General features: G+C 44.2%; 9 protein-coding genes across 29 annotated transcripts; 5 read left to right on the top strand and 4 right to left on the bottom strand.

The window, feature by feature from the left end:
- Window positions 1-45,229: 45,229 nt before the first annotated feature.
- PTEN (phosphatase and tensin homolog) lies at window positions 45,230-92,288 on the bottom strand. The gene is made up of 9 exons (XM_054071419.1): window positions 92,060-92,288; window positions 76,484-76,568; window positions 72,157-72,201; window positions 67,017-67,060; window positions 63,572-63,810; window positions 58,197-58,338; window positions 55,757-55,923; window positions 49,736-49,960; window positions 45,230-48,798 (listed from the first exon to the last, which is right to left on the bottom strand). The coding sequence occupies exons 1-9, from the start codon at window positions 92,136-92,138 to the stop codon at window positions 48,613-48,615; spliced, it is 1,212 nt and encodes a 403-aa protein (XP_053927394.1). The 5' UTR covers window positions 92,139-92,288; the 3' UTR covers window positions 45,230-48,612.
- Window positions 92,289-99,895: 7,607 nt separating this feature from the next.
- On the top strand, window positions 99,896-121,037 carry ATAD1 (ATPase family AAA domain containing 1). 3 transcript variants are annotated; one of them, XM_054071834.1, is made up of 10 exons: window positions 99,896-100,020; window positions 102,117-102,292; window positions 105,498-105,596; window positions 105,870-105,990; window positions 107,533-107,733; window positions 108,868-108,974; window positions 111,929-112,018; window positions 113,841-113,891; window positions 118,688-118,824; window positions 119,565-121,037. In XM_054071834.1, the coding sequence occupies exons 2-10, from the start codon at window positions 102,131-102,133 to the stop codon at window positions 119,683-119,685; spliced, it is 1,089 nt and encodes a 362-aa protein (XP_053927809.1). In that variant the 5' UTR covers window positions 99,896-100,020; window positions 102,117-102,130; the 3' UTR covers window positions 119,686-121,037. The 3 variants fall into 3 exon arrangements, with proteins under 3 accessions (XP_053927809.1, XP_053927811.1, XP_053927810.1); XM_054071836.1 differs by lacking the exon at window positions 99,896-100,020 and adding an exon at window positions 100,044-100,049 and having other exon boundaries at window positions 102,115-102,292; XM_054071835.1 differs by lacking the exon at window positions 99,896-100,020 and adding an exon at window positions 100,677-101,112.
- Window positions 121,038-125,585: 4,548 nt separating this feature from the next.
- On the bottom strand, window positions 125,586-156,838 carry PAPSS2 (3'-phosphoadenosine 5'-phosphosulfate synthase 2). 2 transcript variants are annotated; one of them, XM_009561783.2, is made up of 13 exons: window positions 156,789-156,838; window positions 137,717-137,822; window positions 135,755-135,990; window positions 134,876-135,014; window positions 134,507-134,625; window positions 134,277-134,390; window positions 133,718-133,829; window positions 131,979-131,999; window positions 130,350-130,555; window positions 129,263-129,398; window positions 128,198-128,466; window positions 127,168-127,397; window positions 125,586-126,686 (listed from the first exon to the last, which is right to left on the bottom strand). In XM_009561783.2, exons 1-13 carry the CDS (start codon window positions 156,807-156,809, stop codon window positions 126,545-126,547), a joined length of 1,851 nt encoding a protein of 616 aa, XP_009560078.1. In that variant the 5' UTR covers window positions 156,810-156,838; the 3' UTR covers window positions 125,586-126,544. The 2 variants fall into 2 exon arrangements, with proteins under 2 accessions (XP_009560078.1, XP_053928038.1); XM_054072063.1 differs by lacking the exon at window positions 131,979-131,999.
- A 16,583-nt stretch (window positions 156,839-173,421) lies between these two features.
- Window positions 173,422-198,734, bottom strand: MINPP1 (multiple inositol-polyphosphate phosphatase 1). The gene is made up of 5 exons (XM_054071952.1): window positions 198,179-198,734; window positions 195,679-195,867; window positions 194,728-194,825; window positions 192,854-192,987; window positions 173,422-176,951 (listed from the first exon to the last, which is right to left on the bottom strand). The coding sequence occupies exons 1-5, from the start codon at window positions 198,714-198,716 to the stop codon at window positions 176,552-176,554; spliced, it is 1,359 nt and encodes a 452-aa protein (XP_053927927.1). The 5' UTR covers window positions 198,717-198,734; the 3' UTR covers window positions 173,422-176,551.
- Window positions 198,735-229,562: 30,828 nt separating this feature from the next.
- SGMS1 (sphingomyelin synthase 1) lies at window positions 229,563-336,959 on the top strand. Of its 12 annotated transcripts, none has more exons than XR_008450631.1 (10): window positions 229,563-229,647; window positions 259,009-259,127; window positions 317,058-317,900; window positions 323,497-323,614; window positions 326,671-326,824; window positions 327,539-327,705; window positions 329,934-330,255; window positions 331,652-331,923; window positions 334,518-334,629; window positions 335,409-336,959. XR_008450631.1 is itself a non-coding variant. In XM_054070999.1 (8 exons), the coding sequence occupies exons 4-8, from the start codon at window positions 317,278-317,280 to the stop codon at window positions 330,111-330,113; spliced, it is 1,242 nt and encodes a 413-aa protein (XP_053926974.1). In that variant the 5' UTR covers window positions 229,563-229,647; window positions 259,009-259,127; window positions 266,844-267,005; window positions 317,058-317,277; the 3' UTR covers window positions 330,114-331,056. The 12 variants fall into 12 exon arrangements, 10 of the variants coding, with proteins under 10 accessions (XP_053926974.1, XP_053926973.1, XP_053926975.1 ...); XR_008450632.1 differs by having other exon boundaries at window positions 331,750-331,923; XM_054070999.1 differs by lacking the exons at window positions 331,652-331,923; window positions 334,518-334,629; window positions 335,409-336,959 and adding an exon at window positions 266,844-267,005 and having other exon boundaries at window positions 329,934-331,056.
- Window positions 336,960-339,443: 2,484 nt separating this feature from the next.
- LOC104060045 (putative neutral ceramidase C) lies at window positions 339,444-366,629 on the top strand. Of its 3 annotated transcripts, XM_054071010.1 has the most exons (22): window positions 339,444-342,429; window positions 342,539-342,631; window positions 344,314-344,449; window positions 347,399-347,478; window positions 347,842-347,991; window positions 348,577-348,753; window positions 349,122-349,249; window positions 349,795-349,872; window positions 350,908-351,028; window positions 352,450-352,575; window positions 352,999-353,085; window positions 354,659-354,763; window positions 354,896-354,977; window positions 355,477-355,592; window positions 357,181-357,275; window positions 357,920-357,959; window positions 358,715-358,810; window positions 359,695-359,790; window positions 360,522-360,671; window positions 361,416-361,475; window positions 361,770-361,858; window positions 366,061-366,629. In XM_054071010.1, the coding sequence occupies exons 3-22, from the start codon at window positions 344,323-344,325 to the stop codon at window positions 366,248-366,250; spliced, it is 2,193 nt and encodes a 730-aa protein (XP_053926985.1). In that variant the 5' UTR covers window positions 339,444-342,429; window positions 342,539-342,631; window positions 344,314-344,322; the 3' UTR covers window positions 366,251-366,629. The 3 variants fall into 3 exon arrangements, with proteins under 3 accessions (XP_053926985.1, XP_053926983.1, XP_053926984.1); XM_054071008.1 differs by having other exon boundaries at window positions 339,444-342,631; XM_054071009.1 differs by lacking the exons at window positions 339,444-342,429; window positions 342,539-342,631 and adding an exon at window positions 343,210-343,962 and having other exon boundaries at window positions 366,061-366,628.
- A 6,361-nt stretch (window positions 366,630-372,990) lies between these two features.
- On the bottom strand, window positions 372,991-404,670 carry A1CF (APOBEC1 complementation factor). Of its 3 annotated transcripts, none has more exons than XM_054071998.1 (12): window positions 404,538-404,670; window positions 397,066-397,209; window positions 393,757-393,891; window positions 393,441-393,571; window positions 391,772-392,010; window positions 388,305-388,469; window positions 384,317-384,414; window positions 383,171-383,441; window positions 381,467-381,675; window positions 378,635-378,771; window positions 377,889-378,022; window positions 372,991-375,433 (listed from the first exon to the last, which is right to left on the bottom strand). In XM_054071998.1, exons 2-12 carry the CDS (start codon window positions 397,162-397,164, stop codon window positions 375,282-375,284), a joined length of 1,770 nt encoding a protein of 589 aa, XP_053927973.1. In that variant the 5' UTR covers window positions 397,165-397,209; window positions 404,538-404,670; the 3' UTR covers window positions 372,991-375,281. The 3 variants fall into 3 exon arrangements, with proteins under 3 accessions (XP_053927973.1, XP_053927975.1, XP_053927974.1); XM_054071999.1 differs by having other exon boundaries at window positions 372,992-375,433; window positions 381,467-381,651; XM_054072000.1 differs by lacking the exon at window positions 397,066-397,209 and having other exon boundaries at window positions 404,538-404,651.
- Window positions 404,671-437,353: 32,683 nt separating this feature from the next.
- PRKG1 (protein kinase cGMP-dependent 1) lies at window positions 437,354-966,896 on the top strand. Of its 3 annotated transcripts, none has more exons than XM_054071966.1 (18): window positions 437,354-437,796; window positions 507,134-507,300; window positions 643,282-643,395; window positions 766,539-766,644; window positions 805,513-805,576; window positions 834,137-834,214; window positions 838,479-838,573; window positions 882,928-882,993; window positions 892,959-893,033; window positions 931,597-931,693; window positions 947,041-947,180; window positions 952,222-952,311; window positions 954,555-954,696; window positions 957,034-957,197; window positions 958,138-958,260; window positions 958,359-958,421; window positions 959,452-959,518; window positions 962,828-966,896. In XM_054071966.1, exons 1-18 carry the CDS (start codon window positions 437,531-437,533, stop codon window positions 962,924-962,926), a joined length of 2,016 nt encoding a protein of 671 aa, XP_053927941.1. In that variant the 5' UTR covers window positions 437,354-437,530; the 3' UTR covers window positions 962,927-966,896. The 3 variants fall into 3 exon arrangements, with proteins under 3 accessions (XP_053927941.1, XP_053927940.1, XP_053927942.1); XM_054071965.1 differs by lacking the exon at window positions 437,354-437,796 and adding an exon at window positions 473,810-474,230; XM_054071967.1 differs by lacking the exon at window positions 437,354-437,796 and adding an exon at window positions 474,834-474,921.
- Window positions 966,897-970,943: 4,047 nt separating this feature from the next.
- On the top strand, window positions 970,944-974,931 carry DKK1 (dickkopf WNT signaling pathway inhibitor 1). The gene is made up of 4 exons (XM_054071969.1): window positions 970,944-972,176; window positions 973,204-973,360; window positions 973,468-973,578; window positions 974,046-974,931. The coding sequence occupies exons 1-4, from the start codon at window positions 971,625-971,627 to the stop codon at window positions 974,294-974,296; spliced, it is 1,071 nt and encodes a 356-aa protein (XP_053927944.1). The 5' UTR covers window positions 970,944-971,624; the 3' UTR covers window positions 974,297-974,931.
- The last annotated feature ends 97,167 nt before the right edge of the window (window positions 974,932-1,072,098 follow it).

Consider the following 1,072,098-nt stretch of genomic DNA (forward strand, 5'->3'; position numbering starts at 1 on the left):
ACGTAACAACAGCAAGGAAAAAAACCTAAAATCAGACTACGCACACACAAACTCCAAACAATTAAAAAACCAAAACCAAACTGCTCAAAACCTTTCCATTTTCTCTGTGATCCCACCCCCTAGCTGGTGCCATACCATCGTCCTTAAGCACAAGAGTACTACACAGCCAGGCAGCGTGGATGGGTGGGTGGACATTCCTGCACAGGAGGCACGAGTTGACCACTATAACACGTGGACATCCTACTTTGACTGCCTACCTACAAAAAAACCCACCAGTGATGCGTCTAGCAAGCACTGATACAACTTAAGGGTGAGGGAAGAACAACGATGGTTCTGGAAAACTCCTCCCTTGTGCTGAAGCCACTCTGTCCCATGCTGTCTTTCACTTGGACTGGTTTCCACCCAGGTCTCCAGGGACAGAAGCTGCACCAAAAGTCCTATCTTCTGTGCCTTGTTGAACCTCATGCCATTGGTCTCAGCCCAGCGGTCCAGCCTGTTCAGATCCCTTTGCAGAGCCTCCCTACCCTCCAGCAGATCCACACTTCCACCCAGTTTAGTGTCAACCCAATAGTTAAAGAAGAGAATAGAATTTGCTGAAGAACAATCTGATCATGGAAAGGACATAAACCGATATTAGCTTACCCAAGACTAAAGAGAAAACATCCCCTTGTGTCAGGAATACGTGTCCTGAAGATTCTATAGAAGCTATATAGAAATAAAAGAAGTTCTTAAGCCAGTATCGTTACAAGATTTCTGTGTCAATCTAGGACGGTGATGACTATGCATCTTCTATTTCCACTCAATCTCCCTGTGTCATGGGAATGGATGCATTCACACCTGCATGATGTTTTCACACAAGCACTACAGGTTTTGGGAAACACCTGGGAAATTTCTCGCCCTGCTGCCTCATGTCAAGTGAGCTTTAACCGGAGCGCCAGGATCTGAAGACCCCCTGAGAAACTAGTGTCTACAGGATTTTCCCGAGGACAAGTAGATTGGGCCTCAATTTTAAGACAGTGATGCTATTATCTCTCATACCAAGAGTCATGGGAATTGGTGATTGTTCCTGGGACCTCTGTCAATCTCACAGAAGTGGTACAAAGAAGATGGTGAGCATTGTCCAGTTGCCCCTAAACCTCTCAGTCTTGCATGGTCCCGCCACTCACTAACCATCAAGGTAAGGAAGCAGGAAGATCTCCAGGACACTCATAAGCCGGCAAGCAAGTCAGATGGGAACATGAACACAGAGGTGGCCAAGAGCCAGTGATGACACTGATGGTTGAAAACCAGTCCTGCAGACTCAGGAGCACAAAAGAGTCTCTCTTGCACAAGCTGCACACTGAGGAGGACAACGTGAATTTGCCGATACTGAGTGTCACCTGCAGCACTGCCACTGAGAAAGGAAGGCAGGAGATCTTTGGCAAAACAGCTGCAGAGGCAAACAAAGAGGGAAGGATGGGTTAGAGACATTGCTTTCCTCTGTGGCATTAAAGAAAAATGTGTTATTACACAGACTGCCCTGAATGTCTTGAAAAACATAAGATTCTTTCTATCCTTGACCTAAACAGAAAAGGAAGATACGCCTTTTGCAAAAAGCAAGTATCTACATCTCCTTGCAAGTCCATCAAACCACATCCATGGGGACTGGCAAACATGGGCAGCCCTTAGGAATGAGAGTGAAGTCCTCTCATCAAAGTCAGGCACCAAAACCATGGTGAGAAGAAAACGCGAAGGCAGTAACATAACTCACTCCTGGCCCGTGGTGCTCCACCAAGTAGCCTCACCAGTGCCAGAAGCGGAGTCAGAGGAAGGTGAATGGCCTATTCCAGCCCACTAGTGCAAATCAGGTGCTAAGATAGTGCTGGAGGAGCTTGGAAATGTTAATGCCATCATAATCCATGCTTACACAGAAGCTCTAGGCCAACAAGTGCAGAAGATGACACCTCTCAGCACTGTGCCACAGTTTTGAATGCACAGATGGGCACCAGAGAGGACTTCTTTGTATTAGTTGTACCAAAAAAGAAACCCAACCCAAAACAAGAGCTTGTAGTGAGGCTTTATGACAGGTCCTGAAGACACTGGCTTTACAGCACCTTTCACAGACAAACGCACCAAGCGAAGCTTTGAAATTATTGTCTCCAAGGTACAACCACACCAGAAGTTTCTGAAAGGGCTTGAAGGCCACACAGTCATAACTTGCTCCAGGGTTAGAGGGGCCCCTTCACGAGCCGCTTGAGCAAGAAAACCCAAAGCACAGGTGTCACACTTCATTCAGAGTTTGGAGAAGTGGTGGCAGCAGAAGGCTCTCTGAAGTCCTTTGCAGGGCAGTAGCCAATACTGGGTCAGTTGACAAGTCTTTGTGGAGGGCAGAAGAGTGAGCTCAGCAGAGAAAGGCGTTACTCAGCATGGAGAACTGTGCAACAGAGCATCCCGACACAACAAGTGAGGAGAGGAAGTGCAACCACAGAGGTGACTTTGTTGTCTTCATTCCACGCGCTCAGGAGGAGGAGAGGGGCTGATTGCAGCCATTGCTTATGGAGCAAGGGAAAAAGACTCCAGCCTTGCCTTGCTGTGCACAGGAACACCCTGGTGAGACTGACCATAAGGCACCTCTTTGTCAAGACTTCCTCACTCTTTAAATGTGATGGACAGGCTTTTTACAAATTTTTGTAGTACAAAGACTAAAAAACCGTTTCAGCCTTTATGCTATTTAACATGGCCCTTATGGCATAATTAGAGCCGCGCCTAATGCATGACCAACATAGGTCAATCAGGCAGGGGAATGTGGAGAAGTTTCTGGCACAGATGCCCAGCTGCTCTGCATCGACACAGAAATATTGACTCCCGTTGTGCCCTGAAGATTCACACAGAGCAGCGCTTTGACCTCCTACACACAACCATTTGGGTTTTATTATTTCAACAAGATTTTTTTAACACAAAAAAATCAAAAAAGAAATGGACCCACAACATTTGAATATCAATGGCAGGAGTTTAGATGTTCTCTAAATGCAAAAAAACATTCCTTAACACTTGTTTTAATGTCAAGGATCCCCCCTGGTATGTAGCTGCTCCTTCCACTGCAGCCCAGAAGAAGGCAGTCATTTAGAAATGAATAGTTTTGCTTCTATTGGGCCATCATATTCTTACATTTCACTGGCTGAGGGCTTTGCATCACACCTCGGGTTGCCTGCAGTGCTTTGGCACGTTGTCGTTTGTTCTGTTCTTGTGCTAACAGGACTCAGAAGAGCAGAACCTCCCTGTAGATACCTCTTTCTCTCTGTGAAAACTATTTTTTGGCTCAAACTGATTATCAAAATTGAGATCATGACATTTGTGTTTGAGAAACTATTTTTTGTGATCAGGGTGGGGAAAAGAAAAATCAGCGCTTGGTAGGTCATCAAGCTGTGACCTTGTCTCCAAGGTGAGTGGGGCACAGAAAGAAATTAGGCCTATCAGCCAACGTTAAGCAGAAGACTGCTCCATTTAGGCAAGAAAAATGACTGTGTAAAACTAAAACTAAAATAGTGGGAACTGACCTTAAGCTTTTTGGGTTCCCACGCTTCATAAAATACTTATGTGGGGCTAGCAGTTGGCGAGAGTGAAGAAACACTTTCCATCAGCTGCTACTTATCGTGGAGGATTGCCAATATCAATTTTTAATACTCACCTCGAAGTCAGGTCCAGTTTCCCCAAAGACTGTGGAGACTGATGGAGGTCTCCACCAAGCTGATGGCTGCCTCGTGGCTGCTCCTCTACCACTGCAGAAGCTTTTTTGCAGTCTGACACTATCAGTAGTGGGGTTTTTTTCACAGTTTAAAGATGGATCTTACAGATTGTACCTCTTATTGGTTTATTCTGCAGTCCATACATCCAGTGTCAGTATTGATTTTCTTCCTTAAAGTTTCCTAAACAGGGCTCTGCTTCATTAAAACAAGAACCACCATGTAGTCAATCCAGGAGACTCCTGGAGTGCATTGAGGATACCTTCTTAAGCCCTACAAGATGGGATGTGATACTGGATCTGATGATCACCAACTCAAGTGAGCTAAATGGTGACGTCAAGACTGGAGGCGGCCTGGGCTGAGGAGATCGTGCAGTGAGTTTACAGTTCTGAGGGTCAGGCAAAGAGGAAATGCAGGACACTGAATCTTTCCAGCTGCCAGCTGTTCAAGGAGTTAATCAACAGGACTCCTGGGAAACTGTCCTCAGGGACAAGGGAACGGAACAGAGCTGGCAGATCTTCAAAGATGCTTCCCATACAGCACAAGAACTCTCAATTCCAGATGTAAGCAACCAAAAAAGGGAGGCGAGAGACTGTCATGGTTGAGTTGAGACCTGCTGGTCTGACTAAAGGACAAGAAAGAACTGCACAGGCAGTGGAAGCAGGGACAAGAACCCTGGGAAGAGTATAGGGTGTAACCCAGTTGTGTGGGGATGGGGTCAGGAAGGCCAAGGTGCAGTCAGAGCTGAACTTGGCAAGGGACACAAAGAAAAATAAGAAGGGTTTCTACAGGTATGTCAGCCAGGAAAGGAAGGTCAAAGAAAGTGTACCCCAACTCCTCAGTGAACACAAGTGGCAAACTTGTAACAACAGATGAGAAGGCGGCTGAGGTACTCAACCACATTTTTGTCTCAGTCTTCTCTGTCAACCTCTCTTCCCACATCTCTGCAGTGGATGGACCACAAGATGAGGACTGGGGGAGCAAAGTCCTCCCACTGTAAGAGGAGATGAGATTCGTGACCACCTGAGGAACCTGAAAGTACATCAATCTATGAAACAGATGAGATGCATCCCAGAGTCCTGAGGGAATGGCCGATGTGGTTGCCAACACACTCTCCGTGATATTTGCAAAGTCACTGCAGTGAGTGTAGGTCCCTGGTGACTGGGAAAGGGGAAACACTGCACCCGTTTTGAAACAAGGTAGAAAGGAGGACCTGGGAACTACTGACCCATCAGCCTCACTTCTGCGCCTGGGAAGATCACGAACCCAATCTTCCTAGAAGCTAGGCTAAGGCACGTTGAGGACAGGGATGTGATTTGAGATGGCCAGCACAGTTTCATCAAGGGAAAGTCCTGCCTGGCCAACCTAGTGGCCTTCTATGATGACCACGTTAGTGGACAAGGAAAAAGCTAAGGATATCACCTCCCTGGACTTCTGCCTTTGGCATGGTCCTCCACAACATTCTTCTCTCTGAATCACAGAGAGATGGACTCAATGGGTGGACTGTTTAGTAAAGGAGGAATTGGTTGGATGGTCACATCCAGAGGATAGTAATCAATGACTCAGTGTCCAGATGGAGATCAGTGACAAGCGCTGTCCCTCAGGGATCCATATTGGGAACAGTACTGTTTAGTATCTTCATCAATGACATAGACAGAGGGATCAAGTACACTCTCAGAAAGTTTTAAGATGACACCAAGCTGAGCGATGCAGTTATATGCATGAGGGACGGGATGGCAGCCAGAGGGACCTGGACAAGCTTGGGAAATGGGCCCATGTGAGCCTCATGAGGTTAAAAAAGGCCTCATGCCAGGTCCTACCCTGGGTTGGGGCAACACTCAGTATCAATACAGGCTGGGGCATGAAGGCAACAGTCTTGTGGAGAAGGACTTGAGGGTACTCATTGATGAAAAGTTGGACATGAGCCAACAATGTGCACCCGGAGCCAGGAAGGCCAACTCTACCTTTGGCTGCATGAGGAACAGCGTGGCCAGCAGGCTGAGGGAGACGATTCTGCCCCTCTACTCGGCTCTGATGAGACCCTACCTGGAGTCCTGCATCCAGCTCTGGAGCCCTCTGCACAGGAAGGACATGGACCTGTTGGAGAGGGTCCAGAGGAGGCCACAAAAATGATCAGAGGGCTGGAGCACCTCTCCTATGAAGAAAGGGTGAGAAAGCTGGGGTTGTTCAACACAGAGAAGGGTTCTTAAAGACCTTAGCACAGCCTTTCAGTACTAAAGTATTCTTAGTACTCTAAAGGAGACCTATAACAATGGTGGGGACAAACTTTTCAGCAAGGCCTACAGCGGTAGGGCAAGAGGTAATGGTTTTAAACTAAAAGAGGGAGATTCAGTTTAGACATAAGGAAGAAATTCAAAACTAGAAGGAAGAAATTCAAAATGAGAAATTCAGCTGTATAGAAAGAAGAATCCCAAATCATTCTATGATTCTCTGTGGTCTTCCTGACAAGGATTTTTGGCTTCTCTATGTTCCGTTTAGACATAGTATGGTATTCAGATGTCAAGAGGATGGGGCTCGACTCTCTCAATGACTCTTCTCAATGGTGCCCAGCAACTGGACAAGGGGCAGCAGGCACAAACTGGCTCACAGGAAAACTCCTGTGAGGGTGACGGAGCACTGGAACAGGCTGCCCAGAGGGGTGGTGGAATCTGTTTCTCTGGACATATTAGAAACCTGCCTGGACATGTTTCTGTACAATCTGCTTGAGATGAACTTGCTTTAGCAGGGAGGTTGGAGCAGAGGAGCTCCAGAGGTCCTGTCTAACCCCCACCATTCTGGGATTCTGGGATTCTATCTGTGCTTTGAGACATGCAAAGGATGAGAACAGGCACCATTGTGTTGCTGGGGACAGTGTCCACAGTCAATTTCTATAAAGGCATGCTTCATTAAAAAAAATTCCTCTTGGATGTTTCCAGAGTAGAAACCAGACTTCTTTCTACTGAAAACATGATAATATTCAACACTTTACCAACTCAAGTAGGCCATTAGGAAAAAAAAAATGGAGATTTTGAAATGCACAACTTCCAACAGTGAAAAGAACAGAATAGTCATGTCTCTGTAGAAAAAAACCAGACAATCCACCTTCACACCAAACAGTAGAAGAAATGCAATATGGATGAAACATCAGTGGCATCTTGATGTTGGTGGATGCAGGCGTAAGAGGGCAAAAATGACACACATGATGGGAACAGGTTGTGGCTCTTGCTGGCTGGGCTGACGCACCTTGCTCTGCAGTTGAGGAGGACAAGACAGGAGGTTGACCATCTCACAACATAGTTTATCTGTCTCCATAGCGATCACACCGGCTGAAATTACAGATACCTTGGACCTGACCCATGAGCAGATTTGCGGAGAGATGGTGAAGTTTGGTAAGATCCAGGACACAGGATTAAAACAACTCTGGCTTTTGCCATAAATCTCTTTCCCTGGGTGCAACTGGGCAAAATTGTTCTTCCTTTTAGCTGACGGCAATAACATCTCCAGTTGTAGTTTAAACAGAGTTTAGCAGGTGAAGTCTCAGTGCTCCTAGAATGACAAATTACCAAAGCATGGACCTCCATGATCTTCTTCTGCCCTGAGCTGGAAAGGAGAGTTAACACAGATCCACTAGCAAAATTCATCCTTTCATCCCTCTGCTTTTCTTGTGTCCTGTCACAAACGTGACATACATTTTCCTATGATTTGTAGAGCAGGTGAAAATGTGAGATGATGTATATGGACCTGGACATGTGTCCACTGCCGGATGCAGTGAGCTTCGCTCCAGCCAGCAGAACTGATGTTAATATTGACGACATAATTCCAGCTCTTGGTCTGTTTTTAATCTTTTATCAAACCGTCACTTTTAATAAAAAGTTGAGCCTTTGTTCTCTGTTACAGAATCTGTGAATGCCTCATATGGTCAAGAAACTGAGATTCTTCATAACCATAAACACTATGTACAATTTTTTTTTTGTTATAACTCTGTCCAGATGCTGGTACTCTGTGTGCCCGTGGAAATTATGCACTCTCCTTCTTCCAGCCTCTTGAAGAACCTCAGCACTCTGACTCACAATGAAGGAGAAAAAAAAGAATGGAAAGAATGCAAAGCAATTGCATACAGCTCCTAGTATTTTATTTGTCCTGGATCTAGTGAAAGGGAAATAGAGCTTTGATACTGAAAATGATAGAGGTCTAATAATCATAGAATCGTAGAATGGTTTGAGTTGGAAAGGATCTTAAAGCCTATCCAGTCCCAATCTCCCTTCCATGGGCAGGGACACATCCCACTGGATCAGGTGCCCAAGGCCCATCCAACCTGGTCTGGAACACCTCCAGGGATGGGGCAGCCACAACTTACTTGTGTTGAAGAGTAAATTTGAGAGACAACACCGAGTTTCTGTGCAGCTAACCACGGAGGAGACCTTATAGTGATCTTCCAGTACCTGAAAGGGGCTACAAGAAAGCTGGGCAAGGAGTGTTCACAAAGGCATGGAGTGACAGGATGAGGGGGGAATGGCTTTAAATTGGAGAGGGGAAGATTTAGACTGGGCATTAGGAGAAAATTCCTTACAATGAGGGTGGTGAGGCACTGGAACAGGTTGTCCGGGGAAGTTGTGGATGTCCAACACTTGCTCCCTTCCAACTCAAGCCATTCTGTGATTCTATGATTTAGTGTGGCTGGTAAACACCACAGCTCAGCATGCACAAGTGAGATGTCAGCCTGAGCGCTCTGGTGCATGGGGCACTGCTGAAATGGTACAGAGATATTTGCATGACTGTGACCAGAAGCCTACCCTGCCCATAGGTTGGAAAAGATTTCACCTCCTGATCTGCAGGAAGCACTTGAGGAGCATGGGCTCCATTGCAGGAAGGGGAAATTAAACCTTTGCTTCCAAGAAAAATGAAGCAATCAGACGCACATGCATCTCATAGAATATTTTGGGTTGGAAGGTACCTTAAAGATCATCCAGTTCCAACCCCCTGCCATGGGCAGGGACACCTCCCACTGGATCAGGTGCCCAAGGCCCATCCAACCTGGCCTGGAACACCTCCAGGGATGAGGCAGCCACAGCTTCCCTGGGCAACCTGGGACAGGGCCTCACCACTCTCACGGTGAACAAATTCCTCCTAATGTCCAGTCTAAATCTGCCCTTTTCATGGATGTATTTTTGCTAGTAGGCCTGGAACTAGTAAGTGGTGGCATAATGAACTGCGTATCTTTGCATTAGGTGAGTCCTGTATTCGTTCTGTGGAGTAGAGATTAGCTCGTAGAGTCAGTGCCCACATAGCTGAAGCAAATTCAGACAGCTTAAACGTCTGCAGAGGAAGGCTACGCTAACAGAGTTGTCCCAGTAAGGACAACATGCATTTCTCTTGCTGATTTCAGCCAAATTGGGATGTCTACCAAAATCTTTCCTCTGAGCATGCTGATTTGAAGGGCTTTGGTAGGAGCCCTTTGGCTCAGGTTAGGAAGCAATTGTTAGGAGCCCATAGGAACCATCAGCACCTTCTGGCAGAGAGCATCATACTCCACGCACTGTGGGTGATAACCAAGATTGGACATAGTATCCAGACGTGACCTCCACAGCACTAAATAAAGGGGATAAGAACATCCCTTAATCTCCTGCTCCTGCTGTGCCTAAGGTCACATAGGATGTGATCGGCCACCTTCGTGGTGAAAGCACACCTTGGGTCATATTCAATGAAGCATCCGCTGTAATTCCTGGGTTGTTTCCAGGCTTGCTGCTCAGCCAGTTGATTTCCAGCCTGGATCCATGTGATGGGGTTTTCCCTCCCCCTGTGCAGGGCTTTGCGCATCTTGCCGCTGAGCTCTGTGAAGTTTCTGTTGGCTGAATCCCCAAGTTTCTCAAGGTCCCTCTGGACTGACACTCTGCTCTTAAGCACGTCAGCCACTCCCCCGAGTTCTGCGTTGCCTGCAAAGCTGCTGAGGGTGTGCTCCGTCCAAGGGCACGTGTGGGAGGAAGGGGGAAAAGGCACAGCGAATATTAAACAGCAAAATTTTACAGTAGAAAATTGAGAAGTCTGGGTAATGTTCTCCAATGTGGATGAAAGGGAAGGAAGCAGCATCAGGCATTGAAAGCTGAAGAGAAGAAAGTCTTCGTGGTGTACAAACATGGTCAGCTTGTAATAGGTCTTGCTGTGCACCATCCATCTACAAGCTAGAGGCTCTGCATGAACAGCAGCACACAAGACGCACACACCAACACACCCATCCAGGAGCAGGAGGCTGTCCTGCCTGCCATCTCCTAAGGGTGTCAAAGGGAGAAACTCTCATGCCAGTCTTTGAATCTCAGTAGTTTACACCATGGTTCTGCCCGGTGGCATGCAACGGTGCTATAGGGCAGTGGTGTCTGCTGCGTGCTGCCAACAGGGCTGTCAGCACCCCTAATCACACACAGCGCACTCAAAAAAAGCTCCTGAACATCAGCCAAGCAGGATTTATTCCAAGCTCCTCATGCACCACTTGTAACCCTTCAATATATGTTGCTGTTAGGAAAAGTAGCTCACTCCCTTTGAACCGAAAATGGAAAGGATTAACACATTTTTTTTTTACCCCTGAAAGGAAATATGAGACTGTTTTACCTTTGGAAAACAATCTGTAGTCAGTGGCTGCTTCCATGGCATGACTTGCCCAGTTTCAAGAAGCCCTTACAAGCTGGCTTTTGGGTTTTTTTTAGGGATCCCCATGGTACGAGCAGATTTAATGGGAATCCAAGCACTCTGTGAATTTCCCCAAACCAGAGACCCAGCAGATCCATCCTACCTCAGCTCTTTCAGGAGGTAACACTTTTTCAGAATAGTGTTGGGGATGTTCCTCTTTTGGCACGGGCACTCCATGGCTCTCCAAAGAGCAATGCAGCAGTGCAATGACCATTGCCAAGACCCTGGAGATGCAGCTGGCCCGCGGCATCAGACCAATGCGGTCCCTGCTCCCAAGGGGGTGGCCAAGGTTCATTTCCTTGCTGCTTCTTCACCCATGCTTTTTATGCCAGTCCAGGATGGCACCTGCCACGGTCAGGGTGAGGTTGGGAGCATGATCAAAATTTTATGGCAGAAGTAGCCTTTGCAACCCAAAGTGCAGTTGTGAATCCAACAGCAAAACCAGGAACAGAGCAAACAATAATTTTCCCTTTCCATAGCTTGCTCTCTGTCCCACAGCTTTTGTTGTTGTTGGGGTTTTGGGGAGATGGGGTCTTTTAAAAAAAATAAAACAGATCAGCTGTTTCAAAGCATGACACAGAAGAGCTTTCCCCCTCTTTAGCCATCTATGCCCCACCTTGAGTAGGAAAAGTTGAAATTTGGCAGGGAAATTAAGAGAAGTTCTTTGAGTAGCCTTCTGTGAAGTTTTTGGAACCTCCAAGTTACGTACCGAGTTTTCAGAGCACATTCCGTACCTGTTTTGTTTTTATACACCCAGAAACAAAGTGCTCGGGAAGACTTCTCAGCGTCTATCAGGCCGAATTAACCACCTGTTGAGAGACCTAAGGCTTGTAAATATGGGCACTGTTTGGGCAGAGGAGCTCAGGTTTGTCAAATCTCTCTGGAAAGCATTGTGGCCATACAAAACTATCTGCACCAAGTCATTTTATGCCTTATGTCCGTGGTGATGCCAACAGGAGCAGATTCAACTCGTAGCTCACATAAGCAGAAAATACTCAAAAAAGGAGGTCTAACCACCAGTCCCCAAAGATCCCAATGGCTTGAGTGTGCTTTTCACTAGGAAGAAGAGAGAATCTTTTCTGCTTTGAGTTAGGTTTGGGGCTGGTTTTTTTTTCTTTTTTCTGTTTTTATGCTCGCCTGTATATTTTGCATAATCAAAAATAGAACTGCAAATTCATCAGCTGCTTTGTTCTGTGCACATAATTCACTCGTCTCTATTCACAGCTCAACCTCATCCTGCAGTGAATCTCACGTGCTTTGGTCTGTAACACCAGCAGAGTCTAATTCCAGAGATCACAAAAATAAATATTCCAAGTATAATCCCACAGAAAGGATTACTAGGGATCAAATCCATTATTTTACAATAAATCCCTTTTATGTCTACTTTTATTCCCCATCAGCACTCAAAGTGAGTGGATTTCACATCTAAAATGCTGCTGCTATACAACAGAAGAGATTCTTGCTCAAGGCACAGGGCTCAACAATTACTTTCATTTTTTGCACAGTATCAAAGGAGATTTATTTTTTTTTTCCCCTTGCCAAAAATAAAGTCTGGTCTAGATTCTCAGCTGCATCTGAGAGCACTGGGAGAGAAAGTAGCTGCAGCTCATTTTTGCAGCTTCCTGATCTAGCAGGAGAGTTTCCAACATTCTCAGTTATATGCAGCCAACCACCACTACTTCTTTGCTTGAGAGTCCGGACCGAAGAGCCAAGCTCTGGCTTCAGCGAGGGGAGTTTCAGAGATCAGCAAAGGGGGGTTTCTGCTCTAAATATGAGGCCAGACTCAGCTTACCAATTCCAATTTTTTTTTCATTGATATTTCCATAGTTTGTTGTATGAAGCCAAGGAGATGATACGAGAGCCTTCAGCATCCCGCTGTCCAGGGAGGGGACGTTGCAGCTCTGATTCCCCACAGGTGTGGTTTCCATTGCAACATGGACAGAGTCACCAGTCACAGAGTCCGAGCGAACAACGGTGTTAATGTGGACAGAGGCAGCCACCCACTCCCCTGGTATCACATCTTATGGAAGACACATACAGAAACACAACTGGTATCAGCCTTGGCCAAGTGCTACCTACAAATGATAAGAACCGGACTTGGCAAAACGGATTGTGCATCATCATTACTGTGAAGTCGGGTTCTTTATGGTTCCTCTGCTAACCAGACCATGTTTTTATTCCTAATTTCAATCTGTTTTAATTAGCTCTGCTAAAGCAAACAGAATGATACAGGTCGGATCAATTATTATGAAAAATCCAATCATGATAGTGCCATATGTGGCACTATAAAAAGAACGCAACTGTACATATGGCTGACGAAAGCAACAGCAGTTAACAGCACAAATGTCCACGACGTTGTGATGTCCTTTAGTCCTTCAACACTTTCTACATGGGCCACGCTGAGAGGAGGAAAAGCACCTACACCTGTCCTTTTTAACAATCTGCACCGCCTTTCTAACGTCCCTCTCTGCCACCCTCCAAAAAACCAAGAAACATCTGCTCATGAAGGTTGCAGGCAGTACTGAGAATGTCTATGAGGAGGAGGAGTTGATCTTGCCTGTTGACTTTGCTCATGTCATGAAAATTTCCACCAAAACGGTAAAAAAAGATCAGATTTGCCCAACATTTCTTAAAACAAAAGAGGTGCTTTGTTTCCCTATGGATTCTTGCTACTACGAGGTTCCAAATGGTTTGATTACGAGTGACAGGGCATCTTGCATGGGCTAAAGTCAAATATGCATCATCATGTGCAGGGCTGGCACTTAAACCTAAACGAGAATGCTGCATGTGCTTCAGATTCATCCCTTTTCCCAGGAATGGGGGCAACTTTCTGCTCATCTCAGAAGCAGTATTGCAGCAAAGCCTGTTGAACAATGCATAAGTCCTGAAAAACCAAACAAAATGGAAAGCTTTCCACTCCATGATTTGGTGTCATAGGGACCACGCCTCTCAAAAACACTGGGAAGTGGAGGAAGACCTTACTAGTGCCCTGGTAAATCAGAAATCTGGTCAAACCTGTGCCACCAGCCTCCTGGCTCCCTTGTGTTTAATGCTTAGAGCGGTGATCTCCAAAGTGGGATGAGCAAGATGATCCATTGGGTTGCGGGAAGAAATATGAGCATTTCAGGAGAACTCATACACCATTTATATATAACTACAGACACATATGTTGGAGGTGCACTCTAAAAAAATTTTTCAGATAGGAGTGCACAAAATTTGGAGGCCACTGACGCAGAGGAATCCCCATTCCTGACAGAGGAAAAGCTCAAAAGACAGAGGAAGAGCCCAAAAGCTCAGGAAAAGCACCTACTACAGCAGTGCCCACCACCACCCTGCAAAGCAGAGGGAAGGAAAGATGAGGTCAAGACCCTCCATCATCCCCTTACGGGAGAGGAAGCGCAACTGGCACTCGTCACAACAGTGAAACCAGCTATGCAAAGCACTGTCCTGGTTACAGAGGAAACCAGCCAAGGAAACAACACCAAAATAAAACCTCAAACTCAAGAGAAAATACATTTTCTTCACCCTCTGTTCTCTATGGAGACGGCTTTGGTTCTTGTCATAGCAGGAGGAGGGAGGCTGCTTCTAGGGGGAAATACAACATTCCCTTTCAGCCTGTAATGAGACAGGGAAGAAGTGACCAGGACTAGAACACAAAGTAAAAGTCTCTGAGAAGTTCCCATCAACTCAACACACGCACACAAAAAAAAAAACCCCTCGGGACTGACCAGTGTTCAAAAACTATGTCCAATGGATGCTCTTCCATGTCAAACTGCACTAGCACACTCCTTCTGCAAAGGCTTCCAGATGGTCCGTCTTTTTAGCTCTTTATTTTAAGCAGATAGCCTGAGGCCCAGCAGGACCATATCACTGCTTTATTTTAGAACAGAGAAAATGAAAGTTCTCCTAGCAAAAATAAATTATTTTTCTAAAAATAAAACCCCCACCATTTCCCAGATTTCCTTTTATTTTCCTTATTCTTCCACACACAAACACACTTCCAAGAGCACAGCTCAGCAGAGATTTAAAGGAGCCTCTTGGTGGTTGAGAGCCCCTGTATTGCAGATGCTGATTCACTCTTTAGTATTTTTTTCAAGTCTAAATCATGCACTCCACACTGGAAACCTTCAAGGGTAACACAACAAAGCCCATACACTACAAGTCTATCCCTCAAACAGTTTTCAAGGTATTAAAAAAAGAGTCTTTTAAAATTATTGTACATTCCCTTTCAGTATAAAAACCCATCCATTTTGGGGGGTCTTCTATGGAACAAATTGACTTCAGGAGGCAAAGCTTAAATAGTGGTAATTCTGTGCTTCTTGAGTGTGATAATAGAGCAGGTCTTAACATCGAGGGAAAAGCCTGGCCTTGCATCATCAGAGGTTTCAGGGCTGTGAATCGAACAAGTTGTTTTTCCTGACACGATGTTCTGAAAAAGGAGGGGAAAATAATCAAGAAGATAATGCATCTACAGTAGGAATCAAAATGCTTTTTTACCACTTCTCTTTTTCAAAAAGTTGCTAGGTAGGACATCTGCACAAAGGAGGAAAGGATCTCCCACGGATGCTGTGCTGCGCACGCAGTGCCTGGCTGTGATCACAGTGTGGTGCTCTCATGCGCTAGGGCTCCAAGGCACTTCTCCCACTAAAAATACACAGCTTAAGCAGACCCGCAAGAAGTCCTTATGCTCATGCAATTACAGAAACTGTTGATTGAGGAACCGAGCATCAGGCCTGTTCAGATTTGATCCTCCCTTGCTCCTGGCCCTTCGTTGAGAGCTCACCCGTGGAAGATGCTAAGAGGAGCAATTTGAGTCAATCAGAAACACAAAGCCTCTCAGTCTCAAAAAAACCACTTGGGTATGAGTGTTTTAAAACTTACTTTAGACTAAATTCTTCCACAGGACATGATCCCCAAGGGTGGATACTCCTGCAGACCTCACCAGTATCTGGCTCTTACCCAAAGCAAACTTTTCACGTCTCAGTCAAGTTGCAGACATTCATTTCTATTATTTCTGTAGCCTTTTTGTCTCACTGAAGGGATCCTTCTGCAGTGGCCATCCAAGAGCCGAAGACAAGACGGAAGAAATTTAAATTGCAATTGAAAAAGTCTATAAATATTCTTACAATTAAAACCAGTATGGCTCTGACATAGTCTCCAAGCACGTTGGTGTCAATCCGGACAATGAGGAAGTCCCACATAGCTCAAACCCTTCAGGGACTGGGATTATGCTCTGTTCTATTTCTGCATTGCACTTAACCCTACAGGACCCTGCATCTGCCACAGGACCCTTCCAGGGACCATGGTAAAATCAATTATGAACACAAGCATTTTGGTCTTAGCCTCATTGACTCGCCTTTTGCCAGCATTGTTTGTCATTCCCAGCAGACCAAAGGCATGTTTTCCTCATGGGGAAGAGCGCTATGACAAAGATGTTGAAGTGCTCTCTGGCTTTGCATTTGGAACAACAGAAACAAGTAAACTCTCAGTTTTACAACGACTTGTGTGACTTCTGATAATTTGTCTTAAAGCCTCTGCTCCTAAAAATGAGCAGTTAACACCAGTCTCAAATCTTGCTGTCATAAGGAAAGATCTCGTCCACATGGCCACAAAAATGCAACCCTGAGCATGTAAAAAAAAGATGGAAAACAAAGAGTAGTGGATGTTGGACTAGTTTTGTTCTTTGAGCTTACCGTGGGCCAGCCAGGTCATCGTGTGGCTGGCAGTAATGAACACCCATGACGTACGAGCTCCATGGCAGCCAACCACAAGAGCAGAAGTGACCGCAGTGTCTGCCAGAGGAAAGGACATTTTTTGGGACAAATCCACCCAAAAAAAATCAGCAACACCAATAACCATAACCAGCACCTATTCCCCTTCCTCCTTGTGTTAAAATGTTGAGAAATTTTGCCACAAGAAGATTTCCCCCTGAACGCCACAGGTTCAGCTCTCTCCTGGTACCTAGAAACTTTCACCACATGCTTGCAATTATGAAATCATTCTCAGCAAGAAGAAACACCACATTTTGAAGAAAAGAAAATAAACTAGGCCTCTTTCTACCTTCATCTACTCACCACACACTCTGACGTTTTTATGCAACTGGATTAGGGAGGCGCCCTTCTTCTTTCTATATGCCAAGTTGGTTCTTTGCCATGTTATTAGAGACTGCAGATCTTTGGCTTCATCCAGGGAAGGAAATCAGGCTCCAGCAAAGGCAAGCTGCATTGAACTTGCTCAAACATGCATATTTCAAGCACTGCTTTCTCCCACAGCCCAAAGGACATTGCAACACCATCCAGATAGAGCCTTAGTGTAACATGCCAAATCAAAGTTCCTTACGTTAAGGTTAGCTTAAAGCCACTAAAAGTGAACTTTAGATCTCAAGAAATGCAGGGCCGCTTGAACCTCTGGCATCTCCAAAGCTTTTGCTCCAGGACACAGGGGAATCTTCAGCCTTTGCATCATTTTCTTTGCCCATGTGTTTCAAATAGACGCACAGATCGCCCATGGACAGGTTAGTATAGCTGAAATCAGGTTAAAATAATTCCAGCAGTGTCATCTTAAGCCTTTGTCTTGTCTGTTGTAGCACCTACTTGATTACAACCACACTTATGTGTCTGGGCTGGTGATAAGCAGTAAGGGCTGAAAATTGTATTCGATATTAAATGTGCATCATTTTGGCATTTCTTGAATCCATCCACCCTTTCTAATTGTACCATGGCAGGAGAATGGACAAGTTTCACTTCTGAAACAAGACTAGAATAATACAAACAACTACAGGAACCACAGCCAGCCCTTCTGAACCTCCTCCGGTCCTCCAAAAGAGACACAGGCAACCCAGGGCAAGCCTGACGGTAGGGCTCTCTTAAAGATAAATAAGGATGCAGGATGGCCTGGATGCAGAAGCTTAATTCTAGTTTTGGAGGAGTTTTCACAGCAGTTTGGCACATTAAATAAAATCTTTGGTTGCATTCAAACAAACATCAGGAAATGTCTGTTTTGCTGGATGTGATGGTCGTCTTGCCTTTCACAAATCTAGAAGAACTCCTGAGAATATTTTGTTGTAAGGCTCAGCTTTGCCAGAGGGAGAACTTCACAGCCAAAAGACTTCTTCATTACCCTTTAAAGAAACACTCCTCAGAGCCATCCAAGATCTCTCCTTCCTCTCTCTCTTCACCTCAGATCAACCCCTTGCAAGAAGTCTTAAACACTGCTGTCATCTGTGAGTCATTCGTGACAGCTAACGCCATGCATGTAGCCACCTGAAGCGAGCACCACCAGAGCCAAGCTTCATGCCTCAGGAAGGACGCAGGTTTTGCTCAGCTGCATGTCTTGCTTCCTCAGTAGCTGCTATAAAGGCTATTCTTTCTGCTATGGGCACAAAAGAAGTTGAAAATAAACCACCTCCTACCAAACAGAAAGAAAGGGATGGGGGGAGAGGAGCTAAACGTTAATAAATGTACACACACACACAAAACCGGAGGCTTTGTAGCCCTGATTAGCTCAAAGCTGATTTCCCCTGAGACCAAAGCCCAGCTTCTAATATCACTCATTCATATACAGACCAAATTCTGAACATCCCCGTTCTTCACCCAAAAGGAATCACAGAATCACAGAATCACCAGGTTGGAAAGGACCCACTGGATCATCGAGTCCAACCATTCCTAACACTCCCTAAACCATGTCCCTCAGCACCTCATCCACCCGTTCCTTAAACACCTCCAGGGAAGGCGACTCGACCCCCTCCCTGGGCAGCTGTTCCAGTGCCCGATGACTCTTTCTGTGAAGAATTTTTTTCTGATATCCAACCTGAACCTCCCCTGGCGGAGCTTCAGGCCATTCCCTCTTGTCCTGTCCCCTGTCACTTGGGAGAAGAGCCCAGCTCCCTCCTCTCCACAACCTCCTTTCAGGTAGTTGTAGAGAGCAATAAGGTCTCCCCTCAGCCTCCTCTTCTCCAGGCTAAACAACCCCAGCTCTCTCAGCTGCTCCTCGTAAGACTTGTTCTCCAGCCCCTCACCAGCTTTGTTGCTCTTCTCTGGACACGCTCCAGAGCCTCAACATCCTTCTCCTGGTGAGGGGCCCAGAACTGAACACAGTATTCGAGGTGCGGTCTCACCAGTGCCGAGTACAGAGGGAGAATAACCTCCCTGGACCTGCTGGTGACCCCATTTCTGATCCAAGCCAAGATGCTGTTGGCCTTCTTGGCCCCCTGGGCACACTGCTGGATCATGTTCAGTCGGCTGTCAACCAGCACCCCCAGGTCCTTCTCTTCCGTGCAGCGAAAATAGGCAGCTGAGTTCAGAGTAACATGCTTTCCTGTCCAGCTATTGAAGTGCTTCTCATTCTCGACACCTTCCTCAAGTTAGCGGCAGTTCAGAAGCAGGTGATGTCGGTGGTGTAACAAAACCCAGGTGCCCTGACGCGTGCTGGTGCAGGACCACAAAATGAGCTTGAGAAATTAGGACAACATGAAATCGCTAAATAGAATCAACAAGAGTTGGGATTTCTTTGGAGGGAGCAGTCGTTTTCGACCCCATCAGAAGAATTTGAAAGTACGAGAACTGGGAGAACACATGGGTTATTTATTAAATCCTCACAGTGAAGAGGACAAGAGCAGTTCCTAAATCTCCACACTGGTCAGTATCTGCAGGAATAGGGGCCCAGAAAACACATGTGGTTAAGAGCATGGCCACAGGCTAACAAACCCTCACACAAAACCATCTCTCTGAATTCTTGTCTGAAGTCCCACCACGCTGGAAACTATGCACGCCTTTTCTTAGCAAGCTTACGAATTCAGGTTATTTTGAGGATGTTTCACAACAAAATGTTGTTCCTGAAAAACAATTGCTGTATTAAAACTGAAGATTTTCATAGAAGCCTGTAGGAATAAGCAGCAGCCTAATGCTTAGAAGCCTTCTGGAAGTACACATGGACTCAAATTCCCACTATAATTCAGCTCATTGACCTGATTCTAGATTTTCAGCCTGATCTGGGATATAACTCTGTCCTCTTCTTCCCAGCCTGAGATCCCCCTTCTTGAGGCTTGTGGTTACATGTAAGTTATTGAGCTTGGCAAGGTAACGTGACCTTGTGGTTGAGATGTTCCCTTTGAGGGATTTGCGCATCGTGAGGGCTTTGACCACCACCAACAACCACAGAGCAGAAGCTCCCAGCCCCTTGTTGCTAGTTATCCTACTTGCAGTTTCACTTCCAAGCTTATGACCCCTCTTCTGCAACCCTTTAGGCTCTGCTATTATCTGCAAAGTGCCATCAATGACGTTCAGAATCTTCTGCTTGGGAAACCACTTACATCAAATTGTTTTCTCTCTGGTCATCTTGCTGCTTCAGGGCATGTTTTTTCCTGGTGATGGAGAAGCTTTACCCACCACCAGTAATTCATTCTCACACAACCCAGGTTATAAATTGTGTTTCTGATTCCACCGCTGAACCTTTGGTTGTTTCTGATTCTGGCCTTTATTTTTCATGCAGCAAACACAGAGTTGCACTCTGAATATCGTAAGTGAAGGTTTGATGAGCTCTGAGGTCCACATTTTTGGGCAGGGCACAAATTTGGTTTCAGAGCTGTTCTGTTTTGTGATTTCAGATAAGGTCTTCATCATGCTATGTATGCAGGCAGCACTCACACTGTTCTTTAAGCAAAGTAGTTATAGCGAATCCTCTATGATATCACAAATTTAGGACCACAATTCAGTGTTTAGGGGTTGTTCCAGAACACCACGTGGTTTTCTAAAGATGAGGCAATGACAGCACGTGTGACCTCACGGTAGACACAAGCCTGCTTGTAGCATCGAAGGATTTTATTATAGCAGCTTTTCCTATTAAAAAGGAGGAGTCTTGCAAGTCAATGCCTCTCTTTGAGGAAAGCTGTATCTGTACAACCATAAAATACAGAAGCCAATAAAATCCATATAACTCTTTCAGCACTGCACACATTTCAACACCTACATCACAGCCTTAACCCGTCTCATCTCATATCTTTATATGCATCTGTTCTTTCAAGACAGCGATCAACTGAAAAGCAATTAATTGCATGCTCTAAATAACACCTCAGAGATGTGTGTTTAATCTGGAAATAATTTTGCTCTTACAGTGTGCAAGAACTGTAACTGTCTCAAAATTAGTAAGGTCCACAGTGGAACATCTGCTGCGCTCCCTGGATTAGAGAGGATTCAGTAGGAAACCACACTGTCAGCCTTGTAACAGATGGCAACAGCATCATCCAAATAGCCTCTCTCTCCATATGCTGCCCAAGACAATGCAACATTAGGTCTCTGTAAGAACAATTGATGCTCCCCATGCTAACTCTGGAGCAGAGGTTGTCCTGCCTGGTGGCTCGCTGTAGCTCCAAGAGTGTGTTCATACTAGCTTAGACACCAGGGCATTTCTTCTTTCCCTAAATCCACAGCCAAATCATACCTTCCCCTACAACTTGCTAATCGCGCTTGGACAGGCACAGCAAATTCTAGCCTGGAAGCCCTAAGACGGACTTGGGCAAGCTCCCCACCAGCAAGATTCTGCTCCTGCCAAAGGACCAGGGCAGGCCTGGCACTTCCTAGCTAAATAGTGAAGGCGGGGTAAGAACTCCCTTGGTCTCTGGATCACCTGCGCTAGGTCTCTGAGGACTACGCCCACCTTTTCCTCTTCTCCGTAGACAGCTCAAGGTCTTCAGGTGAGCATCTCCTTGACTGGGTGCTGTGGCTGTTCTCCCTCTTAACTGAGAGGTGGAAGCAGAGCCCCCTTACCCTCCAGCATACAAAGCTTGCACTAAAACACATATTTATTAGCTCAAAATTAATGTCTCTCCACTTACATGCAATTATAAGTAAAGGCTTTCTCAAGTCAAAATGCTCAGACAAGAATCTTCACATCCTGATGTTTGCATAGGCAACACTGAGGGTCTTCCTTTGGCGACGGGGATTGTGATACTTCACCAAATCAAAGAAATGGCAGTTCAGCACCATTGGAGCACTCATCATCTCCCAAGACCCAATAGCCTGGCCGGCTGAATGAAGAAGATCACTTGTTCAAATGCGTAACTTCGACCCTGTTGCAGAGCCCAGGCTTGAGACCTTGCAGCATGAGGAGCTGGGAGAGCGCAGAGCGATTCAGGGATCTCTGCACACGTAGGAGATCCCCGGGGCATTCGACCCCTGCTCCTACGCAGAGGAGCAAGGGCAGTCATGCCCTGGAAAATGCTACCTGCTAATTAAAAATCAAAACCAGCCATGCTTTTAGAGGACGCTATGCACATTTCTTCTTTACTTGCACCCTCCAAATAGTGAAACTCATACCGAAATTATGGGTACATACCAAGATTATTCCTCAAGTATTATTAAAAATATAAAGCTAATCATTACTTTTCTCTATTACGGTGTGCAACGAGTGATCGTGAAATGATCACTTGGCTACCAATCCATGGCACCAATTGATAACCTAAATGAAACAAGTAAATTCAAGAATCAGAATTGGATCAGACTTGGCTCTTATCTGTGCAGCCCGACTTCTTGTCATGCTCCACATTTTTGCTCAAAGTGGTGTGACCACCCTGTGCCCCCTAAAAACCATCCAGTTCCCTATAGAGGTGTTCTCCATAGCTTTTATCACCTGTCAGAGGAAGGCAGTATGTCTGTTTTATTCAGCCTAGGAATTAAAAGCACGCTGTTACTTACATCTGCACGAGTGGCAGAAGCTTTGAAGCCCAATATTTTTTTTTTAAATAAAAAAAACCCAACAACTAAAAGCCAAAGGTAACCCTGAACGTTCGAGTTGCAAAAGTTTCAGTTACGCAAACACTCATTTCCTGGGTGTGAACATCTGACACACAGCAAATTAGGTGAAGAAGGAAGTTAATAAATGAGCACAACCAGCACAGTTGGAAAGTAAGTGTATTTGAAACCTTCTAAATAAAATCAGTCACTCAAACCTCTGTGCTTTGAGTCACACCGCATGCAGCATCTCGACTTTGCAGCTACGTACAAATGCAGTCACCTCTGGAAGAAGTACCAAAAAAAATAAAGCATACCCAGCTTCCCTGGATTTTGTAGAAGAGAAATCATATTGGACCACCTCCCATACAAGGACAGGTGGAGAGAGCTGGGGTTGTTCAGCCTGGAGAAGAGAAGGCTCTGAGGAGACCTTATAGCGACCTTCCAGTACCTGAAGGGGCTACAACAAAGCTGGGAAGGAAATTTTTACAAAGACATGGAGTGATAGGATGAGGAGGAATGGCTTTAAATTGGAGAGGGGCAGATTTAAACTGGACATTAGGAGGAAATTCTTCACGATGAGGGCGGTGAGGCCCTGGCCCAGGTTGCCCAGGGAAGCTGTGGCTGCCCCATCCCTGGAGGTGTTCCAGGCCAGGTTGGATGGGCCTTGGGCAGCCTGAGCCAGTGGGAGGTGTCCCTGCCCATGGCAGAGGGGTTGGAACTGGATGATGTTTAAGAACCCTTCCAACTCAAACCAGTCTATGATTCTATGATATTGCAGGGAGGATTTTCTTAGACCCGTTTCCAAATACTGTGCCCAGTACCTGCAAAACAGAAGAAAAAACATTTAATTTTCCCTTGAAAGGAAGCTCTGGGCTGCTTTCCCCATCCCAGTCTGCCTGAGGCCCTACACTGGAACTCACTCCAATTTGCAGATGCCTCTCTTGTAGCAGGGGCATCACTCACAGTACCCAGATGTGGCCTCTCCACTGCTGAGCAGAGGGAATTATGTCTTCTCCAGACCTGCTGCCTGCACTTGGACAGCACTGGACAGGGCTGACTTCCACTGCTGCCTCTGGACCAGTCCACCACCCCTTGGAACTCCAGGTCACCTTCAGCATCACTCTCCTTCCACCAGCTCCCCATCCTTTTTTCCATTCCACACTTCCCAAATGGATCCCATGCCTCAAATTTGTCGTATGAGTATATTCCATCTGTCCACTGGGCTATCCTGATCATCACAGAATGTCTTTACAACATTGTACCAGCTATTTCTCTAAAGACAAAGTCTTTTTGGAAGCACCTCAGTCAGGTTTGGACCTGCAAGCATCCTGGAGAGCAAGTCCAGTCTGCACCCTCGGTGGCAAAACCAAACAAGACGTCTGAGTCGCTCTAGATTTTAGCAAGTAAGGAAATAATTCTGCATCCAGCCTATGATTTAGTAAAACTTTTCTGCATATTTTGCTTTTTTTCTGTAGGCTTGCTGGTCCTCATTGTTTCTCATCCCCTATCACAAATCCATCTGAAAGGCAAACCCTTATATTCCTCCAAATTCCCCCTGTGAGAAAATTTTTCTAAAGTCTGTGAACGAAGTAGCAAACCACACTGATGTTTTGAGTGTCTCAATTTGGTCCCTGGTGTCAAATCCAGAAAAAAAAAAACCCAAAACACATACCTCCATGTCCAAACTTGCTCAAGAAAAATTGGAAACAAACCACCTAATAGGAACTCCATATCCAAAAATAACCAGATGTCCATCATTAGTGGTTTGGTTGCCGTTAGAGAATCACAGTTCAACAAGGACATACTCTGTTCTCTACAAACAGGAATTGATTTCTCAAAGGCAGACCAGATTTAAGACTTTTTGACACTTTATGGAATATAAACCACAAATTTAAGCATCGACAGTCATGATTCTTGGTTTCGTACCTTGGTGCATTAAGCATTGTTTAGAAAGAGTTATGTTCCCTGCATGAGTGGGGCGTCCCTGTGACAGGTCCTCAAGCAGTGGGAGATGTCCATCCTCAAGGATGTCCCAATTCACCGGCACAAGGCCACCAGCAACCTGCTGTATCTGCAGCACTGGCCGTAGGTATCTCCAAGGATACATTCTTACTCAAGGATTTCCATCATTAAAGTTTATCCAGGCTGATGTCATAGCAGATGCTGCTCTTCTTTTCTCAGAACTTGTGTCGAGGTCTTGGTCTACCCAAAAATGCCTGGTTTGTGTGCACTTAAAGCTGATGTGCATGAGTGGAACTTTGGCCTAAACAAACACCATTTGGAAGGTCAGCTAAGGCCATCCATCCCACCATGTGGGCTTTTTCCTTTTAGCTCCCCACCATCAGCGCTGATTTACAGTCCCATAAGCAGCGAACCAGCACACTGCTGCCATCTACAACATCCCTCCCCCTGGAGGTGGCAGGAGGTGGCGGGACATGAGGGTTTGCCGATCAAGACATTTCTGCGGCTGAGGTGGTACGTGCAGGCAGCAGAGAGCTCCAGCCCCTGCCTTAGTCCCTAACTCTGCTGCAACCTCTGCCTGCGATGCTGAGGCAACCAGCAGATGTTGGATCCTGCCATGCCCGCTCTTTGTTTTTCTTTGCTTTTTACTTTAAGGACAGCATCTGGTTGGCTTACTCCCAAAGCAGCTCCACAGTCGGCCTCGGCAGCTTAGGCAGGATTTACCCAAATTCTATGTTCCTTAGCTTTTCCACATGCTAGCTCAATTTTATTTGTGGTCACCCTCTTATTAGCATGACCGCTTCCACGAAGTCTGTTTTTTAATTGGTCTTTTCAAAATAACCCTTTGCCAGAGCAAGATGAAGAAGACACAACAGCCACCAGCGCAAGAACACAGGAGCAACTCATGCATGGTGATGGGGAGCCCAAGCAGCAGCCAAGGACCCGTGGCCACTGTGCAGTGCAGGGCTGGCCACCGCCTGGCAATCCACGGCCAACCCCAACGCTGTCATTAAATGGCACTTCTGCCACGGGAGTGGGGCCGGCGCTGGAAAAAGCTCATCAGCATGAACATTCAAACACATGAAAATGGTGCTGGCAAGGCTTTTCCCCTGCAGAGCAGCACAGTGTAACGCAAACGCCAGCAAAATTCTTAGTATTTTTTAAAATAAAAAATAGCACATGGCCAAGAGTCAACCCAGGCCCGACCCCCGCTGTGGGGATCACAGAATCGTAGAATGGTTTGAGTTGGAAGAGACCTTAAAGATCATCCAGTTCCAACCCCTCTGCCATGGGCAGGGACACCTCCCACTGGATCAGGTGCCCAAGGCCCATCCAACCTGGCCTGGAACACCTCCAGGGATGGGGCAGCCACAGCTTCCCTGGGCAGCCTGGGCCAGGGCCTCACCACCCTCATGGGGAAGAAATTCCTCCTCATGTCCAGTCTAAATCTTCCCCCTCCAATTTAAAGCCATTCCTCTTTATCCTATCACTTTGTAAACAGTCCCTCCCCAGCTTTGTTGTAGCCCCTTCAGGTACTGGAAGGTTGCTCTAAGGTCTCCTTGCAGCTTCTCCAGGCTGAATGACCCCAACTCTCTCAGTCCGTCCTCAGATGGGAGGTGCTCCAGCCCTCCGATCATCTTTGTAGCCCTCCTCTGGACCCGTTCCAACAGCTCCATCTCCTTCTTACATTGAGGATTCCAGAGCTGGACACAATACTCCAGCTGAGGTCTCACAAGAGAGGAATAGAAAAGCAGAATCCCCTCCTTCCCTGCTGGCCACGCTGCTTTGGGTGCAGCCCAGGACACCATTGGCCTTCTGGGCTGTGAGTGCACATTGCCGGCTCATGTCAAACTTCTCATTGACCAGCACCCCAAGTCCTTCTCTGCAGGGCTGCTCTCAATCACATCATCCCTCATCGTGTACTGAAAACAGGGATTGCCCCGACCCGGGTGCAGGACCTTACACTTGGCCTTGTTGAACCTCATGAGATTCACACCCTCCAATTATTTTCAATTAGAGGGATGTGCAGACTCACCAGCTAGTTTTAACCCATTAGGGTGTTCCATGTACGCGTCTAGATATCTCCTCTTCAGTCTGTCTTGCAGGACAGATATGATGCCTTTACGGAAGCACAAACATATCTCATCTGCATGCAATTCGATGTTTAAAACAGTCATGAGCATAAAAGGCTGGATGTTTTCCCAGTATTGTCCACTAAGTGATATTAGTTACGTTATGCCTCCTCACTGCTGCCAGGGCTTAGGTCAACCTCCATCCTTGCAATGGCTTGAGGTGTCTTCCTGCAGCCTGTCTGGCAGCTGCCACCATCTCAATAGTGGGGTTTGGTAGCTTCCAGCAACTCTCAGAGCTCCTCAGGATTCTTCAAACCTGTCAGGAGCTACTTATCCGAAAGCGTTATCTTGGCAGTTCTTCATTCAAACAGAGACATGGGAGGGCATTATTGCTCACCTAGAATGCCTCTTTCTAACTAGTACAAGGTCCCAGGGGAGATTTTTCTGACTTTAAGAATGTCTAATACCTTTCTGGTCAATTTAACTCCACGATTTATCTTCTAAGGTCTAACCCCAACCATTTAACCTCATTCACCATGAACCAACTCTACCTACATGAAAACTCAGGTTTCCCGACGGTGACAGTGGTAGCAGGAAGGAAAGACCTGGGGGTGTTGGTTGACAGCTGACTGAACATGAGCCAGCAGTGGCCCACACGGCCAAGAAAGCCAATAGCACCTTGACCTGTATCAGAAACGGTGTGGCCAGTAGCACCAGGGAAGTGATTCTGCCCCTGGACTCGGCACTGGTGAGGCCGCACCTGGAATCCTGTGTTCAGTTTTGGGCCCCTCACTACAAGAAAGACATTGAGGTCCTGAAGCGTGTCCAGAGAAAAGTAGTGAAGCTGGTGAAGGGTCTGGAGAACAAATCTTACGAGGAGCGGCTGAGAGAGCTGGGGTTGTTTAGCCTGGAGAAGAGGAGAGGGGAGACCTCATCACTGTCTACAACTGCCTGAAAGGAGGTTGTGGAGAGGTGGGTGTTGGTCTCTTCTCCCAAGCGATAGGTGATAGGATGAGGAAAAAACTTAAGCTGTGCCAGGGAAAGTTCAGATTGGAAATTAGGAAAAATTTCTTCCCAGAAAGGGTTCTCAAGCACTGGCAAAGGCTGCCCAGGGAGGTGATTGAGTCACCATCCCTGGAGGGGTTTAAAAAATGGGTAGGTTAAGTGCTTAGGGATATGATTTACCAGTGGACAGGTATTGTCGGAGCTTATGAACTCAAAAGTCTGTTCCAACCTACGGATTCTATGATTCTAAGATGGTGGCATTTTCCTTCTTTTAATCCCACTGCCCCAAAATTTCCTGTCATTTTAATTCCTTGTCAGTTCTGAACAACTCTTAATATCTCATTGATATCCATAGCACTCTGTTCGTTACTTCCACCTCTTACAGAGTGTTTCAACACTTGGTTTGGTTTCCACTTTGAACGGAGTCAAGTAGCCTTGGCTTCCCCTCTACCCCCGCCTGGCCTTTTCACCAGCACAGCCCTCCCCACCAGGTTACAGCATCTGGCAAAACAACCTCCAGCCAATCCTCCATAAACTGTGACCAAACAGCAGCTATTCCAATTCCTATTCCAATGTCCAGCCTCAAGCCAATGTTTAATAGATTTCATTTGCACCAGAAGACTTTCCGAGGTGGAATTATCTCTAACATTTAGCAATTCCCAGAGTATTTTATAATTCTGGCTGCCGGCATCACCCTCTAGCCTGCCATGGGAAACACGTTCTGCCCTTTCCCTCTATTGCAGATGGCAATTTAGGCAGTCACGGAGGTTTTGTATTTGTTCTCTAGCATGAGCCAAGTGCCATTATTTATTTTTTTTTTCCTTTTCCCGGAAGGATATTAACCTGCAGGCATTCAAGAGGATTTTTCCCTTCCCTCTTCACATTTTGGAAGCTTGGTGACAGACACCACTGGCAAGAGGAAGGATCCTGAAGGCCAAGTGCATTTCTAAGCAGGTCTTCGAAATCAGTGGTCTGACACAGCAGGAAAGCCATCCCACCTGGTTTCAGTAATGCCATTTGCAAGTAGAAATTAGCAGCTTTGGTAGGAAGTAATTTCACAGCTGGCATGGCATTGGGTAAAAGCTGAACTGGAGACACCCAAGTAGCTCTTCTGACCTAAATTTTTCTCTGATCCTAAACCTCATCCTCCCTCCTCCATTAGGCGCTACACCAGATTATTCCTTCATGTCCTCTGATGCTTTGGTTTGCCTCCGCATCGTGACGCTGTGCTACATGGAGACATGCCTCGGAGTCTCCTCTGTTGGAGACAGTCTAATGCAGCCACAGCCTGAATTAAACAAACTGAACGCGTCCATTCCACAGGAAAGCAGCTGACATCCCACAAACCCAGGCTCTCCCAGGTACATCACTTCCACGGGAGCGATTCCCTTTTTTAATGGGCTCTATCTTCCCCATGAGGCAGCGTATCCTCACCTACAGATTCATTTTGTAGCAACGGACAATGTGCCAACACCTTGGTGGTGTCGGCACTTGAGGACAGGGAGCTGCAAGATGCTGATGCAGCTCCTGCATCCCTCCCACCCCACCAGTGTCACCGAGGGCTCAGCTGCAGATGATGAAAAAAGCAGCAATGACCAACAGTGTCACTGCTTTAGGGAGAGATGGGTGTTGAGCAGGAGAGAGGGATAAACCTCAGCCAGGGCTGCCCATGGACAATGCCCGCAAACCCGCAGCCCATTTGAGGAGTATGTCAGGGCACCTTGCTACTCTAAAAACATTTGAAGACAACTGTTTTCTAGAGGTTTAAAGGGTCACGGATCTGGGACGTCGGGTGAAAAAATATTTTTAAAGGTACAAGAGATCATTTATGTAAAAAACCCCACAGTTACACTTTAACAACTTCACTTTCTTTCCAGAAAGACAAGTAAGTGTTTCACAAACTGCAACGGACATTAATTTTCCATGGCAGGAGAAACCAGTGAAGATTCCTGCAAAACACAAATAGCACAACAAATAGAATTAATAATTAATGGTAATAAATAGCAAGTCCAAAGATTGCAGAAGCAGTAGTGGTGACTTTCACCAGCTGACCAGCTACACGTATTTAACCTTCCTGCTCTTTCCCCCCGTTCCCTGTGGTGCGCTGGCTGGAGCCCATCTAGCCAGAGTCATCCAGAGCAGGCTCCGTTGTCTCTTGCATGGAAAGCATCCATTTTCACCCTGAAAAGAAGCATCTATTCCAAGAGTAGCCCTCTATTAGACAGCATAGAAAGAGAGCACATTCCTCCCCAAAGCCTTGCTTCATCATCCATTTGGTTCCTGCATCTAACCAAAGAGATGGCTCACAAGTACTTCATTTCCAAAATGTTAATTAACACCTTCGGTGCACTTTAAATTAGGTGCAAATATTTATGGCTTCAGGAATAACTGCGGACTGCATCCAGCAGTCAGACGGGGAGATCTTCCAGGAGGCTTTGGACAACAATGAAATAGCCACAAGGAAGCAAAAGTCACTGCTAAGCAATTTCTTGCGCTACGGCTGCAGAAGCAAAATTGGGGGAATTAAGGAGACCGCACCTCGAATACTGTGTTCAGTTCTGGCCCCCTCACCACAAGAAGGATGTTGAGGCTCTGGAGTGTGTCCAGAGAAGAGCAACAAAGCTGATGAGGGGCTGGAGAACAAGTCTTACGAGGAGCGGCTGAGAGAGCTGGGGTTGTTTAGCCTGGAGAAGAGGAGGCTGAGGGGAGACCTTATTGCTCTCTACAACTACCTGAAAGGAGGTTGTGGAGAGGAGGGAGCTGAGCTCTTCTCCCAAGTGACAGAGGACAGGACAAGGGGGAATGGCCTCAAGCTCCACCAGGGGAGGTTCACGTTGGATATCAGAAAAAAATTCTTCACAAAAAGAGTCATGGGGCACTGGAACAGCTGCCCAGGGAGGGGGTCGAGTTGCCTTCCCTGGAGGTGTTTAAGGAACGGGTGGATGAAGTGCTGAGGGACATGGTTTAGGGAGTGTTAGGAATGGTTGGACTCAATGATCCAATGGGTCCTTTCCAACCTGGTGATTCTGTGACTGGTTTTAGGAGTCAGAGATGGAGGGATATAGAAGAGTTACATTGAAAAGAGAAGCAGCTGAAAGGCAATGCCATCTTCAGAGTGAGCAGAAGAGTTCCCAAGATGCCCAACAGGGCAAAGAGCCTGTGCTCCTGACACACCTGTGCAAGCACTCCCAGAGCTTTGAGATGACAATGCCACTCGGTGTGAACTTTCGGGCTGGGGAAGGAAATTGCTGTTAATCAAAGGCAGCAAAGGCGCGGGCTGGAGGCCAGGAGGAGTCAATAACGGGCAAAGCAGATGTTGCTGGAGTCATTGCAGAAAGCAGGTGGGCTCAGGGCCAAGAGTTAGCAGAAGCAACGCTGATCTGAGTGGAGAAAGCAGAGATGCTCAGGAGATGCAACAGGGCTTTGGTAGGAATCGTCCTTCAGCTTCACCTTGGGATGCACTTCCAGAAGAAAGGCACCGAGGCTGCGTGTCCTCCCCAAGGATAAACACACACTAAGAACTTGTGCATTACTAATTCTGCAAAGCTAGATCCTCCTGTTGCTATCAACTGGACCAACTGCAGCAGAGCCCCACGGATTCACAGCCTCCGCTGACCTGCCCCTGTGTTTACAGCTCAGCCTTGAATGGACGTTTCCCTAAAAGCTCCTACAAAGTGAAAAGAGGAGGAACAAAGAGTAATAAAAAAACCCAGCTATCTCCCCAGACATGCACACAATTAAGCTACTCATTGCTTCCACTACAATTGTGTGACCAATATGTGTCTCCTCCCATTTTAGGTACACGCGCATTAAGCTGAAAGAGGTGGGTTGCAGGGATGCATCTGAACTCCCACACCAGGGTAGAACTCTGCCTCTGAGCAGCCGCTGTTCTAAGAGCAGGTGCAGCCTTTTCCATTCCGCTTGTGATGAAGACTGTCACCAGACGGGTGCAGTCATAGTGAGAAGCTGCCTTGTAGGGCAGAAGGGCTGACGTGGGATTTTGCATCCACGACTGCTTCTCCACCTTAATGCTGCATTCTTGTTTCACCTTAAAACCATGGGAGGGAAGAGCACCATGGAGAGGCCATCTGGGGACATGAACATGGACATAAAATAACATAGGTGCTTTCTGGGGGAAGAGCGGCTGGAGAGCTGCACGGAAGAGAAGGACCTGGGGGTGCTGGTTGACAGCCGACTGACCATGAGCCAGCAGTGTGCCCAGGGGGCCAAGAAGGCCAATGGCATTTGGCTTGGATCAGAAATGGGGTCACCAGCAGGGCCAGGGAGGTGATTCTCCCTCTGTACTCGGCACTGGTGAGACCGCACCTCGAATACTGTGTTCAGTTCTGGGCCCCTCACCACAAGAAGGATGTTGAGGCTCTGGAGTGTGTCCAGAGAAGAGCGACGAAGCTGGTGAGGGGCTGGAGAACAAGTCTTACGAGGAGCGGCTGAGAGAGCTGGGGTTGTTTAGCCTGGAGAAGAGGAGGCTGAGGGGAGACCTTATTGCTCTCTACAACTACCTGAAAGGAGGTTGTGGAGAGGAGGGAGCTGGGCTCTTCTCCCAAGTGACAGGGGACAGGACAAGGGGGAATGGCCTGAAGCTCCGTCAGGGGAGGTTCAGGTTGGATATCAGAAAAAAAATTCTTCACAGAAAGAGTCATTGGGCACTGGAACAGCTGCCCAGGGAGGGGGTGGAGTCACCTTCCCTGGAGATGTTTAAGGAACGGGTGGATGAAGTGCTGAGGGACATGGTTTAAGGGAGTGTTAGGAATGGTTGGAGTCGATGATCCAACGGGTCCTTTCCAACCTGGTGATTCTATGATTCTGTGATTCTTCAATCCTCCTTTCTTGTGTGACATTGTCTTATTCCTTGAAGCCCATCTCTAAGATTAGAATTTGTTGCATAGCGCGCAACTCCAAAGCATCGTTCATTCAATCAAAATAATAACAAATGCAACAAAAATCAAGTCATAAGATTAGTTCAAAGGTCAGTCAAAAGACAAGAAAGAAGGATAAAAGCTACATACGCAGCAAGGAAAAACTCCAGAGTCATTTTTTTCCATGACAGAGCACATTGCCCAAATGCAATCATTAATCATCACAGTAAAAGATTTCGGTTCATGTTTGCCAGCAAGCACAAGCATTTTTCTCGAAGAAGTTAAATCAACAGGGTCAAACCCTTTGCTTCTGGGCTAAGTAGAAGTTTTTCATCGAGAAGAGACAGCTCAAACTTCTTCACTGCCATGATTTCATTTAAAAATATCCCAGGAAGTTATTTAAATGCAAATAAGCCACAGTAAATGCTAGACTGTCGGAGAACTTGGGAGGAAGACAACTGAAATCAGAAGGGAGAAACAGGGAAATTTGGGGCTGTGGCTTCAACACCGCAGCATCAAAGGATTTAATGATAATAATAGCATTATTACTTCTATTATTTTAGAAAAATTACAAAAAGCAGCAGTCCACTGGCTGTTTTATTTTTCCATTCCCAATCAAGTTTGATCTCTTAGGAAAGAAAACAACTGGCTACAGCTGTGACACGTAGAGGCGTTTTGGTAGGGGCAATGCAGACTCTCGGGAGTGTGCACTAAACCACGCTCTTACTGTTTGAGCTGCCTCCAAAGTAGCTATTAAAACACACCGTAAGAAATCAAAGCAGCTCTAATTAACTCCCTACTTTAGTACGACTTGAAAGTATTCAGAGAGATCTCAAAACAGTTTTTTTGCAGGGCACTTGCTAAAGGAAAGCAGTTTGGGGCTCCTTCGTTGTCAACTCCAAACACATTTGAGATTCTCTGGTTGCTGGTTTGGCTTAAAAAAGAGGTTAAAAAGGCTGCATCCATAAGACACTCCTAACACACAGCGTCACCTATCAAAGGAGAAGGAAAGAGCACAAGTTCAAGGCATCAAATCCTTCTCCGAGCCATCACCTAGAAGCGGACAAGCCAGTCTGGGCCTTCCTAGTAGACACCTAGACCTTGGTGTCCATTTCACCTGCAAGGTTAAAGCTGTGTAAGCGCACATGCAGTTTGGGGTCTGCAAAGTAAATGGTCTTGTTGGGTCTGGCCTTGGGGATTCCAGGAGCACCTTTGAGTGGCCCCCAACTGCGGCATGGGCAGGGTTGGATGGGGCCAAACCTCTTCTGGAAGCAAGAGTTGATACGAGGATCACCAACCACAGGTTCAGGTTGGACACGAGGAAACACTTCTTCACCCAGAGTACCTCACACATGGAGCTGTGCACAACCAACCTTTTGATCAATAACCAGCAGTAAGAACAATCTCTTGGCTATTTTGGAAGCATGTGATGCCCCTCTGCCACCACAGAGCACGTCCCTTCTGCCAGGGAAACCCCACAGGCTGGGTGGGAGGGCACGAGGTTCCCACCACCAGGAACCGCAGCGATGGCTGGAGCCCCCTCCACCCCAAAATGACTTTTTTTTTTTTACATTAGCCCCATTGTTGGGCCTTTGCTCATCCAGACTTCCTCAAGCTCCTGAACAATGCTGGGTTTTGGTCCACCACATCTGATTTTTTTCAGTCTCGAGACATATGCTTCAATGTTTATTTACCCATTTGTTTTGATCCCTTTCTAGTCAAAGAGATATTTTCCCACATATCCAAGTCTGCCTCCAATCCGACATGCCAAAGTCTCCACGATTATCCACTTAATGATGCATTTTCTTAGCCTTAAATCACAAGTGGAGCATTAATAACTTCCTCATGTATCTGCCTGAAGCTTATTTGCAAAGTCTTACTCCATCCCCATTATACACTGTTAAGACCTACACACACAAATCCTTGCTCTGCTTTGTTTAAAACTCTTTTTTTTTCCCAGGAAAAAAAAAAAAAAAACAAAAAAAGCTGTCACAGCCAAAAATAGAACATTTTTCCACTCTGAAGAACAAGCGGCATTCCTGGGAATTCAGACAAATAGCGTTGGTCAGAAGATGTCTAACAGACATCAGCACAGTCTGCGACATCCCAAAGCAGCTCCGATGTCCTCTGCTGCGGGAAAGCATTCGTATCCCTCTTCCACCCACTATGCAGAATAAAATCAGCAGCAACGAGGCTGTTTCCACATCTTGCTCCATGAGAAAGTGTCGCTGCTCTCCAGAGGGACTTTTCTTAAAGGAAGAAATGTCTCCTGAATAAAATCCAATGCTTCTTAGAGCACAAGCCTCATCCCGCTGTCACTGTGCACAATAATCAATCCTGATTTTTAGCAAGGTCTACACTTTATAATTCCTATTAGAAAATATACAGTATTTCACATGATTATGTATAAAAGTTACATAGAATAGTGATTATATACATAATAGTAAATAAAATTATAAATAAATGTGAAACCATGTTCAATAGAAGACAAGTTTGTATGGAGGAAACATTCAGGGAGACTAACGTCTAATTTGATCATTGAAGGTCCCTTCCAAGTGAGAATATTCTTTTCTATTTAGTCACAAACGACCAAATTTGACTTTCATCAGGAGATGTTCTCAGTTTTATTGAATCTCTTCAGCAACACGGGTTTTGGTTACATCAAGGCAAACAGGCAGCTCCGTTTACAAAGTCTTCCGGAGTATTTTGGGAGCCTCGAGGCTCTTTTCTGACAGTGAAAGGCAGGGTAAATCCTGAGTTTCATTGACCTTCAGATATCTTTAAACCGCTGATTGCCCTGAAGCAGGCTCAGAAGCTCAGAAATGTTGTTGGTGACTTCATGAACCGAACGCAGGTCAGAAAACCTGAGCCAGCAGCACGTAGCACACTGACAACCAACCAAACCCGTGCTAAAATACTGAGGTTCTTTGACCGAGCATCATGAACAAATAGCACAAATAACAGGTCTTTGAAAAAGCTAAAGCTTTTGTATCAGCTGGGTGGGTAAATGAAAGCAATCCTATAACCTACGCCTGGCAGGACACTCCTGAGAAGCCCTCGATGCCCGATTTTAATCGCTATCACATCCCCAGAGAGCGAGCAGGTATGGCATAGCAGCACCCTTTAACGTGAGAGCTCAGCGTTGGTCAAGCAGATGTGCATGGATAAGCTCCAGTGATCTCAAGCAGCATCAGCTCCCTTCTGGACACTCTCTTCAATTTAATTCCTGGACAACCTCCTACAGCATCAGCTTCCAGCTCTTTGGTCGTGGAGACGTTGCTCTGCCTGCCTGCACATCGTGGTCCCTCCTCATGCAAACAGAATGTGGAATAAAAACAGTATTAGCAGTCCAAGGTCTTTTGCGAGGGGGGAAGGGAAATGTTTCCCAGTCTATTAAAGAGAATTGCGGGCAGATTTTACAGCCCAGCCTGGAAGCTCGTTGCTATTACATTGAGCAGGTGAGAAATCTTTCCAGACCATGACTTTTTTTTTTTTGTTGAGGGGAAAAAAAAAAATATCAATGACTCGGCAACACATTTTCTGGGACAAATGTTCATTTGAATGGGTGATCTGCAGCACAAGCAGTGAGGGCTGTGGCAGCACATCGTGGGGCAAGGAGGGCAGGAGCAGAGGAAGAGCTCTGCAGCAGTCAGAGCGCTGCACCGGGCTCCGGAGGAGAACTATTAGGTTTCAGTCTCAGTTAGACCCAACGCAAGACCAAGAGGTGAACCCAAGGCACCAGCATCCCCAGACCATTGCATTCTCCATTGCAGCAACCACCAGAGAACGTCAAACCCTGAAAATATCTTACGTTATCTTTGATTTTCCCAGTCTAGAAAAAGGCTGAGCATTTTTAATCATCTCATTTTTCATCAGAGTGGAAAAGCATCAGCATCTCATCAGCCTTCTGAGTAACTCTGCCTGGAGAAGGGAGATACCGCCTAAGTAAAGCGGTAACCATCTCCCGCGACTCTGACCCACACCCAGCCCTGACAGAGCAGAAAGAAAGGTATTGCCATCTCTGGGGCATAAAAGGTTAAGTTATGCCACATTTAATTAAGAAAACCCCAAAATATCCTGAGCAACAACAGGCAAAGCCAAACAAGCAGAGTACAAAGCTGATCGGTTTTAGGCTTTGCCATTTCAGCGAGCGTTGGGGATGTGCCGGCAAAGACGCTTGCCTGCCAGATGAACAAAACCCATGCAGTTCAGGCCTCTATTGACCTAAATCCATAAAATAATAATTATTATGTGTTACCAGGAATCCAGATAAATCAGGAAATAAGGAAAAGCTGCAAGGAGGAAGACAAGAAAGCGGAGAGAAAGTCACCCCTTGGGAGCACACACCCTGCGACTGGAGATGAGCACCTCGTCACAGCAGGAGGTGGAAGCGGCTTCGTTACTGGGCGTCTGCTGTCGCACAAAGACGGACAAACCCTGGCTGAACAGCCACGTCCATGGAGGAGAGAGACAGGCTGTTGGCATTCCCCTTGGATTTGTGATTCACCACAGATCAGCATGTAATTTACACTGCTTGAGGTCCACACGTGCTCGATACGGCCTCAAGCTTTGGTAGAGACTCCTGCTATAAAAGCCTTCCGATGAAAGCCAGATGTCCGCCACCTCCAGCTGAAATGGTCCAATATCAGCATAATTTGCATTAGGAAAACAAAACAAACAAACAAAAAAATCTTTAAAAAGGTGCTATTGCTCAACCGGAAAATACGTCTCCAACGTAGGAAGCCTGAGGAGGTCAGATCACAGGATTATGGCTCTTTTTTCCAACCCTAGGAATGAGTATCACCTTAAGGAAAGTAGGAGCAGCAGCTAGTGAGTACATTGCACAAAGCAGCTCTACTTTTATTTATTTATGCGATGCGGGAGCAAGAAAGGCTAAAGAAAAGCAGTCTGCAAGGGGTGGCAGCTGTTCTCCAGTAGACCTTCCACCCGCCCTCAGCACGGAGGGTCTGACGCACCACACAGCGCAGCACGGCAGAAATCAGAGCAGGGACAACATCAGCTCGCGGTGAAAGACCACAGATAAGATAAGATGAGATAAAAAGTCAACTTTCAGCACCAAATGGAACAAAAAACCAAGCTGAAGCCCCGGTGAGACCAAAGCACCCAGAGGCTGTAGCTGGGTGATGGTCATGCACACCGTGTCTGCAAGAGCGCTGGGCACGGCATGGACACGGAGCAGCTGAGGGGCTGCAAAACCCCTACCGCAGCTTCAATTGAGACCTGACAGCTGAGAGCAGAGCAAAACCACCAACCTATTTAAGCATGCACTGGGGAGACATCCCTGTAGGGGGGATCAAGTCTTGCCTGGCTGCCAAAACTGCACGCTGGTAGGAAAGCGGCAGCGCCCGATGGCTCTGAGCAAGCAAAGGCTTGCTGGGAATAAGAGGCTGGGTCATCTCACAAACCTGGTGAAGAGGGAAAAAACAGGTGAGGATCAACATTCATGCGAGATGAAAGAAGCGTTATTAGGCATAAGCACTGCTAAAACAGCTCATTAATTCAAAATGTGTATTCAAGAGCAACCGTCTCCCAATTAAACTACCCAATGGGGTTCAATTAAAGAAAAAACAGAACATATGCTTGAGATAGAAACTGCTGATTTTGATTCAATGGTTTTAAATTCAACACACAGACCAGACAGGAAAATCATTTTCACCATACCACCACACAGCCTGCACTAAGGCAGTCGCGGCACATGGACCTGTGGCAACTGCACACACGGGACCTGTGCCGCATTAATCCCCCACAGAAACCCATCTCGTCACCAAACTGTCACTGCTCTGGCACTACCTCCCCTTCAAGTCACAAAGAGGATGAGGCAAGACTGTACAATCTCTTGGGAAATGCAAACTCTGCACAGGTCCAGCAGTCACAGCTGCACATTAAGTGACAAAGTGACACACAGCCGCTGCGCAAAGTGCTCCTAAAAGGATGCTTCTGCAAGGCATAAGGGTCTGGAGGTGTCTTCCCTCTGGAAGTACTGTATGTAGTCTTCATGGTGGATGTCTTCATGCTGGAGAAGAGAGGTCTTTGCCAGAGATCTACAAAACAGAAAGTGGCACAGAAAGGAGGAGGAAGGACTGGCCTTCCACCGTCTCTTCCAACACAAGCATTAGGAATGACCAGCTGCAGTTGAGATGTTTCCTCACTTCATCCAAAAGATCACAGGACCACTGAAACCCCTACTCTGAAGGTGCAGTGGATGCAAAGAGTTTATACACCAATTTGAAGGGAAACTGGGCCTTTGATTTCAAGATGAACATATCAAAAGTCGCCAAACAGACAGACTACTTAATGTTCGGGAAGTCCCTGGCCACCAACCAGTTTTGGTTACAGGCCGGTCTTAGACGCACGCACATTCTTACTCATCCCTGAGCAGTCGGTTCCAGCCACAGAGGCTGGACACCCACTCCAATCAGCCAGAAACCCAAACAGATGCACGGTTACGCATATGTACATTCAAAACAGTTCTTCTATTTTAAGGCTTTACAACAAGTTGCTAAGCTGAAATAACAAACTCAAGCATCCAAAGCAAGTAGTTGGTGATGGGCCATTCAATTCTTGCATTTCCGGTTTTCCTTCAGATGTGGACATTCAGCATCCTTTAACCTCCCTTCTACCTCCCTGTCCAGACGTCTCACCTCGCCTCTCTCTCCTCTTGCCCTCCCTTTCTCCCTGCAGTTCAGCCAAGCTTGCTTTGTCTGAAAGACTTCAAATTTTTGGGGGAAGTCAGAATTCATTAATCAAATGCGTTATTTTGTGACTATTTCCATCATCGAGTTGCATCCGGTCCCTAAGGTCTCTTAATTCTTCATTAAGACAGCGTTCCACGCTGAAAGAGGCAAGAGAAGAATCTGAAACTGCTCCACCAGTTTTGCTGTACGTGAATAAGCATTGATTTGAAATCAATCCGTCCAAAGAGATGTGCGAACGAGCCAAACACCAATGGTTTTGTCAAAAGGAGGCAACAAGTAGCAGCAGATCCACTTCTGCCATGAGTCATCCCCCTCGCAGCGTTATGGAGAGAAATCACTCAAAGCTGCAGGTATCAAGTGAGAACAGAGCATCAAACCAAAAGCACCAGAGAAACAGACAACCCGTTTGCTACCAACTCTGGGTCTGAAACCATGCAAGACCAAGAAACCAACTCCTACCCAACTGCTGCAGGAAATGGGCGGTCGGTAAAAAGCTGAGCCACAGACACACCTCAGCTGAACCGGGCAGTGTTCTGTCCACAAAAAGGTTGTGAACTTCCTTAGAAAAAGGCATTCTTCAAAAGGTAGGCAAGTATTGAAGCGAGAACACCAGGCTGCTGACATTAATGTGTCAAAACCACACCTCGAACATCTTCACACTAATGGGTGATTCGATTTTTGGATGCCACGTCACCTAAATGAAGGTGCAATTACTGGATCAGGGTCCTGGACTAAGACTGCCTTATGCTTAATTGATCCCGAATTAATTCCCTTTCCCAGCTGTGTTGCTTTACACATCCCTCTGGCCAGCAGAAATGGCTTCAAGGCACACCCACCTCCTCAGCAAGACCCGGCTGAGAGCACCAAATGAAATAACCACCATGGCGAGTTTGTAGGCACAAGCATCCACCCATCCATCTCTTGGCGTTGCAAAACATATTAAGTCTTTAAGAACTGAGTCCCACATCCCTCGAGGAGCCTGAAGTTGTGTTCTTGCACTGCTGTGAGCCAAAGCAATCCAAATTTTCTAATCCTAAGGTGGGGAGCGGTTGGGGTTGTTTTCTGGGTTTTATTGTAAGGACAGGGAAGAGGAGGGAGGACAGTGAGAGGGGAAGGAAAATCTTTGCGAAGTATTAGACCTGAGCAAGCAACCCTAGCTAAGGTCATGATCACAGTTTGGGACCTTCACCAAAGACAAATGAATGGACAGGTCCTGTGCTGCAACCTTGCCATCAGCCACAGAAGAGCAAAGGAGCCGGGCAAGTTCAGTGCAGAGAAGTTGATCTTGTTGGCAGCGGTTGGTATCCTCAATTCCAGCCTTTTGCCACAAAGCAGTGAGGATCTGCTTCTCCCTGCTTGGTTAAGGCAGCAACTGGGCACCATGGGGCAACATTAGGAAGTGGTGCAAAGTAATCCATAATTCCACAACCAGTATCAAATCACCTTCTGGATATCGGTCAAGAGATGCTCTGCCAAAGCTGATTTTTATCAAACAGGTAGGAGTTTACACGTATGTAAAAGTTTGGTAGATCTTTTCTTACTCCCCTACAATAAATCTCCAGATCTTACTCTCCTGGAATGTAAGTTTGACAGATAAAGCTGCAGAGATGGAAAAGGTGAAGCTTGTTCTTCACAGCATCTTCCTTCTTTGCTTTGGGTTGCTTCAGGGGAAGGAAGGGCATCCCCTGGAGTGCTGCAGACAGACTCAACCAGAAAAGGACACGTGGATTTCACCCCTGGGCACTATCCCTTCACCTGCTTCAACAGAGAATGAGTCAAGAAGCTGGAACCAGTACACAGCCTCTGATGGGCAGAGACCCCTCAGATGGTCTCAAAGCAGGAGACTACTCATTGACCTTCGAAAGAAAGCAGGAGTCCGAGGAATGCTTCACAGCACTTTATCTCCCAGTGCCAAGGCTTGGTGCCTCAAGCACAAGAGGCAGAAGAGAAGGAGAAGCAGCAATATTGGAGGCAAAATCTTCAGGACAAAACCAGTACAGTTTGTGTCATGCTCGGGAGCAAGCTTTCATCAGGGGACTACAGGTCTACCTCAAGGGCCCAAGACCTGCATCTCTCTGGACATGTGCCAACTGCTAAGTACCAACAGCAGATACACCCCAAGAAAAGTGTTTTCTTAATCAGCACAAGAGATGTTTGGGGTTGACCTGGCAGCACTGGTCACGTAGTATCTTGCGTACTAAAGCAACAAGATTCAGAAGTTATTAAGCTCTTGTTGAAGGCTTGGGAAATGGGAATCGTTCTGATACGTGGAGAAGCCTCCGCGGCATTGTTCTGGTATGCAAAGGAACCTCCAGGGCATGAAGAAACATCAGAGTGCCACTGGTAAAAGGAGGAAACAAGGAGCACATGGTTCAAAATGAGGCTTTTGAAGAAGACATCAGAAGCCAAATGGCGAGAGCAAGCCAGCAGCATGCCAAGAAATAACGAAGCTGCAAAATACTTTCTACTTGAGGAAAGCAACCTGTATGGCACCAAGTGTCATCCCTATCTGTTCAACGGGAAGAGGTGAGGACATCACCCTGGAGATGCACGCAAGAAGGAACTTTCCTGGTTCATACAGCAACGTAAAAGTACACGACCTGTGAGCTTAGGTCCTAGCAGAAAGCTTTTCCCTCCTTTCTACACAAAAGAGCTAATTGAGAGCCAAGAGGATAGACAATCCTCCGGGGTTAAAATAATCCCAAACTGGCAGAAGCAACCCCTTCCTCTTCTGTTTTTTTATTATTACTCTCCATTTCTCAGTTCAGTGTTTCCCAAATGCTTCCAGCCCTTTCCTTTCCCAGCAGGGCTGCAGTTCATGCCATCACACCCTCAGTCCTCTCCAACGTCTCAGCTGCGGTCGGCTTGCCCCAGCAGCCCACCTCTAAGTCAGGTCTGAGCAACACTGAACCTTCAGACGGTCACAAATCACAGCCCAGCGCTACTTGACGGTGTATCTGGATTTCTAGAAACCCTTTGAAAAAGCCAAGTCTTTTTCCAAGTGCTAATACTCAGAGAAGGGAAATAACTCTCCTTTTCACTTGCCAGTGGATGTTATCAGTCTGCTTTCACTGCCGCATGATCTTTACATGGGCTCTTCACCATCCTCCCACGCAAACGCCAACATTTTTCCTAAGCTTGTGGCAGTCCTACCAAGTCTATAGCTGTCAGCCATTCTCTTTCCATAAGTTTCAAACACCTTTAGAGCAAATGATCCCTAAGCCAACCTCTCAAATTCATCTCCTGGCCAGACTCAGCCCTCCCGATGCCTCTGGGACAACTTGCATCAGCTGTTTAATACCATCTTTGCAAAACCTCTGCAAATCTGTCTAAACATCTGCCATCACCCTTTTTCTCACAAATTCCATGCCTCCACCCACGAGGTTTCCCTCCCATCACCAAATGCAGCTTTACATCAAAGAAAGATGTTGCCTTCTTATCCTCAAAACTCATTAGTTTCCATCTTAGATGTTTACTTGTGCACACATTTCCATTGCAGAATCCTCCCCATTTTCTTCTACCATGTTCATCCTACTACACAAACATTATGGAAGGCGGGGCAGCTCCAATATCTGCCCATCCCACTTGGATTTCTTAATCTAGCACTTCCCACCTGCTTTCGAGCCCCTTCACCTTCTAAACCGACATAACCCTGATACTATCACTAGATCGCTGAATGCTGGGAAAAAAGAGAGCCTTAAGCAGCCTGGATTGTACAAAGGGTCTTTTGGAGGACAAACTTCCATCTCTAAAATACCGTTTTTTATCAACTTAAAAACTTGACATGAACAGGTTCTGAAGCAGCAAAAGGATGCCCCACGAAGGCAAAGTGTGACCTTTTTTCACCATCTGCAGTTAGCTATGGGACACAAGGTATCAAGCACAAGCATCCTTGTCACTACATCACTAAAACTGTCTTCTACTCAGCCATAGTCAGTATGCAACTCATACATAAATGTTTGCAGCTGGAAAACATAGCCCAGAAGTTAACTAGCGAGGGTTTTCACGCAGGTTGCTCATCACAAGTCTACTACATGTGCTCATCGTTCCCATTAGGCTGAATAAACACGTGCAGTTTCCTACAGCACATCAGCAGCTCACCGAGGCAAATATAGCTGCTGAATTTGCACAACCCCAATATTTTTCAGAGCTATTAAGCAAAGCAACCTAAAAATGTTTCTCCTTGCTATGCCTTCAGACTAAAGCTCTGTGTAAAAAAAAAAGAAAACATGAAATAGTAAGAAAATAATTACCTGTCCTATACTGCAACAAAGATATCAGTGGCTAAAAGTTTAGAGGCACAGAACAAGAGCAGAGAATGAGAAGAAACGCAGAGAAAAATAATGAAGGAGCATAAAAAAGCCCAACCAGAAAGTGTCATGAAGCAGAGGATGCAAGAGTTACCAAAAAGGCAAAAAGTATGGACTCTTATTGTAGTAGACAGCAGTTGAAAATGAATGGATTTTCTTGTCTGCCGAGCACAAGACACATTCAATCGTGTGAAAAAAGGACTAGAACTTCCAAGAAGGAGACATGGAAAGGCAAGGCTTGAGAAGATACCAAAGGATAAGGCTGAGAAGAAACCAAAGATGTAGAAGTATCATTTGTATCATGCTTTTGAAAAGACACCTTACAAAAACAGAGCCAGCTATTTGACCTGCCCTTCCTTGTATCAATAACCTCAACCTTTGGTACTGGTTTGCTTGACTTCTTTTTGTTCCATCCCTGGTGGGGGTCCAACCAGAAGATAGAGAGTGTCACCTCCCCAGGCAAAAGGCCAGGGACTGCAGCAGCACATCACCTTAGAGAACTGGGTTAGACTAGGAGGGAAAGAGCATCATAAGTTATCACTCATTTCATAACCAAAATGCCAACCAACTGCAAAGAAAAAAAAAAAAGTGTTTTAAAACATCGTGTTACCAACATAACCCCTTCTTAAAAGAGCACAATTTATAACTCTGGCTGCAGTTTTAAAAAAGATGTAATTAATAATTAACGATCACTCCACGGCTGTCTAGAGACCCGCATAGACCGAGCTGCTGGTTGCTGCCAGTGCCAGCGTTGCTCACCAGAGCACCCGCGCTGCTCAGCAGGAGAGGAGGTCAGAGGAGGGCACAGAAAACAGGTGCAGGGATGGAGCACCAAGGAGCATCCCCCTGTAGAGGCATCCAGCACCATCCTGGGAAGCGCAATCATTGCCTCAGTCACCAGAGCACAGCCTTAAATGGAAAAAATGAATAATTTTTATAGCAGCAGCTTTTAGCTGCTAAGGACGGGAGCATGGGACCTCCAGGCAACAGGACAGGAGCGCAAGTCAACTACAACACTCTAATCTCATCACAACAGCACTTTTCGCCTGTCTTCAGACTAGAATCCCTTCCTAAATATAGATCTATGTATTTGTAGGAGCTACTCAACATCTTGAACACCATCGAGACTACTTTCCTTAGAGCTTCCCATCCTTCCTTTCTACACCTTCCCACTCTTTCATTTTCTGGATGAAAAACAAGCTTACCCCAAAAAAGGAACACATATTAACAGACTGGGTAGTACTGTCTCCAGCTTTATCAACGCGATGTAAAGCTCTTAACTGTGTCATTCACCAGAAAGGCCCAGGCACAGTTGGCAAATTCCACCCCCTTAAACCACCAGAACTACTTTCCACTTCTCTTGCCACTGAAGAACAGCACAGGCTACGGACTTAACCTCTGCTTGAGAGAGACGTTTTTGGAGATGCTCAGACAGCTGTGACACAGAGCTGACGTTAACAGCAGCAGAAAGGAAGGTGGAATAACAAGAGTCATTTAAAGCAGCCCCACTCAGCGTCCCTGGGACCCACAGGGTGCAGAACAGCAGGCCAGTTCCATGCAAGAACTAGAACTGCAAACGCTCTTTCCTAGAGGCTCAAAGGGTACTGAAAAAATAAGTGGTGTTAGGGTTAAACTGCCAGTTTAAAGTCTAGTTTGAAAGTAGATGAGCCACAAGAATAGAAGAACCCCCAAACTATGTACTCAATAAACACGCTGTGAGCGTGCTTTTTCCACTGGTCAACTAAATTGCATCTCATTGCCAATTTAAAGCTACTTCACGAAAAGACTTCTCAGGTTTGACTTGCATAGGAGATGCGCTGGTCATTGTTAAAAATAAGGTAATACACGTTTCAGAAAGAGTTGTCTTAACCGGACACTAAAAATGGTTTAGTTCCCCAGGAAAGCGGTCCTGCATCTCGCTGTGACGGCATCAGGGTAAAAGGGCTTATCCTGCACACAACCTACATTTCTAATGCCCACACTTGTGTAAAGCTTCTGAACATACAGGGGGTTTAAGCTGCCATTCCCTTAAAATCCCTTGATGCACAAGGAACGTCCTTTGCTCTAACAATCACACTCAAAACTTTCACGGTTTACAAGCGAAATATTTTAGCTGACCATTTCCATACTCAAAATACTTCAATAAAACACCCACGCAGTGACAAGAATGAGACTTTAATCAGTTTTAAGTGGAGTTTTAACACTAAGAGATAAAGGGTTGTTAAACACAATAACAAACGGACATCTGATTTGTATGAGGCATTATCCTGTACATGTCATACTTGGTTTTTGTGTATTCTCAGTGCATAGCATTACACACAGAGCCACTGTTGCACAGCACAATAGTATTTGAAGAGGCTGAATGAGAGTAAGGCTGCTTAACAGACTGATTTTTTTTTCTTTTAGTAGCTATATATATATATGCTATATGAAAACAGACTGAAAATTTGAACGAGCAGAGAAAGGCAGCTTTGCCAAACACTGCAGTTGGAGCCCCTTTTAGTGCACAGTTCCACCCCACCCATCTGCATGCATGACACTTTCTAACAGTAAGTATTTAAAAGGTAAACGAGGCACTTCGTGGCAACCACAGGCATCGTTAACATATTGCACACATTTGCTAGGACTAAACATGGAACTTGCACACTAGCATCCAACTTTTTTAATGTTTTTTTCTCTTTTTGAAAGCTGAAACATTTGATGCTGCATGTAAACTCCACTTCAGTTTACAATGTGTGCCACAGGAACGAATCCAGATGCTATTTATACAACTGCCCTTTAATAGCTGTGGCAAATATTTTGAGTGGGGCTACCAATGACTAGGGGATGCTTCAGGACCTACAAGCTCTTACCGAAGTGATGCCTTCAAGTAGTTTCAGACATGTAAGCTGCTGCACATCCAGAAAGGTTTAAGCATACAGTCCAGAAACTCAAGGAGAGATTACCTATAGAATGCAGTTCAAGCTAATTATGAATACTGTCATAAATAAAGTTTTAATAAGGAATCGAAAACCTTTCAGTCATAGTAATTCTTGTCAACTTCTATGGGGGTGGTAACTGAAATAAAGTATAGGAGAGTATGTATAATATATATTTATATATATAATATATATATAATGCCATTTTTCCATTTCCAATGACTACACCATAAAATGTAAGCAAGGCTTCTCAAAGACATCGAAACATTCAAAAAAATCGAAACCCTCATTCCAACCTTCACATTCCAAAGGAGAAATAACAGTGCAAAAGCCCACCGCATCATGATTTCGAATCCAGCCCTCAGCGTTACATACCGGAACCGCATCCATCCAATTTTTATTATCCAAAGTGGGACACGCAGCAGTGTCAATATCTGAGTACTTTTAAAGCATGAACATTTTTGTTTATTAGCCAACACAACTTTCGACTATTAAAAAACAGACGAGGTGAAACATGATTCAAAGGGTAAGAGTTAAACGTCACATCCCAAGGTAACCACCTTTCGCTTGTCAATAACAGTGGGAATAATGAGTACTGGAACCAGCAATCTTGATCCATTAAGCTATTAAAGTCTAATTAAACCTATAAGTCAGAAAATATTTATCAGTTTTGTTAGAAGTTAGAATCATAAATTTGATGAGCAAAATTCACCAACAGATACCAAAAATAAAAAGCACTTTATATCTTTGTTTACCAATAATTACTGGAAGTCCTGCCTTGTCATATTTGAATTTTTACCATTAATGCTGTTGTACAGGGCCCAAACAGATTCCATAAACAGTTGTTATCTAGGCGAGAACACAGCTAATGAACTTCAATGTCAGCACCAATAAGTTAATTAAAGGGGGAAGGGGTATATTACATCCTAAAAAAAAAAAAGGGTCAATTTGGGGACAGCTATTCATGGTGTACTTTAAAAAGAGGAATTTTGTCAGCTATTTCACATTTGTACACAATAGTAATTGTACTCCTAAGTCGTCCACAGCCTGGGCATGTCAATTATATACCAAAAGTGAACCACAAGCCCTAATCCTGGCCATATCCCTACGAACAAGTAACACAACGCTGCCAGTTTACAAATCTCAGCTGTTGTGTGGTTTGTTGAGGGTTTTTTTTCTTACTAGAAAACAATATATTTGGGACAAGCTCTGCTTTTTAAAAGTACACACCTCATACTCACAGTGTTGAGAATTTACTGCAACACTGGTTTCCTCTATATCACGTGTGATGTCTGTTTTCAAACCATCATATAGGTACTGAGGATTCAAGTAAAATTCCCTAACAGTTAATGACATTTTTTTAAAAAAGTGTGCAAAACTGCAAAACTCATTGTAATAGAATGTGTAAGTTCTAAGTTCAAAGGGGTGGAAGGGCTGACAGAGGTTTGATTGAATAAATGCATCATACATCTTCAAAACAAACACTAACCTGGAGAATCTCCAATTTAAATTTTCTGTGCACCATTACAAAACAGTATTATATTAATGAGAAAAAAGCTTGCAAGGCAGCACATGAAATACCCACAGCAGGAATATGATTGAAAAACTAATAACATAGATGTAAGATGTTGACTGATGTATGCACTAATAGCATCTGACTTTTAGCACTGGCCTTGACTACAGAGGAGATGGAGCAGCCATTACAATTGAGAAAAAAATTAATAAATCATTGTCTAATTTTGTAACAATTTGTTTCAAGCCCATATTTTAGTTGATAGCCTCCACATTTGTATGGTTAAGTCATTGTTGCTGTGTTTCCTTTCTGTGACCCCAATAATTTTTGTCCCTTCATTTGCGGGTCTTTATGATGTTGTGAAGGTTCATTCCTGTACCCCTATACAGAATCACTCCCTCTAGCTGCCTTTTCTAGCACCATTACACTTAAAAAAAATAAAATGCACAAACAACAAGCAGTGACAGCGGCGACTCTTCAATTGTCCAGGATGAATTACGGTAGCATGCTAAAGAAAGGTGCACGTCAATAGCCGGATACGGTACACAGGCCAAGCTCCAGCGGGCTATATTCCTTTCTGAGCATTACTTTCCATCCCCCATCCAAAAAACATGCATTAGAATGTAGTAAAACCTTCTCGAAGCATCTCTTAGCCAACTGCAGACTTTTCTGTTGCCACACAAGTGCAAAAAAAGGGGCAGGATGTGAACCTGTATATTTTCGAAACTTCGTTTGGTGACAGAACACAAAAGGAAAAATTCCTACGTATACACATCAGGTCTGTCTCCACTTTTATAAAACTGGAATAAAATGGGAAAGTGCCATGTTTATAGTTCCTAATTGAAGTTTTAATGTCCTTTTGACACAAAAAGGTATATACATATCAGCTACGTAACTTTGTTTTCCAACTGGACAAGTGTCAAACCCTGTAGATTTATAGGGCAAAACAAGATTGGTCAGGAAAGAATTGTTCCTATAATTGGTAATCTGACACTATGTCCTTTTGCCACTTAAAAAGGTCCTTTTTTCAGTTTATTCAAGTTTGTCACTCTTTGTGGTTGTTTTTTTTTTTAACGTGTTTTTTTTTATCTCCGCTAAAAAAAATATTCAGACTTTTGTAATCTGCGTATGCTGATCTTCATCAAAAGGTTCATTCTCTGGATCAGAGTCAGTGGTGTCAGAGTATCTATAATGATCAGGTTCATTGTCACTAACATCTGGTGTTACAGAAGTTGAACTGCTAGCCTCTGGATTTGATGGCTCTTCTACTGTTTTTGTGAAAAATAGCTTCACCTGGGAAAGGAAAAAAAAAAGATTTAAAAAGGGAAACTGTACCTTAACTGAGCACGGGTAACAATGCGATTTTTAACAGTACAGCTCCCTTCTCTACACCGTGCTCCTCTCTCTACTCTGGAAAGAAGGAAATAAAGTGCGAGCTCTTCTGAGGCTGGCCAGCCTCTCACACCACCACCCTGACAACATAAAGAACTGACAAAGCAACAGGTTTTTCAAGCCCAGCTGGAGGAGTCCTGCGTATCTGCGCCAAGCACTGGCACCCTGCGTTGCAGCAGCAGGACACCACTGCAGTGGGCCATGTCCCAAAGCCTTCCAACCATCCTACCTCCTAGACCTCTGCAGCACAAGCTGTAAGAAGAGTGCATAAGAACGAACAAGACACTAACTGGTGACTTGTCTGCGTGTGTGCCAAGTTTGATCCAAGCAACTGTGACCATTACCTTCACACGAGCACTACACAATGTCTAATGTTTTATGAGTGATTTAAAAAACCCACTAAAGTTCTTAGGAATGCCTTTTTCATTTTTAAAAACAGTGCTGGCAATGGCTCGTGTTCCTCACAGCGAAACCTGCAGGTAAGGTATTCCTGTGAATCAGGCACCTCTGCAAATCAGATCAGGAATTATTGTGTTACGCTTAGAGCTCATAGCAATGCAGCTGGTACAGGAAAGATGCTACCTGGGGCTCCTACTACTCATCTCTAATGCCTTCAATACCCAAAAGAAGCCAAAGCCCTCATTCCCAGTCTCTTAGCATCTATCAACCTCCCAAAAAGCACATAAACTTACAAAGCTAGACGCTTTGATGCATAGTGGCAATACTAACACATCAATACAATTTCTACGTTTCAAAGGGTTCCTCCATAAGATAAGACAGACAAATCAGATAACGTCATGCAGCTTTTCAGCTTTGTTTACACATAATACATACTGACCTTGAAGTTTGGAGAGAAATATCTGTTGGCTTTGTCTTTATTTGCTTTGTCTAGATCATTTTTTGTTAATGTAAGGATTAAATATTCCTTATCATTATCTGAGCGCTCTGTACTGAAAATACCATCAAGTTCCTGATCTGCAACTAGACTTCCATTTTCTACTTTGTCTGAATTTTCATCCAGTCCTATGAAGAATGTGTTTACCCAAAAGTGAAACATTTTGTCCTGGGGGAGGAAGAACACAAAGAACAAGCTTGCTTTAGTATTCACTAGTGGTACGTTAATCAGGCTAATATCATCATCTGGTCAAAAACAAATCGGTAATATCAGACAAAACTTGTTTGGACAACAGTACATCATTGGTTACATTGCATGAAAAGACACTTTCACCAGTTCTCCTAGACACTAGGCAAACTCTGCATTAATCAAACTCAATTTTAAGCATTTAAGCTTTCAGAAGTCACTCCTCATCACAAGTCGGTTTTTAAACAATCATACTTACAAAAGAGCAAATGACAATAAATTAAACAAGTGTTAAACTCATAATCACATGGCATACCTTGCCAAGCAGTAGCCAAAACTAACAGATGACCTGTGGGAACCAGTTTAGGTGAGTAATATGTACCAACAGCGAACATCCTCACTCATAGCTTCCTGCATAAGAGTACATTTTATTTTTATACAGAAATGGCTGTAATGGAGTAGAACCGCCCTACAAACCTAACACTCCTATTGTAGTGGATTCATTACTGCTTTACAGAGATGGTTTCTACCAGTCAGATGTTTTCTGACCCATACTAAGATAAAGTCAGACTCTGAAAGCGTCAGCTGCCCTTCCACTTGAGAGGTAGATGAGGTATTGAGTTCAAGTGTATTCAACTTAAGCAGAACTTGACAGATCTTCAACAGCCAGAAAGTACATGTTAGGTTATTCACTCTAATGCTGCAACAGGTGTGTATCTGTACAAAGAAGCAAAACAAACGTATCTGATTTTAACATCTCACTGGAGAACTGGTTGCTATGAGCCAGTGTGTTACAAGCCTCTCTCCGTGACTAGCAGGGTTCCTGCAAGTGTCCGTCTCCACATGCGCGAATGAACGTGCAGCAGTATTTTGGCCGTGGTCTGCCAACCTTGGAAGATGATATGCTCGGGAACTTCACCTTCATGTTCTCAGCTAAACAGCTCCGTGGGATGCACTGAATGCTCTTGTGTTACCTTTCCATCACTTGCCATACTTTTGTCAGTCAAGACGTGATGTTTCCAAGACAAACTACCATTAGCAGGTTGGTCCTGACTAGCACATGAAGCACTTCTCCGTCTGAAACTCCGGGCTACATTTACTTCCTCTTCACAAATTATGCCTTCTCTTTCACCGAGTTTTCAGATCCAAAATGCAAACTTTCCAAATAGTCAGTATTTCTGCATTTCTGTTAAAGCTGCAGAAGTGACAAAGCTAGCACATACCAGAATCTAAGATTTCTTGATATTATACACGACCAGAAGATGAACAGACTCCTTCTAAACTAATACACATATTTTGTTTTACCAGAGATATCTAATTCCAATTTCTTATTAAAAAATCCAGGTCCTGCCCTATTTTCCTAGCTATTCACCTCCGCTGGAAAGCAACGGGGAGGATTAGAGTTGGAACAGAAGTGGTTCTAGTGTTTATCATATCAGCACGTGTCCCTGCTGAAGGCAATACGGCACCTGCAAAACATCACAACATTTTCTAAGGCCATCAAGAAAGGGATAGGGAAGAGTTGGGCTACTGCTTAACTTATATTATTCTTCCTCACTAATTAATAAAAACATATAAGCACACAAATACTGAGAATTCAAGCGTCTGATGAAACAACTTCTACCTGCGTTCTATACCAGACCCATTTTAAGTATTTTAGGTAAAGCATACAAACCCATTTCCAGCTTGAGTGCATTTCTGTAAGCACCTAAGAGACCCCCAACCTATAAGGAAGTGCAAGGGCAATGACAAAAGTCAAATAATTCAGTCAAGAAGCACTCTTGGTAGTTATGCAGTTACCCACTTCAACACATGCCTCTCCAGTACCTCTGGGAATCAAGTTAATCTACCAGATTAACATGCTGTAATTATAGCAGTCTTGGGAGACTGACTAACAGATGTTTGCCACTGCCATCAAGTCCCTTCAAGCCATCACATTGATGAAGAAGCCCATGTTCCTACAAAGAAACAGCCAATGGCATCAGTTTTCCAGCTACAGAACAGGAGGGATTTGGTATCCAGGTGCCATCCACAATAAACAGCGGGAAAAGGCAAGCAGTATCACTGCAGGTGAAAAGGCCATCCCTCCAGTGAGGACAGAGAGAAGCATGTGTGTTTCCTCACCATGACCACAGTTAAGAGAGATCCCACCTCTTGTAGCTGGGGTGACAGTACTACTATGTTCCCTCCTGCTCCAGAACCACGATGCAGAAGCAGCAACGCACTTTAGTGCTGGTGCTCAGGACCACCTTCAGTGAGGACAGGACAAAGCCAATGGACACACTGCAGCAGATGGATGAAAAATGGCTTATACCAGTAGTGCCGAAGCAGGTTTGAAGGGAAACCGTGCCAAAGCAAACAAGGCCACTGAATGTAAACCAATCCCAGCAGAAGCAGAAGGCATGGTCTTGTCATGCCTCACCTTAAGATTTCATCAGGTGGAGTTGAACCAGGAAGGATTTACCTGGCACTTAAGGACCTGCCTGAACAAGCAACAGCAGGGGCTCAGCTTTACTGATAGAGTCTGGAGAAGACAAGACAGACGACAAACTTCTCACCAGACATCTTTTAATCTGTTTTCCTTGGGATAAATTTGCAGAGGTCTTTGGGGATTCAAACTAAACAATACAACTTGACTGAGCTGGTCATTTTTCCTTTTATCTCCCTTCACCTTTTTAAAGCATCATTATTTTCCTTCCATTCCCACTACTCTAACTTAATTAGTTTAATACACTAAGTTCACGGGTGCTCGAACATGGCACAGCCGCTCAAATTGAGGGAAGACTCAGTCACATTTTGTTGGATTTAGCTCTTAAGGCTGATAACTGTGTCACTGCTTCCACTGAAAACCAAAACTAATTAATTAATGTGAGGATTCAATCAGCTTCAGCCAAAGCATCAGGCTCCAAGATATTTCATGGGAGACAACGAATAAAATTAATGTAATACAGGCCAAAGATAAGAATTTTTAAAATCAAGGCATGAACTGAGCTTGGGCTTTATATAGGAAATCAGAGTACCAGATCAAGTGCTCACAGAAGCACAATTTAATGAATAAGCTTCTGAAAACAAGTATTAGCTAGAGGCTTTTTCTGAATGTGTGTTATTTCACTTCCAGTTACATCACAGGCATCTGCCTTAGAAAAGGTGCAGATGTATTTCTTCTCATAACCAAATCTATATCATAAAATCTACAGTGCAGTATCAGACACTTGAGACAGAAGCTGATTTAATCACACTGTTCTGACATACAATATTTATCCCTGCCTTGGACATGTTTTCAGTTCTCAGACTGAGACAAAAATATACCTCACTCTAGAGCAGATATTTGCCTCTGATTGCAGACTGAGATACAAACCCAAGATCATTTAAGCCACCCGCTAGGAGTTCCCATACCCTCCCGAGAGTTTAATTTTGCAGAGAGGTCTACATGCACTTGTAATCACCCTGTAGCACCAGCTAAGGGGTTTGGAGATCATGTTTCAACCTGTTCCATGGTGGCCTCGCAGCCTTCCCACAGCCATGGCTGATGGAACTTCCTGTACCATTTTCAAACCCACAGTTAAAGTCTTCTGACATTTTCAGAGAATTCATTCTTCAGTGCTTACTAAACAGCACTTCCCTAAAGCTACATTTCCCTAAACTATGTAGCAGAACTTCTCATCCATACAGACTCAAAAGATGAAATAGCATACCCAACAGCACAAAAAACACTGTCAGGCCTCCCTATGCTACAGTCTGGGTACAAAACAGCAGTGACTCCTACAAAAAAAAAACCAAAACCCAAACCATCGTTTTCCCCTCATCCATACTGGGAGGACTCCTGAAAAAGGTTCCCTCTATCCCCAAGCTCCACAGGTAGGAAGGTTACAAGATCTTCTGTATTATTTTTTAACAGATTCTCCTTGAACCAAGTGATATAAGGATGCTCTGAAATACCTGAAGATTATCATGCCAACATTAATAACTGGAAGAAAGAGGCTCCACATAGATATATAAGCAAAACGAGAGAGACTACAGCAGCCGTCCGAGATGGAAGAATAGCCAAGCTACAAGACAGAGAAACAAAAAAACCCACATGCACAAAAAAAACCAACCCCCAAATTATTAAATTCTATCCATCAGAAATTCATAGAAAGTAATTGTACACAATTCTCAAGCTATTTTGTTCTCAAAAGAACATGCATTTATACCACAGAAATTGTATGTGACAATGAGAGCCTCCAGTTTACGCAGTCACTGGATCTCAGTGCTCTCTGTAGAGGTAAAACAAATACAGGAGTTTGTTCCTGGTGCCATAGAGTCAAGATCCAGCATGAGCTGTGCACTGATACTGATATTACAGGGGCTTACAGAGGGAAGGGAAGGGCAGTACAACGCTTCCTACAAAGTCCGTTTGCAATCCATGTGTTACCGAAGACAGTAAAGAAACGACAAATTCACAGTTGATATAGGACACGGACTGGATAAAACAGGACCTTGTCTCGGATGTTTGGGTTTTGTTTCTTCTCCTCACTGCATCAGTCATGTCTAGCCCACAGTACTTATCTGGGTGCTCCTTTAGAAGTCTGTTCTCAAAACTGGCTCCTGTGCATTGCAGTTTCAAATGTCAATGATTTTAATCTTGACTTAAAACAGAATTTCTACTTTTAAATGCTCTGTCTTACAATTCTCTGTATGGCATATAGCTGCACTGATCAACCAAAACATCTCCTTAAACAGGCAGAAGAGAATATTCCCATTATAAAAATTTTTGCAGATATCAGTGCATAGCAAACAACAGAACACAACATTTCCAGCTCCTGAAATTATACTGTTATAATAGTTAACAATACCTTGTAACTGAACAAGACCAGAGAATAGCATGCAAGTGTACATCTAGTAGGTATAACCTGTATGCAGGAGTTATGAGACTTCGCTATCACATCACTTATATTTGTCTCCCAATCCACTATAGTATTTTATCTTGATGCTTTGCCTGTACACAGGATTCACTCAATGAATGCTCTTAAGTTTTACAACATCCATTAAACAGTGAACAACTACTCATAAAGAATTTTAAGTATTAAATACAAAAGTAGTCTTTAGTCAACATAGTCTCATCCTCACCTTTCACTTTGGCAGATGCAAACTACCTCCACAAGCACCAGAATGAAAGAAACCCCAGTGATGTGGAATTAATCTTTACAAACTCAATTTATGACACCAAAGTCAGGGAGTTCTAGATTATTTTTTTCCACAATTGACACACTGATAAAAATCTTAGTTCTGAGTGACTTCTCTAAAAGCCTGATGTCACAGCGGAACAGAGAGATGGCTCAAGAGATTGCAGAGATACTCTTATAAAGTGTGCAAGAACTCCATTATCTTGAAAATTCAACCAAATCAGACAGATGGGTAGAAATCAGCCAAGAGCACACAGGCAGGATCTTCTGTGCCTGCTCAAACCTCAGGAAAATTTAGTGAAGAAAACAGCTGGAGTTAACTTGCTCAGTATGCAAGTCTATTTTTAGACCAAGAATGTTTCTTCCTCAATTAGATTACTACTGCCCAAATGACTGCAAGACATATCCAGCATAATTTTTACCCAACCTTTGTACTTAATCTCACCAACTCTCCAAATATCCAGCTTTCATTTTGTGGCAGATTCTCTCCTTGGGAAAACTAGACATCAAAGAATTAAACGCTGTGATTACACATCACTGAGCAATAACCAACATCGCAGCCCGGCATCAGGATTGGCTTGACAACATTTTCCAGAAAAGCAAGAAAACCAACCTTTTTCAACATCTTGTTCTGTTTGTGGAAAAATTCCACTTTGATATCACCGCATACCGGCAAAGGTTGAGGGAATTCAAAGTACATGTACTTGTCTTCACGTCTTGAGGGTCCTGAAGGGGAGGTGAATATCTTTACCTTTAGCTGGTACACCACAAATTGAGGATCTGCACGGCAAAACAAGAGTGACGCTTTGTAAGAAACACCTCAATGTGTCAAAAAGTAAAATATTGATATCAGAATCACAATCACAAACCACAATATTTTGAAAGTTAAGTAAACATCTCTTACGAGTTAAGCACTGCAGGGCATCAAACGTTACTAAATATTACTGGAAACAACCTAACAGGTTTCTGTGCTTTGTAGCAATACTCTTGGGCAACCACAGGGCTGCTAGAAATCTGCCACTTCTTTTTAATGTAATAAGAAATTAGCATATGAAATCACAACTTCTTGACTTTTCCTTGCATACTGCCTCTCAACTCTGTACTATAGGGGCACAACTGAGGGGTTTTATTCTCCTGTGTCTTCTTCACATTGCAGAGTGGGCAGTCACGTCAGCACAAACTGATTTCTGCTCTTACAGAAACAGAACTGTTACATAACTGAAAACAAAGACATTTAACATTAATACACAAACCAACCAGCACCAAGAGACTATATAGACACAGGCTGCTTGTGTCTGTATCATCACCACCAGAAAGTGCCCACCACGGCATAACTTTCCACGTTAAATCTGCAGGGGTAACAGCTGAAGTTAGGAGGTACAGTGTTGGTACAGTCTAAGCAGATTTTCTTTGGATGTTGCCAGTTACCAGCACAAAAGCCAGAAATATTAAATTAAACTTATTTGAAGAAGTCCTGTCTGAATTTGCTCTGAATTCCCTTAGTCTCAAATGCAGGATGCTCTCTAGGCAATACATACTGATCTGTACCCTGCTGCAAAGCACGTAGCCACTCCGAAACCACCCTCGCAGAGCTGTGGAAGCCCCTACCAAGCACAACCACACTACCCTGTTGAGTGGTCTAGCTACAAAACAGCTACAGAACTTCCTTAAATCCTCAGAGCTGTGGAACCCTGTCGTGTCTTCATTTTGCCCAAGGTAATATCATCTTGGTCAGCAACTTTAGAACAGAAGGAAAATAACAAGGAAGTCAGATTGAAAGATATCATGCATTGGTAAAAACTACTACCTTTGTAGCAGGTAACACGACTAAAGAAATAACAAAGACCATTGGTTTCACATTCTGTAAAAGCACTGAAAACTCCACAGAAATGTAAAATATTGCAGTACAAAGATGCTGTGGTTGACTGCTACTCTATCTTCTCAGGAGCTTAGTGAAACTTTTGTTTATCCCAACATCTCACTGTGAAAATAGCACGCTAACAGTCTGGTACAAACAAAAGATTAAGTGGGCAATTCATACTTTTAGCTTGATTTCACAAGCACAGCACAGTTCATCCAAAAAAATTAAACAAGTGTTAATTGCAGAAATCTGTAACCTCCAAACCTGTAGTCTAGAGATGGAGTTTTTTTGGCAGAGGCTCCTCCTTTCCTCCTCCTGTAAATACAGCAAGCCTGACAAGTTGTTTGATTTTTTTCTTATCCACATTACATGTTCAGGTACTGCCTTATAACAATATTACCAGTGCAATTTTAATCAAAGCCACAGGAAGCACTGGAATTAATTACATATTGCAGTAATCCCTATAGCAAAACCATTACAAGGCCTTTTTCCACTAAAAAAAAAAAATGAACACACAACACTAGGCTCTATAGGCTGCTCCGTAACGCAGCCCACAGGAGGACAGAAGTGAATTCGTACTTATACTTCAAAGTTTCAAGGAATCCGCAGTTCCTTGCTAAGACACTGCATATCATCAAACCAGATTAATCATTCACAGGTGTATTAATACTTCATAAGCCTCCATATAGAGAGATGATTCCAGAGTTAACTAGATATTTACCCAGCTGAAGAGAAATTTTTTAAACATGATGGGAAGAACGATGTTGCTGCATCTGAAGCCAACAAGCCATTAAGCAAATGTTTTACAGCAATTCTTGTTTCCCAACAGCTGATGTATTAAAAAAGGGCTTTTTATAAAAATAAGGAGCAAATATCCAAATATATATGCACTGCATCACTTCTCTTCAAACCATTAAATGCTTCCCAATTTAAAACTGTAGTGACATGACCATTTGAGTCCTTCACAGACCTCAAATACTACACCTGGGAGGATGCTGGCAGACAGACCACACTAATCCAGATGATTTTGGAATGCAAAGGGTTTAAATATAATCCTGTCCTCCACCAAGATGCGCAGCATTTCGTGCCTCGTAACAGAACAGTAACTGTCTCACATAAGCAAATCAAGTCCAAAGGCCGATGTGTTTCCTTAGAAGCACTAACGGAGTTGAACGTGGTGCTGGGTACTTACTGCAAGTTCCGCCGCTGAACATGGGAATTGTTTCAAACATCATCTTGTGAAACAGCAGTGCCACTGGTCTGTAATCCAGGTGATTCTTTAACAGGTAGCTATAGTAATAGACGTAGCGTCTCTGACTGGGAATTGTCACTCCCTAAACAGAGGGAAAACAAACATCCAAAACCATCAAGATCATTTATTAGCACCACTAACGAGAGCTCCTGCCCATCAGCTCAAAATATAATTCAAAGAAAACAAACCACAAATGAAAAGGCAAATAAAGCACCTGGAATAAACCATTGTGATTTATGCTGAGCATACCTCTGCAGCAGCTACACTGGTGACAGCAGACAAGAGGAAAGCATCTGAACCAGCTGGACTTCGGAAGCTTTCTACACTGCATGGAAACCCATCCACACAGACTTTAGCACAGTGACCTGTGATGACCCTTGGTGATTTCTTCATTGCAGACCATCCTGGGCACCTCGAGGACATAAACTACCTCCGAACCACTCCCAAAGACAGGCTCTGCATGCATTCCCCTTTTCCCTAGGCGCGTGCCCACAACTCTCACACTCATCCTGCAGAACGTTTAAGGGGAAGCTGTTTGCACATATTACTGAACAGCAGGCAATAAATTACCAACCGGTCCCTAGCACAGAGCAAGCAGGACACTGGTTTTCCAGTTGTTTCAGTACATATCTCCAAACATCCACCTCAAGCAATGAGGCAACGAGCACAGATACTCCCTGATCTTAAAAACAAATGTCTTGGGCACCCTAAGGGTCACGCAAAAGATGGTTTCACGCTGCTGTGGGTTTTTTTTTGGGGTGGGGAGCGTCAGATGTTAAAGAGGAGGCACCTTGAACATGCTCTGACTTTTAAACACCAACACAGGAACTGCACGTTAAGTCAAAAGATTCTAATTTATTTGCTAATAAAATTGTACTCATGACTGACCCTACCTTCTATTACATAATGGCCTTCTGAAATATTTTCACCAAAAAACTAAAGTGGAAAGTTTCTTTAATACAAACCCAATAGTCCAAACTGTTATACGAAAGATTTCTCAGTTTAATTACAACTCTGAAGTTACACATTTGCTTTGAGAACACATAACCAAAGAACCTTTTTATTACTGATTTCAAATCAAGTAAGGGACTAATTTTAAAGCTAATGTAACGAATACTTTCAAGCTAAAGTGTAAAGATGAAAAATACTTTAATTATATACTTGCAACAGCATGAGTAAACTTTCGTGTTACAACTAAATGAGAAATAGCAATAAACTGGGAAATAAAAAGATATTTCCATATGAGTCTATGGGCATTTTGGTCACAAAGCCTAGAACATAGTATTTCTACGAACTTTTAGTTCCAATACCTGCCTTGCCCTACAAAAGTCATAAGGTAAGGGTGGCCAGAGTACTTTTAATTTAATAATCACACATGAAGATATTCACTTCCTATCATTATTTTTAAATATGTTGATAATTAGGTCTCCTTACCATTTCAGTTGGTAAGTCAAAAGACTTTCCCCTACAGCACCTGCACAATGACCTTAAGCAGACTTCCACAGCGACCATGTTTCTGGTCCAGATGATATCTCAGTACTTGTCAGACCCACTTTTTAAGGGAGCTTCAAAGCTTGTTTTCCTGGGATCTGAACTTCATTAATGAGAGAATCCCAGCCTCAGAGCAAACCATCATTAATTTGCTAATACTGCTAATCAGAAAAAGCATGCAGGTAAGGAAAACGCATTCTTCCTCACTCATAGCTTCTTTGTGCTGTAAAGGATGTGTGGCATGAGGGAGAATAGAGGGAGCACCTCACTTTTGCGGCTATGTAAAGTGATAATTAATCACAAAGCAACACCAGTTCTCAGCCAGGCAAGCCATTTTACCCCTCTAGCTAGAGATTTTTTTTTCCCCCTAGGAGACATAGCCTTTACCCTGAGGACCTTAAGCACCAACCACACTGAAGCGGAACAGGAAGTTCTCCATTTTCCAAAGGTCTGGTTTCAAAGCACTTCCATAATGTGCTACATTCTGAGATGTGCAATCACCTCCTGCTTACTTTCACTCAAAAACAAGAAAGAACAGAGAAGCAGTAAGTATTTTCTCCTTGAGAGGCTTACACTTCCCATCTATCACCATCATCATTTTTAAATGGACATTAGATGAACTCCTCTAGTACCTATGCCAGAGTCTCACAGGCACTGCCGAGCTACACAGACATCACAAAAACTGTCAGGTGCCGTTCCTGGTTCTCCTCTCAATGTAGCATCAGCAATATTACAAAGAATAAACATTTTTTGGAAGCAATATTCCCACATTCACTTTAATAACGTGCCCCACTTTGAGAGTAAAGCTAAAGCTGCAGCCTCAGACTTGGGCTCACAGCATCAGGTTTAGCAGAGGTTGCTACTTGAGTATATCAAACGAACAGGCATCACAACTGATCAGCTCTAACATGACACACCAGGCAGTATCTATCCTGCTCAAAGAGTCATTCTGAGACTTCCTTGCACAAAGTAATTTTTTTCCATTTCCTGTTCAGTTACACCACTATTAGGACCTGTTCCTAAAAATACAACAGTGTGATTGGCCTAAGACACGCTCCTGAATGGATCATTTCCAGCTCAAGCACTTGAATAGTTGTTCTCAGCCGATACTTATTCGTTGTGCTTCCTTCCAAGTCTAATCCTCACCATAAAACCCTTCAAGGCAGAAGCAGGAATAAAGAAACTTCCCTCAGCCCCAGGAAGGTAAGTTGACAGTCCTTGTCATCACAGTAGCATTTCAGTGTCCATCTTAAGGAAAAAGCAGGTGATAAGCTGACCATTTCAAACAGTGGAAGCAGCAGCTTTTTTTTAGAAGGCTTTTTTATGGGAGGTTACTTCTCCTTCGGCTCTGAAAACTGGCTGGACAATTCCAGTGTTTTATCCAATTTCAGAAGACAGTTTTTTGCCTCCCTTGGTTCAAAGAGAAATCAGTCCTGTTCTGCAGCAGTGGTGGCTGACAGGCACAACCATTGAGCCAATACTTCCTCATCTTCATCATTCCCTTCTTCTGAAAAAGCTCCCCCTACTATGATGAGTTACAAAAGTCAAAAGAGGCAGCTTATAGAGGAAAGAAAAATTAGGCTTTGGTCAGAGACAGACTTTTAGGCTCAATGTCTTATCCCCCACTGCCTTTCCCAGGATGACAATACATTAGCAGACTATCAAGCAATTCCCAGCCTCATCTACAATGCTCACTTAATGTTGCAAAGGCCTCGAGAAGCTGCTTGTCCCTGTGGGGACCTGGGAAAAGCTTGCTACAGAAGTACTCGAGGTTGTTCTCTTGACCACTTAGTCATACTTCCTCTTGCAATCAGACTCGCACTTCCTGCTGGCATGGACTAAACCCTCTTGAGAATCACTTTGCCATGCACATTAACAGAAACAACAACTTCAGCTATATTGTCCTCAGAGGCTATATACAAAGTGCACAGCTAGTGCTTGCTTTACATGAAGAAAATTTGGTACGTAATTAAAGTCAGTTTTTCTTCATCATATGTATATGTTGGTCCAGTGACAAAAAAAAAAAAATTAAATATTTTTAAAGTATTTTCTTGTCCCTACTTAGGTGCAAGCAGCTCTTCTGATGCCTCATTTACTTTGAGATCAGGAAGTCACTTACATAAAGATGTGGTGAAGTGTCAAATCAGAGAGCAGCACTCAACATGTAACACTGAAATATGGGCCACAAGAGAAGAAAAAGCTCCCAGAACCTGCACTGGAATACCTGCTCATGAATAGTACTCTAAGAATTACGTGAATTGCATGCTGCCCATTGTCCACCTAAAGATAACCACGTGCAAGTGGAGCTGGGCAGAAAAGAAATCAGCTCTTTCAGTAGAGACACTGAAACCAAAACAAAGTTGCTGGTTACAGTGTCTGCCGTGGAGCTCACCAAAGCTCACTGTTCCTGTTCGCTAAGCGTTCCCTTACCTCAAACATGCCAGAGGGACTGTGGGGGTACTGATGAGCACCTAACTGACCTTACTCGCAACACACCAAGTGCAGAAATACTGCCTTCCTCTTACAAAAGGGAAACTGAGGTACAACGTGCTGCACCCTGTATTGGTTCAGTTTTGTAGTTTGTTTTATCTGACTCTTCAGATAATCTTAATCAGCAGGAGTAATGTACGCTGTTTGCTCATCACACAGCTCATTCCTATTCACTACCATGCACTCTTAAGACAAAAACTGCAGTTTTGACAGTTTTAATGGGAAACCTCGACACTATTCCCACTCCAGTATTACACCACAACTGTCTTCTCAGCATAACAGCTCCACCTCATACAGAGAGCAAACTAAGAAACTATTTGCTCCTTCCAGTGAATTAACAGCCAAGTTCCAAAATTCCTTTTGTGACACTTCTGCTCTCAAGAACCTTCAAAGATGAAGCTCTGCACACCGTGAAATTAATACGTTATGCAAATATTACAGGAAAACAGAGAGCCCTATACTTCAGTAGGCTAGAAGTGGTCTGCAGGGATCATCCTGGGCTGCTCTAGCAACATACACCAGGCAGTGATGGAAGGGGAAGCAGGGAAGCTTGCTGAAGTTACCCTGCAAGTCACACCTTATTGTATTTGGAGAAGACTTCAAATAAGGAGGTTAAATTCCCAATAATATGCATAACCATGCCAGAAAGGTCCAACACACAGCTGCTGCTAAGTCTCTTTGTACCACTGATAAGGTCTCAACAGAAAACTCGTATACCCATGAATATAATTTCTCTGCACTAAGACCCACTCATTTCTCCTCCAGGACAGTATAAGAAACTAAATGACAGCACCTCACAGAGCAGGCTTTGAGGCAACCAGCATCCGGGCTTAACATTTTTATTGAAAAGAGGTACTCAACAACAGAATCTTCCAGTAGGGATATTCAACTGTAACACAACGTAATAACACCACACATCCAAACAGGGCCACAGAAGATAAGAGAAACTGAGGAGATCAACAATTCATGTATTCAAGTAAAACATGCTAGAATAATCCTCTTATTTGGGCTGAAAACGCTGAACAAGTTCACTCATCAACTGCCCTTTTGATGCAACACACAGCAGAATGCTAGTTAAAAGGCTATTTAAAATAAACTATCCAGATCATCTTGACCAGGAGATGGAAAAATCAGACTGCTTTAGCGTTGCAACCAAGTGCTGCTGCTGTGGAAAGCTTTTTCAGTTAGAACAACCATACTGATCCAATAATGTTACAGCTAAATCAAACCAGTTATAACAACTGATGGGAAGTTTTTCTTAAAGGGCTTGACTACCCAAATTGACCTCAAGCAGGAAAAGCATAAAGATATGGGTAGGAGAACAGAGAACTCACCTTCTTGTCTCTGGTCCTTACTTCCCCGTAGAAATCTAGGGCTTCTTGAGCCTTTAAAAATTTGCCTCGATGCAACAAATATGCACATATCATTACACCAGTTCGTCCCTTTCCAGCTTTACAGTGGATTGCTGCAACATGATTGTCATCTTCACTTAGCCATTGGTCAAGATCTTCACAAAAAGGTTTGATGAGTTCTAGCTGTGGTGGGTTATGGTCTTCAAAAGGGTACTGTGCAACTGCAATGAGAGGTAGTAATTCATCAAAATCTCAAAAGGAAATCACAGCAACTAAACAGGTCAACTTTGTGACAAGCAAGCAAAAAATTAAGTTTCTAAGTAAAACTCTGTTTAGTTAAGTACATTTTTTATTTCAGTATTATTCAGTAATGTACTACCTTCTATGCATTGCAGCCATTTCTCTAGTAACACATAAGTAAACATCCAGCTACATGAAGAGACTATTCTATACCACTACTGAAATGAGTGGCACCGACTCTCTATTTTACACCGTGAATTTCCTACAATTTAAGAGTGCACTGGCACAAAGAATAACCTTGTGAAAACCTATTGCTCCAGCAATAATTACATTGCCTGCAGTGAGAAAATGGAGCCAGACCTCAGTCACTGAACACACAACTGGAATTTTGCTGAAAAATTCTCAGCACAGTTGGGTCTACATTGGGAACAAACTCTCAGAATTCGCTCAAATAAAAAGGAATCTCATGTAAGACGCTTGCAATACTTCTGAATTTTAAAGCAAAAACATTGAACAAAGTTCTCCTTTTTCTTACATGTACATGTAGATGCATATAAACACTTTTTTCCATCTAGAGATGGAAAGAATTTCAAGCAAGCATGCAGGAAATGACAGAACACTCAAGAGAGCAAAAAGTAAGCAATAAGCAAAGACAAGCACCCAAACTTCTAACACCTCAGAGAAGGTGACAGACAATGCCATGCTGACAGGCAGAATTACATGGGGCTGTACTAGTTTCATCAGGAGAACAGCACTTTATGAAGTACACCCCAATTCTCAATCAACAGATTTGGAATCCTATAAATACAACTTTGTTTCACTGAAATTCTCAGCAAGAAACACCATTTCCTTTTCTGTTCTAAAAATGAATACATTTCATTGTTTGGCAAGTGTTTGTATTCGTTTTGTAAGTACTACTCTTCTGTCACATAGGCAAGGCTCCTTTTGATGAATCCCCAAGGACTTAAAGAGCAGAAGTGAAGGATGAAGATATGGAACCGCTAAATTACTTCAGCACAAGTCCGAAGCCCTTCAAAGGGATCTGTAAAAGCAGTTTAATTCACTCACAGGACAGACTGCCCACTTAATCTTCCAGAAGATCAGATATGGATGCTCAATAAAGTGAATAATCTTTGCTAAAGAAGCAGTAAAGGTTAACAAACATGAACATAGACTAATAAGATCTTCCACATGGAAGATTCAAAGACTCTCCAAATCATTGTTTCATGTAAACTTATAGATGTCACCTTTTGAAGCAGATGTAAATTAAAGGAGAAACTTATTCAAAAATGCCTAAGAAAAGAAGCTGTCAGGAGACACTGTGAATTCCTCCATACAGCTTTGAGTCTATCTTAACTACATCCAAGAAGGTTCCCATGAAAATGAAAGATAACATCTTCCTAAAAGAATAGCCTGAAAAATCCCAAGCAGTAACAGCATGCTGAAGATGCTCTCCAATGCTTGGGGATCAAAGGCAAATCTTGTGGTATTTTCTGCAGAGATGGAATGAACAGCTGAAGAAATGGGTGTCCCGGGATGATGCGGAGAGATATGTCAGAAAGCAACCCTAGGAAACACTAAGCTGCACCATCTCAAGCAAGTCCTTGGGATGGTGCAGGTCCTCCATGGATTTTAGTTCCTAGCACTGGAGCACACAGCATAGAGAATGGTTCCGATAACTCTACAACTCCTAAACATCGCAAGAAAAATCCCACAGCAAGTAAAGGAGTGAAAAAAATAAAAGGAAAAGCTTGTGGCAAAGCAGAAGGCTATTATTAGGGAGGTGCTTCAGAAATTGCAAAACCCCTAGACAGAAAGCTAGCATCCAAAGAACATAAAGAGCTTTCAACATTTGGTTTTGAATTTGATGCAAGAGCATCTAAGTTGAATAATGAACTACTATGGTGTTTCCTGCTAAGTATACAAATAAGAAGTTCCCTTCAAAATTAATTCACTTCAGAAGATTTTGGATCTGTAGAACTGTTGATCCTCAACTACGGGAAGACCAGTGTCACCAATCTGGTTATCCACGGTAACCACTTCAAGGATGAAAAGAAAAAAAAAATGCAACATGTAGCTCCCTAAAAAAGTGTTGTCTTAGGCAGAGGAGCTGTGAAAGGTGCTGCCACAAGCAACATTTTGGCCTGCAATTGACAGCGAAGGGAGCTGAGCACTCCGTAAGAACAAGCATAAATTAAAGCAAGCATGTGTTCTGGATACACGCAAAGCACACCCTTTTCATTCATGTCTTTTCTCCTCTTACCCAAAATATTGCTCAAGCTATTGCTCAAGCAAGTCTTAAAATACTTTCTTTCTGGCTTGTATGTTTCTAGTGACGTTTCTGGACACTGCCACTCAACATGGCAAAGATGACTTTAACACGACTATTTCAGTCCTTCAACATTCAGACATCAGAGCAGCTAATTACATTTTGGGTACATTCTAAACATCCTCTTGACAACTAGAAGGATGGTTTAAAATAATAATAAAAAAGCTGAGCTCTTGCTCAGTAGTATTAGCCAGAAAGGTCAAAATTTATTCATCTCCTACAGTCATGTACAGACGAGTACTCATTATCTACCCTGCCATTCTAAAGCACTGCAGGAAGACCTACAAGCTCTACTACTCTGCACAGAGATGTGGCTCTGTACAGAGAATAAAGGTAAATCTGTATTTATTACTTGGGGAGTTAATACTGACAAAGCAGGTACACCAGTTTCCACTTACAAAAGGTCTCATCAAAAGGACACCCTAAAGTTTCCCCACTGGTCCTGGTAGCTCTGCAATTTGTTCCAGATCTTTAAAGATAGTGACAGTGGCTCAAGTGTTCTCCACTTAAAGTGATGCTTCTACATAAAAACCAGACTGCTCTAAGCTTCACATCTAAAATTTTGCAATATGTTTGCATGCTGGATTTAACAGAAATATCTCTAGAACCCATTCTGCAAAAATTTTTGCAACAGTAGACTTCCGACTGCCTTAGATCTTGCTTTAGTTAACTGTTAGGAACACGCCTTTTCTGAAGGCAGCAAGAATATAACAAGTTTCTTTAATGACTCAAAGCAATCTGATGTCATTGGTTGCACCCTGATCTCCTACATTACTATCTGTCAGCTCCTCCTTCATAGCTTCATTCAGAAACACTTAAGTATAAAGAGAAGAACATATACTATACAGTAAAACGTACCTCTGCAGTTAAATTTGGCAGTGTCATAATGTCTTTCAGCACATCTAAAAAAGAAAAATATACAAGAGTTCAAGAAAAGTGTCTGAGGCACTCCCAACATCTGTTACACCTTGGAACATACAGAACAACAAATGGGAAAATTATGTATACCCATCAGCTTTATGATTTAAAATTACAGCTGGAGGTTACATAGAGAAATACTGCTTTGTTGCAGATGTGAAGAGTTGCACAGTAAAATATCAGTTATTTTCCTGAAAAGCAATTACTTACCCTGTGGTAATTGAAGTCCATCAGTATGTTTCAGACAGCCTGAGTCTCAATGGAGACATTCATGCAAGTAATGCAATACACTACCACTTTTTAACACTGTAGTATTACCAGCTGCAGCCGCTCGAGCAGCTCTGTACTCCCATACAAACACACAAAGAGACCGCTATGACCTTCATCCACTTGATTGGACTCAACAGATATGCCAAGGCGCCTCAATGACAACATGGGTGCTCAGGGTGATGGTGATCACAAGGACATTTCGAGGCTCCTCAGCTAGTGCAACCTAAGCAAGCATTCCTCCTCCAGTTACAGGACCACCACTGGCAACCAAAAGCTCCACTGAATATTGCAACAGAGATGATTGTAGCACTGCTCTCCAGCTGGCATTCATTCTTGAGATTAGGTGAACTCAAAAACCTCAAAAGGCCAGTCAGCCAGTTCTCCCCTCACAAACCCTGGAAAACAGCACATATCTGAAGACTTTGGATTTGCATCAATGTCCGTCCCACCACTCTAGAAGACCTGGTCTAGCCAGCAGGCAGCACAGCAAATAACACTGTATTGGACTTGCAGGATGGCTACCCTACGGACAAACATCAGTAACTAGATACGAACAACTCAATCAACAGGGCTCTAATACAGCCAAAATGGCATGTGATAAGGGAATAAGCTAGATCAGATGTTGGGGGGTAAGGGGAAAGAAGGAAAGAAGTAGATGACCCCCATAATTTTCCTTGGAATTACTCTCTGCAGACAAAATGATGGGCCCCTACATGGAACAAGTGAAACTGCAGTCCAGAAAGCAATACAAGAACAATCCTGCCTTGAAACAATGGGACTCCAGGTTAAAACAAAATGATGGGGAGTCATTTCAGTAGACAAAACATATCTAGATCTTCTGTTCTGATTATAAACTGTGTTCCTCATAGGGTTCAAACAGCCACATCAGTTTCAGGACTAGTATGAACTTATCTTTCCTTAATAGGTACGTTATGACTGTAGCCTTTGGGGTCATATGGAGCTTACATGACACTTTCACACACACAAACTTTTAGGCTTCTACTTGTATGACTGCTGCACATAACCGGAGCCTTGCATCTGCTGCACTGAGCTTTGTCCACAAGACTCATGTGCCAGGCACACAGGCAGGTCTGCTGGGGTTGCACACGCACTCAGCACTTCCCTTTCTCTGAATGCCAGAGCCTTCTCAACTCTAACCTCTGCTAGGGAAAAGTCTGGCATTTTTTACAGCTCTGATGACATTGCCGACACTTTCTCTGGATAAAAGTGATAAAGCGCAGATTAAGCTGACAGATGGGCCTCAAAAAACATTATCTGCACTCAAGCCTTTGAGAAGAAAGGTTGGACACCATATGTAACGAGTCGCCACGCCTGGAGCAGACATCAGCTTGGCTAGGCAAGGCTTGTTACAAGCTAGTTAACATCTGAACTTTCACAGCTGAGCAAAGCAGTTAACACCAAGTATCTTATCCAAGACAGCTTCCTTTTCCCTTTTAAAGAAACACTCATTTCAAAGTGGTATTAAGAGATGAATCTTCAAAATACAAAAACACCAAACCCACACATGGGCAAAAAAGCCTTCAAATTTTGAAGTTTGAGAGATTATCAAGTAGAACACCATAAGGGATAAAAGAGTAGGTTTGCTGATACCCAGGATAGAAACTAACAACAGAACACAGCTGTGTCACTCTTCGTGGCCCCTTATGGGAGCTGTACACAACAAATTCAAAGCTCCAGACAGGGTGGTCTCACTCCTGTTTCATTACAGGTGTGTCTGCAGCAGAGGTCCCACCAACACATGCTTTGGGGGATGTTTCCGTTGCAGATCATTTCAAATGGACTGGGTTTTTTTAAACACAATTAGACCTGTAATACAGTCCAGATGAGACCTAACCATTTTTTTTATTTTGTGGAAGGGGAGCAGGCTGACACGGTTCTTGTCACCCTCCTTATGGCTGAAGTGAGTTTAAAGCGACCCAGATCCTAAGCTCTACCAGCCAGACACCTTGCTGATCATAACCACGATCCCACTGATGACAAGACAGGCTACTGAAAAGATATCAGCCTATGCCAAAGCCCAACGTACACAGAGGTACAGAAAGTACCCATCAAATCCACACTGTTCGTTACAGCTTCCATTAACTGTCTGCCCATAAGACAGTTAAAAAGAACTATAGTGGAGATGAAGATGATCGCAGTGGGGGAGGTAGCAACTTGGCAGTACGTTAAATCACGAGATGAAAGTAAAAGAACATGTTAAAATAAAGAACACTGAAAAAACAGCAAAGGGTTAAAGGCACATGGAAAAACTAACACAAACAAGAAACAAAATTAAATTGATCGCTCAGCATTCACTGGGAAGTTAAGAGCCAAAGGTGCAGGATGAGGCCTCACTGACATCATTTAAGCATCAGTTCAGAAAAATCTCTCTAGATCCTTTCCAATAGAACTGTTCAACACACACATTATTATCAACTTCACATAACAACCACCTTAAGGGAACTCAAACCCCATGACAGCGCTTGAAGTTTGAATATCATCACATAAATATTCTAAACACCCACCTCCTCCATTTAAACACAGACAATAGGTTGATTATTAACCAAGGAGCAGCTCAACCTAGAGATGCTGATCTCCAAAATACCTGAAGGCTGCAGTTTTTTCCCCATCTCATGACCCAACGTTGCAATAATTCACCTGATGACACCAACATACTTAATGTGTGTGTAAATTTTGCACACAAAGACAAAGAGATAACCCTGCCTCTCTAGCCAGAGATACACAGTTTAAAAGCTACACTTGCCAAGCTGTGCAGTAACCACTTCAATCTTCATTCACAACCAATCCACATTTTGGGGAGGAAGAAAAAAACATGCACTTTCTAAAGGATGTTTCCTCCTGCGAAAGTTTTTGTCTGAGGTTCAATACAGTACTTTTCAGAGGTCTCATTTGTGATTGCTTTGAAGTCAGCGAAGGAAAATTGAAAGGGGATTCTTGCACCAAGAGCTGAAAAGTTGAAATTTTATGTGAAGAACTTGAAGACAAAAACTCTGGCACACCTGGACAAGTTCTTTCCACATCTGAAAGCACACAACCCCATAACACGAAAGTTAAAAGCATCTGTCTCATCACAGATCTTCTCTCTCAAAAATTTTAAAGCTGTTCCTGTGTAGGCTTGGGGGATTGGGTTTTGCTTTTTTTCTAAAGTAAAATGAGGTCACTAGCATAGAGCTGAGTAGGAACTTGTCAAGCACCACCTCCCCGACAAGCTACTTGCTAAGACACACAGAAGTCTTACTCAACTCTTACTTTCTGACCGAGCCTAGAACAAGCAACCCATTGTTTTTACCCATCACCTCTCAAGCCACGTTGAAACAAGCAGCTCCATACCAGGCAGCTCAGCAAGCCCTCATGTTGTAAGCAATAGCACAGCCACACTTCACAGAAGCCAACAGCTGAACTCAGCCCTGAGAGGCAGGAGGAAACTGCATTCCCTCTGTCCTGTTTGTTTTGCTTCCCAAACCCGGCGGCAGCTCTCAGGAGTCTTCACGTGGGTCGAATAAACCACAGTAGTCAGACTTGACATGATGCAGCTCTCCAGCACTGAGAGCCAGAAAACTTCAAAGGAAGATATCCAGAAAGCTACCTCTTTAGGGAGCTGCACCTACATGCCAAAGGAACTATCAGCCATTCTAGGAAGCACTGCCCTTACCACACTTACGTACCACCAAGACAGCACTTATTAAAAGGCTAACATCCTGGAGAGCTTCTAAGCTGGAGAAAGTAATTTCGTTACTGAACTGTAGGATAGGTGTCCAATTTGTTTATTTTAATGCATATTTTATTTACATATCTTTGTCTGTCCCATCCTGCCACAGGCTTTACAGACAACTGCCATAACCAGAACACAATTCCTCAGCTTCTAGAATTACTTCACTCCAATGTCAGGAGTCAGAGCTGTCTGATGCATAATCCTTCAACTAATTTAGAGGTATATTTAAATACTTACTTTTAAAGAACTATATTTTACAATGTAATGCATTGCTTGGAATTCCACACTACAGTAATTTTTCCATTAATACTAGATGTTTAGAAACATTTTCATTTAAAAAACCCCTTAACAGCTCAGAGAATCAATAAATTGTCAACTTAATTTTCTGGAATCAAAAAAAATGAGGGGTAGGAGAACCAGGACCTACTTGTCGACATCAGCTGACATCACCAAATCATTTATACAAATTAAATTAGTCTAAGTTAACATATAAAGACAATCAAGGAACAACAACAGAAACCCCTTCTGCAACAAGACCAGCTTTCTGCATAACTAAACTTTCAGCGGAAAAAATTACACTTGGGAAAGTGAGAAACCATTGCATTAAAATCACTGCAACAGCTTTTTCCAAGTAATAAAGAGGGACAGTCAAGAGTAGTGAGGAAGCAAATACACACATCCTGGGTACCAGTACAGTTCACTACAAAAAAAACCCTAAAAAAATGAAAAAACAGGAAAATATTCATTTGGCAATTTCTTCACTGTGAATATTAATATATTAACAGAAAGACTGTTGTGAATTACTTTTCACTTTTTAATCACATGGTACAAGCTCCAGATGGGCTGGATGCCAAGTCATTTAAAAGCGTTCAAGTAATATGAATACACACCAGCATTTCATGTAACCTCGCTCAGCTCCACTAAATGAAGTAACAGTGCTCTCAATCAGGCTTAATTGTTTTAAGAAATGTGCAAAACCTCTCTAGCTCTGCTTCAGTGCAGCAACAAGCCACTTTCACTCATAAGCTATTTTAGAACTCATTATTTTGGAAAATACATTCATAAGAGCATACTTACAGATTGTATATCTTGTAATGGTTTTTATGCTTTGAATCCAAAAACCTTAAACAGAAAAAAGAGGCACATATTAACATACATTGCAATAACAGTGACCTTAATTTACAGCATTGTTAAAGCAGTTCTTCATTCAAAGTCCCAGCTGGCCCTGCAGAGCCTCAAAGTCAAGGATGCAGCGTGCTGCAAACCTCGCTCATACAAATAATCCAGTAGTATGAATAAGACTACTTATGCAACTGAAGAGACCAAGATCTGACCTGCAACTAAAATATTTATCGTATGGACCAATCTGCATGGATTTCTAAGATACCTGCACATAAATATTTTGCACTCAGGAAGGGTTGTTTATTTGTAAAAGAGAAAGCATTGATTACACAAGTTATGTAAACACTCACTTCCAAGTTAATCATCTATGCAAAGTATTTTGCCATAGTGGCATTTCCAAAGAAAAAAAGTAATTAAAATAGCTTTCATATTCCAATCAGAACAGCCAGAATCATTCACTTGAAAAGCAGATTTTTAGAGTGGCTCTTATTTGCCACTGAAGCCTAAGGACAGTGCTGGATGACATTCTGGGCTTGGGAAGGAAGACCACTGTACTTCTTCATACTCATTTCATTTTTATGCGTACTTTGTAACAAAAACTTCCCATACAAGCCTCAGAGTGCCAAACTGCAAACATGATTCACCAAAATTGCTGTGATTATATATGATGTGTCACCTGGCAATGTTCAAGAAGAAATAACATACAAATGTTTACACTTAACATCATCAACAGTGTGTATCTGCACATCAGCCAGAAGGAATTTAATTAGCCATGACAGAACATGCTGTTCAAATTGAAAAAGAAACAGTAGCTGCTAAAATCCTGGAAAGCTCAAGCAAAAACAAGCTCTGGTTATCAGTCATAATATTCCAGAAGAACCTAGAACTACTCTGTGGTTAAACCAATGTATTAAAATAAGAACAGATGTGAACGCTCCTTATGTAGCAGGGAGGACGGGACTCCAATTTCATCAGCAAATATACCTCATGACTCCCACCGGAGCGCGCCTGTTGGCAGGCTTCGAGAGTCCAAGAAGGTGGTGGACTTGTGCTTTCTTTCAGGAGATGTCTCCGCTCGTTTAAAGGAAGCAAGGAGAGCCAACTCTCCTTCTGCCAGTAACTGTCACAAAGCTAAGGATAAGCTTTCATGTTGGGTCCAGTTCTGTTCAATACCTTTATCAATGACCTGGGTGAGGGGACTGAGTGTATCCTTATTAAGTTCAAGGATGATGCTAAGCTGGGAGGAAGCATTGATCTGCTTGAGGGTGAGGAGGTTCTGCAAAGGGATCTGAACAGGCTGGATCGATGGGCTGAGACCAACGGGATGAGATTCAACAAGGCCAAGTCCTGCACTTTGGACACAACAACCCCATGCAGGCTTGTGGAAGAGTGGCTGGAAAGCTGCCTGACAGAGAAAGACCTGAGGGTGTTGATTGACAGATGACTGAATGAGAGGCAGCAGTGGCCCAGGTGGCCAAGAAGGCCAATGGCATCTTGGCTTGCATCAGAAACAGCATGGCCAGCAAGACCAAGGAAGTGATTCTGCCCCTGGACTCGGCACTGGTGAGGCTGTACCTCAAATACTGTGTTTAGTTTTGGGCCCCTTGCTACTAGAGAGACTTGAGGTCCTGGGGCATGTCCAGAGAAGAGCAACGAAGCTGGGGAAGGGGCTGGAGAACAAGTCTTACAAGGAGCGGCTGAGGGAACTGGGGTTGTTTAGCCTGGAGAAGAGAAGGCTGAGGCGAGACCTTATCGCTCTCTACAACTCCCTGAAAGGAGATTGTAGAGAGGTGGGTGTTGGCCTCTTCTCCCAAGAGATAGGATGAGAGGGAATGGCCTCAAATTGCGCCAGGGCAGGTTCAGATTGGATATGAGGAAATATTTCCTCACAGAAAGGGTTCTCAAGCACTGGCAGAGGCTGCCTAGGGAGGGGGTTGAGTCCCCATCCCTGGAGGTGTTTAAAAGGGGGGGTGGATGAGGTTCTTAGGGATATGATTTAGTAGTGGACAGGTACAGTTGGACTCAATGATCTCCAAGGTCTTTTCCAACCTAGCGATTCTATGACTAGTTTTCTAAGGATGGAACTCCACCTAAAACCTCCCAAAGCATCAATCACAGAAGACAGACAGCAGCCCAGGTTGTACTTCTCATAAGGCATTTATGTAATATTTGTCAGGACACCGGCTATTCAGAAAAAGCCCACTGGCGTATCCTTGCTCAACAGCAACACACGGCATTTCTGCATAAAAGGCTCTTGGAAAAAGCTCCACAATAAAAAGATGACAGGAGCAGAGGAAAACCTGCTGACTGCAACACGCAGAATGATGCAAGATCATGTTTTGTGCATTATTCTCATCTAAAAATAGGGTGCAACAAACATAACAGTACTTTAGCACCCAGTTCCATACCACAACTTAATTTACATCTCTCCATATCTTAATTTGGTTGATTAGACATTTAGGTGATCACTATTTCTTTTGATCAACAGTGTTTATGGACAACTTAATTATATAGTAATTCTCTTTCAAAACTTTAATTTACACATATCTACATGCTTAATGAATAAAATGTATTTTCCTTAAAGGAGCAGCAACTGAAGCCAAATGCTGTGAATGGAAGAGGGCCTCCAAAGACTACTCATCATTATTTATTTGGATTATTCCCATGTGTTTTATTCCAAGTCTAGCCTTTGCCCCTATCCTACAGTTTCCGAAGGTGGAGTCCATCAGGGACCACATTTTTCACATAGCAGATGCAATGCCCACATCAACGTAATGAAAAGGTGGCTCTGACTGCTGGTAAAGAAAGATAGCCGGGTAGTTTGAGTTTATGGGACTCCTTCAACTGTCCCAAAAAGGACAACAAAAGCTTTCTTGTGTGTAGTGATACAATTGGAAAAAACAACTTCATGCCTTGTAACAATTCTAGCGGATACACAGATGCTGTGCAAGAGCAGGTAGCGATCCCTATGCTGAACCCCACTGACATGACCAGCTCTGGAAAAGTGACTTCTCACTACCACCAGACAGAATAAGGTGCTGCTGCCAGCCTGGCCAAATCCAGCCTCTGACGTTTTCAGTGCTACTCACAAACAGCAACTGCAACAAGGCAGTTAAATATGCAAAGCTGTGTCCCCTCCGACTCATCTGAAGTTAGCTGCAGGCAGAAGCTGCTGCATCCAGAGGAGCAATTCTCAGCTCAGGGTTACAATTCCTCACACTGTTGCAACGGAGGACCTGTCAGCTCATTTCTGTACAGACCTGGATGCAAACCATTACTGATGAAATTTAAGCAGTGTCAATTCTGCCTGTCAGCAATTATGAGAAACTTGCTGTGCCATCTCAAACGTGGGTGCAGCACCTTCCTGCCCTAATACACCTAACTGCACCCTTTAACAGCGCTGCATAACTGTGCCCCTTACTGCATTACTCCCATCCCCAAACACCGAGTCTTTTGGAGATCTACTGAGCTTACGACCTCAACGATCACGATCTCAAAAACCTCACACATGACTTAAAAATCAGAACCTAAAACCCTGAAAGTATCAACAGTCAGTAGCTTCTACCAAGTAGGTAGTTTTTAACGCAACCTCTCATGTTGCATTCTCTAAGAAAGCCTTACCAACCAAGTTACAATGATGTCCTAAATCACAAAGTACACCTTCCATAGCCATACCCAGCAGCCCAGAGCAGGTATCTTTATTTGATGTGAAAAATGACAACCTGTAATTTTACAAAATGTGTTATAAAGCAGCACCAGCAATAATGAAATTTAGCTGATTTTTCTCCTTATTCACAATAACTGACCACAGATACATGTAAAAGCCTTTAGATGAGATCACCTATATTTACTACTTTAAATTTAAACTAACTTATCAAGTGCTCCATTTATCGGCTGACAAAAGGACATAGGCAAACATAGTCTCAAATGCCACCAACTGAGTAGTACACTGGTAGCAGAGAGGCATGGACTGACACCTTTCTGAAAGTAAAGAACCTCCTTTCACTCCAGCACAATTAACTGCATTCAATTTTTCAGACTAAAAATCAGTTTACATGCATTTGAGATTGACCAACAACAGCAGGCTAAAATTCTTGCAAATACCATTTTCATTGTTTCTAACAGTTTTCAGGAAAGCTAAGAAGGCAACATCTATGTGATGCAAAAATTTTGCTGTTTCCATGATTCAGAATACACATTCTTTCCTTAGAACAGTAATGAGTGCAGAAAGGATACTTTAAATTCACAAGAATAAGTAAGGAAAAGAACATTAAAGTCTTACCTTACTACATCATCAATGTTGTTCCGGTATACTCCTTCAAGCCGCTCCGCAGGAAAACCCATAGCAATTATGTTTGGATAAATATCTGAATATGCAAGTCATGGAAACTTTTGTAAAGCATGTGAAGTTTCTACAACAGCATAGAATGGACATTAATCAAATGTTTAACAGCATCGAAGTCAGAGCAACAATTCTGATCTACTCCCATCTGTGAATGATTCTGCTTCATATGTGAAGTAATAAGGGATCATTTCCAAAAAAGGCTGAGAAAGATGTGTGGGGAGAGTAAAAAAGTACGAGGAGGGAAGCTAGGGAAAACACAGTACTTTGACCACAGTCACTGTAACAGAAATCTTGCATATCAAACAGGCAACTTATCGAAAGGCTGTGGCACTAGGTAACCAATGGTTAATGGCCACTAGGAAAGCGATCCACAAGAAAAGCAGAGTCAAGTAATCCATTTCCATTACCCGTCATCTCACTAGAATCAGAGATGCAACATGCTGGTCTTGACAGTTTCAGCGGTAGATGAAAGCCAACGTGAAACCATTCTAATACTCTTGGTGTGACTACACTGCAAGATGTTCCAAATACAAAGCCATGTGCAAGTCTCCAGCCATGCCCAAACAGGTACACCAAGGGAAAGGGTAAAATAAACACAAGAGTGCATTTCTGGCATGCAAGCTCCAGCAAGACTACATAACCGTAATGTCTTCATGACCTTTCATCATTTCTACGTAACAGATGAGGAGCTACAGTAACTCCGAATGCCTAAATGTAACATATTGCAATAGATGGGATCTGAAAAGCATTATATATATTTAGTAGAAAAAAAAATTCTCCACTTCTGGAAAAAAAATTCTAGTTTCTTATTATGAACTACATGCAATTCACTTGCCAAAAGCAACCTCTGATGAAGAACTTAGGAAAAGTACTCTTACGAAAAACGAAGTATTGCTAACAGAAAACATCAAATAATGAAATTTTAAGTTTGCATCTAGAGCCGATGTAATACAGAATTCTCAACAACCTGAAATAAAGTCACTGGTATTTATTTTCCTGGTGGTGTAATGATATATGGATTTTACATTTTTTTTAAACAGAACTCAAGAAGAGAAAGTAATCCCAAGTTTGAGGCATTATTAGAAATGATAATGTAGCAAAGAAGCTTCACTGAAAAGCAAAACAGAAACGAAACCAGCAGCTTGAAAACAGACCATACCCTGCCGCATTAACATACTCCTCCTCAAACTAAATTTAGAAGGAGTAAAAACAAAGCATATGTTTGAAGTTGGCCCTGCTTTTAACAAGGGGGCTGAAACAGGTGATTTCCAGAGGCCCCTTCCAAACTAAATTATTCCACAATTATCAAGAATCATATTTTAACCATAAAAGGATAAAAGCAACAAAGCTCCAAAGAGTAACCATCAGAATGGAGGACACTGCAGCAGTTTCCAAGATATCGAAATTCCAACCACTGGCATCTAACGAAAAGCCTGAAGCAGCATAGCAGTTACTCTCCATCCTTGCAAAATTCCGACAGGCCTGAGTACTCAATAGGGAAGCAGCACGGACTGAGCTCTGCCTTTACAGCTTCCAGAGGACTTAGGAAAAACATTAGAACTGAATAGACAGAAATGTTTGCTACTGTCAAGAATTAGAATTTACTATGTTATAAACCAAGTATTAACAGACACTGTCTGCTTGAACTACTCAAAAGACGATTTATGCAAAGAGAAAAACATGAAAGCTTTAGAGAAATCCAAACAAATATTAGCTGCCTTAAATACAGATTCTGAAAGGGGCTCACATCAGTTTCCAACTTACTCTGTACTTGCCCAAACCCTAAAAAAGCTTCATCTTGATCAATTGAAAAAAAACCCAACCAAACAACCCAATCCAGCCCAAAACACTAAGCTGCTTAACTTTGAGCCTGTGACAACTTCAGATACCACCAGGTCACACAAGCCTTAAACTTCCAACTTCACTCTGAACATATTTTATTCCGCTACCAATCCACACCCGTGTTAAATTAATAGAAGGTGCTATCCAATTAGCAATGTATTTACTATTTTATCAGTTATTACTTGCCAGAAGCAGAAGGAACTGGCTATAAGCACAGGCACCTGCTCTAAGCCGATGAACAGTCAATTACCTGCCTTTCAGCTTGCACACTCCATTGGTCACTACTCATTTCCAGTTTCAAAACAACTTCAGCTACTGCCAGTTTTAACACATAAACCCAAAAGTACCTCCTCCAGCATCCTGGTATGAGCACAGCTAAAGGAATTAACATAGCAAAACAACCCAGTTTATCAGCCTGCTTTCAGCAATACTTCTCCATAGAAAATAAGCATTCTGGGTTAAAAAAAAACCCAACAACTTATTTTGACACACCACATCAAAACTCAAAGCTCTGCATCAAAACAAAACTCAGTTGCAAGTACACCCATGAAACAGGTGCCCAGCCTTCATCAAATTACCATGTAACTGGCTCCAACTTCTACTTGCCATCTAGAGCTCTACTACACACGTTCTTCACATGCTTCAGCCTACAGTTTATGTTCAGATGCTTTTCTTCTGCTGTTGGCTCTTCCTCTCAGAGTCAAAGAAATAAGCTACTTTCCAGGATTTCCAGCTGGTGCAAGATGGAAGTGAAGCAGACAGACACCCCAAGCAAAGAGATCATAACATCTTAAGAGAAGCATTTCCACTTTGCAGGCTCACTCAAACACCAGAGCCTCAAAACACAGGCATAGAGATAAAGCATTCCAAAAGAATCAGAGCAGTCTCACACTTTTGGCTCCTGCATCTTAAGAGACCCTTCTTCACTCCCTCAACCCTCAAGAGCAAAGCACAAGCAGTACCTGCACTGCTCACGTGTATTTCTTCCTTTAAATAGAAGCAAGCCAAGCATAACTGAATGCTTAAGCTTAACCATGCATCATTACAGTTGTACCTTTAAACCCAAATACTGTGGAACACCTTTTGCAATACCAGCTCTGGGTAAATAAAGAAAATGGAAAAGACTTCAAATGGAAAAAAAAAAAAACCAAACAGCATGAACCAATTTAGTGATGTCGATTCTGTAAAAGTGTTGCATGTTCTGGAGTTTTGCACAAAAACTGAAGTGTTGCTGAAAAATTAAACATCCAACAGTGAGCCAGAGGCAGGGTGCTAGTTTTAGAAAATATGATTTTTTTTTAAACTGGCAAGCAAACCATGTCCAGCCACAGCACACATGCAAGGCTGCAGGCTTCACCTGCACTGGGCAAAAGTAAGTGATGACTGTAACAAATGTGCTCCTATTGCAGGTGAAGATCGTTTTGTTTGTTTAATACATGCTTCCGACAAGAATGTTGAAGGAGCATGCTGCTTTGAAACTCTTTTGTTAGTTATGCAACTGAAGAACACCTTTTCCTTTAGGGAGCAACGCAAGATGGAAGAATGAGTGGAAGTGCTGTTACCATTCACACAGTTGATGTAAATCTCTGAGCAGAAATAGCAGTTTCGTCACTCCATTGAAAAAGCTGCCATAAAACCCAAGCCCTTCCACTCTTTCCTGCAATTAGATGCCCCATGATCTGCAGCAAGCAAGGAGGATGGTTGATACTGCTTTCGCAAGGAAAACGGTCTTCCCAAGGAACAGCAACGGTATGGCAGCAACCATCCACTAAGCAGCATCTTCACAAAGTTCTTCTATCACTGGGTCAGACACTTTTCACATCTCTGCTAATTTAACATTGATGTCCAAAGCTGAAATTAAGACATTTGCCACCCAGACAAGACGTCTTACAAAGGCGCTTGGAAGCTGGGCTTACATTCAAAGTAAGAGCTCTGAGTCATAATGAAATTGGTAATGATGCAGATAATTTTAGAAATCTGGAAGAACTGATGATTTAAAACATGCAACAAGTTCATTATCATTTCCAAGTTTTGGGTTTTTTTAAAAAGACAGGCAAATGAAAATGGATAAAGCCTCAGCCATTTAAGGACGTTCTATAGCACAGGCAAAACAAAGTTAACTGAACTGTCATAACTACCAAAATTTGAAATGGGCTTTCTAAAAAAATATAAAATAAATCCTGCCACATTTTGCCAAGTGGCTTCTACGAAATGCACTCCCAGGAAGTGGTTTGAAGAGTTTTTAAAGCACTCATTACTTTCTCAGTCTCTTAAATGCAGAGGCTATTTTAGTTAGCAATTGTAATACAGAAATTGCATGAGACAGACTCATGCTTCGCCACAGCAAAACACTAAAATGCCATCCTCTACTCAAGTTCATACTTCTTACTAACTACAAAACTTCAGCTTTCAAATCAAAGACAACACTATGCTATACCCAACAAACCTTAAACATCTTCAATAAACCTTAAAGCACTATGATTTGCTAAGTTGCAAAAGACCTTAACAAGACAACACTGAAGACCTATCAAAGCACATAACCCATACACCACTTCAGAAACGACTTTGCTCTTATGCTCTTTGTAGATTTAACAAGACATTGTTCTTAAAACCTGAAATCATTCCCAAATGCTAAAGATAATAGTCTTTCCAGTTGCTATGAGAAAAATCCTGTATCATAATGCAAACAGCAGTTATAATAATGTAAAAAATAGCTGCCTATGTATTCACATTATGCCAAGATCAAATTGAAGAATTTGCAGTATACACTTTAAATTTTAAATACGTACACATACATAAAAGCAAATGACTTGTGTTGGTCCTATAACTGACTTTGCTCACTAACTCCACCTTCTTCCTAATAATGGAAAGTGGCCAAAAAAGCATACTGAAATACTTACTGATTCTTAAGTTCTTCAACAGCCCTAAGAAACATGCAAAACCAGCCAGCTATAACTTTTGCTGCAGTGACCAATGTTCTATCTAGAACATGAGTCATTACAATTGCTAAGTAATTTTCTGAAGTTTTATTTCAAACAAAGTATTTAATCCCTTATGCCAGCTCTGCTCACAAAGGCACCTATAACAGAAAAACAGAAAGTAAACAACCTATATTCCTATTTTACACGCATGCTAGAGCATGCGGTGCATAAGAATTCACATATAGCTTTGCTTTTTAAACCTAATGCTGACAGCAGATTTTAAGTCAAAATGCAAATATAATTTTAAAACTATTAAACCTTTACTATCAAAGGCTTTGGGAAGACCTACCAGGCGTCAGACTTCATCTTTCTTTAAAAAGGAAATATAAAACAATCTGAGTGAGCCTGAAGCTGTGAATGATGGCCACTGTTCAAGTCATGCTTTGAGGCTAAAAACCCCAACATGACTCCAAGGACAAAAGCCCACTTTCCCGACTCTCTGTTTCCAGCTTCCAAATATGAATCTTAAACAAAGAACAGACTTAAACTGCTGAACCTATGGCCTGAAAAAAGCTTCACAACTGCCAGGAATGCAAATTTTCACTTCCAGTTCAGGCAAGCAAGACATATACTTGCTGTAATCCACTCCCAAATAGCCCACTCCCCATTCGTCCATAAGCTGCTGTCAGTTTTGCTCCACAATAAATCACCCATCACCTTCCTGGCCACAGAGAGCCACAGTGCAAAGGAAACTGGCCTCTTGGCACAGAACAGCCAAGCTGTCAACTGCTAAGTCCCATTTGGTAGTAATACTGAAGAGCATAGAATCATAGAATCACTAGGTTGGAAGGAACCCACTGGATCATCGAGTCCAACCATTCCTAACACTCCCTAAACCATGCCCCTCAGCACCTCAATCCACCTGTCCCTTAAACACCTCCAGGGAAGGGGACTCCACTCCCTCCCTGGGCAGCCTCTGCCAGTGCCCAGTGACCCTTTCCGTAAAAAATTTTTTCCTGATGTCCAGTCCATGTCCAGCAGAAGAACAACATGACTTTGAAGTCTCTGCAAGTTGCTTTGTTGTCTCAATTTGTCTGCAATTTTCAGGAACTCTGACTTCACTAACCATGCAACGTGGTCTAGCAGCGCACCTGGCCCTATCAGCTATAAAATGTTAGCATGCTAACCTCAAGCCCTTGAACTCCAGCTTCAACGACTTCGTATAGCGACAGCAATAAAAAAAAGAACTGTTCTTGCTGTTCAACAGCTTGACAGCCTGAAGCAACAGGGGGAGTGTTACGAGAAGTGTCCACACTCTATCCTCAAACAGATTTAAGAGTCCTGAAAAATGGCCAAGCTCTTATTAGTAAGATTTTCTTGACAGCATCCCTACAAAAAAAAAAAAAAGCACAGGAAAATATACCCAGCCAAATCTGGAAGAGTTCCCTAGCAAATATACTGTTTAGCATTTACACATGCATGCTTTTTTCTTAGTAGGTTGCATTTCCATAAGCAAGCATGAAACACAAAATAAGTTTACTATTTTTCTATGAGTCTGGATAATCAGGAAGTATAGAGGAAATGAACAGGAAGAAAGTTCTTCAGAGCAAAGGAGGATTCCTTGTAGCCAGCCAGCTGCACACTTGCCAACTCTACCATCTGTGCCTTAAAGAACAAGAAAAGAGACCAACTCAGATATGGCTCAGAGAAACATTTTATGATTTAGAAGAAATGCATTTAACCCCTTAATGTCAATATTTCAACTACAAGCCTTTTTTTCTTCTTTCATTTTTTAACCTTTCAGCTTGTTATTTAAATGCATCAACTCAAAAAAGAAACAACAAAAGTGCATCCTCCTTTGTATCTAGGAGGCAAACCTGTTCAGATGAGGTCACAGGACTGACAACAGGCTTAGAGGGGAACTCAAACTCCCAGAGTGTGGAGAGTAAGTAAATCATAAGATGCCTGAAGACGATACTGCCAGGTTGTCTCGGGAACCAGATACATCCTCGACTCACTTCCATCCCTGTTCACTAAACTGCCTTTGGGAAGTATTCCCAGAGGAAATGTCTCTCCTTTCATCTGTGAGGTGTACAAAATGTGGCCTGAGCTCTCAGCCATATGGAGGCCTTGTTGAACAGCTAGTAGGGTCAGGACAACCGGAGAAAAACCCACACAAACTACATAAAAAGCAGACACCTTTTTTTTTTTTTTTGCAAAACACGGTATCAACCTCATAAACCTCACAGGGTAAATACAAAAAGAGTAACAGAAGCATGAAAGAAGATGACAACTACTCTACAAAAGAGCTTGTTCCGACAAAGACTGAGGAAAAAGATGCCTTAAACTTCCATTTCCGCATGGCTTGGAATCACAAACAGAGATAAGAAAGTGTTCAGATAGTAACGGAAACATGAACTTTTTGTGAAAAGCAGCAAAACCCTCTAAAATGGCTGATGATACTACAGGACCCAAAGAAAGCTACCCTTCCCATTAAGAAAAAGCCTAGAGCAACCAGGAAAATAACAAATGATGCAACAGCACACTACAGCATACATGCAGTGTCACAGGAAGAACTCTTCAGGTGAGGAGTCAAAGGTGGGGCCTCAACTCCTTACTCCAAGTCCACGTCTACACTACTGAACAAAACCCTATAATCCCAATAAGTTCCTAGAGGTGAAGACACACAGAGGTCCAGTTATGAAGGTTTTTCATTTCTGCTTACGCCTTGGGAGAAGCTGCACCTCATCCTACCACAACTACCCTGCATCCCAACTAGCTACAACAACACAGAGCAGCCCAAGACCAAGAGCTGTGCTGGTGGCAAAGGATGATCGTATGTGTGTGGCTGAGCAGCTTCCTCAAAGTCACACCTTTGCTGAGTGGGTCCCCTCAACAGGAGGCCATGTATACAAGAAAACTTGACTGTAGCATTCCAGCTTGTGATTTCCAAAATGACAAATTTCCCTATTTTAAACATCAAAGCTCTTTCAAGGACCTCCCCGGTACGTGTCCACAGCACACTACCCCGACTTTGCAGGATCGCCTTTAAAGAAGCACCAATTTGTACTTCAGCACATCCTAACCTCAAACACCCACAGAAAAAATACAAGAATTTTATTCAGTAAAAAGTCAGCACAGAGTCACTCCTTTGATATTTACTGTCAGGAAGTGAAAAATGGCTCAGCCTCAACTTTCTGCAAGTCTGAAAGGACATCCAAAACTTTAAGAGACAAGGAACTTAAAATAGTTATCAGGCTGCAGAACAAATATGTCGCACTAAAAAGCATTATGAAACATAAGCTATAAAAACTATGATTTGTGTGAATTTATCATTTGGTAGGAAGAGAGTAGTGGTGATCCAAGAGAAGTTAAAGGCAAGCAGCAAAACAAGACTTAAGGCCATTCTATAAATCATTTTGCAACCCAAGAGTACATGCTATTAATTTTGCTCTAATGAGATCTAGCGTTTTGCTCCTCTAAATGTTAGTACAAAAATCCGAACATTACTTCTCTAACTCATCCACACAAGAAATTAAAGAACACAAAATAGACAACTACTTCAATTCTAGCTTGATATGTACCCAGGCAATGCAATGAACTAAGCAGAACCCTCTACAAAAATTAATTATGCAATTAAAAGCTATTATACTACAGCTCCACAAAGGCAGAATTAGGTTTATAAAGACACTTCTTAAACACTTCACTTAAAAAAAAAAAAAAGATATTAAGCAGTTTTTATGCACTGCTGCATGCTGGGGCTGTGAAGCTGGGACTTCATCTTTAAAGGGAACAATGCCAGCCTTCCCAGTACTCATCATCCCAAACACACTGCATTTAAGTTGAATTTTTTAGCTACACAGCCAATCACCATTTGAATCCCAGAGCCCACTACTTTAGCTACACTGCCTAAAGATCGTTAATAAGATAACCTAGATTTATGCAGCATGATATATGGCCTAATTGCACTAGTATTTACTTCCATTCCACAAAACTTCTTTTATCAGGGCCACATAAGCGAGATGGTAAACGAGGCAAAGACTATAGGAGCAAAGAGGATGCTAGCCTGAATTATAAACTGCACCAAGGATTTCTATACAGCTGAAACATCAGTCTGGGGCCAAAATACATTCAAAAGCTAACAGCAATCTCTGAGCCGAAAGTAGAATCAATCGCGCACAAAGCATTCGTGTTCAGAAGAGATCTGGCTCTACAGGGTCACTTAAAAATGCTCCCACGTTTTCAAATACATTTGCTTCTTACAGTCCAGAAATCACCATCCTATAACTCACACGAATAGACAAATGTGTACTGTTTTAATCCCTTAGAACCTTCACAGAAGTGCCAAATCAAAGGAGCCCACAGCTACCCTACTTAAGTTCTTAAGAGGGGACAGTAGGCATATCCAGCAATCACTACTCACCACTCCAGGCCATATCCCATTTACCCCCTTGAGAAAGCCATGCAATAACTAACCTTCAATATCCACCCTACATTAGGCACAGCAAACGAATACAAATCACGTGTTGCCCCGAGTTCCAAATTACTGGCTGGGTACTCAAAACTAGAAAGGAGGTGGGCTTTAAAAGGGAGTCAGTTATGAAGAATGACAGCCACCACCTTGGTCTATGAGGCAATTAAGGTATTCAACAGCTCAACCGTCTATACGCTCCCTTTTCTTCCAGTTTATTAGAACACAACTGTCGCTTTAATCATTATACAAGAATCCTTTTCTTGTTTAAACACGTTGTAAGGGAAGACTCTAGGCTACGGTACCAGGGGTATAATTTGTCAGCTTATGCAGTACTAATGTGGCAACAACATTAATCCATTAAAAATATAATTTCATTTAAGAAACTATTCAGAGTCACAACTGGCAAAATCACCTTGGTAGACAGAAACATTATGTATAAAATTTCAGCTCTGTAGCTATTACATTTTGAAGTGTAGTTTTCACATAGCTTTAAGTTTCTTAGCACAGGTTTTTTTAACATAAAGTATTAACAGAACACATTCTTTCAGTTATATTATTACAGAACAAATTATATCAGTTGCTTCCACAACAAAGAGGATTTAGGTGTCCAAAGCATTCTACAAGGAAGAAAATGTAAAATACACTCACTTCCCTGGGAGAAAATAAAAAATTCCTATACTCCTCTACAGAGCATTGTAACACATCATTTAGCAAATACTGACTTTCTCTGCAGCAGTCACTACACTTCAAAACCTTTTGGTAATAAAATGTTTTTAAAAGAGATGTATTAAGTGTAGCACTAGATAGCCCAGGAGAAACATTTTTGTCCCAAGGAAATCTGCTGATCACCGGCCTCAAGGCCATAAAGAGCCAGCTAACCCTTCCACATGTATTCTCTTGCAGCAGTAACAGCCATTCCTAGTACTGCATGAGCTCCACACTTAAGGCCATATCCTTTTCCTAAATATGCCATAACCATCTCATGAAGTCCGTGGAAGTCACGTGTAACTGTCTAGAGCACAGAAAGGCCTTCCTGACTGGCCCAAGTTCCCAGAAAGATGAACTTTCAAAATTCACCAGCTTTCTTCAAGACTCAAGTTTGACACAGTGTTGACACATGGCCTACCAATTACGACAAGGGCCTAATGGGTGGGATCTTCAGAAGTCCTCAACACTAACCTAACCATCCCTCAAAGTCGTTTATCAACCTTAACAAAGTTCATTTCTCAAGGACCTCAAGTGCCAACATCTCATCAGTCTTATTGTAGATGAACTTGCCAGATTTTTCCTTAAGGAAAGCAATGCTCAAAACCAACACCCATCTGAGTAAAGCTTGCACTTTATTCAGCATTACCCTCAATGTTTAGTGGCAAAGTTAAAAAAATGACACATAATTAAGCTTACAGATATCAGTGAAGATTAGCTTTAGTTGTAGGGTTTTTTCCCAGAAGGTCATCATTTAAGAAGATTCTATAAGGTGTTCACCTTGGCTGTACTTGTTTCTGCCACAGCCTTGAAAAGAACATACAGCCATCACTTCAACAGCAGAGCTACGTGAAACCAAAAAGTCGGCTCGCAGCTTTTCTCGATTTAAAAGTCTGCACAAGCAGTTATTTTTTAACTTTGCGTTTAGCTTGTGCAAACAGTCTCCAGCAATGCTGCACATTGATTAAAAATTTCTGATGATGCAAGATCAAGTAGTTCGTTAGGAAGCTGGCACTGCACTTCAGTAAGCCCAAAGAGATGAGCTGTAATTTGTCAAGCATCTTTTAAGTCCCCTTCCAAGCAACAGCAATTATAAATGAGGGCAGAAAGGGGCTGGGATCACTTTGAAGGGATGCAGCCTGTGCTGCACAACAGAGCTCTTGCTCAAACGGTGGGGGTTTGCCTGTAGGCTTCAGCCATCAAACAATGCTCCCCACAAACCTGCAGGTGCTATGGCTGTATGTCAAAGGGAGAGCGGGGTTAGGTTGTGAAGAAAAGTCAATGACCCAGCACATCTCTAACCAGAAGAGAAAACGCACAAACACTTGCATCTATCACCACTGTGCTTTCTCCATCTGGACAATTCAAAACTCTTTATCCTTTTAAGTGCAGAAAGACCAGTCCTTCCAGAATCAAATACATCCTACAGCAAGCAGGTAACCCAATCAAACTCTGGAAAGTCCCCAGCCAGCACCGTTTTATCGTTGCCTCTTCAAACAGACTTCTTAGATGAATTCGGAGCAAAACTGGCAGTAATCTTCTTGTCCAAAACCCAAGATCATCCTGGGCTCCAGAAGCAAAAATGAGTCTATTGGGCTCTTAACACTGCTAAGTAAGATGGTTTACTTTGGAACAAAGAAATACTTTTCCACCAATAAAATGCGTTGCCAGTTGGTTTCCTCTACTTTCTTCTAGACCTTTACCAGCCCTTACTGCGCTTGTGCGCAAGAAAAAAAACTGTCTACTAAACATCTAACAAACTTCATTTTTAAAATGAAACCAAATATTTTAAACAAATGGCATTTCCAACTCAGGCTCTATTTTTAAACTCAGTATGTACCTCATACCACTAATTCATTTTTTTCCTGGAAGCTGAGCCATTTTAAGTGAAGTCACATAATTTAATATTTCATTTAAAATGCAAAGAGCTTTAGGGCTGCAAACAGCATAAAGCAGAATTATATCCTAAGAAGTTTCCACTTGCAATTCTAGCGTTCTCTGCCTTTCACTACGAGACAAACTACATGCAAGACTTCTAAATAAACTATATCCAAAATCTAATCTTTACTGAATATTGCTGCAGCTTATATGACTATGCAGGCCATGAGCCACATGGGCTGCAACTCAGTATCAAGCTAGGCACACTCTGCCCTGTGCTTGGGCTGGATTGCCATCTTTGTGCATAACAGCAGGCCTGGAAATAGGAGACAAAGTTTAACGAAAACCATAATGACCACAAGAATCAGTTACAGAATTTCTCCCACTGTAGTCTCAAACAGTTAAGCCACTTATTAAACTCAGTTACACATGGACCTCTGAAGACACAGGCAATCAATGCAATGTGCAAGACCTGCACGCAAGCACTCTCTACACTGTTCCCTGCAGTTAAATGGTCAACAACTGAGCTGCATAATTTCAGAAATACCAAAGATGACACAGCCTCAGAAAACACACTGCTCATTGCATCATGAAGAAACACAACCTTCTTAGAATAAGGCCATTAATCCAAACTTTCCTTTTCACCCATTTGCATCAAAAGGTATCCAGTATTACAGAAATTAAATAGAAACAGAAACAAATCACGAATCGATACAATATCTGAAATAATGTATTAAAAGCTGATTCAATGCCTCCACCTTCAAAGCCCTTCCCTCTTCTAATTTTGTAGTATTTTTTACAATGATGCACAACAGACCGCTCAGAGAGGAAAAGAACACTTGATTCCATGAAAAGTAACATTAGTAGGTTTTTAAAGACGTGTCTCATAATTAACATATAGGAATATTTTTGTATTGCATATATAAGGCCACTGATTTCAAGAAGTAATTGTTTCCCTTTCCTAAGATTCCTACATTATGCACAAAGGAAGAATTCTCAGATTGGCGAGGAACAGAGTTCCAGGCATGATGTGCTGTACCATCCGTACATCTGCATCAGTTCTAAAAGGACACAACACAGGCCAACACTGGAAGAAAACAGGTCCTCAAAGAGGACTCTGGCGAGCTCCAGTGCCTAACCCAGACTGCCTTTTGGCACTCAGGGATTTCCTGCAATGCTCTGGGAGACTGAAACCTAAAGACCGTGAGTCTTTAACCACGTGGAACCTCCCCTCAGAGATGGGACCAAAAAAAAAAAAAAAAAGACTACAGAATAGAAGCTGGAGATCAGGCACCTCACCTGTATTCACTGGAGACTGAGTCTGTTCTCCACCTCCCAAAGCCCAGGCAGCAATCACTAGCTACAGAGAATTTTGGAGCCACCACCACTGAACTACTCATACAGAAATATTTACTGCAGGAGGAATTCACACCTCCATTTCCCACATCCCAGCTAAATGCCCACATCACTGGGCTATCCAACCCATGTCAGTCTCTCTTTCAACTCGACAGACGCATTTACCCTGAAATAACCAGTAATCCCTAACATAGGACACCTCCTGTCGATATGAGTGAGCAGGGAAGCAAAGCTAAGCAACAGCAGAAATGCAGATGGCAGCTTCTTCCAGTCTCAATATATTGAGCTCCACCACACGGTGAAAAATACCTTTGAGAACTTAAAACCCAGTCCTTCTACCACGCACCATGAGTCTTCCCAACCAGCTTGCTTAGGTTTCAAGTTTTTTCTTTCTCCATCTAATATCATGTGGTTGGAGAGCAAACTCTCAGATCAGTTCTTGTCAAAGTATCCAAGAAATATTTTTTATTTTCCAGGTAAGATGAGCAACAATGCCATCAAAACTCTGCAAAAAGAACATCACCAAGAAGCCTGCACAAAATTATAAAAAATTAAACTTTCAGCAGCAATGTCTGCCTTCAAGCAAAGCCATTGCATTGTACAGGCAGGAGCCTTCATTCATTCATTATCTGTTCAAAAAGTGCAGATACCAAAAAAAAAATTGTGAGCATAAGCTTCTTTCAAAGATACTTTTGCAACCATGAAGAAAAACCACCTTTTCAATAAATTTCATTACAGCAGCCAGCTACACCTTTTGAAAGAAAACAGCCTAAGTGCAGTGCTCAGTGAGTGGCCTCCTTCTAATATAAAATTAGCAAACTTGAGCAAGAAAATCCAGGTTCAACATTCACCAATATTCTTGCCAGCAGAAGACCACTAGCAAAAGAGACCTATTTAGGTCAAAAAAATCTCTCCCTACCAACAGCACATCTAGGCAAAGATATCCGAAACACCAAAACCTTAAACTGCAAGGCCAAAACCATATTTTTTGCCCCCACTTGACTCTTCGTAGCCTCAAAGTTGCCAGCAAACCCACTACTCAAGACTCCAACTGGGATATCCATCGTTGGGTCAGCAGCAAGGTCTGTGCTGGCCTGTGTCAGAGTTGCAGCTGCTCAAGTCCCAGGCCAACAAAACAACCAAGTGCAAACCTTTGAAAACACAAGCCCAGAACTGTATTTTACCAGTACCATGAAGAAAATGTGGGAACCGCGAAACAGAGCTGCTGCTTTTTTAAATAAAAGCTCAGCAGCCACCTGCTACAGTCAAGAACCTCTCAGGCCATTTTAAAGCCACCAAAATTTTAGGCCAAGGCTCAACACAACAGCACAAGCTCTGCTGTTATCCGTCTTGATCCTGGACGAGAATTGGATTTATTTGTAGTATTTGCTATGACACAAGTGTAATTGCTCCAAAACTCGTTAAATTTCACCCTGACCCTGATTCTGAACAGAAAGCACTGTCTCTGTGTGGTAAGTCTAGCGCTTAAGGCTCTTATCAATGCTCACTTTGCCTACGAAAGTTCCAACTTTTAAGAGCGGTTCCTGCTCCAAAACCTCTACCATAATAACAATCCTCCTCCACCACAGAGAAAGACCATGCCCAAGCATAGCCCCTACAGACCATTAATTCTGCCAGGCATTCAAAGCCAAACATCTGCTCAAAAGGTCAGCAAAACTATATGCTAGCAATGATTTTTCTACGGTTTGACTCATTAGTTGTAATTACACGCTAATTACATATTCCAGAATTAAAATCCTCACAATCTTCCTTGAGAGACCGAATGAGCTCTCGCTTGTAACAGATCCTTGTGTTTGCTGTATCCGAGATGGTGCCAACCAGATGTTCACACATAGCTCTAGGAAGAGGGATTTTTTACTTTGGAAGAAGCGATGGACACCTCTAGTTATGGAGAGCCTTGCTGCATTGCACTGTGACCCAGCACAAGCTCTGGATGAAAGCAGGGGCAGAGGACGCCGGTGTCGCCTCTCCTGCAGCACGAAGGGCCCGCCACGATTGTTATTTGCAATTCAAGACGAGTGAGCGAACCAAATTAAGAACGAGGCGCTCTGGGTGTGAGCCACAGCGGGACAGGCGCGTTCCCCACGCGAGGCAGCGGAGCAGCCGAGCCCAAGAGAGGCCGAAGGCGCCGGGGCTGACCCTCGCCGGCCCAGGGCCGACGGTAACCCCCCGGCCCCGGACAAAAGGCGGCGGGGAGGGCGCGGCGGCCCGGGCAGCCCCGGCCGCGGGCGGCGTTAGGTAACCGCCGCGCAGGTCTGATGCAATCGCGGTGCGTGCGGCGCCCGGTGCCGGGCCCCGGCCCCGGCGGGAGGATACAGGTCAGGTCCAGGTCGAAGCCATCCTCCTGGTATCGCCTTTTGTTCCTGCTGACGATCTCTTTGATGATGGCGGTCATGTCTGGCAGCCGTGGGCCGCTCCGGGACAGCGCGCAGGGCCCGGGCGCCGGGGCGCGGGGACGGGCGGCGGCGGGACGGCGGCCCCCGGGCAGTCCCGGCGGCTCGAGCTCCCCCCGCGGCGGCTCCCGGCGGCGGCGCCCCCCGCCCCCTCCTCCTCCTCCTCCTCCTCCTCCTCCTCCGGCCGCCGCTGCGCCGAGCGGGGCGGGAGCGGCAGCAGCAGCGGCGGCGGCGGCCGAGCAGGGAGGGTCCGGAGCCGGGCCGAGTCCCTGAGGCTGCCGCCGCCGCCGCCGTCTTTGAGGCGAACGGGGTGGAGAGAGCAGCTCCCCGGCGCTCCGGGCCCCGGCAATGGTGACGGCGGCGCGGGGCGCCCCCCCGGCCCGGCCCCGCTCCGCCCCGCTCCCCGCCCGGGGCGGCGGCGGGCCCGGAGCCGCGCGGTGGGGCCGGGCGGGCGCTGAACGGCGGCGGCAGTGGCGACGGCGGCTGCTCAGGGCGTGCGGGCCGGCGGCGCGGCCCCGCGCATCCCCCGGCCTGCTCCGCGCCAGCAGCGCCGCGGCAGCGCTAGGCGCCCATCATGGCCGCAGCTTCCGAGAGGGCACGCAGCGCCGCCACGCCCCCCGCGACGCCTCCGCCGACGCCAAAAAGTAGTCCCCCCTTAACGCTCGCTCAAAGGATGCGGACGGCCTCGCTTCGCCGCCTCCCTCACCCCGGCTCGCCGGCACGCACGCCCCTCACTGAGCTTCGACGGCCACACCGGCCCAGTCCCCACCGAGGGAGCGAGGGAGGCGGCGCGGCGGAGGGATACGGCTGAAGGAGTGAAACGACACAGAGAGAGAGGGGAGGGGGAGAGGGTGTGATGCGACAGGTCACGTGGGCGCGCGCTGCGCTCGCGGCGGTCCCTCCCCCCGCGGGCGGAAGTGGCTGCGCGGGGCGGGTGTGGGACCGGCGTGGTGCCGGGGGGAGCCCGGGCCTCGTCCCGCCACGGCTCCGGTCCCTCAGTGCCTGTAGCCCCTCAGGATGGGGTACTGGGGGCCGGGATGCCAGAGTGCCCCAGTCAGGCCCGCGCAGCTGCGGGAGCGTCCCGGCCTCCCCTGGGCCCGGTAACCCGGTGGGGTAGGGGGAAAGCGCCGTCCCTCGGCCTCCAGAGCCGCCTTTCCGCTCCCTCGGAGCGGCGGCGGGGAAGCCTGCCGTGTGCGGCTCGGCGTGCTCTGTGCTGGGAGTTTCTGCGGGTCCCCGGGGCTCCTGCAACACCTTGGGAGCTCCTGCGTGTTCCCGGGGTTCCTGCAACACCTTGGGAGCTCCTGCGGGTCCCCGGGGTTCCTGCAACACCTTGGGAGCTCCTGGGGGTTCCTGCAACATCTTGGGAGCTCCTGCGAGTCCCCGGGGTTCCTGCAACACCTTGGGAGCTCCTGGGGGTTCCTGCAACATCTTGGGAGCTCCTGCGAGTCCCCGAGGCTCCTGCAACACCTTGGGAGCCCCTGGGGGTTCCTGCAACACCTTGGGAGCTCGGGCAGGTCCTCGGGAGCTCCTGCGAGTCTTCAGGAGCTGCTGGTGTTAGTGACGGGCTGGACGTCAGGTAACCTGGTGCAGCCCTGGCTGCAGAAGAGAAACGCTGGCTGCAGTCCGAGTTCCAAATTTCTGTCTTTTATGTGGTGTGGCGCGTTTGGGGTCTTTCGTGTGATTTTTTTCCTGTTTTTTAGTTGAAGTATCAGCCTATTGAGGTAGTACAGAACAAAATTCTAAGGCAGCTTGGGATGTATGACTTCTGTAAAGTGTCAGCAGCATAGAACCTGCTGGAGATCTGCATCTGCCCCAACCGCTAAGGGATCAGGAGAGAGCTTGCGAGGTAAAGCATTTGAAGAAACAGGGTTAGTAGGCAAATAAATTTGCTGTCCTCTTCACTTCGTTCTCTTTTTAGACAGTAAGTAATGTGAGGGATGTCCCATGGAGGTGAAAGATGACAAACGTTCAAAGGAAGCCTGTTTAAAGGGAGCGAGAAGGCAGTTACTTGTTATAAAGGGGTGATGCATAGCTGTAAAAATCCACAAGGAACTGAAACAAAAGGAAAATGAAACCACTTCCTATACAACTAGAAAAGAGACACCATGGAAAGGACCAGCCTGATGGGAAGAGGAGAACCCATGCACCCATTTTTCCCTTCTCTCCATGAAAAGCAGATGACATAAACTAGGCTGGTATCTCCCTAGAAAGCAGATCCTGGATTTGATTGCTGAGTCCACCTCAGATGTTTCTGGGGCTAGTGGGGAAAGACGCCTCACGGAAGAGACTGTATCTTGCTAGACCTGTGAGGCCGCAGTGATGCAGACCTTCGGGAGTGCAAGCTGGACCCGGAGAAAGCCTAGCAAATAGTTTGAGCAGGGCAACTTGGAGAACAACAGCACTTGCTTGCATATTGGTTGGATGCTTCGGTGAACTGGTTAATAAGTCTGGCAAATAGGAAAAATCGGATAAAACATTTATGAGAAGATTTATCGAATATCCATTTTTGCATACATGAATTAGGCAATGCTTTACAAATCTTTCCTTTTCAAATAAGGAAAACAAAAAGGAATTCAGAAGTGCAGGATAAATGCAGTGTCTTGTTCGCTCTTTAAACACCTTTTAAGAGGGGTGCTGAAATCCAGCTGCACGTGGCTGGAGCAGAAAGAGGAACAGGAGGGTGAAGTGCTAGGCTTTGCCTTTAAGGGCTCAAAATAAACTTGAACATAAGGTGGAGGGATTTCCTGGTTTGCTGCAGCCTCCAGCCTTTGCAAATGCTATATTATATAATCCCTTTCATAAATGTATCAAATTTCATCTTAAGATCTTTTGCCACCATTATTCCCACTGGGAAGCAGTTCTCAGAACCTTCTGATTTTCATGCTAAATATATTTGTGACTGGTTTGTATCCATTTATTCTTGTGCCAAAATCAGCCTTAAAGAGACCCTGCTCCATAGTATTCACCCTTTGTACCCTCTCAGGCAGAGACGTCCCTCGCCCATCCTATGGCTGTGCTAACTGAGCTCCCCTAACTTTCCACTCTCTCTCAGCTAAGCAGAGACTTTCTGCTCCAGTTTCATTCTTCTTTATTTCTCTTTGGCATAGATGACCAGAATGGCATGTGGTGTTCCCGAGGGTATCTTGCTGGCTCTAAGGACAATAGTATTAATCCCTTCCAAACTCTGCTCGGAACATTGCTCCCAAGACCTCTTAGGGCCTAGTTTTCATGATCACATTGGCAGCTCATAATTATTTTGTGATCAACTTGTGTGTGTGCATCGAGACCGTGCTGTTCCTTTCTCAAGCTTCAAATGTATGAAACGAACCCATGAAACCTACTGTTAGGTCCTGGGCTCCCAGGTTATCCACAGGCAAATACAGGCATGGCTGGCAAATCAAGACCACTAGGAAACTTTTCTGAAAGTCCTCTGTCCTAAGACTGCTCCTCACTGTCTTAGATCCCTGATTCCTGTCACTTGTTACTCCAAAAAGCTGTTGGAGCAGTAGGTATCTGTCAGCGACCATGATGCCACCATGGCCTGGGACAGATTTTCATCATGCCACACAGCGATGATGTTTGTAACAACTTGTGTGGAAATCTCACCATCCAGCCTGTGGGACTACAGCAGCCATTGGGAGGATAGGGAAGGAGAACGTTGTTATGCCATTGTTAGTGTTCGTAGAATGATAGAAATGTTAAGGTAGGAAAAGACCTCAAAGATCAAGTCCAACCACCAGCCCAACACCACCATGCCTACTAAGCCATGTCCCAAAGTGACCTACAAGGTGTTGTCAATGCCTCACCACTCTTTCAGTGAAGAATTTTTCCTAATATCCGATTTAAACCTCCCCTGGTGCAACTTGAAGCCATTTCACCTCATCTTATCACTTGTCACTCGGGAGAAGAGACCAACGCTCACCTCACTACAACCTCTTTTCAGGCAGCTGTAGGGAGCAGGGAGGTCTCCCCTCAGCATCCTCTTCTCCAGACTAAACAACCCCAGTTCCCTCAGCCACTCCCAGAACCCATGTGCTCCAGACCCTTCACCAGTTCCGTTGTCCTTCTCTGGATGCACCTCAGCTCCTCAATATCTTTCTTCTACTGAGGGGCCAAAAGCTGAACACAGGATTCGAGGTGTGGCCTCACCAGTGCCGCACCCAAGGGGACGGTCCCTTCCCTACTCCTGCTGGCCACACCATTGCTAATACAAGCCAGGAAGCTGTTGGTCTTTGGCCACCTGGGCACACTGCTGGCTCCAGCCAGCTGTGGAGCAACCCACGCGAGTCCTTTGCCACTGAGCAGCTTTCCAGCCACTCTTCACCAGACCTGTAGCGTTGCAGGGCGTTGTTGTGACCAAAGAGCAGGACCCTGTGTTTCCATCATGCTGTGCCTCCATCTTCAACTCTGCATACAGTAAAGGTCTACAAAATCTGCAGTTACTGAAGAGGTTGGACAAAGACTGCTCACTTTGCCATTTCTTCAGTGTAAAATGTAGCGGTTCTGGATGAAACCAGCTGGTGATGGGTCTGAAACCACAGAGGTAGGTAGTGTGGCATCAAGTCAGATTGTGGGACTTGGCTACCAAGTGCCACAGGTGCCCAAAGTTTTTGAGGAGAGTAGACAGATCAATGAAAAAAATTGTTATAAAATACAATGCACCCTCTGACTCAGGAAGTCTTTGATCTGCAAGCTGGTGGAGCTCAGAAGAGCCTTCTGGGAAAAACCGCTATGTGCTTTTGACCAATTATGAAGCTGTTTCTAGGCATCGCCTTTCCTTCAGCTTTTGCTTTACTTTCCTCTTTTTGCTCTTTTTATTTAGCTCATCCTGCCTCTCTCCCCTCCCATGTGCCTTGCAGACCCCTTTCTTACCTCCAACCACCCCAAACCCTCTGATTTTAATGTACCAGTCCCTTCCCATCTTGCTCCTGTGCATGTCACTGGGAAAACTCTGGTCAGCCTGCACTCAAGGGAATTAAATTCACCAAAAATAACACGTTTTGTCACAAAGCACCCAGCAGTCAAAAGTAAAGCAACCCATACACTGCTTTCCAACCACATGAGGCTGCCTGGTCCCGTATTCTATAGGTATAATCTCCTGGACTGCAAGCGAGTCATCCATACACTGAATTTGAATTTTTTTTTTTCAATTTGGGGGAAAAATTCTTCAATATCAATCAAAAAAAAAAAAACCAAAAAGCCAAATGTTCTCTCCTTTCCACATCTGCAAACTCCAAATGGATGAAAAAGTGTGCTGAATGAGTTTAAACTTATATTACTGCCTCCTAGATCAGTCCATAGGTAGGAAGCATACTCTGTGATCCAAAGAAAGCAAGGCACACCGAGCACCCAGGGACAGCGGCTGCCACAAAGACCTATTTTTTCCCCAGTATAAACCCATGATTTCCAGTACATTTCTCTTTCAGACAGATACTTTTACTAGAAATTAGAAATTTAAAACTAGGGCTTAAATTAGAAATTTAAATTAGAAATGTAAAACTTTCATGTGATTAAAAAAATCACATGAAAAGTAGAAAAGAACGGACAGCAGTTAGCCAGGAGTCTGTCTCGGCTCTTGCAGCTCCTGATCAACCTGGTGCACACACCTCGCTGTGCCCAGGGCTGTGCAACAGGGAAAGCTTCAGTGGTGCCAGAGGGATGGAGACTTCATGGAGAGCTCTGTAGGATCGGCTTCTAGAGTGAGTTAAGTCCTGCGCCAAGCCTTCAGCAATGTTTTTTTAGACTCTGTACTTCGGAAAGCAGAATGAATTTGGTGTTTCTCACCATTTTAAAGAAATATTTGCTCAAGAAATTATAATCTCAACATTTTGAGAGTTTAGAACCCAATCCAACTGATGCCTTCTGCATCACCTTCAACCCAACCCTGGTCGGCTTCTGAAAACTTGCATCTCTGAACATTTTGTGAAGTATTTTTCAGCAGAGGATTTCTTTCAAAGGTTGCCCCCACAGCTGCTAAATAGGAGTGGCAAAATGTAGGTTTCAAGCTTTTATTACTTGTGTGTGTGTTCCCATTTCTCCTTAATTGCAGCAAAATAGGTGTAATTTTTTAAGAGTGGGAGAAAAAACAGAAGGGTCTTAGATAGTTTCCTGCAGTAATGGTAATTTGAACACAATAGCATTTTCCACGTGCATGGAATGTGGACAGTGAAATGACTGATGAGCCTTTTTCTGTTCAAAAGGAATGATTGCAAGAACGAGTGTAAGCCTCAAATTAATAACAAGAGCTGTCAGCACCACTGATTATATCCGGTTCATTTCTAAAACATCAAAGGGAAACTCTCCTCATAGTCCACGTAGATTGAAAAAAAAAATTCTCTGGAAGATGGTGATCTCATTTACTGTTAAAGACTGGAGGAGCAGTAGCAAAGGAAGGCTATCGGCAAATCAATAGGTGCGTTTAGACATCGATATGTTTATTTTCCAAATAAATGCTTTTTCTACTTGGAAGAGCTACAGCACACAGAACAATAAAAGGGAAATACTGATTCTCCAATACTGCTGAAGGAGCTAAAGCTGGTTCAAAACTAGTTGTGGGTTGTTTTTCTTTTTAATTTTTGGGGAGGTCGGTGGATATTAATCCAATAAATGGAATGGAAACAAACCTGCTGGAACAGTCCTTTGATACTTTGAGAACGCGAGCAATTTTTGCATCTGGTTTTAATGCTGGAAGCCCCGTGCAGGACTGATGCAATGACCGGTGGGTGCTGGTGAGCGGATGCCACCTCACCCACGTCACTGGGGATCATGCCTGGGTTGAAGAAGGAGCCAGATCAGCTGCGGGAAGGAAACTGGGCATCTGTTCCCTGCCCAGGGGTGGCGGTGGAGCAGTGATGGAGCAGTGATGGAGCAGAACCATGAGTCCTGGTCTGCTGTGATCGTGGGAGTCTCCGCAGGCTCACCTGTATCCATGTACAAGGGGTGACGTTTGAGAACATCCCAAATAGCTCCAGCGTTGCACAAACACCTCCCTGCTCATGCCGTAACCAGACGCGATCCCTCCAGCAGGAGCCACATTGGCTGAAGGGCTTCAGAGCCTCAGCAGCACCAGAGTAGATGGGTGGAAGAGAAGTTACCAAAACTTTGGGTCAATTACACTTAGTACAGCGATCCCCTTATTTTAACCTTTCCCTGGAAGCTTTCCTGTTGCTATATGGAGAGAGAGAAGTTGCTGTTTTCACTACAACTTGAAGCTGGAGACCACCGCCACAATCTCTTAGCAATCCCTTATCAATATTTTAGTAATCCCTTAGCAATCCCTTATCAATATTTTAGCAATCTCTTACTAATGTCTTAACAACCTCTTAATAACGTCTTAGCAATCTCTTAATAACGTCTTAGCAATCTCTTACCAATGTCTTAGCAATCTCTTAGCAAACTTCTAACAGATTTTTAAATTTCAATGATTTTTGTTCTGGCAACTTGAAGCTAGAAACCACCTCCACAATCTCTTATCAATGTCTTATCAATCCCTTAGCAATCCCTTATTGATATCCTAGCAATCTGTTATCCATATGTTAGCAATCTCTTATCAATATCTTGGCAATCTCTTACCAATTTCTTCGCAATCTCCTACCAATGTCTTAGCGACCCCTTCTCCATATTTTAGCATTCTTTTATAAATGCTTTAGCAATCTCTTTTAAATGGCTTAGCAACCCCTTATCAGTCTCTTCCCAATCCCCTTTCGATGTTTTACCACTCTCCCGGCCACCCCCGCTCCCGCTGCTCTCTGTTCTGGCCGCCCCCCTCGGCCCCGGCGCGGGCCGGAACGTTCGTGCGGGGCTCTGGGACCCGCCCGGCGGGGAACGCGGAACGCGCAGCACCGAGCCGGGCCCGCGCAGACGCCTTCCGCCCGCGGCCCGGAGGTGAGTGACCCTGCGGCCCCGCGGCCCGGGCCCCGCGACCCCCGCCCGTCTGCAGCGGCCGGAGAGGGGCCGGGGAGGGCGGGGAGCCGGCACGGGGAGCGAGGGGGAGGCGGCCGGGCCGGGGCGGCCTCGCGCGGCCCCGCGCTCTAACTGCTCTCGTCCTCCTCCTCCTTCTCCTTGTCCTCCTCCTCCTTCTCCTTGTCCTCTTCCTCCTCCTTCTCCTTGTCCTCTTCCTCCTCCTTCTCCTTGTCCTCTTCCTCCTCCTTCTCCTTGTCCTCTTCCTCCTCCTTCTCCTTGTCCTCTTCCTCGTCCTCTTCCTCGTCCTCTTCCTCGTCCTCTTCCTCGTCCTCTTCCTCGTCCTCTTCCTCGTCCTCTTCCTCGTCCTCTTCCTTGTCCTCTTCCTTGTCCTCTTCCTTGTCCTCTTCCTTGTCCTCTTCGTCCTCCTCCCCCTCCTCGTGCTCCTGCTTCTCCCCCTTCTCCCTCTCCCCCTCTTCCCCCTCCTCCTCCTTCTCGTCCTCCTCCTTTCCGCCGTTTGTTGGGAAAGCAGGGGCTCAGGTCGTGCGAGGAAAGTGGAACTTTGCTTGGGAAGGCAACGCTTTTATTTGTCTCCTGTTAATGCTTTGTCTTATCAAGGCAAAGACTGCATAAGAAGTGGGGGTTGGCATTGGGTTTTGAGGCAGATTTGAAAGTGTTTTTCTTGTTCACTGAATATATTTTAAAAAATAGTTTAGTATTTTAAGGAGTTGGGCTTAAAAGAGCCTGCTAGCATGGTGCCACTTGCTTAGATGCCCAGGCAGGCAAATTTTGCTTTATTTCCAAGTAGGTATGCACAGCAATGGCCTTGTTTTTTCTCAGCAAGGAAGGAAGAGTTAGAAAACGCAAAGCCGTTTTACTGATGCACACTGGAATACAGTAGTGAGCCGCTAAGAACTGTTTTAGTGATCCACTTAGTAGCGAGCCATTGAGATCTTTTGGTAAGCATGTCGAAGCGCTTCTCCTGATCCCAGTCTGCCAAATCCTTGTAAACAGAATCTGCGGGATGGCATTACCTTGAACTGAATACAGCGTCAACATAATGCAACTGCTAGCCAGGTGAGGGGGAATTCAAGGATATCTTGGCTGTAGGTACTCTGGCTTTTCCCTGGATGACAGCTTAGTTTGGAGGCCATCCAGGGAGCGCTGGAAGCTGCCAAAGGAATTGCCACTGGTTTTGCCCTTGCAGTGAGTATTCGGAGTGAATTCAGAGATCATGGGAGATTTTTAAGTGGAAACCTTGCGAGTTGAGGAGAAAGTAGATTGGAGAAATAATACCTTAACTTTACATGTAATTTTTCAAGGTTTTAGGAGAAGTTTTTCCTCTGCTGTATGCTCCCTTAACTTGAAGGTGCTGTGCTTTCTGGATTTGGCTTGTGCAGCAGCCAGCCTTTTCCCATGATAGCCGTGTGCCACATACAGCATTTTCAGTTTTCCAGGGATATTAATAACTCAAAATGTATTCTGCTAGGTGCAGGCTCCAGCTCCTGCCCTCATTTTATTAAAATACAAGTTGTCAATCACTCCTTCATGTAGCAGCTTGGTCCCTTTCCTTTAAACTTCCTCTTATGGAAAAGACCTTCCTGTTTAAATAAATGTCGTTATCTTTGTCTACGTGACTTAGCGTTCTTGGGTCAGTCACAGTCACAAAATGTTGGTCTTAGTGGGAATGTTAACTTGGCACTGAAATAAAGTCATCTTTATTAGGGTATTGTACAGTTGAAAGGAACACAGATTCCTTGAGAGAAAAGTGGAACCAGGACCTTTTTGCACACAGTCGAGCAAGAAATAAGGCCTCAGATTGTTCTGCTCTTTCTTCCTTGCTTACCGGAAGTAGAAATGAAACTATCTTTGCACTCATTGCTTCGCGATTTAATCTTGCGCAGTTTTATGTGGCGGGGTTGTGCTATTGTTGAGGCATTTCATTATATCTTCCTGGGAAGCTTTATGGCCACTGTGTGCGTGGGCAGTAGTTTTTATAAATGTTGTTTAAATACGAGGCAGATGTTTTCTCCGCTTTATTTTTTTTCTTTCTTTGTCTCCCTTTGGTTTTTCACGTTTAGTGTTGAGAAGCAAGATGGTCCATGCCGAAGCATTTTCACGTCCCCTGAGCAGGAATGAAGTGGTCGGATTAATTTTCCGATTAACCATATTTGGTGCTGTAACATATTTTACCATTAAATGGATGGTTGATGCCATTGATCCCACCAGGAAGCAGAAAGTAGAAGCTCAGAAACAGGTAGGATTTTATTCGTAAATACTTGGTGAAATGCTGTCTCATTCATTACACAATGAAATCTGCTAACTGTAAACTGGACTGGCAAGAACCAACAAAATAATTGACAAAGGCAAGTGGAATCATTTTAAAAAAAAGTGGGTTTTAGTGAATCTCAGGGTCTAGGCTGTTTGCATATTCTGTGCTTACATATTATAGCAAGTTAAAATTTCTAGCTTGAAGTGATGGAAAATCTGATGAACTGGAGCACGATGTCTCTCATTGTCTGCAAGCATGTGAGCCCAGTGCAATTTCTGCTTCTGACAACTTTGCTAAGCACCAGTTAGGTTAAATAACACTCTCACCAGTTTTTTCGTTGCTGATTAGAATCTTGAGTAGAAATAACTTCATTCTCTGCCGCTTTTTGGTAGCCTAATGACAGAAGCAGTAACCCATGACAAAGAGGAACAATTCTGTCCAAATGCCTTTTTAAGAACTTGTTCTTTGTTCCTCTTCCCACCTCCAGCAGCAGTCAAAATGCTCTGAGAAGGGGAGAGAAAAAGTGAAAAGCTTCATTCCTTAAGTTGGACTAGAACAATTCATGGGCATTAATGCTCTGGGAAAAGATTTACGTGCTTTTTGGAGCCAAAAGTTGAATGTTTTCTTTGGAAGGTATTGAAGGAAGTGTTGCAACATTTTTTGTTTTCTGGCTCTCATGAATTTCACAGATTCAAAGGGCAATTTTGAGCAATTAATTCTGGTTTGGGTGGTTTTTGGTTTTTAGTGAAATCTTTATTTAAGAATTAGCACTACATTAAAAATCAGCTTTCGTATCTGTGCTAGTACCGGCTGTTATAGAGGAGGTTGCAATGTCCCACAAGAATGTCAGAGCTGACTGCAAGTCTGAGCGTAAAGAGAAACTAAATTGTGAAAGCATGTTGACACAGCAAATGCGAGACCGTCTGAGGAACCTGGAGGTGCACAAGTCCATGAGACCTGATGAGATGCATCTGCGGGTCCTGAGGGAACTGGTGGGTGGAGTTGCTAAGCCACTATCTATCGTATCTGAGAAGTTGTGTCAGTCTGGTGAAGTTCCCACTGACTGGAAAAGGAGAAACTAACACCCACTTTTAAAAAAGGAAGACCCAGAGAACAACAGGCCAGTCAGTCTCTCCCCTCCATGCCCGGCAGCATCGTGGAGCAGATCCTCCTGGAAACTCTGCTGAGGCACGTGGAAAATTAGAAGGTGACTGGTGACAACCAGCTTGGCTTCACTAAGGGCAAATCGTGCCTGGTGAATTTGATGGCCTTCTACGATGGGGCCACAGCACTGGTGCATAAGGGAAGAGTAACTGATATCATCTACTTGGAGCTGTGCAAAGAATTTGATGCTATCCTGCACGACGTGCTTGTCTCCGAGTTGGAGAGGTACAGATTTGATGGTTGAACCACTCAGTGGATAAGGAATCAGGTGGATGATCATACTGAGGTTGGGGTCAGTGGCTCGATGTCCAAGTGGAGACCAATGATGAGTCGCGTTCCGTGGGGGCGGTATTGGGACTGGTGTTGTTTAACTTCTTTGTTGGAGAAATGGATGGTGGGATTTGGGGCACCCTCGGCAAGTTTACCGATGGCACCAAGCTGCGTGGTGCAGTTGACACACTGGAAGGAAGGGATGCCATCCAGAGGGAGCTGGACAGGCTTGAGAGGTGGGCCTGTGTGAATGTGATACTTGCCAAGAGCAAGGCCTTGCATCTGGGTGTGGGTGATACCAAGCAAAAACACAGTTTGGGTGGAGAATGGATTGAGAGGAGCCTTGAAGAGAAGAACTTGAATGTGCTGGTGGATGAGAAGCTCAACATGATCCAGCAACACGTGCTCACAGCCCAGAAAGCGAACTGTGTCCTGGGCTGCATCCAAAGAGTGTTACCAGCAGGTTGAGGGAGCCGATTCTGCCCCTCTACTTCATGAGAACCTCACCCAGAGTCCTGCATCCAGTTCTGGAGTCCTCAGCTCAGGAAGGACACAGATCTGTTAAGAGTCCAGAAGAGCGTCATGAAGATGATCAGAGGGCTCTAGCACCTCTCATACATGGACAGGCTTAGAGGGTTGGGCTTGTTTAGCCTGGAGAAGAGAAGGCTCCAGGGAGACCTTAGAGCAGCCTTCCAGTACTTAAAGGAGGCCTACAGGAAGGCTGGGGAGGGGCTCTTTATCCTGGATAAAGGGATATCCCTATACAGGGATAGGAAGAGGGGTAACAATTTAAGGCTGAAAGAGGGGAGGTCTGGATTAGATACTTGGAAGAGCATTTTTCCTGTGAGGGTGGTGAGGCACTGGCCCGGGTTGCCAAGAGAGGTTGTGGCTCCCCCATCCCTGGAGGTGTTCAAGGCCAGGTTGGACCAGGCTTTGAGCAGCTTGATGCAGTGAGAAGTGTCCTTTCCTGTGGGGGGGAGTTGGAATTGTATGATCTTTAAGGTCCCTTCCAATCCAGACCACTCTAGGAGTCTATGAAATGACCTATCCTTTTAAATTGGAGAAAAAAGAAAACATCGAATACACAGAAAAAAACTGACTGGCTTCTGTGAGTAATTCTTTTTTTAATATATTCATGTCTCCTTGATACAGTGCTGTGGAGGTTTGGGCTGCAGGCTTTTATAAAAATGCAATTTTATCTGCCACTAAAGTCTGTGTGTATTATTTGCAGGGTTGTGAATGAAGATAATCAAGCACATGAAAGAACTCTGGAGTTCTATTTAATAACAAGTTGCAGGCTTTTAAACTGAATCCTATCTAAAATGTGTAGGGACTGAGGGGCTTTCTTGAACATACCTGGATCAGCTTTGAAAACTCCCACAGAGATTATGATGTGATTTTTGTACTGAGGGTACCTGTATGTCTGCACACCTGTTCTGAACAGCAAACTCCCTGTTTTAATGCTTATTTTGGTTGCTTTTCAGGTGGTGTTGTATGACTTTTGGATTTAGGGGTGAGAGGGCTGACGTGGCACTTTATTTGGTAGGAACTGAGACACATGACTTAGTTTCACTCAAGTGACAACAAGTCATTAGGAAACAGCAGAACCTTCTACTCCAGAAAGATTTAACCTTTTTTCAGATGTGAGTCATGGAGAATCTTTTCAGACTCCAAATAGCAGTCCTTTAAAAAGCTAAGTTTTGAATTAAACGTTCATTTTCTTTCTCCGATTTTCCTGGCATGTTATTTCCCCCAGGCTGAAAAACTAATGAAGCAAATTGGAGTGAAGAATGTCAAGCTTACCGAATATGAAATGAGTATTGCTGCACATCTTGTAGACCCACTTAGCATGCACGTAAGGAACTGTTTTTCATGTTACTCTGATGAAAGTGTGTCAGATGTGGAAGATCTTGATTTTGACTTTGGATTACCTTATTACGTTATTACATTATGGATTACATTATTTGCCACCTAGAAATAGGACACATTTCTGTAATTTAAAACTGAAATTGCATCATTGACAGCAAAGACTGTTTAATCAGTTATCATCTTTATTTTTTAAGCTGGTGGGTGTGTTTTGTTGGCAGGGACTATGATGTTCATTTCTAATACTGTTTTTCTTTACTAGGTAACCTGGAGTGATATTGCAGGCTTGGATGATGTTATTACAGATTTGAAAGACACTGTCATTTTGCCTATCAAGAAGAAGTATTTGTTTGAGAATTCTAGGCTCTTACAACCACCAAAAGGTAGGAACCAAATGTTGCAGAGTTACTTATTGGTATTAAAAAAAAGAAGTCACAGTTAGCCAGAAGCGAAAGAGGAAGCGGGTTGCCAGTCTGAAGCGTGACCCTTGGGAGTGATGCCAGGGAAAACCCTCAGATTTTTCCTCTTCTCTTGCCATGAAATCAAGTTCTAGTGAATAAGTTTCATCTTAATAAGTGATAATTGGTTTTCACTTATCGATGCTACATTTTGTTGCACAGCTAATCTATGTAGCCCACATTTTTAGCAGCCTAAATTGTTGTGGTTTTCTTTCTTAGACCCCAGCTTGTCCTCCAGCAGAGGTGAGCTCTAACTCTGCTGTACAGCTGTGTGCACTTGGATAAATATTTCTATGGTATCGTAGGAACATAAATCATAAACATGAGATGTTAGTCTAAGCTAATCTTGCCAGACATCTCTCTGTTGCCGGCCTAGAAATTCCAGCCATTCAAGGAGACAGAGATCCCATTTTTATTCTTGGGATGCCTTGTTTTTCTCTGGGGTTGAGTTGCACAGTATTGAGACAGTAAGAAGACTGGTGGATGGGAAACTAACTTTCCAGCAGTAAAACAGAAGTTGAATTCTCTGCTGGAATGCTTATGGCCATATTTGCTGTATGTTACTGCAAACAGACAGATTTGAACCTAAAATGTTGGACAAAATGCTGAAGTATCTTCACAAATTCTCTGTTAGCTAATAATTGCTGCCTGTATCTGTGAATGTCTCCGTTTTGTGTACTACATGGTGGAAAATGCAGCACTTTTGTAACTGGTTTAGTTTTTCCAGGCAGCTTTCTGTTTAACTCACAAATTGAAACTGTCTGGAAAATCACTTTAAAGTCATGATCTAATAAGCTGAAGGAAAAAATTATTTTTTATTTACCTTTTTAAAGCAGATTTTCCATATAGGGCAAGCACCCTAGTTTTATTAGTGGCTTGTACCGTGTGTTAATAGGAATTCATTACTTCAGAGTAATTAAGTTTGTGGTCATCAGTTGCATAAACAGAAAAAAACCCTAAAATTCTCTGTGTTTTTCTTTAAATTGTTTTCTTTACAACTATGTTAGAAAAACATTACTGTGAATGCTTTCAGTATGACAAGATTAAAAATAATACAAGATGTCATATTTAATTGTGGGTAATTTGTTTAAAATGTTTGTGAGCTCTTCCTTGTGCTAACTTTTATTAGCAAGGCTGAAACTGGCTATAAACAAGGCCTGTCAAATGCTTACAAGAAATAAATAGGGCTTAAATTTTATGTAACCTTTATAGTCCCAGTAATAAAAGTCATCTTTTAAACAAATGTCTCCCTTTAGTTTCACCATACCTGATTTTAGATATTCTTAGCTTTAATTTTATGATAAGGGTATCTTAAATAACTCTGATTTGATGAAACACTGCGTGACTAGTTTCTTATCTTCTAAAACTTGGATAAAAGACAAGCCTGGACACTGTCAGGTCTGTCATAGCAAAGCCTGTTTGCTCTGCGGCAACCAGAGAGCGTTAACCCCGTTGTTCCTTTTTCAGGAGTGCTCCTCTATGGCCCTCCTGGCTGTGGCAAAACGCTGATCGCCAAAGCTACAGCAAAGGAAGCGGGATGTCGATTTATTAATCTCCAGCCTTCAACACTGACTGACAAATGGTATGGAGAGTCTCAGAAACTGGCTGCTGCCGTCTTCTCCCTTGCTATAAAGCTTCAGCCATCCATCATTTTTATCGACGAAATAGGTAAAAATCTATCTTTTTTTTGTAAGAAACTGTAGCCGACTGAAATTAAACTGTAGGTTCAAGCTGATGGGTACATTGATCTACTGTCATCTTTTCCTTAAAAAGAGAAAGAGTAACAATGGAACAAGGTTTAGTAGTGCAAATTGTATTGTAAAGTAATAGTGGGACATTAGGAAAAACAGGGTATTTCTTCCTTTTGTTAGTGGAGGAAATTACAAGTAGACAAATTGCTGCTTATTTTTGGTTGGGTGAAGGTGGAAGAGGAAAGCTGTTCTTGGGTCAAGAGAACTACTTATTAAGGAGACTCATCGTCAAATAAACAGCAACGCTTCTGTTGTGAAGGCACATAATGGAAAATAAAGAAGGGACTTGGGAGAGGTCAGGAGTAACAGTAAAATAAGGCTGAAGAAGTTGGAAGGGAGCTCCACCTAGGAGGACAGCAAAAGTGCTGGTGGTCATGTGGACTTGTCACCTTAGTGTTTAAATCCTTGTGAACTTGAGCAGTCCAGTTAAAATTGCTCGTTGTCTTATGGCACTGCTTAGGGGGAGCCATATGATGTGCAGAAGCAGAGCCTGATGGAGCTTTTAGCCTTTCCACAGCTTAGGTTTATGAAGGGGCTAAATTCTTAAGATGCTTTTTACACTTTTGAATACATGTGGAAAATGGTGTCTCCCTAGCTGTTGGAAATCCTTTAGGCAGCCACTAGGAGAGTTAGACCTTTGCGGAACAGTGTATAGCTTGCTTTACATCAGGCCTGCAGCTTGCTTCTCTCCTGTGCTTTGGTGTCAGACTCTGGATGCTTCCATCTCTGCATGGGAAATTAAGGTGAAAGTTACACTTTCCATGAATTCATGGAAGTGAATATTTGAAGCACAATGTGTGGGACAATCTCATGTAATAGGTACATATTTGTGTAATGTAGTTTAAAAGGTTCGCTTAAAAATGCGATGAGATTCCGCTTGCCTGTTCTTTGTCACGAGAAATATTTTTAATTTGTTGACCGTGTTTATTTAAACTTTTTTTAAAGTATTTGTAAGATTGGGAATAACACAGGTCTGCAGATGAGAGGCCAAACAGCATAGTTTCTATAGCAGGATTGAAACTGAACTGTTTTACTGAATCCTTTCGCACAGATTCCTTCTTAAGAAGTCGATCGAGTTCTGACCATGAAGCTACAGCTATGATGAAAGCTCAGTTCATGAGTCTGTGGGATGGACTGGACACCGATTATAACTGCCAAGTAAGTGCAAAAGATGACGAGCAAAGTAATGTGATTCTTCGCTCTCAGTTACTGTGTGCTGAGCCATTTGGGAAGAGTGGCAGATTGCGTGTAGCGATTGCCAGAAGTGTTCCTTTACCTGTCAGTGTTATTCATTACCAGTATATTATGGAAATGAGATGAGTTACATTAATAGATCATTTTTCATCTTGAGAAGACTATTTTTGTACATGTTTTGTTTTTTTAATTAAGAGGTGTTATTTTCAGAAACGTTTTAAATCTCAATAATTTAGCTGTTCAGTTTCAGCTGGCAAAATTGGGGATTTTTAACTGTGTTGAAAAACCTTTTGTCAACAATATTTTCTTCAAGTGAAGTGAATCTTTGATTTCAGGAAGAGTATTGAAAGATCTGAGTGTTCATCGCAGTTGCAGGTTGCTTGGGTTGTTTCCAGAAAACTGTTAGACAAGCACTGAATTCTAGAGTTAATCTGAAAGGGTTGGAAAGCTGATGTTGGCAAAGACAAATTCTATTGAACGGAGCTCTGCTTCCATCCCCTTGTTCCTGTACACTTCTGCCCCCCTCCTGTGATCTCAGCAGAAAGACTGTATTTTGGAGAGAAAAAAAAAATACAAAAGCTGCTAGTACTATAAAAACAAACAAACATTTGTAAAACAAAGGACTGGAATGTAGTGTAGAGGAAAAGCCTGCTTGGTGTGTGTCTGAGCTGTCTCCTGGAGCAATCTCTTTAAGGTCTTTAGAAAGGATGTTGATTCTCCCAAATTTAAGATTTTCAGCCTTTTTAATCTGTATTTTCCTGTGAATAGGTTCCAATGGTCTGATATCCATTAGTTCTTTTTTTTGTAAAATCTGCTTTTCCTCCTCCCTTGAGCTTGTTACTAGAGATTTTTTTTTTCAGTTGATGTTTTAAAAACCTGATTATAACACTTTGAATATATAGACTGAGTTGCTTTAAAGCAGGGTGTTTACTAACCAATAATAGGGGCCAGAGGGATGAACACTTGACAGGAGGCTGATATGATCTTGCAAGCACACATTTCTTCCAGTGTTTGAACATATCGTATTTTTTTCCCAATGTAGTGGCAACTTCTTGCAGCAAATGATATTGTTCGTTCCCTGCAGTGAGTTAATACATGGTCTTGCCCACCTCTCAGCCTGTAGAGCCTGAAGAGGTCACTCTTGTCCTTTACTAGAGTGCCTCTGCAGGGTAGGGAGTTACTGGTGCAGTGCAAACCGCTGGCTGGAGGCAACGCAAGGGCTGATTCAGGTTTTGAGGTGTTTTTCTAGTGTTTTGTTTCAATACGGGATCTCACAGTCCTGCCTGAGATGTCAGTGCAGTTCAGGTAGTGTTCTTTTAGGGACAGTTTTGATATTTGCTTTGTCTCAGATTTTGACAGTCATCTCGCTGGGCTCTTCTATTAATTACTTGTTTACTTGGGAACTTTGGGTTGTTTGCCTAATTGTTGCCAAACAAATCCAGGTTGGATGGGGCCTTGGGCAGCCTGATTTACTGGGATGTCCCTGCCCATGGCAGGGGGATTGAAAGTAGATGATCTTCAAGGTCCCTTCCAACCCTAACTATTCTATGATTCTGTGATTCTAAATTTCCTTTGAATAAAGATGAAAATTGGGTTTTTTGTTACAGTAACAAAAATTCCAAATGCTAGGAAGAAATTCTGAGTAAGTGTTTTGATGACTATTATTTGTTCCTGCATTGATTGCACTTGAACAGGGTGTTCAGCTTTAGGCTAACCCCCCCCCCCCGAGGATGTAGTCTTGCGTCTAGTGCTAACTCGGGGCACAGTGCCTGGCAAACAGAGCTGTGCTGCTTGAAGGGACTGTTCAAGTCTGGAAGCCACATTTGTGCCGTGGGGAGTCCTGCGTCCAGTAGCACAGAGGGAGTGCCACGTCTGGTCCCGCATTGGGCCTCGGTACAGACCCTGGGGAAGTACAGCGTGGTACAGAGATGCCTCTGTGCAAGAGGCACAGACCTTAGCGTGTGTTCAGCATGCAGCAAGAGTAAAGTGCTTGCGTGCGTGGCCTTTCTAGAAGGTGAAGACTGCAGAAACCCTGGCAAAAACCATGCCTTTTGGGTTTTTTGGGTTGGATCAGCTACTGTGTCTTGAAACCTCTAGGTGGCAGGGTGGCTCTGCTCCAGCCAGAGGCAGGGCTGGCTGCGCAACACCCACCTCCGACAAAGGGCCAGAAGCCTGTCAGGAAAGGGATGCACAGGGGGTTAATTTCCCTGACATTTTTCACTTCTGTGACTGAGTGTTTACAGTGTACATGACTTACAATGAGAAAACAAAGCTGATGTGAATGGGAAGTAAATTTGTTCTTAACCTAATAGCTGGAACACAGTCAAGTGAGGTAAATATTCTTGTGTTGAATTCGGCTTACTCACATCTAATGCACTTCCTGTGCAGTACCAGTGCATATAGGTACTTGTTGATATTTAATGCTTTTTTTTTTTTTACTGCTAAAAAAAGAAACAATGCTCTAGTGCATATAAAAGCTGCCAGTTTGATCATCCTGGTGAACCAATCACCTTTCGTTTTTTAACACAGCACAAAAATGCCATGTTTTTATATATCTTATCAAAATATCTTCTTTCAAGTTCCTTCCAGAGCACCAGAAGCTAGAGAGACGTTGCCAAGACTCATAAGCAGAAGTTTTGAATTACTGCTTAGAGTTTGAACTTTCAAACTGGGCTCAGAAGGCTTCAGGCTTCTGTAAAAACCTCCGCCCAGGTGCTTCTCTCTGATACCAATGCTCTCTTAAGCTGCCTTAAATCCAGTTGCTGAAAGTAGTACCAAGAAGCATTATGTAACGTCTTTAAATGTCGATGTTCTTGATAAAGTGCAGAGAGTCACGGGTTTGGTTTTGAAACTCTGGTTTGTCAGTGTTTTCGAAAACTGGTTTCAGGATGACTAGTTTATTCTGTTGGTGTATACAGGTGATAGTAATGGGAGCCACCAACCGTCCGCAGGATCTTGACTCTGCCATCATGAGGAGAATGCCAACCCGCTTTCACATCAACCAGCCTGTAAGTCATGCCAGGTTTGCCTGAGCTGTGTGCCCAGTCGCTGAGCTACTGCCCAGAAATGCACCTCTTTGGTTTTTGTCAAGGAAATACTGTATTATTTCCATCTGGTTTGAGTTTTTTAGAAGCACATATACAACTTGGCTTTTTAAGGTGAAGTTTCTCATGGAAGTCTTGGTTCTTTTTGTCTTTTATCTGAAACAACTCCATGTGCTCTGAGGGCTTCCCTCCTATTTTCTTCATCAGTAAGAGTGGAGCAGCTTAGATGCTGCACACTGGAAAGAGCTTAGTTTTAACTTGCAAACATCCACAAAAAGCGCAAGAATGACTGCACAGGTGTGCCTGTGGAGGAGGGTTGGCACCCAGGGAGGATAGTGTCAAGAAGCAGGTACAAGCTGTCTGCCATTTATACCTCCTGGTTCCACGGTATTTAGTTTTCAAGGAGAAAAGAGGGCTGGAGATCTGCTTATAAAACTCTACATTCTGCTGAAGTCTTTCCGCAGTCAGGCACAGCAAGCGACCTGGAAAACAGTGTTATTCTGATTATGACTTATGCCAAACAGGCAGTAAATAAGGTCCTTATCAATGATACCGGCCCTCACAGGGTTACTGTGACTAGAAATTGTGTTATTGGCATCCTTTTCAAAGTATTTTAGTCGCCTTCAAACACTTGGCGATATCACAAGACATTTTCATATCAGTATTACAAAGACATCAGTTGTGGTTGTCCATATTTCCTTCCGGCTACAGAAATACGTTTCACTATGCCTTTTTTGCAGAAACTTAAGAGACAAAACTGGAGGAGTACACCTCGTATTGATTGTGCAAGAGAGCAGTCGTGTTCCCAGACCCATCTTGTTTGAACTGGCTTTCACTCCTTGTGGGTGGATACTTTTCACAACAAAGCATTTATAACTTAGTTACTGCTTTTCTGCCATGCCTGCTCAGAGGGTGTTATACACCTTGCTCATCTTCAAGCTTTCCTTGAATTAGTAAGGAACGAGGATGTGTATTTTATTGTTTTATCATGTCTTTCTATTGAGAACCATCATTAGAAGGGTGAATTATCTGCAGGTAACAATGCCTCAGGATATTACAGGGGTTGGCTCCCTCTCTCAGGATCAGATCTACAACAGGAGGTGCCGTTTAGGGCATGTAACTTGCTTTAACCCTGCCACAGCCGCTTGTCTCTTGTTCTTGTCTGTGGAACTGTGATACAGCCAGGACTGGTTACAACTCAAGGACCAAGATACTGCATGTGCGGTGGATTCCAAGTATGCACAGATAGTGTTGCTGCAGAGTAACTGGGCATTTTCATCTCCAACTTAAAGTTACTCGTAAGAAATTATCTGTAAGGAAGAGGGCAATGGAAAAAAAAAGCATTGTCTGTAAAATTAAATTTATTATTAAGCAGAATGGTTTATCCTCTCCTCTCATCTGATTTAGCAAATTATTGAAAGCAGCCCCTAGATCTAGAGAGTCTGCCCTCCGGTAAAGATGATGGGAAATCTTTGAAGACATCTGCTTTCACTTACAGCAAAGTCCCAGACTAAATGTCAGTGCATTTTCCCTTTCCCTTTACTTATTGTAAATGTATATGCTCAAATGTTCAGTTTCACGTGCTCCTGGAGTGAAAGTACCCCAGATCTTGTTTTGCAGAGTGATTTGCATCAGATAGGTTTCCTTAGCATGTATCATATCTTCCCTTTGAGGGATCAGTTTGTGTCACTGAACTGTAACTGAGAGGCCACGCTGTGCACAATTGAGATAGATGTTACATATGTTTATTTTTGTACTCAAGTAACTTTATTCTCTTTTGTTTCAGGCCCTGAAACAAAGAGAAGCAATCTTGAAGCTTATTTTGAAAAATGAGAATGTAAGTAGACTTCTTTTAATGGTTAATTTGCTATATTACAGTTTTGATGAGTGTAAGCTCTGGAGTCGTAGAAAACATGTTGTATAATTGGCTGTTTTGGAGTAAGGTAGAGATTATCTGCCAGGGTATATCTGATTATAATTTAGGAATCTTTTGTTGGTTTAGGTGTGGCGTTAAATTAAAGCAGTAGAGTCGTCTGGTGGTTTAAGCATGAGCCTCAGTCAGTGCAGCAGTCTTGGATTTTGTGGTGAATCACCATCTCCAAGGAAAATATCTTAATTTCTCTGTTTTCTTTTTATGTAAGAAGATAATGTATTTATCTCTCTAAACATGCTGAAGGTGATCATGTTTGGAAACCACTTTTATCAGTGAAAGAAATGTCAAGACATCGTGAAGCAGGGAGAAGAGATACTGATTTTTATTTTTTAACTCTGTACAGTCCATTGGCTCAAGTCAAGAAAGGAGGAATGAGAGTTTTGACAGTGCTGCTTTTTGCACCTTGATCTGTAGTTGATATTTCTTTTATAGGAAAACTACTATAGACGTTACTAATATTGTACAGTGTTCATGTCACCATGTACCTTCCAAGAGGAAGGACTAGCCGTGAGCAGTTCTGGTTGTGTCTTTTGGCAGAATATGGGACCTGTGTTATTGCAGGTTCTTGCAGTAATTGGTCTTAAGCACTGATTGCCTTAAAGTTGCCAAGTGTCTCCTGGTTGAGGTCCATTCTAATAAATGTTCGTTAGTAAAAACCATCGTACCTTTTTTAAGAGGCCTAAACATCACAGCTGATCATTGTGAATTCCTGAGATACTGGGGAGGTTGCATCGCAAGCGGTCATTTTGGATTGTTCAAATAGGATTAGAATATAGTGTAGCTTTTTTGCATAATACTAGACGTAGGTGCGAAAATGGAACTGCTATGAAACTGCAAAGGAGCTGAGGAGGAAGAGCTGTTCCATTTGCTGAAAATCTCAAAACAAATGAAAAAATTTCCAGACTGCCCACATGGCCAAGAAGGGCAACAGCATCCTGGCTTGGATCAGAAATGGTGTGGCCAGCAGGAGCAGGGAAGGGATCTGGCGAGGCCACACCTGGAATCCTGTGTTCAGTTTTGGGCCACTCATTACGAAACAGCATTGAGGTCCTAGAGCAGGGAAATGGGGCTGGAGTCATATGGGGAGCAGTGTAGGGAACTGGGGTGGTTTAGTCTGGAGAAAAGGAAGCTGAAGGGAGGCCTTATTGCTCTCCACAAATGCCTGAAAGGAGGTTGTAGTGAAGTGGTTGTTGGTCTCTCAAGTAACAAGCAATAGGATGAGAGGAAATGGCTTCAAGTTGTGTCAGAGGAGGTTTAGCCTGTATATAGGAAAAATTTATTCACTGAAAGAATGATGAAGCACTGGCAGAGGCTGCCCAGGGAAATGGTGGAGTCACCATCCCTGGAGGTGTTCAAAAAATGTGTAGACATGGCACTTTGGGACGTGGTTTAGTAGGCACAGTGGTGTTGGGGTGATGGTTGAACTTGATGATCTTGGAGGTCTTTTCCAACCTTAATGATTCTATAATTCTAATCGATGGTCTCTTGTAAGAGGTGATTTCGGACTCAGATTTCTCTCAAGAGCTGTGAAGGAGGTTTGCCAACTAACAGACCTTCATGTAGGCTCCCTGAAAACCTACAGCCACGCAGCCCTCGCACAGGAGTGGACCTTGTGGCTGCTTTGCCTCGGCAGCTGGGTGCCTGGGAGTTCCAGCCTTAAGACCTTCAGCAAAAACTTCAATCGGCTCCTAAATACAGACGTGAAAGAATGCAAGGTGTAACAAGCATCTGGCAGTGAATCACAGCCACACAAATGAAGTTTTTCAGGGAGGATAAAAAAAACCTAAAACAGCCTGTATTGATTATTCCATAGGAGGAACTGGGTCTCTCAAGCCCAGCTTCTTTTCAAGCCAGGATAACAAACTTCCTGGCAGTCCTTCATATGGTGAGGTAGTCACGCCCTCTGTTTTCTTAAAACTTGTTTCTTCTTTCTCGCTTGAAGGGAAACCCTTGTTAATGCCTGCTACAGAATTTGCTCATTTTCTATTTATTCTTAGCCAGCTGCTCTGCTCTGTTCACTTCTTGATGGCCTTCAGCTCCACATTGAGCAGGTTCCTTGCAGATCCACAGCTGACTGTTAGTGGCTTTGGTATTTGTGAGCAGGATCACGCCTTAAAGCAAAGCACTTTGGTGCAGCCAGGCTGTAGTGTTCAGAGGAGGCACTTTGGTGTAAGCCAGCTGCCGCTTTTGCTTTGATTTCTGTGCCTGGGGAGCCCCATGGGTCGCTCCAGACCCAAACCAGAGCACTGCGTGTTGAGTTGTAGGTCAGGGAGCTGTGGCTCAAGTACAAGCTCCGGATCTGAGCCAACAGCATTTTGTCACTGTGGACATTGTCATCCAAGAAAAGCAGAAGGAAATTGTGGGGGATCAGAAGTCTGCTCAGTGGATGCCAGTGCCTTCTTGGGTTGTCCCAGGGAGCGCACAGGTTTTCAGGATAGCTGGAAGCAGCGAAGATTACCTGCGTCTTTGCCTTCATAGAATCCCTGGCTTGTAAGAGATGACTAGCTCGAGCCATACCTGTCCACTGCTAAATCATGTCCCCAAGCACTTCATCTACCTGCCTTTTAAACACCTCCAGGGATGGGGACTCAACCACCTCCCTGGGCAGCCTCTGCCAGTGCTTGAGAACCCATTCAGTGAAGAAGTATTTCCTAATGTCCAATCTAAACTTCCACTGACGCAGCTTGAGGCCATTCCCTCTGGTTCTCTAACTTGGGAGAAGCGACCAACACCCACCCCTCCACAACCTCCTTTCAGGTAGTTGTAGGCAGTGAGAAGGTCTCCTCTCAGCCTTCTCCAGGCTAAACAACCCGTTCCCTCAGCCGCTTCTCGTAAGATTTGTTCTCCAGCCCCTTCACCAGCTTCGTTGCTCTTCTCTGGACACACTCCAGAACCTCGGTGTCTTTCTTGTAGTGAGGGACCCAAAACTAAACAGTATTTGAGGGGCAGAATCACTTCCTTGGTCCTGCTGGCCACACTGTTTCTGATCCAAGCCAAGATGCTGTTGGCCTTTGCCCCTGGGCCACTGCTGGCTCATGTTCAGCCGCTGTCAACCGACACCCCCAGGTTCTTCTCTTGCCAGGCAGCTTTCAGCATCATGGAATAGTTTCCATCTCAGAAGAAGTCACCCCTCAAGTTCAGCCTTTTTTTTGGACTTGTTTGGCTCTTAACTATTTGAAAATAAAATACTGATGAATTGGAAAATGTGCCAGAAGGGACTGTTGTTGGAGGTTCTGGAAATGGGCTGAATAATTACGGGGTCCTGGCTGGAATGAGTTCAGCTTCTGACCTGGTGCATGGAGTGAGGTGCTATTTTGCCTCAGATTTCCTCGTTCCATGGTTGCCCAACGTAGGAGCAACTGTACAGTTACTTGGCAAACAACGAAGTTGCTGAGGTATTGAACAACTGCTTTCAAAATTCTTACTTTGCACTGAAAAGAGGCAACAACAGAGCATAAACGTGGCAGGAATTTTTTCCAGCCTTGCTCTGTTACTAGTGAAAAGAAGCATTAATGAAAACAAAATGCACTCTTCCAGCTAATGTACAAAGGAAAGGCTGTGGCTGTGAGTGGAGGCCTGCAGGGTAATGGTCACTGTCTACAGATGAAAAGATGCACGTAGGGTATGATCAAGCTCTTTACTTAAAAAAAAAGTGGTGCTATTGTAGGAAACTTGTGTGGGCATTTCGGAAATGAATTGATTGATGAGAAGCTTGACGTGAGCTGGCAACGCGCGCTCACAGCCCAGAAGGCCAACCAGGTTCTGGGCTGCATCCAAAGCAGCGTGGCCAGCAGGGCGAGGGAGGGGATTCTGCCCTTCTCTTCCTCTCTTGTGAGACCTCATCTGGAATACTGTGTCCAGTTCTGGAATCCTCCGTGTAAGAAGGAGATGGAGCTGTTGGAACAGGTCGAAAGGAGGTTACAGAGATGATCAGAGGGCTGGAGTACCTTCTGTACAAGGACAGGCTGAGAGAGTTGGGCTTATTCAACCTGGAGAAGAGAAGGCTCCGAGGAGACCTTAGAGCGACCTTCCAGTACCTGAAGGGGCTACAAAGGCATGGAGTGATAGGATGAGGGAGAGCAGGTACAAACTGGAGAGGGGCAGATTTAGACTGGACATAAGGAAGAAATTCTTCATCATGCGAGTGGTGAGGCCCTGTCCCAGGTTGCCCAGGGAAGGTGTGGCTGCCCCATCCCTGGAGGTGTTCCAGGCCAGGTTGGATGGGCCTTGGGCACCTGATCCAGTGGGAGGTGTCCCTGCCCATGGCAGAGGGTGGAACTGGGTGATCTTTAAGGTCTCTTCCAGTCCAAACTATTCTGTGACTTTATGATTCTATGAATGAATCCTTATTGTGGTGATCTGGTCTTTGCTGTCCAGTAGCCTTCCAAAACTGCCGAGGAGCTGGGCTGGGAGCAGGATTTGCCACTGTGGTGGTTCACTACTGATCGCCTGTTCATTTTTTATCAGCCATGGGGTTTTATGAGATGAAGGATCCATTTCATTTAATGAAATGATCTAATTGGAGGGTTCAAACTGTAAGTTAATAAAATAATTTGCTTTTATCTCTGAAAAAAAGTCAAGACTGAAAGAGATCGTCTTAGGGCAGATAAAACATACATAGAGGTGACCATTTCTTGTCTTTGTCGAACAAAGTAAATGACTTCAGAGTTTTCATGCTTTTCCTGCTTGTTTTTGGACAGGTGGACAGGCGTGTAGATCTCCTCGAAGTTGCTAAAGAGACTGACGGCTTCTCGGGCAGTGATCTGAAAGAAATGTGCCGGGATGCAGCACTCCTCTGTGTCAGGGAATATGTTAATTCTGCCTGTGAAGAAGAGGCGTATGTGTCTTTATTCTGTCTGTTACAGTAGCTGAACAGCATTGGTGATTTTTCTGATTCGAATTACAACTCTATAGAGGTTTAATAAACCTTGCTGTGACTCACAGAAAGCAGGAGGCTCTCTTCGCAAATCACCTCTATACAACTAAAAACCTGGATGTACATCTATAAATTGGAGAGGGGCAGATTTAAACTAGGCATAAGGAAGAAATTCTTCACCGTGAGGGTGGTGAGGCCCTGTCCCAGGTTGCCCAGTGAGGTTGTTGCTGCCCCATCCCTGTAGGTGTTCAAGGCCAGGTTGGATGGGCCTTGGGCACCTGATCCAGTGGGAGGTGTCCATGCCCATGGCAGGGGGGTTGGAACGGGATGATCTTTAAGGTCCCTTCCAACTCAAACCATTCTATGATTCCGTATAAGTACCCTGTATTCACTTTGACTGTGAAAATAAGACTGTTGCCAGGGGTGAAGCTTGAGGTGGCACGAACCAACAAGAGAGTGGTATTACCGTGCTCTGTTGCCAGGCTTAAATGCTGGTGACACTCCTGCACGCGTGTGACATTCTTCTGATGATCTCCCATACTTGCAGGCAATACCTGCACGGTCAGAGTGTGATTCCAGTGTTGTGTTGGGCCCATGGCACAGCTGCTGTTCTTGGTGATTACTTCTCATCGTTTGAATAGCCTTTACACAGCACCCAAATCATTCTCTTGCTTTGTTTTATTTCTTTCTCTCTTTTACAGCCATGATGAAGATGAAATTCGGCCTGTGCAGCAGCAGGATCTCCACAGGGCGATTGAGAAGATGAGAAGATCGAAGGATGCCACGCTACAGAATGTTTTGATGCACGTTAGTTTGGATTAAGATAACAAAGCGTTTGCAGTTTCTGATGTGATCTAGCGTGACTTCTATAATCAGTTAGCAAAACCAATGTCAGAGTGGGAGCGAGGATGTTCCTTGGGTAAGGGAATTCTGTTTCTGCGATTTTTTTTATACAACAAATTCTAAGTTATTGAAATTTCATCGTGCACAGCTAGAAGTGTAACAGTAGCTCACAAAGTGGAACAATTATAGCCCAGACCAAGAGCAACTGCCTGTGTCTTGTCCCATAACGGATGCACTGTGTAGCCTTAACGCGGGTTCTGATGCGTTGCGTGGGTTCGGTGGGTCACTGGTGTGCAGGGGAGACGATCCATTACCAGTTTGTGTATATATGTAGGAGCGTGGGTGTATGTATGAAATGTATATATCCACACATTTTTTTTATATATAGACATAATCTGTAGATAACTGGAGTATGGAAAAATCTTTTCTACGTACTGAGTCAAACCAAATCAGCGGATGTATAGATTAAAGATTTGTTGAAACTTGATTCACATTTACCTATTCCTTTTAGCAGCAAATACGAAGGTAGAAATTCTGCTTCTAGAATAACTTTTGAGCAAAATTTGAAATATTACTGATTTTTTTTTTCCCATGACCACTTGAAATCTGGTGCCATTTAGTAAAGATAGTAAACTGCTGTACAACATTTGAATACTTTTCATTTTGTATGAATTCTGCTTTTTGAGACTTTGAAAATGAACGCTGTTTTTATTTTCCCCTTTGATGTGTGAGTAATTAGAGTAGAATCAACTGGTCTTTCGTAAAGCCCCACGTACTATGAGCTCTCTGGAACTGTGGCTTTCTGATCTGTTATGCACTGCACCAAGGGCTTGCTGCTATTTCATCTCCTCTGGAAGACCCACTGCTCCACCGTGGCCTTGTTCCGGGAAGCGTCGGGTGCTGAGTGCCGAGGAAGGCAAGGATGTTTTGGGATGTGCTGCTTTGTCCCGTGCTCTGATCTGCAGAACTGAAGAGGAGGGGAACGGGGTTCAGGTTTATAAATGTGATTTAGCAATGTACTGATTACAGTAAGTTCATGTAACGTTATGTAATGATAAAGGCAAAGAGTTAAACATGTAAGTGGCAGAAGTGTTTTGGTAAAGTTATTGTCAGTAGGTTTTCAATAACTTTTGCTTTTTCTTCTTAGAATATTGTGAATTATGAACTCATTCAATACAAATCTGTAATTGGCCTTGTTCCCCGCCGCGGGCGCTTCGCTGTGCCCCAGCTCTGCCGCCTGGGGAGGGAAGGAAAGCAAACGGTGTAAAACAAAACGCACTGCAAAGTAAAATAAAAGCAGCTGGAGCCAGCCAGCCGATGCGCTCGAGTGCCGATGACCACTTGCATCAAGCACAGCCCCTCCCTGGTGTCCTTTGGTCTGTCAGGCTGAGGCGGGACTTGATTTGACTCGGTTTAATCTCCTTGGGTTCTGAGCATGGGGTGGGGAAAAAAATCCACGGTACAGCAATATGCATTTAACACAAGGGCGTAGGAAAAAAAAGGTACTCCAGAAAATACTGTGTTGTGGAAATCTAAAAGTCTGGAATAGGGAATGCTCATCCCCCAAGCAGTCAGTCAGCCCAAGTCTGGGGACCGGCCTTAAAGTAAACACGCAAACAGTGCTGCGCGCTGGCAGCTCGTTCCTTGTTTAACTTGTGGACGTGGCAGATGAATTCTTCCGGCTGCTCCGTTTCAGTGCCTGCGCTGAAGTTCTCGCAGCCTCTCTCAGTAGTTGCTGCCCCTGAGAAATGCGGGGCTGGTGCAGTAACGCCGCTCGTGCTGCGCCTCCTTCCTTTTCTCAGGGTGCTTCCCCGGTAAAGGCCAAGTCCAGGCCAGTGATGAGCGCTGTCCTGCCTGGCCCTGGCAGAGCGCAGCAAAGTTGTCCTCGAAGGAGTTTAAATGTCAGGCTGAGGAACAAACCCTGACTGTTTGCAGGTGCTGTGGGTGTCTGCCAGTCACCCGCTGAGCTCTGTTGTTTCTCTGCCTGGAGCTTCCTTTACCCTGTCCCTAAAGGCATCGCTCCGCAGCTTCAAGGACTGAGTTGAAGTGGTGCAAGGGATTATTTGTAATTATAGTAATTACTTGTAATTGCTCCTGAGGACAATTTCTGCAGCTGGAGTGTAATTTCCACTTTTCCAGGGGCTTTTCCACACTTACCTGCTCCTGCTACCCGCTTTGGGAGTTTGCTTCAAAGCACAGACCCTCCTGGCACCTTGCAAGGGAAGGACATTGTTTGTCATGCAGGAATGCTTTGATGACTTTAAATTGGAGAGGAGAAGGTTTAGACTGGACATGAGGAGGAAATTCTTTACTACGAGGGTGGTGAGGCCCTGGCCCAGGTTGCCCAGGGAAGGTGTGGCTGCCCCATCCCTGGAGGTGTTCCAGGCCAGGTTGGATGGGGATTGGAGCAACCAGATCCAGTGGGAGGTGTCCCTGCCCATGGCAGAGGGGTTGGAACTGGATGATCTTTAAGGTCCCTTCCAACCCAAACCATTCTATGATTCTGTGAATGCTGTAATTAAGGCCAACAGCATCTTGGCTGCTGTCAGAAAGAGCATGGCCAGCAGGAGCACAGAAGTGCTCAGCACTGGTGAGGCTGCACCTGGAATCCTGTGTTCAGTTTTGGGCCCCTCACTACAAGAAAGACATTTTGGTCCTGGAGTGTGTCCAGAGAAGAGCAACGAAGCTGGGGAGGGGGCTGGAGAACAAATCTTATGAGGAGTGGATGAGGAAACAGGTTGTTTAGTCTGGAGGAGACTGAGACCTTATTGGTCTCTAAAACTACCTAAAAGGAGGTTGTAGGGAGGTAGGTGCTGGTCTCTTCTCCCAAGTTACAGGACGAGAGGGAATGGTCTCCAGCTGCATCAGGGGAAATTTAGCTTGGACATTAAGAAAAATTTCTTCACCGAAAGGGTTCTCAAGCACTGGCAGAGGCTGCCCGGGGAGGTGGTTGAGTCCCCATTCCTGGAGGGGTTTAAAAGGCAGATAGATGAGGTGCTTGGGGACATGATTTAGTAGTGGACAGGTATGGTTGGACTCGATGATCTCAAAGGTCTTTTCTGACCAAGCAGTTCTATGAATTCCACATCTCCAGCAGTTCAGGCCACGCTCCTCACCAGCTGATCCTGCCTCTCCTTCAAGTGACACTGAGCCCAACTCCTCTCCTGCCACCCTGGGGCCAATTGCTCAAACCGAGTGTGGTTTCACAGTGTGGGCTGAGGCTGATCAGCCTCTGGTACTGAACTCCGAGCTGTAACGCAATATTTTGTGTGAGAAACAGGTCTTTCTTGGGGTTTAAAGTTCAAATCTTCCAGCAGGAAGAGGCACAGACATTCCCAGCAGGCAAATAATTTCTTTAGGAGTTGTTGATCCACAGCAACCAGCAGCAGACAGTGTGCTCAGGACAGGCTGTACCTGAATTGTCCCCAGGCTGTAGAGCAGATAATCTTTCCAGCCCGAGACTGCAGCACAAACAACAAAAAAAATTGGAGTAGTCTTAAGTATCAGGTACGGAAATTGCTGTGGTTTTGTTGATCTGTCTGCTGTAATCTTCACCAGCATGAATCACAGAATCACAGAATCACAGAATCACAAGGTTGGAAAGGACCCACTGGATCATCGAGTCCAACCATTCCTAACACTCCCTAAACCATGTCCCTCAGCACTTCATCCACCCGTTCCTTAAACACCTCCAGGGAAGGCGACTCGACCCCCTCCCTGGGCAGCTGTTCCAGTGCCGATGACTCTTACTGTGAAGAATTTTTTTCTGATATCCAACCTGAACCTCCCCTGGTGGAGCTTCAGGCCATTCCCTCTTGTCCTGTCCCCTGTCACTTGGGAGAAGAGCCCAGCTCCCTCCTCTCCACAACCTCCTTTCAGGTAGTTGTAGAGAGCAATAAGGTCTCCCCTCAGCCTCCTCTTCTCCAGGCTAAACACCCCCAGCTCTCTCAGCTGCTCCTCGTAAGACTTGTTTGTGAAGTTTGGCTTTGAAGTTCAGTTTTGAGTTCTGCAAAAACAGGGGTTTGGGGTTTCTTTTTGAGACTGGTTTGGGCAAAGGCATCTCCTCCCTGGCTGCTGCTCGGGAGCCGCGGCGTGCCAGCAAGCGCACCCTCCTGTTGTCACAGGAGGCACGTGCCCCGCCAGCCCCAGAAGATGCTGAAGTGCTGGTTAAACAGCACAGAAATGCAGGGCAGCAGAAGGCCGTGCAGTTACCGTGCTCGTTCAACACAATTTGTTCACCATTCCGCAGCCCAGACAGCAAAAATGAGAATTAAGTGAGGCTTCCAAAAGGGAAATGGGTTCTACGGTCGGCCTGGCTGGCCCAGCCACCGCCCGGCACGGGGACACGGCCCTGCCTCAGCTCCAGGGGAACCACGCCATTGCCTTTTCTCCCCCTAAAAACTACAAAGCAAGAGTTAGTTACACATATAAATATTTATTTGTACTAAAAGTGAGTGTTTTGTAGCAGAGTATCAATTCCAGAATATATTAAATCACGAGATGCATCAGTTGAGGTACAAATTCCAGTCTTGTGTCTTTAATAAATACACTACAAAACCCCCCCTACTCCACGTACTCTATTTTAATCAGCGGTAATCAGTACGCTATGCTATTTAAAGAGAAAATAGAACATTTGTGCTTTGCTGCAACCACTTGGATTTACTGTGGGCTTTTTTTTTAAACTGATTATTTTATGATGAGTGGCAACAGCACAGGTTCGCTACCTAAAACCAACAAAATGACAAGAGCTGCAATTGCCAGGGAGAGCATTGCTCTTGTTTCCCAGTCCCTGCCAGCGGGCCCGAGTGGAAAAGACACCGGTGCTTGTGTGCTCCCAGCTGCACAGCTGCGTTTTCCCTGAGGGATAACCCAGTGCTGGGTGGCCCTGCTCAGAATGCTTAAAAAAATTACACAAAAAAAATAAAACTCAAACAAGCTGACAAATAATAACTTTTTTTTTTTTGCAACAATATTCCAAATGGATCGCGCGCCTGCCCTCAGGCACTGGGCCACAGCAAAACAGATTTGAGCTTGTGATGTAGCTCGCTGTCCCAGTCGCAAGAGGAAGCGTGACTGGTTTTGCTGAGTGCAGATCCATTGGTAATTAAAACTGAAGCATGAGAAAGGGAGAATGCTGTTTCCATCTCCTCTGAAACACATTCTGACCAGTCCTGGGGCCTCTACTAATAAAGGAAGAGTACAAAAATCATCAATCCAGGCTGCTGCAATAACTCACAAGCGCACAGGTGTCTTCTCCCCTGAAAAGCAGAGCAGCAGCACGCTCCTTGCCACCGGCACACGGCATCAGTCCTTTCCCTGGGCAAAGCTCAGCTGCTGGCGGGCAGGAGGCCGTTGGCCGAGGGTCTTCCAGCCACATGGGGCATGGCGCTCCAAACCCAGCCCTGCCAAGGCTCACACCAGCCCCAGCAGGATGTGCTCGATGCAGATGGGGCCAGGGAACGCTTCGGTGGGGAATCACGCGGCTCAGCCCCACCAGAGGCCACCGCAGTAGCTGTGAGTCAGCGGAAAAGCCTTGCACACAACGGCAAGGTCCCTTTGGGGGGAACAAAAAAGCACATAAGGGCTACAGGAACTTTCTGCTGGCCGGAGCTGGGAGCAGCAGCGGCCCCAGCACTCGGCTTGGCTCCATCTCCCCTTGCAGAGCAGCGCCCATGCAGCGCGGGGGGACCCGGGGGCATTTCCACCATCCTGTGCCTGTCCCCCAGCCTGAGCAGCATCCCCGTCCTGCAGATATGAAGTAAAATCAGGTCACCTGCACCCACATGGGGCTACGGGTACAGATGAGGGCAAGCACTTGAGCCATCTCTCGCACGATTTACTGAGTGCGGCCGCTCGGCCTTAAAGCCTTAAAGGCTTTGCCTTTAATTTGCCTTTCAGGTGGGAGAAGCACGAGCAGAGGAAAGAGGGATGCGATCCTGCCAGGTGGGAGGACACCCACGAAAGCATGTAAACAGCACCCTCAATTTTTGCTTGCTGCTGTGAGCTTTCTCAGAGATCTCCAGGCCTTACGGTGCCTCCCAGGACAGCCTCCCCTGAGCACGGGCTCCCCAGGCTGTAAGCGCAGGGTCACCATGGCAGAGGCCCCACAGAAAGCCAAACTTGGAGCACCGGTAACACTCAGTGTAGGTTTTGTTTGATCAGAGAGGTGAAGCAGGAGGTAGCAACAAGAATAGTGAACAATTCACTCGGGCACGAGGAACTGGTCCTGGCCAAGGCTGATTAAAAAAAAAAACCCTTTTAAAAAGCGGTCATTTAAAAAATCCCACTGTTTGTTAGCAAAAATTGTCTAAGGCACAACCTGGAGGGCAGCGGCTGGATCCAAGCACCGAGCGCCTGTTTCCCACTCCTACCCCGGCAGCAACAAGAGCTCCTCGCCTCAGCGGCTGATCCTGCCTCTTCAGGAAGCACTGAGTGCAGGGTAGCAAAAAGGCACTTCTTCGTTCTGCTCCACACAGGGGACACATTTTTGTCCTTGTGCTGAGGTCCCAGCTGTGCACTGGGCCCACTGTGTGGCTCTGGCAGCACCAAAACGATCTGGCTGGTCTGTTCAGAGGCCGTGCTGGGCTTCCTGCAGCCGCGCTCAGCTGGAAGGCAGGGCCCGCTGCCCTTCCCTTCCAGCTCCACTGGGACGCTGCTGGCAGCTTCAAGGGGAGAAGGACCAGGCTCAAGTATTTCTGATTCGTAAAAACCACTCTGACCCAGGTAGGAAAATCCTAGTCAGAGCACTGGAAATGCCAAGTAACTGATCTGTGTCACAGGGAATCAATCAATCATTGCTCACTCTTAATACAAGGATCTCTAGGGAGAAGAAGTAGTGTTAATTCTTTTTTTCCAGCGACTGGTAGTACTCAGTGAGGACTTTCCAAGCTTTGGGGGCCATGAAGCCATCTGGTGGGTTTTCGCCTTCCCGAGCAAGCTTCCTCATGCGTGTTCCTGAGATGAAGTCAAAATCATCGTGCCTGCACAAAACAGAGACAGGGTGAAATCAGCACGACTGGTCCACGGCATCCCCAGCTCTTCTGCTGTGCCAAGTGCACGGTCGGAAACCTCCCGGCACTGTCAGTACCCGTCAGCAGCTTCGCAGCCCGGCTTACAATCAGCAGCAAAGGGGCTCCTCTTTCAAGAGGAGCTGGGGCTGTACGTTACACACTTCTCCAGCTGCAAGAGGCTGTATTTCTACTGCCACTTAGTCCCCAGACTGTGTTTCTTCTCCATGGTGGCTGCAAAGGTGAATCTTTAGCCTCATGTGACCCACCCTTGACTTGGTATCAGCTCTTGGAGGTGAAAGCGGGTGGTTTTCACAGGTTCTTCTCCCACCCCTCTCCCCTCTCTCTCACCACCTGCTTTTCCTTTTCCCCTGGCAAGCTGCAAGCCAGATGCGATCACAAACTGCATGCGCTGCATAGGCTTAAGGAACAGTGACGCTGCTGCCCGCATTACCTTTTGGGGTCATAAAAATCCATGGCCCTTTTCACTTTATTGTAAGCAGCCACTCGGAAGGGGATGATTTCCACCGAGGTCAGGCCCGGAGCCATGCTGAGAACCTTCCCGCCCTGCGTGGGCTCGTAGAGGTCTTTCTTAGTCTCGGGGTGAGGCATGCCGGCGGGGTCGCGCCCCACGATGTAGAAATTGGCCCCGGCGACCATGCGAGCTCGGCAGTGCCACTGCACCTGCAGAGAAGAGAGACAAGGAGTGCTGGCTGAGGGCAGAGCGGCAACAAAGCCACCTGCCCTGGACAGCAAAAGAGATCCTGGCGAGAGGAAGAGGGGGAGGAAGGAAGGAAGGGAGGATCGAAGGAAGGAAGGAAGGAAGGAAGGAAGGAAGGAAGGAAGGAAGATGTGTCAGCAGCCTTGCTGCAATTTCTCATAGTGATCAGGCTGCCCAGACTCATCTTCCACTGCTTGGATCTGATGCAACATCACAGTTCTTCTAAGGACATGTATTTCAAGGGAAACACTTAGGATGGGAACTGGTCTTGTTCCAATTTGGCAGTGAATGGAGACAGTGGTTTGCTTTTTGAACGTGCAGAGACAGCACCCACCAGCCCTCGCGCCTCTCATGGGCAAATGCTGCCCAGGCATCCCTCTCCTTCCTCCTTCAGGGGAGGTTTAGCATCTAAACACTTTCATCCCACCAGTTTAGAGACAGAAGGGAAACAACCATCAGGAGAAAACAAAGAAGCATCCCTGCCCAACAGAGGAAAAGGACACAGAGGCAGAGTCTGTTTTCAGCTCCCTTCTCCCCAGCTCTCCACACAACTTGTGAGAGCACAGGAGCTCACAAAGCCAAGCTCTGCTGGGCGACAGCTGCCACAGCAAGCTGCATGCAAACCATGGGGAGCTTATAGCAAGGCAAAGGCTACCAACTGCCTTCCCGAGGCTTTCTGGAGCTGCGCAGGCAGGCTGGCAGCAGGCATCCCCACGGACAGGTTTTACGCCTTGTCGCAGTGAGCAGCCAACAGCTACGTTACCTCCGTGGGGCCGGCATAGAGCATGGGAGAGGGGAAGATGGCAACAATGGTCGACTTGGGGTCCAGGACTTGCTCCTCCAGCACCGCCGCATGCTGCTTCATCCGCCAATCCAGTGGGACATCATCATCTTTGGTCCATCCTCCCAGGGGGTGCAGGAGAAGCACGGGGTTTTTGTAACCCCTCTCCAAAAGCTGGCGCCGTGTGTCCTGCATGAGCAGGGCATGCCCGTTGTGGACGGGATTACGCAGCTGAAATGCAAAGACAGCATCTGAAAAGGAAAGATTCAGAGGGTCACAAGTTTGTACTGGCCACCAGACCCTGAGGCTTCATTTACACACACTTCAACACAGTCATAAGATGCATACATTGCAAGAGGCGAGTTCTACCTCCACATGGGCAAAGCCTTAAATACCTTAGATGAGCAGTTCGTACACATACAGTGCTGCGTCATCACTCTGCCAAGTTTCTTTTCATTGCATATCCTTCTTTGGGGACAATTTCAGTGTTAACAGCTCTCCTACAATGTTTTTAGATGCCACTGGATGCCTTCACCAAGTTCCCTGACTTTCTAAGTGACCTGCACCCTCTCCAAGCTCCAGGGAACCTTCAGAAAGGCCAACATTCACTCCCTGAAGAGAGGGTAAGTGTCTGATGCCCATCAGCCTGTCAGTATAGATGCCTGGGAGAAGACACAGGACCTGTTCCTCAGGTGTGAAGTTCAAGGGCACAGGGCTTTGAATGCCTGAGGTATGGAAAGAGAGGCTCTAACTCACCATGGAGGGCATAACCAGGATGCTTAATGCTTTCCAGTCCCATGCTCAGAGATGCCCATTGAGGATGCAGCCCATCACAAGCACCATCCTTAACCAAGGTGACCCAGCATCACTTTTTGTTCCATGCCCTATGTCCCTGTCACTGCTCATTCCACTCAAATAGTCCCATTTTGGGTGCACACAGAAACAATCTGGCAAGTGCTATGAGCTTGAGAGCAAATAACCACAGATCACACACATCTCATAGTGCTGGGTAGGACACGAGGAGCTGTGTTGCCAGTGCTAACTCACCAGCGTTCATTTCTCTGAACTTCTGCTTGAGAGCGAGCGGTGTCAGGCGATACTGGTCAAGCCCATCGTTCCATTTGATCTTCTCCAGCACGAGGAGGTCTCCACCAACCAGCCAGTCTCCACTCTCCATCACCATCTGCAAATTATGCACATGTGCATTACAGAAGGGAGAGCGAAATATCTTCTTTTCCATTCCCCAGTCTCATTTGAAAAGTGTTAGGTTTGCCTCTGCTTGTAGGGTGATCTTCCCTTCTTGTTCTGCACATTGAAAGCAGAAAACATTCTTACAGGGACCGTAAGAACTGAACGTCACGAGCAGTGCAACCCTGTACAGCGAGGCATCAGCCAATGAGACCATATCACTGCATCCAGCGGGGTGCTGCACTCCTCTCTCGCAGACAGGGGTCTACAAATTATAGCATAAGATCTTCTTCCACCTCACTCTTTGCACTTTCATCCTGGGAATATGCAGGAGGAGTAAACCTCCTTGCAAGGTGAGCAACTGTTGAGGGAGAGAAAAAGAATCAAGATGGCTTTAGCCTTTTAAGCAGGCAGCTCGAGTCACTCAGCGTAACCTGGAGCTCTCCTTTCCTGAGGGGTGATGTTCTTTGTGCTGCCAGAGAGTAAGCGGGAAGAGATAAGCTGTAAAAATATAACTTTTGATGGCTGCCTGTACGAAACAGCCAAATTTAGGCGTAAAACAGAGCTAAGAGGAGCATGAGTCTGTGACCTGCGGTGTTACTGAGATCACCACACCTCAAGCGCAGGATAACTCCAGGGCCTAAGGTGGTGGTTGTGCTAAAAACATTTAGATGTAGGCACACCAGTGAAGATGAGTGAATGAAAGGGGCGGCTCCTTGCAGCACACCTGTTTTCCCTTTCACCTTGCACTCGTTATCTGATGCATCTGCAAATGTGAGCCTAAAAATTCAGTCCTGCCTGCTTGGGACATGATGGTTCCCAGCGAGAGGTTGGACATGGAGAGCAGACACTGCACCCACGGCCCTTGAAAGTCTTGGTTCTCCAGTCCCTGCCCACATTTCCCATCCTGGCCAGGTTTCCCAGAGCAGCAAGGGGACAAGCCTACTTTGACGTGTGGGTGCTTCGCGCAGGTCGTGCCCCAGACGCGGGCGCAGCGCTCCTCCTTCCTGTGCTCAAAGTACTCGGGGTTCTTCAGGACAGCCACCCGCCTCCCCGCATAGCTGAGTGCCAGTGCCTCGCAGCCCTCCAGCCGCTTCTTGTCCTCCGTGGAGATTGGCAGCACGATGGGGATGCTCAGGTTGACAACGCCATCTGGCAAGAAAGGAGGAGGATTTTAATATCGTCCAGCCTTGGCTCTGGGTCTTGGGCACCAACAGAGGTTTTCAGAGGCAGCACCAAGGAGATGGAGGCTTTGGAGGCACACATTCTCCCTCTGGAGAGCCACATTTCCCTGGACTAACACAGGGATTCACCATCAGTCATGCAGATTTATTCATTGCCCCATTTTTTTTCTGCACCACTAATGAATAGCAATGGTAGCAGAACATGAAAGCTCCTTATCTTTGGGCCAGAGACACCTCAAAGACAACTGGAGCAGTTAATTACTTTCTGCGCTATCTCCCTGCAGACAGTGGTTCTTCTCCAGTTTGCTCGTTGTAAAGTCTCTTGGAAAAATTTAAATGTACTTGGAAAATGCAGCCCTGGATATAACCTCTACCTTCTCTGCCAGGAGAACCACCTCGATTAAGAACTGCTCCAGCTTGGTGTTCCCCAAGGCAATTCATTCCCTGCATGTCTCCTGAACTGCCTCTTCCAACAGAGAAAACACTGTCACACTTTGCTTTCTTTGTTTGCTTTTCTGGATATCCTTATACTGTTTCTTCTCCTCCTTTATCTCTCCATAGGGTCAATTTTTAATGGATTTTCCGTGTTTATACAGCAAGTCTACATTTGCACATGTAGTTTCTAATTTCAGTCTTGTCCTTAAATACCTCAAAGTCATCTTGGTTTTATCCCTACTCCCCCAGCTTCCCCATCCTCCTCTAAGGTCCTCCCATTTCTCCGTAGATATTCTGGTATTAATCCAGAAAAAATCAGCTTCTCCCACGGGTTTCCATTCCCAAACAAGAACAAACAGATCTCTGATTCAATTAGTTCTGATCTGACTGAAATCACTGTGGACCCTTGAGAGTCTTAATTTGAGGATTTTGAATATGTAGATTTTGTAAATGTTTACTAAAATATTTGCATTTACTTTTCATTCACGACCAGGTATCATTCGTCTGCCGCACAGCAATCTTCAAGCACCTTCATCAATAATTGTAACTACAGTTACATGGGATCCAATCAACATCAACTTCATCCATTTCAATTACATTAACCCCTGATCAGGCAATAAAGTCAGCATGCAAAAGGTGAATTATGAAACCAACAAATGATGCTGAAGATGAGGATCTCCGTGGTCCATTTCCAAATGCAAGATGCAGAGTAAAAAAAACCAAAAAAAAAATCACTCCAGAGAAGGTAATTACTAAATTACATGACTGGGAATTTCGTGAAGACCGGTCGGTAGGACATGAAGTATGTCATGCCGCTTCATAATCGGCTGAATCATAACCAGGCTGTGGTTGTGTCTAGTCTTAGTCATTTTTTTAAATCTTAAAAAATTACGTTATGGCAGGAAAATCTAAATTGAAGTAATTTCTGTACAACCTAAGAGCAGTTACATACATACCAGCTACAAAGCGATTTCTTCCTAGGAGAATACAAACACAATTAAGATCATTAACACTCACAGGCACCAGGTACAGCAGCCATTTGAAGAATGAAAGCCACCACTGCAGGCAGACACCTGGCAGCATGGCCACAGCCCTCCTCAGCACTGCCCCAACCTCTCCAGCGCTCGCCTGTTCCCCACGGCTCGCGCTGGCTGGCCGTGATGCATGCTGCCACGCTTTCGCTGTCGCCCAGGCCCGACAGAGGCATGTGTTGCTGATACAGAGAGCAGAGCGCTGGAGACAGCGGTGCTCCTGCAGATCCACCTTCCTTCCTGGTGGCCACTGTGCTCCTACACAGGGCATCTCATCCACCCACATGTTGGCAGTATCAAGGTGAGATTCACTGCTCAAAGTCTGAGCGAGAGGAGCATTGACTTGTATGAGTCCACAAGAATGGATCACAGCATTTCCACGCACAGTTGGAGCTGTCAAAATCATCACTTGCACCCAAGAGCAAAAGGGCTGGACCGATGACTCTGCAAAGCACAGCCTCAAATCTCTCTTTGACAACGCTGCACCCCATCTCGGCACCACCCTCCACTATTTCCTAAAGTCCATCCAATCAAAACAGGGGTGTTCTTCTTCCTGCCCAGATGTCACTCGGGGGGCCTGACCACACAGATGCTGAGTTTGGAGATCGCTGGGGAGACCAGGGGGACTAGGGATCAATGCTGATGCCCTCAACTGCAAAGACCTTGCTCTGGAGAGTTCATATCCTTCTCAAAGCAGGTGTCCTGGGTTTTGTCCCTGACCTGTGGAGCTCTACAAATCCTGACCATAGACCCATGGACCCCAGAGGAGCCATGCTCAGTGATGCTGACAGGTTTGGGGAGGTGCCCTAAAAACAGACGATGCCCGAGATGAGCCTCCAGCACAAAGCGTGGAGCTCTGGAACGTGGTCATCATGGGGCACCTCTGCAACCTCATCAGGCACAACAGCAGCTCAAAGATCACAGATCAGCATCTGATTATAAGGACATATGCTTTTGAACAGTTTGCACACTAGGTGGAAGGTATAAGGCTATGATGTGTCTGAAAGCAGAAGTCCCCACACAGACACTCCTCCAGTCCAAAGTGAGTAGCCCCAAGCTTTGCATCTGCTGCACGATGCCCAAATCCTAATAAACAGCAGCAAATCATTGCCCAGCGCAACCACGGGATCCTCTAGTGTGTGCAAGACTTAAAGGGACTCACTCGCCAAAGACCCAAATCTCTGAGGCCAGAGATTGCTACAAAACCCAAAGTGAGTGCCTTGCGTGCATGTGATGCCACAGTGATGGCATCTGCAGCTGAGAAACAGGACAGATATACCTACCACCCCGGTCTCAGTCACGGACAATCACTGCCTAAATACTCTTTGGCTTCTTCAGGGATGCAGCACCTCTAACATGTTGCTAATGAACAGGTAAATCTGATTTATTTCAAGTTTTGGTAATGGTTAAGAAGGAAAATGAAGCAGGGGAGTGAAATCGGGTCCTGGTCCTGTTTCTAAGGAACAGCTGCAATGTCCTCCCACCTCAAATTCAGCCTGGCAGCCTCCCTGCTTACTTGGCTTTGGGTTTGCGTCCTTATTTACTCCAGTATAACCAAGCATGAAAAGAGCTACACAATGGCTGCCCAAACACTGAATTGGCACCACGTGAGATGTCAAAGCTGTGATGCTGGCCAGCATTAATCAAAGCATGGGGATTCGTACCATTCAGCAGGGTGCCAAAATGGATCACTTGCAAGTACTCTGCCTCGCGCATGAAGCCGGTCAGCGGAGTGGCCCAGCCTTCGCTCAGCACCTGCACCCACTGCAGATCCAGCTGCAAAACAAACCCAAACGGCACTCCTGTCACCAGGTCACGCTCAGAGGTTGCTTTTCCTTCCCTTCTGCTGCAACAGTGGTCTCATTTGCTTTTCTTCAAATATTGGACATTCGGAGAGGGGAAGAAAGCCAGGGTGGGTTTGGGGGCAGTTTGGGGGGCGGTGTTTCAGCCACACTCCTATTTTCATAGCACAACTGCTTGTGGGGCTGTACGAACAAAACAAAGGAGACTGATGGCCTTGGCCTGCTACAGCACAAGGTGGAGGCACGGCAGAAAACGGCTGAGGGTCGGGACCACACTTCAGCTTGCCATTAACCACAGCCACAAAAGGACACAGCTGTCAGAGGAACAGAGACCCCTCTAGCAACATTCCCGTCAAAGTCCTACCCTTCAAACATCTGAACAGTGACTGAATTAGAGCACAGCATCCGTGCATGGTGATACCTTAGTGATCTCTACGGCTGGCAACATTTCCACTTCAGCTCGGACACTACTGAGTTTATTTGCAGGTACAAACAGCTCAAGAACATCCTTAATTGAGCCCTGGGGCACAATGTTCTGAAAGAGAGAGACAAGACAGCAGTTGTAAGCAACATGCTGAACACACACCAAAAAGTCAGCGTCTGAGAGCAGGTTTACAAGCTGCCGGCATCGGTGGGACAGAAATGACCTACTTGTGTTTGGAGGAGCTCCACGACCTGCTGAATACATTCAGACACCGATGCAACGTTGGTTTTCAACACCAGTTCAGGAGATTCTGGCTTCTCGTATTCTGAGTCAATCCCTGTGAATCCTACAGACAATTAAACCCAAACTAAATTTACTTAATGTAATACTCAGTGCTTTAGAGCAAACAATGCTGTACAAATAACCAGTGAGCATTCAAGCATACTGGGCACTATAAGTGACACTTGTGACAGCAAAATTAGGGAAACAAGATACAAAATGCCTTTAGTAACCCACCTTTACAGGCAGAGCTGCAATGAACAGCTATCCAATGCTTGAGAAAGCAAAAGGCAAAATAAGTGCTTGCTCTTCCATACCTATGATCTCTCCAGCTCTTGCCTTTTTGTAGAGGCCCTTCACATCTCTGCTTTCACAAATATTTAGGGGAGCATCTACGAAGATTTCAAAGAAAGGAAGTCCAGCTGCCTCATGAATTTTCCGTGCATTTTGGCGATCCTGTCAGAAGAACGACAGAAAAATCACGTGTTCAAACTGCAGCAAGCATCTTCCTAATATATGCCGTGCCCTGGAATTCAACACAGGTAAATCTGCCTCTGGTACAGACTTTTTAAATTTACACTAATTCCAATTACTTTAATTCTAAGGGTTTTTCATCTCCCTTCTCCCCTCTTCTTTAAAGATAACTTACAAAAGTTATTTAATAATCTCCAACTTTGACCTGTTTCAGCTCTTTCCATCTGAAACATCAGGACTCTTCCTTGAGCAGGACAGCAGAATTTTAGAGTGTGAATAATTATCTGCCCTGTGTTGAAAAAAGGAACTGCTTACCTCAGCTTGATAATGGCAGGTTCTTGGTATTCTCCAGAAGCATTAAAAAGCAATCAATATTTCTTCAAACACAGTAGTGACAGCACTATGACAGGCTATTGTTTCTATGCCTTTTTTCTGCCTCCTAACAAGTTAATAGTAATAGGCTCTGGAGGGAGGTTTTAAACTTCTCCTAGCTGTTAATCACTGAATATTTTCAATGAGGTCATCTCAAACTGCCCTCCAGAAATTGGTACTGACTGCATATAGTCCCGGGTATTGGTGGTGTTTCACAAAAGAGAGAACAAACTAAAAGGAGCATCTGATGGCGCATACAGGAAGTCCTCTAAGTAAATCTCTCTTCCCTAAGTCCAATCATGAGATTAAGACTGCCCAGAGAAGAGCAGAACGTGACGCAGCAAGTTTACCTTTGCGAAAGGAGAAATGAAACTAGTTATGCAGACGAGTCCTGCGTCAGCAAACAGCCTGGCCACCTCTGCAATGCGGCGGATGTTCTCCTCACGGTCCCCAGCAGAGAAACCCAGGTTCTTATTCAAGCCATGTCGAACGTTATCACCATCGAGGGAATAGCAAGGGATGCCATGTGAGACCAAGTACTCTTCCAAAGCAAAGCCAATGGTTGTCTTGCCAGCTCCAGAAAGGCCTGTTGGAAATAGAACAGTGAGGTTCAGGTTTGAGGTCAAGAGAGTGAAAATGATGGTGTAATGCAATACCTTCTGGGACACTGGCAAAAAGACTCCTGTCTGAAGTTGCTTTAAGGAAGGAATGAGGTAAGGAAGCTGGATTCATCTTTTATTACACAGTCACCCCAGAGTGCGGGCCAATCCTTTTTATTGAAGGGGTGGCATTAATGCCATGAGAAAAGCTGCCACATCCCAGCATCTGGAGAGGTTCAGCCCAGCACCTAACCCTAACCCTTTCCCCTGGATGAAGATTCCTGTATTAAGAAGTCCTTGAGACAGAACAGGACCTTGACTCAGGAGAGAGAACACCTCCAAACACCACACCTGTCTCAGAAAACACTTAACCTTGGAGAATCTCCTATGGAGATAGCATCATCTGATCACTTGTTTTTATAACCTTTGCCTGACAGCTACTATTTACCACTTACGGAGACAAGACACTGAGGGAGGTGGACTTTTACTCTGATGCAAACCCATGTTTGTGCTGGAGAAGGAACCTGTCTGGGTGGACATGAATCTGTCTGTGCCTTTGTTTTTTGTAGTACAACAGAACTAACTGATAGTTCTTCTGAGCTGGCAACGTAGGACATTCAAATGCCTTCCCATTTAATCCATGCAATGAAATGTCCTTCCATATAGTCTCTTAAAATTGAATTGAAAGAAAGTTAGGAGAGCACTGTCTGTTTCACAGAATAATCATCAGCCAGAGAAGCTCAAACCTTTTGGATACAGGATCTTTGAGTGATATTCAAAAAAAGGAAATTGTCTTGGATAAGTTTTTTGGCTTCAGAAATTCTATAAAAGCAGACTAGGTGTTAGCCTTCTTTGTAAAATTAAAGAGGAGAAAAACAGAAAGGTGTTTTAATCCAACCATCTAGCACATAAACTGATATGAAGGCAAATCAGAATGGCTTTACAAACCCTTCCAATTACACCTTTCAGCACTGAAAGACAATACCAATATTTAACAAGCAAAGAAACAACTGGACAGGCAGCAAAAGACAGAGTTGTGTCAATATTAGTGGAGCAAAAGAAATTCAATTGTCCTTTCTAGCAGCCTCTAATCCCCAAACAATGAGTTTATCTTTCAAAGCAGAAGAAAAAGGCAACACATCAGGAGGCGTTTGAAATGAGAAATAATGTAAGAAACCCGCAATGGCTGTACAAGGAACTGCTTCCAGTGCGACTCGATATCTGGGAGTATTTGTTCTTCAAACAAGACAACTGCCTTGTTGTGCTGTTCACGAAGTCACTTCGAACACAGTAAACCTAGGTGTCCCAATAAACTTCCCATTAACCCAGCATGAAAACATCTGCACTCTATTTTGGACAACCCTGTGGGTGTTTCAGTGCCAAGGACTGGCTGGATTTGAGCCAAGGCTTCCTCAGTCACACATTTGAGAACAACAAGGTTGACCCTTAGGGCTTCTGATGTGTTCAAAGGAGGCCGATAACAGCTGTGAAATTCATAAAAACATTAGTTATGGGCAGCAGCTGCCAGGAAGAATATCTCACTGTGCCAGCACCATGTGCTGGTGCTTCCCATGTGTTAATGCTTTGCAATTCCCAGGTCACAAGGAACACTGATGTTTCCTGCGATTCCCAAATCCCCACCTCCAAGCCATACTCCTGTATGCAAGTGGGTTTCACAAGTGAAGCCACGATTTCACACACAGCTGAAAATACCTGTTAGCCAAACTGTGCAGCCTCGAAATCCACCCCTGGTACCAACAATTTGTCCTCTCTTACTCCTGCTGACGTGATGGGCTTGGTAAACCACGTTGGTTGATCCCTGATGAAAACAAAGAAGAACAAAACACTTTTGTTACCTCATTGCTCTCCGTACAAAAGAATATCTCAGATGGGACTATTTTAAGGGAGAGAAAGACAAGTTCATTAAAAAGCCACAAGATGCATCGCAACAAACTTCAGCAGTTTGGTGCAAAAGGGAAAATGGCAAAGAAAATGGTTGCTTTTGCACTAAGTTTGATTTCAGTACAGATCCAATTTTTGAAGACAGCGTTTGCCTCTGCTCAGAGCCCTCCTGGCGGCAATGCTTTCGTGCTGGCAGGGGCAAAAGGCAGTGCTGTGCCACAGGAGTGCTGCTGATGACCCATACAGCTGCAGGCAGGCAGGGGAGGGCATGAGCCCCGCCGGTACAGTCAGCACACTCCCTGCCTCTTCGGCATTTTAAAAAACAGGCAGACGCACCTATTATTTTAATGATGCTTGCAAAACAAAAGCAACTTAAGGTGTTATTTTACTTCTCATGTTTAACATAACACGGTGGATAATAATTGTGTCTGGGGCAAGAAACGGCGGCACAGCAGGGCTGAGCTGAGCCGCACCGGAACCCAACCAGCAAAGACAACAGGATGGGAGGCATAAAAAAACTCCTAACGTGTACGTATGCACTTCCCAGTGCAAGCAAGGGACTGGCACCATGCTGAGCCAGTGGCCTGAATTTTGGTGCTTCCTCATGCCGACCTGCTGCAGACAGAGCAACACCAGCCTCTCTGATGGCACGCAGACTAAAAGAGCCCGTCTGTGCCCTGCAGACCCAGCAATGCAACTTCAACAAAGAATTTTTGCACATACAATAGCTACAAGATATTATTAATTGCGAGGATTATGTTTTTAACTGAGGCAGCCAAAGGAAAAGTCTCCAGAGGGAGTGAGATATAAATATTTTCTCCCTAGCCAGATTATTCATGACCGTAACGACTGCAAGTTTATCCATTTCATACCATCAGCACAAGAGCAGGTCTGGGCTTTCCCATGATTTACATCTCACTATATAAGTATTTCTATGTCTGAAGTCACAGAAAGGAAGTGATCATCTCTCATTCATTCAAGAAAAAATTTTTGAAAAGAAAAAAGAGGAATGGGAGAGACGATGAAGTAAAAGGTCAGTTTCAAACATCTTCGCAAAATAGCCCCTTTTTTTTTTTTTCCTTCTGCTTGCAGGGCCATTAACAATTTAACATGGTTCAGCAAAGGCACAAGCATTCATTGAAGACTTCTATTTTGTATGCAACAGAAGGCTCTGCCTGCACAGAAATCTGGGTGAAAATTATTCCATAACAGAAGAGAAACATACTCTCCTCACGTGTTTCTATTATCATCCTTCAGAGACACCAGCATCCCAGCAGAGACCAATCTCCTACCACAGCGATTTACAACTATAACCAGTTGTAAATAATATTGAAATTTCTATTTTCAATTCGAGTGCAAGGCTTCAAAACTAGCCTCTTTATGCCTGCAAATTTTCCATTTGCAATTGCTTGTGGGCACACTGAACTGCTAACCCACTCTAGATCGTTTCAATGTACTGGTAAGAATAGCCCTGTCCCAAATAATCATAATAATGGCACAAATCTTGCCTCTGAGGTTACCTCCCAGTTAGCCTCAATGCTGGCACCATGATTGTGGGATTGCACTGGAAGAAGCTCTAGGAGGGAGAAGCAATTGCTCCAGAGCTGGCACAAGGTGCTCAATTCCCACCCTGTGCCACCACCGTATGACTTGGTGGAAGTCCTGAGCTCAGGCTTTTAGGGCTGTTATCCTAACCACCTCCAGCAACACATCTCCCTGCAGGAGTCCTGCTTCTCACTGTCATTGCTGCAGCCACTAGAGAGGGTCCCTGCTATCGCTTCCTCCTTCTGCAGATATTTCAAGGGATAAAATCAATGATTTGGGGGCTGGAATGTAGGGCATGGATGAGATGCTGCCTGAAACACAGAGCCCAGGTACCACAGCAAAACAAAAACACGAAGTCAAAACCTCTCTAGAGCTGACCCTGGAAAAGTGAATGCGCTCAACACAACCTGGTGACTCATCAAATAAGAGATAAGAAGCTTAAGATTTGGGGGTTTGTGTTTTGTTCTGTTTCGGGTTTTTTTGCAGGTGATTGTCAAAAGTCTGTTTGAACATCCTGAGCTTGCACAGGTGAGGCAGCACCACTGTGGTTTAATCTTCACCCGTCCCAAGGGTCCAGGCTTCAGCAGTGAGGCTAAATGAGTATATGGAGAAGACCCAACTGACAAAAATAACTCCTTCTCCCAAGACTGACAGGTGTGTTTCTGCTGTGTTTACTCTCGGCTGAGCTCTGGCGCCGCTCTGAAATTTTGTGTCACCTGGCCAAGGACCCTCAGCAAAGCACAAGTGCCCAAACTCACCTTCTGACAGCTTGCCACCACTCAGCTCCACAGCAAAACTTCCCTCCTTCAGTGTAGTGCTTGCCTGCTGATTACACACTCCTCAAACGTAGCACGCAAAAAAATATAAAGCAGGTATTTTGCAATTGGTTTGCAAATCACAACAGACTCTTCTGAGTGGAGAAACAAAGCTACGCACTTCAAATCTCTTTCAAGCCTCCTGCACCAGTAGGAACCTCAGCCACTCATTTGTTTTGGCAAAATGTTGATCTGCTGGATCTGTCCTGCAGGAGATGAACTACAGTAACGTCCGTGCCTTGGGAAGATGCGGGAACTAAAACATTCCTACATGGTTGATGTAACGAGATTGTTATGTTAAAAGTACAAGTTGCCATCATAAATCTGAACTGCGTACGCATCTCACAGCTTTTATTTTGCAAGCTAGCATCTTTTGGAGCTTGGGAAAGCATTTTTGCAATTCAGCAGCACTGTCGGACCTCTCCTACCTGCCAGGAGCTCCAAAGGATACCAAATCCCTCTGATTTTTCTGCTGTCTTAATAATCTTGCTGGTAAATTCTTCCTAACCCTGCACAACTGCCTGCCACATGCTGACTCAAATTCTTGTCGCCAGGTATGCCAAAAGTAAAAGAAGGCAGAGGGAAACGTGAGCACGCAGCAGATGGCTGGGCTGGCAGATTGCTGAGCGGGCAACAGGCTGTTCAGCAGGAACCACAAACTTCCCACCTACCCATCCACCACCTAGGACATGGCTTGGGAAGTCAGAGCTGAAGCACCATCAAACAGAGTGAAGGCACCACCAAAAATAAGCACCACTGCCCCAAAAGCAAACCCTGGAGAGATTTCAGCTACTCAGCGCACAGACTGGAAGATCATCAGGAGGCAGAGATAAGTGGTGGATGGGATTTAATCAGGTGCAGGGCTGTCCTACTAATTTTTTTCTTATGGTTTTAACCTTTTCATCATAAGCCATACATATTGAAAAGAGATAATCTGATCATCGCAACACATTTATGCCTGAATCTTGGCCCCCCTGGTGGGGACAATGTGGGGACTACTGGTAAGCATTTCATGCAGTAGTCTAGATCAAAGTAGGGAGGTTTGGGAGAGGGACTTCTTACTTGTAATTTAGCCACAAACAAGGCTCTAAGCAAGGCAATAAATGACCCAACAACATCTCCAAAGGAGAGCCATGCAGCCTCTGCCAGCCAGATGGTTAAGAAGGATACTGCCATGCTCCCTCCTTCCCTTGGAAATCTGCTATTTGGCCATGTCTGGATGATCTCAGTTCTCAGCCCACTCTGTCTTATCTGATCCAAGAAATGAGAAAAAAATAGACATAGAATCACTAGGTTGGAAAGGACCCACTGGATCATCAAGTCCAAGCATTCCTAACAATCCCTAAACTATGCCCCTCAGCACCTCGTCCACCCGTCCCTTAAACACCTCCAGGGAAGGTGACTCAACCACCTCCCTGGGCAGCCTCTGCCAGTGCCCAATGACCCTTTCCATAAAAAAATTTTTCCTGATGTCAAGCCTGAACCTCCCCTGGCAGAGCTTGAGGCCATTCCCCCTTGTCCTGTCCCCGGTCACTTGGGAGAAGAGCCCAGCTCCCTCCTCTCCACAACCTCCTTTCAGGTAGTTGTAGAGACCAATAAGGTCTCCCCTCAGCCTCCTCTTCTCCAGGCTAAACAACCCCAGCTCTCTCAGCCGCTCCTCGTAAGACTTGTTCTCCCCTCACCAGCTTTGCTGCTCTTCTCTGGACACACTCCAGAGCCTCAACATCCTTCTTGTGGTGAGGGGCCCAGAACTGAACACAGTATTCGAGGTAGGGTCTCACCAGTGCCGAGTACAGAGGGAGAATAACCTCCCTGGACCTGCTGGTCACACCGTTTCTGATCCAAGCCAAGATGCCATTGGCCTTCTTGGCCTCCTGGGCACACTGCTGGCTCATGTTCAGTCGGCTGTCAAACAACAACCCCAGGTCCTTCTCCTCTAGACAGCTTTCTAGCCAGACTTCCCCCAGTCTGTAGCACTGCACAGTGTTGTTGTGCCCCAAGTGCAGGACCCGGCATTTGGCCTTGTTGAACCTCATGCCATTGGCCTCAGCCCAGCAGTCCAGCCTGTTCAGATCCCTTTGCAGAGCCTCCCTACCCTCCAGCAGATCCACACTTCCACCCAGCTTAGTGTCATCTGCAAACTTGCTGAGGGTGCACTCAATGCCTTCATCCAGGTCATTGATAAAGACATTGAACAGGGCTGGACCCAGTACCGAGCCCTGAGGAACCCCACTTGTGACTGGCCTCCAGCTGGAGTTAACTCCATTGACCACCACTCTCTGGGCCTGGCCATCCAACCAGTTTTCAGCCCAGGAGAGTGTGCACCCATCCAGGCCAGAGGCTGACAGTTTCTGAAGCAGAATGCTCTGAGAAACTGTGTCAAAGGCTTTACTGAAGTCCAAGAAGACTCCATCCACAGCCTTTCCCCCATCCAGTAGTTGAGTCACTTTGTCATAGAAGGTGATCAGGTTAGTTAGGCAAGACCTGCCCTTTGTAAACCCATGTTGACTGGGCCTGATCACGCGGTTCTCTTGCATGTGCTTCATGATAGCACTCAAGATCACCTGTTCCATGACTTTCCCCGGCACTGAGGTCAGACTGACAGGCCTGTAGTTCCCCGGATCCTCCCTGCAACCCTTCTTGTAGATGGGCACAACATCAGCCAGCCTCCAGTCCAGTGGAACTTCCCCAGTCAGCCAGGACCGCTGGAAGATGATGGAAAGGGGTTTGGAAAGGACATCCGCCAGCTCCTTCAATACTCTTGGGTAGATCCCATCCGGCCCCATAGACTTGTGGGCGTCTAGCTGGGCAAGCAAGTCTCTAACCTCCTCCTCTTGGATCATGGGAGCCTCATTCTGCTCCTCTAACTCCTGGGCTTGTACACAGAGGGAACAACTTCCCTTACTATTAAAGACTGAGGCAAAGAATGCATTAAGTACCTCAGCCTTGTCCTCATCCCTTGTCACAGTTGTTCCTTCTGCATCCAATAGGGACTGAACATTCTCCCCAGTCCTCCTTTTCTTGTTAAGGTATTTGTACAAAGATTTTTTATTATCTTTCACAGACTTAGCCAGTTTGATTTCTAGTTGGGCCTTAGCCCTCCTGATTTTTTCCCTGCACAATCTCACTTCCTCCCTGTAGTCCACCCAAGATGCCTGTCCCTTCTTCCAAAACTCATAGACATTCCTCTTCTTTTTGATGCCTCTCAAGATCTCTCTACTCAACCAAGCTGTTTTTTAACCCTGCCAGCTCCTCTTCCGGAACATGGGGATGGTTTGCTCCTGAGCTGCTAGGATTTCATTTTTGAAGAGCACCCAGCCCTCGTGGGCTCCCTTGGCCTTAAGGGCTGTCTCCCATGGGACTTTGCCAATCAGCCTTCTGAACAGTCCAAAGTCTGCCCTCTGGAAGTTTATTGTGACTGTTTTGCTAATCCCCTTCTTCATCTCACCTAGAACTGAAAACCCTACCATCTCATGATCGCTTTGATCCAGGCATCCTCCAATCGTCACATCCCTCACAAGGCCTTCTCTGTTCACAAACAGCAGATCCAGGAGGGCACCTTCCCTCATCGGCTCACTCACCAGTTGTGTGAGGAAGTAGTCTTCCACGCACTCCAGGAACCTCCTAGACTGCTTCCTTTCTGCTGTATTGTACTCCCAGCAGATATCAGGAAGATTGAAGTCTCCCACAAGAACAAGAGGTAGCGATCTAGAGACCATCCCCAGCTGTTTATAGAAGAGCTCGTCAGCTGCCTTCTCTTGGCTGGGTGGTCTGTAGCAGACTCCCATCACAATGTCTGCCTTCTTGTGGGCTCCTCTGATTTTAACCCACAGGCACTCAGTCCCTTCCTGACCGTAATTGAGCTCAAGGGTACCAAAGCACTCTCTAACATAGAGGGCTACAGCACCTTCTCTCCTACCCTTCCTGTCCTGCCTGAAGAGTTTATACCCCCCATAGCTGTACTCCGCTTATATGAGTCATCCCACCACATTTCTGTGATGCCAATGACATCGTAGTCACCTTGCCCTACAACAGCTTCCAGCTCCTCCTTCTTATTGCTCATGCTGCGTGCAGTGGTGTTAAATGCCCTTCAGCTGGGCTGACGAACCTTCAACCCTCATAAAGGGAATACAGTTCATTCCCAATTGACTGGTCCTTGGAATAACTAACGCCACAGTGCCAGTTTCATCCTTACTGTCCCCAGGTGTAATCGCCCCCACTTGCTCTGTGGTGGTGTACTGGCGGTCCTCTCCAGCACACCATCTCTCAGTCACTGGAGTTCCACTTCCAGGCTCACTCCCAACTAGCCTGGTCTCGTCCCCCTCTCCCTTCAGATCTAGTTTAAAGCTCTATTTAAGAGCCTAGCTAGATTTTTAGTAAGGACTTTAGTCCCCCTAGGAGACAAGCGTGTCCCATCCCTAGTAAGAAAGCCTTGGGGTACGTGGGTCATCCCATGATCAAAGAACCCAAATGGCCCTAAACCTTGTGCCAAGGCTGCAGCGGAAAGAGCAGCCAAATCCTAGCTCTGCATTTGGATTTCCCTCCTACTAAACCTTCCGATGAGGCTGACAAAATGAGAAACACCAAGATCTCAGGCATCTTCAACATCAGACTTGACTGAGCCATCTGCCAAATGTCTCCTGGCCTGGCTTCCAAAAGAAACAAGACTCTTCAGCCACTGCCCTGGTGGGACAAAATGCCTCCCTGCTTCATGAAAGCAGGTTGCAAGCAGAAGCAGGAGGCTTTTCCTTAGTGCTCCTCTGGAATAAAGAGATGAGACCTTTGAGACAAAAGAGTCCACCACAGCACAACCCTGTTGGAAATCAGGAACCATCAGCATCCTCTGTTCTGAGTGCTACTGCTTCTCAGTTCATGGTGCCTGAAAAAGCAGCTCTTCCTTCAAGTATTTGGCCCTGACAGAGAGCAGCTGTGCTTGCCCACACGAATTGAACACCCTCAGGAGAGGTGTTATCAGGAGCATTTTCTCCTTCCAGGTCAGAGCTAAATGCACTGTATCTGAGGGACCTCTCCCAGCCACCACTAACATGTGATAGGAACAGAAGCACCCCACAATTAATAGCAAATGCACTAAACAAAAACCATTTATGGTTGTCCCAACAAATTACATGGATGATTTGCCGTCTTCCAAGTTCAAGTATGTATGAGCTCTGGTTGTCCTTAGGACACAAGGCCAGCAACTTCTCCTGCCCCCATCTACCCATTTCTTTAGCCACCATCTCCACAGCTGCATAATGAATGTGACTAGAGTGAGTGCCACGTGCCACGGCTGAGGGAGGGAAACAAAGGAGAAGAGATGGGAGCTGAGCAGGACATGCAAGAGATCCCTTGAGCGCATGCAACATCCTCAACCCAACCCTTGTTCAGCCACCTACAGAAGGCAGAGCACTCCAATGTTGCAGGAGGAAAGATTTGTCACTAGAAAGCAGTGCTGTTCATCGCGAAGGCTGATAAGGTCTAAACCAAGGTCCTTATCATTCCCTTCATTCCTCGCTGCTGCAGGAAAACCCCTGCCTGCTGTTACTGGCATGGGCAGGGTGCTGGAAGTGGTCCAAGAGCCACAGCAGCAAAATTTCACTCCAGAGACGGATTCCCTCCTAAAAACACAGCACAGATCAGCCCAAGAACGATGCCAGCAGAAGAATGCCCTTGTAGAGCAATGCTGTTAAGGGTACGGCCAGCTCACTTAGCAGAAGGGTCAGCCTCATACACAGTTAGAATCCAGCTGGTGGCTGGCAGTGCTCATAGCCCTGGGCAAACCCTGACCCAACAGTGAGAGTCAAGCCTCCCCCTGCTGCATTTTTATTTATAGAGATATCTCACATCATTTGGAATATGATTCATTTTTTTCCAATCAAGCATTTAATACACACCCTATTTTGGTACTCCAGCTTGGACACTGCTCCAGGAGGGGAAAAAAACCCCAAATAAATTAAAGGCTTTCAAAACACTTTTAGCCGATCATATTTGCAAATAGTAAAGCAACTTTTTAAAATGATATAATGATTAGGCAAGCTTTCAAGTTTGAAGTCAAACATCTGATTAAACCTCCAGAAACCGATTTAACTTATTGTCTAAGATCCCCTCCCAAATCCTGCCATCTTACTGAAAAAAAAAAAAAAACTTCTGTCCTATCAGTTGAATTTGATGCATAAAAATCAAGTTTATGGGACTTCTCCTCAAAAAAATTATTTAATTCTACCAGGGCAGTTCCCACGGCTGCTCTTGCAAATGAACAAACTGATATCATCGAGAAGATAAAATGTCCATCATCAACATGGGAAAAAAACCTTCTCTAAGGTTTAAACCTTGCTGGAGAAAAGCAAAACTATTATTCTGAAAAGGAGGAAGAGAGGGAAGAGGGGAGTTTTGCTTGTAGAAGCAAAGATTTGATGATCATCATATTGAAGAACAACAGAGAAATCTCGGAGTCACTGAAGTCCCTATTTAGCTCTTGTAACTCTAAACCTACAGACTTCCCAAAACTGAGTTTGATTCATTGAATGGACTAAGGTGGTAAGTACTTCAGAATCAGCTCCCCTCTTTCCGAAGGAAAAACCCCACCACGATGGAGTTACCCTGGAAATTTTGCCCATTTTACCAGTCAGGATTCCACCACCACAATGCCTGGCCCACAGGTCCAGATGGGGAAGCGGGACTCCTCAAGCATGCAATGTGGTACCGTCCCGTCCCACTTTCTGTTGCTCCCACTTCCTTCCCGCACACAGAACTTGTCTCCTCTCCCATCACCCATGTGAGCAGAAATTACATTGTTTTCTTTTTAGACTTAGCTGAGTAACACCGCGGTGCTTCACCAAATACCCTGCAGAGGTTGCAGGGCTGGGGTTGCCAGCATTCCCTCGCACCAGGCAGGATGATGAACTGGGCACCCTTTCTTCATTCAGTGCTCTGAATAAACCTCAGCAAACCTCACTTGCTCGTTGGCACCTTCTGCCTTTGAGCTTGTTCCTTTTGACGCTGCTACCTTGGCCTCTGTCCTCCGCCAGGAACGTTACACAAAAGATCTTAAGGAGACCAGCAGAGACATCCCAGTTACCCGAAACAAGCAGCCTTTCAGCTTGGAGACAGGCGGGTGGAGATGCCAAACATTGCTAACACACGAAGTTTTCAAGGTGGTGGTTTTCTCTCAACCCACAGGAATTTTTGAGCTCTTAGCAAGACCTTATTTTTGATCAGAGCTAAAATATTTTTCTGTTGGTATAAATTTGCATGTTTTGGGTTGCCACAATCCAAATTTTATACAAACCCAGGAAAAAAAAAAACCTCCAGCAAAACCAGGCTCACGTTGCAGTCACTTTTCAAATCTAACACTGATTTCTAGACTAAGTGACTTCAAACTATCATCCTGGGTGTTGAAATCTGCCTCTCTGAAGGCACCCAGATCAGGCCTTTCTTTATGTCAGAATTAGATTATGTCACCCCTCTAATTTCCTCGACACAAGAAAACCAGTGAGTCACCCTGGTTGCCTACATTTTCAGGACAAAGTTGCAAGGCTGGGACAGATGTTACAAAAAAATCTTCCTGTCTTCATTCCAGAAATCACAAGGGAAGGCTGCATGGGCAACAAATTTGACAAACAAAGGGTCTCGTCAGTCACTGACAAAAATAACAATTTACACAAGAAATCCCTCCATGGTTGCCTTACTTTTTATATTCAGAGCGGTTCTGCTAAATTACCTCCCCTCAATGGACCTGCTTGAGCAGTTTGGCTCACGCTAATTTTAGAGACAATAGGTTTAAAGTTGCAAAAGAACTGCTTTGCTTTGATGATGCCTGAGGTCTGTTACACGGCTGCTCTGGACCATGTCAAGACCACCAGACCACACAACAAACGTTTTTGCAACAACGCAAAAACCAGTTATCTTTAAGAAAGAGAGAACTTAAATGACGTTATCACTGCAGTACAGATAAATTTGGGGATGGAACACCCACAGAAAGTGGCCAAGCACAACTATTTAGCCTCTGAGAAAACAAAAAAAAGGGAACTACGTAACCGGAAGGTAGGTGACTACCGAGCCATGCCAAATAGCCAGCTGAGATGCTTCACATGGTGCAACAGCCTCTGCGTTGAGAAATGCCGCACCAAAACAGAGCATCACACCACTGCTCCCCTGCCAGGAAAAATTACCCAGAAACCATGCCATGCTTTTGTATCTTCTTTTGGAGAAAAATATCAGGTTATAAAAATGGTACACTGAGCATCAGTCCCTCAGATTTCAGGGACAAGAGGAAAGGGGGACGAGGGTATATAATTGGACTACTATTAACTTCAATATAAAAAAAAATTCCAGGCAGGAATTGTATTTACATGCAATCATTTCTTTTTCTTGAAAATGAGATTATGGAATTAGATTGTGGATCCTTACATGGAATAAGTCACTGTACGTGTCCTTCTTATTGTGGCAAGGCAGGCACCCTACCCCTTAGACAAGCAAGGCAGACAGACACCAAACACCATGCAAAGAAAAACTTGCAGTATAGTGTCAGGAGACTGTCAGCTGAGATAAATTTGGTTCAGTTGTAAGATACAATCAATACCAGAAGCTCTGCTGTTCAGAGATGCCACGTGGGACTGGCTAACCCAGAGGGTCCTCCAGCGAACGCCAGGAGCTGATGTGTCAAAGTGATATCCCATTTCATTGAAACCATGCCCTTTTGGAGCTTCAGAAATTAGGCCAACAAACCTGGACTGTCGTTAACTTACCTTTAGAAGCCGTATTGGCATTGCTCCGACGCAAAACATGGTGAGGCACACTCAGCAGCTCTTGGTCCCCATTAACTCAATCTGCAATAGGTTTTCAAACTTGGAAAATCTCTAGCCATGGCTCTGAGCAGGCAGGTGGGACACTAGCTCCATCTCCTGCTAAGTAAGAAAGCAGAAGCTCCCTCCATCCTCTAAGATAGCATAGGCTAATCCGAGGCCATCTCAGCCCTAAATGATATGGGGGTAAGATACCTGGTTTTAATATGCCCATCATATCCTTCTCAGAAAAGAAATCCTGTACCTTTTGAGAAGGAGTAGAAGTTCTTAAGCAGTGGGAGCTATAGAGGATCAAGCAGCTTCATCAGGTTTTAAAATATACATATTTCCTCAAAAGAACTAAATCTACTGTGTGACTTCTACAAGCCTGCTGAAGGGATACAGCTGGACACCAGCCCTGGCTGATGGCAACTCAGCATCGTGGCCACACGGTGCCCCTCACTGCTTCATTTGGTATCCAAGATGGGTACACAACCTTGAACCTGACGTCTTGATCTCCACGCACTTGACTTTGCAATGGTCAATGGTTGCCAGCAGGAGACAGGAGATGTCTCTCCACTCCAGCATTTTTTTTAAGGTTTGCAAAGTGCAAAAGCAGCAGCAGGAAGGACCGCAGGGAAACTTGGCCAGAGCTATCACGCGGGACATGTGAAATGGGGTAACTCTGCTGGGCAGGCCTGGAAAAAATTCAGTTCATTTGGCTGGAAAAAATCATTAAGACAAATTCATGGAAGGGAAATTCACTAAGGACTATCAGGAAGAAAGGCATGGCCTCTGTTATCTCAAGTCATAAATCAACAGAAGCTGGGACAACACATCATGGCATCCTACCCATAAACTCTTCCCTGGACCCCACTCTTGGCTGCTGCTGGAAACTACACACAGGATCAGACTGACCTTCCCATCACTCAAGTACTTCCTCAGTCCCTTTGGTGTTTCTGTTGGCTGAAGGTGGGCTTGTTTTCACCGTCATGTCATCAAATGTGCCACCTACACAACAAGCTGCACGACCCAAGTCCAAACTGAGGACTCAAGTTTGGAGACACCAGGATGAAGGTTTCCTGTGCCTTCTACCTGATGCGTACAAGCCACAAGATAGGCTTTTAATTACACACGTGGATAAGGGGTTACCTAGACCCTTGCCTAAGTCAGCACCAAGAACGTTGCACTGTTCTTGAACGAGCAGCTATTCAGCATTTCCCTCACTCCTCCCTAAACCTGGTGGAGGCATGGGTCTTTGTCATTACATGCCACTGCAAGGCTCGTTGAAAGACAGTTATGCGTTTTCCTTGGGGATTATTGTTACTTGGTCCCTCAAAAGTTCATGCAAATGCCCAGTACCTCTCTGAGGGTGACACCATCCCCAATTTTACAGCCACAGAAGAGCAGCAGAAAGTAACGCAAACAGCAGATGAATGTGTCGCAATATGTAAGGCCTATAAAAATGACACATTTGAAGGACAGCTCCCCTGGGCTTCAGGTTGCACCTCCAAGAGCTCAACACTCCATCCCCATGGTCTCTGAATAGCTTTATAAAGACATGGGCAGATGCAATGCAGCCCCAGCTGTGGGTTGAGATGACTCATCCAGCACCATGCCCAGAGTCCCTGGCAGAGGCAAGCACACAACTTGGTCCCCTGCAGCAGTAGTAGCCTCTAAAATGAGGGGTTACTTTGCTCTTCACAAACCCGCTGGCAACACAAACAAATGATCTTCCCATCAGAAAGGCTGGGCAGGCCTGAAAAATGACCTCCCGCCGACACACTTTTTGACCACAATGGAAAGCTGAGAAATGGTTTGATAGTGAAGAAAATGTTTTGTTCTGCTAGAGAAGCCACAAAGACCTCAAGGTCAGAACGTTTTGGAAATGTAGGTACAAATGGTCATTTTCCAAATATGTTCCAAAAGACAAGTCCTGAAAGTGCTGCATCTAAAGAGAAGTCACGTTAAGAAAAGATAAAATCTACGCAAACCAGCTCCTTCCTTAAGCTCTGCTTTTCAAACAGGCCAACACGCTTTGGCATCCACTCAATAGATAAAACTTTCCACACACTTAGTTGTAACCAGGCTGTGCCATAAGTAAATGAAAAAGGAGGGCCAGGAGGCCCTCTGTGAGGGCCAGGAGGCAACATTAACAATAACCTGCCAGCCCTAGAGGCAAAATCTTCACTTCCCAGTGTCCCATCTCATGATGCACATCCACGCCGAATGCCTTGACCAGGCTTTTTTGCATCCCTCCTTTTGTTAATGATACACTCCAAGGACATTTCCACTTATAAATGATTAAGCTGTAGGACCATTAAGGAACTATTTCTCACTTCCTACAGATGCGATACAGAGGTAAATCAGAGATCATCATTAGTCATCCTGCTCATGACAACAGTAAATTAATAAACAGTAACCTGAATTACATGGAATTTCTCTTAATGGACTTTCAAGATACCAAAGTGTACAAGCACTGTGACCAAAGTACAACTTCAAGGCACGCTATGTCATTAGAAGCATTAACACGGGCCCTGCACGACACTTATCTTTTGTGGGTGCGTACAGCTGCAAGTTTATCTGAAACACCTGGCTGTAGATAAGTGAGGTTTTTTCATTTTTAGAGGCTACTCTAAGACACTCTCCAAGATCAACATCAGCCCAGTAAAAAAAATGCAAGTATGCCTGCACAGCTCTTGAAAACTCTCCAAGAAAACAAAATCCCCGTGGCCTATGTCTGAGCAGCAGCTGCAGTACACATGTCTGGGTAGAATGGAGTTTTCAAAATCATTCACTGTCATGCCTAAAACTACTTGTAGAGGCTGCCCAAGGGGAGCATGGATGGAAACCTATCCTTGAGTTAGGGTTTTTGGCATGGATTTGTAGCTGCCCTTGACTTCATCAGTGCAGCCTGAAAACAAGACAAGGCTGGAGCTTGCATTTATCCAGGAGTCCAGCAGCAAGACAGGAAACAACCTGATAACTCAAGGCACTTAAAGTCACAGCTGGAGAAGTTATGGTTAGGTTTAGGTGTCCTGGGCAGCACCCTAGATGGCACCCACCATGTCAACCACCAGCAGCAGCAGCGGTGCTCAGCTCCAAATGAGGCTCCTGGGAGATAAAGAGATATCCCAAAGAGCCACTAGTCCTTTTGGGAAAGCAAAAGATCACCCTCCGAGCACAGTGGTAGGGATCAGGTCTGACCTACTGGCCTCATCCCTTAGACGGAAGGAGCGTTCAGGCAGGAATGACCTTCCTCAGCAGAACCACGTGTATGCTTCTGCTTTTCCATATGTATGCTCTTGTACAGCCTCAAGAGATGCTGTCCACGCAGCTTCCTGGAAAACATACCCTGCTGCTCCTGCTCCCACACGGCACGACCAGGGGCCCAGACAAGGCTTCCTGCACTCAGGGAAGGTCCACCAAGGTCCCCGGCTTGCACCTTCTGGGGACAGCACCAAGCTGATTCTTTTGTTCCCTGCTCCCCAGAAGGCTCGGCCTTGCTGAACCATGGAAAGAGAGAGGCATTCAGATTTAGGAATCTGCAACTTTTTCTGGCTTTTCTTCCCTGAAATTCCCCAAATTTACTCTTACAGAGCAGAGTATGGTTAATAAACCAGGTCTGGCACACTGGCAGCCCCACAAAACCGTGGAAGCAAATGGAACAGCAAGGTGGGAGCAGCAGACTGGAAAGGTTGAGTTTTTAATAGCAAAGTACTTCAAGAGAAATAGGCAGAAAAGGGGAGAGAGCTGTAGGGAAAAGTGGAATTCAAAATAACAGCATACTGAAATAGCTGACCTGCAGACTTTCCTGTGATCTTTGAAGAAAAGAGATATAAAGCAAAAAAAGCGATAGGAAACAAAACAAGACACACTTAGCATGCAATGAGCAATGTGAAAACTATCACCTTTTCCTGTAACAGTGCAATGAGATAGGCACTGTTTTTCACAAAATAAATCAGGGTTGTAAACTCAAGACCTTTTAATAAAACATCAGAAACACTGTCTCGAGTAATTCAACCCAGGCCAAGCCTGAAATCGGGGCTCTGCTTGTGGTCTGTGCAAGTCTCACCACGGAGAGCAACCCAGAACTGCTTTGAACATAAATGTCCTTAAGATCATAGAACAGTTTGGGTTGGAAGGGACCTCTAAGATCATCCAGTTCCAACCCAACACCTCCCACTGGCTCAGGCTGCCCAAGGCCCATCCAACCTGGCCTGGAACATCTCCAGGGATGGGGCAGCCACAACTTCCCTGGCCAACCTGTTCCAGTGCCTCACCACCCTCACGTCGAAGAAATTCCTCCTTATGTCTAGTCTGGCGAAGAAATTCCTCCTTATGTCTAGACTAAATCTGTCCCCCTCCAGTCTGTAGCCATAGATGTTTTGGTCTTATGTTCAAGGCAATAGTGGAGACTAAGGCTGTGAGGAGGTGAACGCATGGTTTGACTTTTTTCCATAAACTTTTTATTTTACATTGCCATGAAATAAAACTGACAAAGCTGTACATACACTGCTGTATGGACTGTGATACCACTCAGCCCATCTGAACTCAGCCCTGGGGCTGCAGTTTTCTCAACACCAGAATAGTTTTTAGGCAAAGAAACTAAGTCATATTTCCCAAGGGTTGTCATCTGATCTCGTGTTTTTTTTCCTTGTCTTTAAATAAATTAAAAAAATAAATCTAAATTACTTTTACATGTTAATTTATCTGTAAATTAGACCACATAATTTGCAACTCTGCCTGTAACTCCAACACAAGCAAAACTGCATCATCAGAAGTTACAGCTTTGTGACCCACAATATCCTGGCAAAAGTAAGGGATGCCTCAGCCCACACCATTCAGCTTTCTGGAGTTGCTGTTGCGAGACAGAACAGATGAGAAAGCTGTACCACTGACGCTGAAAGAGGCGGTTTCGGTGTGGGGCTTTTGTTCTCCCCTAAGCACCTGTGCAGATGACACCCAAATTAAAAATCACTGATAGCAGCCAGCACAATGATCCTGACCCACTGCTGGGGCAGGACTCCAGCGCTGGCTCTGAACACCTCCATCGCATGAGATGTGTTGAGCTGCAATTCTACACACTCGCAGGGATGGGCAAGCCAGGCAGGCAGTCGCCCTGGCGATGAGCCAGTCCTTCCAGAGGGTTTGGGCCTCGTGGCAAGCCGTCTCCACGGAGCACACTGCACTATCTGTACCATCCTGCGTGTTACGAACACGCTGCTCGGCGGGGAGAGCTAACGAGGGCGGAAATACCAGTGGTGCCGCAGGTGGAGGGAGAACAAGCTGCTATTTCGACGAGGCTAAAAGAACGGCTCGGCCCTGAATGCTGCACTGTGCAAGAGCCCACACAATAAACAAGGGCAGTCCCACAGCTCCACGCTACTCACTGCAATTACTTTACAGTGTACTTACTCCTAAGAGCAGGATTTCACCACTGGGGCACACAGGACAGCTCTGTAAGGAACATTGAGTCTTTAAGGTCATCAGTGCACACTGTTCTTCTCCCCACAAAATCAGTCCTGAAACTGGTTAGAAATAAATGCTTTCTGTCAACAAGGTGTGTGAACACAACGATGCTGCCTGGCACACAGAGGAGTTGATGCCTCTTGGGATGTCAGGAGCAGAAACGAAGAGTGCATTTCCATACCAACCAGCCAGACAGAGATTCCTGCACACCAAGCCTTGGGTCTTCAGCAGACTTATGGTGCCTTGTTCATGTGTGTGTGTGTGCAGAAGTAAAAAACTTCAAATTTTCTTGCCTGTACCTTACCATAAGCTTCTATTAAATGACTGTGCAATTATAACATCCTCAAACTAGCCTCCCACTCCGGAGGGCATTCAGGCTGAATTTGGGTTTTAAAGCCTGGGCTTATAAATATTCAGTTCCTAAAATGAGGAGCACAGCCAAATAACACAGCCAGTCCATCTTGCAACAGCTAGAACTACTGCACCTTTCAAGAGCAGCCACACAACATTGCCTGCAAAACCCATTTTTTACTTATTCTCGGACAGTGAATAATGCTGGAAACATCCAGCCTCACAAAACCTTGTCTGTGGAAGAAAGATTAACACATCACTCACACTATGAAAAAGTGGTGAAACCTGAGATTATATTAGTCATAAAGATTTTTATAAGTAATAATGATTCGTTTTAGTGTGAAAAGAAGAAACAAGGATTAAATAAGGGGCAACGGAAGGACAAACTGAAGTACTAATAGGGCTCTCAGTAGTGCATGGTATTCTGTACGTCCCATCTTCATTTTCTAATGGAACAGTTTCTGTTGTCGCAGCTACATAAGGTATCATGAAAAATTCACCACCGCGTTCAAACCCCCCCAGGCTGCTAGTTGCAGAGGAACACTGCTCCACTGCCTGCCCCTTTATTAGGCAAAATCCCCGATGTGCCACCAACATTCAACCCTTCTGAACCACAGTGTGGAATGTCCCTGAGACTGAATGCAATCCTCGATGTGTGTATGCAAACAATTGTGCCGATCGAGGGAGCCCTACCCAAGCAAAATGCCTTATCCACTACTTTTGATATCGACTTGCGAGACCAAGCAGACGCTGAGACCACATCAGGAGGAAGAACTTCATCTACGCTCTGTGCAACACATCTCCCTGGCAATAGAGCAGGAGGATCACTAGTGGGATGTCAACGCTGTTTCATCATAATTACTGAAAACTCTTGCTGTCATTGAAATCATGCCTTTTTCATCCCACCACATAAATGGCACAAAAAACACCTACAGCTGCCAACCTGATAACATCTGTTTTGACAGTCACTGTTCGAAGTTCAGCCGCAATCTTGCTTATAAAGGTCAGATTTTAAGTCCAGGGTGGAGGCAAAGGAGAGGGATTACTCTGGAAGTTCAGTAACGCCTCTCTCCTGTCACAGCAATAAACAAAACTCCTGTACATGGTTCACATCTTACACCTCCCCTCCCTGAAATAATCCCTAAACCACAGGTTTTCTCAGCTCCGAGAACACTCAGCTGCACAGGCGCGCTTTGTGACGCGTGGTTTTGGTTGCATTCCTATCTGGACAGACTACCAGTGTGTTCGAAAGGCACTAAGTCCATCGGAAAGATTTACAGCAAGGTAAAAGAAATAAAACGAAAAAAATAAATCAAGCAGCAAAGTCAGCCCAAGAGATTTGCATCAAGATTTCTTACGGTTCCAATTCGAAACTTGGGAAACACAAGTGAAGCCAGAGGGACCCAGACCCTGCATACCAAAGGGAAGAAGCAAAGGGGGGCAGTGGGAGGGTGGCTGCGATTTGCGACATCGGCTCCTAAGGGAGTCGAGCTCTTTGCTGGCAGCTGGTCCCTAATGCCAACGCACAGGGACACTGGGGAGCCCTGCTGCTGCGGGAAACGGGGAGATGGAGGGGGAGATGGAGGGTAGGAGGGAGCAAAGGAGGGAGGGAGAGATGGGGAGAGAAGGGGAGAGGGAGGGAGATGGAGAGTAGGAGGGAGGAAGGAAAGGAGGGAGGGAGAGATGGGGAGGGAGATGCAGGGGGGGATGGAGTAAAGGAAGGATGGATGAGGGATGAAGAAGAGAGGGAGGGAGGGAGGGAGATGGAGGGGGAGATGGAGGGCAGAAGGGAGGGAGGGAGGGAGGAAAGGAGAGAGGGAAGGGCAGATGAAGGAGGGAAGATAGAGGGAGAGAGGAAAGGAGGATGGAATGGAGGGAGGCAGACAGGGAGGCAGGGGACACGGCGGTCCCGCGGCGTACCGTGTGCTGGCGGCTCGACATGGTGGCGGCGACGGCGCCGCCCGCGCCGGGGCTTTAAGAGCAGCCCGAGCCACCGCCCCGCCCGCCGCGCCCCGCCCCGGGACAGGGCCGGGAGAGAGCCGGGACAGGGCCGGGACAGGGCCGGGAGAGAGCCGGGACAGGGCCGGGGCAGGGCCGGGACAGAGCCGGGACAGGGCCGGGGCGGGGCCGGTGCTCGGGCGGGGCCGCACGGCCTCCTGCACCCGCAGCGCTGCCTCGGAGCGTCCGCTCGTTCCCTTGGATCGCTCCCTCGCAGCATTCCCACAAAACATTCCCTCGCCGCGCTCCCTCGGACTGTTCCCCACAGTGTTACCCCGGAGCATTCCCTCATTCCCTCGGAGCGTTCCCTCAAAGCGTTCCCCTACAGCATTCGCTGTTTCCCTTGGGTCATTCCTTTGGGTCGTTGCCCCACAGCATTCCCTCAGAGAATTGCCACATTCTCTTGGATCATTCCCTTGAATCGTTCCCCAACAGTATTCCCTTGTATCGTTCCCCCACAGTACTCACTTGGATCATTCCCTTGGATCATTCCCTTGAATCGTTCCCCAACAGTATTCCCTTGGATCATTCCCTTGGATTGTTCCCCCACAGTATTCCCTTGGATCATTCCCTTGGATTGTTCCCCCACAGTATTCCCTTGGATCATTCCCTTGGATTGTTCCCCCACAGTATTCACTTGGATCATTCCCTTGGATTGTTCCCCCACAATATTCCCTTGGGTCATTCCCTCGGATCATCCCCCCACAGTATTCCCTCACTCCCTTGGATCGCTCCCTCACAGCGTTCCCTCAGAGTGTTCCCTCCGTCACAGCCTGCCCGCAGAGCGTTCTCTCGCCATGTTCCCCCGTTCCCCTGCAGTGTTTTCATGCAGCGTTCCCTCAGAGGGTTTCCTGGCAGCTTCCCTCACTGTGCTTCCTCGTGGCATTCCTGTGGAATATTCCCTGGTGGAACAGTCCATCGTGGAGTTCCCTCACTGCACTTCCTGGCAGAGTTCCCTCGGAGGTTTCCCTCAGATCGTTCCCTCGCCACATTCCCCTGTTCCCCCGCAGCATTCCCATGCAGCATTCCCTCACTGCGTTCCCTTACTGAGTTCCTGCAGAGCACTGCCTTGCAGCATTCCCTTGGAGCGTTCCTGCAGAACATTCCCTAACAGCGTTCCCTCAACACATTCCTGAGGAACATTCCCTGGCAGAACATTCCTTCGTGGCATTCCCTCGCCACATTCCCCCCCAGCATTCCCACACAGCATTCATAGAATGATTTGGGTTGGAAGGGACCTTCAAGATCTAATTCCAACCCCCTGCCATGGGCAGGGACACCTCCCACTGGCTCAGGCTGCCCAAGGCCCATCCAACCTGGCCTGGAACACCTCCAGGGATGGGGCAGCCACACCTTCCCTGGGCAACCTGAAGAAATTCTTCCTTATGTCCAGTCTAAATCTTCCCCTCTCCAATTTAAAGCCATTCCCCTTCATCCTATCACTCCATGCATTTGTAAAAAGTCCCTCCCCAGGTTTCTTGTTGCCCCTTCAGGCACTGGAAGGTCGCTCTAGGATCTCCTCTGAGCCTTCTCCAGGCTGAACAACCCCAACTCTCTCAGCCTGTCCTCGTATGGGAGGTTCTCCAGCCCCCTGATCATCCTTATAGCCTCCTCTGGGCCCGTTCCAACAGTTCCATTTCCTTCTAATGTTGAGGATTCCAGAACTGGACACAGTATTCCAGATGAGGTCTCACAGGAGAGGAGGAGAGGGGCAGAATCCCCTCCCTCGCCCTGCTGGCTACGCTGCTTTGGATGCAGCCCAGGACACGGTTGGCCCGCTGGGCTGTGAGCGCACGCTGCCGGCTCATTTTGAGCTTCTCATCAATCATCAATTCACCTCAGAGCGTGAGGTGAATCCTGAGTGAGGCAAACAGCCACCTCTGGAGGGTGAGAGCGGTGCAGAGCAAGCAGCATTGTAGGCTGGTGCCAAAGCACTGAGCAGGTTCAAAAGAAATGCTCCGGAATCCACGGGCACTTAGAGCTCAGCAGGCGAGGAGGACAGAAACTCACACCTGACAGCTTCACCAAAAATCCTCAGCTTGCCACAGATGCAACAGCTGGAATCCCAAATATGGGACAGGTCATGTCCCAGTGGAGGGAAACCCCACTACATCCCTGAGATGGCCCATGAACCAGCGACCAAGAAAGAAACATTCCCCATGGGGGTGTAATTTGGCACACCTTGTTACTTGTGTGAGGCTGAGGATGCAATCCAGTGAGGCACTTGTCCTCTGACCACTTCATCCTGATTCCTACCCATCCATCCATCAATCTAGTCCGGGGCTATCAGGACAACTATGCCAACTATACCTCTAAGAGGAGGTAACCCAGGTCTAACCCTGCCCAGAAAAGCAAGCACTTCCCTAGATCCAAAGTGCAGAGTCTGCTTTCAGGGAGTGAGCTGAGGGCATCTCCTGGTACCTGTTCTTCACATGGTCAGCAGCAGCCGTACATATCCTTCACCACAAAGACATTCCTGTTTCATTTCTGCCCTTCATTCTGGCAGAGTTTAAAATGTTGGTGCCCTGCATGATGCCCCCTGATGGAAAGGGAAAAAGATGGTGGGATTTTGCAAAGCTCCTCAATATAAGTGGGAGAACGACCCCTAAAACAGAAAATGAGAAGTCCCAAGGGACAGATGAAAAGAAAGACAGGGAAATAAATAGGGTTCCTCAAATGGGAACTTGCTGAAGGATGAACAGGGCCCAGTGTAGGAAAGAAGAAGCAGGGACAATGTCGAAACAAAGGAATGGGGCTGGAAAAGACAAGCAGCATCTGTTCAACCAACTCCTGAAGACAGGCAGCTATTACAGCACGATTGAGTATCAGCTGGACTAATCCCCATTGTAATTCCAGCTAAATCCATTTTATTACATTTGGGATTAACGTGGCTCAGTAACAATAGGGTCACTTTTTAGTATCTCTCATTTTTTGCCTTTCCCGAGATTGTTTTTCGGTTGTCCACCTGCAGATTAAGTTCCTGACAGACAAACAATAGAGCGTGGTTGGGAGAACAGGTAAACAAGCCTGAACATATTATCCATTGGAAAAGCACATTCTGGTACAAGGAACCCTCCCACAACCGCTACCTAGCCAGGACACAGGCTGTGCCTCATCCTCTAGAGGACATCGTGAGAGGGACACGTTAAATGACAAAGTCTGGAGGCACTGAGCAAAATGGCATCAGCTCCTCAGCTTTCCCCCAAGCACTATCCCAGGCTGCTCAGTCTGTTTAGCTGCTGCTCAGAAGTGACTTTGTGCCGCGCCTGAGTCAGGCCATCCAGACTCAGCATCTCATCTTTTATTTGCCCGTGGATTTGAATAAATCTGTTAACATGAGAGCTTCAGGATGGATCAAATCAATGCTGACCTGGCAGGAAAACCATTAGGGGATTATTTAGCGAAAAATACAGGTGATTACAGATTAACCACAGTTGTTGTTGTGTTTGTGGCTCTGCTCTACAGGAACATAGAAGGGCCTGGTTTTACCTCCGATAGTAAATTATGCATCCTGAAATCTATAAGTATTAATTTTAGGTGAGAAGTTTTCCATTTAGTTGGATATTCTTCTGTAGGATGAATTTTAAATTCACATCTTTACACCTCACAAAGGGCTACCTTCCTTTTGTGTCTCTTCAGTAAAGACAAAGGGTTGAAAACACACCTGACAGACCAAAGCACGTAGGGAAACACATTTACTGAGGAGAGAAGAGCAGCAAGAAGGGGTCTGTATAAAAGAAGAGGCAGAAAGTGGGGCTTCTATAACCATAGACTGACACAAAACCATTCTGGCCTGATGTAGTAAAGTCTTTTTTTAAGGAAAAAACATTCTTTCTCATTAAAAACAAACAGTAGAAAGGTCAGCAAAAAGACAGAAAACGTGTTACTACGCAACAGAAAAAATAGCATGGAAAGCGCTTAACACCTCCATATTTCCCCTAGATATCTATCAGCGAGACAGAAAGGGAATCAATTTGTTGCATCATCCTTCATTTCTTACTTCATCAAAGGTATGTCCCTTCTAGGAATTAAGTCGACTGCTTATAACCTGACCAAGAATTTGAGCAAATAAGAAACATTTTGCATATAAAACATCAAGGATTTCTTCTCCTCTATTTTCCCTAGCACAATGCAGACAACGGTATGAACTTCTGTAGCGTTAACATCTAATGATTAAATCCATATGGCTATTGCCTCGAGTTTTAATTTGTGTGCTTTTCAAGAAAGTAATCAATGAAAGAGAATCCGAAACTAAGCAAAAAGAATTAAAATCCAGTTGATTATCTCAAGAGACTTGCAAATTAGTGACACTCAATTAATTTTCCTTAACCAACTTCTTGGACTGTTTAACAAGCTGTAGCAGCTTCAGCCTAGCACAGGTGGGGAAAGCAGCGGCACCACAGCAAAGCAGGCAGGGGGTGAAAAAAATCTCTCCAGGTGGAGAAAAGGTGCACTTGAGCAGCCTCCCTGCTTGGTAAAAAGCAGCTTCAGGAGTGATTTGGCAGCTTTTTGATCCTATTACATATGCTAAAGCATTACAGGGAATATTTTTATTTGTGGGTATTCTCACTCTGCTTACAGGATCAGAGATGTTTGTTGCACTCCATACTTTGAGGGATGGAAGAAAGTTATGCCTGGGAATCTGCTTGCATGCAAGCAGGACGGGGATTATTCAGCGCTTCCTTGGAAAGTCTCTATTGCCCTCACACTCTGATCCCAAAGCAGCAATAAATCTCTAGACAAAAAAGCTTTCTTAAGAGCCCATTGTGCAACCTACTGTTACACTAACAGGATCCACAGAGAGCAAAATCTATATATAACTCCACCAAACAGGCCTGGTGAGCAGCTGCTTGCGAGGCATTTGCTATCCTCCCAGTTCAAAATCCACCGCAGCATCTTCATAATCAAAAACCCCATCCCAGCATAACCCAAGGAATTACCCCAGAGTGCAAAGACTCCCGTGAGCACTTGCAAGCCAGGCACGACCACTGGTTCCCCCAATACCAAAGGTGACACGTAACAAGTTCACCACCAGCAGAATGTCCCTTGCAGCCCCCTGTTTGCCCACTTGCAGTGTGGCAGAGGTGAAAACTTTCTGCTCGCAGGATGGTATCAGCCTTTGGATAAGTGTCATGAAATGAGAGGGGTGCCCCTTGCAGCGTCCTCCCACATGAGAGAGATAAAAGGGGAGGTCACCATCCTTGATTTTGCACAAGTATGTACTCTTAAATCCTTGCACAAGTCCTCTTACCTTGCTGACCACTAGCTGGGAAAGCATTGCCCAAATTAACAGCACAGCCCCAGGAGAAGGAGCCCCAAGATCAGATGCATTGTTACTAGTGATGCCATTCCCTCTGCAGCTCCCACCTGCTCTGTCCTAAGTTCAGCAAACCAGGAGCAAAGGGTGGAAGAATCAGGCAGGATGGCCAAGCTTGAATTTGTGTGCCATGGAAGCCAATGCTTCCACATGCCAGAGCTACGCTTGCCAGGCGAGTGATCCTCCCCGCATTCCAACTACTCCACTACTAGACTGTCTCTGCTCTGTTTCATTCGCTAACATCAGGGAATCTGCAGATGGTTTCAGCCTCAGTGCCTTACTTAGTTTTTCAAGTGATGGAGACGAAGTTGTCATCCTCAGCAGCGTTTCCTCTGAGTTTCTCTGGCTTTGTTCGGATGAGGTTTTCCTACATGATCAGCGAAGTGCCCTCACTTCCATGCTTCCTCAGTCCATAGCTGCCGCAGCATTTCTCTGCGAGTTTGCTCACCAGCAAATAGCGGTAAGGAAGAGATCCTACAGAGGACAAACAGCCCAAAGACAGCTCGCAGGAGGGAGCCCTCAAGGGAAATCAGTGGAGAAACATCTAAGAAAGGTAGCCCCAGGCTCAGCAGCTTTGGGTTGTACGCAGACAACAAAGTCCCAGGGGAGGCTGTCACCCCAGCTAACGGAGTGTCCTTCAGTCACTGGGAGTCTGACAAATTCTGCTCATCAAATACCAAATGCATTAAGATCGGTACCTTTGAAAATGAAATATTCCACGAATTAACATACGTAATACCTTTGGCATCAGCCCACAGAGATACCAGCTCCGATACTAAACTGCTCCTACAAGCGGTTCCAGCTTATCTACCTCACCTTTCACCCACGGCTGCTCACAAATAGTTTTGAATCCTGTGAATAAGTCAAGACTGGATTTGCAGCCCTAAAACCTCACTCGTGAAACATCAAATCAGATAGTTTGCAAAATCACAGCAGTGTCTGTTGGAAGCACCAGAGACACAGGGTGGTAGGGCACTAGCTGCTCCCAGAAGCAATTTGGCCTTTTAGTCAGAGCAGGAGACATGATTTTTTTTCCTCTTCTTATTTTATAATTCAAACATGTGGGACCATCCCCAACTTTGCGAAAGCTGCTGGAGGTGAGCAAAAGCTCCAGAAGTGACAACAAATCAGCCACAGAAACCTTTAGCTTTAGCAACACCCAGTGCTATTGGGGACTGCTACAGTCAGCTAGAAACTGTAAGTTCAAAACCAGTTTGCCGAGATTTCACAATGTCAGGAATGAGCCCAAGGCAGGAACAGCCTTTGCACGAATCTGGATCTTTGCATCTCTAAAGCACTGTCCAGAAGTCAGGAAAAGAAACCATTACTCTTGTTTTAGAATAAAGAGGAGGAGGAGAAGAGGAGAAGAATAGTAGCGTCTTCCAGTCACCCTGGAAGGAGAGATGCTGAGCTTCAGCTTCAACCCTCCAACATATTTTCAGCTTTCTGTAGCTCACACCAGTTGGCAGAACAAGAGGGAAGAGAGAGCTTTTAACAAGCTGCTGGCTTCACAACTATCTCCATCTCTAACGACAATTGAACAGCCACTGTTGTGTTTCACACAGTTCCCACTGATGGGCACATGCACGCCACTATTCACCTACCCACTTCTCACACTGCTTCAGAGCTCACATTAAACAACATATATGGGATTTCCAGGTCGGCTTTTTTAATTGCTGTGCCTCAGTGACACAACCACTAATGCTCACCATCAGGCCTGTACACCCTCAGGTCTGTAACCGACAGCTCTGAAGGTTCCCAGGGCAACTGGTCCAGCCACTGGGATGTCATCCATTGGGGTGCCATCTCCACACAACAAGCCCAGATGAAGCAAATCCCCATAATCACCAGGGAAATGGTAAAAATGAAAAATGTGCAATCACATAGCCACTTCTTTCACTCTCGCTTTTAAAGTGGGTACAAACATTTGCACTGTCCTCCGAGCACCACTCAACACCCAGATTGTTAAACTAAATTCTGACAGCGGTCTTTCATTTTTCTACCTCACCTCTTTATTCTTATTTCTTTTTCCTTATTCATATTTCTCTTTTTTACTTTGCCTGTCTTTAAACTTACAGTGCCTTGGAGATTTCTCTGCCAGCCCTGCAGAGGACAGAGCAGTCTCAGCTCTGTTTTGCAGACAGACCGCACACTTGCCTTGTGTTTGTGCACTACGGCTACAAGAGCAACAACATGGGATGCAATCAGGATGGGAAAGAATTTCACTCCAAGAAGCAGGCAATTCAAAGTGCATTACAAACCCAAGCCCTCAACCAGCCAGACCAGTCATGAAGCTCCAAATCATGATCCGAATGGCTTAATGTCCCAGTACAGGCACTGGGCTATAGATAGAGCTTCACCTAGTGAGCTGGCACTGCGATGTTCCAGCAGCAGCTGCTGTCACAGCAGAGGAGCTGGCACGCATCTCAGGACACAGACACGCAGGCTGAGGTTTTGAAGACATCGTGCGGAGACGGTGCAGGTGATGGAGCAAAAAGAAAATGCAGAATGAGAACTGAAAGAGCTTTTATTTGCCTGAAGGCTGCTGACTCTGCCTTATCTTGAGGCTGGCTCTCAACAAGAGATCCCTACTGAGGCTCGGATGATGCTTTGTAAGGAAAGGTGTATTTGTCAGGAAAATGCAGCAGAAATAGCCAGCAATTTCTGTCTGACTGTCTTTCTGTAGCTGGGCAGTGCAGGTTGTAGATCCAGAGACAGAGGAGCTCAGCAAGTCATGCTGCAGTTTGCTCACTCATAAAAGTATATTGTTTTCTTTGCACTCACTTTGCATGATGAATTGGTAACAATCAAGTTTACAAATCTCTTTGGAAGCAAGGCAAGGGTTCATATCTTTTTGCGGCGCGTCATATTGCAGTAAAGATATCTATTTATGGTATACAATTTTCTGCTATAGATCCATTGCCTTTGTCCTACGTGATTTCTTGTCCCTATCACATTTCCCTACCTTGTCCCCTTTACAATACTAGAATAAAGACAGGGAGTCTCACGGAAACTACTGCTCATTTTCATGTGGGCAAGATTTCAGTTGCTTTGTTTTCTTTATGTGATGCCTTTGGCTTTATTTTTTTTTCATTTAAGAGTTCCTGAAATTTCTCCAAAGGCTCATTTTTACAGATTCATTTTCCCTACAGTCTGCTGCAACCTGGGAACTCAGGCAAGGAGATTAGAAGCTTCTAATGTCTTCTTCCAAAACCAGGTCAGTACAGAAAAAGGTCTAAAATAGCCAGACTGGTATCTTTGTAGATAAACCAGTAACTAGAGCAGTCGTGATGGGAGGAGAGTCACCAGAGGTTCAGAAAGGGCCAAGAAAACCCAGCCATTCCAGGGCCAGGTAGTGTTACAACTGGAGAAATACGAGCAGTTAGCAAAGTTGGCTCCTACCACATTTGGAAGTCTAAGTTCATCTTACTCCCCTTGCAAAGAAACCAGCACTGCAGGAGAGCAGCTTCTACCTCTCACTGTCCCCAGATCCCAGGCAGTTACGAACACGAGCTCTCCAGCACCGAGCCCTTTTTCAGCCAGGACAGTGAACGACCCCACAGTATTCACTGGCTTTGTTGTTCACCCGTGTTCATCTGCCCCTACCCCTGTGCAAGGACAGACGATTTAGGATCTGCGATATGCTAGTGAACCTCAGCACTTTTTTCCAGGCCATTTCCTAGTGCAATTTCTTACACAGGTTACCAGCCAAGCTATCTAACCAAGACAGAGCTTAGATAACCACCAACTAAGATAAATGACCATTTTCCTACAGGAAAACACATTAAGTTTTGTGAGACTTTGGGTTTGGTGCACTTTATCTCAAGTTTGTAATTTTTAGAAGAATGCAGAGAAGTCTTTTTACCATTCTGCTGGAAAAGCAATCCTTAATTATAGGCAATGAGCTTTAAATAATCAGGGTGTCATTATTTATTACTTCTGAAAGCTGTTGCGTGCTTTATCCAAGCACACTGATTTTCTACACGCTAAATAATGTCTTTGACAATGAATACTGGTAACAAGGAAATATCAGAAAATAATGTTTCTTTTCTTCTTAGCTGTTTCCTTCAAGTCACTAAGAAAGTGCCTAAGCCAAAGGTGGCAACTGGGTTCCAGGAGAGCCCTGGCAAAGGATCAGCAAGTGATATCTCCTCCCATGAACCTCAAACATCAACCGAATCCCAAACTTCAAACGTCAACTGAGCAACAAGCCAAGAGCTATGAGAACAAGCGCATCTTCAGCACTTGCAACCCAGTGGGACCGACCAAACAACCCTATTGCTCCCGGAAGCTATCATGAAGGAGAATAGACATGCAGAATGTCTTACTTTGTAGTAACTGTGCCCAGCTACTGAGATTCTGCCAAGACATTTCATAAAGGTCTGTGGGTATGTTACGGCACACGATTGTCTGCTAGCTCACCCCATGTCCAGCTGGGAAGTAGGTAAGACTCGCAGTTTGGTGGTTCAATCAGCTCAATTCCCTAAGCAGAGCATACTTGGGGGTGGCAAGGCCCTGTGTTTGTAAGTCTAAGATGGCATGAGACTCAACATGTACCTCCTCAAGGTCTGCCTCAGTGATCTGCTCTCCCTCCTTCACAGTCCACCTTTAAAAAGCCATTAAAAGTTAAAAAAATACAGTGCACTGAATCAAAGCAACAACTACAGGTGAGTTCTGCTTGTGGGAAAGAAACCAAGAGACTTCACCTAACAGCAGCTTTCCCCCTCTGAGAGTTCAGTTCTCTTCAGGCTTCAGCAGAGCGCCTCAGCTGGAGCTACACTGCTGATCCAGCTCCGCAACCCCTGTTGTTGGGAGAAAGAAGGGAGATAGAAAAAGAAGAGAATTCTGTTTACTTGTTCACTCTGCTTTGTTGCGATTATGTGTGTCATACTGTTTCCCTCACCTTTCTAGCTGAGTTTCCCAGGGATCCGGGAAGATGCTGGCTCAGTCCTTCTCTGCCTGAGGCAACGGGAATTCGCGTAGACCACAGCGGACACTTCCATTCTGCTCCAACACAGACACCATCCGCTGCTCAGTTTTTGTGAAGCATCTATATCCATTTAGCTGCCCTCCCATTATGTTTTCCTGACTTGAAGGGCAACCTTCTTCCCCACCCACTTCCTTCACTCGCCCCAAGTCCAGGACCATGCACAGCCACTGAACTTTCACAGCAAGCCAGCCGAGGGCTTTGTGGACTGGCCTTAAGCTACTGTTCAATGTCATCACCAGAGAAAACAGAGTTTGAGGCACTGGGTGCACTGGGCCAGTCAGAGTGAACTGCTCGGGAAGGACCTCAGGACGTAAAGAAAAGCCTCTTTCTCAGAATGGGTTAACAGCTCCCTAACTTTCAGCAGGATCAAGTGTCAGATGACATTCTGCTCCAGCAAACTGAGTGGCCCAAATAACCGTGATAGAGTCAAAAACAACGCGAAAGCTCTCCATTGTCACACAAGATGGAAACAATTTCTCATTTACCATGAAAGTTACCATGAAAGTTATCTCCTCCTGTTTAGTATTCTGATCGGAAGGCCGCACAGAAGAGCTTAAGAAGTAGGCCACATGAGCCTCTGCAGTTAATTTTGTCTTGCCTCATTCAGCTGGAAGCCTGCCGCACAAAGCACCACCTCCAGATTTGACTTTTACACCCATCCCGAACCTTACGCAGAAAGCAGTTTTGAATCAGCAGATGCAGCACCTTCTGGAAAAAAAAATAAAATAAAATAAAAAGGAATTCAACTTATGAAGAACTTGTTTGATTTACCACCTCCTTCCCGCCTGATGACCAGAGACGTAGGGCACATAGGCACAGGACAGTCAGGCATTCGCCATCAATTTTGCATGGTGAGGTTTTCCAAGCAGAAAGCGTGGAGATGGAGAACGGGGAGATCTGCTGCAAGGCAACAGAGGAGATGGAGAATGGGGAGATCTGCTGCAAGGCAACAGAGAAGCACCCACCTCACCTGACCCCAACCCCAGAAGAAAGGCAAAGGGGGAACCTTCTGATATCAGCTGTTGACGCTGGATAATCAGTCCCTAGCGAGCTTCGGTGTAAACCCAAACACCCAGGCAGGTGGATTCAGGGCAGAGCCTGCGCTCCCTGCAGAGGAAAGACACACCATTCTTCGGACACAAAGGACTGCAGGGGCTGAAGAACAGCCCTATAATTCTGAGTTACGCAAAATGAAATCCGAAGCCCAAAAGCTTTCCTACAAATCCAAGCCACAGCACGGCTTTACCTATTCTTCATGCTTGAGGGGGTTGGAAGCACAAGGCCCCAGGTTTTTACACAGCAGTACAGGCAAATAGAGAAATGCAGAATATAATTAGTAACAATATTATAAATCTGTTATACACAAATCCATGCACAAGAAATGACCTGTGACAACTGGTGAAAATGTTCTGTAGCAGACGATGGGAGCCCGAGCAAAAAAAACTCCACTGCACCACAGAAAACAGCCTTCAACCAACCAAATAAATACAACACCCTCACTCACGTAATGATTAACCCTCCCAAGAGGGAAGGTAGAGGAAATCTCACTGCCAGCAAAGAGCCATTTGCAAGACCTCATCTGGAAAACCAAGTACAATTGTGGCCGTTTATGTTCAAAAGAAATGAAGCGAAACAAGAGCGAGTACACAGAAGAAATAAGTCAGGTGAGGAGGAGAGTGAAGAGAGATTAAGAGGGATTGACTTATCAGATCTGGCAAAGGAAAAGCTGAAATGAGACGCACACGGCATCTCCAAAGGTACCAGGCAGCAAAATGAGTATATGTGGGAAGATAGGAGTGGGGCACAAAGGCCAAGTGCAAAGCTGTAGGCTGGAAATCAAAAGACGAAGGTTTTCCGATCTCTCTTATGGCAGATACACCAGGAACTGGCAGATTGGGTTTTTTTCCAAAAGCAATTGATACAGTTGTGAAAGACATGCCGTAAAACAGTGGCTGTGGAGAACACGTGACAGCCTAGAGTACCTCCTCCCCTCCAACGTCAGGACAATTGTGGGGTGTTCCTTAGAACAGCGCTTTGTCCATCTGGCTGAGTCATCATTCACTTCTGTAAACTAAGCAGTAAAGCTTCACACGCATTAAATAAAGCACAGCTAATTAAAAGCATTAAAATAAATAAACACAACTGAGTGGCCAGAGAGGATGAAGAGCCACTTCCCTGTGCTTTAGCCAGAACTACTTGGCCAAACTATCAACTCTAAGAGGAGACAGTGATTACAGAACGAGAGTTGACTCTAATTTCCAGAAGAATACCAGAACAATGATCAAACTCTTTGTAGGCATGAAGAAGCCAGCACTGAGATGAGTAAGAGCTTGCAAGGGCTGCGCAATGTCAGTCATGCTGCAAACAAGCCTGTTTTGCTCTACAGCACAAGTAAAACCTGAGGATGCCAGGCTACAACAGGGGCTAGAAAAGCCCTGGGCAGCTGTTTCAGGTGACGTGGCTACACCTCTGAAAGGCAAAGAGAGCACAGACACGATCTGGAAAGCCAGAGGCAGAGGGTAGGTTGCCCTCAAGCTGGAAAAAGCTATCCAGCAGAGTCCTACGTGGGTCAGATCCGAGTCCAGCACTGTTCAGGACATGGGGAATGAGGTAAAAATTGGTGCTCGCTGAATTTGCAGCTGACACTACGTAGCAGATGCACTGAATGATAGGTGAGAATAACAAATGCCCTTGACACACCACAGGATAGAGGATGCCACAGAGGATAGGGGGATGGAGTAGAGGACCTCTCAAACTCCTTTCTACCTTACTTTCCTGTGATGCCATGCCTTGAAGCTGAGCAACCAACTGTTTAAAAAATATTCCCACTCCCATAAATTTATTCTAGTGAATCAATTATTCATTAAAATTTATCACAATTATAAACAGAAGATACTGTAAATAAACCATAGGATACAAAGCTGTTGTAGAGATATTTTTACATACTCACACATCGGCCTGATGCTCACCACCTACCGAGAAAAGAAATGGGATGCTATTTATGCAAAGGTGCGAAATAAAAATTGAGAGAGCTCAACAAGAGTTATCATTTCACCCCTTTTCGAGCCAATGTTGCACCCTCACCTTGAATGCCATGTGCAGGTCTGGTCCCATAAATGTATTTATAGGCACAGGGTAAACCCAAGCCAAAAATAAAAGTAGCAATGATAACAATTAGAAGAACAGAATGATTTCAGCACAAGGAGCAAATAAGCAAGATGAGCCTCTCCCACCTGGGGAAAACACAAGTTGTAAGTAGCACAAGTAGGATGCAAAGAGTTCAAGTGTTCAACTCCTCTCCCAATAAAAATGCTCCAAGGAATCAGAGGAACTGCTGGAGTTCAGGAAAACACATCACTGAAACAAGATCTTTATCACACAAAATGACGGAGGTGCTCCAGAATCCATGCCAAGCTTTAGATATGGAAATTAGCTGTGCTAATCAAGCGTGTTGGAAAGCTGTCACTGGTTTTGAAATCACGTCCCTGAGAAAGGCGCCAGGCTTAAGTGAAACGAAAGGAGCTGGACCTTCTCGAAGCCTACAGCTGAGATCTGGCATCAGCCACATCCCATCACAAGGCAAACCTTCAGGATGGAAAGCTCTGAGTTCAGAAAGCAACAGGAAAGCCATCTAGAAGAGAAATTCATAAAGAGTGATACATGAAGCTAAATGCAAACACATTTTCCTCAACTCAAAAAAACCCGGTAGCCACCAGCTGGTAATCAGGAGTGTATGGGGAGAATATTTGCTCTGTCCCTAGGTGTTTGCTTAGGCACCACGTCCTGCCAAAAGCCAGACGTCACCAGGGCAAAGGACCTTCAGCCTGATCAGGTGCATACTTGGTGCATACTTTGCTTCCAGGATGAGCTTAGCACCTTCTGTTTCTGTATGAGGTTCAGGATTTATCATCACACCCAGTGAAGCTTTGGAGAGCTCTAGGTCCCTAATACAGAACCGTCTGTGATAATAGCCAGTAATTCAGCCAGCTCCTTCCATCCCAGTCCCTCAACTAGAATTCCTTCCCTGACCACTAATTATTTATTAAACACAGTAAGAGGTGGGCTCTAACATTTCAATGGAACTTCAGAAAAACCATGTTTACTTTAAGCCCTTTTTCAAAGGAATTGTTTAAAACAAACCCACCAGCATAAAAATCACACACTGCCAGCCTGAACCTCTCTGCCTTCAATTTGAGTAAGAATATCTCTTTAAGGTATTGAGCTACGTTGGAAAAAAAAGCTGCAAACATAGATTAATCTATATATAATCTTCATTTTCCATTTCTGGAAGCAAACAAGGGAGGGGAGAAAAGCCTTATGGCCTTTACAAACATCTACCTGTATCAGATCTGGAAGCAGAACCCAGCTCTGGCCTGGCATATGTTTCACAACAATGAAAACCCTCTTCAAAGCTTTATCAACATCAGAAACAAAGCGACTTAGAAACAATCTTTTTACCGGACCGCAGATCCTGAGAAATCATGCAGGAAAACAGCACTCAAAAGCTAAACTGGAGGCATGGGAGTTGCTGAGTCTTCCTGATGAAACTGAATGTGAAGGTGGCAGCATATCAGAGACAAACCATACTCACACCCATTGGTGACAGCAACGCAGAAAACGGACGAGACTTAAAACAAAGAAACCCACTATGTCAGGCACAAAAGCCAAGTGCGTGGCTTCCCCAGCAGTGACGACAAAGGTGACGAGAGTGCAGCTGGCCTCAAGATAACAAATCCATAGGAGGAGGAAGGCTGACGGGAAAAAAAATCTACCCAGGAATCTTAAACAAAGTTATGAGCACTCCCTGGCTCGCCTGCCGCGGGCGCCACGCTTCTGTACGCTTACCAGTGTCTGCTTACAGCTGTACACCCGGCTTCTGCTGGTGGCCCACAACTGGGTGCCCTTCGCAGGTGTTGGAGGACAGAAGACACTTGTGCTCCGGTCTAGTAAGGTCAGTCCTCGGGATGGCTGGGCTGGGAATGACTCCAGCATGCAGGAGTGATAGACTGCAATAGAAAGCCCAAGAAAGCAAGAACTGAACAATTCAGTGATAAACCATTATTTCATTTTCAAGTCGGGCAACTAACAAAGTGACCATTTAACCCAGCATACATCTGAAAACAGGGATGATGATCGTGTTCTTCCCCTAGAAGGTTATATGTGAGTTTGGCATCTTAATTTTAAAGACATTTCGCTCCTTTTCCTGTGACTATGCAGTTTGATTGGGGTTTTTTTTCTTGATTTTAAACGAAACAGCATTAATCGTTTTCTATTTCAGACTAATACTTCTGAAAATGAAGCCAGAACCCTCAATGGAACACGCTGCTGTTCCAGTCACGCTTACAGAAGCGCTGCATCCTCAGCACAAGAGCTCACTGCAGGCAAAGCTTCATTTTTACATACAGTTAATCAGAGAACTAACAAACCGAGTAGCTAATGGATATTCAATAATGAGGTTCTACTGTCGACGCCTACAAGAAATGACAGGTTAGAAAGTATTGTGTGATGTCTATTCCTAACTCTTTATCAAATCGACAGTGTCGATCACTTATTGAAAAAGTGATAATGTTCAGGAAAACAATAGTGCAGGAGATGCCGGACTGCATTGAAACCATGTGGGCAACCCGCGCTTCTCTTCACAATGCAGGACATTTCCAGGCATTCCACAAACTACAGTAAAACCTGCAAACAGCTGGTCAGGAAACCAGCCCTGTTCTTAAAACAGCAGGTGAGGTCTGTAAGGGCTATGTAAGGTCTCTGGGTAGCCCTTGGAGCAGCCTTCCAGCACCCAGAGGGCCTACAGGACAACTGGAGAGGGACTTTTTCTTAGGGCCTGTAGTGACAGGACAAGGGAGAATGGCTTTAAACTGAAAGAGGGGAGATTCAGGGAAGATAGAAGGAAGAAATTGTCTTGTGAGGGTGGTGAGTCCCTGGCCCAGGTTGCCCAGGGAAGTTGTGGCTGCCCCATCCCTGGAGGTGTCAAAGGCCAAGTTTGACACCTTGGGCAGCCTGAGCCAGTGGGAGGTGTCCCTGCCCATGGGGTGGAACTGGATTATCTTTAAGGTCCCTTCCAACCCAAACAGTTCCATGATTCTATGAAAACCAGGGCTCCTGGAAACACGAGTAAATTCTCCCTTATTGCAAAATGCAAGAGTAAAAGCCTAGTTACGGCATAGTCTGTTCATCACCAAGGAATGTGATGACTACAAATAATCAGAGACACCAATGCCAGTAATAGCAACCTACCAAATTTATTTTGAAGCAGAACACAGCCATGATACTGAGGTTCGTGTCATTATTACTGCACAAAAAAAAGATGAAGAAAAAGCGTGCAGTTTTATTTCAAAGCACTAAAAATTCAAACAAGTTCTCAAAATTTATCCAGTTAGTACCATATTACAAATTCATATTAAGACCAGCGATTCAACCGCTCGATGCTAACCAGAATTACAGCAGCAGTACTTAGTACTGGAGGAAAGAATGAATTTGCCAGAGAGATTAGTTAAGCTTTAGACATCCAACAAAATACATCTCAAACATACTTAAGAACAGCATCCAAGAACTCTTGTCAGTAGTTTTCATTAATGAAAGCTTCCAGTTTGAGAAAGGTTGCAAACAAAGTCCTCAATGGATGCCTGAGATGAGCTGTTTCCTGCTAAGCCACATGAAGGAGAGAAAGCATCATTTTTCTTGCTGGCCTTTTGCAGGATGTGGTTGTCTGCCATGCCATGAAATGCAGCAGCCTGTTCAAATGCTGCGTGCTGAGCCGGAGCCCAGCTTCATGGAAATACTTTGATCCATCCTAGTTTTCCTTTTTAGTATATAAACAATTTAATGTATTTACTACAGAAAAGTCATGCTGAAGTCACCTCTTTAGTGTTAAGAATCGGTCACACAAACCAAGTGCCTAAAGTATTTACACATCCAAGTGCTTCTACTGCTAAATGAAATTGTGCAAAGTTTTCCCAGTCAGCCTCCAATTCTGCTGGAGGAGAGAGTCAGTGCATCCCTTAAATACAGGACAAAAACCAAATAGCACGCTTTCCTTTCCAGTTAATTGCTGACAGCCACTGAAGATATGTCCGTTATGCTGGGGGTATGATGGACCTGTACTCCAAGAGAAAACAGCCTTGGAAAAGTCATTCTTGAAGCCCTGTGCGAAGAATCTAAACATACAATCAGCCTGGTTAAAGAAGCAAATGCTGCTTCACAGTAGAAGGGTTTTTTTTTTTGCTTCCTCCACCTCAACAGGCACATGATCAAAAAAGCAGCCAAGGGCAACGTATTCCTCCTCCATAAGGAAGAAGGATATGTCTGTTAACAAACATAACGAATCAGTTTCACTGCACTGACAAACATTCATCTCCAGTTGTCAGGCTTTCATCCGTCTGTTCAAGTCATCAATCACCACAGGATGAGTGACTCCCAGAAACAAGTGTTTGTTCAAAGGTGGATACCCTTGTATCTGCTGTTTACCAAACTTAACTACCTTGAAACAAAGGTTCATTTTTTGGCAGCTTGCCTCAATGTTGCAATAAAGTTTGTTAACAGGCATTTGTCACAATTACGATCCTTTGACTTAGTCTCATGGTAGGCTTATGTAAAAAAGGAGACATGCAAAGCTGATAAAGCAGCAGAAGTCACATGCCTGACAATTACCCTGACCCATTCCTACAGCTGTTCCAGCACCGATTCTGTTCCCTGACTATTTCACCAGTTTCAGAAAAATGGCTGCAGAGCTAGAACAGGCAAGTATTTCTCTGGGATTTTAATGCTGAAATAGCCACCAGTTTTAATCAGTACCAGATCAAACCTTGGTCTCCACAGAAATCACTGCACTAATGAAATGGGGCCCTATTTCCCAATGCAGGGAAAAGCCCTTCAGCTATCTCAGAGCACAACAGTAAAAAACAGGTTTTTGACTGCTCCTTAACTTATAGGTAAGTAACCTTTAAGTGCCCTTATACAAGACATACCAGAAAAAAAGTAAGCCAAGCCTCAAGAAAAATAAAACAAATAGACTGATTAAGTCCTCCTCTTTAAGCCCCTTTGTCTCTTTTTCCTGTTCCTGTTTTTGCAGCAGTTCAGTTCCCAGTTCTGAAGCTGAGCCTACAAAAAAGTTCCCCTGCAGCAAGTGAGGGTATAAATGTTCATAGCGCACCTGATGGCCTTTAGTAACCGCTTACATCAACCTTTCACCCTCTCCCCAGCAAACTATGCTGGAGTGAGCTTGGCAACACTCATTACAGGGTGTGAGCGTGCGGTCCAAGAGCTACCAGCACCATAAAGTCAGGCTGTCTTTGCTTTGGGCAACACGTTGACACAGCCATTCCCTTCTGGGTGAAAAAGTAATTTTTATCCGATGTACCGTATTTCAGACATTTCTGGAAAATCCCATAAATTCTTCCTTTTTCTGCCACACTGCAGAGCTCGCTTTTCAACTTTCAGTAGCAAGTGAACCTACTGTAAGTGCAGTTGCTTTAGAAGATCACCAGTATGCAGTTTGCAATTAATTTCTTTAAAACCAGCTTCGTTCAAGAACGTGGTGGCACATCGAATGTGTAAGACCTAGGTAAATGATATAGCGTTTGGTGCCCCAAAGCTAGCACAAGTTAAGTCTCAGCCAGATACTTTTCACAGTCCAAAACCTCCCTTCCAGTGCACATAAAGGAAGAGTGGACACTTCCCACCACTTCTTTTCAAAGATAATTTACTTACCCTGGAGGTTGGTTTGCTATGCCTGATGGGCTGATGAGGACTAAGACAACTCCTGGGCCCTTTTCAAGAAGGTAACGCGTGCAGGAAGACCACAACTCCTCCTGCTTTAAATGCCCAAGAAAGAGATCTTCTCATGGTGCTGCCCAGGCAGAAGCTGGGCTGCTGCGGAAAGGGACTATGTACACTCTCCCTCCTAGAAGCTCAGGAAAAGGAGCAAAAAAGCTCACAGGATCTGAATGATTTCATGCCTGCCACAGGAAAAGAGCAGCTAGCAAAACAGGCAGAGCAAAGCAATATTCGGTCAGTTCAACCACCTCCAGCTCCGATAAAACAGAAGTTGCCCTAGCTCTTAAATACATCTACGGCACACTCATAAGAGGAATGACCAATGAAATTACTTATTCATGCATATAAACATAGACTTCATCTTGCATCACGTATTTGTTACAAATCCTAGCAATACCGCAGTTACAGCATTTGGTTTTGTAATTCTGCTAATGTCATAAATAAAAAGTGCACTGAGCTAACTGGGACAACCCATCAAATCCGCAAGTTTCTGAAGCCCACACAGCAGCAGCAAACCATCAAAAGTGCTTGTTCACAACGTTTGTAGAACGGAACCCAGATCAATTCACAGAACACCCGCTCTGCTTCATTCCCTCAAAGTTCGTCAACAGCAGTAATATTAACTTTTGGTAATTCACACTCTTCTTTGAAGTGGCAGTTTTCCAGAATGTCCTTGTAATAGTCCTTGAGGTCGGCGTAAGTAGAGATGGTTTCATTCGAGTGATGGAACGACATCAGTTTTTCATTCAACAGTATCTGCACTTGATATTCTTCTTCAGAGGTCTCCACTTGATCACAGTGGTAAAGCACAAATACCAGGTTGGCTGCGTAAGGCACGATCCGGCCACTGCGAAACTTCCGATGTGCTTGTCTGGCATAATTGTCTGCCTTGAGAGGCTCATCATCTTTGAAGAAACCCATGAGGGCAAGCAGTGGCTGAAGTGTCTCCGCATGTCCAACTTGTATGATCAAGGGTGAAGAAATGGGTTTTGAGCTAAAAAAGAAAGAAGGGGAGAGGATGAGCAAGAGCCTGCGCTTTAAAACAAACACATCAAAATATTGCACAGCTGTCAGCAACAGAGGCTTTAAAGAAATACACTTTGAACTCAATTTACTCCAGTGCCTGATAAAAACCTGTTTAGCAATTTCAGTATATTACAGACCATTTTTATAGAGCATCCAAGCTTCCTGAATTTTGGCCCAATTTAAGGTATTGGCTCTTCCATAAAATGTAGTTAAGCTACAGCTAGAGCCCAATATAAACATGGCAAACAAAAGCAGGACGCTGATTCATGATGTGCGCCAATATACTTAGTACTTCTCTCCCAACTCCCTGCCTGGAACCACTCACTTGTGCTCTTCTCGGGTATGGGACGAGCCAGTGGCCATTCTACAGTTAATACACTGGGTTTGGATTACATATAAACTCTTTAAATAGCATTACCAACAAATCACCAAGCTAGCTGCAAGGCTTTGTGAACTTACAAACCAAGTCAAGCCCTTCGCGTGACAGTCCCCTTCCACTGCCAGCACGTGGGGAGGCTCGAGGACACGGCAGCAACTCAAACTCATTATTTCTGTTAACACAGATCCACTGCGAATACGTACAGCCGTTCCTCCATCCTGGGCTGCTTGGATACAGCCCACTGTTAAAACACATCCTTTCTCTTTAGCTTTTCTAAATACTTCAAATGGCACAGATTTCTTTTAAAAGTCTTTTAAATAAGCCTCCACCTAAATTAATCCAAGCAGCAGCATAGACAAGCCGACACATTATCATCACTAATTTTGCTAGATTTGAGGATCTTCTCCAACTGCTGTAATAAAGCATAAGGGACAATTCAGTTTCAAGATGAAAATTAAGTCTAAGTACAAACTTATTGGCACATTCAGAAACCACATTAAGCCCCTGCTCCCCTCCCACAGAACAACCTGCACAAGCAAACAAGTTACTGATTTAAGACACAAACTGCTTCCCTCCCTGCCACATCATCACCAGTGCAGGATTTTAAAAGGAGCATTTCCTGCCTGCATCTGTGACCACCAATGTTTTTAACCATGTACCGTGCTAGAAAAATAATCATAATTTGACAGCAAAATACTGCCAATTGTATTTCCCATATAATACAGTTCAGCTGTTTGGAAGACACATCAGCATTTAGCAATGTTTAGTCTCAAGACAGAGATACAGTCATTGTAGGAGAAGTTGTCCCTCCACAATTTATTAGCCCAATTTATAAGCAGGACAACTGCCATTACCAATTCTCAAGAACACCAAGTAGTCAAAAAGCTTATACTCTCTAAGCACCCAGGCCAGCAAATTGAACCACTGATTTGTACCACCAACAGAGCCTAGAACAAAAAACCAGCTTATGCAGCAGAAGTTGCATGTTGTTCAACCAAAGGAAAGACAAAAGCTGGCTTGCTGCACGAGAAAGCGTCAGCCAAGAGGAAAATCTGCCCCTTGCTCCAGAGAAGGATGATAGCTTTTTGGGACCACCTCCAAGAGGCACTTAGAAGCCCTGGTCACCTGTTGTAGCACGTGTAAATACACTTTTGGCTATCAGGAGACAGAGATGATGTTTGGCAACACTCCAGCTGCCAGTAAAGTCCACCCACAGATAAGTCACATCTTGATTGGCCTGGAAAGGAGGCGTTTACTCTGCTCCAGCCTGAAGTCTAAAGCAAGAGATAGACGGTTAACTGGGGGACTTGTCCCTAGATTTGAACTTTGATCAGAGGAGCAGGAACTCACTAAGTGCACAGAACGGGTTCAGTACTATCAGCTTGATACAGCCGTGGTGTTTGTGCAGTCTGAAACACGCACCTCGCACCGTTCTACTGCCTGGTGAGCCAACAGCTTTCCTCGCTGTACTCCTTAGACAGGTACGCAGATCTGCATGTACTCTGCCCTCAGGCAAAACTTCACTTAAAAAAATTGTATCAGAAACCCACCTGTTTCCTCTGTTAAAAGGCAGCATTAAAACCACAGAAAGGTTGAGCACGGAGGATGTTTCACTCCTTCCACCCACGCCTTTGCTGCACCAAGAGGTTTACACTCACTATAGCCCCTCTCTTCCAGCTCCTCCCAAATCAGTGGTTCTGCCTACATTTCTCTCCTTCTTATTTAAGACCCTTCCCTCATTTTAAAACTGTAAAACTTGATCCTTCCCCTCTTCCTCCTCTCCTCCCCCTCCATTCTGTGTTCCCTCCTCTTACTCATTTGACCAGTTCGTTTATATCACTCCCCCTCCACAAACACCCCTTCAAGGGACACACTCGCATCTCTCCTGTTAGTCAACAAACAGGAGCAGCAGCAACACACACACCAGTAGATAATAGAGGGCTACTCCCTTGACATCCTGTCATTTCCACTCGGAGACATTCTAGGATCTCTCAAAGAACGTTTCCTTTGTAAAATCTCTCCCTTAAATCCATGTACATTTCTAGCACATAAGACCCTGCATCAGGGAATTGCCCAGCTTCACACACTGCTTTTAACTTATTCTATTTGTAGATGCTAGGTACCATTTCCCACTGACTGGAAAAGGGGAAACTAACTCCCGCTTTTCAAAGGAAGACCCAGAGAACAACAGGCCCATCAGTCTCCCCTCCGTGCCCGGCAGCATCATGGAGCAGATCCTCCTGGAAACTCTGCTGAGGCACGTGGAAAATTAAAAGGTGACTGGTGACAACCAGCTTGGCTTCACTAAGGTCAAATTGTGCCTGGTGAATTTGATGGCCTTCTACGATGGGGCCACAGCACTGGTGGATAAGGGAAGAGTAACTGACATCATCTACTTGGAGCTGTGCAAAGAATTTGATGCTGTCCTGCACGACGTGCTTGTCTCCGAGTTGGAGAGGTACAGATTTGATGGTTGAACCACTCAGTGGATAAGGAATCAGCTGGATGATCATACTCAGAGTTGGGGTCAGTGGCTCGATGTCCAAGTGGAGACCAATGATGAGTCGCGTTCCGTGAGGGCGGTATTGGGACTGGTGTTGTTTAACTTCTTTGTTGGAGAAACGGATGGTGGGATTTGGGGCACCCTCGGCAAGTTTACCGATGGCACCAAGCTGCGTGGTGCAGCTGACACACTGGAAGGAAGGGATGCCATCCAGAGGGAGCTGGACAGGCTTGAGAGGTGGGCCTGTGTGAACCTTGTGAAGTTCAACAAAGCCAAGAGCAAGGCCCTGCATCTGGGTGTGGGTGATCCCAAGCAAAAACACAGTCTGGGTAGATAATGGATCGAGAGGAGTCTTGGAAAGAAGAACTTGGGTGTCCTGGTGGATGAGAAGCTCAACATGATCCAGCAACACGTGCTCACAGCCCAGAAAGCCAACTGTGTCCTGGGCTGCATCCAAAGAGTGTTACCAGCAGGTTGAGGGAGCTGATTCTGCCCCTCTACTTCATGAGAACCTCACCCAGAGTCCTGCATCCAGCTCTGGAGTCTTCAGCTCAGGAAGGACATAGATCTGTTAAGAGCCCAGAGGGCTCTAGCACCTCTCATACATGGACAGGCTTAGAGGGTTGGGCTTGTTTAGCCTGGAGAAGAGACGGCTCCAGGGAGACCTTAGAGCAGCCTTCTAGTACTTAAAGGAGGCCTACAGGAAGGCTGGGGAGGGGCCCTTTATCCTGGAGTGCAGGGTTGGGATGAGGGGTAATGGCTTTAAGCTGAAAGAGGAGAGATTTGGATTAGCTATTAGGAAGGAATTTGTTACTGTGAGGGTGGGAAGGCACTGGCTCAGGTTCACCAGAGAAGTCGTGGAAGCCCCATCCCCAGAAGTGTGCTTTGAGTACTCTGATCCAGTGGGAGGTATCCCTGCCCATGGCAAGAGGGTTGGAACTGGATGATCTTTAAGGTCCCTTCCAATCCCAACTATTCTATGATTCGATGAATGAATCCTTTCTATTTACAACTTTGCAATAATATTCTTTCCAAGTTAAGAAATGCACAATACCCATGACAGTAAACTACATCATAATTCCATGCTGCACCCACAACGCTGTTTTCTCAGCTCCCCGCATTAAGACCTTTTCTAGTTAGCTTACAGAGCTCTGAGATACTTCCAGGCAAGCATAACGGCCTCAAAACTCCTGAGCAGTATGTTATCCCAGACTCTACCTGACAGATAGGAAGGTAATTGTTAACGCAATGCATTACCGCAGAGATCTGCAATTTTCAAGCCCAGTTAGCCTCACAAGGTCCTTTTACAATCCTCCTAGTAGAAACAATTTATCTTACTTATCTTGAACAAAAGTGCTGCATGTGCAGTGCCACTGAATGTCTTGCCAGTTTTCCCTCATCATTTACAACATGCCGAGCAGCCCAGATCCTTTGCTGGTGACCTATCTTTGCTAGGAAAAAAAATCAATCAGCAATTCCTGTTCTCCGTTTCTTGTACTTTCACTCAATTTTTCCCCAGGTAAGAGCCTTCCCCCTTAACCTCAGGCTGCTTTATTTCTTTTGATAAGAAAATGCATTGAAAGATGTTGGAAATCATGACTATGTCTCCCAGATCATCCTATCTGTATACTTGCCAATCCTTCCCAACAGCTCCAGGATGTAGGTTTTCCTTTCAAATAGCCATACTGACACTACTCTGGAAATTCAAAACGTTTACCAATGCTAGTCTCAAATTGTTATTTCCACTAGACTGGCCTGCAATTCTGATTCTTTACAGGAGCTGCTCTTCTCATTTTTCCTTTATTTAATTATTTGTTTTTAAGATCATCACGCCTGCCCAAGCTGCTCAGCCGAAACCAACACACACAGGGGTTATTCCAGCTATTTCATTCAAGTTCTTTCAGTGCTCCCAGGGAAGCATCATCCAGCTCTAGCAACTTCGCGCGTTTTCATTTCATTCCAGCTGCACACCCTTATGTATGTGCCTACTTCCTAATGGGGTGGACTGGATTTTATGATTTACTAGGCAAGGAAGCCAATAATGTAAATATGTCCCTAAAGTCTCCAAAACAGGTCTTACATAGTATTTAGGCTGTATTCACTCCACAGGGAGTGGATTCACACACAGGTGCACTTCCCCTCTGCGCCTCCCAATCCCCCATAAAAGGGTTTTCAGAGGTGTTATAAAAAACCCCAGAAACATTCAGGCCACCAGCGCTGGCTTTACAGTAAGGTTTGGCTTTACTTTCCAGCCGATGCTAGTAGGAATATCGAAATGGAAGTAAATCACAAAAAAATGTACTAACCTCTTAGTTAAAAAACCCCAGCAAGACATGTTTCCAGAACAGGACACAAATTACAGCACACACAGAAGTTTTAGAGAAGATAGAAAGAAAATCTCACGAAGGCAAAACAAGGCACTCATTCTCATTGTAACTCGAGCTTTTTTTAACCTGCTTTAAGTCTCATGAAATCCTTATGTTGACAGCCCAAGCCACTTTGGGAGATAAACAACCTCTTGCACTCACAGCTATCCCATTGTATTATTTTAATGAGGATTAAAACTATTTCCTTATACAAGACAATCCTGAGTTTTCAAAAGCCTCTAACACAGTACACGTGATTTCTCACCAGCGCTGGAGATCTGATTTTTAAGACTACCCAAGCACTGCTTGTTCAGTCTCTGGGGTCATGACTCCAGCTCAGATGTTATTTCATGTCATCTAATAACCACAATAAAAATCACCATCAAGGTTAAGACAGCAACAGCAATAATTTTAATTATGGGAAAATCACCAAAGATTGCCTCTTCGGAGCATGCTCACAGGCAAAGGCCCTACTTCTCTGATAAAGTAAAGACAGGAGTGCAAAGCACAATAAACAACCCTGATAAACTCAAAACAGTAGCACAGGCTAATAAAATATTAAACGGGAGGCCTGAGGTTTCCACACTTAATGCTCTTTGCCATCATTTAATGACTCAGCATCATGTGGAAGCATCAGACAAAGTTCTCAACATTGTATTCTGGCAACTGCTAATACTACTTCAATTCACTTTTTTCCTCCCTTTTATTTAGTGCTAAATGACTTGGGAAAGCACACTGACCAGTAGGAAAAAAACCCCCATAAATCTAATTTCCAATTTTAAAGAGAGTTGAAGAGCTTGTGCATAAAACTTGGCCATAAGGTATTAAGAACTTGTTTGACAGTGATTGCTGGTGATTGGTTTAACCTTCATTGTTTGGGGCACTTTCGAAGGAGCAGAAGTGACAGTCACCAGGCAGAACGTGAGCAGGGGTCACTGAAGAGACGTGTCAAACCCAGCTGCTGAACTGCCCATGCTGTAACCCTCTCGGTAAATCCGACTGCAGCCGAAAATGAAGTTACCAAACAATTCATCAGCACAACCCCAACAGCACAACCCCAAAAACTAAATCTCACCATGGAAAAAAAGCACCCTGAGAAGCACAGAAATGGGATTAATCCTTCAGGCAAATTCAAGTTCTCCTTAGTCGTGGCAGATTAGGGTTTAATCCTGAATCATCAGCTCACCCATCCTCAACAGAAGATCATTTCTACTCTCTTAGGGTTACTGATTTATCACTATAGATAGAATCATAAAATAGTTTGGATTGGAAGAGACCTTAAAGATCATCCAGCTCCAACCCCTTGCCATAGGCAGGGACATCGCACTGGATCAAGCTGCCCCAGGCCCCAAAACTCATAAAATTCCCGATAAAAGGCAACAGCTCTTACCTAGACCGGCAAAAGTTAACCACTCAAAACTAACTAGGCTTCACCGCATTTCACTTCAGAGCTTCTGCAGTTTCAAAGGCTCTTTTCCTGAATGAATCCACCTCTCACTTTTTCACCTCATTTAATGAGATTAAATGCATTACTGCAACATCAGCATTATTGAACTATTGTGAGGAGCCAAAACCAAATCAAGAGGGTCACGTCACTTGTCAAACCCTTCCTGCTCAGGGTGAATACTGGTTAGACCAGTTGATTTGCACGTTAGTTGCCTAGGTATCATTTTCTTGTTTTTTTTAATTCCTTAGATAAAAGGATAAGACTCTATAAAAGCTGCTGAGCTATCTTTTAAGAGCAATCCTGAGCAAGCAAGTATGAGGTAATTAATGTGAGATTAAGTATGTTCTGGAAGGTTTGAAAGGCACAAACAACACTTTAAAGATGTAGTTCTAGGTAGATGGATGAAAAGACGCATTCCCAGGAGAGGTCCTCACGGGTGCCCAGCCATCCAAGTCAGCAAACATACACATTCAGATATACAGACACAGGGATGCTGCTGAACGTGCTACAAGGACCTGTGGACAAGGTCATATCGCCATCTGGTTTCCCAAAAGTATCCTTAAATCACATCAGAAGCTCCATCGTTGAAAGATGGAGCTATCAAACCCAACCATACAATATGGTACAAAGTGCTGTTCGGGACATCCACAGTTTATTAGCAAAAGTCATCCTATTTTTCCAGTTTTCTAGAAATGAAGCCAAGACCTGCATATCCTTTGGGTGTACTAACGTGAACTGCTTGGTCTACTGAACTGTACAGCTGGCACGTTATTCTGTGGAGACATGAACGTTTTAATACAGTTTACTCATCACATGCACATCTCTGTTCTCCTTTCTGAACAGATATACTGAAGTCAAGCAATTTTTTTTTTGGCAAGTTATAGAATCATAAAGCTTGGAAAGGACCTCCAAGATCATCAAGTCCAACCATCAACACAATGCCAACATGCTTACTAAACCATGTCCTGAAGAACCATATCTACACCACATGTACATTTTTTTTTGACCACCTCCAGGGTTGGTGACTCCACCACTTCCCTGGGCAGCCTCGTCCAGTGCTTCACCACTCTTTCAGTAAAAAAATTTTTCCTAATATCCAATCTAAACCTCCCCTGGCACAGCCTGAGGCCATTTCCTCTCATCCTATGACTTGTTACTTTTTTGAAGAGACCAACACCCACCTCTCCACAACCTCCTTTTAGGTAGTTGTAGACAGCAATAAGGTGACCTCTCACCTTCTCTACTAAACAACCACAGTTCCCTAAGCCGCTCCTTGTAAGACTTGTGCTCCAAACAATATATCACTACGGAATTAGCAGACAAAGTGACAAGCCCCGAGCACAGCAGCTTTCATCACAGCCTCTCCCAGCACCCAAAAGAGCCAGTGGACATGGCAGGGACACCCCCGAAGCGACCCCATACACACCCACACCTCCATGCTCTCTGAGAAAGGGACCATCTGGAGAGCTCGGCAAGAGCCATTTCATACCTTGAAGTTAGTCCATTTGCACGTGTTGGGCTACAAACTGCTCTGCCCTTCACATACTGTAAATTCACCTCGGTGTCCCCAGCCCTGGTTCTCCTTTGGAGCCGCGCTGCTGCTGGGTGGGTGATCAGACACTCTGGTTTACAGCTCCCACCAAGGGACGCAGGGCACCCCGACCCTGCTGATGCACCCAGCGAGCCAAGAACTTGCGCTCTCTAAATGCAGAATCCTAGCAGCAACCGAGACATTTCATTAAAACAAACAACTGAACAATTTGGAGCTGAGCAAGAGTTTTGTTGGTTTTTTTGAATCAGATCATATTTCTACTGCATATATGGAAGTTTTTTTGCTCTGTTCCCTTTGTAGGTACTACAGAAAATGGTTTTGAACAGTTAATTGTTTTTAGATCGTATATTTAATTCTTTCGTACTGAGTCATAGTTTTAAAAGGAACGATTAAGGCACAGTAGGAAATTGCTACAGAAAGGTTATCAATTGCGTTGTGAGGCAACCTAATTACACTAAACAATAAAAGCTACCCATAAACTGGCAAATCACGCTGTTTAACTTACGGCTTAGCCTGGTATAGCTACAAAGATCACCTTCACTTGATCTTGAACTACATTCAAATTCAAGTCTTTTTCTTAAATATCCTGAACCTGATTACTCTCAGTGGAAAACACCAAACATTTTGCAGTGCATATGTGCAGCTAGGTTAGCACTTCCAATCTTTAGCCACATAACTTTAAATATTGTGATGGCTGCATAACACATACCTCCCAGTTTCCAGAGCCATTCAGGAAATCCATTCAGACAGCACAAGTAGTAACGGGCATTTGGTATTCTATTTCATGAGCAAGAAACCCAAACTCGTAATACGTTTTTCCGTGTAGCTTCAAATATTTAAAACAGCTTTAATGAATAGCTGATATCTTTAAATTGTGCCACAATCAATTTTCAAATCCACTCCTGTCCAAGTGTGTAGCTGTTAAGGTTCTTTTTTTTTACAACAACAGGAGCTGCGTACCACATTAGCTATTAAAACACAAGGATTTCTCATCAACATGGACAGCTCCAGTTGGCAGAACAGCACTCCCAGATGACAGATGCAAAGCTCCCCTGGGCACCTGACAGAGGCTGAAGAGCAATACATATAGAATCACAGAATAGTTTGGGTTGGAAGGGACCTTAAAGACCATCCAGTTCCAACCCCTCTGCCATGGGCAGGGACACCTCCCACTGGATCAGGTGCCCAAGACCCATCCAACCTGGCCTGGAACACCTCCAGGGATGGGGCAGCCACAACTTCCCCAGGCAACATGTGCCAGTGTCTCACCACCCTCATGGTGAAGAAATTCTTCCTAATGTCCAGTCTAAATCTGCCCCTCTCCAGTTTGTACCCATTGCCCCTCATCCTATCACCATAAGCCTTAGTGAACAGTCCCTCTCCAGCTTTCCTGTAGCCCCTTCAGGTACTGGAAGGTCGTTATAAGTTCTACTCAGAGCCTTCTCTTCTCCAGGCTGAACAACCCCAACTCTCTCAGCCTGTCCTTGCAGGGAAGGTGCTCCAGCCCTCCAATCATCTTTGTAGCCTCCTCTGGACCCATTCCAACAGCTCCATCTCCTTCTTATGTTGAGGATTCCAGAACTGGACACAGTATTACAGATGAGGTCTCACAGGAGAGGAACATAGGGGCAGAATCCCCTCCCTCGCCCTGCTGGCCACGCTGCTTTTGCTGCAGCCCAGGACACGGCTGGTTTCTGGGCTGTGAGTGCACATTCCTTGAAGAGCTGGAAGTCTTCTTTCCTGAAATTTAGTGTCCTGACTATACTCCTCACCTGTCCCTTTGAACTCCACCAGTGCAGGGATATCTTTATCCCCTCTGTTTTCCTACAGATCCATACCTGACACTGCAGCAGCAGGGGTTCCTCCTGCATCTGTAGTTTCAGGGCACCAAGTCTCCCACCCTGCAGAAAGCCAGTGAGCGATGGTGCTGAGCTGGCAGTGCCGTGCAGCACAGCCCACATCTGCTTCTTGAGGAGGAAGGACAACGACCCAGCCAGTTGAAGGCTGTTCCTGCCATCAGCACTGTGTTGGGTGTGGAGGGCAGAAATCATTACATGTTTTGGTCACCAGCTGTAGCCCACGGGGGAGACACAAAGAACTCGATGCTCCTTTTGTGGTAAGGAGATACTCGTTGATTGCTCCTCTACATCCCAATGTGGAAGCATCTCTAAATACCACAGCTTTGGAAAACTGGACACGTTATAAATGTTTAAACAGACACTGACTGGTAAGAGCAGCCCTTCAAGGATTCTTCAGCAGAAGCACAAGTGCAAGTGAAGGCACATGGACATGTCACACTACCTGGCAGTATTAACATCATGAAGAGCAGCAGAGACACTTTCAGTAAAGCCCAGGTTCCAGTGGGGGGGAACCCAATGATTTAGTGAGGAGTACTTCCCCATCAGTTTCTTTGCCACGCAGTTGCCTCGCCGGACTCTGTATTTTCTATCTGCAGCAGGAAGACTTGGGAAAATGCAGTTCTTAGGCCTTCACAACAATAAAATGCTTTACGGACCAAGACAACTGCCTAAGTATGTCACTTCAGTAGAACCAATCACCTGGCTTAATTTTATATTCAACTTTTCTGATGTAACTTTTTTTTATGAATTAAGAATATTTGTGTGGAACAGAGAAGTTCTGGCTCCCAGTCTCTCCCTAGAAATGTGACAGTGACATTTCCTTACAGATGACAAGAAGGTATGGGGGACTGTGGTCCTGAAGAGGTCACTATGACTGCAGCAAAGCCTCAGGGATCAGATGCCTTCTACTGAAAAATTAACCTTTATTGGACTTTTACACTCTATGGCTACTGAGGGTGCAGAAGAATAGGGTCTGTGCACGGGTCTGCCATCAGTAGGTGTTCACTGACACAACTATCAATAAATCCAACGTCGGACCCTAGTTCCTGAATACTAGTAGGAATTCCAACACCTTTCCACCAGCTTTGTGGGTGGGGATGGTTGACAAGTACATAGTGAAAATCCTTTTCAAAACGATCCTGCTGTACAGTAAGACCCACGCAGAAGAGAATATTACTAGTTTAAACCACAAATTCTGTTGGAATTTATATGATGGAAGAAGCTAAGAATGTCTGAAACTTTTGCACTGCTAATTGAAGTTTGGACTAACTAGCCAAAGGCATTTATTAGCACCCTCATCATTTTCTTAATGATAGACTAATCAGCAGAAGTTATCTGCCCCAGAAGTACGAAAAATGAGTTTTATCAAAGCAGCTGATAAGGCAACTACGTTTGGTGAGTAATTGGATTGTGTGGTCCAGAAACACTTCATGGAGGAAACAAGGCTACCGTAAGAGCAAGGTTTCTCTTTTTAAGTCAGTTATCACTGGAAATGAACATAGGTCAAAGCTATTGAATAGAAACACTAAGTATGCCGCAAAAATGCACCATTGCCAACACCCTCTTCCACTGCCAAGCCTGAAGCAGAACAGATAATACAGACCCCTCAGCTTCTTGCTGCAACAGAAATGCTCCCCCATCTGCTTTTGGATGGCCTGTTTAAACTCTCCAGAAAGAAAGGAGAACTTGGAGCAAAGCTAACGCTCTGGAAGTAAATTGGTTTTACTTAATTTTTTTTAAAACAAACGGCAAGATACGAATCAACACTAAACACTGCTAAATTGAAACATCATTCCACTAAAAGACCTAAATGATCACAAAGGTTCATTTTCCAAGTAATGAACTGTGGCAAAAGTATTCAACCTACTTCCTTGACGTTGCACAATACCATAAAAAGACACCTCACGCGCGCACACATGCACAACCAAACATTTTTGACAGGCATATTAACACAGGCATATTTTTTTGTTTGTATAGTTTCTTTTTTGCAGCTCTACTCTCAAACTGCCAGGGGACCTGGGATAAGCCTCTCTCCCTGGATGAAAAACTATTAGCCTCACCTCTGCTCTGCAGATCACAAGAGATAGAAGCTGCTCCAATACATGGGCGGTGGCAGATTTCCACATACTCTCAAGTGCACCGGGTTACTCAATTCAGATTATACTGAAGTCTTCAGTGCTTTAAGAGTGCCACCTTATGTCACAGGACAGAGTGACACGCTCCTCTTGTGCCCAGCAATGCGCGCTTCACAAGTTTTCAGTTCCCGTTTAGGACAATGCAGATTAAAGAGCCTAATCACTCAGCTTTGAACACTGCAAGATTTTTAGGGTCCCAATCGCTTACACACATGCATAAACTCACTACCTGCTTCCCTCCATAGTGGCAATACAACACAAGAGCCCCAGTGACAGCAATCAAACTTCTGTGGCCTTGGACGCCTGCTCTTTCCCAATATGCCTACTTACTCCACACCTTGTAATTTAGTGACTGCTGACCTATGTCTCAGTAAATCACACGTACAGACAGATTTTGTTAATTACGGCTTTTTTGTTATTATCAACCTTACAGGGATGTCTTATACAGGGCTAAGATACAAACACAGCTACTTTATAACTAGTGCATATAATTTTAAGATGTAAAGGCTGTCACTGTTCGAAGAGCGTATTACACTAAAAGCAAACCAAGTTGATCACTCTTCTTATGCGAGTCAAGCTACAATAAGTTATTTTTCAGATTTCAGGACACAGTGGTCTTAAGAGTTTTGCTTGTCTGTTTTTCTTTTAACCTGTGCTTCTTCCTGATCTGCTTTTCCAGTTCTTACACTCTCTGTTCACAGAGACAGACACAGCACATGACAGAGGCAATCGCAGCAGTGTGCTTGGAAACCTGTTCATGGCTGGGTGTTAACGACTTGTGTGCTAATGTATTACCTCTCTAGCAGGCTGAGGAAAGGAAGCAGTGAAGAAGTTTATTTAAAGGCTGATGTAGTAGAAGCACTGCTTTGACTCCACCGCTGTTAGAACGAGAGCTACCATCAACCTCCCACGCCAGCCTCAAATTTCCATGCACTACAATTGACCGACAAGCACAGTTTCTTAAGCCAGCTTGGCTGAAAAGCGGTCACTGTCAAAGGGGTTTTCCTTCAGCCCACTTTCACTTACAGCATCTCCTCTCCAAAGCCAAGCTTACTTACCGTTGCAACTGCCAAGTTTTAGCCTGTTCATGGCAAAACGAACTGAGGTGCTTCCTTTGTGCTGGTTGGTGCACAGCACAGGTAAAATTCAGAAGGGCTCCTCACCACCGCTGACACACAACACAGCGGAGTACTGCATGCTCCCATCCTCGGCTCTCATCTCCAGCCCTGGACAGCCCCCCTCCCTAGGTTCACGTAATCATTAGGGTAGGATCAAGGCACCAGTCATGGATGCAAGCGTGGGGAAAACCTGTGTGCATGTATCAAAGGCAAATTTTTAATGTGTTTACCTTCTCACACACTAAGTTGATGCCCTGTTAAAAACAGATGCGTCAGTCTGATTCTTCAGGCAAATCCCAGCAATAAGTAACTAAGATAAACAGCACCTGCACTATTTACCTAGCGATAACTCGAGATGAAATAAATCATGTCAGGCATTAAACACGATGACATTCTTGCATCCCTCAGAGCTCCAGTGATGAATACAGGGTATCTCTCTGCATCCCACACTAAAGGACAGCAAAAAAGCCAACCAAGCATTTGAGAATCATGCTTCAACTGACTTACTACACAGCTCTTCTACCACTGTTAATTTCCAACTTGGATCCTGAGTCAGAAAACTTTTAAAGGAGCAAAACTACTTTGTTGTCTTCTCTGCTATAATCAACTTTATGGATCGTTCCTCCAATTCAAGACGTGAATGCTACTTCCAATTACAGTTTGCCAACTAAAAGGAAAAAAGTGTTTTCCAACAAATTATCAAGTAAAATATAGAGCCTCAAACATCCACAAGTCATGCTTTGTTTCTGAAATATAAGTCATTAACATCATTCTGCTGTGTGTTAGCTAGACCTACTTTAACGTATTGAATGTAGAAATAAAGTCCCAAGGATGCAAAAACACCCCCCACATGTAACTACTGTTTACGTATGAACACCAAAGTTCAATTTGCTCGTTATAAGTTAGCGTTACTTATAGATCGGTTTCCATCAAGTATTTAACGGCATAGTATTAACATAATCTTAAGATCAAATCCTTGATTTTGGGTACTTTTATGAACATTTCCACACTTATCTGCTAAGGTATTAATTCATATGACTGGTCACTAAACTATGAATTCATAATTGCTCAGTTTGCATGAGGAACGTGCACATAATAATTTACAACATTCATTCTCACTGCATTTAAGCTTAAAGCAGCTATCAGGAAAAAAAAAAAAAAGAAAAAAAGAGACCAGTAGCACATGAAAGCAAACGCAGGTAATTCCGTGACACAATCATCCCAACCTCTAATTGAAGCCTTTGTTCTCTCCATGCCACAAGAGATCCCAGGTTCGTTCCTCTTTTACGTCTCCCTAACATATCAACTCGTGCAAGACAAGATCAACGCCAAACGGATACTGAATGACGACTGCTGACTGGTACCAGCTCACAGGAGTAAACAACACATAAAGAGCTGTAATTTTTAAGAACGTATAGGTATGGTTATATCCACAACACTACAACGGCAGTGTTGAGGCACAACTCAGCGGATGGAATACCACGGCTATTGGTCTTCCACTGACACAAAATGACTGTTGTCAAATCATGACAACAGATGAAGACAAACCAGTCGATCAGACCACCATCCTTTGAAGACTCCTGGTTACTGTCCCTTCAAGCCTACTAACAGCCACTTGCAAGGCCTAGTGTCTTCCTACAACTACAGTGTTGTTCCCGAACTACAGCTATGCTGTAAAAGAATAAGGATGGGAAATCAAATACCCTAGACAGAGTTCTCAGACTGGTTGGTGGAACTACTGACTTCAGGTTCATAAAACAAATCAAAGCATTTGCAACAACTTTGGGACAGAAGTGTCTTTTTCCTGTTCTGACAGGGCACCAAGTGTATCGCCCTTCCCTAACAGAGCAAAGCAGTGTGTTACCAGGCCGCTTTCCTGTTACAGCTCTGGCCTCTTGGATCCTGTAACAAACAGCCTGTTCTGGCCTAGAGTCGCTTTAGTGTTTGGACTCATATGTAATAATTATGTTTCCATAGATACATTTCAGTACCTTTAATCTAAACAGAAAGTTTTAATAACACAAGAGACTCAAACAGACACAGAAAGACTGCCATGCTGAAGCGCTTGAGTAACCAGATAACACAACCTATTAGAGCGATGTTTTCAATCCAGACTTCTATTCTTGCAACAAATCATTTTTAACAAGGACATTTTAAACAAACAGGTCATTGTTTTAACTCAATGGTCTCTTCCTAAAAACTGTGCAGGAAGAGAACACCATTACCAGACAGAGCACCTGGCTGCACCTTGAAGAGCTGTGTAGATCAGGAAGTTAAAAGATGGAAATACATTAGCTGGGCACAAAAGCATCATGGAAGAAAAAAAATATATATTCTTGTTACAGTAGTATTGCGTTACTAAAAACGTTAGTGTCTCTATTAAAATACTCCTCGCTCAAACTCTCCTAACGTTGTTCTGTTGGGAAGTAGGTAACTCCTACTCACTTTATATCCATCTTGGGACTGACCACAGAAAGCTTGTAGCCAAAGCACAAAAGCCTTTTTATTTACCTTTTGCTCTCTTCCACCGCTTTGTCCAAATGCTGGAATATATCCTGGAATAAAATGCAGCTGGAGCGACTATTGATATCATAGCCATATCCTCTCTTCCAGTATTGCTTCAGGTCATTCAGGTATTCCAGTACCTAAAGTTACAGCGTTCACAAGTTTTATTATTGAAATGAGGGAAAATAAAATCCACACAACATGGAGCAACGATGCTGCCACCCATGATATTAAATCAATTACTTTTTCACACAGATGAAAAAAAACAAACATCAAGGCTCCCATTCAAATTGCTGTTTCAGAAAAAACAGGCACATAAATGAGACGGAAAAGCCACCAAATTCAGCACCTTGTCTCCAGTCATGCTCATGATCAGGCCTAGTGAAAGCAGGAGGGACACTTCCCCAGACTGCAGTGACTTTCAGCCCAGGGCTTTGTGCCCTAAAGTGGTTTTCTACAAGTTTAATACACTCCAGCAGATTCTCTCCCACAATAACCCAATCTCCCCTCTGAATGTATCAAGTTTTTGCCTTAGTAGTATCCTGCAGCTTGCCTATACACTGCATAAAGTCTCCATGTGTTGTGAACCTGTCCGCCGCTAGCTTCGTTTGGTGCTGTTGCACACAGCAAGACAATCACCATCACCATTTTTTGAGCGTTTCTAATTTTGCCTTACAAAGGCCAAAGATCCTCAGCTCCGTCAATCACTCTTCAGATGGAAACAATCCCATACCTTTAACTGTGTTTGTCTGTTTCCATATTCTATCCTCTTTGAAACGCAAGTCTCAAAGAGATAGAGCTGTGCCTTGGATTTACGTAAGGGCACACGATGCTCTCCTTGTTCTCTGTTCCTTTTCTAAACTCCTGGCACTAACGATGTACTTTTTCTTATTTTGTTAATTTTACTGTAGCTGAGCTGACATTTTCATGGATCTAGAACCACCAAAATTTCACTTCTCAGTGGCACAATGGATCTGAGAGACAACCACCTCATATATGACGTTTCAACTTCTTAGTCCACACGCATCACTTGGCAGTGAACACCATCTGCCACCGTACTGCTGCGTAATCCACCCTCACAGGGCCCCTCTGCAAAGCCTCTCCAACACCCTGTATTTTCACCATCCCAAGTACCTCCCTGTCTTTGGGAAGCTTTCCCCCCTCGCTACTAAGTTACTTATAAATACACTGAGCAGCACAGGCCTCAACCGAAGTCCATGGTGACCCTCCTTCTCTTTGAGAGAAGAGCATTTACTCCCAACTCTGTGCTAAGTTTCCTTAAGTGCCTCAGGGGGGCCCTTACACAATGTGTATTGGAGTGCCAAATAAATGCATCGCTTTTAATCCCTCTCTCTCTTGATCCCTTCAAAGGGTACACCAGGTATCTTTTGAAAGTAGAGAAACCAACATGAGTCTCATTTATCTGGGTTCTATTAGATTTATTAACAGGCATCAGGTTTAGAGATGGGACAGACCCTCAAACCACAAAGAGAGACTTAGAGGACCTAAAAGACCTCATCTGATGTCCTCTGGAATAAAGGCATTCTATCATATGTTTATGGCACGTGAAACAAAGCTGTCCAGGGCCTTTCTGATGCTACAGAAATAAAACTATATAATAATAAGCTATAATAATAACAAAAGACCATTTAATCAGGACAAATCCAGACTGCACCAGCATTTCAGTCTGAATGAAGTAAGGTATTTCAGTCTTGCTGCTTCACTGATCCAGAGCTCTCTGGAGACCAAAGAAGCATTTCATAGAGGAATGAAGAATGAGGGGCACAAAACTGACAACTTCTGGCCATGCAAGGAGTTACATCTGAACACCAAGGCATCTTTTGAAAGCTTCTCAAATCTGTCTCCCATTTAGCACCTACCTTGGCATCTTCTTCATTGAAGAGTGAACACCACGGGGAGGTCACATTTTTTATAGCCAACTCATACGAGCAGGTAAGAAAAGCCACTTGAACAAGATCTGCAATTAAGTAAATCAACAAGGAAGAGATAAACCACTGTTAGACAAGTAGCAACAGTCTCTTAACTCGCCTCTAAAACAAAACCTAATTGTAATTCAGCAATGCAAGCAATGTAATCCAATAAATAATCAGCAGTCCAAAGGCCAAGCACCAAAACCAAGCAGTTTTTAACAGAATTATTGCAGAGAGTTCAAATTTCAGACTGCCACCTTCTCAGGTTACATTAAGGGGGAAATGAGAGCATTTCACGTCAGCTGCTGCAGGTCTGCCGATGCGCATGCTGCAGGTATCAATTGCGTGCGCATCCTTACCATCACGAAGGGCGGGAGAGGCAGTATAAGGCAGGCATGTCTGTTCAGCGCAGAGCAGCCTGACTACCACTACTCATCCTCTGGGCTAGCGGCTAAGTTTGAGGGCAACTTTGGGACTGCAGCTTTAGGGACATACTGGAAACAAGAGCCACACCTATTTGGCACATCTCTTCTGGACAAGTGAAGTTACAACACAGACAGGCTTGTCCACTTTTTTCCTGACCCAATTTAAGTGTTTGAATCATAACAGATTCTACAAAAGCTACAGCTGCCCTATGAAGCAGAATTAAAATAACATTTCCTTTCTAACAAAGGTAACATTCATTTTCTCTACAGGAAAGATGTTTTCAAATGTGTTTTTTTTCTGATCAACAGCTAACAAGCATTCCTTACTGCAATACCACTACACATCTGCAGCTTTGGGCATTTAATCAGAGACTGCGTCTCCGATTTAGACCTTATTTTACTCTGTGTAACTACATGCTGTCTCAGAAGTTTTTCTCAGCCAGACTTGGAGCTGAAGCCACCTGTAACTGGTTACCTGCGTTCAGCTCCTCCACCGGCAAACACAAGGCATTCGCAACCTTCTCCAAGACCTTCCTCATCTCCGGCCCCTCTTTGAAGGCATTCACCTGGCACATCGCTGCTTCATTCTCTTCCACCAAGGCTACAAACTTGGCACAGTGATCAAAAAAACGCATCAAGGAATCGTTGACTTCAACTTCCACCTCTGAAAGCAAATGTGGTCATCAGGGATGGAGTTGGGGGAAGCACCGCTATCCCCGTGGGTACTAGTGCCCACCTACCCGGCCCGGGACTGTCCTCACACCACAGCAGTGGCCCTGGGGAGGGGGAACGGGGCGCAGGGTCTCCCTCAGATGCAGGATGGGACTGGCCTTATGGCTTGCCTCACCTCCGGGGCAGCGCAGGGGTCCCTCAGCCCCTGTGGGAGCACCAGGATCCCTTGGGGAGCAAGCAGGGGCATCCCTCAGCTCTTCAGGAAGGGAGCAGGGATCCTCAGGGAGCGAGCGGTGATCTCTCAGCCTCTCGGGGAGGAAGGATGGGGTTTGTCAGGCAGGGATCAGATGTTCTTTAGGGAGCAGATGATCCCTCAGCCTCTCAGGAAAGGAGTGGGGTTCCCTCAGCCCTTTAGGGAGCACAAAGATCCCTCAGGCAGCAGGGGTCCCTCAGCCCCTCAGGATGGGGGGGGGATCCCTCATAGAGGGAATGGGGAGATCCCTCAGACAGCACCGGGATCCCTCATGGAGTGAGCAGGGGTCCCTCGGCCCCTCAGGGAGTAAGCAGGAGTCCCCCATGGAGGGAGGGGTGGATCCCTCAGCTCCTCAGTAAGGGTGTGCGGGTCCCTCAGCCCCCCATAAGGCACCGCGATCCCTCAGAGAGTGAATGGAGGGTCCCTCGGGGAGCACTGGGATCATTCAGGGAGTGACTAGGCATCCCTCAGCCCCTCAGGGAGCAAATGGAAGCGGGGGGGTTGTCTCTCAGACCCTCAGGGAGCATCGGATCCCTCTGGGAGGGAATGGGAGACCCCTCAGTCCTTCAGGGAGCACTGGGGTCCCTCGGGAAGCAAGGAAAGGAGGAGGGGATCTCCCATCAAGGGAGCTGGGGACCCTCGGCGCCTTGGGGAGCAAATGGAAGGGTCTCTCAGGTTGTCATGGAGCATTGGGATTCCTCAACCCCACGGAGAGTAAGGAAGGGTCCCTCAGCTCCTCAGAAAGGGAGGAGGGGATCCCCCATGGAAGGAGTGTGGGACTCTCAGCTGCTTGGGGAGGAAGGAAGGGAGGAGGGAATCCCCCATAGAGGGAGCAGGGGAGCCTCAGCTGCTCGTGGAGCAAATGAGGGGAACCCTCAGACCCTCAGGGAGCATCAGGATCCCTCAGCTCCTCAGGAAGGGAGGATCCCTCAGTTCCTCAGGGAGCACTGGCATCCCCTGGGGCGTGAGGAAGGGAGGAGATGATCCCCCATGGAGGGAGCAGGAGACTCTCAGCCCCTCAGGGAGCAAATGAGGGGGTCTCTCAGACCCTCAGGGAGCCTTGGGATCCCACAGCCCCTTGGGCAGCGAGGAAGGGTCCCTCAGCTCCTCAGGAAGGGAGTGGGGGATTCCTCAATCCTTTGGGCAACACTGGGGTCCCTCAAGGAGTGAGGAAAAGAGAAGGGGATCCGCTACGGAGGGAGCAGGGGACCCTTGGCCTCTTGGGGAGCAAATGGGAGGGTCTCTCAGATAGTCAGGGAGCGTTGGGATTCCTCAACCCCATGGAGAGTAAGGAAGAGTCCCTCAGCTCCTCAGAAAGTGAGGCAGGGATCCCCCATGGACAGAGCAGGGGATCCCTCAGCCCCTCTGGAAGCAAGGAAGGGATCCCCCATGGAGGGAACGGGGGACCCTCAGCTGCTTGGGGAGCAAAAGGGGGGAACCCTCAGCCCCTCAGGGAACATCAGGATCCCTCAGCCCCTCGGGCAGCAAGGAAGGGCTCCTCAGGTCCTCAGGAAGGGAGGATCCCTCAGTCCCTATGGGAGCGAGGAAGGGAGAAGAGGATCCCCCCATGGAGGGAGGAAGAGACCCTCAGCCTCTCGGGGAGCAAATAGGTGGGTCTCTCAGACACTCAGGGAGCACTGGGATCCCTCTGATAGGGAACAGCGGATCCCTCAGTCCCTCGGGGAACATTGGGGTCCCTCGAGGAGTGAAGAAGGGAGGAAGGATCCCCCACAGAGGGAGTGGGGGACCCTCAGCCCCTCGGGGAGTAAACGGAGTTGTCTCTCAGACCCTCAGGGAGCATGGGGATCCCTTTGGGAGGAAACAGAGGATCCCTCAGCCCCTGGGGCGGAGGAGGGGGAGAGGGAGGGAGGGAGCAGGAGACTCTCAGCCCCTGGGGGAGCAAATGGGGGTTCTCTCACACCCTCAGGGAGCATCCCATCCCTCTGGGAGGGAGCGGGGGACCCTCAGTCTCTCGGGGAGGGCGGGCGGGATCCCCTCCGAGGGAGCAGGAGGCCCTCATTCCCCGGGGGGACCGGGGTCCGTTTCTCACCGTGCTCGCCGAGGTCCGGCCCGAGCCCGCGGCGGAAGGCGGCGCCGCTCTGCAGGCAGCGGTGCTTGGAGCTGCTGGCGAGGCGCAGGCGGCGCCGGGCGGCGAAGAGCGCCGGGAAGCGCGCGGCGAGGCGGATCGCCAGCCGCTCCATGTCGCGGTGCCCCTGCGGCGCCAGCCGCCCGTCCACGCTCTCCTCGTAGCCCAGCGGCCCCGCGGCCAGCGCGGCGGCGCCGGGGCAGGCGGCGCGGAGGCGGCCGTGCAGCTGCCGCAGGCGCCGCACCTGCCCGGCCGTGGGGAACCGCGTGCCGTGCCGCAGCACCGCCCGCAGCTGCAGCGCCGCGCACCCCGGCGGCGCCCGCGGGGCCGCCTCGCCCAGCGACAGCGGGTCCCGCCACAGGTGCGGGTTCACCTCCTCGTACCGCGACTTCGTGCCGAAGTAGGCGCCCAGCCCCGCGCGGGCCGCGGGCAGCAGCGGGAGGAGAAGGAGGAGGAGGGGGAGTGCGGCGGGGAGCGCGGGCACCCACCGGCGCGGCGCCATGGCGGGAACTGCGGGCGAGCGCCGAGGGCGGGGCCACCGCGCCTCAGAGCCACGCCCAATGGGGGGGACCTCACCTAGCCACGCCCACCAGGAACAGTCGTGTGCTGGACCACGCCCACCGGAGGGAGGTATCTTAGAGCCACGCCCACTAGGTTCCAAACCACGCCTCCAAAATGGAGAAGCCGCGCCCTTCGAACCACGCCCCCTGAAAGGGAGGGCGCCCTTCGAGCCACGCCCCTTGGGGGAGTTTTCCGGCCACGCCCCCAATGTGAGGGATGCCCTTCTGGCCACGCCCCCTCATCCCTTCAGAGTCACGACCCCTCGGGGGGGGGTGTGCGCCCTCATAGCCACGCCCTCTTGGGGCCCCCTCCGAGTCACCCCACCCACGGGAGGGGTGACCTCAGAGCCCTGCCTACTGGGGGGAGGGGGCGCCCTCCTCACCGCGCCACATTGGGGGCAAAGCACCCTCTCTAGCCACGCCCCCGAGGGAGTGACGTCATCTGAACCGCGCCCCTTTTAGCGAGCCACCCCGAGGCACTCCCACTGTGCTCTCCTAGCCACGCCCCCCGGGGAGGTGCGCCATCTTAGCCACGGCCTCCACTGAGGGGGGATAACACTGCAGGGGCGGTGCCCCCAGGCTCCTCCCGCCTGGGGAAAAAAAAACTCTTTTTACCCTATTTATGGCTCCTGACGGCACTACAGGCTCCGGGGCGGAGGGGTCCCCTCTAGGCTACACCCCCTTGGGAAAAAAAACCTTTTTAACCCTTTTGTTACACCCGTGTGCATGTGGGGTCGCCCTCAGGCTACACCCACTTGGAAAAACACCCTCGGTTTTGACCCATTTTTGGCTCCTCACAGCACTAGAGGCTACACACAATTGTGGGGTTGCCCTCTGGCTACACCCGCTTGGAAAAACCCTTCCTTTTGACCCATTTGTGTCTGCTCACGGCCCTGAAGCCCCTAGTGCTGCCTTCCAGCCTCCTTCACCCATTCCCAGCCCCTCCCGGTGCCGAGGAGCCCGATCCTCATCCTCTGCTCGCTCCCGCTTTGGCCTCCAGTGTGGGCTGCGTCCCCTCCCCGCTGATGGCAGAGGAGCCAAGAAGGGGCTTTTGAAGGCGGTTTTGGCTCTTTTTGCCCAAAAGCCGTTGAATTCGGCTTAAAATTGATGCCATGAAAAAGGCCAAACTCAATCAATGCCAATTTGATTATTAAGCAGGTGTTGCTTTAATAAATAATAACACCAGACACACAAGGAGTTATTTCACCTTATGTGTGTGTCCATTGAGGCTGTTTACAGGAGTTCTATGCTGGTTTAAACACACATATTCGTATAGACTCTGAGAAACACTGGTTACCTATTCTGGCAGGTATTGGTTAAACATACATAAAACTCATATCTTGTCAGCCACTCCCGAATGTACATCACAGTTCCTTTATGTCTTCAGAACCCTGTGATGCTCTTTATCTTATCTCCTCATTGTGTCCTCTTGGTGAGCTCAGGACTTTCCTTGTTTCAACTAGTAAACAAGCTAAACTCCTCTTACAATCCCATTCTTCCTTACTGCAAGCTGGCCAAGATTTGATTCTTATTATTCTTAATGATTTATTCCTTCCTTCATTGCCCAAAAGCCACTGAATTCCACTTCAAACTACTCACACAGTGTTGCTGCAAGAGGACTGTGGGTCACAGCTGCTGGGGATGGCTCTGGAGGTCAAGGGCAGTGCAGGTGTCAGGGATTTTTGACACAGTTTATGTGTTCCCAGCAGGAGTGGTTTGGGTGGGAATTGGCAGCTGTGGAAAAGACAAACGAGTGGGAGCGTGAGGTTTGTAGCTGGGGATGCTCCAGGCAGGCAGCGTTGTCCGGAGAGCTAGCAGTGCCGATCAGAATCCCCACAACCCGCTGGCAAGGCTGGCAGTGCAATGACCTATCCAGAAAAGCTTAGGAAGGTTTAGGAAAGCAAAGAATAAAGAGAGGCAACTCGTGGAAAAGCCTGAGCGTGCTGGCATTGGGTTATAAAACAGCTTGGGCAAGAACGTAAGCAAAACATCCGCAGTGCTGATGATACCAATTTTAAAGAAAACTCTTGCTACTAAACAGATATCAGCTTGTAACTAAGGAAACCGAGTTATTTGTAGGGGATGCAAGGCTCGATATCAACAAAAATACCTCAAATCTCAGGAAAAGGGCTTAGATTTGGGCTTACAGCATAGCCGGGGAGACTTGTGTTTTACACACAGAAAGATCAGGTACTTTACTCTCCGCCTACGGAGAGTGTCAGGCTACGGCTTATACAACTGAGATTTTTCACGGAATAAATAGTTTTTCGTGATCTATTTAGTCAACTAGTGAAATCCTGTTGCAAAGTGTGTATCCTGCCTCCCTCCCACCTCATCAATAACCAAACCAAAGCGTTAATGCCATGATACGCGAAGGCTCAAGCAGTTAGGGTACAGGAAGAAAGCCTTTAAAGAAAGGGAAAAGAAGTTAAGGAATTCCAAGCAGAGTTTACCAAGCTGAGACTGTGGGAACTGCTCTGCTGATGCAGGCTGACAGTCACAACAGCATTCGGCCAGGACACGGGGCAGCCTGCTTCTGCTCAAAGTAGCTGTAAGATTTTTTTTTTCTGGTCTCTGTCATCAAACAATGAATTTTGGATATTCTGTGTAGATCCCGAGTACCGTGCTGAGGCATTAGAGTAATTCACAATTGAAAAAAAAAGGAGCCCACTTTCTAGTGTCCTTGGTGACTGGTTGCTTTCCCTGGCCAGCTTCATGCTGTAGTCCTACTAATGCTCACCAGACAGGCAAGGTGACAATAGCAGATATTATACCAGCAAGAAGAGAGCAAAAATGAGTCTACTCTGGAATTTGAAACTCTAGCAGAATACTTGTGAGAGCTGACAAGGGATGTGGGAAAAGGTTCTACGAATTCGAAATAAAATTACAGCAGAATTGTGAAGGGATTTATGTAAGTAAAATCCATTGCCTGATCTCTGAAAGTAATTAAAGCTCAAATCCTGGGCTCCTGGGATTAGCAAGTAAAGGAGTATCCCTTGTTTCTTGAGTGAATCTCTTGTCAACTATAACTGAAATTATCTAGGTAATCATGTTATGCTTGTTAGTATGGTGATGAACACCTAGAAGCAGAGTAGATTGGCTCCTGTAGGAGCACTGTGCTTAAATCTTTTGGCTAGAAAGGTTGGTAGGTGTTGACGTATTAACCCTGATGTCAGGTAGAGAATTCCTACCTGATCCCAGGCTCTAGTGGGAGGTGTCCCTGCCCATGGCAGGGTGTTGGAACTAGATGATCTTTAAGGTCTCTTCCAACCCAAACTATTCTATGATTCTATGATTCCAAGTAAGTGTTTTAAAGCTTCATGGGGGAAGTTATGGGCTCTCTGTGTTAAACCAGAGTGGTGTGACTTAGCTTTCTTGCACTGATATTGTGCAGGACTAATTGCCATGTTTCCTGATGCATTTGGGAAGGAAATAGTACAGAATGTGAGCGGAATTACCTTGTTGGAGGCTTTGGCTCAACCCTCTGCAGTGTGAGAGGTTCTTACCAAGGGTAATAGAGACTTCTAGCGTATGTAGGAAAAATCCTGTGAGGATTTTGTTCTGCATATTTCCTGGAGATAATAAAGGGTTGGATTTGTTGTCTGTTAATACCTAGCAGCAAGTGTGTCAGCTGTCAACAAGCTAATCTCACTTGAGAGGTAACGCATTCAGTTGTTCTGTTGGGCCTCCCGTTTCAGCTGCATTTGGGTCACAGTGCCAAGCACTTCAGTGTTCTATTGTTGTTCTGTTTGTCCGAGCCTTGCCCAGCCTCCTGCTGCTTCTCCTGCGCTGGGATCTCGAGGCAGATGTAGATCAGTACCAAACAAGAGCAGTGCTCAGAAGCTGACGTGTTTGGCAGTCATCGCCCAAGTTAAATCCTGTCTCCTCTTTACACATCAGAAGTGTTCCAAATGGTAACTTCAGGAAAGAGGAGCAAAGTCTGATTCTCTAACGAGACACAAAAGGTCACTGATCAAGCACATAGAAACCTAAGAGAATGCTTCCAGCTCTGCATGGCGTATGGTCAGTTCCTTGACTTTTGTTTTGTATTTTAAATATTCCCAGGACTGTTTTCCTGTCCAAAGTGATTTTACTCCAATATTCTTCGTAACAGTTTCTATCATTGCATGTAGCATTAAGACCTTTCTGCTGTCTTTAAGCTACACTAAAGGATCTGAAAGAAGGGGGAACAATGCTATGGTGTAGATGATTTCCCCATTGGAAAGGTGGAACACCCACTGCATTTCATTTTAATTGCTAGCATGTTAAGAAGATAAACTTTTAATGACTGCATACACACTTCACTGGTTGTGGAGCTGTGCTGGAAAGGGCTCAGGTTAAACGCAAAAAATACAAGTTTATACAAGAAGGCAAGGCTAATAAGTAGTTATTATTTTTTATAAAAGGGCACTGTCTACTATAAACCAGGGGTAATTCAAAATCAGTGAAACCAACAGAAGCGTTTTGATCATTTGCCTAGTATAGCTCTTTTAGATGCAAATAGTTCCTCAAAAATGGTTCTTGGGAGCTTTCCAATTTTACAAAGCTGGACTAAGTCTGTCACTAAGCATTTCAAGACCAGCACAGAGAAATAATTTGGATTTTGGTTTGAAAAGAAGTCCAGAGGGGAAAAATGCAAATGCTCTATCATCATTTCATATGATCCTCTCTAGTTTATGTTAGGCATATCTAACCACAAGTCATTTCTAGCATATCATCTTTTATAGCAAAATCATCCTGAAATTACCTTTAGTACAGTTTTCAGAAACTACTAGTAGTCTTAGGTTGTTTTGAAACCTATTGAGGGTATTTTATAAAATATAAAGAAAAATATAAATTCCGTCTTCTATATAATTATTCACTGCAACAAACCTGTAACTGGTTCTAGTAGGAAAATGCATATTACAGCAGTGTGCACGAGCTTCTGTGTGTGAGAGAAAAAGAGAACTCATGGGTTTTTTCATTAAGAGGTTGTAAATCTTCAGATTTTAAAAATGTGATTTTTTTTTAAAAAACTGATTTATGATCACAGTTTTCATTCCAGAACGATAATTCCATGTCCTGAATTGTCAAGCAAAGACTATTACTCCCCACTGTGATCTTGCTTCTATCACATCATATTAAATTGTCGCATCATATCACACTAAATTGATCAGTTGTGTGTTTTGGGTGGCTTTCACAGGGTTTTCCTTATGCATCCATTAAGATGAGAAAAAATCCTATCAATAACATTGTTCTCCGAGGAGTTACCTCTAATTATTTCCCCTTCTTAGCATGTTTTTGAAAACATTAAAGAGAAAGACCTGCTTTTGAAACGTGTTTCATATTTGATGGTGTCTGAGTCCGTGGAGGCCTTTGTGGCCTCTGGTTGCATAGGAAATTTTTGAGTGCTGCTCTCAGCTGAAAATGTTGCATTATTCGAATGGTTGCACATGACACTGGACTCTTCTCGGAGCTTCAGTGCCGGGTGTTTGTCACCTTCAGAAATAAAGGACCAGATGACTCGGACGCCCAGCACCTACGCAGCGTGAGCTGAGGTATGTGAACATCATTGCTCAGATTGCTCCATGATGTGTCAGAGTCATTGGGGCCAAGGGAGTTAGAAACTGGGAAGGTACCAACCTGCCTGATGCTCGTTAGTCAATCACAGCCTCTGCGTGCTAAAGATACCTCTTTTCCTTCTTCAAAGCTTGTCCTCACACAGAGCATTATCTTCTCCCTGGAGAACAGCTCCAGTTCATACCTCAAAACACTGGATATAGCATTTACATAGCAGCCAACCTGTCATTTTCGCCCTCCACAAGTATTGCAAGGTCCTTGTCCTGTCTTCTTTATGTTTAAATTAGAAGCAAAAAAAAATTACCGGCATGCCTGCTCCAAATGCAACCATATCAGTTTTTTTTTTCTCTTTTGTTCTCCTGTGTCTTTTTCATTTCTTTCCATCTTCAGGTACAGTGATGCTGCAGGTGGTTAATTCATAAGTCACCTTTCTATTCACTAGCATTTTCCATTCTCTTGCAGTGCAGCCAAATCAGTTTCAAAGAACTGTCCTGAATAATTTCCATGTTTCTCCTGCTTCTATGGATTTTCCTTGGATGAGCATCGATTTCCAAACCAAGTTATGCTCAAAATGCAACTGAGAAAGTTGATGCACTAACCTCTTCTGCAAACATTTTTCTTACAAAACCTCCCTGCTCCTTGGTGCTTTGATGGCCTGTAATTGCCATTAATGGTGATGTAATTAGCAGTAAAAGGGCAGAGAAAACATATTTTAATAAGTCCCCAGCTAAGTCTATGTTATTAACTGGTCTTTTCAGGAGTGAAGAAATTGCTCCCATTTCCAGTCTGAGCATTCAGATAACACAAATGATAGAAAATTCACTGCCTGCAGCTTAGAAGTGAGGAACAGTTCTAGGCTTCAGCTCTCTATAAAATGCTTTTAAAACCAATGATATTAATTACATGGACCAGGAAGGAAAAAGCATTGGCCTCTAATTCTGTGTTCTGCTTTCTTTCTCATGCAATCACTCCTTTAATTTTCTTTACTTTCAAGGAACAGGTCTCCAGGTGAGGATTTCTTCCTGCTGGCTGCCAGCCATTCCCTATCATCTGATGGCCAGCCATGGTTTTTAAGAGCAGAAACAAGAGAAGTTGTTCTCAGCATTTCAGTTTCACAGTCCCGAAGTAACAGGGAAGTAAGAAACATGGGAGTGGTGCTATTTGGACACCCAGGCTTCACCTTTGGGTGTCATCTTCTGAATAAGGTCTGCGTAGCTTCAGGAGAGGTAGCTCAGAGCAGAAAGCTAGCTTCTATTAGTTTGGTGTGTAGTTGTTTCTTCTCTTGAAGTAAGTGAATTTCAACTTCTGAAGGCCAAAAGCAAAACCAGCAAGACCCAAAGGCACTGCATGATCCAGACAACCCAATTTTATCTTACTCAACCAGATGAACCCCGCAGACACACTATCGCTGGCTTTTGGCAGCAGCGAAAGGGCTGCAGGCAGGGGCTAGGCTCAGCCAGGCCAAGGCAGAGACAGCAGCTCAGTTATGAAGAGCCACATGAGATGTGTTACTGTTCTGGCTCTTGGCCTGGGCAGGAGACATGGGGCGGGATAGAGTTTGATCTGGCATAAACAGAGTCAGAAAGATGAGGTGGTGTGGAAACTCGGAGGAGATGAAGAGTGTGGGCTTGGAGCAACTCAGCCTGCTTTTGGGTCATACCTTCACACTTGGAGAAGGTGCACATTAGCTTTGGGAGCTTCTTGTGCACTCTGTAATGTCGCTGATAACTGAGCTGCTTTTATTTCTCCCATGAGGAGTGTGACCCTCTTCCTTGTGAACTTCACTGGCTCAAATGCTTGTGTTTGTGCTCAGCAAGCAAAGCTGAGTTTCTGCTGCTGCTGGGCAAGATGGTGGAATCCAGAAACCCAGGCTGCTGATCCTCTGTCAGCTGGCATCACATCCCTGCTGTCCGGTGCAAAGCCGTGTCAGCAGAGTGATGCTCACTTTGCATGCACGTTTTTGTATCCTAGGTGCAAAATTGCTTTGATTTGGGGGCACTGTGAGGTTCTCATGGCTTCCTTTTGAAGTGTAGGCTCTTCAGAGTAATTTTCTGGGTTTTGTCAGTCTTTTGTCTTCTGTGCATGTGAGCAGGGAGCAGAAAAAACGCATTTGTCGCTCATAGCAAGTGACGGAGTTTTCCTTAGCTGGTGCCACACACTGGTTAGCACTCAGAGAGCTGGAAAAGGAGCAACACATGCACTGATTGCTGTATGCAGAAAGGGTTAAATACAGATCTCATCCCTTCTATCCTAATGGAGAGAGAGGGACCATCTCCTAATACTTTTGGTTGATATCTGACTTGTATGCTGTGCCGGTTTGGGACTTGCAGCAGTGCCGCTTCTCCAGCAGTTGTCAGTGGGAGGTCTGACTGCTTGGTCAGAGGATCACCTTTCTGATCCTTCCCTCTCACTCACTATGAAAGGTGGCTACTGTATGTGATGTCCTTGAGTCTGGGGTCAAAGTCTTTTCCCAACTCCCTGGGCCTGCTTTTCCATCTGGCTCATTTGCTTATAATTAGGGCGGAGCCACTGCCTGCTTGCTGATGGGAAAGGCCATCCTTGACCTCGATCAACCCTGAGTATGCCAACATCTGCACACTCATGCTTGCATCTCTCATCTTGTGGCCATTCGCCACTCTGCTTTTCCAGCTGGCCATCCAGCACCTGGGATATCAGTCCTGTTTGGCCATGAATGAGGAACATGGAACTCTCGGAGACTCCGAGTGCTATAACACGCTCTCCCTTCCGGCATGTTGTTTAAATGGCTTGATCAGCACAGCTTTGTTGTAAGGAGGCTATGTGTCACGTGGCTTGTTCTCCCAGAAAATACAGAAACCGTTGGGGATCCTAAGGGGTTTGACCTCTTTGCAAGCAGAGTTTCTGCTCTTGCAGTGTGGCTTCACCCTGTGTGGGCAACTCCATCGGTATGGCAACCCCATAATTATGTGGCTTGTTTTTCTGGAACAGGTCAAGCCCTTCCAGTTCTTGAGCTGTGTGATCCCATACAGCAAACACACTCGGGCCGTGGAATGGCTTGGAGTTTGAAAAAACATGGAGATAAATTCAGAAACCCTCAAAATCCAGCCAGACCTGGCTTTCCAAGAGTAAAAATAAGTAATAGCAGTTTCTTTTCCCACACAGGAGGAGAGAAACTACCCAATGTGGATGTGTGCTTTACACATGGAAAAAGTAACTTTGTGGGTTGTATTTTCATTGAACAGAAAGCAGAAAAAAAGCTAGAAGGTTGTAAAATGCTCAAGGCAAGGGACTAGTTAAAACAGTGAGTCGTGAAAGCATTGTCGATAATCCAGTGCTTCTGCCAGACTGGGATTAGGCTTCGATGGCTAAAATAAGGCCATAATAATGAAGTTTGCTAACAGCTCGAAGCTGAGCAGTGACCCAAGTACAGAGAACAACCAGTACGGGCTGAAATTTAATCATGAAAAACTGTGCTTTTGTTTCAAACGTCAGGGTTTCCTACTGCAAGCTCATCAGCTCAAAATAACAAAGGAAGGGAAAGGCTTGAACAGACCAGATGATCTCCAGGAAACTGTGAGCCATCTGTGCATGCCTCCATGTAATGGCAAATAGGAATTTAAGTCGGGTCAGGAGAGACATTATCAGTAGACATGAGGAAAGATTCATGCTACCCTCCACGACTATTGATGCCATCGCATCTGGAAAGCTGCATACACAGCACTGGCCATGCACAGCCACATGTGCCCAAGTGCAGAATTCCATAGAAGTGCTAATGGGGTGGCGCACATCTTATGAGAGGACACGCAGATGAGTGCCAACAGGACACAACTAATCGTGGGCTGGAAGTTAGAAGGTTTCTAAGCTGGAAAGGGCAGCTTTGGGAACAGCCTTCCAGCAGTAAGAGTAAATGACTTAGCTGATTTCAAGATAAATTTACCAAGCTTGATGACAGGAATAATGTGGTTCGCCTGCCTCTGACGGCAGATACTGAGCTCTGTGAGACAGGATGCTTTGATCCTGTGCCATATTCTCCTACTCTGCTTCTGGCCAGAGCTTTGAGCCTGCAACACACTTTTACAGCCAAGCTTCTTGCCCGAGACAACAGGGACATTATAGTGACAATGCTGACAGCGTGACCTCCCCTCACCAGTGCCATCTGCCCCTGCATGAAAAGAGGGACAGAAAAGCTCTGAAAGAGCTTCAGAAAAACTCAGAGTCAGGAGCTGGCGTGACATGAATTGGACTGTACCAGGCTGCATTCAAAGCCACATCTTGTTAAATCGTTAGGATGAAGAACTGGAAACGGGGGCAGTTTGCCAATTTAATCAGCAGATGTACAGTCACAGCTGGTCAGCAGCTTTCTAAAATTCCAACAGTCATCCAAGACAGATTTTCTTCATGACCAAGCCACCTTTTTAAGAGATTCAGCTAAAATGTTGTCTGGTAACATTTCTCCCAATCCTGAGGCAGTAAATTATCCTTATGATACTGCTTTTAAATTCCTTCTACATTTTCTATTTTCTTTTCTTTAAAAAAGTGTTGATCACTCACATCATCAGTAGAAGAATCCAGGCCACATTAGCTTTTATCTGCCAAGGGATGTAAAAGGCTGTTTTACAGGTATTTCTTAGGGCCTCCAAGAAGTTTGGAGGCAATTTAAGTTCCATTCAAAATGTCTTTCTTAGATGGACTAATTAACTTTGTTGCTTTGTTTTTTATGATGGGACATAACAACTCCCTGCTGGCTCGCTTCTCTTCACTGCCCTGTTTTGGGAAGCTTAGTTTTTTTCTCATTGAGATTTGAGACACGGCAAGGCATTAGGAAGCCAGAGAGATTACTGTACTTGCCAATACCTTCACACAGGAGAAGCAAATATCAGGCATTAATTCCTGATAAATGCTAAAATGATGACAGATGCTTGTTCTGTCCTTCCCAAAGTCTGCAACCATGTCCATCTCCACCACTGCTATGGTCGCAAGTACAGCCCATACCAGTCATCAATAAATCTCACGCATAAACTCACTGAAAATCTGTTTTCCATGTTCATGGTTTGATTAGTTTTCACTCGTGTATATTTAGCTGTTTTCATGTTTTCCAGGCAGTGCGGGTTGCAAACAAACCACATAATCCGTGTATGTCATTTTGAAATGTTTCACTCCACCCAAGCCCAGGCTGGGACCGATGGCAAACAGCTTTGCAGAGGAAAGATGTTGATGTGCTTTGCAGCTTTGCCCAGAACTCAGCTGATGCTGCCTGCATTTCAGAGCACGGATTTCAATAACGGCAATGAACAACACATTGGTCATCGGGGTCTTTCTTTTAGCACAGTTAGCAGCTGCAACACAAAAGGAGAATGAACAGAAAGAGGCATTCAGCTGGAGTTAGCTGGGTCTTAGGCTTTTGTCTGGAAAATCCTTAACTTCCCCATGGAAGTCTGTGGTAACAAATTAAAAACTTTTGTCTGCTCACCCCTCAAAATCAGTTTGTGTCAGTCATGCTTTTAGCTTGGATAAAGGAAAAGGGAGTTGTAGGTTGGATTTACTGTTCGTTAAGGTAAATTCATTTACTATTCTTTATACGGGTTTGAAAGTGTTGCACAGGACAATAACGGTGCCTGTGGCACGAGCCTAGAGAGAGGGAGGGTAGAGGAATGGTGCTGACGGGTCCTGCTTCAGGAATGCCTTTTGAGGCTTGTGCTGAAAGCAACGAGCTATGAAAATCATCTTATCTTCTTTATATGTGTATGAAGAATCCACCCGAACTCAAAAGAAGAAAAAAGAAAGAGTTAAATGGAAATGCTTGAGATGTTTTAACCCTCTGCATGTTCCTGGGTGTTTGCAGAGCCTGTTCGGTACAAGGTCAGAGCCAAACTTTTCTTGGCAGTGACAAGCAATGGAACAAGGGGCTCTGGCCCAAAGCTGCAGCCCAGAGGGGGTCAGGTTGGATGTGGGAAGCACAGAGAGCAGCCTGGGACAGGTCCTGGCAGGGCAGCGATCTCCATCCTGGGGCAGTCGGGGAGACTCCCAGAACAGCCCATGAGAGAGGGACCAGTGCAAGCCCACATGTAAGAGAAGGGAAAGCTTCTTTTGAAGCACAACAGGAAAGGTTGTTGCTCAAACTCCCCACGCTGCATGCCTGGCAAAAACAGAGGTGTAGGCAAGTTCTTCTTTGTCCAGAAACAAGAGGTACATGGGGGAGTGCTGCCTGCTAACATGGTCCAACTCGAGCATTTTTCTTCTTGCTTACTTTGGGGGATTACAAGGCCTGCTGTGGTTTGGCTGAAGGCAGTGAGCTGGTCCGTTCAGGAGGCTTGCAGTCAGGCTTCAGAGTTTCATAAGCAGCAGGGGCTCATTTTTAAGTCACTACTTTATGGCTGGGGAAAGGGTGCCGTGCAGAATGGGAGTTCTTATTTCTTTTGGCTTTCTTGACACTTACCATGATTGAATGTCTGTGTTTCCTTCACTCATGTCATGATAAAATCTTTTCTTTTTGGCAGGTTTCCCTTGTTGGAATTCTCTTTTGCATTTGGCTTGTCAACGGCACATGGCTGTATATTGATTCTGTAAAACCTTTTACTTAAAATGCCGGGATAATAATTTACTTTGCTTCAGTGCTTGTCATTGGATCTCGTTTTTCTCAGGCACTGACTGCACTTCTTTAGATGTGGATATGAAATAAGCCTTATTGAAATCTGGCTAGATCTGATCTGTAGCGTTACTTGTACAAGGTGTTAGTCCTGAACACCATCATTTGGGAAGTTTCAGTACCTTTACTCCACAATACGATGTTACACATGTTCACTACATTAACACATATGCTTTGAGGGGAGGAAAATGTTCTTCAATAGGCCCACAACCCATGACTGTTGAATAAATTCACTTGTCAACTGATTTAGCATAAAAAAGAGTCATAACCATTTATCACATTGACAGGAATTCCTTAATCTTTATGAAAAAGGGACACCTACAATTATCATTCAGTGATTTAAAATGCCAGTTGCTTCCCTTTCTGACACAGAAAATATATGTCTGTGCGCGCAGTAAAGATATGTAATAATCACATGCTGCATTAACAGGATAGGAAAATTAATCCCATGCAATGTAAAAGTATAAATATCATTAGCTGAATCAAGATGAATGTGACTTTCATGGCGAGTGAGTCTATTTTGGGGAAATCATGGGGTTGGAATAAGATTAAAATAAAACAGGTGACAGTTGGATCTTATTGCTTACTGTAAAATGCTCCCTCTTCCACAAAAAGGTTGCAGCTTGCTCCCTTTATAAAACCTCTGTTTTAGCTTCCCTATAATTCTGGCCTGAGAAATTCCAGCTAAACTTTGAGGCTGAAACAGGCCATCTTACTACAAACAGACCTCGCCTGTCTTTGCAGAGCAAGTTTACAAACCAGTCTCGTTTGAAATGGTGTCTTCTGCCATCCTTATACCACCCTGAACTCCAAAACTACCTTTAAACTTTTCATTCGGTGAATTCAGTGGGTTGTACTTAACCAAAGCCGTTGTTTATCTCCTGGAAAATTTTAGCCGCCGGTCTGCTCCCTCTGTTGTCTGAGTATTTTTACTCTGATGTAAGTAGACACCAAACAAAACACTTGTGGTCTGTGCATTTAAAGATCCTGCCTGGGCTTCTCTGGCCAAAGCTGCTGATGGCAGCCCGCGTATCCTTTTGTGGCTTCTGTAGCCACTATAAATCTCCCTGCTAATGAGTAAGTATTTTCTTTCGAGTTACTTAATAAGGAGAAATGATGGTCACATTTGAAACTAGCACACTATTAAGATTTTAAACCCCTACATACTTTGCACAAAAACGCACACTTCGCAAAAGCTTTGATTACGCCAGCCGGGGTTGGACGACTCCGCTTGGACAATTTGGCAGTGTTCATAGGTTTTCTTTTCCCTGATGGAAGCACTTTGCATTTGACTCCTGAGCATATATTGGCGTTTGGCTCTTGAAGCAGCCGTCAGCGCGCGGCAGGCAGAGTCAAGGAGCCCATTAAAGTCTGTGCGGTCTGAATAAGGGGTAATTCATTACCGAGAATAACTTTGAACTGACGCGGGAAGTCAGGGCTGCTCCTTCATGCAGGAGAGCCAGCTAATTCTTCCAGGACCTCAGAGCACATTATTTTAAGTTGAAAATAATCATGGGCTGTTAAACACAAAGAGAACCCGTGAGAAGCCCTGCAGCGCAGAGCACAGCACTGGGAAAGTCTCGCTGCAGCAGTTTTGTTCTCCATAAGTGCCGGTGGAGACAGAGCACTTCACGTCTGACCCCATATGGCCATTCCTGTATGAACTACAGGCGCTCATGTCACCCAGGGAAGAGGAATAATCCTTTCCAATTCCCCCTTTTCAAATGATTTAGAAACAAACAAACAAAAAGAGATATTTCTTTAGACAGAAAGAATCACAGAATCACAGAATCACCAGGTTGGAAAGGACCCACTGGATCATCGAGTCCAACCATTCCTAACACTCCCTAAACCATGTCCCTCAGCACTTCATCCACCCGTTCCTTAAACACCTCCACGGAAGGTGACTCGACCCCCTCCCTGGGCAGCTGTTCCAGTGCCCAATGACCCTTTCTGTGAAGAATTTTTTTCTGATATCCAACCTGAACCTCCCCTGACGGAGCTTGAGGCCATTCCCTCTTGTCCTGTCCTCTGTCACTTGGGAGAAGAGCCCAGCTCCCTCCTCTCCACAACCTCCTTTCAGGTAGTTGTAGAGAGCAATAAGGTCTCCCCTCAGCCTCCTCTTCTCCAGCCTAAACAACCCCAGCTCTCTCAGCCGCTCCTCGTAAGACTTGTTCTCCAGCCCCTCACCAGCTTCGTTGCTCTTCTAAGGAGATATTAAGAGTCTACTCTTCAGAAAACTAATACAAAACTACTTCAAATGTACTTCAGTTTGTTCTCTGCTCTCCACTGAGGTGGCCATCGTGCCTGTGCACAGGCTCTGTTCTAAGCTGTTTTCTAAAGGCTATATAGGAAATTTGGGGAGCCCAGGAACAGCTGAGAGCAGCCAGACCCATTGGTGACAGAGCTGGTTCGGAAGTCCTTGTACTCGAACTGAAGACAAAGTGGACCAGCTCTGAAAAATGTCTGGGCATTGCCAGCAGCAGGATGAGAGTTATGGGCCATTTCTTCCAAGGAGATGAGCTAAGACTGAGCTGGGGGAGTCGGCTGAGAGGGAGCATCATGACTAGGAGACCTCTCAGGAGTGCCCAGCCAGATGTGAACTCAACAATCTGACCTCATCAACAGTTTCAGGACAAATTGCTGTTAAATAAAGAGATTTATCTCGAGGTGTCTTTGATATCTCCAGTGGTGAAGAGCGTCTCTGGGCACAGAGGAGGGCAGCCAGCATGACGAGAGCTGCATCCTTGGAGTGCGGCTGTGCTCTGGCATCAGACAGAGAAGGATGCAAGGAACATCTCAGACAACACCAAGACAGGCTTCGAGTGGCAGTAAAAGGAAAGAAATGGCGCTTGGGGCTTTCTAACCAGCGCAAGGAAGAGATGCAGTTCTATTTATCCCTAGTTTGGAAGGAAATTTTTACAACAGTGAACTCAACACCTTGAATTGCAGCGCCTTGCTGCTCTCAGCCACAATTCTTGCAGAACAGTGCCCAGGGCACGTTGATAATAAAGCTGTTGATATCTCAGGATCAGTGGGTTTTAAAACAAGCCAGAGAATGCCTTGATGAGGGAACAAACCCAGTGCACCACAATTATGGGAGAAAACGCAATGCTTTCCAACAGGAAGGAATGGGTCCTTGGCTTTGTTTGCTGATGCCAAGCAGATCAGGGCCTGGAGTACCCAGCCCACAGGAAGACCGGAGTTGACTCCTGCTGCAAGCAGGAGTTGGAGTAGGGACCCCAAGAGGTTCAGCGTTGTGGTGACACTGTGACCCTATGAAAGACACAGCTTTATTCATGATTCTAGTTCAAATCTTGAATAATCTAGAACAAACAATTTGATTCCTGGATGTTTTGCAGGGATATAAGCAGTCCTGCCCTGACTGCCCAAAGCAATGTGTCTTTGCAGAGGATGAACAGTGATGATGCTTTTGCAAATGCTGTATCAAGAATACTCCGTGGTAACAGCTGCTCAAGCAGAGCTTGCTGCAAATTTAAGCTTGTGACATTGTGGGTTTGGGATGGAGAAGGTCAGCAGGGACAGCAGCGCCCCTGCTCTCAGTGACAGTGGCTGCTTCCTCCATTGCCCTTGCAGCTGGTTGCTGTCATCCTAAAAGATGTCACTGTTTCTGGAGTTTGGGAAAGGAAGATGTGTTTTAGCACAGTCCACAGCCATGCAGGTGTTAATCCAGGCTGTCCTTGGGCCCAGCAGGGACAAGGACCAGGCCAAGCCCTCCCATTTCTGCCATCAGGGGTTCTCTTGCCTCAGGCAGAGGAGCTGTGTTTTCGCCTGGGGCTTTAGCCTCTGATCTCAGTGCAGGGATCTTGCCATCCATCAGGCTTCACCAACGGGAGCAGGAAGCCAAGAAAGCGTAAAGGGCAGCCTGTATTCCTCCCTCTGTGAGATCAGGGAAAAGACACACAGTTTGGGGCCGGCCGTACAGGAGGCAAACCCACTTTTTCTCCTCTTGACTTGGGGAGAAGGAGAAGGGCTCAGCAAATCAGAGGAAGGATTTGGCCCACTGCTGGTTTTGCATACAGTAGGCAGCAGGTCTTATGTGGGAAAAGTGTTCTTTCATCAGCATCTTTTACTTCATTGCAATTAACTCTGTTATGCTAATAGAGTCTTACTGATTAAAGACCCTAAGCTTCCCTTTAATAGTCCTGAATTACTGTGAGGATAATGAGATTTCCATTTCTAAACGTCCTGTGAGTGCCATCCAAATCACATCTGTATTCATGTACATACTCAATATAAATTTTTCTTGCAGCATTTACATCAAACTTCCTTCCTGCATCAAAAATACCACGCCACGCTCAGTTAAAAAATACTTTCCTGTGTTTTACTGCTCAGCTTAATACCATTATTATTAGCCCTGTGTTATCACTGCTGTATATTTAAGTGGGTGTCAAAGGACATTTGCAACACTTGCTGTCCAAGGCTGAGCTCTGAGGGACGTGGGACAGTGGGTGACCCTGGACGAGCTATTCACCGGTGCTGATATATCCTCATTGCACCATGGGTGCATGTATGGTAGGGATATCACACCTAGTGCTTGTGAAATCAAATTAAAGATTATCGCTCCTAGCCTGTGACGGATGTGTGACTGGACTGTGTCACAACAGCGATGTCATTGCAAAAGCGAGTGCATCAAAGAAAAGGATCACCAGGAGGTTTCACAGCAAAGCTGCTGCACTTTGGTGTAGCCGTGTGACAGTCCCTGGCTCCAAATCTGTCCCCCAGGCACCTGTGCAGCACTGATGTGCACAGCCCACCTAATGAGAGGCTCTGAAGCCCCTCACAGCTTCTAAAGGACAGGGCTGTGTTGGCCTAAGCTGTAGATGACCTCTCGCAATGCCACAGAATCTTAGAATCATAGAATCATAGAATAGTTTGGGCTGGAAGGGACCTTAAAGATCATCCAGTTCCAACCCCCCTGCCATGGGCAGGGACACCTCCCACTGGATCAGGTGCCCAAGGACCATCCAACCTGGCCTGGAAGACCTCCAGGGATGGGGCAGCCACAGCTTCCCTGGGCAACCTGGGCCAGTGTCTCACCACTCTCACGGTGAAGAAGTTTTTCCTAATGTTGAGTCTAAATCTGCCCCTCTCCAGTTTGTACCCATTCCCCCTCGTCCTATGACCACAAGACTTTGTGAACAGTCCCTCTCCAGCTTTCCTGTAGCCCCTTCAGGTACTGGAAGGTCACTATAAGGTCTCCTTGGAGCCTTCTCTTCTCCAGGTTGAACAACCCCAACTCTTTCAGCCTGTCCTCATATGGAAAGTGCTTCAGCCTTCAGAGCATCTTTGTAGCCTCCTCTGGACCCGTTCCAACAGCTCCATCTCCTTACATTGAGGATTCCAGAACTGGACACAGGATTCCAGATGAGGTCTCACAAGAGAGGAACAGAGGAGCAGAATCCTTCCCCTCGCCCTGCTGGCCACGCTGCTTTGGATGCAGCCCAGGACACTGTAGGCCTTCTGGGCTGTGAGCGCATGTTGCCGCCTCATCTTGAGCTTCTCATCAATCAGCACCTCAAGTCCTTCACCGCAGGGCTGCTCTCAATCACATCATACCCCATTCTGTACCTCACAATCTGCTTTTTATCCAAAAACTCAGCGCAGCCTCTTTCGCTTTGCCCGAGTTACCTGGGTGTCACGGCACCTTTCAGGGCAAGCCCAGAGCCTGGGCCCCGTGGTCTCCACATTTCATTTTGTGCCAGCTGCCTCACTCCAAGTCAAGTAGAATTTTTTTTTGCTGTGATTTATGATAGATTAAAGTTAAAAAGATGGTGGCTGTTATTAATGAAAGTGAAGTCTTTCCTAGCTGTAAATTACCGTAAAATTGGATCTGAGCTAATGTAATTTCAAGGAAATATAATACGCTGCGATTTTCGATACCAGCAAGAAACCAAACATGCCACATACCCTCTTTTACGGTCTTCACAATATTAGTCCAATTTGCAGAACAAACACAGTCAACCCCCAGCCCTTGTGCCCTGACCCGTGAATAATGCTGCTAATAGGATTGACACATCTGACTGGCGCTTGGGGACTAAACTCCTCTCCAATTTGATGGCAGCCCCTCCACTTCCCACGTTCTTCCTGCAAAACCTCTGCCATCTTCTCCTCTGAAATGCACTCCCAGCCCAAGTAAGGGAGGTCTGGGCCACAGTAATATCTGAGCCACAGATAAGATAAATGTGCTTTGCATTTGCCTTTTCTTTCATTGGCAGAGGCATAAACAACATTTCTTTACGGTGTTAAATTTTGTAGCCAGCCTGAAGGGGTCAGGCTCTCTCCCATGCTTGGCAGTAGCAAGGAGGTTACATGATTCTCAGTTTTATGTGGTTTATACTACTTTCCAGTCCTACTCAAGTAATATAATCTAGGTGCATTAGGTCTAGATTTTGGTTTTAAATCTTCAGGTTACCAAAATCTGCCATAAAACCGAGAACAGTAGCATCTGCTTTTCCCTCCACTTCTCCTTGCTTCTAATTTGCCTGAGGGCAACATCAGGTTATTGCGTCTGGAAGCTGTTACAGTGAAAACTGTATTAGCACTGAGGCTGGAATAATGTTTTGTGCTCATCCTCACGTGCAGAACCTGATGCCCCATAGTCTTAGAATCATAGAATCATAGAATCATAGAATAGTTTGGGTTGGAAGGGACCTTAACGATCACCCAGTTCCAACACTCCTGCCATGGGCAGGGACACCTCCCACTGGATCAGGTGCCCAAGGCCCATCCAACCTGGCCTTGAACACCTCCAGGGATGGGGCAGCCACAGCTTCCCTGGGCAACCTGGGCCAGGGCCTCACCACCCTCAGAGTGAAGAAATTCCTCCTTATGTCTAGTCTAAATCTGCCTCTCTCCAATTTAAAGACATTCCCCCTTGTCCTATCACTCCATGCCTTCATGAACAGTTTCTCCTCAGGCTTCCTGTAGCCCTTTCAGGGAAGGTCGCTATAAGATCTCCTCGGAGCCTTCTCTTCTCCAGGCTGAACAACCCCAACTGTCTCAGCCTGTCCTCATATGGGAGGTCCTCCAGCCCTCGGATCATCTTTGTAGCCTCCTCTGGACCCATTCCAACAGCCCCATCTCCTTCTTATGTTGAGGATTCCAGAACTGGACCCGACACTCCAGATTTTCTGGTACTTCTCTGATTTTATGCATTTGTCAAGTTGGTAAGAGGACCTCAGTGCGTTTCATGAGAAGATCTGGTGTTTCTCTGAAAGGTCTGAGGCAGATCGAGACAGAGATTTTATTTTAATGTTGTCCTTCACTTCCTGGGCCCACAGCATTCCAGCAGCAGTGCTGGGAAGGGGGCTCTGGACACCTCCCGTCCAGAGCAAGATGCTCGAGCAGGACAATCATCATAATTTTTATTATTATAAAAGGGAGGTTTGGTTTATAGACCTTATTCTGATTTGAGGAGTAGAGCTCGCACAGTGACGCTGAATACAAATCACTAAGTAGTTTTAGGCAGCGAGCTGAACATTAAAATAAATGATAACTGCTAAACCAAATTAGTACAGGTTCACACTGCCCTTTGTCCTGTTATCAGAGCTGTGTTTACTAGGAACAAGGATTAGATTTTAAGATACTGATCTTTTTCTACCTTTAGACATGCTTGCAAGGCAAGTGCTGCCTCTACAGGGAAAACCGAGCAAATCCAGTTTGAGAAAGAAGCTGGTGCCCTCCCTTGGTGCCGGCATCGCAGGACAAAATCCTCAAACCGTTTGGGGGTGGCAATTCCCCAAATCATGTGAGGGGAAGCATAAATACAGAGCACAACCAGAAAAAGTCTACAGGACCAGATCCTAGGATGGAGCAGGAAGGGCTGTTGCTACATGACCACAACATCTCGAAGCTCAGTAGAAAACCACAAAAGAGCTTGACTGGGAGCATCCAGGTATCATTTTCCTCCTCAGACAGCACAGAGGAGACATGGTCTGGGGTTCTGTGGCCACGCACAGGTGCACAGCCCTGGACCTGTGCACAACTCAGCTCCGGACACATTTTGCTGGATCTCCAAATGAGGTGACCTGAACATGACCTAGAGGCATCACCCTGTTTTTCAATTTGATGCAGGATGGATGGCAAGTTAAGGGGGGAGCATTCCTTTCTGCTCCACACTGGGGAGGCCACGTCTGGGTACACGTCTGGGTACTGTGACCAGTCTGATGCTCCAAGGGATCCCCAAAGCAGAGTGAGCCCAGGAACACCCTGGCAATGGTAGGTGGAAGCCAGGTTGTGCAAGGAGAGGCTGGAGGAGCTGGGCTTGCTCAGCCAGAGATGGGGAGGCAAAGGGAGATCCAACAGCATCTCCCGCTGCTCTAAATGGTCCTCGAGACTCCAGGGCTGGACTCTGCTCAGAGGGGCACAGCGAGAGCCCTAGGGGCATTGTTGTAGTGTGGGAAACCCCAGCTGGCCCCAAGAAAACAGCATCCCATGCAAGAAAACATCCCCATGCAAGAGGTGGGGAACCTCCATCCTCTGGGATGCCCCGACTCATGCAGGCATGGACACCTGTGACCTACTGCAGCTGCAGCGCTGGCCCTGCTGAGAGCGGGGCTGGGCCAGAGCCCCTCACCCCAGGGTACCTCCAGCCTGTGATGGTGCATCTGACCCCATGGTGGGACACTGGTTTCAAGGCGACCATCTCCAGGACTTGCTGGGGAGCGCAGAGCTCTGTGCTGGCTGGGAACTACACCCAGCAGATGGATTCAGGCTGCGGTAGGATGGAGCTGGGACTTCACCTCTTCTGCCTGTGAAACACCCAGTCCTCATCTGTCTTCCTTCAGCATGGCTGTTACACCAGTTTGCCCCAAGAAATATGCCTCTTTCCAGCCTTGAGCAATTGCAAACCCATTTCCTCCCATTCCCCCACGATTTTATCACACTGCTCTGAGAAGAAACCTGCTGGCAAACTGAATCAAGGAACAGGTTCTACAAGGAAAGCAGGGTTCTACAAGGAAACAGACAAGCAGAGCCATGCAGCACAGCAAATTAAAATCCACTTTTACATTTGTTAATTTACTTACAGTTAATGTTATTGTCCTGGAAAAAAAAAAAAGCTGTTTGAATGAGCAGCATCAGCATCGTGGGAAAATTTATGGGTTGCAGTGTGCGGGGTGCAGTTTTGATAAAAATCAGATGAAAACTCGTACCACAGCCTGCAAGAGCACAGAGATAACAGCCCTGTCAAGCTGCTGTCATAATGCTGCTCTATCTGTGCCCTCCATCAGCTGCACTTCTCCTTTTTGACTCTGTGAGAGGGACAAAAAACACATGCCAGCGCCGGTGTTAAAAACCTCCCAGCAAAAAGCACAGCTAAAACAATTTTGCTCCATCAGCTGGTGCTGGAGACAGTTTTGGTGAGGAATACTGCACAACTTGGGAAAGCCTTGCGGGATTCAACAAGCCTTGTCGGGAGCAGGCACTCGCTCCCTGAAAGAGGAGACAGAGCAGTGTCTAACCCAGCACGGTTAGACATGGTTTAACTCCGCAGGCAGCCCGGCACCACGCAGCCGTGTGCTCGCTCCCCCTGCCCCAGTGCGATAGGGGACAAAATCAGGGAGAGGGGGAAGTAGAATTCATGGGTTGAGATAAAAACAGTTTAATATGACAGCAAAGGGAGAGAATAAGGATAAGGGCTGGAGCACCTCCCGTAAGAGGACAGGCTGAGAGAGTTAGGATTGTTCAGCCTGGAGAACAGAAGGCTTCGAGGAGATCTTATAGCGATCTTCCAGTAACTGAAGGGGCTACAAGAAAGCTGGGGAGGGACTTTTTACAAAGGCTTGGAGTGATAAGAGGAGGGGGAATGGCTTTAAATTGGAGAGGGGAAGATTTAGACTAGACAAAAGGAGGAAATTCTTCACTATGAAGGTGGTGAGGCCCTGGCCCAGGTTGCCCAGGGAAGTGGTGGCTGTCCCATCACTGGAGGTGTTCAAGGCCAGGTGTCCAAGGATGGGCCTTGGACAGCCTGATCCAGTGGGAGGTGTCCCTGACCATGGCTGGGGGGGGTGAAATTAGGTGATCTCTAAGGTCCTTTCCAACTCGAACCATTCTATGATTCTCTGCTAATAATATTAATAATAGAACATACAAAACAAGTGTTGCATAACGCATTGTTCACTGCCTTATGACCAGCTGTGCAGCCCATCCTGAGCAGAAATCATGGATCAGCGAGCTCTGGACACCAGCCAGCTCCCCCGTTTATATACTGAGTATGATGTTGTATGGTATGGAACATCGCTTCGGCCAGCTTGGGGCGGCTGCTGGGCTGTGCTGCCTCCACTTTCCTGTGCACCTCCCTGCTGGCAGAGCATGGGAAGCGGAAAAGTCCTTGATTTCTTAGCAACAACTAAAACCATCAGTGCATTATCAACATTCTGCTCATACTGACTCCAATACACTCGGGCTGTGACAAAGAAAATTAAGTCTATCCCAGATGAAAGCAGGACAGTGTTGGAACCAAAGATGACACAGAAAAGGGGGTGAGGGACTCAAAAAGCCTAGAAGTGCTGTTCTCAGGAAACACATTGCTGCCTGAATAGAAAATGCCTTTTTTTCCCCTAAGAAGAGCAGTGAATCTGGTTAGCAGTGATGGAAATAGGGAGAATATCCTCCTATTGTTGCTGTTTGCTAAAGCACAGGGGGCCCTCGGGATGCTGGTGAGGCGTGCCGCTGGCTGATGGGTTTGGGAGCAGCGATATCTACGATGGGAGACATGGCACCATTGGCTCCATCCTGCTGAGCCCCATGTCTACTCGTTGTCCGCCACCCACATCTGCGTGGTGGCAAGTCTGAGCTACAGCTTTTATTCCCCAGCCATTTTTATGGGATCCTCTTTCAGCCCTTTATGTATCTGATGGGAAATGCCTTGGATGGTTCTAAAGAAAATGTTGTACAAGTCCACTGATGGGAGGAAACGGTGGTGCCACAAGCTGTCCTGTTCCTGCTCTGGAAGCACACGGACAGGTCCAGGACCCAGGACCCAGCCCGGTTGGGACACTGGGTCAAGGACAGCCCTGCCCTGATTAACTCTGGATAACTGCTGGCTTGCTCTCTCAGTCAAACTGGCTTCTCCTCCTGCTTTTGCTCTATTTCATGCCTCTTTTTCATTTTTCTTTCTTCTATTTAAATGGAAATGGTTGCTATTGCCCTGCCTCTGTTAAGCATTTCTCCTTTCATTTAAGATTTTGACGCATTTTTCCCCAAAGACACATGCTGTTTTAATCAGGAGCAACCAGCCACTAAGACCACATTAATTACAAAAATGAGGTTTTTTTTCTAATGATCTGAAACAACAGGAGGAATACTCCCCAGTCTTGAATTTATAACGTCTGCAACAGATCACTGGATGTTATCGCTGCCACGCTGAGAAGATGACGCTATCTCACCATTTATCACTTGGTTGAATGATTAAATACCTGAATTGGAATCCCTGCCTCCTTTGGAAACAGGTGTTTTGGTCTCTTTTACAATTTATACGTCAGTAAAGAAAGAGGCCTGTTCAGTGGTTACTTAAAATCACGGCATGTGAACACAGCGTGCCTCTGGCTTGACTCCGTTCTCAGTGTATTTAACTCTTATTTTTCACTCTGCTGCTGCTGATGTTGTCCTCCACACCGCCGGTCACCATCAGGGGACGGGGACAAAGCCCTGTGGGGCTGCAATGTACAAATCTGGAGCAACAACCGCTCCTGCTCTTTCTAAAGCCTTTAAAAACATCACAGTCCGTGCAGCCCCTTTCAGCTTCAGGCTTAGGGTAAAGTCACTGCATACACGTTGTCATCTGGTGTCAAAGTGAGACCAAAACAATACTGCAAGGACACTGAGTCGATGCTGCCGTTTAGTGTTAAATGAGATCATGGATAAAGCCACCAAATAACTGACACAACCTACTTAAATGGGGCAACTTACGTGAATGATATCAGGTGATGTCATAAATACAATCGGTGAGTAAATGATGTCATATGAGATCAGGTGAGGTTGTAAATTAAGCGACTGCGTCAATGGTCATTGCTACATGGAAAGATATACCCGTGGTGACTGTGGTAATTCAAAGAAGGGTATTGAAATGTTAATTAAGTTAGTTTAATAGTAGTTCATTAGTGAAGTATTGATGTGCTAATAGGAAATGTATTACATCTAAATAAAAGCATTGCTTTGAATTGATTATCATTAACTTATTAATTATTGATCAATGCCTAATGATTATTAATGACAGCGATCTGTTAGCTTTTTTCTGTTGATCCATTCATGCCTACATCAATTTTGGTTAATGGAGTTAATCAAAGCTTCAGCAGGAGAAAGCCCCAGCTGAATGGAGCCGTTGGCTCTTCCCTCCCCAATTGTCCCAAGTGCAGGAGCCCCAGAATGATGTTATCTGGTGCGGGTGTAACCGCTCAGCGTCTTCCCCATTCTTGGTCTTTGGAACTGGTTGCAGCCTGGCAGGAAATGTTGTTTTCAGGAATACAAAGGGCTCAGCAGGATTAAGCCCAGGCAGCCGTCTGGGACAGATATTTCTAAGCTTCACGGACAACCCATTGTAATTCTCAACAGGGAGGTCAGGCTCCCAGGGAATCAATTTGTACAGCCTTTAGGTTCATAGTATTCGCTGGAAAATGCCGATACTAGGGGAACAACCCCAGAAAGTGAGAATTTATTATGCGATTACCCTGGGGGAAGTGTCAGCAACATTAATCCTATTATGGCATTAGCAGGATGGCGTTGCAAGAAATGATAGTCAGGGAGAAAACAGCACCAGGCTGAAAAGCAGGAGTCCCGGGTAGGAACATCCCTATCTTGATAGCATCACCCAGTGAGGGGCAAAGAAAAAGCTACTATGTGATGGGAACTACCAGTCCCCTACAGGCTCCACTGCCCCAGGGAGGACTCACCATCAAGCCTTTTCATCCTTTTTGGCTGGGTGGGTGCTTGGCACTCGCAGAGATGGTGAAGCCTGGAATTGCTTCAAGCAGGTCCTCTCCGCTTTCATCATCAGCTTTCAGTATTCCAAGGAAAAGATGAGGCAGGGAGCGGTGAGCTAACCCAAATCTCCAGTCCAAAAACTTTCTTGGCACAACCATGCTCACACAAGCCAGCCTTACAAAGCTTTGGGAAGAATCAGGTTTTAAACCTGTTCAACGTGGGGAAAACCAGAATCGAGCAGTCAGTATTAAATTGACTCACAGATAAATCCCTCCTCAGGGGTGAGAGAGCTGATGCTGCCGAAGCCTGGGTTGTGTTCAGCAACAAACTCTCCAAAAGACAGAGCAACTGGATTAAAAGCTAGGTCATAGCAGCAAGAGCAAGAGGGAGATGACCTGCCTCGAAGGGTGCGGGAGGGGAGAGTCATTTGCAGGGTGGTGGTACAGGTGGGGTTTAGACTCCCTGCAGAGTCCTGTCTAGAACAGTAATCTTGTTAGCTTGGAGGGTTCACCAGGTGCTTTCTTGCTCTATGAGAGAAGATCAGGGAATTCTGGCTCAGCTCCAGAGGACTCTGGTTCTGTCCCTTCACCTGGAAAAAAACTCTTGTGCCTCTATGACTGGCTCAGCACTGCCAAAAAGCTGGGTCACCCAATGCGGAACCTGCATTCCCCACTCATTTCCATGATGAATTCCATGAGATGTCAAGCAAAGCAGTGAAATCATAGCTGATACAATGCTCACTCTGTCTTCCAAAGTGGGGAAAAAAAAAGCATTTCTATTTAGCCCATGAGTGCTGGGCATGAACAACAACGTAAAACCTGGATTGCAAATTATTTGCCTGGGAGGAAAGTCAAGTGAAATCTTGTGCTGGGTTTCCCCAGCACCCTTCTCCTAAGCTGCCCTCTTCCACCTGCATTTCCCCTCCTAACTGCCACACAGTTTGCACAGGGTGAAAGCTATTGCCTGGATCCCAGGGTCAGACAAAACGCCTTCCTTCTTCATCAACACTGATGAAGAAGTGCAAAGAGCTGCAAGTCATGGCAGATCTCAAAAATGTAGCTTTCACACTGATTCTAAATTTGAGTTTTATTACACAGAGAATTTTCCATCTGAATGGCCAAACTACATTTGAAGGAATTGCAGTATTTGGTATTTCTCCGCATAGGAGCAGGATGCATTGTGGTTCCCCTGCCCCAGTGCATATGTTACTAGTTGTTCAGGCTTAATTTCGATTTTGCTTCAGTAATGTCTGCAATCACTCGTTGATTAGAATAAGTCATGAGGGTTTTTTTAAGATTTCAGTGTGTTTATATCTTACTCAATGTCACTGTGAGATACTGGCACATCCAGTCCCTCCCTTGCGTGTGTTCATCCTCCTCCCGCCTGGAGAGGGGCAGCTGGATGTGGTGCAGCTCTGCTCTCTCCAGGATCTGCTGGCTAACAACCACCCTGGAGAGACAACAAAAGCCTGAAATACAGGAAGAGTTTAATCAGACCCTGCCGATCTTCCCAGGCTGAGGAACTGACCCACAGGAAACCAGGCTCCGCGCACGCGGCTATCCTCACTGCTGCAGAGGGAACCACAACATGCTTTTGACTTTTTCGGACAGGGAAAACCCCAACTCTTGTATTAATAGGGCACAGTTTGTGAGGTGTGAGACTTGAAACAGGATAAGAGCCATTAGTGTTCATGAAACTAAATTTTACCCCCTTTCTACCTGGATGAGATGACGTCCAGAGGTTGTTTGCAAGCTTAATTGTTCTGCAGTTTTATTTTAACTAAGATTTTATTAATAACAGCTAACTTCTCACATCTCCAGAGCTGTTGATGTTACAATGATGAAGGCAAACAGAAGCCAAATGGCCAGGAACAGCAACTAGAGAGAAGAGTGGATGTTAAGGTTGGCTCCAGCCCTGCATCCTCCACTCTTGTGGTGCTTGCGGCAGGATGCACTCACCCCACGCCCAGGTTGCATTTCCCTGTGGAAAGCGAACAGTTCCACATGCCAGCCGGACGTGTGGGGTCCCCTCCCAAGGGAGGCAGCTGCGGGTGCCCTGCTGCCAGGACTCAGATGGGTTGAGGCCCTCTCACACCGTGCTGCACTCCTCTGCCTGCATCAAGTTGTGCTCATACCCGGGGTTAGGTATTTATTTATGCTTGGCTACATGCGTTCAGAAAGCTCCAAACCAGCTTGTTCTGAGAGTGAAAATACCAGCAAATCAAACTCTCTCAGACTCATTTTGGAGTTTTAGAACGCAAGGAGCCTGATCAGGCCTGGGCAATGTGAGGGAGTGATCTCCATCAATCATGTGCAACCAGAAAAGAGCTGGGACAGAATATATTTCCCACTTATGTGCAGATGCATAAATTTCCCCAGGAATCGTATGCATCTTCTATTACTTTCCAGGATGTAATTTTAATGCTAAGAAACTTTGCAACAGTCAAAACTCTTGCTCATTTGGAGCTGGCTCCAGCTCTCTGCCTGACCTTGGATTTGAGTTAGGGAAGTACTGCAACTGGAGGTGGTTACAGAAGAAGAGGCATCTGTTCAGCACAGATCATACTGAACACAAGGCATTATCATCTTCAAAGAAAAAACAGTGTCTGGAAAACACCATTTTAAAGAAAACACGCTACCTGAGGGACATTCTGTCTAGCTTTCAAAAACCATAGCTGCTCAGATGAAACTTAACTGTACTTTAGCTTAAATCAAAACATTCCACTTTGAATTATTCCACTTCGTGAAGTTTCAAAATATTCCATGTACTGTACTGATACTGCACACAAAGTGTTGCAATTTTCAAAGGAATCATAGAATCATAGAACGGTTTGAGTTGGAAGAGACCTTAAAGATCATCCAGTTCCAACCCCCTGCCATGGGCAGGGACACCTCCCACTGGCTCAGGCTGCCCAAGGCCCATCCAACCTGGCCTTGAACACCTCCAGGGATGGGGCAGCCACAGCTTCCCTGGGCAACCTGGGCCAGTGCTTCACCACTCTCATGGTGAAGAAATTCTTCCTAATGTTGAGTCTAAATCTGCCCCTCTTCAGTTTATACCCATTGCCCCTTGTCCTGTCACCACAAGCCTTTGTAAAAAGTCCCTCCCCAGGCTTCCTGTACCCCCTTCAGGTACTGGAAGCTGCTCTAAGGTCTCCTCAGAGCCTTCTCTTCTCCAGGCTGAACAACCCCAACTCTCTCAGCCTGTCCTCATATGGAAGGTGCTCCAGCCCTCGGATCATCTTTGTAGCCTCTTCTGGACCCATTACAACAGCTCCATCTCCTTCTTATGTTGAGGATTCCAGAACTGGACACAATACTCCAGATGACATCTCACAAGAGAGGAACAGAGGAGCAGAATCCTTTCCCTCACCCTGCTGGCCACACTGCTTTGGATGCAGATGGGCACACAATTGGCCTTCTGGGCTGCGAGCGCACGTTGCCAGCTTATGTTGAGCTTCTCATCAATCAGCATCCCAAATCCTTCTCTGCAGGGCTGCTCCTGCAGGGCTGCTGTAAAAGGAAGAAGTGTCCAGAAAAACACTGTTTTGAAGAAAACTCTCTCTCTCAGAGGGACATTTTGCCTAACTTTCCAAATACCACAATTGCTCGGATGCAATTGTTCTTCAGCTTAAATCAAAATATTCCGCATTTTGTATCAACACTGCACACAAGGCATTATCATTTTCAAACAATGAACAGTGTCTGGAAAACACCCTTTTAAAGAAAAAACACTCAGAGGGGCATTGTGTCTAACTTCCAAAACTCAACTGCTTAGACGAAACTGTTCTTTAGCTTAAGTCAAAACTTTCTCCACTGAATTATGCCACTTTGTGAAGATTCAAAATATTCCACATTTTGTATCCATATAAACACAAGGTGTTATCATTTTTGAAGGAAGAAGAGTGTCTGAAAAACACTTCTTTAAAGAAAACACACTCTCAGAGGGACATTGTGTGGAACTTCCAGCACCACAACTGCTTGGAGAAACTGTACTTTAGCTTAAATCAAAATATCACACTTTGAATTATTCCACTTTGGAAGTTTCAAAATATTCCACATTTTGTATCAAGATGAACACAAGGTGTTATCATTTTGAAAGGAAGAATAGTGTCTGAAAAACATTTCTAAATAAAAACCACTCCCAGAAGGACACTGTGTCTTAACTTCCACCACCAAAACTGCTCGGATTAAACTGTACTTTAGCTTAAAATATTCCGCTTTGATTTATTCCGCTTTGTGAAGTTTCAAAATATTCTTCATGTTGTATCAATACCGCACACACGGTGTTACCATTTTCAAAGGAAGAACAGTGTCTGAGAAACACTGTTCTACAGAAAATACCCTCTCAGAAGCACATTGTGCCTAACTTTCAAAACCCAGCTGCTCAGATGGAACTGTTCTGTAGGCTAAAATCAAAACAGTCCACTTTGAATGATTCCGCCTTGTGAAGTTCCAAAATATTCCACATTTTGTATCAAGATGAACACAAGGTGTTACTGTTTTCAGAAAATGAACAGCGTTTGGAAAACACCTTTCTAAAGAAAAACCACTCTCAGAGGGACACTGTGTTTAACTTTTAGTACCACAACCGCTCGGATGAAACTGTACTTTAGCTTAAAACAAATGATTCCATTTTGAATTATTCCACTTTGTGAAGTTCCAAAATACTCCACATTTTCACAGAATCACAAGGTTGGAAAGGACCCATTGGATCATCGAGTCCAACCATTCCTAACAATCCCTAAACCATGTCCCTAAGCACTTCATCCACCCGTTCCTTAAACACCTCCAGGGAAGGTGACTCGACCCCCTCCCTGGGCAGCTGTTCCACTGCCCGATGACTCTTACTGTGAAGAATTTTTTTCTGATATCCAACCTGAACCTCCCCTGACGGAGCTTCAGGCCATTCCCCCTTGTCCTGTCCCCTGTCACTTGGGAAAAGAGCCCAGCTCCCTCCTCTCCACAACCTCCTTTTAGGTAGTTGTAGAGAGTAATAAGGTCTCCCCTCAAATATTGATATTTTGTATCAATACTGCACACAAGGCGTCATGGTTTTCAAACAAAGTATGTGGAAAACACCTTTTTGAGAACAAAAAGACATTTTCAGAGGGGCTTTGTGTTGAACTTTCAGATCAGATCGGATCCGAACATATCGGATTAAACTGTACTTTAGGTTAAATCAAAATATTCCGCTTTGATTTGTTCCACTTTGTGAAGTTTCAAAATACTGCACATTTTGTATCAATACCGCACACAAGGCGTTACTGTTTTCAAACAAAGCGTCTGGAAAACACCTTTTTAAAGAAAAAAAAGCCACTCTAAGTGGGATCTTGCGTTTAACTTTCAGCACTAAAACTGCTCGGATTAAACGGTATTTAAGGTTGAATATTCCACTTCCAAACGCCCCAGTGGGCGAAGCTTCCCGCTATTCCACACGTTATATCAAAATATCCCACACTTTGCATCCACACACCGCGCTTTTCGCCCCGGGAACCGTTTCTTGCCGCAGCTTCAGGGCGCACCGCCACCTCCCCCACCGCCCCCCGTGGCCGCGGGCGTCGCACCCCCCGCACAAAATGGCGGCGCCGCGGGAGGGGTGTGTGTGAGAGACACCGCGGTCACGTGACGCGCGCGCGCCCCGCCCCCCTCACACCCCCCCACCCCCCCCCAGTCCGTCCGTCAGCGCACGCGACCGGCGCTGCCGCCGCCCCGGGACCCGCCCGGCGGCCGCCAACCCGCAAGGTGAGAACAGACCGGGGCGGAGGTGGGGGGCGGCACGGCATGGCACGGCCCTGGCCGGGGCCCTCGGACGCGGTGTGTGTGTGTGTGAATCCTGGGCCTCAGATCCGCCGGGCCCTTGGCACTGGGAAAATGCGGCCCCCGCGGGCCCCGGGAGCTGCGGTCGCCTTGGGTCCCGAGAGCCCCGGTCCCCTTGGCCTCAGGACACTGGGAGCTCCGGTCCTCTCTTTCCTGGGAGCTCTGGCCCCCTGGGCCCTCGGAGCTCTGCTCCCCTCGGCCCCAGGACCCCGGGAGCTCTGGTCCACTTAGTCCCGGGAGCTCCCGTTCCTCAGGCCCGGGACCTCGGAGCCCCGGTCCTCTTGGCCCCAGTGGCACCGAAGACCTCTGTTCCCCTCGCCCCAGGACCCTGGCGGCTGCTGTCCTGTCGGCCCGGGACCCTTGGAGCTTTGGTCCCCTCGGCTGGGGAGATGCGGTCCCTTCAGGTCCCAGGACCCAGGGAACTGCGGTCCCCTCGGCACTGGGGAGCCCAGGGACCCTGGAGCTCTTGGCCCCTCGGCCGCTGGACCCTGGGAGCTCCGATTCCCTTGGCCCCTGGAGCTCTGGTCCCCTCGGTCCTGGAAGCTGTGGTCCTCTTGGCCCCAGTGGCACCAGGGACTTCTTGTCCCCTTGGCCCCGGGCCCTTGGGGCTCTGATCCCCTTGGCCCCCCGATCCCCTTGGCCCCGGGCCCTTGGAGCTTCGATCCCCTTGGCCCCAAGACCCGGGGACCGACAGGGCGGTGTTGGGGCCAGTGTTTTGGGGGAAGAGACCGGTGTGGGACCCGGCTGCCCTCCGTGTCTGCTTGTGAAATCTCTGCTGGATGCATTGGTTGAGGTGCAGGGGTTTGGGTGTCTAATCCACATGTCTTGTCTTTTTACTGTGTTCCCGCTGGAGGCCCTGTTGTGATTAAGATTTCTAATTTATTGTCTCCTGTGAAAACGTCATTAAAGAAGGCCTCGGTGCCTTCAGGCACCATAAATACGCGAGGCAAGCATGGAAAGGGAGAGAAAAGAGTGTTATTTGTTAAAAAAATGGGAGCTCTGCTATATTGACATGGGGCTGATGCAGGCAGCCTCTCTTAGCAGAGGTGGAAAAGGGATGTTGATGTGTCGCTTGGGCTGGTGGCGGCATCTGAGGGGCGTCGGGGTGTGATGACAGATTTTGTAAGCGATCCCTTCTGACTCTGTTCTGCCGCCCCAGGTCTGTGTGGATGGAAATGATTGTTGTTGGCTTTTGTGCCTGTTTGCGGACCTGTATGAAACATAGATATGAAGCCTGGCAGTTCAAGTTGGTGGAAGCTCTGATGTTGACTTTGGTGGGCTTGGATGCATTTGTTTGTTTGGGGTGTGGATGTTGCACTGGAGTAATGCACCCTTCTGTCTTATTTTGTGTAGTATTTTGGGGAGTGTTGGCGTTGCTTAAGCTCTGTGAAGGTCTTTAGAGTTTGGAAAGAGAATGCTGTAGCTTGGTGGCTACTTTTACGGTAAAGGTAATAAGACTTCCAGGGAGAGTGCCTTGATTTTCTGTGTTTGTGCATGTAGAGCAGGATTAAATCTAGCTCAGGTGCCTTGAAGCTGTGTTTGTGCTCTGTACAATAAACTGATTCTCAAATAATTTTTCAGCCTTCTTTTGTCTTTCAAATATCAGCCTAGAGACAACGTGGCTCCACATGTATTTCATTAGCTTTTAATGAAAACTTGTGATGGTTTTAAATTTAATAAGTCAAAGCATGCAGATAATTTTCAGGACTTGGAGGTATTAATGAATGCTGTTTGACTACTCAGAGTTAACGGTATCCTTAAAAGACAGGGGCTTGTTCACAGCACCTTTTGTGTACCTGTTCTCCATGCATATAATTTTATCTCTCAGTGTTTGTCAAGCTGCTTTTAATTAAATAATTATTAAGTTCTCTTGAACTGAACATGTGGAAGAAGAACACGTGTGCCATCAGTGATGGCAACTTCAAAATTGTTCCCATCATCTTGTTGCTGCTGCTTTGTGTTGTTCAGCGTGGTTAATTGGTGTGCTAAATATGGATGGCCTGGGACTTACTCAGATGTAATAGCAATTTCAGTCTGGCCGTAAGGAACAGTTGCCGAATTAAAGGCTTTTTAACTGGGGCACAGGACATCCTGTAAAAAATGCTCTGACAAAAATAATCCAGAACCTTGTTCTCTCAGGAAGGGCCTGTTTGGAGTAAAAATAAATCTGTATAGCACTTTCAAAGAACAAACTGGGAGACTTGCACGTGGCCGTGAATGCTGGTTTTGTTGAATGTGGCGCGAGATCCTTCTCTCACGGCATGGTTCCTAGAGACGTGTTATGCAGGAAGTATTTTTAAGGCTTCAGAGCAAGGCAGGGTCCAAACTGTTCTTCACTGAAACAGAGCAGGGCACCTGAATGCTTTTTCAATCATAATTTAAGTGCCATGCATCAAAACAGACTGTATGTGGAGGGAATGCTCTGAAGTAGAAGTGAGCTCAAAAACCTGAGTTTTGAGAGCTTTTTTTTTAGAATCTAAAGGTCATGAACTGAGCTCCTGTGTACTGTCAGTGTTTTCTGAAGGATTTTGGTGTCATCAGAGGCTTTTTGTGCTCAGGACAGCAGCATGCAGAAAAGGGGCAGGCAGCCCTCCAAAGGCCGATGTTCTGCATGACTCCAGTGCTGTGGGTCTGGCTTGTAATACAGCTTGAATTCCCAAGGTGTGGGGCATCATTCAAGTTAATAATTAAGTCCTTTCTCCCTCTTCCCCCAAAGGCTGGGGGAAGTATAGAGAAGCCTGCAGAAAACATGAAACCTACTGGCTTTTTGTCATGCTTTCATCCCTAATATATTTTATGCATTTGAAAATCTACTTAGCCGAGACGGTGCTTGGTGCAGGTTGCTTGAGCTTGAGTTTGCTTGATAAGAGCATCCATTCTAATAAGCTGCTAAGTGTAACTGGTTTCCCTGTGCTGTGCATAGTTCGTTAATGTAAGTGAATATTTAAACATCTTTAAAATGTTTGTCTGTATTGTTTTTGGTCTTATCAAACCTATTAATGTAGTTGAGGGGGAAAAAAGAATCCTTGAAAGTACCACCTGAGCTTTGTTCACATAGCTTGTGGTCAAGAGCTATTGGGGAAAAGGAAGTCTAATTTAAAAGACTATAACATTTCTTAACTACGTTTTAAAAGCTGCGTTTCTTTATTGCTGTTGCTGGTTTTACAGTTCACTCATCCAAATCAGAGGAGTAAGACTTCGGTGGTGCAAAACATGCCCTGTTGATGCTTCCTCTGTGGGCTTGTGTAGTGCTGCTCTGGTATCCTTATTCAAAGGAAAACACTAATAAATCTTTATTGTGAAAGCATCTGCACTAAGGATAGGTTTTACTGGTGCTAATTAGCTGAGATTTAAATGTACAAAAAAACCCCAACAACCCTCCCTCTTCTTAACCATGACTCTAAAGCTGTTTTCTCTCTTGGGTTTCCCAGCCTAGTCTGCCTTCTGTCTCCCCGATTTTGAAGGTCTTTGGAGGTAGCTTGCTATGTTTGAAGTTCTTAAGGTGAAGCATATTGCCACTTGAAGGAATTGCTGAAGTCCGGTAGCTTTGGGTTTTTCTAATGCAGGAAGCATAGCTGTGTGAAAACTGGCAGCTGGATCAGGTGGACGTGTGCAGTGAGGAAGAAGGGTAGCAGAGTTCCTCGGGTGTGCTCACTGGACTGGCTTCTTGGGCTGCACAGGCATCCTGATCACCTGGCTGGGACAGGACTGTGTTGTGGGTTAACCCTGGATAGCAACTCGGCACCACCCAGCCCCTTGCTGGCTCCGCCTGGTGGGATAGGGGAGAGAATCAAAAGGGTAAAAGTGAGAAAACTCATGGGTTGAGATAAAGACCATTTACTAGGGAAAGCAAAAGCCATGCGTGCGAGCAAAGCAAAACAAGAAATGCATTCACCACTTCCCATCAGCTGGCACATCTTCAGCCGTCTCTAGGAAAGCAGGGCTTCATCATGTGCAACAGTTACTTGGGAAGATAAATGCCACTACTCTGAATGTGTGTGTGTGTGTCCCTTCCTCCTTCTTCCCCCTGCTTTATATGCTGAGCGTGATGTCCTATGGTGTGGAATATCCTTTGGGTCAGTTGGGGTCAAGTGTCCCAGCTGTGTCGTGTCGCCCCCCCCCCCCCCCCCCCCCCCCAGCTCCTTGTGCAGCCCCAACCCACTCTGCTGGTGGGGTGGGGTGAGGAGCAGAAAAGACCTTAACCCAGTGTAAGCCCTGCTCAGCAGTGACTAAAACATCCCTGAGTTATCAAGATGCTTTCCATCATAAACCCAAAAGCACAGCTTGGAAAATTTAGTGCTCCTATGTGCATCAGTTGGTGTGGGTCTGGGGAATGATGATGAGTAGGGCTGTGTTGCCTAAGCCTTCATCAGAAAAACAGGTAAGAGGAAACAGAAGTGAAAATGGCAGAAGACATTGTAATTCCTCTTTCAAGAAGTGAAACAGCCATACATTAGGAATATTGCCCTCAAAAGCCAGCAGTTAGAAAGGTGATCTCGTTGAATAAAGTAGCGGCTTTTCTTCTTTGCTCTCACATCATATGCAGCCATAAGCTGTGTGCTGTATCTGGAGAGGAGAGCTTTTGCAGCCTTGGTTTAAGAAGGATTTTTAATAACTGTCATCTCTTCCTGTCTGGTGCAACCTACACCTTTAATTTCCTTGACTGAAAAAGCATCGTGTTTTGGAGTGTTGTATGATTTTCCTTGCTGGTCCATTAGGGTATTACGCTTGCTTTGCCTGCGTTGAATGCCATTAAACGTCACTTACAAATTTAATGTTGGGAGCACTGAGATTTGTGCTAATTGAATTTAAAGTCTTATGCTTAAATTTGTTAAAATGGCAGATTTAGACAATTGAAATGTTTCAATGAGAGAGCCTATAAGCATTTGCAAATTTGATCTTTTAAGTGAATCTAACAGTGCATTTGTGTAGATGGAAGGAGAGACCTGAGTGGACATAATCAGATTTCTATGGGGGTTTACTGTCTGTTGTTTTATTGGGATGTGGTGACAGCTGGCAAAATCCAGAATGTTGAAAGTCTTCATGCCTGACATCTGTTCAGGGTCGTTGTCAACACTAACTTATCCTTGCATACTTCTATTAAAATGACAGAGGATATAAAACCTTTCTCTCAGTTCAAATTAAATTTGTCCTTCTCCTGCAGCCGCAGTTTTAGGTGCTGCTGGAGAAAGGGTGATGGTTTGGGCTGTTAGTCTTCAAACTCTGTTGTGCTCTCCTTGTCTGTGGGTCAACAGTGAGTTTTTAGGCACCTTTTACACCTCAAGGTTTGGTTTGGGTTTTTTGTTTATTTGATTTTGTCTGGTTGGGGTTTTTTGTTTATGTAGAGGACAGTCTGCACAAAATCTCTGCCATTTAACACTGCTTCATTATTCTTAAACTCAGCAAAAATAACCAGAGATTAGACACAGAAAGAGCTCTGACCACCTACCCGAGGACACTGCTGCTGTGCTTTCTGTATGGCAGCGTATTAAAGGTACTGCCCTTCACTGGAAAGGAATCAGGAAGGTTGTTACGGGGCTTTCCTAGCAGTATAAATCTGTGCTTCCCTAGACAACACAGTGCTTTTAAGAAGTTTGTCTTGAAACGCTTCCACAAAGTCTCTTGATACCATGCTTTGACCTTCTGCCACTGAGCTGGCATTTCATATGGGCTTCTGGCATGAGCTGTCCTGCCACTTTCAAGTAAAAATTTACCAGGCATTGAAAAGTTCGACTCTGCAGTCGAGCACTGTGCCAAGCTATAAAAGCCCTATTTGTACACAGAATGGATTTCTGCTTGCTAGGAAGGCTTGGGTAGTGCTTCAATAACTGCATAGGAATGGCTTTGAATCTACATGCTAATGAAACAGCTACATCTAAATGGAGCTGTAGTATCTCTTCTGCTCTGGAGGCCTGTACTTCGTCTTCCTTGCACCCCTGCTCTTCTGTGGTTTATGTACTTAGATTATATTGCTCTGGAAAACTTTGTCAGGGAAGTTAATTTAAAACTTATTTGAGAGGTTTAAAAATTACTTCTGCTGTTACAATGATGAAAAAGACCTTGAAAGCACCTTGAGGGCAATTGCTGCAAACATACCCGCTTGGCTGTATGAATAGCACGCAGTTTGCAGAGTATTCGCCATGCACTGATGAGATGACTCCGAGGTGGCCACTTTCAGTGTCAGCACTGTTAGCCAGCTTGGCTAGTCATGGTGCTTTGGGGCTCAAGGTCTGTTTGCTCCAAAGAGGAGCAAAAATCCAGCTCCAGCGGGTGAGTCAGGCAGCAGGGAGCTCGGGGTGAGCCTTCTTCCTTGCAGAGAGTGCATGAAGAATATGAAGTGCTGCTGATCTGTGGAGTTTAGTTGTTTAGGGAATACAGTTTTAGTCTAATAGTTAAGTGAACAAGACAGAGGAAGGAAGAGGAACATACATGTTCTCAAAATGCTGCAGTTGGGTGTTTGAGGGGCAGTGTGCCAAGTGGAGGCAGCGTGCGGGTACCTGGCGTTCAAAGCAGCACTGTGAGCAAAGCAAGAATGATCAGAAAAGGGCAAATGCAAGTGTGTGAACGTCCCTACGAAATGATTTGACAGAACAAGTTGCTCTGTTTCTACCAGTCCTTTTGGGATGCCAGGATATGCGTTTAATGGAAACGTGATTTTATGGAGACATGCTGTACTAAGGAGAAGCTCATGCTTGCCAAAAGCAGCACTCGGTAATGGGCTAGGATTTCTTACCTACTCATGATGAAAGACTGCAAAAGCCTTATTTCGCCGTAATGAGCAATTAGCTGCAAATGAACAAAATGACTTGTCAGATACTGCATTTGTTTTTGTGCGTGTGCAGTTTCCCATTTCAGTTTTCCTCCCTTTCACAATGTAAATAGATGGTTTATGAAAGGATATTTTAAAAACAAAAACAAGGCCTGAAGCACTTCTATCAGAAGTGGATTATTCGCTTCCTGGTACTTTGTTCAGTATTTCTTCAGGAATGCTTCCAAGAAAATAAGTTCCTATGCTGAGAAGACACAGACCTGTACAGCCATGTGTGTTGTCTGCGAGCATCTGTAATGCTTTTGAGAGGGAATGCCAGAGTTCAACCGAGAGTTTAGTAAGTGGCTATGAGAATGTTTGTAGAGATGACAATCCCAGACAAATTGATGTTACCTCCTGCTCAGAGCAAGACTAACCTCAAAGGTATGTCAGGCTGTTCAGGGTCCTGTTGCATTTTGAAAATCTCCAAGGAAGGAAATTTGTTGCTTTAAGAACCTGATGTGGGCTTTGGGGAGAGGGGCTCCCACCTTGTTGATAGAAACAATCTGTCCTGTAAGCTTTAGTTAGTGTTTCTCAGTGCCATGATGGGATGGAGTGGAGGAGAGGGAAGAACCCAAGATAACAGATGATGTTTAAGATACCAGTGCACCCGGTTTTTGCAACAGAAGAGGGTGTTGACTGTTTTCTTCTCTGTTGCCTTAAAAAGCTTAACTTCTAACTGGTGCCGTTTAACTTGCAGTTCATCATGGCAGAAGTGAATTGAGTGGTATCATTTTATAACTGCCTACAGGGAAGTTTCCTTGGCCTTTTTGTTGAGTGGCTGCCAGTCTTTACAATCCTTTTATGATTCTTTCCATTAGGCAACTCCTTTGCTAATATGGCACGAAATATTTAAGAAGTTAAAAGTAGATTGCATTAACCGTGTAATCCCTCTCACACTGGTAATAGTGCTTTGATGCTGTCCATTTGTAGGTGGGTGGAAACAAGTATAGAGAATAATTTCCACTCCACAAAAATGTCAGCTTCATAGCTTGTTTTGAATTTCATTTGTTAATGAACTGAGAATCTTGTTTCCATGTTCAGAACTGACTTTTTGGTCTTTTGATGGTTGTAGCCTGAAATGTGATGCCATGCTAGTAAATGAATTCCTTGTGTTTATTTGCAGATTGGACAGTTACCTGATCAATGATTGGCCCTTACGCCATAAACCTCGCAAAAACTATGACGTGGATAATGCTTTGCCTGCCTCTGTCTAGCAGTGCTTTCAGCACATAAATGATGTATTATGGTGTGTGACCTTTGTATCTGTGCAAAGCCACCCTGACGCTGTTGGGAGTGTGGTTGTCCGTGTTTTCCTATTACACGCATCTGTGGGGACACTGACGCTCCATCCTTTTAAAGGTGAAGGTTCCGAAGTCTGGATCGTGTGTGGAAAACTTGTCATAGCAAATTAAAAAGCCGAAACACCTTGATAATCACGAACATCCAAGTCATATTCAAGTTTTCAAGAACTTCCACGATTTCTAGAAAAATGAGTCTTTAGTTTGTCTAGACTGCTTAATAAATATAATTAATAAACTATATCTGAACCCTTTAAACCACAAATAGGTTTAGAAATACAATTTTTATACTGTGAGAAGGATTGATTTTTCTTGCAACCTGTGTCGAGGTGAAGGCTTTGGCATTTCATTGGTAAGGTGCTGCTCTTTGTAACTGTTGTGTTTCCAGCCGTGTCGTGTGTGGTTGGAGCTTGCAGGGTGAAGGGATTTCAGAGTAGCCAGCTGAACAAATGTACGGTCCAGTCAGTACATCTTACCGCTTTCTGAACAGAAGAAGTAGTTACGGCACCTCTTAGTGTTTTGGAGCAGGCGGTTCAGTCCTATCTGTTGTGTAAGCTCGTGTATAAATGTTATCATTAAGACTTTGGCTAATTTCATGTCATTTAGTGTGTGTGCAAGTGCTGATAAGAATGATGTGTTACTTTCTAGAGGATCCTAGTTCATTTATTATGAGTTTTCATCTAAGTAGCAATGAGAATCTTCTAGATGCGTTCAGAATGTGAACCAAATCCACGTGTTCCGTGAAGATGAACTATGTGAATTTCTTGGGGTGAGGGAGACTGGTTGTCACTGGTGTATTACTCTGAGCTGGTGGTTCCTGTAGAAGGTGTGTTGTGGGAAGCAGAGGCTTCCCACCCTGGGACCCAGGTGAGTGATGAATGCCTTGGAGCTGTAAACTCTGATCCCTATCAACTAAATCCCAGCTTTCAGGTTGAGAGGCTGCAGATTCAGCTCCCAGAGAAACCAGAAGTTCAGGTACATCTGCTAAAAGTGAGCTTTCTGGGCTGAATTAGTTAATGGCTATCATAGAGCTGTTTTTTCCTCCCCTCTCCCTTCTCTTCATCTTCCCAGTTTCTGTGTTAAAGGATGTCTCAGGAGGCTTTGGAGAAATGCGTTGTGGATTACCTAGTGGAGTAGGACCTTATCGAGAGGGAAACAGCAACACAGTGAATGTCACCAGGTGGGATCGTGCCATGCGGTTTCCGCCCTCAGCAGCGCTGTAGTAACCAACTTTTCTGGGTCTGTGTCATGCAAAGTCTTTGTGGCAATCAATGCACCACCGATGTAGAATAACTTCTGCAATGAATCGTTGTGTATGATGTGGTCTTGGGTTTTTTTTGATTTGGTTTATTTTGTTTCAAGAACACCATGAAAGGCAATTATGGGTCTTAGGCTAAACAAGTGGTTATTGCTTTTGTAAGAGGTGACAACTAAAGCACTTGCAGGCTGTGCATAGCCAGTGCAGTGACAGGGCCTGTGAAGATAGCTGAAAATGCCTGAACTTGCTTGTTTCCTGGCACTTTTCTGAATTAGACTAGCTGGGATAGAGCCTCATGCAGCCTTAAATGCTTACAGGTAGTTTTTGTGTAATACTGTCCTGTGTTCATTAAGTGCTACTCGCTGCTATTGGAAAGAAGTGCTCAAGTGCCATTGAGACACCGCTTGGGTTTGGTAGGTGTTAGTGTCACGCAGTGTAGAACTGTGAGATCTTTTCTCTCTGGGATGGGTCCCTCTGCCGAGAGAAGTCCTGTCCCTCCCCGCCAGGGATATGCCTGAGCTAGGGTGCAGCCTTGGTGCTGCAGACCTGGACACTCGAGAGGCTGGCAGAGCCCCACGCTATCCCTCCAGCAGAAAGGGCTGAAGAGAGCAGAGATGCCATGACTGAGAAATCCCTGGGAAATGATCTGGTGGCAGGGGAGCAATGGGGCAGGGCACAGGCCAGGTGCCACTGGGGTATTTGTAGTGCCTGATTTTAGTAACATACGATTAAGACATTGATGTTGTGACACAGGTGCTGTAGCAGCCTTGTCCAGGCCGTCCTCTAGGAAGCAATTTCAACATTATAAAGCCAGTTCTCAGTATTCCAGGTAAAATGTGTTTGCGTGAATGTATGCTTGCCTTGTAGACATAAAGGAGTATCAAAGCGGCCTAAGGTTTCAGATGAGAGCTGGCAGGCACAAGGGGTTTGGGTGTGCAGCTGTGTGCACCTCTTGCATCCTTTTGTCTTTGCTCTTAATGTTGCTAATAGTCACTAAAAGAGGCAACAGAAACTTCAGCGAGAAGGAAGTGAAATCTGTTTATTTCCACAGACACTGCAAAGCCAAATATCTGAAGTATTTGGAGACATGCTGACAGTTCTGTAGTTATAGCTTTAAAAATGGGGGAAGAATTAAAATGAATAAAATGAGGAATGGTCTCTTCACTGGCTTCTCTGGAGGCAGTGTTATTCTCTTTGGAATTTGAGGATTTGTTTCCCTTCAAGTGCTTTACAAACACTTTTTTTTTTTTTTATAAAGCAGAGGTGAATTACTCTGTGGTCATTTATGTGAAATGATTTTCTCTCTGCTTAATAATAACCCGTGTTTTATTTGTGGTGCTTTTTATTTTTTTTTTTTTTAAATGGCGATCTCAGGTCAGCCCCTTCGAAGACAGATTGTCTTGTACGGGGTATGTTAGATGGTCTTGAACAAAGTACCTTTCTATTTTTAATTGGTACTTCTATTGCTATGATTTACATCCGCAGGGCGAGGGCAGCACCGTTCCTGCAGCCGCTCAGAACTGCGGGGAGGCGAGGAGAGCTCTTCCCTTTGCTGGAGACTTTCTTAGGTGCTTTCAAAGCCGCATACGAGCTTATTCCTCGCGTCTAGGTATTGATAAGTAGGGCGGTAAAGGGAGACGTTTTGGAGCTCAGCATTTAATAGAAGTATTCCCAATTTAAACCTACTATACGTGGTACTTCTTGTCGTTGAAGTGAGGGGGGGTTGTATAAGGCTCGGAAATGCAGCTGAAATCATACAGTTTCAAATCACTTCTTAGAGCACTCTGTCTGGCCTTGCTGGTCTGGTCTTCTCGCTGTTCCTCTGGGTCTTGCACCTCCTTGTGTCCACTCCCACCTTCTCAAGACTCTGTCGACCTCCGTTGCCACCGCCTTTGCGTTGGGCTTGCAGACCTCCCCGAGAGGTGGCTTTTAGCTGAAGGATAGCAGGAAGGAAACGGAAACCGTATCTTTCCAAGTGCTTGTGATTAGCAGGAGCAGAGGCAGCGGGGGATGCGAGGGAGCCCCAGCTGAGGACACCGGGAGCAGGAATCGCAGGCACGGGGGAGCATCTGCTGCTGTGGAAGGGAGGTGCCCTGCCTCCTGCTTGGAAAGGGTGAGTCTTGGTCTCACCTAGAGCATACAGTGCCGCTTTTGCCGCTTCCTCCTTTCTGCCGGGGACCCTGTGCTGTGGGGACCCTGTGCTCCTCTGATAAGGAGAGGGGGAAGGGAACTTGATTATTAAACAAGAGCTGCTTTTGCTGGATGAGGCAGTGTGTGTATTGTTCGTATACTCCCAATGCAGGAATAATGTTCTGGCAAGTGTTGTCAAAATCAGATTCTCTTTTCTTGCTCACGTGCAATTAATCTCCTAGAAATTTCAGGGAAGGAATGAAAATGTCCTTGTAGATTATGACAACTGTGGTAATATGCGCAGCTGGTCAAATATCAACTGAGGGCTGGTTTTGAGTGTGCTAAAGCAGGAAACAAAGGCTGGCTTGGTAAGGTCAGCATCAGAAATTTAGGGTCTGTGTTCATTTTTATTATTATTATTATATTAGTTCATAGAGAATATTTCCTTTTTTTTGCGTAATGGAACTGTTTTGCAACACATGTAAATCCATCTTTAATTCTCTCTGGAAAGACCCGTGGCTGCCTCTGATGAGAGCAGAATCTGCTTGTGCTTTTGGGACTTCAGATATCCCTTTTGCAGCTACCAGCTCGGCATTTAAGCCTATTACAATAAACCCTGCAGTTGTGCTGTCCAGGTTGTTTCTCACCCTTCCCCCAAACAGGCTGTTAAGCAAACACCCTCGAGTGCTGGGTTGTGAGAGGATGGGAGGATGCTTTGCCAGTTACTGCCCCTTCCTTTAACAACCAAAAAACGGCGTGCAGGGCTACAGGGGAGAGGATCCTTACTTATCCTGCTTGTTGCAATTGAGCACGTTTGGATTTTCACCGAGCTGTCTGCCATGAGCCAGGATAACAAGTGAAGGCACCCATAATTATGCTCCCACCCAGGTCTTACTGTGCCACGGTTGTGCTTGCTCTGCAAGAGATCAGCCTCTGTGGTAACATCCAGAAGTGCAAGCAGGATCACAATTTTCAGGTTTCAAGGAGATCTGTTTTTCCTAGCAAATGAGGCCGGAGTCAGGGATGCACATCCCCCGAGGACAGGGCAGGGGAGGGAAAGCTGGCTGTAATTCCTGGCTGCTCTGGGCTCCTTCCCCTCCCTCCCTCCCTGCCGAGGGAATGGTCGCATTCCAGCAGTTAAGGGGAATTAGCAGTTGCTTGGCTAGTCTCAAGGTTTTGCAGATGGTTTTTGGAGGGATGGATCAGATTCCTGCTCCTGGCCCTGAAGTTTGTCTAGTTTTGAGGCCTGGGGGAGGGAGGAGGTGGATGCAACCCCCCATGCTTTTGCCAGATCCGAGGCCAGCTGGCTTGTCAAATATGCAGGAACAAAGGTTTATTTTGCTGAAAAGTGGAGTATCTGGTACTACTGATGTTTCTAAGGACCTGGTGCTGCTGGTGCATAAATTTCTTGCTTGCATTGGGAACTGCAAGTGGGCAACTGGAAAAACAAATCCTGAAAAGCAAGACTGGTGAGCTGATGTCCCATTGACGGCTCAACAGAAACAGGCAAAACCAGCCGTTTTCCAATGGGTTTGTTTAGTGTTGTGGTTTGGATGTTTTATGGTACTGGTGCTCTTTTTTGTGTTATGTTACTGATATCCCTTTCGAACAAGGCATCGTGGGGTCTTTTGTACACACGAGGGAAAGTCCTTTCTACTGTCGCTGACTCCAGGCTCCCAAGCACAAGGTTTCCCTGCAGCCCCAGCAGAACTTTTCCACTTTGGGAAAGATGAAACTCAAGTTTCTGCCCTTTTGCCCATTATTTTTTAGAGAAAATATATTATTTTGTTCAGGTCAAATTTGCAAATACATTGCTGGAGCTTGGCTTTTCTTTTTCGTGCCAATTTAGTGGGTTTGCACCTTTGCTAATCATGTGATTAGCTGTTAAGACTTGAAAGAGGCTCTTTAGGTGCTTGTAAAGCTAATGGAAAAGCATTATGGCCTCCCGAAAAGAAGCAGTGCAGAAGCCAGTAATGTTTTCCCTGTTGACAGACTTGTTTGGAAGAGATTATTAATCCTTCACATCTGTGCAGATGCAGGTTTTGGACTCAGGGCTATTAGCATTTTTAAGAGGAGCAGACTGGCAGGGAATTCCCCCCCCTTCCCTCTCCAACCTAATACTTAGGTTTCTTTAGGGAACTTGGTCTTTCAAAAACCACGGTTTGGTAACTGGGTGATCTAAAAAATTACCATAGAAACTGTCAGAAGAGGAAAGGAACTCAGCTCTTGCTAAAATACTAAAAGCATTGTAGAACACTTGAAAATGAAAAACATTGAGGTTGCGAAGTGAAAATGAAAAGATGATGGCGACCAACGGATTAGACACCAGAGGGAGAGTAAGTGGCTTGTGCAGGTCAAAACTGGGCTGGTCTTTGAGGTATGGGGCTTTTAAACTAAAGGTGATGGTGAGACCGTGACATAGTGGGTTCTGCATCCAGGAGAGCCGGCTGTGCCCATCACTCCGTGCGTTTGGTTTGTGCAGCAGAAAGGCTGTGAGATCTCCTCTTCTGTGGCTCCTCTTTGGAAGTGGGCGAAGTTAAATGAGCATCTGTAGGCTTTTAAACTCAAAGCAGTGTGTATTTGTTAGTTACATTGGTGGAAATTCTTGGAATTGAACTGTTGTGGTTGGGAAAGACAGTCTGCAGAGGAACAGCAGAGGCTTTGCGAGGTGCCAGGTAGCTGTGCAGGAGCCTGGCAGCGCGTCTCCCTCGTAGCACCCATCCAGGTTTGCTTGGTCCTAGAGGGGCTTTGCTGTGCCTCGAAGGCAGAGGCCTCGCCAACAGAGCGCTCTCAAGAGCCAACTCTGAAAGCATCACTTCTTTTGTATGGCGTTTCTAAATGAATACTGATCATCAGTTCCCGGCAGCCTGGAGGTAACTGTCTCTTCCCATCTATTTGACTGCAGAGGAGGGATGTTACAGCGATGCACAAATGCCTTTCAACGCCCAAAAGAAATGAGATTGAAAAGCACTTGACGTAGCCTGGCAGAGGTGTGGTCCAGAAATTTCCTTTTCTAAATAAATGGCTTTTAGGTCAAGACAGCAGGTAGAAAACTTTAAGTATGTGAAACAGATTTCTGCTGTGAACTACGAGGACCTTTGAAAATTGGAGTAACTTTTGTGGCTGGAAGTTTCAAATGTTCTTTTTTTTTTTTTTTTAACTTTAGTTCATTTATTGTGGACACATCGTGCTGCCTTCCAACAGTGATGACCCCTCAACTGCCCCTGGCAAGTCATCTCTGTGTCAGTGGGTGGGTTTAAGCCTGCTAAAAACAGCACTCTTACTTTGAGTTTTAGGTATTATTTGCATCAGACTATGGATCTATTGATTTTTATCACAGTGACTGCCTGTCAGCCACTCTTACACGCCGCTTTGTAGATCGATTAGAGCACCTGGTCATTCTTGCACATACCGTCTTGTAACTTTGTTTTTTGCTTGTAGTGAATTAGTGAAGTGCAAATCGAGCTTGAATTCATTGCCCTCAGAGCATATCTGCAGGTCTCTGGCCACTGCAATAGAAGAGTAGATGAATCTCACTTCCCCCAGAGATTCAAGTCAGAGTCTCAGGAGAAGTAAGTTTGTGATGAATTTGGTTTTTGTGGCAGATGGCAGCAAATCCTTGCTGGGAGGTTGAGGTCTGTGGCTTCTCCCCGTGGAGGGTTGCTGGTGAACTGCTGTATTTCACAGCCCCGAGGGAATAAACCACTTCCAGCTCACTGAATGCTTGGCCTCTGGAGATCCAAGAAACGGGCAAAGTTTGTGAAACTTTGGAGCAGGCTACATCTCAGCCAGGTCATCAAGCTCCTCCACAGACCCATCTGTGGAATTTAATACTCTTGGAGAGCAAGTATGCATTGAATTACTGTGCCATTACCTGTTTCAGGGTGCTGTGATGAACAGATCTGCCTTCCAGCTTCTTCCTACTTCTCATGGAGAATTATGACTCCAATAGAATTGGCGAAAAGACAGTTAGTTTTAGTGTAATAGCAGATCTGCTGTCTCACTTCGGCTCTGCTGAAGCCCTGGCTTTAAGTGGGTATGAGAGGTCTGCGAGATGTGCTTGATAAGTTTAAAAGAGAAAAAAAGATTAAGTCTTTATACTTTAAGTGAAAGACAGGGGGAAGGAACTGTAGCAGTAGCATCAGGCTTTCACAGGCTCTGATTGTCCTTCTGGGTGTGCATCCCTTAGTCGCTGGCTGTCCAGGGTGAAAAGTAGCTCTCTGTCAAGGGGAGGTGCTTCAGGAAAAGATGTGCTTGTGGCCAATTTTGTTCTTTTTCTTTAGCTTTTTTTTCCTCCTTTATGCAGAACTTGCTGCCCAGGTCTCGCTATGCAGCTCTGTTGCTTTGATGTGTACCTGTGGTGTATATTTACAATGATGTAAGAACAACATTTTTTATCTGTAGGGAAGGATTGTATGTAAGAAAGCAGACTGCTGCTGGAGGGTCAGTTTGTCTGTGTATGTAAACATTGTGTAAGCTTAAAACGCAGATATGTTCTGTGGGATGTGCTTTCATACCTTTCCTTTTCTGATCTTTGGATTCTCCTCAGACCTAAGTTTTGTTGCTGCCTTTGGCTCGTGTAACTTGTGGTTATAAAAGAGCTTCTCAAGTTCAATCTCTGGCTCTCTAACCAGAGATTTCCTTACCACTCTGGACTCGCTTGCTTAACTTCCCATCTTCCTCTTCTGTCCCCGACCCAGCTCGCTCAATTGTATTGTTTCCCTGTTAAGCAAGAGGCAAAAAAAGCAGCATTTGATCTAGTTGGCAAGAATGGTGACAGGCTTTTTGTAAGCAGCTTGCGGCTGCGGGGAAACCACGTGTGAAGGTGACATTAGTGTGCCAGTATAAATCTTGCCACCGTGACATTCAGAAATGCTGAATGTGAGTTGAAGGTAGAGCTAATGTAACTAAACATGAAATGGAAACATCTTGTTGGTGTTTCAGAGCTCGTTTTCAGCTGTTGTGGCTGTGCCCATCATTTCTTTACCTCCTGCATCAGACGTTACAACCTAAAATAAAATGTGTTGCGCAGAGGGACGGGGAACAAGCTGGCACAACAGATTTCGTCTTTCATTACCGTTGCACTGACGTTTGCACTGTGCTGAGAGGTTTTCTTCTGGTCACTGAGGTCTGGCTAGGTCAGAGCAGCACAGACATTCCAGCAGGTGACTGAAGCTGAGCTAATACTCATCTGCTCCCTCGCCCGTAATTAGTTCAGACCCCAAATCTAAAAAAAGGGGGGTTGAAGAAGGCAAAAGGTTGTTATCATTTCTCCGAGATGAGGATAACCTTTGTAAATCTCTGAAAGTGAAGAGAATAGATTTTTTTTCTATATCACCACCTTCTGTAGTGACCTGAAAAGGAGGTGAGGGTGAACTGTTATAGAACTTAATTTATGTCGCAGATAGGGCAGTGGCAATGGCTGGTTAGTTGGTCTGTGGTAGACCAATGACTTAATCGGACAAACCAGATTGCTGTGTCATTTTTCAGGTATCTGGAGATGAATTTGAGTGGACAGGGAGGCGGAAGGGCACTGTTGTTTTCAGACTTCTTTGTCTACTTTAGTATTGACATGTAAATTCAATGGTAGCAACGTTTTAAATTCAACAGAGAGCAACGGTGTTGCCCTCTGTATGGACTAGCAGCAAAGACTAAAAATCTCTGTGGCTTTTAGTTTGACACGCATGAAGTTTGACATTGCCATTTGTTCACCTCCTTACGTGTGTTTCAGAATTAGGCTTTCTGCCCCAGCGGGTTTGTAAAGCGTGAGTGTTTTGGAGAAAGAAACAGGGAGATCACATTTTTAGAGGTTGCAGGGGTTTGGTGAAACCTGGAACTGCTGCATAATCCTTTTTGGTATACAAGAAGCCTGTCTTTCTAACCGCTCTGGCCTTTCAAAGGGGGAGTACAGGTCTTTTCCCCACCCCCTTAAAAAAAGACTTGAAAAATCATGTTGAATCGCTGCTTTTGTTGTTCCTACCTCAGGTGGTTTTGTATATTGCATTTAAGCAAACCAGCTAATTTTGACATCTAATGTGGTGTGAACTACTTCTCTCCCTGGTCTAAGAAAAAATGGAAAATGAAGTCTTTCTGGTTTTACTGCCCTGTAGGGGTTGTGATATGCTTGTGGTCTTGCAAAACTTTTCAGTACTAAGCAATAAATCATTGTTTTTTTAGAGCCAGGTTGAAATGATCTGCGCTCTCACAGAAAAGCTGTGATTATTTCTGCAGGTTGTTGCATCATCAAGGCCCCACAATAAACTTGCTGGCTTTTCCCTAAACTCTCGGGCCTTGTCTCATATTCCGATATTGAAGTGTTGCACAAGACCAACCTTGAAAAAACAGACTTGTAGGGTGGAAATAAACCTTGTGGAGGGTAAGCACCAAGTTGTCCAAATTTTATTCCACCTTACTCTCTTTGGTTTCTTTGGTGTATTGGATTGTCTGGGTTTCACCCTGTGCAGTTCATTCCTGTTTGTCTGAGGTCTCTGAGCCCATCAAGCAAACTCCAGCCTGTAGGACAGTACAAGTAAGACTGATGTGAAGGACTGTTTGGTTTTTAGTACCTTAGAGGGAGATGGCTTATGCAACTGTTGGGCTCATTTTTCTGCACAGATGTTTCTGATACTGTCAAAACTTGCTGTTTCGTTGCCCCAGTGCTGTATGGGATCTTTAGTGTTCTTTAACATAAAAATATGGAAGTATGTAGTATTAGCTTGCTGTAGACCTCCACGTGGTGATGTTAACAGAGCAGGAAGACATTTCCTTACCTGCCAGATTACTGCTTTAGAAGTTTATCATTTTTTTTCTGTTTATAGTTAATTCTGCATTTGTAATGTAGCTTGAGATAAGTCAATTCATGAATTCAGTAGTTTAGGGAAGGGGGGAAGCTGGTGCAGAACCAGCTTGTGGCTGGGAATTCCCTGGGAGGGGCCAAACAGTGAAACCACAACCCAAGAAAAGAAGGCACATGGAGCTATGGGGTGAGGAGCCAGCAGAGCTAAATGAGGAGACAGTACAGAAAAATGCACTAACCGATAACTACTATGGGACCAGTATTGAGGGGCTGCAGGTAATTGTCTTCTGCCCTGTCCTTTTTCTTTTCTCCCTAGCTAGGTATTCTGGCCTTACCAAGAGGGCACAGCACATCTCTTTCAGCCATTGCTGCTCTCCTGAAACAGGGATCTGGAATCAAATGGGTTGAGAGTGTGCCTAGGTTATGTCTTTAGATGAGAAGAGCTTCGAACTGGAAAAGGAGATGCTGCTTTGCTGCCTTTGAACAATAACATTCTTAATATTCCTGTCCTCCAGTTCTGTACCCCTGTGATAATTGAATTGTGCTGAATTGGGAGTGTTATTTGAAAATATTGCCTGTCAGCTGTCATGCTTTTGCCTCTGGTGACCCGTGTGGTTAATTGCCCGTCGTAAATAACAGCCTAACGTGGTTTGGGCAGAATTTTATTTCTAAGGTGCGTATGTCTATTGCAAGACTACATGTTAGGTAATCTGCTGGCTAGCTGGGTTTCACTGCTGCCAGTGAAATTCTGGACTAGGCTACAGGGAATTTCCTGTACTTTTATAGTGGTTTTCCAGACTCCTACTTACTGGGGAAGACCCCACAGGCTTTGGTTCACCCTGCTCCGCCATCAAGTTTTTCCTACTGAATAATACAATGATCAGCTCTGAACAAAGGGAGCAACCTGAAATGGCAGCCTTGCTTTGTCCTTCGCTTGTTCTCACCCTTGCTATAACAACCTGCTTTTCACATATTAAGAGCATTACATTTTGCTTTTGGTTTGTAGTTTTGCTTTAGCAAAATAGTCTTTCATATCTCTAAAACCTTAAAGAGGAAAGTTCCTGGCAGTACCTGTAGGAGCTGAAGTTCTTTACTGTGCAAGTATGGAAATCTATGTCTTGCTTTAATGTTTCTCGGAGCTAAAATGTTTTTGGATGAAGAAAGCATTTGACGTACTGTATAAACCACTTACAGGCAACCTTTTTACCCTCAGACTGGAATGCAGCCGTTCTGAATGTTGCAGTGTTTACAAGGACCTCTTAACATAGTTTAGGGGCAGGAGTGGGATGTGATGGGGCAACATGTCAACTCTAAATGTTAATTTTGATTGATGTATCACATTCCAAGCCACTTATTTTATAAAAAATCACTGGCATACATAATCAGGTTAATTTTTATTTCCGAAACAGTTTATAGTATTTTTTCTACCCAAGGTGGTCACTGAATCTTGCTGTGTACTAAGTAGGAACAGCTAGAATTGTATTTGAGGAGTGCTGGTTTAACACCAGCCTGATCAAGTTCCACTGTAGAAAACCAGACTGCGAGCGATGGCAGAAATGCACTCGGTAGGCGGCTCTGGTATGTGTGGTTTAGCACTGACAGCAGCAGATGGGCGTTCTCCTGCTGTTAGCCACTATGTTGTCTTATGTCGTTCAGGCAGTGCCGTGATCAGCTCTGTCCTCTGTTGGGACGGTCATTGCTCTGTCCTTTTGTTTTGTTGGCTGTGTAAATCCTGAAGGAAATAGAAAGTATGTTGTTGACATTTGTTGAAATTTGCTAGCAGCATCAGAGGTCGTAGTGACCGGCTTTTTGGGATATTAAGATACTTTGGCTCTGTCAGAGATGATTCCTTGTATGAAAGAATGTAAATGTTGTTCTGCCCCTTTCAGTGCTTGAAAATATTAACATGGCATCTTAGGAATATGGAGGAACCTGTTGAGATAAAGTCGGTGCCGGTATAGTTTTTCTTGCAGAGGAAAGGCACGTTTATTTGTTACTTGCAGTTAAGGTTTTCTGAAACATCTCCCATGTTGTGTTAACAGAGGAGAAGAGTGTTCTCAACCTGAGGATAGTAACCTGGCTTCTGTTTATGAGGAACAGCTGAAGGATGAAACATGACAGCTTGTGATGGCTTAAAAGTTAGGTGGTAGCAGTGTAAACAGACCTGCTTGAATCTCTAAGTAGCCTGCAAGCCAGAAACAAGGATTTCTTTCCATCCCAACTGTGTGGGAGATGGAATGTGGCAGTAACTGGAATCCTGAAGACTGGACATTGATGCACTGAATCCCTTCTCTGCTGATGGATATTCAGTCTCCTTGCCAGATAATGCTGTAGACGTGAAGAGTTTCAACAGGATCGTGTTTGGGGGGATTAAGCCAGAGTTTGGATGAGAGATTCCCTGAGGGTTACTAAATAGAGGCTCAGGAAACTCCAGGAGCTGAAAGTAGTTAAAACTTCAGACAGTGTTGGCTCCCACAGGGCACGCTCTTGCATGTTGGTCCCACCGATGTAATTTTGCAGCTGTGAGGATTTTTTTGTTCTATGGGGGCATAGTGAAAATAAAAGCCCTGAAGCTTGGGATGACAGAATTTAAAGGGTGTAAGAGTGGAAGCAAATACCAGACTTGTAGTGGTGCGATGGCAGCACCTAAGGGAATCTGCCAGAAGCAGTCGCTGGTCTTGAGTATGCTGGCTTCAGCCCAGACATGCTGGGAGGATGGTACCTTCCGGTTTTCCATTTTAGAGCCTTTCTTTGATTCTATTTTCCTGGACAGTAAGGTGAATTGCAAAAGAGGTTAGAATGGAATGGCTGCCCAAACACTGAGTGTGTGGCAGCATTTGCTGTTCTAGCAGCAGTATAACTATCTTGCAGATCTTCTGTTTAGAAGAGACCCACGTACAAAGTATTGAATGATATTTTAAGAGCTTAAAGAGGCTTAAAGAAGCCTCCTTTATAAATATCAGTGTTGCTAACAGCATGCTTTTGTATACTCAAACGATCTTTAACTGCTGCAGTAATGTACAGAAAGCTGCTTGGGCACATTTTGAGTGTAATTTGCCAGATGAGAAGAGAATGTGTTTAGGGTTTTTTTTTTGGGGGGGTGGGGGGTGTCCATTCAGCGAAGGCCTTGGGTGTGCTTCATGAAGTAGATTGCTTTTAGCTTACTGCAGAGCTTGAGCAATGAACAGAAAACTTGACAGTGCATATCTCCAACTGTCCTGCTGAGTATCCCCTGACCTCCCTGCCCAGGTCAAGCATCAGCATCCACTGGTACTTCTGGAATTTGCTGCTATCCACGCAGTGCACCACATGTCCTTGGAGAAGCAGCAGAAGTGAGTTGCTGTGTGCCTGTGGTGTGGGGTGAGGGATGGGGTGAGGCATTCAGTCATCAGCGGAGGATCATGTTCCAGAAGTGAATCTCAGTTAATGCTCTTAACTCCTCTGGAGCTGAAAACACACAGCAGATCTAGGTTTGTCCTCTGCTTATTTGCCTTTATCCTTGCAGACTGCACAGTCTGTAAATGACCCTGTCTCTCCATTCTCATCCTCCCTCTGAGATGAGTAGGTAAGCATACCAGCATCCATCCTGGTTTCCCCTTCTTCCCATGCCATCATCACCATCTGCAGGCACCATATTGTCCAAGTCTCAAACACGTGGTATTGTTTTCATGCTAAAAGCTGAAAAATCTAAGTATGAGAAATACAACTTCTCAACTCTCTGGTCAATGAAGGGTGCACCTCCTTTTGCCAAACCAATTACTCCAATTTCTTTCTTCGCTGTAGCTTCGTGTTAGCTCTTACCTTTTAAATACTCTTGCAAAGGTGGAATATGTCTAAGAGCCTGTTGTTTTAAAGCATTTGCGAAAAGTAAAGAGCTAAGTTTAAACTGCTGTCGTTTGTTTCTGTGTCAGTAAATAACTTGACAGGAAGGCTTTTGGATGGTGTGTCATGCACTTAAATGTAGTCTGAATTCTTATGTGTGATGTTGCTTACAGGTTGAGGTGAACCATTTCTGTCTCCAGAAGCACATAGACTGTGCTTGTCATGGAGTCCTCAGCTTTCATCCCATCCTTCAGCTCCTGTAAAGCCAGAACAGGTACCAGTCAATTGGAAATGATCCATAAGAAGCCAGACACCAGTTTGATTGGTAAAAATAAGCAGAATAATAAGCAATTTGAAGTAGTTTCTATTAGTGACAAAAGACAGGAAACTTCACTCGTGTTACTGTCTGTTCCCAGAGCAGCAGCAAGGTCCGTAACTCTGGTTGTATCTACTGCATTGCTTGTCTCTGACTTGATTGCATAATGAACTCACAAGATGTGTTGTACAAAAGGTCACAGGCTGAAAGGAAGACTTGTCATTACCAGATGTTTTTTCAGTAAGAGGCGTGTGACCTTTGAGTAGATTTTCTGACTGCAAGTTGGGAGAACTTTGGTGGGTTTGCTGGTCATCAGGGTGCGTGTATTTCAGAAGCAAGGGCTGCAGCAGATAGCATTGCATTCAAAAAGATGTTGTAACAGTATGCTCTTCAAGAAAGTCCTTCTGATAGGTATGTGTGTGGATGCATATGAGGTCTGACGCAAAACCAAACACCACTGTGCCTGTAACTCCTTATTTAACAAATTAAGAAAATCAACTACAATCGCCTTCAAACCAGTTCCCTTCTGAGCTGACACAGCGCTGCATACAATGCTGCCAACCTTCAGGGCAGTTGCACAGAGCCTCGTCTGAAAAGCTGTTGAGGATCTCTGTTGGTTTTGCATTCACATCTTGTACCGACAGAAAATGGGTTCCCTTGAGCACGACTAGATCTTTGGGTTTTCTTCACCATCAGCCTCAGTCAATAGTTGAAAAGTTTCCCTTGCAGATTTCCTAAGTTTCACAAGAAACTTGATGTTAACTCACTGTTCACTCTTGCACACTGACATTTTCCAGCTGAGGGTAAGAAAAGGTTTCTGTTTGAATGCACATCCACTTGTACTGAGTGAAATAATTGAGCTGAGCCTTGTCTCACCATGAGAGTTTAGAACATGTTCTATAATCATCTCTTTGACTCTCCCCTTGCACTCTCGGTTCCTGAGCTACAGGGTTAGACTTGTTTTTTTTTTTTTGTTGGACCTTGTATTATGCAGGCAGTGGACTGCTGGTGGGAGCTGTACATAGTGGAAACTGCATGCAAATATCAGTCCAGAAAATGATCTGTTTGATAATCAGATCTTGAGTTCTTAATAATTTGGGGAAATTATCTAGCTAGGTCTGACTGTGAATAGTGTCCGGAAAATGGCCCGACTATGAGTGAGTTGTAGTGTGTTTAATAACATGCTTTCTAGAATTTAGTAATCTTAGTTTTTTATCATCAAAGTATTTTCAAGTGGATCTGAGAAACTGAGCATTTCACTTCATAGGGACAGTTAAAAGTATCAATGTGTACCAAGTCAGTTCTCAGTATCCTGGCATCCATCTGGTGTAAAGATTTCTGAGTATCTGTGGGGCAGCTGGCACCTGTTGTGAGTAATAAGGAAACTGGGAGCACTGTAGAGGCCACATTTGTGGTGTTTTTTGGAAGACTGAACAACAAGAAGTTGGGGAGGAGGCCTGAGAGAGGGATGTTTTTTTTGGTAGCAGGGAAGGAGACAGTCTCCTGTTAAGGGGATCTCTATCGGTTGTGTACCTGTGTGTTAGGTCTCTTATGACGTGACCTAGAAGTAAAAGGAGTTTTAGATCTGGCTCTTTCTTAGAGGGAGCCAGTTCCCCCTTTGTTACATCTCCTCCTCTCTCTACCATAGTCATTTAGTAAGACACCTCAGAACTTTGTCATCTTGACTGGTGCTGATGTAGTCTTTTTCCCTCTCCCCACTTGTAAAAATGATACTTCACCTTATTTACAGCGTACAATGGAAATCAAGACTTGGTGGTGTACGGCTGGCTTTTCACAAGCTGCTGCAGAACGTACATGGACGTCTCTGATGTGAGACAGCACAGTTGTGCACGGCCGTGATAAAAGTGCAAATTTTAATAGAGAAGAAAGCGTGCTGGCTGCGAACAGTGTTTTTCATTTGACAGTGAACTCTTATGAGCTTCTTCCCCTCAGTTTTGTTCTCAGACCCCCCCAGTCAGATCACTGGGATGCTGGAAGAACCAAGCAAAGGTAATTCAGTGAATAAATCTTGCTAATTTACATGATTATGTTGCCTTTGGTTGTGATAACAACAGTTTTCTCAGGGCTTTGGGACACTGGGATGAGTTTGCAGTGTGCTAGCTGGTTTGCTACCATCTTTCCGTATTGGAAAGCTGAAGAGGATGTTTTGAGGTGACTCCCTTAGTGCTTCACCACGCACCGATTAAAAGCGATGTGTGTCTGGCAGTGGGAATTGTCTCTGAATCCTTCTAAAATGGAAATGGGAGCTAAAATGATTTTACTTCCTTTCAATTAAAGGCAAAAATGGAAGTTACCCTAAAACATAATAGCAAAAGTCGAGGAGAGGAGCAGTAGGATTTAGGTTCCCTACTGCAGATCTGTCTACATAAAAACATTCTTAGCTGTGTGGCTTCATTGGCTCCACAGGACCAGAGCAGAGGCAAACAACTGTAGATTAGGAGCAGTTTGCAAAGTAGTTCAGTGGTTAGCATGTCTTTGGAGATGTTTTCTGTGTAAGAGCTGCATCACAAATTTCACTGGCTTCCTGTGTTCAAAGAATTACCTATGAGCAGGATTAAAATCGCATCTCAGGCATCAGCTAAATACTCTCTCAGAATACCTTACATTATCTTTAAATCAATTAATTTGATTTATTTCATTCACAGGCTTACTGGGCTGGTGAACAAGTGCAAGGGATCCATTCAGGCTCAATTTCTCCTCTGTATTTTAAGGACTTTTAAGGACACATTAGTGTGTGTCTGGCAAACAAGAATCAAACATGCCAGAGAACTGTGGAAATAAGCTTGCCTTCCTGTGCTGGGGTGTGAAATGGAAATGCTGCTCTAATCATTGAGGTGCCTTTTCTAAGCAGCAGTCGGTAGCTGGTTAGTGCAGTTTTTGCAGACTTTCCTGATCATTACTGTTTATGTTGGATAAGAAAGTATGACAACAGCAGACTCTTGCCTTTTGCAACACTGCTGCTTGGTGTATATGTAAGTGGGAAGGAAAACAGAAAGGAGAGAATCCTCAGCTCTAAAGCTCTGTGTCTGTGCTTTGCAGGCATGGCTGAACAGGACGAGGAGACATTTTACTTCTGTCAAGTCTCAGAAAGTGATCCTTCGTACTTAGGTGTGGACATTACTCCCCTAAACTGTATGGATGATTGGTTCACTTACAGTTCTGCATGGATCATAAGGATGGTAGCATTCACCTGAAAAACATTTGAGTAGTAATAAAGGAAATTATTTGCTCTTTCTTGAAATCTTGCAGATTTTCACAGCCTGTAATCTGTTTAAATGCATTAGTCAGATGCAGTGTCAGCTCTGAGCCTGTCCTAAGCTTGAGGCTGTGCTGGTTATGGTATGTGAGATCAGGCATTACAAAGTGGTGCTCTAGAGGTGTCCCTGGTGGTAGTTCTTAGCTATCTTGTGGTGTGGACAGCAAGGCTGGCAATAACTTCAGAAATCAATCTTCATTGCCTCAAAACCATCAGAATTACTTCTAGGCTAGTGCTTCAGCATTCAAGAAATGCTGTTAGAACAAGTGCTGTCACAGACAGAGCCAGACCTTTCCATGCTGTATGCTAAAATGGGAGGGGGCTTCTTTTGTGCTATAATGGCTCGCTATTGCTTAGCAACTCTGGGATCTCAACTACTACCATAAATATGTTAACATGGGATTTAAAGAGACTGGGCCCTGGACTTGGCAGGCTGCACCCCAGCAGAGCAGAGCAGAAGGCACAGCTGTGCAAGTGGAAGGGTCTCCCCTAAGCAGGAGGGAGCAGGGGAGTGTGGCATCCGGGCTAATTGGTTTAGGTAAGGTAGATCTTTTATTCTGAAAAGTGTATAAGACATGTTAGAGGTGAAAAAAAAACCCAACTATGAAGTGTGTGAGTGCCACAAGAAAGATAAGGTGACTCGTGGAGTAACAACACCAAACGCAGAGTTAGGTGCAGGTATGCAGCTGTGTACAGGGTGTGAGGGGGATCTTTCCTCCAAACTTGCACATCATGTGTCAAAGCCAGTACATCTTTATTGTGCCATGTTATACATATGCATAAGGGTAACATACATAGTCATGATTTTTCCAAGAAGTGGGTAGGGTTAGTAAGATTAGTCACTGGAACTCATTATCATAGTAAGATTAATTCTGGGAACTCATTATCATAGTAAGATTAATTCTGGGAACTCATTATCATAGGTTTCCTCCTCTTAGTGCTTGTGTGTTTTCTTGTGGTAGTGGTTGATGGGTCTTTGGGGATGAAGATAGGCCGTCTTCCTCGCGTTGAACTTTTACCTTCTCTCCTTGCACATGCTCTTAGAGAGCCTAGGCCATCTTCGGGCCTTATCTGGCCCAGCTGGTGGTCCTTCCCGTGACCGTTGTACCAGTCCTTGTTATCTGGCTTCAACCAGATACAGTCACCACCCTGCTAAAAAACTTCTGTGTCAGAATTCTATATGTTAGTTAATTCAAACTTATAACTTTTAACAAACGCTTTCTTCTTTCAAAGGGATGAGTTGTAATCAAACTTCGCCATACAGTTCTGCTATCAGTATAAGTTTGGTAGGAAGCAAAGCCAGCTGTCCGTGTGAATTGCTTCTACTTTTTTCTACCTGGCTCAGAATTAATTCTATACATGGCAGAAACTGTGTCCTTAGAGGAATGTATGCTTTTATACTGGACAGGAAGAGGCTATAGCTGGTATCGAGCATCTTGGAGGCACTCATGGTGCTCAGCAGCACATGCTGATTCATGAATTGCTCATCAAAACTGTGTGTTTACATTTGAACACCAGTTTGTGCTTTGTCATCTCTTGGATCAGAGAGGGATCCATCATCCTAGAAGAGCGGGCACACAGTTGGGAGCTTTCCCTCCGGATGCAGGGAGGAGCGTGGCAGGCTGGCTTTCTCACAGTTCATGCTGCTGCTGCTCAGCAGATGGGTGGGTTTTGGGCTTCATAAAACTTGGCAGATGAGCAAGTGGCTGCGAGCAGAGAGTATGATGCGTGCAGGAGAGTCGCTGTTGTTAAGAGTGCAGTTACTCATGGAAACAGGGCCTTCCTCCTTACTGAGGACATGCTGGTGGGTGTTCAAGATAACTTGGTACATTTTGTAAAAATCAGCTCTTTTTACTACAGTCTTGCAGCAAACAGGGCAAGATAGCAACGCTTTTACTGAGCAGCTCCACTGCTGGGAGTGCATCATGACTCCATCCAGATGGACAACACTGGACCAGGCTGTCCGGGGAAGTGGTTGAGTCCCCGTGCCTGGAGGTGTTTGAAAGGCAGGTAGATGAGGTGCTTGGAGACATGATTTAGCAGTGGACAGGTATGGTTGGAGCTGATGATCTCTAAGGTCTTTTCCAACCTTATGTTTCTATGACAGAAGCGATTTGACTTCACACCTATGTTCTGGCTGCTGGAGACTGGGCCGGTGGATGCTCAGAGTGGGTGTTCCGGGTGGGGGATGCCTGATGAAATGCTCCTGAAGTACTTTGATTGAATCATCTTGAAGATGAGGCAAGAATGCGATGTAAAACCCAAAAGCAAATTTCCCATTAATCCTAAGCGTAGCTGAAAAGGAGTCTGAGAAATCAGAATTGCCATGCCACAGACTACTTGCTTGGTGGCAGTCACTTATTTGGATTTCATTCTCCTTAAGCAGGATTTGATTTCCACATACACCCCTGCCCCATATTTGAATGTAAATGTATGGATCACAGTTTTCTAAGTAATGTGAAAGGAGCAGGGAGGCCATCTGGTTTTCCGTTATCTGAAAGTTTAATCAAAATAGCCTAGCAGAGCCTCACATGACAGGGGGCTGGTTCTCTTCTGAGTCTCCTCCCTGGTTTTATCTGCCTTGAAAGCTGGGGGGTTGGATTAAGAATGTATTTGCTTCCCAGCCGTGGGGTTGAGTGGTTTGCCTGCTGCTTCTGGATCTAATGTTTGGATGTGCTAAAGTTAAGTAACAAGGATAGAGAGAAGCCTTGGTGCTGTCCCTCGAGGTTTTGGTCACGTGCAGTTTGGCTTTTACTTTTTGGTTTGCTTCAGTGCAAGTGCTTCCTCCCTGTCATAAATGATCTTGGTTATCTTGAGGGCCAGCAGAAGAGGCTTTTGGCCTTCCTCCTTCACGCTGCCTGCATCAGCTTATTTGTCAGCCAAACATATCATCTTGCATGATGCCTGCTTCAGAGCTTGGGTGACTTTACCAGCTCCCTTCAAAGGATATGTTGAGAGTTATTTCTTTACTTTGTGCCCTAAATGGCGATGTGTATCGCAGGAGGTGTTCTGCCTGATTGCTCTGGGGATCGCTGGAACTGGGAATGGCTCTTGAGAGCGAAACTTGATTCTCAAGCCATTGCGAGTAGGTGGCTTCTGGACTTTGGTGCCCCTAGACCAAACCAGGTAGCCTGCAGCCCATTTTTGGCAGCTGTTTCCTGTGTTGTTCTAGGGGTGGCAGTCTCATCCTAACCACCCTTACGTGCTGCAGGCTGGGAGGAGAATGAGCACACGTTCAAGGTGTGCTCCTGCAGGAAGGCTGGTGCATGGAGGGAGTAGTGGGTTGGCTCTTCGTAGGTTGCCACAAAGCGGATGGAGAAGCGCTCTAGCACTCCTTCAGAAAGCTGCTTATGTGTCTTATTTGGACACAAGAATACATCCTACTCTCTACATCCTTTTGGAAATGCTGTTTTTAAAATGCAGCTGTGCATGTTAGCAGGGTCTTTACTGTATATCCCAGCTATTGGTGAACCTTTAGGTCATCTTGATATTGTGAAAACTCCTCGTATTTTGATAGAAAGCTTGCTGTTAGTTCTGCTGCTTAATATGTAATTGCTTTTATTTGTTTTTTTTAATAGTGACTCTCATGACTACATGAGAAGCAGCAAGCAGCAGATCTTCTGAGCTTGGACTCTTGTATTCCTGGTGAGCTTCTAAGCTGATGAATCAAGTGCTTTGGGTAGAAAAACAATTTCAGGTAAGTAAATGAATTTTGCATTTTCAGGCATGTGTGTTTTGGAGCCATGTTTCTTAAACACTGTTTACTCTAAACTGGTATTAAACGTGACTTGAATTTGGGTAAGTTCTTGTTTTGGACTTGCATGGACAGATACCATTTTGACTTTGGATTAATCTTTTTTTGCCTGTGTGCGGTGCTCAGTGCTGGCAGCAGTCAGCGGTCCTCACTTGACTATTTGTTTCATCCGACTTTATGTCCTACAGCTGTGTGGCACTTTCTTTGGCACCTGGACTGGCTGGTTTCTTGAAGTGAGGTTCTCACTTAAAAGCGTGGCCTAGTAGAGAATCTTGATGATGGGGTTAGGTTGGGCGTTGCTTGTGCCAGCCTGGCACTCTCTTCGTTCAAGAAAAAAAATTTCCACAAGCAGCCTAACTAAATTGCATCATCTTAGGAAAAGTCAGCTGATTGTTTCCTTCCCTGGCTGTTGAACCTGGGTGATACGTTGGGTAGGCAACCAGACTGGCGGCTGCAATCCCTGGTTTCTGTTCCCAGTTCTGGCTTTGACGTAGATAAATGACCTGCGAAGAGAAAATAAATGGGGTGTATGCCCTTTGTTGCTGCTTGTAGTTATGTTTTTGTCTTTTAATAATCCTTTGAAGCTGTGTGAGAATCTGCTCCAAGGCATCTTGTTAAGATTTTTATGGTTTTATTGGGTTTGTTGGTACTGGAAAGCTCTGTGACTGATTTAAGGGCTAGAGCGGGAGGCGTAGGAATCAGAAAATAAGAGTGGAGCTGTCGGGCACAGAGGTTTAGAAAGAAATGTCTTTTTAAAACTGTTATTATTTGTGTGTAAGCTGAGGGACTAGCTCAGCAAATGAGCCCAGTCTTCCGTGCCTCCAGTTCTCAGCTGGGAAAGCTGCTGCCTTTTTCTCAAAACCTTCTGGAATGTTGGTGAGGCTGAACCGGCTGGTTCTGAGCGCCTTTGGGGAGCAGGAGACCAGCTTTCAGTTGTGATTCTTCTAATGCAGTGGAATTCTTCTTGCGGGTGTCCCAAGCAAGTTTGGTTTTGGGAAAGTTGATTTCAGCCCTTTTCCTACAGATGTTATGGGACAGCATGCTGCTAAATCTCAAGTGTTTAAATTGGCTTGACTGACATCTGTGCTGCTGAAGTTGGGGGATCTGATTTTTGTGTTTGGCACCTTAGGTGAATTGTTTGGAGCGGGTTTTAATTTTGCAGTTGCCGCTTTCTGAAAGCTGATAGCTGTGATAGTTGTTCTGGACAAACCGTAATATCTGGGCTTGTTTTCATCACTGGTTTCATCAAGAGATTCCTGCTTTCCTTCAGCTGTATAAATATTAAAGGTGGAATGCACTTCTACCAGACACCAGAAGCTCGTGTCAGTGCATTGATTCAACTTCTGTTTCCTCTGGGTCCAGTACACAGACATTATGAATAATGCAGTAACGTGTTGCTTAAAGTTTAATGCAGATTTAATAGGGGTTGAACATCAACAAGTACAGTTCAGGAGGTGCAAGGCTGCTTTGTTCTGTACTAGATGAGAAAGATTTGAACTAAATACCAATGGGCATATGTAGTTTCTGTAAAGATGTTATTTGCAAATGCCTTGGGACTTGGGATCTCTCTATTTTTTATGTATTTCTTTCAGTATGTGGCAACCTGTGACTTGTGGGGTCACAAAGCACAGGGATGACTCATTGCTGAAATCTAGGGATCTAGATTAGCGGAATAGCAAGATACTGCTGTCTCTTCACTGACTTTTTTATTCTTTTCTTTGTGAGAGTATTACTTTTTAAACAAAGGGAAAACATCCCTTTTCTCAATTGAAAGCTTTACAGAACTTGAGCCTTAAAATAATCCGGGAAGCCTTTTGTTATGTAAATATACTTATCCTCCATCCTCCAACTTGGCACTCTATGTGCTTGATTCAGCTGCTTGCTGAATTCCCTTTTAGATTTAAACTTCAGTGGCTTTGAAAGAGAGAAAACCCAATGTTACTTTTGTATAGCACTTAATGATTCTGTCCGTGGCAGCTCTCTAGGCTCAGAGGGCGAAGCAAATGCACCGTTTGATGTATAATGACGGTGTAACGGTAACTATTTAAAGCAGGGGGTGCAGTGGAAAGCAGTGGTTTATGACTGGAGCTCAGTTTCTGTCTCGGTGAGTTTTGTTTAAGCTTGTTACTGCCGAGTGTGCTTATACCTACCGAATTTAACTCTATGGGAGCAGAACCTCAGTATGTGCCGTATCTTTTGAAAATATTTTTTTCCCAAGTTGTTTGTTTGGAAATAAAAATGTATATTAATAGAGCAAAGTTTTGGAATGGTTACAATTAAGTTCGAGTGCAGGCTACTCAGTATTTTAGCAGCACCGAGATTTTTGCATTCAGATTTCTCAGTTAAAAGGGCAGCAGTTGGCTGGAGCAGATGTTTTAAAAAGTGAAATAAAGCGAAAAAACCCATCCCGTGACAAAACTCCACCACCCTGTGAAATGTGAAAAGCATGGGGGATAATCTCGATTAAAAGTGTTGGCTGGTTTCTGGGTGTTGCCCTGTACATGTGAAAGCACCTTTGGGTAAGTTTATTAATCATGTATGTAAATGAATGTGAGTTTCCAGTTCTTCTGTATCCTCTGTAGGACACGGGTTTCGTTGCGACATTGAATTTGAGTAATTCCTTTGCTGCCAGGAGTGAGAGTTGGTGGTGGTCAAGAAGGTGATGGGGCATGTTTAAGCTAGTGATCTGCTGTGTGAGCACTGCCTTTATTCACCTCCTGCACACAACGGGCAGCACCTTTAGAGCAGCATCTGGCTGGCCGGCTGCTGGTTTTGCCTCCTTCGCTGGGAGAGGCTGGGCATCCTTCTCAGCTCCTGTTTGACCCCCCCCTACGAACCTCCCCTTCACATTTTCCATATACACCTGAGCTGCATGTGTCAAAACTGTCCTGTAGGAGCGGGGCTGTCAAGTGAGTGTTGCAGGACCTGCATAGGTGTTTTTGGTAGAAACACCCAAGTCCACAGGTTGCATTTGAAAAGTGAGGAGGATGAGGAGTGAATCCATGCAATCCCCTGGGAGTACCTGCGTCCTGTCCATGGTCTGATGTGCTGGTGCTGCTGCTGCTGCTTCCACCCCTGTTAATGGAGCAACTGTGTACCAAGAGAGGAGTGACGAGCCCAAGGAGAGAGGTGAGGTCTTGGGCGCTTATCCGGAACTGAAAGTTTAATTGAATTTTGGAGCAGATACTGTATGTTCCCAGTGCTCCATTTGTTTGGATGGATTAGACTCTGGTAGATTTCCTAGCCATTGCTGCTTATTAAATAGCTTGGCTGGCTCAGGATAGATGAGTAGCACAAAGCATGTTTCTGTTGATAGTTTCACTCTTGTCTCCTTATTTGTTTTCTCTCAGACACATGGCAGCTCCCCTGTTTCTTGGAAAAGGCAGAGGATCTGCTAGCAGAAAATGGCTGCGGTTAGTAAAAACAGGCTGTACCTGCTCCTAATTAATCCTTAATCCAAAGAGGATATAGTCCTTCTCTGGATTTGTTTGTCAACTGAATTAGCGAATGACTATTCCTTTGTCCCCAGTTTACTTTGAGATCGATTCATACCTTACATGACCAAGTAATAGGATTTTCTGTAAGGGCGTGTTCACCAATTCTTGCCTGCGTTCAAGGAGAAAATGTTTTTTTTCTGTCTTTCCTTGTGCTTCTTTTTGCTTCGGCTTAATTTTTACTACTTGCCTCTTGTGTACCTGAGGTCTCGGTTGAAGTGCGATGGTGAATGCCATCCCAGCTCCTTTCAAGGGTCACATCGTTTACCTGAGACATCTGGGGATGGGACAGGGCACCTAGCAAATAGCAGAAGTTTGGATAAGAACCAGTGTGCTCTGCTTGGGTTCAAGTGCTTGGGGAGTGAATGTAAATACAAACGTCTTTATCTGAAAGTCAGTTACTGTTCTGAAGTACAGCACTGCTCTTTTGCAACTCTTCTCGCTTCCTTTCAAGGCTGAGCGCTGATGTGAGTGACTGTTGCTGGAGCTCTTAGCATGCAGTTAAAATATCAACTATTACATTGACATGCCGATGTTATTTTGTGCTGAAGGCATGCTGGAAATAGTTCAAAATGTCTTGTTTATTTGGATTCACAAGGCAAACACCATCTTGCTGATCTCTAATCTCTCTGGTCTGGATCTCATTTCTTTGTATTCAGCAAACCTGTATTCAAATGCTGCTGAAGTGTTTAATGAATCTGGGCATCCTCCTAGGCTGCAGTCCAGGAGAGACAGACTGGGACGGTGATACTGCTGGTTTTTATGCCTTTTGGGAACCTGCATTATTCGTTGGTGGTTTTCCTCCATCTTCAGTCATTAGATAGATCCAACGGGCTATGTTCCCGTGTTGAATTTGACCCTATTAAATAGGTCTCAATTATTGGATAAGTATTGACTATGTAATTTGTTATTTTAATGACAGACATAGCTGTTTAAAATTACACTGTGATTTTGCAGTTATATTGTTCCAAAGATGATTCAGTTATTGGGATTCTTGCACATGTTACTTTGTTTCAGTTCATTTGTTAAATGTTTTTCTCTGTTCTCATAGATTTGTTTTCAAGATGTACTAAGATAAAAAGGTTTTTTTTTCCCTCTGCCGTCCCCATTTCCAATGAACATCTGAAAGGCTGTCAGCAACTGTTTAGACAGATTTCCATGTACTACTTAGGAAGACAAAATGTTAAATCTAATATATTTTGCTCCATGGTGATAAATATGTAGCAGAGGATGGGTATTTGGTGTTGAAATGCTAAGGGATTTTATAGTGCCAGTGGAGGTTGTCTGCTCTGTCATCTGTGTCTGTCCCAACTGTTCAGATCATGTGTATCCAAGCCACAACCAGGCAGACTTAAGTATCATCTTGTCTAGAGCATGCTTCTACCTTGGGTTCCTCCCTGCCCTTTTCTGCCTTGTGGAGCTTCATTGCACCCATCTCCATACTTTGACACATTGCTGAATTCTGCTAGCTTTACTAACAGTTTCTTGGAAAGCTGGTGTAAATGCAGCTTTGGAGCTCCCTGAGCTGCACAACACATCTTGAAAGACGAGTGGCAGAAAGGGTAAAAATCATGCTTTGCCCAACTGCTGTTTTTATTCTTAGGATGTATTCACTGTGCTTACAAGGCTACTTCACATGTTTCGTGAATGTTGCTGCTGGTCCGAATTAGACTGGTGCTCTCCTCAGCCCGAGGCAGCTACTTGTGTCTGCCCCCTGCCAAGGGTTTGCGTAGTTTATGCCTGACAGCATAACCACCCTGCTGTGGTACTGGTTCGTCAAACTTGGTCTGCTCCAAAAATAATAGTCTTGCACGAAAGGCTTTTAAATGAAGCCAGTAGCAGATGCAAAATCGGGCACTGTACACTAACAGGTCTGGGCATTGCAGTCAATATGGACAGCACACATCTCTACTGAAACCAATTGTAGCTCTTGATTTGCTCTTCTGCTTGATGTTTTCCTCCTGTGTTTTAGTTTGTTGTGAAGTATCTCCGGGAAGGCAGCTGAATACCAAGAATGCAAAGGCACTGACTCCAGTTTTGCAACGCTCTACAGTTTTTGCTGATCCTGTTTGAAGTCCCCAGACAGTTCATCTGTCAAACTTGCTGCTAAATGGATGCTCTAATTCCCGGTGAATGCTGTGATCATAAATATTACTCTACATCACAGAAATTATTTGAAAACTAGTGTGTATTCTTCAAACTGTCAGTTGTCTTTCAGCATCCTTCTTGTGCTCTTTCATCTTTAAATGCTTGTGCTGAAGCTCAAATAAACTTACCTGTCAGCAGTTATGAAGATGTCTCTTTTCATCTCCAGCTACTCCTTAATCATATCTGTACCTGGCAGTTTAAAAGCTGTTTACAAAGGAGATAAGGCAAGTAGCTATGTTGTAGCTGCTATTTCTCTAAACGATTTTTCTGATACTCCAGTAATATTCATGGCAAGGTTGTGTTTGTGCTTTGTGAGGAGGTCAGCTTGCTCGAAGCCAACACATGAGCTCTCTTCTCAACCCCTAAAGACTAATGCTGTGGGCAGGTCTATCAATGCAGGAGGGCAGCTCTGGCCTTAAATTACCGCTAACTCTGAAACATCATCTGCTGGCTGGGTGTCAGATTTTTTTTAGCAAGGGCTGAAGCTGGATTCTTTAAGTGCATTGACTTGCTCTGGTTTAGAGCAACAGGGAAATTACATGCAGTGTCCTAAATGACTTAATCACAAATCTTATAATCACAAAATTGCAAGTGGTACATGAAAATACACTGATTTTGTGCTCACCTCCCTCAAGACTTTTCCCAAAATATTCTGTTAAGAAGGGTTTTGTAATGACTAGGTAGCTCCTTTGTCAAATATAAATAATATTGTCTACGGTGAATGCTGTGTTAAAATTAAGAGATAAAAGAGTATACTACAAGAATAAAGAGCTTAAAAATTTTGTGGCTCTTATTTGGCTACATTTTGTTGAATTTAGTTTTTCGGAATATATATAAGACAGCGTTTTAGCTCTTATTTACACAGCTGAAGCAGGCAGTATGAAAGTGAGCTAATTTCTGTGTGTAGGGGGAAATATGTTGTGTACTCAGCTTCGCGACTCAAATGCACCACTGTTTGCACACAGCACGCCCAGCCAAAAGTCAAGGGGGCAACAGCAGATAGTCATTATTTGTATTTCTGCACTCTAAAGCAGTGCCTTAATGAGGAAACTTCTTTTTATGAGCCTTTTTCCCCTGTGCAATGACTAATGCTATCTACTAGTCCAGGCCCAAATTAAAGCTGTAGCTGTTAAATTAATAATTTTTGGGGTTGTCTTCTTAAACTTCAAGGGAAACCAAATGCAGATCATTTCGGTTGCTGTTGCAACTTGTTAATTTGAGAGCTCCGGTGTTGATGGTCTTATGACAATGTGATACCTGCAGAGATGTCTTATATCAACATAGTTTGGGTGCTGTGTAGTTTGGCATTGTATATTCTTTTACTAAAAATGGTGTTTGGTGTTTTGGTGCGTCCCTCGTGAGCACGGTCCCACCCCTGACCTCAGGCTGGAGCCACCAGCCTGTTGCTCTGGTGTTGGTATGCACCGCATGTGTTGGGGTTAAGGTGAGCTCCTCTCTGCAGGTTCTACCACAGCAGTCAGTTTTCTGCACGTTTGTCTCCTCTGTAGAGGAAAACCAAGCACAGTGATAGTTTTACTGGAATTTCAGTCATTGTCTAGAGTTTCTGCAGTGGCAGCAGGGAGGCCCAGTGGCTGAGATGAAAATGTGAGTTGAGCTGAGCTTTGAACAGAAAGAGTACACAGGAGGAATTCAGGATGAAGGAGACTTTTAAGGGGAGTGAGGGGTGAGTGACAATGCAGTAACCCCTTGCCATCCATGCTTTTTCTGTCACTTGGAGAACAGTTGCACACCATTTCATACCCAAATGGGCAAACTGTCTCAATACTCTCTCCCTGACCCTCACTCTCAGATGACTTGATTTGATCTGGACAGGAAGTGGGCATTGGAGAAAGATAATGCTGTAGCGAAATGTTACTGTTCAGAAAGAAGTTCTACATTAGGTATTGGTGAAACAGCTACCGGTACACTCTGGGAGGGCAGGAGAGTGTCTTAAAATTCCAGGTGGATAACCCAAGAAAGTCTGTTCATGGACCTGTTGATTCTCTTTCTTTTCCAGGTGGAGTGCTGGATGCTTATTGAAGTGAAAGTCCCGTTATCACAAGCAAAACTAATCCATCCTTCCTGTCTATTCCAACCAGTATCCAAAACTGTATGGTAGGAGTACCTGGCAGGTTGTCCCAAGGAAGAGCTTATTTTTACCCCACAGCCTTGCCAAGGGGTAAGTCTGAAGACTTACAAGATCATTCTTTTAAGTGAACTCACATGAACAGCAAGTTTTCTTCTGTGTCCTGCTGCTTCTTGCTTGTACAAGCTGCATTGTCCCTGCAGAAGTCAGGCTAAATCTCAATTTCTTTTTGCATTTATAATCACGTTTTTTGTCAGTAAAATGTCCACCTAAGTATTGTTTTAGTATTTATCCACCAATTCTTTAGTAGTAGCTGGAAAGTTCTTCTATTCAGCCAGTATCTGCTTCTCTGTGTTAATCTGGGGTGGAGTGAAAATGGACACTTAAAGGCAAATCTGTGTTTTCATCCTCTGTTGAGAGGAGTTTGAGGTGCTAAAACTGGGAAAAATCTGTGTATTGGGCAGGAATTTCATGATACCATTCAGCCCTTTGGCGTACAGTGATTATTAATGATGCAAAGTGTTGGGTACTCTTTCCACATGAAGAGAGGAAATGGGTGTGTGTCGAGTACAGGTGAGGTGAGTGATCTGGTATGTGGTACAAGGTCAATGAAGCAGTAAAGCAGCAATTGGTTACTAATACAAAATCAGAGTTATTTCTGTGCGCCTCTGGACAGGTCACTTTGCTGATACTTTATCAGGAAATAAAACAGCTGACCAAAGTATCTATATATCTTTTTCAAAGTACAAAAATCTTGGAATGCACATTCTACTTGCTTTATATGGAGCCTGAATCCAGGCTTGCCAGCTTGGAATGTGAGGTCCATGCTCCCCTCTCCCCCCTACTCCCTCCCTGTGCTTTTGGCTTCAGCATTGGTGCTTTTGCTGCCTCTTCTCTAGGACTTGCTGTAATGAGGTGCCAGAAGGTGTGCAGCGTGCTGAGCAGCTCAAGCCCAAGCAGTGGTGCAGAGTAGGGCCAGCGATACATGCGAAGAGGGATGATGCGGATGTGCCTCTCTAACCAGAAAAGAGCAGCTGGGTGTGCCTGTTGGGTTGCAGGCACTTTGCAAAAGCGTGGAGAGTCCTGGGTTGGGATGTGGAAAAGAAGCAGGTGGTTCCTGAGCTGTGCCTGAGCAGCAAAGGGTGAGTGCTTTAGCAGAGAGAAGCGAGAGGTTGGAGAAAGGCGTCCTCGTGCATAGACAGGGATGTGATTAATGCCTTATTCTGCTGCTTTGGTTGAAATGAAGTATTGGAAACAGCCATTGTGAGACATGAAGGGATTACTGCTCTTCCCAGGCTGTTTCCTGTCTCTGAAACCCAATGCTTGTGTGTGCTAGACTGGCACAATGCAAAACATTATTAGTTGTAGGGGTTTGTTTGGTTCTTAGGAGCCTTTTTTTGCTGGGTTTGGAAATCTATACACTGAAAATAGCTGAAAAGTCAAAGTAGTAATTGAATTAATGCTATTAGTGAAGGTATAGAGAAAGAACAAGCTGCTGTGGCAAAAAAAAAGAAAAAGCAACAAAGCAACCCTGAACACAACTCTTTCGCCATGGTTCCTTGTGCCAGCTGATCCTCCATCTCCAAAAAGCAAAAGGTTCATCAAAGGATGATAAAGGTGATCAAAGGCACTGAGCAGCTGTTGTGTAAAAGGGGGTAAATAAACTTTGACTCTTCAGTGTGGAGTTGAAAAAAATAGTGTAAAATAACCCAAATAAGCAACAAGTTTAAAGCAGGGGAGAGTTTTGCTTTTGATGGTGTGCAGGTATGGTGTGATGTTCCCGACTGCAGGACGTTCCTGAAAGGTTAGAGGTTCAATAAAGGCTGGGTAAAATGTAACCATGGCTGTTAAAAACAGGATCTCTTGTCTCAGGAAAGGGTTATTAAAGCAGTGTTTGGAAGAAGGTAACACCATCTGTGTTAAACTTGTTGCAGAAATGTGAAACTTCATTTTGTCAGTAGGTAATAAATAATGCTTAGCTGCTTCCAAATGCCATGTCGTATAGATGTGTGCTAACGCACAAGCTGGAGTAGCAGATTAAATGTGGGATTTCTTGGCTTGTGTATTATTTGATATTTTTGGTAGCTAATGGGGAAACAGGCGCAAATGGTTCAGGTGATAAAAAGTTGGTGTTTAAGAGCAGATTATAGCAGTAGTCGTCTTGAATAGTTAGCTGTGTTACTTTACCAGAATTTTGCAGTCTGGAGCTAATAGGAGAGTGTGAATAGCTGGGCAGGTTGGACTGGCAGCTTGCCAGCTGCTGCCCAGGGTAATGATCTGTGTACCCTGGTGCACTGGAGACAGATGAGCTTCATTATTTCCCAGCAAACTTGATACTCAGCGTGACGTGATGTTTGGGTAGAGCTGAAACTCTGGGATTGCACCATAGAAGTCACCGGGGCAGCTCGGATGGTGAAGCCTTCTTACACTGTACGTTGCTTTTTACTACAGAGAGGTAGTTTGCTTGCCTGGCGTAGGAAAGAATCACATTTCCCTGTAGGTTTTGGCACTCAGCAGCATGTGGATGTAAGGAGACTTTGGGAGGTGGAGGAGGATATGGAGGTGGAATAATGTCCTTTGAATTGGAGCTGTTCTGACACTCTAGGAAGAAACTGGCAGCTGTAAAAGGAGAAAAAATATCAGACATTGAACCACTCTACAATTTTGTGTAGAGAAGAAAGGCTTGAAGCAGGGGATGTTTGAAAATTTATACTGGACTAGGCAAAGTGAAACCCAAAGTATGGATGAGCACATGGTGGGGTCCTGCACTGTACACGTGTGGCAACTTTGCGGTGGTGCGCCGCTCAGCAGCGATACCTCGAAAAGAGTATCGCAGAGTCTTGGCTCAGTGGGCTCCATCCTAAGGTGTGGATTTGGTGGCTTGCGTGATGACTTTGAGAGTAAATTCCAAGTGATTTATCCCTCTTCTGAGCTCTCTTGAACTCTGGCTGCTCGTGTCTGATGCTGTGAAGTGGCTGCTTCTGTATTTATGAGCAAAGTGAAAATTACTGACCTGCGCTGCTGCCTCTGAAAGGCAGGTGATAGTTCTTACTGCAGGGAGTCGGGGCAGTATTTCTGAATGTGTTTGCACTAAATTTACTGTAAGGAACCAAAAAAGTGTAGACGATGAACGTTGGAAGGGGAAGCATATATTTCTTGCACAGTGGCAATAGATTTATGGGCAGATAGTTTGGTTTATAGAGAAATGTTTGCCTGTATTTCTGTAGCCATAAGCAGCTAGCAGGTTGGATCTAAAAGCCTAAACTTTGCTATAATCTAGAGCCTTTTTTACATATTTTTTTTCCTATCCCATCTGCTGAGTTCTTCCCTCACGGCTGGGAAGTCACGTGGCGCTAGGAGAGCCAAGAGAAGTGACGCATCTTGGTATCCCATGGTAACTCTCCCTTTCCTTCGCTTTTAGCTCATTTACTTTGCTACCAGATAGAATAACCTGACTGTGGGATTAGATTTGCTTTGCTGACGAACAAGTGAAGGTTAGGTTGCAGTGTTTTCAATCTCTAAAACTGTTTGCAAATAGTAACCCAAACTGTCCTTTAAAAAAGCAACAAAGCGCAAGCAAACCCCTCCCCACTCCCAAGGAGAACTAACACCCGAACCAAGCCCAGACAACTAGAGGCTCCCCACCCCAAATTCTCAATGTGCAGGAAGCATCTGGTTGGATCTTTTACTTCTTGCTTCCTATTCCGAATGTTCAAGCTTGTCTGAGAAGTTCTTGCAAAGCACAGTAGATACCTGCAAGCATCTATTTGGCTTGGAGGTAAAGTTCTCACCAAAGCTAAATTTGTAATTCAGGTCTTAGGACTTCACGCATACTTTGCTGCTGGAAACTTGTTAGGTGATGCTTTCTCCCCCTCCCTGTTGTTTCCTAGCCTCTGATTATTACGTGCAGTTACTGGCTGCATCTTAAGTAGAAATATCTGACAGATCTCCCAAGAAAAGCTCTTGGTTTTGCGTTCAGGTATGCTGATATTCTTTGGAATTCTGATTATTTTTAAAAATGTGTCACTTAAACTCATTTCCTCTTCTGTGCCTCAATAGCCACTGCTGACTTCACTGCATCAAAACAGCAGCAGTGTGATTTGGTCAGCCTGAAACTCAAGGCTGCGAATACTGTAGCTTCTCACTGTATGTAATCAGTGGGAATAGTCTTTGCCGTTGTACATGGGAGACCTCGAACCTCTTCTTGTCGATTCAGAGTCGATTCTGAACTCTTCTGGGCCCTTTTTATAACTGCCTTCAAGCACTGCTGGTACAAACCCAGCTAAAGCAGTGTGAGTCTGGCTGAACTTTTCCGGGCTGATTTGGTATTTTCACTTTGGGGGAGGAAATGGCCCAGTTTATTCTTGGGGGAGGAGGGGAACTTGTTTTTGCTGGCATGTAGCTTACATGTGTTGGAGGAGACTCTGGTGAAGTTTTGCAGCATGGCAGGGTTTGCATTTGGTGTTGCCCCAACTAGGAGTGAGTCTCCGACATTTCACTTCCCTTAGCAGAGGGATGGAGTGGGATTTTTCAGAGTTAAGGGATTGGTGCACAGAAGTGACTCAGTCTGGTGCCTCCAACTTCTTTTGGATCAGTTTTTGAGTGAGAGAGGATGTGACCGTGGTGTTTCTGTGCGGGGAGGAATAGAGATGTAGTTCTGAGCAATGTGACTTCCTGGGTTTGGGGCAGTTTATCTGCATGATGCTCTTAACAGGCTCTGGTGTGTGACATACGTAAAGGCACCGGGATGTCCGGAAGCACTGCAGGACTTAACTGGTAAGCAGGGGCTCTGTTGTCTCTGTAGCTGTGCCCAAGCAGAGTACCTCTCTCTGTCTGTTCCCAGCAAGGGTTTGGTACGAATCACTGTTCTTGTTGGAATGGGAGTGAATTGCCTTTTGTTTGACTCTGTTACATGCAGTCCAGTGTGCTAACATGAGCTGTGTGTTTGCATCAGGAGCGCCGCATGGTTAAATCCAAACAATCAGCTGCTTGTGGCAACTGAAAGTGGTGTGAGGGGGAAAACCCCCCTCTTCTGTAATTGCAGGAGAAAAGCAAGCCTATTGCAGCAGGAACCAGCAAGAATTTATGAAGTCATACTTTACATTTTTCCCTGCGTTTTCTGCATAGATTAAGATGGTTTAAGCATAAATTGCTTAGACAGAAAAAGCACTTGGCCTGTGTACTGATTGCAGTAGCTTCGACTTAGCAGGACGAAGAAATGCTGTACCTTTCTGAGGATGACAGTGTGTGCAAGAACTGTTTCATTTTGAGATTGTGTTTGTGTGTGTCTGTGAACTCATCTCCTGAGCACACTCTCGCATTTACAAAAGCCTTCTAAGAGAAGAGATAGAATTAAGGGTTCATTCAGTAGAACCTGCTGGTGGTAGGTTTTTAGCCCAGTCACTACTGGAAAATCGTCTACATGCATTTGTGTTCTCATGTTTGGATATTAGTGTTTGCCTTAGGAATGCTGGTTGGAAGCAAAGAGTGTTTAGGAACCCTTTCCAAACAGGCAAAGCTTTCCTGGCAGCAGGGGTGAAGGAATTGTGCTAAAGAAGATCTGTGCTTGCAGCGTGCTGAAGAAAGGAAGAGTAGTGCAAGACAAGTGTGATGTGGAAAGCTGCTGTAATATAAATAGTACAAACTGTATGCAGCCTTTAGTGTGTTGGAAACATAAACAAGTGTCAAAAGAAAGATGAGGAGTTTAAAGTCCGTAACGAAATGTTATTAAAACAAATACTAGCAAGTTTGCCTTTGAGGACTAAAAATTCATACCTATGTTCAGAGATGGGCGGGTTAACATCTTTGGAGATTTGTGTGGGCACTGGACCCATGTCAGAGCACGGCTACCCTGTAACCAGATGTCTGCCGTTTTAATTATTTTAAATAACTGTGGAATATTTAATAGGTAGATAATTGGATTATACCTTCATCTAGGTAAGATTAAAAACTATCAGCTACCTTGCAAATCAAGCAGCTGCTTTTCCCCAACAAAAGCCAACCTTGCCTGTGTATTCCTGCTGCTCATCCTTACCGGCCTGCAGTCGCTTTTACAGGCTGAACTGCTGCCTTTTTGTCTTGAAATGGTTAACAACAAGCCATTTCCTCTGTGTTATCTTATGCAAAATGCTAATATGCCACTGCTAAAAAGTGTTAGATCTGTTCTATGGAAACAAGGTGCTCACCTGAGGAAACCGAGGCTGCAGAGATAGAAAAGTTGGAACTGAGGAGTGAAGGATTCTGATGTATGTGGCAAATGGAATTAATACAGGGATCTTAAATTTAAGTGAGGGACTGAATCTGAAATGTTTTTCCCCAACAAAGAGCAGTAATGTATCGTGGGTAGCTTTTAACTGGCGTTGCACTTCATTGGTACAGCTGAGGTTTTGAATTACTTTGTGAGGAAGTGCTTTTGTATTGCTGATCTACTGAAGTTTTTGCTGTGTTGCGAAGGTCTTTGTCTGCTGTAGCTTTCTGGTTTTGGAGCTATGGCCATGTGGGTTTATGGCTTAAACATATCAAGGGAGGGGAGGAACCCTCAAGACAAACCAAACTGTGTCCTTGGCAACAAAAGTACATCTCTGACCCAGAAGGAAGACGAGGTCTTAGACCAGCACAGATAGGAAATGAGGTCTCTAGGGCTGTGCCGACATTCTCTTTCTGGGGAGAACTGCCATGGTCTCTTCCCTTGTTTAGTAAATACTGTATCAGAGGGAAACCCCCAGAGCAGAGTGATCAGCTGCGTCAGCCACAGCGCTGGCATTGTGTCAGATGGTTTCCTGCTGTGGTGCTCCTGTGGGTGCTGGGAGCAGCTGTGGAACTGGGAGCAGTGTGTGGTGCCCTCGGGTATTGAGATGCCCAAGTCCTGGTACCACTGTATCCTGTTGACATGTGCCATGGGTCTGCTTCCCCGTGTCTGTGGTATCACTGTAGTTGAGTCTGGCTGTATAGCAATCCCATAAGGATCTGTAGGCTCTCATACTTCTACCGTCCCTAGGCACTATTCAAAGCTATGAAGGCAGCCAGGGAAGCAATGGTGCAGGGCACCTGGATTAGAGAGACTGCTCGTCACTTTCTGGAGTAGCGAGATGAGGAGAGGATGGCTGTGGACCCAGACAGGCAAGTACGATTTCCCCAGAGAACAGCCCCTTTTCAGAGCTGTAGATCAAGGGGAAAGGTAAGCTTTTGCACGGGCATCATCTGCCGTCACTTTGCCTTCGTGTGCACCCTGCAGACTTGCAATAGAAGAATTTAGCTTTTATTTTTCAAGGAAATGCCCGTTCCTGTAGTAGAACAAAACCAGTAGCGGTGAGTATAACAGGCAGCATATCTTGCTCCAAATGAAGAGCCTGTTGACTTCAGAAAGTGTAGAAAGAGGCATCATTCAACTTGTGGAACTCCTATCAGTGTGGTGAGCTTGTGGAGTGGAGAGGAAAGCTGAATTAAGGACATGTTACTAGGACTGATGGTGATTTGGAAGAAGGAGAGACTGTAGGCTAAGAGTGTCAGAGTTGTGAGACAGAAGAACACTACTTCGTACTGTTTTTTTTTGGACATAGTGACAAACAAGGAAAGGTAGGTGCTGATGTGGTCAGAATTAATGGGGAAAGCCTTTTGGCAGCAGCACAGTATCCACAAGTGACACTTGTCCTTGCAGGCAGCTGCTTGCCCAGGGACTAGCCTTTTGTTGTTGTTGTTGTTCTTTATTTCTGTTGGTCTCACAACTACCCAGAGCACAACCCTGGGGTGCCTAGGCTGCACCTGAGGAACTACCTTTGTGGGAAGGAAAATAAAGAAGACATCTGCCATTCAGTAGATCTGCACCTCTGCTTCTCCCTGGAGGTCCTGGACTGGTTCTAGTCCACGGTATGACCTTGCACGCCGCTGTGATGAGTATCTGCAGGTAATACCAGCTGCACAGTCTGTCCTGAAGCTGCTGCTATGAACATCGGGCAGCCTGATCTGCATAGGACAGGATTGGAGCCCTTAGCTCTGCTAAGGTTTTTATAGTCTTCTGCTGGTAAAAGTAGAAGGAGTTGGCCTGGGCAGGATGATTGTTGTTGAACCATAGTGATGTACCTGTTTCTGATGGCATGAAGATGCAATGAAGGCTTGAGAAGATTTTTTAAACACTTCTGGAGAGTTTAGGTGGGTGTGGAAGCTCTGCAGAAACTGATGGAGCCTGTATGAGTCTGGAGATACTTACTCAGAAAAGCTTAGAGTGCACAGGCATGGGGTACTCCTGCATTCCTGGAGTCCCACGGCCTTCAGAGCGCAAAGGCACAAGAAAGAGGGCTTCTGCTCCTCAGTATGGATTGTAACACTGGTGAAGTGTTTGTATTGGAAACTTATTTCCCATGGGAATCCATGTCTCCCTCCTTTCTAAGTAACTTAGTGCTTCCAGTACAATAAGTTAAGTAATGATTGAAAAAAGAGAATAAAAAGATTTCTTGAATCTCAAAATGGCTTTTGAAATAGCAGAGTCAGATTCTTTTAGAACCCCTGTGTGGATTATTTGGTCTCTTGGGTTTTGGTCTTTTTTTACTGGCTCTAAAAGTGTCCAGAGGTTAAAATTAGAATGGCAACTGCTAATAAACATTTACCAGTGAATTTTCTGCAGTCAGCTCTCATTTAGCATGGAGAGCCCTGGTCCATTTTTAGATGCTGGAAACAGAATTAAGCACTGCTCCTCTGCACAGCACTGAGAACCGCAGCAGTTAGAGTCTTGCTATTTTTTCACCATTTATATTTTAGAGATGTGTGAGGGCTGTGGAAACTTAAATTTTCCTTTACTTAGTGGTGTAGCAAATACAGTCTTCCACTGTATTAACAAATAGTTACGCTCTTAACAGCAAGAGCAACTAAGCAGTGCAGTGACTTAAAGGCTTATGGAGAACATCTTGATATTGCAAGCAATTCGTAAATAATGTAGGTCTTTCCTGCCCAAATCTCTAGTTTATAACATCACCAATCACAGGAAGTCCTGTAACCTTTCTTACAAAGGAGGAAAAGCTGCTGTGTCTGTCTTAGTCACGCTGTCCTGTCGCATGGTGTGTTGAAGTAATGCAGTTAATTTTTCTTGCTAGATGAATGATCCACAACTACAGCAAGGTTCTTGTTGGGTGAGCCTATAACGAAAAGGCTGGCTGTGGATGTTGGGTCTATATTGTTCATCATTCTCGCGCTCAGTGTTGGTATGAGGATGTTCCCTGGGCTTGCCTTTGCTTTTCTGATTTGGGACCACTTGGAAAATAGGTGCTAGAGGACAGGCTGTAGCTGCCTCAGCTGAAGTGTGGGTATTGCGTATCTGCTTCTCTGGGGCTCCCTCCGGACTGCTGTGCTTGTTCTATATACACCTCTGCGTCTACGTGCGCCTGTGGTTTTTGTTTTTTTCTCCCAATACTCTCAATAACCATGAAACTTCAGCAAAATGTTCATTATTGTGCTAGCAGCAACAGCACAGGTTGCTCTGATGGGTGGATCTGACAAAGCAGTAATGTGCTGGACATCCTAGCATCCCTATTTGTTTTGCTGAGCAGCTGCTGTGTCTGAATGCCAGATGCAGTCTGCTGGCGTCTCTTGACTTGATGTGACTCTTAGAGAGGAGCTGCTCTGTTACTCTGGAAGGCAACTGGCTTTGCAAGCAGGTTAGCATGTACAAAACCTTTCTGTCTGGACTCAAGTGTCTACTTTAATCAGCAAACATCCCTGAAACCTGCTGCACAGGTACTCCTTAGGAATAATCTGAGCTACTTTTTACCCCAACAGAGTGCCAAGGGTATCAAAAAGATGAAACGCAAGTGTAGATGCTTCATGTTACCAGCCTTCAGGCAAGATAATGTGCTTCTGTTCATTAAAGCAGCTCATGGTGGTGTTAGATGTAAATAGCAGTTCCTCTCTGAGACTGTTCTCCATGCCTACAGCCTAAATTAGTTGGCTTCCTAGTGTGATGGCTGCTGATGGTGGGATCAATTAACTGGGAATAACCAAGAGCAGTTTGGTTATGGAGAACGGCCTGTCTTCACTCTTTCATGGGGGAGATGGAGTTTGAAGCTGCTGCCACTCCAGCTCCTTTCATGAGAACCAAAGTCCCCAATTTAAACAAAACGCTAGTGCTGACGTGCATTATCAAGACAGTTGCTAATGCTCTTAAGCCAGTGAGGAGATGAGTTAGGCTGTAATTAGCAGCCTCTCTCTTCCCTTGCAAGTCCGGAGAGGATTCTGTAGTTAATTCTGTGTTTTAGTTTGTTTGGCTTTATCAGTTTTAATTCAGTATGAAAGAGGAGCTGATACTGCCCAAGAGAAAAGTACCACATAAATGAGGTTTCTTATGTGCTAAAAGCACTGCAAGTGTAAAGAAACCAACTCCTTAGCCTCACTAGGATGAGTTGCTTTGATGTCTTGAGGTGCTGGTCTGATTTTCACGTTCACAGCTGCAGGATTTGGAAAGACAGAACTGTAGGTGAGCTGAGAATCTGAGCCTCTGTTAAGACCAGGAGGTCAGCGCGGTGAATGTGGGTTGTTCCAGGGCTGCCTCTTTGTGCATCTGTTGCATTACACCTAAATCAAGCTTGACAGCTCCAAGTGGAATAGTCCCTAAAATCCATCCCTAGCTCCAGTATGAATTGTGTTGCTCAGGGTGCTGGACCCTGACAGAAAACAGACCTTTGGCCTAGCTTCAGAGCTGGCGCAGCTTGGAGCAGGGAATGGACTTGCTGCCCCCCAGAAGTCCCTTGCAACCTGGGGTGCTCTTTGGTCTCAGCACTGGATGTGATGACGCAAGGCTCACATTGAGAAGTACCTATGGAAAGAAGCCCGAATTGTGGATGGCCTTAAAATCCCCGTGACCAAACACATGCAATGAGTCAGTTTAAAAATTGTAGTCTTGTGGTTTTTTTTTTTTTTGGCTAGGTGAAGACACTGCAGGTGCTGTGGCCACAAATGTGAGAACTGTCAAGGCAGATCTCGCCTGTGATGTCCTTCTCCCTGCTAAGCCTCCAGTGTGCTTGCTTGATTTGCAAAGAGAGGAAAAGGAGGAGGAGGTGTGCTAAACTGAGAACCAGTCAAGACAAATGCGCTAAGAGTTGGATAGAAACATGTTTTATCTTGAGCTTTTGTACAAAACTTGGAATACCTCACAGCAGTTTCCCTGTTCGTGAACTTCTGTTTAGGATGAAGTCTTAGTAGACAGGATTGGTTTTGTACTTCCCTCCATTACTGATGACCCCCACTGGCCTCTTCTTGCCAGACCACCTCCAGCTGTGGGAACAGGGAATGTTGGATTTTTAAAGAAATTACAACTTCAACTTATCTGTTGGCCTTAAATCAAAGTCTTTAGGACATCAGTTCTCTTACACCAGCAAGAAGTAGATACCTGTCAGGTCAGTAAAGACTTCAGCTGGTAACCCTAGAGGGTATCCATGTCTGACTCTTCTTGCTTTGTTATAAAAGAGGAGCATCATCCCCTGGTTTTCAGGGGTGAACAAAGCATTTGTAGAGCTGAGGAGTGCTTTTTAAAGCATTCATCAAAAAGATGATGTTAAAAAAGGCAAAACTTGAGGGAGATGGAGGAGAGGGATTTAAGGAATTTGAAGAAACATCTCCTGACTGATCTTCATGTTCTCAGTCTCTGACCCCTGTGTTACATTGAGAAAGCGGCGTTTGAGCCAAACCGTAGCAAAAGGCGAGCTAGCAAGTATTAGAAGCTGAATCTTGACCTCAAGAGCAAGATGTGTCGTGTGTTAGGTGTCTGCTCCTGAGCTGGTGTGTGATCTGTCAACACAGTAATGCTGTGGGTTTCTGCCATGGGTAGTACCTTAGGCAGGACTGAGATGCTGCTTCTGAACACTTGGGTTTTTCTTTGTCTCATAAATAGTATTTTGAGGGCACAAGTGAACTGGCAAAACGATCACAGAACTGTTTGAGGTTGGTGGGGTCCCCTGGAGGTCATTTTCTCCAACCTGCCCTGGTCAAGCAGGGCTACCTACAGCTGGTTGCCCAGGACCATGTCCAGCTGGGTTTTGAATATCTCCAAGGGCAGAGACTCCAAAACCTTTCTGGGAAGCCTGGTGCAGTGTTAAACCACCCTCATAATAACCAGCTTTTTCTTATGGTTCAATGTGTTTCAGTTTGTGCCATCTACCCTGTCACTGAGAACCACTGAGGGTAGTGTGGCTTCTTTGTACCCCTCCTTCAAGTGTTTGTATACATTGATTAAAATCCCCCCTGAGCCTTCTCTCCTACCAGTTGAACAGGGCCAAGTCTCTCAGCCTTTCCTCACAGGAGAGATGCGCCAGTCCCTTGGTCATCTTTGTGGCCCTTTGCTGGACTCTCGCAACTATGTCCATGTCTCTCTTGCCCTGAGGAGCCCAGAACTGGACCCAGCACCGGGGTGTAGCCTCACCAGTGTTGAGCAGAGGGCAAGGATCGCTTTCTTCTGCCTGCTGGCAACACTCCTCGTGCAGCCCAGGATGCTGCTGACTGCCTTTGCTGTGAGGGTGCATTGCTGGCTCATGGTAGCTTTTTGACATCCAGAACCACAGGTCCTTCTTTGCAAAGCTGCTTTCCAGTCTGTTAGCCCCCCGTATCTACTGGGGTCTGGGGTCATTCTTCCCCAGGTGAAGGACTTCGTTTTTCCTTTGTTTGAGCACCATGAGATTCCCGTCTGCCCTTTGCTCCAGCCTGTCAAAGTTCATCCAAGTGACAATGTGACCGTGTGGGGTATTGGCTACTCCTCCCACTTTTGTGTCATCCGCAGACTTGCTGAGAGTACATTCTGCACATCATCCAGGTCAGTAATGAAGTGGTTAAACAGTATTGCCTCTTGTATCAACCCATGAGTAGACCACTGGTGTCTGGCCTGCAACTGGACCTTGTGCCACTGATCACAACCCTCTGAGCCTGGCTGTTCAGCCAGGTTTCTATCCACCTCCCTGCTCACTTGTCTGTGCCAGGGTTTGCCAGCTTGTCTGAGGGTGTTATAAGAGACAGTGTTGATACTCCTCCTAGAGTCAAGACAGACAACGTCCTTTGTGCTCCTCCCATCCACTAAGCCAGTTGTTTCATCACGAGAGGAGGTCAGACTGGTGAAGCGTGATTTTCCTCTTCATAAATCCATGCTGACTACTCCTCATGACCTTCTTGTCCTTCATGGGACTGGAGATGGTCTGCAGAATTAGCTGCTCTTTCCCAGCGATGAAGCGAGGCTTACTGACCTGTAGTTCCCCAGATCCATTTCCTCGCCCTTCTTGAAGACAGGAATGACATTTGCTTTCCTCCAGTCATCAGGAACCTCTCCCACTTGCCATGACTATTCAAAGAAAATCCAATGTGGCCTTGCAGTGACATCACTTGAGGGGGCACTCAGCACTTGAGGGTCCATCCCATCTCTTCCCATGGCCTGATGTATGTCCAGTCTACTGTTCCATAATCTTATCCCCTCCTGCTAAGGCTAAGTCTTCCTTGCTTTTGGATCTACCCTGTGGTTTCAGGGACCTGCAGTTCCTGAAGATTAGTCTTACAGTTGCCCTTCACGTCCCTTGCCAGATTCAACTCCAGATGGACTTTGGCTCGCTTAACCCTGTGTGTTCCCAGATTCCTCCGGGTCACCTGCCTCTTCAGCTGCACTTCCTTTGCGCTTGGGTTTTATCAGGAGCTCCTTGCTCCTCAGCATAGGCCTCCTGCCAGCTCATCTTGATAACCTCCTTATTGGGATAGACCATGCTTGGAGAGGTGGTCCTTTAATATCTGCCAGCTCTTCTAGACCTCTCTTCTCTCCAAGGCTATGTCCCATCAAATTCTTCAAGCACGTCCCTGAAGATGCCAGAGTCTGCTCTCCTGAAGTCCAGGGCTGTGATGCAGCTTTTTTCCCTTCCTCTCAGAGTCTTGAACTCCTCCATCTCATGGTGGCTGCAGCCAGGGCTGCCCTGACCTTTGCATCCTTAATCAGCTCTTTTTTGTTTAGAAGAGTGAGGTCCACCAGAGCACCTCTCCTTGTTGGCTCCTTGATCACCTGTATTAGGAAATTGTCATTGTCATCAGTGCATTCCAGAAATCTCGATTGCTTCTGCCATGCTGTGTTGTCCCTCCAGCAGATATTAGGGTGGTGAAAGTCCATCATGACAAAGTCCATAAAGAGCCAGCGTGCATCCAGATAACTGGAGTCATGAGTTATCCATGGTGGCAGTGACTGTAACCCTGCAAGTGCCATCAGACCTGCCGTTCCCAGTGCTCCGTGCAGTGGGGTAAGGATGCTTCAGAGGCACCCAAGGGTGCAGGGTTCCCAGGAACCAGTGTAAGAGCTTCCCCACAGTGCCCCACAGGTGCTTCCGTTGTTGCATATGAGAGCGATGGTGGCTTTCCTGAAGTTTAACTGAGTGTGTGAAAACGCGAGTGAGCTGCCAGGATGGCAGGCTTTGCTGAGCAGAAATAGCACGTTTTCTGGCAAAAGGCAGGAATATGTGAGCAGCTCCCTGTTATTGGATGGATGCAATATTTATCTTGGATCATTCAGCCTGGCTTTAGTGTCTGAGTCAATGTTGTACATGTAGCTTTAGAAAAAGACCTTATTTCTGTCTGATATTCTCTGCTGCTTACGCCTTTCCTAATGTAGCAGAATATCTACAGAAAGGCTGTATTTCCTTCTCTGGCGTGTGTCTATATTTATACCCAGTGACGTTGCAGAAGTGTTTGCTTTGGAAGACATCTCTCCAGCTGAGCCAAACCAAAACCAAATATATGAGGAAAGTGTGCCTTTCTTCTCCCCTTAGTGAGAAGGGGTGCCTGGGAAGTCATAGAAAACAATCGCCTGGGAAGGACAGGGAGCCCATGAAGGTAAATGGCCCGTTTCTAACTAATTTGGTAAGCAACACCACCACAAACCGTGAACTTTTAATTGTGGGCTGTATGGAGAGTATAGAGGTGTTAAGTACGGGGGTGGTATTTTAGAAAGGACCTGTGAAAGTTGCTGATGAAGGCTTTTAGGTCTCAGAACAATGGTTCTTTAATAACCTAGCAACACTGATGGGGGGAGGGGGGACTTACAGAACAGTGTCAGCCCTAAGGGCTTGCTTGTCCCACTCACACCCACCATTGTGGGTATTGTGTCCAGTTCTGGAATCCTCAGCATAGGAAGGATATGGAGCTGTTGGAACAGGTCCAGAGGAGGCCATGGAGGTGATCTGAGGGCTGGAGCACCTCTACTTTGAGGACAGGTTGAGAAAGTCGGGAGCCTGGAGAAGAGGAGGCTCCAGGAAGACCTTTGAAACAGCCTTCTAGTACCTGAATGGGCTACGAGAAAGCTGGGGAGGGACTTTTTAACAAAGGCATGGAGCGATGGGACAACGGGGAATGGCTTTGAATTGGAGAGGGGAAGATCTAGGCTGGACATGGGGAGGAAATTCTTCATGATGAGAGTGGTGAGGCCCTGGCCCAGGTTGCCCAGGGAAGTGGTGGCTGTCCCATTCCTGGAGGTGTTCAAGGCCAGATTGCATGGGCCTTGGGCACCTGATCCAGTGGGAAGTGTCCCTGCCCATGGCACGGGATTTGGAACTGGATGATCTTTAAGATCCCTTACAACTCAAACCATTCTATGATTCTGTGATTTGAGAGGTGTGCAGCAAGCTTAAAATTACAGCGATCTACAGAGGCGAGCAGAGAGGTTTTTTTGCGCCATCCCTTCCCTCCCAGTTGTACTATAGAAGTGATTTTGTTATAGTAAAACTGAATTTCAACTGTCTTTCTAAGCTGCTCAGTGCTTTGGCTTCTCAAAACCTTTCCAAAACGTTCCAGTTTTATTGTGCTCGCTCTGTATCCACCACAATGAATTTGGATGGAAATTCTCTAACGGTGTTGATTGAATAGTTTGTGTTGTGCTTCTCAGATAGTCTGCAAACCGAGGCCCTTCTGGTTTAAGTACAGGTTTTCTGCGGTCTGAAGATACATTTACCATTTTTTTTTGCTACTTGTGAGCTGTAGAAGACCACAGAAAGTAACACCTCAAGGCCTAAAGTTTTCTAAGTGCCCAGTTAAGCTGAGCATGTTAGAGTACTGTGTTTTTGCAAAAACGCCAGTTGCCAAGCAAATCTGACAGTACTGCATAAAAGAATAGGACAAGAAAGCAAATCCACCTCTTTAGAAAGCTCAACTATTTCCCCCTTATCCTTTTCTACTCCCTATTCGATATTTTAGACTCCTTACAGAATTGCATTTTTGTGAACTGTAACTGCAGAAGTGAAACCTCTGACAACAATTTGTATGAAACACAAAGTTTAAGAGCAGAAGGTCTGCAGAAATATTTTTCTAGGTTAGTTCTTTTTGGTACAGGTGGGGAGGGAACTAATCTCTTCTTACTCTAGGAAATCATAGCATGTAGTACAATAATATCCAAGTAATCTCCTCCTTTGGGAGTAGTCAAGAAAGATATTTAAAAAGAAACAGGTAGTTCTTTTGACTCAGGTTTCCGAGAGCACGAGAAAGGTGGTGGTGTCCACAGCGTGATATCCTCATCTCCGCCACCCAGCATGTGCAGGATCAGCTCCAGTTATTTCTGATTTTGGATAATCTAACAGGAATAACCATGAGGCAACGAGGTATCAAGCAGAACGATTTCCCTCGCCGGTGCTTTGGTCATATGGAGACTTGCAGGATCAATACTGAATTCAGAGTGGCATGTTGGTCTCCTGTGTGGTTTTAAAAAAGATGTACGTAGTCCCTCTGTTTTGACTGATGTCAAGAACAGAAATGCAAGTGTCAACGTGGTAAATGCCAGTCAAAATATATTTGATGAAGGCCGGGGGAAAAGTATTTGGCCATGGCTTGATTTAGCAATTGCTGCTCTGTATGTGCTACGCATAATGTACTTTTAGGCTGTTTTAGTATTGAGGAAGCTAATGGTTTCTCTGGTAAGGCTCTGTATAGGCTGTGGGCAGATCCTTAGTCATAAACCTAACCATGTCGATAGGTGAGTTGAAATGAAATCTGCTGCTTACTTACAAATCGAATGTGTGTGTGTTCATCCCTCTGAAGTACAGAACTCCTGAAAAGATTTAGAAATTGATCGAGCCTCATCTGGCGTGAATGGATGCTGCACTTAGGCAGAACTCAGAATGTGCCAGAAAATACAGACTTTGGCTTCTGCCTAGAGTGCACAGTGCCTTTTGCGGTCAAAGCTGCTGAGGCTTGGCTTTGGTAGGAGCAGGATGAAGTTTCTTCAGGTCTCTTTTCAGGTTAGTGCTCTCCATTGTAGTCAGAGAGACAAATCTGGGTGCTTGTGACAGTTTGCTTATAAGAAATATAATGAATTGGACTCTTGTAAAGACTGATTTTTTTGGTAGGAAGTTTGGTGGAAGGACCAGGTGGTTATTTTCACTGCTTACACAGAGCTGATGCATGTGCTTCCTATAGAAATAGATTGCACTGGAGGAAATGATTGTCCAGTCTGTGTGTTCATCAGAGGGAAAACCTATAAGTGAATCAAAGGGCTCAACTTCAAACAAGCAGATTGAAGTAGAAAGCAGTGTTGATGTTTTGTAATTTTCGTGTAACAGAATCTCTAATATTTTCCATTTGTACCTTGAAGTATTTTGCATCCTGCAAAAATGCCGTTTTCTTCTGCAGCACAAGGGATGCTTCCTGAAGGTGAGCACTTTGGTCTTCATCCTTTCTTGTTTCTCACATGCATAGAGGCCAACATTATAAAAACAAGGTCTAACAGGCCAGCACCTGGAAACAGGGACTGGGAACATGTTTCTACCAAGAGAAAAGTACCTTCAGATCTTGACCTGTACCAGAACACAGCCCATGCCTGTGCCAGCATTGCTTTGTGATCCCTCTGGTTTGGGAGGAGGGTCAAATTGACACACTTCCCCGGTAAGCCCTTGGAGCCTTTAGTAATTAACGGCTCACGCTTTCTGGATGTCACTTCTTCTCCTTTACCGCTCTGATTTTACCTGGTCAGTCTTTGAACCCAGGTAAACTCATGGCACTTGATGTGTGGCGAAGTCACAAGGAGGAGATACGTGTTGTGGTGATGGAACTGCATGGCTCATCTGTGTGTGAAGCGATGATAATGTCAGCTGCACCGACACAGGATACTTGGAATACAACACCTTGCAGTCCTCACAAGTAGCTCCTTATCGCTGCTGTTGTGTTGTTCCTTTTGCCCTTGGAATGGAAGAAGTGGATATTTGAAGCCCTAATTTGCAGCTTTAATTCATGTCATGCTTGTTAATGAGTAAGTCACTGCATAAGTGGGTATGTCTGAGTCAGTGCCATTTAACCTGTGTATATTTACTTTCAGTTACGTAGGGAAAAGGAGCCAGGGGCAGTGATTAGTTGCTAACTGACTTGTATTTCATCTTCAGTGTCTGCTAGTGGGGTATGCATTGTTCTGGGTCTGCTACCTGGCTCCGAGGGGGAGGATGCCCACTGCATGGAGGGCAGGTGTAGGCCATGTGTTTGGGATCATTACCCATCCTGCTGAGGTGCTGCAGCAATCTGTTGTGAATTGAAGAGCTGGGTTTCTCTCTGGTTTGCATTCCGCGTGAGTCTTACAACGTGCAAACCAACACTCAGGATGTGGAGACTGGGTTAGTTTATATTTAACGTGAAAAAGCCCCCTTCTCACCCTGGAGCCCTGTTGTTGACCTCCACCAGGAAATGTGATCACATATTAACTTACTTTGTTTTGGGGGGTTTTTGGCTATTGTTTGTTTGGGTTTTTTTAAGATACTAATTTTGCTTGTACTGGAAAGTGTTGGCTCCTTTTAATTCTTTCAAGTTAATAAGAAACTCCTGTGAAGGGAAGGGATAGCATTAGCAGAGCTTGCAGTTGGTGTTTGTAGAAGGGTACAGTGCTGCTGAGGAATTGGAGGAAATGGCCAAGTCAGTCATGTCCCTGCCCCTCTTTGGTGCAGAGGTTGGCATTAGCACAATTTCAAACCTCACTGCTCTTACACAGGGATTGCCAGGCAGGTCTACAAGCAAGTGGTCCTGAGTGTTACTGAAATGTGCGTTCGACATAAACTCCTTTCTCTTCTGAAAGGAAAAGCGTTTGCCTTGCGGTGCTCTGCATAAGCCCAAGTATGGACATTCTGGCTCTGTTTGTACAGCCAGCCACACTTAAACCAAGCAAGGGTATTTTCCTGAAAGGTTCTTGGTTGCTTCTTGGATGATGACAGCTGCTGGCATCTATCATTGCATGTTCCTGGGCAAGGCCAGCTTGATCTGTCAAAAGCTTTAAAGAAGCCAGAGCACCCAAGATGTGCCACACTACTGGTATGCAAAACCAGGAGCGTTGGAGCAAGATGTGGGGCAAACAGCAAAGGAATTAACTCTATGGTGCTACTAGTCAGTGTTCCATTACAGTATTTGGTGAGGAGGCGATCTGTTGGCGGCCTGTAAACAGAGGGTTTCAGATTGAAATTTTGAGTTTGTAAGAAACTCAAATTGATGTTCTGAGGTGATGACTTCTGTAGCCAGAGTATTTTGACCTTGGAGGAAAAATTAGTAGAAAAAAGAATAGGAGTGGCACTTAATGAGCTGGGAGTGTTGTAGCTGGATGTGGGATGCAGTCATGTGCGAGTAGCACCTTGCCATGGGAAAAATGTCCTTCTAGTTGAGACAGTGAGTTTGAAAAGGGTGTCTTGTGCCTACTGTTTCTCTTTTATGGAAGGCTTCACTCCTCTGGGTTAAAATGTGACTGCAGTGTATTAAACACATGCTTTGATCTGGGTGTCTTTACCGCACACCTCCTGTATGGAAGTGAATTGCAGTTACATGGTGTGCCGCCTTGTTTTTCTTGCCTCTGGAGAGGTGCCGGGTGTTAAGACTCCACAGAGCAACCCCGGCTTCTAATGGCAGAGCCTCCACTGAGAAAATCCAGGCATTTCTCCAAGGATATAGAGGGCAGCCATGGTGTTCAGCCAGGAACAGCAGAAGGATGTACACACTCTGCAGCCCGAGGAAGCACACATGATGACTGATTCTATCTGTTACAAAGGTGGTGTCAGTTAGACAAGAACTCATGAGATTTAAGCTGCTAACACAGCTTGGACAACATGAGGCTCACTTCATCGACAGCAAAAGGTCCTGCGTCCTGTGGACCTCCAAGGATGCATGGGGATCCCACTGGTGTTTCTGCCATCCTTACAGGTTTCAGTCACAGCGAGTGCACGGGGACTTGTCTGTGTGTTTGTCTGTGTGTTTGTCTGTGTGTTTGTCTGTGTGTTTGTCTGTGTGTTTGTCTGTGTGTTTGTCTGTGTGTTTGTCTGTGTGTTTGTCTGTGTGTGTGATCCCTCAGAGCTGTCGCAATGTGATGGAGTCCCATGACCATCAGATGCAGAAGGGGAGTGAACTGGGAGCTGCCCAGGAACAGGGCAGCCAGCCAAAGCATCAAGAGGTTGCAAAACTAATGCAAGGTCAAAGTACAAACACGTGTGCAAGTACAACAACGTGATATATTTCTTCATTCACTTCTGAAGGAGGAGCAGGGGATGCTTTCAACTGAGTTTCCAGAAGACTCTGGGTTGCTACCATGTTCATAGAATCCCTAGGCTGGAAAAGACCTTTGAGATCATCAAGTCCTACCATATCTGTCCACTACTAAGTCATATCCCTATGCACTTCATCTACCTGCTTTTTAAACACCTCCAGGGATGGTGGGCAGCTACCTCCCTGGGCAGCCTCTGCCAGTGCTTGAGAACTCTTTCAGTGAAGAAGTTTTTCCTAATGTCCAATCTGAACCTCCTCTGGTGCAACTTGAGGCCATTCCCTCTCATCCTATCACTTGGCGAAAGAGACCAACACCCACCTCTCTGCAACCTCCTTTCGGGGAGTTGTAGAGAGCGATAAGGTCTCCCCTCAGCCTCCTCCAGGCTAAATAATTCCAATTCCCTCAGTTGCTCCTCGTAACACTTGTTCTCCAGCCCCTTCACCAGCTACATTGCTCTTCTCTGGACACACTCCATGACCTCAGTGTCTTTCTTGTCGTGAAAGGCCCAAAACTGAACACATCCTCTTTGCCAACAATTTAAAATACACCTTCGTTCTTGCACATGTGCTCAAACAAGCAGTGGTGAAATTAGCTCCTCTGTTGGAGTAGAGATTTTTTGTTGAGGTAACTTGGTTCAACAGTAGGTTGAGCTTTTTATAGGAAAAGAAGGAGAACCGTGGTTTCCTCTGGATGTTGCTCCATGAGTCACACACGCTGTATGACACAGCATTCCTCTCTGGAAATTAATTGCTGTAGCTGATGAGTACATCAGCACTCGGGAACCACCCGTTGTGTTTGATAGTCCTAAGCACTTGACCGGGCCTTCCTGGAAGTTATTTTAATAAATACCGTGTAGATTTTAAAGTCAAACTTTTAACGTTTCTAGTATAGAACAGAAACCCCATTAAGGTAAATTTAATATCATTTTTTCAGTTTCAAAAGCAACTGACTGTTCTTAACAGCCTTCACATGACAAGTTGCAACGGCTGCTAATGCTGTTATACAGCTGTAATAATAATAACTAATGTTATTGTAAATAAGTTATTAAATTAATTATAGTAAATAATAATTATTAATTATTAATTATTAATTATATTAAATAATGTAACTTTCCATTTATTTCTCGATAGGAAAGATGATGGATTTGGGGGAGGTGTCCACTGGAGGTTTCAGGTTTGGTTTGGTTTGGTCGGTTTTCTCAGCTCCTGGCCTGTTCAGGATTGTGCGTTATAACGGAGAGGAATATACACATTAGCTGGTTCGAAACAGAGTGGAGCAGTGATGGCCACAACAGGTTGGTTTTAGTGATGAGCATTTTAGATCGTCACTAAAAAGTGCTTCCTTTCTGGATCATAAAGCAGACGCGCTGAAAGGTCTGCCAAAGCTGTTAAAAACTCAACAGTGTCCTCAATTTTGGGTTTCCTTTTTTTCACAAAGGCATTTCAGCTTAAAAAACATGGCTAAAAACCCCAGCTTGGAGCTGCAAGAAATAATAAGCTTGGTATAAATACTAAACAAGGGGATTTATTGTATTTGCAACATCTCTGGAGAGATTTGTGACAGATTGCACAGTGAGTTTGCTATAAATTAGGTCACTTGTTTGGGGGGTAAAAGTGCTGGAAGAGAAATAAGCAGCAGTAATTTTAGAGTGACATGGGCTGTTCAATGCATTGTGATGCAAGTAGAAGGTTTGATGCTTAGTGTGAGCAGTGCTTCCTTGCAGATGAGCAAGTAGTCACTGTGAAGTTCAGGCCACGTAGCTTTGCTCTGAAGAGAATGGGCTTTATATTTCAAATAGTTTTTAAAGAAATTGTCCGCAAGCTGTTGTTGAACACGGTGTTTTTAAGTGTATTGAAGCAAACAAAGGTCATAGTAGCTTTTTTACACTTCTTTAGCACACTTCTGATGCGTTGGTGACCAGAATTGGGTTGCTAGGAAGAAACAATGACAAAAAAAAAAATGCTTTTTGGGGTACGTGTGGTGGATATATGAGTTTGTATTGCTCACGTGAAGCAGTATGAACATATCCTCCTTTGAGGTGTTGATCCTAGAAATCAGTCTTTGAACTGGTACGCTTTTGTGCTGGGGGCGGTCCTGAGTAGCCAAGGCAAGTGTGTAGTTCCTTCATTAAAGCCTTGCTCTGGAAGGGGAGCTGCTTACTAACTTAAGGAGAGAGAAATGTATTGCTTTAAAAATTGTCCCTTGTTTTATCATAAAATCATTGAATGGGTTGGGTTGGAAGGGACCTTAAAGCCCGTATGGTTCTACCCCCCTGCTGTGGGCAGGGACATCCCACTGGCTCAGGCTGCTCAAGGCCCATCCAAACTGGCCTGGAACACCTCCAGGGCCAGCCACACCTTCCCTGGGCAACTTGAGCCAGGGCCTCACCACCCTCATTGTGAAGAATTTTCTCCTAATATCTAGTATAAATCATCCTCCTTCCATTTAAAGCCATCACCCCTTGTCCTATCACTCCACGCCTTTGTAAAAAGTCCCTTTGCAGCTTTCTTGTAGCCCCTTCAGGTACTGGAAGGCCACTTAAAAAGTCTTCCTGGAGCCTCTTCTCCAGCGTGAACTACCCCAACTCTCTCAGCCTGTCCTCATAGTAGAGGTGCTCCAGCCCTCATATCATCTCCATGGCCTCCTCTGGACCCGTTCCAACAGTTCCATATCCTTCCTATGTTGAGGATTCCAGAACTGGACACAATACTCCAGGTTTTATGCTCTCTCTTGCTTCTCTCCAGGTTTTATTTCTCATCCAGAGATGGGAGAAGGTAGAGGTATTCTGTGTCTGTCTGTTGCTTTTAAACTTTATTTGTATTTATTTCTTACCTCCCAGTCAGGCTTCCTTCCTCTTGTTACACCAAGATATTTTTACATCTCTGCTTGTACATTTCCTGGCCACACCACAGCGCAGTTGAGGGCAGCGTTGCTGTTTTCCTTCATTCTTGCTTGGGACTCAGGATTGATTTTGCTTGGCAATGTGAGTGCGTGCAGTTTTTTTCACTTACACTAGACTTCGCTTCCCACCTTTAGTGCCCAATTTCATCTGCTGATAGACAGGGAGGACTGTTCTCCAGCAAGGCTCTCAGAAGGATGTTCTCTTGTGTGTGCATGTTGTGCTTGAACTTACAAAGAAAGATTTGCTCTGGTGATAGCTTATTTTCTCTTAAGTGCGAGCAGTCAACCTCAAATCTAGCATTGCGTCACATAGCTCATGCCCTGATCAGCAAAGAAGCAAACAGGTCAGTGCTCGGTGGCTGTCTCTCTTCTTCAGGCATTTTTATGGCAATTGTCCTCCTCATATTGAAGCACGATGTGGGAAGGTGGAGGTGAAGCAGAACAGCCACTTCACTGAGAGCAGTACTCCCAGATGTTCTATAGAAAGAAAATGATGTCATCAGTTCAGGCTGTCCTCTTCAGCCCTTAGGCTAAATATGTCCTTGCTGAATTGTGGAAGAGAAAAAAAATCCTTTGCATTTACTTCGGAAGAGTTCCTTAAGTATGTTTCTTTCTATTTGTTTAGGACTTTACACGGTATTATGTTGTATCTGTCTGGACAGATGCAATATTTAAATACATAATGATTAAACATGTTGAAAAGGTGTTCCCAAAGCTTACTTTAATTACCTGTAATACTCATCAGACTGTCATTTCTTCTCCCTTCTGACCTCACCTCACTTATGGGAAAACAGGGCCGACTTTGTTACGTGCCTTCAGGTCACTGAACCCGTACAGTTGTGGAATACTGGGGAAAAACACGCACCGATAAAATCTGCTGGAGTAATAAAAAAGCATTTGTGTACACATTTATTGCCAGAAGTGAGTTAAAGTTGGCTTCTGTCCTCACCAGGTGACTTCTGCTGTCCCGTAGGGTGTGCAGTGGCCCAAAGTAGACCAAAGTGTCATCTACATAATAAGGAATCCGTGGCTTGTAGTGTTTGTCCTAATTAATCCCTCAATTCCTCATATTGGCTTAGTGGGAAGAATTTACAGAATTGGTACCGATTGAATTACATCTAAGAAACCTTTGGGTAATCAGTAACTACTAGTCCTACTCCAGAATCCCTCCTAAAAAGTGGGATGAGATTGGGCAGATGAATCTGTTGAGTATTACAGTGCTCAATTACTAAAAGACTGCTGGAAGAAAAGGCACAGGGAGGTCGCCAGTGGTTCATCCACCCTCCGTGCCTCTCCTCAGGTTTTAAATAAAGTGGACTGAGTTGAACTTGACTCTGTGGCCTGCTGAAACTGCAGCTTAACTATTGAAATCCTTCCAAAAAGAGTCATGAAAGAGGAAATGTGGTGGTCAGTCCACTTGAGCCACGGTCTGCCAGCTCCATGTTAATGATGATCCGCAGGAAAAGGAGAATGAACTGATTCGTAAATTGGGGGAGAAGCGATTTGAGAAAGAGATAAGTTGGTCTGTTTAAGCAAAGTGCTTTTTTGTTGATCTTTAGAACGAAAGACTTTTTAAAATTAACTAAAGGCGAGGGAATCGGCTGGGCTCACTGACACCATGAGATGCTCACTGTGTTCTCCTTGAATTGGCGCTTGCAGGCATGGCCAGAGTCCCTCACCAAAAACTCCTCGCCAGTATTTGAAGGTTACTAACAAACCTGTGGACTTTTTTGGTTTCTGGGCTTTGTGGAGGAGCAGCTGATACTGTGTTCTCATTGCATTTGGTATCTGCCTGTCTGCATGTGTTAGGAACAAGGATTGGTGGCCCATGCCCAACGGCACATATCTACTAAAATCCCCAGATCTACCACTCCTTAAAAATACTTGTTTTCTGTATGACAAGATTGGTACGGAAGGATTACTGTGTGCACCTCCTGAGAATACTTTCCCCATCCTGTATTTCTTTGATGTGGCTCAGGAGATTCCTCGGTATTGCTAGCAAAAGGCTCCCTCTCTTGGGGTGGACTTCAGAAAACCTGATGCTACATTATTTCCTCTGTGGAGTGGAAGCAGGCCGCTTTATACGCCTCCGACTTCACACAAAAGAGACAGTGTCTCTTTTGTGTACAGTGACCAGTGGATAGCGTAGAGTCCTTCTCTCATGTAAGCTGCTGGAACATGCTCCGCCAGCACTGCTCATCCCGTCAGTCTCTCCAACATGTGGCTTCAGTCTGCTTTGTATTGTGGTTTTGTACTCAGTTACATGGACCTCCCCGCTGTCTGGAGGCCAGCGGCCAGCAGACGTCCTCCACTCCCTCTCATGCTCACCAGGAATGCTCACGCCTGCCTTTCTTGCTCATCTTTGCCAGTGCCTGTATCTGTGCAGGAGGTGTGAGCTTCCTCCATCCTGTGTGTTTCCAGTCCTTGCCGTGTCTTTTGGGATGAAGGCTGGATATGTGCCCACAGGGCCAGTGATGCTGCCTAGCCAGCGACTCTGCTGCTGATGGCAGCAGGAGGACGCAGCCAAGAACTTCATTGAAAGGTTGGGGAATTTGTTGTTTTGCTTTATTTGGGTGTGGTGAAATAGGAATTTTTTTTGTTGTGGAGAAATTTTTTTTAGGGTAGGATTTAACATCTGGTATTTATACATATTGGAAAAACAATTCCTTCCTCTCGGCACTGACTCTTTCAGCTTCATGGTGTCATCTCGAGTCTTTCAAAAGTAATACTAAAGCAAAGCTTTGCTTTGGCTTACTTGCACACATTAAGAATCAACAGACCTGAATGTATTCGATAGTTTTATTCCCCCCCGTTTTGCTGTTACTTTGCTGGTAAAACCCAGAGCTGCTGGCAGAGTTGTGCCGGCTGCTGTAGGGAACTGCAGGGCTGCCCTCCGTCCCTCCTCTCCTCGTCTCCTCCTCTCTCCCGCTGCTGACGCACTCGTGGGGCGAGACAACGGCGGCGGTGGCAGCGGGCGTTCGCTTGTCGCCTCCGATCCCACTGCTCGCTTGTCGTGCGTTTCCTTTGCAGGTGCTTCCCGCGGGACTGGCCAAGCCCAGCACCGCACTGCCAGTGCAGGAAAGTTGAAAGGCAACTTCTAAGATCCTCGTGTCCGGGAGTTGCTCTGCCAAAATCACAGAGGAATTATAAAATATTCCAGCTCGTGGAGGCCTTGCTGCTGTCTCCCTTTTCTCCTGCCTAAGTGTCACGTCTGGCTGACACCTGGGAAGAGAAGTTGACTGCTGTTATCTGCTACCTGGTTTCTGTGAGTGAGTAGTCCTTCGGCTCTGGATGATCCTGTTTTAGTTAAAAGGCGTGTTCGGCTGCTAGTGAAGGGCCAGGGGCTGTGTTTTGGAAGCAAGCAGAAGGACACGGACACAGTAAGATCTAAAGTATGGCTTTGGGGGTTTTCTTTTTAAAGGTGGCACTCAAGCTTGTGGTTAGTCTCTTGTTTATTGGTTGGTTGGGTTTGGTGCTGGTTTTTTTTTTCCCCTAAGTAAAAGCCAACCGGACTGCCAGCAACTGGGGCAGCAGTTTTCTGGCTGGTGAGTTCCCCTGTCTTGCCCCCAGAACTGTGTCCAGGGTCCGACGTATTTCTGTCAAACAAGTTAATCTCTTGCCGCAGCCGGACATTGAGGTGCGATGGTGTCTCCCTGTGGTTTCTGAGTTTGGAGGTTGAGTTTGCAGCCCAGCAGTACAAGGCAGTCAGAGTTACGCAGCATTGCAGGTGTGCTTGCTCGCACAAACTAAAAGTCGGGCACCTCTCCCCACCTTAACCCTCTCTTTAACTGCTGTCAGATATCCCTAGGGTGATTGTGACAAGTGTTCATATCAAGCAGTAAGAGCAAAAATGTATTTTAGGCTTTATATGAGCTTTTGGCAGCAGTACAAAGGAAGAGGCAATGCCATGTGACTGTGCCACTCCACATGTGTCACGGTTTCACCTGCTGACCAAAAACGTGAATGCTTTGGTTCTAGGCGAGTGGCCGTGGGTGTATGGAGGGACACAGCGAGTCATGGGGAAACCACAGAAATCTGCTTGCTGAGCTGAGCGCACTTCAGAAAGTGGAACATGACTTTATCCGTAAGCTGTGTCTTAGATACGCAGCTGGGTCTTTGCATGGTAGGTGATCCTATTTGTGCTTTTCTGGCACAGCCAACTTTTCTTCTCGTCATAAACCTCTTTTGAACCCAGTGCTTTATTCTGGAAGCTTTCTGTTGGATTTATAATGATGAGGTGAACAATTTTGGGGGAAGAAACTAAAAACAACTGGGCCTGCAGTAGTTCATCTCTCTGTGTGCATTTATATTTGTGTCTATATATATATATATATATATATATACACACACACACACAGAGAAAAGCTATTTCAGGCATTGTTTTTTTAGTCTATATGTATGTACATGTGTATGTGTATATATAAGAAGACTTTATTTAAATCTATGTGATGGGGTAAGCAGGCTTAGAGGAGTGTTGGTTTTGTCCTGTCCTGTCAAGTTCTACCATGCCTACTTTGTTTTGTGAGTTGATTTGGTTGTGCAGACAAGGCAGGAAGGCAGACCATAACAAAACAAGCTCTTATCAAATACCTGCTTACAGCATTGTTAGGTAAATCATTAACAGACAGTCCCAGTGCTTTTAAAAGACTCCAGGGAGACCTTATAGCAGCCTTTCCATGCCTAAAGGGGACCTACAGAAAAGCTGGAGAGGGACTTCATTTGCAAAGACATGTAGTGACAGGACAAGGGAGAATGGCTTTAAAGGATGAAGGAAGATTCAGGTTAGATAGGAGGAAGAAATTCTTCACTCTGAGGGTGATGAGGCACTGGCGCAGGTTGCCCAGGGAAGCTGTGGCTGCCGCATCCCTGGAGGTGTTCAAGAGCGGGTTCAGTGAGGCTCTGAGCTTTGTGATCCAGTGGGAGGTGTCCCTGCCCATGGCAGGGGTTGGAACTGGATGGTCTTTAATGTCCCTTCCAACTCAAACCATTCAATGATTCTATGAAAAGCTGCTAAAGAGGTTTCTCATCCCTGAAACTCCCTTTTCCAGGAGTTAAGAAGTGAAGTTACTTGCAGATCTTGGTTTCATGTGGATGTGCGCGACTGTTGTGCTTTCTGTACCAGTTAATAAAGTGATGTAGTCTGGTGGATTAAGCATGGGAGAGGACCGTGCACAAAGAATAAAGCACTTTCCTAAGAGAGTAGCTCAGGCTAAGGTGAGGGGAAACCTAGCATGCCAGGCTGCTTGAAGGTGTCAGCTCATGCACTGCTGTTTTGGAGGAAGAACTGCAGCTGGTGCTTTTATTTCATGTGATCAATAACTCTTGCTCTGAAGCAGGTTTGGGTGGAGGGGAGTCCGTTTCAACTCTTTGAAGTAACTCGAGGCTGGAAGAGTTTTGCAGAAAGCAGTGACTGTGTGGTGGTGTTATCCTCAAATTAATGAGAGCAGTGTGCTTTTTGGGCTGCTGCTGGTGCATGGCATGGGGAACAGGTTCTTGGAGCTACCCATCACCTGTGCTTGCCTGGGGATGGCCCTGATGTTCATGGGGGGATTTCTCTCCCCTGGCCACTGCTGCAGCATGGCAGTTGCTGAGTTGCATCAGTTTCTGCTCCTTACCTACCTGTAAATACCGTAACTCATTAATGAAACTTAATTTTAAATGGATTTATGGCTGTTGGGCTGTTTCGCTCAGCAGCTTTGTTACCTGGGATCCTGTGATTCAAATCTGTTTGAGCTGGGAAGATTTTTTTGTGGGCCTTGCTGTGCTTAAATCCACACTCGACTTGTGTTTTGCTTGACTTCTGTTTCTGAATGCATGCAAGAAGTGGATTTCTCCAAGGCATTTGATACTTATAATCTGTAGTGTTCTGCTTTTGTTTAGGTTTTGATTGATCATGTTTGCAATAAGCCAACTCAGTGAAAGTAACCTATGTACAGAAAATACGTAGCACATGAATACATGGTTATATGGAGAATAGCAAAAGCAGCCTCATTTGCAATGTTTGCAGCCATTGCTCAAACAAAAGAGAAAGAGGTTAGCTCAAGGAAGGCTTAGACTGTTTTGCTTGCCTGTATCCAAGAGCGTGACTCAAAACATCCAGCTAAACTCCTAAGCTCCCTGAATGGTGCTGGAGTTGTGCCTTGTCCTCCCCAAGCTGTGTTCCTTGTAGCTGATGATGTCTCAGCCTGCCTGTCTTGTGCCAGCGGTCTGCCTGGTCCTATGAGGAGATTTTCAGTTCTCTCCCTGGAGATGCCTGGTGCTGATAAGACCTTTGAGAGCAGGACTCAGAAACCTGGACCTCACTTGAAACAAAAAGCAACCCCAAACCCGAAAGCCTTCTTCATGCCGTTCTGTGTGACTCAATGCCTTGCGCAGCCTGTGCTCTGTGTCCTCGTGTTTCCAGCCGCCCGTGAAAGCCTAAAACCGCTCTTGCTGCTGAGGAAAGTGCCCGTTTTGCTTGGCTAACTTTACAGGGTGGCTGCGTGTTATCTATCTAAAGCTGAGCTTTTTAAAGTTGCTCTGCCGTGTGAGGAGAGAATTCAGGGTTCATCATGTGTCTGTGTTACGCTTGGTATCAAGTGGAGGAGAAAACCAAACTGGGAGAAGGTGAATCCAAGCCTTTGCCTGGAAGGTGAGAGTTTGTGGAAGGAGGGACATCTCTGTACTGGGGACATCGCAGCAAGTGCTCTCAGTGCTGCGTCAAAGGTAATTCTGGCTTGCAGCAGGCAGGAGTGGTTCCTCCATCTCTCTCCTGGGAGAGCTGGCTCAGGCAGCGAAGCACTGAGGTGGGTCCATCTCTGAATCTTTGCTTAAGCCTCTCGCCGCTCTCCTTTGGGGATTTTAAGGGACAAAAGCTGCCGAGTAGGATCTCGGCTGATTTGTGTGAGCCAGGACAGTAGCAGTCCTGTGGACAAATCAGGTCATCATGCTCTGTATTCAGTAAGAGCCATCGAGACTCTGGGGGACAGGGAAAAGGAAGACAGGTCTGTTCCTTCTTGGCTACCTTGAGGTTCAGGGTAGCACTCGAGTGTCTCTGCTGCCCCTGGTGCACTTGCTGCTGGACTGTGAATGAATTTTGGCAGGAAAATCGGCCCGATGGAGCACTCGGTTGTCTCCAGCTGCTCCCTGCAGCTGTCTGCAAGGCAGAGAAGGTGGGGGAAATGGCTCTGGTTAAAAATAGAAAGGCGGATTAGGAGACCTGAGGTATGGTTTCAGTGTACAGCCAAGCTGCTCTGTAACTCGCTGCTGCCACCGAAAGGGGAAGGACCTGCCTGTGTTTGTGTGACTGTGCAGCCAACTGATTCGGTTGCCCAGCCCTGCAGAAAACCAGGATAAGAGCCCTTGTTCTGCCACGCTGTCACCCGAGTGCAAGACAGGAGACTGGAAATACAAGGCAGGAGAGAGAGGATGCCTCCAAGAAAAGGCTTTGTTGAACTCTGCTGGCACAGGTAACCCAAAATCAGGCGTGCGAGGACTGGAGCTGAGTTCAGTTGAGCAGCTTCAGCGCTTCGTGTTGGTAACGTCAGCTCTCCCGAGTGCTCAGGTCGGTACGTCAGCTCTCCGGAGTACACAGGTTGGGTTTAAAATCAGAGCAGCAGCATGCCTGTGCTGCTTCTAGCTGTGGCTGAGTGAATTTGGGTTAGTTTGCCCAAGTTAAGAGCCAAGCCTTCAAGAGACTGACTTTGCTGTTAGAGTCGTGTATGTGTTCTTAGAGTTTACATTCTTAGAGTTTGAGTCTAGATGTCCTGTACTAAATGTGTCTTGCTTGGTTATCAGATTACACTCTTATAAGAGACTTTATTTTGGAGTAAACGTGCAGTGTCAGGAGGCAGGTGGGGGGTGATGGTGTTGTGTGTGGGGAAACACGAGCTTCCTGAGCATTGCTCGTAGGAAGTGGCCGTTAAACAGTGTTTCCTCAGCAACTCTTCACCTGATGTTTATCGCTGCTCTTAGTGCTGGTCCTTGTGACTTTGGATATATTTTCTGTTGCCTTTCCTAAAATAAAGACAAAAGCCAGTTAAGGAAACTATTATTTTCTTCGCTGAAAAGTTAGTTTCCTGATGCTTTTTTTGTCTTTGGCTTTGGGGGTTTGTGTTTGGTTTTGGTTGCTTTTAACTCTTTGTGGGTCTTGAGAACAATGTAGCTTCTCAAGCTGCTCCTTTGTCAGATGAGCTCCTGTCCTGGCAGCACCCCCAGTCAATAACCTCTGAACCATCCTGCTGGGTCCTAAATGAAGAAGGAAATATCCAGGGGCATTTCAGATAACTTGGATGGATCCTAAAAACCAGAAAGCACGTTGTACTGAGTATTCCTGGCACAGGACATGGCAGAGGGGAAAAAAGCAGTTCAACATTGCTAAATATCATTTAGCTGTATAATATTTAGTTTGGAAAACCTGTAACATAACACTTTCCCCAGGGAAGTGACTTGAAGACAAATAGCATTTATCTTCCTCAAGGCGCTGTAGATGTAGGCATATTCAGTATTACTCAGTTAAGTTTCAAAATGCTTTAACATGCTTTCCTCCTTGTCGCTGGGCTGCTTTTCATAACTGGGAGTGAAAATTCATTGGTCCCAGTGCTGCATGCACTGCTACACTACTTTCTTGTAAATTTGAAAGATCACTTTAGCAGTCAAGCAGCTTTTCCACCAGTAAGAATGCTGACACTCTCATACTTCATTTGTGAAGTTAAACCCAATTAAATCCTATTTTATTTGTATTGGGGAAGCTGATGCTTTGGGACTGGTGAGTGGGAAGCACAGAGGATGAGGAGGATTTAACGGGAAGACCACCAGCTAGTTTGTTTTGGTGTAAGTTGGATTTCAGTTTCTTAATCTTCCTGGACCTCTGGATTCTTCTCTTATTATCTCTAACTCCTTTTGTGTTTTGAAATCTTGTTTAATCTCAGCTACGTGCTTTTCTCTGGGGCCCTGGGTTTGTCTCTTCTGAACTAGTCACACCCTACCTAAATCCGCAGCGAAATCCTGGCATTGTTCAGCCCTCTGCAACGCGTTTGCACATTGTACTGGGGTTAGAACAACAAAGGTCTGACTTGGGCAAGCCTTGAGAAACTTTATTTTGTGTTACAACAGTTGCAGAAAGAGACTGGAGAGATGCTTCATGTGGTGAGGGGATCTCTGGTCCTGTTCAGCTTGAAGCTATTAAAAGCAAATAATGTATTGCAAATGCAAAATGAGAAATGAAACCAGCTTTTGGCGCCGTTAGGGTTTCTTCATCTTAACAGTTCTCCTTGTGGTTTCAGAAAATATCAACTGCAGAACTGTTTGCCAGGAATGGAATTTTAGAGAAATAAAGCAGCTCTTCTGGGGAGGCTGGAGAAAACCTTCCAGACCCAGGAGAGTAGTGTGCTCGTGTTTGGATTTCTGAGCTACAACATTTACAGAAGCAACCCTCTCCCAAACCTTGTATATTTTTAAACAATATAAAATAGCTTCCCTGTATAATAAAAATGTAACTAAGCAGAGGGAGTATTTGTAAACATTTTCACTGTATGGAGTATCCTGGCTTTCGCGACTTGTGAGGGAAAGGTGGGAAAGGAATTGATCCAATAATTCAGGGTTCCTTGAGCTAAAAGCACTCAGTTACTGAATTAGGTTTATCTGAGAGAAAAGTGACACAAGCTTAGACTTTTGTAAATGTTTAATGTTCTGTAACGGTCTTCCAAGGGATAATTGAGTCATCAGCACAGGAGCGATCCCATCAGAGGAGTTTATTTTGAGCGATTCCAGAGCCTGCTGTGACTCTCATTGCCGTGCAGCCTGAGCTAATTGATGAACAGGGCCATAATTTATGTCCAGTCCTCGGGATCCTTGCAGACTGATTCTCCTTCTTGTAAAAATCCTTGGAAGGGGAGGAGGAGGAAGAAGAACCTGCCAAGGCTCGCTGGGAGTTGCTGGGCTGGGTTGCCGGCACTGCTGCTTGCCTGTCACAAATTTATCTAAAAGGTTGTGCCGTCTGTTTTGGGTAATGATTTCACACTGCCTTGGCCTTAGCAACGTCTCCATTTTCTCCTAAGCCTGCTGACCTTTGATCTGGAGTGTGTGCCACACGCGGGGCTGAAAGAGGGAGGCAGAAAGGAAGAAGGAAAGAGTGGCACTGCTGATGTTGAGAATTAAAATAAGGAAGAAAAAAGCTACAGGGCATGAACACCTGCACTGGTTTTTGTCTAGATCTCAGTTTGGGATGAATACTCCTGATTTTAGTTACTGGCTATTTTTTTTTTTCCTTCCTAATTTTGCTAGATTCCAGCATCACACGTTTTGTCTTCTACAGCTTGCTGTACTGGTGAATCGTGGGTCTGCATCAATAAATCCGGCTTTATACAAAGCTTTGAAATAGCAGGAACTCCTAGGTAAGCAGAAGTGACTTTACACTTGGAAGTAAATTTGAGTATAAAGATGACTTTCAGTTCTATTGAACTGGGGGATGAAGCAACCACAAGCTGATGTGTGGCTTCAGATTTTCCCTTTGCTTGGGGCAGACCTGCTGTTTTGGGACCGTCAGTGGGAACCTGTTGAGCTTTATAGACCTGTACGGTAGGAAAAAGTACTGTGGAGACCCTAGGAGACCTGACCTGCACTATCTTCTTGGAGCTTCACAGCCCTGCCCTAGAAGAGTCACATATTCAGCTAACCAGTCTTCATCTTGAACTCGTTTGGCTGCCTGCAACTTCAGGAATTATGTAGTAGTAAAAAGGAATCTGAAAATATGTTAGACCACATCCTAATTTCAAGGTGAAGGGCGGTTTTCAACTAGATGCTCAGTGAGTTTTCACAACTGAACTTTGAGGTGCCAGGTGTGGTTGTTTGAAAGCTGCTGTCCCTTTTGAGTCAAATTTTGGAAACGCAAGAAAGGAAGGGTGTTGTGCATTGTAACCCTAAGCACTAAAATGGTGGTGTTTGTCAGTCGACTGCCTGCAATAGAAACTATTAAGAAAAAGGAGTTGACAGTTCTTAGGGGAAGTCTTCCATAGGTGATTCTTACTCTTCCCCAGGAAAGTTCGCCAAAGCAATAACTCTGCCTGCTCACACTTGAAACTGTAAAGGCATTGTGTTTCTGCTCCCGTGTGTGGAAAGTGCTGGAAAAGAACTGCAAGTTTCAATAGGGTAATTCATAACTACTGTCATATCTCCAGGCAGCTTTGCAGGGAAATCTGGCAGCAGGAGAGCTTCAGCTGTTCTGGCTGGTGAGCGTCCTGCCTCCCCTTGGCAAGTTTTATATTTGGTGGAGATCCATGCCAAAATCATAGGGTGTTTGTCCTGAGGTTGGATTCTGGCTTTCACCCATTGAGCCTGACTAAATAATACATGAACCAAAGTGGTTTCTGCTATTTCTAGGTCGTGTGGATCACTAAGTCGAGGATAAATGCAACACTTGTTAATATAAAACTTCCTTGCCTGCTAACCAACCCTGAGGTCTGTGTCCTCTGTTAGGGGACAAAAGTCCCGTTGTCCTCAATGATTTATTCAGCATCTACAATAACAAGGCGTGCTGTTTATGGAAATGCATGCATTTATATTTTATGTCTCTGCCTGCCCTTCATATTTTATTTAATGAAGACTGTAAGGAAATTGGTTACTTGGCAAAAACTGGCTTTTAGTGAACTAAGGAAATGGAAGTTTCCTGATTCTCGAGCTGGCACTGTGTGTGTGCTGCTCCCCTCCCCAGTGGCTGTGCCACTCTTTCTCAGGACCTTTCTATATATTTATCCCTTATTACTGCTCCAGAAAGTGAGGAGAACCTTCAGCCCAGCTGTTGACAGCCAGTCTCCTGCAAACCACGTTGTAAACGCTCATAACAGACGGAAGCGCAGTGTCCTTGTGTTGTCCTATACCCAGTGGCATTTCTGGTCCAAGATCTGCATTTTTCCCCTTATATCTGAATTCACATGGTGCTGTGTGCATGGTGTGTCTTGTGTTTCAGCTGGGATGAGACGGGCTGCGATACCTGTGTGCACGAGCTGCGCTGGACCGGGCTGGTTCCCGTGCCAGGCTTGCCTTTGCTGTTTGCCTGTGTGTGATGGCATGTGCTGTTTTCGGTCCTGGGCTGATGCTGTGTGGCTTTTTTAGTTTGACTGCCAAAGACCGATTCAGACCCATATAAGTTTGTCTGGAGATCAAATTAAATCAAGTCCCTACGTTATTTCACTAATTAGATGAAATAAACCCCATAATAAGACACTTCTTCTCAGTGCTGTTGTGGTGCCACATGGGGTGAGCTGCATATTTGATCAGGATTTCTGCCATGGAACTCTTTTCGCCTCGCCCACATTAAATATTTGTGAATGTAAGTACTTTCAGACCCAATGAAACGATTTTGGAGTGCCTGAGGACTTGTAATAATGTACTTGCTTTTAAAAGCAAATTTCACGTGTTTTTATGTTCAGTGTGATCTCTAGTAATGCAGCCCCACCCTCACCTGTCCAAAACCAAAAGAACCCCCACCCCAACAAACCCCAAATGCAAATTGTTGTGACTGTTTACTATTTTTTGGTATGAACACTTTATGGTACTTGATCTTATCATTTCCAGAGGAGTACTTTTTCTTTTCCCAGCAGCAGTCATGTCAGCAGTCCTGTATTGCTTGCAGGAGGAGTGCTGGCATTACCAGAAGGCTGATCTTTCTACATTTTTTTTGTTTTATTAAATACTGTATGTTACCAGGTTTAGAAGATCTTGGAGCTTTCTTAGGATTTACCTAAAAGGTGCGTGTCAGAGCACGATTCAGGAACAGTCCTGCAGGGTGGGTTTGGTTGTGGGATGGGGAGGTAGAGCGGTAGCTGTGTCAGGTTGGCCCCTATTTGTTTCGTATTCTTAAAAGATGGTGTTTACTAATGTGTTTAGGAGACGTATATCATAAAATCATAGAATGGTTTGAGTTGGAAGGGACCTAAAAGATCGTCCAATTCCACCTCCTGCCACGGGCAGGGACACCTCCCACTGGATCAGGTGCCCAAGGCCCATCCAACCTGGCCTTGAACACCTCCAGGGATGGGGCAGCCACAGCTTCCCTGGGCAACCTGGGCCAGTGCCTGTCCACCTTGATTTATAGCCATTCTCCCTGAATTGGAGAGGTGATATATACATTTCCTGACCTTGAAAGCGTGCTGCGTCGACATGGGGCATGTGATGAGGTGTCTGGATGGGGTTTTACTGGCGCTTTGCTCTCAAGGACTTCTCATCAGATGAGTTTCTGCAGTATCGTAACATCCTAACTGCTCTGCTGCTCGCATGAGCCTCTGCACATTGGAAATGTCAGCATAACTGTTATTCCCTTGTTTTGTTTGCTTACTCAGGTACACACCAGGGATATTGCATCCCACCGGACTTCTCTAGAGAGTGCATCTTCTGAGTGTTTACGTACAGGGAGGCTTATTCCTAGTGATCCTTTTGCATCTTGCTGCTGTAGTTAGATTTAAAGGAGTATTGCACTCTCCTGCATGGCTCCTGCTTTGTTAGCTGTTTTGCCATTCATCTTTCAGCTTCAGCCTCAGGAGCTTTTTCCAACCGTGCTCCACTTCTCTGGTGATCTCCCATCCTTTCCTACTGGTCGGCAGATCTGTGACTTTGTGACTGACACCGATCTGGGCAAGGGAGCTTGGGTCTGCTCAGCAAGGCAGGTCAGAGTTCAGCTGTTTTCAAGCTGCGCCTCATCGCCATTGCTGCCGTGTATTTGTTAATAGCTTGCTAATCTGGGATTTACCCATCTGCTTGCAGAAAGCTACGGTGTCCACATGACAGCAGATTTAAATCCTTCCTCCTCTGCCTCCCTCTCATCTCCTTCCCTGCCATTTATTTGGGTTCCTCTTCTTGTGGCTGGAAGGAGCATAGTGCTGCTGCGTTTCTGGAGTTCTCTTGCTGCTACGAATGAGTGGGCTTGACCTCCTGGTTGCATGAACTAGGAAGCTCAGTCTGGTTTCTGTAGGCAAGCAGCTCGGTGATCCTTTGGAATGACAGGCTTTCCTGAATTGATTGAATGGTTAATTCCCATGTCTTACTTTCTAGGAAGGAATGCTGATTTTCGGGTTTTCCTCTAAGAGTGGATGTGGCTTTTCAATTTCTAAACCAACTGTAACTGAGCAATTTGATTTGTTTGTGGCGAGCAGCGTGCAGACGCATCAGTGCAGGGACCTGCAGGTGGTAGGCGCTCCATAAAGTGCACGTGCTGTGACGTGCTCTGTGGATGCTTATGCTGGAGTGGGTTGTAGAAATGACATTACGTCTAGCACTGTGCCACAAGCCTCTGACTCCTCCTGCCTAGTGTCCAGTGCCGTGAAAGGAAACACAGATCTAGAGGAGTGCATCACACAGTTTGTGGTGTACAGCGCCATTTGCCCTCTTTTAATTAAAAGAAATGTTTGGACTAGTAAGCAAAGTTTGCTGGAGGCTACACACTGGTGCTGGCAGCGTATGCCAATCTTAGCAGGGATGGGTCTGATCCCTGCATCCCTTCTGTGGCAGAGGAACAGGGATCACATGAACAACCATCTTGAGGCATCTAATTGAAGTGGGTTTAGTTCTTTCTGGTTGTGAAATGTGAATGAGCTGCTGACTGAGCTTTGCGCTCTGAGTTGCTTTGCAGTATTTTTATGGGCTGTGGGTTGGTAGTGGATGATACCTGCTCCCTGGGTGGGGGAGTTTGGGAGTTTTTAAATGTAGCTTCATTTCCAGGCAGGAGTGCAAGCTGATTGTTCTTAGCCAGTAGCTCAAGCTGGGATTCTCTTGTTTAGCTGGAATTACAGGCTACTTTGGAACTGATTTAACTGACACTTTGAATACCTCCCAGTTCAGGATGTGAATCTGCTATGCAGTTGTCCAGTCTTTTGTGATCTGTGTGCCAGATAGTGAAGTCACTACCTGCAGAAGAAAGGATGGCCAAGAGCGGACCTGCCCGACACCCTCCCCAGCATCATAACCGGTGTTGCTGGGTGGCTAATGGACACCTCCATGAAGATGTTAGGACAGCGTGGTGCAGGCACATCTCCTATACCTCAAGAGTGTCACTAGAAAAAAAATTCAGAGGTGATTGAATGTCTGTAGGAGGAACTTACTTCTGAGGCTTTCTCATGGTAATTGAAGTACTAGAATTTCCAGAACAGTTGAATAGCAAGATAGGAATTTCTTATCTTTCCTTATCTCTCCTGATTTGTGTACGTAGTTGATCATAACTTTAATTTGAGAGGAATATTTAAAACATAAATTATTTAGCAGACTTTGAACACACTAATGATTTCAAGTGATTCTGCTTGTGGTCTGATGCTTGGCAGTGTGCATCATCACTGGCACTGTCCGTGTGGAAGTAATCCTGTTTCCAGTGGTGGGTTGTGCTTAAAACATCTGGCAGTTAAAAATGTTGGGAACTCGCAGTGTTTTGGGGAGGGCTTTTGTCCATACCTGTTCTTTGAGTTCAGTGCCAAATTGTTGTCAGAAGCAAAATAAAAGGAGGGTTTGCCAATGTCACAGGATAATCAATGGGAGGGATGGCGTTCCTGACGTAGATTGGGAGGACCTGTGTGTGAATAGTCAGTGGTGGTAAGATCTGGAGTCCTGTATGGAGATAAAGCTGCTTTGCAGCATTGAGGGAGAGAAATAACCTCAGGTTTCCAAAGACCAAATTCTGAAATTTGAAGCTTGTTGTAGCATTGAAGTGTGCTGCCTGGTGGTGATAGCGCCACGCAACATCATGAAATTATCTGTAAAAGGCACAAAAATGGGAGTCCTTGGAGCAGGGAACAGAGCTGTGCTTCGCCTCAGTCTTTAACAGCAAAGAAAGTTGTTCCTTCTGTTTACAAATCCAAGAGTTAGAGGGGCAGATTGAGGCTCCCGTGATCCAAGAGGAGGCGGTTAGAGACTTGCTTGCCCAGGTAGACGCCCACAAGTCTATGGGGCCGGATGGGATCTACCCAAGAGTATTGAAGGAACTGGTGGATGTCCTTTCCAAACCCCTATCCATCATCTTCCAGAGGTCCTGGCTGACTGGGGAAGTTCCACTGGACTGGAGGCTGGCTGATGTTGTGCCCATATACAAGAAGGGTTGCAGAGAGGATCCGAGGAACTACAGGCCTGTCAGTCTCACCTCAGTGCCAGGGAAAGTCATGGAACAGGTAATCTTGAGTGCTATCATGAAGCACACGCAAGAGAACCGGGTGATCAGGCCCAGTCAACATGGGTTTACAAAAGGCAGATCTTGCCAAACTAACCTGATCGCCTTCTATGACAAAATCACTCAACTACTGGATGGGGGAAAGGCTGTGGATGTAGTCTTCTTGGACTTCAGTAAAGCCTTTGACACAGTTTCTTACAGCATTCTGCTGCAGAAACTGTCAGCCTCTGGCCTGGACAGGCGCACACTCTCCTGGGTTGAAAACTGGTTGGATGGCCCAGAGAGTGGTGGTCAATGGAGTTAACTCCAGCTGGAGGCCAGTCACAAGTGGGGTTCCTCAGGGCTCAGTACTGGGTCCAGCTCTGTTCAATGTCTTTATCAATGACCTGGATGAAGGCATCGAGTGCACCCTCAGCAAGTTTGCAGATGACACTAAGCTGGGAGGAAGTGTGGATCTGCTGGAGGGTAGGGAGGCTCTGCAAAGGGATCTGAACAGGCTGGACTGCTGGGTTGAGACCAATGGGATGAGGTTTAACAAGGCCAAATGCCGGGTCCTGCACTTGGGGCACAACAACCCTATGCAGCGCTACAGACTCGGGGAAGAATGGCTGGAGAGCTGCATGGAAGAGGAGGACCTGGGGGTGCTGGTTGACAGCCGACTGAACATGAGCCAGCAGTGTGCCCAGGTGGCCAAGAAGGCCAACGGCATCTTGGCTTGTATCAGAAATGGGGTCACCAGCAGGTCCAGGGAGGTTATTCTCCCTCTGTACTCAGCACTGGTGAGACCGCACCTTGAATACTGTGTTCAGTTCTGGACCCCTCACCACAAGAAGGATGTTGAGGCTCTGGAGTGTGTCCAGAGAAGAGCAACAAAGCTGGTGAGGGGCTGGAGAACAAGTCTTACGAGGAGCGGCTGAGAGAGCTGGGGTTGTTTAGCCTGGAGAAGAGGAGGCTGAGGGGAGACCTTATTACTCTCTACAACTACCTGAAAGGAGGTTGTGGAGAGGAGGGAGCTGGGCTCTTCTCCCAAGTGACAGGGGACAGGACAAGAGGGAATGGCCTGAAGCTCCGTCAGGGGAGGTTCAGGTTGGATATCAGAAAAAAATTCTTCACAGTAAGAGTCATTGGGCACTGGAACAGCTGCCCAGGGAGGTGGTTGAGTCGCCTTCCCTGGAGGTGTTTAAGGAACGGGTGGATGAAGTGCTTGGGGACATGGTTTAGGGAGTGTTAGGAATGGTTGGACTCGATGATCCAATGGGTCCTTTCCAACCTTGTGATTCTGTGATTCTGTGATTCTGTGAATGGCCACTGCTTTCTGGTACTTCTGCTTTCGAAGGCAGATGCTGGCTGGCTGGACGTGAAAGGAGAAAGGCTTTGTCTCTTTAGCCACACTGGATTTTGCTGAATGAATGCAAGTGTGGTTTTGCCATCGAGCCGAATGCTGGATGTGGCAGATCTCCACTGCAAACAGCGAGATTTGGCATTCGTGACTGGCGGCAAAGGGAGTAAAGAAGGCAGCTGCAGTTTGGCAAGCGAGCTGAGATACTTTTTTGCTTGTAGTGTTACCCGCAAAAGAAAGATGCCAGGGCAGTTCATCTGAATTTTCAGTAGGTCTGGCTGTAGCAAGACAAGTTCCCATCATGCGGATTGTTCACCTGTAACTTGTTGGCAAGCAGAAATTCCTTTCTATTTTCTTTTTCTAGCCTTTCCTGTGTTTCTGGTTGTTCTCGACCAATTGTGAAGTAAGAGTCTTCCTCTCCTTCATACAGATATGCATCTTCCAAACCTAAATATTTGATCTATGGTACAACTCTGAACAGATAATGTTGGAAAGAGGAGGAATGTGTTCAAAAATCAAGTTAGGACTATTTATACTAGAAGCAGCCTTGAATATCTGTGGTGTTCTGTCTTTCAGGCCAGTTTGTTAGATGAAACTAAATTGATAACGACAAACCCAGGAATTGTTTTGTTTTTCAGGGGTAAAACAAAAAAGGGGCATTGCAAGTTAATAATCTTGGTGGTATGCCTTTTGTGGGTGGGTTTATGAATAGTAACAGCTGAAATGCAAAGAACAGCATCTGGCATGAAGATACATAGATATTTATATTTCAACTCTTGAGGCTTGAGAGTCTTTTTGATCTGGGTCTGATGTGCTATACTTCAAAAGTAGTGGATCTGAAATAAAATATTTATATTTCTAATGAAATATGGAAACTTTATTCAAGGCTGAGATTCTGAGCATGCAAACTCAGTTTTCTTTTGCTTAAGTCAGAGCTTGGGGAGAGGCAGTTCAGAGGGAGCAACTGTTGTGGTCTGGATGCTGTTTAATGCAGTAACAGACCTGAATATTAAAAAACCATGGCAATTAATTGATTTAAGCCTTCAGTCAGGCTCTGTGTTTCACTGTAGTTTCATCTGGCTTTCTTTTTTGCAGTCTGCTTGGCTGCTTTGGCAAAATATACAGGAGTATGCATTTTAGAGCCACGTCACCCTTGGTCACAAGACTGCCCTCCACTTCCTTAGGTGAAACTTCCCTTTCCCTTTTGATATTTCTTTTAATGATTTTTTTTTTTTAAATAGTTTTTTAACCCTGCTTGGATTCCCATGGGCTCACCACAAATCTGACTTTCTAACAATAAGTGATTTTTAGGTATTCGGTGTGTGTAAAAAAAACAACCCCAAACACCTGCACTTGGTTAACTGAGTTAAAATACGGAGCATGTCACAAACATTTAGTCTCTCTTTATTTTCTTGTTTCCATCCTTCTGCCCTTTTCCAGCCTCTCCTCATTTCTGTGCCTCGGGAAAGAAACATGCTTTTTCAGCTCCTTTCAGTGTTTTAGCGGTTTCCCTTCCGAAGTCTTCTCTTGTGTGCAGACACATACAAGGATTTGAATAGATTCAAGAGGAAGGCAAGTATCGTTTTGTGCTCTTTAGTAACAGAGTGAGCTCAGAGGTTGCATGAGGACACAGGGCTCTATTTCCAGCTCTGCCCTATCTCTGACTGACCCAGATCCCGAAGCGTTACCTGGATGTGTGTTTAGCTGTCTTGGAGATGATGGCTAGAGCTTGCAGCCACCTGAACATCAGGCCCCAAAACATTTAGAGCTGCTTCGGTCCAGAAACCAGGTGTGCCAGGTAGGAGGCAGCATGTGTCTCTATGTCCATAGGTATTTTGTTTGTATCCGACGCAGAAGGGAGCGATGCAGTGGGTGGGTTGAGTACTGCTCTAGGAATCTGCCTGCAAATTATAAATCCTGGTGTCAAAGTAGATAACCTGTGGGTAAGGGTTTGTGACGGTCTATCTCCATGGACCCTTACGAGTGGAGGGGACAGAAAGAGCACAAACCCGCTTTCTCTCGAGGATAATATTTTTAGGAGTTGAATGTAGTTGTAGTTTCCTTACTCCCCACCTACCCCCCCAAGGGAAAAATAACTTTGTGGTGTTATGTGCATCTGTCTCGCACAGAACTAAAAGGTGGGGAGTTGGAATGTGGGTTTCCCATTGCAGCAGTTCCAAAATAAGCTATTATTCATCCCACTGCTGTTGCAGATGTTGCATCACTTCAGGATTCGTTCACAAGGGTTGTGGCTTGCAGTACAAAATCAGATGTGTGCTTGGGCTGTCCCTGCCCATATCTGTTCCAGCGGGTAACACTTCGGGCTCTTGTCCTGGCGCCGGGCTCTCCCTCCTGCAGTTGAAGAGGCTTTTCAGTCTGAAAATTCTTTGTAAATTAAAATAAAGGCTGGACCTGCTCTCCCCACCCCATTCTTCCTGTCTCCAGATCACTCAAAGTTTCGTTAGCATCAAAACAAAGGCAACTGCTTCTGCGATAAGATTACTGGTGAGGTGGAGCCTTCTCAGGAGTGTTTACTGGTTTCTGGTAGTACTTCCATGCCCAAGGAAGAAGAAAGGAGTGGAAGGAAGTTGAGCAAAGAGATATAGGGCTACAAAGAAATGAAGAAATGAGGCTTCTTCAGGTTTGGAGGAAAAAGGCCTCTCTGTAACCTAGACAGAGCATGTGCCTGTCTATATCCGTGCCCATACCCAAGACAGATGATGTATTTTTGCAGCAGAGATCCACTAGCAGTGTTTCCCGCCTAAAAATGAGCTGTTTGGTTATTCAGGTTTGATGCAGATACTTTCATTTTGAGATCCTTGTCACTGAGCTCCAGGCTTGGGTTCAGAGCTGTTAGGCAGAGATCCCTGCCTGTAAGTGGATTCCCATTTTTCTGTTAAATTAGGATTGGAAATACACAGTGGGCTTCGTTTCTTCTTCCTATAGAGTAATGTAGAAAAAAATGGGCTGCTCGGGGGTTTGTGTAGTATACAGGCAATTTTTTCTTTCTCTAAAGCTGCATAAGGAGCTATTCAGGGTATGTGGGAGTTGCTTCACATATTGATCCCAGCCTCTCTTTTCACAGTAATAATTCTGCTTGATTTGACTTTCCATCCACAGGACAATATTTTCCATCTGGGACTGACCTTGGAAACCTATCTCGGAGCTCCGAGAAACTTGTGAGCTCATCTGTGCCTCAGTTTTATATTTATAGATATTCTGCTTTTTTTCATATGTTTGTATTTACAGCACAAAACTGGCTTCATTGGAATGTTTCATGGTGCCAACAGCCGCTTGCAAGGGATTGGCTCTGGTTTGGAGGCAAAGCTATCCTGGAAGGACAGAAGCAATTTGTTACATTGCTGGAGAGCTCGTTGGTGGTATCCAGCGCACAGTTTGTGGCAGGCATTACCCTTGAGTTGCAAACTGGTGTGTAGGGGTGCTTTGCAAGTACAGGACGTCCAGATACCGAGGTTTTGGAGTGTTATTGTTCGTGATGATAAAATGCCTGTGGAGGAGGTGACGCTGCTGTTGCAAACAATTTGTTTGGAGTGGTAAAAATGTGATATGAGAGCTGCTGGCTTTCGTCCAGAGTGCTCTGTCTTGGTGTAACGCCTGCTCACCAGTGGTTTGGGGAAGTCAATTGTGGCTTAATTCCTATAGCATTGAAACTTTAGTGTTAAAGCAGCTGATTTTCTCCTGCTTACCTGCCTGGGCACATGATCGGCGTGCATCTCGGCATTTGTTTCACAAGGAAGAAAATGTCACTGTCACTGATTAAACCCTATTTTTTGCTAATGTTTTTATCATCTTAACTTTTCTAGGGTGTTTGGGCAGGATGCTCAGTGCTGCCACTGAAACTCACCCACTGCCTCTGCAAGGATTTGAAAGTCTCCTTGGCTCCTAGCGAGGAGCTCGTGGTGGTTTTTGAAATGGCTGGTTATTTTACTGATTTCTATAGTGACTGTTGCCTTGGCAGCACAGGTCCTCTCTTAGAGAAGAAAAGCACGGTACAAACATGAGGAAGGCGTGATTTGATTTGGGTTTTCTTTGATTGGGATTCAGAGTGCTTTAGAAGGAGATGGGAGATTGAAGGAATTGGTTTTGGGGGGACTTTTTTTGCTATTTGAGGTGGATGCGGTTTGAAAGATGTAATGCTTTCTGCTTGCAAGTTTGGAGGTAACAGGAATTGGCTTGTTAACCGCCCTGGGGCTGTGGAGGGAGGTTACTGTTCCGAGCGCCCTGCAGCCATCCCAGACAGTCTCCTGCCCAGGTGGTGTCCATCACTTCCTCAGCAGTGAGCCCGTGGACTTTGAGATGAAAGCTGAGACAGTGACATCTGATGTGAGGACTTCATCATCCTCCACGCAGACCTGGAGACAGAACTGCAGAATTTTTCTGCACCGTGGCACTGGGTCAGGTGTGGGGATGTTGGGTTTGTTACTGATTATCTTGTCCCTTAAGCAAAGACGTGGACACTTCCAGGTTCAGCCCAACCACATCTCGTCAAAGTGATGCAGAAGAGGAGAGATCTTATGTAATGCGCTCTCAAATACTTGTTTAACCCACTAGGGTAGCCATGGTCATGGTGTTACAACCCTTGTATGGGCAGAGTGAAGTGTGGTGGGAAGTAATCCCTGTTGGGGAAGTGGAAAAGGAACTGAAAGTTTAGAGTTAGAACTTTAACGTTTCCTGGGAACGGGGAAGGAGGTGGAAGATTGTGTAAACAGGAGGTGGGGGTTGGAGCCCTTGCTGAAGTTGCTGCATCTTGCTCAGTCTCATGATGGGTATTTTGAGTTACCAGTTTTACACAACATCATTATCATTGTGCAGTTGGTATTATTATGATAATTGCATTCGTTATTAGATACAGGCTCCTTAGTGAAGCAGATCTGCTGCATGGGGAGGGAGCGCTTTAATTGTCCAGCCCAGGCTAACAAACTGTATCGGAGCAGGGGAGACTCGGGTGTGCACTTGTGCCCCTGCCTGTCTCTGCGCCCTGCTGGAGTGGTGGGACCAAGCAGAGCCAGCAGATGTAGCCCAGCAGCCTCCGATGCCCATCCCCACCTTCTCTCTCTGGCTTTCATGGACAAGAGAAGACCTGTTGTGGAAGCAGGAGGGCCAGCAAGGGCCGTTAGTCTCTGGTATTGCTCCTGCTAACCTCGCCTTATCAAGCTTTTGTGAACGCATGATAGAAAGCAAGGAGATATTTTTAATGTGACAAGCTGGAAGGTTTTTGTAAGGATGTGTTTTTGCCTATTTCTCCCGTTAGGCTGTGAAATGGAGATTTGAATGGTGGGTGCTTGTTAGAAATTTTAGTTTTTCCTCGTTTTAACTTTCAACAAAATCAGCTCTGTGACCGTAGCAGGGCATTGTCTTTCCTCTCGGCCTTCCTCCCCAAGTATCAATTGCTTTGCTCTTACGAAAGGTGCATGACAGTGATTTCCTCGCTGATGTTGTGGTATTGGCGAGTGGGGATTGTGCCTGATCTGGTGCTGCGCTTGCGCTCCCAGAAATACTATCTTGCAAGGATTGAAACTTTCAGCTCTGTAGCATCTTGCTCCTTGGTGAACCCCATGCCGACATGGTCTATCCATCCGCAGGGACAAGGTGGGCTCAAAGTGTGTGCCTCTGTTTGTGGGGTGGGCTTTCTCATTTTTAAAACCAACAAAAAAAGTCTTAGGAGATAAATTTATATTCTGTATTCCATAAAGACACAAAAATTGGAGTCGAGCAATCTTTATTCCTCTCTGTGGTACTTAGGGTAGCATTACTGACAGTGAGTTCAAAGAAGCATGAGTTACATCAAGACACATGTTTGTTATGTCTCAGAACACTGCCAGGCCAGGTATCATCACGTTATATCAGCATATTATAATTCATGTGGTGATATCGGAATAGTATTTGCGGCTGGCAACAGATTTTTGTTGTTCTAGGCTCCACACAGAGCTCATTTTAAAGCTGACTAGCTTAGCCACAGCAGGAGGAGATGTACGTGTGTGGTAAGGAGTTTGAGATGTAGTTTGAAGGTTGGCTCCAGGCTCCTGAACAGGATGAACGCAGCCCTTTGCACCATGTCTTTGGGATCCTAAATCCTTGAGTACGCACGAGGCTTGCTGTTACAGCCCACTCCAACCTGCAGAGTTGAAGAGGGAGGGTGAAAATGTTTCTTTTGGTGTCTGTGCAGCAAATCGGAGGCCGACAAATCTCCCACAGTAAATTAAAATGCAATTTTTATTTTGATCACAGCCAAAATCACAAAACAGATACTTGGGTGCACTCTAAATTGCACCTTCTCTAAGTTGCAAAAACAGATCCTGATACACTGAATACAATCAAAGTTGCTAAACAAACTACAACACATCTCTGATTCAATCCATAGGGCCAAGGAAAAAGAAGATACAGTGAGAAAAGTAAGAAAGAGAGAGAAAGAAGTAGCAGGAGAAAAGGAAAGATTCATCTCCACTCCAGTGAAAGATAGTGGTTCCTCAGGAAAACGTGGTCCACCTGGCAGCAGCTCCTCCTCAGGCCGTTTCCATGGGGTGGTGGGCACTCGGAGCACTATTTGTGGAGCAAGTCCATGCCCTGTTAGCAGGTGCTGGTGGGGGGGAGAGCAGTGCCTGCTTCTACACCTCCCCCTCTCATTGTTAACCAGGAGCCACAGAAAAGCCATTCAGGCGCACGCAGCCCTGCACTCGGTGTCTGAGATGCAACAAATACAAGTAAAGAAGTGAGTCTTTACACTTGTGGTGAGTTGTTAGGGGCTGGATGGAAAGGCTGGTATGTCGTGGAGAGAATGGCTAAAGGTTCGCTTTCCTCCTTCTGAGTGGTGTGGGAAACTGGTTCCGTCACTCCAGTGATTAAAACTGAAAAGGTTTGATATTGCCCCACCTCGTGGTGTACTCAGTGTGCTCCAACAACCCCAAAGCCATGCTGAATTCGTAAAGCAAAACTTGGGAGAATGAGGTTCTGCTGCAGACTAAGAGCCCAGGTGTGGCAGCAGGGTTGAAAAATAAATAACTTGGGCTTTATCAAGATTTTTCTAAGGTGCTGCCCTTGGAAACAGCAACCTGTCGTCTGGTGTTCCTTGTGAATTGGATGCTACACAGTTTCAGGTGCTGCATCTCGTGGACTTCAACCTGAATTTTGACCCTAGGACAAGTGTGAAAGTGTGTGTTGTGTTTTCCTTCACATAGACACTGAATCCTTGAGTTGCAGATTGCTGGTGCATCACTTGAGACTGAAATATTGTGGACACGAAAAGTGGATGGTTTTTCCCCCTCCTTGGTCTGCAGTGAGCAACTTGAGCCACAGGCATTGGCGAGCGAGGCCGCCCAAAGATGCCCTCGCGCTTAGTGCACAGCCTGAGGGCAAACGAGGAGCTGAAGTTGGCAAAAGATCTTCCCATAGCTGCTTACTCCGTGACGCCATCCCGGAGTAAGGATGCAGGGCAGCTTGAGCGCTGGGGGTCGTGGCCAACCCCGGGGTATTAGGTGCCCTGTGACAATGGGACTGTGGCGAGTATGGCAGAGACTGGCATGGTGGGGACGCAAAGTCTGGTAGGAGTTTCTAATGAGGGTTAACATGCATAATTAAATTAATCCTTTTTTTCCATGTTCAGAGCTGTGTAACTAAATACTGATTGCTAAACAGTTTGAATAATGAAGCCGTCCGTGGCTAAAAGCCTTCCTCAGTACATATAATCTCACTGAAAGAAAGAGCTGTATCCTCTGTTACACTGGTTTAAAACAGTGCAGGTATTTGCCACAGGAAATATTCATCCCTGTTTGCTCCGTGGATTTAAATATGTATGTGTGCATGATGTGCCCAGCAAATATGAGGTGCATACGCAAAGTCCTGCCAGTCCTTTGTCCACACCTTTTTCTTTTCTCAGCTGTCAGACCTGGTTCGTTCCTTGGAGAAACATTAAAAACTACACCTTGAGTTTCTTGCTCAGTTTAAAGGTAACGGGTTAAAAAAATGTATGTTTGCGCAGCATGGAGTATGGCTCCATATCTGTTTTGTACTACTTCTACTCAAATCATGCCAGTAATGTAGATTATTTTGGCTTTCCTCAGTGGCAGCTTTGCTCTCTGCAATGAAACACAAACATCTGGTAACTTGGTAGAGGCCAAAAATATTCCTTCAGCTGATAAAGGCACGATAGGACTTCCAAAATACGCAGTGCTTTTTCCCCATACTGTTAATTTCCTTTGATCACTTTGTGTTTGCGATGCTGCAGCTGCCTGCAGGAGAGACTCGGTCCATGGGATGGCGGGACGGGACGGAGATCCTCACTCTCCTCTCTTGCTCTGGGGAGGACCGGTGTTTGTACAAAACCGTCTCACCCTGGAACGCTGGCAATGTTCGCTGCGGCACAGTCACGGTCTCGTGCTGGGGGTTCTGCTGTTCCTCTCAGAAATGCAGCAAGAGTTCTACCGAGTTCCTTTAATTTCTGTGTTGCGCAGCTTTTGGAAGCTGTCTAAGTTATTTCTGTAATGAATTGGATGGGGAAATTTTTTACCTAGTTTCTTTTTTTTTAAAGTTTCACTTTCATTTCTCTACTGATTCCCTTTTTAGCTGATGACAAAGATTCCTTTGAATTGTGCAATATAGCATGGAAACCACAGAATTTACCTTGCAGAGCCGATAAATATCTGCTAGAGTCCTGCAAACCTAAATACTTCGGTTTATTTTCAGGCTAACCTGTTCAAACATTGATTTTCCTACTGGTGCTTTGGCCCTGAGAGTGTAACCTTCCTTATCTACAGCTTTTTCATGTTGCTGACCTGCAGACAAGCGGTTTTTGTGGTGCACTAGATACTTTTGCCTTGCAGAACAAAACCCACACTTCCTATTTGGTAACTAAGTGTAACACATTGCATTAAGATACCTATCTCTAAGGGGAAGAAAAGGTTTGTGACGTGAATAACACTAAGCGTTTGCTCTGTAGGTCCTTAAATGTGTTCATATTGCGATTTTAAGAGGCGTGCGGGTACTAGTTGTGGACCAGAGCTGTATAGTAATAGAAAATGTAATAAATATAGAATGGGACGGAGTCTCTCCCACAGCTGCAAAGTGGCGCGTCTGACAGAAACTGTTAAAGCTCTTGAGAATCAGCAGCAAGCTCGGAAAGGGCAGTGCTGTGTGTACAAGGCTGGAGCTCAGATCAGTTTGTCTTTTCCGTGCCAGTCTGGCTGTTCTTTTGCAGTAATTTTGGCTTTAAACATGTATTGCAAACTGTTGGTAATGCCGTCTTAATGACTGGTTTGGGGTTTTTCTCCTCCCCAGGAAGAAGAATGCCAACACGAATATGAAGTGAACCAGTTCCTATGCTTGCCACAGCACGTGGATGCTTGTATCGAATGCTTAGCAACGGGGACTTGACTCTCACCAAACTGCTTCCTTGGACAAGATGAAGCCAAGGAGGAGCTTTCTGACGTGCTGGAGTCACCTTGACTGCTGCCCAATTTAAAGTTGATGTTAGACTGTGCCCCAGCTGCCTGGCGAGATGAAAGAAGTGGTGTTGTGGTCACCTGAGGAGGTGACAAACTGGTTAACCGAGAATGCTGTGCCAGAGTATTGTGAGCCATTGAAGAGCTTCACCGGGCAGGATTTGATCAATCTCACAGAGGAGGATTTTAAGAAGACGCCTCTCTCCCGGGTGTCTTCTGACAGCGGACAGCGGTTGTTGCACATGATTGAAACTTTAAAAATGGCTCACCACATTGAGGCTCACAAAAATGGGCACATCAACGGGCACATTCACATCAGTGTGAGCAACACCACACGGGAGAATGGCTTTAGCAGTAAAATGAAGCTGAATGGGATGCCAAATGGATATAAGAAGGAGATGATAAGGATCCCCATGCCAGAGCCAGAGCGCTCACAGTATCCTATGGAATGGGGAAAGACTTTCCTGGCTTTTATTTATGCACTTTTTTGTTTCATCTTTACCACAGTGACTATCTCAGTCGTTCACGAACGAGTGCCTCCCAAGGAGGTGCAGCCTCCCCTACCAGATGCATTTTTTGATCGCTTTGATCGGGTGCAATGGGCTTTTTCTATTTGTGAAATCAACGGCATGATCCTTGTAGGACTGTGGTTTGTTCAGTGGCTGCTCTTAAAATACAAGTAAGTAAAACCTTTTGAAAACTGAGTGCTAGGGTATACTTGTGATGGCTTTCGGAGGTCAGATACATCTGCATAAAATGAAGCCTCTTGTGATCTTCCTGATCTTTCTGGGCTGGAGCACCTCCTGTACGAGGACAGACTGAGAGAATTGGGGTTGTTCAGCCCAGAGAAGAGAAAGCTCTGAGGTGACCTCATAGTGACCTTCCAGTACCTGAAGGGAGCTACGAGAAAGCTGGGGAGGGACTTTTTACAAAGGCTTGGAGTGATAGGACGAGGGGGAATCACTTTAAACTGGAGAGGGGAAGGTTTAGACTAGACATGAGGAGGAAATTCTTCACAGTGGCAATGTTGAGGCCCTGGCCCAGGTTGCCCAGGGAAGCTGTGGCTGCCTCATTCCTGTAGGTGTTCAAGGCCAGGTTGGATGGGCCTCAGGCACCTGATCCAGTGGGAGGTGTCCCTGCCCGTAGCAGGGGGTTGGAACTGGATGATCTGTAAGGTACCTTCCAACTCAAACCATTATATTATTCTATTATTTTAATTTCCCAAACTGGAGCAGATACCATGCCATGAGCTCTGTAGTTTGTGTGGGCTCCTTGGGCAGAGGGGGGAAGTTCAGCCCAGCTGCTACCTAAGAAAACAAAAAATAGCCCTGGTCTTTAAATTGCACAATTAATTTGAAGCCTTTTCCTGTGTTAAAAGCCATGAATAGGATGTAATGATGCTTGTAACTCAGTTGACTGTCCCGTTTGTTTAGAGGGAGTACGGATCACTGTTGTGAATGCAGCTGCGAACCAGCTCGGGATCAATTTAGTGTCTGTGGTTTGCGTGATGTAAAAACCTGCCCTAAGATTGTGGTACTCTTGGTTTCAACCAAGAGGTGGTGATTTAGTCTGTGCACCTGAACGGTGCTGTGTGAAAAATCTCTGAAGTGCATTTTCTGCTTGACATTAGATGTTACGGGTAGTGTCAAACACAGAATATGTCAAAAGCTAATCGTGAAATGTGCAAAAGCATAGATACACGATAGATTTGCAAGGTCTGAGTGGTTGTCTGCCTCCTTGCTCAAGCTGGTCAGAAGTGCGAGGGCGGATTTCTCTGCTAGTGGAAGTAACCTGCCGCTTACCCTCTACAGAGTGCGTGTGGATGCTCAATTTAGGGTATTTATACTGCCACAAATCCTGACTTTGGGCTGCCGTACCCTGCCTGTCCAATATAAACCTTTGTGCTGCCATGGCTGTGAATGACGTGTCCAAATTCAAGTGACTTTAAGCGTTATGAGGTAGCATATTACCTTTCCTTTCAAAAACCAGGGACAAGCCTCTCCCCACAGCTGCCCAGCCCAAAGAAGGTCTCCTCTTTGCCTTTGCTGATACAACAGCTCATTCTTCACCCGTTCACTGAATCTTTTTGGTGACTCCTATGTAGGAAACTGAGGAAGGAATGTAGTTTGGGCCCCAACATGTGAATTAGAAGATCCTTCTGTTCACAGGACTTTGTAATGACCTTAGAGTTACAGATTTCCCTTTTTAAAAGAAATAAAAGCAGAGGCCAATGGATCACTTTCCCTTATAATGGAGAAAAACATTGAAACTTAAACGTAAGCATGTGGTTCACCAGCTTCGTAAGGTATAGGCGGCTTGAAAAGAGAGAATTGCTAAGCTGGGCAGGTTTCTCTTGTGCCACACAGCTGTGGGTTTCCATTGGAAAGTAACAAATACTTAAGTAATCCACAATTTGTCTTTCCTGTTGCTTTATACTGCTTAATGTATATTATCAGCTGAAATTTTAAAACCATTGTGCACTGTACAGAGGTGGCGCGGTGGTGTTCCTTATAAGAGAGTTTATAGGATGGTTAATATATTGTTATTACAGGACCATAAAACTGGAATTGCTTGTTTTTTTTCTTTAAATAAAAAAACCCCGCATACATCTGTACAGGAGGAAGGATTTGCCCCAGCTTGGCCTTGTGTTTTGTTTATGGCCCTAAGCATTGGGATCACTGTTATGTTGGTAGTTGCAGTGCTCCTGACTGCACTCCAGCTCTTCTCCCCCCTGCTCCAGCTGCCTATGGTAAACGTGGGGGACCATCAACTTTCTTGAGGTCTCTGAGCATAAATGTTGTTCAAAAACGAAGGTAGCACCTGGAGAAGGTGACATGGGTTTGTTCTCAAGAATGAGGTGTCAGGTTGATAGGGCGATATGAGGGATCAAACACTCTGTGATGGAACTGAGCCGAATCTTCAGAAGAAGAGCTGGCGCCATAAGTTCCTTGGAGGTTTTGAAGCAGTGAGACACAGGTTGATTTGATGATGAAATCTTTTGGTATTTTGGATAGATGTGAAGATGCTCCTGTCCCCATTTGCTTTGGTGTGTTTGGTTTTATTTGCTCTAGAAGGGCTCTGTCTGGTGTTAGGGGAAGATGCTAGGGAGTCGCAGAGCTTTCCATTCCCAGTATCAGCCCTGGAATAGCTGGTCAGTGCTGGTCAGCGTGTGTGTACTGGTCGTGTACTGCCCAGGAGACTGAAAGTTGTCTTTCATGTCAGTGAGCAGAGGGATCGAAGTCCAAGAGGCCCAAGCTGTCAGTGAGCAGCAGAAAAGGAAGAAGGGGAGAGGTGCTCATGGAGACAGGAACCAAGTGAGGTGGCTTTATCTGGAGGACCTCATTCTCAGTGGCTTTGGATGGTGAACTATAAAAAGGTGCTCAGATGGCACTATAAAAAGCGCTGAATTGCATTTGTGGCATGGCTTTTCACCTCCATTTGAAACTTGATTCTCTCTCTTCGTTCTTGTATTAACACAACTAGACCTTCCTCAGGTCTCTGATGGTGTCAGTCAGCCATTGCCATGCTCCATGGATGCCTCCAAGTGGCAGCTCAGGGTCAGTGGTGAACCAGCAGTGTTGTTACCCACGAGCTGTATTGCAGCCAGTGGCTGGGTTGAACCTTTGAGCAAAGGAGGCAGCAAGGTAGTCTCAGACTTGATGAAACATTTTTCATTTCTGAGTGGTGAAATTCCTGTTGCTTACCCTACCAGATCCATTATTTACCTGATTTTATCCAAGAGATATCAAAGATATCCAAGAGCCTGCTGCTCTCCCAAGCAATGAAGGATGATAGGTCATTCGATGAAGGATGGTCAGTAACATTCATGATGCTGATCACACGTGTCTTCCATTCTTAGTCAAGGAATCGTTTGATAACGTTGAATAGGACCCTGCATGTGTTCTTTGTTGGACTGCAAAGCCAGAACCAGATTGGAAGAGGGTGTTTGGTGTGTGTCCAGCCAACCACAATGCAGGGTTTCCCTTGATTCTTATTTCTGTCCTGAAAGTTAATTTGACCTTCAAGTAGAGAGTGGAGCTTCTGTCTGGCCTTGGGGCAAAGCCCTACATTTGGTGTGAGGCAATCAGTGAGAGCTTTCTTTGAACATCCATGTGGAGTCCTGTCCATGGCATGGGTTGGACTAGTTTCTTACTGGGAAGCAGGGGCATGCTGGGCATGCAGATCTTGGCTGGGGACTCCGGGCTACCCGAGCCTTTTTCCGCAGACACGGCGGGGAGCTTGAGGAATCCAGGCAAGCTGCCGAGGCAGAATTAAATTCTCTGGGAAGCATTCCCAGATGTTTTGGGAGAAGTACAATGCTGGGTTTTGGCCATGCTTGACATCTGATTCAGCCTGCACGCTCACAGGATTGAAAAAGCAGCATGCTCGCCACCCGCATGAGCTGAGGTCTGGATAGTTGTAATAAAAGTTGTCTTGGCCAGTAATAAGCTTAGAGGTTGTACTTGATAGTTGTCTCATAATCACACACATGCACGCAGATTCTTTTGAGAAGCAAAAATATGAGGCTTTAAATTATTATTTTTTTTAATATTACAATCCGGAGCACTTTGACACAGACTTTCCTGAGCTAAAATACGCTAAATCCAGCTAAAGCAGGTAGGTCTGTGGGTAATTTAAGGAAAAAACAACTCGGTGCTCGATAAAACACTTCTTCAGTCTCTAAAATACAGTGCTGTTCAGTCTTTAATCCCCACCCACTCCAGTTTGTCTCTATACCACGTTATACAGAAAAGCAAGTCGATGTCTGATTATAAAAGCCGGGCATAAGTGTGAGATCTTTATTGGCTCATCCTTCGGAGAGAAAAATTTCCCATGTGAAAAGCAGAGGAAAACTTTTGCCGGGTGGCGTGGTACCCTCAACTCTTAAATTTCAGTCCATGGAGCTACACTAATAAAACACAATTTTTAGCTCCCAGCTTTGTCCATATTGACACCAGGACAGGGAAGAAAAAGTACGCAATACTGTGTTCCAATAGCACTCGGGTGCAAAATGCATTTACACTGTATGAGCTGAAGCTTTTGTGATGAATTCAGACACTCAGGTTGTTGATTTGGCACTGCAAAGATGTTCTTCAAGAGCGGAACGCTGGAGTAATGCCTCTGCCAAAAGCTATTAAAAACACAAAAGGTGGCCAAGTTTGAGTGCTGAAAGAGCTCGGCTTAATAGAAATACTATTTTTTAAAAAGTGAAAGCCTCAAAGTAACAACAACAAATGAATGCCAGAACCTACAGCTTGTGTTATAACCCTTGCGTTCCCCAGATCATAGTTGTAAATGGCAATGGTTTAGTATCAGCCAACACCAATGGGGTCTGCAACCGGCAGGGCGCAAAGGGCTGAAGTGCTTCTGGACCCGAGCTGCGGTGCCTGGGTTTGCCCTCACGTTTTGCAGGGCTGGTGACAGCTGCTCTGGCTGAATGCGGCGTGTGCTCAGGTGGAGGTTGCTCCCATCCTGAGGGATGGGACAGAAGGGGTTTAATTGCTGAAGCCCTTCCTTTGCACCGTTATGAGCTGGTATGTAGCAGTGAAACTCAACAGGCCAGTTCGGGGGCTGGCTGCCACTTGTGTGTCAGAGTTGAGCTCTTCACCCCATGTGCTCTTGCTGGTACCCCAAAACTTTGTCTGACCTTCTACATACACCAAGGACTTGGTGGATCAATCTCTTTGCAGCTACAACTGCTTGACCTTGAGAGAGGCTTCCCATGAAAGCCCCCTGTCCTGTAGGCAGCACAGCACTAAATTTGTGGTTTGGAGGTTTCACTGCTCTTTAATGCTGCTCAGGAAAGACGTGTTCTTACTCGTTTGGCTCATACAAGTTCTTTCTTCTCAAGCAGCGCTTTGGGATTACTGTATATGCACGTCAGCTGAAATAAACTTACTCCTTTTCATATCATAATGAAAATATTTTAATCCCCTGACTTGAACAGAAAATTAGTGACCGCTTGAAGCTGATGGAGGGACATGGTGCATGAAATTACTTTTCATGTCTTCAACACTAAATCTGCGCAGGCTTTTGTGTTTTAATCCTTAAATTTCCTGTAGCCACCTTCATGGGTAATGTTTGTTGAGTTGTTGACCTGTAAAGTGCGGGAATATTTGTAAAGTAATTCAATATTCTTAGATGTGAGCTGATACTGTCACATATTTTAAAAGCATTGAGAACAGTTGGTAGTTTATTTTTTTTATCTTTGCAACTTTATTTGCATTGAGTGACCTCCTTATTTTTCTTTCTCTTTTTTTTTTTTTCCACTCTAGGTCTATAATTAGCAGAAGGTTTTTCTGTATAGTTGGCACACTCTACCTGTATCGGTGTATTACAATGTATGTGACTACGCTCCCAGTACCTGGCATGCATTTCAATTGTTCTCCGAAGGTAAACTTCTTCCGGTTACCTTTTCCTATTTCAATCTGTGTGTTTTCCCCTTGTCCTGCTGTTACCAAAACTGTGAGCAACACTTTCTCAATAATTGTTACTAATTTGAAAGTACCGGTTTGGCAGGATGGGGGCCATCCTTCTGCACGTCATCCTCTTCCTTCTTAGTGGAGGTGTTGACGGTTGCTTTGGGGCAGGGCAGGCACTCCCACGCTTTTCAAAGTGATAATCTATGCAATTTCTGTGGCATTTTCAACTAATTCGCATGATCAGCGCTTTTGTGTCTCCACCAAAGGTGGAGGTGCCATGTGTGATTCATTTTATTTCTAGACACTTCAGTATGTCAAATCCGAGCGTGATTTACTGTATTTGAAAGTGGCCCCAAGGGGTGTTTCAAAGGCTGCTGAAACTGGGTCTGCTTTACAGCCATTTGTCCCTGCATATATTTTTTGCAATTGTGTTAGCACAAGGACTTGTCCCCTCCTCCCCAGTCTAGCGCTGACTCCTGTGTGCTGTGTGGAGGGATAAAATGAGCTTGTGAAAACTGTGGCTGAAGCCAGGCTATTGAGACAGGTGCTTAGGCAAAACCCTTTCGTCAGCCTTGAATGGCAATTCATGTGCTCAGGGTGGAGGTGGGACAGGTACAGTGGTGTTGAATCCGTTTCAGATCACACAGGTATTGGTGTAAGCGTGTCCCTCCTGGAGTTATTCATGCTGTAACTTGATTTAAGTGGAAGAAAGGGGGCTAAAAAAAAATGTAATTTCTATGAAATACCTACGGCGTGTGCAGTTCAACGGGTTTCTGTGCACAGCCACGGGGAGGTGACAGGGAGTAAACCCACAAGTCATTCTCCCGATGCCACTCAGTGGACACGCTGTCACTCTTTGGTGAGGATTGCTGGTACGTACAAACCTCCAGTACGGAGTTGAAATGTTTTGGTTCCTCAGGGAAATAAAGCCGGTGAATGTTGTTTGACAAGGCAGAGTGTTTGCCAAGCCACGTGTGGCTTCTTGAGGGCCTGAGGTCTTTTGTGAAGAGAAGTAAGTGGCAGAGGAATCAACATTGTGTTTGATCAGTTGGCCATTATGAGATTAAAGAAGAAAGAACACAGATATTTATGGGCCAAAGTGGGTAAATATGCCAATTTTTTAAATTTACAGCGCTGGCAAGTCCGTCTCGTTACTCAAGTGAAGACAAACCTATGTTGTGCTTTTCTGTTGCCCCAGTAATTCTAAGGATTAGCTGGGCTTTCTTGAAAGCTACAAATATACCGTTGAGAAAAGAATAACCTCTTAACACCTTATTGAGTTATTTATGATTGTGAAGAGTGGGCTTCTGGGGAGCATTTTAACGTTTTGCAAAGGAACTGTTAGCAGGAACTACTTAATTGCTGCAAAGACCCTGTGTAACTCTGTCTGAAAAGTACAATTTCCACTTCTTAAAGCAAGAACAAGCTTTTAAAATAAAGGAACTCTACACCTACAGTGACCAGCCAAGGGAATCCTGATTCCAGGATTTCTTTCTGACTGTTAAATAGTTACCGTGAATTTCAAAACGGGGTAAGGATGCAGCATACGTGTAGATATGGAGGAGTGAGAGGGATGGATTTGGTTTGCGTTGATCTATCTTTCCTGTGGCAAATTGAATATTTTTCAGCAGTACCCTCACAGCCAGCATTGTGGGTTGTGGGTAGGGTAGAACAAAGCCATCAGGCTTGGAGGAAGGTCCCCTTTCCTCGTGTGGAGCATATGAGTAGAGGCCAGCACAGGAGTTTGGCTTTGTGCTCAGACAAACAGCATATATGTTTCTTTTGAAATGTGAAGCAGAACGAAATTATTTTGAAGACTTTCCAAGACAGGACAGTGGGAGGCCTTAGAGATTGGAGTGAGATATTCTCTTCTGTGCCTTCAGTGTGGGTTTTGGCAGCCTGATGTCCACCTTGGGCAGTTCATCCTGTTTTCTGTTGGATTATCATCTGTAGGGCCTGTGCTGTAACAAACAGAATTAATTAAATTAAGCTTGATTTATTTTAAGAGAGTATTGCCCCTTGAATAGAAGGAAAACCAGATGTTTAGAGAACATGACAGAATTCTAGACATCCCTGGAAATATTTTTAATTCCTTTTTATTGGTAAAGCTGGGTTTTGGAGATGGTATTATGGAAGTCATCGGTTTTCCAAGAGTCTCGGTGTGTATATGTGAAGTGCACGTGTGTGTGTGTATGTATCTACATGCCCAGTGTATATCTCAGTGCAAGAATATGATGAATAAAAAGAGATTTTGAACCCATGAGCTCTGCTTGAAGAGTCCCACTAAAAACCCTTTTCCTGCACAGCCACAAACGTTAGGAAAGGCCGCCCACAAAACCTCGGAGAAAGATGATCTCTTCACATGGTGGCTACAGTAAATGCTTACAAAGAACATAGAAAACAGTTTTTGCTTACCTGCCTGTTTCACTGTAAGCGTAGCCCTCTGAGTGGAGGCACTGACAGGACTTTCACCCCTTTGCTCTGTTTTTTTTGCTTTGGCATTGTACTGAAAAGCTGCTGTTTTTCTTTGCCCCTGGAAGTGACCTGGTGTAAAGGGGTTTTACACACATATAGACGTAATGACTATGTGTGTAAATAAACCTGCCTTTTTTACTTATCTTTTCAACTTATGTTGAGAGCTTGGGGAAGAAAAATTATTCCTTTGCAATATTATGTTTACAGGGAAATTGTAATAATTTCCTTGATTCTTCATACATTGAGTACTTAAAATGAAATAATATTTTAGACAGACGAATGGAGGTGCATGCGGCCTGTGCTCACATGAAGAACAGCTATAATGGATGCATAGCATCAATAACTTGTGTCATTTTCAGTCTTTTTTTCCTCTAGAAGTGTGCTACTAGCTTTTGGGAAAGGTTGGGGATTTACTGATTGATCATGTGTATCGAAGCAAAAGGAGAGAGGAGCTGAAAGGCGAAGTTGCTGGCTAACACCATTGCTTTCTTTAAACTCTGAAAGGTTAGCGCTGACGTTTTACTATGCTTTTGTGTTTTACTCTTCCACCAGCTTTTTGGAGACTGGGAATCTCATCTGCGAAGGATAATGAAGTTGATTGCTGGTGGAGGATTGTCCATCACAGGATCCCACAACATGTGCGGCGACTATCTGTACAGCGGTCACACCGTCATATTAACTCTCACGTACTTATTTATCAAAGAGTGTAAGTTTGTCACTGTTCCTCTGGAATTCCCTGTTGTAGAATTCCTTGCTAGTCAAAGAATTATTGTTGTGCTGATCAATAAATACAACTAAAGGAAAAATGCATGCTTTTTCAATTAAATGAAAACAGTAGAACTTCAAAGACACAGCGCTTCCTGGAAAAGAAGACTTTGGAGACAAAATAAAACACTTTACCATGTAGACATCTGATACAAGCATTTTATTTAAAAAGAAATTTTTTTAGAAAACTGAAACCTGCATTGCACTCTGCCTCATGAATGGTATTTGAACAGCGTGTCGCCTTGTCCAGAGAGAGATGAATGCCATGCTGAATGCAAGTTACTCATTTTGCAAGATTTCAGCTTTAATGTATGCACTTGTCTTTTATGAAAGGCGAGAGGAATGGTTTGCCTTCTACGTAGAATCAATATTGAAATACAAATCAGTTAATTGTACTGACCAGGGTATAACTATGAAGTGTGTTTCTCAAACATTTCATAACTTTTTTGTTTTCCAAGGACTGAGTACAATTTTTAAGTAACGCCTTAACGAATGATACCTATTTTGTGATCTCAACATTCCTGCTCTTAATCTTACTGCAGCACAGCATTACCCACCCCAGACTGCAGTCTGTGTCCTCTATGAATTACAGCAGTAGTCTCGCATGTTGATAACATTTCACTTTGAAGTAATTGCTGCTTTTGCTTCTTTCCAGACTCCCCACGGCGACTCTGGTGGTATCACTGCCTTTGCTGGGCACTCAGCGTGGTTGGGATGGTTTGCATCCTCCTTGCTCATGACCACTACACTGTGGATGTAGTGGTGGCTTACTACATCACTACAAGACTTTTCTGGTGGTATCACACAATGGCCAACCAGCAAGTGAGTTTCTCCCACTCTTGGGATCAGTGTGGCTCTGCTTGCTGTAGGGTGGTGGTGGGCAAATATCCACTCTTTGCCTCGAGCCTTTTGCAGGAGTAGGAGTGGACTGACCTCTGTCTTGCGGAACTTCCCTCTCTCCCCCTTGCACTGGGTTTGCAGGAAAAGAGTCATCGGTTGGGTTTATCTTGCGTCTTGACTGCAAAAAATATCTGAAGTGTACCTGCAGGCAGGCTGCCTGCTTCCACTTGTGTAACCTCTATTATTGACGTCCCTCTGCATTTGGGCCAGTTGGATGGTTTTGTGATAGAAGAGCAAACCAATTGAATGCGGTGGAGTTTTTGGGCCTTGATACCTTTTTTATTTTTTTTGTTGGAGCCAACTGGATTGTTCTTGTATCCTGTGGTTTGTGTAGATGAGGCTTCACTAAAACTGAAGTGTTTCTAAGTGGCGGTAGGCTCCCCTAACCAAGGGAAATGTTTTCCTTTTGAAGGACAGTGGAGCAGAGAACAGGCTGCTCCTGTCCTAAGGCTCGTGTCTGTGCAGGCACGGAGAATGGGGTGATTGTGGAAATACTGGGAATGAGGAGCTGCTTCCCAGGAGGTGTAACACACAATGGGAGATAGCAAAGCATGAGTTGTAGTACTCAGAGAGCATCAGTAAATGATTCAAAGGTTGAACTAAGAAGTCTTTTAGGGGTCTCATGTCATCCTCGGTATTCTTTCCTGTCACTGAACTAGATTGATAAATGATGAGCTTACATTGCGGAGGAGTGTGAGAAAAAACAAAGTCTGTTATCTGTGGAAACGACATGCTGAGTTAGGAGAAACTTTAGAGAGGGTAACTTTTCTTAGGTCTGTAACAGCAGATTGATGTCCAAATATTTTCTGTGCAACATGAAGAAAGATATTTCGCTTATCTCTTCATATGACTCCTGTTAATGATGTTTAAGAGACACCCAGTGTGATGGCAGGAAATCAGTTATTATTGTGATGGTACAGATTTTTAGATCATATCAAGGTCTTCTAGATACCATGTCGTATTATTCCAGTGATTATAAAAGCGCTTAAAGCACTACACCGCAGTCAAGCTCTGTGGCACAATTTACCACGGAAGGCCTAGCTGCAAAGCGTGGACTTCGATGTTCAGTCAGATTGGGAAACACTGTGTTTGACAGCAATCTGTACCCAGACTTTCCGGATGTTGTCATACAGCACCAGAATTTGCTCCTGAACTCTGTCAAAATGATGATGCTGAGTGGATGTTCTTCCAAGCTGGAAGCTATCGAAGTCAGGCTTACCTCGAGTGCTAACAAGAACTGCCTTCAGAAAAGCCTTCTGCCTTACTGTGTCTCAACATTGCTTCCCTAAACTCCAGAGTTGCTGAGGAACACCCATCTCTGGATCCTTACCGGAGCACATGTTTGTGTGCTAGTCTCTCCTTTCTGGTGCTGCTCCATGTGCAGGGGGCACGGGCTTGCATCTGACCTTAAAAGCAAAAGCCCCATGAGGCTAAAGTGGATTTATTTTACACGAGTTTACGACCAGGGCCTGCTTGGCATGCAGGCCCCGTGCTCGCACTTTTCAGTGGGCTGGTACATTGCTTTCCTGCTCTGCGTTGAAAACCTGCAGAAGGAGTAGTTGGATGACTCCCTTGGTGCCTGCCCACTCCTTGCGTCCTGCCTGTGGTTTGCTCACAATTAGGACAAACAGATAGTGGGTGGGAGTTTGAGAGCATTTGGAGGGCAGGGCCGGGTTCTTTGCCTTCTCCGAGTGGGTTGAGGCATGCCTTGCTCATTGCTCTTCAGGCTCACGGCCAGGCTCCAAAGCGATTCTTGACCTGCTTACGATTTCAGAGGTACTTACGGAAACAGCTGTGCTTTGGGGTTGGTTTTTTTCATGCCCAAAGGAAAGGAGAGACCGATTTTTTTGGCCGTTCCTTATTTTCCTGTGGGACCATTGAACAGCTGAGGTCTTGGAAAAGTAGGTGAGCCTCACTTGGGAGCAACAGCTGGTGTGTGCAGGGAGGCTGCGGAAAAGTAGCTTGGCTCCGCTTGATCTTTATCCATGCCAGGTCTGTTAGGGAGGTGTTTCTAGATGAGGAGTGAGTTTTAGAGGCAGCTGTAAGCAAGACGCCACTGCTGAATGGTGGTAAGTGACGCACAGTGAAGTCGTGCAGGTAAGACGGGTGTTCTTACGTAATTCTCTTTTTTTCTGATTATTTTTGTGCAGGTGCTAAAAGAAGCTTCCCAAACAAACCTCCTTGCAAGGGTCTGGTGGTACAAGCCCTTCCAGTACTTTGAAAAGAATGTCCAAGGAATCGTACCTCGCTCCTACCACTGGCCCTTCCCCTGGCCGGCGCTGCACCGGGGCAGGCAGGTGAAATACAGCCGCCTGGCGAACGACACGTAACAGCGTGTCGACGGACAGAGTGAAGGGAAAGGACCTGTCCCAAGTGCTAAGAACTTCGTACGAGAAGATGCCATAAAAAAATCAGCCACCCCCTAACTCTTTCTTTTAACAGTTCCCTTGACTTAACCTATTCAGTTACCTGGTAAGCACTGTGATCTTTTTTTCTCTCCAAAGGATCTGCGTTGGACAACAATAAAGAAAATTTAACTTTATCATGCACTGTTATACATTTCTTGTTAATAGATTTGGAATTTACATTTACCCATTTCCATATTTCTTTGTATATGATGCGACAGCATAAATGAAAGCTTTTATATCATAAGTTCTGGTCTTTCCAGTCACGTCTGGGAATAAAGCATATTATTTTCTTGGGAAAACATACTTTTCATATCTCTTGCCCCAAAGATTGGGCTGTAAGCCATTTTCTAGCAAATGACTATATGAAGGTTTCTAAACACCTGCCTTGGGTAAAATCGAGAAATCTTTCTACCTGTTGCATCACGTTACGAATAAGAGGATAGACACAGAAAGGTTCGGGAATCTTGATTTTGTAGAATCTGCAGTGACTGTGTCAATACGTGCAAAAAAACAAAAAAAAGAAAAAAAGAGAAAAAAAGTTGTAAAGTGATTTTCTAAGTATTTCCTAACTTTATTTTTCAAAATGTGTATGAAAATTAAATTTAAAAAGATTTTTACATGTCAGAGAGTAGAGAGTTAAAATTTAAAGAAAATGCTTCTTGGGAGAGAGAGATTTGTCTATGTTTCTAGTGCCTTTCTTGTCTTGATTGTATGGTCAGTAGGCAGTCTTAAATGTTTTTATTTAAAATAAAGTATTCCATGAAAGCAGAATTATATATACTGTATAATTACTAATTTTTGCATTTATAGCTAAATTAAACTGGAAATTTACTTCTAATGTTGAAATTGCCATGTGGGGGGGGGGGAACAAATAAAAAGGGTCCGATCTGGCTCACACATTGTGGGCAGGTCAAAAAGAACATCACTTTATTGTCTACTTGGTAGCTGTATTTTAAAAGAGAAAAACAGCCATGAATTCCTGTTTTTTAAGAATTTTACAAATGATCACTGAGTGAACTATGAATGGTTTCTCCATCCCGTATCGAAATGTTGTTGAAAAACAACAAAGATAATCTATTTCTTTAAAATATTTGTGCAGAAACTGCATGTAATTAGAAGTTTCACTCCTACCATACATACTGTATGTTTGGGGAATTATTCTATCCTAAACTTGCCAATGTGCAGAGCAAAATAGTTTTTTTAAAGAATGAAGAAGAGAAAATATATATATGAATATATATATATATCCATTCTGTATTTTACGTGAAGCAGAGTTATCTTCTGTAGGGTTTTTGTGTATTCACAAGGTGATATTTGTATTGTAAAACAACAATGGTGAAGGAAAATAAAAAGGCTTTTGAAAAATGTAGTTTCCTTTATCTTTTTAATATTAAGTTTAAATTTAAAGCTGGGTTTATTCTTCCGAACCTTGCCTTTAATTTTGTGTTATTGCACTGTAGGCCATCAAATTTGGACTGTATGGAAACTGCATTGATTTCGAATTGCTGTTCGCGTTGGGCAAATCAGTGCCTTATCTGAAATAAATGCTATGCAATAGATTCTGGTCGTGCGGGAGCCAAGCGGATGGGAGGAGCCTTCCTGGGAGCCAGCACCAGGGCTTGAAAAATCTACCCCCAAACTGCTGGGACGGAGCACGGGGCAGGTGAACACGTGCCACGCCAGGATCTGTCAGTCCTGTTGCTTAAAAGACAAAAAACAAAGTGACGTTTCTGTGAGTACGTGGTGATCCAAGTGTCATTTCTTTCTTTATTCTCTTTTTGGGGATGGTTTATCTACTTCTCTGCCCCGTTCATCAGCTTTGGCCAAAAATGTCCTTGAATTGATGTTACTTCTGCTGTCTTTCTGTCGCTTGGGGTGCAGAACCAGACTGACCCGTTCCTATGGGTTCTCTTTCTCCCTGGGAGGGAAGGGAGTGCTTCATCGCCGCTGCTTGGCGAAACCCTTGGCAGCGGCATTTGCAGAGCTGCCCGTGAACTCCAGGGATCAGCTCTGCGTGCTTTACCTTCACCGCACAGTTCTTATCTTTGGCGACTGTGTGGTTGAAAGTCTGTTTTACCAAAAGCAAACCTGCCCTGAGACGATTGCTTGAGAGAACTCACGCTCCCAGACATAAACGAGTGAGTAGATTTTTCAAGGCCTGGCATCACGCACATCTAAACCATTGACATAAGTAAATGTATGGATATATGCACCTGACATTAAATGGAATCTGCTGAATTCTGCATTGTACTGTCTGACTTACTGCATGCACCTTGCTGAACGTGGTGTCTTGGTTTTCACAACTCGGCTGTGGTTTGGTAGCGCATGTTGGCTTGAGAAATAAGTCTGGGCAAGCAGGGACACGGAGCTCGGTGGTGCTGCTCTGGTGCTGCCTCGTCCGGAGGAGAGGACCAAGGGAATAGATCCAGGACGACACTTTTGGGCACCGGTGTGAACTTCAGACTGTGGCACATGTGCTGCCTTGCTCCTCTCCTTCCCTGTGGGCATCTGCTCAGCAGCACCAGCTTCTTCAGATGGGTGATGGCTTGTGGTGGCGCCAGTGCTGCGGGCCTGGAGTGCAGCTGCTCATTATTTAGTGTTGCGCAAACAATTGGGGATCCCAGATTTCCCACCGTTCAGCGCTTCCCCAGCCCGCTCCATGGTACATCTACTGTGATTCTTCTGCCGATTGCTTTCTGGAGGAGCATAGCTGAGGGGGGATGGTGGTGGTCTCCTGGAGACTTTCATAGAGTCATTCGGTTGGAAAAGACCTTTGAAATCATCAAGCCCAACCGTCCCTGTCCACTACCAGATCATATCCGTAAGCACTTCATCTACCTGCCTTTTAAAGACCTCCAGGGATGGGGACTCCACCACCTCCCTGGGCAGCCGTGTTTGCCTCTTGACCTTTCTATTTCTGGGTGAGATCCTTGGGCAACTTTCAGGGATGATCCTCTTCCCAAGGAGAGGCAGAAACAATAGGTGCACTTGTCCCCATGCCGCGGGGCACTGGCATAGGAGCGCATCGCATGCATCTGCTGCTGCCTGGGCAGATGTGGACCTCTACCACCGATTCCCATCGGAGAGGTGAGCACAGGGACATTGTGCCACCGTGCTGCAAGAAGCGAGTAAAAGAGGTGGATTCTGGTGGTGTGCTGCCTTGGTTGAAACAGAGCTAGTGGCTCTTCCCTCGTTGTGCCGGTAAAACCCTCTGCTCTTGGCTTGTAGCTGAACACTGAGTTTTTAGTTCCCAGGCACCTATAGAAGGGCAGACTTGAAGGCAGAACCACCTGGTTTGTGCGTGGAAGGGTAAACCTTAGTGTGTTGTCCAGTGCAGATTCCTGGAGGTTGGAATTTGAAAGAGAGCTCTCCACCAGGAAAGGCTGGGAAAGGGCAGCTTGAGATGGAGGAGGACCCAGCAGCTGTTGGAGTCCAAGAGCTTTCCTGGAGGTGGACTTTGAGTGCCCATGTTTCTGAAATCCACCTTGGTTTAGCTTTTAGTCCTTGCAGGTGTGAAAACCCTTAAAATACAGGGGTGGGAGAATTTGAGGAACATGGGCCAAGCAAGGGAAGGGATCCCTTGTCTTTTCTGTACTCTCTGAAAAGAAAAATGAACCCCCATCAACTTCTCCTCTTCTCCCTTCATTCAGGGGACAGCTCGGTCTCCCTCTGCCTTACCATTCTCCTGGTGACGGTGGTCAGAGCGTTCCCTGAATTTGAGGCACTGTGAGTTACTGCTTTGGTCCTGTTTCTGGTCCTGCTCAGCAGCAACGATGTCTGTGGGAAGGTTTTATGGCTTCTTTCTGACCGTTTGCTAAGGTCCACTTCCAGAGCAAGGAGACCAAAGCGGATACAAAGCCTTCACGTGATGCAGCGTGGTGTTCTCACGCATCTCCTCTGTAACCCAGCAGGAATACACATCTTCCTCATAGAAAATGAACGTTTTCCAGCATTGGCACATCCTCTCAAGGACGTTTCTGCCTCTGGTTATCTGTGCGTGCTGGAGGCTTGGTGGGGAGTGCTGGTGAGCACCAGGGTTTGGGCACAACACTCCCTGCACATCCATTCTGCAGCCTCGTTTAAATAAATAAGTACGTCTAGCAAGGTTTGGGAGCAGGCAGGAATCCCCCAACTTGATGGGAGATGCAGCAGCATCTCTGGTCCTGGCGGTCGCTCCTGATGACAGGTGTTTGGCATGTAGGCATGGGTGGGCTTAGAGCAGCCACCCTTGTTCATTTTCTGCCCAATTTCTGCCTGGAAAAAAATGGTGGGAGTTGCCTTGGAAAGGATCTGCCCAATTCTGTGTCATTGTTTTTCCATCTCCAGGCCCGGGGGACAAGAAGGGTTCCCCAGTCTTGTGCCAGAGCTCTTCTGCTTTGCTCGTGCTGCTTGGCTCTTCCTTGGAGCGATGCTTTCGCCGGGCTTTCCCATGACCCAGGTAAGCGCTCTGCCCGCGTCTGAGCAAAACATCCATCCCGGGCCCAGGAATGACTCTAATAAACATTGGGACGGGTGCAAACAAAGATGTTGTCACCAAAGTATTTGCTTTCCAACAAATGACACCACGTGCATCAAGCTGTCTTGTGATCTTGTTGTGGGTTGGTGGAGGGAGAAAAAGGGAGTGCATTAGCTTGGAGGTGAATGGGCTTCAGCCAGGAGATGATGGGCTGAAGCCAAAATGGGTTCCTGTAGCATTTGTTCTTGTGTGTCCTGCGCTCCTGAGCAATGGAAGTGCTGCCAGCTTAGACTTAGAAATCTCCTCACCAATTTTGCTTTAAAAAGTTCTCTGTTGAAACAAGGAGTTCTCCCTCGATTGTTCCTCTCCAACGATGAGGATGATCCTTCAGGTCTAGCTGCTTTGGAGTTGGTTCCATCCCCTTTAACGCAACGGGGACGATTTGGGCATGTCCATGGGGGCCTCATTTTTGCCTACATAGTGCATCTCCCTCCTTGGGCTTTGCCAAACTGCGAACTCTGCAACTGCAGAGTTGAAGGATGTCTCCTTTGGACTCATTTATGATGTTCTGGGTGACTTTTGGCCAGCGTACTCTCTAACTCAACTCATACTGGCTTCTGCTTGGGCTTCCCTGGTGGCCACAGCAGAGTTACCGTAACTGCCAGTTTGGTTTTTCCCAGGGAGAAAGAGATGTTACCAAAAGAGCTGTTTGATCAACTCTTTGCTTCAGGTTAATTTTCGTTCATCTCATCTTCCCGCAGGCTGAGTGCGAGGAGCCTGGACTGAGTCTGAGCGCAGAACAGGGATCGGCACTCGCTGCCCGGCACGGTGGCGTTGGTTCAGGACTTTCCGCTCACTCAGTATTTTATTGGCTGGAAGGAAAGCAGAGTGGACATTCTCTGTCTCCCCGCGCTGCTGTCTGCCCTGCGCCTGGAGGAGGGAGCCGTACCCGCCAGCAGTGGGAGAGAGGCTGCTTTGTGATTTTTCTGACCCTCCGGTGTATTTCCACACTGCACTTGGACAGAGGCATCGAAACATCCCTTCCCATTCCATCTGGCAGCCGGTCGGGTATTAGACAGCAGCAAGGAAACGGCCGGGGCTTGGTTGCCTGGAGAGTCCTCGCTCGTGTGCATCCTGGGGTAACGTTTGGATAACTCTGGTAGCCATCCCAGGTTATTATGGCCATTCGGAAGCCATCATCGTTCTGGGTTTGCTACCTTTGCAAAAGCCCTTCTCCCCATTCAACCTTCCTAAACTTTCTGTGCACACTCCCAGCTGTGTTGTCCAGCAGGAAAGTCACCATTTACCACCACAAACAGGTCAGATCCCGCTACCAGGAGCAGCTTCCAGCTATGCCATGGACCCGTGGCATTTCCCCAGCTCAGCTTGCTCTCTCCCAGTAGCTGCAAGTACCTGAACGCCGTCTGCTGCAGAGCTGGTGGTATCCGTCCCAGAAAATATCTTCACCCTCCCAACCAGCTATTGAGGACGTGTGCAAGGACAGGTGCTTGAAGCCCTTGAGGGGTGCTGGGTAACCCAGAGCTGGAACTGCAGTGAGTTTTTGTTGTGCAGCTATTTATGGGTCTCCTCTTATTGTTTTCTGTCCCTTTGGCATCACTTTTGTCCTCCTCTTCTTTCCCCACTGAAGGTTTAGGTTTCACCTCTACCCACAGAAAGGAGTCCTCAGCCTAACTGATGTATTTGGAGCTGTATTTAGCCACGTTTCCTTGTGTTGCTCAAGCCCAAGTTCAGACAGCTCCTGCGAGCAGACAAGCGGTGTGTCCACAGCCAAAGCTCCTGTTGAACCCAATGGAATGAGCTCTCCCAGCTCAGGAGTGGAAGATCTTACTTTACCAGAAGAACTAGAGGTTTCACGAAGTGATAGAGAGCAGCTGCCCTAATGCCCACCTGGACTGGTAACCTGTTCCCCATGCTCAAGTTTTCCAAAGAGGTACTTGAGGAGCTTTAAGTCCAGCTCAGAACTTGGTGAAACACCTGAATTGCTGCCTTGGCTGCTGCTGGAGACGGAAGATACTCCAGAAGAAAATCACTGCAAATACTGGGTGTTGGGCAACCAACTGGAGAGTTCGAGAGAGATCTTGTGCTACCACTTGGTGCTTCTGGGCCGGTCTGCATGCCAGCCTGGTCGTGGGGATGTACTTGAGCATGGCCACAGCGTCCATGGGTTCAGCCCTTCATCCGGCAGAGCTGCCTGCTGCTACTTGGACCGAGCATGTGAGTGTTTTGACCAGGAAAGATGAGGAAGAAAATTCACGTGGTGCTGCCTGGATCACCTCCTGGTACGTCCTTGCCAAAGCCTGATCAGCTTTTTGCTGACAGCTCTCTGCAGGAACGTTATCTTCTGCCATCGGGATCCTCCTGCTTCCATGTAAAAAGGACTTTGGCCATTCTTTATTAAATAAACAACTTTATCTAAGAGAGCTCATAATTGCTTTCCCCTCGTCACATCCAGGATCCCAGGCGTTGATGAACGTCCCAAGCTTTGGGTCGGTATAAGCAACACGTCCGTGTTGAGGTGATGCTTGTTTCAATTTTCTGCTGAGGAACCGGCCATGATTCAGCAAAGAGGCTGGAATCAAGGCGTCCACCCTCTCCAAGCGACAAGGCCCATGGCATGCCTGACCTCCCTGGAGAACTGCTCACTGCTACAGGGCATCTGCAGTGGCTTCCCAGGAAAAAAAGACTTTTTCCCATAAAAGCACAGTGCTTACGCTGCTGGCGTCAGGGGCTGCAGAAATCCCCTCAGATTTTCTGATTCCATAGGTGGCAGCACAAAATATTCCAGCATAATAAAGAAAAGCTTGGGCAATGCAGTGGTTTTTAAGGCAATGTCAGTCTCCTCCTCACCCATCCGCCCTTCAGATACGCCCCGGCAGAGGCAAACAAAAATTCAGCCAGATAGGCAACAGGTCTGTCCTCTTCCCAGCTCGGTGGATGCAGTGAGTTCTACCAGCTGGGAGGTCTCTCTTGCAAGCACACAGCGACGAGTTCTTCACCCCAAACACCAGGCCAGGTTTGCTGCTAGAAAATGAAGTTTTAATTGTAATGCAGATGGGTACGTGCTTTGGTTTTGGGCCGTTCACGCTGAGATGTCTCTGATCTGTCAACCAAAACCCAGTCAGGCACAGCAAAATGGGACAGTTGGGTTGCTGTCCCAATGAGCTATGTAGAAAACCAGAGACCCTTTATAGAAAGATTTTGTTCTTCTGACTCAGCAAAAGCAGTGATTACTTTGATCCTCACTACTTAAAGCATTATTTTTATTTACTACTGTTAGTGGATGAAGTTTTTTCTGCTTAGGTGGCCTACAAAGGATGTGGTGAACACAGCCCCATTCCTGGTGGAGACCAGTCGCCCCCTCTTGCAATTACATCTCACATTCCTGTCTGGCCCTTGGAAACCTCACACATCTCTGTGGGTTGGCTGAAAATGATTGTTGCAAGGAGTAATAAGACTTTGGATGAACATCAACCATGTGCCAAGTCCTGCATTTGGGACACAAAGAGCTCCAGGCTTGGGGAAAGAGTGGCTGGGAAGCTGCCTGGCAGAGAGGGACCTGGGGGTGTTGATTGACAGCGGCTGAACATGAGCCAGCAGTGGCCCAGGTGGCCAAGAAGGCCAATGACATCTTGGCTTGGATCAGAACCAGCGTGACCAGCAGGACCAGGAGGTTATTCTGCCTCTGTACTCAGCACTGGTGAGACCGCACCTCAAATCCTGTGTTTAGTTTTGGGCCCCTCACTACTAGAAAGACATTGAGGTCCTGCAGTGTGTCCAGAGAAGAGCAACGAATCTGGTGAGGGGCTGGAGAACAAGTCTTACGAGGAGCGGCTGAGAGAGCTGGGGTTGTTTAGCCTGGAGAAGAGGAGGTTGAGGGGAGACCTCATTACGCTCTACAACTGCCTGAAAGGAGGATGTAGTGAGGTGGGTGTCCATCTCTTCTCCCAAGTAAGAAGTGATAGGACAAGAGGAAATGGCCTCAAGTTGCACCAGGGGAGGTTTAAATTGGATGGTAGATGAGGGGCTTAGGGGTACGGTTTTATATCAGGTATGGTTGGAGCTGATGATCTCAAAGGTCTTCTCCAACCTAGGGATTCCATGGCTCTATGGACTTCAGGTGAAGCCACTCTGAAGCTTCCTTTTGGAAGTTGCTCAGACAAGAGCAAGCATTAAAGCTGGAACAAACCATGCTGTAAGACCTCGTGAAGGACCGTGGAAATCAGAGAGGAGGAAGAGAAAAACAGCCAGGCTTTAGGCTATTTCCCTTGAGTGGAGCAGGCAACAGTGGAGCACGGCTTACGGAGTGTTACGTTCTTCCCCTCTGCAGACAAGACCTGGGACAGAGGGTGCTGTGATACAGCCAGGGTTAAAGTGAGGATTGAAAGAAAAGGAAGGGAAGCAAAGGAATGGAACAGACGAATAAGTACTCTGCTTATTTAATATCTTCTGTGAGCTGCATAAGTTAGAGATTTCCGTAGTAGGAATGCCTGGAAGGCCAAGAGCAGGTAGGGAAGTCCTCAGTGCCCCGTGTGTACCTTCTCTCTGGTTCTCTTTGGTGGTTTTCCCCATTGCCTTCCCTACAAGCTGACAATGGAAGACTGGGATGGGGATATTCTAAATCCAAAGGCTTGCAGAGAAAATCATGGTCTCCTATGCATTTATAAGGAAGAGCTGAGTTTTTAAGGTCCCAGCTCTGATGGCTCGCACGGAGTGTCTCAGAGACCAGAAATGCTGGTTTGGTGCAGGGTGGTTTTAAAGTGCAATGTGGATGCTGGAGGAAAGGATCAGTTGCCTGAAATGATCTGGTGTTCCAGAAAGTAAGAAACTAAAAAATGAGGAGCAGGAAGGTGGAAACAAGTGCTTTATTGGTTTACATTTTAAAGCAAAGTTGCGCAATTTATTTTTTTTCTAACGGATGATGTGTAGAGGTGATTTGAATCCTCTTTCTTAATGATTTGGAAGTACAGCCTTCACTGCGTGTATGTTTGCAAATCTGTGTTTACTGGGTTTCCTTCTCTCGGCTTTGCCTTAGTGCTGCAGTGGATCCATTAAGTGGCTTTAGAAGCTTTTCCTTTTTAATTAAGGATACATTAATTAAATATTTTTAACTTTCCAGGTGCATGAAATGTTTTAAAGTAGGGAAAAATAGTGTCGTTTTATCTTCCTAGATTTCTTTACCTGGTTTACCTAGAAAGTTGTTCCACACCCATGTAGTTTAATCCTTCTGAGTGAGAGAGTCCACAGTCTCCTGGATGCTCCTGGTCAAATATTTTCAAGTAATTAAAGCCTACTGCCTGCTCTCGTACGAGAAATCAAGAGCATCCATCAGGAGAAGTTAAGAGCAGCGAAGTGGTTCCAGCTAAAGGGTCAGTTGGTGGAGGCATCAAACCCAGAGGGTCTGCGAGGACTTTGCTGGGTGGTCCCAGAGTGCTCTGCAGCGTTTGTTGAGAATGCAAATTCCATGCTGGTTTGCAGTTACTGAACGTGCCTGGGAAAGGAACAAATGGTGTGATGGCACTGATGGGTAGAAGCCCTTTTTCGGTAGGATAAGTATTAGTATTAAAATATAACTTTTTAAAGTCTTGTTTAGGACAAAAGGAGAAGGGGAAGAAGTTGAAGGATTCTCAGTACTGGAAAAGAGGACAAGCTCTGGGAAATCTTGCATCTTATGAGAAGGTAACTCAATACACTATAAAGCGATACCAGCCCAGACTGACACGTGGGCTGCCCGGACAAGGGCCTTATATAGGAGACAACTTACCTGAATCCCCATGCACTTGACATGAGTGCCCACCTTCAAATCCCATATATTCTCTCACCCCCAACATGGAGCATAATTTCAGAGACGTCCTGATGCCTCCAACCATGACTACTGTTTCTTCTTAGGCTTCCCTTCTAGCCTGGATCTGCAGAGGTACTGATCTTGACCACCAGCGGTCAAAGAGCAGGTTCATGAGCATCCTGCCCCTGACAGGACAGCTTTTGCGAGGATGGGGGTGTTTTTGAGGGCAGGTGCTCCAGTGTGGCTGCTTTAAGTCAAGTGTTGTGCCCCCCGTGGGACCACAGTCCTTCCTTGTGGTGGTTGTGCTGGTGACCTGTCTGATGTAGCAGACGTGAGGTGCGGAAGCTGGTGCGGAGATTTTCTTCTGGGAAACATTTCCAGGACTTCTTTCTATAGAGCCACTTTGTCGTTATTTCTCACTAGACTGACCGTGGCTCTCAGGTGCTCTGGGATACCTCTTGCACTGCCATATGATGACCTCTGTGTTCTCAATAAACACTTTTCTGGTCACTGTCGTAATAATCCACCTTCTCTGAATGCACTTGGGTTGAATTCCCACAGGCAGGAAGGAGTTCAGAGGGGTTTACCAAGCACCGGACTACTTCAGCTGAAGCCTTTGCAGTCTGGAAAGTCCCTTTTCTGTGCCGAAAATCTTGCTGCTTCTGCAGTCCTGAGCCGGGGTGGGTGGATGTGGTCATTCCACCTGGAGGAGATGGGGAGCTGTGGGTCTCCATGACCTCAGTCTTTTAAGATGCTCCCCCAAACATGTTTTGAGCTGCTGTCAAACTTTCTTTTCCTCCTCCATGCCCAGCAGCAGCTGAGTTGTGCTTTCTGGAGTTACAGAACCACAGTGAGGTCTTCTCCTTGGTCCTTGGCATTTCGTGGGGTGAGGATGGCAGGACAAACCACCTCTGTATGAACTACTTAAAACTCAATTTCTTAAGTTTTTGTGATGATCCAGCAAATACATCACCCCTGGGAAGAGCTCTTGCTCTCCTGCCAATACACAACTGATTCGTGGCTCATCTCTGTCCCAGGACCTTTCCCTTGATAGCAGAGTGATTGCTCATGGTTTTGTCAAACAATGCTCTTAAGTTACCTCCAAGGAAAGTCCTCAATCTGGGGCAACCTCGCGGCCCGAAGAAGGGTGTTCCCAGCAGCAAAGGGGTCACCAGGGATATCCGTCAGCCCACATGGCAGGTTGTTCCTCCACTAACGGCAGAGGCAAGCGCGTTCCTTCGGTATCACAGCAAGCAGATAACATATCAGTCAATCTTGCTTCTCTTCACCAGCCAGTCCAAAAATCGCTGAGGCAAAAGGCAATACGGAACGTAACCTTGAAGCGATGACTCAGACTGCAAGAGCTCAGCACGGGCTGGAATATTAACCCTTGGATTCAAGAGCACAAGAGAAATAGCGATGAAAGAGGAAAACTGAACTTCCCGAGATGTTTGCTTGTTGGAAGCTGTGGGAGCGAAAACGTCAGAGGTGGCCCCGGCTTTAAATCCCCACTGAAATGCATGAGTATGGGGGAAGCAAAGGGGTGTTGTTCATGAGAACTTTCCTCCACCACGTCAACGAGGACAGGCAGCTGCTCTCTGAGGGTCCCATCATGTTTGGGAAGAGCAAACTATCAAACCTCTTTGGGTAGAGCATGCTTTAGCAGCTGGCGAGGTTAGGCACATTGCAACCTGCCTGGGACTCGAAAGGAAAACAGATGGAAAAAGCTGGTTTTCATTAAATAACATTTTTAATAAATAAGCATCTATCAATAAAATGCATTTTACACTTAAAATATGATCATATATTCAAGTTGTTCTTCTAGCAGAGTTTGGAAACCCTGGCCAGCTGGAAGCAGCAGCCATCCCATGGGCTGGTCAAGCTGTGATGAAGTAAAGAGGAAGGAAAAAGTCCTGGTCCCAGATTCCTTATGCACCGGAGCTGATCAATGCTACCCTGAAAAATGCTATTCTAGAGAGGTAGATGCTGTTTGTGACCTCACGTAAATGCACTGGGAATAAAAAAACAAACCCTATCACCTCCTTGCATGGTGCAAATTATTGATTGGTTTCTTCTTATCTTGCTCAGTGCTTGACTCAGAGGGCTATAACAGCAATAATTTTCAAGCTGAACTTCTCAGCTTGAAAGACGTCTCAAGCTGGGAGACGCGAGGGATCTCAGGTACGTTTGCGTGTTATTTCACGGGGATTTCATTGGAATATTTGCCGCTTTTAGTGTTGTTTTGTCAGCTGAATCAGTTGGAAAAAGGAAGCTGTAGTTGCGTATTGTGCGAGTGCGTTTAAGGCTGGTGCTGTGATATGGGTTATCTGTTCGGCTCGTGATGCCATGTACGGCTGCTGCCAACGCCAATGCTTGCAGACTAAAAACGGGGGGGAGGAAGCCTCAAAAGTCGATTTTGTTGCCATTACAAGATCTGTTTGGTGGAATACAACAGTGACCATGACTGCTGTGATTACCATGGCAAAAGAAGCTGATGAGAAACGTCACCTATAGCAAGTCGGGGTGACCGCTTGGCTTTCTGGTGATGTTGCTTCTCATTGCAACCCTACCGAGACCATAAATGCTAATTTCAGCAGTTCTTTTGTGCAGTTTTGTTGCTTCCAGGGCACAATCGCCTCCGGAGAACGGCCTGCAGGCATGAGCTTTACCAAGCGCCGTGCCAGACCCAACATAAGGCAAATGTTACCTCCAGGAAAATTAGAGGTTCCGCCTCACTCTTTCCTTTCTAAGTGCATGTCCACCCTTGCCCATCTTCGCTCTTGTGGCGTCTGGGCCCCAGCAGGGCCAACACCGCAGGCTGCCCGGGGCCACGTCCAGGCGAGCCAGGGCCATCCCCAAGGGCGGAATTCCTCACCACCCTAAACAAGGAACCATTCCTTTGTGGGATATATGTGGTTTGGCCACAGGCAGAGAAGTGGGAGCCGCAGTACTTTTGATCTACTAACACATCTAAGGACACGTATGAGTGTCCAAAGCTGTTTTAAAGGCTTGTGTTTAGAGGATGGGCAGAAGGCACGTCTTTGCTACAAGCACCACTTCCAACAGGGCATCACTCAATCCGTTGTTGCAATTTTCAGGTGCCGCAGCAGGACAAACCAGAGGTCACCAGAGCTTTTATCAGTGGGGGAAACAGTGTATTTTCCCGTAGCCGTATTTTGAATATTTTTTCTTGTTAATATTTAACCCCAAAATAAACCTCTCCCCAAGGAGGAAGAGCAATATACAAAAAGCAAACCCAAAGAGCTCTGCATACAATGAAGAATGCTGGCATCTGTACATAGGGGCTTATCTTGGAAAGCTGTCACAATCGCTGCTTTTTCTGGCCAAGAGAGAACTGCACTTGGACACGCGATGGGGTGTGCTTCTCTCAGCCTCATTTTCCTAAATTAACCTTTATTACGGTGACAATATTGGTTTCTAATGTGGTCTGAGCGTGCCAGCAGCAGAGAAGCTACAAGGCTCCAGGCCACAGCATCTCCTTTGGCCACTCGGTGAGTGCAGGGTCTGGTGGAAAATTGTGGGGTTTATTTAAAAGACTCCTCTAAAAGAACAAGTTAAGTGTTCTGGGAAAAGCGGGATCGGCAATTCCACCACTTACCCTGTCCTGTCGGGTCTCGTGATGGGGAATAATCACTGCTCACTGGAGACAGATTTTTGCTGTCTTAAGCAGATTGAAAAACACATCTCTGCTTCCCGTCCTTATCACTGCTGCTGCCCGTTCTGACACTGGCACCAGGAGCACCAAGCATTACCAGCTTCTTGGAGGTGCAAGCGGGTGGGACAAGCCCGACATTGGGACTCTTTCATCTGCCTTCCCCATGGGCTCCCTTCTACTTTCACAGTGCACCACCATGTGTGGAAAGAAGTCCAAGTGCTCCTTCTCCCGCCTGGAGGTGACCCTCATCGTTTTCCTGGTGTTGATGATAGCAGTGACCGTAGTGCTCCTCATCCTCCACTTTGTCGTCAAAGAGAGATATGGCAAGTTGAGCTTTTTCAGTCCCACCATCCCATCCTGCTCGGGTGTGTCCAGTGCAGAAATTTAAATTAAAGGGGTACAGCTAGGGGGTCACTGGACACTGCTGAGCCTTCACAAACCTCTCTGCGTGTGGTCCTCTCACACAGCCGCAGCACAGTGCTGTTGTTGGCCTCTGTGTCAGGAGCACGGTGCTCCAACCCATCGTGAGCATCTCTTGAGGCATGAATGCGCAGCCTTGGGGCGAGTGGGTGCTGCTGGATCCAGACAACCTCCTTTCCTTCTCTCCACCAGGTGGAGGGGGACCTTGAGAGCCCCTCTTTCACAGAATCACAGAATCACCAGGTTGGAAAGGACCCATTGGATCATCGAGTCCAACCATTCCTAACACTCCCTAAACCATGTCCCTCAGCACTTCATCCACCCGTTCCTTAAACACCTCCAGGGAAGGCGACTCCACCCCCTCCCTGGGCAGCTGTTCCAGTACCCGATGACTCTTACTGTGAAGAATTTTTTCTGATATCCAACCTGAACCTCCCCTGATGGAGCTTCAGGCCATTCCCTCTTGTCCTGTCCTCTGTCACATGGGAGAAGAGCCCAGCTCCCTCCTCTCCACAACCTCCTTTCAGGTAGTTGTAGAGAGTAATAAGGTCTCCCCTCAGCCTCCTCTTCTCCCCTCTCCTCTCTTCTCCTCTTCTCTTTTCCCAGCGCTGAACCAAGGGGTCTCACAGCTGTTGCAATCCCATCACAGCCCATTGATGCCTCCAACCCCATCACCAGGAATGGGGCTGTTGGATTAGCTCTCAATTCACTCTAAAGTAACCCATGTTTTTTCTCTGGAGAGATAAAAATCTCACGGCTAAAGAAAACATTTTGAAACCTTAGGCATTTTCTTATGACAGGAGGCCTTTCCCAGGGCTTGGGATTTGCCCTTCCCTGGATGGGGACATGTCAGCAAAGGGACCTTCCAATTTCTAGGCTTTTATCTCAAATTAGATGTAGTTCACACTTTCTTCATGTGTTTAGGTTGTAACACGTAAAAGTCTTGTACAAGTGATTCCTCTCTGTGTTTTAGCTCTTGGAGGAGAAGGTGGAGGAATGGTAGCTTTAATAGGTGGCCCTGTTCGTGCCATCTGAAACGAGGGAAATGCTCTGTGGTCACACTGTGGCCAGTGTTTCTCCTCTGTTCCGAGGCACAGCCTAGGAAAGGCCAGGCAGGGGAGACGCAGTGTCCCTTTATGCTACTGCCCTGCCTTGAGTGGTATCGGCTGGCTGGGGGAGACTGTGAGAACAGATCAAGCACAGAAATATTTTCCCACGGTGTTATCTCAGCCTCCAGTGATTTGTGGCTCTGCGATTTCCTGAGACACAGAGAATTCTTTTTTTTTTTTTTTTAATTTGATAGCCTTCAATGGCTTTTTTTCCATGAGTTTGTCCAGGCATTTCATCTATCCTGTAGGACTCCTGCACCTTCATGATGGCTGTGATAAGACACGTTCTCCTTTGGGCTTCCTTTTACTCACCGCTTGCCTGGATGTCATTGCCCAGAATCACCTTTCAATTCTTTGAGCTCCTGATGGCTCTGCTGTGATTTATTTTGAGACCACTCCTGGACATGGGATGTGTTGGAGGCATTTCTTTCTTTCTTTCTTTCTTTCTTTCTTTCTTTCTTTCTTTCTTTCTTTCTTTCTTTCTTTCTTTCTTTCTTTCTTTCTTTCTTTCTTTCTTTCTTTCTTTCTTTCTTTCTTTCTTTCTTTCTTCCTTTCTTTCTTCCTTTCTTCCTTTCTTCCTTTCTTCCTTTCTTCCTTTCTTCCTTTCTTCCTTTCTTCCTTTCTTCCTTCCTTTCTTTCTTCCTTCCTTCCTTCCTTCCTTCCTTCCTTCCTTCCTTCCTTCCTTCCTTCCTTCCTTCCTTCCTTCCTTCCTTCCTTCTTTCTCCTTCCCTTTCCTTTCCTTTCCTTTCCTTTCCTTTCCTTTCCTTTCCTTTCCTTTCCTTTCCTTTCCTTTCCTTTCCTTTCCTTTCCTTTCCTTTCCTTTCCTTTCCTTTCCTTTCCTTTCCTTTCCTTTCCTTTCCTTTCCTTTCCTCTCTTTCTTTCTTCCTTTCTTTCTTCCTTTCTTTCTTCCTTCCTTCCTTCCTTCCTTCCTTCCTTCCTTCCTTCCTTCCTTCCTTCCTTCCTTCCTTCCTTCTTTCCTTTCCCCTTTCCCCTTTCCCCTTTCCCCTTTCCCCTTTCCCCTTTCCCCTTTCCTTTCCTTTCCTTTCCTTTCCTTTCCTTTCCTTTCCTTTCCTTTCCTTTCCTTTCCTTCCCTTCCCTTCCCTTCCCTTCCCTTCCCTTCCCTTCCCTTCCCTTCCCTTCCCTTCCCTTCCCTTCCCTTCCCTTCCCTTCCCTTCCCTTCCCTTCCCTTCCCTTCCCTTCCCTTCCCTTCCCTTCCCTTCCCTTCCCTTCCCTTCCCTTCCCTTCCCTTCCCTTCCCTTCCCTTCCCTTCCCTTTTCTCTCTTTCTTCTCTACTCCTTCCTTGGCATCTCCTGACATGCCATCTCCTTTTTCTCACTGATGCTGAGCTGAGTGTTTCATGTGCAAACAGCACTCACACCCTTGGATCTTTTTCCTGCATGGTGGCGGTGGGCTTGGAGAGCTTAACTGGCAACACTCATCTTCTTTCCCCGTCTCTCTGAATCACAACACGTTTTACTCAGTTTACAGTGACCCTGCCTTGTGAGGTCCCTCTGCAGTTCTTCATGCCTGGTCCACCCTTTACCACTCTGTATGCCTTAACAGCCTCAGCACCCTTTGACCACGTTGTCAGCCTGTTGGAAACCCAAGCCCACGGTCCCAACTGGATTCCCTTGTCTGCTAAGTGCTCTGGGGATGCAGTCTCTTTAACAAGGCCACTACTGCTTCTGTCCCTGATTCTGCTCGTTCATGCACCCATTAATCTACTATTTATTCTTATTATAGATACCGGTGCAGTGAGAGCAAACTACTTACTGGGTGTTGGTCGAGCTGACTGCACGGGACCTGTGGCAGAAATCCCTCTGGTAAGTTGGGGGAACTGACCGTGGGGCTGGCGGAATATTGATTTTCATCATCGCTGAGTATTTTTTGCGGGACTTCTGGTTTAGAGGGTCTGTCTTGCCAAATGGTTGTTATCTTCAACCGTTAGGTGAAATTCCTTTGAGGCTTTGAGCAATCTGATCTGGTGGAAGGTGTTCCTCGCCCGTGGCAATAGATTTGGCACTGGATGATCTTTTATGTCCCTTCCAACCCAGACTGTTCTATGATTCTTGCAATCACAGGGCGAGCTGCTTGCAGCTCTGAGTGTTCAGATGTTGAATGACTCCTCCAGCGAATCTACTTAGAAAAATACATGCAAATGAATACATGGAGCTATTCTCTTCCAGATGGGATATGCTAACCCGGACCAGGTAGGCGGCGGGCTTCTCACGCGCCTCTACAGCCGAGCCTTCATCATGGCAGACCCTGACGACTCCAAACGCGTAGTGTTTGTCAGTGCCGACATAGGAATGGTGTCTCAAAAACTGAGGATAGAGGTACATGGCTGGAAATGAATGCTTTCACAGTCTGGGTTGTCTCTGGCATTAACATTGAGGTTGTGGTCACGGCTTAATAATATTCAACACGGCAGCACACTGGCTGTTTGTTTTGGAACCTCATTGAAGCACGATCACAAAGAGATGTCGTGGCTCTCGAAGAAGAGCTTTTGATTCTTCAGCAATGAAGATGGACTTTAACCATGCTTTTCTTAGCAGAGAAATTATCATGAATACGTTCAAATCACAAGCACATTGTCACGGTGCCAGTCTAATGCTGGGTCTCCAGCACCACAGAAGAGGGAAGGAGATTCCAGAGAACTGGGGAATTACTGGCTGATCTGAGCTTCACTGCCAGTTGGCCGTAGAGGTCTTCACTTATCAGATTTTGTTATTTTAAGGCTCTTGCCAAGTCAACAGCTATGACCTACTTGTTGTGACACCAACATGGAAGTATCAGACAGAAAGAGAAGAGCAAGGAGGAAGATGAATGGTTGTTTATTTTTTTTTTTGAAAGGGCTGATACAATTCTCTATAGCCTTTGGGTGTGAAAATGGGCTTTTAGTCCCACCTTCTTCCTCCTAGGTGCTCAACAAACTGAAGAGCAAATATGGTGAGCTGTACCGACAGGACAACGTCATTCTCAGTGGCACCCACACGCACTCAGGACCTGGTGGCTACTTCCAGTACACCCTTTTCTGGATCACTAGCAAAGGGCTAATCCAACCATCCCTCCATGCTATAGTGAATGGCATCGTAAAGGTCTGTGTTGTCCAATCTGATCACATGAGAGCCCATAAATGCGGAAAAGGTGGGGAGGGATGTGTTTGTGACTGACAGAGCTCTTGCTCTGATGTTTGTGGTAGCATCTCCGAATGTCTCAGTCTCAAAACTGAAATCAGATCAAAAAACAGAAGCCTTTAACTCTGTCTTCAGAAAGAGACAGTTGTGGTTGATTTCAAAATATTACCGTAATTTTATAGAATTTTAGTTTACTTAAGAAAAAAAAAAAGCCCCTAAATTCCCTAAAAATGTTGTGGACAGACAGGGAGGGAAAAAGAGTTTTCCTTGTTAATCTCACATATATCTTATATGCATTGACTAACATTCCCTACATTCCTGCTTTTCAGAGCATTGATATAGCGCATCAGAATATGAAGAAAGGGAGGCTTTTTATAAACAGAGGCATTGTAGAAAACAGCCAGATCAACCGAAGCCCTTTTTCCTACCTTGAGAATCCAGAGTCCGAACGAAGCAGGTAAAAGCTCCTCAACCAGAAGAGAAACAGAGCCCTGAAGAGGACCCTTCGGTTGCCACCATGGCCCGGGCGACTCGCAGCTGGTGCTTCTAGTCATTCAGGGGATGGTTGCAAATGTGGAGCTGAGACCATGGCAGAATGACACCATTGCCATCCTGCGCTTGGGTGTGCACCCCCAAGAATTAGTTGCAAGAGTGGGCTTAAAAGTTGTGGTTGCACCCTCTAAGCACGTGAAGCATTGTTCAAAGATGTGACTTAAGGTTAGAGTCAGATGGCATTAAAGTGCCCCTCTCTCTCAGAGAGGGCACCTCTTCTCTCCATCCCCTGGAGAAGCAGAGCCTGAGGTCAGCAGCAACCGTGACTCTTTGCTTACCTTCACAGCTATTTTCAGATGCTCCTCTAAGGTCTCACTCTGCTTTGGTAGTATCTGTAATAACCTCTTCATTTCCTTGTTCAACCTGGTGGAGACTTAAGGTGTCTGAGCAATGCAGAGCATGATCATGGCTCTGGCACTAACGGGATTTCCCTGCTTCTTTTTCATCCAGGTATTCATCCAACACAGATAAAGAAATGGTGATGCTAAAGATGGTGGACGAGAATGGACAAGAGATGGGACTTATCAGGTACAGATCACTGAAGTAACATATTTTTTCTCCAAATCCTCATAATTCAGAGTTCTGTAGCAGTTGTGTCTTCCTGCACAAGTTCCCCTTCCTAACACCAACCACTGCCCATAGACCATTTCTCCCAGCTACTCACCAGAGGGTCTCTGAGGAAAAAGTGAGAGGCCAGGAGTGTGTAAACCGAGTCTGCATCCCTTGTCTGCTCTGGGAGATACGGCAGCACCTGGCCCATCTACTGCTGGGCACAACCCAAGTGTGTCTGAGGAACGTGAACGTAGTTGGTCTTCCCTTGTAGATGCGCAGAAAAGTCCCCTCTGGGGCTCTCGCTGTGCCCCTTGAAGCAGATCTCAGCCCCTGCATCTCCAGGGCTGTTTCTGCTCCTCTTCTCCCGGCTGTTCTCCTGAACCCCTCGCATTGTGTGGGGAGCACGCCACTCCCACCGGCAGCATTTACAATGTCTCCCCTATCAACAGATCCGCGGGGCAGCGTTCAGCCTCATGAAGTTCAGATCTCCCGGCCAGGCAGATTGAAGTAACGTGCAATACCAAAGCCATAATTTCATTTTCCTCGTTTAGAAGTCACAAGTGAGAGTCTGACTGCATTAAAGAGGAAGAAGAGGGTTTTCTTTTTTCATAAGAATGACGGTGTTCCTTTTTCCCCCCCTTTTTTACATTGTTGAATCCTCCTTGTTTCTTCAAAAAAAAAAGGAAAATAGAAATCCCTTCAAAATGCAGTCCTCTGGACTCAGAAGAGGGAGTGCAGACCTGAAACAGCTCTTGGTGGCCTTGATAATTATGGTGCCAAGTTCATGTGGCCTCAAGGCCTGGACCATCATAGCCACGAGCTCTCCTGGTCAGGAAGGGAGAGGAGAATAGCTCTGCCCTTGTTAATCCACCCCTAGGTAGCAACAGTCTGTGTTTATACTCTTCCAAGAGTATTTTCCATAAGTCAATTGCAAATGCATAGATTGAGCAAACCAATTGACAATAGACCGAACGATGTGTTTCTTGTGTGTGTCTCCTGACTCCTCTTCAGCTGGTTTGCTGTGCACCCCGTCAGCATGAACAACACAAACCGTCTGGTGAACAGCGACAACGTGGGCTACGCATCTTACTTGTTTGAACAGGAGAAGAACAAGGGGATGCTTCCTGGAGAGGTGGGACTGTTTTCAGACTGCTGAACGTAATAGGGAAACACATGCTGCAGCAGGGAGGGGACGGTTGGTGCTTTCTGTGGGCCGAAGCTTCTTCTTCCAAACAGTGAAATAGGACAGAAGGACAAACAGAAAAAGGAGGAGGAAGATGAAGATTTACTTTGTTCCTCTAGAGGAGACAAATTGTAAGGCAAATCTTGACCTTCCAAACAAATAATCAGTGGCGTTTATTTAGACTTAAGGAATAAACTGAGTTTAATTTGATTCAGAAATACTAGAAAGATGCATTTAATATTTGATCCAAAAGGATCAATATATTGCATCAAGGCTGTGGTCAGCCTCACTTCTTTCTTACAGCTTACAGCCAATTCCACCTTCTGATTTTCATTTATCCAGAAGATTTTGCTATCTTCAGAGTGCAGATACAGCTCTTTTAAAGAGCATTGTTTCCCCTGAGGTGCAAATTTGGACACGAACCCATCTCACAGACACTTTGAGTCATGAGTTGACTAAGAGGGCTTCCTCTGTGTGTCTCCAGCATGTACCTTGAAACAGCTGCCCAATTCCTACCTTAATATTCTAGGCAGGGGAACACATACAGTTCATACTGAAGATGGAGACGAATGGAAGTCTACCTTATTCTTAATTTGCAAATGTTTCTTTTTTATACCGGATTATCTAAAAGCTTTTAACAAGACTTGACTCCAGTGCATAGTTATGGGTGCAAGTCAGTGCAAGTCGACCTGCACGCCAAGCTAAGAAGTGTTTGGGGTTTCAGTATTTAGCTGTATGATCTACTGAGCACATTGTGTCTAACGGGCTTACAAGAAAATAGCTTAAGAGCCCATAATATATGAAAATATCTGGTGTTGAAGCACCCCATCTTTAAAAGAGGGGAAGAAGTGAGAGTACCTGTGAGAGCTGAATTCAGTTGACACTCAATGTGTACAGCCTTGCTTCTGGTGAGTACTGCATGATGTTAGCTCTTGCAATCAGATCCAATAACTCTCACCCTGTAAATCAGTCGTGGTGAAAGCCCTGCAGAAAAAAACCCCATCCTGTGCACGGTGCTACAATTAATATCTAATCAGTAACATGAGAAACTGGGCATGTGGTGGGGAAGAGCTGCCTCTAGGATGGGCAAGGTAGATGAAGAAACACTGCTTGGATACTAAAGCAGTGTGAAGGTCGCCCTGAAATGGCAGTTGCAGCCCATATGTCCTATTGTCCCTTGCTCTTCCTGTCCCTAACCCTTGAGACACTCCCAAATCCCCATTCCAATCCTCCCAGTTGCTTCAGAAATGTTCATCAGCGTCACATGTTCACCATCTGGCTGTGGCGCCAGCCTTGAGTGCAGGGAAAGCTGCGGGTGACGGTTGCAGTCACTGCACTAAAATCCATCTGACCATGTCCGGTTTTGGCAGGGCTCCTTTGTTGCTGCCTTTGCATCCTCTAACTTGGGAGATGTGTCGCCCAACACCAAAGGCCCCTTCTGCAAGAACACGGGGGACTCGTGTGATAACCCGCAGAGCACCTGTCCCCTGGGGGGGGTAAGTATATTCTGCATGATCTAGAATTAACTAGATCTTCTAGTTAACTTCTGATAGGGAGAAAACTTGGGGTGGAGCAGCAAATACAGAGCCACATGGTGGATGGTTGTGAATGAAGAGGACATGTTAAAAAAATCACCTCTTTTTGGGCTATTCTGGATACCTCTTTCAGGAATTTACATTGTCTTTTTCATGTTCTCTGGTTATTCAACCCTAACTTAAATTTATCATGATGCAAATGTTAGTGTGGAACCTTGGTGCCCACATTTGAGTCAAGAATCAATGATGGCAAGAAGCAATCTGCATTGCAAAAAGCAGTTAGTTCCCACAGTATGGCAATCACTTGTGAGCTCATCCACTTTGCAGTTGCCACGTGTTCTCCGTATTATCCGATCACCAGGTTTTAAACAAATTTCTCAACAGGCAACGATGTGCATGGCCATGGGTCCCGGTAATGACATGTTTGACAGTACAAGAATTATAGGGCAAAATATCTACTTGAAAGCAAAGGTAAGTGATATTTACCAGTGTGCGTGAATGCTGTTATTATAGGAATATATGTTCATTCTTGCACCTTTTTTTGTGAGTGTCCATAGTCTGAAATTACTCAAAAGTCCATATTTATATGCTTAAGGAAAAGTTTCCTGATGATTGAGAAAGCACACACTTTTATTTAGATACATCATTGTAGGTGCTGCTGAAAATGTTCATTTGGACTTTTTTTACATCCCTCATTAGTATATTATGTGGATTTTGCCCCTTTTAATCTTTCCCTCTCATCCCATGCACGCATCTCAGAAGTGTCATGATGGGAAAAATCGTTAGCATTAAAGACTCCTAGAAGAGCTCAGGGATACCACCAGATATGATTTGTTGGCCTGCTTTGGCATCACACTCCCAAACAAACACAAATGTGAGTTAAAATCTGCCAGCTTTAACATCCATGAAAGATGCTCATCTCGCCCTGCTTGAGTTTGCATTTACTCAGCCGGTGTCCTCCACCTATGGGCTCCCTCACATCACCCGTGTCCTTGGGCTCCAAAGTCCCATGAAGTTATTTGTTCCCCCTCTGTGGCTTCGTGTAACGTGAGAGTAGTCAGTAAAAGGATGTATTCTGGCATCATTTCAGGAACAGGAGCTTTTAGAGACTGGAATGGGTCCAATGGAGAAGTAAGAAGGCTTGATAGTGACATTTTCTTTTTAACTGCTAAGTCAAATGCTTACCCTGAGGTTACTCCAGGCTGACTGTGACTTGCAAGTGAAAGATTGTCCCAGTCCAGAGTGGCCTGATGTGTGTATCAAATGACGGAGGAAAACATTGCTGTTGGTTTTAGCACTGCAGACTCTTGGCCTTCAAAGTCTGTGTCCTCTGTTCCTCCCCACAGTTATAGGAGTGTTACTAAACCCGTATAATTTCTAGTAACGCTTTTTATGTACCAACTTGAGTCATGAGTGCCAGCAAACCACTCACTGGAGAGCCAAACGGCTCAGCTGTCAGCTGCGCAGTAAATGCATCTTAAAGTCCATGTGTTTCGAAGAAATGAAGGCAACAAAGTGCATCTTTCTCATGGAAGGGATTTCTTTTGGTTGGTCTGAGATGTGAGAAATGACGAATGTTGCAAGTCAGAAAAAGAATTTGCCAGCCTTGTGGAACAGGCGAACGTTTCAGCTGTAAAAAGAAAGGCATGGGCAAACCCACTGACCACAGAGTGTCCTCCTTGTGTTACTCGAGACAGGAAGAGCATGAGGGACTCAGGGCATGCAGGATGTAGAGACATGGTGATAGAAACAAAGGAGCTTGGGAAATACACTCTTGCTTTAAGACCTGGAAGGAGACATTGGAAGATATCAACAGAATGCAGAAACAGTTCATATTGTTGAATCTCAGAAGAGCTGGATTCCTGGAGGTGTTCAAGGCCAGGTTGGATGGGGCCTTGGGCAGCCCGATCCAGTGGGAGGTGTCCCTGTTCATGGCAGGGGGTGGGTGGAATTACCTGATCTTTAAAGTCCCTTCCAACTCAAACCATTCTATGATTCTACAATTTCTTCTTCCTCAAGGATTTCCACCTTGTGTGTCCCTTAGGAGCTGTACGAAAACGCGTCCCAGGAGGTCACAGGACCCCTCAGCTCGGCACATCAGTGGGTGAACATGAGTGACGTCTCGGTGGAGCTCAATGCCACGCACACGGTAAGAGTGGGACTGTTGGGTTACAGGCATAAGGAAGGGAAAATGTTACGTTCTCACAGCAGGACGTGGCACACTGGGCAGAACTGGTTTTAAAATATCACTTTTTTTATTTTTTTTTCCCTTCTCATTAAGGTTAAAACATGTAAACCAGCCTTAGGACACAGTTTTGCTGCTGGAACTATCGATGGAGTGGGCGCTTTCAACTTCACACAAGGTAATTTAGGGAGCAGATGTCACTATGGCTTAATACAAACGGGGAAGACATGAGGCATCCCCCAAATAGCGTCAGTCCTCAGAGTCATTTCGGAATATCAATGGCTGGTTGCACCACGGTCTTCAAAGGGATGTCTTTTAGGAAGGTGTGACCTTACAGCCCCCTCACAAGTTTGTCTGTGTTTGTTGGAAAGCTTCTGGAGAAGAATATGACCGTGTTCTGAAGGAGGGAAAGGGCTAGTTAGGAAGTGGGGAGAAGAAATATCTGGCTTTCATGCAATCTTTCTCATTTGTTCTCCTTACCCAAATGCTGCCAAGATGGAGCTCAGCTGGGCTAAATCTTGGGTTTTTCAAACCATCCCAAGAAAGGGACATGGTCAGAATCCACAGGGAAATATCCTATCCCACATCAGCAGGGAGGGGACAATAAATGAGTTTTCTGTCCAATAGCTGCTGGGGCAGCTGAAGGAACAGCATTTAAAAGATGTTTCCCCCTCCAGGTTCAGTGGAAGGGGACCCATTTTGGGATGGAATCCGGGACCAGCTGCTGGGAGAGCCATCCAATGAAACAAAAGCCTGCCACAAACCCAAGCCAATCCTTTTTAGTACTGGAGAGGTAAGGATAGTTCTGTGAGCGATAATATTGACTGATGCCAGACTTGGTCATCCACAGGTAAAATCACACCAGGTTCGAGCTGGAGGTACCCTGGGGTGGGGTTCTCCAACACAACCCCACTCCCAGCAGGACCAACACTGCAGCTACAGCAGGTTGCTCAGGGCCATGTCCAGAAGAGTCCAGGCAGCCAGCAAGGATGAAGATGTCCCACTGCTTGGGTCCCCACCCTCTGTTTCTTAGAGCTAGCCCCTGCAGCCGTGTTGGTCCCAGCCCATCCTCATGCTCAGAGCTGCTCTATCTCAGGCAGAGATTGGTGTTTGTTCTCACTGAACTTTCCCCAAATCCTACTTAAAACTTTAAAAGAAACTTGATGCTCCATTTTCTACCTGCTGTTCCCTTGGCCTTAAGATAAATGCACTTTAGTGGAGCAGGATCTTGTCCAAGGTCCTTTAGGGCACTCAGAGGATGCCATCCGGATCACAGAATCACAGAATCACCAGGTTGGAAAGGACCCATTGGATCATCGAGTCCAACCATTCCTAACACTCCCTAAACCATGTCCCTCAGCACCTCATCCACCTGTCCCTTAAACACCTCCAGGGAAGTTGACTCCACCCCCTCCCTGGGCAGCCTCTGCCAGTGCCCAATGACCCTTTCTGTGAAAAATTTTTTCCTGATGTCCAGCCTGAACATGACAAGCTGATCGATTGCTATTCCTTTCATCAGTCTCGTTAAAAGCTTTCTCAGTATAGCTTCATGTTCAATCAGCTTCTCACTCCGTCTCTCATAAAATGACATCCCAGCACAAAGCCTCCTCCATCCAGGATAGTGCTGCTGAGAGTAAGTTACCCTTTGTTATGGCTTTATCACCTTCCGAGCATCCTTTTACAGATGCCCTGCCAGGTCTCCTGTTTCTGATGTACTTCACAAGTTTTGGTCATTCATGTTTTGCCCCCAGGACATTACTCCTCAAAAACCTTCTTGGCTTGCTGGAGTGGGAGTTTGCATTTCATTCGCTGGACCTATGCTGCCCTTGACCTCTCGCTGTTCTTTATTTCCTCTGAACAGGATTCTTCATTTTTATTTAGCTATTTTTTTTAAGAAGAAATACCTCTAAGAGCGTGTGTTTCGGCTGCTGCGGTGGTGCTGGATCTGATTATGGTGTGGTCCCTGCTAAGGGGGAGTCTGAAGCCAAGGCGAGGTTGAGGGTTCCCTGAGCATCACAACTGATTTGGAAACTCTCTGATAGTGCATTTTCTCAGCTAATGAAGAAGTAATTTTCATTTCCCACTGCTATTGGGCTTTTTGATTTCACTTTTGTTTTCCTGGTCAGATGTTCAACCTTATAAATCGTAACACTATTCCTTTCCCATGCAGGTGAGGGGTTTCTAGGTGCCACCCTGACCTTAATTACTCACTTTGCTTGAAGCTATCCCTGTGACAACACCTTTTTCTTTTCACCTTGTCCGCGTATTTACATGCCTGTTATGGTCCGACATCTTACGGTACACGTGGAGGTAAAACAGCTCAGCTGTTTTTGTTTGCTACTATCCTACAATGGTTATATCCACTTTTTTTTCCACCTCAGATGACCTGGCCTCACCCGTGGCACCCTGACATTGTGGATGTTCAGATGGCCACCATTGGATCGCTGGCAATTCTTGCTGTTCCTGGAGAGTTGACGTATGTATTTCTTTGGTCTTGTTCTGTGTGTTGCACATTCAAGCTACCTGCAATACTTTTGCGTGTGGGTAGAAAGGGGCTGTAGGCTAAAAACAGTCCCCAGCAGATAGGATCTGTGCAGACAATACACATATATGTCCACCGCATGTACTTTCTTGCATACTGTCTCCTCTGCTTACCTGGGATTTCCTGTTTTCTTCTCCATTCCATAAACTGGCCGTGGGAATGAATGAAATGCAGAAAGCTCCCTAAATTATTTTAACTTGTTATTGCAAAATACACTTTCAGTAAACAAATAGAACTAGTTAACCGATTTTGGTTCACTCCACAAATGTTGTAAAGATTAATTGTACTGACTGTTGACGGTGCAGTGGTGAAAATCTGAATAAGACCATAGTTTATTTCTAGCAACCTTTTTACCTACCCAACATGCCCTGGGGTTCCTCCAACTTCACCTTGGCTATGATGATGTGTGTGAAATGGTTTGAGGTGTTTGAGCTCACCAAAGAGAAGCCTTAAGGGATCATGCGCAGCACTGCAAACGCTATGTGAATTTCTGCTGGGGTGCTGTGTGTCCACCCAGCAATTCCTAGTTTAGCTCTCAGCATTTCTGGAGACTAACTTTGTTCCCTTAACGCCCCTAGGACCATGTCTGGACGCAGGCTACGGGAAGCTGTTCAACGAGTAAGTTGTTGAGGAAGAGGTTTCTCCAGAACGCAGCATATTGGAATGCCATATTTCTTGATCCTTCTGTTTTATCCCTTGTCTCCTCACAGCTGGAGTCATGGGTCTTGTGTCTCACAGACGTTTCCTGCTCCCAATTGCTTCAGACACATTTTGCATGTGATTACTGGCAGGAGAAATTAATAACCTCCCCAAAAGAAGCAAACCGATTGAGTTTCGACCCATTAAGTCAACATGAGCTAATTCAGCTGGGATCCAGCCACAGCGGATGCTAGCAGGAGTTTCATCTCTGGGGTGGAGGGGTTTAGTTCTTTAATCCCTATCAGGAGTATATAACTTGAGAACAACTGGAAAATAATGGCAAATGTATTTTTTCCATTTACCTAATTGGTACATCCTATTCTCGGGTGCAGCCTGAATCTTATTCTCAGACGCTGTCTCCACAACTTGCTGAGGCTGTCTCACATACTTATATCATCAATTTTTTTAGAAGTACAAAGATAATCAGCTTCCAACTCCCCCTAAATTTATTGAATTTGCTGAAGTATGAGATAATTTCTCCTCTTTTTCTTTGGGAAGTGAATATGAGATGTTAGTATAGGCAAATTACGTTTGTAGGGTTGCATTCCTGAACATCAAGCTCCCTACCGACCATAACTTTGTATTCTGTCCTGGTAAATAACAACAACGACAACAGAATTATTATTGTGCATTAAGCAGTTGTTACAAGACAAGCAATTTATTTCCTTTCTTAGGAATTTGATTCTCATGGTAAACCACAAATGGATGTCGTGATTGCAGGTCTGTGCAACGTCTACACTCATTACATTACCACCTATGAAGAGTACCAGGTAAATGTTAAAACTGCAGATGGAGCATGTTTAACTGAGTTCAGCTTTTGGCTATATGGGATGATAATTTGTGTGAAATTATGTATGTTTAGAGTATTTTTCCTTTGCCACCGCAAAAAGCCGAAGAACCTTAGCAGAAATCTGTAGCAGAAACCATAAGACCTCCTTGTTTATTCTGGCCTAGTTGACATGGTCTGATGGCCAGTGTGGTTTTGTGACTGTAGCTAGAGAGTACACGCGGACCCTATTGTGGAAATGGTCAGATGTACTGAAGGGAGCTCCTGTGAGGTCTCATTTGTTTTAGTAATCTCCCAATGACTTGGATGAATTAGGAATTATCTTCATAAAATGGCAAAATTGCCAGAAGAAAGGTTTGGAGCTATGGGGTCATGAGGCGAACATGAATTACAGTGTCACGTTGCTGTCGGAACGACCGCAATAAAGCTCACAAGACCCACCTTTAAGGGTTCTCACAAGGCGTGGTAGATGCTGTGCTTTGAGGAAGATGTGGGCCATTGGATGGACTCCTTGTGTTCACAAACCCTAAACTGCAAGGGCAGGTTGGAAGAACTGGGGCTGTCCAACCCAAAAACTCGAGAGGAGGTGACCTACATCACGCGCCTCTAAAAGAATAAAAGAGCTGTGATAATTGGAAGAGTGACAACCGGTCCTCCCTGTTTGTGATTGAATAGAGAATGAAGAATTTCACCTGAAACTGCAACAGAAATGCTTAGGCAAGTTTTTGGGCTATCTTTCTAGCAGTAATGGAGTGAAAAAGACAGCAGAGGGTATAATGTGGATCTTGTCCTGGTGCAGTAGGATGAGCTGTATAAAATTCTCAATTGTCCTTCAAATCCTCCTGTTTCAAATCTGTATTTTACTAGGTTCAAAGATATGAGGCTGCATCAACTATTTATGGACCGCACACCCTTTCTGCTTATATTCAACTGTACAGAGGACTTGCAAGAGCTATTGCTATGGTAATAAAAAATGTCTATATGCCACGTGCTGGTAGAGGTATTTAAATCTTGTACTCGGTGATGGCTATATTCGCTCTCAGTGAGGCTGCATGATTTTCTTTTCACTTAAGAAATCATTTTGAGAAATTCTCCTATGATATGAAAGCAATTCCTGTAAAGGCGGTCACATAATACTTGAGAAATTCTGTTTGTGTGTGTGTGTGTGTGGTTTGAAGTTTAGGAAATAGGTAACTCCAACCTTTCATCATGGCCTGAAGTTTTATACCATGTTTTTACTGGTTTTATACCATGAGTAAGAAAGATCTGCTACGTTTCTGTTGTACATGACAATGTTTGTTATTGTCGTATCTGTGGACCCCGTGAACGTGCAGGACCAGTGGGCAGGCATTACTCCTCAAGCTGTGGGATCACAGAATCACAGAATCACAAGGTTGGAAAGGACCCATTGGATCATCGAGTCCAACCAGGTGGACTAGATGTTCTAGCATCATGTTCCAGATGTTCTAGCGGGTGGATTTGGGAGTCACACAGCAACAGGGCAGTGGGGATTGCTCCTGCATGCAGAGCACAGATGAAGATTCTCTTGGTTTTATTAACAATTTATTGCCCTAGTTCTTCAAAATCTATCCAAGCGATGGACTTGGATGGAAAGGTACAGCAGTGATGTGATTGATGAGGGACATACTGGTTATCTATTCATATGCTTAACGAGCACATCTTCCCTCTCCCAGAATACAGTTCAGGATTTGCCACGTGGTCCAGAGCCCCCGTTTTTCAATATAAGTAACTTGACTTTGGTGCCTGCTATCACTACTGATCGTGCGCCAGCGAGTAAAACATTTGGGGATGTGCTACAAGATGTGAGACAGCAGTATCACGTGGTAAGAGCTTCGAGTATTTGCTGAAACCTATTTAGGATATGATCTTTTAATTCTTACCCCTCATCTGAAAAAGTCTATGTGTTCTAGAGCGTTGTGGTACGCTCAGACCAAAAAGGTCTCGTTGCTCTTAGTGGGAGTGGTAGAAAAGGCAGAGACAGAATGTTTTTATGCCAGTGTCACTGTACTGGATGTGATTAAATGACTGAATGACGGGGAAAATACAGGCCTTTTATTCAACATTACGATTTCCCCTTTCTGCTTTGACATAAAAGAACAGATTGTAATTAAATAGGCAAATGTCGTACAGCGATTTCTTTACAAGCAGAAATCAGGTCATATTTGATGCCTCTGGTGTGGAATTTAAATGAAATAACAATGTCAGAAAAACTTCAGTTTTCAGTGCTTAAAGTTTAGGTAAGGTGTTCAGAGCAAGATTTTTCAGCTCACGGCTCTCTCCAGCAGGAAGGTAGGAAGTAGTCAGGGAGGCATTCTTAAAAATCCTACCTGTTTCCCTCCCTCTTTTACACAGAAATCTTATGTCCATCAAGCAGGACAAGGGCACTGTCGAGGCTCACTGTGTGTATGTCCACTGCATTCTCAAAAAAAGTGAAATTATAAATAATTTAAAACAAACCACCAAACCCCAACCAAACCTGTAAAAAACTCACATGGCATCTTCAAAGGATGTTCTTAATGTGCAATACGCTGCTCAGCCTTTAATATAAATCCCAATTTTCCCCACAGGGAGAAGTGGTTGGAGTAAAATTTGTGGGCGCAAACCCCAGGAACTCTGCAGAGAATGCGGTAAATATGATGCAACAACACTAGAATTGGGGATATTCAGGATTAGTATATAATAAATTACTGCTTCTGCCTGATGCATTTTCATCTTTGGTGTTCAGATTTGAGAAAGAGTAAGAGCGTGTGCTTCCAGTGCTTTTATTAGTTTAAATCTGTGCTTTGGCAGTGAGATATAAATGTTTTTGGTAGTAACTACTGCATTTGCCAGTAAAACACACAGAAGCATAGTCCTTTTTTTCAGTTTAAAGTGATATGCCTGTCCCCTCAGTGTCTGGCTAACTGTTATTTTTATTCCAGACCGAGCACAACTTCCTTACAGTGGAGAGATACGCCAACAGTTCAGACAGCTGGCACGCGGTACAGAACGATGCCTCTTGGGACACCAGGTGGGTGCCCTGACCAAGTTGCACTGTCCCACACACTCCGTGGAGTAGTTGGAGTTTAACCTGAAGAGCTTCATCTCAGAGCTTCCAATCGTAGGTTGGTCTTGTCCCTGCAGATGATGCCCCCTGGGGACGGATTGGTCCATATTTGGGTGGTTAACTTGCCAAGACCACAACAGTCTGATCTCCTTGGGTCTAGCTTCTGCTAGATATGTTTGGGAAAGGCAGAGGGAAGAGCAAGAATTACAGAAGGTTTGTGGTCCAACTTGTTCGTAGCCTACAGATATTCATTTGCCATACTGTGCTGATGAACAGGAAATACAAAACATGAGACGTTCACCGCAGTAGGGTTTTCGAAGTGAAAAACTGGCCAGATTTTGCTGTGCATCATAGAGTAAGAAAGCAAAGTTAAGGTTAAAGATGCCAGTCTTAAGGAAAAATATCCACTAAACAGCAAAGCTGGTGTCACATTTCAGAGCTACACCAGAAATCAGTACACGAAATAAAAGTGTCATCTTACGTCAAACCATCCAATTTCAAATTTCCGCCGTTTGAATAAAACCAGATATTTTTCTTGCCTGCCTCTGCCACCTATCTGTGAGAAGCTTAGACCCTGAAAACCATCCATCTTGAGGTCTTCTGACCTTGCAATGTCCCAGTGTAAACACATAACACCTGAGGTCAGGGAGGCAACGTTCCTGACAGCTTGGCTTCTTTGGGAAAGTCTTCTTCTGGATTTATGATGAACATTTGATAGGGTGTAATTTTCTCTGCCCAACTGCAACCAGCTGTTCTCTAAACCCAGTCCGGTAGCCAGGATTTTTTGTCCCAATAACAGGTGATGCGTTCCTACCTGCACTTGGAGCTCTGCATTTCTAAGTGTTTGCTCTCTGTTTAACACAGAATCACAAGGTTGGAAAAGACCCATTGGATCATCGAGTCCAACCATTTCTAACACTCCCTAAACCATGTCCCTCAGCACTTCATCCACCCGTTCCTTAAGCACCTCCAGGGAAGGCGACTCGACCCCCTCCCTGGGCAGCTGTTCCAGTGACCAATGACTCTTTCTGTGAAGAATTTTTTTCTGATATCCAACCTGAACCTCCCCTGACGGAGCTTCAGGCCATTCCCCCTTGTCCTGTCCCCTGTCACTTGGGAGAAGAGCCCAGCTCCCTCCTCTCCACAACCTCCTTTCAGGCAGTTGTAGAGAGCAATAAGGTCTAACACCTGCATTATGTTACCTTGTCACTGTCACTGATGTCACTCTTTCCAGTGAAGTCCCTGTTAGAGTAAGGGAAATGATGGCATTTTATCACCCACAGATGTAGACCTGCCTTCTTCCCTCCTCTTCCAAAAACCCAACGGATTTCTCAAAATCTTGGCCAGGAACACTGAAAATGTTTAATAACGCGTCACTCAAAAAGATGAAAAATATATAAAAGTGCAAAACTTGAAGAATGTGCTGTCTTGATACTGGAAAGATGGTTCTAGACTAGATGGATCTAGGATTAATATTTTCCTTCTTGAGAAAAGTCAGACTCTGGATCTCTGAATGATGCTTAAATGCTTTTGCTGAGAAGACAGAGGAGCTGTTTGGCCTTTTCCTACCCAAAGGGCTGTCCACAAGGCAAACCAATGCAGACAACGATATGTCCCTTCCTGTTGCCCCAGGAAGGTACCAAAGACCACAAGAAAGTGGAAATAGTTCTATTAAGGTGAAAACGAGTCAATTTTTGTGATGTCAGTCCATTAACCTTGAAATGTCAGTAATTAAGGCAATAGGAACAGGAACAGGAAGTATCAAACAATTTTACTAGATACTAGTGACCTTCCAGTACCTGAAGGGGCTACAGGAAAGCTGGGGAGGGACTGTTCACAAAGGCTTGGAGTGATACAAAGAGGGGCAATGGGTATAAACTGGAGAGGGGCAGATTTAGACTGGACATAAGGAGGAATTTCTTCACCATGAGGGTGGTGAGGCTCTGGCCCAGGTTGCCCAGGGAAGCTGTGGCTGCCCCATCCCTGGAGGTGTTCCAGGCCAGGTTGGATGGGCCTTGGGCACCTGATCCAGTGGGAGGTGTCCCTGCCCATGGCAGAGGGCGGTGGAATCAGATAATCTTTAAGGTTCCTTCCAACCCAAACTGTTCTCTGATTCAATGATATTAGTGGAGTTAGACTGGTGTTTTAGTACAGTAAAAATGAACGTTCGATGCTATTGAATGTGCTGATGTTGCAATAGGAGAGTAGCGTGAGGAAACGTTATTTGTTATCTTAGTGTTGCAAAGTGTTAAATGGTTTATGGCTGCATTTGTAAAATGCATGTTTTCAGGGATCAGAAGATAGGAAGGTTTACTCAAAAGAGGTGTAGCTTTTGGGGAAGGAGATAGCTGTTATCTGCCCTTTGCCCTGGGCTTACTATTGCAGCAGGGACCAACTCAGTGCGGACAACTCAGTGGAGAATTGCCCTTTTGCTGGATGCTATCTTGGTGTTTGCAGGAGGGAAGGGTTTGGCCCCACCCTGTGTTTGCCACGAGGCACTAATTGCTTTCCTGGGATGGTTTAGGAGGAGGGACTGAGCTACAGGCAAGAATTTGCCTTGCCCTGCCTTCAGCAAGCAGCCAGGGGAGATAAGACACGGTTAAAAACCCAACAGCTCATCTGTGAGAAGCCTCTTCCCAGGTGGGATTTGAGCTACATTCCAGTTCCTGAGTCCCAAAGGTGTGGTCCTGGTTCACTGAGCCGGGAAGGCGAGATGGGGAGGAGTCTGAGTGGTGGCATAGATCTATCACAATAGAATTTTTAGGTTATGCTATTACAGCAAGGCTAAGGCTGGAGGTCTCTGGTCCAGCCTAGCTCCCAATAATGCCAGTGCCAGAGCTACAGCAGATTGCCTGGGGTCATGTCCAGGTAAGTAGAGGTTGTTCCCAAGAATGGAGATCCCGCACCACTGCAGGCTTTGTGCCAGCACCTTACTGTCACCTTGTTCCCAAGACAAGCCAGTGCAATCCACAGCTAAAACCTCCGACAAGAGCAACCAGGTGGATTCATGGCCCTGTGCCAGCATATAGTCTCTGTTCACCAAACCAAAATTTCCCCGTCATTCACTGTTTTTCACCAGTCGTGTCTGTAAATATTTATTTCAAACTTCTCAGTAAGGCTGGTATGGGGAAACTAAATCAAGGTATTTTCTTAGAATCATAGAACAGTTTGGGTTGGAAGGGACCTTAAAGATCATCCAGTTCCAACCACCCCTGCCATGGGCGGGGACATCTCCCAGTGGCTCAGGTGCCCAAGGCCCATCCAACCTGGCCTGGAACACCTCCAGGGATGGGGCAGCCACAGCTTCCCTGGGCAACCTGGGACAGGGCCTCACCACTCTCAGAGCGAAGAAATTATTCTTTATGTCCAGTCTAACTCTGCCCCTCTCCAGTTCGTACTCATTACCCCTCGTCCTACCACTCCAGGCCTTTGTGAACAGCTCCTCCCCAGCTTTCTTGTAGCTTTTTCAGGTACTGGAAGGTTCATCTACTTTCTTCAGTTAAAGCCATGAAATAGGGGGCTGTTTCCATAGGACTCAAGAACTGTAATGTCTGGCCCAGATACGATTAGGGAGATATCCGGCAGTGGCCCTGACTGGCAGTATCAAAAGAAGAGCAGGTTCATCTTCACCTCCCCACAAAGTGGGGAAAAAATTCCCTCACCTTCAGGTGACGTGTGGCTGTTCTGAGGCTGAACAGAAACAGTTTTGCACACAGAGTTTGATGTGTAAATGAGTTGCCGAAGCCTTGAGTTTGATTATGAAAGATTTTGCCTGCGATCTTCAATAAATACTCATCCTCTTGGCTCAGCATCCCCCGTGCACAGGGCTGGCTAAGCTGACAAATATTGGCCACAGAGGTAATGATGGATGGGGTTATGGTATCGGATTGGGAGTGAAAGAACACGTTGGTATAAATATTCTTCATCTGCAAAAGGGATTGTTGACTTCTTTTTCCATGTTTCCCATGTTCACCTGCTTGGCGTTGGATTGGATTGTTCATTGCTGTTCTTGTAGCCTAAATGTATGAGGAAAGGTTAAAATAAGGTCTTTATAGTATACATAACTGGAGTGATTTCATCTCATTTCCCTTAGTGAGCTCTCAGGATATTGAAACAAATGAAAAGTGGATTTGCTTGCTGCCTGCAATTTTTGGTTTTTCTGCTAGGTTTTACTGGGCCAAAGGACTGCTTGGTCTGAGCACCGTAACTATTGAGTGGCACATCCCTCAGGGCACAGAGCCGGGCCTCTACAGGATACAGTACTTTGGGCACTACAGGAAAAGACTGTCGATCACCCAAGCTGTCTCTATTCCATTTGAAGGCAAATCTTCAGCATTTGAAATCACAAATCTGTAGGTGATCTTGTTCATTAAAGGAATTGTTTCCTTGGAGCAGTAGATCTGATATCTGCGATGTTCATAATGACTGCCTGGGAAGTTTTGGTTTGTGGCATCTAAACATCATTGCTGTCTCCCTAGTGGTGCTGGTTTGCCTTTGTTGGGCAAAGCTGGACTTCCTGCAAAGTTTTGACTTTTACACGCAATTCAGTCTCACTCGTCTAATGTGATTCATTTACTCAAGCTGTTCCTGTCCTGGCCAGATCTCATTGCCGTTGATTCTTATTGCAATAAAAGATTTAAGTGTTTTTCTTTTGTTTTAAACAAGGGCTTATTGATTGTGAACAGGCTCTCTCAAAGAGAATTCATGCAGTGTCTGGAGCTCATCCAGACCATAAAATAGTCCATAAAGTTGAGCCCAGTGCATAAAATGGTAAAGAGCTACTGAATTCACAAAGTATCAGAAGACTCCTCAACTGTGCTTGAAGTAACTGGCAAAGCTGAGCTCCTAGGGCGGTAAGGGGGTAAATAGGATGGATACTCATCGGAAAGGTTTGCATATTATTTCATTTAATCATTCTAATTTAGGTGTTTGGAGGATTCATTCTCTGAGTTAAAAGCCATCACATCGCTGAGACAACAGTATCAAACGAAGTGAATTGTGCATAGTTCGTTATAAACCAGTGGTCCCGGTGTCACAGGTGTCTGATGAGAGCAACCGTATAGAGGACTCCAGTAAGGAAAGGAAGATCAATTGTTTGCAAAATAAAATATTGAAGCAGTTGGCAGGTTTTTCCCTCTAAACGGTTGTGTCGTCTTTCACAAATGTTACCTTTGAACCAACCGGTGCGCCAGGTGGGCTGAGTGATGCCCACCACGTGTGGGTTTGTGTCATTTCAAGAGAATGCTGAGCAAGTTTCTGGAAAAGAAGTCTTCTAAAATCTCTCACATAGTTACCAGTGCCCTGAGAAAGCTACAGATGAGCTGAAGGCTGAGTCCCTAGAAGGACTATGTATGTTTGCTCTAACATTTTGACCTGAAGACACGGTGCATCTGTGGCATGATCCAGAAGTAGGATGCTGGGTGAGAAAGGCTTTGGGTCTGGCTTTGTCCACTCTCGTTATCTTTGTGTTAAGCTCCTGCTCAGCCCTCCAAGCACAACCAAAGGCAGCAAATGGCATTTTGCCCTCTAAATATCACTTCGGAACGCATCAAAAGGATGTGCCAGAGGTTGTTCCAGTGGGAGGGCACTAGGGTTACACCAGGAGCAATATGCAAAATGGGGATTTTAGGAGGGACCTGTTGGTGAGGCAGAACCTGCAGCTGCTAACGAAAGGTGGCTTATGTCCAACCATAGCAGTGGTTGGTTTTCACTGCAGTAAGTTAATACTTCGGGAGCTTCAAATGGGAGTTAGTAAGAACTAAACTTGTGGGTTAAAGCTGTGTGTGAGGCAGCTCTGGATAGATATCAGCCTGCTTTATTTTAGCATCAAGAATACAAAGTGAGCAGGGTCTCGCTGGCTGAAGGGCTGCCCAGAGCTGATGGCCAAAGCCTGGAGAGGACTGGGATCACCTATGGGTAGGTCAGTGCCCTCCAACCCATGGGAAAGATAATGAAGGGCTTCATCAAAGCAGAGAATGAAGATCTCATCAAAGGGGCGGAAGGATGGTCCTAAAAGCTGTTGGCTGCCAGGCTTTTGACACAGAAAAGTTCCCAGAAAGGTGGAGGATCTTTTCCTGGGATTTTCAGGAGCTAACTGAACAAAGCCATGACCATCTTGACCCAGTGCTGTTGGCAGGTCCCTCCCACCAGTGCTGCCATAGGTTGTGATAAGCAGGGTGGCCTCCACAGTCCCCAGGTCTCTTCCAGGGTCTGTAAGTGGTAGATCTGGGGGCCACAGGGAGCAAAAAATATGCCTTTCAGATCTGGATTTAGGATTCTTGTAGAGTCTTAAAACAATTGTAAATGTTTAATAAGATCCAACAACGTGTACCAGTTTTGTACGAGATCTCTTTAATTCTTCAGAGAATTGTCAATCAGATAATTTCACTGCTCTTTAAAATCAGTAGGAAAGAATGAATTATTCATTTTAAACCAGCTGCAATCAGTCTCAGAGATCCCCATCCAGAGGAGCTCAAAGCAGTCACAATATTGAGTCAGGAAAGGGAGAGCTTTGGAAGAATAACACTGTTCTGTGAAGATGCTCTTGATGTCCTTTCCTAATCCCTCACCAAAGTGGCCCATCAGCCGTTTGCTCTCATTGAATGGCTCTGATGGAGCAGTGGTGTCTGTGGGACACGGACAGCAGCAGAGGATGCTCCCCCAGCCCCACACTGTGCCGTGGGGCGGGCTTGGTCAGTGCAGCCACGCTAAAGTTGCAAAATGATCTAGAAAGTTTCTTGCAAAACTGCTCACGTTTTCATGCGAGACCCTGCCAAGTGAAACATGAGACAACCCCTTAAACCAGGGCTGAATCGTCTCTAGAAAACACAGGAGCTGCCAAGTGAATCCCCGTGCCACAATCACTCACGCTGCACTTGTCATTTTTGTTACACTGTGTAAACTGGAATAAATTGAACAGGAGTGCTCCTGTTTTCCTAAAAGAAATACATTGGGAGGAAGGGAATAATGGTTCATTTTTTTGCTCAGGAAACACTGAGATATTTTACTTCATTGTTTAAGACAATTTTGTTTGTATTATTGCATTACTGTGTATTTTCTTATAGTCACACAGTTAAAATGCTCATGGGTGAGATTTACCCCCTAAAATGTGAGCACCTGACCCCAAAAGAGAGCTTTTAGGAGGCTGTGCCTGTCAGCTCCCACCTGCATGCCTTTTGGGGCTCCGTGGTTGAATCCAGCAGCCACTAGATGCCAGTGCCGTTGCACACGAGAACAAGCTCCACGCTGAGCAGACTGCAAACCTAGAAAAAAATGTTCAGGAATTTGGGCAACTTGCCACTTGTTAAATATAGCATCACTCGTCACAGTTGCTCTTCCCTCTTTCAGGCTGCTCTCCTACAACGTGTGGCCGTTCGTGCCTTGTGTACGTGCTCGGGAGGCGAGCAGAACTCCAACTGCTTTTAATTGTGGGATATAAACTAGTATGAACTTGAGGAACTTGTTTGTGTCCGCAGGCTGAGCCTCCTCACAAAGCTCCTTTGCAAAACCAACCACACCACAACTTTCCTCCTGCACGGCATCTTCTCCTCCTGAATGTACTGACAGCATCTGGAGGTGCGGAAGAGATGCTAAATTAGGATCTGACTCAAGGAAATGGGGGGAAAGGGGAGAATCCCTCTACTGTCTCTGGGCTTTTAAGCAGCCTTTTAGGATCTATCTGATCCTACGGTTGTCTGGTGCTGTTTGCCTGTGTCCCACAGTGGATATTTGCGTGCAACCTATCTACAGGTCCATCAGTGACTATCTGCAGCTTAATGTCTTCACAACCGGAGCTGCATATGCCCAAGGTGGGTCTGGAGACCAAGGACTGTCACTCTTCCAGTGGTTCCCCAAATCTGGATGTGCACCGTCTCCATCTCCTGCTGGTAGCTCGAGCAGGACAGGACAAGGTCCTGGGCATGGAGAAAGTTTGAGGTGGCGGGGAACCTCCAGGGAGAGAGCAGCCCATTCCGTGCAACCACTCGAAGGAGAAGGATTGGTGGGTTGGGGCTGTCTAAACCCCCCACCAGCACTTAACAAAGGGCAGCTGAGAATTGCAATTCTAGCCAAGACCAGGGTTGTGGGAGGACACAATAGTTTCCAGCCCTTGAAAGAAAGGAGCATCCTGTGACAGTACCATGAGCAGCACTGGGGCCAGGCTGACCCCCAGGCAACGAGTGAATGGCAGCAGTTTTGTGGTTCCTGACTGGAATGTCACCCTCCGACATTGTTTTATATTTCCATCCAAAAAGGGAAATCCAGGTAAGAACGTCATGGGGACATGAGATGGTCTATGGGAGATTTAGCCGGGCTAGTGGGAAACGGGGGTCATGCAAGTTCAGGGGTAAAGCAACTCCCCTTGAAAGTCACTGGAGATCTTATCCCATGGATTTCTGGAGATGGTTTCAGTGGGACATGGGAGATAGTTGCTGACTGGGATGTTTCCCAGTCTACCCAGCTCCACAAGTGCAGTTGTTGTGTGATCCTCAGGCATGATTTATTCTCACTTTGCATCTCAGGTGTAAGGCTTTGTACTGTAGAAACCTCTAGGAAAGGACTGGCTGAAAGAAGGGAGAAGTGAAACGCAGCTTTTGTATCTCCTGCCCTGCAAACAGCCAAATGTGTGGCCATCTGCTGATTTCTCTGGGTCATTGATCTTCTCATCCCTTGCAGCTCAAAAATGTCTTAGACTTAGAATCGTAGAATCATAGAATTGCTAGGTTGGAAAAGACCTTTGAGACCATCAAGTCCAGCTGTACCTGTCCACTACTAAATTGTATCCCTAAGCACTTCATCTACTCGTCTTTTAAATACTTCCAGGGGTGGTGACTCCACCACCTTCCTGGGTAGCCTGTTCCAGTGCTTGATAAAACTTTTGGTGAAGAAATTTTTCCTAATGTCCAATCTGAACGCCCTCTGGCCCAGCTTCAGGCCATTCCCTCTCATCCTATTACCTATCAGTTGGGAAAAGAGACCAGCAACCCAGCACCCACCTCTCTACAACCTGCTTTCAGAGAGTTATAGACAGTGATGAGCTCTCCCCTCAGCCTCCTCTTCTCAAGGTTAAACAACTGCAAGGTTAAACTTCCCTCAGCCGCTCCTTGGAAGGTTTGTTCTCCAGCCCCTTCATCAGCTTCATTGCTCTTCTCTGGACACGCTCCAGGACCTCAATGTCTTTCTTGTAGTGAGGGGCCCAAAATGAACACAATATTCAAGATGCAGCCTCACCAGTGCTGAGTCCAGGGGCAGAATCCCTTCCCTGCTCCTGCTGGCCATGCTGTTTCTGATACAAGCCAAGATGCTGTTAGCATTCTCGGCCACCTGAGCACACTGTTGACTCGTGTTCTGTTGTCTGCCGCCTAACATCCCTAGGTCTTTCTCTGCCAGGCAGCTTTCCAGCCACTCTTCTGCAAGCCTATATCGATTCATGGAGTTGTTCTGTCCCAAGTCAAGGGCTTGGCACTTGGGCTTGTTAAACCTCATCTCATTGGCCTCAGCCCATCGATCCAGCCTGTTGAGATTCCTTTGGAGAGCCTCCCTACCCTCCAGCAGATCCACACTTCCTCCCAGGCTAGTGTCATCTGTGAACTTCCTAAGGGTCCATTCAATCCCTTAATCCAGGTCATTGATAAAGATATTGAATAGAACTGGACCCAGCACTGAGCCCTTGGGGACACCACGTGTGACTGGCCTCCAGCTGGAGTTAACTGCATTTACCACCACTCTTTTGGCTTGGCCATCCAATCAGTTTTCCACCTACCAGAGGGTGCGCCTCTCCGGGCCAGTGGCAGCCGGTGTCTCAAGCAGAAAACTGTGAGAAACAGTGTCAAAGGCTTTACTGAAGTCCAAGTACACCACATCCACAGCCTTTCCTTCATCCATCAAGTGGGTCACCTCATCATAGAAGGTGATCGGGTTAGATTGACAGGACCTGCCTTTCATAAACCCGTGTTGACTGGGTCTGATCTCCTGGTTGTCCTGTATGTGCTGTGTGATAGCACTCAAGATGACCTGGTCTACCTCTTTGTAGAGGATGGATATGGTTTTAGCTTTGTGTTGCTGTCCAATGGAGACCCACATCTTTACAAATAGGAAATAAAGTTTTTTATAATTTGGGTTTCGGGTTGGAGATTTCTTGAAAAATCACTTTTCCTCTCTGAAACTGATCAGCCAGGTGCTGCTGAGCCAAGAGGGAATCTCAGTTCTCCGAGAAGGGGAATGTTAAAGCACAAAAGCTGATTCCACCATTGCCCTGATTTCAAAGAAAAAAAAAAGCAGGACATCAGGAAAAGCTAATGAGGTAAAAAAAATAGAGCTGGCAGAGCTGCTGTTCTCGCTAAAGCCCAAAATGCAGCTGACCTCTTTGTAGACTTGTAAGAACAATGTCAAGCTATTTTGGTGAAATCTCTTGGTAGGAAGACCTTTGGTTGAGTGGCGTTTGTGCTATCAAGAGCAAGGTACCAGATCTTCCCCCTTTTCTTGGGCTCAGCATCTCACTGGAAAGGGGCAAACCCAACCCCCTTTGTACTGAATGTGGCAGCAGGAATTGCTTTTGCTTAGTAATTTAACTTAGTCATTGTCTTCCAAGTAGGAGGTCCTCATCTTCTTAAAATGGCCAGTGCTGTAGCTGATTTACCTATTGGTGACCTGGAAACAGGCTATTCCTGAGGTGGAACCAATTCTTCACAGTCCTAAATCATGTATCGCCCCGTCTACCCCTTATTTTTGCACATTGCTGTCTCACTATTGGTGTCACCCCAGAGACATCTCTATTGGCATCAGGTAATGAACCAAGGTATTACTGCTCTGGTAAATTTATAGAAAAAAGGGTTTCCTACAATGTTGTCAGATAAATATTTGCCAAAAAGATAGTGGAAAAAAAACCCCCTTAATTTTTAAAAGCGCAGAACTGCAACACTTCTGATTTTCTGCCGCGCGTGCATGCCAGGTGTCACCAAAGTGCATGTTGAAAACACTCTTGGCATTGCCGAGCGGTATGTGACCTCGCTTGTCTGACCTCAAATCAATCAGTACAGAGCAAAGTGTGCTTTTATTTACCATGGATGGGATAACCCTTTCAGATGAAACTTGGGGTATAAAGACTAAGGCATGCATGTTGGTTTAGAAAGCTTTAATGATATTTCAAAGTCCAGTTAATGTCCTTGGATTACTTTAGAATTATAGACTTGCTTTACAGAATTTAACCCCAGTTATAATTTCCTTGTAATGGATGATTCAGATGCCATTTTCACTTCATTCTTTTTAAACATACACGATGGTTGTCCTCCAGTAAATAGTCTGATTTTTGACTACACTTCATTGTGTTAAAACTCTATACAAATATTGTACTACGCGTACAAAAATAAGTGCTTCATGCACATTCTTTTTAATACTGCTTCTTGCCCTTTTCTTTGACATCTTTCTGAATTTATATAAATAGCTTGAAAAAGCAGACTGAAGTTACTGAAAATGGAAATTGAGAAACACTTTATGCCAACGGTAGTGTTTTAGAGAGAGAGAGAGATATGCATGGATATGTTACTCGTTGGCAATCAAACACAGCATAAAAGACATAGGCAGAAGAGAAAATAAAGCCACAGTACCCATAACACTCTTGCTTATTTTGCCCTCTGTGAAGAGGCTTCTTGTTTTCTGTGAAGCCAAGTGGGGTGAACAGCAATCACGGAGGGCTTGTAATACCTTCAGGATCACACTAATGAGCTACTTTATAAATAGAAAGGGTCTAATAGAACTGCACACTATATAGCTTATGTGGTTTTGTTCCATTCCTAGTGAAATCAAGTCAGCTGAAGCCGGAGACTAGAAAATATTTAGCTCCTGGTAGTCACACCTTGTCACAAACCGTTATACTTCGTACAGCTTTGGGGGTGGTGCACAGGAAAGTTCTGCTCGAAATGGTGCCACATTACCTCGTCTACACTGGATGACAAATCTGGGACCAGATCTCTGATGGGCATTGCCAACCCAGCTGAAAATTCTACCCCGAAAAGGGTAGAGTTTTTTTGACCGAGCAAATTCAAGTTTACTTTGCATGAATTACTAGATAGGATATATTACATAGCATTATTGGTAGCTGTCATGATCTAACACTGGATTCTTCTATCTCTAGAGCATCATTACTCCTACTTCAATCCAATGGCAGAAATAAATGCATAATTCCCTGCTGCTGTAAACCAAAGGATGCTCTGAGCATCCCCAAAGTGTTCAAATGAAGACCAACGCTGGTGCTCTCCAAAACAAGAGGAACTTTACTGTTGACAGGAACCATCTCGCACTAAATTAATTTTTGTAAGAGTCACAGCAGCCTTGCTTTAATGTGTAAAGCAGTGCTGATAGCCAGGCAAGGCTCCTTCTATCCTGTCGAAAATGTTCCTTGTATATAATTTTATTCCTGTAGAGGTGCCTGTTATTACTTGCCTGTGGCTGTGTACTCTTGTGTTCTAATTAAGTGGAGAACTGGCCCTAATGAACAGCACTTTTCTGTTCCTCAACCTTAATAGTCCTGAAAGTTTTTCTCTCTTTCACTGAATGTGCCATTGGATAGGAAGTAAAAAAAAATTGCTGTTATTTGCTGGTTTGTGACTTGTAAGTAAGGCTGGGAAGTAGCAAAGTAAGAGGGAAAAATTTGCTGAATGCTTACCTCCTGCTTTAAAGATCAAATTAATATTCAAGGGTATGGAAAATTAGCCTGTTGGCTGGCCAGACAGCCAGTGTGACAAATGATTTTTTTTCCTTGGTTGCGGAGAATGAATTTAAAAAAACATCTGAGATGCCTAAACACATCTCCACAGTGCTGGTGGCATGGGATGCTTGGAGGCAGTAAGAGGCAAACTGGAGACCTTCATGTGGCCAAAGGGCAGCTTTTCATTTTGCCGGTTGTTCTGCCCGGCTTGAGAAATTTTGGAGTCTGCTTGGCTGAAATTTTGGGGTGAATAGTGGAGACCAAATGTTGCACAGGGGGCCTTGCTGGAGACACCCCATCATTCCCTTGTCCAATGTCACAACATTGACGGGACCACCAGTTTTCAGCACAGGTTGTTGCTTGTAAACACACACACAACAGCGTATGTCTATACACACATATATGTATGTATACACACACGCTTGAAAGCCACTCATTTTCTGGGCTGAGATTTTGTTTTCAAGTGTGAAAATCTGATTTTGAGTGATCTTTTTTTTAATATTTTCTCCTTTTCCTTCCCTAACATCCTGTTCTGAAACTAAAGAACTACAAGAATGAAACTCCAAATAAAATCTGACTTCAGGCAACGGGTTAGTTTAAAATCATGAGGGTGTAAGAATTACCGGAGCGAGATATCTTTTTTCTACCTGTGCTCAGTTTAAGGGAACTCAAATAAAGACAGGATTAAAATGCTCCGTATCCATCACTGCGTGCAGTGACTGCAAAGGCTGGGTAGGCTTCGTAGGCTGCATATGTCGCTAAATCTTGTCCCATAGTAACTGCTTGTTTGAGCTGAGTGGCTGTGACAGTTGCAGCTGCATTAGCAATGGTATATCCTGCAGGGAAAAGGAGGGAAAAAGTGCAGATTAATGAAAGGCATCGTTCAAAACTCACTGTTGCCCCGTAGTTTTGATAGGAAGGCTTCGCTGTTGATGGGAATGACGTAGGGAGCAATGAATTTGCTAATGGGAATAAGCTATTTAAAATAAAAATGGCTTTTCTGGCATTTTTTTCTCCACATTAAAGGCAGTAGAAAAGAGCTGGACAATTCATGCCTTTTCTCACCTATTACTCGTTAGACACATTGCTTGAAAAAATGCCCCTCTCTGTTGAATAGTTTTTCCTTGACTTTGATTATCGTTGAGGTAAGAGGGTGTTTGTTAATGGTGCTCTGTGAACTGTCTCACATGAGGAGAGTGAGAAAATGAAGTAATATAGTGGAAATCTGGGCAAGTTTCATAGACAAAATAGGGCTCTGATACCTTTCACATTCAAAATACGTGCAAATCAGGGCAGTCATGATAGAAAAGAGGGAAACTCCCTCTATGCTATATCACAGTCTCCATCCCTGGAGGTGTTCAAAAAACACGTACATGTGGCACTTTGGGTTATGTTTCAGTAGGAGCGGTGGCGTTAGGCTGTTGGTTGGACTTGGTGACCTTAAAGGTCTTTTCCAACCTTAACGGTTCTGTGATTCTATGAATGAGTAAACTGGATTATTTTTTTTCCCACCAGTTTCTAACGGAAAATGTGGTTTCAACACTTCAAAATTTTCCATGAGAAAACATTGGCTTTGCTGATTTAAAATGAATCACTGGGAAAACAAACATCATTTGGGGCTGGTTTGTCTGAAAGCAGGATATAGCAGCATGTCGACCAGATTTCAATATGTTGTTGGGAAAGAATCAAGAATGAAGACAAAGCCCAAGTTTGGGAAGAGCAGCTGGAGCATTGGTTCTGCTGGACCAAGCTTTGCTGCCAAACTGCATCTCCCAGGGTCCAAAATCTCTGACCAACCAGTTTGGCTATGGGATCAACCTAGGTCAGTCAGAGCCAAGGTCCTCTCCGTAGGGGGAGTGGAGATATTGGGCAACACCAAGGGCATGTTACCTCATTGACGGTGTTACCTTGGGGGAAAACATAAGAAATTCACTATAATTTGAGTATTGTAGCCACTCAAAATATCTTCTTTCATTGGCAAAATGAGGTGCAACATTTTGACTAGGAATTGAGAAATCTGTCGATTAAAGCATGTCTGCAACCATCATAAGAGAAATGAGCTGCTCCCTGGGCACCGCCCGAGGTGAGCTGGGCTTCAGCAAGCCCTACTCAAGGACCAGTGTGCGTTACAAACAGAAACTTTAATGTACGTCAATTTGTTGAGTTTCCAAGACAAATAAATAAGGGTGGACGAAAGAAAAAGGAGAGATTATAATTAAGCAGTAAGTGGAGACTGAATTCAATAAAGAAGCCATTTGGTTTCCACGCCGTGGAAGCCTGTTCAAATCCAGACAAATTGATTTTTCTGTGGCTCTTGCGGACTTCTGTGGCAGGAAGACAGATAGATTTTTCTCTAAAGCCCATCCTTGAGACACTCCAAACAACTCAGTAGTACTGACTAATTTATTCCTCGTGTGCAGTTTGGCATGCGTTGCTGCCACTACATCAGAGTAACTGTTATGCTGGAGAGCACAGTAAATGTAATGCCTGTGAGCTGAATTCCTGCTCCCATCTTGTGTTTCTCATGACTTCCCAAACTGTTTTGGGCAGTTGCAGGAGATGCTGAGTATGAATTCCCAAATTGGAAAAAAAACCCTCCAGTGGGAGTGTGACAGCTGGGATCAGATCCTCACTTTCATTGCTGTGTAATTTCTTTGGTGGATGAAAAGTGTTGGTTTGAAAGGAGCTGGAGGTGCTGGGAGAGGATGGATGGACAGCGACTCAATCAATTGTGCACCTTTGCAATGCGGAAGATCTACTCCATCCTTGGTGACATTGGCTAGACCACAGCCAGCAGGTCCAGGGAGGGCAAGTGATCCTAAATGTGGCATTGGGACACCAGTTGTGGATCCTGCAACCCATCTGGGGCTCTCAGTTGAAGGCAGGCATCCACAAACTGGAAGGAGTAGAGAGGAGGTTCATACCAGGTATTGGGCCCTGAGCCATCCCCATTCTTGAACACCACCCTAAATTGCTTGGACACTGTCCCAAGCAACCTGCTGTGTCTGCGGCATCGGCCTTGCTGGGAGCAGGGTTGGATCAGAGACCCTCCATGCTGGTGTCTCCAGCCTGAGTTGCTGGATGATGTGTACACCACAGCTTGGGTATAAAGTACTAAACCCAATACAGATATCAGACACATAAGTAACATGAGTCAAGGTAGGGATGTATGGAGGAACGTAGGCAGGTCTGTCCTCAGTGGCCAGTAATGGGTTCACTCTTGACATCTGCAAGGAAGAAGCAGGAAAAATAACATTCCAGGAGACCTTTGCTGTACAGACCTTCCCATACCTGGAAAAGCTGGTGCTGCAGGAGGCACCTCGGCTCCCTCCGTGGGAATGCCCAATGTCTGAAGGGTGTATTCTGCTGCGTACGTTTTGGCTTCATCAATATAGGCGCTGAGCTTGGGTGGTGTGAAGGGATGTCTGTGAGTACAGCAAAATGTTAGCTTGGTTTTGTTTTTCTCAAAGACTTTCCTACAAGATTTTTTGATCCACTCATGGATGGCATCATCCCACATATCAAGCAGCAATAATATTTTACTGTGCTGACTTATTAGCAGATGTATTCTCCTTGTAGTACTCTGCTTTCTTTGCTAAGTTTATTGGCCCTGGGTCTCATTTTGGACACAACAATGTTTCCGAGCATGTTGCATATTTTCGTTCCCATAGAAAGCCTACTGCAGTCTGGGTTTTTCTTTAAATACACAGCAAACAATGCTCTAGGTCGGAAACGTTTAGAATCATATTTGGAGCTCGATTATCAGCGTGTTCCTTCAAGCTGCTTCCTTTTTCCCACAAGAGCTATGGTACGCTCCCTTTTGCCTGATTATTTCTGGCTTACTGTAATCTTCGCATCACCAGAGAGAGAGCACCAAGCAGATATCACCACCAGTCTAGTTTCATTTGTGGATGTTTTTATCTCTAATATATGTATATAAAGGAAATAGAGACCCATGCAATTGTATTTTGATGAGCTAAATAAAATACAACTTAAAAAAAATCCTAAACTCATCGAAACCTCAAATAGTTACATACATGGTGGGGTTCTGGCTGGCAAGGGCAGGGATGGTGATTTTGTATAGGAAGAGCTGTCTTTGGTCTTGGCCAATTGCAGAGTGGAGCTGATAAACAGGTTGTCCCCAGTTGTTTTTCTGGCAGATTTCTTCCAAGATCTAGAAGGGAGAAAAGGGATTTTTACTTGGGTTAACTGCTGCACAGTAGCCTTCTCATAGAATCATATAATCACAGAATCTCTAGGCTTGAAAAGACCTTTGAGATAATCAAGTCCAAATGTACCTGTCCAGTTCTAAATGATATCTCTAAGCATCTCATCTACCCATCTCTTAAATACCTCCAGGGATGGAGACTCAGCCACCTCCCCGGGCAGCTCTCTCACCCAGCTCCAGCCCCTGCACTGGTCAGCTTCCTCCCCTCCGAGGGATTTTCTTGGATGTCATGGCAGCTTCCTCAAGGCTTAGCAAAAGAAATGTGAAATAAATGGCAGACAGGATCTTACATTCACCCTGAAATAGAATATTCATCTAAATGTTTTATACTTCAAAAATCCATTCCATTCCTGAAGTTAATTATTACCGTGTTAAATCAGACATCTTAGTCCTTTTGCTGATTAGCTGTTTTATTCTGTTATTGTTGTGGTTTTCTTTGAATTCTCCCCAGAAACTCTATCTATGCACTTCTACTTAACAGGGTTGCATTCATCTTCACTGCTCCGTTGCCTCCCTGGCTTAGTAGGTTACAGGGTAGGAAAAGTCCAAATAGTCCTTTTTTTTAAAAAAAAAAGAAGAGAAAAGGCTTTGTTTCCATCCAATTAATTATACAGGCTTCAATAGATGATTTCTGTTTCTAGTTTGAAAGCATAATGCTGAACCTCATTGCCCCCAGCGCTAGCGCAGCTTATTTCATGGTAATTGGGAATCGCTGTCCAGAAACACTCTTGCTTTGGTTTTCTATTTCTTTTTTTTAACCCATTAAATATGTGCTGTCCCAAATAAGCTTGAATACAGCCTGGTGTTCCTGTGTCTTCCCTGCGAGCGAAGCTCGGACCAGTTATTATTTTCAAGGAACTCCACCAAACCTGACACTCAACTGAGAAGACGTTGGGTCTTGGGGCTTTGCAACATTGGCCATGCTGCCAGCTGCCTTGGAGTGGAGATCCCACATGCCTCCAACCTGTGGTCTACCTTGTTTAAAGTTTACATTTCATTTTATTTTGAATTAAAATGTAAAATTTAAAAGTGCTGCTTGTAACGTTGCATTCATAGCTCCAACTGAAGTTTAGCATTTTGTAGAGCCCATAAACTAGTTCATGACGTTTCTTGACTACGGCGACACTTGTTCCCTGCTGTCCCCACGCCTTTATACAGATGTCAGTTTTATAATGTTACATCAACATTTAAATCCTCAATAAGGCAGATCTATATATTAACATCAGACATCCCAGCTAGACAGTGGGAACAAAGTCAGTCCTTCAAAGATGGCATTGAAATAGTCTCAGTGCAGCGGATGGGAGAGGCTGAGCAAGCTGACAAGTATTAATGAGGCTGTCCTATTAATGAAGCTGTCATGAAGCAAAATGTAGCCGTTTAAGACCTGCTGTTGTGAAATATTAGCACTGAGGGGATTAGGGAGCTCAGCTGATGGGAAAATGTGCCCCCAAAAACTTGTGTTGCAGGTGCCCTGGGCTGCTACTGCATTATTTGGAATACATGAACTGGGGTGTTGGCATGGGTGGGAACAGGAAAAAGTGGTTTTCACCTGCCCTGAGGCTGTGTAGCACCACTCAGGCTATTTCACTCCTTTTATATGTTAATAAAATAAAGTCAGGGGACTCTGAAATTTTGCAGGGGGTGTGGGGAGAAAGAGATTTCCAGGTGTCTAAAGGAGGAAAATGATGTTTTCATAGATTTTGGCAAACTGTAAGTGTTAATAGGCAAAGATGTGCTTCAACATTCAGGGTGGAGGTAGTTTTTCATGTTTCTTTGGATGATGTAAGGGGAAAGGAGTTGCTGTAAGAGCCAGACTCTCAGAAACTGGGTAATTTCTTCTGGGTTTGTGCCCTCAGCCATCTCTCTGGATCCCAGTCCTGGATCCTCACCACCTCAATCAACCACAACCACCTCAAAAGCCTCCTTGAGCAACTGGAATTTCTGCACTGAGCTGGGTTGAGCAGGCAGATCTCTTTTCCCACAAATGATTTAAAAATTGTGTATTATTTTTCTATATAAGCGCATTCAGTTTCTTAGTGAATCCCCTAGCAATGCGTGGTGTTTATCAAACCCATTTTGGGTGAGAATTTCGTTACCCTCAGTGCTTTTATGGAGTGGCAGCCATAGACGTATTTCATCCTACACCCATGGGCTCTCTGAAGGTGATCAGATGCTGTTCTCTAGCAGGGCAGGTGGGTATCGCAAGATCACAGAATCACAGAATCACCAGGTTGGAAAGGACCCATTGGATCATCGAGTCCAACCATTCCTAACACTCCCTAAACCATGTCCCTAAGCACTTCATCCACCCGTTCCTTAAAAACCTCCAGGGAAGGCGACTCGACCCCCTCCCTGGGCAGCTGTTCCAGTGCCCAATGACTCTTACTGTGAAGAATTTTTTTCTGATATCCAACCTGAACCTCCCCTGATGGAGCTTCAGGCCATTCCCTCTTGTCCTGTCCCCTGTTTCTTTTATTATTGCAAGTTGTATTTAATTTTTTTTTAAATGTCTTTTGAGATGTAATCATGGGCACTTAGTTATCGTTCCCCAGATTCAAGCAGGAGGCTGCTTTCCCAAAGGTATTTTGGGCAAACACAACCTCTGGTTGGGAAATTAATTCTGTTTTTTTTGCACATGTACCTGAGGAGCAAGTTTGATCCCTTGGGGCTTTAGCGTGATGTGGTTCATCGGTGTGAGCTCCATTCCTGGCAAGAGGTCGTAGAGTTTATCCTCTCCTCTCTTTTCTCCTTTGAGCTGGTATCCACGCCCCAGGCCCGTGTACGCCAGGTAGCCGCGACCTCCCAGTCCTCTAACTCCCGCAGCCCCTACAGGTACATTCATGTAAATTTCTAGGAATGTAAGAAGGCATTAAACTGAATCAAATCACCGGAAAAATTACCCTGATTCTCGCTGAAATGGAAAAGTTAGCCCCACTCGTTGGGTTTGGGGAGAACATAGCAGGAGCCTCCCCGGTAGCCTGCTGCTGGAATCAACCAGGCTCGACACGTATGCTCTTTCCTTTTGGGCTTATGTACTTGGACAGGTGAGACTTTTTGGGAGAGCCCTGCTTCTTTCTGACTCAGTTTCCATCTTTTCTGGTGGGTTTTGATTTTGTGACATCTTTATGCCTAGATTTATACTTGAAAGGCAGAGAGGGGATGTCTGATATCATTTGCTGCCCACCAGCTGAATTTCACTTTCTTGAAGAATTCTGAGTTTATACAGTCCCTTGCTTATATGAACCAAATCCTTCCCCCACCTCCCTCCATAACGCTTCTGTTTTACCTCGAGGATACCACCGTAGGAGTTTGGGGAGACTGTAAGGCAAAAGAGGGCTGGTGGGTTATCACCTCTGCACCTTTTCCAACACAACCTTCATGGGTTTCACCATTGCAGGCAAAAACATGTGGAAGAGGAATGGAAATTCCTGCTTCTCTGTCCCCTTCTTTGGGAAGAAGGAAAACATTGGCTGGCATGGTCCTTGCCAGTCCTGCTGTGGTGACTGCCTGTTGTGGGACCTGGCCATGGTCTTGGGGGCACAAGCTGACTGCCACAGGTGATTTTTGGAAGGAAAATAAAAGGGTCAGTTTTATTTATTTTCTTAGTCTCCAAATTTAATTCTGCGCTTACCAAATGATAATTGCTATGATATTTAATTTAGAGCTACCAGAGCTTGAGAATTTAATTTGATCCCAGGTTCAGCCACCTGAGATCATAGGCAGAGTCCCAGCAGCTTTCAGAAACACTCTCAGTTTTCATCGACTGCTTATTATTAGGCTTATGATCTACCAGAAAAAGGAGTCCATCTTCCAGAGGACAGAATTAATGGCTCTCTTGATTTCAGTGTTGATTCCCTACCCTGCATGAGGCCAATATGACTTTCTTGGGAAACTCCATGGCTTTGGGTCAGAAAACACCAAGACTGGTAAAACTTTCCCTGTGACTTCCAAAGCAAAGAGGAAATACAGCGTAGAGCTGTGGTGGTGTCTGGTTGAGACAGTTGACTTTGAAGGGTGAGAGGAAAATAGCTTTACTTGGTCTTCCTTGCTGGGCAAAACCAGAAGGATTTGTGGTTTATTTATGCTGGATGAAGTACAGTCTGGAAGCTGGTTCACGCTCGCTCTAGGAAAATGGTTATTTTTTTTCATGACCTGTTTAGTCTACTGGAAAATCACTGCACCTTCGGGAAGGACAGAACTTAAAACCTGTGTTTTCCATTCCTCTCTGAAAGGCATCCACTATTTAGGGCAAAGCTAATGCCTTCAACAAGAGTCTAGGGAGCAGCCACCCAAGCCCCAGAAGAGATATTTTGCTAGAATTGAGGATTGGTATGATGGGAGTTACCTCGGATGGATGGGGGCCGGATGATGCTTCTGTTGCTGAGCCCCTTGGTGGCAGGGAAGTGGAGGTTGGGGATAGCTGCATAGGCTTGGGGAGCGTAGAAAACCGGGGCACCTAGGTAGGCAGTGGCGGGGTCGTACATGTGTCCAAAGGCATAGGTGTATTCTCCTTGCAGCATGGTACCTCTGCCACCTGTGCCCCGAGTGTATCGGACATAGCTGTCTTTGTCAACGGGCTTGGCTAACGTCACCTCAATCGGGGACCCATCCAGAACCTTCAAGCCAGGAGAGAGCAGGGGAGAAGCACAAGTGTAAGTCTCCATAGTAAATGTGGATTATCCTGCCTAAGGAAGTAGTTTCCTCACATAGTTTGCCAAGGGGACAAGAAGATGGCAAAGGCTACCCCAAAAAAGCCAAAATCTCCCTCCCAAGGTGGAAGAAGGCACTGGCTGGGTGAAGGTTTAACGTATTGAGAGCACCCAGCCCTGACCCCTGCCAGGAGCACTTCCTTAACCAAATTAGTACAGTTGTGAAGCCTTCAAACGGCTTCATTTCCCCACAAAGTAGCGTGTAAGTCAGTGAGATTTTACATGCTCCTGTGGAGAACAGCAGTAGCATTAAAAATAGGAGCAGGGTTAACACCTCTTTGGGAACAGCTCTTGCATTACAGTGCCGTGAATTACATGCAGCGCAAGAAGTACTAAATACAGCAACCTCCTTGCAAATCCGCATCTGAATTTGGAGCAGATGTTTCGGGTTGACCTTGTTTGTCCTGGTTTGCCATTCACACGCTGCTTTTTGAGTGTTTTTGTTGGCAGACGTGGAACAAGGATGTGAGAATGAGCCAAAGGAACCACAAATCTTTTGCTGGTCCTCATTTCAGCTTTGCTCTGCTTTTTTTTTTCTTTTTTTGGGAGGGGTGAACTACAGTGTGAGCAGCAAACATTTAGCATAAATGCAAAGAGCAAGAAGCCAAAATGAGCAGTCTGTGTACATCAGAAATTCAGGAATATAAAGCAGCCTGTAAATAGAAAATAGGGCTAACACCTTCAGGATGTTCTTTGCAGCTAATAAACTAGGCAGCTTTGTTTCAGCTGCATACGATGTACTGTATATATGGCCCACGAATATGCATTTACAGCAGCTTTACCTTCCCATTCAAGGCTTTCATAGCTTCAATGGCGTCTTCTCTTTTATTAAAGTGCACAAAGGCATAGTCTCTAATTTTCTTTACTCTCTCTACTGCACCTGCAGAAAACAGATGGAAATGGGTCTTAGTTGGAAAACACAGATCTGAAAGAGCAACTGTGTTGGATTATAAGCCCTTGGAGAGCAGAGGCTGACCAAAGGTGAAAGAGCAAGAACACAAGGTCTTCTTACCTCTTAGGATGCATATACCACCAGAAAATAAATACAAATGCTGCAGTATATCAAGGAAAACTAGAAATACTTGAGATCAGACACCAGTAAGTTTCCCATTACATTGGAGCAGTTTTCTCCTGTTTTCTCCAGTTTTATCCTACCTTTAGTATTGTGTCTCCCTTCTTGAATCCTGTGTTCAGTTTTGGGACCATCACTATTAGAAAGCTATTGAGGTCCTTGAGCATGTCCAGAGAAGAGCAACGGAAGCTGGTGAAGGGACTGGAGAACAAGTCTTATAAGGAGCTACTGCGGGAACTGGGGTTGTTTAGCCTGGAGAAGAGAAGGCTGAGGGGAGATTTTATTGCTCTCTGCACCTATCTGAAAGGAGGTTTTGAAGAGGTGGGTATTGGTCTATTCTCCCAAGTAATAGGTGATAGGATGAGAGGGAATGGTCTCAAGCTGCGTCAGAGGAAGTTTCAGTTGGACATTAGGAAAAATTTCTTCACAGAAAGGATTCTCAAGCACTGGCAGAGGCTGCCCAGAGAGGTGATTGAGTCCCCATCCCTGGAGGGGTTTAAAAAGCGAGTAGGTGAGGTGCTTGGGGACTTGATTTAGTGGTAGACAGGTACGACTGAAGTTGTTGATCTCAAAGGTCTTTTCCAACCTAATGATTCTATGATTCTGTTAGAGACCACTGGGAATCAGATGGCTGAGCAGGACATGCAGCAGCCCAGGATTTGGTGAGCTACAGGTAACATCGCTATGTGTTTGCCACCTCCGTGGTGCATCGTACATGCTACTCAGAGGCAGCTTCAGGTAAGCTGTTGCTTCTGCTGTAAAACAAAGAGGCTCTCCTCTTAACCACTGACTTGGGACGTTCAGAAAGAACAAATACTAAGTCCTGCCTGGGATAGCAGTTCCAAGTATGGGGTTGGGCTGGGAGCAGTGGGGCAGCAGCTCTGGCCCTAACAAACAGCCTTTCCAATGTGAATGGAGGATCCCTGGAATGGGGACTCAGGTGGTGGGGGATCCCCATCCCTAAGGATGCCGTGGTTGCCCTGGACACTGTCCTGATCAGCCTTCTGCAGCTGTGGCATTGGTGTTACTGGGGTCGAGGTTGGGCTGAAGACTGCCACCCTGGGGCCTTCAGCCCGACTCTTCCTACACCTCTGTGATTACTCACAAAAATTAAAATGTAAATGGCTTCTTGTTCTACTCCTCTATGTCCATGCTCTATAACTTTCCCTTATCATCTGCTCTGCTGCTACCAACACGCTGGCAGTGAGATACTCAGCACTAATATGTTGGTGTCCAAAATAACCACGCTGGTCCTATTCCCTGTGGCCACGAGCTTTAGACATCTACCTTTTCTCCTCTAATTGTTCATCTTCCAAACTCCTGTGAGTTGGGAAGCACATTTTCAACCAGCCCAGCCACCAAGACTGCAACACTCCCAAAGATATCCTTTGGAAGTACGGCTAAGGGATGCTGAATGACTGTTCTGTTGGCTTCTTACACTTTAAAGCTGAACAGGGGCACAGGGAAACGTTATACTGCCACAAAAAGCACTTACTCAAATAACTGCAGGAGAAAATATATTTCGTTGGATTTCAGTGGGAATCATTAGGAGCTCCAGCAGGCTAAATGAAGTCTGTCCCAGCCTACAGCCTGAGCAGCGTGCACGTCTTCAAAATGACACTAGAATGGTAAGTAGCACTTCTGGGACTGGAGGGTGATTTTCTAAGTCTGAAGTTATGGCAGTTATATGCTGATGCCTTGTTTACGAGTAAAGGCTTTAATTAACTCTCTGTGTCCTGAAAATCCCCTTTCTGCCTCCTTGAGAGCACTCTGTGTTACTGATCCTTCCTCGAGCCATGAATTTTGCTCCTCTTTGCTTCCGCCTCTGCTGGGCCAGAGCAATGCGATACCCAGACCTTGGATCATCTCCACAGGGAGACTGTCTGTGTGACGTTACCGAGGGAATATTGTCCCCTTCAGTACATTAGGAGAACACGACCTTTCTGCTGGGAACTGTGCCAGGGACGAGGATTTTTGCCAAACGCTCTAGGTAGCAAGTCACTCCAGTGACAAAAGTGATGCAGATCTCTGTAGAAGTCATCCGGCACTGATTTTGGCACAGATTTAAGACGTGATACTTGTAATATAGTACAATTCGCGATGCAGAAACAGGATTCCTGATGCTGCCTGAGCCTGTAGTGATGTAGTAATTGTGCTGGCATGGGGTCCTTGGGATTGTAACTCCTTTGATTAGGATCATTTTTTATTGGATAACTCCTTATTGTCAAAACAGCTTCTTAAATGCCCTAAATCAAGTGTACGCTTCAGGTAAGCAGTACCGAAAAGCACCACAATGGATAAAACAGCGGAGAGGGAAGTGAACGATATCAGACATTTGATGGCTGTTTTGATTGTAATCTGACTATGACTTAAACTGCATCTGCTTTCCCCAAAGCTCAGGTTACACCGCTCAGACGTTTTGGTTTTTTTTTTTTTTCCTTTTTGAAAGCACAGTACAGCTTTAAAAACAGCATTCCTAATTTTATCCACAATAAAGCTGTCCATTAAAAAAAAAATAAAAATAATTTCCAGCATGAGAAGTAAAATGATAAAGTGGCAACAGGAAAATTAGAGCTGATAAAGCACTTCTGTTGTTGTACTAAAAAACTTGTCCTAGGAGGAAGGCAGATGACTGTTACAAAATTGTCCAATAGGCATAAATGTGTTTCTGGGGAGTGTGAGCAGTTCAATATTCAGGAGTAAAACTGGGGAAGTAAAGAAGGAAACAGTTAAGAGATTGGGATGACATACATTAAACTCAGGGTTTAAATGGGATCTCTTAACATCTTGGTGATGGCCAAAGCTGTTAGCAAGAAACATTAAAAGATAAGAAAAGAAAATCTCATAAAGACATTTGCACTGCAGCCTTAGTACAAAAAGGAAATGTCTCGAGTAGAAAAGAAAACTGAAGCTCTGTAGTGTATTTTAAAAAATTAATAGAAGGAAGTTAATAGGAACGAGATGAAAGGCAATTCACCTTGCCAAGCATAAGTTTCTAATACCTAATGGACTGTGTGTCTTGGAGAGCTGCAGAAATGGGTTATTTTTACTTTGTTGGTTTTGGGTGGCGTTTCCTAAAGCTGGAGCAGCTCAGAAGTAAAATCTCCTCTGAAAGTCAGCAGGATTTTCATCCTCAACCAACCTACCCACTTTTTGAAAGATCTCACCCTAAGCTCATCTAATATAGGCCACGAAGGAATATTGTCATTTTCTGCATTAAACGGTAAGCACTGATTATTTGCAAATTTATAGAAGTGTGTGTGGGGGGGTTTCGTATGAAAATGATAAAATTCAGGATTTAGATACATTTGATAAAAAACTCTTTCTATCATCATCCCTTGCTGCAGAGAAGAGTGCTGAAACCACCCAGCTGTAACACCAACTCCACCTTTTTAAAGACCAAAATGATTCAAAATCGTTTTTATGACACAGGCATCCCTATGCAGCCTTTTGGATCTCTTTCAGTTGCCAGTCATCCTAAAAAGGTTAGTAGTGTTGTTAGCTGGCAATGGAGCAGCCCTTAAAGGAATGATGTGCATGCTGATGGGAGCCTAATGACAATATATGTGGCATTACACATGAACGTTTTACAGTGGAAAATCGGTCATTTTTATTCCTTCCTTTGGCATTCTATGAATGGAGAGATGTTTCCATTTGCAGAAGCAAATTTAGGAGCTAGCATGTCAGTGGGTCCCTACCTGGTTTGATGTTGTTGAATTCCTTTTCTATGGTCTCTTCAGTGGTTGAGAGCATGAGGTTCCTCACGTAGAGAATTTTTACCGATGACATGGTGTCTTCGTCCACCTCCACTTCTGGTTCCGCCCAGTCAACAGCGATAGGGTGTCCCCACAATTGGATCCTTCCTTTAAAGGGATTGGCATAGTCAGTGGCAGACAGGCTCTGACCCCTCTCACTTCTGTTAAGAAGCTGTTTCACATGAGGTATGAACAGCAGAATAGGCCAATTCTACAAATGGGGCTGGTATAAGCCTTTCTAGCTCAAAGCATGTCTGCTTTGCTAACTCATTCCCAAAAGCAAGTGGTCAGTGTGCTCCCACTAATATCTCAGATGCTTGAAGAAACGCAACATCCAGAACTGAAGACCTGAATATATAGCATGATTCATGAACACTGTGTTCCCTGAAGGGCTCTCTAAAGGGAAATATTTTAATAAACTTATAAAAATCACTCTTAAATGCAAAATTTTCATTCCCTAGATAACAGGAAAGTCCCGGCTGGATGAAACGAAATAGTACAAGCGAAGATGTGGCTCTTTGTGCAAGTATTTCAAGTTGTATAGTCCCTGCTGGGTGAAGTTGTAGTAGCAGCGGTAGAAACGAGTGGCACAAGAAGTAAGGAGGCATAAAACAGGGGTGTGGTTGAGGAGGAGAAGCTCATGGGCTCTGTAGACACTGGATTGAGCCTTTGAGGGGCCGGGAGTAAAAAGAGTAAATAAAGAGATAGTTGGGAGTGATATTGTCACTGTTATCACACTGAGACCCATAACCATTTGCATTGAGTCACCTAATCTGATAGGTAATTGATTAGTCAATTAGTGATGTTTAAAATGAAATGAAAGCTGACTGCTGTGGCCTTGCCTCGAAGTTGTGTGAATCACAAGAATCAAGATGTGGGGTAAGGCAGAGGTACCTTTACATAGTGATAATTTCTTTACATCCTGTCTTCTCCTGACATTAAAAACACCTCTTTCCTCCCTTTTTTCTTCCCTATCCTCTCTTCACATATTGCAGGGAGATCTTCCTCCCTTTTGTCTTCAAGTGTGGTTAAAATCTGGCCACTCACTAATATCCAGAGCCCAAATTTCATGCGCTCTATCCATGGCCCACTTCTTCTCCAGCAACTCGAATCAGTTGGTTCTCTGGCTGTACAGTAGAGACCATATTCTGTCTTAGCAGCACGGTAAGTGCTAGATATTTCCTCCAAATAAAGAAATAAATGTCTGCCTCTTCTGCAAATATCTCTCCAAGGGTGAGTGGTCTTTCTTTCTCTCTTTCTTTCTGCCCTTCTGATCCTTATGGCATGAAGATTAGGTCTTCTGAGACCTCCATTATGTTAAAACCTGGAAGAAACATGGGGATGCCTATGCTAGCAGAGGGAAAACAAGAATCCTGCAAAACAGTTTTTGAAAGATCTGAAAAAAGACATCCTACCTTGCATCTCTGCTTGGGTAATCCATCTAAGATTGGACGTGAGGTCCGAAACAGAGAAAACCAGGGGGTGAGGGTAGAATTTGGAGACCTATTTTTCTATATCAGAAGTGAAAATTAACGAACAAAATGGAAAGGGGCTGCTCCTTGCTAGGAAGGCTCGTTAACAATCCAGGATATGACGAGCTAAGTTGGGCTGATGTTCAGACTTCGGTGCTGTGCAGTCTGACTTGGGTGGTTAGCAACCAGAAATGGGAGAGGTGGCTGCTAATGGTAATCAGTTAAAATGAAGGGCTGTGTGACTCTTTCTGAATTGCCGTTTTCTGTTTAATAGTGGAAATAATGACCTGGTTGACTTGCAGAAAGAAGCTAACCTTGATGCCTTCACTAGCTTCTGGCTAAAACTCAGTCCCCCTCCACTCTCTTGTTGAACCAGGAGACAGGACAAACATTTCATAAAAAGCATCTTCCTTTTTAAGCATTTTTGTCTCTTCTACAAAACTCCCTCAAAGAACAGGGAGGTTCAGAGTCAGAGAAGTGTCTTGATAAGGTGTTCAAGGCCAGGTTGTGTGGGGTCTTGGGCAGCCTGATCTAGTGGGACATGTCCCTGCCCATGGCAGGGGGCTTGGAACTAGATTATCTCTAAGGTCCCTTCCAACCCAAACTGTTCTATGATTCTAGGATAATAATATTCAATGTCTTATTCATCCAAGTCACCAGCTGCAGACACTTTCAGTTCTGGCTTGAAACTCTTTCTTAGTTCCTCCCTTATGTGTGCAACATCAGAAGACTCTGGCTTTTGCTCAGGCTTTTGAAATTCCACAAACTGTTTACCGAGATGTCCCTAAATTGGAAATCACTAGCGCATTGCACATATCTGTTCAGGGCTACATGTTCATTCCATCTGTCTCGCTGCCTTTACTGAGGATTTCAAGAGCTCTGCTCCCTCAAGGCTGCCATTGGCAGCTGAGGTTGTGCCTGCTCCTCCCTTCAATCTCGATACCGAAACCATGGAAATGTTGTGCTGAAATACAGACCAGCAGAATGTGCTCCCACAATTAGGGAGATGCTAAACTGATGCAAAAAATGCAGATCTAAAGGAAAAATAGTCAGATTGAGATATCCCGCAATAGCTAAGCGCACTCTGCTCTCAAAATCATGCTCATTATTTTACAGTAAGAAAAAAAGGATTTAAATTACTCAGGATGTTTCATGGGCTGTCATTCAGAAAGAGTGAAAGAAGGCTGGTGGTTTATGAACAAGTCTCAAAACAGAAGGTTTATTGGATTCTTTTACCAACAAGTGAGCTGCGTTTGACAAAGCAGTGCAGGAGCTGCCAAGCATAAGAAAGCAAGAGAGAACTGGTAAAATCACTGCAAATCCACTTAATGTTAAGCGATTCCTTCATCTAACCCCTGCCAAACCTCTCTCTGCTTTACAATGGTCTTTGAATGTCCCCCAGTCCCAAATCGCATAGACTTATTCTTTACATTGGTTGACTCATAAAGCAATTCCTCCTAAGAAGTTTTATTTCCACACACAAAATACCTGTTTTCAGGAACACCCTCAGTAACTTCTCAAGGCTGAATATGTTCTTGGATGCTTTCATGAGTGATTCTCTCTGAGAGGCCATAATTAAGGCTATATTTTTTACATAACCTGTGATAAACACAGGATAATATATATCCTACAACAGAGCTGCATGGATGCATGCAGCTAAATCCATCTAGATGTGTTTTTAATAAATTCAAGTTCCTAAATGAAGAACGAAGACAATGAGCACGGTGCTACCTCAGGATCTCTGGCAAATCATCCACCCTGCACCCCAGAGCCAGGGTGGCTCCATCAACCAGCCATGATGTATCAGGTCCTCTCTTTGCTCTGAGTGTCTCAGGGTATTTGAGTTCTCTGGAGATTTTACTCTCACCGCAGCGGAACATATACATAGGTGAATGCTGAGATGGACTCATCCCTATTACCATCACCACTTGTACTAACCTGGGAGCAATTTTCTCCTGGCCATTGCTGCTGCCCGGTGGCTTTCATATTCCACAAAAGCAAAACCCCGGTTTTTTGTTTTATCGGCTGCGCTAGGATAGACAATGACATCCATGACTCCATCTGTGACTTTCTTCATCTCTGCCAGAATTTCTTCCCTCTTCTTTGTTTTGGGGATCCCTCCCACAAACAAGCGGCAGTTGTCCACACTGGCACAGACTCCAAGGAGACGCCCATTCCTGCATATAATCAACATGGCTCATTTGTCAGGAGTCAGGATCAGATTTGAAAGAGAGGAAAAATTGAAATAAACCCCCCGTCTTGTCTCAAAACATGATTTCAAACACAAGGCCCGTTGCTCCTGTGGTGTGTGTCGCGTGTGGTATTCGTGTGGCCTTGCCCAATGCAAGGTCTAATGGGAAGGCTGCCACTCTTTTAAATAGGACATCAAAGTAAGATGGTCAAAGATTTGAGGTCACAGAGAAACCAAAGCCAAATTTTGCTTTTGCTTCCTTGGATTCTCCCTTTTGCTATTTGTAAAAATGACTGCCAGCAGGCAAATGTTTCTACCACCCACGGTCACGGCAGTGACTCTTGTGTTGCCGCCAGTATAAGTCAGGCTTCATTGTGTTCACCAGTGGCCCTATCTTCCCAGTCATCGTTGGGCCTCATGACCAAGGTTTTGGGGAAAGAACATCCCTTGTCATGGGGAAACACCATTTAGGGGCTTATGGGTGCCAACTATTGTGCTTACATGTACATTGCTCTCCTCTCCGTTGTCTAATCACCTCTTTCAGGTCTTGAGAAGCTTAAAACTTCTTTAGAGGAGTCTTCATTACAAGGGAAGTAATCAGAGGAGCTGGAGGTGGATAAAGTCTGGTCTTTAAGACCCTCCAATATCTGATACAAATTATGTTTCTGAGTCTTCCTCATGTGCCTTGTGACCTGTTCATTCTTACAGTTGTTAGTAAAGCAATTCACAATCTTCTTTTTTTCAAAATTAAATCTATAAAACTGCCAGAACAGTTTATCTCTAAATGCTTCTAAGCAAAGGCACCTACTCATCCCACTTCAAACTTGAAAAAAACATTAAAGGCGGTTGAAACAAAAACAAAACATATTGATGGGCCCATATGTTGTTGATTCCTGGGTGTTTTGTTCCCAATTTTTAGTCACAAACAGAAGCGCTTTTTCTGCTCCTATCTATTAGGAAATGTCACTGTTTTGCCCATTCCATCCTATTTCACCATTTTTTTGCACCTGCTCTGTGTCCCAGAACATATCTGCAGTACAGGTCATGGAAGAGACTGTAGGTAGGAACAAATCAACAAAAAACAGCCTAGAGGAGATCATTGAAAGAAACAGCAACAGCTAAGTGAAAGTTAATTTGATCCAAAACAAAACGATATTTCCAATTTTCTGGTAGATTCTTTCTTTTTTTTTTTAAGGAAGAAATTTCCTGCAAAATATTTTCGTTCTGATGAGTCTTACTGCCTTTGCACCACTGCGTAAAGCAACGACTACACAGGGAGACAAGAAGTCATTTCCTCTGAAAGCTTAGGTGTCTAAATGACTTTCCTCTGGCCTGCAAGGAAAAATACACCTTACACAACAAAATAGCTTAATATATCTGATTTAAAGTTGATGTGAAAGTGTTTGCCACTCTTACCTGATTTCATAATTATTGAGTTGTTTTATTGCATTCTTCGCCTCCTGTTTATTCGAGAAGGTCACAAAGGCGTAGCCCCTGTTGTTGCCATTAAAGTCCATCATCATTCTCATTTCATAGATTTGGCCAATCTGCAAGCAGAAAGAAAATCTGTCAGCAATGTGGGAGGTGTTTAAACAAGATCAGATGCTTCTGTGACTGCATCGTGTTAGAGCTCCACCAGTAGCCTGGGTGAAATCACCTCCGGTTCAGCCTCGAAATGCAGCTTTTATCATCACTAACCTCTGCAATACAACTACCCACCATACAGTCTTACTTTTTCACACAGTGGTATAAGTTCATCTTCAAAGAGGTCTCGAGGAAGTTTCCCAATAAAGATCTCGCACCCCCTCTCTGGCGGAGGGCCATCCCAGCCGGGTGGTGGGCCTCCGTATTTCCTCTGCCCATTTTCCTGCCATGGAGAAAAATAATAGAATGGTTTAGATATTGATTTTAAATATAGATGTAATTAATTCCTTTCCAGGGAATGACACTTTGGACACACTCTTCCACCACTGGGCTCCTCACTTTACAGACTCCTCAGAGATAAGGTAGTGTGCATTGGCTGCCCCACTGCTATGTGTGTTCTGAAAGGCTTCGATATTCCAGTTAATACGCTGGTGATGTACTGGAGGATGGTCTGGCTTTACTTAGCTGCATTTTGCTAAGTAACATGCATGCTCTGCAATGCAGTTGCTACTTCAGTTGTCCAAGATGGGCGCAATCAAATATCTCCTTGGAAAATATAGGTCTTTGTGGCTATGGGAGGTGGATCTCCACGGACTGCGTCTGAGGTGTGGACTATGTAATACAACACTTGCAAAATTTATAACCTGTCATGGTTCTTCACCCAATTGTAAACATTTATTAGCAACGATATTGCCTCTGATTTTAGTAACTGATGGAGAGCTTCCAACACAGACCAGAGAAAATATACTGGAAGGATCATGCTTGAAAGCAGAAGGACTTTCCAAAAGCAGAAGGCACCTGGACCTCAGAAAGTACTAACAGAGGGTGAAAAATGGGGACGAATGTAGAGATTTGGAGAGAGGCATGGACAGAGTGAAAAAGGCCAGCCTGGGCGGCCAAGGCATCACCAGCGGTTACTGACACTGGAGTTGCTCAACACACTTGAAAAAATACATTTGGACCAGCAGGTGGGTTTAGTGAAGAGGCAGCAATGCTTGGCACGGGGAATGGTAAGGACTTGAGCCTGGAGATGGGCATGGAGGGATAGTGCACTCCAATAATGACCCCTTCCTGCATCCAGGAGCAGTGAAACCCTTTCTCTAACTTTGCTGGGCGTTTCAGAAGGAGCCCAGAGGGGAGAAGGTCTGGGCAGAGGAGGTGACAGAAGCAGCCTCACAGGCTGTCCGAGGGGCAAAAGATGGTTCTTGCCTATGTAGGAGTTTCTTCAGGCCGGGAGCAAGTCTTGGCCTCAAATAATATTCAGAGATGTGAAAAGCAGCCAATTTCTCTGCTTTTTTTTTTTACTATGTTTTTGCTAAGTGAACGTGTCTCTGATCTCCTTTCCTATTTTTAATCACCTTTCCTGTATTTCTCTTTTTTCCCTCTTTCCTTCATTCTCCTCCTTCCTCCCCCTTTCTCCTTCCCCTCCCCCTTTCCCCTTCCACTTCCCATCCCTCTCCTGTCCTGCAACAGTGCCCTGTGCTCGGAAGAGCTGGGATTCTGGTCATTTATCTGGTTTTGGCTCTCTAATGATTTCTGTAGTAATTTCCCACTCTGAGATTATCCCAAGCAAGTGAATGCCCATAAGACTGAATTAAGAGAAAGGCCAAAGCAAATAGGGATCCTTGCAGGAAAATAAGAATATACCATGAGGTCTTTCAGTTTTTCTGAGCCTATAACAGGCTCTGAATTATCCGTGCTCATTCCTGTTTTGCAAATGTTTTCAGCACAGCGATGAAGTCTTGGTGACCTTTGAATTAATGAATGAATTCACAGGAAGACCAAGATGTTTCAAACTATTTTTCTGGGCCCAGTTTGGCTGAAATGAGCACCCTGCTGACATGGGGTTTTTTTCCATCTCTTGAGACATTCGTTAGGTGAAGATAAAAAGTGAAGGTTACGTTTTGTGCTGTTGGAGTCATCTGTGATCTTCACAGGCGTGTCAGCTGGAGGAAGAAGTGGATCACCTGGCGGAATGCTGAGCTCATCAGAAGTGGCCTGAAAATGGCCAGAGGACTCTTAATACCCTACTTTAATCCGAGCGAGAGACAATCAAACAGTTCATTTCTTTTCATTTTGTCGATGTGTGGGGGAGCTGGTGTGTGAGGAGGTGCAGCAAGACATAAAATCATCTCTTCAGTCTGCAGCGGCTTCATTTGCGGCTTGAAGCCAAACTCATCTTGGCAAAGTGTCTGGCGGGAAGGAGGAATTCATCATCTCCTTCACAAAGATGAGTGACCCTGGCACACTGAGGAAGAAGGTTTTTGGTTGCCCCAATAGACAGGTTGGAAGAAAAGCCCAGAGAGAAATGGAAAAGGAAATTAGAAGAGGAAAGAAAAAGAAAGATAGAATGGTAAGCTTGGAACGGAAAAGGTAGGGAGAAAGAAGATGTTGGGATTGGGTGAGGGGATGGGGGATGAAACCTGTGGTTTAGGAATGAGCTATAGCCAGATGTGATGGTATGAAGAACTGAAAACAAGGATGAAGAAAGCCACAGAAAATATAAGACATAGAGGTTATTTATCTTCTGAGTTAGGTACAACAGAAAACCTCCTCAAAGGCAACAAACCCAGCTGCTGGCCTGGTCCTGGGGTGTCCACAGGATTAAGGGCTATAGGAAAACACTTTTTTTCCCAGGAGTCTCATTTTTTGCTTTGGGCTGTTGTGCCCTCTAGTGCTACACAAAGCGAGGCAAAGATCGAGGCAGCCACCTGCCTCAAACTCACTGTTTTCATCCACTTCTTCCAGGATGGAATGTTGGTCATAGTGCTTAACATTTTAGAAAAGTTACCTTGCTTTGGTCATGCTGAGAAAGACCTCTTTAGAGGGCTTTTGAAGGACATGCCTGATCTCCACCTGCCCTAACCAAAGGAGGCTTTGCACTTTGAGAGCTTGAAGAGTAAACTGGGAGCAAACTTTTGGTGTTTGGTCGGGTGAGGCACCTGCCTCACATGCATGGGTGCAAGGATCTGTGTGAAAAGCAGATCTGGTGGTGATGTCTTGGACTTCCTATGTTCAAGTCTGGACCTACGATCTTCTGAAACTTTAGTTAGTGGGTTCTCTTTGCTGTTCTACCACTGCAGCTGTGGCTTCAAAACAGCAATTCCAGCCCTTCCCAACAATTAGCAGTGCTCAGTGTTTTTTTTTTTCCACTCTTTGCCATAATTTGGTACCAGGGAAAGAATTTCTAGAGGAATAAGGTCCTGCTTTGTAGAAGACGGTATGTCTTAGGTAGAGTTATGGGCAGTACATATGTTAGACAAAAAAACAGAGAGAAGAAGAACAAACAAGGAGCCCTTCATCAGCACAGATTCCCTGCTCAAGCCCCCAGTGCAATACATTGCTTCAGGATGAAGCCAGACATTGCGCCCAAAAGGACACGACCATGAATTCCTACCTGGATCAAATTATATCCTGTTCGCTGAATTAACGCACGGAGGGCAGCTTCTTTCTGTGTGCCGGTCAATCCATCCCCGGATTTGTGATTTGATTCCATTGTGAGTGATTATCAGCAAAAAATCAGGTTAATTAGGGGTGCTCACTGCAATCAAATTTAAGATAAATTAAATAAATTAATATGGCTACGAGGAGAAAGACCACTGCCTGAGAAAGTTAACAGGATCATTCTTCCTATATCAGTCATTTTGAGATAAAAACAAACCACCATAGACTGTGGAAAAAGCAAAAATATCCCTCTCTTACATCCTGGAGGAAAATAAACAGCATTTAAACCCACAGTCAGATTTTTGGGCAGTACTCCGCTGAGTCGCAGAGGTAAAAAATGGGTACACATGTAGGAGGGAAGCACGTGTAAGATGCCTAATCCTGTGCTGACTGCGTGGTGCTGAGCCCTTCAAGCCACTGCATCCCATTGATGCTGGGAAGGGAGCCTTGTACAAGCCGTGCTCAGCTGTTTATACGACACATAAGACATAGGTCCAGATTTGGCCTATTTTTGAAAATCAAGGACATGGTTGAACTTCAGATCTTTATCTAGGTTCAGAGCTGGGACAACCCTGGGTTCAGATGTTTTTGTTCAGAGCTCTAGTTTTAGGTCATATCTAATTAAGTATTTAATTTTTTTTTTTTTGAGTTTTAGGTTGAAAATTCCATAAAGCTGAAATATGAATCTGAATTGGGTTACACTCTGGCAAAAGGGCATTTGTAAGATGGACTTGCTGCCGATAATTTCAGCCTGCACTGCTTTTCCTGCATGCTGAATTTTAAGCTTGTGCAAAAAACATTGGTATGAGCCAGACATAGAAATAGGGTCTGGAAATGCAACGCTGAGCTGGTGGACTGGTGATGATGTGCTGCTGCTGAACACCAGCAAGAGCAAAACCAGTTGCCTCCTTGGGCCCTCATAGCCAGGGCATGTGCTGTGGGATGGTAGGACCAAGAACTCATGGTAGGAAATTTGAATTAGAGAATCGTGTTTGGAAAAGACCTTTGAGATCATAGAGTCCAACCATACCTGTCTGCTACTAAACCATATCCCTGAGCACCTCATCAACATCACAGAATCACACAGAATCACAGAATCACAAGGTTGGAAAGGACCCATTGGATCATCGAGTCCAACCATTCCTAACACTCCCTAAACCATGTCCCTCAGCACTTCATCCACCCGTTCCTTAAACACCTCCAGGGAAGGCGACTCGACCCCCTCCCTGGGCAGCTGTTCCAGTGCCCGATGACTCTTACTGTGAAGATTTTTCTTCTGATATCCAACCTGAACCTCCCCTGACGGAGCTTCAGGCCATTCCCTCTTGTCCTGTCCCCTGTCACTTGGGAGAAGAGCCCAGCTCCCTCCTCTCCACAACCTCCTTTCAGGTAGTTGTAGAGAGTAATAAGGTCTCCCCTCAGCCTCCTCTTCTCCAGGGATGGTGACTCAACCACTTCCCTGAGCAGCCTGTGCCAGTGCTTGAGAACCCTTTCCGTGAAGACATTTTTCCTAATGTCTAATCTGAATCTCCTATGGTGCAACTTGAAGCCATTTCCTCTCATGCCATCACTAGTTACTTGGGAGAAGAGATAAACACCAACCTAATAATGCTATGACACTCTTTCAGGTGCTTGTGGACAGTGATAAGATCTCCCTTCAGTCTCCTTCAGACTAAACAAACCCAGTTCCCTCGGCCACCTTTCACAGGGCTTGTTCTCCAGCCCCTTCACCAGCTTCATTGCCCAAACTCCTATATCGTGTCATCCAAAATGATTGCTATTGCCTTAAATTCCTTTCAGTTGTATGAAGATGAAGGCAACAGAAGACAATGATAAATCTGGACTTGATTGGACAGCAAACAGGTCCAAGAGGGACTGAGGTGAATGTATTGGGGATGTGTGGGATAGAGCTTCCCGAGAACCCCGTGGCACAGGGATGGGGAAGGGCACGGGATGGTCATGGGGATGCTGGTGGGAGGAGAAGGGAAGTCTGGAGGATCCAAAGGGAGAGGCAGATAGGAGGATGGATTGCTTTGGCTGTGCCCTGAGTTAATGTCAAATTTCGGGAGAGGACCCTAAACAATCCACCTGCAAAATGGATCTCTTGGGGTAAATAACATGAGCATTGCATGTAAAGAAATGCAGGTAAAGTGCAACATAGAATCGTAGAGTCACTAGGTTGGAAAGAGCTCTTGAACCATCGAGTCCAACCATTCCTATCAACCACTAAACCACATCCCCGAGCACCTCATCCACTCGTCTTTTTTATATACCTCCAGGGAAGGTGACTCCACCCCCTCCCTGGGCAGCCTCTGCCAGTGCCCAATGACCCTTTCTGTGAAAATTTTTTTTCTGATGTCCATTCTGAATCTTTATCAGGACAGATTTTCTGAGCGTGCCACGATAAATAATAGTTTTAGGTGAAATAACAACTTTTCCCAATAATTGGCTCTTTAGCACCCATGTATTTTATCAGCACATGCCACTTCTGGGGTGGATCGAGGGAATAGCTACGGTCTGAGCCTGTCCACTTCGATTGGTACATTACTTGCTCCGTGTTCCTGTATCTTTGTATCCCGAGAAACATAAGCATGTGCTTAAATTTAAATAGATGGATTATTTGCAGTGCCAAAAATGGAAGATGGGTCTTTGTAGGGTCTCAGCCTTGTGTCGCTCAGGCTCTGCTGCACTGAGCTCCAGAGACCACAACTTAAATACTTGGAAATAGAGACATATCTGTAACGCCAGATGTTGCAGCTTTTCTTTGCTGAGGTTTGAGAGACTCTTCTGATTGTTTTTGTCATGCTCCCAGTTTGACAGGTGTTTAATTACTACTGCGCAGGGGCTGGGAGATGGACTGTCCAATGCAATAACTTCCTCTTGTCTCTAATTCCTAAACAAGTATTTTCTGCAGCAAATGGAGCCCGGTTATTATTTTATTTCACCCTTGCTGAAGGCAGCAGCAAAACCCCATCAATGCTTGTGTTTTCTGTGCCCGCTGACTCCTTTGGAGCTGGGGCTCAGCATGGCATGGGGCAGGATTAGCACACTGCTGTGCAGAAACGAGTTGGATGCTTTCTCAGGCTGTTTAAGAAGGGAAAAAAAGTGGTTGTTAAGAGAAAGCAATTAAAATCCAAAGTGGTTTTGGATCCTCCCTTGAGGAGCACGTGGATGGGTGTAAATTTGCACAGGGCTCCACAGGTCTCTGTTAGCACTTATATCTCCACTCAAGCCCATCCTCAGGTACCCAAAGGCTGGTGCACAGGAAAGGGTGAATATCTGCACTGTGCAAATATCTCTAATATTCCCTGCCTTGATTTTCATATTTTTTTTCTTCTCTGTCAGGTATATCAGTGCCGCAGTGACCCAGTTCCCAACACGGAGGCTGCCCCAGGTGTCGGAGCGCAAAAGCAGGCAGAAGCAGGCTGCCTGCAGCCAGCAGGCACATCGCCCCGCACCGGCACTGTCTCCTCTCCATGCCGGGAAAGCGGCTGGAGCGCAGCCAAGCAAACCTCAGTGGGTTTCTATAGCTGCTGAGGATTCCAGTCTGTCCCTAGCCATGACCTAGATAGATGAGTAGTGTAAGAGCCCATTTTTGTCCTCCCTGCCCACCTCCCCCCCACCCATTGCACTATTTCACAGTGCACTTCCTTGCAGGCTGGGGGTCTCAATATGCTTTGAATGCCTTTGCATGCAGAGTCTTAAATGCCATACGTCTCCGTACCTCTCCTCTTGGGAGGAGCGATTTCCAGTAACATCTCACCCCAGGTGGTGGTTTCATGTAGAGAAGCAAGCATAAGCCTTGGGGCTGGGAGATGGATAGGAACAGAACATCTCTGGGCTGATGCATTTACAGCAGGAACAATATCCCTCTCTGGCTTCTGTTTTGTTAGATAAGACCAGACAAGCTCTTCTGGGCACTTCTCGTAAGGCATTCTGCAAATTTTTTAGGCTCTAGACCAGTATGTCTAGACACTGGTGTACTCCAGGATATGCTTAAGCAATCCACTAGGAATAAGGGAGAAAGAGCATTCAAGGCTGTGCAAAGTATTAATCACAGCCACTGTGAATTCCAGTGTTGGAGACTTCTATGCATTTCTTGAAAGTGCCAGAAAAATTGGTTACTGTGCTCTCGGGGTGTGCCTTAACAATAATCTGGCCTTAATCTGCGTCCAGTGCTTCCACACACTGCTGCCTTTGAGGAAAGCCTGGCTTTGTCCAAGGAAAAAGCTTTTCCCCATTCAAGCAGTGGAGGATCCCCATCCCCAGGGATGCCCTGAATGGCCTGGAGCAGAGCCCTCAGCACCTCGCAGCAGCTGCAGCGTTGGTTCTGCTGGGAGTAGGGTCAGGCTGGAGACCCCCAACCCAGGGTATCTCCAGCCTGAGTTGCTCTGCAGCTCCTATTTAGGAGGAGCATTGGAGGCCAGAGCTGGACAACGCTGCACCCTTGGGGCTTGGATGTGCAGGCGGACAACTCAACGTGTTACCTGGATCCGGCTTTGTAGTGCCACTCTAAAAAATTAGGTCCCTCCTACTAGTTACCAGCCCAAAGTCATTCAGAGCCGATTTATAAGCCCTGTTGCTAGAGAGCTTTCCTTCATCAGTTGGATTTCTCTGGGATTAAGATATATATTTCAACACAACAAATCCCAAACACAGTAAAACAGGCTTTGCAACCCCCAGTTTTCCGAGCAGCTCTTCTCTCATTGTTCTGTGCTACTTCCTTTGGACTGGAGACATCTAAACACCTTTTTGCATGGGGCACAATGCCAGCTCTGCCACCCAAGGTTCTGTATCCACTAGTGCATCCAGCCTTTTTCAGGACACATGTCATGGTGGGATGTCCTATTTCCAAAACCGGTGGGATTTCAGACTTTTCCTCTTAGTCCAGGCATCAGTCTCAGTTCTTGCAGCAGTGCTGGCATGCTGGGCTGATCTTTTTCGGTCGTTAAGGGTAAGGCAGGAGAGCTGCTGTCGCAGGACCTGGGGAAACATGACTACTTTCTCTTTTCCTTTGTTCCCTGGACCATTAATCAATTAGCAAATCTAGCCTCACAGAGAGAAAACTCCCTTTTTGTGGCTCCTGTTGGAAAGCGTGAGTGGCTGCAGCAAATTCAGGCAGTATTTTTAGCACTATTTAAAAAGAAAAACCCCGCAACCACGAGTAATATAGATAATTGTTCTGGAATTCAGTCGTTTTCATAGAGTTGACTGTTAGATGGCTTCCTGTTAATCATGAACGCTGTGCTACAAAGAAAAGGAAAAAAGGGGGCAAGACTGCATTTTATTCAGATGTTTATACTGAAATCGGGACCTTCAGAGATTCTTATTTCATCCTCATTTTTGACCAAACCTTTAACAATGCTACGTTGTTATCATGGTCACAGAATCAGGAACACCACACCATTAGAAAAGAAAGGTACTGCTTTTATCTTAAATCAGAGCAATGCTTTCATTTGATTTCCCTCTCACCAATGAACACTGTCATTTATTTTAAGTTTCTATTAAAGCTCTAAAATGTCGAGGCAAGAAAAAGTACTTTTGTGTCTAGCAAATCCCATATTGAGAAGAAAAAAATTATAATACTGCTTGACGGTTCCATGACTACTTCTACACACGGTTTATTTGCCAGCTACTGCAGGCAGATTCCACGGCTTTGCTCTAGTCAACAAAAAGCAAGATGAATACAGAAGCTTTTATGTCCCAAACATGGGCTTTGCTTCACTTTTGAGTAATTTGCTTGGAAAAGAGAGAATCTGTTTCCCCGTTCAAGGGATGTCTCCCATGCTGGGATTTTTATTGACAGGAGGAAAGGTGGTATTCACAGCGGGACCCTTCACTCTTCCCCCACCGCTTTTGTACCCTGAGCCTGTCCCTTTGTAGCCCTTTCGGGGAAACCTGGTTACTGTTTCCATGAATGAGATAACGAAACTGTGTTTATCCCCTCGGGATCAATACATCTCTATGTTTGAATGTGTTGAGTCACTCGACCACATCTAATGAAGTCTGCTTTGCACCAGTATCCTCCGGCACAACCGCTCCTTCTGAAGAATATCAGCCTTTGAAAAGACTGGATAAGTATATCCACTCTTTTCCCTTAATAACCCAAACAGGTTGTTACTAAAGAGACTGCTTTCCTTTAGGGTATCAGCTTGCTTTTCAAGCTTTTGGTATTATATTTCCTCCCTCCAGGCTTCAAGAAACACACACATACATATAGGTATGCATATATAACATAAAACATTCACCATATTCTTCCTAAAAACAGACACTTGAAGATTTGTGAGCCACCACCAGCTCTTTGCTGGGCTGAGACGCGCTGCAGAATGGGGTCTGATTGGGCAATGCAGCATAAAGCTTTAGTTCCTTTGCTTTCCAGGGTGTAGGTTGTTTTTTTTCCAGCTTAGGTTGTCCCTTAAAAAGTGGGAACTCGACGATATTTGCAGGAAAGCAAGGTAAATTAGAAGTCATGGAAAAGCATTGCACACTCTGCAGCACGTGAGCTTTGGGAAATTATTTCAAGTATAAATAGGCGATTTTTTTGCTCAGTCATTTTTGTCGGGTAAGCGGCTTCTCTCTTCAAAATACCCTTCCCCTCTCGCACGGCTTTTGTAGCTACCAAACGCATGCAACGTGCCCCCAGAAATTCCTTTCTGAGGATGAAGGACACCTGATGCAGAGCCTAATCTCCTTCCCCCCTGTTTAATTAGCAGCAGCATGTGCCAGATGCTTTGAGGCCAATCTCCCTTCTGTGCCTGCTCTCACCCAAGCCTCCTATTCCACCAAGGGAAAGTAACTTAAGAGAACATGACGTACACACCGCACAGAAAGCCCACTGGTTTGAAGACATTAGGGAAAATTTGGTTTTTTAGGAGCAATGATTGCCGTTCAAATGGAGACTGGCCTTTTGCAAAGAGAAGGAGGAATAAGAAGTAGGATGGAAAGATCTCTAATGATTAGCCCAGAAGGTTGTGCTTTAACAAATTGAGGCCTAATTATTGCAGAGAAAATCCATCCTACTCCCTCTCACCTTGGCTGCCTTTGCTTTTCTGGCAACCACCGATGATCGGCAGGGAGAAAGCAGTAAAAAAAAGATCCTTGCTGTTGCCGGTGGGCAGATATTACACAGAATCTCCCAAGGAGCCCTTATCTCTCCACCTTGCTCATTAAAAACCGAAGTGAGCAGTGTGGTGCTCTGCCGGTGTGTGGGTCGAGCCACATAGAGCAGGGGGGTCCCTGCACCCTCAATCCAGCCCCACCGGTGTCGGACAACACCCAAGACGTGAATTTGATGGTGAGACACCACGGGGGGGGGTGGAGACGCACGATGTAGCTGCTCATTCCCCATCCTAGTCGAAAGCCCCATTTTGCAGGGGGGCCGGTCCCCACACCCCACTCCTCATCGAAGGATGAGTGACCGCGTACCTGAGCAATTTTGGAGATCACCGCCCGGGAAAAAGGTCTTCTTGATTACGGAGAGTTTGCGATGTGTTGCTCCAGTTATTCCCTAATCATCATATCAAACTCCAAAGGTTCAGCAGTCCTGGGGCTGGTTTACAGTCCCAGCGGGTTAAACGTTAACCTGCTCTATCTTCCAGCTCCCTGCAGGCCTTTGACCAGATAGCTGGGTCATTGCCGCTCCAACGGCACCTACCCAGACCCATTTTTTTGGTAAATAAATGCAAAAGACTGAAGTCAGAGAGCAGTTTAAGGGCTAACCTCGCGCTACCATTTTGACACCAGTTCGTTTGCTCCACTCCAAAGGCTTTCCCGGCTCATCTGTCTGCTTTGTCACTGCTTCTCTCAGCTGAGACACTGGGGCAAGGGACACAGACCGGTGCTGATCCTGTCTCCAACAGGAGGCTTTGGCTTGCTGGAGGAAGACAGCAGGAGCGAGAAATCTCTCTTGCTGGTGGCCTGAGTGCACGTAGCCTGCAAATTGTGGGTTTGCAGGAATCCCTATGAAATCATTGTCTGAGAGAAGACTATGCAGACAACATAGGTTTTGGGGAGGGTTTGTTGCACTTAGAAAAGTCTGCAAGGAAATTCAGTCATGATGAATCTCTGTGGTGGGAGGCTTTCAGGTGTGGCAACCTCTGAGCGTCCAAACACTGCGGTCCTCAGGGGTATTGTGCTGCACTTGTTGATGCAAGGGCAAAATTGAATGCTTGCCTCTGCTAAAATCCTTCTGGATCCTAATAGTAATGAAATGGGTAATGATGGTTTCGTGGAGTAATTTCTTATATGATGTGTAAGCTTAGTATCCCAGCATAAGGAGCCTTCCCTGCAATCGCTTCCTGCCGTGGGCTTCCCTCGCCTTGATGCTGGACCATGACCATACTACAGACTGTATTTTGGCCACCCAAAAGCTGACCCCCCTCTAACAGCCTTTGCCTACATCGATGCCGAACTACATTAAAGGCAGTCTCAGGCCCCGTTTTGAGGTGTGTTAAATGAAGCTTTTACAATTAGGTGTCACTGACGCTTCAGGTTTGGAAAAGTGCCATGCTGATGTTTGCTCAGCTTTTAAAGCGTTAGGTGTTCCTGAGCACTGGGTAGATAACGGGGGTCTGGTTACCTCGACATGAGCAGCATCTCACTCCTCGCTCAGCGCAGCTGCTGTCTCACTCGGGCACTGCTGCGTTCACCCATTTCTTGGCCCAAATATGCCATTGTTCCAGAGAAAATGGAAAATTCTGGTTGACAGCAGTGTGCCCAGGTGGCCAAGAAGGCCAACGGCATCTTGGCTTGTATCAGAAATGGGGTTACCAGCAGGTCCAGGGAGGTGATTCTCCCTCTGTACTCGGCACTGGTGAGACCGCACCTCGAATACTGTGTTCAGTTCTGGACCCCTCACCACAAGAAGGATATTGAGGCTCTGGAGCGTGTCCAGAGAAGAGCAATGAAGCTGGTGAGGGGCTGGAGAACAAGTCTTACGAGGAGCGGCTGAGAGAGCTGGGGTTGTTTAGCCGGGAGAAGAGGAGGCTGAGGGGAGACCTTATTGCTCTCTACAACTGCCTGAAAGGAGGTTGTGGAGAGGAGGGAGCTGGGCTCTTCTCCCAAGTGACAGGGGACAGGACAAGAGGGAATGGCCTGAAGCTCCGTCAGGGGAGGTTCAGGTTGGATATCAGAAAAAAATTCTTCACAGAAAGGGTCATTGGGTACTGGAACAGCTGCCCAGGGAGGGGGTCGAGTCGCCTTCCCTGGAGGTGTTTAAGGAACGGGTGGATGAAGTGCTGAGGGACATGGTTTAGGGAGTGTTAGGAATGGTTGGACTCGATGATCCAATGGGTCCTTTCCAACCTTGTGATTCTGTGATTCTGTGAAAATGTCTGCCCTACAGTATCCACCTTTCTGCTGAACTCAGGGGTTCAAATGCAGATTTTGGAGCATATTTAAATAAAACCAAACCAACCCGCCCCAGTGATGTCTGCCTACCACTGAGTGTAGTATTTAGAGAGCTTTTAGGGTCTGTTGCTTCTCCTGACCCTCTGGGCAGAGCTTGGGAGTGGCAGGCAGATATAATTCAATGTTTTATCCTATCAAAAGGATTTTTCTGTCTTTAGCACAGCATCTTGTCACATCTGTCACAAGGAATTGGTGAGATTTGATCACAGATGACAATAGATTTCAGACTCAATGCCAGCTGAGCACCTCAGACTCCATAGGGAAGTGATTTGAAATAATTCAGCAGTCAAAGGCCGTTGCTTTAAAATTGTGACAGTGGGAGGAGAAAACCATCTCCAAACAATGAAGTGTCATGCATCTTCCTGCGACCATCCCTCAAACTGAGTCATGAAAGTCTCTCGGGGGTAGAAAAAGCAACATGAGATGTTACCCAAGTGCAGGGATCAGAGGAGTCTGATGGTATGTAAGCAAGACCTGAAAGTCTTGCTGGGGAAGAAAGGGCATCTGCTCATTAGATGAAATGCAAGTGGACAACAGGATTAGATGTGTAGACAGAAGACTTAGGCATGAAAAGCCAGTTGTCAAGCCCCATTTTAAGGTATAAACCAGATTGGCCCATGGGCATTGGGGAAGCATGACACGGGCCTCCCCACCCACACAGGAAAAAAAATTCTTCCTAATATCTAATCTAAATCTCCCTTCTTTCTGCTTAAAACCCCTCATCCTATCACTGCACTCTCTGATAAAGAACTGCCAGGTGAGGGATGTTCACCTCCTGGCCCATCATCAGCTGCGCTGGGAGTGTTCATCTCCATCATGCCTAGGAAGGGGATGTTTCCAGTATCTTGATTGTCCCCTTAACTTTCTGTATGGGAGCTTTTTCCTCTAAATCCTTGAGCTGGGAGTGGGTCCATCTCAACCACATCCCCTCTTTGACTCTCCCAGTTTTCTCGGATGTTTTAACCAAGATGGTGCAGCTGCGCTGGATCTGCAAGACGCCCCAGAGCCCATTAAGCTGGGCCTGTAGAAGCTGAGCTTCAGGCAAGAACAAGAAAGTCCTGACTGGAGATCCAGCTGCAGCAGATTTGGAAGAACTGGCTGCTAAGTGATGAGAAGATAAAGAGTTTGATCCATCCCAGGAGCACACCTGCTTTAATATGGAGAGTGGGATTTGTATGGGAATGTCTGCTATGCAGTGAGAAGCACAACAGAAACTGTCCCAAGAGTGATGGGGTATTTTTCTGTGGTAGGGTAGAGAGCTATGGATGCAGATATGCTTTCTGAAAGACTGATCTGGCTTTGGGAACTTGGTTAGCGAAGGATCCTGGAGCAGAAGCTTCTGTGTATCTCTGTGTCTGGAGATGTAGGATAATGCTGGAGGTCCTTGTCCCTGGAGGCTACAAGTGTTTTTCACATAACCTAGTCACTCATGTTCAAACCTTTGCTGGGGGCTGAGCTTTAGGCAACACAGGCCTCATCTTAATTTTTGATGCTTGGAGTTGTGATCTATGATCTACCTTCTCAAGTCTTGAAATAACATAAAAATGGTGACGAGGTTGAGTTTTAATAGATCAGCTGTAGCATAGATGCGTCTGTGATGCCAACACATTCTCCCTTGCCTGGTGGCGTTGCGGTTGTCTCCCGAGTCCTCTGTTTGCTCCACTTGGTGTGGACACTTGGGTTAGGCTGACCATGCTGTGCCCCAGGTGTGTGGACACTTGGGTGCAGTGGTCCTCTGGTTAGTGCTGTGTCCACTGCAGAGGGGTGGTCTGCTGGAAATGGAGGAAGAAATGGGCTGTTCCTAGAAGTACCTTGAATTTCCCCAAGCAGGGTACAGGTAGAGTAGGGAACATACCTGTTATTAGAGAGGGTTACATACGCATGAGTCAAAGATTGTGTTAAACACCATTACAATTCATTATAGTTATATAAACACTGCTTTGCTCCCTTTCTGAAGAATAAATCTGCGTATTGTAATGCTACTGTGGTCTATAATTAAAAATAATTCAAGTCTTAATGGTTTCAAAAAACAATCCCATATTTTAGCAGTCTGAAGCATTCCCTACTAGAGAATTGCTTCTAGGCCATAAATTAATTTATAGGGGATCAAATAGCCTGCCTATACTTATGTGTATACACACACATGTATGTATGAACAACTTGCTCTCTATTTAAACGCTGCCATCAGATGGAATACACACTCTCCTAAAAAATCAGCATGAATGAGGTTTCTGCATCCCCATTCCTGGGGCTGGGGGATCTCTAGCCTCTCACATGGCCGCTTTTCTCTTGTTGAACCCAAGACATTTCAGGTTTAATTGTGTCAATGCTTAGGGATATGATTTAGTAGAGGACAGGTACAGATGGAATTCATGATCTCCAAGATCTTTTCCAAGCTAATGATTCTATGGTCGAAGAGAAGTGGCAGCGATTTGTTGCTGGGTCCTCGTGCCCATGGGGCATTGGATTGTGCCGTTGCCAAATAAAATAGAATAAATTATAAAACTTTTGTGCGTCTATGGCTTCAAGATAAATCAGTGGTTTTAAGTACTCCCTTCATTTATGATAGTTTGAAAGGAGCTGTGTTTGTTTAAGGTCCATGTTTAAATATTTATCAAATATTGACATTACTCTGGTCCATAAATATTTTCCTGTTCCTTTGCTTGCAAGTCCAGTGTCTTCCGTGATTCAGGGCAGCCCTGCAGAGAAGGACTTGGGGTGCTGGTTGATGAGAAGCTCGACATGGGCCGGCAACATGTGCTCACAACACAGAAGGCCAACCGTGCCCTGGGCTGTATCAAAAGAAGCGTGGTCAGAAGGTTGAGGGAAGTGATTCTGCCCCTCTATTCCCCTCTTGTGAGACCTCATCTGGAATACTGTGTTCAGTTCTGGAATCCTCAATGTAAGAAGGATATGGAACTGTTGGAACGGGTCCAGAGGAGGGCTACAAAGATGATCAGAGGGCTGGAGCACCTTCCCTACCAGGACAGGCTGAGAGAGTTTGGGTTGTTCAGCCTGGAGAAGAGAAGGCTCTGAGGAGACCTTATAGCGACCTTCCAGTACATGAAGGGGCTACAGGAAAGCTGGAGAGGGACTGTTCACAAAGGCTTGTGGGGATAGGATGAGGGGCAATGAGTATAAACTGGAGAGGGGCAGATTTAGACTGGACATTAGGAAGAATTTCTTCACCATGAGAGTGGTGAGGCCCTGGCCCAGGTTGCCCAGGGAAGCTGTGGCTGCCCCATCCCTGGAGGTGTTCCAGGCCAGGTTGGATGGGTCCTTGGGCACCTGATCCAGTGGGAGGTGTCCCTGCCCATGGCAGGGGGTTGGAACTGGATGATCTTTAAGGTCCCTTCCAACCCAAACTATTCTATGATTCCGTAACGCAGTGCATGAGCCTGCTACAATTACAACTTCTGCAGTGGGATGGGTCTTCTGCAAGTTCTAATGATGGGTATCACAAGGGGAAAAGTATAAATAACTGTTTTGTAATTGCATGTGTTCCCTGGGGCAATTTCAGTCTGAATAATCACAGTGCAGAAGCTGAGCCCTGTACATCAGCACGGGTAACTGTACCATCAAGTGCATGAAGTGTGCTCATTACTAATTTGTCTACTCAATATTGGTTCCTAATATCTGTGTCAGAAAGTAATTGCAAAAAAAAGTCATTTAAAACAGGAGCTGGTGGAGACACTGGTGATGAAAATGTTTTTGTCTCCTTGTTATGAGAAGTGTGACTTTGGCAAACAAACCTTCAAAAGACGTCACTAGACTCTTGGGAAGTTAACTGGAAGTTATGTTCAGATTTTTTTTAATTACACTGAAAATTTCCCAGCCTGTTTCCTGACTTTTCCCCCCGCTTCTGTTCATGTAGCTTCTTCATATTTATGGTATGACCTCAATTCGGTCTTGGAAAAAGACAGGTTTATCATGGGCTTAATAATACCAAGTACTTTAATAATAAGTAATAGTTATTTCATTTTTTCATAAAACAAAGTCCTCCTACTTAAGTAAGAGTATATGAAGGCAAACCTTGAAGCCATAGGTTTTAGGGTTTATGTAACATAGCTAAAACCAATAACTCCTTTCTCCAAAATGTTGATGTCCTTCGTAAAAAATAAAGGTGATTATTTCATCATTCTCAGTGGTCGTGGCTTTCATGAAATGGAAGGAAAAAATATTTATTTGAAAAGGATACTTCTGAATACATGCTTTATGTGCAAAATAAAAGAGCTGTGACAATGAAAATGAAGATCTGGGTGAATATTTCCATATTACGGGAGAATAAGTGCAGTTGAAACCTTAGTTTTATTTTATGGTGATTTTTCTCCTAAAAAACGTAAGCTGACATTAGATTTATTTGATTTGTGAATTACTTTTTTAAGCTTTGACTTCCAAACCAGCTCCTATTTCACCTTAAGTATGTTCTGCAGTAATAAGATGTTCTAATAGTAATGGTGTATGTGAGACACAAGTGACAAGTAATAACTGGATTTACTGTATAAATCACTGACAGTAAGTAATATAATGTTGTTAGAACTTGTTTAAATAATCATAGAATCATAGAATAGTTTGGGTTGGAAGTGACCTTAAAGATCATCCAGTTCCAACCCTCTGCCATGGGCAGGGACACCTCCCACTGGATCAGGTGCCCAAGGCCCATCCAACCTGGCCTGGAACCCCTCCAGGGATGGGGCAGCCACAGCTTCCCTGGGCAACCTGGGACAGGGCCTCACCACCCTCATAGTGAAGAAATTCCTCCTTATGTCCAGTCTAAATCTTCCCCTTTCCAGTTTAAACTGATTCCCCCTTGTCCTATCACTCCATGCCTTTGTAAAAAGTCCTTCCCCAGGTTTCTTGTAGCCCCTTCATGTACTGGAAGGTCACTATAAGATCTCGGAGCCTTCTCTTCTCCAGGCTGAAAAACCCCAACTCTCTCAGCCTGTCCTCGGATGGGAGGTGCTCCAGCCCTCTGACCATCTTTGTAGCCTCCTCTGGACCCATTCCAACAGCATAATGTACTTAAATCTTTTCCCCAGCTGAAACCAAAGCTCACAAAACAAATAACTAAACTCAAAGGCCAGGTGTGGATATTTTGTGGCACCTTTTTATAGCTTATGTATGTGCAGAAGTTTTGGTGTGTGCTGTGGGCATGTGGGGGTTTGTTTGTTTATTTGTTTCAGGACAAACAAGAAGTGACATGGAAAGACAGGACTTGCACAACTATTTGTCTGTTTGTTTTGGAAGGAAACTTTGCATAAGATTGCATGAATTCTACAAGCCGCAGCCTGCATGGGTACTGCCAGTATATAGCTTAATTTTGATACGGGCAAAGGGTTTTTTTTTCACCTCTGGAGAGATCCTGAAGCATTGGTTGAAATAAAGCTGTCCAATAGCACATGGACATCGGTGTAACTCCAGGATCCTGGTAGCTTCCTCTGCGTCTTGTCTTAGAACAAAATTTTCAAGAAGGGGAAACCGCCCAAGTGGCACAACATAGTTTGAAATGGTCGTGGCCAGATGTCACAAATCAAAGTGAATCACAGAATCACAAGGTTGGAAAGGACCCATTGGATCATAGAGTCCAACCATTCCTAACACTCCCTAAACCATGTCCCTCAGCACTTCATCCACCCGTTCCTTAAACACCTCCAGGGAAGGCGACTCGACCCCCTCCCTGGGCAGCTGTTCCAGTACCCAATGACTCTTCTGTGAATAATTTTTTTCTGATATCCAACCTGAACCTCCCCTGACGGAGCTTCAGGCCATTCCCTCTTGTCCTGTCCCCTGTCACTTGGGAGAAGAGCCCAGCTCCCTCCTCTCCACAACCTCCTTTCAGGTAGTTGTAGAGAGCAATAAGGTCTCCCCTCAGCCTCCTCTTCTCCAGGCTAAACACCCCCAGCTCTCTCAGCCGCTCCTCGTAAGATTTGTTCTCCAGCCCCTCACCAGCTTCGTTGCTCTTCTAAGAAAGGTGGTTTGTTGGTGTGTCAAAGGGAGGAGAACGGAAAGCATGAGTTAATCCATGTGGCTATAAATCCTCCTAAGGAAAAAGAAGTTTCTAAGGACAAACGATATACTGTTGAATGAGGGTTTTGGTGTGTTTGGAGCAAGAGATTTTGTTTAGACATTGCAGCTATCTCCTGGTCCTGCTGTGGGCCCGTGTGGTGGAGTACCTTCCTTTCACACGCAAACTGGCTGAATTAGCTGAAAGCTGAGCAGTATTAATATCAATCCAAAGTCCTGCCTGGTAAAGGAGGGCTGGAGGTGAAATGGAAATCTCCCTGTGGTTGGGTGCATATGTAAAGAAGACTGGGTCAATGCCACTGTTGTAGTTTTTTTGGAGGGAACAGATACTGAATTATGCACATAAAATAGAGGAGGTAGGAGAAGTGCTATTGATCTTGGGATATAAGAGCAATGATAAGCGAAAGGATAACAATTTTTGTAAAATACGAGACAAGTCTAGGTAGGATAAATGGAGGGGAATGAGGCTTATATTTATTTTTATATAGAAATATAACTTTTGAAAAAAACAAAAAACACACTGCTGGACCTTGGAGACTTTTCTGCTGGGAGGCTAGGGAGAAAAATGAAATATTTCTACATGGTTGGTTGGCACTTGTAAGCCAGACATTACCACTATGCTGAGTCTTTTGCCTCTTCTGAGTTTTGACCACCTGGGGAGGCAAGAGCAAATAGTTTAGGAGGCTGTTTTCCTCCATATGGCTTTTGCTTTTTCCACTTGTGTTTTTCTTCAAAGACCATTTCATAACTCCTGTGTCAGCCTACTCAATGCAGGCATTTGGGATATTTCCCAATTCACTGTAGAAATGGCAGTTGTGTTTCCATAACTCACTGCACCTTTTTAATATGTAATAATTTTCTTCTGAAAACTGTTCCTGTCTCATGTTGAATTAAGGTGCGCTTTGTTATGTTGCAGAAAAGCACTCGGGACATTCTGTTGTTATTAAGGCATCAAGTACAAAACTTTATAAAACAGATACAGAGCGATTACGAGCAATTCAGAACATAAACCAGAGATGTAACAGGGTTTAGTGTCCTGGCTTGGGCTCTGTAAGTCCCTGGCTTATTAATTCACTGAGAAATAGAAGGAGGAAAAAAAAGTGTGCTGTTAAATTAGGGGTGGTTGCGGGGAAGAACAAACAGTGAGAAGCATCACTTAACCTCACAGAATGCTGTGCCAGGTGGGGGGTGTGGCCCAGTTATTTCTCTGCAGAAGGGGCAAAATTAGTTGCTTGGGTATGTATTTAATAATGACCACCAAACTAGGGGTAAGCCTAATCCAAACACCAGGCTAAACACCAGTCCATTCATTACCAGCAAAATAGAGCACCAAGTAAAAAATGGGGAAATCATGTTTTCTTTGCACTGATGTTGCTGTTGTGCTGCTGGATTGCATTTTTGCAAGTGCCCATGATTATTCTTTTAGTTTTGTTTTTTGCTTTCTGGGACTAATTGAAAAGTTGCATCTGATGCACAAGAAAACCAGCGGCTGAAATCACACATCTGTTCTTATTCAGCAAATTTCTTATGGGGTTCCTGCAGTGTAATCGTGGCCAGACTCATGTGGGACAGATCGGATGTTCTTCCTTGCACAAAGAGCCTGCTGCCACCTTTCCAGCTTCTGTCACTGCCTTCCCTTCTGGCAGGAAAGGAATATCAAGGTTAACTTTGGCTGCCCTTGCTCAGGCAGAGGAGCTACCTTGAACACCAGGACTGTAGGGTCTGTTCCTTGCTGTGTCAACAGCCCCTTAGGGATGAAAGAGAAAAAAGGATACGAGAAGAACAGCCGAGTATTACTAGGAAAGGAAAGCTGTGAACAGCTAAGCAGCTCCTCAAGATTTGTATGAACAAGAAAAAATTACTCTCCTATACAAATTGGAGAGATGCTAAACTCTGAGCCTGTTGCCCTACTACACACGGACATCTCAGTGGTGGAGACTTACGTACCCACCTTTGGTTCAGCAGCCTTAAAGTGCTCAGAACCAGAATCAGTGTTAGCCAGGAAATACGTTTCTTAAAATATTTTGTTCAATTCCTAAATCTTGTTCTTCTATGTTTCCTCTTTCTTTTCTTTCCCTCAGTGTTTTGTCAGGTGGTATCTTTTCTGGTGTGTTTGTTTTCATTATGGGTGGTCTTGACCTGAAGGTGCAGGGCTCTCCTGGCAGAGGCTGGTGTAGCGTTGACTTGTTGGGTGCGAGACTTCGTTGGAGTCAAAAGCGGAAAGACTGATTTCTTCAGGAGATTATAAAAAGTAGGTTGGGTCCAAATCATGGAACTTGGCCTTTCCACCTGGTCTAAATGTGAACTTCCCTGAGGGTTTGCGTTTGGATCCAACCAGTAAAATCGTGGCATTGTTGTTCATCAGGGCTGCCAAGCTGCCCCCAAGTTCAGGTGGGTGGCTGGGCTGATCCACCGTGTTAGGCCAAATCTGAACAAACCAGGGTCTGTAATATAAGGTAGTGGTGTTTATTTTTGGATGTGTGACTACCAACCACTAACAGAGTAAATATTTAACATAACAGAATGGAAAAATAGACTGATCTGAGTAGTTTAAGCGGCCCTGTGTCACTTCGACATAGGTGTAAAGAACATTTTTTGTCCTTTGAAGCTTTTTTTATTTTATTATTTTTTTAAATGAGTCTGGGACCCTGTTAACTTTTGAGGTGTTGCAGTTTGCTGCTTAAAATGAGCTTTACCAGCTGACAGCCTGCCAATACCTTCCCTGAAACTGCCCTGCATAATGATGTATGGGAAATATATTCATTTAGAAGTGGTGTTTTTAAACAAACGCTTTTCAGCTGCAGCCAAGCTTAAACCTTCAAATGTTTCCATGCATAGAGAAATGGTATTTCTTTAAAATAAATAAGAACTGACAACACTGCTCCAGAGTCTATTCCTGCCATTTTGTCTAAGCTGTGACTAAGGAACAGGGATTGAAGTTAGCTCTGCTTCAAGTTCACCATAAATACAAAAATACAGTTTACTGTTATGAGCTGAAGTGTTTTGGGGTTTGTGGGGATTTTCATATAGGTCTTCAAGGCCAGTGAATTTGGCGATGTCTAATGTGTAGGTCTGAATCCATATCCCCTAAATGTACTTGTTAATAGAAAGGTTGGCTTCTCCCTAGCAGAAAGTGCCTTTCCAGCTCTAATTTTTTCATATAATATCTCTGGCCCTGGCAATTATTTATGTCCTGAAGATAAATGCCGGATGGTTCTATGGGCAGGAGCATCCAGATGGAGAAAGGAAGCAGGGGGAAAACAGAGACAAGCTCTGGTGTAGGCAATGTTGGAGACCCTTTCTCCTTTTTGCAATGGTTTTGGGTGAACCAGGCTTCTTGCTCCAATGCAGCACTTGCCATCATTTCAGAGTCCTGCAGTGGAGGAGATGGTGCAGGAGCTCAGGGTAGGTGTGTTCGTGTTAGAAAAACTAAAATACACAGAACCGACATCCACCTTGCAAGATTTCCTGGCCACTCTTGTGAGCAGAGATACCACCCTTGACTCAAGAAAACTGTCCTGAAGTTTTGATGTTTCTTTGAGATAGTTTGACAAAATTGTCATTTTTTCCAATGGAAAAGTGGCTTATCAGGCAGCTCCAGACTAGCTCTCTGCTAGAGCTGTCATTAAAGAGATGTCCACCCTTCCTGGCAAACATCACAAGCAATATTTCTGTAACACACTGCTTTCTCCCCTCCTTTGAAATCAACCAAACTCGTTACAAAACTTTCCGTGGCTGGAAATTGCTGAAGTAATTTCTAGTGCTCCATAAAACATTGCAATTTTGAGCTAATACATAGCCCTTGGGTGTTGGTTAGAAATGGCGTCTTCCAGATATTTTAATTCCTAATTTGTATATCCATGAAAAAAAGTGTTCAGAGCAATGTATGTACAAATTCTAAATTGTAAGACAATATTCTTCCTGGGAAAAGGTTTTGTCAGTTTACCAAAAAAAAAAAAAAGTGAGGTTTAAATTGGAATATGTTCTACTGTTCTAGAATGCAATCAAAATATTGCTAGTATTTTGGGAGGGGATGGAGCACCACTGCCCAACCCCTCCACTAAATCCTCTCCTTACATAAGAGTCCAAGAAGGTTTTAGAGTTGAAAAGTGGTAACATCCAAAGGGACCTCTGGAGGTGACAGGAGCCAACTGTTGCTCGGAGCAAAATCAAGGTTTTGTCCAATTTGTGGTCTGCCTGAGTCAATTTGGTCGGGAAAAACTTACAAATGGGTCAAAGCAGCATGTTTGTAGTCTGTTTGGTTTCTTCTCTAACCTCGCCAAAGACTTCCTGCTGCCGATGCGTCAGGTCTGTGAGCAGGGCTGCCGTGTTTCCTGGGGAGGATGGTTGGTTCCATGTTACCTATGGCATTGCTCAAGTAACTCTTTAATCAGATTGTGGGCAGAAATAGAAAATGTGTGTGGTGATGCTCGGTTCATCAGCATTTTTTTTCCTATCTGAAAATATCAACATTAATTTGTGGATAGTCATACAAAGGAGCATTTTCTCCAAGTATTCCTTAGTGAGAAATATTTCAGAGAAGAAATTTTATTCTTTTAAAAAAAAAAAAAAAAAAAAAAAGGGCTGGGAGAAAAATACTGCATCCCAACGGAGAGGGAGTCAGGCAAAACTGCCACACCTGCAAGGACGAACAAGGAACTCCTGGACAAGCTTAAACACAAAACAGAAACCTACAGAGGGTGGAAGCCAGGACAGGTAGCCTCAGAGGAGTTGTCCAAGCAGCCAGGGGTCAGGTTAGGAAAGCTAAAGCCCTTCTAGGATTAAATCTGTCCAAGGATATCAAAGGCAACAAGAAAAGCTTCTATTGGTATGTCCATGATAAAAGGAAGACTAGGGAGAATGTGATCCCTCTCTGGAAGGAAACTGGAGATGTGATTACCCAGAATATGCAGAAGGATGAGGTACTTAATGACTTTTTTGTCTTTTGTGTTCACTGGCAAAGGCTCAAGCCACATTGCCCAAAGTACAGAAGACAATGGCAGGGACTGGGAGAATGAAGAACTACCCACTGTAGGAGAGGGTCAGGTTCAAGACCATCTAAGGAACCTGGCGGTGCACAAGTCCATGGGACCTGATGAGGTGCGTCCACAGGTCCTGAGACAACTGGCGGATGAAGTTGCTAAGCCACTATCCATCATATTTGAGAAGTTGTGTCAGTCTGGTGAAGTTCCCACCGACTGGAAAAAAGGAAGACCCAGAGAACAACAGGCCAGTCAGTCTGCCCTCCGTGCCTGGCAGCATCGTGGAGAAGATCCTCCCAGAAACTCTGTGGAGGCACATGGAAAATAAGGAGGTGACTGGTGACAATCAACTTTGCTTCACTAAGGGCAAATCGTGCCTAATTTGGTGGCCTTCTACGATGGGGCCACAGCACTGGTGGATAAGATGACTGGACCTGTGCAAAGAATTTGATGCTGTCCTGCATGACATCCTTGTCTCTAAGTTGGAGAGATATGGATTTGGTGGATGGACCACTTGGTGCATAAGGAATTGTCTGGATGATCACACTCAGAGTTGGGGTCAGTGGCTCAATGTCCATCACTGGAGACCAGTGATGAGTGGTGTTCTGTAGGGGTGGTATTGGGATTAGTGTTGTTTAACTACTTTGTTGGAGAAATGGATGATGGGATTCGAGGGCACTGTTGACAAGTTTACCAATGGCACCAAGCTGCGTGGTGCAGCTGACACACTGGAAGGAAGGGATGCCATCCAGAGGGAGCTGGACAGGCTTGAGAGGTGGGCCTGTGTGAACCTCCTGAAATTCAACAAAGCCAAGAGCAAGGCCCTGCATCTGGGTGTGGGTGATCCCAAGCAAAAACACAGTTTGGGTGGAGAATGGATTGAGAGGAGCCCTGAAGAGAAGGACTTGAATGCTGGTGGATTGGAAGCTCAACGTGAGTCAGCAATGTGTGCTCACAGCCCAGAAAGCCAACTGTATTCTGGGCTACATCAAAAGTGTGACCAGTAGGTTGAGGCAGGTGATTCTGCCCCTCAACTCTGCTTCGTGAGAACCTCACCCCGAGTCCTGCATCCAGCTCTGGAGTCCTCAGCACAGGGAGGAAGTTAATCTGTTAGAGTGAGTCCAGAGGAGGGCCATGAAGATGATCAGAGGACTGATACATCTCTCATACAAGGACAGGCTGGGATAGTTTGGCTTCTTTAGAGGAGAAGGCTCTGGGAAGACCTTGCAGCAGCCTTCCAGTACTTAAAGGGGGCTACAGGAAGGCTAGGGAGGGTCTCTTTATCAGGGATTGCAGGGATAGGATGAGGGGTAAGGGTTTAAACCTGGAAGAGGGGAGATTTAGAGTAGACATTAGGAAGAAACTTTTCCTTGTGAGGGTGGGGAGGCACTGGAACAGGTTGCCCAGAGGAGTCATAAGTGCCCTATTCCTGGAGGTGTTCAAGTTGGATGAGACTTTGAGCAACCTGATCCAGTGGAAGGTGGCCCTGCGCATGGTAGGGGTTTGGGACTGGGTGATGTTTGATGTCCCTTGCAACTCAAAGCATTCTATGATTCTAATAAGAATTTCTCTTTCTAGAAAATGAGGAGTAGTGGGCCAAGGCTTCAGATCCCTGAGTTATTCTAATATGTAAGGAGTAATAAAATGTCCTGTCCCTGGTAGAGGGAGAAAATAAGAATTTTGTTGTCTTTTCTCAGTCTCTCTGCTGTTGATTACAAAATTTCTTCTGCACAGATAATAAGTGCTGGGGTGGGTTGCTGAAAGCAGTTGTGAAGTCTCAGTTACTGCCATGTCTTTTAGATTAAATGGTTCCCAGTTTCCATTGAGTTGGTGAGTGAGGCCATGGAGCTCAACTTCTGAGCCACTGTAGGCAGAAGGATACCTGGACCACCTTTGTGAATGTCTGGGCTCTATCAAAGCTCTTCATGAATGTATTGAGTGAAACCTGGGCCTTTCACAAGACTGGGAAGGCCTGGAGACCACTGCCAGAGGTGCTGTCTGGACCTGTGCTTTGATTGTCAATGGAGTTACCAAAAACCTGGTTAATCTAAATAGACTTGGACTAGCCCGTACATTGTTAGACCCTTTCTGGACCAGCCATCGGAGAAGTTAACTCCAACGCTGAATAATTTCCAGCATATCTTTGCTTCAAAGCAGTTGCCTAGCAGGGTTCCAAGCAGAATAACTTTGCATTTCAAGCATGTTTGGGGCCAATTCCACTGATTTAATCCCAAAATGTGCTAGGATTTGCCACTGTTCTGGGTGGTGCATGCAGGTTTTATAGGGTGTTAGTGCAGAGCCAAGGCAGCCAGCAGCATGCTAGCCACTCCTCTGCTTTACTCATCATCAAAAGAATTCAGCTTGCTTCCACTTGCAAAACCTTGCCCTCGAGGACAGAGCTGGGTGGAAAACTTTTCTTTCTGGTTCAGCCAGCAAACAAAAAAAACAGTACTTTTTTGTCAAATGGACTTACTGTTTGTGTCTTATTTTTTTTCCCCCGTCCCCTTGTGGAATGAAGAAACCTGAAATTCCTATTGTGTTGACTCAGCTGTTGGGACCGTTTCAAGACAAAACCCTGCATTTTCTTAAAATACTTTTTTTGAAGAAAGAGTTAATCAATTTTAGTGGATACGAAGTGATTATGTTTTTTTTTTTCTTTTTTATCTTTCTCTTTGTCAAGAAGGTCTCCATAGCATGTGATGGTGCCAGCCTAATCTTTTTTTTTTTTAATGGAATATTTCTTTATGTCAAGTGGAAAACATTACTGGGTTTTTTTGAAGGGGTGGGGGAACTGATTTCTGGCAAATTAATGCTATCTCTAAAGATTCTACTGTTCTAACTGCATCATCACTCGAGCAGGAAGAACTATAGACTGACTGGTGGATCTGGAAGGAAACCATCAACTCTGAACTGAAAATGTCCATGAAGTCAGATCTCAAGTGCCACAGCTTCATTTTATCATGTTCTTGGGATCAGTTGGGCTGGATTTTGTTGGGTTTTTATCTTTTCTTGTTAACATCACCCCTCCCAGGTGAGAAATGTGACAAGAGTCATTGCAGAGGGGTAAATATCTTCTGCTGGTGCTCCTCATGACGTGAATTTCTGCTCCGTAATTAAATTTACCTGTGTTTTCCTATGGAATAACCTTTTTGCACTATGCATTAGTTTGTCTACGTGTTATTGCTGGCAGTGACAGGCAGAGGGAGGCACCACTTTCTACCCATGAGAGAACTAAGACTATCTGTTGTTTACAGTGGACTTTTCTAGAGGCTGTAAAGCACCATCCTTGTCCCTACCCAACATTTACTAACACCTCCCAGAGAAAGATGCTGGTACAAAAATCCTACCAGAATAGTCAAAACCAATGCTCTTATAAAACTATATTTAACACAGTTGTGGGAATGAGTTTCAGTGTTTTAATTAATCTAGTAATTGTAAAAATCACAGGGAAGAATCGGATCTTACTTTTTATAGCATGCATGACAACTTTTGCAGATCTTTTCACCCTAAATGAAAGTATAGCGGGTACATTTGTCGTAACCTTCGATCGGTGCAAGTTCAATGTTTAAGAAGTGCTGATATTGTAAGAATTTAGTGGAGTTCCTGGGATGTGGCTCTTTGCAGGTCCTCAGAAGCTGTTGATTATCCAGTGTGCAGCATTGCTGCATGTTAGGCCTTTTTATTTTTTCTCCACTGGGTTATTTTCCTGTGGGCACTTTGAGCTTTGCAGAGCCAATGTCCTTAACAAAGGAAATGTATTTCCTTTTGGGCCTCGTCCTCCATTCCTCTCTCTTAACAAAATTTTTTATTACCTCTTCTGGAATCAACAAGTAATTATATCCCAGAAATAGCACAGATTTTCTTTTTTTAATATATAAGCAGGCTCATTCAGTTTACATTGGATAAAATTTTTATGCTGTTGAATATGAAGTGTACATATAAGACAGAGAACAGAGAACAAATATGTTTATCTTGAAATTGTAGAAGGTCCCCTGGGGTTCCAAAAGTGGTCCTGCAGGAATGCCCTAAATAAAACAGAAAAACTATTCAAGGTATTCAGTAACTCTACCTGTTATTTATCAGTATGGAAATTCTGGCTGAATAGTTGGCCCGTGCTGCATTTACCACTAGGTTGGTTCCTCTCGGATCTTGTGGAGACGCAACCAAACTTCAATCTGAGGAGAAATAAAAGTAATTATAGTAATTATAGAAATAGGAAACACACACAGCAAAGCATCGCCAGATACCAGCTGTAAAGGGCTGTGCCAGGTAAGGCTACTGCTCACTCTTCTAAAATGACCCACTTTCAGCTGCCTAAAACCCTGCCAGGCTTGGGCTGGATGTTTTCCACTTAGCCTTAGACGGAGATATTGTCTGAAAGGATTTGAATTGAGAGGAGCTGGAAAAAACTAGAGAGAAACCACCTTGCCCACTGTCAGCTGTGCTTATTACGCTTGAATCCAGGAGCTGTGTAGAATCTTGTGGCTTTGAAATGAGCTGGACATAAAGACAGTGGGGGATTCTTTAAAGCCTACAGGCTGCACCACCAGATCTCGCAGGATGATGTAATGAGACCAACTTTTTTTTGTTTGATGTATTTGGCATTTTGCTCTCTTGCCCCTCAGCTCCTCTCAAATGCTGCTAGGGCAGAGGGATAGAAGACAAGCGGTATGGCCTACCGCTGATTGGGGGTGAACAAGACTGTTTCAAGGTGCTGCTGTAGTTTGTGACATGATGTGAATCTGTCTGGAAAGAGTGAACTTTGCAATGTTTCTCCTTTGCAGAGAAAGAAGGCAGGAAAGCTTCTGAGCAGGACACAAGGGCTTTGGAGTTTTTGAGTTAGAGATATGGTTTGGAGGTGTCTTCTGATTAAATACTCCAAACCGAAACAGAGAAGAGACAGTGAGAAGGTCACAGCTTAAATATGGAAGAATCTGCAAAAAATTGCTAAACTGAGGTATTTGGTGAGGACAGTTGAGCCTGTTTTCACCACCAAAATTGGTGATTCCCCTCCTAGAGTGAATATGGGACAAACAGACCTCCCTGTAATTTGCAAGGACACAGCAAGAGCAAAAAGTACAAGGGACTGGTTGCAAGGCAGACGTGTTTGCAGGAGACAGAGCTGGTGGTACATTCAGCAGCAGCAAGCCTAGATCAAAGCAATGTCTGACTTCAGCTGGAGCTGCCAATTTTGCAAGAAGATAAACACGAAGCACACAGACAGGAGAGTGTATCCCCATAAAGAAGTGATGCCTACGTATTCTCTGTAGAGTAGAAAGATTCAGTAGCTTACCGTGGAGAGAACATGTAGCAAAAACTGTTCCTCTCAGGACTTGCACGTGGGATGCTGGTGGGCACATTCTTCTCAAGACAGAAATTACAGTAAAGGGTTTAGGGTGAGAGTGCATGAGTTGAATGCAGTATTATGCATAGCCTAACGCAAAATCCAGCAGGTTGTTTTTAGAGCTGCAGCATTGCTAGTAGCATTTGGATACGAAATTGTGTTACAATGTGAGTGCAGAGGTGTTGGCAAGATCGATTGCATTAACTGTTTGATTTTTAACTAAAGTCGGGGTATTTCAGATGTAGGAATAATTTCGGTTGCATGTAAATGACTTCTGAAAAACATGAGGCAGTACCAGACATCTAAGATCATACAGTCATAGAATGGTTTGAGGTGGAAGGGACCTTAAAGATCATCCGGTTCCAACCCCCCTGCCATGGACAGGGACACCTCCCATTGGATCAGGTGCTCAAGGCCCATCCAACCTGGCCCTGAACACCTCCAGGGATGGGGCAGCCACAGCTTCCCTGGGCAACCTGGGCCAGTGCCTCACCTCCCTCATGGTGAAGAAATTCCTCCTTACGTCTAGTCTAAATCTGCCCCTCTCCAATATACAGCCATTAAGATGCAGTACATAGAATAATAGAATCATAGAATAGTTTGAGTTGGAAGGGACCTTAAAGATCACCCACTTCCATCCCCCCTGCCATGGGCAGGGACATCCCACTAGAATCACTTCAGATTATTTATATCTGGAAATCCTTCTCTAGAAAGATATTGCAAGCATCAATCCCAAAATCCTGACTAGGCCAAGGACTTCTCAGTCCTCTTTAACGCAGGTACCATTTAGAGCAGCACATCCCTTGAGCGACCATAGTGGAAGCAGAGTTACCATATTGGGGATCTCACACGAGGGTGATGTGTCCTTTCTGCCAAACAGTTTTGCATCTAGTGGGAAAAGGTATTTCATAGTGTCATTTTAAGGTAGGTGCAGAATATAGCTCTGTACGTGTGTCTTCAGGCGTAGGTTCACTCAGAGTAGCTTCCCATGCTTCAGACTGGTACCTGACAGAACTTGTTACGATGTAGGCAAAAAAAATGTTTTTTTGTGATGTGGCAAGTGTCCAGTTACAATAGCAAAAATTTCTGTCAGAAAACTAAAACCTGCTTCAAAGTCTGCTTTGTGGATCTGGGATATAATGTTTTTAACAGGTTCTGACCTCGGTGAAGAGAGGGGTGATGAGATTTTATACCCAGCCTTGAACAGTCATTCAAGCCTTGCTGCAAAACACCTTCCCAAGTGAGTTGTCACAAGCTTTTCTGGTGCCTGCAAGGCCAGGTTCAGCTGGGTAGATCAGGTACCAGCTAGAGGCTGTGTTTTCCCATGGGACTGGGCCCGGAATGCAGGAAAAATAAGGTTACTAAAATAAGCAGCTGATTCCATCACCTTGTGGTTTTTCTTCTTATTATATGCATAAACATATCTTCATTTGGATGGCAAACGGTGACTCTGAACAGAAATTCTCTCCTCTCCTTTTACTTTGAAAAATGGACAGTGTTGTTTCTTGGCCAATTAATAAGGTGGCTCATGAGAGGAAAGCGTGCTTATCTGGCTGTTTTCAGGATCCGATATGGAAAGCAGGTGATGCATAAAATGTGCAAATGAAGAACAAATTGACCAGAGGAAAAATGTTAATTTATGCTTTAAAGAAAGGCATCTGCTTGCCTCTGGCCTGGACGGGCACACACTCTCCTGGGTGAAAAACTAGTTGGATGGCCGGGCCCAAAGAGTTGTGGTAAATCGAGTTAACTCCAGCTGGAGGCCAGTCACAAGTGGGGTTCCTCAGGGCTCGGTACTGGGTCCAGCCCTGTTCAATGACCTGGAGGAGGGGATCGAATGCACCCTAAGTAAGTTCGCGGACGACACTAAGCTGGGTGGAAGCGTCGATCTGCTGGAGGGTAGGGAGGCTCTGCAAAGGGATCTGAACAGGCTGGACCGCTGGGCTGAGACCAATGGGATGAGGTTCTACAAGGCCAAATGCCGGGTCCTGCACTTGGGGCACAACAACCCTATGCAGTGCTACAGACTAGGAGAAGTCTGGCTAGAAAGCTGCCTGGAGGAGAAGGACCTGGGAGTAATGGTTGACAGCCGACTGAACATTAGCCAGCAGTGTGCCCAGGTGGCCAAGAAGGCCAACGGCATCTTGGCTTGGATCAGAAACGGTGTGACCAGCAGGTCCAGGGAGGTTATTCTCCCTCTGTACTCGGCATTGGTGAGACTGCACCTCGAGTACTGTGTTCAGTTCTGGGCCCCTCACCACAAGAAGGATGTTGAGGCTCTGGAGTGTGTCCAGAGAAGAGCAACGAAGCTGGTGAGGGGCTGGAGAACAAGTCTTATGAGGAGTGGCTGAGAGAGCTGGGGTTGTTTAGCCTGGAGAAGAGAAGGCTGAGGGGAGACCTTATTGCTCTCTACAACTATCTGAAAGGAGGTTGTAGAGGAGGGAGCTGGGCTCTTCTCCCAAGTGACAGGGGACAGGACGAGGGAATGGCCTGAAGCTCCACCAGGGGAGGTTCAGGCTGGATATCATAAAAAAATTTTTCACAGAAATGGTCATTGGGCACTGACAGAGGCTGCCCAGGGAGGGGGTGGAGTCACCATCCCTGGAGGTATTTAAAGGACAAGTGAATGAGATACTGAGGGGCATTTTAGTTGTTGATAGAAATGGTTGGATTCAATGATCCTGTAGGTCTTTTCCAACCTAGTCATTCTGTGACTCTGTGGTTTTGTTGGTTTTGCTTCCTGCATCGAGCTGGTCTATGCTACAGCTGCTGCCTTGGTGCTAGGTACCTATTGCTGAACTGTGTTTTCATCTTTAGCGGAAATTATAAAGAAGGTCGTCAACAGAGTTCTGGAGTTCAAGAGGGAACAAACCTAACCAGACAACATTGTTTCTAAAGACTGTTTGCCACAGCTATACACTCTCACTATACGCAAGACAGTTCAGTAGTAGTTTCAGCAGCATCAATAACTCTTCTCATTTTCAACTATAATTATTTGCTAGATTTAAATAATAAAATTCCCCAACTGTAGCGTATCTCTGATCTGTTTGTATCTAATGAGATGGACTTTCATTAATTTGTTTGACCTGTTCTACCTGAAATGCATAAGGTTTTTGCTGCTATAGTCAGCATTGACTAACTCCTAGGTTGTACACATCATGGAGCCTTTGCAAATCTGTGGGGTTTTTAATTCTTTCCCCTCTGCCAAGACAGTATGAACATTTGTGGTGAGCAGTGCATGTGTTATTTCTTTGTCAAAAAGTATTTAATCTGTTCAATAAGTTAAGACTGTTTCTGAGGAAGGTCTGATAAAAACTTGTGTTGGGAGAGTTTGCAGGCAGCTAAGGATCTTTCTTCTTTCAATAGTTTCTCTCATCAGTAGCTTCCGAAAGCAAAGAGCATAGAAGCTCAATGTACAGTTGCTTGGGATTTTAAAATGCATTTTGAAAGCATTGAGTCCCTAAGGGAAACAAGGTAAAAATAGCAGCAAAACAAGGCAAAACTGAAGTGGAAAAGAACCTTGATAGTCAGTATAATAATTTCTCACAGTCCAGAGATTGACACTAACGGCTCTGCTGGGAAATTATGTTATTATTGCTAAAACACTGTGGAAATCGAAATAAAGACTAGGAAGCTATGGGATGTTCTCTGAGAATGCAAGCTTTGCTGAAAGAAAAGAAAATAAACAGTTTATATCTATGGTTAGGTGTTCGAGATGAAGATGTAAAAGCTAAAACCTAAACAGCTGCGACAGGGATGTCGCAGGGTGCTCACCGGTCTCATGCAGTCAAATATTCTCAGCATGTCTGTAGAGTAGTTGAAGCTCATATGGCATCCTAGAAAAGCAGAGTGTGAGCCAAGTAATAGAAGAATAATAACAATAATAAATAACACAGTTAATGGCTGCATTGTCCAGGAGCTGGGCTGCAGTAGCAAAGTGAGGAATGGAGGCTGTTTCTAGAGTCTAAGAATAGCCTCATTGATGAATAACGTCTCCTGAAAGATCATCTCTGGAACCCTGCACAGCAGAGTATCCCCATCCTTAAACTGCCCTGATGCACCCAGATAGCACCCTGAGCAACCTGCTGGAGCTGTGGCGTTGGCCCTGCTGGGAGCAGGGTCTGACTGGGCAGTCCCACCCCACACCGCCATGGGAGCTTGGTGGGATTGCTTGGTAATGTGGGTGATGTCAAGCTAGAGCGACTGCACGTGTTATCACTTCCAGAAAGCAACTCAGTGGCTTTTTCAAGTTTGAATAGCTTCAAACTCTTGACAATGCCAGAGTCACTTGTGAGAAAATTAAAATGCAGTTCAAGGCTGCAGTTGAAGTGCTGAGGGACATGGTTTAGGGAGTGTTAGGAATGGTTGGACTCGATGATCCAATGGGTCCTTTCCAACCTTGTGATTCTGTGATTCTGTGATTCTGTGATTTAGAGGTAATTTCTTCCCCTACAGTCATAGCATGAAATCTATATACAGATCCCATAGAGCCATTTTTTTGGCATGAGACCAGCTCACATTTGGCGTTATCATTGCTAAATGTACCCTTTACTGCAAAACAGGCTATGGTAATTTTCAACTGCTTTGTCACCTTCCTAATTTTAGAGCCATTTTTGACATCTCAAGTGAGTTTCTTCTCGTTGTTTATGTTTCAGTCGCCATCTTTAATGTTACATGAAAAGGTAACAGACTAGCAGACCTTAGAAAGGAAAAGATGGATTATATTTCAAAATAGACTTCCACAAATACCCCCAGTGCAGCCTGGTTTTGGAGCCGAACAAATACAAATATGGAGTGGTGCTCAGGAAGAGCAACTCTTTGTGGTCGGGCCTGCTGTCATCTTCCCAAGATAACCATCAGATGTCATGCTAAGCACGTTGGTTTTATTTTGGCACTTGGACGTGATTGTAAGGAGCAGAAAGCTTTTTAGATTTGTCACAGATGAGATGATGTTCTACAGAAACACTCAGTCTCCAAATAGACTGTAGGTGGCTTAATGTATTTGTGGTTGGCCAGGTGGCTGTTAGCAGCTGTGTTGTGTTGCCAGAGGTTGCCCACTGACACCAACGTTATTAAGCATTATGCAAAGCGCAGAACAGAAAGGCAGAAGGTGTTCTGTGCTGTGACTGCTTATGGTCTGTAAGATACTGGGAATGTTAAACCTGGGCTCACTGCTTTGGAAAATGAAGCTGAAGTGCTTTGGAAAACCCAGGAAGAAGAGGTGATTTTGGAGCAGAGCTCAGCTCCGAGGACTTGGGTTGGAAACATCTTCTGTGCCTCTTGCATTTCAGTCCATGGCATGTCCCCTTGTGTTATATGGTGTTGAGAAGCCTTTGGTTTCTCCGTTAAGCTGGTCCTCTTGCTCTTTGTCAATTGTAGGCAACATTAGCTGTATCAGCACTGCTATTAGGCACTGACATATTTGGCCATGTAAGGGGACATCCTCTTCCAGGTCTCTAGTCCCTTCCCCCATCTGTTTGTTGTTACGTTCTGATTTCCCCTAATCTGATGTGTGAATAAATATGCTAATTTTTTCCTCCCCCCACTGAAAAACAGTGAAATACCTCCATTCTTGAGATGGAAGTTGCCTGGATGTGGCCCTGAGCAACATGTAGCTGTGACATGGGCCCTGCGGGCAGTGGTGTCAGGCTGGAGACCCTCACCCGGGTGCATCCAGCCCGAGCCTGGTGTAAGACTGGGTGCTTATACCGACTGCCCGGAAAAGACCCTGAAACCTTCAGGAGAGTCCGTGTCTTGTGGGTGAAACACTAGTGATGGTCATGGAATATTCTAGAAGTGATAGTTGGACCTTCAGGCAATCTTTGATCATCTGCATGGTGCCAAACAAAGAAGCCTCTGATGTCATGGGTGACCTGTCATTTCTTTGACTTCAGTTGTTTTGCTTTGAAGAGACCCGAGCATACTGAACTTGGGTATATTTCTAGTCTGTATCAACAACACTTCAGAAAGGAGGTAAGTTAAAAATCAGTGTGAGCGGCTGAGTAACAGAGGACTCTTATCTTGAAGCAAATTTTGGAGTATTTTGCTCATCCTGAGTGCACCACTGCGCAACAAAAAGAGATGGACACATTTGAGACCAAGAACTAGATTTCTGCAAAAGCATGAAAAGTGTCTCAGAGTGCTCATCTGGGAACCATCTGGTTGGTTCAAGAGGAATGAAGGATATGGTCATTGCTCAACATGGTAATGTGTTGCAGGAAGTGAGAAAGAAAGCTGATCAATTTTATCGTTTCCCATCAGGAACCTCAGAGCAGCCATTTTATCAAGAACTTCACTCTTCTTACCACATCTTTTTTCTTCTGTCTCCGAAGAATGAGGCGTTAGGATTTAATATTTGGGATTAAATATTTTCCACGTGTCAGAACCCCTCTTCCCAGACATAATGCCATTCACAAGCCATGTTGCTCATACTGGAGGAGCACAGTTACGGAGTCTGGCAGCTCAGTTTTGGAGAGGATTACTACCTTTTTTTTTTTTTATTTTTAACAAAGAAGCAAGTGATCATGAAGACTCTTTCATTCCTGTGGTTTTGCGGGAATGAGAAAGTGCTGTGATGGGTCTCATACCAGAAAAATGCATATTCTTAGGCTTGAATTCCTACAACTCCAGAAGTCGCTCTTTGCTCCCCACATGGTAACCCTCTGTGTCAGCTGGCTCTGGCTTTGCCAAGAGTTGGGTTATAAACGTGCTGGTTTTATGTGCCTTGGACAATGTTCCTCAACAGGGTTTGTTCCTCCTGTGCATGGTCTTAGTGCTTTTCTGAGATATAAAGATCCAATTTCTTCTATCATCCTTTGAAGAAATTGGGGAATGTTTCGGAGGTATCCACTGCTGTTCCAGGTGAGGGTTGCAGAAGAGCTGAAATGCTCTGGAAGATGATTTTTTGGGAAAGGTGAAGGAAGTTTTAGTATAGATTTACAATTATTTTTATTTTTTGGATTATGTATTTAAAAAAAAATCTTTACAGAAAAGGCAGTTTGTTCAAATAAGCATGCACCTAAATTCTTAATAAGATGAAGTGATGGAAGATGATAAAAAAGGAAGTTATTACTCTGTAATCTTCTATTTAAAAGATGAGAGTGGGAGACACAAGTCTGGCAGAAAGTGATTTTTTTTTTTAATTGAGTTATTACAAAGGTCTCAACTTTTCTACACGGTCAACGTTTTTGCAAAATCATGACAGGCAGCACAGGAGTGAAGATACAGCCTTGAAAACCACAAATGCAGAGGGAGAAACTCTACTGGGACTGTACAGAAAAAAGCCAGCAGGAATTCAGGCATAGACGTTCACAGCATCTAAATTTGGATGCTGGATTTTTGTAGCCTCGACAGGTCTCAGTACTTCTCAGTATTAAAACGAACTTCTCAGTATTAAAAAGAAAAGTACTCCTTGCAGTCTGTATACTAGCAAAAATGTATTGGGTTTCAGTGGGACAGTGAGGGAGGGGGAAGTGAGACATCCGTACATCCCAGCTTCTGTGAAATGAAAGGGAGCGTGTCTGCGAGCATGTGCAGTTGTGCAAATGTCTATAGAGGGGGAAGAGTTAATATTATTTATATAATAATATGCCAAAACCCACCCAAGGATTGAGGGACTGGACTGGATAAAACTTGAATGAAGTCTCTGCTATCCTTGGAGTTGCTGGAGGGCTGTTTTTTTGCCAGTAGCCTCTGATGCTGTTGAGCAGTTGCGGTGAGAACTCAGCAGTAAAAGCACGTACATGATGATATGATGATATGGTGTAATGGGTATAAACTGGAGAGGGGCAGATTTAGACTGGACATAAGGAGGAAATTCTTCACCATAAGGGTGGTGAGGCCCTGGCCCAGGTTGCCCAGGGAAGCTGTGGCTGCCTCATCCCTGGAGGTGTTCCAGGCCAGGTTGGATGGACCTTGAGCAGCCTGAGCCAGTGGGAGGTGTCCCTGCCCATGGCAGGGGGGTTGGAACTGGATGATCTTTAAGGTCCCTTCCAACCCAAACCATTCTATGATTCTATGATACTCATGTATTAAATATTTTTGGCTTCCTAATTTTCCTTAAGTTAAGGAAAACAACATTGTGATAATTGTAACATATTAATATGTAGAAGAAATTAAACCATATACAAGGCAATAAGTTGTAGGCAACAGCAAGGAAACATGTTGGAACGGGTGGATGGAGTGCTTAGGGACATGGTTCAAGGGAGTGTTAGGAATGGTTGGACTCGATGATCCAGTGGGTCCTTTCCAACCTGGTGATTCTATGATTCTATGATTCTATGTTGAAAAGCAGGAGGAGAAGAATACAGCAAAATATTTCCAGCTTATTGCTGCAAGAAAAATATTTAATGTGGGACATCACTATGTTTCCATGAGCTAATGAAATTTTGTAAGATGAAATCCTACATATAGATGATCAGAATAGTTTTCTCCAGTTTTCTCTGTGATGTCATTTTGCTGGAGGTTTTGGTAAGTTGCAGTTAATGGCAGTGGGGGTAAATTCAGTCCAGTTCTATGAAAAGATTCAAGCAGCATTGCCAGATGCTTTCTGTGATCCAGGGGAGCAAGAAATACTTGCACACTTTAATAGCTGCGGGGCTTATGGCTGTAAGACACTCAGCATGAACATCCTCATGCACTGCTCTGCCCAGAGCCAACTCAAAGGCACTTATGAAGGTGTCAGGCAGCAAGAAAGACTGTAAGAAGCTCTGCAAGGAGCTCAGCACACAGGCTGCTCTGTAGATCAGCTACTAGAGGATTGAGCAGGCTGGGGTTTTTTTTTGTATAAATATCTCTTTTGCATTTCCCCATGCCAAACAAACTGTTTGGATGCTTTCTACCTCCCATTTGGCCAGTTACTGCACGGTGAAAAGGCCTCGTAGCTGTTAGTAAATTATACACTGAGGAAGTGACAGTTTATTAAATAACCTGGTGAAATAGGGACTAAAAAGATGTTCACTGTACATGTGAACAGCATAAAATTAGTCTTTCATCTTTGTAATCTTAAAATGCCCTCCCATAACAACTTATCTTATGCATGATAAAATGAAATCATTAAAACGAAAAACCTGGAAGAAGGCAAAAAGTGCCTGGGCTCTATCCAAAGTCAATTAGCATTTGATATGGTACCACCCTGCTTTTGGCATTGCAACAGTTCCCAGGGGATGATTTCCCAAATACAGTTGAAAGCTGAAGGGAGAACAGGGCTGTGTGACCAGGGCAGGGCTGGGACGTGCTGTGATCGTAGAATCATAGAATAGTTTGGGTTGGAAGGGACCTTAAAGATCATCCAGTTCCAACCCCCCTGCCATGGACAGGGACACCTCCCACTGGATCAGGTGCCCAAGGCCCATCCAGCCTGGCCTTGAACCCCTCCAGGGATGGGGCAGCCACACCTTCCCCAGGCAACCTGGGCCAGGGCCTCACCACCCTCATGGTGAAGAATTTCCTGCTTATGTCCAGTCTAACTCTGTCCCTCTCCAGTTTGTACCCGTTCCCCCTCACCCTATCCCCATAAGCCTTTGTGAATAGCCCCTCTCCAGCTTTCTTGTAGGCCCCATTCAGGTACTGGAAGGTCCTATAAGGTCTCCTCTGAGTGTCTGATGGCCAGTCAGGGCCATCACACCTGGGACACCACATCTCACAGGACACATGGCCACATCTTCTCCCGCACTGTAGCCACACATCTGAAGAGAGACCTTCTAGATAGACCTACATGAAATATCTGCTGCCCTTTGAAACAGAAATACCTTTGATAGATTATTTGACTGCTGCCTTTATTAATGCTTTCCTTCTATAAATGCAAGTGTAAACTCCTCTAAATGTCTTAAGGTCCTACATAGTGCTTCATTGGTGTCATCTGGTCCACAAGACAACTGCATCCCTTAAGCAGCTGCCACAAAAGTTTAGCTGATGTTAAGGTGAGTAGGTGAATATGTATAGAATTTTGTCACTATTTAAATAGATCATAAATAATGATTTTTATTTTTTCAATATTTTTTGTAACATGGGATGATTGCTGCCTTGATGCAAAGGTTTGTAGTGATAGGACGAGGGGGAATGGTTATAAATTGGAAAGGGGAATATTTAGACTAGACATAAGGAGGAAATTCTTCACAGTGAGGGTGGTGAGGCACTGGCCCAGGTTGCCCATCCCTGAAGGTGTTCAAGGCCAGGTTGGATGGGCCTTGGTCAGCCTGATCCAGTGGGAGGTGTCCCTGCCCATGGCAGTGTGACTGAAATTAGATGATCTTTAAGGTCCCTTCCAACTCAAACCATTCTATGATTCGTATGTCTCCTCCAGAAGGTACAGTGCTATGACCTCAAGTCCCCTCTATTGCTGCAGAGGCTCTTCACTTGCAAAAGTGAGTTTAAAAGCGAAATGATGGGGGCTGTACAAGCAGAATAAAAGCCAGGGTATTGATTTGATAAAAACTCAACATCAATTTTGATACTCTCTTAAAGTTACACTAAGGGCTAGGCTGGCATGACTTCCAGCGGCATAATTACAGCCGCAGTCTGAGTAATGTCTGCATGCTTCAGGCTTGCAAAGTGATCAGCCTCTACTAGAAGAAGCTTGAATGAGAAATGAAGGTGCTGATCCTTCCTGGGTTCGATTGCTGGCATATTTTACATGTCTGCTTTCTGTAGCCTGTTTTCTGTAGTGCTCCATAACAGAAAAGCTGCTGGGAGCCAAGAAAATAGGCTCTGGCAGCGCTGGCCAAAGCCAACAGGGTTACTTTCCTGTACAAAATGCAATGTGCTGCTGGAAAGTTGTCATTGTGGCTGTTCACCTACAGCTGGGATTTAGTCATGGGAATGGAGGGACTTGCTCCTTCGGGATGCTCTGTGACTGATGCCCCTTCTTTTTATAGAAGGTATCATGCTCTTTCTTTGGATAAACTTGAGGTATCACCAGTCAGACTCAAAAGCTGCATTTTAAAGAAGTGCTGACAAAAGCCACCAATACTAGCTGGTTGTAAAATTCTTCGCCAGCTCTTGAAGGAACTGCCTGGGCTACAATCAGTTCCGCCCCCTCATCCTTACCACTGTCGATAGCTGCAACTGTCCCTGTCTTAAAAGCAAAACAGCAATACCAGAGGCGACTCAAGATAAATGGGACTATCCAGAATAACCGGGACTGGTCATGTTTTTATTTTCTGCAGCTGGCTGGTGAGTTTGTACTAAAGGTGGGGGAGGAATGTAACCTTTCCTCCCCAGGAAGAAGACTGGATAACGCTGGATCCTCTTGAAGCTGCAAGGTCACTGGCTGTGTGACTCCAAACCTGCTTGTCCTGAAGGGTTTCCAGCTAAGAGCTGCCTTGCTCCCTGCCTGTTTTTTCTTACATACGGGAAGTCTGGAGGACTTAAGAGGTTTGAAGCCAATTAAGATGTCTGGCCTTACTCAGCACCTGGATTCTTCTTGCTGCTGCTTAGGCTGATGTTTTCTCTCTGTGCTTTTTGAAAGATGCTCATCTTCAGACAAAAACCACAGTTGCTTTAGGCTCAGTCATCAGGTGTGCTCTTGGAAGGGCCGATGGATGCTGAGGGCAACTGTGGCTTGATGCAGGGACTGAGAGGAAGCTGCAAGTTCATGGGCTTCGCAAACCGCTTGCTCTGTGGGTAACTCTTATTTGGGCTTCCTCAGGAGTTGACTTTGAAGCTGCAGCAGCAGCTGCTGGTTGCAAAATCAGTAACGCTCCTTAGTGACTTGCTGTAGCTGTTGGTAAGCTCACAGATTCAATCCAATGTCTGTTCCAAGTGGCATGTATGTATATAGCTCTTAAACTAGATCGAAAGTAGACAATTGAGTGTGTTTTCTCTTCTGTGACTCCCAAGCAACCACAGCCAGATGGGATATTAATAATGATCACATGTCGGACTGCTCATATACTTAAAACTGAGTTTGCGTGGCCAAGACAGCAGGTTGGGACTGGATTCTGCTGTCCACTGCTCCAGAGATTTTGTTTCTTTTAAGTGAAAAGTCCATCTATCAAAAGAAAGTCACAGGCAGTGTCTGCACATGGGGTCCAGCAATGTGGCAGTGAAAACTGGAGACCCCGTCAGCATGTAGTAGTAATGATGATATCTTAGCCATCATTTTAATTCACAGTGTGCTTGGAGTTTTCTCTTTGCTTTGCTCCCGGGCCCCGGGACTGTGAAACGACTCAAACCCGAAGGTGCTGTTACTGGGGTAGAAACACGGAATTTCACAGCTTCCGTAAAAAAGTGTTTAGCTGTTTTTAAAAAAAAACATTTTGAGAAGAGTTGCATCCTTCTTCTGAGCACTTGGTTATGTGTTTTATATGGAAATGATGTATTTTCTAGTGCATTTCTTTCTCTGGTTCCCAGTGCTGGGATCTGGGGTTCGTGGTGTGTGGGCAGTGGGGCGCCCCACCGGGTGACAGGGCTGACTGGCATGTGTTGTGGGGTGACCCGGAGGGCAGGGAATGGGGGACCATGTTGGGAAGAGATGTGCAATCCTTGATGGGGAGGGATGCCCCGGCGGGGAAGTCTATGGGATGTTCTGCAGTCCGTTTCACAGTGGCCCTGAGGACTGCAGGACCATAGAATCACAGAATCACAAGGTTGGAAAGGACCCATTGGATCATCGAGTCCAACCATTCCTAACACTCCCTAAACCATGTCCCTAAGCACTTCATCCACCCGTTCCTTAAACACCTCCAGGGAAGGCGACTCGACCCCCTCCCTGGGCAGCTGTTCCAGTGCCCGATGACTCTTTCTGTGAAGAATTTTTTTCTGATATCCAACCTGTACCTCCCCTAACGGAGCTTCAGGCCATTCCCCCTTGTCCTGTCCCCTGTCACTTGGGAGAAGAGCCCAGCTCCCTCCTCTCCACAACCTCCTTTCAGGTAGTTGTAGAGAGCAATAAGGTCTCCCCTCAGCCTCCTCTTCTCCAGGCTAAACAACCCCAGCTCTCTCAGCCGCTCCTCGTCAGACTTGTTCTCCAGCCCCTCACCAGCTTTGTTGCTCTTCTCTGGACACACTCCAGAGCCTCAACATCCTTCTTGTGGTGAGGGGTCCAGAACTGAACACAGTACTCAAGGTGCGGTCTCACCAGTGCTGAGTACAGAGGGAGAATCACCTCCCTGGACCTGCTGGTGACCCCATTTCTGATCCAAGCCAAGATGCCGTTGGCCTTCTTGGCCACCTGGGCACACTGCTGGCTCATGTTCAGTCGGCTGTCAACCAGCACCCCCAGGTCCTTCTCTTCCGTGCAGCTCTCCAGCCATTCTTCCACCATGCTCCTGTTTTCCTAAAGGTAACAATTTTTTTTAAAAAGGAAGATTTTAACAAGAATGAAGGTGCTTAACAGCAGCGCGGGGCTGAGCTCCAGGCTGCCCCTGCCCAGCATCGCTCTGTCCCATCCATTGACTGCAGTGTCCGGAGGGTCCCACACCATCCTCGCCCCGTGCAGCGCCATGGTTTCCTACACGAGATGGCGCTCTTTGCTTTGCAATAAAGCAAACCCCCATTATTATTACTATTAATTTTGGTTTTTTACCTATTTCCCCCTCGTATTTTACCTATTTCCTCCCTGGTATTTCCCCCTCGGCCCCAGGCACGCTCCTGGCCTCGGGGCGGGAACCGGGAGCAGCTCTCACCCCTCAGGGGTTCCCAACCACACGTGAAAGGCTGTAGGGACAGCTATGATTGCACAAACCCCTCCACTCCTGCAGCTCATCAAAAGGGAGGCTGCTAATTGATTCTTCCGCCTTAATTTAGGGCTAATTTGAGGCAGCCTCGCGCTCCAAGGCCGGCCCAGAGGCTTTGCCCCGTCCTCGCGGGCCGCAGCAGCCCCAGGCCCGGGGGACAGGGGCCCTCCGCAGGGCCCGGCTCGGGGGGTCCCCGGCTGGAGGATGGGCCACGTCCCCCTCTTCGCCTGCAGCGAGGGGCTCCCGCCCTCCTTCCTGAAAGGCTTTTGTGGGGGGAAATGTAATACAGGAGCTGAGGGGGCCCTTTGCCAGCCGGCATTAAAAATTCATGTGCCTGATGGGCTCTTCCAAATAAGTCCAGAGAGGGTTATCTCCTGCCTCCACAGAGCTGCCGGCACGGCGGGGGTGCTGCCCTCCCCGGCCCGGGCCCCCCGGGGGACAGCAGAGCCGCTGTGTCCGGGTGCCCTCGCCGTGCCCCGCTGGGGTTCGTGGTGTGTGGGCAGCGGGGCGCCCCACCGGATGAGGGGGTCACCTGCAGGGCAGGAAACGGGGGACCGTGTTGGGAAGAGATGTGGAATCCTCGATGGGGAGGGATGCCCCGCCAGGGAAGCCTACGGGAGGGATGCGGGGTGCCCATCCCCGGTCCGCCGGGGCTGCCCCGAGCGCGATGCCGAGTGCCGGCGGGGCGGGGCGGGGCGGGGGGCGGCTCCACGTGGCTCATTAGCGGAAAGCAATTTAATATTTATGAAGTGCTCTTGTTTGAATCCCAAGTCTTCGGCTCCAGTTACAAGGAGCTGCGTCACCCTCCGATCACATGGTAATTGTTGCTATTTCCAGGATCCCAGCCTCGCAGAGTGGCACAAAAGCTCTTTCCCCTTTCCTCGCCTTCGCCCTTTCCCCCGGTTTCTCCCGATTTCGGGGTGTTTTGCCGCCGGGAGGAGCGCGGCGATGCCGCTGCCCTGAGCGGGCGGAGGAGCCCCGAAAATGACCGAGCTGGAGGGAGACTTCACCAAGCTGCTGCTGCTGAAGGAGGAGAGGATCAAGGAGCTGGAGAGGCGCCTGGGGGAGAAGGACGAGGAGATCCAGGAGCTGCGGCGGCGGCTGCACAAGTGCCAGTCGGTGCTGCCGGCGCCGCGCCCGCAGCTCGGGCCCCGCACCACCCGCGCCCAGGGCATCTCGGCCGAGCCGCAGACATACCGCTCCTTCCACGACCTGCGGCAGGCGTTCCGCAAGTTCACCAAGGCCGAGAGGTAGGGACGGGCCACCCCCCGAGAGCCCTGCCAGAGCGGGGCGGCCATGGGGGGGCGGGGGGCTCACCCCGACCTGTCCCGGCTTCCCAGCCCGGGCGCGCGGTGGGGTCGTGCCAGGCACGGGCGGGAGAGCGGAGCTTTCTTTGCAGCGGCCGATGGGTTCAGAGCTCGCTGTTCTTCCCAGCCCGTCCTGTAACGCGGACTTCTGCACGGAGCATCTCTCTGGAGCTCTCTGTTGGAGTTTGGACTTCTTCTCCCTCCAGTCCCGGCTTGTTGTTGTACTTGTGCCGCTCGCATCGCGCCAGCCCGAGGGGGGACGGAGCGGAGAGAAGGGCTGGAGGCGGCGGGACACCCGCCCCCCCCCAACCCCCCCGGCACCGATCGCCATCGGTAGCGATCGCATCGAGCTGCGGGGGCGCGGGGGGCGCCCACCCGCCGGGAGGGACGCGGGGGAGCGGAGAACCCACCCCCGGGGGCCAGCCCCCCCCCCCCTTCCCGGCTCCCCGGGGCGATGCTCGGCCGGGAGAGCCCGGAGGTGCCTTCCCGGCGCTGGGAAAAGTTCCTCGCGGGGCTGGGAAAGCTCGTTCGGGCGCTGCCCGGCGGCCTTCGCACGGGCTCCTCCGCCCGGTCCGGCGCCAGGCAGGGGCTCCCCCCCTGGCACCCTGTCCTCACCCCTCGCTGTGCTCCCCGGAGCCCGAACCCCGCTCTCCGCCCGCGGGCTTGGCGCTCTGCTTGCTCCAAAGGTGTGGGATGAGGGTACGTGGGACCCCCATCGCTGAGTCTCGGGGACTCGTGGCTGCCCAACCTTTTCATCATTATATATGTTATATATGTTATATATGTTATATATGTTATATATGTTATATATGTTATGGGAGTGCGGTGCTGTTCTCTCTCCCTGGGGATTCCCCGTGTGACGGAGAAGTTGCTGTGGGAGCACACAAGTTCTGTGCGGCCACAGTGTGCGGGGCCCAGCGTCCCCCCGCCAGCTGGCACTGAAGAAGAGACAGCCTGGTTTCTTCCATCCGTAGCGATAGATTTCAGCAAAATCATTCCTGACCGGATCTCTCGTGTCTGAGTGTGTTTGGGTGCACATTCACACCACTGTCCTCAATCTTTGTCGTCACCCAGACCAAACTCCTGCACTTTCACCCACGGTCGTGCCCTGCCCTTCGTTAATGAGGCTATGACTTATTTAAAGATGCATGAGAAGCAGTTGGGTTTGGGCTATATTGATTTATTTTTCCTTTTTTTTTCCCAACTGTATAGGATGATCTATTAAAACAAACTGCTGTGCCCAAAGAGGTGCGTGAATGAACAGTTTAGATGATGCTATTGGTTGCTGTTGTGAAAACACAGGCAGAAAACAGTTCCAGGTCTATAAGCTACCCCTGGAAATAAATTAGCCGAAGGGCTGCTAGCAGTTTTTTGATGAAAAAGCCAGTGAAACCCACAGAGACAGCCACGCAAGCAGAGTGTCAGTGCATCATTCCTGGGGTCAGCGCATCCCTCCGCACCCGCTGGTCAAAGTAGCAGCTGCATGTTGTGGCTGGAGAAGAAACCCAGCTCCAACTTTTGCCTTTGGTTTTTCCTGGAGGCTGTGGTTGTCCTGAGCCTCAGCTCCTGCAGCGGAGGGTGACAGTGACCCAGCACGTGTAGTAATGGCAGGGACCTCGTTGCCTGCTCACATACGGTAACTTATTTAGGAGTTATTAAATCTGCTCTGCCAAGGTTTAATGCTTGCCTGAGACTTTTCTCTGCTGTTCCCAGCTTGGGCTGGCAGGCCAGTGCCAGAAAACACCATGTCTGCTTGATGTGGTGAAGGTTGTTTGCCCCGTCCTGCATCATTTCCATCACCCAGAGATGTTTCGATGCGCAGGAAAAAGTCTGGTGGGGCCTGTGGCATTTCCAGTTGCCCTCTGGGCTGGCACTTCATTCCCCAGCATCTTCCCATACCTCAGCCTCACTCATGGTAGCCATGACGATGGTAACCAAGCCAGTTTTGGATTGCTCTCAGGTTTTGATTAAGGTCTGCTTAATTCTTTGCCCGTCTCATTGCTGGAAGAGTGATGTTTGTACCAAACACACTGCACCCACAATCTACCTTTTTTTTCCTTTATCACCCCCAAATTAATACCCACCAGGGGGTTAAATGTGTGTTTTTGTGGGCGGTATCTTGCCTGTTGATCCGATTCCAGGTTCTGCTCCGGTGTCCTGGGTGCTGTGGGTAAAGGGCTTTGCTGCAGTCCGCCTCTGCCAAAAGGATGATGATGTTTCCCAGTTTTTCATGCTGACCTGAGGCATAAGTGGGTCTGTCTGGTGCCAGCTCCCTTTAATGTCTCTGTGGGTTTCACTGGCTTTTTCATCAAAAAACTGCTGACGGCCTTTTGGCTATTTTTTTGTATGGGGGTAGCTTATAGACCTGGAACCGTCTTCTGCCTGTGTTTTCATGACAGCAACTAATAGCATCATCTAAACTGTTCATCCCACAAGTCTTCAGGTCCCTGAGAGGTTGGAGGTGGGTCATACCTCTTTTCTAACACCCGGAGACGACTTCCATACCATAAAAACCCCAAGATGATGTTTAGACCCGTCTGTTTTGTACATAGATTTCAAATGAATGCCATTAGAAACCCTTTTACCCAGGTCTGGGATCAACCTTCAAATGCTCTTTCATCTTTGTGGGTAAATATATGGCTATCAGCAATGTAATTTTTTTTTTAGGACAAGCTTCTCTGTAAGGTAGGCTAACATTTAAAACTCCGAAGAAGTTGAAACTACTAAACGGCACGATAGAAACTTGAAAAGTAGTTAAATCTCAGCTGAAATCAGAAAATAGTTTGTCTCTAGCAGTATGTTGTGCCTCTTGTAACTCATCCCTGTAACGCGTAGCAGAGTCAAAGTTGTAAAAACCTGCAAAGATCCAAAGAAAAGGGCTGTGAAAAGAAAAGGGAATTGAGAGAACTGTTATCTTTTGCCTGGAAGTACGACATTATGCTGTTATTCATCCCGATAACTTAATTGTATACATTATAACAGAAGAAAGCATTGCTATGTAGATCGTCAGGTGTGCAGAGGTAGTCTGATGGAAGTCAGATTTTCATTCAAAATAGTCAGGACTCTGACACTTTTTATGTCTGTTTTTCAAAGTATAGTTCTTCACTGATGTTTTCTTGGTCTGTTCTCACTAGCAGAGATTTGTATTGAGGAAAGAGGCAGACTCCTCATCATTGATTCATGGATTTCGATTTGTTCAGTGAGTTTTTATGCACTTGTAACTAAACTGATAAGCGTTTCAGATCATACACAGATTCGGTGTTGTCTGATACTGCATCCATCGGGTGCTTATTGCAATATGAAGAAGGAAAGCCAATTTGTTGTTATTTTCTCTAGTGCGATAAGAGCCATCCGTGGTATGACTGGATGATACAGCAGTCGAGGCACTTTGCTGATGCCTCGGAAAGCAGTTCCTAGGGAGTGATCCCCAGTTGCTAAGCAAAGGCTTTGCCATGGCTCGAGCGCTGTGAATGATAAATGATGCAAAAAGTAAATGCTGAGGCGTCCTCGGAGTGCTTGGCTAGGACTAACAGCCAGATAGGGACGGTGGAGATTTTCAGAACTGCCTCATTCCCGTGGTGAGGTACTTTTTGAAAACCCAAGGGGTGCTAACATGTGCATTTTCAGCATCTGAAGATGCTTCGTGCCATGTGAATCAATCGACACGAGACATAATCCCCATCTTTTAAATCATCCTCTTGGTAAATTCCAGCAAATATGATCTTTAATTCAGAGAAGCAATATCTAATTCCAGCTTAATCCTGCTTATTGGAGTCAACAAGCTTTATTTGTACCAGGTTGATGATAAATTACTTCGGAAACTGTTACATGTTTTGAAACAGCGACTAAATCTTTGCTGGTATTAATGTGCCAGAGCCACGACTGAAAGGCAGTCACAGCCATACAAGCAATTATGCTCTATTTGTGTGATTATATTCTCAGTTTTGTAAATGTGGTCTGGATGATCCCATCCCTGTGTTTTTCCACGTAAATTTTTACCTGGTGTGGTGCTATAGATTCAGTCTCGGTGTCATTTAGATGAAACGATGAGTTTTCCTGCCTCTCTTCCTGGTAACTTACCTATCCTTCCTTACTGCACCAGCTAACTTTGTCCACAACTTTTTAACAGGTTTTCTTTTCTTTTGCTTTATTTTGGGAAGCATTTGCCACAAGATGGCAGTGGGGTCTAACGTTTAAGGCGAGGGATTGAGGTGTATTGTGGTTTCAGCTCCACAGCCCTTGCCCAGTTGTCTTGTAGATGATTTTCCAGATGAAATCCCAGCGTGAATCTATCATTTTCCCCCTTTCCACCTTGTCTGAGATGCCAGAGGGGATGTGTTGCTGAAAGAGTGCGTTCAACCATAGTGTTTAAACTCAGTATCAAAGACTTCAGGTGGTCTGTACGATACTGCAGATGGAGGACTGGAGCAAATGCTTTCAACTTTATGTAGCTCCTGGCTGCAACACTTGCGATAAGCTGGTGTTTGATGATGTCGGGATCAACCTCTCTCATGAGTGCTAAAGTCAGGCTTCAGGTACCACTCAGGTGAGGACCAGGCAAGCGGGAGGTTTCTAGTCCAAAACTCAGGGCAAGGTTATCTTCAAAGCTGGACTGGGCTCCTTGGTTTGCTCCTGCCTTAAGCAAGGGGATCTCCTGAGTGACCCTGTATTTTCTCCCTCCCTGTGACACAGTTTTGGCTTACAGCTTGCCCACCACGTCCATGTCCACCACCCCTGGAGCTGAGGAGGGCTAGTCTGTTGATGTCTTCACCCATACTTTGCTCCATCCACCCTGAGCATGGCAAGAGAGTTTCTCCTTCCCTGTGCCCTTCCTCCCCCAGCCCTTTCTGGGAACTGAGCTTCCCGCTGGGTGGCTGAGTTGTGCTAATTTAGACATGATCTCATCATCTGCCAGCCACTAAAGCAATATCGATCCTGCATTCGGCCTCCATGTGAAAAGCAATCCAACTGCTTCCCCAGTACCTGTAACAACCATCCCTTGAGGCCTCGGGAAGCTGGAAAACAAGCATTTGCCTTATTTTTGCTATTGGGGACAAATGTGTAGCCTGCGGCAGATGTTTAAGCTAAGGAAAGGACATTTTGGTATGATAGCTCTTCTAATATTTGATACCGCTAAGCAGCTCTGCCTTAAATAATTTAAACAGGCAGGTTTTGCTGTCTCCGAGTCCTCTGGGTTTCTGCTGTTTCTGTTTTGCAATATGTCTGTAAGAATCAGCATCACTTTCCAGAACTCGGAGAAGGGGTACGGGGACAGTAGTAATTTTGACTTTAGTTATGATTCTAAAAAATGCCTCTCTTCCCTCCCTGACCCATCACCAATCCGCTCCCGTCTGCTCCCAGCCTGCCACAACAGCGCATTCATTGAGTGCTTCATCCCTGGGTGATCGGCGCCGAAGATCGTAAGGCTTTTATTAGGTTAAATTGTATCGGCATAGGAAGAATTGATGCTGCTCTTATTGCTTGGAGTGTTGGTAGCGCATCGCTGGGCTGGAGAGAGAGGAAGATAGAAAGGAGGCAAGTTCGAGGCAAGGTGTTGTTTAACTTTGGGGAGTGCTGGAAAATATTGCAAAGGGAGCAACTGAAATGGAAGCAGGACTGTGCTTGGTCACTCTCCCCTCTAATTATTTGGATGGAGCAAGTTAGTTTGTGGTGTGAAGCATTAGAGGGTATTGAGTAAAGTTAGTAGACCAGCAGGTTGTTGCTTGCTGTAGAAAGACGTATGGCACGGGTCATGGGGTCCCTTGAGAAGTCTGAGGTCAGTAAAATAAGCGGAAGGATTTTAGAGAGAGAGAAGCAAATGTTTATGGTTAATCAATTGAAACCATTTCCCTTCTTTTAATTTTTAATGGGCTGGAGTTACTGCTCCCCCTTCCCTGGGCATTGCTTTCCTTCAGCTCACGTGAGACCTCAAAAGTAAGCCGCAACACGGGGAAATCATGTTCCTGAAGGGCATTGGATGGCACCTCTCTGCCGAGAACGGCTAGGCGTCCGTCTGTCTGCCTGTCACCAGCAGCCCAGGTGACTGACACCACCTTTTCCAGTGTATCCATCGACTGCTTCCTCGCAGGCAGAATGGCATCATCACTATGACAGCACATCAAAAGCAGCTAAATTGAGCTTTACCTTCCAGCTCCTGCAGAAGTAGTATTAAATGTATTTATTTCTATGTAAATGTTTGAAATAAATTAAAAAAAACCCAAACCCCTTAATTATGATCCCTGGCCCTCGTGAAAAAATGTGGGCAAGATGGCAGCATTACAAATTTTCTGGGTGTTTTTTTAATGAAAAATTGAAACATTGGCTTCACTGTTTATTACTCGATTTTATACTGAGGTGAGCTTACAGCACCTGACACAACATTGCAGACCCGACAGTTACCATCATGGCTAGCATCTCGTGCCCCTCCTGGGGCTCGGCACCCTCATACCGACACCGCACCACACAGGGGTGACTCTGTGGTCTCCGGGGGCAGGATCAGGCCCAGGACGGGCAGGAGATAAGCTGCCACTGCCCGTCCCCGGCTGATGCAGAGTTGTTCCCAGCGACGTCATTGCAAATTCTTTCCTCTGCCTATTTTTTAATGCCTCAAGTCATGAGGCTTTCGGTGCCTCCCTTGGGGCACTAAACTACAGACGGGACAGATTTTTTAGGCAGCTTCTAGATTACTGCATAACCCACTTCCCACCTGCCCAGAGCTTGCCTGCTTTGGTTACGAATCTCTGAAAATGGGATTACATATAGTCTTTAAACCTATAGCTGTGCTCCCAGGCAAGGTCTGGGAAAAACTTCTTTTGTCTTTCAGATCTTTGATGTGAGTTCATTTAAACCATCATTTCAGCATCCCTGGAGATGTTTGAAAGAAGCGTAGCTGTGGCACTTAGGGACAGGGTTTAGCGGTGGACTTGGCAGTGTTAGGTTTACGGTTGGACTCAATGATCTTAAAGGTCTTTTCCAACCTAAAAGAGTCTGTGAAAACATGTAAAATAAAAGGGAGATGGGATCTAGCAAATGCGTGGTGGTATTTTTCCGTGGCAGCTTGTGGACATTGCTTGGTTTGGAGGAGAAAAAGTATCCTGTGTCTCACTTGCTATTGCATTTTTAAAAGCAACGTGTAGATGTGGGCATATATGGTATTGTAAACTGCTTGGCCCCGGTTACTCTTTATTTGGCCGCTACTTAGTCACAGCAAGTGTCATTTTTGTCAGAAATGTACCACGGAAAAGTTAGTTCTCTGGCGAAAATCCCCTGGGCAGTGAAGAGCATCAAAGTGAAATGAGACAGAAAGGATTGAAATAAGACTGGGAGTCTTTCTTTGCCCCTTTACTAATGTGCAACTTCGGGGAAAAATTCCTTTCCAAGATATTCACTTGGTTGCCTGCAGAGTTGATGCAGGTCCTGGAAAATATTGAACAGAGCTTGGCTTCTTAAGGCGCTTTATCCTCCGCCGTGACCTCCCAGCTGGAAAAGATGAGGACAGCTTTCTTTTTTTTTTTTAATAAGATTTTTCTACATTTTGCTCATGGACGTTCTTTGAGCATATTTGCTCCATTAGCAATAAAACCCTGTAGTCAGAAGTGAGGCATGTGTGTGTGTGAAGGAGATGCTAAATAAGCAAGAGGAAAGTAGGCTGAGCTCAGGACTGTGCAAGTGGTAGTGGGACCTGGGATGCTCTGGGCTGAACTGTGGGCATCTGCCAGCACAAATGGTGATGTTTGTATTTGTTGATCGAATTCATGTTCAAATTTTGTGCAAAATATTACAAGGAAAGGGGAGCAACCTTTCTTATAGTGTAACTAAATCTCTTGACTGCGTCCAATGGGGTCTTGAGAGGCAGAAAGAGCTGTGGTGGTCACATACCTGAGTAAGGAAGGGGATTTGTGAGTCAGTGCCCAAGTCTGCCCACAAGCCATGACAATGGCAGGACTCTTCATCCTTGGGGACTGCCCTGACTTATCTGGACATAGCCCTGAGCTGTAGCTGCAGCATCAGCCCTGCTGGGAGTGGACAAGAGACTCTCCTAACAAAATCTTTCTGGGGTTTCTGAAATCCTGGCAGCTTAGTGCTCCGGAGTGAGGAGCCCCATGAAGTCAATTCTGCCAGTAGGATGCTTGTGGCTGTACACAGACCTCATGGCAGGAGGGTCAACCAAAGCTTTGGTGGTTTGGGAGAGCAGAGATGCCTTGCAGCCAGGGAGGGACAATCCTGGAAGTGGCACAGGCTCAAGTGGCGAGCTGGAGAGCCTGTAACCAGGACTAGGTCTGCCTTCTGCCAATAACCTCCCATTCTGCTGCCTCCACCAGCTTCAGTTTTGATTGCTATTAATATGCTATGATGGGATTAATGAGATCTGCTTTGTTATTGAATGGCTGCTTCTCTGCTCAGGCTGAAATCTGAACAAATCCCTGAGAATTTGTGTCAAGGGAAAATCATAGAATCATAGAATCACTAGATTGGAAGAGACCCACTGGATCATTAAGTCCAACCATTCCTAACACTCCCTAAACCATGCCCCTCAGCACCTCATCCACCCGTCCCTTAAACACCTCCAGGGAAGGTGACTCCACCCCTCCCTGGGCAGCCTCTGCCAGTGCCCAGTGACCCTTTCTGTGAAAAATTTTTTCCTGATGTCCAGCCTGAACCTCCCCTGGCAGAACTTGAGGCCATTCCCCTTGTCCTGTTCCCTGTCACTTGCCCAGCTCCCTCCTCTCCACAACCTTCTTTCAGGGAGTTGTAGAGAGCAATAAGGTCTCCTCTCAGCCTCCTCTTCTCCAGGCTAAACAACCCCAGCTCTCTCAGCCGCTCCTCGTCAGACTTGTTCTCCACCCCCTCACCAGCTTCGTTGCTCTTCTCTGGACACACTCCAGAGCCTCAACATCTTCTTGTGGTGAGGGGCCCAGAACTGAACACAGTACTCGAGGTGCAGTCTCACCAGTGCCGAGTACAGAGGGAGAATCACCTCCCTGGACCTGCTGCTCACACCGTTTCTGATACAAGCCAAGATGCCGTTGGCCTTCTTGGCCACCTGGGCACACTGCTGGCTCATGTTCAGTTGGCTGTCAACCAACACCCCCAGGTCCTTCTCCTCCAGGCAGCTTTCTAGCCACTCTTCCCCCAGTCTGTAGCGCTGCATAGGGTTGTTGTGCCCCAAGTGCAGGACCCGGCATTTGGCCTTGTTAAACCTCATCCCATTGGTCTCAGCCCAGCAGTCCAGCCTGTTCAGATCCCTCTGCAGAGCCTCCCTATCCTCCAGCAGATCCACACTTGCTCCCAGCTTAGTGTCATCTGCAAACTTGCTGAGGTTCAATGCCTTCATCCAGGTCATTGATAAAGACATTGAACAGAGCTGGACCCAGTACTGAGCCCTGAGGAACCCCACTTGTGACTGGCCTCCAGCTGGAGTTAACTCCATTGACCACCACTCTCTGGGCCATCCAACCAGTTTTCAACCCAGGAGAGTGTGCGCCTGTCCAGGCCAGAGGCTGACAGTTTCTGAAGCAGAATGCTGTGAGAAACTGTGTCAAAGGCTTTACCGAAGAAGACTACATCCACAGCCTTTCCCCCATCCAGGGATGAGTTAAATGTTACATTAATTTAACAGGGATGAGTTAATGTTACAGTTAAAATGTTTAACTGTAGCACAAATGAACTGATTTAAACAACATGAAGCTAAATAAACATTCATTTGAATCCTCTGCCGTTGAGCCTTGCTGATAAAGACACCTGTTGGTTTTGAGGGGTCCTTTTGTAATGCACTCCAGAGCAATTGATTCCACTGTAATAGAGCAGCTATAAATTTTCATTTAGTTTAAATGTCAATTATAATGTGAGATTACATATAGTCCTAAAATACAGCTGATGGTTTTCCTCAAAGACGATGAGGAACTGTGAAGGACGTGCTGAAGCAGCTTCATGTTGCGTTTCTCCTCCCTTGAGATGTTGCTGTATCTCTGAAAGAGTGAGGGTCCATTACAAATGTCCGTTAAAGATGAGGAGCGTTGTTTGCTGTTATATGCGCTGGGGCAGGGCTGCCTGCTCTCTCTAGGGCTTGGAAACCTTTCTGTATTTTACAGGGGGAACATATCAACCAGAACTTTAGCAGAGGCACAGCAGATACTGGTACAGCAGCAGGTGAATGTGATATTAAAATCTTCCTGAGCTGTGGTGATGTACCATTTGGGTTAGAGACGGTAGAAAAAATAAAAGCTGAAGATGTAACTAAGCATAGAGAAAGTTTTGCTTAAATCAGTTTTATTTTGTGCACCTTTGCCATTGGCTTTCTTGGTGCATTTCTGGTTTTGAGACTTATGTAGAGTGGGGTAAAACCATACACCTGCCGTGTCATTGTAGCAGTGAATCAATTACAAGATGATTGTGTGACTGTAGGATTCAAACAGCGTACAGAAACATTGGTAGAAAACAAAGCATTAATTGACATAAAACACCCAGAAGGTAACTGTGCAGGTGGGAAACAGGTTCAGAACATCAGTATCTTAATATTTGGCTTTTCTGGCTTATGATTTGCAGTAATGGAGTGCAGTGCGATGCTGTGATTGACTCCAGTGGGCACAATAGGATGGGATTTTAGAGTTATTTTCGTTTGCATTTTGCTCTTTTCTGGAAGTTTCTGTAAAATCCTCCAAGATGAAAATCACCACCAGGAGTTTAAATGGCCGGTCAGTGTATAAATTCAGTTTTGAAATAGATTAAAATAAATTCTGTTGACTTGTTTGTAATAAAGGATCAGGGCCTGAATCTTGTAATTCCACTTTCTGTTCATGTATCTGCGTGCGATATTGTGAGCATCGTGAACGCTTTTTAATGCTTCTTATGCTGAGGATTGGCTGGAGAGCCATGCTCTATATTATTTATCCTGCAGTATATGAAAGTGGGAAGGATAACTAGGGATAATTTCTTATTAATACAAACAAATATACCCAAATCCTTTGAGTGGCTCAGCATGCATGCCAAAACTTGGGTGTATGGTAGATGTCTTTGGAGTAATTAGGCCAAAATGCAGCTTTAATAACTGGAACCCATGGGTGTAGCGGGAATGGGTCCCGTAAGAAGTGCATCCTGAAGGGTGACTTCCAGCTGGGCTGCCTTTTAGTGGTTTGAAGGCGTGTCAGAAGGGACCATGGTGCGGAGAAAGATGCAAGGAGAGATATTATTCTTTGAATAAGGCTGATGGGGAATGCCTGTGCTTACTTAAAAATTTATCTAAACAATAAACCAAGCTAGAAGGAGCAAATATATCAAATACTCTCTCTTGCTGAAGTCCAGGGTTTCCTTGAAAGTCGAAACAAAACATATCTGTGTGCTGGGGAGACTCTTGTGGACATATGGCAAGCAGAGAAAAGTTAGATGAAGTAATTTGGAAAGGCAGCACTGCAAAAAGCTACGAAAGAGTAAACATCTCTTGAGATGCTTGAGTGGGTAACTCTGCTTAATAATATTGCTCTGCAGTTATTAGAGGGCGGTTTTGTCCTGTGTCTGTAGGAACGTGCCCTGCACTTTGGGGCTGTGATGGACTATAGTATGGCTTGGTGGCTTTTATTTTTGCTGCTGGAGGGAAGTGGCTCCCAACTGGGTTGGGATCGTTGCTGCCGTCAAGAGCAGAAGGAAACGCAGACTGCAGTGTGGCAGAGAGTATTTTGAGTAAAAGAACTGGAAAGTTGCTTTCGTCTGGCAGGCACAGAGGAAAATGTTGGCAATAACAAGGCTGTGTCTCCAAGGGTACTCGGAGGCATTTTACTTTTTATCTCCTTTTTATCTCCCAGCACTTATCACTGGAGGGCAGTGGTGTCTGAGAAGATGACTGGAAGAAAAAAAAACACAAATGAAGAACGTGGCACAGCTCCTGGGTGACTGATACAATACATCCTTGAGACATTGAGCATGTAATTGAGGATTAGAGTGAGGGGTTTATTATTTAAGGGTATTTCCTTGTCTTGTATTGAAGTCACATCTCATAGCTGGATGATGTTGCTCCTGTCCCCATCACTGTGCTAGGCAACGCGTGCCAATCGCATTGATGATGCCGTGGAGGATGGGTTGTAGCACCCCCCTCTGCCTCGATTTCCCTTCCCAGATGCCCAGAGGGCTCATGTGGCCCAGCCACAAGAAAAATGAAACAATTGTGTAGATTGGGTAGAAGGGAATAAATGTGTGTGAGTGGGATGAACTTGCCTTGATGAACAGCAGCAAGAGAAGTGAACTGTACTTCAGCACCCAGAAATGAGCTGCACATGGGATGTCTCTAAGCCACCCACATCCATTGAGTGAAAGCCTTTGCTGGTATAGCCCTCAAGCTGTCCAGACCGAGGGCTGCCCGTGTATGAAGATTGCAGAGAAAATCTGGACATTTCTATTCAACAGCTTTGTTTCTGCACACGAAATCTGAGCTTTTTCACTGCAGTCAAAGGAGGAGGCCATGCTATTTTGGGGTAATTTGGCTGTGTATATTCAACATGGACTGTATTTACAGCATTGTCCCAGCAGTGTATAGTAGGTGCTGGTATGTATGGCATTTTGGTGGGCTCTTTTAACCCTTGCAGTGCAGGTGAAATATTTTGGGGTAACTCCAACCGTGACCTCAGAAACCCCTGACACCAGTAGTGTTAGAGCCCACCCTGATCTGCAGAGTTGAAAAGGGAGGGTAAAAAAGGTTCTTTTGATATCCGTGTGGGAAATTAGAGACTGACAAATCTCTCAGGGTGAATTCAAATGCAGTATTTATTTTTGACACAGACAAAATCACAAGAAAGATACTCAGGTGCACTCCGAGTCACAACTTCTCAAAGTTGCAAAACCAGATCCCAGACTGTTCAGATCCCAGTCTGATACTCTGAACACAGCCAAGGTTGCTAAACAAACTACAACACAACTGGGATTTGACCCGATGCGATCCATAGTGCCGTGAAAAAAGAAAGTACAGTAAGATAAGTAAGAAAGAGAGAGAAAGAAGTAGCAGGGAAAAGCGAAAAACTATCACCACTCTAGTGGGGCACAGAGGTTCCTCAGGAACACATGGTCCATCCAGCAGCAGTTCTTCAGGAGCACACGTTCCAGTGGTTCTTCAGCAGTCCTTCCTCAGGCTGGTTCCATGGGGTGGTGGGCACTCGGGGCACTATTTGCAGAGCAAGTCCTGTTAGCAGGTGGTGGTGGTGGGGAGAGCAGTGCCTGCTTCTACACCTCCCCTTCTCATTGTTAACCAGGAGCCACAGAAAAGCCCCTCAGGCGGACGCAGCCCTGCACTCAGTGTCTGAGATGCAACAAATACAAGTAAAGAAGTCAGTCTTTACACCAGGGTCATGAATGCCTCTTCAGGAGGTAGAGCAGCATCTCTGCAGAGGCTGGAGGAGCATGAAAATTGCTTGCTGTGCGGGTCCGGCTTGTTTTCTGTTTTCTCCCTGTACAACAGTTTCTTTCTGCTAGTCCCTTCCTATTCTGCTCCCACAGAGGTGCTCCCCGAAGAGCTACAAGGTGATGGAGCCTCCACCATTGGCAGCTCTGCCAGTGTCATAGGGAAGGACCAAGAATGTGGATGAAGGGCAGCATTTACACACCGTTGCAGACAACAGCTTGGCTGGTTTTAGATGACAGTCAGAGGCTATGGGAAGTGTGTTTTTTCTTTTTTTAATACAGAAAACAGAATTGGAGCCAAGGCAAGCATGACGGTTTGCTTTTTTTAGTAAGGGGCTGAGCTCTTGGCAGCAGAGCACAGTGAACTCAGTACACCTGTATTTTGGGGTACTGCTTGCTGGGTGTAGCTCAGCCTCTGGTTAGGAAAATAATGAGCTATCTCAGTGAGTCAGAGCTGATATCAGTCTCATTTTTTGCTACAAAACTTGAAAGCCTTTAATTCAAGTGACATCCATGGGGAGCCAGGCATTGTGATACTTGAATGAGAAAGTCTGTGAAGATTGCTGGCCATAAAACATGCATTTGATAACTAGCAAAATGCGAGTGTGTTTTCCTTCCTCCCACACCCCTTTTGTTTTCTGCTGTTGTTTTTAATTATGAAAGTAGTAGTCATCCTGTACTTATCCGGAAACAATTTTAAATTTTCATTAAAAAAGAGAGTGTTTTCCTATTCCTCAGATGCCCAATTACTTTGGAAGGATGAGAAAAAAAATCCTAGACTTAAAGCAAAACCCAAACCAACCAAGCAAATAGAAAACTACACTTCTAATTTAGTTTTCCTGTAAAGATAACATCGGACCAGATTTAACTAGAGAAGTGTGCGTTATGGGCACCAACAATTTACTAATACACTTTTGTCTGTTCATGTTCCTTTCAAGACCAGATCTGGATGTTAAGTATTAGATGAGATCTTTCCTTTACTAATATCTATCAGCTTATTTTGCAGTTTGCTCACTGATACAATAGTTTTTTTTACAAGAGCATGATAAGATCGTTATCTCCTCAAAATAATTGCCTCCTGTTTTAAATGTCTCACCTGGGTCTTAATTTTTACCTGGCAGAAATGCTTTTTCCTTTGCTATGGTGTTCACCTATTGGTACGGAGCTGCAGGAGAGCCCTGCTTCGCAACATGATATTTGTTCTCTTCTACCATACCCTATAGTTAAGGAATTTTATTCCCAAGTTCGTATGGGAGCCCCTGAAAAAGCCCACAGGAATAACCAGCTTTCTGCTGAGTTGGACTTAGTGCTTCCTTGGCCCAGTACCCTCCACACAGCTTGAATGGCTTTTATGCTGTGAAATTCAATTTTCCAGCAAAGGAATTTCTCCGGGTAGGCTGTGTATTTATGGTGTTACTGGGGGCAAATGGTGGAAAATTCCCCCCCCTTTCCCCCTCCCCCCCCCCCCTTTTTTTTTTTAAATGCAGTAAAGCAGCATTAACATTTTGATGCTAAAAGCGTTGAATCTCGGTGGTGATGCACATTTTGTCCCTCTGGAGACAAGCGACAAACCTTGAGTGCTTGAAGAAATGAGAGGTCTGAGTGTGGCCAATGACAGCTAACCAGGACTTGATTTGGTATAGAAAAGCAGAAACAAGGAATAATTAAGCTCAGTGAAAATGGGAGAAAAGTGTTTTATGACAGGAGGGTGTATTATGTTTGCTTTGCCAGATATGATTTATGTGAACATTTCTACCATAATGAGGAGCAGGATGGAAGATGCTACAGTCTGGGAGAAATTGCTCATTCCTTTTTGCTGCATCTGCTTTTGGAGCATTGAATTTAGCTTTGCTAACAGCAAAACCACGGATGAGTGCAGTCGTACCAGGTTACAACTGATCTCCTGATCCATCAAAAGGACTCGCCAAGAGGATGAGTGTGAAGACAGAGCTATAGAGCTTGTGCAAAAGGAAGGCAGCAGCAGTGATGGAGCACAGCAGCCATACCTGTGGGTGACAGAATAAATTTGTGTGCAATGGCTGGATTCGTTATGGCAATTCATTATTCCCCATAGCTGGGAAAGCTGTATTTGTCCCATTTTTTTCTTTCTTTCTTGTGAGCTATATTTTTAGGGTTGTTGGTTGGGATCGTGTTCTTTCTTTTTTTCTTTTTTTGTCAACGTCTTCGGTGTCACCATCATTTAAAATCTTTCCATACCGTGTTCTCCTTGTGTTTGGCCATCCATGAGGCAGCATCTATTCACATATAAGGCCAGAAAAAAGGCTCCAAGTTGCTATTTGGGCTCTGTGGAGGTGGGGTGCCTGCCCTGTCACAGCTCACACCCTGGTGCACGGAGGAGTCGCTTCTTTGAGGAGCAGGTTTTGTGAATGCCAGGGCAGATGATACATTGCCTACCTTCTCGGTGGCTTTATTTCTCTCTTAAGCTGCCTCTGTAGCTCAGGAAAAGACTCTTGAATATATTTTGTGTGTGTTGTCTTCCTTCCGATTTCTCATGCTACTTTACAAAACCTGTGTCAAGGTAAAGAGTGAAACGCATGTGCTCCCTTTTATCACATAATATGTGGTTTAAAGTGGCATTTTTTGCAGGTAGGCTCTCCCTGCCAGGAGCACATTGCTTCGATCTGCGGTTTTACTACCAGGGAAAGGACCGGATCTCCTTTTTGGAAAGACAGACCAGAACAATTGGTCTCCTTGCAGAAACCCTGATTTTTTGCATCTTCCCTTCCCTGCTTAACTCAGCCCTGCTGGAGCAGAGTGAGTTGAAGCAAAATTGAAGTTTGTCCCTCCCTTCCATGACATTAAAATAATCACTTAAAAAAAAAAAAAAAAGAGAATATTTTATCTTTCGATGGGACATCACTCCTGGCAGCTTCAGCCAGAATCTTATTCCTCTGGGAAAAGCTGCTGAAAAAAAATGGGTTGAGCTGGTGTGGGTATTATGGATGTGAAATTTCTTACTCCATAAAACCATATGTTTGGGGGAGAGAAGAACAAAAAATGCGTGGGAAAGGGAAGTGGAAATGGTGTCATGGGTCAAGTGAAGGGCAGCTTTATGGAAATTTTGGTGCCTGATTAATTTCTTCTGAGTCTGTGCAGTACAAGCTATCCTAAAGAATCAGTGATGATAATCATCTCATTGCAGAGACTATTTGCATCCAAATAGTCTTGTGTGCCTCCCACCCACCTCCTTTTGCTGCAGCTTATTGTCAGCTCTTGCACTTTTTTGACTGGGTTGCCCCATAACTTAGAATCATAGAATGGTTTGGGTTGGAAGGGACCTTAAAGATTATCTAATTCGAACCCCCTGCCATGGGCAGGGACACCTCCCACTGCATCAGGTGCCCAAGGCCCATCCAACCTGGCCTGGAACACCTCCAGGGATGGGGCAGCCACAGCTTCCCTGGGCAACCTGGGACAGGGCCTCACCACCCTCATGCTGAAGAGTTTCCTCCTTACATCTAGTCTAACTCTGTCCCTCTCCAGTTTATACTCATTCCCCCTTGTCCTATCCCCTCAAGCCTTTGTGAACAGCCCCTCCCCAGCTTTCTTGTAGCCCCTTCAGGGACTGGAAGCTGCTGCTCCTGTACCAGAGAGGAGGTACAACTGATTTCCATGTTTCAGGTCGGGTTGTTTGACTTCTGAACTGGGGAGGAGGGCTTCTCCTTCTCTTTCATTCTGTTGCTAAATGTTAAGTAGCTAAAATCAACTCTCTTTTAAAGGCTTTAAATAAAATGTGAAGATACGTGGGGGAAAAAAAAATCACATGAGTATAGCGGTTAGTTGTCCACCAAAATATTTAATTAATCTCCCCAACTAGTATTTCTTTGATCGCTCTTGCCCAGGCAAGCAAACCAGTCAATTTGAGCTGTTTTGGTTTTTTTTTTTTCCCACAATGACTATTCTTCTGACCCTGTTCTGAGTCTGTGATTCATTAGAAACTGGAAGCAGCAGTTATTTGCGTGGGCGTTGGATCTACTCATCATGCAGTCATTTTCACATTGTGAGGCATAATACGGAGCTGATAAAGTCTGTACATCTGTACTCTGTGTGTATTTCCAGACTGAAAAGTCTGCAGGATGTTGGGCTGACAGCCTTTGTAAATGCAGCGAGTAAACTTAATTTACAGAAAGAGACTTTACAGTTATATTTATATCCACTTTTGAGCCCTTTTAGCGTGCCTGTGCAGAAGAGTGAATGAAAATCACTTTAGTTTTCGTAAGTGGGTATCTTATAAGGTCAGGGAGGCAGGCTGTGCTCATCTAGTCTGATTTGCAGGCGATGGGCCATTCACGATTTAGAGCTTTTTTTAGCTTTGTTTTCACAAGTGCACTTCCCTCTTTTAAAAAATAATATTAAGAAAACCTGATCATGGTTTAAAAATTTGCCACTGACTTGAGAAAGCACCACGGTCCCTTGGAAACTGTTGAAAAGATTAATTGCCCTAATTGCTCTTCCTTAAATATTTGTTTCACATTTCCAGCCTGAATTAGTCTAACTTTGGAGTCCTCCTGTTAAATCCTGCCCTCGCTGTTTGCTGGCTTAGCCATCCGTTCTCGTGCTTCTCTTGAGCACTCTTCCAATGGCAGCTCATAGCTTTTAACCTCCCCTCCAATGAGATAAAAAAACCCTGGAGCTGGAGACGCACTCAATGAGCCCAAGTTTGTAAGTCAGCCTGTTTACAGCAGCCTAATTACATTACATAGCTGCAAATGCTTTTTCAACCCAATTTGCAGGCGGTTTAATAAAACTTGCTAAGTTCATTTAATGAGATTTATTTTCCATAGAGCCACATAGATTGGTATTCGTTATATTGCCTTAATTTCTTCAGCAATTAAATTGAGAATCGCACATCCCAAAGGATGGCCAGGATCAATGTCAAGCTGACACAATTATCTGTGCAATTCCATTTACCTGCTAAAAACCTTCATGGAGCGCTTCTTTACTTTGGCCCTCCAAAATGTTTTTCTTGATGTTTCAAAACTTGCTGTGGATCATCAGCAGATAAAACATAATGACTCTTTGGCCTATCTTTTTTTTTTTCAATTTTGAAAAACCAGCTTATAAAGACCTAATCCATTCTCTTTTCCAGTATTTTGGCTGACCGTAGCACGTGTCCCACCCTGTGGTTTTTTAAGATGTTGACCCACGAGATCAATTTTTTTATCCAAGGACTTGCCCAATAATGAGATTTTGCCTTCCTAAAGAAGCTATGACCATTGAATTTACTGTCCCAATTATGCAACATTTCCTGCCCCTTCAGTTAATGTGAATTAAGTGCATTTGAGCATTTCCAGTGTTAGATGCACAGGAGACTTCTCTGTAACCTGTGGTATCTTGCAAAAAGCCATGCTAACACTTCGGTTTTACTCTACAGAGTCCTCCTTTCTCTCTCCTTTTATTTTAACGCCTTTCTTCTTAGTCTAAGGTACCCGGTCCCAAAAGCAGAGGTGTTTTTTTACCTGGAGACCATCAGGATTGCCACAACATTCCTTCAAGAGGTGGACTTGAGGTGGAGGAAGATGTCTTTGTTACTCTAGAGATGGAGCTACTGCTGGTATATCCTGTAGAGCTCCCCTGCATGCTAACCCATATACATGAAATATATAGCTCCTATATAAACTACCACATGCTAAAGAGGCCTTTAGGTGCGTTATTTGCAGCTATCACGCTAAGAACATGTGGATGGCTTTGAGCTTGTGTGATATCTTCTGCTCCTCTTCTCTCTGGTGGTCCCATCACAAGTGTTTCTCTCCCCATCCTGTATCGTAAGAGGTGGTTTTCTATAACAGGCTTTGAGGGTGCAGCTGAGAAGCTGCTGTTTGAGGCTGTTTCTGTTGTCTGAGTGCCTGTTCGCAGCAGAAGCTGCTTGAGCCTAATACTCTGCTAATGAAACTATTGAGGTAATGATTTCCCAGTGTGGAGAAAACATTTTCCGCTGACATTATCTTGGTCTAGCCCTCAGACCCACCTAATGATAATGGGATAATTATGACCCAATTTCGTGTGCTTGGAGGTTGTGTTGCTTTCATTATGGACAAATGTTCCTGAAGAAGTGAAATGTCATCCTATTACTGGCTGATCTTTAAGACCTTTAGGTGGTCTCTCATTTTTGCCTTTACAAATACAGTTTCCACTGGTATTCATTCAGAGATGCATTCAGCATAAAGTAATTAATGTGTTTATCAGTGTGATAAAGCAGGCCTGGCATGATGAAATAAATGACAGTTTACTGATCTTTAACCAATAAAAGCATACAGGAGGTTAAACACAGATTTTTTTCTTTTCAAGTGTTCCTCTCATTTAAGAGCACTGAAGGAAAATTCAGGCTTGAAATGAGAAATTATGCAGATTTGCTTAGGACTTGCATCACTGGCACCTCCAAAGTAAGATCAAGGGCTGTGGGGAGGTTGTACCACTGGTTCCGGCCTGGGAGCTCCATTGGATTTGCCTTTTAAGAAGCAGTAGGACAAAGAGAAGAAATTCAGGACAGCTTAAGTTGTTTGGTGGAGGTGAATGCTAGGCACGTTTCCTTGCCCAGCAGAGAGGAGATGCAAAGCCACTGATTTGGCTGGAGAGTGATGGTGTACGGCTCTGTGGGAAAGGACCCTGCAGCCCACTGGGCTGAGTGAGAGGGGATGTGTTTGCAGACTGCAAAGTATACATGCTTTTTTAACAGGAAATGTGTAAATGGCATGTGTTCTCCTGGAGGTTATTTTTAGGCTGGGAGATTTGCTGCTAGTGGCCTTGTGAAAGTGTGACGCCCATTCCAGCCTATTGCATGGCCACAACTGACAAACCAAAAGAGGAGAGCCAAAATCCTGAGTTAAAAAATCCCAGTGACCAGAAGTATATGTGGAAAAGGGACCTCTTCAGATTGTGAGGAGGTTCAGAAGCATATCGTCAGCTGTAAAAACTCCAAGTTTGAGGCAAAAATAGTGGCTAAGCAGGAGCTTTCACATTCGAGCTGCAATACACCCCAGTATAATAATCTGGCTTTGCAAGCAAATGAGAAAATGGAAGTAGTGTTTGACTTGTGGCACCGCTTAGTGCCAGAGACAGACAGAGAGTCTCGAATGGTGGGGAGGAGGGAAGAAACATGTTTCTTTGTATTGGTAGCTAGCTTTCCTGGGTGCATCTTGAAATGAAGTCTGAGCCCTGAAAACCCTAGTCCTGGCTTGATAGTAAAATGTCTATTAAACCCAGGCTATTTGTTCTGCCTCTTCACATAGACAATCTCTCCTAATTTTTTTCTGTAAGCTTTTTAGCTTATATGAGTTTGGCAGAGTGGTTGGTAGTGCAAGGGAAAAAGGTCTTGGTACCACTGCCCAGGAGAACCAGGGATGGATTGGGTCTGGACGAAGCATTAGGCAGGGGTTGGACAGGTGGATGCTATGCCATCTCCTTCCTGGCCACGAAGTCTTACGGGAGGGAAAAGAGACATGGAAGAAAAGAGCACGTGTAAGTTTATGATAGGCAGCAGTGCTTGTAAGCACAAGGTGTGACACATAGCAGCATTATTCATGGCTTTAGGTCGCTGTGGAGGATGAGGGCATCGCGTGCGTTAGAGGCTGTCCGGCTGGGCTGTGTTCTTAGTGCTGGCTTAACAACTCCGATAAGGGATGTTACACTGCTGAACAGGATCAGGCTAGGGTAACACTGAATATTAAAACCAGAATGTGTTATCTCTCTTTGATCGTAAATCACATCACAAAGTTGATTGTGGTCACGAAATGCCTGGTTTTCCAGTACGTCCCTTGTTGCTGTGGTTATTTAATCCAGTATGAAGGTTGACACTTGCCTGGTGAAAGCGAAGGGGATCTGAGTGGTGTGCTGTGATCAACCCCTCTGTCCATGCACACGCAGAAGGGGTGACTGATGAGAAGAGGCCACGCGAGGCTCTGGGTGCCCACCAGGCTGTGGTAGTGGATGGGAGCATTTTGAAACGCCAGCTGAAGTTATCAGGCAGTCATTCATTGCTGAGATTAAACACACATGGATTATTTCAGTGTTATCTTCCACATGACAGGAAATGTTGCATGATTAAGGCAATGACCGACCCATGTCTCGCAGCCTTGACTTCAGGTTACGTGTCCCTCAGTGAAGGAGGCAAAATGCTAAGGACAACCCTTAGCTTAATGTTGGGAAGTGGTTAAAAATGATCAAAATCCATGATGCGTCAGTTGCCAGGGAATGAAGGGAGGTCGTTGCACTGGGAAAAGCTGGAGGGCCGCACAGACCCCAAGCATTCCTGGGAATGAAGAAACATTTTCAGGTCTGCCTCCCCACCCTCTGCTCTCGTAAAAGGAGTTATAGACCAGAAATCTTTAAACAGATGGTTTGAATAAGGTAAAGTACATAGCCAGCGCTGCCCTCGGGTACATCTGGGTAACCACACCGCCCTCCGAGGAGCTCTGCAGATGCAATCAGAGGTTGCAGTAGCCCAGCGGGACAAGGGGAGGTTGAAAGGCTGCACTATTCAGACACTGGTATTTTTATAGTTTAAACTCTGGGTAAGGATTCCTGGGTGGATGCTGCCAAACCCCTAAAAACAACTGTTAGGTGGGAGGAAGCATCTCCTGTATGCTGGCACACAGGGCTTAGCTGTGCAAAATGTTTTCCTGTCGGCATGCCTCTTCGCAGCAGCTGTAAATGGAGGGGATGGATGGCTGCGATGTCTTCACGCCAGCAACAGCAGTGAGCAGCCCCAGAATGGACAGCAAGAGGAAGATTTGTTAATTGGGTAGGAAAAAGCTGGTTGGTTTGGGGTTTTTATAAGATAAATCTGCTCAACGTGGGTGGTGCCGGGCATCATAGAGCTCACTGGTGGAGCAGAAGAGAAGGTGGCTGAGGTGGCGCTGCTGACCTCAAGTTGCAGGTGGAGATGTACATGATCTACCACTTTGCTTGGAAATTTGTTCCTGTGGTTATTTGCCCTTTATGTTCAAAATAGTTGCCTGATTTTTCATACAAATTTACCTGTCTTCCAGTTCTTGTAACACCTTTCCTTGCTTCTTCCAGATGCCATTAAATACTGAACACTTCATCTACGTTATATCATCTACATAATATAATTAAATTTTCTCTTGATATTTTTTTTTTCCCATAAGCTAAACAAATCGAGTCCTTTCCTTAATAAAGATCTTTTTCCTCAGCTCTCTGGTATTTGCTTGCCTTCTTCAATGCTGTCTCCAGCCACTGAGTAGCCTTTCCCACAGTGGGGATGTCAGCACTCTGAATAGCAGTTGAGCCTGAGCCACCAACAGATACGTGATGTTATTGGTCTCTAGTTGTTATTTCTCCATTTAGCTAGTTGTTTTCTACTTACATACTGGTCACAACATCACCTCTGGGTTCACATGGAGCTGGTTCTTCATTGAGGCTCCCACCAAAGCAAAGGAGCAAGGTGGAGAGGTTCTTCCTAGCAGGAGATGGCCTTGGCTTTCTTGGCAGCTTGCAGAGGGCAGCTGGTAGGACAGGCATAGGTAAAGCTATGGGTGGCGGATGTTCAGCAGGCACCCCTCTGCCCCTGCCCCTTTTTTGGATGTTTTGATGACCATTTCGTGGCTGTATGGTCTTTTCCTAGCTAGAAACCAGCACTTTGATTACTGGAAAAGAAGATGACGGCAAAGCTTATGGGGGAAGGGTGTCTGCCTGCTTGCAGCCTTGCCCCTTAAAATGCATTATATTGACTAGTCAAAAGAAAAAAGGGCTTAGCAGGGAGATGCATTTTTACAGTTTCCTTTGAACTCATTGGCAGTGTCTATAAATCAAGCGTTGGACGTAGGGAGGTTTGATGCACGATGCTTTTTGGTAGCTAAATGCAACTCTTCCTATTTCCCTTCTGTAATCCCTGGGATAAATGTGGGCCTGATGGTGGAGCTGGCTCTCGTGGGGCAGCATTTGGCCTTGTCTGCCAGGTCTAATAACTGGCATTGACTCCAAACAACTCCTTTGAAAGAGCTATAAGGTATAAATAATTAATACCTGTTAAATTATTCAAGCTGGAAATACAGTACATGGATTCAGCAAGCTGATCAGGATACAAATGAGTAATTATGTTAATTAACCCATGCAGCTAGCAGGAGCAGCAATTAGTTCATGTTTTAGGCTGCTTTGTGTTTTTTAGCAACAGAAATGAGCTAAGCCTAAATAGAAATAAACTAAAGCTATAGTTAAAAGAACAGGTTAAATGATGTGGTTTGAATGATCAAATGACCCTCCTTTCCTTCAAGGGGAAACCAGGCACGTTTTTTTAAAGCTTTAATCACTGTCCTCTGCAAGAACTTGATGTTGCTGAAAACTGTTCGTAATTCAATGCAGGATGCTGTTGTCTAAACGTTCTGCTCCAGTCTCTGCACATTTCTACTATTTCTTTGCTATCTGTCGCTGAAGAGGTAGAGAGTTGGGGAGAAAAAAATATCAAGTATTAAAAATATCAAGTATAAAAAGATAAATATCAAGTGTATATATTTTTAAACGAATTAGCATCCTGAAGGCGGCCTAGGAATGACATACAAATCGAAGGTCTAGTTTTGCAAACACGTAGCTTGGCATTCGAAGGGCAGTAAAACCCGAGTGTACAGTAAAAGGATCTGCCAGTAAAAGGCAAAAAGGTATTTAGCAGTTACTAAGGGAAAAGTATTGCATTAGTTCAAAGCTTTAGGTTCAACTAATTGGTGTCGACTGAGATATTAGGACTGGCAATGGTCATCGTCCAGATTCTCTATCTGCATTACACTCTCCAGTGGATGAATAGCACCTAGCCTCAGGAAAATGGGTCTTTTCTTCCAGAAGTTGGAACTGGTTGCTTCGTAGATAGATAATTGATATACAATATACCCTTCATATGGAAATACACCCTCTCTGACTCTTATAAGTGGATATATTCAGATTTGGTTCTCTTATTTTTTTTGTTATTCCTAAAGGCATTGTGCTGAAAATGGCCTAAACCTCCTTATTTACATGAGGAGGCATCTGCCATCCTGATTGCTTGAAGGACATTGCAGTAAGTCTAAAGGAAAACCTCTCGGAGGATTCATGTTTTCCTTCTGCCCCTGTTTTGTTAAAAAGCATTGCTTTTCTCTGTGAAAGTAATTCTTTATTTAGTATTGAATTTAAATGGACAGTTTGTTATGGACTTGGAAGAACCCTGCTAGAAAGGGTTAATGAGGGAGAAATATAAGAAATCTTTTTCATTTCTCAAGATGGAATGTAAAGGTTTAGCATTTACCTCTGCTCCAAGTTTCCCCTCTCAAAAGGAATTATCTAGGTGAAGTGAATTGTCTACTGGGAATCTCAAAACCTGCTTCATCTTTATTGATTTTGATGATTTTTTTTTAATAGGATGTATCGATATGCAGATTTTATTTGCATATTTGGGGTAATTGCAAAGAATGGCTCTGAATTAAAGTAAGAGAAGAAGCAACAGGTGAGAAATGGACTCATTTCCATTGATTAATGTGTAAGAATATTGTGAGAAGAGGGTTGTGCTGCAAAGTGGAGATGATTGGTGCAGTTTGCACTGCCCTTGTGCTTGCAGGTTTGAGGGGATGTTTTATAACTCACTGATATTTCAAATCCAGCTCAAGTTGTAGGAATCTTTGAACAGGAAATGATTATGGTAGATAATTATGCTTTTGAAAAAGCACAAATTGCAGAATTTTGCATATTCCTAGGCTGAATATCAGACATAAGGTGCACATCTCCCACTTCATCTCCTGGTAGATATTTTGTGGCTTATTTCTTATAGATATCACAAATATATTTTGTGGCTTAGTGTCAAAATAATGCGCCTCTCTTCCAGGATCATTAGCTGAGCTATTAGAAAGTTTTACCTCTTTGTATAATGTAAGCTGGACATACTTTAACTTATTCTCAGCAAGACTCTCAGCTGACTTTGCTTTGCCACGAAAGAATTGGGTACTGTACTGTTTCAGCCTAAGGATAAAATTATTTCCCTGAATCTCCTAATCTGTTTGGGTTTGATTTACCTTTTAAAAACATTATTTACCCAATATCCATAGTCTTTCCTACAAAAATACATACAAGCTTGAGGAGAAAAGGACATCAATTTAAATCTTCCATTCTAGCCAGGCTCCTGTATCAATTCTTTCCCCATAATTTAGACCTCTGTGCTCAGCATTTGCTGTTCTGTTGCACAATCAATACCAATTTCATCTGGAAATTCCATTAATGTTTTTTTTAAATAAGAATTTCCTTGTGAAGTTTAACTTTGTACATCTGAGGAGCTTGGGATAGGTTTTTTTTTGAGGCGATGAGTTAATTGCAGTTGCAGTGATAGTTTGTAGGTGTGGTGGTATTAGCATGAGCTATTTTAATTGTATTGACTTCTGAGCGATTACTAGGGAATATAAATGGAATGTGAAAAGCTTCGGACTTTTGAAAATGGAATAATTTAAAATCTACAGAAATGAGACTAAATACAGAATGTATACACATATACAGTGAAAATGAAATATCTTTCTCTTTCAGATTAGTCATTCAGTTGGTCATTAATACTAAAAGAGGCTTTTAGGTTTGTGTGTTCTGACGTTTACGTGTGTGCTTGGAGTTGCTCCATGTTATTGCAGTGGCAGCACGTACTGAGTGTTGAGCCAGAAGCCAGGAATCGGTGTGAATCGATGATCTCCTAATGGCTCCCGTGTAAGATCTATTACCGAATCACATAATTGATTCAAACTATCAACAAATTAGTTTATCTTTCACATCTCTTTAGGAGGAACACATACAGATATGGTAAAAATAAACTAATAAATCACTTAAAATGTGATGTCTGGTCTGCTAGGACTTGCAGGTAGAGTTACTCTGTCTCTGACAGCTTGCTTATTAATAAACTGAATATTGAGGAGAAAGAAGGCTGTGAGGGTGATGCTTTAAGGGACATTTAGAGAGACATTGCTGTGGTTTTAGAAATGCCCACTTTTATATAAATGTGCCTCTTAATATGACACACAATCACTTTTTTAGAGTTGTGGCAGCTAAATCAATAAAAACTTGCGGTATTTATGCTATGCTCTTGCTGGGATATAGAATATATTAACATTGATGGGAACGTAAAGCTTTGAGCAACACCCTGGACTCCCATGCTCTCTTTTTTTTTCCCCCTAATGCATGCATATTTTTGTTTCTGTGCATAGTTTTGTTTCTATATTGCCTTTTGACTGAGTTTTGGTTTTTTTTTTGAGTTTTGAGGGTTTTTTACTATTTTGGCAGTTTTTTTTGTGGTTGTGGTGACTCAACAAGTATTTGGTAGTTTGCAGCCGTGCACCTCAACATTGTCGAGCAGAGCAGTAGAGGGCGGCATTACTCCTTGTGTTTAGTGTTTTCTCCTCCTAAAAGAAATGTGAATTAAAAAGCAGGGAAAAAAAGAAGAATGTGGAGAATGCTGTGCCTGCCAGAGCTGCAGGCCATGTAAGGGAACAGAGTGGGGGCCAAACACCCACTGCGCAGGGAGGTGGCACACAGCCTTAACGCTACATAATCACAGAATCATGAGCTGATATGAGTTGTTTTGCTGATAGTTGTGGCTTTTAAGGAAAACAGAAAAAGGAAAAGAGTAGGTTTAAAAAAAGCCCAAATTATCAGTTGTTTATTTGGAAAGGAGCAGGGAGATTTTTGAAGCAGGTTGTGAATTTGCACTTGTGTTCCAGGGAGCAGAAGTATAAAATACATTGCCTTCCTCTCTGCCACAATGCAGGGTTTTATGCAGTGTATCAGTATCGATCCTTCTTATTCTAACAACATAAGACTTTCACAGCATGTCAGATGCTTTGAAGTTGAGTTTGTACACTGAGCTTTGCGTATATGTATTGCGTAAATAAGGGTTTGAAGAAATTTGGGCCAAGCTGCTCAGTGAAAAGCAGAGACAATAGAAAGCCTCAATAGAAATAGTTCTTGCAGAGAAGTAGCCTATAAAGGTCCTGACCAACCTAGAAATGTTTCTCTTTTTAGAGCAGAGAGAAGTAGTCCCAAAGTGCATGTTGCCTTTGCAGCATCATCATTTGCAAAGGATTTCTCCTCCTGGCTTTGAGGAAGCGCCCAGGAGTCAATATGATACCCCACCAGTGAAATTGGCGCAGTTCTCCACCCAGATGAAAGATTGGGAGGTGTTGGGGAAGATGTGCAAGAGCAAACCTTCCCAGCATGTTTTATGGTGGAGAACAGTTTAGGTGAACCTTCACAGCATGTTTCTGTGCATGTTTTTTGTATGCAATAGAGAGGATTTGGGTTCAGAGCAAAATGAGCTGGAGATGGAGTAAGAAAAGTCACCACAGCCCAGGGTTTGCAGAGCTTGACTTGCTCGTGTCTGCGGAGGAACGGTGGTTTCATATGCTCTTCCAAGATGGGCTAGTGGCCATGCAATGAGGGCGTACAGGGAACCCTGCACCTTGTTCAGGGAGTTGGCTGCTAATTCGGAGCAGAAATTGTGCAAAGCTTTGAACAAAAGTGCTTCCCATCCCCGACTGACCCAATGCATCAGGGCAGTCAGTCGAAAGATGTTGGCAATGCTTAGGAAATGAGGCGAACAATGGTCTTTAATGCTCTGATGAGTAGAGAGATCAGTTCAAGCAAACACTGACAAAGAGAAAACTGTGAGCATAAACATTTTTACACACGAAAAGAACCCAACTTGAAGAAGTTTCCCCAAGCATAAATAGGAAATAGCTGTAGAAATCAGTGGAGCACTGTGAAACCCGATGTGAGCCCCTGTTTGCAGATTGTGCCTGGATGTTTCATGGATATTTCCTTGGTACTTTAATGAGCTGGGTCCTCTGTGAGACACAGTTGTTTATTCTGAAATTTAAATGATCCTGAGGATCAACTTTGAGTACAAACCTTTTCTGTAAATTTTTTGATCAAGAGAAGGTTTAGTGTTGCTATAATCATGGACATAAACACTTCTAGATAGTAAAGTAAAAACCTTGTATTTCAGTAAAATGTTCATATTTGATCAGGGCATGCACATGTCAGACGAAGACCTCAGAACAAATTCCAGCATTAATGTTTCTAAAAAGGAATGCAACTTTTAGTGCAAATTATATTTATCTTTAAAAAAAACCCCAACCTGTTGTTCAGGCATGTAGAAGATTTACAATCTATGGTTCGTGCTTATTATTGTAAATACCTGGAACAGGAAAATAATGACTTTTAATAAGTAAAGGAATTAATTTGATTACATAAAGAGATGGTGCACTTGTTCATGATGCATTCATTATAAAATAATGGTGACACACTGCGTATTTTCATATCGGTGGTAGAGGAATAGGTTTTTATTTCTAATCCAATTTCAAATATAAATGAATTGTTTTGAAGGTTGGATAAATCGGCCCGACAGACTTAGGTAATTACGGTAGGTGAGTGGTGCATTACTGGCAAGGAGAGATAAGAAACACTGCAGGATCCAAAAGGGCAATGAGAGGGAGCACCCGGAATTGCAAACATTCAGGGCCGGCAAGTGGTTTGTCACCATTAAACGCAGTAAGTTAAGAAATGGCATCAAGCACCTTCAAAATCAGGCTGTAGAAATGAGCTGCCATCAATTAAAATAATTTTGGGGAAAACCAAGTCTCTTGCTGTTCATACCTTTGTAAGTACTTTGCTTTCCGCTTCTTGTAACTAGAGAACTGTGACTGAAAAAAACAGCAAGTTGCAGAAGGCAACTGAGGGTGGAGATGGGAAAAGATGTAACTGCATGGTAACAGCTCATGAGTTTAGTTGTGTTTGTGTAGTGTTGTATTGCGAACAGGCTCACAAGACAAACCTCACTTTTGGTCAACACAGGTTTTTCCCAGTGTATTGCTGAATATTGATGTGAGAATCATTACTCCAAAGCATGCCCCTAGAAGCTGCTGCTGCTAGTCAGAGTCCCATAGAAAGGCAGGCAAAGGGACGATCTCACACAGAAAAGATTACCAGGAGCGGACAAAGTCAGAAACAAAGACAGAAAGCTGGGATTTGACCCCAGATGTCCTGACACTCCGCTGAGTTCCTGATTGCCTGGACCACGCAGCGTGGTAAGGTCAGAGTTATATTCTGCCCAAGTACCTCTCCTAACCAACACAATACAAAGGTGACGCATTGCGTGTGTTAGGCAGCTGTAGGGTTTATGGCTGTGTCAATGGCTTTCTTAATGGTCTTGCCTCTGGAAAGTGAGGTTTGGGAGACTTTTGGTAGCCTGTGCGTGTTGATAATTCAAAGACTGAATAAATTGCAGAGATTTTTGGCATTAGGATGTTGTCCCTGTGATGATGGTGGGCTGTTTTCATCCTCGGGCAGTAGCCCCATGGTGCGTGGGCTAGGTGACAGATGAGTCGCCAAGCTCTTCCACCCCTTCACCGTAACACTGAGATATCATACAGTGGGAGGAGGAATTGTGAAGATAAAAGGATCACTGAACATGGGCTGTCCCAAGTGGTTAAACTCCAGTTGGCAGGAAGTGCAAGAAAACTGGCCTGGTCTCCCAGCCATATCTCCTTGAAAATCAGTGGCCTCAGATCCAACACATGGCTTCCAATTTCCATCAAATGTATCAGCTTCTTCCAGGCTCATGGATATGTGCGTGAGAACCAGAATGAATCTGCTTTTTTAACTATATGAACTGAGCTGATAGTTTCTATAAACTTTATCTCCATTATATTCTGTATCTCCTGGCTACAAGACTCGATCTGCATCCTTACATTTAGTTTAATTGGTCTCTAGGTTCATTTTTTTGGTAGCTTAAGGCTGAGAACAGAAGAAAATTACATTTCCAGGGATCTCCTTGTCTAAATGCTGCTTTTGCTCTACACTGTCTGTGCCCTGGGACTGCTAAGAAAATCGGGCATAGTCAGTGGATAGCAGCGCTAAGTATTTATGTTGGCAGTTTTAAGAGCATGTTGCTGCTTAACATGAGCCTAAAGAGACTTCTTAAGGCAGCTGGATAATTTTGAAGCTCCTTCTGACTTAATTCAGCCCACAGGAAGATGTGTCTAAGCTTTGCTCATGTTTAACCTTGCCAGGCAGTCCATGCCTTTCTGTCAGGTGGGAAAAAAATCAACTAGTCACTTGAGGACAGGAGAGATTGGAATCGGGGATGGTGGTTCCCACGTTTGACCTGTCTGAAGATCTGCTGCTATTTGCAGCTCCTATCTAGGGGCACACAGAAAATGTGCTTACTCCGTCTCAGAGAAAGCCCAACCCCAAAGATTTCATTTAGGCTGAGAGTATGAGAAGGTGCTACCAGGAAGCCCATAGCATCCCCTCCTGCCCTGCAGGGACTCGGGGAGGAGCGGAGCCAGCACTGAAGCAAAGGGACGCAGAGACCCACAGCCATCACACACAGCCATCTGACGGGGTTAGCTGTTGAAAATCCAGCTTTTCATGCCATTATGGGAGAAAAAGCCTGGCTTAGAAAGACATCTTTCAGCTAAAGTGTGTCAGATGCTTTTTGGAGGGCAGAGGATCTGTGTTTTCTGTAGATACATAGGCAGGGCTGTAGTGAATAGGGTCTTGTTGGTGGGGAAAAGAAGTCAGAAGGACTGTTTTGGTTACTCTAACAGAAGGAAATAGCCGCAACTTTGGCTTGTCAAATGTGTATTCAGCTTCTGGATATTGAGAATAATTTATTGTGCCATTTTTATATAAAACACATGCTCTTCCCGTAAAGATGACTGACTGATACTTGTCTGCTCTTTCAGCTCTTCAGTCCACCCAGAAGGAACCACAGATACAGGCTTTCCTCCAGCCTGCAAAAATGATGAGGGGAGGGTTATCTCTCACCTTGCCAGTGTGTTAGGTCCTTTGTGCCATCTATTTTTCCAGGCAATGGACCCACGAAAAAGAACAGGAAACTTGACTCTTAAATCTGATTCTGGCACATACATCTGTGCACACGAGGGAAGGAGGGCTTGAAATCACCATATTATATGATAATTCCATGCTATTCTACAATCGCGTCTCATCCTTTTGCCTTTCATGACATGAGCATTCATTTTTGTGCCCCTAATGCAATACAAAAAGCTAAGTATATTATCAATTGTAGCACAGCAGACCTTTTTTTTCTTGTCTTTGCAGTGAGTGATTTTTGGTAACATTTGGTATTATTTTTCTCCTATTCTCTACTCCAAATGATCCTCATCCTGGGAGGATCTCCTAGGGCAGGCTGAGGCTGTTGCACACTTTACAACAGCTACTCCTCGGTGTTTCTTACTGATCATGGAAAGAATCTACATACTAAAGGAAAATTCTTGAGATAATCCACTTGCAATGTTGATTTGACTTTTAGCACTCAGGAATTAATGGGGTTTAAAAGAAAACACTCACTGCATGAGTGCCCAACCCTGGATATCTCCATCATTTTGGTGAAGAGGAACAATGGGTTTCAGCTTCATTTTTAGAGGCTCCAGAAAGAACTAAAATAAGAGGGAATGTCCAGCGTCACAAGCCAGTAAGACTTATTGTCCGAGTTAAATGGAGTTGAAGCAACTCCCCAAATGCTGCCAATTCCTGCTCCTTGGTTTTGGCAAGGCTGCTTCGACACAGTTAATTCCAGTCTCATCCCCATCCTTAGAGGCTGAATTATTTTCCAGTTGCACCGTGGCCCCAGAAGGGGCTACCAGAGGCATGCTGTTTTGGGCAAAAGGCAAGAAGAATGGTCAGATGTGCTCTACAGAGGAGTCAGATGTGTTTGTGTTTCAGCAGGTGGCACTCCTTCCTCTGCCTCAGGGACTGCTGTGACTTTTGGGTGCGCAGTGGAATAGGACTAGATTCCCACGGATGAGACCTGGTGACTTTCCAGCGTAACCTGCAACTTCGGTTGCTTATAGCATGCTTTTTCCAAGAGTTCAGCTCCTATACGTGCTGCTTTCCTCTAGCTCTTCCTGTATTTTTAGTCTTTACTTCTTAACATGGTAAAGATGTTGCTGTGAATATGCACATAGGGAATGCATTTGGCTTTGCAGCTGGCTGGGTACCATCGGCAGGGAGAGTCGTGTGGGTCACACACCTTCCCGAATTGGCACAAAGGCCTGACCAGTGGAGAAATGCATTGCATAATCCAAGTGGTTTGGCTTTCTAGCACTGGCTGATCTGCTCCTGTAGATATTTTGGGAAAAGAGTAAGGAATTGGAGGGGATTAGGCAGGGGAAAAAATATGCTTCCAGGAGAAGGAAAATGTTTATGTATATACATACTCAGGGATGCATCTACAGCTTCTGGCCGGCTGCAGCAAGGTGACATTTGCCTGTCAGCGATCCCACTTGCTACCTGAGCTTTGATGGGCGAGCCCAGGGAGGTGTTTGTAGAATAGAGAGCTTTCAAATATGTTTTTAGCTTGGGAGATGGCAGCTGAGTGGGTGCATTTGGTGACAGATGATACTTGAAAGGTTTAGAAGCAAAAACTCTTAAAGCCTAGGAGCTGTGCAGAAAAGAAACATTGTGAATCTATCAGAGCCTGTTTGAAGAGAAGAAACACCCCTGTTTCGCTTCAGCAAGCCCCAGCATGCGGTGTTTTGGGGCAGAAAGGATGCCATCTGTAGATACTCTCTTTTTCTTTTAGTTTCCTGCTTCCTTGACACCCAGGCACGGCGTGGATAAGAAAAAAGCTTAGAGACAACCATAACCAAAGGCTCCCTTAACAAACCACAAGGAGCTTTGCCCAGTTCTCCTGAAACCCAGGTCAGCTGGTGCATTCCTACCGTTCTTCTTCCTGAAGCCGTTTCCTTCCAAGAAGACAAAGCAACTGCTGTGTCTGAGATTTTTTTTTTTATTATTGGGAACTTTAAGCTGAAAGGAATGGGATTGGAGGATTTATTTTTATCGGAGTGGGCTGGTACGCTGGGATCCCTGAGGTTACACACCAGCCAGCATCACAAAAGCCTGAAGGACTAACCACAGGGAGGAGATCTGCACTCACCCGACGATGGTTTCTCTGGGAGAGCAGTGAATAGCTGAAAATAGGCAACTGCCGGCTGCCTTCCTTTGGCAGAACTTGGCTGTCAGGTTTGAAGCCCTTTGAGCTACTTTGGCCTCATCCTTAAATCAGGGAAGACCAGCCTTAGACTTCACAGCTGCTGATTGGAGACCTAGATCTAAAATGGAACCATAAAAATCTCTCCTTAGGCCTCGTAGGTCTTATGAAAATGTACTTTCCACCTGTGAATAAATATTTTCTTTAGATATGCCTGGCTAAATTCCTTGCCGTTTCTATTTCCCGTAATTTTTCACATTTTTCCCCAGATCCTTTTTGATTTAGGTACTGTTGCCTTAGTCCCAGGCTGTGCACCTCTAATTGAAACCAAGTAATGTGGCTTTACTGCTTGTCGTTGAGAAATTATGCACAAGTTTTCCCCCCGGGGCTGTTATTCTTTTGAAGCCTGCTGGGCTTCAGTTAACCATGTCGCCGTTTCTCTTGTTCAGAAGTTGGTATCACTTCTGTAGGGAGGAAAGCAATAAAACTTTTAAGCATGTTGGCTGAACGCTATTAAAATACTTTATTTCTCATTGATTTCTAGTTTGTAGGCAGCAGGAGCGCATCTATTTAACGCCAGTCTTCTTTAAACTGGAAATGATCAGAAGATATTTGGTATTTTTTTCCTAGTGAGTTCTGCAAGATTGAAATGGAGGGAATATAGTAAAAAATGCTCTCTGAACTTAATTCACTTTGGCAACCCATGAAAACAACCAGGGGACTTTGCTTTTGTGCTTGGCACATATGTATCAAGGGGACTGAAAAGAGAAGCATTTTACATAACACAATTTCTTTTTAATATGCATCTCCAAAAACACAGGCGGTATCACTTATGTTGAACCTGCCAAGCCTCACGCTTACGAACAGAGGCCAGGCCATTTCAAACAACAGTGCTGAGCAGGGAGCAGTTGTAACTCCTCATTGCTTCTTTTTTTCTTCCCCAACTTATTTTATAAAGACCATCTGCAGGTTGAAAGCTAGAACTTTGGACTCAGCCAAGCGCCAGGATGTAACAGTTAAAAAAAACAAAGCAAAACCAACCAAAAAAAAGCTCAGTCCCATAAATACGGTGTCTGTCTGGATGTCTGTCATCTCCAGCTAATGCCTGGATGGGAGATCTAGACATGGTGCTAACAGTCAATACAAACATGTAGGTATTACCCACCTCTAAAACACCTACACATGGCTGTACCCTCTCTCTCTCCTCCCCAGAGACGGAACTGAAGCAGCTGCTTTTGCTGCCCTGAAAACATAACGATGTCTGTGCCCCAGCGCTGCAGAAGGTCATTGCAGGCACCTGTGCCTCAATGGGCCATGGAGCTTGACCCCTCCAGGCTCTGCATTTATTGGGAAACTCCCACTCCTGCTATTTTCTTGCTCATAGATCCCTCTTTCTGCCCTGGAGCTATGTTGTCTGGTTGGTGTTGGTACGTTGTGCATAGCTATCCCTACTGCGCCTGCAAAACAGAGTCAGTTAGGACCGAGGTTCTCAGCTGATGCTGCTTGATTGGTTTATGTTGTTATTTTCGTCCTGCAGACCCATGGACTGTATCACACAGGGAGCACCGGTGTGTGGTGGCCACAGTCCTGCAGGAAATCCCAGTGCACGAGGGGTCGTGCTGGAAGCCCCCATTGCGTTTGGTACGGCAGAAACAAGCTGACACTTGTATGCGGGTCTTGGGGCTGGGCACAAAGTCCGTTTCCCATTTTTGAAGTCATAGAATCATAGAATGGTTTGAGTTGGAAGGGACCTTAAAGATCATTCAGTTCCAACCCCCCTGCCATGGGCAGGGACACCTCCCACTGGATCAGGTGCCCAAGGCCCATCCAACCTGGCCTGGAACACCTCCAGGGATGGGGCAGCCACAGCTTCCCTGGGCAACCTGGGCCAGGGCCTCACCACCCTCACGGTGAAGAAATTCCTCCTTATGTCCAGTCTAAATCTTCCCCTCTGCAATTTAAAGCCATTTCCCCTCATTCTATCACTCCGTGCCTTTGTAGACAGTCCCTCCGCAGCTTTCCTGTAGCCCTTTCAGGTACTGGAAGGTCAGGGATGGGGCTCCCACCACCGCCCTGGGCGACCTGTGCCTCAGCACCCTCGTGGTGAAGAAATTCCTCCTTATTTCTTCTATCTGCCTCCAGGCTTTTCCAGGCATACAGGGCTGATATCCACATTAAAACCTGGGGTTTTGGAGCCCCGAGCTTGCCGGGGCTGAGCCGGAGCCATGCTGGAGAAACGATAAACCCCGGCTGGTTAAAAAAAAAAGGGAAAAAAAAGGAGAAAAGAAGTAAATAGAAGGCAAACGGGGCAAGTTTTGTGGGAAAAAGTAGTTGTGTGGGTGGGAGGTGAGGCGGGAGGGGAGAGGACCCCGAGAGCGGGACGGAGTTGGCGGGTTTGGACCCGTTCGCTGTCTGTGAGGGGGCTGTGGGGGGCTGAGGGGGTCAGTGGGGGGCTGCGGGGGGCTGTAGGGGCTGTGAGGGGGCTGCGGGGGCCGGGGGGGGCCGCGGGGGGGCCGCGGGGGGTCAGTGGGCGGTGCAGCCCCCGCCCGCCCCGCGTGTGCGCCGTTCCCGCCGCTCCCGACGCAGGCGGAGCCGACGCCGCCCCGAGCCGCCCGGCTGCGAGCGCGGCCCCCCCGGGCCGGGGCGAAGTTGGCCCCGAGCGGGGAAAGTTGCTGCCGGGAGAGGCGAGCGGGACCATGGGCACTTTGCGGGATCTCCAGTACGCGCTGCAGGAGAAGATCGAGGAGCTGCGGCAGCGAGATGCGCTCATCGACGAGCTGGAGCTGGAGTTGGACCAGAAGGACGAGCTGATCCAGAAGCTGCAGAACGAGCTGGACAAGTACCGCTCGGTGATCCGGCCGGCCACGCAGCAGGCGCAGCAGCAGAGCGCCGGCACCTTGCAGGGCGAGCAGAGGACCAAGCGGCAGGCGATCTCGGCCGAGCCCACCGCCTTCGACATCCAGGATCTCAGCCACGTCACCCTCCCCTTCTACCCCAAGAGCCCACAGTAAGCGGCGGGGTGATGGGCTTCGCCCGCGGGGAGCGCCCCGCGGCTCTCCCCGCATCCCCCCGTGCCTCTCCCCGGATCGCCCCGCGTCCCCCCGGTTCCCTCTCCCCGCATCCCCCCGCGCCTCTCCCCAGATCCTCCCGCATCCCTCCGGTTCCCTCTCCCTGCATCCCCCGCGCCTCTCCCCGCATCCCTCCTCTCCTCGCACCCCGGTGCCTCTCTCGAACCCCCCCGTTCCTCTCCCCTCATCCTCCCGGGTTCCCCGTGCATCTCCCGGCATCCCTCCCCCCCCCATCCCGCGTTCCTCTCCCCGCATCCTCCCGTCTCTCTCTCCCCGCGCCTCTCCGCGCATCTCCCCGGTCCCGCTCCCCGTCCCTCTCCCCGCATCCCGCTGCCCGCATCCCCCGTCTCTCTCCTCACACCCCCCCGTCTCTCTCCCCGCATCCCCCGGTCCCTCTCCTCGTCCTTGTCCCCATCCCTCTCCCCGCATCCCCCCTCGCTCCCCGCCCCGGCTTCTTTCCCTCCGTCCCCGGGAGCCCCCGGTCCCGCATCCTCCCGGCAGCCCCGCGGGGTGGGAAAGCTGCGATCTCTGGGCTCGGGGAGGAGGAGGAACGCGCGCTGGGAGCGAGCCCCGAGCCGGGGCGAACCGAGGTCCCGGAGGCTTCGCCGCTGCGGGAGGGGAAACTTGTCGGTCGGGTCCCCATCAGCCTTCTCGCCGCCCTCGCCCGGCGGGGACGGGGTTTTTATTGCGGGGAAGGCGGTGTCAGGGGCGGGTTGCGGGGTCCCGGGCCGGTGCAAGGTGTGCGGGAGGCGGCGGGGAGGGCGAGTCGCAGGGAACCTCGCGGAGATGCTCTGCCCCGCTCGCTCACTTGCCGCATCCCGGGCAGATGACAGAGGCTTAAGCGGAGAAAACGGAGCCCTCTCCGGTGCGGGATCGCTCCCCCCCAGTAGTGCCTTTTCTCAGCCAATGAATCGCGATGACTTTGGTTCGGAACTCCTTAAGGGGAGGGGGGGGGGGAGAAAGAGGAGACCGAGGTGATGCGCTGCCCGAGCGCCGGCGTCGTGTGCGACCTCCCCGCTGGGCAAATCCGCCTCCCTTTGCGGCCCTCGCTGAATTAAAGGGGACCGCTGGGGCCGCGGGGATCCTGGAGCCGTCCCGGGAGCGGGGGTTGTCCCACGTTGCGGGAGGGTCGCGGGTCACCGCGGCATCTCCAGGGCGAGGGGTTTGGTGGCGGGGCCGGGGCTGCCCCGCCCGGGGATGCGGGAGCATCTTCCGTCTCTTGGCAACGGGCGCGGGGACCCCCGGCACCGCCGCTCGGGGGAGGGGGAAAGGAGGAGGGGGACGCCGCCTCCCCGCTGGTATTTTGCCCTTTTAAGGCGAACCGGCAGCGGCTCCGGATTCGAAAGGGCGGCAGGGAGAAACTGGAGGGGGACCACAAATCCTCGAACGAAATATCACCCCAAAAAGTGTCTGGGTGGAGGGTGGCTGCCCCGAGAGCGGGCGGTGAGGCTGGGGGAGCCATGTGATAGCTGCAGGTGCCTCAGGTGGGATAAGGCATTCGTGTCCTGAGAGAATTAATTTCCTCAATTAAACTGTAGGACGACGTGTTGCATCCAAAGCTGCTTATTTTTCTGCCAGGGGTGTGTGTATGTGTTTATCCCTTGGTGCCCTCCAAGTGTGAATCGAGCCGGCTGAGGCTCAGGGAATGCTTTGAGTTTCAGTAGAACGAGCTTGGAATCTCTGCCGCGTCCAGTGGAATACGTAGGAAGGCTGACGAAGCCTTAAATTAACGGTTTCCGGCTTGAATTGTAGTTGCTTGTTGCATAAACTCCTCACAGTAGTCTCAGGTGGGGCGTAGTTTGTGCTGTCTGCCCGAGGGAGCGTTCTGCGTTGACCTTCCGTGGTTGGTACTCTAATACTAGTCACGACATTTAAGGCAACGTGTAGCTTCAGACCTTAATTACTGAGGTGGAAAGGGTACTCTTTCACAGCTTCAGAAGCTGGAGTGGCTCTGGGGAGCATTCTTTCTTCTGTTTGAGGCATCACGTTATTGTGATGAGAAGACTTCAAAGCCTGGTGATAAACACTTGGACACCTGTTGAGGTGACACGATGTCTTCTGGTGGTGGATGGTCACACTGGGGGCTTGCATAAATCTGTATCTGCGCTGATAAGCACTTTTAATTTGAGCGTCCCTATGGGAAGGAAGATATGGCCACCTAAATATAGGAGAACAGGAGCCATGCATGTTGCTTACCTGTAGTTCTGGTTATGAAAATGCAATCCAGATGACCTGCTCTGTTTGTGATGGATGTACCTGTGAGACCGAGTGAGGAAGCACGACTGCTTTAATTTATTTGAGGTCATTAATACCTAAATGTTTACTTTTCTTATGCTTTTTTACATGCAGCCACAAACGTAGCTTACGCAGTGCTTGTGTGTAGCTGAGAAGTCCTTGTCCTCATCAAAATGGGACACAATCTTGATGACATGTTGATGTTCAAGATAACCGTTTGTGGTGGCACCAGGGGTTAAGATGGAGAGGACCTGGAAGCAGAACAGGAAGTACCAAAATACGCAAAGAAGGATTGACTTTTTTTGCCATGTCCACACTGAGCCTCCGTGACTCTTGAAGTAGTGGCATCCAACCTTTGGTTCTGACAAGCCACCAAGCATTACACAAGAAGTAGGAACACCAGGAGGACATTTCCTGAAGAGGAAATCTTCAGTTGTTTGGTAGCCTGTGTTTTTTTTTGCAGTTCAGTGGTGCTGGGTCTGTCCTCCTGCTCTGACGGAGCACCTAAGGTGGCTGGAGATCAGTAGGTTCAGGAGTATTAGGAAGCCTTTTAGAAACAAGGAGGAATGATCACGAGGACCGTGGCAGACCTCTGATACCTGTGGCTCTGACTGTCGTGAAGTGTCTGTGGAAGCTGCTGTTGATACTGCATAGAAGACTGAGGGTTATAAAATGTCTAAACTTTGAATGGCTTTGAAGCGTGGAAGTAAATTTAATTGCCTTGTATGGAAAAATAGCGTTAAATTTCCTGCAAGATCTGACCTTGCACATAATCCCCACCATTTAAGATGCATATTGTTTTAAAGAAGTACCTATTTCCGAGTGTTCAAAGAGTTTTAGGTGCTGTTGCAGGGTTGGGCTTATTTTGCCTTTAAACTTTTTCTTTTTTTTTTTCTTTAATATGAAATGAGACTTTGTGAGTTCACATGAGGAGTTTATAGCTAAAATCCCGCTATTTTCTTTCAAGTTATGAGACCAGTGAGAGAAGTCAAGTACTGGCATATTTGTCATTCTTCCCGTTCGAGTAACTACAAGCCAGTTGTCTAAAGTAAGTGGCTTTTTCTTTCTCCCCACAAAGGAAATAGCTTGTAAGGAGTGACTGGAGTAAGCGGGTACACACTGTGGAGAGAGCTGGGTCGTTTTTCCACGTTGGAAAAATGCCTTAACAAATCCTTATCTCCTCTTCATCTTCTAAAATTGCTGCTGTGTTTGTTTTTCCACACCTTTGACCTCTGGCAGGATATATCCTGGCTGCTAACAGCCTGTCAGCACAAGGAGAGTACTGTGAGACCACATTTGTACCAACTGTTATTCCAATTAAGATTTTACAGAGCTGCAGACCAAAGAACGGCCTTTTCAACCAGAGAGCTGTAACTCTCGTCTCTTCACTTTCGTTATTTTGTACTTGCCATGGGAAAATACCCAGGGCTTTAATTTTAAAAGGCTGTTTTGTTTGGTGATTGGCAACAGCTGTGTGCTTTTTTGGAGGACTGTGTAATCAGCATATTTTGTTTTCCAGAAGGGGGAAAAAAAACTGTAGAAGCAGAATGTAAAACAAAGCAGAGAGCTCGTGAGCATGAAGAAATGTATAGGGCCTGATCTACTCTTGTCGGAGGTGGTATATGCCCTGTCGTTAGCTGAGATAACAGCGAAACGCTATGTTGTTTATAGAAAATGCTGAGTAAGATGAAAAATGACCCGGTTTTGTGAGTTAACAGGCTTAGGAATGCTTTTAATGTGAAGTTGGAGTATCTGCCAAAATCCCAGAGATTTGTTTTTTTGGTGGAGGAGCAGCCTGTGAGTTCTGGTTTGAAAAAAAAGTAAAATACTTGGTTGCGTGGCCTTAGAGAAAATGCAACGTACATACAAGAGATTTAGCAAAATCCCTTCAACGACCGAATTGCTTCTTTGAAGGCGAACGTGCACATCTTCCATGGACTAAAGGCTTATTTTTAATTGATTGTACTAGTAATAACCCCCCCAGAAATATTTGAAAAGCACTTCATATTTGGAGCGGTTGCACAGAATTATCTGCTGGTATTTCTAAATGGTGCGTGTGCTGCAGTACCCAGGAGCCTTTCATTAATGAAAACTCTCAAACTATTGTTCTAAAACGCTGAAAACCAACAAAACCCCCAGACTCTTTTCTTAACCCCCCTGCTTTCCTCTTTCTTAAAATCATTTGGAGGGTGGTTCCAACATAATGTAACCACTCAAAGCTGATGGTTGAGGTGATTTAGGGACCTGTGATCAGGAACTGAGATGCTCTCCTGCAGCGATGGCTTCCTAAAGTTTGGGATGGGAACTGTGAAATCAGACGAGGGATGGTGGCCGCTTTAGTCCTGTTACTTTCTGGGTTTGATGTGGAGCTGTGGAAGACATCATATCAAAAGCAGTCAGCAGCGATGGATTTAATAGGGCAACCTTATGGTTTTTTTTGGTATCAGGATGTAATTCAGTATGATGTGTCCAGTGACCAATTCAAATGCATTTAGCATTTGTTTGAGAGTAATTAGCTGCTGTAGTTGTTTTTATGCGCTGTGTGATATAGCGCTGAATCCATCTGAATGTAGTTAGCATTGCCCTGCCAAAGGTTTATGTGCCTGGAAAGATCTGCTAATTCTGGATTAAATGTTGACATCCATTAATGGGGATAACCAGGGCAGGTTTAGGCTAGGTTTTAGGAAATATTACTTCACCCAAAGGCTTGTTGTGCACTGGAACAGGCTGCCCAGGGAAGTGGTGCAGTCGCCATCCCTGTAGGTATTTAAAAGTTGTGTACATGTGGTGCTTAGGGATGTGGTTTAGTGGTGTACTTGGCAGCGTCAGGTTTATGGTTAGCCTTGATGATCTTAAAGGTCTTTTCCAACCTAAATGATTCTGTGATTTAAGGGGTTAGGACTTTAGGTTTAGGACTTTACGAATGTGTGCTGAGTGATGATGAGGCAGTATCTCTCCACTGGTAGGTCTGTGAGAAAGGAAGATGTGCCTATCATTACGTGGCCAAGAGCATTGCCTTGGGGAACGATCTCCCTTAGGCCTGCATTGACCAGCTTTTCCCTTCTCTTGGTGCTTGGGAGGGGTTGAGATGGACTTTTCTCCTCCCATTCTTGCAGCGTTGTGCCACTCAAACCCTATTGTATTTTTTGTGTTTGGCTTTAGCTGGCTGATTTGTGTGGACAAGCTCTCAGAACATGAGCCAGCAGTGTGCCCAGGTGGCCAAGAAGGCCAATGGCATCTTGGCTTGTATCAGAAACGGTGTGACCAGCAGGTCCAGAGAGGTGATTCTCCCTCTGTACTCAGCACTGGTGAGACCGCACCTTGAGTACTGTGTTCAGTTCTGGGCCCCTCACCACAAGAAGGATGTTGAGGCTCTGGAGTGTGTCCAGAGAAGAGCAACGAAGCTGGTGAGGGGCTGGAGAACAAGTCTTACGAGGAGCGGCTGAGAGAGCTGGGGTTGTTTAGGCTGGAGAAGAGGAGGCTGAGGGGAGACCTTATTGCTCTCTACAACTACCTGAAAGGAGGTTGTGGAGAGGAGGGAGCTGGGCTCTTCTCCCAAGTGACAGAGGACAGGACAAGGGGGAGTGGCCTGAAGCTCCGTCAGGAGAGGTTCAGGTTGGATATCAGAAAAAAATTCTTCACAGAAACAGTCATTGGGCACTGGAACAGCTGCCCAGGGAGGTGGTTGAGTCACCTTCCCTGGAGGTGTTTAAGGAACGGGTGGATGAAGTGCTTAGGGACATGGTTTAAGGGAGTGTTAGGAATGGTTGGACTCGATGATCCAGTGGGTCCTTTCCAACCTGGTGATTCTATGATTCTATGATTCAGATGCTGTGAAGAACAGCCCACTCCTGTAGCCAGTCTTGCTGGATCTGGTAGATGGGACTTGTTGCTCACCCAGCGGCCCAGTCCTAAACTTAGCTGATCTTTATGGCCAGCTAAGGCAGAGTTGCCTCGTCAGCCCTCTCCTCTCTTGACTCCCCAAAGATGCAACTTTCTCCGCTCTTGTTTGTGCAGCAGGGCTGAGAGCAGAGCCTCCTCAGCCTTGCAGGGATAAGGTTTTGTTGTGAAGGGTGATATGCTTCCTGACAGAAGTTTAAACATGCAGCGTGTCAAGGATAGTGGCAAACGCAAGTCTGTCAAATGTTATTTTACTCTGTTTTGACACTTCTGGCTTTGGTGGTGGACAGGGCTTTCCTCTGCGCAGGAGGCACACGGGTGACTGATGCCTGAGAGTCTGTGCTGCTTAATGCATTGTGAAGTGGCAAGCGTGAGATTGGTGGTAGTTTGGCTCTTTGTATAATTCAGCCATCGGAGGCTTCAGTTACTAGTGGTGGTAAGGAATAACTATGTTGTATTTAGTCATGAGGTCTGACACAAAAGATGAGACTCTCTGTAGCTCTTTATTTAACAATTTAAGAAAATCGACTACAATCACCTTCAAAGCAGTTCCCTTCTGAGCTGACACAGCGCTGCATACGATGCTGCCAATGTTCAGAGCAATTCCACGGATTGTTGTCTGAAAGGCTGTTGAGGATCTCTGTTGGTTTTGCTTTCGCGTCTTCTGACAAATAATGGGTTCCTTTGAGCACCAACTGGATCTTTGGGAAGAGGTAGAAATCACAGGGAGCCAGGTTTGGAGAATGGGGTGGGTGCTCAAGCGCAGTGATGTTCTTAGCTAAAACAGACACGGACGAAGTGCTGCGGGCTGGCACGTTGTCTTGATGTTAATTCCTGTTCACTCTTGCACGTTGACATTTTCTGACCAAGGGTAAGAAAATGTTTGTGTTAGAACATGTGTCCACTTGTACTGAGTGAAGTGATTGAGCTGAGCCTTGTCTTACTGTGACAGGTTAGAACACGTTCCCTAATCATCTTTGTCTCTTCCCTCCCAGTCTTGATTACCAGACTGTAGGGTTAATCTTGGGGTTTGTTTTTTTTTTGTGTCGGACCTTGTATTATGCAGAGAACAAAGATTTCTGTCTAGTAGCCAGTAGTGTTCTGGGTCATCTCTGAAGTAGGCTTATTTAGTCAGGTGATGTTTATGCTGAATGTCAGATCTAAGAACTGGAGGTGTTTTATCCAAAAGAAGGTAAGAACCAATTCATTAGGCAGAGCTATTAAAGCCATGTAATTGTTTTGTCGTTTTCTGTGTGATTCTTGATTTGATGAGTGACGGCAAGATTAAACGTCACTGCAATTTCATTTACTTTTAGTTCTGCTTAGTAGCAACAAGCAACACATACTTCTTGGAATTTCTGCAGCTTTCTGATTTTGGTTTTAGTGGGGCACTGTAAATACACTGTGTTTTAAAGCAAAGTAGCTCTGTTCAGAAGCTGTATTGAAGTCTTTATGGTGGTTATATGCAAAACAAAAGTAGTCAGCAAATACAGTAGTTTTAAGCACTCTTATAGCACTTAAATGAAGGCGATCATTAACGTAGAAACTTTTAAAAATTGTGATACATCTGCATAAATTTTCTACAGAATTAACTTTTTCCTTTTATCTGTATTGCTTGGTGAATGCTATAGGCGGAGAGTTATAAAGTACATCAACAGAAAATGAAGTCTCAGACCATGTTCAAGAATGCCTTCTCTCCAGACTTGCTGTGAAAACAGTGTCTTGAGCTTTAGCATCCTGCGTTCCTAAACGCAATAAGCACCCTACATGTCTGGAATTAATAAACAAAAAACCAGTACAGATCAGTGTGCTGATATTGAGGAAAAAGGTGAATTTAGACTAGCCAGTTGCTTGCTGTGATCTGCCTTGCAGACTCACCGAGAAGGCGCGTGGACTCCAGGCTTTTAATGTCTTGCTGAGCACTAGATGCAAAATATGAGTAAAGGAAGAAAATTATTCCTTTGAAGAGTTAAAAAGGATGCAGTGGTTTGATATGTACCATTTTTTTTTTGTTTACCTTGCTTGGGAATAGGTACTGTGGGATGCTAAGATTTCGGAAGTCATTGAATACGAACCTTATTTTACAGGAAGGGGGTCCTGGGAAACTGCTTTTTGAACTGGAGATGGTGGTTTAAATGCCACTTACTGTCATAAACGATACTCCTTACTGCCTGTCCTCCTGGTATTTCTTCTCTTTTGGCTTCTCGTGATGCCGAAATACTTGCATTTGTAGCTGGCTAAAGGTTAAATATTTGTATGGATGTTTTTCACCTGCTGTTTTGCCATTTATAGGGGCCACCTGCAGGCAGAGAAGTCCCTGACTTTCACAGTTCATGTAGTTTGTCTTTAATTTGAAGGGCTGATAGAACAAGAAAAAAAGAAGTATTTGCTACATTGGAGCCTCAAATAACTCAAATAATTCCTTTCTCCTTTCAGGATCTACAGAAGTGGCTTGGTTGCAAGTGTGCAAGTTGCTTGGACATGTACTGTGTATACTGACATCCTAAACGTCTGAAATAGTTTTAAGGTCTTATAGAAATAGCGGTGAAGCACCTACCTGGGAGGGTTTGTGTCACAGTGATAGCTATGGTGTACTTGTGAAAGAGCGAGCACAGGACTTGCATTTTGCAATGTTCATGCGGTCGCTGGTTTCCTTGGAAACTACTGCCTGAGCTCATAGAGCCAAACTTGAGCACTGGTGCCTGGTTTCGAAGTAGAAAATGGGCTCCCAGACTTTAAAATTGCAAAGTAGTTGGGATTACTTGGACTGTGCTTGGCGCGTGTTTGTTAGGAGCAATCTTAAAGCAGCATATCACCGAAAAACACCTGGCGTCGTACTGCAACACCTTTGCTGCTCAGAACTCTGTTTCTTTCACAAAAATTTCCTTTTCTGATTCGATTTGTGAGTGTATTTGTTGCAGGCGTTTCCTGTTTAACACACAAACTGTGTCAGGAAAGCTGAGAACTGGATCTGTGTCCTAGGCTTGAAGTGAATTGGAAAACTACCCGGGCAGGCCAGGTCATTTTGTTCACTTGTTGAGTATCCTCTGAGGTGGTGATGGTGGTGGGTGATCTGAACGGGACAGCAAAGACCATAATGCAAATGTCTCGGTTGTCCAAAAACTAAACTAGAGTCTTGTAAATATACACCTACTTCTTGTTAAGTGTGATATCCTGCCTTCAAGAGAGAGAGATACATAAGGACAGTTGTGTATGTGCACGTACATACTTATCTACGTGGATAGGAGTATTGCATTAACGCAAACATAATGCGAGATGGACTTCTATTAGGGTAGAAAACAAGCGTGCTTTAATATCAGTGGTGTATATGGATTTTTTCCTACTATCAGCTGCGGTCTGGGAACGTTGAAATGCTGTCTTAGCAGCCACAGAGGAGCATTCTGATTCAGGAGCAAAAGAGTAACTAATCGGTGATGTGGATGTGATAAAAATCTGAAGCTGTTACTTCCTGCCTCCAGTGTAAGGGGGTCCCTGGGATCTGTCAGTGCTTGTTACTGTTTAAACTGCTTCTTTGTGTCAGTTGTGTGCAAAGATACACCAGGTGAGGGGAATTAATTAGTGCCCTTGTAGTCCACAGGCTGGATAAGGAAAATAGCTTTCTTGACGGGTAACATTTCTGAGGAAAAGCAGGAATCCATTGCCCTATGACTCAGGTAACAGCGCATCGAGGCAATAACGAGCGCTTGAGGAAGGTGTAGATAAACCAAATGTGATGCCGCTCAGCCAGAACTTTATGCTTGTTGGAAACAATAGCTGTCTTAGTCACTATAGAGATGCTTTGAAAATCATGGCTCTTAAAAACTGAGAAATTCCTTGAGGTAAAATGGAAGATCAGGCATCCTCCTTTCTGCTTCGGAAGCACATGTGCAGTGAGCGGAGTGTTCATCCACCTCTTTGCCTGGAAGTTTCAGTATTGCTTAAATTAGTGAAAGTCTGTAAGGGGTTACGTGAGGTTTAACGGTGGCTAAACTTGGTCACATAGAGGAGAGAGACATCTTTTGGCAGCTACTGTGTTTTGTAGTTTGATAGATATGCTTAATGAACCAGAGATAAGTGATTTTGACATCTGATAAGTGACACGTGGTCTTCAGCAGAGCTGTTCAACGTAGCTGCCATTGGGGCGGCTCTTCCTTCTAGGAAGCCGGTCCATCTGATAACATCCAGACTTTACACCTCCCTAAAAAAAACTGCCTTTTTTCCTATATACATCAGGAGGCAGAGAGCTTCCAGCCCCCAGATACCAAGGGAGGCTTGATTTTCCTGACAATCCAGCTTTTCTAGTGTGCCAGTTAGTACAAAATCAGTTGACTCGCGACTGATTGGTTGTGACGTCCCGTGGGCCTTCTGTTATGGGCAAACAGCAGTTCTGTCACGTTGGCTGCCTGCACCTTGTTCGGCTCAGCTGGGAGGCAGAAAATGCGCATCCTCTGCCTTTAAGAACCGGCACCAAAAAGGGCACAAAGCAGGAGAGCACCTGGTGCGCTGTGTGATGGGACGTCTAGCGGTAATGTCTTTGAGTTATATTGACAAAACACCACAGTGCATGCTGTGCAACGGCTAAATGTCATCCTGCAGTGACTCGATACGTCTTTGCGCACTGCTTGATGAAGTGCTGCTCCAGCTCTGGGAGGCTGTGTTTTAGCGTTTATCATTACTTGTCCTTATTACAGTCCTCCCCGTGGACCAAACAACAGCAGAGTCTCATGGGTGGGGAGTGAACACAAAGGAATGGGTCAACTCTCAGTTAGGAATGTAGGGATATGTGTACCTTCAGGCATAACTTGTGTCCGAGTGATCACATGGTGCTGCTTAGCTAAACTTGCTACACATTTCAAAACTAATTGATATGGACTGTGTATATATATATATGTGTAAAAATATAAATAAGCGTTTATTTTCCTTACACATCTTTGCACATGTAAATCCTGTTAACACAGCAATCGGACAAAGGAGAGAACACATCTCCTGCTCATCAGATACTTGATTGCTTTCTGTTTTCCCAGTAGAAGCCTAGCTTGGCGAGGCACAGGAGAGAAATGAAACGTGGAGAGATGATGGCTTTTCTCTGTTATCAGTATATCCAAACACAGATGTACTCAAATATCTTGATAATGAGTACGTTGGGAGAGCTTAAGTAAGGTGGATACTCCCATTTTACTCGATGTTGGCTTGGTTCGGGGCGTAACAGAAAGGAAGATGTAGCCTCTGAATTGCCACTTGAAGTCAGACCTGTTGCTGTGGGAAGATAATTAAAGTTTTGTGATGCTTCTGCTTGGAGAGGGACACAGGTAGGTGCAATCTCTTATTGTGCTGCTTCTTAACTGACTCTGACAGGGTGTCTTGGAGTCACAGCTTGCCTTGGCAGGAAGAGCTCACATGGGGTTATTTTGGCAGCGGCGCAGTGTTGCGTGGTGGATATTATATTGTGGCCCAGCCGTCTTTCATTAGAGCATTCCCAAGGGAACATTAACTATCCATCTTATTTCCCTCCATTCATTTGCTAGATTTATTAATGTGCCTGCAGGAGGGCACACACCATCAATGAGTGTTTTCTGCAGGCATGGCGAGCCTGAATACCAGCACATATTAGCCAGAAATTGTGAATGCAAGTATGTTCTGTGTGCCACCACTGTTTATTAGGGAGCAGGCACAGGGGAAAATGACATTTGGCTCTGTGTGGTGATGGACCTGACCTCTGCTCCCATCGTGCAGAGAGCAGCTGCTTTGCGAGTGTTATTTTCTCATCAACCATCATGGCAGGTACTTCCAGAGGGTGTGTTGTCCATGACGACCAACAAATTATTACTTCTGCCTTAAATCCCCAACTATTTTTTTTCTTTGGACTTCGAACAAGGATTGCTGTTGCAGTTACTGAGGTAGGCAAAGCAAGTCCAAAAGGGACAATGTGAAGCAAGTCTCAGCTTTTTGATTTTGTGCCTTTACTCTTGCACAGACGCAATGAGTATTTTTAAGTATTTTTTGTTTGAAAGGCAAAAGGAGCTCAAATAGGAAACCACTAGGCTGATATTTAAAGCATCACTTAGGATGTATAAACCCAGGATAAGGCATTATCCCCAGTATTTGCAGGTGTAAGTGGGAAAGCTTCCATGGAGACTGAGGTTGCTCCATCAGCAGTGAGGACAAACGCGTGGGAGACCGGACTGAAACTGGGCAGAGCCAAGGATGTGAGTCCATGTGCCTCAAATTTCACCTCCAGACCATAGTGGCTCTTTTCTCTCCCCGTGTTTTCACTGGAAATTCCACCTGTGAGCTATAGAGGAGTCTTTCAGTTGTAGGTTTAATCAAAATGAACCTGTTTCCATTTGGTCTTCTAACTTTTTTCCCCCCAAACAAAAAATTCTTGATGTGGTCTGTGATGGGCAAATGCTATAAATTCATTTGGTTAAGCTCACTGGGTTTAGTGGCCACAACAATTTTGATTGTGGGGCTAGTACTGAAGAAGGCTGTTGTTTAAATACAGGGAAACAATCTTCCAGAGCATGGTGGCAGAGCTGTTGAGTTGATGCAACGTATATAGCAAATAAAATGCAGAGCTTCATGAACTTGTACCCTGTTTGCCTGGTACGGGATCTGGAAGTGTAAGTTAGGACAGCCTGACTTGTGCACTGAAGTAAAGCAGATGTCTTCATAATGGTCAAGAGAATTATGTAAAGTGTGGCTGCTTGTGTAACGTACCAAGAAGGTAGGATCTTTACAGGTATTTGAAATTTTAATGTATGCTGGAGCAGCCTTATGAGACTTGGATGTTAGTTCCTGAATAGTACTTGAAGTTTAAAAGAATTACGCGTCGTACTTGCATGGCTGAAAGCCTCCACCCCATTACGTATTCTGATTTTGTCTTTCAGCAGTTGAAATATTTTTGGCTTTGTTCATACTGAAGAAATTATATATCATGGGGAGATAATATTCCACACTTTTTCTGGTCCTCTTAATGGAATTTTTATCAATTCAGCTGAAGAATATGATGCACAAGAAAGCTAACTTGATGTGAGGTTGTTTGCTCTGTAGCTCCTTCAGAGTTGCCTTGGCTCTCTGTTTGACTTCCCACTACAAAATATGAGAGGGGCCATCACTCCTTAAATCATAAGTCTCTGCGGCCTGACATCAGATCCCTCGGGTCACCAGGGGACAGGCAAGGCAGAACTGAAGGCTGCCAGGTCCTGAAGACAGAGCCTGGACATCACCCATTGATGCTTGAGATCCATTGCTGCGAGAGAAGCAGCACTACGCCTGTCTCACTTATGCTGCTGTGCAGGTTTTCTTTCTTCCACCATCATCCGCTTGTTTTAAACCTTTCTTGTGCTCTCTACATTTTCAAAAGTCCTAAAAGTCCTAAAGGGTTTTATCTATTTGTGTTGGCAATCCTGAAATTACTCAGGCACAGCCATTCAGTGCCTCGATACCATTTTCTTTGGATTGCTTTGTAGACTGAAGTGCACTTTCCTGCCGTACCTATGTTGAGAATACAATACAGTTACCTCAGCAAATTAGTGTGAAAGCGTTGGAGAAAAATTGTACAATATGTTGGGGTTTTTTTTGAGTAAAAAGCCATCTTTTGTTGTCTGTGGCCTGTGCTTTTTAAAATGTATCATCTGTTGCGTGGGGAGGGGTTCTGAGAAGTTAAATCAATTATCTATGTGTGCACTCAGCTAAAGAGGTAAATTAGATGCCATGTGGACAAAAATGGTTCTGTATGATAAAACTTCAACAAACGAGGTTTGATTTAAGTGATTATGGAAGAAAAAACAAAATTTCTATGTAGTTCTAAGCCTAATGTAAGGTAATTTTCATCACGAAAAAAAGAGTTCCTCCACATGCTACAAGTGTCCAGGTATGCAATCCTGTTTAAAAAAGTAAAAACAAGGCAAAAGTACTCTGGAGGGCTATAATGCTGTTTAAACAAGAATCTCAAAATGCCGAAACTTATTTTTGTTTACTGTCTGAAAAGGCTTTTCTTAGAATCAGCCTCTGTTCTGAATGCAGTTGGTTGGAACCTGTCTTGTGGCAGCTGGATCTTGCGGAATGAAATCACTAATCAACCTGTGGCTGATTTGGAATAGCAGCCTCCTGATGTGTCCTCTTTGATGGTGAGGGCTTGGTTCACAGCCAGGTATAACTGAGCAGGGCTCCTTCAAGTACAGGTGAGGTTAGGAGCTCGCCTTCACTGCTGCTGCTTCAGCTGAAGACTTAATTTTTGTACCCAAGACTCAGGCGAGTGGTCGTGGTCACTTAATGCAGAGATTCATTCTGGGTGAACAAAAGCAAATTCCCTATCAGAGAATGTAATAAAATGGTGATGCTACAGCTGGTTCCTTACAGCCTCTAAATATAGACAAAATGACATGTAGTAGAGAAAAAATGTTTGCTGAGTGAACTGGGCTATATTTAGGTGCCAAATAAACAGATTTCTGCTTTTGACCCTCCCCCTCACACCCTCAAAACCGCTTTTTTTACTGTCTGCAAATGTCTTGGCTGTTTGTGGCTTCTGTTCTTTGCAAAAAGAGTAATTCTGAGTGGTAGGGAAAGGACATCTGTCACAGCTGAAAATAAAAATGGCAAGCTGTTAGGCACGCAGCCCCTGTGCCCAGCCTTGCTCTCTCTCCGAGGTCCTTCGTGCCCTTTGTTAGTGCTACATCCATACGCGGGTCTGGTTACAAAACAGTGCTTTAAACAAAACCCTAAACCCTCCCCAACTCTTCCCTGTGACCAAAGCCTTGTTGATCCATGGCAGAAGTCTGAGCTACACTGTAAGCGTTTTCCCTTACATGATGCATTTTTCACCACGGTTTTATCCTGCAGCCGGCGCTTTTCCTGGCACAACTGTTGGTACTGATTGTAGGGTTAACACTTTATTCATATAGACATAAGTTTGTTTGTTTTTTTTTTTTAAAGGAAGCAATATTATTGCCAGAACAGATTAGGAGAGGGAGGCTGCAGGTCTGCAACAACCCTTTTCTACATTTGATGAGGAGGATTTCATTTGCCCACATGAAGTGCTTCTTGCAGCCTCACAGGTGGCCAGAGTGTAGCATTAGATTAGTTTGTTCCTTTATTTTTTCCTTTTCAGACATACTTTTACTGTTTGTATGTACTCCTCCTAATTTACAAGAAGTTGGGCAGCTTGGGTCACCCGGTGTTGTACTGGAGAGGGAGAGAATAGTGGCCAGCATGAGCTTTACTCTGCCGCCAGTGTTGCAGGCTTTGGTCTATCTGCCTTTCAGTGGTGACTAACCGACATTTGTAAAGTTTTAATTTTTATATCCCGGAGAATATGTTAACTATAATTCCTTTGTAAGCATGAGTGCTCGGTGATTACAAATTACGTTCAATTCCTAATTAAATAGCAAACTACAAGGCATCATCTTTAACAAAAAGAAGACGTGAAGTTCAAGTGGTCTAATGGGGCATTGATTTTCACAAGTGGAGAAGCTTTCCCAGGTTTCCACCTAAACTTACCACAGATATAGGTTAATGACAGATTTATTCAAGGTTTCCTTTTCCTACTAATCTGAGAGTAAATTACAGAACAATCTTAAAAATTTGGTTTGTTGCTGCTAGGGATGTGCCAGCATTGAGAAGAGCTTACAGTTTTGAATACCTGAAGCTTAGGCTGGAAGCTTTCTGTGGGTTTTTCTTTTTTTTTTTACGTCTAAAGGCTATGTGGAGCCCAGCTTGATTCTTGGAAGGTATAGCTGGTCACTTGGGATTTCTCCTACTTAACTTCCAGCAGGTTGTGCTGGGCATATCTGTCCAAAAAAATGAAATTGGAGCAACTGCAAGCTGTAATTCTGCCTGGCACTTCTTTGTTCTCCTTGACCTTTCTTGCCTCCACAGGCTTCTCTGAACTGCTTGGGGGAGAAAGATGACAACTGTAAAACTGAAACTTGGTGAGAGATCTTCCTCGGTAGCATTTTTGATTGCACTGGTGTTCTTTGATGTTGGCTCGATGGCACAAGACAGCCCTCAGCTCTCAGGCGTTCACCAGACCTTAGAGGCTGTGGTAGGAGAATATCAAAAATGAAATGTCATCATTTCCTAACCAGGTTCAGTTGAGGAATTTCGTCTGTATTGTGTTTTCAGCTCAAGTCACAGCGTTAATTTTAAATGCTGTGTTTGAGGTTGGTTTAGATGGGATTTTTATGTTTGCTTGCCAGTTGCTGCCTTCCTCAGAGTCCTGGATGGGCAGTGCTAGCATCTCCATAGGTATTGTTAGCTGTTTAACTTAGTCTTACACACAGGCCTCTGTGTTGTATTATGGGATAATCATCAATATTATCATAAAAACTGTTCGTTTTGAGGTAGTTGTTCACTGGATAAAGATTAAAAACTGTCTAGCTGGTTCTAACCACACCAAGATGTGAGTATTGTCAGCTTCTTACGGTGTTGAATCCTTGTCTGACCTCCTCAATAACTGATGAGAAAGTATCAGTGACTGGGGCATCCTTCTGTTACGGGAAGGTGGTGGAAGTAGGCCTGAAGGCAACGATTCTGTCCCTGTTTAACCCCCTTCTCGCCTGCAGCCCCCTTTGCTATTCTTGGCAGTTTATTTCCTTGCTTACAAGATAATGCAAAGCTTTCTCCTTGCTTGACTGCCAGGCAGGATTTATAGCCGTGGCTCGTCCAAACAACCTGTAAAAATGTTATAGAGTGCTTAAAAAAATAATAGTTGTTATAATTCAAGTGAAGAACAAACAAACATTTGTATTTGTGTTCTCCTCAGTGTACACTAAATTGCACACATACCTTAACTCAGATTGGAGGTGGAAAGGCCTTATTCTGAGATTTTTTTTTTTTTTTTTCTGAAAGGGGATGCCTAAATAAAATATTCTGTTTTGGTAACACGGAGAAGTTAGGACATCGCAGACTGTATATGATTTACCTGACCTTTATAAATAGAGCTGCATTGTATCCCTATTGCGAAAAAAAAGAGCTAGAAAGTAGCATGCAGTTTTATTCAGCACTGGTGAGACCGCACCTCGAATACTGTGTTCAGTTCTGGACCCCTCACCACAAGAAGGATGTTGAGGCTCTGGAGTGTGTCCAGAGAAGAGCAATGAAGCTGGTGAGGGGCTGGAGAACAAGTCTTACGAGGAGCGGCTGAGGGTGTTTAGCCTGGAGAAGAGGAGGCTGAGGGGAGACCTTGTTGCTCTCTACAACTGCCTGAAAGGAGGTTGTGGAGAGGAGGGAGCTGGGCTCTTCTCCCAAGTGACAGGGGACAGGACAAGAGGGAATGGCCTGAAGCTCCGTCAGGGGAGGTTCAGGTTGGATATCAGAAAAAAATTCTTCACAGTAAGAGTCATCGGGCACTGGAACAGCTGCCCAGGGAGGGGGTCGAGTCGCCTTCCCTGGAGGTGTTTAAGGAACGGGTGGATGAAGTGCTGAGGGACATGGTTTAGGGAGTGTTAGGAATGGTTGGACTCGATGATCCAATGGGTCCTTTCCAACCTTGTGATTCTGTGATTCTGTGAATTGTTAGATTTTATTTCTTGAGCGGAAAGGCAAATTGGCCAAGTAGGATTTGGATGGAATAGCACCGTATAGACCAGCTCTTTCGAACTGCTGCCAAAAAAATGCAGATGCATATATGTAAAACCTGACGCAAACTGACTGTTACGTTCCTAAGGTCTCTCCTTGGGTGTGAGCAAGAGCCCTTGTACAAGTTTATGGCGTGGGAGGAAAGAAATGCTGTGATTTGTTGGGCACCTTGTGAAGTTAATGCCACCAACTGCTGAAAGAACATGCTGCAGAGAAACAAAGACATGGGAAGCCAAATCATAATGTTGCTTTTAGCATCTGTTCAGGAACATTACACCTCATATTTTAGAGACCTTTTGTCCTAAGGGACACTGAGGTTAAAGATGTTTAAAGAGCTGGTAATTTTACTGTTGTGATAGAGGGGGGAAAATCGACACGAGCAAGCAAAGCTGGAAGAGATAGATGCCTGTTCTCAGTCTTCCATAATGGAGAAACTCAGGATTTTTCATTTCTGGATTCAGTCTGTCTCGTAAGGACACAGGTAAAATTAAAGTGCATTTCCAAAGATCTGGCTGTGTATCAGAGCTAGCTAAAAACGTTTTTTTTCAGGTGAGCAGAGGTATTGCATTTAAGATAGGTGAAACACATGACCCAGTGGGTGGCCTCAGTGTGAATATGGCTAAATAAACTGGAGTCTGTTGGGAGTAAAGGATGTTTCAAACCTGCTGTAAAGGCAGAGGTGGAAGCGCAGGTCCCATGAAGAACAATGAAGTGCTGCTTCTTGATGTTGTCACAGTGTTTTCTAGCACTGGCTGTTGCTGGTGCTTGCTAGCTGAGAGGAGATAATAGGCTGAATTTAGATTTAAAACTTCCACTGGTTGCTCACTGACTTCAAAGGTTTGTGTGGTTTTGTTCCATGAACTCAATAAAGGAAGGTGTTTTTTTCAGCATCTTGAGTGCCAATCACTCTCGTTGCCGTTGCTCATTGGCTTAACACAGGCTTGGGCTGATCTTTCTAATCATGTTCTGCTTGTGAATATGTGGTACATTAGCATATATGCAAACAGCTTGTGTCTGCTTTTGACTTTAAAGTAAAGGACTATTTGAGCATCTTTAAAATGCACTTAAATGTCTTTCAAGTAACAGTCTTTTTAGCTCTGTTGGGGTTAAACTGGATCTGAAGTTGTTTCAGCTTGCTCCAGTAGTTCCTGTTTCCTACACCAAAATAACTTGGCTCCTTGGCACGCACATTTTCTCCATCTCGTTAGCTTTTTCTGTGTATTCCTTTATGTAAATATTTCCTAAACGCAGGCTGCAGAGCATGGAACAAACCTAGAAGGGGGAAGAGTGGTAGCAGTTTGTTTCGGAAAGTGAACAAAACTACCTTCCTAGTCCTATAAAATACTTAGGACAAAGGAAACCAACCGTTTCCCTAGAGAGCTGTGTGCGCACTGTTGGAAGGACCCTTACTTCTGTCTTATTGTGAGACATTGATTTGCTGCTCTGTTTTTTCATGTGTGTGGTTTTTTTTTTTTCTCCTTTTTTTCCATCAAATCTGATGCAAGTACCTCTGCTGCATCCTCCTTCCTTCTCTATTTTTTCCACGTTGCACCCTCAGGGTCCTTCTGGCTTCTTGCAGCCCCATTTCAAAGCTGGCCACTTCTTCCTGCAGACTTTTGCCTCCTGGCCTGGGGCTCGGCATTGTGCTCCTCTCCTGTTGCAGGCTGCAGTTTCTGGTTTGCTTTGGCTGCTGTTTGCAGCAGGTCTCTGCACTGCCCCAGGGAAGCGGAGAAATAGGAAAAGGGGCAGCAGCTTTCGGGGGGAGAGGAGGGGAGAAACTCCTTGTGAAGGTGCGGAAGCGTAGGAGCCTGATGGAGGATCTGAGGGGTAGAAGGAAAGAGAAAAGGTGGTACAATGCACTTGGAATTTCAAATAAGGTGCTCAGGCAAAAAAAGGAAGATGGTACAGAGCTGTTGTAATGGGAGGAAGCATTTCTGAGTTTGAAGATCGTGTGGGAAGGTGGTGAGACATAAGGGTGGTGGGAAATCGGAAAGTGAATACAGGATAGTAATGCAAGGAAAAGAAAGTAATGATAAAAACAAGTACATTAGGCATGTAGGCAAACTTACTTTTCTGCTCACGTGCTGCAGATAAAGGTAACTTAATTCTGTGCCCTCTTCTAGTTTGTCTTTTCTGTCACTATTTATTTTCTTTGGTGCCTCTGTTTGGAGCCTTCCTTTGCACAAAAGGTTTTTCTTTAAGGATCAGGGCAGTAGATCGGCACTTTTTTATTATAAGTTATGGGGAGCAGGGGCATTGATAATTGCTCATAGCTGCAGCATATGTTGTTGTAGTAGGTGCTCTTAAATCACAACAAACAATTTGATCTGCCGGATGTCACACATAAAAAATATTTTGGGACAAACATGTATGACTGAGTTCCCATTAGCACTCTTGCAGCAACGAAGTATGAGATAAAGATGGCCAAGCAGTGTCTTTATATGGATTTCAGCTGATGCAACAAATCCTGAATACAGGGCATCATTTGTAATGGTGGGTTTGTTCTCCAGGCCCTCCTGTGTGAGGTTATATAGGGTGACCATCCCAGAAGCTTGAGGATTAAAGATACAATCCTTCCTAAAACTTTTGAGGCTGTCTTGCATTCCCCTCAGTGGGATTCAAGTAATCTTGGTCTTTTCTCTAGTGTGTGATTCTTTGCTCTTTCAAATCCTCATTGCTGTATGTATTCATGGATTTACCTACCGGCAAATTCGTACGTGCCTGCCTCCTTGTATCACCCCATACCGTGCTCATCCATAGGCTTTGTGGTTGCTGCGCTTGAAAGGGATTTCCCCCCATCCACTCATGTGACAGCAAGAAGCTGCAGGTGCATTTCCTGCACCCTGTCTCTGAGAAGGGAGCCTTGTTCGCTGTCTGCAGAGCCTGTCCTGTGGTGGCAAATATGTATGCTTCCCATCACTTGTGTCTCAGTAGAACGAAACTTGAGTTTTCCTGTCTTATTAAAGGAATGGTTTTCTTGGCTTGTCGGTGGAGGTGGAATAGCAATCTGCTTAATGTGTGTTGCTGTCTATCCTCAAGAAACAAGCCGTGCTCTTGTTTCTTATTGAAATAGTCCCATTTGTAAAGAGGAGAGCTTTCCCTTGGGAATACCTCAACATCCCCCGTGCTTGGATTGTGGTTGCAACTGCTTGTAGAGGCAGATTGTTTTACTGAGTGGTCTCCAAACTTTGCTCAGCAGGATCTTTTCCCTGGTGAGCACGCCTTTTCCCTGCTTTACCTGGGCAGGATGCGTTTTTGTTGCTGCATCCTTCGTATGTCCATTCCTGTTAGCATCCCCTGAAGATGAGCGATGCCATGAAATGTGAGGTTACAGGTATGCTGCTTGTGCAAAGATACCCTCTCATTTGCAAGAAATGTGACCTTCCCCTTCAGTATCCTTTCAGGCTGGAATTCCTGGAAGCATTCAGCTCCTCTGGAGGACAGTTATTTTGATCCGAGAAAGACCATACGAAAGTCCTTAAAAGCTTTTAATCTTTTCCTTGCCTTCCATCTGAATTTGATGCCCTTCTTCTGGTGTCATATTTGTCACTACTTTTCCTCAAAACAATGCTTTAAAATTCTTTCTGACTTGGGTTTGTATGTGGCTGGATAAGGTGGAATACGTTTCAGATTTGTCTCACGTAGCTCGTGGGAATTAGGGAAATTTCTCTGAATCCCCAGCGCATCTTCTCTTGCTTCCTTTAGCTCTCTCTTGATTAGGTAGTCCAAGACTTTATGGACATGTTGCCCTGAGGCTGCATCTTTCCAGGTCTAGGTTTTTCTGTGAGAACTTTACTTCTCTGGAGGTGATCGCCTTGTGCTGCTCTCATGACTGCTTTGTAGCTGAGCATCCTCGCTGTGGCTGTTGGACCACAGTCCCACCCTCAGTAGCCCTTTGTGAAGACAATGCCAGAGTCTGGTCCTTCTGCTTCAGAGTTTCTGTACCTTTTTTTTTTTGGGTTACAGCCAGAGGCAGCCTCACAAGCCTGGGGTTCTGAGTAGGTTCCCTAAAACAAACGTTAGCAAGAGTATTTCTGAACGAAAAAGCATCTTGTATGAGGCAGTTGCTGTCATGATAGTCTTCAAAGCTCAGTGGGGTATTAACAGTCAATGCTCATGCAGTGAAAATACAAATTAGAAGATAGTATTTTGAATGTGACAATTGCTCCCTGATCTGACTTTGAAGGGAAAGAAACTGTCAGTGGTGCTGCCCTGGTATGAGCTCCAGCTTGTCTGCTTCTCCACAGACACCTTATAGAGCTTCCTGCTGCTGTTCTTTCTCCATTTAAACCTTATCAAGTTGTCTGGTTGTTTGGAGTTCATATTGTCTGACAAAAGGTGTTTGCCTGGCTGTAATCTGGTTTATTAGGAGACTAGATAGAGACTGCCTGATGGTGCTCCCACAACTTGGCTCGGGATTGCTGTCTCCTGGTGTACGTAGGTGCATCAGCAGTGCTTGCCTTTAAATCCCCCCTGGTTGCTCCTTGGCTCTCACCAGAGGGTGTGTTATTTAGATAATCCCATACGTCTTTCAGATATTTATGTCTCGAAGCATGGCTGCTGATGTCCTTTTACTGACTCGTAAAGCAGGAAGAAATATTTCTCCCTAAAATCCCTGAGAACCTTTATTGAAAGACTAAGGCTCCAAGGCGGTTGTCTGCATTCTGCTGTCGTACACCTATGGCATTTAAGCAGGGGACTTCTCCAGACGGCTGAAAAGCGAAGAGCTGAAGCAACTTTCCCAGTGACAGTAGCATCCATCAGAGGTGCTAGGTGAATCGGAGTAAGTGACATTAAATCTGTTGCTATTTTTTCCCCCATACATCATATTTTCTGTGAAACCCCGTCCTAAACTCACACTGGAAGCAGCGATACATTTACGTTGCTGTGACGGCGTTCACTTTTGATGTCTTTATGCCAGGGAGAAGCAAAGTGCTGTTGCAGAGCACATTCATTCTGCCTGGACAACAGGGCATTTAGAAAAGCTCGCGACGTGTTTGTAGCCTCTAATCCAAGAGACAAGAATGAGCTGTCTCTTCTCAGAGGATCTCTAATTCGATTTCTGCATCTATTTAAATTAGGTTATCATCCACTTGGCAGATTTCCTGCTTGTTCCACCAGCGCAAAGGCCATCTCTGTAGTGGCTATTAGTAACTTTCTTCTTCAGGGCATCTGAATGTAGTTCTCTGTCCACATGTTCATTTATCACTGTGAGGCCACACAGACCTCAAAATATGCTAATAAACTTCGGGGAACTGTTTTAGTTGCCATTTAGCTACACTCCTCATACCTGCCTCCAGTCAGAGTTCACTGCGCGGAGCTGCCAAGAATGGAAGTGTATGTGGATAATTGTTTGATCGATGGAGAAACTCTTGCCTTTAAAGTTGGTGGTTCTTTTCAAGATGCATCGTTGTGACCTTCAAGATGTGTTGTCTGGATCTCCGCGACTCAGTCTTGCTAACTAAACTCCCGGAGGAGTTTGGTTTGTCTCTGGATCCCTTGGCGCTGCGACATATGGCTGCATATGTTTTCTCTGCTATTTTTGCTGGTGCAAAAAGTCTCCAGCTCAGTTGTGCTGGATGTGAGCACCAAAACTGCGAGATGCATTGGGATAACACCCTTCAGTAGATCACTTTTTTTTTTGGCTGGATGTCTCTGAGACAGAGAGAGAGAGAGACACCTCATTCCTCCTTCACCATAACCTTGCCATGTGTTTTCACCTATAATTAGCTGCCCAAACCTTCAGGCAATCAAGTAGTGGCCTGCTCCTGTTTAGAGGTATTGGTAGTGGTTTCTCACAATGAAGCGCATGTGGGAGTTCTTTGGAGTTGTCAGATATTTCAGAAGTAGGCAAATTGTGTTGGCAAGAGCTGACTTCTTTTTTTTACTGAGCTTGCCAATGTTTCCAGTGTCTAAATCTGGGGGTTTTTTTGTAGGATGCAAAATACTAGCCTAGAAAAAGGTGGTAAATTAAGATCTGTGGGGTGAGACGTTAAAATGCAAGAGTTAACCAACTCTTGCCTACAGTATTTTTATACTAACAACAATTTTCAGCGTAGGTGAAAGATTTTATTTTTTTTTCTTTTAAATTATTTTGCTTTTTAAGCATCGAATGCCAAAATGTGATATAATAAACACCAGTACAAATGAACTGCGTGTTTTAACAATACGTTTAAAAATCTGAAGTGGAGCTGTCTGATCGACACATTCCTTACAGAGCAACTCAATTCTGCAACTGTAATTTGTATTTAACTATAAAAAAGAAGAAAACGGGGGGGGTATTTTCCCTTTTTGGCAGGTTTATATCGGGGCACAGTTTCTTTACATGTTGCTTGTTTCTTTAATTAAAATGTCAGTTAAGAAAAACTTCAGTGTGCTCTTTCGAAGAACATATTCTTCCATCCAGCTATGCAGTGATGGTCTGGGCTGAAACTGCTTAAGGCCCTACTTGGGAATTTCTTCTTGCACCCTGAGGTGTATGTTTCTTCCTTACATGTTTTGGGAAAGGCAAGTGCTGTAGAGAAAACCCAGAAGTGGGGATGGCCTTCATGTTTTTCAGTCCTGGACTTGAATCCTACACTTATTCCCGTTTAATAAGACCAGAATGGCTCTCTGGAATTATATTTAAAATTCTCTTTATATTCAAAGCTTATTTATCCATAGCCAAAGCAAACAGCTAATGTAGAGTTATCAGCTGTCAATGGCACTACAGTCCAAAAGACTCAAATTTTACCAAAAGTCCTGGGCTTTTCTGTACTGTTCTGCTCCTCATGCTAAGATGTAGAGAAGATCCATTTGTTCACTTGTAGGCTTTTGTATTTAAAGACATTACCCAGTGCTGTGTACTTCAGAAAGCAACAGTCTCTATTGCACCACTGTTGTGCAAAAAGTACACACTGCCCTGTGCTGTGGGTGTTTGTTCCTGCCTCTGGTGCAAAACCTCCCGGAGCCATTGGGGAGGATCCGACTCCCTTCCGTGATTGACTTGACACAAATAATTTCTCTGACAACATAAATACTGTGGTTTCAAACCCAGCTTTCCTAAGGCTGTGGACTTCAAGTTGGTGGCTAGGGATCAAATACTCATGTCAGGAAGTTAACATTCTGCTTGTATTTCTTAGGTTATGTGGGAATCTGAGAGGAGATAACAGTATGTAATGCAGCCTGTTGAGAAGGGATGAGTGCAAGGAGATTTTGACTGCTGTCTTTAATTGACAGTCATTTTGATGTCACTGAAGGCTTCATGATTGTCAGCTGTTGTTTTTGAGCCTCTCGATGTCTGGCCAGGCCATGGTATTCCTAAACAGAACCAAGAAGGTGAAGTATGCAGACAAATACATGTAGGAACTATGGGCCACGTGGTGGTTTGAATAAGTCTATAGTAAGCAATAGCAATTGTTTAGTAAGGCTTCTGTATCTATGTATTTACTACTTTTTAGAAGGTAGGAGGAGGTTCTGTACTGAAGGGAGCATCTCTATGAGGACATTTAAAATATCATATCCAAGTTACTTATCTTGGTTCATTCATTATGTTCTATTCCAGAGCAGCGTGTGAGTATATGTTCTAGTCTTACGTACTCTTCTAAGTACACAAGGGCTTTAAAACATAGTTAAAAGCTGTGTAAATGTGGCTTTGAGAAAAAGGCTTCCCAGACCTGCTAGAAACCTGTAGCTTTTGCTTTTTCTGTTACCTGGAATGGATGCTCCCTTACCAAAGGGAGCTATGTCCAAGTACAACTTAAAAATATCTGTTTAACATTTTTTACAGTGTGTTTGTATCCTACTGAATAGTTTCTGGAAATATGGAGCAGGCACAATACTTCTATCTATGTGATCTATCTATCTGGACTCCTGTAAAACCTTTGACACAGTCGCCCACAACATCTTCTCCCTAAATTGGAGAGATATGGATTTGATGGGTGGATGGTACAGTGGATAAGAAACTGGTTGGATGGTCATATTCAAAGAGTAGCGGTCAATGGCTCAAAGTCCGGATGGAGATCTGTGACAAGTGGTGTCCCTCAGGGGTCCGTACTGGGACCAGTGCTATTTAATATCTTTATCAATGATATTGACAGCGAGATTGAGGGCACTCTCAGCAAGTTTGCAGATGACACCAAGCTGAGTGGGGCAGTTGCCACACCAGAAGGATGGGATGTCATCCAGAGGGACCTGGACAGGCTGGAGAAGTGGGCTGTGAGAACCTCATGAGGTTCAGCAAGGCCAAGTGTAAGGTCCTACACCTGGGTCGGGGCAATCCCTGTTTTCAGTACACAATGGGGGATGATGTGATTGAGAGCAGCCCCGCAGAGAAGGACTTGGGATGCTGGTCAGTGAGAAGCTCAACATGAGTCCTGGGCTGCATCCAAAGTAGCGTGGCCAGCAGGGTGAGGCAGGGTATTCTGCTCCTCTGTTCCTCTCTTGTGAGACCTCATCTGGAGTATTGTGTCCATTTCTGGAATCCTCAACATAAGAAGGAGATGGAGGTGTTGGAACGGGTCCAGAGGAGGCAACAAAGATGATTGGAGGGCTGGAGCACCTCCCATACGAGGACAGGCTGAGAGAGTTGGGTTTGTTCAGCCTGGAGAAGAGAAGACTCCAAGGAGACCTTAAAGTGACCTTCCAGTACCTGAAGGGGCTACAGGAAAGCTGGGGAGGGGCTGTTTACAAAGGCCTGTGGGGATAGGATGAGGGGCAATGTGTATAAGCTGGAGAGGGGCAGATTTAGACTGGACATTAGGAAGAATTTTTTTGCACTGAGGGTGGTGAGGCCCTGGCCCAGGTTGCTCAGGGAAGCTGTGGCTGCCCCATCCCTGGAGGTGTTCCAGGCCAGGTTGGATGGTCCTTGGGCACCTGATCCAGTGGGAGGTGTCCCTGCCCATGGCAGGGGGTTGGAACTGGGTGATCTTTAAGGTCTCTTCCAACCCAAAATATTCTATGATTCCATGACTTTTTTTTTTTTTTTTTTTTTTTTCCCCCATAGTCACATTTTGTAGAAGTAAACACTCCAAAACATTTTGCGGTGTGGATTTTAAACAGATGGCTGTTGCAAAGGGTTGTCTGGGCTCTTGATTTGCTCATCATATTCTGGGTCAGAGGCTGTGCATTTTTTTCCATTTTTCTTACCTGCTTAAGTCAGCTTAATTCCTTGTGGAGGGATATGGAAGCTCCCAAAAAAAGTAGTGTTTGTGCATGAGTTTCTACAAATATCATTGATAGGTTTAGTTGGTGGATAGATGTAAAGGATGTATGCGTGTATTTCATTGGGCTTTTTACAGCTGTGTGGAAACAGCACTAAAAAAGGTAGTAGTAGCTTTGAGCAAGGTTTATCATACTGATGAGGGAGGAGTTCTCATCTCCCAGAGAGCTGCATTTCTACTACTTTAAACTCCAGCCCTGGCAGTGAGCTCTGTCTCTGCTTGGTCAGATTCCTGTAGATATTTTCCTCCTAAATACAGGGCTTGGGGTCATTAGTAGTACTTGGCAGACTCTTGATGCAGGAGGCTCTAGAGAAAAATACTTATTCTCCCCTATTAGTGTTGGTATAGAAGTCCATATTGAAAAGTTTTATTTAACGTTTGGAGAGGGGAACAGATAAAGAAGAGGTCTTGCATCCTGTGTTCTTCTACTTGACTATTAATACGAAATGTACTTTTTCTTTCCCTTTTTTTTTGAGACATCTTCCAGCCTGTATAGTACATTGCTTTTCATTGTTCTTGCTGGTGGTTTGAAATGCTTTAGTACACAGTGATGTGACATGGTTTTGAATGCTGTAAAATTCCAGTCTGCTTCGTTTATTCTTCTTGTTCCACCTCTGTTTAGTCATCTCTTATAGCAGTAGATTACCAGGAGGAGGGGAATGAGGCCTGTGCAGCTCCTGCTGCCACCTTTGAACCTCGGATTCCTGCAATCTCCCTTGCAAACTGATGCAATACCAGCACCAACGCAGTGGCTGTCAACCAGCACTTTGCCTTTCTGTAAGCATCCCTAGATGTGTACGGCAGTAGAGTTCCCATCTGCGCTTAAATTCTTCCTTTCCTTGAACTCAGCAAACAACTCTTCCAATGTTGAAATAGGAACGTTTGGGATAAAGATAAACTTTTTGTTCCAGTCTTTATTGTATACGCTGGAAAGAACTGTAGCATAGAGAACGTGTTTTTTCTTGCTGTGGGCACAGAGCCTGAGGTGACTATTCATTCTGCTCTTTGGACAATGTGAATTACTGTCAGGGTAACAACAGGCTTTGGTATTTTAGTATGTGCATTGCAAACCACTCTAGCATTAACTCTCTTCTTTTCTAGGGCTGCATAACATCTCAGGTTGTTTTTTCACATGTGCTACAAACCAAACTTTTTATCTCCTGCCTTCATGCTCGTTTGAGTAGCCAGTGGATGTTAGCAGCAAGGCTTTGAGCAAGATGGTCAGCCAAATTCTGCATTTTGGGGCCACTGCAGCAGGGCAAACCTTTAAACAAGCCTTTTCCAGCACGGCTGAAACACGGCGTCTGTGCAGAGCCCTTGGCTGCTGAGGCAGAAAACGTGGCTGAATGTTGTCCAGGCATTTTGTGGCTCCCAAGCTGTCGTGTTTGGGGGTTGGTGGCTGGCTCTGTTTGGGCTGGGGGACAACCCAGCCCCCAGTAGGAATTAGAAGGAATTGGGATTAGGGGGCGTATGAACTCGCACGTGTGCTTTGGCTTTGTTCTGAGAGGCGTTTCGACCAGGCATCCCTGGTCGATGCATTTAAGCATATTTTTAGCAAACTTTTTAAGGTGATTTTTGCATGACTTCTGCAAATTAAAATGCAATTAGCTTATTCCTGTTGCTGCCTTATTAATTACTGTGTGGATTTGAACTGATTTGGGAAAGGATGTATCGTAAGGGACCGTGCACTTTTTTTTTTCAACCTGTTCATCAAGTCTGTGTCGCATTTCACTGTCAATCTTTCAGAAAAATAGTGATGGCTTAGTGCCAGGTTCCTACCTCTGGAGAGTAAAGATGACAACAACTGCTTTCTCTCCCTCTGCATCAGGGACCATTCCATTCTGTGCTCAGTGAATATTCATAGAAATGTCCCCTTCTTAAAATGGGGCCATTTGGAAGTAGTTCTCTTCCTTTACGAATATTCTAGTAGAGTTTGTTTGCAGATTGTTTCTAATAGAAACAGGAATCAGAAAATACAGAATAAATACTATTTGAAAATAAGAGGTAATGAAACAGCTGTATCCTGTTTAAACCACTTACTTGCAATAGAAGGAGTGTGTTTTCAACCATTTTAAATAGCTTTTTTTTGTATTATTAGTAGATTTTGTATTCACAAATGTGTCTGGAATAGATGCTGTTGTAAAATATCGATAATGATTAAGGAATGGTGTGGTTCAGAAAAGCATTTGTTAATGAATAATTGTGATCTACCAGTTAATTTATAGGCTTTGAGTTTCAGTTCATGTAAAAATCAATGTTAAAGAAAACAAAAATCTATTTACCTGAAATTGCACCTGTGAATTTTATTGAAAGAAAACTGCATAATATAATGTAGAAGTTGCTGAAGGCCTGGCATGTGCAAGTGTGTGGGAATGGTAATCTACATTTCATGAATAATTTTTTTGAATTATTAAAGTGATGAGTATTCTCTTGCAGGGAACAATAGAATAACTCTTATTGTAGCTATGACAATGTATTTTTAGTATCAACTGATTTTCAAATATGTCAAACTAAGCTTTTTATGTTTTTAAAGACGGGTGGAATATCTCCTGATGAAAAGATTTGTAGCGTACAAACTGCGAAGCATGGTTTAGTCTGGTGTGAATACATTGATAAATATGCAGTTGGGTCCTGGGGTTCTCGTTCCTACAGCCAGCGCTGTTTATGGGCAGCTGGAGGTGCTTTTCTCTCATGTTCTGCTCTTTGTGTTTGAAGTCTCATTTTAACTAATTATCCTTAAATAATGATATCTATTTTGGTTACATTCAAGTGTGACTTGAGTTATTATCCAGGCTATTCTATGGAGATATTTAATTTTAAGATGATTAGATCTGGCAGAGATGAAACTGTGTTATTGATGTCCCGGCTGGCGTGTTTTTCCTCCTAATGTATTTCATATTGTCATTAAAAGGCTTTGAATGACTTGGTGGGCATCTGAGCTTTAATTTCTCTGGTCTTTCTTTGTTGAAGGGCAGACACTGTGAATCACTTGGTTTGGATGTACTCTTAGGCTGTAATAATATTATTAAGCTCAGAAATTCCCTAAGTTTGTTCATGCTGTGTATGTTTTGCTGCTTCTCCTCAAAACAGACTTCTAGTGGATTTTCTTAGCCCCCGTGCAGATCTTTTGCTGTTGTTTAGACCAAGTTTACCGGATCCTTTTCAAATCCTTAACTGTACTTGATTCCAACAAGAAAAGCATCATTTTTAGCTGAGGGCCTCTAAATTAGCAGGGGAGATCTGACTTAAACCATGTCTGAATTCCGCCCTTTCTCCTGTGGATATTCTCACTCCACTTGAGAGGCAGACTTTATCAAGGAGAAAGCCTTATTTTGAGCCTTGGAATGAAATAAATGGCTGAAATGGTAATGCTAGTTGGTATGACTAATGGGAAAGCTTTTATAATGCTTTCTTCTTTGGCAGGCGGTTTGATTAATGCTAATAATTAGTGCCTTTGTGAGGAGGATTTGTGGGACGTGTGGGGGTGACCAAGACCAAAAGAGCAATACTGAGTCGAGGCAGAGCGTAGAGAGGGTGGTCTTCCTCTAGGACGGGAGGAAGGAATAAGGAAAGTGGGTTATCTATCATCCGTTAACTGGTTAGCCTTACAAATTACCAGCTTCTTGTGTTACTGAAAGCAAGAAGCAGCACAGATGTAGGTTTTTCTGGTGATTTTTATTTGCGTGCACAAGGAATTGGAGTGACGGTATGTGAAGTCAAATCGAATTTCTTAAAATTGAAAGGGTTTTGTAGCAGTCCGAGTCTGTGTTGTCTTGCAGAGAGTGCTTGAACAGTCCAGTCTGCTTCCTGTCCTGCACTTCAGCTGGGTCAGCACTGATGGGCTCTCGTGTAAAGCAGCGTATTTGTTGAAATAACGTCAAAACTATCAAAAGCATTGAAAGAATCTTAAACATTAATGAATTGAATCTGTACTGCGTATAACCTTGAGGTATGCTTTAAAAGGACTAGAACACAGGCATAATATCTCCAAGGCTATCTGGTTGGTTTTGCACTTCTGAAGTTCCAATTTGCCTCTTTTTCAAGGAGACACGAACCATAACGTACCTTTCTTTGAAAACCATGTTTCATATTCTTATTTCAAAAAGATAAGACTTTTGAATGCAAAAATAGCTGTCGTCAGTCTGGGCTTAACATAAAGCCAATAGTTAAGCCCGCAAAAGTGAAACTGCAACGTGAGAAATGAAGCGCCAAGGGGCTTGTGTCCAGCCTGGAGGTGTTGTAGGGGCTTCCGCTTGGGTCTGGGTCCAGATTGAGCCACCCCAATTGTTCATTTGCACAAATTGCTTTAGGAGTTTTGTTGCAAAATGTCAGAACGTGGTGGTTTTACTGCATCAGCAGATGGATGCAGTTGAACTTGACAGTCTGAAGGGAAGGTTGGAGGGTTCACCTGCGCGTGACTCACCCTGGGGTGGAGCAGTTGTAGGAATTGAAAGAGTCTCAGGAAAATCAGGAAAAATATGTCAGTGATTGTGTTGTGTATTTTTTTGTCATAACATGATGCTGGCAGCGGCAATTCTTGAGAGAGCAGGTTGTGTTGCGTGCCTGTTTTGGGAGTCTCCCAGAGAATGCTCAAACTCTGAGAGATCTGAAGTCTGTGTCTTCAGAAACAACTCCTCCCTTGCTCAACCTTGTAAAGTGCCTACTAAGAACTCCGGACTTCCAGACCCATCGCATGGGAAACCTAAACTGCACGTGTAATGCACCTAATATAACTTTGGAATTTTTCATTTAGTCATCAAAAAGATGATTTAATGGTGGTGTTATGTGTGCTCGCAGCCCAGACGGCCAACTGTGTGCAGGACTGCATCCAAAGCAGCGTGGCCAGCAGGGCGAGGGAGGGGATTCTGCCCCTCTGTTCCTCTCTTGTGAGACCTCATCTGGAGTATTGTGTCCGGTTCTGGAATCCTCAACATAAGAAGGAGATGGAGGTGTTGGAACGGGTCCAGAGGAGGCTACAAAGATGGTCAGAGGGCTGAAGCACCTTCTGTACGAGGACAGGCTGAGAGAGTTGGGTTTGTTCAGCCTGGAGAAGAGAAGGCTCCAAGGAGACCTTAGGGTGACCTTTCCAGTACCTGAAGGGGCTACAGGAAAGCTGGGGAGGGGCTGTTTACAAAGGCTTGGAGTGACAGGATGAGGGGCAATGTGTATAAACTGGAGAGGGGCAGATTTAGTCTAGACGTAAGGAGGAATTTCTTCACCACGAGGGCGGTGAGGCCCTGTCCCAGGTTGCCCAGGGAAGCTGTGGCTGCCCCATCCCTGGAGGTGTTCCAGGCCGGGTTGGATGGTCCTTGGGCACCTGATCCAGTGGGAGATGTCCCTGCCCATGGCAGGGCTGTGAAACTGGATGGTCTTTAAAGTCCCTTCCAACGCCAACCATTCCATGCTTCTATGATTATTTCTGTAAGAGTGGTGCTTTCTCTAGTGAATGTAATGGCCTTTGGTGTTTGATTAACACACAGAGAATCAGTGTGGTTTTGAACTTTTGTGCCCTCCAGTTTATTTAATTTAATAGAAAATATAATAAACTAAGTCATAAATTCTTTAGTTTGCTGTTTGTGTTTCCTTTCAGTTTTGTATATGGAAGATATTTCAAGTAGCTGTGTTGTGCTTTGGTGCTATTTTAGATGTGAAACATGGCTAAAAGAGAATCTTACAATCACATGAAATTTATTTTTACTTAAATCTTTTATGTATCTAAAACTTAGTTACAAAAAATAATAGTTAACATTTCTGCATTTATTTTTTGGTTTTTTTTTTACTTTCCTGCACGTGGACATTATCAGATTTTTAGGGAAAATGTGGTGTTTTTTCCACCCCTTGGGACACTGTGTGGTTGTGCTAAAGGTTAGATGCTGTTAATGATCTTGGCTGATGGACAGGTGGGTAAATGTTGCCTTTTCTTGCTGCAGGTCCAAGGAGCTAATAAAGGAGGCAATTCTTGACAATGATTTCATGAAGAATCTGGAACTGTCTCAGATCCAGGAGATTGTGGATTGTATGTATCCCGTGGAGTATGGCAAAGACAGCTGCATCATCAAGGAGGGAGATGTGGGTTCCCTGGTGTATGTCATGGAAGGTACAGTTTAAAAACCTAATATTTATTTCCTTTTTCCAATGCATACAGAGATGAAAACTTTATTTCATGGGAAAAACTGTTTCAAAAAAAGAGGCTAAAGATGTTTGCTAAATATGGTTGTTGAAAAATTGTGTGGACTACTTTTGCGTGGAAAATCTCTGACTAGATTTGTGTGCCTCCCTATATAAAGAAAGAGGGTGAAAGCTGTTAACCTTACACTGAGATCTGTTGGAATAAACCTCCGCTAAATATAGTTCTTTGGCTTTGAGGCAATACCGGTGGTTTCTGTATAAAATTAGGGACTTAACAGAAAGAATGGTGTTATGGAAATGGGAAATGACTGTAAAACAAGGAGAATATGGTCATGACTCACTACCTTATTAGGGCATTGTGAGGACAAGCTTATAAATGTTGATAAAGCACAAGGGCCTCTCTGCAGAAGCAATGCATAGTGTAATAGAAAATGGTATTTTTCATTCCTCTGAACAAAGTAAGTGTAGCATCTGCAGTTTAGCACGTCTGATTTGTCACAGTATGTGTTGTGGAAAGATTTTGTTTTCCTGGTGGAACATGAGAGCGGTGGATATCCTGCTGTTCTAGGGAGCCATCAGGTTTTTGAAAATATTTTAACAGATCAGTGTTGTCAGTGCTCTGCGTCGACAAAATGTCAGCTATTTGCATTTTGTTTCTTAGTCTTTCCAAGCTCTCTAAGTCTTCACACGTCAAATTAAGCATATTTTATAAATGTGTTTTCTTTTTAAAGGAAGTGCATATTCGTCTGGCATGACACTGGCCCAGGTTGCCCAGGGAAGCTGTGGCTGCCCCATCCCTGGAGGTGTTCCAGGCCAGGTTGGATGGGCCTTGGGCACCTGATCCAGTGGGAGGTGTCCCTGCCCATGGCAGAGGGGTTGGAACTGGATGATCTTTAAGGTCCCTTCCAACCCAAACTATTCTATGATTCTGTGACTTGTAGGAGTTACTAAGTTTGCTCAAACCTCATGTCCATCTACTACAGCATCCCTCTTCTGAGAGTGACTGCTGATAAGTTGTGAGGCAAACGTCACTGTTTTAGTTCAACTAACCCAATGAGCAAATTCTCAGTTTTATTTGGTACAATGCAAATGCGTGGATGCTTATAAAATTCTTTTTGCTCCTTTTACCAGAGCCATCTGGTAGACGTGAAAGCATTTTGGCTGGATGACACTTAAGAGGAACGGAAGTTTCTCACCCATATCTTTTGAGCAAATATGGCAAAACCACAGGTTATGTATAACTTGTGTGTTTAGGTGTATTTGTCCATCTTCAAATTCATTTCTTAAATTGTTCTTTTAAAGAAAAATATTTTTAAGCAGTAAGCCATCCTTTAAACATGGTTCCCTGCCAAACTCTTAATGCTGTATAGCTGCAAATGCTGTTCACTAGTTTCCCAAAACAGCTTTAATGTTCTGTCCTTTTAAGGTTAAGTCCTTTCTTGAGGCACAAGTTTAATGCCTTCAGCTTTTAATATTCTTCAATTTTGCGCATACAAATGGTATTTTGTGTTGCGAAGCAGTTAGTTTGGGTTGCGAATTCTTTGTTTCCATCCTCAGCATGACATGAAAAGATTTAGGTTTTTCAGTCCTTCATTTGAATACAAAGACTTTTTTGATGAAGTGCAGGATCTGTTCTGCCACTAATAAAAAAAACTGCTTTAAAATCATATTTGAATAGTGTTTTTTTTTTTCATAGTAACATGTGGGTTTTTTTCACAGCACATCTCCGTGCTTGCTTCCCAAAACACCACCCCATGAGTCACACTCACAGTATTTTTGCTGCACAGCTGATTTTGGATGTGGCATTCAATGGTGTCCCTTGACAAACCCCATAACAACAGGATACTGTCAAAATCAGCATGTCTTTTGTTCAGCCTCTTCACATACTTTGGAGAGGATTTCTGGGGGGATTTGCAGGCACACCTGTTACTGCCACAGTTTGGAGTAGTGAAGATGGCTTGGTACTCACATGACCCTTTCTTTGGTATGTCTGATGGCGATGTACTAATTACTGTGAGTTCTTTGAATTTACCAGATATTGGTCCAAACTCTATCCCTGAATTCTTGATTCTTGTCTTCTAAACCAGATGTGTGTCAAAGACGGCTTTAGTGTCTTTTGGGCAGTCTAGCTTATCCTTGCTCTTCTGGCAGCCCTCTGTGTACGAGGGTATGACTTGGCTCTCTCCCAGTCTTTGGCTGGTCTTGTAACTTAATTTAAGATTATTTAGATAGCTCCGTAAATATGCGTAATGCTTTACAAACAGAATTATGGAGAGCTTATAGTCTATGTTTAGACATAATGCAATGAGTGATGATGAAGCAATGGAAATGGAAGAAGATGTTATCAAATGGTTTGCATTATGGTTATGAGAACAGACTCATTAGCTCATTTTGGCTTATCATTGTGTCCTCTCAGTTATTAACACCGCCCGCCTCCCCCCCCAGTTATATACTTTATTCTTTACAAAACTCTACTGGAGAAAGCCATCTTTATGAGTATTAGTGAGAGGTATTGTCACAAAAATCAAGTAGATGCTGCAAATATTTCTTCCATTAATTCATCTTTCTTTCCTTACTTGGACTTATAGCCGTGGTTAATATGAATAAAAACTACTCACTTAGAGCATTTGATAACCAATACCCTCATGGTTGTTTATAGATGGAGCGTTTAGATGGAGCCTCTTACCAGAAGTCTGAGTTATATACTGCTGATGTTTCCTTAGACTAATTTTAAATAATAATTTAAGTAAGATGGATTTGAAAACATCCATCATTTTCACCGTTACTGTCTGTGTTCTCATTAATCATGGTGAAGCAGTAGTAGTGTCTGTTCTAATTTTTCCTCCAGACACGAGGACTCTACTAGTCCTGCTGAGACCATTATAATTATGATCCTCGAGTATTTTGGTTTCTTAATATGGGTGTTAAAATTCATATGTATGTAACACTTTGTGAGCTCAGTGAATCTTGAAAGGCAGGATAATGATGAATGTTGACCTCCAAGCTATGCTTCACTATGGCTTGATGATGCTTTCTGAAGGCAATTCCAGATTTGCTACTTTCCTGGGGTGGAGATGGCTGTAGGATTGATTGTACCTAAGCAAAGTGTCAGCAAAAGGCTTGACTTCAATTTTTTTTTGGTTCTGGCAGCAAGGTGATTTCATGCTGTCCGAGATAGGGTTACTTGTGCAGTCATTTTTATTTGTGCATTTGCCCAGTCTTACCCACCAGTCAGCTTGACGCTTTCCCCTCCAGTCATGTGCTCCCCTGCATGCAGTGACTGAGTAAAAACTTTATATTCTTTGTCCCATTATTCCACGTCTTATATCAGATTTCCTGCTCTCCCTGTATTTCTTTTTGTTACCAGGAGTGAGGGCAGCACTGGTGCAAATAGGATGGACTCTAGAGATGAAAAGTCAGTTGATAGAGTGAAACTTGAGAAATGACTGAGGTGACTGGAAACACAAGAAGAAAATATTTCATTTCTGTTATTCAACCTGTTATGTGTCAAACCTGTAAAGCTGAGCAGAGAGAAGTGAAACACAGTACAGGAAAACAGGAGGATACTGTAAACTGTGATTTAGATGTGCAGAGGGGGAAGCCGAGGGAAATATTCTTGGAGTAAAAGTGGTGAATTTTAAGGGGAAAATCTGAATGAGGTCCTGAGTCCAAAGAGATGCGGTTCTCTCCGTCTCATGCTTGATGGAGGCAAGCATTGAGTTTGAGAGGTAGGAGTGTGCCTCTACCATGTGCTGTAGATTGGATTTGGGAGGCACAGATCCATCAGGTTGAGAAGTTCTCAATCTAAACATCCTCTGGCCTCCGCATGCACTGATCTGGGAGCTTGCTCTTGAGAGTTTGCCTAGAACAGCTAAGGGAGATGTGTGCTTAGTCCCATCCTCTAAACACAGTGACTGGTAATATGCTCAATCTCCTCTAAATAAAGAAGCAGTCCCAGTCCTGGTAGACTATCATTTCCTGGGTGTGTGTTTGGAAGTTTTGAACTGGCTCTACATTTCTTGAATAGATAAAGTTTTGTGCAAAGTCTTTGTTTAAAAAAAAAACAAACAACAAAACAAAACAACAGAAAAATGAAAATAAAACAGCTTAACAAAGGAAGAAAAAAGCCATTGATCTATATAGGTAGGATTTAACTGGAAACTTGCTGGTGGGCTTTCATGAGACACAGCCCTGAGGAGCTACAGAATGGGGGTTGTGCTTGTTGGAGGGCCCTTTTTGCCTCCCTGCACCGAGGCAGATGGAATCCTAGTGCGAAAGCCCAAGGATTGCTGTTTCTACCAAGTCTGAAGCCATGGAGGTAATGGTTTGGGCTCAACTTGGGCTCCGAGTATGCAGAGAGAAAACAAAGTTATCAGTCAGGAGCTGAACCTGAAATTTCTCAGCAAGCAGAATCCCATATTTAGGCCTCTTTGGTTTTGGTTTTTTTTTTGACTTCTGTGCTACTCTAGCAGTAGTCTGTGTCTTTCTGGCCAGATTTCAACCTCTTGGAGAATAAGGTCACTCAGCTTACCTGTTTTTCAGGACTATTGCTGGCTCCACCACGTCCCAGTCCTTAAAACACTATATTTCTCTATCATCAGCCTGCTGGTTTGCTTCGGTTAGTCATCTGAGGTAACCGAGTCTGATGGATTCGTGACACAGAGCACCTTAGAAATGCCTTACATGTTAAGTGCAAATCATCAAGGATATGTTTGTACTGTTAACAACATTCAATAGGTTGATGCCGATGTATTTCTTCTAGAGGGGAGGGAAACCCTAACAGGAGATACACACAGAGAGGCACAACAACTTGAAGGTCTCCGTGAAAAGCACTCTTAGGTAGGCACCAGGGAGGGAAAGAAGGCAGCATTGCAGTCAGAGCCCAATAAAAGGAGATCTCCTTATGGCTTTGTACCTTACCTGACCTCAGGCAGAGTGTTTGCTATTTACAGACTGTTCTTTGCATTCTAAACGTTTGTCTGTTCCTCAGCAGCAGCGTTGTCATCGGGTATCTGTGTGATCATTGAATAGTAACACACACTAGGTCCTATGTCTAGGACAGACTTCTCAGGACAGAGAGCTTGATTAAGATATGGAAAGCCATTTGATTTGGGTGGTCATAGCGACCTGTGTTTCCTGAGTAGTGTTTTGTACAAGATGAGCGTTTCTCTTCCCCTCCAAAGCTTTTCCTTAAACCCTACATGAAGGAAGCTGGTTATAAAGACTCTTGAGGGAAATGGCACTATTCCATTTATCTTGAGTGGCTTTCATGAGCGATGGGAGCAGGATTTGTATGAAGTTACGAGGTAGGAACTGGTATTTTGTCAGGTTTTGAAATGGTTTCCTGCAGGGAACATCCTTTCATTCCCTTATGTTCAATGAGTAGCAAGAAAATCCCACAACTTTTGCATATTGTGGAGTAGTGCATATCTGTAGTATTGTGTCCAGTTCTGGAATCCTCAACATAAGAAGGAGATAGAGCTGTTTGAACAGGTCCAGAGGAGGCTACAAAGATGATCCGAGAGCTGGAGCACCTTCCATATGAGGACAGGCTGAGAGAGTTGGGTTTGTTCAGCCTGGAGAAGAGAAGGTGTTGAGGAGACCTTATAGCGACCTTCCAGTACCTGAAGGGGCTACAGGAAAGCTGGAGAGGGACTGTTCACAAAGGCGTGGAGTGGTAGGACAAGAGGCAATGGCTTTAAACTGGGGATGGGCAGATTTAGGTTAGACATAAGGAGAAATTTCTTCACTCTGAGAGTGGTGAGGCCCTGGCCCAGGTTGCCCAGGGAAGCTGTGGCTGCCCCATCCCTGAAGGTGTTTAAGGCCAGGTTGGATGGTCCTTGGGCACCTGATCCAGTGGGATGTCCCTGACCATGGCAGGAGGGTTTGGAACTAGATGATCTTCAAGGTTTCTTCCAACCCAGACTATTCTATGATTCTATGTTTGAAAAATACTAACTGAATTGGGTAAGAGATGCCCTTAATCTCTGGCAACACCTACAAAATTCCCTTACAGCTGTGCTTTGAAGGTTGAAATTAACTTATTTGTGATATAAGCAAGTATTCATTAGGAGCTGAAGTTGCATTAAACATCCACTCTCTGTTCATCTACAGCGACAGTGTTCCTCCAGGCTGAGAAGGCTGGCAGTAAGAAGAGGGACAAATGATTCTGTGGTGTGTGCATCTGCACTATTCTATACTGACGCTCTTGACTTTGCAAGTAAAACATTTTTGAGAATAAAATTAACATATTAGAAATATTACTACTTAGAAATTAAGTCGCTCAAGGACAGGTTCAATGGCTTGTTTGTCTTAAAATGGAAGTTTCTTTTAGAGTTCAAAAAAAGTTATTCTGTTTAATCATATTCTACCTCTGGAATGAGTCTTCCCCCTCCACTTTTCTTTAAGGAAAAAACCCAAACATTTTCCAAGTTCTACTTTTGCAGGTTTGCATTTGTTGACTTCTTTGTCGTTGTACCTTCTTTGGGCATAATATTTCTAAAATTTTCTGAAAGCACTTCAAATGTGAAAACCTGGAGAGGTCTCTTTCAGAGAGATACATCTAGATCTGTGTTGACAGGTTTGAGTTATGTGTGGGTGTTACCTCACACTAATGAGGATAAATGTGATATCCCACATCTGAAACCAAATGTTTCCTCCTGTGCTCCCTCTCTGCCTGAACCTGTCAACTGCAGTATGTCAGATTTGATGGCTGCATTATGAAAGGAAAATGTATCCGCAGAGCTGTAGATAAATCAGGTGACAAGGCACAGGTTTTAGGCTCTCCTGTGAATAACATTCATGCCAATATAAACAGATATTAATAGGTGTACATGGTCCTGCTTTTATATTTGTTGCTCTTCCCGTAAAGCATGGAAGAAATAATAGAGTTAGCTGTGGGGGAAAGAAAGGTTAAAGTACTTGAATTAACTGTTTTGTCGCTCATGATTCTGTATTGGCAATGTGTGGTGCAGCATCTTCCCTGACTATTTGTCTTCTGCAGATTAATTTGGAGTTACAACTCTGCAGTACAGCTTGAGAAGTGGAGTGAAGAAAAATAGCTCCACCAATACTGTGTGGGCTCCAGCTTCTGTAGTCAGGAAAAGGGAAGAAGCAGCTTTTTAAGAACCCATGTTGAGAAATGGCCTACACTTTCCCCAATCCCTGTTTTAGTAGTTTTTCCTCTCCTTTTAAGATTGCATTTATATTTGTCTTCAGTCATGGAGATACATGGAGTATTTTCAAAGGTGACTTTTTTTTTTTGTTGCCCCTTTCTTGGTAGCTTCTGCAAAGCAGTGAGTGTCTCATTGGGACTTTGCATGGGAACCTGTTTTTGGGGGAATCAGAGGTATATTGGGAAGGAAATATTCCTGGAAACTGGAGGATTTGACAGGATGTCAGACTTGGTGTTGATAAGGGAGACAAAGTCTCTGTAGCCATTTGAACTACAGAGAGAAATGCAAGAGGCTGTAGAAGACCTCTCATCAGAGGTGGCAAAGCTGTCTGATCTCAGATGGATGAAATCCTCAAAGCAACTTTTCAGTCTCTGGAGATTTTTACTGTTGAATCAAGTCAAAGCAGGCATATAGAAACCATCTGTGTTCCTCAAGACGCCACCTTGATGCCTCCTGTGCGTTGTCACAGCCTTTGCCCAAGTTTTGTGATGGCGTAAGATTTCATCATCAATCCATTGTCTGATGTAGTTATCCCTGTTCTCACTTCTGATGGTGTGCTGGAGTCTCATCCTTTTCTCTCCTGTTTGCTTTTTCCTAACTGTGCAGTTATAGGATTCTTTCCCCTGCGCTAACTGGACATGGATCACTGCAGACTCTTGGATGCTATGTGCAGTCACCCTCCCTCTGACCGCTCTTTTGTCTCTTTTTGTTGACTACTCTCACAAGGAGCTGATTTAATAGGACATAATTGCTCTTCTAGCCCTAGGGTCTTCTGAGTCAGTTCCTTCTCAGAGAGCGGATTTGGTAGGACTGATTCTTTTAAATAAAAGAGAAGTGGAGATGGGAGATCCATTTTGGATTCAAGTAGACTAAATCACTTTGTTCCCAAATGCAAGTCCAGAATATCAAAACAGGGGCAGTAGTACTGCCGCCTCGGTGGAGAGAGTGCATCATGTCTCTTGGTCTGCACCACTTTTTTTTTTTTTAATTTTTTTATTCTTTATTTTATATTTTTAATTTTAATTTTTTTATGTTGCAAGAAGTTGCAAGGTTTCCAAGAGGTCCCTTACTTTATTATGGCCTGTTGCTGTTGTTATTACAGAGCCTAGATGCGTCAGTTTGTCCTGGCCAATGGCATCTTGGCCTGTATCAGAAATGGGGTTACCAGCAGGTCCAGGGAGGTGATTCTCCCTCTGTACTCAGCACTGGTGAGACCGCACCTTGAATACTGTGTTCAGTTCTGGACCCCTCACCACAAGAAGGATGTTGAGGCTCTGGAGTGTGTCCAGAGAAGAGCAACAAAGCTGGTGAGGGGCTGGAGAACAAGTCTTACGAGGAGCGGCTGAGAGAGCTGGGGTTGTTTAGCCTGGAGAAGAGGAGGCTGAGGGGAGACCTTGTTGCTCTCTACAACTACCTGAAAGGAGGTTGTGGAGAGGAGGGAGCTGGGCTCTTCTCCCAAGTGACAGAGGACAGGACAAGAGGGAATGGCCTGAAGCTCCGCCAGGGGAGGGTCAGGTTGGATATCAGAAAAAAATTCTTCACAGAAAGAGTCATTGGGCACTGGAACAGCTGCCCAGGGAGGGGGTGGAGTCGCCTTCCCTGGAGGTGTTTAAGGAACGGGTGGATGAAGTGCTGAGGGACATGGTTTAGGGAGTGTTAGGAATGGTTGGACTCGATGATCCAATGGGTCCTTTCCAACCTGGTGATTCTGTGATTCTGTGATTCTGTATTCACCAACACTGATAGTGACCTTCATTCATCTCAAAGAAAACCATATTAAGGTATTTGTTGTTTTTTTCCTCTGCTCTGCTGAAAGGATGTTGTCTTTAACAAATTTTAGAAACTCTTTAGTCAGTTTTTAACTTGTTTAGTCTCTGGGTCTAAGAGTGAATATGCGGTTTGTGTTTCGATCAATTAAATGCAGAGATGTTGGGTGAACTCTGTCTGCTGGGGCATTTTGGGTCAGTCTCATGCTCTGAGATCATACTTGGAGAGAGGGAGTTGAGCCTGTGCAGGTAGGGACTTAACTGGCTGCATACTGGGTTGTGTCATGTGTGCCCATGGAGCATCGTTGCTAGACATCCCCAAGATTGGTGGTCCTTTACACCATCATGAAGTTCCTGCCTTTTTGGTGTAGGACCAGACAGTTTTCAGTGCTTTTCCCAAATATATTCCTGATAAAGTACCTGGGTTCTCTGATATATGTTCCTACCTTTCTGCGTCTCCTGAGGACACTTAGGAAGGTAATAATAGCTGCACCCATTGCAATCAGAGCTTTTCTAATACAATCGTGGCAGTGCTGCTTTTAAGACTTATTCTGCCTTTCAGTATGAGTGTTTTGGGCCCTACCTGAGTCTTCAAGCCTCTTCTCGAGGGGTTTGGATCTGCCTTCCCAAGCAAATGTCAGAAAATAGCGTCTCATTGCAACGGGTGTTTGATGGCTCTTGAGATTGGAGAGCATTGACTTATTGTCCATGAAGAACACTATGTAGGAAGGAATCAATTAGACCTTTATGGCAAAGTGGGATTTTCTGCACAGCACATCAGCAAATCACAAGCCTCAGAAGCCTCCAAAGAACTTGCCTTTCATAGGACTTTACATTAGTTTTGTGAAGATGTGCTCTGGAAATAGTTTCTTCTTTCTTCTTCCACTCCTCTGTTTAATTTTTCACTGGTTTTAGCTTTTTTTTTTTTTTAACTTCCTCAATCTGCTTTTGGAGAGTCAGATCAGGGTTTTTCCTGTTGTTGGAGATACTTATGCTCCTCACTAGCGTCCTGAATCCTTCATGGGTTTCCCATTCAATTTTTATTTTTCTCATGGAGATAAGTGATGTAGTTAGTGGTCATCATTCCTCTGGGAAATTTTCGATCAGTCATCGATAATCCCTCTGCACATCTCTCCCATGTCCAGTGCTGAGACCATTGCTTATTAGGGCAAGACCATTTTCTAAGGCTCTGTGGGCTTAAGAGATTCTCTAGGATCAATGTCTTCATCCAAAGATTACCCTACTGCAGATCAGACTTTATTAGGACATGCCGGAGAAGGCAAGGGCAGAAATATGAGGTTTCATTCCAGGTATACAAGGCATCTCAGTAGCTGCCTGTTAGAAACTGGCCTCTTGTGGCGCCAGTGTTTTTGTAGACACGTGTTCCAGGGCCTCACCACCTTCATTGTGAGAAATGTCCTCCTTATGTCCAGTCTGAATCTGCCCCTCTCCAGTTTATACCCATTACCCCTACTCCTAACACTACAAACCTTTGTAAACAGTACCTCACCAGCTCTCCTGTAGCCCCTTCAGGTACTAGAAGGTCATTATAAGTTCTCTTTGGAGTCTTCTCCAGGCTGAACAACCCCAACTCTCTCAGTCTGTCCTCGTGTGGGAGGTGCTCCAGCCCTCGGATCATCTTTGTAGCCTCCTCTGGACCCAACAGCTCCATCTCCTTCTTACATTGAGGATTCCAGAACTGGATACATTACTCCAGATGGGATCTCACAAGGAAGGAATAGGAGGGCAGAATCACCTCTCTTGACCTACTGGCCACACTTCTTTTTATAGATATAGTTTGGTATTTGTTCTGTATAAAGTGATTATTTTTAAAACTGCAGAACTAAATCTTAGTGCTTTAAATGCAGTAAGAACTCTGGATGTTTATGAACATAGAACAGTAACAGTGCTGCAACATGTTATGGGAGATACTCTTACTTACCCTTTTTCCCAAAAATAACTCTGATCAAACTGCAGGTTCGTCTGTATTATTTGTATTAACTCATATGAACCTAACTTTAACAGCAAGAATGCAAAGCGGAGTTTACAGAAGGAAAGATGATAGTATTTTATATGGGCAGCGGGGACAGACATTGTCCCCTGAGCCAGGATTGGGGAAAGAAAGCCTGTAATAACTCTCACGGGTATTGGAATACGAGCTTGGGGAGCAGAAATCCAGTCAGTAATGAAAACCTAACCTCTGGTTACCCTAACCCAGGATTTCGTAGGGGAGGAGGAGCAAATGACAATCAGACCTGGGAGCCAATGACTTCAAACCTTTCAAATATAATTTATTGTAGCAAAAATGATAAATAACAACCACAACCACCACCACCTCTTCTTCTTTCTTCAGGCTTCTGGAGGTATTGCCAGACTCTGCTCAGTGGAGAGAAGGGACTGTGCAGTACATAATGCCTTTGTCCGAGTGCGGCCAAACACCTGAATAGCTGAGGCTGGTTCCTCTGTCCATATTCCAGCTCTGCTGTCAGTGGAAGCTTCCCTGTTATGTTTGGACGAGACAGGACTGCTGGCAGGTTCTTAAGCAATGCTGTAAAAGTTCTAGTGTCAAGATGACCTGAAAATATTTTCATTTTGAAAAGGAATGCCCTGCTTCCTTTGGGATCTGCTCATACTCACAAGTGATTTACAACTCTTGCCGATTTGTTCATCGTTATCTTGGCTTCTCTGAATCTAAAGTTCCCAGTCTCTTTGCAGTGGAGTATTGAACAAGGCTGGAGCGTATTTAGCAAAAGCTCTGGTCTTCATTGCTGGGGAGGAGTATTGGAGTTTATCAAATAGATTCATTGTTCTGTAAGGGCATTCATACAACCTGATTCATCTGCAAGCAGCCAAATGTTCATCTTCCCCTCTTCGGGGAAGAAAATGCACACAGGTAACCTCTTTTGATTCCCACTGTATGGGAAACATAATGATTGTATATTTTTTACCACACAAAAGATTGTAGTTGATATGCTATTTATTTTTATATTTCTCAGCAGGTATGTAGAGAGGGCTTTTGTTGTTAAGGAGATTTTATTTAAATTGGTGAAATAAAGCCTCATTCATTTTATTAATAGCAGCTGAAAAGGGAGGAACAAATGTCTTTCTCCTCTCTCCCACCATTCCATGACTTCCTTTTGTTTAGACTCCCACAACCGAAATGTAAAATAAAGGGACTTTTCATCATAATAGTATACATGAAAGTGCCTGGATTTTGACCTTTGTTTCTGCCCATTAAAATACATGGCTGTGTAATTTAGTCTGTGTATGCAGATAGAAAGACACTAGTGTTAGCAATCCAAACTATTATTAAAGGAACATTAGAGGCAGAGTGTTCCTTTTTGTTAGGTTTGATTTGTTTTGGATTGCTTGTTTACTTTGAAAGCTGATCTACAGAAAAAGTAATCAAACCATGCAGACCAGTGCCCTTTCTTACTGCTCTGGGTTGTACAAAGAGAGCTCAAAATAAACAGTTTGAGGAAGGGGAAAGAGAGAAAGGCTTCCTGCTGCTTGTTTAAACTGGGAACTCAGGTCGTTTTTACCTTGTAAAATTCCCGCTTTCTCCCCCCCCTTAATCTGTAGTGGAAAATAAAACGGTGAAAACTGGAGAATTGAGAAAGGAAAGGGCTTTTGATCCACGGACACCCAAGGTCTCTAGTACTCTTAATTGGAAAGTTCACTTTACAAAATAGTTGAAATTGAGACCCAAGAAGTTATTGTAAGACATCTTGGTGACCCTCTGCTTCATCAGGTGCCTACTCAGCCTCTTGGACCCCATCTCCAGTTTATATTCAATGCGTACAATATAATTCCTGAGTGCTCAAGACCCCTTCTCAGAAGGGTAGAGCATTGCTAACACTGCCGCTTTTAGCTCTCCAGTGATGCCGGTCGTTCTGTGTTTGAATTGAGTGGTGACTTTGTCATCACTATTTCAAGCAGCAGTGGGTGAACTGGGGGAATGTAATAGCAATTCCTCTTGGTAAGACACAGGCGGAACTGCTATGTATGTCCGTGATCCTTAAACACTTCACCTTGGCTGAACAACTCTTTGCCCCAGGGAAAATTCAGGTGAGATTTCATCTCTCTCTTCTTATCAGTGGCGAAAAAAATACCGTGGATTTGTATGACCAAGACTTTCTGCAGACCAGAAGTTTTAGAGGGAGGAATCCAAAAATAAGTAAATAATCAGGGATTAAAACAAGGGGCGTGGGGAGTTTTTTCAATTGTATTCTTTGGCAAAGTTTTCTTGTTTTTCTTCTGGTTTAATATGTTGGTCTTGATCTTAAACTTCGGTGTAGCCCTCACAGGTGAGTGGGAAAAAGGAAAATTTTACTCTTAGGAAACAAATCTTTAAGATATCAAAATATCAGATCAGTGTTTGCACTGTATTATGCTAAAATGATGGAAATGACAATGTGTCCTGGCAGCTGCTATTCCTAGCACATCTAGGCACAGATGATAATTAAATGCAATACGAATATAGGAATTTAAGGTTGAAAAAACTAATAAAAATGAGATGTTTACCATCCTTGTGCTAAATATTTTTATAACATCTAGGTTCTGACTGGAAACAGCTATTTTGTGGAATGACTAGAGCATGAAATAAGACTGGATGGGCTTTCTCATATGATAAATAAAAGCAGCAGCTGAGGTTTGAGACAGTGCAGATCCCAAAAAGCAATAATCCTGTTGTAGTTATGCAGTCGCATCCTTCCAGTAGAGATCCACCAGGGACTGTTTATCACTGCTGAAATGATATTAACTCTTATCTTGAAGTAGGAGGAAACAAAGTAATTTTCTAGCTGGATTGTGGGGTTTGTTTTTTTTTTCATGTAATAATATATAACTTCACGAATTTCTTAAAGTTAAGTGTATTTTGTGATGCCCGTAGTTCTTCCTCTACTTCCACTCTTTTCTTTCATTATTCTTGGGTGAGGATAGAGAGGTCAAGGAGCTTGTAAAAGAACTTTGTTCATAGCTAGGTGAAGTCTTACTTAGATGAGCTTTTTCAGGACTTCCCGCCCAAGATGTTGTGTTCTTCACCATGTTTTCTTGTGGCAGTGGTTTTCATTGGAAAAGTGAAATCAAGTTGTAATATTGATAAAATATCTTCAGTGTGAAATAAAGAACTGTCTGTGGCAAAGCCCTGCTAACTTCAGCAGTGCAAACTGGCGAATGACTTGTGAATTTTAGTGCAGACATCCCTGGGAAAGTATTCCTAAGGATCTAAGGGTGATTTTTGCCCCTAATCTTGATAGTTTTGCAATGATCCATTCAGATTTTCAGTAATCCACGAGGCAGATGCTCTACAGTGACTGAGAAACTCGCTGGTCCCAGTATAGCCTTTTATTAGAGCCAAGTGGTCAACGTGCCCTAAGATGACAACTGCCTGCAGAGATCTCCTTTAAACACTGATTTCCTTTGTTGAAATTTGGACTGAATTAAATCCATGGAAGACTTTTCAACCAAGGAATGTGTTTGTTCCCAGTAGGTACAAGATAAGAAAAGAAGGAGGTATCCTTGCTAATGTTTGTCTGAAGGGAACAACTGGACCTCGTGAATGATGAATGGAAAGAAAGAAAGTTTACTTTCTGCTTTTCATCAGCAGCTCCTGCTTGTTATCATTTGTCAGCTGTCTCGTGTATGTTGTTTTCCTTCTTGGAAAAAACAGGCCTTTTTCACAGACCCCACTTAGCTGAAAATATTTAACACCGCAGAACTAACTTTGCTTGTATCTGCTGCTTGGAGGATACTTTCTCTCCTAGCCTTGTGCTCTGTTGGCTGAACAGGTCACGATCATTTGGGAATTGCGACATTTTCGTCTCCTTAGGTGCTTTTGGTGGTGATTGGGAAGACCGAAGGGCTGGGGAGTGCTGAGATGTCCCAGCAGCTTCTTGTGCTGCTTTGGCCTTTTACGTTTTAATGGTAATCTCAGCTTTCCATCTTACTTTTGCAAAATAAATGTGTCTTATTTAACTGTCAAAACAAGCAGGTCTGTGTTCAAGGCCAAGTTGGATGGGCCTTGGGCAGCCTGATCTAGTGGGATGTCGCTGCCCATGGCAGGGGGGTTGGAACTAGATGATCTTTAAGGTCCCTTCCAACCTAGACTACTCTATGAATTTATGTGTTTTCTTGGTGGAAACAAGCTGGGGGAGGAGGCTGGGTAATCAAAGAACCAAGTATATATCCTCAGTCACTTCTACTTTTTTCAGAAGTCTGGAGGATTTGGGACCTCAAAGTACACACTTGGCAGCATCTGTTGCTGATATTGAGGAAACCGTAGTGTCTGTCTTTCCTGGTTTGAGATTGTGTGTGCCAGACCAGCAGGATCGGAAGGATAGGCGGTGGATCCGTTGGAGCCCTGTATCTCATCTGCAGGGTAACCAAGACTTCTGCCTGGAGGCACAAGGGTTTGAGGGGATTGTCCCTAGGGCTTGCTTTCCTCTACAGGTGGTGATACTTGTCACCAGAAGGTGCTTTGCTAAATCTCTTTGAAAGCTTGCCATTAATTTTTTTAGTTGTCTGATTCTTAACAATCTCTGTCACTGGATCATCTGCAAGAAAAAACTAAAAGAAACCTGTCTTACCAATCATTTTGGAGGTTTCTTAGCACTTTTAAAGCTACTTATCACTCTTAACTTCTCACTAGATTTGTTTCTCAGTACCATTGTTGAGTGATGATCATATGTTAGCATTCGGAGCCAGGTCCTTGGGTGACATAAACTGACGCAGTCCCATCTGTCGGTGAGCTGCTGTCTCCATGCTCTAGGAATCTGGCCCCATTTGTTTAATGTTTTTATTTAGTATAATAAGATGATCAGCATACTAAATCTTTGCTTAGTGTTTTGTCCTCAAATACTGCAGCTTAAAAAGAGAACGAAGACTTATGCCAAAGCGAAACACAAAAGGTTAATAGTAAATGAAAGCCAATGGGAGTGAACATACTGTAGAATAGTATATTTACATGTGGACTTTCAGAGATGATTTTTCAGTGCTAATCAGGCCGAGTCAGTAAGAAGTAGAAAGGATTTACTAAGGTAAGCAACAAGATAAATCACATTCCTTAGGGCAATTAATGTCTGAGCAGGTTAAGGGTTAAAAACTCTTTGGGGCTCTTGTTAACCCCAGATAAGTGACAAGAATGATATGTTTTATAATACAGTTTTAATTTTCCAATACCTTTGAGTTAGAATTGGCACTCAGTAGGCATTTTCCATAAATCTTGCACGCAGAAAAGAGATGTACTGAGGCTTATTTCACTGTCTCGAGATTTGTTATATGCTGTATTCACAACATTATGCAGATCAGCTGTCAAATTGTGGGGAACGTGAGTTAAGAATCCCTCCGATCCAAGATTAGCAATCAGTAAGTATTCACTCTGATATTACGAATTAGTGATTTTTAAGAGCTCCATACGGAGTAGAAAGAAGCATCATTTATAAAAGCTTACCATAAACAACTTAATTCTGTTTCAGCGCTGCGGTTGTCATCAACATCAACATTAGGTTTTCTTATAGCCCTATCAGAGACTTATTTAGGTTGTCCTGTGTTTATTCAGGATGTTGTTCCCTATAACCTCATTTTACAGAGCTTTTGGTGCGAGGGGAGCCCACTGCTAACCAGCAAGAAGCCTTGCAGATTTGCTCTTTGCTATGTGCAGTGTGTTTTAGCCTTGAAGCTTACCCATAAACCTTGCGTAGTTTCTTAAATGTGAAGAAATCCACCTTTAGAGTACATAGAAAAGTCCCACTTCTGTCCTTACGCAGGAGGCTTTGTCTCTCTGACCTGTTTGAATAGCAGGGTAACGGGGAGTTTCAGGATGTGCATCCATATGTGCTCATATGGAGGGGCAGGAAATCTTTCCCAAAACCAAATTCCTGAAGTTGTTTATAAAGATCGATAGAGTCAGTTTTGTAGAGAGCAAAAAATCGTGAATGTGCCATTGTAAATCTATCGAAACAATCCCGTTAGAACAAAGGGTGCCTGAATAGGAGAAAAAAAAAAAGTATGTAGAATTTAAATTTCTTATATGAATTTACCTCTAAGAAAAATTTGCAAATAAATTTAACCTGGCAGGCTGAGAACAGAATTGTTCCAAGGTGCTCTGCAGGGAATTCAATTAAACCCACAATATTATTCGATTAGCAAATGACTATTCCTAAACTACCCTCCTTTCCCTCTTGGAAGCAGCAGCAGCATCTGCAGCAGCGAGCGTCAGTGGGTAGAGAGCTCTTATCTGCTCTGAGTGGCAGAGGAGGAGTGCAGCTGCTTTGCTGGTGCTGGCTCCTGGGTTGGTAGTTTCTTCTCAGATATGGTTGCGGGGGGCACTTGCAGCTGGCTTTCACAAGTGAGTCATTGTGCTTCTAATTTTGCTGTTACAAAATGGTAAATGCAACACATTTCAGTTCTGCTGTCAGTTAATGAAGAGCTTTTTAGATTAATATTAATGATCTCTTACCAGAAACCCCTCACTTCTGCAAATTGAATCAGGAAGGGAAAGAAAACAACTATGCAAATCTGTGGTAGTGACTTAAAAAAAATCGCAGAGAAGATCACAGAAGAGAAAATTTCATCACACAAACCAGGGCAGGCTAAAAAAGGCACAGCCGTAGCTCACTTGTCACTTCTAAAATTTATAACTACTATATGTGAATGCTGAATGTGTCAGCTTTGTACATTCCATCCTAGTGGAGGAGTTATGTTCTGGCTGGCGAATAGCAGTGAGCTTTGGGGGTAAGGTGGCAGTTTTTACTATGTTTTTCAGGTCAGCTGCTTGCTTTAACAACAAAAATAAGAGCTTTGTCTGTTTGCTCACCTAAGTTTTGCGAGCAGAGAAGCAGCTCGGTTCCACTCTGTCTTCTGCAGCCTAAGCAAAGCTGTCAGCCTACGTCCCCTTACTGCTGAGTACCACCAGTGATGATCCCAAAACTGGGGAAAATGCAGGCTTTTTTAAGATCCCAGAACAAGTTTTACTTAATTTGGCATTAAAGAAAATCGTTATGGGATGTGTAAGCCAAACATATTTACTATATATGATTCCTCAAGAATTAATCTGGGAATACTCACACTTTATACAATAACACTTTAAACAGTGCTCTAGGGAAACTGTGCTGTGTTTTACCTGAGCACCACTTTGTGTAAATTACACTTTTATATGTACAAGGAATGTCCTATACAAAATACATGTAAAGGAAGTGACTGGATGATTGAAAAGGTAAGTTTGTTGTCAGGAACTGCAAAGAATCGTAGAATCTTAGAATCAGAATGGTTTGAGTTGGAAGAGACCTTAAAGATCATCCAGTTCCAACCCCTGTGCCATGGGCAGAGACACCTCCCACTGGATCAGGCTGCCCAAGGCCCATCCAACCTGGCCTGGAACCCCTCCAGGCATGGGGCAGCCACAGCTTCCCTGGGCAACCTGGGCCAGGGCCTCACCACCCTCACGGTGAAGAAGAATTTCCTCCTCATGTCTAGGTTAAATCTTCTGTCTCAAATTCATAGCCATTGCCCCTCGTCCTATCCCCACAAGCCTTTGTGAACAGTCCCTCTCCAGCTTTCCTGTAGCCCCTTCAGGTACTGGAAGGTCGCTTTAAGGTCTCCTCGGAGCCTTCTCTTCTCCAGGCTGAACAACTCCAACTCTCTCAGCCTGTCCTCGTATAGGAGATGCTCCAGCCCTCGGATCATCTTTGTAGCCTCCTCTGGACCCGTTCCAACACCTCCATCCCCTTCTTACACTGAGGATTCCAGAACTGGACACAGTCATCCATGTGGGGTCTTACGAGAGTGGAATAGTGGGATAGAATCACCCTTCGCCCTGCTGGCCACGCTGCTTTTGATGCAGCCCAGGACACGGTTGGCCTTTTCACACAGAATCACCAGGTTGGAAAGGACCCACTGGATCATCGAGTCCAACCATTCCTAACACTCCCTAAACCATGTCCCTAAGCACTTTTGGGCTGTAAGCACACATTGCTGACTCATGTTGAGCTTCTCGTCAATGAGCAACCCCAAGTGCTTCTCCGCAGGGCTGCTCTTGATCATCCCCCATCCTGTACTAAAACTGCGGACTGCCCCGACCAAGGTGTAGGACCTTGCGCTTGTTGAACCTCATGAGGTTCTCAGAGGCGCACTTCTCCAGATTGTCCAGGTCCCTCTGGACGATCACATCCTGTCCCAGAAGCAGCTGTAGTAATGGGATTGAAATTAGCTGTTGCACTCAGAAGAGAAAGGTCGGGGTTGTCATTCCTGCATGCCCTGGCTGTGCCTTGTTGTGTCCGGTGGTTAGTAAAAGAGCCCCAGATAAATAGTGGATTTGGTTTTACTGAAAAAGGAGTTAAAAGTAAACCGAAACCCACCGGCACAGCCTGGTACAAGATCTTGGTTTGTTACCACCTTAAGGGCTCTGTGCAATGCTGATAACATATCCGAAAGGGAAAGTGAAAGTCCAAAACGGTGTGGAGACAGAAATACTTGGAGATACGGAATAGTTGCAGAAAATGCCAAGAAAGAGGCTATGAAAGAGCAAGGAGATGATAAAGATTAAAAATATTGTGGAGAATGTGAGTAGGAAATGAAAAATTGCCAGGGCTGAGGGGGATTTTTACCATTCAAGAATGAGGGAGCACCAACAGACCTGAACAGGCATCAAGCTTTAACAGCAAAAATACAGTTTTTGGCGGTGAAAGTCATGCTAACAGGAGATATATATATATATATATATATATATATAAACCAGAAAAATAAATGGGCTGAAAAGGGGATTAGGTGTATCTAAGCAGAGAAATTCCACTCTCCTGTTGCAACCCATCATCTTTGTTTCACAGCAGAACAAAATCTCTCTGGGAGCAGCCTGCCTCTGCTGAAAGGAGGTGGTGGGGATGCAGTTCAGGCAGAAAGCGTTCGGCGCCAGGCATGCAGTGGGAACGTTTACACTACCTGCTGCTCAAACCTAACTGTACGAGACAAATGGAAGTTTGCTATAGAAGTCATAGCAATTCTGGGTATTTTATGCTTATGAAAACAACAGACAAATTCCATACAGAAATTTCATATAACCAATTCTTTATGAAGTGTAGAAACACTTTTATATTTCAAGTATGAATATATTCCTATGGGAATATGAATATTGTAAAATTGTGATTTTATTAATTTGACTTAGTTATTTCCTTCTGTGGCATTTGTTTTACTGCCTTTGCTATGTGCAGGGTAGTCAGAACGTATCATTGATGGCTTCTGAGGCTATTGTTGCTCTTCAGTGGGTGGCCTTCTGGATTGCTTGAAAACCTTCAAGCATGGTTTCCTGAAAAAGAACACTTTTAGAACTGGGAGGGCAGTACATTTGATCTGCTCTTGGTGTGGATTAACAGCTATGTTTCTTTTACAATAAATGTTTTACCAACGCTCACCCCCAGTTTTTCCCTCTTGTTAAGCCTGATGTTGACCACATAAGCACGACTGGAATGGTTTGGGAGCAGGTGCAAATCAAACTTCAACATCATAGCTTCGTATTGGGCTATACCGAGAAAAGAATTAGCTTTCCTGATGGCAGCTGAGTACTAATGTACAAAAATATTACTGCTGATCTCTCCAGACTGCTTTTGTTCCTAACATCATTCTGTCATACAGTCAGGACTGAAAAAGCGCCCTGATTTTCCTAGCAGCGTTGAAGTTCTGCATGTCATGGAAGTCGAACAGACCAGAATGACGAAAAGAGGACTGAACTGATATTTCTAGAATTGGTCCTTGCTACCATGTGTCACAGCTTCAGTAGTTTAACTGGCAGTTGTCTCACTCTGATGAAGAGACTGTTGTTTGCCAAAGGACCATCACTTTTATCTGCTTTACAGGTCAACCTAATTTAAATTCTTTGAATGCTTAACACACCTCAGCTCTGTGAACGGTGCCTTCCCTCTTGCAGATGGTGAGTTTTGCATAAAGGTTTGCTGAGATGCTGACTTCCCCCAGCAGAGGAATGGAGTCTGGAGACCTGTTTTTGCTGACTGAGTTCTTGCACTGTATGAGGAACATTTCCATCCCTCAGACCCCGTGCCTCAGTGGGTGACTAGTGACCTAGTAAAAAATGAAAAGGGAAGAACTGGGAAACAAAGGATCTTCCTGGTATATCAAATATAGGCAGTGCATTTCTGTTATGTGGTTGGACAGACAGTGTTCATGGCATTCTTATTTTCAGAATTTACATCCATCAGTGCATGACTCGTGACCTGGGTTTAAAACTTTATTTTTAATTTAAAGGCCACCTGTTGAAGAAGAAATACTCACACCTTGTCTTCTGTGTCATTCCCAAGAAACAGGAATTATTAGCATGGTAAGTTCTGCTGGAGGTACTCTGCAAATTAAAAACCTTGATAATGGAGTCGTTATCAAGGCGGCATGCTACTTAAATTTGGATTTTCATTTGACTTGCTCAGTACCTATGAAGTGTGCCAACGTGCTGTCCTGGAACAAGTGCCCCCTTATGGGCAGGAAGGAATTATTGTTTGGACATTGACACTTGCTGTCTTTTTGTGTGATTAGAATAGGGCAGTTTAAAGCTTCATTGATATTCATCAACTTTTCATCTTTGACAATGATGACAACATCACCAATAAAACTACAACCTCCAGACCATTTCAACATAACAAACATCTGGCTGGACTGGAGTGGTACTGCTGCTCTTTACTCTTGCTAACTGATCTCTCTCTTTGAGGATATCCACATTTTTTCCTCTGTAAGCTCTCTGAATAACGTCCTGATCATAGTTTTCTGTAAGTTTGCAATATAGTCCTTATTGGATGATTTTTCTGGTCTCATGTTGTATTCTGGATTTCCTGGTGTGATGGACATTCTGGCAGGAGTTTGTAAAGGACTTTTTCATAAAATAACCAAAGTTTTGAATGTAGAAATGAACTTTTTGTAATTGATAAAATTAGTTCTTTCATGAGAAATACTGATATATATACAAAGTATATCAGTGTTCTACTAAATGTTTGATGTGGGACTTTATAAATGTCCTTCATATTTAAGAGCACCTTAGCGGCACTGTAAGGCTCCCCAGGCTCCTTCCTCAGTACCTGTACTGCAGGTGTTAAACTCAGCAAATGTCTTGGGGAGCAGTTTGGTTTGGATTGGAAGGGACCTTTACAGATCATCCAGTCCACCCCTATCTAGTGGACATCTCCCACTAGATCAGGTTGCTCAGAGCCCCATCCAACCTGGCCTTGAATGTTTCCAGGGATGGGGCAGCCACCACCTCTCTGGGCAACCTGTGCCAGTGTTTCACCATCCTCAGCAAAAAAAATTTCTTCCCAATATCTAGTTTAAACTTCTCCTCTTTCAGTTTAAAGCCGTTACCCCTTGTCCTATTGCTACAGGCTCTGCTAAAAAGTTTGTCCGCACCTTTCCTATAAGCCCCCTTTAAGTATTGAAAGGCCACATTAAGGTCTCCTCGGAGCCTTCTCTTCTCCAAGCTGAGCAACCCCAACTCTCTCAGCCTGCCTTCACAGGGGAGGTGTTCCAGGCCTTTGATCATTTTTTTGGCCTCCTCTGGACCCACTCCAACAGGTCAATGTCCCTCCTGTCCCGAGGGCTCCAGAGCTGGGCACAGCATTCCAGGGATTCCCTGCATCACCCCTTCTTGTGGACTTGGCAGTACACATCTTCCTCTGTACTCAGAGCCTCAAAAATACCATGTGTCCTAAAACACTCTTATTTTGAAGCCAGCTGGAGAGAAAGGAAAGGACTTCAGCATCTGTGGCATGGTATAAAGCAGCATCTTGCACTTCCAAGTCTTACCCAGTTTTCCTGTCCTTGCCCGGTGGCATTTACTGAAATCAAACCTATTTTTTACAGCACGGAGCAGCCAGATAATGTTGTTGACAAGGTTTAACAAAGATCTTGCAGGCGACTTCTTAAAAAAATCCTTCCTATATTTTTCCTTCTGTAATGGTAATCGTTTCCCCTTTAGCTGTTATTGCTAAGCAGCCTTAATAATTTGCATTTCAATCTGAAACCCTCTTTTAATTTAATGAACAACCTCAGTAAAAGCAACTCCATAATCTAAAGTGGGAACGGAGCTGAAACAATTGCTGGTACGTTCAGTGTGTTAATCATGCCAGGCAACACCTACTTAGGCTGCTGTGTGAACCAGAGGGATCCATTTGATGAGATGTGCAGAATTCTCCCATCAGCTATCCAGCGCAGGTTAATAACTTCAAAAATGATTTTGTTTTGCAGCCAACACAGCTAAGGCTTGCAGGGAGGGGAAGGTAATGCTGCCTTCAGAAAAAGGCAGTTTACGTTTCTCTTTCAAAAGAGATTGATTCTTGCACTGTGGGAGCCTGGAGAATGGTGTAATCCCATATGGGATGTCTTCTGAATGAATGGGGAAAAACAAGATCGGTAAACAGAGCAATTGAGGAAAAATAGCGAAGGTGGCCAGAAAGGTCTTGCTGAATTCTGTAACTGAATGGCAGAGTGGTATTGGTAATGCAGTCGTTTTACCTGCTTTAATCTAAAAGGAAGGCAAGGCTTGTAGGAGGAGAAATTCCTTGTTAGATCAGTTGATACAGTTGGAAAGAGGAGCCTGAATTATAGAGTCTCCAGATCATGTAGCTGCCCAGGCTTAACATCAGCCTTGAGATGAATGAGAAATATAATAATCGTGCACAAAACCACACACAAAATTGTGCAAGTAAGAAAAGACTAAGCAGGATGAAGAAGTAGGACTGAGCAAGCCAATGCTGCCTTGGCAAGGGAGGTGAAACTCAAGTCTCTAAGGCCGAGTCCACTGTGATTCTGTAGAATGACAAGTATGCCGTGAAGTTGAGGGTTCGCATGCTATGAATCAAGGGTCTCACCAGCACCTACAGGCCGTTGTGCCCAGAAAGCACAGCACTTTCCTAGAGAGCCACAAGGGATTCTGTTTAATCTTAGAAGGAACAGAACAAAATCCAGTTGTCGTGGTTGGGAAAAGATATTTCTTTTTAAAAGCAAACAGGTTTCATGCAGATAGGTGAATTTATACGCTCAGGTTGTAAGTATTCAAAGCATCTGTTCTGAGTTATCTGTCGACCAAGAAGTAGTCAATAGCACCCTTTGTGATTGATCCTGACTGAATGTATATTAGGCAATTTCACAATCTTTTCATCAGTTTTCCAGGCAAAAATCGTTCAGTTTGTTTTGCTATGCATTATTGACTGAACCGTACAGAAGGTAGCCTGGCTGAAGGTTTTATTGTACTTTCGAGTTTCTTTTGCTTGGAAAGAAATCCCATTTTCTCCTGCAGACTTGCACTCCATTATCTTGGCTTCCTTTTATGTGTGATAGACTGTGTGCCAAGTCTTGTTTATAGTACCTTTGGGTGCTGGTACATCCATCTGACCGTGTAAATCAGCTCTTCTCTAGAATTGCAGGGAATGGCTGCCTTGAAACAGTGAGGTCTGCTTCAGCGTGCCGACACTCAGCAGGAGTTGCGTAAATGCCATGTACAGAAATAAGCCTCAGGCCTGTCATTCACCTCTGTTCACCTCCTTTTATTACTTAGCCTGATCTGTTGTGGCTGTAGGGTAGCGGTAGCTCTAAGTGCTTAATTTGCAGGTGAACAGAACCGAGACTGATATGGCTGGCAAGACCTTGTGGGACTGTGAAGCCGTTCTCTGTCCATTCCTCATGCCATCCCTCTGTATGAAATCTCTATTCTTGTTTTCTTCAGTTTAGTCTGAGATAGGGGAAGATGCTCCCACCTTGGTGACCCTCTCAACCCTCCCACCCAGCTTGATGATGGTGGGTTGCCTTGGGTTGGGCGGGTGCTGCTCAGGGGACCTCGAGGGCTGCTTGTGTGGACTGCTTGTAATTTGAAACTTGGCTGAAAGGTGGTTGTGATCACTGAGCTCCTCTTCTCTTGTGCAAAGGACAGCGTGTGTGCTTGCGTGCAAGGAAACCATGGCATCTTCTTTGTTTGATGTGTTTCTCCTTCATCCTTCCTTCCCATTTCACTTCTGTCTCATGGACCATGAGGTTCCACCTGCTCTATCTCATCGAGGGATCATCTCCAGAGGAAATGCAGCTCCCAGTTTTCTAGAGCAAACAAGCAGATGACAACATCTGCTTCACTTTTTGGATGTACTACTATATATTATCATTGCTGTTTCAATCACTGGTGAGATCACTTAGCACCCAATTTATTTCTAATCCAGTCTGCCATCCCACATCAGATGAGTTATATTTACCCACAGGGTCTCTTTTTCTTAGTCTGGAAGCACTTGTTTGTCATTCATTATCTGCTTCTCATTTTTTGGTGGATTGGGAAACAACCACTTCATTTAGAGAGAGCGAAAAACAGGTGCAAAAAGGCATTTTCTTTTCCTCCAGCTATTTGAAGGCAGTACAGGACACTGGCTTTGAGAATATTGATAGGCCTAAAAATGCCTCCATCTTCCACTTGTAAGAAAGAAAACTTGTCTGATCTTTTAAATAAATTTGTTTGCTTTTAGGAGGGAACTTTCAAGAAAAAGAAACTAAGATTTTTAGAGGAGTTTGCTACTTAATGGGTAGATCAAGTAGCCAATGAGGTGAGAATGTTGCTTTCTCAGCCAAAAATAAATCCCACTGCACACCTGAAAAGCTCTCAAAAACAGCAACCAAAAAATAGGTATGGGTGGGTGATTGTTCTGGGATGTCTGATAACATCACCTAATCATGACTGTGTCTTTTCAACCACAAAGGCAACATCACCAACTGTGATTCATCGCCTGTTCTCTAACATTTCTGGCTAGCGTTTGTTTTCTTAAGACGTCAAGGTAATTTGTGGAGGTGTTTAATAGCTGATTCAGATTCGAGTTGGCAGCAATTTTATCCTTTCAGAAGATATTCAGAATTTGTGCCCTTTAAAAAAAGGATAAACCCAAACAAAAACAAACCCCCAAAACTTGTGGTGCACTGAAACCATATGTTTATCAGTTCATGTTTTTAAGTGGATTTGTGTACTGAATATGATCTAGCAGAAAATCTGTGCTTTGCTTATGCGTGATGGAGATAAAGTACGCAGGCATTATTAGGCTGTTTATTATGGTTTTGTTTTTCTGGAAGATGCTCATTTCCAGTTTTTCAGAAAACATGGCCTTCTGTTTTGCATATTAAGTGAAGAATATAGTTGTTTTCCTGCCAGGAGAGAGAGTGGTGAGCTGTCTGCAGGTCTGGGGGGAAGTGATAACAAATGGCTGTGCATCATCTTTGAGGTCACTTTTGTAGGTCCCCAAGGAGGGACAAAGGATGTATTGGGTTCATCAGCAGTGTTGGTCAGCTGGAAAACGTTTGCTGTGCCATGAATCAAATTCCAGTCTCTGTACAAGAGTGAGGCAAGGAGATCTGTTATCTTTTTGATTACGACACCATCTATTTTAACCTTCTTCCTGCTTCTCTGGGTTATCAGAAATCTTGATGAAGCTTTGTCACCTGAAATCAATCTGGCATGCTTGTGCCAAGTGGTTTTGATGACCTGAAGGATAAGTGTGGATTTTGGATTATCTTCACACTACTGTGAATAACACGTCCTTTGTTAAGTCATCTTATATTTAATGCTATACTTGTGGAATCTCAGAGTTTCCCAACTTCGAGGGTGAGGCACGTGAGGAGCTATCTATCCTCCCTTCCTTCTGTCCCCAGCGGCTCTTTTGGGCGCAAGCCAACGCAGCCCTTAATCCAGCCAGCCGCTGGCTGATGTTAGCATGCAAGTGCAGCAGTCATGGCTGGAAATTGATGTGTTCTTCACTTCTCGAAGCACTCAAGACAATGACCTCATCAAGCTTCCAGAGGATGAATGAGGCATTGTGAAGAGAGACGAGGCTGCTAGTCCAAAATTGCATCTTCACTCCCACAGGCAGCTCAGCAATGGTACTGATAACCCCAGAGCAGGGGAGAGCACAAAGCCAACCAGATGCAGAACTGCTGCAATGCAGAGGCATTGTGCTGATGTAAATCTCACCGATTCAGACTTACTCTGTTTGAGAAAAATGATTGCTTGCCTTGCTAAATGCCTGAGGTGTTCACAGTGAGACAGGATTCATGTGGAGGTGCACAGAGAATCTCTGTCCAGGTGCCCAGAAACAGTTTTCTAACTCAGATAAAACCCAAGAGAGCGAATGCATGGCCCAAGTCTTATGTTTCACCTTCATGCTGAGTGTCTGATGAAGCTTGATATTAAGCATGTAGTTCTTGATTATTTGTAAAGCAGATGTATTGAAATTTCCGACATCATGTTTTGAACGAGGTTGCTCAGTTATTTGTCTGGTCTGACACCTCTTTTAATGAAGTTTTTGTTGTAGCTTGGTGTCCATGTGTTGAATTTCATTGTCTTTGCACCAAGCTGCTGGTATTTGCATTTGAATTGCCTTCCCGGGTCTGTTCAAAATTTAATTTCCAATTTCACAATTCTTTTGCAGTTAGAGATAGTCGAATGAATAAAAGATGAAAAAATTGCTAGCTCTGTTTTTTCACCCTGACAAATACAGTATTTCTGAAAACTTGCAAAAGAAAGGTTAGCTATGTCTGTGCACCTTTATTTGTGCTCTTCAAACAACTTAGGAGTCCAGGAATGACAGTACTAGGCCAAGGTAATGGCCATTACTGAGGACAGGTGGGAGTACATAAGATAGAGTACAGATTTTGGGGCAAAGATCACTCTTCTGTCTGCATATCTGCCTGCTGTGCTGAACCTGGGGTGGTGCGTTGCATAAAGGTCTGAGTCAAACAGCTTCTGTTTCCCTGGGATGTTTTGGAAGGTTTGAATAACACAGACTCGGTTGTTTTTTTCTGCTCAATAATGATGCTGTCAGACTTGGAGGAAGAAAGCAAAGGGAAGGTTTTAGTAGTGCTGACTGCAAGCACATGCTACGGTCCTTAGAGCTTCAGTCAGAAGCTGCGTGCGTGAAGGAGGTATTTTAGTAATGTACAGGAAATGTGTTTGTTTAATTAGAGTAAATGGGACTAACCAACATCAAGTAAGAAGGCCACAGTGACAAAAAGAGGTGTTTGTACCCAGGCTTTGCCAGCTGCGTAGCACGGGGAATTTACAGCAAAGGAAATTCAGTGCATCAGTGAAAACTCTGCACAGTAGTCAGTAATTTGGGCCAGTTACGTAGTGGTAATGTGCTCTCAAATGACCAGAGTGGCTCTTTGGTGAGTTAACTTTATTACTGTGTCTTCCTAAATGCTCCCTTCTGGTATTGTTTCCCTTCATTCAAAATAACTTGTCATTTGACTTCCTTGAGTAAATGTTTGTGTTGGTTAAATAACCTCCTACCCAAGTGCATCTTTTGCAGAAACTAGAGTTATCGATATACCTGTTACAGTCATTTATTTTCAGGTAAGTTTTATTAGAGGTTTTATGGTCTCCCACCCTGCTGTCCTGCCGAAGCAATGCTTAGGAATCCACAGCAGCCCCACCTAATTTAACTGTGGAGCACAATTGTGACTAAGAGCAACAGCTTCTGATGGATCGAAGCTGGAGATGATACCAACGCTGCAGATAATGCCACTTCTCTTCGTTGTCTTAATGTAATGCACATAGCATGGATGAGTTGACCAGAAGAAAGCTTGGCAATGAATAGTGACAGACTGTGTATCCTGACTTGGATCTTTAAAAAAGTTTTTAGATAGTCAGGTTTTGGTTTTCCTGTTGTTGTTTGTTGTTGCTGTTGTTTTTTTTTTTTTCCTTTAAAATTGTACTAATGTCAGTGAATGTCGTTTATCTCCCCAAAGGATTAGCTTTCCATAGGCTCTGGACTTTTTGAAAGGCGTGCTTGTGTGCAATGCAGATGGAATATATTCTCTTTGAGTTGGATTTATCAGTCACGTTTGCTGCTGGCTCCTTTTGCTGGGCACCAGCATCACCCCAGGTCCCTTCCTGCAGGTGGCTTCCCAGCCTGGGCAAGGCAGGAGGTTATTGCTCTAGGGGATCACATCACTGAAAAGCAAAGATTTTCCCCCTTTTGCCTCTCCATTTTCCTTACCCTTGAGAATCTGAAAGAACCTTTTCATCTTTGGGATTTCTATTTTCCCCAGGAATAAAATGAATGTCCTTTGGGCTGCGAATACTTTTCGATTTGAAGTGAAAGCAGGCTCATTTTCCACAGGACCTAAAATAATTTCCCCACTAGTTCTAATTAAGCAGTGTTTGCACTTCAAATCAGGACTGTTTATACAAAATTGCTGTTTTCAAATGCGATTTAAAAGCAAATAGTTGAATATAATCTCTGCAAACTAATGAAAAAGAATAAAGTGGAATGTTTTAAACCAGCTTTGTTTACACTCCAGAGTTACTTTGTATGCATATTCACTGCTGGCTACACTTTCCCAAATCTAGTTGCTCTTTTTCTGCTGAAGGAGATGATAATCAGATTTGCATGGTAAGTTTAAAGAAACAAAATGTTTTATTAAAAAAATAAATGCTCACCCCAACCTTTTTGTTTTTACTTCCTGCCCTGCCAAATTTGAGCCTGGGCTCAAGAAGTGACAGGGCGAGGGCTGTGTTAGTAGTAAGAGTTTCTGAAAAACTTGCATTCTCATCACGATGTTGTCTTGCTATCAGTTTTAAGGACAGCTAAATGATTCCAACTTACACTAAAGTGCAGCCAGCTGCATGTGTCTCTGGCCCGAGAGAAGCCGAGGTGTGGTGGTGGTGGCTGTCTTACTGAGGATGGTGTAGGAGACCTTACAAAGAAACTTTGCTAATTCACTTAGTCCTCCTATTTTTTTTCTTCTTTTTTTTTCCCTGGAATGGAAAGATGAACAGTTTGGCCTCTTGCAGGATAAAAAGCAGAGACATGCTGATCTCCTGTGGTGTATATTTTTGTTTGGCTGGGAAGCAGCAGAGAAGGGTTCACAGACAGCGAGTGCTCTTCTTCCCTCTAGTTTTTGAGCTCAGAAGAGACTTTGGGCAAAGCAAAGCCAGCATTCCAAGCCCCAAACCTGTGAAAGGGCTTTCAGTGATTTGTCAGAGGTGAGTGGAGGCGATGAGCTCAATGGCTTGGTTGGCTTTGGGGTGGGATACTGAGGCACATAATTATACAGATATTGTCTTATGATTTATTTATTAGTGTGTGCAATGTGCTTGGGAATGAGGGTCATTATTCCTGGAGGAGGCAAGGACAATCAGCTTGCCAGTACTTGAGCTACTTGAGCAGTATTGGTTACACCAGAGTTTTCTTGCCAAGAGTTTATTTTCATGGTAATCTGCATGAAAGGAGCTCCTTCATTCACTCTCTTTGAAATCAATCTGCATTTGATGCCTTTTATTGGAAAAAGGAGAAAGTCAGTAGTGGGAAGAGGGTAGGGTTGCAGTGATAATATGAAGAAGACAAACTTTTTGCAAATTGGCAGATACTCGTGTTTTCTTCTTGAACTGAATAAAATGGAAGAGGCCCCTAAAGATGCTGCAGGTTCCCTGGAAGTTATTCCAGTAACAGTGACTATCCAGGAGCTGTAATGTTTCATAACAATAAATAATTAACTCTAGCAAATGAAATCAAATTGTCATTCATTAGAACAACGAGCAAGTAAAGTTTTATTGAATAATCCTGAAATCAAAATTTTTCAGCGTCCTACTTGCAGGGGCAGTTTCTAAATTTATTCTTTTCTTTATATTAAGCACAAGAAGTCGTCAGTTTCCAAGCGCTAAAGGAGAAGTAATTTTTTTCCAGTGTTCATCCAGGGGTATGTGTGCCAGTGTCTGAGCTCATCAGTCGCTCGTCTTCTTGTCACTTCGTTGAGACAAGTCTTTTTGAAAAAGATTTCCTTGCATTAAATTTTGACTGGACTAATTCACTTCTCCTCAGGATGTCTCATGCCATCCGACTGTTAGGCAAAAATAAATTGCATGCCGGTGAATACAGTTCACTGCGATGTACAGGCAGCAGCCAGAGACCTCGAAATCCTGTAGGCATGTGGGAGATGTTCAGGTGCAATAGGGAGTTGCCTGGGTTTTGATGTGCTTGTGAAAGGTCTACCAAGCACTGGTGTGGTTCTGCTTCTTGATTAAAATAACTACTTCAGGTTTGCAAATGAACTTCAGGTTTGCAAATGAGAGGGCTTTGTTTATTCTGTACTACATTACGTGCAGAAATAATGTAGAAGTAAGGAATCGTTAGTCTTGTGATGGTGGTGTTGCCATCTGGAAAATGCTGGCATCCCTGATCCAAAGAGTCATCTCAAGTGCAAGAGAGAGCCAATGTGACATCAGCCCCATGCTTTTCCAGCAAAACTGGGGAGAAGAGGAAAAAAATACCATTATACTTTGGGGCTCTATGGGTTATATCTAGCTTTGTGGTTACATGCACCAGCGCGATCGCTCTTGGGATGCAAGCACTGACCACTGAAAAGCGATCACACAGCACCTGGGTTGCAAGTGTCATCTGATCTTAAATGACAGAAGAGCCTGCTCATGCAAATACATTTATTGACCAGTAGCCAGCAGTACTTTTGTAATTATTTACTTTTTGCCATTCAGTTTTCTACGAAACTTTGGCTTCCTGCTGTATTTTGTCTTCATTTTTGTCATCTCTTTCCCTCATGTCTTGCTGCTTTGGCCTCTCTCAGTAGATGGCTTTTGGGACACCCCTTTTTGTTAGCAGCTCTCACACAGAAGACACTCAATATGGGAGAAGGGCATACATCAAGCTCTAAACTTGCCATCAGTTCCACGGCACCCAGGTAACAGCTGAAATAGTGTTTTTTTTCAGTCTCTATGGCATTAATTGTGTTTCTTTTAGTCGGGACTGGAACTTGTGCCTGTTCTTCATTTAGCAGAAACCTGGGAGTGCTGGGGTGTTGCCTTGGCCAACACAACATCCGAACAAAGCCTGTGCGGTTAGGAAGCCTCAAATTGCTGGTGATAAAAAGGAAAAGATAATAAAAAAGAAAGCAAATCTTTATAGAATCTCTTTCTTCAGAGCTTATGGAAGGGTTGTGATGTGTTCTGCTGAAAAATGAGCAACAGGCAGGCAACAGGCTGGGAAGGCAAGAAAACTTGAGACAAGGGTGGGTGCGCAGGGGGGACTGATGCTGCCCACAGAGAGGGCAGCAATGGGGAGATGGCTTCTGGGCAGGCAGTGCTGAGCTTGGGCAGCCGCTCCGCAGTTTGAGGCCGAAGCAGCCCAAGTGCCTCCCAAGCTGCTATTTCCCAATGCCTCACAACTTGTTTGTACGGGCAAGAAATATTTATTAGGGGATTAGTCTGGGAATGCTCAGGCAGGAAAGGGTCTCGGAATGCTCAGGCAGGAAAGGGTCCACAGATTTGCAGATTTGCAATTTGTGTGTTAGTTTAGGTGGGTAAAAAAGAGGAGGAGGACCTGGTGAGAAGCAGGTCTCCTCCTGTACATTGCAACTCTACTCCACAGCCTCAGCGTTGTGTTTGCAGCACAGCTTGTTATTATTAATCTGAATAATAAACTACTAACAGGCAAAGTAATACTGCAAAAAAGGAGTCAGCTATTAAAAAGACATAGGGTTTGATCTGCTTGAAGAATCATCAGAGGAATTTGAAATACACTAAGTAATCGTGGCAGTTAAGGTTTTAATTTTATTTCATTCCTGCTTACCTCTGAGTATTAAATTGCACTAGGATTATAAGGTTTGCAAGCGGCGTTTTACTTTGGAATTTCCCTCATGATTTTTTCTGCCTTGAAGATCTGTCAATATTTTCTTTTTCTTTCTTTCTGTGGGCTAACCTTTGAATGCAGGGCCTGGAAATGATGTGAGCTTTTTGACCAGGAGCAAGGCAGCCACAGAGACGAGGATGTCAGCATTGTACAGTCCTTCCCCGACCACACCCTCTTTCCTCAAGGAGCGTTGCATTGTGCTGTGAGAATAGAAGATGCCTTTGTAGTTGGTGGAGTTGAGTTGTTTACTTTGGCTTCGTGCAGCAATTCTAGGAATACACATTATAATTTTCATTTTCACCCCCTACTGCTGTATGCTTGGAAATCCACAATATACATGTTTCTGAATGTCAGCTTCTGCAGTAAACTAATCTGTAGTTGCAAGATAATGCAAGGCTTTTAAGATGTTACTTTTTTGGGGAAAAATGGATCCTGCCCTGTGCTTTGTGCTTCTATCTTCCCATGTGGCAGCGGCTTCTTTTTGCACCTGCATACATTTGCAGCCTGTGTTAGCATTAGTTTGATTAAATTCTTTACAGTAAGAGTCATTGGGCACTGGAACAGCTGCCCAGGGAGGGGGTCGAGTCACCTTCCCTGGAGGTGTTTAAGGAACGGGTGGATGAAGTGCTGAGGGACATGGTTTAGGGAGTGTTAGGAATGGTTGGACTCGATGATCCAGTGGGTCCTTTCCAGCCTGGTGATTCTGTGATTACAAAGGGCGCTTAATGAGTCTATGTCTGTTTGTAATGATTGAAAACAAAAATGGATATTGTATTACAGAGAGAAGGGGATTGGTGCTGATATTCTAAATGAGAAAACCGTCGCTGTATTTTTATTTGCTCTAAATGGCACTATGGGGATAACACTGCAGTTTCAAGAGATGATCATCATTTCCAAATGAAGCCTCTTTCGGGACCTCTTTCCCGACAGCATATTTTGCAGTCGCAGAATCCCCTTTACTGGTTTACCATGACATACATTTCCCAAACTATGGGGTATGGATCTGACACCTCTAGACAAAAGCTGCTCGGTCTGTGAGCACAAAGGTTAAGAAAGCAAAGGGTAAAAGGACAGGGTATTTCTGTTCTCTCCTCTCCCTCTGGGCCCTGTGCAGAGGGATTTACAGCCCAGCTAGTTCATTCAACAAGAGTGTATTGCTGTTATGATAAATTTTAGCCTTGATTACTGCTCAGCTTGGAGGACTTTCCTGTTTGTGGTGACCTGGGGGTTGCACAAAAAGCTCGACACAGGATAGGAAATGTTTAACAATCTCGAAAACAACAGAATATTTTGCTCTTCTTTGCCCTCTACCTGCATCTGCAAAGCAAGGTTTTGTCCTGTCAAGTTCTGCAAAATAGCCACCAACAAACTGATGAGTCGAAGCAGCCTGGAGGTCTGTAGACCCCGAGTGACTTAGGGATATGCAAGAGGCAGAGGACCATCTGCAAGATCCCTTACTGCTTCCCATATAGGGTGGGGCAGACATGGTATTTGAGTTGACTGAGGAGGGGAGACTTCAAAGTGTTTTGTTTTTTATCCTGTGGGGGGCATTAGAGTGTGCACATTGGTGGCTCCAGGGTAAGTGCTGTACCTCGCTTTAAGTGTATGGCATGTGTCTGTGCATCGGTGAGGGTAAATTTGGCCTTTTCTAGGTACGTCTTGCATCCCATGCGTGAATCGGCACAGGCCCTTTTCCTCTCAGTTCATTTGGAGTGGGAGTAGTAATGTTGGCTTGCTTTTTTTCTTGTTTGGGCTTGACACGTGCACCTGGCTTGTGGTTTTAGCCCCATTATTAACCTCATCTTTCCAATAATTTAAATTACTGAGTTATTAGTAGACTTTGGGAGCCTGACTTCATTTTTATTGACCTGGCTTAGTCTAAGCCAGGTCTGAATCCCCAGAGGATACATTAAATATAGACCGCGGGGTCATTCAGCAGAGCCTGTCTTTGCCTCCTGTTTACATGGTTTGGCTCAGCTTGTCCTAAATCTGTTCAGTTTGTGTAAATATTTGTTAACACCTGGGAGGAGAGAGACAGACCTCCCCTTCCACCCACTAAAATCCTCTTGTCTCGCTAATATGTGTCACCTTCAACTCATTACTGTTGCTGTTGATCCCCCTTGGTTCTTTTGATATTTTTAGGAGCTCAGTCTGGGCAGAGTGACCTTGAGGCAGCGGCTCAGCCCTGCCCCTGCATGCTCAGCATCGCTGATGTATGACTCCCCTTAGCCACTGCTTTCTACTTGCACTGAAAACAAGGCTGTAATTTGAAATTGTTTTTCTAAGAGATCCCTTTCAGGAAGAATTCCGCAGATTGCAATTCTGAAAATTAGATGCTCGTTTTTTTTTAACAGCAATGAATTCAATTTAAATCTGAAAACTGATACAATATGTGGGCTCTGCTCTGGCCCTCGCTTTGGGTAGGAAATGCGCACAAACCTGCCGCTTTGCAGTCCTCGTGCGAGCGGTACCTTGTGCGGAGCACCTCTGCTTCGGGTTGTCCCAGGCTTGGGTTAAAGGATTGTAAAGAAAGTTGTTAAATATCATACTTTCAGTGCTAACTACTGGGTAAGAAAAAACCTCAAATTTAACCATTATAGTGACTTTCAAAATACTTTCAAAGCGGTGTAGAAAGCAGTATGCGTTTTTTTGGTGCAGTGACCAGTTTTAGTGCTCGGTGATGTTAAACACAACTTTTGGAGCTGTTCAAATAACGAGTAGGTTTTCCTATCGGGTCAGACAACAGCGCTCATTAAACGTGATGAGCTCTGGTGCTGTGATGCTGTATTTGGGCTTTACTATGCTTTACTGGGGCTGCTCACTACAGGAAAGACATAGAGGGGCTGGAGCGTGTCCTGAGAAGGGCAGCAGAGCCGGGGAAGGGTCTGAAGCATGGGGTTATGAGGGCTGTTTCATCTGGAGAAGAGGAGGTTGAGGGGAGACCTCATCGCTCTCAACAGTGCCCTTGAAAAGAGGTTGTAGTGAGGTAGGGGGTCAGTCTCTTCTCCCAACTAACAAGAGATAGCATGAGAAGAAATGGCCTCAAGTTCTGCCAGGGCGGGTTTAAACTGAATATTAGGAAAAAATTCTTCACCGAAAGGGTTATCAAGCACTAGAACAGGCTGCCCAGGGAAGCAGTGGAGTCACCATCCCTGGAGGGATTTAAAGACGTGGAGATGTGCTGCTTAGAGACACGGTTTAGTCGTGGGCTTGACAGTGTTAGGTTTAGAGGTGGACTCCATGATCTTAAAGGTCTTTTCTGACCTAAATGATTCTGTGATACTTCACGTGCGCTATTGTAAGAGAGTAAAAGAAAATGTCAAGCCCAAATTTCTCATGTTTATACCTTTTCTAAAGAAAAGATACTGTAAGTACAGTATGCTAAAACACACAGCCAGAGTTTTTATGTGTTGTTCTTGTTTAGGTCTCATTTCCAGCTAAACATGTTTATTCCAAGACATTAGGTATTCCCCAAGTGACTCTTGTTCTTAAAATACACTTAAGCAAAGTCAGTTCAGCCCCTCACAGCACCATTTTAAAGGATAACATGACCATGCATTTTTTAGCTTCTCTTCTGAAATAAATTTTGAAGCCTCTCCAAGCAGATCATTGGCTTAACATATGATAATATGTCCCAAAGTTCCCTGAGGATTTTGACTAATGCGTTTTCACTGAAACAGAGAGAAATTTTTGGCTGAGGCCATAGCTGATATAAATCAGCATAACCTCATTTGCTCCAGCCGAGCCTCTCAGAGTTATACTAGTTGAAGATCCTGGCTGTATGTAGAAAATTATTTCACTCAATTGACTGCTTTGTCAAAAAGATTAACCTGAAACATTTCCACCGTTTCAGAGTGAATATATGTTCATGGCAATGAAAAGAGTTTCATTCATCAGGATGTGATTAATGAGGGTTGGGAGCTTTTGACAGGAATCCGTATTTTTTTGTTATCGAGCTGATACAGTTTAATTTTTGCTGTGATATTTTACACATACATTTTGGTAGCTGAAAACACTTCGAGTAACTAATTCCTTCAATTGTAGATTTCCCTTTTAAATTTATGATCAGGGAGCTTTAACTTGAGAATTTTCATTTATACCACTGCAGGATAAATAAAAACAAGGTAATATATTTAAAAAGCATTTAAAAAGCAGTGGATCTACAGAACTGGTGATGGAACACGATGAATACAAATAGCCTGGTGATGTTGTGGCAGCATTTGCACAGGTAGATAGTGCAGTTCTAGGTGCCCTTTTAAAAGGTTCGGTTTTGAATATACACCCTGCTGAACAATTTGGCAGTGGTGGTGGTGTGCTAAGTCTTCCAGAAGATGCATTGCCCTGAGTCTGAACGTCTTTGAACCACATACAACGTTGATAGGTCCAGGTGCAGTGTATACCAGAAGAGAATATGAATATCATTGAAATAAAAAACATTACACTGAAAGAAATGCATAACTTGAGTTAAAAAAGCAAATTCAATTCTTGTTTCCTTTTCAGTTTATAGGGCTAATTTTTCCCTGTAATGTTTAACATTTTGGGATGGGTTTCATTCAATAGTAAGTGTAGGGCAAATTGATTTTGCCTTTGTTTATGTACAAGACGTTGTTTGTTCATATGATTATTTCCTGTGCTTTCCGACATACCATATGCGCTGATGAAAGTCAAGAATAAATGCACTTTTTTTTTAACATTATATATGAGGTTTGACGAAAGTCTCCGCTATATCTCAGCCTGTGTAAAGGAGCTGTTTAAATTTACCTTAAATGTACATGTTAGATAGAAACATGTATTTTCTGTCTGCAATTGATTTCCTCTCGATCTGTCTCCATTTACGAGCTGAAATAGAGGATTTTTATTCCTGTTAGCATGCATCAGTCTAGACTTGGTGCTGCCTTTGTCGAGCAGTAAGTGGGAGGGTAATGGAGGTGCAGTTTGTGAAATGTCACCCTAGTGTAAACACATCGTTTGGATCCTGATGCAGAAGAACAGCCAATGTATGTGTTTTCTTTAGGAGAGGGGAGGCTGTCCTGTACTTTTAGTAGTCAAAATTATTCAAGGAGAACAGTGTTTTTGGTGCAGAGAAGTCCAAAGCCTGTGGCAGTATTTTCCCTGATCTGTAGGCAGATCTGGTTTATCTTGACTAGTTGGCCGCAAATTGACCCTCATATCCTTCTGAATGTAATCATAGAATCATAGTTTGGGTTGGAAGGGACCTTAAAGATCATCCAGTTCCAACTCCCCTGCCATGGGCAGGGACATCCCACTGGATCAGGTGCCCAAGGCCCATCCAACCTGGCCTGGAACACCTCCAGGGAGGGAGCATTGCTCTTGGCTTCTGACCCATCACTAAGCCCTTAATATTTGATTGTTTCTTTTACTGGCTTCTTAATTATTGGCTGGGTTTTACTTCTTTCCTTACTCCTAATTTAAGCTTTTGAAATCTCTGGGCCACTTCAGTCCAGTTGGAAGCTCGGAGTATGCCGATGCGTTCAATGAGGCTACTCTAGTTGGTTTACGAATCAATCACATTCTGAAGGGAAGTGCTTCTGGATATTTGTTTTACTTATGGGCAAACAAGATGCAGGTGAAATGCTGTGTGGTCTCAGCCTCTGCTGACAGCTGTAAAACGTACAGCGTTTTACAAGCAAAGCCCTTAATCAAGAAGCCGAGCTGATTTAGTTTCACTGTATAATACCGTAGGAACGCACAGAGGATGTAACATCGATCAGAAATTTGAAATCCACCTCCCAAAAAGGCACCAAACAAATTTCAGCACTAGAGGTTTGATTTGTGAAAGATTGTGTGAGGCTCTGGGGCTTGTACCCGCTTTAGACATTTAATGTGTCTCTCAATATCGTGTTAATTAAACTGGTGAAGTGCCTGTGTCAATGCTGCTTTTCTTCAGAAGGTCTAAACAAAAGTCACCATCTGCTATTAAATTATTGCAGAAAAACAAACCTCCCTCTAGTCTTGATTCCTCTCTGATCCTCGAGGTCATCCTGGTAATTGCTGACATTGCCGAAGCTCATGTGTAAATTTTATACGACCATAGTTTCAGCAAAATTTGTCCAAATTCCCTTGTTATTGGGAGGGTGGTTGAGCGGGAGCTGTTGGAGCTTCAGCTTCCAGTATGCTTAACAGTGGGCTCCTATCATGTAAGGAATTCAGTTCTAAAATGTAATTAGGGGAAAAAACTGTTAATGTGGGAGCAGGACTTCTCGGGCAGTTGTACAACTTGGGCATTATCTGCATCCAAGCATTCTTGATGGAGTTTATCATCGTTTCTGCGAAGCTGCTCTGTGGGGCCTGGACAAGGGCTCTTTATTTCAATTGTGGTGATGTCAGTCTGCTTAGCGTCGGCTTGTGCTTGTGGTTGTGGGCCTTTCGGCACATTGAAGCACATCTTGGCTTGGATATTGATATTATTTTTCAATATTTCTTTTTCTCTGCTGACCTCCTCAGGGCCACGCTGAATGAGAAGTCAATCATCTCCCTCTCTGCAAGAAAATTAAATGATTGTTTGCCTTAACTGGCAGAGGTTTGAGGTTGGCACTGAAAGCCTGCCCGACTCTGCTAACTGCTCTATGCATATTATTTTTGCTGCTTCTGTAGCTGTCATCTAGTTACAGTCCTGTGTGCTTTTGTGAACAGCTGTGCCAGCTGCCAAACCCTGACTAGTAATTGTGATGGAATACTATTTACTTGGCATCTGAATTGATACATAAATAGGGCAGCGACTGAAACCTCAAAAGCACGGGAACAATTTCCAAAGAGAGAGGTGTACATAGCAGCCAGGTGGGTGAAAGGAAAGCTTTGTCTTGAGAAGGTAAAACAGCAGGGTTTATGCTATAACAAAAACATTTTGGATAAGTCTTTAAACTGTTTTATGAGCAAAACTCAGTGCATGCTTCCGTAAGTTATCATAGTTGCATATTCATAGATAATGCGGCAGAAAAACTGCTGGCGGAAATCTCCTATTTTAGGAGAGAATAAGAAATAATTGTGTGTGAGACAGCTGTGTACTCCCCATCTGATACCCCTGTCTGAGACCCTGCGCGGCGAGTGCGGGAGGTGTGTTGGATGCCATGAACATGATGCACGGTTTCCTATTTGAGAGCAATGTTTGTTAGCACTGGTAGAAGAGTAGATGAAATCCATGGGCATCTTTGAACAGTCCCTGCCTTGGGTGCAAATGCTGCTGTTTCACAGGATACAGGAGAGGAAATAAATAGCCATTTGGAGTAATGATAAAGTGCCTGCTGAGCTCTGCTCACAGGATAAAATCCACAGCAACACAGATGTTTTCCTATTTTTTTTTTTTTTAGATTTTAGATTCTGTGTACATTTTTTGTATGCTGAGTTTACTTTTTAATACGTCATTTGACAGAACTAAGAGTGATTCAGAGTAGCTGGTGAGATTAAATTGAATTAAGCTTCAGATAGACAATAAACAATGATGGAATTTTTTTTTCCACTGAGCTAGCTAGCTGTGAGATGTCTGTTGTGCAAAACTACTGAGATAGCCTGAGGAAAGGCTATGACTTCTAATATCTCCAGTGTCTGTGATCTGCCGATTCTGGACAAGGGAAAAAGGAAAGCATCTTCTGCTATATTTCTCCACCCCTAGCACTTATCTGATCACTATGGCCACACTAAGTATTTGAAAGCAAAATGAGGATCACCCCAGTAGGGGTAAGGTAAGCTGTGGAAGTCTTCTTTCAGCCCCTGCTTCCTGAGCTCTTTATCCAGGTATAGCCAAAACAATGATGATTGGAGAGACTTCGTAGCCTCTCCATCCGAGGAGTTTTCCAGGATGTGGCTGCTCAAAACCATGGCTGCTCAAAACCATGGCTGCTGCGATTTCCTGTCTTCTGGAGGGAGTTAGACCAGAGGGGAATTGAGGTTCATGAATATGCTAATGATCATAGAATCACAGAATCACAAGGTTGGAAAGGACCCCTTGGATCATCGAGTCCAACCATTCCTAACACTCCCTAAACCATGTCCCTAAGCACTTCATCCACCCGTTCCTTAAACACCTCCAGGGAAGGCGACTCGACCCCCTCCCTGGGCAGCTGTTCCAGTGCCCCATGACTCTTTCCATGAAGAATTTTTTTCTGATATCCAACCTGAACCTCCCCTGGCGGAGCTTCAGGCCATTCCCTCTTGTCCTGTCCCCTGTCACTTGGGAGAAGAGCCCAGCTCCCTCCTCTCCACAACCTCCTTTCAGGCAGTTGTAGAGAGCAATAAGGTCTCCCCTCAGCCTCCTCTTCTCCAGGCTAAACAACCCCAGCTCTCTCAGCCGCTCCTCGTAAGACTTGTTCTCCAGCCCCTCACCAGCTTCGTTGCTCTTCTCTGGACACACTCCAGAGCCTCAACATCCTTCTTGTGGTGAGGGGCCCAGAACTGAACACAGTACTCGAGGTGCGGTCTCAGCAGTGCCGAGTACAGAGGGAGAATCACCTCCCTGGACCTGCTGGTGACCCCATTTCTGATCCAAGCCAAGATGCCATTGGCCTTCTTGGCCACCTGGGCACACTGCTGGCTCATGTTCAGTCTGCTGTCAACCAGCACCCCCAGGTCCTTCTCCTCCGTGCAGCTCTCCAGCCACTCTTCCCCCAGTCTGTAGCACTGCATAGTGTTGTTGTGCCCCAAGTGCAGGACCCGGCATTTGGCCTTGTTGAACCTCATGCCATTGGCCTCAGCCCAGCAGTCCAGCCTGTTCAGATCCCTTTGCAGATCCTCCCTACCCTCCAGCAGGTCGACACTTCCTCCCAGCTTAGTGTCATCTGCAAACTTGCTGAGGGTGCACTCAATGCCTTCATCCAGGTCATCGATAAAGACATTGAACAGAGCTGGACCCAGTACTGAGCCCTGAGGAACCCCACTTGTGACTGGCCTCCAGCTGGAGTTAACTCCATTGACCACCACTCTCTGGGCTTGGCCATCCAACCAGTTTTCAACCCAGGAGAGTGTGCGCCTGTCCAGGCCAGAGGCAGACAGTTTTTGAAGCAGAATGCTGTGAGAAACTGTGTCAAAGGCTTTACTGAAGTCCAAGAAGACTCCATCCACAGCCTTTCCCCCATCCAGTAGTCGAGTCACTTTGTCATAGAAGGTGATCAGGTTAGTTTGGCAAGATCTGCCCTTTATAAACCCATGTTGACTGGGCCTGATCACGCGGTTCTCTTGCATGTGCTTCATGATAGCACTCAAGATCACCTGTTCCATGACTTTCCCCGGCACTGAGGTCAGACTGACAGGCCTGTAGTTCCCCGGATCCTCTCTGCAACCCTTCTTGTACATGTGGTGGTGGTCATTTCTGTAGTGTGTCAGGTATCAGTGCCCTGTGAAAGGGGCAGCTCCAAACAGTCTTCCAGTGAGACTTCAGGCTTTTTAGTGCATATAGTCCATCTGGAAACCTAAGTCTATAGCTTCTTTTTAGCCCTTTATACTCAAGAGCTTTAAAAACTATCCTGTCTTAGTTTCTATTTCTCTTTAGAGCAAATGAGACTATGAGAGAACTGTCTGATTTTAGTGATTCTTAGGAACAGAAATGGTCTTGCAGAGAAACTGGTTTTACTAAATTATCGTAAGAGACATTTTTAAGAGGCTTTTCCCAAGAGATCCACTAACTAACCATTTCCACTTTTCTTTGGAAGTCAGTTCAGATTCAGAACGCGGTTGATGCTCCTGCTGTGCAAATGATGTGTTTGTAATCAAGTTCCAGGCTGTCTTGGTCTGAGAAGGATGGAGAAGTGTCTGGCTTCCAAAACCATTGCTTTTATAGATTTGGCAGTATGCTTTGCAAAGCTATTCCCAAAAGAAGATGATATTCATCCTTGAGAAGAGCAAGCCCTTGTCAGGCATTACCTTGTGTGAAAAGGAGGAGAATTTTGGAGAACTGAACAAGTTTTGAGGGAAGGCAGATATGGAGGGAGGTTTGCAAGAGCCCTGGGCCACTCTTTGTGCCAGGGAAACACCTGGCAGACAAAGGTCTGCACGTTCTGCTTTCTGCCCAAACTATTGCAGCTCTGGTCTCCTTCACAAGCCAGGTACAGTGATCCAGGCAAGGACTGGGATAAAGCTTGGTACCCATCTCTTGGTACCACATTGGAGAACACCATGGATACTGGGTAACAGTACAAAAAGTAAATGTGGACTTATTGTATTTCAAGGTTTCTTGGGAATATGCTTATGTGACGTAGGAAAAAATTATATCTTACAGGGTGGAAGTTTTTTCCATGTCTCATCTGTTGACGTTTCTTCTAAAGTTTGGGTACTGCTAATATCAGCTGTTTCCTATGGGAAAAAAATCAAAACAAAACGTGCCTATTCCACAAGAAAGAAAAGAAAAAGCACGCTTCAGAAAACCTCCTTTATTTTTTACTTAATGTCTATGAAAATGATTAGTGAGTACAAAACTCCAGAAAATAAGCATTTTGAAGCCTTGGAAATGTAACTTACTGCAGTATGATTTACTAATTCAACTAATTTTCATGCCAGAAATCAAATATTCTACAGGAGTTTTGTCTCTGAACTGGATTTACTGAGCACAATGTATTTAAAAAGCTCTAGGCCAAGCATTATCTCACCCTCGGAGGAAAAAAGCCTTCTATTTTGACTCCACACCTCCAAGGACCCCTTGCTTCACTTCATTCTTAAGGTCACTGATATTTCATTTGCATTCACAGTCAGAAATGCCATAAACTGTTTGATCAAAGCCCTTCTTTTTCTTCTTTTTCAGTCTTGCCACTCGTTTTATGTAATCTCAATTTGGTATTTTTGGAAAGCATGCCTGGCCCACTGTGTCTTTCACTCGGATCATCTTCCTGTGGAAGTCTACAGAGAATCAGGGTCTCAAAAACCTGAAGAGAGACACATTCAGTGCCCCTAGAGAAAGAAGCAAGCGTTTTGTGTCTGGCGTGTCCCTATTTACCCAAAGGTTATGAATTTTTATGCTAATTTTGTGTCAGTCTTGGAGAAAGGCATTTATGAATGTTTCTTGTTGATCTCCCTCTAAGCATTACTTTCACAGAAAAATGTGTGCTTTTGTGCAAACCAAGGAGACTAGGATTTAAAAATAATTACTTTAATAAATTGTTTTGCTGAACGCTGCCTGAAATATTTAAAATAAAAATAATTGCTAGGAAAAAACTTCTCAGAGCTATGCAGTTAGAACGCACTTGCTGATAGAAAAGATCCCCTTTCTTCCTCTTGTTTTGTAGGCAGAAAGCCTCATCCTGAGACAAATCAATCACCAAGAACACCAGTCTAGAGAATAATAAAATGCAATTTTATTAAAGGAGAAAAGCAGAAGAACAAAGTTGCATAGCATTGCTAGCAGCCAACAAAAACACAGAGAATAATAGCACTCGCACAAAGAAAAATCAAACCCCTACTTTCCAGAAAGGTATCATTAGCAGAAATGCGAGCTGAATCGGAACGGAGCTTCTCAGCTTTCTGGCTTCCACAACAAAAGGAACGTCTGGAGAGCTGGGTTCCAAACCCTGGGCGCTGTAATATGTTTAGGCACTTCTGGTGTTGCTTTTCTCCGTGTATATGTGAAAAGTGTGGCTTTGACGTTGGGGAAGTGGGGAAGCAATGGTTCCTTCTCTCTTTTTGGATGGCTTTCCTCCTGCCTGGGAGTGGGCACTGCTTCTCCCCTGTCGTCCCTCCATTTGCGATATTGTATTACTTGTTATTCCTGGGAGACAGAGGAATCACCGTGGCCTTTTCACTCATCATAAAGACAGGGCTGCATATTCCAGATGGGACTGCAATGGAAAAGATTCAGACCGAAAGTCTTACGAGGAGCGGCTGAGAGAGCTGGGGTTGTTTAGCCTGGAGAAGAGGAGGCTGAGGGGAGACCTTATTGCTCTCTACAACTACCTGAAAGGAGGTTGTGGAGAGGAGGGAGCTGGGCTCTTCTCCCAAGTGACAGGGGACAGGACAAGAGGGAATGGCCTGAAGCTCCACCAGGGGAGGTTCAGGTTGGATATCAGAAAAAAATTCTTCACAGTAAGAGTCATCGGGCACTGGAACAGCTGCCCAGGGAGGGGGTCGAGTCGCCTTCCCTGGAGGTGTTTAAGGAACGGGTTGATGAAGTGCTTAGGGACATGGTTTAGGGAGTGTTAGGAATGGTTGGACTCGATGATACAATGGGTCCTTTCCAACCTTGTGATTCTGTGATTCTGTGTGATTCTGTGAAAGCTTACACCCAAATTTAGTGTAATTGTGAATTAAACAGCTTCTCCTGTTAAGGGAACAAATGACTTTGAGCCAGTGATTTCTGGAAGCACCCATAACATTTTCATTCAAGATATCGGGCATGTTTTACAACTTGTACGTGAAGCTTGGTTACCTTAGGCTGTTCTTTCACCGTGTGTACAACCGATCTGATTGGTAGAATTTAAATACCTCTTGTTTGTAGATTAAAATCTAATAATAGTGTTATTTAAACAGGATTTCAAGATAGGTGTCTCGGGTATCCTTCCCTCTTCTGATTTTACATTGAATTATTTTCTAGCTTGTCCAGAGGAAGCATAGTTTGTCTGCAGCATGAGTTGAGCAAAATTTTGGAAGACGTGTATGAAAAAGATATTTTAAAATCTGGTTCACTAGAAGTCTTTAAGTACGCAGCTATTTAAAGCAATACAATGGGTTGACTAAAACTTCTGTCTGCAAATTTCCTGGCTTAAAAAAAATGTAGCTGTTGCAAACTGTTCTATAGACAATATTTTATTCTGGATTTCACTCTTCATTTTTTATTTTTTTTTAGAAGAAATGGTAGAAGTTATTGTACTTGTGCCTTCACATTTATCGTGTTGGATTCTCTTGTTATTAGTTCTGAAAGCTATTTGATAGACTGTGTATTTCTAAATTTTACCTCCCTTCTTATATTGCATAGGCAAGAATTCTTAGTTTAGAAGGAAGACTAAATATGGAATATGCTTACCAAAGGGAAAATAAACCCAAACTGTTATCCCTGTATTCCATTTGGCTCCAAATCATACTTTTAAACTCTGTTAGAAAATTTTAAGGTCTGGATCCAAGCTACTCTACAGAATGAGTGCTATACTGTGAATAATATACACATCCTGGGGTCACCTAGAGGTCTATCCTTTGGTTTGCTGCTGTAGCGGAAAATTAATGACAGACAGATGTTTTACCCAAAGTATTTTTATATCTGGTTCAAAAGCTGAATTTACATTGTTGCTTCTAGCTCCTTTAGCCTACAGAAATGTGTTTTATATTGGTGCCAAAACTAGTTTCAAAGGCGCCAGTCAGCTCAACTTCCAGAAATTAGACCGCATACTGTTCATTGCCTTTGGCAATGACCTACAGACCTGCCATAATATTTTCAATCGCAATGAAAGGATTTTCAGTATTTTTGATATAATCCACTTATAAACACCCGCTCATGGGTGTGTGAAATGGTACTTTTTAAGTAAATACATTCAGTGGTTTTTGTGTTCACCGGAGGTACAGATGACATTCTTGGGTTTTCTCAAGCTTGAGCTCAGGGTATGATTAGAGAGAATTTCCTTGTTTGTAAAGTCCCTGGGTCTTAGGCTGAAAAACAATTAATGACTAATTAAAATCCCAATTCAGCACCTCGGCAGCACCATCAGTGGGAAGTCTTCCACCTGGGACTAACTTGCTGGAAGAAGATACAAGAGGTATAAACTAGCTGGTTTTGTAGCAATGATTTTGAGGCTGTTAATACAATCTTAAAACTTCAGTGCAAAATCAATTATGAAGAAAAGAAACAGGCACTGAGCAAGCAAAACATTATTACTTTAAGGCTATTCATTAGGTATTGATTGCACAAAGTCTCTGCTGTCATCGTTTTCTTCCTGGTACCCTGTTCAGATGAATATGGAGAAATTCAGGAAGGTTCCTTCTGCCTAATCACTGTTCCTGTCGACAAGCTGAGATTTGCTGGGTTAAATCAAGTATCATATGTAGTACTACAACGTAATTAAAGTACATGCCTTGCAGTTGAGTATTCTCAAATATTGTAGTATTTCCCCTTGTTTGGTTAAATAACCAAAGCACTGTTAAACCTTTATGTAGCTCTTGCTATGCTTTCAGCTAAACGATTATCTCATTTGCAAACAATACCGAAACGTGGGCTGTGCAGGAGTTGGGCAGTGTGTGATGTTGTCCTCTCTTGGTCCAGGCAGCAGCTCCTCTTCATGGCCTGCGAGCCTCACGTGAAACTCAGCATGCAATGCAGAAAAAGCAGCCAAGTGTTTAAACTGGTAGCGATGGTGTGACTGTGGCCTTCGTGGCACAGTTTTTGTGACCAAGGCCAGTTTTATGTATCTAAGGAGCTTAAATTGCTGCTCCCCTAAACCTGGGAGGAAGAGGGCTCAACAGAAGGGCTTTAATTTGTGCCCCAGGTCTGCATGTCTTATGTTAATTTGCTTCAGTTTGCCTGAATGTCCCCATGACTGTCATGTTTTTTGACAGCAAGAGGAAGATTTAAGCAAGGATAACTGTATTTCTATTGAAGCCTATCTGAGGATGGGGGGAATCGATATCCTTCAGGTAGGAGGTTGTATAGACTTCACTCATTGCCTGGAAGTCTTCTAGTGAGGGACAAGTGTGTGTTGTGCTGTGTTGTGTTGTGTTGTGTTGTGTTGTGTTGTGTTGTGTTGTGTTGTGTTGTGTTGTGTTCAGAGGTTAGCTTTGAGATGGCCCTCCTGCATTTTGGATTTTGCTTTTATTTCATTGGAATCTCTGATAAGCAGTGATTTTACTGAGAAATTTCAAGCTATGTAATACAGACTCAGGTTTTCATAAGTGTGTATTGATCTTTTAGATGTCTGAAAAGGGAATTGATTATCAAAGGCACTATAGTGATCCTTTGAATACTAGATGTTTTTTTTTAAGGAGTCTCCTTTTTGGCATTTTCAGAAGGTGACATATTGAAAGTCAGATGTTAATTTGGAAAGTCTTGGCTTGATCCTGGCAGAAGTGAAGCGTAGTTAACCCAGTCTAGTGGGATAGTGGAGTACCTAGGGACACGCAAGTTTTCTTCTGATGCTTGATAGTTTTCAAGCCTTTTGGTATCTTATTCTGAATTCTAATACAATCTCTATCTTTGAGCTTATTTTTTTCCTATTTCATGCCATACTGAAATGTCTTGTTGGTTTAATAAATTGCCTAACTGCAAAAGAAAGCCCTGTTTTTATATTTATGTTATCATTTCTCTATGCTTGAGCAAACATTTACTTCAGTCCAAAAATATGTGGTAATTGGCAAATATACTGAGAAATGTTATAGAAAAACAGTGTGTGTTTATTTGTGTGATAGATATAAATGTTTTCTACAGTTTGCTCCTTCCTTATCATGTGCTTGCGTTGGTAGGAAATCATATCCTCTCATCTTATTAAGTAATTAAATACAGTTTGCAAAATTAACTGCTGGTCGAGTCTATACCATGTACCTATTGATGATTTTAATGTGCCTTGCTGGCTGTGGGCATGGTGCATTGAAAGCAAACAGAAGCGGGTAGAAATAGCATGTATTTCTTGTCTTTTGCTTTACATATAGGTAATTTAGAGAGCTTGAAAACTACGGCTTTCATTAGAAGGAAAAGACATTCCAATTTATTGAAACATTTTTGTTTGCAGGTTATGAAGTAGCTGATTTGTTCAATCAAATACCAAGAGGCATCTGCAGTCCTGATAACCCAAGACGTTAACTCTGCGCAGACATTATTTTTGCTTACAGTGATAAGAATAGGAATTTGACAGGGAAATAATGTGCTTTAATGAAGTATTCATCACTTCTCCCCATTTTTCATCATTAGAACTTCCATTTCAATTTAGAAATGGACCTGAAAAGTCATGAAATCTACCATGCAGAACAGATGGTTTTCACTGCAGACGGAAAAAATTCAAGCTGTTCCTGAACAGCGGTCTTATGTATTTTAAGCAATTAACTGCTTTTCTGGAGGCATAACAGGTCAATTTCCTATCTTTTTTTTAATAATAGATAGCAGAGGTTAGTTGCCCATAGTGATTAACTTCAAATTTTGTTTTTAAACCAGCTAAGCCAAGGTCATATTTAAAATGCTATATTTGGTGAAACACAAAGTATACCTTTTTGGTAGAGTTTGGGGTAGGCAGGATGTATGTCTTGTGATTTCTGTGATTTTATCCAGGTGCTTTCTGAGTTCTGACTGGAAAGGCACTGTTTTTTTTTTTTTTATAAGAAAATCCTTTTCTTATAACCACAGCAATTGAATTTCAGTATGGGGTTTGTAATCTCGGATGCTCCTGGCTGCCTGCAGCCATGCGTTTTGAGCTGACTGGGGTGCGAATGTGTGTGATGCTGTCAACATGGAATATGGATTTCTCTGGGATATGGCCTGATGCTGTCTCTTTTCTGATGCCTGACCTGTTGATCTGAAAAGAGTTTTCCCTTTGGCAACTCAAGCAATAGAAAACACTTTTTGGTTTCTGTCACGTCTTTTTGGATACAATTTTTGTTGTTTCTACACCTGAACCTTGGGAACTTCTAGAGACTCCTGTTCTCATTGGCTACAGTCATAGCTGAGTTTCCTGTCCAAGTCCCCTGTTTTTCTCCATGAGATTTTACTGCTGGTTTCCTACTGCTTCTTCTGGAGGTGGGAGGACTGCTTGCTATTACTCAGTGTTCCTGTAAGACTAACTTTAATTGGCCTCTTGTTTGTTTGTTGTGATGCTCATTGCAGTTGCATTTACCATATGGTTGTATTTAGCAGGAGCATGACCTGTGGGAGATGGTGTATATGTTGCTTTTCTTTTTATCTAACTCTTATGACGAAGCATTTGAGGGTCACTAATGAGATTTCATTAGATGAAATCCAGCCAGGCAGATTGTAGAAAATGGGTGGGCTGATCAGTCTGGTCTGGACTGATGAATGGGTCTGAAAGTTGGAGGCATCACTTATTTCTGGGATCTGTCCTCTGGTAAGCCTTGTTCCAGCAGGACTGGGCCATACTACAGCTTGCAGGAGCTCTGTTGTTTGCAATATCCATGTCTGCGTAGCTTTTATAGCACAGACTGCTTGCACAGATTTTTTTTGTCATTGAATTGTAGCCTTTTGTTGGAAACTTAGCCAGTGTCAGATGTTCCCTTTACTGTGGATGGGAACCTTTAGAAGAATCTCCTTTAGAAGGAGATTCCCTTTTCTGCTTGTGTGCTTGCTGTGATACAACGTGCAGGAGGAGAACACCTTGCATTTTATTCTCCAAGATAATCCTTTCAGGAGTGTTCCCAGACTTTTCTGTGAGGCTTTAGAGCTTCCTAATAAGATGCCTGGAATCTGTCAAGGACTTCCTCTTTTCTTTAGTATTTGTGAGATCTGGAGGTTTACTCGTGTGCTTTTGTCACACTGCAACACTAGTTAACCTGATGTTGATGTTGATTTTCCAAGACTGTGTTGCCACAGCCAAGAGATGGTTTGGCCCAAGATGGTTTTACGCAAGACAAAATCCTTTCTCTTTTGCGAGAGCTGCAGATCAGCTTCTAGCTTTCAAAGATTTGAGCGGTGGGTGCTGCAGCCAGAGAGATTTAAAAGGTTCCAACTCTGGTTATTTTTGAATTGAAAATATACAGAGGCACTTTATATTCCATGTTCATCATCTCCCAGAAGATTAAATATGTTTTTGTTGTATTTCAGACAGTGTGACCCCATTGGATTGTAAAATCCAGCTAGGGTGCAATATTTAACACAGCAATGCTTTCATTGTGGGCCAAACACATTTTTCGATTTATAACTGTCGGTGTTTTGTCCTGCCATTGTTTCTGCAGTATCAGCCGTGTTCCAGCCACGTTTGTGGAGCAGACGTGTAACGGTGGCTTAATCAAGAATGTTGACTTGACACCTAACTCTTTCAATAGAGCTGAAGCAGCTCTCTGAAATCTGGAGACACGTTTTATTTGCGTTTTTAGGCAAGGCTCTGGCATCTGTTTAACCCATTAAAGCCAACTTTTCAAATGGTTTATTAGACTACTGTTTCTTTTCCAGTAGCAATCTTGTCTGACAGGCTTCTAAATCAAAACATTTCAAAGGGTTTCTGCACAGCTCTGCCGCCTCCTCCTGCAGCAATGCCTCTCTGGGATGGTTTCACCCGTGAAGGCCCATGGCAAGGTGAGGACCCAGGGCTTTGATGGCCCTCCGTGCTGTCCTTCTAGTTTCTCGAGATCCAAAACGTTTCCATTGCTGCTTTTAGGATGGAGGTTTTGGAGGCAGAGGGAGGAATTAGGTAATGTTGTTTGCAGATGTGCAACAACTGTTAGATTTTGGACAAAAGGACAGGTTTTGCTTTGGACATTACACTTGGTGCCAATCTACCATTTGATTCATGAGCCTACAGGTGGAGAAACCGAGATTTGGGTATCCATGCTGGAGGTAGGATAAGCCAGCACTGCTGCCGTGGTCTTCTGCCATCACCGTGTTCTTGCCGAGACCAGAAAAATTAATCTGACCTGTAATGGGAGAAGTGAATTTTTGTCAAGCACAGAACTTTTCCATTCATAACATGACATTTAATACCAGTAGAAGTCCTACTTAAAATATAAGCAGTTGAATCTGTTAGGAAGTCTAAAAGTGCAGATTACGAAAGGCTTTGAGTTTGGTCCAGGGCTGTGGTAGCAGTACTGAATTACAGTTAAAAACAATAAGGCGTTCTAAGCAGAATGGAAGGTATTACAGTGGGATTGAGTATTCCGGAGAATAAAATTGCAATGAGAAGTTTTTTTCCCACTGTACACAGAGAAATGTTGAGTATTGGTTAAATGTCAGCTCAGACATTCCCATTCTGCTGGCAGCGATAGGGAGCCCTAAAGTTAACTATGGACTTCACTTCTGATACAAACAACAGATCAGTAGTCAGAAAAAACTGTGTGGAGAGTGCCAATAATGAAATTATTAATGAAAGAATAATTGAAATTAATGAAAATCAAGTTCAGCTTTCCCTTGAGTTTCCAACTTCCTGAATGCCAGTGAGGCTTATGAGTGAGAAAACAATAGATTACCTCTCCAGTTTACTTGTTGGAGGGATTATTTGGGGTGATTTGCTGGAAAGGTGGTATTTCTCTTTTTCCTTTGAGCGTTTTGCTGCATTGCTGGCCTGCAAATTGCAGACTATGCAAGAACTACAGTTGCTAGAAGAGTTGAAAATATATCCCTCTTCTTGAGGGACAAAGAATACCCTGCTTGCCTGATGCTGGAAACCTTTAGACTTTCCATGTTTTTGTCTCTCCCACCTTCGAGAGGTGTGTTAGTGTGAGGTGGCTGCTGCTCCTGGGACATGTCTTTACAGATGGACCTGGAGTGATGAAGGTGGTGAGTAAATGTATTGCTGTTGTGCAGGGAGTTTCCATTTCTGTGTCTTCCCACCGACTCTTCTTTACTAATAACTGTTGTGTCTAGAGCCAGTTTTTGACTTTGTTACTGATCGACACGAGCAGTTAATAAGCTGTGCTCACCTTTCCACGATGGAGTGCAGTGATCAGGTATGTGAGTTTCCTTCCTCGCTGTACACACATTGGACAAGCTGGCATAACATCTTAGCAATTAGTCATGACTCGGAATGAAATAAATACCAAATCTAAAACATCCGTAAAGAGGCGCCAGATAAACGCTACATTCGGATTCAGTTTACATATTTTTAAATCGCTCCAAGAGGATTAGCAAAATCCTGCAAACATTGGATGTAAGGGCCATAAAGAGGCAGGAATCTCACATAACTTCAGGATTTTTCTTACGATAATAAACCAATAGCCTTCATAACTGAAATATTATACCGGCACGTCTCCATTTTCAAGCTAATAAAACAGAAGGCATCTGCACCGCTTGACTGCTGTAACCTTGCAAGTTTTGATAAATATATGCAGAAGAAATGCCACCAAAGAACTTAAATACTAAACCTCCTTTTCAGCTTATTACATTCACACAAAATTTTGTAATATATTTAAATTATATAAACAAAAGTAAATGAATGAGGTGGACATATTTATTCCCCTAGTAGCTTCCTTGCAGTTATTTTCAATATTTCACCTGTAAACCTAAAGCGCTTCCACATTTTTCTTGCAAACATACAAAAATAACTAGGAATTCCAAAATCACTGGACTTGCAAAGAAAACATTTACATTTTGAAGTTTAAAGTTTCGTGAACCTTAAAGCTGCAATTATATTTTGTGAGCATAGGACCTGTTAAATAATACAAGGGCATTGAGCCTTGCTGCAGGCAGAGCAGTGATCCATGTGTCTTTTCTCCACAAGTTTCTGGGTTGTATCTCAAGAGGTTGGGTGTTCCTGGATTTTGCACTGCAGCTCTTTGCCTCAGGATTTCAATCTCGAACTGCATCATTTAATGACTGGACGTGGGCATTAAATCTCTAAACATTACATACAGTTGCAGAATGGTTTGTTTTGGCGGTGTGTGGCAGTTTGTTTGCAATAGAGGACAAGAACCCTCAGGTGGGAGAAAATCCATCCTGCTCAGTGTCATGGTTTTGTGGGCTTCTGGAGGTAATTGCTGTAGCTTTCTGCTCCTTTCTAATTAAATATTCTGCCTGGCCAGAAATATTTCCAGGCTCGCTGAAGTGCTCCAACCCTATGGGAGCCTCAGACAACAGGAGCTTTCATCTATGAATAAGCATGTTTGTAATAAGAGCTTGAAATTTAGGTAGGGAGATGGTGCTCTCCTCCTGCTCTGAGTTACAAGCACCACTAGTGAGTGGCAGGGTTGGGTTTGGGTTTCCTCATGCAAGATGATAGCTGAGTCTTCTGTGTGCGAATGAAAGTCAAAAGCAGGGCTCAAGTCCCAGCAAGAGATCGTAACTTCAGGGAAGTGTGTTGCTTGAGCTGTGTGGGCTGTGCCCTGCATGTAAATGAACCAGGGCCCGCGTTTGGCTGGCATCTGATATGCTCGGTCGTCCAGATACGCTGATTGCTCATACAAAGCTCATCCTCCTGTCTGGGGAGATAATTGGATTGCCTTCCCTCTCCCTTCCCAGGGAACAGGACTTGCGATACAAATTTCCTCCGTGCTTTGAAACAGCTTGGAGCTTTTCCATTGTGGGGGAAAAAAAAGAAAAGCGTGCAGAAGTGTCTGTGCAGAGTTGCAGGCAATCCTGCACCTCAAAGCATCTTTCTGGCCTTCTGAGACCATGGGTGATGTTAATAAAACATGGCTTGGCATTTGGGTCCCTGCTTTCCCTTTTCATTAGTTGCAGAGAGTTGCTTGCCGAGATATCTCACTGGAGAATCAGTGAGTCCTTTTGCACTCCTGCTCAATACTGGGAGCTCTTCATTAAAGTGGCGCACATTGAGGGGAGGCAATAGGATGGCAGCAGAACTGGTGCTTCAGAGCAGTCTGTGGAGAAGATTTATTTTTAGTCCTTTCCTGCAAGCTACAGGAAAGAAGACTGATGCGCAAAATCTTGGCTTAATCCGTTGTGGCAGTGAAAGGCAGCAGCAGGCTCCAGGTTAGCATCCAGGGTTGAAGGACCTGAGCGTACTTTAGGCCCGATATCAAGTACATAACCACTCCTGTTTGATTTGCAGATGTGGGCTTCTGCAAAGTCTGGGCTGAGAAATCTCTTTGCTGTTACATCCTTTAAAATGGGAGAATAAACCCTATTTTTGCCAGCTTTTTCTGTGAGATACAGCAGTCCAATGCAAACAATGGCCACATTGCTTAGTGCCCACCATGTCACATTTTTAGTGAGCCAATGTCAGTTTTTAAATCCTAGAAACTCTCCTAAGCCTCAGTCTTCCCAAGAGATTTTCCGATGTACTCAACTATGTACAAGCTGACCTCTTCATTGGTTTGCTTCCTTTAAATTGTTCATGTCTCTCTTGTGCAGCTAAGCTGGAGGTAAAGACACTGAACCACTGTGAAAAGCCATTTCCACACTGGCAATAGTTTAGGAATACAGGAAATACTGTAAGAGAGTTTTTTCTCTTAGGTTTTCCAGTCTGGTGTGTAGATCAAAGGAGCCTTGATACACACTTGAACTCTTGGATGCTTATCTGTACAAAATTGTACCTCTAAACCCGTTGAGATTTTCAAAACACTTGCTCACAAGAAATATTTATTGTTGGAGATAGGGGGGAATCCTCCAGAGTTTACTTTTAAATGCCTATTTTCCAAAAGAAATATTCCATAGTTGAAAAAGCAGGGCATGAAAATGACTTTCACACAAACACATGACTTGCTTGGGTTTTCCCATCTTCTTCCTGATCCCAAACAGACCTTATGAGGCAGTTACATGCATACTTTCCCTTCCTTTAAAAGTTTTTTTAAAACTCGGAGTAATGTAGAGCTGAGTAAGAGAATCGCACGCTGGAGTTCACTGCGGATTGTGAAAATGCCACCACTTTGGCTTGTTATCTTTGGAAATCTACTGAGAGCGGCAAATAGCAAGTTGACTCTTGCCCTCCTTTATTCCCCATAAGTACATGATGGTCACAGGTATCACTGTGCATTGTCTGATTTTAGGGCTAGAGAGTGCAGTGTATTTCTGTGCTGTAGTTTGTTGATGGCTCTTAGAAGCACCATGAATTCGAGATAATCTCCCACAAAGCAGAGCAGATGCAGTACAGCTTTCAGAGGCCAACCGTGTCCTGGGCTGCATCCACAGCAGTGTGGCCAGCAGGGCGAGGGAGGGGATGCTGCCCCTCTGTTCCTCTCTTGTGAGATCACATCTGGGGTATTATGTCCAGTTCTGGAATCCTCAGCATAAGAAGGAGATGGAGCTGTTGGAACGGGTCCAGAGGAGGCTACAAAGATGATTGGAGGGCTGGAGCACCTCCCATCTGAGGACAGGCTGAGAGAGTTGGGTTTGTTCAGCCTGGAGAAGAGAAGGCTCCAAGGAGACCTTAGGGTGACTTTCCGGTACCTGAAGGGGCTACAGGAAAGCTGGAGAGGGGCTGTTCACAAAGGCTTGTGGGAATAGGACCAGGGGGAACGGGTATAGACTGGAGAGGGGCAGATTTAGACTGGACATTAGGAAGAATTTCTTAACTATGAGGGTGGTGAGGCCCTGGCCCAGGTTGCCCAGGGAAGCTGTGGCTGCCCCATCCCTGGAGGTGTTCCAGGCCAGGTTGGATGGTCCTTGGGCACCTGATCCAGTGGGAGGTGTCCCTGCCCATGGCAGGGGGGTTGGAACTGGATGATCTTTAAGGTCCCTTCCAACCCAAACCATTGTATGATTCTATGAAAGCAGAGCAGATGCAGCACAGCTTTCAGTGATGGTCTTTGCTCTGTAGGCACAAGATAATAGTACAAAGTCTTGTGGACTTCTCGACATTGATCAGGGAGCTACACACAATTCCTCAACTCAGCCATGTTCAGAAGCACTGATAAAGTTATAAACTTGTGAAGATAGGAAACCTAAAGGTGTTTTGATCTGATCTATATTTCCCCTCATAGGAGAATTCTCTTCTCCTGTGGCGAACCTGGCAGCCCTTCCATGGCGTCCTTCAGGAGAAACTGCTCCCTCCTCATACACATTACAGGGCAGAGTGTTTGCTCCCCAGCCAGTGCCTGTGAGCCAAGCTGCACATGTGGAATTCTTAATTGCCCTTCTCCCGAAAAATAAGAACCAGAAGCAAGGAGTGGCCTCGAACTGCTGTGGGATTTGAAGATATTAAACAGGATATGAATTCCACACGGGCAGCTTGCTGGAAGCCAGTGGAAAGAGGAGTATTAAAATCCGTAGCTCAGCTCCTTCTCTTTGGTGAACCGTGCTTCGTGTTTAAAATTAGTCCCTTGAAACATGTCTGTATTTTTGTATATTGGAGATGAAGAGTTGAGGTCAGCCTTATAAAAATGTACAAGTGATTTGAGAGCGTGGGGGCCTTTTAAAAAAGTGATTATGTGTGCCAATCATCTTCAAGGGTGTTTAGGTTCGTAAGCAGCAGCCCCTCACAGGGTTTGTCTCTGCTGCTATTTCCCAGAAAACATGTGAATCCTTTCTTGCTGGAGAACAGCGCTTCACTTTTGCTGTTGGCGCTGGCTTGCTGGTCTTATTTTTGCATGGGGATGACTTCTCAATGGTCATCAAAGTGCAAGCTGACTTGTTTTCACGTGTTTGGAGCTGGCTGCCTTGCGACCTTGTGAGATCTTGGATTACAGCCCCAGGATAATTCAAGTCTTGGGGAGCTTTCCGTACCCTGGGTCTATCTTTCAAGATATGGCTAGCAGGGCTAAATACTATGAGTTACTGGTGAAGCTTGTTGAGCCTCAAACCACTTATTGGACGAGCCCCACTATTGATGTGAGCAGTTGTTCCATCCAAAATTTTATCCATGGAAGTTAATATGTTTTATGCTTATCAGTCTTTCTGCTCTTTAAAAATTGTGCCTGATAAGACCAGATGAGAACTAGTGTGGGGTTTTTTTAGTAGAGCAATATGATTTTTATCAACTTTATTTGCATGAATATGTGTGGTCTTTCTTGAAGAAGAAAGATATTTCTGGTTGACCTATAGAGATCTCTCCCTTCTTTACTTGTAGAGGGAAAATGGAGAGGTCCTCAGATAAGTATATATGAGACATACCTGGAAATGCTACAAGAAAGGAAGGGCATGAAGTGAGCAAAGACTGTTGATTTGAATGAGCTTAATTCAAAATGAGTGGCAAATAGCTCAAACGTTAGCATCTATAATTGAATAAATATTTGAAAACTACAGAGTGGGTTCCTTGGAACAGATCTGGCTTTCTTATGATAAAGGCTTTTGAAGGTTTATTAATGCACAGTGGGTAAGAGTGTCCCAGGAGGAGCCTGTTTATGTGGATCCAGCTTCCTATCACCATGAATATGTATTGTCATGAAGTCAGCTCTGTCGTGAGGTCTGCCAGTAGGCAGCTCCCTAGAGATTGTGGTCTGTGTGTCTGCTTCCATTGTGCCTGCTTGTGCTGCATGGAGTTGACGAGTACAGTACTACTTCCTTGCCCAGATCTTGGCATCAAAAAGAAAACGGGACAGGTTGCTGCTGCAAGAGTAAAGAGTTTTTCTGTACCATTGTGCTTTTGATGGCCATTTTTGCCATAACTTTCCCATATTATTGCCACCGTGCTAGCCTGTAGGGGTGAAATCTAGCCATACTATTCCATTGCACATCAGGAGCTATACGATTGCTTCAAGCCAAGGTTTGCAGTGCTGTTACTGCCTGGATTCAGTTCAGTTGTCCAAAATACGCGTGAAGATGTGCGCCACAAATTGCATAACAGCTTTCCAATTTGCAACATGTCATCACTTCCCAAGCTCATTAAAGCGATTCTCGTAACTTAGCTTGAAATCTATTCAAATATATTGTGCCAGAAGGCTTTGTTTCAACATTCGGAAACCTTACCAGCAACGTAGGAAAAATACACGTCAGAGGAGCTTGGAAGTGTTGCTAGGAACGGGGAACTGCAATGCCAGCCCGTGCAGGTGCAGCTGCCTACGGCACCGCGAGGGCAGCTCTAGAGGTGCTCCAGCCTGGCACTGCACATAGTCTCATCATTGCTGGGTTGCAGGTTTCCTGGCGAGGTGTGCTGACTTTTTTTTTTTGCTGTGCCTTTTTTTGTTATAAAAGGTAGAGACAAATGTCTCTTGACATGTAAATGCTTGGCAGAACTGTGTCAATGCAGAGCAGTTTTCTTTCTCTGATGTACGACCGTACGGAAATTCAGTGGCTGCTGAGGCTGTGCCAGCTGATTGCATGTAAAAGAGAACAAATCTGTATGGGTATAGTTTCTACTTCTTTGCATGTATATGTGCTTTTTCTCAGTTCAGCAAAGGAGAATAATAATTACATCTGTTGCTGTCGTGGGTCTCTGAAGAAGCCAGGTCAGCAGCAATGATTTCTAAGCATCAGATTGGAGTGTGATACCAACAGAGCTGTGTTGCTCTTGATTAGAACAAAATACTCCTGCAATATAAGCCGTCCTATGTATTGGAGATGACAACATGAATATTTAATCATGCCTTTGTTAGAATCTATGTGGAGATGCATGTCTATGCACACATAGGCTCTGTAGTAGTGATAGCAGGGAATTGAGTTTCCTATTTTTCAGAGCTGTTCTCCTCCACGGGAAATAGTTTATTGCAATGCAAATTGCCTTTCAATTGATTTTCAGCCAAATCAATTTCTGAAGAGAATTTTGTTATTCTAACAGCTTCTAATATGCATCCAGTATTAAAGGTGAAGAACTTGAGAAAAAAACTAGCAAAATTGAGACCAGAGCTCTATTACTGAGATAGGCACCTTCTTACTTATCATGCGTTAAAAGCGCAAATCCTAATGCCTTTCATTAAGTGCTGTTTATGTGCATTTGTGATTTCCAGTAGATTGGATTGTGATTAAATAAATTTTCTATTAATGTGTTTTCATTGTTAAGAAAAGCTAATTAGTAAGCTTTTTAGCATGTGCCAGATAATGTAGTAGCATCTGTTTTGGTATAAAGACCTGTATCACTGAGGATTCAAGGTTTACAATATGTGGCATTGTTATCATTCTCATGTAATCCAGCTTTAAGCTGTATTGAAGTATTCATTTGGAAAAAAAGTATTTTCTAGCAATTAAAATGATGAATATTTTTTCCAGGGAGTTAGGCATTTGTGTCTGGAGTTTGAGGAAAAGGATTTATTAAAGGAAAAAGTAAACCCAACCAACCCCAAGAAAGAAATCCCACATAGCCTTCCTGAATATGAGGAACTTTAATTTCCAACTCAGATGACTTATCAAGAGGCTTCAATTCCATTACAAGAAGTGTAGGATGTGCCCAAATCAATCCTTTATTTTTTTCTGATGGTGAAGGCAGGAATGAACAAAGCCGACACTACTTCGGTGCATGGAACAGAGCATCTCTCTCTTTGCAAGAGAGAAAACTAGAGTAATTCAGGATACTCTGGGACCTTTCCCTAAGGTGCATTTTCCTTCTTGGCAGAACTGAAGATGCCTGAAGGGGTCCTACAAGAAAGTTGGGGAGGGACTGTTTACAAAGGTTTGTAGTGACAGCATGAGGGGCAACGGAGATAAACGGGAGAGGGGCAGATTTAGACTGGACAGCAGGAAGAAATTCTTCACAATGAAGGTGGTGAGGCCCTGGCCCAGGTTTCCCAGGGAAGCTGTGGCTGCCCCATCCCTGGAGGTGTTCAAGGCCAAGATGGATGGGCCTTGGGCACCTGATCCAGTGGGAGGTGTCCCTGCCCATGGCAGGAGGTGGAACTGGATGATCTTTAAGGTCCCTTCCAACTCAAACCATTCTATGATTCTGTGATTCTATGATTTTGAGTATCGCTGTATCGGTGAAGCACCGCGCGAGTGAGGGGTGGGACCGAGGAGCGGTGCCCTGGGAGTGAAACCAGCCTTTTCTGAAATATTTCCTTTCTTTAAAGGGCTGGCATGTAGAAATTTAGCTGCTGGTTTGCTCGCATTATATGTTGATCAAATTGGTGGGTTTCACACGAGACTGAAGAATTTGGGTTAGTGCCATTTCAGAATGACCACAAGATAAATTTCCAGGGGTGTACTGTCCTCCTTTTCTTCTTCTTCTCTTTTACTTGGGATTTTTCTCTGTGTTCTGCAGTACAGCTCTGAATTCAGAGAGTTTGACAGTGTATGAATGATTTTAAAGTTTTGTTTGGGGTGGTTTGTTCCGTGTTTTTGGACTAAAGCTGATTTTTCAAGACGTTAAAACATCTTGAGATTTCAAGAGAGTTACGTGTCCAGTCCTAAGGAAATTTAAGTCAGGAGATCTATGCAAAGTTCATGTAAACATAGAATTGTGAAGAGGTCGAATCTGGGGGGGTGGGGGTGGGGGGGCGATGAGCCACGTATGAAACAGGGAAGGGAAACCAGATGGAGCTGCTGAAATGGTGGTGAGGATGGAGCAGCTGCCTGGGAAGACCAGGGCTCTCTGCTGGTGGGGCAGGAATACAGTCAAGGTTTATGGAATGTAAATTAAAGCTGTGGGTAAGGTGGGGCATCTCAGTGCAGGAAGACTACCAACAACAGGAGAATGGGGATTTTAGGCAGAGTTTTAGTCAGGCTGTGGAAGGAGGATCCTTAGTTGATTAAAATCAGAGGTAACAAGCCAAGAGATCATCTTTTCATCGCACGTTCCCTCAGGAAGTGTTCCCAGGCATTTCAATTTGTAGGGGAGTTTCAAAATAGAAAAGGGGCAGATGGACTGTTAGTACATATTCTTCAGAAATCAAGTCACTAAGAACTTTTATTCAGGGAAAAAAAGGGGAGGGATAGGGCAGAAGTTAAAAAATTTCAAATAAGCAAGTGCCAAGAACAATTTCAACAAATGCGATCTTATTTTTAAGCAGGGCAGCCGAGCAGCCAAGGGAGAATCAAAGCTGTATGTGTCCCTGCAGATATTCCAGAAGCTCAAAGAACAGGGCAGCTGAACAGATGTTCCTGGTTTTCATTGAGGACCTTGGTGTATAAAAAGCCTCTCCAAGCTTGGAGACAGGTCATGGGCTGATAGGAGAGCTGGTGTTGCACAGGGCTGCTGGAGTGGGTTGCGCTGGGGGCTGAGCGGCACAGTAAAGAAGTACATAAGTTATCTGTGTCATCAAGTCTCACTGAGTCCCAGAATTAAAAAAAAACTGGAATACCAGGATTCTGGTGAACCAGTCAACCATTGCGCGTTGCGAGTGGCAGTGATGTGCTGAGTGGGGTAGGAATGGTCGTGAGGGCAGGGAACAGAATAATAGTGGGAGGTTTTAACTGCCTTCTGTGTACTCTGTGTAGGTGTCACATTAGGGACTAACCATAGTGTAGTAGAATGATAGTAATTGGAAATGCATCTCTGGAGCTCTCTAGGCTGGGAACTGCTGCTCAAAGCAGGGATGATGTCTGCTTGAGGTCAGATAACTCCTGGGTCTGTTGAATTTTTAATATCTCCAAGAAAAAAGATCATTGTGGAGTTCCTTGAAGGGTGGCCCTTCCCTACTGTCTCCAAGTGATCAGCTGGGGCACCATGAGATCTCTGCTCACCCTTGTGCTCTTCAGCCCATTTATAAGTCATCTAGAAATAGAGGTAGGCGGGAGGTAAAGGTTGGTCAGATGGTGTAGTAAACATGAAAGTCACCGTAGGATACTTAGCAACCTGGCAGCTGGAGTTTGATGTCAGCCAGCACAAAATATTGAATGTGGAGCAAACAAACCTGACTGTGGATGTGCAACAGTAGGCTCCAAATTAGCTTTGCCACAAAGAAGAGTTTTGATGTCACTGTGGATCATTTTGCAAAGAGCTATCAATTCAGAATCCTCTGTATCAAAGCTGGACACGTTTCGTGGTAGAGGGGAGGGTGCTGCAGGACGCCTGTCTCTCCTGGGTGCAGGATGCACCGCTGCTGCAGCGTTTGGGCTTTGCATATACCCCAAGCGGTGAAGGCAGCGAGAGGAGGAGGTGGTGGCACATCGCGAGCTGGGAAGCATTGGGTCAGGGCATGCTAAGAGCTCAGTGGCGCAGCTGAAGCCGCATAAATGTGATTTATGACAGCATTGCTGAAGCACCTGGGGCTTTGAATACCAAACCTGAAACTGCACAAATATTTGCAACAGCCTAGTGATTGCAGTCGCGGGTCCCTGCGGGCATTAAGCATTCAAAAGGGTGGGGGTTTTGAGGCACTGTGTTCCGTCTTCCATGTTTTGTATTTACTAACAAGCACCAAATTTTATCCGTGCTTACGGAAGCTTTTCCAGTGGATTTCTTTATTGTTTTCTATTTTATGAAAACCTGCTCGTTTATAACAGCACTTGTTAAGACCATTTTGTTAAACCGTTACTGAGGACTAACGCAAAACTAGTTGCTTTTTTCTTGAAATGAGTGCATTGCATGAGTTTTATGTGATAGGAAGGTGAAACAGTCTTCTGCCTTCTGCAGTACTGTACCCTGTCACCCAAATTAGGGGCTTTGGAATTGCCTTTTTTAAAACCAGAGACTTTGTGGGACCTAGAGCATCAGCAGGGCAGATAAAAGGACATACTGGAGTTCTGTAGCCAAGCTTTAAAATGCACGTAGGGAGGGTAGAGGTGCGATTTGGGTTTTTTTGGACTTAAAAAGCATTGAAGTTTTGCTTGCACTTTTGAGGGGCTGAGCTTCATAACATAGGTTGTGCCTGCTGGTCTTCTGCCTGCATGGGAATAGTGGTTTCTGGGAGTGAGTTTTTCTGCCCATGGAGGTACCTGAGTGGGGTTCCCAGGTTTGCCGACCAAGGCAGTTGTAGCAGTGTTTTAGTTTATTAAATTAAATTCATTTTGCTACTGCTGGCTCAGTTTCTGTCTTTCCACAGACTGCACTGCAGGAATCCAGCTCTGCAAACGTCAGTTAAAGGGGGACAAAGGGAAAGCAGAGTAATTATATGAATATTCTAAAAAACATTTGGCTTGGCTGTTTGCACCTTGCAGGCTTGTGGCTGTCTCCTGCACCCCGTGGACGAATGTGGCTATTTAAAAGGCAGCAAGCAGAAGTGCAACAGGTTTTGATGTAAGCAGCTCCTTAAAATGAGGAACAATTTACCTCTTTCCCATACTCCTGTTTTGCTGTCTGTCTGCAGGCTCCATTTCCCCTGCACCTTCCCTGGCAGCAGCCCTAAACTCCCCATCCTTCTGTGCTTTCCTGTGAAGGCCAACTTAAATAAACAAGCACAAAACACAGGGTTTTGCAGTGGAGGACTTTTGCCCACAAAGGTTAACAGCCTCATTTTTACTTTGCTCCCATGACTCACTGTTTGCAGAATCAAAATGTGTTTGACTGGGATTATTCAGGGTAGGCTCAGTGCTACGCAATCCCGACTCTTAATTTCCAGCTCAGCAGAGTTAATGAGCAAAGATCCCAGGTTTTGATTTCTTTTTCAAGAGGAGTAATTGGGATCTGTGTACATCCTTTGCCAGACCCTTTTTTTGCCATTAAGAGCAGCAGCAGCAATGAGATGCTCATCCGTGTGTTAGATATACAGCATATTTGGAATGCTCCTGTGAGTATCCTCTCGAGGACTGGAGAAAAGACCTTAAAACACAGCTTTAGCTGCTGTTGAGCTGCAAAATAGCTGTTTGCCTGTCGGTTCGGCAAAGGTTTTGTGTGACTGTGTTCAGTAAGAACAAATTTATATTAAAATAATAACAACAGTTATGTTAATTAAATAATGAAATTTAAAATCTGCCGAGTTCACAAAACACATGAGTTGAATCGGACATTCTGATGTTGTTTAATAATTCTCACGGTCAAACATTTGACAGGGGATGCAACTTTCAAATGTCAAATATTGCATGGAAAACTTCCTTCTTAAAAGGTGCCGTCATGTCTACAATATAACACTTGCTGATTCTGCTTCGCTTGCACGGTATTAACACTGATGCACAAATACTAAAGCAATAAAAAGCACTTGCTAGTATTTAATATGCTTAAAATATTAAAAGAGAGGCCACAATCTGTAGAGCTCTCAGTCTTTATACTCATGATTTCAGAGCGTCGTGTTGTATCTTAAATAAGATGCAGAGTAGAACGATCATGAACACACAGAGAAGACATACATAAGCCTTTTATTCATTCATGTAGTTTAAAAGAATGGATACTGCAAAGAAAATGTCAGGATAATTGCCATAAATAATCATATTATAGTAGAGAGAAGAATTGTAATGAGCCCATGTATTAAAGCTAACCGTTTAGCTGGAGGAAGGTCTAATTTGATGAATTAATTTCATATAGTGTAAAATTTTATTCAATGTGTAAAAGCCCTCATATCCAGAAAACTTGTCTTCAGAGAGACTGAAATATTTCCAGCTTAAACAGTAGAGATGGTGATTTGTGTGTTGTTCAAGTAGAGCAACTCAACAGCTTTTTACTTCTAATAAAAGTAAATAAAATCTAGCTGGTACAGTTAATAATAGCATTTTTTTTAAAGAAGCTAACTCTGTCTCTTTGTTTCACTGATGATCTGTGCTGCTTAAATACAGTGATGGGAAGGGGCACGCACTGCGTGTCTCTCCCATCTGTGGTCCAATTCCACAGCTGCTGAAGCTGCTGCACCACCCTTCACCTTAGCGTGTAGTCCGCTCTCCTGAGAGCCCTTCTTGGATCTTAGGAAGACTGAGACATAACAGGAAGAAAATCCCCAAACAACCAAAACAGGGCATATCTTCACAAAACCAGAAATTACTGCAGGCTGGGGACAAAGAGCTATTTCAGGTCAAGCAAAGTTTTAGCTACTACTTATGATTTTCACTTTTGATTATTGTACCAAACCCCAGGATGTGTTATGACATACTTCAATATCATGGGCTTGTTTTTTGTTTTTTGGTTTTTTTTTTTTTTTTATGATCAAGGTTATGCCATGTAAAAAGGAAAACTGGGATTGGGAAAGGAGTACTGCGCAGGGTTCGTGGGCTGGCCCAGCTGTGTTGGTTCGTCCTGGGGCAGGAGTTGCTGTGGATCATCAGCTTTCTTCTTGTCTTTCTTGAGCTCTGGCTTTTGCAAGGTTTTGAGGGTGCTGCCGGCCCAGATGAGGAACAGCTGTTAAACAGCAAAGCTAATTTTCATGTAGAAGAGTGCAGAAGTACTTCACAATAAGCAGAACAGAAGAGGAAAGCATAGGAAACTGTCTCTTTCATGGTGTTATCAGAACCCTCATATCTTCAGGAGCTGTAAAATAGTAGGACAGTTTCACTTTGCAGGATTGCGGGTTTCAGGGGACGGTTGTCACTTCCTTTGCTCCCTTGAAGTATTTTTGCAGAGAGCTTTCCAAAAACCTCTATTCATTTTGCTTTATGTCCACCCTGTTGGTGCTACTCACGGAAGGCACTGCCACGCGCCGTGCCGTGTAGAGACTGATGGCTCTTTCTCCTGTAAGGTCTTTCTAAAGGTTTCTCTTGGGTACCCTCTGTTCCTGGTTTACCCGACAGGGTGCTGTTTGTGTTCTCATGAAGGGTGTGTGCTCTGTGTCCAATGCTTTCTGCAGGTACCAACAATGACCAAAGTGTTGAAAATCTGCTGGCGATGAAATCTTTCCATTTGACATCCCACAACTTTGGCGCATGTGCAGTCAACATACCGTGGTGGAGCTCTTTCCACTTTGCAACTGCTTCTGAATTGCATGTATTGGGTTCCCCTCTGCTTTCTTAAAGGTCTTCTGCTTTGATGATACCACTTGACAAACAGGTTTCAGGCAGTCATTTTGCTGTAGTGGATTGTGAGGGCTATTGAGCTGTTCTGTTCTGAGGACGGAGTGTGGCACAGGAGATGAGACCTCCCTCTCCCGACCACAAAGATGGGCTCAGTTCAGCTATGAAATTCGTCTTCCCTGTTTTTGACATGGTATCATCAGCCCAAACAAAGCTTTCCATCTGTTTATGCTAAGACAAGATTTACGCTACCTGTAAACTTCTTCAGACTACAGCAAAACTAAACAGGAGCGGAGAGAATCTGCTCTGTTTCATACCAGTGATCATGATGAAACACTGTTTTGTTGGGAGGAGATCCCTTAATACCTACACTTGAAATTCTTGCCCTCATATCTTACGCTTTTCCCCTCTCAAATAGCTTTGGTGTGTTTGCATCTTATGTGCTCTTGAATGCGTTAGAGTAATAGAAGCATCATTCACTTTGTGACCCATTTCTCTCCTTGCCCCTGTGAAATGAAGAAGAAAATATTTTATATTCCCAGTAGAGTTTACTCCGTGTTGCTGAATTTGTGACAATAACTTTCAAGGACCTGGTATTTTCACTCAATGAGTATTTCTGCCTGTGTTTCAGTTTTTCTTCCACTGTGTAATCTCTTTCTCCCTTTTCTGACCTCGCAGAGAAGAGTCACATCTCTCCTTTACTTAATCACTGTCTTTGCTTAAAAGCAACAACATCACATCCTCTTTCAGCTTGGTTGTTTATCATTTTCCCCGTTTTTTCCCTTCTTCTCAGCTAAGCTACCCCTTTCCTCGGTTCTTTTCTGTTTATCCTTGACATTTGCTTTTTTGAGTCCTTCTGCCGTTTGTGATTGCTGGTGGTCAGCAACTTCTGGACCAGTACTGGAATATTTCAGGATAGTAAACAGACTTTTGCACCGTGGCCACGAAAATGACTGATCTTTCCTGTGTCCTAAGACTGTCACGAACATAATCTATTGGTTTTCAACCCCTCTGTCGTTGAGTGCATCACGGAGTTGTTAGTGCAATGTGCTGCCCCCTTTACTTAGTGTAGGTGACAGCGGTTAATGTGTTGCTATTTAAGGGAGAATGTGTGTCGGAGCCTCTTGCACTCCCCTCCAGAGCTGCACCATCGCCCTTGCCATGCTTCATTTGACCTGTGTGTAGATTGCAACATTTACCTTATTGAAGCAACATCTATAATTTCTCTGCCATTACATTGGAATCTACTGTAGAATTTCACTTCCAAAAATCTTCGGTTGCGTGTGTCTTTGAGAATAAAACACTGAAGGACACTGAGGCCTTCAGTGCATCCATGTTGAACACTTTGCCTTTAGGTGTCTGCTTGGTTGGTTGAAAGCCACCAGACTGTGATGACCTGTGTTTTTGTGTTGGACTGCATTATGAGGATACTTTGACTTTGGAGTAGATTATGTTGGTATATTGGTTCTGCGGTGCAGTTAAAGCACTTAGTGATCTGTATCCCTGTAGACTACTTTATTTTTTTCACGATGGAAATAGTGAAGCAGTTCTGCTAGTCTGGGACTACCAGCGGGGGGAGAAATTGGAGTTTACTGCTATGTTGGCCTTGACTATGCAAAAATTTGACCAAAGAACATTGCAGTGTTAAAAATTTTATCATGCCCTTATAGACTTGAATGCTAATAAGGAAACAGTAAAGGGCAAGATGCTAAAAGATAATGTTACTGCCTGGTAACAGTAATTTGCTTAGGGAAGAAGAAAAACAGCAGCATAGAAAATTGTGCACTGGCTTTCAGCAGCGAAGGCTGCATGTGTCGAGAATTTTTCCCACTGCACTTAACACATGCTGAATGCTTGTTTTGGGGGTGTTACATGCCTTTAGCCTCAGTTTTGATGTAAATAGAAACCTCGCATTGGAAATAACCATTAAAGGCCATTTCCCCCTGCTGGTTTGTTTTACAGGACTTGGTCATTTTCATAACGCTGAGAAACATAATAATAATTCTGAAAGGAGATCGTGCAAGAAAAAGAGTAAACAGAAAATCACAGAGGTGGAGGGGGGGGAGTGATTTCTTTTTATACTGGCAGTATCCAGGTTTCCCTGTTGGCCAGCAAGAGCAATATATTTGGAGAAGATTTTATAGGTAGGGCTAGCTATGGCTTGGAATGCTTATTTCAAGTTTACTTAATTCAAACTAAACAAATGAGTTTGAATAAGATTTTCCCATGCTGGTATATTTATTTCCTTCTTCATATTCTTAGAATTTGTATATTCTAAAGGCAAAGTCCTTCCTCTAGCCTTGTTTCTCTCTTCTGCCCTCCCTTTGTGCCTGGCTGTAACTTTTGCTCCTTCCCCTCTCTTTTCCAAATGCAAGGGGAGGACAGTGCTGACTTGACCCTAGTAAAAATCATAGAATCATAGAATTGCTGGGTTGGAAAAGACCTTGGAGATCATCAGCTCCAACTATATGTGTCTGCTACTAAATCATATCCCTAAGCACCTCATCCACCTGTCTTTTAAATACCTCCAGGGCTGGGGACTCAACCCCCTCCCTGGGCAGCCTCTGCCAGTGCTTGAGAACCCTTTCTGGGAAGAAATTTTTCCTAATGTCCAATCTGATCCTCCACTGGCACAGCTTGAGGCCATTCCCTCTCATTCTATCACGTATCACTTGGGTGAAGAGGCCAACACCCACCTCTCTGCAACCTCCTTTCAGGCAGTTGTAGACAGTGATGAGGTCTCCCCTCAGCCTACTCTTCTCCAGGCTAAACAACCCCAGTTCCCTCAGCCGCTCCTCATAAGATTTGTTCTCCAGCCCCTTCCCCAGCTTTGTCACTCTGCTCTGGACACGCTCCAGGACATCAATATCTTTCTTGTAGTGAGGAGCAAATGTAGTGGCTGAGGCAAAATCCCTCCTTTTTCTCACCTTCCGTTTGTAGTAACATTTCTGCCGTACCCTTTTGCTGGGATAGAGCTGATGGGATGATTTTAAGTCTAGCGTGCAAAACTATGAGCTTAGCTAAGACACGGCACTTCTTGAGGGCAAAATGGAGAGGCTGATGTGATTTTAAATTTCAGCAGTGTTGTTTCAGAGGATGTGATCAAATGACACGCGAAGTGTTTTGCAACACCAGCACAGAGTCCCTGGCCGCGTATGTGCTGCGTAGGTGCATCCAAGAGGGCTAATCCCTGTGGAAAGGGGGTGAGCGATGAGTTACATCCCTGCAGGGATATTCTTGTCTGGAGTTACAGTCTCCCTGGCTCGGTTTAGCGTGACTCACCTGCAATGCCAATGAAGCCAACCACATGAAAGCTGCGCTGTTCTGAAGGAGAGCCTGTGCAGACACTCGAGGATAAATAACTACTCAATATTGATCTGGATTAATTCTTCCAAGTGTTCCTCTGTAGGAAACCTTAGCTGGGGTTTGAGGCAAAGGATGCAAATCCCTGAAGTCTGTGTACTTCTGCGGTGTGATTTGTTGAGCCAAGTATTTCTAACTGTAATTGCTGCATAGGGATCAGAGGCTGGGGAGATTTTTTTCAGGAGTCAGGGTAGTCAAGGTGAGAGGAGGAACTTTTATGTTCTTAGGAAGGCTGTGGTTCCTGAGCTCATCTGACTTCAGCTGTGGACTGGGATCGGCAGGCTTTATAGCATACTACAGGTTGTGTTTTCTGAGCGATGCTTTGTGAGTTAAAGCCGATACTATGGGATACGAGGAGTGTGTGCAAATTGACCACAGTCCTTCAAAAGCGAGACTTCGTTATTTGCTTCTTGGCCACGCTGTTTCATGCAAGTCCTCCATAGCAACCTTCTGGCACAGATGTTAGGAGACATTGCATTGTATTTAGTCTGAAGCCGCTCCGAAAACTGCCTCATGCTATGTAGAGATGAACCAGCGAAGAAAAGGTTTTGATACCTTGACCTCAAACCTTCTGAATCCTTACAATATATGTAAATGCACACACACACACACACACACAAGTTCATACACACCCCTGAAGAAATTCTTCAGTGCTTTTATCTGAGCAGGAGTGAGTTTGCTGTGTTTTCAGCCCCCTGCTTAGGGGATTTGTTCTAGCTCCTCCATCAGGTGGATGTGCTGATGGCATTGCTGGAAGCTGTGCCTTTATTTTTGGATAGAGCTTGCAGATGAGAGTGTGCTTCTTTCCCTGGAAATCATAACAGAAGTATTTTTCCCTGTGCTGCTACTGTTGGTAACGTGACACGCTTTTGATTGCAGTCTGGATCTAATTTAGATGCCTCTTGCTCCAACTGTTAAGACACCATCTGTTAATAGGCTCTTCGGCACCCTTCTCCCTGTGTCTTCTTGGTCCCTCTGTGACAGGTTGAAGATGTTGATAGCATCTGTCATCGTGCCAGCCACTCTGTCACTCACTTGTGTTGCTTTGCCCGGCAGAGGAAAGAGCTTTCCTATATCATGAGTAGCCCTCGTGCAGCAATGGGAGGAAGGAAATGCTCGTCTGAAAGATGTGGTTTTCTATTGCCTGGAAATCTTCTTAATACCGTGCACCAGCTCACAAAATAAGAATTCATTGGGTAGTGAGGCTAATGAGTGCTGTTTTAAAACACATATTTTAATCTTTTGCTTCATGTGGCCTCATCTTCAAAGAGAAATGAGCTGCTGTTGTTCCTCCTGTCCCATTGTCATTACGCTATGCTATGGCTTTCTCCCTCTTGCAGACTGCTCTGCCACCCACCTTCAAATATCAAATGTGTTAGTTCAGACACTTAGATATTGGGAAGAATTATGGGGATACAAACTAGCTGTTGGATGCGAGGTGCTTGGACAATAATTGCAAGCAGAAAAGAGGTTTAGCTTGTGCCCGTGAAGCATTAAGCATTTTGTGGAGATATGGAGGGAACAGAACTCGTCATCTTGTGTAACATTGCGCCCACCCACCTGCTTCAACACAGAGAAGATGGATGTCAGGGCTCTTGTCTGGAGTCTCTCTCCCACTTTCTCCCAAAATACTCGCTTCTTGCTTTGGCCTCTGTGTGGTGCAGAGTTGCATCTTTGCCAGTGGCTGCTTTCCAGACATGCACAAGCTGTATATGACAGTGTTTGTGTGCATCCGTGCACTAATTTAGCTTAAAATCTCCTTGTCTCTTCCCTTCTTGCTGAAGTTTTTACGCAGTTTATAAATCTTGTTTACTGATACAGTCTAATGTAACTCATGGGGGTGTGAAATGTGGGAGGTGAGTATTACCTCTCCACAATTCTTTTGTTACGCTGAACCTAGGATTTCTACTGAAAGTCCCATCTTCCCTGGAGAACATCTGCTCTTTTCCAGTATGTATGTAGTGCTGCAGGTGACAAATACTGTATGACATTGCCATGCAAAAATCATAGAATCATGAAGGTTGGAAAAGACCTCTAAGATCAAGTCCAGCTGCCAGCCCAACGCTGCCGGACCATGTCCCAAAGTGCCATGTCTACATTTTTTTTAACGTCGCCATGGATGGTGACTCCACCACTTCTCTGGGCAGCCTGTTTCAGTTCTTCATCACTCCTTCAGTAAAAAAATATTTCCTAATATCCAGTCTAAACCTCTCCTGATGCAACTTGAGGCCATTTCCTCTCACCCTATTGCTTGTTACTTGGGAGAAGAGACCAACACCCACCTCACTACAACCTCCTTTCAGATAGTTGTAGAGGGCGATGAGGTCTCCCCGCAGCCTCCTCTGCCGTTTTAGTGCTGCACTGAGGGGCAGATTCACCTTTGTTTTGCTGTGGGATCCTTGTTGACCCTAAAGCAACATTGCTGTGCTGTATTAATGTGCCCTGGGGTGGAGCTTTATTGGAGAAGTCCGTCAACAGATGAGTAGAGTGGGTTTGGTAGGGAGCACAGTCTTGGTTTGGTGTTTGTCTGTTGTCTGTATGTATGAGTTCAGGTCTACACGTGCATTGACACGTATCTGATCCAGAGGAAACCCAGGGAAGACTTCTATAGCTCTTGTATGCTCCCTTGCTCTGGGAGGCCCTGGGAAGGATGAGTAGGTTCACCTGCCTGGTCTTTGTGCTAGTTGAGGGGTTTGCTTAGTACACTGGTTGATCTGAGGGCATTTCTTTTCTACCTCTTGGAATAAGCCTCGTAGCAATGTCCACATGCAGTGACGCATCAGGGCCCACTGCCGGCTCTTCCTGATCCATCCAACTGCCTCTCTGCAGCCCTCTCTGCTGGGCGTGCCTGTTGGGTAGGCTCTCACATGAAATGTTAATATTGTAATGCGTTTTGATTAGCCCTACTGCTGTGGGGTCACTTGAAAACTGCTTTAGAGAAATGAAGAAGCTGCGTAAAACACATTCTGCATCCCAGAGAGTGATATTTAAAGTTTTGGATACTACTTGCTTAATTTTTGAATAAGCAACCATGACTTTGTAAAGTTCATCTTTGCGGACGCTTTCCCATTTGTTTTCAAGCAGAGACTTGTGCCCCATCCCTTTCCCCATGTCTCGAGAGAATCTTAGAATGGTTTGAGTTGGAAGGGGCCTTAAAGATTATCTAATTCCAACCTCTTGCCGTGGGCAGGGACACCTCCCACTGGATCAGGTGCCCAAGGCCCATCCAACCTGGCCTGGAACACCTCCAGGGATGGGGCAGCCACAGCCTCACTTGGCAACCTGTGCCAGGGCCTCACCACCCTCATGGTAAAGAATTTCCGTGTTATGTCCAGCCGAAATCTGCCTGTGAGTGAGTAGCCCTAAGCATGTACATCCCCATCGGGCAGATAACAGCAGGGCTCTTGTTTTGGGATGTTTTCTTCCACCTGTATTAAATGCATTTGCTTGCCAAGAAAATTAAATAAGCCAATCCTTAGACATAGAAAGGTATCTAAATATACACTGCATTCCCAGGGTGAAAATAATCAAATCTTCTGCCCGTACAGTAATCAAGTGTTCGCAATAGTGATTCTGTTTGGCTGCGTTGCGCCAAGCAGCAGCACAGTAATGTATGTTTGAGGTAGATTGAAAAAGAAAAAAAAATACGCTCTTTGTATGAACTAAGCGAAGCATTTATTCCACTGAAATCCAGAGAAAGCCTTCAGAAATGTTAATCTTGTTTGGCACCAAATTGCTTGGGTTTGAATAGAAACGATAGGGTTTTGTTACTTAAGAAAACAAAACCCTCCTGTAAAATGTTAATTTTTTTCAGTAATAGCAGCTAGTAATAATTTCTGCAGCTTTGCACATGAGATATTACATGTCATGTGATAGTTTTCTTAAAAAACCCAAAAGGGCAGTGTCGTGATGGCTTTTTTGGCCTCCCGTGCCTGCTGTGGCTTGCGTGTGGTTAGCTGCGTGGTTTTCACACCAGCTCTGTGTGGATGGACAAAGTTTGTGTTCCTTGTTATAATGTTCCTTTTCTCCTTTTAAGCGACTGATTAAATGACATAATATGAGAAGAATGACTTCTTGAAAGGAGTGTTGAAAAAGGAGCTAGCAAAAGCAGTTTGCTTAAGCAATGACCGAGGCAGGAGTTTAAGTGCTGTATTTGCTATCCGTGAGCATCGCTGGCTCTGCAGAGTGAGCCGTGTACCTTCAGGCGTTCCTGACATCCCATTTAAGAGATTGTAAGTGGTTTGTGGTTGTGGATGGCTTCTTGCTGCACGTCTCAGAGGACCTCAGAGACCACTGGGGCTTTTTAAACCATCCAGATTTCTAGTTCAGGATTGTTTCGAGGCTCAAGGCTTCTCAACTTCCAGTATACTTGAGGAAGGTGGGCCTACAGGATGTTAGACATGAAGGTCAAATAGATATTAGTTTTCGCCAGGTTTTAGAGGAAAATAATTTTTCTTCCCTTTTCTTCCTGGAGGAGAGTGGAAACCAAATTATGTCATGCTGAAGGTGGTTGCTCTTCTCTGTTGCTCAAAGGAAAGAGAGGTCCCAGTGAAAAGTGCTTTTCTTGTCTCTGAACTGTTGGGTTGGGATTGTGTGGTCTCCTCCCTTTTGGGGCCATCTAACGTGTTCCTGCACTCCATGCTCACTCACTATTCGTCCTTCTCCTTCAAAGGTGATCTAGGCTGAGACGGGGGACAGTAGAGAAGCTGATGTTTTAGAGAAAATAAAAAATACTGTTATCATAGAGTCACTTGGAAAAGACATCAGAGATCATCGAGTCCAACCGTACCTTTCCACTGCTAGATCATATCCATAAGCACTGTAACGGTCTTTTAAATATCTCTGAGGATGGTGACTCAACCACCTCCCTGGGCAGCCTCTGCCAGCGCCCAGTAAGCGCTTTGATGAAGACATTTTCCTGATGTCCAATCTGAACCTCCCCTCGTGCAACTTGAGGCCATTCCCTCTTGTCCTATCACTTGGGTGAAGAGACCAACAGCCACCTTGCTACAACCTCCTTTCAGCTAGCTGTAGGCAGTGATAAGGTCTCCCCTCAGCATCCTCTTCTCCAGGCTGAACTCCAGTTCCCTCACATGCTCCTCTTTCACCAGCTTTGTTGCCCTTCTCAGTTTTCTGGTACTCCTCGTGATGTCTATGTATGGCTCTATATTCTTTCTTCTGCATTTTGCAACATTTACTGACTGTTCCCCAATTTCCCCCTGGACTTGTTATCCCCTTTCAGACCTATCAACTTGATCCTTTAAATTGATGGAAATCGAAGGCAACAGGCTCTGCTCTGTCCTTACTATCAAAAAGAGGGGATGTTGTAGACATTTCCTTGTGATGTTTAATCTGCATAAATGTACTTACATTTAATTCATCTCTGTTTTGTATCTTTATGCTGTTGTGCCTGCGCTCGAGGAAGTTGCTGTCATCTCAGCGCGTCTGTCCTACCACTGTCAGTAGTGTTCCTCTCAATCTGCACACAGGAGATGTTTGCAGTCATCCTGGTCCTTGAACATACGGCAGTGAGATAGCTAAAGTGGTACACTTCATTAGCAGCTGGTGTTGATCCCTCTTAAACTGTTCTCTAAGGAGTTTATTTGCTATTTTGCTTTTACCAGTGAAGAAGCTCAGGGAGAAAAATAATTTACTTTTGTTAGTTCCCACTGGTTTGTCTCCGTTCTGTTTGATTGGTTGGGCAGGCTTTGGAAAATCACCTTTAAAGCAGAACGTGGCTCAAAAATTGACCGCTGTGAACCTGCTGAGACATGTCCTGTCAACCTGAGGCTGGGTTTGCAGTGCACGGCTAAGAGTCCTCCAGATGGTATGGGCATGGCTTTATGAGATAGGCTCTCACAGTAGGTGTAGCTGGGGATGTCCTCTTGGCTGTAAACATCTCTGTTTGTGTCTGCCTCTCCTGACATCGCCCCTTCCCTAAAATGTTTGAGTGGTGTTGCAGAAGAGTGGCTTAAATGTGCCGTGTTCTCCTTGGAATAAAGTGATGGAGACATACTGAGAGGGTCTCTACTTTTGAGTGCATGAATTCAGCATAAAATAAACTAGAAAAAGGACAAATTTCTGTTGTATAAAGTGCATTTTCTGTAACAAAGCCTACAAATTTTGCTCTAACTGCCCTCCTTCTTCAAGTACTCCTGAGTACATGGGTAGCAAGAGTGGCAGAAATCCGTTGTTGTAGCTTCCTTTCTGATCGCCCAGATCCAGTAGAGAAAACTTTTCTCCATTTTTCTTTTTTGCTCTTGTTTTTTTAGAAGGTGTAGGCAGGTATACTACATTCTTAGCGTCTGTCTGAAGGTAAGAAAAATAAACCTGAAGAGGAGCGCAAGGAGAATACGCTTTTCATGCTGTAAAATATTTCTGTAGCTGTGCCATTCCCCTTTTGAAGAGGTGATGTGTCTGGGGCTGATAATGGCAATGCAGACAAAGCCTGCGGCTGAAGCAGGAGAAACTTTTTAGAGGGACTGCAGGAACTGAGTGTCTCCTGAGGGTGTGCGAGATCATGGGCCAGTTTCTGAGAGCGGTCGTTTGCCACAGATCCCTGAAATCTAAGGAACTGTCCCCATGTGTGTCTGGCGAAGCCGGTGCCGCCGCCGCTGAGAGCTGGCAGAAAGGCTGCCTGCTTTTCCAGTGCTACTTTTTCACATGCCTAAGATGGATGTTTTCAAAGCAAACCAAATCAAGTGAAAAGCAGGAGAGCTGAGCCCTCGAATTAAGTAATTTTGAAGTTAAGATTTGCGTGCGTTTTTCTTGCTACCTCTATTCACATTTGGTTTGGTGGATTAATTCTGTACTCGATGTTCAGATTTCTTTATTTAAAATATTACTCCAGTTTTGAACTTCAAATGTCGATGCCAGACAGGCATCGACATGTGTTTTTACAAGAAGTAGGCTATGGATGAATTCAGATTTGATATGCATAAAGAGAAATGACAGACTGGTTTAAGAATTAATGAGGGATATGTCATTAATAAATGAGCTGAATTAGCAGCGTCTCTATGCAATATACTCTTAAGTAGTATTATGACTATAGATTATGTAACACCATCTATAGTTCTGCAGAATACTCAGGAAAAGCACCTGCGATGTGATGTTATTGTAGTTATTTCTACATTAACTACCTAATGCAACCGTATAGATACTTGATCCTTTTGACAAAGGAGAATATTCTTTGTGAAATCATCTGGAGATAGAAACATATGGCATTTTCTATTCATTTGAGATAAATGGATCATCCTCTTACTTCTACATGATCTTTTGTCATAGGCAATGTGTAGCCTGGAAGAAAACAAACCTAGTCAGCTCAGATCCTTTTATTTCACAGAGCTGATTTCCCGAAATGTCAGTGCAAAGGTTTTTTTTCCTTCTTTTCATCTGTTCTCTTGAAAATCTGTGGTAGCTAAACCTTTGTCATCTTTTCTGTTTGTCTGCAAATGAGAGTAACACTGTTTTTTTGAAACTATCTGTATTTCTTTCTCTGCCCTTGTTGTCAAAGAACCAAGGAAAGGCTGGATCTTGGCAAGAATTCAATCCGAAAAATAGCTACAGTACATTAATTGTTCCAGGATCAAAACCTCCCCATATCTATAAATAAGAAACAACCAGAAAAGAAAGAGATGTCTCTATAGGATCCTTAAGTATCTCGAGGAAAGCTCCTGCCTGGCAAGTTTTCTAATACAATGCATCTTTTTTCCTAGTTTTCAATAAAGAAATATATTTTACTTGTCTATTAGATAATTTAGTGCCAAAACTGTGAAAAGAAACTTGATCACAGCTTTCAGATGAGATTCTTCTCGTAAGTTCTTAATTCATGTGACGTGATGTGACAAATTCCATTGAATGCGTATTTCTAGCAGAGACTTCCAAGGTAACTCACATTATTGATTCGATTGATGTGCAATGAAATATGTTAAAGCTTTTCTAATAAACATATTGCAACAAATACTTGAGGATCAGAAATGCTCCCCTCGCTTTTAACTGTAATTGTAATATAGCTACATGGAGTTGAGAAAAATGGAAGGAAAAGTATCTCCTGCCCCTCCATCCCCATGAGCTGGATGAAACAGTAGCAATTAATCAGGAGGCCAGAAATAATAACTAGTTGCCATGAGGAGGAAGTTAATCTAATTTATATCTAGAGGAAAGGAGACACCTGGAAAGGCCATAGCTGGTTGCGGATAGCTAGAGATACCGCTCTCGTGGCTGCTTTTGTCAGACTTCTACAATGTTCTCTGGGTGAACACCTTCACTGTGTAGTATTGTCATCCTAACAAATGATCTGGCCTTATTCCAAGGCAGCTCCATGTTCACTTTCTGCAGAGGAGCGGATGTGCAGATAAACGCTTCTCGTACCCTGAAACTACACTGGTCTCATGGATTCAAATGACTGGTGGCTGTCTAGATTTCCTGCCAAAGCTTTCCCATCCTTATGGCTGTCGTGAAAGAGTGGGTTGGCGTGCAGCGAGGATGCTTGAAGGAGATCAGCGTGGGATTTTAAACCTTTCCCTGTAGGCAGGCTCTCCCAGAGGCTGCTGTGATGACCAAGTGCTGTGCTTGCCTTGAAAACCATCAGTATCACTTCACGAGGTTTTGGCAGGATTGATTGTAGGTTTTTTTCATTCAGTACCACACAACTACTAGAAAAATGTCCAGTTAATGCAAAAAATAGTTTCTGTTGAACGTTCTATGCAAGCCAGATGTAGCTGTGTCTATGATGTGTAGATCCCATACACCTTTCAGTGATGCTGGAGAGTCACTTGAGTAAATTTGCAGCACACAGGAACCGGCTTTCAGTAGTTTGATTTCTCTCAACTTAATTCATTATCTTAAACTTTGATGGTATTTAATAGATTGTTATTTTTGTCTTTATAAAAACCCCCACACAATTTCACAGTCAAGGCACAAGGACAGTTTGGGCAGGCACCTTGAGTCTTGCAGAGACCTAGAGCCGGTTCTTCACACCAGCAGCTCTGCTGTCTCAGTCGTTAATAGTTTGTCTCATGAATCAAGGCCCCAAAATGCATTTAATTATTTTAAAAGCACTATGAATCAGTATATTGACCTCATTGACACATTCAGATTTTATTTCTTTATTTCTTTCTTTTGACTCATGAAACATTATTGATTCAGGAAGAAATCACTGGTGAATTTTCCAAGGGCCACAGTGATCCACTAGAAGCTTCTCCTGCACTTTAATCATAGAATCATAGAATAGTTTGAGTTGGAAGGGACCTTAAAGATCATCCAGTCCCACCCCCTGCCATGGGCAGGGACACCTCCCACTGGATCAGGTGCCCAAAGCCCATCCAACCTGGCCTGGAACACCTCCAGGGATGGGGCAGCCACAGCTTCCCTGGGCAACCTGGGCCAGGGCCTCACCACTCTCATCGGGAAGAGATTCTTCCTAATGTCCAGTGTAGATCTTCCTCTCTCCCGTTTATCCCCATTGCCCCTCATCCTCTCACTTTATGCCTTTGTAATCAGTCCCTTCTCAGCTTTCTTGTAGCCCTCTTGTGGTGCTCATGCACTTTCTAGTGATGTTTTCATATTTTTCCGGGTAAAAACAGAGGGAGGGTAAAGGAAACAAAGCAAGAAACAAAAAAAACCCACAGAAACTCTCAAAAGCCCATGCACGTATATAATGAGGCACTAAAAAAAAATTAAAAATATCATACAATCTGTGTGTCAATGAGGTCTAACAGAAAGGATTGCTTGGGGTAAAATTTCACTTTCACAGAATCACAGACTCACTAGGTTGGAAAAGATCTCCAGGATCATCGAGTCCTACCATTCCTATCAACCACTAAACCATGTCCCTGAGCATCTCATCCACCTGTCTTCTAATCACCTCCAGGGAAGGTGACTCCCCCCCCTCCCTGGGCAGCCTCTGCCAGTGCCAAATGACCCTTTCTGTGAATATTTTTTTCTGGATGTCCAGCCTGACCCTCCCCTGGTGGAGCTTGACGCCATTCCCCCTTGCCTTGTCCCCTGTCACTTGGAATGTTTTCCAAACATTCTCTAAGAGGATAGTGAAAGCACGCTTCCTAGGAGTTTGCTTCTTGCTGCAAGGAGTCGGGGAGCTTTGTGTTTGGCTGTGCTTGAAGTGTCTTTCCTCAGACAGCTTTTCTTTTCCTCTCTTTTATAGGGTGCAGGATTGCATGCTGTGTTTGGTAAATTAGGTGCAAGTTCTCTCCCTGGCAAGAGCATCTTCTCTTAGTATGTGATGGGTTTCACGCGTACCCGGCAGGCGAGGGAAATCACTGCTGGGCTTAGTTGTAGATCCTGGTTTGACCACGTGCCAGGCAAGGCGAGGCGATACTGTCTCGTTGGGACACTGAAAACTTGTAGGCTCTACCAATCTTCATCTTTTTTTACCCCATGAGATTTAGTAGACGCAGATGGGAAGTTTTCCTATTGCATGAAGCTTGGTAGAGTTATTGCTGCATTCATTTAAAGACCATCAGCCATGGCTATAATAAGTAGTTTGGAGCAATCAATACAGTTTTCACTGCATGGAGATAGTTGGGGTGAATACTTGTTTTAATGATTTTTGGAACAGGAAAGCTCCAAGTGATTTAAAATAATGGCTCATATTGACTTGCTGTTGTCGAAATACTGTGTTTATGGAAGGTAAAGGACATCTAAATTTGAACTTTCTGTTTTGATTCACTTTGCTTCAGTAGTTTAGTGCGTTCAAAATCAACCCTCAAAATTATATGCAAGAACTCTAGTTGCTATTACACACCATGTATTTTAAATAGTGTGAATTAAAATTATCAAATTAAAGCAGTTCTTCTTCCTTGAAAAGAAACGTATTGACCTTATTGTTGGAATAAAAGCTGCTAATTTCTTTTCCTAACAGAAAATGTGCAGCTTTTACTTTTTCCTTTTGATCTGGAATACTGTTTCCATTGAGAATTTTCCCAGCTATTTACCTTTCTTTCTCCCACCCCATTGCTCGTGAAATCTTGAGTCTACCTTCCCATCCTGGGGGAGAACTCTTGAATTTTGGCAATAAGATTTTCATTTGTAGAGCCGTAGTTTGTTGTAGCTGGGAAGGGTGGAATCTTCTGGATGTGGCAGGAGGGATGGAGGCAGAAGCCCCAGGAAGGGCCTTGGCTGTTGCTGGAAATATCTAAGCATCTGTCTGGCCAGAGAGGCGTCAGTGTTGTTGCAAGAAGATCTTACTTGAATAAAACACAATCAAGATGGGGGTGAGCCTGCTGCGTGTAGGCTTTTTTTTGTTGTTGTTGTTGAATCCTGTGTGTTCTGTGGGTTTCGGGGAGTGGATGCTGTATTTTGAATAGCTCTTCATGGGTTCAGTAGGAATTAAACATAATAATGGTTACATGTCTCAGTAGAAAAAGCACAAGCCTGACTCAGGTACTGAGCCCAATTTTCCAATTAGTTGCTTTTTTCCCCACTGTTTATTTGTTACCAGCATTCATTAAACTGTCGTTTTTAAAATATAGCTTATTAATATAAATTGAATGACCTAAGTGTGTGTATGACATGGTACCTGTAGCAAAAGGCTTGGGGAAGCACGCAAGCTAGAATTTGATATGAAATAATATATTTGGTAGAGATTTTGCTGTAGATTTTAGAATTTAGGGTAAAAGTTTCTGAAAGAAACTAATTGTAACTCTTCCAGATCAGCCCTGACGGTGTGAATAACCACTTTTTTTAAAGAGAAAAAGAGAATATTATTTTGGAACAATTCATACACATGACCAGAAAAGAGCAGATTTTTCTTTCCAGTTATGTAAATAATGGGTACTGAAATGTGAGTTTCCTTAGCTTTTCATGGCTGCATCTCTGCGATCAATACTCCCTCGATGCTCTTTAGCTGGACCATATGCGGGTCAATATATCTGAATATTTTGTGAACTGAGAGAGAAATAAAATGAAATTTCAGTAGTGCTTTGTAACCGTTACTAAAAATAGCGTCATTACTAAAAATGTCATCACCCTTAAACGTTGTCTGTATTCCTCTGGGTGATCTATTGCAGCCAGATGTTTTATTTCAGCATCGAGCCCATTATTTAATTGCTGCTTGTGTTTAGCAGGCGATACAGATGGCAAGAGCGGAAGGTGCTGTAACCTGACAGGTGGGGATTGGCATCGCCCCTTAAATAAAAGCAAACCCTAAACAAATAGTAAATGCTTTCCTACCTCTCTATGTGGTTAAGCAGAGCATAGGTTTTCCCGTAGTGTTGAATCCAGAGTGCGTCAAACCTGCGGCAAGTCCAAGCATGCCGAATTATCACAACAGAATCATTTCTTACGAAAACATAGCAGGAGAGCAAGCAGCGTGAGTAATAATATTTTTTTTTAAACAAAACTGTTCTTTATCTCCATGTTCTTCAAAGCTGGCATTTGATGGAGCGTTACGGGAAAGTTGTCTGGTGCCAGTGTATCAGTTGCCATCTGCACAAACACAGAAGGAAAACCCGAATTTGCCTCTCCACATGAAAGGTGAAATCTTGTGCAAACGGCAGAGTTCCACTTGTTCTCCTTTTTTTTGTTTTTTTTGCCTTTGCTCAAAGAGGACATTTAGGAATTAATTGGAAGTCAGATTTTTTGCTGAAAGCTAAAACATGATTGGGTTCTTAATTACTATTTTTTTCCCCCCTTCATTTTGCTATTTAAGGCTCTCCCTGCTTTTACCCATTACTGTTAAGTGGGTTTGAAAGATATTTTTCCACCTTCATTTGCAGAGAGATCATTTTGCTTGACTGGCAAGGGGTCTGTGATTTATTTTTAACAGCCTATAATTTTGTGGGCATGAATTGGATTACCACTGTGTTTTTTTCTAACATCATTCTCACTGGCTTTTCCGTCACGGTTGTGTGATGGAAAACAGGCATAAAATACAAATATTCTCCTCTATTCCTTTTCATTTGAAGGTTGTGCAGAGAGCAGGGGCGAATCTGCCCTGGAAGTTTCTTGCTCAGTGAAACGCTTTTAGCTGGCTGGTGTCATCGAGGTGCAAACTGGGGTCTCAGCTTTTGTCTCTGCTCGTTTTATTTGTTGTAGCCCTGTAAGAGTAAATGCTCTGACAACTCTGGTTTGTTGTTTGTGTGGAGCACGTTGGAAGGAATTGGGCTAATAGAGCGAAGCGAGGATCTCAAGTGGGCTGAGGTGGTACGTTAGTGGGAGCTAAATAGCTCCAATGTTCCACTGCTTCTGTGGATCATTTTCAGCTTCCATTGAAAATGGGTGTCCACCTTTCGTGCCCTCTGCAGAAGCCAAGCCAGTAGTGTGCCCAAGCCAAAAGCTGCTTCTTAATCATCATTTTGAAGCATTTTGTGTGTCGCTGGGTTTTCCAAAACCTTTCACTTATGCTTGGATATTCTTTTTCTTCACCGTGAGGGTGGTGAGGCCCTGGCCCAGGTTGCCCAGGGAAACTGTGGCTGCCCCATCCCTGGAGGTGTTCCAGGCCAGGTTGGATGGGCTTTGGGCACCTGATCCAGTGGGAGGTGTCCCTGCCCATGGCAGGGGGTGGGACTGGATGGGCTTTAAGGTCCCTTCCAACCCAAACTATTCTATGATTCTGTGATTCTATGATTCTACAATTCTATGATTCTATGATTCTATTCCTTCAGATTTTCCTTTGGGAAGTCTTCATGCTAGCAGTTGACATAAGAGAAACCTTTACAGCTTCGTAGGTAGTAACACATAGCCACTATTTCCAGATTGTTTGATAAGACCAGAGCACTGCTGTTAGTTTTGGTCCAAGTATGTTCCTTGCTAAACACCACTTTTCTTAGGCTAAGGAGCATAAAAAATTATTAGTTTATTGCAAAATAAGAATTGTAAATTACTTCTTGAAGGCAAAGCCATGGAGCAAAATCACAACTGTGGTGTTACATAATGGAATTATTCTGATTTATGTTGCTGGGATTGCAATCACGTTCAAACATTAGCTTAAGTACAGGGGAATGGAACTGAAAATTAGATGTCAGCTCTATTTTTTCAGTTGGTCAAAGGCAGTGGGTGGCGGTTTAATCCCACAATTCTGAAAACAGGCTAAAATTCCCACATGCTTTTGGGCTACATAATCACAGGAGCATCAGAGCACCTAAGAACTTGTCTGATTTTTACCTTTAAAACGTCACTTGCACATCCAATACTGTGACATTCCGCTGAATAAAACTCATGTAAAGATTTGCATGAGACCTCAGAGCTCTGCACTGACACACTGCTCTCATTGCAGCTGTACGGCAGCCCAGAGGCCACTGCAAGCTTGGAATTTTGTCACACTTTGCTTTGCAGAAATTAAGACACATTCTTCTTTTTAAACCAGATAAATTCATCTCTCTGAGGTGACTGTTTCAGTCCTGCTGGCTGTGCATAGCTCTGCCTTGTTTGTACAAGAGCACTAAAGACTTTTGCAGCCAGTTCCTGCTAATGTATTTCTGTATCGATGCACTTAGGGAAAAGAAATCAGATCATTTTGCCTTCCTGCACCTTTGTCCGCTGTCAATGCAAAATGTGTATCCCTTCTTTGGTCAGGAATTGCTGAAGCAACTTTTTGCTTCCTTTGCTGTGAGAATACTTGTTTTTCCCAGAAATGACTGGTGTGTTATGGGCTTATGCCATGTGGTCATCCATCTACAAGAGATCCTGCTCATTTTTGCTGTGTGAAATGGCTACAGCTCCTGGGGACGTGGAAGGGCTTTTAGTTGCTGGTCCTGCTCATTTTTGCTGCTTACAATGACTGGAGCTCCTGGGGACATGGAAGGTGTTTTAGTTGTGAGGTCCTCCAATACCTGCAGCGTGAAAATATGTTTCAAGCTGCTGAATGAGCTGGCCCCAGCCCTTGCTCAGGAAAGGTTCCTCATGGAGAACCTGGATAAAAACCTTACTGATTTACTCTAAAACAAATAAAACAAGTTTCAGAAATTCTACTTCTGTAATTCTATAATAATAAATAAATAATAATAAATTCTATAATAATAAAGAATTCTTCTTTTTTATTATTATGAAGCTTATTTAGGTATATACGTAGCAGATCCTATACAATTAATTTGCTAAAAAAAATCCACAAACATCTTGGAAAGCTTTCCTGGTTGTGTGACTGTCTCAGTGTAAGTGGAAAGAAGTCTGGACTTAAATATGTAATTAGTTAAAGAAGAGTAAATGATTATTTCTGGCAAGAGGTATACAGGAGACTTGTTATTTCAAAGGTTATCTTTCTTTGGGAAAATAATGATGCTATTTTTTATTTGCTTTTGTATGAAATGCAGCCATGAATTTTGCTGGAAATGTCTGGGGTGTTTTTCCAGCCGCTCTTTCGAAGAGAAGGGGCATGGTCTGAAGCAGAGCCTTTTCCGTGTCAGCAGTGGCGTCGTTTGGAGCAGCCACTGCTGCAGCTTAGCAGTTTTCCTGGATTTTTTACAGCATGAATATCTTGTATAAAAGGGGGGTGTTATGTAGATGCTTTTTTTCTTTATTTCCTTGCACGATGCTTGAAATCATTTTACATTTGTTGTGAAGGAAACGAATGGTTTCTTAATGCCTGTGGGTCTTGCCGTGCAAGGACTGGAAGCGCCGCTGACGGTAAAAGCGAATGTTAGGCATCTATTTCCCAAAAGTGGGAACTGAATTGGCTTAAAGTGCTCTTCCCCTCCCCCCCTTAATTTCTTTCTGTCATAGTTGACATTGGAAATGATCACTATCTACTGCAACATAACCTCTCAGCAGTGTTATAAAATGCAGTGCCTTTGCTCTCTGTGTGTGCGTCTATTTTATAACCCGTGAAGAGCCCATTTCCGTGTGGCTGACAGTTCTGCTGTGAATTGTTCGCACACCCCAGCTGATAAAAATATAAGCCCTTTAGACTCATTAATCGGGGTGCAAGGGTGAATGCTTTTGAGAGCAAGGTGCCTCTGCCCTTATGCTCGAAGGCGGTTGGAGGTTCAGCTGCCCTGTCCCGCCCGTGTTTCTCAGCTCTCCCTTGGGATTTAGGCTGTGTGGGTGCTATCGATGGTCACAGAGGTAAATCACACGCAGCTTTTTGAAAGAAGGAATAATAAAAAACTCTTCATGGTTGCTCCAGCCTTCCTGGCTATGATGAAGGCAATATTTCTATGTATGGGTGTCTAGGTGTTGAGACGAATGAGTCTGCAGTCCGTAACTTCAATTACACAGGCTTTAATTAGCAGTGCGACTCTGGGAGGGCTTTTCCCCCCCTACATCATCTTCTAAAGGAAACTGAGGAGGTTTTAATATCTATGCAAGACTTTCTCCCACCTTCTTGGGCATGTGTGGCTGAACAGAACATTTCTACGGACAAGATCTGCTGCTGGGGACAGTATCCAGTCCCCAACAGCCACAGGGAGAAACAGGGTCAGAAATGGCGAACATCTTTTGCAATTACCAGTTCCAAATTGACCAAGAAATGAGAGTTAACACCATCTATAATTAAAAAAATACCAAGGGACTTTTAATGAGGCTTTAGACACTTTTCTCATACTGCAAACAGCTCTTCCCAGCAGTGCTGCTGGTTCCCAGCTGCTGCCGGGGCAAATTCAAAGGGACAATTCCAATTTGCTGGTTTACAAATACTGTGCTCTGCAAAGCCCTGAGATGTTTGGAAGGTGCCGTCTCCTTAGCTCATGGGATGAATTGTCTGTGTTGAATCTTTGGTTCGGTGGCCGGTATACACAATGGGTAAATCAGCTGCGGAAAACACCAACAGTCCCTCTGCATGCAGCATAATATTGAGCTGTCTGGATTATTTGTTGTATTACAAAAACATTTTGTAGGTCACCCATTTCAGCATAGAAAGCGGTGCTGTTTGAACCTGGTGTTTTTCAAACATGGCTTTAAGTTACATTAAGCTTTGCAGCAACATCGGGTTTCTATTTACTTCTCTGCCTGTCATTCTTTCAAGCAGCACTTGATGTGAAAGTTAAGCAACTTGCTTGTTCTTTAGAAGGCTTGGATGGTGATGTCCAGGCTTCCCACTGTCCATTTGTCTAAAACCTGATCTGAAAGCACAAGGGAGAAACTGCTGATTTCTTACTCATGGGGGTGAGTTTGGGTATCTTCTGTTCCCGACCCTTCAGCATGGCTGATTTAATGCCTTTCCAGCACTGCTGTAGGATGTCAGGAGAGATATAAGGGAAAAATGAATTTCTAAAGGTAGTTGTGCTCTGGCTGATGTGTTGCTGGTGCCATCATTCTTTTCTCCTTTTCTGTCACTCTTTGCTTTCCCAATGCTTTTCTTTGTTGGTGGAGGAGGGCAGAAAAAGTGAGGTATTCGCCCTCTGATCTGTGTGGCTGAGGACGAGTTAGTCACAGATCAAATGCAGTCTTTGGTGCACTGGGTGTGTGTTGCACAATCAAAGTGTCACGGAGGAAATCCAAGATTTGATAGCACGACTTCTAAAAGAATGAGAATAGGAAAGATAATTTTCTGTTGTTTGTGTGGTATCTATTGGTCGCTCTGTTTCTTTGCTAAGATATCTTGTCACTGAGTGCCAGACGCACCAGAGCGGGGGACTGACACTCGTTAACAAACCCAACAGTGTTGTAGATGGGTTTTTCTCTTAATTGATATTCTTTTCCCCCTTTTCAAAGAGCAAATGGATACCTTCAGTCACAATTAATTTCATTTTAGATCAGAGTTAAAGTAGAATAATATAAAGCCTGGAGTGTTTTCTTCCTCTGGCTGGCTAAGAGTTGGGCATTACATTAAAATAGTAGATGGAAACCGGTAAAAATGCCCTGATGCCATAGAGAAAACCATGATTCATGCTCTTTGATTCACCTTCTCTAGCATATGTATGTTGTAAGTCAAAGTCCTTTGTATGCAGTTGCTTCCAACAGCAGTACTGAAATTTTGGAAGAAACCTGGCAAATTACAAGTATCTGAAAGGAAATTTATGTATTACTGCAGTACTGCTCTCACAGGATTCATTTGATGAAATCTCAAGCCTTTAAATTTAGTGGACTGACCAGGATTTACGTGAACCAGTTTCTGGTTTTGTTTCTTCATTGAATCAAACCCCACCGCTAGATGTTCTTCCAGAAGTGGAGGAGCAGGAAGCATGAAGGAAATATCATTTTGGCCACCTGAACATGAGACTTTATGAATAGGCGGTGGGGTTTTGTGCAGTGTAAACGGTTGTGTCTAGGCTGCTGTGTTTTGGGGTGTGTTCTACACAAGCGGAGTGAGGAAGGAGAGAGGGGGAGAGCTGCCCTTGGTTTGGGCACTCAAATGCCAAAGAAGGTTGCTTTTAAGGATACCACTCCAGAAGTAATGTCTTGGTAACTTATGGGAATGCTTTACCCTTATAATATATCAAATATGTGATGATAATTGCCTTGCACCAACTCAGAATGAGGGGGTAGTTGAAGGCTTCTTCATAAGGCCCTGGAGATAACACTGAGCAAAATCCTCATTGGGTGTTGTAAAAGTTACACCGTAAAATTCAAGGAGGAAGAAAAGCGTGTGTTCTAAGTACTGGATAATCTCCGTAGAGCTTCTGAATGCTGTAAATATCCATGGAGAGGACAGGGAAAACTCTGGCTAATGATCTGATGGAGTAAATTAAAGGGAAGATGCTAGAAGAGATCTGAAAAGGAGAGAGGAAGCTTGGGTGATGCTGAGCTGCTATGCGAGTCTCTAGAGCACAAGAGAAGTAGATATCTAGTATTAAAGTTTCCAATGTTCTTGCTCTCAGTTTTTCCTTTTGTTTAGTTTTCAAAAGCTTTTCCACGGAGGTTTTCTACAGCAGAGTGACAGTTCCTGTTGCGATGTACTATTTAGGCCCTGCTTAAATTAATGGTAGCTCGTTGACAGAAGACAATTAAATTTTAAGCCATTATTAATATCTGCTGAAGAGAAGCGTCTCTTCTGCATTGAAGTTGTCTTAAAGACCTGCTGCTAGACCGCTGGTTGGTTGGTGGAGATGGACTCATTCATGAAATCCAGATATGTTTTTTTTTTACTTTGAAATGTGAAAATATGTGTGCTTGTAGTTTTATTGTTGCCTGTTGCTTTTCTTGCATGTGTAACATTAACGTACAGTGGGCGGTTTGATTGCTGTGGTTATAGCAGCCGAGCAGTTTTTGCCATGACCTGCTGGGACACTACTTTTTGTTCTAATTTCAACCACTATGTTTCCTTTTAGATACAGTTTGTTACCAGCATGTGATAAATACCATAAGGAAAAACCTGCCAGGTTTTAGCATCTTCTCCCATTTTCTGCTCAGAGGTGACCAATACAATTTTTTTTCCTTACTTTTTCCCCGTTTCTCCTTTGTCTGTCAGTAAATTACTGCAATCCAGTTTGGGGCTTTATTGAATCGTAGCCTTTTAAGGAACAAGGTAGGCCAGATGTTGAGCATTATACTTTGTGTTGCTCTGTAAAGCTTAAAATATCTGGGGGGAAAAGGATTGCTGAGCTTCGGTGAATAGTGCTTGGGTTTGCTTCAACAGAGTAAAAGTGCATGGAAAATATTTTGGTAAAATGGGTAAAGAACCTGTTTGGAGTTCTTCCTCACATGTTTTGGTTTTAGGACAAAACAGGATTCCTCAGTTCTCATGAAACATCTGAAACTATTCTGCTCTCTGGAGTATAACGGCTCTAGCAAATGAGTCTCATGAATTTCATTGCTGAAGCAATGTGTTCTTCACCTCTGGGTTTTAATAGCTGCCATCTGTCACTAGGTTTTGCTCTGATTTCTCTTAAAAAAGAAAAAGATAATAACCAGAAAGATTAGTGGCTTTTATTGATATTAATCACTTATATTAACTCAAAACCAATGGAGAAGATGTTGTATTGTTTACCTGCAGGGAGCCCAGCCCCACATGCCTTGCAGCAAGACAGCAGTCAGGTGAGAGAGCAGATGTAGGACTTGTTTGCTCTGTACATTTTGGCATAAAATTCTATGTAAAGGCTACAGATTTTATTGCTGTTGGCCGGACCTACCGTGTCTGGGGGAGAACAGCGCCACTGGGGACAGCATATGGAGTCAACCCAACACTTATCTGCAATGGGCGATGTGGCAGTCTTAATGGATACAGTAGTCTTTTAATATTCTTGCATATGAAATAGAGCGAGGAGACAATTTTTTTTCTCTCTTGCAAACTCCAGCCAATGTAATTCCCCCCTTTGGCTGTTTCCCAGGCAACCAACACTTGGCTACAGCAAGGCAAGATACCTGCACCCCATCCCTCCTTGAAATGCCAAAAAAAAATTATAAAGACACAAAGCTATGTGAGAAATTCTATAGCTTAAATAGTTTATTAAGCAGATGGGCTCCTCTGACTCATCCGGCAGGAAGGAGGTGCAACACTTGTGCAGCCCATGTCCCTTTGCCGTTTGTTCCAGGGGTGGGACGTCAGCCCTGCAAGTGAGGGGTCCTGGTTACTGATCGCTGTCGTCGAGGGTATAGTTGTGTATTGCTGAGCTGTTATGGCTGGGTAAGGAGAGAGTGTTTAGGAGAGAGTGTATTCATATATATTTAAGATGAAGAAAGCAAAGTTTTAAACACTGTGGTAGTTGCAGGTGCAACGGATGGCAAGTTGCTTTTTTTGTGTCTTGGCTAATACAAACCCTTGTCAGCAGCTTATGGTGAGGGCATTTCCAGGCAGGAGTCTCGTTGCAGTGCCCAACAGCGTGGAAGGGCACGTCTCCTTAGCCTGCTCCTTTGGTGCTCATTGCTGAGCTGGCTGCCTGATTTTGGGATGTCAAGTGTAGGCCCAACCGTGGCATCTCTAGTTTTGTCTGTCAGGATGTTACTACCTTACCCTTGTGGGTAAGAAAGAGCCAGCTCTTGTTTTCATGCTTGCTTTCGGGTTTTATTTCCCATCCTCTTCGGGTAGCAGTGGATGTTGGAAATAACTCTCTTGTTTTGAAGGTAACGTTTCTTCCACGAGCAAATTAAGCCTCATCTCATGGGCTCTTTATCTTTGTCACAGAACAAGGTCCTGTCTTGATTACCTGCCCAGTAGGGCTGATGAATCATTTCAGTTCACGTAGCATCTAAGGGTTGTTAGTGCATTTCTGCTGAAACCCTCTGCTTCTGCCGTAGTGAATATAACAGTCATTTATCTGCGGCCACTGACAGCCGGAAACCTGTGTGCCCCGACTCCTGCGTGGTTTCTGCAGGCCACCATGCAGCTAATGAAGGAGGATGGTGTGGTGGTAGCAGAAAATGGACTGCAGGTCAGATTGATTACAGCATGGGGAATTTGTATGTGCCAGACCTGAGAGCGTGACAGGGACAAAAAAAAGTGGTTTTCCTTGTGCTGTGACTCGGGAAAAGACACTACCAGCAGAAGAGTTTGGGGTGATGGACAGCTGATCAACTCCCACTTGTCTCAGGACTGTTATCTTTTCTGTTTCCCTGGAGAAAAGACTTGCTCAGGTCTGCCTGGGATGAGAAATACGCTAGGAGAGATCCCAGAGGAGTTGGATTGTGTGAGGGCTTGTACCAAGAAAGGTTTTTGTCTGGATTTTCTCATTGAGGGAGCCAACAAAATCTGCTGAGGATAGTGCTTACCCAAAGTACTAATGAAGGTAATCAGTAATTTATAACTGCCATTTTTTTTAATGTCTGAGTTTTCTGCTTAGCAGCGTAGGGTGGATTGCCTTTATACAGATGATCAATCAACTTAAGTAGCCTCCTTGACAGTACCTTCATCATTTTTTGTTGGGCAAATCATATTCTGTTATTGAAAAAAAAGAGGAGCAAGTGGTTTTGAAAAACCTTTACTCAGATCTCCTCTTTTTGAGCATTTCTTGTATGTTTTCTATTTTAAACAGCAAATAATAATGTTTGCTATGGTTCGTTTGTTAATGGTGGTCTAATGTCAGTATTAGCGTGATTTCATGATCTCCGTCTTTGATATTTATTAGCCCGTTCTCCTAAGTTAATGGATGTGTATTTTCTTTCCATTAGTTTTTCCCCCAAGTTTCTTATTAATCCATCGAAGAGGGGCATAAAATCCTTGGTTATTGCTGTGTGCTTATAAGTTTGTCAAAGCGAATGAGAAGTTGGAGGATGGGGTCTGTGTCTATAAGGGTCCTCCCAGCAATGGGAAGAGGGAAGGGTTGCATGCAGTGGAAGGGCTGTGGATGGGCTGTGGATGTCAGAGCTGGCTTCCCACAGACCCCATCCTGTGGAGCGCTGAATAATTTGTTTTGTTTTCAGAGGATACAGATTGGAGGGCAAGACTCAGTTTTGACTTTTTATTTTTCTCTTTCCAGGTAAGACCATGCAGTAATGTGTACCTGTTTGCTGCAGATACTCAGATAAAACTTCCAAGGCTGTTGTTCTCCCCAATTATGAAAGTCTGCATTAGGTCAGATCTGTAGTCTCGTGGTTCTTGTCTGGAGCAGAGAAGATGACTCCTCAGAGTGGTGATATTTGAGGCTGAGCCCCATACTCTTCGGGTGTGCCCATCGCTGTGGTTTCCCAAGTAGAAAAGGACGCTGCAGCAGCCTTTTGGCTGTGGGAGGTCTGTGTTCGCACCCTCCCTGGCAAACCAGAGGATTAGTTTTGCAGGGACTCTCTCCTATAGAGATTTGCCATTTCGTTCAGCCTCACTCAGTGGTAATTTAGCCTTAGGACAAGTTTAAGTGGTATTTATGTGATTTGGGGAATACCTTCAGGTGGAAAAATGACTGGAGGAACTCCAGAGCTAGAATTCAAGTGATCTTCCAGTGAAGCAAGGCCAGGAATGCAGGCACCGGCATTTTTGCTTGCTTAGTATAACTTTTTCATTTCCAATTTCACTTCAAGGATTTGCTGGCGTTTTCCTCAAGTTTGGTGGCGTTTGGGTTCAGTTGCACAAAACTGTGGCTGACTTTTGCCATCCTTCCCTGCGCTGTGTTTGAAAAGCTGAAGTCAGTGTCCTGCCAAGCCCTGGGCCTGCCTTGGAGCATGAGGTCTGTGCTTCCTTATGTCCTTGAGAGCTTGGTTTGCCATAGTGGCAAGGATTGGTGTGTTTATTTTCTTGAGGCTGAAGGGTAGCTGTTGTGTTTTAAGAATGCTTTTCACAAATGCAAAGGACCCGGGTACCAGCTGAAGAGCGTGAACATCAGTTTCTAGGTAGATTATTTCGGCTCCCTAAGTCTTCACAGCGGCCATTTGGCAGGCAATTAACCTTACAATAGAATATGTGAGATAACTGGCGTAGTGGGTGAGAATTGAAAATTGTGAAGATTTTTAAATTGCTTTTCAAATCAATGATGTCTGTGCCTTCCCTGTTACCCTCTTCTGCCATGGCTCCTCAGCGGCTGTCGTGCAGTGGCCAGCCCAGGGGATGCTCGGCACTCCCTCGCCTCTCAGAAAGATGGTAGAGTACTTATCTCCTCCTTTTAAGACCTGCGCATTCAGGCAAAGAGGATCCTGCGCCGTGTCAAAGCGTGTAATGTGCCAGCTGTCACGGCTTGGCTGGAGAGACCTTCCCGCTGCAAGCAACATCAGGGCTTTTGGCTTTCTTCCAATTCAAGTGCAAGACGGTTGGTTTGAAACAGTCGGTAATTTTTCATGTACTTACCTACTGTTATTGCATGCTGCAGAATAATTCTGGAGCAGTTAGCTTCGTTATCGTTCGTAAAGATGAGTCACTCATGTAAAACACTGCTAGGAAAGAGCATGGGCTTCCTGTGCTGGAATATGCTCTGCTGCCGTACCGGGGATCACAGGACAGGAGTCAGATGGTACCATCTAGATCTGATCTCTTCATTTTTGTCCAATCATTCCAAGTTTTATGTTTCCTCTTTGCTCTGCAGCATCCTTGTAAAGGGATGGAGTTAGCAGAGAAGGATTTCTGTGCACTACATGCCCATAGCGTCTTCAGTTGCTGCTTCCTGACTTGATTACTTATTATGGTGGAGTGTTATTTTATTTTGTTGTTTTTATGTTGAGAAGCTGACAAGGTAGGCAGGTCTGGGACTGGAAAACATACGATCTTATTCTTGCATCCAATCAAAAATTGGAGGGCAGCTTAACCTTAGGGATTTGAGTTTGAATCTGAATGTTCTTGTTCTCAGCACTGCAAAAATCAAAGGTTTTAGACAAGAGAGCCTGGTTCAAGCCCAATTTAAGTTCAAAGCAATGAGTGGGAGTTGTGCATACTATTAAAATCCTGTGAATATAGGATGCATACATTTAATGACGAATGCTTTGACAACTTGTCCCATATATCCTAAAGGAAATTCACCTATTTATCAGTAACCTATTTTGCCTTAATTGCAATTCTATCAAATGCAGTATTTCTAGTAAATATGACACTAAATGAAAATGTTGTAATAATAAATGAAATGGATATTAGAGATAGAAATGGCTTATTGATGTGGTGACTTAAGAACACTTATCAAAATGGCGAGGAACTTTAACATGGACATGGGTGAGGCTTGGGATGTGGAAGAGAAGATTATAGAATCATAGAATGGTTTAGGTTGGAAGGGACCTTAAGGATCATCTAGTTCCAACCCCTCGGCCATGGGCAGGGACACCTCCCACTATAATGGCATTTCCATTGCTCTTTTGCAGCTTCTCTAGTTTAACCTGCCTCCCATAGCTGGCCCATGGCTCTCTGACTCCGAGTACGCTCTGTGTGTCCATTCAAAGCTGCCACTCTAGCTGCAGAGTGCGCGTGTCATTACGGAGCGCGGTGGGTTTCCTTTCTTTAGGTGTCCCTGCAAGACAGCATTTCAATCTTCAGTTCTTATTGATCTAAATGTCATATTTTACTGAAGAGGCATTAAACAGATGATGGATAAGTCATGACAGCAATAATGGAAGAGCTGTGCACTGAAATGAAAGGGTGTTCCCCAGCTGTCTTGAAGGTTTGAAAGTGGTTGGCAGTGAACCAATGAAATGATGAAGCCCAAGACACATGCAAAACTATGTGTCCACTGTTAGACTTAAGTTTGGTTGAGACTTTGCTGAAGTTGGCTGTGGTAGCATCCAGTGGCATTGTGCTGGACTGGAGCTTGTTTGCAGTGACATACCTGGAACATCGGAGTCCAAAAAAGATTTGTCAGGGGTCGTAGCTGAAGGGTTTTACTGGAGCCTGGATCCATATTAAATTAAAGCTGGGAACTGTGAAAGGCATGAGAAAGAAGGAAAAAGAAGAAATTCCTTTCTCCAAGAAAAAGGCAGCAAGAGCTTTTCGTTAAAATACTCTTAGAAACAAGAGTAAAGCAACTTTGCAGTGCAAGAGAACAGGCATTGCTCCTGTGCTGTTGTGCCTATATCCCTGGAAACAGCGATTTATTCTCTGTGAACAAACCGGATAATAAAAATAAAGCTTGATTATTTATTACCGATATTTGAATGATATGCAGAAACACAGTGGTTTCTAAATACAGGCTAACAATGACTGGTAAAAGTATTGCTTACTAGAAGAGGACTTTCAGAAGAGAAGTAAAACGCTCAGTTGAACAAACACCACTAACCAGGAACCCGAGTCATAAATAAGTGACTAATTTTTATATGGTTTTTTGCATTTTCAAAATATTGAACCGATGAACACATTTTGGGAAGAGAACGAGCATCAGCGTTTTGTAAACTGGTTAGCGTGGCTGCGGGAGAGAGGACATATTATTTTGGTGTCTTTATTTGCAGAGTCGTATGGCAGTGGTACATGGTGTGATAGATGATTTCACTGTATCCGTGGCAGTAAAATTCAGTTTTGAAGTGAAGAGTTTATTTTCTCATTCTATTTCCCTAAGCTTTAATGCAGAAAACAACTTCATTTTTTTCTTCGGAATTTGTAGTCTCTCTTTCGTGCATGACCTTGTTCACTGTGTGAAGCCCATCTGTATTTTGACTAAAGCTGGTCTTTCTAACGGGGCCTGCTCAAGATCAGAAGGTCATTAAAGCATACTGAACATCACTTAAAACGTTTTGTTTGATGTAGTCAGGTTAAAGTGTTTGATGTATCACCGGCTTTAGTTGTATAGCAAAAAAAAAAAACCCACTGAAAGGTGTTGCTCCTCTCAGCTTTGGCTGAAGCTGTTGGTTTAAGACTTGTGGCTACAAGGACAGCCGGGTCATAAGTATTACTGTGTAGTGGGAACATCTGAAGAAGCCAGTGTTTGCTCTATGGTAATAAGAGAAGCTAGCGAGGAATTACTTCAGTCAGGAGTAATTTTCAGGTAATTTTCAGACTTCTTTAATTTTCTTTACTTTGCTACGTGTTTTGAGGTTGGAGTACCCGTTCCTCCTCAGAGAGCTAGGCGCCACTGATGCAACTTTTACGTTAACTGTCAGGCTTCCACTGTCCCCTCTGAGACACAGGAGTGATGCAGTGATAAGCTAATTTATCAGTACCCCAGAAAATGTTGATTTTGGCTTATTGTGGCTACCTGTTGCTTTTCAAGGCATACGTCTTCACGGGCACTGCAGTGTTAATATGGGTTTTAAGTACAGCAATAGCAGATTGGTGCTTAAAGGTCTTCAAAGATGAATATTTTAAACGTAGAGACCCATCAAAGCGTCATCTTGTCATGAACTGGAACAGTATGTTACAGTGTCATAAAGCATGAAGTGGTTGTATGAACTCAGTGTTGCGGAGTTCCCTTTTAGCCTTATTTGAAGTATGTTGCAGTGTGTACGTAGCCTTGATGGTCTGCGAGAGATGCCCAAGTAAAAGGCTCTATGGAGAAGGTTGGAGCAGTATGAGATCAGAGGATGTGTCTACGAAACCCAACGTGCTCCTATGTACGTGGCACACAGAACTTCTCAGTGCGGAGAGGTTGATGCTGCCTCTAGCAGAGAGCTACTGCTGTTTCTAGATCACATTTACTCTGTCTTTTTGAGGGTGTTATTATCAGATAAATGTGTTCTGTTTAGATTGCTTTGATTTGACTTTGAAAATTGCTTCCTTATGTCTTCTGTTTTAGCGTTTCAGAAAGATATCAGTCAGCACCAGCGGTAAGAGTGGTTCTTGAAGGTGAAGAAAATAAATCAAGGAATTGCTAATGCTGTGCTGATTTAAAGCAGCTTTTGTTACAAAAAACCTTATCCTGTTTGATCAACACATTGATATATCCATCACGTGAAAACCCTCTAAAAGTTTAGCATTTGTGGTTTCCAGTTGTCTTCAAAGACCAAGGAGAAGGAGGTGGGGTTGCTGTGAGTGAAGCCCTTGCTGTACATCAGCTTGCTCCAAGTTGGCTTTATTGCTCATTTTTATAAAAAGAAAGATGACAGCTTAAAAAATAGAACTGTAACAATGTGACCACAGTGCAAAAAGATAAGCTTGAGAAATGCATTAAAAAGGATATTCTTAGAAATAAAATGCTCTGTTATACTTTCAGCATCAGAGTTAGTGTCTGTCTTTTAATATAAGCTGGGCTGTCCCTCTTTTATGTCATTTAGTCTGGAGAGAGGAGAGTGGCACTGACCAAGGACAAATCCTTCCCGTGCTGAGCTCCTGCAGTCTGCAGTCACCTGCCATCTCTTACTCTATGGAAAAAGTCCTTGCCTTGTGTGACTGGGTTTTCTGACAGCAAGCTCGGGCAAGGCAGGGGTGCTCACATTTTGTTTCTCTTCCCCTTTCCTTTAAGGTCTGTTGGTTAGCATTTTGTTCTGTGTTTTCCTATGCTTAGTCTCCTTTGGAGTCCTATAGGAGTGCCTTGCTAGGACCTTGCGCGTCTCATCAGGAGCACTATTAGATGAGCTCCTTCCTGAGAGCTTCATAACCACTCTCATTTTCTGAGTTTTGTCCAAGTACCGAAGTTACTGTGGCTGAAGTTGAGACTGACTTATTGAATTTGACCAAGACCACCTCCATCCCTTAGACCCAGCCGTGACTTTCCAGACTCCCTCCTCTGGTCTCTGCCCCTCTTTTTGCACGAATGCCTCATGAGGTTCCAGCAAATATGAGTTTCTTGCTGCTCTATCTTGCTGCTTTTGGCAGGCCCGTGCACAGCAGACCTGGAGCTAGGCCACCTACTGTCGCTGTTTTCGACTTTTGTTGATTGGTGGACACCGAAGTGTTTTCTATTAAAGGTGCAGATGTTTTATTTTGACTTTACCTGCTTGCTTTTCTTGGTCACCTTCTGGTGAGTGATTCCCTGAGGAGCCAAGGACTGGGGAGCTACAAAATTGTATTCATTTCTGTACTGTTCTGCTGTCAGATCAAACTTTTATCTGTGCCTTTATTTACAGCAGCTGTCTCATACTCCAGGCTTTCTCTTTTTACAAGTCTCATCAATCTCTGGAAGTAGAATAATCCATTTTATCTCTGAGGAGATATTCTTTCTCTCTTTAAAATTTAATTGATTGTATTTTTTTTCCCCCCGGAAGAGCTACAGGGCACCGGTCTGTTTTCAACACAGGTGATGACCTTCATTTCCCACCTGCTTCCACAGGGTCCTTCACCACAGCCGTTCAGTCTGGGTGGTCCTACTGAGACCGTGAACAAACTGTATACGAGACAGTGCAGAAACAGCTCAGTGGAGAGAGCGCCTCGTGCAGCAAAGACAGATGTAGTCAGTAGGAAAACTTGTTTTGGCAAGAAAAGTTTTTACTGTCCGTGATCCTGTTATCTTCCCAGCTGGCTGGAACAGAGGCTCTATCCCACCGGCTTCTCAGCCCTGCAAAACTGTATATTGGGAGCAGGAAACAGCAACCTTAAGTGAATTTTCCACATTTCTTATGTGGTGAACTTGCCCTTTCTCCTATCGTGCTTTTAGTGCCCAGCAGGACAGTGCGTGGCAGGCTGGCAGGACCTGGTCTGCAGCTGAAGGAGCTATGCTCCACCAGTTCCTGTTGGCTGAAACCTTCAAAAGAAGAAGGAGCCACAGTTCAAAATACTGCTTCTTAAGAGGAAAACCCTTGGCTCTTTGGAGGGGGGTGGGAGGGAAAAATACTTCACAGTCTTTGCACCTTTGCATTGAGGGCACCCTCAGCAAGTTTGCAGACGACACCAAGCTGAGTGGTGCAGTTGCCACACCGGAAGGACAGGATGTCATCCAGAGGGACCTGGACAGACTGGAGAAGTGGGGCTGTGAGAACCTCATGAGGTTTAACAAGGCCAAGGGCAAGGTCCTGCACCTGGGTCGGGGCAATCCCTATTATCAGTACATGAAGGGGGATGATGTGATTGAGAGCAGTCCTGCAGAGAAGGACTTGGGGGTGGCGGTCGATGAGAAGCTTGGCATGAGCCGGCAATGTGTGCCCGCAGCCCAGAAGGCCAACCGTATCCTGGGCTGCATCCACAGCAGCGTGGCCAGCAGGGAGGGAGGGGATTCTGCCCCTCTATTCCTCTCTTTTGAGACCTCATCTGGAATACTGTGTCCAGTTCTGGAATCCTCAACATAAGAAGGAGACGGAGCTGTTGGAACAGGTCCAGAGGAGGCTACAAAGATGATCTGAAAGCTGAAGCATCTCCCATCCGAGGACAGGCTGAGAGAGTTGGGGTTGTTCAGCCTGGAGAAGAGAAGGCTCCGAGGAGAACTTAGAGCGAACTTCCAGTCCCTGAAGGGGCTACAAGAAAGCTGGGGAGGGGCTGTTCACGAGGGCTTGTGGTGATAGGATGAGGGGGAATGGGTATAAACTGGAGAGGGGCAGATTTAGTCTGGACATTAGGAGGAAATTCTTCACAATGAGGGTGGTGAGGCCCTGGCCCAGGTTGCCCAGGGAAGCTGTGGCTGCCTCATCCCTGGAGGCGTTCAAGGCCAGGTTGGATGGGCCTTGGGCACCTGATCCAGTGGGAGGTGTTCCTACCCATGGCAGGGGTTGGAACTGGATGATCCTTAAGGTCCCTTCCAACTCAAACTATTCTGTGATTCTATGAAGTTTTGCACATGCTGTTCTGTGTGCATAGAGGAATGCACTTGGATCAACTGAATTAGCAATTTTTATCAAATAACTTGAGCTTGCGAATAAATTTCTTGAATGCATTGAGGAGTGACAAATAACCTTATAAAAAGAAAAGCTGGCTAGATTTTCTTGACAGATACTGCCTCTTCTATTTTGTGGGGCTGTTTGTCACCAGCCAGAAGACTAAATGATAGGATTTGATTAGCGGGCACATCCCTACCTGAATTCCCACTGGTTTCATTATCACAAAATAGAGAGAGAATGGGCAGGTATGTGAAAATATTGTTGCGTGGTGCGGTGCTCTGCTAACTTAGCAGGCCTGAGGCAGTTACAATGCTCACAAATTTCTCCAGGAAGATGAAAGATGTTTCCTTTAATTAGTGCTCATGCCCAGAGTCCTATTTTTGAGGCTGAGAAACAGCAATGTGGAAATTTTCTGCTACTCTTAGCCGTGTGCTGCGCAAATCGATGTTAAAATCCAGCAGCACAATCGGTGCCGTATTCGATTTGGTCATTTGAAGACAAAACCAAAATGATAATCTGAATGGATCCAGTTGGAGAAAACCATGAGCCTGACTTTGCTGGGGTCCCGCGTATCCTCTGAAATTCTCTTTCTGGTGTGTCTCTTACTGAAATCTGGGGGTTTCCTTCAGCACGAGGCTGCCATGCCACTGCCATCTGCCCATTAGCAGGTAACCCTCTTTTATATTGTGATGATATTTTTTGAAAGGGCTGGTGAGAACTTCCCTTTGAAACCAAAGCAGTCACGAGATGGATCATGATGGTGCAGCTGAGAGGGCTGAAGGCTTTAGCGACCTCACTTCAGTTCTCCCTTGTGCTATGATTCATCAGGACCAAGCTTTATTTTCCCAGTCAGTGTGGCTTCTCAAGAAGACTGAATGATCTTTTCCATGATGTTAGTTGTGGATGGTGATGTGCTTGGGAGGATTTTGGAGCTCTCACAGGATTAGAAGCAACAGAGAGTGGTTCAGTGGAGGTTTTCTTTGCTGGCACAGGCACAAACCAAAGACCACATTGGTCCAATATCTAGATTTTTTTTGTTGTTGTTCCTTGAGAACCTGCCTGTCAGTAATATACCAAGCAGAATGCCAGGGTTTTGTTCATAGCTGTTCTTTTTCCTAGTTGTGCTGGTGGAGGAATTGGCTTTTGAAGCATGTTAGAAGTGGGGCTTCAGTTGCTGCTGCAGTGGAAGTCGTTGGTGTTCACATAGGAATAAAGACAAGGATTCAATGGAAGAAGAGAAAGAAGTAAGGCTGGAATTTAAAGCAGGCTCAAAACAGATATACTTCTGTTCTCTTTCTCACAAATGGCCATTGCTTTTATTTAGGGGAAACCAAGGAAGGGACCATTCACCTAGGCAAGGAATATTATTAAACAAGTAAGTGTGAGAGTCTGTTTGCCGTTTCCCACTTTACAAGTTTTGTAAAGTTTTGATGGGAGCTTTTCACACATCACAAGCTCCATCTGAGCCACTTTGGGAGGTTTGGTCAAGGTTTAGCAGCTGTCTTTAATTCCTTTCTGCTCTTTGTAGGAGGCCTTTGTGAGGATTTCTGGAGTATTTAATACACAGTTTTTAAAACTGCAGTTATATCTGTGACCTACAGCGGGCAGCCAGTCTTATTCTGTGGGGCAATGAACTGGGGGCTTGAGAGGTGTAAAATATGATTAATGAAGAGTCTACTTTACAATGGCCACGCACAAGTGTGAATACTAAGGTTTGTTTATTAAAGCTTCTTTCTTGTAATCATATTTTCTAAGAAATCTATTCTTAGTTAGGAAACTGGCCATGGTCTTCTGCATTGCAGCCTTCTGCACTCTGAGATGGCACCCAAAACCTTTCACCACTGCAGGTACGTGCATGAATTTTGACATTACAGTAGTGAAATACCACTTCAGGCAGCAGAATAACTAACCAACTGTTAATGTCAGTCCCAGGGAGGTGGTCGAGTCGCCTTCCCTGGAGGTGTTTAAGGAACGGGTGGATGAAGTACTTAGGGACATGGTTTAGGGAGTGTTAGGAACGGTTGGACTCGATGATCCAATGGGTCCTTTCCAACCTTGTGATTCTGTGATTCTGTGATTCTGTGATTCTGTGATTCTTTAATGTATGGTTTTCTTTACATCTATTATAACATATGCTTAGAACATAAAATATTTACCTAACTGGCAGTTCCCCCAAATTTGTCATTGGAAAATTTCCAAATGAGAAAACAACAAAAATGAAAAATATCTTTTAGCTTTGTGCTGACTGAAATGCATGGATTGGCAAGTAGGAGTAGCATTTGCAGGGAAAAACATCCCAATCCGTAAAGTTTACTGCTTTGTGCCAGCATAAGTTCTTATTTTGAAAAGCGTGTAGTTTTCTTTTAGTAACAGCACAAATTTCTTCGGAGGGAAATTTCTCTCTCTTCAGAAATATTTTCAGTTCAACTCAGCAAGGAGTGGGAGACCTGTCGCCTCGCCATGCCTCACACCGGTATAGACCTAGAGTGATTCGGTGTGTACATCCCCAGGGTAGCAGTAGGTCGGGCTCTTAATGAGCTCATCCCCATCTGTGACTTGCTTTACTGCACTGAACAGCGTTGTGAGATTTGCACCCCAAAGATCTAGCGATGTACGTGGAGTGTTACAGCATTGGTGAAACCTCTAATAGGAGCAGGCTGCAAACTCCAGAGGTAAATCAGACTCTCACTGGAAAGTGAGAACTTGCTTGGTTCAGTAGTTGCTCTGCTTCACGCTGGCGTACCCAACAGTGGTGTTGGCAATGTAAAAAATATGGTGAATAACTAAAAAGTGATGACTTAGAATTCTTGTTTTGCATGTAATGGTGCAAACCCAGTCTCCCCTAGTTAAGGGCTGCATGAACAGCACTCCTTTTTTCTTCTGTGAAGCATGTTGCCATGCAGCTTGGGCTGTGATTTTTAAGAATCTGTACTAGCAAATTGGAAAAGGCGATCTGTTAATTGTGGTTGCTTAGACGTTGAGTGATGGAATGATTCACCTTTGGTGTTTATTTTTTGTGTTTGTTTGTTTTTTTTTCTGTCAGCAAAAGCAATTACACAGCAATAGTGACTGGTCAAAATGTAACTACCTGCTTCTAAATCAGAGCTGCAAACCATTAACGTGAATCATTGTCAGAAGAAATGGGCAGAGCTCACTGGAAACTGTTCTGTGTGAAGTAACTGCTTCTGGTTTTTGTTGCTCTTCACGTTTCCGTAGGCTTTCTCTCTAGGCATAACTTCTGCCCTTCAGACTCATGTAAAGAAAGCAATCATGTGAAATGTTCATTGTGGCTGATTTTCTTCTGTGGTTTGAATTTGGCACAGCTGAATCTGTAGCAGGTATTTTGGAAAATCCCATTCTCATCCTAATGCATCGTCTGCCTCTTATTTTTGTTTGGTATGTACATAGAGGTTTTGGGTCTGCTGCGGACACACCAATTCCATCTTTGCCTCTCCGTAGAGAGTTATTTATCTAGCAAACTTGGTTCTTTCTCTGTGAAGCAGGAGAAAAGCTGTGCAGCTGTAACAATTTGTAGACCAGCAGCTCTTCGTGCCTTTTTCTCTTGGAAATCTAAGAGATGACATTTGCCACTGGCAGCTACATATGAGCAGTGGTAGAAGGAAAAGGGGGAAAAAAAGCTCAAACGCCGTCATAGCACTGTGTCAGTGGTTGAGCGTTGTCCTGGGAAGGGTTCAAAGAGCTCAGGAGAAAGATATGAATCTTTCCAATACCTTAATGCTACAGTGAAGGTAGCTGCTGTGTTGATGAGTCGTGGTTGCCGGTTCTGCCGGTGCCAGCCACGCTGGCGGCACAGCCTCTTTCGGATTACAGATTACGACTGCTTTCAGAAGTCTTATGTGGTCAAGTATAAAGGTCCGAACTGGTAGTGTTTCACAGTGCTCAGCTATCATCTGGAAGGATTATGGGCTGCCTGGACTCCACACCACGGCTGCTTTGGATCCTGGTGCAGCAGTCGATGCTCTGTCACGTGTTGTGCTGTGGGGCTGTTGCTCCAGCTCTCCTCCTGACGTCGCAGCCTGTCTGGCCTCTCCTGCCTCTTCAGCTGCTGGTGTCTCAGCAGCCTGTTCGTAATAAAAAATGCTTGCAGACAGGAGAATGTTTGCAAACTACTCAATCTGCAAGCTAGACTTCATTTTTCTGGCATTACCTGAGCAAGAAAATGCAAAACCTGTAGGAATTCTTTTCTTAAGAACAGCTTTGGATCAGGAAAACCCCCAAACTACGCATGAATCTTAGAATTACACTTCTATTTTCACACTATCACTAACAACGGGCTAAAAGCAGCATTTTCCTCCAGTCGTCGTGCAGGTCTGTAGTATAGCATTACCGTTGGGGATCCATTATGTTGTAAGTGTCAGCTCAGTCATGTCAAATTGGAGCGTGTGCCCTAATGACTGCGTTATATCAGTGCTAATAAGAGGCTGCCTCAGAGCAGGCTTTTATAAAGTGCTGCATTAACCTGGTGCCTCGTAAGTGATTTGTAGTGGTCTGCGAAGGCAGGTACGTATGTAGGCATGTGCTCTTTTCTGCCTCTACCTCAGATTGTTTCTAGGAGTTGGGAATGGATCTCAAGACAACTGTGAAACAGAGAGCTTGTACTTGGATGAGAGTTTAAGAGTTTGGTACTATTAACCTTAAAAATGAGAATTGATGTAATTGGATCCATCATGTTAAGAGTAAGAAGCTAAATAAGCAGGAGGGTGATGGTGGCTCAGGGATCACCATCACTTTCAAGTGGATACTTGAACAGATGTCTCATTACCAGAACGTGGTACAAGAAGAGTTGCCAATAAGATGCAAAAGAAGAACATCAGTCTCAGAGTGGCGTTTGGTCAGGGCACAGACTGGGCAAATTGCAATGTGATTGCAGATAGTGGACTCTGTGCTTCGGAGTAACTGTGTCCTGGGCCGAGGACAGAGAGCACCGCTGCTGACCCCAAAGCTGTGGAAGGGATCTAGAGCTCCAAAACGCATTCTGCTGGCTGTATTGCTCCCAGATTTTGTCTTCAGTAGAAGGTTGGCATAGCTGCTCTGTGTGACTGGGCAGAGTTGGTCCAGGAGAAGGGAACTGGTCTCAGCTTTTGCAATTGTGTATTCTAAGCATGCTCTTGATGATTCCTATGGAGATAACTGGACGTGCAATGCTACTTCGGGGTGAGCCGAGGGCTTTGCTCACCATATGCCTTTGTAAGAGAAATTATGGCTTTGTAATATATTGAGGAGGCTGTCCTGTGTTCTCTCGTATGCTTTTGAGCAAGGAAACTCCTTTTACTTTCTGGATGGTACAACAGCAGTGTCTCGTTTGTAGTTGTTCTCATTAAACCATGGTCGGCTGGCTGTACTTGTATCTTCTGAGTTTGTGTGAATGTAGGACTACGTTTTATAATACTTTCTCAGTTGCCCGTGAAAGGTAAATATTAAGTCCTTGTGTTCAATTAAATTAACATAGCAAACTGTTTAAATAGCACTATCGAAGTTGTAAAGTCAAATATACACCTTCAGTGCAAATGTCCTCTGCTATGTTGCTGCCTCTGGCCAATGCCAAATTCCAGGATTGTAGTGTCCGAGTTTGACCCCAAAGCTTCAGTTTTTGGGTTGAGTTGAGGGTTAGGATGCGAGTCTCATGGCTTCCGAGCAAGATGGCTCCCCACCACCCCAAAAACCAGTGTGAGAGAGATGTGGCCTGAGGTAGATCTGGCAAATCTATCTAAGTCTCAAGTTTCTTTCCCTAAATCTCCTCGTTGATCTCTGCCTTCCCAGTCCACAGGGGCTGTTACTTACATCTACAGCTTCTGCCGTTTCCCATGGCAGGAGGGAGAAGTATCCTCAGCAGGGCTGAATAGTGCTCAACTCCCACCTGTCCCTGAGCAGAGCCATCGCCCCCCTTTCCTTGTGCGTCTGGCTCTCCTGAACATGGGACTATTTCTTGTGGATCTTCAGCTTTTGTGAGGTGAATTGTTCTTGACCTTCCTAGGCCCTCCTTCTAGGAGTTGTGCCCCAAGGCTATGATGTCCCCAAACCTGAGGTAATACGTACTCATGGGTTACACATTCGATCTGTGGGCCAGATCTCTTAGATGATCCACAGAAACTGCTGTCAACTGAGATGTGAACCAAAAAGCCTGTTCTGAGTCTCAGGAGAAGAAGCAGGTGTGTTTTCCAGGATATCATTCCAATAAGAAATGGATTAAGTAGAACGAATCAATTGTGAGTTAAAATAGTGAGTATGTTGTTCCAGCAAATTCAGGTGTGCTGTGTAGCTACTTCTTGCAGATGACACTAAGCTGGGAGGAAGTGTGGATCTGCTGGAGGGTAGGGAGGCTCTGCAAAGGGATCTGAACAGGCTGGACCGCTGGGCTGAGACCAATGGCATGAGGTTCAACAAGGCCAAATGCCGAGTCCTGCACTTGGGGCACAACAACCCTATGCAGTGCTACAGACTGGGGGAAGAGTGGCTGGAGAGCTGCATGGAAGAGAAGGACCTGGGGGTGCTGGTTGACAGCCGACTGAACATGAGCCAGCAGTGTGCCCAGGTGGCCAAGAAGGCCAATGGCATCTTGGCTTGTATCGGAAATGGGGTCACCAGCAGGTCCACGGAGCTGATTCTCCCTCTGTACTCGGCACTGGTGAGACCGCACGTCGAATACTGTGTTCAGTTCTGGACCCCTCACCACAAGAAGGATGTTGAGGCTCTGGAGTGTGTCCAGAGAAGAGCAATGAAGCTGGTGAAGGGGCTGGAGAACAAGTCTGACGAGGAGCGGCTGAGAGAGCTGGGGGTGTTTAGCCTGGAGGAGAGGAGGCTGAGGGGAGACCTTATTGCTCTCTACAACTACCTGAAAGGAGGTTGTGGAGAGGAGGGAGCTGGGCTCTTCTCCCAAGTGACAGGGGACTGGACAAGGGGAATGGCCTGAAGCTCCGTCAGGGGAGGTTCAGGTTGGATATCAGAAAAAAATTCTTCACAGAAAGAGTCATCGGGCACTGGAACAGCTGCCCAGGGAGGGGGTCGAGTCACCTTCCCTGGAGGTGTTTAAGGAACGGGTGGATGAAGTGCTTAGGGACATGGTTTAGGGAGTGTTAGGAATGGTTGGACTCGATGATCCAGTGGGTCCTTTCCAACCTGGTGATTCTATGATTCTGTGTGATACACAGGAGCAAACTGTTTGTAAACAGTATGCAAATACGGCTCCTGTGTTAATGTGCTACCATGTCAGCAGCTTTGTGGCAATCTTCAGAAATTATTCTTAAGAACTTGCGCATAATTGGTTCCTAAATGTAAAGGAAATCATCAGTCCTCTCTTGTTGAATATTTGATGTCATAAATTAGGAGTGCAATAGTGATGTGGATCTTGGTTCTGTAACCCTTGTGTGTCCATGGAGTTACTGGTTCAGCACCGGTAGAAGGCAGAAAAATCAGAGTGATCTCTGGTTAAACTGAGCTCCTTTAAATACATAGATGTTAACAATCATTGGCTGAGCAGCTCTGTGATCAAGAGCTAAGGCTTGCAAGAGAAGTAAACCAAACTGTAGTGCAAACTGTGCCTACTAGCCTGAAAATACCTGCAGTTCGCCACCGTCAGTGGGGTACACATTCCTGATGCTGATCAGGAGTTTGTAGCTCTTGTTTTGTAATACAGTTTTAATTATCTTGTGAACTGCCGCGTAGAGATTTTTCTGTAAGTGTGTAGGGAGAAGATAAGAGTTGATGAAGTAGGAGCTGTAAATCTTCTGTGGCTTCCTTTCACTACCAAATCACTGTGAAAACGAGCACATGTGAGAACTTGTAGCAAAATCTCCCAGTGTTTGGTATGCAACAGGTTTAACATTTTAATGCAAACTTACTTACATTGTTAAACATTTTGGACGACTTCTTGCTTTGCCTTTTGCTCTCTTAGCTTTTGTCTGTTCTTCCCTTAAATGAAATCGGCCATAAAGGCCTGTGGCCGGTGATGGATGTGACTGCACGGAGTAAGTAGAAATTGCTTGTGGGACCAGTGGAGCCTGAAATCCCTTTAGCAGTGCCACAAGTAATGGCCTTTCCTCCTCACTCCTCTGAGAGAAATAGGTTTGACACTGGTGCATGAAACTAAGCACATATCCACATGCCTTTTATTTCATAACATTCCTGGTTTCCAAATTGCCGATAAACGCAATCGTCCTAAGGAAAATGTAAGTAAGTAATAATAGTAATAACAACGAAAACAACAACAATATTTAATTTAAGTAAGCGTATGATAAACGTTTAAAGGTTTTGCCTTCCATTAACATGCTTTAAGCCTGTAAAGGGAAACCTGAAGTTCGGTATGTGGAGGAAGGAAATGATTTTGAGGTAGAAAGAGGTGATTTTAGTTGTTCCAAGTTACTCATTTGCAAACCAGGTTGAGAGTCAGATTTCAATTTCCATACTTCCTGAGACCTGCCGCACTTTGCTGCCTGTACCTGCTTTTGTCCAGTTTCACCTGTCTGATGCTTTATGTGCATCAAATGCTTAACATTTAAAATGGAGAACAGAGCAAATTACAGAGCCTCAGATCAGCTGAGGGGGGAAGGATCCTTCATCTTGCAGAGAAATTCCTCCTGTCTTCCTATCACTCCCAAATTGTGCCTCTAGACAAAGGGAAGAGGAAGATAGTGACAGGAAGATGCATTCTTTGCGACCCAAAGTTAAGGAAATGAGGACGATGTGGAGTAATATTTCTGCTTCTTTGCCCTCTCTGGACTGCAGGAATGCATTTAGCAACTTATTTGTGTTAATGGGATATTTGAGTGGTTGTTTGCATATTACTTTTTGTTAATTAATGTATTCAGCACAGTTTGCCAGGAGCCAGGGTTTACTGGACACCAGCTTGGGATCTGAACGTGAGTGCACCAGCGTATACTGTCATTTGTCACAGAATCACAGAATCACAGAATCACCAGGTTGGAAAGGACCCATTGGATCATCGAGTCCAACCATTCCTAACACTCCCTAAACCATGTCCCTCAGCACTTCATCCACCCGTTCCTTAAACACCTCCAGGGAAGGTGACTCGAAGAAGCCAGAAATTAATGAATTAACTGATGACGATTCTAAGTCACTGCTGTCTGCGATCCAGGTTTGCTGTCACAGCTGCAGGGCTGCATGGTGAGAGACCCGGATGCTCCCTGCCTTGGCCGGACGGGCTCTTCATAGGGCAGCAGGGATAAACTCAGACATTCTCCACAAGGAGCAGCTCTAACAGGCAGTCATCTTTCCAATGAAATGTTTCTCGAACCCTCAGGATTTAATGAAACCCTTTCTCCCATCTTAAAGTTTCCAAAATCATAGAATCATAGAGTAGTTTGGGTTGGAAGGAACCTTAACAATCATCCAATTTAAACACCCCCTGCCATGGGCAGAGACACCTCCCACTGGATCAGGTGCCCAAGGCCCATCCAACCTGGCCTGGAACACCTCCAGGGATGGGGCAGCCACAGCTTCCCTGGGCAACCTGGGCCAGGGCCTCACCACCCTCATGGGGAAGAGAAAATAAACCGCTTTGTGGCACCAGCCAGATCCAGAAGGTGAGAGGGCACATCTTACACCATGTTTCTGATTGGAAGTGTTCAGGGAAGGAAAATCCTCTGTATTTCTCTGCCAAGAGCCTTCCTCCCCACAAAGGCCTGAAGAGCAGCCAGCAGGCACAGCTGGGTGGTGCCATGGGGTGCTCTGCTCCTTCCTCCCCGGGAAGGATGCTGCCAGGCATCTCTACCACTATCACACAGGTCCGTTTGCCTCTTGTGAGGGGATGTTCCCTGGACAGAGGGCTCTGGCTTCAGGGGCGACCTGTGGAAGCCAGGTGGGACTTCTCGTGTGTGGGTTTGGTGCATGTTGTTTCTGAGGGTGCTGTGTGTGATCCTGGGGTGGGGTGGGAGGGGAGAGGCAGGAGGCTGTGATACCTCGTGTTTGGTGTTGGAAGTTAGTAACTGGTCTGACGTTGGGCACTGAAATTTAGCAGTGTCACTTTGACTGTTTGATGGTTGCTCTATTTTTCAGTCTGAGAAGAACATTTCTCTCCTTAGAGCTCTTCTATCTGCGGCCTTGTCCAGAAGTTGCTCTGATGACAAAACGAGGCTCTGCCACCTTCTCCTCCTCCCTGCTTCTCTTCTCCTCCTAACCTGGCACACAAACCCAATTCATAAATACAGCAAATGCGTGTTTGTCACTTAAAAAGGTGGTAGGCACTGAAAAAGTGCTTTTTAAAGCACAGAAGCGGAAAAGTGTTCTGCCGAAAATATTAATGTGGGACTTAAAGTGTGCTGGAAATGGCAAACCCTACTCTAGTAACTTTTTGCTTCTAGTTTGTTTGGGAAAGCCTATTTCCTCGCGTCTGCAGAGATTCACTTAAAAAAGCATCAATGCAACACAGTTGGAGAAGTGGGAAACCAAAAAGCAAGCTGGCAAGCAAAGTGCTGGCAGGAAGGAGAAGGTTTCTTCTCTTTCTTTAACGTGTAACCCTCAAATATATAAGGCTTTGCCTAACTTTTGAATTCCCAAAGATGCCTTAAAGTGCCTGATGGGTGAATGCTGTCTTCATAATGTCCGCTTTCCCTTCCCCAAAAGGGGATCTGGCATGCAAGGCAAGATCCTGAAGCTGCACACAGCGTTACATGGTTGGGAAATCATAGAATCATAGGTTAATTTGGGTTGGAAGGGACCTTAAAGATCATGCAGTTCCAACCCACCTCCCACTGGATCAGGTGCCCAAAGCCCCATCCAACCTGGCCTTGAACACCTCCAGGGATGGAGCAGCCACGGCTTCTCTGGACAACCTGTTCCAGTGCCTCCCTACCCTCATGATGAAGAAATTCCTCCTTATGTCTAGTCTGGATCTGCTCCTCTCCAGTTTATAGACATTCCCCCTCGTCCTGTCACTCCATGCCTTTGTAAAAAGTCCCTCCGCAGCTTTCTTGTAGACTCCTTCAGGCACTGGAAGGATTTATCCCACTCTTGGTCCTAAGCTGGATGCCTCCTGATGATGATGTTTTTTTCTTCTGCTGACAAAAGCCAGGCGCTTGTGCTCTGTGGAGTCAGGGTCAGGGCTGGCAGCAAAAATTTGGCTTCCAAATCTCAAGGTTATGTCTGCTAAATCCACGTCCTGCAATACCATTGCAAAAACTAAGTGTATTTTGCAAAAACTAAGTGTATTTTGCTCTCTCTTGCTTTTAAAACACCAGGAGGAAAGCTTGAGGAGTATGGAGAATAAAAAAAGGGGGAAGGGAATCAGGAGTGTGAGAAAACAGTTTATGTTCTGGATAGGCTGAGATTTGGACCTAAATTGTTGACCCTCCACCTTTGGTACATTTGTGGGACATTACATATCTGTCATCATTAACTCTTCCCCAGCTTCCAATAAGGAACAAGGGAGGAGAATCCTGTTGCTTTCTGCTCTTAACAAAACAGCCATTGAGCAGCATAATTAATGCTGTCTCCCTGCTGTACAGCACAGGCACTCGGGTCAACAGACTGTAGGGTCTGCACATTGAGCGCATTCTCCAGGTCACCCTTTCATTAATCCTAATCACAAAGATGGATTATACACTGAGAAATAATTAACCAGCCTTCAACGTAGGCAATATTAGAGCATCTTCAGCAGGAGGTAGGCAGCTAGCATCCTTCAAAGAGTTATTTTAGGCTCAGGTAGCTGGTGAAACTTCAGGTAGTTCCCAGCACAGTTGAGTCATCTGAAAAGTGGCGGTCTTGCAGTTGGGATTAAATAGCCTATTGAAAAGGTGTAAATCTACCCTAAATCCCTGAACTGCTTGTGCTGCGGATTTCCCAGAGGTGGCTGTGTTGCTCTTGGCCGTGAGGAAGGCGGAAGAGGGGGGGGGGATAGAGCGAGGGGCTTTTAGGGTAGTTGCCAGTGGTTTTGCATTTGCCAGCCAGCTCTCTCTCCTTATTAATGGCTCAGCGTGACATTGCTTATTCCGTTTCAGACCTCATGTTTCTGCTGGCAGCACAATGACATACCTCCCTGCAATTCATTTGGCGGTGATCCTGTCCTTATTGACAGCCAGAAGGTGTGAGCAGGAACCATATAGGCTCGTATCGTGCATGGGAAGCAGAGTCGTTACCATCGCTTCCCTGTGGAAAACATCAAAGGAGATATCTAATGCATCCCCTCACCTCTCCTGCACAGAGACAGCAGGAAGTTTGGGGACTCTTTGGCGATGGAGAGAAAAGTCAACGTGCTCTGCTAGTGCGCAGTCTTGCAGTCATCAGTGAGCATCTTCAGCTTAGCTCTGCCTTTTGGTTTTGCTATGCTTTTCGTACCCTGAAGTGTGTCCTTGTCTGCAGGTTTTTGGCAGTGGGCTACCTTATTGGTTGTGTGTGACTTCATCTGCTCACTGAAGGTGTCTGCATCTTATTTCTTCATGTCGGTGCCCACGTGGAGGGCTCCTGCTGTGGCTGGAGGACTCCTTTCTGTGGCCAGGTTGTCTTTAGAGGCACATCAGTATAGACCGGTGTGATTTGATCGGGGCTTCTGGATGCCAGGGCTCACTTGGCTCTAGGAGGCAGTAACACCTGCAGTAGAGATGAATTCTTTGCTAATTCATATTGCAGAAGGTGAGCAGGGATTCTAGTTACTGTTGGTAATAACCTGTTTCACCCAGAAGTTCCCAACCGTAGTTGTTTTGAGGCAGTTTTACATGTTTATTTTATACTATCAGATTTGCAGAGACTGAAGCTCAAAGATGAATCAACAATTTGTCAACAGTGGAATCATTTTCTATTTCCAAAGGGCAAATCATGTTAGCAGAGATGGTGTTCAATCATGGGATCGGGTGGAAAGGGCTTTTCTGTCTAATTAATAAATTGATTTTTAGGGAGCAGCATGAGTTTTGAGTATCCTCACTCTGTTTCTCTATGAGATAGTTTGCCTTACTTACGGTGCTCTAGAGAAACCCATGATCATCATCTGTATTTATGGCTCTGCAGTGTTGTGCAAGGTACAGCTTTCCATCCACTACTTTTCAATATGACATTATGTATTTGTTATTAAAAATCCTGAGAAGTGTCAGGGCAATTACAGGTTGTAGGAGGAAGACAGCCACTTGTGGAAGTAGAAAAAAAGCTTTATTCAAACTGATCAATGGAAGAGAAATGAATATAACCTCTTGGGAAATAAATGGGAGTTAGTTCCTGAAAATACAATGGTATTCCTATGAGTAGGAGTAAATAGACTTCCTCAGCGGCAACATCTATTTAAAATTCATCTGTGGGGTCCTCTTTTGGCTTTTTCTCCTCCTTTTCTCACCTCCCTCTGCACTCACAGAGAAATAGAACAAGTGAGATTTGTGGGTGGTTCTGGGTTTCTTTTTCTTCTTTTCAGAAGCTCATGTCTATAACCTTTCTAGCTCTTTTGTGTATATTCTTCTTTAACTAATAAACTAATAACCCTTTCTGCAATTTTAATCTTCATCCACAGACTTCAGTCCAGTGTGAACTTTCTCTTGATTTATGCAATTGTGTGTATTTACTTGGAGCTCTCGGCACTGCTGTGGCTGCTGTATATTAGTTAGGGTTTGATATTTCAGGTGCAAAATTCAGAAGATGGGAATAACTCTCTGAGCTCTGTTCATCGTGACCTTCCTCTTTCCGAGGAGCAGAGCTGGGGAACAAATGCCAGCACGAAGTGCTGAGAGACACTTAAACTCTCTGGAAAAAAATGATGGGGATGGGCAAATGTGGTACCTCCTGGTGAAACCGGGGCTGACAGTTTGCTCCTCACAGCTTTGATTGCAGCGGAGGGCAGAAGCCGTTTCGGAAGTAAGCAGAAAGCAGCCCACGTGCTGCTATCTTGAATATAGATGCTTAAAAGTGCCATTTCAAATGGCTGTATGGGAAGATGACTCCATTTCTTGTATTGAATTCTAACGGATGCATCACCAGACTTAACTGAGATTTGTGAGAAGTTTTGAATGGGAAGGGGAAAAAAACCCAAACTTAGGTGTGAGTGTTTCTATCCACGTGGGGGAAAGAGCCTGTGGTCTTTTAGCCTGCACAAATGGGAACAGAAATATTTGGTGCTGGCAAATACCCAGCAGAACTCCTGGTTTTTGCTTCAGGAATGACCCTAGTGGAAAGGGCTTTATGGGTAAATAAGCAGTGCATCATTTTGCATTTTAGTGAAATACGGGATAACTCTTTGGGATGTGTTCTTACAGTAAATGGTGCAGTATCCCAAACAAGCATACAGCTTGATGTGATGTGGGGAAGCATCAAAAGCAGATATATAGGAATTAGGAGGTTTCTAGGAGAAGTGTGAGGCCAAGCAGAGAACAGGGATTACAATTGCCATCCCTGTCGCAGAACTGAAAGAAGAGTGAATTGCTGATGTTGAGCATCAAGCTTTGGGCTTCTGCATACTAAAATACCCATTAGCATCTGCGGGATGTTGCCCGGGGCTGTGGGTGTGAAAGCAGGCATTTGCCGTATGAAAATAATTTAAACATGCCAAGCCTGTCCCCCATCCAAATCAAAACTGCTGTTTTTTTGTTGGCCTGTGTGCTACTATTTCATACGGTTGGCTTTAACACTTGGCACTTATGTTTTTCATGCGCTGTTTATTTGAATAGGAATGGTAAAACTTTCTTTAGGCTTGCTAAGGAAAACTTGCTTCATTGCACCGCGTAGCTTGAAGTTGCTGACTGTGAGCTGAAAAATTGTTCATAGGCAGATCATCACCTCTGCTTTGTTTCCTGAAATTGCATGCCTAGAGAGAGCAATATTGGATTTTTTCTTCCTCTTCCACAGTCAAGAGACTGGCGACATAATGCAGAAGCAGAATGGGACTTGCCACTCTGTATTACCTCTGTCAGTTAATGCCAGTGCTCCGGTTCTTGCTTCTCTCTGATGTCTGCAGATGGTACTAAATCACATTTGACTGAGCCGAGTCAACATGCTGATTTGCAAACATGAAGTAAAATCTAATGAAAGTATGTGTTTTTAGATTTTTAAAGAGCAGACATTGGATTAACTTGGAGTAGTGCAAATTGAAACTGCAGAGACAGAACTGAAGCTCTGCTACTTCAAAGTTCAGCATATCCTTATGTATGCAAAACTAATTAAAACTCTGTTTGCTCCTGTTTTCAGAAGAGACTTCAAGTACATTTAACTGAGAAATCACATCTCTCTGTATTCCGAGGTGTTTCCAATCTTGTAATTTTCCCATTTGTCAACTTTTATTTTAAACAGAGCTCGTACAGCAGAGTAATCTTTTTCTCTAGTGGTGATCACCTGGCAAGCCTCATAAGAATAAATAATTTTTCTTACCTTCCTATCTCAAGCGGATGGTACCCAATATTGTATAAAAAGTCTCCAGACATCCTCACAGCCCTTCTACGCTGTCCTGTCTATGGAGAAAAGGGGGATCATGAACATGCTTGTATGAGGTGAGCAGCCCGTACTGGCCTGATCTCCAGCCCTGAGGATGTCTGCTCCCAGAGCTGCCTTATCCGAGACCCTGAGCTTTCTTTTCCAAAGTAGAGTGTAGTTTTAATATTCACACACTTCTCCCGATACGTTGCTGTAGTTCAGAAATCCTCATCCAGAGGATCATTCCTTCTACAGGACGGGCTTTTCCGGTGCATGTTTTCCATGCCCGTGTAGGTTCAACAATGTTGGATTCTCTAGGGTTAAACAGAAGTGAAAAGCAAGTCTGGTAAAAATAAGGTTGAAAGAAGAATTTACAAATGCTTACAGCTTGCCTGGTACATCTGCTGAAAAAGGGCTGCTCTGTTTGGCTTTCCCAAGAAACCAGGTCCTTCTTTTAAGAGAAGTGTAAGTCTGAGCTGGTTCTGGTTTTATTTTAGAAAGAAGAGACTGTACTTTGCAAAAGCCGAGCTCTAGGTGCCTGTGCTCTAGTTCCTGTGTATGGAAAGGGTCTTTTGGACTCGCATGCTGCTCTCACCTGAGCCTCCCAAACACATACTCTGCAGCCTTACAGCTTTCACAACGGCCCGTAGCGGTGTGTCTGTCTTTGTTGCTGTAGGAACAAGTGCCGTATAACATAAAGATGTAGGTCTGCAGAAGGACGGGAAGGAGGATGAAACATTTAGTTTAGATTAAGCCCAGATTTCTTGCCTCCGACCTACCACTTTGATTCTTAGGTGATGACATTTGATCATCTAAACAAGTAGCCCTCAGGTGATAAATTTGCATTTCTCTGTCGCAGTACAGTGACTATATTTTACTTATTCAGTTTCTCTCATTTTCTTCCTGGTTTCTATTCTTGAAATGAAATGACCTCTTAAAAGTTTGCAGCCCATGTATTTTTTCCAGATTATTAATTCCTTATCATTCCCCAAAGCAATTCCCTTGATCTCTTTCTCAGGTGTCAGTGGCTGTCTGGAGTGAGGTATCCGTACATGGCCTTCTGATAAACATAGCTCCATATTTTAGTTGATTTTTTTCCTTACACTGGTGGTGAGACTGCCCGATCTGCAGCAAGGAAATGAAGATGGGTCTTTCTGGCTGGCAGAGAATACTTTCAGCCCAGCCTTCATTTTCCTTTGAGTTGTAGGTAAATCATCATTTTCTATAGTGATTTCATATCCCCTTGGAGAAAGCAGGGACAAGATTGAATCTAGCTGAGAGAAAGGAAGAAAGTATAGCCATTTTGCTTCCCCAAAGCATCTCGGGCTTTGCATGTTATCATCTCCTTTTAAGCACAGGTAAGGCAGAATGGCTCTGTTTAATCCGGCATTTCCTTTCCTGGTCAGCACTCAAAAGGGCATGAATCTGTTAGAGCGAGTCCAGAGGAGGGCCATGAAGATGATCTGAACACCTCCCTTATGAGGACAGGCTGAGATATTTGGGCTTGTTTAGTCTAGAAAAGAGAAGGCTCTGGGGAGACCTTAAAGCGGCCTTAAAGGGGGGCTACAGGAAGGCTGGGGAGGGGCTCTTTATCAGGGCGTGCAGGGATAGGATGTGGGGTAAGGGTTTTAAGCTGAAAGAAGGGAGATTTAGATTAGATATTAAGAAGAATTTTTTTTGCTGTGAGGGTGGGGAGGCACTGGCACAGGTTGCCCAGAGAAGTGGTGGAACCTTCATCCCTGGAGGTGTTCGAGGTCGGATTGGATGAGGCTTTGAGCAACCTGTTCCAGTGGAAGGTGACCCTGCCCATAGCACAGGGGTTGGAGCTGGATAATCTTTGAGGTCCCTTCCAACCCAACCCATTCCATGATTCGATAACCTGTATATCATGCATGCTTTCCCTGTTGCTCAGTGAACTCTTGGTTTTTAGAGCTGTACTTGTATACTGGAGAAGGAAACAATCTGTGTCACCCAAAGAGCTCGAGACAGCCATGGAGGTTTAAGAGCTACACTCATTTGTGGTATGAAGGGAGGACGAATTTTGGAAATGGTGGTGGGCAATAAAAGACCAAAATCTGTTTAACAGATGGAAATTGTTATTGGGTAGATATCCTCTGCAAGTTTATTTTGCAATCTGAGTCCTCTGGACATGTGAGGGTCTCTGAGAAGTCAGTGGTTTGGTTGCTACTGACAGTTTTTTCTTGTTCTTCCTTCTCCTCTTGATTGTTCGCCGTGTTTTTTGACACACTTGGCATTTTTTATAAAATTTGTGCTGAGACAATGATGCTATTTTCCCTCCTGTCCCTAGCAAAAAAAAAGCTGAAAACTTTTAAGGTCAGAGGTAGGAGTCTTCTCAGTGCAAAGCAGACTAAATAACAGACTAAAATAACTAAATAGCAGGCATTCATCTTCTAGTGAGGCTGCTATATAGGTACTAGAGGGGGAGCAGCTCCCAAGTCACCTTGCTGCGTGTTTCTTTCCCTGCTTACGGAGCTGAGAGGTGTTCAGGCTTGTGGCAAAATCCCCTCTGCCATCTCGATGAGCTCCAACAGCTGGTTTCCTGCATTGCGTTACAGCTTTGAGGCTTTTTGTTGGATGCTTGGCTGGCTGCAGCTCTCTTCTCCTGCTAGCCTTGCTCTGTTCAGTGAATCCGATGGGTTTGGTTTTAGTGGATGTTTCTGTCTCAGATTGGTGGAGAATGTCTAGATCATTTCTCTGCTTTCTGTAAAGTGATTGAATACCAGCTGGAGGTGTAGCACGCATGGTCTCACCTGCCAAGGTTTTAAATGGCTCCATTCAGTACCATATTGGCTCATACTCCTGGTAGGGAAGCTTTGTGTGGGAAGGTTGAAGACAACAGCAGTACTGCTCCATGTACCTCTCTTGGAGGCTGATGCTGATGATGCAGGAGGAATCATAGAATCACAAAATAGTTTGAGTTGGAAGGGACCTTAAAGATCATTTCATTCCAACCCCCCTACCTTGGGCAGGGACACCTCCCACTGGATCAGGTGCCCAAGGCCCATCCAACCTGGCCTGGAACACCTCCAGGGATGGGGCAGCCACAGCTTCCCTGGGCAACCTGGGCCAGGGCCTCACCACCCTCGTGGTGAAGGAATTCTTCCTAATGTCTAATCTAAATCTGCCCCTCTCTGTTTATACCCGTTCCCCTCATCATATCCCCATAAGCCTTTGTCAACAGCCCCTCTCCAACTTTCCTGTGGTTCCTTCAGGTACTGGAAGGTCGCTATAAGGTCTCCTCTGAGCCTTCTCTTCTCCAGGCTGAACAAGCCTAACTCTCTCAGCCTGTCCTTGTAGGGAAGGTGCTCCAGCCCTCGGATCATCCTTGTAGCCTCCTCTGGACCCGTTCCAACAGCTCCATCTCCTTCTTATGTTGTGGATTCCAGAAATGGACACAATACTCCAGATGAGGTCTCACAAGAGAGAAATAGAGGGGCAGAATCCCCTCCCTCCCTGCTGGCCACACTGCTTTGGATGCTGCCCAGGATACGGTTGGCCTTCTGGGCTGTGAGCACACATTGCCGGCTCATCTTGAGCTTCTCATCAACCACCACCCTCAAGTCCTTCTCTGCAGGACTGCTCTCAATCACATCATCCCCCATCGTGTACTGAAAACAGGGATTGCCCCAACCCGCGTGCAGGACCTTACCCTTGGCCTTGTTGAACCTCATGAGGTTCTCACAGCCCCACTTCTCCAGCCTGTCCAGGTCGCTCTGGATGACATCCCATCCTTCTAGTGTGACAACTACACCACTCAGCTTGGTGTCATCTGCAAGTTGCTGAGGGTGCCCTCGATCTCACTGTCAATATCATTAATAAAGATATTGAACAGCACTGGTCCCAGTACAGACCCCTGAGGGACACCACTTGTCATCTCCATCTGGACTTTGAGCCATTGACTGCTACTCTTTGAATACGACCATCCAACCAGTTTCTTATCCACCATACTGTCCACCCCTCATATCCATATCTCTCCAATTTTGAGAGGATGTTGTGGGGGACTGTGTCAAAGTCTTTACAGAAGTCCAGATAGATCACATCCGTCCTGTCGTGGTACCTTCAAAGATCTCAACTGCTTCGCAGGAGCCTACCATGATGCCCTGGCTAACAAACAGACCAGTCTGTGGCGTGAACCAGCCCATCTTCTCCTCTCAGGGGTCTCACTGCAGAGCATGACTTGGGGAAAGCTGAGCGTGTATCTGATGCAGAGGAAGGGCTGCCCAAGGGCTAAAAAGAGGAGTGGCCTTGGTGTTTTGTCTCCTGGTTTCCCAGTGTAGAAGCTAAAAGTAACTAATGGAAGTTCTTTGGCTTGTTTTGAAGGTGGTTGGGAATCCAGCGGGGCCTCTTGTGGTGGAGTGTTACTTTGGTGAAACAGAACAGGATTTATTTTCAGAAGAAATTGTTTACTTTTTGCCTTGGTAGAGAGGAGGAGTGAAACTTTGAAATGCCTGTTTTATCAATAACACTTGGCTGTTAAAAACGCTACTGAGTTTATTGACCAACTATTGGCTCAGGCTGTGGTCTGAGCTTTCCTTCCAGCTGCAAGGCCTGTGAAAGGGGTCGTGGTTCAATCTCATCTCAGATGTTTGTTTACCAGTAAAACATGGAAAACAGGAGAGAGGAGTTGTGCTTTGTAAATGTGAGATCTGCACTTATATAGGGAGACTTACTGTTACTTGGCTTCTGAGCACTTTGTGATGAGGTCCCACATTTCCAAACACAGTAACAATGGAGATATCAAGATGAATTATTTTTCCTTCCAAAAGTGCATCTTTAATTAGTAATAGTAATAATATAATTATACAGTCCTTTTAGCTCCTCTTCTTTGTATAGATAGAGAAAGAAGATAGGATTGTAGGATAGTTTAGGTCATAAGGGATCTCAGGGGGTCTCAAGTGCATCTTCCCGCTTAAGCAGGGTCTGGAGTCAGAGCAGGCTGCCTGGGGCTTTATCCACTCAGGTCCTAAAAACCACCTGAGCCTGCACAAACATCGAATGCTCAGGCCAGAGTCCTTCGGGTTGCTTGCCACCAGTGGCCATCAAGCAAGCAGAGAGCTGCAGAGGCAAAGGCAAATGGCCCAGACTGGCCCTGGTCTTTTTTCTTGGCCAAGCAGTATGGGCTGGAAAGACCAAATAAGTCGTCTTCTCCAGATGTGCCATAGGCAGGTTATCCATCCAGGTCTCACTTCCCTTTTTGGAGAAGTGGGGCTATGAGAACCTCATGAGGTTCAACAAGGCCAAATGTAAGGTCCTGCACCTGGGTCGGGGCAATCTCCGTTTTCAGTACAGGATGGGGGATGATGTGATTGAGAGCAGCGCTGCAGAGAAGGACTTGGGGGTGGTGGTCGATGAGAAGCTTGACGTGAGCTGTCAATGTGTGCTCGCAGCCCAGAAGGCCAACTATGTCCTGGGCTGCATCCAAAGCAGCGTGGCCAACAGGGAGGGAGGGGATTCTGCCCCTCTGTTCCTCTCTTGTGAGACCTCATCTGGAGTATTGTGTCCATTTCTGGAATCCTCAACATGAGAAGGAGATGGAGCTGTTGGAACGGGTCCAGAGGAGGCTACAGGGATGATCCGAGGGCTGGAGCACCTTCCCTACAAGGACAGGCTGAGAGAGTTGGGCTTGTTCAGCCTGGAGAAGAGAAGGCTCAGAGGAGATATTATAGTGACCTTCCAGTACCTGAATGGGCTACAAGAAAGCTGGAGAGGGGCTGTTTACAAAGGCATGGCGTGATAGGATGAGAGGGAATGGGTATAAAAGGGAGAGGGGCAGATTTAGACTGGACATAAGGAGGAATTCCTTCACCATGAGAGTGGTGAGGCCCTGTCCCAGGTTGCCCAGGGAAGCTGTGGCTGCCCCATCCCTGGAGGTGTTCAAGGCCAGGTTGGATGGGCCTTGGGCACCTGATCCAGTGGGAGGTGTCCCTGCCCATGGCAGGGGGGTTGGAACTGGATGGTCTTTAAGGTCCCTTCCAACTCAAACTATTCTATGATTCTCTTCATATCATTTAACATCCATAATAAGTAGCTGTGTGAGGCAATGAAACAGCACATGCTACATTGCTGATGGTGCAATGCACATTAAAAGCATTGTAGCATTTGAATGAATCCAGCTGCGATGAAACTAATAAAACCCTGTGCTGTTCTGGCGCTGCCTGAAAGAGGTTCAGACTCTCCTGCTTATTGCAGGAACTCTACCTTGAAACTCGGTTCAGGTCTTGAGTGATTTTGGACGGATTCACACCAGTCTTCTGCTAGCTGTATGTGAAGAGTACGTGTCCTCTTGCTGGCAGAGCCTCTGATCTGCATCTTTATATGGGGCTCAGGGCTTTGAATGCTTCCAGTCCTTCAGCTACCTCTTTGTTAAGCAAAAAAAACTTGTGTGTTGCGAGGACAGTTTTTGTTTTCCTTACTGTGAGATCAGAATTTGCCAAGGCTTGCATCTTGTCTGGCTGACGTTAAGGTACTTTTGAGCCCAGTGGGCCTTTTCCCTTGCTCCATGGGGCAAGTTTTAGCTCCACAGTGTCTTTCAAAGACGTGTCTGGTATCAGAGGCTAGAAGAGATGCTCATCCAGGATTTCTCTTGAACAGTTTTTTTTCTTTGCAAGGTGTGATTTCCATTCAGAACTATAGATGCTTGGCAGTCAGCTGAGTTATCTGTTCTAAAGAGTATTCAGTGTGGTATTATACATAGTGGTATATATGGGTATACACGTGTAATATTGGTTGTGAAATTTCTGATGTGTAAATTTTTATAAATTTTAGTCTTATTTGTGTGGATTTCCAACTACTGTATGAAATGCCCGTCTCAGTTTTTTAAAAGTGTATCTCTTCTTTTATCATTGCCTTTAAAACACAAGTTTATTGTGGGTAAGAATGGAGGAAAGGGAATGCTGTTATTGCTTTTCAAAGGGATCTCAACCTCTGATTTTGTTATGTTGTGTTTAATAAGAGATTGCAATGGTTGCATGTCCCACTATCACTTATCACATCACAAAAACAAGTCTGGTTTTCGTTTTAATTAAAAGAATAAATTAAAATTGGCCCATTCCAATGTTTTATGCTTTTATAGCTTCAACCTTTTTTTTTTGGTTAACATTTTGAAATACTTCCAAAGTATTTTGAAAAGTCAGGAAATGAAAGCCAGAGCTCAAAGAGCAAGGGAGGAGGACTGCAATGAGTAAATAAATTTGGATAGGATAATCTAACAGCTGTTTAGGGCAGGTAAACAAAATGCATCTTTTCTTCGTGTATCCAGAAGAAAACGTCTCAGTGCTTTGAGAGAGATGAAGTTAACAAAGTGTCTTAGAAGGCCTGAGGGGAATAAAAAACCTTAGGGTTCCTGAGCGTTTGAAATATGTCAGTAACGAAAGTGTTGGTATGGGAACCCTGAAGATGAGTGTGAAGTTTCTTGTCTGTTACTTTGCTTTTTGGAGAAGTAAGTCTGCGCAGTTTGGAGGTGGTAATAAGCCAGAGATGCAGGAACCAGCAGGAGCAGAGCTGGTCACGGGGTCAACGCTCTCCATCCGTCTCCTTCACCCGGCTCCCAGCCCAGCTGCCGTGTCGCAGACCTGCCTCCTTCATTCCTCCCATCGTTACAAATTACAAAATAAGTTCCTTCCTATTTGGAAAGGTGGTGTGTCATTTATCAAAGACTTTCAAAATACAGCTGGAGCCTGTTCCCATTTCCCACCCTGGCTCCGAGTTGCCCGAGGGGCTGCTGTGGCCCATTTACTGAAGGCTGTGTACACAGCTTGAGGAAACCAGATCTGCTGTAGGAATATTCAAGCGTGGGTTTATCCGAAGAGATCTCTGAATTACCCTGATATGAAAGCACCTGTAGGCGAGGGTGAGCTGACTCGTGATGTGTTCTTGCACTGCACGGGTTTGCTGCAGGCCAGGGCAATAAATTACTCACTGGCTGCATTTCGTTTTGAAGTGCCATCTACTTCCTGCAAACCTCTCATCGCAGCAGCATCCTGTGGATTATATCCATCAGCAACAGATGGAGAGGTGGGTCGGGCTCACCAAGAGGCTTTGAGTACCGGGAAGAGACAATTTGCACTTGAGGCATCATGGTCACAATTCCAGGTTAAGAGCCACTCAGCCAAAATGGGAATTTGAGACAAATACTGAGGCTTGTGAGGAGGCACTGCGTCCTTCCACAGAAGCACTTGCTTGCGAGAAAAGCAGTTTGTATTTGAGGTTGTTGGGTTTGTTTACTTTTGAGATTGAAACCTGTTATTTGTCGAGGTAAGACTGAGTCAAATTATAAAAACAAACCCAGTCTTCCCCGAAAAGTACTTGGTGTTTCCAGTGTTTTATTTAGGATAAATATGAAATTCACCTGTTCTCTTTGGTCCCTTTCTTTCCTGTATAGGTTTCAGAAGCAGTGGAGTAACAGTGCATGTGGATGAATGCCAACACGACCTGCATGCACTTCCCTCTGGCCGCAGGAAAAAGTGTCCTCTTGAATATTACCTTAACTGGGTTTGAGTTCTTCAAAAATTGGGAACTCAAACTGAGCAACCGCCTAACGCAATTGGAATTTTGTGGCACACTCTGCTGCTGTCCACTACGAAATCGAGGAAGTGTGGAATTAGCAGCTACAAACTCTCTTGTGTTGAAGTTGCTTTTGTGCAGGTGCCGTGCAGCCACCTGCTGTTGGTATAGCGGAGGAGGTAAAGAATTCTTCAGTGTTTGAGGGAGGACTGCTATATATAATATAGATATATATTTATGTATGTATATATACATTAAATATGCACCCACCTCCTTTCCTTGCCTGCCTGGGTGCTGCTCAGCTCGGCATTGCCTTCCAGCTCCATGGCTGCTCTTGCCCCTAGAAGGGCTTGTGGTGGTGCTGCTCCACGGCTGGAGCGATGGGTCTGGCTGCATCCCAGGCTGGATCCCACCTGCCAGCCTTAGTGACCGTGGGCTTTGAGAGTAGGGATAAAGAGATTTTTGTGAACCGAGACTTACATTGCTCTCAGGCAGACTTGTTAATTATTTGGGAGGCTCTCCAGTTGAGGGGGAGAAACTAGAATCAGCGCAGGGTAGGCAAGGAATCCATGCTGATGTTTAACAGCGCTGTCACAGACAAAATGTGTCTGCTAATGAGTTACGGCCGAGGGAAGAGGTTTGTGGCCTTGCAAGATACCTGTGTGACTCCATGCTTCGTTAGTGCTTCTCTGTGCTGAGTGTAATGAATCTATCCCAGACAAATGTCTCCTGTCTGTGCTCACTGGATTCTTGTTTCTGCCTCAATTTTTTGTTTTAGTTATTGTTTGGGATTTTGTTGTTCCTTAGATAAAATTGGATTTGACTTCTATAGCATCTTTTCATATTCTCTCTCTGCTCAATAGCTAACTATCTCATTGAGCTCTTGTTATCTTTGTTTGCCATCTCACACCCTATTTTAAGAGATTTCTCCAGGAGGATTTTTCATCATCTTACAGATTTTAACATGGTCTTACAGCCTCATTGCAAATAAACTCATTATACAGTGCTTGCCGATGCAAGTTGAAAAGTCCTACGTGCACACCTCTTGGCTGAGACAAACCTTATATCAGAAGTAGTTTGTAGAGTCACACGATAATTGAGGTTGGAAGGAACTTCTGGGTGTTGCCTGTCCACCCCTTGAATATATATATTACAGTTGTAGGGAAAGAGAGGATAGGTCTATGTGTATGTGTATATATTTTTGAGTGTTTTATATGGTGTTTCAGGATGTGCTTCTCCGCTTGGGACTGGGTCCTCTAGGTTCCACCAATAACAAAAACTTCATAATAATAAAAATCATACTAACAGAACCCCCTACCCCAAGGTTTAGGTCCTCCCAGATAGAAGCCTGCCTGACTGGAAGGGGAAGATACCAATTTAATTTGCTTTTGCTGCAGAGTTTACTTGTGGAGATCACAGGAGGAGATAGTTGAGAATGAGCATCTCCACACAGGCAGAGCATTACTTCTGGGATAATTCATTAGCAAGGCAGACAGTAGCTATTTGCTTCTCCTTTCGAGGGTAATGTTAGCTGCGTGCTTTGCAAGAGGTTTGTTTGACATGGGGATGTTAAAGAAGGTTTAACCATAACTCATAGAGGCACTTCAACTAAATCTGAAGTGTTAAACCAGCGTCAGTGTCATGTTTTCTTCTCTGAAGGTGATATCTTGCCTCAAATTGCTTTGGGCAGATTATTTGTTCTGTTAGGCATTCCCTAGCATGACTTTTCTGCCCAACAGCCTTGTTTGCTGCATTATTTGTGCATGTCCACAGGCCACGTTGCCGTGTGGTGTTGTCCAAGATGGGCTAACCTTTGGGACAGCTTTGATTGCTTCCCAAGTTGTCTTCCACCAACCCACTCAACTCATCTTCACTTGGTTCATTTCTCTCTGCCCTGCTGTGCTTTTATGGCTCTCGTTGCCCTGCATACCTGTTCCCTGCTCTGCCAAATGCACCGTGTGCTCCTTATGCTCTGCTTTACTGCCTTCCTCTCATCTGAGTTTTAACTCCTATCTTTAAAGCCCAGAGGAAGTTTCTTTATCCTCTTTCTCAGATGGTCTCAATCCTCCAAGCTCCTCTCTGCCCCTAGGCTACCGTTATGGATTCTGGCAATCACCTCCTTTATTTCCATTCTCTATTTTTCAAAACACTTCTGCAGATAGGGTAGAAAGTCAGATGCAGATGTGATCTTATCTCCAGTAATCCTTTCTCTAGAGTAAGTCTCGATTTAAATCCAAGAAGTGTTACTGTTATTCACTCCTTAGGCCCCTAAGATTCACTGTTTCAAACCCATTACTTGAAAGCAAATATTAAAAAATAGTTATAGAATGTCATTTTTGGAGAGGGACGACCGAGCTGTCCTGGTGTTGCTAGCGGTCTCAGCCAGCGAGGTAAGGTGGGGCAATATGGGTTGGTAGATACTGGGTTGTGGACATCTCAGCATGGGTTTCTGCTGCTGTTGGTGTCTGTCCCATTTGTTTAGCTCTCCTAAATAAACGTGGACACTGGAAATACTCCCTGGCAAGGTTATTGGGTCAGAGAGCTCAGTGCTTCAGTCTTCTTCGCTGCCCTAGAGAAGCTGGGGGAGACTGTCCCACTTGTCCATCTGATTCAAACCTTCTCTCCAAGAGTGTTGCATAGGAGGTGAAAAAAATTTGTTCAGCTAGAAAAGGGTTTACTGGAGCGTATGAAGGGACTTGTCATAGTCTGGTTGCGTCAGAGATTTGAGGGTCATAACTCTTCATGTCTTGCTTCATTTACCTTCTGCTTGTTAGATAAAATCTAACAAGCAAAAAGAGATAAAAGCCTACTTTAGGACTTTTTGTAAGTATGTTACAGTTGAGAATACACAAGCGTTATTAATCTCAATACTGACCAGATGCTCAGCGTTGTCGAGCCCAGCTTTTGATTCACCATCATTTGCAAAACTTTAAAAGGCTGAGCTTTAAAGCTCTGCTGCAGGTGCCAGCTTAAAATGAAATCCTTCTGGAAGCTGTTTAGTCTTTTCCAAGGAGACATCTAAGGAAAAAATCATCATTTTCTTAACATTCAAAACACTCTCACAACAATTTGCAATGTTGCCGTTTTTTGAAAGACGAATTAAAATTTGGCAAAATGTACTGTCCCTGCCTCCCCCTCCCAGTTACAGTCCTCCCGTCAAAACTTTACTGGTTTTGGGTAAGGGGGTAAAGCGGTAAATGTATCAAGGCTTGCCGTTCCCACACCACATGGGCTGAGGAGCAGCATGGGGTCAGGGCGAGCTCTGACTCGGTGAGGGTAGGGAGTGCTGGGGAGGGAGTACTGGCATGGGGTGGGACACAAACCAAAGGGACTGAAACTGCTCTTTGCGGTTCACTGGGAAAGAGACGGAGACTGGGATGGGGAAGGGACAGCGGCAACCTGCTGTTGGCAGGAGTCACTGGGTTAGCTCAGCTGGCAAGGCTCGATTGTGGTAAAGGCTTGTGGGGATAGGATGAGGGGGAATGGGTATAAACTGGAGAGGGGCTGATTTAGACTGGACATTAGGAAGAATTTCCTCACCATGACGGTAGTGAGGCCCTGGCCCAGGTTTCCCAGGGAAGCTGTGGCTGCCCCATCCCTGGAGGTGTTCAAGGCCAGGTTGGATGGTCCTTGGGCACCTGATCCAGTGGGAGGTGTCCCTGCCCATGGCAGGGGGGTGGTACTACATGATCTTTAATGTCCCTTCTAACCCAGACTATACTATGATTGTACAAAGCCTGCTTTTGCTGATGACGAACTGCAATGCTGCATTGGCTTTTTGTAACTCAATAACCATTGACCTTGCAGTATTAATGACATCCCTTTAAAATAAGATTACAGGTTTTTCCGGACTTGGAAACAGCTGACTGGAGAATCCCTCCTGTTAGACAGCTCTGGAGTGAGCAAGGAGTATAGGACCATCCCTTCACCCTGAACCTCTCATTCCCATTTCTCCTCTTTCCCCTACCTGAAGATTTGTTACTTCTTTTCGGTGGCTTATATTTGTGAGTCATTCCTGAAGCTATGAAAAACAAAGCAGGTTTTTGTGAGTAAATCCCCGGAGAAGACAAGTTTTCCAGGGAAGATGACAGTGGATAGCTGGGAAAACCAAAGTAAGGTATTGCGTAAAGCTGCTGGCTGCTTTCAGGGACAACTCGTTTGCATTTTGCATCTGCCACGGGTGAATGTCAGTAAAGTTGAGTCCAGCTCGTTGTGGAAAGTTTGGATTTAATAAAGTTCCCCATTTTCTAAGCTTAAACTGATTTGCGAACATATTGAATATTTGAAAGCTGTATTTAAATTTGATACAATTGAGCTTTCAGAATAGAAAGTATATACAAAAAAGTATTGTTAAAATAAATTCAACTCAAAATTGAGTCTCTCCTATTGGATGCTCCAAAGAAAGTGTTTCTGACCTTAGTGCTCTTGTTGCTGTGTGACGGGATAACTCTTGATTCATCTCAGTCCCAATTTTTTAAAGTATATTCAGGATAATTAACGAAAATCTACAGATCCATAGTGATACTTCCTGAAGAAAACTAATTACAAATAATTACTGTCTTCAGAGTGGAGCTTGAATAGCATCCAACAAGTAAAGCTGCGGAGCTAGTGTGAAACAGCATGGATGAAATAAAATATTGAATAGTCATTCATGAATTCTGCACTGGCTCAAGTGGAATCCTGCTCGTCTTTTTGGAGTTGGGTGAGGAAATCTATATCCTGATAAAACACTTGAGTGCACGCTGAACCATGCTTTGCTGTTTTCCTGATTTCTGCACTATGAAGCGTTCTTGCACAGAAGTGTAATGAATCGTTAGTGTCCTCCTGGGAGACCTGCCTTTATTTTGAAGGGTCTGGGATCTGGAAAGGGACCGATAATGTGAGTGATGATAAATCCACTTACTCTTATCCGTGTCTACAAAGGCATTGCTGGGATATATAGTTGAAAATTAAGAGTTAGGCCTTCCAGACATCTCCTTTTTATACTCAGGAGGAGAAATGGAGAATTCAAGCTAGAAATCTTGGTGCCCGATTCCTGGCGCGAAAGGCTTTACAGAGGAAAGTATATGTTATTGAAACCTTCTGCCGTACAGAAATGACTTTGGATTCTTAGATTTCCGCTTTGATACTCCTGTATCTTTAAAATTAAGACAGTAAGAGGCTTGTGAGTCACGGAAGACTTTGACTTGTAGTGGCATGTGGCTTTCTACCTGTGCCTCTAAGGTGGGAGAAGAAAGGGGTGCCGGTAACACACTGCAAGGAGTTTGCCTATTAAATAAATTACATGCAGGCTGACAAATGCCTCAAGTCAACTGAATCTGTTTTCTTCTGTACCCGGAAAGAGAAAATGGTCATTTAATTATTGGGAGAAAAAATTATCCTACTAATTGAGAGCGTCACATTAGTGCAACTTAGTATCGTTCAATTTATTCAAGGAACATGGATGTAGTTCAGCCAGAGATGTTATTTAATGTTTAATTGGAAGGCCTCAAGGCAACAAAACACTGCATGTCCTCATCAACACAAACGGCCTGTGTGCTTGGCCGGTGCAAAATGGACAAATGAACAGAATGGATCCTGCTTTCTTCATGCATGCTTCAGTCGTCTTTATTTTGACTTTTCTGTGCTTACAATAACACGTATTTAACTTTGTGTCCTGAGGAAGCTGTAAAGTAACCTGTAAGAGCAACAACTGTTCAGGGCAAATGCTTGTAAGAGCATTCCCCATGTGTAAACTGTTTCCTAGGAATGATTCCCATCATTTCTGAAGTGCAGCCTCAGGGTCCGAACTGTGCCCGCTGACAGCAGTGGCTTTATTTTCCCTGCTTTGCCCGAGCACGGGATAACGATGCTGTGATCCCAGTGGACACTGTGAACATGGGGCTGGGGTAGGACACGAGCTGGGAATGATGTGATGCCAGCCTGTTTTAAGAAGGGCTTTAAGGGAAAACATCATGAATTTATTTTTAATATTATTAATATTTATCCTTATGAAACATAATACTCCACAGGCGCCAAAGTGAAGGCACACAGTAGCTTGGGCACAGCCCCATGAATAATGCAGGCCGTTATCAGTCTGTGTTTTGAAACAAACAAAAATATTAACAAATCTTAATTGGCCTGGCTCTGATCTCAACTAGCCACTTAGCAATTAAAGTTTTAATTGCTCCACAATTACGTTTCCAACCACAATGTAATTAGCACACAGAGTTTAATTTGCCAAAATGTGGTGCTGGCCAAGTGTCCCAAAGCTCAGGGAAAGCGTGGAGAGGCCGAGGCAGCGAGGGAAGCTGGTCCTGCAGCTCCGGGCTCCTCGTGTGTTGCCAGTTGTGCATGTTTGCTGATGCCTCTTGGATCTCAGAGGATAAGCTTCCTTTCCTCAAATTTTAGTGCGTGTCTCCAAAATCTTTCGGACTGGCTCCGGTTTTCAAGCCGTCTGGAGTTACAACCAACAGCCGTGTGTATAAAATTGCAAAACTAACTGTTGAGGAGCTTTCGCGGGGATGCCCTCAGCAGCTGGCTGCAAGATCATCCTGGTGATTCGAGGCTGCTGTTTTTAGAACGCTCTCTGTTTTTTTCAAAGCAGTGCTTTGCTGGTAGCAGCCGGGACTTACAGCTGCCCAAGAGGAGCACTGTGCTTATTCATAGAATCAGAATAGTTTGGGTTGGAAGGGACCGTAAAGATCATCCAGTCCCACCCCCTGCCATGGGCAGGGACACCTCCCACTGGATCAGGTGCCCAAGGCCCATCCAACCTGGCCTGGAACCCCTCCAGGGATGGGACAGCCACCACTTCTCTGGGCAACCCATGCCAGTGTCTCACCACCGTCAGAGTAAAGAAATTCCTCCTCATGTCCAGTCTAGATCTGCTCCCTTCAGTTTATACCCGTTCCCCCTCGTCCTATCACCACAAGCCTTTGTGAACAGTCCCTCTCCAACTTTCTTGTAGCCCTTTCAGGTACTGGAAGGTCACTATAAGGTCTCAGAGCCTTCCCCAGGCTCAACAAGCCCACCTCTCTCAGCTTCTCCTCGTATGAGAGGTGCTTATTAGAGGGCTTCTGCTTACCATTCTTAGTTGTTGCATCTGTTGGAGTTGAGCATTGCCCTTAAGCACGAGTAACAGTGCAAACAGTGCATTCCATGAACATATTAGGAGGCAGCAAGAATGGATGAATTTAGCTGCACGCGTTGCAAATAATTTTCTGTTTCCTCAGTTAATTTTCAAGCTGCTAAGAAAAGTTGAGAGTTCTGGCTGACAAGTGAAAAAGTGGGTGGGAAAGAGTGCAAAATGTTTAGGAATGTGGAAATTTTATGCTTAGGTGAATGGCATTTACATAAAAATCTGTGTGAAGGAATGAGGATAAGACTTTAGCTTGTATCCTCCAGGAGGATGGCTGGGAAAAAATAAATGAAAACTAAAGGGAAGGTTGCTGGTCTTTGAGTCCAGGGAATGAGAGTTGAATATTTCCGGCATAAAATTTGTTTTGCCAAACGTTGGACGTGACTCAGATAATTCTTTTCCTTAGAAGAAGAACCAAAGAACCTCCCACGTAATTAAGACTTCTGAGCATCTGCCAAACCCAAAATATCTTGGGCTATATGTGGTGAAACTGGTTTCTGGCAGCTATTGCTGTTAGGAGCAGGCCGGTGGCTTCTGGAGGTCATGTTCTGTTCTGCTCATGCTGGTCACCTTCATTGTGAGAAAGCCAAATGGATGGCACCCTTTGAGCTAGAGAACTGATTCATAAAACTTGCCTTGCTGAAAACGTGCGTCAAAACCACTGACGTGATGTGGCAAGGATGCGTTTCACTGCTTGCAGGACCGTTAACAAAGTGACTCATCGGTCAGATGGGATCGGGGCATATTTTGTCTGTCTGGGAATGGAGAAGAATAGGGAATCCAAAGTATAGCCACCAAAATGTAGCTGCCAGCCTTTGCTGTTGGGAAGTCCTCCACGCTAGTGGAGACACAGAGATTTCAATTTTATTTTATGCTCTGTCTGTATGAAAAATAACTTGGATTGTCTTCTGCCAGTATGGAATACTTTATTACAGCTGACATGGAAATGCATAGTTTAGATGCAGGCTAAAGCTCCACAAAATCAGCTCATCTGTAAATTAAATTTCAATGTTTAATTCAATAACGTTCAATATTTTGGCAGACACGCAGCATTTCCAATCTTTTCTTCTTGCCTCGAGTAAAGCATCACTTGCATTATTTAGTATTGCTTTACGGAGGTGTCAAAGGGAGTTGCAAATTTATCTCCATTAATTGATCAATATTGTATTGCATTTCTTTTCGTTTCTTTATCGGGTTGATACATCAAAGAAAGCAATTTATTTTCTCCATGGAAAACTGCACTGCCTAGGCTGCCGGCTAGGAAAAGAAAATTGGTAAAACTCCTTCTGTTTATAACTGTGTTAGACCCTTTATTTCCATGAGAGGTGAGTTTGGTTCGCTGTCTGGGGAGTTTATTGTTAGATGTTTAATGTTCCGGATTACTTAATTACACAACAGGAGAATAGGAGACTTTCTCCAGTACAATAAATTGTAATTAAACAGCACATTTATTACTAAACCATACTGAAAGAGGAAGCAGCCTACCGTATCGCTTCTCTTGCTGTAGCATCAAAGATCAAATACCTTTGCCTTTCAATTCCAGCCTTCCTCGGGCTACTGTCCTGTCCAATCTTTCTCTAATGCAATTTGAAGAAAACTGATCTATTTTCTCCTGCAGCGGCTGAGTTTGTCTAATTCAGTCTTTCTCGGACTGTTTTGTGTCTTGGTACAAGAATACAGCTGTCTGAGGAGGACCGCGGAGTGGCTTGGCTCTGGCTTCAGAAGCATCACAGAGCTTTGGAGAAGGGGCGAAGGAGCAGCAGAGGTGGGCACGGGGCCATAAAACACCCTCAGCCTTGTCGCTGGGGGTGGTGGGCCAAGGCAGAGGTTATTCAGGAGGCTTCTTGTGCTCTGACCACCTCTCCAACTGATGGTTCATTCCTAAAGATCTCAAGACAATATTCAGCCGTGTCCAGAGGTTGTAAAGTGCAAGTGCAGAGAAGACAGCCCCCTGGCCCCTGAGATGCCAGGAGCAACGAGGAAAGGCAGCGTTCTTTAACCTGGTTGCTTTAACTCCATAAATTCAATGTGTGTTCCTTGCGGTGCAGAGGTGGACCAGGCTGGGGTGGGCTTGGTGCCCTGGGCTTAGCACAGGGCAGAAACGGAGTCATCATGGGCCACTCTTGGCATTAGCGATGCATATCCAGTGCCAAGACACTGCCTTGCTGTCATCCAGAGGGACCTGGACAGGCTGGAGAAGTGGGGCTGTGAGAACCTCATGAGGTTCAACAAGGCCAAATGTAAGGTCCTGCACCTGGGTTGGGACAATCCCTGTTTTCAGTACACGATGGGGGATGATGTGATTGAGAGCAGCGTTGCGGAGAAGGACTTGGGGGTGGTGGTCGATGAGAAGCTCGACATGAGCCGGCAATGTGCGCTCACAGCCCAGAAGGCCAACTATGTCCTGGGCTGCATCCAAAGCAGTGTGGCCAGCAGAGCAAGGGAGGGGATTCTGCCCCTCTATTTCTCTCTTGTGAGACCTCATCTGGAGTATTGTGTCCAGCTCTGGAATCCTCAACATAAGAAGGTGATGGAGCTGTTGGAACGGGTCCAGAAGAGGCTACAAAGATGATCGTAGGGCTGGAGCACCTTCCCTACAAGGACAGGCTGAGACAGTTGGGCTTGTTCAGCCTGGAGAAGAGAAGTCGTTGAGGAGACCTTATAGTGACCTTCCAGTTCCTGAATGGGCTACAGGAAAGCTTTAGAGGGGCTGTTCACAAAGGCTTGTGGGGATAGGATGAGGGGAACGGGTATAAACAGAGAGGGGCAGATTTAGATTAGACATTAGGAAGAATTTCTTCACCATGAGGGTGGTGAGGCCCTGTCCCAGGTTGCCCAGGGAAGCTGTTGCTGCCCCATCCCTGGAGGTGTTCCAGGCCAGGTTGGAAGGTCCTTGGGCACCTGATCCAGTGGGATGTCCCTGCCCATGGCAGGGGGGTTGGAACTGGGTGATGTTTAAGGTCCCTTCCAACCCAAACTATTCTATGATGCTATGACTCCTTGAGCTGAAAGTAAGGTAAGTTTGTTCCCTTTGCAGATATTTGTCGTAGAGCTTTTTGCAGAAATATCCCCACTTAAGCTCTGCTGAAACTCGTTTCTTTTAAAAAGAAAAGAAATATATTCTTCAAAATCATTTAGGAGTCTCTGAAGCGTGTAAGGCACCACTAAAGATTGATTTTGCTCATTCTTGAGATAAATATCTGTTTTTGTGCTTCATATTAGATTGACCAATCTTAATATGACCATATCAATCAAACATTTATAAAAAATAATGATCAAAATATATTGAATTTTAAAGGAAAGTTATGCTGTGTAAGGAATGGAATTCAGGTCTATGTGAAGCTAACAATAAATCAGCAACCTCAGAATTTAATCCTCAAGGCTACTTATTGGCCCCGAAGTATTATATTGTATATTTTAGTATTTCATTGATGGCTTTACTGTGTGAATATAGGTGAGTGCATTCTTGGCAGAGGTTTATGAGGTGCTAACTGTGCTGTATCAATGGCTGGTATCAATACTCAGTGGGACAGATGCCACATACTTGTATTTAAGTTGCTTTTACATGTTGCCCTCCTGCGTATCTCTCCCAGCTGTGATGGGACCTGCAGAGCTGTGCGCACTGTGACTGCCAGCCGGTGTCTTCCGAAGCAAATGGCATTTTCTTCTCCTTATATATAACTATGTGTCCTTATTTACATAATCAATTATAGTTGTATTTGCTGCTTTACTAGTGATAATTTTAGAGACTTACTATTGAAACATATACTTGTTTTCTGGTAGTCATTTCATAGCAGCATAATGTATATAGATATAATTGCCCATTAGTAATAACTTGTAATAAAGAAATTTAAACACCCCTCTCTCCCTGCAGCCTCTCTCTGTTTCTGTATTACAGAATATGTAGCTGCAGTTTTTACTCTCACAGTCCAGGTAACCTTTAGGTCATGAATCAAACAGTAACTTTTAGTGTCGTGAATAACAAGATTTAATTTGAATTAACTTGTTATGGGTCTAACAGGAATGTGGTGTCTAAACTTGTTTCAGAGTCCTCAAACTTTGCTTTATCTCGTTGGTGTGTTGTTTCGGTAGGGTAGCACGGCTAGGCTGGATTCCTGCTGCAAGAGGTAGGGTTGTATAATCTCTTATTAAATGAATTGGAGTTACCTGTTATTGCAAGCCTTGGAGGCCCAGTTTGGCATCAAACGTGCAGATGCAGAGCCAGCATCTGGTGGGTCAGAGCCAGCTGACCATACCTCTTGCCGCGTATAGACCTGCAGCAAGCAAGTCATCGATGCCCTGGGCGCTGGTGTAGCGGCATCCCCTAATACTCTGATTCCCAGTTTGAGATGAGAGAAGGCTTCTCAGGACTGATAACATTTGAAATCAGAACACCTTAGAACACCTCCCCATCCCTGGAGGTGTTCCAGGCCAGGTTGGATGGGCCTTGGGCACCTGATCCAGGGGGAGGTGTCCCTGCCCATGGCAGGGGGTGGGACTGGATGGGCTTTAAGGTCCCTTCCAACCCAAACTATTCTATGATTCTATGATTCTGTGATTCTATGATTCTATGATTCTATGATTCTAAATTCTCACGTCTGTCTTATACTTTGTTATAGCCTAAATGGTGCTCATAGGTGTGGTAATGTGAGCCAGCAGTGGCCCGGAAGGACAATAGCATCCTGGCTTGTGTCAGAAATGGTGTGGCCAGCAGGAGCAGGGAAGTGATTCTGCCCCTGGACTCTCGTAGTGAGAAAGACAAGAGGTTTGTACAAGAAAGACATTGAGGTTCTGGAGTGTGTCCAGAGAAGGGCAACAGAGGTGGCGAAGGGGCTGGAGAACAAGTGTTATGAGGAGCAGGTGAGGGAACTGGGGCTGTTTAGCCTGGAGAAGAGAAGGCTGAGGGGAGACTTTATCAACTGCTTGAAAGGAGGTCATCGAGAGGTGGGTGTTGGTCTCTTCTCCCAAGTGATGGGTGATAGGACGAGAGGGAATGGCCTCAAGCTGTGCCAGAGGTGATTCAGACTGGACATTAGGAAAAATTTCTTCACTGACAGGGTTCTCAAGCACTGGCAGAGGCTGCCCAGGGAGGTGGATGAGTCCCCATCCCTGGAGGTGTTTAAAAGATGGGTGGATGAGGTGCTTAGGGGCATGATTTAGTAGTGGACAGGTATAGTTGGAGTTGATGATCTCTAAGATCTTTTCCAACCTAGCAATTCTATGATTCTATAACGCCCTGTTCTCCACTGGCCCCTGTGTGTACTCTGCTTCTCATCGAGGCATCATTTGCGGGTGTACAAGGTGATGGGGCTGTCTCAGTTCCTTCCCTTCTCCCGGCTCTTGTTCCTCGGATGTTTTGTGAAACCAGCAGACTGATCCGGAGCTGCTTTCGTTCCATTCAACCTTTGCTTTTAAATCCCTTTCACATAGCTCCTGTCAGCACGGTATTAGTAAGCAGGTAAAGCAGACTTGCTTTCGTAAGATGAAACGTTCAAAAAGGGAAGGTACGGTGAGATGGGAATTAAGTAATGGCCACAGGTCAGAGTAATTTTCCTTTTGATAATAGCTGTGTTATTCGTGGATGAGTGTTCTCAGGGATTAGTTTCTCAGTGAAAATGAGCAAGAAAACTACTCCGTGGTTTTCATCTGGGGTGTTTAAGACCTAAATATTTTCCTTCTTTAAGACAAAAACTGGAGAAAATTTCACGTGAAAGTGCAATACATGAAACGAAGTTGCCATTGAGCTCAGTGTGCTAAAAAGAACTGTATCAGTACAGATAACAGTACGAATACTCCGCTAAAGCAGCTCAAATGTTGAAAGCTTGTGTATGCGACAGGTTTTTTTAACCTTTTTCTGAATTTAAATGCACTCCTTCATAATACATTTAATTGGTTTTCAAGTTGCAGGGCTCTGATATTTTTATTGACAGTATCACTGAATACTTTTCAAAACTTAAGTGTGGAAGAACTTAATTTCCCTTCTAAAATGGTCTCGTTCTTTCTTTTCCTCACAGATGGGAAGGTTGAAGTGACAAAAGAAGGCGTGAAGCTGTGCACCATGGGACCTGGCAAAGTCTTTGGGGAGTTAGCCATCCTCTACAACTGCACCCGAACAGCAACTGTCAAAAGTAAGGCCATTTCTGAGCTTTGACATTGAATGACTTGGAATTTCATTGGGAAGTAGGGTTCTTCTCATCACCTCTTGGAGTTGCAGCCTCTGATAAATCTTCCACTTTCTTAATTAATTAAACATTTTAGGGCATGGATTATAGTATAGAATTTAGCCACTGTGACCAGAAAGAAGATGCAAAAGAAGTACTTTTGCTCAGGTTTGTTCATGTAGGGAACCTCTCACATAAATACACCATGGCTGATGCTGCCTTGTGCAAAGGAGCCTTCAGCAAATGCCCTAGATTTCCTTACAACTCTTGCTGAATCTCATGATATATATGACTGTTGCTTAGAAGAGTATATCTGACCCCTGTAAGGTTAAGTCTTCAAGGGAAAATCTGTAAATTAAGCTTATCTATTTTTTTCAGGACAAGTCATTGTTTTCCTCCTATACTGATTAAACAAAATCAGGAAAAAAATCTGGATGGCGCTGATCTCCTGCTCTAAGGCTTAAGCACTTCTGCAATCTGGTTTCTTTTATGAATGTTCTGGGCAGAAGCCTGGGTTACATAATAAGTACAGGAAAAATGTCATTGCTGTGTACAACATAAATATGTTTTCATTTAAATTCAGGGTAGTAGTTGAGACGTGGGATATATAATATCACAGCTCTTGATATTGAGGATAAGGGTATATGGTGATATCTTAAGCAGAGAGGTTTTATAGGAGATGGTAAATAGTTCTGCGATCTAAAGACACCATAAGGAGAGAAGTTAGAAGGATACCAATGGGATAGAATAATAGAAAGATAAACAAGTGGTATTATGATTCTATGAAGATAATGAGGTGTGTGAGTCCCCGTTCAGAAGAAAGCCTTTTAGAAATACCTAATTTTGCTTCAAAAGAGAAAAAAAAGAAAGAGAAGAAATGGGCAGAAATGACAAAACAGGAAAAGGTAAATACATTTTTTTTGTGACGAACATGCTGTTCTCCATAGTCCTAAAGAACTTGACTGGTGTTCTCTATTTTCACCTGCGCAAACCATGCCTGTGTACAAGTACTGTGTATTACAGGTAAATCCTCGGCTACAGCTTTTCCAGTTCATCAGTGGTACAGTTTATGCTTTGCAGTAATCCAAATGATTAGCAAATGATTTGGAGTAATCCGGACGGTTAGCAAACCTTTTGGAGTGATCTCAAATGATGTAGCAAATGTGTGTATCGCACAAGTTAAGCCTCGCCCCATGAGGACTGCTCCAGCCCCAGAGACCTCCAGACAGCGTGTTGGGCCACTCTCTTAGGAGATGCTTTATCTCCTTCCCCTAGTCCACCCAGGGGAATATAGTGTGAGTGGGAAGCAGGTGCTGATCCACCGCAACCTCGTCATACCTTCCCGCCCCATAGGTGCATTGTCCATGTAGCTGTGCAGCCTGTTTTTCAGTGCAATTAAAGGTTTGGGGGATTGGTGATGGTCGTGAATTCAGATGAGCTGCAGGCTTATGTAGTAATACAGTTATATAAAGTTGGAAAGAGCAGAGAAAGAGAGGAGATAGTTGAATCCTAGGGAAGGAAGTGAGAGGATGGTTATTATTTAGTTCCACTTAGACATGCATATTAAAAGGGTCCTGATCCAGTGGTTCCATGGGCACTGCCTCACATAATCCTGCACAGTCGTGCCGTTCTTGTGTGATGCCCATTTCACCTGTAGGTACAAGTGACTCCAATGGGGAATAATACTGGCAGCAGTTCTGGCTATCAGTTTTACTTGCTTTTTCATGTACTGGATCTCTTCTCTTGAGCAAGCATCCAGATTGTCACTTGGCACTTAGTTTTACCGAATCCTTTTTTTCCTGGTTAAATTGGGGGCAGTAGTAAGGTCACTACTGTAACTGTCCTCAGAGAGATCTTTCTTTGAGAAGGAAGTATCTGCATTTGTTGTTACACCTTGTTCCTTTCCCACTGGCATCGTAAAATTATGATAATTATGCACCTTCTTCCAGCAGCTGTCGGGCATGTAATCTCATTTCCAATGCCCACAAGTAACTTCTAAATGTTTTTCTCTCTCATTATGGCACCCATAAGTAGTGGTTGTGATTGTAATTGGTGTTATATCCTTTCAAGTGTGGTGGCTCAGAAGGTCACTGTTTGACTTTGGGGAACCATTTCAGCCAGACCTAACTGAGCAGAGGGCTTGGAGGTGTGCAGGTCAACTTAGGGTATATTGTTGACATAAGTTATTGCCACTGCTGCTATAAAACAGCTTCAAACATCTGTTTGCTCTTCTGGCTAAATGATAAATAAATGTCATAAATCTCTAGGAAGGCAAATGCTAGTAAATATTCCATTACATCTGATGATAACTTTGATCATTACAAGGTTTATTTCAGGAGAAATGAGCGGTTGATGACTGTAATGAGAACAGATATCCAGTCAGCATAGATGCTGGAGATGGTGAAAATGTGTCAAGGGGCATCATCCAATTTTCATTTAGAGAAATTATTTAAGTCAGGGCTTCCCAGTTTTCAGGAGATAGATTTCCATTACCTCTGGAGTGTCAGAAGTATTTTTTGATGTGCCTGCAAGTACTTCATTACAAGGATGTTGAGTGTTTCTTCTTGAAAAATGAAGTTGCAGCAAGACTGAATGCAAGGTGCATTATGATAGGGAGATGCTCAACAGTGCCCTTGGGCTGTAATGATGTGTCACCTCACAGAATCACCAGGTTGGAAAGGACCCATTGGATCATCGAGTCCAACCATTCCTAACACTCCCTAAACCATGTCCCTAAGCACTTCATCCACCCGTTCCTTAAACACCTCCAGGGAAGGCGACTCGACCCCCTCCCTGGGCAGCTGTTCCAGTGCCTGATGACTCTTACTGTGAAGAATTTTTTTCTGATATCCAACCTGAACCTCCCCTGACGGAGCTTCAGGCCATTCCCTCTTGTCCTGTCCCCTGTCACTTGGGAGAAGAGCCCAGCTCCCTCCTCTCCACAACCTCCTTTCAGGCAGTTGTAGAGAGTAATAAGGTCTCCCCTGTGTTGACATCTGTTGCTGTAACTTGTTTCTATGTCTAATCTTGCTTTGGCTTTGTAAATAGTAAAGTTTTTAGCGTCATTACTCCCTGCGTTAGTCTACTTGACCTCTTCAGCTGGTTCTTTCTCTGTAGGAGACTGCAGACTTAAAGGGGTAAATCACTGTAAGAAGGAACTTATCTTTTAAAAATAATTTAGTAGACTTCAAAATCTAGTTATTCTGATCTGACTTCTGTTTCATTACAGCCTCTTTAATAAGACAACCCAGGTCTTTTGAAAGCCTGCCCCGAGAGAATTATTGTAATATTTTTTCAGTATTATTGCTGTCTTAAATAAAAGCGTGATGAAGTCTAACTAAAGCCTGGTAAGAAAGAGTGACAAAACCCTTGGGTGTTCCGAAGCATTGTGGAAGGTAGGGCCGCATCTCATGGCATGTCACCTCATCTTTAAGGTAACTGCTTACAGTTTTTCAACATCTGATTTTTTTTGTTATCTTGAAGCGTTTGTTCTGCATTTCCAGATATTACAGAAGGAAGAATAATTTATTTTTAATGGGGACTGTTCAATCTAATGCTCCAAGAATGTCACTATTGCGGCTTTCTAAAGACCTGGTGTTCACAGACCAGCTTCCATTACATATATAGTGTAATCTAAATAAGAAGCTGATTTCTTCCTCTGTCTGTATTGATTATCCAGACTTCTCAAATGCTTGCATGTAAAACTTGATGCTACTTGCAGTTTAAAGCAGAATCACAGACTTTCCTCCCTAATTCTAACAAATAATTCAATTCGGTGCATTAGAATAAGGAAAAGAAAATTCCACTCATTACGGACAAATTATCTCACATTTAAAATGATGTTTCTACTGCCCCGGGAAAGTGCTGTTCTCCTGTCTTGACCTGTAGATCTCAAACTGTTATTGTCTTTTTGAGGATGCTAGTTGAGTGTCTTAAAATAGTAAAGGCAGTAAGCTGTATTTTCAGATCACGCAGAAATAACATTGTTGACTCAGTATGTGATCCAAATATTAAAAATACCCTGGCTTATGTTGTTGTTTTTGTTTACCTCTGCTCTGGCTGTCTACTTTCTCCCTGTAGAGAGGGAGATAGCCTGCATAGCCACCACCTGTGTAGGTTAATAACAGGCTGAGTGTCGCTGTGCCTGAAATCTCTGCCCTGATTGCCTGTTACCACCATGGCAAACATCGGCGCACGACTGATGTGCTGCACTTTGGAGTCTGATGCCCTTCTCCTCTCATCTAAGCAGCGCGAGAGTCCAGTGGTGGCAAAGGAGGTTGGGCAAGAGAGGTGCGCGTGTGCCTTGGCTCTGCTCAAGCCACCCAGCTACATGTTAGACCCTGTTAATTAGGAATCTTTCCTCTACACCAAGAAAGGATTTGGTCTCGCTCATCGCCAAGCAAACAGCATCACCAAGTCTGATATCACGAGAGTCTAAAAGAAACAAAAATATACTAAAATTCAAATGTGGTTCTGTTTATCACTAGCATGGATGTAGAAGGAACTATACGAGATGTCAGAACAAATCCCCAAAAGACAAAAAAAACCCTAACACCCAGTTGCATTTGGGTTGTAGATAAAGCTTTGTAATTCTTCATTTGATAACGTGAAAGATCTTCTTAGTAAGTGGAAATTTATCTTCTGTTACTGTGGTGCTGTAGTTCTTGTTCCTCTTAAAGAACAATCTGATGCGCAAAGCGAAATAGTATTTTTGCAGGCATTTCTTGGGAGCTCTGATTTTGTGAAGGAAGTGGATCCTTCATGCACTAAGGATATCCTATTTAATGGAGAGGTGGCTTTGGCATCTGAAATTATATTTGCTTGGGGGCAAAATTTGAATTAAAAAAACTTCAGACAAAACCATCTTGGTGCAAGGCTGCCAGCTTTGATGGAGTTATTGTCAACACCGGTCCATGGTTTTGGGAAAACTAGGTTAGCGAAAACCGGAAAGCACAAGCTGAAGTTGTTAAACTGTAAGCTCTGTAAATCTTTTTTTTCGAGTGAAACTAAGTGTATCTCCTCAAACACCAGCACAAGAGTTGCTCAAGCTTCTCTGTTTATCAGCAGTGCTAATTGTATAAAAAAGTCAGTGCCTTACAGCATGATTAAGGGAGAAGTTTAGCAATTTGTTGCCAAGCTTGGATGAGTTCAAATTTTCCACTACTGCTTTTTTTTTTTTTTTTAAATGGAGTTCTGTGGTATTACTTTCCTAGTTGCTAGCTTCAGCCCCTGGAATCACCGTGACGTTACAAGGAGCTTGGTAATGTGGATAATTTGCAAGATAAAATAAGGCAACAGTCAGTTGCCAATTAAAACTGGAGAGGCTCATTAAAAGCCTTTGAGAAGGATGTTGCCTTCACGTGTTCACTTGCAACAGTTATGGGAGCTTGTGTAAGGTTTGCCCAGATCTTCTCTTAAAATCATCAAATAAGTCAAAAAGAAGTTGATATTAGAGTTTCAAAGAATTCATTAAAACCTTTCTGATATTATTTAAACATATGAAACCCAGGTTGGTCAAGCCAGACGTGATCAGACCACAAATCAGCGTGGTGGGTCTGTGTGATATATATCCCTGGAGAAAGTAATTTAAACCCTCCCTTGCATTGCTTAATTTGTTCTCTGACCTTTATGGGTTTGTCAGGTAACGTGACAAATTGGAATTGGATTATTCCTCCAAGGGAAGAGCAACAAAAGAAAATGATGTTGAGGGCAACCAACAAGATGTAGCAGAACATTTTTTCCGCCTCTACTTTCTCAGTAGGCGGGAGCATCTTCAGTACAGCATCTCTGGGGCTCAGCAGATAAAAACATAGGGATGGGTGGCCCTGATTGCTGCAGCTCAGGATGCTGAAATTCAAACCAAAAGACAGTCTAGTTGAAGAAAGGATAGTCTGAGATGGGGTAGCAGCAGCCCCTGGGTTTGTTGTGTGCCTTGAACTGTTGAGAGGCTTGTTGAACTTAATGGCAAAAATAGAAGAGCTGGTTGAGGGAGCAGGGAAAAAAAAAAAGAGGAAAGGTGGAATGATTCTTTTTGGGGAGTATTGATTCTTACTGGATTGTTACTTATTTTTAAATAGTAAGGAGTGCAGCGGCATGGTGTAGGCAGGGATGGCCAACCGTGAAAGGTTTCAGTCCAAGGTAAAGTGTGCTGTTGTGTCCTGCCTGGTGGTATCCAGCTGGCACAGCTGGGGTGTGAAACACTTACGTTGTCATTCCTCTCTACATATACACCTTTTTTTGAGTGAAAAAAAGACATTCCAGGTGCCAGAAGACGGGCCATGTACTTGATGGACAAAATCTGCTGCAGTTTGGGGCGTTGCAGTGCTGCAGCTTGCTGTTGACCACAGAAACTACAGTCATAGCAACTGATTAATATGGGAAACAGAAATTAAGTGACTGAGCAAAAGAAACTCAATTTGGATTTGGTTTTGGTTATGGCTAAGTACTGAGTCAGTTCTTAAACTGGTTTCCTTCCTGTAAGGTGATTTATATTTTTTTCTATCTTGATGCGGTTCTGATGCCTCAGCACTGAAGTGAATGCATCAGTTGTGAGAGCTGTGGCAGCACTAACATTTCCAAAGTGTAGCAGCTGACCGTCTGTGCAAAACCTTTAGGGTTCTTGCTTCTCCTGACCTTTGTTTTGACTTATTGTCTTCAATCATGTGAACTTCAGCAGGTTTCTAGCAGTGCAGCAAAACTGAGCAAAATATTGCAAGCAAGGTACGATCAGAAGTGATTGGCAGGTGAAAGAGACTTATTCTCTGATGATGAATGAGAATGATATTGAGGGTCTTTCATGGAGAAAGCTCACTCAGGGATCAATGAGGCTGTGTGGTGCTACCTGGTGATGGTCTGTCTGTAAGCAGCACTTTGCTTTGCATTTTAAAGAGGTCCTGAGCTTGCATGTACTTTGTTTCTCCTGTTTCTGCCCCTGACCTTTCCTCCCCTCCCCAGCTGGGTATGTACTGGCTTTTGATTGTTATTTCAGGTTTCTTTGAACAGGAAGGTTTGATCCTTATTGCTTCAGGAGTTTGAGGAATGTTATCCACTGAAACCATCTCTGCCTCAGGCTTTCACTACTGAGTTGTCTTTAGTAGAGAAAGCTGCCAATCCTATCTGGGAAATAGGTGCTTTCTGCCATACATTACATTTTGTAGCCCTGAGAGCACAGAAGGAGCGGTGGTGTCTTATTCTGCCTTAAACACTACAGCACAAAACTCGAAAGTTGCATTCGTTGTTCTCTTTATCCAGCATTCCATGTTTCTAACATAAAACGTCTGAAAGAAAAGGTCCCGTATATCCAGTTCTTTGGAATCATGAGACCCAAATAAAAAATTACTTCTAAATAAGGAAGGTGCAAGTTTTGGCAACATTTTACTTGATTCTTTGAAGAAATGTGTTATCTTTTTTATTTTATTGGGTCAAGGGATGAATTTGAAGGCTACTGTGTTTCAGTTCCTGGGTTAGGAGCAACTGCCATTTGAAGCGAGGGTTGGGTTCCGTGGCTGTGTGGCTCTGCAGGGTTAAAAAGCACCGATCCTGCCTCCAGGAATTGCCAGTCTGGATTTTCCTTTCTTTGATTTGAGATCTTTTATTAAAACAAAGAAATTCCTAGTGCTTGCTTGCTTGCTGCTTTTTTAAATGCTCTCATAATTGGGGTGTTTGTATTGCCTTTGCTCTTGAGAAAATCTCCCTTGTCTCTCAAAGTCTTTACTTAGTGCCTGTAATTAAAGTTTTTTCTTTGTCCATTTCTCTGGCTTTTGTTCGCTTGGTTTGTTATTAGCAATACAGTTTGTTTAATTTGCCTGCCTTTGGCATCTTCTGCATTTTGCTACTTTTTGCAGGATGGAGAGTGTTGCACTTTAGGGGCTCAGTTTCTGTGGTTCATTTGACTGGAATTATTTTCCTTTTTTTCTTTTTTTTTTGTTGTTTTTAAACAGAATGTTTGTTTATCTGTTTTTTCCTCACTGTTAAATTTATTCTAGATTAGCTTTGTCATAGTGTTTACCCAGTACCCAGAGTTTCCCCCTTGATCCTTTAATATTGCAGTTATCTTTGTTGGTTCACCTGCAGGTGCTGGAGGCATTGATGTGAGTTGTCTTTTCTAGCAGTGCTCATTAGATCAGAGAGACAGAAAGCGGTGGTGGTTTTGGAGTCAGCTGAGTGGTTTTGCTCTGTGAAGTCACAGAATCACAGAATCACAAGGTTGGAAAGGACCCATTGGATCATCGAGTCCAACCATTCCTAACACTCCCTAAACCATGTCCCTCAGCACTTCATCCACCCGTTCCTTAAACACCTCCAGGGAAGGCGACTCGACCCCCTCCCTGGGCAGCTGTTCCAGTACCCAATGACTCTTACTGTGAAGAATTTTTTTCTGATAGTCACAACATTGAAGTCACATTGAAGTCACATTCACAAACATTCACAAACTTTCACATTGAAGTCACAACAAGCTGTCTTGGAGGCAGAAATGGAGGAAAGATGCTGAAGTATAGTTGATGGCTTGTACTGAGGGACTGTGAAACAACGGTTTTCTGTAAAATCAAATAGAAAATTCTTCCGTACATCATTTTAGTGTGCCAACCAATCCGTTATAAAAGCAACAGGAAACAAGTGGAGCAGCATCCCATGAATCTCTTTGTTTTCCTCCCGTTGTTTAGATTATTTCCTAGTTTAATGTAGAACAGGTCAAAAGTTGTAGTTATTTTCTGTGACCATTCAGCACCTACTTATAGGTGTTAGAAAAGGTATTATGAAACAGAGCCCGGAAAACTTGTGAATCAATTTAAGCTAAGAGACACGCTTGGGAATGGAACTTGAAAACTTGTTGCAGTCAGCTTTGCAAATGGTGCTTGGAGAAATCTTGGATGTGTATTTTGCTTTATTTTATAGTGAGGTTGAATACCTGGAGAAATAAATATTCTGCCGAGTAAATTTCTTGAAGAGCGTTCCTCAAACACACTGACAAGAGCGGGTCCTGGAAACAAAAGCCAAAGAAGAAGTTTTGTAGGCGGAGATCCGTAAGAAGTGGTATCCCTCAGGGGTCCATAATAGGATGAGTGCTGTTTAATATCTTCACCAATGATATTGACAGCGAGATCAAGGGCACCCTCAGCAAGTCTGCTGATGCCACCAAGCTGAGTGGTGTAGTTGCCACACCGGAAGGATGGGATATCATCCAGAGGGACCTGGACAGGCTGGAGAAGTGGGGCTGTGAGAACCTCATGAGCTTCAACAAGGCCAAGGGTAAGGTCCTACACCCGGGTCGGAACAATACCCAGTTTCAATACAGGATGGGAGATGATGTGATGGAGAGCAGCCCTGTGGAGAAGGACTCGGGGGTGCTGTTCGATAAGAAGCTTAACATGAGCCGGTAACGTGCTCTCGCAGCCCAGAAGGCCAACCATGTCCTGGGATGCATCCAAAGCAGCGTGGCCAGCAGGGCGAGGGAGGGGATTCTGCCCCTCTGTTCCTCTCTTGTGAGACCTCACCTGGAGTATTGTGTCCATTTCTGGAATCCTCAACATAAGAAGGAGATGGAGCTGTTGGAACGGGTCCAGAGGAGGCTACAAGGATGATCGGAGGGCTGGAGCACCTCCCATCCGAGGACAGGCTGAGAGAGTTGGGGTTGTTCACAAAGGCATGGAGTGTTAGGATGAGGGAGAATGGCTTTAAATTGGAGAGGGCAGATTTAGACTGGACATTAGGAAGAATTTCTTAACTATGAGGGCGGTGAGGCCCTGTCCCAGGTTGCCCAGGGAAGCTGTGGCTGCCCCATCCCTGGAGGTGTTCAAGGCCAGGTTGGATGGGCCTTGGGCACCTGATCCAGTGTGAGGTGTCCCTGCCCATGGCAGGGGGTTGGAACTGGGTGATCTTTAAGGTCCCTTCCAACCTAAACTATTCTATGATTCTGTTTAAAACTTAATAGTACGAAATAATTTTATTATACGTAGAAGCTCTCAGTGTAAGTCCACATTATAGGCCTGTGCTCTGTATAGACCTGTTTGTCAGAGCTCAGAATGAGGTTGTTCGTGTTGTGTCTCAAACAGAATATGATCATCATGCAGTGGCATTAAAGCACTTGAGTTGTTTTCAAATACTCCTGAAAATAATTTTGTTAAGAGTTGGATAATCTGAGAAACCATCACAGTTAAATGTATCTGTAAGTAGATCATGACTTTCTCCATGCAGCCTTTGAAGAAGTAGTTAATATTAACAGCTGCTGTAAAATAATCACTTCACAAGACCTTCCTTTTCATCCTTTTTTATTCATGTCTCCGAAAATGTTACTGATGCATGAATTATGTCTAGAGCAGTTTTGATAAATGAAAGGACTGAACTTTGCTAATGACAGTAAACCTTCAGTTTGAACAGTGTTTGATAAACAAAGGAACGTAATAGTAGTGTTTGCCATTTAAATTAATTTATGGGCTCAACAATACATGGTCTTATCTCAGACTAAGATGCAAAGGACTGCACAGGGTCTGGTTTTGACTCATGCAAAGCCAAAATTTCTAGACTATATCCTGGTATTAATTGTGGGAAAAAGCTGCTTGGTGCTAAGACAGACACAGAAATGGTCAGTTTGTGTTTCAGAACCAAAGCACCCATCCTCTTTTGTTCTCTAAAGCCACTTTTAAAAGTGCTTGATGAAATGAAATCACCTTTTGCTGCCTTTTCTGCTGTCCGTAAACCTATATTTTTTTCAAAAGCATTTTTACCCTTTTGTTGTGGCCTGTCCCAGACACCAAGAGTGTTAGAGCCCACCCTGACCTGCACAGCTGAAGAGGGACGGTAAAAGGGTTTTTTCAATGTCTATGTGGCAGATTGGGGATCTGTTATCAGCACTGCAGTGGGGCACGGATGTTCCTCAGGAACACGTGGTCCATTTGGCAGCAGCTCTGCAGGAGGAGTTCTTCAGGAGCACACGTTCCATGGGTTCTTCAGCAGCTCCTCCTCAGGCCGTTTCCATGGGGCGGTGGGCACTCGATGCACTTGTAGAGCAAGTCCATGCCCTGTTAGCAGGTGGTGGTGGTGGGGAGAGCAGTGCCTGCTTCTACACCTCCCCCTCTCTTTGTTAACCAGGAGCCACAGCACACAGCTCTGCACTCAGACGACGACTGAGGCACAACGAGTACAAGTAAAGAAGTTGATCTTTACATCTTTATATTTCAGAGTTTCTTTTTGAGTTACAATGGATTAATGTTAAAGATAGGATTATACTTTTCTGTATTGGAGAAGTTGTTCTTCCCTGTATTTGAAGTCCATCGCTTTCAGTAAACTTTCATTAAGGTGATCTTAAAACAAAACTTCCCAGCAATAAGCTCAAATATGTAACTGGTCAATAAATGTTACTGTAATTTATATTGCTTTCAGCCAGGCAATAGCACCGTCATTGCCACTGACCAACGCGTTTGGGGATGACCAATGCTTTGGACCTTGCTGATCCTGCTCCCTCCACTGTCTCTGGTAGCAAATGAATCGAGATCTTCCCAACCTACTGGGGAAAAGTAGTATTTTTTCCATCTTTTCCCGTTTTTTAGACCTATCTGCTACCAGTTTATTTGTTTCCCCCCATTGTTATCTTACGGGATTTGGTGAAAACAGTTCTGAGTTCGTTTTTTTTTCCCCACCTTGATGTCTTCAAGTCTCAGCCCTAGGTAGCCTTCTCCTCTCTAGACTGCAGACTGCCAACCTGTTCAGCCTCTCCTGTAAGGCAGGCTGCTCCTTCCCAGGAAAATAGTGTCACCTCAGATGGGCTTTCTGAAGCCTGACCGCATCCTCCCTGAGACGTGGAGAGTGGACTGGAGGTGTGAGAGCGCCAAGGGGTTATTTAGCAGTAGCAAATGCCCTCTGTTGTCTTTGTTGCGTGATGCTTGGTATCTGCATCAGATTTTGGTGTGTGGTCTTGCTTAAGAAAATGCAAACACTCTTAAAACCTCACTGTGGAAGTAAAAAAAAGGAGGTTTCTGATATCCAAGTTGGGCTTCCAATATCTAAGGACCGTTCATAGCCTTAATCTTCCAAATGTTGAATCCAAATTTCTAATCATATAACACTTTTTAAAATTTGACATGGTAGTTCTGTGGACTTGTGTTCAGATTCATCAGCTACTAATTACTCTGAAAAAAAAATATTAGGTGCAGTATTTGTATTGTGCTTCTCAAATATTAGCAAGAAAGAAAAAAAAAAGAGTGAATTGGCAAGGATTTTTTTTGTATTTCTGTATTGACTTCTTCCCCCCTCGGGCAAGTAAGAGATCGACAAAGAGTCATTCTGCCTGTCTACTGTGTTTTGATATCTTCTAACTGAATTAGTTTTCCCTTATTTGATCTTTAAAATTTGCCCCTGAAAGGTTTGTGGTCAGTTCTTTAGCCTCTGTAGGATTTCTGACTCTCTAATTAAAAGTAACTGTAGAAGAATCCACAGTTTCCTATATTTGTCCGTGTTAAAAGCTAAGGAAATATTTTAGTGTCGGGCTCCTTTGGGGTGGGCTATCTGTTAGTGTAGTTTACACCAGAAAAATTGCAGATACAAGTATGGAAGATTCTAGGGCTGTTATATAAGGCGAGTGATACTCACCGTAGAATGATTGCTCCGTGGGTCATGGTGCCCTCAGCTTTGGGATTCGCACCATCCTGTTTTCCGTGGGTGCTCACAGGAAAGCAATTTGTCTCCATAGACAATTAGCTTGAAACCTACTTTCGTGCTTGTCTGGAAAGCTATTTAGCAGTAAGTTTTTCTTTTCCCCTCCCTTTGCTTCTTATACCGTCTTGCTAGCTCTGCTTTGGAATCTCTAATCAAGGCACTTCATCCCTTTGTGAAGAGTGTTCTTCTTCCAGGGGCAGGACCTCTGCCGGACACCGTTAGCATGCAGCACAATATGAGCGGCAAGATCTGTTTTCTGCGTAGTTAAAGGTTGTTGATAGATCTCCACGGAAGTTTAAGGAGCACCTGAAGGATGCTCAAAGTGCTTTTCATGACAGATTGGCAGTGGTTGTCCTGTATTGTTTTACAGTGAGCAAAATGGAGATGAGGAACATGTTCAGTTCTTTGTTTTTTTCAGGCTACTCTGAAGTATCTCTAAACAACATAAAGTGCAGGTGACACCACAGAATTGTCTTCTACTTTCCCATGGCGTGTCCTGGAGACTCTGAAGAGTTGCTTTGATGGAACTGAGTTGAAGTCAAGACATTCGAAGCCACAGCTGAGCATCTCAGATAGCATTGAAAACTAAATGCAGAGATCTAAACAAGGAAAAGTCACCGTTAGCTTTGAAGAAGTAGAATTATCTATTTGTTGTGTTTGTTTTTCAGCTCTTGGGTTGCTCGACCTGTCTTACGTGTTTGCTCAACGTGTCTTACTTTGCAGTGAAGTGGTACGTCTGCAGACAGTGAAGATAAAAGTGTTCATCTCTTAAATGCTCCCCAAGATAATGCTAATTATTGTTTTTGTGGGTTTTTTGCTTTTTAGCTATCCCATGGCTCAAAATAAAGCAGGGCACCCCTGTAACAGTGTTGTATCAAGGGAGGGCATCTTCCCACTGCACTTGGGGACATGAGTGCAGGAGCAGAGGTCTTTGTAGCAGGAGGGGGGACAGCAGGGAGGTGGGAGAGAAGAGCAGGCGGCGTGTGTGGGATTACACGGGAGGGAATGGAGAGCAGCTTTTCTTGGGAATCAGGAGGGACTGTGGAGTTTGTTGTGTCTGACAAAGCTGCTGGAAGTTGCTGATGGGCAGTAGGTGGCTCTTTCTGAAAGCAGTCTCCGCTGTCGTTTTTGTGAAAGTGGGGATTTCCAGAATTAGAGGTGTTAGTGTAGCAGATGGGGATGCCATGTGCTGTATTCCATTGTGTTTGAGGTTATATTCAATATATGGAAAAAGCAAAATAGAGATGGAAGATAACATGTCTGTCTACTCTACTGCCAGCTTTGCTCGTGGATTTTTTTTCCTGCTATTCACCATCTGTGATCACTGGTACACCTTAGGGATTTTGGATTCCTTCAGGCAGGGTTGATGTCCTTCTGTACAAGACCACGCTTGTTTTCCGGGCTGACCCCCAAACTTCTCAGCATTTCCCAAAATAATCAGCTGAGCCAGCAGCACGCAAATGATTTGCCACCTGTTCAGGGAATATAAATCCCACAGAACTGAATTCTCTGAACCAGTGCTAATGAACAGGTAAGCGCAGCTGCAAATCTTTTCTCTTTTTTTCTTCCTTTCAAGCTTTGCTAAATTCTCAGCTGGCTGACAGTAGTGGGACAGTAGTTTATAAGATGGAGAGGACTAAGAGGAAAGTGTTCCACTTCTCTGCAGCAGACACGAGGTAGAAGGTGTTTATGGAGAAGGCACCTGCCTGTGCCTTATAAAGAATGGGGTCTTGCGATCAGCTCGGTCAGGGATCTGTTCCCAGAGCCTGGGCGTCAGGTTTGCATCCAGCTCGTGTGGACTGTAATCTCTGCACCCTTTTAGTGCCTGTGTGTAAACATGCGGTTTGTCATGGTTTATGAAGCTGTTCAATGTGAAGAGACCGTCCTCTCCTATGTCATTGTGGGGCCTCTTGCAGGAAGCAGCCTCTATAACAAATCTGCAGCCACAGGCAGGTTTTCAGAGCAGACCTTCCTCTGATTGCCCTGGGGATGTACTCTGCTGGCAGGAAGGTCCCTGTAAGGTTTTTAAGGCCAGGGAAATGACTTAACATGCGAAGGCTTCATCTTCTCCCATCTGCTGTCAAAGATGAAACTGGAGTCTAAGGAAGCAAAGAAGCAACCCTCTAGTTGTAGATGTTTTGCAGGCAGTGGCTGTGCTGATAAAAAAATGTTAATTATTTCGGGCTCAGTGCACCATCTTTATTCTTGATGAGTTTGCATTGCTTTGCTTCCCTTTGCACTTTCATAGCTGAGCCGCTCAGTGTTTCATTTCGTGGATCTTGTTTGAAGTGGGATTTTTTGAAGTAGACCAAGTGTTGAGCGAAAACCTTTAAAGTTAAGAAATGAGCGGCTAAAGTTGTGTATTAGCAAGCTTTTGTCTGCCATAGCTTCGTGTCACTGCCGTGATATATCGGTTTGAAAAGTGATTAATGTTACACAGCAGTTGTAGTTCATAAAAGAAGTAAAATTCTCAGTTGGAGCTGAAAAATGATGCTTTATTTATGGAGACTGTATACTGTCTCGTCAAACTTACCGACCTTTTTCATCTGCAGATAGTTGGTGACAAAACAGCTGAAATCTTCTCTGTTATGTAAGTCTTCCACCATAAATCCCCTTACTAGTGTCAACTTGGTTAAATCACTGAAAAACAAGACTGAGCTTCCAATGTGTTGTGATACTTTAGATATGGAGCCTATAATGACCAATATTTTCTCAGGTTTGTGACGCTATGAAGAAGACTGTAATTTACTTGCACTTATCTGCTCTAAGGGTTTCTGGCAAAGATGGATTTCATATTATTTAAGTGCTTGTGTTTAAAAGCACTTGGATACCAAATAAATCAACAAAATGGCAGATAGGCTTTTTAATTAAAAAAAGCAACTAAACAAGTTCTCGGCGTTGCAGGTCTGAAAAAGTCATTACATTTCATGAATTGCATCTTCTCCCTGAATATGATCAAAACAGGAGTGCTTTTATTTGTCTTTAGGCTGCAATAAAAAACATACAGGCAACAGACTCTTGACAACTGGATTCGTTCATCCTAAGTTATTTGCAAAAATCTTTACTTCTGAATTTAAAAATAATCAGTGTTTGAAGTGTTTTTGGTGTAGGTCTGCTCTTTTCAGCCTCTGTCTGCCACCCAGTAGGAGGAAATGAGATTTAAATAGTGTAATTAATTTAATTTAATTAAACAGGGGGAAAATGAGCATGTAAAGAGGCTTGACCATGTTGTGTTAGTTCTTTGGTTTTTCAGGCTGCTCTGAAGTATCTCTAAACAACATAAAATGCAGGTGACACCTCAGAGCTGTCTTCTGCTTTCCTTTGGCGTGTCCTGGAGACCCTGAAGAGTTGCTCTGATGGAATTGATTTGAAGTCAAGACGTTTGAAACCAGAGCTGAGCATCTCAGATAGCATTGAAAACTAAATGCAGAGATCTAAACAAGGAAAAGTCACTGTTAGCTTTGGAGAAGTAGAATTATCTATTTGTTGTGTTTGATTTTCAGCTCTTGGGTTGCTCGACCTGTCTTGCGTGTAGTAGCGGGCAGGAGCAATCATTGATTAGATTCAGGCAACACGCCCAGCTCAGAGCCTGTCTTTTTAAACTTAGATTTTCTTTCACTGGCAAGGCAAAGGGAAGGATTTCTTTGTGGTAGAGTATCAGCATAAACTGAGGCACGCGTCTTCTGAAGCAACATTATTTACTTATTTATTTATTATCGCAGTCGCGGGAGCGACTCCTTCTCTCAAGAAGGATAATGCTCAACCTTTGTTGAAAAGCAAAAAAGTTTATATACTGTTTCTTTTCAAGGCAGGACCACACTCTCCCCAAATTTACAGCTTATCACAAAACTCTTACAAGGCGGTTACTAGGCTACTTTTTACATATTAAATTTCTTTTCCTAATCTCTTTTTCATAAGTTCTTACATTTCTAAGCTTGTCTTGTACCGTACCAGAAAGGTACGGAGAGATAACATTTTTCTTCTCCAAATTACTTGCTCGGTCATTTCTTAGTGACAAACAGCTTATGCAATCATATTTTGCAAAGGCGTTATAAGTTCGGTTCAGCAAGAGCTCCATCTCAATGCTAAACCTTCCATTTTTAAAAAATATAAGTACCCTAACTCTCACAGAGAGGATCACCGTGAGGATGGGGAGGCCCTGGCCCAGGTTGCCCAGGGAAGCTGTGGCTGCCCCATCCCTGGAGGGGTTCCAGGCCAGGTTGGATGGGCCTTGGGCACCTGATCCAGTGGGAGGTGTCTGTGCCCATGGCAGGGGGTGGAACTGGATGATCTTTAAGGTCCCTTCGAACCCAAACTATTCTGTGAGTCTGTGTTCCTAACAGCTTACACCAGAAGAAAAGCAGAAAAATTGGCAAGAGCAAATGGCAATGGGTTCTCAAAGGACTTGTGCTGGGACCTCAATAGGATACCAAAATCTTGGTGGTTAGGCTCATCTTTAGAGGAGAGGGGACCAAGCTGGAGGGAGGAGCGCTTGCAGGGTGGGGAGCCAGGGCCGGTGACAGGAGCTGCCTGGGAAGCACGCTGAATTGGCTGAACTTGGCATCCTCAGATGTGAAAAAGCCTGATGGCGAGCGCATCATTACCAGCCCCCTTTCAGAAGGGCTGAGCGCTTGCTCACATACACCGCTGAGGGCTTGCCGTGATGGGATATCGCTCTCTTGTATTCCTCACCCATTCCCTTCTTGGTAAAGCAGATTGGCCACTTAAAAACTGTTTAATATCTGATTAGATCCCATATTCTTTGACTGATGAGTCTCTTGAAACACTTCAGAGTCCTTTTTTTCTTTAAATTTCTTCTCTGCGTTTTCCCCTGTGCTTTTATAATCCTTTATCATTTTCACATGCTTCTGTGATTCTTTTCACAGGCATTGCAAGAGATCCAAAATACAGATTTATTGTTGTCAGACACACTCTGTGAGAGAGCAGAGTTGCTTTGTTCTGTGTTTTTATAACATCTCTGCTCACAGATATCAAACACGAGTTGATATCAAAGCTTGTCACATCTTTTCAAGCCCCAGCAGGAATATAAACACTGATAGTTTTATAGGTGTTGAGTGGGAGCTGCAGTGTCCACGGAGCTACGAGCAAGGGTGGCACCTGAGGATGTGCAGTATCGCTCACAGGCCACACGTAACACATCCTCACACAGTAATTAGAGTCTGGAATTGCAGAAAGATGCTTTTTGCTGGGAGTGATTAAGAGAAACCGATGTCCCACTTCTGTCTCTGCTTCAGAGTGGTTCATTGCTCAGCAAATGATGTGTCTCTTCCTTCTATGATGATGCTGGTGGACCTGCGTGCTCTCTTTCCATCCCTCCGCCCACAGCCCTCCAGCAGATGTGTTTGTGTGCAGGTATTCAACACGTTCAGCAGTGGTCAGTGTGCAGCAGCAGCTTCTGCGAGGGACTTTCCCGGGTTATAAAGCTGAGATGGGGATATTGGCTATTGGGGCAGAAATTCCTCTCTGGAAAGGCATATGAACAGTAGGAAACTCCGTGCCTCCAACTCCTGTTTTCAAGCTTTGTTTCTAGTTACCTCTTCTTATGGCTAGCTGTGCTGCACTTTATTTAGGCTATTCAGGTGAGGGATGAGTGTTGTTTTGCCTTTTGCTGCCTCTCCAGCAACTGATGCACATTCTGATTTATCCCTCTGTGCCCACTCAGGCATTTTAAAAGCCTCCATGGATTTGCTCAGCCCTCTAAGTGAGAAGTAAATTTGGGTCTTGCATTATATATGTGCCTACAGTCATAACTATAATACATATATAAATTTACGTATATAAAATAGATGTGCAAAACTGGCCACCGTTTTAGCCAGGAGCCTTAGACGGCACTGTTATGCAAAATAAGAAAATCCCCCCTCCCCTCGTTCTCACAAGAGGAGGGAGCTGATTGTGGCTCTTTAGCTGAGAGAGGAGATAAACAGGAGCAACATTTTCTAGCCTTGATGTCTACGTGACATATTTGGTCCATAAGCTTATGAAGTGCTATCAGCTGCTGAAAAACATCAATTGAGCTGGCATCTAAGCAGCTTTCACAGCAACTATTTAGTGCCCTGTGTTCATTGCATCCTAAAACCAGCTTTGAGGAGGCCTTGTTTGATCTACAGAGATCACTGTGCCATAACAAACCATTAGTTTGCCTTTTATGTCATTCTAAGGGGAGCTTTAGGTCTTTTTCCCCCTTTTAGATCACACCGGCAGTTATCGATTTTCACTGCAGTCATTAACGTTTCTGATGCTGCGTGTGGCACGCACCAAGGTTGATCCTCTCGTATTAAAATTCTCGTTGGATAAAATAGAAAGTATTCCCATAGGGAGGCTGTGAGCTTTCTGTTTTAGTGATGGACAGTCCTGGCATTCCACTTGTGCAGGAATCTGATTATGTTTAATGGACAGGATTGTGTGGCGTTATCTGTTCCTGGCAGCAGGGAAGAATTTACTTCTGTGCCAGATACCAAACCCTACCGAGAATGATGTGTATTATTAACTGGGGGACCAGCAGTATGTGTAAGACCACCTTTTGTTTACACTGGAGGTACTGATTCCCACTTCCCCTCGTGTGGGATAGTGCAAAGTTGTGCTTATAGGGGTAATTCAGGAAAATTCAGTAGTAACAAGTGATAGGATGAAAGCAAGTGGCCTCTAGTCGCACCAGGGGAGGTTTAAATGAGTTATTAGGAAATATTACTTCACCAAAAGCCTTGTGAAGCACTGGAAGAGGCTGTCCAGGGAAGTGGTGGAGTCACCATCCCTGAAAGTATTAAAAAGATGTGTAGACGTGGTGCTTAGGGACATGGTTTAGTGGTGGATTTGGCGATGTTAGGTTTATGGTTGGACTCCATGATCTTAAAGGTCTCTTCCAGTCTAAACTATTAAATGATTCTGTGAATTAGGGTGTCAGTTGAAGGTTGTCATCCTTGGTGTGTATAAACTCTTTTACAGAATCTAAAGTGGTATAGCGTGTGATGAGCAGACCCCTCTGTTTTGATCCTAGGCTTGTGTTGGTTGGAAGGGACCTCAGTAAGTCTCCAACATCCTGCTTGAAGGGGGACTGCCAGGGCAGCCATAACTTTGCATAGACAGGTCTTGAAACCCTGAAGGAGAGAGATGGTCTACTCTCTGGTGCCCTGTCCCAAATGGAAAAGGGAAAGTTTTCCTTGGGAAAGAAGTTTTCCTTCATGTCCAGTCTGAAGCTCCCAAACTCTGCATCTTCTGAGTGTTGTCCCTAGTTATGGAAGTTTGGCAACATTACTTACAGGTATAAACTGGAGAATGGGTATAAACTGGAGAGGGGCAGATTTAGACTGGACATTAGGAAGAATTTCTTCACCATGAGAGTGGTGAGACATTGGAACAGGTTGCCAAAGAAAGCTGCCCCATCCCTGGAGGTGTCCAAGGCCAAGTTGGATGGGCTTTGGGCACCTGATCCAGTGGGAGGTGTCCCTGCCCACAGCAGGGGGGTTGGAACTGGATGATCTTTAAGGTCCCTTCCAACCCAAACTATTCTGTGATCTATGTAGAATCAGTCAAGTCTTGTGTCGTCTGCCCATGCTGTCACCTTGTCAGGAGCATGGCTTGAGGAGATCCATGCCCTGTGTGCCTCTTGTTACTCAGGTGCACACTTCCACATCCAGTGACATGGCAACTGGATTGGGAAGAAATCTGGGTTAAATATTAACTCCTCCTAATGTGCAAAAAATAACCCCAAGCCTTTAGGCTATTTTTAACTTTGCGTTCACTTTTCACTGCAGCTGGATAGACAGTTGCTGGTAGGTGAGATTGGAAGTGCACGGGAAATGGGACGTGTGGGAGAGGAGGAGTGCGGTCAGGACTGCTCCAGGGGCTTACAGCATTGCCCCAGATCGTAAGCTTTCTGGGACAAGGCTGGTTCCTACAATACAGCTCACACCAATCTTGTTTGGAGTTTCTAGGCTGGTTCTTCTGCAAGTAATAATTCCCTCTGTGCAATTGCTGATGACAGTGTATTATTGAACAAAAATCTTATCCAGCCTGGTGATATGCCATTGCTTCTCATTAGTGTGTTCTTCTTGTACACAGGACAATTGGAATTGCATCATAGAATTTAGTTACTGAAATACTTATATCTTTTATTAGTTACCGTCATCTTCATTTACTAAGAAAAGAGGTTTTTAACCTGCCAGTAACTTCCCCTGGAAACTATGGATGCTGAAGTGTTAGCAAATTTTACTGGCACTAATATGTAATCCGATTAGATTGTAATTAGGTAGTTATACTTGTCCAATAATGTTTGCACTTCCATGTATTCATTCAATTGAGGTTTCTAAAATACATTTTTAAAATGAAATATTTTGAATCTTCAGAGGAACAAATGCTATTACACTTCAAGCTTGATTTGGGTTTGGTTTTTTTTTTGCTGCTGTTTTACACTGCGCAAATATTTGCCTGTTTCAAATTAATTACAAAAGGTTTACGATATTTGCTTAAACATTGTTGCATTTTTAATAGTTGCTTGACAAACATGGTAATATCTTACTAATGCATAACACTGTGCTTACATAACACTAAGTGTTATGAAGCAGTGGGGAACAAGCTGATGTAATTTTGGCTGCTGCTACTGTAAACTTTTTTGTGGTTTAAAAGAAATCCTTTTTTCCCTTCCAAGTAGAGGAAGATGATGATGACTGCACTCAGCAGCTGGTGTTCAACTCCTGCTTCATTGATATAATCTCCCCTCGATTATCGGCAAATAAAAGGCTGCATCAATACGTCAGCTGCAGTGAGTGATGTTATCAAGAAACGAGGAGACGCCCGGTGCCCTTGTATCTTTCTGCCTCTTAACAGAAGCACAAAAAAGACATCAGTGAATGTGTATTTTTCTCTGATTGCCCCATATGAATGTATTTATTCTCAGGATTCCTGGGATTTGTGTGGAATGAGCTTGCAGGCAGGGCTGGAGCGGGATACACTGCGCGGAGTGCATTACTGTTCCCACTTCTCCCAGGCCGTGAAAATTATTGGCTCCAGGAGTGGTTACGGTCATGCCAGCAAGTTGGGCTCTCCTTCAGCTGGTTTTGGAGCACAGTGTTGTCTGGACAGCAGGGATGCATTGCACTGTCTCCACAATGGGAATATATATAAAAAAGTTGTAAAATTAAGCATAGGATCAGGAAGACTCATTACCGTGTTGCTGCTTAATGTTGTTTTAATGCATGCATTAAAACTGTTGACATTAGTATGTAGAAAATAGTTGTTCCATCCTTACTGGATTAGCGGTAGGTGGTGCTGAGCCGTGTACCCCTGTCCCATCCCACTTTGCAGATACCCTAAGTGCCTTGATGAATCTATCACGTTGATGTGCGCATCACAGTGATGCTGTGGTGTCAGTATATTGCCCAGTAATACACCTCAGCTGTTTTGGGGGGGGCTGTTTTTTTGTTTGGGTTTGTTTTTTTCCATCTCGAAGCCTGTGAAACGGTTGAAAGGTTTTCAGTATATCCTTGACTTACTGTGGTTATACCTGGTGGGAAGGCAGTAAGGACAATCCTGAATGTAAGGGTAAAACCGACAGATCTGGTTCAGCGCTGGACCAGAGCCAAGTATATAAATTGATTAAAAGATTAAGGTCCCCAAATACATTGAAGGCTACAAGGTTTCCTTTAACTTCACAAGACATAGGATTTTACCCTGAGTAATTTTTTGGCCATATTTACTCATGTCTACTAATAAATTACAGGGGTATTATAATGAAAATTAATACGCCAAGAATCTTTTTGGATTCTGCTGGATTTAAAAGGAAAGTCTTGAAAACAGATTGGTTTTACAGTGCTGGCAGCCTAGCTCATGCCAACAATGAGATAGGATTCATCAGATTTTTCTCTCCCAAAGCAATCTCATCTTTTATTAATGAAATAGAGCAAAAGCAGCTTAAAGTACTGCTTCCTTTTCAGTAAATTGTAATACAAAAAGCAGCATATTTATACCTTAAGTTGTACAAATGAGTATTGCTCTATGTGAGCATGATTCTTGATTTGAGCATTGCCCGGGGTTTACACGCTGTGTTAGCATTAACCTCAGTTTCCGAGGGAACTGCAGCTTCATGAACGTCAGACACGATTTGCCTCCAACCTTGTGCCATTGGTGTATAACGCTCGCTGGAGATTACAGTTGCACAGCACTGCGTTTGACAAGCTAAGTGGTTTTCCTGAACTATCCTAACACCTAAAAGGTTTCCATTTGTAGTCATTTCCAACTTTGCGTAGAAAGATCTTGTGAATGAAGTGGGTGTGATTTCTTTTAAAACCACTCTGTGCTTTCTGTAGGGCTGGATAAAGATTTAACAAATTCACAGCATTTTGCGACTATTTTGTCACTGCATCTTCTGTGATCCTACCCTCTTTCAACAGAAATGAGCAGGCTCAAATCTGCCATCTTCAAGATTGCATTTCACAGTCGGTTGGGTTTCAAGGTAGAAGGTGTTTTTATCCAGTTGTTGTATGCCACTGCATGAGAGTTGGATTTTCCTGCTGTAGAGAAAAGGGATTGTATTTGAAAAAGTCCTCAGTTGGGAAAGGGCTGTCCCCGGGCCTCCCCTGTCAGGAGCCACCGTGTCCCTCCATGTGCCACGCGCCAGCACCGGGAGTGACTGATCCCCTGTGCTGGACAATTTGCCAGAAATCCCTGAAATCCCTCCTTGAACAAAGCTCTCTTTCACTGCAGCTGATTTGACAGCCTTGTGGCTTGTTGGGAGGATGGTCGACGTCACCCACCAGGGATGTGAAAGCCCTGCCCAAAAGCGTCTTCTGGGCCAGAAACCAGAGAGGCGGTAGAGATGCAGAAGATGTGCACTTTTAATTCTTCCAGAGAAGGTTTATGGCCAAGATTGAGAAGAATGACTGTCAACTGTTTCCCAGACTTTTAAATTGTTTTGGAGGAAATGATCTTGTTCTTCCAACCTTTGGAAATTAAGTTTTTTCTTGGTATGTTTGTTATACGTAGTGTTTTCTGAAAGAAGAAATTTAATGTTAAGAAGCCACATTTAAAAATAATCCTTATTTGCCTTTAGCCTGATAAAGGAAAGTGTTAAGAGCTTTGTCCTCTAATATTCGTTTATCCTTGAACAGCATAGAAACAGAATCTGGTAAAGAACTGATTCCTCGTGGAAAGAAATACTCATTTCCATATTGCTTTTTTTTTTACGTTATAGTTAATTAACTGTGACGGATTTGTATGGGCGATTAACAGACAGATTCTGAATTCATTGTGTGTCTGATCTCAGCTATTGCGTTAAGAATGGAACAACACAAAAGTCTTTTAATTACTATTATAATTCTCACTGCAATGGAGTATTACAGCTCTCTGGTGTGTTTGAAGTGAAAATCTGATGAAAAGTAGTGTGAATCTTTCTAAATCAAAATGTTCCAGGCTGTTTGAGGAAATGCGCCTTTTCATGAACCACCTTTTGCAAACAGCATTTTCTGGCTTTGATGAATGTAAACCAAATAAAACCCAGTCAGTTATTTTTACTTAGAAGGGAAGTGATGGAGATCCTGTAGATCCATGTACATAGGCTTTGCCTAAAGTCCACCTTTACCAGCCTGCAGAGCAGGGAAGGTCAGTGCAATTTCATAAGGCTTTTTTGAAGCTCACTGCTGTGCACAAATAATGCTCTACTAAAACTTCCTTCTTTCCCCAATTCTTGAGTCCCCAGTGCTTTGGCATTAGGACAGGAGCAGAGATTAGCAGCTTAGCTGGCTTGTTATTTGTAGGACCAACCTGGGAGTGCTGTGAGGTCCTCCGTTGGAAGTACTTCTGAGCTGCATCTCCATTTAAAAAAAAAGAAGATTAAAAAAAAGAGGCCACTTGTGCATCTCTAAGAAATTCTGGGTCTGGAGATGAGGACTCAACCTTAGTCTTTTAATCTTACTTCCACTTCTGTGTCATCCATAGTTTTCTCTCTCCAGTCCCGACAGCCACCTTTGGTGAAGGTCTGTCCTCTTGCGGGGAATAAAGCTGAATGGCTCATGTGCTGTTGGCAAGGTATGATGCACGTTATCCTGCCTTCTCAATAGCTCTTCTGTGACGGATCAACCCGTTGTAAGCCTGGTGATGAGGAGAGCTCCCTACAACTTACTCATGACTGTGCTCTTTGTAGAAGTCCTTAATTACCCAAACACCATCAGTCCATTTTTAAATTATACACTGACTTTGAAGAACGTTTCCATCCTGTCAGAAGATCACTGTTGTACGTCGCACTGCAGACACATAACAGAGGAGAGAAATGAAGTTCTTTCCTTATACCGTAGAAAACAGATGTGCTTGAGTACAGTGGTTAATGTAGCAGAGCTGCATAAAGGCTAGTCTGACTATTGTTTGGCTTTGCAGGCTTCAAATCAAGCAGCAGACCTTGAAACTAATTGAGGGTGGAGAAAAAATGGCCTGTAGTGTGATTAGTTATCTATGTTACACCGCTGAGTGCAATAAAAAGTGCTGTCTGTATGTACAAACCCGGTCCGGATGAAATTTAGTTCCTTATAAAACCATAATTACTCTTTGCAAGCTGCCTAGGTTTGAGGCTGATGTCATGTCCACAATAATGTCTCCAAGGGGCGTTGTATGTCGTAGGAGGCAGTGAGGGGCCAGCAAGGGCGACGGGAGCTGGACAAACAGCCGCTTCATGCCAGCAATGAAAGCTCAGACCAGCTTTTTGTCTCGCCTGTATGGTTGGGACCTCTATCTTCACAAGGTTTGCTTAACGGTGTGTGAAAAGGGCTCACGTATTCCTCATGCCAAAAGGTTCTGCTGCAGTTTTAAGAGTTGAAGGATGGGCTGGTCACATTATACCCAAACTCATGTCAGCTGCCTAATGCCATTTAACAGTAGGAGCTGCTTCTTACATGTTATATGTTGCACAGTCTGTTGGAAATGCTGGAGGAATCCTGAAGACACGGTCTGGGGCTATAGGTGGCACTTGCCTCACTCAGCGTTTTCTAACATATTGAATTTTACATCTAGGACATGAAGTTTTATGACACAGTCAGCCTCTCTGAGCCCTCACAAGGAAAATGCCTGTCTGGAAGACCTTTTGCTGGATGAATTTTGTTGTACGGAGGAGTTCTTTCTTAGCTTCTCTAACTTAATTTCCACCAGATATTTGTCAAGTTACATATAATATTTCTCCAGTAGTAGAGGCATTAACCTTTATTAACCACTGCAGAGACTGTAACTGCTTAAAGACTAAGATGATAATTGAGCCTGCTTCTTGGGCTAAGTTCACTCCTACTGAAAGCCCATTAATTTTTATGACAATGATGAATTTCAGTGAAGTAGTAATTAGTTTTTCTCTCTGCAAGGAAAAACATGTGAAACTGCTGTAAATTTGATCTGAGTGCAAAGAGCTATAAGACATCTGTGCTCATGACTAACACTAGTTTAGTGAAGGTATCGTAGCCTGACTGCAGCTTTCTGCCACCACCATTATTTCCCTGTCCTAAGACATGCATGTTTAATGAAAAGCAAAGATACTCCCAGCTGGGAAAAAGAGCACGGTTGGCTGTACTGCCTCCTCCTATAGTAGCACCAACACTGTAACTCTCAACTGCGGCACCGAGCAAAATGATTTGGGATAGATCCATCTTTCCGTCTTGTGCATGTACATTGTCGAAGTCAATCCTGACCACTCGATAAGTGTTTGTGCCTTGAGAGTGCAATTTCCAGGTGAAGGTGTAGGAACAGATCCGTCAGGAGGGGTTGTTTGTCTTTGTGAAACCTATTGTGACAAGCGTTAATAGCTAATTGTAATGTGCCTGCAGTTAATCATCTCAGAACGATGGGTAATTAGAATCATAGAATAGTTTGGGCTGGGAGGGACTTTAAAGAGCATCCAGTTCCACCCCCTGCCATGGGCAGGGACATATCTTTGTCTGAATATCTTGCTGAATATCTTTTGACTTCGCGTCGAGATTTAAGCGACAACATTTCTTAGCTTTTTTTTTAGTAGTTTCCAAGCCTGTGTAAAGTTTACATTGTGGACAGAAGTGACATGTGTTGAGGGAAAAGTATCCTAAAATATCTGGTGAGATTTGCTGGGTGGGCAGGCAATGGGAGAGTCTCAAAGCTTGCCACAGGCTTTAGCTCATACCAGCAAGCATTTTTGCCTGCGACACATACAACGTCGCTGGTCACATCCTCTTGTGATTTGTGGATCCTGCTGGCGCGGGAATATTTCCTCTGCTCTGGTGTTGAAGTGGAAGCGTATTGGTGTGAGATGCTGGGGATGGCAGGCAGCCATCTGATCGTCTTCTGCCAGAGAGATTTCTTGCCAGGACTCACCAAGGGTGATTTTTTTTCCTCCCCAGACATTGAATTTCTATCACCTGCCTGCAGCCTCGTCCTAGAGTAACGGCTGCGAGCACTCTGCAGGCTCTGGGGAACCTGGAAATCCAGCTAGAGCGGATGGAGCGGAGAGTTATCTCCTGTCTCCTATAACAGTGCTTCCCAAGCACTGTGTGGAGCACCCTGTGTCAGCTCACGGTGAGTGAGCTTTATGGACAAGGTTTAACCTTAAAAGAATATGTTTTTGCAAATGTTCTGCTCAGACAAAGGTTAAACCAGGTTAATTTAGAATAATGGAATAAGATTGTAACGTTCTAAGGTGTCACAAGGCAATTCCAGATTATATTTATCAGTGGAAATAATTCTTTGCACTCTGACAGTCTGTCTTTGCGCTGTGCTGTCTCCACCCCAGGCTGCTGAATCCTTTCCTGTTGTTGGTGGGGAAGTGGCCATCACCTTCCACCTCTGCTTTGCAGGGAGGGAGAAATGAGAGGGGAAACAAGGGACAGAGCTCTCCGCATCGCCACTAAGCTCCTGCCAGCTTGCTTTCTCCTTTACGTAGAAGAGTTTTCCCACTGTTGACAGAGCTGGGATCCCAAGTGGCTGCGTGGTATTGCAGAAATCCTCCTCTCTGCGCCACAAGAAGTCTGGATTAGTTTGCACACTGTTGCTTTCTTTACCTGACATCATCTGGCATGGAAAAACGCGGATAAAATCTAATAGATATTATATCTTGGCAAACAGGGAGCCGACGGTCGCATTTTAGAACTCATACCTTTATTTTACGGTGCAAAGAGTCTGCTTTCTGTCAAGCAAAAGGCAAAGTTAGATAAACGTCGTAGTTTAACCCCAGCTGGCAACCGAGCACCGTGCAGCCACTCACTCCAGCCCCAGAGGGATGGGAAGGAGAACTGGCGGAAAGGGGAGGCTCGTGGGTTGAGATAAAGACAGTTTGATAGGACAGCAAAGGCAGAGAAAATAATAACAATAATAATAGAATATACAGAATGAGCGGTGCAGAGTGCTCAGAGCCTGCTGACCGATGGCCAGCCTGTCCTCAAGCAGCGATTGCAGTGCTACGGCCAACTCCCCCCAATTTCCATACTGCGGTGCTTCAACCTGTGTCTGCCCACAGTTGTGGTGGTGATAGAGGAGGGGATGGGGTGGTGGCCTCCTGGAGGCTCCATCGTAGAGCATGTTCTCCCAGTGCTCATTTTGTGTTTTCCTGTTTATCTTGGCCTTATGCTGGGGTCGGAACGTGTGCAGTTATTGTTAATACAACTTGCAGGAGAGAGAATTTAAATATGAACCCAGGTATTACTATTTTGGCTCAAGAAGTTTATATTTTTTACACTTTTATATTTTTTGTTGATACATATACATGCACGTGTGTCGATATAGACATAGATTTATACGGCTATAATGTAAGACCATACCCTTTAGCCAACTAAGATCTCTTCCTTTATTTTTTTCTGTTCCAATCTCAATTGCTTTTCCTAATATTCTGCAAATACCCTGTCTATAAAATGGATGCTTTGATGGTCTGAAAATTGCCTGATCACAAATTCAACACTCTCAATTCCCATGGAAATGTTTTATTCTCTTCTTTAAACTGTAATTTACACACAGTGGTCTTTGAATGTTTATATATAACAGAAGTGCACTTAAATACTGAGAAAGGAACTGGAATATGAGAGGCTTCAGAAAATACTGTGGTGGAGATTTTAGAGTACAGTTAGTTAAAACCGTTTTTTCCATTCAGTTTGTTACTAAACACTGCATTCACATTGCTTTTTTGTTTTGAGTGGATGCGTGAAACAGCTCCACAAAAGCAAATTTGTTATGTTCATAATGCAAAATATACCACGAACAATTGTGCTGCCTGAGTTCCATGTACTTAAAGTATAATAAATCATCGGAGTAGAGATCAGAACTTGTTTATACAGCTGAACATACTAATTCATCTACAATTTCTGTAAGATTATTTTATAAGCATTCCGACTTCCTGTGCTAGAGCTGCGTTTGCTGGGGATTACCGCACAAATTTATGATGGGTAATATATAATAAATCATAATTATTTTTAATTAAAGAGCAGTATATAATAGCTTTTTAACAGGGAAATGTGCTCAAGGATAGCACTCGCTTGAGTCTGATGATAAATCTTCCCAGTCAGAGAGTTATTTTGATGTAGGATCTATATTCATGGTGAGTAGAGCAATATCTGATCAAAGCTGGGAATGAAGAGTTTGAAACAGCAAATGGCACCATCAGATATGAAAGCTGGATCAGATAAGGTCAAGGAAGAATATTACAGAAACAGGAGCTGTATAGAAAACAAATGAAATGTCACTGCAGGAAGATCTGGTGTGTTAAGTGCCATCGTGTGCTGCTACACAAGAACTTTTTGGATGTCCCCTCCAGCGGCTGAAGGAAGTGCGCTTCAGGGTGACAGTGGTTTGATCCTACTTAGCTGCACAAGCAGAGGTAAACAGCCAGAAAAAGCTGTGTTTTGTACCTTTCAGAGTTCTGTAAAGTCTTTGCGGATTTTTGCCTGATTATGCTGTAGCCCTTTTGCTGTGGTTTGTCTGACTCAAGTGGTGAGTTAAGTTCACTGAAACTTTTTGGACTTTTGAAAACAAACATGGTTTGGATTTACATGACTGTGCCTTTATTCTTTTGTCTTTTCTTGCTGGTGACTATGTTATGTGTGTATATATATGATAAAGAGCGGTGCTGTGCTTGCACAGGGCTCAGAGCGGTGCTGGGATCTCCATCCTTGGAGATAATAAAAGCTGGACTAGCCAAAGCCCTAAGCAACATGCTCGTGCTCTGGGATTTGCTTTGAGGGGTGGATGGCCAGGGCCCACCAGAGAGCCTGTCCAACTTAAGTTGTCATATGAATCTGATTCCATTAAATTAAATAAATGTAAAAACCTCTTCTAGTTTGATTTCAGTGTACACATCCATTGGATAACTTGTTTTCTCATTATAAGACGTTGTCTTCTCAATTTAAAAGAAGATATATTAAAATACAAGCACAGTGGGTTATGGTTTTGTAGATGTGCTTGTGCCGTGTGTTTGCAGTAATGGAAATGTTGTATTCTAAGAGGGCCGAGAGAATAAAGTGTGAGACCGAAAAGAATAGAAACAGAGATGGTAATGTGAATTATTCCATTAAGAGGAGTTTCTCCATGCTTTAAGTATATTAAGGTTGGAAGCACACCTTCTCCACAGGTCAACTTTCTGTGCATACATGCAAATTTGTGTGCTTGCTTTGGCGACTTGATTAAATTTTTAGTGTTTTGGTTAGTAGCTTTTAAAATTATTAAAGTGATGCATTTTAGGATGGCAAACTAAGTATTTTTAGCAACTGCTGGAATAACTGCTGTGTGCAGCATAGACTGTGGAAAGCGATACATAATGGAGCAAGAGCCCAGCCTGACTTTCAGACCCCAGAGTGATTTTGGTGATTTTATGTTGCTAACAGATAAGCTGTGGAATGAGACCAGTGGGACAAAGTGAGCTTGGGCGCTCATGATACTAATAGAACAGATAGTCTAGAGTTTGAGAGCTTGCCTGCCTTTTTTCACTTATATCTTTTACAGTTCATTTTAGCAGATTCTTTCTTTCGCAGAGCATCTGGAGGCCCGCGGCTGATTTTTCACATGATGGAAAGTCGAGATCATTTAGCTGTCTGGTTATTTTATTGATTCTTATTATTAGTTTTACTTGTTAGGGGTTGATGTACATGAAGGAAGGAATGGTAACTGGGCTACGTAGACCTGTAGTCACATAACACGTCTCCTTCTGGATAGACCAAGGAGTTAGGGAGAAAGCAGGGAAAGAGGGTGTTACTTTTGAAGCAGATGAGAAGTATGTGCCTTTTTAGTACATAGCAGATGAGAAACTCAAGTCCAGAGCAGGAGCATGGCTCTGAAACCCCTTTGGAGATCAGCATTTCCCCAGTGAGTTCTTGCAGTGAAGCATGTGGACTCAGAGGGTCCACGATTACCTGTTTTGGGTACCCACAAGTTTTTCCACAGTGACTGCCTTGTGTTCGGCCCCTTGTCAGCCTCAACTCTGATGAAGATTTCTTAGCTAAGGGCGGTGGTGAGCATTTGGGTCTCGCACTTGGCTCCAGTGATGATGTGGCTAGATTATGGTCCTGGAGACCAGGACTGAAGGTCCACCACAGAGCACACTTTGTCTTACAGTGAAGAATCAGCCACTTACAGATTCACTGGGCCAGGTCCTGCTTATGCTCTGGTGAAGCCCATTTTTGTCAAAAGACCCATGACCATCCAAGCTATGGTGCTCTTTTGGAAATCTTTATCTTTACCAAAGGTGTGTAGCAGAGGAAAGAGATTTTTGGGAGACCTGCTAGCAGCTCCGGCATCACACCTGTTGAAAAAGCCCAACGCACTCTGCCCACCTATGCATGATCACTTGGGTCCATGAATGCACTGGGAAAATAAGCTGAAATTTAAATCCTCGTCGGTACATCTGTAGTGACCTTTGTTCACCTGACAACTTCTGTAATGGATGCTGTCATTTTGTACCTCAGTGTTCTTAATCCTGCTCATTAAGTAGTTCATTAGTTGCACTGATCCCTCAGTTAATCTGTGCTACTCAAAAAAGATAATTGAATTTAACTTTACTTCACAATGACCTCTAGGTAGATAACACTTCGAGGTAATGTCTTGGTTTGCTTGTATTATTTTTTTAATAGTTTTTATAATTAGACTGAGAATGTTCTTCCATTGACATGAGATATAAAATATTGTCTACCCGAGGGAAGTATCTTCAAATAACACAAAAAAATAGGGTAGTTCAAAGGAGAACGCCTTTAAAATAGGATGGGTTTGTTTGTTTGGTGTCTGTAGGCAGTATGGGAAGATAGAACATATATGGAATGTTTTTGATGTTCCATCGCTATTTTGCTGATAAATATGATTGTATTTCATAGAATCGTAGAAATAGATTGGATTGGAAGGGACCTTAAAGCCCATCCAGTCCCACCCCCTGCCATGGGCAGGGACACCTCCCACTGGCTCAGGTGCCCAAGGCCCATCCAACCTGGCTTTGAACACCTCCAGGGATGGGGCAGCCACACCGTCCCTGGGCAACCTGGGCCAGGGCCTCACCACCCTCGTGGTGAAGAAATTCCTCCTAATATCTAGTCTAAATCTGCCCCTTTCCAGTTTATACCCATTGCCCCTTGTCCTATCACTCCATGCCTTTGTGAACAGTCCCTCTCCAGCTTTCCTGTAGTCCCTTCAAGTACTGGAAAGTCGCTATAAGGTCCCCTTGGAGCCTTCCTTCTCCAGGCAGAAGAAAGCTGGGGAGGGACTGTTCACAAAGGCTTGGAGTGATGGGATGAGAAGGAACAGCTTTAAATTGGAGAGGGGCAGATTTAGACTAGATGTAAGGAGGAACTTCTTAACAGTGAGGGTGGTGAGGCCCTGGCCCAGGTTTCCCAGGGAAGCTGTGGCTGCCCCATCCCTGGAGGTGTTCCAGGCCAGGTTGGATGGGCCTTGGGCACCTGATCCAGTGGGAGGTGTCCCTGCCCATGGCAGGGGGGTGAAACTGGGTGATCTTTAAGGTCTTTTCCAACTCAAACCATTCTATGATTCTGTGGTTTTTAGGAAAAACTACCTTGTATCCTGTTGGAAGGCAGGATCCTAATGGGCCTTTGATTTCTTGTTTCCCATGGATCAGACGGGAAGGGAATTAGCTATACATGAAAGATGAACATGGTGTAAATGAAAGTGCAATCGGAAAAGTGATACATATATTTCTGGGCAAATATCTCCTCAAATGCCATGGGCAGGCATCAATCCCTTATATCAAAGACGTGCTTTAAGATGGAAAGGCAACTTTTTGATGGGAATATTGTCCTCAAATGAAATGTCACCTTTTTCCTGTGAGGAAATAATTCCAAATGAAAAAATGCATTATGTAGAGAGGAAACTAACAGCACCTTTGGTTTATTACCTCCATGCCATTCTAGTAGTTATTTTGAAGAGCACTATTAATAAATCAAGATTTGCGGCAGGAGATGATAAGCTTAGATTATGTTTTTATTTGCAGTCATGCGTTTATTCAAGAGAAATAGTATTTGCATAGGAATTTAATTGCACATCACATTTGAGGTCCTGTCAATCTTGGACTCCACTACTAACAGTTACCACCTTTTCCGCCCTCTTTTGCTGTGCGAGCAGTCTGCGATGGTCCCTCACTCCTTCCTCAGCCTCCCAGCACCTCTTCTGCAAAGGTGAAGGGAGCAAGCTCGATGCCATATAACGGCGTAACTTGAATATATACAGGCTGGAGTTTTTGCTGCGTGATATTGCTATGACTATAACGTTTAAGAAAGAAAGGAATGATGGAAACTGTGGGATGGAAGAATTAGCATGAGAAAAGTCTGTCTCCTCTTTTTGATGGAAAGGATTTTTTAGCACTGTTTGCGTGGAGGCGGCTCCTCTCTCTGTCAGTCTGTTTCAGTCACTGCTTACAATAAATGTAATATGTGTGCTTTTCCGAATGAAAACGGGTATAATCCATGGGGAGGTCTGGAGGTCTTTTATTAGGAGGCATGTGAATAGAGGAATGGGAGGACATCTCTATTTATATTATTCACTATTTTATTTGATCATTAAATGCTTTGTGACTCCATCTCCAAATTTCTCAGCTGGCGTAATAAAACTAATTGGTTGCTTCTCTGAAAAAATACAGCGTTCATAGATCAGGGGTTTGACAGCTGTGATCACAAATGCAAAGTGAACGCAAAAGTAATTTTGCTTTATATCACCAGACCGGCGTTGAAAGCGTAAGATAGGTGATGGATGTCAGAAATATCAGCAGTACCTGACTGCTATCAGGTTACGTTTTTCTAAATATAACTGTCAGTTAGCAGCTTCTGCAGTGACACGTCCTGTGTCTTCACATCAGCCTTTCCCGTTCCTGTCTGATTGCTCCTGTTGAGTGAAACCTGCAGCTGGCTGACATGCCATTTCCCTTTAGCCTACAAACCATTTCTCCATCGGGAGAGAGTGGGCAGCTCATGGCATGACATCCCCATGGCTTTTCTCTCCCTCCTCTCTACTCCTTGGCAGTAAATATCTTTGCTTGTCCCCCCCGTGTGCTTCTGCTCCTGAAATCCCTGCAAGTCTGACTTTGTGTACAGATAATGAGTAGCTGGGGCAGTGGATATTTTATTCCTTGATGTAAAGCCTTCTTTCTAATCAGCCCAGAGCCTATAAACTGTAGCTGTTCTGCCATTGACTTGATTTAATTAGTTCTTGGATTGTTTTCAATGTGATTTGTTCAGTAGACAAAGCTGCAGTCTAACACATCTCAGGAATGCTTTGCTGCTGGGAGAAGCAAGCCTCCTAATGTGTGTTTTCATCCCCTTGGGTAGCTTATCGAGACAGGAAAAGACTGGTTGGTTGATAAGCCTGATCCACATCTGAGTGTTTTGTTGAGGGTGATGACTGGAGTAAAAAGAAATCAAGATAATGTGTGCCAAGCAGCGCTGCAAAACAACGGTGTTTTTTTTTTTACCCCGTAGTGCTGAAATAGGATGCCTAACGGGAAACGTCCAGTGTGTCTGTGCCGAGGGGAAGGTTTGGAATTGCATTTTCTGATGGCAGGTTGCTTCGTTTAGGTGACCAACACTGCAGTGAATATCACAGAATCACAGAATCACCAGGTTGGAAAGGACCCACTGGATCATCGAGTCCAACCATTCCCAACACTCCCTAAACCATGTCCCTCAGCACTTCATCCACCCGTTCCTTAAACACCTCCAGGGAAGGCGACTCGACCCCCTCCCTGGGCAGCTGTTCCAGTGCCCAATGACTCTTATGGCATCAGCCTTCTCAGTATTGAAGTCATAGGGCTTGTTAGATAAGCTAAGATTGATAGGGGCAGAGGGTGGGGATACAGAAGCTTTTACCCAACTTACTGCTTTTCTTATGCTTTTAATATGAAATACAAGGCAGAAGATCCAACTGAAATTCATGGGAAGTGGTATGTCTGGACTGTAAAATGGTGAAACTGAAAACTGCTGAGATTATTCCCATAAAGTTAATGTCGGTATACTGTTAACAGGCACAGAATCACAGAATCACAAGGTTGGAAAGGACCCATTGGATCATCGAGTCCAACCATAACCACTTCGAAGAACACATTGACTAATTGTGCTGAAGCTATGGGACAAGGGAGATGATTCCCAGTGAAGTTTATTGGAAGAGGCTCTGCAAAACAAACCATCAGTGGACAGGGCCATCACAACCAACCTCGAGACTAAAAAGTTAACGGACTGGATCATGATGTCCTTGAAGAAGGTGCCTATTTGCTTAAAGCGCTTGGGAGTTGTACAAGTGGTGATTTAGTAATGGTGAACAATGCCCTTGTAACAGGACCTTCTCCCCGTAGGCTAAAATTACCGCAGGGCCCCACATCTCCAGTTACGTTGCTTACAAGAGCTTTTGTGGCGCATCATGAAATCCCCAGCAGTGCTCATGAGAACTTTGTCCTCTGGTGATAGCTTTGCTAGAGATCGTGGTCCTCTTTACTGTGAGTTTCTCAGAGCTGTGTGGCAGCAGCTGTGGCAGTGTGTCCCTGGGGACACGGGGCAGTCATGCGTGGAGGTGGCAGCTGCTGCATCTTCTCTTCCAGCTCTGGCTCTGCATCACAGCTCTGCTGGCTGTGACCCATACTAATACTTGAGGAGTGGATGTGCGGAAGACACCAGAACAACATTACTTCCAACCCAGCAAGGGGTGTGGGACATTCACCCTCCAAAATATCTTCTGCCTGGTTTTCAAACTATCTCCAGGGAAAACTTGCATGATTTCCAGTTTCTCTTAGGAGTCAAGTATTCTTTGGTAGTGCTGTGGAGACATCCAGGCTACCTTTCTCCACCTAAGCTTGCTGGAATGTCTGCATTTGCTGCAGTTATGCTCACATCTAATCCGCAGGATTAAAATCCTCCACCACCCTCATTTTGTCCTCATGGTCAATGAGAGCAAGTGTCAAACCTTCAAAATGGCCCCAAATTTGTCTTTTGTCTTCAGGCTTTGGAGGTGCTCAAGTGTTGGCTGGACTATAGATCACATTATTAGTAATCCAACCTGCAGGTGACAACACCTGGTGACCAGAAAGCCTGTGGAAACGCTGACCGTGTCCGCTTTCCAGTGTCACACCTCCCCATGAGGCAAGGGTGAGCCCTCGGCTGTCCTTGGGGCAGACATCGTGGCAGTCTTTTTCTTCTCTTATGAGCCAAGAGTCTGATGTAGCCGGCAGCTAATGCCCGTTCAAAGGGGAAGATATGCTGCCAAGAGACCGCTCACAAAAAAGACATAAAAGTAAGTGAGATATAAATGTTAAATGCTGTTAATCCAGACTAAAAGGAAGAATTTCATCAAGTCCCCAGTGGGTTTGGCTCGAAGTGACATTTCATGGTTTCTTGTGGCTCTTCAGGAACTGCCAAGTGCCGTGAAAACAGGCTTTTTATATTATCGCACACCTCGGGGTTGTGTTTGGGATGTCCTGGTTCAGGCTCAGAGCTTGGCAGCAAAACTTGGGGGTCATTTGGGGGGAGGAGGGAAGATTTGCGGCTCAGTCTGGCCAAGGGTGCAAAATACCCACCCCAAGAAAGAGGAGGAGACTTTTTAAGTAAAGAGTTACACAAAAATAAGGGAAGTAACCAGAGAAGCTCATCTACTGATGTTCTGCTCTGAATTATCCAGGCCTTTCCCTCCAAGTGATTCATAATTCTCGCACTGAATTTATTAAAAGAATACAGCCTTGATCTTAAAATGCAATTTCCAGAGGTTAACATCTAGGAAATTGTTTGATGGATGGTTCTTAAGTTGAATGATTGTTGTTATTATTAAATCAAAGCACTTAATTAACTGATGAGATACAATGTGCTACTCTTTCCAGTAGTGCGAGGGAAGTAGGTGGCAGGTGTTAACCAAAGAGAGAGAGAAAAAACCCTCTTTGTTGACTACAGGAAATATGTCAGTAAACTCTTCCTAAGTGTTTTCCTTTATTTTTCTAAAGAAAAACCCCTTTCTTGCTGTTTCTGACAGTGCCTCTTATTTTCTAGGTGTGATTCCTCTTCTCCTTATATTAACAAATTAATTAGAGGGGGAAACCAAAAGACCCAGTGATGCAGCTTGTAATTATGCCGAGGAGCTTAGAAAATGCAAACCTCCCCAAATTAATTGCAAAGCTAGTTCATATACGTGTAGCCAGAATTAATCAGTAACCTAATAATTCCGTTTCCCACATTATTTCTTTGTTAAAAATGAGTAGTTTTAATTGGATAATGAGGTGCCAGTACGACTCATGAATTGTACATTACCCAAGCTAATGGGAAAAAAAAGGGAGCTTATGCAAGTAGCGTTACAGATGCTGTTACAAATGTCTCCACAGTGAACATTTCATTCTGATAAATTCTTAATTTATTTCCAGATGGCTTTTGAATTTCTAGAACATTTACTGTATGCTGTCGTTTTTCCATTTGATATTCTTGTTATCTAGTTCTTGTGAGCTGTGCGGGTGAGGCTCAGACCCTAGGGGAGTGCCAGTCTCCGGTTCCAGGATTCTCACCCCTGCTCCAACAGCAAAAGGAGACGAGCAATGAGCGCGTGAGAGATCACTGGATTAGTAGATCAGTACCAAATACCGAGGTTGCGAGAGGATGAAAATAATTGAATTTTTCAAGAAGAAAGGAGGGCTCTGGCCTCAGAAGCCTAGAAAATAGCATTGGAGGGATAGTCAGAAAAAAATACACATGGTTATTCATTAAAGAGAGTTGTCAGGGGGTGTACTGTGAAAAGTACTGAGTAGGGTATTTCCTGCCCTGAAGGAGGATAATTCACAGATATAAAGAAGCCTTCATAAGACATTGATCACCACTGGAAATCTATTTTATTTGCAAATAGGAGCCGTACCGCACTGTCCAAAATGAGAGCTTTCTTACCTCTGTCCTCACAAGGAGGTTGCTGGATAGCATACAACAAACTTGAAGATTCCAGCACCATCTGAATAGCTTTCTTGGAGCTATAATATGATGAGGACAAAATAAATGGGTAGGGAGGTGCTAATTCTCTTCTTTGTCAAAGAGAAAGAGTGGAAGCTTTTAATGTTCGAGCTGGCCCTGAAGCCCCTCTCCTGCGCTGCTTTTCGCTGGCTCTCCCTGCCCAACAGAGCTCTCCTTGGGATCACGCTTTCCTCATACCAAATCTTTCCATGCAGTGGCTGAGATCAGTGAAATACGGGCTATCGAGCTTGGCCTTGCCCAGACCTGACCCTAAAACTCCTTGTGCACCCATGGCCACAGCTGCTGTGGTTCCTCTTTCCCTGCCTGGTATCTTTTCCCGCATACCTGCTCCTGCTCCAGCCCGTTCCTCCTGCGCAGCCGTGCTTGTCCACCTCTCCCGGCTTTGCCTCCCCTCCTAACTCCTGATTACAGTAATTGCACTTTTTGAAGCTAATTAGAAATGAGTAAGTTAAGTGGATAATTATTTCCCTGCATCAAGGTGCACGTGGGTTAAATGGCTGAGTGCGCTCTGCAAGGTAATTCCTCGCATATCTGATAATTGAAGGAGGGTATTGACTCTCTTAATATATTTCTGAATGCTTTGTGTGGTTGTGTTTATCCCCCTGGATTAGTTCATTTTCATAAAAGAATAGCCAAAATGCTTGGGATATTAGATGATTTTGTGAGATTTAGGAGCAGGGATGTTGTGGACTTCATTTGGAATCAAAGGGTTAAACGAGTCCATAGGGCTTTAAGAAAAAACCTGTGTTATTATAGTTAATATCTGGCTGGTTTGGATACTCTCCCTAGGCATATTAAATAGATGCTTTTATAATTGCTGTCCTTAAATAATGCATACTTTTTGCTTTTGAAGGAGGGAAACGAATCTAGTAAGAAAACCTCACTGCTTTTTCATCTGCTTAAACTTACAGAGCTAATAAAATTAGGTTTTAATTGAAGAGGCTAGATTACTGACATATTTGCGGGACTGGCTATCGAAACTTTAGCATGATTAATCTGAAAGCTGATGTTTTTTTTCATCAAAAGAGAGATTTTCCAAGCTGCTTTGGAGTTTCTTGGAGGTTGTGGCTATGGCAATCATTCACACTCTTATCAACTGGAGCACAAATGTCGCGTGCATCATTTTGGTGCATATTAAGGTGGTATTTTCTTTCTATGTGGATTTTTCTCCCTTCACAGCCTCAGTGATGTAGTTCTCCTGTAGTCACTGGGTCTTCTATGCAAGAGCCTCGTGTGCTTTATGGCCTGGACGTTGGATTCGGGCACTGTGGCAGACGTGTAGGTGTGTGCCTCTCCGTCAGTGACCACCTTCAGTGGTCAGAACAAATCCAGTGAGTGTTGAACCCAGGTTTCTGTCATTCACGTATGCAAAATAGACACAACTGATGTGTTGTGCACTTTGCTCTTTTGTTTGCTTGCCATCATGTGATATAAAACCAGATCTAAACCTAAGAATTACCTGTGGTCTGCCAACGCCGCATCAGGTGTCTCCTGGGCACCGAGGCTGCCAGTTCACCGCTTCAGTAGCGGGAAGTTTGGTGACTTTTCTAATGGACTATCGCACCAACTCCAATCTCAATTAGAAACAGAGTCTGTTAATTAAATATTTCCCCAGCGCTTCATTAAATATTTGTCCGGTGAGCCTGCTATGAGATAACAGGCTTTTTTTTTTCACCCAGTAAGACAGCGGCTGCATCTCTACAGAAAACCTTTCCGTAGTGGGAACCTCCTGTTTTATATGTGCATGGAAAATATCTGTATTTCGCACAAACATAAATGAGGTTGGTACGTGCAGACCTCTTGACTGAGATCAATCAACTGTACTGAAAGGAAAGCAGACCGGAGGGGGGGCTGTGTCCGTGCTGTGGGTGGTAAGCACAGCCACAATATCCATCTGAGACCTCGCACTCCTGGAACAATATTACTCATTTTCAATTTGAAGATGAATAGATAAAAGCAAGTGGGAATGGAGAATTCTGCTGGTGATTCAGTGTCATCTCTCAGGTGTCTTTGTCTCTGTCTTCGGAGTACCCTGCGGTGCCTTCCTGTGCTGCTGCATTGCAGTTCCTGGGAGCTTTGGGGTTTTTTGGGGTTAGATCTCCTGGAAGGAATAGAGAATTACAAATCCAGGCATTCCTCCCCCTGGGTGATACCCGAGTGCTGAATAGGCTGGTGCTCCCCCGAGCCCTACCCACTGACTACTTCAAACCCCTGCGTATTTACTGCTCTGATGGTGTGCAACTTGACTTTCCGTTTTTTTTCTCTCTTAGTAAGATTACTGAATTATAACCACTGCTTAGCACACTTCTGTTATAAAGCCAGATGGCTTATTTTTTGATTAATTTCAGTAATTTTGCTCTTGTTGCTCCTCACTGCTCTGTTGCTACTGTATGATGCTTTTCTGTTGTTATTAGTTTTGCAGAAAGAACGCTGGGGAGTAAATCAGCAGCTTAGGAAGTTCAAAATAAAGCAAAAAAACAATAAAAGTAAAAAATTAAATTGCTGAAACTCTGTGATATAATCTTTTCTTTTTTCATTAAAGGTACACTTTCTGAATGTATTGCAGAAAATGCTTGTTTTTCTCTTTCCACTCCATCACTTAACTGGCCGAGCTCTGACATATAAAATCTTTCAGAAACCATCTCACTTATTTTTTATTATTATTATTATTATTATTATTATTATTACACCTGATTTGTGATTTATGTGGCTTTATGAGGAGCACGAGAAATAATGGATTATATAAATTATGAGACATGGATTGAAGGTAAACTAATCTAATTTATACATTAAATCTTTGGGCTAAAGGGACTGCGAATGGCGGTATAACCCCCAAGCTCAGCTGGTTTTATTTGTGAACGTGTACTGGAGAAAGCTGTGGCTGATGTTTCTGTGTATTTTGCACCCACTTTACTACCTCAGCTGAAAGTTTGACTGAGAAGTCATGGCAGGTGTAGAAAGGCATCATATGCCGGGATGGAGAGGCTCTGCTGCAAAGATGTCACACTGGAATAGGAGTGGGTTATTTTGAAGTATGTGAGGAAGACTCTTTTTGAGTGCTTGTTTCTGGAGTGCTTTGCAGGACTTGGGAGGAGAGGCAGCTGGAGTTTCATCTGGGTTCATTTCATGCTATATCAGGTTGAGGTTTTCAAGCACGGCGGGAAATGTCCTTAAACATGAGAGTGGCAATAAAGTTTTTCAGGTAGGAGAAGCCCAGGACTTCATAACACAGTGTTTCGAAAGGGGATTTTGTATTTTGCACATATTTTTCCCATTTCTAATTATAAGGGGTAATAGATTATACAGGGACAAGGACCTTGATAGCGTTGTTGATTGAAGTGTTTGGAAAAGAGGGTCAAGAGGTAAAAAGTGAGGCAACTCCGATTGTTTGCTTACAGTGGCCTTTGCAGGGAGTCACGGCAAGTACATAGCTGTGGAGTATAGCCCAGCATCAGCCTGGAAATCACTTTTGAAGTCCTTAGACAACAGCACCAGAAAGGTGGAGAGATTGATTGATGTCAACATTATGACGTTCTTCCAAGCTCTGTGAAAACACGTTGACAAAATGAAAGCTTAGCCCCACTCTGTAGAGAAAATAGGTAATGTGTGTCGCCTTGTATGAGGCACTTGAGAATCCACACCTGTTGGTGATAGGAATGACCCAGAGGTGGGAGAAGCTTGAAGGGGCTCATACGCATTACTCGACATCACAGATTTCACCAAGTCAAGCTTTCTGGTGGTGGAAGAGTTGGCCTCAGTGAAGTGCAGGCAAACACCCTGTCACCTACAGGATATAAAGCTGAGAAGCCAACCATCATTGTTACGAAGATGAGCATCCGTTTGCTTCTAAGAGTGATGCTTTTAAGCTTTTCAGTATCAAGGCAGAGCAAACGGAATAGAAATGCATTATTTTGGGTTTAATCTTCTAAACTAGAACAGGAGAACCCCCTTTTCAACACAAACTTAAGGAGCTACACTTTGAGGAAAAAAAGAGAGAATTTATTAGGTGAAAGATGTGCTAGATGAGTGGTCTCACTCTCTATGTGATGAACCAAGCTATCTCGTGTTGTAGGTAGGATTTCTGATGGGCAGACTGCGTGAAGGAAAGGGCCTTTGCTTGTACAAGGCAAATTTGCTAGCAACACGCAGAGACCAACCCTTTTCTTCTGTATCCCTAAATGAATTCCCTAACCATTCCTGTTTTCTCTCTCAAATTTTAACTGGTTATAACTTACTTGTGAAGAAAATGCCCCGTTTCTGAACATTTCCAAACAGCTCAGGGGTGTAGAGACAACAAGCGATTGCTTCCCTTCTTGCTGAATGGAGATATTGGTGAGAAAATACAGAGCCAAGTGTACAAAAATCGTTGGAGTTCTCAGGAGCACTTGAAAAGGGATGGAGGGAACGTAGGTACCCAAAGTCTAAGGAATTTGATTTTAATTATGTCATTGGAGTTTTCTAAAGAAATTAAAGTGGATAGAAATTTTCAGATGAGTTTGTGATGGGGAATACAGTCCTGAAGAGGTGAAAAATTTTTGTAAGCTCATCTATTGAATCTGTAAAAGAGGTTGGACAGGAGGAAAGAGTGATGATTTCGTTATGAAAGTGTGATCAGCATTTTTGTTTCCCAGATCTAATAAAAAGTACTGATAAAAGCCACAATATATCCTGTCCATTAGAAATTAATGTGTGTTTAATATTTGCTTTTTGGAAGAGCACACTGAAACATCATCTGTTTGCAAGGTAAGTTTGTGACACAAAAGAAATGGCCTGCAATAGAAAGAACATGATCGTAAAAATCCATGTTAATCAGCTACTGCTTTAATGTATTCTGGTGCTGTTCATTTTTCATAGAATTACCTGAATACTTCTGTTGCAGAGGGTAAGGGCCAATTTTCCCTACCCCAGTTTAGAAGGTGTGACCTAATTTTGGAGATTGACTCTGCGTTCATAGTTTTCTATGATTTTTATGTAATTATTTAACCGCTTTCATTTTCCTACCAAATCTCCAAAGTAATAGAGTTAAAGTTTGTAAGGGGTTTGCACTTGCAAATCAAAATGGCTTTGATGACCCCCATAGGAAAACATCTGGCTTTGAGGGAATGTGGAGCTGGACAAAATGGTCTTTGAAGAGCTAAGCATTGCTCAGTGGCAGTGACTGACTCATTTCTTCAGTTGTAAAATCAGTTTTTACACTTGAAATCCATGGAGACCCCAGTTTTCATGGGTTCTTTTGCCATCTTTTTCTCAGCCAGCTAAGTGAGATGCCAGTTCGGAGGCATCAGCCGCTGCTGGCTGTTGTTAGAGCCGCACCATGTTTGGTAGTATTCATTTTAGTGGAAGGAATTCGGGGGTCGTAGCTTGGTGCCTAGGATTTACACAGGTCAAAAATCCTGACTGAGTTTTGATGCTCTCAGTATTTTTTAATTCGACTTAAGAGGAACTATTTCAAAAGGCAAATTATGATTTATCCAAGACGTGAACACAGTATCAGCAGTGTATTACTCTGCCTCTACCTGCTATAAGAGAAGAACGTGCTAAATGTTATTCCTGCAGTAGCATGACCGCAAGACATTGTTTCTACAGACTCTCTGCTGTGCTCTTCTGATGAAATTTGCAGTTGTTTGTGTTTGTGTGCTGACCCAAAAGCAGTATCTTTGACTTTATCTTGATTTTCTCTTCTCTCCTTGGCTGTCTCTATGTTGACCTCTAGTGGGAGGTCATAAATAAGAGGGTAAATGTCATTGAGAGCATTACCGGTTCCTTGGAACAACGGCATTTTCTCCAAATCGCTTTAAATTGCTGTCCTTTTTTCCCATCCTGGGAGGTATGGCTGGGGTCAGCAAGTTTTTGTCCTTAGCTTTGCAGCATTTTCAATGCCATTACTGGCATTTTGATCACCAGGTGTAGACCAAAATTGTTATTTCCTTTTCACTTCAATAAGAGCTATTTCGTTACAGTTTTTTTGCATAGAAGATTGTTTGCTGGTGAAAGGAACAAATACGCTGTGTTCGAAGCCACTGTGCTGCCTCTTCATGTAGCTTTGTGTATTACAGCAATACTTTATCTCTGACAGCAATTAAGTGATACAGCGTAATTATAGACATGAAAGGGGTTATCACTCAACTTCAGCCTCCCTGTACAGTCAGCGGAGAGGTGGAGATGGCTAAAATAGATGCTGTAAATCACCTCCTGGAGAAGCCTACCTCTCTCCTTTGGGATGTGTTACCCTGCTGAGGTGTTTTCAGCAGGCAGTAGCTCTGACAGTGCCTCAGCTGCTGAGCAGACTTCAGAGGTTGAGCTCAAAATGTACGTTACTATAACCAGAAAGCAACACAATGCTGCGCAGAATTATTAGGTTGGAAAAGACCTTAGAGATCATCAACTCCAACCATCTTAGCTTTGCGTCCACCTCCGCAATGAGGTACACGAGCAATTCTCAAACCCATGTGTGGCTCCATGTGTGGTCATCTGCCATAACTTAAGCTCTGAAAAATTCTGGACATCAGGCTGACTGTATCATTACTCCTTTGTTCTTGATGAATGTTGGTGCCAAACTACAGACCTGGATACATTCTGACCGACTGCATTTTAGCGTTTAGTGAATCTCTTCATTTATGTATCCGAGTTTGTAAACACATCTGTCTGCTGGCAGGAAGATTTTGCATGGTTTTATTTTAGTTGCAAACAGCTTTCCAAGCACTGATTCTTCACAAAGTGATAGAAGATGATCTCTTGGACTGAACGTAAGTCTCTTCAGTGCTTTTCCTGTCTCTCTGCTGTGTGCTCACTGTGGCCTTTGGCAAACCCCCTCCTTCCTGTGTTTGGTTTTGATAAAGGTGAGTTAATTTGTTAGTCTTTGTACAGTACAATTTTCATGCTTCCTAACCTCAGTAAAACGTGGGCTGATATTATTAACTAAATTTGTCTCATTAAACCCAGCCTTTCCCTTGTTTTCAAAAAATAAATAAATGATGCTGGTAAGTGAAGCTTTATCTAATCACTGATAAAGGAGAATAATTGCTTTTGAAATTATACTTTTCCCTCATTCTAGTACCATTTTCTTCAGGGTTTCTGGAAGAAACCTCCTCCTTCTCCACATAATACCCTTCGCTATTGTTTAGAGGGGAGTTTGGGACTTGAAAATAACTTTCACCTGGGCTCACAGAGGCAAATATTTAATAGCCAGAATAGATTCATAAAATGGTTTGGGTTGGAAGGGACCTTAGAGATCATCCAGTTCCAGCTGTCCTGCCGTGGGCAGGGACGCCTCCCCCCCGTTAGGGCAAGTTGCTCAGAGACCCTTCCAGCCTGGCCTTGAACACCTCCAGGGATGGGGCAGGCGCGACTTCTCTGGGCAACCTGTTCCAGGGCCTCACCACCATCATAGTAAAAAATTTCTTCCTAAGATCTAGACTAAATCTCCCTTCTTTCAGCTTTAAACTGATACTCATACTATCCCTGCACTTCTGGAGAAAGAGCCCCTCCCCAGCTTTCTTGTAGGCTCCGTTTAAGTTTGGTGAGGCTGCTATAAGGTCTCCCTTGAGCCTTCTCTTCTCCAGGGTGAACAACCCCAACTCTCTCAGCCTGTCCTCATATGGGAGGTGCTCCAGCTCTCTGATCATCTTCGTCTCCCTCCTCTAGACTCATTCCAACAGGTCGATGTCTTTCTTACGTTGAGGACTCCAGGACTGTACGCAAGACTCCAGGTGAGGTCTCATGAGAGCAGAGCAGATGGGGAGAATTATCTCCCTTGACCTGCTGGTCACACTTCTTCTGATGTGGCCTAGGATACAGTTGACTTTCTGGACAAGAGAAGTATGTCAGAGAGGGAACCTGCCTCTTGAAGATGCAAAGTCTGTGTTATAAATTGCAAGTGTACCAAAACATTTAAAATAATTCATCTGGAGAATATGGGATGATAACTTATTTTTTTTATTAACGATGGGAGTTCCATTGGCTAAAGCCTTCCTTAAAAAGTGACCGTGACCTGCCTTGAGGGAGAATACAGCAATTTTAACACTGAAAAACCCAGACATCTTAGCATATTCACTGTAACCACACCCTGAAATACTTAAAGAGGAAAATTAATTCATCCAGATTTTGTCTGGCAGGGTTGGGAGCTGTGTTACAGAGGCTCTGTTGTTTCTTGTGTTGATATAGATGGCACAGAGAGCGTTGCTTACATCTCTGGCTGCCTCCTTGAAAAATGCTGTGTTGATAGTGACAGAATGATAGCTCTGGAGCACAGATTGCACGGGGAACAAATGGGACAAGTGCCTTTCTGGGAGATTGCTTTTATTAAATGCCCATTAAAGTCAAAGGCGAAGTTTCCTATTTACTTTTATGAGTCCTGGATCAGTCACTGTAGTCACAATTGAGACACACATTACCAGAAGAGTTCTGCTCTTTAGAGATGGCATCGAGGAGATAATAAAAATGTTTCTTGTGATTAGAGAGAGGCAGAGAGAATGGAGTATCCCAATAAAGTCATTGTCTTTATGGAGTGGGAATCATGTCTGCGTTCAGTGTTTGCCCGGCTCTTGGGAGGTGGGATCTCTGTGTGCTTCTGGACAAGTTAGAGCAACTAGCTAGTTTATTTTCCAGCCACATTCTGTATTGGTTGTTATTATTTCTCTTACATTTCTCAGCCCTTATCTCTAGTTCTGCTATTACCGCATTCTACAATAAAGTTATAATCTTGTGATTCTGCAGTTCAAGTCTGTGGTTTGGGGAAGGAGAGTGTTGTTGCTAACTCTGTACTTGCTCTGCCCTGTGCAAGAATTGGAGGTGAAAAGCTACAGATTGATGGGCTGAGGAGCATCTTCAAACACTCCCACCTGTGGTGGTGAATGAAAAGGATGATACACACATTTTTGCAAGGTGAAGGGTGATGTTGGCAGTCTGATTTGTTGCTTTTGGTGTGGGAGGCATAGTTAAAGGGTATAGGGCTTTTCAGAACGAAGAATCTTCAGAAGAAGAATTTGAAGGTTTTCTTTTTGAAAGGATTAGGCAGCAAACTGAATCTTGTGTTACAGAGGTCTGATACGGCAATTGAGCCGGCAATGTGCGCTCGCAGCCCAGAAACCAACCGTGTCCTGGGCTGCATGCACAGCAGCGTGGACTGATAGGATGAGGGGCAATGGGGATAAACGGGAGAGGGGCAGATTTAGACTGGACATAAGGAGGAATTTCTTCACCGTGAGGGTGGTGAGGCCCTGTCCCAGGTTGCCCAGGGAAGCTGTGGCTGCCCCATCCCTGGAGGTGTTCAAGGCCAGGTTGGATGGGCCTTGGGCACCTGATCCAGTGGGAGGTGTCCCTGCCCATGACAGAGGATTGGAACTGAATGGCCTTTAAGGTCCCTTCCAACCCAAACTATTCTATGCTTCTGTACCTGCTATTTCACAAACTCCCTGTTTATTTAAATAAACAGTTCATCTTTCCTGTTCCTCAGATCTCCTATCTCAGCCGTGCAAAAGCAGCAGACGTGTAGGGTGAAGGTGGAGCCAGGGTCTGGCGGGCAGTAGCGTGGTCCGTGCTGGTGCCCCAGGGATGCAGCTGGAGGTTATTGTTTTAGGGGGGCTGCCGAAGCTTGGGGACATGTGCAGACAAAAGCAAGAACAGTGGTTATTTGAGGAGCTGTACATGCAGTGGATTCTCGTGGCAAGTGGTGAGGGCGTTTCTCTGATCCGAGCATCTACCTGGATGAATTTCAAAGACTCGAAGGGAATCCTGGGAGAATTACAGCTCCTTGAAGGTATACTGCGATAACTTTTTTATTGAATGAATTTATTTAGTTTGATCACAGTTGCCCACGTAATTACCTTGAACAGAGAACCAGGCAGGTAAGAAATCTTTATTAAAAATGCGGGGGAAGAAAAGTGAGATCGTTTTCAGCTCCCTGGTTTTCAATTCCCAAGGACTCTGCTAAAGTGCCTTCGTGCTTCATTGTAGCATAGAAATGTGTAGGGTTTAGCATTTAGCATTGTGGTACAGACTCTGCGGTAATGACAACATGATTTGTACTTCCTCGTAAATGAAAGTAGCAATTTATTGTCCATGATAAGGGGGAAAAACAAACAAACCAACAGAATAGAGGCTGAAAGTAGTCTTTTTATGAGTGACAGTCTTATGCAGATGGGTTTATCATAACTGAGTGTAATGCTTCACAGGCTGCCTTATCCAGCGGCTTTAATGATATCAGCCGGGGGTGCAGTTGGTTCAGCCAAACTGGAAAGGTTCTTAAAGGAAAAACAATAGGGATGAAAAAAGGTTAACACAATTATTTTTTTAATAGATCACAAGCTTAACCCTTCAAAATTCTGGTTTGAGGTTCAGCTATGGTTTTAGATTTAAAAGGCAGAAATAACATTACTATCCCCTCTGAGCCACCAGAAATTCCTTCATCCCAATGGTCTTCTATAAATGTATCAGTTTTTATGTCATCGATAGAGGTGGTTAATCACCAGCACATTTTTTGCTGCCTTCATTTGAAACCTATGCTAAATATTAGATTTGGGGAACGTATGATGATGGTTGCCCACTTGAGTCTCCTCCAACAGTGATAGCTGTTGTAACACGGAGCGTCAGGAATTAGTTGGGGTGATACCCCCATGCCACGCTTCAGTATTTCACTGCGTTTCACAGACCCAAACTCAGGCACTTTAGAGAGTTCAGAATTGCTTTCTTAGCAATTTTTAGATGTTGATGTTCAAGGTAGTATAGGCCAATGTATTGTGAATGCTATTTTTCCTCCACTTTCAAAGTCAAGCAAAGATGTAAGATTTCTGGGCACCTTCCAGTAATGGCATAAGGCAGAGGAGGTCAAAATCCTTGCCAAAAGGATTAATTATTATTAATCGCGTTGTTGTCATACGTAACATCAGGTGAGGTTTCTCCCAGTTTATTTCTGCGTAGAGCAAGGATTTAATCCATTTCTTACTGGTGTTAGAATCATGGGATCCTTGCTGCTAACTTTTTATCTACTGTACTGCACTATTTGTAAGCCTTGTTACAAGGTGAATAATTTATCTTGGGCTTTGTAACCAATCCCAGCTGATTACTTGCAGTTAAGTGCCTAAGAGATTTGGTTACTATCCTGTTACCAAAACCACAGAAGCAGCACTCTGTGAGCATGTTCTGAGCAGTTTTCAAAATCTGTAAATCATAAGAGTTTGTTTAAGAAATTATATTTATAAATATGTTGCATCTAAAGTTACATCTAATCTGCACAGTTGCTATAAACCCTAAAAGCCGCTGTTTTCTCTGTGGTGCAAGTAGGTGGTTTTGTATCATTAGAGAAAGCTGTGTTGGCATCACCGTTGCCCGCTGATGTGGTCCATTTCTGGTTTCCCTAGTGGAGAAACCCAATTATCCCTATTCTCTAATTATATCAACACAATTTCACATATCCTCCGGAGCCAGCATTACAAATTCCTATCTTGGTAGCATCAGCAGATTTGTCAGCTTATCTGAGCCTTTTACGCTTCTGATGGTGAAGTTAATTCCAAGAGATTTTTCACTGTGGGGAACTGGAGGTACTTAGACAAGCTATCCAACATTAAAAACATGCCCATAAAAGATTGTCTGCCATGCTTATTATCCTGATTAAGCAGTTTGTGATGCCCGTATGCCTACTAGAGCGATATCTGGCCACAAGAGCTCATAAATCTTTCTGCAAAGTGAAAATGCCTCAAATGTCAGCGAAGTGTCGGCGAAGAGTGCCCATCTTTATCTTGACTGAGCCATAATCTCCTCAAAGCCGTAGTTTCTGAAAAAAATGAATAAGAATAAAAAAAGATTTGGCAGGCAATTAGCTTATGGGGCTTTTCTCCTGATGTTTATTTTGAAGTTTTTAAACTCTTTAGTCATCATCCTTAACTTTGAAGCTCTGAAATGTCACAACTCTGTTCTGGTCCATGTGCCTGTGTCTGCTTGGGCAGGGCGAGAGGGCTCCAAAACCACTCGAGAAAGAGGGTTTTCATCAGTGTTGTCTAGAATAAATCACTTATCGTTAGATAACCATCTGAAACTATCATCAGTGTCAAACTTCTCATTTATAAAAACCCAGTATTCGTGGATTTGGTGATTTTCCAGCCTAAGGAAGGATTTTGCGTTCTTTTGCTGTACATAGAAAGCACCCATTGGCTTTTAAGTCTCTGCTGCTGAGTTTGAAATCTCGCTTTGCTTTGATGTGCGTGTGCAGAAGAACAGAGGGAATGCACCAGGCATGAAAATTCATTTCTGGAATGAAGATGAGAAGGTGTCAGGTGGAGTCACCATGGTCTGGTTGTGTTCTCCAGCGCATAGTTAATGGTCTGTCAACATGTTCTTCCCATTTTCTAATTTGGGTGAATTAACTTGTTTGCAAAATTAAGAACGGTTTCAGTTGAAAGTGGCTGTTTGAAATGAAGATAAATATGAAATAAATATGCAAATACGTTGCAACAGCTGGCGAGACCTTTGTGGGGACAGTTTAACGATGTTCCGAAATTCTTAAGCGTCTGGAAGAAGCAGGATGGCAGACGTTAATGTTTAAGGCTTTGCAAAGTAGGCGCCTCTAATAGAGTGACGTGCTTTTCTTCTTCCCAGCTGAACCTAGCGTGAAACATGATGTCTGTTTAACAGAGCGTAGTACATTAACAAAAGGATTTTGGAATAAGGAATGAATACTGACTCCAACCAGGCTAGGAAGTGAATCCTACGTCCAAACAGGGACCGTAGGAAGAGTTTTAAATCTGATTATCTGCAATACTTGGTTAAATGTGACATGCAAAACATCCTCCTACTCAGGGAGCTGCCACCTTTGAAGTTTAACAGTCAGGTTTAGTTAGAAAATTAGGTTTTCCTGGTCTGTCATGTGGGACTAGTTCTAGTAATTAGATGGTGGGGGATTTAAGTATGTAGCAAAAGAAAAAATGTTATTCGTGGAGTGACCAAAACTTATTTTATCGCCGACGCTCCCAAAGACCTTCCATCTCCAAATTAATTCATCTGATTCTGATTAATTGTGAGCTCTGAGAGTATTAGAAATGAAGGTGATGAACATGGTTTAGTTTATAAGTGAATACTCTCTTGAGTCATTGGCATTATTTCAACATCTTAATTCCTGGAAAATAGCGTTTCATAGTTCTCCTGCTTCTTAGAGCTGGTACCAATGCAGTAACAGTCAATAAGCAACACTAAAGATTAAAGACAGGGAAAGAAGGATGTGCCAATGGGACTTTTAGTGGTATGACTAAAATTCATCTCTTATTTGCTGTTTTTTGATTTGGCAAATGTACTGTTTCTGAGAACCGGGTGCAGGTTTTTAACCAAGAGCCGTATGAGATTTACTGATTCATTTACTAACGGAGTGTGATGCATATTCGAAAATTCATGACACTTCCGTAATAAATGACCAATGATATAAATAATATGGTCCGACTTCACAGCTCTCGGGTTTTGATAAACTAGTGGGTATTCATTGTAAAAGTAGAGTAAAGGAAGAATTTCTTCAATATTCCTTATTCTCATAAAGGATTATCTTATTTACTGGTAATACGTCTAGCTTTAGTACTGTAGGATGAAAATAGTGAGAGATAAATACTAAAATTGGAAATGCGTATGTTTATGGTAATTCTGCTGTGTGTTTTAGATTGTCGATCTTTCCTCCCTGTGGCACAGTTTTTCCTTGTCATTCTTCCTTTTTCCTTTTTGGCAAACACAGGTTTTTAACCTTCTGGTTTTTGAATATAAAACTTCCTCTCCAAGTCTCTTATCAGGCTGTACCATCCCTGCTTTCCAGAGATGGGTCTGGCTATTCTAAATTCTCTCTCATAGTCTGAACTACATTTCAGGTCAGAAGTTTTATTTTTCAGGGAAGAAAGCAAGGATTAAATGAAAGAGAATTATGTGAATCCTTTTAACCATGGGAAAATATGTCCTTTTTAGGGCAGAAGTGAAATAACCGAGGAACAAGTTTTTCTCGTTATCTCTTCAATAGCCTGTAGCTAAACAGTAGGATCCTTTCTCCTCTTATCTCTTCCTCACTGCTCAGGAGACACATCCATGGGCAGACGTGGCCCAGTGCAGCCAGACCTCTGCTGGGCTCTGGAGCTCGGGTTTACATCCTTGGGGGTCCTGTGCTTTGGTCCGGGGAAGGACATTTTAATGCTGGCTTGGACAAAAGTGGAGGAAATAATAACTTCATTACAATTTCTTCTCACCTGTGCAAGTTGGCAGTAGGAGCTGGTGGAAATATTGCGTCTGTTGGCCAGCTGTAAATCAGTTTGCTCCCCTCTAGCCCCAACATTTTAATAAGAAATAACGTCAGTCCTCTTCAAATACTGCTGTGAATGGGCAATTTAATTGCAGTCTCTGCACATGAGCTACCTCGCTGGATTTTTTTTTGCGATGGTGGACTATGAAAGGGCTAAAACTTAAATTTTCAGCCTTGATGTCTCAGCGTGCAGGTCCCCATCGCTACCAGGCTGTCTTGCCCATCTGCTCTCCGATTTCCAGCGCTGGAGCGCTCCTGCTCTGACTTTGCTTTTCCCTCGCCCTCACCAGAAGTTCAAGCACCACTAGAACTCTGTGTCAGACCTCTCGTTCAGGAATGAAGAGGCCTTAATCCTGAAGAGGATTAAATTACAGTGCACCTAAAACAATTTAACTCCTGGGTATGAGCCGGCCCAGATGGATGTAGCCGTGCTTTAATTTCTATCTCTTGGTTTAGCTAATGAATGAGTCTCCACCCCGTGGGTGCTCAGAGTACCCTGTTCCTCTCAGACTTCGCAGACAGATGCTTCTCATCTGATTTCTATCGTCTTGGTTTGATTCAGTTTCTCTGACATTCTCTCTAGGACTGCCTGCATGGGTTTTTCTCCTTCTTCTGAACACACTGATTAAACTCTGCACTTTGAAGGGTGGTTTTTCAAGCAGCAGATGAAAGGAGCAGAAAGATGGGAGAGCGCTTGGGCTGTGTGGAGGAGGAGCCTTAGAGTAAACTCCAGGGACAGAGATGGCCTTTCATGGGGTGGACTATGGCCACAGTTGTTTTGCTGTACCAGGACTGTGAAATTTGAGATCAAGAGTGCAGTCCCAAATGGGATCACATCAGAGCTTGGACAGTTAGAGAAGAAAAATCCTCCTCCTGTTTATAAATCAATTAGTCATGAAGGGATTTTATCTGTTTGGGGTTTTTTTTATCACTGAATGATAATATTTTATTTTCTTGAATGGTATTTGAAATGGCCAAGAACGCCCCTACCACATTACTTTGAGATAGTTTTGATACAGGGGCAGCAGCCACTTACATCTACAGAAACTTTAATGCAGACCTAAAGAAATTACAGGACCTAAGGAGATTTCATTTGACAAAAGATGAATTGATGGTAACGTTGGAAATGGTCGTCTCAAATCCATGCACCAAACCTTAGTGTAAATTACTTACAGTCCATAATTAGGTGCAGTGTTGTGTTGCGTGCAGGTGGGCTTTGACCACCATCCCTAGTTCGCACAGCTGCCTTGTTTGCACATTGTGCTCGAGCACTGTGCACAAACCAATCCAGCATTTTTCCGTTTTCCAATGTGAACTTTCATAGAGAAAACAAATTACCAGCAGGGAATGTTTGTCACCGCAGGATGATGCAAAGATGAGACTATCTGTCAAGTCGGTTGACTGAATGCATGAACACTGTCAACCTGCTCTGAGCGGCAGCGCCTTTACAAGGAAGCGATGCTGCTGAGGGAAAAATCGTAACTATCTGGTTTTGCGTTAGGGCGTCATTTGCATTCCAAATGACACAGAGCGCCACTGTTGTCCGAGGAGCTGGGAAGAACAAATGGGATGATTTGAATTCGTTAAAAAGTGGCTCTGACCAGAGCTGTGAGTGACTGATGAGCAATTAAGTGGCAGGGCTCCTGCGGTAGCCTGCAGCCTGCTGTGACTACCCAAGAGGACATCTATTTTGGCTTTCTCTTCTTATGGTGATAGAAATGGGTTATTTAACTTTCTGATAGTGTGTATCCAGAAATAAAGATAAATAAGGATTGCTTCTGTCAAGATGCCGGTTAGGATGAGTTTGAGCAAGAAAATATGTTATTGCTGTTGAATTTGTCATAGCTGTTATTAATGCATTACAGTCTAGTTATTAACGTTGTCGTCATTTCTTCTTGGCACTCTTTGGTGCTGCAAATAACTATTTTAAAGTGGCATTTTGTAACTTCTGTGTCACTTGCCTCTGCTAATGTTTGTTCCTTCAAACAGCCAAAGGCACTTGAGCAGAACAGGAAGCCTGTGCCAGGGAAAGCAGTGCCTTTCCTTGGTTAGAACTCAGAGATGCTGACACCAAAGTTAAGGATTCTTTATGGCTGTGCTACCAAAGCTGCTGTGCCTCTGCTTGAAGGAGATAGACGGCATGAATGCAGCGCTTGTGACTGTGAAAGAGAAGAGATTTGAGAGCTGAATCTGTCCATCCCGATGACTGACCCAACTGTGATGTTCCTGCTGCCATTGTGCCAAAATAATTTAGCTCTCACCCTCCATGTGCACAGCTCCTCTGTCTTTTGGGACCGCTGACAGTGATGAAAATAAGTGTTGTGTGAGACAGTTGATAGTAAGCTAAGCTCCATGAGCTTAAATCAAGGAGCCAACCAAATCTGCACAACCCACTAAACTGCTATCAATAGTGACAGGTAGCAAAACAGGCTGGCTGGGATTCCACATCCTAAAACTCAGGCTGGAATGATGTGAACGTGCCGTCTTGCATTGTTTCCCGTATTTCTTAACTGTTTTAGAACTGCTTTGACAATATTTGCAGTGAAGTGGAGCTTTGGACCATGAAGCAAATTTAAGTTTGGTTGTGGGTTTTTTTTTCTCCTCTCAAGTTGCTTTATTCTAATAAGTTTTTCTAGCAGTGCATTTATAATGTTTTCCATTTACATTATGCTTTTCTCTTTCATCAAGTGCGTTACTAGCGCTCTGATAATGTCTGCGGTACTTCTGTGTGTTTAGGGTGCGCTAATATTTCTCTATTAATCAAAGAAATGTAAAGCAGAGAAACAAAGCGACCTCTATAAGACACAGATCAGGGCTGCTGCCAAGCTGTCTGTATGATATTGGTGGCCAAGTTCTGGACCATTGGCATGCTGAAAGATTTGGGACCACCTTAATATGCTGTATGCTCTTATGAATATATTCATTTTGAACCATCATACCTGGAGGTCCGTGTTCCTTTTTACTTTACTTTGGTCCCCAAATTGTACTCGAAAGTAATTATGTAAATACCTTGCTCAGCTCAAGTTTGTTGTGAAGCCAGAATAATGATTTGATATTTGGTACAGTGTAATGGCTAAATAGCTGATCCTTTGATGTGTATGAAAAACTCAGCATGCAGTTTCCTAGAAGAAAATTTGCCATTGTAATAAATTCTGGAAAAATCCTTTCCCATGCCTGCATAAAATTTGACAAGTCTTAGCTAAATTGAACCCCCTGGCATGGATCGGCTCCTGTTTGCTCTATATCGTAGACCTGTGTTTTCTGCAGGCATACATATAAGCTGTCCTGCAAAATTCCCCCCGAACTGTAGATTTCTTTTATCAGTTTTGTAATACTTCCAGGGAGATAACAGAAACGCCTCATTTTTTACCTATTATATGTACTTCAGAATGCTAACCGTGAAGGATGCTCTTTAGTGATGCTGGGGAGAAACTTTGGCTTGAAGAGCAGCAATGATGAAGGTTTAGCAGTCTGGATCCCCAAAATGATGAAGAGTGAGTGTTTGATGTTGATTTTAGGCAGAAAGTGGGTGAACAACCTGTGCTGGGCAGACATGCACCTTTCCAAACTGCAGAAAGACAGAGGGGTGGGCTTAGAGGATGGACAGAAGTAGAGGACGTGGATTCTATGGGACATATAACTGCTCCTACTGCCAGCACAGAGACTCTCTTCCCTCCTATCTTTCTTCAGATCCAGCCAGCAAAACCCAAAACTCTTCCAGACCATTCCCAGTTAATGCATTAAAAATAACAACTGAGGAAATGGCAGTGTAGAAATAAAAGCCGTGGCTCTGCAGGAGAGACAGGTATGTAAAAGCCCTGCGCTCCACTTCATTATGTTCCACTTCACTGCAACAGCTGCCCAGGGAGGTGGTCGAGTCGCCTTCCCTGGAGGTGTTTAAGGAACGGGTGGATGAAGTGCTGAGGGACATGGTTTAGGGAGTGTTAGGAATGGTTGGACTCGATGATCCAATGGGTCCTTTCCAACCTGGTGATTCTGTGATTCTGTGATTATGTCTTAGAAATAACGAGCCACCAAGGGCGGGTCAGCGGTGGGAGCAGTGGGTAGCGTACACTCAGAAATAGCACAGTGCTTTTTTAACATCAACTGTCTCCCGCGGCAGCCTGTCTGATGGGATGCAACCAACACACGGGCTCAGCCCCCTGCTTTGACTCCTACAACAGCTGGTTTGTGTTCTGTGCGCTACCTATAGCACAATCGTTTTCTGGAACCAAAAGTTCAGGGGGAAATGGATTTTGAAAAAGAGATTGAAATGCAATGTTTACTTTTTGGTTTGTGGAAAATGCAGTAGAAAAATTTTGCTAAATAATCCCCAGTCTGATTCCCACTTGAGGTTCTGCTGCAGTGAAAAAGAGAATGTGGAAGAGTTTGGGAATCCAGAACCTATGGGCAATATTTTTCCTACAACACCAAAGGAAGCTTTTAAATGATTAAAGTTTGCTTCACATTTCAGGATAAAGCATCACAATGTAGAGTGCATAAAAGTTTTCTTGGGCCCAAGTCAGTCTTGCTTTTTCATTTCTTGAGTAGTCCCTTGATTCTGGGTCAAATCAAAGCAATTGTGTCTTAACCTGTACTCAGGACTGCCTCCTCCTTTCCACTGATGCTTTGGGGTTTTTTTCAGATATTTATCCCTTTATGACTTATTTTCAAAGGCTTTTATTCAACAGTCTTCTAGCAATTCAGCAGGAGCATTGCCAATGTATTTCTTCAGTGTTCATGTAGCTTCTTGGGCTCCTCAACATTTATTTCATTCCCAAGTATTTCAGAAACCTTGGTCTTAGCACAAAAAAAGATGTTAAACTGTTCCCCCATCTTTCAGCACGTTCTATCGTTCGTACCTGACAGATTTCTGTTCTTCTCTTTACCAGATTCAGAAATCTGTCCCATTGCTCTCATCCTGGTAAAACACCTCTGCAGCTTCTGTTCATTTCCCAGCTCCAGATCTTCCAGCGAGGTGCACAAGAACTGACTTTTGCTTTGTCTCAACAGTGTATCTTGGTATATCTTTTAGCTTAATTTTACCCTGTTTCTTAGACTCTTGCTTGATTTGAACATACGCTGAATCCACAAAGCTCTTCTTAAATGCTATCTGCAAGCATTTGATTTTTAATTTGCGTAGCTCAAATATTCTTTATTGAACCCAACAGCCAGTTGGGTGTATGTTTTTGATTTTGTGTAGCAGGGCTGCTTCTTGTCCTCTCTCTCCAAAACAGTGACCAGCATCATCAGAAGTGATTCCCTGAACTGTTCTACTCTCCTGGTTTATTCCTTTTTCCTCCAGAATTGGTAAATACACAATTCACTACTTGTTACCCAGCTCTAGCATCCTTTTATGTTTAGAAGCTTTCTGATGATTTTCAGTGCTATTTGTGGCCATATTGTCAAATGCAGACTTTCAGCACTCGCATGTTTTTCTTCAAGCAATTCCAAAACTTATTTAAAAGCTAAATATCTAAGCTTTCAATAGGCTTTAGAAGCCCACCAGTGTCCTTCCTGCTGTGTGGTGGCCCAGTGGATTGCTCCTTGCGCTTTCTTCCCCCATCCTTTAGGCTTTGTGGCCACAAAGTCTTTATTACTGGCAAAATTATTGCTGTAATAAAATCTTAGCATCATGAGGGTACTACGTGCAGCTTTCTCTATCCCAAGGGCGTTCAGCCCCTCTTGAATGGGAGCAACCCGAGTCTGCAATAGGCTATTTCCTAATGATTATATTGTTCTTTGAATACAAGGTTTGACACAAACTCCCCAAGACCAGCCCTGTAGCTCAGGAACCAAGAGTAGGACGGGAGGGACAAAGAGATGGTTATAGAACATGTTCTAACCTGTCACAGTGAGACAAGGCTCGACTCGATCGCGTCACTCGGTACAAGTGGATGTGTGTTCAAATAGAGACGTTTTCTTACCCTCAGTTAAAAAGTGTTGGTGTGTCCCAGCCCACAGCGCTTTGTCTGTGGAGCAGTTTTTAGCTAATAACAACATCACCACGCTTGAGCACCCACCCCATTCCCCAGACCTGGCTCCCTATGATTTCTCCCTCTTCCCAAAGATCCAGTTGGTGTTCAAAGGAACCCATTTTTTTTATTAGTAGAAGATGTGAAAGCAGAACTGGTGGAGATCTCAGCAGCCTCAGTGTTGGTTGTTGTTGGTTTTTTTAGTTTGTTAAATAAAAAGACTTGTAGACACGGTCTCATTTTTTTGAGAGAGTGATCATGGCAATAAATAATATTTATAGATATTTCTATAGGGCAGTTTGAATCCGCATTTCTGTTTTTTGAAGGGGAGAAGAGCCTTCTTTTCAAAAACAGCAGAAATGCCTTTCAATACAGTATGTCTTTTCTCTATTGTATATTCCCAGCATTTCTTTAATGCTCTGTAAGAAGGTTCATTTCTTTAGGTCAAGATCATCTCCATCTCAGCCTGATGGCTTAGACGCAGGCTGTGACCTCTCAGACCCAAATGCTACTTGTGACTTCTTTTTTATTTTTCATTCTAAAACTACATATCCACAGTCCTAAATAAGTTTCCACAAAACTTCTCAAAGTTTATCATTTACTAGAAGCATTTAGAGGTTTCTTCCGATTTCTTTAATGGCATAATGTATGTTTCTGCAGTTGCTAATTTACTACTCTCCAAGCATGATGACAGCTTAATATCTATAACACTCAAACACAGTGGAGGCAAAAGCAGCTTTTTAACGCCTCAGTATCAGCAGAAGAATTGTTACTGTTCACTATTTTAAGTCAACATTTAAGCACATTCCTTTACAGCTTGCTAAGCACGCTTTATGGTATAAATGGATGTCATTGTTGTTAATGATCGGTAGCATTGGCTGCTTCCATGGAATTAAAAATGCCATCGACTGTGATAATATGTGCGGTTGCTTGAATGTTTGCATCGTTGTTGTTCAACCTTGAATGGCGGAACAGCCAATTAGTCATTGAGGAGACATGGAGCAAAATAGGAAATAATCACAGCAACATCCTGAGATTGCATTGATTAACTTGTCATCGTAGCGCGAAGCAATGATACCAATATTACAAAACAATGTCAAGACCGTGATTAGTTTGTGCTTGTGTGTGGTAGGAGATGACATCCGGTTTTCTTTCTTTTTCAAAAATATGTACTTTTTGTACCATTCACTGGGAAAACTGGAAGGGACGAGAGCTCCTGCTGTTTTTCATAGCGTATTCTGGTCACCTTTACAGATATTATCTTTTATAAATGTAGACAGTGCTTTTGAGCTGGATTTACAGTGCCTTTTTCCATAATGATGAAAATTGCAGGTTTGCCATATCACCAAGCAGAGTCACAGAGGATAAGGTGGGGCTCAGCCAGTTCCTGATCTCATTTAGATTTCTTGAAATCACAGCAAATTAGGACAGTCCGAGTTATACTTCTTCTCTTCTGATACATTGAAAAAAAAAATAAGAAGAATAAGAGGAGACAATCTGAAGGACAAGAAAGTCCAGTAAAGGAGGGATTTTTCCCTTCGGACAAGGACAGTGTCTCCTTTTAAAAATGTATTAGTAAATCAGTATAAACGTAGCACGGACTACGTTCAGATACAGTATGTCTTATTTGAACAAAAAAAAAGTGGGGATTTTTGTGTTTTATTTCAGTTTTTTGAAGAATGAGGTCATGTCCTTGATAAATGTTAAGTCTGTGTCATTCTCCCTGCTTCCCTGGAAACTGTGTGTCAGCACTGATGAAAGGAGCACAGAGAGTTTGGATTGCTTTTCTTTTTTTCCCCCCAATCAATTATTTTGGTATCTGCAAGATATTAGGCAGCTCCAAATTGCCGTAGAAAATATTTTAGAGGAGGAACATCTACATTGTTCACCATTTCTTTCTCCATCAAGTTGAAAGTTGGTCACCCTCTGTGTAGGGTAAACCAACTAACAGGTTTACCTTTTTGGTTTTGTTTTTTTCAAGTATCTGGCGTGTGCTTCTCCAGCGAGCTTTTGTCCTGGACTTTCTTCAGGTAACCAGATAAAGTGGTGGTGGGTAAGCTCAGGGGTTTGCTGCCACCCAGTTCCCCCAAGACACACTGAGCACCCGAGGATGCTTTTGTCCCTATGTCGTTAAGTTTGCTGAGCTTATTGAGCTGGGATCTCCTGGAACCAATCTTGTGTGAAGTGCTTTCATATATATTCTACTTGATCTTTGCCTCTAAGTAGGATTGTGGAGCTATCTGTAAATAGGGTCTTGGAGTTGGTTTTCCAAAATAAGTTCAAAAAAAACCCCGTGTGCTGTCTTTCACCCGTAGGCGATCTTTAATTTCATAGCAAATAACAGCAAGCTGGTTTCTTGTAGTGGTTAGGCTCTGCTTTCATAAGTGTTTCAGTAAATCACTCTTGAGTTTATTCAATGAAAAGTGCTGTGTCTTCAGGAATTCCTAAACAGCATCTGGTGGGGCTGGACTTGGCCATCTTGTTATGATCTGTGATAAGGACCTATGGCAATGTTTCCAGCGTATTAAGGTCCTTATTTTCCCTTCCCTCCCCATACTTTGTAATATTTTTTAGTATACCTGAAGTGTTTGAACACAGTCTGCTTTTTATGGGAGGTGAATCTTTCAGGAGATGGCCCAGACAAAAACTAAATGTAGTGAAAAGTAATTGAATCCTAATAAAATTTTTACTGCTGTAGCATTCAAGTTAAGGCTCTGGAAGGGCTTCCCTCCTGCCACAGCAGTTGGGGGTCTAAATGCGAGTGTTCTCCTTTGCTTTAAAATATACATTATGCACTTTTAATGTAAATGGCCTCCATTTTTCATATATCGTGATGTTTTTATTTTGGAGGATTAAAGAGAAATTAAATGGCCCAATAGTAAAATCAACATATATTTGCCTCTGAGCCTTTTAAACGTGTTAAAACAAAAACTTTGGATATTGCAAAATCATAGAATCATAGAATGGTTTGAGTTGGAAGAAACCTTAAAGATCATCCAGTTCCATCCCCCCTGCCATGGGCAGGGACACCTCCCACTGGATCAGGTGTCCAAGGCCCATCCAACCTGGCCTGGAACCCCTCCAGGGATGGGGCAGCCACAGCTTCCCTGGGCAACCTGGGACAGGGCCTCACCATTCTAATCAGAAAGAAATTCTTACTCATGTCCAGAGTAAATCTGTTCCTCTCCAGTTTATCCCCGTTGCCCCTCGTTCTAACACTACAAACCTTTGTAAAAAGTCCCTTCCCTGTTTTCCTGTAGCCCCTTCAGGTACTGGAAGGTCTCTCTAAGATCTCCTCAGAGCCTTCTCTTCTCCAGGCTGAACAACCCCAACTCTCTCAGCCTGTCCTCGCGTGGGAGGTTCTCCGACCCTCGGATTATCCTTGTAGCCTCCTCTGGACCAGTTCCAACAGCCTCATATCCTTGTTATGTTGAGGATTCCAGATCTGGACACAGTATTCCAGGTGAGGTCTCACAAGAGAGGAATTTAAATTAAAAAAAAACCCTCCCACATCAAGGAGTTATTGAATTTTTTGGGTTTAAACATATGTGGAGTAGCCTTGGTGGAAGGGATGCCTGAGGAAATGTCATTGGAAGGGCTTTACTGCTCTTCTGGGTTTTCTCAAACCTCTAATATTAAAGGGCAGCAAATGCTGCCAGCACTTGTAACCTGTAAAAGCAGATTTGTCAATGCTTCCTAAGGTGAGTAACAGTTGGATTTGTCAGTTGTGTTAGTTTTTAATGCAGTTTTAGAAATAAGAAGGAAATGTGTCATAGCCCTTCTCATCAGCTGAAAGTAGTCGGCTGCAACAGAACTGACGTGGTGGATCTTGTGATAAGTTCGCAAGACGTTGGAGAGTTGTGATGCTGAAGGGGGGGATCCTCTGCTGGTGCAAAATCATCCATTTTAGCTTTGCATCAGCGTGTTGGTGTGCGTTGGATGGAGTTGCCTGCGAGCGAGCAAGATAGAAAGAGAGGTGCACATGAAAGGCTTTAGGGTGGTCATCTCTCAACCTCTCTCCAAGGAGGGAGTATTCAGTATCTGCCTGCCAACATGCTCCCCAGGGAGAGAAAGCCATCTCAAGCATGCGTAATCACTAATAAGTTTGTGGCTGATGTTCAATGCTGCTTCCCGGTCCGTGCCCGCGCGGGTGCCTCTTGCCCTCCTCTTCAGCATCCAGGTGAGCACAGGTAGTCATGGGCAGAGACAAACCAGCTTTCTCCAGGTGATGTAACCCTCTTCTCTGGAGGACCATAGAGACCCCTGCGGTTTTACGGTCTGCTCGGGCGGCAGAGAGCTTCTGGATTAATGCTGGAGCTTTGTGTGGTGGGGGATATTGCACAGTCCCCAGTTTATTGCTCGGAAGAGACAACGCGGTTGCTAGGGCAACCGGGTAGAAAACCAAATCTCGTTTGCTTCATGTTTGCCTGACTGCCATTAATACCTGTCCTGTAACTTTTCCCCGATGCTGATAGTCTTTTGTCTCACTTAGAGGAAGGAAAGTCCATGTGGTTTTAGTTTAGAGCATCACAGAAATTAATATTAATATGATATTTTTGCAAGCTTGAAGCCACTCTACCTTATTTTCCCCTGATTGTACTTGGAAAACATATGTCTAGGAAAACATCTATTCTGACAAGTTTTTCTCCTCTTTGAGGAACTTAGGGGCTTTCACAGAGTGTCTGATAATGTTTGAGTAATTTTCTGGCGTTCACGATATCATGTGATCTCCTCTTCAAACCCAGTCACCTGTTGGCAGAAGGCTTGTGTGATTAATTTCTTTCAAATGTAGTTTGTTTCTCATCTCTGAACAAAACTGACTGGAAGGTCACCAGGTACTTAGGAGGGACAGAGCAGGGGCCACGTGGGGATTCCTTTGAAAAAGAGACTAAAAATAGAATCTAAATTTCAAAGAATCATAGAATGGTTTGGATTGGAAGAGACCTTTACAGGTCACCCAGTCCATGCCCCCCGCAGTGAGCAGGGACATCTCCCACTAGATCAGGTTGCTCAGAGCCCCATCCAACTGGCCTTGAATGTTTCCAGGGATGGGGCAGCCACCACCTCTCTGGGCAATCGGTGCCAGTGTTTCACCACCCTCAGCATGAAAAAAAAATTCCTAGTATCTAATCTAAACTTCTCCTCTTTTAGATTAAAACCATTGCCCCTTGTCCTATTGCTACACACCCTGCTAAAAATTTTGTCCTCATCTTTCTTATCAGCCCCGTCTAAGGATTGAAAGGCCACAATGAAGTCTCCTCGGAGCCTTCTCTTCTCCAAGCTGAACAACCCCAACTCTCTCAGCCTCTCTTCACAGGGAGGTGTTCCAGACCTTTGATCTCTTTTGTGGCCTCCTCTGGACCACTCCAACAGGTCAATGTCCCTCCTGTGCTGAGGGCTGCAGAACTGGATGTAGTATTCCAGGTGTGGTCTCACCATAGCAGAGGGGCAGAATCCCCTCCCTCACCCTGCTGGCCACACTTCTTTTAATGCAGCCCAGGACACGGTTGGCCTTCTGGACTGCAAGCACACGTTGCTGGCTCATGTGCAGCTTCTCATCCACCAGGACCCCAAGGGTCCTACTCTGCAGTGGTGCTCTCAATCTTTTCATCCCCCACCCTGTATCAATACTGAAGGTTCCCCTGACCCAAGTGCTGGACCTTGCACTTGGCCTTGTTGAACCTCATGAGGTTTTCACAAGACCGCTTCTCCTCTTGTCCAGGTCCCTCTGGATGGCATCCTGTCCATTAGGGATATCAACCTACCACTCAGTTTGGTGTCATCCGCAGACTTGCTGAGGGCGCACTTGATCCCATCGTCTGTGTCATTGGTGGTGATAATGGAAAACACCAGTCCCAGAGGGACACCACTCATCACTGATCTCCATCTGGACATTGAGCCATTGACCGCTACTCTCTGGGTATGATCATCCAACCAATTTCTTATCCACCGAATAGTCCATCTATCAAATCCATATCTCATCAATTTAGAAAAAAGGATGTTGTGGGGGACCATGTCAGAGGCTGTAGAGAAGTCCAGATAGATGACATCCATGGGTATTTCCTTGCCCACTGAGTAGTCAGTCCCTCGTAGAATGCCACTAGGTTTGTCATACAGGACTTACCCTTGGTGAAGCCATGCTGGCTGTCTCAAATCACCTCCCTGTCCTCCATGTGCTTTAGCAGAGATTCCAGGAGGATCTGTTCCATGATCTTCCCCGGCACAGAGGTGAGGCTGACAGGTCGGTAGTTCCCGGGGTCCTCTTTTCTATCCTCTTTAAAAATGGGTGTGATGCTTCCCGTTTTCCAGTCGCTGGGGCCTTCCCAGCGACTCCCATGACTTTTCAAATATCATAGGGACTGGCTTGGTGACCACATCAGCCAGCTCTCTCAGGAGTCTGGGACGCATCTTGTCTGGTCTCGTGGACTTAAGTAGATCCAGGTTCCTCAGGTGGTCGCAAACCTAATTTTCTCTTATAGTGGGAGTGACTTTGCTCTCCCAGCGCACGTCTTGCAGCCCATCCCCTCAAGAGGTGTGGGAAGAGAGGTTACTACTGAAGACTGAGGCAAAAAAGTCTAGAGATAGTTGTACCGATTTTAAGATACGCATCAAGTCATGAAGTTAAATGGCCTTTTTTTGTTCTCGCCTACAGACAGGCACACTGGTGTTTTTGTGGAGTGTGGTGATGCTTTGGTACAAACGAACACAAGAAAATGCATTAGAAGAAATATATTTGGAGGGAAAAAAAGATAGGTGTAAAACCTTCCTTATTTCAGAGCTGCCTGTAAATGAAAATGCTGCACCACAAAGCAGGCAACGTGCTGACAGCCGCAGCCGGGAAACTTTTCTAGTTGAGAATAAACTTTTAATACAGATTCAGGTGATTTCTGGGAAGGAGAAAGTGATGTAGCGAGGATGTTAGAGGTGTTGGGGGCTGGTCCTTGGCAGGTGCTGTTAGCAGCGGTCTCCTCTTTGGGACAGTAAATGCTTTGTTCATAGCAGTTACCCAGTTCCAGCAATAAATCTCTGCCGTTGTGCTTTCTTGCCCATCTGTGTCAGCCGCACTGGCGTGTTTATTTGTATTTTTGATTATTATGTCATAATCTTGGATTAAAAAAGAATTGTTTTTGGCAGGATTATGCTGCCAAATGGGGAAGGGTTATTTTCTGCATTTTTAAAATTCAGAATCTATAGGATGTTTTGACACTGTTCTTTACAATGCAATATCTCAGGGGTTTCAAGACTCTCTTTTAGGGTCTGTATTTTTACAAAACGACCACATTTTTTTGTCTTCTACACACACAGAACTGAACAAAATGTACTAATTGGTCTGATTTTACCAGAAATAAGGGTAGGGTATTCTCAGTCTGTATGACACATTGTGGTTGTGTGCTGGTATGAAGTGTTTTGCTATCAGTATGGAATTCCATGTAGGCAGTTTGCTGTGTTAAGAAGTAATTGAGATTGAGAAGTACCATTGTCACAGAATCACAGAATCACAAGGTTGGAAAGGACCCATTGGATCATCGAGTCCAACCATTCCTAACACTCCCTAAACCATGTCCCTAAGCACTTCATCCACCCGTTCCTTAAACACCTCCAGGGAAGGCGACTCAACCCCCTCCCTGGGCAGCTGTTCCAGTGCCCAATGACTCTTTCTGTGAAGAATTTTTTTCTGATATCCAACCTGAACCTCCCCTGGCAGAGCTTCAGGCCATTCCCTCTTATCCTGTCCTCTGTCACTTGGGAGAAGAGCCCAGCTCCCTCCTCTCCACAACCTCCTTTCAGGGAGTTGTAGAGAGTAATAAGGTCTCCCCTCAGCCTCATCAGCAGTTAAAGCTCAACAAAGAAATCGAATACCCGGAGAAGGTGTGTTCTTTGATTCATTACATCTGGCTCTTAAAAATATTTTTTGTTTACTTCTTTCCTGATTCTCAGAACGTGGCAAAATCTGCTTTTTCCTAAACACTGCGTGAACATTAATTGCATTCTAGAGATGGCATGGTGCATCTTGGATTAAGGCTGCGTTTAGTAAAGCAAAAGGCTTTTTATAAACAATTATTTTCCATGAAAAATATTGCTCCTGGCATCAAATTTTCTACATCTCAGCATTGTGATTTAGTTCTCAGTCTTACAGCAGTGGTTTTGAGTTGGCACAATGAGCATCCACTTTCCTTGGGATCCATGGTTAACAGTCTCTAGTCCACAAATGAGTACCCAAAGTAATTGCTTCATTCACTACGAATGTTGCTTCATTTGTAAGAAGGCAAAATATTCCGTTCTTTTAATAAGAACTTGTTATGATACTGGGGTGATTTTAAAAATGCGAAGGAAAAGAGAGAAATCTTTAAAAGCAATTACTTTGAACATTTTTGTTGCTATAACAACGAGATGCAGCTCTTGATGAGCTATCATTTCCTTAATGTTGTTAAAAAGTTTAGTTGCCATGACAACAGAATGCATTTTTATTTTCAGTAACTGATACTTTTGCTTTTTACCCTATGCTCGTGGGAGCAGCGTTTGTTGCTTTTTTTTTGTGTATGAAATATTTAACATATTCAATGTGCAATAGGTAGTGGTTAGTGTCACTGCACTGGAGCACATAGGAGCGAACCCACTTATCTCTATATCGTAGAATCATGGAATGGTTTGGGTTGGAAGGGACCTTAAAGATCATCCAGTTCCAACCCCCGCCACGGGCGGGGACACCTCCCACTGGATCAGGTGCCCAAGGACCATCCAACCTGGCCTGGAACACCTCCAGGGATGGGGCAGACATGGCTTCCCTGGGCAACCTGGGCCAGAGCCTCACCACCCTCACAGTGAAGAAATTCCTCTTTATGTCCAGTCTAAATCTGCCCCTCTCCAGTTTGTACCCATTGCCTCTCATCCTATCACTCCAGGCCTTTGTGAACAGCCCCTCCCCAGCTTTCTTTTAGGCCCTTTGTACGTTAAATTTGGCTTTTAATAATGACTGGGAACGTGGAAACTTCTTTGGATCTTGGAGGGTAAAGGTGTTTATTCTTAGAGATATTCGGTGTTACCACTTTTGAACCACTTTTCAGCTTAGTTTCCCGAGTGTGCATCCTTCAAATGATTTCCACCTAAATAATTCAGTCGCTATTCAAGAAGATGAAAAACTGTCAGAGTTTTAATATATTCTCAAACCTACTTCTATTATTAGGTGTATTAGCTCTGTGTTTTATTTACCAAAGAGACAACACATTTTGATACCACTCTGTCTTCCATACCATCTTGACTCTGCGAGGCCTCCTGTTTGCTGAGATCTTCTATTTTGATGTGATTTCGATCCATGCTACATTTGCAAGAAGTTATTTGCTGGGAGTAAAATGTTGGATTGTAAATACCATATTTTAAAGACTCTCATTTTCCTTTGGGGAATCGCTTGCATCCGGGCAAAGTGTTGGTGTGGGTTATCTGTGCTTCAGAAAAAAAAAGTTAAGGCAGTCACAGGTTCATTCAGAATGAGAAATGATAAAAAGCAGATCCTGGAGAAACGCTCAGTGCGGTGTTCACGTCGGTGTGTGACAGCCTCTTCAAGGCTATCCAAAGAAATGCGCAGCAAATAAATAAATAAGACCAAATAAATTATCTTTTCCAATTGCTTTTGTTTAACTCCTTGATACAACACTGCTGCTGCAGCCTTGGCTTCGCTGTTTTTTCTCGTTGTGTTTGCACCGTCTCCCCTCTTTGTGTCATCTCTCATTTTCAGAACACCGCGTCAGCCTCGGCTGCAGGATTGCCGGAGCAGGCAGGGAAGGATGCTCAGGCTCTCAGCTTAACGGGCTGTCGTTTTTCATCACAGTTAGCTGGGAAATGGAAGGTGGCTGTGGGACAAGAATTGGCATTGGGTGTTTTTTCCTGGCGAATGGTTAGCATAGAAGTCTTTGCGCATCCTGGAATTTCAGGCAGTTCTTGAAAACTTGTTTTGAGTGGAAAACCAGCTGGAATTAGAAATGAATTACTTAAAAAAATGAGATACGGAAAAAAAAGTGTATTTAAAGATAGATATATATTAATTTATATGCATGTATTTGAATGCTCCTGCTGGAAAAGTTGAAGCTCGTACTGAGCGCTGATGTGCCACGTTGGCGTTGTCTGGTTGAGCCTTAGAGTCTCCGTGGGAGGAAACTTTGACCAAACAGGGTGAAAATCCCCTCTGCATTTTCCTGTGAGCACGGTACCTTTTCTGCTGCATTTTTTTTCCTTCAGAACAGTAGAGGAGGAAAGTGATATAATCCCTAGGGAATCTGCCTTACTCCTTCCTGTTCCTCCTTATCTATTTTTCTTTTGGACAAGAAGAGAGGAGTTTGCCTGTGTTTATGCCTAAAGAAGAAAAAAATAAAGAGGTAAACGCATCCCTTCAACCACGGAACTTTATGACTACCATAAGGTTTCTGTAAATGCCATTTTGTTATGAATAAAACTCTTAAAAAGTCTTTCAAAACCTCCTTGCTTCTAAAATTGAGACATGTGGTGTTCCTACGTGCAATTTGAACATGCTTCCAGAGGGGACTTTTTACTGGAGCCTAAGAAGAAAAGATTGGTTAGGTCTGATCTACTAATTTTGTTTAAAGACTAAAATAACTGTTAATCTCTCTGCTCTGGCAGAATAGGACAAACCTCCCTGGCCTGCAGTTGTGTTCAGCAAGTACAGGTTTGGGACAGCTGCTATCTCTTTATGAAGTGTTCAGCTCAAAGGAGCGGTAGGTGCGGGGCTGAGGAGGCAGATGTGGTAGCTTTGCTGCCCGGGGTCATTTGTATAAAGTTTTAGTTTTTGGAAATGACAGCAAAGAAATACATCCTTATGCTCTGGTTTTAAAGAAGGTGTTTATATCAATAATCTGGCATTAGATTTCTGTCTGATTTACCTTCCCAAAGTCAGCATCCGTGTCTGCAACATGTTGTGCTTTTGGAAGAAAGGCACGTAATTAGCGGAGAGAGATGAAAATTAAGGGAATTGCCCTTTCCCCAGCTCCAGTTATAGTTTGCCAGACAATGTCTGAATCAAAGAAAAACCCAACCCTTAACTGTTGTTGCTGATGTTACAAATTTGCAATTATTTGTGGAGAGGTGCCGTCTCTGCTTGCCCTGTGCTTTCCGCGGTCAGACTCCCATCCCCAGCAGTGGCAAACCTCAAATGATACAACTCATGAGTGAAAAAAGGGACTATTTTGTATCTGCACGTATGGCCGAGAACAGCAAAGGGATGAAAAAGAACTTTCTGCAGCACAGACGCTGAGGTCTCACCAAGTCTAACCCTACTTTTAGAAGGTGGGGAGACTTTTAAAGTGAGATTCCAAAGATGACAAGGAGGTAGCATCATTATTCTGCACCAGATTGGGTAGTCCTGAAGAGAGAGCCTGCAGGATTTAGATAGTGTGCTCTTTGGTATTTCAGCACATGTAGAAACGTCGTTCAGCTGTTGAGCATGAAGAATATTGCTATCTTACAAGAATGATTATTTTTGATGCATTCAGTGAGGGCAAGGTGTGTGGTACCCTCCAAGAGCATAGCAGTAGGTGCCAGAAGGAGTAGTCCAACACCGCTTCTCATCCATGTCTGCAGTGTAGAAGTATGAAAACCTGGGGAAGGAGACGTGATGTAACCGGTTTTAAATTAATATATTTGATAACGATGTGCAATTTAAAAACATTGTGCTCATTAACATAGTGTTTGTGATTAGTGCTTATTACCTCAACTTAATTGCCTCAACCTCCTCTCATGACTTTTCCTTTTTTTCTGTTTTATTTCCCAGTAATTTAGTATAGTGTGGTTGTATTAAAATGGTGATGGGAACTGAGGGAGAGCTGGAGCAGGGTGAGCACGTTTGAGTGCTCACCAAACCAAAACCAAACAAGAATTAATCCTGAAACTAAATTCTGAAGTCCCAGCCCTGCCATTACCAAAAGCTTTGTGCGAGAAGGAGCAACGTGTACTTTCATCATATCATAGAATCAGGGAATAGTTTGGGTCGGAAGGGATCTTAAAGCCCGTCCAGTTCCAACCCCCCTGCCATGGACAGGGACACCTCCCACTGGATCAGGTGCCCAAGGCCCATCCAACCTGGCCTGGAACACCTCCAGGGATGGGGCAGCCACAGCTTCCCTGGGCAACCTGGGCCAGGGCCTCACCACCCTCATCGTGAAGAAATTCCTCCTTATGTCCAGTCCAAATCTGCCCCTGTCCAGTTTATCCCCATTCCCCCCATCCTATCACTCCAACCTTTGTAAACAGTCCCTCCCCAGGATTCTTGTAGCCCCTTCAGGTACTGGAAAGTCACTCTAAGGTCTTCTTGGAGCCTTCTCTTCTCCAGGCTGAACAACTCCAACTCTTTCAGCCCTTCTTCTCTCCCTCTTAGGTGCTGGTTCTGAGGTAATGTTTTCTGTTGTTAATTATTTATGAAACTAGCAGAGCTCTCTGTATTTGCAGTTGGATGTATTATATGTTCAAATATATTTTTTTCGCTCCATGAAGTTATCTTTAGCTCTATTGCAATTAGGTTGCAGAGTCTGTTTCAGAGATTTACTGCATAGTACAAATTATTTTAGGCTTTCTTTTTTTAGTATTTCCTCTTGAGCTAACTGTAGAAGCTGTTTACAAGAAAACAGTTTTTCCCATGTAAATACTGCTACATTTCCTGACAGGAAAATATTTTACCAATATATTTGGATTTTGTTGAATTGCAACCGGGCTGGTTTCCAGGTTGTTCAAAGAACATTTCCAGAGGAGGGAAGAGTTAATTTGCAGCAACTTTGCACTATAATTTGTTTTAATTGGTGAGAGTAAGAGTGATTATTTTTATCCAGCTCCCAACCTACAAACCCATTGTCCCTGCCTTTGTGTTTTCATTGTATCAGCCCATAATATAGGTATAACCAATAGTCATAATTCTCATTTTCTCTCCCCCTCCTCATGGTCCTGATAACTGTTAGGTTCATTGCCAACACCTTTAACTGGGATAGAGCCACACAGGTTAGTCACATGTGTTGCTGTGAGACTCTTTATCACAGTTTTGGTGGGCAAATATTAAAAAATCTGGCATAAAAGGCATGGATATATAATTGAAGCCTTGAAGATATAGCATTGCAGCAAGAGAAGCCAGCCCGATGCATTTTCCCCACAGTTACTGCATCCTGGTCCGCTGGGAACTGCAGATGAGCAATGAGAAATTATCCATGTTGTGGGTTTGAATAAATACAGAGTTACTTAGTACAGGTGATTCTGCAATTATTATATATCCATAAGATGTGCTGCTCAGCTCATTTGGAGCTACGCTGGGGTATAACATTGGGTACTGTAATGCCAACCAGGACTGCAAAACTGAGGTTCGCAAGGGTGGATGGATTGCTCCGGTCACGTTGACCAGGTCTTCTTTAAGTCTGAATTATTTCTGGACACTGTAGGGGATGTAGCACTGTTTCACTGGAAATTTTACCTGGACTAACTCAGCCTAAAGGCATCTCCACCACTTTGGCACAGGCACATCTGGGAGCATTGCTTCTGGAGAGCAGAATGGTTTCATTCTTGACTTGAAAGTATGTTTTGCTGGGAAAATGTTTGGAACTGCTTTACCAGGTATCACAAGATTCTCTTCATAGATGCAAGGATGATGCTAATAAAGAAGGTCTGGGGTTTTTTTGAGTTGGAGTTTGGGTGTCTTTTACATTTTCTAAGTACTTACATTTGATATGTACTTATTGGAATGAGAAATTCCTACTAAGCCCTTGTTATTCAGAAAGTGAGTGTTTTCTCATAAAAATATACGTGCTAATTTAAATACTTGAGCTCTGTCGTGGATAACTAAACAAAAAACTCATAAGTGTCTAAAATAGGAGACAGCCTATGGTTTGCAAAGGGAATAGAGGAGAGTGAAGGTGCTGCAGTGTGACACACTATAGAAGTGCTGCTAGTGAGGATAAGGGGAACATCTTATGGAGTCCGCTCTGATTTCCAAGGTAGTTTTGTTCAGGATTCAGGTACTGAAGCTGTTGAAGCTGCCCAAGGAGAAGGGTTGATGTAGTCACGTAGCGTGTACTGTCAGGTCAGTCCAGTCCTGTGAACTGCTTTACTCTCTGCTCTCCCATGTCCCCTGTTGGCTTTTCCCTGCCCATCAAGCACAGTCTTCCCATGCCGAAGATTAAACAGGCACTAATTTTGCAGTTTATTTTGAATTAAAAAAGATATCTATCCAAATGAAATAGCAAAGATGATTGCCTATAGGATAACCCAGGTCAGAAGGTTCCTTAGGAGGTGTCTAGCTCCTCAAAGCAGGGCACCTCTGGATTCAGACCAGGCTGCTCAGGGCTTCATGCGTTTGGGTCCTGAGAACAGCCAGTGGTGGAGTGCAACCACTCTGGCAACCTGCTGCACTTTTTTCCAAGTGAAAAGGCTTCATTTCCTCACTAGGAGACAGTCTGACCATACCTCTATAACTCTTCCAGGGTTCTTGATTGAGCTGGGATATTTTGGGAGTGAGAGTGGATTTGGGGGTACTGACCTGCAGCAGCTTTCTCACAAGAGCAACGTGAAAAAGTGCCCTAGGAGTCTCTCAATGACCTCTACCTGCTTCTCTAATCGTCTTACCGCACTTCAGCACTCATAAATTCAGACCGAAAAGCGAATGCTGTGTCAGCACATCAGTATTTATGACCACTTACGGGGATGGAGAGCAAGGATGCAGAAAGGGAAGGTGTCATGGACAGGGTTGGGTTTATGTTTTTCCTTTTGGTAACAGGTTTGTCTGGAGATGTAGTTGATTTCTCCCGTAGTTGAGAAGATGTGCTTATTGGTAACTCCAGCAACCTGTGCGGAGGTTGGTCTTCCAAGAAATGGATTTCTATGCTAGACAGTTACTGACCTTTTGCCGCAGTTGATTGTAGATCTGTACCAAAAATCAACACAGGGCTGATGTTGTGTAGAAGCCTCTTGACCTGCAGTTGCGGTTTAATGTAGAGAAGTTTTAACTTTCTGAACAGAAAAAGAAGGTCCTTTTGAATGAAAAGCCTTCTCCAGTTGGAGTGTTTCACTAAGTTCGTGTGATAATTCTTTCTGAATGGGTGGAAATGGAAAATAGTGGATTTTCTTTGTAGTATGAAAAATTTAGACACAAATTTACCGCCGAACAGGTAGATTTGTGATTAATATCATGGAAGTGATTTCTACCTTGTTTCATTCACTTCCATGCTGCTCTTCTGTGCTTTTGAGATACTTTACCCCTCTTCTAAAGGGGTTTAAGACATCTTTCTATTTCAAACCAAACAAACTACGTTTGATATGAATGTGTTGGCGTGAATATGAATGTGTGACAAGCAAAAGACAACCTGTTTCTCCCTTTCTGGCAGCAGGGCTGTTTATTCCTCTTTCAAGCTCCTGACTGTGTGAATAGCTCTGTGTTACCCAGTGTGTGTCCTCTGTAGCTGGAGAAAGCAAGAAATAAATGAACCCATGCAGAAGTCGTGGCAATTGAAGTAGATAAAATGCATATAAGCCTGACCTATTTGTTTTCTGCCAGAGCAGATGAGATCACATTGTTATTGACCAACAATTGCTACTTTTAATGCAAATATTCACGGTAAAATTCTAAGGTAGCTCATGCTTTAGTGTTTTGGGGTTTTTTTAGTTATTTAGTTGTTAAATTCAACTAGAAGCATGGTGAGCACATTCTATATAAAGTTATTTTAAATCTATTGTAAAGCTTTGCTTTACTAGTAACTGCTGGGTAGTGAACTGATACGTGATGTGGTTAACACATCTCTCTCTCATCAAAGATTGCACCTTGTAATCAAAGAACAGCAAATATAGTACCATCAATTAAGAATGGTTAAAATAAATTAAAAAAAAAAAAAGCTGTAGTAGCTCATGCTGGGAGAACGAGATCAAAAACGCGCGAGCTCTAGAAGACATTTGAGTGGAAGTACTAATTGCAGGTGTGGGGTTAAATGCAGCTGAGTAGCACGGCAGGTTCTCCGGAGAACGTCACCCATGCTGCCACGGGAAGGTAAATGTCATCCACTGATTTGGAAAGTGTGGATTATTTCTTACTATGAATTGCTGATAGAAAACTAAAGACTCTCCCAGGTTGATGGAAAGAAATACTTGTCAACATCTACCGTTTCTGCTAGTGGGTTTTTGGCAGATGTTCCTTTTTTTCTCTCCCATGATTCATTTTAATATAAACAATATGAAAACTAGAATGTAAAGCATCGCGAGGTAGTATTAATAATTAAAATAATTTCTGATGTCAGATTGCCAGTCAGAGTTACTTGCAACTCCCTGGTGATTGAAAAATAACTCTTATTACATTTAATAATTTAACACCGTCTACTTTGGTACTTTTATATCAACTGTTAGAGTGACATTTAATGCTCATTAGAAGGTTGCCGGTATTTTAAATACTATATTATGCCAAAACTGCTGTACAGAAACATGTTGATTTTAATTGCATTTAGCTTTGGTTACAAGAAAAGTAAATAAATCACTAAGAAAGGGTCAGATTGTTCCATTTAGCCTCAAACTGTTTTTCTTCCAGCAATAGATGTTTTATTTGAAAGTTTTGTCCATGTATTTTATTAATTATAAAACAGAAAGAATGCAAATTAAAAATGAAGGTGAATATTAACAGTGTTTAATGGATACAAAATGTTTTCAGAGCAAATTTTGAAATTACTTTTTTTAACTTTATTTTTTTTTTAATCTTACCATTTACTGTGAGGAAACCAAAGCAAGTCTTACCCATCTCTAGTGCAGTGGTATTCTGGTGATAAGCTGTGATTTTGAAGTGAATAAAACCCCGGTGAAGGAAGACTCCTTAACTACTCCACAACCAGTGAAAACGCCCCATATTTCTGATCTAACACTAAAATAGTTGAGTTTTTCTTTTAACAACATAACAAAAATCTTACAGATCTTAGAGGTCTATTCTAGTGCCAAAAAGGTAACAAATCCCATGTTGTACGTGTAGAAAATAACTCTTATTGTCTTGTGGATGTCTTTCTTCCATTCCTCTCCTCCATCTCTCTCTCTGTTTGGAAAGCTCTTCCAAATAAATTGGATTTGGCCATTCCCATTGCAGAATTAATCTTTTCCCATGCTAATCAATCTCCTAGTTTCCGAAAGAGTCTTGAAAGCCTGTTGATAACTCCTCCTAAATTATACAAGAGGGATTGTAAAAGGGAAATGCTTTGTCCGTAGCTTTTATATATGCAGAGCGTTACTTGAACCCCAAAGATAGCTTTTATTAATCTGAGCAAGGAAGGTCCTATTAGGGTTTTTTTCCCATATCAATCGATAGAATCCAGTTTTGTCATCTGCACCACATTCCAAATACAGAAATCATTGGTGGGAGCTGTTTTTTGTGAGGTCTTCTAAATGATCAAGCTGCTCCGTCATGCTCAGTGTTGTAGTTGTGTGTAACACGTGCGGGAGCAGTTGGGCGTATCCCAGACTTAATCTGCTTTGAATTCATTTTGCTTCCAATCCTTGTTTTCATTAGGACCTTGCTAGCACGTAACACTTTGTTTTCTGTTAATTTGAGCTAGAACCTCAAATCTTCTGTATATTAGGTGCGAGTTGATGACCTGTAGAGGACTTAAATCACCTTGTTGCTAGCAAGTGGGATGAATCTGAGAACTTTGTGAAGTCCTTTTTTCAACTGAGTGGCATGTGGTGAAGGTTCAGACCACACTGAAGTCCATGGACTGTAAATGAGGTGGGTTTGGATGGAATGAGTTTATTGCTGTTCCAGCCTCACTATTGTAGCCTGATTGGGCATATCCATGATGCTGACTTTGTCGTCACTAAATGGCCATCTCTCTGCTTAGAAGCGAAGAGCAAAGAAGTGGAAAAAGCCTTTTCTAACATAAATTTGAAGAAGGTACAGGTAAGCTATGTGTGGTTGTGCTGAATCCCAACTATGACCCGTTTCTGCCATCCAGATCCTGGAGCTTTTGGTAGCGTTCTACAAATTCCCTTTCCTAACTCACCCTTCTTCTCTGCCTGCAAAGATGCCTCTTCAAATCAGTGTGAAAGCTTTCTGGAGCTCAGCCGGACCGTGCTGACCCAAACCCAAAACTGGCTTGATACTAAGGATGAAGTGAACTCGATTTGTCTGTAGTCTGGAATGGAAATGATTTGTAAAATCCATTTTGCCAGAAAGAGCAGCCGAGGCATGTTTGTCACGGAGTCCTGTTGTTTGTCTCCGCATTTTCCTCAAATCGAAGACAAAGATGCCTTGAGACCCTTGAGCATATTAATATCAAATGAAGTGTCTTGGCATTTTATATCCCAGTATGTTAATGGGGTTAGGATGAGATGAGCAATGTAGGAATGAGCATAATTCTGTGATTCCTTTTCTCTCCAGTCAAAGTGTTTCTACTTAAGTATCATATAATCATAGAATGGTTTGAGTTGGAAGGGACCTTAAAGCCCATCCAGTTCCAACCCCGCTGCCATGGGCAGGGACACCTCCCACTGGATCAGGTGCCCAAGGCCCATCCAACCTGGCCTTGAACACCTCCAGGGATGGGGCAGCCACAGCTTCCCTGGGCAACCTGGGCCAGGGCCTCACCACTCTCATTGGGAAGAAATTTATTGCGTTAAATGCTTTTCTTTAGACTTTTTAAGTAAAAAATGAAAATCACTGCTTGCAGTGAGCGTGTATCCAGGGAGCAAACGCCAGCGTCATAGGAGGGTGGCGTAACTGGGAAATCCTCTTGAGAACTGGGAGCACTGACCCCCAGCAACGGTCTGCAGACTCAATCCTTCTGCAATGGGAGACCCAGGAGAGTTGTCTGGTCTGGTGGCTGCTGGGAACCTGTCTGGGAAAGCCAGAGATGGTTAAACAACAGCAGAGACTTCATTGATGATAGTTTGCAGTGGAGAAATGACAGAGAGTTATTTTTTGAGGGCAGAAAGGCTTGATGTTATCCGAAGGGAATGAAGAAAGAGGAAAGCAGAGTTTTTAGTGCCTGCCACAGTTTCCCACACCCGGGGCGTGCACCAAGCTGGATGCTCAGAGTGTCTTTTCGTAGTGCAGTGTAAATGAGGGATCCCATTACACCCCTTCTTCCAGCCCCTCTGCGCTTGAGCTGGACCGTGGCACAGGACATCATCTGCTTTCTAAGCCCAGCCACAAGCTCTGTGAACCCCTTGGAAATGCCAAAAAGCCACCGAAAAAGAGGGTGAAGCTCCTGTAAATTCACCCAAACAAGCAGAAGATCCACTGGGGCAGCGCTGGCTTTTCTGGAAGTAAGAGGGCACTTCCAATAAATACAGCTTGGGCTGCACAGCAATCCTACCTTTCATTTGTTTCTATTTTGACATGTATAGGCATGGCAGAAGGGCTGCTGCAAAGATTAAGAAGTCAAAATGATTTGGGTTCATTTTTGGGTTCAAAGCCTAGAGAAGACTTTGTACTTCTGTCTATCAGTAGATGTGTACTCTGGGGTTTAAGGAGTGATTTCGTCCCACAGGGTCTAAATTTAAATTAATTATATTTCCATATTAATTTAAATGCTTTTGCATAAGAAGATACTTATTTGATTGAAAACCGAAAATTAAGAACAAAGACAACAGAGTAACATTTGAAAATGCCATTAGTAGAAATGTAGTCAAATTGTCCTTACCTTCAGTCTTTTCCAGGCTTAATGTATTTATACATTTTACAAGGAAGATTTGGACTAACTTGAAACTGGAGAGTTTATTACTTTCAGTGCAGAATTTCAACGGCTCAAGTTAGATTAGAGCTGAAAGTTTCTAAAGCCTTAATTACTGCAGCCTTGCCAAGTAGGTAATAGTTCTTTAGTGTCTTCCACTGGTTTTGTGCATGCTTTAACTCCAAAACCGTAGTGTCTCAGACCCATGGGGGGGTCCCTGCCACCTCCTAAACTGCCTGTTGCTCTGATATCCGGAGGGAGACGGCTCTGCAGAGCCTGCGCTGGGAGGCAAATGCCACAACAGGAATTTTAGTCCAAGGAGGAGGTTGCACGCAGGATGTGCCTTTTGCATAGTGGTTGCATTAGCATAATCGCTTCTATGTCTTTTGCCTCCACGTCTAAGCGAGCATTAGTAATGCAACATCTCTGCTTTGCAGCTTCCCCCCCTTGCTGCTCTGCAAGTTAAACAGTACTGTTGTCATTCAGAGGATGATAATGGAGCTCCCTAGATGGCAAATAGCAGTCGTTAGGACAGCGACTGTCCTGGAGTTGCATATAAAAGTGTGCAGAATCAAAATCTCTTTTACTGATTCTCGCTATTGTGAATTTACTCTCCTATAATGCGTGTATTTTCATTCATTTGACATTTGTTAAAATGCTAGAATAAGCCTGGGCTCTATTTTCTTATCTGGGTTCTTACGCACTTTTCTGTTTATCTGTATAAATACGTATTTTAAAAAAATCCCAGTTTATAATAATTTTTAAATAAGTAGTTATATCCAGGGGTTTTCTCTCAAAACAAAAAAAATAGAGATATTTATAGGGTGATTATGTATTTTCTCATACTAGTTTTTGGATACTGGCGTCAGGAAGTTCTCTTGTTTTCACAGAGCTGTGATCATATCAGAAAGGAATCATCAAATAACAGATGGAAATCTTCAGATTCACTTCTGTAATCAAAGTTGATGAACGCATTTTTTTCTTAAAACAGTGTTGAAATGAAAAATATACTAGATAAAACTTCAGCCTTGTAATTACTTCTAAATTACCAACGTAAAATGGGATTTCAGTAAGATATCTTAGATGTCTTAGACCCATAAACTTTGCACGCTTGAAAACAGAAGCTGTCAGGTCTCTTTGGTTAATTCATCTCAGGTGCAGGTCTTTGCACTTGGCTTTGTTAAAGTTCATACAGCTCTTGCAGGCCTGTCCTTCTAGCCTGTCCGGGTCTCTGTGAGATGGCTCACCCTGTTGACATGTCCACCACTCGTTTTAGTCATCAGCATTGAGGGTGCTTTCAATCTCATCATTCAGGTCATTTATGAAGACATTGAACAGTGTGGGGCCTAGCATCAACCCCTGGAGGACCTCAAAGATCACTACGGTCGAAATACCACTCTTAACAAGCTTCAAACAGTCATGGATCAACTTTTGCTGCTGCGGGTTTGGTGTTGGGCTGATACGTTTCCATGGCCTTCTTTGGAAAAAGGCCATAAAAGGTGCAATGCAGAATGGACTTTCAGCAGGTTTTCCTCAAATGCATTTCTTAGAAGAAAGAAATGCTCTGATAGATGAGGTTCTGGATTCCTTGGAGGTCACCAGACACATGGGATCATGGGCACCGTGTTAAATGAATGTCAGAATCAAGCTGTAAGCAAGACCAAATCCTCTGCGTTGCCTCAGGATCGGGAAACATGGCTCTGATAACTTCTGTGCTCTAAATATTATGCATCTTTCGCTCCCCATGAGGCAGATCTGATCGCTTTATACTTCACATCAGGAGGAGATGCGGATTTGCTATGTTGAGCTGTGTTCGACTTCCTCCAGAGGAGCCCCATGAAAGTCTCAGTGCCACTCGGTGCCTGCTATTTGCACAGCACTTTTTTTAACGTACTTTAGGAACCGCAGACTCAAAAGACACACAGAGAAAGATCAGTGGGCAAGATGCTAATCTTGGACAACTAAGCCAAAGCTTTGATAAGCTGAGTTGTTGACCTGGAAAACAGGCTCGGATTAAAGAAATGTCAAGTTGGTATCATGTCTTAAAAGCAAAGGGATAAGAAAAATGAGATATTTGGTGGTAGCACAAACAGAACGGATTGGTTTGGACTCCTTTCGATGTGCGCTGTCAGTGCAGTATCGCAGGATGTGGCACAAGCGTTGCTCGGATGGATGTGGGGTGAAAGCAGACAGTTTCTGTGTTCAGAGATGACCTGGGAATCACTTTGCAGATGTGTGCTTAGAAATCTGTTTCTGAGCTGTTCAAGTCACAAGACAGGCACAATGAGGAACAAAATCATATATTATCGTGAGTCAGGAAAATGTGAGTCAGGAACATTTCACATGGATGAATTTTTGAGCTACTCTCACAGCGTTACGCGGCTCAGTGTGACCTATTCTTTTATGCGGTGGCAAATGAGACCTTGATTAGGTCATCAGAAATGAATGAGGGAAGGAAATTTGCGTACTTTGTAGGCATTAATTAAAAAATTCTTTTACAGGATTGAAGTACATACTAGGGAAAAGAGTGTTAAAGAGTGAGAGAAGTATTTAACAAGGTAAAAATTCATTGAGGTGGTTTGGGTCATATCTTCAAACTTATTATAGGGGAAACAAAAAAATTAATGACTTTGTATTTCTCAATTTAGTTGGCTATTTAACAGAAATCTCTTCTTCAAAATGAAGACAAGAGTCCCTTGTATTTTATTTTTAATCATTGCTTTCGTGTTACTATTTTATACTAAATTACTTCTTATGTTGTGTAAGATAAGAGTTTGGAGTAAGTATGTAACGGGCGCATTATATACTCAGGAGTTATCCTGTGGACTTCTTGCAGTCAAGGACTTAAAATACTAATGACCAACTTCAGAAATTAGACACAACGCCTCTCATGTTTTTTTATTTGCTGGTAATGTGGCCTTACCTAGTCCCAGACATTAGAGCTTCCTCGGTTACATCTAAAAAGTCATTTTTCACCAGCGGGTGGTAATACCTTGTCTGGATTTGCTTTAATCTCCAAAGCACAAGGCTGGATCAGTGCTCAGTCTTTAAATGTTTACAAATCACGATTTGACAGAGGCTGTATTTGTTTCAATCGTTGTGATTGCCTTTTTCTTGGAAAACGTGTCGGAACGGAGTGGGCAGCTCTGAGATTGGAGTGGGCTGGTTGAGCGTGTGGCTGCAGCGGGAGTTTACTGGGGGGGGGTTTAGGCTGTAGGCAGAGTGTGTAGTCTGATTTAAAGGAGTCTGTGGTGCAATTGCATTACCAGTCCCATTTAAGCTAATAAAATCAGGAAAATTCAGAATTAAGGTGATTATGGGAATCGGTATGTTTGCTTTACTGGGAAAAGCGCAATTTATAGAGAAGGATCTGAGTCCTGAGCTGCTTTGCTTTGGGGAGTTTGTCAAAACGGCAATATTTGAGCATATGCTTGGAAATGCTGAATATATATTTATACTTCCTTATAAATATATATACATATTTTATTTATGTTATAGTTGTATAAAGATAAAATGCATAAATAAAATATAAAAAGAACATGTATTTCTAGATGCATTTTATAAAGCATATCTATTTCAGCATATATTTATAAAACAGATATTTCTTTCTGTTGAGCGGTGCTTGTGAAGATCTGTTGGCTCTGACAGTTCTAACACCTGAGCGTGAGGATATCTAGCTTGGAGTAGAGCTCCTACTACTGCAAACGTTGGTAAATACTTGAGTAAAATGAATCCCAAAGGGTGACTGAAGTCCCTACCTGGATTTAGTGCCTAAAGTACTCTCAGTCTGTTCAGAAATGTCCTTCTGGGATAATTGCAGTCCCTCCGACATGCATCAGATTATCTGTCGCACCTGTTGACAACAAAGGAGGTTTCTTTTTTTCCCTTCGTCTTCATTTTTTTTCGGCCAACAAGGCATTTTAATAGAGAATCTGCGCTCTCACTTAGCAAGCGTTAATTGAGAATAACTCTGTTGCGAGAGAGTTTATAAGCTGTAAGAAATTATAAACCAGTGAAATAAAGAAAAGTCAGATGAACTGCTTCACAAATATAATTTAATTCTGTTTCCATACATTTGAAATGAGAATTTCTCTAAAAATGAATGGAAGGAAAACACAGTGTACCCATTATTAGCAAAGCTGATGATACAGAGCACATCTTAAAACTGAAAAGCAAGTAGCTGTGTGGAAACCAACAGGAAATATTGTTTACAGTTAGAATAACTAGAAATTATAATTAGAATAACTATATAACTCCTGATCCAGTGGGAGGTGTCCCTGCCCATGGCAGAGGGGTTGGAACTGGATGATCTTTAAGGTCCCTTCCAACCCAAACTATTCCATGCTTCTATGATTCTTCAGTCTTTGTTTTTTAATGCCCCAGTAAGGCACATTTTGCCAGTCGATAACATTTATCTAAGTTTTAATATTCTTGCTTTGGTATTGTATCACAGAGGATGAAATCTAAGATACTGTTCTTGGAAATCTAAACCACTGAAATGTAAAATGCTATTTGTGTAATGCTTAAATTGTTATTAAAATAAAAAAAGTACCCGAAGTGTAGTGAAATCGAGTACATAAATGTAATTTTTGGAGTACAGTACAATTTTAACTACAACATGAGAACTATGATTACTTTTAACGCCATCCATTTGAGAAGAGAAAAATTGCTCTGGTGTAGCTGGAGGTAGACCTTGGTCTAGCATGTTGGGAAACCCTCACGTCATAGATATTGGCGGGTGGTTTTGTTTTCTTTTTGCCACTGTAAGGTCCTTATGTTGATGTGCTGCATCCTCGTGGCCTCTGTCATTAACTTGATCTCCCTCTTCAGTCAAAATACACTCAAGCAGGAAAAGAATTTGATTTAAAGGTCAAAAATGTGAGCGTGAATGGAACCTTCCATCCAGAAGAAACAAAGTTGTTTACTTTGTTCAATGCTTCTGCCTTAATCCAGCCCCACACAAACAGAACTCTAAGCTCTTACAAAACAATTTAAACAAAGGCTAATTGAAAACCTCTAAAAGGAAGCAATTGAGTATTTTGATGGGCAAACGTGGCTGATTACTTTTCAATAAATACGAGCAAAATCATCGTCTCTGGTGTAGAGATGATTTTAGTCACGGCATGTTGACAACATCATTGAGACTTATTACCATTGTCACTGAAGGCTTGTGCAACAGCTGAGCAGGAGCACCGCTGGGTCCTTTCCTACCTGGGAGACCTCCTGGCCACACTCAGGGTACTTTTGGCAAGATGAGGCAAGGAGAAAACAGGACTGAATGTAAATTATTATCATGTTTATTACCATGCTGCAATTTAATTAAGTATGAATATAAGGTTTTGGAAGGAGAGATGAGTTCACCAAAATCAAACTACAGTGTGAATTATAATGCTCAGCTCAGGCAATGCAGATTTTTTCTAAAGATATAAATAGGTTTGTTAACCTAATTCCGATCAGTTAAATATTTGCCTGAATTACTTGCCATTTTAAAGCTCAGGTTCCCTTCCTCTCTCTGAAATTATATAGAGCTGAAAATCAGCTGGTGTCTAATCATAGAATCATAGAATCACAAGGTTGGAAAGGACCCACTGGATCATCGAGTCCAACCATTCCTAACACTCCCTTAAACCATGTCCCTCAGCACTTCATCCACCCGTTCCTTAAACACCTCCAGGGAAGGTGACTCCACCCCCTCCCTGGGCAGCTGTTCCAGTGCCCGATGACTCTTACTGTGAAGAATTTTTTTCTGATATCCAACCTGAACCTCCCCTGACGGAGCTTCAGGCCATTCCCTCTTGTCCTGTCCTCTGTCACTTGGGAGAAGAGCCCAGCTCCCTCCTCTCCACAACCTCCTTTCAGGTAGTTGTAGAGAATAATAAGGTCTCCCCTCAGCCTCCTCTTCTCCAGGCTAAACAACCCCAGCTCTCTCAGCCGCTCCTCGTAAGACTTGTTCTCCAGCCCCTCACCAGCTTTGTTGCTCTTCTCTGGACACGCTCCAGAGCCTCAACATCCTTCTTGTGGTGAGGGGCCCAGAACTGAACACAGTACTCAAGGTGTGGTCTCACCAGTGCCGAATGCAGAGGGAGAATCATCTCCCTGGACCTGCTGGTGACCCCATTTCTGATACAAGCCAAGATGCCGTTGGCCTTCTTGGCCACCTGGGCACACTGCTGGCTCATGTTCAGTCGGCTGTCAAGCAACACCCCCAGGTCCTTCTCCTCCATGCAGCTCTCCAGGCACTTTTTCGCCCAGTCTGTAGCACTGCACAGGGTTGTTGTGCCCCAAGTGCAGGACCCGGCATTTGGCCTTGTTGAACCTCATCCCATTGGTCTCAGCCCAGCAGTCCAGCCTGTTCAGAGCCCTTTGCAGAGCCTCCCTACCCTCCAGCAGATCCACACTTCCTCCCAGCTTAGTGTCATCTGCAAACTTGCTGAGGGTGCACTCAATGCCTTCATCCAGGTCATTGATAAAGACACTGAACAGAGCTGGACCCAGTACCGAGCCCTGAGGAACCCCACTTGTGACTGGCCTCCAGCTGGAGTTAACTCCATTGACCACCACTCTCTGGGCCCTTCTCTAATGAGAAGTTCAGGATTTCCTCTTGAGGACCGTAACTTTCGCCTTTAGAAAACAGATGGACACCAGCATTTTTGATCACAAAATGAATCCTGTGCGCCTGTCCAACAAATAATATAAATACTATAAAGAATATTAACTATTCATGTTACAATACATTAAAACCTTCTCTGTTAGTTTGAAGCTGTGTTTATTTTTGCTCCTAATAGCGTTTCTGTCATGGAGAATTGTGCCAGCCTGTTGGATAGGCTGTAGATCTTGCTAATCCAGGAGGACGTGTGATTTCTGTGTGCATACCGTGTACCATCCATGGATGCACTAAATAGTAAGGCTTCTAATAACTGATCCTCACGTCAAGAATTCCAGACTGACAGTAGCTATATCCGTTAGGGTTAAGCCTGAGCATCCTCTCTCTCGGGTGCCTTCGGAAGGCAGTGAGAGATGCTCCAAACAACACTGGATTATACTCTTGGTCTGATCACTTTTCCCAAAGTTATCCATTTAACTTACTTTATCAGAGAAAGATTTTTTTTCTATTTAAATATACTCTAGTAAAAATACCCTACTTTTAGGACTACTATTGCAGAATTTCTTCAGCTGCAAGTAAGATGAGTACAAGACAAGCTCATTTTTGTGGAATAGTGAAGCGTGGATTGCTTTCTAACAGTCACCAATGCTTTCTATGTATGTGCAGACTAACGTATTTCTTTTTGAGTTTAAAACTATCTCAGATGTGCTTTTATTTTGCCCTGAAGTAAGAATAACCTCAAGAAGTTCCTAGACAGTGAATGAATAGCTGGATATTTGTGCGCTAATAGCGAAGAATAAACAAGATATTAGAAGGCTGGGTATGTAATCAACGTTAATTACGCTACTGGGACTTGCTGAGATAATTTACATTCCTCTAAAGTTGATAGAGAAGGCTTCAGCTTGTTCAGGAGAGATGAGGAAGAGCTGTCTTCCGAGTTAAGGAGGTACAGACTTTCAGAATAGGAGACCGTGTGATATTTGAATGTTGATAATAAAAAGATGCTGTCTGCGTAGACTACTCAGAAAAAGACAAGGGATATTTTTTGGTAGCGGCCAGTAAGGTCAGGGAATCTGTGGATGATGTCTCAGGAAAGCATGGCAGGGCAAAGGCATGTAAAAACCCTCATTTGGACTTTCCCAAACGTACCTCTCTAACAAAGAGGAAAAGCACACTGACAAAGACACCAAGTGGATGATCTGATGGGATCTCTGGTGTCCTGTGCTGCAGTGAGAAGTCATATGAAAAGTAGGAACAAACTTGAGGTTTCAAGTTTGATGAGTATGAGTATGAGCAACCTGAGATAAATTGTTATACGTAAATAACTGGTAGCATCCTGGAGTTTTTGGAGAAGAAACCCATGTCAGAAGCCATGGTAATTGGTCTAGTGGTGGCTCCGTTGCCTCTAAAAAGCAAATCATGCCCCACCATTGTTATCCTGTGGTTTCAGTGTTCTGCAACTTCTTTTCCTTTGTTGAGGAAAGGAAAAAGTAGTTGTAAGTATGAGTAGTATAGAAGTATAAAAATAGTAATAGTAAATAGTAAAATAGCAAATAGTAAATAGTAAAAAAATAGTAATAGTGGAATCTGCTGAAGTGCTTGGAGCCCTTTAGAGGCACCAGACATTGAGGAAACAAAGCACCATCTAGTAAAAGCAATGGGACTTTGCCTTCTTCATTTTATGATGAACTCTAGAAAATGGGCCTTCAGTGACTTAAGTCAATTAGAAAGTTTTTAACGCTTTTCTTGCAGGCTTTCCAGAATACGGAGTGAAGTTTTGAAAGTTGATTTAAATGCTTTAGGCAACATTGACCAGCTTGTTGATTGCATCTGCTCATAATAAATGTTATTCAGTAGCTAGCAGTCCTGTTTTGAATGCAAACCACAATTGATGAAAGTTTTTGGAGTGCAGGAGAAGGTGCTGTCGCGTAAGCTTGGTGTCAGGTTAGAAGAACGCTAAAGAAGTATGAGAGTGGTGAGGCCCTGGCCCAGGTTGCCCAGGGAAGCTGTGGCTGCCCCATCCCTGGAGGTGTTCCAGGCCAGGTTGGATGGGCCTTGGGCACCTGATCCAGTGGGAGGTGTCCCTGCCTGTGGCAGGAGGTTGGAACTGGATGATCTTTAAGGTCCCTTCCAACCCAAAGTATTCTATGATTCTGTGATCCAGCAGCTCTGCGGCTCTCAGGCGCCACTTGTAGTTGTTCTCACCATTCAAAAGAGACTCTTTCTTCACTGTGAGGGTGGTGAGGCCCTGGCCCAGGTTGCCCAGGGAAGCTGTGGCTGCCCCATCCCTGGAGGTGTTCCAGGCCAGGTTGGATGGCCCTTGGGCACCTGATCCAATGAGAGGTGTCCCTGCCCATGGCAGCAGGGTTGGAACTGGATGATCTTTAAAGTCCCTTCCAACCCAAACTATTCTATGATTCTGTGATTCTGAGCCCCATATCTCCGTCTCCTCCTCCCATCCCGCTGCTTCCTGAGATACTGGCATGTCTAAAGGAACTGTTATTAAATTCTTCCCGAAGAAAGGAACTGACAAAAAAAAAAATTGTATATCCTATGGTTTTCAGCTAAAATCAAAGTTGCAATTACTTTCACATGTTGTCATCATCTCCAGCAGTTCATAAATGCTATTTCAACATTGCTAATATTCAACACATCGTTTTTACCTTGTTCTTTTGATGGAAGCATGAATTAATAAGTTCGGAACAATGAGTAATTAAATAGAGTCTTACCAGTAGCAAAACAGTTCTATTCTGAACTTTTAGTCTTTGTTTTCATGTTAAGAGTCATATTTGTTGTCGATATTCATGTGAGATCGCTTCAGCCTTGGGCTCTCAGTACCAACCATGCAAATGAGGGATTTCTGTGGGAGAAACTGTCAGGATATTTTTCTTGTCCTGGGGTTAAATACTGTAGATTTTTTGTATTTCAGGCTAGATTACAACTGACAGACTTTGATGTCAATCCAAAAATAGACTCCTTTCCTGGGAAGAATAAAAAATGTAAGACCTTGCAGTAACTGAGTGATTTTTGATTGACTCCCAGGATTAGATCATTGGATACCACCCTAGCTGAAAGTAGTGACACACCCTCAGAGTCCACATCCTATCTACTTTTAATAACTTTTGCATGTTCGGCTGAATTCAAATTAGCTCAGAAAGAAATGGTTTAACTGCTGACAACAGAGCCTGAAAAGAAATTTGTACAAATTGAGTTTTTTCTTTTAAATATTGTCCCACTTGTAGCTTCTATGCAGCGCTACAGACTGGGGGAAGAATGGCTGGAGAGCTGCACGGAAGAGAAGGACCTGGGGGTGCTGGTTGACAGCCGACTGAACATGAGCCAGCAGTGTGCCCAGGGGGCCAAGAAGGCCAACGGCATCTTGGCTTGGATCAGAAATGGGGTCACCAGCAGGTCCAGGGAGGTTATTCTCCCTCTGTACTCAGCACTGGTGAGACCGCACCTTGAATACTGTGTTCAGCTCTGGGCCCCTCACCACAAGAAGGATGTTGAGGCTCTGGAGCGTGTCCAGAGAAGAGCAACAAAGCTGGTGAGGGGCTGGAGAACAAGTCTGACGAGGAGCGGCTGAGAGAGCTGGGGTTGTTTAGCCTGGAGAAGAGGAGGCTGAGGGGAGACCTTATTGCTCTCTACAACTACCTGAAAGGAGGTTGTGGAGAGGAGGGAGCTGGGCTCTTCTCCCAAGTGACAGGGGACAGGACAAGAGGGAATGGCCTGAAGCTCCGCCAGGGGAGGTTCAGGTTGGATATCAGAAAAAAATTCTTCACAGTAAGAGTCATCGGGCACTGGAACAGCTGCCCAGGGAGGGGGTCGAGTCGCCTTCCCTGGAGGTGTTTAAGGAACGGGTGGATGAAGTGCTGAGGGACATGGTTTAAGGGAGTGTTAGGAATGGTTGGACTCCATGATCCAGTGGGTCCTTTCCAACCTGGTGATTCTGTGATTCTGTGATTCTTTATTACCCACAGCCAGCATAACCAGGGTTGTTGTTTTTAATCTTGCTTCTCTACTGTGACAAAGGAAAGGGAGATGAGACACGCTGATGTTTGACAGCTCTTCAGTTTGAGGGCAGTTGTTATTCCTATGTGACTCGATGATGTTGACTATCAACATCCTTTTCCTTACACATCCATCAATGTCGGGTCTTGCTTTGATTTGCTCGTGAAAATTTTTGATATCCTTGCTTTGCTTCATGAATTATAATCCTGAAAAAAGAGCCTTTAGCGTTATGGATCCCTTGTAATATTTTATATATGTTTTTATATATACATATACACATAATATTTTATATATTTTTATATATATACACACAGGCACATTACATTCATGGCTATCTAGATAAGTCTGTATGTAGATATGTATATTTATATCTGTATATTGATGTAGTTGTGTATGAAGCAGTGCATGAACCTGTGTCCTTTCTGTCCACATTGACTTTAGGAGTTAATAGACTAAAATATTTCTCTTCTCCATAGAGAAATAATGCTTGGGAAACTATATATGTTTTATTGTCCTATTGTTTTGGGGTTTCCATGCCATATTTCAAGGAAACATGATGAAGCCATCATTTGTACAGTTTATGTTACTTAAATAGCAGAAGAATGGCAGCAGTAAAGTTTTTATCTATTTTAGCGTGCCACTGAAATATATAAAAGGACTCGAGTTTTTCAAAACTTCAAAGTTGTAGCTTATTTTTATCTAGATTATTCCTGAACACAAACCGCCACTTTGATTATCCTTTTATAAAATCAGATAAGATCAAATACCAAACATTTTGAGTAACTCTCGGGGAAAGAAAACAAAATGAAAGAAACTACTGAAGGTGCCCCAGAAATGTGACTGTTTCTTTCTCAGAGAGTTCTTGTCTGATATTATAGAATCATAGAATGATAGAATGGTTTGGATTGGAAAGGACCTTAAAGATTGTCCAGTTCCACCCCCTGCCGTGGGCAAAGACATCTTCCACTAGACCAGGTTGCACTGCAGCCAAACCCATGATGCTGGGCTAAGGTTTATTTTACATTTAGCCTTGACAGCAACCAGACCCCAGAAAAAATAAAATGTGAAAACCCAACATGCACAAAAAAATAATTATGAATTAGTGCAGTAGCACTGAGGGCTGAAGTGGCTTTCTAATAAACAGTGGTTGGGTCCAGAGCTGTTCTTAGGTAGACCTTGATCAACTGAGGAAAGGGTTTGATGACACGTGACTGCACGGGGCTGATAAAAGGGTCCCTACTTAAGTACCAAAATCCACTTCTCTGTGTAAAGTCATGAAACTACGTTTGATTAAATTTGTGCTCGACTGGTCCAACCCGTAAAGTTGTTTCCTTTGGTTGGTCAGGACTCTGTATTTTATCAGTAGGGTTGAGGTGGCTTCTCAGTTCCTCTCTAATGAGGTTTTCTAGAGTTCAAAGTTAACGCTATTTGCTTTTTCTCATGGTATGAACGGAAGTTTCTTTATCATTAACGTTCAAGGAGTAATTTGCAGACCCTGAAGGCCTTCAGCTGGCTCAGGCTTGGGAAGGAGTCAGCTGCATGGCCTGGGTTTGCCAGCCAGAGCTTATCCGCACAGCAATTACCAGAGCAGAAAGAGAAAATAAAGCTACAGAAATGCGTACCACAAAGGGTAACTGCTATGGTTTGGGTGCTGCAGGCTGGCTGCGCTTGGGAAAAACCACACAAAACTTGTCCGACACTTACCTAGAGGTTTGGACTATGTTACAGAAGCAATAAGTTAATGAACCAGACAACAACATGCCATGGAGTCTGGATGTCCTTCCAGCAAACAAACACATGGCTCTGATCGGCTCTAGCACTGGGTTTCCCTGTTAAACTACCTTTGATTTTCTTACTGGATGAAAGCTGAAAAAAAATGGTAAGAATTTAGCACCTTTTATTTCTTTATTCCTTCTCATCTTTTCCAATATGTTTTTTTATTTTCTTGATGTTAGAGGTAGCCCACAGGGAAGAAGAAATGCTTTAATTGATGTTTGTGATGGTCTTGGTGTTCTTTCTGGCAAGGAGAAAGCTGCAGCTTCACATAGTTTAGGAAAAAAAAACAGTGGAATGACTCTTCTGTTCTAGATAAACTCCAATGAGTCAAGTTCTATAGTGATGCCCAGGGAAGCTGTGGCTGCCCCATCCCTGAGATGTTCAAGGCCAGGTTGGATGGGGCTTTGGGCACCTGATCCAGTGGGAGGTGTCCCTGCCCATGGCAGGGGGTGGGAACCAGATGATCTTTAAAGTCCCTTCCAACCCAAACTATTCTATGATTTTATGCATTCATGTCACTCTCTCGACAAAAAAAAATGGTTTGTTTTCAAGGAAGAACTAATTTCCTTCTGTACAAGAATTAGGGGTTAAAAATCTGAGCTGATACAGATGGATTTCTACAGTTGATGGTGTCGTGGCCGCTATGGCCTCAGCTGAATATAATTGAACTTATGTAGAAATTATGTTCACTTCTTGCGCTTGTAACTGGCTGGAATATGAAACCCACTAAAAACGGCTTTTTAAATATACTTTTGCTTGACATTCATAATGTCTTTATGCTGTAGTCCAAGGTGGAGACACCTTGAAGGGTTGAAGGCAGACACTAAACTGCTATTCCAAGGGAGAGAAGCAGCAGCACATGCTGAATGCAACAGGACCCAGCTTGCAAAAGGTTTCCTTTCAGATTTCCTCTGGCTGTTTTATGGATGGCACCTCAGTCGTGCCAGCAGGCATCTTCAGCACGTGGTGTTTCTGAGCTGCTCTGGAATCTTGAGAAAACAGAAAGGCTTAACGGTGTGCAAATTCTGTTATTCTTCACTTATATTTTGAACTGGGACAGGTTCCAAGGAAAAATATGTATCTTACATAGCGCGTCTAAACTTTGCTCCATGTTTCTTGTGTGCATAGTCTGGTTAAAGAAAAGTAGGATAGGGGGTTAGCGAATAAATATCATAATTAAACATCTAAAGCATGAGAGAAGTTGATGAATTTTATCCCAAGGCTCTGTCCTGCAGGCAGGGTACAGGCACAAGTGACCCCAAAAGCAGGTTTGTTGGTGGTAAAAACAAATCCCAGCTGATTTTTTTGAGGGCTCCTTCTTACAATAATCAATCCATTGTTTAAAATCTTGTTTGGATTTCTATGAATGCCAGTATATATCCATGTAAAGATTACAGAAAGGGGAAAATGAGAGTAACCTGTCTTTACATTGAAGGAAAAATAGGTGGGTCACAACTCATCTCCCCATTCTCCAGGACATTTTCCAGTTATGCCAATTAGTAACTTTTTCTTAAGTTTTTTTTCTAACCAGCTGAAAAATTACCTGTTCCAACAGCTCCATCTCCTTCTTTTAAAGAATGTACATATTCAAATCCGTTGGGTGCGGTGATGAACCTGGAGAAGGGAAGGCTCTGAGGAGATCTCATAGTGACCTTCCCGTACCTGAAAGGGGCTACGAGAAAGCTGAGGAGGGGCTGTTCACAAAAGCTTGTAGTGATAGGATGAGGGGGAACAGGTATAGACTGGAGAGGGGCAGATTTAGACTGGACATAAGGAAGAATGTCTTCACCATGAGAGTGGGGAGGCACTGACCCAGGTTTCCCAGGGAAGCTGTGGCTGCCCCATCCCTGGAGGTGTTCCAGGCCAGGTTGGATGGGCCTTGGGCACCTGATCCAGTGGGAGGTGTCCCTGCCCATGGCAGGGGGTGGAACTGGATGGGCTTTAAGGTCCCTTCCAACCCAAACTACTCTATGATTCTATGAGTTTGGTGCAATAATGCACAAGGCCATAAGGAACATGATGCAAATACAAAACCTGTGGCAGCGTCTGTGGTCCCTCTAATTATGCCATCACCCAAATTTCTATATTCCGAGCAAACTGCGAATGGCTGTAATTGCTGTGTTTCTGTTCAAGGAGGGAATTGATTGCTAGACAGAAATCCAGGCAAATCTTCACATCCTCCTTTGTCTTCTTTTTTTTTCTTTCAGTTCAGAAGCCGACCTGTTCCATCATGTGCGTCACACAGATCTGTTGGTCCATTAAACACTCGAAGTAATAAATTTAAATTAGACATTCTTTACATTGAAACTAAAACCAACTCCGTTGGCATACTGGGCACATTCTTCCTTTTAAACTTGGGCTAAGTTTTTCATCTCAAAGTTATGATCCATGCTGCTGAAACTTGGCTGTCTAATGACCCTGTTTTGATTACAGAGAATTTCAGCTTTATTATTTAGCAATGAAATGTTTTCCCTTTCTGGTGTTCATGATGCTTCACCCAAAACTGGCAGAAACATGGTACAAATAAATAGATCAATAATAATTCTGCCTCTTGAGGCCCTTGTCTGATGAGAAAGCTGCTCTGGGTTTTGGCATTCTTAGATTCAAACTGGTGCCGAAACTGTGATCCTTAATTGCATGTGGAAATGAGTTTATACCTAACCGAATTTGGGATTGTACACTGCTTCTGGAGATCATTTTTAGGTATATTTTTTTTTTCCCTTTCTTTTCCCTTCTTTTTTTTTTTTCCTTTTTAACTAACATGGTGCAAGCACATATTTCTTTCCATTAAATATCATCATTAATATTATTATTAACATTAAAAATTAAAATATTAAAAATTTGTTACTACTAAATATTATTATTAAACCATGTTGTTAATTTTAACTTGTTTTTTTACCATCATTAGGGAAAGGTGTTAATTTTATGTATTTATCAGTAGATGATACCCCGTGCTCTTTACCATCTCATGACAGCTGCATAGCTCCATGGAGAGCCAAAGCTACGTTCTGTAGTCAGCAGCAAAGTTTGCCAAAATGGGAACATGAAGGTTATTAAATTGGAAATACATTTTCATCCTTGTACCGTAGAAACATATTTAACAAATGAATAACACTTTTGCCTTTTAAAATTTCAACATGTTCTCTTGTTAATTGCTTATTTCTTTCTGAACTAGTCTAGCCTATGAAACTGAGCAGTGTGTTAAAGATAATTCAGTATATTTTGTTCCGTTCCTTAGATAATTCAATATCTTTTGCTAAAAATAGAGCCCAGAAACATGAGAATTTTGGCTTTTCTGTTGTTTGGGTGTGCTGTGGCTCCCAAGGAGACCAAAACCCAGGCATGCACTCCATCACTATCCAAAAGGTTGTCGCGTCTATCTGACAATCGTGTTTTTACAGCTGGATCATAAAGCACTGCCAATTTGAGACAGTAATTTTCTCAGTATATCGTTTCCAGTGTTTCTCCATGGATTCAGAAGGAAAAGGGAGTACAAATTTAGTTTAGAAAACACTGAAGCTCAGGCAAGTGCTTCAACCAGTCTGTAGGTGTAGGTAATGCTCTTTCAGCTGAAGATGAAATGATGTGAAACTCTTCTAGGAACTGAGCATAACTGGTGGGGATAAATAATCTTCCATCACAACTTACGGCTTGGATACTGTCCTAGTTGAAGCCCAGTGTTGTGTTAGCGAGTCGTATCATCCCTAGAAGCTGTCGGGTGTGCTTACGACTCCAGGAGCCCATACGCGGTGGGATGGAGCAGGCTTTTGTTTGATCTCTGTATCACAGATGCAGGACACCATCATGGGCTTCCCAGGAGTAACCTTATTTATGAAAAATGAATGAAAAAAATAAAACAAAGACAACCCTGAGAAACAGGGGAAGGCTGTCCTTCGTTATTTAGGGTGGAAAAAGCAGGCTGAGCAAACATAAAGTAGGGCACTAGTAAAGATTTTTTAGCCATGATATGTGTTGTTGGAATAGTTGAGGACCTCTGTTTTTCTTACGCTCTGAACTACGATCTTGTATGCTACAATTGGCAGCTTCTGCTTTTACAAATAGGCAAGAATTTACTGGTTCTCTTAGTAGATTTTTGGTTTTAATAATTGCTTTTAATCTTGTTGACAAGCTGAAGTAGTTGCTGTGTAGTGATGCCCAAGATCAAAGTTATTTCTCAGCCTTAAAACAGCAGAATAGCGATACACAGTAGTGTGTGTAATAATGTTATAGAATCATAGAAATATAGAATAGTTTGAGTTGGAAGGGACCTTAAAGATCATACATTTCCATCCGTTGAACACCTCCAGCAATGGGGCAGCCACAGCTTCCCTGGGCAACTTGGGCTTCTCATGGTGAAGAAATTCCTCCTTAGTATTTGACTTTGCAGGAGCTACTTTTAAATGTCTGTTGTGTTGTGTACGTAGTAAGTACTTTTGGAAGTATCTCTATAGGATGACAAAAGTCTATAAACAAATCTCAGATACTGGGAGAAATAGCATTTCGCTCAACAGTCAAATGTTGTCCAAATCTAATTTTCTTCTCTGCTGTTTGATAGAAGAGGCTGGTTTTAAACTAAGATTTGGCCCTGTGCTACAAGCGATGGTCTTGCTGGTAAATACAGAAACAATCCTATGTCTTATCATCTTTAAGCTATCACAGTCACAGTGCCACAACTGCTGAAGATTATTAAAGGGGAAAAAAACATGCAAATCTCTGCTGTCATTAATTTATGATATATACTGAGCATTTTTACAATATGACCATCCAGAAACCCCTGTCAGGAGTCCCCTGAAATGAGTATATTAACAGAAATAAGCTCCAGTGCAAGTTTGGCAGGTCACAGAATCACAGAATCCCCAGGTTGGAAAGGACCCATTGGATCATCGAGTCCAACCATTCCTAACACTCCCTAAACCATGTCCCTCAGCACTTCATCCACCCGTTCCTTAAACACCTCCAGGGAAGGCGACTCGACCCCCTCCCTGGGCAGCTGTTCCAGTGCCCGATGACTCTTACTGTGAAGAATTTTTTTCTGATATCCAACCTGAACCTCCCCTGGCGGAGCTTCCCCGGTCCAAACAGAAGTGCCTCAACCTTAACAGGTTAGCGGTCTCATATATTATTTTAGGGGATGCTGGAATACTCTGGCTTTTTTCACTGTTGACACACTGGTTCATAATCTGTGATCACAGTGTTCAGCCAATCCGTTGTTAAAAGAGCAGCAGGAAATGACAATTATAACAATAGCAACAGATATGGTCTTTGACTCAGATTTGTAATACCAGAAAAAGTGTTTGCAGTTGTGTGGTGCATCTAAAAAGGATACAGAGAGGTTTCCTGCCTTCATCCCCTCTGCACAGTCTTCCTCTGTCATTGCCTTGATTAATCCAGTCTAGTAATTCTACTTTTTAATCAAAATTGAGTGTTTTGAATTGTGAGGAGTGTTGTGAGCATCTTACAAACGTGTGACTGGGTGTTAATAAGGAGAACGAAGGCAGAGGAATATAGCATTTCTATTTTCTGATGGCCTCTGAGCCGGGGCTTATAGTTTATAGTAGTATAGTCACACTCTCCTGGGTTGAACTGGTTGGACGGCCGGGCCCAGAGAGTGGTGGTCAACGGAGTTAACTCCAGCTGGAGGCCAGTCACAAGTGGGGTTCCTCAGGGCTCGGTACTGGGTCCAGCTCTGTTCAATATCTTTATCAATGACCTGGATGAAGGCATTGAGTGCACCCTCAGCAAGTTTGCAGATGACACTAAGCTGGGTGGAAGTGTGGATCTGCTGGAGGGTAGGGAGGCTCTGCAAAGGGATCTGAACAGGCTGGACTGCTGGGCCGAGACCAATGGGATGAGGTTCAACAAGGCCAAATGCCGGGTCCTGCACTTGGGGCACAACAACCCTATGCAGCGCTACAGACTGGGGGAAGAATGGCTAGAGAGCTGCACGGAAGAGAAGGACCTGGGGGTGCTGGTTGACAGCCGACTGAACATGAGCCAGCAGTGTGCCCAGGTGGCCAAGAAGGCCAACGGCATCTTGGCTTGTATCAGAAATGGGGTCACCAGCAGGTCCAGGGAGGTTATTCTCCCTCCGTACTCAGCACTGGTGAGACCGCACCTCGAATACTGTGTTCAGTTCTGGACCCCTCACCACAAGAAGGATGTTGAGGCTCTGGAGCGTGTCCAGAGAAGAGCAACAAAGCTGGTGAGGGGCTGGAGAACAAGTCTTATGAGGAGCGGCTGAGAGAGCTGGGGTTGTTTAGCCTGGGGAAGAGGAGGCTGAGGGGAGACCTTATTACTCTCTACAACTACCTGAAAGGAGGTTGTGGAGAGGAGGGAGCTGGGCTCTTCTCCCAAGTGACAGGGGATAGGACAAGAGGGAATGGCCTGAAGCTCCATCAGGGGAGGTTCAGGTTGGATATCAGAAAAAAATTCTTCACAGTAAGAGTCATTGGGTACTGGAACAGCTGCCCAGGGAGGGGGTGGAGTCGCCTTCCCTGGAGGTGTTTAAGGAACGGGTGGATGAAGTGCTTAGGGACATGGTTTAGGGAGTGTTAGGAATGGTTGGACTCGATGATCCAATGGGTCCTTTCCAACCTTGTGATTCTGTGATTCTGTGATTCTGTGATTTAGAAGTGGGGTCTTGAGTTTGTGATGTGCTGTGAAAATGTCAGCCAAGTGGTCTGTCAAAAAAAAGCCATATTGAGCACTATGAGAGAAATAGTAGTTTAAGAAGAAAAGAGAGAACGAATTGTTTCTCTGCCTTTGCGTAAACCCTCTTTAATACTGCATATGCTTCTGGTTCCCTCTCTCAGAAAATCTCCAGTCAAACCGGAGAAGGTTGGAAGAAGATTGAAAAGGGTCATGAAGGCATTTAACAGGTTCCATACAGTAAAATACCAGATAAGCTTGCCAGTCTTATCTACAAAAAAAGACAACAGAGCATTTGTGAGTGAGGTCTGTAAGTTCACAATTACCATGAAAAACCAAGACAGATCAGTTGTCCGATTCTTCCAGCTCAGGAGGAATTCCGGACATGTGAGGGAAGCTGCTAGTAGATGGCAGGTTCAAAAACCCACCAGCACGTGAGGTGATGGACCTTTGGTCTAACCCCGTGTGGCCATGGCTGTGCTCACGTGAGTGGTCTTCATGTGCCCAACTCACTGCTGTAGCAGTGGCTCGGTTTGCTGGCTCCACGTTGATTTGGGGGGCTGAGGCTGCAAACTCCGTATCAGAGCTTTTCTGGGGTAACAGAAAGATCATTTTGTTTCCAGGTGTAGAAAATGACCTAAACTAAATCAACTCTTGAAGCCTCCAAAATCTTTGAGCCTTGATGTGTGTGGCTTTGGACTGGGCTACAGAAAAGAGATGGAACTGTCTGATGAAAACTGGATTTTCTTTCTTTTTAGAACTTGGTTGCTGCTTTCATTGCTTTGCCTGAAGTGTGGCATAGAGAAATACTGTCCTACCAGAGCCAGTTGGCCACTGTAGACATCCTCTCACTGTCTCTCCCTTGCTCCATGCCTAGCGCTATTCTAAGGGCTCGCTAAACACAAGTCCTTGTATTTCCATGCCCATATTGATGCTCCTGGGGAGGAACGAGCTGTGAGGTGGCAGCTGGCGTGGGCCAGAGTTCAGCTGACAGCTTAGGGGTGCCCCTACGGATGGGAAAAGGAAAATCCTTGTTAATTGGGATGATACCTGGCAGGTGTGCATGCATGTAGGGGGCAGAAGTCGTGATTTAAAGCACCTGTGTAAAACTGAAGGATTTGAAGAGTAATTGAGAAGAGTAAAGCTAATTGTATGGGCTCTACTTGCTCAGTTTAGCGAGCAATCCTTCTGCTTAGCCGGAAAAGGCTTGTCCTCAGTCTACCAGATGGCACGTGTGATAGCCTGAAGATGGCCTGGATGTCCTAACCTGCAAGGGGCCAGGAGTCCACATTGGGATAGAGGTTTGTGAGCTCTGCTTTGTTGTAGTTCTGTTCCTGCTTTATAAACAGTGTAGTTAGCAAGAGTTTACTCTGCCCCTGGCAGGCCTGGCGATGCCATCGGTATGTGTGTGTGTAACCCAGAGCTGGCCAGGCGTGCCCGATTGCTTCCTTGAGGAAGATTTCCATTTGTTGCAGATCCGATGTGTTAAGGCTGCTTTAGGGTGTTTGGTTTGGTGCTGCTCATCGTTTTGATTTCCAGTACTTAGCGCAAGGCAGGACACGCACACGAAAACTAAATGAGTGTTTCCTGATGAGAGAGCAGGAGATTATGGGCACGGGGCAGCTGCACATATTTCTTGAATTTATTCTGAAAATAAATGAAACACTTTTTAAAATCTCCAGGGGAGTGGAGGAGTATTGGGATTTAGTATCCAAGTAAGGATGAGGACAGAGTATTCAGGTCGCTCTCTCAAATCTCATAATAGACGTGATATTTTTGTCCCTTATGGTCTTCTGGTCTTCTAATTGTAATTCACTTTACAGGAAAATTTGATATATGGTTATCTGTGTTTCCGAAAGATGTTTTCTGGTTGAAGGTATGAGGGGAGAGGGGGAAGGTATCAGCAAGCTGCGAGGGTCTGTAGAGCTTTGTACTATAAAGCACAAAAGAGCAACCATTCCTGTGTCGTTTGCCTGCAATTTATTCTTGTGCTGCTCACAAAACTCGACTTGCATTTGAGTTTGTATGGGTTCTTATCTGATCCTTTATCTTTTTTATGTACTAGGATTTTCCCTTAGGTAGTAAATCATGTAAAGCTCTTCAAAAGTCTGCCATTTTCTAACCTTGTGCTAACGTGTGAGCTATGTAAATTACTGTCACATAATTATTTTCAATGGTGCGCTTACACTTTAGTTTTTTTACCGGAGGATTTTAGTTTTCTAGCAGTCTTTTCACAAGAATTCACAGAATCACAGAATCACAAGATTGGAAAGGACCCATTGGATCATCGAGTCCAACCATTCCTAACACTCCCTAAACCATGTCCCTCAGCACTTCATCCACCCGTTCCTTAAACACCTCCAGGAAGGCGACTCGACCCCCTCCCTGGGCAGCTGTTCCAGTGCCCAATGACTCTTTCTGTGAAGAATTTTTTTCTGATATCCAACCTGAACCTCCCCTGGAGGAGTTTCAGGCCATTCCCCCTTGTCCTGTCCCCTGTCCCTTGGGAGAAGAGCCCAGCTCCCTCCTCTCCACAACCTCCTTTCAGGTAGTTGTAGAGAGCAATAAGGTCTCCCCTCAGCCTCCTCTTCTCCAGGCTAAACAACCCCATCTCTCTCAGCCGCTCCTTGTAAGACTTGTTCTCCAGCCCCTCACCAGCTTCGTTGCTCTTGTCTGGACACACTCCAGAGCCTCAACATCCTTCTTGTGGTGAGGGGTCCAGAACTGAACACAATTCGAGGTGCGGTCTCATTAAGGATTGTAGCTTATCCCTTCTTTTCAAAACAAGACCCAAGGGTCCTTTCCACGCCGCTGTTTTCAGCGCTGCCGTGGATGGCCGCTTCTCTGGCAGGCATGGTCATCAGCAAGAGGCCTCTTGAGATTAATGAATGTGATGCTAATGAGCGCCATGCCGCCCAGGCCTGCAGATGATGTGATATGCAGGGACAGGGAAGGGCTGTGGGCAGCTCAGTGGTGGCCTCGGCAGAAGAGGTACCCAACGCCGTTCAGCATCTCACGCTGCTGTTCTATTTTTCTAATTTTTGTTTCACACGCAGCTCATAGATTTGGCTCCTGTGTTCTGTGGCAGTGAAGCCCTTAGCCTTTTCTTTCATGTGTTCCATTTAACATCTACTGCTCGTCCTGTGAGAAGGCGCAGTGATAAATTAGCCAATATTCACTATTTCTTATTTTACAGACATCTGTGCTATCTGTCCAACCCCAGCACCCCTTTGCAGCTTATGGTCACTTAGGAGTGGACCGTGACACATTCCCCTTCTTTTTCTGAGCAGGTTCAATAGCAGGAATCCCACTGCCGATCCTTGTTGTGCACCTTGTATATTTTCACCCTCCTGCAGAAGAGGTCATTCCCATTTTCACCCTGCAACAGCTGAGGTTCTGGAAGAGTTTTTTAATAAAGAGCTTTTATTAAGTCAAAAACTTACTTGAGATACAAGTTACAGCAGGGTCATCCCTATCCACATCCCAGTTCAAGGAACCAAGAGACTCACGTGTTACGCGTCACCCCCAGTACCTGAAGGGGCTACGAGAAAGCTGGAGAGGGGCTGCTCACAAAGGCATGGACTGATAGGATGAGGGGCAATGGGGGTAAACTGGAGAGGGGCAGATTTAGACTGGGCATGAGGAGGAATTTCTTCACCGTGAGGGTGGTGAGGCCCTGGCCCAGGTTGCCCAGGGAAACTGTGGCTGCCCCATCCCTGGAGGTGTTCCAGGCCAGGTTGGATGGGCCTTGGACACCTGATCCAGTGGGAGGTGTCCCTGCCCATGGCAGGGGCTGGAACCAGATGATCTTCAAGGTCTCTTCCAACCCAAACTATTCTATGATTCTATTTTTCTCTGACACCCTGCTCAGACACTGAGGAAAGTTGCGTTGCCTCCTCATGTGTATTCATAACTACACCGTGCTGTAATTTTTACTAATTGTTCTGATACTAAAATTCAGATTGAGCAGTGTGCAGTTTTCTTAAAGCTTCTGGGAATCATTTAAAAAGCTGCTTTGCAGTTACCATCCTTTTTTTTCCAACTGCAAAGGCTGATCTAAGCAAGGCACTGTGAGCTAGAATTATTAGCTTGACAAAGGGAACAGCGTTTGTTCATACATGTTAAAGATGGCATGAGTCGAGCTAGGCAATTCCTCACTGTATTTGCTGTAAATGTTTTCTGTTGACCCTTTAATTTCCTTTTGCACGTCTCCTGGTTTAGTAGGATAGTCAGGGAGCACCCATAGCTCCTCTTGACTCAACAGTGGGGTCTAGTCCTGATCTTGCCTTTCTGCTTTGACTTCACCTGCTCTTTTGTATTCAAACTTGGCATTGTAGGTCCTACAGGTTTTCTGGAATGCTTCCTACTTCTGATGTGCTTGGAAAACTTTCTGCCAGATGTTCTTCAACTCTGTCTGCTGGGTACCGCGCTGTGGGTTTACATTTTCTTGCTAGAGTCAGGGCTGTTCTCTAGTTTTTCCTCATCCAGATGCACTCACCATTTGTAGAGGGTGTCTTTTTCTTTCTCATACCTTTCTGCATTTTGCTGTTCAACCATTGCAGCTTTTTATTGCTTTATTTAAGTTAATTTGGGGTAGGCTGGTATATAGTTCTTCCAATATTCTCATGGATGCAAGAAGACAATTTTTATACCACTGTTAATTTTTCTTTTCCCTTTCAGCCACTCACTTTCTTTTCCTTTTAATAATTTTCCTCGTTTGTGTGTTATTTTCTTTTTGGAGGCTAACCATGTGGTAGCAGTAGTTTTGATTTTTCACTTCCAAGGGGACGATAAATTTGAATGTTGGGTGACTTTTCAGCAGGAGCCCTTGAAAGCAGATGTTTTGCAGTGGTCTGAGAATTGTTTTTCAACCAAGAATGCTTTAAAGAGGAGACTTCAATATAGAATCATAGACTCATTTCAGTTAGAAAAGACCTTTAGGATCATCAAATCTAACCCTTAACCTAGCGCTGCCAAGCCACAAATAAACCATGTCCCTAAGCAGCACATCTACAGGTCTTTTAAACCCCTCCAGGGATGGTGACTCAACCATTTCCTTGGACAGGCTGTTCCAATGCTTGACAAAATACTGTTGAGACAGTTTTGCTATTCACGTGGTCATCTAATAATTCTGACTTCACTGTTTCCTAGGTATTTTGTACTTTCTTACAAAGTTTCTCCTAATGAGTTTCTGAGATGCTGAGTACCTTCGGCATAAAATAAGGCATAAAATACAATTTGTGTATTTTAATTTACCGATTTTCAAGCGCTTGTATAGAATGTGTCTGCAGTTTCTACTTTTGCTACCTGTTTTTGCAACATTTGTTTACACATAGTTTTCTCTACTCTTTTCTACTTGGCTGTTACTACTGTCCAACCTTTCTTAGGCTGTTGATGTTTCAAGCCCCTCGTGCCTAGGGAATGTCTAGTTCTGAAATGTTTGGTTTTGCGCTCCTGTGAGCTGTTCTTGTTCTTTGTTGTAGAAAACTTTCCAATGAAATCTTAATTTCTGGGGCATCAGAAACGGACGGTCGCTCCTTCTGGGAAGGAGAACTGATCTGACGGTTGGCCATCCCCAGGGAGAGATGGCTCGAGCAGGAGCACAGACACTGTCCGCCTTCTCAAGGGTTATTTTATAGCTTTTGATCAGTGTAATTGCAGAAATTTGATGAGCTGCAAGCCTTGGGGAGAAGAACGTTTGGCTTTTTCCATGGTGCAGGAATGACCAGGGGTGTGTTGGGTATACATTAGTTCTGTGCTTTGTTTCCTGTCAGTCAAATAGTGCCTTAAGCGACCTTTTTGGAAGGATCATGGAAGAGAAAGTGTGGGGGGGAAACATTCGAGATCCAAGTCAAAAGCAGCTGCACAAAACTCCCAGACCTCAAAAAAATGAACTGTAGCTGCTTTCAACAATTTTCTAGTAAAGCTCTGTTTAAATAAACCTGTTTTGGATCCTCATCTGAATATGTACTGGAGAAGAGTGTTTAATAAGCTCATCTCCGGAGAACGCTAAAATACACTCTTTGCAAAGATTCAAAGTGATAAAAATAAAAATTAGGGATTAAATTCTCCCTGGCCAAAATCACCAAGGCCAGTAATATACCTGCGGTATTCTGTTGAGAAAAGCGTGGTAAGGAATAACTGTGGAAAAAACAGTCAGCACTGCAGTTATTGCTGCTGCTCTTGCTGTGTCTCATCTCAGTCTGTTTTCTTTCTTCATTTCAGAGCTTGTGGATTTGTAGAAAACAATTTCTTTCTCATTAAAGCCCTAATTCAGTACCTTCTCAGCGCTTTTGATAGCGGAATGTGGCCCCCAGTGCGAATGAACTGAATGCATGGAATTGCAGGGAGCTTAGCACATAAATAATGCTGCTAAAGTCTGATTACTTACTCTCTTAATGTATATATGCACCTATGTGCTGCTTTGGATCCTGTCCAGCATCATCTGCATCTTGCAGAATTGAAATCTTAGGGCATAAATATGTTATAATTCCCAGAATCAGAAGAAATATGTACTGTAAAGACGTTTGGAACACGGCTAATATGGGAGGTTAAATGTTTAGCTGTAAGTGTCAATTAATGATTTTTATGAAAAAACATATGGTAACAAGTTTCAGGTCACAAGCAGGAAGAAATTACCGTTTCAGTAAGGTTTGGCAGGTCGTTGGAACTGGCTGTTGGAGCACTTAAGGGAGATGCGATGCCCTCTCTCTCTTTAATAAGAAGTTCGCGCTCCTGTTTATTAGGGGAGAGAGAGAGATACCTGGAATTGCGCCAGCCTACTTGGCTGATTAGGCTGAACTGCTCAAATTGTTGGAAATGAGCGGTAAAATGCCTTCCCTATGGATTAGGAGAGTAGATTCTTCTTCAGCGTCCACCTCCTCCGTCTTTCATATTAAAATCTGGCAGACGCAGAAGGATCACTGCTGTGTGCTGAGGCTCATGGGCTTGTCTACATCACATCTGCCACAACCTCTCCTGAACTCTACCTGTCCCAAGTCTACCTTAAGTTATCCTAAGGTTGACCTACGTCTTTGCTATGGTTCAGCCCCTCACGGCCAAACTCCGTAGCTAAAACTGTGCAGTTGAGTGTCCAAAATCCCTTCCCTCACACACCCCACAGAGAAAGGAGAGAGGGAAATGAGAGGAAAAAGGCTTACAAGTTGGAAACTAGAACTGCAGCTTTAATGAAATGATGATGAATTAGGAAGTAATAAAATATATGCAAATATATAAGATTATGCCTCTACCCCTCGATGACTCTACATCACCACAAATGCTGCGAAGCGGGCATGAGGGAATGGGTCCACAGCTAGGAGGGAGCTGGACTCAGGAACTGGAGGTACACATGGATGGATCTAAGATCAGGAGCAGCCAGACAGACGACGTCCTTCCTGGCCGTCGGCCACTGCAGAAGAGAGCGAGACCCTTGTGATGACATATATGGGATGGAATCCTCTGTTGGTCAGTTTAGGGTCACCTGCCCTATTTGCCCCTTCTCACAGGTGTGGCTTCTTTTCTGCCAGCTCGAGGGTGGCCTTGATTAAGTCTAAGTATTGGCCTTTTTGCATACCAATGCCTCACTTTAGAGAAGAACACTGTCTCAAAACCACGCAGTTAGTTTTCAGAGAAATCAAGTTACTTACAGCAACTCAGTTAGTCACAAAACTGACTCTAATTTAGCTCAAACTACAACAGCCTGGTTCTCCCTGTGATGGCCACCTTCTCTTTTAACGTACTCCTTGGCACCTTCTCCTTACCAACCACCAAGTCCAGTTTTGATTTGTGTTTTATATCTTTGTGCTTGTTAGCTCATTCTTTTAAATCTTTATTTTCCTAACGACTGAGGTTTGTGCTGGCTCTCAAAACTGAAAGAATAAAAGAAATCCTGAAGAGCAGCAATGACATTTAGTTAGCTCCAAAGTAGATGAGCAAACTTTCCAGGCTAGACAGCCTTCAGTGCAATTTAACCTTGATTACTGGTTGCCTTTGGGATATGACTTCAAGTGTTATGTGAATTATGAAAAATTAGTGCTGGCTGGGGACTGGAGAAATTTTAAAATAATTAATAAATGTTATTACAGGAAGAATAGGACTCTTTAATATTCAGTTTTTAAACATGATTTCCAATCACTAAAGTGCTTCAACACCTCCAAGATGACTCCTATCGCAGTTTTTTAACTTAGCAGCATTTTTCATCAAAGTCGAAATGATCTGTAATGAAGGTACAATGCTTCTGCATATCAGCAAGGGATTTTTATTTGGTGAATGTATTAATCAACAGCCATTGTAGCTGTGTGCCCTCAAACGACTTTGATAAACGCATCAGATTTTTTTTTTCCCAAAACTGTCCCTTGTAGCATGTATTGAAAACCAACAAGTTTATCTAATGAAATACACTGTTACTTTCTTTCTGTATTAGGTATTTAACGGCTTGGAAAATAGCTTCTCATGAATCACATTAAATACGCTGTCATCCAAAGAAAACGAACGTCCACCTGCACTCAGGGAAATTGTTCTTGACGCCTATGTCGGATGGTTAGAGGAGCAAGATTTGTAGGCTCAGGACAAGCGTTAATAATTTTCCCACACGCTGATGTGCTGCTACCGTTGAGTGAGGAATTGGGATCCCCTCCTCCAGGCAGGCTGCCGGCTTTTCCAGGGGTCAGAGGTGGAAGGGGAGCCACCAGCGTGTTGAGATGATGGTAGTGACTTTTGGTGCGATGCAGAAAGAAAGCTGCAAAACTCCATGCGTTGCTGCAGAAAGGAGGCTTAGCCCACCTCGTTGTTTTAGGGAGGCCAATCTTCCAGAGGAAACAAATAAAGTGAATGTAGAGCATCTTCTTTATGTGTGCACCGTTGGCTGTGCAGTCTGGGCCTGGTCTTTCTTTCCCAGCCTTGTGTGCAGGAGAGCAGTGCAAGGCAGAGATCCCACTGCAACAAAGGTTGCCTTAATTTCTTTACATCCCTCTTTCCTTCTGCAGGGAAAAATCCTTATATTTAGCTATTTTTGCTCTTTCTGCCAATAAGCAGCTGTACTTAAGGGAACTTTATGCCCTATGCATTGCCAGTGGCTCCGTCTACCTCCAAGTTTCATTCGAAGCTGTAGTTTGGTATTGAAAGGAGTCCCCTGCTCGACCCCACACACTTCGCTATGCAAAGAGGTTTTGGCACCTCCCGGAGCTCCCACCAGTGAGTGATCTAAGTGCTGTTGGATCAAGACCTGCTTCTGCAACACTACCAGTCTTCCTACATCAACTTACAAAGCAGACACCCCAAAAAGGCTCTCAAGTGATGAGGAGTGTCCGTACCACCCCAAAGTGGCTCTTGTACTATCTGAAATTTACCCTCCTATTTGCTTTCTGCTTCTCCTTTCTGCCCTTTTCTCCTGATGTGACATCCCTTTCCTTCTTTCCCTCATCTTCTCCACATCTGCAGCTCTTCCTTCTTTCTTTTTACTGTTAGCCCTTTTTCCCACTTTTCTCCCTGCTGTGCCACCAGCCCTCGAGTGGGTGGTTTGGTCTTTGAAGGCAGCAATGGGGGGATGGAGGCAACCTGGCTTTGGACCATGGGGTCTGGAGGGACCATCATGTAGTTCCCGCCTGTCTGACGTGAGTGTTTGAACCAAACAGCTCGGTGCGGAGTAGAGGGAAGGTTTCTGCCCAGAAAAGGAGGAGAGGACGGGATAGATACTGTCCTGTTGCTTGGGGAGGGAAGGTGGAGGAGGAGCTTTCTCTGCTGGTCCCGTGCTAAATGCTAAGGAGAGGCTGCCCGTTGCTGTCCGTGCTCAGGAAAATACCAAGGTGGTAGTGTTTTCGAAGTTCTCAAGGTGCTTAAGGCAATGTCATATCTTCTGCCTCCTGCTTTCTCGTCGGATGAATAACAAGACCTTGTTTTTGAAGGCATAAATGCTCAGTCCTTCCGTTTCCTAAGTGATATTTTTAAATCGCCCTTTTCCTTTTCCCTGCCAGTGATCTTTGGTATCCAGTGTTATTGCTGCTGTTTGACTTTTGCTTTATTCAGACTGCGGTCGTCCACTGGTTTCCAAATACAGAAGCAAGAGAAGTCTTTTCCCAGAGATAGGTCATTTCAGGAAGACGTAGACCTTCGTTGGGAAAAACAAAGCAAACAGGCTAAGTCATGACTGAATGTCAAATCTTACACAATATTAAGGCTGCGTGGGAGCTGAAATAGAATTAAATTATATGTAACACTTGGCAAAGGGTGGGGAGGGAACAGTGGTGGGCAGGAGAAGCTTTCATTGGTCCCAGGTCTCGTTTACCTAGTGTGTGGATAGCAAAAACCTTTCCCCTCCCCATGGAGGATCCATCGGTTGTCCAGGCTATTTTTAGTGATTTAATCTGTGGGCTCTTTGCTATGATCAGCACACTGCAGAAGGGAATAAAAGATTTACTGGAGAGGAAGCTGTCTGCTAATTGCTTGCGCAGTTATCTTCATGCAGCTGGACATGAAGCTACCATCTCCTTTCACCTGAGCCAGCAAACAACCAGAACATGGTGCTAATTTTTGATCCCCTTTGACCTATTTGGATTTCAAGCTGCGTCCCAAAGGGAAAAAGTCTAATTTCTCTGACAGTGGATTGTACTTCCAGTGCTGCTTTGGTTGGGAGGAGAGGTGCTGGAGATGCCTCTGCACCATTCCCATGGGCTGAGAGGCAGTCAGTCACTCTGGGGAAGCGTAGGGTAATCTTGGTGTTAATAAACAAATTTTAAATGGCTTTAGACAAAGGCGGATCAGCAACAGGACCCATTCACAGTTACCTGCGCACTCGTCAGGAAATCTGGATACGGGGAGGAAATCCCCTGGAAACACATTTTCAATCTGATTAGTATGTATCAGGTAATATTATCCTGTTTTAATAGGTAGTGCCGTGGGAAATAGAAATCCAGATTCTCAGGGCTGGACTGCAATTCTTCCAAACCCCTTTTATTTCTGAAGGAGAGGTGAGCCTGTGATCCCTGCCTCAGCTCCGGTTACGTATTTATCAAGGAGGCAATGGTTTGCTGAATAATTATATTCCAAAATATTAACTCTGGTCCTGAATAAAATTTAATATAGACTCCTGAACATGATCGCTTGCTAAATTTTGTAAAAGCAAGCGTGCTGTCGAAACAGGCAAATGGCGAAGCAGCTTGAGCAAGGGAATTTTCTGACGTGCTAGAAACAACTTTGCATTTGAGCAGCCGGACCCAGCTCGCCGCAGCAATGTCCGCTGTTTTGGATTGAACAATTTTTAAGTGTCTAGTTGCGTGTTTTACTTTCAGTAGCTTTCCCATTCTGTAGAGCTAAAGCTGGTTGAGAACTAGGCAGAAATGTGACTTTCTTTTGGCTTTGCCAGCAGAAGTAAAGCTGCACTTAACGTTTTCCTAGGCGTTGTAACGGCAAATACCAGTGTTTGCTGTCGAATTAATGCAGCTATTAAAAGCTTGACAGTATTTTAGACTAGGCAATGATGTGTGAGCAAAAAGAAAAAGCTTTAGCATCCCAGTTTTTTTTCTCTCACTGTCAGTGCAGCTGATCGCAGCATTTCCTGATGGTGCTTTTCCACTGACATGAGTGAGGATGGTTGTCTCGGGCGCCCTACGTTATCCAGGTACCACCAGCAACGCAGCCGTCATGTGGAGATGATGAGCAGGGCAAGTGTGTACACGACTATTGCCCTCTAATCATAAAATAATTAAAATAATTAAAATTTAGGGAAAAACACATAGACTCTCAAAGCACAGTCCCTTCCTCTTTGAAAGCAGACGTTCTCACACAGCCTTTGTTGACCGTTCTGTTGGTCTGCGGCTGTGGAGGTTATCGATAGCTGGTTTGCATTAACTTGTAGCTTCACTGTATTTTTTTCTGCAGTCAAATACTGTGGTTGCTGTGCTCTTCCCATCACTCAGCACTTAACAGCTTGAGGGTGTCAGAATTAATGAGCGGGAGAAAGGAGTTGCAGTGACTGGAAATACGGAAAATATGATGTACAGAAAGAGGAGTATTCAAGTCATGGCTTAAATCTCAGACGGAGAACTAGTTAGCCAGTATTATCTTGGCATGTGAATCAGCCACTTTGATACAGCAGAACCAGACTCTTTTGTACCTCAAAGCGTTACATACATTACACAAGTGTCTGGCTTTGGGTCATCTGCCCTTTTCCATGGTGGCATCTCAGATACATCTGGTTACCTCAAATGCCTGCATCTCCTGTGGATGGGGCCTCAGTTGGGTTTTGAATTTGTTCAGTAGATGAAGTGCCCAAAATGCGGCTTATCCTGAGGGCAGAGACACACAACTCTGGGGGTCAGACGTGGGCTGCGGAGGCATTAATCCTGCCGTGACTCTGCACTCTACTCTCTGCAGTTTAATCACACCTAAACCATTAGGGCAGATCCTTAATATGCAGTGTGGTTTACTTATGTCTTGGATTCTCCAAAAGCTGTATTGAGAGGGAAAACCAGGTTTTTTTCAGTGTCATAACAAGACCGGTCATTTTTTCCGGGCAGATCTGCAGATTGCCTCACGGGACTGGAGCTGGAATGGTTTGTAGGAGGGGGTATCTCCGGACTTGGGAAGCAAGTGGATCATGGCAAAAAGTGCACAGAGGTGGACATCCTGTTTGCTAGCTCTGGCACATCCAGGGAAATGGAAAGAATTATGACTGGGACTACGTTTATAGGCGATGAGAGACAATGAACAGCAGGAACGGGGCAGGGGGTTAAAGCTGTTGTTGGTGCTGTCGTGGCATCCATAAAAAGCAAATGCAATGTAAATAGATCTAAGTGATAGGTGATGGGGTAAGTTATTAATAAGTGTGCTAGCTGCAAGTTGCTTGTGCTCGAGAGAAAAACCCTGCGTGTTTGTGGGGTAGGGTTTGGGTGAGACCAGGGAACTCAAGAATTTGGATACAGCTAAGCAAAAGCTTTTAATCCTCGTTAGCTGAGATGAGAGGGAGCAGTTCAGGGATGGGTTATTTAACTGTCCTGTTGGAAATGCTACTGTTGGGAAATAAGGAAATGGTTTTAAAATGTGGAATTATTGTAAAGTTCAGCTAGCAAACTGCCTGGTTTTTAATCACAGAGGAGAGCAGCTTTTGTGTTGCTGAGCTTTCTGTTTGCTTAATGTTCTTAGTGTGACACCAAGATGCAGCTTAATTTTTCTGGATTTCTCAAAATCCTGTTCTTCAAAACCATATCTGAAACTGTGGCATTATTTGCAGACGCCAGCAGTGCTGTCAGTATGTTTGATTTCAGAACTATATGCAGTATTTAGCTGAAAATACTTAGCTGAAAGTAGTGCAAGGTGACAAAATCTTCTGCTGCTTCACTTGGGTAAGATTGTGGTTGGTTGTGCCGCTTAAAGCTGATGTGGCTAAAGGTTAGAAACTCCGTTGAATTTTAATTGAAAGGGGGAAAATAAGTTTTTTTTCTGTTAGCTTCACAGGAAGTAATCAAACATCTGGTATCAAACAACATTTCAGGCTTTTAGTGAAAAAAAACCAGAAGGTTAAGGAGAAGGTGGCGTAAGAATTTAAATAGTCAGGTTCAAAACCTGTTGCAGCTTTGGGGTGAGAATGATATTTCCCTTACTGTCTCTAAAGGGTGGATGACTGGTCCATCCATCCCTTCTCCTCAGTATCTTCTTTCAATGACAGAAAAATGCCAGGTGGAGAAGTGGAGCACCAGTCCTGGAGCCGTGTGCCTTTTGGGCAAGGGTTGCACCGTGATTCTTGTCCCTTAGTTAGGAATGTGCAAATATCTCAGTGTTGAGATTATTTCCATTTTATTTTGTCCTACCATTGCTGCAGAGTGGATTACAGGTCTCAGTTGTCGTCAACATTCAGAGAATAATTTATTGTATCACTTTACTTAATATTACACAGTCCAAAAATTGATCCTTTGTTTACGTACGCATCCTTTCGCTTAGCAGAATAAGATTGCTACTATTTCTACTAATAATGTGAAAAGGAAATTCTTTACATTGCTTTCATAGAGACAGTGCGGGTTTGATTTTCCTTTCTATTTCTATTTTGTGTGCATTTTAAGTCTGCGTATCAGAAGTCCCAGGGAGCAGCTGTGCTTCAGTAGCAGAATAAATTCAAGACGCGCATTTGAACCGTTTCGTATGTAAAAGAAGTAAAAACATATGACAAATCCCCTCTGTAAAAGCAATGAAGCAGCTCTAAAAAACAGTGGTTTTATTGTTCTTTTGGAAACTCCAGAGCCAAGGACACGGCAGACGCCGCTTTATAGATCTAACTGTCTGATGTATCCCAGGGAAGGAAAGATCCGGGAAATGTGAGTGAGACCCTGGGGATCCCATTAGCGCCTGCAGCAAACTCTGTCCGCTGGAGCTGTAATGAGTTTTTATGCATACCAGGGCTGAGAAAGTTGGATATTTGGGTACTTATTACATTAAGGAAAAAAACACCGCTTATCTATTCTATACTGTGTACCACTTTAATTAGACTTTTCAATCAATAAAAAGCATCTTGCTAGAAAGCTGTCCCTGGTCAATTAGTTACACCTAGTGAAGGCAGATATGGCACTTTTCTCATTCTTATTGTTGTTATTCATGAATTAAAGCATCCCGCAGGGCAGAGTTATAAGTGCGAGTGTCTGGCTGTGTAAATGGATTTCCACGTGGCTTCATGCTGATCTGTCTGGTTGAATAAGCATTATGGGAAGTTGGCCATAGGAGCTACTTTTATAGCTAAATAGCCAACAAGTACCTCGAGCTTGGGGGAAATCAGTTTGTTACTTTTTGTAGTTTTTCGAAAATCAATAGTTTTCCTCTATGTGAACAGCTCTTTAACAAACTGTTGTCCTCACAGCACTGTTCTTGATAACTCAAGAGTGGAAAATAGATTTCTTGAACGCATATGGTATTGTCTGTTAGGAAAAAAAAAAAATCAGTTGATGAAGCTGAAGTTCCTGCTCATTTTAGGTCTTTTAGTATCAACATCTCTTGCAAAGCCTGGAGTGAGAATGGAGGAGAGGACCTCATCGCTTTGTGGCTTGCTGGGAAATAAACCATTTAAACCCTTTTTCTGTGTCTGTTGGAGATGTGGCAATGACTCTGCGGAAGGAAGAGGGCGACTTCCACCTAGCTTTAGGTGTTAGCTCCACTTCGGGTGGGGATGGAGCAGTGGCAGAGCCACCATTCATTTTTGAGGTGAAGAGAAGGGCGTGTCGACCAGAGAATTGGTGAACTGAGGAGGTCTGAAGTCTTAGCAAAGCTCTCTCCCAGCAGCTGCAGAGACGTTTTCCTCTCTTCTTTTCCAGTGATATCAGTATATAGTACTTGGTACCTTTCACAAATGTTGTGAGGCATAATTATTACTTACAAAGTGCTTTAGCTATCTGTTTAGGAAAGGTATTACATGCGTGCTTCTTTTTATTATTTAAACAAGCAGACATCATCTGCCAGTCCTGTATCCTTAAAGCGATATTTTCTTTTGAATAGAGTATAAAATCTCTTGTATTTTCTAATACTTCCTGAAATACTCAGCCCCGTTATGATTTTTTAACATTTTTTAGGAACCCCACCACTGGCTTTAATAATCCATTTAAGCCTTTACCCCTATGAATAATCAAACTGGTTCTAAACTTGTGCAGGTCACCTCAAAAATTAACCAAGTTCTGCTCTGTAGGTTTGTGCTCTCATGCCCACTCCTTGTGTTTACTTTTTTTTACCCACTAGCCAAGCCACTTTATTTTCCAAGATCATTTTTCAGGGCAAACACCAAAAAATGTACATTTTTCAAATGAGAAGTGTGAAAGAGGCTCTTTCAGCAGAAGGGCTGTCAAAGGGATGCCTTGAAAGGTTCAAGAAACGGAACAGCCTGTGGTACCTATTTATACTGTCTTTACAGATCCTTCCATAGGGGTCTTGGTGATGTTCCTGGTCAGACCCCAGGAGCCTCAGGTATTGCCGCCTGGGATTTTCCTCTGCGTTTAGGACCTTTTCTCTTTTTGCGCAAATGCCACAAAGTCACACACAGTTCCTCTGGCCCATTTTTGTTTGCTAACAGCAGAGCAATTCCTTCCTTTCCGAAGCAGTGGCCCCACCTGCGTTGCAGAGTGGAGAGTGGTTTCTGTGTTGGGGAGTCTCTCTGAGGTGTCTCATCTCTTTATTTATTTTTTTTCATTGCCTTTTTAATGGTCCACCAAGCTGGCTTCTTCATTTATCAATGCCTCCCCTTCCAAATTAAGGCAGTAATTTGGTATACTCCTTTAATTGGGTATATTCAGTTTCCTTGTTCTTGGGGCTCCTTTAGGCAATTAGCTAGAACTGATTAGTAGGTCTCTCTGAATATATTGCTTTGCTCATTACTGTTGGACACAAGGTTTCTTGGTAGCGTTGTTATGACCTTGGCATGTCAATGAGGTGATGTGTCCCAGGCTGAATCTCACACACCCCCCTGAGAGTTCTGGGTAGTTTTCTCCTTTTCCTTCTGAAAATAATTGGAAACATTTTACTTTAATCCCTCTTGTGTTTGTTGCATTGAATTAGTTGTTTGAACAACTAAATTTTAGGCCTCTGACCTGCATTAGACCCTTGCTGGTTTTCCATTAATCTCACCTAATGCACATCACTTTCCATCAAACTCAAAATAGTACTTGGAAGTATTTTTTTGTGGCTTTCAAATTGTTCTGAATAGAGTCTTTCCAAACTACTTTAAGGGACTATTTCAGCTTTTCTGTGGCCATTTAATACTATAAAGAATACAATTTCTTAAGTGTTTTGTGTGCTCTTGCTCGTGGAAGGTAAGTTTAATTAAAAACCTAGCAGAACTTCTGTATCGTGGGAATGTAAAAAGAGTAGAACTACAAGTACAGAAGGAATGAGGAAGTGATGACATAGTAAAGGTTATTGAAAATAGCAGTTAGCTTAAAAAGAGCGTATTACTACGTTTTGTAATACAAATTATGTGGATGCTTTGAAATGCCAAGGAAAAAAAAAAACTGATACAATGAAATACTTCTGTAATGTATTAATAATTAATCTCCGTTGTGACTTCTCATTAAGGCCAAGAAGTTGTGAGTCTTTGGAAGAGGACTGAGATATTTTGAGGGGGCAATGGGAAGACTGGAAGTGAAGTTAGACAAAGCCAAAGAACAATTTGTACCCTCAGCCAAACACTATGGGCCTTAAATTAATCAAACCACCTAGGCTGGGGTTATTCCTGAATAATTCATTAGGAAATGTGTAGTTTTCTTTGAAACATGGGTGAAGGTGGGTGATTACTAGGGCAGAAAGGTGGGTTATTCGGTTCACTTTTCTTAGAGAGACGCATCGCAGGATCCTGCGTGGTACCTAATACAGATTATTGTACTTAGCACGAGCTGATAGATGTTGTCATATTTTAAGTTTAAGGGTGTTTTAGGTTGTAAGTCGGATGGTGGAGGAATAAGGATGAATTCCCCTCTGTTGAAGTCAACCAGTGTTTGGCTTGAAGCTCTGCCAGGGCTTTGGGGCTGACACGAGTCAGCTAAACCCCAGTTGCCACTTCTTTTTAGGTAATTCATCCTCTCCTACTGCAATATAGGATTTTCATAGGGAATCTCGCCTACAGCAAAACAATCAAAGAGGCAAGGCCTCCTGGGGTAGACATGGTGGGAATATGAGTTAGGACCAGCTCTTCCCTTAGAATCACACGTATGAACGGCAGGGACAGCCAGCCCACAGCAGAAATGGGAAAGGTCTCCCCTCAGTGTCCTTCAGACCCCAAGTGCATCCCTTCCTTTAAAGAACAAAACCAGCATAATGTGGGCAATGAGATGAGCAGATCTTTTTTTTATTTGAATTTTAAATAGACCTTTCGGTTGACTTTGCAGAACTCAATCACTTCAGTGGGAGAAGGAGTCGTCCCATATTCCCCAGCATAACGTACTAAAACCAACAGTGAATTCTGTTAGCTGTGATTAGATATCAATGGTGTTATTCTGCTTACTGGTTTCTTAGTAAAGAGGAGCAGAAAGTGTGGTCGTAATTTCTACTGAGACATTTCTACAGTACACCGGCAGCATTTCATTTCGTTTGCCCTGGTTTTCCCTGGATGTCTTCATAGGTAATGTTACTATCCCTAACATTTGCTTCAATGACTTTTTAATACAAGAGGTCATTTTATTCCTTTAGAAAAGAGCAGAATTTGTTAATAACCATTTCCATCAGTTTCTTTTCTTGGTCAGATCTGATATTGTCTGGGCGTGTTTCATTCCTATGCAAAATGTGTACGATTCCTGGGGATGTTTGGGATCTTCTTAGTTTGTTGTAGCGAAAGCAGAGCTATCTGGAGAACTTCTGTGAAATCATATTCTTCCTGCTTTGTTTCCTTCTCACATAACTTGAATAAATCATTAGTCACCACTGAGACCACTGCTTAAACAGCAGCCAAAACCTGTTCTTTAAAACGTAATACAGTTTTGAGATTTGCCCTTTAATCTGTTTTTGAATGTTTTATCTATTTAGTATGAAAAAAATGCCCATTTTTTCTAAGTCTCTGCAGGCACCCCAATTCCTGAATGCGATTCAGGACCAGCTTGTACTGTGAGTACCATGAAAGTGCAAACAGTGCGTAGTTTTCAAAAGAAAAAGGGCTTCTCTCTTGTGCACAGAGCAGATTGTGTTGCCTCTGTCTACACAACGTGTAGGTGAGCATCCAGCGTCGCCTGCCACGGAGCCTGGAAAATGAGTTAGAGGTGACATGTGTGGGTGCAGCCTCTTCCTGCGAGGTGGCTGACCAGCGCCAGCTCTCTTTAATGACAAATAATTACAGCTATGCATGCGAGAGCGTCTCTTGTTGTGAACACTCGAGTGCAGTCGTGCCCAAGCGTTGAGGATTTCCTTGTCTCCCCTCCTCGTCATTAGAAACTGCGATGGGTCTGGTGCGCAAGGGGAAAGGCAAAGGTAGACTGAACACATTGTTAGCCCACTCCTCGCTGCAGAATCCATGGCAAAGCAGAGGCTCTTTTTTCTTGAAAGATCATGCAAATCCAAATAAGAAATGATTTTTTTATTTACGGGCTGAAAAAGAGCTCAAGTCTTGAAGTAGTTGTTGCCTTTGAACAGCAGTTACCTTCAGTCCTCCGGGTGAGCAATACGGCCCAGAAACTTCTGCGTAATGTGGTTTTGTAAAGCATGTGACACGGATGGGTTTTACGTAAAATTCAAGTCAGTGAAGCTGAGGGAGGGAGATGGGAATAAAAAGATGTAGAAGATGACTGTGAAGATGAAATCTGGCTCTGCCTATTTCATAGAAATATGCTGATAATTTCAGGCACTCATTGAAGGGCATACTTGACCTCTACTTTGAAGACCATTGGCAAATAAGCAGCCTGCAGGGAGGTAGATGGATGTGGTACAACTCATCCTTCACTGTGCTCCTGCAGAGTTACCACCACATGGGCCAAACCCCACTGTTTGTAGCCCAGTGCCACGAGAAGGACCATGACTGGAGTGTCCTTCTGTCACCCTGATACCACACACCACAAATTCACTGTACGGTATGAGGCACTGCCTGAGCGCCAGCATGGAGCATCCTCCCACACCAGCCCTGAGCACCCTAAATCATCCTGCTCTCCTTTGGTAGGAGTAGTATAAGGCTTGCTGGAAGTTTTTGCCTTTTTATTTCTTTTTTAATTCTCCTTGATTCCTGATCCTCTGTGTTCCACAAAGAGCTGCAGCTCTGGCCTGAGAATGCAAAAGAAACAGTATTTTCTCCTGCTTCTGTGGACATGTTTAATTTAATTTAAATGTTTATCTGTCTCTTCTTGAATGTTGCATCCTTCCTTGGCCAAACATAAAATTGTTCCTTGCTTTGCATGGTATGAGGTGACAGAATTCCCTTAGGGAGTTATGGGAAAAACCCACTGAGAAAACAGAAAGCATTGGGATGCAGCTGTCATCGTACCAGTGCCGTCGTTGTTAGAAACTTGAAATGGAAACAGCTGAGAATAGAAAAATTTATTCTTCCTCCAGCTGTTAAATACGTTGTGTGTGTGTCGCTCCGTGCCGTGTCCCAAAGCGGAATCTGCTGAGGCCTCTTCATGATCCACAGTGTGTATGGCAGGGTAAAACAATTAAATGTGCTCCTTCTCTTTAGCTAAATGTGCTCTTCATCATCATTTTATATCATATACATGATGAAACACAAGTAATCGGAAACGACTGTGTTCTCCTCGATGGTAATTTGCACAATAATCTCTGCAAAATCAAATCCAGGCGGAAGGATGCTTAAATTTGAGTGGAAATTTTATGTATCATTGCTGCCAGAGAGGCCCTAAGGATGTGAAGATGCTGCTGTCTCTTTGCCTTAGGTTTTCCTGGGCAGATAAACAAACAGGTATTGGAGTAAAATAACCTAAAAGGGAAACCAAGGTGATGAATTCTGACTACAGTGCAAGGCAATAAAAAGTTTAAAGTCCAATAATGCCACCAGCGAGTGCTGAGCTGAGGATGATTCGTTTGGTGATCCTTGAAAGGCTTGGAAAATCTTCACTCAGCGCATAAAAACTTAGAAATATGCTAAAAGACTGCAGGGACGTGGGAGTGTTGTATTTCATTTTTACATAATATTCCTATTTGGGCACTACTCGGGTTGTTGCTCTGATTTTAAGGATTTACAGCATCTTTTAATGCTTTACTGATAATGCTTTGCTGTACTGGCTGTGGTTAAAAGAGCATTTTATGATTGACCTGGCTTTGCAGTAAAGCAGCCTATGCTTAAACCTGTGTTGGGAGAGGTGGTTTTCCAATAACGCTATGCAAAATGATGATTTGTTTTCAGGTGCAACTTAGCAGCTGCACCTGGAGGACTTCCCCAGCAATATAATGTAATATAATGTAATATAATATGATATGATATAATATAATATAATACATGTAGCATAAGTAATACTTAAGTTGCTCTTTTGTAAATACTTCTTTTCACTTAAGACTTCACAGTGTTAGCCTCTGCCTCACTGCCTTTACATGTGATGCCTAGAAAAGGAGTAGCTCGGATCTGAGACTGAAATACATGATTTTCAACTGTTCTGTTTGCAAGAAGAAAAGAAGCAAAAGAACAAAAACTCTGTCCTTCAGTCGGCTGTGAACATGACAGCAGTATTAAAAATTAAGATAATTAAGCCTAGGAGGGGATCAATAGTGAATAGTCCCTATTATTTAATGAAAGAGATGGATAAAATCTGAGCACTTTCTCTTAATTTTTATGGAAATATGTATTATCTCCCTACTGACACCAAAATAATACTGTGTAACTGATAGCAGTGCATACAGTAATGACCAAATAAAATTGCAGTGGAAAGCGGGGAGAGACACTCAGAGAGGGTCTGAGCTGCTGCGTCCATTGGGCTTGTGCTGCATCACGAAGAATCATAGAATCTCTATGTTGGAAAGGACCTTTGAGGTCATCGTGTCCAACCGTACCTGTCCACTACTAAATCATATCCCTAAGCACCTCACCACCTACCTTCTAAACCTCTCCAGGGACGGGGACTCAACCCCCTCCCTGGGCAGCCTCTGCCAGTGCTTGAGAACCCTTTCAGTGAAGAAGTTTTTCCTAATGTCCAATCTGATCCTCCCCTGGTGCAGCTTTAGGCCGTTCCCTCTCGTCCTATCACTTGGGCAAAGAGACCAACAACCACCTCTCTACAATCTTCCTTGAGGCAGTTTTTGGCAGTGATAAGGTCTCCCCTCAGCCTCCTCTTCTCCAGACTAAACAACCCAATTCCCTCAGCTGCTCCTCGTAACACTTGTTCTCCAGCCCCTTCACCGGCTTAATTGCTCTTCTCTGGACACAATCCAGGACCTCAATGTCTGTCTCGTAGGCACATGTGATCCATTACAACCGGGTAAAATTGTTTTATCTTGCTTTGCTTTGTGCTCAGAGACCTCTCAGCATGTGAATGAGCCAGCAGGCATGGATAAACCGGCTTTGGGCTCTGTTGAGGACTCTGTACCCCTGGGGATGTATTTTCACCTGTTTAAAATGGAACTATTTTCATAGTTTGCCTGAGTAAATAAATAGCAAGAAAACTTTGTGGAAAAACTTCTTTTTGGGATAGACATTTTAAATGTTTGAGTGGAATTATTTGCTTAAATATTATTAAATATTAAATATTAAATATTAAATTATTAAATAGTTGCTTAAAAATTTGGTGATTTTTGATGTAGAGAAAGACCTGACTCATATACTGAAAAGTGACTTAAATCATTTCGGTCAACTTGTTATCATAAAATAAGCATTGACTCCAATGAACATCTCAAACTTAATGATAATTCCCCCCACGTCCAGTTTCAACCCGTGAAATCCTGATTCTTTTGCTTCAGCTCTGGCTGCTCTTCCCTGTTTATCCAGGAGCGTCTAGCTCTGGTCTCAACCCTGGCACCGTAGCGCTTTCACCTGGAGTTTTGGATTCAAACGAATCCATTTCTGAGAGGAAATCTTGCCTGCATAAGAATCCTCGTTTTGATGGACTGCTCATCTCTAATACACAAAATATTCTGCGGTGACTGCAGGCTGCCCATCCGAGCCCCTCACCTGGAGAGCTGCCACTCCTAAACATGCCATGATGATACGGTATCATTAATCATTTAGATGTCCCGCTGCTGGGCATCCCTATTTTTATCCAGGCCTCAGAGTGAAGGAGAAGTGTGTATGACAATATATGTATTATAATATACCTTAGTGTGGGAGCGTGCACGTTGTTGCCTTATGCTATTGCTCCTTTTTTTGCGTGCCAGCCGAAAGCTTGGTGGCTTCTAGCACAGTCAGTGCTGATGTTATATGCTGTTAAAAAGATAAAAGGAAATCCCAGATATAAAATTTTAGTATGAAAAAGTGTAAAAGAGGCAATAAATTTTAGTTGTGGTATAACTCCACTTTAGCTGCTTTGATTGCAGTATAATATTTTATACTATTGAGTAGTCATTTAAGGCTTCCATTGTGTATTATAGAGGCATGGAATGGTTTGAGTTGGGGTTGTTGGTCTCTTTGCCCAAGTGATGGGTGATAGGATGAGAGGGAATGGCCTCAAGGTGCTCCAGGGGGGGTTCAGATGGGACATTAGGAAAAATTTCTTCACCGACAGGGTTCTCAAGCACTGGCAGAGGCTGCCTGGGGAAGGGGTTGAGTCCTCATCCCTGGAGGGGTTTAAAAGATGGGTGGATGAGGTGCTTAAGGCTATGATTTAGTAGTGGACAGGTACAGTTGGACTCAATGATCTCAAAGGTCTTTTCCAACCTAGGGATTCTATGCTTCTATGAACCTCTTGACAGAAGGATAATACACAGTGTGCCTTCATCCTTCCCTACATCCGTGAAAAATAAGAGTTAGCTTTTGGGGAGATTGATGACACAGACTCCAATATCTCGGATCGAAGACCTTTATTGCTCTTAGCAAGCTCCTTATTTACACAATGTTACATTACATCTAAAACTTGGCATCATTTGATTGGTCACAAACAACTGTTCACGCGTATAAGTTTACACTACTATTGGTTAGTTGCTACTGTCCACGTGCCAAGATCAAATGCTTGCTAGGTTAATTAGCTTTGCATATTTTACATGCTTTTCCCCTAAGTTATCATGACTTCTACTTGTTTAACTTACACCTCCCTCTCAGCTTCTGGGCATACAGCCATAGCTTAACGTTACTATCCATTGTTTCCTCTTACTACACCGTTCATGGTCCTTCAAGGGCTTCGTGGCCTTCGTTAATAGAAAATGTTTCTACAAGCTGACAGCTATCAGTCGCTGGCTCAAAGCATAATAACATATAGAATCAGGATGAGGCCTGGTGTTCGGAGATTGTGCTCTCATTCTCTGTTATGGACTCCAACAGGAATTTGGTCCCAGGCACCAGTCTGCTAAGGACTGGTCTGTCTGCTAAGGACCATCCGACCAGGATTGAGACTGGGATGAAACCTTTTGTTTTTCAGAGCTACTTGTTCACCCAAAATGAAGGATCTGTTAAGGTACATTTGCAATCAGCCACAGACAGAATAATTTATGGTAAACTTGTTTTGTCTTTCACAATTACATGGAACAGTAGGGAAAAAGAAGTGAAGGATTTAAGGATTTGTGATCTGAGCTAGTGGTGTCAGCTTAGCAGTCACCCCTTTGCTGGGAAGACTCTATGAAAGAACTGTAGGGAAAAATCTTTCATTTTACTCTGAAGGATAGCTGTGCTCTGGAAAAAACTACTTCTGATGAACTAATAAGTTGTATTGGTGATATGTGTTCGTGGTAGGGCGCTGGGATGCTGTTGGATATTTTAGTCCAAAGAAAAAGAACTTATAAACTGTATTTCATTCATCATTTTCCTATTCAGCACATATTTTTTTAAAAAAAAACGCCAAACCTATGCAGTTATTGTGATTTTGTCATCTGACTAAGCAAGGCACCCATTGGCCTTGTGTGATAACCATGCAGTGTGCTGACTAAAAACCATCCCCAAATCACCAGGCTGGCTGAAATTCCCTACATTTTTTCATTTTTTGATAGAAAGCACCTACTTTACAAGATCGTCTTTTCTCATTGAATTTACAGGGATTTTACTGAGTTTTTAGTGACTTGGTATTGGCCCTCATCGCCATCGTCATCATCATCATCAGCCAGTACAGCAGGAGACCATCCCCTTCAGCGATTGTTGCCCTACACACACCCAGCTGAATAATATTCATTTCTTCTCCTGGGATACAGCTCATCTAAAAATCAATTAAAACGTTCATTTTGCAGAAGACATTAAAAAACCTCAGCAAAATAGTGATCCCATTCATATTAATTGTCTCTTCCACTCTAAGGAGAGGGAAAGACTAATTTTCTTTACAGAAATCTCTCATCCTAGGGTCATTCTTTCCTGTCGGTTCAATTATCCAAGTAAAAATGCTTACCAAAATGGAAATTCTGTCTTGAAAAACAAGAGATTTTAAATAATGGGATGCATTTCACTTAATGTAATACCTTGCACTTGCGTGATATGACTGGAGAAGAAAAATTTGAATATTTGTTTGGAATATTTTACATCCTGCAAATGCTGTTAGGAATAAAAACTCATTAACCGAGGTATTTGTGAACTAAAGTACCAGGAAATAATAGCAAAATAACTTCTTGAATTTTTATTCCTAAGTATATTTGTAAATGCTTACTTGAAAGTCATTTTGCTTGTTTCCATTTCCCATAGTGAAATGGGATATGGGGATGAAATCTGTTGCAATTATGCTTTAGAAAACAAAACCAAACAAAAAGTGCAGAGGTCTTTAGAGTAGGTTTGTTCAATTAAACTGTTTCTCTAAGGAAAAACTGGTGGAAACTGTGTATGTATGCTAACATTTATAGTTAATGCAAACGTCTAAGCCACATTTAAGGTGGAAATCTTGACCACTTGGGGTTCTTGCACATCGAGTTCCCATGATCCTGGGTTTTTTTGAGCATCTGCATTTTATGCAATGGTAATCTGTTACATTTGGGTCTACGATGGGACTTTGCTTCTGAAATACATGGTATAATGTGTGGGACATAACACTGAAGTCTTGGAATTTATCAGAGACCTGAAAACTAAAGTTGGAAAAAAATTACTAAAACATCCAGAATTGGGACGAGTTCAATCATTAGGAAATAACAAGCCTGGGGCTGGAAAACCTCTTGAGGCTGAGGAGAAATTTGTCTTCTACTTTGGGAACAGGATGAAACCTTATTGAATTTTGCTGTCTCGGAAATAGGATAATGCGCTAAAAGCTCGTGCAGCTCACTGGGTGTCACGGGCAAGGACGTGTCCCAGGCTACAATGAACTGACTCCCTGTTTCTTGCTTGCTTTCAGCCTTCATTGATTTCTTCTCATCTCGCAGTCGCTTTTAGGCAATCTTCCCTGAGCCCATCTACTGCAGCTACAATTATATTCCAGATCATTTCAGTGCATGCTTAGTCCATTGTCCGGTGGATGAGTTTTATGTTACTATTTTGAATTGTGTATCCATTTTCATGCTTTTTCATGAATTAATTTCTTTTCCTCTGCAGTTCACAGCAGGTTTTTCAAATTTTGACATTTTGCTAATTACATTTTCCCCTTGTCTTGTTTTTTCCAGCTCTCGTAAATGTGAAACTTTGGGCTATTGATCGGCAATGTTTTCAAACAATAATGATGAGGACAGGCCTCATCAAGCATACTGAGTATATGGAATTTTTAAAAAGGTATGACACGCGTTTACTTTATCAAAAAATATAGTGAAACTGCCGTCCCCAACTTTTGACATTTTGTGAATGCAGTATTTGATTTGTTTCCTTTTCATCTCTTTTTTTTTTTCTTTGCTGTTTAACCATCTGTAAACCATATCCTCCGGCCCCAGAAGGAGTCTGACCACAGCTTAGTTTCGTTCCCGTTGTGAATTGTTCATTGGCAAAGAGTTACGCAGCTAAGGTGTAAGAGAAAAAGGTTTAATATCCATTGTTTGGAGCATACCTTATTAAAGAAAATACACATTTGTGGGGTTTTTTTTAAAAAAACTCACCATCCTGAGGGAAAAATCTGATTTATAAACTGTTGTAGGAAGCAGCGAGTCCATTCAAAGTGTGTTCTTGTGCTTCTAAAGGGAAATGTAAGTTTCTAGAGAAGCAAAAACTGTAGCCTGTGCTAAAATACAGATTAGATTAAGAACAAGAAAGGCATAAAGCTGAATCTTTCACTCCTTAAATTTGACTCTCTCAAATGTTTCTTTGGTTTGTGTTCCATCTCAAACTGGAACAAATCCTCCTTTACCGAAGCGATGTCTGATTTCTCAGCAATTCAGTTGTGCCACAGCAGTGAGGGATGGGCAATGTCCCATGTCAGCAAAATAATCCCAAATAGAAGCATAACGTCACCAAATTCTAGAGAATAAAAAATCGCCCAAGTCACTGTGATGCTATAAGTGATCCCATTGCTTCTGGAGATGTTACCAAACCAGGCTTGTCTCCGCTCAAAACGCTCCCTGCGGCGTCATTGCCCCAACAAACCGACACCCCGTCACTACGGGAAAGGGATTAAAATGATACCCTGGAGATGGTATCTCTTGATGCTGGATGGAGATGTGCACAAAACCCTTTGGATCTGGGCTCCTTCCCACCACCCTTCTGCACGGGGAAGCTGTACTTGTTTCTGTCTTTTCTGTGTTTGTTTCTGTTATAGTTTGGATTCAGATAGTTTTCAATATATGACAATGTTTTAGACGTGATTGCTTCATTCCCAGAAGTTGCTGCTTTATTCCTAAGAGAGGTTTCCAGGGGAAAGTGCTGTTGTGGAATCTAGAAACTCTTTCAGTTTATTCAGTGGTCTAATGATACATCCCCTCTAAAAGGGATGGTTTGGGTGAGAAACCCATCCCACACAGCCATATCAGATGACAGGCAATAGCTCTCCCTACTATGGGCCTATGAATTTTTACCCAGACGTGTCCCGTGCTTGATTTACTTTTGTTTCTGACCTGCTTTTTTATGTCTTTTCAAACGTTAGACTTCCAAAACTGGAACACGATGCGCACTGTATTTACTACGGTATTCAGTAACATAGTCTCGAGGAGTAGCCTGTATTCATTCAAAGTGAGATTAGTTTTTGTTCGGTTTGTATTAGAAGAAAAAGGAATATAGAAAAATATTAAATATAGGGAATATTTGTAAAATTCATATAGAAAAATAATAAAAATATGTATACTAAATAAATCTCTGTGATGCTATTGTCGAGGAGTCGTGGAACTAGACTGTCCCACAGGGTGACCACAAGCCTCTGATCTGCAGGAAAGGCTTTAGGAAGGTGAACCCATGAGCACAAGCGTGCCTGTAACCACAGCTCAGCCACGACCATGGGTGAGGAATTACTCAAAGCTCAGGCACCAGGAGCCGCTTAGACACGGGAGCAGAGAACTGCCCAACTCACTACACTGGTTCTTGGCTGGGTTGACATCCCACATTATGGCCTTTCCTGGAGTTTCACCTGTGATTATATTATCAGTCATGAATGAAAATAATAATAATAAAATAATGAAACCGAAATAATTGGCCAGGCGTCATGGCCTCTGATGAGGACACGGTGTTTCCCTGGAGAGGACTAGGACCTTCATGGAGATGGTCCTAGTGACCTCCCAGTTCCTGAAGGGGCTACGAGAAAGCTGGGGAAGGACTGTTTACGAAGGCTTAGAGTGATAGGATGAGGGGCAATGGGGATAAACTGGAGAGGGGCAGATTTAGATGAGACAGAAGAAGAAATTTCTTCCCCATGAGGGTGGTGAGGCCCTGGCCCAGGCTGCCCAGGGAAGCTGTGGCTGCCCCATCTCTGGAGGTGTTCCAGGCCAGGTTGGATGGGCCTTGGGCACCTGATCCAGTGGGAGGTGTCCCTGCCCATGGCAGGGGGTGGGACTGGATGATCTTTAAGGTCCCTTCCTACCCAAACTATTTATTATTCTATGTTCTGCTACTCAGAGATGACATGAAAGCGCAGTCATCAAAGTCTTTTTTGTGTGTGTCTCAGTTTATGTTTATTAACAAGCAAAATCAGAAGAAAAAACCAAAACCTATTGCCATACTGAAAACATTGAAAAAAATGTAAATTCAAATATTAACACGTATTGGCCTTTCTTGTGTGCTGGCGAATGAAACTAAGAAATAAATATAAGCTCAGTTCAGGGGGTTAGAGCCTCTGGCGCTCTTTCGGAGCAGAAACTGTGCACACATTAAGCTCTTGAGCTTGGAGCTTTAATAGAGATTTTCTAGAAGATTGTCAAGATTAATTTGAATGCAGATTCCGCAGAGCTTGCCCACCCTTAATTTTGAAGCAAATAGTGTGAGGAAAAAAACAAGAAGCGTTTTCTCACACTGTGTCTGAGCATCTTGGACACCGCCTCGTAGAGTGTCGAGCTGCATACTAATGCTCTCAGCCTATGGCAAGCAAATATTTTTTTCTTTAAATCTTGCAGTTTGAACTTAGGAAGAGATTGTAGCATGGGGCAGCTGGAGAAAAGTCATTGCATCTGCCCATTGTGTCTTCCAGTTTTGCTGAAGCTCAACATAAATTACATTTATTACATTAAAAACTCATTTTTAAGGATGCTTTCCTTACAAATATTTTTAAGGAAAAAATAGCTTGAATCTTGAAAACATGGAATGTGTCAGCTGTTGACTTTATTCTGTGTTCATTCCTTTTTTTCTTCCCTAATTAATAAATGGCTTACAATTTTCTTATTAAGAAATCAAATGGAATAGAAACAAAGGTTTAAAAGGTACCTGTTCAGAGAAAAGTAAGTGGGGATGAAAAGCATTATTTGGTGCTTGCAGTGCTCTAAAGAAGTTGCCCGTGTCATTCTCTTCAGTAACATGTTTTCACTTATGGAGACAATATAATAGACAAACAGCTTTTGGTCTGAATTGAAGGCATTCGTACCTCCTCATTCTTCTTGCTGAAAACAGGTGCAGAGAGCACTGGTATCACCAAGGCTCTTTGTAGTCATTGTACAAAACAGTACCTCTTTGGCCTGTGTAGTCGTTTCGTTGTGGTTTTCCATGGAAAGAACACATTCATAGCAAAGGTCCATAGTATGTGTAGTCCAATCCTTTCTTTTGAACACCTTAAGAAAACCATAAAAAGGACATTTCCTGGGTAAGAAATCCAGAATTACCTTTCCAGTAGATGCTGTGCTAGAAGGCTCTCTCCTGGTCTTCCCCAAGGGGTGGAAGTATGTAGTTCTCATGAGTTACCTAGAGAGAACTTTTCTGACATATAAATCAACTGCAACGTACTGGAATAAGGAGCAAGTGAAAGCCGTCTTTTTTGTAGTATTTATGAGGAACCAGTCTGTGTATCCCTTTGTGTTGCCCATAAAGTCAAGGGATGATCTTTGAAGTGATCAAAAGACGCCTTAATTCCCCAGCAGCACCTGCTTCAAGGAAGAGATGCAAAATCCACGTTGTCTTTTGGTCCCCTGTGTATATGCTGAATGAAGAATTATGGCAACGATTCCTTTTAGAACGTGAATTTTAGGTAGCCCATTATACGGCTAAATCAATGGTTGGTCAAACCAGTTTGTAGTGCAGTTGACAGAAAAAAATTAAAATGTAATATTGTGCTGTAGATTTAGTAACTCCTTATGGCATAGGTTTTAACTCCATGTGGTATAGCAGCATTTCTTTTGATTTGACCCAGCTTAGTGCTTTCTATATCTCGTTCGATGCACTTGCCCTGATACAAGCAAGCAAGAGCATCTGTCTGCAGTGGAGTTTGCAGCTATGATAAAATCAACTATTCATCTCACTGCAGTGCTCATTGTTATAACGTTGGAATGATTTCCTTCTCACGCCTGTACTAAAAATGATTCCATTTAGGCAAGATCAGGGTATTTCTGTTAAGGAAATAGTCATTTATAAAACAAATTTGTCCAGGAAATAAAAGATGGTGAAAAGTCTTACGCTGTTTCAAGTTTATTAATTTCCTGCTAAAGCATTAAAGTTTAAAGGAGGGGTACAAATACCCACTTACCAAAAAGACCAGAATGCCTCAGAAGAGTAAATATTGTATTTTTACAAAAAAATCTTTCTCAATGTGCTGTAAAAAGAGGCTTCGTGTTTTGGTCCACCAAGAAACTGAGTCATCCAAGACCTCGGAACAGTTCAGGAGAGCAAATGATGCTCTGTACTGCCCTAGGGGCAGGATCTAGCTTTAGAAGTAGAAACTAAACAGAAGTTTACACACACACTCTCAAGTCTTATAAATAAAAATTCAGTAGTGCTAATTGAAAGAAAATTGAAGTATCTTGTTAGCCCAAGCTTTGAACTTAATGTCTGAAACTTTCATCTGGCTGAAGAAACGCCCACTCTTCAACCTTTAGTGTTTTGTTGTGGCGCTCTGGATTGATCTCGAGTCTTATTGACAGTTTTATCCAACACAAAATTGGCTTCAGGGAGAAGTTTTGATCAGGGCAGGCATGCAGAACTGAGCTGGCGATAGGTAAGGAATGGGAGTTTATGCACTCGCAGCTTAGCGGCGTGGGGAATTAGGCTGGTAAAGCTTTTTGTGTGTAGCCACATATTTAATTGTGGCAACATGTACTGAAATTGGTCAGTGTGAGTGCTGTGAGGATTTTATAGCAAAAGTTTTGCTTTTCATGCGCGTCATTTGTCAGTGATAGGAAAGCAAATGCAAAAGTGTGTGAAGCTTTATTAAATGACTGTATCTTTGAAATACTGTCTGCAGTTTCACATGAGATGTTTCCTGAAGTGCATCTTAGGGTGAAATTATACTGGACAGAAGTGGGAGAGAAATTAAAAGAGTGACGCAAAGGGAGGAGAGACTTTGGTGAAAGAGAGTGGGAGATCAAGGGTGAATTGGCGAAGTAGGTGCGTAAAAATTGTTTCAGCTGACTAAATCTGCAAACAGGTTTTGGCTTAAAGAAGACAACTTTTGTGGAGCACAGGAACATAAACAAAGTGAACAGAGGGGACAGCTGAGAAAGAGGAAAAGGGAATTTTTTTTTTCTATAAGGCAAATAAATACATCTATTCTTAATGCAAAGTAAATGTAAGAACAGATGTAGCGGTTCAAACCAAGAGCCCATCTAGATTGATGTCTTTTTCATCTGAAGATGTTGCTCAAGGCAAAAAAGGGCAGGACCATTCCCACTAGGATGGGTATGCTGTCTTTGAAAGCCAAGAGTGTTATCTTGAAGGATGTTTACAACCACAAGATCTGTCCATCACCCGCCTTTAGGGTGTCCAAATTTTCAAAGATAGTCCAAGGAGTGTCTCTAGGTGAAACACGCTGGATTCATGTCATGATCAAGTTCCATCTGACCTCAGAGGCAACAACAATTCTGTAGAGTTAGCCCACTTTCACTGTGCTGTCCAGGCTGATGGGCACCAGCTCAAACATGTGAGCCGTGAGCCATGCTATTGATATAGTGGCAAGAAAGCTTATGTCCAGATTATGATTTCTTGGATGGAGCTAGGAAGTCTTGAAGGATCCAAACAGCATCTCCCAAGATCTGTAGATGAGATGACAAAACTTGAAAATCAACTCACCTTCCTCTACTGTGTCCTCTACTGACCATAATAAGAAGCTCAGGAAGGAGTAAAACCAGGCAGAGGTAACAGATGCGTAGGTTGTCTGCTTTGCAGCTGAGCTGGCTTTCTGGCTCCTGTCTGTGGAAAGCTCTGAGTTGTTTCTTCTGAAGTGTTTACACTTGACATTTTTCAGCCCTCTCTTTCCTGTTAGTGTAACCCAGCTGAGGCGAATCATAAACCACCTGCAATTCCTCTCCAGTTTGCAGAGCTGTCAAGCAATATCTTCCCTCTTCTCTGAAGATGCGTTGTTGTTTGTGTCGCTTGGTGCTGCCCGAACCCCCCGGGCTGCTAACGGAGGGAAAATTCAATGACTAATCTGAGTTAGAGCATATCTATTACGTGGCAGTTTTAAGCGGAAAGCATAAATGGCAGCACTCCTTCCCATCCCAAGAAGGGTCCAGCTTGGCAGAGTACACCAGGAAACACTGGGAGCGCTTTCAGAGCAGACCTCCACTTAGTTCATTCTTGGCTAAGGTCTGCAGTCACCTTAAGGCCATAGTGAGGGTTAAAATTATGATTTTTTCATAGTTGAGAGCAAAAAGATAGGCAAGAAGAACTATCAAGCAGGCAGAAAATCAACTCAACTCATGAAATCAATCTGTGTAAGAACCCTTTCAATTGTTATGTTGGTTGAGATGGAAGTACAGCTTAACCCTTGACTCTGAAGGTCGTGTGGAACTCACCACACCATGAGGAGCTACACAGAGTTATACCCGAGGCTTTAGTGGGGAAGGCTGATATGACTTGAGAGACTTTTCAAGACTGAATCTTCAGTCTTTTGCGTTTTGGTTAGATAAATGGTGTGTTATAGCCAGCACTGGGGAAAATAGACATTTTGGAAAGCCACACGTACCACCACTACCTTTGTGCTTCTCAGCTCGGATTCCTCACAGTTAACGACAAGTTGGTTGCACAGAGAGTCACATCCCAGGCTGTCATTCCTGCAAAGGCCACCAATCTGTGTGTAAACAGAGTGGAGCTAACGGGCTGCCAGGGATCACCAAGAGCCCCTTGAGAAAAGCAAGAAGGAGCAAAAGCGGGTTGGAGCGAGGCAGGGGTGGATATGGTGGGGAAGAGCACGGATGAGTTACTGCAGAAGGGGAGGATGGCAGCAGCCTGCAGGATGCAGACCGGAGAGTAAATAAGATGTCAGGATGCAAGCTAGGGGTATCCTAAAGGTAGAGAAAAGGAAAAGGCTGTTGCATTTCCTTGGACAGGCACGGGAAAGATTCAGGGGTGGTTTTACGTGAGGAGCTGTGCATAAGTCTGCAGGCAGTGAAAACACTGAGTGTGCCCACAGGAGCTCTGAGGAAGTCCTTGCACCTCCCGGGCTCATGCATAAAGCATGAAGGCAGCCTGTGGTACGGCTGTTGTGGTATTTCAGGAGCTCTGCATGAAAACAAAAAGCTGTGTTTCAGCTTTGGAAATCACACCACATCTTGTCTGTCTGGTTTGTTTGCTTTTTTTTTCCTTCGTTGCTTTAAATTCGTGTTGTGCTGTGGACACTTGAGGATATCTTGAAGGAAGTTGCTGTTCGCAGGTGGCTGAGCGTAAGGAGGTGGTTTCGCCGCACCACGGTGCACAGGCAGGCACTGAAGTAGAACTGAAATGACACGCCACACTATCAAACTGTCAGTTTTCTTTTGCCCTTCAACAAGAAAAATAGTCTTTCTCATCTTCCAGTGGAGAGAAGGCCAAGTTAAGATTTTTTTAACAGATTTTGTATTTAAGTACTTTGGTAGCCAGAGTCAAGCTGCCAGAATCCCTTATGAGTGCTGTTGATGCATATGAAGGGGCTGGAGGGGGTTATGTTTTAGGTGATAAAAGTATAATATTGACCAATTATGTTTTAATCTAAGGAAAATCTTTATTGGAGGCAAGGCACCACAAGGAGGAGGGAGGAGAACTGAAGAGAAAATTAAAGTCTCGTGTTCCTGTTGATTCAGAGCATGAGGAAGTGTGAACAATAATTGATAGGGGTTTTTTTAACATGGGAGCATTTCAATCAAGGCAGCTTCAATAACGCAATTAAGTGCATTAAGGGGATTGAAGGCAGCAGCCCCTGGACAACGCTGAAGATTGATCTTGATGTCTGATGTGTTTGAAATGTGGATTAACACAAATAGGACCTCTGTATCTTATTTTAATGTAATTTAATCTTAGACTCATGGAATGGTTTGGGTTAGAGAGGACTTTTGAAGCTCATCTAGTCCAATCCCTCTGCCATGGGCAGGGACACCTTCAACTTGATAAGGTTGCTCAGAGCCTTGTCCAAGCTGATCCCAATTATTTCCAACCTGTTTCTGTCTCACCATCCTCACTGCAAAAAATGTCTTCCTTACGTCCAGTCTAATGTTACTCTTTTTGCACAGACTATTCTTTTGCACACCAAAGTGAGTCTCGATGGGTCCTGCGATTTCCCTTTTGCTGCTCTCTGCTGCTGGTCTGCAATTTGACAGTGAATAATTTACCCAAGGCAAGTGACGGACAGTGACTTTGCTCCCGACGTCCATCCATGGGCCAATTTAGGGCTTTGCAGAAATGAGGAATCGATACATCTAGTGGGAAACAGCTGGTTGCAAGGACTAGGGGTGCAGAAATGGAAATTGTGGGCAGTGCGATGGAGGCCACAGGCGGTAGCAGTAGTAAGACATCTGCCCATTGTGAGGATTTTGAAGTGTTTGACTTTCTTTGCCCAGTTTTTTGTTCATTCAACTCAGAGTTTTCTTGGTTAGGTAAGATCTAATTTGCTGGTAGAATTGCTGTGCTACTTGACACAGTCTTTACATATCAAAGGAGAACAAAGCCGCATATATCCTCTATGTCCCCATATATTCACTCTATGAATAAGCAGAGACACTTTCAAAGATGAGCTCATGATCTCAGTAGACATGTCTTGGTTTAAATCTACTACCTTCTTTGATTTTATACTGTTGTAGTGGTTCCAAGTCAACATCATCCGGGTAAAACCTATCTGTACATGCATGTGGAGCCATCAAGCTTATTTGCGTAGAAATAGAAGAGAAAGACAATTCCTTCTCAAGTGGTGTCCCTCAGGGGTCCGTACTGGGACCAGTGCTGTTCAATATCTTTATCAATGATATAGACAGTGAGATCGAGGGCACCCTCAGCAAGTTTGCAGATGACACCAAGCTGAGTGGTGCAGTTGCCACAGCGCAAGGATGGGATGTCATTCAGAGGGACCCACACAAGCTGGAGAAGTGGGGCTGTGAGAACCTCATGAGGTTCAATAAGGCCGAGAGCAAGGTCCCACACCTGGATCGGGAGAATCTGCAATTTCAATACAGGATGGGAGATGATGTGATTGAGAGCAGCCCTGCAGAGAAAGACTTGGGGGTGGTGGTCGATGAGAAGCTCGACATGAGCCGGCAATGTGCACTCACAGCCCAGAAGACCAACCGTGTCCTGGGCTGCATCCAAAGCAGCGTGGCCAGCAGGGCGAGGGAGGGGATTCTGCCCCTCTCCTCTTCTCTTGTAAGACCTCATCTGGAGAACTGTGTCCAGTTCTGGAATCCTCAACATAAGAAGGATATGGAGCTGTTGGAACGGGTCCAGAGGAGGCTACAAAGATGATCGGAGGGCTGGAGCACCTCCCGTACGAGGACAGGCTGAGAGAGTTGGGGTTGTTCAGCCTGGAGAGGAGAAGGCTCTGAGGAGACCTTATAGCGACCTTCCAGTATCTGAAGGGGCTGCAGCAAAGCTGGGGAGGGACTGTTCACAAAGGTCTGTGGTGATAGGATGAGGGGGAACTGGTATGAACTGGAGAGAGGAAGATGTAGGCTTGACATAAGGAGGAATTTCTTCACCATAAGGGTGGTGAGGCCCTGTCCCAGGTTGCCCAGGGAAGCTGTGGCTGCCCCATCCCTGGAGGGGTTCCAGGCCAGGTTGGATGGGCCTTGGGCACCTGATCCAGTGGGAGATGTCCCTGCCCATGGCAGAGGGGTGGAACTGGATGATCTTTAAGGTCCCTTCTGACCGAAACTATTCTATGATTGTGTGATTCATCACTAAATGTTAAAAGATAGTAGTGAGGAAGCTTTGTAACCTTGCATAGAAAGAGGATCGTGCATAAAGATTCGCTGTTGTATGGGTGAAAACCAACAGACACACAGAATCAGCTGAGTCAGCAATCCTGCATTTTGAGTTAGGAGAAGGAATTTATTTATTTTTTTTAAATGAGCAGGAGAAAAACAAGAAGCAGTGGAGAACTAAAGAATTTTCCTGATTCAGATCAGTCAAAATACCCTTGTTCGTTACATGGTGAGCCTCACTAAGCAGATGCTCTCAGGAAGGCTGATGGAATCTCAATCTTTAGTTTTAGAAAAAACAGACTTTGAAACACTATCGAACAGCAGCTCCAAATGGTTTTATTGGGGTTTTCTTGGAGGTCAATGTGAGGGTTGGACTGTGCTTCTTTTTTATAAAACTTGCTGAAGCTTAGCAGCTTAGGAGCTGTAGGAAACAAACTGACAAGGTGGCCGTTGTCTGCAGGGAAGGCAGAGATGGCAGAAAAATGAAGTCAAGCCAGAATAAGGCTGCGGTTATGAATGAGTTAGTCTATTCTGCATCATCAATTAACAGGAGAATCTCCTCTGTGATGTTTTGTACGTGTTCTTGCAGGGGTTTGTCAAAGATAGAGTTCTAGGGGAACCTGTGTTTCTGGAGTGGTTTTGCACTGTACTTCAATGTAGCTGCCGATAAGTCGAGGAGAGATAGTGTCAGGAATTACATCTGGGACTTTCTCTTCTTGGGTGGTTGGCTGTTAGCCTTTAAAATTAATGGTGTTCAGGTTTATTTTAACTTTCAAATCCTTTTGCTCAGCTAATAATCAGATCTATATCAGCTCCTATGTGAAAGGAGGATTATTATCATCATTATTATTCTTCAGATGAGTGAGTAATTTGAGCAGTTCTTGACAGAAAGGTACAGGCTAAGTGTAGCTGCTGTATCTTTCCCCTGCCCCTCCTTGTCTAAGGAGAAATGCCTGTATTTCACTGTGGTGTATTTGGTTGCATATGGAAGCCCTTCACTTGTTAGGAGACTTGGGAGTAAATAACATTCTTATGTGCCTTAAATTATTTAACAGATTTTCAATTACAGCTGATTAAACACCTTCATCTACAAACAAAGATGAGTACTTTGATGATGCTGATCAATATTTTGCTCTCATTTGCTCAATTAAAGCAATTTTAGAGATGTTCATGTGGGACCAAACAGTCTATTCCTGTTCCCTACACCAATAGATACTGAAAACTGGGCTGTAACTAACACCCTAGATGTTCTTCATCAGTTATACTGTATGCAACACGGCTTCCAGAAATTACTGTCAGCCCATTATTGCTTTTTCTCTTTCAGTCCAAAGTGATCGTTAAATAGGCAATGGACCAGTCAAGCTAAATGAAACCCGGTTTTTCAGTGATATTGTTTTATTGACCTTTGAAGTCCACAGCAGAGAAACGCTCTTACCAATGCTTGTACGTAAGCGCTGTGTCTGGCCAGAGTCAATCACGCCTTTGGGTTATGTTGGCCAATACTCTTTCTCCTTGCAAAACAGTTTGTCTTCTTGAGTTGGTAACTGGAAGACCAGGCTTCATGCTTGAAAACTGTGTATCCAAACTGTCTTTTGGTCCTAATGAAAAATTTGAGTTTGCCTGCAAACGCACAATGCCAAGCAAAGCATTTTGGCAAACCATTTATTTGATGAAAAATGAGCTTTAGGGCTGAATAATTTGTTGACAGAATATCTCAGAAATGATGAAAGAAATTTCTTCTCTCACAGTGATGGATTCCTTGCACAATGAAATAACTACATGGATGCAGGGAGAGCAGCGGATGTCATTTGTTTAGCGTTTAGAAAGGCTTTTCAACACAGTTGCCCTGCAGCGTTATCATTTGGAGGCTGTGGACGAATGGGCTGGACGCATGGATGGTTACATGCGTTGAAAGTTGGCAGGACTGTTGGGCTCAGAGAGAGGTAATTAACAGCTTTGATGTTTCGCTGTTGCTAGTGAAAAGCAGATTATGGTGGGAGTTGATACTGGGGAGATGCTCCATGTCTCTATTGACAGTCTGGGTAGTGGGACAGAGCCATCTTCAGCAAATATGCATCCAGGGATAAATTAGGGGAAAGGAGTTGTTGGTGCCAAGACAGAGTGGACCTTCGTTTAGAAGGGACATTGAGAAATTTGTCTGTTGGGTCAAATCAACCTCATGAAACTCATCACGGAGCGCAGGGTAAGGTTTTGTTCCTGGGGCTGAATAAACCCCCGCATTGGCAGAGGCCAGGGACTGACTCGCTGGACCGGAGTTCTATAGAAAAGGACCTGGGCCATACAATGAGGCCAAGCTGAGTAGAAGACACCAGCATGCTGTCACCATGAGCAGTCTGTTAGGAAGAGCGTGGCCAGCAGGTCAAGGTAGGCATTTAGTTCTTGTACTCAGTGCTGAAGAGACCACACTTGGAGCAATGTGTTTTAAGCCCCAGATAAGACTGTTAAGACTATTACAGAAGGAGTTGAGGGGCTTTAAGAACAGACGTCCATTACTTCAGGGGCATTTTCAAAGGTATGAAGTCAAACCCTTCTTGGTACTGGCAAGTGATAAAACAAGGGCCAACAGCCATGAGTTGAGGTTTGGGAGGTTTAGACCAGACATGAGAGCAACTACCATTTCTGTAAAGATGGTGCAGGTCAGGACAGGTCACCAGAAAGGGAGTGGGACATGTTGAAGTATGTTTGTTTGAAGGCTACTGTTGTGGGAAGAGTTCAAGAAGAATCTCATGGTCCAGTTTTGGATTTGTTGACACCTCTTTGTGTTTTGGCATCGCAGCTGGGCAACTGGCGCTAGAAAAACTGAAATTAAATCCCACCACTTTTGTTTTGCTTTCTACCACACTCATGGTGTATAACATTCTTGCATTACCTTGGTCTCTTGCTTTTCCAATCCCATTTTTTTTTCTTGAAAAAACGAGCACTTTGTCTTCAAGGTAGTGTCATATATTTCCTGTGACTTCATATTTCAATTAAAGTCTGCAAATGTAAACTGCACTTTAGAAATTGACTGTTAAATAAATACAGCCGGCACTTCTGCAGTCAGTGGCCTTGATGGGAAAAGAAAACCAATCTGAGGGTTGTATATGCCTTTTTATTTCAAGTTTAGATATTTATCAAGGCAAAATGCCGCAGCAAGAAGTAATACTTCACATGATGACCACCGCACATAGGAAAATAGGTCAGGCAGGATCAGCTTCATTTCCATGGCAACTGCTTAATCACTAGTGAAAAAGGCTAACTTGAGCCTAAGTGATATTTCTTAACATAAGTTTCATTTGTAAATGGTCTTATTTTTACAATAACCCAATGGGCACAGAAATCACGGTAAACAGCAGTTCCCTTCCTAATAGCCTGTGTGTACTTCAACATTGTGTTTTAGGCTCTTCTGTACATTTCTGCACACTCAAGGTTGCGTGTAATGTAGGGAAATGTAAATGTTGTAAATGATGTCATGTAAAATGATGTCATGTTGTAAATGTAAGAAAATTGTGGGTTGTAAACAAGAGAGAATTGTAGGGCAGCTGAGCTCCTCATAACTGCTGCAGCTCTGGGATCCTGAGAAGTGGCCGATCACCAGGGCAGCTGCTGATGAGCTGATAAGGGTGTCTAGAGCCTGGCACGGCAGGACAGTTAGGGAGACCACGCGAAGGAGGAGCTTGGAGTAAGAGAGAGCTCTCCAAGAGAGAGCAGCGAGAGAAGGTGAGAAAGTTACAGCACTCCAAGGAGCTCGTAGAGCTCTCCAAGGAGGAGCTTGGAGTTAGAGCAGCACCCAAACGGAGGCCAGGTCATGCTGGAAGGCAACGGAGAACAGAGATCGGGAAGAGGGCCGGTCATCTGTGGCAGTTGTGGTTTGCCAACGCATGAGCTTTGTGCTCAAGAGTTGGTGGGGATTTCCTCCTCCTGGCCATGGTGGTAGCACTGCAGCTTGGTGGAAATCTTGAGCTGCAGCTATTTCAGTGAAGCCACCAAGGTGAAGGGCTCTGGAGCAGGAACATGTCTGGGGATTCTTGCTGAAGAGGCAAACCATGGTGAAACTGTGAAGAGAGGAAAGGTACCGCAGCCACCTCCCCATCCTCCCTTTAATCAGAAAAGAGAGAGCTCCGCGAGTGCCAGTAGTGACTCAGCGTGGGCAGGCCCAAGAGTGACAGTGGCCAATCTCCCTCACATGCAAAAACAGTCCTTCCAGGAGTGCCACAACCAGGATTGCGGTGAATAGGATGGACAAACAAAGCATGGTATATCAGAAGAGCATGGCACGGCAGTTGGTGGGGCATTTGTGCAGGGAAGGCGTGTGGGCAGGGTGCAGCCTCCCTCGTGGCTCTAGGGAGTAACTCAATTTATGGCCACCACCCTCCCAGAAGAAGAGCTACCTATAGTTTTCACTCACCCGAAAGCCATCACTAGATAGAAAGGGGTCACCCAGATGGAGCTTACATGCAAACATGCGGCCATCCAGGTCTCTGGCTGCAGGGAGTGCCTGAGCCTGTCCCTAGTTCTGGAGGGCATCAGAAACAACAGGGATTTTGGTACAATCAGGTGAATGATCACCTCAGCCTGGTGGTGGAGCTGAAGGAGGGAGTGGAAAGATTAAGGAGTATCAGGGAGTGTGAGAGGGAGATAGATGGCCAAGGACCGGGTCCTGCACTTGGACCACAACAACGCCATGCAATGCTGCAGGCTTGGGGGAGAGTGGCTGGAAAGCTGCCTGGCAGAGAAGGACCTGGGGGTACTGGTTGGTGGCCAACTGAACATGAGCCAGCAGTGGCCCAAGTGGCCAAGAAAGCCAATAGTATCCTGGCTTGTATCAGAAATGGTGTGGCCAGCAGGCACAGGGAAGGGATCACATCCCTGTACTTGGTGCTGGCGAGGCCACACCTCCAAATAGTATGTGCAGTTTTGGAGCCCTCACTACGAGGACACCAAGTTGTTGGAGCGCATCCAGAGAAGGGGAACGGAACCAGTGAAGTGTCAGGAGCATAGGCGTTATAAGGGACAGCTGAAGGAACTGGGGCTGTTGTGCCTGGAAGAGGGTGTGGGGAGACCTTATCACTGTCTACAACTCCCTGAAATGAGGTTGTTGAGAGATGTGTGTTGGTCTCTTCTCCCAAGTTACAAGTGATAGGATGAGAGGAAATGGCCTCAAGTTGTGTCAGGGAGATTTAGATTGGATATTAGAAAAAAATTCTTTACTGAGAGAGTGGTGAAGCATTGGAATGGGCTGCCCAGGGAAGTGGTAGAGTCACCATCCCTGGAGGGGTTCAAAAAGCGTGTAGGCGTTGCACTTCGGAACATGCTTTAGCAAGCATGGTGGTGTTGGGCTGACGGTTGGACTCAATGATCTTAGAGGTCTTTTCCAACCTCAATGACTCATTCTAGTTGCAGCCATCCTGACTTAAAGACTGTGAGGTTTTCTGTGTGTAACTTTTCCGCTTCAGAGATCCAGCTCCAATATTAAAACTACATGACAAAATAGGAATTGTGAAAATCTGACTGATGCACTTGAGGAGGTCACAGTGACAACAGGGCTTACACACACTTGAGTTTTATCCTTTTATTTATCATATCCAGAACTGAATGGACATTATAAAATTCCTGAACCAATAGCAGTGTGTGAAAGAAACCTGCCTGAGGCCTCAGACTCTGTATTTATCTCCTCTGGGGTGAAATTTCCCTTTGCCACCAGAACTTGCAGTGTAGTTTTGATGAAGGTACAGGGAAGGCCTTGGTTTGCAGCTTCCACACTCTTTCCATGAGTGAAACATGGAGTAATTTTAGTATCAGACTTGTTACATTGCTTTGACAAATTCAGGTTGCTACTAATGCCAACGGCACCTTGGCTTGTATCAGAAATGGGGTCACCAGCAGGTCCAGGGAGGTTATTCTCCCTCTCTACTCGGCACTGGTGAGACCGCACCTTGAATACTGTGTTCACCACAAGAAGGATGTTGAGGCTCTGGAGTGTGTCCAGAGAAGAGCAACGAAGCTGGTGAGGGGCTGGAGAACAAGTCTTACGAGGAGCGGCTGAGAGAGCTGGGGGTGTTTAGCCTGGAGAAGAGGAGGCTGAGGGGAGACCTCATTGCTCTCTACAACTACCTGAAAGGAGGTTGTGGAGAGGAGGGAGCTGGGCTCTTCTCCCAAGTGACAGGGGACAGGACAAGGGGGAATGGCCTGAAGCTCCGTCAGGGGAGGTTCAGGTTGGATATCAGAAAAAAATTCTTCACGGAAAGAGTCATCGGGCACTGGAGCAGCTGCCCAGGGAGGGGGTCGAGTCGCCTTCCCTGGAGGTGTTTAAGGAACGGGTGGATGAAGTGCTGAGGGACATGGTTTAGGGAGTGTTAGGAATGGTTGGACTCGATGATCCAGTGGGTCCTTTCCAACCTGGTGATTCTGTGATTCTGTGATTCTGTAATAGACTCTACCGTGGCGGCGAGTCCTAAGCATCAAGACACAGTCAGGAAATTTGAGACCTGGGAAAGTGATGAAAACATGAATAAAATTTCAGACCTTAGAGAGCAAATAGTAAATATTTAATGTCTGAAGACTGTATCTCAGCTGACTTTGTCCTTTATAGCAGGTCTCTGATATCGTGCCCGCACTTACACTGTTCCCAAACCCTCAAAGTCATGCCTTGGGTTTGAGTAGAGATAAAAGGCTTCTAATGACAGTGACATTTGATTTAAAACAGTTGGGCAGGATTTCCAATGCCGGGAAGTGGTTGGCAGTGCATTAACTTCAGTCCACTTTTTTTTTATGACGGATTCATTAAAGTTTCAGTTTGCTGTGAAGCTGTTCAGTAATTACTAAGTTGTTTTGCCGTGCAAAGACCCGTGCACTTTGCACAAGGCTTTAGACTTGACAAAAACAGCCTCTGTCATTGCTGCTTTCTCCTGGCATCACTTTTAGTAGTGCTTAATAACACGGGGTCGGCTAAAAACGTACTTCAGGATGCTTTAGAAACAGAGATCTGAAACTCATTGCCTGGTCTGAAAGACGTGCAGCCTGCATCACAACATTCAAAGTTAGATTTTTGTGCCTGGAGAAGAGAGGAAAACTTGGGATAACTGGAATTATACCCCATAGAGTAATGTGGTGCTTAGGTGGTGCCAGGGGTTTTTTTTAAGAAATAAATGGTTTTGTCTGCCAGCTACAGCCCTCCTCGAGTGGGGTCAGTCAAAACGACCATGGCAAAAGTTATAAAAAGGTATTATTTCTTCACATTCTCTCTATAATCAGCCTTTAGTTTCAGAAAGATCCCATACCAGTTCACAAGTGGAGACATTTTGCTGACTGTTACTTAAATACTTTCAGACAGATTATGAAGAAGTGTTTTTTCTCTCTGATGGAAAAGGCTGTTTGGGACTTGTGAAGAGAATGACGGTGGGAAAAAAACAACCACTTGTATGGTTTTGTTAGCAAACTTGCATATCAAAGGCTTTAGCCTTCATTTCATCTTTTCCTATGGATGGCTGACAATTATCTCACAGCCCAGTTAACCCAGCTGTGGATGAGAGTCAGACTGATGGAAAAATGGAAATTGATGTTCTACTTGCCCCTGAAATTTATTTTTTTTTTCCCAGGCTATTTGGTAAACCTTAGCAAAAAGTGTATTTCAACAAGAACAAAGACTTCTTCAAGAGTGTGATTAGCTGTCACTTCAGTTAACTCTTAATAAACACAAACCCCTCCAGATCTACTCATTTGAGTTAAGATCACATAATCATGTTTTGCTGATTGGAAATCCTTTGGGGATTAATACGTGTTGAAGTCTATGTTTGTTCAGGCAAAAATGAAATCACATTCTCTGATTCTTAGGAGCTTTGAAATAAAGTGAATTATTACTTCCTCTGCAAATTGGAACTGTGCATATGGGAGCATAAAACGCATGAATCGGTCTGGATCCTTCTGAAGGGGCAATTTTAATCTTCGTTAGTAATCTGGACGAAACAGTTGCTGACTACAAATAAACCGTGTTGCTTAGTACAAAACAAACTGTATTGAGATGAAAAATAGCGACAGCATCGTTGAATTAGTCGTCACAACACATAACTTGGGAGCACATCTTGTACTCTGAACTCTATTAGAGTTTAAAGACCAAATTAAGTAAAGAACCGGGCATGGTTCCAAGTAAATAATTCATTAAACTCCTGCATTGGGCTGTCTGCTAGGAAGTGTGCAGTGAGACCAACCTTTGGCAAGGAATAGTGCATCTAATTTTGGCCTTGACATTACAAAATGATGCTGTAGCTTCTGCTAGAAACATGAAAACGTGCTGTGTTGGAGAGGAAGCCTCAGCATAGGAAAAAACCTGCTAGTTTGCTATTTGGGTGCAATTAGAGGTGTGACTGAAATATTGTGATAATATGGTGTTATATTCATAGGATAATATCAGTGATTCATGAGGAAAAGAGATTCTTTCTGTATTTGGATCGCATTTCTGTAGCATTTTCAGCATGAAAGTGTGTTACGCTATTGTAATTTGTTTGTGTTTATCCGTTTTTATATCCTATATATTGCATATACTTATTTGTCTTCCTTGCCTACCACTTGGTGAGCTCGTCAATAGCTAACTTGGCGGGTAAAGAAGAAAACTGGCTTTAGCCAATATTTGACATCAATCTTTTGGAATTGGCTTAGGGTGCTTTTATTGTTTCTTTGCTCAGAGTAGCAGGTTCTCTCCTTCTCTTAATGCCCAGACAAAACCTACTCCATGACTACTGATGGACCTACGAGCAAAGAGAGGATACCAGATTTTTTTCTGAATTAACTTCTTCCATCATTCAGTTTAACTTTCACTGCTTTTAGTTATGTAGTGCTTCTTAAGTTGTTGTCACTGGGTGATAGCAGATCTGCTGTGACAGCAATGGATTTCTGTGTTTCCCCCAACAAGCTGAGTGAGAGCAGTGTGAGATTACCTTTGTGGCCTGGACATAGGCTGTAGAACATAATGGATGGTGGTGGCTCGTAAAGCTTGTCCCACTACCTGGCCAGCTGATGGGAGCGTTTGCTGTATCTCTTGATAATTTACATGGTTCCAAACGTTGCATCTGTTCTCTGCGAGCTTCCCTTTCTCTATCCTGTAACTTGGAAGGAGATGAGAAATACAATGAAGGCGATGGTTTTTATTCTTCTCTATAAATATTCTATGGTATAAAATTGGATAGTGATCTTCAAAGGCAAGAAAACATGTTTGTGATGTCTTTTAATGTGACTCGGTAGCCTTTAGAAGGGAGAAACTCAGTATTGCTTCAGCCTGAGTTTATGCTGTTCTCAGTATCTGCGGTATTTTTAGCTTGTGGTAGTCAAATGCAGCTCGTTTGGATCACAGAATCATAGAATAGTTTGGGTTGGAAGAGACCTTAAAAATCATCCGGTTCCAGCTCCTGCCATGGTCAGGGACACTCCCACTGGATCAGGTGCCCAAGGCCCATCCAACCTGGCCTGGAACACCTCCAGGGATGGGGCAGCCACAGCTTCCCTGGGCAACCTGGGCCAGGGCCTCACCACTCTCATGGTGAAGAAATTCTTCCTTATGTCCAGTCTAAATCTACTCCTCTCCAGTTCATACCCGTTCCCCCTGGTCCTATCACCACAAGCCTTTGTGAAAAGTCCCTCTCCAGCTTTCTTGTAGCCTCTTTCGGGTACTGGAAGGTAACTGTAAGAGCTCCTCAGTGCCTTCTCCAGGCTGAACAATCCCAACTCCCCGGGGCAGTGCAGCACACAGGCACGCGAGTCTGCAGTCTTGGGTGTAGACTCCATCCACCAAAATGTAAAACCACCTGAAGGAGTATGGAGGAGTTGAGAAGTCAAACAGATAAGACAGCAGTGGACTCTGAAGTGCTGGAAGTATTCATAGCTGCAAGAGAAACACCGTGTTGGTGCTAGTTGGATCCATTGTTACAGGGGTGGTGTATTGTGATTATGTGAGAACAGGAATGTTATTCACACGTTCAGACGTGAAGATGCTTTTCCAACAAGAAAACACATTGAATAGGGTAAGTTCTCGGTTTTACTGTGGTATGTTTAGAAGTTAGAAACAGGCCTGTGTATGCCATTCTCCAAGCACATCTTTATTAATCTCTCTGAACAGAGTACATATTTTTTACCTGGTAATTGTTGTGTATTGTATTAGCAAAGTACAAGAAAGATTAAGTATAAAGCCTTTAATGTGATTAGAAATAGCTCTTTAGATGCGTATCTCATTTATTGTTTGTAATTGTCTTGAGACTTGGCAATCTGCCTTGTACATACAAACAATAGTTTCCCTTCAGAATGGTTTAACAAGCTGAAGTATGAAGATATAGAAAGTATTGATCTAAAGATAGGCAAGTATAATTAGCAGAAAATAAATGGTTACAGAAAGTAGCCATTGGCATTTGTGGCAGTTGATCTTGTTCAGAAGCTTTTGTTTAGCGTGAAATCCTACTGAGTAAAATTAATGTATTTGATCACTAAATTCCCATAGATTATTGGTTTTGGTAAATTGATTATTTTGTCTTTGTAGAAACACCGTAGTTCACAGTGTTTCTTTTCTATGCCACAGTCTGTGTGGAAATATTCTCTAAGTGATGTGAGCCAATTTGCTGATCAAATTGCTCTTATCATGCTCTCATGCTCTTACGTGTGTAAGGATGGGAAGGTACAACTCTCCATGGCCAGTTCTCCGCAGGGACAACTTTCCACAGGGACAGCTGTCCACAGGGAGCCATTGAAGTTAGGGTTGGGCTTCGGGTCAATGGATAGAGTTCATAGAATCATAGCAAGGTTTGAGTTGGAAGGGACCTTAAAAGATCATCTAATTCCAATCCCCCTGCCCTGGGCAGGGACACGTCCCACTAAATCAAGAGCTCAAGTTGATAACTATCAGTTGATTTGTCTGATAACTATCAGTTAGCTCTCAGTTATCGGATTATTCAAGATCAAGGTCTTTTCTCATTCTCACGATAACCTAAATCTGCTCCTCAGTATAATGTTCTAACCATGGGGTCTCAGATACTTCGGGGGACTCATTCTTAAACTCCTCCAGGGAAGAGACTGTCCAAAAGAAGTGTCGAGGTTCACCAGGGCTTGTTCTTGGTCTCAGGAGACTCTTGCTTCCATACGCTGTTTTCTTGGCTGCAAGTAAGACATTTTCCTGTGCCAGACAAAGCATTTTCCCCAGGAAGAGCTGGGAACCACAGCACGCTTGGTGTTTCTTTGTTATGAGTGTTTTCCTAAGGTCTTCCAAGCAAACTGAGGGAGGGTGTAAGAATAGTTTTTTGAATGGCCCAAAAAAAACTTTATTACTTGATTTTAATAAATACTGCATTTGGAGAATGTTCTTGGCTTTCTTGAGCTGTTGATGAGTTTTAATCAAAATGATGGTTTGGATTTGGTTTTGAAATTATGACGTTTGTTGTGTGTAATGTGGGGAGAAAGCTCCTGCTCTGAGAGTTTTTCCCCCTCTAAAAAAAAGTATCGTCTGCAGCATCTTGTTGCTGAGACTTCAAAGATGAATCCCCTATTAGTGTAGATTTTGGTCAGAAGATAATTACCCGGAGTGAGAAGATGAAGATGTAGACCAATGTCAGGCCGGGGACACAAACCACTTCCAGCAAGCTTGCAGCTAGAGCGAGAACTGAAATATTCTGCTAGGTTAAATCATTTCAAACTACTATGTTTAAGTAGCACCACAAAATATCATTTGAATACCAAGCTCTCAGCATCACAGTGACACAGAGCATTGAATATCATAGAATTGTTAGGGTTGGAAGGGACCTTAAAGATCATCCAGTTCCACCCCCTGCCATGGGCAGGGACACCTCCCACTGGATCAGGTGCCCAAGGCCCATCCAACCTGGCCTGGAACACCTCCAGGGATGGCGCAGCCACAGCCTCACTGGGCAACCTGGGACAGGGCCTCACCACCCTCATGGTGAAGAAATTTTTCCTTATGTCCAGTCTAAATCTGCCCCTCTCCAGTTTATCCCCACTGCCCCTCGTCCTGTCCCCACAAGCCTTTATGAATAGCCCCTCCCCAGCTTTCCTGGAGCCCCTTCAGTTACTGGAAGGTCACTATAAGGTCTCTTCAGAGCCTTCTCTTCTCCAGGCTGAACAACCCCAGAGACTGAAATCAGGGGCTGCCCTGACCCAGGTGTAGGACCTTGCCCTTGGCCTTGTTGAACCTCATGAGGTTCTCCAGCCTGTCCAGGTCCCTCTGGATGACATCCCATCCTTCTGGTGTGGCAACGGCACCACTCAGCGTGGTGTCATCTGCAAACTTGCTGAAGGTGCACTCAATCTCATTGGTGAAAATATTATTGAACAGCACCGGTCCCAGGTGCTCCTCAGTATCCTCAGTACTGAAGTGCTGGAGACGTTTGCGTTTGAATTAGGGCAAGCAGAGGAGATAAACTCATCAATCCCTCCACATTTTGTGGTGTTGCCGATGCAGGGCTCTCAGCAAGGCTCACAAACGCTACAGAGTGAAACAACTGAGGCTTCGCTCCAGGGCTGCAAGAACCAAAATCAGTCAATTCTGATGTGGGAAAATGTGGTCTTGTGTATTATTTCGTGCTTAAGAAAAATAACCCATGTGAGCAAAAAATGGATTTTAATTTCTACTTCTAGAGACAACTTTAAGAAGTCTTCCTAGAATCTTGAGAGGAGTTAATGACTCGTAATATGCTTAATTACCTTTTAATGTTACTTTGTGCTGGGCAGGCAACAAAATAAGAGTTGAGTGGACCGCCCTGAAAGGCTTACTGATTCTTTGGCTAAGACAGATAACAGTTAAAGAGGGAACACTAACGCATTGCCATGCAACAGCCGGTTGTTCGAAATGGACTGAAGTGAACCAAATTAGTTGAGTTTTCCAGGTACTATTCCCATGTCCTCTGCGCAGGGACAAGCTAGCTGGAATCTTCTGGTGATTTTAACATAAATTCAGATGTGACAAAAATCTAAATGAGAGAGAGGAACCTAGAGGGTGCAAACCGACAGGGTTTTAGAAGAGGAAAGACAAATGACAGCAGCTCCATTGGCTCATTTTCATGGAGACAGCAGCAAACCCAGAGACGTGATTCTGAACCTTAGATAAGCGTTGAAGTTCTGTTCTGAGTGTGAATGGACATAAAATTCTAATAGTCTCCCCTTTGGCATATATGTTCATCAGAAAAGTAGTCACATAGGGAATTTGACTGTCTGGGTGGGATCACCTAACATGACTTTATATGTTTTCAGGGTTTTATTCCAGGGAACTAATTCTAGTTTCATATGGGATCCACCTTCTTGTTAAGAATGGTATAAGTCACATTTCTGAAGCAAGCTGAAGTGGACTTAGTCAAGTTAATAGTGGGAGCATTTTTTCTTCAGCAACTTTAGAAAAAGAGAATAAATTCTGTCACTTGTGCGCAGATCTGTTAAATGTTTTTATGACCAGAGAGCATCTCGCTTTTCTGTATCTAGTACATTTATACATCATAATGATCATTTTATGCATTTGTCCTCTACTTGCACGGGATGAATTTTAATGTGCAGGCAGAAGGTGACATTTTTATTGCTTTTGTGAACATCAGGAATTCATTTTAAATTAAATTATATACTGTCTCTGGAAATATCACACAAGTGACTTGCCAATAAATACAACTCATAGATTACCGAAAACTAAGGAGGACAGTAATCACCAGAGCAACTTAAACTGTGGGAATTGAGTAGCGTATTACTTAATGACTTCAAAAAATACAAGGTCGCGCATATTAGGAAGAATAATTTAAACTTCATATGGACACCAATAAACCAGCATCGTTATTTCGGGAAGAAAATGAAAAGAGTTTCTGCAGCTCAATGAAGACGAACTCACCATGTGCCCCAGCAGTTCACAATGCGATTAGAAATGTGTATTTTAAAGCATAGGCAAAATAGGAAGGGCATTATATACAATGAAAATAATCTCACAGAACATGCTTGCAGGGACTACGCTGTGGGTTTGAACTACAGATGTAGACAAATCGGCCTTAGGTTAAAGTGTCCTCAGAAGGATGGTAAAAATCCTGAACTTCTTAATAATTTAGAAGATTACAGCTGACCTGCAGTGAATCAGTACTCCGTTAAGCTGTGAACATCGGGGCTAAGGAGGACCAGCTGCCCAAAGCGCGCTGCAAATCAATAAGATACTGGTTTTAACAAGAAAATCCAAACCGCTAGATATATAAAACTCTGATGAAAACTTTCAAAGCAAATTGAAACTTATGTGTGCCTGAGCTCACACATCCGTATACACTGGATTTTTAATACTTTGCGCTACCGTGGAAAGATAAAAGATGTCATTAAATAAAATCAATTTGGCTCAATATTCAGAACTGCGAAATAAAGTGTAAGCCCTTATCTGGGGTAGGTAAATACAGAAGAAATTGGCATTTTCTTGTGGAGCAGAGAATAACAGAGTAGTTATGTGTGAAGGGCCTGTGTGGTCATCTTACCCAACTCCTCTTTCAAAACAGGAGGTGAGGTTGAGCTAATTAAACCAACACAGAGAGGTCTGAAGGGAGGAGGTGTTCTGCTCAACATGGCCTCTACTCCACCGCAGTTGTAGCTGAGCGTCTCCTGGATCCTCTGTTGGAGGAAACCAGGGTTGCAATCCATGACCTGGATTTGCAAGTCCATGCTAATGGGATTTGCCCTTTCAAGTGGCTCTAGAAATCCAGGAGGGTTTGTTCCTCCCTGGTGTTGGATGACGAGTTAAACTAATGTTTCAATTCATTTCCACCCTTCATCGACAAACCGTTCCAGTGTTATCTCCCTGGATGTCTAGGGGGCGAGTGAAAACTGACAGTCTCGCATAGCTGCTGAAATCCATGACAACCTCTGTAGGTGTATGCCACTGAGTTGTTATTACAGAAAGGAAAAGACACATCTTTATAAGAAAATATCCAACCTTGGCTTATAGGCTCCTGCATGGAAATGGCTCTGTCCCAAATAACGCCGTCCTAGTCCTAGTGGGAACGATACAAATCTCAGTTTATCTGATTTCTAATTCTAGTGGACCTTGCCTACCTTCTCGTTAAAGATGGTCTTCACCGTCTGATCTTTTTCCCGTGTGGGTAAAAATTACTCTGAATCCATATTGAACGATAAATTCCTTATTTCAATGGATGCTAATTGAGCTTTTTTTCGAGGAGCTTACTGGGGGAGCCTGGCTGCCGTGTTTTAAGTCAGTGCTTCCACGCTTGCTCTGATCTGCATGCATGTTCCAAAAATGAGTTGTTGAATACTTGGACTATTAAAAGGTGTTTTGTTAGATGTTAATCACCTTAGAGGAGTTAATTATCTCATCTGCAAACATGAGGAATGATCATCAATAAAATAGAAATGACAGTGAACTAGAAATGGGTTTATGGGAAGCACTTTCCACAGCCCTTGCTCACTTCTTTTAACTCTATTTTGATCTGCTGGTGAGTCATATTTTAATCTGAGGTGTTTCCTTCTAAGCATGTTTAATGGCATTTTTAATCAAGATGCCATGTGGCCTTGAATAAATCAATGTACAGTAAATAACCATATTTGCCTTTGTCATCCAGAGCTGTAATCTTATCATAATGACCTTCTTCCTATGAAAAAAAAAAAAAAAAAAAAAAAGGCTGACTGGCATGATTTATCTGTTTTTAATAATTTTTGATAGGTGCTGGATTCTGTGTTTTGTGAGGCCGGGCTGGACTGATAGCCAAGCACAGGGTGCTGCATGGGCAAAACGGGTCAGCGCGACACATCCTGGGTTACAGGGCTCAGGGCAAAGGTTCAGCACCAAAACTGAGTATACCAACTTCGTTCCTTTCAGATCCATCTCCTCAGTCCTTTATCCTTCACTGACATACCTGTGAGCAAATTTCAGGGTCAGGTTTCTGTTCTGCATCCTTCATGTCTGTAACAGAAGTCTTGGAATTGTGTCCTGCCTTCCCTGTGTATCATTTCTCTACCAAAATATCAGCTCTCTTGACTCAGGGAGTACCCATTAAAAATTCCCAGACACTCAAGTTTCAATATTGTCTTTATCCCTCTCTTGAAACATGACGAAGTGGAGAAGGTTTAGAGGTTCAACTGCAGGCAAAGCATCCAAGAGTTTCAAGGATCTCAGTCCCCTTTCAGCTCAGGAGGGTTTGTCACACCTGAGAAGATTCTTTCTTGGGATACAAAGGTGTTTGTGTAATGTGCTGATCTTTGACAGAAGTACGTGAAACTTTCATCTTGCAGCAGAAAAAATGTGGAAAATAGGACATGCTGGATAGAGCAAAGTTAAACATCTGTTGTTATTCGAGTGAGGACAGATCCAGTTTTTGCTGGATTGAACACAAAATTTCCCAGGCATTTCCCTTCCGGCACAAGAGTGGCCATCTCGTGGATCAGCCAAACCATGGCTCATCAGTCTCACTGCTTACCACCAACAAAAAAGTTTCCCTCCTCCTTCGAACCACTTTGTACCAGGAGTGCATTGCAGATTGCAGTGTGTCACTGTTTTTTACAGAGGTTTGTGGTGATAGGATGAGGGGCAGTGGGGATAAACTGGAGAGGGGCAGATTTAGACTGGACATAAGGAGGAATTTCTTCACCATGAGGGTGGTGAGGCCCTGGCCCAGGTTGCCCAGGGAGGTTGTGGCTGCCCCATCCCTGGAGGGGTTCCAGGCCAGGTTGGATGGGCCTTGGGCACCTGATCCAGTGGGAGGTGTCCCTGCCCATGGCCGGAGGTGAAACTGGATGGGCTTTAAGGTCCCTTCCAACCCAAACTATTCTACGATTCTATGTTGATATGGCTGGATCCGTGCTCTCAGTGATGCTCATCCAAACCTGTGATGCTCCATTTGGAAGGTTACGTGGTTTGGGCACTGTGCTGCTGCTGGGGACTTTGGGATGACCTGGGTTTAGGGTTACACCTGGTCTTAACAGAGATGTCTTCTAATAGTAATTCGATAATCTGGGAGCCCATGTTAGTGTTACAGTCCCTAGATGGGCTGTTTTAAGAGCAAACGCAAAGGAAGCGATAACCAAAGATTGTTTGACAGCAGCTGAATAGACTTGTATTGAATAATTGAAATTGTCTTCCCGGCACAGTTTTTTTTTTTTTCTTTTGGTTTGGTTTTTCTGCTACCCATTACATTGCTTGCCCGTCCCTAATATTCCTAAGATTATGTTTTCTTAAACAATTGACTTTTCAAATGTTATTTCAAATCTGTCAAGCTTATTTGATTGTTTCTCCAATACAATTCACACCACTTCAAAATCCTCAACGTTTAATTCATTTTCAGCTGTGTTCTATTTTCAGTGCAAGAAAAATGTGACAGAGGCTTACTGCGCATTGCAAATTTTGAACTCCCGAAACGTAATGGTTTTACTGAGGGGAGGAGAAAATCAACAGCATCGTAAATGCAAAAATTAAATGATTCTTTTCTTTAATTCACTAAAGGAACTGAAGCACATCCTGGAGAAAGGGACGTGTACCAGTTGTGGCTTTAGAGGCATTTTGAAGGCATTTGGTAGGCCGAGCCTCCTAAAACGTGTAGTATTACACGTTTCAAGGAGTTCCAAACTGAACTCAGGCAAAAGTCCCTTTAACATCTATGAAACGGCGTTCAGAGATAAGAGGGCTCTGTGGAAAGACAAAGAGCAACAGTAGCGGCATTCCCAGGAGTGTGAATAAAAGCCATTAGAAATAAGGAATTAAGACGAGCCGCCATCTGTCAGCCTTCAGAGCTTCACAGAGGATGAATGTCCTGAATTATACCCCCAAATCAATAACACATGTGCCGTCTTTTCTGCTGTGACCAGCAAACGAACACACTGCCTAGTGAATGAGTTCGGTTAAAATAGGAGGGCATTCGCTGACTCCGTATTTTTGCCTTGGGCAAACTTTGAAGTTGGTGTTTTTCTTGTGTCTCCAACTGAGTAGTAATTATTTAAGGCCATCTTGGGGCTCTGCAGGTTAGATATTAAGAGGAAGAGGGTTTTCTCCCATATATGTGTTGGGTTAGAAACACTGATTTAGGCTGGTTAGGATGTCCTGGATGTCTTGCAGCACTTGCTGGTGTTACCTACTCGTATGTAGGAAGATCTCAAATGCCTCTGTCAAGCACTCTGAGATGAATTTACGTGGAGTCACTTGTAATTTCATACAAATGTAGTTGTCTTGGGTTTCTGCCATGAAGAGGAACAAACTGTTGTGGAATCTGGTGCCCTTTTCTGTAGCTTATTATCTGTGGAGGATGTAACTGGTTCAATATCTGGAAGACTATTTGCAGTGATGATCTACTGATGGAAAGTGCTTTTGTATGGACTTGTCTCTCAGTAAATCACCTCAGATGCATTGATCTAGCGTGAGTAGCTCAAGATTGCCCCACAAACCAGTTCTGCTGCTTTTTACTGTGTCTGGAAATTGATGTTGCTCCTGGCCATGGGGTCAGCCCTGCCAAATTAGACTCATAGGATCATAGAATGGTTTGGGTTGGAAGGGACCTTAAAGATCATCCAGTTCCAACCCCCTGCCATGGGCAGGGACACCTCCCACTGGATCAGGTGCCCAAGGACCATCCAACCTGGCCTTGAACACCTCCAGGGATGGGGCAGCCACAGCTTCCCTGGGCAACCTGGGCCAGGGCCTCACCACCCTCAATGTGAAGAAAGTCTTCCTCACGTCCCGTCTAAATCTGCCCCTCTCCAGTTTATACCCGTTCCCCCTCATCCTATCACCACAAGCCTACAAATTGCTATGTAGGAATGTGTTGGGCAGGATTTCCAGATTTTTTTATCCTCTATTATCCATTCGCTATAGTGCAAAAAGCCTTCTGACTCCTCTTGTAGTAATTAACCCTAACAGAACTAGAAGACATTTAGATATTTTAGTGGTTGTTTTGTGAATCGTGTAGGTTCAGTCGACATCTGTGTTGGGAAGTAATTTTCATTGGAAGTTCAATATTAGGGTTCAGTCAACATCTGTGTTGGGAAGTAATTTTCATTGGAAGTTCAATATTAGGGACCCAACTCTCAGGTTCCTTTGATTTGGTGGATGCTGAAAGAAGTTACCCAGGAGAACGTGAAATGCTTTTGATTCAGATGGCCTTAAAAACATTTACAGCTTATTTTTCTTTTTTATGTATGTAATTATGAAGACGGAAAACTATGGAAAGATTTTTAATATGTTCATTTAATGATGACAGCTAAAAGGATGGAGGCGGGAAGCAGTGTTATAACAGCAGCGAACATCACAGAACAAGGTTCGTGCTTTGGAAATAGTGTTGTCAGTGTCTTCATGAAAAATATTATTATGACAATTGGCTGTCAAGTGCAGTAGACATCTGTTAGAGACAAAATGCCCGGCTTCAATTGGTTTTGAAGGTATTGTAAATACCTAGTTTGGAAGAATGGGACAAAATGGATCAGGCATTGCAAATAAGATTTGTCACTTCCTTAAACTCTGCCATGCATTCAAAATGTTGATCAGTGTTTAAGAATCTCTTGAGATATAGCACAAGAGTCAGTCATAAACATCTTTTCATTTTCTAGGCATGGTATTAGTGTCTTGTGTGAGATAATGCTTTTTGTTTGACTTTATTCCTGTGCCGCGGTCATGGGTTTGTAGTTCCAGTCAAGATGCAGAAGCAGGAGGTGGGCTTGGTGCGCTCATTCCGGGATTGTCACAGAGGCTGAAGGGTGAGGGTTTATTTCCCATGATATCTCCCCGAGAAGGGGGAAAAAATGCTAGAGAGAAAATCCTTGACAGTAAACTGTTTTGAAGAGGTAATATTTACTTTGCAAGCGAAAACCAGCTTAATTTTTGCTGCATTGCGAATGCAGCATCACAGAAACCAAACGCGCAGGGTGCAGGGCTGTGAGGCTTCTCGTGACAGCTCTCATCTTTAATAACCTACGTAAACATGGTAGAAAAGACAGGGAAGTTGGAAGGTATAGAATCTTTGCTTTAGGAGTACAGGTGTAATTTGGTTTGCGAATATGAAGAAATACCAGCTGGTACAGCAGAAAAAATCATAGTGTATTCAAAGAGGAACAGCACGTGTAGGTTTCCTCCATAGTCTGGCACAAGAATGGGGCTGCCGGGCACTGGGAATCCTTTGTCTTGAGTATGGACTGGAGCACCTCCCGTACGAGGACAACCTGAGAGAGGTGGATTTGTTCATCCTGGGGAAGAGAAGACTCTGAGGAGACCTTAGAGTGACCTTCCAGTACCTGAAGGGGCTACACAAAAGCTGGGGAGGGACTGTTCACAAAGGCTTGGAGTGATAGGATGAGGGGGAATGGCTTTAAATCGGAGAAAGGTAGATTTAGACTGGACGTAAGGAGGAAATTCTTCACAATGAGTGTGGTGAGACATGGGAGCAGGTTTCCCAGGGAAGCTGTGGCTGCCCCATCCCTGGAGGTGTTCAAGGCCAGGTTGGATGGGCCTTGGGCACCTGATCCAGAGGGAGGTGTCTCTGCCCATGGTGGAGGGTGGAACTGGATGGGCTTTAAGGTCCCTTCCAACCCAAACTATTCTGTGATTCTATGAATTGAGTAACCAAAACCATGCCTGCTTCAAGTTTGGTGATGTTTCTGAAGTAGTTATTGTTGTTGAGCAACAACTTGAGCAATAGCCCTTTTCAAAATGAAAATCTTGTGTGAGTGCGTGTAAAATGGGTGAAGGAGTTTCCATACCTGCTAATTTCTCTCCTTCCCTCTCAATCATGACAGTAACAATTCATTTTTTTTTTTAAATTGTACGATCTCCCCAGTGACTGCCAAATGAGCTGTGGTAGGAGGGCTGTCTCTGATAATGAGCCGCTGTCAGGGGAAAACGAGGACTGACACAAGCAGAGTAACAAATACTCCGGGGTACCTGAGCAGCCACTTGAACACAAGCAGAGCTTGGACCAAGATAAGGTGTACGACCACATCCTGATGTGTTGCCCCATGTGCGTTACCTCCAGGGAAATCTAAGTTTTGATCTCATGGTATCTGCAGACCACTTCATCCATTAGCATCGTTATTACCCTTTTCATCATGAGAGGAAAAAAATACGGTCCTTTGCACGTGCTTTACTTTAGAATTTTTCATAAGGAAAAAGACCAGTTCATTTGCTTTTTTAATCTCTCCCTTTTTTGTATGTATAGTGGCTCTTAGGATGTAACCAGGTGTCTGGGAGTAAAAAAAAAATTGCTACAAACCCCTTTCAGGAGTTTATTTACCAGAAGAAGGTCTGTGTTGTGAGTGGCAGAGCTTTAAATCTGTAGCTATAACATCCTCATCCTTTCCAAGATTAACAATTGCAAATTATTTTAATGCTTTTTGTAGCTTTAGCACAGCAGACAAGTCATCTGCAGCACCTGCAGGGAGAACGTGTTCTGTCTGAGAGTTGCATTGTATGGGCGGCTTTCAAAGCCAGACATAAGTGCAGGAAAACATGCAGGAAATTGCTTCAGGAAAACTAGCCTTGACTTACCAATTACATTTGTAATAAGGTAAGGATTGAGTTTCTAGAGAACAAAATACACCTTTTCTAAAGGTATTTTCTGCCACTTCTATCGTGGTGGGTAATATGTATAAAAAAACCCTAATGGTTTATCCTCCAAATAATCTAACAGAAGAGAGGAATTGTATTTTGATGCAACAGTTGGCAACAGAAAATGAATATAGAGCGCTCTCACTCTGCAGCCCTGCCTCCCTTGCAGGCTGGCTCTGGCACAGACGCTTCCTCAGTGTAAGAAGGAGGTGGAGCTGTTAGAATGGGTCCAGAGGAGGCTACAAGGCTGAAGCACCTCCCATCCGAGGACAGGCTGAGAGAGTTGGGGTTGTCCAGTCTCGAGAAGAGAAGGCTCTGAGGAGACCTTAGAGCGACCTTCCAGTACCTGAAGGGGCTACAGGAAAACTGGAGAGGGGCTGTTCACAAAGGCTTGTGGTGATAGAACGGGGGAACGGGTATAAACTGGAGAGGGGTGGATTCAGACTGGACGTAAGGAGGAATTTCTTGACCATGAGGGTGGTGAGGCCCTGGCCCAGGTTTTCCAGGGAAGCTGTGGCTGCTCCATCCCTGGAGGCATTCAAGGCCAGGTTGGATGGGCCTTGGGCACCTGATCCAGTGGGAGGTGTCCCTGCCCACGGCAGAGGACTTGGAAGTAGGGTCCCGTCCAACCCAAAGTATTCTATGATTCTATGATCCAGCGGCTCTGCGGCTCTCAGGCGCCACTTGTAGTTGTTCTCACCATTCAAAAGAGACTCACTCCCTGTTTTACCACGTCCTTCAGACTTTTTGTGCTTTCTCCCTCGCAAGCTCGTACACTGTTCAGTCCGTAGCTGATCTCAATGCATTGTCAGGCACTTTGAACACCAGATAATGCCTGTGTCATCTCTGAGCACCCCGGGAGATGGTTTTGCTAATGATCTGCATCTCAGTGTGTAATTTGCTTACCAGGATAGAGATGGGTTTTTAAAGTATTGGAATGAAATTCCACATCTGGGATAATGCAAAACATAGCGGCAGGTCTTGCTTTGCGCTTCTGCTTCCCTGGCTTGCATTAAGGTTTACTCCATAAGCAGCCTGTTTTGGTTTTGGTTCTGTCTGGCTGTATGTGACAGGGACAGGATCTGTCCTGTAAGATATAAATGTGGCCGAGGAGCAACATCCTTTTGGTTTTTTTCCTCCTGAAGGTATCTTCTACAAGTTTTCACTTTCAAACAGATGCCAACCAGCTCTCAGGACAGATGTCAACATGCGAAAGGTGGGGCTGTGGGGGGGTTCTCTGCTGCAACAGGTCCCAGTTTAAGGCGGCAAAGAGAAGACAGCATGAAAGATTGCATAGTAGATTTTTATTCAGTTCCACCAATAAGGCTGCAAGCACGTTTCTTAGTTCTTTTTCTTAAGGTCTTGATCCTTACAGAGCCAGAAGTGCCTGTCTGACACAATTTGATGGCCAGTGGGCAGCTGCCGGTAGCATTTCCAGCTTGATTTGCTCAAAACGTAGCCTTATATGAGTACCCTAAATCAAGCACCAGCTTCTGCTGGGTAAGGTTTAACCTCAGTTCTTTCAGAGGGGAGAGACTGTGCTCTACTGGGATCCCAAATGTGGCAGAGCAGGGACAAAAACTTTAGCATTTTTTAATCTTCATTCCAGTTGGGTGCAAAAAAAAAAGAGTTTCAGGAAATGCAGGCAAGGCTTCATTTCCTTTTACTGATCTTTTTTGCTTTTTAAACTATATTTACCCGTCCTGCCCAAGGCAGAGAACAGTGACAACAAATGCATTTGTTATGGTGCTAACCAATAATAAAAGATAAAGGATTTGTTTCGGAGCTAACCCACAAGGACTGTCTGCTGCCGATTGCAAAGCTGGATGAACAATTTCAGTGAATGCACTGTAGAAGTTTGGGGAACACATCTTGAAACGCATTTAGAAAGTAAATAGCTGCTTTTGTGTTTGACTGAAGAAAGAGGACAGCCGAGGAGCCTGCACAGATTTCATGTGTGTCAGAAGATAAATGTCCTGTCAGAGTGCTGGCATCTCTGCCACTGAGTAATTTTTTTAGGGTAAAATCAACCCCTTGGGTTACTTCCAAGATTATTTGGAAGCTCTTGCTGGTTTCGTACGAGAGTAATCCCATGGGATGAATCAAAAGGATGAACCAAAGCGTTACTAATGGGGTACGTTGCTTCAGCCTGAAAGCTGAGAGCAGCTCAGTGACTGCAGATCACCAGGGATGGAAACCTGACCTTTCACATCTCCTTCCACTGCCTTCAGGCTGGACACATCTTTGCTTTAGTATCAGGATGGAGATTCAATGTGGACAGTTTGGGGCTGCTCTTTTCCCCTATTTTGGCAGCCGCTGTTCAACGTGTTGAGCTCTGTGAAAATGTGTTGCTTTCAGCGCCAGCCGGAATAGCTGCTCTGCTGTTCCTGCAGACAGCAAGCAATTCCCCACGGTGCCCTCACCAGCTCCATGGACTGTCATCCCCTACAAAATATTCTGTAGCTGAATAGTGTGGAATGTAGCCAGCAAAAAATCACCTCTCCTTGCCAGCATGAGCAGCTCTTCCACCAGTGCAGCTACTTCTCTGTTTTGTGTTCAAAGGACAGTCTAGAGAAACTGGAGAAAGTTAGAGGTTGCCCTCATCCCATTGCCCGCGATAGCACTCACACATCATTTGTGATAAAACATTGTGATGTTTGTGGATTGCGTAAAAAAAAATTTTAGGAATCTGGTTTGCTTTGTTACGTTCTACCTTTGTAGGGTCGTTGGATCTTCATGGGGAACTTGGACTGTACTTTTGGAAAGGGGCCTATAAAATAGGCATAAATAACTTGTTAGAAATACTTTATAGTGCCCATATCACCATCAGTGACTTGAAGGGGCCGGCTCTAGCTGTGTAGAATTTCAGTTGTGAAAGCAGCTCTATTCCATAGCCAGTTTTATTCCATAACCTCATCACACAGGGGTGGGGTTTTTTTTTTGACTGATCAGTGTTGTGTGTCTCAGGTGGTGTAGTGCTGATCACCCTTCCGTTGTTTGCACCAGGGGGGAAACTGTAGCAGGCTTGGAGCCTCTTCTGCAAGTGAGTACTTAACCAGTTTCTCTCAAAACCTCTTTAAAGGACTAGACAGCAGTGAAAGCTCTGGTCATCTCTTTGGCTCAGGAATGATCAAGGTGTTAACCTTGGATGAACAAGATGGGGCTTTGGTTCTCACCTTAGCGTGGGTGTGTTGTACTGCAGATCTTTTCCTTTCAACTCCTCAACAGTATATTCAGTGCAGAGAGACACATTGCTCCTTGTTAAATGGAACAAGAAGCACCTGGAGGAAGCCCACAGGCGGGCTGGGTAATCGCACCTGTAGGAAACACAGCTTGCCAGGAAAGGCTGAGCGAGTTGCAAGTACTTAGCCTACAAAAAGCATAGCTCCTTGGCTGTTTGGGGAGAGAGTTGTGGAGAAAAGGGGAATGAAGTCACAGAATCACAAGGTTGGAAAGGACCCATTGGATCATTGAGTCCAGCTGTAGGTAGGAGTTTTAAACTTTGTTGAGAGTTTTTGGTGTTGGATACCAGGATATCTTTTTTTCTAGCTGTAACAATTGTTATTGTCTAGTGTAGATGTCATGGGTGTTTTAAAATCTTCATTATTGATGAGTTTTAATAAATACTTGGAGAAGAACTTGTCAGAGAAAGTCTGAGTTTACTTGATCCTGCTTTGTTAGGAACAGAGTGAGTCATTTCTTGATGAGATTAAATTGCGTTTGCTGAGGTTTCTTCTTTTGTAAATAATTAGTGCATCTGAACTCAAGCGCTGAATGTTTTCTTGTGTGGCTTTTCAGATTTTCTCACAAACTTAACCGAGTTATATAGGAGGTTTAATTCTTATTACCTGTTGCTCTGCAGCAATATCTTCAAAGACTTTCTTCCTTTTGAGTCTTATGCAACTGTTTGTCTTTATTGTGTGTGTTTTCCCACCTGCAACATTTTGCTTTCCCTTTGGAGCTGAGGCTCCATTTTCCTTTGAATGCAAGTGCCCATGTGGAAATAGTTGCCAAAAAAAATGATCTTTAAATAATCCAGGCAGATTCTAGAGGAAAGAAAGAATCTGTTTAATGTTGTCATGGAGAGTAGGGGTATATTTTTCTTGACCTGGAGAATCACGCCAAGCATTCAATGCTGTCCTATACGCTTGAGCATGTTTTCCAGTCCTGCTCTTCTACGGGTGTAATCATCAGCTCTGTTGGCCTGAATCTGTGACATCTTTTAGCAGGTTAGTAAATGTTTTCTCTCTGCTGCTTTATAAAGGTATGTGTTGAGTACAGGATTTTCTTGGTACTAAAGCGATGGGCAGACTCCTTTCATGAGACTCAAATATAATTTGGTTGTATTGTTGCTTCTGGCTGTTTAGAAGGATACTGGCCCTTCATAAACTACCGTATATCTGTGATATTAATTGCGTAATTCTGGGATCTGATGTAGTTGAAGCTTGTTTTGCCAACAGGTTGATTTTCCCATTATCTACTCTATTGCTGTGTTAAAGTTGTGAGCCTTTCTAATAGGCATTTTTCCTCGTTTAATTAATACCTTAAGTTTTCAGTATTAAGAATTAGTCAAGAGCTCTCGTGCTCCCTGTTTCTCATGCATTTGGTCTATAATGAGTGTGTTTTGCTTCCCTCCCTTGTGTTGTGTAACCATAATTATCTGTAAAAAATATGCTGTTATGCATTCTTCCCCGATTTGGGAGTGTAATGGTGCAACCACAGTAAAATTTGTCCAGATGTCTGGGAGTATTGTCTTCTCCCATCAGTTTATTCCTTGCTTGGGATTGCTGGAGTTGGTATAGTGAATTTCATTTTGTACTTAGGCCCAAACGTCATATAATTCCTTTTTAGTTGCTTCTTTTTCCTCTTTTTTATGTTGTGGACCCATGTGTTCCCAGTGAAAATAAATACTTCCTAAGCCAAAGTCAGAAGACTTTATTGAAAGCATGAATAATCGTATTTTTCTGCATTTTGTTGTCCAGTTCTGCCTTGTTATTAATTAAAAGATTCAGCTGAAGTTATATCTTTTAATAAACAAATAATGAAGAGTTCCAATCTTATTGATTCCACTGCAGCATAGCGTGTGTTTAAGCTAATTAAAGCAAATTCTGCCTTAATTGTTTTAGCAAATTAAGTTCATCAGGCACTTCATGCTTACCCCCAGACAAAATACTGGGGTTTACTATAGAATCATAGGATAGTGTGGGTTGGAAGAGACCTTAAAGATCATCCAGTTTCAACCCCCCTGCCATGGGCAGGGACACCTCCCACTGGATCAGGTACCCAAGGCCCATCCAACCTGGCCTTGAACACCTCCAGGGATGGGGCAGCCACAGCTTCCCTGGGCAACCTGGGCCAGGGCCTCACCACCCTCATGGTGAAGAAATTCTTCCTTATGTCCAGTCTAAATCTGCCCCTCTCCAATTTAAAGCCATTGCCCCTCATCCTATCACTCCAAGCCTTTGTGAACAGACCCTCTCCAGCTTTCTTGTAGCCCCTTCAGGTACTGGAAGGTCTCTATAAGGTCTCCTCAGAGCCCTCTCTTCTCGAGACTGGACAACCCCAACTCTCTCAGCCTGTCCTCAAACGGGAGGTGCTCCAGCCCTCGTATCATCTTTGTAGCCTCCTCTGGACCCGTTCCAACAGCTCCTTCTCCTTCTTATGCTGAGGATTCCAGAACTGGACACAATACTCCAGCTGGGGTCTCTATCAAGGACTGTGAAGTCCTTTGCAAGGTCTTTAGACCTACCTTTGCTTTTATGTGTGGGTTTTCTCTGGGTGCAGAAGCAGCCACCGAATAACGCATCTGAAAAGTGTTTAGAGTTCGAGAAACATAGCTGGGGTGGTCACCCCAAAGTCACATGCTAGGACTTGCTTTCCAGGGTTCCAGGTGGCAAAGAACATGTGAGTTTGTGTTGGTTCGCTTTTTTTTTAGCTCCCCAGATTGTGGAGGACAACTCTTAAGCAGTTGTTACCCAAAGTAAAACATGAACCCTTGTGTGAGAGGAAAACATGATTTATTTTGGGTTATATTTACCTGTCTGCTGGGAAATCCTCCCAACAACCCCTTCGTTTCTGGCTTTCACCTGACCATCAGCGTTCCTGAAATCAGCCCAACGTTGGGGATCTCAATATTAGGAGCATAGAACCGTGCTTACACCGTGTAATGGACTCTGATAATGCAACTCCTGAGTGAACTGTCCTTGGAAGTAGCCTCAGTAGAGCTGTATCAGCTAAGCTTGGGCTAATATTTCACGTATGTGAATTGCTAATTAGTCTGCTGATGGCAGGAATTTTTAATTAAAGCAGGTGCAGCTCTACTTTCCTGCCTTCAAAACATACGTTGTCTCTCTCTTTCATTTAGCATCGTTTGGGAACATTGACGGATATTAAGTTTTTATGAAAAATAGAGAATGAGAACCCAAAGTATTATAGAATCAGAGGCTGGTTATTGAGGTTGGCAGGGACCTCTGGAGATCATCTGGTTCAACCTCTCTGCTCAGGCAGAGCCACCGAGAGCTGGTTGCCCATGACTCTGTTCAGATGGGTTTTGAGTATCTCCAAGGAGCGAGACTCCACAACCTCACTGGGCAGCCTGAAAGGTAGTGGAGATAGAGCTTCAAGGTCAGGGTGCTTGCAGGAGATTTGGAGATCTGACTTCATATCCCTCATCCTGCCCCAGACTGAATTAAATCTCTGCCCTGTAGCCCCTGGGCTGCATTGCCATCTCACCTCAACCAGCAGGTCCAGACTGGTTTGGGAGACCTCTGCGGAGGGAAATGCCAAACAAGAGGACCAGTTGCCTTTTTGGCAAAAGAAAACAAACTTGGATGCAAAGCTCCCCATGAAGTCTTCAGTAATTCTCACAACCCTTCGATGCTGTTTTGTTGCTGACCCTGTATCCTTCACAGCTTCGTGCTCTGCGTTTTTTATGTCTGTGTGTGGCTTCAGTCAGTCTTTTTTCTGTTGCTGCTTAGAGCTGATTTTTTTCTGCCTTTTTTATTGTTATTTATTTCTGGTGGGATGGAAGTAAAACATGAAAAACTTTCCACGCTTGTACATGTGACTGAGCAGGTTTGTTACACAGATTAATTCCAGTAAATCCTTAATTGATTCTTGGTTGATTACCAGCTTTGAGTGGTTCTCCAGATGTTTATTGCAAGGGCTCTCCCTTGCAATACATTTTTGTATTACAAAAAAATTACAGCAAGATGTAATAAAATACATCTTGGCTGCTAGAAGGAGATCAGATTTCTGTTACATATGCCATTTTTGTGGTGGTTCAGCCCCAAACGATGAGGGCAAAATATCTCTGCAAGATAGATAAGAGAAATGCAGATTTATGGTATGCATAGAGGGAGCCATTAACCAAAGGATTTTTTTGTGTTGCAGTGTTCCCACATTCCAGAGCCTTCCTGAGGAGATACTTAGTAAGCTTGCGGATGTCCTTGAAGAGGTAAGTGCTTTTAATTTTGAGAGCTAATGAGTTCAGAGTCTGCGAGCCTTCTGGTGGCAATATCAGACTCTCTTTTTTTTTTTCCCCCCGAGAGAACAGCTTCACAATTTTGCTCCCAGTTATGGTTGGCTGGCGTAGCGCATCGAGGTGATGAGTGGAGCAATGTGAAAAATGAATCCAGTTTTAAACAGAACTTACGTATTTTTAATTGGATTTCTATCCAAATTGTTTGGTTGGGGAAACTACAGGAAACAAAAAATAAAAACTAAAAAAGCCCCCACTCTACCCCCAAAAAAAAACCCCAACTCCCGAAAACAAACCAAAACCCACAATCCTACCCTGTAAATGGATGGAAAAATACTTGACTTCCATTGCAGGCAGTTTGTCCGCATGGTTTATTTAATCGTGCTCGGTTCTAGGCCTGCAGAATTGCAAGTGATTAAATATTACAGAAACTGTTAATACAACCTTATGATTTAACTGTATGATTTAACTGCAAGAGATCTGTGTCCAACAGTATTTCATTTCTTGCCTTGTTGGGTTTTTCCATGCATACCTTGCTATCATGAGCGACCCTAATAACTATGTTTAAAGGAGAATGTTCACGTGTACCACCTCTGCCATTGATTTTAAGAAATGCCACTGCTGACATTTAATTTGATTTTCTTTTTAAGAGCCTTGATAGGACGTTGTTATTTCTTTGCCTTTTGCTTTAGTATACAGATAAGTTCTGTAATCTGAACAAATCAGATGTCTGTCATACAGAATAATTGCATATCCATAGATAAGCTTTATTTCCTTTACTGCTGGAGAAGTGTTCAGATTTAGAGAAAAGGAGCGTATTAACTCGATATGCTGTGAATTAAATTTGCCTATCTCAAAACCACATGCGTAACCAGAAACAGATAGTTTAATTTGCTTGGATTGCATAACTAGCATTAAGCTCCTTATCAAGAGTTAAGGGAAAGAATACAGTAAGTAGAACTCTTCCAGAGACGCTTAAAAGTTTCTGCACTTGAAGTGGAGAAATGGGGCACCGAAGCAGCACCTGTGGGGATAATCCTGTACCCTTAGGGGGATGCTTTGGGGAGAGAGGCTGGTCATCCCAGGCTGTACTGCGATACAGCTCCCAGTTTCCTGCTTGGAATCAACCTTTTTATTCCTTTGGGTTTGTCTTTCATTTAACATATTGCATTTTACATAACCAACAACAAAAAAGTCGCTATTATGATATTATGTGTTTTGTATTTAACAGTATCTAACATACTGAAACTCGGTGACAATTTATTTTATCCTCTGTTGCTCTAACAAGGGCTGGAAAAAAGTGACTGATTTGGCATAGTTTGAGGCATAGGAAAAAAAAAAAAATCTCTTAATATTGAGTCTTCCTGAGTTTTTTCTTTTGATAACGTGCTGTGAATAATGCATTGCTTCTGTCCTACATTCTTTAAATAATTACTAAAAACTGTTCGCTAAAACCCAGAAACAAGAAAAAGCTGGTTTAATTGCCTGTTACCCAAATCAAACAGGGAAATGGCGTTATTAAGACGGTGGGGAGGGGAAAAGGTCAGTGTTTGATAACATAATTTCATTTCTGGAGTTGATGGAAGTCTTACGACAAGTTCCTTGGATAGCTCAAGCATCAACGGAACCCAGGGGAGGGGTTCCTTTTCTTGTGCAGTGGCTTCTAACGTATGTGAGATCCCTCCCATCGATGGAATTGCTAATAATCTATACATGTGAGAGCCGGAACAAGTCTGAGTTGAGTTTTAGCACACTCAGACCCAAGCTACCAGCATGCTGTGCATTTGCCAGGAAATCTTCTCCCATGAATTAGCTTTCTAGGGCCATAACTTACCCCATTTCCAGGCCCTTGTTCTGGATACGGAGGTTTCTTCAGCTGTAGATCATTGCAGTTGACACTAATCTCAGAGGAGCTTTAGACTGCCCCTCTAGCCCAATCCCAGGATTTGGGAATCGCAGTTAGACTCTTGCACAGCTTTTCCCAGCACCCAAACCTGACCCTTCCGTCTTCTGCCATTACATTCTTTTAATTATTAATATTGCTCAACATTTCACATTAACAAACATCACTGTAATGTGTAGCTGACTTCATTAACGTCTCTGAAACCATTGGGTAACGACTGCAATGATTTCCACTGTGATGCCACGCATCCCTTCCGGGACAGGGGTTGATTTATTTGGCTGTAACACCATTTCTGCTGGGACGTGACTGCCTGGCCCCCGACTGTACTGCATTGTTTATCCTCGTGCTTGCCAAACATAACGTGTGACTCATCAAGTAATGTGTTTCTGCGGCTTGAGATTTAATTCTTGTTTTACTTGGGTTTTGGTGATTCGATGTCTTAAGGAGAAGTTTGTCTGCCTGTAGGACAGTTTTCTCAAATCTATTGCAGTACTTGGCGGCAAACCCCTTTGATGCCCCATTCTTGTGAGATGCATCCAAATTACAGGGTAAGGTGAGAAGAAAGAGTTAAAGTAGTGGATGCGGAGTCAAAGCAAACGCATGGGTTTTAGGTCAGCTAAGCCTCTGTTTCACATCAACCTCCATCAACCTTTCACTCAAGCAGGGGGTACCTGTTTGAGAGAGGCGGGGAAGCAAGGGTTAACGGTGTTTATGCTGTGCAAGGGATGGAAGACCCAAATTCATCAGTTATTCTGTACGGGGAGCAATTTTTGTCTTTATCTTTCCGGAGTGGTGGATATCATCCCCCTTTTGCTGTGTCTGGGATGTCATAGGCGGCACGTGGCACTAGGGGTTTAATAGTGGCGTTTTTGATACCGTTCCCAATGTCTCCCTCATTTTTTTAACTCAGCACCTGCTTTTTTCAGCTGAAGAAAAAGGTGAAAAAGCCTTTCTTGACCTCCCTGTGGCTTTTCTAGCATCGTGCTCTGGGCTACTCCTTGCTAGAGAAACCTGTTCAATGGCAAAGTAGTTTCCCTGTACTCTTTTTTGGTAAAGAACATAAACGTGTTGACGTTTAAATATTGGAAGAATAACATAGTTGGGAAAGATACCAGCGGGCAGGATGCTGCCTGAGCCTAGCTGTGTGCCTCACCCCCGTCCGAGAGCTGCGTGACACATCAAATACCAGCACTGGTATTGGAGAAATGCCTTTACTCTGGATGAATGCAATTCTCCTTTGGAAAACAATAAAAACTCCTTCTTGCGCGTTATTTTTATTCATGAAACATCTTGAGTAATTTTGGTTTCCTTAGGTGAAAGAGGGGATTTTGTTTGCAAATCGAAAGACTCGCTGTAGATGATTAATAGCCAAGCTTAAAAGTCTCTTTTTTTATAAACCTGAAAAACAGTGAAAATACAAAAGCCTGACCTTTTACTCCTCACTTTTGAAGGCTTTGAAACAATTTATGATTGTCTTTTCTGAATACAGACGTTGCAATTTTCTTAGAGTTAAAAAAAAGGTCTTTTTTCATCGGGCACTCTTAAATATGTATCAGCTCTATATCAGAAAAATAAATGGATTTTTGTTAGTATACAGTTCTTTCCTAAGAATATGTAGCCTTAGCCTTATGGCACTTCATTACAATGTGGGCAGTTTATGACAGAGAGGAATAAAGTATTAATTTATTTTTATTTAGGGAACTCAAATGCTTTGAAACACCCGTAGAATAACTTAGAGCAGCTGCGGTGCCATCCACGTTTGACTGCTCCAGCTGACATTGCAGGTCCTGTCCTCTCTTGCAGCCTCCAAAGGCGGTGCAGTGGGGAAACTTAGGAGGAGAGGGAAGAGCATCTTCCCCAGCTTCGGGTCTAGGAGGTTTTACCTCTTTCCCCCCCTTGCTGCCCTACAGGGGTGGAGAAACTGGTGTGTGTAAGGCTCTGCAGGGGGATCTGGACAGGCTGGATCAACGGGATGAGGCCAACGGGGTGAGGTTCAACAAGGCCCACTGCAGAGTCCTGCGCTTGGGACACAAAAACCGGTGCAGAGCTCCAGGCTTGGGGAAGAGTGGCTGGAAAGCTGCCTAGTGGAGAAGGACCTGGGGGTGTTGGTTGACAGCTGCTGAACGTGAACCAGCAGTGGCCCAGGTGGACAAGAAAGACATTGAGGTCCTTGGGTGTGTCCAGAGAAGGGCAGTGAAGCTGGTGCCTACAGGAAAGCTGGAGAGGGGCTATTCGTAAAGGCTTGTGGGGATAGGACCAGGGGGAATGGGTATAAACTGGAGAGGGGCAGATTTAGACTGGACATAAGGAAGAATTTCTTCACAATGAGGGTGGTGAGGCCCTGGCCCAGGTTGCCCAGGGAAGCTGTGGCTGCCCCATCCCTGGAGGTGTTCCAGGCCAGGTTGGATGGGCCTTGGGCACCTGATCCAGCAGGAGGTGTCCCTGCCCATGGCGGGAAGTGGAACTGGATGATATTTAAGGTCCCTTCCAACTATACTATGATACTGTGATACTATGAATGGGCAGGAGAACAGGTCCTACAAGGAGCAGCTGAGGGAACTGGCTGGAGAAGAGGAGGCTGAGGGGAGACCTTATTTCTTTCTACAACTGCCTGAAAGGAGGTTATAGAGAGGTGGGTGTTGGTCTCTTTGCCCAGGTGATAGGATGAGACAGAATGGCCTCAAGCTGTGCCGGGGAGGCTTAGATTGAGCATTAGGAAAAACTTCTTCACTGAAAGGGTTATGAAGCACCAGACCAGGCTGCCCAGGGAGGTTGTTGAGTCCCTATCCCTGGAGGTGTTTAAAAGGCGGGTAGATGAGGTGCTTAGGGGTAGGACTTAGTAGTGGACAGATACAGTTGGACTTGATGATCTCCAAGGTCTCTTGCAACCTAGGGATTCTATGACTGTGAGGTATTGTCAGAAGCCCTGTGGGTTATAGCACTGTTAGTATTACACGGATGTGTCTGGTGTCACTCGGTGATTATCTGGAATGCTAACATTGTCAGCATTTTCAGTCTTTATGCATCAACACCATTCATTGAATGCAATCAAATCCTTAAGGAAGGAGATTGGCAAGCCTATAAGAAGTGGATCTCATTGCCAGTAATGACACTGCAGGCAAGAGAATAAAAAGGGGAATTCATGGTTGCAGAGGAACAAAACACTCCAAAATACCTGAGCTCTAGTATAACTTCTCAAGATGTGACTCCTCATGGTAAACATATAGGTGCTTTATCTGCCCACGGAGTTTAGACTGGGCATAAGGAAGAGTTTCTTCACCATGAGGTGGTGAGGCCCTGGCCCAGGTTGCCCAGGGAAGCTGTGGCTGCCCCATCCCTGGAGGTGTTCAAGCCCAGGTTGGGTGAGGCCACTGCTAAGCACCGTTGCTTTGCCTGTGCAGTTGAGGAGTGCAGGACATCAGACCAGTTGTGCTCAGCTGATGTAGTGAGGGTGGCCTTTTCCCCAGGGTATTAGCAATCGAGGCTCATCACCTTTTGGCTTTGTATTGTGAGAACAAGTAGGAACTGCCATACACGCATGTGGGATGGCAGCGGGTGGACCTTTTATCGCTGGCCTTCAGCTCTGACCGTGCGTTGGGAAGAGCTTCCAAGAGCTCAGCAGGAGGAAATTAGTACTTCTGGCAGGATGCAGAGTAGATGCTGAGAAAAGAGAAACCAGTGGGCATGCAGGAGGACAGCCACGCTGGAGAAAACGTTTGAAATATCGGGAGGGATGGCGGTCTGGGGTCTGCATTCCCGCTGTGGCCAAGGAGCGGGATGAGCTAGTTGTGAGCTTGGACAGTGCTGGGGAACTCGGGGATACTTTTTTTTTTTTCCTTCTTCTTCTTTTTCTTTTCCTCTGGGGTAAAAGTAGGGATTTCTTTTCCATCATGAAGTTGGTTCACTTTCTGGTAGCCTTTTTCCTCTTTCAAGGGTATCCTCTATGTCGTTCAAATGTAAAGCTTATATCCTTGGAAGATTTATATCTAAAATCAGTAGCTCAGGTAACAATAAGTTAATTAAGGTTGCTTGACCTTGTCTCTTGAAGCCATTTCCAGTTGCTTATGATTTTGATGACTTACCCATTTGATCTGAAATTATTCATTGCAGCTAGTGGCCTACAGTGATTTTTCTATTTTTTTCCCCCCCAACTAAGTACTAATTCTCTTTCCAAGAAGGAGATGACATTGCCCATGTGTCAGGATGGGCTTATCAGCCTGAATATCTATCCCAGCTCCGAGTTGTGTAGGGCTTTCAAGGTAGGGGAAAGTGGCAGAAAATCAGAGCCTGGGGGAGCTGGAGAGAATAATACATGATTTAAAAGTTTGGTAGTTTTACATACACAGGAGGAGGTTGAGTTAAGGCTTCATTGGTGTATTTCAACTCCAGCGATTTCTAAATCCTGTGTACTTGATGTTCCTCTGCTGTTTCGGATTTATTGTACTAATCCATGTAAGATGTTATATGTATGAATCTGGGCAGTTTGAGTGACAGAAAAGCAATAAATGCAATTTCAATTTGATTGCTAAAGTACTGAAGATTCTTTTTGTGTAGACAATGTCAAATCTTAACTATCTCAAGCGGATTCTTCTTGCATATTGTGTGTCGACAACTCTAGATAGCTTTGCCGTTTATATATTATTATTTATATGTATAATGTGTATAATACTATTTGATTATATATTACAGATATGTAATATTTGTATACTATAGATGCAGTATAGAAAATCTCTGTAATAGAAAATACTATGAGTATTCGCCCTAAATCAAGTATGCATCCCACTTCACTACGTAGTCCTAGTTTTTCCTTGCTCGAACAGTAGAGCTTGGCTGGGGAGTGAGTTGGAGACCCAGGACTGCAGTTCTTCAGTGTGCATTTTGGAATTTGTTTCACTAGAAATGTCGATACTTCAAAATTTTCACTTGATTTAATGTACTAGGGAGGTCCAAGTGCCAGTGATGTGCTTCTGCCAAGCTTGAGTTGCTATGACTTGGTTACCTCATTGATCCCTACGCGGTTATGGTCATGGATATGTGACACAGCCAAACTGATGAAGAAGTGAAGAGAAATGTGTTAAAGATCCCAGGCAGGTAATGCCAAGCCTGCAGTCTGTTCTTGCAGCTTGACTGTCTGCAGAGCACATCTTGGAAGTGTGATCTCAAGGTGCTGAAAGCACGGTGCCTGTCCACAGCCACTTCATTAATGATGTTGTAAATTTGTGTGATAGGGCTTGCTTGCTACTCTTTTCTGCTCACCCCATCCCCCTTCCTCCCCCCCATTAAAGACTGATATTAAGGTATGACTAGTAAAAGATAAACAAAATTCATCTCTGTTGCTAGCGGTGCAGGTCCTAATTAAGAGCAGCGATCTTGGAGGAAGTTTCTTTGTGTAATTCAGCTTCCCAGGCTTGGGCAGGTCTGTCATGTTTGACCAGCCTTCATGGGAAGATGTCAACCATCCTTCTTGCTCCATATTGTGAAATTAGCAGGCATCAGAAATTCTTAGAATGCTTCTGTTTAATTAACAGAGCCTGAATAGAATCTTCCTGTTATGTAGAATTGTGTGGCAACAGTAAATAGAACAGGAAAAAAAATGCAAGACTAATTAGATTTCAATATAATTAGGGGTTTTTTTCCTGCCCAAATAAGATTGAGGATCACCTTTAGGTAAAGGAAACCAGGTCTAATACAATCCTTGCTGGGCTGTCCTGCAGTTTATGACTGTCATGATGTAGAGCTTGGTGGTAGAGTCTGCCTGGACCAAAGGTGACCACTCCATCCTACTGAAAATGGAACCCTTTTTCTGAGTTTCATTTTCAGGGGGATGGAGTGGTCATCTGAAGAAGACAACAGTGATGTGGGGCACCATTTTTTTTCTCTCTGCTTGTTTGGGATCTGGCACCCAAGGTGTATCCCATCATATTTCTGGGTTTTGGTGGGAGTGAGGTGGAAAGCTGCCTTTGGAACAGGCAACGCTGCATCTCTGCAAAGAAAAACCAACCTAATGCCTTGTGGGAATAGTGGGGATGGAAAAACGTGGGGGGGAAATGGAAAATGGAACTTGTGAATACCCAGGGTAAACACAGCTAAATATTTGTCTGGTTCATATGACTATGGTTGAGGAAAATAGAGTACTGCTGGTTAAAATAAAGATGCTGGAAAGTCAAGGTGTAGTCAAGTGCTCAACTGATTTGCCCCGTTTTCTCAATTTTATTGCTTTTCTAGAAGAGTGTGTAATGCAGGAAGCACTAGAGCTCTCTATCAACAGACCTTGTAGACTGCTTTGGGAAGACACCACAGGAACATTTGTAGATAGGGGACTTTCTGAAAATACGGGTATATGCTTTAGTATAAAGATGAGATTATTAGGAGTGTATGAAGAGAAGGCAGTAGCTCTACATTTCGGAAAGGACAGACATCATAAGAAACACAGGGAGAAGGTTCAGCTTTCATAAGGCCAGAAATCATTAAGAGTTATACATTGTGTCTTGGGAAAAACCCACAAACCCAAACAAATCAACAAAAACCCCGAACCCTCACTTGTGCAAGGGCTGCTGAGATTGGGCCTCTGTAGACCTGTGCTAAGGCTCGGCTGGATTTAACAGTCAGAAGATCAAAACTTTGGCTTAAAATGTCAGGATTTGTGCTAAGAAGCTCTCCTGAATGCCAGTCTTCCTTTTCTAGTTTACTTCGGCTCCTTGGTGGTGGTAGGTAAGCTCTGGTTTAAACCATTACCATCAGTGGGAGCTAGAGGTTGATGCATCCTTAAATGAGGGATTACTTCTCTGCTCCAGCTGGTGGCAGAGGCAAAGGAAGTCTCGGACTGATACTGCTGAGCAGATGCGGGGAGAGGTGGTCGGACAGGACTTCTCCTGTCCCTTTAGGCAGGTTGATGGTGTAATCGCAGCATTCCTCGATGTAAAGGGCAAAGGTGATTACGTGGCACTGATGAAAAGGTAATTAAGACCGTTGTATGCAAAGCAGTACCTTAGACCCTGTATGTGAATGGTTTTGTGTGCAAACAGGGTGATCCTTCAGTGCTGGATGTAATTATCCTTTTCTCTGTGCGTATCTCCGAAATACATTACACTTATGTTCTTATCACAGGAAGGTTTTCTTTAGATATAGCTTAATATTTCGACCTTGAAAAGCCTTGGCGAAATGTGCTAAGGGTTAGTTTTAAAATTCTTCAAGGCACATTCATCTTGGGCTCCTTTTCTGCTTCGTGTCTCATCCCAAAACTGCAAAGGGTTGGTGAGGTCTTGTGGAGGCATTGGTACGGCAGAGTTTGCTGCGCCATGCCTCGGGTTCAGTGAGAGATACTCTCTTGTCCCTGATGCGCTCTCTTCCTTAGCAAGATCTCTGTTAAGTCCATCTCTGGCTTTTCAAACCGTAGCTGCTGCCCTTGCAGTTTTGCTGAGACAGGTCTCGTTTCTAAGTTCTTCCACCGACTGTATGGGCCAGCTGGGTCTTTCTCTTGGCCTTTCTCCACAAAGTATCTATTGCCTCTCTTCTCTGATAATCCCTGTGATGAACACACGTGAAGCCATTCCCCAACTCCCAGCTGCTCTGCGTGGACAACAGCTTCCAGTCTGCTGGGATTTGCAGTGGGTGCAGCTGATGAGCAATGCAAACCCACCGGTTGCGGAAGGCTTCTGCCAAATACCCTTTGCAGTCAGGGAATTGTGTTCTCCAAGTGATTTTTATGAAATGAGTTTTAGAAATCTCTCAAGAATCAGCTTGCATTTACACTGAAAATCCCCGCAGCTTCGGGGGGTGCTTTTTTAGCAGGCTTTCCGTAGGGAGCCAGATTCCTCCAGAGACAGCAGGAGCTTATTATTATTTAACTTGTTGTCAGAAGTACTGCTGCCCTTTTCTCTGGGCTTATTTCCTAAACCACAAACAAAGAACGTTGGTCAGGTTTTTTTTTTCCAGTGCAAATTATAAAATCCACTGAAGTTAGGTCAAAGCACCCTGGCTGGAGAATTACATCTCCTAGGGCCATCTGAAGCATGTAGATATATGTATGAATGTAAATCTCCGTGAGAATCTTGACAGACACTCAGAAGGGTAGGAGTCTGAGGTTGTAAAGAGATTTCCTCAGCTGCTAATGCAGCACGAGAGCTTGCCGTGCTGTTTTGGAGCCACCTGGAGAAACCAGAGCATCAAGCATTAGCTGTCCTGTCTATTCGACAGCACCCAACAATGAAGATGTAAAAGCTAAAGCTGGAGCCTGAATTTTCAAATGCGGTGTTTGTACTGATTTATTTTTCTCGTGTATCCTGGAGAAGAGTTTTATAGTTGCCTGTTTTTCAGTTGCCAATCGAGTAGCATAATCCTTCCCGGGTTATTACACTGTCCTCCTGCTTTAAGCATCCCTCTCATTAATAAACACCTCTCAGCCAGATCGGCGGGTAGAAAAAGCCTCTCTGGGAATGCTGTGGTTGCAATCAGGGCACACGGTGACAGCATCATCATGGAACAGTTTCCAGTAGAAGAGAATAAAATACCTGTAGTGCTTCTCTGGTATCCAGTATTTTACTTTTATTATAATTTTTGATAACAGTGGTTTGAGTGGACATTAAAGCTCTCTGTAGTGAGTCACTGATAAGGCATTAATTCATAAAGCTTCCACGCTTGGTGTCGCCACTCTTGGGTTGTGCAGGTTTTTGGGCAGGAGCGCTCATCCTTGGACAGGTCAGATTGAACCCAGCTCTGGCCTGTCTGGAATTTTATGTTCCCTCTAAGCGGATTCTTCAGACAATCTGTCACAGCTAGAAAAGAACGGAATTAAAAACAACCACATCAAGTTGTTTTCTGTTGGTAATCTTAGATGTTTTCCAGGGTTTTGCAGATATGAAAAAATAGGATTTAAGTAAAGCCATAATTTATTATTCGCAGTGGCAGATTTACAAACTCTCCCTTAGAAACATGAAAAATAGGAGGAGGGACATTGGGGAGGTCACAGGATGCAACCCAGGACAGCCAAGTAAATGTCTCCTCTGTGATCCAGCCGTGTTCTTGATTTTCCCATATCCGTTAGTTTACTATTTCTAGTTTTAAGAGGCTTTGCAGCATACAGTTGCGCAAAGTGCTCACGGTTTCTGTTTTACCATACATTTTATTTATTGCTTTTGTCTGCAGACAGGTTAGGGCCGATGGGCTGGTGGTTGCCCTTCACTTCTCATGTTAACCAAATAGAATATGTTCCATTCAAATTGATATATAATTCAAACTTGTGCATCTGACGATTTCTGCTGTAGCTGATGTGGCTCAACCCAAGCTCCTCCCTGCAACAGGGAGCCAAGGCTGCTGCTGCCTATGGGCGTGGGCAGTGCCTCGGAGCAGAAGCGCTGCTGGGATGTTTCCCTTTCCATCTGGGCAAGTGTAAAATTGAACTAGAAAATCTAGATCAGGTGTTGGGTAAGATGTAGTCTTCTGAAAGTATATTTGTTTCTAGTGATGTATCAGCAGGAAGGTATGGCTCTGTCTTACTCCGTGATGGCCAGGGTATAGATTCGTATAGCAAATGCTTCCCTCTTTGAATATAATTACAATAATGCTTTGATGACAAATTTTAAGATAAAACAAATCTTAATGAACTACATCTATTAAAAAAAAAGCATATGACCATCTTAAACGATCCCAGTTCCTCCTGCATCAGCCCCCTAAGCTCAGGACTAGGAGTCTGGGGGGTTTCCAAGGGCCAGATATCACCATTAAAAAGGAGCTTCCTTGACAACTTGAGCGCTCTCAGCCACCCAATGCTTTCCTGGGTGGATCTCCTCATAGATGAGGCACTTTCTCAGTGCCAGGGCTTTGGGAGAAAGAGGCTGGGGGCTTGGCTTTGCTGTGCTGGCTTCATGGGAAGCCTGGCAGGAGAATGTCTGGTCTGCTGAGCACCTCCTTCGGTGAGTTTATTTTAATAGCGGTTCCCCAAAATCATAGCAATTTCTGAAAATCCCTAGTTTTAGCCCACGTATCAGTAGTTAAATGCATACATATATATGCTAATTTTGATGGCAATGAACCAAAGAAATGAAATCCAACTTTGTGCTTACTTGAAAATAGTCTGTGATTTCCAGTCTCCAATCCTGAATGGTCTGAAGCAGAAAAAGAGAATTGTTGCTGGTAAAGCTCCTTTGCCTGAGCCTCAGATAAATGTACTTTTATCTGAAGATAAAAGCGGAAAAATATAATTAGCAATTATATTAAATAAACCCAAATATTAATTAACTTGATGGGTGTTCTAACTTTCTTCAGCTGGTTTCTTCTATAGCATTGCCCACAGTGACACCTACTGGCATTCTGAACAAGGCTGGCTTGCAGGCTGTAGCCTCACGAGCAAGCCACGCCAGGGATTAATTGGGAAAAATGAAGAGTAAATGTAGTCATGGAGACAGCTGTGGCCACCCAAGGAATGACCACCAAGTACTGAATGTTGGCCCTTTGTTCTGTGCTGGGATATCAAGCTTTGAGTCTTCCTGCGCCATGTGAAGAAGGCCCTGTAGCAATGGAGCTGGTGGTCAAATCCAAGCTGTGTCCTAGGCAAAAGATCGAGCATTAAATAGGGAAGATCCACCCCCTCTATCACAGACCTTGGTGGCTTCTCATAATATACCCTGGCTGGCAGGTGTTTCTTTTTTCCAGGGGGTTTACCTTGGGAAATGAACTTGCTCCCACTCACTTGGGCAGCTTTCATTTTTGTGCCTGTAGATTATTAAATATTCAATTAAGGTCCTGGGCATATATTTGAACTTATTTCTTATTTCCCGCTATTTGGTGTGGTATTTGCAGTATCTCTGAGTTGTAATAATAGTAATTTAAAAGTGTCTTTACGATAGCAGAAAGCCATTTCACCCTTAATCCATGAAATACTAGGCATTAGATAGCCTAATAGGTGACCACAAGACTAAGCCACTGGAGGAAAGGAGAAAGACATTAGAAATGGAGTTACTGATGTGGTAAAATTGAAATGGCCTTATTTCCATACTGTGCAGAAAGCAGAAAAATACCATTTAAGAGAAGTTTTTATTATTTACATTTTTAGTACCTTGTGGCTTTCTGTCCTCCTCAATAGGTGAAGGTTCCAAAAATGGAATTTCTTACTGTTCTAGGGGTCAGATCCTGTCTGCCGGATTGGGCTTGTGAGAGGGTACAAGGCCAGAAGTGGTAGCGGTTGGTTGTGGGGCTACAGCCACTAGGACAGACTTCTTGGTAATGGTTCAGTTCTCCTTCCATGCCACGTTTTGGTGGAAATGGGATTTTATTCTGAAGTTGAAGCTTTTTTGGTTCGACCCCACAGGGATTGTCAGATTAAATGAAGGGGGTTTTGGTTTTGGCTTTACGCGTTTCCGAAGATTAGCTGATTCGGATGAATCTTCTCACCCTTAAACAGTATGAAATTCTGGGCACAGCTTGGAAATTCTGTCTGTCTCTTGAAGTCTTCGGGGATGATGGAAATAAGAGCACAGGACTGTATTTGGGGGTCATACACAAGTTTTTCTTTATCTGGCTTCAGACTTTTAGGAGTGAAACAGGGATGAAACTCATCCTCTCAAAACGTTGTCACAAGAGGTCACCAAAAGTTGTACAGCCTAAGATTGGAGGTAAACATCTTTGTTGAGCATCCCGGTGACAAATCTATCTTTGGTGCCTTTTTTTGAGCGTCCCCTTAATAGAAGTGTCCTTAACTTGAAGGAGGGGTGGGACTGGGACTGGCTTCATGACCTGCTGGTTCCCAAGTGGATCCTTGCCTGTAGAACCAGTGCTGTGCTGATTGGCATTGATAATGGGCATCTGGAATCAAATCAAGGTATGGGCTTTCATCAAAGACAATCTCATAATCAAAATGCATAGAAATTAAGTATGGTAGCAGAGGGATTAGCCTCTGGAATGCTTACTTGGATCAGAAAATGTGTATTTCTCCAATAATTTAAAAAGAAATATAAAAGAAATGTGTATCATTTAGGGTCTACCTAAAGCAATTAAATACACAACAAGGTGTATTTAACCCAATGGTTTTGACCTCAGAGTGGAGTCTGGCTTTCTGAGCTCCCTGGTACACTTTGAAGCAGCCTGAAAGCTGTTTCGGCCATCTGAACTGCTGTCGTAGTCCAGAGCCGAAGGACGGCGTAGCATAAAGTGTTAGGACTGACACAGCTTAATCCCGTGGTGCACTCTCCTTGCTTGCTTTGCCTCTCCTGCCGCTGAGGGGTTTGGAAAGGTGAAGACAAAGCTTAGTCCTGTAGTAGATGCTCACAGAGAACTCCAGGTGGGATTTACAGGTTTTCTTCATGCCTTCAAAAATCAGCTCAGTTCTTTATTGCTTTCTGTCAAGTGGAAATACTAAAAATATTCAGACCTTGCCAGCATGGCAGGAAAACTAATACTGTTCTCGCCTCTTAAAAAAAAGAGAGTTTTTGCAAGCACAAGGGACTGTGAAAAAGGGGTCTGTTTTTTCTGTAAACAGTTTTTACATTAGGTTACTTGTACTCAGACCTCAGAGAGGTGTTGAGGACAAGAAGAAAACCCAGCTTTGCAAGAGGTCATGCTTGTCATCCCTGGCGTTACGCACCAGATGGGAGGTGAAAGGTTAGAGTGCCCTGGGTCAGGTTAGCATCTCCCCGAAGCCTCCTGCTAGATGTGCTAAAGAGCACTTTGATCCCCTTCTCGAGTCATTTGATTCTCCATCGGCGGCTGGCAGCTTTGCTAACAGATGCTTACCATCAGAAATGAAATATTAGCTGCTGTCACGCCGCCGTATGCTCAGCGGCCACCGCGCAGAGAAGCCGACTCAGTGTTCATCCTTGAATTTCATCCTGGCGGGGCCCAGGGCGCAGCTGGGGTATCCGGGGGTTGCCTGACCTCAGCATAGCTTACTGCACGTTTGGGTGTCCCCAAAAGCTAGAAGGGCTGAAACTCAGCTCCCTGCTTGGCTGCAGGTCTCTTGGGATCAATCAAGTATGTCGTTAGTTCATCAGCTGAAAACGGGCAAGAAGAGATCTCGTGCTGGAAATCTGTGTCCTTCAGATGCCCTTCTTCCTTTCAACATTACACTCGTGCTAAAAAAAAAAAACCCAAACCACATCTCCCAAGTATCTCAGAATTAATATAAAATGAAAATAACTTACTGTATTGGTATTTCGGGGAGAAGACAAGTGCAAAAATAGCTCATTGCTGGGAAAACTTACGATCCTGCTGAAGTGGAAAATGCTGATGTTCTAAATTGGGCCATCAGTGGAACAGATGTGCTCTCCTCCTCCTGTCCCTCCTGACTGTGTCCACAATGAGAGGCTTGGAAATGTAAATCACATGGCTGTTACCAGCACATAGTTTCATGCTCTTCTTTTACCAGGGTGAAGCTTTTCCTTGCCTGTAGGGAAATAAGATTTATTAACTGTGATGACAGGCAGTACCATCTCTGTTGCAATAAGACTTGACCCTCTGCTTGTCCACTTGTACATCCAAAGTGTAATTTTCCAAGTTCCTCACAGACAAAGCCGCAAAAGAGAGAATTCTCTGTGCTTTGGAGTTCAAAATAACCCTAGTGAGGTAATCTCTGGATCAATGTGCTGGCCTTGCCTGGTAAGGAAATAGTCAGCTGCCCGATAGCGGCGCTGTATCTTGTGCCAAAAATCTGACCTCGATTACATTTCCTACTGTTGCTCTGGTTTTCTTTTCAGGACTGATATTAAGATAAAGCCGCTTTAAGGAGCGTAATAGCTGATGAGTCTATTTATATGTAATATAAATAATATTTAATTAAATCTAATAGTTATATGTCTAAGTGCATGAAAGATTGGTGAAGATGTTACTGTTGCAGGGTTAATTAATAAAACTATTTTTTCATGTTTCATTAGTAGTTGTGCAAAAGCCTGGGATAAGTTGTAGACAGTGGAAAGGTTCAGTACAATTTTCTGTCTAACAAATTCATAGGACAGTTCACATTGATGTGGCCGAGTTGCATGAGCCTGCTGTAACGGTACTAAGCCTATAGTAACAATAATAAATACTGAATTCTATACTCAGAGAACGATATTTTGCTTTTCTCTATTGAGATGTAGTTTTTGTCTGAAGTTGTCAAGAAGATAGTTGCAACCCAGGTTAGGGTTCATGGCTCAAGGCAACTTTTACTTCCACTGAGAAAAGTTGTTCTTGCTATTTAAAATAATAGAGCTTTTGAGTTTTCCTGCTCTCAGAGTAAAAGTTCACTTGTTGCTTTAATAAATATATTTCAGTCAAACACTTTATGTTGACTTCCCCAGTGTAATTCACTTCCAAAATACCTTGTAATCCAAGTGCTTATTGGCACTCCACTCAGTGGAGTCTGACTCGGTGTACATGCCAGCTGATAGAACTCTGCTGGTTTTCCTTTCCCTTTGTGCAGCTAATGAGAGAAATCAAGGGAAGAGGAGAATATTTTCTAGCAACGGACAAAATCGACAGAGGTATAAATGGGACTACAAGCTGTGAAAGTGTTTAGTTCCTTTGGTGCTGCACATACGTTAAGTCAGAACTGGTTGTCACCTACACAAACCCCTAAAGAAGTCGCCAAACTGGAAGCAACTCGTGAATTCAGGTGTTTGAGTTGGACAAAGTGCCTGTTCCGGTAAAACTCTGTAGATACTGGCTAACTGGAATGCTTTCATGATTTAGCTTCCAGTAAACTTGGTTTCTAGTGACAATTTAAATAAGAACTTGCATATGGAAAGGTAGTCTCCTCTTTGATTCAGACCACAAAGAGAAAACGTATTTCATTGCAGGTTACTTGAAGACTGGCTGAATATATTCAATTAATATCCCTTTTCATTCTTCATGACACATTAGAAAATTCATTTGGATCCTTGTGGCCATGCAAATAACTTATCTGAATAAGCATATATGATTTGGAGCAAATTAAGAAAATGGCACCAAACAAATATGTTGATTTACATTGTTTAGTTCCAGTTTCATTTTTGTAAGGAGTGATTGCCATTTTAATAGTGGAAATGATGTTTGGATTTATAGAGGGAAATCAGTGTTACACACACGTTCTTCCATTACAAATAGAAAACTCTGAGCTGTTCAGGAAAGAAGGAGAGAAGAGCAGCAATTTTTGTGGTTTTTTTGCGTTTCAATGAAGTTTAATTAAAAATCCTTACTTAAGTTGCTTGTAATTGGAGAGATGTTTCCTGTGCAGTGACATAGTGTAATATTGTTCCTAGTTGTAGTTCCTCAAAACAAAGCTGTCAAAGTCAATATGCTGTCATACTGCTGAGGGATACCTTTCGATCTCTGTATTTAAAAAACAAAGCACCTTTCCCTTCCCAAAGAGCCTGTTGAAATGAAACAAACTGAGTTACAGCAACTTGGTAGTGTTGAAAAAGCCTGAAGGGGCTCCAGGAAAGCTGGGGAGCCACTGTTTACAAAGGCGTGTGGTGATAGGACGAGGGGCAGTGGGGATAAACTGGAGAGGGGCAGATTTAGACTAAACATAAAGAAGAATTTCTTCACAGTGAGGGTGATGAGGGCCTGGCCCAGGTTGCCCAGGGAAGCTGTGGCTGCCCCATCCCTGGAGGGGTTCCAGGCCAGGTTGGATGGGCCTTGGGCACCTGATCCAGTGGGAGGTGTCCCTGCCCATGGCAGGGGGTTGGAACTGGATGGGCTTTAAGGTCACTTCCAACTCAAACTGTTCTATGAAATGTCAGAGGACGTCTGTTCTTCTCTTGTCTTTCTGAGCAGTAGTCTTTGCTAAAGCTCTTCTCCATTTTCTCCTTAGCCTTTTCTAGTGTGCAACTCGCCCACCTTTATCACCTTTGTGCTCTCTCAGTCTTTGAACTACCTTTCCTTAAGTTCTCCTGCTTCATCTTTGAGGTTTGTCTTGACCTTTTACCCTCTTCATCCCTATTTGTATCTCTTTGAATTTTCCAACTTTTTCAGCATTTTCTCCTTCCTCTCTTTCTCATCCTTCTGAAATTCCCCTTTCTTCTCAGCAGATCATCCTGCCCGTTAATCTGCTTTTAGTTCTCTTTTCCTGTTTCTTTACATTTAAGGAATCATAAAATCACCAGGTTGGAAAGGACCCACTGGATCATCGAGTCCAACCATTCCTAACAGTCCCTTAAACCATGTCCCCGAGCACTTCATCCACCCGTTCCTTAAACGCCTCCAGGGAAGGTGACTCAACCACCTCCCTGGGCAGCTGTTCCAGTGCCCGATGACTCTTTCCGTGAAGAATTTTTTTCTGATATCCAGCCTGAACCTCCCCTGGCGGAGCTTCAGGCCATTCCCTCTTATCCTGTCCCCTGTCACTTGGGAGAAGAGCCCAGCTCCCTCCTCTCCACAACCTCCTTTCAGGTAGTTGTAGAGAGTAATAAGGTCTCCCCTCAGCCTCCTCACCAGCTTTGTTGCTCTTCTCTGGACACGCTCCAGAGCCTCAACATCCTTCTTGTGGTGAAGGATCCAGAACTGAACACAGCACTCAAGGTGCAGTCTCACCAGTGCTGAGTAGAGAGGGAGAATCACCTCCCTGGACCTGCTGGTCACACCGTTTCTGATCCAAGCCAAGATGCCGTTGGCCTTCTTGGCCACCTGGGCACACTGCTGGCTCATGTTCAGTCGGCTGTCAACCATTACCCCCAGGTCCTTCTCTTCCGTGCAGCTCTCCAGCCATTCTTCCCCCAGTCTGTAGCGCTGCACAGGGTTGTTGTGCCCCAAGTGCAGGACCCGGCATTTGGCCTTGTTAAACCTCATGCCATTGGTCTCAGCCCAGTGGTGCAGCCTGTTCAGATCCCTAATGAAGCTCTCCCCTACTGACAGCACCTCTGCAGTTGATTGCTTCTAGGGGCCTCTCGTGATACCAAATGAAGGTGTGGTGGCAGGGCTGAGCGTCCCTCCCAGACCCCTTCAGCCTTCCTTTCGCCTATCTCATCCTTCAAACATCTTTATATGTGGCATTTCTCCAAGAGCATCAGGATTTCCATCCATCCTTTCCACCCACTGCCATGTACTTTGTCTCCTCTTTCTCCTCTTATATTTTCACATCTCTCTTTGCTATGGAGGTCTATGGAGACAGAACCTTTCAATGGCCAAACTTCCAGAAATTATCACTTCTGAGCTTCTGCTGTGTGCCTGTAAGTTCCCTTCCTAAAAGGATTTTGGACTGCAGGCAACAGCTTGGGTGTCTCTTGAACCTCTGCCCTGTGAGCTCCCGTTCCAGGACGCTGTCATTAGCCATGGGAGGAGGCAGCAGGGACAGTGTTGGGCTCAGGGGTTGGGACGGCATTGGCCCCTGCACCCGCTGGCAACAGATTTTTATAACTCTGTCTCTTTTCCAAGCGAAAACAGAGAAACAGCACCTTAGAGAAAAAGTACCTGAAAGGTGGTTTCCTCCCACACTGTTTGCAACTTAGGAAGTCTGATTGCTCTCCAAAAACGGTGGTCAGACTGCATTACAGTAACAGTGGAGATGGAATGAGAGTTAAAATGTGGTTTCTAGTGCCTTGTGTCTACTTTTAGAGCAAATTAAGGCCGGAAATTTCTTTAGCGATCAGGCATTAAACTGGATAATGCTTTTTATTTAGATTCTCTTCCCTCCTCTTTCTCCCTTAGAAAGACATGGTGCATTTAGGAATCAAAACTGTATCTCAGATCTTCATTACAGACCTTAATGGACTCATCCAGTCCAAATCACCCTGGCTTACAGTCTGTAGATGTCTCATCATCTACTTGATATTCTGCTACATCCTTTAGTCTTAGAGGTGACTGTATAAAAATAGTTGAAGTGCAACCAATCTTTATCTAAACAGGACAGCCGCTAATATTTAGCGTGTGCCGTGGGCAGATGAGTCTCTCTGAACATGCTCAGGTTTGCTCAAACTGTCGGTTTTGAGAGTGGACTGGGAAAGAAACTTGAAGTGACAGCAGGACTTGCCTCCTGACCAAGAAATTTTTAGTCATGTCAGATCAGAACATTCCAGTAAAGGAGGAGTTGACCAAACATTATTACTGTGGAACCTTCTTCCACTACAGGACTCTTTCAAGGGTTATGAAAGAGAAAAGTGCCTGTAGAAAATGGCTCATTGGCAAAAGGCTTGGGGAGCACAGAAAAGGTATTTTCTCCTGTAACAGTGCTGCCCACTGCCTTGGGTGGCAAGGAAAATGCTCAGGAGTGGAAAAAGGAAAGGGCCAAAAGCTCCTTCCGTCTTGTGCATATGTCTTCCCTTTTGAACGCAGGAGCTTATTAAGGCTGGGTATTCTGATATTAAGAACTTTGATGGTGTAGAAGGAAATCAAGCTGACCAGCTGTGCGCTTTGGGCTTTAGAAACGTCAGAGATTGACACTGCTCCTTCTTCCCATGTCAGAAGTCAACATTCAAGAAGCTTCTGAATTATCACAACTGTAATGTTATATGTCAGGTCAACGCAAAAGAATCATAGAATGGTTTGAGTTGGAAGGGACCTTTGAAGATCAGATCATCTGGTCCAATTCTTCTGCCATGGTCAGGGTAGTTTTCAACTAGATCAGGTTGCTCAGACTCCCAAGAAACCTGATCTTGAATGTTTCCAGGGATGGGGTTTCCCAGGACACCTGACCACTGCCTATGCATTTCCTTCTTGCCCTTTAGTTACACCAGCAGGTCTTGACTCTCTATGCAAATCTCTTGTCTCTCTTTCCTAATTTTTTACAGCTGGGGTCAAGAGCTCTTGCACTTTATGGAAAGTGTCCTTAAAGATCTGCCAGCTCTGCTCTGCTGCCTTGTTCCTGAGGGCACTTTCCTGGTGGGTCCTATTGACTAACTCCTTGAAGAGCTGGTAGTTTGCTTTCCTGAAATTCAGGGTCCTGCTTTTGCTCTTTGGCTGACTCATATCCCCTCAGGACTGTGAACTCCACCAGTGTGTGATCACTGCAACCCAGGCTGCCTCCAATCTTGGTGTCACCAATTAGAAAAAGGGAGAAGAAAAGTTTCGAATTCATGGTGAAAATTCAACCTGTGTTTCAGCACTGGAGGTTTCACCTAAGTAGTTGTCAGAGCTCTGGTCAGACTTGGAAAAATCACAGTTTGGAGATTTGTCTTTTGCTCTAAACTGAGCATGTTGAGTTTCTCTCTTCCACAACTTCAATTTTTATAACCTTATTTCCTTCGCCTATCTCGCCTTATCTCCAGCAGCGTTGGTAGATTCCACTCAGCAACTTATATGGGTGCTCACACGGGAGAAGACTGGATCCAGCTCAGTTCATAGGTGACTTGTATGTCTGTGGAACACTGAAACCAAAGGAGGTTTTGAGAAAGAGAAAGAAGAGTATGAGCCTCAGCTCCATCCACACCTGTGTTGCGTGCTCCCTCCCCACACAGCAATGTGAAATTCAGATTCATGGAACGGTAGTGCCAAATCCCAAAAGAAACAAGCAGGCAATTAAAGCAATCATTTAACTAAAGAACTTCAATTTGGGAACATTTATCACATCTTTACATTTCAAAAACAGCAGAGGACTGTTGTGGGACTGCTGCTGGTTTGTACCTGGTAGAGTAGGTGTAAGCTGTGGATACTTTAGCTTCAACAAAATAATTGTTGACCATACCTCTTTGCCTCCATCCATTCTGCTGTATTCCTTTCACCTGGAGAAATCAATGTGACTGAGTTCTCAGGAGTAGAGATTATCTCTTGATATTTGGAGGTGTGTCTATGGAAAAGGCATTCCTTAGCATTCCCTTTGCTCCCTGTCTTTGATTTATAGCCTGTTTTGTTACTAGATCCTCACCTCCTGTCTCATGACGATGCAAAGACAACCTCAGCTGAAGACACATAAACCCACCATTTGGAGTAATTTGTCTTATGTGGACATTGGCAGATTATTATTATGCACCCACGTGCATATAGACCCTTTAGGTGCGTTTAGGCTGTTGCAGTTTAGGGCATGCTTTTGTGGGAATCACAAGCAGCCTGTACACTGCAGAAGACGCCACAGCTAGAACCAACATCCAGACTGTCCAAAACACTCCCAGGAGGATGTTTTTTTCTCATCACTATCACGGTCCGTTAAGAAGCCACGGTGAATGAGTGCAATACAAATAAGATGTTTACCACGAGGCTTTATCAAGGAGACAGTCTCCTATAGCTATTACAAAACAGCTTTGACCTTTCGAGATACTCCAGTACCGAGGTTGAACTCAAATAGCTTTATTTTTAAGGAAGAAGAGTAAGTTTGTAATCCATTAGTAAGAAAAAAATCCCTGTGGAAGGTTGCCATAGGGTCATCCACAAGTTTCCAGCTCAAGTTCACAGCCGTTTGGGATGGTGGAGGTGTGCCTGTAACGTACATTCTCATTCCAGCTGTGATACCCTACCATGGGTCCAGTTTGGGCTTCCTCACCTCCCAGTGCGTAGTGGCAGGTGGCCATGGGACAAGCTGCTCAGAAGCATCCCCCATCTGTTGGGTTTCTCCTTCCTCATCTGCTTCTCCATCCCTCTGGGCCATAATGATGTTGAATGAAAAGGCGTGAATTAACCCTCGCTCCCCATCAGCCGCTCATCTTTCTCATATTTTAGTTTTCCACGTGCTTAACTTTAGTTAAGCTGCTGTTCAGAGTGTTACTGCGACATCTTGAGTATCAAACCTTAAACCCACCCACTGTGCTTTGAATCAGAAGAGAAATAAGCAGAGGACCACGATACGATAGTTTTACCCTTCAGCTATTTCACGGAGCAGCATTTTTAGATAATTCACAGGAGTGAGACACATAGTAAAACCAGGGAGACAAAGTTTTATGATTCTGAAGGACCATATTATCCTGCTTGATTTTTGCAGCGTTTTTCAGCAATTAACTTTCTTTAATTCCATTTTGTTAGCATTGCTGTTGTCATTTCAGAGTTCAAAAAACATTTAAGGCAGAAAGTCCAGAACATAAACAAAAGCATTTTGAAAGCTGCTTATGTCTGGGATTTTGCTGATAGTTCTGTGAATATTTTTTAACCGCCAGCAAAATACCATATTTAGGTTTATTTTTATTATTTTTAGGGGAAAAAAAAAATACCTTGAGGGAGATGGGATATGCTTTCAGCATTGTCATCAAACCCATGTTACCCTCACTGGTTTATATGGTGCAAACCTGGCTGCAGGGAGTGAAACTCTGTGTTTCAAAGCCACCTTTGTGTTTCTACTCCCCTGATGTGACCTTTGGCAGGGTTTGGCCTCTTGGTGCCACAGCTGATGTAGGTTACATAGCACTCCAAACATAAAATCCATTTTCCACCCTTTTCCAAATGTTCTTCCTATAAACACAGCGGTCAAAGGTATCCAGCTGGAGGAAATTGAGGTGGTCTGTAGCTAAACCATTGGGTTGGTCTCTAGCATTGAGGTTTGTCTGTGGAGCCTGTGTCAATGTTTGGTTGGGCTTTAAAAGCTTCTTGGTTTTTGATGGGGGTCAGGAACAGACGCTTCAATTGAAGTTGGTGACTGGTGAGATAAGGTCAACGAACCAAAGCCTTCCTCCAAATGTGGGTGTCTGAAGCTGTAAAGCCCATATTTTCTCCGTGCGGTGTGTCCGCTATGTCCCCTCGCGTGCTGTGGAGGAGGACTTTGTTGCGATGTGGTGGCATATGAGGAGTGCTGAAAGCAGAGCGAGGTGCCTGAAGCTCATGTGGTTGGCCCAGATGATGGTAGCATGAGGCATCCTGCATGGTGCCCAGATGTTGTGCCTGCATCTGACCATTCTTCGTGGTTGTCTGTCTGAGCTACTCTGCTTTGGGTGTTCCCACCAAACAGGGGTTTGGCTCTTTGGGTGTTGTGTTGGGAAGTAAGAAAGGTGATTTTTTTTCTCCAAGTAGCGGAGTGCTGCGAGTCGTTTCCGTGCACAACAGAAGGTTGTAATAAAAACCACGCTGGGAGGGGCCAAGTGCAGAAATTCAGATTTCAAACACTCTTATCTCATTGCAGCCACTATGTCAGGATGGAAGATTTAATAAAGCGGGATGTTTACCTTTTTAAAGCATAATTTGACTTGATCATGGGATGCTCTGCACCTCTGCAAGTTTTTCTCTAGGGTACGCTGAGCATATCAGGGAGCCTTATTAATGCCTTAGCCAATTAAACTGGTTGAATAAACAGTTTTCTCCTCAGTTTGAGGACTTCTTATTAGTTTTAAGTAAAACTGGCAATAGAAGAAAGAAGATTAAAACGATAGTTTTATAGAAGCTACTGTTGCTGGGTAAAGTAGGGATCTCCAGGAGAGAGACACTTATTGTGCCAATCAGCCGCACAAGAGGACTTTAGGGAGAGGAAGAGCTTCCAGGAGTTCTGTTAGTTTAGGTTGCAAAAGATTTTTGTGAGAGATTCGAGCCTCTGTGAGTGCTGAGGTTGATTTTAACCTAAACACATGATGTTATTTAGACACAGAGTAGTACATTCATTGTATTAAGATCTGGCGCTGATGTTGCAGAGAAACTGGCCTTGTTTAGCCTTTGTTTACATTTAATCTACATTGGGTGTTCCCCGTTTCTGCATTTGGATCCACCAAACAGCTTTCATTTATTCTTGAGCATCATTTTTCCAAGAAATCCAATTTCTGTGCTTGCACTCCAAGCAATTTTTCTCTCTCTCTGCTTTCAACTGTATGCTAGATGTGCTACGGATTTCATCCAAAGTATCAAACCCTGAAGTAGCTGAAAATGATGGTAACATTGATGGCAATGTAATACATAAGGATGAGAGCAAGATACCGTGTTCACTGCATGATCCCTGTTTAGGTGTTTGAGTTCTTGCTCTTCCTACAATCAAGATAAATGCAAGTCTGCTACTCTGTCTGCATAGAATCATAGAACAGTTTGGGTTGGAAGGGACCTTAAAGATCATCCAGTTCCAACCCCTCTGCTATGGGCAGGGACACCTCCCACTGGTTCAGGTGCCCAAGGCCGATCCAACCTGGCCTGGAACCCCTCCAGGGATGGGGCAGCCACAGCTTCCCTGGGCAACCTGGGCCAGGGCCTCACCACTCTCATGGTGAAGAAATTCTTCCTTACAGCCAGTCTAAATCTGCCCCTCTCCAGTTTATAACCGTTGCCCGTGGTCCTATCACTCCATACCTTTGTAAACAGTCCCTCCCCAGCTTTCTTGTAGCCCCTTTCAGGTACTGGAAAGTCACTCTACGTTCTCCTCGGAGCCTTCTCTTCTCCAATTCGCTTTTAAATCTAAGTGTCAGTTTATGCAGTGAGGGGAGAGTATTTATTAACCCGTCATGATCCAAGTTTATATATTTTACTTCACATTTGAAAGCGGCCAAGCGATTGTGTGGGTCTCGCGTGCTTTGGGAGAAGTACTTTGTTTTTTAATGATTTACTTGGCTGGCTGGGCTGGAAAGCAGAGAAAGCTTGGGTTGGAGGTAGTTGGAGTATGTCAGAAATGACATGTTTTGACCCCTTTATCTATTATAAGTGCTATTGAAACCTGTCCTCTCCAGCCTTCCTACTCTTACATGACGTTACGTGATATAAAAGCATGAAGGGAAAGTTGCTTCAATGAGCTGTAGCTCCCACAGGTGAGATCTAGCCCTTTCCAATATTATTTACTTGAACTTAATGATCTCTTTAAGCAATAAGGGAAAATAATCTCTATTAGTTTTTGGTGAGAAAATGAGGATTATAAAGGAAAACGGATGACTACACAGGTTGCAAAGATTGTTGCAAAGATTTTCTAGTATCCTGAGTTAATTTGTAAGAAACCAATTAGATTTTAAAAAGTACACAAACCAAAAAACTGTTAGTTTAGCTCCTTGGTTTTGTTTTAATCACAAAAGATGTTTGAAAAGTTGTGCACGTATTGTTAAAATAAGGGGGTTTCTGGTCCTGAAAACTCTTACTTTGGTGTTTTCAATCATTAGCTTTTTGAGTGCCTACAAGATTCCGCTTGAGAGGGTGTGATCCCAACACCTTGTACAATTGAGCCCTTTCAATGAATCTCAGCCTGTGCATTCTCAAAATCTGCTCTCCAGAAACACCCCACGTAAGAAGTAAAATTCTCCAAGTGTGTATCCACAGTCATCTTTGGGCTTTTTTTCTTCTTCCTGCTCTGGCACATGGAACTAGGAGAACCACTGTGGGTCTTAGATCTATCAGAGCCCATTCAGGATCAGGGCAGCCCACAACTCAAGTCCTCCTGACCTGCCTTCTCTGGTCTCTTTTCTGAAGACTGATGTGATAATATGTGGTATTTGTGATTCTGAAAGAAAACTTCATTATTTAATTTATTAATCTTCTGGAAAGCCTTAAGAGTATAGGTTACTAAGATACCGCTTTCACATTCTGATTTTATTTACCCAGAATATTTTCTAGGATGGAGTAAACACTGCCTAATTATATAATTTTAAAGAACTTGCATAGTTAATTCCATATTATAGTTCATTAGATATCTTTTCTTTTTCCTAGAACAATTCCTTTTCATTAATATTCGTCTGTGCCCTGTACTTCCAAGACAAGTAGTTGTTTTTCTCAGATGTAGCAGATGTGTTTACATGAACCCTCAAAAGGTGGACTGTTAAATATATAAGTGACTAAATATACAGGTTAATAAAATACCCCTCAACGTAAAAACCATAGAATCGCACAGTAGTTTGGGCTGGAAGGGATCTTAAAAATCATCCAGTTCCACCCCCTGCCATGGGCAGGGACACCTCCCACTGGATCAGGTGCCCAAGGCCCATCCAACCTGGCCTGGAACACCTCCAGGGATGGGGCAGCCACAGCTTCCCTGGGCAACCTGGGCCAGGGCCTCACCACCCTCATGGTGAAGAAATTCTTCTTTATGTCCAGTCTGAATCTGCCCCTCTCCAATTTAAAGCCATTCTCTCTCATCCTATCACTCCATGCCTTTGTAAACAGTCCCTTATCAGGTTTCTTGTAGCCCTTTCAGGTACTGGAAGCTGCTCTAAGGTCTTCTCTGAGCCTTCTCTTCTCCAGGCTGAACAACCCCAACTCTCTCAGCCTGTCCTCATAGGGAAGGTGCTCCAGCCCTCCGGTCATCTTTGTAGCCTCCTCTGGGCCCATTCCAACAGCTCCATCTCCTTCTTACACTGAGGATTCCAGAACTGGACACAATACTCCAGATGAGGTCTCACAAGAGAGGAATAGAGGGGCAGAATCCCCTCCCTCGCCCTGCTGGCCACACTGCTTTGGATGCAGCCCAGGACACAGTTGGCCTCTGGGCTGCGAGTGCACATTGCCGGCTCATGTCGAGTTTCTCATTGACCACCACCTCCAAGTCCTTCTCTGCAGGACTGCTCTCAATCACATCATCAAGGGATTGCCCTGACCCAGGTGTAGGATCTTACGCTTGGCCTTGTTGAACCTCATGAGGTTCTCACAGCCCCACCTATCCATCCTGTCCAGGGCCTTCTGGATGACATCCTGTCCTTCCAGTGTGGCAACTACACCACTCAGCTTGATGTCATCTGCAAACTTGCTGAGGGTGCCCTCAATCCTCAATGTGCCCTGTGCTTCCACAACAAGGAGTTGTTGTTCTTGGATGTAGCAGATAGTCTTGCATGAACCCTAGAAAGGTGGAATGTAAACTAAATAAGTAAATAAATACAGGACAATAAAATACCCTTCAGAGTAAAAATCTCAGACTTATCCAAATTCTAGTATTCTGATAAATTCTTCTGTCTTTGCTCAAATCCATCCTTGCTGTTGCTCATACATACTTAGTGATTAAAAGATTTGGCAATCTTTTCTGGTGCTTTGTGCTTTTGTGTAGCTTCAAATAACAGCCCGGTCAGAGTGTGGAGGCATTTTGGGGAGGTTTTGTCCCGAATCAGGGCTAGGCCACAGCAGCCCCAAATCCTACAAGTCTTCGCAGGGCCTTGATTAACAAAAACTGCAGTCGTTTATCCAGTAGAAGGTGTAGGTAAAGTTTTTATGGGGAACGTTCTTGACATTCCACTGTCTCCGCTTGCTGTTGAGGTGATGGGGTTTTAATTTGCTGAGGGTTGAGCATCTGTGAAGAAAATGCCAGGATCTGGGGGGGCTAAATATGAACGTAGACTCTTTATTTAGAACATTTATTTTTTGGTGATGCATATATGCATGTTTGTTTTGATGGCGTAATACAAACAATGAAGCTATCTTAATGAGTTTGGATGCATATGACATAAATTTATGATGTAATTTTCTACAAAACAAGGTAAAAAAGACAGATTAAACTACAAAAATAACAGGAGAAGGGCAAAAATTATTTGTTTCATAAAACCTTTGCTAGCAAAGCTGGAAAAATACCAAAACCAACCAAAAAAAAAAGAAAAGAACTATTTTTACAACAGACATATTTTTGCAGTTTAGTTCATATACTGCAGTCTCTGTTGAAAATTCCTCTGTCTGGTTTACTTAGTATAAATGGATTTAGGCTCTGAGGATAATTCATCTGGGCAAAAGCTGGCACTAGCACAGTAAGAAGAAAAATGAGCAAGCCATAAACGGTTCCATTTTAATTATTATATTCCTTGACACAGGACAATTTTTATATCATGGCCAATGTCAGACTGGGATAAAACTGGTCCAGGATTATGTTTCCATAAGCGTTATCTTGCAAAACTGCCGAGCCCTCTGCTGAATAACAATCTCTGGTTCTCTTTGTTCATCTTAATTTTATGTTTCTTTTACAGACGCATTATGAAAGCGGGGAGTATATTATACGACAAGGTGCTCGAGGAGACACTTTCTTTATAATCAGCAAAGGAAAGGTAAGTTGACACCCTTCGCAGGCAAGTGGGACAATAGCAACAATAGCGGTGATGTGATGCGCTCTTGAAATTCAGTGCCAGCCAGTGCTTTTTTCTCCGGTCCCGGAGGCACAAATGTTGCAACACTTGACATTTAATTAAACTTCCTGGCACTCTATCAGTAGGAAAGAGTGGCCTGAAGGGGAAAAAATAGGTCTCATGCTGTTTTACACGTGTTTTCACAGTGAAGACTTTGGGGTTGACACAGTTGTTGAGTCTCTCAGTAAATGACCGAAAAGCTCAGTTGTTTTTTTTTTTCTTCTTTGAGGAAGAAGAAGGGTCATAAGATTCTGTTCCACTGCTCACAGGGAAAATATGGTTTTTGACCTCTTTTCCAATAAAATCCTGACGGGATTTTATAGATAAGAGGTTTTTTCCTCCCATTAAGCGTCTTTATTTATTTTTTGAGTTAGCCTAATACTATTACTCTTGAGAAACATTTGGCTTCTTTCCATGTAGCAGGATGGAGATATTCAAGGGAATACACTGTGATTTCCCACCGGAGGTGAGATGTGATACATTGAAAGTAAACACAGATGGATAGATATGCTTGACAGTAGGCCACCCCCAGCCTCCTGGTTTGTGGATCTGATGTTTGCACCAAGGCACACGTTAACATTGGCCTTGCCTAATTAAGGATAGCAGGAATCCCGTGGCAACAGTAGAGGCAGAGTATGGGTGTTGTACATGATGTTGAGTTGTTCCGTGAGGGAGGGATCAGGTCTCAGGTACTAAAATTAGGTTATCCACTCTCTGTCTCTCAGAGCCATTCATCATCAGAAGAAAATAAATGATCTTTTTCAGATTAATAAGATAGTTACGAACAAATTTCTGAAATGAAGATAATCACAGACTGCAGAATCATCGAATCTTAGAATAGTTTGGGTTAGAAGGGACCTTAAAGATCATCCAGTTCCAACCCCCCTGCCATGGGCAGGGACACCTCCACCCAGCCTTGAACACCTCCAGGGATGGGGCAGCCACAGCTTCCCTGGGCAACCTGGGCCAGGGCCTCACCACCCTCATGGTGAAGACGTTCTTCCTCATGTCCAGTCTGAATCTGCCCCTTTCCAGTTTATACCAGTGAAAGCCAAGTTTCCTGGTATTTCCTCATGCCTTTTCATTCCCTCTACTTAGAAGTAATATTGCCTCTTTGCCTAGAATAAGGACAAACATGATGAGTGCTTCAAATCCTTTTGGTTTTTTCTTTCCCCCCTTTTTTTTAATGGGAATGTGGGAAGGTGCACCTCCATCCCTTGTCAGGTGTTTGAAGCCTTCCTTGCTACGTTGGTCATGCTTTTGCCCCACTTGATTAGGTAGATCCCATTTCTTCCTACAGTCCTTGATCTCCAAAGAGAGGCCCTTGGTTGAACAAATCAAATCCCAGTTGCAACCAGTGTCTTAAGCCCTTACACCTTGCCTGTGGCTTGGAGGAGAAAACCACCCATGTGGGCCATTGCTCCAGAGCTCTGTAGTTCTGCTTGGGATGCTCCTTGGCTTTATCCCTGGCCTTCACTACTTTATCTTATTGTGACAGCTGATGGCCAGAAAAAGGGAGCTAAAATAAACCGATAGACATGAACTTGTTGAGAAATTCCCAGACCTTCAGCTGCATCCTGGTGGCTTGGCAGAAATTCCCACAGGGACATTAACATTCTGCCCAGTTTTCTCTTCCAAGCATCCTGATTTGCCAAAGAGATATCAGTGACTGATAGAAGATGGACGGAGTTGGTGAGTATTTAGTTGTGATGCCTGTCCTGGGTCATAGGAGTTGTGCAGTGGATGTGAGAACTAACCCACACGAAGGATACAGCCCAGGATGGGAGGAATAGAACCTTAGCAGTAAAACATGGAATAAACAGCAGTGAAATACAGAAGTAACAAACCAATACACGCTGCCGAGGACTTTCTGAAGCAGGGGTGCATAATGTATCCATGTTCCATGCTGAAAACTGACACGGGCAACTTAATAAGCCTGAAAAAAACTGCTGGCTGCAGCTCATGTACCTGGGACCTCACATCTCCTTTCTACTCTCAGCAGCATTGCTTGAGTATTATCGATGAAAGCTATTTGTAATAAAAACTCTGCCTCGCCTTTTATGTCAGAGCATTTGTAGTGACAGTCCCGTGAACAGAGGAGATTTTTACATTTCTGAGCCTATCACTTCTCTCAGAAATGCTTAGAAAGACTTCTTTTCCATTTTCTTTCTGCCCGTGCTCCACGGATATTTCTTCTAGGAGCAAAAACCTCTTCCGCTTTTTCTCTCTCCACACCACCCACCACCCTTGAAATTATTTGGTGTATTTATTATGGTGTATTTCCTTGAGTCCAAGTGAATAGAAATCAAAAGTGTGCTCAAAACACCTCGCATGCAGAAATCTTCTGAATAACATGTCAAATGAAAACAGCTGGGTCCCTTCTGCTTGCTAAATGCTGCTGCTCCGTGCCTCGCCTTTACCCAGAGATGATGTGTGCCATGCTGGGCCATTGTGCACCATTTTTGCTTTAAAATCCATGGTGTCCCATCAATTTTGCGGGTTCTTCATTGGTGCTTTGAACCATGTAGAAATCACAATTAGCACTCGTTGCTCAGGGTAAGTGAAGGTCAATGAGAGAGAGTTTCAATATCTATTAAAGTTCCCTTTGTACAAGTTTTTTTTTGTCAGCTACAAATCTTTTTGGCTCCTCCATTACGTGTTTCCTACCGTCATCTGTTCTTCAGTGAGTCACTGCAGATGTTAATGGTAGTGTGGTGGAGACTGAGCGCTCATTAGTGACTCAAACCCACTGATTTTACCGTTCATAAAAGAGATGGGAGGAAGTGCGGGCCACGATTGTAAATGTAATGGTGAAATTAAACTGGAGCATCTCTAAATCTGAAAGAACATGTCCAATATCCCAGATTTTGACTTTGTCAATTTGCATCTGCAAAAGCTCTGATTAAAGCTCAACAACCCGCAGAGGAAAAGCAGATGAGAGATTTTCCTGTGGGCGTGAGCTACCTCTGAGGCTCATCCCAATTAAATTTTGGACAACCCAGACTTTGGAAATGCCTGTTTCTCTCCACTGAGCATGGACATCTTGATTTATAGATGGTTAATACTGGGAGTGTGATCCCCACCATGCACTGATAGCGAGGGCATTGTATTTCACCACCTTCTTGTACTTAAGAAGTGTGAGTAACTAATGATAACAGCCAAAAAGGAAGAAATATTTCTGCTAGAGGGCCATTATGTCCAACATTGATCTTCCATGGAGCTTTCCACATCCCAGGTGTGTCAACTCATCCTCAGTACCCAGCAGGGTGTCAGGGCTTTGTCATTACAGCAGCTGGGATTTATATCCTGTTATGGCATGGGGAAAGGATATTCAGCTGATCAATTACTATTTTGCTTCTGAAATTGTTTCAGAAAATAAGAAGGACTCCCCTGGGCAATAGTAAATCAGCACTCACAGATGTGAACTCATCTTCCTGTTGTTGCAGCGTCAGCTCCTTCAAGTTAATCTTAGACTAGGTTATACTACCCATGGTCTGACAGCGGGTCGAAAGGCTGCTTTCCATCAGCAGTAATTGCTTTTCTTTTTCACTGCAAAAATAAAAGATTAAAAATTAAGTTGGTATTTTCCTTTAAATTTCCATGAAAGGATTGGATATTTGCTCCAACTAGAGTTATCCCTCACTGAATGTGGGAGACAGTAAAAAGGACAGGAGGCATCCTGCATCCGTAATGCTCCAAACTATTTTATTTCAGTTATGTCTAAAAGTAGATTATTTTTGTATCTCTTTTCCCTTAAGTGAATTTAGAAATGCAAGAAATCATGCAGAACAAAGCTAACAGAAGCCTATGCCATGTGTCTGTCTGATTGATACACAAAATATTTGGTACCTGGTTTTGCTCCTGACTCTATACGGGCAACAACTGTGCTTGTGCAGCCAACTTCTTGTTTAACGCTAAAACCTCCAAAAAAATTGCAGTATTGCATTTTTTTTGCAAGATTAGTAGGTACCTTAGTGGAAAATAACTGCTCATTTTGTTGGATGGTTGGTTGGTGATGCTGAGGGAAGAGTGCAGGACTCTGGAGAACTACACAGTTCCCGGAGGTGATACAGACCAGAGATTTTCCTGAGCGATTCAGCAGATGACGAATCCCTCTCTGAACAAAAAAAAAATATTGTTAATTAGAAGTTTTCTAAATGCTGGGGTGGGCTTGTCTTTTCAACAGGTGAATGTTACTCGTGAAGACTCCCCCAGCGAAGATCCAGTGTTTCTCCGTACTCTGGGGAAAGGAGATTGGTTTGGAGAGAAAGCCCTTCAAGGGTAAGTGCTCCTTATGATGTGGCTTTGACGCTGAGATAGTTTTTCAAGGACTTGTGCGACTTTCAGAGTGCTCTTGCAATTTGGAAAAAGATTCCGAGTAGGTTTATGCTTTTGCAGTTGGGCATTGGCAACGTTGCATGTTGCAACAAGGCTACACCTTAACAGGGAGATAAAAGTTTGTCTTGCAGTCGAGTGGCCAAAGAGAGATCTTCCCATATTTGTAGCCATTGTTCCCATGTTTGTAGGCAGTGATTGTCTTTGCTCTCTCTTCCTGACTGTGCATCTGAATGTCAAAATGTTTAACGTCTTGTTACTCTGTAGTATTTTTCGTGCACGGTAAGAGCATAATCGTGGTCATCTTGTTGGGGCAGACAGCTGAAGGCAGGCGGTGGTCGTTGGTTTTAAGTCTTATTGTGTATCTCTGATTTCGGTAGAGGTGAGAACTGTGTGTGAGTGGTCTGTATAAACATTTTTGTTTGTGGATGACTTTGTACTAAAAGAAGGGGAACTGTAAATCCATATGCAGCAGGTGATTATTCTAAAAAGATACTTTATTTCCATAGGGATGAATAAGAATAGGAATAGTAAAACGCATTTCTTGCAGGAATTTGAGGCGCCCACTCATCCTAATTGACAAACACTTCACTCCATCCTGGATACTTCTCTGGGCATAAGAGCTATACAAAGGCATGGAGTGAAAGGACGAGGGGGAATGGCTATGAACTGGAGAGAGCAAGATTTAGACTGGACATAAGGAGGAATTGCTTCACCATCACAGTGGTGAGGCTGTGGCCCAGGTTGCCCAGGGAAGCTGTGGCTGCTCCGTCTCTGGAGATGTTCAAGGCCAGGTTGGATGGGCTTTGGACAGCCTGATCCAGTGGGAGGTGTCCCTGCCCATGGCAGGAGAGGGTGGAATTAGATGGTCTTTAAGGTCCCTTCCAATTCAAACCATTCTATGATTCTGTAGGACTTCTGGTTGATGCTGTGGTAACATGATAAATCCCTCCTAAATCAGCTTTCTTCCAAAATGAAGGCAGCAGAACATTTGAAGGCTAAATTTTGTGTCCCTTCTTGCAGCCAGAGAGACGTGTCCAACACAGACTCAAGTCTTGCCCCTGCAAATCTATACCTTAATTTTAAAATACTAATGTTATTAAATAAATGACCTTATTTTGGTTACACTTTTGATACTAAAGTGGAGATAAACTATATTTTTTAAGTTTTCCACCACAAACACCTAAGGTGGACACACTTGTTTGTTTGGTTGGGTTTTTTTGTAATGAGCCTCTCAGAGTCTCATGAAGCTGATATGTTTTTTAAAGGTACCAAATATTTTGAGACACCCCCTCCTCTCATTGTGAGAGCAGGCAGTCGCGTGCCAACCTTTGAAGACAACCCAGTATGGGAAAGAAGAGACTTCCTACCTTGCTGTCCCCAAACAGTTCTAGTGACACACAGCACCATCAGGACGAGAATTTTTCAGCGTTTGAAATACAGTATTTTGCCCGACTGCCTCAGATGAGATTAATTTACATTATTGTAAATTGGCCTGCATGTATTTAAATATTCAATATATAATATTTGATCTTCTGAAACAGAACAGTGTGTTGTCAAAGTGCAAGGAAAGCATAATAGTGAGATTTTTTTTTGCTAGGAACGTGATTTACCTAAAGTACCTCCAGTTTGCTAATAAACTCAGTAATTCCATAGCTGGATTTAAATTGAATAGTGAGAAAATACTGCAATGTAAAGCATTCAGCAGCTCAATAAATACATACTTTTAAGAACTGTTTAAGTTATCACTGCTCAGCAACTTGCAAAACCTTTAGGATGTTGCTACCACGTGTGTAAAATAGAATTATGGCTGAGAGCTCAATATTAAATAATATTTTTGAACGTATTTTCTTTACTTTTTCATCTTGAACTAATTTTTCAGACTTTTGGGGGACTTGCTCAACAATACTTAATTACATGCTGTTAAATTGTGTTTTGTGCTTTCCTGTGCGTGGGATGTAGTAATAACTGAAAGACATTTCTTCCTGACAATATAAAATAATAGTTGCAGCGTTCGTTTAGTGCTACAGAGCAGGAGGACAGATAACAACTACTTTCTCCTCTCTCACAGAAATATGTATACGCATTTAGACATCAGGTGATGATATCCATTATTCTGCATGTGGCACTCGCACCAGATCGTGTGTGTTATTTCGCAGTATCCCATTGCACACTGGCAGGGACAAAACAAGTTGTGAAATAATCAGCTACATCGTCGTAGGGTAGCACTTAAGGCTCCCGACTGTTACGTGGTTCTCTTACCTTCCTGGCTAATTGGCACCAGCACAGCAAATGTATAATTTACAGATTAGCAGTACATCATTTACAGTCTACTCGCAATCAGTAATTCTTTGATGATGTTTTCTTAATGAGAAAGAAAACATTTAATGAGAGTGTTTACAATAATGATTTCTATCAACAGGGAAGTAGCGTTTCATTCAAATAAGCAAAGGAAAATAACTCAATGCAGGTTTGTGGTTCACGTATGAAAACTAGTGAATAATTACATGGTTGGACTCGATGATCCAATGGGTCCTTTCCAACCTTGTGATTCTGTGTGTGATTCTGTGTGTGATTACGGTGTGCTTTCTTGGTGGCATCCCAGAGCTGAACCTTCGCACAGGAGCACCCGTCTGGACTATGTCACATCCTCTTCAAGAGGTGATGTTCTTGGTGCGACCATCTCATTGGATGGAAAACATGATTTAGCCTGTGGCAGACAGTCCTACAGGCAGTGATAGGGGAAGAAAAGAGGAAAGAAAAAATCTTTTGGAACATAAGAGAAGGTTATTTCTCGTTCAGAATTTGTTTCCTGTAGGCCAGCCCATAAGAGGAATGGGTTTGAGCCGTTGCCTCCTTGCTGTTATATGTTACATCATATATTACATTTAGCTGGAGTTGTCATTTTGGGGTTTCAGCTGGTTTGGGGATGCAGGAGGATCTCCAGACCGTGGGGCAGAAGAGCAGCATCACGTGGCAGAGGGCTGATGTTCTGGAGAGGCAGCAATGGAGCCTCCCTTAGTGAGCAGGAAAGAGATTTTGAAAGAAATATTATTCGTAGTTTGGTTCATAATGCTTTGACCAAACTGGCTGACTCTTGAGGTCAAATAACTGAGATTTTCTGGTGAGCATATTTGCTATTAAAGAGGGGAATCTCTAAAAACTCAGCAGCTTGAAGTCTCCTGAGTGGTGGCAAGAGGAAGGAATTTGGGTATGTAGCTGAGGCTGAAGCTGGCACAGAGCCTCCACAGTGTCTCTTACGCTCCGATGTATAAATATAAAAGCTAGGAGCGCGTAATACTGAAAAGGTGTTTGAAATATGGATGCTGGGCTGTGATTTAAACTTGTACAAATATATTCAATGGCTTCGGCAAAGATCTTTTCCATGTAGTAAATGGCAGCTTTTAAAACCCCTCTTTTAACTGTATTTCTAGGCTGTTGTCTTTGAAAGGAGCATAGGAAGAAGAGGCAGCTACTCATGTGTGGCTGGGCTGGATGCTGCTGGGGCCAAACGGGGTTAGGGAAACAGTTAGAAAAGCAGCTTAGTTTGCTCATTTGTCTGTGTGAGCTGTCTTTGAAAATAATGAAGTTGTTTGTTTTCACTTAGAGTTTATCATCTTCAATTCTGTTGATTTATATATCCACATGGGTGTCTGTTTGCAGTGGGATTAAGCCAAAACGAAACTTAACTGTGAGCAAGACCACAGCAGGGTGAAATCCAGACTGAGGAGATGAGGGCTGGTCAGCAATTGATCTGAATGGTTTTAGTGCCTGGAAAAGGTGTGGGAATTTAGGAAGCCCTTCTGCCTCTGGGGTTGTGGCAGGGCAGCTTGCAGATGGGACCACTGTAGGAGGCTCCTGCTTGGCGCAGAGAGACCCATCCAAGGGATCCTTCCTTTTTCCTTCTCATTTGTAAAGAATGACATACAGAATGGGGGTTTTTTAGTGTGTTTGTGGTGCATAGAGTGAAGACGAAATTGTGGTGTTTGGATCATACAGGAGGTGCTCTACCGTGGTGACAATTATAGTGATATTTGAGCTATAGTAACAGATTGATATATAATTTTTTTATTACCTTTGAAAATGAGTATGGTAGTATCTTTCTGTCATGGGACATGACAGCATCTTCCCTTCAAGAAAACTTGTACTATTTTCCATTTACATCTCTGCCTCTGGAGGCTCCTGTGGAGTTTTTTCTCAGTGTTACAGATACCACCTCTCCTCTGGTTCCCCAAAAACCTGTAGATATGTTAATTAGCAGAATCAGTAAAACAGTATGTACCTTTGTGGGTAGGAATGTCAAAAAGCAATTTCCTTGCTGACCGTCCAAAAACTTTCTACCGTATTTCCAATTCAAAATAGTGTGAATTGCTGTGGTTGAAGTTGTCCTCGGGCCTCAGATAGAAGTAGTGATGCACGAGGAAATACTAAATCTAAATCAGAATAGCAGGTGGCAATGTCAGAGCTTGCTTTATTCATAAATTAATGTAGGAACCAAATATAATCCTCAAAACTATTTAAAAGGTCCAGTAAATGATCATAGAACCCCTAGGTTGGAAAAGACCTTTGAGATCATCAAGGTCAACTGTATCTGCCCACTACTTAACCATCTCCCTGAGCACCTCATCTACCTGCCTTTCAAATACCTCTGGGGATGGTGGCTCAACCCCCTCCCTGGGCAGCCTCTGCCAGTGCTTGAGAACCCTTTCTATGAAGAAATTTTTCCTAATGTCCAATCTGAACCTGCCCTGGTTTTGAGGCCATTCCCTCTCATCCTATCACTTGGGACAAGAGCCCAACACCCACCTCTCTACAACCTCCTTTCAGCCTCCTTTTGATGGCTGAGACAAGAACGCGACATCAATAAATAGGGCATTAGAGTACTGGGAATGCTGTAGATACATTTCTTTTTCTAGTATATAGTTGTTTTCTTTTGCTGCAGCCAGGACTATGAGTCAGTTCCCAAAATTAATTGTTTTTATTCAACCTCTATAAGTGCAGCAAGAGATGCTGGGGTCCCGCTCATGCTCCTGTAATTCTTAGTTTGTTTCTGTCGAGTTGCAATGACACTACTTCTTAACTGACCTTTACATTAGCCTTCTTCCCAGATAAGAACTTGAAAATTCAGTTTTTCATTAAAAATTGAATTGCCAAAACCTGGAAAACTGTAAGTGCCCCACCTTGCTGCTCCACTCTCTTCTTTCTTTCCCTTTCTATCTCACTTCTTACCCGCTTAATTTCTTTTTTCCCCAAAATTCTTTTTGCCTGTTGTTCCCTGCTACAGAGATTTATTTACCCATTCCAAATAGTGGGGGAATAAGACCAGTTCTCAGCAGTTAGAAAATAGCTAATGTGGTAAATGATAAAACGGATCTGCATGTTGGCATCTTTTAATATTTTTGGTTTAACAAGATCCACACACAGTGTCCTGTGCACTTCACAGCTGCCTTGGCTGTCCTGGAAACTGGAAAGGAAAAGTCCAGGCTGGAGTGCATTTTATTGCATTTTATTTTGTGTTATTATAATTTATATATCTATTTTTTTTTGTAAATGGCTGCTGCTGCTCGGACTAATATTCATTCTCAGTAAAACAGGATGTTTCTCACAATCTTCTGCTGTCAAATGTTGCGTGTTCTTTTTCATTTGACACGCACAAATTTCTCCTTCTTACAAATCACCTGTTGGGAGGTATCTGATGAGTATTAATTTAGTGTAGTTTTTGTTTGATTTCTTTCAGCCTTCTCCCTGCCCAAACAGTTGCCTCTAAAAAAAGCTTTTTCAGTGTCCTTGACTGAACCTTTTTGAGGAACCAAAGAGTCATGTTTTGTTTTCTTCAGACACCTTGCTTATTATACTGTGCTTCCACTCAAATCTTACCATCTGATGACCTTCTAACCTACTTGTCTTCAGTTTTCTTGGGAAGAGAGAATAGGATGGAGGATTGGAATGTTTATTGCTCTGTGATGTAGAGCAGGAAGGGTTTCCGAGGCAGTCACACAAGTATGTGCAGGGCGAACACGAGCCTCAGGCTGCTATTATAGATGTAAAACAACATCTTTTACAGAAATTACGTATGTATATACATAAAAAAAGATAAACTGCATTATCTATAGGATATTTATGTATATAATTTCTATTTCTCCAGGGAGAAGTACTAATCTTTCTGTTGCAATCAGTGTGCTTGGAAGAGAGGCATCCAGCCACCAAAGTGCCGTGGGGTGTGGTCTGGGTAGCAGCAAAATTATGGTGTAAGAAAGCAAATGGGATCTGTGATGGAAAAAGAGATGGCGAAATGGGCTGTGTGGTTCTGACTGGGAGAAATATAGAAGGTTCCTGCCAGCAGCAAATTCATATGCTCATGGCCTTGGTATAAAGTCATTCCTCACCTGTCATACCAGGGGTCACAATGTGAAGATTCACTCTTCCCGTTTCAGTACAGTTTAGAGACGGGGGGAAGAAGAAAAAGGAACAAAAACCAGCCGTAGGGTAGAAATTCAGTTCAGGATAATGTAGTTTTCCAGCCAGGAGCCCTGTGGAGATGAAGATGTATCCATCGTGGTGGTTGTTATGAGGAAATAGAAGCAGTGCTTCGAATGAAAGACCCTTTCAGCCTTGGCTTTTAGGAGGGAGCAAGTTGGGAAGCAATTTTCATCACCCCTATTGCTAGATAAAGAGGGCTTTATTTCAGTCCTGGGTAGTCTCTTTGTAACCCTTCTGCCTGGCACCTGCAGTACTGTGTGCGTGGCTCACGGAGCATGGATGCAACACAGCCTCCAAGGGCTGCCTGGAAGTTATTTCCTCCATGACATCAGCTGCTTTTAACATTTATTACAAACGTTGAGTGTTGCTAAAAGGTACCTCAGCTGTTATGTCTGTTTCTCCCATGCTCTCCGGTCCCCAGACGGATCTCTGCTCATAATGTCTGGTGAGACCTGGGAGGCAGGAGCAGGACGTGACATCTGATGGGTGTTGACCCATCACTCTAAGATGCAGCGAACACCAGAAGCTTTTAAAGGGTTTGGAAAAGCTGTTGGCAAACCCCTGAAACAGAACCTCCCAGGGGCTTTGAAGGGCGAGAGCTCAGAAGCCCGGACAGCTGGAAGCAAGGAAGCAAAGTCACCATATGGTGTTCTGCAGGGTTGGCTTTCTTCCTGCAGGCATCTGCCCCCTGCTTGGGTTGGGAGAAGTGGCTTGGTGGACCTTAGGTCTCGTTGATATCCTGGGATATCACAACAGCAGTTAAATGCTACTGAAATGTCTCCCGGTCCTGCCCAGGCTGGCTTCTGGTATTTGGGTGCCCTGGTCTCAAAGTTATTGCCGTAGCAGAGATGAAAACATTTTGTGATACTGCTCCTGTGAAGTAAATCATTAAGTCTTCATCGCGGCCTTTGCGATTTGTTTAATGACATTATTCCCAGCACATATCGATCACTAATGTAGTTGCTTTGCTTTCTCCAAGTACACGTTCTACATCTTTCCTTGTGTCATAAGCCACAACCTGGTGTCGCATCGGCTTACGCAGGAGCTTGCGGCAAACTCCTCAGCTGTTGCCAAAAGCTCTGGATGCTCCAGGGCATTCCCTGGCAGGGAAGAGTCTCCCAATTAAAGGACTCATCCAAAGCCTTTTAAAATGAGCTTGGCAGGTTCCCCCCGGATGTTGTTAGGTGTGCTGTTACTCACTAAGACACAGCTATGCCTTTGTCACTTAGCAAAAATAAACCTAGTTCTTTTGGAGCTGTGTTAACGTCAGCCACTTGGTTTATCAAGAAATGAAGGGGAAGGGACCCAGAGAGACAGAGCAAGATGTGTTGGCTCTAACACCATCCTGCCTGTAAGCGCTGTGTTGTGCCTACCGAGATGAAGGTTACTTTACGCTTTTCCAACAGGAATGAATTGATATTATTGACTCTTGTCTTACATAAGGACATAGAATAGATCACACCAGTTGAAATGAACGATCCATCTAGCCTGGCATCCTATCTTTAACTGCAACCGAAATCAGTTGCTGGAGAATGTCCTGAATCAGAGCTGGTGGCTTTATAATCCTTGGTGGGTTATCAGTTTACTTTTCAAATATGTTCAAGCAGTTTTAAAATCCACGACCTTCTGTATCAATTAGTTCCACAGCTTAGGCGTGCAAGATGAGAAGAAATGTTGGCTTTGTTGTACAGGTTTTTTTTGGATGGGCCATCTGCTCCTCTTAGAGATGCCTCAAAGTTCTCAGATATGCAGTTGACTTCTTGATTTGCGGAGAACTCCAGAGTCTGTTGTCTGAGACTATAGACATGGCAACAAGCTATTTTCTGTGAAGAAAAATAGTAATTATTCTTTACTATCTTTACAGTTTCTTGCATCTTGATTTGATAAGGTCTCTGGACCTCAGTCCTACTTCTTCTTCTACAAGAACCACATTTTTTGTATGAAGATATTTGGAACTGGAGCAAACTGACTGCAGTGTCTCTCAGCATTTTGAGAGACAACTGTTCCATCGATAATTTGAGAATTTTTTTCTAGTTTGTGTGCTGGTGTTATAGAAAGCTGGTACCGTCTTAGTCAAGCAGATGTTGGTGAACCTTCCCAAAAAGCTGTGCAGCTTTTCAGATTTGCTCCACGTGACAAGTAACACAAGAACTAGTTTTTCAGGCTTCAATAGGATGAAAAGCAATACTGCAAGGAGAGCAATTGCAAAAAATCATACCCACAAAAGCTCTTTCGATGTCTGTGTTTAGATGATCACTTAAAAAGCTCAAGTAGGGCTGGAGTTAAGTGATGAGATGATGAATCGGGGGTTTTCAGCTGCTTGATTTTCCCTTTGTCAAATATCGTGCTTCCAGATTTCTTAAATGTTGGAGCAATTGACTTGGAAATGCGCTGCAGCTTTATTTTATAACAACACTGAACAAAGCCTGTTGCCATTGAGTGACAGTAAACACTGCGGTAAGAAGGAAAAACAAATGATTATGTACTTAAGCAAGATCAGTGAACACAGAATTGGAGTCTTTTGTGCCTTATCTGTCGCCCGCCTCGTGCTGCATTTTGAGCGTCTGCTTTGCATTTCACAAGCCTGTACACATAAAATACATAATTATGAAAATACTTCACTTCCTGATGGGATATAGACAATCATTGGGTTGTGCACAAAATATACCTCTTTTTAATGCATTGCCTAAGAGAAAAAGAAAGCTAATATCTGGCTTTTTATTTGCTATATCAAACAAAAAGCTTCTTTTGGGAAAAATAGCCATTAGGAGAGAATTAGCAGTAAATTCAAAGTTTTACTACTCCTAGTAAAAGGTACATAAATAAAGTTGCTCCAGTTTCTACAGGCCAGTTATGCACAGAGCCAACTTTGTGACTGAAATGGAGTTAATAAATAATCGGGTTATTTTGAGTCTTAATAATTGTTAGTTTATAAGAGCATAGCTTATTAATAATTCTGGCTTTTTTACAACTGAGTCATAGCCTGGGAACTAAAACTGTATATTTGCTTTCCTTTGAGGATGCAGTCCTACAGAGCAAGCACAATATTCCTCCTGCTGAGTTTAAAATAGATATAACATTGGGCAACAAGATTGTGCCAGATGGAGGAAAGCAGAATTACAGGGGTTTTATAGTTATGAATATATTTGCTTACACTTCACTGTAGCAAATTTCTCTGATGTCTTTTTGCTTTGGCGTTATTTCAGAGCTTGAAAGAAACTCTACTGCAGAAATATGTAATGCATAGGAAACACCCCACGGGTATTCTGTTGTTGCTTTTTATTAGCTAACAAAGCTACTAGAGCCCTCTTGATAGGAAAGTAGATGTTCTTACTGCAAAGGTTTTAAAATAGCACGATTTGGGGGATGTATCCTCTTGTATGAACCAGGATGAGTGAAACTAGGGTCAGATCTGGTAGTTCTTGCTTACTTGCAGGACTACAAACCTGAGACTACAGTTTGCTTTTCTCATTCTCCGAGGGCTGGAGCACCTCCCATACGAGGACAGGCTGACGGAGTTGGGGTTGTTCAGCCTGGAGAAGAGAAGGCTCCAAGGAGACCTTATGGCGACCTTCCAGTACCTGAAGGGGCTCCAGGAAAGCTGGAGAGAGAGGGGCTGTTCACAAAGGCTTGTGGTGATAGGATGAGGGGCAGTGGGTATAAACTGGAGAGGGGCAGATTTAGGCTTGACATAAGGAAGAATTTCATCCTTGGAACTTGATGATCTTTAAGGTCTTTTCCAACCCAAACTATTCTATGATTTGGAGGGTGTGAAACAGCCTGGAAGAGCTGAAGGCTTCTTCTGGTGCTGGCTGAATCCTTCCAACTCTTCTCCTTGCTTCTTTTTATGTTCTTTTGCAGACAATAACTGTGCTATATAAAAGAAAAAAAAAAAAGAAAACTGAAAATCCCCATCTCATTTCTGTTATGCAGCAACTTGTAGTATTTTGGGGTTTTTACATTCTTAAACAATACAACCTTTATATCAACATAGTCATAATAAATACTGACAATTTAGTCCAAGCGTTTTATCATAATATTTCGAAATTGTGATACTTTTGTCAAAATGCTGAAATGCTGTTCTGTGACAAATATTTCCAGTTGGAAAAGAAAAAGAGATCGGTAACCAAAATAGAAATATTAGTAGGGAAAGGAGAAAAAAATCCCTGTAAAAGATCTCCAGAGGAAATCACATGTTCTTAGGAAAATGCTTTCATTAAAATACTCCTGCTAGCTTTGCTCAGGTTTGTAAGCATTAAGTGGAGCTGAAAAATACAGCACCAAATTGTAATTCTCTTGACTTCCTTAGAAAAAAAAAAAACCCTGATAATGCCTACCAAGGAGACAAAGGTGCGAGTGTGAATTACCGCCCTGGGTGCTGCGTGTGAACTCGCAGCCTGACAGTGGCTCTGAGTAACTACCTGTGATGCAAACAAGATAACTGGTGTTAGCTAACCCTCAGAGCAGGTTTCCAACATTATCTAATCATCATGGGAAAAAAGTGCAAACAATGTTTCTTGGGGGGTTTTGCCTAACTCCTAGAAATATACGCATCTCTGCACACGTTTAAACGTACGTCATAGAATCGTAGAATAGTTTAGGTTGGAAGGGACCTTAAAGATCATCCAGTCCCACCCCCTGCCATGGGCAGGGACACCTCCCACTGGATCAGGTGCCCAAGGCCCATCCAACCTGGCCTTGAACACCTCCAGGGATGGGGCAGCCACAGCTTCCCTGGGCAACCTGGGACAGGGCCTCACCACCCTCAGTGTGACAAATTTCCTCCTTATGTCCCGTCTAAATCTGCCCCTTTCCAGTTTATACCCGTTCCACATCATCCTGTCACCACAAGCCTTTGTGAACAGCCCCTCTCCAGCTTTCCTGTAGCCCCTTCAGGTACTGGAAGGTCGCTATAAGTTCTCCTCAGAGCCTTCTCTTCCCCAGGCTGAACAACCCCAACTCTCTCAGCCTGCCCTCGTCTGGGAGGTGCTCCAGCCCTCCGATCATCTTTGTAGCCTCCTCTGGGCCCGTTCCAACAGCTCCATCTCCTTCTTATGTTGAGCATTCCAGAACTGGACACAGTATTCCAGGTGAGGTCTCATAGAGAGGAGCAGAGGGGCAGAATCCCCTCCCTCCCTGCTGGCCACGCTGCTTTGGATGCAGCCCAAGACACAGTTGGCCTTCTGGGCTGTGAGCACACGTTGCCGGCTCATGTCGAGCTTCTCATCAACTGGCACCCCAAGTCCTTCTCTGCAGGACTGCTCTCGATCACATCATCCGCCATCCTGTATTGAAACCACGTTATTGTCATTACATTTAATGGCATTAAAGAAACAATAGCTGCTTATGGCACCTCCCGGGTTGGCTGCTTTAATTTATAGAGAAACTTACTAAGGCAGAAGTTGGTGTGGCTCCTCTTCGCATCACCTTTACATTTTATACACGGGATGGATTTGGTCTTGTGTGTTAGGCTTGTAACTCCATACAAAATAACTATTATTCATAAATTTATTGTGTGTGTAGAAAAAAAAGGGTTTTTTTCTGCAAGGATGTATAGTAACCCGGTATTGGGATGCAGTGCCTAGTCATTTTCTGATCTTTATAAGGCACCGTTGTAATTTGAAGTACTTAATATTAAACTTAGTGATTTAAAAATAGTACAAGGTTCTGTATAGAGGCATATTAAAATAATTCCACCTCTAAAAATATAAAATAACATATTTTCCTGGCTTTCACTTTGTATGCTGAGTAATTTAAACACAAAGGTTAGGCCATTTAAATTAGCTAGTGATTTTAGCATGATTATAATTTAGGCATATTATAGTAAATTAGGGCTCCATCCTTGGAAGGAGCTGGTGGTGCAAGTTTGCTTTTAGTACACATTTCTAATAACCCATTATGTTCTTCATGGTTATCATATTCAGTGTTACAAACAACACATAATGACCTTTTTGTTGTAATTCATGTCTTCTGGGTTACTCAGCTGGGGAAAAGGGCCTTTACTGTTATAGACTTGCTCTTTTTAAGATGACTGTTTGATAACATATCATCCTTTAACAACCTAGTTCCCTTTCTGAGCTCTCCTGCTCATCAGGATCCCATCCCTGATGTTCTCCAACATCAGGCACTGGCTACGGGGGTTGTCTCCAATGTGCGGCAAACCCAGAATTCTGAGGACTTTGGTTGTGCTCGTAGCAATGCAGTACGTTATGCGTTAAGAAGAGGAATATTGTGTAGTGACACAAAAACTAGATAAATTAGCATGTAATGAAAGTTGGATTAATTGTGTAGTTCTGCAACAGCATGAAATAATCAGTGTCCCTTCTAATTTATAGACCTTTCCCCCCTCCGAGGGCTTCATATCCCACCCAGTTTTGCTTAGGGGTCAGTAGTCTATTGGTCTGCAGGAACATGGTGACCCTTCAAGGGTGAGTCATCCTATGCTGAAACTCTTCTACCATCTGTCCCCTCCGAAGGGCGTGCAGACAGCTGGGCTGGATGGGATCCCAGTGTCGTGGAGGGCAGCTGAATCCCACTCGGACACATTGACTAGATTCCCTTTGGGATTAGAAAAAGACTCTGAGTGGTTGCATGTAATAAGTATTACCAGAGGGAAGCCTAGTGATGAACATCTCCAGATTTTGTTTTACAGCCTTCTAACCATTAAGTAACATAGTGAACTGCCACAGACACACTCAAAATTAAGGATGAAATATTTATAGAACCAGAGATGGCTATTTATCTGTGTGAATGCTTATTTAATTCTTCTTTGTGAGGAACTCTACAGTACTAAAAGACCATTTTAGGTTCACTCATTTCAAGTAATGCTCATTTAAATGGACAAGAAGATGTCCTCTTGTGGCATTTCCTTTAAAAATCTGTTTGAGTCCGGAGCGTCCAATTTTGGGTGCGTGTTGCGTTTTGTTTTATACATGCTTGTTTTGTCTGAGAAATGTGCTTGGTGAGAGGCTAAAGGGCTCCCTGCGGCAGAGCTATAGCATCATTTCTACCCAGAATATTTCACAGTTGCATTTCCAAATTCTGGAGCAAAGAACTTGAGGCCCTTTTACAGCTTCTGCCCTGAGCAGTGAACTGCCGCAAGGAGCACTTTGGCAAGTAATTGATCTTTTCACAACCAAGCATCCTCGTTTTTGTTGCAATCCCTTTCTGGGCCAAGAAAATGGAGCAATGTTTGGAGCCACATGCCTGCCGTCTTGCTGGAAACAGGAGACAGAAGCAGTGGCTTAAGCACCCTGCCGTAATGCTAGACAAAAACGGCAATTGGAAAACCACTTTCTTGCTTTTCTTGGTTAAAGAATTGGCTTTTTTACCTGGAACACATCGGGAACTAGCAGCTTTACGTTCTGGAGATAGTTCCTTTTGAAGAGCAAAGCTAGCGTGGTGTGTGGGGAGATTGGTGGGGAGGGAGCTGAAGATGACTCTGGAAAACCTGGTGTGTGATTATGTAGGTACCGTGTCCTGTAGTGGAAAAAAAACATTCAGAGCTTGTCGATCAAGCTGGCTAATAAACCAAAGGAGGAAAACATTTCCACATAGTCATTCAGTGATATCTGACTGGGCTAATTACCTTCACAGCTTGTGGTGTGTCACCCTGAAACACAGATCAGCGCTGTCATCTGTAAAGCATTGCTTAATGAGTAATACCAGCCCGGCAGCAACATGGGGATGAGCCCGTGTTTATTACATCCACTTTTTTAGTTAAACGCTGGCTCGCAGCTTTTTTTCATAGTTTTTCTACAGTGTGGGAAGCTTTTTACTTTGAGTGGGTCTGAGCGTTGGGGATGAGTGCTGACTGCATGAGCTATGGGAGATGTGCTTGTGTGTCCTGTGAACTGGTGATGACAAATTCATTCCTGATCCAGGTCTGAGCACAGCAGGGCTGTCAGCTTGGGAATCTCTTCAGAGAGGTGAGAGGTGGTGCCCACCCTTCTTGAAAATGGTTTTATTGCTGGAGCAGATGCACACTAGGTTTAGGCGATAGGTGCAGGACCTCTAGACCGTCTCTTAAGGTTTACTTTTCTCCTCCTCATCTTCCCTGCATAAGTACAAGGAGTTTTGTAAACTGGGTGCTATTCATATACTGTATACACTTCTATTTCTTGACAGCCATCAGTCTACCAGACCCCTGCTTTGAATTTAATTATTATTAACATTAATTTTAATCATAGAATCGCTTGGTTGGAAAAGACCTTTGAAGTTATCGAGTCCAACCATACCTGTCCACTACTAAACCATTTTCCCGAGCATTTCATCCACTCATCTTTTAAATACTTCCAGGGTTAGTGACTCAGCCACCTTCCTGGGCAACCTATTCCAGAGCCCGATAACCATTCCAGTGAATAAATTTTTCCTGATGTCTAATCTGAACCTCCCATGGCACAACTTGAGGCCATTCCCTCTCATCCTGTCACTTGGTAGAAGAGGTCAGCACCCACCTTTCCGCAACCTCCTTGCAGGGGGTTGTAGAGAGCAATAAGGTCTCCCCTCAGCCTCCTCTTCTCCAGGTGAAACAACCTCAGCTCTCTCAGCCGCTCCTCATAAGGCTTGTGAACAGATCTTTTCCCTATATCAAGACTTTGCAGAGGGGCTGTTTATATTGGTGATGGCCAAACAGGCCCTGGAGGCTCCATTTTTGGTTATAGCCCCTGAACATGAAGTACGTTGCGTTGATAGTTGATGCAAACGATACAGTTAAGCTTTTAAGTACTCGGCACGTTAAAACAAATATGCGTGTTGCAGTTTGCCCCTGTCCCTGTGGGGTGTCGGTGGGGTCGCGGAAGGGGAGCTGGGATCTTGGAGAGCAACTAGGATGGCTGGAAATATCACTCTGAGCGAGTTAACATTTAAAAATAAGTAGATTATATTATCACTGAACAAAGTCAGGTCTTATTTTAGGCAAAGGCACAATCTGAGCATAGCTTTTGCAAAGTGCCACTGCGCTCCTGTTACAGCGTTGGCACTTCATGTGCAAAGCTCGTGTTACCTTTACATTTGGCTCCCATAACAAATGTCTGAAAGCTGATTTTTTGGAGGTGATTTTCCTGTTAGGAGAGCATGTTATTTATTTGCAATGTTGCTGTGGATGTTCACCTAAGAAATCTGTTTACTTAACACAAAAGATTCGGGTTATTATATGTGACATCATTTAGGAGTGCTTCTTATAGATGCTTAATGACCTACTAACATTTTGTTAGGCTGAACCATGTTATTACTGACCCTCAGAAACTTCATCTGGGTCTTGAGCTTTCCATTTTTAAGTTGAGTTTAACCGGGGAATGACCTATGGCTGTGCCAGTTGCGTGGGACAGTGTGTGAACTGGTCCGACCTCGTGGCTGGAATGGGAGCTGTGCTGCCAAGCTCCTCCCTAACCATCACAGCTAGGATACAGCCAACTCTGTGAACAGGGCCTGAACAAAGGTTCATTATTGGGGCACTCCACAGCTCCCTGATAGACACAGGTTGTTGGTTTTTTTTTTCTAAAGAGACACTTTTGATGGACAGGAGAATCTGAGGCACCTTTATTAAATACATCAGACTGCTGATAAACAAAGGTGAAAAATGAGCCCAGGCTCAGTGCTGGGATTGACCTTTTGATTCTAGGTTTGTATGGGATAGATTGGACCATGCTGCCTTTTCCACAACTGAGTTATCTGCTCTATTAAAATCTCTTCATTGCATTAGCAGAATTGATCAGGCATCTCTCTGATTGAGAGCCTATCCAGCTCCTCGCACAGTCACTGGGACCTCTTCTTTCCTTCCCAAGGCTCCTTCCTGTGCCCAGCCCTGCAGTGGCTGATTCTCTGCAGGATGAAGGCTCCAAATCTCCTCTCACTTTTTGTCCTTCTCTGAGTGAAAAGTACTTATCCCCAAATCCATTTGCTCTTGTGCTGCCAAACTATGCTGGCAGAAATCCTGCAGCAGGCCGATTTCCTTAATTATGATGATTGTCTTCCACTTTCTGCTTTCTTTCCAACTGAAAAACAGTCCCCTGGCTGTCTTTTCATTCTGTGACCATCATTCGTCATACTTGTGTCTCCTTTCTTTGCCCAGTATTTCACTGATTTTTCTCTTTTCAAGAGAAAATGGACAAGATACAGTTCTCCTGACTTGCTGTCCTGTGTCCCACCACAACTACATCTTCCTCCTTTGCTGCTGCAGATACAAAAAATTCTCACCTGTTCTCTTCTTGGAGTCATCTTCATGCTTCCCCCCCGTTATCGTATATCTCATCTATAACCGGTATCTGCCTTTACTCTTTCCCTTCATTTCTTGCGCTCTCTTAGACCCTATTGCTCACCAGATGAGCATGATTTTGATGCCCTCAGTCACAGAGATAAGAGCTGCTGCCCCATTTTCCTCTCTTCTTAACACTGTTACTGTTTGTTGTACTGAAAGCTGTTGGGATTTCTTGTCTCCCAGTGTTACAGCATCATTGACTCATGATTTAAGCTGGGAGGGACTTGCAGAGAGCCTCTGGTAGAAGTCCATGCTCAAAACGAGTCTAATCAAAGTAGATCTCTTAGGGCCCTGTCCAAATCCTTTCTGTTTTGTTTCGTTTTTTTTTCTTTTTCCTTCTCTTTCCTCAGCTTTTTGTCTATCAGCTCAACTGTTGTTCATATACTAAAGCCACTCTTAACCATTCATAATAAAAAAACCCAAACCAAGACTAGCAATCTGTTTTTGTCCTTTTGGGGTTGTCACTGAAATTCAGAGCTGCCAACGATGGCCTTCTCTTGGCAACTCTGACTTTCTTCTTATTATGTCTAATCTAAATCTTCCCCCTTCCAATTTAAAGCCATCCCCGTCGGTGTTCCTAACCCCATCCCTGCACAACCAGGCAGTGTCTCTGCTCAGGTTCCCTGTCCCTGCTTGCACTGCCTTTGCAGTTCCCTCTTGCTCTTTAGTTTGACCAGCAGGTCTCCACTCAGCCATGCTGAGCTCTTCCCTTCCCTGCTCTATTTCCTCCATCTGGGCACTGAGCACTCTTGTGCCTCATGGAAAGCATCCTTAAGTCTTTACCAGCTCTGTCCTGCTCCGTTGTCCCTGAGGACCATTTCCCAGGGACTGCTACTATCTCCTTGAAAAGCTGGAAATTTGCTTTCCTAAAATTTAGGATCCTGACTGTACTCCTCACCTGTCCTGCATCCCTCAGGATCTTGAACTCAACCACTGCGTGACCACTGCAGCCCCGGCTGCCTCTGATCTTGATGTCACTGGTGAGCTTGTTTGCATTGCTGACCATGAAGTCCAGTATTGCATTCCCTCAGACAGGATGTCTATTACCTGGGCCAAGAAATTATCTTCAATGCGTTCTAGGAGTCTTGCTGTACTACTTATCCAGCAACCGTCTGGCTGGTTGAAATCATAGAATCATGGGATCGTAGAATCGTTTGGATTGGAAGGGACCTTAAAGATTATCCAGTTCCAACCCCCCTGCCATGGGCAGGGACACCTCCCACTGGATCAGGTGCCCAAGGCCCATCCAACCTGGCCTTGAACACCTCCAGGCATGGGGCAGCCACACCTTCCCTGGGCAACCTGGGCCAGGGCCTCACCACCCTCATGGTGAAGAAATTCTTCCTAATGTCCAGTCTAAATCTGCTCCTCTCCAGTTTATACCTGTTCCCCCTCGTCATATCCCCACAACCCTTTATGAATAACCCTTTATGAATAGTGACCCCTGGAAGGTCACTATAAGATCTCCTTGGAGCCTTCTGTTCTCCAGGCTGAACAACCCCAACTCTCTCAGCCTGTCCTCCTATGGGAGGTGCTCCAGCCCTTGGATCATCTTTGTAGCCTCCTCTGGACCCGTTCCAAGAGCTCCACATCCTTCTTACATTGACGATTCTGATAGGACAAGAACTCGTGACCGTGAAGCCTCCTGTGGCTGGAGGAAGAAGGCTTCATCAGTAGGCTCCCCTTGATCAAGTGGCTTGTAGTATACACCAACCACAAGGTTCCTTTTGTTGCCTCAGTCTGTTCTTTTCACCTTTTGACCTGTTTGTGGCTACTCTTCAAAGACTATCTTCACACTCTACCCATTTCCTGATGTGCGGGCCTCACATCCACCTCTCATTCCCAATCTGTCCCTTCTGAACAGCCCGTAGGCATCGATAGCCACACTCCAGTCATGGGATTCGTCCCACCAAGTTTCAGTAGCAGCAATCGGGTCACAGCTTTCCAGCATGCTGCACAGTAGCTTCAGCTCCTCCTGTCTGCTGCCCAAGCTGTGTGCATTTGTGTAGAGACACTTCAGTAGGGCTGTTGGCCATCTCGCCTGCTTAGCGAAACACTTCTTATTGCCCTGAAGGCGTTGCGTGGACATTTCCTTCTGTATAGCTCCTCACTGATATACCCTCTGAAAAATCTAATTTGCTGACAATAAATATATTTCCTATATTCATTTCAGCAGATATACATGTTTGTTACCAGGGTCTCTACAAGCTTTTAGTGTTTGAAATACAGATTGATTGTGCCAATTTGCAGGTGTAAATTCTGCTCTCAGGAGTTGCCGTCAGTGCAACACAAATCACCCCAAGTCCAATAGTATGAGAGAGGAAATACGGAGCTGCGTGCATCGGGTTGAGCACAGCCATTTTCAGAGGTTTAATTGTGTTTATATTCACTAAAAAGGGGGGAAAGCTCATTTATTAGTACTAAGGCTGTGGCCAGCCTCCATCTCTGCTTAACCTTAGGTTTGTTTGGGCTGAAACAACTCACAGTGGTTTACATGTCAGAACTTCCCTAATGAAGCAATTTCACTCTGCCTGCTAACGGGGCTGGCAGAGATTTAAATTCATATAATTTTTATATGAATATCAAATTCCTTTTTTTTCCCCCAGCCTCTAGGCTTTGTAAAATAAAATTCTTGATTCCTGAATTCTGATGCCATAAAATGCACGTCTTTAGGGCACTCACTAAATTCCGTTATTTCCTCAGTCATGCTATTATTAAATGAAAAAATGTTTTCAATTACAGAATTGAGAAGAAGCTGGGACATTTCGGAGTAATTTTTGCCATGTTACAAAGATTATAGTGGCTGTTATGGCAGGTTAATCATCATAATTGACGTTTGTTAATCATCATCCTTTTCAGATAGACGATGCGTGGGAGCTTTGCGAAGAAGTTGTCTTAAACTGTGCAATAATGTGAGTCTTGTATGTTTTCCTTTCAGAGACCACAAACCAAGTGAGAAGGAAATAATCTCAGCTAGAGGGGCTAAGCATTAAGTAAGGAGAGAGGGATGACAGTTTTGTTGGCTTATCTTTCCTCTCTTAGGTCCAAATCTACATTATATAATCGACACTATATTTTCCTAGTGCTGTTTTTTAAAATATTGTCTGTGATGATGTCACAAAGAAGAAGACTTTTTAAATTTCTTCCAAATTAAGCAATATATTCTCTTATATATATACTCACCTCTTCAGTGTTGAGGTGACCAGCCCGACTGAACACTGAGTGAAGGATCAGTAACATCAGCAAGAGCCCGATGATAATCTAGCTAAAAATCTACAAAAGACATTACTGTGAGGATACCCTTCTTTTTAATTCTTATATGTGTTGTACAGTGCCTAAGTGACTTTTGCACTGTGCTGTGATAGAAATGGTGATGTGAAATACATAGATGAGCCACATCTGGTCCTGGACTGTAAACTTCAAAATCGTTTTTAGTCTTCTATGCTTGAGTAGGTGAGGTCGCATTTAATCCGGGGGAGGGCGGGGAAAACAAAGAAACTGAAGTTAAATCAGGGAGAGAGGAACATGTGTGAAGTTCCTTGCCAAGGAATTCCTTTTATAGACTGACGGCATACAGCTTCTTCCTTTGAAAAAGAAACGGAATGAATTTTAAACTCATTCTGTTCTGTTCTATCCAACGTCTTACATTACCAACAGAAGTCAATATAGTGCTTTTAAAGTAGAGATGACTCGACTTGTGATTTTCTCTCCTATCTTGCATCTGAAATCCTCATCTAAAATCCTTTTAGTGCTCTCCTCAGACTTTCTCTGAATATATCTGCCTTAAGGAAAACTGAGAGGCTGGCATAAAAAAAGGCATTTGGTTCTTGTTATTCAGCTGACCTGGAGCTTGTACCATGGTTCTGAACAGTTCTTAGTGCCAGACTGAAGGTGTTTTTTAGTCTAGAAAATGACTCGTTACATGATTCTTAAAAATTAGTTGAATTTACTGGAGAGAGGGGGAAATCATATGCAAAAGACAGGCAAAAATCAGATGAACGCTGGCTGAAAGGGGGCTCTGAAGGTCTCTGCTCTGACCTCCTGCCTGAAGTGGAACTGTCGTAAATGCAATTCATCACTGTCTTGCTCAGCCTAAGCTTGAAAATCTCTAAGGATGGAGGGTTGGTCACCAGTGGACCTATTGCACTGCTGGAAGTTTTTCTTATGTTTTACATTGTTTCCAACCTGTGCCTGAAGGGCTTCAGTTCCTGAAGGGGCTACAAGAAAGCTGGGGAGGGGCTGTTCACAAAGGCTTGGAGTGATAGGACGAGGAGGAATGGGGATAAACTGGAGAGGGGCAGATTTAGACGGGACATAAGGAGGAATTCCTTCACCGTGAGGGTGGTGAGGCCCTGGCCCAGGTTGCCCAGTGTGGCTGTGGCTGCCCCATCCCTGGAGGTGTTCCAGGCCAGGTTGGATGGGCCTTGGGCACCTGAAATGACAACTTCTGACTGATTTAAAAGAAATCCATAGGGAAAAAACACCAACAGAAGTAGTTTAAACCAAACAGTGTGGCATTTAACAAGAATTACTACAACTATTTGCTTCAAAAAGCTATTGAGCCCAGTCTTCTACTGTAATGAAAAAAAAAATCTTTTATTTTAATGAAAATGAGGCTATATCTAATCTGCACGGGTTTTGAGGGGGTCCGTGAGAGCGATGGAGTTAATCCATAGGCATCACTGTATATTTTTTTAACCTTGCATCGTGTGTCCTTTTTGGGCAGGTTCCTAGGGACTTGGATAAAGACTTGAATAACTTCACAGTTTTGGAGGGATCTCTCTACTTAGGAGAGTTAAAGGTCTTTTGAACATGGGGAAGGTCTGAGCTTTTTGTGCTGTTGGTTCATTGCCTTCATGCTATGATGACTTTAGGAAAGAGTTAGGTTTTACACTTCCCCTAGCATGTGTCTTTGAGCAAGTCTGATATTTTACAGATGTGGATATCACCTCTCTAAGCAGGGCATCTCAGGGAAATGCAAATTCATTTAGAAAAGGTTTCATCATTTTAAAACTGCTCCTGAAAGGCTTGTAATAAAGTGTCGTAGTTAACCTTATAGCCTTATTATTCCTCTTTTTTTCCTTTTACGGCTGTAGATGTTTTTCCCATGTGGAGATTCCAGATTAAGAATAGTGAGAGAGAGGACGGGAAGTATTTCAATTTTCAGAAGCTTTCATTTACTAATGAGACACTGACACTGTGACACTCTGTTCCTCCCAATGCTCAGGAGAAGCATTAGATCTCATTGGAAGCTTCACAATTTGTGTGTCTTAATTTTCCGTCTAGGCTCAAGATATTATCAGTACCCAAGGCCTGAAGAGAGATGACTCAGCCACGGGAAAAAGGACTTTATTTCAAATCCCTAAGCCCAGCATTTTTCACAAATTTTGTTGCTGAAACTTCCCAAGTGCTGCAGAGGTCCTCAGTTTACCTGTGATTTTTATGATAGTTTTGTTGACAGTATTTATGCTTGTCCAGAGGATGCTACAAAGATGATCCGAGGGCTGGAGCACCTCCAATCCAAGGACAGGCTGAGAGAGTTGGGTTGGGGTTGTTCAGCCTGGAGAAGAGAAGTCTCCAAGGAGACCTTACAGCGACCTTTCAGTACCTGAAAGGGCTACAAGAAAGCTGAGGGATGCAATGTTTGCAAAGGCATGGAGTGATAGGATGAGGGGGAATGGCTTTAAATTGGAGAGGGGCAGATTTAGACTGGGCATAAGGAGGAAATTCTTCACAGTGAGGGAGGTGAGGCCCTGGCCCAGGTTGCCCAGGGAAGCTGTGGCTGCTCCATCCCTGGAGGTGTTCCAGGCCAGGTTGGATGGGCCTTGGGCACCTGATCCAGTGGGAGGTGTCCCTGCCCATGGCAGGGGGTTGGAACTGGATGATCTTTATGGTCCCCTCCAACTCAAACCATTCTATGATTCCATTTTCGTATTCAAATGGCCACAATATTTCCAAATTATTTGCATTTTATTGCCAAACTTTCCAGTATTAGTTCATCTCCTTTGCTTTTCTAACTGAAGAGAATATTTGCATATACCTGGTTAAGTTCCCTCTCATTTCTAAAAACACAGTGGGAAAGCAGTAAGGTTTATTTAAAAAAAATTGCTTGTGCAATAAAAGAAGAAAAGGCAAGCCACCATCTGCAGGGAACTAATCTACATATATGCCATTAACATATGGGAATCTAAGCAGCTGGATTTGTGTCCTTAATAGTCCTGTGCCAAGAGAGTGAGATGCCAGGCTTCAGGCTCATTGAGGATGTTCAGATTCAGCCGGGTTATCACCATGCAGCACTGCTCTGCTACGTAGGCAAACCTTTACATTTCAGATTTAGCCAGGATAAAAAAAAAGTGCTGTTCTCAGAGGTTATTTTTCATAAACCAGCAGCTCTAATTTAATAATGTGAGATGTTAATACTGTAGCAAAGGGTGCTGTATATTCATTTTAGTAGGTAAATTTTCATGGATAATGTTACACATGACCAAATCCGCTCTGCTGCATTTCATCGTGGTCATTGGCATGTATTTTATCTCTTTCCTTCATTATGAGCATTTGATGAGATTTAGACGATGAGGAGAATGTGGTTTCCACAGGGAGGAGCAGGAGTCTCATCCAGTACTCCAACTACAGAATAAGCAGCCTGGTTGATAGCAAGCACGTTATTGATGGGCTCACAACGTAGAATGAAGGCGGTGTGTTTGATGATAGGCTTTGATAAGGCTTTACTAGAATTCATTTGCCAGTAGCATTGCAGACTTTTGCTAATTACTGCCCAGACTCTTCACAAATGTTTTCCATCCTGACATAATCTGTGGTGGTTTATAGCTTTTATATGGCATCCTCTGCAGTGAGTCAAGACTTGCTGGGGGAGGATACGGTCCCAAGGACGTGGTTTAATGAGGGCACGCTTTCATTAATTTGCTCATCTGTGATCGGCAATAATTCACCACTTGCAGGTCATGTCATCTTTTTTCAGTCCCCTCAGCATTTCTAGTCTTAAGTGTCTTCTTGCAGGAGTTGTAGGGAATAATGAGGCAGGTCTTGACATGGCCTCATCCTCTCAAATAATCAGGCAGTGTGATTGGCCTTTCAGTGGTGAAAATATGCTTAGCAAAGACTGAAGGACGTCCGTTTTCCCATATCCTTCCTTGCCCAAGGAAACGCTGCTTATCCAATTTAGTTGTCCTTTTCCATCTCCCCATTTTCCTTCTTTACTCCACCCTCTGATGGGTTGTAAGCATTCATGCCAGCTTCGTCCAGTTTTGAAAGGTAAAATTAAGGTATCAGAAGGTTCATCGGGAAGTCATTCATTGGAATTGAGCTGTTGTTGCTTTTGCAGATCACGAAGCAACGTGTCCAGAAGAGCATACAGAGATGGTCCCTGATGCCTTCGGTTTTGAGCTGTAGAGGCACCATGTGGCTTGTCCATGCGTGTCTGTTCCAGTCATCTTTGAGAATACAGAACTGGAGAAGTAGCTTTTGCATTGCTTTTCTAATTTTCATTTGAAAATTTAAAAGCTATTTTGTGCACTTCTTTTCATGTCATAATCAAAACAAGAGAGGTGCGAGCTGGTCTTCTTCAGTGGGTCCTGTCTTTGTAAGCCATAGGCGTCTTCTGATGGCAGTTTGTCCTGAACAAGCTGTAAAGAATGGGACTCATAACAAATTCCTGTGATTTTTATTCAAGTAAAATATTATACTAGTCTTCCTTGATTTAAATAGGTTAAACAAGGAAAAACTAAACAGAAACCCCAGGCTCTGTTTCATTCATTAGCTAGACTTTGACCTCAAGATTTTTTTCGTGCTATTTAACAGGGTGAAGTTACTCTCATTAGTATGTTTGGAAAATTAATTGGTTTACTAATAATAGAACTTTGTTTCCTCCAAACTCTTTGATTCTTTAACAAGGTTAAAATATGGGTTGTTTCACATAGGGAATGTTACTAATTACTTGTCAGTGAGACAATGCTTCATTACAATAATTCAGAAAAAGTTACAAGAGTGATTGGTTTAAATCATTAAGGGATGTGGCAAGCAAGTGGGTGTTAACATCCCAGTATCAGCGTGACATCACACAGATTCTGCTTTAGTCTTTCCTTTAGAATCAAAGAAGAATAGAATAGTTTGGGTTGGAGGGGACCTTCAAGATCATCCACTTCCACCCCCCTGCCATGGGCAGGGACACCTCCTACTGGATCAGGTGCCCAAGGCCCATCCAACCTGGCCTTGAACATCTCCAGGGATGGGGCAGCCACAGCTTCCCTGAGCAACCTGTATTTCAACCATATTAAGCCTAAGCCACGTTTTACCTACAAAAATGTTGGTGTTTGTTCCTATAGACGTCTGTGTTTGTTCTTTTCTGTCTTTCTGGTCTTTCAAAAACACTCTTCTAATACATATAGATATTATTGAGTGATTTCTGTAAGTGGTGCTGGTCATAGTCCTGGAGGAGTGGGTCTACTGGAACTGGTTTTCCCATCAATAGAGGATGATTTCTGAGTGTTGTTGCCATCTCAGTAGGGGGAAATGTGCTCCTGGAGGCCTGTCCACAGCTCTGACCGCTGCTGATGGACTCCACTGTATCGTTCATGGTGGAGCACAGTGACATATGGCATCTTTGACTAATGCTCTACCTGCTGTAAGACCGAGCGGTGTTGTATGATGAATATCGTTCAAGTCAATATGGCCAAGAAATGCTAATAAATTCAGATTGATTACTTCTTTAGGTTCCTCATGTTCCTTGTATTTTACCTTTTAGTGCAAAATGAGGACTTTCACTTTTATCTTGTCGTGGTCAACATGTAACAAGAAGGTCTGCGTTGCAACGAGAATGAAATGCTGAATGAGGAGGTAGCAGCAGTAAAGAAAACACTGGAGTGATGCTGCTTAGTGAGCATGAGACCATACAAATCTCCTTTTTAAAACATATTAAAATTAGCACTTCAGGGAAAGGAATTGAAATGCTTAAAATGAGTAATGGTTTGTTCTTTAGGCTTGCAAGGCAGCAAGATTAATATAGATATATTAATAAATATATATATTATATATTATATATTATATATTATATATTATATATTATATATTATATATTATATATTATATATATAGATATATTATATATAGATTATATATATTATAATATAGATATATTAATAAATATATAGATTAATATTTCTGAAATTCTTGTGTAGTTACAGGAAATACTTTTGTTTGTAGAAATTAAATTGGAAATATTTCTTTCCTTTTTTTAAATAAGGAACATTTATATTTGTTCTGGGATCAGATGATCTAGTCTAACTTGTATCCTTGTCAGATAAACTGAAGAGCCCATTTCTGGCATCGGTCTACAGGATCAGAGTCTTACAGTCATGGTGTGTGAGATTCAGTACTAAAACTAAATGCAAGAAAGTCATAAATCCCTGGATATAGCACAGACTCGTGCAGCCCTGATGGAGTTTTGTTTGTAAATTTAAAGCAGTTGATAAAAGTCTTGAAGACGGTTAAGTGGAAAGGAATAGGTTTGGGAGGGAAAGAACTGACCATGCAGGAACCACCGTCACCGAAGAGACCTGATGTCTCCATGAAAAATCATGTTATGACTGAATGTCATTTCAATTTACTATTGCAGTTCCATTTCTAGTTATGAATAGAACTGAGCTGGAGATGAAATTTCACTTGCATCTTTTTTGTGGTCTTCATATAGGCTGTTAAGACCTCAGGGATCGTTTAGTTCAACTTTCGGCAGAAGACCTGCTGTGGCCTCTTGGCCACTTGCACCTCCTTACGCCTTCAACTCACCCTTCAGAGTGGATTAGCAAAGAGGGAGTCCTTGGCACGTACCAAGAGGTGCTTGGCAGGCTGTCCGCAAATCCAGCTGTGATAGGATGGATATAATTACATCATTTTAAACCAGATAAGGTTCCACGCACAACTTGTTAGCAAAGGATAAGGGAGGAGAGATACCCATCTCTTTTTCTTCTTCGCCCTTAAAAGGCTGCAGCAGGAAGGATTTCAGCTGATTATGTGGCTATCTACAGCTATCTCCTCCGTGCATTCTCGCGGCTGTTGTGTTTTATTGGATTTCCCTTCCCAAGCAGATGGGCTCCCCAGGGGGCAGCGCAAAGTCGAGTTCCTCTGCCCAGTAAAAAGGCAGAGCAGACCCTGTGTGAGATAACAGCCTACAAGAACCTGACCTGCAAGTCTTTGCACTCTGATGCTGCTCATGATCCTTCAGCATCCCTGAAGCAAAAAAATTAGCTGATTAAAATGAATCAAGAGGGGGCATTTTTTTGGTTGGTTGGGTTTTGTTTTTTTTTTTTCAACATATCCTGGCTGAAGGTGCTGATGCTTAATTGATGTTTTGCACTTTTAAGTGTGAACACCTGGGTGAAGAGCTGAGGTGAGGATATTGCTTCTCGCAGGTGCAGAGGCAGACTTCCCAGGCTCATCTGCCACCTTCCCCGGTGGCACTGGCTTTTGGAAACATTACTCTTTGGCTTGTACCTCACTCCCCAGCAGAGACAACTAGGAAGGGTCAAAGGAAATTGTGTTTCTGTAGCTTTTGTTAACTGTCAGTTGTAAATCCAATTAAGTGCTATTTATCAGCAAATAACATGGTTTCCTTATCTTTTTTATATATGTCATATATATATGTCATATGTATCTTATCAGAAAATAATGAGTTATCAAGCATCCTTAGCAATATGCTGCTAATATTTAGCTTTCTTGTGCAATCAGTGAACACATGGCTTTAATATTTGTCATAAAATGATACTGAGGGACTCAGGTTAAGTTTTTTTGTTAGACAGCAGTGGTATACAGGTAACATTTTGTTAGAATTCCCATAATTTAGTTCATTTGAATGCTTTGCAGAAAAAGGGAAATGTTCTCACTTATATTTCATAACAGAAAGTTAAAGTGAAAACCTGTTTTCTTACAGTTGCTTACCTTTAGGTTTTTTTCTGTGAGACCTAAGAATTCTTATCAACTGATTTTCTCCATCACTGTGTTTCTGCTATGAAATAAGTGAAATAAGAATAAGCTATGAAATGAAATCAGCCTGTCATGTTCATTTTAGGGTATGACCCAGGGACCTGAAATAACCCCAGCCCCCAGCTGTCGCATGCAAATACATGCAAAGAATCACGAATAAGAGCTATTAACAAATATTTAAAGCTTAACTTTGTGTGTGTGTGTGTAAGCACAAAAGAATGTAATGTTGTTTCTTGTTTTTTTCTCAAAATAAAAGACCTTTGTTTCAAGAAGTTTGAGAAGTGTTGACCAAGGGATGCCTTTATTTTGCCTACATAAGCCCAATGGGAATCCTTCCTTGAAATATGCATATAAAATTTTAATACACTGTGAAGATACTAACTTCTAGATAATATCTAGAACTTTGCTATGTTCAGAATTTCACATCTTCAGAACAGTAATTGTGTAGAAGTTGCATTCCCATAGAGACACTGACGTCCTGAGAACACCTAGTGGTGCTGCTTCTCCCAAGCAAGAAAGATCCATATTGTGAATATTAATACAATAAGAAAAACACTTATAAAGAAATGTAATTCCTGGTTTCCAGATGACTTTCAGGGAATGCTTAGACTATTATATTCAAAAGCTGGGTCCAGAGGAGACTACAAAGATAATTGGAGGGCTGGAGCACCTTCCCTATGAGGACAGGCTGAGAGAGTTGGGCTTGTTCAGCCTGGAGAAGGCTCAGAGGAGACCTTATAGTGACCTTCCAGTACCAGAGCGGGGCCTACAGGAAAGCTGGAGAAAGGCTTGTGGTGATAGGACCAGGGGGAACAGGTATAAACTGGAGAGGAACAGATTTAGACTGGACATCAGGAAGGATTTCTTCACCATGAGAGTGGTGAGATACTGGAACCGGTTGCCCAGGGAAGTTGTGTGTGCCCCATCCCTGGAGGTGTTCCAGGCCAGGTTGGATGGGCCTTGGGTGCCTGATCCAGTGGGAGGTGTCCCTGCCCATGGCAGGGTGTTGGAACTGGATGATCTTTAAGGTGCTTTCCAACCCAAACCATTCTATGACTCTATGAAAATCTGTCCGTATTCAGTCACAGACCTCATTTCTATAGATGAGATTTCCAGGCTTGCCGTTCTCCAGTTCACTGCAGGGCAAATGTGGGTAGATTAAAGAAATTTCCCAGTATCCCATTCTTGACTGTTGATGCAGAGTTTACATTTTATGGTTATAGAAGCTGACATAGGCTGTAATCATAGAATAGTTTGGTTGGAAGGGGCCTTGAAGATAACCCAGTTCCAGCCCCCTGGGCAACCTATGCCAGGGCCTCCCCACTCTCATGGTGAAGAAATTCCTCCTTATATCTAGTCTAAATCTGCCCCTCTCCAGGGGCAGAATCCCCATTCTCCCTCATCCTATCACTCCAAGCCTTTGTAAACAGTCCCTCCCCAGCTTTCCTGTAGCCCCTTCGGGTACTGAAGTAAAACAGTATGAAGTAATCCTTGTCATAGTTGTTTTGTAAAGCTGTATGTGAGTTATGAAACACGATGCCCCTAAATTAGAAGTCTATCTTAGTTACAATTCTGCAGCTAAATAATGCCTGTAGAGAGGAAAGCTGAGGTAATCTTTCTGTTACCACTGAGTGATAGAAAAAGATTTCTTTTTCTTGTTTTGTAGATGTTTTTACTAAACCAGTGGGTTTTAAGCAACATGTTTCAGCAACAAACTACAAGCAAAACCCCAGCACTTTATTTTAGATAAGGGGGGGAGTGGTGGTGGTGGTGATGGGATTTACACACAAATTCTAATGCTACCTGAACTTTCTCCCTTTCCAGCTCTGGATTGATGCAATTTTGTTTATAGATATTGAGATTAAGTGAAGTACAATGTTAGTCGATTAAAAATAGCTGGAACCCTATCTGCTTTAAGATTCTTAATTATTTTATTTAAGCTTTGACTCATTTTTCTTCTTCATCCAGGCATTTTTTTAGACCTTTTCATCCCTTACCCAATTTCAGTAAGAGATTCCCGTTTGAACACTTGAAGCGGTTTAGGGGAGACCCAGAGAGACAGTTCACTCCATCACAGGAGGAGTTTGGACTCGTCTTGGTTGCGTCTGCGGGGCGAATGATTCAGCTCTCGAAGAGTTAGGATTTATGTTTTTATTTCAGGTCCATCAAATTCACATTTGAATTAGAAATACAATACATAGCAGGGCATGTCTGCCCCGTCAAGAGGAGCGTGATCTCAACTTGATTCGCTTGCAGCTAGTTAGTACAGTAGGGGTGTTCCATGAGACTGTGGTGTTCAGAGGGTTTTGCTGCAGAGGCAGGTGATGGTGGCCCAATAAATTATATGTGAACCAGAGGGCTGAGAAGCTGGAGAAGAGCTGCAGTCCTGCTGTGCGATGCCTTTGTACGCTGGGTGTGTGAAGGAAAGGGTGAACTCATACTGATGTAAGTCATTCTGCTATTTCCCATCGTAAAGGGCCTCATATTCAAAGACAATGTTGAGATTCATCACAATTTGTTCTTAAATATCTGTTTGGCTGATATAAATTATAAAAGGAGAGAGTTTCCTGAAGGGTTATAATGATTTTAAATTGTGGCTAGAATAATTGCTTAGATTTTTATTGTGTGTACCTTGTGTGTCGGCTTGTTTTATTGTGTCGGCTGTTGAATCTTCCACCTTGATATTCAGATATTCGTCGGTGTGTCTCACATGAAACTCATATAAAATCATATAAAACTAGCCCTTGAAGCCCTCAAAGCGATAAAATCCATCTTATTGGGGTAGTATATATCCATCCAGAGGAAGACTGGCTGCTCCGCAGCACAAAAGAGCTGGTCTAACATCACGCTGTCAAGGCCAGTGACTGTCACTGTGATGAAATATCTTCTGTTGAGATTGTTTCAAGCAATAGCATTATTCATCAGCAAGGCCAGGAATGAGGATCCATCACTTTCGTCCTGGGAATATGCTAGGTGACAATCCTAATTGCTCTCTTAACACTTGTATCATACTCTTAGCAGCATAATTTCCTTAGGTCAGAGAAGTGTTACCTCCTTCAGTGCCTGAAACCAATTTATTTCTTTCCACGTCAGTTTGATTCTTTGGGTAGGATTCTCATGGCGACAGAGAAGAGCTGGTCACAGGTGTTGTTTGTAATTCTTATAGACATGTCAGTTGTAAAACTTAATTTCAAGTTGCCTTTTTTACCAAAAAAATGTCCTTTTTACCAGCATAATATACTTCTATCAGTTGCAGCGTTCTCAGATAATAACTGTGAGTGGACTCTTTTATAAGGATGTATTTATCAGACTTCATTTTGATGTTTTTCTGCAGCCGATGCATAGAACAGCCATAGAGGTTCAAATGTGTGCTTTGGTGCTTGCTTTGTGATTCCTTGTTTTGATTTGGCTTTACTAAGGAAATCCATTCTGGAAAGCGAGATCTGCAAAATCTGTAGTAGGGGCGCGTCACATCCTCTGTGTGCAACGTATTGTTGAAAGCAGTGATCTTTATTGGTTGAAGTATTGAACTCCTTTTCAAGGTTAAACTATTTTCAATAGAGTGTTATTGGTTACTCTGGTGCTTTTAATTTTATCTTTTCTAATCTAATTTCTTTAACTTTAGAGAGTATAAACCAAATGTTTGATGTGATACTGACATTGATGTTCTCCAAAATAGTGTATGTCTTGTCCTCATCACAGGAACATAGAGCTGCTCGGGTCAGAAGGGACCTCTGAAGCTTCTCTAGTTCCCTCTGCTCCTCCAAGCACAGTCAGCTGTTGTTTTCTTCATTAACTCTCTTGTGACTGAAGTGGGATTTTATTTTTTTTTCACTAAATTATGAGTAGGCACTGGACTGGTGGTTGATACAATTGACCATGTTGTGACTGTAGGCCAAAACAAGGGTGAAGGTGCAGAAATTGTTACTAATAAAATATAATCAAAGCCTGTGAAAGAATGTAGATTTAGATTTAGAAGGCCTGCTTATCTCCATCCTGGAGCTCAGACCAGCCTGGCTTCTGAAACTGGGGATGTGAATCTATCAAGTCACAAGTGCCATCATAACTGGGAGAAACAAGAGGCATCAGAAATGATGGGGCCATTGAGGCAGTTACAAGCTGGAAAAATTGCAGTGTTATATGATCCTTAATTATCCTTCCAAATTTGTTGCAAAGATTTGAAGGAAACCACTACTTGTTCAGTCTGTGCAGGAGAACCCTATTTTTGGACAAGAGAATCACAGCATGTGGCATCTTGGCTTGTATCAGAAATGGGGTCACCAGCAGGTCCAGGGAGGTTATTCTCCCTCTGTACTCGGCACTGGTGAGACCGCACCTCGAATACTGTGTTCAGTTCTGGACCCCTCACCACAAGAAGGATGTTGAGGCTCTGGAGTGTGTCCAGAGAAGGGCAACAAAGCTGCTGAGGGGCTGGAGAACGTCTGACGAGGAGCGGCTGAGAGAGCTGGGGTTGTTTAGCCTGGAGAAGAGGAGGCTGAGGGGAGACCTTATTGCTCTCTACAACTGCCTGAAAGGAGGTTGTGGAGAGGAGGGAGCTGGGCTCTTCTCCCAAGTGACAGGGGACAGGACAAGAGGGAATGGCCTGAAGCTCCGTCAGGGGAGGTTCAGGTTGGATATCAGAAAAAAATTCTTCACAGAAAGAGTCATTGGGCACTGGAACAGCTGCCCAGGGAGGGGGTCGAGTCACCTTCCCTGGAGGTGTTCAAGGAACGGGTGGATGAAGTGCTGAGGGACATGGTTTAGGGAGTGTTAGGAATGGTTGGACTCGATGATCCAATGGGTCCTTTCCAACCTGGTGATTCTGTGATTCTGTGATCTGTTTGGACTTGACCACAAGGTTCTATGTGGCACCACAACCATTATTCTCTCTGTGTGTTGGTGAGTGCTTAGGTGTGGTGTCCTCTGCTTTTACAGGATGTGAGGACGAATTCACTAGGACAAGTGGAATGTCACCACCAGCCACGAAGCTCCACGTGTACTGAGGCCCTGGCCCAGGTTGCCCAGGGAAGCTGTGGCTGCCCCATCTCTGGAGGTGTTCCAGGCCAGGTTGGATGGGCCTTGGGCACCTGATCCAGTGGGAGGTGTCTTTAAGGTCCCTTCCAAACCTTCACAATGATCTTTAAGGTGGTCCCTTCACAATGATCTTTAAGGTCCCTTCCAAACCAAACCATTCTATGATTCTATTTTAGAGCAATTCTACTTTTGGACATGGCCAATCATTCCCTACTGAAATAGGTTTAGAAAAATAAGATATATCCACCCCCACAGTAATTAGCATAAACTACATCAATGTAAAATGCCATGCAAATGAAGATGTGTTCTGCACAGCTGCTTCGGCAGTAGAAGAGTGATGAGATGCTCTCCATCGCCAGCTAGGGTGATGGCACATTTTTCTACAAACTCAATTCCGAAGTGATATTTAGATCTGCAGAGAAGTTACAGTTATGCATTGGATAGGACTGCCTGGAGTATCAGTAACTTTGGGGTAATATTTCTTTTAAGTTGGAATTTCTTTTATGCTGTGGTTATTGAATAAAGACTGTAAATGCTGCCTTGAAAGGACTTTCCCCTGCTCATCTAGACTTGCTGTAGGTGGAGCGTGAAATCTCTTTTGGCGTTTTCAGTGCTTCTCCGAAGTTTTGTGCTTCTCCTTGGGCTGCAGCAAATTGAATTTTCTTTTTTTTTAGTTTATTTTCTAAGTCGGTATTGTGCTGCTCTCCAGACATTATGTAACTGGGTTTGGGTGCTTTTTAGCAAGTGTGTTAGTGGTGCTAGAATATGATCAAGTGTTTTTTTTAGCAATAAGTGCTGAAATGTACTGTATCCTTCTTTTTTTACTATTGAGATTGTTCATTAAAGTCTATAAATACTTTTTTTATGAGTAAAAAAGAGATTTCTTGTGACTATACCTTTGGCAGGCAAAACATCTGCTTTTTCTTTGGTGTGATGCCTATTAAGAAATTCTTTGGTGCTGTTTTATATTAGCAGTGGAGCCTTTCCGCAGGTTGGCAGATATCGTGAGGAGTCCATGGTTGCTTAAATGGTGAAATCCTGAGGCAGTCCAAACTAAACGTTGGAAAGACAGGGTGGGGTTCTAGTCACACCTTCAAACCTTTGGCAGACAAGGAAGGAGGAAGGCTTGGTCATGCCTATCCTTTAGGCAAGTACGGGTCATTTAGCATGTGGTTAAACAGTCGCCTTGAGTGAGCGTATTGCTGTTTGTGCCACAGACTGGTCCAGAACTTCTCCCTTCCCTGTTGACCATGTGTTACCACCACATCCCTTTTCCTAGTACCAGTGATTACTCGCCGAGGAGTGAGTTGCACTGATCTCCAATAAAAGTAAACCTGCAGAAGGTTTGATTTGTCTTACATCAGTTTAAGGTGATCACAGAGCCAACATATAAAATCTACTCCATCACTCCACGCACAGAAAGGAGAAAATAAGACTGAAGAAAATAAGCAGTTTTCATAGAATCATAGAATGGTTTCAGTTGGAAAGGACTTTAAAGATCATCCAGTTCCACCCCCTGCCATGGGCAGGGACACCTCCCACTGGATCAGGTGCCCAAGGCCCATCCAACCTGGCCTGGAACACCTCCAGGGATGGGGCAGCCACAGCTTCCCTGGGAAACCTGGGCCAGGGCCTCACCACCTGCACTGTGAATAATTTTGTCCTTATGTCTTGCCTAAATCTTCCCCTCTCCAATTTAAAGCCATTGCCTCTCGTTCTATCACTCCGTGCCTTTGTGAACAGCCCCTCTCCAGCTTTCCTGTAGCCCTTTCAGGTACTGGAAGGTCACTATAAGGTCTCCTTGGAGCCTTCTCTTCTCCAGGCTGAACAACCCCAACTCTCTTAGCCTGTTAAATTTCTTTTCCTCTTCTTTTTTACATCTTTACTGATTATAAACTTTGCCCATAATGTTCCCTTCCATGCTAACCCCGCCATGAAATAACACACATGACAAGAAGTTAAGTACTGAGGCTAAAATAGGGCACCATCTGCACATCAGTGCTGCAGAACGTGGTGTAGCAGAAGAATGCTCTAGCTGGCTTTGCGGGAGTTAACCTGACCATTGGAAGAGTCGAGTGTGACGGTATGGAGCCCTGCATGGGCTGATGCAGTCTCTGTAGCTCTTCCGTGTGCTGCTGGCACCCACTCCAGCTGGCTCAAAGTTGTGTCAAGTCTCTCCGTGCTATGGGGTAGAGCAGTGCTCAAATGAAAGAACGATCTGGATGGGAAGCACAGGCTCGCAGAGCCTCAGAAGAGCTAATTGCATCAGCAGGAGGCTTTTAGAAGTTTTTGGAGGTTGCTGATTTCTCACAGGCGCCCTGCTAGCTAGTCTGGAAGCGATCTGTGAAACTTCACTTAACGAGATGGAAAGGTTACTGGAAAAAAGAGCAGCAGCGAGCACTCACATCAGCAGGCATCAATGTGGTCCTCCACGTCATTAACCATTGGTATCCAGGATATTAATTTTGTTCTTGAGTCTAATGGGAAGGGTTTGGGCACTTTGTGTTCTTGCTTGTGGTACTTTTGTTCCCATTATTGGTATGACCTTTCATGCAGCAAATATAAGAGAAGTTTTGCTATAATTAACACAGCAAAAGTCATTCTGAGTAGAAGTGGTTTCTGTGATGGGTACTGGTAATGAGGTGTTCCTGCACTCCAAGACAGAAGGAGGGAGTTGGTCCAGAGTTCCTCAAAGGAGTCCTGCCAGAGCAGCAGGAGATGGGGCAGAGACAGGGTTAGAAACAAGGCTACAACATCAGACATGGTCCATCCGGGAGAATGGATGCAAGCTGTATCTACATTGTATCTCCAAGGTCCATCCAAGAAATAGGACTGGATGCAAGATATGAATCTGTACCGGCAACTGAGGGTCCCAGGCTGAGCTGAAATGGGACTCCTGGACCATGGACAGATGATGTTGGGTGAAGGTCCCAGTGAGGCTGCTCAGGGCAGTTAAAGCCTATTGGCACACTCAGGGCAAGGACAATGTCTTTGTTTTATTAATATAAAGATCAGTGACAACAGCTGGTTAGTATAGAAGAAAGCCAAAGGATTTGTGGAGGAAAGGAGAGATGCAGTGAATTTGGCCTGCAAGAGTAAAGAAGAGATGGGTGGATCTGGACGTGTTGGTAATGGTAGGGAGGAAGGTAGGATGGACGCAATCACCAGGGTGGGGACGCTCAAATGCACTGGCATGGGCAAAGCGTTGGCCATGGGAAGAGGTAGTCAAGAGTATGTTACGAAGCACATCCTTTGGGTGGGATTGCAGTGACCTGAAGTATAAGGCCTTGGAAATTTGATACTCAGGAAACTTGTAGTGTCAGCTACAGATAAGTGGTAGTCAAGAAAATAGCTCTTACAGGTTGTCATCTACATCCTGCTTCTGGTATCCCTAAAGGAGAAGCCATAATCCCATACAACTCCCCTTCCCTTCTTTGCAACGTTCAGGAATTTAACAGGAACATTGTTTAAAATAAAGTTCTGCTACTGAAAAAATTGTGAATTCACATTAAACCCTTAAAAAATGCTCTCAGCTGAAAGAGCCTCTTATTGTTTGCAGGTAAGCAGATATCTTTGTGGTGAGACGTGATTTCAATAGACAAATACATTGCTCATTGCTTCAGCACAACAAAGGGTATGTGTCCCAGTGCTCTCGATGCACAAAGAAGCCAAGTGAGAAAAAGAACATAACAGTCATAGAAATACGTGAAGGGTAAAAAAAAACCTCAGCTCTGTAAGCATCTCAGTCTGTAAGAAGCTGCTTTGCATGCAGTCGTTTTCATTAATCCGACTGAAGTAAGTGCAGGGTTTGGGATATAAATACAGAGGTTACAGCCAGTAAGACTGGCATAGTATCCAAGTGGCACGGTTAAGGGATAACCTGATCCCCGCCTCTACAGCGATCACATGCATGAGGCTTTTGGAACACGCCAACGCAGTAAAGACTTGAGGCCAAATGGATGCGACCTTGTTAATCCTTGAAGAGAAGCCAGCTGCCAGTCTGGTAGCACTGAGGCCAATCGCTGCCCGTAAAGCGCCTCTCTCGTGCTCCTTGTGCGCTGGTTTACTCACCTATAAAATATCTTTACACATATTATCATACACACGAGCTGCTTTTAAGATTTAACTGAGCGCATGGGAACCTCTGGTATGTGGTTTAAAATGATTTTGCGTAAGCACAGTGTTCATGTGTATTAGATGTATCCCGTCACTTTAACTTGCCCATCGCAGTTTGATTTGATTTTAATATAGCTGTTTGCATAAATAACGGCAAATTAGTAGCTCGCCACTCAGAGAAAATGCTTGTGGGTTAAATTAGTCGTGGCAGAGGTTATAGATTATTTCCTTAGTCGTTCGCAAATATCAGTAATGCATTAAATATGGTATGAATATACCAAAAGTGATGTACTCTTTATTAACACCGTGACCTGTGTGGTTCATCGCCCTTTCCCACTGCAGCAGCCACCATTACTTTGCAGCCAGAATTCAGCAGAAGAGCCTGGTTATGCCTTGCAGCAGGGGCAAAATCCTCATGCTGACTGTCCGAAGAGTAGGTGCTGTCAGATTTATACCAGCATCGTGGTAACCAACTGGACGCAAGAACTGTCTTCTCTGCTTTCAGATCACAAGAGGCACACACACTTCTCTTCTCAGAGCAGTTTGCAGCAGACAGAACCCTCTCTAGGTTTCCTGAATCGCTGGCAGCTTATGATCATATATATACGTGTTAGGTGACTGCCAGGAGCTGATACTGCATCCACTCCTCACAGCGCAGCGGAAGGTCTCGGTGTTGTCAATACCTTTCGCCTCTTGCACCTCCTCATTCACTTTTTCAAGTGGCAGAAGTGTGCCCAGTATTATCACAATATATCTGATAGTGCCTGTCATAGTGCTTCTGCTTTAATTAATGCTATTTTTGGGCAATATTTATCTGCATTACACGTCTTGATATCAGCATAAGAAGTCTGATAATGTGTAAGTTGTTAATTCAGCGGCATCACTGTGTCAGATCTATAATGCCAATAAAAAGAACAGCAGCCATCTCTTGCGTAGTTCCTTCTGTCCAGGGCTCACACAGTAAATTAAAGCATTCATTTTAGTGCAAGACTCAGATACTGAAATTTAGCAATGTAGGGAAATATAGAAAATACTCATATCTAGAAATATATACCCCATAAAGGAATGTAGTAGAATATAGGAATCAGATAGTGAAATGGTTTGTTCAGTGCAGACAAAGCAGCAGTCACAGTCAGTGCAGGATTTGTAGCAACACTTTTTTCCCTAAAACATACAATGATTACAAAAATTTTGTGTGTGTGTATATATTAAAAATTAGGACATTTGCATCAACACAAAAATTAGTTGCATTTTATGTAAACTGGACTTGATTTTCCATTGGTGGTGAAACAGAAAAGGAGAGAGTCCCTGCAGGCATTTCCTTTCTCATGAAATAGTGTCCATCACTAATATGAAGCAGAAAATAATTGTCAGACTTCACACAGCATCCTGGAATGATCCCAGCATATCAGGACATATTGTGAGAATGTTGAGTTAAAACTTGGCATTCTCTTAACAGCAATTGTCGCGATTTTTGTTTGCTTTTAGAATCTACAGTAAGAACAGAGCAGATATTTTTTTTTTACCAACAGTCTTGAAAGATCTGTTGACCATCTCTGAGTCCCTAATCTTATAAATATTAAAATATTTTATCAGGAAGGGCTCTTTTTTCATAAATTCTACTGTGCAATCCTTGCCAGGGCTTAAACCCTCCAGCTGGAGCTACTGGGAGTATAAATATATTTTAGAAACAGTAAGGAAGTGCTAATGATATGTTCACAAGTCATAAAACAAATTATTAGAAGGAGCTGCTACATTTTCCAGTCTATTTGGAGAGTCGTACAGGCTTATTTTGAATAAAATCCTTGTAAAATAGTATTTTTTAAACCGTTTTGTCTGAACAAACTGGGACGTTGTTCCAAGAAATGTTTCCCTTTCCCAGTAGCCATACAACCTAAATTGCGCAGCAGTGCAGGTAGTTGTGTGTCCATTTTGATTTATGCCCGCAAACTGGAGTGCCTTAAAGCAAAATTTCTTCCCAGTTGTATTTCATTTCCTTTAAAGAAAGTGTGATTTTAATGCCTATGGGGATTTTAACAGGTTTTGTTAAATGGTGTAACTCTTTTCAAGTAAAGGTTTCTCAAGTTGAACATTTTATTAGGTTTGCATTAAAATATTTATAAGCTTAGTAGATTACATTGCATTTATTAGTTCAAGTAATGTATTTTTATCGTTAAAACCAAGGGCAAATGGATATTGTGTTCTCAGAAATCTGAAGTGCTGGGAAACCAAACGTTAGTCTACAAGGGATGCTTTTCTGCTGTGGAAATCTGCCAATAGATCCAAGTAACTAATAGAATGGTTTGAGTTGGAAAGGACTTTAAAAGTCATCCAGTTCCAACCCCCTGCCATGGGCAGGGACACCTCCCACTGGATCAGGTGCCCAAGGCCCATCCAACCTGGCCTGGAACACCTCCAGGGATGGGGCAGCCACAGCTTCCCTGGGAAACCTGGGCCAGGGCCTCACCACCCTCACGGTGAAGAAATTCTTCCTAATGTCCAGTCTAAATCTGCCCTTCTCCAGCTGAGGGAACCATACGTACATCCCTGTGTCTTAGTTGCGAACATCCTTTACAAGGACAGTCCTAACATTTCAGATAAAACCACCTACAGGTGTCTTGATCAGACTGTGTTTCCCAGGAAGAGTGGTGGCCGTGCTATCTAGATGGGCTTGGGTTTACCAAAGGGCTATTGGCTGCAGCAGTATTCCAAAAATGTATATTTAGGATTTGATTGGGTTTTTAAATATTTTTTTCTCTAAAACTGATGACAACAACCCATTTTTTTTTAGACCTAGTAACTGAAGGACCTTGACCAGCCACCAAGGGTAGATGGGTCAGTGTCTGGTCCTTGGTGGCGGTGCTGCAGAAGGTACTGCTGCCTGGGATAGAAAAGTAGAAAAAAGTAGAAAGCTCAAGTCCTGTGGGACCTTTGGAAATGAGTGTTTGGGTGATTTAAACTTGAGAATGGTGTTAATGAGAGTTTTCAAAGAAAAGATGGAAAGAAAAAATTAGGTCTTCCCTTGTGGGTTTTAAAAATTTGCCACAGGACGACTGTCTGGAGGTTCCTAATTTGCTGATATTAAGTTCTTTAATGTTTTTTACCACTTTCCAGCACTGTACACTCGACCTTGTTACAGTATTTTTCAATAAGGCTGATTTAAAGCATGTAGGGCAAGACACGTTGGAAATAATTGAAAGAAAAAAAATTATGGGAAAATTTAGTTAACTTGAATTTAGTGGTAGTAGCTCAAAAACAACAGCATCTCTATCTCCCTCTATTATTTTATTTGGTATTTTCTGGTTGAATAGTGACTTTCACCTGGGAGATAAAAAATTATCCTTATTACGTATCCTGAGGAGGGGGACCCAAATTTTGTGGTCTTCTGAAAAAACAGGCTCTGTCCTTTATGGAGAGGGTTTTGCCTACCGAGAGACTTAGAAATGTCTCCACTGTATTTGATCGTTGATTAACTGTGACTGACAAAGGGCAGTTAGGAGGAAAGCCAAATCGACTCTGCTGTAAACATGATACTTTCTACAGCAGGGTGCTCGCACCTCCTAATAAATGCTCTTTTGTGTCAGGAGGCTGGTTTGGGGGCCACCAGCCCCAAAAGCTGGGCAGACATCATGCTAAGATAGCAGCAGTTGTGTCTGTCTTCTTGGGAGAACGCAGAGCAGTGTTTCCTGACAGCAGAACAGCAAGGTTCAAGCACGTATGATGGTATAGCGTTGAATTAAATTGTCAAAAATATAGTTTCCGTTTATTTGAAGAATTACATTGGCATTATTAAGGGGTTACGTGTGGTAGGAGCTATGAAAGCTGGAGCTGGAGCAGTACTCCAGCGAGTTAGGGGATGTAGGAAGGGGAAAAAAATGCAAAAAGATGGGAATCATATTAAAGATTTTAAAATCTAAGTCAATTTTTACAGCCTAAGGTAAACTTAGGCGACAAATGCTGACACACGATCTTATTTCCAATTAAAACTCCGTGTATTTTTCGTATTTGCGTTTTCCAATGCAGCTTTATAAATAGTGGGATCAATACACTTTTATCAGAAAAGTTCCTTAAAAAATGATTGTTCTTAAATTGAGTTGGTAGCAACGTGTCAGAAGTAGAATTGTTGAAACTTCACGAGTTATATGTGGTGAACTGAGTGACAAATCATAACCAGAAAAAAAAAAAATAGATGCATTTCTTCTTTTAAGTAATGCACGGATGTTTACAGTGACATGACAAGACACTTTAGAACGGCTTTAGCGATGTGGGTAACATGATCTCGTTCTCCATGGGGTTAAGGACCTGAAGCCTGGTGGTACACAGTTTCCTGCCCCAGTTCTCGAATGCGTGCCCAGGGCGGGAGCTGTGCCCGGAGCAGGTGCCGTGCCCACTTGTTTGCAGCCTTGTACCTCTTTGTGGCTCCAAAATACCCTCTGCTTGTATTTCCTGATGATGCACCCTCGAAACCCCCTGCAGCAGCTGTGACCTTTCTCCAGGTCCCAAAGTTTGAAGCCGGAGGGGCTGTAAAACACCCGGAGCTTGCCCGGAGGACAGCATATAGTGACGGGCTGGAAGGAAGCGGGCGTTTGGCTGGGGGATATGGTGGAGGCAACCGTTAGCGATGGAGTATTTGGAGAGTGAAGGCGACTCCTCTGACGAAGAGTGCTGTTTCTCAGGGAACGATGATGAGTACTCCTGCAACGAAAGCCAGAAAGTGTCCGAGTCAGTGCTTGCGAGCAAGGCTTTCACATAGTTACTTGTGGCATTTAATAGTGTGCACTTGTAACAATTACTTGTTGCACTCAATGCCATGTATTTCAATTAACTACTTTTGCATTTAATGCTGTGCACGTCTAATAATTACTTGTTACCTTTAGTGCCCGACGCTTCTAATAACTACTTTTGCATTTATTTCCAGGCACTTAAAATAATTACTTGTTGCATTTAATGCTGTGCACTTCTGGTAATTGCTTTTGCATTTAATGCCACGCAGTCCTAATAGTTAACTTCTTGCACTTAATGCCGTGCAATTCAAATAACTACTTGTTGCATTTAATTCCATGCGCTGTAGCTGATGGCCGCTTGTCGACGTATTACCTTTTAAACCATGGACTGACAATTTGTTTTGCTTGAGGGGGACTGAGGTTAATCCGTAGATCAGTGGCCGGGCGCTCGGTACGCTTGTCATTTTTAAGTGTAGGTGAGGTGTTGGTGGTGTTTGGAGCTCTGACAGTGGCGTGTATTTCGCTGCTGATGCACCTAAAGGTTTAACGTTTATATAGAACTGAAAATACGTTGATTTTTTTTTTTTCCCTTCTGTTCTTAGAAACTTGATGAGATTTTTACTCTTACTTGCAGCCTGATGGGTGATCCCCCCTGAGCAGGAGAGCGCACGAGGGTCATGAACTGTGGAAACGAAAAGCTGCTTTCCCCCATCAGTCCGTCCCTTGGGTGTCTATGGGATGGGAGTCCTGTAGCAGTGCTGGGGGGGGTGTAGGCAAGATGCACAGGATGGCTTTGGAGATACCCAAAGGAAGCGCTTTCTTGATGTAACACTTTATAAATCAGCCACTTCATCGTTCATTTAAAAATGGGCTATTTTATTTCCACTTTGTCAGTTATTTCTACTCATGCAGAATGTAAGGAAACTTCAGGATTGCCCAATAAACTGCATTATAAAAACCCTGCCATCCCTCTGGTTTCGTGGCTTATGCCCATCGGTGAAGCACCTTCATTCTACATTAATTTTGTGCTGATTAAAAGGATGTGTTAAATACAAGATAGTGGAAACCCTAATAGTTACTTGTGCATTTTAATCTCTAATGTTAAGGTTTATTTAAAATGTTTGAACTGGAGCCACAAAGAGCTCTATTTTATTTGTCTGTAATCCTCTAACTATAATATAGCGACTATGATAATGTCTGTTATCTATAACTATATATAAACTGTCATTTTGTGGTAGAAAGGCAGCTGAGATAGTGGGACAAGTATGTTAAGCTTTAACTGGAATTAATGAACAGCTAAAAAGTTTGCATACTGATTTTTAATCTATTAATATGGGGGCAAAAGTTGGCTACACAACTCGATGCAATATTAACTATTTTAATTCCTTCTCTTCTGTATTTACCAGAGTTTGGGGGTTAATAGAGATAATTCTCTGCTGCTGTTTGTCTACTTCTTTTCATTGAACATAAAGTCAAAGACAGCATTTGAACATAGGCTTGAATATTATTGTTTCTTTCATTTATATTTCTGCTTGCTCTGTTTTAAATATATTAAAGTAACGGTAGCTCATTATTAATTAAAGTTAATTAGTTATTACCTTAAAGGGAGAGCGCATATTCCTGTTTGAGTGCGTACGCACCTCTCTATTTTTCGCTATATTACTGCTTTAATACCTCCAATCTTTAAAGAGGGGAACTGCTATTTCTAACGGCAATTTTAAATCTCATTTTGTACTTCATTGGAAATGTACAGCAGTTTTCCAGTCTAAATAAATTAGGTGTGTTTAAAAGAGGTGGATCTCTTTTGCCTGTAATTCGCTTACCATTTGTATGTGAAAAGGTTTGAATAAAACAGAAACTGAGTCCTGTGCATCTGTTTGGTTAACACAGTAAATGCAACGACATCTCCGTAACGCTGATGAAACACCAAATCGATCTGATTCTAATGATTTAACTTCATATTTTATAGCTCGAGCTGGCCACGGCCAAATTCTCAATGGGACAGGGAAAGGGAGAGCATAAAGCACTTGGTAATGAAGATACAGAAAAAAAGTGTGCAGAGACCAATTCTAAGTGCGGTATTTTTAATATCTGAAAAGCTGGTGACAAATACCGGTGCAGTGTTTAAATGCCGAGACCTTTCAAAAGCTCTTTCCTCATCAGGCCCCTTTTATAGGCACAGTCCCAGCCTCCTCCGTGCTCAGACAGCAAATGCACAGTGAATCCTACAGGTTGCTGTATCCTTTGTACCTGCTCCGAGTAGCAGAGCTGACGTCCTACTTAACTGGATGCTTCATATTCAACTGTTGAGATGTTGTGTAGGTTTCTGGGGAGCAGAAGTCTAAATGTTCGGAAATAAATGATGCAAATAGCTAATATTTTGATAAAAGCTTTTCTGTGCACAAACGTGCAGAGTAAAAAATAAGAATTTGCCTAAAACAGATGAAAAGCATGGTCTGATGCGTAGCTTGATGTCTTGTTTGTAGCAGGAACCTGTTTCTGTTTCTACTCATGAGTGTTTTTACCTTCTGCATGCTTGAAGCCTGTACGGATGATGAACGTCAATATAAGGAAAAAGCTGTGAAACCCAGACATTTATTTTTGAAGTGCTCTAGGAACGCGATACGCTTGGAAATAAAAAGATTGTCACTAAAATAATAAAGCTTACATAAGAAATGTATTTTTTCTTTCAGGGAGGATGTCAGAACTGCCAATGTCATTGCGGCTGAAGCGGTAACTTGTCTGGTCATAGACAGAGAGTAAGTACATCATTTTCCTGCCTTGGGGTGGGGTGTATCTCCATTTTGCACCTTTGACAGTTTGTAACTAAAGCCTTTGATCATTTTCTCCAGAGAGGTCATTTAATTTTGAGTAAAACAGTCACGGTGTAGATGTGTCCTTGGTGAAGTAGAGAGAAGGTTCCCCTCAATCAATAAAACAAAACTCACTAGTGACAAATACAGACAATTAAGAAATGCAGAAAGACAAAATGGAAATAAATTCGGAAATGGCATTACCGTGGAAACAGATCCAGTTGTTATGGTGGAACACAGATTGAGTTTGTGTCAGCAAAATGTCACGAAAGGCATCAGGCTTCTGGCAAGTGTTAGAGCAAGATGTTGTTATTCTAGTCCATGCGAGGATGGAGAGCTCTTGTCCAAAGGATGTAGCCCTGCTCGAAGCTCTGTGACACAAAGGAGACAGAGGAGATCAGAACAGTAAAATGATGTCTTATACGGGGAGCTTGAATTAGGCGATTTTAATCTAAAACAGAAATGATTGGGCTTCAGAAAACAGTGCTGCGAATTCAACTGCTCTACACTTGTTGGGAATGGGGGCTACAAAAAATTCACATTGTATGGAAAAGTCACATGACTCCTGGGGTGGTTTTTTTTTTTGTGAGGGCGGTGTAGCACTGGCATAAAACTTCAAAAGGTAGGGACGAACTTGCCATGGGAATCCTTCGGAGATAATTTAGTGCAGATCTGTGAAACCATGAGACAAGTGGGTAGGATGGACAGGGATTGGCTTTTCACCGCCTCCTCCAGTACAAGAACTCAAAGAAACCTGCAGGAGGGAAGTGAAAGCCAAAAGGAGGCAGCTGTTCATGTAGGGGTCACCCGCAGGGCTATAGGAAAACAAGAAGAGATTGCAAGAGTTCAAAAGGGAAAAAAAAAAATCAATTGGCCTTTTTAAAAATGTAGGACCTATCTCTGGGCTAAGAACTTTCCAAGGGAATGTAAGAGAGTATCAAGACTAATATCATAAATGGTTGCTCTGTGCTTGAAAGTCTTCCCTTAGTGCAAAATACTGTCCAAGGTCAGATGCTGGGTTGGGAGTGACCTCTGAAGTCCTCCAGTACTCTGATTAGATATATGACAGATACCCGAGTATCTTTTAGGGTTGATCGACGTACACTCGATCCTGCTTTGACACAAATGTTTTGTATTCAAGTATCTCACAGTCCTTCATTTCTAGAAATCTAGTGTTCTGTAGTGGCAGAGCTGGAGGATAATGCATTGAAAATCCTAGGTCTTTTGATAAGTTAGTTTGTTTATGATCAATTAAAAAAAATTACAATCCATCTCTTCGAAAAGAAAGATGTTGAACTTCGGGACTGTCAGGTGAGTGGCTTTCTTTCGTGCATGCAATCAAGGTAGCCTGATAGATAGAAGACACACTATCCCTTATCATTCTGTGGGGCAAAGAGAAGAAGAATTTATGTAATTAGATAATTTAGCAGGCATTGATACAGAGAAATACAAATTAACAAGTATTTGTGTATTTTTTCTGAACGCTTCTGTAAGAGGTATTTTTGATTTGCACTGTCGGTAATTGCAGAGTCAGACGTTCCTGATCATTTTACAGACTGTGCCTTTGTTTGTCTCTTGTGCCCTTTCTTAGTGTATGATGCCCTTGAAATAGTAAGGAAGTACAAGTTAATTTTAAACTGATGAAGCTGTAGTTAATCTGTAACAGAGAATCGAGTAGTGCTCTGCAATTAATAGTGGAGTAACACTATTTATAAGAACCTATTTATAGTGCAAGAAAAGTAATGCTATTTATAGCACTATTTATAGTTAAAAGAAGGTTGTCCTGTGTCCTGACCAGTTCCAACTTCCTTGTCATAGCTCTTCTCTTAGATTATTATTTTGTAGGAATGCAAATAACTGTAGAAGCTAATTTTGATACGGAGAAAATCCTCTGAGGATTCTGTAAATGAGGAAAATTGTGTAGACACTGTTCTTTAATGGGGAAAAAGAGCTTTTCTTTGTATCCCAATGCAGAGAATAGTACAGCATTTGGTTTGTTATGGTCTTCATGGTAAATGTTCGTGTTGAGTTGTACACAAGGTGACAATGGAAACTGCAAGTCAGCTTTAGTTATTGTCAGAAGCTGTTCTGCACAGAAGGAGGAGTGATGTGTGTCAGTTAGGAAAGATTTGTTCACAGAAAAGGTTCTCAGGCACTGGAGCAGGCTGCCCAGGGAGGTGGTGGAGTCCCACAGACTTTAATCCATTTTCTTCCTGCTTGTCCTTGTCCTGAAAATGTTTGTTATGGACAACATTGACATTCTTTTCATCTTTGTAAATCCCTTCCTTCACCACAATAATGACTTTCAGTGGGATTTGGTCCTTAATGATCTCTGGCTTCATCAGCAGTCTCCACCATGCAGGAAGTGAGATCGAGCTGATCATGTGGTTCCAACCAAGCTGCAGGAGAATTAGAAATTTTTCAGCTGACTTTGCTAAGTTAAACATCAGATTATGCTGCGTTTCACTCCCACGTGAATAATTAAATACCTCAACCTGAGAGTTGAACATCCTTTTCTCTAAACTGGAGAGTCACAGATTTGATGGATGGACTGATTCGTGGGTAAGAAATTGACTGGATGGTCACATCCAGAGAGTGGTGGTCGATGACTCAATGTCTGGGTGGAGATCAGTGATGAGTGATGTCCCTCCGGTACTGAGACATACTGTTTAATAACGTTATCACAGACATAGGCAGGGGGATTGATTGCACCCGCAGCAAATTGGCAGGTGGAATCAAGCTGAGTGATGTGGTTGACATGTCTGAGGGATGGCTTGCCATGCAGAGGGAATTGGACAAGCTTGAGAAGTGGGCCAATGTGGACTTCATGAGGTTCAGCAAGGCCAAGTGCGAAGTCCTGCACCTGGATCAGGGCAATCCCAAGCACAAAAACCAGCTGGGAGGAGAATTAAGAGGAGCCCTGAAGAGAAGGACTTGAGGGTGTTGTTGGATAAGTTCAACATGAGCCAGCACTGTGCACTGGGAGCCCAGAAAGCCAACCGTATCCTGGGCTGCATCAAAAGAAATGTAACAATGAGATTGAAGGAGGCAATTCTCCCCCTCTACTCTGCTCTTGTGCGATCTCACTTGGATCCCTGTGTTCGGTTCTGGCATCCTCAGCACAGGAAGCACATGGATCTGTTAGAGCAAGTCCAGAAGAGGGCCATGAAGATGACCAGAGAGCTGGAGCACCTTCTGTATGAGAACAGGCTGAGAGAGTTGGGCTTGTTTAGCCTGGAGGAGAAGGCTCTGGGAAGACCTTCTAGCAGCCTTCCAGTACTTAAAGGGGTCCTATAGTAAAGCTGGGGAGGAGGTTTTTGTCCAGGAGTGTAGTGATAGGAAAAGGTACAACAGTTTTAAGCTGAAAGATGGGATATGTAGGTTAGCTATTAGAAAGGAATTTTTTATTCTGAGTGGTGAGGCACTGGCCCAGGTCGCCCAGAGATGTCACAGAACCGCCATCCCTGGAGATGTTCAAGGCCAGGTTGAATGAGGCTTTGAGCAACCTGATCAAAGTTCAGTTCTCACTGCCCACAGCAATGGAGTTGGAAATGGATGATCTTTGAGGTCCCTTCCAGCCGAAACCATTCTGTGATTCTGTGAAATGATAATTTGTTGATTTAACTTAAATTGTTTAAAAAGTAGACCTGTAACTCTGATTCTCAATATTTAAAATGGAAAATTGGGACATAAGCTGGACAGGGGCATCTATGATTCCTTCATTTAAATAGGCTTCGGTTCTTAGAAGTCTGCATCATAGAAAGGCAACACATCTGGAAATTATTTGTAGATATTTATAGGAGCTTGTGTTTGGTAACAGCTGAAGAGAATTGACTAGTTGGTTTGAGATCACTATTAGTATTTAGGAAACCTATAGAAAATGAAACGAGTGTTAGAAGTGAGATTTGCAGGTGAGCTAGAGACTGTGGAGCAGTCGTAGAAGCTCCACAGTGACCACTCCAGAAGTATCATTAATTCTGATCACCCAGGGAAGAGGGCTGTGACAACAAATAGATTATTTGCTGTAAGATTAAGAGTTGTCATCTGGCCAGAAAAAAATAGTGTCGTCCTACCTGTTCAGATGTATTTCAAAGAAGCAAGCTTAGCGACCAGTAGGAAAAATTTCCAGGGAATTTCACTTTATATTCAAAGTTTCACCATGTCCAAGCATGCTGCCACTGAAGAGGAGGTCCCGCTAAGCCAACAGGGAAAGCAAAGTAAGGTGGTGACAAGGCTGATCAAATGAGGATGACGGCTTTGCTAAGAGATGCTCAAGCTTAGTGGTAAGACCGGGTTGATTCAACCGGGCTGTCTAGAGGGAAAGAGATGTTCTTTCTGCCAGTCGTGATGCATAGACCCGACTGGGAGGCTTAGGAAACTGACTTCAAAAGTTCAGCAAAATCCACATATTGTTCATGGGAATTCTAAAATGATACGTCTGACCATTTCAAGGGATTTGTAGAAGCCTTTGGATATCTGGGGAGCCAGACAGCTCGTTGGAAAAGGAGAATTACCCCCTGATCAAACGTATGATATGGGTGAACATATTAATATCTTATAGCAGTTATTAGTTGTCAGCTGGGTATTATTCATTTTTATTTCCAGGAGCATTTTTTCTTCATAATTCTTAGGCTTTCTGTTTTTATGACTTTCTAAGACCCCATGTGAAATAAAATAGGGACTGCTGCTAGTTAGGTATTTCATATTGAGATACTGCAGTAATTCATCCTCTAGGAAGAAACTAATCGTGGGAGATGTACAACATCAGTGTCTCCAAAGCATGGCTCTGTCACAGTTTGTCTTAGTGAATTTTCAAGCTCCCTGAAGGCGTTGTTAGATTTGTTGCAGAAATACAATTGGACTGATTGGGGAAAACGTTAACACTTACAATACACTGGATTAATGGATTGGTCCTCTAGGAGATTTTCTATGGAATGTCTTCTGATAATAACTGTGCAGACACAAGCAGGACAACCTTGAGCATCTGTTCCGTTCATCAGTTTGAATAAACACTTAAAGACACTCTTTATTTGCAGTTACTTTGTATGGAGGTAAAACAGGAGGAATCCATTCAAACCCCATTCCTACATTGTCATCATCTTTCAGACCCCGAGACAGAAATCGGTGCAACTATTTAAACTTCTTTTTTCACATTTCCCTTCAAACCTGAACATTTTTTTGAAAGCGTTCATAGACTCCTCCGAACTGTAAGAATATTTACACTGAAGCTGATTCGGTTCACCTTTGACTTACATATGTTTTTTTCTCCTCCGTATAACTTACGTCTGTGGATAACAATATTTTCCTGGAGCACTGAGATTTGCTGGGTGTAAATGTTGTGGGTGCTGGGAGTACAAAATTAAATAATGCAGATGTTAGAGAGAGGAGCTGAAGGGTAAGAGCCACTAAAAATCAAGGCACAACTGCTGCTGATGGAGGTATTTGCAGATACTGAGTGCTAAATTCTCTTTTTCCTGCTTATTGTCATCTTCAATTACACATATTGAGATGATACCAGTTCTTTTCAGGAAGCATTTTCAATAGTTAATATATTTTCAGATTTTTCACTTTGGATTTTACATTTTTTTTCTGTTTTTCAAAGCCTGGGGGGGTTACAGGTATAGCTATGAGTTGTCAAGAAAGGTTACTGTATCAGCCCTCTTGGCAGTGGAAAAAATAAAATAAAAAAGTATTATCCGAGCATGACTGACCCTATACAAGCTGAGCTGAGCTCTTTCATTGGAGGTTTTAGGGTTTGATGCTTGACTGTTTTTCCCGTCTGGAGGGAAATTTATCCATGGAGAAAATTGGTTATGAGGAGAGAATAGAAAAAATGAAGATAGAGGGCTATGTGGAAGAAAAAAACCCAAGCAGTTTTTTGATTAAATTCTTGGGGAAGTTGTGACTGAGATGATACCTCAGCAGCATTGAGATAGGCAATAAAGAAGTGACTTGAGTGAACTACAGTGTCTTGCCCGGAGCAGTGGTGGCTGCCCCATCCCTGGAGGTGTTCCAGGCCAGGTTGGATGGGCCTTGGGCACCTGATCCAGTGGGAGGTGTCCCTGCCCATGGCAGGGAGTGGGACTGGATGGACTTTAAGGTCCCTTCCAACCCAAACTATTCTATGATTTTAATAAAACTTAGGGATTTTACTCCTTTCAGTGACTTTCTCTCACTTGCCCAGATGCTTCACTAGGCAAAGATTTATTTTACCTTCCAAAGAAATTGGATGTTTAAACCTGCCGCATTTTCCTAACCACATGAAAGCAAACCAAGCCTAGATATTTTATATTGCATTTTAAGCCTTAAGTCATGTCTTACCAGCGTTCTAGTAGGATTATGGTATGAATGTGTCTTGCTTAATTGCCTAAATACCTGTTAGTGGTGCAAGTAAGCATTAAGATACACATTTCATTTTGCTTTCTCTGTTTTCTTTCAAGAGTTTGGCTTCAACCTGTGGCACAAAGAAGATAAACCTTGATATGCTGAATAAGCTGAATCATAGAATAGGTTGAGTTGGAAGGGACCTTAAAGATCATCCAGTTCCAACCCCCCTGCCATGGGCAGGGACACCTCCCACTGGATCAGGTGCCCAAGGCCCATCCAACCTGGCCTGGAACACCTACAGGGATGGGGCAGCCACAGCTTCCCTGGGCAACCTGGGACAGGGCCTCACCAACCTCATGGTGAAGAAATTCTTCCTAATGTCCAGTCTAAATCTGCCCCTGTCCCGTTTATCCCCATTGCCCCTTGTCCTATCACCACGAGCCTTTGTACTTCTCATTAACTAGATTCATCTCTCCATATCTGTTTCCTTATGCATAAAATGAACAGAGAGTCATAGCATCGTAGAACAGTTTGGGTTGATGGGACCTTAAAGATCATCCTGTTCTACCCCCTGCCATGGGCAGGGACACCTCCCACTGGATCAGGTGCCCAAGGACCATCCAACCTGGCCTTGAACCCCTCCAGGGATGGGGCAGCCACAGCTTCCCTGGGCAACCTGGGCCAGGGCCTCACCACCCTCACGGTGAAGAATTTCCTTCTTATGTCCAGTCTAAATCTGCCCTTCTCCAATTTAAAGACATTCCCTCCAGTCCTATCCCCACAAGCCTTTATGAACAGTCCCTCTCCAGCTTTCTTGTAGCCCCTTCAGGTACTGGAAGGTCACTCTACGGTCTCCAGGCTGAACAACCCCAACTCTCTCAGCCTGTCCTCGTGTGGGAGGTGCTCCAGCCCTCGGGTCATCTTTGTAGCCTCCTCTGGACCCGTTCCAACAGCTCCATCTCCTTCTCACTTTAAAGATCTTAGAACTGGACACAATACTCCAGATGAGGTCTCACAAGAGAGGAACAGAGGGGCAGAATCCCCTCCCTCCCTGCTGGCCATGCTGCTGTGGATGCAGCCCAGGACACGGTTGGTTTCTGGGCTGTGAGTGCACATTGCCGGCTCATGTCGAGCTTCTCATTGATCAGCATCCTTCTCTGTAGGGCTGATCTCAAATCACATAATCCCCGATCCTCTATCAAAACTGGGGATTGCCCTGACCCAGGGGCCTCATATTTATTACAATAATGGGTAAAATGGCTTTTTCCAGCTGCTGTTATGAATTAAGATAATTAAGCCTGCTTTTGTTTTTCTGGAAGTCGGATCCCTGCTTGCTCCAAGCACACGGGGTACCTTGCTCAGGGTAATGCATCTCTTGATGCAGCAGGACACTTAAGTACCCACTTAAGAACAGACGGCATATTTAAGCTGCTTGGGCAAAGTGCAGCCCGGACAGTTTCATCTTGTTTGAGGCCAGAAGGAATGCGGAGTCACCCTCGTTAACATTGTGTGACTTCGGATATTGCATTTCCTACAGCTGCCTTCTGCTCAACCCAAATACTTGGGTTGATGAATTCATGCTTGATGAATCCTGCCCATTGCTCTGTTTGTGCAAGCAGCTGGGGTTTGGAGGTTTTCAAGTCAGGAGGTTTTTCATCTATGGTTCTTTATCCTGTATAATGTCATGAGATCTAAAATCAAGTGATTTAGGGAGAAAAAATGCAAACAATCTGCAAAATGTTACCTTTATTTACCTGCCCTGTGTTTTGCTCACCAGTTGAATGCCATTTATTCTTTAGTCCTAAAAGTCTTTGTTGAGAGAGGGCCATATTAAATATTCTGTTCTTACTCCTGAATTTGTAAATGTGGTCCTAAATGGTGATTTTTATTGTTTTTTTAATTTTTCAGCTTTTTAATTTTTTGTTTTTAAACCTCTTAATAGGCATTTAGTGACAGGACGAGGGGCAATGGGGATAAACGGGACAGGGGACAGATTTAGACTGGACATAAGGAGGAATTTCTTCACCATGAGGGTGGGGAGGCCCTGGCCCAGGTTGCCCAGGGAAGCTGTGGCTGCCCCATCCCTGGAGGGGTTCCAGGCCAGGTTGGATGGGCCTTGGGCAGCCTGAGCCAGTGGGAGGTGTCCCTGCCCATGGCAGAGGGGTAGGAACCCGATGATCTTTAAGGTCCCTTCCAACCCAAACCATTCTATGATTCTGTGATTTCTGTTCTTTGGCTCTATGTTGAATGCCTCAGAAATGTCGTGTCAAGAATATATTGAAGCCAGAGGAACTGCAGGACTTTCATTTCTGAAGCTGTGACCTTAAGGCAGAGATTAGTCAAGAGGCTGTAGTTTACAGCAGTTCATGCTTTCAGATTATCCTAGCTCTTTTCTCAATTTCCAAGCAGTGCTTTCCTTCTTGAAAAAAAGAATTTCAGTTATTAATATTCCTAAAAATATTCCATTTCCATTTCTTATTTTGTCTCTGACACTGTGTAATATCACTACCAAAGACATAACAGTTATTTTTATTTCTTTTTCCACTGGAGTGGTGCTTGTTAGTTGATCAAATGATCATTGATTTGTTTATTTGAGTCACTCCTGATATAAAAAGATTTTCTAATTCTTTTTCCAATATGTCTCTGCCCTTTGTTATCTCCCCTGGGACAGAAGGTGGTATTAGGGGACTGCACAAGCTGCTCACAGCTCGTCCAGAAGACAGTTCAGCACTGCTTTGCCTTTCTGTCATCACTTGCTTTCCTTCTCTGCTTTTATTTTAGTTTTGCTTTTTTATTTCATAGGATCATGCAATAGTTTGTGTGGGAAGGGACCTTAAAGATCATCCAGTTCCAACCCCCCTGCCATGGGCAGGGACACTTCCCACTGGATCAGGTGCCCAAGGCCCATCCAACCTGGCCTGGAACACCTCCAGGGATGGGGCAGCCACAGCTTCCCTGGGCAACCTGGGCCAGGGCCTCACCACTCTCATGGTGAAGAAATTCCTCCTTATGTCCAGTCTAACTCTGCCCCTCTCCAGTTTATCCCCATTGCCCCTCGTCCTATCACTCCAAGCTTTTGTGAACAGCCCTCCCCCAGCTTTCTTGTAGCCCCTTCAGGTTCTAATTCTCTCTACCGTGTTTTTGGCTGCCCTTTCTCTTAAGATGACAGAGCTAAAATACAGAAATAAAGATTGTTCTTCGCTTTGAAAACAGAGACATTTCTAGGGTTTCTGGTTGGAGGACAAGGATATGGTGGTGGCACCTCACCATCATGTTTTACCGGCCATATGGACAGATTTAGTCTGAAATTTATACTGGAGGAAGGTAAAACTTCAGCAGTAATTTCAGTGGGTTCAGTCCTGAAAAAAGCTGGATCCATAAGTTTGGATTTTCTTGGCATTGGTTAACGCATTTCCAGCCCTTCTCCAGTGTGCCTGAGGCTGTTTATCCCGGCATATGCCCAGTTGTTCACGGCCATCTCCAGATTCCAAGGATGGCCCCTGGTCACTGCTGTAGAACTGTGTTGGCTTACTTGGCTCCCAAATGGAGTCTCCTCCTCTAACAATACTCCTTTATTTTTACAGCTCCTTCAAACATCTGATTGGTGGACTAGATGACGTTTCCAATAAAGCCTATGAAGACGCAGAAGCAAAAGCAAAGTAAGTATCTGCTTCTTGTGTTTGCCATAAAATCCTAACCTCATTTTTATTGATGATACATCATCGTAATTCAAAAAAAACACTCCTTTTTATTTCAACGTAATAGTGTAAAAAAGCTTAAAAAGTAATGAATTAGTTGTTTATTCCGTATTTTTCTCTGGATGAACCTCCTTCTGTCTTCCTGGCACTCTCCGTGAATCTGGGACGACCAGAGGGAGATGCGTTTCCTCAGGGCAGTGCCCAAGGCCAGGTGGCCCCAAGGGCTGTCTTAATCGCAATATTTTGAGTCCTTAGAAGTGTTCCATCTTCAAAATTTATCATGAAATAATTCTCTTGAAGTAGTTTGAGGTGAGAAATTACAGATCCTGGAAAGCTTAGGGAATGCAGGAAAAGGTTCTTGAATATGATTTGTCTCTTTTTACAGAACTCTGATCTTTCTCAGACATTTTCACAAAGTCAAAACCTGTTTGGAGACAAAGAAGGGAAATTGAGTTTGTCATTTTTGAATGAATACTAGAGTGACTTTGATGTGAAACAATATATTCACCTAAAGTCCTACTAAAAATATCCATTCCTTTCAGAAGTGAGCTGTAGTGTATTTTAAATTATTTCCAGAAAAACCCACTCTTCTTTCATTCTTGTGCTATGATTTCTTTTTAATAGGAAAACTTTGTTATGTCTGTACTTGGACTCTATAGCAGCAATAAAGCTCTCAAAGAGGAACATGTTCTGATTGGAGGGATATTGAATATAAGCCAATAAGGCACAAGTAGTTTAAAAGAAAACTGAAGTTGTTTTATACAAAATTATTTCACTTTTCCTCTTTGTTTTTTCTTTAATTATTATTATTACCACATGAAAGAAGGGGATAGGTGTTTTCTCAAAGTCAGGTGCTCAGTGTGACTGTTAATCAGTGGTCTGCTGCCATCTAAATTTAAAATCGCTCTTTAGTTATACATAGTGACTTCTTATTAAACCAGAGGGGGTTGAAACAGTGTGTAACCAAGGTATGTGGCACTTCTACGGAGAGAAAATGAGAAGCCCTAGCTGGTTAGTTGGTTAAAAATAACTTTTTGTTTGTTTGATTCAGAAAGTAAATATGCATCCTAAGAAACTTCGTTTCGTGGACAAGACTTGCGATTATTGCAAAGCACCCACAAATTAAGATCATAATTTTTTTAATCATCTTTGAGTGATATTTGAAATACATTTTTCTGCATGTTTATTTTATTTTAAGGTAATAGAAGGCACCCAGGCTTGCATTTTCATTTCGAAGAATATTTCCCTGCCCCAAATCAAACATATAAGCTTTCTTCTTCAAATTATTAAGTTCCCTAAAACTCTCAGTGACCTAATTTAAAAGGTAGATTTTACCATCCCAGAAAATACGTATTTGGGGCACAGAATGCAAAGTTAAAGAGACACGGTGCTATAGCAGCAGATAACTAGCTGTTAGATATTAGAGAGAAATATAGATAACAATCTGTATTTGCTCTTTGTAACCAGCTAAAACCATGATATTTTAAAGCCAGCAGCAGCTTATCCAAAGGATTTTTAGGACGTGGTAGAAAATTAACTTGAGCAGCTTCCGAGAGATGATCCCAAGTATCCCAGGCATGTGCTATTATTCTTTTAGACTTTTTTTTCAGTTTTACTGTTTGGATGATATTGATTTCCATCTGAATAGCAAGGAAGAAAACACTGGCTATGAAACTGGGGATTTTCTTTTCTTTAGTAAGAACATGATGTATACCCCACAAGCCGTTAGCATCAAGCAGAGTTTGCATATAGGTCTTGTCGTTCCCCATTTCATAATCTGTCTTTTCACATCTGCAACTTTAAGCTGTATAATTGATAGAGTATCACATAGTGATCCGTTATCACAGACACCGCTTGTGGATCCAGATTGTATTGGAGGCTTTTTCAGGATAGTGTTGTGAATTTTAGGGAAGCCTTCCAGGATCCCATCTGTGCTCTTTAATGTGCCTTGCCATTTCCGAACTATTTTAGATTAACTCTAATGGTTAACCGTGGGCCAGTGCTGACTTCAACATTTTTGAGCTTTTATCTTCTTTATTCTTTTTGTTTTCATCTAATACCAAGTGTTTCATTCCAATGGAAGGGGAGAGCAAAGGATTCTTTGTGATGGAGGCAACGTTCCCCAAATAAGAGGAGCTGATTAATTTTGATAGCAGCTTTTCTGTCTTAAAAGTCAGAAGCAGGTGCTTGACTCCTGTCACTTGAGACTGTAGTTGACAGTGACATTAGTGCCCTTCGCATGTGGACATCTTGACTTCGAAAAAGCAGAGCTCAGAGCTGTCTGCCTGGAGAAACAGTATAAAAAGGAATGCTCTTTGGAAAGATATGGCATTTATTAGTTAAATGCTATATTCACGTTTGCTCAACTCCGTGTAAGCAAGTGCATGCCTGTGAAAAGGTGAATAGAAGAGTTAAAAGTGGCCAAGATACTATGAGAGCAAAGCGAGATGCTTTGGAAGCTGCCACAGAAAGTTTTGTTGCTCAAGAGTTAGTATTTCTATGTCTCAGAAGATAAAACTCTGCTGAGACAAAAGTTCACTTGGCACAAATTCTAACCTGGATTACTTTTCAAGCAGCTGTTAATTAGATCCAGCTAACTGTCCTTCCAAGGGCTTATCTTTTCTGAGGGGAAGTCTGTGAAAGGAAAGGACTTGGCACATATCACCTTTGAGTTTGGTGAAGCTTTTGACAAATCACATAAAAAATGTTTCCCTGTCTTTGCATCCTTATAGCTAGCGTCTCGTTTTCAGTGCTTGTATGGCAGGGAGAAAAAGACCTTTGGATGGATAGAAGTTGTCTTACCGTGTGTCAGGTGGAGCAGGATGATCCGTGCAAAGGTTAGATGTTCAGCAGATGTAACCATGCAGAGTGAATACAAAGGACAGCGTTGTGAGACATCGTTATGGAATGTCAGAGCCTGCTTCTGGCTGGTGTATTGGTTTAAGAAATAGGAACTGAAATGATACGTATAAAAATATCTACAAAATGACAGCAAGTGTATTTTTTTAATAAATCTACCGCATGAAGGCGATTGTTAAATTCCCGTTAACTTGTAGGTTCCTGTTCGGCAACGGCGCAAGTTTAGACTACATCCAATGCCAAGTTCATGTTCCTAAAGCAGGACTGAGGCCATAGGCGGGAGTTCATTGCAGACGTTACTACCAAATTGGTAATGGGACTGGTGGGTTCTTTTTACCTCCATGCTAGAGCATGACCATGGGGTCACAGAGTAGTCCCAGTGCAGAAATGACTGAGAGGATGTTATGCAGAAATTACAGGGTCAGACAATCTTTCCATGGATCCAACAGTCCTCCAGATCTGACAGGGCTAAATGACTCTGTGTTGTGTCTATCTCTTGGCAGCCCGGTGGTTTTCCAGCCAAGCCCTGAGATATGGTTAGGGTGCACTGAGGACCTGGGAAAATGTTCTAGCCATCAAACTGCTGAACACAACTGAGCTACCACTTCCTAGCCTTGGGCAGGGTTTGAAGGAAAGAGCACGCTCTGCTCAACTCTTAAAGGCAAAGAAAATACATACCGCCGCTCAAAATAGTTCAGTTGAGCAGAAGGGTTTCCTGCACCACCAAATGTGGTGTCACAGGGGGACCACGGCGTTAGGTATCTGTGTGTTGGCCATGATGGTTGTACGTGTGTCTCTGTTCTTCACAGACATCTTTGGATTGTGTTCTAAATGCCTGGCTCTTGGCCTGCACGGGCGGTTGGCCACTGACATGGCTGCGTCACTGCTTCAGTGGGAGGGTGCCCAGGAGGCCCTGCCAAGCAAACCTCGAAGAAAGTTGTGTTCTTCAAGGGCTTTGGCTTTCTCTGGGGACGATATGTCTCTCTAAGAAAGCGAGTGTGCACCTGGGCTGCTGAACACAGTGGAATTCAAAAGGGGTCGTTCGTGTGCTTAAGCTAAGTTGTCTTTGATGCTGTTTTATGAGTTTTCTTAAATTCAGGTGAAAATAAAAATAGCGATTTTTGTCTAAATGGAAGAAGCCTTTTTTATCCTCAGGATCACAAAAACTGTCTCCATAACATGAGCTTGCACCAGAAGAGATTTACTCATTTACGACTACTATCTTACCAGTATCTTATTTTGGAGACAGGTTCCCCTGGTTTTTGCAAGCAGTTCTTTTTAATGTCCACTCTTTGTGTTCAGTGTCTTAAGTCAGAAATCTTCGATGTATCATCTGTGAGAAAACGTAATTAATATTCTGCTCCTCAGGTATGTTCGGATAAGTTAATAAATGCATTGACTAATAAATATTATAGTTACATCCTTACTAGGGTAAAGGTGAACAAAACAGGCAAACTTGGTTCATATTCCGAGAAAACGAGAGTTTCAGAGGAACGGTGCACGAGTCCCAGCGTCAGGCCCAGCCACGCTGGCATTTAGGACATGAAAGAGAAGCCTGCACAACCAGGAGACCCACCTAAATGTAGCTCAGTTCCACATGGAGCCACTACTGCAGCTGCCGTAAATCCAAGGTGACACAGATGGTTTCTGCTGCAGTTGTTGGTTCCAAGTGCGGTGAGGGTTCAATGAACATTATCAGCTCCAGGCATATAAATCCCTTGCGCTGTCATCTTCCCCATCCAGAAACTCCTAAAGGTAGTTCCCTGTCGCTGTTCAGTACTTTAACCACTAACGAGGTCAACAGATGAGATCCCTTGTTAATTGGTCCCACCTTTTCGTGGCGTGGCTGTAGCAAGGCAGTAGCCTCTCACAGAATCACAGAATCACAAGGTTGGAAAGGACCCATTGGATCATCGAGTCCAACCATTCCTAACACTCCCTAAACCATGTCCCTCAGCACTTCATCCACCCGTTCCTTAAACACCTCCAGGGAAGGTGACTCGACCCCCTCCCTGGGCAGCTGTTCCAGTGCCCAATGACTCTTACTGTGAAGAATTTTTTTCTGATATCCAACCTGAACCTCCCCTGACGGAGCTTCAGGCCATTCCCTCTTGTCCTGTCCCCTGTCACTTGGGAGAAGAGCCCAGCTCCCTCCTCTCCACAACCTCCTTTCAGGCAGTTGTAGAGAGCAATAAGGTCTCCCCTCAGCCTCCTCTTCTCCAGGCTAAACAACCCCAGCTCTCTCAGCCGCTCCTCGTCAGACTTGTTCTCCAGCCCCTCACCAGCTTTGTTGCTCTTCTCTGGACACGCTCCAGAGCCTCAACATCCTTCTTGTGGTGAGGGGTCCAGAACTGAACACAGTATTCGCGGTGCGGTCTCACCAGTGCCGAGTACAGAGGGAGAATCACCTCCTTGGAACTGCTGGTGACCCCATTTCTGATCCAAGCCAAGATGCCGTTGGCCTTCTTGGCCACCTGGGCACACTGCTGGCTCATGTTCAGTCGGCTGTCAACCAGCACCCCCAGGTCTGGTCACTCTCCTACGGCACAGAGACAAGGACAGCAACAAGGGGGACCTCACCACAGAGCTGGGAAACCTGGCAGCTGCCTGGACTCTGCCCGGCAAAGCAGAAAGCATCCGCTTCAACAACCAAGGTCCCTGCACTCTGTTTCTTCTGTCACATCCAGGATTATCTGCTGATGTTGATCTTCTGTGGTAGTGGGGCTTGAAATTCATACCGTGTTGAAGCCCAGCCCTGGTGCCTTCCTGCTGTTGCTCCAGGCTCTCTGCAGACACAGCTATTTTGAGTGCAGTTTTTGCTTTTGTTTTACGTTCCTGCTGTGTCACAGACCTGGGAGGATACATCTTGGTGCTCACCACCAAAACTGTCTCCTTTTTCATTGACTCGAGGCAGGGACATTTGTGGAGCTATAGAATGCCTTTTCCTTTCCCGGCAGCTCTGGCCCCAAAGGCCTTTCATCTTGAGTTGTGTTATAATAAAGAGCTCTATCCTAACCATTTATCCTACTGTCCAGCCTCATCCCTTTTTTCACTTTGCACCTCCTCTCTAACTATATTTATTCATAACAAAGCATCCTAGCAGTTTATCGACTCCAGTTTTTAATATTTTTTAATTTTTATATGCGTACTTTTTACGTATTTGCCCCTTTCACCTTGGCTTTAAAGGTAAAACTGACTTTATTCTAATGAGAAAGATGCAGCTTTACAGTTTGACCAAGCAAGGTGGTACGGTGCCCCGTCTCTTTTCCTTTCACTTGCTGCTTACAAACTGGTACTACGTAATACCTTTCAGCACTAGCATTTTTGAAGATGCCAATTAAGGAGAAGTTTTAGTCTCCCAGCTGTAAGCAAGGGCTCGGGTGTGTGAAGTCTGCTCCTGATGTCTCCCGGCAGCCGTAGCTGGTGTGCAGGTGCCATCTGCTGTTAAAGGCTTCCCCTGAGCTGTGTCAGTGTATCTTGGTTTGCACGATGAAATCCCCATATCCTCCAGTCCATCGAGTTTCTCCCTTGCAAACGTATTTACAAGAGAAAGTATTTTCAAGTGTCCGGTGTGGCTTCACAGTGGTGTTCTTCAGAGAACCCCTGCTGGCTCCATCTTATCTCCTTCCTATACAGCCTTTTCTTTTGCTTCATCGGGTTGTCTTTAAAAGTTATTTTAATACCTGAAGTTGCCTCTGGGAGTTGAAATCTTGATGCATACGGATAGGTCTGTATTTGTAACCAGTACAGATCCAGAGGAATGTGTAAAGAAACATGTTGGTGACAAGGACCGGCCCGAGCAGACTCTTTGCATTTCAGTGGAGTTTTCCTTTGTGCTTCTTCATTTAGTTCCTTGGACTCGATGGTAAACAGTGCTTGGGGCTCAAAAATCAGCTCCTGAGGTATGTCTTCCAGTTTAGCATCACCTGAGAGGCCCCCAGTTCTCACGTTCTTGTCCCACTCAGACACATGAGAGGCACTCCGCAGAGGACTTGCTTTAGAAACACGCTTCTCATCTGGGCTAAGAGATCTAATGTACCTTGTGTATAAAGACTGCTCCTTGTTGATTGCCGGCTTGCGATGTTTGTCTGGAAGTGGTTGGCAGTGATCTGTTCACACATGTTCACATGTGCCCGTAGTGTAGACATTTGCTCTGTGGTGGTCTATAGGTGCAAATTCTGGCCAACCTCTCCTTAAATGTATGAAGGCTGGAGGTGGCCCTTCAGCTCCCAAAAATGGGCCGTGGCACACGGCAAAAAACAGCTTATTGTCATGTAAATTCCTGGTTCAGTCAGGTGGGAAAGTTTGCGTGCAGATGCTGTGTCGGCAAGCACGCCAGTGTGTGGTGGGCTTGAGTCAGTCTGTGGATTTTGGGGTGAATAATCAACAACCTTTGTATTAGGAAAGGATGCATTTTATTTCTTTGTCTTGTTTTCTTTTAGAACTATAGATAAGATCACAGAATCACAGAATCACAAGGTTGGAAAGGACCCATTGGATCATCGAGTCCAACCATTCTTAACACTCCCTAAACCACGTCCCTAAGCACTTCATCCACCCGTTCCTTAAACACCTCCAGGGAAGGTGACTCGACCACCTCCCTGGGCAGCTGTTCCAGTGCCCAATGACTCTTTCTGTGAAGAATTTTTTTCTGATATCCAGCCTGAACCTCCCCTAGTGGAGCTTGAGGCCATTCCCCCTTGTCCTGTCCCCTGTCACTTGGGAGAAGAGCCCAGCTCCCTCCTCTCCACAACCTCCTTTCAGGTAGTTGTAGAGAGCAATAAGATCTCCCCTCAGCCTCCTCTTCTCCAGGCTAAACAACCCCAGCTCTCTCAGCCGCTCCTCGTCAGACTTGTTCTCCAGCCCCTCACCAGCTTTGTTGCTCTTCTCTGGACACGCTCCAGAGCCTCAACATCCTTCTTGTGGTGAAGATAAATCAAGAAAGATTTTTAACCCTCATAAAAAGGGAAATGTTCAGAATTAAAAGTTCCAAAATGGGAGCTACCGTTTAAAGAGAATGATTTCATTAAGGTCTGACTTTCTGTTGGACCACAGCCTTGGAAAGCATTGGCTGAAAAAATTCACTGACCCACAGAGTGTGATTAGATTAGTAACTTTTCTGCAAGAGAAAATATTTTCTGGCTTACAGCATTAGGAAGATCTGAGCAGCCTGAGAGCTGCAATAATTGGCTCCATCTCTCTCTCTGTCAATTGTTTTCTGAATTAGGGACCATATGGGAACTAACTTTTGCCCTGGCTATCCGCAACGCCAGGCTGAGGGAAAAGCCTCGCGGGATGTGCGAAAAGGGGGGGGAAAGCTCATTAATATTATAATAAGGAGAGATTGCAATAATTGCTTTTAAGCTTTGTAAATAATTAAAATAATTCTCTTATTTGGTGAGTGCTATGCAGAAATTATAACTGATCATTGCTTCCTGTTAAGTTTGCACGAGTTTCAATAACTTGCTGTTTAAAAGAACGGAGACTTCAGATAGTGTTATTTGGCCTCTGGTATGCAAAAGCTTTTTTCTTTCTACTGCAGAATTTTGCTTATAACAGAGTTTAAGTATTTTCTGATGTCATACTGAAGCCACCGGTAGTTTGTACCCCCGTCTGGCTATCGGATTATCCCAACTGCCATAATAAGTAGGTGTTTGCTTAGAAAATCGGTTCTCAGAAATCAGTTCAGACGAGAGCACACATGCAAGGAGAAAGTCCACACCTCAAATCCTGTGATCAGTTTTGAGTCCCTCACTACAAGAACGGCCTTGAACTGCTGGAGTGTGTCCAGAGAAGGGCAACGAAGCTGGGGAAGGGGCTGGAGCACAGATCTTACGAGGAGCGGCTGAGAGAGCTGGGGTTGTTTAGCCTGGAGAAGAGGAGGCTGAGGGGAGACCTTATCGCTCTCTACAACTACCTGAAAGGAGGTTGTGGTGAGGTGGGTGTTGGCCTCTTCAACCAATTAACAAGCAGTAGGAGAAAAGGAAATGGCCTCAAGTTGCACCAGGGGAGGTTTAGACTGGATAATAGGAAAACTTTCTTTACTGAAAGACTGCTGAAGCACTGGCAGGGGCTGCCCGGGGAGCTGGTGGAGTCACCACCCCTGGAGGGCTTCGGAAAATGTGTAGGTGCACTTTGGGACATGGTTTAGTAGGCGTGGTGCTGGGCTGACAGTTGGACTTGATGTTCTCAGAAGTCTTTTCCAACCATAATGATTCTCAGATCCCTAAATGAAGGCAGTGGAGGGTCTTAAATTGTGACTTTTTTTTTTTTTGAAGGAGAATTACTGTTTGCTTGAATACTTGTGGTACTCGGGGAGAGATCTGCATTGGGTAGACTTCATGGCTGCTTTCCTCTTAAGAAAATGTGTTGCTTGTGAGGGATGTATTAAATTAGCTTTTAAAACCAGTTCATTTTTATTTAAGTAATAATCTATATGCTTTCCTCTTGCTAACTTGACCTTTCAGTATGATAATGGGCTGTGTCAGATGTCAGGTGGAAGCGCCAGGGGATAAAAAAAAAGATCATTGCTTTTGAAGCGGGCTGCTGTTGTAATAGTTTACTGCATTTGTTTATAGAATAAGGGCCCCTATTGATGAAATAAAAATGCATCAGAAAGCTTTCTGACAATAACGAGTCTTATTCCAGGGGAAGCAGAAAGATGTTGCAGCGTGTGCGTCCGTTTGTCTGGCGGTTCCAGTTGTATGTGGTAACACTTGACGGAAACAGAAGTCTATACGTTGGAAGTATTAACAATCCTTTGGGATTTTGGATATCTAAATACTTTTTGGATATTTAAATATCTAAATATTTTTTGGATATCTAAATACTTTTTTTCAGAAGCCGCTGCGAATGTTTTACTAATCCCGGTGAGATCATTTAGAGCTTCTTTTAGCACAGCTTTAGTAGCTTTAAACAGAAAGCTTGGCAAACTTTGGCATCCGGGAGGGACGGAGAGGCAAACGTAACATTAAAACATTTTTGCACAGTTTTGGGGTCTGTACGTTTGGCATCCAGCACATTTTTTAACTGTTCTAAAGATTTATATAAATAATCTTGTTTGTAAGGATTACACCCCTGGCAGATGGGCTATTTCTGTCCTGCTTTCAGCTTCTGAATTAAATAACGCATAATCACTTGAACAGAGTCAAATATATTACTAATAAAACTCAGTGATCCCTTTGCTGTAGGGAGCTACTGATTTTTGGAACTGCTGGAAATAGTTTTGAGGTCATTTGTGGCTTTTCCGGTGCTGAAGTTGTCTGCTAGACCAGATGTCCTTGGTTGTACCTCACAAACTCCTATGAGATCCACCAGGAGTTTGGTCAGACCTCACTTTAATGTCCAAGCATCCAAGGAAAAGGAAAGAAGGAAACATAAAGCTGGTGTGAGCTGAAGGGCAAGTATGTGGATGTTGCTGGCACCCGGGAAAGGCTTGGAAGGAAGAGATTCAGGCTCCGGGAGGGAAGCACCAGGGGAGGAGGCCTGGGAGCACCATCTCCCTGCTGCCAAATTGTCTTGGCAGAGCTGGAAAAGCTGTTGCCAAATAAAGTTTCTTCCTATTTACCCAAGAAAATTCTCAGGCTGGGATGTGATGGAAGTAGCTCAGACATTTTGACATGTCAGTGTATGTAGTTGTTTAAACATCAAGGAAAGGGGAGAGAGCAGAGGGTGGAGGTCATATTTCAAATATGAGTGAATATTTATTGTTTTCCCTGTGAAGGTTTGTAAGCATGTTCTCCAAAACCTGCATAGCAAATTCAGTTGAACAGTAATTGTGTCAAATTTGAAGATAAAATGCAGTCACCAAACTGTGGAATGAAACAATTTAATCCTGCTGTAAGAGAAAAACTCAAAAATTCTGGAGTGACTACTGACACCCCCATCCCACCAGCAGCTGTTTCACCAAAACAAACTTTTTTCCTTCTTTCCCGTCTTCCCTGTGCAGGATTCTTATTTGTTTTATCTGAAGGCTCGAGTTATTTTCCATATGTAGCTTATAGCCTAAACATAGCCCACATTAAACTGAGGATTTCTACCCGCCTCGCCTATAGTGAGCACGAGCAGTATTGGCAGCGTGGTGCCACCTGTGGGACCAACACTCAACTGCAAGGCTCCCTTGCTTTGATTCGGTTCATTTTGCCCAACAAAAGGCAAGCCAAGAATTTGTGATCTGTGCCTTCACCGCTGCCAGCGGACGGCTACGGGACCCACACGTCACAGTGCTCCCCTCTTTGTGTACGAGGGAAAGGTGACAATCTACCACTACAATAACTTACTCTGCAACACCGAGGAAAGGAGGTTTATTTAAAAATACCTTTGATGGATATTGTTGATGTAGATTCCCCTGCAACAAGAGGGGTTGCAGGGAGGATCCGGGGAACTACAGGCCTGTCAGTCTGACCTCAGTGCCCGGGAAAGTCATGGAACAGGTGATCTTGAGTGCTATCATGAAGCACATGCAAGAGAACCGCGTGATCAGGCCCAGTCAACAGGGGTTTACAAAAGGCAGATCTTGCCAAACTAACCTGATCGCCTTCTATGACAAAGTGACTCAACTACTGGATGGGGGAAAGGCTGTGGATGGAGTCTTCTTGGACTTCAGTAAAGCCTTTGACACAGTTTCTCACAGCATTCTGCTTCAGAAACTGTCAGCCTCTGGCCTGGACAGGCGCACACTCTCCTGGGTTGAAAACTGGTTGGATGGCCCAGAGAGTGGTGCTCAATGGAGTTGACTCCAGCTGGAGGCCAGTTACAAGTGGGGTTCTTCAGGGCTCAGTACTGGGTCCAGCTCTGTTCAGTGTCTTTATCAATGACCTGGATGAAGGCAGTGAGTGCACCCTCAGCAAGTTTGCAGATGACACTCAGCTGGGAGGAAGTGTCGACCTGCTGGAGGGTAGGGAGGCTCTGCAAAGGGATCTGAACAGGCTGGACTGCTGGGCTGAGGCCAATGGCATGAGGTTCAACAAGGCCAAATGCCGGGTCCTGCACTTGGGGCACAACAACCCTATGCAGCGCTACAGACTGGGGGAAGAATGGCTGGAGAGCTGCATGGTGAAGGACCTGGGGGTGCTGGTTGACAGCCGACTGAACATGAGCCAGCAGTGTGCCCAGGGGGCCAAGAAGGCCAATGGCATCTTGGCTTGGATCAGAAATGGGGTCACCAGCAGGTCCAGGGAGGTTATTCTCCCTCTGTACTCAGCACTGGTGAGACCGCACCTCGAATACTGTGTTCAGTTCTGGACCCCTCACCACAAGAAGGATGTTGAGGCTCTGGAGTGTGTCCAGAGAAGAGCAACAAAGCTGGTGAGGAGTCTGGAGAACAAGTCTTACGAGTAGCGGCTGAGAGAGCTGGGGTTGTTTAGCCTGGAGAAGAGGAGGCTGAGGGGAGACCTTATTACTCTCTACAACTACCTGAAAGGAGGTTGTGGAGAGGAGGGAGCTGGGCTCTTCTCCCAAGTGACAGGGGACAGGACAAGAGGGAATGGCCTGAAGCTCTGCCAGGGGAGGTTCAGGCTGGATATCAGAAAAAAATTCTTCACAGAAAGAGTCATTGGGCACTGGAACAGCTGCCCAGGGAGGGGGTGGAGTCGCCTTCCCTGGAGGTGTTTAAGGAAAGGGTGGATGAAGTGCTTAAGGACGTGGTTTAAGGGAGTGTTAGGAATGGTTGGACTCGATGATCCAATGGGTCCTTTCCAACCTGGTGATTCTATGATCCTGGGAAACTGCTGCCATGTGATGCTATTATTATTTTCATTTGCTTGTTTGCAGCATTTAGGGCATCCCAGACCCCACAGCGAGGCAATGCGCTCTTTTGTACTGACTATGCTGTGCTTCGCTTACATTGATTTGCCCTCAGCTGCTTTTGCTCTGTTTTCTCAGTGCCTGACTGAATACTCCATTAAATGATTTGAGAAGTGCTGAGCTAGAGATCTTTAAATAATCTGTAAAAAAGAAAAAAAGAAAAGCTGTTCTCGTGATTTAACTGATCCTGTAGCTTTTACATAGCAAGATAAAACATCAAAAATATAGATAAAATGAAATTTTGAATATATGAAGAAGCTTAGTGTCCTCAATGTCTGTAAACCTCTAAAGAGAAGATCGAAGTCTGATCTTACCCCGTTATATTGAACGTTAATGTAAAGCTACCTGGAGGTTTGTAGTAGGACTATTGTAATTAAATTTCTGATGTGAGTTAAAAAGACTTCATTCACAGCTGTATCTAAAATCCAGTTTAGTAATGGGAATGAAGTGTTTCTGGCTCTGTCTGCTCAGCACAACATCACATGCAGCGCATTTTTGCACTCTTAGGTTTTGTTACTTCATTGTCAGGTGCAATCGTGTGGTCGCTCTACAAAACACACCAAATAACATCATTTGTTGATAGCAAACCAAGGGATTAGTCTGATATAATGGAGCTCAAAAAGCATTTGTGGAATTGCTATTGCGGTTTGCTCGGCTCTTGATTATTTACTGCAAATCACCGTTCTGTCCCTCCACCCAAACCCACCCGAGCTACAAGCGCGTGTTCAGAACGTACTCTCAGGTCCTGTACTGATTTTAGCCTCAGATCAAATCACGAGCTTAGACCCTGCCCCGTTTCCTAATCCTTTATGAAGATGCTTTTAATGAAGGTGGATTTCTCACCCGCTGCAGTTTTAATGGAATAGCTATTTCTCATTTCTTTTGGAGGCTGTTTCTGCGCGGAAGCGATATCATTCATCTTGAATGGCAAAACGTAATTCTTATTGCTTGAAATTCTTTTAGGAGCTGGTAATCAGAACTGGGCTGGGAGCAGTTGTGACGCTTTTTATGTGCAGGGAATTAGCCAGGGAGTCCCTACAGAAACTGAGGGTTGAAAAAAAAAAGGAATAAATGCTATCTATTTGGCTGCTTTGAAAGATGAGCCATCTCCTTAAATTCCCCCGGCGTCCTGGCTTGCTTTCTGATTTCCTACACTTAGGGAAATGAATGTCTTAAGTTTAGCTTTGAAAGATGTTTTATGATCCCATTATTAACCCCGCTGCTTCCAAGTAACTGTGCAGTAGTTGAATTGTGATCTTTTGCATCTGGGTCAGATTCGGAGATGAAAATATGTGTTAAGAGTTGAGCATGTGCTTAGCGAAGGCATGACCTCCTGCTTATGAGAAATAGCACATCGGCAAGAAAATACAGCTCTAAAGTTCACGTCTCGGGAAAGCAAGACCTGCGTGGGATTGCTGCTGCTTCCAGTGCGCCCTTGCAAAGTATCGAAGCTGGCATTGAAAAAAAAAGGAATTGCTTTCATCTTTTATTGCTGCGGCCTTTACAAAGGGTAAAGTCCTGCAAGACTGAACAACCTTTTCTCACTTGTGGACTGCGCTCAGCACCACACAAAGTCCCTGCTAATATTAAATATAATCAAATGTTTTTCTTCCTACCAACTAAACCAAAACTCCAGTAACCTAAACTTTCTGTAAGTGGATGTCTTAAATGCAGACTCAAACCTAAGAGTATTTTCCCTTGTTTCTCTCTGTGCTTCAATCTATTTTTTTTAAAGCAGGCAGACCTTTCTCATTGCCTTGTTGTCCAAGGCAGCTGCCATCTATTGCTCCTGGAAAGGAAAAAAATATTCAGACTTCTCAGGGCAGAAACAGAAGGTATAAAGGCTGGAAACAAGCAGTCCTGTCCCAAATGTGATGCATGAGGGTTGGTGCTGGTTTCAGATGAGGGCATATACGGAGGTAGGAGTCTCTTGAGCGAAGGATCTTTTATTGCGAGTCTCTTTGAATGCCCTCAAGCTTTTTGCAAATGGTCTTGAACACAGATGAGGGAAAGAAATTGAAAAGTTTATTTGACCTGCAGCATCTCCGATGCCATTTAATAGAGGCGATGAACATAAAAAAGCTGAGCTCCAGGTGTGCCAGGGGCCATAGCGCTCGAGAAGTAATCAGGAGCCACTGATAATGAATTCCTCTCTGAGTCAGCGAGTGCTGGATGTCACAGTTTGGCTTGGAAAAAAAAAGTTGTGCTCACTGGAGCTATTTTAAAGTTTTCTGAATTTTCCACAAGTTTTAGTGGATAGAAGTGGTTAGAAGATGAATATTTCTGTTAGACGGTATCGCTGCTGCTGTTGCTGGGGCTCAGGAGAGCCTTATCTGTGTCACCCCCTTCGGAAACAACACAATGAGGGCACTCAGAGATAAACAATAATGGGATGTTTGTATATGGGTGCTTGGAAGTGTCTTTAGAAAAAAATTATTACATTCACATATATTCAATCGTATTTTATTGTGGACTTCTGAAAAGTATTCAGAGCTTGAGATAATTTATAGTTGCATTAGTATCTTCCTCCCATTTTAAGTGATCTTGTTATGATGTGAAGACTCCTATTATCATATTGGCAGTTCACTGAGGCTATCAATCCATTTTCCTGAAGTTCTGCATCTCTAATAAGCCCTTTTAACTAGATTTTTGAGGCTAGTTCTATTTAAAAATATTAATAATAATAATACAGAAATGTGTTAAAAAAAACACATCAGCTTCAAAAGCATGAAGAAAGCATCTGGACTGGTCTATACTCAGAAAAACATATATTTAACTCATATATACACACATGAGAATGCAAGTAGTTTTTCAGAGAACTTCAATCTATGTACCAATATTCATTTAAGATTTTAAAGTCCGCATTATGTGGTCCTAAACCCCTGTGAATTTAGTGCTTGTTGCTCCATTCCCACAATGCAAAGCTCCACTGTCAATAAATGGGAATTGATAGTGATTTGAGGTGCTCTGAGGATTCAGGGTCAGACCTGCAGACGAGGAGAAGGTATGTTGCTTGATCCAAAACCAAATAATCTGGACTCAGCTTCAGAAAATGGTATCAACCTGTTAATAGGCAGCACTCAATGACTCAAGTCTTTAAAATTTATATGCCCTGTATTTATTGGATATGATGTAAGTGTTATCTGGCTTTTCCATCAGCAAGGAACCATACCCATCATCTGTTTGACACGTTTATATGTCTTATTAGACATAGCACTGCCGGCTTAGACCTGTTCATTTGTATTTTACACATTCCCTCTTTACTCTCAGTTTCTATGGGAACCTGGGCTGTTATGACAATAGAGAATAAAGAGATAAAGAGAGGTCTTTAAAAACATAATTCTCTTTCTCTGCTGAATTGCCAGCGTGGTATACCAGGCACAAACACACTTACAGCCAAATAAACTGGGAAGGGAAAAATCAAGGCAAGTTAGAGGCGAGAAAGTTGATGCTAATTGTGTTCCCTTCTTCCGGAAACATCTTGTTTTGGTGCTTTTTGCTTTGCAAGTCCATGTATGATGCTTAAAAATTAGGTTTACATTTGTTGAGGAGATAACAATGTGTGTTGCTGGCCTTTGGTGGCTGTTTTTGTGCACAGTACTCCACTGCAAATAAAAATTAAACCACCTCTCCTTTTTGGTATAAATAATTTCAGCTCATGAGTTGGAATCATGATGTTCATGTACAGCTCGGTACATTTTCCAGAGAAATATACTCTTGTTCATATATTACAGTATATAGTTTAGCATCTGAAGGTGAGTAGTGTAGTTGAGCTGAAATTATTAGCAGGAAACAATTAGAAAAACCTCCTTAAGGTCATTTCTTGCAGTGCCATGGTGTGTATTTAAATTCTTTACAAGACATTTCCTTTTCAATCAAACCTGGAAGAATATGAATGCAGTGCTTTGCATACCGAGTGGCTGAGGCTGTGCTAAAAAGGTAAAGATGTATTTTACATCTTCCAACAGAGCTGAATTTAAAAAAACAGTGGATTTGGCAGACTTTGCGAGGATATACACAAAGAAGGCTTTTGAAACAGTGAGTTTTGGTAGGGCTGATAACGGCAAGACTTATAAAGCAGTTTCTGAAACATATCGTTCGTTTGGTTTAATGTTGATGGGCATCAAGACTGATGTTCACAGCTGTGTTCCCGAGTATCTAGAAACGTGTATCTGCAGCGAGATAGTCCTCACAGAATCAGCTGAAAGAAGGGCACCCTTTAGGATGCTAAACTCTTGGGGATCTCAGAGTGGCTCCCCTGGGCGTAGAAGGCTTGCGGCTGGTAGGATTGGTAAATCTGACCTACCTCTTTGTGGCATCGTCGCTCAGATCAGTAGGTGGCAGAGAATAGATAATTGCACAGAGGTTGAATGTGTAGTACACATTGAGAACCCAGAGAGCAGATTTAGCTGTTGTTGTGCGAGCTCCTGAAACAAGACCCGGACCCCTGATTCAGACGGTGAGCAGCCTTTTGACCCCCATCATAACCCCAGGATCTCTGCTCCAGCCCCCACAGGAAGAGACGGAGGAAGGAAGATTCAATGGTCTCAAACCTCTGCCCGTGAATTCGGAGAGGCTGTTTGCTGTGCACTGCCTGATCACTTGATACACTGAACACCTGCCCTTTTGGTTCGTGGGTGAAACATAATCCCTCCAATTCATCACTGCTGACTCCCACATACACCCGAGCGTGTCATACAGAGCCTGGGGCTCCCGTGCTCCTTCCCAAAGCTGGGCAGTGGCAGGCAGAGCTCCATCTCTCCTGGACTCCTCAGGCTTTGGGGTTTCCTCCGTGCAGCTGATATCTGGAGTTGTCCTAAGTAGGTACCTAACATCAATTAGCGCTTATGGGGAGTGTCCAAACCATAGCAGGATGCTTGCAAGCACAGACAAGCTACTCAGAATGGCAAGCATCTTGCCCCTTGGTTTAGCTGTAACGAGGAGCTGTGTAAAAACTAGGTATTAAAATAAAAATATCACAGAAAGGATGGGTTGATGCTGCTGCAACCGAGTGGCGTTAACAGCGATAAAGCATGAGGCTGCACAGATAAAAACAACATCGTAGGAAACACTGAGCAGCTGGGCATGAGATTAATTTGGGAATAAGACCCGGTCAAGAAAATGCAGTTACCAAAAAGGTCTCAGTTTCCTTCACCTTGGAGACTAAAGAAATACCAATAGCGCGTGGACCTGGTGTTTGAGAGCAAATACTTTTAGATCTGAAATGTCCAGGGTCACAAAGGAACATCTCCAGCCAACACCTCACTGGTTTTTTTGGGGGGGGACAACACCGCACATAAATAGAAAAGCTGCACAGTAGGTAGAGAAATCAAGAGAAATATAGGAGTAATGTACAGTATTGGAGCAGCCAAGCAGGGGCAAATAGCAGGGAAGGCAAGTGCAGAGTCAGAGACGGCCACAGAGCCACTTGGTCGACACCAGCAGCTGCCACAAGGCTTGGAGGCTCTGGGAGAAAAGCCTTTTTTCACAGCCTTTTAGGTGAAATAGGATTGTCCTTCCCTCTGTGAACCCAGAAGAAGGAGTTTGGCCTGTTTGGAGCCCCAGGAGCTTTGGAAATGCTATGACTGTTGTAAAAAGGGCTATTGCATGCCTTGCACAGCCTTGTGTAGAGAGCATTGAAAACTACTGTACTAGAAAATAAACCAAATACGTATTTCTATACCATAATAAGATAAAACACTGCTACCTATTTAAAACAGGAAATTTTTCTTTAGCCCAGTTGGGTGCAGACATTCCTAATCCCCGTGTATCACTTGCAAGGGAGTTCTGACCATCCCTGCCATGCCTGGGGTCAATCAGGGGTTCGAAGCAGCCGACACTGAAGTGCCTGACAATAAATTTCACAAAGTTATGCTTGTTTGGCATGTAGCTGTGTTCAGGCCATTTCTAATTCATTTTCAGGTGAAGGGAAGCTAATTTGAAACCACCGCTGCTAATTCCACGAAAAGAAGAAGGCATTAAATGTCTTTTGGGAGTTTCAAGTGACAGCATAGCCATTAGGAGAGGGGAAATGCAGGAAGACAATCTTTATCAGAAACCACGTGTTTGGCTCTGTAGTTCTTCCCCAGAAATTGCTATTTACCTTTTGGCTAAGTATTATCTTATTAAATTAAAAAATAAGTGTTATTGAGTCTCTCCGTCCTCTTGGTGAGCAGCAGTTAGAACTTTGTTGTTTATTAAAGATGCTGAAAGAAGGAAGAGAAGAACCTATCCGCTAAAAGAAATGTGTGATCCTCATTGAGAACAGAAACAGTCTTTTGGAAGGTTTTTGTGTATAGTCTGGGCACCAGGTGATATTGGAGAAGTATTTGTAGTGCAAGAAATCCTTGCTTTGATCTGGGCATTGTATCGTATCATGGAGTAAAGGGAATTATTCCTTTGTGACTGCTTAGGTTTCTGTTGAAAAAAGCAGCTCTGGGCATCCTTGTTCCACAAAGATACTTAAAAAATAATGAAAAAAAAAAGGATTTATTGAATTAATAGAAACAGTGGCATAGTCCTCCTCTTATGTGGGATGGGGAGGATGCTAAGCTCCATTTCCCATGCCTGAAGCCCTTGTTATGGAGCCTCTCACGGGGATCATGACAACCAGGACTGTTTTGGTGTGCAACACTCTGCTCTTTCATGCAATACCTTTAGAGTAGTTCCTGCAAATCCTTTGAGTCTAGAGAGGCTGCAGGAGTATTTAAGGAAATATCACTACATGCTTGCTCTGCTTCTCCATGTGCTTCCTCGTGGCTGTTCTCTAGAGGAGATACTGAGCAAAATGGACCTTTGACCTGATCCTAGAGACCCCACAGATGACCTGCTCTTGAATCAGTCTCCTGAAGTGTCTTCATGGGGGATGATGTGATTGAGAGCAGCCCTCCAGAGAAGGACTTTGGGTGCTGATTGATCAGAAGCTCGACCTGAACCGGCAACGTGCGCTCACAGCCCAGAAGGCCAACCGTGTCCTGGGCTGCATCCACAACAGCGTGGCCAGCAGGGAGGGAGGGGATTCTGCCCCTCTGTTCCTCTCTTGTGAGACCTCATCTGGAATATTGTGTCCAGTTCTGGAATCTTCAAAGTGAGAAGGAGATGGAGCTGTTGAAACGGGTCCAGAGGAGGCTACAACGATGACCCGAGGGCTGGAGCACCTCCCACACGAGGACAGGCTGAGAGAGTTGGGGTTGTTCAGCCTGGAGAAGAGAAGGCTCAGAGGACATCATAGAGTGACCTTCCAGTCCCTGAAGGGGCTACAAGAAAGCTGGAGAGGGACTGTTCGTAAAGGCTTATGGGGATAGTACTGGAGGGAATGTCTTTAAACTGGAGAGGGGCAGATTTAGACTGGACATAAGAAGGAAATTCTTCACCATGAGGGTGGTGAGGCCCTGGCCCAGGTTGCCCAGGGAAGCTGTGGCTGCCCCATCCCTGGAGGTGTTCAAGGCCAGGTTGGATGGGCCTTGGGCACCTGATCCGGTGGGAGGTGTCCCTGCCCATGGCAGGGGGTGGGACTGGATGATCTTTAAGGTCCCATCAACCCAAACTGTTCTATGATGCTATGACTCTCTGTTCATTTTATGCATAAGGAAACAGATATGGAGAGATAAAGCTAATTAATGAGAAGTACAAAAAGTACATCAGAACAGAAGCTGCAACTGTCTTACTCTCTCCCATCTTCGGTCCTCAAATGTACATGTAACTGGCAGATGAGGAGACAAAGTAGAAGAAGCTTCTCTTGCAGAATTAGGTGCTGTTTATTGCAGTAGCATTACGGTCATTACAGCACATAACAAGAAAATTTTGATATTTTTTGTTTCATTTGTGAAAGAATTAGTCTGGAAAAGTACTGAAATGTGGAGAAGAGTTCATTATTGCAGACCATGTTCAGCATTACCCCAGATATTAAGCCTTTGGATATTAAGCCCCACAGATTTTAGAGAAATAGTGTCTCTCTTTATTGTCAGTTTTGAAAATGCCAGACTGTCAGCCATTTTTAGGCCAGAGTGTCCTGGTTTGCTCAGTCCTCGGTCACGTAGAGGCATTTCCTTTGATCTTTCTCTGGGCGTTTCCAGCAATGCTCTGCCAGCACCAAGTTGAACTTGTAGGCCGTGGAGGTTTGTAGGTTTGTCTAAAGGCAGTCAGGTTTCTACTCCTTTCCTGGTAATCCCTGACAATCCAATCTGTCTTCTTGACTATGCCTGAGCACTGAGTTGATGCTTTCATGGGCCCGTTGCAAACCCTTGAGGGGGAAACGAGCATTTTGGAGCCTGTCTTTTGACATTAGAAGTTTGGGTTGTTTTTCTATGCGTATCAGTTCATCTCTGTTTCATTTTATCTGACACTTCATTGGCAAGTCACTAAATCACCTAAGGTCCTTCTGCAGGTCTTCATGGTTCACCCTGTTTTTTCTGCTGCTCAATAGCTTAATGTCAACAGAAAACCTTGGCGTTCTGTTCTTGAATCTTTATCCATGTGAATTTTAAATCCATCGAATAGCACAAGTCCCAACACAGTGACACGCAGGGTGATTGACCTCCATTCTGAAGCAGTTATTTCTCCATGAGAAAACCTTTCGTCTCCCAACAGCTTCATCTCTTCGTCTTTGCTGGGGAACTTTCTGAAATGCCTTTTGGAAACCACATAAACTCTGCCAGCAGATCAACCTTATGCGTGACCCCTTCAATAACCCCAATATGTCCTTTTGGGGAAGGCAGATTTGTTCCTCTCTACTCCTGTTGATAGTTTTCACTAATAGAGACAATAGAAGCCGTAGCTCCCCAGATCAGCTCTGCAAGCCTTTAAAGATATTTGTGGCGTCCTATCCCCACAAGCTTTTGTGAACAGCCCCTCCCCAGCTTTCCTGGAGCCCCTTCAGGGACTGGAAGGTCACTATAAGGTCTACTGTGAGCCTTCTCTTCTCCAGGCTGAACAACCCCAACTCTCTCAGCCTGTCTTTGTATGGGAGGTGCTCCAGCCCTCCGATCATCTTTGTAGCCTCCTCTGGACCCGTTCCAACAGCTCCGTCTCCTTCTTACATTGAGGATTCCAGAACTGGACACAATATTCCAGATGAGGTCTCACAAGAGAGGAACAGAGGGGCAGAATCCCCTCCCTCACCCTGCTGGCCACGCTGCTTTGGATGATGCAGCCCAGGACACGGTTGACCTTCTGGGCTGCCAGCGCACATTGCCAGCTAATCATGTTGTTTCGAAATTGAGCTACTCATAAAACCCAAATTAGTCTCTAAGTGCGCAAAAGTGTCTCCTTAAGACCAAGCCTTGCTAAAGCCGGTTTAAGTGTATAAGCGTGTGGCAATGAGCTGAAGGGTTGCCTGTGGAAACATGGAATATTCCTGCCCTCCAGTGGAGGTACCGGAAAGTGACTTTCAGAAGTTGCCTCAGCTGGAAAACGGATGGGAGAGCTTGCAAAGACATGCTAAAAGGCTTCCAGGAAACTCATTGCTTTTGATGTGTTGTTCCCTGCAGTATTATCGGTATTTATCAGCAGAGCCCCTTGGTCCCCTCCAGGTCCCCCTGCCCGTATGTGCTGGTACACCCATCGTTAACCTTTACTCAGTTGAATTTTCCAGAGCTGGTGCACTGAACCAAAGAGATGATGTGTAGCCAGTGACATTTCGGTGTTGGAGTATGGGAGTGTGGCTTAGAGGTGTTTTGAGGAGCACTCAACCATGTAAGTCATATTCAGCTCCCAGTGTGCTGTAAGTCCTTCTCCAAAATGAGCCAAATAGATGGGACATAGGTTATGAAATATTTTCCTCTCATTAGAAGAGTGGCAAATGAGTTGTTCAACTGCTGTGGCATGAAGAGTTTTGAGGCTTCCAGGTATTCCCTAATGACGTGACTTGCATCAATTTTCAAGCCAGGGAATCATCTGCAGTAGGGAAACTTGGGGGTTGAGGTGGTTTGTTTGATTCATTTTTTTTTCCCTCTTTCTCTCTAATTAGGACATGATTATATTCAGCGGTTGACAAAGCACTTGGTAGTTTCATGCGGTGAATTTAGGATTAGCACCAGTGAATAAGTGAGAACTGTGCTTTTTCCTCATGTTAGCCACCATGTGTTAAATGATGTCTGATAAAAACTTCCTTTTATCTAGTCAAGTCATAAGATTGAACAGTTCTTCTCTCACCATGTAGAACACAAACAGACTTCCAGATCAGGCACTGTTTAATACAACTCTCTGGGTTTTTTTAATGCTATTGTACATTACAAGTCGAGGCCTTGAGTTTCTCAATTTATCCCAGTTACGTATTGGAAATTTATTCCAGTTATATGTTGGAAATGCCAATATAGAGGTGGCCTTGCGGCATCAAGAGGTAGCTAACCCTGCATCCTGTCTCTGACCATGCCTAACATAGGGTATCTAGGAAGGAGAATAAGAACAAAGAGGTGTTTACTAATGTGTGATCCCCCAGTGACTTGGGGACTTCCCTCATAGAGGCACTGCCAATATATTTAGTAGTACTTGGTGGGTGTTTTTTCTCTGAATTGGCTTAGCTGCTTTCCATGGCACACCCAAGTTTTAGACCTTTGTCATCTCCTACATGAGTTTTATTTTTCCCAGGAAGAAACAGTCATTGCTACAACAGAAACGAATCTAGACCTGTTCTCCTTACCAGCACACTTCTTGGTTCCTTTTCCAATTATATTCTGTAGGTTTTGAGATGGGAGGCAGGGTAGAGGTGGACAAATTAAACCATTACTGCATATGTAAGATCATAGTGATTGTTCCCTGGTGTTCAACACTGCATTTCTACGGGATTTCAAGTGAATGTGTTATCTTGTCCTTCAGTAACTTTAAGTCCTTGTGCAATTTTCCACCGTGGGCTTTTGTTTGCTCTCTTTGGTTATTTAATATCCTTGACCAATGTTGTCATTTTGCTTATTTTCCCCTGTTTTACAGATCATCTTTAAGGATGTTGAGCAGGAAATATTTGAGCGCAGTTGGCCTCCATCCACTAGGAAACCCATCTATTTCTTACTATCTGCTGTTTCCTATTTTTAACCTTTTTTTAATCAATTCAAAGACCTTTCCATTTATCTCACGGCAGCCTAATTGCTCTAACAGCCTTTCAGACCTTGTCAAATGCCTTTTAGAAATCCAAGCCAACTATATCAACCAGATATCTCCTGCCCACGTGCCTATTGACTCCTTCAAAGAACTCCAGTAGACTTGTGAAGCATGTTGGCTCTTCCCCAAAGAAGTCAGATTTATCCATGTGTCATCTAGTTCTGTTAGAACAGATGTTGGGCTTAGTTGAGTACAGCGCTCTGGATCACATCAAAAAGCCACTTCCATCCTTCAGCAAGCAGAGCTGGTTACTGTCACAGTCCACTCATAAGCGGATGCATGATGGTTCGTTTCAGCTATGCTCTCAGAGTGCAAAAAAGCAAGCTCAAGAAGTCAAGGGAGTTAAATTTCAATCCAAACAGGAACTTTATTAATTGTGCCCATAAAGCAGCTTGCAATAAAAAAAAGAAAGAGAATAAGGAAAAGGATGGGGAGAAAAGGGAAGGAAAAAGGGGGTTATAGCTACCACCATGGGTCTAAAGACGTCCGGCATCTCTGGGGGTCCCGGTCCAGAAGGCATTCCTCTGCCTCTGTCTTCGATCGATGTGATCTCATGGTGGGGACGATCTTCGAAATTCAGCTGCTTCAGAGCTGTCCTTTATGCTAGTCCATACACCTGGTTCCTCCTTGCAACCCACCTTTGCTCCACCTCAGTCCTGTGGAGATATGCCAAACTCCACCTGGCAGGCCACGCGTGCCAAGAGAAGAGTGTCTGAGGCGCGGTTGGCTTTGGAGGCAGGTCTCCTTCCCTTGTGCATGTGCTCCTCCTGGTGGTGGTGGTTGATTTGTGGTCTCCAATGAAGGCTAGTAGTCATCATCACCTTGAACCCTGGATGAACTTGTCCCTGCACGTGCTCTGGTGGGATATGGGTCTGTGGTAAGTCCATCGTTAATTTTCCTCTTTCGCTTTATGGATCTTTCACAATAGTGGTTAGCAGGGAGTCTATGGGTCTGTGGTCCTGTCTTCCTTCATGGATCTTTCACAATAGTAGGGACTTGGAGACAGGTACAAAGCAGTCGTTCCGTACCAGCTTGGGCAGGTACAGAGCGTACCAGCTTTGGCCGTTGTCGTAAGGCCTGCATCTGTGGTTTCTGAGGCTTAGCACCTGATGAGAAGTGTTGAGACAGAAATCGATCCTTTGACCGACCCTTACAGTTACAAACCACAGTTAGTAGTTGCCCTTGAGTTCATGCAAAAGTGCTGGGTGAACACCATCTGGGCTTGGAGAGGGGTTAACGTTCCTTTGGTCAGCTTTGGTCCCTACTGACACTTCAGTTGGAGGCAGTTACTGTGATGATTCCCCTGGGAAGGAAGGTTCCAGTGAGAGGGTGTCCCCAATATCTTCCATGTTGAACCCAGGGGTAAAAAGTGCACTGAGCTTTTCTCGCATGGCTTTGTTTTTCTCAGCGTGCTCTTTCTAGAGCATCAGCGTCTGGAGACCTTACAGCCTATGGTCAGGCTTCTTGCTACTGCTGATTAGTTACTTGCTTTTAAGCCTTTTGAAGTCGATACTTGCCTTTTTTCCTTCTTTTTTTTTTCCTTTTCTTTTTATTGATTTGTTTGAAACCATGTTATGTTTGAAGGATGCCTCCTTGCTTCTAATGTTCTGTCTCATCCTGCTCTTCAGCCACACTAACTTTTGACCTTTTGATCCATCTGAGGTTTGGTAGATAGTATGTTTGCTATATGCTCTGTGCGGCTGCTAGGAATGATTCTCCTTATCAACTCTTTTTAGCTACTCTTGAAATTCTCCTTGTTGAATTTTTAAGCGCAATATTGGTGCTTTTATTTTAAACTTCTTTTCAGACCTCCATCTGTCTTAAATCTCAGTACATCATGGTTTCTGCTGCAGGGGTGCTCTTCAGCAGTAGTTCTTTGAAACAGGTCTTACATCTTGTTCAGCACCAAGTCACAAACATTCTTTGTTCTTGGACTACCTGATTAGCCATCTTCTAAAATATTCATTAATTGCATCTAAAAATTTAGGCTTGGCAGATAGTCTTTCTAGAGTTTGTTGCACACTCATGCTGCATTTCTTGTCTTTCCCGAGACTTTGTCAGAGCCCCTTCAGCAGATCGCAGCCTGTCTAGTGGGTGCTCAGTAATCTTGTCCAAATACTTTCCTTTCCTTCTTAGAATGGAATTTCCATCTACAGATGATCTGCTTGACGTGATAATTTGATTTGTTAACCTGATTTAACACATAAATCACTCTTTTCTTAGGATAGGCAACTTAGCATAGCCTGCATGTTTTTAAGTGTCTTCTGTGGCTGCTCTTACATCATCCCAGCGATGGCAGTCTCTTGCTTTCTGTACGTTTGTCATGCCATAGCTTTGTTGAGAGCTAGACCTTCCAGTTCTCCCGTTCTTTTCTCAGACCTTTCTTAGATGTTTGTGGGACGGCACACGTGCAATTGCTTTGTTTTCCCTATTTCTCTGGATTTTCTTTAAATTGTCCCTTCGTTTTGATGATTTTTCTTGATTTTGGCCAGATACTGGCCTTCATTATTGCTGTAGAATCGTTAATCTTCAGGGAAAACTTTCTGCCTCTGCAGAATCTCTCCCACCTGAAGCCAAAAAGAGCTGCTTTGCCTAAGACATTGATTTTGCTGTTGAAAGCAATACTTGCAAAATGTTAGCAGATAAGTCAAATTAAAAGAGGGTTTGATAGAGGGTGGTAGTGAGATGGGGTTGGTTATGTGGAGCCCAGTTTCACTGATCTCTTCCCACAGTTTCATCTGTCTACCAGAATAAATAAACAGAGTGGAAAACCTCACTTTGTGTGCACACGTACTTACTTTGTAAGGAAATATCTGCTTCCTGCCTGATCCCACTTTTTCAGTAGGATTTTATGTAATATTCCCCTCCCCCGTGCCTTCCCCTTACATGTCACCATTTTTTTCAAAGTAAATTAGGATGAAACATGCCGGATGCAACAGCCTCCACCAGCGGTGCCAGCGTGGCTGGAGTGCTCTGATGTTGGCCAAAAGAATAAAAGCTCAAGGGCTTTGCAGTAACGCTGTGGGAGGTTTAGTCCAGCGCCCCCAGTGCAATTAATAGCTCTCGCTGGAGATCTGTCAGCGTTTTGGGAAAGCCACTGGATCAAGAGAACATCATTCACCCATCTGCTACCACAGCATCTCCAGGTCCTATCAAACATGGGTCTGCTTGAGAATTTCTAAGAGGCTGCAAGAAACATTGTAGAAATGTCTCTGAGCAGCCCTTGGAAAAGGGACATTTGTTCACTCAGGGTAGAGCTCTACTTCTCTCTCTTATGAGAAAAGGCTGAGAAACCTGTCTCTGTTCTCTGGAGAAGACTGAGAGGGGATCTCGTTGATGCTGGTGCATATCTAGTGGCTGGGTGTCAAGAGGACAAGGCCAGACACAGCGACAGGACAAAGGGCAGTGAGCACAAACTGGAGCACAGGAAGTTCCACTTGAACATGAGGAAAAATTTCTTTCCCATGAGGATGACGGAGCACCGGAACAGGCCGCTGAGGAAGGTTGTGGAGTCTCCTTCTCTGGAGATATTCACATCCCACCTAGACACATTCCTGTGCAACTTACTCTAGGTGACCCTACTTTTGCAAGAGGGTTGGACTCAATGAGCTCCAGAGGTCCCTTCCAGCCACCACCATTCTGTCATTCTGTGATCTAGCAAGTGATTTATTTTTTTTTCTGGAGGATTAAGTCCATTTTAAAAAAAAAGAAATGGGGGCAAAACGTAATGCAAGCTGTTTTCTGAATCCCGTGGGACTTGAACAAACGTGCAGTAAGTAGTGAATGTGGTGAGTTGGACGAATGTCTAACACCTGCGATATGTCAACCTGATTTCCGCAGTCTTTAAAAAAATCTAAGAGAAAGAAAACTACAACTAAATCTTTTTCATCTGAGTATTGCTGTTGCCATGGTGAGCATTTAATTATGCAAGCCAACACAGTCCTACATTAAGACTGAAGGCAAAAGGGCCATTTAGTGTTTACGTGCTTAGATGAGCCAGTTTGGGGTTCATGGGATCTAATTAGCAGTTTACAATTAGATTGTGAGTTTTTGTAAAGTAGAAGAGTGGCGAGACAAACTGTGATTTGAGCAATTTCCATCTGTAATTAGACTGATTATTTGTTGAAGTCTCACTTTCCAAGGTTGTAATATGTCCATGACTCTTTCCCACTGACTTCTATCAAGTTGCCTTGAAATAACTTTGGTATTCTTTTGTGGTACATAGTGGCACCTTCGAACCAAGTTTGGTAGCTGGGATTTATTGACCTTAAAGAGGTCATTTGGAGCTTTAATGTGAAATTTGAGTACTTCTCCTAAGCATGTATTCAATTCGGTGTTTTCCAAAGGAAAAAATAAGGGATCTATAGGTATATCTTCTGAAGTTGATCAGAAAAATTAATGGAAAAACCGTTGATGCTTTACCTTCCAAATATATTTTCTTATCTGCAGATCCAAACTGTTAAACTCAGAGCTCGTGAGAAGAACAGAGAGAAGTTAGTGAATTGTCTCCTTCCGTCCTTACTATAATACTTTTTTCATGTCCTTATAAATTATTCAAGGCCAGCTAGCATCATCATGGGAGGTTTACTTTTCACTGGTTTTATATTACTTTTTAAAGGTGGGGTGTGAGTGCTACAAGTTGGTATTGCCAAGTCTACCCAAACTATAGCTGATTCAGCTGATGAATCTGGGGGTTTAAACCCAAATTTTAGCTTGGTAGTAACCCATGATTTAGGCAGAGCAAAGATAGAAAAGGCACCTGAAGCACACTGCGTGCTTAGTTTATTCCCATCAGCCAAGGAGAAGAGCTTTCTCTTTGTGATGCATGTGTTGGAGAGCATTATAAATGTTTCTTTGCAATTTGGTCCTCACCCCACACTTAACCTTGTAATGATCACAGCTGTAGGCGAAAAAAAATAAACAAAACAAACCCAAAAAAACCCAGAAAACCCCAACAGCTTTCTTGGAAATAGAGATAGGGTAGCCAGGACATGAAACTCGGTGAGGTAAAACATACAGTAGCTACATATTATCTATTTGGTGTAATATTTCAACTGAACATCCTTAAAATCTCACCATAAAACTCAAAAAAAACCCAGTACCACATACATGCCGGCATCAAAACGTGATGATATGGGGGTGTGTGTAGAGGAAGGGTAGAAAACTAATATTTCTTCCACCCAGCAACTGCAAAAATTGCCCAAGGATTGGAACTGGTGGGAATTTTTCTTATGGAAATGTTGAATTGTGAAGGAAGTGCTTTACAGAAATGTGTAATTTGAACATGGTAAGAGGAAATGCATTGATAAATAATATTTTTAAATGCTATTTCATTTTCTATTTAATTATATTTTCATTGAAATGAAATTAAGATGACAAGGTCTGAGTGCGCATTTGAGATGCCGTGAAATATCATTAGCTTTTCCTTAGAATTTTGTTTAGCCCGGAATTTCAGGGTATGTTGTTGCTGCCTATCTCGGAGGCAGAAAAAATGCTTTGTGTTTTATTTTCCCACTGTCACCAGTGAGTTTCCCAGGTAGGTTAACCCAGCCTACCCTGGGCAATAGTGCGATCAGCAGCTATTTTGGGTTCAGTGCCCTGCTGCTCAGCCAAGATACAGATGCAACGCAGTGGTCTCCAGCTACCGACATGCAGAGGTATAAAAAAAAGACAAAAAGAATAAAAAAAAAGCAATAAGGAGTGGGGGGAACAAGCCCCCTGCCTTAAGCACTATCTTTTAATATTGTACAGAACAGGAAGCACCACCGGAGGAAGGACTACTCCACATCTTCCCTCCACCTCTTTTAATTAAAATTGATTAAAGTCTTGTTTTAGTAACCCAGGCTATTCTGCAGAGTATCTCGTTTGAACTCGTTTCAGGATGGTCTCAACGTTAGGCATATTACAAAAGTGCAAATGTTATTTTCACCAAAGCTGAAGCCAGGACTTTCCAACATAGGACACGGAGTCCTGGTAGAAGCAACAGGCTGTTTCGTTAGAAGTTGAAGGAGAAACACATGCACCTATAAAATAAAATAAGCGATTCATTGGTGACTTCCCTTTGACTTTCAGAGAAAACTGGACACCTTGTTCCCTAAAACCCAGCCTGATAACCGTATGCTCTATCAAAAGCACTCTCCTTCGCACCTGACAGCGTTATCACCTCTTGTTCACCTCGCATTTTATATCCCAGTTTCTTTAGTTCTTCCACCAAACTATTCGCTTGTTTCTGTCATATGAGCATTGTGTGGATGTGTAATAAAGGGGCGCAGGGAGTCAAAGTACACCCCCATTTACACAAATCCCTTGGATTGGAGAAAGGAGGGTTGTTTATTTCTGAACCATTTGATTGTGAACTTAGATGTGTGGGGATAGCGGCTGTGCTTTCTGAAGGGGGTGATGCATTTCCCTGCGTCACAACAGGGCAGAATCCCCAAGGAACAACTGGAAAAAAGGGTGAAATTTTGATTGTGGGGGGGGGGTGTCCTAATGATGTGGCTCCATGCAAACCCTGTGTTCAGGTAAGGTCCCACAGCACTCGTACTCTTCCTAGACAGGAGGGACCGAACCCAACAGGCAGAGGTTGTTCAATAAGTGATTACCAATCTCTTGGCACGTGTAGGAGTTCAACGATATTAGCTTAGAATTTAAGAAGTTCTAAAGAGCCTGGATGATGAGAAAGTCTCACAGAGCTGTTTGAACTGACTGTATTTCAATGGATTCATTTACATTTCTTGGTGAAATTGGCCTTCGTGCAATAGCAAGTCTTCAAAGCCCCATAATTCAAACAGATCTTTTCTTTGCTTCTCTACTGAAACAACTTACAGTGAGGACAGCATAATATCATGTTCACGTTGCCGAGTTCTAATTGAAAAGTAATGTGCTATTAAAAGAGGAGGAAAAAATAATTTCTCTGTTAGTCTTTTAACTTTACGTTTTTAATTTCAGATCTCCTTCCCCTTCCAGAGGAAGTTAGAGATGCCATAGCTTTAATGTCTGTTTTAGCTGCCACTCAAATGTTCACGTTCTGTAAGGAAATCTAAACCAGGAGGTATGCTATTTCTCCTGATCTGAAAGTCATTAAAGGCAAGTATGCTGCAAGTGCAAGTGCTGGTGGGTCCAAGAAAAATTCCCAGCCCTGACAACATGAACTTGAAAAGAAAGACAGCCTTTCTTTTCAGTGCTGTAGCTTCTGATTACATCATTGCCACTAGCGCATCCCTTTTGAAAATGCGAACAAAATCTCTCTTGATTTGGATTTTCAGTCAAAGGTGCAAGAGTAGAATTCATGTGGTTGCAGTTAAATCAGGAGTTAAAGCCACTGCACTGCTGACCTCAGAAGGATGGTCTGGAAGAAGGAGACCTGAACTAAGGAATGGGAAACCTGAACTGGGTTATTAGTTATACTTTCTCCCTCCCTCTCTCCCTCTCTCTGTCTGTCTGTCTATCTATCTGTCTATCTATCTATCTATCTATCTATCTATCTATCTATCTATCTATCTATCGATACGTGTAGATAGATCGATATACATGTTTTACTTTTTCAGTGGTGTTTGCAATTAGAAAAAATGGAGGAGTAGAAGATGAGTTTGATGATCTCCTTGGTCTTCCTTTGGTGCAGGGCAGCAAATCCTTGTCTGCAGGTGAATCGTCTCTAAAGAGTCCGTGGGTAACACCGTAGCGCCCGTCCCTCGCAGGAATGGGTTAGCATTAGGATAGCAAATACCAGGCAGAAATTATTTATGGGCATACTAACATGCCATCAGTGTTGTCTTTGTGAAAGGGCAGAAAACCCATTTGGATTTAGGGCAATAGCATGTCAGTGCTCCCTGGTTAGTACAACTCGGGGCCAGGTGGGCAACGGCAACCTTGTGGCTGTTAAGAAAAATCACTGTCATCTTCTACCGGTACTTCTATCCAACAGCTTGAGGTCTTTGATTGGCATCTTCCTTCTTTCGTTGTCAATGGAGATGTCCTCTCAAGATTTTGTGATCCTTTATTTGTGAACGAGCTAATAAATGGCCATAATGTGATGGAATTCGAAAAGAATTCAGCTTTACTGTAATGTTGTGCAGTGGGCAGTAAAATAGGTAAAGAGATGGTCTTTTTTTTTTTGATACATTCGTTCTTACTGATGCCAGTGCTTACCTGCAAGGGACATCGGAAAGTAAAAAGGTGCATTTGTGCATCATAACAGAGATGGACATCTGGTACCCAGAGGAGGAAACACAAAGCATAGGCCTTTCCCATACAGAGGGATAGTGTTTAGGAAATATTTTTTCTCTGCTGTCGTTGCCTGCTCTGCCCGACTAATTTTGGAGTAAGCATCTCCCTTTCAGCCAATATGATTCCATGGAGACCTGACAGTGCTTTTCACCTTAAAGGGTCAAACTCTTCGAGTATTCTGATAAGCATGTTATGGTCTTCCCCAATAGGGTTTTGGGTTCATCCCCTTGGGATGGATTTCTTGCTGCAATGGTTTGTCAAGGGACATCTCCCCTGCTACAGTGTGCTGGCCCAAATGGATCGTTATCTGCAGGGAACGCTAGATAAGAAGGGGTTTGCACATGGCGTGGGACCTGTGAGAGGATGAGTGGCAACGCACCGTAAAGAAATACAGATTTGCTCTCAGTGCCTCTCAAGAATTTGCTTTCAGGCATTCCCAGGCTCTGGATCTTGCTGGTTGAGTAAAATACACTGTTGCTGTGCCATGCTTCTGTCTGTTGCCTGAATGTGGCTAGATCTTCTGAGCCCCCCTCAAACAGGGCACAGTTGAAGGTAAGAATCTCATGTGGACATGACACAAGGTGCTTTTTATTTCACTTCCACCCATATGACCATTTGTAGAGTTCCGTTTGTCCAAAACCACTCAGAAATATATGAACTTGAGCTTTTTGGAGTCATTCGAGCAGGTGGGGAAGAGGGCTGGCTGGCACGGAAGGGAAGGCATGGGAGCCCTACCACCATTTGCTGCATCTACTCTTCCTTACATCACTTTCAGATAACGAAGCCTCCTAGTTACATGAATTTGATCCATATCCTCTGCCACTTTTCATTGACATTTGGAATTGAACCTTTCTTAATAGCATGAATCCAATACAGAAAACCTGCTGTGACTTCAGGGTACCGCGCAGGTGAGCAGCAGCTGGGTGTCGTGAGTAGGTGAGACCCAGGTGGGCTATCTTACTAGGGCTGAAAGGTTCCGGTCTAGAAAAAATAGTCACAAAATTGAAGGTTTGAGGTAATCATTGCACATGGGTATGTCTTCTTGCAGGCTGTCTGATCATCCTCATTCAAGAATTGCAACTCAGTTTATCCTGGTCTTTGCAGAGTTTCAAAATCTCTACCTGCAGAGGGGCACTGTCTCTACAGTGGGTGATACGGAGATCAGCCCGGCCGACAAAACTGAATATGAGGCCACCAAAACAGCTGTTAAACAAACAGGTGTCTGTCACTGAGGAAAGCTCTGAAATTCTGGCTTTATCTACCCTAAATGGTTACGTTTGCTCTTCTCCGGGAGCTGGGGGTTGGTTCCCATGTGGTTGCAATTTATGTATAGTTGGCAGCACACAGGTGGAAAGGAGCCAAGTTTTCTATCAAGATGACAGTTTGGTAACAGATGTCTAATATTTCCTAACACATTTAACTCATGTGATAGGAATCATGAGCTACTTTAGTAAAGCTGAGCAGTTGGGTAGTTGCGAGCCTTTGCCCCTTGCATTTTCTTATTTATCCTTTTTAGCTGCCTTGGCAAGATGAATTGGTTTTTTATTTTTATTTTTTTTTGTCCTATCTGTAGTTTTGGGAGGAAAAGCTCGAAATGTGTTTTAGAGTAATCCTTGTCCTAGGAGGCAATCACTCATTTAAATGGTTGGAAACCTCCAGCAGTGCAAGATGCCATGTGTTTTCCTCTCCTGTTCTGCATAACAGGCATTGCCCAAATGCTTGGACTGTGGCTCCTGCGCTGCTGTTTCAAAGTAACGGGACACGTGGATGATGGTATTTACTCCTGATCCCTCAGATTACTCTGGTTTCTTGCATGTAGTGCCTGTCCATGCTGAAGGGGAGGCTGAATCAAGGCATTTTAATGAGGCATTTTAATTAGCAACTCCTTAAGAGTATGTATTTTATTTGGAGAGGGGAAACATAGTGGTGGTGCCAAGTCCCAGCTCTTCCACAGGAGGACACTGATACACATTAGGGCAAGATCGCTAAAGAAAGCCAGTAGTTTCGGTGAGATTTCAGTAGGTACCTCTTTAATTCGGATTTGCAAGAAATCTTGGGAAAGAGCTTGGGAGATTCTGCAGGATAATAGAATCATAGAATAGTTTAGGTTGGAAGAGACCCTTAAATGTCATCTAGATACGCTCCCCTGCAACAACCAGGGACATCTTCAACTCAGTCAGGTTGCTTAGAGCCCTATCCAACCTGACTTGAATGTTTCCAGGGATGGGGCATCTGCCACCTCTCTGGGCAACCAGAGCCAGTGTTTCACCACCCTCAGCGTAAAAAATGTCTTCCTTATATCATCTCAGTCTCCCCTGTTTTAGTTTAAAACCATTACCCCTTCTCCTGTCACAACAGGCCCTGCTGAAAATTTTGTCCCCATCTTTCTTAAAGGCCCCCTTTAAGTACTGAAAGGCCACAGTAAGGTTCTCAATGCTGAAGAACCCCAACTCTCTCAGCCTTTCTTCATAGCAGAAGTATTCCTTCCCCCTAATCATCATTGTGGCCCTCCTCTGGACCCTGTCTCTCCTGTGCTGAGAACCTCAGAGCTGGACACAGTACTCCATGTCGGGTCTCACCAGAGCGGGTCAGAGGGACAGAATCACCCCTCGCCCTGCTGGCCACGCTGTTTTGATGCAGCCCAGGATGTGGTTGGCCTTCTGGACTGTGAGCACACGTTGTTTTCTCATGTCTAGCTTTTCATCCACCGGTACCCCCAAGGCTGCTCTTAATCCCTTCGTGCCTCAGCCTGTAATGATACCAGGGGCTGCCCGACCCAAGCGTAGGACCTTGCACTTGGCCTTGTTGAACTTCATGTTTGACCTCCTCTGAACACCTCCTCCTCTGTGCTGTTTTCTGATAGCCCCTACGGAGCAGATACCTCTTCTGTTATCATAGAATCATAGAATCACCAAGCTGGAAAAGACCTCTTGGATCATCAAATCCAACCATTCCTATCAGGATTAGCTCCAGGATTGGACTATAAGCTCTGGCTGCGTTGGTTTGGTAGGGCAGGTGACAAAGAATGGTTTCAATAAGCAAAGAAGTCCCATTAAGAGTGCACTGGCAGTTTATACCGTGTCTCCCACAAGCTCTTGTGGAAATCTCTGCCTTAATTTTAAAAGAATTTTAATTTTTTTTTCGGCTAAAGAACAGACTTTGTGTTGTTTTCCCTATTTGGATCACAAGTTCTCTGTATCTCTTCTTTTTGTGCACTTCCAGCTATGATTTTCTAGGCATTTTGGCCTGTTATATCTGGGACAAGAAACACAATTATCAAAATATCTGGAGAAGGACTCTTTCTTGATTATATGTAATCAAACTAGGGTCAGAAAACTCCATCTGCATAGCTTCAGAATGTCACCGAATGTGGGTGTGATGATGATCAGCATTCATGTCTTCCCAATGCACCTCTTATCAATTAATTTAGGAACTTAACCAGAGGTCAAAAAAATCATTTTCTTGTTTGAAAAGTCAGAGCACCGGCATATGCCTGCGTGTTTAAAATGTAATTGCCTTTCTCGTTAGATTGCAAAGTACCAGATGGGAAGATGCTGTGGCATCAGCAAAGTGGTACCGAGGTGAAATACACCCTGACCTGACACACATGTATTTTTCCTGCAGAGTGCTGAGTTATTTCTAAGTCATCTTTCACAAGCGTGGTCAAACCGTCTCTACCATCCATCCCATGTCTGTTGTGTTCCTTTGAGAGTATCCCAAGCGCACTCCTCGCTGTCTGAGCTAGGCACATTTCTTCGACTTGGTACAGAACCAAATGTTTTCCTACAGATACACCAATAATAATTTTTAAACAACTTCTGTATTTCTTCACACTGCCTTCCCAGTGCCTTGAAAGGGTTCCTTTTCTTTTGGAAGTCATAAAATAAGACATCACGTGTTATTCACTATAATTGTGTTCAGTGAGGAGCACGTGCTGCAAAACCTTTGGAGTTTCTGTCTAGGTAGTGGCACACTCAGATTAAAGTAGTTGGAAGACAGAAGTTGAATTCACGTTCTACATTTCAGGATGAGGGCTATGTCCCAGTTTCTGAGTTAGGAGATGGCTTGGGAATATTCGCATTTTGATATTTTGATTTAAATGACTGAAGAGTTTTATAGTTAAGCATATATTTTCAGAACTTCTTTGGGGTTTTGGATGCCTGTTGAACAATATCTAGAGATATAGCTAAGAGATTTCCAAAACCATCACGATAATGCTGCAGGTACATCTAAGCAAAATAATAAATGAAAACACTTTTTTTTTTACTTTAAAAGCCATCGGCAGAGCTTTCAGCTTCTGCAACTCAACACACAAAATGATGAAGAAAGTGGGCCTGGAGCAGAAGATCCCATCGAACCAAAGGATTTTCAGGAGAATTGGTGGAATTTGCAGGGGCTGAGACTAGCATCCTGCTTGCTTTGCCTTGCCAGCACCTTGCCAGCATGTCTTACTTAGTTTTTATCCTCTCACGTTGCATGTATAAACCGTATATCATATTTTTAGGACTTGGTCATCTTTCAGGATGAGGTATTATAGGGAATAAAAACATTTCCCTCCCCCTCTCCCATTTGTTTTTGAAGACCTTAACCCTTCTTCTGTTTTTGAAGACCTTAACCCTTCTGGAGCACTGATTGGCTTCTCTCATCCACCACTTGCTCACTATTGAGAAATCCTCACTACCTGCGCTGGGGAGAAGGTGGGATAGCTGGTCCTCTGCCTCCCTGGGAGCACGAGGTGGCTTCCTTCCACTCCCAAGCCTTGGGCAATGGTAATGCAGGAAATTTTCCATGCTGGGACTTCATCTTCCTAGCAAGCATAAGTCATCAAGGGTTTTTACCTGCTCTATACATTTATCATGAACATTAGACCCATCTCATTGCTCTGTCACCCTTAAAATGACGTGTCTGCTGTGATTTAGAAGAGAACATACAAATATGTCTTTCCTTTAGCAGAGGTTTCTTAGTCACAGGTTTAGTATGCACCTCGTGGTGACTATAAAGCTGTTGATAAGCAGCTGTGTCACGCAAGGTTATCCCAAGTTCGAAGCAGGCTCGGTACTGAGCGGGTTCCAAAATCAGATGTGTCGGGCTGCCGTGGTCGCTGGAGCAAGGTCACTGAGAGGATCTGGTGACAGTAAAATAATAAAATAGAGCTTAAGTAATTTGTTGACAGCACCCGTGAGATAAAATTGTGCTTTATTGCATTGGATTTGGGGCTTGATGATGTGACCTTTCACCTTTCTTATTTTTCCCTTTGAACTTCAGTGTATTTTTTTTGCTCTTTCTCCCCCGATGTCATTGCAGTTTTAAATAGACCAAAGAAGGTGGTTTGAAGGGAGTAAGTCAGTAAATCAATTCCATCCCATTATTGAATTAGAGACAGGCGTGACGGACAAGGTACATTAAAGGGATAGACAGGTGGATACTAAATATGATCCCAGCTAACACTACGATGTTTTATCTTTACGCTAGCGTTACCATGCACAAATGAAGCATCCAAGTGAAATAGAGGATTATGGTCTCTCTGTTAATTGCGAGATATTATGGCTAAAATGAGGTACTGAAAACCAAGCCAAGGTTTACACTCTCCATTCCTTTCCCCATAATCCCGTCAACGCTCTTTTTCCATACACGTCCGTGTCACCAGCAGTCAAAGGTTGTACATGCACAGCGACTTCTTTGGCAGCTGAATGTCAAACTTTAGTGAGTGGGTGGATCCTGTTCATCCACTTCCCATCTGAGCCTTTCTAAAAATACCATAAACCTTGACAAGGAGCTATTTTAGAGGAATCATATTCATGAGGATAGTCATGGGAAGCTTATTTTGGCAGGCTTGCATGTGTTTGATTTGCATGCTTCCTTAGGCAAGGGCTTGGTGAACTTGTGTTGCGAGCTAGTTGGACATGGGCTTAAGAGAGAGCATCTGGATTTTGGGACCTCCTGGGTTGGGACATCTACTCCAAGTGAGTTCGTAGGAGGAAAAGAAGTGAAGATATTCTTATAGGAATGTTGATATGTGACCGAAGTAATTCATTTCAGGCATTTGCACCCGCAGCTTATTGGATCTGATTTCATAAAACCTGGCTGTGATTTCTCTCCAGGGACCTTAATGATTTTGCCACTTTCAATAAACGTTTCTAGAAACTACTGCCAGCCTGTGGATAAGAGAAACTCTTACGAGAGACTTTGTCTTCCAAAAATACTTAAAAAAAAAAAAAAAAACCACAAGAAGATCAATAGAAAATGTCAAAATGTAGCATTTTCTGGGTAGCTGGAGCTGAATTGCAGTACCAGACATTTGCATTGTAGGCATGCAGTAGGTATGTTTGCTTTTCTCACCTGGAAAACTGTGCACATCGGAGTGATGCTATAATTGGGACCAGCAAAACAATGAGTGTGAATAAAAGCAAACTGTAAGAGATAAGATGGAAATGAAGCAGGTAAAGGCTGTTCCACGCTCACACCATTCGGGTACAGTATCACGCAGTGCTCATGTTTGCACCTCTAAGAAATTTCCATTTTTTCGCATAAAAAAATCCAGATACGAAGCCGAAGCTGCCTTCTTCGCCAACCTGAAACTGTCTGATTTCAACATCATTGACACCCTTGGAGTCGGCGGGTTTGGACGAGTTGAGCTGGTAGGTAACATTTTCTTCCTTGAAGCTTGTGTGATGTCCTAGAATACATGCTTTTAATTTTAATTACGTGTCTCATTTTTTCATTATTACACCCAATATCTGGAAGAAAATTCTGTGATGGTATTATATGCTTTCTAGCTGAATTGCTTTTCCCAGTAAATAAAAATGTACCAATATATGCTCTGCAGTAACCAAAAATAATTTATGTATTAGGTTGAGAAAGGAGCACACATCATCTCTCTCCAAGCCGTCCTATGTTTATGGCATTGTTTGCCTCTTAAAAACAACCTGAAGTTTGTGCAGCCGTTGAGTGCTAAGATTGAAAAAGCAACCTAAAATCTTCATTAGCCAAAACTGGAGTAACAGTACAATGTCTCTTCCAAGCAGTTTCGAATTCAGGTCTAGAGATCAATGTCTTTGGTTATCAAAAAAGTTGCAGATTTAATGTATGGCAACACTTCACAGAGCTACTTGTTTTTTGCAGAATTTTAGGCAAAAGGAAAAATTTTTGCCTAAAAAGGAAAAATTGCAGAATTTTAGGCAAAAGGAAAAATTTGAGCTCGCTTTTTGCTCTGCTTCGATTTAGAGCTCTATAGTCTTTTTTAAAACAAAGCCTGAGCAGGAGGAGACTGAAAGAGCAGCCGCTGTGTGACCCGTTTGTAATGCCATGTAAACACAAAAACTTATAATAGAAAGAGGGAGCTTAGTTTACACCGTGGAGGAGCTTCTGCTACCGGACACCAGTACAGTATGTGAGGAACTCCTGGAGGTTAGGGCCAGAAAAGTGAACGGAATTACTGCTGCCATCACAAAACATTGGGGAAATCCTCGCTCTGTAGCCTGAAGGGAGCCAAACACACCTGTAAACTCTGGGAGCTGGAAAACTGGCAAAAATGAAGTGTTTTCATGATTATTTCGTGACGTAACAGGTAAATTCTGTGTTAAAAGTGCAGCTCGCTCTTTCATGTGATTTATTTCTGACTCTTCCTGTTTGGATGTATGTAAAATAGTGTGGAGGAGAGCACATCCGTGAGAGCACTGGGATTTGGGTGTCATTTATTTATTTATTTGATATTAGCAACTGTTGGTTTGGAAGTCACGAGAGCTCACGCGTAGCCTGGGAAGGCTGCCCTTGCCTCGCTCCTTCTATAGTCATCAGCTGTGCAGGGTGCTTTAGAGCGGGAGTGTCATTCGGGTTGCACTCTACCACTCACTTGAAGGCCCTTCCCCCTCTGTTGACAATAGCATAAAGCTCAGGAGGTTTGTCTCCTACATTGACGTCGCCTCTGGCTTCACCACCTGAGGTGACCTGTAGCGAGGGACCCATCAGTTTGGGGATTGTTTTGAATCTTGTGGAGAACCTTGTGAGGTTTGTTTTCATTTTTAAGTGTTTTTTGATGCATCTTGTCAAGCTTTGATGTTCCTGGGAAGGTGCACGAGTTGGTCTTCAAGGAGGGATTGTTTATGAGACCCTCAAACCACACAGGTGCAAAACCAAATTGGACCATGTTGTTGGTGGCCACAGGCCAGTCCTCTACCTCTGGCTGCTCACACAGGTAGTTTGGAAGCTTTAAGATGTCGACAAAACCCAAACCTTATCGATGCATGACACTTGACCAGGTGTGAGGAGCACAGGAGTGGACACGCTCTGTTGCTTCAACACATCAGATGACCGTCAGGTAGAAATATTGAAATCTTAGGAAATGTCTAAATCTCAGAAGCTTCCAAGAAGCCTTGGTGCCATCCACACAGCCTGCAGAAGGCTACTGAAATGTTTCTATTGCCTTCTAGGGATTTTCTTCAGAGCTGGATGCCCTTCCTCTAATCAGGAAAATGCTGGTTAAGGTCTTTTTCTGCAGTTCTTAAATAATACTGAATTACTCACAGAAGGATAAAAGGCATTTAAAAGTTGAGCTTAAGACTCTAGTGTTTATTTTTTTCTTTATCACTAAGGGAAATCTTCTTATTAAAGCAAGAAAATATTCTTTTTGTCAAAACCGAGCCTAGGATTGCTACCTCTTGCTTCTATCTTCCTTGTGAAAAAATACATTTTATAATTCAAGACTATAAAAATGAACTAATGCAAAATGCATCAGAGGAATTGACTCTTTTCTTGCCTGCGTGTGTCGTGGTAGCCTACTGGTGCGCAGTGGCACTGACATTTGTTCCTGGAGAACATTCATATTTTTGCGTTTTCCAAGAGTAAAAATTGATCAAATCAATAAAGCACATTGCAACGAAGAAGATTTTTATAGCTTAACCTCAGGTGCTGTGGCAGACTCCCCCGAGGCAGGTCTGTATCCTTCAAGAGGGCAACTGGTTCTGTCTGGTTGGAAGCTGGAATGTCTCAGGCTTAGTTTGGGTCTTGCTGGCCAAGAAAGCATAATGCTCCCATTGGTCAGCGTATAATTTCCAGGTTGTATCAATACACGCTGGTCTTCCAGACACCATGTGCTGCCTGTTTGGAAAGGTCACCCCTTCAATACATTCCTACATGGCTTTTAGGTGAGACACCCTAACATTTCATTGATTTTCAGCTCTATCAAGATTCCGAGTGGAAATACCAATCTGTCTTACTTTCCTAAGTACTTTTATTTTTTGTATGTCAAGAGACATTCCCAAGAGCTTTTTTTGCACTGGTGTTGTTCATAGTTTGCTCGGGTTTTTTGATGGCTACCTGATGCCTCTTGTGTGATGCCTTGTCCTCGTGGGGGCTGTTTTCCTCCTTCATCCCCAACTGGACTATGTAATCAACTTTCATCCAACTTCTCTGGAGGGGAGAAACCACCTGAGTGGTGACTGTGCTATTTTAGACAGGAATCAGCTCTGCCGCTGGAACAAGAGCAAGTAAAGGCTTTTATGCACTTACAGCAGGATCTGTGTGATCCTCAGTGTTTGAAATGCAAACAGGAGAGCTGGAGAGACCACAGTCTGCCCAGGGCTGGCAGTGCCACATTCCTAGGACAACCCTCCCGCATTTTGAAGGGCTGCCAAGTAGGTCCAAGCTACTCTGGGATGTCTTCCCAGGGGTGAGCACCTCCCTTAGCAGGGCAGAAAGAAAACAGCAGGAGTGACTTCTTGGTTTTTTAATAGCTCAGATTAACTGATGCATCCACTATTTTTGCAACTTGGCTTCTCGGCACTATATCAGTTGAACAGCTTCTGTGTTGGGATCCAGGTGTCTCTCTAATACGGTGGAATAGGGAATGAGTATGTCATCTCAGGGTTTTATCCCACCAAGCGCTGCTTTGCAGAGGACAGATAATAGGTCAGGTGTCCTCAGCTCTCATAAATCATCTCTCCTGAACTTTATTGCTCCTGTCTTTGTTCTTTAATTTCCTTTTAAGTCCTGTGTTTCTAATCATCTGCCTCGGGTCAGTTCTTTTGGATTTAAATCAAGATTACCTCTGACAGCTCTGAAAGAAACGCATCAGAGTATCTGAACGTGTGGAGGCAGAGCCATTATTGCTGTGAAATCAGTTTGTGTAGGTGACGGCTGAGCACAGGTAGAGTGAAACTCAGGACCACACCTGAACACCTGCCTTCTTTTGTTATATTGATTTATGCAGTTATTGCTTCCAACAATCAGTCAGCAACGGGGGAAGGAGAAGATTTTAAATCACTCCTATAGTTATAAAATTGCAAAAATAATATGTTTTCTCCATACTGCATCACAAGCTTGATTGGGACTTGGTTTCAGCTACGTCTTTGTTCACTTCTTAGGACGGATATGCCAGTGAAAACCTATAGGGTTACCCACTATCCCTGCTCGTACGCAAGCTTGGAGGGAGCTGTGCCTTCTGCACTCCTGTGGGTAACACGTGGCTTGGGACATCCTGAAGGCAATAGGCAAATTAAGGACAGTCTCAATTTTTAGCCCCGATGGCATATGTTCATAAGTTTTAATGTTCAGAAGTTTTTTGGAAGTTGGTGGGACTTAAAGAACATATTTCAACCATATGATCATTAAACCTTGGGTTGGAAGGGACTGAAATGAATCATCATCCAGGCAGAGTCAAATATACCGAATCGCTTCTGCCCCGTTTTCCCCAAGGTGTTGTTGAAGTCTTTAGGGAAGGAGGTTCCCAGGAAGGTTTTTCCTAAGATTACACATCTCCCTGCTGTAGCCTGTAGTAGGGTTAAAGTACAAATACATACAACCCTTGAGGTTGGATGGTATATGTTGGAAGACCATTATCACATGAACCTTAAGATCTCTTCTCGTTAAAAGAATAAATATGCTTCTTTTGAGCTTTACAGCTAATTCATGCTTTCTCGACCTGTGGTTGTTCTTGCTCCTCAGGCTCTAGCTGGCTCTCACCTCTTTGGAGCGACACCCAAACCAGGACCATTAGTCCAACTTGGACCTTCCTCTTCTCCGGTAGAGCCAAACAACCAGGGGTACCACTTTGCCAGTGCTAAATAGTGTCCCTTTTATTTCAAGCAATCCCTTCATTTGGTAAAAAAGAGTTTGAATTCACTTGCTCTTCTCAAATGTGCTCCCAGCCTCCCTGGCTTGATTTTAATAGGTGCTAAGTTAATCTCATTCTTCTTATTTCATATTCCAAGCCATTAATGAAAGTGTTTTATGGTGCTGTATACTAGACAGACCACCTCAAAGTCCTTTTGGCTTGATGGTGGCCACTAAAAGCTAAGCTTCTTTACAATATGGAGATTGATGCAGACATACACATAAAAAATAAGCTTTAGTTTCAGCCACGTTTTACTGGGGCTGTACAAGACCTTTTTAAAATGGACAGTATGATATTTTCCATTTTTATTCATGTTTTAAAACAAATCGGGCCACAGATTATGAAGTGCAATCAAATTTATTATAGCTTTCAGCCTGTTTTGTAAACAAGACCATTAGTGAATTAATTAGATGGCAAGGAAAAAACTGCCATAATTGTCTTCCAACAGACTGACAGATGCATAATTCAGATATTTATTAGTGGAAATTTCCAATTGTGTAGCTATCCTTTTGTTCCGGCTATCACAAAGCTTTTTATTAGAAAGATTGATCTTTTCTTTGAATTCTCTTAATTTTTGTTTTCAATTGTCAGGAATCTTTTGGCCTCCTTCCTTTTGAAAGAATGGGTATTTTGGGTGCCGTTAAGGTGAGGAAACAGAGATGTTAAGTGAGGGATTTGGAGATCAAGTCTCTGAGTAAATCACACAGTGAAGCTGCAGCTACAGAGATGGTTATAAACATTTGGCCCTTTTTTTCCTTTCTCTTTTTAACTGTAGGCAGTGTGCTTAATTTTGATAATACCGTCAGATGGGTCTGGATCACTGCAGAACTCTCTCTTTATTTTTCCCTTGATTTTTAATTCCTAATTTAATTAAAGACATCCTTTCTAGATGGAAACATATTCTTGGGGCTTGTCTGTTAATGGAAAAGATGTCGTCATGGTTTGGAAAGATGAGATGCCATTTGTAGCCCATTAAATACTGTTAGAGGCTGGAGCAGGATATGAGCTGTCAAGCCAGAAGCTTCATTCTGTTTGGAGGCAAGAATAAGATGTTAACAAAGGTGCTGTATTGCAGACAAAGCTAACCTTGGGAACAGAGATGGATCTTGTATGGGGAGAGTTTAGGTCCATTTCATATTTTCAAGAAACCACAGTAGTGAGTTTTTCCATTCGGTTTAGCATATTTTAGCTATATAACCCTTCTTCTGCTATTTACTTTTTATTGGAATGATTTTATACATGACACAGTTTACATTCCTCGCTGCTTTTTCCCTTCTAGGCATTTTGGAAAAAATAATATTTACCTATGGGCTTTATAGAAAGACACAGATTTTAATACATTTCCCAATGCCCTCATTTATAAAAACTGAGTTGTGCATGTTGTCATGCACTGAATACGGATTTTCAGTACAGGGATCGAAACATGAATTACAGATTTTTAGCACAGTTGAGTATTTGATTAAGCAATTTTAAGTGGTAAATAGCTGAGGTTTTCTAAGGAGTGTGCATTTTTTAGTGTGTACTTGGATGTGTTCATAGAGCGCAGTTTTGCAACTCATTTTCTTGTAAAGCCCCGTAGCACTCAGATGGTCATGTGATGGTTAGTGCTTTCCCAACCGGCTGGATCTAGACTTTTTCAAAGAAAATAAGGACATTATGATGGACATTTACTACCCTGCTGCCCGCTTATAATTAATTCTTGATTCATCCTTCAAAATTTCAGCCTGCAGTAGATCCTAAAGACTTACTTTGTACTCCATGGTTTTTTCTTTCCTTTCTTGGTCTTTTTTTTTTCAGTCTTGACTTACCTTCCACTCTAAGCCGGTACAATCACTGTGCCGGTTTGCATGCAACGTGCAGCTAACTCGAAACTAGCGTGATGTTGAGCACAAGGTGGAAAGGATATAGCAAAAAGCATCAAGTAGCCTGCTTGTAATTCGGATATGCAAACGAAGCCTTAGGTCAGGAGAGCCTTAAGGAGATGTGCAAAGTGCCTTCAAAACCCTAACAGGGACAGTACTGAGCACCTCAGTAGGCTTCGAGGCATAAACATAAGCAAGGTATTTCCTTGCTTGCCTAATTAAAAAGAAGTATTAGCAAGAAAGCAAGTTGTAACACAAAGAATATGATTGTGGAGAAGATCTGTTTCATCCTAGAAGAACATAAATATATTTAGTATTACAAGCATGCTGTACGCTTTGCTGGGGTGAGGGCAGAAGGTGCCGCTTTGCTCGTACAGCAGTTCAGCTGTTGGGATTAGGAGAGCTCAGCTTGCAAGTGCTGCACTCAGCAACAGCTGCTGCTATTTTTGTTGGTTCGAACACATCTAGCTGGGAAACAGCGAAAAATAAAAGTCCTTAGACATACCCAGCAAGCAAAAGCACTTGCACTTCAGTTCCTGAGCTCGAGTCAATTATTATTTAATGCAACATGAAAATATTCGTGTTGCATGATGGCACTGATTTCTGGCTCTGTTACATCCAAATGATGCACACAGAGCAAAATGCAACCCAGCAAAAGCCCTTTGGAAAAGCATCTTTGTTGTTACAGAGGCATTGCCATGCACACACGTGGAGTTCAACAGGAGCAATAAGGAACTTGTCTGTGCACTGTGGACTGAGGAGTTCAAGAAAAGCTTCTGCCCAGCTCCTAAAACCTCCCTGTTACCGTGCAAACAAAGTAGTTTTTACTTGCACAAGCTCTGCGCCCTGTGTGTTCCCGTTTAGTTAGGAGCCTGGCCAGCTCCCTTGAAGATCAGCTGAAAAAGCTCCTGAGCAAGGTTTTTATGAGTGCAGTGCCAGATGCTGTGAAAGTTCATGTCTAAATACCTCTATTATATCAGCAAGAAGAAATCTGGAGATTTTTGAGTGGTGAATGCCATTTTAGTTGTCATCTCTATGCAGCTGCCAAAATGAAGGAAGGATAAACTAGAAAAATAAATGTTGGGCTTCTTGGAACACCCGTGGCTGTGCAAGAGCTGTAACCCACAGGCACAACATCTGCAGTAAATTGGAATTCAGAACATCGGGAGAGGTTCTTTGCTGTCTTTTCCTAGAAAAATACAGGAATAGAAGACCAGATGAGTACGAGTTAAGTGGCAAGGTTCAGGCACCTCACTAGTCTTCACTGAAAAGAAATCCTTCCTTTGGGGATTGTTCCACATCCTGGTAAATATTTATTAATGCTTCCAGATTCTCAAGGTCAGCTTGCAGTGTATCGGTTCAGTCCTCACTGGAGCTGCACGGAAATGTACATAATATACATGTATGATTTATAGTAAATAGAGGCAAAGAAAGAGGAAGGAGAAGAAACATACAGATACAGCTTTTTGCTCTTCCATCGAGGCCTGGATTTTGTCTCATGAATATCCATTTTCCCAAAAAGTCTGGAAAAGCACTAAGGTGTAAAACCATATTTCTTTATACATGAATTAGAGCTATGATAGAAAAACCAGCAGGCCTTGAGCCCACTGTATGTTTTGGAAGTTGCAGAAGTTTAGACATTGTAAAGCAAAGCGATGCTTTTGGAGTGATTCCAACGCTTTCAATAAGCATGAGGAGCAGAGGAGAAGCCAGCTGAGGTCTAACAAAACAAGAACATGGAAAAGCAGGAGGAATTGCATCTCTACTCTTTCTATAGTCCTTCTCACCTCCTTCTCCTCTTTGTCCCTCTGCCTCTCCATCTCTCCTCTCCTCTTCTCTCTTCCTCTTCTCTCCTACATCTGCATCTTGTCCCAATCTTGTAGCATTCCCCTTCTACTGAAGACACTACCAAGACATCTCCACCCTCTTCGTAATGGACTTTAGAAGTTTCTTTACTGAAGCAGCATTACTGTCTCAGCACTAACAAGTTAAATGTAGTCCTATGAGCTCAACTTAGTAGCAGCAAAACGAAGCCCATTTCCCTGCTGTGTCCTCTTCAAGGGAACGTCTCCTTGAATGTATTTTCAGATAGTGACCCATCTGTTTGGGTTCGTTCAGGGATGGCTCTGTCATGATGACCCAAGCTGCTAAAAAAACACCTGCTGACTTGGGAGTGGGGCACCACGCTGAGGCACAGCCCAAGAGGAGATGATGAGGCTGTGACACCGGGTGGACAACACTCCCAGAGTGACCTGCACCTGCAAGGCATGTGAGGAGAGGGTAACTTTGGGGCTAACACAGAAGAAAGCTGCTAGTTACAACTCCTGTTGTAACAGAAGCATCTCCAATGTTGTGGGGTTTCTTTGCTTCAGAGGTCTGGAAGAGTGCCACATGTGGAGGACAGGAATAGCTGCTTCTTCTTGAGGTTGGCAATTGCTGTAAGCTCCTACGATTGGAAGTGGCTAAAGATGGAGGAGCCTGACTCTTTCCATGTGGCCCTGTCCAGTTAACGCCTTCTGGTTGAAGATACCACCGTGGCTCCAAATCTGAGCGTGATAACCTATCAGCGTAGTGCTTGGACCAGAATACTTTGCAAAATATATAGGTATATGTTTTAATGTTATATTTCTCTTGTATATGCGTATAGATATATATGCCATATAAGTTTTATATATTTATATTTTTGCATATGTGTATGCAAAACACATATGTGTGCTAAATACAAGCAGCTCTTTCTCATTTGATGTTGCTTCTAGAATTGCCTCGTTTAGTTATAAACGACATTTCTGCAGTTACTTTTGTCACTGGGATGCAGTTCATCTCCTGAATGAGAACCCTGCAGACCAACCTAATCTAATTCATTTTAGCTCTTGTCTCTCTGTCTTTGTGCAGCACCTCTTGAAAATGGTGTTTGGACTTGATTTAACTACGCTCCCTATTGCGTTTTCTTGTGTTTTGGAGAAAACCATATATTCCTGTTCCACAACCGAAAGGGTTTATATAGTCCTCTGTAGGTTCGTTTGTAAGAGAGAGGGTGAGACCTCAAGCAGATTTACCCAGAGGGGCTCAGACCAGGAGAGCACCAGGAGCAGCCACAACTTCACCGGAGATCACTTTTCTGGGGATTATTGCCCTGGAAAGGACGGTGTGGTTCTGCTCGTGGCAGAGGTTTGTTCTTCAGCCTGCTTTGCCTTTTACAATTAAGTTTGTGCAAGTGGAAGGCAGAATCGCACCCACGGACCCTGTGCCAGAACGCAGTGATGAGATAGACATAAAATGGGAAGCTGAAACATGTATAAAGGTGGAGAGAAAGAGAAGTTGGAAAGAAAGAGGAGAATACTCAGTGCTGTAAATTTTATTTCTTTTTTTTTTTTTCCTGCCACTGGACCTCTTGACAGATATGCAACTCTGATCTTACTGTTGGATGTGGATGTTCACGGTGGTCGTGATGTTTGCTCTTGCCATCAGTGCCCGGAGTTTCCAAGAGAGAGCATTTTGGAGATTTTTGCACTGGGGAAAGGGCAGTGACTGGGTACAGTAGGTGTGAGGAGTTAAAAAAAGGGGGGAAAGGACCAGAAGTTACCTTGTGTCCATTCTCTTGGGGCTGGGCTGCTGATGGATAAGAGCCATTGAAAGCAAGGCTCCAGCGGGTCTGCACCAAATCAATAGTCCCAGGGCCTTGGAAATAGAAGATGTTGTTTCCAAGTGAGTGAAAACTGATCTTGTGCGCTGTGTAGCAAGGATGGCTCCTTTGCAGACTGCCTTCCATGTAAAGCTACACGCTTTTCCCTTTTCTAAAGCATTCGGGAGCTTTTTGTGGTGGGTTTCTTTGGGAGGCTGAGTTTTCTGCTCAACGTACCCCCACCTTCTGAGCTGAGCATCAAAATCCTTACAGCTTCCTTGGCTCCCTGTGCTATTTTCCCTCCTTATAACTAGAGGATGGGGTGTTTTCAGCAGCCCGTTCTCATCTGCTCAATAGTAATCCTATTTTTTTGTTTTAAAGTAAGAAGCCCAGGTGATACTATTTTTTTATACAGCCGAGATACTATTTTTTTTCTACTTTTTGAATTGAGATTGAGATTAGGCGTGGGATTTTTTTCTATTAACTGTCCTGAATTTAATATTAAAAATTGCCGTTTGTTAAAATAATAGCAATTATCTACAGCTCCCCAGATTTACATTGTAAGAATAGTCCTCACAGTTACCACATTTGGCAGGAACACCAAAGCAAGGGGAGAACTCGGGCATGTTGAAGAAGGAAGAGAAGATTGCAGGGTTAAGCCTTTGACACAGTTTCTCACAGCATTCTGCTTCAGAAACTGTCAGCCTCTGGCCTGGACAGGCGCACACTCTCCTGGGTTGAAAACTGGTTGGATGGCCCAGAGAGTGGTGGTCAATGGAGTTAACTCCAGCTGGAGGCAGTCACAAGTGGGGTTCCTCAGGGCTCAGTACTGGGTCCAGCTCTGTTCAATGTCTTTATCAATGACCTGGATGAAGGCATCGAGTGCACCCTCAGCAAGTTTGCAGATGACACTAAGCTGGGTGGAAGCGTGGATCTGCTGGAGGGTAGGGAGGCTCTGCAAAGGGATCTGAACAGGCTGGACCGCTGGGCCGAGACCAATGGCATGATGTTCAACAAGGCCAAATGCCGGGTCCTGCACTTGGGGCACAACAACCCTATGCAGCGCTACAGACTGGGGGAAGAGTGGCTGGAGAGCTGCACGGAGGAGAAGGACCTGGGGGTGCTGGTTGACAGCCGACTGAACATGAGCCAGCAGTGTGCCCAGGGGGCCAAGAAGACCAATGGCATCTTGGCTTGTATCAGAAACAGTGTGACCAGCAGGTCCAGGGAGGTTATTCTCCCTCTGTACTCGGCACTGCTGAGACCGCACCTCGAATACTGTGTTCAGTTCTGGGCCCCTCACCACAAGAAGGATGCTGAGGCTCTGGAGCGTGTCCAGAGAAGAGCAACAAAGCTGCTGAGGGGCTGGAGAACAAGTCTTACGAGGAGCGGCTGAGAGAGCTGGGGGTGTTTAGCCTGGAGAAGAGGAGGCTGACGGGAGACCTTATTGGTCTCTACAACTACCTGAAAGGAGGTTGTGGAGAGGAGGGAGCTGGGCTCTTCTCCCAAGTGACAGGGGACAGGACAAGGGGGAATGGCCTGAAGCTCCGTCAGGGGAGGTTCAGGTTGGATATCAGAAAAAAATTCTTCACAGTAAGAGTCATCGGGCACTGGAACAGCTGCCCAGGGAGGGGGTGGAGTCGCCTTCCCTGGAGGTGTTTAAGGAACGGGTGGATGAAGTGCTGAGGGACATGGTTTAGGGAGTGTTAGGAATGGTTGGACTCGATGATCCAGTGGGTCCTTTCCAACCTGGTGATTCTGTGATTCTGTTCATTTTCCAGGTAGACAATGAGTTGATCAAAAATGTAAGCCTTAAATGTTGTACCTTGGCAACCTGTCTGAGTGCATCAGCACGTTTAGTGCAAATTAATCCTCCCCGTGCTCTGAAACTCTCACGAATCCTCTGCATTGTAAAGCTCAACAGGAGAGGGAATGGAAAATGGATCTAAATTCTCCAGTGACATTCGGTCAAAGTCTTGCATTAACTAATTGCAGCCGCCTGATTGTTCTATATTTAAACATTTGTGGCAGTGATAATGTCAACAAACACCAAATAAAACCACTGTTTTCTGCTTCCTTGTAGTAATTCCCTTGCCTGTACTTATCTTGAATTTGTGCAGGTATGTATAGGAAAGCAAATTCCTTCCCCAGATGCTCCATCGTGTGACCAGGCATCCCTGAAAAAAAACCAAAAAAACAGGAATTAATAAAAGAAATGGACTTTTTAATGAAAGACACAAAAATTAGGTAGTCAAAATCCATGGTATTAAAATGAAGGGGACACATTGGGATTTATTCATACTACCCTTAATTATAAAATACTGGAATTTATTCATCTGAGCCTTTACCAGCTGGTTTTGTTTATTTTCGACTGTGATGCCTAGTACAGATTAACATAGGAAAACAGGAATTTATGTTCCAAGTAAGTTTAGAGCACTAAATACTTTTTTTTTTTTAATGTTTCACATCCAAATGGAACAAGAAATGTTCAAATTTGCTACTGGAGCTACTTTCTTGCTTCCACTATTCATTATTATTTGTCTGTGGACATCCTAACCTTAAAAAACACAGATTGAAAGAAAACAAATCTAATCTGTAATATCTAAGAGGGATTTGCACAGACTTTTGTTTGAAGTAATTTGATGCAGTTGATTACGTTTGTCTGATGGGAAGCCATGCAATCTGGATTGCCATTGAAGGCAAGAGGGATTAGTTCTCCAGAACGATATGCTTAGAGATATTAAACGGTAATTCTTTTTTTTTTCGCAAGTTTTGATAAATTCTGGTCAGCTTAGATTTTACCTTAACTTCCTTAATTGCTTTGTTGACTTTGTGTCACCTTACTTCTCACCCTGTTCCCCTGAAACAGCCTGGTTTGATTTAGATGGGATAATATCAAATTCATTTAGTTCAAAGAGTTGAACTGAGCCCATATGTCATTTTTTCAAAATGAAACAAAAAAACCCCAAATCCTAACCAAAAATGTTTTTATCACTTTCAGTCTGCCATAAATGGAGAATTTCTTTCTGCTTTGAGCTGTGGTCAAACCACATTGCGGAGGCAGTTCCATGTAGCACCAGATCAATGAATAAACGGGCAGCTCTACTACATTGATGAGGAAAAATGTTTTTCTTTATTTTATGTGGATTGTTTAGGTCTTTGTGCCCTGTCTCCCTGAAGATTAAATGGCAAACACAGGCTTCATGCAAAGCTAATAATTATGAGTCTCAGTGTGAGACACAGAATAGCACCCTTGGAAAAAGAAAAGGTTCATGTGGGCTTGGAAGTGCTTGTGGCTATGGGGAAAATAAGAAGCCACAAATCTGGGGTCCGAAACTCTGAGTGGTTTTAAACCAGATAGATAAATACATGCATGCATATATAGATAGAATCATAGAATAGTTAGTGTTGGAAGGGACCTTAAAGATCATCCAGTTCCACCCCTGCCATGGGCAGGGACACCTCCCGCTGGATCAGGTGCCCAAGGCCCATCCAACCTGGCCTGGAACACCTCCAGGGATGGGGCAGCCACAGCTTCCCTGGGCAACCTGGGCCAGGGCCTCACTACCCTCATGGTGAAGAAATTCCTCTTTATGTCCAGTCTAAATCTGCCCCTCTCCAGTTTATACCCATTGCCCCTCGTCCTATCCCCACAAGCCTTTGTGAACAGCCCCTCTCCAGCTTTCCTGTAGCCCCTTCAGGTACTGGAAGGTCACTCTAAGGTCTCCCCAGAGCCTTCTCTTCTCCAGGCTGAACAACCCCAACTCTCTCAGCCTGTCCTCGTATGGGAGGTGCTCCAGCTCTCAGATCATCTTTGTAGCCTCCTCTGGACCCGTTCCAACAGCTCCATCTCCTTCTTATGTTGAGGATTCCAGAAGTGGACATGGTACTCTAGATGAGGTCTCAGAAGAGAGGTGCATATGTATGTACATACACCTACACACAGCACACCAGTATTGGGTACAAAACTGCCAATAAAACCCTGGAGCAACAAGGTGCTTCTCTGAAAGCAATAACAAAGCGGTGGTAAAGTCAGAGGGTTTTCTCTACTGGTGTTTTGAGAAAGTTGAGAGTTATCTGAGGAAGTTCAATCCGTCTTCTTCAGCTTCTTTTCCCTTGCTCAGGGAACAGTCATGGCTTATGGTGGTCACATGGGTGATAATGTCTGTGTTTTGGGCCATTGTAGATTAAACCACCGAAACAGCATTAATAAATCCAAGAACTTACCTTGAAAACTTTGGCCATAGACTGATGTGTTAAGGTTTATCTCTCAATCACTTGTAGTGCTGTTGGGAGTCTCTTTGCTGGCTGAGAATTGATCAGAGTGCTGTTTCTTTCTGGTTTTCTGACAAAGACGGAATGCTGAGGATATCATGACTCCTTGCATTTGCCCTGCAACCTGGATTGTTACATGAACAAAGCAAATGCAGACAAAAGCGTTTGAGGTTACGGTTGCAGGGACAGCTTGGGAAAAGCATGAAGGGTGCCATGTGTCATATCAGCCTTCTGTTACCGAGAAAATGTAAAAATGGAAATATCATTAAATAAATGTCAATTGCATGAATGGTGTCTCCTCACCTAAAAGGCAAACTGGATTTCCGTCGGGCCTTGATGACCAACAAGCCACTTGTCTGCTGGCTGAAGCCAAATTCCTACAGGAAAATTGAAATAGAAGTCACCAAATGGCATCTCTTACTGTAAAGGGGGAAACATTTAACTGGCAATACCATTGCAAGCAGCTGCTGGGGGAATTTAGCAAACTACGAGGCTTGGTAGGTCAATAATGAGGTTCCTTTCTTGTTTGGTGGTGACTAAGAGGGAATAGCCAAAATGGAAAGGGTGTCTGAGTTCCAGCTGTCTTTGGGATTGGTACGAGTAGGCTGGGGATGGCTCAGGGTTCAGAAGTTACCAGGGTTACACCAGCGAGCAAGCAAACAACTTCCAGCGTCATCTCAGGAAACCAGGCTAAAAATAGGTTGCTGAGGCTTAAGGTTAAAAGTAAAGATGTGACCAAGCAGTGCCACTGGAAAGCCAGCTCTGCTGGTCCTCTGCAAACATCCAAGGACTGCATTCCCCTGCCAGAGCTGGTGCATTTGTTGCTAGCTATAGAAAAAGGCTTTGTTAAAGTTGTACGCTAGCTGGCAGCATCTTCTGACCCGACAGTAACGCTCACGGTTGGGTTTTCCCTAAAACACGCTGCGTTTCAGAAATGGCTTTTCCGTTTAGCAGTTTGCCAAGTATTTAGAAATCTGCTTCATGTAAAGCAAAGCTGATGTTTGAAGAGGTGAGAGGAACCATTTGAAGGTAGGGTGGTAGGGTTAGTGAGACCCCCCCAGCTTGGTGGCAGGGATGCATCCTACTTCTAACCACTATTTGCCTGCTTTACCCAAGGTCCAGTTGAAAAGCGAAGAATCGAAAACATTTGCCATGAAAATACTGAAGAAACGTCACATTGTGGACACGAGGCAGCAGGAGCATATCCGCTCGGAGAAGCAGATCATGCAAAGTGCGCACTCAGACTTCATTGTGAGGTACTGTCCCTCTGCCTTCTGTGCTGCTGGGGGGGAGGGAGGAGCAGCCCGTCTTCACATTCCATAAAACCACATGGGAATAATGCATCCCTCACCATCAAACCCTTTAGTCACAGCTTCCCTGCAAGGGATTGAAGGTACAGCGCATGGAATAAGGTCTTCTCCAGGCAGACATGAGATTTCTCTGCCTGCGGGGGACTTAAACCCAGGCCTAAACTTAACTCTTGGCTTAAGGGGTTTGCATTTGCCCCATGATGTGCTCGCATGGCTTTGTGGCTCCTGGAGCAAGCACACACATCGCATGCAACCTGGACAGAGCTTGCCGAGGCCGGTGGGCGATGCTCCATATAGACACACATGGCATGGCTTGCCTGCTCATGGTTAATTTTCCTCTTTTTTCTGTATTTCTGAATTTTCCTTTCTGCAAAGCGAAGCTGGAAGACAGGGTTCAATCTTTTGAGATCATCTGCTGTGAATAGATTGTGCCCAGCGCTTCTCTTTAGGGTGTGTTAGATAGATCCTTGACTCAAACACCTAAACCACATAGCTCCCCAAAACCTAAGCAGATGCAATTCTTTGGTGAATAAAATCAGGTGCCAGGCATTTTTGTTTGTTTTAACCCTAATAGCAAAGTTCTCTTAACTCTTCAAGGACTGCGAGTATCTGTCAGCAGAAGCCGCGATGGTTCATTATGTGGTTTGGTCAGGATAAGAGTAGGTGGTGAGGAACTCTAGCAGGGCGTTGCATTTCACTGAGCTGGAGGTATCTGAAAGGGCATCCTCTCGTCTTAAGCCTCAAAGAGATGCCTGAAGCACTTGCCTTTTGCCAGAAGAGATCAACCCCGTTCCCAAAAATTGCTCCAGAGATATATACTAACCCAGAGGTGAAACCAAAGCCTTGTAATAAATGCAAAGGCAAGCATTTGGCCCCAGGGTGGCCACTCATCAGTCGCTAAGGGGGTGTTTCCTTCCTGGGCTGATCCCTGGGATTCCCTCAGAGCCCACAGCTTCACCTCTGATTCATGGGTGACATCTGCAGCCTAACACCCTACCCGGCTGCACTTTGCTCCGTGCTGTAATGTTGACTCACAACCATTCCCCTGTTACCTAGGCTAGAGCCAAATATACCCTCTGGGCTATTTTGGCCTAGAGATGTATTTTTTGAAGCCTGAGCTGTCTCGGGAAGGGGATGTAAAGGGAGGTGAAGCTCAGGGCCAGCCGACTAGAGGGACATTTTGACACCGTATCCAGAAATACCCCCTCCTAAATCAAACGCCTGAGCCAGCAAACGTTTCTTAATGGAACCACTGATGTTCATAGCTAACAGAAGAAATACTACTTCTTTCCCAGTTCTTATTCTGCGAGTAGACAGGTGAAAAAAGATGTGTTAGACATAGGTCTTTCTTTTCCTTCCATATCACAGAATCCCAGAATGGTGGAGGTTGGAAGGGACCCTCTGGAGCTCATCCAGTCCAACCCTCCTGCTAAAGCAGGGCTACCTTGAGCAGATTGCACAGGAACACTTCCAAGCACATCTGTATACCTCTAGAGTAGGAGACTCCATGCCCTCCCTGGGCAGCCTGTTCCAGTGCTCTGTCACCCTGACAGGAAAGAAATTTTCCTCAAGTCTTACGAGGAGCGGCTGAGAGAGCTGGGGTTGTTTAGCCTGGAGAAGAGGAGGCTGAGGGGAGACCTTATTACTCCCTACAACTACCTGAAAGGAGGTTGTGGAGAGGAGGGAGCTGGGCTCTTCTCCCAAGTGACAGGGGACAGGACAAGAGGGAATGGCCTGAAGCTCCGTCAGGGGAGGTTCAGGTTGGATATCGGAAAAAAATTCTTCACAGAAAGAGTCATCGGGCACTGGAACAGCTGCCCAGGGAGGGGGTCGAGTCGCCTTCCCTGGAGGTGTTTAAGGAACGGGTGGATGAAGTGCTGAGGGACATGGTTTAGGGAGTGTTAGGAATGGTTGGACTCGATGATCCAATGGGTCCTTTCCAACCTGGTGATTCTGTGATTCTGTTCAGGTGGAACTTGCTGTGCTCCAGCTTGTGCCCATTGCCCCTTGTCCTGCCACTGGGAATCATTGAGAAGAGTCTGGCCCCATCCTTTTGACACCTGCTCCTTAGAAATTGATCAGCATTGATGAGATCCCCTCCTCAATCTTCTGTTCTCCAGGCTAAATGAACGCAGGTTTCTCAGCCCTTCTTCATGAGAGAGATACTTCTGTTCCCTCGTCATCTCTGAGGCCTCCACGGGACTCTCTCCCGTCATTCCTCGTCGTTCTGGAGCTGGGGAGCCCAGAACTGGATACGGGACTCCAGATGGGACCTCACTAGGGCAGAGCAGAGGGGGAGGAGAACCTACGTGGACCTGCTGGCCACACTCTTCTTGATTCACACTAGGATGCTGTTGGCCTTCTTGGCCACAAGGGCACATTGCTGGCTCATGGTTAGCTGGTTGCCTACCAGGACTCTCAGGTCCTTCTCTGCAGAGCTGCTTTCCAGCCGGTCAGTCCCTAATCTGCCCTGGTGCAGGCGTTGTCGTGCGGTGATTCCCATCCTTTGCAGTTACAAGCCTCCTTTAACTATTTTTAATAATGGAAATCCTGCCACTGGGAAGGGACTTTCTGAGTCATGAAGTCCAACCTTTTGCTATTGCATGTGCAACAGCTAGAAAGGATCGGGTTTATCAAATTCCATGTCTGTTTTTTCCCCCTCACTTCTTTTGCACATCCACAGGGATTTGAAGTTGTTTTATAGCTTCTATCCTAAAATTCATAACCTGTTTATATTCTTTCTTGGGCCAGCTGGGATAATATTTTTCTGTGTGCTGCAAGCAGAAATCTTACCACTTTGATAGATTGTGTTTTGAGATATTTGGTGAAAGGTGCATTTAAAATCATCTTCGTGCAAGGACGCAGCCTCTGGGATATCAGAATAGGAATGAGAAAACTCCTGAAGAACTCAATTATTTTCTTATTTCATCATGAAACTGTTCATTAGAAGTCTTTGAAGAATAGTTCAATTTGGTTATTAAAATGCTTAAACCAGGCGAGAAAAGCAGAAGAGGGCAAATACCACTAAATAAAATTTACTCATAGATAAACTAAGAATCTCATGGAAGAAAATGCTCTGGCTTCGGTAAAGGGGCAAACAAGCGTTGAGCCTTAGAAGTCCTCACTGTTTCTGTAAAGATTTAGATGAACAAGAAAATACATAAAAAATTAACTCAAATATTGTGACATTTCAAACTTAAGACTGCTTGGTCTACTAAGGTAGTGCAGTTCCATCATGTATAAACTTTATACTTCCATTACAGTTGATAGACAATATTTGGGTTTTTTTCTGCATGTTTTAGGCCAGATTTGATGCCCGTAAAATTTTCTGGAAAGCAGTTTTCCAGCAGGGCTACCTTACCTAAAGGGAGTGATGCCATCTGATAGGAACACTTGAATTACTGAGCAATTATAAACATCTAGATACTCATATATTGGATTCTTGAATATGTAGGTTTTCTGTGAACCTTAAGTAGATGAAATATTTATTAAGATAAATTATATTTTGTCCAGATGACAAGAAATAAGATTTTTTTTTTTGTTAAACCCATAGATTTTAACTGTAAGAAATGGCCAGTAAGTTTGTTCCAACTTCTCCTGAGAAGCATCTTATAACTGAGGTTTTAGATGTCAACATAGGCAATGATAGAATATGGAAAGTTCTGAAATGCACTGAGCAGATTCGGTACCCAGACTCCTGCCTACATCACGGCTCTGCCTGCTGGGTTTTTTTTCTGTTGAACATGCCAAAAATATAGCAGGTAACTGCTGCTAAGCTGTGTGCTGGATGCTGCACAAACACAGACAGGAGACAAATGTTGTCTAGCATTGTGATGTGAAAGGGTAGCGGAGCCAAGCTGTAGCTGCCAGGATGTTTTGCCATGTACCTTAAATTAATATTTCACTGCATGCCTTCAAAAGGAACCAAATCCCGCTGTGTTCTCCCCCTGGTCCATCACACAGCTCCATAAAAGATATTAATAACTGGATTTATCCCTAGCCGGGAAGAGCTAGAATCTGCAAACCCACCTGATTTAATTTGTATCGTGTTGCATCAGCCTTTTACATCTTGGAAATGTACATGAATGCAACAGTTACAGTATGACAGAATGTCCCTCAGCACCCCCTTCTGCTGCAGAGTTTGGATCTTTAAAATTAATTTCTAAACAGTGCAGCTGCAAATGAACCTTTCCAGTATCCGCATACAGCGGGCTCATTCCTGTAGGATCTGAACAGACGTGCCCACGTGTGATGAGAAGTACGAAAGGAGTTCAACATAAAAATTAAATGAAACAGCTAATAATGAATTCCCGATCATAATTGCCATAGTTTTATAGTTCCATTTGCTTAATATATCATATTAAACATGGAACGTGTATTTTACCACACAATTTAGATTGCACTTGGGGCGGATGGCTTCATAAAGCTGGCAATTTTTTTCTGCACTTTCAGTCTCTGAGAGGAAGAGTGCTTTTAGATATCTGCATGTCAGTGGGTTCTCTCTAAACTGTACCAATTCAGTCTGTTTAAGTTCTGAAATTAATCACAAATTGGGCGGTGCTCCATGGAAATGACCAAATGGAAGGAGGGCTACCAATCTGCAACTGGACTCCGTAGCATGAAGAATAAGATGATGTGGATGTTATAAAAAATGGTAGGAAAAATTCTCTTTTGAAGACATCTGGGAAGCCAGGGTATGTCATTAGAAATGGCAGATTCTATATGTAGCACCTAAGGTAGTGGTGACCTCTTCTTCTGAGGTCCAGGAAACACTTCACCTATCCTTTTCTGATGAAATTATTTCTCACCCAAGAAAAGACATTTATATGATCTCCTTAAATGTAGCTACTAGCTCTGAAAGATTCCTTTTCACCACCTCCTGTGGTGCTTCCTGGAATGAAGCCCATGGTCCACGAGAAGTGGGAACAATCGGTGCCTTCATTTGTATTGTGGATTTATTGATGAAGTTCTCATTTGCCAATGACAGGCTTTATAGGACGTTCAAGGACAGCAAGTACCTGTACATGCTGATGGAAGCCTGCCTAGGTGGAGAGCTCTGGACAATTCTCAGGGACAGGTGAGTCGTAAGAAACGTCCTACAGAGCGGAATATTTTCTAATATGCCTCCAGAAAACCAAAGGCCTTTATCACTCATGGGCAAAATCTGGATCTTAACCGTGGTATGTTTGATTTAAGAACCCAGACAGGTAAGGATCTATTTTTGTTCCAAAGCAGTTGAGTAGAGGCACAATGAATCCACTTATAACTGAGAATAAAGACCGACTCAGGTTGTATCCAACATATACAAGGCTTTATGTAAGCGTAGACTTATCCAGAGCAGCTTTGTCAGGGCCTTTCTGAAAAAATTGAAAAGACAGTGATGGTAGTCATGTGATAAATTGCATCTCTGACAAGTCTTTGACTGCCCTTTTCTGTGTCTTCATCTCTAAAGGGTGCCCCTAAAAAGCCAGCGGCGTATTTAGATTTTAATTAAAAATATTCCTTGTTTAATTAATTTAATTTTTAATTACAGAGAGCAACAACCTTTTGCAACCATAGAAATTATGCTTGTGTCTTTGGCGCCCACTCTAGCATTTATCACGTTTGGGAGCCTGGCTGGAGGCTCACGCAGCTGATAAGGAAATGTGGGATTGTCTTAAGGGTGACAGAGGCGTTGGGCATCACTTGTGATGGCAGAGAATGACCCTGCAGGTTGTTGCCAAGCATTGTAGGAGGTGCAAAGTCAAGGCCAGTCTCGCATTCCTGTAAGACACGGTCCAGAGAGAGGGTCCTTCCGGTGGGCACCTTCAGATACTGCTGCTGGGGCCATTTGAGAATCTGGACTCACAAACCAATGCCCCAAGGCAGCAGTGGAGGAAGGAAAGTTCACAGTTGCAAAGGAAATCCATTGCAAAGTATATTTTCCAGGTAAAAACGGCAGAATTCTTCAAAGTCATCTGAAAAATCATAATTTCCCATCCCAGAGAAAGACTTGCTCTTCTCATCTCAGTGCTTGCTCCACTGCCCACCCTCTGTAACTGTGTATAGCTACAGCCACCTCTATCCCAGAGGCACTGTGATAAATAATATTTATCAATATTAATATTTCTTAATACTTATGGCACAATCAGATATGATAGCGGTGAGCAGGAGGAAATCAATAGTTCTGCATGGGCTTTTTGCCCAGGTATCACATATTAGACGAGGGCAGCTCATCAAAGCAAGAAACAGGATCGTGCATCAAATCCACACCCTGCAAGGAGCACAGTGCCATTGGGATGCAGAAGTGCCAGGGAACAAAATAGTTAGGAAAGCATGAAATTACTTCCCATGCTGTAATGCACAAGCAAATGAGATCCTGGTATTTCCTGTATCGGGAGGGTTTGACCTTGCAGGTTTGGTTGTGGGTAGGTGGGTGGCAGGTGGGTCGCACGGGATGTGCACGTAATACGTCCTCAGGGCAGGCCAAGGTCACGTGTAACTACGTAATAGGCTGAGAATTGCAACATAATTTAATTAAGTTTGTGAAATGGAAAGAAATGCATTGGAAAGATTGATCAGAAAGCAAAGATTAGATTATTTTTTAGTTACCTAGAACAATTTTTTGGTAATTCCTCCTTTTCCTAAGAGCATGCCTTCTCCAGACCATTAAAATGAGAACTGTATCCGAGATAGCAGGTGACAGGGGGTAATATTCTCCGTCTTTGTCAGAGCCTGATAATTCCATCTTTAATTCTCTTGGCTTTAAATTGTGGTTCTGCTGCCACCTAGCTTAGACGGACTGCTGAGCCCAGCCAGCTCCCAGCTCGCACCTCAGCGGGATAGTTTGCTTCAGAAAACTGATTGCAAACTGGTGCTGAAATGAGGATCCAAAGGGGCAGCTTATGCTGGATTTGCAGTTAACACTTCAAGTCCCAGAAGCTGTAATTTTTCTGCCTTTGTCATGGTTATGAACATTAGTACCATCTCCACAGCTCAAAAGAGTACCCAAAACTCAAAGATTGCAGTAAAAAAAATCACCTTTTACTTACAAGGTAATGATTAGTAAATTTTCCTTTTATGAGATGAAATTATAAAATGAAATCTAGCCTATTTTAGACATGAATGTTGGATATGAAAGGAGATCGAAGGCAGAGATGTTAACTTCAAAAATGGAAATGCAATTAATTTTTTTATATAAAGGTAAGTTTAGTAACAGACACTTTCCAGGTGTTAAAAGTAATTTTAATGCAGTGTCTAGCTATTTTAATAGTAGAGTGAAGGCCAGTAAGGGAAGAGATCTAATCACTTTATCCCTTTTCCCTCTCTTGTTTTACACAGAGGTTCATTTGAGGATTCAACTACCAGGTTTTACACGGCGTGCGTGGTCGAAGCTTTTGCCTATTTGCATTCCAAAGGGATCATTTATAGGGACCTCAAGCCAGAAAACCTCATTCTGGATCATCGAGGTTATGCCAAACTGGTGAGTGTCTGCAACGTCCGGTTTGCTGAAAAAAAGTCACCACTGCTACCAGACAACTGCACCAGACTGGCCAGGGAGGTGGTTGAGTCACCATCCCTGAAGATGGGGAGATGATGTGCTTAGGGATCTGGTTTAGTGTTGGACAGGTACGATTGGACTCGATGATCATCTCAAACGTCTTTTCCAACCTGGGGATTCTGTGATTCTATGAACACAGGGGTAGAGGAGAACGCAGGATTAGCCCTACAACATCAGAAGCAAAGTCCACTCAGCCTAGGGTCCTGTCTCAGATGGTGGCTAGCAGTAGATGCTGAGATGAGATCAGGGCAAGGGTGCTGTCAGCCACCATCGGGATGTTTTTCCAACCTCCAGCAGACCAAGGCTCAGGGTACAGCTGAGTTGGGAAACACTAATTGAGGCTTGAAATTGAGATCTATAGTCCTGAAGTGGAAATGTTTAGAGAAGGAGAGAATCAAGAGAAATATATCTGGTTGATTTGGACTTCCTGAAAGACTGAAAAATAGCTTGAAAATCAGTGTCTTAAAATATTGGTGGGAGAGAGGGAGGACTGGCATCTGTGGTCTTTGTCGGCAACTGGTGAAGCAAATTTTGGAAGTTACTATTTCTGTCAGGTCCTTTGCATAAGCAATAAAAGAGGCGTTCGTAATTGAAATATTAATCATGACCCTGTCATGGCAAGAAGTTATTATTAATTGCTCCTGACTGTGTTGCTGATTTGTGGCAAATACCGCTTTAGGAGAGTCACTTGTGTTTTAGCACCCGTAACACAGCTGATTGATCTGCAAACTCCTCTGGGATGACTCTGTAAGGCTCTGACTGTCCCCCTGCAAGTTCCACCTCCCCAAATCAGGATGGCAGCACGGGCAAGACCTCTACCCCTCAAATTAGGGAGTTTCTGATAGGTTTCAATGTATTGCTTTGTTCACTCGTATTGCCTTTTTTGCCTCAGAAATCACTGTAGAAGTGCCCTGCGTGTAAGGTAGACCCCAAATGCCAGGTGAGACCATGGAGAGAGGGGAAGAAAACAAAGACTGCCCCTGGTGGGAGGTGCTGGAGGATGTGGGCACTTGGGAAGCCATCAGTGAAGCACAGAGCAATGTACTCCATAAAAGAACTATGTTCAGGAGGGGTTGATACCCTCCAAGAGGTCACGGGGTACCAAAATTTCTGTCTGTCAGCTTGGGGATTCTTCCCTGCCTTCTGGAAAGGAAACCTGGGAGCGTCATCAGCAGGTGGGAGTGGTAACTCAGACCATCTCCATGACAGACCTTTACAGCCTGGTGGCAGCCACTGTCTCTCACCGCGGCACCAAGCCTAACAAATGGCATCAGATTTTGTCCTCTACAGCATTTCACTAAGGCCAGGAGAGTCCAACAAGGTGTTGGATGATCAAGGAGAATTCGAGGCAGGACTGTCCTTCTTCCCACCCTAGAAGGATCTGGGCCAAGGTCTCTGCTGGTCCTGTCACCAACTCCCAGCTCCTTAGACATTTTGATCTCCCTGAACGTGTCCACGATAGCACAAGAAGTGTCCCGGCTCTCTTGTGGGACTGCGACCATGGAAGACATTTCACCTCTGTGCAGCACAGGACAGGGCAGGAGCATCTTGCAGCCATCAAGGGACAGCAGAGTGTGCTACAGACCACGGCACCGAGGCAGGGGAGGGCAGGGGGGGTAGACCTAAAACTGCAGTAAGCCTAATAGCATGAGCTCTGCTGGGCCCTAAAGGACAATTCCCAGTATAATCTGATTTTCCGTGCTTTCCAGTGCCATAGGGGCGCTGCTATAGGAGCACACTGAGGTTTGTGAACCTGCCAGCACATTCCAACAGCCTCAAGGAAATTGGAAGGACACTTGTGCTACGTTGCTCTCATACTGGGAGAGAAATCTGAATTTTTCAGTAGATGCCAAAATGGTGGATATGTCGCTTAAATAGTTATCTTGCTCAGGTTAGGGCTGGGAGTTAAAAGCAAAAATCAAAAAAAAAAAAGAAAAAAAAACAAAAAAAACCCACCCAAAAGCAAAATAAATCAACCCAAGTTGTGAATGATATGAAGTTACATCTCCCAAGAAACCACCAGTGCTGGAATTTATTCTTCTTCCCTCGTGAGAATCTTGCTTTTATATTATGAAAGATAAATTGGTGAAAAGGTCACTGTGGTTGCCTGGTTCTGGAACAACCCACAATGCTTGAGTTAGGAGAATATTCCCACGAGGAAATCTCCTTTCTTCTTTGCTTCACTTCAAGAGGAGGGGAGCACATGGCTGACATTCCTTCTCATGCCCTGCCCTGATGGGATTCTGCTCCTTTCTGCAGGTCGATTTTGGCTTTGCAAAGAAAATAGGATTTGGAAAGAAAACATGGACTTTTTGTGGAACCCCGGAGTACGTAGCCCCCGAGATCATCCTGAACAAAGGTCACGACATTTCAGCAGACTACTGGTCACTGGGAATCTTAATGTATGAACTCCTGACTGGCAGGTATGGGCATCGGGGCCGGGGCCACTGCTGAAAATAGATCGGAATATTTCTGCCGTTGTCACCCTGATTAGGCGAGGGGAAGGTTCAGAGCTGGGGTGTGGTGTAGAGGCACAGCACTGTGCTGCTGAACCTAATAATTAGTTCGTCCACTTTAAATCACAGCTTCCATGTAGACCTCTCAAAGGGCAAGACATGAGCAGGCTTTTTAGGAAATGCTGTGAAATTACATCCAAAAAATTATTTTTTGGCCCCGATTAAGCTTAACATGGTGGAGAAAGGGAAAGGGTTTGCAAATCGACTGGGAAGGAGCAGTAATGGGTTGCCACACATCTGAAAAGGAGGAGGTAGACCTGACATCATGGGGCTTTAGTCTCTATGTCTCCTGTTCAGTTTTGGATATATATATTACTGCTGATGTTGGCAGTAGTGGCTTTCTGAGACTTCCTCACCTCATCCCCCATCATTCACTCCCACAATACAGGAGCTGGAGAAATTACCCATCACCTCAACCTGCTTATCCTTTGGGGCTAGACCCAGGCCCCCACTCTGTTAAAACAATGGAAACCTAATTAATCCCGACTGAAAGCATGTCACAACATCAAACAGAATAAGGCAGCAAGGCTTGCTTGGACCCTTGTTCCCCAGGCTGCTGGGACACAGGCCATCACGGAAACGAGGTTTAGCATGTGCTGCTGCAGAAAACATGACTTTATGCTTTGGTGCTTCCCTCCAGACAGCATCACTGAAATCCAGATCATATCAGAGGTCCTTGGCTGAAAAATGGTTAAGGTCATAGGAAGAAAAGCAGTGCTAGTTGTCCTCTACCTTTTCTCCTTTCAGTAGGGTACTATGGTTTGCTTTGTTCTTTTGTGTTTTTTTTAATCAATTGTCTTTTAAAGACAAGCTTTTAATCTTTTTCTTTTTCCACTTCCTTCTGAAGTCCGCCTTTCTCAGGCCCAGACCCCATGAAGACCTATAATATCATATTAAGGGGAATAGATATGATTGAATTTCCAAAGAAGATTGCCAAAAATGCTGCTAATTTAATTAAAAAACTATGCAGGTAAGTACATGAAATATAATCACCTTGATCTTATCTGCAGAGAAATGAGTGAAGGAAGAAGGGTTTAAAAAGTGACCGATTTGTTGTTTGTTTTATAGGGACAATCCATCAGAAAGATTAGGGAACCTGAAAAATGGAGTGAAAGATATCCAAAAGCACAAGTAAGTGTCTTGTCACCATGCATCAGATCCAACACACAGAAACATGCCTTCCAAACACTTCAGTTTGCAGCAAAAAATACTACTCTTGAACCCCTTTGGCCTTTCCTTTCTAGTGTGCTCTAGACTCTAATTGAATTTCCATTGGACTTTTTTTTTCCCCCATTGCTTTAGTATAGATGCCAGCCTTGCCTGTGAGCAAAATACATTGCGCATTGCCCGTTACGCTTTAATTACCCTAATGCAGAAGAGCGTTTAGAAGCAATCCAATTCGGCCACTGCCTGCCTGGAATTTTTTGGTTTTCAGAATCCCTTTCCAAGGTTTTCTCAATATCCCTTCCCCCTCACCACCCAACACGCTTTCTCTCTACCTGTAATTTTAATTCATCATCCCTTTAGGTCTGATGGGAGAGAGTCGTTAAATTATGTCTCATAAGTTTTCACACTGCTAGAGGGGAATAAGAACAAGTTAAGAGACCCACTGCAGAAGCAGGTTATTTCATCCGTCCATACTGATCCTTTTCCTTTCCTATCCCCAAAGCAAGAGAAGTGAGTTGGATGGACACTTTGGGGAGGACAGATTGAAGGCTTAGCTCAGGACTCATCTCCCCATCCAAGCTGCTGTAGCTCATGCAAACCTAAGGTGCCCAAACCTACAGGAGGATATCCCTGTGCATGGCCTTAGCTCCAAATCTCATATGAAGAAAAGGCATCGGAGTCTCGTATGGGAGGGACTGACCCTATAGGAAGGAAAGAGTGGCTGCCAGGACACCTGCAGTGAGGATGGGGTTTTTCCTGAGCACTGATAATTTGTATTTGCCATGGTATCACCACTGGGCTGCTATGCAAGCTTCATTTTCAGTACCAAACACCTTATATAAATGACAGGAAAAATTATTCAGGCTAATTGGAGGATTTGAGGAAGATGACTGCAGGAGATGAAGCCAACAGTTTAAGCAATTAAAATTTCATTTTGTGCTACAGAGAATTTTCCACCATATGCCTAACTGTTTCATTATTCCCTCCCTTCTAGATGGTTTGAAGGCTTTAACTGGGAAGGATTACGAAAAGGGACACTGACACCTCCTATAATACCAAGCGTAAGTTTTCCTACTTATTTTGTCCTTCCTGGCCAATAAGTTTCTTTGACAGGAATATTGTGAGCTTCAGGCACTAATACACTGTAGATAAGTGGTGACAGCATGTGCTTTTTTTCTTCTGGAGATGCTTGAGGAAGTCACATTAGAGACAGTTCCAGTCCTACTTGGTCTCTAGGCAGTCTCTTCCAGGAGAAGGTGGTTTAGGGAGGGCATGATTGCAATGAAATGCCCTTCGCAGCAAGATCAGGGCAGGATCACTCACTACTACACATTTTTCTCTTCCTCAACTGCTCCACTTGTTTCTTCATCTACTTTTCACATGTCACTGGAGAGCTGCCACTTTCACCCCTTCTCTCAGATGTGTCCTTTTCTTTCTCCTTTATTCTTATTTCTTTTGGCGAGGCAAGTGGGATTTGTATGCCATCTCCCTTTTCTTTTGCATTAACCTTTCCCTCTGTCTTTTCTTTTGTGCTTTTCACCCTTTTTTTCCCTGCGTCTGTGTCCTACTTGAAAAGCCCTGTTACCGCCTAGTTTATGTTTAACTGGGAGCAGACGAGAAGGGACAGCTCTACTCATTTTCCTTTGGAGCAAAGCTCTTCCTTTGATGTCTTTGTGAGCTCTTTACCCACAAAGCCTGCCGCAAAGGGAAACCAAACAGGATTAGCTGATAGAAATTACCTTGGCCCCTTCTGTTCTGCAGCCTTCCCTCCTTGTTTCAACTTAATCCCTTTCTCTCTGTGCCTCTCCCACAGGATCACCAAGAGAATGACATTAGCAATCATGTTTAATTGCACCCCGTTGTTCTGTCCACCCGTGGTCCTGCATCTCCTGCAGCAGCAACAAGCACAGCTCTGGGGCTAAATCTGCCATCCCAAAGTTTTCTTAGCAACTATGAAAAAGCAAGAGGATTTTTTCATCCTCCACCTTTTGCCGTATGGGACACGGAAGTGGGAGAAAGCAGGACTTTGCAAATATTCACCTAAAGCAGGGTGCCCAAAGAACATATAAATGGTTAATAAATCAAAACTGTGGGGTTTTTCTGTTAAGCTTCTTTCTAATGACTATTCATTTGTTAGCAGTACTGGTCACCACATTTCAAGTCAGACAATAAAGTCAAGTTTGCTCCTTTGCATCCCATTTCAGTTCCTGGTTTTCCTATGCAGGATGTCAGTGTAGCCTGAAAATGCTACAGAAATTAAGAAAAATGCTTTTTCTTAAAAAAAATAGCCTTCCTCAGCTCTTGAACCCTCATCATCAGTTACATGGTACTACCAGGGAGGCAATCAAAAGCTGTTCCTTAGCTCTTATTCCACAGGATTTTAGGACCTCTTGGTTTACAGCCTGCTCCGAGGACATTGTGGGAAGTAGCTGAACCCCGCTACCACCACTTAAATCCATGGTGGTAGCTGTCCTGAAAAGCTTCTTCTACTTCTTGACTCTTCCAAAGATGTGCTGTCTTGCATCACGGCTCTTGCCTTTGAGAAAGATGTGCAAAACTCTGCACCATAATTAATTTCGAGGCCTGATGTTGGTAAGCAGTCAGACAGCTGATACTGACATTTGCACTTATCTTCTTGAGTGGACAGAAGTGTCCCTTCTTGTCTGGAGAGGGCATTGAGAAGGATGTTTTTTCCCATGTCTCTGACAGTGAAGGACTGCAGGTCGCACAGGTGACCTGGACCTCAGGGAATTGCACACGACAGTGTTAGCATCACATGAAGTCAATCAGGAGAATAACAACTCATCCAACTTGTCTTTCCCAAATTTTATTTCTTCTAAGAAAAAGAAAAGCCTCCACACTTGAGGGGTTGGATATGCTCAGCCTTTTTATTTTGTCAGATGAACACAAAAGGTGATCAATTCCCCAAAGCAGGGCTTATTTCCCTTAAAACCTCATCTAACCAGAGCTCAAAAAGCCACGCCTGCCCTACTAGGTTCTCTCAGAGTGGACATCTGCAGTGGAGCCCTGGGGAGCTCCAGAGACGCTTTCACCTCGTGCAGTCCACTTGCGCACTGTCATCACCGCTCGGAGGCTATCGCAAAATGCTCCAGCTCATGTGTGTCCTCTGAATGGCCAACTGCACCTCTTGTGCTTCAGTATCACATATACTTCAGTAGCTGGTATCTTGTACATACATCCCCAATAATTCTGCTCCCAGAGGGAGAGCTCACATGGGATGAGCTGAGGGAGACAGAGGGTTGTGGTCCAGCCCATGGCACTCAAGGAGGAGGGTGGGTGAGGAGCACCCCAAGGTTGAGGACCTAAAGGGGGAAGACTCTCCAGCTCAGCAGTGCCAGCACCAACAAAGTAAACACTATTCACTATACAGTGAAGCATCTCATCACTCCACTAAGCTTTTACAGGGTTTCTTTTAAAAAATAAGTTGGATATTAAAGGATCTTGATTTTTCCCAAGATGTTTTCAGCAGCAGAGCAATGCTGATCCAGCTGGGCAGCAAATTAAATTTAGAGCTGAAGCTAGATCTCTTCTTGATCAAATAGTCTTTTCCCAAGGCTTATAGCAGTATCCAGCATCAAATATGTCCCCTGGACTGTAGGTTGGGCTCTGGCCATGGCTTCTCCATCATCTGCACAAGTGGAACAGCTAAAATCTATGGCAAGTGGTTCCTGCGCAGCACTGAGCAGTCCCCTCCAGCCTGCACTGGCTACTCGGGGCATGGCTTAAGGTGCCAGTTTTCTCCAGTGAGAAGCTGTTTTGGTCTGGAGAGTTTCTGGTCTGGTTTTGTATTGTTTTAAGTTGCATTGGATATATCAGGGTCTCATTGTGAGAAAGTTTCAGTCACGGTTGTAAAGCAAAAATTTTCAAATTATCTAGCTCTGGTAGATTTTAATGACTTTATTTCCAAAAACAAGAGATGTGCTTGGACTTCGTCCTAGCACGCTAGGTTTCTCTGGTAGTCTCCATAGGCTGAGCAACATTTGTCAGGAAACTTGGAGGTGACGGGGCCCAGCTGACAGCCTCAAGTTCACAATCCTTAAGCTGCAAATTGGAAATCCTGGGTTTTGGGGAGGCCCAGCGCTTTTCCAAGTCTTTTTTCCAACCTTGTAAACATGGGTAGGACATTGCTCTTGAACTAGAGACCCTAGAGGGCCTGGATCATTAAAGCTGGGAGGCTGTGGGAAGTCCTGCTGGAAATCAGCAAGAAGCTGTGGAATGCAGAACTTCCTTGCTTGCTGTGGATAGCAATAAATGCTTTTGAACGATCACAGTTGTGAGATGGAGAGGGAGTGTCTGCAGATGTCCACTTTGATGACCATCCCTTTGTTGTCACTCTCTTCTTTCTGCAGGTTGCATCTCCAACAGACACAAGCAATTTTGACAGCTTCCCAGAGGACAGTGATGAACCACCCCCTGATGACAACTCAGGATGGGACATAGATTTTTAATGTATTTCTCTTACCTGCTTCTGCCTTGCTGAAGACAGCTTCCTGGGACACGGCTGCCAGCAAAACCGAAAGGACTGGGGAGGATTAGTGCTCGGGGTCACCATGATGCCTTGATTGATGCTGCTACAGTAACTACAGTGGCATTAGGACTTATTGCTTAGATGACAATAGTGCTCTTCATGTTTTATGTTCGAACTTAAAATAGCAGTTGACATGGTGGTCCTGACGCAAAGCCTTTCACCAGTAAAGAAATATGTTTTCTATCACTGCAATGATCTTGCTACGCTCTTAATTATAAAATTCGAGAGATACGTAGTGTTAAGACGCACTTAATTCTAGCTGCAAGGTACTGGCTTTATCAGTAGGATCAATAGTAATTTATTAAGTGCTGGAGCTAAATACAGTGCAGGATTTGGGCTGTTCCCACCCTCCAAACTCTGTGGGTCTTCTGCTGTAGGCCGGTGTAGGAGCAAAGGAGGACCACAACGGTACTGGTCAAAGAGTCCACGTCAAAGCAGTGGTAAACTTTGTCCTTTTTCTTTCCGAGCAGTAATCCTGACCAGACTGAATGTTACCTTTCCTCTTTCTTGTTGGGATTTTCTTTTTTTAGCCTGGTAAAACAAAAGCACAATTGCTTTAGATCCTGTTAAGGCAGATATGGGTCGCTTCTTTCATACAGCTGAGAACATACTGTAACACAACGATTGGGATTTGTTTTCTTTTTCCGTGGTACAACTACATAACTGCATGAAAAAAAATCATAAAATTAATCCATTTTACATATAAAATAGTGCTTAAATAATGGTCCTGGTACAAAGTGACAGCAGCCCTCTGCTCTTATTGATTAGCTATCATGCATAAATGTTTACCTTTTTAGAACCCAAAGGGAAAACATAAGACCCATAATGTACTTTATAGGTGCTATGTACATCCTTCATCTGTGAATATAAATAGTGTCAACCACCATTTCAGAAATATGTAGCAAGAGACATCATTCCCCATCACACTCTTAGATGGTTTTATGTCTCCGTGTCCGCATCTCTTCCATGTTTAGTACAAAGCTAATTAAAATTAAAAAACTGATATTGAGCCAGTTTGCTGGCTCCGTTTGTAATATTGCCCGTAAAAATTGTAGCCCTAATTCCTCATTAGACTAAGGAGCTCCACAGAGAAGTCAGTGGAATTAGATGGACAATCAATATTGGATGTGTTTGTGCAAGGTCTCCGTGTCCCTGGTGTACCAGGTCCCCAGCAACCCGTGTTTAAGGCACAGGGATAGCTGGAGCTGAGTCAGCTCACGTGAAAAAGAGAGCTGAGGAAACCAATATTATCGTATGTACACTTTTCCCCCACTTCCGCTGCTTTTCCTTTGCTTCAGCGTAGTCTCTTCTGATCTGTAGAATGTAACAGAGGAATCCTGTCCTGGATGCCTTGCTTGTTGCGAATGCGAGGGACTGGAAGTTTATCAGCTTTCAGTCTCTATAACAGACCCTGCCCCAAAAAATTAGCAGATGCTGCCCCATTTCATCTCAGAGCTGCCAAGAGCTGCTGTAGACGCTGGAAGTCAAAGGATGAACTTACACTCAACAGTCATTTATATGACTTTTGCCTACATAGTACATGGAAAATCTGTGGTTTAACCATAAAAAATTATTTCCCTGATGCTAGATCCCAACTCTTTCCCATGTTTCTAATGAAAGCGACTCAATAGAGTGTATTAAAAAGGTATTTTCTCCCCTTCTTTGACAGCAATGACGATGTCTGTTGCTTGCCAGCAAACTAAAGAGCTCGGTCATCGCAACCCCTTCAAAACCATTCTGTGTTCCTGAATTCGCTCTCTGTTTTTTCGAAGCATCAGGTGACACAGTTGGCCCAATAACTTCAAGTTATTGGTGCTGTTCGTTAATCATTAAAATCTATTTGCCTTGAAAACCATAGGGAAAAGACAGTAACAAGGTCTAGCAGGAATTACCCAGATAGGACAAATACCCGCTCGCTGTTCAGCCTCTCTCTGAGGGATGGAAGATGCTGAAAGCCAGTGCTGAATACTAGGGCTAAAATAATCACGATGCATCTTAGCAAACAGGCTGCTACCTAAAAGCCGAATTCTTTACTCACACCCCCATTTTTTCACTCAATGGATGCATCAACGTCGGAGGAGGAAACTTGTTGCATTTGTTAAGTTTCTCTGAAAGAATGTAGAGGAGTTTGTCCCAAAATGATGGTATTCAGTAGCTGAGATGCACTTGTCAATCAAGGGCTTGCTGAGAAGAAAGAGCATTACAATTATTTTGGGGGGCAACCTAAAAACACTATGGGAAGAAGGTTTTAGAGAGGGCTGATGAGTTGTTTTTCTTTTTTCCTGTCCCTTTTTCCTTGTGCCACACACAGTGATTTAAACTTGCAGTGTGCGGCATGCAATGTACTAAATATAAGTTTATTTTGTTAGCAAACTCTTCACTTGACTTTCATCACCTTTCCTAATACTTTAAACAACATAACCCATGTATATGATAAATGCTTTCATTTATAAGTAATATATTTGAGTTACATTATATATTCACAACAATGGATTGCTTCTGTGTTTCCACTCACTGTCCTTTCTTCTTTGTCTACTTTTTTTTAAAATATATGGGATGATGGCGTATTTACATAAGGGGAAACCAGCTCCCATATTTAAAACAAGTACATTAAGATTGGTGTACATTAAGTACAGGTGATCTGTAGCTTCTCACAGTGCTGCATTACCCATAGCAAACCCTTATTTAACAACAGGACCACAAACGAATATTTATGTAAATAGGTATTTTCGTGTTGATATTTTGTGGTACACATATAACTTTTTCTTTTAAAGTTCCATGGCATTACTTCATTTTCTTATTTGTAATGTAATGTTTTTAGATCAAGGTAGACTTGAATTAATGTCATACTTGTCAGTATTATTAAACTTTATGTCAACTGTACTGTTAACTCATCTGTCCCATAGTTTTAGAACATGACTAGCTATCTGGCATTGTTGCAAGTGCCTTAAATCCGTGGCATCCTATTAAAAAAAAATTACAAATTTGGTGTTATGCTGCATGACAAAGACAAACACACCTCAAAATGTTGTCCTTTCTTAGCTTGCTGCGTTTTACAGTTCTTTCTGCTACCAATTTCTAAGCCTTTATTATATAATATTGATGAATTACAGAAATGATGAAGTTGTTCTCTTATTTCTGTTCAATGTACCAGAGCTGTGTATCTGTTAATGAGATACAGAGTCATTTCTGTGAAATGTATAAATGTTATGTGCAGGTCAAATTAATATATGACATCCTATCAGTCCGTAGACAGGTATTCCTGTTTTGCTAAGCTGTGCAGATTCAACCCATCGTGCCGTCCAGCACCGACCTCCCGTCTTATACAAACCCTTTTAGAAAATCTCCTACCCAGAAAAAAACAATGAGTGACTTGGTGTGCAAGCTGACCTGCGTTTTTTTTTGACCTGAAACTCCAAAGCAAAGACGTAGCTCCTTCGCACCACTCAACAAAACAGGATCTGTGCTTTTCCCCTGACTCCTATATGCAACCTGCCGCGGAGGTGAGCTCTCAGCATTCCTGCAGAGTTCAGCGGGAAAGCTGGGAGCTCCTTGTGCCCCGCAGCTTCCCGGCTGCGTAAACCAGGTGGATCGCTGAGACTCGGGAGGTTTGGGGGCTTTACTGGCAAAAGGGAAAATTGTTATTTGGAGTTGCCTATCTTCCCGAGTCCCAACGTACACTGTTTTTACACTGGCCCTTTGTGTTATTTTCTTATTTTCTCCAGTTTTCTTCTTACATAAAAGAGGTTTTGTTTGTTGGACAAATGTCGTCATCCACCGGTCATCAGCCGGTTGCACTCTTTTGATGTAGATTTAAGAACTTTTTTCATAAACTTTAACCGCTTTTGTTTGGCTCTGTATTTTTCCCTGCAGCTGTAATTGCCGAGTGCCTGTTGTATACTTTATAGAGTTGAAATAAAAATAATTACTTTTGAACGGTGTGTCAACAACTTTCTTCCACGGCAGAAGCCAAGTTCAGGAGAGTGCTTCTGCACAGCAATTAAATTGGATTTTTTATTCTCATTTCTTATAGAATCATAGAACAGTTTGGGTTGGAAGGGACCTTAAAAGGCCCATCCAGCCTGGCCTTTAACACCTCCAGGGATGCAGCCACAACCTCCCTGAGCAACCTGTTCCAGGGCCTCATCACTCTCATCGTAAAGAAATCTCTCCTTATGTCCAGTCTAAATCTTCTCTCCAGTTTATACCCATTGCCCCTTGTCCTATCACTCCATGCCTTTGTAAACAGCCCCTCCCCAGCTTTCCTGTAGCCCCTTCAGGTACTGGAAGGTCACTATAAGGTCTCCAGGGAGCCTTCTCCAGGTTGAACCACCCCAACTCTCTCAGCCTGTCCTTGTATGGGAGGTGCTTCACCTCATCTTTGTAGCCTCCTCTGGACCTGTTCTGATAGTTGGTTATGATGATATGCAGTGAGAGAAAAGCAAACAAAATATGTGGTAGTTACAAATTATTACTGGAGTCCCATCTCCTGTCTTCATCCTGCAGGATCCAAAGGCAAATGGCCACAGTTACTGTACTTCACTGCTTATTTGAGCACTGGCATCACGCTAAGCAGCCTGGCCAAAGGGGTCCAACTCTGATGAGAGTCCTGCTTTAAGCAGGGGTGGCACCAGGTGCACCCCCTGAGTTTGCTTCCCACTTTGATTATTTTGTGAGCACACTACACAATAAGCACATTTGCATCATGTTTACTCTTCAGGGGTGAAGAATTCACTTTGTGTTTTGATTGCTGCCAATGTCGGCAAGCCCAGGGCACAGAGCTGGGAAGGGACTGTATTTCTATCACAAGCTGCATCATCCCTTGGTGGGACATGACTGCAAACAACACTCGTGAAAAAATGACAGCCTATTTGTCATTAATGTTCCTTATGATTAATGCTGAGAGATGGTGACAGGGAATCACAGCACAGCCATTGGGAGTCATGAAGACATCACCGCAGCAGGTGGAATAACGCCTACATTTTACAGCATTCAGGATGTTGAGGCTCTGCCCATCCCAATGGGATTAAAGCCATCCCTGGGGAACTGCTCAGCTCTCATGTGACACAACTGTCTCTGAATCATAGGATCACAGAATGGTTTGAGTTGGAAGGGACCTTAAAGATCATCTAATTCCAATTCCCTGCCATGGGCAGGGAAAAACTCTTACCAGACCAGGCTGCCTCATCCAACCCGGCCTTGAACACCTCCAGGGATGGGGCAGCCATCACTTTCTGGGGCAACCTGGGCTAGAGCCTCACCACTCACATAGTGAAGAAATTCCTCCTTATGTCCAGTCCAAATCTGCCCCTCTCCAGTTTGTACCCATTGCCCTTCATCCTATCACCACAAGCCTTTATGAATAGTCCCTCTCCGGCTTTCCTTTAGACCCCTTTCAGGTCCTGGAAGCTGCTCTAAGGTCTCCTTGGAGCCTTCTCTTCTCCAGGCTGAAAAACCCCAATGCTCTCAGCCTATCCTCATATGAAAGGTGCTCCAGCCCTCGGATCATCTTTGTAGCCTCCTCTGGACCCATTCCAACAGCTCCATCTCCTTCTGACGTTGAGGATTCCAGAACTGGACACAGCACTCCAGATGAGGTCTCACAAGACAAGAATGGAGGGGCAGAATCCCCTCCCTCACCCTGCTGGCCACGCTGCTTTGAATGTAGCCCTGGACACGATTGGCCTTCTGAGCTGCGAGCACACATTGCCGGCTCATGTCGAGCTTCTCACCAATCAGCACCCCCAAATCCTTTTCTGCTGTGAGGTCAAGGCTAAGAGTGTACTTCAGTGTGATATGGGCATAGAGAGACAGAGGTAAAAACTAAAGCAGTAAAGGGAGCAAAAAAACATCCCTCTAGAAGGGAAATAAATTTGATCACTGCCCAAGCAGGAGCTGGGAAGTATTGCAAAATATTGCAGGCTGCAGCAATCACAGCCACAAGTCAATGAGAAGCCCAGGGTGACGTGGCCCTAACCTGAAACTGCAAGGGGAATACAGGGATTTTGGAGCAAGGTGTGGCCCTCATTCCCGCAGGCTAAATATAGCAAAGCTCTGGGTCCCCTGACTGTAGCAGGGACGGCCACTGACTCAGCAGCACCCCTTCCACCAGCACCTGCGTCAGGTGCTCACCGAAACTTTCCCAGGCAATTATTAGCCCAGTTTGAGCCCTTCGGAACTGAAACAGCCGATAGTAGCTCCGCACAGAGAGCCAGCAATGCCTGGCTGCCACAGCTGACATCGCTTACACTTGTGGGAATAAATTGCTGCACCAGGGATGTGTTCTGTACGACCAGCCTAGTGGCTTTCTATGATGGGGTAACCACAGCAGTGGACACAGGAAAACCAATGGATGTGATCTATCTGGACTTCTGTAAAGCCTCTGACACAGTCCTGCACAACATCCTTCTCCCTAAATTGGAGAGATACGGATTTGATGGGTGGACAGTACAGTGAGTAAGAAATTGGCTGGATGGTTGTATTCACGGAGTAGTGGTCAATGGCTCAAAGTCCAGATGGAGATCCATGACAAGTGGTGTCCCTCAGGGGTCCATACTGGGACCAGTGCTGTTCAATATCTTTACCAATTATATTGACTGTGAGATCAAGGGCACCCTCAGCAACTTTGCAGATGACACCAAGCTGAGTGGGGCAGTTGCCACACTGGAAGGACGGGATGTCATCCAGAGGGACCTGGACAGGCTGGAGAAGTGGGGCTGTGAGAACCTCATGAGGTTCAACAAGGCCAAGCGTAAGGTCCTACACCTGGGTCGGGGCAATCCCCGCTTTCAGTACACGATGGGAGATGATGTGATTGAGAGCAGCGCTGCGGAGAGGGACTCAGGGGTGGTGGTTGATGAGAAGCTCGACATGAGCCGGCAATGTGTGCTCACAGCCCAGAAACCAACCGTGTCCTGAGCTGCGTCCAAAGCAGCGTGGCCAGCAGGGAGGGAGGGGATTCTGCCCCTCTGGTGAGACCTCATCTGGAATATTGTGTCCAGTTCTGGAACCCTCAACATAAGAAGGAGATGGAGCTCTTGGAACGGGTCCAGATGAGGTTAGAAAGACGATCTGAGGGCTGGAGCACCTTCCCTACAAGGACAGGCTGAGAGAGTTGGGGTTGTTCAGCCTGGAGAAGAGAAGGCTCTGAGGAGACCTTATAGCGACCTTCCAGTACCTGAAGGGGCTACAGGAAAGCTGGAGAGGGGCTGTTCCCAAAGGCCTGGAGCGACAGGACGGGGGGCAATGGGGATGAGCGGGAGGGGCCGATCTAGACTGGCGACAGCAGCGGCTCCGCCAGGCCCGGCTGCCCGCGCTCCCGCCGGGGCCGCTGCCCGGGAGCCGCCAGGGGGCGCCGCGGAGCCGCCGCTGAGGGGAGGGGGGGGCGGCGCCCCGAGGGCGCCAGTGCCGGGACCGGGGCGGGGGGGTCGGGCGCTTTGATCTCCTGCATCAAAGGGACGGGGCCCTGCCCCTGCCGGCACTGCCCCCCCGCCGGCCGGGTGCGGGGGACGCGCTGCAGCCCCCCATCTGCCGTGTCCCGTGCGGGACAGCCTCCCCCGAAAAACTGCGCTGGCGCTAGGACGAGCGGGGGGGCGGGGGGGGGCAGGGGCGGAGGGGAGCGAAGGGCTCCCTGTGCCCCCCCCCGCGGAGCACGGACACCCCGCGGCTCTCCCCGGGACGGGGGTGTCTCTGTGTGTCCGCCTGTCTGTCTGTGCGCCTCTGTGTGTGTCTGAGCGCCTCTGTGTGCCTCTGTGCGTCTGTCTGTGCGCCTCTGTGTGTGGGTCTGTGTGTGTTTGTGCATCTCTGTGTGTGTGTGTCTGAGTCTGTGTGTGCCTCTGTCTGTCTGTCCGCCTCTGTGTATGTCTGTGTGTGTTTGAGCGCCTCTGTGTGTCTGTGAGTCTGTGTGTGCCTCTGTCCGTCTGTCCGCCTCTGTGTATGTCTGTGTGTGTCTGAGCGCCACTGTGTGTGTCTGTGAGTGTGTGTGTGCCTTTGTCTGTCTGTCTGTTCACCTCTGTGTGTGTGTATGCCTCTGTCCGTCTATCTGTCTGTGCACCTCTGTGTGTGGGTCTGTGTGTGCTTGTGCATCTCTGTGTGTGTGTGTGTGTCTGTGAGTCTCTGTGTGCCTCTGTCTGTCTGTCTGTGTGCGTCTGTGCACCTCTATGTGTGTCTGTGTGCCTCTATGTAGTCTGCCTGTGCCTGTGTGTGTGTCTGGCTGTGTCTGTGAGTCTGTCTGTTCCTCTGTGTGTCTCTGGTTGTCCACGAGTCTCTGTGTGTACATCCGTGTGTCTGTGCATGTCTGCGTTTTTGTGTGTCTCTGTGTGTGCGTCGCTGTGAGTGTCTGCGTGTGGGTCTGTGTGAGTCTCTCTCTCTCGCTCTGTGTCTGTGAGTGCGTCTGTATGTCTGTATGTATTTCTGTGCATGTCTGTGCCTGTGCGTGTCCCTCTGTGACTCTGTGTGTGGGTCTGTGTGTCCCTCTGTATCTTTTATCTGTGTCTGTCTGTGTATGTGTGTGTCTCTCTGTGAGTCTGTGTGTCCATGTACCTCTTTGTGGGTCTGTGTGAGGGTCTCTGTGAGTCTGGGGGGGGTGTCTGGCTCTGTGTGTGTGTGTGTGTGTGTGCATGCATCTGTCTCTGTGTTCCTGTCTCTCTCTGTCTGTCTCTCTCTCCCCCTCTGTCTGTCTGTCGCTGTGTCTATCTCTTTCCCTCTCTGTCTGTGTGTCTGTCTCTTTCTCTCCCTCTCTGTCCGTCTGTCTGTCCCTGTGCCTCTCTCTCTCCCTCCCTCTCCCCGTACCCCGCGTTGCGCAATCCGGTCCCGGCGCGGCGGCCAATGCGGAGCCCTCGGGGCGGGGCGGGTGTTGGGGGTCCCGCCGCCCCGGGGGCCCGTGGAACCCCCCGCCGGGCGCCCTCCTCCCCGAGGGGCGGGCGCAGGGGCAGCCCCGGGGTATAAAGGCGGCGGCGCAGGTGGGAGCCGCGCGGGACGGGACGAGGATGCGGGGGCTGGTGGCGCTGCTGGCGGCGCTGAGCTGCGCGGGGCGGGCGGCTGCCCACGGCGGCCCCCTCAGCTCCAACGCCATCAAGGGACCCCCCCTAGGAGGGGCGGCCGAGGCCAGCGCCGCCCCCGCCGCGCCCTTCGACGGCAGCAACAAGGCACCGCCGGCCGCCACCCGGCAGGTACGAGCGGGGACGGAGCGGGGGATGAGCGGGGAGGGAGCGGGGAGGATGCACGGGATGGAGCCGGGAGATGCACGGGATGGAGCGAGGGATGTACGGGATGGAGCGGGGGATGCACGGGGAGGGAGCGGGGGATGCACTGGGATGGAGCCGGGGGGATGCACTGGGATGGAGCCGGGTGGATGCACGAGATTGAGCGGGAAGGATGCACTGGGATGGAGCCGGGGGGATGCACTGGGATGGAGCCGGGTGGATGCACGAGATTGAGCGGGAAGGATGCACTGGGATGGAGCGGGGGGGATGCACGGGGAGGTAGCGGGGGATGCACGGGGATGGAGCGGGGGATGCACGGGGATGGAGCGGGCGATGCACGGGGAGGGAGCGGGCGATGCACGGGGAGGGAGCGGGCGATGCACGGGGATGGAGCGGGCGATGCACGGGGATGGAGCGGGCGATGCACGGGGGTGGAGCCGGGGATGCACTGGGATGGAGCCGGGGGGATGCACTGGGATGGAGCCGGGGGGATGCACTGGGATGGAGCCGGGGGGATGCACTGGGATGGAGCCGGGGGGATGCACGGGATGGAGCGGGGGATGTACGGGATGGAGCGAGGGATGTACGGGATGGAGCGGGGGGGATGCTGGAGCTGGGGGGGGGATGCACGGGGACGGAGCAGGGGAATGGAGGAGGGGGAGGCACGGGGAAGGAGCGGGGATGAAGCACGGGGGATGCAGTGGGACGGACCAGGGGGTTGCACGGGGAGGGAGCAGGGGAATGGGTCAGGGGGGATGCATGGGAAGAGAGCAGGGGAATGGATCGGGGGGATGCACGGGGAGGGAGCAGGGGAATGGGTCAGGGGGGATGCATGGGAAGAGAGCAGGGGAATGGATCGGGGGGATGCACGGGGAGGGAGCAGGGGAATGGTTTGGGGAATGCGGCGGGGGATGGATGCTCGGGATGCAGCCGGGAGATGCGCGGGGGTGGCGACGCCGCTGACCCCCTCCGCCGCCTCTCTGCCCCCTCGCAGCCTTTCCCCTGCGCCGAGGACGAGGACTGCGGCCCGGAGGAGTTTTGCGGGGGCGCTGCCCGCGGCGGGGGCGCCCCGCTCTGCCTCGCCTGCCGGAGGCGCCGCAAGCGCTGCCTGCGCGACGCCATGTGCTGCCCGGGCACGACCTGCAGCAACGGTGAGGGGCGGCGGGGCTCGGGGAGGAGCGGGGAGACCCGGGGGAGGTCTGCCGGAGGCGGGTCGGGGTCCCAGCCGTGCTGACGGGCATTCCACTGCCTCCCGCAGGGCTCTGCACGCCCCCGGAGCCGCCCGCCGGAGCCCCCGACCTGGACGAGATGGGCACCGAGGCGCTGCCCCGGCGGACACCCGCTCCCGCCTGGGTCCCCACTGCGAAAGGTAAGGGGGTCCCCGCTGCTGCGAGCCCACCGTCCCCCGGGAGGGCAGTCCAGGGTACCCGTGCTGCTCCACGGGGTAGATGCCAGCCGTGCCCTGCCATCCCCACCCCAGGGTCACTCCAGGATGCCAGCCCTGCCCTGTCATCCCCCAGGGGTCAGTCTGGGATGCCAGCCCTGTCCTGCTGTCCCCCCGGGGTCAGTCCGGGATGCCAACCCTGTCCTGCTGCTCCCCCAGGGGTCAGTCTGGGATGCCAGCCCTGTCCTGCTGTCCCCCCGGGGTCAGTCCGGGATGCCAACCCTGTCCTGCTGCTCCCCCAGGGGTCAGTCCAGACTGACAGCCCTGTCCTCCTGTCCCCCCCTGGGGTCAGTCTGGGGTGCCAGCCCTGCCCTGCTGTCCCCCGTGGGAATGCCCACCCTATGCCATGGGAGCATCCTAAGCTGAGCGCATGTCCTGCTGTCCCCACACAGGTGAGGAGGGGGACTTCTGCCTGCGCTCATCGGACTGTGCAGCCGGGCTATGCTGTGCCCGTCACTTCTGGTCCAAAATCTGCAAGCCAGTGCTGCGGGAAGGGCAGGTGTGTACCCGGCACCGTCGGAAAGGCACCCATGGCCTAGAGATCTTCCAGCGGTGCCAGTGCGCAGAGGGGCTGGCATGCCGCCTCCAGCGAGAGCATGGCCCTGCCGACGCCTCCCGCCTGCACACCTGCCAGCGGCACTGAGCATCGCCAGACAGATGGACATGAGCGGACGGACTCCGGCCCTGCTGGAGTGGAAAGTTGTTTCTCAAGGGAACTACTTTTAAGCGACTAATTACAGTACGTTACTGTGTTGTGAATACTCAAGCTGGCACTTAGCTGTATATAACGCCGGGACTTGTAATTACTTTTTTCCCAAGGGTGCTGCCTTGTGCTCTTCAAGCCGTGACTGTGACTTTGTACACACTGGGTTTTTAAATCTAGGTCAAAGAGATGCAGCTGTTTGTTTGCGAGCAAATAAACCATTCTTTAAAATGAGCCCGAGTTGCCTGTGCATCCCTGTATGCGCGTGACTGCCACCGTCCTGAGAGGGGAGACGCAGTCCCGGGGTGGAAATGCTCAAAGAGAGATGAAGGAGTGGGGTGGCTGATTGCTGGTGTCCCATGGCAAAGGCGACTTGGGTATCAGTATTTATTCAGCTACTTTTTAGGAATTACCACCTAGTGTGCCACCAATACCCTCTGGCTGCCAGGTGCCGGGCCAAGGCTAGGCATCGTGACCGAGGCTCCAGGAAGGGTAGGTGGCAGCAAAACACCTTCCTGTGTGATTTTTCCATGGGGTGTGGAGGGAGCAAAGCATCACTGCAGGGGCTGTGCTGGACTGCAGCGTGTAGATGACTACGGGACTGGTGCTGAGGAGCACAGGAAACTCAACTGCTTCATCAAAGCAATCTTTGCATGCACTCAATAAAGAATTATTTTCAACTTCACTTTGCACCCTGTTACTACGCAGTTTCTCCCTTTTGGGATGGCCTGGAGGGAGGGAAATCCACAAATGTTTTTTTTCCTCGTACTCCCCTTCATATTCTAATCCTGTCCACGTATTGTAGCGATGGCAAATGTGTGTAGGGAGACAGCAAGGTGTGTGGAGGGATGTTGTGCAGCATGGAGCTGGCAGGCAGCAAGCGTAGTGCTGGTGACCGGGTCCTGTGCCTGCCCAGCAGGCTGCCCTCCGCCTCCCTGCAGTGTCGGGAACGTGATCAGGATGCAAACCCATGCTGAGTCTTCCCTGCACAACCCAAAAGTGCTTTGTACCCAAAGTCGCAATCTGGCTGCAAGGCAGCACATCCCTGGGTGGCTCTGAGGACACTGTGTTCCATTTGCAGGGATGCTCTGGTGTTGCCACATCTTGTTTTAAAATGCAACATGCTCACCAGCGTTTGGTGCTCCCAGGGTTAACGCCACCTATTTAGGGACCTCAAGGTACATGGGATTACAGAATAGGAAACGCAACTACAGCTCTCCCGGCAGTGTGCAGTACCAGCTGGTGCTGAACCCAAGCCCGCAGCTCCAGCAAATGCAAGTGAGGGAGCGCACAGTCCCACGGAGAGGTAAATGGTTAAAAAAGACACCTTCCTCTTGCATAGGTGAGGCAGCATCCCGGCATCCTCAGCTTCCCTCCAGCTCTTTTCAAGGCTGGCACTGGGTGGAATCCAGGCAGTCTGAGAACAGCCAAAGCTGCCCAAAACCAGAGGGTAAAACAGTGGTGCTCCTTAAAGCACCGAAATGCGCTGTGTGTATGTCCCCATCAAACTATTTGCAGCAACCAAGGAAGGCCGCTACAGCTCGAGCGGCTGCAGCCGGAGCAGCGGATGCTGTGAGCTGAACAGCAAGCAGCACATCGCAGTGATGCTGTGCAGTCATATTGCTGGTTGGCGCTTGTTTTAAGTTTCACCGCACTGAGTCTGCACTGGGGAACAGCTTTTACTGGGGTTGTAGCGTGACCTGGGCTTTGAAGCACCCTGAAAGAGGTTGCCTTGCAAAGGCTCGAGTTTATCGCTTTAACCGTTGTGCAAGGCTTCAAAAATCAAAAAAAAAAAAAGATAAAAAAATTGAAATCCCCCCTCTTTTAAAAAAAGGTACTTTAAAATATTACTATTTTAAAATGTACTTCTTATTATTAATTACAATTATGCCCAGAAAAAAACTCAGCGGCACTGGAGTAATAAAGATATCTGGGTATGAATGAAAGCATTAGTAACTATTAAGTTAAATTCATATCTGACATTAACAGTGGCATATTTTATCCCTAGAACATAGGGATACATAGAACATATCCCTAGAAAATAGTGTAATTAGGTTAAGGTTTTATCCTCAGTACCGTTACATCACTCTCTCCTTCACAGGTAAACCAATACAGCTTCGACACCTTTGAAGGCAGTGAAAAATATGGTCACAGTGAATTAAATAGCAATTATGCACCTTTTTGGTTCAGAATCACGTTGTATCAAATCTTGGCCATGTGCAAGAGCACTCTGGTGGACACAGACCTCAGCGCTGCTGCCCCCAGCTCCATCCTTGCAGATACATCTGTGCCCCCAGCACAGCCTTGCAGTGGCACCCGGCACTCCACAGGGATGCACTTCAGATAAAGTGATTATTTCTGGCTGAGAAACCTTGGGTACCATTTCTTGGCAGCGGGGATACTGTGTTCTCCATCCTCGTTAGTGTCAGGCAGGGCGGCCACCTCTGTACTTGGCCATGCACTAACTAAGAATCCCTTTATGTTGCTCATGCCTTGATTGGCTTGACTTTTGCAGTCTGGGTCAAAAAAAAGAGAGGATTTTTAGCAGCCCTTTTCAGGTGAGAACATCAGCACGGAGCGTCTGGCGCAAGGTGTAAGGGGTGCCTGAAGCACAGGTTGCATCCGCCCTGGTGGCCCATTCCCTTGCCCAGCAGGGTGGATGCTAACACAGCCGATCTCCAGAATCATTAGTTTCATGGCTAGATTTCACAAAAGCAGTGGGTTTGTGTTGGTTTTTTCTCCTCCCTTTCTTTTACCACCTCTCAGCAAGCAGTCAGGATCTCTTCCCAGTTCTGCCCCATTTGAACTTTCGTGGTTTGTTCTTTAAATAAAGCACCAAGAGATTTGATATTGTAATATCCCTTATTAAAAAAAAAAAAAATAAATAACAACACGATCCACGTCCATTAAGACTTAAGAACTTATTTCTTCAAGGGAGAGATTTTCAGTCCTCCCTGTCACCGTGCATCGTTCAGCCCCTAAGACCTGAACCTGGGTTAGAGCTTTGGCAGCCTGTGAAGACAAAATATTTAGTGCCAGCGGCAGCACAGGTAAATGGAAGATGAGTGCAAGCATCGGGATGCCCCAAGGAATAAATAGGCAGCGTCAACCTGGAGCAGCCTCCCCATCAGTGGATGCTCTGTATTTCAGAAGTAGAATCATAGAATGGTTTGAGTTGGAAGGGACCTTAAAGCCCATCCAGTCCCACCCCCTGCCATGGGCAGGGACACCTCCCACTGGATCAGGTGCCCAAGGCCCATCCAACCTGGCCTGGAACCCTTCCAGGGATGGGGCAGCCACAGCTTCCCTGGGCAACCTGGGCCAGGGCCTCACCACCCTCATGGTGAAGAATTTCCTCCTAATGTCTACTCTAAATCTGCCCCTCTCCCGTTTATCCCCATTGCCCCTCGTCCTATCACTCCAAACCTTTGTTAGCAGTCCTTCCCCAGCTTTCTTGTAGCCCCTTCAGGTATTGTGCCTGAATTAATACCTGCAAACTCGAAAAAAAGAGAAGAAAAAATAAATAGAAGAGTATTGGTAGTTGAACATCTATCGATCAGACTTGGCAAAGATGGGACATGAGAAGCCCTTGACTCTGAGCTTGCTAGCGTGTCCGCCTCTGGATCTCAGACCTCGATCCAAAGAGACAAAATATGGAGAAACACATTATTTCAGCGCGTGACACACAACCCTGTAACACCTATAGTAAAAGACACCTTGGGATGTGCTTCCCGACCCATCTGCTCTCTGATGAAATTACTCCCTCCTCCCAAAAAAAACAGAAAACCTTTTTCCTAAGCAAATTGCAGAGCTAACAGAGGTAGGTTTTTGTGGGCAAGGATGTTTCACACCTCTTGTTTACTTGCTGTTCCAGGTTACAGGACCAGAAGTGCTAACAATAAAGCTCTGTAAATTAAATATTGTTATTTCTAACAATAAGAAGTGGAGCATTACACAACAGCCTCCCCTTATGACTGGTTGCTGGCAGCACAGCTTCGCAGCCTTCTGCAAATATAATCCTCCCCATCATTTCTCCTTCAAATTAAGTCCTGTATGATGCACAGCCGGTGGACGGGTGGCCTCAACCCTGGCAGAGCGTAAATAAGCAGGATTCCATCGTCGCTGCTCTGCAGCCCTATGCAGAGCATGAGGGTACAGCGCTTGCCCTGCTCGTCCCTTAAACCGTGTCCCTCACGGGAAAGGAGCTGGTGAGGTCTCCTCAGAAGTTTTACCTTTTGAGGGCCTGAAGGAGGGTAGAGGAAGAAAGCAGCACACGACTTAGCGAGGCATGAGCCCCCAGGATCTTAGGAGACAGGATTTAAGGGGCCTGCGGAGGCCAGATTGGTGTCAGTGGCTCCACATATTCCTCCTGACAGCTACAACGGTGGCACCTGCAGGTTTCAAAGGTCCTATTCCCTTCGATACCCATTTATGGACCAATTTGCTGTTAGATTGTCTAACTGTTGCTTTGTTTGGGTGTCTTTTTAAGCCCTTCTGGACTGTTAACCACTGGGTTGCTTCACATATTTCATCTCCGGAGCACCTGGTTGGAAATAATAAAGCCACATCCCAGAACCCTTCCAGCCATGTATAAATGCAGACGGCTTCAATGGTTTGAAGAGAAAACCGAATTACTCTTCCAACAATGCTATGGGTTTCCTGAGGTTATTTTTCTGTGCTGGGAATACAGGTTTCAAGGAGATGATTGCACAGAAGCATCATCAGAAAGGTTCTCTCTGCTGCACCCAGTGACAATATTGGCACAAAGACATTAATCTGGCAAGGAAAGAGGTGGGCAGATAGTACGCAGCACAGTTTTTACCTTTATTTGCGGTGAAATAACTTCTAGGGGAGGCAAATACTGTTTAATTCTAGTTTTCTTCCTGAGTTCCTTCAGAAACTACTTTGACCCCAACTTGTAACACAAGAAATACTCTTTTTTTCTTTAAAAAGCAAAGCTTTAAAATAGATGCTGGTGCTGCTCTTGCTTCCACCAGTCTTTGTGCTGCATTTAACAGTAAACTCCCAAGCTACTAAAACCATTTATCAAAGTAGAAACCCCTCTCTGCCTCACACAGTGCAAGAAAGGGTTACAAAAAGTCCTTAAATCCACCCACAGGCATATAAATGAGAAAAGTTGCTTTTTTTTTCTATAGTCACCTCACCTAACACAGAGTAGAAAACCGGGCATGTGGTTCAGAGAGATGAAAGCTCTGAACAGAGAGAGCAGGTGAAAATATTTATGGATGTAACACAATACACAAAGTTTTAGGTTCGGTGGGGTTTTTTTGCTTTGTTTTCCCTTATATTTGGGGCTGGATTTTGTTGTTTGGTTTTTTCTAGTGGGGAGTTAACCCACCTGTTTAAGCTGCTCTTTATCCTAAGCCTTTCAGCTAAGGGCTTGGTGAAACAAGCCTTGATCTCCCTTGGGGTGGGAAGTCGACCATCCAGGTGGTCCAGCTCCTCATCACCCCTTGCAGAGCATTCAAGGTACGGTTTCCTCCGTGCCTCGCACTTCTTCAAATATACTACACCCCCGCTAATCCAAAGCTATGTTTATTACTAATTTTCCCCTCCAAGTAGCTTTTCGGGTTTTTTTTCCCCCCCTCCCAGTGGCTGACTTGTGTCCCTAATTAACACCTTAAGAGGGGGGTGAGGATAACCGAGATACTTAAGGAGGGCACTTCTGGGCAGAGCTTCTAATCTACCTCTCAGTGAGGGAGGGGACCCATTAGCAGGTGATTTAAGGGAGTAATAAGTCCATCAGCATGCAAATCACTGCTGCCCCATGAAAGGGTCGGCTTGGGAAGGTGAGAGCTGCAGCTGGGCTACAATGGGATGTTAAGCCTCCCCCTTCTGAGCATCTGGCAGGGGTGTCCCCCACCCCTTCAAACCCCAGATCTGAAGGGTTGGGTGAGTGAGGGGAAGCAGCTGTGGGGGAACGGATGGATATTGGGGAGTGAGCAGAGTCAGCACGAGTTTTGCATGAGAAAGTGGTGCTTTGCCAAGTCTGGGAGTAGCGGTTAAAGGAATCCACAAGGAGGTAGAGGAGGGAGACCCAGCTGATTGCAAAGGCCTCGGAGAGGAGCCTCACCAAAGGCATGAAGCTGCTGCTGCTGGAAGAAACAAAGGTTTCCCCCTCCTTTGAAATAACTGGGAGAAAGCCGTGGGACCAAAGAGTTGATGGAAAGTCTTGATATCCCAGGAGGAGGAATGCTAGGTCCATCCAGCTTGCCTTTTCACTTTCTTTAAAAAGAGGGGGGAAAACCCTTTTATGATAGTGAGCCTGTAGCTGATATAGAGTCAGGGTGGGTAAATCAGCGAAAAAAAAATACCCCAATCCCAACAGCAGACCAGGAAAATACTGCGGGAAACGTGGGGTGAGGAGGTGAGAGCGCTCCCATGCAACACTGGGCTGGGCAACTCTTCTGGGTTGGAAAAGGGATGAGTAAGGGAGGGTGCGAGAGGTCTGCGAAGCTGTAAACAATGCTGAGGATGTGACCGAGTGGTTGTTTTTGTTTCTTACATTGCAGGAAGGGATGGACTCTTCTGCCAGTGGGTTTAAAACAAAGCCAGCACACGACCGGATTGTGTAACTGGTGGCCACAAAATTGAAAACTCGTAAATTAAGTCAGATGAGGACAAGGAGAATTCATTGAAGGCAGAGGTTCGAATGGAAACACCATCAGAATAAATCTCTAAAAGCTGGTTATTGCCAGTGGGAAGTATAATACTGAAAGTGTCCCAGGGGGCAGGTTGGGGTTGTTCTTTTTTTTGTAGTTATACTTTTGTTTTTCTTGAGTATTGGGTCTTTAAGGCCCTCCTGTTGCCTCTTGGAGAACATGATCTGGGGCTGCAAGTATGAGGGTGCCAAACCTACAGAGAAGTGTTGGTCTGTTCTTATTTGGGCTGACAAGAAAGCTGGAGAGGGACTATTGATAAAGGCTTGTGGCGATAGGATGAGGGGGAACAGCTATAAACTGGAGAGGGGCAGATTTAGGCTTGATATAAGGAAGAATTTCTTCACTATGAGGGTGGTGAGGCCCTGGCCCAGGTTGCCCAGGGAAGCCGTGGCTGCCCCATCCCTGGAGGTGTTCCAGGCCAGGTTGGATGGGCCTTGGGCACCTGATCCAGTGGGAGGTGTCCCTGCCCATGGCAGGGGGGTTGGAACTGGATGATCTTTAAGGTCCCTTCCAACCTGAACTATTCCATGATTCTATGATTTATTTATTTTTAGTTTTAAACTAATCCCCCTTTAAAACATTCAATTGATTCAAGATGGTGATTTTGAGAAGAATAAGTGATTATGCAAGAGCTTCACCACTGGAAACATGAGCCTGGCAAGCCCACAGTGACTACGAGTCTCATCTCTGTTCTGATATCCTTCCTGAAATGACCTTCTGAAACTCCAGGCTGATGTGAGCTGCATGTCTTCAACCTGTACTTGTGCCCAGTGAAGGTCAGGTTGTCTAACCACTTTTGCCTTAATGGCCTTGCACTTTGAAAAAAATAAAATTAAATATTTAGTTTTACTGTGCACTACTTAGTATTCCGGGGTTTGGAGAGGTAGACTTGAAAATATGCCAATGCTATCATAAATCACTAATGAACAGAAGGCCAAAATGCTGAAGAACATGTTCCAAAATTGGTTCGCTGGCTCTTTTTTTTTAATTCTGAAAGCCAGTTCACCACAGATGAAAGTATTTCTATATTGTTTTGATCTTGCAGCTTAATATTAATTCTCTGTTTTTCTGTTGATCCTCAAAGGTTCTGCAACTTTATAGTCCGCCTCGTGGTGTACAGGTGGCACCTCAAAATGACTGCTTCGCAACCTGATAAGAAGAGATAATCCCCATCAGGTAGGACCTGGACTTCACGCTTCCTTTTCAGAATAATTGGATTCACACAAGGAACAGTAAATCAAAACTATAATTAACTTTAATAATATAATTTATGTTAGGTTGTACATCTGAGGAACATTTCTCCATTGATCTGTAGCAGAATGAGAAAGGAGGTCTTGCCACCGTCCATTTTTAGAAGCGTGAGAGCCAATCTTGACTCCTCCTCTAATAGAAACCAATTTTTTTTGCACCCACAGCCAAGTTGAGCTCATCTCATTTCTGAGAGGACCTTGAGAAGGTTTATGCAAATGGCAGCTCTTTCTCAGCTTGAGAGAGCAGCCTGTGGTTCTGGGCTGTGGGTTTGGAGTGGAGAAATGAAATGCTTGCAGATTTCCATCACAAAAGTCTGCCAGGGGTCTGTGCTCTGCTCTCCTCTTCCCTCTTTAACTTGTATATGAGCAGGACTCTGCTGGCTTCAGGTGGCCCCAAGCTACCCATGCTCCCAAAGGACTGCCCTGCCCTGATCCTTCCTTATCCTGGTGGCTTTGGTGTCCCAGATGTCTCACGTTAGGGAGGCTTTAGCTGCCTCAGCCAGGAGGAATGCCTGACCATAAATGATCATCCAAGAAATGTAATTTCTTTTGGCTGCAGCCCAGCCTGTATAGGGGGATGAGTGATGGCCACGATAGCGACGAGCCCAGATCTTTCCCCTATTTGGAGACTTGCATCTTGCATACCCATGGGCTGCATTCAGAGAGGAAGCAAGGGAGGAGTCTGGAGCTGTTTTCAGAGTGGATTTTATTCCATACCCATCCTTAATCTCACAGGGTTCTTGAGTTTTCATCCTAAAACACAAATCCTTTGTGCACGAATCTGCTTCTATGTGTAGCTTTTCAGTTTTAAGACTCTCAGGGTTGCAGGGTGTAGACTACTCTTGTTCAGGCATCTTTGCTGAGGGAGCAGCCCAAATTCTCTGCCCTTGGGCTGGCTGAGACCAGCACTTTCAACCATGTGCCTACTCAAACTTAATGTTGCCCCAGAGTACTTATGTGAATTTTAAAGATGGTTTATTCACGCAAGATGTCTTGGCTTCCTCTTGCCAAGATAAAGGCACCATTATAAACAGTTTTGAAGTATTTTGTCCCGTCATGTTTTGGGGAGAGCTTCCATCTCCTCCTTGAAGAGGAGTCCTTTTGGACACAGATAGGGACCTTCTAGTCCATGAAACCTGGCCATGAGCCAGTTACCTACCCTATGTCCAGCAGGCTGACAGAGGGCTAACACCGTTTCTCAGCTGGATGGCCTTTGACCAAGCAGTCTAACATAATTTCCATCAGAAAACCAGCAGCGCTTATTGGTGGCAGCTGCTGTCAGCCTACTCCATCAACTAGAAAGCAGTAGGAATGCAGAAGAGAAGGCCTTGTGACCCAATTTGTTGATGTGTTTCAGTCATTGTAGGATTTTATATTTTTCTGGTAGCTCAGAAGCCGAGAAGAGCACAAGTTCAGTGTTGTTGAAACCTGGTAGCAGTAGCAATGGTCCTACTGGCAAGGAAAGGTACGATGGATTCCTGGAGAAACCAATGTAATATTTTCCAGGTTATCTTGTTTCAGCTTGTGATAACATAAAAATCAGCAGGGAGGGGAAAACCCTTCCTTCAGTTCATGTTAGGTCATTGAAAATTTCTAAATATGGTTTCTAATTTCTAAATAGGGTTTACCAGAGCTGTAAGTAGCATTTGTCAAACTGGAAAAAGAGGCTTCCAGCTGACCAGCAGAGCTCCTTCGGATCCATTTTTAAGCCTGTCCAGGTCTTTCTGGACAACTTGGGATGAAGAATCATCACAGCACATAACTCTGGCAGGTTCCTTAACGTCCAGCAAAAGATCTTATTTCTACCTCTGTGGATTTATTTTTATCATGTGTTTTATAAATACCTGTTGTATTTATAAAGGAGTCTTCATGGTACTATTGCATCTTAAAACGCCACAACAGCAAACATCTGGACAGAAGGATATGAGCTTTCTCCCTTGCAGATCTTCCAGGTTTCACTGCTTTTTAAAAGTTTGCTGAATATAGACTTGTGTGTTACTCTGTAGACTGCTATTTAACCTTTTGTTATTGAAGTTCATAAAGTAATCTTCTACAAACTTGTGTCAAATGCTTCTTGGAAGCTGTCTAGCGCCTGATTTTCATGCTGTTGAGCAACCCCAGGTTATTAGCTGCAGCCCTCATGTCTGTGTTTTCCCCACATTCGCCTGGTGCTTGACAGATCATCTGTCCATGTCGCTTAACTTTAGTTCTGGGTTTGTGAAATGGCCAGGTTCTGCCCTGTGAAGTTTCTGATGCTGCACAGGGTCTGGTTGGCATGTCCTATTGGCGGTGGCACGTCCTGCATCTTCGTGACATCCTGCCTACTGTTTTGTGCAACCCAAGCAACGTCCTTAGATCAAGGGAACCAGGTTCAAAGCAGTGTTCAAACACCCCCTGGAGAGGGATTGGACCCGAGTCATGTTCCTGATGAAGTTTTTCAGCTTTTGTTATTTAGGCAGTTCTTCATTATGTCAGAAATGCGATGGCCTTAAAAGCCAGGCCCTTATCACTTGGGCATCTTGGTCCTTTCTTAGATCTGACTCTGTCTTAAGTTGTAGATGTAATTAAATAAATAAATAGTAAAGCAAGAGCCCTTAGAAGAGTTTTCTTTGTTGTCCTAACATCTTAGTCCTGAACATTTCTTGCTATTAAGTGGCCTATTATTATTAAAAGCCTTCACTCTCGTTAAAATTCAAAGACCATTGCCTGTGTTTGCCTGTTACAAAGCTAAATGTGTTCTGTAGGGTAGTTTGGGTAACACAGCAACCTTGATTTCTTAGTTTATCCCTTAAATATAGTTGAGCCTCAGAACATCACCTTGCATGTATTTTTGGGTTTTATTTCTTCCTTGTCAACATAGTTCCAATAACTTTCAAATGACTTTGTTTGAGGATTTCACGTCTAATGTTGTGAAACAGGATAAGGAGAAAGGGCATGTGCTTCTCGATTTAGGATGAAGCTCTGAGGCTTATCTTTCCAGGCTTGTATTTCGGGAAGGGTGCTGCTCAGTTTTGTTTGGTACTGGGTTTACATTTCGCAGAGCCAATGAGATAAATTGGTGGGGGAATTATTTAAATAAAATTTATGGCTTCTTACTGAAACAATCTCAAACACCTTTGGTGGTGAGAAAGAGGAAGGTATGCAAAATTCCTGAATAAGCCCCACTATTTTCCTCCCAATCTGACTTGGTGTGTGTGTGCAAGGTATTCAACAGGCATATAGAGATGAATAAGAAAAATTGGATGTTACCCAGAACACGTATAACACTAGATTTTGCTGGAGCCTTGTGTTCGATTACTTCCTCGGGTGTTTTAAGGAAACAAGACAATGGGGTCATGATGAGCAGTCGTGGTACAGACAGAGCTTTTTTAAGGCACCAGTCGGCCTCCTATCTCTCTCCTAATCATTGCTAAAGCTAAGATGACTGATGCGGTATTTTTGCAGAGCCAGAGCTTTTGTTGCAACCACTGGTTAAAAAATTTAACTTTAAGCTCCTAAGCTCTCCCCCTCTCATCATTCAGGCTGCATGTCATGTTAAGAATCTGCTCGTCTCCACTCTGGTTCCCAGCACGTGTCCCATGTGGTTGCATTCTTAACCCCTGCTCTTGTCTACCTCTTATAGTGCCAGCCTGGTGGCCTCCTTCACAACCCAATGGCAGCTATCATGTGGCTGTCCACCTTCTGATTTACTGTTGATTTGTCTCAGACCTTTTATGTCCATTTGATAAGCTGCTGAAAAATCCTTTTCTTCTATTTTTGATGTGGATTGATTCCAGTGTCCTGCTTTCTCTCCCTTCCACCCCTCCTTAGCCCTTTACTCATCCGTCAAACTTTGACTTTCAAGACATCCAACCTGATGCAGAGGTTGTCTCATCCCTGTCCCACCAGTCCTCTGACTGTTTAGAGCCCTGACATTGAAAGCTCCCAGCAAATAACCATTTCCTATGCCTTCCCTGCTGGAAGCTACCCAGATATTCTAACATGATCATTTTGCTGTTGCAAAATTGCTCCTTAAATACCCAAGAGCTTATCCAAGCAAAAGGGATGTATGCCCAACGGGAGATAGTGTACAACAAGAGAGACAGAGCAGTCTAGACCTAAAGTGTACCACTTGCTCATGTATATTTGGTAAAAAACAACTCTGCCTGCTGTATTTTATTTTTCTCACTGAGGTACACATTGCTCTTAAATAAACATGATTATACCCTACGTGGAGCTACAGCTCGGTCCAAATACTAAAAATAGCGGACAGAAAGTAGAGACTTCAATTAGATGCATACTGCTCAACAATTTGACTTCTAATTGGCTTGTGGTTATTCCCCAACTAGGAACCAACCCTGTTGTGTTTAAAGGATTCACAGTCTAGGAAAACAGGGACCTGAAGCAATTATTTTTTAAAGTGAAATGACCAAAACAAGAGACCCCAAGTGCTGCATATTGAGGAACTCACATCTTTGTGTCCGCTTACCTTTAGCTCAGAGCTATTCTGTGACCAGTTTCACCATCGTGGGGTTGACAGCTAGGGTTCAGCTTCTCGTCCTCTCCTCAACTCCATTTCTGTGGCCCCACAAAGCTTTTCTAGCATGATTTCGGTTAGATTTGGCTCCAGATTCAGCTTGTGCTACAAACTGCGGGACCAGTGGTCAAGGACATCTCAAGAGCATTTTGATTTCTGCCTTCTGCCATTGCAGTCCAAACTATTTTAATTTCAGATAGAAACAGCAGAGTCTCTTTCATCCTCATGTCCTTAATTTTTACCTGTTTTTAATTGTCTGTTGACTCAGCCTGGAAGCAGTAGAACTCAGGGTGTGATTTGCCATGGCATCAAGAAGTGATGCTTGTGCATAGCGAAACTCATGTTGTGTTTCAGATGGTCGCACACACAAGCAGCTTGAAGTGGCCTTCAACATCACAAGTCATTTGTCAGATACTGGTATGCCCTGTTTTTCCTCAACTCACGTTAAGCTGGGTACAGATGGGAGAAGGACGACAACAGGGCTCAGTTTTGGAGAGAATGGCATTACTGTGCGACTGCCCATGCCCCATTTTACCTGAGATTTGAGTTTAATCCTGCCTTGGCATATGATGGCTTCAGAAGACAAAGTTTTTTCCAAGGCTCTGGTGGTTTGGAGAGGAGGATTTCAATGGCATACCAGTAACAGTTTGAGGAGCTGCCTGTGTGCCCAGCAAGAATACAAGAGACTTTGCAGCTGCCTGCAACAAAGGCATGACTCCTTTATTCCCACAGGATGTAAGAATAGTCCTTTCTCGCCCTTGATTCCAAGCCACCTTTCCCCACAGCTCAATGTCCATAGAAAATTTGTCTTCTGCAGTTCTGCGATCATCAAGGCTTGATTTTGTATCTGTGACTGACTTAACTGGAGGAAGACAGGAACCCCCCTATAATCTGTAAGTAAAAGTAGCACAAGCATTGCAATATCCTCTACACAGTGTCGGAAGGTAAATTCTGGGTGTCTTTCCTCAGTGCTGCACCCCAACAGATGCCTGAGAAAGCATCGACACCATTGTACTGGGGAAGAGAGCACACAAATAGCACTGTGTTTGGTCTGGTTAGGCTGAAATTAAATTCAGCCCTTCTGCCCAAAGTCATGTCCCAGCAGTCAACCCTTCCTCATGTGAGTAGATTTCACTCCAGCAAGAAGCGTCCCAGAAACCACCGTGGCCTGAATGGTTTCAATTTTGCATTATTCAGTGGAGCGCAGTCCTATAATTACCTGACTCCTCGCCAGCGATGTCCACTTACCCAAGGCTCTCGTGTCGGGCAGGAAAACAATGACAATTGCGGGGCTTTTTTGGCCATATTCTTACACTGAATGTGAAACTATGCCTTCTCACAGGAGTTGATAGAAAGCAAAGGCAAGCGTCTAGCTGCCCTTGAACTGCTCGTGAATTTAGTAGTAATGAAGCTATTGTGATAAGGGTACAGCTTTGGGAGAATAATTGTGTATAATATAGCTAACACCAGAGGGCAACTCTGCATAAAGTGCCGAAGGGCAGTAAGTGATCCAAGCCAGCATTTGATTCCCAAAAGAACCCTATTTTCTTAGCTTTTTTACTTATAGACTTGGTATCTCTTAATTTACTGTACCAGGTGTTTCATCACAATTCCTTAAAAAAAATATATACCGCAAAATTACAGGGGGCTGGTGGGGTGTGAAATACGGTTTATCATGCTCTACAAGGGGTGAATTGAATTGATGCTCAGAACTAAAATAATGATTACATTAAATAGAGCTTGATGATTAGCCAAGGGATGCTTTTAGTCTTCAAAGGTGGGACTGTAGCATCGTCATGCAGCGGTGACACTCCTGCTGTGTGGCCGACACCCAGGGAGACTCCCGTTTGAGATTGCTTTCATGAGGATTGCTGCATGTCTGGGCTTGGTGGGTTTTCTTTAACTCCTGTCATTGCAAGAATGAAAACTGAGTAAGTGTGAAGCTGCACAAGAGTCCATCCTCTGACCGAGTACAGCACCTGCGTGAGTTGCTTATAGAGGCAGATCTTGCATTGCCACACACTCAGTCATCACATAAATAGACAAACAGTGGTTGTTCTGGCAAGGCAAGGTTCAGAGGCCTCGCTGCTACAGTGATCTTCTTGCACAAATCCACCCCTGTGTCCCAGTGTTCGTTGGCAAGCGTCTCTGGACAAGCTGGAAAAAAATCCAAATTATTTTGTTGCACAAAATAGGACCAAGATTAATGTCCAGAATTAATCTTTTTTAGGGCCAAAATCACAGAAAACAAAGCTTTGGCTTCTTCTAATATGGATTGTTTGCTAAAGTACCTCCAGGTCTGGTATCCAGAGGGTGGGTAGGAGAGCCCACGCCCCACTCCTGGCCGGCACCACAATCCCATCGTTCCCCTGGGGTTTCAAACAGCAGCAGGGCTGGTGGCCCCAGTTCAGAGTTCATCATCCCATTCTCTTAGAGACTTTCCAGCCTAAAGCGAAGAGTTATCTGCTGCAAAAAGCCTGCCATATTAACTCCTCTGACAAACATAAAAGTAGCTAAATAACAGGAACAGGAAATAACTACCCAAGGTTTGCCAACTGCCAGCCAAACTGTAACCCACTTGAATAATTTTCGAGCCCAATTTGCTAAAAATTGTGATCTGGAGTTAAACATAGCAAGATGCAAATAACACAGGGCAAGAGCTGGCTTGCGTTGGATCCTTGCTTTGGTTTGCAGACCTTGGAATAACTCTCCCTCTTTATTTGGTGCTGGAAAGCACGGAGGGACTTCTGGGAGTGCCTGCGGCTCCCTGGGGGTTGTGGATGCTCAGCACCTCCCAGGAATTGCTCCACATTTCGCAGTATCAGGCCCTTGATAGTAGGTTACCAGTTATGCAGGGTGCACACAGTATACTTACGGATATGTTGAAATGAGAGGCTGCAGATGAACAGATTTTGCCCAGGATCCTTTCATTAGAGCCTGAACAGACACGCATGCAAACTGAATCCTATCGACCGTGAAGCACAAGGTAGCTGTTTCCAAGCCCTATTATTGGCAATCCCAGCATCTAAAGACTTGGTCACCACGCTGGAACACCATCACCGTTTCAGTCCTGTCTGGATAACCTTTGGTCATGGACGGTAGATTGGAACACCCCAAAAACTCAGCCTCTGTTGACTCTTTGCCCTTTGCTAGGTGAGGTTGGAGGTGCAAGGAGAAGCTACAGGAGACCTGGGCTTCCCATAATGAAGTGGTTTGGATTTCAGACATGAAATGCTCTGGATTTAGACTCATTGCCATTTTTTTTTTCCCTTCCCAAATGCAAAGAGTCCATGCTTTCTTTCACCTCTCCCTGTTACAGATAATTTTTCTTCAAGAGAGACCATGCAGGCTCATTTCAGTTTGGGACCCATGGAGCTGGAGGCCAAGGCAGGATTTGGGGTATCTGGCCATGCCCACAGATATGTGATGTTCATGCACTTTCACAACTGGGGATAAGGGAGAACGTTTTTTTTTGAAGAAGATTATACAGAAGAAGAGGGTGCAAGTAGGGCATGGGTATCCCAAGTGTCCTTGGGTGGTTAAAACTACGGCTTTTATCTGCTCCTATCTTGAAATCCTTGGTTTACTGGTATAGAACACTGTGGGTGGGATGTTGTCTGAGGTACAAAAAAAAATGCAGGACCTGCTGCCTCAGAAATACAGCTTTGCTGGACCATGGTGTTTCCTCTACAAGGTGACACCAGTTGTCACCACCACCAGCAGTCTCGTTTCCTCCGTACAAGATAAATCTAACTGGGCAGGTCAGGCTGTCATATCTGTGTGATGCTTCCAAAACCAAAAGATGTTGGATGAAATAACTTTCTTACATATGTAACAGGGCAAGCCAGAAATGTGCTGGTTAGGAGTATACTTATAAACACTGGGAATGATTCACCAGGAGGATGGTGACCACCAGCATCTGCCAGGATGCAGCTCTCGGGCGCTCAGGCTCCACAGCACCTTGTTGAAAGGCAAAAAGTTTCTTCATTAGACTCTTTTATTTATTACAAGATAGTCTTGTGGATGTGTTTTATTTGGCCTGAGATAAACCTAGAGAAGAGAAGGCTCTGAGGAGATCTTGTAGCAACCTTCCAGTATCTGAAGGGGCTACAAGAAAGCTGGAGAGCGGCTGTTCACAGAGGGATGGAGTGACAGGATGAGGGTATAAACTGGAGAGGGGCATATCTAGACTGGACATAAGAAGGAAGTTCTTCACCATGAGGGTGGTGAGGCCCTGGCTCAGGTTGCCCAGGGAAGCTGTGGCTGCCCCATCCCTGGAGGTGTTCCAGGCCAGGTTGGATGGGCCTTGGGCACCTGATCCAGTGGGAGGTGTCCCTGCCCATGGCAGGGGTTGGAACTGGATGATCTTTAATGTCCCTTCCAAGCCAATCTATTCTATGATTCTACGGTTCTACGATTCTATGATTCTATGATTCTATGATTCTAAATGAAGCTGTAGCTTGGCAGCCGAGGAGTAACCCCTTCAAGAGTCAGACGAAGTGGATCAGAACAGTGCTGGGTGCTGGGTATACAAATAAAGTGATGTTGTAATAGTAAATAGCTCTGCTGTTCTTTTAAGAGACATATTTCTTTGACACATGCAGAAAGTTAAAGTTACAACTCTGTGAAATTTCAGTTTGCTCTCTCATCTGTTTATAATTTATTCTTTGGATGCTTGTGCTAAGAATTTAGGCTTTCAGAATAATGTTTATAGTAGGTGGTCCCTTCAAAGCTGGTTGTTCTTACTGAAATGTTTTGATTTGCTGCATGAGACTCATGCAAACTTTTCCTTCAACGGTATCCAGCACTTTTTCGAACCAATGCAAGAAAAACTACAGTTGCAGTATTTCAATACAGCCGGATAATTCGAAGTCTGATTTTCCATTGAATTTTGGGGCCCAAGAACTTGTTTGGGGTTTTTCACCCCCCATTCCCAAGTAAAAAAGAAAATGTTTATATGCATAATAGTACTCTAAATATATCAACATATGGTCTAAACATATTCAAATCATTGCTTTTATACAGACACATGCACACACATTAACAGAAAAATTGCCCTTCATGGTTGCTCTGACTGTGGGGCTCCAGTCATAAAAGCAATGCACTTTCTGCTTTAGAAAATTATTTTTTCAAAACAAATTGACAATTATTATTGGATGTGGGTGATCAACACAAAAACTGAAGTGCTTTCCCCCTATGTTCACCTAAAGAAGGTAGCATCTCATTCTCCTCAATAAGCTGTGGGAGAACTTTCCACAAGGATAATTATGTACTGCATAAAAGAAAAAGAAAAGGCTGCAAACCAAGATTTCAATATTTCTCTATAAAGCTTAATATCATAAACCATCACAGTCATGGGAGCATGTAACAGGACTCCTATTTCGTATGCGCAGAGACTGTATGTAAAGCGTAGCTGAGCGCAGGCAGAGTGGACACTTGCTGTGGAAGTGGTGTACAAAACCACAACAACTCAGCCAAAAATGTTTAAAACTTAGTAAATCACCCTGATGAACCTTTTTCTTAATAGGAAAACAAAAAGAAAAAGAAAGTGGTTTTGTCTGGATTAATGTTTCACAGCTTTCTGGACAATAAACGCTCCCACACAAGTAAAATACCACAGGACTCATGCAGAGACTGCTACGTTTATTTAGCTTTTGCTAAATTCTCAAAATCAATGAGGCTTCAGGCCTCAAATGCTCAAACCTAGGCTAAAGAAATGGAGTGATGTTTGCCAGTGATTTCAGCTCAGCTCTGATCCTTTTCACTCGGGCTACTGCAACCTGTGCTGGACTCAGACACAGGGTTGGGATTGTCCTGTCTGCATGAAGCTGGAAAACCCAGAGGGTCAAAACACGCGGAGGAGGGTAAGGACTGAATTGCCACGGAAGATGGGCAGCAAACACGCAAGGGGGAAGCACAGTTAAAAAACACAATGAGGTTTGGGTTTCTCTTGAGATGTGTTGCTCCCAAAGCAATAACACATTACTGAAGAGCAGTATCAGAATGGTTTGTGTTGGAAGGGACCTTAAAGACCATCCAGTTCCACCCCCTGCCATGGGCAGGGACACCTCCCACTGGATCAGGAGCTCCAAGGCCCATCCAACCTGGCCTGGAACACCTCCAGGGATGGGGCAGCCACAGCTTCCCTGGGCAACCTGGGCCAGGGCCTCACCACTCTCATGGTGAAGAAATTCCTCCTAATGTTGAGTCTAAATCTGCCCCTCTCCAGTTTATCCCTGTTTCCCCTAGTCCTATCACTCCAAGCCTTCGTAAACAGTCCCTCCTCAGCTCTTTAAATAAGAAGCCTTGAAAACTGTAGGAGAAGTATCTATTTTTTATATGGGTATTTGAAATTATTTTTATACTGATTTTTTGATTTTTAAAATCGTGGTTTTCAGATTTTTTTTCTATTTATTTTAAAAATGTTTCACGCTGAGTTAGAAAACTATATATCGCTTGTTTTTTCTTCTCTGTCTTTGCTACAAAACCCCAAAGCGAGCAGCCCGTTCCCCTCAGAGGGGCACGCTCCCCGCAGCACCGTGCTGCCGGTGCAGCATCCTCATCTGGGCAGCAGCTCCTCGTGGCAGCCCTGCACCGCCCGACTCACTGGCCTTGAAAGGCGCTGGTGGGAGAGCTCCAACTTCCTCCAAAAGCCTTTGTGCACTCCGGCGAGCCCATAAATCAGCTTGCTCATGCTGCGCGACCTTCTGACATGACCAGCAGACAGGAAGATGGGGAGTGCGAATGACAGCGCTGCTCAGCAGGTGACTGCCGACGATAAAGCTATAATTTAAGCGCCCAAGAGAAATGACATGTCAAGGCGTCACATGCAGAAAATGACACGCTGCCCTTTGTGGCCTCCTTGCCAGGGAGGTAAGAAAGCACGGGTGATTATTATTTTTTTTACTGTAAAGATTTAATTCGATGCAAGACCCTATGCACTCCCGGCAGCGTGAGACCGGATGGAATTCCCATTGGTTTTCTTGCCCTCTGGCTGGCAGTGGATGGGGAATTCATTGAGAGTGACAGCCAAAGATCTGCAAAGCTGAAAACAGTGTTGTGTTGCTACTCCAAATACTTAGAATCTTACCTCTTCTCCTTTGAAAACCATCTTACTTTCACCCTGGTACAGCCCTCCCTCCATCTGTCCTCTCGGGCACCCGGGCTCACATCATTTTTTTCAGCAGTTTTGCCCTGGGAAAAAGGCAGAACACGTAGAAGAAATTAATAAATTCTTCCTTAAAGAACCACCACCTATGGAGAAATTGCTCTCCGTCCTGCAGCATCACGGTGGGATTGCCTCCAGCTGAACCACATGTCGAAATTACAGTGTTCAAATTATTCAGAAAAGCAATAGAAAAACAAACCTCAGTCTCTCGGTGGCTCCATTTACACGTTGGCTCTACTTCTACTGGACAACCATGAATAAAAAACAAAGCTTTTTTTTTTTTTTTTCTTAAAGGGGGAAAAGCTCTGTGTTTAAAACCAGTGTAGCCCTACCCGTGTAGGTGCTCAGGTGAATGCAGATGTGTGCATTCAGCTCCTGTTTCCAGAAAAACCCCTGTGGGAGGATTCGGTTTATCTGTTGGCAATGGCTGATTGAGGCTAGGCATCTGCCTCTGAGTTGTCCCAGTAAATCTGGATCGGGACAGCAGCAGCTGAGTCCATACCCTGGGCGGCATCTTTAACCTATATGGAGCAGAACCTGAGCAGGGCTGGACTTTCCTTGCCCTGGGAATGGGGAATATGCCTCCTTGGGGATGGATGTCCTCCATAGCCAGCTCACAGGGGTATGTCAGTGGCACAGAGGCTTGTCCCTACGCCACTACCCATTGCTTACCTTTCCCTCTCAGATGTTAATGGGATAACGTTAGCCAATGCTTTGAAGATGAAGAAGAAAGACTAAGCAAACACGGACAGATAAACAGAGCGCTTCATCTTCTGAGCAGCACTGGGTGAAGAGTGCTTCCAATTATTTTTCTCAGTGCTTCCACGTACTGGAGAAGACACAGGTCACAGCTGAGTTCTTCTTCCACTCACAAGCCAAAACATACCATTTGATCAGTCCCTGCAGGACGCTGCTGCAAAGCACACGCTGATGCATCGCCTGAGCTGCCAGTTAATTCAACAGCCATTAACCTAAGTAAAACTATAACCCGCTGAGTAAACATTTCCCTATTGTTTCTAGAGATTACTGTGCTGGAAAGTCATTAATAACCTGGAACTACATTCAATTTATCTTTGTTTATTAGCTGCTTTTGTCAGACACAAGGATCGTCCTCCTGTTATTGAAGTATCACACTATGACATTAGCTCCAACTACAGCCTCTGTAAAGTCAACAATCTGATATGGTCATTAATCTCACACTTCAAAAGGAGAGGCAGGAGACTGAGTAGGAAGATCTCACATCTGCTCTTCCACTTGCCGATTGCCATGGCCTGACTTCAGATACTGACTGGCTTGGTCTAGCGTCCTCCTCACTTGCTAACCCTGCCAGGAGCTCCAGATTTTCATTCCTAGCCAAAAGTGACCAGCAGATATGATGCAGGAGATGTGTACCCTGAGGAGCAGGAGCTGGAGATGTTCCACATACCGCCCACATGGCACTTTGAATAACTACACATAAGTAGCTGAATCCCATCCCTGGTCTCTAAGTGTAAAGCTGCGTAGGTACTCCCATGGATAAATCCAGTTAATTTTTTAGCAAAAGCCAATGCACTTTGCTCCAAATCGCAGTTTGGTGCAACGGATCCTGGTGGGTTCAGAGCCCACCACTGTGTCTGGAACTTCATAGGAGGCTATGGCTCACCACAGACCTCCCAGGAGCTAGGGGCAAGGGAGGACCTCAGCTGTGAAACTCTGCCCTCACAAAGGTTAAAAGATACGCATTGTCTTCTCCACCGTAGTATGGAGCCATTTATCCATTATCCAACCTTTTGAACAAAACAGAGATAGAAAGACCACTGGACTTGCTGTAGGAACAATTTGGCGAATTGGAAATGGGTCAACGTAATGCTTAAACACCCTTATTATTCTGGAAGGAATGACTTAAACCACTGTTAAAATAAGATATTCTTTACTAATAGCGTTTTTTCATGTGCTTTCACTGCTGCTAACGCTGCCACATGTCCAGAAGAGGAGATTTTGTAACGTATGGAGCAGGAGAAGCCAGTAAAAAGTAAAGTATCCTCTGTGGTTAAAGCAGTGACACATTCTTGCTATCACAGTCAAACCAAACCTAGCATCATGTTTTCTGGGCAGTGTTTGCCAAACGTGCTACGAGCATTTGCTTTCTAAATAATTTCTTTCCCATCCAGGGAATTGGCTCGTAGCACAAACCACAGATGACAAAGCTTTGCCTTCTCTATACAGAAACTGCCCTTCACTTGTCCTGGGAAGGTCACTGGCAACTCTCTCATGAGTGAGAGGAGTTAATTAATAGCAAAAAAAAAAAAAAAAAGAAATTTAATTAAAAACGACAACACATTGGAACTTCATGAAACTTTGTTAAAGTCCTATTTTCTCCAAATTATTATTTGTTCTTACTTAACTCTGGGGGTAAAAAGGAAGATGCCAACGCTTCTCTTTGAAAGTATGACATATATGATCTACAAGAACACTTATTTTCTCTTTTATTTTCATTTTAAACAGAGGACTTAAAAAAATAATTATTTTATGCTTCCCTGCTCCCTTCAGGAGCTATGATGTGGGTCTGGGTGGAGAGGTCTCTTCTCCTCTCTCTCTCCTCTTGCTTGTGTGCCTGCCCAGCTGCCTGGATGCTCTCCTGATGTTGGAGATTAGGTACGAACCCCCTCCAGGCAAGGAGGAACCTCACCGTGCATCTCCCACATCCTAAATGAACACTGCAATCACTGAGATATTGCACAAGGAGAGGGAGGAGAGTGCCTTTGGGAAGAAAGGAACTTTTTTTGTTTCTTGAAAGAAGGTATTAGCACAAAACCAAGCAGCTATTTCGAGACCTCCTTGAGACCTTCAGAGTGATGAACCCTGCCTGGGAAGAGATATTAATTTCTCTGAGCCTTGACTCTACTTGATTTTTCATTATTTCCTCCTTGCTGGCTTATACAAATCATCTGTTCCTCCCTGTTTGCCCTTAACTTGGACCTAGTAGTTGCCTGCTGAGCTGGGTGGTTTGGACTTAAATACCACCTCTACCTCCTCTACACCTTCATCATGATATCCTTTATTTTTTTTCTTTTTTTAAACACTCTGACACATTTTTGATGATGTAAACCTCCACACAGAAGATAATACATATTACGAATGACATAAAACAAACACTGACAGCTGCAATACGTCTCAGGCCAGCGTTGCCTTTGCTGCACACTTTATACAGACGCTAAAGATGTTGTATATAAGGTAGTATTTGTCCACAACTACTGCAGATGCAGAGGCATGGCGCTCCATACCATGTCAACAGAGAAACTGAAATAGTCACTTGATGAAAAATATTCTGTCTTCTTTTGGAAGACGCTCTGTGTGTGTGTCTGTGCTTTGCATGTGTCAGACCTGCCTACGGGGGACAGCCCTTGTTCTGGGCTTCATCTGTCCTGCAGGACAAGACCAGTCAATGGCTTTGTAGAATATTTTCAGGCAATATCCCTCTCATCAAGTTAGACAATATAGTCTGGTATTAGGTATCCTTTAAAATTATAATTGCACACAAAGCAATCCATTTGTAATCATAAACATTGTGAGGATTTTATTGCTTTTATTATGAATTTCTGTGGGCAATGAGAAAAAAAAAAATTACTGGATGTCATCTCCACCTTGAAAGAGAAAACATTTCCTCTCGCGGCCCTCTCTTAGATTATTTCTTTGGGGAAATGACCAGGGAAAGGCACCTAGACCTTCGAGTGTAATTTAACCATTTGCTCAGTAACTGGGGAAAGACATGAGCGAGCCAGAGAGGGCTCGGTGCCTAAACCTTTGAGTAGGTAATGGCAGAAAGAAAGGAAAGCCAAATCTTTGATCTCAGTGAGGTGCTAATTTGTAAGATTTGGGGGTTGTTAGGGCCTTAGGAAGCGGCCAGCACATACACCCTGGCGGTTATCTGGCAGGGGATTAATGACGCATTACTATCTCCACACTCTGCCATTTACCCAAGCGTTTGAAGAGAGGCCTATGCGTCAATGAAGGCATTAGAGCAGACACCTTGAGCCCATCAGGTTTATCAGGCCGCTGCTGACAGGAACAGTAGATGACACCAAGCCAGGCAGGAAACTTCAAAGTTTTAGGGGCTGAAGTCTTGCACCAAAGACAAACAACCCTTGGGGCCGGGACAAACAGGCGGGTGGGGAGGGCATGTGGGAGATGAAAGGCTTGTCCCTTGGACTCCCGAGCTGGCCCTCATTCAGCAGGGTGGGGGACGAGGAGGACTTGTTTTAATGGAAACTTTCATCTTGGCCCTCCGGAAAGTGTGGTGTTTTAAAAGGAGGAACGAGAGGATTTGAAGCGGATGAAGACCAGAGAAGTCACCTGCTGCTTGGGCAAACACAGCACCCAAGCAGAGGGACGGGCCCCTAATGTTGTTGTTGGAGGATAAAATACAGCATCTATTCCTAAAGGATGGGATGCCCTGTACGGTGAGGCCGTGGGGAAGGAACAAAGGAGGGAAAAGAAAAAAAATATGAGAAGTGGAAGCAATTTGCCCAACACTTCTGTTTTTCCAAATCTTAGTTTTTCTGACAGATGCTATTGCCTCTCCTCCAAACCTCACCGTCCTAACCCTGCAGACCTCTGCAGTTACCATCACCACCACTAAATCTTGCAACGGATTTGAAAACACTGAACCTAAAAACTGTAAGATAGCTTTCAATTTTTTTTGAACAAATGAGATGTTTGTTTAAAAGGCAGGGAGGTATTATTTTTACAGTGAAGTAAAGTGCTGATCTTTGACAGTAGGATTGATGTTTGAATCAGAGAGCTTAACACCGTACAGCTTGTCTCCCTGATGTAATTTTAACTAATATGCATCTGAATGAAAAAACATCACATGAAAAATCCTTTAAAAATGAGTATTAGCCATATTTTAACTTCATCTGTATTATATATTATCGAGGACAAATACAGAAGGGCCAACAGAGTTGCTCCTACTTGGACATTTTAAATCTCTGAACAATATCAGTCTGAATAAATCTCTCAATAACATCCTCAGACCTGGAATTACTTCTAAGTAGTCACCATTAAAGACCTGACATCTAAATTGATTTGGTCATGAAAATACAGCGTCGTGCAATTAACCGGTATGCTTGCAACCCAAAGATTTTTCCATCTGAAACCCAAGTCTTTTCTCTTCAGCACCAATCATTTTATTAACAGCCCACACCATGCGATTGCAACACGATGGGAGTAGGAGAAGGAACATGATGAATGTTGCACTTTCTAAAGGTGTCAGATAAGGTGTTGTGAAGCCTGCAGAACTGATGGTGGGTACTGGTGGCTCCCGAAGCCACCTCAATGCCAAGTTGGGTTGGAAGGAGCACCTCTGCCCTCTTCTGGGACAGTCACTGTGTAACTTGACCTCCACAAGAATTTAAAACCCCATGGATACGCAATGTCACGTGTGATGGTTTGAGGAGGACAGCAGCTCTGAAGATGCGTACGCTAGAGCTTGCAGGTCCTGAGCTCAGTGCCTTTATGGGGAGACTCAGAGTGAATGTAGAGAAGGGGCACTCTGCAATTTGGAAGTCCCTCTAAAGCCAGCGCATCCCTCCTGTTGGTGATTGGCGGACACAAAACTCATCCATGCTTCAGCACATGTCTCAGTCTCGCTTGCTTGTGGTCCAGGCTTGCTTCTGGTATTTTTTGGTTGCCTTTAATTTGTGGCCATTCAGTAACCGCTAGTTGCAGGCCTGCTGGGCTCAGCCCCCTTCACAGAAGCTGTTCTCTGCAACCACAACCATTTTAGAAAAATCAGGATGTGATGGAAAATTTATTCTTTGATTGTTTAACAACATCTGAGAATTCGAGCAATTCTGATAAGACCCCGAGGAATGTGGAGCCACAGGAGGAAGAGCCATGCCAGAACCAACTCCTCTTCATTTCTTTGGGGTCTGAAAGCCGGAGCCAAAGAAAAGCTGGGATAACGAACTATACGGTGGCTTTAATTAGCTGCAAGCCGGCACATTTCTGGAATGCAGAGGCTGATTGATTTGTTTAATGATTAATAGATATGGAACCGTGTGGGTGGGTGCACAAGATAATACATAATGCTATAATGCATAGGGAATATAAGGAATGCTGCTGCCATATCACAGCGTGGTCACATCATGGATGGACAAACACAGCTGTCCTCTTCCCAGGAGAAATCTGTTTGCAAAGGATTTAGGATAGGCTATTTGAGTATGTTTCAAATGTGCCAGGGAAGGATGTTTTTTAGGACAAGAATATTGCCCTTTGCTACATGCTTGCAGAAGACATGAGCGCAGGGTTGGATGTTGCATCTGGAACCTTAAGCAAGTGGTTTGCCTGGTGAGCTGCTCCGCGACGCTCCTGGGATGCCGTGTGGTGTTCACACCCTCTGTGCTTTCCCCTTTCCCTCTGTTACAACACACAGCTGGGATTGCACCCCTTCCAGAGCTGGAGCAGAAGTGTTCACCAGTGCATTTACAGAAGCAGAAGACCATCAGCCTGGAACAACCAGCCCTCATAGTCAAAAGCCATTGAATGAAAGTGATCGGTAGGAACATCAACCTCCGTACCCTAAATGCTCCCTGCTGGTCAATACACGGCTTTTAATATAAAAGATCAAAGGTCATGGAAGTTTGGTGGCGTTTTGATCCCAAAATTAGCACGAGCAGGACAGAGTCATTGGGCTACACTAACAGCTTGTCTCTCACTGCTGCTACAGAGGACAGCAAAATCCCAAGCGACTCAGCTAAGACACATAGGATGGGAAAAATCTCAGTCTCCATGGTAGACATCTGGGATTAATATGATATGTGCACACATATATTCATGGCATAAGAAACAATAATCAAACCTTCTTTGGACCATACTAGGGGATATCACAAGCCACCCACAGCAAGGGACAAGCATGTAGGTTTGCCAACTCACCCTTGCTCTCATATCAAGCACGGGTGGGGAATACGTTACCTTCTTTGCCCTCAGAGCCATTGCAGACGACCACCATGAAGATTTCATAATTGCTTTGTTTAATGACGTTTTACAGCTGTGATTATGCTGTAGTGTATTTCTAAGTTATAGAATCATTTAGGTTAGAAAAGAACTTTAATATCATCAAATTCAACTCTTAACCTAACACTGCCAACTCCACCATTAAACCACGTCCCTAAGCACCACAACTACCTGTCTTTTAAATACCTCCAGAGATGGTGACTCCATAATTTCTCTGGGCAGCCTGTTCCAATTCTTGATAATCCTTTCTTTTCAACAGAGAAATATTTCCTACTGTCCAGTCTAAACCTCCCCTGGTGCTACTTGAGGCCATTTCCTCTTATCCTATCAGCTGTTACTTGGGATAAGAAACCAACACCTGCTTCTCTCCAACCTCCTTTCAGGTTGTTGTAGAGAGCAATAAGGTCTCCCTTCAGCCTTCCCTTCTCCAGGCTAAACAGCCTCAGTTCCTTCAGCTGTTCCTCATAATACTTGTGCTCCAGACCCTTCTCCAGCTTCACTGTCCTTCTCTGGATGCACTCTAGACCTCAAAGCCTTTCTTGTAGAGAGGGGCCCTGAACACAGGATTCGAAATGCAGCCTCACCCGTGCTGAGTACAAGGGCAGAATCACTTCCCTGCTCCTCCTGGACACACTATTTCTAATACAGGCCAGGATGCTGTTGGCCTCCATGCCCCCCGGGGCAAACTGCTGCCTCACGTTCAGCCACTGTGGACCAGCACCCCCAGGTCCTTTCCCACTCTTCACCCAAGTGATAAGACAAGAGGGAATGGCCTCAAGCTGCACCAGGGCAAGTTCAGATTGGACATTAGGAAAAATGTCTTCACTGAAAGGGTTCTCAAGCACTGGAACAGGCTGCGCAGGGAGGGGGTGGAGTACCCATCCCGAGAGGTATTTAAAAGGCAGGTTGATTAAGAGTTTAGGCATGTGATTTAGTAGTAGACAGGTACGGTTGGACCTGATGATCTCAAAGATCTTTTCCAGCCTAGGGATTCTATGATTCTATGATTCTATGACCTGGAAACCCATTGGACACATCGTTAGGGAGGTATGATTTTGCATGTCTTGCTTGTGAGCCACTTCTGAAATATTCCTGGTACAAGGATTACAAGTCTGAAGCGCATGGCCATGAGAGCTAGTCATTAAAATATGATGGAAAATGTGTTATGTTGAAACCAAAATGTAAAAGCACTTTGAACAGTAATAAAAAGTCTTTCAGACACAAAGGCATGCCAGAATTAAGGCAGGTTTCTAAGGCTTGGTTACTCATGTTATACTCTCTTACTTTCCATAGGACCACCGCTATAGTTTGCATAAAATAGAGTAGACCTAAAAATCTTGACTTGCCTGTTCCCATCCTAGCCTGTTTCATCCTAAAAGCCATGGCAAAGCCCATCTCCATTGGCACATTCGGGGGAAGAAACTGCTGCTTATGTGAACAGGAGTGGTACACACTCCTCACCAGCGCTTGCTGCTGTCAGCAGAACGTAAGGTTCTAGGCTGGAACGCTACACAAGCCCTGTAAACTGCAAACCACCACCATGACTCAGCTTTGCAATGAAACAACCCCATGGATTTTGGTCATTGTTGCAGCTCAAGGAGATCAGATCAGCTGAAGGTCCCATCTTGCTTGAAGATGCCACCACTGACCTAGTACCTTCAGCACCATTTCCCTCTCTGGACATATCACTTTTAAATTAGATAAAGAAGCTCGTAGCTTGCAGCTCCTGCCATAGCAAGCTGGTCCTTTATTATCCTTTTTCTTTCTGGTGCAGCAGCCAAGAACAAGACAGAGTCGAGTCCACTCCTATCGGTCTCTCTGGAAGCGCAAGCATCTGGTGTTGCGTCTTGTGGCATCCTTTCAAGAGATCAGCCAAGCAGCTGCCGAGCACATGTGTAAAGGGAAAGCACTGTCTGTTAGTTAAAGCTGCGCTATAATAAGAGCATTCACTCCCTGCAGCACCGTTGTTGCTTGGGGGCGGCTTCCTGGACCCTCTGAGCTCTGTTATTTCAGTGCGATATAAAGTGGCTCTCACACCACTGGTGAATGTCAGGATGAGTACAGGAAGGTCATTTTATTTTCCTTACAGGGCAATGGTTTAGAAAATCATTGAAAGATGGAGGTGCTCTGAAGCATCTAAGCATCAGATGTTACATTGCCAGCCCACGGCTCTCTATTTCTGGGTAGAACAGACAGAAGGGGAAGACAGAGCTCCAGTTTGGCACTGCCTTTATGAAAGAAGGCCTTAGAAGCACTCAAGTTGCATTGATGTCCAGGGAAAATGGTCATTTGCAGGATGCCTAGCGAGTCCATATAGGAGCCTGCTGGGAAGCTCAGAGCTGTGGCATTATCTCTGGCCAGATGCAGAAGGACCATTCCCATTCCTCTCTCTGCGTGCAGCACTAAACATTGGTAAATGCCTGCAAAATGTCAGGACTGAGGTGTTGTATAAAGTTGCCTCCCTGAGCCTCCTAGGAAATCATTTAACAGCTTCTAACAATGAGACCTTTGGGCCAACGAAGCCCCCGTTTGCTAGGTGGGTGTGATAGCTTTAATTACTCACCCCCTGTATTTTCTTCTTATGGCTTGGGACATTTTTTTTTGGAATGTCAATATCCAATTTTGGTCTCAGAAAAAGGTCAAAATCTTCTTGGAGATGTAATTATGATGCTGTGTAAAAATTATGTCCTCTATCACTACTGCAGGGTCAGGAGGAAGAGATCATCGCTGTCCCCTGAAACAGTCCAGAGCCTCAAAGGTCCATTACATCCTCCATCTGCTCAACTCCACACCTTTGGCTGAAGTTGAGATGACCACGCACCTACAGCATCATCATCCTTGTATTTCTGTGAGTGGGCTTGATGCTGGAACACACAATATTGCAAACACACAGCTGTTGCATTCAGCTAAATGATACGGCTGTGGAAGTGAAGTTAGGTACCCATGGACTTTTGAACAGAAAGAGCCTGAATGTGCAAGAAGATGGTAGATGTACAAGAGCAGAAGACACCTGTAATAATCCCAGTAAAAATACTCAGCCAGTCTAAATTCAGCTCTTTTTCTTGAAGAAGCACTGCTGCAGGGCAGGCTGGTGGTAAGACAAGGTATACTGCACTGACAGGCTTATACTTGCTGTGAGCTTGGGCTTTGCGTGTCTACCAGGGCTGGGCACAGGTCAGTATACATTTTGCTCCCTTTCCTCCATCACTTCTCCCTATTGCCTGCTTTCCCTGTTCCCTAAACCTGGAAGGACAGAGCGTACCCGGTGTGTTTGCAGCCGGGCAGGAGGTGAAGCATGCAGGAGGCAAACAGCTGCCTGCAAGGAGAAAACCTTCCCTGCTTTCCCTCCCACACGTGCCCATGTGCATTGGTCGCTCAGAGGAGTCTATATTCGACTTCCAGCTCCGCAGATGGGCAGATGGTGATGGAGAAAGTGTGGCGTTTGGCTCTCCATCCTGCAGAGGGTCAGATGGGGGCGAAGCCATGTTTTCCCTAGGGGCAGCAATGCAATTTGCAGAATACACAGTTAAGCGTGTGCTTCGGCTGCTGCAGGATGTGGGGTTTGCATTGCCAAAACAAAAAATAGAACGAGAGAAAGTCTGAAGTCTGCTCTCACTTTCGCTGGTTTAATCCTAATGGCACTAATTTCAGCAACACCAGTTCTGCTTTGCACGGTGGGAGAGGCACAATTTATTCTCCCAAATCCACTATCTCACCGATGGGCAGAGAACATATGGTCCTTCCGTCCTTTCACCTTTCTTTTGTAGGGGAAAAACGCTACCAGTTTGCAAACGCTTAGCACCCTGACCCAGCGGAGTTTAGGATAAGTGCTAGAACTAATGTAAACAGAGAATTACACTAATACAGCTGCATGTGGTGTTATAATTATGCAAGAATGCAGCTCAGCCGCTGGTGCATCATATGCGCCACACTGTCGCCAAATTTGCAGATGTTCAGTCTTACTTTTATTAAGCATGACAATGCCCAGCAGGATCTATTTTCTCTGATTATACTCAAATGGAGAGGAATATTAAAAGGCAGGATAATTAAAAATATATGCTTAAACAAAGGATGTGTCTACAATTCTTTTTCTTAGTGCTTTGAAATAGTTCGAATTTCTCGGCTGGCTCATGTATACAGGGAACCCAAAGGATGTCTTAAATTCAGACATATGTCTTCATTCTGTTTAATGTGCCAGAACAAAAACATAGCTCGAGACCACCATGAATTGATTTTTAAGTGATGACTCCTCGTTCCACTCTGCCGAACTCCAGGGTAGATTTTTGCAGCTAGGATATAATAGTTTCCTACTAGAAAAAAAAAAGAAATAGAGCCTACATAGCGAATATTATGATGGGGATGTTGCACGGGGAATGCGTCTTCAGTTCAGGTATTAACTCTATGTTTTTAAGCATTGTTTTTTAAAACAGACTCTCAGAGAAGCACATGTACAGGGATGCCAAGAAGAAACTCTTTGTGGCATTTCATTATATCAGCTCCAACACTTATAACAAGTCCTGAAATATTCATCATACTCAGAATTTTTTTCAGAGGATGAGGATTTGAGGAAAGCAAACAGCCTGATTCAGAGGAGAGACAGCCAGTCGGTGTCAGTGTAGGGGACTGGAAAAGTAAAGACGCTAATATCACAGAACCACAGGATCCCTAGGTTGGAAAAGACCTTTGAGATCATCAGGCCCAACCGTACCTGTCTACTACTAAATCATATCCCTAAGCACCTCGTCTACCCGCCTTTTAAACACCTCCAGGGATGGGTACTCCACCCCTCCCTGCGCAGCCTGGTCCTGAGAACGCTTTCAGTGATGAAGTTTTTTCCTAATGTCCAATCTGATCCTCCCCTGGCGCAGCTTGAGGCCACTCCCTCTCATCCCATCACCTGTCACCTGGGAGGAGACCAACACCCACCTCTCCACAACCTCCTTTCAGGCAGTTGTAGACAGTGATAAGGTCTCCCTTCAGCCTCCTCTTCTTTAAGCTAAAATACGACACAAGTGGGAGCTGGATCATATAGAAACAATGTGTTAGACATGGGAAAGAGGAAACCCAGGCCTGGAAACATGTATTATGGGAGTGCACACAAAAAGGGCACTTTTCCCACTGTGCACTCTTTCAGGATGCAATAAAGAGAGGTGCAGGTGCTGAGGGGCTGGGGGTGACCTGGCAGTGGGCAGGAGCAGTGCTGCTGGCAGAGCAGGAGACAGCAATGAGGACGGCAGGGTGGCGGATGAGGGGCTGGAGGACAGGATCTCAGAGAGCATCAGCTCAAGGCAGTGGTGCTTGGTGCTGCTGGCAGAGGAAGATTCAAGGCTCTGAATTGTGGGAGTCCGCCTTCATGCTGAGAATCCAACCACCCCAACTCAAAACCAAACCATTCAACATCTGCTCTATCTATATGCATTCCCCAATGTCTCACCACCTAAAGAAAGCTGTGCTTCCTAATCGGCTTGGATATTTGGGGCGAGGAGGAAAGAAAAGTTGCCAGAATTAAGGGTTTCCCTCCCCGCTCTGAGCCCATGAACACTTCTCTCGATGCAGCACAGCCTTGCAGGGGCTGTGGATCCCTGGCAAGGTCAGGATGGAAAGAGGAAGGTAGGGTCAAGCTTGCTGTGGGGAGGACTATAATATAGGATATGGAGGATGGTCAGCACTGAAAATGTCAAAGCTGTGATTTTTTTCCTTAAAAGAAACATCCCCATCTCCCCACAAAACTGGCTTAGAGATTTCCAAATATTCTTCAAGTCTTGGCCTCTGTTTCTGGCAAACCTCGAGTGGATAAGCCCATGTGTGCCCTGGTGCCTTCACCCCAGAGAAGCCACACGGACACTTTAGAGATCAAAAAGCTAAAACCAGGGTGAAAATGAGTCCCAGTGCCTAAAGCACAACTCAGGCAGCATTTATGTGCTTAAACCCCAAGTTCTGATCTTGAAAATCCCCAGCCTCCTGCCTTGTCTAAGGGGATGAAACCCTGCCGGTACTTTGGCTGTGACACAAAATCCCTGCAGACACCCCCAGGCTCAGGGTCTGTATTTCACCCATAGGCTCCTTGGTGTCAAACATGCCATGATGCCTTGGGCAGGAGCTGGGATGTTCCTCTCCCCGAAACCTACCCCCACATAGCCCTATTTAGCAACACTCACTGTGCTTTCAACTCTTGTCTGCAAAACAGATTTTATGCAGTGATAACACAGAGAAGTTTCCCATGGGGGCAAAATTTAGGCGTGTGGCCGTTGGGCTTGGTGGTAAAGCCTCCATAATTAGTTTTGCCTTCTGGAAATGCATAGTGCTGTCATCCTCAGAGGACACCAGTGCTTGTGGACCGTGTTTTGTTACTGTGAGTTAGTCTGGACTAGTGCAGCAGCTTCCCATGGTAGCTCCATATTAACAGGGTTGCCCTATCCCACAGCAAGCCCTGTATTGATCTAAGTTTGTGGTTTCTGATGTTTTCAGTACTTAACAGTCCTACAAGCATCCCAGGAACAATGCTGATTTTAATGGCTTTACACCGGCTGCGAATGACTTCAGTCCAGCAAACTTTTTGGTCCAGGGATGTCCAGAAGTGGATTAATAAATGCCATCCACTATTCATTTTCTCACTTTTCCCCGCATAGAAATAGCCATTGCTCAGCCTTACTGATGCTTTAGGAGAACAATGTGCACCATGCAATTGGAGGATCCAATTAGATCAGCAGCGCAGGCCTGGGGGGCTGTGAAATGCCTGGGAAGGTAGGGCTGTCCTGGCTCCAGAGAGGAGCGGGAGACAGTCTGATATCCAACAGCAACAGCTGGAACTGCTCTTGTGTCTCCGATGGAAGAGCTCTGTAGGATGCTGAAGGCTCCCCCAACTCGAGGAACAAAGGAAGAGAGGAGAACAACAGCAAGCAAAAAAAATAGGTTATGCCAGGAGGAAGTCTGGATTAAGCAGCCAGATTTCCTCTACATAAATCTCACTGTGAAAGGACTCATTAAAACACAAGCTCTTTCCCCTCGCTTCCAAACACATCTCTTGCACAGAACGATTTCCTGGGACTGTAATGAGCTTCTCCGAAACATTTGTAGGTCCTTCTAGACAGAGCTGCAGGGGCTTGGGGAAGGGTCCCTGCCCTCACCCCCGCCTGGCTGCCTGGCTTGACCTGGTGGTCACGTCTCGGAGGTGAAGTCCATGCTCTCAATTCACAAGCAGTCCTCAGCATTCTGGGATGCCTCCGTTTCAAAGGCAGGACCCATTCCCTGAAGGATCAGGCAAACACACAGCGCTGTTTACAAAGCCCTGGCTGAAGCTGTAAGAGCTCGTCTGGTTTCTGCTCCTCAGTTTTTGGAGCTCCTTTTAGGACCTTTGGCATCTCATTACCGAGGTTCGGGTGCTTGTCCCTCCTCCTCATCCTTCTCGCAACCAGTCTGGAAATAATTTGAGTGAGATGGGCTCATTGCAGCCATCCTGAAGTGGAGCAAAGTCATGTCTCGTGGCGTTGCAGAGCGCATTTCTGACAGAGTCACCTTCCACCCTCCATCCTTGCAGGACTCAGCTATTATCACAGACCAGTAACCGCCTTGGCACACGTACATACTTATATATGGATTTCCTATACTTTTTTTAGACCATATCTGTTTGTACACACTTAATAGATGAGATCAAGGAGAGGAAAAAAAAAAACCCCAAACCAAACAAAACACAGCCCTTCATGCTTTGTTTTCTCCCACAATCGTTAAGTGTTAAACCAACATCTGGATGCTCTATAAATGTGTTATTTAGGGAGAGAGAGTTCCCCAGAAGTGTTTATTTGCAATGTCTCGTCCCTGTGGCAGAGTAGCTTTTTGACGTGAGGCTCATTGGCAGCTCATTGCATTGAAGTGAGTCTTTTGTAGTCTCAGTGTCTGTACAATTGCCAGAGCCAGAAGATTACCACATTAAAAATACACGTCAGTCTCATTAAGGAGCGGTGTCTAGCAACATCCGGCAGGGAGCTCACTGGTGGGAGCCTTGATTTAAAGGCAGGATTCACTCGCACAGATGGGGAGGGAGTTTGTGGGATCTCTGGCATGGTTATCCCTCTCCCTTTTTGATCAGTGGCCTGTATGGGTTTGCTCATCGAGAGTGGAGAGGTGCTAAAGGCATCTTTAGCTCCAGCGCTTGCTTTGGTCCCTGGGCTCTGGCACGACTCCCTTCTCCTGAGAGGTGATGATGGGGGGGGAGTGAAATGCTGTGGTTGCTTTGAAAGCTGTCAGCATGCTTCAGGTTTCTGCTTCAGGGCCTTTGTCACCTTTAAAAAGTGACCCTGGTGGTATTTTTCCTCCAGGGAGAGATGAAGAGCTGGATACCACTGTGCCCCAACATATTCATGACAGCAAAGGGTGGATGTGGGGTGAGGAGATGTAGGGTATAGACCCACAGGAGGAACGCAGGCAGGTCTTACCTACTTATGTCCAGTTCAAAGATCTGGACAAAACTGCAGATAGCTCTCGTTGGTGCCACGTACTCGCCAGACTGCTCCCAGCATGAGCACCATTCCCATGGCAGCTTTGAATGGTCTTGAAGGACCTCCAAGCCCAAGGCTGAGCAATAGGCTCTGGCTGAGATGCTACATAAATTGTCGTCAAACAGCACAAAGAGAAGTATGTCCTTCCATATCCTCCACCCATCTTATGAAAGGCTTTGGGGTACATAAACTGCCACGAGCATGGTGGGAGTCTAAAGGTGACACATCAGTGAACTGCAAGGCAATAGTTCTCCTGGGCATCATATTAAACAGATCAACAAGCGAAAGAAAATAGCGTAAATGTGTTGTACTTCTCTTGGCGCATCGGAGCCATGTTGAACTTCAAGGAACAACAGGGCAGACTGCAGGGAAAAAAGGAAACGAGTGCCGTGGAAGAAACTAAACCCAGTCACATTGCTGTGAACGTGGTTCCAGCTTGAAACGTACACGTAACTTGAAATACATGGCTATATTTTCAAATGTGGAGTTTAAAACTAATTGAAAACACGTCAGCTTCATTAAGCTGAAGCTGGGTGGCAAGGGAAAATATGACATGATGGATGGAAACACCGCTGTTAAGCATGACTGTTTATAAGAGTTGAGATGCTATCATCCTCGGTCAGTGATATTTTGTTGAAAACCTTGTGGGGGAAGGAAGAAAAGACATTAGTAAACTGCAAACCTTAATAAAATAGTTTTAAAATGAGTGGAAGTGTCCCATTTTTCCCAGCGCTCAATATGTTGGGAGGCTTTGGTTCGCATGTCCTTGCTGTGTGCCCTGACAGGATGAGGGTGACTCTGGTCTTGCTGCTTTTGCAGGGAGGGAGGTCTGCTCTCTGCTCTTTGCTGCCATGAATACAAGAGGAGGAAAAGGTGCCACTCATACTGTAGCCATGATGTGTCCTGTAAATAATAATAATAATAATAACCACCTCTCCTTAATTAGTCTTTCACCAAGAAGTACCTTCCAGTACCTGAAGGGGCTACAGGAAAGCTGGGGAGGGACTGTTTACAAAGGCATGGAGCGATAGGACGAGGGGCAATGGGGATGAACTGGAGAGGGGCAGATTTAGACTGGACATAAGGAGGAATTTCTTCACAATGAAGGTGGTGAGGCCCTGGCCCAGGCTGCCCAGGGAAGCTGTGGCTGCCCCATCCCTGGAGGTGTTCAAGGCCAGGTTGGATGGCCCTTGGGCAGCCTGGTCTGGGGGGAGGTGTTCCTGCCCATGGCAGGGCGTGGAATAGGATGGGCTTTAAGGTCTCTTCCGCCCTTCCAACACAACTCTTCTATGATTCTAAGTTGCACAGCATCAGGGCCCACACAAAGCATGCTTTTATCTCCCACACAGACCTTCTCCCTGCTCTGGAGAGAAATTAAGAAAGGAAGGAATTTTGTGTCATTGCATTTTATTTTGTGTTTTTGCTCCCCCTCCCCCCGAAAGCACATAATTTTGCAATACCTCTATGGTATATTATAAAGCAGCCTGTCTATAACCAGAAGTGCTACGGGGAAAGGATTTCTGTCATCTTCTTTTCTCCCTTCACAGTGATTTTCTAAGAGAGGCTTAGAAAATCAGCCTTATAGAGCGAATGGCAGCCTGAGTACCCATCACTCTCTCCTGATGAACTTGTTTCATAAAGCAATGTTCCTACAGCCATCAAAGGATGTTTGGTATGAACACACTCACTGTTGCATTAGTTTTGCTGGATGTACTGCCCAGATTGTAGAGGCTTTATACAAAACATTCTTGAGTAATTGACTGCACAGATATCCCATCTCAGAGTTCAGGATGCAAAGCTTTGCTTCCTTTTTTTTTCTTTTCTATCCCTAGTAGCACCTTCAAAAAACATTTGACTGCTTGAAGGCCATACTAGGCTGGCAACAGATGCAGATCCATCCATATCTTTTGTGGAACTCTTCACAGCCTTAATATGATTTTAATCAGGTTAAATCTGCACCGTGTTCACAGGCGCAAAATTCTGTCCTTTCTGCTGAGAAAGATGGGATCAGGCTGAAAGCTTTGTGTTTGATCAACCTCTTTCTTCATTTCTGAGGTTTAAGCAAAAACAAATGAGAATTAATAACGTGCTTCTACTTCTCTGCTATTTTTTGTTGCTTTTAAATGCAATGACGTGTAAGTTGTGTTTGCGCAATTCTGAAAGGAAAGCCTTCAGCAAAATTGAGCAAAAGTGTATTTTCTTTTTGATGGGAGGCATTACCTTCCTTCAGGATTTCTAACCATCTCTAACAATCCCATTTAAGTACAGGAAGGAGAACTTCATTCTCCTAATGACTTACCACTAAACGTTTCTAGCATAGTTAGCAATCCCAAACCTTCTGGATATCCTGGCATTTATTAAAACTGCATCCAGCTGTAGATTGAAAATCAGTCTGCCCTCCACCTCTCCTACAAAGTCAACTGATAATTTTTTTATGCTCCCCATTTTGCTTTCCTTTTCAACATTTCGGCCAGTTAATATGTGTATGTCAAAAACTGCAGTAAACGACTTAAAAAAATAGTGCATTCCCTTGCTTTAGGCGTGATGCTGTTATTTAATTACTGAAAGCAGCGTGCTTCTTTTTACCTGTGGAAATAGCGATGAAAAAAAGAAATTCAGCTCCAGCCCCTGCTTTGCCTTTATTGCTGGTGATAAACGAATTCAACGAGCCTATAACTGTGCAGTATTTATTTCACTGCTGCAAGAAATAACTTGGCATAAAAAGGAGTCATATATATTAAATGAGTATATTCACACTTATTCCTCCCGTGTTCCTTCACATGAACTGCTATATCAAACTTATTTTCCCTCTGCCACAGAAGCAGCATTCAACAGCGATGCAAGCTGTCCCTCTGCTGATTTACTCCCCAAACTGGAAGTTACACTAAGTCATGGCTCTTTGCTCTCAGAAGGAGAAAGCTGGAGGGACAAAAGAAAAATCTTCCAGGTGGTCCCCAATCCTCTGTCTTTTAGTGCCATGGGATCATATAAACAGTCCCAGGTCTTTGAAGACCCGTTCTCCTATGTACACCCTACATAGCATTTTGCGTTATTAGCATAAGGATAAACACGGCTGGGGTTTCACGTGCTGGGATTTTCCCACTCAACAATCAAATGGCTTAAATGTGGACAACAAAATCCAACTACATGTCACACCTTGAAAGGCACATGATTTGTGACATGGGGCAAAACAAAATGCTGGCCTTTAAGCTCTGACTTATTTCCCATTACCTATCACAACGAAACCATTATTTAAGTGTATGTTTTCTTAATCTTTATATTGGAATAAATTTTGAAGCACCTATGGTCTATGATGCTTTGGAAAGAGTTTGAAAGTAAACTTCTTTTTGGTAAAATTACATTTGAAAATAAACTTCTTTTTGGCAAAATTACATTTGTATGCATGGTGAGTTTAAGAAAGTCTGGCTCCGTTCTTGCACCCCTTTGGGGCACCACCTCTTGAATTTCATGGCTTTGCTGCAACAATTTATTTATTTAAATTGTGTCTTTGATCAAGTTTTAAATGAAGACCACAGATTAGCTGCTGCCAAATTCTCAGATCTATTCTACTTGCAAGTCCTCCACTGCCAAAATTTTGGTCACTTGTCCAGTGAATGTGCAGTGAGTTTGTGAGGGTATTAAAAAGAGCACGTTTAAATACTAAGTCTTGGGTTAGACTTCACAATGACAGTCAACGTGCTTCCAAACAACCCAAAAGCAGCCTCTCACTTCTTCTAAACCATTGCTTCAGCTCCTTCTAGCCACGTCAAGCGAGGCCTGTGGGGGAATTGGTCTGTCATTAACACATTTCCCCGGTCCTTTTTGATATCCCTGCGGGGAAAAGAAGGGAGAAATAAAGTCTCTCTTGACTTCCACCAATGAATTCACAGAATATCAAAAACAGTCTCACTGCCCCACCTGAAAAGCAAGAAAGCCTACTGGCAAGACACCTGCTAACGAGGGGACATAGCATCTAGATAGCATCTAGCATGCGGTTGTGCTGACGGTAGCAGCCAGCAGTTGTGTGCACCAAGCGGCGAGGCTCCCACGGCCGTGTTAGTTTGCTCTCTCCTGCATCAAGAGTGCCAGAACCACTGTTGAAGGCAGGAGGCAATACCTTTATGGGTAGGTTTGAAGTGCCTTTAATTTTCTATCAGCTTGGTTCACGGCTTGCTGGATTTTACAAGGGTACTGCTAAGCTTGTGATTTCCTTAAGCCTCAGCCAGCTGTTTTATAGTACTGAACTTAAACTCTGTTCCTAAGGGGTTTCTAGGGTTTTCATGCTTGCAGAACCTGCAGACTCAGGCAAATCTCTGTCAACAGACCAATACGCAAACAGCATTTCTTCTGGATTTTTTTTTTAAACCATATAGCTAATACAGGATGCCAAAAGTTTCCACCAATTATAGGTCTCATATACTTAGTAAATATCCACCTTTCTAATACCTTCTCCAGGTCCCAGGCTTACGCTGCGCTGTTCAAAGAACCCCTTCACACAGTTCTGGAGCTCAAGTGGGCAAACTTTGTGGTGTTTGAGGTTTATGAGTTTGGCAAGGTCTGTTTCAGGTTCATGGAGTTTGCTTGCTAATTTAGGGTCGAAAAGTGTATTTCAGCACCATTTCAAATCACATTGTTTTTGTCCAAGGTACACAGTTTACAAAAAAACAAGCGTATTTTTCTATGTTGGGAGAGCAGAACACCTCTCAAAGTGCACAGGAGCACAAACAGGGGCTCTGTTTATTGACCTTTGCATATATAGTGTTCCTCTCCTTTCTAAAGTGTGTGTTTTTCATTTCACCCATTCTCTAGTTTTTTTCCTTGCTTTCTCCTATGTTGTTTTTCAGAATGTAAAAAAAAAACACAAAGCAAACTACACTTTGGTTTCGGTGACCAGATAGCTACAGAGTACACCCACTATCCACTTAATTAAGCAAATTAAATGAAGATGAGCTCATGTAAGCTCATGTACCTGGGAGTTCCATCTCACAAAGAAAAATGCAGAGAACAAATACGGATCTAAGCTGTAAGGGGTACATTTTTTTTACTCATTATATCCACCAAGAAAGTAGAGCACATCAGGTTCCCGTGGTTCAGCCAGGGCTGTCTCCATTAACCTCATGAGTTTTCCATCAAGTGTTTCTCCTCGTTTGAGATCCTGTAACACAAGCCCTGAAAGTAACTGAAATGACTCTAAAACCTGCCCCTAACGACATCACCAACAGCACTCATATTCAGCATCAACCGTTAATCAAGGCTAATGTCACATGCCTTTTTTTCTTCTCACAAAATTAGCAGTCATTTCAGGATCTGGAAAGCATCAGGGCTAGACCGAGGATCAAGATATCGTTTCACTTTAATTTGATGATGAGGATGGTCCCATTCTGCCAGGAAGCAGGCACCCAGTAGGGTTGAGTGGGACGTGTACCTACCTTCCTACAATCTGTCCAAAGAGTTGCAAGGACTGATATGCTGGAATAAAGGATTTGCCACATCTTTTCAAAAGGGAAGCTACTCCAGTGGAAGTGGTGTGAGATGGAGGGATGATTCACAGCTTTATTTAGACGCCGTTGTTTTCGCAGTCAGCTCTGCAAGCAATATATTATCTCTTGGCTGAGACAGGGGCATGTCCTCCTCACACACGAAGCATCTCCATTTGCCTTGCTTCACGTTTTGCCTGACAAACCCGACCTGGCAATGGAAGCAAAAAGTAGTTAAGCCAGAGGTTCGCAGCACTGTGCTCGTTTTCCTCTTCAAGCCAATTTGTCTTTCTGAGCTGACCAGTTACGTCATGTGCTGTGATCTCAGTGCCGATATGAGCTTGCAGAAAACTGTGCCCTTTCTTCAGAAGATAATAAGTACCAGACCTCTGAGCATCTGCTGAAGAGAGGAATGAAGCTGCTGCCTGCTCCCTGTCCCTTTGGGTGCCTGTGCAGTTATGAGAGCAGACAGACCATATGCACTGGTCCATGTGGACCATGGCACACACTGTGTTGAGCGACACGACATGACAGTGGCTGAAATCTCTGACAGAGTGAGGCATTACCACCTGGGAGGTAACGGGAAAAGAGATAAGTGCCCAAAATTTGCCATTTGGGTCGTTAATTAAATTAAGTGCAGCAATATAATCTTTAAACATTTTAATTTTTCCTTTAGTGGGTATGACTATAACAAGCTTATACCTAAAAATTTTGAATGCTTTGCCTAATGGCTCATGTTCCCAATGAGTTCAGTGCTGGCTCTGCAGATGAGCAGAGAGCTGCTTTTAAAGGAGAGGGAAGGTAGTGTTTGCCAGGCAGGATTATGACTTGTCCTTGGAGTTGACATCAGGTAGAAAAGTCCTTTAGGAGCAAAAAGCAAAGCATTAAAAAAAATTGTGAAAATATGGGGGCAAACCTCCATTACTCTGGCTTTTTCACAGAGTCACAGAATGACCTCAGTTGGAAGGAACCTGCAAGGATCATCGAGTCCAACTCCTATCCCTGCACAAGACAACCCCAAAATTTACACCACGTGTCTGAGGGCATTGTCCAAATGCTTCCTGAATATTCTTTGGCTTGGTGCCACGACTGCTTCCCTGCAGAGCTGTTCCAAGTGCTCCACTGCCCTCTGAGTGAAGAACCTTTTCCTAACGTTCAACCTAACCTCCTCTAGCAAGTCTTCCTGCCATTTTCTTGGGTCTTGTTATTGGTCATCAGAGGGAAGAGCTCAGTGCCTGCTCCTCCTCTTTCCCTGGTGTGGAAGCTGTAAACTGCTATGAGGTCTCCCCTCAGTCTCGTCTTCTTCAAGTTGAACAGATCAAGTGACTTTAGCCGCTCCTCATATGACTTACCCTCTGGACCCTTCACCAACTTCATGGCCTTCTCTGGATGCTCTCCAGTAGATTGAGATCCCTTTTATACTGTGGCACACCAAAACCGCACTCAAGGTTTTGAGTGTGGGACACCAGTGCAGAGCAGAGTGGGACAATCACCACCATAAATCGTTTGGATAAACTCAAAAATACATTTTGGATGGCAAAAAGGGTTCTGACTGCAATATTTATTATTTGTTTGTTTGTTTGTTTCTAATTATACTTTTACCACTATCCTGCCATCCCAGCTTTTGTGTATGTTTCTGATGGAGCCATTCTCTGAAAACACAAGATGTTCTTATTCCTGTGTTCAGAATGAGCAGATTGGGCTACAGCTGGCGAATGAAAGGTAAGGCAAGGGAATAATGTGTTGCAGAAAACATGATGACCTTAATGCTTGCAGAAAAGGTGATGAGACTATTGCTTAGTGCTGCCACACTTCTTGCATGCTGGCTTGCACCCCGTGGAGCCCTTTTTAGCCTGCATGCAGCAGAGGACAGGCTCTTGGCCTGTGGACATCATAGAATCATAGAATAGTTTGGGTTGGAGGGGACATTAAAGCCCATCCGGTCCCAGCCCCTGCCATGGGCAGGGACAGCTCCCACTGGATCAGGTGCCCAAGGCCCATCCAACCTGGCCTGGAATCCCTCCAGGGATGGGGCAGCCACAGCTTCCCTGGGCAACCTGGGCCAGGGCCTCAACACCCTCATTGTAAAGAAATTCTTCCTTATGTCCAGCCTAAATCTTCTCCTCTCCAGTTTATACCCATTGCCCCTTGTCGTATCCCCACAAGCCCTTGTAAACAGCCCCTCCCCAGCTTTCTTGTAGCCCCTTCAGGTACTGGAAGGTCACTCTAAGGTCTTCTTGGAGCCTTCACTTCTCCAGGCGGAACAATCCAAACTCTCTCAGAATGTGATGGCTTTCCTAAACCAGCCAATAGCTTACGGATAAAATGCCAGTGGTGTCATTGATACCATTCTGTAAAATCATTGGGGAATGCCTACAGGTATCTAAAAATATTTATACTCCTTGTTTCAAAATAATTACACCTACAGGAAAATGGAAAGATTGCTGTAAAATTTCATAGAACAAAGATCCATTTTGACTTTGTAATAAGAAAACGTGTTTTCTCCTTAGAAATGTACTGTTTATCTTCCTCTACTATAGCAAAATTTCTCAGTAGGAAGAGATGAAAGGTTTTGTGAGACTTTCTCACCTACTCAAAACAGAAAACTGAAATTTCTGCTGTTTTCTCTCAGTAAATTTCTTCTCCAGTGACTGCCTTATGTCTGCATGGAGACTGAGGCCTTCTCAACAGGACACTCTTTCACTATTTCCCAAATGTATTGCTGAAAACAGACAAGTTTTGGTTCATCCAGTGATGTCTCATCAGACAACAGCATTTGGTAAATGCATTGGGGAAGACAGGAAGAAGATGCCTTCCAGTTAAAGGCACACAAAATACTGATGGACAGTAACAGAAATAAAACCAGACATTGATTTTGCTGTTCCAGTACAATTTGAACTTTGCTTATAACCCAAGTCTCCCTCTCCTACAGCTATAATTACCTCAGTCGTGGTTCATTAATATCTCTGCCTGATACATGATGCAAGTAACGTAATTACAGCTTGAGACCTCATCCTGTATCATTAGTGGGAGCTTTTGCATTTAATGCTGAGAATGATTCAAGTGAAGAATAGCTTTCTGTGACCTGTCATAAATAAGGGACCATTATAATCAAACCCTCAGCCTTGATTTATGCAGACTGTTTGCTCGAGCTGCCAGGATTGAGCCTCTTGCTACCTATTGTTATGGAGGGATTTTTGTGGAAGTTGATCTAGTTTAATCAAAGACTTGCCTCTTCTAATAACGTTTACAAAAACAGCAAGAAACAAAACCAATCCTGTCTGAATGGCTTTCTCCTACTCTTCAAGTTTGCTCCAGTCTTGGATTATTAATTGCTATGACTGTGATATGCTTTGATTTCTTTAAATAAAAGCATGCTTCTTTGGCTTCGGTTGCTCTCAGTTTAACTTTAAATAGACATTGATACAAGACTTAGTGATATAAAGAACATCTGGTTTTGATAAATGACATCCGGAGATGGATGGGACTACTGAATGCACAAACTCCTAAAATATCTGCAGGTTACTTTGCGTTGTAATACACATATTTATTTTACCTACAATACCCTCAGTAAATGAAAGAATTGATAAAAATTTCCATATAAGCATGCAGATCTCATAAGAAACAAAAAAAGGATTCCTGTAAAAGATTATTAAACAAAGACTGGGAGGCTGAGTCGCACCCGTATGAAGTCCCCAGGTACTAACTACTCTGACCCTGCAAAGAACAGAAAATTATGGCCACAGCAAAAAGGAACTTCCTCCTCAATTGGTTACAGTGAAATGCAAATCCCAAGACCATAAAATCTCCTCAAATACACAGAAAAATTGCTCTTTAAGCAGGAACCCTAGGCAGTATTTTCTGTTGCTGGCTCTGCAGCCCTGGTGCGGCTCTAGAGGAAGGACACGTTCCCCATCATGTCTGCTGAGCTTAGCCAACCGGGCTGCTCTGAGAGGACACATTTTTTATCTTCTAAATATCAAAGAATGGCACCCCACTATTAAACTGGCTCAGAGTGAGACAGAGAGCTCATGGCCAGGTATATCCCACACTTCAGCGATCCCTTGCATTCCATAGCGTGCCTTTGGTTTCCTCGGCACATGCCGTGTTGAGCTAAGCCTAAAGAGACTCAGGATACTTTGTCAGCTAAGGAGCTATGGCCAAATTCACAGGGGAGAGTGGGAGGTAGGATGAGCCTGGAGTGTGTGGTTTGAGGGCAGGGGCAGGGTTAGGGTTGCAGTCACGGCTCACACCATCTTAGCCCACAGTGCTGTAACTTGCTTCTTGTGCTAATGACACTGCTGCGGAGTCTGGGCTAAGGGTGGTCTCTTGGTCATGTTCTACCTGTGACAATATTTTTCTTATCTTTGCATGTTGCAAAAAGCTGATTGGACGTGCAAAATTTGGTGAAATAAGGACAGAAAAACCAGACGTATAATACACCTGATGTTCCTCTCAACCCCATCAGCTATTTTCTTTGCTTTATAGCAAGAAACTGGCCTAGAGGAAAATCTATCAAACAGCCGAAATGGTCAGTGTTTTCTTGATTTCAGAAACATGAGTACAAAGGGTTAAGTTGTGAATGGTTATTGAGTTGGAATTTCTAATCCGTAGTATGATTTCCTTGTTTCAGGGGCTGTGGGGGCTAGTCACAGCGGATATTGTAACTCAAATACCTTCCTGCTGTCAAAGGCAGTGGGGAAATACAGAAATTGGGACGTTTTGCAAGAGCACTCTCATATGGTGCTGGCCAAGAATGGATTGTTTTGCTAAAGAGAAACAATTCCTTTAATCTACAGGACACTATCAATGACTGATAAGGCTCCCAGCATCAGTACAGGAAAGTCCTGTAAAATAACTCTAACAGTTCGCAAAGGCAAAGGCCACAAGAAGAATTAAAATATGCCATAGGGTTCACCACCCATCACCTGATCCTTTCTGAAGTCATGGAGCCTCGGTATAACCAGTTGACCAGATCATTTCCTGGAGAGCTATTCTTGTTTTGATTAAGGCATTGATTTCTCTGCAAATTGCTTAGTCTCTGCACTAAAATTAACCTCTTTTAAGAAGTTCAGAGAATCATAGAATCACCAGGTTGGAAAAGACCTCTCAGATCATTGAGTTCAACCATTCCTGTCTGCCACTAAACCATGTCCCTGAGCACCTTGTCTACCTGTCCGTTAAATACCTACAGGGAGGTATTTAAAATATTAAGTTATTAATAATTAAGCAAGACAAGTGAAATTGAGAGCGGGACAAGCTAGAAATCGTTTTACTGAAATCTATGGCAACGTACTATCTTCTTCCAGGTCTGAGTGTGGTTTGTAATTTGCAGATAAGGTGAAGTCCGAAAAATACTGCTCAGCTGTTTAGAGACGTACAAGAGTTAGAGAGGCAAAGAATTGGTCCAACATGAGGCCCTGGCATACAGGAAAGAGTAGTGCCCATGGTTTGCCAGTACCCAGGGTCTGCTGCCTGACTCAAACAGCTGCCCTTGGTACAGAGCTGTCATCCCAACCAGGCTGGGATCCGCTCCCCGTAGTTCCGTGTCTGGAGACTCCTCGCTGACGCTGGGACAGCTTCAGAAGCACACTTGAGGACCTGAGTTAAGAGTAAAAGGGAATCAGGTCATGAAAGACAGAACAACATATTTCTGCTCAGATGATTTCTCAGTGTCTATTACAGCTGTACAAATATAATAGAGGCCATTGCATAAGCACTTGAGTACTTTCTCCTACCCATGCTCTTAAAAAAATCAACATCGTTGCCTTAGTGCAAGATTTCATCATTTAAGACCAGACAAGGGACTGGAGTGTTTTATTCATTTTGTCCAGCTTACAGCATGTTATCAAGTGTTTGATACCTGTTGTTGCCACATATAAACATGTCAGGACACAAAAAATGTGTGAAAACTGTTAGGTCACGTGTGTTTACATATGTTTGGCAAGAAAAGTACGAGGAGTTGGTTTTGTACTTTCGAACCACTAAAAAACCCCACCAATATACTTATTTTAGAAAACGAAGAGGGAGAGATCCAACTTTATTGCAGAGGGACTGTAATTGCGGCCAAAGGGAGAGACTCTGTGAAGGGTACTGCAAAGGTGATGAGAACAGTATCAGGTTATGGTCACAGGGGATGGATTGCGGTGGAATTGTCCAGAGACAAGAAGTCTTCAGGTCAGTAGGAAACACCATCTGAAAGACACCGAAGCCCAGGAATTGCCCAGCAGAGGGAAGGGGCTGCAGTCTTTGAGAACAGGCTGAGCTTGTGTGGGAGAAGCTCTAGACCAGATAACATTCTTGGGCACCATGTAGCTTTATAAGTCTAGAGCAGACAACATCCACTGACTCTAGGCAAAAGAAAGAGGATTCTCATTATCCTATGTGTGTGAAAGATGGAATAAAGCCCTTCCCTGACTTTGAAGACAGCCTTGTGGTCATGGCTATTTACACATTCTTCTAGAGGTACATATTCAAAGGATTTTATCCCAGCACAGCCCCTAAAAACTCAGAGAATAAGTCAAGCTCATCTCAAACTTTTCAAGTATTCCTGTTATTTCAGTGTTCAGAAGTGTTTATGAACATGAGTACGAAATCACACCAGCAAAAGCTTAAGCAAAATCACTTAAGGCTCTTCCTGCGGATGGTAAAAGGTGGTTAGATCCTGTGAACCTCAGATTATTTCCTTTGCTAGGGAATTGTTTGGGTAGGTAAGGATTGTTCAGGAAAACCAAACTAGCTAAGTGCATGCTTACTTAAGAGCTTTGCTCAGCCTGAGACTTAATGGACTCAACAGCCCTAATGCTATTTAACCCTTTAGAATACTAAAACTAAGGTTGTGAAGGGTTCCAGCAGGGATAAGAGAGTGGTAGTGAATGATTGGATGTTGCCACACACTGGGGTGAGGCCCCAAGAGATGGGACACAGTCTGGATGACCAACTTCTAATTGGATTTTTGTGGCAGTCCTACAGTTCATTAATTGTCTATGCAATAGCCACTGTAGGGCACACTGAGTTAGAAACTGATGCTTCTAATTTGCTTAGAAAGCTGGGAGCTGCACTTTAAAATGACACTGCAAAGCAATGTAATCTCTTTCCAAAAGATTTCCAGGTGTAAGTGGCCCTGAGTTGTATGTTTGATTCTGAAAGAAGCTGCGAGCAGGTGCCGTCACAACTGCTGCCTGAAAGTGGAAAGACACAGAATCACAGAATCACAAGGTTGGAAAGGACCCATTGGATCATCGAGTCCAACCATTCCTAACACTCCCTAAACCATGTCCCTCAGCACTTCATCCACCCGTTCCTTAAACACCTCCAGGGAAGGCGACTCGACCCCCTCCCTGGGCAGCTGTTCCAGTGCCCAATGACTCTTACTGTGAAGAATTTTTTTCTGATATCCAACCTGAACCTCCCCTGACGGAGCTTCAGGCCATTCCCTCTTGTCCTGTCCCCTGTCACCTGGGAGAAGAGCCCAGCTCCCTCCTCTCCACAACCTCCTTTCAGGTAGTTGTAGAGAGTAATAAGGTCTCCCCTCAGCCTCCTCTTCTCCAGGCTAAACACCCCCAGCTCTCTCAGCCGCTCCTCGTCAGACTTGTTCTCCAGCCCCTCACCAGCTTTGTTGCTCTTCTCTGGACACACTCCAGAGCCTCAACATCCTTCTTGTGGTGAGGGGCCCAGAACTGAACACAGTACTCAAGGTAGGGTCTCACCAGTGCCGAGTACAGAGGGAGAATCACCTCCCTGGACCTGCTGGTGACCCCATTTCTGATCCAAGCCAAGATGCCATTGGCCTTCTTGGCCACCTGGGCACACTGCTGGCTCATGTTCAGTCGGCTGTCAACCAGCACCCCCAGGTCCTTCTCTTCCGCGCAGCTCTCCAGCCACTCTTCCTCCATTCTGTAGCACTGCATAGGGTTGTTGTGCCCCAAGTGCAGGACCCGGCATTTGGCCTTGTTAAACCTCATCCCATTGGTCTCGGCCCAGCAGTCCAGCCTGTTCAGATCCCTTTGCAGAGCCTCCCTACCCTCCAGCAGATCCACACTTCCTCCCAGCTGAGTGTCATCTGCAAACTTGCTGACGGTGCACTCGATGCCTTCATCCAGGTCACTGATAAAGACATTGAACAGAGCTGGACACTCAGTGTCAGTGGTAGTTTTGAATCATCATCATGAGAAGTTTCTCTGCCAGTGCTTTCAGGAAGGTGCTAGCCCTGTAAAGAGCCTGACAGCTGCAACACTCGATATCATTGTGACAATGTAATATTCAGGTATTTGAGTTCTGGTGTAGGGCTGCAGTGAAGTCATATATGTATTTTACCAAAATATACCGTAGAAAGCACTTTTCAACAGTAGGTGTAGCCCAAGGCAACCTCTGGCACTGATGCAATCTCTTCAGCCCTGGTCCAGTACACTTCTGAATCCTGAAAATGCTTTATTCTTTTCAAGAGATGTGGGAGAAGGAGAAAGAGATGGTGAAATTGCCTACACCTGTGGGAGGTGATGAGAAAAAAAACATTTATTGCAAATATCTGTGTAGTCTGCTCAAGGTGAACCTACTGTAGCAGGGAGGCTGGACTAGATGATCTCCAGAAGTCCTTTCCAACTCCTACCATTCTGTAGTTCTGTGATTCTGCCATCTCATTAGGCAAAAAAGGAACCTTAACCAATTTCTCCAGGCGTGGGAAGGACGTTTGTCCGTCAGGAGGGCTAGCTTGTCCAGTGGTAATCTTCTAAGATAAGGATTGCTCAGGAGAGCATTTTCTGCTGACTGTAGTTGGTTGTGGGCATCTCATGTTTAAGAATGCATTTAGTTTCATAGGATTCAAAATACTGCTGGAAAGGAACCACATTCTTCTAGGATTTGGGATATTGACTATTTCTGTAGTGAAGAAGTTAATGAAAGGTCTCTCTAGCCCGTAGAGGGACCACGCTGGAGCAGATATACACACAGCAGCCACACCAGACCAGGCAGATATTCCTTGAAGGAAATGTGGCCCATGGAGAGCCCAGGCTGGAATAGCATTATCCTGAAGGACTGCATCCCATAGGAATAACCCATGCTGGAGCAGAGGAAAAATGTGAGGAGGAAAAAGCAGCAGAGGAACCGTCATGGAGTGACTATAACCCCCCCAACTCCCCAGACACCCCTGTGCTGCTCGGAGTAGAGGAGGAAGAGAGAAGTTGGGAATGAAGGACTGAAATTGACCCTGGAAAAATGGATGAAGGTGTTGTTTCATCTTTGTCAAAGATGAAACCTACTTCAGTTGGCAATATACTAATTTTCCCAAGTCAAGGCTTTTATGCCCATGAAGTGATGCGATTTCCCCATCCTTATCTCAACCCATGAACTTTTAAATCTTCTTTCTTCCATGCCCTCTTGAAGCGGGGTAATGAGAGAGCAGCTCTGTGTGTGTGTGTGTGTGTGCGTGTGTGTGTGTGACCAAAGGCTGGCCAAGGTCAACGCACCATACAAGCTTTTTTGGTACCACCAGCCCACAGTACGCTGGCAGCCTAGCTGAGAGCTATAGACTTGAGGTGTGGCCCATAAGGTGAGCGAAACAGTGGTTGGATTGCCAGGGCCAAATCGGTGGCCTGAGGTTGGTTTGCAATACACAAATACCACATTCCAACACCGTGGCAATGATGGACCAGCCAGACTTTGACACACCAACTCTGGAGAAACTGCCCTGCTTGCTCTGATATTTTGAAGAGACTTCCTCTCTTTCTTCTCCTGTCCTGAGCAATCAGCTTTGCAGGTAGGGCCCAAGTCATCAGCTGTTCTTATGGACAGTTTGCAGGAGGTTGCCATGGGATAGGGGAAAAATATCTGGGTATAGCGGAGAGTATTCAATCCGTCTATCCCATGCCTTTCTTTCCCTCTCTCATTCATCTATTTCTCATTACTGGAATTCCCTCTTACCAAAGTTTACAACTTGTAGTACACAGCTCAACTATCATTGCCTCCAACAGTCAAGTTTACACATCCTCATTAACTGTGCTCCCCAGAAAGAAGGAGGAAGGAGGTGGGATACATTTATGGCATTTGTCTTCCAAAGCAACCACTAGACACGATGAGATCCCGCTTCCCAGTAACTGAAAATCCACCTGGTGATGGGAAAGGATGAGGGAATTCCTCTTCTTGCTTTGCTTGCATGCACAGCTTTTGCCTTTCTTATTAAACTGTCCCCTGCCATCTCAATCCACGAGTCTTTTCCCCTTCGGGAGATGGGAGTGAGCGGAAGGTAGGGTGTTGTTTGGCAGATGGCGAGGGTCAACCTGACACCCTTTGCTGTGCACCTATTGATCTGCCTCCTGGCTGTGGTTTGCCCGTACTGGCCTCAGCCCATCCCCACAGAGGAGCACGATGTTCCTCAGCTGGGGCTGCCCTGGCCACGTGATCCCCGTTGGCTCTACTTCAGCCAGTCCCTGGGTTGAGTCAAGGATGGAATAGGAACAGGGAGTTTCCAGGCACAGATGAAATGAGGCAGAGAAATGACAAGTGCTTCAGCTACTGTACATCAGCTCTGTTTGATACATTTAGTTGCACAAATCTGTCTGCCTGGCTGTAAATATTTGGGGTAAGACATCTGTGTTCTCTTAATCTACATAATATGCAGCAGTGTTCGGTGATGAGCTGCTGCCCAAAGCCGTACGTTTGTCATACGAAACTGCAGCAGCTGCATTTCCAAAGTGAAAATTCACTTACGGCACTGCTAGAACAGAATAGGCTGAGACAGGTGGACCTTAACAGAGAGAGTAGTTGGATTCTACATTATATTTGATCTTTCTCTTGATTTCCTTTTAGCATGAGACCTTTCTAGGAGCTATTTTTTTTTGCTACTGAACTTTGAGACTCTGGTCTATCACCCTGACCAGGTGTCAAGCAGGTGCTCAACTTCACAACAGGTTTGCAGTCCTGACACACTACAGCTCAATAGTGGTACAGTATATCCAGCATACACAAATCCATACAGTTCACAAACAAGGAAATTCAGGAAAAAGGTGGGAACTAGCACCTGTGTCGGTATTGATTAGCCCAAGGCATTGTGTATTATCAGTCGAGCAAGTGTCTCAAAGATGCTAAGCAAGCTGAGATAGTTGGACAGCTTCTGTAGCCTCATCTACTGTTTTCAAGATAATATGAAAGCCATGTAGTGGAAGATGGATCTATGTCAGAGAAGACAGTCGCGTGTAAGTCAATTCTGTCTGAATACCTATGGAGTTCTATGAACCCATAGAATAGAATCATGGAATAGTTTGGGTTGAAAGGGACCTTAAAGATCACCTAGTTCCAACTCCCCTACGATAGGCAGGAACGTGTCCCACCAGATCAGGCTGCCCAAGGCCCCATCCTTTTGTTGGGTTTGGGTCCACTTCTAAACAAGACTTATGGCGATGGAGAGATGACATCTTTAATCTAGGTGGCATACTGATAATTTCTCAGAAAGGACATGTTGTCTTTATTGTTTAAAGTAGCTTGATTTTCACAATAAATTGAACTACAAATTGCAGAACAGATGTAAGAAGGAAAGGGAAGTGATGTCTGATGAATACAAGTACAAAAATATTCTTACTACCCTGACTCTCTGCTTTCACACATTGCTAAAATTATACCGAGAATCATAGAATAGGTTGGGTTGGAAGGGACCTTAAAGCCCATCCAGTTCCAATCCCTGTCATGGGCAGGGACACCTCCCACTGGATCAGGTGCCCAAGGCCCATCCAACCTGGCCTTGAACACCTCCAGGGATGGGGCAACCACAGCTTCCCTGGGAAACCTGGGCCAGTTTCTCACCACCCTCATGGTGAAGAATTTCTTGCTTATGTTTAGTCTAAATCTGCCTCTCTCCAGTTTATCCCCATTGCCCCTTGTCCTATCCCCACAAGCCTTTGTGAACAGCCCCTCCCCAGCTTTCCTGGAGCCCCTTTCAGCACTAGAAGCTGCTCTAAGGTCTCCTCGGAGCCTTCTCTTCTCCAGGCTGAACAACCCCAACTCTCTCAGCCTGTTCTAGTATGGGAGGTGCTCCAGCCCTCAGAGCATCTTTGGACCCATTCCAACAGCTCTACAACCTTCTTATGTTGAGGATTCCAGAACTGGAAACGATCCTTCTTGTAATATACCTTTTTTTTTTTTTTTTTTTTTAATAGTAAGCCTCCAAACTAAATGGAAGGAAATATTTTTTTCAGCATTGTTGCAACAAGGGTGGACTGCTGGACAAGACAGACATCACTTTCTTGCAGGATCCAAACCCTTAAAAAGGATCAGCAGCATTATAAATTTGTTATTATTCATGGCTCTTAAACACGTACAGCACAAGATACAGCCTAGGGCTTGGAAGATGTTCTAACTTGCAAAAAAGTGGAGAATAATACAGAAAACATGCTAGAGTCAAACTGTCATGCAATGCTCTGTATAGTTTTGCATATACAAATAAACAAGCAAATCCCTCGCTTTGGGTGTAAAGTTTCTCAAAATTAATAGCTTTAGGTTTCTATGCTTACAAACAAATACTGAGTAAAAAGTCAAATACTTGGCATAAGAATAATCTGTACTTTTTCTTAGTAGTACAAAACAGTGTATCATGCTGTCAACTTAAATCAATTAACACTTCAAATACAAGCAAGGATTGATTTCTGCTTCCATTTGCATCAGGACCAAAGTTTCTTCCAGCTTCAATGGATGTGGCATTGGTTCCTCAATCTTTAAATCACACCCAGGAAGTGAGGCTGCTTCTTGCCTAATTTCTGGTGCAGACATTGACAGCCGATGGAGTCACCTTGAGAGTACCCTATGCCAGTTCTTTCAGTGCAGCACGTAATGGTAGTCAAAAGATCTTCTAACGGGGGGTGAACAGAGGTGCCAGAGAAAAACATCCACGGAGTGGGAGTGTACCTGTTCTTCATTTTATCAGACGGGGGTGAGCTTTCTAGACTGGTTAACATGTAAGATCTATTGTACTGGGTCAAATGTGTGATGTCTGGAAGGAAGAAATGTGCTATTTGTGTTTCTCACCTCTGCCTGCCTCCCACCCAGAGGCTATTTTGCGGTGAGTAGGAGCGCTGGCCGGTAAGGGCCAGTAGGACTGTGTGCAGGTCCTTGGCATCTCCGGTGGCAGAAACTGTGCTGTGCAGCCCTGTTGGGAACACTGAGATTGCCCTTCGCCATTGACGTCCTCTGCCAACAGCAGCATAGGTGAACAGCACCTTCCTCGCTGCTCAGGCTCGATAATTGTCCCTACCACTGGACAAGATTCCTGCAGTACTGATGGGGCAAAAATCCTGGTGTAGGCCCTCTGATGGGAAAAAAAATATCATCCTACAGTTTGCAAGACCTGGGAGGTGATTCTGCCCCTATACCCAGCACTAGTGAGGCTGCACCTCAAATCCTGTGTTCAGTCTTGAGCCTCTCACTACAAGAAAGACATTGAGGTCCTGGGGCATGTCCAACAAAACTGGTGAAGGGGCTGGAGAACAAAGAATGTGAGGAGTGGCAGAGAGAGATGGGGTTGTTCAGCTTAGAGAAGAGGAGGCTGAGGGGAGACCTTATTGCTGTCTACAACTGCCTGAAAGGAGGTTGTGTAAAGGTGGGTGTTGGTCTCTTCTCCCGAGTGACAGGTGACAGGACAAGAGGGAATGGCCTCAAGCTGCATCAGGGGAGGTTCAGATTGGACATTAGGAAAAATTTTGTCTCTGAAAGGGTTCTCAAGCACTGGCAGAGGCTGCCCAGGGAGATGGTTGAGTCACCGTCCCTGGAGGTGTTTAAAAGATGGATAGATGAGGTGCTTGGGATATGATTTAGTAGTGGACAGGTATGGTTGGACTCAATCTCAAAGGTCTTTTCTGACCTGGGGATTCTATAATATTTCTTTTTCTCAAAGCTGCCTTTCTACTCCAGAACCTCACTGCTGTTAGAGTGAGAAACATGAAGTTGGGGCAAACGAGGGTGTTTTTTCTATGAGTGTCACTTGGGATTCTGTGTATGGAAATGAATGGCAGGGAAGGAGGTTAGATTTGTGGAATAGCATGATTTTTCTAGTGCTACCATCGTCGCTGCTTTCTGTTCCCGTAGCCTGCAGTGCAGACATGGTGAGCAATGAGAAAGACTGACTGGCAGTGAAAATCTTAGGGATGAGAGGAAAAGAAGACAACCTTTTTCTTCTCCCCACCTCCAAGTTAAGTCAGTGTGGGCTTTTCTTGATCAAAGTTCCTACCCCACAATATATTGTAATTTATGTTGGTTGGAGGCACACAGCAATGCTGAGATAATGTGGTTTTGTACTTAAGTAAACATGTTTTCAGAGTTACTAATGCACGACAAAGTGCTGTGTCGAAGTCTCTTCTGAGTTGAAGAAAGAAAAACAGCTACATAAAAGTGCAGCGTCTCTTACTGTGATGTCTGCAAATCAGTGTCTTGGTCTTTGAAAAGGAACTATTTTTGGTAATTAAGGGCCTGAGGACCAAGCACCGCTTTATACCCGGGCTTTGCTGCAGACAGCTACAGCCTTCGACGTTTTAATCCTGTTTCTTAGAGCAGTAAAAGACACAGATCCTCTCAGGTCTTGGGACTGTAAGTCACTAACATACCAAACAGGCTTTAACAGTGGAAAAAGCACATAAAAAAGATTACCTTAGTTGACCATGAAAGAATAAACTGTGACATGTACTGTAATAAATAGGATGCAAATTAACTACTACTCCTTATTTTTGTATCTAATGAAGATTCAGCATTTTTTAAATTTGACTAAGCAAGTCTGTAATACTTCATTAAACTAAAAAGACATGTTATTTATCATTTTAAAAGATCTTTATATAAGAGTTCTTTGGAGACGTATTTGGCTAGGGGAGTTTATCTACTTACATGGTAACGCAGACACAAAGTCCAAGTCTTTATCACTGCTGATGCTTTCCTACCATTCCGTTAAAATGATATAGTGAACTATAACACTTATTTTGTTTGATGTATTTTTAATGTATATTCTAAAGTCTCTCGTCTGATAAACTAGCATGAGAAATGGACCTTCCTAATACAGCACATGGTTTTGATCTATAAAGTAAACCACAATAAAAAACCCACGTGTTAACAGCGTGGGAACACCAAGAAGAGAGACCTTTCTTACTGGGTTTTGAACATGATGAGCTTTCTAGATAGTTTTGCACCACTGACGTCTCTTTCATCAGCAAGATAGATCCCAGAGCTTGGTCGGAATGGCAAAAGCAATTTAAACCAGGAAAGTCAGAAAATGGAGGTGGGAGGGCAGGGAGTGGTGAACTGAGATAAGCTGTTTTGCAGATATTTCATAGGCTTATGTGAGACTATATGGTTATGATAGAGCAATCTGAAACTGAAATGCATATGTAGCCCACAAACCTCGGAGTAGAAACCCAAGTGGCAGGAGCTCTGCTTCCACAGAGTTATCACAAACACTGTGAAATATCCAGATGCAGACAGACACGATCGATGCACAGTACCCACAATACCTAAATGAAACGCCACTATCTTCTTCTTGAGTAATGCTCTGATCCTGCCAGCCTTGCTTCTGCAAGCATCTTCATCGGGATCCCAACAGAACTACTCAAGTGACAGTTTCTTGCAGAAAGGAAGATTCTTATTAAGGAGAGAGAAATGTTTGTGAGGGCAGAAGGTGACAGAGAGCTCTGTGACTGCCTAGGTGGCACAGAGAAGAGGAAAGTAGAAGAGTGATCTGCTGCCTCACTCCACAAGAGCCAAGCAGTGTCACTGAGAACCAGGAGACAGCAAATTCAAAACAATGCAAGGAGATGCTCTGTCATACTGCATCCCATTAAACTGTGAAACTCCTTGTTGCAAAAGCGGATGCATGAGCTCTGCATGCATTCAAAAGTGTTAGACTCTGCCAAATAAAAGTCCACCTAGAGCAAAAATGATATCACTGGCTTAAGAAGTTCTCCAGCCTCCAAATCACCAGATAAAAGGGAAGAATGTTTTGGAGTACTATCACTTTATCCAATCTTATATTCTTCCCTGGGCACCCACTGCGGAAGGCCCGAGAAATGGACTTGGCAGATCTAAGTGACTTAGGCTTGTTTTTATCTTTTCTGGAATGGAATTGTGAAAACAAGTAACAGCTCAAAAATTCACAAACAGGGAAGAAAGGGGTGTAAAGAGAATATAGAAGGGGACGGCCAAGGCAGCGTCAGCTAGAGCTTCCTCCTCAACTGCGTTACTGATGCCAGCTGTGACAGGTAATAATCTTGTGACGACATAAAATCTTATGGTGGCAGAAAAGGAACAAGTACTTCCTATACGCACTTACAGAGAATACAATTAAATTATGGAAGTACTACAAAGTTTTGCACTGCTATTGAAGCGACAGCATTCAACAAGTTTCACTGCAGTAAATAAAAGTAACTCAATGTAAGCACATGCTTATGTTTAAGGTCCTTAAAGTTAGGTGTGTGCTCAAGAGCTCTTACTTGGACTGAAAAGTGGGCTTGAAGCATTTTCCTGAGCTGGGACTTGGCTCCATTGATAGTCAGCTATGCAAATGGAGAAAAGAGGAGTAAAACCTAAAATAGATGCATGCGCACACAAAAATGCAGAAAGAGTGTTTCTTTTTATGTCTGTCTGCTAAGCTTAGTGGGCTTTCTTGGCTAAGTCTGAGCTAAATATTACTGAAAATAGCATAGTACTGTAGTTATTTCAAAGCACTGTCTGTATTTGTTCTGTGCGCTGGGTGGGCAGGAAGCTTCATTTCATAAATCACTTTCAACGAGACAGTAGGCTATAAAAAGGGAGGGTTTTTTTCCCTTTAGTGTTTTTAGTTTTGAATGTTCTGAAGTGGCACAACCTACATACTGGGAAAAGTTAAAAAAGTATGTTTCTCAGTGCTCTGCAGACCTTCTCTTGCACAAAAGAGAGCCAGGGAGATGCCGAGCAGGCACCCCTATGCTCGTAGGTCTCTGAGGTCACGCTGTTTAGACGGGGCCAAAACATGTGTCAGCAGAACTGCTGAAATATCTTCTCATTCCAGCCCCGTGCAGGCAGATTTGCAGCGAACAGCCAGTCCAGGGAATCCAGCCGGTGGCATAATTGCCTGGACAAAAATGGGTTAGTCTTCAGGGGAGTGTCCTGGTAGCCTTTTGGGTACAGTTGGGCAGGGATGTGCTGCGGGATAAAGCAGCAGGAGGGAGAGTGTGAGGAAGCAGAAGGGAGTAAGTAGGTAGAAGATCCTACTAGATCCAGTCATTCTGCTTAGAAAAGACTTGTTAAATCTTCTTTAGACTGAGTTTTCCACTCAAAAAGGAGCCAACTGCAGATTAGGTTGCTCCCTGTGGTAGATATAAGGAACAACAGGATAGGAGAGAGGCACGGATACAACTGGCTTGCTGCCCGCAAACACACTCCCTTGTAGACTGGCTCACATCTTCCACGTTTGCAACCAGCCCCTTTGCCACAATCTGATGTGGGAGAGCCACCGCAGCCCTACTCTGCGTCCAGACTCACTAGGCTGGGAAATGCTTTCCTTAGCTACAGCGTACTGCCAGCTCCTGTCTCTGCCCTGGCGGGCCAGGGATGAAAACAGTCGTGAAGGGTTTACTCTGATGAAGGTTAATTAATTTTCCATATTTTTCAGGCCCAAGAAGTCTGTGTCTTTTCCTGTAAAAGAACAGATTGTTCTGGTTTTGGTAGAAAAAAGGTGTGCAGAGGGCCCCGGGAAAAATAGGAGCAAATGTGTAATCACAGAATCACCAGGTTGGAAAGGACCCATTGGATCATCGAGTCCAACCATTCCTAACACTCCCTAAACCATGTCCCTCAGCACTTCATCCACCCGTTCCTTGTAATGTTTTGTTTTAAAATAGGTAGTTACCATTCTTTTTATCCAGTCTATGAAAGTGTAAAATATGATTGCTTGAAACAGTTGAATAGTGAAAATACTCTTCCAGCACTAACCAGCCTGATGGACTGAATATGTGTGCAGAGCGTTCATTATAATTCTACCTGTATAAGGGATGGAAGCCTAGTTAAAATTTCTGTCTGAGGCCACATCCAATTTACTTTGTGAATCGCACATAGGAACACCTTTCAAAACCACTGTGAGACTGAAAGATCGGTTATAATCCAAATATCAATTTTTAGCACAGTTTTAGATGAGAATTTTGGAACAGGTAAGCAAGAAAGTCCAAAATATTGTCTGTGGAAAACCATGTCTCTTTTCCATTTGGCAATACTGAATTTGCAGCAGGCTTTTGTATATACCATTTTGTGGACATCAGAACATGAGCAGTAGCTAAACATTTAACTTAAATTATTTCCAGTTGTGCTGATGCAAGCACGCATTCTGCTTTTGCCAGTCGACACTGCTCCAGCTTGTAAAATAACTTTCAGGAGTTGATCCACTTGATCACATAGTTCATGGCAGATTATGGCCATCCAAGTTTAGATCAATACTCCACGTTATGCATCAGAGGAATAATTCTTACAAAAACAACTCCAACCAATACCAGGAACTCCAGAGCTTTTCCTAATGCATGGTGGTAGTCCCTGACCCGAGCCAATACTTCAGTGGTTCACCCCTGTGGTTCAGATTTCATTCCATTTTATTAATAGATATTGCCTTAGAAGAGAACATCAAATGATGGGAAGGCGTCTTTTAAAGGAGGATTAGATATTTTAATTTTCCATGGTAATTATTAAGATGAATCATTAAACTAAGGCTGTCAGCCCCACTCTGCGAGACGGCAGTCTCCCTTGCTCAACAGTCTCCAGCTGCTTTTAGCTCGGTAAGTTTGTCATTGGACTTCCACGAATCTGCTGAGTGTTGAAGTTCGCTTTTGAATTCTCTTGCAATCATGCAAACCGCACAATAAGGCTAACCATTGTAATTCGATTTACAGAAAATTAAAACGAGCTATCTAGAAACTAGTTCTCGCGCTGCTATATTAGCGAAGTTCACTGTGGCTCATTTGTATCGCTTTGATCAGAAATAAAATTAAATCTTTGAAAATTAAAGCCAGAAAATGCTTGTCCCAAACCAACACTCTGAAATGTAAAAGTATTGGTTCAAGCTGAGTGATAAATGGCAGAAGTTCTCTGTTTTCCACAATGGTGCAAACTGCTAGTTCAAGACCGTTGTTGCTATTGTTACCTATTTAAAGCTGAATTTTGCTATATATATCCTATCTAAAAAAAAGAGAGCTCTGCATGTTAAACAACATTTCAGCTCTGCTGTCATTTGGACATGAATTTCAAGCCCTAAAGGAATATATGCAAGACTGTAGATAAATAATATTTTGCATAGTATGCGTAAACCATATTGACAAGTGGGGAATACAGCCGTACTTCCAGTGCTCTCCCCACCATGCTAGAATAATGGATTTACAGTTTGAATTTCCACGCATTTGTAAAGTCGGACATACCTGGTAACCTACCAAGCTGTCATGTTTGAAGATGTGGATATGTATTCTGTTGGAACTCAGGTTGGTTGCCACTCGTTTCTTAAACCCCCAGTATTTATTGCTGTCCGGAAAATGTACACATGTTATCTTTGATGTATTACATGGGACTTCATCAGAATGGGTTTGTCTGCTGAGCCAGTTTCACAAAGCACATCAATCTGAGATGATGTTTCTCAAGAAGCTTTTGGCAGCCCAATCACCTGCATTTGAAAAAGAAACAAATAAACCAAAGAACTGATGCTGTAAATGCCCTCGCTCACTGCCCCTGGCTCACCAACAGCAATAGAGCTCATAACACACATAATTTTAGTAAGAGAGTCTCTAGGCTGGGATGCTGTTGAGAGCTACTGCGGTGCATCCCATGTTGGGGTAAAAAAAGAGAAACATGCTGTTAGGGCTTAGTCCAGACAATTGTCGGAAACACTGACTGAGGCTGGAAGGCGGCAGACAGATACAAACCTGGCAACTGTAGGAACCAGGCAACTCAACTCTAGGGTAAAGTCTTGCAAAGAACTAGTGCATGAAGTGAAGCTGGGGACCGCGATGGAAGGATGCTCCGGCAGGGCAAGGTGCCCCAAGATACCGGCGCTGAACACTGAAGTGTGTTCCACTCTGGAAACACGATTTGAGCTCCTCAAGAGGATAAACATCTTCTGGCAGGGAAAGAGGATTACAATTTCTCTCACACGTGCTCTGTTCAGGAAGGCCACAAGGACGCAGTCATCTTTTTTTATGAGGAACTATGAAGTGATGTTATGAAAGAAATTTGAAGAGAGAAGTTCCTGGGATGAAGCTTCAGGAAAGACACCCCCTCTCCCACATAGACACCGAAGGAATTGTGCTTACAAGCTGTGCACTGAACTCCTCGCCAGTGCAGCGGAGTGAAAGGAGAAAACCAGTCTGAACGCACAGCAGGAAGAGATGCAATGTGTTACAGTACACAGCTTGTTTGAAGCAACAATGACTAGATGTCACAGGCAGAAACGCGACTAGAATGCCTTGGTCATCTTTAAATCTGTATTTTACAGCTTGATTTCCAGAGCCTCAAAAATTTTCGACCTCTTTCTATACTTGATACATTTTTTTGCATAGGAAGTGAGCAGGACCTAAAACTGAAAGGGACTCTTAAATTATCTCCATAATTCATTCTGAAAATGCAGGACTGGCCTATAAATCTGCACCTGTTAAGTGCATTCCAATTTCCATCCTGCTCTTGATGCTTCAGCCCAGCATTCCATACATCTTGGGGAGACCTGTGCACCTCAAACCCCTTCCATTTCAATTCTAATCCAGTTTAAGTTACTGAGTAGCTAGATACAACTTACCAAATAATACCTCTCTCCCTAAGAAGATGACATCCTCCAGGCATCCCTAATCACTCACATCTTCCTAACAGGAGGATCCCAGTTCAAGATAGATATTTACACATTAATACGTGCCCCTGCTGAAAATAAACTTACGCTAAACAAGATAGTCAAAAGAACCTCTGGGACTCAGAGCTCATTTCTAGCTGACTTCTAGTAGGACTTGGGAGCCAAGTCCTTCAGATAGCTTAGGAAAAAAAACCCTCCGTCTCAATAAGTGGTTGGGGTTTATTTTTATATATATTTTTTTTTATTTGTACTGAACCGAATGACCTACAAGCGTTAATGTGTTTCACAATTCAGCCTGATCATGTTGTTCATATTCTGATGAGCTAACGGATCTCAATTTCTTTCTTCTGCGCTGTGGCAGTATTTTAAGCAAGTGCTCATTAGGATGAGTAGATGATAACCTCGCTGTCCGCTTGCATTTTCTCACAATGCAAAACAGCACAGTAGCAATCTATTTGTTCTACTTCCTGCTTGGACACATGGAACTCTTTTTGGAACGAGTTAAAGTGGATTTTAAAGTTGCTGGTACTCTTGGAAGCGGCTGGTTCTGCTCTGGGCTACAACAGCTTATGAAAGGAGGATGACAGAGACCAGAGCAGAAAAGAAAGGAAGAGGACAGGGAGATGATGGAGAGATGGAAGAGCAGTGAGGCAATACATTCTGTAAACTGTTTCCTTCTGTGACTTGCTGGAAGGTATAATCAGTCATCTGCTGCTCATTTTTGCGTGTATGGTGTGTATGTTTTTTTAACTCCCATTGCAATCCCCAAAGACTACCCTCCTGGGTTTACTTTTTTTGGTGGTGAATAGTGTATGTTTGTGTAAGGGGTGTCAGGGGACTGAAATTGTGATACCAACCAGCAATTTGGGTGTGTGGGTGAAAATTAACTGTTGTAGTTGGTTATTTTATGGCCCCAAAATATGGCTGTTAAAAACCCCAACATTCACCATATGAGCTTTCCGTATCCAGACCATAAAATGTCTGGGATACATAGACGGGATCCAAGCCGACTTCCTGCCATGAAATTGTGCTTCACTAATGATCACTCCAGCCTGTTTTCTAAACTTGGAGACCTCTTGTTTTCCCCAGAGGACATTATATTGTTTGTCTTTGGGAAAAAGTGTTTGTGTGCTACAATTATGAAGTTTATAGAACTTAAAAATTCACCTGAAATGAGACTACTACTTTACACACAGTTCAGCTTGGGCACAAAAAGAAAAAAAAACTACATTTGAAAGCTGCAAAAAAAAGTGCAAAAGTAGGGGATCATTTAAAAAGCTCGTTGTCTATCAAAAACTATTTTTAAACTCAGTGCTGAAGAGAGGTGAGGTCCTCTCTTCTCACCCCTCACTGCTCTCAATTCGTCTCTCAGTGCAGCATTTCCCCTGGAGCCCCAAACGCGGCTGTTCCGATCACACTTTTCAATAGAATATATGCTATTTTTAGTACCTTTAAAGAGGCTTCTGAAACTCCATCTCCACTGTTTGATGCCTTGCAACACAAAGCCCAGTTCATGGTATATGTAAAAAGATTAAACTGAGATTTGATGGAAAGAATGTGCATTTGCAACAGTCACCAAGAAAGAGGTTTTTAAGTTTTACCATCACTCTGGTTAGGACTAATTCCTCTGAGCTGCCTTTGAAGAAAAGAGTCATTTTTAGGTGCGTATGCCTGGGTGGCTGTGGAAGGATAATAAAAATGCATTTGAAAGAGAACTTATTAGCCTCATCATCAGGGAAACACAGAGCCACCCTAAAGAGTGCTAGCTAAAAGCTAATCAGCCTTTTAATACTTTTGATTAATTATAATATTTTTCTAGAATGAAAAATAAACATGATTCATAGCTGAGCTTCAGCTCGGTGACGATTTTGAGGATCAAAGCTGGGTATTTTTGCATTTCTTTAGAATGGAAAGGCAGCGTGATTAGCGTCATGCATGCCTGTGACACACTGAATATTGGAATGCAGAGCAGTATATATGGGCCACAGCAGCCAAAGTGAAAGGAAAAACTCTTTTTAAGCCTCTTCATGTATGTAAATGTCGCTATTTGAATTGCACTGGTTCACACGTGGGAGTGTGCTGTCAGCCTCACTCATGAGGATCTGTAAAACAGCTCTGTTTAAGACAGTTCTCTGCTTTCCAGGGCACATATATTTGAGGAATGAAAATGTTTACCAGCAACATACAATCCAGAGGCAGTTTACATGGGATTTTTAATTTGGTCACTCCCTCTACTGGTGGCTTTTTGCCTACGTTTTATTCGGATGGTGATCATATTGTCGATTAATTAATCAATCTTCTTAAGTTTTTTTTTTCCTAAAGATATTCTAAAGATAAAAGATATTTTCTAAAGATATTTTCTAAAGATAAATAAAGATATTATTTAGGAAAAAAAAAATAGAACCCCAAGAAAACTGCATCTCACTACTTTTTGTATCACCCAGAGTGAGAGCTGTATGGAGCTGGCAGAGCTGTACGCGCAATGATACACACGACACAACAGCCGCTCAACCTATCCTGACACTGCACTAATCCATAGTCACACAGAGAGGCAGTGAAAGATGGTCCACGCGAGTTCAGAGGAGTTTGAGGGCTTGCTTTTCCTACAAAAGCCTTCAAAACAGCACCTTATTTTTAGCTTCCCAGAGTCTGCCGTGGGGCCACACACTGTCAGGATGCTAATCCAGTTTACTAACGGGATTTTTAAAGCTAACTCCCACATCCTTTTAAGCATTGTTTCACAAGAACCTGAAAATCAAGGAAAGGGCATTGTAGGGTGTATCTCAATAGGTTTCAGCTGAAGGAGCAGAGGTGGTGGGATCTCTATGAATTTCAGTAACCTATTCAACTTCCACGGCACAAACTCAGCAGATTAAGAGTACTGTTTTCAAGGCTTTACAGCACATACATAATATTTAATTTGAAGATGGCTCTGGTAGATAGTAAAAGCCTAGACAAAGGGTAAGCAAATGTAATTCCAGTGTATTTTGCCGGGGAAGGTTAATAAAATGCAGCAATAATAAAAAATCCTCAATGAATGGTGAAGATGTAACTCAGTAAATATAATTAATTCCTAGGTTCACTAAACATAATCTCATTAGCAATCTCTTTCGAGAATGATGCAAGAACTTTCTCCTGCCTTAATCTGCTATTAAAATGGAAAGACTGGGAAAATTCACAAGAAGTTTTTATGGAAAATCATTTATTTCCATTAATTCAAATACTTGCCAATAGTAAAGCTACTCAATCAAAACACAGCATTTCTGCTGTTGTGACGTGTTTAGATGTTTGTTTCTTTGGTGGCTCTCACTACAACACTAACCACGCTCAGAAATTGCATGTCTTGAGCACCACAAGCTTTTCTTAGCCAGCTTTGGTGAAGCAAAGACTGTGTTTAAGCCAGGAGCCAGCCTCTGTTTAACATGAGCAAGCATTCCAAACTCTCTTGTTTTCAGATTGCTGATGGAAATTTTCATCTCTCCTGTCTGGGTTTTCTTCTGAGCTGCCTATTCCAGCTCGTAGAAGGTGGGACAGTTTTCAAGCAATTAGTGAAAGTCTCTAAGCTTTTCTTCTACCTCTTTCTTCTTCTGACACTCTGCCATTCAGTCTTTGATCTGGTGGCTTCATTACCCGGGAGAGATTTTACCGAAAGCCTGGGTCATGTAATCAGATGGGAACATGCTCAGTTTCCAACTTCTTTCAGGAAAGGGGTCTCCGTGTGAAGAGACCTTCTCTTGGTGTGAGACTGCCTGAGATCAACCCATCTGCTCGGTCCCATCTTGAATTTAGCATCATTTTGGAATGCCACTGTCTTGGAAGGATGAAAGTCTTATATTAAATCAGCCCTTTGAGTGCCTGGCTGTTAAATTTAACATAGATAGCCTGACGTTTGGAATTAGCAACAATTCAAGAAAAAAACTGGGCTTTGTTGTTCAATAACGTCAGAGGTCACTACAGAAACCTGTAATCAGTGGAGTTTACACTGTGTGTCATGGGCTTATGTCTTGCCTGGGTCAGAGGACACTACAAATATTAGAGTTTCACAGAAGAAACAGGAGATTCTGACATTTCTATTGAATGTAGTGTATAACCCGTAGTGGAAAATCTGTTAAGAAAAGGTAAACCTCTGCCTGGCTATGCTCCTGCTACCTTTGGTTGAGAAAAATCTCAGAAATTAGGAGTATAGAAGTGTTTCTAATAAAATAAACAAAAAATACTAGATTTCTGAGGTTAAAATTCCTCAGAATTTTAACAAGATAAACATTCCCAAGATAAACATTGAAGGTAAGAGATGGCTAGGGACAAGAAAGACTGAAAATGTTGAAAAATGGGAAACATTTAGGCAGCGTTACTATTTCAAATGATCTCTAGGAAAAAGATGATGGCATTTTTAAAAGCTGTTGAACTGATATTTTTGATTGTAACATCCAATAACCCAAAAGTTCTGAAACTTTCCAAGAAAAATTGGAACCGACTTAATTCTTCTCGACAGCCACAGGAAGCCGCAGCCCTGGCATGCTGTCCTTGAAGATGTTTGCTACAAGAGTAGGTGTGGTTAAAGGTGATTGAATAGCATAGGGTTTTCCAGTTACACTGTGATTACAGCAATATCCCAGCTAAAGAACTCGCTGATGAATCAGTGTGAAAAATCACGAGGTCAAGTCCAGGCGTGCCGCACAGGTGGAGCCATGCTGTGTGCTGACATCCAGCAGGAATTCAGCTGCTCAACAGGCTGCTTCATTGCATATTTAGCAGCTGCAAAACATACGTAATTTTTAAGTTATGAGACTTGAAAATACCACCTGTACTACTTCACACCCACTACTATAGCTTTAAAAAAAAAAAAGCCATGCAGGCTTTAGAAGAAAAGCCCTGAGTAAAACACAACTTGAGGCACAGTAGCATCGGGCTGCCTCAAAATGATACGTTCAGGCAGAAAAACAAATAGCAGAAGGTGATTGGCTAAGGGTATCTATAGAAGTGCCATTTGAAGTCTCCAGATTTCTCTTGGAAGTCCGTTGATTTCTCTACCAACAAAGGTATGAAGTGCCACACGCTGTTTCAATAGGCAGATAGAAGAACATTGCCTGAGAGCTTGTGGTGTGTTCAAACATAATTCCCCCTTCCTTGCCCATGAAATCATGGTGCTCTTACATCCGAAGTAAACCAGCAAGGCACGAGCTCTGCCACGCCAACAAAACGTCAACAGAAAATGTTCAAACTTCCCTCAGCTTTTATGATCTAGATGTACCTGTCACTAACAACAAAAATCAAAACAGAGTGATAAAATAATTTCTTGAGATGTTCCTGCCTCCTGGTTATCCGCATCCACGCTACAGCCCAGCCCCGGCTCGCAGAGTCCAGATCCGACCTGGACATGAAGCTCAGCTAAAATATCAGCCCGTATTGCCAATCACACGCAGAGTTTTGACTTCCACACAGAATCACAGAATCACAAGTTTGGAAAGGACCCATTGGATCATCGAGTCCAACCATTCCTAACACTCCCTAAACCATGTCCCTAAGCACTTCATCCACCCGTTCCTTAAACACCTCCAGGGAAGGTGACTCGACCCCCTCCCTGGGCAGCTGTTCCAGTGCCCAATGACTCTTACTGTGAAGAATTTTTTTCTGATATCCAGCCTGAACCTCCCCTGGCAGAGCTTCAGGCCATTCCCCCTTGTCCTGTCCCCTGTCACTTGGGAGAAGAGCCCAGCTCCCTCCTCTCCACAACCTCCTTTCAGGTAGTTGTAGAGAGTAATAAGGTCTCCCCTCAGCCTCCTCTTCTCCAGGCTAAACAACCCCAGCTCTCTCAGCCGCTCCTCGTCAGACTTGTTCTCCAGCCCCTCACCAGCTTTGTTGCTCTTTATTCCAGAAAGTTACGGGATAAACAGGTTTCAGGGTTGATTTTTTTGTTTCCCTACCGGCCTCCCCCCCCCTCAAATTGTCAAGAACCCCACAATGAAAAAGAAGCAAAGAGCAATTGTGAACTATCAGGCCTAAACTTGTCTGTACATCCTGGTAAAATGAATTATGTAGACCTTTTCTTTCCCCCCCAGAGAAATGAACCATCCAGGCTGCTGCGGATTTTCATATGTACTTCCTCAATTATAAGAGTTTTCAGGCTCCCTCATCTGTTCCAGCTACATCCTGTAATTTCCAGGGCTGGTTGCTGCACTCTAAATCTGGTCGGCACAACTTACATGTACTTATCAGTGACTCATCCACATATTTGAAGATCTTAAGGATTAATCACATCTACATGTTTGCTGAATTCTTTCTGCTGCCTGTGAAAGAAGGCTCACACTGACGGACTGTAGAACAGAGCTCAAGACAAGAGAGACTTTGATGTTCAGGGACTTGATACAAGTATGCGCTCTCTGAAGAGTGGATTTAAATCAATTTATTAAACCATGCTGATTTTGCTGTCAAGCTCAGGCAGTGACACCTTAACAGAGCGCATCCTTCATAATTTTTCAGGCAGTAACTGAACGTGAGGTGTAATTAAAATGTTTGTTTTTGAATCTGGCATTTAAAATATGTTGTTGCTGCTGTTAGAATATCTCTCTGTCAAATCAGATCAGAGAAGGAAGTGTCACTCGGCACAGTCAGTGCTTATAAATTGTCTCAAATCTTCCCTTTCAAATGTCAGCTGACAAATCAAAATGAGAATAGGCTATGCAGCGTAAATACCAGTTATACATTAAAGACTTAACACGGGGCTCCTGTCTACTAATGTCTGAGAGCTCCAAACGCAGAGAAACCACACAGAGTTAATGATAATTGATATCATATGGTCTTTATCAAAGCTTCCTCGAGAAAAGCAGCTTAAGGGAAAATCTGTAAATGTGTGTCTTGACCACAGTCTACCAATCTTCTTCCGCATTGGAGCCTTTAACTAATTTGTTGGTTTGATTACTGAGGCACAGGAAAGTTTGCAAGAGTGATAATTGCATATTCTTTGATTGCTGATCATTACATCAAATGGGCTTTTTGAATTAAAAATAAACCCTGAGTTTAATATGTGAACCTGGGAAATCAGCCTGTGCCTAAATCTGGAAGTATAAGCCCACTACTCCTGGCTGACAGCACAAAGTAAAAAGCAAAGCAACAGCCACCTTCCAAAAACCTGAAATTGCTCTGACAGACAGTTAACTACAGTCTGCAAAAAAAAATCGGATTCAAAACGGTTCAAGCAAGATCAATGAAACATCAGGCTCTCATTTGAGGGGGGGTTAGAGGCTTGTTAGGTAACTTCTGATGTGCCAAATACTTCTATCTTTAATTGGAGGGGGTAGCGTAGCCCACTGCACCGTTCTGATCTAGCGCCGGAGGAATTACCAGAAGGTCAAACGGAAGAAAGAGGCAGGGGGAGGAGGAAGTGGTAATTGAAGAGACAAGAGATGATTGTGAAAGTACTTGGAGGAGTCTGTGTGTCTGGCAAGATGCAACAGGCCAAGCTACAAACAGGAGGCAAGGCACTTACTGGAGCAACCTCTTTCCTCACTTCCCTCCCAGCCTAGAGCAACGCTGTCGCTAACGGTCCCCAGCAGCTGCTGGAGCTACAAAGCACGGCAGTGGCTAATTAAATGCAGTGTCTATCTCAGTGTAACGACAGAACTATTGGCTGTACATGCACTCACACAGCAATCAAGCACGGAACTACAGATGCTGCTGCTGAAACACCTTTATTTTCCACAGATGGCTGAAATGAGAAGATGACATGTCCAGTTCAGGAGCCCTCAGCACAAGAAAGAGTGGGTCCAGAGGAGAGGTGCAAAATTGATCCAAGACCTCTCCTACGGAGAGAGGCTGAGAGAGGTGGGATTGTTCAGCTTGGAGAAGACTCCGAGGAGACCTTATTGCAGCCTTTTAACACTTAAACGGTCTTACAGGAAAAATAGGGAAAAACTTTTGAGCAGGGCCTGTAGCAGTAGGACAAGGGGTAACGGTTTTAAACTACAAGATGAGAGGTTTAGGCTAGATGTTAGGAAGAGATTGTTCACGCCGAGAGTGGTGAAACACACCACAGGTTGCCCAGAGATGTGGTAGATGCCCCATGCCTGGAAACATACAAGGTCAGTTTGGATGGGGCTCTGAGCAACCTGACCTAGCGGGAGATGTCCTTGCTCACTGCAAGGGGGCTTGGACTGGATGATCTTCATGGTCCCTTCCAATCCAAACTATTCTGTGATTCTGTAATTGGAAAATCATGAAGTAGTTGAATGGTCTTCCTTCTCTTCTGGCTCAGTTTACGGCAGGTCTTCTCTGCCCTTTCTGTTGTTTATATACTGGAGTATCCCATAAATGTTTGCATCATTAAGCAAAAAAATTGGTCAGAGCTTACTTAGGAAACAGGCCAGTCCTTCAGCATCAGCAGAGCTGTTCACACCCATGAAGAAACTAAACGCAGATTGAACAAGAAATTCAGAGGAAATGTTACAAGCGAACTGACAAGTGATCTACCTTTTTTTTTCAGGAAGGTGGTGACAAGTGGTACTATGGACATAATGGAGGAGATCAGAGCAGAACCTGAAACACACATGGGAAGGAGGGAGTGGGAGTGCATGACTGGGACTTGCATCACACAGGATTCAAACTGCAAAAACTTCACAGGCAGAGAAAATATCGTACTAGGCAACAGGAGTGAAAGAAGAATTTGGGCAGCAACTTTACAGATTAAAGTGTGTGAGGCACAGACGTGGTCAGGTAGCCCAAGGGACATCAAGAGAGAAAAAGGTATCATTTACAGTGCTGTAGGATCACTCAAGAAACTGCAATAGAAATAAAAGAAATCAAGAGTCAGATGATCACAGTTCACCAAAGAATAACGAATCCAGAGTCTCATGGATTGAGGGAGGGGTTTGAATGACTGAACACACAAGACATGACTGAATCAGTTACGTGGGGAGACAGAGTGAGTCAAGTACTGATGGTGGCTTGTGAAGACACTGTTTTTATTTCAGGTGCTGAAAATCCAGTCTGTCTGACTGGGAACAAAGTCTTTGCCTAAGAGGAAATCTGGCATGTTCTCATCCCATATTTAGACCAGCCCTTATTATACATTTCTTGGATTTCAAAGGATTCTCTTGCAGATTAAATGGACTCAATATTTGCTAACCATATATTAATGTTTATAATATTTGCAATGCTAACCATTGTTTACTAGGGTTACCTTATACCTGAAGAAGATTCTCTATAACGCCCCCCAAGACATACTTTTAAATTATCATAACCTTCAGACTGTGCAACAGAAATACTTAATCTACTCTTCAGAATTTCTCCTCAGATCTCTGTGCATCGCCTTGCTCTTATACACACACACACACACACACACTTGTGAAGAAACTATTCTGACACGCAACAGTAAATTTGAGATGCAAAAGCTATGTAGGGTGAGAGAATGCAGGGTTCCAGACTTTGATTTGCAAGGTTTAGTGACTGAAAGCGTCAAGAAAATAGGAACAGAATTACAGCTTGAACCCCTGTACTGTTTGGATCTTTCCCCTCCCCCGCCATAGATAAGGAAGATGAAATACATAAGCAAAAAAAGGGTTTGTTACATTTTTGATAGGTGTTTTAAGACCAATTCCAGTTTTAAAAAAAACCCAAATATCTATAATTAATCATCTGTTTTTAATGAGGATTTTTTTTGTAACATTTACCTTCAGTACAGCTACAATATGTCTTGATAATGCACATCATTTCCTGAAGAAGATATTATAACTATAAGGAAAGTGTCTTAAAGTGTTTGCATAGCACTTTTAGAACTGTATTGTAAAATGCAAAGCCACGGCAGTATATCATTATGATTCAAATTTAAAAGCAAGAAAATTCAATATTAAGTACTTTCTTCTGCAATAGGTTGATACATTGATACTCTGCTGCATATATATATATATATATAGACAGTATTTCAGCTAATGGGTTTTAAAGCATGCACCAAACTTTAAAACACTTGCAGACATGCCAGCTTTTTGCTCATAATCCATTGCACTTTGCAGTGTCATCTCTCACAGGCAAAAGATATCAGCAGGCTGACATCAAACTTGGAGGTCTTGATCAGAATTTGTACACCTGGTTACAAACGGAAAAAGGGGGAAAACAATTATCCTGGCATTGAACAGTTAATCTGCTGTCTCTCTCTCTTTGTGACACTCCTTATTTCACACAATTCTATCCCATCCTCCCGAGTGTTTTTTCCAGTCTGATGAGTCCTCCTATTTAGTCATTGCTCATACAAAAGTCACGTCAGACCTCTGATTATCCCATCAGCTTCCTCCGGGCTTTTTCTAATTGCCCACATCCTTTTGGGAATGAAGGGACCAGAACCACACAGACTGCTCTGCACTGACCTACAACAGATTCGTAGCGTTACAGCCATCTTCACTACTGGCAGTTGATTTCCTCCTTCAGCTGCTGTTGCTCTCAGCCAGTGTTTTCACACCACTATTGGTTATAACCAAGGTGGAAAGGGTAAGCTTAGAGCTGTAAGTGTAAGGATGAGAGCACTTCCCCCACCCTTTCACACACCACCACTGTTGCTGCATTGTATGTCAAGTCAGACAGGTCCTTTAGTCTCAGTATCTGTTTGCAGCCCGTTCTAGCTGGTCCTCAACCCCATTGCCATGAGAACCGTGGTGTCATCCACAAGCTTGGTCACCATACTGTTCTCCCACTCATTTCTCAGTGTATCGAACAAATCCTTGCACAACCCACTGGTGATCTCTCTCGTTTCTAAAGGCTGCTTTCTTACTGCTGCTCATTTTTTTTTGGTCTTTTTAATTAATTACTCACTATGTAAATACCTCCCTTCTCATCCCACTAAAGTGCCTTTAAGTGCCAAACACCTTTCCAAAATCTGTATTAATTGGGAGTCAGGACACACATGGCAATCGGGTTTCCTCAAAGAACTCAAAAAATGTGAGCCTTAACTTGCCTTCACTGCCCCCCTGCTGGCTCCCCCTGGTTATAAGGTGTTTATCAAAGCATCAGATAAGTCTGGGCTAGAGCACAGCGTCTCCTTGTTTGCCCAGTTCATATTCAGGCTTCCCAGCCTGTGGTTCCCTGTTATGCTGCTTTCCCTATTCTCAAGGCTAGGTGCCTTGACCTAATCCTGTCTTTGAAGCTGGCAGAAAGACAAAGCTACTTTTAAGGTTCCATCGTGTGAAATACGTAGCTCCCCTTTGGAAACTGACTGCTACACCAACAGGTTGGTGCATGTACAAGAAAACCGAATCAACCTACGTTATACTTGCTGCTGAGTGGTTCGGTGCTCCTTTGATATTGTTCAACGTTTCTAATATTGGAAAGCCTTCAAAATGTTGTAAGCAATTCTGTTCCTCTCCTCCCTCTCCTACTTTGCTGCCTTTTGTGGGTCTCCAATAGGATAGCGTATTTCTTGTGCAAAACCGTAAGTATTATCTTTATTCTTTCCTTCTTTTCTGTTTAAAGTCATGATCTTTCTTCTTCCCTTAACCTCCCTTCTCCCCTCCCTGCTGGCAGTTTGTTAAAGATCCCGGTTAGACCTTTGTTGTTTTACTGTGGAACAGCCTATCAATACCATCTGTTGATAACAGGACACGGGGGCTGGAAGCATTTTATTTTGGTATTTTTGATGTTCAAGTTGAGCCTTATCAGCTCCTGGCAAACAAAGATCTGGATGTTGGCTTCACATCTTGTCTATAATACAGCCCAGAAATCTGTGAGATGATGCAATTGCTTCTCCCAAATCCATTTGAATCTGTTGCTTTCCACAAGATCACAGCTGATGGAGAGATTTCTTAGTGCCTCACAGTTTCATGCCTGGTCCAAATAACTCTTTCGAATGTAATGGTGGGTCATAATCCAAGTAGTGTTAAAGGAGCCACGCAGAACTTATACCAAATATAAGACAATATAAGACAAATATAAGAATTGTCTTACAAATAGTTTATGTGCAAACGGTCTTACTCGGACTATGTTTAAAGCGTTAACCTTATTCACCATACTAACAAAATGATCTGAGGAGAGAGAAGAGAAAGTCTGCTAACAACATTCAGCAATTTAAGAAAATAAAGCTTGATAAGAATTGCTGAAGGACCATAAAACTCTGAAAAGCTGGGCAATAAAATATCAGATCAGAGTTGAACATAGATACACGTAAAACAACGAAAAAAGGGGAAAAAAATTCTAACTGTATACACAGAAATAGTGACACCTGAGCTGCCCCTTACCAAATCTAAATATTATAGTCAAGAGGTTCACAAAAGCATCATCTCCGTATTCATAGTGGTCAAAAAGCAATTCAAACATCAGGAAAGAAATGGCAAATGAAACCAAGAATATCATCTTGCTGCCAAATCCATGGTTTACCCACAACCTGAACACTACTGTCTCCTCAGCTTCAGAAAGGCTATAACAGACAGTACTGGGGGTTCTAAGTCAGGGCGGTCATAAAAAGTACAGAACCGCTCCTGGACAAGGAACGACAATGGAGACTCTGACTCTTCACTTTGGAAAAGAAACTCTGCCACTCATCATGCAAGAATCCACCGAGAACACTACAGCAAGAGGAAGCTGTGCTTGAAACCGTCTGGTAGGAAGCAAATCTAGAACGCGAGTGTTCATCTAAGCTGCAGTAAAACATGCACCGTTGCGCATTGGTTTAAACCAGCTAACACTTCCATGTTTGTTTGGTTGGGTTTTTTAATATGTTTCATAGATTCCTTGTGACTTGGCACATGTTCTTTCGCAGAAACGGAAGACTACTGTCTCACAATCCTCACAAGCGGTTTCTTTCTTTTTACCTTCTATTGTACAATGTACAAATTCTTCTCCATTGTAATACTCGGGCAGGACACAGCCAGACTCAATGCCCTGAACCCTGGCAGAGCAAGAGGCAAGAAATGTGGAGGTAAGATGGGGGCTGCCTCAGTAGCTCTTAACACAGGTCTCTTACAGTCTGGAGGACAAAACACAGAGCAGATTACATTTTATAGTAGGTCTCAGTTCTTCGTTTCTTCATCCTTAAACATCTCCTAAGGCAGCCCATCAAAGAAGGCAAGACAGACCATCTCAGCCTGCTTTACAGGCAGCCCCACCGCAGAGCACAAGCTCTGCTTCTGCCGCTGAATTTCCACAGTCCGTAAGCTCCACAGGGGCAGATACACCTAACTGGAGACCTACTGGTTTAGGAGGCCGTACAAACTTAGCTATGAAGACAGCCCTCCATTACCCCTCTAAAGGCAGTTTGATCTCCCTGCCACTGTCAGCATAGCATAGAGAGGGCTTCGCAAGAGGCAGAACTTGAGCTGGAACATTTTCCATGTCTTTCGAGCTTTTTCATCCCTAGTAGGCATGGCTTTACGTTCCTCTCCTACTAAACCACTAGTTACATGCAAAGCGTGATTCTGATGCTCCACAGTAGGCATCCATAAAGACCTCTTGCCTTTATTACCACAATCTTTTTTACCCCATCCTTAAATGAATTTGGCTATGTGAGACTGCTACAGAAGTCTGGATCTGAGAGGTCTTCGTTTGCAACATTCTAAATTAACGTTCTAAATGGACCTGATTTATATTGATATTCAATAGAAGAAGTTAATCATTAACGATATTGTTATATCTAAAATGGAACACAGACCGAGAGGCTCTCTATTTTGAGAAGCTTATTCTATCCTTCAATGGAAAATGGGACTGTAAGTGAGTGTAAATGTAAGTTAAAAGAGAAAAATAAATAATATGAATTAGCTTATGTACCTACTGGGGAAAAACTGCAATACTTTTCATGCTGTCCAACCTGCTCTGTGGAGGTGAATATCCTATTCCTTCATATAAAACACTCTTGATGTGACACATAATGGGGTCCTGAACACAAAAAAAGGATCAACTGAACATATAGATCCCCTCCCCCTCAGGGAGGACTAAAATCCTGATGAACTGCTACCAAAATCAAAGAGCAAACATTTTCCCAACATCTCCCATCATTTTCTGCAAGTGACACATACTGCGTCACCGATAGGATAAACCTAATGGGCTGGATGCCAAACATGTGTAGAAAGATAAAGAACGAGCTCAGGCATAGCCAGCATTTCAGTCTCCGAAGGTGTTTAAATTGAAACAATATGCAGCAGGAATCAGATTTTCTTTTTAATATATAAAGAAAAAACAAACAAACACAAAACAAACCCCAACATACACACCCTTCCCCAGCAAATACACAACGTCTGATTTTTATCTTGCTGCCAGAAAAATACAGTCTTCCCCCCACCGAGCCATTTTGTAATGAACCAAATACACTCTAAATGAATGCCGGCTTCCTGTTTGTACCCATATGATATGACAGCTCTTCTGGAAGAAAAACAAACCAGTCCCATCCATCATTTACATTGATTAATTGTTTATCCATTTGTATTCTTTGTGATGTTCTTCCAAATAGTTCTAAAATTATCTAGCCTTTAGAAAGCCAGAAGTTGTTTGGCTTCACGCACACACACACCCCCCCACACCCACCCACCCCTTTAAACTGGAATGCAGCTTTCAGAGACTTAAGATCTCACATTAGTTTTAACTGCTTCACTGTAGACCTGCTGGCACCATTGACAAAAAGGGAGGGCTCCGACCGGCCACGAAGATGCGTTCTCTTTGGTGGCCAACAAAGAGCCAAAGGCAACCCCCATTATTAGTGCTATGGAGACTAGATTTACCATATTATTAATCGTTAAAGTCTGTCTCAAGATTGAGACTGGCTTGTACTTACTCCCTGGGTCAGGGAGGTTTAGCAGAGCTCATTAACTGCGCTGGGCTACTCATTTACTCTTTCTGCAGCAACTTTTTCCTAATGCACAAGGGGAAAAATGAAATACAGGTGATTTTTCAGTTTGAGGGATGTTTGCTGCTTGATCTCGACAAATAGAAGCAGCAGGAGCGTTTGCTTGTCAAGAGGACAGTAATTCTTCCAATCCCTCTAAAGAGATAATGAGTGGCAGTGTAATGCTTTTGATCTGTCATAATTGTAAAATAAAAGAGAACGGATGCAAAGCTCACGTGCCACGGGAAGGTCACTCACTTTTAACCGTCTAGGATTCCCTCTGTGGCTAATCTCAGCATGTCCTGAGCACGGGCTATTTTTAGACACAACAGTGGGTCCGTTATACATCCTGTCCCTATAAAACGAGTGCCTTACTGGCGATTCTCCTGTAGGGCAGCTAATAAGTAGGTAGGAAAATGACGTCTCTGTACTTTTGCCTTGCATGCTATTGTAAGGAAGGACAGCAGGAACGTCTCCTCTCTGGCGTCAAACAGTCCCCCTGCAGCATACATGCAATTTAAATTATTACAAGGCAATGTTACAAGTATGAACCCTGGCACAAAATAAAGTAATTACATTTAATTAGGCAGCCAAAAAAGTGATGGCCTGGGACTCACTGCCTTAGATGTAGCCTTTTGTTGACTTAACACAGGACAGGTAATGAATGAAACTTCAAAGTCTAAGCAACAAAACTGCTACTTAATTAGTGGAGCCTTAGTCCAAAACACAGCGAAAGAAAAAAAACCCAAACCCTCAATTTTCTTTTGTCAAAGGAATTTGGAGAGAGGTCCCACATCTCCGAGATGCCCTGAAATTAAGGATTATTCTATTAAGTACATGTTTGTGTTCAGAAGTGATTTTCTGTATCTGTTAATGCAGAGCTCCCAAAAGGTGTGAGATTGGCAGCCCCGGAGTCTGCCAATGCCTGAAAGGGAACTTGGTGCGAAAAGGTTACTAGCTCACAAATCTCACTTGCTCACGAAGCATCGAGTATAGACATCTAATCCTTTGAGTACTCTGATCTGCCGGTACACTAGCACCTAGTAGCCTTCCACAGCAAGACAGCTTTTAGAAGTCAGAAATTATGGAAGACTGAAAAAAAAGGAACATAAAAAGGGGAAAGTAGGTATTGTAACACTAGATTTTTATGTACATCCTCTCTCAACTGTGCTATTTCATATTCAGGATTGCATCGTTCGCCAGAACTCTGTCTGGAGGCCTCCTATGTCTCCATAAGCCTCCTGCTGCTTTATCAGACAATTAAACGTGAGAACCCAAAGTGGGTCTGAATAGAATAATGAGTTACGCTCATCTGTGATCTCTGGGCCAACATTTTATTCTAATTTCAATCAGAGTCCTCATCCCATTCCTTCTACACTTAGATCAGACCATAAGTCTCCTCTCTCAAGAGGTGCTCAGGACCGTTTCACAAGCACCTCGGCAGCTGATGGAGACTTTATTTAATCTGTCTGCCTACAACTGTGTTTACCGGTGAGAGTAGCTGGAAGGTAAATGACATCTATTACAAAGATTTCTACCTGGTTCAGGTTCTCCCCCTCAGGCGTTTTCAGCTCAACGAACCCTTCAGCCCTTGACAATCTTGCCCATTTTCAACCCCAGTTCCCACCATGCTCTGGCACCTTTCCTTTCATTTCTTCCCTCACTCTCATCCCGCTCGTTGTTCATCCCTCCAGCACCAGTCTTTTCACTGCCACCTAATGTGCTGATTCACATCTTCCACTGCGGACTTGGTGGCCGAGGTTAGAAGCGGCACAGAAAAAGTTCTGGGGGACAATCAAAATATTCATCTGCATCCTCCTAAATCCTTTATTTCAGGACTTTAGAGGACTAAAATAGTACTTATATTTTTTTTTGAGGTGAGGAGCTGTGCTGTCACACCCTGTCCTGTCCAACTCCCCAAATCAACAAAAACTACAAACAAACAAGACAAAGTTTTGCTAGAGGACTTCTCATTACCTCTCAGATTCCACATCTCCAAACCCTGGCAGCTGCTAGTTCTGCAGTAGTAGCCCCACATCCAGGAATTACGAATTATACAGTTGTATCCCAGCATCTGCTTTTATTTTGTGGGGCATGAGGAGACTGCAGCGATGTACTAAAACTATTCACTTTTTAACCTAGGCGTTAAGTGAGCAGATACATTCACCTGAGTGCAAGCTGTGCTTTCTGTCTAGAGATTGAAAACACTCAAGAAACCTCAGCACTTGCATTTTTTGCACTTTTTCACAATGTTTCACAGAACTGCACATTTAGCAAAACTAAGGTGGTTCTAATCCATCCCTTCAGTGAACAGAGACAGATAGTTTATACACAGTTGACTTTTGGCACCTTTTTTTAGGGGGAATATTCCTTCTTCTCACCTGTCCCCTGGATGAAAGTGGACATTCTTTCTTTGCAATAATGCTCTCAAGTAATCGAGATCGAGGGTACCCTCAGCAAGTTTGCAGATGACACCAAGCTGAGTGGTGCAGTTGCCACACCGGAAGGATAGGATGTCATCCAGAGGGACCTGGACAGGCTGGAGAAGTGGGGCTATGAGAACCTCATGACGTTCAACAAGGCCAAGGACAAGGTCCTACACCTGGGTTGGGGAAATCCCCGATTTCAATAAAGGATGGGAAATGATGTGATTGAGAGCAGTCCTGCAGACAAGGACTTGGGGTGGTGGTTGATGAGAGGCTCGACATGAGCCGGCAATGTGCGCTGAAGGCCAAACCAGAAGGCCAACCGTGTGCTGCATCCAAAGCAGCGTGGTCAGCAGGGTGAGGGAGGGGATCCTTCCCCTCTGTTCCTCTCTTGTGAGACCTTACCTGGAGTATTGTGTCCAGTTCTGGAATCCTCAACGTAAGAAGGAGATGGAGCTGTTGGAACGGGTCCAGAGGAGGCTACAAAGATGATCAGTGGGCTGGAAAACCTTCCATATGAGGACAGGCTGAGAGAGTTGGGGTTGTGCAGCCTGGAGAAGACAAGTCTCCGAAGATACCTTAGGGCGACCTTCCAATACCTGAAGGGGCTACAGGAAAGCTGGAGAGGGACTGTTCACAAAGGCTTGGAGTGACAGGATGAGAGGCAATGGGTATAAACTGGAGAGGGGCAGATTTAGACTGGACATAAGGAAGAATTTCTTCACTATGAGAGTGGTGAGACACTGGCACAGTGTCTCTTGACGGGAAAGGTGTGGCTGCCCCATCCCTGGAGGTGTTCAAGGCCAGGTTGGATGGGCCTTGGGCACCTGATCCAGTGGGAGGTGTCCCTGCCCATGGCAGGGGGGTTGGAACTGGGTGGGCTTTAAGGTCTCTTCCAACCCAAACTATTCTATGATTCTATGCACTTCTGGGTAGAACATATCACAGCCTCAATGGACATTTTGAGATTTCATCCAGTCAATGAAACCGTTTTCTCCAGAGCCTGTATAATTCAGGAGTCTGAGTCATGCTTTGAAAAGTGATTTAGAGACTCCGGGCAAGAACCAGTTCTCCTATTTCAAAGCCCGAGCCCCTCTGTTAGTTGGGTCTGCAGAAGGGCATTCTGGCAAATGAACAAGTTGCACATGGGCACATTGCTGTGCAGAGGGATTTGTGATGATGCAGGTCACTCATCTCCTCGGCCGTGGCACGAGCATCCTATGACGTGTTATTGCAGTCCAAAAAAATGCAGTTGCATCATCACCGAATTATTTTACCGATATCATTCCCCCGTCACACAATGACAGGCAGGGCAAACCCACCCACTCTCCAGTCAGCAACACAGGAGGCTGCAGCAGAACAGCCTGGCGATGAGCATCCTTCAGTTCCCTGTAGGTGATGGGATGCACAACAGTAGTTCCTGCTTGCAAATGACAGGAAAGCCAATCTAGGAAATATCGCAGTTTAGCCCCAGCCTGGCTTGATTGGCAGCTAAACATGAGCAACTGTATTCCCAATGTTGCTCCCCTGCCCAGGGAAAAGAGAAAGGGAAATGAGAGAAAGAGACTTGTGGGTTGGAAATTAAACCAGCTTTAATGTAGTAATAATAACAATAATAATAATGATAAATTAAATATATACAAATATAGGAAATTGAACCCCTCTCTCCACCAGCTGTACTGGGAGCCACTTTGTCACCAATAACCATCATGTTGAGGCTAGGGGCTTAATTCTGAATGTACAGGGCTTTCAACATGCCAAGAGTGGGTATTTCATCACTGAGTTTGGAGTCCTGCAAACAAAGTCTGTTCAGAGATATTGAGATGCACTTAGGAGAGAAGACCTCCCCACCCCCTCCACCTGAAATGTAGCTGCTTCAAGGGGCACAGTGTGCTGGAAGTGAGCTCTGCAAGATGGGAAGCAGTTCCAGGAAAGCTTTACTCCATTCAGTATGGGCACCAAAGGAAAATGCACATTGGAGGACCTTGGATAATATGATGTGCTGACAGCAATCCTCACACTGAGTTGGCACAGCTCCTTTATTGCATGAATCAAACTTAGATGGAAGTGTTTCTCAAATCTAAGCACAAAGGTCTTGTCTATATTCAACTCTCATCTGCCCAGCTAACCTCTTCCACTTCATTATTTATATCAGTTCAATGATTTGGCAAGTTTTCAACTATTTGATCAAAATGATTTCCCTCCCTAACAGCAGCCACATCAACCGCTTTTGCTTTAGGCTGTGGACTTCAGCACAGCGCGCTACTGTCTCCTTTGCCTCCATTTCCTACATCACTCCTACAGTACCATCGAGACAACAGCATTATTGCCCCAACCCACATCACGTACCCACTAGTTTGCCTTTTTGCTGAAGACAAAAACCTTGGCAGGAGGCACCTCCTTCCTCTCCACCTCTCACCACAACATTGAGTGTGGACATCGCTTGCTGCAGGAGTGATGTAAAAACAGAAACTGTCTGCCTCTGGCCTGGACAGGCGCACACTCTCCTGGGTTGAAAACTGGTTGGATGGCCGGGCCCAGAGAGTGGTGGTCAATGGAGTTAACTCCAGCTGGAGGCCAGTCACAAGTGGGGTTCCCCAGGGCTCAGTACTGGGTCCAGCTCTGTTCAATGTCTTTATCAATGACCTGGATGAAGGCATTGAGTGCACCCTCAGCAAGTTTGCAGATGACACTAAGCTGGGAGGAAGTGTGGATCTGCTGGAGGGTAGGGAGGCTCTGCAAAGGGATCTGAACAGGCTGGACTGCTGGGCCGAGACCAATGGGATGAGGTTTAACAAGGCCAAATGCCGGGTCCTGCACTTGGGGCACAACAACCCTGTGCAGCGCTACAGACTGGGGGAAGAGTGGCTGGAGAGCTGCACAGAAGAGAAGGACCTGGGGGTGCTGGTTGACAGCCGACTGAAGATGAGCCAGCAGTGTGCCCAGGTGGCCAAGAAGGCCAATGGCATCTTGGCTTGGATCAGAAATGGGGTCACCAGCAGGTCCAGGGAGGTGATTCTCCCTCTGTACTCAGCACTGTGAACTCAGTACCTCGAGTACTGTGTTCAGTTCTGGGCCCCTCACCACAAGAAGGATGTTGAGGCTCTGGAGCGTGTCCAGAGAAGAGCAACGAAGCTGGTGAGGGGCTGGAGAACAAGTCTGACGAGGAGCGGCTGAGAGAGCTGGGGTTGTTTAGCCTGGAGAAGAGGAGGCTGAGGGGAGACCTTATTGCTCTCTACAACTACCTGAAAGGAGGTTGTGGAGAGGAGGGAGCTGGGCTCTTCTCCCAAGTGACAGGGGACAGGACAAGAGGGAATGGCCTGAAGCTCCGTCAGGGGAGGTTCAGGTTGGATATCAGAAAAAAATTCTTCACAGAAAGAGTCATTGGGTACTGGAACAGCTGCCCAGGGAGGGGGTCGAGTCGCCTTCCCTGGAGGTGTTTAAGGAACGGGTGGATGAAGTGCTGAGGGACATGGTTTAGGGAGTGTTAGGAATGGTTGGACTCGATGATCCAATGGGTCCTTTCCAACCTGGTGATTCTGTGATTCTGTGAAACCACAGATGTGCCATCGACGGTCACGTGTGGTTTTCAGCAGAAAGTGCAGCAGCACTGAATCTGCACTACAAAGTTATAAGATGTGTATCTACAGAAAGCAATAAGCAACAGGTCTCAGAAAAACCTCAAGTGCTTCACTGAAATCAATAGGACTTTCTCATAGTCCTCTGCACTGTTCTGTTTTAGGGCAGTGTAAAAGACATAAGTGTAAAATAGAGAGAAGGGAAGAAAAGTTCAAAAGAATTTCTCCAACTTTTAGAACAGATAAGCAAGCATGAGCCAGCTGAAGTTGGAATTGAATTCCTCACATCTTCCAACAATACATAGAAACGATTCTTTAAATAATTTAAGATAGATTGTGAAATGCCATAAGAAGTTTTTTTTTCCAGAAATGCAAGTGTAGGGAGAGCACAGTACATTTGCTGCTGCTACAAATCTGTGTTCACTGAGGAGCCTTGTGCTTGCAAAAAGAGATAAAAGGTTGGAGTAGTCTGTCCTCTTTTCCCCAGTGTCACTGGGATAGCAATAGAAATGCATCTACTTGGACAGTGCACAATGACACACAGGCAGAGTTACAACATGTTAGAGATCAAGAAAAAAAATAAGAGAATGTAGTATAGAATATGCATTTGTGCTTTTTAGTACCTAGCTAGTGTCAAAACTCTTATGTTTCAAGGAAATTGGTATGCCACCACCTCACTGTTTTCCCACTGGTATACAGCCATACCCTCTTCCCTAAGCTGTTAATTGATTGCATTTGCTGTTGCACTTACCAATAATTATAGATCAGCTGCCTACCTATACCACTGCTTTGTCTAAAAATAGACTGGAATATTAATGGTAGCATCTCTGAAATCGTTAATGAAAAAAAATCACACATGCATAGATCTGAAATTTTCTTACAAACCCATTAATAATCATCTCTCAAATCTGTGCCTATAACTATAGAAATTTTTCACGCATCTTAGCTCTTCAGGCTACTGTTGCACCAAAGAATTCCTCACTGCGTACCCATCATTTTTTCATCCCCTTTCTTGATAAAAATCTAGTTTTGCAAGGCAATACTTTCTAGAGCTAAATACATACAAATGTCAAATTCCAGGACAGGTGTCCTGAAGATGCAGAGAGTTTGAAGAGGTCCAGAATAGTCATCATACCTGACTAATGACAAATAAATCTGAAACCTTCTCAGCAGAACCAGTCCTGAGCTTGTTTTTTTTTTTTTTTTTCCAATAACACGTGACAAAATTGATGTTTGTTGCTTCAGGAAGGAGGGCTCAGGGACATACTTCCTATCCCAGAAAGGGAAATGGTGGGATGGAAAGTTAAGAGAGGACTGAAGAGGCAGGCATGCTCCACTAAAGGACTTCCATCGCACTAATGTAGAGCCATTAGATTGCTTGCATACTAACAAATTTTCTCCTGCCTTAGTCAGCCTCTGTGGCTGTGATATCTGACCTGCTCAAAGGCATCTATTGGATTAAAGGAAATAGAGAAGTAATTGCTCCTCACTGAATAACCTGAGGAACACTAATCCCAAGACAAGACATAACACGCCACCCCCCACCCCGTTCATACTTCCCAGTTTCTGCTTCTTCCTGGCCTCAGGGCATTCATCACGCAGAGGATCCTTATCCTGGTAGAAGTCATATAATCATATAATCATATAATCATAGAATAGTTTGGGTTGGAAGGGACCTTAAAGATCATCCAGTTCCAAACAAGTCCAACCTTTTCTGTATAGTTCATGGCTCATTTTCTGAACACCAGGGATTTTACTGGTGAAAGGGAAAGCTATTTCCCTTTCTCCATCCTTGCTCAGGCCACCCATTTTCTTCCATTCCTTCCGTGAGGCTTTCTGGCATTTTTCTCCACTTGCTCTGCAGCTCCCAGTTCGACAGCAGCCATCTCAGCCTTGTGACCTTCTTCTCCCCTCTCAGAAGTACCACTGCACGTTACCACTTCCCAATCAACAAACCTGACCAGGTTCACTTTCACTGAATACTGATAGTCCACTGTGCTAAGTGGTTTACTCTTCGACAGCCTCTCACCATTAACCTCTGCTCTGTTCACAGAGCATTAAAAAATAACTACATGTGCACACGAGCCACTAAAGAGAAAACAGTTTTGTGAACAGGGCATAGCACACACAGTTAATTTGCAGACAGATCCTGAATGCAAATGGGATCATCTCCAAATCTTGTCCTATTTCTTTTTAAAATCAAAGGCTATCTTTATTTTGTTAGACCCTACCTTTGGCTTAGAAGAAGCTATGACTTGTCAGAAAAAATACAGTAATGTAACTGAAGTTGTGGTTCTTGAAGGCCATCAAACACAGTTACTCTGGAGCACGCCAAGATATTTCATTCACTATCCCATAAATCTCATTATGAAGTTGAGCAATTACATGTAGATTTTTACAAGCACTCAGCTGAATCATCTGTACGCATACATACTCCTGGCAGTCATGTGGTAAAAGTTTCCACCTTACTGCTTATAGAATCATAGAATGGTATGGGTTGGAAGGGACATTAAAGATCATCCAGTTCCACCCCCTGCCATGGGCAGGGACGCCTCCCACTGGATCAGGTGCCCAAGGCCCATCCAACCTGGCCTGGAACACCTCCAGGGATGGGGCAGCCACAGCTTCCCTGTCAAGAGACACTGTGCCAGTGCCACACCACTCTCGTCAGGAAGAAGTTCTTCCTTATGTCCAGTCTAAATCTGCCTCTCTCCAGTTTATACCCATTGCCCCTCGTCCCCTCACTATAAGCCTTGTAGATATTTGGATGAAAGCTTCTAACTTGTTTCCCTTTTTATGCTTTAAAAGATGTAATAATGTTGTTGGTTATTATAAAGAAACATTAAAATCATGTTTGCTCTTAGCTATTTATAAAAGCAGTAGAAGGTGGTGGAAAACTAATACTACTCTCTGAGTGTCACCATTATAAATGGGCACACAGATACAACGGCTTCTTTAATCGCACATAGCACAGCAAGAGAAAAAACCCTCTTTTGGTGTTTACCAAAAATATCTGGCAGGAAATCCAGTTCAATAGGCTTCTTAGAGGCATATAGAAAACGGGAGTGTCAGCAAGAGGTGTTTTCTGGGCAATATGTAAGCATTTCAGAATAACAACAACAATAAAGTTTTGGTCATTCACAGTATACCAGTGCCTCTATGACAACGGCCCTGTTGGTACAGTTGAAGTGAAGTACTTTGCATGTCCAAGAGTAGAGAGATGTAATTCTTCTTATGAACATGGAAAATATTGTACAGCATGGGATACTGTAAGAAAATTACGTTCTTTGAAAGCCTTCCACCAGGATCACCTTTTGCATTGCCTCGATGACCATAACTGCCTTCTCAAGCAGTTTATTAGCTCTCTCTGCCTTTCCCCTAGGAGGGTCAAGGTGGCAGCCAGCGAGGATTCAAGGAGTCACCTGCAAACCCCGCTAGCCGCCCTTTGCTTTGCTCATACCTTACCCCCGTGCAAGCTAAGAGGAACACCTAGCCCCATAGGAAGGTTTACCCTCCACCACAGCCCGACAACTGTTAACTAAGGAATTACTCAGATATTAATGTAATAGGCACAATATAAACCACCAGGGGAAAAAACCCACAACAAGTAGAAACAGAAAAGAAATAGAAGCAGGAGTTTGCATAGGAATAATGTTTTCCTTGTGTATGACAGATTTTGTGGTTTGTTGGACCTAAGGCGATGGCTCCATTCTGAGAGAACAAAGCTTTGTGACCCCTATACACAACTTTAATGAACAAACATACAATTAAGTTAGGGGGATTTCGGTTGACTGAAATTCTCTGCTCAGCACTTCAGAGTGGTACTGAGAGAAGTGCTTTGCTCACGTTCATTACATTGTTCTAAAAAAATGGGGGTTTGTTCTTCTATAACAAGACTTTAGCGTGGGAAGAAAAGGTTTGCCACCAGGGAAGAGTTCAACGGTGTAACACCAACACCAGTTACAGCCTGTGCATAATGCGCAAGCAAAAACTCGTTCCTTTCACAACTGTCAGCCAGCGTTAAGCCAGTCTTGTGCTTTCTTTCCCGAGCAGAGCAGCTTACCTTTAGCTAGGAAAGGTTATGTTCTACCATGTGCTGCATGAGGGAGGTCTCTTTCAGAGCACAGTATCCTGTATTGCACAACACTCTTCCTGGAAGGTTGGAACTTGCTGAAACAAGACCAGGGAGTCACTCCTGTGGCATTCACCGAGAATAACCAGACTTATCCGTGCCAGGCTACCTGGAGAAGAATTAGATAGAAGAGACACACAATAACTATCTTCAAACTGCTAAAAAGGCACTGCAGGCTACAAGGAAAGACTGCCCATTCTCTGTATCCGCAGTGCATAGGGTGAGAGGTAATAATGGGGAGGTAAATACAGAGAGAGTGCCCAGGAATGTTAGAAGACTTCGTCAACTGAGGTGATGCAAGAATCTCAGAGGCACGGCTTACCTGTAATCATTTTTTAATTTGGCTGGACTTGCCAACTGCTGGAGGTCCCCCCCAGCAATCTTTCTCCTGTAATGCTATAGTCCCAGCGTTTAAGATTTCCCAGAACACAGGGAAATACCTACCCCCACGCAGGGCCACACCCCACGCAGACGCTATTATATTTCCTTGACACAGGAGGGAGGATTCAGCTCTCAAGACACCTCAGCCCCAAGGGCAATGTTTGGTTTTGCTTCTGCACCAGCAGAGGATGCAGAGCAGGTGAGGAGAGGGCATTGAGATTGAAACGTGAGGGAGGAGGAAAGCCCTCTTCTCCTCCTCTCTTGAGGAATAAACCAGCAGCCTCTACAAGTCCCCTACCTACTCCCCTGCAAAGGCCCATGCACTCCAAACCGCTTGGGATGAGGGTCTCGGACATGGAGATCTTGGACAGAAGGGCATTCCCTACTCCTGCCACTAATGTAGAGGCAGCAGCTGGAGCTCTGGGGAAGGCAGCAGGTGCTGCCTCCCGTCATCCCTGAACTCACACTGTGCAGGGAGGACACGTGGTCTTGTGCAGAGGTGGCACAGACAATATAGTCTCCCCCTGTGCCCTGAGCTGGCTCAGGAGGGAACAGCCACACCTCAGGCTTGCACAAGGTGTTTGCAATCCGCTTCCTTCTTGTGGGCAGCTAACAGGAGAGCCAGGCTGTGTGTTCCGGGAGGTACATAACGACAGCTCCTTTTCACTCCACATTTGCCGATGTTTAATGGATTCACGCTACCACCACATTTTCAAGACAATTTATAACCTCGGTTTGAAGGGCTCCGAGAACAAGAAATGTACTAAATTAGAGGTAACCCTCAGCTGTTCTCCCCTGCTGACGCTCCATCACCCAGTTTTGTGTGTAGCCTGTGAGCAGGCAGGCACGCAGAGCAGGAGCTGCCCTTCTGATACTTTGAGAATATGGTTTAGCTCTTCTCAACTGAGTATTTAAAAATATATAAAAATATACAGGCTCCTTCATTGAAGTAGTGAATCCCTTTGTAGATTAGCAAAGGCATTGCTACGTCAGATGAGCAGAATGATCCGGGTACGTGCAAGGAGAGGTGCAGAAAGGGCACAAAGAAGCAGGGAGGTGGGGTGAGCAGCTTCTGACAATGAAGTATTGAGCAGGGGATGCTGTGAAGTGCTAAAAATGCATCATCACGGAAAAATGTGTCCCAAGCACTATATCCAGCCTTGGCTCCATGAAAGGTCTTTGATTCTCTGGGACACCATAACACTGTCCTTTTAACCCTCCTTTGCCTCTTCCTAATCCAGAGTTCTGAATGTAGGACATGCCACAAGATATGTCTTCTTGGAAAGCAAGAACACGGGAGCAGATGTTTTCTGTGAGTCAATCCTCCTTCAAAGCCAGCCCAAAGGCATTTTAGCATAGGCCTGCGCAAGCAAGAGGGAAAGATTAGCAGCTCAGCCTTCTCTCGGAGCAGCCGCCTCATGTCTTCAAGCCTAGGTAGATACCACAGTTGCCTCCTTACCCTTCTTTGCTAAAGCCAAGTCCGAGCCTGCCATCAAAAATTATGATTTTCTCCTTGCAAAGGATAGAGAAGCATACTTAGCTCTGAAGAGCAGCAGAAGTCAGGAAGACTTTTTCAGGAAGAAATCTTTCACGGAAAGGGTCATTGGGCAGTGGCAGAGGCTGCCCAGGAATAGAGTGGAGTCACCTTCCCTGGAGGTGTTTAAGGGACGGGTGGATGAGGTGCTGAGGGACATGGTTTAGGGAGTGTCAGGAATGGTTGGACTCGATGATCCAGTGGGTCCCTTCCAACCTACTGATTCTATGATTCTAAGTCAAGTTTGCCAGGCAGGAGTGAAGCGTAGGGTCATAGCAAAATGTGGAGGTAAGAGCGTGCTGCCAGACATCTCCATTGAACTACTAATTATTTTCTTCTTCCCAAGCGGGCTGCAGAGAACTTGCAGCAAGGTGTCTTTGAGGGATGATTTCAAGAGGTGTTTTCCCAGGCTGCTTGTTCTAATCACACAAGAACCCTTTCAATCACGCTTGCTACAGAGTTTGTTCTGAATCACCGAGAGTTCCAACATCTTGCCACATGGCACTTTCAGGAAGATTCACACCCTCTGCTGGAATTTGACCCCTATTTATAGCTGCGAATACAGAACCAAGGTACTAATGATCCTTAGTGATAGTTTATGACATTAATGCAGACTAGGTCTTTTGTCACTATGGTATGGAAAGACAGAATTAAAGTGGTGGTTGTATGCAATAAATACTTTATCAGCCAAGAAAAAGTAAGGGGAAGAAAACGGGTCCCAGGAAGTAGCAAGTCTATAAGACAATTATTTTCAAGGTATTGCAAAGGGAAACAGTCTAAACTATGGTCTTTTAAAAAAGCTTATTGCACCTTTGAAAGACCAAATCGGAGTATTTCTCTGAAAGAAGAAAACAGAAGACTTTGCAAGGTCTTGAAAAGGTACAGGAGAAACCAAGCATTTAAGTAGAAACCCAGAAAACAAACTCTACTGCATTGCAAGTGGGGTATGATAATCACTTAAATACAACCCATGATGTTAGAAGGCGGCCCTGGAAGAGATAAAGAGGAGAGTGAGGTTTTGCAAGCTATAAAATCCAGAATAGCTTCTGTTCTGCCCTATAAAATTTAGAGAGGGGGAAAAAAATTATAATCTTCTTAGATTGAAGACAATGAGTGCTCTGCAGCAAATCAGGATGCTCCTTTTTTAATTTAATACTAGAATTAATTAATTGCTTCCCATCAAGCATTTCTGTGGATTATGTGGTTTCATAGGCTTAAAAGACCAGATTTGTTAAATTCTGAGCATTTAATAGCTCTTGTTGCACAGTTGGCCTAAAGTTGTGAGCAAGCGTGTTTTGAAGTAATTAGTATGAAACATATCTGGGACTTGCCAAGTGAAATCAAAACAGTTGTTATTGAGAAAATTTTAGCTATACTTACCCATTCTTAACCTTGGCTTAAAAACTTAAGCGCACGCATTTGCTCTTTGACACTTGCACAGTTTTATGGCCACTCAATATTGTCATTAAGATACAGATTGCCATTGCTACAATGGTGACGTACTGGTGATGTACCACTGGAAAGGGAGCTTTGTTCTTATCGACCAGAATTAGCCAAGCAAATAGTTTCCATTGAGATAAGACTTAAACAGGTTGCCACATTATTTCTCCAGATAATTATTGATCCAACAGAAAAGGTGATCAGTTGGGTCAGATATCACTCTTGAGACCTTCTCAAAGAGCCAACGTGTCTCAGTGGGTCACAGGGACATTAAAACCCTTGTAGAAATAAGAGCGTGTCAGCTGGCACAGTCTTCTTGGCCACCTGCAACAGCAGCAAAGAAACAAAACACCTATAACACCTCTGAGGATTCCCCCCTCCCTAAATAGGCACTGCAATAAAAACTTCTGAAGCACAGATTTGGCTTTTGCAAGCCAGAATTGTGCCCACGCACCCTTGCATTAAACATTCAGTTTGATTTGTCTTACCCGAGTATAAAATGCCACACTGAGGAAACATCAAGCACCAAAACCCTAAGGTCAAAATTCATCTTCTTTAGCCAGTATTTTCATAATGTAAGCCAGCACACAGAATTCAGTGCTTGCTGCTTCCACCTGTTTTAACAGCATCCTTCATACCCAGCAAGTTTTACCCAACTCTTTCCTTATCAGGTCAGGCTGTGGCCTTCCAGATTAAATACAACTACTCTCACCTGACTCACGCTCATCTGGGCTACCCAGGTGACTCATTACTGCACGTACAAGTCTCCCAAAGCCTCCCAGTACCCTCAGAACTGGGATAGCTGAGTACAGTAACTAACATCCATAGATCAGAGTTAGGCTGCCCTTGAGAGAGGAACGCTGGAGCTCTGGCAGAACAGTGTCAAGGGCTGAGATGCAGCGCTGCGTACCCCTGGGGTACCTGAAGGACCTGCTCAGACTTACCAGGCTAACAAGAGTCCTCTCAATGTTTGATTAACATATCTAATAGGTACCCACCCGAACTAAAGCAGGCTGGGAAAATCCCAGGGGATCTCAGACCCGTGCTGCTACTGCCATGCGTGCTCTGCAGCAACGAGCAGGAGGTTATGCATTCTCACAGGGGGTCTGAAAGCTATGATGGAGTTTCTACTACCTTTAGCAACAATTAGTTACGCAACGCCATTTTTTTCAGGCACCAACAGCAACAAAACAGCCCTGTCCAACCCTGGCACAGAGCTAGAGACTGGGAACCACAGGAGTATGCAAGCTGTAAAAGGAGAACAGAAATGCATCTGAGGTGATATTGGTCAGTAAGGCAAATTGCTTTGCAGCGGCTGCCAAACCACTTGTTTTGCTGTTTGTGTGCTACATCAACAGCATTCACCTCCACAGGCTTTACAGAAACACCTCAATTTTCTTTTCCTGGACTCCATCTATTTTTCTTTTCTCTCTCTCTCTCTCACTTAGATGCTTTGCCTCATACTCAAATGACAGGAATAAATTATTATGTGGGATCTTCATGCACATCTTTAGACATCATGGCAACAGAGATACTACTGATTGTCTTAGTGATGGGGGCAGCTAAACATGAATAAGCTCCTAAACAGAAAAACACACAAAAGTCTTATCTGAGAAGCTGTGGCACCTCTGGAGATTATGAACTGATTCCGCACAGAAGTGGACAAAGTTTCTTGTTTTCCTAGGAGCATTACTATTAAGGCCTTCCTGCCTGGCACATTTGGAAACTCTGGCTAAAAGTTCTTGGACAAACCAGGCTCTACAATGTCTGTTTGGAAATTCAGCTGTCTCAGAAAAAGAAGAATGGCACAAGGGGCAGAAACATAAAATCTACTTCAAAAGGAACAAATGAGTTTTTCACCACCTCCTCCCCCCAAAACTGAATCAGAAAACACACGATGCACTATGATTTTCTTGCCAAAACCAGGACCAAGCCATGGCACCAATTAAGAACTCTGAAGAAGCAGCACAGAGCATTTGTGCTAAGTTTACAGCAGAGTCCAGTACAGCAGCTAAGGTGTAGCTTCAAGGCCTGGAGTTTAATCAAGGATTGGTGGAAGGATGTGTTACAGATTGCAAGGGTTGGTAGAACACAGTAGTAGGTCAGTTCTCCTGGACAATGATCCTTATTCAGAACAGCAACCATTTTCAGCCTCATCGCTGCACTGTAACATCCACAAAGACCTTTCTCAAAGGCTGATGTCTCACTGTGATATATCACCGAGCCTCAAAGTTGTGATTTATACTTGTGTCATCAAACCACAGTGCTTTTACTACGGCAGCCGGTGAGTATAAACGTACACACCTCCGGATCCCATTTCTACCACAAGTTCTTAAGTTGCTACTGAAACCTACAGTTCATGTGACGAACGGGGAGGGGTGAAATATCAGATTGGGGATTTATGTATTACTGTGGGTCATCAAAACCAGGAAAAGATCTTCATCAAGAAGGGACCCGTTTGCCATTGGTAAGTGTTACTTGCATTTCACCTGCTGACTGTCTCTTTGGCTCACTTCTCTCTATGGAAGGCCAAAGAGCAGCATGGATAGTAAAACCTCCAGATCTTTTTCTTGCCATCAGTACTTGGGTCAAGTATATAGCAAACACGTTACTTTTCTCTGAGCTGTGATCCTTGTGCTGCACAGGTTGGCCATGGTGGGCCCAGTGAGGTCGACATAGCTCAGTACCGTGCCTCTGCCCACAGGATGGAGTGAGCATATAATGAAGAGGAAACAACAAACCTCCGTACACCAGCAGAACAGCATCAACTGCAGTATTACTGTAGAGAAAGGAAGTTTTGCCTTGTGATAAGCACAAGCTGTATAAACACACACATACTTTGGTCACACTCCTATCAGCTCTGTCAGCTCGCTCACATGCCATGCATTGCCCAAACACTGCTTGTTCGAGGACTCTTTTCTTACAGGATGTGGTTGACAAAGTTAAGGTTGCTGGGTGCCCGCAGAAAGCCCTGAGGTCCATCTCATGGTCTAGAATAACCAAACAGTTCGCTCTTTCCATTATAATGCCCTGATAAGTTTCTTCATTTAATGGTTTTTTTGTAACGAGGTAAAACTCAGGTAAAGCAATGTGATTATCTCTCATTTAATTTTCTGAGATCTCAGTCCTATGCAATGGGCTAAGCCCAAGCAAACAAAGCTTTGCAGTTTCTCTCCTCATTTCTTGCTGAAATGAGGACACATTACAGGTTTACCCATTTTAGATTGTCTGCCTTCAACATCATGCGCAACGAACTCTGCTTTAACCTTTGCTTTGGTCAACACTAGTTGGAAATCTTCTGAGCAATATTTCTATTCAGAAGATACCAAAGAGACCCAGGACTGTCATATGAATGTCAGGGAACTTCCAGGACCTGGTTTTATCTTCTTCACAATTCAGATATCTGACCTGGTTGCATTCACCTTATGTTTCTCAAGGTTGCTTTGGACAAAAGATTTAATTTTTTTCAAAGGAATGAGAAAGAAAGAAAGAAAAACAGCCCTCTGGAGAGCAACACGGATTTATGAGGCCTGTGAACAAACCCTGGAGTCTTATTTATCCCTCCTGCACCAGGTTATCTCTGCCTTGAGGGACCACTGACCTACATAATGTCTGTAGAAGACGAATTAAGAGGAAATAAAGAAAATGGATTGCATTTAAAATGGATCCCATTTGAAAATAACTCAGCGGCAAAACCAGCCAACCACATGTAGGAGGAAGGTGACATTTGCTTTCTGCTCTGACAACAAGATCACAGTCTGTATTTTCTGTCGGAAAAGTACAGTTCTTTTCTTCCATTCGAGTAAGTTAATAATAGAGTGTTTGGTTGTGTTTTGTTTGTTTCAGTGAAACAACAGCACCTTACTGCATAATTTCCCGGTAAGGGTTAAGGGATATCGCTGATGACCACTGAGAACAGCTGTGATGACCATCAGTTCACCCATCCTCACTGCTCCTCTCCTGCAGTTGGCATCCAGTCTGACAAGATGCCAGTGGTTTTGCTGGGGCATGGTTGCAAGCGCTATAGCAGACAAGTCTCCAGCATCCCTTCCTGGCAAAGCCTCGTAGTTAAGAGCTGTAATAGCCTGTATGATGTTCTAACCACATCCTGCTATTATGAGCTTACAAAGAATATGCAGTTGGAGACAAATGGACAAAATAAATTCCTGTTGGAAGCGTGACCTAAAAGAACCTTGATGTTTCAGCATTAGACAAAAAAGGTAGGTGCTAATGACTGTATTTTATCAAAGTTAGACCGATGATGAAATCATTAACAGTGATTAATTTCATATCAAGTATTTACATGAAAACTGACCAGTGTGTGCCAACATGTCTTTTCAGATGCTGACTACTCTTCTCACACCCTAAAACTATTTTTATCACTTCTATTAAAATTTGTATTATTTCTTACCAACTATGGCCATTGGAATTTACTGGTGGCTTGAATAAAGATGCAATTTAACTTTCCATTTCGTAAGAGCTGGACTACACCAGTCAAAAAAAACCTCATTGCCTTCATTGAATGGTGGTGCAAGAGAGTACTGCAGCAAATTGCTCCATCCCAGAACTGATCGTCAAGATCAAATTTAACCTCAGGATAAATGAAGTATAGAATCCAAGTCAGGGAGCATAATATGTTTGCTTCTTGCATGCTGTCTTTTTCTTTCCGTGTTCATTCACATTTTAACAAAATATAGTATTTATTTCTGAAAATATTGTTTTCACAGAGAATATTTTAAAATGTTTCTCCAGGTTGTTTGCAAGCAGAACAAATATTTTTTATTATTATATTTTAAGATATCCAACTATCACAATTCTAGCCGATAATTTGATCCTTTTTGAGTCCTTAATTTTTATTTGTATGCTTGATATGCAGGGCTTCCTGAATTTGCCATGCTCCTTGTGTTTCACATAGCAAAACCAAGCAGCACACAGGAATATTTGGGAACTTTTAAACAAGAAATGTGGGGCTAATTCACCAACAGAGCACGAGCTTCTACATGTGGAGAAAGCAAGAAACTAGTTGCTGAAGTAACTTTTTAACCACAAATAAACAAAACAGTCAGCCTAGAATAATCATGCTCAAGCGTATAAACCTACTTATTTGCTAGAAAACTCCCCAAACCCAGCTTAAATACTAGCATTGCCAGCTTCGTGACAATCCAATAGCTGAAGCCTTCCTTGTCCCTGGTGTCTGTGGCTGCATGGTGAGACAAACCACCGCAGAAGACATTCGGAGGTGTGGACATAACCCCAAACAAAATGGGCAGCAAGGCTTTATTTCTCATTTCACTGTAAGTGGAAATAACCTCAGCAGTTCTGCAAAGGAGAGCCTCGTGGCTGAGAAAGTTTGCACTGGAGTTCAGAATCATGGAAACTGATTGGGCAGCAATGCTTTAAAGAGCACAGGCATTATGCCTTGATCTAAAGTAAATCAAGAACCATCATGCCCTGAAAATATAAAGAGAGTGAAGAGGTCGTGTTGGCTCAGGCTAGTTAGCAGGAGTGGCAGACTCCAACAGCCAAGATTCCTAACCTCTGTATAGAAAAAGGAGACACGGGTGGCATTTAGTCTTCCATCCATGACTGTGAGGTCCACTTCAGCCATACAATGCTCCTGCAGCCCCTCCAGTTGACAATGATGTGCCAGTAACAGCCAGAAGTCTGACTTCCAGTGCTGTTTTCTGATGTGCCTCAGTTTTGCACTGTTGAAGTTGGTACTTCTGTATATCCTTGTATATCCCATATATATAAAGTGTGCTGCCACACTTGCTCATCATCCCAGATGATGACTTCGACTTACTCAGTCGACGAACTTGACTGCAGTCACAGCTTTTTTGATTGCTACAGGACTGATTTCTTTCAAAACGCTCTTGAAATTTCCATCCTGCTGTTTAACAGGACGTGAGCCCATGCTGCACAGCAATTTAGACAGCACGCTCTGCCACTCAGACTACAATTAGCCCTCTTAAAAGCAGGTTTGTGGCTGTACGGTTTTGCTACCCGAGTTAGCTTGGGTACCTCTGTGTATGCATTACGCAGTCCAGTCGTATCAAGTGTTTACACACAGTCCTGGGAAGGAAAGGTAGGGGGTCAAAGTGGGGATTACAAAGCCACTGCCAACATTTCTAAGCATAAACCGGCTGCATCAGGGACTTCCATGCACACATGGGTTGCTGTTAACGTCATGGAGACTGTGTAAGTGAAGTCTCATTATCATCATGGTAGGCTCCAGCATCTGGCCACAAGAAAACCAATTAGTCGCCTACCAAGTTATCCAGCAGAAAACAAAGGCAGACTTCCAATGTTCAAACAGAAATGGTTTGTAAAAGAAATAGGCTACAAGTTCAGGCGTTTGGTGCCAAGTCTACTCTATGTGCACCAGGTTTGCTATCAGTTACGAGGAACAGAGGAAACGGAGGTTTGGCTTTCTAACAAAGAAACATCCTTTGAGACCTAAATAAAAAACAAACATTTCCTATCAGCCAGTTAAACTGAGAATGCAGAGCTGGGCTTGAGAAATCTATATCCTTTCTCTAGGAAAAAACCGACACTGCTATACTTACTCTTCTTTGAAATGTTACATCTTTCTGTATTCAATTTCAATGGTTTTTGATTGTAGACAGCTCTGTTGAAATTACTATAATTGAAAACAATACAAAAGGAAACACGGAAGAATTACATGAAAGTGGTGTTGTCAATCAAAAGCACTTTCAGCAGCCGTGAATGCCTCAGAGATATTTGCATCATTTCCTCATGGAGCCGTTGTGAGTTTGATGCATTGAGACTGATTTTTCTTAACAATAGGGGAACTAACCAAGACAAAGGGCAATTGTAGCAAAGAAATGACCTGAACCTACACTCACAGCCAGTGAATTTGATGATTTCATTCCTTCCTCTCCACTGTCAGCAGGCTGGAAATTCAGCTCTGGAAGAATTAAAATCCATGGCCAAGGTCTTGACTCCAGCTAAGTTGCTGACATGACTGCCATGACTGAAACAGGAGCTGATTTCACCGCACTTTGCCTTTCCCTTTTGTCCCATTCCTCTCACATGTACTGGCAGTGGGATTTTTGGTGAAAGCAGAAAGGTATCCCAATGCCTACTTGGATAGAAATAGGGTGATTTTTGGCTCCAGCTTCCATGAAAGATAAATTAGTCCCAAAATTTAAGATATACCAGAAATGTAGATGTAGTGACTATTTAAAAACTCTTTATTTCTAAGCATATCCATTACCATCACTGGGACTAATCATCTTTTCCAGAGGATGTTTTGTCTAGGTACAGGTTGCAAACTGGAGACATTCAGATGACCAAGATGACCAGCAGCACCGCCAGAGCTGCGTGGCCTCGGAGAAGCTCTCTGCACAGTTTTCCCCCCACGCACGATGGGTGCCCAGCACTGACCAGCCACACCACATCTGCTGCCCACGCGCTGCACAGGCAGCCTCCGCATGCCCCGTGTCCCCCAACACTCGGGATGCCTCAGCTCTGGGTGCCAGCTCCGGCGTGGGGGAAGGCCCAGCTGTGCAGCACATGGCCGGCAGAGCCAGCTCATCCCAAGGCACCCTGCAGCCAGCCCTGACCCCGACCCAGGGCTGCAGAGAGTCTCTCTGTGCGTGCATCTCTCTGCCTAGGGTATGTCAGACAAATGTTGCAGAACTACCTCTGCCTATGACAAAAAAATAGCCGGAAAACAGCGTGTTCATTAAGTTCTTTCTCGAAAATGCACCGTTACTGGCTGGAAAGGCTTTTGCCAAATTTAGTAACTTTCTACCTTAAGAATACCAACGTAGAATCAAACTTCTTTCTCATTTGCGTTTTTATTGATGTTTGATATTCCAATTCAATTGCAGGAATTAGATTAGGTTCTTAAATCAACTTGTAGTACTGAAGTTGGGTTTCTGTAAGGGATCTTTGTGGTTTTCACATACAAAATATTAACAGAAAACTACTTTATATTCCACCGAACAATATTTCTAAGCAGAGTTATACAGGCCACTTCAACAGCACTTTGCTTACTCATACGTAAGTTTGAAGTGATAAAAGTCAGCCAGGTCCAGGCTGGC

Source organism: Cuculus canorus, chromosome 7 (genome assembly GCF_017976375.1).
Source record: "Cuculus canorus isolate bCucCan1 chromosome 7, bCucCan1.pri, whole genome shotgun sequence".
Classification (NCBI taxonomy): domain Eukaryota; kingdom Metazoa; phylum Chordata; class Aves; order Cuculiformes; family Cuculidae; genus Cuculus; species Cuculus canorus.

Excerpts from the sequence above, each read along its gene's own strand:
- DKK1 (XM_054071969.1), top strand. The coding sequence starts at position 971,625 with ATGCATCTGTCTCTGTGTTCCTGTCTCTCTCTGTCTGTCTCTCTCTCC. Across the intron at positions 972,177-973,203 it reads CGCCGGCCGCCACCCGGCAG|CCTTTCCCCTGCGCCGAGGA; the intron begins GTACGAGCGGGG and ends GCCCCCTCGCAG. Across the intron at positions 973,579-974,045 it reads CTGGGTCCCCACTGCGAAAG|GTGAGGAGGGGGACTTCTGC; the intron begins GTAAGGGGGTCC and ends GTCCCCACACAG.
- SGMS1 (XM_054070999.1), top strand. The coding sequence starts at position 317,278 with ATGAAAGAAGTGGTGTTGTGGTCACCTGAGGAGGTGACAAACTGGTTA. Across the intron at positions 317,901-323,496 it reads TGGCTGCTCTTAAAATACAA|GTCTATAATTAGCAGAAGGT; the intron begins GTAAGTAAAACC and ends TTTCCACTCTAG. Across the intron at positions 323,615-326,670 it reads ATTTCAATTGTTCTCCGAAG|CTTTTTGGAGACTGGGAATC; the intron begins GTAAACTTCTTC and ends CTCTTCCACCAG.
- PRKG1 (XM_054071965.1), top strand. The coding sequence starts at position 473,920 with ATGGGCACTTTGCGGGATCTCCAGTACGCGCTGCAGGAGAAGATCGAG. Across the intron at positions 805,577-834,136 it reads TTGCGGATGTCCTTGAAGAG|ACGCATTATGAAAGCGGGGA; the intron begins GTAAGTGCTTTT and ends TTTCTTTTACAG. Across the intron at positions 958,422-959,451 it reads AAAGATATCCAAAAGCACAA|ATGGTTTGAAGGCTTTAACT; the intron begins GTAAGTGTCTTG and ends CCTCCCTTCTAG.
- A1CF (XM_054071998.1), bottom strand. The coding sequence starts at position 397,164 with ATGGAATCAAATCACAAATCCGGGGATGGATTGACCGGCACACAGAAA. Across the intron at positions 388,470-391,771 it reads CAGGAGAAAATTGCTCCCAG|GAAGGATCCAATTGTGGGGA; the intron begins GTTAGTACAAGT and ends ATCCCTTTAAAG. Across the intron at positions 381,676-383,170 it reads CCGGCCCCCATCCATCCGAG|AAATTTACATGAATGTACCT; the intron begins GTAACTCCCATC and ends TTACATTCCTAG.
- LOC104060045 (XM_054071008.1), top strand. The coding sequence starts at position 344,323 with ATGTGTGGAAAGAAGTCCAAGTGCTCCTTCTCCCGCCTGGAGGTGACC. Across the intron at positions 351,029-352,449 it reads AGGGGATGCTTCCTGGAGAG|GGCTCCTTTGTTGCTGCCTT; the intron begins GTGGGACTGTTT and ends CGGTTTTGGCAG. Across the intron at positions 355,593-357,180 it reads TCCTTTTTAGTACTGGAGAG|ATGACCTGGCCTCACCCGTG; the intron begins GTAAGGATAGTT and ends TTTCCACCTCAG.
- PTEN (XM_054071419.1), bottom strand. The coding sequence starts at position 92,138 with ATGACCGCCATCATCAAAGAGATCGTCAGCAGGAACAAAAGGCGATAC. Across the intron at positions 72,202-76,483 it reads AACATTGATGATGTAGTAAG|GTTTTTGGATTCAAAGCATA; the intron begins GTAAGACTTTAA and ends TTTCTGTTTAAG. Across the intron at positions 63,811-67,016 it reads TGCCAAATTTAACTGCAGAG|TTGCACAGTACCCTTTTGAA; the intron begins GTACGTTTTACT and ends CTCTCATTGCAG.
- PAPSS2 (XM_009561783.2), bottom strand. The coding sequence starts at position 156,809 with ATGTCGAGCCGCCAGCACACG. Across the intron at positions 134,391-134,506 it reads TGGAGCTCCTCCAAACACAA|AACATTGTGCCCCAGGGCTC; the intron begins GTAGGTCATTTC and ends TCTCTCTTTCAG. Across the intron at positions 133,830-134,276 it reads CAGCCGTAGAGATCACTAAG|CTGGATCTGCAGTGGGTGCA; the intron begins GTATCACCATGC and ends TTTGTTTTGCAG.
- ATAD1 (XM_054071834.1), top strand. The coding sequence starts at position 102,131 with ATGGTCCATGCCGAAGCATTTTCACGTCCCCTGAGCAGGAATGAAGTG. Across the intron at positions 108,975-111,928 it reads ACACCGATTATAACTGCCAA|GTGATAGTAATGGGAGCCAC; the intron begins GTAAGTGCAAAA and ends TGGTGTATACAG. Across the intron at positions 118,825-119,564 it reads TCTGCCTGTGAAGAAGAGGC|CCATGATGAAGATGAAATTC; the intron begins GTATGTGTCTTT and ends TCTCTTTTACAG.
- MINPP1 (XM_054071952.1), bottom strand. The coding sequence starts at position 198,716 with ATGGCGCCGCGCCGGTGGGTGCCCGCGCTCCCCGCCGCACTCCCCCTC. Across the intron at positions 194,826-195,678 it reads GGTGGAGGAGCTGAACGCAG|ATCTTGTTCAAGTGGCTTTT; the intron begins GTAACCAGTTAC and ends ACTTAATTGCAG. Across the intron at positions 192,988-194,727 it reads TCAATGAAGAAGATGCCAAG|GTACTGGAATACCTGAATGA; the intron begins GTAGGTGCTAAA and ends CTGTAACTTTAG.